At 44.6% G+C, this 1153433-nt stretch overlaps 4 protein-coding genes across 5 annotated transcripts; 3 read left to right on the top strand and 1 right to left on the bottom strand.

Moving 5' to 3' along the window:
- The first annotated feature begins 4107 nt into the window (after positions 1-4107).
- On the top strand, positions 4108-108974 carry amacr (alpha-methylacyl-CoA racemase). 2 transcript variants are annotated; one of them, XM_078551708.1, is made up of 7 exons: positions 4149-4275; positions 18651-18724; positions 44975-45228; positions 59491-59634; positions 60595-60755; positions 67631-67817; positions 108333-108974. In XM_078551708.1, the coding sequence occupies exons 3-7, from the start codon at positions 44985-44987 to the stop codon at positions 108740-108742; spliced, it is 1146 nt and encodes a 381-aa protein (XP_078407834.1). In that variant the 5' UTR covers positions 4149-4275; positions 18651-18724; positions 44975-44984; the 3' UTR covers positions 108743-108974. The 2 variants fall into 2 exon arrangements, with proteins under 2 accessions (XP_078407843.1, XP_078407834.1); XM_078551717.1 differs by lacking the exon at positions 18651-18724 and having other exon boundaries at positions 4108-4275.
- Positions 108975-135008: 26034 nt separating this feature from the next.
- On the top strand, positions 135009-195095 carry slc45a2 (solute carrier family 45 member 2). The gene is made up of 7 exons (XM_078551729.1): positions 135009-135467; positions 135873-136049; positions 146732-147078; positions 147977-148120; positions 161976-162099; positions 179926-180131; positions 194326-195095. Exons 1-7 carry the CDS (start codon positions 135056-135058, stop codon positions 194548-194550), a joined length of 1635 nt encoding a protein of 544 aa, XP_078407855.1. The 5' UTR covers positions 135009-135055; the 3' UTR covers positions 194551-195095.
- Positions 195096-272878: 77783 nt separating this feature from the next.
- On the bottom strand, positions 272879-274897 carry rxfp3 (relaxin family peptide receptor 3). Its single transcript, XM_078559118.1, has one exon. It carries the CDS (start codon positions 274884-274886, stop codon positions 273624-273626), a length of 1263 nt encoding a protein of 420 aa, XP_078415244.1. The 5' UTR covers positions 274887-274897; the 3' UTR covers positions 272879-273623.
- Positions 274898-300044: 25147 nt separating this feature from the next.
- Positions 300045-965506, top strand: LOC144686486 (A disintegrin and metalloproteinase with thrombospondin motifs 12-like). Its single transcript, XM_078551763.1, has 25 exons — positions 300045-301085; positions 301285-301643; positions 434459-434633; positions 567516-567712; positions 583063-583146; positions 591579-591703; positions 594622-594771; positions 596503-596646; positions 608526-608670; positions 638182-638274; positions 664535-664680; positions 670975-671144; positions 680210-680343; positions 737338-737458; positions 783252-783496; positions 808349-808490; positions 838015-838141; positions 847513-847723; positions 874868-876079; positions 884890-885042; positions 893184-893357; positions 893498-893644; positions 897800-897955; positions 940406-940413; positions 965332-965506. The coding sequence occupies exons 1-25, from the start codon at positions 300962-300964 to the stop codon at positions 965504-965506; spliced, it is 4917 nt and encodes a 1638-aa protein (XP_078407889.1). The 5' UTR covers positions 300045-300961.
- Positions 965507-1153433: the final 187927 nt, after the last annotated feature.

The following is a 1153433-nucleotide window of genomic DNA, read 5'->3' on the forward strand; positions in this document are numbered from 1 at the left end:
TAACCACTACTGACCAAGCTGGCCAAGTCCTAAAGGATATAGCTGCTAGACTGGGTCTTCAGCAGGTGGTGAAGGAACCATCAAGAAGGATAAACCTACTTGATCTCATTCTCACCAATCTACCTGTTGCAGATGCATCTGTCCATGACAATGTTGGAAGGAGTGGCCACCGCACAGTCCTTGTGGAGACAAAGTCCCGTCTTCACACTGAGGATACCCTCCATTGTGTTGCATGGCACAACCACCATGCTAAATGGGATAGATTTCGAACAGATATAGCAACTCAAAGCTGGGCATCCATGAGACATTGTGGGCTCTCAACAGCAGCAGAATTGTATGTAACCACAAATTATAACCTCACAGTAACCTCACAGCCTGGCAAATCACCCACTCTATCGTTACCATCAAGCCGGGGATGACCTCTGGAGGGCATGCCAGGAGCAGCAACAGGCATACTGAAAAATGAAGTGTCAACCAGGTGAAGCTATAACACAGGACTATTTGTATGCCAAACAGCAGAAGCCAGAAGAGATGAGCGATTCTACAACCAACGGATCAGATCAAAGGTCTGCAATCCTGCCACATCCAGTCATGATTGGTGCTGGACAATTAAACAACTCACTGGAGGAGGAGGCTCCACAAATATCCCCATCCTCAATAATGGGGTCCCCAACACATCCGAGCAAAAGAAAAGGCTGAAGTATTTGCAGCAATCTTCAGCCACAAGTGCCGAGTGGATCTTGGCCTTCTCCTGAGGTCCCCAGCATCACAGATGCCAGTCTTTTGCCAATTCGACTCACTCTACGTGATATCAAGAAATGGGTGAAGGCACTGGATAATGCAAAGGCTATGGGCCCTGACAACATAAGAACATAAGGAATAAGAGCAGTAGTCCATTCTGCCCCTCAAGCCTGCCCTGCCATTCAATAAAATCATGGCTGATCTACCCCAGGCCTCAACTCCGCTTTCGTGCCAGCTCCTCATAATCCTCAACTTCCCGATATTTCAAAAATCTACCTACCTCCTCTTTAAATGCTTTCAGTGATCTAGCCTCCACAACTCTCTGTGGGTAGAGAATTCTAGACACTCACTACCTGCTGAGAGAAGAAATTCCTTTGCATCTCAGTTTTAAATGAGTGTCCCCTTATTCTGTAATTATGTCCCCTAGTTCAAGATTCCCCCGCTAGTGGAAACATCTTCTCAACATCTACCCTGTCAAGCCCCCTCAGAATCTTGTACGTTTCAATAAGATCACCCCTCATTCTTCTAAACTCTAATGAATAAAGGCCTAACCTATTTGGTTGTTCTTGATAAGTCAACCTCTTCATCCCACGAATCAGCATAGTGAATCTCTTTTGAACTGCTTCCAATGCCAGTATATCCTTTCTTAAATATGGGGACCAAAACTGTACACAGTACTTCAAGTGCAGCCTCACCAATACCCTATATAGTTGTAACAAGACTTCCCTATTTTTAAACTCCAACTCCCTTGCAATACAGGCCAAAATTCCATTTGCCTTTTTAATTATTTGCTGCACCTGCATGCTAACTTTTTGTGTTTAGTGCACAAGAACACCCAGGTCCCTCTGTGCTGCACTTTTTTGGGGTCTCTCTCCCTTTAAATAATAGTCTGCCTTTTGATTCTTCCTACCAAAGTGCATGACCACATGCTTTCCTACATTAAACTCCATCTGCCAAGTTTTTGCCCAGTCACTCAACCTATCTACATCCCCTTTCAGATTCCTTATGTCCTCATCACAACGAGCCCTCTTATTTTTGTATCATCAGCAAATTTAGATACATTACTCTGCCCCCTCCTCCAAGTAATTAATATAGCTAGTAAATAATTGAGGTCCTAGGACTGATCCTTGTGGCACTCCACTAGATACGTCATTCCAACCTGAAAAAGACCCATTAATCTTGACTCTTTATCTTCTGTGTGTTAACCAATCCTCAATCCAAGCTAATACATTACTCCTAATACTGTGAGCTCCTATCTTGTGTAATAACCTTTTATGTGGCACCTTACCAAATGCCTTCTGGGAATCCAAATACACCACATCTACCAGTTCCCCCTTATCAACTCTGTTTGTTATATCCTCAAAAAACTCTAACAAATTTGTCAAATATGATTTCCCTTTCACAAAACCATGTTGACTCTGTTTGATTGCGTTAAGCTTTTCTAAATGTCCTACTATTTCTTCTTTAATAATGGACTCCAGCATTTTCCCAACAACAGATGTTAGGCTGACTGGCCTATAGTTTCCTGCTTTTTGTCTCCCTCCCTTCTTGAACAGGGGCATCACATTATCGGTTTTCCAATCCTCTAGGACCCTTCTGGAGTCCAGTGAGTTCTGGAATATTTCGACCAATGCCCAATGTCTCCACTATCTCTGCATCACTTCCTTTAAAGCCCTTAGATGAAGGCCAACAGGTCCTGGCAACTTGTCTGCCTTTAGTCCCATTAGTTTCTCAAGTACTTTGTCCCTCGTGATAGAGATTGTTACAAGATCTTTCCTCCCATTAGCTTGCTTGTCTGACATCTTTGGGATGTTTATAGTGTCCTCCACCGTGAAGACCGATGCAAAATATTGGTTTAAATTATGTGCCATTTCCCTGTTTCCCATTATGAATTCTCCAGTTGCATCCTCCAAGGGTCCCACGCTCACTTTAGCTACTCTCTTTGTTTTTATGTACCCGTAGAAGCTCTTACTGTTTGTTTTTTATATTTCTTGCCAATTTACTTTCATAATCAATTTTCTGCCTTTTAATTAGCTTTTTAGTCATCCGCTGCAGGTTCCTAAAAAATTCCCAATCCTCTGGCCTACCACTAGTTTTCACCGCTTTGTATGCCTTAGTTTTTGTTTGATAATCTCCTTGACTGCCTTTGTTAACCACGGGGTAACCACATTTAGACTCTTATTATCTATGTGCCCTCTATATTCCTCCTACCAAAATGCACCACCTTACACTTATCTATACCAAAATTTCTTCAAGTTTACTAATGACTGCTTGTCTAAATGGTACGTTTACAAGTGCCAGTTTTGGCTCAGTGATACCAGAAAGCCTTGGATTCAGAGACCTTGGGTTCAAACCCAACTCCAGAGATTTGAGCACATAATCTCAGCTGACACTTCAGTGCAGTGCACTGAAACTCTGGGGTACTGTCCTTCAGATGAGACGTTGGCCCAGATCTTCCAGTCTCAGAATCATTGGAGACCGAAGTACGATTGAAGATGCGTGTTGGGACCCTGTGGAACTCCTGACACACTGATCTCTGTGGGAAATGCCCAGGAAGTTTCAACTTCCAATGAGCAATTCCCTTGCTCATCAGGGTCCTCTGTGAATGTTTCTGAAACTGAGATAGACTCGAAGACTTCAGGCAGTTCCACGGTAGTTACCTGGAGTTTTACCCAGGAAATATTAGTCAGAAAAATCCTAGCCTGATGCCACATCCCCCACCCATTACTGACACTGACCCCCCCCCCCTCCTCTGACTACCCCTGAATCCCCAGACCACCCTTTGACACCTGACTGCCCCCTTGACCACTCCCTGACCAACTACCCCCCAACCCACTGACAACACCCCCGACCCCCAAGAAACCTGCACCAACTACACCCCCGCCCCATCTAGACCAGATTACCCCACCCACCTACCCCCATCTCCCTCTCTTTTCCCCTCCCCCACCACTCTGCTCCTTCCCCTTCTTCCTTCTACTCTATCCCGCTTCCCCCATGTCCCCACCTCCTCCTTCCACCCAGCGAACAAGAGGGGTCGTGGTCGCGCGCAAGAGGGGAAATGAAGCGGGGCCTGACGCGGGCGCGCGTCTGGAGCGCGCGCACGCAAGGGGGCGGGGGGGCCTGACGCGGGCGTGCGTCTGGAGCGCGCTCGCAAGGGGGCGGGGGCCTGACGCGGGCGTGCGTCTGGAGCGCGCGCACGCAAGGGGGCGGGGGGCCTGACGCGGGCGTGCGTCTGGAGCGCGCGCACGCAAGGGGGCGGGGGGGGGTGCAGACGCGGGTGTGCGTCTGGAGCGCGCGCACGCAAGGGGGCGGGGGGGGGGCAGACGCGGGTGTGCGTCTTGGGCACGCAAGAGGGCGGGGGGGGGCAGACGCGGGTGTGCGTCTTGGGCACGCAAGAGGGCGAAGGCGGGGTCACCGCCGCCTGTGGGCCCTCTGTGGTGATTGATGTGAGTACACACGGCCTGTCCTGGTCTCTCATGTTGGAAGCTTGAATAACCTGTCCCGGGAGCCTGCGCTGCGAGCTGTAAATTGAGGGTGAGTGAATATTCCCGGCAGGATGATGGTCGACATGGTGAATGTTCAATGCTGGAAATGTGATGGGCCGCAATGTTTGCTGTGAATATCTAACTATAGATTGTACAAGCAGTATCACCACGAATCCAGGTTCATAGCCTCCCAAAAGAGGAGGAAGTTTTCCAAAACGGTGCAAAATATTTAAATTATTAACTGTACTTCCTCCCCCCCCCCCCCCCCCCCGCATCCCTCATCTTTCTCTTCTCGAGATTTAACAATTCGTGTTTCCAGATTGAACAGGGAACTGTTCAGCTGCTCTTAGTGCTGTCATCACATACTTAAGACGTCACTTTTAAACTGTAAAACCGACTGTTCATCCACAGGCATCTCTATCTAGGGGACCCTGTCATAAAGCTGTATCTGCATAATTTATAAGTCACTTAGGAAATGTTAGCCAAAGGGTAAATACTTACCTTTTCCGTAAGAAAATTGTCGGGGAATTTATCATTCATGTCGGAGGGTGATTAATTTGGCTGACTGGACACAAACCAGTCAGTAGTACATTCACAATTATCCAAACCAAACTCTACACACAAACTGAAGAATATCTTAAAAAATACACAATTGAATGAGCGAGTTAACTTATGACTTCCATGGTACTCAAATTTGTAGTCTGAAAAATACAGGAAGGTTTTTTTTTCCTGATAGCCCCAGGGATAAATTGCTAACATTAAAGGTTTGCACTATCAAAAAGGAGAGAAATTTGGGCCTTTTGGCATGGAAAGGTAAATTCAGGTGGTTGCCTTATATTCAAATAAGATAGTAAAGGAAAAGGTAAACCCAGGATATTATTTTAAGTTAAATGAGTACAAAAGGTGGTGGTGCAGTGGTATTGTCACTGGGCTGGTATTCTAGCAACCCAAGGTAATGCTCTGGGGCCCCAGGTTCAAATCCTACCACAACAGCAGTGAAATTTGAATTCAATAAAAATCTAAAATTGAAAGTCTGATGATGGCCATGAAACCATTGCTGATTGTTGTTAAAAACCCATTTGGCTCACTAGTGTCCTTTAGGGAAGGAAATCTGCTGGCCTACATGTAACTCCAGACTCATAGCAATGTGGTTGGTTCTTAAAATGTCCTTTGAACAAGGGTAATTAGGGATGGGCAATAATGCTGGCTAGCCCATAAACCAATATAAAAAAGAGGGACGTAGATTTAAACCAGTAGCAGGTCAGAGATTGGAATATGAGGGCAGGTTCTGTGTAATCTCGTCTGGGAAGTTTCTTTGAATCTGAAATGTTACATCTTTGGAGATTTTGAGTGCTGTTGTAGTCACAGTGTGGTCATAATGGACCAAAATAGCCTCCTTCTGCGCTACAAAAAAAATCTCCAAAGATGTAACATTTCAGATTCAAAGAAACTTCCCAGACGAAATTACACAGAACCTGCCCAGGGACTTCCCTGCCCTTTCTCCTGCAAATATTTTTTCTTCAGATATGCCCTTTTGAAAGGCACAATTGAATCTGCGTTCACTAATGTTTTAGGCAGTGTTCCAGATTCTAACCACTCGCTGCGTGAAATAATTTTTTTTCCTCAGATTGCCTTGAGTTCTTTTGGCAGCCACCTTATATCAGTATCCTCTGGTTCTCGGCCCTTCCGCTGATGTGAACGGTTTCTCTCATCCATTTTGTCCGGATTTGAATATCGCTATCAAATCTCCTCGAATTCTTTAAAGAGAACAGCCCCAGCTTCTCCAGTCTAACTGAAGTCATAACTGAAGTCACTCATCTCTGAACCCACTCTCGTAAATCTATTCTGCACCCTCTCACATCCTTCACATCCTTCCTAAAATGTGGTGCCCGGAATTGCTCACAATACTCCAGAATGAGTGCTTTATAAATGCTCACCATAACCTGCTTCCTTTTGTACTCCATGCCTCTTTTTATAAACCCCAGAATCCTGTAAGCCTTATTAATCACTTTCTCAACCTGTCTTGCTACCTTCAGTGATTTGTGCACATGTACCTTCCCAGCCCATCTGCACCTCCTACAGAATTGTAGTCATTATTTTTTATTGCCCACCTTGTTCTTCCTACCAAAATGTTCACACTTCTCTGCATTAAATTCCATTGGCCATCTGTCTGTCCATTTCACCAACCTGTCTATATCCTCTTGAAGTCCATCACTATTCTCCTTACAGTTCACAATACTTTCAAGTTTTGTATGATCTGCACATTTTGAGATTGTGACTTTCTCGCCCACGTCTAGGTCATTCATACAGCTCAAGGAAAGCAGGGGTCTGAAAACTGACAATTAGGGAATTCCACCAAATACCTTCCACCAATCCAACAAAACAACGATTTACCACTACTTACTTTCTGCTTCCCAGATAATTTTATGTTGTTTAGCTTCTCGGACCACTGCCGATAAATGAGTCCTTGCTTTTCTATTACTCAGAGAGCTGTTACCTGCCAAAGGTCGAGATAAAATTTAGGAAACTCGGGGGTCAAATTGAAAACTCTCAAACTGTCCTTCAGTCATAACACATAATACTTAGGGTGGCAGTGATGAATAGTAAGTCTAGCCTGTTTGGCTGCAATTGTCAAAATGGCATTAACCATGCCTTCTCAAGTAGTGTAATGATACCATGATAGGATGCATGCACTTAGCATGCAACATCTGGCTGGCATGCTTAGTGACAGGAATAGTAAGGAAGAGCTTGCATTCATAGGACACATTTTATGCCTTCAGCATGTTCCAAGCCATTTAATTACTTTGAAAGTATAGTTAGTGTTTTTCTTTGGACAAACATAGCAACCAATGCGTACTTGGCAAGATAAATTACCATTCAGTGTGTTGTGTTGAAAGATAAATGTTGACAAGAACACTAAGTAAACAACCCTCCCCAAATGATGTAGCTTGAAATTTGGCTCCACCTGTTTCTCACTGTAAGGGACCTACATTTGTCTTCACCAATCTTTTTCTCTTCACATACCTATCGCAACTTTTACAGTCAGTTTTTATGTTCCCTGCAAGCTTACTCTTGTACTCTATTTCCCCTTCTTAATCAATCCCTTGGTCCTCCTTTGCTGAATTCTAAACTGCTGCCAATCCTCAGGTCTGTTATTTTTTTCTGGCCAATTTGTATGCCTCTTCCTTGGATCTAATACTATCTCTAATTTCCCTTGTAAGCCATGGTTTGGCCACCTTTCCTGTTTTACTTTTGTGCCAGCAGTTTTTTTCACACAAGCAGTTGTGGAAATCCAGAACGCTCTTTCCCAAAAAGTTGTTGAGGCTAGGTCAATTGAAAATTTCAAACTGATATTGATAGATTTTTGTTAGACAAGTTTATTAAGAGTTACAGAACAGGGATGGGTAGCTGGAGTTAAGATGGAAATCATCCATGACCTAACTAAATGAAACAGACTTCATATAAAGTGTTTACTCACCTATCACTCACCAATCATCTCCTTCTCTCCCTCTCTTTATGAAGTCTCGCTGCTCTCTCCATCTCGCGTTCTGTATGAAGTCTCGCTGTTCTCTCTCTCGCGCTCTGTATAAAGTCTCGCTCATGGAAACAAGGAATGCAAAAGCTTCTCACCCAATTACTGTGCCTTGAACTTGAAATTCAAGTGTCCCTCAACTGCAGCAAAGCTCTGATGAAGGTTCCAGCAGTAAACATTCATTTATCTTTATCTTTCAAATATTCATTTCTCACATCAGCTGTCCTGTGCTTTATACCAATTTGTTACAAACTGGGGACAATTTGCTAACCAGCAACTGATTTGGATAAAAGCAAAAAACTGCGGATGCTGGAAATCCAAAACAAAAACAAAAATAAAAATACCTGGAAAAACTCAGCAGGTCTGGCAGCATCTGCAGAGAGGAACACAGTTAACATTTCGAGTCCATGTGGCTCCTCAACAGAACTGATTTGGAACTGCTCGAAATGCCACCCAGTCATCCTACTTTTGTGACGTTTGTTTGGTCACTCTGCTGATCATGATGTACACTCAGTGACACTCTTTCACAAAACATTTAGCATTGATAAATTAGTAGGTCTTATTCAATAATTGATTACGTATTTAGTTTAAGAACATGTAAAGACTTTATTACCTCAACCGCTTTTCCTTTACAATTCAGGTTTTTAGACTACTGGATCACTGAAACATTGCAACAGCAGATCAATTAACCCCTCGAGTCTGTTCCATTTAGTTAGATCATGGCTGATTTCCATCTTAACTGTGGTCACACCACAGCTAGGATATACACAGGCAGAGTGGGAATGCATGACCACCAGAGTATCGAAGCGAAACAGGCAGGTAGTGCAGGAATCCCCTGAGGCTATTTCACTCTCTAACCTCTTTTCCATTTTGGATACTGGTGAACGAGATGGTTCCTCAGAGGACTGTAGCAAGAGCCAGGTTTGTGGCACCAAGGGTGGCTGCACAGGAGGGGAGGAAGAAGAGTGGAAGTGCTATAGTGGTAAGGGATTCCATAGTTAGAGGAGCAGACAAGCATTTCTGCGGCCATAGACATGACTCCAGTAGGCTATGTTGCCTCCCTGGTCAAGGATGTCACAGAGCGGCTGCAGGACATTCTTTTGGGGGAGAGCGAGCAGCCAGACCTTGTGGTCCAAATTGGGACTAATGACATAGGCAGGGAAAGAGACGAGGTCCTGAAAGCAGATTTTAGGGAGTTAGGAAGTAATTGAAAAGCAGGACCTTAAGAGCAGTAATCTCAGGATTACTCCCAGTGCCTTCGTGCTAATGAACATAAGAAAAAGAAGATTCAGCAGTTCAAAACATGGCTGGAGAAATGGAGTAAGAGGGAGAGCTTTAGATTTCTGAGGCATTGGTACAGGAGCAGGCAAGAAAGACTGTTTACACCTTAACAGGACTGGGACTAATGTCTTCGCTGGGAGGTTTGCTAGTACTATTGGGAAGGGTTTAGATTAGATTGGCAGGGGGGCGGGAACTTGAGGGGAAATTCAGAGGGGAGAGGGAAGAAAAACTGACAATGGGAAGTAGAAAAGTATTAACTGATAAGGAGGATATATCAGAGAGTAGTATTAAGGTAAATAGAATACCTGGAGAGCTTGATAGAACTGGAGCTGGCTATAGTAAGTCATTAGATGGGGCCAGAGCAAGGGGGAAAGTTAAAAAGCAAAAGACAGGGGAGTGGGATTAGGTAGATTGCTCTTTCAGCGAGCCAGTACAGACTCGATGGGCTGAATGGCCTCCTTCTGCGCTGTAAATGTTCTGTGATCTGTTGTGGGGTTTCTTGATGTTGATGCACAAAGTAGGGAAGAATATTTGTATCTGAATGAAGGCCCCTCAGATAATACAGCATTCTGCACTGAAATGTCATGGTAGATTTGGTATGGATGTCCTGGACTGGGGCTTGAACATACATCTTTATGGCTCAGACAAGTACTATCATTGAGTTAAGCTGCCACAGAAAACAAAAATCAACATCTTGTCCTCGGCCCGACCATTTTCATCTGCATCATCAATGACCTTCCCTCCATCATATGGGCAGAAGTGGGGATGTTCGCTGATGATTGCACAATGTTCAGCATCATTTGCGATTCCTCAGATACTCGAGCAGCCCATGTCCAAATGCGGCAAGACCTGGACAATATCCAGGCTTGGGCTGAGAAGTAGCAAGTAACATTTGCGCCACATAAGTGTAAGGCAATGACCATCTCCAACGAGAGAGAATCCAACCATCGCCCTTTGATGTTCAATGGCATTACCATCGCTGAATCCCCCAGTATCAACAACCTGGGGGTTACCATTGACCAGAAACTGAACTGGGCTAGCCATATAAATACTGTGGCTACAAGAGCAGGTCAGAGGCTAGGAATCATGCAACAAGTAACTCACCTCCTGACTCCCCAAAGCCTGTCCACTGTCTACAAGGCACAAGTAGGAGTGTGATGGAATACTCCCCACTTGCCTGGATGAGTGCAGCTCCCATAACACTCAAGACGCTTGACACCATCCTGGACAAAGTAGCCCGCTTGATTGGCACCACATCTGAAAACATTCACTCCCTCCACCACCGACGCACAATAGCAGCAGTGTGTACCATCTACAAGATGCACTGCAGGAATTCACCAAGGCTCCTTAGACAGCCCCTTCCAAATCCACAACCTCTACCATCTAGAAGAACAAGGGTAGCAGATAGATGTGAACACCACCACCCAGAAGTTCCCCTCCAAGCCACTTACCATCCTGACTTGGAAATATATCACCATTGCTTCACTGTCACTGGGTGAAAATCCTGGAACTCCCTTCCTAACAGCACTGTGGGTGTACCTACACCACATGGACTGCAGCGGTTCAAGAGACAGTTCACCACCACCTTCTCAAGGGCAACTAGGAATGGGCAATAAATGGTGGCCCAGCCAGCGAAGCCCACATTTTGTGAATGAATTAAAAAAAATCTATAATCTCTTCTTACAACTTAAGTGTCTGATATTAGTTATTAGTCAGGTAGCCCTTTGCCATACCTTTTCAATGCCATATTGCCATTGTAACGTGGTGACTGAACTACAGTAATCAATTTGGACACAAAACACTCCCAGGTTTGCTATTACATTGTATGATTTGTCTTCTACATTCAGTGATTTGTCTCCTATTCCATGTGTTATAGACAACTGTTCATCAGTGCCCTCAAGTCCTCTAATTTTAGTTTCAGTAGGGACCACAGTGATCCTTAAGTTTGTTTCTGCCACCACCGATGGCTGCAAAGCTGTTTACTTATTTGAACAAGTAGTTCGCACATTTGCTTTAATCCGTTATTCTCCTGCTATCTTGGTTTGGTTAGCCCTATTAAGGCACTAGCATTCCTGTTTTTGCCAGCTTTGATTAAGAGTCTGCAACTAAAGGATTAAGAACATAAGAAATAGGAGCAGGGGTAGGCCATTTGGCCCCTCAAGCCTGCCCCGCCATTCAGTAAGGCCATGGCTGATCTGCCCTAGCCTCAACTCCTCTTTCGTGCCAGCTCATCAAAGCCCTCAACTCCCTATTATTTCAAAAATCTGCCTACCTTCTCATTAAATACTTTCAGTGATCTAGTCTCCACAACTCTCTGGGGTGGAGAATTCCAGACATTCACTACCCTGTGAGAGAAGAAATTCTTTTGCATCTCAGTTTTAAATGAATGCCCCTTTATTCTGTAACTATTTCCCTCAAGATTCTTTCAAGATTCCCTCTTAGTGGAAACATCATCTCAACATCTACTCTGTCAAGCCCCCTCAGAATCTTGTACGTTTCAATAAGATCACCCCTCATTCTTCTAAACTCTAATGAATAAATGCTTAACCTGTTTGGCTGTTCTTGATAAGGCAGCCCCTTCACCCTCGAATCAGTCTAGTGAATCTCTTTTGAACTGGCTCTAATGCCAGTATATCCTTTCTTAAATAAGGGGACCAAAACTCTACATTCCAGGTGCAGCCTCACCAATACCCTGTACAGTTGTAACAAAACTTCCCTATTTTTAATCTCCAACTCCGAAGCAATACAGGCCAAATTTCCATTTTCCTTTTTAATTACTTGCTGTACCTGCATGCTAACCTTTTGTGTTTTGTGCACAAGAACACCCAGATCCCTCTGTGCCGCACATTTTTGGAGTCTCTCCCCATTTAAATAATAGTCTGCCTTTTGATTCTTCCTTCCAAAGTGCATGACCTCACACTTTCCTACATTACACTCCATCTACCAAGCTTTTGCCCACTCACTCAACCTCTCTATATCCCCTTTCAGATTCCTTACGTCCTCATCACACCAAGCCCTCCTACTTCTGTATCATCAGCAAATTTGGATACGTCACACTCTGCCCCCTCCTCCAAGTCATTAATATAGATAGTAAATAATTGAGACCCTAGGACTGATCCTTGTGTCACTCCACTAGTTATGTCTTTCCAACCTGAAAAAGACCCATTAATCTTGACTCTTTATCTTCTGTGTGTTAACCAATCCTCAATCCATGCTAATACCTTACCCCCAATTCCATGAGCTCCTATCTTGTGCAATAACCTTTTAAGTGGCACCTTACTAAATGCCTTCTGGAAATCCAAATACACCCCATCTACCAGTTCCCCTTTATCAACTCTGCTTGTTATATCCTCAAAGAACTCTAGCAAATTTGTCAAACATGATTTCCCTTTCGCAAAACCATGTTGACTCTGTTTGATTGCATTAAGCTTTTCTAAATGTCCTGTTATTTCTTCCTTAATAATGGACTCTAACATTTTCCCAACGACGGCTGATTGGCCTATAGTTTGCTGCTTTTTGTCTCCCTCCCTTCTTGAACAGGGGTGTCACGTTAGCAGTTTTCCAATCCTCTGGGACCCTCCTGGAATCTGATGAGCTCTGGAATATTTTGAACAATGCCTCCACTGTCTCTGCAGCCACTTCCTTTAAAACCTTTAGGTGCAGGCCATCGGGTTCTAGCAACTTGTCTGTCTTTAGTCCCATTAGTTTCTGAAATACTTTGTCCCTCGTGATAGAGATTGTTACAAGATCTTCCTTCGCATTAGCTCCTTGCTTACCTGACATCTTTGGGATGTTTATAGCGTCCTCCACTGTAAGGATTGATCCAAAATATTGGTTTGAATTAGTTGTCATTTCCCTGTTCTCCATTATCAGTTCTCCAGTTGCATCCTCCAAGGGTCCCGTGCTCACTTTAGCCACTCTGTTTCTTTTTAGATATCTGTAGAAGCTCTTGCTATTTGTTTTTAAATTTCTTGCCAATCAACTTTCTCCTTCTTTATTAACTTTTTGTCATCTGCTGCTGGCTCCTAAAAAATTCCCAATCCTCTGGCTTACCACTTGTTTTCGCCACTTTGTATGTCTTAATTTTTGATTGGATACTCTCCTTGACCACCTTTCTTAACCATGGGTGGTTCATCCTTCTCATCGAGTCCTTTTTTTTGACTGGGATAAATTTTTGCTGAGCGTTATGAAATATCTGCTTAAATGTCTGCCACTGCTCATCCACTGACCTTCCCCTTAGTCTATTTTCCCAGCCTGCTTAAGACAACTCTTTCCTCATACCACTGTAATTGCCCTTATTTAAGTTGAGTAATCTGGTTTGAGACCCAAGTTGCTTGCCCTCAAACTGAATTTGACATTCTACCATGTTGTGATCGCTACCCCCTAGAGGATACTTCCCTAGAGGATCCTTAACTATGAGATCTCTTATTAATACCACCTCATTACACATTACTAGATCTAAAATAGCGTGTTGCCGGGTAGGTTCTGCAACATATTGCTCTAAGAAACAATCCCTGATGCACTCCACAAATTTGTCTTCCATGTTACCCTTGCCAATCTGATTTGTCCAGTCAATATGCAGATTAAAATCACCCATTGACAATTGTAACTTCCTTCTTACACATCTCCATTATTTCCCGATTTATACTTTGTCCTACAGTGAGGCAATTCTTCGGGGCTCTATAGATGACCCCTACCTGTGACTTCTTCCCCTTGCTATTCCTTATTTCAACCCAAACTGATTCCACATAACGATCTATTGCACTTATATTACTACTCTCCACCGCATTGATACCTTCCTTTATTAACAAAGCTACCCCAGCTCCTTTTCCTTTTTCACTGTTTTTCCAGAACGTTGAATACCTTTGAACATTGAGTCCCCAGTCCTAGTCTCCCTGCAGCCACGTCCCTAATAGTTATCAAGTCATATTCATTTATTTCTATTTGTGCTGTCAACTCATCTATCTTGTTACAAGTGCTGTGTGCATTCAGATAAAGAGCCTTAAGCTTTGACTTTTTACCATTATTGCTCATTCTGGTTCTGATTTCTGCTACACTCTTCTGCTTATATTTTCTGCCCTTCCCTATCACACTTTGATTATCGTTTGCCTCTTCACTAGCCTGCACCCCTGCTCTCTTGTTTCTTTTTGATTTTTTAAACTTCCCTTCAATTGAACCCTCCCCTCAACTAATTAGTTTAAAGTCCTATCTACCACCCTAGTTATATGATTTGCCAGGACACTGGTACCAGGACTGTTCAAATGAAGCCTGTCCCAATGGAACAGCTCCCTCTTTCCCCAGTACTGGTGCCAGTGCCCATGAATCGGAACCCATTTCTCCCACACCAATCTTTGAGCCATGCATTTACCTCTCTAATCTTAGTGACCCTATGCCAATTTGCACATGGCTCAGGTAGTAATCTGGGATTATTACCTTTGTGGTTCTGCTTTGTAATTTAGCCCCAAGTTGCTCGTAGTCCCTCAGCAGAACCTCTTTCCTAGTCCTACCAATGTCGTTGGTACCTACGTGGACCAGGACAACTGGATCCTTCCCCTCCCACTCCAAGTTCCTCTCCAGGCCAGAAGAGATGTCCTTAACCTTGGCAACAGGTAGGCAACACAGCCTTCGGGACTCTCTGTCTTTGCTGCAGGGAACAGTATCTATTCCCCAACCAAGCTAACCCCTAATATTACTTCTTTTCTCTTTTCTCCCTGCACTTGAATGGCGCTCTGTACCATGGTGCTGTGGTCAGTTCGCTCATCCTCCCTGCAGTCTGTGCTCCCGTCCACACTGGGAGCAAGAACCTCTTACCCATTGGACAGGGGCACTGGCTGAGGCTCCTCCAAAGCTAAATTTTGGATTCTCATACCTGCCTCACTCACAGTCACACCCTCCTGTCCCTGATCACGGTCCAAATTTGATATAATTAATCTAAGGGGTGTGACTGTCTCCTGAAACACAGTGTCCAGGTAACTCTCCCACTCCCTGATGTGTCGCAGTGCCCACAGCTCGGACTCCAGCTCATCAACTCTGAGCCGAAGTTCTTCAAGCAGCCAGCACTTGCTGCCGATGTGGTTACCGTGGATCGCACCGGCATCCACCAGCTCCCACATACTACAGCTACAACACATCGCCTGCCCAGCCATCTCTATTCTATTTAATTAATTAATTTGGATGTTAAATATTTTAAAAGTCAATTTCTTAACTGTTCTCTTCAGCTGTAATAATGTCTCCTTATTTAAACCACTTGGTCAATCAAAAGAGACAGGGAAGAGATACCCACTAATCACCTACCTGTTTTCCTTTGACGTCACACTTTGGCTCTGACAGGTAGAAACAGGTCCTCCTCTCTCCCTCTCCTCCAGGTGCTGCTGACTGGCTGTCGTACGGTCCTCCTCTCACACTCTCCTCTAGGTGCTGCTGACTGCCTGTCCCAGGGTCCTCCTCTTGCACTCTCCTCCCATTCACCAGCCTTTCAGAAGGCTGGACTTTTATTTCACTCTTTTCTGCTCAGAGTAATCAGATTAAAGAATCAAAGAATTCAATCCCATTCAATTCAACAGGAATATTGACGTCTAAATTTCTGGTGTGGACCTGACTTCCAGACTCACCTTTTCTATCAGATGCTGATTTACATGCAGTGTATTTGCAGAATTTTCTTATTCCATTTAAGATTTCCTTATTTTTTTTTCTTCTATATATCTAGTTACTCAGTATTATTACTGAAACAGTGAAATTACAGGAGATGGCAAAAGGGGTGGTCAACTGTCCTATCTAATGAGAGATGTGCACCTCAACTTTCACCAGGCAGTTTTATCAAAGGGCATTATCACTGCAGCTATCAGATCTTGTTTAGGTTGTGCTGAGGGAACTTTACAGTCCTGAGTTAGAGTAATATTTCAGCTTTCTACTTTGGTTTGGGACGAACGCCAGACCTAGTTATTGTGCTTGTTTCTCTTCAATCCTCTCAGGCATAGGATCAGTAAAAATATCAGATGGCGGTGGATGAGTATTGATGATGTTGCATTATTGGTAAGATTATTATAAAATGGATTTAAACAAGTTGTAAAATATGTATAGCTGGAAGATGAAATGAGATTATCAACAAAGGTAAAATTGCAGTGAGGAGTGACAAAAATTGATCAGGCTGTTAGAGTTAAAGCTTAGTAACGGGGTTGTAAAATAAATAATTGAATTGTAAAAATACTGTAATTAGATGATAAATCATTGAAATTGGATATAGTAAAATTTTAAATTTGATAAGAGAAAATTGGTTTGGGACAAAGTAATTGATAATATATGTCAATCTCCAACATAGTGTGAACAAATGATTAGAGAATCTCTGGATCATTAAGGGACTGCAGGAGGCGTAGTATGAGCCTAGTGCGAGCATTTAATATCCCAAAAGTGAATGATGGCCTTTATGTTGAGAGGACTAGAATACAAGAGTGTACAAGGGAGGCATGGTGCAGGAGGGAGGGCTTCAGGTTCATGGACATTGTGACTCATTCTGGGGCAGGAGGCACCTATTAAAAGGGAAGGGTTAAATCTCAGCAGGATTGGGACTGTGGCAAATGGTACAGATACCTTGTTTGTCAACACTGGTTTTCATGTATTCATGGAGGTTTGGTCCTATGATATTTTATCACATGACATTAAATCACATGGCACCGTTATCCTCGTAACCAGCTGCAATAAAGCAATGGGTTCTGAATGACACTGGGGTGTAAAGATCAATTAAAATGTCAAGTCTTGTTCAGTAATGGGTAGGTAGACAGGCAATTAGTTGTAGTGCACAAGGGACCGTAGGCATGGTTATTTAGCTTGAGGGGCACTATGCATCAAGAATGGGGCAAGTAAGGAAGCAGGTCCCAAGTCTACCTCAGCCAGAATGGGAATTGAAAACACGCTGTTGACATTATTCTGAACCACATGCTACCCATCTAGCCAACTAAACAACCCTCCGAAATGAGTAACTGACATTTAAATGTTGGACAAAGTAATTACTGCTGAACAACCTTTCTGCCCTAGAAAATCTAATTTTACGAATATGGAGTTTCAGTCCCTCAGAATAACATTTAAATTTGCAATTAAGCTGCATGTTGCCTGGCCTGTTGCTGAATGCTACAAATCCCCCACAGATGGTGCCAAATTGAATGTGATGTCAGAAATGAGGGAAACTTCACTCTCGAGTGCACTGAATCTTTGTGGGCAACTTTTTCTAAGGTTACTGTGTGTGCTGTCCCTTCACTATTTACTGTAAAACCCACACCAATCTATTTACCCCTTTTTAAAAAGCTTATTTTTTTTTCCTTTCATAGCAGCTGCATTTTCCAAAGTTGAGTCCCTTTTTGGCTAGAACAGTATATTTATTCCCTATCGGGAAATAAACCAATAAGCATTATTTGCAACAGTAGTGGTGGTATTATTAAAGAAGTAGGGAGGAGGGGTGGCGGGAAGTCAAGTAACCCTGAAGTACCCCTATCAAATACAAACCCAACTTGTGTTCTTGATTAACATGTCCTATTTTATACACATGTACCGAGTGTAAGCAGTCATAGATACTATAGCTGACTGCTTAGATGGGCAATAACAGAAAAGTTTTTGGAAAGATGAAAAGTGGATCTGCACTCATCCATTACAATAGCCAGCCGAGAGTTGGGATTAAAGATACATTTTCAGATTATTGGGAAGTGACAGGTGATGTACCCTAGGTGATGTATCCTGAGGATCAGCAATGGGGCCCCAGCTTTTCGATTTATGTATGTGTGGTCTAGATTTAGAAATTAGGTGAGTATATTAAACATGTGATATGTGATTAAATATGTGGAGCTGTAGTCAGTTGTGAAGAAAGAAATAGAAAATTTCCAAAGGACATTAGCAGATTGCACTGGGGCTCAGTTAGCTCACTTGGCTGGATGGCTAACGAGTGGTTCAGAATAACGCCAACAATGCAGGTTCGATTCCTAACTGAGGTAGGACATTCCGGATGAGGTGGACATGGGATCCCTGCCTCTTTGCCCTGCCCTGAGAGTGGAAGGCAATGGCAAACAACCATTGACAAAAACTGCCAAGAAAATGACTCAGTATGAAGCATTAGCAGATAATGAGCCAAGGACCTGTCTTTGGCAGAGCACACATGGATGAATGGATGATTAACAGTTTAGGATGGAACAATGCCAAATGCAGTTCAAGCTAAAAAAGTGTTAGGTGATATAATAATGGTAAGTGGGAGTATAATAATGGAAAACATTAGAAATGAACTAAGTGATTTCCAGGTAAACAAACTATTTAAAGATGCCTCGTAGGACCAAAAACTGACCAATGGGCTGCTAAACTTCATCAGGAGGTATAAAATATAAGATCAGTAAAATTATATTTGAAGTTTAATTAAATGCAGCCAAATTTACAAAAGATTATACGATCAGCTGTCAGTATCTGAAAGAGAGTATAAACTATCAGTTGGAATCTATCTTCTAACTTTTCTCCTTGAATTCTATTGAATGATCTCAGAATCATAGAATAGTTACAAACAGTCGTTTGGTAGTATAGAACTTGAGTATCGCCTAAAAAAGACATTTTGTCAAAGCTTTTTGTCTTGCACTCATCAGGACAATTCACAAGCATACCAATATCATGGAAACAACAACTTTATACTGTGTAAGAAGAGAATGCTGATTGGTTGGTCAGTGGACTCTGGTAGAGGCATTGCCATGGAGAATGCATCATTTAATGGTGATTGAGGATTAATTGTCAAGCATTGTTTGAAATTTAAACCAGGCAGCTGACGCTGATTGGTCAAGATATTGCTCTGAGGAATGTGCCAATGATTGGCTATCACTTTTTTTTTAGCTGAAACAGGCGCAATGTATATACATGTTCTTTCTGTCGACAAAGAACAGGGCCCTGGGTATTAATATATGTAGCTTCCAGTACATGCAAATGTAACACACTCCGAGCCATGCTGACAATCTTAAATTGGTCATCAGCACACGGAGGATTACTTATTAAATGTTGTTCACAGAATCATATCTAATGTTGTACTCTGTTTTTTAAGTTGTGCAAACACAGGCTGGTTAGGTACGGTCTCTATCTTGCGCATTGCAAACAGCGGAAGGAACATGCTGTTGATACGATTTGCCAGTCTTTAGGATGTATGACCTATATACCTATCATCACACTGGTACTGAAATTCATATACTATATTACTCATTTGTGTTATAGGCAGAACATCTTTTTGGCTTGGCAGCAGCATCTGTTAGTGGTGAATATCACTCGTGATGCTACTAGATAATAGCAGTGTGAAACGGCTAGCTCCATCTGTTGCTCAAATTTTTCTAATACCTTTCCCTTCCAGGGTAATCTGAGGTAGACTGGGCATTTTTCAGGGCCGAAAGTGATGGCCTTAGGCCCGTTCATGAGCTTGCACGATAGCGCAAAATAATCTGATAATCTGACCATTATCCCACAGGATGTCTTTGCACCCTATTTCAGCATCCAGCTTGCATGGTGAGCAAATGGATTGGGCCCTATTTACAAGGTTGCTGATAAGACCAATCTTTTAGTGTTTGGAATTGTAAGAATCCCAACGTGTATACTGACCAGTGAAGGTAGGCTTGCGGTAGACCATGGTAGAGACCCCCGGCAAATTTTTCAACTGGTACATCAAGGAAAGGAAGTTCATTTGACTGCTGCATTTCAATTGTGAATTTGAATGCAGGATGGAGCCCATTAAGACAGGTAAGGAAATTCTTATGTGCTGCTGCAGATTTAAATATAGCAAACGTGTTATCCACATATTGGAAATATGAAAGAGGTAGGAGGTTAGGTGACATCCCATGGAACCCAACAAAGATGTTTGCGAGAGCTGGGCCTAGAGGCGATCCCATGGCAACAACATCTATTTAGGCGTACGTGCTCAACTTAACTGCGCGAGTTGCTGAATTCATAAGCTTAATAAATACTGATTCACACTGTCTGCAGACAAAAAAAACGTGCATACATTGTGCCTGTTTCAGCTAAACAAAATAAGTGACAGCCATTTGCTGACTCATCCCTCAAGGGCAATGCCTTGACCAATCAGGGTCAAGCTGCCAGGTTTAAATGTCAAACAATGCTTGGCAGTTAACTGTCAGTGGCCATCAGTGGTGATTTCTCCATGGCAACACCATTTGCCAACCAATCAGCACTCCCTTCACAAACAGTATAAATTGTTGTTTTCCAATTTATGTTGGTATTCTTGCGAGTCCTGATAAGTGCAAGCTGAAAAGCTTAGACATGTCTCTTTTTCAGTAATATCATACTTCATATACATATAGGGTTTATATTTCTAAGCTGAATTACAGGCATGCATCCCTGGAAAAATTAAGACTATTAACACTTTGGCACTTTTTCCAGCATTTTAATTGATATATAGATGTGTAATCAGGGGATTAAGTGGCTCGGGAGACTACAGCGCATTGCAAATTCTTCATCATTCATTAAAGAATAACATAGGAACATAGGGTTTCGGAGCAGGAGTAGGCTATTCAGCCCTTTGACAATTTAGATGTTATCATGTTTTCTCATGATCTGCATGCACTAAACAAACTTACCATCACACTTATTTTTATTAATTTATTTACTATTGACACAGTTCCAACATCTGATACGTTGGTCATTTCAAGGCCATAATTATCATTTATATTTAGAGGACCACTGATTATTGTAATAAGTGTCTTCACTAAACCTGATCAAGCCACAAACTTCCACTGAACAAAGATTTACTAATAGCTACAATCTGATTGCATCAGATGTACATAAAAGTGGATTTGAATCTATTTCAATTATAGCCTAAAAGCAGCAAGGTTGAACAGGGTGAGGTTCTCTTCTTTAAAAAGATGAGTGAGGGATAACCAAATTGAGGCCTTTAAGATTAAGAAAGGGTTTGGTGGGTTAGACTATTTTTATTCTTTCATGGGATGTGGATGTCACTGGCTCTACCAGCTTCTGTTGCCCATTCCAAAGCAGCCTCTGAGAAGGTGGTGGTGAGCCACTGCCTTGAACCACTGCAGTCCATCTGGTGCGGGTACTCCCAGGGTGCTATTAGGAAGGGTATTCCAGGATGTAGAGAGGCCATTGCAGGAGAGACTGAAACTAGGGCTATAAATGTAAGGTAGTCGCAAATAAACCCAGTAGAGAATTTAGGAGAAATACTTTTTTTATTACTCTAGAGTTATTAGAATATGGAACTGTTTACCACATGGTGTAGTTGAAGAGAATAACATAGATGCATTTAAGGGGAAACTAGATAAGTACATGCGGGAGAAAGGAAACAAAGGTTATGTTGATACAGTTGGATGAAGAGGGGTAGAAGGAGACTCTTGTGGAGCATCAAAAACTGCATGGACCAGTTGTGTTGAGTTATCTGTTTCTGTGCTACAAATTCTATGGCCCGAATCTTCCATTCAGGGTCGGAACCCCTACTTCCAACCCTGATCGGACAAAAAAAATACACATACCTTCCTCTGATTTTTCAGGGCAATCTTCCCTGGGAGCTAGGTCGGGTCGGGGGGTAGTTGGGGTGCCTGGAGGAGGCAGTCACAGGACAAGAGGCAGATAAAGGATGAGAGATTAAAGGAAAAATTTGAATTCCTATTGTTTAGTTCCCAACTTCATGATGTCCCAAAGCACTTTACAGTCATTGAAGCTGTTCTGAAGTGTAGTCACTGTTTTAATTTAGGAAAACACAACAGCCAATTAGTGCACAGCAAGCTCCCAAAAACAACAATGTGATAATGATCAGATAATCTACTTTGTATGATGTTGGCTGAGGGATTAATATTGACCAGGACATTAGGGATAACACTCCTGCTGGTCTTCAAATATTTCGAGGGTGACAGGGCCTTAGTTTAACATCTCTCTGGTGGGGGGAGTCTGGGGTGGTCAGTGAGAGTGATTTGGGGAGTGGGTAGGGTCAATTCAGTAGGTGTTAGATTAGGTTTTAATGTCTGTCTAACATTTTCTGGGTAATTATCCAGATGAGTAAGCCAGAACTGTCTGAAGTCTCTGACTGTAACTCAGAGTTGGAGATTATTTTGGAAGGTCCTGGGGAGCATGGGAATTGCCCTTCAGAAGCTCAAACTTCCTGGGCAATTCTCACTGAGTTATTGCATTAGGACTTCCAAGGTGTCCCGTAGACTATCTGGAGACCAGCAGATCTGGGCCTATATTTTCTAATCTGTGCACTGCTTCATATGGGAGAATATCCACGATCAAACTGGATTTGAAGCTATTATGGTGAATTGTGTTTGTTCTGGTGGTCTATTAGCCCAAAAAATTATTTTTGTAGTACTAGTATGATACTCCGCTATCTTAACAGGCGTTTTAAGATGAAAAGCCTCTCAATTAAGGTAGCTGGCAGGAATGTTATGCAAATAAGACAAGCATTTGTTTGCTTGTCATGAAAATATAATAATTCTCAAAATATTATTGTAATGGTAGGCTTATAGTGGAGTTTGGATAGCTTATCTGTGTGTACGCGTGTGTGTGTGTGTGGGATTTAACTGAATTGGAGACAGCTGGTCTGGAGGCTTTGAGTCATCAACAACAAGCTAGGTTTGAAATGCTAAATAAGTAAACATGGCTGAAGTTTTAGAACCTGAGATGTAATAAAATTTGCATTTTTAGATAAATTAGGTTAGTTTAAATTTCAAAGAGATGGTAAGATGTTACACCTAGCCAGAAGAAGCTAAGCCAAACAGTGTTTTATTTTTCCCACAGGTTACTGATAAAATTAGTACTATGTATTATGTGAAAGGTAAAGTTCCAAAGACATATTGGAACAATGCAATTTTCATTAAAAAGGGAGACACATGTATAAAGGAGATGAGGCTATGTGTCAGGAGAAGACATTCTAAGATCTAACAAGTGTGAAAAGCCTCCAGCCTCTGTGCATCAAGTTGCTGTCTACAGGAACCAAAGCTGAGAAAACTCACTTTGAATTCTCCTATCCAGAGTATTGTGTTGTTTTGCCTGGGTCTGTTTAAATCTATTTGGTTTACTGTTGCCTTAACGGAGGTGTAACTGGGAGTCAGATTAATTAGAGGTTTTAGGAGTTACTATAATAGTAATTTGTAGACCTATGTATGTGCTTGAAATCTTTCCTTTTGTTAATAAATGTTTAATTTAGTTTTCCAAAAACCTCTGAAGTCATGGTAGTCTTATTACTTCTGAATTCAGGGCACGCACTTCGAAATAAAATGCAAAATGCAAAACAGTTGCGACCGCGTGATCAAGTTTCCCTCGTGGATTTGATCCGCCTGGCACACATCATCTACCACGTCATAACAGCTAAAATCACCAATAATAATTTCTGGCTTTGGTCTCCACATTAATTCGATAATGTAGAATATTGTCACAGTAATTGTCACAAAGCTTTCCTGATTTGCATTCCCATGTAAGACTGATAGTCAGGAAAAGACCAGCTGGTCCATCCAAGTCTATTCCACACCATGATATCTGGATCATCGTGGCTAAACAGCTAAACACTACTTCCCTTCCCTGACCACACCCTTATACCAACCCCCACCTCTCCAACCCCACCCCGAGTGAGGGACCAATCCAGCTCCCTCTTGAAGGCTGCAGCATGAAGAACACCAACTGGCAATATATTTCCAGAGGCTCAATTCTCTGAGTTCAAAGTTATTGAGCCCATTTAATATTAGAACAGTGAGTACCTTTCAAAAAGTACTTCATTGTATGGAAAATACTTTGAAACGTCTAGAGATTGTGAACAGAGTTATGTAAATAAGTGCTTTCTTGCTAAAAAGCAAAATACTGTGGATGTTGGAAATCTGAAATAAAAACAAAAAGTGCTGGAAAAACTCAGCAAGTCTGGCAGCATCTGTGGAGAGAGAAACAGAGCTAACATTTCAAGTCCGTATGACTCTTCTTCAGAGCTCCTCTTCTAAGGTGAGAGAGGGGTGGAAACTTTTTTCCAGGTCCAGAGGAGAGCATGAAGCAGCACCGATGCAGTCATCAGTGTACCGAAAAAAAGAGTTGTGGCATGGGGCCTGAGTAGGACTGGAACAAGGAATGTTCCACATACCCCACAAAAAGATAGGCATAACTGGGCCCCATGTGGTTACACATAGCCACACCTTTCATTTGTTCAGTGAGATCAAAGTTCAACCAGATGGAGGAAAGTGATGGTGGGTGTGGATTGTTTGGGCTTCTGTTCAAGGGAGAAGTGGAGAGCGCTCAGACCATCCTGGTGGGGGTTGGAGGTGTAGAGGGATTGGATGTCTGTGGTGAAGAGGAGGCGGTTTGGGCCAGGAAACTGGAAATTGTTTATATGACATGGGGCATCGGAGGAATCGCGAATGTAGGTGGGAAGAGACTGGAAAGGGGAGAGAAAATGGAGTCAAGATGAAAAGAAATGAGTTCCTTGGAGCAAGAACAGGCTGCCACGATGGGTCTACCAGGAGAGTCCTGTTTGTGGATATTGGGAAGGAGGTAGACGGGCTGGGAGACAATGAAGTTGGAAGCTGTAGAGGGAACATCTCTGAAGAAGAGTCATATGGACTTGAAACGTTAACTCTATTTCTCTCTGCACAGATGCTGCCAGACCTGCTGAGTTTATCCAGCATTTTTTTGTTTTTGCTTTCTTGCTAATATTATCTTGGTGTGTGATGCCATCTTGTGCTTTTGGTCCTAAAACCTTTAATTTTATTATGAAAATTTGATATATTCAGTACACCCTTGATTATTTGCTTCCAAAAAGTGGATATGCTATTGCTTCAAAAAAATAAAAGTGTGAATACCCTCCACCCTATCTTTGCCTATAACGCTGACTTTATCAGAATTTAACAGATTGTTTCTATGCTTGCTTAAACGTCGGTGTAATGCACATTAATATAGGTAGGCCATGGGCATCGATTTAGTGCCTCAGTGCTTAACTGGTGGAGAAAGCATAGACCTGATGGCAAAATCCAAGATACATGAAAATCATGGACCACGACTGCTCTCAGCTGTTGAGGAATTTTGTATGTATAAGACCATAAGACATAGGAGCAGAAATTAGGCCATTCGGCCCATCGAGTCAGCTCCGCCATTCAATCATGGCTGATAAGTTTCTCAACCCCAGTCTCCCACCTTCTCCCTGTAACCTTTGACCCCCTTACCAATCAAGAACCTATCTATCTCGGTCTTAAATACACTCAATGACCTGGCCTCCACAGCCTTCTGTGGCAATGAATTCCATATGCAAGTGTCATGTACATGGCTAGGAGCACCTGCTGTCAATGAGTGAGAATATCAATTTGACAGCTCTCAACACTGAATTGCAACAGTTTTGTGTTCTAGGCCTCCTACAAGCACTGTTTTTAGATTGATCAAACTCAATCCATTTGTGGTCTCTGCATTTCAGCAGAGGGGTCTTGTATCTGATCCATAGTTGAGTTGACAGGAATGTTAATACCATATAATGTCGTGAATTACAATAGCCCAACATTTGCTGCCAAAATAATATTGAGGCTAATAACCATCTCCATTCCTTGTGTGTAAATGGTACAGACTGCAGCCTCAAGTGAGGGTAGATATGCAGTTAAATGCAGAAATCCAAAAGTTGCTGTGTTTTTTTATATTCCTTTTTCTCTCTTGCTTAATTCAATCCTTCTCTCCCTCTATTTTTGCTGATCAACCTTAAATTTATACACGCTAATTTACATGTCCTTTGCAGTCCTTGCTGTATTAATTTCACAATCCTTCATTCTGATTGGTTAAAAAGGTACACAGTTGTTTTCCATATTGATTCAGATCTCAGTTGCTCAGTTTCTATGCTCGCACTACAGCAACTTGCTGCACAAACAACTTTAAACTTTTCCTTGCAGGTTTAGATTCTAACTCACAGCACATGCACTATTCCTGCAAAATGCGGTCCAATTATAATTGATCTTATGATATTTACACACAAAGGCATGTATGCTGTTGTAACTGGCCATACTCTAGTGAAACTATACTGAGTCTAAATCCAGGATTTTGGTGAGTGAGTGGATCTTAAAGGTCAATCTCTCTCTAAAGCCTAGTTTTTGTTTACATTTGACACCTAACTAAAAATTACTGTTTTTTTTAAATTCATTCACGAGATGTGGGCTTCGCTGGCTGGGCCAGCATATATTGCCCCTAGTTGGCCATGAGAATGTGGTGGTAACCTGCTTTCTTGAACTGCTGCAGTCCATGTGGTGTAGGTACACCCACAGTGCTGTTTGGAAGGGAGTTCCAGGATTTTCACCCAGCGACAGTGAAGGAGTGGCAATATATTTCCAAGTCAGGATGGTGGGTAAGTTGGAGGGGAACTTCCAGGTGGTGGTGTTCCCATCTATCTGCTGCCCTTGCCCTTCCAGTGGTAATGGTCGTGAGTTTGGAAGGTGCTGTCGAAGGAGCCTAGGTGAATTCCTCAGTGCATCTTGTAGGTGGTGTACACTGCTGCTACTGTGCGTTGGTGATGGAGGGAGTGAATGTTTGTAGATGTGGTGCCAGTTAAGTGGCTGCTTTGTCCTGGACTACGTTAAGCTTCTTGAGGCTTGTGGGAGCTGCACTCATCCAGGCAAGTGGGAAGTATTCCATCACATTCCTGACTTGTGCCTTGTAGATGGTGGACAGGCTTTACGGAGTCAGGAGGTGGGTTACTCATCACACGATTCCTAGCCTCTGACCTGCTCTTGTAGCCACAGTATTCATATGGCTATTCCAGTTCAGTTTCTGGTCAATGGTAACCCCCAGGATGTTGATAATGGGGGATTCAGTGATGGTAATGCCATTGAACATCAAGGGGCAATGGTTGGATTCCCTCTTGTTGGAGATGATCATTGCCTGACACTTGTGTGGTGCGAATGTTATTTACCACTTGTCAGCCCAAGCCTGGATATTGTCCAGTTCTTGCTGCATTTAGATATGGACTGCTTCAGTATCTGACGAGTCACAAATGATGCCGACCATCGTGCAATCATCAGCAAACATCCCTACTTTTAAACTTATAATGGAAGGAAGGTCATTGGTGAAGCAGCTGAAGATCGTTGGGCCGAGGACACTACCCTGAGGAACTCCTGCGGTGATGTCCTGGAGCTGAGATGACTGACCTCCAACAACCACAACTATTTTCTTTTGTGCTAGGTATGACTCCAACCAGTGGAGAGTTTCCCCCCCCCCCCGAATTCCCATTGATTCCAGTTTTGCTGGGGCTCCATGATGCCACACTCTGTCAAATGCGACTTTGATGTCAAGGGCAGTCACCCTCACCTCATCTCGAGAGTTCTGCTCTTAGTGGCCCTGGCAGAACTCAAACTGGGCGTCAGTGAGCAGGTTACTACTAAGCAAGTGCCGTTTGATAGCACTGTTGATGACCCCTTCCATTACTTTACTGATGATTGAGAGCAGACTGATGGGGTGATAATTGGCCGGGTTGGATTTGTCCCGCTTTTTGTGTACAGGACATATCTGGGCAATTTTCCACATAGCCGGGTAGATGCCAGTGTTGTAGTTGTACTGGAACAGCTTTGCTAGGGGCACGACAAGATCTGGAGTACAAGTCTTCAGTACTATTGCCGGAATATTGTCAGGGCACATAGCCTTTGCAGTATCCAGTGCCTTCAGCCGTTTATTGATATCATGTGGAGTGAATCGAATTTACTGAAGACTGGCATCTGTGATGCTGGGGACCTCCGGATCTGGCCGAGATAGATCATCCACTCGGCACTTCTGGCTGAAGATTGTAGCAAATGCTTCAGCCTTATCTTTTGCACTGATGTGCTGGGCTCCTCCATCATTGAGGATGGGAATATTTTTGGAGCCTTCTCCTCCAGTGAGTTGTTTAATTGTCTACCACCATTCGCGACTGGATGTAGCAGGACTGCAGAGCTTAGATCTGATCTGTTGGTGGTGGGATCATTTAGCTCTGTCTATCACTTGCTGCTTATGCTGTCTGGCACACAAGTAGTCCTGTATTATAGTTTCACCAGGTTGACACCTCATTTTTAGGTATGCCTGGCATGCTCTCCTGCACTCTTCATTGAATCAGAGTTGATCCCCTGGCTTGATGGTAATGTTAGAGTGGGGGCCATGAGGTTGCAGATTGTGTTTGAGTACAATTCTGCTGCTGCTGATGGCCCACAGCACCTCATGGATGCCCAGTCTTGAGTTACTAGATCTGTTCGAAATCTATCCCATTTAGCACGGTGGTAGTGCCACACCACATGATGGAGGGTATCCTCAACGTGAAGGAGGGACTTCGTCTCCACAACAACTGTGCAGTGGTCACTCCTACTGATACTGTCATGGACAGATGCATCTACGGCAGGCAGGTTGGTAAGGATGAGGTCAAGTGTTGACCTCTTGTTGGTTCCCTCACCACCTGCCGCAGACCCAGCTGTGTCATTTAGGACTCGGCCAGCTCGGTCAGTGGTGGTGCTACCAAGCCATTCTTGGTAATGGGCACCCCACTCTGTGCCCTTGCCACCCTCAGTGCTTCCTCCAAGTGGTGTTCAACATGGAGGAACACTGATTCATCAACTGAGGAAGGGCGGTATGTGGTAATCAAGAAATTTCCTTGCCCATGTTTGACCTGATGCCATGAGACTTCATGGGATCTGGAGTCGATGTTGAGGAACTCCCTCCCAACTGTAGACCACTGTGCCGCCAACTCTGCTGAGCCGATGGGTCAGGACATACTCAGGGATGGTGTTGGTGGTGTCTGGGACATTATCTGTAAGGAATGATTCCATGAGGATGACTGTGTCAGGCTGTTGCTTGACTAGTCTGTGAGATAGCTTTCCCAATTTGGCACTAGCCCCCAGATGTTAGTAAAGAGGACTTTGCAAGGTCAACAGGGCTGAGATTGCCGTTTGTTACAACTTGAGTGGCTTGCTAGGCCACTTCAGAGGGCATTTAAGAGTTAACCATATTGCTGTGGGTCTGGAGTCCCATGTAGGCCAGACCAGGTAAGGATGACAGATTTCCTTCCCTAAAGGACATTTAAGCTAAGAGGTGAGTTAAGTTTCTTCCAGTCTGAAACAGGAATATACAAGCTTCCTGAGAGCGGCAATAACTAATTAATAAGGCAGCTAGCTTAAACTGGTTTCTGAGCTTTAGCAGAGTTGATTCATCATTGTTTTTCAGAGAGTATATAAATACAGGGGTCCGAGTGCTGCTCGTCTGCATTGAGTGCTGCTCAAGTGCACATAGTGTGAAGCCAGGAGTTTGGTGAAGAGGGGGAACTATAAATTAATAAAAATAAATTTAATTAACACCATAAAGATGGCAGGACAGGTGACGCCTGCAGCGTGGGGGAGCTCCTGGATGCCAATACAATTATTGTCAACCACATCTGTGCTAAGTATCTGCGGCTTGAGGAGCTTTGGCTCAGCGTTAATGAGTTGGAGGCTGAGCCAGAGCCATTGCGACACATCAGGGAGAGGGAAAATTACCTTTGTTCCAGAAGGCAGTCACATCACTTAGGTTTGCGTTGTCTGATTTGGTGAGTGGTCAGGAACAGGAGGGTGTGACTGTGAGTCAGGTAGGTAAGAGGATGTAGAAGATGGGACTGGAGGAGTCTCAGCACTTGTAATTGAGCAACAAGTTTGAGGTTCTTGCAGCTTGCAGTGAGGGCTGTATTGTGGATGAGCAGACTGACCATGCCATCATGGTGCAGGAAACCATTCAATGGGCTGGCAGTTGAAAGGAATGTAGTGGTAGTCAAGGATGGTATAGTCAGCGGAAGAGACACTCTGCAGCCGAGATTAAGAATCCAGAAGACTGTGTTGCCAGTCCAGTGCCAGGGTTCGGGTTATCTGTAAGGGCTGAAGAGGAACTTGTAGTAGGAGGGGGAAGATCCAGTTGTCATGGTCCATATAGGTACCAACAATAGGTAGAACTAGGAAAGACGTATTGCCTAGGGAGTATGAGAAAATAGGCACTAAATTAAAAAGCAGAACCTCAAAGGTAATAATCTCTGGATTATTTCCTGATCCATGTGCAAATTGGTATAGGGTATATAAGATTAGAGAGATGAATGCTTGGCTCAAAGTCTGGTGTGGGAAAAGTGCATTCGTGGGGCACTGGCACCAGTACTGGGGAAATGGGGGCTGTACCACTGGGAGAGACTTCACCTGAACCATGATCGGACCAATGTTCTAGCAATTCGTATAACTAGGGAAGTAGAGAGGGCTTTGAATTAAATAGAGGGGGAAACTCTTTCGAGTTATCAACAGTCACAGATTGCAACTCTTTCGAGTACAATCACAGTTCTTGGTTTCCGGGAGTGGGACATGAACCCACAACCCTCTGATTCAAAGGCGAGGGTGCTATGGACTGAGCCACAGCTGACACCTCAAATAGAGGGGGAAGGGGTCATGTAGGGGCTGATTGGGTAAATTAAAGGGAAACGACAAGGCAATAGATCAAGGTAGCAACAAAGGTAATGATAATCAGAGTATAGAAAATAGGAGCAGGTGTAGGTCATTCAGCCCTTTGAGTTTGCTTCGCCATTCAGTATGATCGTGGCTGATCCTCCATCTCAACGCTGTACTCCTGTGCTCTCCCCATATCTCTTGATGCCTTTAAAGTCCAGAAATCTATCTATTTCCTTCTTAAATATATTCAGTGACTTGTTCTCCACAGCCTTCTGTGGTAGAGAATTCCAAAGGTTCACCACCCTCTGAGTGAAGAAGTTTCTCCTCATATCAGTCCTGGTCTCCCCCATATTCTGAGACTGTGACCTCTTGTTCTAGACCCCCCCAGCCAGAAGAAATATCATCCCTGTACCCAGTCTGTCCATCCCTGTTAGAATTTTATATGTTTCAATGAGATGATCTCTCATTCTTCCAAACTCCAGTGAATACAGGCCTAGTCACCCCAGTCTCTCCTCATATGACAACCCTGCCATCCCAGAAATCAGTCTGGTGAACCTTTGCTGTACCTGCTCTATGGCAAGTATATCCTTTCTTAGGTAAGGAGACCAAAACTGTGTACCATACTCCAGGTGTGGCCTCACCAAGGCCCTGTACAACTGCAATAAGCCATCCTTGCTCCTCTACTCAAGTCTCTCACAATGAAGACCAACTTACAGTTTGCTTTCTTAACTGCACCTGCATGCTTGATTTCAGTGATTGGTGTACAAGGGCACCCCGGTTCCTTTGTACGTCAACATTTCCCAATCTATCACCATTTAAATAATACTCTGCCATTCTGTTTTTCCTACCGAAGTGGATAACTTCACTCTTATACTGCATCTGCCATGTGTTTGCCACTCCCTCAACCTGTCTAAATCGCCTTGAAGCCTCTTAACACCCTCCTCATTGCTCACATTCCCACCAAGTTTCATGTTGTCAGAAAACTTGGAAATGTTACATTTGGTTCCCTCGTCCGAATCATTGACATATATTGTGAATAGCTGGGGCCCAAGCACTGATCCCTGCGGTACTCCAGTAGTCACTGCCTGCCACTCCTAAAAAGACCCATTTATTCCTACTTTGTTTCCTGTCTGCTAACCAATTCTCAATCCATGCCAATATATTACCCCCAATCCCATGTGCTTTAATTTTACTCTTCTGTGGGACTTGAGCAAAAGCTTTCTGAAAATACAAATATACCACGTTCACTGGCTCTCCCTTATCTATTCTCATCCCCAAAGAACTCCAGTAGGCTTGTCAAATATGATTTCTCTTTCATAAATCAATGTTGACTTTGTCTAATCCCATTGATATTTTCTAAGTGTCCTATTGTCATATCCTTTGCAATAGACTCTAGCATTTTTCCTACTACTAATTGGTCTGTAATTTGCTGTGTTCTCCCTCCCTCCTTTTTTAAATAGTGGGGTTACATTTGCCACCCTCCAATCTGCCAGGACTATTCCAGAATCGACAGAATTTGGGAAGATGACAACCAATGCATCCACTATTTCCATGGCCGCCACTTTTAGCACCCTGGGATGTAGTGTGGCAGGAAGGGAAAGTAATTGCAAACTTAAGTGTGTATCAGCAGATAGGGCCAGAGTTTACAAAAACAATAAGAAAAACTGAAATAAATTAGAAACTGAATTAAAAATGGAACAGTAAAAAAACCTTATTCTGCACCTGAATGCCCACGGCATTCACATTAAAACAGATGAATTGTCAGCTCAAATAAAAATTCATATGTGTGACCTGATAGCCATTACAGAGACGTGGCTACAAGGGAACCAAAGCTGGGACCTGAATATCCAAGGGTATGTGACATTCAGGAAGGACAGGAAGCTAGGAAAAGGTGGTGGGGTATCTCTGCTAAATAAAGAGGGCATTAGTACAGTAGTGAGAGATGACCTTAGTTCTAAACATCAAGGCGTAGAATCAGTTTTAGTGGAACTAAAACAACAAGGGGCAGAAACTTTGGTGGGAGTTGTCGATAGGCCATCAAACAGCAGTAGTAATGCAAATCACAATATAAATCAGGAAATGATTTATTGTAACAAGGGTCTGACAGTAAACATGGTGGATTTCAATCTACATATACACTTTGTGAACCTAATGTTGAAGACAAATTCCTGGATGTAGGCAAGATGGTTTTCAAAAGCAGTACGTCGAAAAACCAAGTAGGGAATGGGCTATTTTAGATCTAATATCGTGCAATGACAAAGGACTAATGAAGAAACTTGTTGTAAAGGAGTCTTGAGGAAAGAGTGATCATAATATAATAGAATTTTACATTAAGTTTGGAAATGATGCAGTTCAATCAGAAACTAGGGCTGGGATTTTCTGCGCGTGTGTTCAGTGGCAAGATCAGAAAATCTCATAAGAAGGCCCTAGTCGTGTTTCCCGGCGACATAAATCCAGGAAAGCAATTGTTCCTCCCTCACGCCACCCTCCCCCCGTCAAAGGTGGGTTGCGTTTCCTGCCGTGGGCGTCGGGAACTTAATTTGAATACATTTGTATGTCATTATTGTGGCCACATGTGGAATCAACCCCCCATGTCAAATTTAAAACCAATGTCTGTGTGATTTTAGAATGGTATGATTTATAACTGCCTTTAAAAGGCATACGCCTTGCAACCTAAACTTGAAGGGGAACTCGAAGGTGATTGCATACAAATTAGCGCAGTGCTCACGAGGATTTCAGTGCAAGGGAGCGGCTCTGCAGATTCGGGGGGATCACAGGCAAGTCTCCAGAGTGGCTTCTTCATGGCTAGCTTGTGGTGCCAGGGCTAGGGCAACAGTGCCGGAGAGAAGGGACCCATGGGGCAAGGGCAACAGTGCCAGAGAGAAGGAACCCGCGGGGCAAGGGCAACAGTGCCAGAGAGAATGGAACCTCGGGGCAAGGGCAACAGTGCCAAACAGAAGGGAACTGTGGGGCAAGGGCTACAGTGCCGAACAGAAGGGAAGCTTGGGGCAAGGAGGGAGGGTCATAGAATCATAGAAAAGATAAGGTGCAGAAAGAGGCCATTCAGCTCATCGTCTCTGCACCAGCCAAAAAGGTAATAAAGAAACTAGCTGCTCATTTGAATCCCACTTTGCAGCACCTAGTCTGTAGCCTTGCAGGTCACAGCACTCCAGAGGCAGATCCAGGTACCTTTTAAATGAGTTAAGCATTTCAGCTTCAACTATCATGGCAGCCATGGGTTATGGCAGCACAGGCTGAAGGTTGCATACTAACACATGCTGGGGATGATGGGGTAGTAGGGGGGAGAAAACGGCTAGGCAAATGGAAATACATGTCAAAGATGAGCACTCTTCCACAGTTGAGACAGTCTAACTTGAGCTTAATTGTCATGTTTGAAGTCAGACTAGTCAAGCAATTGCACTCAGTCAAGCAATACTAATTCCTGAGAGCGCCAGTGATTGTTCCTCCACTTTTAATCCCTCACATGCAGACTTCAGGATTAAATGAGTGCAGTGGTGCTTCAGAACCATTGGGCAACTGGGCAAGCTTGAGGATCCCCTTGGGGAAGGTGGCCATAGAACAATGATGGAGGAGTGCGCTCCTAATCCCTTGCATTATGTTTGAGTAGACATTGAAAAGTCACCCTCATGGTAAAAGCAAACTGCAAAGCCTTGGAGTGCAGGTTAGGACAATGCCTGTGCCTGGGATGAGAGTTCAGGATACAGTCAAGTGGCGGAAGCTGTCGCCACTCAGTCATGTGGTATGGGGCTGTGGTAGGTGAGATTTTGGTCAACCATCATGCGCACAAAACACTGGACATTGATGTGGTAGTCTGGACTCTCCGGCATGCGTAAAGGAGCCTTGAGAGGCAGCCACAGGCGATGACTTGACCAAGAGTGGCCCTTAGAAGACAATTAGTGACCCTCGCATCTCTCTGTTTGATACTGCAGTGAGGAGACCATCAGGAAGATGGAGCCTGGTGATCTTGCTGTCTGCCTCATTGCTTATAGGCTGGAGAGAAGACAGAGAAGAATATGATGGAGGTGCCTGGCTCGCCAAAGGGAGGAGCAGAACCCTCAAGGGACAACAGGGTTTCCTTCACACGCAGAGGATGAACCCTAGAGAGCCGTCGTTCCTAGGTGCCTAACTAAACCCAGGCTCTATAGACTGCGTATGTGCTCCGTGCAGATGAGTGAGAGCCAGTGTCGGTGACGACTACGCATGTCAAGGGAACTGGTAACTCACATATGCCACCTTTTGCAGGATTTGGCACCACGGGACTTGGAGGGTATCCACTGCCAGTGGCGGTGGAAGTGGCTGCAGCGCTCAATTTCTACAGCAGTGGCTCCTTCCAGGGCTCCACTGGGGATCTGTGCGGGACCTCACAAGCCACCACCTACAACTGTATCAAGGAGATCATGGATGCCATTTTTTTCAAGGCACACAACTTTGTCAACTTCGACAGAGATTAGGCAAGAGCGCTGGGATTTGCTTAGATTCCCAGATTGCCACAGGTGCAGAGTTCTATCGACTGCACCCACGTGGCTCTTAAATCTCCTTGGCAACAAGCAGTCCAGTATGTGAACCATAAAGGCTTCCACTCTCTCAATGTTCAGCTGGTCTAATGAGGAGGAGGTCGAAGGGGATGAGGGTGATGTGGTTCTAGAAGGGGAGGATGCAATCGATGAGGCCATTGCAGGTGTGCTCATGAGGCCCTCATTCGCAAAATATTCTAGGAGGATGATGACAAGATGCAGTGAGGACACTCCTGAGATCTTCACATTGCATCTGGGAACATCTGACACCCGTCTGGCTGAGGGCAGTGCACATATGCCCTGTGAAGAGGGTCATATCATAGAGATGTTGCTGAGAAACAGTGGCCACATGGACTTAAAGACAACTTGATCCCCTGGCAGACTTCATCACCTGTTCCCTTCAACACCACACCTTCATCTGCCAGGAATGCTGATGAGATAGGTTGGGTTGGGGTGGGGTGGGGGAATGCGGAGGTGCCCTTTAAGGTGCTGAGAGCACACAGAGAACATCACAGAACCCAGTGATGCTTGGGTACGTGATTCTTGCAGCAAACACAAGCCACATGGAGGTGCACGCATCACTAATCTGGAGAGTGACTTTGAAGCTGGATAATCACTGTGCTCAGAAAGTTGCACTCTGCACAGGGAGAGGCCCTGGACTGCGACAGTAGCCTTCATTTTGTGCAGGAATCAAGGTTTCACATCTGATTGACACGAACACTACTTATCATAAAAAGGAGCCATAGAAAGGAGACATTCTTGGGAGTATATTTACAATGGTCCACATTACATACAAGTGATTAACACCTTGCCCAAGTTGTGCAACTGAATCTTCTAGACCTTTCTAAATCTGCAGCTACGTCTTGGTGCATACCCGAAATCCATAGTGGAGGTGGAGGCGGCCTGCTGACTGCTGCGCCTTGTCCGTGATGACCTCGGTGAGTGTCCTCTGGAGGGCCCCAGCCTGCTTTCAGGGTCCTGTTGTGTGGCAGTGCCACCCTCCTTGTTGCGGAGCTGGAGCTGCTGGGGTCACAAGAAGAGGGCATTTGGATGGGCCGGTCACTCCCACATGGCCCCGGGGTGTGCACCTGCTCTACCTCCTCCCTGTGGGTGCCCGAGGGCCCCTGGCTGATCCCTTGAGAAGGAGGGACAGCTGGAGTGAGCTCGAGATGTCCTGCCCCCCTCTCACATTGACACTGATGGATGCCAGCAAGTGCCTCAGCGATGCAGTGCAGGACCGATGTACTGGACCAAGGTCTCCACAGCAAGGGACCATCCTACCAATGTTGACCTCCGTGCTTGGGCATGTCGGCACTGTCACTTCAGGCTGAAGATGGACAGACTCCTCCATCGTACCTTACAATCTGAGGAGTGCAGCGGACATCCTTTCAAAATGTTCCTGAGCGTGTCTTTTGCAGTTCCAGCAACTGAGGTATGGCTGAGTCCAGAGGTTCCTCATCTGACTTGGACTCAGCAGATTCCCGGCCTCCAGCAATCCTCCGAGTGCCAGCACCTAGGGATGTCCTTGCCTCTGCCTGCTGTGGATCAGACAGTGCGATGTGCTACTCTAGAGCTACGTCCCACCGAGTTGTGTGTCTCTGCGCTGGTGGAGGGTGTGGTGAGCGCTGTGACGGATTTTCATTGTCGGTGTCTATGGATTCCTCTTCCGCGGTGTCCTCGGGATTGGAGTCAAGGACCTGGCTCATGGACCACTGCGGCTGCTTCCCAGATGTTTCATGAAAGCAAGCAGAGATAATTGGTATATGACAGTGGCTTGTGAAACAGGAGATATCACTCACAGCATGGTTGTCTGATGGATGTTTCAGCGCTGAACCCTCACATGGTTGAGCGCCGCCAACCTCACTGTCAGCACAGGGACGATCCACATCCTCGCCAGCTGAATTGCTCTTTTTCAAAGTCTGTCAGGACCTTGAGGTTGGATGTTCCTTCACTAGTCTGGGGCCTCTCCCTTTTGTTGTGTGCCAGCTTGTCCTGCATGAATACAGATAGAGAGAGTGTAAGCAAGATGCCAGCCAGGCCAGATGAAAAGGATGCCTGGGAGTCTGGGTGGTTAGTGGTGCCATGGACAGGATGAGGACACGATCCGCATAGTAGATGACGGTGTGTGTGAGAGTGAATGGTGATGTCCCTTGAGCTGGCATTGAGTGAAATCCCTGTGGAAGTGTGATGGGTTTGTGAGTGTGGGTTGAGAGTGATGAGAAGAGTGACTTACCCTGGTGGAACAGAGGAAATCATTCATCCTGTTTCAGCATTGGGTGGCTGTCCTCTTTTGGAGTGCATTGGCACTGCCACCGCCCCCCATGCTGGATTGGTGATGCTGCTTGCTGGTCTTCGTCCAGAGCCGGGGTAAAGGACATTGCGGCGGGCCTCTACTGCATCGAGTAGGCATTCGAAGGGAGTATCACTAAATGTGGAGGCAGCATGTTTCCTAGCTTTGATACCCATTAGTTTCCAGCAGCTACCTATGCCTTGGAGAGTGCTATCTCTGTGCAGGGACGGCCTTTAAATATGGCACCCTGATCATTGAAGCTCTGAGGTCACGGCGAGACAGGCGAATCCGAGGCTGCCCCGCCAACGATCCAATGTAAGACCCATACCAGTGATTTTATTTTAACAAAGTTCCACATGATACGGAGTGAAATTCCGCCATTGCCGTCAGCGGGTCAAACGCAATTTCCCCTCCTGATCGACTTTGTCGATTTCAGGGAAAATTCTGCCCGAGGATCTTAAATCCAAACAAAGGAAACTATAAAGGTACAAGAGGAAAAATGGCTATGGTGGGTTTGGAAACTACTTCCAAAGGTATAACAGTAGACAGGCATTGGTTGACATTTAAAGAGTTAATATATAGTTAACAACAAAAATACATTTCTTTAATGCACAAAAACCAAGCCAGATTCCAACCATGGCTAACAAAAGAAATCAAGGATTGTATTCGATCAAAGGAAGAACCGTATAAAGTTGCCCAAAAAATGGTAAGCCTGGGGATTGGAAGCATTTTAGAATTCTGCAAAGGAGGACAAAGAAAAAAGATTTAAGAAAGGGAAAATAGAATATAAGAGTAAACTAGAGTGAAATATGATAAGGGACTGCAAAAGCTTCTATGGGTATAAAAAAGGAAAAGATTAGCAAAGACCAATGTGGGTCCATTACAAGTGGAGTCAGGAGAATTTATTATGGGGAATAAGGAAATGGCAGAGAAATGAAACAAATGCTTTGCTTCTATTTTCATGGAGGAAAATACTAAAAACCTCCCAGAAATAACGGAGAATCAAGGCACTAATGTAAACAAGGAACTGCAAGATATTAATATTAGTTAAAAAAAAAAGTACTACAGAAATTAATGGGACTTAAAGTAGTAAATCCCCTGGACCTAATGACTTACATCCCAGAATGTTGAAAAGGGTGGCTGTAGAGATAGTGGATGCATTGGTGTTCATCTTTCAAAATTCTATAGACTCTGGAACGGTTCCTGCAGATTAGAAGGTAGCAAATGTAACCCCACTATTTCAGAAAGGAGAGAGAGACAGAAAACAAGGAATTGCAGAGCTGTTTGCCTAGCATCAGTCATAGGGAAAATGCTAGAATCCATATGATAAGAGGACACTTAGAAAACAATGGTAGGATTGGGCAGAGCCAATATGGATTTATGAAAGGGAAATGTTTTTTGAGAATGCAACTAGCAGAATAGATACAGAAGAACTGGTGGATGTGGTATATTTAGATTTTCAGAAAGCTTTTGATAAGGTCCTGCACAACAGATTAGTGAACAAAATTAGAGCATATGTGGTGGGGGAGGGAATATATCAGCATGGATTTAGAACTGGTTAACAGACAGAAAACAGACAGTAGGAATAAATGGGTCATTTTCAGGCTAGCAGGCTGTGACTAGTGGGATAACGCAAGGATCAGTGCTTGGGACCTAGCTATTCACAATCTATAATATAGATTCTATATCAATGATTTGGATGTGGAGATTAAATGTAATGTTTCCAAGTTTGGAGATGACACAAAACTAGGTGGCATTCTGAGTTGTGAGGAGGATGCAAAGATGCTTCAAGGGGATTTGGAGAGGCAAAATATTTGGAAGATAGAATAAGATGTGGAGAAATGTGAAGTTATCCAGTTTGGTAGGAAAAACAGAAATACAGAGTATTTCTTAAATGGTGAGAGGCTGGGAAGTATTGAATTTGAAAGAGGCTTGGGTGTCTTTGTTCATGAGTCACTGAAAGCTAACATGCAGGCACAGCAAGCATTTAAGGAGGCAAATTGTATGATGGCCTTTATTACACGTGTATTTGAATATAGGAGTAAAGATGTCTTACCACAATTATATAGAGCCTTGGTGAGCCCTCACCTGGACTATTTTGTACAGTTTTGGTCTCCTTGCCTAAGGAAAGGTCTACTTGCCATAGAGGGAGTGCTACAAATGTTCACCAAATTAATTCCTGGGATGGAGGGATTGTCCTATGAGGAAAGATTAAATAGACTGGGCCTTTATTCTCTGGTGACTAGAAGAATGAGAGGTAATCTCATTTAAACATCTAAAATTTTTACAGGGTCAACAGGGTAGATGTAAGACGGATGCTTCCTCTGGCTGAGGGGTCAAGAGCCAAGGGGCACAGTCTCAGAATAAGGGGCAGGTCATTTAGAACTTAGATGAGGAGGAATTTCTTCAACCCCAGAGGGTGGTGAATCTTTGGAATTCTCTGACCCAGAGGGCTGTGGAGGCTCAGTCGTTGAGTACGTTCAAGACTGAGATTGATAGATTTATACTTATTTAAAACATAAGTGAGGCAGAAATAGTACAGGAAAATGGTGTTGAAGTAGAAGATCAGCCATGATCTCATTGAATAGCGGAACAGGCTTGAAGGACTAAATGGCCAACTGCTCCTATTTCTTATGATCTTATGAAAATGCAGTGAAATTATGGGTATAACTGCATCTTAAAGGATAATGGATGATTGTAGCAAAATTTGAGGTGATCTTCCCTGATTTTTGGTGGAGAAATTGCAAGCTGTTTTCAATGCATTGGTGCTCATTTATTCAAGCATCAGTTTAGCGCATTTCTCTCCACACCCCACCCCAAAGTCCTTGTTGCCAATCTCAGCTCCCACATAATGATACTTATTCAGAGGATGGAACTTGAATTGGGATTTCTCATCTTGCAAAATTATTTTGTAAGTTCCTGCCAACAGTAGAATTTACGTCCTTAGAACAACAACAAAACCAGGCGAGAGACAGCAACTGCACTAAGGGCTAGAACCAAATACAGAGCAGTGGGCACTGACCCCAAAACATTGCTTAATACCTTTTATGGATGGCTCTGGGATACTTGGCTTCCCTTGCTAATTTACTCTAAATAAGTTACTAGAAGGGCATTGGACTTTAATTCCAGTACAAGCTGCTGCCTGTAGTGGGGCTGAATTCACAAGGGGCTGAAATTTACAACCAGCTTCTGATTTAGGGAACAAAGTTTTGTTTTGGCAGGACTTCCTGATCACTCAACATTATTGCAACTATAGACACAGCAAAGTTCAACCTCCAAAATCTGAGACAAAAGTACAAAATGATAGAAAAACTTAGTTGGTCAAACAATATCTCTGCAGGGAACAGGTGACTTAACATTTCAGATGTCATATTGTACTAAAGTAGAGCCTTAATCCTTCAGTGGATTGAGCTTCAGTCTTTTTGAAAATATTTGACCATAATCACTGTAGCAGAAATTTGAGTTAGTTGGTGAGTCATCAGAGGCCCTATATATAAGTAGATGTTTTAAACCCAGACGCCAAAAGGGGCACGCAGACCTGAGACTACGCTGAGTGAGGAATTGGGAACTTGGATCAGGTGGTAAGTTCTGGTAAACTTTTCTGAACTTTCAATTTAGATTAAGAGCTAGGTTCTTACTTTCAAACATTGTTAGTTTAATTGCCTAATCAAACAAGGAGCTGCCTAAAGCAGCAGTTATTGGTCAATCAGCTGAAAGTAGTTGCCCCAATAGGTGATAACCACTGTAGCAGAAAGCTGAGCGAGCTAGTAAGTCATCAGAGGCTCTATATATAAGTAGGGAGGTTTTAAACCCACATGCAGAAAGGGACACATGGACATGAGACTATGCTGAGTTAGATGTAGATTGAGTAAGGAGTTGGGAATTTGGTTCAGGTGGGAAGTCAGTGCACAGGGGGAAAGCAGTGCTCCATCTTTTACCTATTTTATCAATCTCCAGTAGTTGGTGAGTTTTTCTTTCCTTGTCTCTAAGCTAGGAAAGTGCAAGTTCCTATTATATGACTTTAGCTGTGTAAATTATTAACTAATTCACCAATTAAATAAATAAATTTAGTAGGGTGTGTTGGTACTAGTAAGATGTATTAGTAAGTTTTCTTTAGCAGTAGCAAGGTTAATTAATAAAGGAATGCCAGGGCTGCTTCAACCTCGAGAATGCACGCCCTGTGCAATGTGGGAACTCCAAGATGCTTCTTGCATCCTCGATATTCATTTATGCAGGAAGTGTTGACAGTTGCTGCAACTTGATCTCCGGTTTTCGGAACTTGGGCAGCCTCTGGCGTCACTGCAGTGCATCGTGAGGCTGAGAGCTACATGGATAGCACATTTATGGATGTGGTCACTCCGCAGATTAAGAATGTGCAGGAAGAGAGGGAATGGTTGAGCACCAGGCAGTCAAAAAGGACCAGGCATTCTGCTCTCCAACCAATATTAAGTTCTGAATACAGATGAGCGTGATGGTTCATCTGGGAGTGCAGCCAGAGCCAGGTCTATGGCACCAGGATGGCTCAGCTGCAACAGGAGGTTACAAGGAAGACTGGAAGAGCCATAATGATAGGTGATTTGATAGATAGGGAGGCAGATAGTTGTTTCTGCGGCCACAACGTGATTCCAGAATGGTGCGTTGCCTCCTTGGTGCCAGGGTTGAAGATGTCACTGTGCGGCTGCAGAGCATCCTGAGGGGGGAGGATGAACAGCGAGCAGTTGTGGTCCACATTGGAACCAACAACATAGGGAAAAAGAGGGATGTGGCCCTGCAGTCAGGATTTAGGGAGCTAGGTGGAAAGTTAGCAAGCAGGACCTCAAAAGTAGTAATCTCAGATTACTCCCAGTGCCTCGTGCAAATGAGTACAGGAATAGTAGGATAAGACAGATGAATGCGTGGCTGGAAAGCTGGTGCAGGAGGGGTGGGCATTAGATTCTTGGGACATTGGGACCTGTACAGGCTGGATGGATTGCACCTGAACAAACCTGGGACTGAGTTCCTTGCGAGACATCTTGCCAGCTCTGTTGAGGAGGGTTGTTAGTTTGGCAGGGGGCTGGGGACCCGCAGGTAGATTCAGTTGGGATAAAATCAGATATGAAAATGGAAGGCAGAAAATTAGTGGATGTGTCTGAACCAGAGATTAGAAAACTAAAAAACAAGCTTGGCAGTGCTCGTGCGTATCTACTTCAATGCAAAGAGTACAGCAAACAATGCAGATTAGCTGAGGGCACAGATAGAAACGTGGCAGTATGATATCATAGTTATTACAGAAACATGGATTAAAGAGGGACAGGAATGGCAGGTCAACATTCCTCATTACAGGGTTTTCAGACGAGACAGAGGGAGATAAAAAAGGAGGTATTTTCCGCAATAACCTTTGATGTGGCACTTTATCAAATGCCTTCTGGAAATCTAAGTACAGTATATCCACTGGTTCCCCTTTATCCACAGCATATGTGATTCCTTCAAAGAACTCCAATAATTTGGTTAAACATAATTTCCCTTTCACAAAACCATGTTGACTCTGCCTGATTGCCTTGAATTTTTCGCAATGACAGACGTTAGGCTAACTGGCCTGTAGTTTCCTGCTTTCTGTCTCCTTCCCCTTTTGGATAAAGGAGTTACACTTGCTATTTTCCAATCTAATGGAACTTTCCCCGAATCTAGGGAATTTTGGAAAATTAAAACCCATGCATCAACTACCTCACTAGCCACTTTTCTCAAGACCTTCGGGTGTAGTACATTGGTACCTGGGGATTTGTCAGCCTGCAGCCCCAACAATTTGCTCAATGCCACTTCCTGGTTATCATAATTTTCTCAAGTTGTTCCCTCCCTTCTATTTCCTGATTTACAGCTATTTTCGTGATGTTACTTGTGTCCTCTATAGTGAAGACCGAAGCAAAATACCTGTTTACTTCATTCACCATCTCCCTACTTTCCATTATCAATTCCCCAGACGTGCTTTCTATAGAAACAATGCTCACTCTGTTAACTCTTTTCTTATTTAAATATCTATTATTATCCATCGTTATATCACTAGCTAGCTTTCTCTCATACTCTTAATTTTTCCTTCCTTATTAATCCTTTTGCCATTCTTTGCTGTTCTTGACATTCTTTCCAATCTTCTTACCTGCCACCTGTCTTTGCATAATTTATGTACTTTTCCTTTAAGTTTGATACTGTCTTTAACATTTTTATAGTTAACCATGAATGGTGGGCCCTCCCCTTGGAATTTTTCTTTCTCATTGGAATGTATATATTGTGTATCCTGAAATATCCCCTTAAATGTCTGCCACTGAACCTCTGTTGACCTATCCCTTAACCTCATTTGCCAGTTCACTCTAGCTAGCTTTGCTTTCATGCTGTTATAATTGCCCTTATTTAAGTTTAAAATATTAGCCTTAGACGCACTCTTTTCCCCCTCAAAATGAATGTAAAATTCAATCCTATTATGATCATTGCTATCTAGGGATGCCTTCACTGAGGTTATCAATTAACCCTATCTCGTTGCTCAATACTAGGTCTAGTATAGCCTGCTCTCTGGTTGGCTCCAGAATGTGCTGTTCTAAGAAACTATCTCAAAAACATTCTATGAACTTCTCATCTATGCTGTCTTTACCTACCTGATTTTTCTAGTCTATATGTAGGTTAACATCCCCCATGATTACTTCTGTACCTTTCTGACAAGCTCCCTTATCTCTGCTTTTATATTCTGTCCTACGTGTAGTTACAATTAGGGAGCCTGTACACCACTCCCACAAGTAACTTTTTGCCTTTATCATTTCTCATCTGAACCCAAACCGTTTCTACATCCTGGTTTCCTGAATGTAGGTCATCTCTCACTAATGTGCTAATAATTAACAGAGCCACCCTTCCACCTTTTCCTAACTTCCTGTTCTTCCTCAATGTCACATACCCTTCAATATTCAGGTCCCAATCTATGTCATTCTGTAGCCATGTCTCTGTAATTGCTGATCTATAAGATCAGCCATGACCTTATTGAATGGCAGAGCAGGCTCGAGGGGCCGAATGGTCTACTCCTGTTCCTATTTCTTATGTCCTTATGTTCTTAATCAGATCGTATTTATTTATTTCTATTTGTGCTACCAGTTCATCTGTTTTGTTTCGAATGTTACCTGCATTTAGACACAGAGCCTTTAACTTTGTCAAGCATTTATTGCCCTTCCCTAATTGCCCTTGAGAAAGGTGGTGATGAGCTGCTTTCTTGAACCGCTGCAGTCCATGTGGTGTAAGTACTGGCTAGATGTCCCAGGGCTTGGGAAACCCAGCATTGAAATTGAAAAAAACTGCCAGCTTCAGGTTGGTGCATTTGTAACACTCCTTGTCTTATACCCAAGTCCCTCAAGGAAGCCTGCAACCTCTCTGTTGCCCCTGTTGGCAGCCAAAAAATGAAAGAAGAACACTTATCATGGGGCACTGTCATTAAATTCAACAAACGGGACCTCTGCCTTTCTGACCTCGCCAGGCCCTCCCCCGTCCTCCACCAGGTTAGCACACACCTCTGCATCCTCTCTTTACAGGCATCCTATAAATATCACGCTTTAAGGGTCTACATTAAAGATTGAATGAAGAGTAATGTGGAAGAACTGCTTTTTATGCTTGTTATGAACAGGTTGCTGTTTTTATATCTGAGAGCTAGATTTAATTATTTAATTTAATTAAGTATTGTTTAATGTAAACATAGAACTGTTTTTCTTTCACAGCTAAAGCAAAATGGCTTTAACAGGAATTCGTGTAATTGAGCTTGCTGGTCTGGCACCTGTTCCCTTATGTGGAATGATTCTGGCCGATTTTGGTGCCAAGGTAGTGCGCATTGATCGAACAAGGACAGCTACAACTGATGTGTTGGGTCGAGGCAAACGCTCAGTGGCCTTGAATCTGAAGAAACCAGGAGGAGTAGAAGTGTTGAAGCAGCTTTGTAATCAATCTGATGTTCTCATTGAACCTTTTCGTAGAGGTAAGATGCAAACAAGTCGTACTGGTGCATTCTTAGATCCCAAGGGATGTGTATTTTTTTTTATTCATTCACGGGATGTGGGCTTCGCTGGCTGTGCCAGCATTTATTGCCCATCCCTAGTTGCCCTTGAGAAGGTGTTGGTGAGCTGCCTTCTTGAAACGCTGCAGCCCCTGTGGTGTAGGTACACCCACAGTGCTGTTAGGAAGGGAGTTCCAGGATTTTATCCCAGCCACAGTGAAGGAACAGCAATATATTTTCAAGTCAGGATGGTGAGTGACTTGGAGGGGAACTTCCAGATGGTGGTGTTCCTTTTAAAAATGTATACTTAGCTGAAAAATTATGAAAATTCTCTATAAATGACATAAAAAGGTGTTTATAAACCAGCACTGGAGCCAGGTTCAAATTAAATAACTGCAGCATGTATATTCTCAGCTGCGTTTCCAGCATTCTCTACTGATATGGACTGTGAGTCCATATATTCACTATAAAATGGTTATTCTGCTGGGATATGAAGGGTTCCAATTCACTTTTTATTACAATTTTTATTTCACTTTTTCACAAATTAGTTTACAATGCAACAGAATTTGTTACATGTACAACACAGCAGAGCAGACTCAGAACCTTATGATCGTCATCACTGAATCTGAACTAAAAGTTATGTAACTGTCCTGATTTTCAATTGCCTTGCAATTTGTATTGTACATCTGATTTTTTTAGAAGATCCTGGGTCATAGCAGTATTACAATATTTTCTGACACATCAGTGAGATAGAGTTTGTATTCATTTTCACTCTACCCCACCAACTCTGATTTTCTTATGCTTGTTGCCTTTAGCGGAGGTTTCCTGCTCTTGGTAACTCTTGGTCTGCCTGTCATGAGCCATAATGGGACATAATAGCTGCTGTAACCTGACTGGTTAATTAGCTAGCTGCAGAGTTTGTGTCTCATAATTTTTCATAGACTGAGATTTTAAAAAAAATATATTTGACCAGTTTTTATATCCAAATACTTGTGGTATTAAAATATTTCCTATAATTGTCTTGCATCTGCATAAATAGAATTGTTCAAAAAGAACTCGGTGCTGTTGTTATGTTGCAGGTATTACTTAATGTGAAGAAAAATCCATCAAAGTTCACTTGAAAGTAATGGAGATTGCTGACTGGTGCAGCAGTCCATTTCGTGTAATTTTACAGTTGACAGCTTTCTGAAAATGTCAGGAAATTGAAATACCATTTCCTCAGGTTTTAAGCATAGTGAAAAATATCAGTTCCAGAGAACTTTGCATACAGCACGACCCAGAAGAACACATGAAAAGGAAGGTGACAAAAGACGCAAGTCTACCCCGTCAAATTGAAGTGCAACTTCATACACCGGTCTCCAGGCCAAATAAATATTGTGCCCAATTCAGGAAATAGAGAAAAAGAATTAAAATTCAACACACTAATTCAATAAAAAAACACCAGAATCTCAATATTAATTTCCCCATCTCCACAATAGGCAGGAGAGGGTAAATAGGGGGATGGCTTAAACCATCAAAATGTATGGCATGCGACCCTAACCCACTGTGTACGCATCCATTGCCATTTTTGCCGTGGAAGATATTGAGCGTTGAAGTGTCTCACTGAGGAGAGGCAGATATGTCATTGATATATTTAAATTGGATTTCTATAGTGCAGTTGCGAATCTGCCATTGAGATGGGCTTTGAGAGGGGGAGAATCCTTAGGAAACCATTGCGAGTTTGTGTTACAGGCTTTCCTAAAGATATGCCTAAATCTCCCAGGCAAGTTAGTCTGCCAAGATCCGGGACTGACAGAGAGCGCAGCTAGGCGCCAAAAGTCTCTATGGTTCACTACACAGGAATGCGGGTGGGAGCTCACGCTTGGATTGAAAAGAAAATTGTTGAGGGTTTGAAACAAGGCTGGAAGATTGACTTAGCTTGCACTAAAGGGAGAATCTCCAGGAAAAACCCTCACTGTTAAAGACAGTTCTGGGGTTTAAAGTTACCAGGCCGGAAAAGGAAAAGAATGGAAGTGCACCCATAGGAGCTAGAAATCACTTGGGACAGATTCCGGGAAAATCAAATAACTACTTAAGGGAGAGTGTAAAGTATACCGGTGAACATAGGAACAGGAGAAGGCCATTCAGCCTATCGAGCCTGCTCCACCATTTAACGCGATCATGGCTGATCAAACACTTCAATGCCTTTTACCCACGTGGTCCCCATAACCCTTTATGTTATTGTTAATCAGAAATCTATCAATCTCTACCTTAAGCATACTCAATGACTGAGCTTCCATGGCCCTCTGGGGTAGCGAATTCTAAAGATTCACAACCCTTTGAGTAAAGAAATTTCTCCTCATCTGGTCCTGAGTGGCTTCCCTCTTATTTTGAAATTATGCCCCCTGATTCTAGATTCCCCAACCAGGGGAAACACTTTATCTGCATCTACCCAGTCTATTCCTTTAAGTATTTTGTAGATTTCAATGAGATCACCTCTCATTCTTCGAAACACTAGAGAATACAGGCCCAGTTTCCCCAATCTCTCTTCATAAGACAGTCCTGCCATCCCCAGAATAGGTCTGGTGAACCTTCATTGCACTCCCTTTATGGCAATAATACCTGAGGTAAGGGGACCAAAACTGCACACACTGCTCCAGGTGCGGACTAACCAAGCTTCTATACAATTGAAGCAAGACTTCACTACTCCTGTACTCAAATCCTCTTGCGATAAAGGCTACCATTCCATTAGCCTTCCTAATTGCCTGCTGCACCTGCATGTTAGCTTTCAATGACTTATGGACAAGGACACCCAGGTCCCTTTGTACATCTATACTTCCTAATTTCTTACCATTTAGGAAATACTCTGCACATCTGTTCCTTCTACCAAAGTGGATAACCCCACATTTTTCCACACTATATTCGTTCTGCCATGTCCTTGCCCACTCACTAAGTCTGTCCAAATCCTCCTATAGCCGCTTTACATCATCCTCACAACACACATTCCCAGTGGGTTTTTTAGTTGTGTTGAAAGTAAAAGGGACAAGATCAGTTCTGTAGTTTAAAGTATAAGTTGCCTTCAGAAATAGGGTTCAGTTAATAGTGCTTTTAGCCTGATTGTTACGGTAAAAGTCTTAAAACTTGAAATCTTGTGTTATCCTTTCATGTATCAACTGATAGTTCAAATTTCTTTGTTTAAAGCTGTCTGTCTCCAGGAAGATTGTAACACACTCCCTTTCTCTCTTTCATCCTTTTTTTTCCAGTCTTAGTAAAATTACTATTTATCTCTCAGCCTCCAGCTCTGATGCAGAGTCCACACCCCTACAAAGATCATAATCTGCCATTTATCTTTACAGCATTTTTAAATTTTATTTACTGAATGTTCTATTAAATACATATGCCAGAGGTTCATATATGACCTCCCCCATTTCACTGAACACTGCAGTAAATAACACCAGGTCATAAAACGTCTTAGCCTTAAGTTGCAATCATACTGCAGTTTACTTCTTAAGCAATTTTAGTTGCACACTTGTCCTGAAATACTAGGACTATGGTGCTGTCTTCAGAAATATAAAACTAATGCAGACATCTGTTTACCCCTTGAACCATGGCTTTATCTTCATTTTTGATGGTTGGATTATTTTATTTATTTAGTACGTACGTAGTCACAGAGCCAAGTAATAGCCTTGTCAGTGGCTAGATGGAGTTCTTTAAGTCCACCTTCAAGTTTATTTAGTGGACACTCCTCAACAATGTGTGTCATTGTTTGCCTGCACCACAGCTGCAGCCAGGATGGTCTTGCTGACCCCACTGATATTAGGTGGCTGCACAGAGGCCTTGGCCGTTCCAAAAATGGTTTGAAAGGGCCCAGTGTCGCTGTGGAAGATCAAAGCTGGGTGGACAAGCAGTGGGGTCTACGATGAGAGAGTTCTGGTGGATGTTTTCTCCTGCTAATCCTCCTGCCATAGGTCGTCAACTGTTATTCCTCGGTGTGGTAGGTTTAACCAAATGGGGTGGTGTGAGGGAAGGCATACTGCTGGTGGTTTGAGGTAATTGAATGAGGACAGGCTTGGTTGCAGTAGCCTTTGTCCAGTAGCTTGACTGTTGCAATTACCCATCTGATGTGGAGGTTGCGGGGGGAGTAGGCATGGGGGGTTGTGGTTTGGTGGCAGTGCTGCTCAGAACTGGGAGATAGGGGAGATGAGTTGGTCGAAGAGTACCTATGATGATGCACATTGCTGAGTCAAGTTGCATGATAGATTTGATGTGAGCAGATTGGTACTATCTCGGTGGGGGGGACGCTATATTCTGCAGTTGAGTACATGATGGCAAGAGCAGAGGTCCTTAGGGTCTTGGCCTGTGATCCATATGTGGTACCCACCAGTTCCTGAGGAGTTTGTTGTGGGTTTTAATTTTTTCTGCAATCTTGCTGAGGTGCTGTCTGGACATGAGGGTTCTGTCAATGGTGATGCCTAGATAAAAAGTGCGGGGATCGTGCTTCAGTCTGTGGCCATCCAGGGTAATGTTCAGTTCCCTCTTAGCACTGGCATTGTGAAGGTAGAATGAGCCAAAGACTGTTTTACTGGTGCTCAGTTTTAAGCACCATGTCTTGCAGTAGTCAGCCAGCTTTGCAATATCGTTGTTTAATATATCTTTCAGCTCCCTGGAAGTCTGAGCCTGTGTGCCGCAGCAGACGTCACTTGGAGAGAGAAACAGAGTTAACGTTCCGAAGAATAGTCTTGCTGGACTTGAAACGTTAACTCTGTTTCTCTTTCCACAGATGCTACCAGTCCTGAGTTTTTCCAGCACTTTCTTTTTATTTCAGATCCCCAGCATCAGGAGTATTTTGTTTTTATTTATTACAAAGCAATTGAAGTATAAGAGTAAAGAAGTCTTGCTGCAATAATATTGGCCTTGGTGAGACCATACCTGAAGTACTGCGCACAGTTTTTAAAAAATTAAGCGGTTTGACAGGGTTCCCAAGTTCCCCTCCAAGTCACAAGCCATCCTGACTTGGAATAAATTGATTCTTTCATAGTAGCTTGACCAAAATCTTGGGACTCCCTACCAAACAGCAATGCAGGAGTACTTCTACCATACGAACTGCAACAGTTTAAAAAAGTGACTCATCGACATCATCTTGGGCAATTAGGACTGGCAATAAGTGCAAATCTTGGTAGTGACAACCATATCCCTTGAATGATTTTTTTTTAAAAAAGCACTGGGTTCAATTCTGAGCACTGCACTTATGAAGGCTATACTGGTCTTGGAAGGGGTATAGCGCAAATTTTCTCCCAATAATACTTGACTAATTTAGTTAAATTATGCGGGGGTGTGGGGGGTTGCATTGCATTGCTTTCCCTTCAGTGTAAAAGGCTAAGGGGTGATCTAATTGAGGAGTTCTAGTTAATTAAAGGAGTACATTTAATTATTCAGCTTTTTATCATCGGTGGTAAGGCATGCATATATTGTTCATAGCACCCTCGCCTTTGAATCAGAGGGTTGTGGGTTCATGTCCCACTCCCGGAAACCAAGAACTGTGATTGTACTCGACAGAGTTGCAATCTGTGACTGTTGATAACTCGAAAGAGGATCCTGTTATTAGAAACAACATCTCTAATTGCTCTTGAGAAAGTAGTGCTGACAATTGAGTGGCTTGCTCGGCCATTTTAGAGGGCAGTTAAAAGTCAACCACATTGTTTTGGTTCTGGAGTCACATATAGGGCGAGTAAGGACTCCAGGCTTGCGCCTTTGAAGGGGACCAGTTTTTTTTTGCAACAATCCAGTAGTTTCATGGTCAACATTATTGATACTAGCTTTTTATTCTACATTTATTTAATAAATTGAATTTAAGTTCCCCAATTACTGAGGTGGGTTGGAAATTCAATTCCCTGAATTATTTGTTCGACCTCTGGAGTACTAGTCCAGCAGCATAACCGCTTTGCTATCATACCCAACAGTTGATGGGGTAGAAAGAGAAAAACTGTTTCTTTTGGTGGAGAGTACAAAACAAGGGATCATAACCGTAAAATTTGGGACATACCATTCAGGAGTAATGTCACGAAGAACTTTTTCATACAAAAATTAGTGGAAATCTGGAACTCTGTTCTCCCAAAAATGTTTTGAGACGAGGTCAATTGAAAAGTTCAAAACTTAAATTGATTGACAGATTATTGTGAGATAAGGTTTTTAAAAGTTATGGAACCAAGGTGTGTTGATGGAGTTATGCATAGTGGTAATGTCATTGGACTAGTAATCCAAAAGCCCAGTCTAATTCTCTGGGGACATGGGTTCCCGGAGCATGGGTTCAAATCCCACCATGTCAGCTGGTGGAATTTAAATTCAATCAATAAATCTGAAATTAAAAGCTAGTTTTAATAATGGTAAATCTTAGTGATAGTTGTGATGAACCGACCTGGTTCATTAATCTGGAAAGAAAAAGGAAATCTGCCATGAAATCTTACTTGGTTTGGCTTACATGTGACTCCAAGCCTAAATCTTTCCCCAAGACTGAAAATTTGGCTCTCCTGAGATCAGATACTAATTACCAGCATTATTTCTTCATCCCAGCAAGTGAAATCTCATGATCTAAGACTCATTGCCTACCCAGATGTCTGCCCCACATTGAGATAAAAAGGTAAAATCTCTGGTAGCAACTTTACAGGGTCAGGTAATTAGAAATATAGATGCCTGCAGACCAATTAAATGCAGTCTGCAAGATCTCAGATACTTTAGGAGGTCTCTTTGGACTGTTTGGCCAGTAGTTCAAAGCTGACTTCATAATGGTATGATTTTTATTTAAGTATAAGTGAGACTTTATATGTGCAGTCTTTGAACAACAGTTTACAAAGAACAATTGAGAATGATATTAATCTTGGGTAGGTGGTACGACTTTGTTTCATGTGCCTAGTCATCGTTACCTCAGCTCAAACCTATGCATCGATAAGTGCACAAGCCCCTACTACTATATCTCAAAAACTAGCTTGCACAAAAATTCATCCAGTCATGTATCCTCAAAAGCCTGTGTTCTACCCAATCATAATCCCAGCATATACAAAGTTTGGCCCAGCCACTGACTTGTAACCCCTTATTTTTGTTTTTCAGCTTTTCTAAAAACTGTTATTTCTGCAGTTAAATGGAAAACTTGAAAATAATGACCATTGAAGCAAAGAAATACTAACTTAAATGGACTCTGCTAATTCTAATAAATGAGAAATAAAAACGCAGTTCAGCAAACTTAATATTAAGCTATGTTCTAGCGAAGCTTCATGCTGAAAATTAATTAAAGGATTTTATATTTGATTACATTTCAACAAATAAGAGTTAGTAAGCATGGCTACATCTATGAGTGATGAGAGAATAGTATAGATGACTTTATGTCTCAAACTTGTCTTCCTTTGCCTGGTATCTTGCACCAGTAACCAGTTGATTTGAAGACCTAAAGACAGTTAATTTGAAGAACAGTGACTCCAGCAAAAGCTTTAGTTATTTAATCCTTTCAGATCTATATTCTTATAGAGAAACAGATTTTAAAATATTGAAGAGGTTGGGGGTGGAGGGGTACTGATGGTGGCGGAGACTTGTATGGCAACAGAAAATAAAGGCCCAGATATTCCGGTCTCTGGATTGACAGAGACCGGATGTACCCTCGCCAAGATGCGCTTCGGGAGCCTGCGGAAGTCCCGACAAAATGGCTCCATGAGAATTGCCCGGGATGTTTGAATTGACACCTTTAGAGTCCAGAATGATGGGCAATTCCCTGGGACCCTCTGATAAAGCCTCTACCCCTGAATTAGCATTGGTGACTTTGGACAGTTCCAACTTACTTACCTGGGTAGTTATTTAGGAAATGTTAAACAAAAAAATCCTAGTCGAACTCCTGGTTAACTATACAACAGATCACCTGACCTGCACCCCCAACCCCCACCCTGACCCAACCTGACTAGCCCCACATCACCTACTCCCCTACTCTTCTACAAACCCCCCCCACAAGACCAGACTAGCCCCCGACCTAACAACCTCTCCCAACCTGGCTAAACCCCACCCATCTACCCACTCACTCATGCACCTGCCATCCTCACGTAACCGCCCACCCACTCATTCACACACACATACTGAAAAGCTTGGGGATCTTTAAACACCAGAATATGGCAGCTAGTGCAATAAAAAGAGAGTGACTTCTACACAGATTCTCTTCGCTACTCTCTGCGAGGATTCCTGTGCTGAGGGACTTCTGCAGGATCCTCCTGGGAGTCGGAGCATTTTCAACATATACAGGTAAATGGGTAGTTGTAGTATGAGGGGAGATTGGGCTGACTAGGCCTGTATTCACTGGAATTTGGAAGAATGAGAGGAGATGGTGTAATGGTATTGTCGCTGGAGGGAGGCGATAGTGTGGTATTGTTGCTGGACAAGTAATCCAGAGAGCTGGGAATCCCACCATGGCAGATGGCGAAATTTGAATTTTAAAAAAATCTGGAATTAAAAGTCTAATGATGACCGTGAAACCACTGTCGATTGTTGTAAAAACCCATCTGGTTCGCTAATGTCTTTTAGGGAAAGAAATCAGCTGTCCTTACCTGGTCTGGCCTACTTGTGACTCCAGACTCTCAGCAATGTGGTTGACTTTTAAAAATACCATCTGAAATGGCCTAGCAAGCCACTCAGTTGTCACCAGCACCTTCTTAAGGGCAACTAGAGATGGGCAATAAAAGTTGGCCCAGCCAGTGAAGCCCACATCCTGTGAATGAATTTTGAAAAAATCTCACTGAAACATAAAATTCTGACAGGGATGGACACACTGGATGTAGGGATGATATTTCCTCTGGCTGGGGGGGTCTAGAACAAGGGGTAGACCATTTAGGACTGTGATGAGGAGAAACTCCTTCACTCAGAGGGTGGTGAACCTATGGAATTCTCTACCACAGAAGGCTGTGGAGGCCAAGTCACTGAATATATTTAAGAAGGAAATAGATTTCTGGACTCTAAAGGCATCAAAGGGTATGGGGAGAGCACAGGAGTGCGGCGGTGAGGTAGAGGATCAGCCATGATCATATTGAATAGCGGAGCAGGCTCGAAGGGCAAAATGACCACCCCCTGCTCCTATTTTCTGTGTTTCTATGTTTCCTGTCTGATCAGTGAGGCACACGTTCTGACTTTGATCAGAGGTTTTGGGCCATTACCTGCCATTACATAAAAGGGGAAGTGACAGCACCGGAAAAAGCAAGAAATCTGGAAGACAGTGGCAGCCAAACCTAAGAGGAGAGCAGCCAAATTTATGAACTTAGACCTAGATGTCTCCCAAGTAGAGCTCAAAACTGGCTCCCAATCCGCAGACTTGTTACCTCGAGTTGACTCTTCCAACACACTCCTGGCTGGTCCCTCTCCATAAACTACAGACTAACTAAAGTCTGCTGCGCCTGTCTTAACTCTCAGGAAGTCCCGTTCCCCTATCACCCTTGTGTTTGCTGAGCTACATTGGTTCCCGGTCAAGTAATGTCTTCATTTTCAAATTCTCATCCTTGTTTTCAAATTCCTCCATGGCCTCACCCCTCCCTATCTCTAATCCCCGCCAGCCCCACAACCTTCTGAAATATGTGTGCTCATCTAATCCTGGACTCTTGAGCAGCCCGGATTTCAATCACATTTCCATGTGCCTTCAGTTGCCTAGACCTCAAGCTTTGGAATACCCAACCTACACCTTTCCATCTGTCTACCTTGTTTTTTTGCCTTTAAAGTACTCTTTAATACCTAGCCCTTTCACTAAACGTTTTGTCATTCGACCCATATTTTGTTTATAATGCCCTGTTAAGCACCTTGGGATGTTTTATTATGTTAAAAGCCTTATATAAATATAAGCTTTTGTTGTTGTATTTCTGTTAAAAAGAAAGATGTTAGATAAGCATTATGCTGACATGGAGGCACTGAAAAATATCTCTGAAGTGCTAAGACAGATGACTAATGCCCTGGGGACAATTGGTTCAAATCCCACCGTGGCAGCTGGTGGAATTTAAATTCAGTTAAGTCTGGAATATGAAGCTAGTCTCAGTAATGGTGACCATGACAACTATAAAATCTTGTTCACGAATGCCCTTTAGGGAAGGAAATCTGGCATCCTTACCTAGTCTGGCCTACATGTGACTCCAGACCTACAACAATGTGGTTAACTCTCAACTGCCCACTCAGTTGAAGGGCAATTAGGGATGGGCAATAAATGCTGGCCTTGCCAGTAATGCCCACATCTCATTAAAAAAAAAAGAAAAAAAATCATGTGGGCAACTTAAAACTGCTGTTTCACAAAGTTTTAGACATTTATTTATTATTTTTGTAGTAATTGGCCTGAGGAATATTAAGGAATGAAAACACACTTGTGCCAGTAAGCCCCACAGGAGCGGCCTCAGTAAAACTTTGTGGCTTATTTAACAATAAGGAGAAAATTGCTTTAGTCATTATGTAGTAGCTTCATCAAAGCATTCAAATAAGGATGCATTTATGATTTGCTACATCTTCAAAAGAGCACTGCTATTGCACAAGTGCCATTGTTCCACTTGTCACACCAGTTATCTGTACAGCTTCCATAAACGAAAGAAAAGGTTGCAGCATTTGCAACAATCCTCAATCAGAAGTGTCAAAAGACTGATCTATCTCGGCTTCCACCTGAGATCCCCAGTATCACAGATATCGGTCTTCAGCCAATTCAATTTACTCCGCATGATATCAAGAAATGACTGAAAGCACTGAACACTGCAAATGCTATGGGCCCTGACAACATTCCAGCAATAGTACTGAAGACTTGTGCTCCAGAACTAGCCGCGCCCTTAGTCAAGCTGTTCTAGTACAGCTACAACACTGGCATCCACCCGGCTATGTGGAAAACAGCCCAGGTATGTCCTGTCCACAAAATTCAGGACAAATCCAACCTGGCAATTACCGTCCCATCAGTCTACTCTTAATCATCAGCAAGTGATGGAAGGGGTCATTGACAGTGCTATCCAGCAGCAGTTAATCAACAATAACCTGTTCACTGATGCTTAGTTTGGGTTCTGCCAGAGCCACTCAGCTCCTGACCTCATTATAGCCTTAGTCCAGACATGGACAAAAGATCTGAACTCAAGAGATGACGTGAGAGTGTCTGCCCTTGACGTCACGGCAGCATTTGATCGAGTGTGGCATCAAGGAACTCTAGCAAAACTGAAGTCAGTGGGACTTGGGGGCAAACTCTGCACTGGTTGGAGTCATACCTAGCACAAAGGAAGATGGTTGTGGTTGTCGGAGGTCAGTCATCTCAGTCCAGGACCTCGCTGCAGGAGTTCCTCAGGGTAATGTCCTAGTCCTAACCATCTTTAGCTTCTTCATCAATGACCTTCCTTCCATTATAAGGTCAGAAGTGAAGATATTTGCTGTGTAATGTTCAACACCATTCGTGGCTCCTCAGATATTGAAGCAATCCGTGCCCACATTCCCACATGTAGCAAGACCTGGATAGTATTGAGGCTTGGGCTGATAAGTGGCAAGCAACATTCACACCACACAAGTGTCAGATAATGACCATCTCCAACAAGAGCAAATCCCACCATCTCCTCTTGACATTCAATGGCACTACAATTGATAAATCCCCACTAACAAAATCCTGGGGGTTACCATTGACCTGAAACTGAGCTGGACCAGCCATATAAACATATGTGGCTACAAGAGCAGATCAGAGGCTGTATATCCGAACTCCCCAAAGCCTGTCCAGCATCTACAAGACACAAGTCAGGAGTGTGATGGAATACTCTCCACTTGCCCGAAGCGTGACACCATCCAGGGCAAAGCAGCCCACATGACTGGCACCCTATCCACAAACATTCGCTCACTCCACCACCGATGCAGCAGTGCATACTATCTACAAGATGCACTGCAGAAACTCACCAAGGCTCCTTCTACAGCAACTTCCAAACCCACAAACTCTACCATCTAGAATGACAAGGGCAGCAAGATGCATGGGAGCACCACCAGATGTGAGTTCCCTCCAAGCCACCCACAATCCTGACTTGGAACTATACCGCTGTTCTTTCACTGTCGCTGGGTCAAAATCCTGGTACTCCCTCCCTCACAGCACTGTGGCGATACCTACACCAGATGGACTGCATCGGTTCAAGAAGGCGGCTCACCAACACCGCCTTAAAGGCAATTGGGGATGGGCAATAAATGCTGGCTTAGCCAGCGATGCCCATATCCTGTGAAAGAACTGAAAAAGGGGAAATTACTAACTCATTGCTGCATTGTGCTGAACTACAGGCAACGTTGTGATGTGGAACTGGGCCCACTATGGGTGGGATTTTCGAGCCCCACCTGCCACAGGGATCGTCCAGTCGCACTGAAAGTCAATGGACTTTTGGCTGTGCCACGGAGTCTGCTACAGTGAGTCCCCCTACAAAGGGGCCGGAAAATCACGCCTATAACTGAATGCAGACTGTCAAAAGTTTATCTACTTGGAATCCTTGTAATTCGTAAACAGAGGTGAGATTGTTCAATCCTAGAGATAAGTCACAATACTTTCACCCACTGAAAAAGCGAGTGCCTCTTGGGAGCTGAAACTGTTAAATGGAAATATCTACAGATGAATCTTTCAATTTAGTGTTGGAGAGGCAAAAGTTGCATATGGGACTACAAGAATAGGAATTTTTAGCAACAATGTGAAGCCATTGAGGGTGCAGACAAAAATCAGGAGAATGGTTCCAGGGATGCAGAATTTCAGTTTCATGGATAGATTGGAGAAGCTGGGGCTGTCCTCCCTGGAGAAAAGAAGATGAAGAGAAGATTTGATAGAGATATTCAAAAGCACGAGAGGCCTGGACAGAGTAGATAGGGATAAACCGATCATGTTGGCAGAAGGATTGAGAACCAGAGGAGGCAAATTTACGGTGATTGGCTAAAGAAGCAATGATGACAAACCTTCTTAAGCTGCAAGTGGTTACGATCTGGAGAGCACTGCCTGAGACTGTGGTGGAGGAAGGTTCAATCAAGGCCTTCAAAAGGGAATTGGATATTTATCTGAAGAGAAAAAAATTGTAGGGCTCTGGGGAAAAGGGCAAGAAGTGGGACTAGGTGAGCTGCTCTTGCAGAGAACTGACACAGTCATGATGGGCCAAATGGCCTCCATCGGCATTGTGACCATTCTATGATTCTAGATGTACATTGTAACAATCCTCAGAAAATTTAAGCCATAATTTCCAATGAAATACACTGGACTGAATGATCTCCTTCTGCACTGTATGATTGAAAGGTACCCAATAAGTCCTACTCGCCTGTTCTTTCCTCGCAGCCCTGCAAAGGTTTTCATTTCAACCATATACCTTGGAATGCAAATTAAATCTGCATCCTCTGTTCTGGGAACCAGTAGGCATCAGGTACCTGCTGTGGAGTACTTGCATTACTTTCCACTTTCTTGGCCTACTTTTATGCAACATTGTGATTGTGTTAATTTTTTTATTGTCCTTGAGAATGTGGTGGTGTGCTGCCTTCTTGAACTGTTGCAGCCCCTGTATTGTAGGTACACCCACAGCACTGTTAGGGTGGGAGTTCCAGGATTTTGACCCAGCACAGTGAAGGAACGGTGATATATTTCCAAGTCAGGATGGTACGTGGCTTGGAGGGGAACTTCCAGGTGGTGGTGTTCTCATGTATCTGCTGCCCTTGTCCTTCTGGATGGTGGTGGTTGTGGGTTTGGAAGGTGTTGTCTAAGGAGCCTTGCTGAGTTCCTGCAGTGCATCTTGTAGGTGGTACACACTGCTGCTACTGTGTGTCAGTGGTGGAGAGAGTGAATGTTTGTGGATGAGGTGCCAATCAAGCAGGCTGCTTTGTCCTGGTGGTGTCAAGCTTCTTGAGTCTTGTTGGAACTGAGCTCATCCAGGCAAGTGGGAAGTATTCCATCACACTCCTGACTTGTGCCTTGTAGATGGTGGGTAGGCTTTGGGGAGTCAGGAAGTGAGTAACACGTCACATGATTCCTAGCCTCTGACCTGCCCCTGTAGCCACAGTAATTATATTGCTAGTCGAGTTCAGTTTCTGGTCAGTGGTAACTCCCAGGATGTTGATAGTGGGAGATTCAGTGATGGTAATGCCGTTGAATGTCAAGGGGTGATGGTTGGATTCTCTCTTGTTAAAGATGGTCATTGCCTGGCACTTGTGTGGCACAAATGTTACTTGCCACTTGTCAACCCAATCCTCAAATAGTTTCTCTACTTGCTGTTCTAAGTGAATAAAACCTGTGTCCCTTTATAGGTGTCATGGAGAAGCTGGGTGTTGGCCCTGAAGATATACTTCGACAGAATCCAAAGCTTATCTATGCCAGGTTGACTGGGTTTGGACAGAGTGGACTATATTCCAGAAATGCCGGACATGATATCAACTTCATTGCTATGTCAGGTAATTGGAATGGATTTATCGTGATCAAGTTCAGTAGAGAAAAAAATCAGTGTTTGCATCCATTGGATTAGTTTAAATGAACCACTTTCAAAGGAGCTAAGCAGATTTTGAACAGGGTGCAGTTGGGGAAGAGAGGGTGATTCAATTAAAATGCTATGTGATAGATCAGTATAAGTTTTCATTTTACTGATCCCTTTCCTTTTTTCAATTTTTATAATTTCTTTCTTACATTAAATTTTTGCCATGGCTACAGTATTTATATGACTAATCAATCCAATTAAATAATGTGCAAATTGTAAAACTGAGGCATACTTGCAGCATTAGTTAATGCTTAGTTAGTTAATGTAATTTGTAAATTGTTTCTTGAATGTTATCTTGTGGGTTAAATAGTCTAACCCATGGTTTAGAATACTTCTTGTCCAAGAATGAAAAGGCAGATTATTCTCAAACTACCTCTTATTTGCCTCTTCAGTGGACCACTACCTTGCAACATCATTAATTTGTTTTTCCCTTGAGAGTTGGCTCCGCTGTTGCCACCCCACTAGCTGGAGAACATTTTACAGTACTGCTGTGGCACTTCCATGTTCCCCATGTGATGAAGAGAAACTGGAGCCTTATCATCACAATCCATAGCTCCAGGCTACAACATGCATGTAAAAGTGTATGTTGCCACAGCAGCTCTGATTCTTTGTGGGGGGTGCTTGTTGGTTCAGTTGGCTGATGGTTGGTGTGGATCAGATTGGTGCCAACAGCATGGGGTTTGATTCTCATTCTAGCTGGGTTGGATTTGGGACCTGCCTCCTAGCCCTGCCTGTGGTGGAGGTTGTGGCGCTGTGGGTTGATCCTGCCTTCGGGCAGAGAACTCGAGAAGAAATAGCATATTAAGATCTCTTTCTGTGTAAGAATATTTATGTAATTGTGTTGTTATGCGATTTACTAGCAGAATTTATTGGAACTTAGGTCTACTGTCAAAATTCGGCAGAAAAGGCGAGAATCCCTACGCGCCATTAAACGTTGTGGCTGACTTTGCTGGAGGTGGAGTTATGTGTGCTATGGGTATAATCCTAGCTCTGTATGAGAGAATACAATCTGGAAAAGGACAGGTCATCGATGCGAGCATGGTGAGCTGATACTTTAACTAAAATAACCTTAGAACTTCCTCTCTGATACTACTGGGGAGGTGGGAAGGGTATGGGAGAACCTGATAGTAGGCGATGAATCCTGCAATTTCTGGGATGCTGAAGCCCTATTGACCTTATGGCAGGGACTCATTTAAATAATTTTAGTCAAGTTCCTGTCCAACAGCCAAACAGATTGACGGCTTGGCCTGAAGGTTGGAGTGCTGCAAAAGGTTGCAATTAGAGACCCAAAGAATGGCACCCAGCAGTCAGTAGGGCACATGCAAACCCTGGGTTGTCATCATTGAATGTCATTTGAAGCTACGTTCTCAGTGGCTGTCATGCAGCAGATATTAATGTCTTTTTACGGATCTGGGGAAAACCAAGATGAAATGTATTTGGCGTAGTATTAAAGATACCAATCTAAAAAATAAATCAATGGGTGGAACTAACTAGAGTCAAAACAAGTAAAACAACAAAAAAAGTGGTACTAGAGAAACTAATGTTATTAAAGAAAGACAAATCTCCAGGACCTGTTGGTTTCCATCCCTGGGTGTTAAAAGAAGGTGATGAGGAAATTGCTGATGTGTGGTTCATGATCTTCCTAAACACTCAATTTAGAATTGTTTCCTGGATTGGAAAATTGTGAATATCCCCCCATAATTAAGAGAGGTAAGAGAGATAAACTCTGAAATTGTAGGCCTTGTAATCGAATGTCACTTGAGGAAATTCAGTTATTGGGGACAAAGTGATCAGGGCATTTGGACAAATGAGTTGATCAGAGGGAAAGCCAGTGTGGATTTTTAAAAGGTAAGTCATGTCTAATGAACCGAGTTGAATTTTTTGAGGAGAGAATTAACACAATAGATAAGGAAGTGCCTATGGATGTCATTTATATGGACTTTCAGAAAGTATTCAACAAAGTTCCCCATTGGAGACTTAATAGAAATGGAAGTGTATGGAATTGGAGGAAATCTATTGGGTTAGATAGAGAATTAGTTAGGAGGTAGGAGACAGAGTAGACCCAATGTGTATGCACTCAAATTGGCAGGGTGTAACCAGTAATGTCCTCCAAGGATCTGTACTGGGGCCACAGCTTTTCATTATCTTCATAAATCACTTGGATGAAGGAATAACGAGTCACATATATAAGTTTGCTGATGGCACTAGTGTAGATGGGAGCAGAAAATTGCAAAGGGATGTTAAATGAGTGACAAAAACTAGTGCATAGAGTCCAGTGTGGGAAAGTGTGAACTTATCCATTTTGAACCTAAGAAAGATAGATCAGAGTATTTTCCGAATAGCAGGAAACTAGGAACTGTGGATGAGCTGAGATTTATTGGTCCAAGTGCAGCAGTCTCTAAAAGCTAGTGGACTGATGCAAAAATAATTTGAATTGTTTAAGATGATTATAGTATTTGATAAGCTAGACAGAGAGAAACTATTTCCTCTGGTTGGAAAGTCCAGAAAAAAGGAGCATAATTTTAAAATGTGAATTAGGCTGCTTAAGGTTGATGTCAGGAAGCAGTTCTTCACACAAAGGGTAGTGGAAATCTGGAACTCTCCCCTCTAAAAAGCTATTGAGGCTAGGTCAACTGAAAATTTCAAAATTGACATTGATACTTTTTGTTAGATAAGGATATTAGGGGTACTGAACCAAGATGTGTAGCTGGAGGAAAGGTGTGTACCATCTACAGATGCACTGCAGCAATTCATCAGGCTCTTTCGACAGCACCTTCCAAACCCATGACCTCTACCGCCAAGAAGGACAAGGGCAATAGATGCATGGGAATGTCGGCACCAGCAAGCCACGCATCATGCTGACTTGCAACTATATCGCCGTTCCTTGACTGTCATTGGGTCAAAATCCTGGAACTCCCTCCCTAACAGCACTGTGGGTGTACCTACACCACATGGACTGCAGCGGTTCAAGAAGATGGCTTATCACCACCTTCTCAAGGGCAGTTAGGGATGGGAAATAAATGCTGGCCTTGCCAGCGACGCTCACATCACGCGATTAAATTAAAAAAAGCTCCAACCTTGATCGGGACTGGGGTAGGCTGGTGGGGTGGAAAGCAACAGGCTCTGGTTTTTATTGGGTTAGGGGAAGACAGCTTCCTTGTGAGGCCTCAGGGGAGCACCCGTTCTCCTCCTGGCCTGCAGTGAGTTTTGGAAGGTGCACATCCTGTACTCAGCTTGTTATATGGTTCCTACTGCCTGGAATCTGCTGCTGGGAATCCCACACCATAGGCCTCTCCCTCTTCAGTTTAAGTCACGGTGCCAATGATTGAATCATAATTAGGTGCCGGTCTTTTCCAAGAATCTGGTAGATGGCCTGATTTGATTTTTAAAACTTTTAAACTGATAGAAATGAGGTTAGGTTGCTTGATCCTAATATGTTAACAAACACAGCCACCCCTCCTGACCTTCTCCCAGCCTGTTGGGCAGGGTGGTGGTGGTGTTAAATTCTAGGCCTTCACTTCTCAAGCATTAAATAGAACTGATGTAACCTTTCCTTTTTTTTTTAAAGTTAAGAGTTGTCTCAGCATTAGTTCTCTGCCTGCCTTAATTAAGCTAATTAAAAGGTAGATACAAAATTCTTGAAGAATATAGTGTTCCTATGGGGGAATCACTTGTGCTGAATAAAATGTATTCTTTGTAACTTGCTGGACTTAACAATTGGTTATTTAGAAATTTTGAGTCAAATTCATAGAATCACAGAATCTTAATGGCACAGAAGGAGGCCATTCAGACCATTGTGTCCGCACTGGCACTCCAAATGAGCATTATGATCTAGTACCATTGCTCTGCCTTTTCCTCATACCCTTGTACATTGTTTCTATTCAAATAATCATCTAATGTCCTCTTGAATGCTTCATTGAACCCGTCTCCACCGCACTTCCAGGCAGTGCATTCCAGACCCCAACCACTCGTGTGAAAAAGTTTTTTCTCACATCACAATTACTTATTTTGCAAATCACTTCAAATCTGTGCCCTCTCGTTCTAGATCCTTTTATGAGTGAGAACAGCTTCTCCCTATCTATTCTGTCCGGCCCCCTCATGATTTTGAACATCTCTATCAAATTTCCTCTCAGCCTTCTTCTCTCCAAGGAGAACAGTCGCAACCTCTCCAATCTATCCTCACAGCTGAAGTTTCTCGTCCCTGGAACCATTCTTGTAAACCTCTTCTGCACTCTCTCCAATGTGTTCACATCCTTCCTATAATATGGTGCCCAGAACTGAACACAATACTCCAGCTGAGGTCTTATATAAATTCAGCATACCCTCCCTGCTCTTTTACTCTATGCCCCTATTAATAAAGCCCAGGATACTACATGTTTTATTAATTGCTCTCTCCACCTGTCCTGCCACCTTCAATGATCTATGCACATATACACCCAAGTCTTTCTGCTCCTGCACCCCCTTCAAAATTTCACCCCTTATTTTATATTGTCTGTCCATGTTCTTCCTACCAAAATGCATCACCTCACACTTCTCCACATTGACCTTCATCTGGCACCTATCTGCCCACTCTACCAACTTGTCTATGCCCTCTTGAAGTTCCACATCATCCTCTTCACAATTCACAACACTCCCAAGCTTCGTATCATCCATAAACTTTGAAATTGTCCCTTCACACCAACATCTAGATCATTAATTTATATCAGGAAAAGCAAGGGTCCCAATACCGAACCCTAGGGAACAAACCTTCCTCCAGCCCGAAAAATATCCATCAATCATTACTCTCTGCTTCCTATTTTTCAGCCAACTTTGTATCCATGTTGCTACTATCCCTTTTATTCCAAGAGCAATAACTTCTCTCACAAGTCAGTTGTGTGACACTCTGTCAAATGCCTTTTCAAAGTCCATGTACACTAACAGCATTATCCTCATCGACCTTTTCTGTTTACCTCTTCAAAAAACTCCAGCAAGTTAGTTAAACACGATTTCCCCTTTAGAAATCCACGCTGGCTCTTCCTAATCAACCCATATTTTTCCATGTGATTACTAATTCTAACCTGAACAATTGTTTCTAGAATCTTGCCCACCACTGAAGTTAAACTGACTGGTCTGTATTTGCTGGGCTTATTCTTACAACCTTTTTAGAACAAGGGCGTAATGTTTGCAATTCTCCAGTCCTCTGGCACCACTCCTGAATCGAGGGAAGACTGAAAGATTATGGCCAGTGCCCTGCAATTTCTACTGTCACTTCCTTCAACGTCCTTGGATGCATCTCATCAGGTCCCGGTGCCTTATCAACTTTAAGTACCGACAATCTATTCAACACTTCCCCCTTATTAATTTTGAACCCTTCTAGTGACAGACAGTGACTCTATAGTGCCTGCATCTGTCTGTAATTTCCCTGCAAATTTGTTCTTCTGTGTCCTTCTCACTATTTGGCAGTCTATAGACTACACCGAGCAATGTAATTGCCCCCTTTTTGTTCCTTAGCTCTATCCAAATTGATTCTGTCCTTAAACCCTCTGGGACATCCTCTTTTACCAGCACTGCAATGCTTTCCTTAACCAATAACGCCACCCCTCCTTTCCTATCTCTTCTCACCACCTTGCACCTGGGAACACTGAGTTCTGCCCTTCCTTGAGCCAGGTCTCTGTTATCGCCACAACATCATATTTCAACATCATGGCAATCTGCGCCTGTAACTCCCCAATCTTATTTACTATACTCTGTGCATTCACATACATGCATTGCAACCCTGATTTAGATTTTGTTACTTTCTCCCTTACCCCATCTTTACCTATTAACTTACTATTCTCTATACTAGTGCTATCTGTCCCTCCCTGTATTTTGTGCACCCTGGTATTCCTCTCTCATATTTTTCCTTGGTTCCCACACCCCTGCTGAGTTAGTTTGAAGCCCTCCCAACAGCACGAGGAAATTGCCCCAAAAGGAACTCAATCCCAGCATTGTTCAGGTTCAACCCATCCGGCTTGTACAGGTGCCATCTCCCGCATATCCAGTCCCAGTGTCCCAGGAATCTAAAGCCCTCCCTTCTGCACCATCCTTCCAGCCACACATTCATCTCCCTTATCCTCCTAATTCTTGTACTCACTGGCATGTGGCACTTGGAGCAATCCAGAGATTAGTACATTTGAGCAGGTCTGACAGCATCTGTGGAGAGGAAGACAGACTTAACGTTTCGAGTCCATATGACTCTTCATCAGAACGAACTCGAAACGTTAACTCTGTCTTCCTCTCCACAGATGCTGTCAGACCTGCTGAGTTTATCCTGCTATTTTTGTTTTTGTTTCAGATTTCCAGCATCCGCAGTATTTTGCTTTTAGTTTACTACATTTGAGGCCCTGCTTCTAATTTTCTACCTAGCTCCCTAAATTCTGATTGCAGGACCACATCCTCCTTCTTAGCTAAGTCATTGATACCAATGTGGGCCATGACCTCTGGCTGATCACCCTCCCCCAGAAGAACGTCCTGCAGCTACTCTGTGACATCCTTGACCCTGGCACCAGGGAGGCAACATACCATCCTGAGTCATGTCTACGGCCACAGAAACACCTGTTTGTTCCCCTAACTAATGAATCCCCTATCACTGTAGCTCTTCCTTTCTTTTTCCTCCCCTCCTGTACAGCTGAGCCGCTCACGGTGCCACATACTTGGCTCTGACTGCACTCCTCTGAGGAACCAGCATCCTCATGTGTTTCCAAAGCAGCAAACCAATTTGTGAGTGGGACCCCAGGGGATTCCTGCACTACCTGCCTACTTCTCTTAGACTGCCTGGTGGTCATGCTTTCCCTCTCTCTCTCCGGGCCCTTAAGCTGCGGTGTGACTACCTCTTTGAACGTGCTATCCACATAGCTCTCAGCCTCGCGGATGCACCACAGTGACTCCAGCTGCTGCTCGAGCTCTGAAACCTGGAGCCCAAGTTTCTGTAGCTGACAGCACTCCCTGTACATGTGGTCAGCTAGGAAACTGGTAGCATCCATGACTTCGCACATATTACAGGACATGCATTCCACTCGACTAAGTTGACCTGCCATGTCTTAACTCTGCTTCCCTTACGTTAACTTTATTCTACTTTGGATTATTTATACTACTTTATTATATTGGCCTTAAATTTCCCTTATTCCTGGCACTTCGCAGTTAAATCCAAGTATAGGAACTTTAAAAAAAAAATTTCTAATTTACTCACCAGTTCTTACCTACCAAGGCTTCTGCTCATCTTCCTGAGCAAAGGTGGATAAAGAAAGGAGCACCTCCTCCTTTCTCACCGAACTCCTTCAGTCACCAAATTCTAATTGAAGCTCTCTACTGTAGCCAAAGCTCGCTACTGCACTCCAGTGCAGACAAAATCAGTGCTATAAGATAGCCTACTTCTATACTCTCTGAACCTAGCCTCTGAAAACCCGATTGAGCCAGTTACCTAATCAACTAGTTGCAGCTGCAAGCTGAGCCTGTATGAGCCCCGTTTTAAGGTTGGACTAAAACTCACCTTCTTCCAACCATAACAGCAACTTTTAGTTAATTGCTAAATTAAAGAAAGACTAGACTTTAGATAAAATTTAACCCTTAAACTCCCTCAGTCACCAAACTCCAGCTGAAGCTCTCTACTGCAGCCAAAAACAGCACTCCAGTACAGACCAATTCTGTGATTTTTCAAAATCCATATTTGTCTGCATTTTTAAAAGTCTATTTGACATCACCTTAACAAAGTTATAGTACAGATCTGAGCAGTTGATTTGATACAACTTTTAAAAATATATAGATTTGAAAATTCCAATAGAACCTCTTGTATTCATGGCTCTGGAAGTAAGTAAATTTCATTCTACTGATCTCCAAATGTCCTACCTTGCCTTATTTCAGTTCTTCTATTTATGTAAAATCTGATTGGTGTTTGTCAGGTCGAAGGAGCAGCTTACTGTAGCTCCTGGCTTTGGAAATCACAACAATTAAGTATTTGGAATCAGCAAAGAGGTGAAAACCTACTGGACACTGGAGCACCGTTCTATGAAACCTATAAGACTTCTGATGGAAAGTATATGGCTGTCGGTGCATTGGAGCCTCAATTTTATGACCAGCTGATAGAAGGCAAGTGTGTTTCTTTGCCATAACTACTCTATCTGATTATCATTCGATTACTCTTGGTGTGAAGGAAAGAAATCCTGTTATCAGTCCAAACATTATCTTCTATTAACTTACACCTTTGCCCATTGTTCTACTTTCACAGTTTAATATAAAGTATTATTTTGGGATAACTTTTTTATAGCCTTAACAGTCTTATAAAACTCCAGTGCATTGCTCAGGCACCTCTTTTCCAAACCAAAAAGCCTGAGCCAAGGTAGTCTTTCCTCATTGCTCAGACCACTGACACTAGGGTTGAACCTTGTGGCTCTTCTCTGCAATGCCTCCTCTAACTTGTTTGTTCATTCATTCTGTCTTTCAGCTCTTTGGTTCCATGTGCCTTTTTCTATTTGTTTCGTGGGATGTGGGTGTTGCTGGCTAGGCCAGCATTTTTATTGCCCACACCTAATTGCCCTTGAGAAGATGGTGGTGGGCAGCCTTCTTGAACTGCTGCAGCTATTGTAGGTACTGTAGATTAGGGTGGGAGCTCCAGGATTTTGACCCAGCGACAATGAAGGAACAGTGATATAGTTCCAAGTCAGGATGGCATGTGGCGTGGAGGGGGAACTTGCAGGTGATGGTGTCCCCATGCACCTGCTGCCCTTGTCATCCTTGGTGGTAGAGTTCGTGTGTTTGGAAGGTGCTGTTAGAGGAGCCTTTGGGAGTTGCTGCAGTGCATCTTGTAGATGGTACACATTGTTGCCAGTGTGTGTCAGTGGTAGAGGGAGTGGATGTTGAAGGTGGTGGCTGGGAAGCCAGTCAAGCAGGCTGGTTTGTCGTGGATGGTTTTGAACTTCTTCAGTGTTGTTGAAGCTGCACTTACCCAGGCAAGTGGAGAGTTTTCCACCTTACTCCTGACTTGTGCCTTGTAAATGGTGAACAGACTTGGGAGTCAGGAGGTGAGTTAATCTCTGCAGAATTCCCAGTCTCTATTCTGCTCTTGTAGCCACAGTGTTTATTTGGCTAGTCCAGTTCAGTTTGAGCTCAATTGTAACTCCCCAGGGTGTTGATACTGCAGGATTCAGTGATGGTAATGTCATTGAATGTCAAAGGGAAATGGCTAGATTCTCTCTTTGTTAGAGATAGTCATTACCTGGCACTTATGTGGTGCAAATGTTACTTTCCACTTATCAGCCCAAGCCTGAATGTTGTCCTGGTCTTGCTGCATATGGGCACGGACTGCTTCAGTATCTGAGGAGTTGTAAATGATGCTGAATATTGTGCAATCATCAGCGAACAGCCGCACTTCTGACCTTATGATGAAAGGAAGGGCATTGATGAAGCAGCTGAAGATGTTTGGACCTAGGACAGTACACTGCAGCGAGGTCGTGGGACTGAGATGATTGATGTTATGACACAGTAGTTGGTAAAGGCTGAGTTGTTTAAATCCCAGAGGAAAACCTGAACATATATTTTCAATTGGTATGTTTGAGATGCAGTTCTGAATTCAGTAATAAAACCACCAAGCCTGAAGAGGTTTTCATATAAAACTAAATTAAACATTTATTAATTTAACAAGAAATTAAACACATTCATATGTCTACAAATTACTACCATAATAACTTTTAAACAAATCTCCAAATTAGTCACTCCCAGGCAAATCTTCACCAAGGCAACAAAAACCCATTGGACAGAAAGTTACGCACGGCGGGTGTGTGCACGCACGACCCAGCTGAGTGTAAAATGACACACGATGATGTCAGGTGAGCATCCTGACGTCGTCGCACAGGCCCACGATATTTTGTTTGACAGGCGCATGCCGTATTTGACAGCGTGCCTGCCGACAATTAAAAGGCCTACTAAGGCCATTAAAAAGTTAATTAAATTCAAATTTACACTGCCTGTCCGACCTAATGGTTGACGGGCAGACGAAAAGGCCAAGCGGCCTTCATGTTTTTTTAGGAAACCTCATCCACAGGCGGGATGAGGTTTCCTAAAGCAAATAAAAATCACACAAAAATTTTACACTTGAATTAAAAATATGTCCCTGCTCATTGACAGTCACATGAGGGGACATGTTTCATAACATTTATAAGCTCTTTAATTTTTTAACCGAAATCAGTTTGTCTTCCTCAGGGAGATTATGTAGCATGAAGGTCGCGTTCGCCCGGCTCACACTCCTGCGCCCCCCCCCCCCCCCCCCCAACCCAACCCCCCACCCCTGCCTGAATAGGCAGCGCTTCGCCGGGCCCACACGCCATGGGCTAAATTCTGCCCATAGGCTTTAAACAGACACCAGGCAAGGCACATTTTACCTTACAAATTCAAAATGAGGTTCCTTTCAATTTGGTTCCTTTTGAGTTGTAGTATAGTTGTTAAGTAAATTAAGAGTAAGAGGATAACTAGGGAAAGAGTAGGGCCCATTAAGGACCATAGTGGTAATTTGTGTGTGGAGCCGGAAGACGTAGGTAGGGCTCTAAATGAACACTTTGTGTTGGTATTCACAAGTGCGAGGGACGAAGTGGGTTTGGAAATCAGGCAGAAGGACCAATTAAAGAAATTAGCATAGAAAGGGAGGAGGTTCTAAGTGGTCTGGCAGGCTTAAAAGTAGATAAGTCTCCAGGCCCAGATGAAATGTATCCCAGGCCTAGGATACTACACTGCAGCGAGGTCGTGGGACTGAGATGATTGATGTTATGACACAGTAGTTGGTAAAGGCTGAGTTGTTTAAATCCTGAAGATATATTTTCAATTGCTATGTGAGTGAAGCAAGGGAGGAGATAGCAGGGGCGCTGGCAATAATTTTCAATACCTCTCTGGCCACAGGAGAGGTGCCAGAGGACTGGAGGATAGCCATTGTGGTACCATTATTCAAGAAGGGAGGAAGGGATAAACCAGGGAACTACAGGCCAGTCATTCTAACCTCAGTGGTGGGGAAAGTATTGGAAGCAATTCTGAGGGACAGAATTAATCTACACTTGGAGAGGCAGGGATTAATCAAGGGCAGTCAGCATTGTTTTGTTAAAGGGAGGTCATGTCTGACCAATTTGATTAAATTTTTCGAAGAGGTGACCAAATGATGAGGGCAATATATTTGACATAGTCTACTTGGACTTCAGTAAGGCTTTTGATAAGGTCCTGCATGGGAGACTGATAACGAAGGTAAGGACCCAAGGCAATTTGGCAAATTGGGTCCAGAATTGGCTGAGTGGCAGGAAGCAGAGGGTGATGGTCGAGGGGTGTTTTTGTAACTGGATGCCTGTGTCCAGTGGGGTTCCACAGGGATCAGTGTTGGCTCCCTTGCCGTTTGTAGTATATATAAACGATTTAGACTTGAATGTAGGAGGGTTGATCACTAAGTTCATGGATGACATGAAAATTGGTGGGGTGGTAAATAGTGAGGAGGATAGCCTTAGATCACAGGAGGAAATAGACGGGCTGGTCAGTGGCAAATGGAATTTAATCCGGATAAGTGTGAGGTGATGCATTTGGGCAGGACAAACAAGGCACGGGAATACACGGTAAATGGTAGGACCCTGGGAATTACTGAGGATCAGGGGGACCTTGGTGTGCATGTCCATCGGGCCCTTAAGGCTTAAGAAAGCGGGACCGGTAGATAAGGTGGTTAAGAAGGCATGTGGGATACTTGCCTTTATTAGCCGAGGCATAGAATATAAGAGCAGGGAGGTTATGTTGGAACTGTGTAAAACGCTGCTTAGGCCACAGCTAGAGTATTGCGTGCAGTTCTGGAATCCACATTATAGGAAGGATGTGATTACACTACAGAGAGTACAGAGGAGATTTACCAGGTTGTTGCCTGAGCTGGAGGGTTTTAGTTATGAGGAGAGGTTGGATAGACTGGGGTTATTTTCCCTGGAGCAGAGGAGATTGAGAGGGGTCATGATTGAGGTGTATATAATGAGGGGCATAGATAGGGTAGACAGGAAGGAACTTTTCCCCTTGGTGGAGGGATGACTAACCAGGGGGCATAGATTTAAGGTAAGGGACAGAAGGTTTAGAGGGAATGTGAGGGAGAATTTTTTCACCCAGAGGGTGGTGGCAATCTGGAACTAACTGCCTGAAAGGGTGGTAGAGGCAGAAACCCTCATAACATTTAAGAAGTAGTTGGATGTGCACTTGGCATACAAGGCTATGGGCCTAGTGCTGGAAAATGGGATTAGAATAGTTAGGTACTTGTTTGACTAGTGCAAACTTGACAGGCCGAAGGGCCTTTTTCTGTGCTGTAGACCTCTATGACTCTGTGTAGGCATACAGGCTGGTTAGATCTTATATGTCTCTGACCTGCACGCACAAAATCCCTCTCGGGTTATACCTAGCTTTCCCTTTGAATGTAAATTTTCCATTGTATTACTAGGTTTGTTAATTTTACCTCTCCTAACAATAATCCATTCATTCCACTAATTTTATTAGTAACATAAACACATTGCTTGGTGTCTCCCAGCTAGGTGCAAGATTTTACCCATTCTTTTGAATGGTTTATTCAACAAATGCAAATTGCACTTTACCTTTTAACTTAAGTTTATCTAATTAACATCTCAGACTACTATACATCAAAGCACCCGGACTGACTGGCTTTAATCCAATTAAGCCACACAAAGACACATACAAAGACACACACATGGACACACACACAGACACAGACCCTACTGCAAGATTAATTTAAAACTAATTTCCAATAACATTATAGACATTAATCTCTTCATGACAATTGACCTCAAACAACCACAGCTATCTTCCTTTATGCTAGGTATGACTCCAACCAGTGGAGAGTTTTCCCCCTGATTCCCACTGACTCCAGTTTTGCTAGGGCTCCTTGATGCCACACTCGATCAAATGCTGACTTGATGTCAAGGGCAGTCACTCTCAACTCACCTCTTGAGTTCAGCTCTTTGTCCATGTTTGGACCAAGGCTGTAATGAGGTCAGGAGCTGAGCTGAGCTGAGTGGACCTGGTGCAACCCAAACTGAGTGTCAGTGAGCAGGCTATTGTTGACTAAGTGCCGCCTGATAGCATTGTCGACGACCCCTTCCATCACAGCTTGACTAAGGGTGCAGCTAGTTCTGGAGCATAAGTCTTTAGTACTATTGCTAGAATATTGTCAGGGCCCATAGCATTTGCAGTGTTCAGTGCCTTTAGCCATTTCTTGATATCTTGGAGTGAATTGAATTGGCTGAAGACTGGCACCTGTGATGCTGGGGACCTCCGGAGGAGGCCAAGATGGATCATCCACTCAGCACCAGGCTGAAGGTGGCTGCAAATGCTTCCAGGGTGGGTTTGTTGTTGTCGTTTCTGCTCTGCTCTGAAGAAGAGTCATACGGACTCGAAACGTTAACTCTGTTTCTCTCTCCACAGATGCTGAGTTTTCCCAGCATTTCCTGTTTTATTGCAAATGCTTCAGCTTTGTCTTTTGCACTGATGCGCTGGGCTGTACCATCATTGAGGATGTGGATATTTGTGGAGCCTCCTCCTCCAGTTAATTGTTTAATTGTCCACCACCATTCACAACTGGATGTGGCAGGAATGTAGCACTTAGATATGATCCGTTGGTTGTTGGATGTCTTAGCTCTGTCTATTGCATGCGGCTTTCACTGTTTGATGTGCAAGTAGTCCTGTTTTGTAGCTTCACCAAGTTGACACCTCATTTTTAGGTATGTCTAGTTCTGCTCCTAGCATGCCCTCCTGCACTCTCCATTAAGGTGATGGACGTTAAAACCCCCACCCAAAGTATATTCCATGTCCATGCCACCCTCATGCTTCGTCCAAGTGGTGTTCAACCAGAGGAAGTACTGATTCAACTGAGTGGGGGGCTGGTAGGTGGTAATCAGCAGGAGGTTTCCTCACCCATGTTTGACCTGATGCCATAAGACTTCCTGGGGTCTGCAGTCGACGTTGAGAATCCTAGGGCAACTCCCTCCCGATGGTATACCATTGTTCTTCCACCTCTACTGACTCTGTCCTGTTGGTGGGACAGGACATACCTGTTGATGATGGTGTCTGGGACATTGTCTATCAGGTATGATTCCATAAGTATGACGATGTCAGGTTGTTGCTTGACTAGTCTGTGGGACAGCTCTCTCACTTTAGGCACAAGACCCAGATGTTAGCAAGGAGGACTTTACAGGGTTGATAGGGCTGGGTTTGCCGTTTCTGGTACCTAAGTCGCTACCGCCTGATCCGTCCAGTTTCATTCCTTTTTGTAGACTTTTTAGCAGTTTGATACAACTGAGTGGTTTGCAAGGCCGTTTCAGAGGACATTTAAGAGTCAACCCCACTGCTGTGGGTCTGGAGTCACATATAGGCCAGACTAGGTAAGGATGGCAGATTTCCTTCCCTGAAGGACATTTGTGAACCAGATGGGTTTTTACGACAATTGATAAGGATTCCGTAGTCACTATTACTGCGACCAGCTTTTCAATTCCAGATTTATTAACTGATTTAAATTCTTCCAGCTGCTGTGGTGAGATTCAAACCCATGTCCCCAGAGTATTAGCCTGGGCCTCTGGATTATTAGTCCAGTGACATTATCACTGCACCATTCTTTCTCTTAAATGTCTTGATACCCTTATTCAACTAAAATCTATCTATCAATCTTGAAAATTTCAATTAACCTAGCATGCACAGCCTTTTGGGGGAGTAATTTCCAGTTTTCCACTCCTCTTTGCTCGAAAAATTGCTTCCTGCTTTCACTCCTAACCGGCATGCTCTATTTAAGATTATGCCTTTTGTTCGAAACGCTCTCACCAGAGAATCACTTCTCTTTATCTACCTTATTAAATGCTTGAATCATCTTAAACATCAGGAAATGCAAGTCTGATATTTGCAACCTTTCTTCATAGTCTGACCCATTCAGACTCAGTATTATTCTGGTGAATCTCTTCTGCCTGTATCCCCTCCAAGTCCACTATATCCTTCTTGAGGTACTGTGCCCAGAACTGAATGCAGTACTCCAGGGGTCTAACCAGTGTTTTATACAACTCTAACATAACATCTATCACCCATATTCCCATCCTTCACTTTATATAGCTACCCCTTTCATCTATTCCAATCATTCCTCCAGATAATGGGCAGAGTACGCTGCCTGAAATGTCTAGGCCTACCAGTTCTAAGGAACTCCTTTAAGGTAACCATTGCTCTTTTATGTGGTGTAACCGTAAATCTGTCTCACTCAATAACATCTACCCTTCTACCTTTGGAGGACATAACTAGTAGAATAGAAAGGGAGGAACAAGTGCATGTGGTATATTTAAATTTTCAGAAAGCCTTTGATAAGAGAAGAGGTTCGTAAAATTAGATCACACGGAGTAATATACTGGCATGGGTTGAGAACTGGTTAACAGACAAAAGACAGAGAGAAGGAATAAATGGGTAATTTTCACGTTTGCAGCTTGTGACTAGAGGGGTAGGGATAGGGCCGAAGGATCAGCGCTTCAGCCCCGGCTATTCACAATCTATGTCAATGATTTGGATCCCAGGATTAAATGTAATATTTCCAAGTTTGCAGATGACACAAAACTAGGTGGATGCGTCAGTTGTGAGGAGGATTCATTCCTTTTTGTAGACTTTTCAGTGGTTTGATGTTACTGATTGGCTTGCTAGGCCGTTTCAGAGGGCATTTAAGAGTTTGAAGCTGGAGTACTGCATTCAGGAGGAGGATGCAAAGTTGCTTTAGGGGTCTTTGAAGAGGCTAAGCAAGTGGGCAAAATTTTGGCAGATGGAATACATTGTGGAGAAATGTGAGGTTATCCAGTTTGGTAGGAAAAACAGAAATACAGAATATTTCTTAAATGATGAGAGACTGGGAAGTGTTGGCCTTTAGAGGGACTTGTTCATGAGTCACTGAAAGCTAACATGCAGGTACAGCAAGCAATTGTGAAGGCAAATGATATGTTGGCCTTTACTACAAAGGGATTTGAGTTGATGTGGTGTCTTTGACAAACGGACCACAGGAGTCTCAGGTACAGGTCACGATCGTTTATTCGAGCAATTGTAAGGATAGCACCATCTCATTGCAGCTTGAGACAGTACTCTGCTAAATTACAAGTGTTCAAAATATTTATACATTATTGGTCACGTACAAGAACAGTTTCCAGATTCCGATCTCGTGAACAAAGAGGTTTACATTAAACAGACGTCTCTGGTAACAGGTACATTCATCGTATGTCCCTATTTTTCACCCAGGTAGAGACCTCCTACCTAAAGTAGGACCATCTGTTCTTCCCTTATCTGTTGAAGAGCACACTTAATCTTAGTTGTTATTGCCAATGCTCTGACTGCAGTCCGACTCCCAAGGCCTTTCCGTTGTTTGCAGGCCCTAAGGCTGCGCAAGGTTCATTTGGTAACCTTTAACTGCCAATGTGCTTGGTAGCCCTGGTTGCCTGGAGATTTTAAGTAATTCATTCCTTTTCAATAAATTCTCCTTTACCATAAATTCTTACTTACTTTCTTCCCCCTAACAGAGTATAGGAATAAAGTGTCTTACTGCATTTGGATAGAGCCTGGTAAGACAGCATCTGGAGTATGGTGTGCAGTTTTGGTCTGCTTACCTAAGGAAAGATATACTTCTCATCGAGGGTGTGCAACGAAGGTTCATTAAATTAATTCCTGGGATGGAGGGATTGTTCTATGAGGAAAGGTTAAATAGATTGGGCCTTTATTCTCTGGAATTTAGAAGAATGAGAGGTGATCTCATTCAAACATATCAAATTTGTACATGGCTTAACAGGGTAGATGTAGGAAGGATGCTTCCCCTGGCTGGGGAGTCTAGAACCAGAGGACACAATCTCAGAATGAGGGGCAGGCCATTTAGAACTGAGAGAAGGAATTTCTTCACCCCCAAAGCATGGTGAATATTCGGAATCCTCTACCCCAGAGGGCTGCGGAGGCTTCATCGTTGAGTATATTCATGACTGAGATTGATAGATTTCTACATATTAAAAACATCAAGGGATATGGGGATAGTGTAGGAAATGGTGTTGAAGTAGACGATCAGCAATGATCTCATTGAGTGGCAGAGCAGGTTCTAAGGGCTGAATGTTCTTATGTTCTTCTACTTTATAAAAGCTTTTAATTTTTATAATTATCATTCTGTTACATTTAACTTTGACCGGGATTTGCTGGCCCCGCTGTGACGAGACCAGAAGATCCCGGAGGCAGGCGGGGCTGGGAAATCCCGTCCTATATCTTAGTGAAAGTTTTGTGTCTCCTAAACATATAACTTTACTTCATGCATCATGATTTATCACAATTGTATTTTCATCAACATTTACTGAAGACATTTCTACTGGGAATTCCTGAGATGAGGGTGACTTGCCCTTAACATCAAGGCTGCATTTGACCGAGTGTGGCATCAAGGAGCCCTAGCACAACTGAAGGCAATGGGAATCGGGGGGGAAACTCTTCACTGGTTGCAGTCATACCTAACACGAAGGAAGATGGTTGTGGTTATTGGAGGTCAGTCATCTCAGCTCCAGGAATCACTGCAGGAGTTCCTCAAGGTAGTGTCCTGGGCCCAACCATCTCCAGCTGCTTCATCAATGACCTTCCTTCCCTCATAAGATCAGAAGTGGGGATGTTCGCTGATGATTGCACAGTGTTCCGCATCATGTCCAAATGGAGCAAGGCCTGGACAATATCCAGGCTTGGGCTGACAAGTGGCAAGTAAAATTCGCACCACACAAGTGCTAGGCAATGACCATCTCCAACAAGAGAGAATCTAACCATCACCCCTTAGCGTTCAATGGCATTACCATCACCGAATCCCCCGTTACTAACATCCTGGGGTTACCATTGACCAGAAATTGAACTGGACTAGCCGGATAAATGCTGTGGCTATAAGAGCAGGTCAGCGGCTAGGAATCCTGCGACGAGTAACTCACCACCCTAAAACCTGTCCACCACCTACAAGGCACAAGTCAGGAGTGTGATGGAATACTCCCCATTTGCCTGGATGAGTGCAGCTCCCACAACACTGAGAAGCTTGACACCGTCCAGAACAAAGCAGCCCATTTGATTGGCACCCCATCCATAAACATTCACTCCCTCCACCACTGATGCACAGTAGCAGCAGTGTGTACCATCTACAAGGTGTACTTCAGGAATTCACCAAGGGTCCTTAGACAGCACCTTCCAAACCCACGACTGCTACCATCTAGAAGGACAAGGGCAGCAGATAGGTGAGAACACCACCACCTGGAAGTTCCCCTCCAAGTCACACACCATCCTGACTTGGAACTATATCGCTGTTCCCTTACTGTCGCTGGATCAAAGTCTTGGAACAAAATCCCCTACCTACACCCGATGGACAGCAGCTCACCAGCTCCTTCTCAAGGGCAGTTAGGGATGGGCAATAAATACTGGCCTAACCAGCGATGCCCACACCCCAAGAATGAATTTTTAAAATGACCAGTTTCAATGCTGCAAATTCTATGTAGTTCTATAGTATCAGGTTTCCTGCCACTGGGTGGCACTGTAGATCTTCCCTATTCTAACGTGTGGCTACTAAGCTTCCACCTGAAAATATTGTTTTTCTGCCTGTTATGCCTGTTGAACCCTCTCTTTAAGTGAACAATTTTCTCCATCTTTTTAATTTTTGCTGCTCATTGCAAGTTTTAAATCTCTTTGATTCAAGTTCTGATTCCTGCTGTCCCACTCACATTTTCTGGTGTTTGATATCTTCTGTGCTCCAGCTTGATTCAGTTGAAATTTCTTTGCCTCAGCCTAGCCCCCAGCCACATTGACTTGAGCCCTCTGGCATCCAGTTCAGCTGTTTTAGACCAAGGCCTCAATCCCCATGGCCTGGCATATCCCTCACTCTTAGCATTACAATCAATTCTGCTTCAATGAGAAGTATAGGAGAGCATGCCACAGTAGTACCAGTTATACCTAAAAATGCGATGTCAACCTGGGCACATGGAGCAGGATGTACCACGAGGTAGTGGGATCGGAAGTGCAAGGTTTACTTCCTTTTCTTCTTCCTTTGCCACTGCTTTGCCTCATCGTTAAAACGTTGTGGCGCAAAGCGTGATGCAGCTTGAAGGACAAGTTGTCACCATTTTGAACGATTGGTAGCAAGCTCCTCCCAGTAATTAATGTCAATGCTGCCACGTTTCAAAGAGAGCTTCAGAGTGTCTTTGGAGCATTTTCTTTGCCCTCCCTGGGACGTTGGCCATTTGAGAGTTGAGGAAACAGGACCTGGCCGGGGAGTTGCTTTTCAGTGTCCAGTCCATTGAAGTTGATTTTGTAGGAGTTTTGCCTGAACGCTTGTGGAGCTGGCTTCAAGAATAACATTAGTGTTAGTTTGATGAGCCTCCCACTGAACTACTGATGGAATTTCTCTTGCGCTCTTATGTGTTGCTGATACACAGTCCAGATCTCACTGCAGTACAGGAGTGTGGTGACAACAACTCCGTTTGCTAGGACTTTTGTTGACTTGCCAAGGTCTTTATTGTCAAACAGAAGTCAGAAGTGAGATGTTTGCTGATGATTGCACAGTTCGCAATTCCTCAGGTACTGAAGCAATCTGTGTCCGCATGCAGCAAGACTTGGACAACATTCAGGTTTGGGCTGATAAATGGCAAGTAACATTTGTGCCACACAAGTGCCAGGAAATTACCATCTTCAACAAGGGAGAATCTAACCATTTCCACTTGACATTTAATGGCATTACCATTGCTGAATTGCCCCACCATCAACATCCTAGGAGTTATCATTGACCAGAAACTTAATTGGCCTAGCCATATAAATATTGTGGCTGCAAGAGCAGGACAGATGCTGGGAATTCTTCAGTAAGTAACTCACCTGACTCCCCAAAACCGGTTCACCATATGCGAGGCACAGATCAGGAGTGTGGTGGAATACTATCCACTTGTCTGGATGAGGGCAACTTGAACAACTTGAAAACTCGACATCATTTAGGACAAAGCAGCCTGCTTGATCCTCACCCCATCCACCACCTGAAATATTTACTTGTTCCACCACAGGGGCACAGTGGAGTATGTGTGTATCATCTACAAGATGCACTGCCAAGGCTTCCTTGACAATATCTTCCAAACCTCCAACCTCCATCGCCTAGAAGAACAAGGGAAACAGACGCATGGGAACACCACCACCTGCAAGTTTATCTCCAAGTCACACAACATCCTGACTTGGAACTACATCAAGTTCTTTCATTGTCACCGGATCAAAATTCTGGAACCCCCTTCCTTACAGCACTTTTGGTGTGTCTAGACCAAATGGACTGTAACAGTTTAAGTAGGTGACTCACCACCACCTTCACGAGGGCAATCAAGGATTAGCACTAAATGTTGGCCTTGCAAATGATACTCGCATCCCATGAAAACATATTTTTAAAAATCAGGTTTCTCCTGCACCTTACCCAACTTCATGGTTTCAAGCAGCTATTCTCCAGAACCCCACTCCTTTCTCCATCCATGCTACATTTGTTGATGAATTAAACAGGCATGATTCTGCTCATGGTGCCCTGCTTGCTCCCTATTATTCTTGTTCCTATTCCCTGATGTCCCCCTGGCCCCTTCTGACATTTCTCTAGGTCCACTTCACACTGTCCTGGGTCCTGTCAGAACTGTTGCTATCCTGCTTCCTGCCACTTCTCCTCTTGCCCTCCCAGTGTGTCTCAGGTGACCTTATCTAAATTTGCTACCTTCAGTGACACTAGTAGATATTGTAGAATTAAAGAGAACTTACTTCCAAGCAGCCAAGTTTAGTAGCTAACAATTTCTTCTTCATAGGATACAGCTAAAGCAGATCGAGGCTTGAGAGGAATGGGTGCATTACAGTTCAGAGTTAAGAGAAAAATGTTTCCATGAAGTATGATAATTTTTTGCGAGAAGGGAATTATTTTACTCATTTGCTGAGTATAAAATGTTAAGTTTTGTACACATTCATCTTTTTCTAATTGTCTATGAATGTGCAGAATGCAGCAGTACCTCCTCAGGCTTCCTATTGATTTTGTTACTTCATTATCCATATGGGATAGAAAAGCTCAATAGTCATGGTTCTTTTGCTATTGACAAGCAACAATTGTATCAAGGATAAATTAAATCTGCTTAAACTAGACATGATACAAACGAGAGAGGATGTGCTGAAGGTTGAGAGACGGGCAACAATTGAAAAAGCTGTAGCTTTGCAATGTTTCTGTTCGAATCTGAAGAGTATATCTTATCTTTAGACTTAGCAGGATAGGGAAAGTGCACTTTAGGGGCTGAATTTTATGTACTGCGGGCGCGCGCCTGACCCGATCGGGTATAAAATCGTGTGAGAAGACATCGGGCAAGCGTCCCAACATCATCGCGCACTTGCACGAGATTTCGCTCGGCGGACATGCGCAAAAGTCAATAACACACCCGCTGACAATTAAGCCCATTAATGGCACAATTGTCTCCGATTTTTCGTGGCCCATCCAACCGTACAGTTGGCAGACGGGCGAATCGGCTAGGCGAGACGTTGCATTTTTCAACAAACCTCATCCAAGGGCGGGATAAAATTTCTGTTTGGACAGCACATTTATCAGCTATATTTTCAGGTGACTGTTTGTGATGCATGGACATTTTCTTGCAGCTTTTTAAACCTTTATTTGACCATTTTCAGGTCTCTGAGGCAGCTGTCAGCCTTCAGGGAACTTTCTCACAGCGCTCACCCGTGCCCGCGGAAACGTCATCACCCTCCCATAGATTGAACTTTTCAGCGCACGTTTCACACTGGCTGGCCATTAATTGGACAGCCAGCATGAAATCGCGGTCGGGAGCCGATCACAGTCGGGGGCCAATTTCCTGGCTGCCCCCAGGCCCACCGATCACGCGCGTGCGCCCTCCAAAGGTAAACTTCAGGCCTAGGATATCATGTTTCACTTTGCACAGTAGTTATGCATGAAAAGTCTTAGGCACTTCCTATTGTACTACTCTACTTCCAATAACACTTTTTTGGGTCAAGTCGCACTCATAGCATGTTATTTAAAGAAAATTAAATTTAAATGTAAATGCTTTATTAATATCTCTTAATTTAAGTACGATGACCTCTGCTCCAGACACTTTCCTGCCATTGCACGGACCCCAAATGTTATTCCTGCCCCGCTTGGCTTGATCCATTACCTTTACCTCCCCGAACCATTCCTGACTGCTTCCCAGCTGGTTAATTGCCACCTTGGTATTCGGCCTCAGTCACTTTGTTTCCCGCTGTTTGAATCTCAGATCTGGCTCATCTTCGTGCCTCTGCTCCTGAACTTCTGTTTTCATTATCCTTGTCATCTCCATCATTATCAACATTTTTGGGTTTTTTTGAGTCCTTATAGCATTCGGGCATATGATAACCCAAGAGGAGGTTCTGACCACATCTGCGCCATCACTAATACCACCCATTTCCGCCCCCATATCATCACACGACAGCCCCAGCCTTGGTCTCATCCATGCCTCTGTCACCTCTAGGTTTGACTATTCCAATGCACACCTGACCAGCCCACCCCGTTCTCCCTCATTAAACTTGAGGTCATCCAAACCTCTGCTGCCCATATCGTAACTTGCACCAAGTTCTGTTCATCATCACTCCTGTTTTCACTGACCTGCATTGGCTCCTGATCCGACAACGCCTTGATTTTAAATTCTCCTCTGTTTTCAAACCTCTCCATGGCATTGCCCACCCCAACTTTCTCTAACTTCCTTCAGCTCTATAACCACTGAGCTATCTGCACTCCTCCAATTTGGGCTTCATGAATATCCCCAGTTTAATTGCTCTACTATTCACGGTGTAATAACCACAGCCGATGTTATTCGATGAGCAAGCCAAATCCCAGAGGGAAACTTGTCTTACGGATCATAACCTTTTTTTGTATTTTGAAAATGAGGGGAAAACTATTGACCCCAGAAGCGTAGAATCCCAGTAACACTTTTAGGATTTTAAAATTAAAATATTTATTAACAAAAAGAAAAAAAACTTATGCACACAAGGTTAAAATTGCACAGTTAAACTGTCTTACAAAACATTCCCCCAAAAAACTCACTTGGTCAAACACACAAGTAAACTAGAACAAAAACAAAAATACCTGGAAAAACTCAGCAGGTCTGACAGCATCTGCGGAGAGGGATACAGTTGACGTTTCGAGTCCGTATGACCCTTCATCACAAGTAAACTACTTGGCAACAGCTCCCTTACAGATTTTTAACCATAAAAATCCAGTAATATTACCCAAGGCAAAAAACTGCTGTCACTTTAGTAAATGTACACCACACAACTTTTAACTGTCTTCCACTCTGCAAAAGGTTCAGAAACAAAGACTTTTCTGGCTTGAAACTGGATGGCTACTTCAAATTCAAATCCTTCACAGATTTCCCAACATAGATCTGGTCTCAGGACATCTCCCCCACATTGACACCACTTTTCAAAATATAAAAATCTTTCATGTTTTCCTATTGCCTGCACTTGTGAGTCAAATATAATTTAACAACCCTTCCTTATTTGCTTATGAAACCTTTGTAAGTTGTCACTTCTAAACTTGCCTTTGAAATTTAACAACTGAAAAGTCAAGTCCTCATTGATCCCATAATGCAAATTTTACCCAACCTATTTACTTGTAAATCCAACCTCACCAACCTCTCATTACAATTGCATAAACCTAACACCTTTACCTTTCATCTCTCAGTTCCCACAGACAAGCTATCTGTACTAACCTTCCCCCCAGTTTCATTAGTCATGAACACACACAGCCTTCTTTACCATATTCCCAAAATATTAAAAACAATCACACCCATCTTCATACATGGTTGTGCTTTCAATTTCCAAGGCCCTAAGCTCACAAATTCCCTCCCTAAACCTCTTTTCCCCTTTAAAGAGTCATAGAGGTCTACAGCACAGAAAAAGGCCCTTCAGCCCATCGAGTCTGCACCGGTCATCCACGGTCGTTGACAGGGCCCTCAACCGTGTCCGGCCCATATCCCGCGCATCCTCCCTCATGCCTTCTCCTCCTTCCCAGAAACATGATAGGGTCCCCCTTGTCCTCACTTATCACCCCACCAGCCTCCGCATTCAAAGGATCATCCTCCGCCATTTCCGCCAACTCCAGCATGATGCCACCACCAAACACATCTTCCCTTCACCCCCCCTGACTGCATTCCGTAGGGATCGTTCCCTCCGGGACACCCTGGTCCACTCCTCCATCACCCCCTACTCCTCAACCCCCACTTATGGCACCTCCCCATGCCCACGCAGAAGATGCAACACCTGCCCCTTCACTTCCTCTCTCCTCACTGTCCAAGGGCCCAAACACTCCTTTCAAGTGAAGCAGCATTTCACTTGCATTTCCCCTAACTTAGTCTACTGCATTCGTTGCTCCCAATGCGGTCTCCTCTACATTGGAGAGACCAAACGCAAACTGGGCGACCGTTTTGCGGAACACCTGCGGTCTGTCCGCAAGAAAGACCCAAACCTCCCTGTCGCTTGCCATTTTAACACTCCACCCTGTTCTCTTGCCCACATGTCTGTCCTTGGCTTGCTGCATTGTTCCAGTGAAGCCCAACGCAAACTGGAGGAACAGCACCTCATCTTCCGACTAGGCACTTTACAGCCTTCCGGGCTGAATATTGAATTCAACAACTTTAGATCTTAAACTCCCCCTCCCCCCATCCCCACCCCGTTTCCACCCCCCCCCCCCGCTTTTTTTCAATAATTTACATAGATTCTTCTTTCCCCACCTATTTCCATTATTTTTAAATCTAAAACTAAAACCTTGTTAGCCTTTCCACCCCACCCCCACTAGAGCTGTACTTTGAATATCCTGTCCTCCATTCTTAATTAGCACTTTTCTCAGACAAAACACCTCTTTGACCCTTTTGTCTGTGACATCTTTTGATTATCTGCTCATCTCCACAATCACCACACCCTCAATGTCTCTCTCTCCCCCCCACCCCCACCTTAAACCAATTTATATTTCTCCCTTCTTCTAACTATGCTTCAGTTCTGCCGAAGGGCCATGAAGGCTCGAAACATTAACTGATTTCTTCTCCGCCGATGCTGCCAGACCTGCTGAGTTTTTCCAGGTAATTCTGTTTTTGTTTTGGATTTCCAGCATCCGCAGTAGCTTTTAGCTTTTTGTTTTTAAGTACCTAACTATTCTAACCCTATTTTCCAGCACTAGACCCATAGCCTTGTATGCCACTTCTTAAATGTTATGAGGGTTTCTGCCTCTTTCAGGCAGTGAGTTTCAAATTCCCACCACCCTCTGGGTGAAAAAATTCTCCCTCACATCCCCTCTAAACCTCCTGCCCCTTACCTTAGATCTATGCCCCCTGGTTATTGATCCTTCCACCAAGGGGAAAAGTTCCTTGCTGTCTACTCTATCTATGCCCCTCATAATTTTATATACCTCAATCATGTCCCCCCTCAATCTCCTCTGCTCCAGGGAAAATAACCCCAGTCTATCCAATCTCTCCTCATAACTAAAACTCTCCAGCCCAGGCAACATCCTGGTAAATCTCCTCTGCACTCTCTCTAGTGCAATCACATCCTTCCTATAATGCGGATTCCAGAACTGCACGCAACACTCTAGCTGTGGCCTAAGCAGCGTTTTATACAGTTGCAGTATAACCTCACTGCTCTTATATTCTATGCCTCGGCTAATAAAAGCAAGCATCCCACATGCCTTCTTAACCACCTTATCTACCTGTCCCGCTACCTTAAGGGGCCGGTGGACATGCACACCAAGGTCCCCCTGATCCTCGGTACTTCGCAGCTACCATTCATCGTGAATTCCTATGCCTTGTTTGTCCTGCCCAAGTGCATCATCTCACATTTATCCGGATTAAATTCCATTTGCCACTCATCAGCCAATCTGACCAGCCTGTCTATATCCTCCTGCAGTCTAAGGTTATCCTCCTCACTATTTACCACCCCATCAATTTCCGTGTCATCCGCGAACTTACTGATCAACCTTACTACATTCGAGTCTAAATTGTTTATATATACCACAAACAGAAAGGGACCCAACACCGATCCCTGTGGAACCCCACTGGACACAGGCATCCAGTCACAAAAACACCCCTCGACCATCACCCTCTGCTTCCTGCCACTCAGCCAATTCTGGATCCAATTTGCCAAATTGCCTTGGATCCCATGGGCTCTTACCTTCGTTATCAGTCTCCCATGCGGGACCTTAAAAGCCTTACTGAAGTCCAAGTAGACTATGTCAAATGCATTGCCCTCATCACATGGTCACCTCTTCGAAAAATTTATCCCTTCCTCCCTTCTTGAATAATGGTACCACATTGGCTATCCTCCAGTCCTCTGGCACCTCTCCTGTGGCCAGAGAGGTACTGAAAATTATTGCCAGTGCCCCTGCTATCTCCTCCCTTGCCTCACTCAACAGCCTGGGATACATTTCATCCGAGCCTGGAGATTTATCTACTTTTAAGCCTGCCAGACCACTTAGAACCTCCTCCCTTTCTATGCTAATTTCTTTAATTATATCACAGTCCTTCTGCCTTATTTCCATTCCCACGTCGTCCCTCTCACTTATGAACACCTGCACAAAGTGTTCATTTAGAACCCTACCTACATCTTTCGGCTCCACACACAAATTACCACTATGGTCCTTAATGGGCCCTCCTCTTTCCCTAGTTATCCTCTTACTCTTAATGTACTTGTAAAATAACTTTGGATTTTCCTTTATTTTACCTGCCAATGTTTTTTCATGCCCCCCTTTTGCTCTCCTAATTTCCTTTTTAATTTCCCACCATCACATTCTACACTCCTCTAGGGCATCTGCTGCTTTGAGCCCTCGGTATCTGCCCTAAGCCTCCCTTTTCCTCTTATCCAATCCTGTATATCCCTCGACATCCAGGGTTCCCTGGATTTGTTGTTCCTACCCTTATCTTTACTGGAATATGTTGGCCCTGTACCTTCCCTATTTCCTTCTTGAATGAGTCCCACTGCTCTGACGCAGATTTCCCTAAAAGTAGCTGCTCCCAGTCTGCTCTGGCCAAATCATATCTGATCTTATTAAAATCGGCCTTCCCCCAATTTAGAACTCTGATTTCTGGCCCATCCTTGCCCTTTTCCATAACAACCTTCAATCTAACGGAATTATGATCACTGCCTGCAAAATGCTCCCCCATTGATACCTCTACCACTTGCCCGGCTTCATTCCCTAAAATTAAGTCCAGAACCACCCCATCCCTTGTAGGACCTTCCAAGTACTGGTTTAAAAAGCTCTCCTGGATGCATTTTAACAATTCCGCTCCCTCTAAGCCTATTACACTATGACTAACCCAGTTAATGTTGGGGAAGTTGAAATTCCCCACTATTACTACCCTATTATTTTAACACTTCTCTGAAATTTGCCTACATATCTGCTCTTCTATTTCTCTCTGACTGTTTCGGGGCCAATAGTACACTCCCAGCAATGTGATTGCTCCTTTTTTGTTTTTCAGTTCTACCCATATGGCTTCATTTGAGGAGCCTTCTAAGATGCTATCCCTCCTTACTGCTGTAATTGATTCCTTGATCAATGTTGTGATACCCCCTCCTCTTTTACCACCTCCGTTGTCTCGCCTGAAGGCCCTGTATCCTGGAATATTGAGCTGCCAATCCTGCCCCTCTCTCAACCATGTCTCTATGACAGCAATGACATCGTACTTCTGTGTGTTAATTTGTGCCCTCAACTCATCTGCCTTATTTGTCAGACTCCTTGTATTAAAATAAACTCCCTTGTGCCTTAACTGGCCTATAATTCCTAAGCCTTCCAGACTCACTTGCCACTCTTCTAATTTTGGCTGTGCATCTCCCCCTTGCTGAACCTCCTCTCAGGATCCCATCCACCCTGCCAAGTTGGTTTAAACCACCCCCTCAACAGCACCAGCAAATTTCCCCACAAGGATGTTGGTCCCATTCCAGTTCAGGTGCAACCCGTCCACCTTATGCAGGTCCCACCACCCCCAGAAACAGTCCCAATGTTCCAGAAATCTAAAACCCTCCCTCCTGCACCATCTCTCCAGCCACGCATTCATCTGGGCTAACCTCCTATTTCTATACTCACTAGCGCGTGGCACCAGAAGTAATCCAGAGATTACTACCTTTGAGGTCCTTTTTTTTAATCTGCTTCCTAGCTCCCTAAATTCTGCTTGCAAGAACTCATCCCTCTTTCTACCTATGTCGTTAGTACCCAATATGTACCGCGGTCTCTGTCTGTTTGCCCTCCCACTTTAGAATGCCCTGCAACTGTTCAGTGACATCCGTGACCCTGGCACCAGGGAGGCAATATACCATCCTGGAGTCACGTCTACGGCCGCAGAAATGCCTGTCTGTCCCCTATACTATCGAGTCTCCTACTACTATTGCTCTTCCCCTTTTTTTCCTTCCCTCCCACCACCCCGTGCAGCTGAGCCACTCACAGTGCCATGAGCGTGGCTGCACTCCCCAGAGGAACCATCACTCTCGCCATTTTCCAACACAGAAAAATGGCTCTTGAGTGGGATGCACCCTGGCGATTTCCTGACTACCTGCCTGACACCTTTCTTCTGACTAATGGTCACCCATTCCCTCTCTGTCTGCACTTCCATAAGCAATGGGGTGACCACGTCTAAAAACGTGCTATCAACAAAACACAGCCTCGCAGATGCACCTCAGTGCCTCCAGCTACCGCTCAAGCTCCAAAACCCGGAGCTCAAGTAGCTGCAGCTGGTGGCACTTCCTGCCCACGTGGTCAGTCAGAGTGCAAGGACCGTCTAGGACTTACCACATGTTGCCGGCGGTACATAACACGGGACTGAGCTGCCCTGCCATGCCTCTAGTTGAAAAAAACAACCCTCACTTTAAGTCGGCCCTTTAATCCTACCTTTGGCTCAAGCTTTTGGTCATCTGCCCTAATATCTCCTTATGTAGCTCTGCGTCAAATTTTGTTTGATAATATTCCTGTGAAAAGCCTTGGGATGTTTTACTATGAGAAAGGTGATGTATAAATACAATTTGCTTCTGTTGTTAGCTATCTCTCACCCAAAAGGAAAGAGTTTGGCATTGGGGACAAAGAGAAGGGGGAAAAAAGAGTGAGAGAAAGCAAAACCAAAAAAGAGATATTGAAGGCAGACAGAGAGAAGAAACAGCACAAAGACAGAAAACAGTTCAGAGATTTACCTTGAGCAACATCTCAGGAAGTTCATTGGTACTTAAGAAGTATATTAAAACATACAGAAATGCTTGCATTTCACTTGAATTCGAAATGAAATGAACAGACTGCTGATTCTAAGTCATCAAGATATAATAAATTATTTTTTGACTTAAAATTTCTTAAAGCTCTTTCAACTTAATTGAAGTGACAGATTCAATTCAGTTGAGCAGTTTGCATTGTTAAGTTTTCTGATTTCTATCATGAAAGCTGTTTTCTTTCTCACTACATGTGTAATCCCTCTGTAGGAGATGTAGAATCTTTACAATTATCTCATCCTTACAGAGGATAGTTGTGCTAATCCTATGGACTACCTTCATTTCTTAAATTCAGTAATTAATTTAATTTAATTATTGTATATCAAATATTTTAAAAGTTCCACACACTGTTCTCTTTGAACACCTTCAGTAATTAATATTATTTATCCTATTGTCAAGCTACCTAGCTTCTGCCCTGATTTCTATTAATCATTTTCAAAAGACTAGTGTTGTCACTGAGTTTCTTTCTTTCTAGCATTGTCATGATTTGTCACATTATCCAATTTTGGACAATGTGACACCAAGAAGTACGTTATTGAATGATGCATTTGTTACAGCATCATAGCAATATACTTTATTTTAATTTACAAATTCAGCAACTTTCTACAGTTAAAAATCACTTATTTGCATAGTTGCTCCCCTTTATGATTCCTTTTAAGTCCTAATTTTGAATTTGGTTGTTAGAATACAAAGATTCTTTTTTGTAATTTTTATGCTGGATACCTCTTCGCAGAACATCAACAAAATCTGTAATTTATATACGTAAGGGATTGAGCTGTTTTTCAAGTTGAATTTGTCTTGTGCACTTAGAAACAATGATGCTTCAAAGGAAATTAGTGTGTCAATTCACTGTCAGCTGCCACTACATCTAGATTCAAGACCTTCTGACACTGATGCAATTAAAGTCTCCTCTATCTATATCGGTTATAAAGGTCCAAATGATTAGAACAGTTTCTTACAGGCTTGGGTCCATAGCAAAAATTCAGCTGTCAGCACTAAATTGACAATTTCATTCACAAGCTACTTGAATGGCTGGTGTGAGAAGTGGAAATCTTGAAATTCCCTTGGTAGAATGTGCTTATCAGATATTGGGGTTAAGTTGTATTGTTCAGTTCAAATCATGGGAGCTTAATCTGTGACTTGTAATGCAATACAGCAAGTATGCCCAATCCTTTGGAGAAGATCCAACTGGCACAGCCTTTGATTAGGACTCTCACCTCTGAGTCAGAATCTTGTGGGTTCAAGTCCCACTTGAGACACGAGCTCAAAAATTTAGGCTGATACTCCAGTGCAGTACTTAAGGAGTGCTGTGCTGTCAGAGGGGCCATGTTTTGGATGCAATATTAATCACATTGTTCTTTGTGAAAGCTTGCTGTATGCAAATTGGCTGCACCTCCGACCTCCAAAAACTTTGAAAGTGTTGTTTCTTCTCAAATCTGTGCCCTTTTTTCCAGTAACATTATGGTTGGATCTCTCCAATTAGATTTTTGCTTCTGCAAAATGGTCCTACTCATAGTGCTCATAAATGACATTCTCTTTGACTATGACCATCATCCTGCATTCTATGACATAACCAATAGTGTCATCTTCCTCCAATGTCTTTTCCTTTGTTGTGCAACTAAGTGATGTGTATCCATCTAAGCATAACCAGAATAGCTGCAGAAATGGGTTCTCTTCCTACCCTTTATTACCTGTGTGGAGTCCCATAACGATCTGTACCTGGGCGATTTCTCTTCTACATCTATATGCTTACCCTCAGCTACATCTCCCAAACATACAGCATTATGTTCCATGTGTGCACTGACAATACCTAGTCTTTCCTTTCCACAACCTCTCTCAATCTTTCCACCTTTTCTGTTAGTCTGCTTGTCCAAGGCCTGGTCCTGAATCGGGAACAATTTCTTCAGTTAAACATTGGGAAAACTGAACCCATTGTTTTTGGCCTTCATTGCAAACCCCATACTCTTGCCTCTGATTCAGTCTCCCTTTTGGCCACAGTTTCTGGTCATCTGACTGTTTTTAATGTAGTGGTATTCTGTTTGATTCTATATCCTTTCCATCGCAAAGATTGTTACTTCTATCACTGTAAGGTCACCCATCTGTTGCCTAAACCCTCATCCTTTTAACAAACCAAGACTAATATTCTTCTGGCCTACCTCCCATTTGTCACCATCCATAAATTGCGACTCATCCTGCTATCTGAATCCTATCCCACACCACGTCTCACTGATCTATCTCCCCTGTGCTCCTATAGGACTACATTGATCTGCTAATGCCTCCCAATTTAAACTTTTTAAATGCTTAAATTTTTTCATGCATTACACCTCCGTATTTCTGTTACCCCCCTCAATACTACAGCCCCTCCCGAGAACTCTGCATTTCTGTCACTTACCCATATCCCACAATCGTGCCATTAGCCATCTGGGCTCTTTGCTCTGGATTTCCTTACTTAAACATTTTCACCTCTCCTTCCACCTTTTAAGACCCTCCTTAAAATTTATCTCATTGACCAAGACTCCTATTTTTCCTTCTTTGGCTCAGTGTCAATTTTTGTTTCATTGGACAGAATTTTTAGATCGGCGGGCCGGGGAACGGACCACCTACCGCGATCAGCTCCCGACTGCGATTTCACATTGGCTGGCCAATTAACGGCCAGCTAGCGTGAAAGGCGCACTGAAAGGCTCAAAGCTGCTGGGGTGGGGGCAGGAAGAGGGCAACGCCGAAGTCAGTGTGGTCCCAGGGGAACGTGGAAGGAAAGCTCCCTAAAGGCAGAAAGCTACCTCAGGAGATGACAAATTTAAAATCAATAAAGAGAATTTAAAATCTGGAAAAAATGTCCACTCATCAGAATGAGTCACCTGTGCATGGACATTATAAAAATTCTGTGCATAGATTTTTAAAATTTAATTACGGAAACCTCATCCCGCCCTTGGATGAGGTTTCCTGAAAAATGCAAAGGTCGCCTGGCCGATTCACCTGCCTGCCAACTGTAAGGTTGGACGGGCAGCAAAAAATTCCTGTTAATTGATACTTTCATGGCCTTAGTAGGCCTCTTAATTGTCGGCGGGCAAGCTGCTGACTCTTGTGTGTGCCCACTGACCGAAATATTGCATGAGTGCAAGACAACGTTGGGATGCTCGCCTGACATCATCACGCGCTATTTCATGTTGGAGCACATCGGGCACATGCCCGATGCAGCAAATTCAGTCCATTATGTTTTTTTGTGATGCGTCTTGAGACACTTTGAGATGCTATTATAAATACAAGTCTTTGTTGTAAAAATTCAAGTGTTAAATACAAAACCTACCCACACTAGACAGTCATGCCCTGGTGCTAAAAATCCAACCCTTCATATGCAAAAAAAAAAATTGAGGCTTAGTTGCCTGGGGTGAAATATTTAAGTTATGAAGAGAGGTTGGATAGACTTGGGTTGTTTTTGTTGGAGTAGAGAAGACTGAGGGGCGACCTGATCGAGGTGTACAAGATTGAGGGGCATGAACAGGGTAGATAGGGAGCAGCTGTTCCCCTTAGTTGAAGGGTCAGTCACGAGGGGACATAAGTTCAAGGTGAGGGGCAGGAGATTTAAGGGGGATGTGAGGAAAAACTTTTTTACCCAGAGGGTGGTGACGGTCTTGAATGCGCTGCCTGGGAGGGTGGTGGAGACGGGTTGCCTCACATCCTTTAAAAAGTACTTGGACGAGCACTTGGCACATCATAACATTCAAGGCTATGGGCCAAGAGCTGGTAAATGGGATTAGGTAGGTAGGTCAGGTGTTTCTCACATGTCAGTGCAGACTTGATGGGCCGAAAGGCCTCTTCTGCACTGTGATTCTGTGAGTTATGTAGTAAGATTCTAAATTCTCTTTTTCTGTCCCTCGTTCTACCCCAGAAGAACTCTATCTACAAACATTTTTTCTTTTCCTGGTTCAATTAGCTTCGCCTTGTACAGCAGCGCCTTACCCATCACTATCTTTTCCCGGTTGTCCTTCCAGATGTGCCCCAAAGCTCTCAAGGTGGAAATACTTTGAGCTTTTTTAAACTTCCCAAGCTTGAAAGCTGTACCTTGATTGAAGTAAAATTGCTGTTCCATCATTGGTCTAAATGATGTCAGGAAGCACTTTTTTTTAATCCTAAACACTCTGGGATTTGAACCATTCAGCATGCACAGGAGGACATCTGCACATGTGGGCTGGACTGAGGGAACTTACAGACCTTATTTGTTCATTGGACCATATCTTGGCACCGCCACCATATATAACTTGGGAGTACTTCATGCTGGTACTATTGGAAAATTGCTATGGTAATTGTAGATCTCCCTAGTCGCTTACTAAAAGGTCAAAAGATTTGTGACTCAAATGAAGGAGACGTTAACAACAATGACAATGTTCTCAATTTTTCACATTAACTAATAAGTTCTTTTGTAATGAAGATTTGGAGACCGCAACAAATCTGGTAATTTTCAAATGGCAGAGTTCAGTATTTCAGACACTTAATCTGAATTATGTTATCATAATTCAATGGTTTCAACTGTTTCAGTTAACATGTTAATAAGCATGTAATTTAGGAACTTGTGATTTACAAAAAAATCGCACAAGTGCAATTAGTTGTGTAATTTGAGAGTACTTTAACATATTTGATGGCAGCAAGCAAAAAAAAGCATTGCAATATTAATATATTAATGTTTCATAAATAGCTTTGATGATTATTCATAGGAACTAATCATCAGTCTGTTCTTAATTATATTCATTTAAAATATTAAATGTTCAGTATGGAAAATATCAAGTTGTTCATATGCATTGAATAAATCAACTTCCTATACTTGTTCTTCATAGTATGTATGCAGCAAAACATTTATGTGGCATGCTTTTAGTTATCACTGGGGCGTAAGCTGACAGGAATGTTGAAGTGGTTAATATGGGTGTTACAGCAGAATGCTTTGCCTTTTTTAAAGTTTGTTTTTGGGATGTAGGTGTTACTAGCAAAGACAGAATTTATTGCCCATCGCTAATTGCCCTTGAGAAGCTGTTGGTGAGACATTACTTAGAACCGCTACAGTACATTTTTTTTTATTTGTTCCCTGGGATGTGGACATTGCTGGCTAGGCCAGCATTTATTGTCCTTCCCTTGTTGGATGGCATTTAAGAGTCAACCACATTGCTGTCGGTCTGGATTCACATGTAGGACAGACCAGGTAGGGACGGCAGATTTCCTTCCCTGAAGGACATTAGTTGGGTTCAATATACATCAGTCGTTTCATGGTTATCATCAGACTTTTAATTCCAGATTTTTATTGAGTTCAAATTTCACCATCTGCCGGGGCGGGATTTGAAGCCCGATCCCCAAAGCATTAGCCTGGGTGTCTGGATTACTAGCCTGGTGACAATACCACTACGCTTCCCCCTTTCCCTCCCACAGTACACCCACAGTGCTGTTAAGGAATGAGTTCCAGCATTTTGACGCAGCAACATAGAAGAAGTAGTTGTATTGTTCCAATTCAGGATGATGAGTGACTTGGAGAAGAACTTACAGGTGATGATGTTTTCGTGCACCTACTGTCCTTGTCCTTCTATGTGGTAGCAGTTGTGGGTTTGGAAGATGCTGTCAAAGAAGTCTTGGTGAGTTGCTACATCTTGTAATGATACATGGCTGCCACTGTGTTTTGGTGTTGCAGGTAGTGAATGTTTCAGGTGGTGAATGGGGTACCAAACTAACGCATGCCCCACGTTACCAAGCATTATTTTACGTGTTCGTGAGCGGGTCCCGCACGCTGACACGAAGATTCTAGCCCATATTATGTAATTTACTAATTCATCCATTTCTTCATGTCAACAATAAAAGAGGGCCTGAAATAACTATGAAAGATATTTATTCTTGGATGAGAACAAATGTGGGCCCATCCAAGTTTGGTCATTCGAAACTGAACCAAAGCCTGATTGCAGTCTTGTTGATTTATTAAAAACAATAAGACATAGGAGCAGAAATTGGGCCATTCGGCCCATCGAGTCTGCTCCGCCATTCAATCATGGCTGATAAGTTTCTCAACCCCATTCTCTCGCCTTCTCCCCGTAACCTTTGATCCCCTTACCAATCAAGAACCTATCTATCTCAGTCTTAAATACACTCAATGACCTGGCCTTCACCGCATTCTGTGGCAAAGAATTCCATAAATTCACCACTCTCTGGCTGAAGAAGTTTCTCCTCATCTCTGTTCTAAAATCTCTGTGCCCTCAGGTCCTGGTCTCTCCTACTAATGGAAACATCTTCACCATGTCCACTCTATCCAGGCCTTTCAGTATTCTGTAAGTTTCAATCGGATCCCCCATATCCTTCTAAACTCCATCGAGTATAGACCCAGAGTCCTCAAACATTCCTCATATGTTAAGCCTTTCAGTCCTGGGATCATTCTCATGAACCTCCTCTGGACCCTCTCCAGGGCCAGCACATCCTTCCTGAGATACGGGGCCCAAAATTGCTCACAATATTCTAAATGTGGTCTGACCAGAGCCTTATAAAGCCTCAGCAGCACATTCCTGCTTTTATATTCTAGTCCTCTCGAAATGAATGCCAACATTACATTTGCCTTCCTAACTACCGACTCAACCTGCAAGTTAACCTTAAGAGAATCCTGGACTAGGACTCCCAAGTCCCTTTGCACTCCAGATTTCTGAATTCTCTCCCCATTTAGAAAATAGTCTATGCCTCTATTCTTCCTATCAAAGTGCATGACCTCACACTTCCCCACGTTGTATTCCATCTGCCACTTCTTTGCCCATTCTCCTAACCTGTTCAAATCCTTCTGCAGCCTCCCCGCCTCCTCAATGCTACCTGTCCCTCCACCTATCTTTCTATCATCTGCCAACTTAGCCAGAATGCCCTCAGTTCCTTCATCTAGATCATTAATGTATAAAGTGAAAAGTTGTGGTCCCAACACTGACCCTTGCGGAACTCCACTAGTCACCTGCCGCCATCCTGAGAAGGACCTCCTTATCCCCACTCTTTGCCACCTGCCAGACAGCCAATCTTCTATCCATGCTAGTACCTTGCCTCTAACATCATGGGCTCTTATCTTACTGAGCAGCCTCCTGTGCGGCACCTTGTCAAAGGCCTTCTGGAAGTCCAAGTAGATAACATCCATTGGCTCTCCTTTGTCTAACCTGCTCGTTACCTCCTCAAAGAAGGGGTTTGTCCTTTGCATTCTAATAAATAGCACTGCATATACTCACCTATAAGACGGCCTATTTCCAAGTCAATCCCCAATCTTCACCACTCTCCCAACTTCTAGCCATAAACCCTTTAAATAACAGAAGAGCAAAGTGGGAGATCTATAGTCAAAAAGCATCAGATTCTACAGAAGCTCTCATTGCACACAAAGTTCTAAACTTCTGCACAACTTCCTGGCTTTCTTTTTCCAACCCATCAGTTCTCAGTCTCTTGTTCCCTCTCTGTTATTCCCACTCCCTTACTTCTCAGTTGTGTTGGTTCAAGCCGCATCAATACATGAAAGTTACTGCACCTTACAATCAAATTTCCTGCTCCTTTTGGAGTTGTGTGAATTATGAGGTGACAAAAGAGTTCAGGAAATGTAATTTTAATGTGAGGATTATTCTTGTCAGCTGCCTTGTAAGTGCTGTACAAGCCATCTTAGGGAGCAGCTATCATTTGAGTGGAATGAGTATTAATGTTTGCCAGAGGCCTGCTTTCTGCTTGCCAATCATAGTAAAAAAATATGCTTCAAACAGTTTACCTGCCCTGTGCTTGATGATGGCTTTTTGGTGAAGGTGTGTATTGTAATACCTTTTGACAAATAGAATTTTGCAGCTTTGAAAAATGAGTATAAGGCCCAAAGAGAGTTTTGTCATTTTACTGCATGTGATGCAATTGATCCACAATTGAAGCCTAAATTACTCTTCATGGAAACAGTAAAGCCATTATAATTCATTTTAGAAATGTTATCTCAATTAATTTCATGTTTTACATAGAGGATGGAAAAGCTTATTTAATCCTTATGCTATGGCAATGGAAGGTGTAAAGGTGTCCTGAAGTTACTTTATTTAGACATGAGATCAAAAGGGAATTGTAGGAACATGAGTGTAGAAATTATTTTGGGATATGAAGTTTCATGGAGCTAAGCTTCAGGTCCCTTTGTGAATAATGACTTCAGAATAAATTGAATTGAACAAACAAGGTATTTTAAACCCCAAAAGTTTTTGCCATTTTAAACTTTCCTGACATAACATGCTACTAATATGATTGAGTAAGTGCAAGGCCTTCCCTTTCAACAGTCGTAAAACCAACTTGAAGCATTGTTAGGAGAGAACAAAATATGGTTGTTAATATATCGCTGATATTATTGCCCTGGTAATATTTATGGAAAATTTAGTCAGAAGACATAGTTAACAAATCCACATCTGAGAAAAGTTGTACAGTTATGGAAATATCCTTTAATATTGTATAAAGCTCCTGCCACCACTGCTCCCTTTAAACTACATGGGTGCATGGCCACATAGCAATCCAAAACACTTTTGCAAGGTCCCACATGACAGACCAGCCAGAAATTTAAAAGGGAAATTGGAAAGTGGGATCCAATATTGACTCAGACAGGAAGCAAAAGATTATGGTCAGTGTATTTTTGTGACTGGAAGGCTATTTCCAGTGAGGTTCCGCAGGGTTCAGTTCTGGCTCCCTTCCTCTTGGTAGTATATATCTTGATTTAGAGCAACATTGGGGGGCATGATTAAGAAGTTTGCAGATGATACAATCTACCACACTGCCATTTTTTGTAACCAGGAAAGCTGTAGACAGCAGGAGAATGTCAATGGACTAGTCAGAGAAGTGGCAAATGGAATTCAATCTGGAGCAGTGTGAGGTAATGCACTTGGGGAGGACAATCAAGAAGCAAGGAATACACAATAAATGGTAAGATTCTGAGAAGTGTAGAGGAACAGAGAGATCTTGAAGTGTATGTCTACAGATCTCTGAAGTTGGCAGGACAAGTAGATAGGTGGTCAGAAAGACATACGGGACACTTTCCTATATTGACCGAGGCATTTTTTTTCTCTCTCTCATGGCATGTGCGCACCGCTGGCAAGGCCAGAGTTTGTTGCCTATCCTTAATTGCCCTTGAACTGAGTAGCTTGCTAGGCTATTTCAGAGGGCAGTTAATAGTCAACCACACTGCTCTGGGTCTGGAATCACATGTAGGCCAGACCAGGTAAGGGCGGCAGATTTCCTTCCCTAAAAGGACATTAGTGAACCAGATGGGTTTTAAAATAATCAATGATAGTTTCATCATCACCATTGCTGAGATTAGCTTTTTATTCCAGATTTATTAATTGAATTTAAATTCCACAGCTGTCATGGTGGGATAAGTGCCATAACCAAAAGCTACGGACCAGGAGTTGGAAAATTTGATAATGATGGACAGCCAGCACAGACGTGATGGCTCATATTGCTACCTCCTGTATTGAAAATTTCTTTAATTTTATGAGGCAGCAGATTTAACCATTGGTTCATACCACTCACATACTTTGACTGAAAGATCAAGAGTTGTAGATTTTATCAAACCATTTGCTATTTCAGAATTCTGCTATTTACTGTGGGAGCTTACCATACTGGTTTGCATTAATTTGGAAGAAACAGTTATCATTAACAATGCAGTTAGTATTGTTGTAATTTTGATAAATTTTTCCCTGCGGTAATATGTTTGTCTGAATACCATCTCAGCAGATAACCACATGATCTTGCAGCTGACTCCAGTTGTTGGATAACTGACCTTATTCTCAAACAGTCCTGCGTATTTACCAGAAATGGAATGTGTCTGAGTTCTTTAGCAGGAAAGGTCACTACTGAGTTCTGAAGAAGTCTTATTGGACTTGAAATGTTAACTCTGTTTTTCTTTCTCCACAACTGTTGCCAGACCTGTTGAGCTTTTCCAGCACTTTCAGTTTTTATCTGAGATCACAATACTTAGCTGTGTTAACTGACAGTTCATCCTTCCATTGTTAAACAGTAATTCCAGGTTCGAATTTGTCATGACCCATGTTGGGAGATTAGTTATAGTAACGCCAGTGTGAGGCCAAAACAGTGCAAGACTACAAGAGATGTTTTTCTAATTCATTCATGGGATGTGAGCATTGCTGGCAAGGCCAGCATTTATTGCCTATCCGTAATTATGCTTGAGAAGGTAGTAGTGAACAGCCTTCTTGAAATGCCTGCAGCCAATGTGCCGAAGGCACTCCCACGGTTCTGGAAGCTGGAGCTCAGGATTTCTGAGCTTGAGGGGCAGCTGGAATCACTGCGGACCATTAGAGTTTCCTAGAGCATACGTTCCAGGAGTTGGACACTCCACAGGCAATGGGGGTTCAGGATAATATACGGGTGGCTATCTGGAAGAGTAGGAAGAGGCGAGAAGTGCAGAATTCCTTGGAGTGTGTGCCTCTCACAAACTAGAACAGTATTGGAGACTGCTGGGAATGATGGCATCTTGAAGGAGTGCACCCCTAACCAAGCTGTTGCAGTACAGCTACAACACTGGCACCTACCCAGCTATGTGGGAAATTACCTGGGTAAGTCCTGTACACAAAAAGCAGGACAAATCCAAACCAGCCAATTACCGCCCCATCAGTCTACTCTCAATCATCAGTAAAGTAATGGAAGAGGTCATCAACAGTGCTATCAAGTGGCACTTGCTTAGCAATAACATGCTCACTGACGCCCAGTTTGGGTTCTGCCAGGGCCACTCAGCTCCTGACCTTATTACAGCTTTGGTTCAAACATTGACAAAAGAGCTGAACTCATGAGGTGAGGTGAGTGTGACTGCCCTTGACATCAAGGCCACATTTGACTGAGTGTGGCATCAAGGAGCCCTAGCAAAACTGGAAGCAATGGGAATCAGGGGAAAACCTCTTCACTGGTTGGAGTCATACCAAGCACAAAGGAAGATGACTGTGGTTGTTGGAGGTCAGTCATCTCAGCTCCAGGACATCACTGCAGGAGTTCCTCAGGAGTAATGTGCTCAGCCCAACCATCTTCCACTGCTTCATCGATGACCTTCCTTCCATAAGTTCAGAAGTTGGGATGTTCACTGATGATTGCACAATGTTCAGCACCATTTGAAACTCCTCAGATACTGAAGCAGTCCATGTCCAAATGCAGCAAGACCTGGACAATATCCAGGCTTGGGCTGAGAAGTGGCAAATAACATTCGCGCCAGACAATAACCATCTCCAACAAGAGAGCGCCTAACCATTGCCCCTTGATGTTATTAGCATCAATGGCAATATCATCTCTGAATCCCCCACTATCAACATTCTGGGGGTTACCATTGACCAGAAACTGAACTGGAATAGCCATATAAATACTGTGGCTACAAGAGCAGATCAGAGGCTAGGAATCCTGTGATGAGTAACTCACTCCCTGACTCCCCAAAGCCTGTCCACCATCTACAAGGCACAAGTCAGGAGTGTGATGGAATAGTCCCCACTTGCCTGGATGAGTGCAGCTCCCACAACACTCAAGAAGCTTGACACCGTCCAGGACAGAGAAGCCCACTTGATTGGCACCATATCCACAAACATTCACTCCCTCCACCACTGACGCACAGTAACAGCAGTGTGTACCATCTACAAGATGCACTGCAGGAATTCACCAAAGCTCCTTAGACAGCACCTTCCAAACCCACAACCACTACCATCTAGAAGGACAAGGGCGGCAGATAGATGGGAATGCCACCACCTGGGAATTCCCCTCCAAGTCACGCACCATCCTGACTTGGAAATACATTGCCGTTCCTTCACTGTCACTGAGTCAAAATCCTGGGTCGCTCTCGCACTCCCTAACAGTACTGTGGGTGTACCTACACCACATGGACTGCAGCGGTTTAAGAAGGCAGCTCACCACCACCTTCTCAAGAGCAACTAGGGATGGACAATAAATGCTGGCTCAGCCAGTGAAGCCCAAACCCCCTGAATTTAAAAAAGCCCGACTAAGGCAACAATGGGCAAGGGGCTGCACAGGGAGAACAGCAAAGAGTAGAAATGCAGTTGTTCTAGGAGATTCCATAGTTGGAGGGCAGAGAAGTTTTCTGTAATTGTAATCTTGAGTCCCGCTTTGTGTGTTGCCTGGGTGAAGGATGTACATTTTTTTTATTCATTCATCGGATGTGGGATTCACTGGCTGGGCCAGCATTTATTGCCCATTCCTAGTTGCCCTTCAGAAGCTGGTGGTGAGCTGCCTTCTTGAACCGCTGCAGTCCATGTGGTGTAGGTACATCTACAGTGCTGTTAGGAAGTGAGTTCTAGTTGACCCAGTGACAATGAAGGAATGGCGATACATTTCTAAGTCAGGATGGTGAGTGACTTGGAGGGGAACTTCCAGGTGGTGGTGTTCCCAACTATCTGCAGCCCTTGTCGTTCTATTACAGAGAGGGTGCAGAATGTTCTGCAGATGGAAGGGAGTGAGCGAAAAGTTGAGGTATGCATCAGTACCAGCAACAAAGAGAAAGCAGGTATTGAGGTGCTATGGTCAGATCCTCAGGTGCTAGGAAGGAAGTCAAAATGTAGGACCTCGAAGGTCCCTCTGGATTATTCCCAGTGCCACGTGCTAGTGAGAGTAGAAACCTACACCAGATGGACTGCGGTTCAAGACAGCAGCTCACCACCACCTTCTCCATGGCAGTTAGGTTGAGCAACAAATGCTGACCTTGCCAGAGACGCTCACTGCCCGTGAAAGAATTAAGAAAAAGGGAGGATCAGTGCATGGCTTAAGGTATGGTGCAGGAAGGAGGGCTTCAGATTCTTGGGGCATTGGTCTCAGTCCTGTTGAGGTGCAACCCAATGTGCTTGTGACAAGGTTTACTTGTGTGGCTGGGGAGGGTATAAATTAAATTGGCAAGGGAGATGGGTACCAGCATGTAGAAGTGAAAAACAGAAATAAAGTCCACAAAGGAGTAAAAGTTTTGGATAGTACTAGAGAAGGAAATAATACCATAATAGGAGCAGACTAAGAAGGCCTACGAGGAATACAAGAACAAGTTTACAATGAACGTATGTAAATGCACTGTGTGTTGAATAAGGTTGGTGAACTATAAGCACAAAGCACTGTGTGGGAATATGATGTAGTGGCAATAACGGAAATGTGGCTTGAAAATGCTGAGGACTGGACACTTAAAACTCAAGGATACAAAGTGTTCAGAAAAGATAGGGAAGGAAAAAGGGAGGTGGAATAGTAGTACTGATTAGCCAAGACATTGTAGTTTTGGATAGAGAGGATGTCTTTGAAGGGGCAAAAAACAAATTCATTTGGTTAGAATTGAAAAGGACTAAGGATATGATCATGGTACTGGGGGTATTCTATAGGCCTTCAAATAGTGTGAGTGACAGAGGAGAAAATCTGCAGGGAAGGAAATCACAGATGTGCAAGAACTATAGAGTGGCAATATTCAGGTCTTAGAGGGTGATATGTGCTTATTGACAAAGGGCAAGACTAGATGGGATGACAGTACTTTGCATCAATGTTTACTAAGGAAGAGTTTGGAAAGAAATTGGCGTAAAGACAGAAAACAGCGAGTCATGGTAAATGGTTATTGTTCAAACTAGAGTATGGCAGACAGTGGTGTTCCCCAAGGTTCAGTGCTGGGACCTCAACATTTTTTGATATATAAACTATGTATTTGGGGGTAATATATTAGTATGGATATAGGACAGGTTAACGGAAAGGAAGCAAAGAGTAGCCCTAAATGGGGCATTTTCAAGTTGGCATCCTGTGACTAGTAGAGTACCGTAAAGATATGTGTTGGGCCTCAGCTATTTACAATCTATATTAATGATTTTGAAGATTAGTTTGGGAATTTGTTTTGATATTTCTGAAAAAATATTTATTTAATTAATCACCTCACCCTTTTCAGGGTTAAATTCCATCTACCACTTATCTGCCCATTTGACCATCCCGTCTATATCTTCCTGTAGCCCAAGACACTCAACCTCACTGTTAACCACTCAGCCAATCTTTGTGTCATCCGCAAACTTACTAATCCTACCCCCCACATAGTCATCTATGTCATTTATATAAATGACAAATAATAGGGGACCAAGCACAGATCCCTGTGGTACGTCACTGGACACTGGCTTCCAGTCACTAAAGCATCCTTCTGTCCTCACTCTCTGTCTGCTACAACTAAGCCAATTTTGAATCCACCTTATCAAATTACCCTGTATCCCATGTGCATTTGCCTTCTTTATAAGTCTCCCATGTGGGACCTTGTCAAAGGCTTTGCTGAAATCCATATAAACTACATCAACTGCACTATCCTCATCTACACATCTGGTCACCTCCTCAAAAAATTCAGTCAAATTTGTTAGGCATGACCTCCCTCTGACAAAGCCATACTGACTATCCCTGATCAAATCTTGCCTCTCCAAGTGGAGATAGATACTCTTCCTCAGAACTTTCTCCAATAGTTTCCCTACCACTGATGTGACACTCACTGGCCTGTAGTTCCCTGGCTTATCTCTACAACCCTTCTTAAATAACAGAACCACATTAGCTGTTCTCCAGTCCTCTGGCACCTTCCCCGTGGCCAGAGAGGAATAAAATTTGGGTCAGAGCCCCTGCGAACATCTCCCCTGCCTCCCTCAGCAGTGTGGGACACAAATCATCCTGACCTGGAGATTTGTCCACTTTTAAGCCTGCCAAAACCTCCAATACCTTGTCACTCCCTATATCAATTTGCTTAAGAACCTCACAGTCTCTCTCCCCGAGTTCGATACCTTCATCCTCATTCTCTTGGGTGAAGGCGGACGTGAAGTACTCATTCAACACTCTAGCGATGTCCTCTGGCTCCACCCATAGATTGCCCCATTGGTCCCTTATGGGCCCTCCTCTTTCCCTGGTTATCCTCTTCCTATTGATATACTTAGAGAATATCTTGGGATTTTCCCTACTTTTACCAGCCAGAGCTTTCTCATATCCCCTCTTTGCTCTCCTAATTGCTTTCTTAAGCTCCACCCTGCACTTTCTGTACTCCACTAATGCCTCTGCTGATTTGCTTCCCTTGTACCTGCTTGTACCTGCTAAAAGCCTCTCTTTTCCTTCTCATCGTAACCTGAATATCTCTAGAGGGAACTTGTTGAGCCTGTACCCTCCCCATTTCCTTTTTGAACACCCCCCACTGTTCCTCTGTAGATTTCCCCACAAGTAACTGTTCCCTATCTACCTTGGCCAGATCCTGCCTTATTTTACTAAAATCCACTCTCCCCCAATCCAAAACATTTTTTTGCAACTTGTCGATTTCTTTGTCCATAACAAACTTAAACTATACCATGTTGTGGTCACTATCGTTAAAATGCTCCCCCACCACCGCCTCAGCCACCTGTCCGACTTCATCCCCCAGAATTAGGTCCAGCACTGCACCGTCCCTTGTTGGACCCTCTACCTGTTGACCTAAGAAGTTCTCCTGTACACATTTCAATAAATCCACTCCATCCAAGCCCTTAACACTATGTCTATCCCAATTAATGTTGGGAAAGTTGAAATCACCTAATATAATTACCCTATTGTTATTGTTTTTACACACCTCCACAAATTGTGCACATATTTGCTCCCCAATTTCCCACTATCTGGGGGTCTATAATAAACACCTAATAACGTGGTTGCCCCTTTTTTATTCCTAAGCTCTACCCACAAAGCTTCATTCGATGCCCCCTCCAAAATATCATCTCTCCTTACTGCAGTATCTGACTCCTTAACTAACAATGCAACGCCTCCTCCTCTTTTACCCCCTCCCCTGTCTCACCTGAAGATTCTATATCCCGGAATGTTGAGCTGCCAATCCTGCCCTTCCCTCAACCACGTCTCAGTGATGGCTACTATATCACAATTCCACGTGTCAATCCTCACTCTTAACTCATCCGTTTTACCTGTAATACTCCTGGCATTAAAGTAGAGGCCATTCAGCCTTGCCTTACTCCCTTGAAGCTTATTGCAGCTGCACTCCCTCTTACTTGATTGTTTTACTGTATTTTGATGTGTCCCTATTCTGCTAACATTCTGTGTCCCCTCCCCCTGCCGAATTAGTTTAAACTCCTCCCAGCAGCACTAGCAAACCTGCCCGCAAGGATGTTAGTCCCGCTCTGGTTCAGATGTAGACTGTCCCGCTTGTACAGGTCCCACCTTCCCCAGAAACGGTCCCAGTGATCCAGGAATCTAAAACCCTCCCTCCTGCACCAACTCTTAAGCCACGTATTCATCTGCGCTATTCTCCTATTTCTGAGCTCACTAGCATGTGGCACTGGGAGTAATCCAGAGATTACAACCCAAGAGGTCTTGCTTTTTAATCTACTGCCTAACTCCCTGAATTCTTGATGCAAGACCTCATCCCTCTTTCTACCTATGTCATTGGTACCAACATGTACCATGACCTCTGCCTTATCACCCTCCCCCTTCAGGATGCCCTGCAGCCGTTCAGTGACATCCCGGAGCCTGGCACCAGTGAGGCAACATACCATCCTGGAGTCATGTTGACAGCCACAGTAGTGCCTATCTGTTCCCCTGACTATAGAATCCCCTATTACTATTGCTCTTCCTCTCTTCCTTCCCTTCTGTACAGACAGGCTGCTTGTGGTGCCAGAAGCTTGGCTCTGTCCGCACTCCCTGAAGGAACCAGCGCCCTCATCAGCCTTCAAAATGGAATACCGATTTGCGAGCAGGACCCCAGGGGACTTTTGAACTACCTGCCTGTTTCTCTTGGATTGCCTGGTGGTCACCCATTCCCTTCCTTCCTCAAGTCCCTTCATCTGCGGTGTGACCACCTCTCTAAACATGCTATCCACGATGCTCTCAGACTCGCGGATGCTCCACAGTGTCCCAGCCACCATTCCAGCTCTGAAACCTGAGCTTCCTGGAGCTGCAGCTGGACACACTTCCTTCACACGTGCTGGTCCCAGGCACTGGAAATGTCCCCAGCTTCCCACATGGAGCACACCACGGCTTTGAGCGCTCCTGCTATGACTTATCCCTTTAAGTTAAACCTTTTAAGTCAATTACTCTAGGGCCCTTCTTTCCTGATCCTTGTTACTGTAGAATATACAAACTGTAAACCACAAAAAGACCTTAAACTATAAGCGATTAAAGAAGTAAACACCTTATCCACTACTTACCAGTGATTCCTTTTCCTTGTAGCCTCTCCTGCTGCAGCACACTCTGAAGATTTAAGAAGTTGGATAGCAAGAAAAAAATGCAAAGAGCCCTCAGGATGAGCTCTCTCCCCTGTTTGTGTGCAAGCACACTGTAGTGTGCTTCTCGATAGTCCCTTTCTTAAATAGAGCTGAGTTGACTCACCTAGTTAAGCTTCAAATAGTAATTAACACCTATTCAGGCCCTAATCAGGCTTCAGGTGATTGACAGTTAACTGTCACACAGTCTACCTTACCAACCTTTTAACTAGACTACTGAATTTACAAAAATTAAAGAGAAAGTACCAGTTCAATTCCCGCTTTGCACCAAATTCCAAATACCCACTCTGGCTGTGCCCCGTTCAGGATGTGCTCTCTCTCCTGTTATTGTGCTGTGAGGCTGAGTAAATTGGGACATTATTCTCTCAAGTTTAGAAAAATGAGAAGAGATCTTATTGAAACCTACAAGATGCTGAAGGGGCTTGACAGGGTAGACACTGAGACATTGTTCCTGCTGGTCGGGGAATCTAAAACGTGGGGCTCAGTCTCAGGGTAAGGGGACGATCATTTAGGACTGCGATGAGGAGAATATTTCTCACTTAAAGGCTGTGAATCTTTGGAGTTCCCTATCGTAAAGGGTTGTGGATGGTCCATCGTTGGGTATATTTAAGGTTTAAGTGGACGGATTTTTGGCCTCTGAGGAAATCGAGGTATATGGGACAGGAAATTGAAGTTGGATTCTAAGATCAGTCATGATCATATTGAATGGTAGAGCAGGCCTGATGGGCCATCTGATCCTATCTCATGCTCTTGTGTTCAAGAGCCAAGGAAATTTAACGTGGGGAATTTGAAGGGATGCATTTTGTTGTAAAATCATGGAAAAGCAATGTTAACTAAAGGGTACAATTTTAAACGGGCTGTAGGAGCAGAGAGACGGGGGGGTATATGTACACAAATTGTTGAAGGTGGTAGGACAGGTTGAGAAAGATGTCAAAAAGGCACCTGAATAAAACATTTGTTCGGCCTCACCTGAAATGGTGTCCCCAATTCTGGACAGCAAACTTTAGAAAGGAAATTAAGGCTATAGAGGGGGTGCAGATAAGATTTACCAGAATGCTTCCATGAATAAGGGACTTCAGCTATGAGGATAGATTGGAAAATCTAGGGTTGTTCTCCTTGGAAGAAAAGGTTGAGAGCAGATTTCAGACAGATGCTCAAAATCATATGGGGTCTATAGCATAGATAGAGAGAAACCATTCCCAGTGGCAGAGGGGTCAAAAACCAGAGGTCCCAGATTTAAAGTGAATGGTGCAAGAACCAAAGGCAATATGAGGAAAGGTTTTTTACACCATGAATGATTCGGATCTGGAATGCACTGCCCAAGAGTGTGGTGGAGAGAGATTTAATCATGGCCTTCAAAAGAGAAATAAACCTTGAGAGAAAAAAATGCATGGCTACAGTGAAAGGGTGTGGGACTAGGTAAATTGCTCTTGCAGAGAACCAACATGGGCTCAGCGAGCTGAATGGCCTCCTTTGCTGAAGCCTATGATTTCTGTCTCTGTGGGTTACCCCCTTGGTGTCATTTTCCTTGTACAGAGCAAGTAGAAATTCTTCCCCTGGTTTGGCTGAAAAATCTGGAAATATCCTAGAAATCTGGATCACCCACGTTTCTGTAATTTCTGAGATTCCATCTGACCAGTCTTAGTTGCAAGTATAGAGCCAAGGCTTAGGGACAACTGAACAGTACAAGCACTGGGCTTTCCAGCCAGGATCGCCCTTCTCACCTTGGCTTACTAGGTAGTACTCTCGCCTCTGAGTCAGATTGTTCTGGATTTAAGCCTCACTATGGACTTGAGCACATGATCTTGACGGACACTCAAGTGTACTACTGAAGGAGTCTCAACGCTGCAGCATTCCCTCAGTACTGCATTCACATTTCAGCCAAGATTTTTGAAATTTAACAGAGGCCCCTAAGTGCCTACTTAGAGCAGAGAGTTCCCCTGGTATTTATCACTTTTTAAAAAAAAGAACCCTTCAAAGTGAGTTCATTCTGAATTAAAGTTAGGATTATTTTTATTTTCTGATCTAGATTTGATGGTTTCTCCTTGTGTAATTGATCCTGTGACTAACTGCTGCTTTCTGTGTGTCTTTGTAGGTCTCGGCTTGGATTCCACCAAACTCCCCCCTCAGATGAGCCAGTCAGACTGGCCAGAGTTGAAAAGAATTTTTACGGAAGCATTTGCTGCAAAGAGCCAAGAACAGTGGACTAAGATCTTTGATGGAACTGATGCTTGTGTGACTCCTGTTTTGTCTTTCCAAGAAGCTTTCAGTCATCCACATAATCAAAAACGAGGATCTTTTATTACTGATGTGGACGGACAAGTCAGTCCTAGGCCAGCTCCTCTCCTGTCCCGGACTCCAGCCATTATCAGCTTGGAAAGAGACCCAGAAGTAGGGGAGCACACACAACTTGTGCTGACTGAATATGGTTTCACTAAAGAGCAGATAAATAAGCTGCAGTCTAACGGAATTATTGAATGTAACGGACCAAAATCTCATTTATAACAGAAATGTATGTATTATTTTATATTATTATGGTAATAAAATGTTGTGCCTTAGTACCAATGAAATGATTTGCCACTATATTTTTAACTTTTCTCATTACCAAGTCAAGAAATTGAGCCAAATGTTATCCAACATAAGCATCAACACAAAACAAATTAACTTCTCATATGCTTAAAAAAATGTTCTAGATTGGGAAAGATGAAATTAAAAGAGCAAGATATTCACTTCTGCACGTGTTGGTCGAGAATTTTGTTCATTTAGCCACTTTTTCAGGTGTCAAACTGGATTCCAGAGCCTCCATTATTGCAAGCGGGAAGCGCATGCTCATTACCAGCAATGGTGTGTCACTTGCTACACTTGCAAATAGGAGACCTATGAACTATTTAAAGCCCCCACTGCTGGCGCAGCTGCACTTGGGCAAAACAGGTCTGCATGCAACCTCAGACTGCCCATTAAGCTGCAAACAACATGGTATGATAAAAAATATTGACCTGAATGTAGAGCCAGGAGGATCAGTAGCTAATTTACCCCATGATCGTTGCCTCTCTTTCCAAACTTGGTTCCAGACCCCACTTCCTGACCTGATAGAAATAGGGACCAAGGCCCAATATTGGGGGGGATAGCGCGAGCATTGTGTCTGTGCTTCCTCTTGCAAAAACAAACCAAAATCCATCCCACTGCCCTACCTTCTCTCTCTCTCTCTCTATCTGTTTTGGCTGTCTTTTTTAAATTCATTCTGGTGATATGGGGTGCTGGCAAGGCCCAAACTTGGTGCCTATCCTTGGTTCCCCGATAATCTGGCGATGGACCTGCTTGAGCCACTGCAGCTTAGTTAAGATGCGGCCACAATGATAAGTAGAGAAATCCAGAATTTTTAGCTCAGTAGCAAAGAAAGAATGACTATGTACCCGGACATGACTCCTGCCATTGGAGAGTTTCTCCCCCAATCCTTATTGTCATCGGTTCAGAATCCTTGGTGCCACATTTGGTCAATGTTACCTTGGCGCCCAGCTCATCTCTGGAATTTAACCTCTATACCCACATTTGGAGCAAAACTGGTAATGAGTTCTGAAGTCAGGTGGTCCTGGAGACTGAGCATCAGTGAGTGCCACTTCGTAGTATCGTCAGTGCCCCACACTTTGTTGATGAATGAGAATAGGCTGATAAGGCAGTAATCATTTAGCCACCAATTGCACGTGAAGACAGTATTCTAAATCTTTGTTCTTGCTGTTTGTGATCATTATAAACTGATTGTTCCTTGTCATGTGAGCTTTGATTTTGAGTCATAGGAAAATTGGAACTGCACATACCCATGGTACATGTGCACGCAGAGGAAGCGCAAACAGCTTTGGCCAAAATGGATTTACCGACACACTTTTCTCTGTTCGAATTAAGTTCCCTGTACATGGATAACGTGTGCAAGGAGTTAAGCCTCAAACTGTTTAGCTGCTTGCAGAAAAAGTGGACAGCCAGCAGCTTTTGCAGGGCTGTACCTAGACCTCAGAGGAAATATTTCTTGGCTGCCGTTTAAAGCTGGGAAACTCTTCAGAATTCAGCTTCGATGTGTTTGAGGTGCTAATGAGGGATGCGTAGGATCCACTGCAGTCACACTCAAACTTCATGGTAAAAGATCATTTGGGAAGTAACTGCTATGTCCAGGTCAGGCAGACCTGAGAACAAAACAAAAGTGTGAAAGGTTCTATGGCATCAGACATACTAAAGTAAGAGTTTTTGTTTCAGCATGCTTGCGTGCTCCTGCATGAAAGCCACTCCCACAATGTAACTAATCTTTAGCATGCCTGAGAAAGGTTCCTTATTAACTTACTTTCTATCTGCGAACAGACATTTAACAGGTCTATTGTTTCCATTTTTTTTACTTTTGGGAAATTGGGATATCGAATTGGAGGGCTCGTTCATCAACCAGCACCCGTCCGCTACCTCAGAATATTTGACTTTGGAGCCTGGATTTTTATCTACAAGAGCACACGGATCTGGCTGTCAGTGAAAGATTAAAGCCGGTGAAATAAACAGCATGTCAAGAAGCCGACTGCAACCCGCTGACTTTTGCATTTCAGTCGAGCGCATCAGGTTGCGAGCAAGCAACCCCCATGGGAGAGGCAGGTTGTCAATTATATGTTAGTTGCTCATTTAGAGTGATACTGAAATAAAAACAAAAATGCTGGGAAAACTCAGCAGGTCTAGCAGCATCTGTGGGGAGAGAGACAGAATTAATGTTTCAAGTCCGTCTGACTCTTCTTCAGAGCTAAATGGAGGTAGTAAAGAGAGTTGAAGAGTCTCATTATCTGATTCTTTACCTCTAGAAACAAAAGTAATGATTCTCTCTTTTTCAAGACTTTACACACACTGCCACCTTTAATGACTTTAATAAGATTAAGAATGTTTAATTGTTTAGTCATCCCAGGCTGCCCACCAACTGCCACCCCCTCAACCATTCCCACAGCCCCTGCTGCACTTCTGCTGCTGCTGGCCCACAAGGAAGCCTAATATAAAATGTAAAAGCTTACTGTCTGGGCCTCTTCCACCCCATGATCCATCTCTTCGCAGGCCTGGTGGGGAAGTGGTCACTATTCCACTGCGCAGGCCTCCAGCTAAAACTGCAGATTGAGTCCTTATAACGACAAGTTGTCTTGTTCTGTTTGACAGAGCATATTAATGTTTCAATGAAATGGGAAGGCAGCTGGATAGGAGCATGTAAGTCTTTAAGTAATTTTAATTACCCCCTGTCAGGTTTCTGCCAGGCTGGGGGATCCAAATGCCAAGGTCTAAAGGAGGTCAGAGGCTTGCCTCTAGGGACAGTCACCTGGCTGTGATTTTGCCCGAACTGGCCAATTAGTGGCTAAAGGAAGGACTCACCATCCAGTTTAGGACAGTGGGGGCTCTTGAAGCTGGAGGGGCAATAAGCAGCCAAAGCAGTTTTAAGGTATTCCCTCGCTAACTTTATAATGCATTAAATAAAAAACAGAATCAATTGCTGAGCCACTATTGTGGAATGGAGCCCCTCCAGAGGATGGCATATAGCTGCAGTGGAAGCCAGGCAAGCGGGGAGGGCCTCAAAGCCTCCAGGTTCTGCCTCCAGGCAGCTACACTGTTCCCTGAGGCCTCTAGGTACTTGGAAGCTGACTGGAAATACCAGGCCTTTAAACAGGCGTAAGAGGCTACTTGTGGGTAATGTAGTGGCAGTGAACAGCAGCAGTTACTCTCCCCTGGAATCCGGCACACTCCCATCTCCCTAGCATTCACAATACTCCCCTGACCAACACATCTTGCTGTCACACAAATTCCCTTCTCTCCATCTTCCTTCGCTATCTCAACAGGCCAAAGTCAAACTCACCCTCATTGTCCCCTCATCTCCTTTCCTCATAGTCACATTCCTCAAATGTTCACCATCCATCCTCAGCAATCAGTTTAAAAAAAGAACAGTTCACAAAAGTAGGTGGGAATGAGAGTTGTGAGGTGGGTCCAAAGGAATTTAGACAAGCTAGGTGAGTGGGTACGAACATTTGGAATATAATGTGGAAAAATGAGAAGTTATCCACTTTGGTAGGAAAAACAGAAATGCAGAGTATTTTCTAAATGATAAGATTGTGTTGATGTCCAAAGGGACCTCAGTGTCCTTGTTCATGTTCACGAGTTATGAACACTGAAAGGTAACATGCAGGTACATTAAGCCATTAGGAAGGCAAATAGTATGTTTTTTTTATTCATTCATGGGATGTGGGCTTCGCTGACTAGGCCAGCATTTATTTCCCATCCCTAATTTCCCTTGTTCAGAGGGCATTTTATGAGTCAACCATATTGTTGTGTGGCCTGGAGTCAAATGTAGGCCAGGCCAGGTCAGGACAGCAGATTTCCTTCCCTAAAGAACATTAGCGAACCAGATGGGTTTTTATGACAATCGGCAATGGTTCCCAAGGTCGCCATCAGACTTTTAATTCCAGATTTTTACTGAATTCAAATTTTACCATCTGCCATGGTGGGATTCAAACTTGGGTCCCTAGTGCAATACCAGTCCAGCAACAATACCACTCTGCCACCACCTCCTCGTGTTGGCCTTTATTGCAAGAGGATTTGAGTACAGGAATAAAGAAATTTTGGCGCAATCTTTTCGAGCCTTATTGAGACCACACCTGGAGTATTGTGCACAGCTTTGGTCTCCTTACCTATAAGGTAGGATATACATGCTATAGAGGGAGTGCAACAAAGCAATTAGATGCTCTCTGCCTTTTTATGGCACCAGCTCCAGTCCTCCCTACAGTGGCATGTTGTGAAGGGCACAGCAGACTGTAACAATCCTGGAAACCTTAGCTGGGGCATATTGGAGGGCACCTTCAGATCTGTCAAGTCAGTAGAACCTCATTTTCAGCAAGCTAATGGTTTGCTCTACGGTGGCCCTGATGGTGGCATGGTTCTTGTTTAACCTCTCCTATGCCTCTGTGGTAGGGTTTCTCACTGGAGACATGTTTTGGTAAAGCTGAGTTATTTAAAAATCCCAGAGGAAAACTTTAAACAAGTGTCATAACCTATATTTTAAGTGGTATGTTTGAGATGCAACTCTAAATTCAGGAATCAGACCACCAGTTCTCGAGAGGTTTTATATTAAACTAAATGAAACATTTTATTAATTTACACAAGTTAAATACATACACATGGCTACAAATTACTATTATAACTTATAACAAATTCCCAAACTAATCTCCATTAAGGCAACAGCAACCCATAGACTTAACCAGACACCAGGCAAAGCATTTTCACCTTACAAATTCAAAATTAGGTTCTTTTCATTTTGGCTCCTGTGGAGACGGTAGTAGGCTTACAGCTACTTTGATCTTACATTGTTTCTGCTCTGCACACATGAAAACTGCTGAAGTTATACTAGCACAGCTCATTGAATGTAAATTCTCATTGTATCAGCAGCCTCTTTGAACTCCACCTCTTTAACAATAAAACCCCTTTCATAGTACCAATTTTATTATTCATATAAACATATTGCTTGGTCTCTCCTAGCTGGGTGTCAGATCTCACTCGCCTTCTTGAATGCTCTACTCAAAAAATGCAAATGCACTCTATCTCTCTTACATCTCAAAACTAGTACACAAAGCACCCAGACTAGCTGGCTTTAATCCAATTAAGACATACCCACAGACTAAACCTTGATTTTAAAAGAAAAATATTTTCCAATAATATTGTATACATTAATAGCTTCATGACAGGACATCAGCCAGATATTGTCTCCCAAAAGCCAACTGTTGAAGCTGGTCTGCTGGAGAAAACATCTGAAGAACTTGAGACTGCCGAAAGATGAAAGAGTCATCCCAGCTCCCTACCTTGTGCAGACTTGCATGATGTTCTTGCAGTGGTCACGTACCAACTGCACATTAAGGGAGCGGAAGCTCTTCCGATTGAACTGATGACAGCTTGAATGTCACACATGTGCAGTCTACAACCTAGGCATGTGGAAATCTTCCGAGTAAAGCTCTGAGTTTGATTGGTCTTATCTGTTTCAAAGTGAATATAGTTGGAAGCTTTCACAAATAAGACTTGGTGACTTGGATGAAGAAGGTGTGGGTTGCAGATAGCAAGATCTTACAGCTATCAGCAGCAGATCCCTGGAAGGGATATGGGGGAAGACAGTGGCATAATTGTAATGTCATTGGACCAGTAATCCAGAGGCCTAGGTTAATGCTCTGGGGACAGGGGTTCAAATCTTCCCACCACAGCAGTTGGTGGAACTTAAATTCAATTAATAAATATGGAATGTAAAGCTAGTTTCAGTAATGGTCACCATGAAACTATCATCAATTGTTGCCTTCTGAGGCACTATTGTTCCGAAAGGTCAAGGAAACTGATCCGTGGCCCTATGCTGAAGGCAACACTTTTGCAGTGTTGCCCTTTGTTCGACAGACCATTACAAAGGACCAAAACAGAAAATGCTGGACAAACTCATGTCTGGCAGCATCTGTGGAGAGAAAAACAGAGTTAACATTTCAAGTCTGTATGACTCGTCTTCATTTATCATTACAAAGGGTATTTTTTTAATTAGACAGCAAAATATACATGTCAGAAGTGTTCACGTTATAAAGGATGGAACATATTGGGCCAGATTTTGCTGAAATTATTCTGGTATCTGAATGATGCACACCGTTATTCATGTCTACGTCAGCCAACAACTTGCGGTAAGGAAACGATACCCCATGAATTCCAAATTGCCACAAACTGGTGGATGATTTGCACCACTTCACTGTTACCTTTTTGAAAATGGCACCTTAGTTTCCCTGTGATTTTCATGAAGATGCTGCACAGTCGTGTTAAATCTCTCAGGTAGTAAATCATCATTGGTGATTTTAATTTTAAAACTTTTCTAATTTTTCCTTATGGTCTTAATCGAATATTCTTTTCCCCTGGCTTTATTTCTCTTTCTGCACCTTTTTAAAAATTTGTTCATGGGACGTGGGCGTTACTGGCTAGGCCAACATTTATTGCCCATCCCTAATTTCCCTTGTTCAGAAGGTATTCAAGAGTCAACTACATTGCTGGAGTCACATGTAGGCCAGACCAGGTAAGATTTCCTTTCCTGAAAGACATTAGTGATCCAGATTGGTTTTTACAACAGTCATTAATGGTTTCGTGGTGGTCAGATTTTTATTGAATTCAAATTGCACCATCTGCCATGGTACGATTTGAACCCAGGCCCCCTGGATATTTGGAAAACTAGTCCAGTGATAATACCACTATGACATCACCTCCACTAACTCAGCCTATTTCTCCACCTTTCCACTGTTTATTTATCCATCCTTTAATTGCATTGGTTAAGGAAATACACTGTTTGTGTTATTCACCAATATCCCAGAAGCTCTTCTGCCCTCACTGCAGCATTATCATCATGTACTCCAAAAAAATTAAAGCTTAAATGTGCAGGAACAAATCTAACTAAGCACGCGGTAAAGTGGCTCACTTCTGCAAAATCTGAGCTCTTATATTATATTTGGTATACGAAAAGAAATGAATCATTGATCCCTATTTTAAATGTGGGACAGTGAGTCATGAGGTGGGTTGGAAAACCACCACCTGCTGCTGCAGAATTAAGCCCATACTATTTAAATATCAATGCTTTGGTAACATGTTACTCATCTGCTGGAAGCAGTATCTAGGAGGGCACCCACCAACACAAAGTAGGAATAAAAACAGGAAAAACTCAGCATGACTGGCAGCATCTGTGGAGAGAGAAACAGAGTTAATGTTTTGAGTCTGAATGACTCTTCTTCAGAACTGAAGGGTGGTAGAAAGGAAGTGATGGATTTTATGCTGTTGAAGAGAAGGGTGGAGCAGGTAGAGCAAGATAGAATCTTGTATGTTTCAATGAGATCACCCCTTATTCTTCTAAGCTGCAGACAATACAGGTCCAATATATTAAAAGGCAAAAACAAAAAATGTTGGAAAAACTCAGCAGGTCTGACAGCATCTGAGGAGAGAAGGATAGAGTTAACGTTTTGAGTCCATATGACTCTTCTTCAGAGCTCTGAAGAAGAGTTATATGGACTTGAAACGTTAACTCTGTTTTTCTCTCCACAGATGCTGTCAGACCTGCTGAGTTTTTCCAGCATTTTTTGTTTTTGTTTCAGGTCCAATATATTTTTGATTTAAACTTACAAGAAAGTATTTTTTGCGTCTTCTTAAAAAGCATTCAAGGGGTTAAAACATTTCTCTGAGGTACATCTTGTTGCGGTCAGTTGAGAGGTGTTTTGCAAGAGGTGGGAAAAGGGGGAAATTATCCCACATCTCTCCCCTGTCCATAACAATGGTCGAAGAAAACGCCGGAGGGATAGACCCATTCTACTCAACCTCTTATGTGACAATTTCTTCTCATCCATACATTGCATTCCCTCTAAAGTAGGTGCGTTTTCCTTAGGTTTGGAGATGAAAACTGTACTCGACAAGTGTGATCTCAACAAAGCTCTGTTAATTTTTAACAAGGCTTCCTTACTCTTGTATTCCAATCCCCTTGCAATGAAGGCAAATTTTTGCTTAGTCAACTTTCTGTGATGCAGATGCAAGGATGCCCAGATCCCTCCAAATACCACTATTTACTGATCTCTCACTTTTTAAAAATGATTCTGCTTTTCTTTTCTTTCTACCAAAGTAGATCATTTCACATTTCTCCATATTATACTCCACATACCACCTTCTTACCCACTCACTTAATCTATTTTCAGACACACTGGGGAGAATTTTAATTGAAAAGGAGGCAGTTTTATGTTGGGTGGCAGGGAGGTTAAAGCCAAAAAAATCTGATTCCAGGCAGAAACCTGCTTCCAGCCCGACCAACTCCAGTTCTAACAAAAGCCAGAAGGTAGACAGGTAAGCCAACCCAACCCAATGAGATGGCTTGCAGCTTTGAGTATGATAATGAGGTCTATAGCCTCATTGACATTCACCTTCGGACTTTTTCAGCTTCCTGTCGACTTTCTAAAGCCACAGGGGACTCAGTAGCTTCCTCAAGATGAGCACTTGGTGGGTCCAGGTACTAGCCTAAGAAAGCTCCAAGATCTGGAACACCCTCACCCACCTTCCCCATCAAGGCCTCCAACTTCTCCACCCTCCCCACAACCCCAGGAGGTCCCGATTCCTCCCTTCAACCAGGCCCAACCTCCCTCAACCTCGAAGCCTCCCCACTACCATAAGGCCTGCGCCTTACCCCTCAGACCACTAACATCTACCAATCACTCCACCCAAACCCCACTCACCCCCTGACCCAGACAGTAACCTGGTCCCAGTACAGGCCTACCTGTGGCTGCTGTAGACAGGGGCCAGCTCTCCACTCGATTGGATGCCCAGCTGTCAATCAAACTGGGTCTCCAGTGGGAAACCAATCACTGATGTCACTAACAAGCTGTAGAGTTTTAACTCCATAGTGTGAAACAAATTCCAAATGTCCAGTTCCGACCAAAAAAAGAGAACAAAAGAAACTAGCTGTTTCTAGTAGAAAAAAATAAACTATTTTTAATCCCACTTTCCAGTGCCTGGTCCGTAGCTTGCAGGTTATAGTACTTCAGATGCAGATCCAGGCACCTTTTAAGTGAGTTGAGTGTTTCAGCCCCAGCCACCAATTCAGGCAGTGAATTCCAGACGCCCAGCACCCTCTGGGTGAAAAAGTTTTCCATCATGTCTCCCTCTAATCCTTCTACCAATCACTTTAAATCTATGCTCCCTGGTAACTGACTCCTCAGCTAGGGGAAAAAAGTCTTTCCTGGTTACCCCATCTAGGCCCCTCATAATTTTGTACACCTCAATTAGGTCATCTCTCAGTCTCTTCTGTCCTAAGGAAAACAACTCTAGCCTATCCAATCCTTCCTCATAACTGCAATTTTCCAGCCCTGGCAACATTCTTGTAAATTTCCTCTGCACTCTCTCCAGAGCAATTATGTACTTTCTGTAATGTGGTGACCAGAACTGTACACAAAATTCCAGCTGCGGCCTAATACAGTTCCATCATTACATCCCTTTTTTGTATTCAATCCCTTGTACAGTAAAGGAAAGCACTCCATACGTTTTCTTTACTACCTTCAAGGACCTGCACTCCAAGGTCTCTCACTTCCTCAACCCCTCTCAATTCCTCCCATTTGTTGAGTATTCCATTGCCTTGTATGCCCTCCCCAAATGCATTATCTCACACTTTTCTGGATTGAATTCCATTTGCCACTTTTCCACCCATTCAACCAAACCATCTTTCTGGACAACAGCTATCCTCTTCACTATCAACTAAACAGCCAATGAGCGTCATCTGCAAATTTCCCAATCATGCCTCCCACGTTGAAGTCATTTAACCAATCTTCTATCCATGCCAAATGCTAACCCAAAACCCCTTTAGCCCTTATCTTGTACAACAAACTTTTGTGTGGCACCTTATCAAATGTCTTTTGAAAATCCAAATGGACTCATCACTGGTTCCCCTTTATTTAACCAGCTAGTTACATCCTCAAAAAAAACCTAATAGATTCTTCAAACGTGATTCCTCTTTCTTAAAACCAGGTTGGCTCTGCCTATGCATATTATGATTTTCAAAGTGCCCTGTTACCACTTTCTTAATAATGAATTCCTGTATTTTCCAGACAACTGACGTTTGGTTAACTCGCCTGAAGTTCCTTCTCTCTCCCTCCTTTAGTGAATAGTATTGTTACATTTGCTACCTTCCAATCCACTGCGATCAGTAAAGAATCTAGAAAAACTTTGATGGCCAGTGCATCCACTATCTCTGGAGCCACCTCATTCAGAACCCTAGGGTGTAGGCCATCAGATCCAAGGAATTTGTCAGCTTTCAGTCCCATTAATATCTCCAGTTCCTTTTCTTTACTCTTAATTATTTTCAGTCCCTTAATCTCATTAGGCCCGGGGTTCCCATTATTTCTGGTATGTTTTGTGTTTTAACTGTGATGATGTACACAAAATATTTGTTTAACGTCTCTGCCATTTCCTTACTCTCCATTATAATTTCTTCAGTTTCGGCCTCTAAGGAACTACTCTCTTCCATTTCACATACTTGTAGTGGTTCTTACAATTTGTTTTTATATTTTTTGCTAGTTTACTGTCACTTTAATTTCTCCCTCTTTATTAATTTATGGTCTTTCTGTGCAAGTATCTAAAACTATCCCAATTCTTAGACTTACCACTCTTCTTGGCAATATTATTATCTTCTTCTTTTAATCTAAAACTATCCTTAACTTCTTTAGTTAGTTACCAATGGATCTCTTTTCCCATATACTTGGTCATTCATTGTGAATTATGAAGCATTTCTTTAAATGTATGCCATTTCATATCTGCCATAATACCTATTGATCTAATTTCCAATTTAGCTTAGTGAACATGCACCTCATACCTATTTAATCAGCTATATTTGGTTTAATACTCCAGCTTTTGACTTAATGTGAAATTTTGTATTATGATCATGGTTTCCCAGAGGATCCTTAACTATGAGATTACTAATTACACAAGACAAGTTCTAAAATAGCCTCTTCCCTGCTTGGTTCCATGATGTATTGTTTTAGAAAATTGTCTTAAATGCACTTAATGAACTCATCCCCCAAGCTTTGTTTGCCAATATTGTTTTTCCAATTCATATAAAGATTAAAGTCCCCTGTGATTATTCCATTGACATATTACAAGTTCCTCTTATTTCTTTATTAACACTTTATTAATCAGAGCAGCTATTGGGGACTTGTAAACTAGTCCAACCTTTCTGGCTGTTGAAATTTCTTATCTCCACCAGTACTGATTCTACTTCCTTCTCTTCTCAGCCAAGACCCTTCCTCACTAACTGTTCTTATGTTATCCTTAGGTTTCAGGCATGGCTACGCTTCCTTCCTTTTCCCGGTTCATGGAAAATATTTTTTTTCCACCGACTGTCAGGTGTCATCTGTGATTCAGATGACAGCGCTAATGCTTCTGAGTACAAGACCCACTCCAGAGAATTGAGCACAAAATCTAAGCTCACAGCCCAGTGCAGTTCTCAGTGAGTGCTGCACTATCAAAAGTGCCCTCCTTTGAATGTAAGAAATAGGAGGAGTACATCACTTTGAACCTGCTCTGGCATCCAAAGAAGGCGAGAGTGACTGCCCTTGACATCAAGGCAGCGTTTGAGCGAGTGCGGCATCAAGGAGCCTGGCAAAACTGGAGTCAATGGGAATCAGAGGGAAAAGTCTCCACTAGTTGGAGTCATACCTAGCAAAAAGGGAGATGGTTGTGGTTGTTGGAGGTCAGTCATCTCAGACCCAGGGCATCACTGCAAGAATGCTCAGCGTAATGTTCTCAGCCCAACCATTTTCAGCAGCTTCATCAATGACCTTCCTTCCATCATAAGGTCAGGAGTGGGGATGTTCATTGATAATTGCACAATGTTCAGCACCATTGGTGACTCCTCAGATGCTGAAGCAGTCCATGTTCAACTGCAGCAAGACCTGGACAATATTCAGGCTTGGACTGACAAGTGGCAAGTAACATTCGTGCCACACAAGTGCCAGTAAATGACAATTTCCAACAAGAGAGAATCTAACCATTGGCGCTTGATGTTCATTTGCATTACCATCACTGAATTCCCCGTTACTAACATCCTGGGGTTACCATTCACCAGAAATTGAACTAGACTAGCCATTTAATACTGCGGCTACAAGAGCGGATCAGGGGCTAGGAATCCTGCGACGAGTAATTCACCTCCTGACTCCCCAAAGGCGGTCCACCATCTTCAAGGCACAAGCCAGGAGTGTGATGGAATACTCCCCATTTGCCTGGATGAGTGCAGCTCCAACAGCACTAAAGAAGCTCAACACCCTCCAGGACAAAGCAGCCGGCTTGATTGGCACCACATCCATAAACATTCACTCCCTCCACCACTGATGTACAGTAGCAGCAGTGTATATCATCCACAAGATGCACTGCAGGAATTCACCAAGGCTCCTTCGACAGCACCTTCCAAACCCACGACCACTACCATCTAGAAGGACAAGGGCAGAAAATAGATGGGAACACAACCACCTGGAAGCTCCCCTCCAAGTCACTCAACTTCCTGACTTGGAAATAAATACATCGTCATTCCTTCACTGTCGCTGGGTCAAAATCTTGGAACTCTCTCCCTAACAGCACTGTGGGTGCACCTACACCACATGGACTGCAACGGTTCAAGAAGGCAGCTCACCGCCACATTCTCAAGGGCAACTAGGGATGGGCAATAAATTCTGGCGCTGCCAACAAAGCCCATATCCCGTAAATGAATAAAAAAAGAGCCCACTCTCCTGCCTGATTGCATATCTCTTGATTCCATTGGATTTTAAAAATCTATCAATCTCAATCTTAAACATACTCAACATTTGAGCATCCACAATCCTCTGGGGGAGAGAATTCCAAAGATCCACAACCCTTTAGACCATAAGACCATAAGACATAGGAGCAGAAATTAAGCCATTTGGCCTATCAAGTCTGCTCCGCCATTCAATCAGAATACGTTTCTCAACCCCATTCTCCCACCTTCTCCCCGTAACCTTTGATCCCCTTACCAATCAAGAAACTATCTATCTCGATCTTAAATATACTCAATGACCTGGCCTCCACAGCCTTCTGTGGCAACGAATTCCATAGATTGACCACTCTCTGGCTAAAGAGATTTCTCCTCATCTCTGTTCTAAAAGGTCTTCCCTTTACTCTGAGGCTGTGCCCTCAGGTCCTAGTCTCTCCTCATAATGGAAACATCTTCCCCACGTCAACTCTATCCAGGCCTTTCAGTATTCTGTAAGTTTCAATCAGATCCCCCCTCATCCTTCTAAACTCCATCGAGTATAGACCCAGAGTCCTCAAACGTTCCTCATATTTTAAGCCTTTCATTCCTGGGAACGTTCTCGTGAACCTCCTCTGGACCCTCTCCAGGGCCAGCACATCATTCGTGAGATATGGGGCCCAAAATTGCTCACAATATTCTAAATGTGGTCTGACCAGAGCCTTATAAAGCCTCAGCAGCATATCCCTGCTTTTATATTCTAGTCCTCTCGAAATAAATGCCAACATTGCATTTGCCTTCCTAACTACCGACTCAACCTGCAAGTTAACCTTAAGAGAATCCTGGACTAGGACTCCCAAGTCCCTTTGCACTCCAGATTTCTGAATTCTCTCCCCATTTAGAAAATAGTCTATGCCTCTATTCTTCCTACCAAAGTGCATGACCTCACACTTCCCCACATTGTATTCCATCTGCCACTTCTTTGCCCATTTCCTAACCTGTCCAAATCCTTCTGCAGCCTCCCCGCCTCCTCAATACTACCTGTCCCTCCACCTATCTTTGTATCATTTGCAAACTTAGCCAGGATGCCCTCAGTTCCTTCATCTAGATCATTAACGTATAAAGTGAAAAGTTGTGGTCCCAACACTGACCCCTACGGAACTCCACTAGTCACCGGCCGCCATCCTGAGAAGGACCCCCTTATCCCCACTCTCTGCCTCCTGCCAGACAGCCAATCTTCTATCCATGCTAGTACCTTGCCTCTAACACCATGGGCTCTTATCTTACTGAGCAGCATCCTGTGCGGCACCTTGTCAAAGGCCTTCTGGAAGCCCAAGGAGATAACATCCATTGGCTCTCCTTTGTCTAACCTACTCGTTACCTCCTCAAAGAATTCTAACAGATTGGCAGGCATGACCTCCCCTTGATGAAACCATGCTGGCTTTGCCTGATTTTACCATGCACTTCCAAGTATTCTGAAATCTCATCCTTAATAATGGACTCTAAAATCTTACCAAAGACCGAGGTCAGGCTAATCGGCCTGTAATTTCCCGTCTTTTGCCTCACTCCCTTCTTAAACAGGGGGGTTACATTAGCGATTTTCCAGTCCTCTGGAACCCTCCCTGACTCGAGTAATTCCTGAAAGATCACCACTAACGCCTCCACTATCTCTTCAGCTATCTCCTTCAGAACTCTGGGGTGTAATCCATCTGGTCCAGGTGATTTATCCACCTTCAGATCTTTCAGTTTTCCTAGCACCTTCTCCTTGGTAATGGCCACCATACTCACCTCTGCCCCCCCGACTCTCTTGAACTTTGGGGATGTTACTCGTGTCTTCCACCGTGAAGACTGATGGAAAGTACCTATTCAGTTCCTCCGCCATTTCTTTGTTCCCCACTACTACTTCTCCAGCGTCATTTTCCAGCGGCCCAATGTCCACTTTTGCCTCTCTCTTACCCTTTATATATCTAAAAAAACTCTTGCAATCTTCTTTTATATTACTGGCTAGTTTACCCTCTATTTAATCTTCTCCCTCCTTATTTCTTTTTTAGTTGTCCTCTGTTGGTCTTTGTAGGCTTCCCAATCCCCTGGTTTCCCACTGCTCTTCGCCGCATTTTATTCTTTCTCTTTAGCTTATATGCTGTCCCTGACTTCCCTTGACAGCCATGGTTGCCCCGTCCTCCCTTTAGTATGCCTCTTCTTCCTAGGGATGAATTTTTGTTTTGTCTCTCAAATTACTCCCAGAAATTCCTGCCATTGCTGTTCAACTGTCTTTCCTGCTAGGCTCATCTCCCAATCAATTCTGGCCAGATCCTCCCTCATGCCTCTGTAGTTGCCTTTTTTCAACTGTAATACCGTTACATCTGATTCCAGCTTTTTCCTCTCAAATTGCAGGGTAAATTCTATCATATTATGGGCACTTCCTCCTCAGGGTTCCTTCACCTTAAGCTCCCTTATCAAATCTGCCTCATTACACATCACTAAATCTAGAATTGCCTGTTCCCTAGTGGGCTCCACCACAAGCTGCTCCAAAAAGCCATCTCGTAGACATTCCACAAATTCCTTTTCTTGGGATCCACTACCAACCTGATTTTCCCAGTCTACCTGCATATTGAAATCCCCCATGATCACTGTAACCTTGCCTTTCTTACACGCCTTTTCTATCTCCTGGTGTATCTTGTGCCCCACATCCTGACTACTGTTCAGAGGCCTGTACATAACTCCCATTATGGTTTTTTTACCTTTGCGGTTCCTCAACTCTACCCACACAGATTCTACATCATCTGACCCTACGTAATTTCTTGCTATCGATTTAATTTCATTTCTTACTAACAAAGCAACCCCACCCCCTCTGCCAACCTGCCTATCTTTTCGATAGAATGTATATCCTTGGATATTTAGCTCCCAGTCCTGATCCCCTTGCAGCCATGTCTCCGTGATGCCCACCACATCATACCTGCCAATTTCAATCTGCACCACAAACTCGTTTACCTTATGTCGTATACTGTGTGTATTCAGATACAACACCTTCAGTCCTGTATTTCCCGTCCCCTTTCTCATTGTCGTCCCTTTATCTGATGTGCTTGAAGTTAGATTCCTAGCCCTTTCCAAACGCTCTGTCCTATTTTGTGTTCTGGAGACTTTAATAGCCTCTCCTGGGCTCTCCTTTCTTTTCAGTTTTTTCATAATCTTCCATGAAGTTGAGTCCACCCCCCCACACGCTAACCTGCTGCTTTGTTTCCCATTAGTCATACTTCTTGGAGTTTTACCCTTCCCTCCCCCCCACTTTCTAGTTTAAAGACCTGTTGACCACCCTATTTACCCTTTTCGCTCGAACATTGGTCCCAGATCGGTTCAGGTGGAGACTGTCCCAACGCTACAGATCCCTCCTGTTCCAATACTGATGCCAGTGCCCCACAAAATGGAACCCCCCTTTCCCGCACCACTCCTTTAGCCACGTGTTTACTTCCCTTATTCTCGCGTCCCTATGCCAATTTGCACGTGGCTTGGGTAGTAATCCGGAGATTATAACCCTTGAGGACCTGTTCTTTAATTTAGTTCCTAGTTCCTGATAATCCCCAAACAGGTCCTCTTTCCTAATCTTACCTATGTTATTTATCCCGACATGGACCACAACAACTGGATCTTCCCCCTCCCTCTCCAATATCCTTTCAAGCCGGTTAGAGATGTCCCTCACCCTGGCACCGGGCAGGCAACATACCATGCAGGACTCTTGATCCTGCTTACAAAGGATGCTATCAATTCCCCTAATTATAGAATCCCCTACAACTACCACTTGTCTTTTTGCTCCCCCTTCTTGAACGGCCTCCTGTGCCATGGTGCCATGGTCAGCTGGCTCATCCTCCCTACAGCCCTGTTCCTCATCCACACAGGGAGCAAGTACCTCATACCTGTTGGACAAGGTCAAGAGCTGAGGCTCCTCTGTTCCTGAACACAGGATCCCTCTACCTGCCTCACTTGCAGTCACACCCTGCTGACCCTGACCACTGACCGTACTTGAGGTACTTAGTCTACCGGGTGTGACCACTTCCTGAAACAAAGCATCCAGGTAACTCTCCCCCTCCCGGATGCGCCGCCGCTTCCGGAGCTCGGACTCCAGCTCATCAATTCTGAGCCGGAGTTCATCCAGCAACCAACAATTGCTGCAGATGTGGTCACTGCGGCTCGCAATGGGATCTGCCAGCTCCCACATCATACAGCTACAGCACATCACCTGCCCAGCCATCTCGACTTAGATAATTAATTTATTAATTAGCTTTGCAGTGTTTTTTTTTCAAATTTGGTGCTGATTTCCTACCAACCAATCAGGTCACAGCTTTCCTGTGATGTCACTTTTTCAGTTTTGGCTTCAGTTACTCTGTGCCCCGATGTCACCGCTCCGGTGCTCCTCCCTCCAAGTCTGCTCCCTGGAGACAAGGCCGCGAATCCCCGAGGTAAGCTAGATTTATACTCACCGCTCCGGTGCTCCTCCCTCCGAGTCTGCTCCCAGGATTTACTCACCAATCAGCTGCTTTTTCTTTAAAATCCACTTTCAGAAGAGTGTCCCTCGCAGATCTGGTACACTCCTGAAGGCACTGCCTCCTCTCTTTTTTTTAGGTTTGAGGAGGAAGGAGGGATGGAAACACTACAGCAATGTAATGCTTGGGGCTATTCCATTCTTTGACAGTGGGTCCTCCTCAATTCCCTCCTGAGTCACGGTGTCTGCGGTGACTTCTCCCAGAATGCTTCAGTCACTTCTCACCAGCGCCCTCTGTTGGATGCTCTTCCTCCTGTCGAGTACAAGAGTCCTTCTCCTCGATTCCCTCCTGAGTCGCGGTGGCTGCGGTGATTTCTCCCAGAATGCTTCAGTCACTTCTCACCAGCACCCTCTGTTGAATCAGTGAAGGAATTTCTCCTCATCTCAGTCCTAAATGACCAATCTCTTATCCTGAAACTATGCCTTGTCCTCAACTCTCCAGCTGGGGACAACAGCCACTCAGCTTCTTTTGGCTATTCCTTGAAATGGGGGCATTGTCTAATTCTCAGATGAACATAAAAGATCCTTTGGCAATATTTTAAAGAAGTGCAGGGAGTTCTCACTAGTCCAGGCCAAGATTTATCTCTTAAGCAATAACACAGAAAAACGATTAACACAAAAGCAAAATGCAGGTGCAGGAAATCTGAAATAAAAAAAACAGAAAATGCTGGAAAAACGCAGCAGGGCAAGCAGCATCTGTGCAGAGGAAGAGAGTTAACATTTCAGGGCAATGACCTTTCATCAGAATTTGTCAGTTCTGGTCATCAACCTGAAACATTAATTAATTTTTCTCCTCAGATGCTGCCTGACCTGCTGAGTATTTCCAGCATTTTTTGGTTTTATTTCACTTAAGCAGATTATCTGCTAACTATCACATTTCCATTTGTGGGGGCAAATCGACTGCCATGTTCTGTGCAATTCGAATGCCTACATTGCAACAGTGACTACACTTCAAAAGCACTCCAATGGCTGAAAAACGCTTTGGGATGTCCTGAAGTCATGGAAGACGCTTTATAGATGCCAGTTTCTTTACTTTCAAAAAATGCATCTAAAAGGTTGGAAGAACAGTTCTTTACACCCCTGCTATTTTAATAATGAGGACAGAAAATTATAAGTCTAAATATGAGCATATATTTAGCCATCATATTCTGCTTTTAGGACAGTTACTGAACACCTCCTCCTGTGGTTCCCAGCATCACAGATGCCAGCCTTCAGTCAAATCGATTCACTTCATGGGATGTCGAGAAACGGCTGAAGGCACTGCATACTGCAAAGGTTATGGACCCTTACAATATTATAACAATGCTGCTGAAGACTTGTGCTGCAGAACTAACTAAACTCTTAGCCAAGCTGTTCCAGTATAGCTACAACATTGGCATCTACCCGGCAATGTGGGAAACTGCTCAGGTATGTCTTATGCAGAAAAAGCAGGAAAAAGCCAACCCGGCCAATTAGTGCCCCATCAGTCTGTTCTGTATCATCAGCAAAGTAATGGGAGGGGTCATCAACAATTGCTATCAAGTGGCACTTACTCAGCAATAACCTGCTCGCTGACGCAGTATGTATCCAATCCAACAAGACACACTGTTGGACCTGGTTCTTGGAAACGAGGTGGGCCAAGTAGATCAAGGCCTGGGTTTTTACCTTGTCGGGCAGGCGCAGTGGGCGGGCCTGGGAGCGGTCGCAAAGCTGACCGCTGCCTGCAATCAGGCCCTGACATCAACTTCACGCTAGCTGGCCAATTAACGGCCAGCCAGCATGAAACACGCGCTGCAGTGCTCAGCGCTGCTGGGGTGGGGGAGGGGGGGGGGGGGGGGGAGGAAGACAGGGGTGGAAGTTCGTGCATGCGCACGAGTGAGCACAATGAAAGCTCACTGAAGCACAGAGCTGCCTCAGGGAGCTAAACATTTATAATATTAAAAATAAAAAAGTTAGCAATGTTAAAACATGTCGCCTAATGTGACTCATGAGCAGGGACATGTTATGAATGAATTTTTAAAAAACTGTTAAATTTTTAATTGCTGTTGGAAACCTCGTCCTGTCCCTGGATGAAGTTTCCTGAAAAATCCAAAGGCTGCTTGTTCTTTTCGCCTGCCCACCAATTGTAAAGTTGGACTGGCAGCGAAATATTTCATTCAATTAGAACCCTAATGGCCTTAATAGGCCTGTCAATTGTTGGCGGGTGTGCTTCCGATTCCCACCCGCCGACCGAAATAGCGCACTATTGCATGATGATGTCAGAACGCTCGCCCGACATCATCGCACATCATTTTACGCTCGAGTGGGTCGGGTACATGCCCGTCTGCTCAGCGCAAATTTCTGCCCCAAGTGTCTGTGGGGGAACATTTAGGAGACAGTGATCATTGTATTGTACGTCTTAGGATGATGATAGAAAAGGACGATAGGCAATCCAGAATAAGAATAATTAACTGGACAAGAGCCGACTTCGATGGGGCAAGAACAGAGTTGGACCATATGGGCTGGGACAAAAGATTGGAAAACTGTAGCTGAACAATGGGCTACCTTCAGAAAAGAATTGATTCAGGCACAGTCAAGGTATATTCCATCGAAAGGGAAAGGTAGGGCAAACAAATCCCTGGATGAAAAAGGAGATAGAAATTAAGATAAAGAAGAAAAAGACTGCTTATGACAGGTGTCAGGTAGAAAATACAACTGAGAACCAAGAGGAATACAGAAGGTTCAGAGGGGAGATGACAAAGTATATTAGAGAAGCAAAGAGGGATTATAAGTAAAGACTGGTAGCCAACATAAAGGGGAATCCCAAAGTCTTCTATAGGTATATAAATAGTAAAAGGGTGGTAAAAGGAGGAATAGGGCCGATTATGAACCCAAAAGGGAATTTACACATAGACAAAACTTTGCATCCGTCCTTACCAAGGAGGTAGATGCTACCCAGACCATGGTGAAAGACGATGAAACTCTATCACTAGAAGGGTTCAAAATTGATAAGGAGGAAGTGTTGTACTTAAAGTTGGCAAGGCACCAGGACCGGACGAGATGCATCCAAGAATATTGAAAGAAGTAAGATTAGGAATTGCATCGGCACTAGCCATAATTCTTCAGTCTTCCCTAGACTCAGGGAAAGTGCCAGAAGACTGGGGAATTATGCTCTTGTTCGAAAAAGGTTGTAAGGGTAAGCCCAGCAATTACAGCAATTGAGAGTATTGGGACCCTTTCTTTTCCTGATATATATTAATGATCTAGATCTTGGTGTGCAGGGGATGATATGAAGCTTGGGAGCGTTGTGAACTGTGAGGAGGATGGTGTGGAACTTCAAGAGGATATAGACAAGTTGGTGGAGTGGGCAGATATGTGCCAGATGAAATTCAATGTGGAGAAGTGTGAGGTGATGCATTTTGGTAGGAAGAACATGGACAGACAATATAAAATAAGGGGTGAAATTTTGAAGGGGATGCAGGAGCAGAATGACTTGGGTGTATATGAGCATAGATCATTGAATGTGGCAGGACAGGTGGAGAGAGCAATTAATAAAACATGTAGAATCCTGGGCTTTATTAATAGGGAGATAGAGTAAAAGAGCAGGGAGGGTATGCTGAATTTATATAAGACATTTGTTAGACCTCAGCTGGAATATTGTGTTCAGTTCTGGGCACCATATTATAGGAAGGATGTGAACACATTGGAGAGAGTGCAGAAGAGGTTTACAAGAATGGTTCCAGGGACGAGAAACTTCAGCTATGAGGATAGATTGGAGAGGTTGCGACTGTTCTCCTTGGAGAGAAAGCGGCTAAGAGGAGATTTGATAGAGATGTTCAAAATCATGAGGGGACTGCACAGTGCATAGGGAGAAGCTGTTCCCACTCGTAAAAGGATCTAGAACGAGAGGGCACAGATTTAAAGTGATTTGCAAAAACTTGGTTCGGGTTTGGAATGTACTACCTGGAAGTGTGATGGAGGTAGGTCCAATTGAGGCATTCAAGAGGGCATTAGGTGATTATTTGAATAGAAACAATGTGCAGGGGTACAGGGAAAAAGCAGAGCAATGGCACTAGGTCATAATGCTCATTTGGAGAGCCGGTGCAGACACGATGGGCCGAATGGCCTCCTTCTGTGCCGTTAAAATTCTGTGGTTCTGTGATCTACAAGATGCACTGCAGCAACTCACCAAGGCTTCTTTGTCAGCACCTTCCAAACCTGTGACATCTACCACCTAGATGGACAATGGCAGATGCATTGGAACACCACCACCTGCAAGTTTCCCTCCAAGTCACATACAACCCTGACTTGGAAATATATCACTGCTCCTTCAATGTCGCTGGGTCAAAATCCTGGAACTCCTTCCCTAACAGCACTGTGGGTGTACCTACACCACATGGACTGCAGCGGTTCGAGAAGGCAGCTCACCACCACCTTCTCAAGGGCAATTAGAGATGGGCAACAAAAATGCTGGCTTAGTTTGCAACTCCCACGTCTCATTAAATATTAAAAAAACTTCTCTCCACCCTTGGATTATGGTTCAATCTTTCCAAAACTTGCTACCACCTAATTGAAAAGGATTATTTTGAGTATTAAGAAAAAGAGAAATAAAACCTAAAAATACTAGCTTGATTTTATATAACACCTTTGATATAGCAAAATTTACCAAGGTACTTCACAGGACTGTATTGACAAAGAAGGGTTTATTATTAAAGGTGGCTAAAAGATTGGTCTAATTGGTTTAAGGAGTGTCTTAAAAGGCAGACAAAGAGGTGGAGAGATTTGGGAAAGGAGTTGCATTCCGCAGAACAAGAACCATAAACTGAAAGGGTATAAGACTGTGAAACATTTTTAGCTTAGTTAGAAAGAAAGAATGAACGTTGCATCCAGACCCTTAGAGTATAAATAGACTTGGAGAAATCACCTTCAAGATTTGTTATTAAAACTACCATCTAAGTTTCTCAACATAGAACTTAGGAGCGCTACTCTGCTGATTAGGGTGTTTACAGTCAATGTTTTGTTAATAATAAATTAAGTGAATATTAAAAAAATACATATTTAATTGTACAAATTTATTTAAAGGATAAAACAACAAAAGACATTTCAGTTGTGTCGGTCTTGAAGCAGCTTGGGAAATGGGCAACAGACTTTTGGATCAATATAAGTTTATGAAGAATGGATGATGACGGGCTGATCAGGAGAGCACTGGAATAGTTGAGATAAAAACAAAAAACTGCGGATGCTGGAAATCCAAAACAAAAACAGAAATACCTGGAAAAACTCAGCAGGTCTGGCAGCATCGGCGGAGAAGAACAAAGTTGACATTTCAAGTCCTCATGACCCTTCAACAGAACTAAGTAAAAATAGGAGAGGGGTGAAATATAAGCTGGTTTAAGGTGGTGGGGAGTGGGGGGGTTGTTTGTAGGGACAAGCAAGCAGTGATAGGAGCAGATAACCAAAAGATGTCACAGACAAAAGAACAAAGGGGTGTTGAAGGTGGTGATATTATCTAAAAGAATGTGTTAATTAAGAATGGATAGCAGGACATGCAAGGTACAGATAGCTCTAGTGGGGGTGGGGTGAAATAAGACTAAAAGGGCATAAAAGGTATAGATTTAAAAATAATGGAAATAGGTGGGAAAAGAAAAATCTATATAAATTATTGGAAAAAACAAAAGGGAGGGGGAAGAAACGGAAAGAGGGTGGGGATGGAGGAGGGAATTCAATATTCAGTCCAGAAGGCTGTAAAGTGCCTAGTCGGAAGATGAGATGCTGTTCCTCCAGTTTGCATTGAGCTTCACTGGAACAATGCAGCAAGCCAAGGACAGACATGTGGGCAAGAGAGCAGGGTGGAGTGTTAAAATGGCAAGCGACAGGGAGGTCTGGGTCATTCTTGCGGACAGACTGAAGGTGTTCTGCAAAGCGGTCGCCCAGTCTGCATTTGGTCTCTCCAATGTAGAGGAAACCGCATTGGGAGCAACGAATGCAGTAGACTAAATTGGGGGAAATGCAAGAGAAATGCTGCTTCACTTGAAAGGAGTGTTTGGGCCCTTGGACGGTGAGGAGAGAGGAAGTGAAGGGGCAGGTGTTGCATATTTTGTGTATGCATGGGGAGGTACCGTAGGTGGGGGTTGAGGAGTAGGGGGTGATGGAGGAGTGGACCAGGGTGTCCCGGAGGGAACGATCCCTATGGAATGCCGCCAGGGAGGGTGAAGGGAAGATGTGTTTGGTGGTGGCATCATGCTGGAGTTGGCGGAAATGGCGGAGGATGATCCTTTGAATGCGGAGGCTGGTGGGGTGATAAGTGAGGACAAGGGGGACCTTATCATGTTTCTGGGAGGGAGGAGAAGGGGTCTGGAGATAACAAAAGCACAAGTGAGGCCTTTAGCAGCACATAAGCCAAGGTAGGGGAGGAGGCTGGCGATGATAAAGGAAGAGGAGCTAGATAGTCTTTTTGATGAAGAGGAGATAGGGTCATAAATTCAGCTTAAGAGTTAACTAGGACATTGAGATCGCATGCATTCTGGTTCAACCTGAGACAGCAACCAAGTTGAGAGGGATGCAATCTGTGGCTAGGGATTGAAGTTTGTGGTGGGTGCCAAAGAAAATGCCCTCTGTCTTCCCAATGTTTAATTAGAAGAAATTGCAGTTCATCTAGGACTGGATGCCAGGCAAGCAATTTGACAACAAAAAGGACAATGGAAGTGGTGTTGAAGCAGATCTTGGTTTGGTAACATAGGCACGGAATCTAATGTCATGTCTAAAGATGATGTTGTCAAGCAGCAATGTTTAGATGATAAATAATTGGGGCCCCCAGAGGTAAGGGTGCATGTTTGGGAAGAAAAGCCAATGCAAGAGCCCTTGCCGGAGGATCATGTAGTCAGTCATGTTAAAGGCTGCTGACAGCTTGAGAAGGACGAGGAGGGATAGTGCACGAGTCACAGAGGATATCATTTGTGACTTTGATTAGAGATGATTCAACGCTGTGTGAACTTGATTGGAGACGTTTATCACAAAGTTGTGGGAAAGATGGGCATAGATCAGTTCCAATATAAAGTAAACGTCTCCAATAATAAAAATACCTTCCAATCGATTTCTGGATTAAAGGAAGTGAAATCCAGTCTAATGTCCCTGTTGACCAGGAGATCTGCCAAGGAATAATTAGACAGAAGGAACTTGAATTTATATCCTTTTTCCAATCTGCAATCCTAAATATTTGCATCTTTTGGAATTTTACTGTTCAGGCTTTATTCTCATTAAATTTATCACCAAAGAATGTAGGAAGAGAGAGACTACGAGATTTAAAAAATCCTATGGAAGGTTAATAAGTCATGGAGTGGCCGACCAGAAACAGTGATGGAAGCAGAATCCATAATAGATTTTAAAACAAAATTGAGTAAATATTTGAAAGCATTTAAAAGAAAAACTGGCTGCAGACTTTGCCACAATCAGATCAGCCACTACTGAATGGTGGAGTAGGTTCAATGGACCAAATGGTCTACTCCTGCTCTCGTTTCTAATGACCTTATGATTTTAGAGCTAGGACAGGCATAACAGTCTAAATGGTCCCTTTCTGAGAAGCAGATTTCTATGGTTCTAGAAAGCAATACTGTGTACGGTATAAGCTAAACACTTTTAACTAATTAAATCATGGATACGTACCCATTGACAACAGAACCTCTCAAAAACTATTAAATTTATAAATGACAGCTTAAATTAATTGGCAGCATCTGCCAAAGCCATGGTTTCAAACCCCACTCCTCCCAAGACTAAAGCATATTTAATGAGGGACTATTGCATTATTGAATGTGCCATTTAGATGAGACTTCGAACCTCAGCCCTGTTGACATGTTAAGGTGGATAGCAAAGATCCTGTAACACTATTGAGAAGTGAATTCTATCAAATTCCCCTTCAAATCAGCACCACCAAAAGAGGACTGCATGCTAGTTGACTGCAATGCTTCCTTACACTTGAAAAAGCAATGTGGTTATGTAAAATACTTGGAAATATACTGAGCATGTGATGTAGAAAATGAATGCAGGTTTCTTTAGAATCAAAGAATCATTTGGAATGGAAGGATGTCATTCAGCCCATCAACCCCATGTTGCGCAGCTCGAACAACACTTAGGTAGCTCGACACCATCGAGGACAAAGCAGCTGCTTGATTGGCACCCCATCCACCACCTTATACATTCACTCCCTCCACAACCGTTGCACAGTGGCAGCAGTGTGTACCATCTACAAGGTGCCCTGCAAGAACTCACCAAGGATCCTTCCGCAGCACCATCCAAACCCATGACCCCTACCACCTAGAAGAACAAGGGGCAGCAGACACATGGGAACACCACCAGCTGCAAACTCCCCTCCAAGTCACAAGTCACTCACCATCCTGACTTGGAAACATATCGCCGTTCCTTCACTGTCGGAGTCAAAATCCTGGAACTCCCTTCCGAACAGCACTGTGGGTGTACCCATACCACATGCACTGCAGTGGTTCAACAAGGCAGCTCACCACCACCTGTTCAAGAGCAACTAGGGATGAACAACAATTGTTGGCCCAGCCAGCGATGCCCACATCCTGTGAAAGAATTAAAGAAAACATCCCTTCAGGCTGTGTTCCAGATCATAACTTATTGTGCAAAAATGATTTTATATTGAAAGGTAGGGAATAAATGCAGTGTCACACAGGTATAATAGCTAAAAGAACTGCAACATCAGCTTTGTTGTATTTGAAAGGTCGGAAATAGAGGGAAACAAAAAAAAGTTATAATTTTAGGAGAAAATAATGACCAATACCACACAAGACTTTAGAGTTTACATGAGGACAGTTATGTGGAACCTCTACAAGTTACTGTGTGCTGGATTGGCAAGCGCTCACACAAATTTAACAAACCGGGTGACTGTTCAGCTGGTTAAATATCTTTCTGTCTCATAGACCTGCGTCATAAGAGAGCGGGAGATCCATAAATATTTCTGCTGGTCTCCCCGACAAGTTAAACGCCTGCAAGACTCGGGGGGCAAAAAATAAAACCAGTAGCAATGACACGTTTAACAGCGGTGCCAAGGGACAGCGTCAGCCAACTACCTCAATCTCAGGTGTGGACCGGCAACCGCTCAGATGTGGGGATGTCAGACCTGGTGGAGCCTCCCAAAAGGTCCTCTCTGAGGCTGCTCATGCATAGCATGGTGATGTTTGGAAGGGAGTTCTGCTACGCTGCGGAAGGAGCTTTCGCAACCCCGGTGCTGCTCAGTGTCGGCCTCCCGAGCAGCCTCTACAGTCTGGTGTGGCTCATCAGCCCCGTCCTGGGCTTCATCCTCCAACCCGTCGTCGGCTCTGCCAGCGACTACTGCCGCTCGAAATGGGGCAGGAGGAGACCCTACATCTTGGTCATGGGGATCCTCATGGTGCTGGGAATGACCCTGTTTCTTAACGGAGATGCTTTGGTAACAGGCAAGTACCATTCACCGAAACTTTTGAATGTACAATCGGAGCCGTGCTAGGGTAAGAGTTATGCAACAGTAGCCTTGTCTCCAATCATTCTCACAGAACTTTCAACCGTTAATATTTCACATTATTCGTAGAGCTCAAAGTTTGCACTTATAACAGTGTAAAAATCTTAGCGATAGGTTCTTAACTCACGAAATCTGCTTTTGAACCCCCGTCTCGCCTGAATGAGTGGTTTAAAAATACCAAAGTGCTAAACTTTTGTAATTACAACTATTGATCTTCTTTCAAAGGAATCAGGAATATTGTACATGAATATGTATACTGCAAATTTACACCTTAAAGTAACTTCAAACTTAGATCTTTTGTGGAACCTTCGCGATTAATGATCTAATTGAAAATGTATTTCAGCTACCATAAACAGCAGAAAACAAAGGCATATTTGGGGCGTCCTTATTACAGTTTTCGGTGTGATCGTTTTTGACTTCTCAGCTGACTTCATCGACAGCCCTATCAAGGCTTATTTGTTTGATGTCTGCTCCCATCAGGATAAAGAAAGGGCCTTACACTTCCATGCACTGTTAACTGGTGAGTGCATTTCTTTCAATCCTATCACTTGGCCGTGTGCAATTATCACGAGTTTCTCCTCGGCTTCAGCAGAGCTCACCTCGTGATCTTGTCAACCAGAGAGTAAAATATAAGCAGTTAACTTTCAGGTATAAAATAATCCCGTTGATTTATTGTTTTTTTAAATCATTTGTAGACAATTAACTAAATGTAGTCTACAAAGGAGTGGAGTTTGTTTATTTTTCATTTGGTTTATGCAGCATGTGCCTTGTAACTGTTGGACTATGAAATGATGTAGCGCAAGATGGACATTGAAAGTATGAGATGTTAATCATAAGGTGAAAACTTTTTAAAAAGAGCTTAAATAAATAAGGCATTAGGAAGGAGTAAGGAGGAAGTCTTGTAGCACAGTGAGTAATGTCCCTACTTCTGAGCCAGAAGCTCTGGGTTCAAGTCCCACTTCAGGACGTAATGGCCATGGAAGGTGTATTCATAATGTGACCGAACAGGTTGATTATTAACCTGTAAATCCTTGCAATACACCTATGGCAGGCAATAAGATTGGGAGAGCCTCCTGGCCAGCCATGCTTGATATGGAGTGGTGTCCCTCAAGCTATAGCCTCTGGAGACAGGCTAGTGACCTGTTCCAGGGTAAAACAAGCTACAAAAAACAAACATAAAAATGTCTGCCTTACGTATCTCTAGACATGAGAAGAGTGAAGAGAGAGAGAGCAAAGGAGGAAAATTCAATCACCCTTTTTAGGTTGGCATGTTATTTATTTAAAGCTTATTTCAGTACACAATAAAGAACTACGAACAGAAAATGCTGGGAGTACTCAGCAGCTCAGGCAGAACCTGTGGAGGGAGAAACAGAGTTAATGCTTCAGGCTTGGAAAGTTCATCAACCTTTTTCTCTCTGCAGATGCTGCCAGACCTGCTGAGAATCTCCAACATTTCCTGTTTCTATTTCAGACTTCCAGCATCTGCAGTATTTTGCTTTTGCACAAAAAAGTTATAAGCATGGAAAAGAAGATTTTGGGTGTTCTTGTCAACAATTCAATAGAGGACTATGGTTAACGAGATGAACTATAAAGAGAAAAAAGAAAGGCTTGCATTTATATAGCACTTTTCACAACCAGAGGACATCCCAAAGCTCTTTACAGCCAACGAAATACCCTTGAAGGGTAATCACTGTTGTAATGTAAGAAACACAACAGCCAATTTGAGTACAAATGATGTGTGCATCCAACATGAAATAAGATCACTTAGCTTCAACCCACTTCCTGGTGGATGTTAGTTCACATTATAAAACTACCCTCAATCTCAATGGTACAAATTCCCACTGGTATAATTGGGATACAATTGTAATAGATTAATTATAATACATTCATAATAATCAGACTCATAGACGTCTACAGCACAGAAGGAGCCCATTTGGCCCATCGTGTCCGCGTCGGTCAACAAAGATCTGACTACACTAATCCCATTTTCCAGCGCTTGGCCCATAGCACTGGAGGCTATAGCAACACAAGTGAATATCTAAATTCTACTTAAATGTTACAAGAGTTTCTGACTCAACCACCCTTTCAGGCAGTGAGTTCCAGACTCCCACCACCCTCTAGGTAAAAAAAATTCTCCTCAACCCCCCTATCAGCCTCCTACCTCTTACCTTAAATCTATGCCCCCTGGTTATTGACCCCTCTACTAATGGAAAAAGTGCCTTCCTATCCACCCTATCTATGCCCCTCATAATCTTATACATCTCTATCAGGTCCCCTCTCAACCTTTGTTGCTCCAAGGAAAACAACCCTAGCCTATCCAATCTTTCCTCATAGCTCAGACGCTCCAGCCCAGGCAGCTTCCTGGTAAATCTCCTTTGCACCCTCTCCAGTGCAATCATATCCTTCCTATAATGTGATGACCAGAACAACATGCAGTACTCCAGTTGTAGCCTAATCAGCATTTTATACAGTTCCAGCATAACCTCCCCGCTCTTGTATTCTATGCCTCGGCTAATAAAGGCAAGTAGCCCATGTGCATTCTTAACCACCTTATCTACTTGCCCTGTTACCCTCAGGGATCTATGGATATGCACACCAAGGCCCCTCTGATCATCAGTACTTTCCAGGGCCCTACAATTGAGTAATGCCTTGCCTTCTTAGCCCTCCCCAAGTGCATTACCTCACATTTTCACAGAATCTCACAGTGTAGAAGAGGCCCTTCGGCCCATCGAGTCTGCACCGACACGATGAGAAACGATAAGGTGAGAAACACCTGGCCTACCTACCTAATCCCATTTACCAGCACTTGGCCCATAGCCTTGAATGTTATGACGTGCCAAGTGCTCATCCAGGTACTTTTTAAAGGATGTGAGGCAACCCACCTTCACCACCCTCCCAGGTAGCACATTCCAGACCGTCACCACCCTCTGGGTAAAAACGTTTCTCCTCACATCCCCCCTAGACCTCCTGCCCTCACCTTGAACTCGTGTCCCCTTGTGACTAACCCTTCAACTAAGGGGAACAGCTGCTCCCTATCCACCCTGTCCATGCCCCTCATAATCTTGTACACCTCGATCAGCTTGCCCCTCAGACTTCTCTGCTCCAACGAAAACAACCCAAGTCTATCCAACCTCTCTTCATAACTTACATGTTTCATCCCAGGCAACATCCTGGTGAATCTCCTCTGCACCCCCTCCAGTGCAATCACATCCTTCCTATAATGTGGCGACCAGAACTGCACACAGTACTCCAGCTGTGGCCTCACAAAGGTTCTATACAACTCCAACATGACTTCCCTACTTCTGTAATCTATGCCTCGATTGATAAAGGCAAGTGTCCCATGTGCCTTTTTCACCACTCCACTAACATGCCCCTCCACCTTCAGAGATCTATGGACACACACGCCAAGGTCCCTTTGTTCCTCAGAAATTCCTAGTGTCATGCCATTCATTTAATACTTCCTTGTCAAATTAATCTTCCAAAGTGTATCACCTCACACTTTTCAGGGTTAAATTCCATCTGTCACTTATCAGCTCATTTGACCATCCCGTCAATATCTTCCTATAGCCCAAGACACTCAACCTCACTGTTAACCACCCAGCCAATCTTTATATCATCCGCAAACTTACTAATCCTATCCCCCACATAGTCATCTGTGTCATTTATATAAATGACAAATAATAGGGGACCCAGCACAGATCCCTGTGGTACTCCACTGAACACTGAAGCATCCTTCTGTCATCATTCTCTGTCTCCTACAACTAATCCAATTTTGAATCCACCTTATCAAATTACCCTGTATCCTATGTGCATTTGCCTCTTTATAAGTTTCCCATGTGGGACCTTGTCAAAGGCATTGCTGAAATCAACTGCACTACCCTCATCTACACACCTGGTCACCTCCTCAAAAAATTCAATCAAATTTGTTAGGCATGACCTCCCTCTGACAAAGCCATGCTGACTATCCCTGATCAAACCTTGCCTCTCCAAGTGGAGATAGATTCTCTCCTTCAGAATTTTCTCCAATAGTTTCCCTACCACTGACGTGAGACACATTGGCCTGTAGTTCCCTGGCTTATCGCTACAACCCTTCTTAAATAGCGGAACCACATTAGCTGTTCTCCAGTCCTCTGGCACCTCCCCCTTGGCCAGAGAGGAATTAAAAATTCGGGTCAGAGCCCCTGCGATCTCCTCCCTTGCCTCCCTCAGCAGCGTGGGACACAAATCATCCGGACCTGGAGATTTGTCCACTTTTAAGCCTGCCAACACCTCCAATACCTTGTCACTCCCTATATCAATTTGTTTAAGAACCTCGCAGTCTCTCTCCCCGAGTTCGATACCTTCATCCTCATTCTCTTGGGTGAAGGCGGACGTGAAGTATTCATTCAACACTCTAGTGAGGTCCTCTGGCTCCACCCATAGATTGCCCCCTGGATCCCTAATGGGCCCTACTCTTTCCCTGGTTATCCTGTTCCCATTGATATAGTTATAGAATATCTTGGGATTTTCCCTACTTTTATCAGCCAGAGCTTTCTCATATCCCCTCTTTGCTCTCCTAATTGCTTTCTTAAGCTCCACCCTGCACTTTCTGTACTCCAATAATGCCTCTGCTGATTTGATCCCATTGTACCTGCTAAAAGCCTCTCTTTTCCTTCTCATCGTATCCTGAATATCTCATTTATATTTTTCCAGGTTGAATTCGATTTGCCACTGCTCTGCCCACCTGATCAGTCCATTGATATCCTCCTGCAGTTTACAGCTATCCTTCTTACTATTTACCGCCCTACCAATTTTTCTGTCTTCCGTGAACTTCTTGATCATAGATAATATTAGGTTTAGTCTTGTTAAAATCAATAAGGAATTGGAGGAAAGAAAAGTTATTTAAAATTTTTCACTTCAGTGCAGTACTGAAGGAAAACTGCACTGTTGGAGGTGCCATCTTTTCCATGCGATGTTAAACTGAGGCCTTGTCTGCACTCTCAGACATAAAAATCCAATAGGAAATTTAAGTGAAACCTCTTTACCCCAAGAGTAAAATAGGGAACTTTCTAATTCAAGGAATAGTTGAGGTGATCAGCGTAGATGCATTTAAGAGGAAGCTAGAAAAATGCATGATAAAGAAAGGGATGTGAGGGTATGTTGATGGGGTTGGATGAAGAAGGGCATGAGGAGGCATGGAGGATTAACACCAGCATTGACCTGTTGGGCTGAATGACCTATTTGTGCTGTAAATATTATGTACACTTAAATTCAATTGGAATATATGGTTATAAAATGAATTGAGGTGTAGATGATGAAGGACTATATTTAATACTACGGATGTTGTCAATTTGCGCTGAAGCCAGTCATTGGAGATTGGCAGGGATTTTCAATCTCAGTGCATCATTGATGTAGTTGCAGTGCCATCCACCTTCAGCTGGCATTGGGAGGCCTGAACCATTTTTAGATTAATGCTTCATTTGAATGCAAGTAATGATTTTCAGGCACTGAACTCCACTGCAGCTCACTGGTTGTGTGAGGTTGGGAGATTAGACGGGTCCTACACTGAGCCAGCTGACAGCTCGGGCTTGGAAAAGGCAATACAATCGCAAGAGTCGGGGGAAAGCTCAGATTGGGACTGGGCCTGGGCCAAAGCATTTGTGAGATCTGGAAGACCATTCCTGCTCTTGTTGGCCCCACAAAAAAGAAACAAAAAGGTCTGTGAAGTAGACACTAGTAGTCCCTTTAAGGACTGCTTGTCAGAGTGTTTATCACTTAGTAAATGAGTGGAGTGTGCTCAGTACATGCTCTGCCCTTTTGTACTCCAGAATTATAATTGGATCCAACAACTACAGAGAGCCTCAATTTGCATATACAATTTTAGAGGCATGCAAGACAGAGAGCTGGGGGTGTTTGTGCACAAAATTTGAAGTTAGCAGGACAGGGTAACAAAGCAGTTAATTAAGTAGAGTGGTTCCTGGGCTTTATAGAGGCATAGGCTGGGAGTTAATGTGGAGATGGTCCGGGGCTGACTCCAGGGACTGACCCCCAACCTCTCCCCATTGGTTGGAAAGTCAGGGCCAAACCTGCCTTCACGAGGTTTTACAGAGCTCAGGCAGTTAGTTGCCTGAGGCTGTGGTTTCCACCCCCATGAGGGAGAATGTCCCACCGTCTAGAGCTGTGGGCCAATCTGAGGTCCACAGCTCTTCAGTCCCAGCAGTGCCATCGCAAATGGTGACAACTGCTGGGAGTGCAGTCAGTCCCTGACCAGAAGCATCACTGGACGCCGGAGTACAGCAGTGGAAAAGAAAGTGTGCAAGCTTGATCTCCAACAAATCACCTGTTAATTTCTTCATATTTGTCTACAGTATCTAAAATTCTATCCAGAGAAGGCCTTGGAAGTAACTAAGTAACTTATACCTCTTTGATTTTGTTTTCAGCATCATCATCCAGCAAACCATTGAAAGGGACGGGAATAGTATCAAAGCAAGCACAGTTCGATAATTTGTTTATTGCCTCCTTCGAGTGTTTATAGGTGCTACTAGCCACTGTTTTATTGTCTTTTTGGAACCTTCTTCCTTTTTATCTTCTTTCTACCACAGAGTTTAGTGTCGACCTTCATTTTGACTTCACTGTCGACCAGACTTCTCTCAGGTTAAATCTCAACTTGTCTTAGTTCAGTAGCTTTTTAAAAATTATTTCACCGAATGTGGGCTTTGCCGACTGGGCCAGCATTTATTGCCTTCTTGAACTGCTGCAGTCCATGTGGTGTAGGTACACCCACAGTGCTGTTAGGAAGGGAGTTCCAGGATTTTGACCCAGTGACAGTGAAGGAACGGCGATATATTTCCAAGTCAGGATGGTGAGTGACTTGGTGGGGAACTTCCAGGTGGTGGTGTTCACATCTACCTGCTGCCCTTGTCCTTCTAGATGGTATTGGTCATGGGTTTGGAAGGTGCTGTCAAAGGGACCTTGGTGAATTCCTGCAGTGCATCGTGTAGGTGGTACACACTGCTGCTACTGTGCAATGGTGGTGGAGGGAGTGAATGTTTGTGGATGTGGTGCCAATGAAGGGGGCTGCTTTGTCCTGGACGGTGTCAAGCTTCTTGAGTCTTGTGGGAGCTGCACCCATCCAGGCAAGTAGGGAGTATTCCATCACACTCCTGACTTGTGCCTTGTAGATGGCGTTCAGGCTTTGGGGAGTCAGGAGGTGAGTTACCTGTCGCAGGATTCCTAGCCTCTGACCTGCTCTTGTTGCCACAGTATTTATATGGCCATCCAGTTCAGTTTCTGGTCAGGATGTTGATAGTGGGGGATTCAGTGATTGTAATGCCATTGAACATCAAGGGGCAATGGTTAGATTGGTCATTGCCTGACACTTGTGGGGCACGAATGTTACTTGCCATTTGTCAGCCCAAGCTTGGATATTGTCCAGATCTTGCCGCATTTGGACATGGACTGCTTCAATATCTGAGGAGTCGCGAATGGTGCTGAACATTAAGCAATCACCAGCGAACATCCCCACTTCTGACCTTATGATGGAAGGAAGGTCATGGATGTAGCAGCTGAAGATGGATGGGCCGAGGACACTACCCTGAGGAACCTTTTTGTTTATTCGCTCGTGGGATGTGGGCATTGCTGGCTAGGCCAGCATTTATTGCCCTTTCCTAATTGCCCTTGTGGGTCTGGAGTCACATGTAGGCCAGACCAGGTAAGGATAGCAGCTTTCCTTCCCTGAAGGGCATTATTGAACCAGATGGGTTTTTATAACAATCAATAATGGTTTCATGATCATTCCAATTATTTATTGAATTTAAATTACACCATCTGCCATGGTGGGATTTGAACCCAGGTCCCCAGAGCATTACCCTGGGTCTCTGCATTACCAGTCCAGTGACAATACCACTATGCCACCTCCTCCCGTTATGCCATCTCCTGCGGTGATGTCCCAGAGCTGAGATGACTGACCTCCAACAACCACAACCATCTTCCTTTCTGCTAGATATGATTCCAACCAGCAGAGAGCTTTCCCACTGATTCCCATTGACTCCAGTTTTGCTTGGACTCCTTGGTGCCACACTCTGTCAAATACGGCCTTGACGTTAAGGGCAGTCACTCTCACCTCACCTCAGGAGTTCAGCTCTTCTGTCCATGTTTGAACCAAGGCTGTAATGATGTCAGGAGCTGAGTGGCCCTGACGGAACCCAAACTGGGTGTCAGTGAGCAGGTTATTGCTAAGCAAGTGCCGCTTGATAGCCCTGTTGATGACCCCTTCCATTACTTTACTGATGATGGAGAGTATACTGATGGGGCGGTAATTGGCTGGGTTGGATTTGTCCTTTTTGTGTACAGGACATACCTGGGCAATTTTCCACATAGCTGGGTAGATGCCAGTGTTGTAGCTGTACTGGAACAGCTTGGCTAGGGGCGCGGCAAGTTCTGGAGCACAAGTCTTCAGCACTATTACCGGAATATTGTCAGGGCCCATAGCCTTTGCATAATCCAGTGCCTTCAGCCGTTTCTTGATATCATGTGGAGTGAATTGAATTGGCTGAAGACTGGCATCTGTGATGTTGGGAACCTCCGGAGGAGGCCGAGATGAATCATCCACTCGACACTTCTGGCTGAAGATTGTTGCGAATGCTTCAGCCTTATCTTTTGCATTGCTGTGCTGGGTTCCTCCATCATTGAGGGTGGGGAAATTTGTGGAGCCTCCTCCTCCATTGAGTTGTTTAATTGTCTACCACCATTCACGACTGGATGTGGCAGGACTGCAGAGCTTAGATCTGAACTGTTGGTTATGCGATCGCTTAGCTCTGTCTATCACTTGCTGCTTATGCTGTTTGGCACGCAAGTAGTCCTGTGTTATAGCTTCTTCAGGTTGACACCTCATTTTTAGGTATGCCTGGTGCAGCTCCTGGCAGGCCCTCCTGCACTCTTCATTGAACTAGGGTTGATCCCCTGGCTTGATGGTAATGGTAGAGCGGGGGATATTCCGGGCCATAAGGTTACAGATCTTTGAGTACAATTCTGCTGCTGATGGCCCACAGTGCCCCATGGATGCCCAGTCTTGAGTTGCTAGATCTGTTTGAAATGTATCCCATTTAGCACGGTGGTAGTTCCACACAACACGATGGAGGGTACCCTCAATGTGAAGGCGGGACTTCGTCTCCACAATGGCTGTGCGTTGGTCACTCCTACTGATACTGTCATGGACAGATGCAACTGCGGCAGGCAGGTTGGTGAGGATGAGATCAAATATGTTTTTCCCTCTTGTTGGCTCCCTCGCCACCTGCCGGAGCTGAGTCTCCCAAAACTTCCTTATCTGCTCGCCTCTTGGAAAGCTCTCTGATTTTTGTTTTCAAAACCTCTTTGACTTCATTTAGCTGATTCTTCAGCTCTTCTCTCTCTTTTTTTGTATTTGTTGGCTACTTTCTGGAAACTTGAACATTGTTGTGTCTTCTCTGCCAACTGGTTCTTCAGTTTGTTCAGAAAGTTGCTGAATTCTTTCTGTTTCTCTTCCTACTGTTCCAGAGGCACAAACTTTGACCTGAGGGAATCTTGTCGTGTGTGAAGGTCTTTCAACAGGTTTTCCTTTTCCTTGTGAAGGTTGCTCACTTTGTCTTGAACTCTTGTCACTCGGCAGGGTCTCCTCGAGTTACTTCTGCTGTTCTTCCATGTTTTTGTTTGGGATAGACTGCATTTCTTCAGGTTGTTGAGTCCTTACACACTCCTTTTTCATTCTGTTGTGGTCCTTGAACTCTCTAAGCTCTTTCTGCCATATTTGCCTTTGTTCCTTTTTCAAGACATGACCTCTTCCAGCTTCCATTTGAAATTTCACTAGCCAATCAAGGTTGATTTCCCATAACCAGTTTCGCCCTAGAAGGCTTGGTCCTCTGCTTCTTAATAATATCATGGGTAGCTGTGCTGTTAGCTGCTTCAAATTCACCACGTAGCTAGCAATTGTCTCACCCGGGGCTCTATTTCGCGAATTGAACCAAAACCTCTGCATCGTGACTGAGGGCTTGGGTTGGAAATTTCTTTTCGTGAGGTCCATCAATTCTCCGAATTCTTTGAATCTGGGGCACTGGGGGCCGTGAAACTTCGAATTAAACTAGTTTTTGATCCCACAAGTACTCAAGAGCATCGCTCGCCTCTTCCCAAGTAATTTTGTTTGCTTGAAAGAAGAACGCATGGCGTTCTGTATACTGAGACCAATCGTCTGTGGCTGGCTCAAAGGGATCAGTTCTACCAAATTGTGGCATTTTGGTTGAGTATATCTTCTGTTATTTTAAAGAACATTGATACTCACAATCACTGGGCGAGGTACAGTATTGATTCCAATTTATAACAGCAAAATCCTGATTTACCCTCTTTGCCAGTTTGTTGCAGTGTGGCCGAGTCACCTATTTGTAATAGAGTTGATCTGCAGACAACTTTCTATGTGGAAACATTAGGTTTATTTACAATACAGCCAGCAGCAACTACACATGTGCTTTCAACGCCATCTCTATCTCTACGCTGACTATGGAGGTAGCCTGAGCTGCTAATACATTGGTTTACACAGATCATGTGATATTACATCACAAGACTATTCTTAAAGGCACAGTCCAACATTTAACAAAACCATAATTACTACCCCACCCACCCCCTTCCCCCCAATCAGTGGCTACTGGAGAGGAGGCCCTTAAGTGGTCATTAATTCTAGGGGACAGGGAGAATTTTATGAATGTTATGAGTCTTTTTTCCTCTTGGAAACATTTTCTGTGGTAATTTATCTTTTTGAGATATCGTGTAAGTTTCCAGTTCAAATGCATAAATTTACAATAGTGAGCCGAACAAGGCTCTGCTGTTTTGAAAATCAAACTTATAACTAACTACTAATATTTTAATTGTTTTTATTGAAATAATGATGTCAGAGTTTTGAGGAGTTGCAGAATACAAACAACACTGGGTGGCAGCTGAGTTAGAACTTGTATCCTTGTTACCTGTTTATTCAGGTCCTTCAGCCTGTCAGATTTAGCCATTTCTCCAAGTCAGCTTCTAATGTTTCATCAGCATCTACTGTTTCAAAAAATGAGGGAAAGAAATTTATCATTTTTGTCTAACCTATTTGAAAGCAGATACTGGTGGCGGTAATGCTGTAGGGTTAAACAGTAGTTATTTTGATATAAACTGCTCAAATTCTATAAATGTTAATGGTTGTGCCTTCTCTTTGTGTAGGCCTTGGAGGTGCTGTAGGCTACCTAACTGGTGCCATAGATTGGAAGAACACTTTTCTGGGAAATATTTTAGGATCTGAATATCAGGTTATTTACACCTTTGCTGCAATTAATTTCATCGTATTTCTAATAATACACCTGTGCAGCATTCCGGAAATTCCATTTGGTCAAGATGTAGATCTTCAGAAGTTATATTTGTCGAAAAATCATACTCATGACTATGGAACCATTGAGAGTCCTGCAGATGGTCACTATGATCCAAATTTTTGTAAACCGAGAGCATTGTCAGTGGTGGGGAAATTGGAAGACAATTCGCAAATCACCTGCATTAAACCATCAGAGGAAAAGGTAATTATCCTTGAATGTGAGTTTTATTTTAAAGTTGGACTTTGCTAGTGCTGCAAGGAGAGAGGTTGTTTTTTTAAGTATAGTTGATCAAATGACTGTCCTCTAAATCAATTTAAAGGTTTCTTCATTTTGGCATGTTTTCTATGGTGGAACCAATTTACCAATAGAAAGACAAGACTCTTGTCATTTTCAACAATATAAATATACTGTGTCTAGGACGTCTTGTGGTACAGTGGTAGTGCCCCTACCTCTGAGCCAGAAGTTCTGGGTTCAAGTCTTGGAGGTGCATTCATAACATGGCCAAACAAGTTGATTATCAGCCTGTGAATCCTTCCAATATGCCAGAGCCATACTGCAGAAGTCAGTAATGCAAGGGCAAACCATTACAGTACTTTGCCAAGCATAATCACGGACCAATCCAATGGAGGTCCATGGTTGCTGGTGCCCTCTTGGGGCATGGTGCCTGCAGGAGGAGGAGATATACTGTATTTAAAAGAAAATCAATTTTTTAATGCAGTTAATGTAATGTAGTTAACAAGAATAAATATCATGAATAACTTTACTGGAAATTCTGAATATTTATTTTTATGGCAACAAAATTTTTGTTTGATCTATCACAATCATATTGAGACACAATCCCACTGAGACTATACACTGAAAAATGACTATGTACACCATGGAACAGGTAAGCTCTTATAAAGATAGGAAAATATTCATTTTCTGTTTATAACACAACTGACTTCCAGCCCCACAAAATAATTTTGTTTTTCAGTAGCATCAGTAGAGCTTCTCCACAACTTGCATTTTGTGAAGGATCTCTGAAAGTTAGCACAAACAGCATTGGTTATTGGTGAAAGTGAACTTAGCTGCACTAATATATTTTTATATTTGTTTTCAGGTACTGAGACACATAACTCTAAAGTCGCTGATTAGAGCTCTGTTCAGTATGCCTACTCATTACCGTTCTTTGTGTGTTAGTCACCTCATAGGATGGACAGCATTTCTCTCAACTATGCTATTCTTCACTGATTTCACAGGGCAGGTAAAAACAATTGCAGCATTGGCTATTCTTTTATTTTGAATTTACTTCTGATACTTTTGTTTTGACACTTGTTATGAATGTTTGTTAACAAAAAAGTAAGTCAAGACCAAATTGTGCTTTTCATTCCCATGGATGCCTCATGCTACATAGGTCTGCAGTATCATTTCTGGCCAATCATTATGCCTACATGCATTTATTTGGTGATTTATCACATCTTCAGAATGCCTGAAGTACTCTACAACCAATGAAGTAACAGCAGCTTATTTATACATAGCAAGGTCTCAGAAACCGTTTTTTTTTCTTTTTCTTTCTTGGCATAAGAGCATGGCTGGCAAAATCTGCATTTATTGTCCATCCCTAATTGCCCTTGAGAAGGTGGTGGTGAGCTGCCTTCTTGAGCCACTGCAGTCCATGTGCTGTGCTTTTAGGGAGGGAGTTCCAGGATTTTTAACCAGTGATGATGAAGGAACAGCGATTTATAGTTCCAAGTCAGGATGGGTGTGTGACCTGGTGAGGAACTTACAAGTGGTGGTGTTCCCACTCATCTGCTGCCCTTGTGCTTCTAGGCAATAGAGGTTTTGGGTTTGGAAGCAGGCCGAGGGAGAGAAATCATGGGCCCTGGTGCTTTGCCTGTTTCTGGGCCCCTTATCCACACTCCTCCCCACTTTAACCCTCCCCCCTTACATTCTTCAGGTGCCCAGAATAGGGAACCATTGTCACCGGCCCCGGGGGTGTGTGTGGCGGGGGGGTGTCAAAATGTTTTCTTTGGTGCTCGGATGCACTTTACAACCACACCTTTGTCAGCCAATTACACACAACTTGATCATTCGTATTATGCAACCAGCCCTGCTCCTTTGAACCTGGCCCCATGCAATATCTGTACAGCAACACCAAAAGTCTTGAACCTCAAGCACTGCAAACAACAATCCTATGTACAAATGAGAATATCTTGAACTAACAATGACATCTTCTATTGATGCATGACTCCTGGTTTCACTTCCAAGTTTAAAAAATGGCAAAACCTTCCAGTAAATTAGCACCAGCAAATTCACCTGCAATAATGTGCAATTCCTATTCACACAAGTGGGTTTTGTTAACACAAAAATTACACTGTGCATTGAGTGATAAATATTTTCTCATTTTAGATTGAAACTAACGACACTTAAAGATGCCCAGCATGGAGCATATAATAGGAGGACAAAGTACTGCAGATGCTGGAAACCTGAAATATAAACAGAAAATGCTGGAAATACTCAGCAGGTCAGGTGTCATCTGTGGAGAGAGAGATACAGAGTCAATGCTTCAGGTCCATGATCTGCAGTCATTCTGAAGGGTCACTGACCTCTGTTTCTCTCTGCACAGATGCCACCAGACATGCTGTGCATTTCCAATGCTTCCTATTGGAAGCAAAAACTGACTTGGAGCAAAAATAACCCCTTTTGCCAACCCTCCAGAAAGATCAGACTTCTTGTGAGCTCCTCAATCCTCTTCAGCAAGAAACCCTGCAGCAGCTGCCTAAGATCGGGTTTGGTACAACATTAAACATGAATTTTAAAAAAACAAGTTAAGATATGAACTCAACATAAACTCAATTTCAGAGGGCTAAGTTGATATTTTTTAAAAATGAGTAATTAATAAAAATGACCATTAACAAGTGCCAAGCAGCAGAGCTATTAACTTTTCTTGCCTTCTAGCTTAAAAAGCAGAGGTAAAGAGAGAGAGAGACCGGGCCCCAAGTCCTGATCATCAGGTAGAGGGGAGGGGACCGGAGCCAAGCTAAGGAGTTGGGTTTAACTACCAACCTTGTGTTTTCCACTGGTGGTGCACACTCTGAGCTGGCTTCGGCAGAATTCATCCGGAAGTGGAGATCGGAATTGGGTTGCCTTTCAGCCTGGGTTTTCCTCCCAACCTGGCTCAGCGTGTGGAAAGGTTTTTGGGGAGGAAGGAGGAAGCAGGAGGGTGTGTGTGTGTATGTGTCCCTCACACTCACTCAGTCACATTCACACTCTTTCACAGACACAGATACACTCTCCCTCTCGTGCACGCATGTGAGAGAGAGAGCACACACGCACGCAGGAGGGAGATCACCGCCCCTGGCCTTGGGATTAGCACTGTGTGCACCTCCTCTCCCTGTTTGGAAGGTGCTGTTGACTGGGCCTTGGCAAGCTACTGCAGTGCATCTTTTACACACTGCTACCACTGTGGTGGAGGAAGTGAACGTTTGAGGTGATGGATGGGGTGCTGGTCAAGCAGGCTGCTTATCACCTTGAATTAGTGATCAGATAATCTGTTTCTGATGGTGTGGGTTTTTTGACAAGGACTGAAGAACTCACTGCTCTTCTTCAGATGGTATCTTTTCATCAAGCTGAGTAGACAGAGATGGCTGTGGCTTAATTTTTCATTTGAAGTACTGCATTTCTAACAACACAGCACTTCCTGTGTACTACATGGAAATGGCTGTCTATGTTATGTGCTGAAGGCCTTAATGAGGCTTAAATGCATGAGCTGCAACTCAGCAGAGAGTGTTTCCAACTCATCTAAGTTGATGCGATTGGTGAAGAATGTAGCCATGTGGTAACCTGGAGAATAAAAAGCACATTTATGATTTTGCTGCAAGTAACAATTTAAGGAAGCTTTTCCTTACATTGATGAAGTTTTCATCATTTTAAAAGACAAAAAGTTAATTATTTCAACATTTAGCTGTTCCAAAATGCTGTATTGTTGTGCTGTGAGCTCTCCAGAGCATTACTCAAGAGCTGCAGTCAGAAGAACACAAGAAATAGGAGGAGGAGCAGACAACATGGCCCATTGAACCTGCTCTGCCATTCAATACCATCATAACTGATCTAGGACTTAAATTCCATTTTCCCTCCCACTCTCCCTTGATTCCCTGAGACACCAAAAATCTGACTATCTCAGCCTTCAATATATTCAACAAAGAATTCCAAAGACTCACAACCCCTTGAGTGAAGTAATTTGAGTGAAGCCTTTTGTTCAATGCCTCCACATTGAATTGACAGACTTGCGTGGATTTATCATCAAAGTAGAGAGAGGTTTATAGGTATTCCTGCAACTGCTGCTTTCGCCGGACTCCGCTGCAATGAATGCTGGCTCCACCTTCACATTTGGGGATCCAGAAATGTTCCGGTCATGAGGTTCATGTCAACATGACTGTGTCCTTCCCTTATTCCCTTGTATCCTTTTTGTTAAATTTATGAAGCTTTTGAATTGAAATTCCTTTGTCAAACTGTTATGAATGTACTTGAAGACCTTTTTAAATGTCAGATTAATGTAATTTCTAATTGAATGCTAATATCAAAAGTTTTAGAGTCAAATCCATTTTACAGAAAGGTGTAAAACTAACAGAACTATGATAATGGTGGACTTCAATTATCCTAGTATAGACCGGGGAGGAGGGGGGTGCAGAAAAGCTGTGTAAAGGGCATGGTGCATATAACTGTTGAAGTAAGTACAGAGGAACTTCCTTAATTCGTATATTCCCAGCCCCAATAGGGTAGGAAGGAATGCTGGATCTAGCTCTGGGAATTAAGTGGGGAAAACGGTATATATTTCAGTGGGAGTGCTTTGTGGTGGCAATGATCACAATATCATTAGATTTAGAGTTGTTGTGAAAAGGGGTATGGAAAAATCAAAGGTAAAGATACTCAATTGGAAATGGGCTAATTTCAGTGAGGTGAAAAGGGATCTAGTCCAGCTAGATTGGAAACAGGTTAGGAAACAAATTAGGATCAAGAGTGGACCATTTGGCCCCTTGAGCCTGCTCTGCCATTCATGGCTGATCATGGCTGATCTGATTGTGGCCACAACTTCACATTCCGCATATCCCTAATAACCTTTGACTCCCTTATTATTCAAAAATATATCTACCTCTGCCTTAAAAATGTTTATTGACCCTGCCTCCACTGGTCTCTGGGAAATAGAGTTCCAAAGATTCATGACCCTCAGAGAATTTCTCCTCATCGCCATCTTAAATGGGAGACCCCTTGTTTTTAAACTGTGTCCCCTAGTTCTAGTCTCTCCACTTAGGGGAAACATCCGTTCAGCATCCACCCTGTTAAGTCCCCTCAGGATCTTGTATGTTTCAATATTCTCTCAACCTTCTAGTGGATACAGGCCCAGCCTGTTCAACCATTCCTCGTAAGATATCCCCCCATCACAGGTATCAGTTAAGTGAACCTTCTCTGAACTGCTTCTAACACATTTATATACTTTCTTAAATAAGGGACCGAAACTGTACACAGAACTCTAGATGTGGTCTCAGCAAAGCCCTGTACAACATCCCTACTTTTATATTCCATTCCCCTTGCAATAAATGACAAATGAGTACTTCCCAACTTTCTTCACAAAGGAAGAGGATGCTGCCAATGTCACAACAAAAGAGGAAGTAGATGATAAATTGGATAAGATAAAGAGGCAGTAGCTTGCGGCATATAAGTCAATCTGGTGTATAAGACTTCCCCTGTTTTTGGATGCCAAAATGTATGGAAATTTTTTCATATTTCAAAATGTTGATTACCTACACCAACACCGGTGGTTCACATTTTATATTTGGCATATAAGTCGATCCCTGGTTTAAGAAGGATTTTTCAAAGGTCAACTTATACTTTGCAATCTATGGTACTTAAAAAGTTGCCAGTGTTCTGAATGGGATGCATCTTACATTGCTGATGGAAGTAAGGATAGAGATATCGGCGACCCTCTTTCTTTCCTCCATGGACGAGGGAGTATCGCTAGAGGAATGGGCAATTGCCAAAGTTACACTGTTCAAAAAATGCCAAATAAATAAATCTGGTAACTACTGGCCAGTCAGCCTAACATTTGTGGTGTGGAAACTTTGAGATAATAATCTGGGACAAAATTTATTGTCTCTTAGAGAGACATAGGTGACAGGCAGCATAGATTTGCTAAAGACAAATCATGTCTGGTAAACTTGATTGAGGTCTTGAAGTAATAGAGAGGGTTTATGAGGGCAATGCAATTGATGTGTAAATGAACTTTGAAAAGGCATTTGATAAAATACCACAAAATAGGCATTTGCAAAAATTGAAGCCCTTAGGATTGAATTGCAAGTGGCAACATGGATACAAATTTGGCTAAGAGATGGGAAGCAGACAGTGATGGTGAATGATTGTTTTCAGACCACACAGAGGTCTAATCTACAGAAATCAGTATTAGAACCACTAGTATTTTTAATATATTAATGACCTGGACTTGGGGAGAGACAGGGATGTAGTGGTATTGTCACTGGACTAGTAATCCAGAGGCCCGGGCTAATGTTCTCGGGACAAAGATTCAAATCCCACCAAGGCATCTGGCAGAATTTGAATTCAATTAATAACCTGGAATTGAAAAGTCATCCTCAGTAATGGTGACCATGAGAGCATTGTCCATTGTCGTAAAACCTATCTGGTTCACTAATGCCCTTTAGGGAAAGAAATCTGCTGTCCTTACCTGGTCTGGCCTACATGTGGCTCCAGATCCACAGCAATGTGTTTGACTCTTAAATACCCTCTGAAATGGCCTAGCAAGCCACTCCGTTCAAGGACAATTAGGGATGGACAACAAATGCTGGCCTTCCCAGTGACGCTCACCATCCTATGAAAGAATTTTAAAAAAAGCTTGGGTATATTATTTCAAAGATTTCAGAAGGCATGAAACTCAGAAATATGGTGAATAACGAGAATAGCAGTAGCTGACTTCAAGCCAGGTGCTGATTGTTTTCTTTGGCTGTTGCTATGATTGTTGAGTTGTTTGGTGCTTTCTAAAGTTCTTCAAAGTCGCTTAGCCTACAGGAATTGATGTGGCAGGTGCTGAGCATTTGGTTCTGACTCATTGGTTTGTGAACAAACCAGTTGCCCCCAGACATGGGTGCAGGAGTAGATATTCCTTTGGAATACAGCATTGCTGGAAGAATGAACAATAGTGACACAGGGAAGGGCGAGGGATGCGGGGAAGAAAGGCTCTTGAGGATGCCCAGAGTTCTCAAGGTGCCATTCTCCCATCTGAACCACACTGAGAGACATCTTCACTTCACCAAGAAGTGAAAGCTGCCACTTACTCCACCCACAACTGCAATCTCAAACCAGGGCGAGGACCATATTATGATTGGCTGTGACTAAACTTAAATGCATCGAGCTCCATCCAGGCTGGAGCTGGCAGTATTTGCAACACCTTGTAGTTTGCTGTCCACTGCTGCATAAAGGACGTTCCTGGTGCTCTCTATTCAAGGAGAGCTAACTACATTTCATTCCCTCTTCCCAGGGACCAGCAGGTGGAGAGTGCTAATGGCTTCACATGGATTGGAGACTCCCCATTGGCATTGCATGCATATTTTGGGCATTGTGTGTCAACTTTGAGATGTACCACAAGTGAAAAGGATTCTACTCCTTCAACATCCAACTGGTGTGTGACCATGTTCAGCAAATCATACAGGCCAATACCTGATATTCTGGCAGCAGTCATGAAGTCTTCATTCTGTAGCAGTCCACGGTGCCAGCTGCATTTACGCCACTACAAGAAAGCAGAGAGTGGCTACTGAATGTCAGGCCAACCTCTGACCACCTGGCTCGTAACTCTGGTGCACAGCCAATTCATAAATATGGCAATCATCTTGTTAAAACCAATTGCTAGTTAAACAGGTGATGGCATTAATTATCCCAACTGAATAGAATAAAAAGGTACAGCTGGAACACTGTGTGGAAGCTGCTAGGAAGTTAGTAGCACTGAGCAGTTGTCTTGGAAATAAACCAGCTTTAACCAAGAGACCAGCCTGGATTAATTCTTCCACCGCAACCTCTTATTGTGAGTAACATCGTAGCAGAGGATGAACTTTAAGCTTTGCTGATTGATTGCTGTATATGAAGCTTTCTGTCTCAGTCCTCTGAGGGAAAAGAAGTGCACTGTTGCTAACAATTTAAGTTACAGAATGGCGGAAGGATGGGGCAACATCGCAAGCTTTGACTATTTTTTCTGACTCTGAACCGTATCAGCAATGGAAGGCTGAAGTTGAAATGTGGACCTGAGTTACTGCTATATCCCGGAAGAAGCAAGGTGTGGCTTTGGCGTTATCGTTACGAGCCAAAAGTAAGATAGGGAGTAAAATATTTTCAGAGTGGAAAATGGATGATTTGGATCATGAAGAGGGATACAATTTTTGAATAAGTTCTACAAAAAGGATGAGTTATTGGAAGTGTATGAAACTTGGACAATATTTGATAGGTTTAGGAAATCAGATGATCAGTCCATGGAAGAATCTATCATGGATTTTGATAAATGGTACAGGAGACCACGGAGATTTGAACTTGAAATTCTAGATTCGGCATTGGCATTTAAATTACTGGACTGTGCTCGCATTTCCCATGTTGATAGTCTTTTAGTACTAACAGGGGTTCAGTTACAGGAGAAAGAATCTCCCTTAGACCAAATGGCTGCTGCCCTAAAAACATTTCTGGGGAAACAGTCGTTCCCTGCCACTTTTTTAGTATATGCGAACAACTATGCTGTAAAACAAAATATGGAGGATTCAATGGTGATCGAATTTCATGGTCGACCAAATATTAGACCAAGATTCCAATACAAAGATGGGGTCAATGACAAGAGGTCTGAAAATCGTCGTAGCCCTAGCCAATTTGAGAGTCAGGACAAAAAGCGTATCTAGGATGGTGACCGTAGACATTGAAACCCAAAAAATGCATGGGGAATGGTTAATCGGTGTGATTCCCAGTACCATTACACAATGAACTGCCCACAGCGAAGGAATCGTGTTTTTGAAGTGACCCATGAGATGGATTCATCTGAAACTGAAAATGATGATGGTGATTGCCATGATGGAATTGTATTGATCACTGAGTTTGAATCCAGTGATGAGTATCTTGATGGTAGATTCCTTCAACTGTGCAATTCTGGACAGTGGTTGCACTTCTACGGTGTACGGCATAGACTGCTATCTGGAGTCTCTCAGTGAGGCAGACTGGCTGAAGGTCAAGGAGTATGAAAGCTCTACCTGCTTCAGGTTCGAAGATGACAATACATTAACATCCTCCAAACGGGTAGTCCGCCCTTGTAAGATCAATCTTTTTATCAGTACTGATGTGGTTTCTAGCGAGATACCGCTATTGTTGAGTCGATCTGCGATGAAGAAGGCTCAGATGATGCTAGATATGAAGAATGATAGAGCAGTCATGTTTGGGAAAAATGTTGATCTACATTTTACTCCATCAGGCCATTACTGCTTGCCATTAAGGAAGCCAAAGATTTCTCATCAAAAAATTCATGGAGTTTTGCTAACTGCTGAGAATGAGAATTTGGTGGGCAATAAGATGATCATTTGGAAACTACATATAAAGTTTGCACATCCGGCACCACAGAAACTGAAGACTCTGCCTCGAGATGCGGGTGTAGTCGATAAAGGATATGATGATCTTATTGAACAAATCACTGCTCAGTGTGAAATTTGCCTTAAATATCACAAGACACCACCGCGACCTGTTGTGAGCTTGCCACTAGCCAGGGAGTTTAACGATGCAGTGGCAATGGACTTGAAAGTTTGGGACAAGGATAGACACGTCATAGATGTGGCAACCAGACTTAGTCTATCCACTGTTCTTCACGATACATAGTAAAGACAAAAGGACCATTGTCGATATGGTCATGGAGAAATAGGTAGGAACAGGATTAGGAACAACAATGAAGTTCCTGACAGATAATGGTGGGGAATTCGCCAATGAGGAATTTTGAGATGTGTGCGAAAATTTAAACATCAGTTATGCACATGGCAGCTGAGAGCCTGTTTAGTAATGGTCTTTGTGAAAGAAACCATGCGGTAATAGATGATATGTTACATAAAATATTAGCTGATCAACCAGGTTGTAAACTGCAAACGGCGCTGGCATGGGCAGTGCATGCAAAGAACACTCTGCAAATGGTTGGGGGGGTACAGTCCATATCAGTTGGCGTATGGAAGAAATCTGAAGTTACTCTTGGTGTTGTCAGATGCTCCCCTTGCTCTAGAAGAGACGAGCATTAGCCCCACTTTTTCTGCTCATTTGAATGCTTTGCATGCGGGCAGAAAAGCTTTTATTAAAGCTGAGGTTTCGGACAAAATTTGGCGGGCCCTACGGCACCGCATAAAACCATCAGGAATACAGTTTAGACAAGGAGACATGGTATATTATAAAAGGGAAGGCCAGAAAGAGTGGAAAGGACCTGGCAAAGTTTTATAGGGAGTGATGGGAAAGTAGTAATTGTGCAACATGGTAATCAAACTGTTAGGGTTCATTCTTCACGGTTAATTGGTACTGACTATACCTTTACAGGTTCTGAACAGGACATAGAATGTGAGGAGGCACCATGCACTTCACATACATATACACTGGGTAGTTATGAGGAGCAAGTGACGGCAGATATAGGGTTGACTGACTATGAACAAAGTAATACTGAGGTACAGGATAATGCTATTCATCCAAAAGGGAAATTACCCCAAAGTAGGAACAAAGGTAACGTACATACCAGAAGGGACCAGTGTGTGGAGGGATGCCACCATCATAAGGAGAGCAGGAAAGGCAACTGGTAAATACAAACATTGGCTAAATGTGCAGGAAGAAGGACAGGAGACAAGACCTATCGATTGGCAAATCGAGGTAACGATGTGGAAATCCAGAAAGCGCAACATGAGCTCTGACGGTGGACCAGAAAGTGGTCATGACCCTAGAAAAATATCACAGACTTGCAAACGGAGGATAATCGTATAGTAGCAGTCCAGAAAGGGAGAGGAATGTGAGTAGAAGCCGTAGCTTAACCAGGAGGACTAGAAAGCAAGCTAGGAATCTCAACAGAAGTAGAAGTCCTAATGACAGAGAGATTCTAGAAGCTGCTAATAAATTGGCAAGTAAGCTGATAAAGGAAGCCAAACGGAAAGAGTTGGAAATTTGGAAGAAATTTGGGGTATATTCTGAAATACCTGACTGAGGACACCCAGCTTTATCTCACAGATGGATCTGTACAGAAAAGGTACTCCCAGACTACATATATAAGGCCAAAGTGAGATTGGTAGCCCGAGGCTTTGAAGAGAGACTAGGAGATCAAGATGTCAGAGTGGACTCGCCTACTGCAGGGAAAATGAGTTTGAAATTTTTTTTAGTTATTTTGGCATCCTATTCCTGGGAGTGCAAATCCATTGAGATAAAGGCTGCGTTTTTACAGGAGGAGAAGTTTCAAAGGGAAGTTTTTTTTTGAAATCATCCAAAGAAGCCGGGAACGTAGAAAGAAAGCTATAGAAATTGAATAAGTGTGTTTATGGATTGAATGATGCAGCAAGAGTATGGTATTTTTCCGTGAGGTCTGTCTTGTTGAAAATAGGTTGCATTCAGTTAAAGGCAGACCCCGCGACGTTCTACTGTACCATAAGGAGAAACTAGCTGGGATCTTTATCATGCATGTTGATGATTTCCTGTGGGGAGGATCTGTAGAATTTGAACAATGGGTAATCAAGAAGATAAAGAAGGAATTCCAGGTTGGACGTCAGGCTTCTGGGGCCTTTAAATACATAGGTTTAGACATTAAGCAGAGCAAGCTAGGAATGACATTGAATCAACAATCTTATCTAGAAGATGTTAATTATGTCCCAATAACTCGTGATAGATCCTCACAAAAAGAGGATCGTGCTACCAAGGAAGAAATGTAACAGTTGAAAAGTTTGATTGGGCAGTTGAACTGGTTGTGCACTCAGACTAGGCCTGATGCTAGTTATGATGTGTTGGAGCTGAGTACCATGATGAAACATGCTACAGTTGAGTAAGCTCTGAGAGCAAATAAAACACTTAAAATTAAATTCTGAGAGATGTGTCCTCAAGTTTCCAGCCTTGGGTGATCCAGAAGATATGAGGTTGGTCATTTTTAGTGATGCTTCACATGCTAATCTTGCATATGCGTACACTAGCACAGCAGGGTGGGAAAGAATGATAAATGTTGCCCACTGGCTTGGGAGGCCAAGAAGATAAAAAGGGTAGTGAAAAGCACCTTAGCAGCTGAAACATTAGCCTTAGTAGAAGCATTAGATATGGGGATTTACTTATCCAATATATTGACAGAAATATATAAGGGGCAATGTGGGAAAAGTTTGCCCATGGAATGTAATGTTGATAACTGGTCTCTTTGGGACAACGTTAATTCCACGAAAAGTGTCACGGGAAAAAGACCACGAATAGACCTAGACAGCATAAAGGAGATGTTAGAGAGAAAAGAGATCTCTAAGATAAAATGGGTTGACACAAGTCACCAACTATCAGACTGTTTTACAAAAAGAAGTGCCTGCTCTAAGAAATTATTAAATGTGTTGGAAGAGGCATGTCTTATAATGATGCATTGAAAAATTGTTTTTTTTATGTGTGTGTGTGTGTGTGTATATGGTGGAAATAAGTGACATTGTTTCCTTCTGTTGGTTTAAAAAGTGTTCAAGTTTTTTTTAGTTTTAACTAAAAAAAGAGGGGAATCTGTTAATATGACAATCATTTTGTTAAAATCAATTGCTAGTTAAACAGGTGATGGGCATTAATTATCCCAACTGAATAGAATAAAAAGATACAGCTGGAACACTGTGTGGAAGCTGCTAGGAAGCTAGTAGCACTGAGCAGTTGTCTTGGAAATAAACCAGCTTTAACCAAGAGACCAGCCTGGATTAATTCTTGAGTTAATTATGAGTACAATGAAAGCCAAGCTCCCGCATAAAATGTGATTGTATAGACCATTGAGGGGCTTAAACAACACTGATGCTGCCTTTTCATCACTCTATTAGAGGCATAAAGTATCAGTTATGACATTGAGGATTATAATGTAAACAGATGAATCTGAGTGATAGTTTAATCTGCTTCTCCTTGTTCACCAGATGCAATCAGGACACTTCATGTGTCTTGTGGGGGGACCATATGTGTAGGAAATGTCGCCAACTGCTTGAGCTCGAGCTCAGGGTTTCTGAGCCTGAAGGGTAGTTGGAGTCATTGTGAAGCATCGAGGAAGAAGAGCGGTCCCTGGATCATACATTCCAGGAGTGGCCACTCACCAGCAGAGAGTTCAGTTTGGTAATAGGTAGCCATCAGAAGTTAGTACACATCTCATTGGGAGGCCATCAGAGACTTTCACTCCATTTATTTAAAGCTAACCTTTATAGGACCTCATTGTGCTGGTTTTAGTGCTTTACTATAATCTAGCTGCAGGGCCCTTAATATTACCATGGACTCTCCTGGACCTTTAGCAAGGCAGCAGCAGCCCCCAACATGGTTAGTGTCTACCTTTACCATTGGCACCAGGCAGGCAGCTCCCGCCTTCTGGAGGCCCTCAGCACCATTAATTTGGCACAGAGCTTGCCTCCTGGATGATCAGGCCAGTTTCATTTTTAAAATAGTGTCACGTGAGGGGCGAGGTTGGGACTAATAATGCATCAGAGTATCGGGTTCCTGACCCCATATTAAAAATCCAGCCCATAAGTCTTTGAAAGGGCTTGACAGGTTAAGTACTAAGAAAATAATTCCACTGGGAACCTAAAACATGGGGTCCCAAAATGAAGGGTCAGCTATTAGGATTGAGATGAAGTGAAATTTCTTGATTTAAAGGATTGTGAATCTTTAGAATTCTCTACCCTGAGAGCTGTGGATGTTCAGTCAATTGATTATATTCAAGACAGAGATTGGGTACTAAGGGAAGGTGGAGTTGAGGTAGAGGGTCAGCCATGATCTTGAATAGCAGAGCAGATCGAAGGGTCAAATGGCCTATTCCAGCTTGTCAAGGAGATATTTTCATAGTGTTATTGGAATTTATTGTAAAATAGAGTAATGTTGAGATGTGTCTGTCTGTGTGCGCACGTGAGATTTAATTGAATTAGAGGCAGCTAGTCTGGATGCTTTGATCTGAGAGAGGTTAGGTTTCAAATGTTGATAAGATAAACATGGGGAAGTTTAAAAACATAGGTGTTAAGGGAACATTTGCATTTTGAAATAAACCAGACTGGATTGTTTTCAAAGGAGGGGTGAAATGTGTCACCTAGCCAAGTGAAGTTTAGAAATAGTGTGTTTATTTTTCCCAAAGATTACTGGTAAAACTTGATGCTATGAGAGGGTTTTATTATCAGGGAGATAAAGTTCAAAGTCATGGTGAAAAGATAGGTATTTGCATTCAAAGAGAAAGATATGTATAAAGAAGGAGCAAGGGCTGTGCATAAGGGAAGGCATTTTAAGATCTTACAAGTGTGTGAAAAGCCTTCAGCATCTACGCCTCAAGCTACTGTCTTCAAAGGACTGAAGTTAAGAAAACTCACTTGGAAGTCAACTTGTTCATGGTATCATGTTTCTTTACCTGGGTCTTTTAAAATATGTGTCTTACTATTACCTTAACAAAAGTGTAACTGGGAGTTAGATTGATTAGAGGATTTAGAAATTATCATAGTAATTTGTAGATCTATATATGTATTTAAAGTCAATTATTCAATTAATAAATGTTTAATCTAGTTTTGTAAAAAAACTATAAGACTTGGTGGTCTTCTTACTACTGAATTCAGGGTACACATCTTAAAGTTTGTACAAATTGCAAAACAAGTTGTGGCAGTTGTTGCAAGTTTCCCTTTGGGATTTGAATAACTCAACATTTACCATCAGCTGTGCCATAACAAGTTCCTATTTCCTATGTTCTTAGGTTCATTAATCCTAGTTGGATCCAATAATCATGACTTGTAAGTGTTTAATAAAAAATCTGTCCTCCATACTTTTGATTTTTTCATTTTGCTCATGAAGGGAATCAACACCATATATTCATATTTTTACTTAATCTTTTTATTTAAATCTTCCAGGTGGTATATAATGGTGATCCATATGCAGAACACAACTCTACCTCATATATTACTTATGAGCGAGGTGTTGAAGCAGGATGCTGGGGCTTGTGCATTAATGCCATATTTTCAGCAATTTATTCATGTAAGTCCTTGAGATTGAATCCTTCACTCTGTTTTCTGCATGCTAAGTGTCTCTTTGCTTTACTGATATTGAGAGTCTTTTCTGCTTAAGCTCTTACTTAAATATGTTGATCCATAGGTTTGCAGCTTAGCATACATTCATAATTGGGACTGAAAAATGTCATCAACAATTTTATAAACATTAGTTTGTTCTACCCTTTTGGATCAGGATGTTTGCATTTTGCTTTTTCTCCATTAATTTTGATTAATAATTGGTGATTTGTATTCTCAGTCATTTGGCTGAATTCCAATCCAATATCCATCAGTACTTCCTAATTTTGTAATTTATTAAAATAAAGTCAAAGCAAATTTAATGGAAATTTATTTTCTGTTTAAGTCACAGAATCAGAGAATCTTTACAATGCAGAAGGAAGCCATTCAGCCCATGGAATCTGCACTGACTTGCTGAAAGAGCACTCCGAGTTCCACTCCCCTGCCTTATCCCCGTAACCTTGCACACTGTCTTTTCAGAACAATTCAATTCCCTTTTGAATACCTCGATCGAACCTGCCTCCACCACCCTCTTGGGAAGTTCGTTCCAGACTCCACCCATCCTCTGGGTGAAAAAAAAATCCTCCTATCACTTTTACTACCGTTGCCAATTGTTTTGAATCTGTGCCCTCTAGTTCTTGATGCTCTCTTGAGTGGGAACAATTTCTCACTATTTACCCTGTCATATCCCTCAGGATCTTGAATACCTCTCAGCCTCCCAGCCTTCTTCTTTCCAAGAAAAACAGACCCAATCTCTCCAATCTATCCTCGTAGCTACAGTTGCTTATCTCTGGAATCATTCTTGTGTATTTCCTCTGTACTCTCTCCAACGCCTACACATCCTTTCTCAAGTATGGTGCCCAGAACTGGATGCAGTTCTCCAGATGAGGCCTAATTAGTGTCTTATACAAGTTCAACATGACCTCCTTACTCTTGTACTTAATGCCCCTATTAATAAAGCCTAAGATACTATATGCTTTAATAACTGCTTTCCAACATGCCCTGCCATCCTCAATGACTTATGTATATATTCTGTTTCTGCACCTCCTTTAGAGTTTCTCCCTTTACTTTACACCGTCTTACCATATTCTTCCTGCCAAATTGAATTACCTCACACTTCTCTGCATTGAACTTCATCTGCCACTTGTCTGCCCAATCCACCAACATACCTATGTCCTTTTGAAGTTCAAGACTATCCTCATCACAGTTGGCAACCGAACTATAGTTACCAGAAGTTTCCCTACCAATGAAGTCAGACTGACTGGCCTGTAGTTGTAGGCTTTATCCTTGCATCACTTTTTGAACAAGGGTGTAACATTTGCAATTCTCCAGTCCTCTGGCACCACCCATGTCCAAGCGGGACAGGAAGATTATCACTAGTGCCTCTGAAATTTACACACACACTTCCCTCAGTACCCTTGGATGCATCTCTTCCGGTCCTGGTACCTTATCTATTTTAAGTAAAGATAGCCTTTCTAACACCTCCTCCTTCTCAATTTCAATTCTTCTAGTTACCAGTTATCTCCTCTCTCACCTTGCCCTTGGTTGCATCTTCTTCCTTTGTAAAGATGGGTGCAAAATATTCATTTAATACCTCCGCTATTTCTCCTGCCTCCACGTGCAAGTCCTCTTTTTTTAAAATCTCTAATCGGCCCTACTTTTTTTACCACGCATTTATAATTTATAGGTTTATAGAAGACGCAGAGATTCCCTTTAATGTTAGCTGCCAGTCTCTTTTCATGCTCTCTCCTTGCTTTTCTTATTAATTTTCTCACTTCCCCTCTGGTCCTTCTATACTCGGCCTGACTCTTCACTTCTACCTGACATTTGTCATGTGTGCACTTCTTCCTTTTCATCTTTACCTCTATCTCTCTTGTCACCCAGGACACTCTGGATTTCCTTGTCCTACCTTTCCCCTTCAAGGGAATATACCTTGACATTGCCTGCAATACCTTTTCCTTTGAATGTGGCCCATTGTTCAGCCACCATCTTTTTTTGGCAACATTTGATTCCAACTCACTCGACTCAGATGCATTCTCATCCCATCGAAGTTGTCTTTCCCCCAGTTAATTACCCCTGCTCTGGATTGCTCCTTGTCCTTCTCCATGGCCAACCTAAACCTTATGATACAATGGTCACTGTCCCTTGAATGGTCTCCCGCTGATGTTTGGTCCACTAGGGCCAACTCATTCCCCAGAACCAGATCAATGGAGTTTTGAACGGCTTGCTGCGTTTTACAGCCCCGCCCCACGCTGTGATTTGGCCATAAAATTTCACCCTCTATAATTTTTGCACCTCTCTAATTTCTTTGCAAATTTGTTTCTCCACATCCTTTCCAATAATTGGTGGTCTATATACGACACCAATCAATGTTATTGCACATTTCTCATTCCTTACCTTTAGCCAGAGAGGCCCCTGACCTCTGTGGAACAACCTCTCTCTCTCTCTCTCTTCAGTACTGTAATGCCATCTTTAATCAATATCGCCACTCCCCCACCTTTTTCTTCCTTTCAGTCTGTCCTAAACACCTTGTACCCAGGAATATTTAATTCCCAGTCCTGCCCTTCTTCAAACCAGGTCTCTGTTGTAGCAATAATATCATCATTCCATTTGTCAACCTGTGCCTGTAGTTCACCAATCTTATTAACCACATCCCATGCATTCACATACATTAACCCTGATTTAGGCCTTTAAACTTGTCCCCTTATTCTGACTCCGTCTAATAATTTACTAATACCTATTGTAATTCCACTAATGTCTCCAAGTATTCTATTCACCTTGATATTACTCTCTGATATATCCTCCTTGTCAGTTAAGACTTCTCTACTTCCCACTGCTTGTTTTTCTCCTCTGCACTCTGAGTTTCGCCTCAGGTTTCCATCCCCTGCCAATCTAGTTTAAACCCTGCCCACGAGGACATTAGTCCCAGTCCTGTAAAGGTGTCCCATTAATTATTTCATCTGGTGGCTATAGCATCTTATTAAATTGTAATATTGACATTGCATTATCTCTGCTTCCATAGTTTCATGCTTGGGACACTTTTTTTCACCAGCACTACCCATGCCACTACTAATATGACAGGAGGAGGCAGGACAAGTGCTCAGAGAGACGATGTACATTGTTGGGTTCTTATGCTCCATTTTCCATGACATTTTCCGTGAACAAACAGATTTGTATTTCTCTAGCACGCTTGCACTCAGAGATATCTCAGAGTGATCGATAGGAAAGGGGTAGGAAGAAAGAATCACCAGGAGCAAAAACACAGTCGACAGAGAGGAAAGTTTTGAAGGCAAGTAGGGTTGTATAATGCTAAAGGAAGGTTTCCCAGAAGAGGAGGGGAAGGCTGTTGAAAGTGAAGCAGAAGGAATGGTAAATGAGCAGTAGGCCTTTACTGACGGACTGGAGGGTCAATACGAAGATGTGTGGTTATGGTAAATCACAAAGAGAAGAACTAAAAAGGCCGTAGAGGGATTTAAAGCTCAGGAAGAGAATCTTCTGGGACATTTAATAGAAATGCACCAAAGGAATATTATGGATAAGGGCATAAAATCGACCAAAGCCTTCTCCTGAATTTTCTTTTTTATTTGGTCATGAGATGTGGGTGTCCAACATTATTGCCCATCTCTAATTACCCTTGAGAAGGTGGTGGTGAGCTGCCTTCTTAACCTGCTGCAGTCCATGTGGTGTAGGTACACCCACAGTGCTGTTAGGGAGGGAGTCCCAGGATTTTGGTCCGAAGACAATGAAAGGACAGCAACGTATTTCCAAGTCAAGTGGGCTGCTTTGTCCTGGAAGGAGTCGAGCTTCTTAAATTCTAGTCAGAGGTGCGATCTTCCAGGCAAGAGGGGAGTATTCCATTACATTCCTGACTTGTGCCTTGTGTGGACTGGTTTTGGGGAGACAGGAAGCGAGTTACATGTCACAGAATTCCCAGTCTCTGACCTGCTTTTATAGGTGCAGTATTTATATGGCTGGTCCAGTTCAGTTGCTGGCCAATATCCCAGGATGTGGGGGATTCAACAATGATAATGCTATTGAATTTCAAGGGGCGATGATTAGATTCTCTCTTGTTGGGGATGGTCATTATGTGACACTTGTATGGCACAAATGTTACTTGCCACCTATCAGCACAAGCCTGAACGTTGTTCAGGTCTTGCTGTATTTGGACATGGATTGCTTCAGTATCTGAGCAGTCGTGAATGGTGCTGAACATTGTGCAATCATCAATGATTGCTAAATTCTGACCTTATGATGGAGGCAAAGTTATTGATGAACCATCTGAAAATGTTTGGACCTGGGACACTATCCTGAAGAACTCGTGCTGCAATGTTCTGGGACTGTGATGATTGCCCTCCAGTAACCACAATCATTTTTCTTTGTGCTAAGTATGATTCCAATCAATGGAGAGTTTTCCTGATTCTGATTGGCTTCAGGTTTGCTATGGCTCCTTGATGCTTGATCAAACCCTGCCTTGATGTCAAGGGCAGTCACTGTCACCTCACCTCTTGAATTCAGTTCTTCTGTCCTCCGGAGACCCCCAGCATCACAGATGCCAGTCTTCAGGCAATTCGATTCGCTCCATGTCATATCAAGAAACGGCTGAAGGCACTGGATACCAGAAAGGCTATAGGCCCTGACAATATTCCGGCAATAGTACTGAAGACTTGTGCTCCAGAACTTGCTGTGCCCCTAGCTAAGATGTTCTAGTACAACACTGGCATCTACCCAGCTATGTGAAAAATTGCCCAGGTATGTCCTGTACACAAAAAGCAGGACAAATCCAACCCGGCTAATTACCACCCGATCAGTCTACTCTCGATCATCAAAGTAATGGAAGGGGTCATCAACAGTAGTATCAAGTGGCACTTGCTTAGCAATAACCTTCCCACTGATGCCCAGTTTGGGTTCCACCAGGGCCACTCAGCTCTTGACCTCGTTACAGCCTTGGTTCAAACATGGACTAAAGAGCTGAACTCGTCAGGTGAGGTGAGAGTGACTGTTCTTGACATCAAGGCTGTATTTGACTGAGTATGGCATTAAGGAGCCCTAGAAAAACTGGAGTCAATAGGAATTAGGGGAAAAACTCTCCGCTGGTTGGAGTCATACCTAGCACAAAGGAAGATGGTTGTGGTTGTTGGAGGTCAGTCATCTCAGTTCCAGGACATCACTGCAGGAGTTCCTCAGTGTACTGTCCTAGGCCTAAACATCTTCGGCTGCTTCATCAATGCCCTTCCTTCCATCATAAGGTCAGAAGTGGGGATGTTCACTGATGATCGCACAATGTTCAGCACCATTCACGACGACTCAGATACTGAAGCAGTCCATGTCCCAATGCAGCAAGAACCTGGACAATATCCAGGCCTGGGCTGACAAGTGGCAAGTAACATTTGTGCCACACGAGTGTCAGGCAATGACCATCTCCAACAAGAGAGAATCCAACCATTGCCACTTGATGTTCAATTACATTACCATCACTGAATCCCTCACTATCAATGTCCTGGGGATTACCATTGACCAGAAACTGAACTAGACTAGCTATATAAATACTCTCTCTCTACAAGAGCAGGTCAGAGACTGGGAGTCATGCGACAAGTAACTCACCTTATGACTCCTCAAAGCCTGTCCGCCATCTACAAGGCACAAGTCAGGAGTGATGGAATACTCCTTACTTGCATGCATGAGTGCATCTGCCACAACACTCAAAATTCTTGACACCATTCAGGACAAAGCAGCCCGCTTGATTGGCACCACATCCACAAACATTCACTCCCCCCGCCACTGACGCACAGTGGCTGCAGTGTGTACTATTTACAAAATGCACTGCAGGAATTCACCAAGGCTCCTTCGACAGCACCTTCCAAACCCACGACCACTACCATCTAGAAGGACAAGTGCAGCAGATAGATGGAAATACCACCACCTGGAAGTTCCCCTCCAAGCCCCACACCATCTTGACTCAGAAATATATCGCTGTTCCTTCACTGTCGTGGGGTCAAAATCTTGGAACTCCCTTCCTAACAGCACTGTGGATGTATCTACACCACATAGACTGCAGCGGTTCAAGAAGGCAGCTTAGCACCACCTTCTGAAGGACAACTAGGGATGGGCAATAAATGCTGGCCCAGCCAGCGAAGCCCACATCCCTTGAATGAATAAAAAAAATTTTTGGACCAGTGAGGTCAGGAGCTGAGTGGCCCTGGTGGATCTGCAACTTGTTGTCAGTGAGCAGGTTGTTGCTGTATAAGTGCCACTTGACAGCATTGTTGATTACCCTTTCTTGATACTCTTTCAAGTTATCAACAGTCACAGATTGCAACTCTTTTGAGTACAATCACAGTTCTTGGTTTCCGGGAGTGGGACATGAACCCACAACCCTCTGATTCAAAGGCGAGGGTGCTATGAACTGAGCCACAGCTGACACCTCACCCTTTCTTGATGATCAAGAGCAGACTGATGCGGCATAATTGGCTGGATTGGATTTGTCCTGCTTCTTGAATGAAGCTGTCATTATGTTATTATGCTTGATGAGGAGAGTGTGATGATGTTACAGGCTTTAGTGCTGGTATTCTTGCATGACCTATAGTTTTTGGCTGACAGAAGTTGGGAGAAATTTTGGAAAAAGCAGCCGCAAGGAGAAGTTTTTTTTCTGAAAGATAACCTTTCTGACTCTGTGAAATGTACAGACTACCAATTAACTAATTATGTAAGTTGCATTTTGGAATTTATGTATCATTCCCATTATGCCTTCAAATCTCTCCGGATGAGAAAATACCATACATAAATCAGACAGATATTCATCAGGCTAAAACAGTTACTTAACTTCAGTTACAAAATTGGGTAGAGCTATAAATTACAGTGAATTGGAGCAGTACTAGATTAACTTTGATATTTATAAACACACTGTTGATCAGTGCTCTCCAGCATTTAGAACTGTTTCTTAAAATTAAAACAAAGCCCTCAGTACTGCCACAATGGTTAAAAGCTCAGTTTTCTCATAGTCCTTAGTAATAAAAATATTATCTCAAACTGTATCATCCTGATTAAATATTGACATAAATATGTGAGCCACAAATTCACAAACCTCTTTTCACAGGATAATTTTGGATAAGGACAGCCATTCAGCCCATCTTAATTAATATACCCGGAGACATCTTAAATGCCGTCCATTTCACTGTCCAATTATTTCTTTAATTATTCCTCCCTTGTCACCTCTGCTATGCTTCCTGAAAGTCTGTTCCCTAAATTGGTCACCCTTCGAATGTAGAATTTCTTGACCTCAGTCCTAAATTTACCTTTTTCTAGTCTGAACCTATGTCACATTATCCTCCTCGTGTAAGGTAATTTACCTATTTTGAATCACTTAGACAACCTGACAGCGAGGTTGCTAAATCTATCAAAATTCTCTTCATAACTTATCACATTGATTCTAGGAGGCAACCTTATGATTATTCTCTGCACTACCTCTAGAGTTTGAAACTCAGTCTTGCATCCTGATGAACAGAAACGGGCACAGTAATGGTGTGGTCAGAGCACTCAGAATCACAGAATTTTAACGGCACAGAAGGAGACCATTCGGCCCATCTCATCTGCACTGGCTCTCCGAATGAGCATTATGACCTAGTGCCATTGTCCTGCCTTTTCCCCATACCCCTGCACATGGTTTCTAGAGACCATTCGGCCCATCATGTCTGCACCGGTTCTCCAAATGAGCATTATGACCTAGTGCCATTGTCCTGCTTTTTCCCCGTACCCCTACGCATGGTTTCTATTCAAATAATAATCTAACGCCCCCTTGAATGCCTTGGTTGAACCTGCCTCCATTACACTTCCAGGCAGTGCATTCCACACCTAAACCACTCGCTGGTTGAAAAAGTTTTTTCTCACATCGCATTTGGTTCTTTTGCAAATCACTAAATATGTGCCCTCTCGTTCTTGATCCTTTTACAAACGGGAACTGCTTCTCCCTATCTACTCTGTCCAGCCCCCTCATGATTTTGAACATCTCTATCAAATCTCCTCTCAACCGCCTTCTCTCCAAAGAGAACAGTCCCAACCTTTCCAATCTATCTTCATTGCTGAAGTTTCTCAACCTTGGAACCATTCTTGTAAACCTCTTTCACACTCTCTCCAATGTGTTCACATCCTTCCTATAGTGTGGCACTCTATGTCCCTATTAATAAAGCCCAGGATACTATATGCTTTGCTAGCTGCTCTCTCCACCTATCCTGCCACCTCCAGTGATCTATGCACATATACACCCAAGTCTTTCTGCTCCTGCACTCTCTTCAAAATTTCACCCCTTATTTTATATTGTTTGTCCATGTTCTTCCTACCAAAATGCATCACATCACACTTTTCAGGATTGAACTTCATTTGCCACCTATCTGCTCACTCCACCAACTTCTCTGTGTCCTTTTTGAAGTTCTACACTGTCCTCCTTGCAGTTTACAACACTCCCAGGCTTGGTATCATCTGCAAACTTTGAAATTGTCCCCTTCACACCAAGGTCTAGATCATTAATATATATCAGGTAAAGCAAGGTTCCCCCCTGGGGAACTCCACTACAAACCTTCCTCCAGCCTGAAAAATATTCATGACCATTACTCTGCTTCCTATTTTTCAGCCAAATTTGTTTCCAAGTTGCTACTGCCCCTTTTATTCCACGAGCAATAATTTTTCTCAAAGCCTGTTGTGTGGCACTGTATCAAATGCCTTTTGAATGTCCATGTACACCACTTCAGCAGCATTACCCTCATCTTTTTCTGTTATCTCTTCAAAAATCCTCCAACAAGTTAGTTAAATATGATTTCCCCTTTAGAAATCCTTGCTGGTTCTTCCTTATCAATCCATATTTTTCCACATGACTACTAATTCTATCCCGAATAATTGACTCTAGAATCTTGTCCACCACTGAAATTAATTGCTGGGCTTATCCTTACAAACCTTTTTGAACAAGGGCATGTTTGCAATTCTCCTGTCCTCTGGCACCTCCACCTGAGTCTAGGGAAGACTGAAGAATTATGGCCAGTGCCCCTGCAATTTCTCATTTCCTTCCAAAGCCTTGGATGCATATAGTCCAGTCCCAGTACCTTGCCAAATTTAAGTACCGACATTCTATTCAACACTTCCTCCTTAAAATTTTGAACCCTTCTAGTGACAGAGTTTCCTCGTCTTTCACCATGTCTGGGTAACATCTACCTCCTTAGTAAAGACAGGTGCAAAGTTTTCATTTAATACCTGAGTCATGGCCCCTTTTTCCATGTGTAAATTCCCTTTTGGGTCCATAATCAGCCCTTTCCCCTTTATGTTGGCTGCCAGAATTTTCTCATAATCCTTCTTTGCTTTGCTTCTCTAATATGCTTTTTCACCTCCCCTCTGAACCTTCTGTATTCTTCTTGGTTCTCAATTGTATTTTCTGCTTGACACCTGTCATAAGCACCCTTTTTTACTTCTTTATCTTAATTTCTATCTCCTTTTCCATCCAGGGAGCTCTTGATTTGTTTGCCCTACCTTTTCCTTTCGGTGGAATATACCTTGACTGTGCCCAAACCAATTATCTTTTGAAGGAAGCCCATTGTTCAGCTACAGGTTTTCCCGCCAATTTTTCGTTCCAGTCAACCTGGCCCAGCTCCGTTCTTGCCCCATCGAAGTCGGCTCTCGTCCAGTTAATTATTCTTACTCTGGATTGCCTATTGTCCTCTACTATCATCATCCTGAAACATAGAATACAATGATCACTGTCTCCTAAATTTTCCCCCACAGACACATAGGGCAGAATTTTACGACAGCGGGATTTTGGTAATGCGTGTTAAGTCTCTCCAGGATCACCCAGTTCCGAGCACGAATCACCTGGGTGACTTGCCCCTGCTTACCGGTGTCTTTCCCCTTGAGAACATTGTTGTCGTCAATGGCATTTATAATGGCCCGCCGCATTTTACAGCCCCGTCCCCGCCGAAATGGGGCCGTAAAATTCTGTCCATAATCCACTTTTCCCACCTCATTTCCAAGGACCAGGTCCAACAATGCATCTTTTCTTGTTGGATTTGACACAAACTGTAGAAAATTTTCCTGAACACAATCTAGGAGTGTTTACCCCTCTCTGCCCTTTACACTACCACTGTCCCAGTCTACATCCGGGTAATTAAAGTTTTCCATTATAACTACTCTATAAAGCTTGCATTTCTCTGCAATTTCCCTGCAGATTTGTTCTTCTTCATCTTTCTCACTATTTGGTGGTCTATAGACTACACCGAACAATGTACCATGATACCAATGTACATGGTTTGGTTACAAGTTGTTGTTCAACATTCTGTTGACTTTGTTGATTGCTGTGCTGTAATGGCTGGGCATGTTCAGAGTTGAGTTTAAGACTCCTAGAAATTTCTCCGCTTTATGCTTGGGTATTTCAACATTTGTGGAATAAATGTCACTTACTTTGTAATTTTTTTTCAAAGCAGTATTTTGCATTTGCCTGCAATAAATTTAATCTGCTATTGCTCTAAACACTTACATATTTTATCCAATTTATTCTGTAATTTTTGACCTGCCTTCTCCAATTCAACTGCCATTCTTAATTTGGTCTTGTCTGCAAATTTGATACATTTTGTCTTTCAAGTGAAACTTGTCAAAAATTCTTCTGGACATCCAGTTACACTATATTGTACAGCTAACAACAATCCATTTGGCTTGTTAGTTTGAATTATACCTGCATTTATAAAGTACTTTCATTTCACAAGAAGTCCTAAAGCATTTCTCAGGCAATGAAGCGCTCGCAAAGTGTTTTCTTTAATTTGTTCATGGGATGTGGACATTGCTGGCAAGGCCAGTATTTTTTGCCCATGCATAGTTGCCCTTGGGAAGGTGGTGGTGAGCCAACTACTTGAACTGTTGCAGTCCATGTAGCATAGATATTCCCACAGTAGTATTGGATTTAAGCTCCAGGATTTGACGATGATGGAACGGCGATATATTTCAAAGTCAGGATGGGTAATTAAAATGGAATGAGGGCAAAGTTGGCTGGAGTGGACTGGGAAAGGATTTTAGCAGAAAAGACAGTTGATGAATAATGGCAGATGTTTAAGAAAGTAGTTCATGATTCTCAACAAAGATATATCCCAGTGAGAAAGAAGGATTCAAGGAAGGGGATAAACCAACCGTAGTTAACCAAGGAAGTTAAGGATAGTATCAAATTGAAAGAAAAAACATACAATGTGGCAAAGATTAGTTGTAAGCCAGAGGATTGGGAAAGTTTTAAAAAACATCAAAAGATGACCAAAAAAAATAGAGGGTGAAAATAAACTTTGAGGGTAAATTAGCAAGTAATATAAAAAACAGACAGTAAGAGCTTCTTTAAACATATAAAAAGGAAGAGAGAGACCAAAGTGAACATAGGCCTCTCAGAGAATGAGACTGGAGAAATAATAATGGGGAACCAGGAAATTGAAGGAGTTGAATAAATACTTTACATCAGTCTTCATGGTAGAAGACACTAATAGCATCCCAAAAATATAATCAAGAGGCAAAAGGTTGGGGGGGCGGGGAGGTGGGTGGAGGAGGAAATAAATTTGAAAAAGGCGTTCGATAAGGTACCACACATAATGCTACTTAATAAGATAAGAGCCGATGGTGTTGGCGGTAGTATATTAGCATGACTAATAGAAGACAGAGTTGGGATAAGGGGAGTGTTTTCAGGATGGCGACCTGTAACGAGTGCCACAGGGATCAGTGCTGGGGCCTCAATTATAACATATATTAATGAATTAGATTTTAGAAATGAATGTACTATCGCCAAATTTGCAGATGACACAAAAATGGGTGGGAAGACAAGTGGTGAGGATGACACAAAGAGTCTACAGAGGGATATAGATAGGTTAAGTGAGCAGGCAAAAACTTGGCAGATGGAATATAATGTGGAAAAATGTGAGGTTATGCACTTTTGTCAGGAAGAATAGAGGAGCTGAATATTATTTAAATGGAGAAAGACTGCAGAAGGCTGCAACACGGAGGGATTTGGAAGTCTTTGTGCATGAATCCCAAAAAACTAACATACAAGTTCAACAGCTAATAGAGAAGGCAAATGAAATCTTGGCCTTTATTTCAAAGGGAATGGAGTGTAAAAATAGGGAAGTCTTACTAAAACTATACAAGGCACCAATTAGACCACACCTAGAATACTGTGAACAATTTTGCTCCACTTACCTAAGGAAAGATATACTGGCATTGGAGGCAGTCCAGAGAAGGTTCACTGGGGTGATCCCGGGTATGAGGAGAGGTTGAGTAGGTTGGGCCTGTACTCATTGGAATTTAGAAGAATGAGAGGCGACCTTATTGAAACATATAAGATTCTTCGGGGGCTTGACAGGGTAGATGCTGAGAGGTTGATTCCCCTTGTGGGAGAGTCTAGGACCAGAGGGCATAATCTCAGAGTAAGGGGGCGCCCATTTAAGACTGAGATAAGGAGGAATTTCTTCTCTGAGGGTAGTGAATATGTGGAATTCTTTACCGCAGATGGTTGTAGAGGCTGGGTTGTTAAGTATATTCAAAGCTGAGATAGACAGATTTTTCATCAGTGGCGGAATCACGGGTTATTGGGAAAAGGCAGGAAAGTGGAATTGAGGATTATCAGATCAGCCATGATCTCATTGAATGGTGGAGTAGACTCGATGGGCCAAATGGCCTACTTCTGCTCTTACATCTTATGGTCTTATGTTATGTAGCTTGGAGGGGAACCTGTAGGGGGTGGTTTTCCTAAGCACGTGCTGCCCTTGACCTTGTAAATAGTAAAGGTAGCAGGTTTGGACGGTGCTGTCGGAGAAACCTTGGCAAGTTGCTGCAGTTCATCTTGTAGATAGTGCACACTGCTACCATTCTGCAAAGGTGGTGGATGTAGTGAATGTTTGAGATAGTGGTTGGGTTGGCAATTAAGTGGAATGCTTTGTCCTGAATGAGGTAGATCTTCTTTTGTGTTTTTAGAGCTGCATTCTTCCAGGCAAGCCAGGAGTATTCCATTGTGGGCTGGTCTAGTTAAGTTTCTGATCAGTGATCACATTCAAGATTTTGGTAGTGGAGATTCAGTGATGGTAATCCATTCAATGTCAAGGGAAAGTGGTTATACATTCTCGTGTTGGAGATGGCAACTGTCTGCCACTTTATGGTGCGAATTTTACTTGCCACTTATCAGCCCGACTGTGAATGTTGTTCAGGTCTTGGTATATGTGGGAACAAACTGCTTCATTATTCGAGGAGTTGCAAATGGAACTGAATATTGTACAATCATCAGAGAACAACCCCACTTCTGACTTTGTAATGCAGCTAAGGATGGTTGGGCCTAGAACATTGTCCTAAGAAACTCCTGTAGAGATGTCCTGGGGCTGAGATGATTAGCCTCCAGCAACTACAATTATTTTCCTTACCACCTTACCCCTGATTCCCATTGACTTCAATTTTATTCGGACTCCTTGATGTTAAGGGCTGTCACTGTCACCTTATCTCTGGAATTCAGCTCTTTCAGGGGTCCTGGTTTGGACCAAGGCTGTAATGAGTTCTGAGGTGAAGTTTGTTTTTATTCATTCATGGGATGTGGGCTTCGTTGGCTGGGCCAGCATTTATTACCCATCCCTAGTTGCCCTTAAGAAGGTGGTGGTGAACTGCCCTTTTGAACCGCTGCAGCCCATGTGGTGCAGGTACACCCACAGTGCTGTTAGGAAGGGAGTTGAAGGATTTTGACCCAACGACAGTGAAGGAAAGTCAATATATTTCCAAGCCAGGATGGTGAGTGACTTGGATGGAACTTCCAGGTGGTGGTGTTCCCATCTATCTGCTGCCCTTGTCCTGCTAGATGGTAGTAGTCTTGGGTTTGGAAGGTGAATTCCTGCACTGCACCTTGTAGATGGTACACACTGCTGCTACTGTCCGTCTATGGCGGAGGGAGTGAATGTTTGCAGATGTGGTGCCAATCAAGCGGGCTGCTTTGTCCTGGATGATGTTAAACTTCCTGAGTGTTGTAGGAGCTGTACTCATCCAGGCAAGTTGGGAGTATTCCATCGCACTCCTGACTTGTGCCTTGTAGATGGTGGACAGACTTTGGGGAGTCAGGAGGTGAGTTACTTGTCACACGATTCCTAGCCTCTGACCTGCTCTTGTAGTCACAGTGTTTATATGGCTAGTCCAGTTCAGTTTCTGGTCAATGGTAACCCCCATGATATTGATAGTGAGGGATTCAGTCATGGTAATGCCATTGAACATCAAGGGGCGATTGTTGGATTCTCCCTTGTTGGAGATGGTCATTGCCTGACACTTGTGTGGCGCGAATGGCGATGGCGTAGAGGAATTGTTGCTGGACTAGTAATCCAGAGACCCAGGGTGATGTTCTGGTGACGTGGGTTCGAATCACGCCACAGCAGATGGCGGAATTTGAATTCAATAAAAATCTGGAATTAAAAGTCCAATGATGACCATGAAACCATTGTCAATTGTTGTAAAGCCCATCTGGTTCACTAATGCCCTTTAGGGAAGGAAATCTGCTGTCTTTACCTGGTCTGGCCTACATGTGACTCCAGACCCATAGCAATGTGGTTGACTCTTAACTGCCCTTGTTCAGAGGACAATGCCCAATGTGGGCAATAAATGCTGGCCGAGCCAGCGCTGCCCACATCCCATGAATGAATGAAAAAAAAACTTGCCACTTGTCAGCCCAAGCCTGGATATTGTCCAGATCTTGCTGCATTTGGACATGGACTGCTTCAGCATTTGAACATTTGAACCTGCTGAAGATGGTTGGGCTGAGGACACTACCCTGAGGAACTCCTGCAGTGATGTCCTGGAGCTGAGAGGACTGTGCTTCAATAACCACAACAATCACCCTTTGTGCTAGGTATGACTCAAACCAATGGAGAGTTTTCCCCCCCAGATTCCCATTGACTCCAATTTTGCTACGGCTCCTTGATGCCACACTCGGTCAAATGCAGCCTTGATGTCAAGGGCAGTCACTCTCACCTCAGGACTTCAGCTCTTTAGTCCATGTTTGAACCAAGGATGTAATGAGGTCAGGAGCTGAGTGGCCCTGGCAGAACCCAAATTGGGTGTCGGTGACCAGGTTATTGCCAAGCATTTGCTGCTAGATAGCACTGTTGATGACCCCTTCCATTGCTTTATTGATGATCAAGAGTAGACTGATTGGGCAATAATTAGCCGGGTTGGATTTGTCCTGCTTTTTGTGTACAAGGCATACCTGGGCAATTTTCCACATAGCCAGGTAGATGCCAGTGTTGTAGCTGTACTGGAACAGCTTGGCTAGGGCCGCGGAAAGTTCTGGAGCACAAGTCTTCAGTACTATTGACGGGATATTGTCAGGGCCCATAGCCTTTGCAGCATCCAGTGCCTTAGCCAGCAGTTCTCTGCCTCGGAGCTTTTATTGCTCGCACCCCGCGTACGCGTGCACTTCTGCGCTTGCACTCCTCCCGCCCCCCACCCCGACAGCGCTGCAGCACGCATTTCACACTGGCTGGCTGTTAATTGGCCAGCCAGCATGAAATCCATGTCGGGGCCCGATCGTGGGCAAAGGTGTGCTTCGTGACTGGTCCTGGGCCCGCCCGCCACGCCCAGGGCAAAATTCTGCCCATGGACAACCAATTAGGGCATTAAGGCCTCACTTAGGGGTCCCTTCCAGAAACTGCAAACACCTGACGCTCCCCAGCCGAGGCAGAAGCCAGGCGGCCTTTTCTTAATCGGCCAATCACAGAGCCGCTAGGATGAGAAGCCCACAACCACAGCCACAAACAACCCTGTGGCAGGGTACCCTCTCCACACTGGCCCTGATAGCTGTGAGCATTCTTTAGTTTTTAAATTTCATCACGCTTCAGAGACTGTCTACATTTTGCGGTGTCCTCACGTTGCCTTACCTACTTCAGTAGAGCCCACCTCTCCCAGTGGGGCTACTGGCCATCCAGTGGGGCATTATGTGTACACACCATGCAGTGAATCTCTCAGCTCAAATCAGCTACAAGATAAGGTAACAAGCAGATTTGAAAATTATTAAACAGAGTTGGGCAGAATTAGAAAAGTGCCAATGGCCAAAAACAATTAGAAAGCTGGCAACTACATTTAAAGGATTTTCAGAAAGATGCTCATTTGAAATAACATTTAAAAATTGACACAGTTGACAATTACCACAACACTGGCAGGGTTGCATTTTATTTTCCACCCAAATTGCCAGATCAGGTTACGGGTCTTCTTGTTGATTGTTTTACTCATGTTTGACTTTCTGGACCACATTAGAGATCATTAAGAGTCAAGCACATGTACTTGCGCCGTTTTTAGGCCAGACTGATTTGGGTGGGCCAACCATCAGAGAGCCATTCCCATTGATAATGAGCAAGGAGAGAAGAAGTTACAAGAAGGGTCGCGCCTGTTAGGTAGGTATTGAAGATAAAAAGTTAAAATGGTGAAATAAGTAACCAGAAATTTGAAAAGAGAGTGAGAACTGCAGACCTCTCCAAATAGAGGTAACCTGAGTTAAATCATTGACCAATATAAATGTGATTGAAGTCTTAGACAGACTAAAAGAACACAAAAATGAAGAAATCTGCAGGATAGTTGGTATTCATCCCAGAGCGCTGTGGATACTAGGGAGAAGATCATCTTGTAGCGATCACTGGACACTCTTAAAAGTTAAGTGAACTCAGGAAAGCGATTATGACAGAGTGGGCACTAACTTTGGGGTTCAGTGAAGGCACAGAGGGGTCTGCATGTTGAATTTGCATGCAAGGTGATACAAGCATGCAAGATGCTTAAGGTTGATGAGTGATCTAATCAACATATTTAAAAGGGAAATCCTTAGTGTCAAAAGGCTGACAAATGAGGAAAGATAGCAGAAGACTAAGCATCTTGGCCTGGAAAGAAAGGTGTCTTAAAGTTGATCTTGTAGAACTTTATATGATGTTTGAGAGTATGGAAAAGGGAAATCCTCAATATTGCTTCATGTTAAAGTGCAAGAGGAGGATATGGGGAAATAGGTTCAAATTAGCAAAAGATGAATTTAATACTGATGTCAAGAATTTCATCTTCCAGGAAGAGTAGTTGAGGTAAAGATCTGGAATATGTTTCAGAAACACTTGGCATGTTGAAATGCATAAATTAATTAGTCAAATGATCCTCCTAGTTTCTAACCATCTTGTGAAAGGAGGAAAGGAACTTCAAGGAAACAGTCATTGACATGCTGTGCCAGCTTTGAAATGCTTCCTATATGTCATTTCTAGTAAAAATTATGTCTTGCCACTGTGTTGTCATGTTTTTAAGAGAAAGCTTTGCCACCTAAATTTAGTGGCAATAGGCAAGTTTTAAACATAATTTACATCTTGTCAACATTAAATGCTTTTCGTTTAGTTTATATGGAAAGTGCCAGGTTTAAGATGGGCAGCTTGCAATACTGCAGGTTTGTTGGATCGAACACTATTTGGTGATATTTTCCATGTGGCACCACTGCCCAGCATGTATTATTGTTATAACAACTCTATGCAAGTTTACAAATAGATAGAATGTGTGTGAATGCAAAACATGTCCGTCATGGCATCTAAAATAGAAAACTGTATGACACATAAGCAAATCTCAAATTTCTGACGATGTCTCTTACCTAAAATATGAGCCCATATTTATTTTTTTCCAATGCTGAGTCTGAAAGTTGTGGTATTTCCAATGCTTTGTGTTTCAAATTTCTAGCATTTATAGTTTTAAAATATTGTTCATGTACTGTCCATGAAATAAGTTTACTAGTGTTTTGTTGCCACTGATTGTCTTTCAGATTTACAGAAGATCCTTTTGCCAATAATAGGATTGAAAGGAATGTACTTTGTTGGATATTTCCTGTTTGGCCTAGGAACTGGATTGATTGGCCTCTTTCCTAATGTTCTCTCCACATTGGTGCTCTGTACTGCTTTTGGAGTGATGTCTAGTACTCTCTACACTGTGCCCTTTAACTTGATAGCTGAGTACCACAGGAAAGAAGAGGTAAGAGATCTGAAATGTGCAAGAGTAAGTGAATACTACATTAGGAACCACCTCCCATTCTAGATTTTGTTACAAATATGAAGTTTATAAGATTTATGTTTTCGGACCATTTCTTTGGTTTAAGGTGGAATGAAGGAGGTCATGTGACCTGCTCTGAATTCTGCCTGACAACAGGCCTGGGTAGATCGGTTGTTGAAGGCTTAAGGGGGCACAGGTTTATCTACTGGGAAGAAGGTGTGAGATGTTCACACCTGTGGACTACATCAAGAGCATCTGTGCTGATTGTGTGGAGACTTAGTCTCCAAGTCTCACAGGGAGGTGTTGGGGATGTCAGGTTTTATAAACAGTTATACTTTAAATTGTCTATTCAGTTCCAAGCTAGAATAGAGTTGGGGGTTCAGAAGGTAGCTAATTAGCATTTCTACCTAGATAGAAGTGATTCACGTTGCCATGAAGGTGGGCTTTTGGGAAGAGAGAAGTTCATAAAAAGACATTTTGGATTAGGTTACAGGGTCTCATAAGCCAGTACTGAACCTGACAGACATAAGTCTGTTTGCAAGAATCTGAGGGAGAGGGAGCAGGAAATTAGAGACAGCGTAAACTTGCACCTGAAGCAGAGAAAATGCTGACCTTATTGCTCACCACACAGAATGCAAGTGGGAACTCGCACTCAGATTGAAGGGACAGAGTTCATGAGGAGTTAAAGGAGGCTAGAAGATTCACCAAGCTTGGGCTGGACAGAGAAGGAATCTCCAGTGTAACCCTCACAGGAAAGGCCAGTCTTGGGATTAGAAGTTACCCAGCTGGAAAAGGGAAAGGAAGCACACCATCAGGAGCGGAGAGAAGCTTAGGACTGGTTCCGGAAGAGTAAAGTGTCCACTTAAGGGACAGCATAAAGCATAACGTGGTGTGAGATCATCGGTCATGTCAAAAACCATATGCGGGATCCTTTCTGTAGTTTAAAGTAAAAGTTATCTACTACATAGTGTTTCATCAATGTTGCATTTTGTTTTTTTGTTGCAGTGAAAGTCTAAAACTTGAAATCTTGCTGTGTGATCCTTCCAGTCAATCACAGGAGAGGCAAATATATTTTCAAAAGTTATCTGGCTCTACAGGGATCGTGACAATTTAAATATAGATAAGAACTCATGGGGGTAGCACTCTCGCCTTTGAATCTCAAAGTTTTGGGTTCAAGTCCCACTCCAGGGTTTGAGCACAAAAATCAAGGCTGACAGTTCAATGCAATATTGAGGGAGCACTGCACTGTGGGACATTCTGTTTCTCAGGTGAGGTGTTAAACTGAGGTCCCGTCTGCCTATGAAAGATCCCATGGCACTATTTTGAAGAAGAGCAGGGCATGTTATCCCCAGTATCCTGGCTAATGTTACTCCCTTGATCAACATTACAAAAACAATTATCTGATCATTATCACACTGCTGTTTGTGTGAATTTGATGTGCACATATTGGCTGCTGCATTTCCAACATTACAACAATGACTACACTTCAAAAGGTGTTTCTTTAACCATAAAGCACTTTGAAGTCCGGTGGTCATGAAAAGTGCTACGTGTACACAATTTTTTTGTTTTGGCTGTGAATGATCCCAGTAATTTATTTCAGATGGTTTTACTGTAGGTCCAAATGTGCTTCTGTCTCATAATTTGCTGCTAATTAACCTTGCCTTGCCGTAACACTTGACCAAAGTGGAACACAAATATTGCTTTGGGGAATATTATTTTTCTGAACCAAGTCAGAGTAGAAGACCCCTTGTTCTACACAAGTTCCCAAAATGTATTTATTGCCTACCCCCTTCCAGATATACCACCTGTCTGTACATCCCTGCCAGCATACGTATTTGATATTTTAACCTCTTTAAAGCCCAAGCTTTAAAGTTCAAACTATAATATACATACGGAACTTAAACATGCTGGCCCTCTTGCTGTTTCTGCTCTCCGGCCCCCTTGCTGTCCCACTCATCGCACTTCTCCTGAGCATTCGCTGTGAGGGAGAAGGGCAGCAAGTGGGAGAGAGCAAGAATGGTGCTGAAGCTAACAGGAGGGCCGGTGAGGGGGGGCAAGAGAGAGGCGGGAGGGCCAGCGGGCAGGAGGGGTACAGGAGGGCCAGCAGGGGAGAAAGGGCTGGGAGGACGAAGGGGCGGGAGGCAGGAGGCAGGAGGGTGAGCTAGGGGATTGGGATCGCAGTGGCAAGCAAAGTACTCGGAAGTGTTTAAGAATATACTGAGCGTGCACAGTTACAACAAGGTCCTTGGTACATGCGCAGGAAGCGTGCTAAAGTGAAAATGAAGGCAGCATTATTCAGGCAAGTTTCCTAATTGACAAGTCACACAAAAATGAAAACATGCTATTAGAATACATATTAAACTGGACATACCTGTACTCTCTCATTTTCTGCTATTACTGTATGCTGTGCTGTGGGGACAGATTTAAATGAAAGTGGCAGCCATAAACTGTGCTTCCTTAGAATCACAGAATCTAGCAGCACAGAAGAGGCCATACCGAAGTCAAGGGTATAAATAAATGACAAGAAAAACAATTGTCTCAATACTGAGCCCTGGGGGACCCCAGAGCATTCTTCTTCCTAATCAAAAACATCTGTCAAGCAGTACTGTCTAGCTCCTGATACTTAGTGAATATCATAGCCAAATTATCATGGTACCTTTTAATTCCAAGTGGTTGTTTTCCAAATAGGTGTGTTATATGGCAATGGGGACAGTGGTGTAGTAGTAATGTTACTGGGCTAGTAATCCAGAGGCCCAAGCTAACATTCTGGAAAAATGGGTTCAAATCTCATCAATGTGTTTACATTTATTTAATAAATCTGGAATTTAGAGTTTGTCTCATTAAAAGTGACAATGAGACTTCTAGATTGTCATTAAAAACCCATCTGGTTCACTAATGTCCTTCAGGGAAGGAAATTTGCCATCCTTACCTGATCTGGTCTACATGTGACTCCTGACCCACAGAAATGTGGTTGACTGTTGACTGCCCTCTGAAATGGCCTAGCAAGCCATTCATTTGCACCAAACCACTACAGAAAAGTTGAAAAAGAATAAAACTGGACAGGCTGCCCGGCATCAACCTAAGCACTGGAAATTACAATGCCCAGTCAACCTTTCAAAAATCCTCCGTACTATTATCTAGGGTCTTGTGCCAAAATTGGGAGAGCTGTTCCACAGACTATTCAAGCTACAGCCTGACATAGTCATACTCACAGAATTGTACTTTACAGTCAATGACCCAAACATGACCATCACCATCCCTGGGTGTGTCCTGTCCCACCAGCAGAGGTGGCAGCTCAGTGACATACAGTAAGTCCTTGCTTTAAATTGCCCCATTTTTAAGTTGTGATTTTAATAGAACATAGGAAATAGGAGCGGGAGATAGGCCATTCAGCCCATCGAATCTGCTCTTCCACCCAATCCGATCATCGCTGATCTTCTACCTCACTATCTGCACTATCTCCATATCCTTTGATGGCTTTATGATCTAAAAATCTATTGATTTCTGTCTTGAATATACTCAATGATTAAGCATCCACAGCCCTATGGGGTAGAGAATTTCAAACATTTATCATCCTCTGAGCGAAGGAATTCCTCCTCATTTCAGTCCTAAATTACCTACCACTTATTCTGAGACTCTGTTCCCTGGTTCTAGACTGCAACCCCCACCTCCCCACACCCCCACATCACCCCCTTGCCAGGGGAAACATCCTTCCTGCATCTACCCTGTCGAGCCCTGTAAGAAATTAATATTTTTCGCTGAGATCACCTCTCATTCTTCTAAACTCGACAGAATACAGGCCAGTCTCCTCAATCTCTTTTCATAGGACTATCACGCCATCCCAGGAATCATTCTGGTGAACCTTTGTTGCACTCCCTCCAGAGAACATATATATTTCCTGAGGTGAGGAGGGCAAAACTGTACACAATACTCCAGGTGCAGCCTTACCAAGGCTCTATACAATTGCAGCAAGACATCTTCATTCCTGTAATCAAATCCTCTTGCAATAACGGCCAATAGAACCATTTGTCTTCCTAATTGCTTGTTATACCTGCATGCTAGCTTTTAGTGACTCATGAACAAGGACAACAGGTCCATTTAGACATAAACACTTCCCAATTTCTCACCATTTAAATACTCTGCATTTCTGCTTTTCCTACCAATATGGATAAGTTCACATGTTTTCACATTATATTCCTCCTGCCATGTTGTTTCCCACTCACAACCCAGTCCACTTATCAGATCCTTTATGCTGAAAGTATACTATAGACCTCCAAACAGTCAGCGGGAGATAGAGGAGCAGATATGTAGGCAAATCTCAGAAGTGTAAAAATAATAGAATAATAATAGTAAGGGATTTCAACTTCCCCAATATTAACTGGGATAGTCTTAGCGTGAAAGGCTTAGAGGGGGCGGAATTCTTAAAGTGTATCCAGGAGAGCTTTTTGAGCCAGCATGTAGAAAGTCCAACAAGAGAAGGGGTGGTACTGGACCTAATCTTAGGGAATGAAACCGGGCAAGCGGTAGAAGTGTCAGTGGGGGAGCATTTCGGGGATAGTGATCATAACTCTAAAATTTAAGGTAGATTTGGAAAAGGACAAAGATGGACTGGAAATAAAGGTCCTGAATTGGGGGAAGACTAATTTCAATATGATAAGACAGTATCTGGCCAAAGTGCTACTTGTAGGAAAGTCTACACCAGACCAGTGGGAGTCATTCAAAAGGAAATAGTGAGAGTTCAGGGCCAACATGTTCCCGTAAAGGTGAAGGGTAGGACCAACACGTCCAGGGGAACCCTGGATGTCAAGGGATATAGAGGATTGAATAAGGCAAAAAAAAAAGGAGGCTTATGGCAGATACAGAGGGCTGAAAACAGCGGAGGCCCTAGAGGAGTATAGAAAGTGTAGGGGGTACTTAAAAAAAAGTAATTAGGAGAGTGAAGAGGGGGCATGAAGCGAGATAAAGGAAAATCCCAAGGCATTTTATAAATATGTTAAGGGCAAGAGGATAACCAGGGAAAGAGTAGGGCCAATTAGGAACCCAAGTGGCAATCTGTGCATGGAGCCAGAGGACGTAGGTGAGGTTTGAAATTATTACTTTTCAACTGTGTTCACTTTGGAGAAGGACGATGTAGGTGTAGAAACCAGAGAGGAGGGACTGTGATATACTTGAACAAATTAGCATTAAAATGGAGAAGGTATTAGTGGTTTTAGTGGGCTTAAAAGTAGATAAATCCCCAGGCCCAGATGAGATGTATCCTAGGCTCCTGTGTGAGGCAAGGGAGGAGATTGCAGGGGCTCTGACACTAATTTTCAAATCCTCTCTAGCCACAGAAGAGGTGCCAGAGAACTGGAGGACACCGAATGTGGTACCATTATTCAAGAAGGGTAGTAGGGATAAATCAGGTAATTACAGGCCAGTGAGTCTAACATCAGTGGTAGGGAAACTATTGGAAAAAATTCTGAGGGATAGAATTAATCTCCACTTGGAGAGGCAGCGATTAATCAGGGATAATCAGCATGGCTTTGTCAGGGGCAGATCATGTCCAGCAAATTTGATTGAATTTTTCAAAGAGGTAACTAGTGGTGTAGATGAGGGTAGTATAGTTGATGTAGTCTACATGGACTTCAGTAAGGCTTTTGACAAGGTCCTACTTGGGAGAATGGTCAATAAGGTAAGATCCCATGGGATCAGGGCAATTTGGGAAATTGGATCCAAAATTGGTTCGGTGGCAGGAGGCAGAGGGTGATGGTCGAAGGTCGTTTTTGTGATTGGAAGCCTGTGACGAATGGTGTACCATAGGGATCGATGCTGGGACCCTTGCTTTTTGTAGTGTACATTAATGATTTAGATGTGAATGTAGGAAATATGATCAGTAAGTCTGCAGATGACACGAAAATTGGTAGTTGTCATAAATAGTGAGGAGGGAAGCCTTAGATTAAAGGACAATATAGATGGGCTGGTAAGATGGGCAGAGCAGTGGCAAATGGAATTTAATCCTGAGAAGTGTGAGGTGATGCATTTTGGGAGGACTAACACAGCAAGGGAATGGAAAATGAATAGTAGGACCCTAGGAAGTGCAGAAGATCAGAGGGACCTTGGTGTACATGTCCATAAAATGGAGCAGCACAGTTAGATAAGGTGGTTAAGAATGCATATGGGATACTTGCCTTTATCAGCTGAGGCATAGAATATAAGAGCAGGGAGGTCATGTTGGAGCTGTATAAAATACTAGTTGGGCCACAGCTGAAGTACTGTGTGCAGTTTTGGTAGCCATACTATAGGAAAGATGTGATTGTAGTGGAGAGGATGCAGAGGAGATTCACCAGGGTGTTGCCTGGGCTGGAGCGTTTCTGTCATGAAGAGAGACTGGATAGGCTAGGGTTGTTTTCCTTAGAGCAGAGAAAGCTGAAGGGGGGACCTGATAGATGTATACAAAATTATGAGGGGCATAGATAGGGTAGATAGGAAGAAACATTTCCCTTTAGTGGAGGTATCAGTAACCAGGGGGCATAGATTTAAGGTAAGGGGCAGGAGGTTTAGAGGGGATTTGAGGAAAAACTTTTTCACCCAGAGGGCGATTGGAATCTGGAACGTACTGCCTGAAAGAGTGGTAGAGGCAGGAACCCTCACAACATTTAAGAAGTATTTAGATGAGCACTTGAAACGCCATTTGTGCTGTTGCTGGGATTGAAATTGTTGCTCGGAGGAGGCCATTTTGTTTGCTGCAACTGATAATTGGTGTTAATTTGCTTGCATTCTGAACTGTTTATGACTTTGGAGGTTCCATGAGGACTTTTGTTATTACTTGTAGTTAGCTCTGCAAACAATTAGCCTGAGAATCTGGATTTTCCAACTTGAATTCCTTCTTGTGTTATAAAGAGGATGGGGAAATAGTTGCGGCCTGGGTAGCGTTTAGACTGAGGCACTGACAATTTCAGAATCCCTACTGTTATCCCTGCCTCCTTGTGAAGTATGCACAGAGCATTCTGCTCCTCCCAGTCCAAAAGAAATTCCAAAAGGAGCTTATTTTTCAGCACTTACCGTAACCAGTCGATCAATGCTGACCGCCTCGGATCTGCTGCCAGGAAAATTCTGGGTCATCCCCACCACCTTACTTAATATTAAACCTGTCGTGGCACCGATGCTGTCATCATGCCATGAATTTTGAATGTTAATTAGGCCCTGACCTGCCCTTTGCAGGAGCCTCATCTGATTAGTGTTTACAAAAAGTTTGAATGGGTGAGTGTGGGATTGGCTTACTCAATCCCAGTATTTTCATGTTCCATGACCCTCCCCTACCCATTTGTGCTGTTGCTGGGATTGAAATTGAGACCAGTGTTTCATAAAGTTCAACCTTTTCCATAAATGTAGCTAGGGAAATATATTAACTGCTGGCAGATGATCTGCCATTCACTTCCACCAGGAGAACAGCATTATCTGTTACAGGTCACATTACTATGAATCTCATTGGCCGGGACTTTTCAGCCGCGCCCGTGGGAAATGTGGTGACCCAGCCAAAAGACTATTGACAGACAATCCTGGCAGCAGCAGGGGCTAGAAAATCCCACCCATTGGATCCTCCAGGCAGTACCTATAGACTTTTGCCACATTAGTCAGGCATCAGCTCTCCACTATATTGAGGGTCACTGATGCTCTCTTTATGCACAGAGACAGAGGGCTGTCCAATTTTACACATTGACAGGGTTTCAAGGAACAACTAATAGATGGCCCCAAAATTCCCATGTGACAATCATCATACTCATGAACAGGAAAATCTAGAGCCCGGATTTTCATGAAACAGCAAGATTCCAGCAACTTTTTAGAAATGTTGGGTGGGACCCGGACGTAAAAGTCCTGGCCCCATTTCCAACAGATCCACTTAGGAAAGTAGGTGAAGGAGGTGGGGTATGATTCACACAGGAGGGAAACCCAAATCAGCAGGACATTTTGAACCTTGTGCTGAGTTCCGACAGACCCCTTTTTGTTTCAAAGACCTTAACTCACAGTGTGGGAGTCGAGAATTGATGAATAGACATAAACGCCCTTGAAGGGCAGTTAATATTTGTTTAAATATCATGATCTGAAGGTTTTTTTCTTCAAATCCTTGCTCTTTAAACTTGGAAAGAAAAGGCTTAAGCTGTCAGCCATAGTTTGCAAAAAGAAAATCTGGTCTTCTTTGATTGACAGGCCACCTGGTGTAGGTTAGAAAACACATTATCATCTGTTCATGCAGCATCAACAGAATTCTTTGTTGACATTTCCTTAGGGCTATTATATCATTATGAATGCTTAGCTGAACTTCAACATCTGAAATTACCTCAGCAGGGGTTTGAGTTCACATTTCGATAGTTGAAAGAGGCTGTTAAAGGATTATCTATCTTTGGTGTGGGGTCTGAATAGAAGCTTGTTTTTGGTCAGGGCCTTCTACTAATCATCCACCATATCTTCAATGGAAGATCAGTGGAAAGATTGGAGAAGTGGCGTAAATGGTCTTTTTCTGTAGAGATCCTGTCAAAGTTGCAGCAGCACATAGGGAAAAGCCTGCAAGGATTTTACCCCAGGATGTTTTGCAGTGGTGCTCCTCTCCTGCTGGAATTACTTTGGCTTTAGTTATGGGCTACATTTTCCTATTGTTGAAGTCATGTGACTGCTTTCACCAATATGAACTCCTACATCACATTAGTGAGAGTGTGTCATGTGCATTCTCTCTAAATGCAGTGCCCTTGAGAATTGCAGAAGTTATGCAGACAAAGTGAATTAACAGAGAGCTTTTGAGTAATGACAGTGGTTGAGTGCTGCAAAGGTTGACCTTTGAATAAATGATTTTCTCTAACAGCCAGTTCTGACAAACAGTGTGATTGGTAGAGCAGGGAGTGAAGGCTGCATCAGTGGTATAGAATGTGGATTGGCAACAGTTCCTTCATCTACCCTGTCTATCCTTGAGCTATCATTGAAGCTCATATTGAACTATAGGGTAGTACTAACTGCATCGCCAGTCAGACAGCCAACACTGCCTTCCATAGGGCTTTCTTCACTAGGTGTCCAACAGTTTTTCTCTTCTGACCCCTGAAATCTGTTGAAAGGATATCGCTGAACGATCCTTTTCTTTCTTGTTCATGGGATGTAACCATCACTGGCTAGGCCAGCATTTGTTGCCCATCCCTAATTGCCCTCGAGATGGTGGTGGTGAGCTGCCTTCTTGAACCACTGCACTCCGTGGTCTAGGTACACCCACAGTGCTGTTAGGAAAGGAGTTCCAGGATTTTGACCCAGCGACAGTGAAGAAACAGCAATATATTTCCAAGTCAGGATGGTGAGTGGCTTGGAGGGGAATTTCCAAGTGGTGGTGCTCCCATGTGTCTGCTGCCCTTGTCCTTCTGGATGGCAGTGGTCATGAGTTTGGAAGGTGTTCAGGAGGCTTGGTGAGTTCCAGCAGTGCATCTCGTAAATCGCACACATTGCTGCTACTGTGCGTCGGTGGTGGAGGGAGTGAATGTTTGTGCATAGGGTGCCAATCAAGCGGGCTGCTTTGTCCAGGATGGTGTCAAGCTTCTTGAGTGTTGTTGGAGCTGCACTCATCCAGACAAGTGGAGAGCATTTCATCACATTCCTGACTTGTGCCTTGTAGATTGGTGGACAGGCTTTGGGGAGGCAGGTGGTGAGTCACTCGCCGCACGATTCCTAGTCTCTGACCTGCTCTTGTAGCCACAGTATTTATATGGCAAGTCCAGTTCAGTTTCTGGTCAATGTTAGCCCCCCGGATGTTGATCGTGGGGGATTCAGCAACGGTAATGCCATCGAATGTCAAGGGGGTGATGGTTGGATTCTCTCTTGTTGGAGAAGGTCATTGCCTGGTATTTGTGTGGCGCAAACACTTGCCAATTGTCAGCTCAAGCTTGGATATTGTCCAGGTCATGCTGCAATATCTGAGGAGTTGCGAATGGTGCTGAACATTGTGCAATCAGTGAATTTCTGGCCTTAGGATGGAAAAAATGTCTTTATGAAGCAGATGGAGTTGGTTGGGCTGAGGAACTCCTGTCCTGGAACTGAGATGACTGACCTCCAACAACCACAACCATCTTCCTTTGTGCTAGGTATGACTCCAACCAGTGGCGAGTTGTCCCACAGATACCCATTGACTCCAGTTTTGCTAGGGTTCCTTGATGCCACACTGAGTCAAGTGCTGCCTTGATGTCAAGGGCAGGCACTCTCATCTCACCACTGGCGTTCAGCTCTTTTGTCCATGTTTGAACCAAGGCTGTAATGAAGTCAGAAGCCGAATGGCCCTGGCAGAACTCAAACTTGAGCATCAGTGAGCAGGTTAGTGCTAAGCAAGTGCCGCTTGATAACACTGGTGATGACCCCCCCCCCACCCCATAACTTTATTAATGATTGAGGGTAGACTGATGGGGAGGCAATTGGCTGGGTTGGATTTGTCCTGCTTTGTGTGTACAGGACATACCTGGCCATTTTCCCACATTTCTGAGTGGTATCCAGTGTTTTGGTATACTTGGACAGCTTGGCTAGGGGCTCAGTAATTTCTGGCGCACAAGTCTTCAGTGCCATTGCTGGAACATTGTCAGGGCTATAGAATTTGCAATATCCAGTGCCTTCAGCCATTTTTGATTATTACATGGAGTGAATTGAATTGGCTGCAGAATGGTATTTGTGATGCTGGAAGACCTCCGGAGGAGGTCAAGATGGATCGTCCACTTGGCACTTCCTGCTGAACATCGTCGCAAATGCTTCAGCCTTATCTTTTGCACTGATGTGCAGGGCTCCCCCATCACTGAGCATGGGGATATTTGTAAAGCCTCCTGCTCCTGCGAGTTGTTTAATGTCCACCTCTGTTCACGACTAGATGTGGCAGGACTGCAGAGCTTAGATCTATCTGTCGGTTGTGGAATTGCTTTGCGCTTTCTATCACTTGCTGCTTATTGCTGGTTGGCACTCAAATTGCCCTGTTTTTTTGGCCTCGCCAGGTTGACATCTCACTTTTAGGTATGCCTGGTGCTGCTCCTGGCATGTCCCCCCGCACTCTTCTTTGAACCAGGGTTGATCCCCTGGTTTGGGGGATATGCCTGGCCATGTGAAAACAGGACTGTGTGTCCACAAGAACTATGTGGTGGTCACTCCTACCGATATTGTCATGGACAGATGCATCTGTACCAGGCAGGTTGGTGAGGATGAGGTCAAGTATGTTTTTCTCTCTTGTTGGTTCCCTCACCACCTGCCGCAGACCCAGTCTAGCAGCTATGTCATTTAGGACTCGGCCAGCAGTGGTGCTACCGAGCCACTCTTTGGATGGGGGACTTCAATGTCCATCGCCGAGTACATTCAGCACCCTCACTACCCTCGTTGCTTCCCCCAAGCAGTGTTTAACAAGGAGGAGTACTGATTCAGCAAATGAGGGTTGGGGGGCAGGGGAGGGTGGAGTGGTACATGGTAAATCAGCAGGTGGTTTCTTTGCCCATGTTTGACCTGATACCATGAGACTTCATGGGGCCCGAAGTCGATGTTGACTCCCCCCAGGGCAACTCCCTCCCAACTGTATATCTCTGTGCCACCACCTCAGCTGGGTCTGTCCTGCCACTGGGACAGGACATACCCAGTGATGATAGTGTCTGGGACATTGTCTGTAAGCTATGATTCCATTAGTATGACTATGTCATGCTGTTGCATGTCTAGTTTGTATGACAGCTCTCCCAATTTTGGCACTAGCCTGCAGATGTTAGTAAGGAGCTTTTTGCAGGGTCAAGAGGGCTGAGTTTGCCATTGTCGGTGTCTAGGTCGATGCAGGGGATCCATCCAGTTCATTCCTTTCAGGCATTTTAGTGGTCTGATACCACTGAGAGGCATACTAGGCCATTTCAGAGGGCACTTAAGAGTCAACCACATCACTATCGAGTCACTTGTAGACCCAACCAGGCAGATTTCCTCCTCTAAAGTACATTAGTGAACCAGATACATTTTTATGACTGTCGGCAATGATTTTAAATCCAGATTTGTCCATATCCTTTTGAAGTTCTACATTATCTTCTTCACAGTTCACCATGCTTCCAATTTTTGTACCATCTGCAACTTTTGAAATTGTGCCAGGTACACCAAAATCTAAGTCATTAAGGGAAGTGTCCTTGGCCCAACCATCTTCAGCTGCTTCAACAATAATCTCCTTTCCATCATAAGGTCAGAAGTGGGGATGTTTGCTGATTGTCGCACAATGTTCAGCACCATTCGCGGCTCAGATACTGAAGCAGTCCATGTCCAAATGTGAGCAAGAGCTGGACAATACCTAGGCAAGTAATATTCATGCACACAAGTGACAGGCGATGATTATCTGCAACAAGAGAGAATCTAACCATCACCCCTCGACATTCAGTGGCATTACCATCGGTGAATCCCCGACTATCAACATCCTGGGGGTTATCATTGTCCAGAAATTGGACTAGCCATATAAATACTGTGGCTACAAGAGCAGGTCAGAGGCTCGGAATCGTGCGGCAAGTAACTCACCACCTGACTCCTCAAAGCCTGTCCACCATCTACAAGGCACAAGTCAGGAGTGTGATGAAATACTGTCTGCTTGCCTGGATGAGTGCAGCTCCAACAACACTCAAAAAGCTTAACACTATCCAGGACAAAGTAGCTCGCTTGATTGGCACCCCATCCATAAACACTCACTCCCTCCACCACCGACGCACAATGGCTGCAGTGTATACTGCAGGAACTCATCAAGGCTCCTGAGAGAGCACCTTCCAAACCCACGACCACTACCATCTAAGAGGGACAAGAGCAGCAGATACATTGGAACACCACCACTTAGAAGTTCCCCTCCAAGCCACACACCATCTTTTCTTGGAAATATACCACCATTCCTTCAATGTTGCTGGGTCAAAATCCTGGACTCCCTCCCTAACAGCACTGTGGGTGTACCTACACCACATATGGACTGCAGCTGTTCAAGAAGGCAGCTCATCACTGCCCTCTTGAGGGCAATTAGGGATGGGCAATAAATGCTGGCCTAGCCAGCAATGCCCACATTGCATGAATTAATTTTAAAAATTAATATATATCAGGAAAACCAATCTTCCCAACACCAATCCCTGTGGAGCTCTGCTGCAAACCTTCTTTCAGCCCCAAAAATATCTATTAACCACTACTCTCTTTCCTGTCATTCAGCCAATTTCATATCCATGTTGCCACTGTCCCTTTTATTCCATTAGCTATAACTTTGCTGAAAAGTCTGCTGTATGAAATGTCTTTTTCCAAGTCCATGTACAACACATCAACAGCATTGCCTTCAACCCCCTCTGTTACCTCTTCAAAAATCTCCAAGTTAATTGAACACGATTTGCCCATGCTGGCTTATCTTAATTAACCTGCATTTGTCGATGTGACTATTTTGTCCTGAGTTACTGATTTGAGAATTTTACCCACCACCAAAGTTAAACCGGCTGGCCTCTAGTTCCTGGGCTTATCTTTAAACCATTTTTTGAACAAGGGTGTGAGGCTTATAATTCTCCACCCCTGAGTCTAAGGAAGACTGAAAAATGATGGCCAGTACCTCCGCAATTACGGTTATGAAAGGGTTTGATCAGGTAGATGGAGAGATGTTCCACTTGTAGGGAAGACCAGAACTAGGAGCCATAAATGTAAGTAAATGGAGAATTCAGGTAAAACGTCTTTACCCAGAATGTGATCGGAATGTGGAAGTCACTACCACAAGGAGTAGTTAAGACAAAATCGCATTGGTGCACTTGAGAGATAGCTACATAAACACAGGAGGGAGAAAGGAATATGTTATGAAGAAGGTTGGGAGGAGTCTCATATGGAACATAAACATCAGCATGGACCTACTTGCTGGGCCAAATTGCCTGTTTGAGCTGTATATACAATGTAATACTGTGTAACTCTTTATTCATTTATTCACAAACATAAGGTGTAATGACGTAAATCACCAGAGTGCAGTTTTGCTTCACTTGTCATTTTCGTTGCTGCCATTCTCTTTTTGTTCTCCCTGAACAAATATTGTGTTGGCAATTCAGATACCTTCTCGAAGATCATATCCCTTTAAAGTGAAATAGCTGATGATAAATAGCATTATGACACTCAAAGTTCCTATGAAATTGAGTCCTCAAATTTATTCGTGGTTATGGTCTTTCTCTGTTTTCAGATTGAAAAAGCAAATGGTGGAACAACTTCGAGTGAAGGCAGGGGTAGAGGCATCGACTGTGCTGCACTCACTGCTATGGTGCAGCTGGCACAAATCCTGGTTGGAGCGGGTGTTGGAGCTTTGGTAAACTTGGCTGGCACTGTGAAGGTTGTTGTGGTCACTTCATCTGCCATCTCCTTGTTTGGCTGTTGCTTTGTTGGATTGTTTGTCCAATGTGATCCATGAGGTCATCATAAAAAAAGTGTAAAGATAATGATCAATTTTCCCTAACTTCCTTAAATGTTCTGAATTGTTAACTGCGCATTATGTTCAGCTTCCCCCCAGTGATGTCAGCAGGCCATATCTCTTGTATAATATGGTGATCAACCACAATAGGTCTTATCAAATGGTGGAGCAGGCTGGAAGGGCCGAATGGCTTACTTCTATTCCTAAGTCCTGTGTTCCTATGGGTTCTTTCCTGTTGTCTCTGCAGGACTTACGCCAACTCTTAGCTGACATGTCTTTGAGGCCTTTTTAAGGATATGTGACAGAGATCCAGGGTAGTAAGTATGAAACTGAGCTGTACAGGCCAGGAATGCAATAGTACAGGCAAAAGCCAGTGCTGACTTAACTGATCTCATCTGGGACAGCAGTGGAGATGCTTCAATTATCAGTGCTTTCCTATTTGAAGAGGGGAAAAGTTGCCAAAATCGTGATCCTGCTAGATCTCTGGGAACTTTTACAGACTGGTCAAGTAGCCTGAGGCACACACACAGATGAATTCCCTAATTGATTACAAAAACAGAAATACCTGGAAAAACTCAGCAGGTCTGGCAGCGTCAGCGGAGAAGAACAAAGTTGACGTTTCGAGTCCTCATGACCCTTCAACAGAACTAAGTAAAAATAGGAGAGAGGTGAATTATCCCTAATTGAGTACTTTGGACACTAGCGAGGAATACTGGTCAGTAAATTGGGCTTGGAGAGCTTTACATTCTATGCATTTAAATTAATGCAGGTAAAATGAGATTCTCTAAATCCATGATTTCCCTGCCTACACAGTTCCATAACAGGAGTACCCAATTGGGGCAGCAATTCTACTGTTTAGTTCACTCAGAGTAGGTACCAGACCATGCCTGTTATAGCCCAACACCTATCAGCACCTTAGGGGGATAGGAATGGATAATAGGAGAAGTAAAAGACAATGTACTATGGATATCTATAAATGCATTAATAGCAAATGTGTGGATATCATTGTGGCCAAATATAATTGTGAATTTGACTTTCTTCATAAAGCTTTGCTTTACACCTGTCAATTCTCCACCTCCCTGTAATCTACAAATGAGGCATACATTTATCATAAACAGATAATTAATCAAGGACCTGATTTCACACCACAACTCTCACAATGTTTATTTTTTTAATAAAGGATTTAATACCTTGGAGGGAGATTGGGCAGGATTCCCTTCCTAGAACAATGAAACCTTGGGTGGAATTTAATTGATCCAGCCAGAGCTGACGTGATGGCAGGGGATGGGGTGGGGGGAAGGGGGCAGGAGAATTAGGTGGGAATACCCACTTTGGATTCCCAGCATAAGAACCAATTTAGCTGGGGGTGGGAAAAACTAATTAAGCCCAATGCAGGAATTCTACCACTGATGTTGGTTTGTCAATTAGCTCTTTAACAAGACAATTGACACCAGTTATCCCTGAACAATTTAGCAATGACTCCAGGATTAAGTGATTGAGGCTTCAGGAAACTCTTTCGAGTTACCAACAGTCACAGATTGCAACTTCTTTCGAGTACAATCACAGTTCTTGGTTTTTCCAGGAGTGGGACATGAACCCACAACCCTCTGATTCAAAGGCGAGGGTGCTATGAACTGAGCCACAGCTGACACCTCTTGAGGCTTCAGGAAGGGGGAGGGGGTGTGAAGTGCCACTGAAAGCTACAGTCGTCTGAGATTGAGCAGTTTCCCATCCATGCAATATCCGACATGGAAGTATTGAACGGCATGACACTAGGAAGTTCTGAGTAACAAAGGGACCTTGGCGTGTGTGTCCATAGATCTCTGAAGGTGGAGGGGCATGTTAGTGGGGTGGTGAAAAAGGCATATGGGACACTTGCCTTTATCAATCGAGGCATAGATTACAAAAGTAGGGAGGTCATGTTGGAGTTGTATAGAACCTTGGTGAGGCCACAGCTGGAGTACTGTGTGCAGTTCTGGTCGCCACATTATAGGAAGGATGTGATTGCACTGGAGGGAGTGCAGAGGAGATTCACCAGGATGTTGCCTGGGATGAAACATTTAAGTTATGAAGAGAGGTTGGATAGACTTGGTTTGTTTTCGTTGGAGCAGAGAAGTTTGAGGGGCGACCTGATCGAGGTGTACAAGATTATGAGGGGCATGGACAGGGTGAATAGGGAGCAGCTGTTCCCCTTAGTTGAAGGGTCAGTCATGAGGGGACATAAGTTCAAGGTGAGGGGCAGGAGGTTTAGGGGGGGATGTGAGGAAAAACGTTTTTACCCAGAGGGTGGTGACGGTCTGGAATGTACTGCCTGGCAGGGTGGTGGAGGCGGGTTGCCTTACATCCTTTAAAAAGTACCTGGATGAGCACTTGGCACGTAATAACATTCAAGGCTATGGGTCAAGTGCTGGTAAATGGGATTAGGTAGGTAGGTCAGGTGTTTCTCATGTGTCGGTGCAGACTCAGAGGGCCGAAGGGCCTCTTCTGCACTGTGAGATTCTGTGAATACCAGGATCACCACCATGGAAGGCATCAGAGAGCACAGCAGACAAAAATATGCTGACAAGGGCTGATGCTAGCAGACGCCCCTCCATTAGTGACTGGGAATGGGTAAGACTCATCATCATCCAAGACATCTGCAAGTATGCTGTCATGGAACTGCCAAACCATTGTGGTGAATTTCTCCATTACTTTCCAAATACCCTCATGGCTGACTGTGTCGAAGACTTTGATCACGTCAACAAATGTGGTGGAGCAGTTCATGTTCTACTCTCCTGGAGCTGTCTTAAATGCACACACCATATCAGTGGTTCCTTAACCTTTACTGAAACTGCACTGACTCTTTGGCAACAGATCCTGGCCAAGATGTTGCATTAAGTGGTTTAGAAAGACGCTGGCAAAGGATTTTGCCGGCGATGGAGAGGAGTGGGATTCCTCTATGATTGTCACAAGTTTGGTGAATTCCTTTCTGCGTGTTCAGGTGAACGGTGGAGGCATTTTTGTTTCTTGCCAGATGGTTCCTTGTTCCCATGTAGACTGAAAGAGTTCAGTGAGCATCTTGATCAGGCACTGACCTTCAGCATCAGCTAAGGAGCTTTGCCGCTAGACGGGAGTTTGATTGCATTTGTCGTTTCTAACAGTGTGGGCAGATGGTCAAGAGAGCAGTTGATAGCAACCTGTGGCAGCCTTTTGATTGCTTCTTTATTGATGGATGAAGACAAACTGAGGATGTGGTTCAAGTGCTGTGCCTTTCTTCCTAGTATTTGGGCATTTTCTGTGAGCAGTGTTGACCTGTCAGCACCAAGGATTGGTCATGAACCAGTAGACTGAGGCCAGTAGACAGATTTCAGAGCATCATAGTAGCTCTTCCAGTCTTTGCGATCTGTATCTGACTGAAGTTGGATTGCTTTTGGATTTGGCCAAGTGTCTTGCATCTCTCTGCACTTGCACTGGACAGTCCTGTGGATGTTTCAGTAAGCATCATGCTTGGATAGTGATGATATGTCATTGAGGTAAACCCTGTAGAGGTGTTGTTTATCTGCCAGTAGTTTCTGGATTACCTCATTATTTTAATTGAACCAGTCAATACTTATGAGATGCAGGGCAAAGGGCCTCTAGAGCATTGGAGAACACCATATCACTGAAGGTCGCCCAGTCATTCTCAATGTGGTGAATGTCCATTTTCACTCTACACCGGCAACTCTTGATTTTTTTGAGAGAGATTCCGTGACTACCTGTTTGAGCCGTGAGACATTTAGATGCCATGGAATACTCTCGCTTGCCTGGATGAGTGCAGCTCCAACAACATACAAGAAGTTCGACACCATCCAGGACAAAGCAGCCTGCGTGATTGGCCGGTCATCCATTACCTTCAAAATCCACTCCCTCCACCAATGATGCACAGTAGCAGCAGTGTGTACCATCTACAAGATGCACTGTAGGAACTCACCATGGCTTGTTCAACAGCACCTTCCAAACCTGCAACCTCTAACACTTAGAAGACAAGGGCATCAAATGAATGGGAACATCGCCGCTCCTTCATTGTCCTGGGTCAAAATCCTGGAACTCCCTTCCTAACAGCACTGTGGGTGTACCTACACCACATGGACTGTAGCTGTTCAAGAAGGTAGCTCACCACCACCTTTGAGGGAAATTAGGAATGAGCAACGAAAATGCTGGCCTAGCCAGCAACACCCACATCCCGTGAAAGAATTTTTTAAAAAATTGCTGCTTCTGGACCTTCATGCCCTGGGGACATCTAGGGGGATAGATCATGTTGTTTAACTTTGAAATGATAAGATGGTGGTCAGTCCAGCAGTCAGTGCCACATGTGGCTTTCATTACATGCACATCCTGCCTATCTCTCTGCCTAGTGATGATATGGTAGATTAGACGTCAATGCAAAGAACATCCAAGATGTCTTATGATGAGGAAGGTGGAAAACTCTGTTAGTGATTAAGAGCTCCTGCTCAGCACATTTCTTCAGCAAGAGGAGACCATTGCTGTTACAATGGGCAACCCCGTTTTTTTCTGATGACCCCTTGCCATGCCTGGTGACCTGCATTAACTCTTGCATTTAAGCCACCAAGAATGATTCACCTGTCTGACTTTGGCACATCAGCAATCAAGGAGTGGAGGTCATCATAGAATTTATCCTTGACGTCATCAGGATTGGTCATGGGAGAAGCGTACGCACCGATGAGAGTTGTTTGCCTTGTGTCATGCAGAGGTGTTTAAGCACCATCAAGTGATCAGTCACACCTTTGGGAAGGCAAGTCAACTTACTGAAGTGGTTCATGATTGCAGCTTTGCACTCAGTAACGGACATCCTGACTTCCCAAAGCCTTTCCAACATCTCCATGGTATAAATCCGGAGCGTGATGGAATACTCCCCACTTGCCTGAATGAGTACAGCTCTAACAATATTCAAGAGGCTTGGGGCCCCACCTAGACTTTAAACTCACTGTGCACCTCAGCACACTGTGGCTATCGTGTGCCACCCATCTACAAGATGCACTGCTGCAACTCACCAAGGTTTCATCTGCATCACCTCCCACACCACGCCTCGACTGGCTAGAAGGTCAAGGATAGCAGGTACTGCCTGCCAATTTCCCTCCAACTCTCACACCTACACCACATGGCCTGCAGCAGTTCAAGGAGGCAGCTCACCACCACCTTCTCAAGGGCAGCTAGGAACGGGCAATAATTATTGGTCTTGCCAATGAAGCCCCTATCCCACAAATCAATAACAAAACCATTCCTTTGTACCAAACTTTAGGAGAGCTTCATTCAGGACCAGAGTTTGATACAAAGCCATTTGCAATAACTCTATTGTATTTTAGAAATGGATATTACTGCAGCAGAGTTCTGCTAAGGGAAGCATATAGTCAAAATATTTGACCAGCTTGTTTTCTAATATTTATAAGAATATAACAGGGTGCAAGAGCTTAAAAATGTGTGTACAAAAGTGACGCACAGCTCTTTCCTTTTACCCTCTCCCCCACACCACCACCCTTGCCACCTCCCTCCAAAAAGAAAACAAGTTTGCCAAATACTTTTTTTCACATGAACAATGTATCATTTTCATATTCAGGTTTTAGCTTAGCCACATGGCAAATTACCCCATCTCTATTAAAGAGCAAAGCTGATAATATGCATTATTGTATATAACCCTCAATATGTGCATCTACTGGTATATAACTCTTATTGGAAATTCAAGTCTATTGTACCATTACCTGAGAATGGGTTGAAATGATGAGCATCTTAATAAAAGAAAGGACTTTTAAATTGAGAGGCTCTTGTAAATTATATTGTCGGCAGGCATCTCATGAATCAGATTTTATTTCTCAATGATTTCTCTCGGGCAATTTTCTACCCCTCCTGAAAGTTGATTCCTTGCTGGTAATATGGTTCCATGACATTGTCAAGGTTCAAGAACATAGCAAAGTGGTCACTATTCAAATATGAGCCTAAACAGTAAGTGTCAGCTGGCTGTACTTCCATATGAGATGTCACAACTCAGTCCTATCCTTTTTGCACCCATCCTTCATACATGAATACTTTGAACTAGAAGTTGATAAATAAAAATCAAGAACCCCGGTCCCCAGGGCACTACCCTGGGTCTCTGGATTACTAGTTCAGTGACAATGCCACTACGTCATTGCCTCCCCATTTTATACTATTGTTCAAAATCAATATTTCTCCCAGCATACCACTTAGTATCTCTCAAGTATTGCATAATTCTCAGTTAAAATAACTCATGAATGCTGTTTCAACAATTAGGATCACAGAATTGCTGCAGCACAGAAGGAGACCATTCAGCCTGTAGTGTCTGTGGCAGCTGTCCAAGTGAGTAATTGACTTAGTGCCATTCCCCCGCCTTCTCCCTGTAACCCTAAACATTCTTCCATTTCAGATAATAATTGAAATCCCTCTTGAATGTCAATATTGAAACTGGCTGTAGCACACACTGGGGCAGACCTTAACCACTCACTGCGTGATAAAATTTCTCCTCATGCCTCCAGTGTTGCTTTTCCCAATTATCTTAAATCTTTGCCCACTCGTTCTCAATCTTTAAACAAATGGGAACAGTTTTTCCCTATCTACTCTGTCGAGACTCATGATTTTGAATATCTGTATCAAATCTCTTCTCAACCTTCTCCAAAGAGAACAGTCCCAACTTCCCCAATCTACCTATGTAACTGAAGTTCTCATCCCTGTAACCTTTCCTGCACTCTCTCTAATGCCTTCACATCTTTCCGAAAGTGTGACGCCCAGAACTCAATGCATACTCCAGTTGAGGCCAAGCCAATGTCTTATATAAGTTTAACTTACACTCATTGCTCTTGTACTCTATTCCCTTATTAATAAAGCCCAGGATATTGTATGCTTTAACAACCACTCTCTCAACCTGTCCTGCCATCTTCAGTGACTTATGCAAATCTACACCCAGGTCCCTCTGCTCCTGCACCCCGTCACAATTGTACCCTTTAGATTATATTGCCTCTCCATGTTCTTCCTATCAAAATGAATCAACTCACACTTCTCTGCACTCAACATCATCTGCTACTTACCTGCCCACTTCACCAGCTTGTCTATGTCCTTTTGAAGTTCTACACTACCGTCTTCACAGTTTACAATGATTCCAATTTTCATACCATCTGCAAATTTTGAAGTTGTGGCAGGTACACCAAGATCTAGGTCATTAATATATATATCAGGAAGAGCAAAGGTTCCAACATTGACCCTTGGGGAACCCCACTACAAACCTTCCTCCAGTTCAAAAAACATTCAATTAACCACTACTCTGTTTCCTGTCACTCAGCCAATTTCACATCCATGTTGCTGCTGGTCCCTTTCATTTCATGAGCTATTACTTTGCTCACAAGTCTGTTGTGCAGCATTTTATAAAATACCTTTTGGAAGTCCATGTACACCACATCAACAGCATTACCCTCCTCAACCCTCTCTGTTACCTCTTCATAAAAACTCCAGCATATTAGTTGAACACGATCTTCCCTTAACAAACCTATGCTGGCAGATTGTTTGTGGCACAGAATTTCACCTTCTAAACATCTCAGGGTGAAATTGAGATCTGTAGCACTCATTTTTGAGAACTTGTGGGCCCCTAAAACTATGAAAAGTGCATCTGCAATGCTTGTGCATGCTTCCAATGGGAAGTGCACCATATTTGTAAAGGGATTTGTGCACAATACAGCCGCCTAATGACTACAGGCAACTTGCAGAGAAGGTAGGTCTTGATGGCAGTTGTTATGAATGCAAGGTTTTATAAGTTGATTATGTTCTGGAACTGTCTCTTTAAAGGAAAATGGAGTAATGAGAGTCATGTGATCTCTTTTGAATTCTGTCCAGCAAAAGGCCAGGCGGATTACTTCAGGGGGCGGGAGACACAAGTCAAGAATTACCAAGAACAAGGTGCAAAACGTTCACAGCTGAGATGAATACAACAGCAACTGGGGCTGATTTTGGGCAGAATTTCTGTCTCAGATTTGGGACAGAAAGAGAGAGATAGGGAGGTCTCGGAGAGATAAATGATTACAGCTAGCGTGATCAGCAGAGAAGAGAGGGTCTCTTCTCTGTGGACTACCAAGCAGGATGCAGGAGGGAAGAAGAGATGCATCCCATGGCAACCTAAGGAATCTGAAATATTTGTCCTGGCTTGGCTGGGAGGGAAAGTATCACCAGAGTGGGCCTTACTGCAGGAATTCGGTTAGCGACTTGTCAAAAAATTGAGAGAAGTACCATCTGACAGTCACTCGATGTTATGAGTCAGCGACATGGGGAGAAGCGTGCCCTTTGCATGCTGGCAGTGATGTTAGATCGATTCCTGTAAAAGTTGCAATTCTGCAGTGAGCTGCAAAGTATGACTGTGGCATAGGGTTTTTGGTAGTGCTAAAACTTAAAGGGAGGGATATCTTTTCTATAGTTTAGTGTATTAGGTATTGTTTAGTCAATGCTGCTTTTAGTTTGTTTGTTATAGTAAAAGCCCTAAAACCTGAAAGCTTGTCATGCTTATCTTATTGAAACATATAAAATTCTGACAGGGGTGGACAGACTGGATGCCGAGATGATGTTTCCTCTGGCTGGGGAGTCTAGAACAAGGGGTCACAGTCTCAGGATATGGGATAGACCATTTAGGACTGAGATGAGGAGAAATTTCTTCACTCAGAGGGTGGTGAACCTGTGGAATTCTCTACCACAGAAGGCTTTGGTGGCCAAGCCACTGAATATATTTAAGAAGGAAATAGATTTCTGGACTCTAAAGGTGTCAAGGGGTATGGGGTGAGAGTGGGAGTATGGGGTTGAGATAGAGGATCAGCCATAATCATATTGAATGGCAGAGCAGGCTCAAAGGGCCAAATGACCTACTCCTGCTCCTATTTTCTATGTTTCTTTGCCACTTTAACTTGGTCACTGGAAATTCAAATATCTTTTTAAAAGTTATCAGTTTTTAATGGAGTTTACCAACAAATTGGGGGCTCATGCTGGATATGAATCCAGAGGCTGGAGAGGAGTACACTGGAATTTGCCAGACTTTAATGCAACAAGATTTCTCAGTTGCTTTTACTGCATTCATTGAAAAGTTAACATGGCCATGTCTATTGCTGAAGTATTCCTCAAAAGAGAGGAGATGTCTGTGAATGCCTAGCGACAGTTAACAAAGGTTAACTTGAAGGCTGAAGCAGAAAAGTTAAAAATAGATTTAAAAATAACTGCTAGAAAGACAAATATTTGAGATATTGGCTCAATACCCTGAACTTTGAGGAAGAGAAAAGCAATCCAGATCGCAGACAGGTTGACTTCGCTAGAATTCAATTGCAAATGAAACAACTAGAATTGGAGTCAAAAAGGCAGAAGCTTGAAGAAGAAAGAGAAATGAAAAAACTTGAATTCCAAAGGGAGAGGAAAAAGAGAAATACGAAAACTTGATTTTGAGTTTCAAAGGGAAAGAGAAAAAAAAATATTAGAAAGGAAAAACCTGGAATTCTCGAGAGAAAAGGATGCAAGGGACTTTGATTTTGACAAAGAAAACCTTCGATTAAGTGAACGGAGAATAGCGGGAAAACCTGTCCGAGTCAGATTTAACTCCTGGCTTTAATTTGGAAAGGAATATTCACCTAGTGCCAACATTTAATGAGGAAATAGTTAAAATGTATTTTTTGTCTTGTTTGAAAAAATTGCTAGAAAGTTATAATGGCTTAATGAAAGGCTATTCATGGGGAAAGCATTAGAACTGCACTCATCACTTTCAGGTGTACAGTCTAGTGATTATGATTCAGTGAAGAATACTGTTCTCAATGCATATGAGTTAGTCCCAGAAGCTTACAGACAAAAGTTTAGAAATCTGAGAAAGAAACAGTATAAGATTTTTGTGAAGTTTGCTGGAGAACAGGAAATGATATTTGTTAGGTGATATAGGGCTTTGGAAATTGAGCCAGATTTTGAAAACCTTAGAGAGGCAGTGTTAATGGAATAATTTTAAAATAGTGTCTTTTCAGGAATAAGGTCCCACCTAGGAGACCATAAATATTCTAAGCTGAGGACCACTACTGTTATGGTTGATGACCATGCCTTGTCTCACAAACATGTGAGTAGCTGCAGACCACCGTTTGTAATCCTACACAGAAACTGGAGAGGTAAGAAATCTGATTATGAACAGAATACTGGTTATAGTGAGGAAGATAACAGAAATGAAAAGATAGATATTCCTCAGAGTAGTAAAAAAAGTGTGGTGGATAATAACATGTTGCGTGATATTTTAGCCTTTTGTATTAAGGACATCTGAAGGCATATTATTGGAAATTAAAAGCAAAAATGGTAGCAATTGTGGGTGTGCATTGCATGACTGCACAAAATTTTGTATAAACTGGTAGCTTTGAATGTATCTTTTTTTTATTCATTCACGGGATGTGGGCTTCGCTGGCTGGGCCAGCATTTACTGCCCATCCCTAGTTGCCCTCGAGAAAGTGGTGGTGAGCTGCCTTCTTGAACCGCTGCATGGTGTAGGTACACCCACAGTGCTGTTAGGGAGGGGGTTCCAGGATTTTGACCCAGCGGCAGTGAAGGAACAGCGATTTATTTCCAAGTCAGGATGGTGAGTGACTTGGAGGGGAACTTCCAGGTCGTGATGTTCCCATCTATGCGCTGCTTTTGTCCTTCTAGATAGTAGTGGTTGTGGGTTTGGAAGGTGTTGTCTCAGGAGCCTTAGTGAATTTCTGCAGTGCATCTTGTAGATGGTACACACTGCTGTTACTGTGCATCGGTGGTGAAGGGAGTTAATGTTTGTGGATGTGGTGCCAATCAAGCGGATTGCTTTTTCCTGGACAGTGTCCGGCTTCGTGAGTCTTGTTGGAGCTGCACTCATCCACGCAAGTAGATAGTATCCCATCACACTCCTGACTTGTGCATTGTAGACGGTGGACAGGCTTTGGGGAGTCAGGAGGTGAGTTACTCGTCACACAATTCCTAGCCTCTGCCCTGCTCTTGTAGCCACAGTATTTATATGGCTAGTCCAGTTCAGTTTCTGGTCAATGGTAACCCCCAGGATGTTGATAGTGGGGGATTCAGGACAAATCAAATGTAGAAAATAAGAATTTTTCAAGGGCGAGGTGCCACATTTTTGTCAGGCAAATAGGCAAACATACTAATATTCTTACAGATACGGGGTCAGCTCCATTGCTGATGGTGGCCAGTAAAAGGACACTCCTTCTGAAAGGAGTGTATTGATTAAGGATATAAATGGAGGTTGTTCAACTGCTCCATTGCATAGATTTAATTTAAAACATGCTTTAATTTCTGGTAAAGATGTGTCCAAAGAATCAAAAGCTCTGACTTCTGAAATTAAAGAGGCAGTGGAACATCAGACTGACAGTAAAGAGATACTAGCAGCTGGAAACAAATTAAGGCAATCTGAGTTAAACCTTCAGGCAGACCCTAAGCCAGAGGCATCAAAACAGACAGCAGCAGCACTTAAAACTAATGGTGGAATAAAGGAAGGCAACGTTTTAAAACCAATGACTCTGCTGTAGTTAATACAGATACCAGGGAGCCACAAGGAAGGATTCATATTCTTGAACATGAGCTAAAACTTCAGAATGATGAAAGGTGAATTAGAAAGAGTTCAAGCTGAGTGGGGAAAAAAAAAATCAAAAAGAATTTTTTTAAATTTGTGAACTGACTTAAAAAAAAGTGTCAGGACTTTTTGACTTTTCATTGATGTGACCTTAATGAGGTTCTTAAAGCCGCTAAGGAGACAATGTTAAACCTGCTTCTTCTGGAGAAAAAACACTGAAAATTTAAATCGTGGGAATATATTTAAAGATAAATGTAAACCTGAATTTGAACAGGAAGAGGACAATTTAGATGGTTGGCTGGCTAATACTTTTACAGAATTGGACATTGAAAAACCTACAGCCCTGGAAGAGAATGAAGATCAAGAGTTAAGACCTCAACAGGGTGATCCAAATATTATGTTAAAAAGTTAACACTCCGATGACAATATAGTGTCTGGTTTTAAAGAAGAACAAAAGCAATCACTGAATCCAAAAGGTAAGAAGCATTATGACAGAGAATTTCTCCCAGGTTTACAACGCACACCTGACAGTACTAGAAAGCCCCAAGGGATTATCAGAAATCAGCAATGCTGTTCTTGAGTATTGCTGAGAAAAGAGACATGTCAAAGCTTTTTGTCTTGCACTCCATCGGGACACTTCGCAAGAATACCTATATAAAGGGGAAAACAACAATTTATACTGTATGAGAAGGGAGTGCTGATTTGGTTGGCAAGTGGACTCTGATTGGTAGAGGTGTTGCCATGGAGAACACGCTTGTGATGGTGGTTGACAGTTAACTGCCAAACATTGTTTGAAATTTAAACTAGGCAGCTTGACCCTGATTGGTCAAGGCATTGCCGAGGAATGAGTTAGTGAATGGCTATCAATTATTTTGTTTAGCTGAAACAGGTGCAATGTGTGTACATGTTCTTTGTCTGCAAAGAACAGGGCCCTGGGTATCAATATGTGTGGCATCCAGTACACACAAATGCATTACATCTGACCGAAAATCTTAAATTGGTTGTCAGCGTAATTCTTACCATACTGAGGATTATTTAGCAAATGTTGTCCAATCGTGGAATCACATCTAATGTTGGACATTGTATTTTGAGTTTTGAAAGCCCCAGCTGGTTGGGTACGGTCTGCCCGTTACGAACCACGGCTGAGACATACTGTTTGATACAATCCAACAATCTTTGGGACGTATGGCATCACTAAGATAAAAGCAAAATACTGCGAATGCTGGAAATCTGAAATAAAAACAGAAAATGCTGGCAAAACTCAGCAGGTCTGACAGCATCTGGAAAAGAGTCATAAGGACTTGAAACGTTATCTCTGTTTGTCTCTCCACAGATGCTGTCAGACCTGCTGAGGTTTTCCAGCATTTTCTGTTTTTATATCTGGCACCACAGTGGCTTGATGGCAGCATCCCATCAGTGGCGAGTACCACTTGTTGCTACTGTATAGTAGCAGCGTGAAACAGCTAGTTTCACCTGTTGCTTAGGTTTTTGAGATACCTTGCCTTTCCAGGGTAATCTGAGGTAGACTGGGCACTTTTCAAATACCTAAAGTGTTGGCCTTAGGCTAGTTTGAGTTTGCGTGATATTTAGCACAAAATGACCTGATCAGGGTAGCCATTATCTTGTGATGTGCCCTATTTCCACATCAAGCAAATGGCTCAGGCCCTATTTACAGATTGCCGATTAGACCAATCTTATAGCATGTAAAACTGTAAAAATCTCAACCAGTGAAGTTAGGCTTGCGGTAGACCATGGTAGAGAACCCTCTGGCAGATTTTTCTGGTACGTCAAGGAAGGGGAGTTCATTTGACTGTTCCATTTCAAAGGTGAATTTGAGCACAGGATGGAGCCCAGTAAAGACATGTAAGGAAATTATGCTGTTCTTGACAAAGTTAACCAGACCAAACCAGGTACCCTGCATACAATTTTCTAACCCATGGCATGGAAACACTATATAAGCTACTCAGAATGTGAAAGGAGATTTGCGAAGATAAAAGATGGAAAGCGAAGCCACCAGTAGTAAAATGAACTCTTGTTTTCAAGAAAATTGGAATTCCAAGAACTCCTATAAATTGAACTTTAAATCTTAGTTGTTACGAGATTGGGTGCGGCGGGGAAAGCTTTATAATGCTGCCAACGCAGACTGTTTAATGGTGAAATGTGAAAACAAGGGAGAGAAAATTACCTGTACTGTATGTAGCGATTTAGTTGATAAGGTATTTACAATATTATATTTTGGTAGTGTTGTAGAAAATTATTAAAACTGTAAAAATGTTCATCCTTTGGGGAAGGTGTTATGAATGTGAGATTTAAGACAGTTATGTTTTTGGACTCGATCTTTAATTTAAAGTAAAATGGGGTAATGAAAAGAGTCATGTGATCTGTTATGCAATCTGCCCCGGCTACAGACTGAGTGGCTTAATTACCACAGGGACAGGGGATACCAAATCCAGAGTTACTCAGAACAAGGAGCAAAAATGTTCACAGCTGAAACAAATGCAAGAGCAGTTGGTAGTATAAAGGGTTAACAGAATGGATATACTAATATATAGTAGATGATGATGATGATGATGACGAAGTATCACTGACATCAGTCAGTCATGTGCTAGAGATTGTACAGCAAACGGACAACTCTTCAAGATGGTGTGCTTTCTCAGCATCCCACCTTGTAGATATTGTTCATAGCATAAATAAACTGATTTTAAGTAAATACCCGAGTCTGGCTATAGTTCCTTTTAACCAGAGATCAGGCTTAGCCCGTTCCTCAAATGTGGTGGGCCCAGTGGTGGCACCAATCGAAGCGTCAGCTGGTGCCATACAGCGAACGCCCACATCTCACAATGACAACAATCCCCAGTTTGACTGACGTCTCACCAGTGCACTTCAGCAACAGCTTCACCAAAGCAGGGTAGTGATGGTGGCAAGCAGTCACTGCCCCTACCCAGCCTGTTTCCAAGAATCAAAGACCCGCTCAGAGCTCGCCGCTGGAAGAGGTGACGCAATAGCTTTCTGAAGTGCCGAGCAGCTTCAGGTCTCTTTACCAAAACACAACCAATTCCAGGTCAGTTCATTCCTCTACTTTGTGGGGCCAGCCACTAACCAGATCATTAGCACCAGAGGTTCGATGAAACCTCCGCAGATACTGCTTCAGGAGAAAATGTTACAATCAAAAGCCCCACGAATCAAAGGAAGTTGTCAAATCGCTTCTTGCTACTCTGTGCTCAGTAGCTAGTCCTTACCGACAGGAGTCCGTGACAGATGATCATGTTGGTCAACCTGTCCCAACCAAGCAAATTTGGCCCACCACCCATCGATACACCGAGGCATGGCAAAGTCCGCTCATCTTGCAGGTCCAAACACAATAGCTCCATCCACACTGAAGCCTGCCAACCTGGTAGAAAAGGTGGGAACCTATGCCCTTGCCATTTTGAAAAGGTTTACACTGTGGCGCAAAACAACACAGATGGCAGGATCGCCTAGCAGGAGGCTCAATGTTTCAGATGCAGCAAGACAGGACATTTCCAGTGCTTCTATTCATTTAAATGATCAATAAGCAGAGAAAACAACAGGATTACTGCTACTCTCAGTTCTCCCAGGAGATAAACCGCAAGCATACAAAGTCCATCTCACAATTCTTAGGAGAAATGTAGGAACATTCCCAAGACTTCTGGTTGGTCAGTTTAGAGATCAAAGGGTTTCCAACCCGCTTCAAACTCGATGCATGTGCACGGACATCCATACTGGCTGATCACTTAGAATGGCTGAACACAGTTCCTGTTCAGCCTTCAAATTTTAAACTCCAAGGTCCTCAAGGAACTAACCTACACAGCAGGGGTCAGTTTTCATCCACACTATGCCACAAGGGACGACAGATCACAAAGACCCTCTATATCCTGCATAACCAAAGTACTTATTCCAGGAATGCATGTATACAGTTGGGCATCCTACTGACAGTGGATGAGATCCTTCTACTGGACACCAGCACCATATTCCTCCAGGAATTTCCACAACTCTTTCAAGGGCTGGTAAGCTGAAAAACGATATCATGTTTCCCTGCTACCAGTCGTCATGCAAGTGTGTCTGTTCACACCCAGTAGGGTGCCACATCCTCCACTACCGAAGATTAAAGAAGAACTTGACTTCATGTTGCACAGGGGTGTTACTTCACTAGTCACACAACCAACCCAGTGGTATTGACCACCAGGCTTGTTCCCATGGTTCTGGAGCATTGAACAACACAATTCCTTTCAATCCATTAAGGACTGACTAGTCTCCTTGGATGTCCTAGCATACTCCGACTCCACATTGCCCATGGTCATCGCTGCTGATGCATCCTCCACCGGCCTCAGCGCTGTTCTTATCCAACAGCAGAAGAACTGTGACAGGAAACCAGTATACTTTGCATCCAGATCCCTGATGGAAACTGAACAAAGGCATGCCACCATTGAGAAAGACGCACTGGACTGTCAAGTGGTTCTTGCACTACCTGATGGGTTTGCCCTTCCATGTAGAACCAGACCACAAGCCCCTCATAACCCCTCTGAATTCCATGGGGATTATTAACATGCCCATACACATTCAAAAATTTCGCCTTCAATTGATGTTATCAATGCACAGCCATTTATATTCCAAGGAAGTCACAAACCATGTCTGATGCTCTCTCCAGAGCCACTGCAGGCCAGGCTTTGGATTCTTCATTTGTTTCAGAAGTGAAAGCATTCTCCTCAATAGTCATGAGTCTATTGCCCATATCTGCCACAAAGCTCCAGGATATCCAATGTGTCCAAAAAGAGGTCACCGAATGCTTTCAAGTATGTGAGTTCTGCCTCCAAGGGTGGTCTAAATACAACCCTGCCAACTGCCTCATCCACAAATACCATGAGCAACATGACCACTTCACTATAGCAGATGACCTCTTAGTTTATGACCACCGCTTGGTCATTCCTCAGTCCACGCGAGAAGACATCATCCAAGGAGGCTACCTAGGCATTGCTAAGTGCAGAGCGCAAGCTCTGAAATGTGTGTGGTGGCCAGGCATCATGCAGGCGGTTTAAGATCTTGACCTTTCCTGCCACATCTTCTGCATTAGCAGTCCGACACAAGTGGAACCCCTGGTGCCATCTACTTTTCCACACAGACCATGGCAGAAATTGGGTCTTGACCTCTTTGACTACCATGGCAAGATGTGGCCACAGCTCATTATTCTAGATGGTTAGAAATAGTCAGATTCCATGCATCCACAGCAGAGTATGTAATTGGGGTGCTACAGGCTATGCTTTACAACCATTATTCCCAGATTAAATCATTTTTCATAACGGTCCCCAATTTCCAAATGACCACTTCTGGAAGGTCACTGTTGATAAAGGGATTACCCATATTACCAGCTTGCCTCTTCATCCTCAAGCCAGCAGGGAGGCTAAGTGAGCAGTCAGGACCAGCAAGGGTCTGATGTCCAAGAATCCAGCTTGGCCATCAGCCCTGATGCATTATCGAACCACACGTCTGGCTAACAAATTATCTCCAGCTGAATAGCTTACGGTCCGCATCTAAAACCGCATTTTCCTCTCTTGCCTATGAACATTCAACCTAATATCACCCCTGCTGACCAGAAGAGGGTGAGAAAGAAGGTGTTGAACCTCCATAAGAAACAACAACAGTGGTATGATGCTCAACACAGGGCCAAAACCATCCATCCTTAACTCTAAGCCAGCGAGCTTGGATCCATGAGCACAAGGCAGAAGGCCTCATCCTCACAAAAATGGAACGCCTGCGCTCATACTTGGTCCAGACACCATCTGGTACAGTCCGAAGAAACAGATGAACCATCATTGCACTCATATCCACCAGACCGCAAGTCTTTGATTACCACAATATGTAGGATGAAGGCCCTAAAATTGAGAGGCACTGACCCATTCCAGAACCCACCCCTAGATCTCCGACCCAGTGGGGCAGTCACAACAGCGCATTCTGGAAGAGTAGTGAAGGCTCTGAGGAACTTAATCTCTCGACTCTGGTGGGGGTGGGGGTGGGGGAGGAGATGCCAGATCCAAAGTAATCTAAATAGTTTAAGAAACCAATGTCATGTAAATAGTTTAGAAACAAATGTGATGTAAATAGTTGGACATAGCTTATATTGCTGTTAAAAAGTTGATGGTATACTTGGGAGGGTGGTAGGGGTATACAGGGTTAACAAAATAGATGTGCTAATATAGGACAGATGAGGATGCATCACTGATAGTGAGTCATGTGCTAGAGACTCTGTAGAACAGATGGGCAACTCTTAGAGGAGATGTGCCTTTTCAATAACCCACCTTGTGTACATTGTGCATCATGTAAATAAACTGTATTTATAAGTAAATACCCGAATCTGCCTACAGTTCCTCTTCTAGGCCAGAGATCAGGCTCAGCACATTCCTCAAACACAGCTGGGGTTGACTGTCGACAGGCTTTCTGTTTCTGAGATTTTGCACAGAGAAAAAGAGGGAGATCTCAAAGAGAGACAAAGGTCTGCAGCTGATGTCATCACTGAGCGGAGACTATGGCATTTCTGTGGACTACCAATTGGTATGCGGGAGGGAGGACGGTCTCTGGTTGAAGATACACATCCCATGGCAATCTAGAGAGTCTGGAAGATTCGTCCTGGTATGGCCATTAGTAAAAGAATCGCCCAGAGCAGGCCTTAACTGCTGGTATTTGATTCAGGACTTCCCTGTAAACTGAGAGAAGCACCTTATGATGGCCACACAAGAGAAACAAGAAGAAGCAAAGTTGTTGGAAGCTGGGAGTGATGTTGGACTGGTTCCTATAAAAACGACAACTCTGTGGAGAACGGGCGGTGAAGTATAATTATGACGTGGAGTTTTCAGCCGTGTTCATAGTTAAAAGGGGAATATCTTTTCTGTAGTTTTTGCCTATTAATTGCCTACTAGACATTGGTTAGTCGATTTACTTTTAGTTTGTTACAGTAAAATGCTTAAAACTTGAAATCCTATCATGCAATCCAAAGGTGTTATGAACCCTGTAGCAGAACTGAAAACAAAATAACTAAATTTGCTAACTGACCCCCAAATGAAGAAATTTCAACAAGATTTCACTTTTTGTAACTTTTAACATGAAGCAGAACCACTGCAAATTAAACATGAATTAAAAAAGGTAAATTTCACTCAAATCATCAATATAACAAAGATATTTCTTGTGCAACCATAAGCATTCACATCACTCCCCACACAAATATGGCACTACATAGTTACACTGTTCCACAATATGCTATTCTTCGTTCACACAGGGTATGCTTATCAGCAGCAGGGCACAGATCTACAAACCTCTTACCCTTGAGTCATGACAGTCGTGATGCAGTAAATTTCCAGAGTTCCTTTCAACTAACCAATCAATAATACCCCTGTTCACGGTCTGACCAAATCTGGGAAAACACCCAGCTCTTTAGCGTCTCTGAGCTATTCACACAGCTTTCCAGATTTTAGATCATACTGTACCTCCAAGAGCTTCTGCCTCCTTTTTTGCCAAACAGAACAACTAACCTCTTACTGAGAGTGATTTGCTTCTTTTCCTCACAAGAATTCTTGGTGTTCCACTTTCTGTTTCTGTCTGCTTTCTCTTTGTGTTTGCATCTGTGCATTGATCATCTTCCCTCTCCACCTCCTCTGCTTTTGGGTCTGCAGCTCTCCTTTGAGTCTAGCAGCCACATGACTTTTTTTCCTAACTTCCTTTCAATTATTACTGCTTCCAGGTCAAGGGTCACCAGGTCACATGGACCAGTATTTCTTAATATTACAATTGATGCAAACTCTTAAGAGCCCCTTTCAGACATTCTTAAAAACAATTATAAATTCCACAGGCATTTTAAAGAAATTAAAATTTTTCATTGCTGTGCTGCTTCCAGCTCAAAGGTTTTGTGATTCCATTCTCAAGCTCATTCTCAGAACTCAAATGCAATAACTTCTCATTTCGAGTTAGCAGAGTTAAAATGGCATTCTTGTGCATTAACATCTCATTTCTTCTCTGGTCAAAATTTAGTTTAGCCACTTCAAAGATGCTGTTGAGGTACTTTTTATGTTCACACAAAAGGGTTTCATACTCCTGTTTGTTTTGATCTTTCACATTTTTATGATCTTGTTGATCCTGATAACCTATCACCCCCCTGCTTACCAAGAATCTATCCAGCTCTGTCTTAAAAATATTTGAAGACTCTGCCTCCATCACCTTTTGAGGAAGAGAGTTCCAAAACTCATGACCCTCTGAGTGAAATAATTTTGCCTCATCTCTGATTTAAATGGGTGACCCCTTATTTCTAAACAGTGACCTCTAGTTCTAGATTCTTCCACAAGAGGAAACGTCCTCTCCACATCCCCCCTGTCAAAACTTCTCAGGATCTTATATGTTTCAATCAAATCGCCTCTTACTCTTCTAAACTCCAGCAGATAACAAGTAAAGCCTGTCCAACCTTTCCTCATACGACAACCCACCCATTCCAGGTATTAGTCTGATAAACCTTCTCTCAACTGCTTCCAATGCATTTCCATCCTTCCTTAAATACGGTGACCAATACTGTACAAAGTACTCCAAATGTGGTCTCACAAATGCCCTGTACAATTGAAGCATAACCTCCCTACTTTTGTATTCAATTCCCCTAGTTACTTGCTGTGCTTGCATGCTAGCTTTTTGTGATTCACGCACTAAAACAGATCCTTCTGCACCTCAGAGCTCTGAAATCTCTCACCATTTAGATAATATGCTTCTCCTTTATTCTTCCTGCCAAAATGGAAGTTCACATTTTCCCACATTAAACTCCATCTGCCAGATTTTTGCCCAATCACTTAACCTATCTATAGCTGTTTGTAGCCTCCTTATGTCCTCTTCACAACTTAATTTCCTGCCTATCTCTGTGTCATCAGTAAACTTGGCAACCATCCCTCCAATCCCTTCATCCAAGTCAGTTATATAAATTGTAAAGAGTTGAGGTCCCAGCACTGATCCCTGTGGCATACCACTCGTTACATCTTGCGAACCTGAAAAAGACCCATTTATGCCTACTTTCTGCTTCCTGTCAGCCAGCCAATGTTCTATTAATGTCAATATGTTACCCTCTATACCATGAGCTTTTATTTTCCTCATTAACCTTTGATGTGACACTTTATCAAATGCCTTCGAATGCTTGAAGTTCATCAAATTTTAACTGAAGATTGACCTTTGTTAAATTTGCTTCTACAAGTTTTTGATTTAGATATTTCATGTCCTCAGTCAAGTGTTCTGATTCTTAATTGCTCTTACCAACTCTCTTTCTTCACTAGCAAGCTCGTCTTTCATATGTGATACTTGGTTTTCTACGTTAATCCGGTTTTCCTTCAATTGGTTAAGTTCAGCATGATCAACTGCCTATTGCATTAAAGTTGTCACCACACTACTGTCTCCGCTGCCAAATCATTACCCAAAATAAAATCTACCACTTCAATAGGTGATCTAGGAATAATTCCCACCGTAACAATTCCGTTTATGAAGTGACTTTGCAAGTTGACTTTACACAAAAAAACAGGTTCATAAATTCCATTACTACCCCTTATTAATACTTTTTCTTTCATAAAAGTGTCTGCAACACAAATTGTATCATCAGCTACCATCACTGACTGATCTGCCCCAGTATCTCTCAAAACTTTAATTCATTTACTTATTTTGTTGGAGGAGTAAGGGAACACTTCTCCCTTCAAGGCAAGATTTCCAGACCTCTAATAACTTAACTTCCTTCACCAGTAATCAAAGAAGAGTTCTCTGGCCTATCCTGAACCATATCCCCTTTTTTTGTAGGTTCTGGGGGAACACGTTTCACCTGTACCACTGTAACCATTTCCTTTTCTGGTGCAATCTTTCCTGTGGATTCCTTAGGTATTCCTACTACTGCAATAGGTCTCCCATTTAGTTTCCAGCAACCTGCCCGAAGATGTCCTACCTTGTTACAATGGAAACACATAGGCCTTCAAATGTCACTTCCACCCTCAGCACCTTCCTTTCTGGTCTGAGGGAGAATTTCTGGGGAATGCCCAGCTGTCCCTTCTCTCCCCTGGCTACTTGCCTTCCTTTCACTTTCCCACCTTCTACCTTTCTCGGATTTGTGGAGGTGACGGAGAAAGGGTTTAGATTTATGGACCAGCTCATAATCGTCGGCTATCTCTGCTGCCTGTCTAGTGGTTTTTTTACCCTCTGGTCTTCAACATATGCTCTAACTACAGGAGGAAGAGAATCTTTAAATTCTTCCCAGAAAATTATTCCCCTAAGAGCTTCATACATTGCCTCTACTTTTAATGCCCATATTCAACACTCAAAATTATTTTGCTTTACCCTCTCAAATTCATTGTAGGTCTACCCAGGCAGTTTCCTTACATTTCAAAATTTCTGCCTGTACGCCTCAGGGATCAACATATATGCACTAAGAATAGCCTTTTATACTGCATCATACTCCACAGACACCTCTTCTCACAGTGATGCATAAACCTTACAAGCCCTAGCCACCAACCTACTCTGCAAGAGCAATGTCCAAATTTCTTTTGGCCACATTATTTGCTTAGCCACCTTTTCAAATGAAATAAAGAATGCCTCTACATCCTTTTCCTCAAACTTTGGAAAGGCTTGTACAAATTTAAGCACCTCCCCACTGGGTTTGGATTGGAGGTAGTTTTTTCATCATCAGAACCTTCTTCTACCTCCAAGGCCTCTTTTTAAATTCCAGCTTTTTAAGCCGGTATTCCCTTTCTTGTTCCTTCTCTCTTGCCTGAAATTCCAGCTTCAGCTTCTTAAATGCTCTTTCTCTTTCTTTTTCTTTTGCCTCTAATTCAATTTTTTCCATTCCTTTTCGTGTTCAAGCTACTTAATTTGCAACAGAATCTTAGCTAACTCAAATGACTCACCCCCCAGAAAATGTGGTCTCTCCAATATCCCTTCTAATTTCAAATGCTGCACCATCACCTCAACTATTTCTGCTTTCCTTGTCCCTGTTGTTAATTCTAATTCCAGTTTATCTGCCAATTCTGTTAGTTTACTCTTGGTTACTTTTTGTAAACCAGTGTTACATATTCCATCTGTAAAAGAGCCTGAGCAACCTCCAAAGTCATTTCGAATTCCAACCTGTATAATATACTTCACAGCAATTCCAATTCCTATGTCCAGTACCTCAGTACCTCCCTGAACTCATTTTTTAAGGATTCACAGATCCCACCAAAAGTCAAGGATTTCTAATTCCACAAGAGATCCCAGTTTATTCTGGCAAATCCCAGATGAGCCCCCATTTTGTTCTGATCCCAGCTGATGTTACTGCTGGACAAGTCAGGTCCCAGGGTGGAACCCAGCTTGATAGATCCTAACTTTTATTTTTTTTTTGTTTTGAAATGTGGTGGGCAGCTACTGAACAGAGTCACGGAAAAGAATAAGACATTTATTAAACAGGAAAAAGATGGATTATATTATACTACTACTTCACCCGCAATCATGTCATTACAGATATATACAGATTCATCAGGATAACACAAGTTGCAAAAGCTATCTTATACTCTAATGTTCACAATAAGTACACAGTCCATGTAAACCAATAGGCAACCTGTGGTCAGACACACCACACTCTGAAACTAAGTGACAGATGAAACTTAAAACAGCAGATGCTATGGGTCTCTCATCAACTCCTCCACTGTCACCACCCACCCCCCCAACCCCCAAAGATACTTGTCACATCGTGAGCCAACCAGTCTCACTGAACTCCGTCTTTCACACAACGGTTTCCAATCTCCACTCTCAAAGAACTCGCATTGGAATCTTTTCTCAAATGATGCTTTCACTTGGTCCATTCCACAAGAGTCCTCCTCCAGGGTTTTGATCTCTCCTTCCGACGTTCCTCTCCCCTGAATCACTATGTGCATTCAAGCTTCACCTTCTACGCACACTCTTTCAAATAGTCAGCCATGCCAACATAACACCATTGCTTCACATGCCCATAGTAAGGAGTCACTAACCTTTGGCTGTCTCCTCAGATTTTTTAGCTTCCCACAAGTTCACTTTGCCTTGAGTCTGCTTCCTGCAGCTGCCTTCCTGCCTGCTCTGGTAGTTTCTGTGTAATGGTCCGATCAACTGAACTCAAACTGTTTCTCTGTTTCTCCCTGTCTGTGGGCCTCCTGTTGCTAGGCAAGAGCACAGTGTTTTCTACTTTGCCTTAACTTTTCTAAACCACTTCAAGGGTCCTAAATCCTCATTAAAAATGTAGGTATACGAACAGCTGAGACTTGCTGACGCCACTCTAAAATGAAACCCAACCCAGGATTCACCTTTCTCAACACACAAATTAAAAATATATAAATTAAACTTAAAGCCATATTTTGTTCCTAACACCCACAAATGCAAATATAAATTACTTAAAGCTATCTCTAGTTCCTAACAATCTTCACTGAACTTCTTACAGCTGAACATGCATTCGATGGCATGGACTACACTCCAGAACCGCTTTTCAAGGAACTATTAGCCATTTGCTGGTTAGTTATTGGATTATTTCTACTGGCTATTGCTGCAGCTTGACATGTTTGGGGTGGTTTTTCATACTTGTTTAACATTTCAGTAGTCAACATGGAGGGGCCTGGCTGGTGCTGAAATACTTTTTTTGGACTTAAAGGATTGTGCGAAGAGCTTATGGCACAGTATTGGAGTCCCTACCTCTGGGCCAGAAGCTCTGGGTTCAAGTCCCACATCGGGACTTGATGGCCATGGAAGGTGCATGCATAAAGTGGCCAAACAGGTTGATTATCAGCCTGTAAATCCATCCAATATGCCTGATGGCAGGCGGTAAGAACTGAAGAGTTTCCTAGTCTGCCATGCTGCAGCGGGCAATGGCAAACCATTCCAATACTTTGCTAAGCATAATCATGGACCAATCCAATGGAAGCTCTTGGGTGCCAATGCCCTCTTAGAGCATGGTACCTGAAGGAGGAGGAGGAAAGGCTTGTGCACAAATAAGTTTCTTCCAGACATTGGTGACTGAGTAAGCCTTCCACTTGGCATTGAGCACCACTGTGAGAATAATTAGAGGGCACACAGAGCAGCACAAGCTGCCAGCAGAGAGAAGAGGTGGGAAGGACTCAGAATGGTCATCACTGTCGCCTCCATGTAGGTGTGTCTCTCGCCATCCCCTTTGTTCCTGCTGCCTCATTTTGTGTGCTATCTTCTCCTGCAGGCAAAAGGGAAGTGTCAGTGGGAGAATTTTCCCATCCCGCCCAGGGCAGATTTCGTGGTGGGTGGGAGCAAAGAATCCAGCGGCAGGCAAAAAAGTCGAATATCTGCTGGTGTAAAAACAGCTTGCAATTCTCCCAATGGTGGGCTTATGGTGGATCAGTTATGCCGCCGACTAGTGATATGAATGCCATTTGCATTCGTTAACACCTCATGAATATTTATTAAAACAGCTGCTCGCCAGAATCTTGTCAAGCCTTCCAACCTTGCGTCACTCCAATGGGAAATTACATCGGCCTCAAGCCCGTTTGAAAAGGGGTGGCATGCACAGGTCAGATCTCAGCTCCCTCCTAACTTCGAGGTGAGTGGAAAATACATAGCCTACCTGCCATTGCGCTGCGCCGGTCTTGTTAAATGAACGCCACTCTGCTGGGGTGTGGGATTGGCTTGTTCATGTTCTTTGCCTACATTGTCCCGAAGGACACCATGTGCTGTGGTACTTATGCAGGCCTCCACTTTCAGACAGTGAACAGTACTGCGACTGGGATTGGAGAGTGCAGGGGTCTTCTACTCCCAGTGGCTGAGATAGCACTTCGACCTGGAGCAGGGTGTGAGGCAGGGGTGGGGATAAGAACACAAGGTGGGCAATGGGGAAGAAAGGCTGTGGAAGGGCTGTAAGGGGGAAGAATAAACATGAGGTGGTCAAAAGGGAGGGAAGGCTATGGAATGGCAGTGAGGGGGAAGGGTGCACACAAGTGGGCCCTTCTGGGGTCACCCTCTAACTTCTTGTTTCTGCAAGAGTGAACAGGAGTCTGTTTGGAGAGAAAGGAGGAAGACCTCCTTGGGATGAAAGTCACTGAAAGCCAATGGCTTCATTAGCACTGTTAAAGTGCTACTCAGAATTCAGTGGCTTCACAGCACAGCTGCTGCATCTCAAGAGTAACACACAAGAATCTAGAATTTGGCAATGTAGGCAATAGTGAATGAGGTACAGCTGTATCATACATGGCATTCCATCAATGAAGGCCTGTCACATGCTCACCAGAATTGACACTCCTAACGAGCCAAAGGGCATCCACTCATTAACCATGAGCAACTGATTAGTTATTAATATGCCACATCAGAGATTGGAGCACAGAGCTAGGTTCTCCCTGAAACTTTAGCATCCCACGCAGCACTCAAGGTGTTATATATCTGTGATGCCATCTTGGTTACCTTGTGTGTACTAGTGTCTCAGGGACAAGGTGGCATGAGCCACCATGCAAGTAGGGCAGGAAAAGCTATGGACCCTTACAGTTACCACACATTTCATCTTCTGAGCTTCACTTTCTTGCCTCTTGAATCATTAATGTCTTCAGTGCTCAGAGAGAAGGTAAAAGCACATATGGATCCAGGGCTCAATGCTGCCTTTGTCAGGGTCCTCATGCAATGGAGGAGGTGAAGGAGGGACAGGCGATGCTATGCTCAGCTCCAGCAGAGGGGACGTGATCAAGTGGAGCCAGAGCATGAACAAGAGGGTCAGGAGGAGAGATCCAGACAACGGAGATGAATCGCTAGACCTAGGGTTTATTGTAGAGAAGTGTCCTATTTACAAATTAGTGAGAGGCAATGCTGTGCACGCTTGCGCTTGTCCCGAGCTCTGGTACATCACATATGCCACATGCTTCGTGAAGACCTGATACCACGTGGAGTTGGAGGGTATCCTCCGCCAGTGGCTTTGTAGGTGACCACAGAGCTCAATTTCTTTGCCTCTTGGTCTATCCAGGGATCAACAGGGGACCTGTGCAGCATCTCTCAGTCCGTAACACATTGATGCATAAAGGAGGTCACAGATGCCCTTTACAGGAAGACCCATCATTATGTCAGGTTTGCTGTGGATGAAGATAGCCAGGCTACGAGATTCACCAGCTTTGCCACCATCTCAGGCTTCCCAAGACTGCAGGGTGCAATAGACTGTACCCATGTGGCTATACGGGCTCCATGGCAGCAGGCCCTAATGTTTATAAACCGCAAGGGCTATCATTCCATCAATGTACAACTGGTGTGTGACCACCGGAAGCACATACTGTGCACGGTACCCTGGGAGTTGCCATGACTCCTACATCCTGAGTCACTCCCAGGTGCCTGAGATTTTCGAGGGGCCATTATGTCTGCAGGGATGCTGCTTGGGGATAAGGGACACCCACTGAAATGCACTTCAGATGCTTGGACCACTCAGGTGGCTCATTCCAATGCACTCCTGATAGGGTTTTCCACATCATCACAGTGTGTTATGCTCTTCACAATCTGGCAATGCAAAGAGGTGAACCCTTGCCAAAGGATGAACTGGAGGAGGATGAGAGCTCATCAGAGGGTGAAGGTCCGGAGGCCCAGGTACCTCAGGAGGCTGCGGAGGGGCAGTATGAGCGCAATCACGCCACGGAGGAAGGAAGGTGTGGGAGACATGCCCATTTTACTGTAAAGTTAAGTGAAGGCATATGGCCACATCTCTCTGAGCCCTTAATGCCATTCCTGTTCATCTCAGGGGATGTCCAACCACTTGCAGCGAGAATGAGTTCTGCATTCACACTTGCGTGTTCTGGCCTCTTGAATCGCCAGGACATGATCTCTACTTTGGTCCGTGGGGCCCATGAGTGTGTTCACTCTGGGACCTGAGAGTCCACTAAGGAACAAGAGCGATGCAAGAGAAGACTTGAAGCCTTTGCTGCCATCTAACGATGCAAACACTGCTGCGACTGAGGTGTGGACATGCCTCAGGATCTCCTCCTCCTGTGCATGTCTTTTCTGCTGCCACTGCCACTGAGGAGACACAAAGGCTGGTAGAATGTCAACGCTGATGAGCTGCCCTCACTCAATGGTGTTCCTTCAGGAAGCAGGGTTAGAAATGCTTACATCACACATTTCCAATAAAGATTTGAACACATCTCCCTGACGTCACACAAGGGTGTGGAGACTAGTTCAACTGAGGTTAACATCACAGGAATATGAATCTCACAGTGGGACACTATTACTGAGTGGGAGCAAGGCTAAACCTCGAAATAAGAGGATTCCAATGTACAAAATCACGATACCTTCAGTTGACAGGAACATTCACATAGCCTTAAAACGTATTCACAAAAGTACAATTTCTTAACAGTTATAGCACACCTGTGACCCAAAATTGACATCAAAATTTCTTCTTTCCTAACCCTACCACTATGCCTGTAATTCCCAAATCTGCAGTAGAGTGGAGGCATCCTGCTGACTGTTACGTCCTGATGTCTGTAATGACCTTAATATTCCTCCAGTGGCCCGAGGCCTTGAGGGCCCCGGCCTGATAAGGGTCACCTGTTCAGGGGCAGAAGTGCCCTCGGCAGCCTGAGAAGCTGGAGTAGATGGGGTCACAGGCAGAGGGGACTGTGAGCGGCTGCACACTCTTGGAGTATCCTGAGAGGAGGCCCCCTGGCTACTCATCCTCCCTGTAGGTGCCCGAGGGTCCAGCCCTGACTCGTGCAGGAGATGATGCGCCTGGAGGAAGGTCAAGATGCTTCGTCCCCATGTCGCCTACATCTTGATGGTGCCCACCAGGGTGCGTGGCCATGGAGTACAGGGCCAAGCGCAAATTCAGCAAGACCTGCTGGACCAAGGTCTCCATGGTGGTCGCCAGCCTTCCATTGAGGACCTCAAGGCGCTCGCATGTCGAAGCCACAGCATCAGACCGAACGCGGACGGACTCCTCCATTATTCGCTCTAGTCTGCTGAGTGACAGTTGAATCTCTGCCTGATGTACCACCATCTGTGATTGCATCTCCAGCATTGATTTGGCAGTCGCTTCCAGAGGTTCATCATCTGACTTGGACAGAGCAGGTGGCTGGTCTCCAGCAGCCCTCCGAGTGCCAGAGACCTGGTCTGTCCCTGCCTCGGACTACTGCGGAAGCGTGTCAATGAGGAGATCTCCAGAAAGTGAGCCCGAGCCTAATATGTAGCTGTGCCCTACCGATGTGCGTGTCTCTCAGCTGGTGGAGGGCATGTGTGTGCGCTGTGACAGTTCTTCCTCTTTGGATGTAGTCTGGGGGCTGGGACTGGTGCTCGGTTGCCTTGTGGGCCTCGATCTGCTGGTGCCAAGAAAATAGAAAGCAGAGTTTCAGTTGACGAGCATGAGCTGGATAAAACTGCGTGTGATTCATTGTGATTGTCAGGATTTGATGAAGTGATGGAGCTGTGATCCATAGTAGGTTGGTGGGAGAGCTCGATCTCCTCTTCCCCACAGGAGCGATCCCTGTCCTCCCCAGCCAGCTCAGCTGCAGCCTCCTCAAACTCAGTGAGGGCAATGATGTCGGCTGTCCCTCCCCCGGGTCTGCAATCTTTCGTACCTGTTGTGCGCCAGCTTGGCCTGTATGAAGAAGAAAGAAAGAAAGGAAGAGAGGAGAGTGCGAGAGGTGAACCCCGAGCCAAGCAGCCAGCAGCATCGATCAGCAGCAGGAAGGAGAGCGGTCCTGGGTGAAAACAGCACGGGCAGAGAATGCATAAGGAGTGGGGAAGAGAGACAGAGGCCCCGCTATCAGCGACAGGAGCGAGAGCGGCGCTGGAATTCGAAAGGAGTGATGTCAGGACAAGCGAGAGAGCTGATTGGTAGGTAGTGGGTAAGTTGTTTTTTTCCACTTTAAAGCGAAATTACAGAAGGTAAGAGTCTCAGCATTTTTTTTTAAAGAAAAACTAAATAGTTTTCAACTTGGCTTAAATTTAAGGAAATAGCCTTTTAATTAAAAACAAACAGAAAGTATGGCAAGAGAGCTCAGTCCCGTGTGCTGTACAGCCTGCAGCAAGTGGGAATTCTTAGACACTCCTTGCAGTCTGGATGACCACATCTGCAGGAAGTGCCACCGGCTTGACCAGCTTAAGCAACAGGTTTTGGCGCTTCAGCATCAGCTGGAGACACAGGGGTGCATCCTTGAGGCTGAGGATTACATGTATAGCACGTTTTTAACATGTGGTCACTCCACAGCTTAAGGAAGTGCAGTCAGAGAGGGAATGGGTGACCACCAGTCAGAAGAAGGGAGGCAGGCAGGTAGTCAGGAAAGCCCCAGAGTGCATCTCACTCGAGAACCGTTTCTCTGTGTTGGAAAACGGTGAAGGTGAAGTTTCCTCTGGAGAGTGCAGCCAGAGCCAAGTTCACGGCACTGTGGGTGGCTCAGCTGCACAAGGGGGAGGAGTAAGAGTGCAAGTGCAATAGTGGTAGGAAACTCAATAGTGAGGGGTGCAGGCAGGTGCTTCTGCAGCTGTAGACGTGAGTCCAGAACGGTGTGTTGCCTCCTTGGTGCCAGGGTCAAGGATGTCACGGAATAGCTGCAGGGCATTCTGAAGGGGGAGGGCAAACAGTCAGAGGCCGTGGTTCACATTGGTACCAACCACAGTGGTAGAAAAAGGGATGAGGTCCTGCAACAAGAATTTAGGGAGCTAGGTAGCAGATTAAAAAACAGGACCTCAAACGTTGTAATCTCTGGATTACTCCCTGTGCCATGTGCTAGTGAGCACAGGAATAGGAGGACAGAAAGGCTGAATGCATGGCTGAAGAGATGGTGCAGGAGGGAGGGCTTTAGTTTCCTGGATCACTGGGTCTCTTTCTGGCAAAGATGGGGCCTGTACAAGTCGGTCAGGTTGTACCTGAACCGGAACGGGACCAACATCCTTGTGGGAAGGTTTGCTAGTGTCGTTTGGGGAGGGGGGTTTAAACTAATTTGGCAGGGAGATGCGGCACAGAGTGGAGGTAAAGTAGGGGGTGATGCACAGCCAAATATAGAAGAGAAACCAAGTCAGTCTGGAAGGCAGAGCGAATATAGACCTGTTAAGGCAGAAGGGAATAATGCAAGGCTGGACTGCATCTATTTTAATGCAAGGAGACTTATAAGTAAGGCAGGTGAATTGAAGACGTTGATTAACACACGGGAATATGATATTGTTGCTATCACAGAGACATGGTTGAGGGAAGGGCAGGACTGGAATCTCAATATTCCAGCATATAGAATCTTCAGGCATGACAGAGGGCGGGAGTGTAAAAGAGGAAGTGGCATTGCACTGTTGATCAAGGAGTCAATTACTGCAGTAAGGAGGGATGGTATCTTAGAAGGTTCCTCAAATTAGGCCATATGGGTAGAACTGAAAAACAAAATGGGGGAAATCACTTTGCTGGGAGTGTACTATAGGCCTCCAAACAGGCAGGGGGAGAAAGAGGAGCAGAAAAGTAGGCAAATCTCAGAGAAGTGTAAAAATAATAGGGTAATAATAGTAGGGGATTTCAACTTCCCCAATATTAACTGAGATAGTCTTAGTGTGAAAGGCTTAGAGGGGGCGGAATTCTTAAAGTGCATCCAGGAGAGCTTTTTGAGCCAGCATGTAGAAAGTCCTACAAGAGAAGGGGCGGTACTGGAACTAACCTTAGGGAATAAAGCCAGGTAAGTGGTAGAAGTGTCAGTGGGGGAGAATTTCGGGGATAGTGACCATAACACAGTAAGATTTAAGGTAGTTTGGAAGAGGGCAAAGATAGACCGGAAATAAAGGTCCTGAATTGGAGGAAGGCCGATTTCAATATGATAAGACAGGATCTGGCTAAAGTGGATTGGGAAATGTCAAGGGATATAGAGGATTGAATAAGGCAAAAAAAGGAGGCTTATGGCAGATACAGAGGGCTGAAAACAGCGGGAGCCCTAGAGGAGTTTAGAAAGTGTAGGAGGTACTTAAAAAAGTGTTTAGGAGAGCGAAGAAGGGACATGAAAAAACACTGGTAGGCAAGATAATGGAAAATGCCAAGGCATTTTACAAATATATTAAGGGCAAGAGGATAACCAGGAAAGAGTAGGGCCAATTAGGGACCAAAGTGGCAATTTGTGTGTGGACCCGGAGGATCTAGGTGAGGTTTTAAATGATTACTTTTCATCTGTGTTCTCTATGGAGAAAGTGTGGAAATCAGGGAGGGTGGCTGTGATATACTTGAACAAATTTGCATTGAAAGGGAAGCGGTATTAGCGACTTTAGCGGGCTTTAAAGTGGATAAATCCCCAGGCCCACATGAGATGTATCCCAGGCTGCTATGTGAGGCAAGGGGGGATATTGCAGGGGCTCTGACACTAATTTTCAAATCCTCTCTGGCCACAGGAGAACTGGAGAATAGCGAATGTGGTACCATTATTCAAGAAGGGTGGTAGGGATAAACCAGGTAATTACAGGCCAGTGAGTCTACCATCACTGGTAGGGAAACTATTAGAAAAGATTCTGAGGGACAGGATTAATCTCCACTTGGAGATGCAGGGATTAATCAGGGATAGTCAGCATAGCATAGAGGGCTATGGGCCAAGTGCTGAAAAATGGGATTAGAACAGATAGGTGCTTGAATGCCGGCAAGGACATGATGAGCCGAAGGGCCTGTTTCTGAGCTGTATAATTCTACGACTCTTTGACTCTATGTATGTGATGAGAAGGGATGGAGCAGGGTTTGGGTAAGATGCCTGTCCACTTTGGTGTGAGCCCTCCCCAGACGGGCCAGAGGATGGAATGTGAGCGACATGACAGATGGGATGGTGGTGAGGTGAAAGTCTTGGTGAGAGACTGAGTGTTGATATGTGTCCCCAACTAATGGTTGTGTAAGATCTCTGAAGACAGTAGCCCTTTAGGCGCTTGATGCCATGATGAGAGTTTGACATTGGAGGCAGTTGAGGGATATCTTATCCTGGAGGAGCGGATGAGATCATTCATGCTCTTCCTGCACTGAGTTATTTTGAGTAACTGAGTATTTTGGGCCCGGTTACCAGCTATGCTGACCTGCTCTGCGATAGCCTCCCAGGCTGCCGATGTGTGGCCGCTGTGCTTCCTGCAGCCATCCCTGGGATACGGGACATTCCTGTGTGCCTGCGGTCCTCTGATCAAGGCCTGGAGGGTGAAGCAGGGTGCTGCCTTCTTCTTGAGGCTTTCAGCCTTGTTCTTGTGCCTGGAAGACATATCTGCATGTGTCCTGAGGACAGGTGGGCTGGAGAGAGTGAGACGTATGTGTTGGACTGGCATTTAAATGTGGCGCACGGACCTTTGGCCCTGCCAGCTAATGGTGGGCAGATGAATCAGTTCCCGACCCGCCAGATGATTCAGCCTGATACTCGCCTATTGCGCAGAATCGGGCGCAAGTTTCCACTATTCTGGCCAGCGGGATGGGTACCACCAAACCACCCACCACCACACTTAGTCTCATAAATGGAAAATTCCGCCCTGAGTGTCATACAATCTGTCAGGGTAATGTGGATGTAAAAAGATGTAAAGGATCTAAATACATTGGGGGTGGTTCAAAGGAGGTTTACTAGATTGATACCTGGAATGAGTGGGTTGTTTTATGAGGAAAGGTTGGACAGATTGGGCTTGTTTCCATTGGAGTTTACAAGAGTGAGGGGTTATTTGATTGAAGAATACAAGATCCTGAAAGGCCTTGACAAGGTGGATGTAGAAAGGATGTTTCCTCATGTGGGTGAGTTCAAAACTAGGGGGCACTGTTTTAAAATTAGGGGTCGCCCTTTTAGGACAGAGATGAGGAGAATTTTTTTCTCTCAGAGGGTTGTGCAGAATTCTCTGCCTCAGAAGGTGGTGGAGGCGGGGTCATTGAATATTTTTAAGGCAAAGGTAGATAGATTCTTGTTAGGCAAGAGAATCCAAAGGTTACCGGGGTTAGATGGGAATGTGGAAATCAAAGCACAAGAAGATCAGCCATGATTTTATTGAATGGCGGAGCAGGCTCGAGGGGCCGAATGGTCTACTCCTGTTCCTATTACTTATGTCCTTATGTTCTCATGTGGCATTCATGACAGAATTCATGAAATTAGGGATAATATATTAGCTTGGATTGAGGATTAGTCAATGGACAGGAAACCAAGGGTAGGAATAAAGGGAATATTTTTTTGCGGTGGCAAGTTACAACTAGCAAAGTACCATGAGCAAGCTTGGGCCTTAGCTATTTATAACCTATATTAATGATTTAGGTGAGTGAACTGAGTACAATGTATCCATGCTTACTGACAATATAAAGTTCGGTAGGAAAGTAAGCAGTGGGGAGGACACAAAGCGTCTGCAGAGGGATATAGATAGATTGGGTGAATGGGCAAGAACATGGCAGATGAAATATATTGTGGAAAAGTATGAGGTTATCCACTTTGATATGAAAAATTTAAAAAACAGAATATTTTTTGAATGGTGAGCAACTCAGAAATGTTTGCATTCAGAGAGGCCTGGGTGTCCTTATACATGAATCACAGAAAGTTAACATGCAGGTAGACCAAGCAATTAGGAAGGCAAATGGCATGTTAGATTTTGTAACAAAAGGATTGAAGTTAAGAGTAAAGAAACCTTACTACAATTATACAGCGCAGTGGTGAGGCCACAGCTGGAGCACTGTATACATTTTTAATCTCCTCCCCATGATGACATACTTGCCCTAGATTGAATGCAACAAAGGTTCACTGAACTAGATCCTGGAATGAGAAGATTGAGTAAACCAGGCCTATGCTCCCTGGAATTTTGAAGAATGTGATGCGACCTAATTGAAACATTAACATTCTTATCGGGCTTGTCCAGGGTAGATGCTGAGAAAATATTTTCTTTGGCTAGGGAAATCTAGAACACGGAGCCAGCCTCAGAAGGATCAGCCGCTTAGGACTGAGATAAGGAGAAATTTCTTCAGTCAAGTAGCTGTAAATCTTTGGGATTCTCTGCCCTAGAGAGCTGTGAATGTTCAGTTGTTGAGTATATTCGAGACAGAGGTCAATAGATTTTTAGGTACTAAAGGAATTAAGGAATAAGAGGATAGTGTGGGAAGGTGGAGTTGAGATAGAAAATTAGCCACGATCTTGTTGAATGGCAGTGCAGGCTTGTGGGGACAAATGGTTGGCTCCAACTCTTATTTCTTATTATTATGAACAGCTGCTGTTGTATGAAAACTGAAATCTGGATGCAAGGCTTACAACAGTGCTAAGAATGTGAAGGTGAGGTATTGCATATGAATGTTAGGCATGAGACCTGGTTGAAAGAGAATGTTAGTAGGTGAGTGATGGGTTTGTAGCGAATTGATGAGGCTAGTGGTGCATTTGGTAGATATGACATTTGAAGATTCACTCCTGACCTTGTGCGACATTATTACATTTCTTCCGGCAATCCATCCAGGACCTTGAGAGCTACGCTCTCCTATCTCCAAGTCAGCATCTGAAAATCTTGGTGCACAGTTTCTCCCATGGTCAACCATTGTTGAATCTTCCACAGCACAATACCCAAAATGATTTCAGTTCCATCACCAGCCATAATGCACTTCCCCTTTAAGAGGTATAGTCTAGCTTTAAAAGGTGCAGATAGGTTTAATGATACTAGGCACTCAGAAGATTGAGTTCCATGCTGATGTGTGCAGCTAATCAATAGCATAGGGTACACTGACTGCACACAGTAATCACGGAAATGAGTAGGTGGCATGAAGGGGTTAATCGTGCATCGAGCTCCCTGTGCCCATTTTGGTGGTTGATTCAATTTAATCCCCCCATGTAAAGATTTTTTTTTGTAACCACCCCTCTAATTATTCCTGTGGTTATCTTACATTCATGTCCTTTTGTTACTATCTCACCAATTAATGCAAGAAACCTATCACTATTTGCCTTAACTCTTCACAAACTTGACTTCTATCAGGTTGTCACGTCACTTTCTCAGCTCTAGTGAGAAAAAGCCCTAACTCTTCAAGCCTCTGTTCATAACTGTAACCCTTCATCCCTGGTTTTATGACTCTCTGCCAAATCAGATCATGGCAAAGGCATAATAAATGACTTGGAAATTCCTGGAGCTACTGCTGCCCAGCTAGCAATGCTTTGCCTCGTTTGCAGTGTCAGTGCTGCCGGCAGTTAAGATTCCCAATGGAAGTGCAAACTCGCCACATTTCAACACTAGCTGGGATATATATTCTATTTTATATTACAATTGTGAAGTGTGCTTTTTCTAAGTGCAGCGTATGTTTGGATAATTTATAACACCCCCAGTTTCATGTATTGGCTTTCATTTTAGCTTCCTATAATTCATCATGTTTTTTATTTAATTTCTAATTTACAAGGTCACTGTTTGGTCTATGATATCATAGAATCACAGAATGGTTAGAGCACAGAAGGAAGTCATGCGACCCATCATGTCTATGCCACCTCTCTGCATTTACCTAGTGCTATTCCCTTGCCTTTTCTCCATAGCCCTACAATTTTTATCTCTTCAGATGATTATCCAATTCCCTTTTGAAGTCATGATCAAATTTGCCACCAGCACATTCTCAAGTAGTGCATCTCATATCCTAATCACTCATTGTATAAAAAAAACGTTTTTCTTCATGTCGCCATTGCTTCTTTTGTTGGCAACTTTAAATCGGTGTCCTCTGGTTCTTGATCCTTTCACCAATGCACTCAATTTCTCCCTATCTACTCTGTCCAGGACGCCTCTATCAAATCTCCTCACAACCTTCTCTTCTCCAAGGAAAACAGCTATGTAACTCTTTGGAACCATCCTCGTGAATCTTATCTGCACCCTCTCTAATGTCTTCACATCCTCCCTAAGTGTGGTGCCCAGAACTGGACACAATACTCCAGTTGAGGCCAAACCAGTGATGTACATAGGTTTATCATGACTTCCTTGCTTTTGTACTCTATGCCCCTATTTATAAAGCCCAGGATCCTGTATGCTTTAAGACAAAAGCAAAAAACTGCGAATGCTGGAAATCCAAAACAAAAATAAAAATACCTGGAAAAACTCAGCAGGTCTGGCAGCATCTGCGGAGAGGAACACAGTTAACGTTTCGAGTCCGTATGATTCTTCAACGGAACTAAGTAAAAATAGAAAAGAGGTGAAATATAAGCTGATTTAAGTGGGGGGTGGTGAGGGTGGGACAGGTACAACTGGATAGAGGGCCAGTGATAGGTGGAGATAGCCAAAAGATGTCATAGACAACAAAGAGGTGTTGAAGGTGGTGATATTATCTAAAGGATGTGCTAATTAAGGGTAGAAAGCAGGACAAGCAAGGTACAGATAGCCCTAGTGTGGGTGGGGTGGGGTGAAGGGAAGGGATTCAAATAGGCTAAAAGGTAGAGATAAAACAATGGATGGAAATACATTTAAAAATACCATCATTTTCACATGGTCCATCTCAGACACTTCCCTTCCCTTCCTTGACCTCTCTGTCTCAATTTCTGGTGATAGACTGTCCACCAATATTCATTACAAGCCTACCGACTCCCACATCTACCTCAACTACAGGTCCTCACACCCCACTTCCTGTAAGGGCTCCATCCCATTCTCTCAGTTCCTTCGCCTCCGTCGCATCTGTTCTGATGATGCCACTTTCAAAAACAGTTCCTCTGACATGTCTTCCTTCTTCCTTAACCGAAGTTTTCCACCCATGGTAGTTGACAGGGCCCTCAACCGTGTCCGGCCCATCTCCCGCGCATCCGCCCTCATACCTTCCTCTCCCTCCCAGAACCATGATAGGGTCCCCCTTGTCCTCACTTATCATCCCACCAGCCTCCGCATTCAAAGGATCATCCTCCACCATTTCCGCCAACTCCAGCACGATGCCACCACCAAACACATCTTCCCTTCACCCCCCCTGGCGGCATTCCGCAGGGATCGTTCCCTTCGGAACACCCTGGTCCACTCCTCCATCACCCCCTACACCTCAACCCCCTCCCACGGCACCTTCCCATGCAACCGCAGAAGGTGCAACACCTGCCCCTTTACTTCCCCTCTCCTCACTGTCCAAGGGCCCAAACATTCCTTTCTAGTGAAGCAGCATTTCACTTGCACTTCCCTCAATTTAGTCTACTGCATTCGTTGCTCCCAATGCGGTTTCCTCTACATTGGAGAGACCAAACGCAGACTGGGTGACCGCTTTGTGGAACACCTTCAGTCTGTCCACAAGCATGACCTAGACCTCCCTGTCGCTTGCCATTTCAACACTCCACCCTGCTCTCATGCCCACATGTCTGTCCTTGGCCTGCTGCATTGTTCCAGAGAAGCTCAATGCAAACTGGAGGAACAGCACCTCATCTTCCGACTAGGCACTTTACAGCCTTCCGGACTGAATATTGAGTTCAACAATTTTAGATCATGAACTCTCTCCTCCATCCCCACTCCCTTTCCGATCTCCCTTTTTTTTTCTCAATAATTTAGAACAAAGAAAGAACAAAGAAAAGTACAGCACAGGAACAGGCCCTTCGGCCCTCCAAGCCTGCGCCGATCATACTGCCCATCAACTAAAACATTTTGCACTTCCGGGGTCCGTATCCTTCTATTCCCATCCTATTCATGTATTTGCCTCTTAAATACCACTATCGTACCTGCTTCCACCACCTCCTCTGGCAGCGAATTCCAGACACTCACTACCCTCTGCGTAAAAAACTTGCCTCGCACATCTCCTCTATAGTTTTCTCCTCTCACCTTAAATCTATGTCCCCTAGTAATTGACTCTTCCACCCTGGGAAAAAGCTTTTGACTATCTACTCTGTCCATGCCACTCATAATTTTGTAAACTTCTATCAAGTCGCCCCTCAATCTCCGTCGCTCTAGTGAGAACAATCCGAGTTTCTCTAACCTCTCCTCATAGGTAATAACCTCCAGACCAGGCAGCATCCTGGTAAACCTCCTCTGCACCCTCTCCAACGCCTCCATATCCTTCTGGTAATGTGGCGACCAGAATAGCACGCAATTTTCCAAGTGTGGCCGAACCAAGGCTCTATACAGCTGCAACATGACTTCCCAGTTTTTATACTCAATACCCCTGCCAATGAAGGCAAGCATGCCATATGACTTCCTGACTACCTTATCCACCTGCGTTGCCACTTTCAGTGACCTGTGGACCTGTACACCCAGATCCCTCTGCCCGTCAGTGCACTTAAGGGTTCTGCCAAATAATTATATAGATTTTTCTTTTCCCACCTATTTCCATTATTTCTAAATGTATTTCCATCCATTGTTTGATCTCTACCTTTTAGCCTTTTTCGATCCCTTCCCTTCACCCCACCCCACCCCCACTGGGGCTATCTGTACCTTGTTTGTCCTGCTTTCTACCCTTAATTAGCACATTCCTTAGATAATATCACCACCTTCAACACCTCTTTGACCTTTTGTCTATGACATCTTTTGGCTATCTCCACCTGTCACTGGCCCTCTATCCAGCTCTACCTGTCCCCCACCCCCCCCAAACCAGTTTATATTTCACCTCTTTTCTATCTTTACTTAGTTCTGTTGAAGAGTCATACGGACTCAAAACGTTAACTGTGTTCCTCTCCGCAAATGCTGCCAGACCTGCTGAGTTTTTCCAAGTATTTTTATTTTTGTCCTGAATGCTTTGTTAACTGTGCTCTCAACCTGCCCTGCCATCTTTAATGATTTGTGTACAAATACCCCCCGTCCCTTTTGCTACTGTACCCTTTTAGAATTGTACCCTTTATTCTATATTACCTTATTGCATTCTTCTGACCAAAATGAATCACTTCACACTTTTCTGCATTAAATCTCACCTACCAGTTATTTGCTCATTCCACCAACTTGTCTATGTCCTTTTGAAGCTTAACACCATCCTCTGCACAGTTCTAAGTTTTGTGTCACTCAATTGACAAAGAAGCCTATGATGGATAAACCACATGGATCCTGCATAACACTTTGGAAACTTCTGTAAACTCAGACAACAGCGAACAACTGCCTCTACTGTAATGGAGACACAAGGATAGGAACTGATTTCGTTATGAGTTGATTTCAACAGCCGGGCCTCATTTACATTAATAAACCTAGAGTCTCACCTAAGCCTGACCAGGGGATGGGAGCAGGAATTCGGTGGCAGGGGTCCATAGCTGGCGGTCCGTGAGAATGGTCCTTGACAGACAGTGGCTGGAGGAGTCTAGGGCGGATAGAGGTTATGATGCAGTGTCAATCAGCCTAATTTTAACCTCTCATATACACCATTCTCACAAGATTTTGTAAGGTAAAATCAAGAACCTTTTCTCAACACATCAACAATGCTCAAATTTTCCTTTATATAAGTTTAAAGGGAGCATTCACAAAATCTAACAACAAGTAGAAAGTTCTCACTATGCCAGCCAATCTTTCACATACTGTGTGATATGGGGAAAATAAATTAGAGTCACAGAGGAGAACCTAATACACAGGGGACATGAATGTGTTAAAAAACCACTATCTTAACTGTATCCAATAACTGTGCACTTATACCAGGGCAGCTGGCCTGTAAAATATAGCTGTGACTTCAACAATAGCAGCTGCAAAAAGGACTATACTACTATAAGAGTTAAAATCATAATATGGCCTGGGGGGCATTTGAGATTTATCTCCCATTTGTCTTCAGCCTTCTTGCAAACTTGTTTGCTTCATGTGCCTTTGGGGTTCCATTCATGACCTGCCAGGCTATGGCATACTGACTGGGCTGGCATTTAATGCAATTTGCTTTCCTTTTATTCTTCAATGCTGTAAGGAATGAGGGTTATTTGAGTTTTCATGCAGCCAGTGAAAGAGCTTATTAAAATAAGGTTATTCTTTAGTTATTCTTCTCTCAATTGTCAAGGCTGAAATCAAAAACTCACTATGTGCTTCTCATCACCCATGCTCCAGTATATCACAGTGATCCTGACAGTGGTCCTGAAACAGACAATGATAATATAACTAGCTGTTACTGACTTAGACAGTCCATGTGCCTTATCTCACCATGCAGCAGGAATCATTGTAAGTCAATAATGCACTTTTAAAAAAATTATTCTCAAAGATGAAATGAGCTTCAGTTCAAGAGGAGCTTACCGATTATAAGATATCAAAAAGCTAGCCAAATTGCATCCATAAAAATAAATTATTTTGGTTCTTACTCATCTACATCACCCATAGACAGGGGCTACAGGAATCACTTTCATTCCTCATCTAAAAGAAAAACTTATTTACCTGAGCTTGTGCTATTAAAATAATTTGCTTTTGGAGAACATTCAAAATGAGCTCTTCACTAAGTAAAGTTCAATAGAACTCCAAAGAGGTCCTTTGAAGTGAGTGACATAGAAACTGGTGCAGTTATTCCCCGTGTTCAAGTAGTCTTTCTCTGCAAAATGCGCCTGTGGTCCTGAGGTCCACAGTAGATGGTATCAAGTAAGGCATGATGACTTTGAGAAACCAAAAGGATACAAGCCATTCAATTGGGGGAGATGGTGTTATAGGGGTAATATTTAGATATATAAAGGGTACGAGAGAGGCAAAAGTGGACATAGGGCCACTGGAAAATGACACTGGAGAAGTAGTAATGGGGAACAAAGAAATGGCGGAGGAACTGAATAGGTACTTTGCGTCAGTCTTCACGGTGGAAGACACCAGTAACATCCCCAAAGTTCAAGAGAGTTGGGGGGCAGAGGTGAGTATGGTGGCCATTATCAAGGAGAAGGTGCTAGGAAAACTAAAAGGTCTGAAGGTGAATAAATCACCTGGACCAGATGGATTACACCCCAGAGTTCTGAAGGAGATAGCTGAAGAGATAGTGGAGGCGTTAGTGGTGATCTTTCAGGAATCACTTGAGCCAGGGAGGGTCCCAGAGGACTGGAAAATCGCTAATGTAACCCCCCCGATAAAGAAGGGAGTGAGGCAAAAGATGGGAAATTACAGGCCGATTAGCCTGACCTCGGTCGTTGGTAAGATTTTAGAATCCATTATTAAGGATGAGATTTCAGAATACTTGGAAGTGCATGGTAAAATCGGGCAAAGTCAGCATGGTTTCATCAAGGGGAGGTCATGCCTGACAAATCTGTTAGAATTCTTTGAGGAGGTAACGAGTAGGTTAGACAAAGGAGAGCCAATGGATGTTATCTACTTGGACTTCCAGAAGGCCTTTGACAAGGTGCCACACAGGAGGCTCCTCAGTAAGATAAGAGTCTATGGTGTTAGAGACAAGGTACTAGCATGGATAGAAGATTGGCTGTCTGGCAGGAGGCAGAGAGTGGGGATAAGGGGGTCCTTCTCAGGCGGCCGGTGACTAGTGGAGTTCCGCAGGAGTCAGTGTTGGGACCACAACTTTTCACTTTATACATTAATGATCTAGATGAAGGAACTGAGGGCATCCTGGCTAAGTTTGCAAATGATACAAAGATAGGTGGAGGGACAGGTAGTATTGAGGAGGCGGGGAGGCTGCAGAAGGATTTGGACAGGTTAGGAGAATGGGCAAAGAAGTGGCAGATGGAATACAACATGGGGAAGTGTGAGGTCATGCACTTTGGTAGGAAGAATAGAGACATAGACTATTTTCTAAATGGGGAGAGAATTCAGAAATCTGGAGTGCAAAGGGACTTGGGAGTCCTAGTCCAGGATTCTCTTAAGGTTAACTTGCAGGTTGAGTCGGTAGTTAGGAAGGCAAATGCAATGTTGGCATTTATTTCGAGAGGACTAGAATATAAAAGCAGGGATGTGCTGCTGAGGCTTTATAAGGCTCTGGTCAGACCACATTTAGAATATTGTGAGCAATTCTGGGCCCCGTATCTCAGGAAGGATGTTCTGGCCCTGGAGAGGGTCCAGAGGAGGTTCACAAGAACGATCCCAGGAATGAAAAGCTTAACATATGAGTAATGTTTGAGGACTCTGGGTCTATACTCGATGGAGTTTAGAAGGATGAGGGGGAATCTGATTGAAACTTACAGAATACTGAAAGGCCTGGATAGAGTTGACATGGGGAAGATATTTCCATTAGTAGGAGAGACTAGGACCTGAGGGCACAGCCTCAGATTAAAGGGAAGACCTTTTAGAACAGAGATGAGGAGAAACTTCTTTAGCCAGAGAGTGGTGAATCTGTGGAATTCATTGCCACAGAAGGCTGTGGAGGCCAGGTCATTGAGTGTATTTAAGACTGAGATAGATAGGTTCTTGATTGGTAAGGGGATCAAAGGTTACGGGGAGAAGGCGGGAGAATGGGGTTGAGAAACTTATCAGCCATGATTGAATGGCGGAGCAGACTAGATGGGCTGAATGGCCTAATTTCTGCTCCTATGTCTTATGGTCTTATGGTCATTGAACTAATAATCCAGAGGCCCAGGTTAAAGCTCTGGAACAAAAACAGAAAATGTTGGAAAAACTCAGCAGGTCTAACAGCATCTGCGGAGAGAAAGACAGAGTTAACATTTTGAGTCCGTATGACTTTTCTTCAGAGCTAAAGAGAAGTAAAATTGTGATGAAATTTAGACTGTTTAAGAGGGATGGAGCAGGTGAAGCTGGATAGAAGACCAGCGATAGGTGGAGGCAAAGGAGAGATTGACAAAGATGTCATGAACAAAAGGACAAAGGTGTGTTAATGGTAATGGTACGGGCTAAAGGAGGTGCTGATGGTGGCATTCAGGTCAGAAAGCAGAATGTGGTAATGCAGGACAACGGTAAGCACTCTGGAAAGAACAACACGAACAAGTGACAGATGGCCCTAGTGGGGATGGGTGGGATAGGGGGAAGGGACAGTGGTGGGAAAAAAGATCAAAAATAGGATAAAAGGTGCCCTCTGCCCTCACAGGGCTCTCAACCGCGTCCGACACATCTCCCGCACCTCTGCCCTCACACCTTCCTCTCCCTCCCAGAACTACCACTGATGGGGTGAAAAATGAAGACCTATCATGGTTCTGGGAGGGGGAGGGAGGTGTGAGGGCAGAGGCACAGGACACGGGTCGGACACAACTGAGGGCCCTGTCAACCACAGTGGGTGGGAATCCTTGGTTAAGGAAGAAGGAAGATATGTCAGGAGCACCGTTTTGGAAAGCGGCATCATCGGATCAGATGCGACGGAGGCAAAGGAACTGAGAGAATAGGATGGAGTCCTTACAGGAAGCAGGGTGTGAGGAGCTGTAATTGAGGTAGCTGCAGGAGTTGGTGGGCTTGTTATGAATATTGGTGGACAATCTATCACCAGAAATTGAGACAGAAAGGCCAAGGAAGGGAAGGGAAGTGTTGGAGATGGACCATGTGAAGGTGATGGAGGGGTGGAAATCGGAAGCAAAATTGCTAAATTTTTCCAGGTCCAGATGAGGGCATGAAGTGGGCCTGAAACAGTCATCAATGTACCAAAAAAAAGAGTTGAGGGAGGGGCCCTGAGTAGGACTGGAACAAGGAATGTTCCACATACCCCATAAAGAGACAGGCATAATTGAGGCCCATGCGGGTACACATAGCCACACCTTTTATTTGGAGGAAGGATTTTGCTTTTCATAAAGCTCTGGGACATGGCTTCAAATCTCACAACAGCAGTTGATAGAATTTAAACTCAATTAATAAATCTGGAAGATAAAGCTAGTCTCACTAATGGTGACCACAAAACTAGCATCAATTGTCATAAAGGCCAATCTGGTTCACTAATGCCCTTTAGGGAAGAAAATCTGCTGTCCTTACCCTGGTCTGGCCTACATGCAACTCCAGGCACAGCAATGTGGTTGATTCTTAAATAACCTCTGAAATGATCAGTTGAAGGGCAATTAGGGATGGTGAACAAATGCTGGCTTTATCCAATGACATCCCCATGCCATGAAAGAATAATGAAAAAAAATGGTTGGTTTAAACTCAAGTATTGGGGTGGGTTTTACATATATTGTTATCGGCCAATTTAAATTATGGAACATACATAATTATACATGCTAATAATGTAAATTGGTTTATTTATGAGGTCATTTCAGTTCTTATGATTTTCTTCCTAAATTGCTGTTCCTGAACTAAGTAAGTTTGATATAACTTGGGAAGTTATATCAAATTGAATCTGTCAGCTTGTGCAAACAAAAAGCATGATTATGTGTACATTAAGAAAGGAACTTTAAACAATGGCCCAGATTTTGTGGTAGTGATGATGGCAAAACTGATAGTGTTTGCATTCATTACTTCTCTGAAAATGACAGCAACTCCTGGAGTTTGCACATACGGGTTAAATGAAAATGCAGAAGTTGCTGTCAGTGATCTGTGCTTTCCCGCAGGGTGTGCTGTTGAAATCCTGCATGTAATTTGGTAGGAACTACTGAACTGATGAAAACTTTCTCTTTTATGCTAGTACTCTCACTGTAAATACGCTTTTAAAAAATGCACCTTGTTAAATGAGGTGTAATTGGGTTTTTAGCATTGGGTTATGTTACGCTCCCTATAGAGACTTCCTTTAACTTTCTTTAAATTCCCAATGGCTGACTTAACTACAGAAAAGATGTTTACTTTAATTTTTTAAGATAACTGAAAAACCATACCATAGTTACACTTTACTGCCCACTCTCCGCAGAATTGCAGTTTTTACAGCAACCAGACCAACATCACTCCCAGCTTCCAATGGGTTAGCTTCTCCCAGTTTCGCTGAGTCATAGCACCGAGTGCCCATCAAAAGGCACTTCTCTCAGTTTTCCAAAGAAGTTCTGAACTATCAGTGAAAATATGTACTCCCAGCATTTTGCTCCCCCAGCCACACCAGGATGAATCTTCTGGAGTTCTTCTGGAGTCTTTAGGTTGCCACAGAGTGCATCTCTTCAATCAGAGACTGTGTTCCTTCTCACATTTTACTTGGCAGTCCACAGAAATGCAGCACACTCCTTTCTATGGACCACTCTAGACATAGTCTTTTGTCTGTCTCTGAGGCCTCATCCTTTGCTCACTCTACCTCCCTCTCTCTCTCTTTCTGTCCAAAATCTCGGAGACAGAAAGTCTGCCAACAGTCAGCTCCAGCTGCTTTTGCCTATGTTTCAGGTGTGAACATTTTGCACTTTGACCTTAGTAACTCTTTACTTGGGCCTCCCTGTCCCATTAGTAACCAAGCTACCAACCACCCAGGTTGTTGTTGGGCAGAATTCAGAACAGATGACATGACTATCTCCAATACCCCATTTTACCTTGAATTAAGGAGTCAGTCCCAAAAGATAACCACCTTATAAAATCTAGCATTGAGAACTCGAAGGCTGGATTTTCTGTGCTCACTAGTGTCGGGTGTGTTTGGTGGCGTGAGCGGACAATATGGCGTGATCGGTTCGCGAGGGCGTGAAACCTGTTCGCGATCGTCCGGTCAACCCGCTGATGGCAGGTAGCGTTCCCTGCCGTCAGATGTTGGGAACCTCACTGTAATACATCAGCATATCATTATTAGGCCTGCCCGCTGGAATCGTTCCCTCCCCACACTGGACCATCTGTCCATGTCGGCGGGAAAACATGGTGATGTGTTTCACAACAGCACATAAGCGACGTGCACCTGGAAGGCTGCACTTTACTCGGGGCTTCAAGGTTTGTTTGCCTACCTTGCTTCGGTTAGCACTCGCGGTCATCAGCGCCAGGCTTCACAGACAGCACCACACCACTTTTAGGGGGGCTTAAGGCAGGTGTCTACCTACCAGCAGATCAGCCATATGTGGGTGACTTTTCAATGGCTGCAGGGCTATGGCTTGTTTGGAGGAGGGGGACAAGTGGCCTCAAGCAAGGGAAGAGGCTGCAGGGCAAGGGCTTTACTTTGGAAGGAGGGGAACCCAGGGTGTGTGTGGGGCACATGTTGATCTGTGCAAGAGGCAGCCTCCAGAGGAGATGAGGCCAGATGGACATGTGAGGGTGGATGTGTGAGAATGGGTGGTGATGGCCCTTGAGCTGGCAGTGATTGAGAAGCCAGTGAATGTGTGATAGGCTTGAGTGTGTGACTTTAGAGTGATGAGATGGTTGCCATTCCGTAGCTGCACACATGAGATCATTCATCCTCTATCTGCATTGGATGGCCAACCTCTTCTGTGCAGCATTGGCACTGATCATCACTGCCAATGCCTCCCAAGCCTGGTTGGTCACACCGCTGCCCATCCTGCAGCCAGCTGGGAGTACAGGACATTGCAGCACAGCTTCAATGGGAGACTTATAAAGAAGGCAAATGCACATGGGATACAGGGTAATTTGATAAAGTGGATTCAAAATTAGCTTAGTTGTAGGAGGCAGAGGGTGATGACAGAAGGATGCTTTAGTGACTGGAAGCCAGTGTCCAGTGGCATATCACAGGGATCTGTGCTGGGTCCCCTATTATTTGTCATTTATATAAACGACCTAGATGACTATGTGAGGGGTAGGATTAGTAAGTTTGCAGATGACACAAAGATTGGCTGAGTGGTTAACAGTGAGGTTGAGTGTCTTGGGCTACAGGAAGATATAGACGGGATGGTCAAATGAGCAGATAAGTGACAGATGGAATTTAACCCTGAAAAGTGTGAGGTGATACACTTTGGAAGGAGTAATTTGACAAGGAAGTATTCAATGAACGGCATGGCACTAGGAAGTTCTGAGGAAGAAAGGGACCTTGGCGTGTGTGTCCATAGATCTCTGAAGGCAGAGGGGCATGTTAGTGGGATGGTGAAAAAGGCATATGGGACACTTGTCTTTATCAATCGAGGCATAGATTACAAAAGTAGGGAGGTCATGTTGGAGTTGTATAGAACCTTGGTGAGGTCACATCTGGAGTACTGTGTGCAGTTCTGGTCACCACATTATAGGAAGGATGTGATTGCACTGGAAGGGGTGCAGAGGAGATTCACCAGGGATGAAACATTTAAGTTATGAAGAGAGGTTGGATAGACTTGGTTTGTTTTCGTTGGAGCAGAGAAGACTGAGGGGCGACCTGATCGAGGTGTACGAGATTATGAGGGGCATGGACAGGGTGGCTAGGGAGCAGCTGTTCCCCTTAGTTGAAGGGTCAATCACAAGGGGGCATAAGTTCAAGGTGAGGGGCAGGAGGTTTAGGGGGGATGACGGTCTGGAATGCACTGCCTGGGAGGGTGATGGAGGTGGGTTGCCTCACATCCTTTAAAAAGTACCTGGATGAGCACTTGGCATGTCATAACATTCAAGACTAGGGGCCAAGAGCTGGTAAATGGGATTAAGTAGGTAGGTCAGGTGTTTCTCACTTGTCAGTGCAGACTCGATGGGCCGAAGGGCCACTTCTGCACTGTGTGGTTCTGTGATTCTGTGATAACTAATGCAGCGGGTTTGGGACGATATGGTGTGAAAACCGCTACTGCAATTAGTGCAAATCTAGGCCGATTCTGTCTCAAGTTCTTAATTAAAACTGAACAGCTTTATTGCACATGAAAAACTAATTTAATATTTGTAGAATGTCAAATTTCTCCATAATGATAGAAAATCATTTATAAATTAGTTTTTTTTAAAGTGTTCTCATGATATTTCAGCTTCTACCTTAATTCTATATATACATCCCAATCATTTCTTTTACTCTAGGTATTTTTTTCATCAGAAGTGAAAAATTCAGTGCATTTTACTTCCTCATTTGCAGTCTATGAAAAGTGATTGGCTGCTTACCCTGCGTGATGAACATTGTTATTGCTGATCACCTGGAGATTTCCTTGACTTGGCACCAAATCCAAACTCGTGAATAGGGGAATTCACTGCATAGAGATCGCCACTCACCTTGAAGAAAGCTGCCCCCAGTGATTGTTAGATCATTGCTTTGCTGCTGACTGCTAAACCTGGGCCATTATTTAACAGAGTATTGACCTTGGGTAAAATATAAACTATCTTTGGAGGGGGACCAATGATGTATGACTAGAGGATACACAATGGATAATTTTGAGGTGGCAGAGCAAGAGAACTAGGCAGGCATTGCAGGAATCTCCTGTGGCTATTCCTCTGCAAAACAGATATACCACTTTGGATACTGTTGAGGGGAATGGCCTCTCAGGAGAAAGCAGCAACAGCCAAATTTGTTGCACCACGGTTGGCTCTGCTGCACAGGGGAGGAGTAAAAAGTGTGGGAATGCAATAGTTTTAGGGGATTCAAATGTAAGGGGAATTGATAGGCGTTTCTGTGGCCACAAACGAGACTCCAGGATGGTATGTTGCCTCCCTGGTGCTAGGGTCAAGGATGTCTCAGAACTGCTACAGGACATTCTGAAGGGGGAGGGTGAACAGCCAGTAGTCATGGTACACATTGGTACAAACGACATAGGTAAAAAAAGGGTGAGGTCCTAAAAGCAGAATATAGGGAGTTAGGTATTAAGTTGAAAAGTAGGACCTCAAAGGTAGTGACCTCAGGATTACTACTAGTACCACGTGCTAGTCAGAGTAGAAATAGCAGGATATATTGGATGAATACGTGGCTGAAGAGATGGTGTGAGGGGGAGGGTATCAGATTCCTGGGACATTGGGACCGGTTCTGGGGGAGGTGGGTTACTGGATGGGTTACACCTGGGCAAGACTGTGACTGATGTCCTAGGGGAAATATTTGCTAGAGTGGTTGGGGAGGGTTTAAACTAAAATGGCAGGGGGATGGGAGCCTATGCAAGGAGTCAGAGGAGGGGGAATCAAGGACAAGAACAAAAGACAGAAAGGGGAATAAGAAAAATGATAGGCAGAGAAAATAAGGGCAAGAATCAAACAGGGCCTCAGTAAAAAAATAGTGGGAACCGGACAAATAATGTTAAAAAGACAAGCTTTAAGGCTTTGTGCCTTATCGTAAGGAGCATTTGCAATAAAGTGAATAAATTAAACGTGCAAATAGATGTAAACAGGTATGATATAGTCGGGATTACAGAGACATGGCTGCAGGGTGACCAGGGATGGGAACTGAACATCCAGGGGTATTCAGTATTTAGGAAGGACAGACAAAAAGGAAAAGGCGGTAGAGTTGCATTGCTGGTTAAAGAGGAAATTAACGCAATAGTGAGGAAAGATATTAGCTCCGATGATGTGGAATATGTATGGGTAGAGCTGAGAAACACTAAGGGCCAAAAAAGTGAGTGGGGATTGTATATAGACCCCCAAACTGTAGCGGTGATGTTGGGAATGGCATTAAAGAGGAAATTAGAGATGCATGCAATAAAGGAACATCTGTAATTATGGGTGACTTTAATCTGCATATAGATTGGGCAAATCAAATTAGTAACAATAGAGTACGAGAGTAGGTTTGTGGAGAACATAAAAACTGACTGTAAAAGTTTTGATAGGTATGTGAAGAGAAAAAGATTGGTGAAGACAAATGTAGGTCCCTTACAGTCAGAAAGAGGGGAATTTATACTGGGGAACAAAGAAATGGCTGACCAAATAAATACATACTTTGGTTCTGCCTTCACAAAGGAGGACACAAATAACATACCAGAAATGTTGGGGAACACAGGGTTTAGTGAGAGGGAGGAACTGAAAGAAATCAGTATTAGTAGGGAAATGGCATTGGGGAAATTAATGGGAATGAAGGCTAATAAATCCCCAGGGCCTGATAATCTACATCCCAGAGTACTTAAGGAAGTGGCCCTAGAAATAGTGAATGCATTGGTGGTTATCTTCTGAGATTCTATAGATTCTGGAACAGTTCCTACAGATTGGAGGGTAGCTAATGTAACCCCACTATTTATAAAGGGAGGTAGAGAGAAAACAGGGAATTATAAACCAGTCAGCCTGACGTCGGTAGGGGGGAAAATTCTAGAGTCTATTAAAAAAGTAGCTGAGCACTTGGAAAACAGTGGCAGAATTGGACAAAGTCAGCATGGATTTATGAAAGGGAAATCATACTTGACAAATTTACTGGAATTTTTCGATAATGTAACTTGCAGAGTTGATGAGGGAAAGCCAATGGATGTGGTTTATTTGGACTTTCAGAAGGCTTTCGACAAAGTCCCACGTAAGAGATTAGTGTGTAAAATTAAAGCGTATGGGATTGGGGGTAGCGTATTGAGATGGATGGAAAACTGGTTGGCAGACAGGAAACAAAGACTAGGAATAAACGTGTCTTTTTCCAAATGGCAAGCAGTGACTAATGGGGTACCCTAGAGACTGGTGCTGGGACCCCAGCTATTCACAATATATATTAATGATTTAGATGAGGGAACTAAATGTAATATCTCCAAATTTGCAGATAACACAAAGCTGGGTGGGAGGGTGATCTGTGAGGAGGATGCAGAGATGCTTCAGTGTGATTTAGACAAGCTGAGTGAGTGGGCAAATGCATGGCAGATGCAGTATAATGTGGATAAATGTGAGGTTATCCACTTTGGTAGCAAAAACAGGAAGGCAGATTATTATCTGAATGGCTACAAATTGAGAGAGGGGAATGTGCAAAGAGACCTGGGTGTCCTTGTACACCAGTCGCTGAAGGTAAGCATGCAGGTGCAACAGGCGGTAAAGAAGGCAAATGGTATGTTGGCCTTCGTAGCGAGAGTATTCGAGTACAGGAACAGGGATATCTTGCTGCAATTATACAAGGCCTTGGTGAGACCACACTTGGAATATTGTGTGCAGTTATGGTCTCCTTATCTGAGGAAGGATGTTCTTGCTATAGAGGAAGTGCAGGGAAGGTTTACCAGACTGATTCCTGGGATGGCGGGACTGACATATGAGGAGAGATTGATTCGGTTGGGATTATATTCGCTGGAGTTCAGAAGAATGAGGGAGGGTCTCATAGAAACCTATAAAATTCTAACAGGACTAAACAGGGTAAATGCAGGAAGGATGCTCCCGATGGTGGGGGAGTCCAGAACCAGGGGTCACAGTCTGAGGATATGGGGTAGACCATTTAGGACTGAGATGAGGAGAAATTTCTTCACCCAGAGAGTGGTGAGCCTATGGAATTCGCCATCACAGAAAGTAGTTGAAAACATTGTATGCTTTCAAGAAAGAGTTAGATATAGCTCTTGGGGCGAAAGGGATCAAAGGGTATGGGGAGAAAGCGGGAGCAGGCTATTGAGTTGGATGATCAGCCATGATCATGATGAATGGTGGCGTAGGCTCGAAGGGCCGAATGGCCTACTCCTGCCCTTATTTTCTATGTTTCTGTGTAAATTAGTTCTTTGTTGCATTGGTTTTCCAGATTGAAAACAGTGGCAAAAACGATCAGTTTTACAGGGCTGTGTTCTGTGCCCAAGGATTCCTGAAATAATTCCAATGTCATATTGGCCTTGGAAAATATTCAGGTGTCCCTGACAGCCAGTTCAATACAAAAAGCCCAATGATTATGTTAATGATGGGCCTTTTGCCTATTAAAGGATCCCTTGAAGAAATAGGTCATTGATGAGCAGATCAATTGCCGGGCCTGTTTGGCTTATGCTTTTGGGGAGCTTACTGTGGTCTAGTTAGCATCCTTCAACAAAAAGGTTAGTTTTCCTTTGTGAAACATATTTTAATTTGGAACTGAGAGGCATAATTCTTCTCCTCCAAGCTCCACAGCACTAATGCACTGCCCAGTATCTGCTGTACTGATGCAGATTGGTCATATGTAACACTTATTATGACGTGTTGAGGCCTGCTGTGAGTCTATTGCAGCCAGGGTGCTACGATATGATGCGAAAGCAACACTGGTACTGAAACCCCACACACCAGGCACATGCTACACTTAATAAAGCCTCAAAGCAAAAGTCAATAAGAAGTCATTTCCTTATAATGTGATTGGAGGACCCAGACAACAATATTAGAGGCCAGTGCTCCATGTTTATCATTATTTTTAAATCTAAAACTAAAACCTTTAGTCTTTCCACCCCACCCCCACTAGAGCTGTACTTTGAATATCCTGTTTTCCATTCTTAATTAGCACTTTTCTCAGACAAAGACCACCACCTTCAACACCTCTTTGACCCTTTTGTCTCTGACATCTTTTGATTATCTGCTCACACCACACCCTCAATGTGTCTCTTCCCCCCCACCCACCTTAAACCAATTTATATTTCTCCCTTGTTGAAACTATGCTTCAGTTCTGCCGAAGAGCCATGAGGGCTCGAAACGTTGACTGATTTCTTCTCCGCCGATGCTGCCAGACTTGCTGAGTTTTTCCAGGTAATTCTGTTTTTATTTTGTTTTGGATTTCCAGCATCCGCAGTAGCTTTTAGCTTTTTGTTTTTATCTCCATGTTGGATGATTGACTTGTTTAGCCATATTGGTTTCAGCTTCTTAAAAGGGAATTTGTTTGGTAGTTCCATCAAAAGAGCTGCTTATTACCCCATTGATTTCTTTGTTTATTTCCTGGTGTAGTTTGATTTCAGTACTGCAACACCCATGTTGGACCATGCTCAGGGGTGAATTTAGAAAAAGGCTTCTTCACACAAAGGGCAGTCGAAGTTTGGAACTCTCTTCCACAAATAGCCATTCATGATGGATCAATTGTTAGTTTTAAAACTAAGATTGATAGATTTTTGTCAGCCAAATATATTGGAGGATGTGGGGAAAAGTTAAGTCACAGACCAGCAGTGCTCCTTAAACTTACACTGTGACGGCCATTTAGGTATTAGTCAAGAACCCTGCAATTGAACATTACCTCAATAAGACAATTGAGAAACATGCTTCATCCTCTCTAACTACTGGTTTTGGAGGGTGAATGGCAAGATAAAAAGCATCATGCATATCCAAAACTTATATATCCAAAATAATTTCAGTCTAACACACCTTGTTCACTCTCGTCCTGCCAATAATTATTGTCACAGTTCAGGTGGAGAAGCAGGGAACCCATTTCAACTGGTGGCAAAAGAGTGCACCATTCATTGACCAACTTATTTAAGTCTGTGAGCACACAGGCACCTTGTGTTAACCATGTACTTGATTTTTTACCCTTGCCATATTTAATAGGCCACAGTGTAAATGAATTGACATAGTGCCAGCACAGTGTCCACTGCTAAAACATGTGTATCTGAGCAGTTGAAAAGTACACGAGCTGTTCCAGAGTGCAGTGCATTCTCCCTCTCGATGCTCCATCACACTTGCAGTGATGAGCTGTTGAATACGCTTTCATATCTTTCTCATCTCCTTTGAGGATCTTGTCAGAACTAAAATGGCACTCATGCTTTTTACTACCTCCAACCAGGCTGCTCTCCAATTACTGATCAGAGAAGGTACCCCTTCCACTTCAAAAATAATCACCATTTTCTCTTTTACCTTAGAGCTTGCAAAGTTGCTTTCTGAAAGAGTTTCATTGGTCCCTATTTGGCCCATTGTCTCCGTGCTGGCTGTCTACAAGAGCAACTCATCTAGTCCCACCCCGCTGGCTTTGCACTGCAATTTATTCTCTTCAGGTAACAATCCAATCCACTTTAGGAAGCCATGATTGAATCTAACTCCACCACAGTCTCAGACAGTGCATTCCAGATCCTAACCACTTGCTGCATAAAAAAGATTTTCCTCATGTCACCTTTGCTTCTGTTGCCACTCACCTTAAATTGGCATCCTTTGGTTCTCAACCCTTTCTCATATGGGAAGTTTTTCTTCCCATATGCTGCCCAGGACTCTCATGACTTTGAACACTTCTATATCAAATCTCCTCTCAATTCCTCTTCTGGGGAATTCCTGTTCTGGGGAGAACAGCCCCAGCTTCACCATCTCTATCCTCAGAACCAAAGTCCCTCATTCCTGGATCCATTCTCATGAATCTTGCCTGCACGATCTATCATGCTATTACACCCTTCCTAAAGTGTGGTGTCTAGAATTGGACACAAATCTCCAGTTCAGGCAAAATTAATGCATTATAAAGGTTTATCATAACATCCTTGCTTATGTACTCTATGCCACTATTTATAATGCCCAAGATTCCATTTGCGTATTAATCCTTTTCTCAACCTGCACCTTCAATGATTTGTGCACATATATCTCAGGTTCCTCTGCTCCTGCATCCATTCAGAATTACATCCTGAAATGATCATTGATAACAGTGTAACCCAATGCTCCAATTTTACTCAGAGTTTAAACATGCTTATCATTCATTTTTTTTAAAAATTGAAATACCTATATTGAATCCTTTTTCATCTCTCACTTTCTCATTTGATTTTGGTCCAATATTCTAGGATCTTTTATTGCACATATTCTCCATAAATATTAGAAGCCAGCTGGGCATGTATTTTACTCACACTGATTCATTTTATTGGCAGTGATTGATCTCAGTATGAGGATTAGACACCAGAGCCTATTGAAGCTTCAATCATTCACTTTTCTGCACAAACTAGCATGCGACAGCAGATAACAAATCCACGTCCAGTGTTTAAAAATACCATTTTCAAAAAGAACCTGACACAGATTTTTGAGTATCGCATTGCATTTTAACCAAAGATTTGATTAGTTTATGATGTATGAATTCCACTGTGTGTTCATAAATGATTTACAAATTCTCACCAGCCTTAAGGTTAATCTCTTCTTGTACCTTTAATTTACAGTGACACTGCCAATGGTCCCACTGACAACAGAGAAAGTGGTAACGGTAACATAAAATGGCAATGTCACTAAAATAGTAATCCAGACATTTGGGCTAATGGGCTAGAGACATGGGGCAGAATATTTCGCTGAGCGGGCGGGCATGCGCCCGATCTGTTCGAGCATAAAATAACGCATGATACAAAAACAAAAATTGCTGGAAAAACTCAGCAGGCCTGACAGCATCCATGGAGAGAAACAGAGAGCCAACGTTTAGAGCCCGAATGACGTGTGATGACGGCGGGTGAGCACCTTGACATCATTGCGCACTCACGCAATATTTCGCTCGGCGGGCACGCGCGGGAGTCAGAGCCAGAGCTGCGCCCACCATTAATTAACAGGCCAGTTAAGTCCCTTAACAACCCAATTGATGGTGATTTAATGTTGCCTATGCAAGTTTTCGCTCATCGCACGGGCAAAACTGACAGGCAGGCCACAATTTGCAAAACCTCATCCACGGGCGGGATAAGAAGGGTCAGCAGCATTGTCAATATGAGTAGTGAGGAATTTTGGAGATAGTTCGCTTCGGGTGGCTTATTGAGACTTGGCAGCTTATTCTCTGGTCGGGGCTTCATTCCTAGCATTTCCAGGCTTCATTTCTGGACACATTGGTGTCTTCCAGGCCCCTGAAGGATTCAGACCGTGTGGACGCTTCCAGGTATCAGACAGCCTTCCTTTACCCTGGTGATGGGGATTGTGGTCACTGCTGGCGGCATCTTCTCTGAGGAGGAAGAGAGGGGCAGGCCAGGTGTCCCAATGCAGCTTCCAGGGGAGCGACCTGCAGGAGGAGACGCACAGGCACGAGGCGCACAGGGCCAGCAGGATGTCCAAGGCAGAAGGGGCCACAGAAGACGCCACTATCCTGCTGCCAGGGTTTACAGGCAGCGATGCAGCTACCTCAGTATGTCTGAGATGCAATGCTCCGCCTTTCAAAGGAGATCATAACCTCCATTTGCTAGACGATTGGGCCTGAGATCAACTCCAACTGTGTGGGTGGACACCCTGTGCCAGTGACTCTGAAGGTCACAGTTGCCCACAACGTCTATGCTTCTAGCTCTTTCCAGGGCTCAGTGGGGGATTTGTGTGGAGTCTCTCAATCAGCTGTCCACAGTTGCGTCAAACTGGTGACAGAAGCTCTGTTCAGGCAGGTATTGACATTTATTCATTACCATATGGATGAGGCCAGCCAGGCTGAGTGAGCCAGAGGCTTTGCAGCGATTGCTGGCTTCCCCCGTGTCCAGGGTGCTATAGACTGCACACATGTGGCCATCAAGGCACCAGCAGGTCAGCCGGCTGCCTTTATCAACAGGAAGGGCATCCACTCCATGAACGTGCAGATAGTGTGTGACCACAGGATGCTGATTCTGCAAGTCTGTGCAAGGTACCCTGGCAGCTCCCATGACACGTATACCCTCAGACACTCCCAGGTGCTGAGGCTCCAGCTCGACTGGATGGATGGCTGCTGGATGACAAGGGCTATCCCTTGAAAAAGTGGCTCATGATACCTCTCTGCCATCCAGAACAGAGGCAGAGCAGCGTTACAATAGGAGTCATACCTCCAAAAGGGCGATGGTAGAGAGAACCATAGGTCTTCTCAAGATGCGTTTCCAATGCCTGGACCATTCAGGTGGAGCACTGCAATACCCCCCAGAGCGGGTGTCACTGATAGTGGTTGCATACTGCACTGTCCACAGTCTGGCACTGTTAAGGGAAGACCCACTGGAGGAAGAGGATCTTGACGCAGCTACACAGGCCACAGATGATGAATCAGTAGTGAGTCAGAAGAGGAGCACGGTGAGGAGAACGCTGAGGGTGTGAAGGCAGGCTTCAGTAACCTCCAGGGAGGCAGGGACACCAGGGATGCCTTAATCCAACATTCCTTCAGCTAAGGTGCCAAATAAGACCACCTCAAGCCAGAGCTGCTGCCTCCATCCTGGATCGCAGAAATGACCTTTTCCTTAGTCCCAAGATACACTCAGTGCCTGTGCAATAAAGGTTCAAGCCACTCATGTCCAGCATTACATACTAGCATATCCTGCACCGACAAAACAAATGAAGCATACCCAGACCAATAACATAAAAGCAAATTTAATTGTACGTTTGAACTCACATAGGCTTGAACAGAAAGAAACCGGTGTTGGTGTTCACACCATTAAAAAAGAAAAAAAAATTGGGGGAACAAAAGATCACCCATGACCAGTCCCTCTTGTTCTTTAGGTGCTTTAAACTTATGTTTACGGGTGCCACGTCTAGGTGCTCCCCCCTCGCTGGCACCGACATTGGAGACAGGCTGCTGACTCTGCTGTCCTGTTGGCCTTGAAGACCTTGGCAGTCATCCTCTGGCCAGTGGAGCCCATGCTGGTCCCACCTGGGAGGGAGTGGCCAGTGCCACAGCTGGCATCTCCCCAGTCGTCGCAGCCTCATAAGATGTTACAGTAACTGGCAGAGGGGCAGAGGAGCTGCTGGTCATCTGGAGCACCCTGAGAGGAGCACGCAGAGACAAGCAGCTCGTGCGCCAATGTGAGGGCGCTCTGGACCTCCCTGATCACCTTGATGGACGGGCCCCTAGCTGGGATACTGGGTGCCCTATCCATCTCACACATGGACGCCTGCACTCAGCCATGAGGGCCAACGCAGTGCTCACACTCCGCAGGGACTCCTCCACAATGGAGGCCATGGCTTGCATGCCCTCTTAGATCTCCACCAGATCCTCCCGCACACCCCGCTGGATATCCAGCATCTGCTGCCCAATGGACAACTTCAGAGGCCCATCATCAGCCTTCAACTGAGCATCATTCTTGTCCCCAGCAGTCTTCTGACTGCCAGCGCACTGGGGACTCTGCCCCCTCCTGCACCTCAAGCAAGTGTGAAGTACCCTCACCAATGTGCACTGAGATACTACCCACCGAGGTGCTGGTATCTGCGCTGGTACCTGCCTCAGAGAGCGGTGTGACACAGGTGCTTGGGGAGCATGGGGTCCTCCAGTGTCAGGGGTGGCCCTTCAGGGTCCGGAGAGCGAACACCTACTGGTGAACATTAAAGAGAGAAGAAGGACATGTCATTAGTTAAAGTCATCACACTGTCACTGTGCATGCCAGACAATGGAGTGAGACAATGCAGATCTTTCAATGATCAATGGGGATTCCAGGTTCGAGGCTCACATCAATGGCACCTCTCGAGCTCCAAGGCCTCCTGCTCATAGCAGGAGAGGATGAGGAGGTGTGGGTGTCCTCCGCCAGTTTGCAATCTCTCAATATTGTTATGGGATGTCTTCTCCTGAAAGGACAGAGGAGCATTGATTAGTCTCTGCCTGCCGCGCCATTGCAGCCTGGCTAAGCCCAGTTGAGGAGCACCTTGTAGACTCAAGCCGTAGCCCTTGAGGCAAAAGGCACTCAGTCAAAGCAGCCAAGGCTCAGCTTCTTGGCCAGCTCCTGTGTGATTGACAGTTGGCACTCACACCCCAACACCCCTGAGCTCCACGGGAAGATGGCCAGCCCAAAACAATTGGACACACTGACTCGTGCTACACTCCTCCCATCTCTGGGCCAGGGGTGTCCCTTCTGGCAGCCACCTCCTCCAGGAGGGTCGCGAGGCAATCGTCGGAAAACGGGGGCCACATGCCCCCCCGACCTGCCCTCCCGCCTGGCATTTGCTGACACTCTGGACTCCATCCTTGCAGCGATAGACAGACGTCCTTCCCTGGCAGCCTTTCTGGGGCTGCCTGGGCTGTTTTTAAACAGGCCGCTGGGGCGCCATTGTACCTGGCGGCTGATAGGCCCCCGCTCAGCCCTACCCGGCCAGTGACGAGCCGCTTTTCACGCTGACCGGCCTTAATTGGCCCACTGGCCTGAAATCGTGGTCCGGCCCCAATTGCTTCCCGACCACCCCCGCTGAGCCCACCCGACAAGAGCAAAATTCTGCCCATGCATTAAATTCCACTAAGGCAGCTAGGAATATAAATTTAATTAATTAAATAGAGCTGGTATAAAAAGTTAGTTTTAAGTAATGATCATCATGATTGATGTAAAAAACAATCTGGTTCACTAATCTGCAACCTCACCTGGTCTGGTCTACATGTGACTCCAGACTAACAGCAGTGTGGTTGACTCTTAACTGCCCTCTGAAATGGTCTTGCAAGCCACTTAATTGTATCAAACAACAATAGAAAAGTCGAATAAGAATAAAACAAGGCCACCCGCATCAACTCAAGTACTGATACAACAAAGGCACAATCTGCCCAGTCCACCCTCAAAAGTCCTCCTCACTAACAACTGGGGACCCATGCCAAACTTGGGAGAGCTGCCCCACAGACTAGTCAAGTAACAGCCTGACATAGTTATTGAACCCACTGAATCATACCTACAGCCAATATCCCATACTGCTCCATCACCATCCCCGGCTGAGTCCTATCCCACAGACAGGACAGACTGTCTGACCATAGGTGAAGACACATTGGTATACACTTCAGAGGGTGTGGCATGGGAATCCTGAACATTCACTCTGGATCACATGCTGTCCCATGGCATCAGGTCAAACATGGACAAGGCAACCTCTTGCTGATTACCGCCGACCAATCTCTGTGTTCCTCAATGTTAAACACTACTTGGAAGGAGCACTGAGGGTAGCAAGGCACAGATTTTTCCCACCAGTCAGCCTGCTGCATATCCATCTGTCCATGACAATATTAGTAGAAGTGGCCACTGCACAGTTCTTGTGGAAACAAAGTCCTGTCTTTACGCCAAGAACTCCCTCCATCATGTTGTGTGGCAATACCACTGTGCTAAATGTGATTGATTCAGATCAGATCTAGTTTCTAAGCAGAATATAATTTAAATGGAGAGAGTCTGCAATACAGAGAGATCTGGGTGTCTTTGTTCATGAATCACAAGATGTAAGCATGCAGGTACAACAAGTAATTAAGAAGGCAAATAGCATTTTAGCCTTTATCGCAAGAGGAATGGAACATAAAGTAGAGAATTGTTGCAACTGTACAGGGCATTGATAAGACCTCACATAGAGTACTGCATAAAGTTCTGGTCTTCTTAGTTAAGAAAAGATATACTTGCTTTGGTGGCAGTTCAGAGAAGGTTGATTCCTGGGACGATGGGGTTGTCTTATGAGAAAATGTCGAGCAGGCTTTGCCCATACTCATTAGAGTTCAAAAGAATAAGAGGTGATCTTATTGAAACATTTAACATTCTGAGGGGGCTTGACAAGGTGGATGCTGAGAGGATGTTTCGCCTCGTGGCAGAATGTAGAACTAGGAGCCATAGGTTCAAAATAAGGAATCTCCTATTTAAGACAGAGATGAGGGGGGATTTCTTCTCTCATGTGGCCATTGTAATCTTTGGAATTATTTACCCCAGAGAGCAGTGGAGGCTGGGTCATTGAATATATTGAAGGCTGAGTTAAATCTGTTGATTTGCAGTATTTGGGTTTTGAAGTGCAATTAGTCTATATGTCACATCTGACTTACCATAGTCATGTGACCTAACCATGAGGCAAGCTGGCTGTAGGCTGTCATTTCTGATCAGTCCAATAAAGCCTCTCGCTGAGAACACACTGAAGATGTACAACTGCCCTTATACGTGAAACATACAGGGAGTCAAGGGTTTTGTGGGGCAGGCAGGAAGGGGATCTGCAAACAGATCAACCATGATCTTATTGAATGGCGGAGCAGGCTCGAGGGGTCAAATAGCCTGCTCCTGCTCCTATTCCTTATGTTCAGCTTAAAACTGTGCATCCATGAGGCATGTAGGCCATCAGCAGCAGCAGAATTATATTCCAGAATTGAACAATGTCTTGACAACATTCCAGCAGGAATACTGAAGACCTGTGCTCCAAAATTAGCCATGTCCCTAGCAAAGCTGTTCCAGTACAGCTACAACACTGGCATCTACACAACAATGTGAAATTGCTCAAGTGTGCCCTGTCCACATAAAGCAGGACAAATCCAATCTAGCCAATTACCACCACATCAGTCTGCTCTTGATCATCAGCAAAGTGATAGAAGGGGTCATTGACATTGCTATCAAGTGGCACTTACATAGCAACAATCTGCTCACTGATGCTCAGTCTGGTTTCCGCCTTTTGGCTCTTGACATTATTACAGTCTTGGTCTTAACAAGGACAAAAAAGCTGAATTCCAGAGGTGAGGTGAGAGTGACTGCCCTTGACATCAAGGCAGCATTTGAACTAGTTTAGCAAAAAGGAACCTGAACAAAAGTGAAGTCAATGGCAATCAAGAGGAAAAGTCTCCACTGGTCAGAGAGATACCTAGTGCAAAGGAAGGTTGTGATTGTTGGAGGTCATTCACCTCAGCCCCAGGACATCTCTGCTGGAGTTTCTAAGGGTAGTGTCCTAGGCCTAAACATCTTCAGCTGCTTTATCAATGACCTTCCCTCCATCATAAGGTCAAAAGTGAGGATGCTCACTGATCATTGCATAGTGTCCAGTTCTATTTGCAACTATTCAGATACTGAAGCAGTCCATGTCCATATGCAACAAGATCTGGACAACTTTCAGGCTTGGGCTGATAAGTGTCATGTAATTTTTGCGCCACACAAGTGCCAGGAAATTACCGTCTCCAACAAGAGAGAACCTAATCATCTCTCCTTGACTTTGAACAGAATTACCATCACTGAATCCCCCACCATCAGCATCCTAGGGGTTACCTTTGACCAGAAACTGACCTGGACCAGCCATATAAGTAATGTGGCTATAAGAGTAGCTTAGAGGCTGGGAATTCTACAGCGAGTAACTCCCCGCCTGACTCCCCAAAGTTTATCCACCATCTACATGGCACAAGACAGGAGTGTTATGGAATACCCTCCACTTGCCTGGATGAGCACAGCTCTAACAATACTCAAGAAGCTTGACACAATGCAGGTAAAAGTAACCCTCTTGATCGGCAGCCTCTCCACCACCAACGCACAATGGCAGCAATGTGTACCATATAGAAGGTGCACTTTTGCAACTCGCCAAGCCTTCTTTAATAGTGCCTTCCAAAACTCGGAACCTTTACTACCTAGAAGGAGAAGGGCAGTAGATGCATGGGAACACCACCATAACCTGCAAGTTCTTCTCCAAAGCACACACCACCCTGCTTGGAATTATATCATCATTCCTACAGTGTAGTTGGGTCAAAAGCCTGGTTCCTTCCTGACAGCGCTGTGCATGTATCAAACATGGACTGCAGCAGTTCAAGAAGGCAACTCACCACCACTTTCTAAGGACAGTTAGGAATGGGTAACAAATGCTGGCCTTGCCAGCAATGCTCGCCTCCCATGATAAAATAAAAAATACATCACAATCTGTGACTTCCTGGCCCAGCATATCCCTCATACTACCGTTACCATCAAGCCAGGGGGCCCATCACGGTTCAGTGAGAAGTGTATGACAGCATGTCAAGAGCAGCACCAGGGATGCCAAAAAATCAGGTGTCAACCTGGGGAAGCTACAGGACTATATCACAGAATTTTAATGGCATAGAAGGGGGTCATTCAGTCCATCGTGTCTGCATCAGATCTGCAAATGAGCATTATGATCTAGTGCCATTGCCCTGCCTTTTCCCCATACTCCTACACATTGTTTTTATTCAAATAATCATCTAATGCCCTAATGATCACATCCTTCCTATAATGTGGCACCTAGAACTGTACACAATACTCTAGCTGAGGTCTAATGAGTGTCTTATATAAATTCTTGCTCCTTGTTCTTGTACTCTATGCCCCTATTAATAAAGCCCAGGATACTTTATTAACTGCTCTCTCCACCTGTCCTGCTACTTTCAATGATCTATGGACATATACACCCAGGCTTTTCTGTTCCTGCATCCCCTTCAAAATTTCACCCCTTATTTTATATTGTCTGTCCATGTTCTTCCTACCAAAATGCATCACCTTACACTTCTCCACATTGAACTTCAACTGCCACCTATCTGCCCACTCCACCATGTGTCCTTTTGAAGTTCTACACTGTCCTCCTTGCAGTTTACAACACTCCCAAGTTTCATATCATCTGCAAACTTTAAAATTGTCCCCTGCACACCAAGATCTAGATCATTACTATATATCAGGGAAAGCAAGGCTCCTAATACTGACCCCTCGGGAATGCCACTACAAACCTTCCTCCAGCCTGAAAAATATCCATTAACCATTACTCCCTGCTTCCTATTTTTAAGCCAATTTTGTTTCCACATTGTTACTGTCCCTTTTATTCCTTAAGCAATAACTTTTCTCACAAGTCTGTTATGTGGCATTGTATCAAATGCCTTTTCAAAGTCCATGTACACCACATCAACAGCATTACCTTCATTGACCTTTTCAGTTACCTCTTCAAGAAACTCCAGCAAGTTAGTTAAACATACATTCCCCTTTAGAAATCCATGCTGGCTCTTCCTTATCAACCCATTTTTTTCCCATGTGTCTTCTAATTCTATCCCAAATATTTGTTTCTAGAATCTTGCCCACCACTGAAGTTAAACTGACTAGTCTGTAATTGCTGGGCTTATCCTTACAACCTTTTTTAAACAAAGGCATAATGTTTGCAATTCTCCAATCCTCTGGCACCTCCCTTGAGTCTGGGAAAGACTGAAGAATTATGGCCAGTTCCCCTGCAATTTCTACACTCACTTCCTTCAATATCCTTGGATGCATCTCATCGGGTCCTGGTGCCTTGTCAACTTTAAGTACTGACAGTGTATTCAACATTTCCTCCTTATCAATTTTGAACCCTTCTAGCGACCATGGCCTGGGTAGCATCTACCTCCTTGGCAAAGACGGATGGAAAGTATTCATTTGATACCTCAGCCATGGCCCCTTTGTCCATGTGTAAATTCCCTTTTAGGTCCCTAATCGGTCCTACTCCTCCTTTTATCACCGTTTTACTATTTATATGCCTATAGAAGACTTTGGGATCCCTCTATGTTGGATGCTAGCCTTTTCTCATATTCCCTCTTCACTTCATTAATATATGTTTTCACCTCCCCTCTGAAGCTTCAGTATTCCTCTTGGTTCTCAATTGTATTTTCTGCCTGACACCTGTCTTAAGCACATTTCTTCTTCTTTATCTTAATTTCTATCTCCCTTTTCATCCAGGGAGCTCTGGATTTGTTTGCCCTACCTTTCCCTTTCGATGGAATATACCTTGACTGTGCCTGAATCAATTCTTTTCTGAAGGTAGCCCATTGTTCAGCTACAGTTTTCCAATCTTTTGTCCCAGTCTATCTGGCCCAACTCTGTTCTTGCCCCATCGAAGTCGGCTCTCGTCCAATTAATTATTCTTACTCTGGATTGCCTATCGTCCTTTTCTATCATAATCCTAAAACGTACAATACAATGATCACCGTCACCTAAATGTTCCCCCACTGACACTTGATCTACTTGGCCCACCTCATTTCCAAGAATCAGGCCCAACAGTGCGTCTTTCCTTGTTGGATTGGACACATACTGACGTAGAAAATTTTCCTGAACACAATCTAGGAACTTTTGCCCCTCTCCGCCCTTTATGTTACCACTGTCCCAGTAATTAAAGTCAACTGTTAGAACTATAATGCTTGCATCTCTGAAATTTCCCTGCAGATTTGCTTTTCTACATCCTTCTCACTATTTGGTGGTCTATAGACTACACTGAGCAATGTAATTGAACCGTTTTTGTTCCTTAGCTCTAGCCAAATTGATTCTGTCCTTGAAACCTCTGGGACATCCTCTTTTTCCAGCAATGCTCTCCTTAACTAGGGGGTGGCGATGGCATGGTGGTGTTGTTGCTGGACTAGTATTCCAGAGACCCAGTGTAATGCTCTGTGGACCCAGGTTTGAATACTGCCACGACAAATGGTGGAATTTGAATTCAATAAGAATCTGGAATTAAAAGTCTAATGATGACCATGAAACCATTGTTGATTGTTGTAAAAACCCATCTGGGTTGTAAAAGCCCATCCCTAATGTCCTTTAGGGAAGGAAATGTACCTGGTCTGGCCTACATGTGACTCCAGACCCACAGCAATGTGGTTAATTCTGGAATGTTGGCCTAGCCAGTGACGCCCACATCCCATGAATGAATAAAAAAAGAAAAAAATACTGCCACCCCTCCTCCTTTCCTATCTTTTCTGAACACCTTGTACCCAGGAAAATTTAACAACCAGTTCGGTCCTTCCATGAGCCAGATTTCTGTTATTGCCACAACATCATATTTCCACATGGCAATCTGCACCTGTAACTCCCCAATCTTATTTACCACACTCCCTGCATTCAGATACATGATTTAGATTTTGTTACTTTCTCCTTCACCCCGACTTCACCTATTAACTTACTATTCCCTACACTAGAGCTATCTATCCCTCCCAGTATTTTGTGCACCCTCATATTCCTCTCTAATATTTTTTCTTGGTTCTCACACTCCTGCCGATTTAGTTTAAAGCCCCCCCAACAGTACTAGCAAAATGCCCCGCAAGGTTCTCTGTCCCAACTCTGTTTTGGATGCAACCCATCCAGCTTGTACAGGTGCTATCTCCCCCAAAGCCAGTCCCAGTGCCCCAGGAATCTAACGCCCTCTCTCCTGCACCATCTTTCCAGCCACGCATTCAGATGCCTTATACTCCTATTTCTGTACTCACTGGCACGTTGCACTGGGATTAATCCAGAGACTACTACATTTGAGGCCCTGCTTGCAATTTTCTACGTAGGTCCCTAAATTCTGACTGCAGGACCATATCCCCCTTCCTATCTAAGTCATTGGTAACAATGTTGACCACGACCTCTGGCTGTTCACCCTCCCCCAGAAGAATATCCTCTGTGACATCCTTGACTCTGGCACCAGGGAGGCAACGTGCCATCCTGGAGTCATGTCTACAGCCACAGAAAGGCCTGTCTACACCCCTAACGAATGAATCTGCTATCACTATTGCTCTTCCTCCCCCCACTGTAAGGCTGAGCCACTCGTGATGCCACAAACCTGGCTCTGAATGCACTCCTCTGAAAGAACCAGCACCCTCGTCAGCTTCCAAACCGGAAAGCCGATTTGTGAGTGGGACCCCAGAGGACTCCTGCACTATCTGCCTACTTCTCTTGGACTATTCATGCTAAGTGATATAAGTATGAGGATTATAGGATTATTATATTTTGGGACCTTAGCTTTAAAATGAGGATAAATCTCTTTTTAAAAGTAGATTGGAAGATTATAACGTAAGTGACCCTGCAACCAACAGATCAGATCAAAGTTCTGATCAATCTTCTCATATCTAGTCATGAATAGTGGTGGACAATAAACAACCAACAGTAGGAGGTGGCTCATCAAAAATCTTATCCTCAATGATGGGGGAGCCCTGCACGTCAGTACAAAAGTCAAGGTTGAAAAATTTGCAACCTTCCTCAGCCAGAAGTGCCAAGTGGATAATCCATCTGGATGTGAGCTCCCCAATATCACAGATGTTAGTCTTTAGCCAATTCCATTCACTCCAAGTTATATCAAGAAATGGTTGAACACACTGGATATAGCCTGAAAACATCCCAGCTGTGTGCTCAAGACTTGTGCTCCAGAGTTAGCTGTACTCTGCTCCAGCATCAGCTTCAACACAGACATCTGCCCGACAATGTGGAAAATTGCTCAGTTAGGTCCTGTTCACAAAAATCAAGACAAATTAAATCTGGCCAATTACCACCCCATCAGTCTACGCTCAATCATCAGTAAAGTGATGGGAGGCGTTGTTGACAGTGCTTTCAAGAGGCACTAATTCACTGATGCTTAGTGAGTGTCTCACTTCCTGAGTCCCCAAAACCTGACCAGCATTTAAAAGGCACAAGTCAGGAAAGTGATGGACCTGAACCTTCCACTCGTCGGGCATGTGCAATCGGTGGGCCCGGAAGCGGATGCGAAATGCGCTTCCGGCCGTGATTGGCTCCCGAATGCAATTTCATGCTGGCTGGCCAATTAATGGCCAGCCAGCATGAAACATGCGCTGAAAAAGCCTCAGCACTGCCGGTGGGGGAGTGGGGGGGGGGGGGGAGGGGGTGCTGGGGGGGAGAGGAAGGCGAGCACCAAGAAAAGTGAGGAAGCCAGTGGGCGCTTCTAGTGAGCTCCCTGAAGGCAGACAACAGTTGCACTGCTGACTTGTACATGGATTAAATGACAAGAAAAATATGTAGCAAACTGTATCTATGCAACACATTCAAGCACCTGTCAGCAGAACTCAAAAAGCATCAGTCCCAGATATCTTTTTAAATTATATTTTACCCTGGACATTTCATCCATCCCTGGTTCGAGGCTTCAGCGAAAATGTGAAGGCTGCCTGGCCAATTGGCCTGTCCATCAACAGTAAAAGTGGACAGGTCACATTAAATTGATTACAATTGCCTCCTCAATGGGATTAATTGCCCGCTTAATTGTCGATAGGTGCGCTTCTAACTGCCGTACATGCTCGCCGAACGAAATATCACGCAAGTGCGTGATGATGTCAGGGCGCGCACCAGACGTCTTCTATAGCGATTTCACATGCTGTCAGGCTGGGTGTGCGCCCGCACAGCCAACGTAAAATTCTGACCATGAAACACTCCCCACTTGCCTAGATTGGTGAAGTTTCAACAATACTCAAGGAGATTGGCACCATCTTCATCGGCACTTCATCCACCAGCTTTAACATTCATTCCCTTCATCACCAACACACAGTGGCAGCAGTGTGTACCTTTAACGAGATGTACTGCAGCAACTCAAATACTCAGAAAAACAAGAGCAGCAGGTTCATGGAAATGGCACCACCTGCAAATACCCTTCCAAGCCACATACCACCCTGACCTGGGAGTATATCACCATTCCTTTACTATTGTGAATCAAAATCCTGGAATTCCCTCCCTAACAGCTGTGAGTGTCCCTACACCACATAGACTGCAGCTGTTCAAGGTGCTCACCATCACCTGCTCAAGGGTAATAAGGGACAGGCAATAAATGCTGGCCCAGCTAGTGGCACTCACACCTCACAAATGAATAAAAAAAAGCAAGACTGTTGCTTACAAAGGCTTCACAACCAGCTCAAGGGGGTGTATAGTCATCATACTTCTGTAATGGCCATCTCTTTTAACTGACAAAGTGGAGATGCAGGCACCAATGGTCTGTATATACCTTTGTATACAATTGAGAAAGGTCCTGAACCAATTATCATGATCTGTAACAACTCTAAAATACTTGCATCTTTTTTTCCCTCAAGCCACACAAAGTTTATTTGCAGTTCTTGCTTCTTGAACAATTCTGCAGTGCAAAAACACCATTCAGTGAACTGTTTGGATCACATTAAAAAGGGCATCAGCCACAATGGAAATGCTATTTTGCATAGCTTTCCATTGCTGATTATTAATGTGCAATTAAATGGTACATTGATATATATCATAAAACATTGCCACATTGTGGAAATAATGCAGATGCATAACATAAACCTGACAAAAGTTTCCTGCAAGTGCCTCATTTGCTTCTATTTGAATTTAATAGGACCTCCAATTGCACATATTCTCTGGATATATTAAAAGTGCATCATTAACTGAACACATATTATACAGGCATTGTTTCAATGAAGATGCACTTAATATATATGTATTCATAGAAGAGAATCCATTTATTTACATTTTTATTATGACTTGGTGTGACAGAGATATTTGTCAAAGGAATTATTGCAAGTTCCAGATAATCAAGTCAAGATAATCAAAAAACTTAAAGGGAAAAACATGCTTACACTTACTTAGTGTCTTATCACATTTCCCAGAAACATCTCAGTATGTTTCATATAAAATGAATTCCATTGAAATGTAATAATTGTTATGGAGGAAAATTAGGCTAATATCTTATGCATGGCCAGGTCACACAAAGAGTAATGCAAGGAAATTGGTCTTATTCGTCCTCCCATTTGTGGGTTTGTGATAGGGTAGTATAATATGGAGAGTGCCATTAATCAGTTGCTATTTCAGCTGCTATTTCTTCACAGGGCATTCATTCACCATGTATGGCAGCTTGGAGATTAGAAAATTGCCCTTCACTGAATTACTGCATCTCGGAAGGATGGCAAATTTAACTCTAATGTAACCCACAAAAGACTGAAGACACTTGAAAGGACACTTACATTTACAGCTTCAGACATTGCAAGGTGGCTGAGTGAACAGTAATTTTGACCATTGTATCAGCAACAAGAGCACTACGTTACAAATGTTCTGTGGAGGTGATGCACATAGATGTCAATGCAAGCAAGACCCTTCTCACAGGAACTGAGGGTAGGAAGTCCTTTATGAGGGAGTCAGCACAATCTCCATCATTTTTAGAACTACTACACAATGCCCAAAAATATTTCATGATTTAGAGTCATAGAGTTATACAGCACAAAAACAGGCCCTTCGGTCCATTGTGTCTGTGCTGGCCATCAAGCACCTATCTATTCTAATCCCATTTTCCAGCACTTGGCTCGTAGCCCTGTATGCTATGGCATTTCAAGTGCTCATCTAAATACTTCATAAATGTTGTGAGGGTTCCTACCTCTACCACCCCGTCAAGCAGTGTGTTCCAGATTCCAACCACCCTCTGGGTGAAAACATTTTTCCTCAATTCCCCTCTAAACCTCCAGCCCCTTACCTTAAATCTATGCCCCCTGGTTATTGACACCTCCAGTAAGGAGAAAGGTTTCTTCCTATCTACCCTATCTATGCCCCTCATAATTTTGTATACCTCTATCAGGTCCTCTCTCAGCCTTCTCTGCTCTAAGGAAAACAACCCTAGCCTATCCAGTCTCTCTCCATAGCTGAGATACTCCAGCCCAGGCAACAACCTGGTGAATCTCCTCTGCACCCTCTCCAGTGCAATCACATCCATCCTATATACTGCTGCCCATCCATACCTCACTGAAGTCTATGAACCAAGTAGTCAACAACAACCTGTTCTTCTGTAGCAATCTTAACATATAAAAACATCCCAAGGCACATCACACAAGGGTAATCAGACAAAAATGGACACAGCCAAAGAAGAAGGAGCTCCTTGAGGAGCAAAAAGAAGTAGCTTTTAAGGAGACCCTTAAAAGAGAGCAGAGAATTGGAGCGATGAAGACATTTAGGGCAGGACTTCACGAGCATACGGCTAGCAATGAGGGGATGAAAGGAGAAGAGGACACAACAAGAGTTGGAGGAATGCAGAGTTCTCAGAGGGTAGTAGGGCTGCAGAAAAATACAGAGCGAAGAAAGAATGAGATCATGAAGGATGAAGGTGATAACTTTATTTGAGTTGTTGAGGGACCAGAGACCAGTCTGGATCAGTAAACAGAGGGATGATGGATTTACAGGGCTTGGTGCAGGTAAGGATTTGAGCAACAAGAGTTTTGCTGGTTTTCTGGAAGATGGAGAATGGAAGGATGGCTGATTCTTTCATAAGGGTGGCCAGGATAAGTCACCACGCATTTTCTCCCACTAATATAGGCTTTGTTCAACTCCTTACCTTTCATGTTCTTTTTCTTCCCATTACTTGGGTGTCAGAGACCCTTAGTGAAGCAAAAAATGAAATTTTCCCAAGCTCTCAATTACCATCTACATTCATCAGCCAATCACTTCACTCTCCTTGTCATAAGGTTAACTGTTAGTCCTCAAGTACTAAATTTTTTAAAGGCTGTGTAGGAATGGAGAGAAATAGCTGTTTATGTGCACAATATTTTTGCAGGTGGCAGGGCAAATTGATAAATCTGTTTAAAAAAGTGTGTGGGATCCTTGGCTTTATCACTAGGCGCATAGAGTACAAAAGCAAAGATGTTCTCTTAAACCTTTTTACAACACTGGTGAGACTTCAGCTGGAGTATTGTGTCCAATTCTGGGCACCACACTTTAGAAAGAGCATCAAAGCCTTGGGGAGGGTGCAGTGAAGATTTACTAGATGGTGCCAGAGATGCAGGACTTCAGTTATGTGGAGAGGCTGGAAAAGCTGGCATTGTTCTCCTTAGAGCAGAGAAGGTGGCTTAGTGGTAATGTCGCTGGGATAATAATCCAGTGACCTAGTATAGTACTCTGGGACATGGGTTCAAATCCTACCATGGCAGTTGATGGAATTTAAATTCAATTCATAGACCTGGAATATAAAGCTAGTCTCAGTAATGGGAAACTATCAGCCAGTGCTGGCCTTGCCAGTGATGCCCACATCCCATGAAAGAATAAAGAAAAAAAAATCTCAGAAGTGAGTGAAATATGATGATCTTCAAGAGTTGCAACATTCTTACCTTGCCAACACTAATCCATATCTTTTCTCTCCACCAGGGCCTTCACTTTTACAGCTGCAGGCAGAGGTACCAGCAAACGGTGAACCCTCAGTGAAGTTGATTCATTCTGAAGATGCACTGTCACAAGCTAGACATCATCTAATGACTCTTTGGGTTAATGTCACAGGGCATTACAAGGATGCCTTGGTTAACTCCATGAAACTTCAATAACAGCAATAAAATGAGTCAACGTAGACATGCCTGGCGCCTTAAATAGGATGACAGACAACCTAGCCTTGGCATTACTGCATGTCACTGATCTGTACCAAGCTCTCCAGCAGAGTGGTTGGAGCAAAGTGTAGCTGGTCCACGTGAGGAATGGTAACTGCTTGGAGATAAAGATGTAGTGGATAAAGATGAGTTATGTGTTGGAATTTACATAGTAGTTCCTAACACACATACCCTGTATAGTATAATGAAAAAATATAACAAAATAAACTAAATTTGTAGAGACTAAAACAACTAATTCATTTTATTTACACTTAAGTAATATACAAAAGCAAATATTTTAGGCATTACTAGGATGCCAAACAGTATTTTAAAATACATACATCATAAAGGATTCAATAGAGAACACTGTTCTTCTCTTGGTTCTTTCTTGCAGTCTCAGGACTGAGTTAATTCAGAATACAAATGTAAGGACTTGAATACCCAAATTGACCACTTATGCAGCTCTTTGTCAACCTCCTTAAGAACCCAGGAAAGAAAGAAAATGTATTTCTCTAGTATGCTTCATGTCCTTAGAATGCACCAAATCTTTTCACAGCTGATGAAGCACTTTTGAATTTAATTATTGTTATTAGTTTGGCGTATGCCTCTCAAGATACAACAAGGTCCACAAACATTAGTGACAAAGATAACCAATTAGTCTTTTTTTCTGGTGGTATTGGTTGAGGAGTAAATATTAACCAGATCACTGGAGGTATTCTCCCACTCTCTTCAAATAATACCATGGAATCTTTTAAATCCATCTGCGAGGGTTATCAGGGTCTTGCTTTAATATCTCATCCAAAATACAATTACCCACAACATGTAGCACTCCCTCAGTGCAGCAATAAACTTTCAGTGTATATTATGTGGTCAAGCCTTGCAGTGGGTCCTAAACCCATACCTTCCTGATTCAGAGGCAGGATCACAGATCTATGAGCTCAGAAAAGGCAGAAATAACCTGATTTTTGTCTCTCTTCACTTTGTTATCTGGAATTCTTCTATGTAGAAAATGATCTTATTGATGCAAAAACACAGACGTTCTATAATAATGGAGAAACATTTATTGTTCAATAAGGATACATTACACTTGGCTTTTACATATAACCATAAACTTTCTGTACATGTGGCAGGAGTTGGTAGTCTTCTGAGAGTCTGACATCAAACTATAATAAATGTCTTAAACAAAACTCCAGCCACATAATTTATTAGCTATGGCAGATATTGGGGTTTCACACTGCTGAGTGCAATGCTTTAGCTTCAAAGAGGAACCCATATGTAAATTAGGATGAGACAGCTCAACCTCTTTCAAGTATAAGCCAGGGCCTGGATTTTGCTGAAAAAGCAATGGTGTGTGAACATTATTACAGTCTACATCAGCCAGTAAGTTGTAGTGGGGGGAGAGATTCCTGTGAATTGTGTCTCAATGGCGCCATACACTTGTTTTTATCTTGGGCCTCACAAACTACTAACGGATTAACTGTTTCTTGAGCATCAATAAATGCACAGGCTATTCAATATATCAGCATGCTAGTCACATCAGGTGATTAAATATAAATCAGGGAGAATCATGCATGGAAATCATTACAGTGCCATTCTCTTGAAAGTGAATATGAAAAGATCTGCAAGGTAATAAAGGGTTTTTATAAAATCCTCTTTTGCTGTCATGAGATTATACATGTTTTATTTACATAAATGACGACCGGTGACACATTAGCAACAAGACATCATTGACTAAATACTTAACTTCCTCTCTCTCGGGATGTTAATCTATTTATTATTACAAAAGGTAAAAAACAATGATGACCACAGCTCTTTGTAAAGTTTATGATATAGACCTAGAAACATACTGAGTACGATATAATAGTTTTCTTTCCTTTCTTGGTTTCTGATAGCACCAGGAAACTTGAGGGGGGTCGGTGGGGGGGTTAGTCTTACAAACTTGCTATTCAGGAAACTAATGGGATAAGGTGTACAGCCAGTTTTACACCCCACAATATGCTACATTACATTTACATTCATAGGTGAAAACCCAGCATTGCGTTTGATCCCATGGATTTCCCAAAGGACAAGTTAATATTGAGCCCCAAATGTGTCTCAACATTTTTTGTATAAATGTCTCCTCTACTCTCCTGAACAGACATTTGTTCAGTATAGATCCATGGCTACTTACCACCCTTTGGTATGTCAAGCAAGTGGTGATTTTTCATGTTAACAATGAATGTGGCAGACTACCTAACTTTTAAAAAATTTGTCATGGGATGTGGGTGTGATGAGCTAGGCCAGTATTTATTACTTATCCCTCATTGCCCTTGTGGTGGTGGTGGTGAGCTGCCTTCTTGAACTGCTCCAGTCCATGTGGTGTAGGTACACCCACAGTGTTGTTAGGGAGGGAGTTCCAAGATTTTGACCCAACGACAGTGGAAGAATGGTGATATAGTTCCTAGTCAGGATGGTGACTGACTTGGAGGGGAAATTGTACATGGCAGTGTTCCCATGCATCTGCTGTCCTTGTCCTTCCAGACGATAGAGATTGTGGGTTTAGAAGGTACTGTTGAAGGAGTCTTGGTGAGTTGCTGCAGTGCATCTTGTAGATAGTACACATTGCTGCCACTGTGTGTTAGTCGTGGAGGGAGCGAATGTTGGAGGCGATGGATGTGATGCCAATCAAGTGGGCTGCTTTGTCTTGGATGGTGTCAAGCTTCTTGTGTGTTGTTGAGCTGCATTCATCCAGGCAAGTGGAGAGTATTCCATCACATTCTTTACTGTTGCCTTGTAGATGAGGTTTGGGGAGTCACAGAATCACAGAATCACAGTGCAGAAGAGGCCCTTCAGCCCATCGAGTCTGCACCTACACGTGAGAAATACCTGACCTACCTACCTAACCCCATTTCCCAGCACTTGGCCCATAGCCTTGAATGTTATGACGTGCCAAGTGCTTATCCAGGTACTTTTCAAAGTATGTGAGGCAACCCGCCTCCACCACCCTGCCAGGCAGTGCATTCCAGACCGTCATCACCCACTGGGTAAAAAGGTTTATCCTCACATCCCCCCTAAACCTCCTGCCCCTCACCTTGAATTTATGCCCCCTCATGACTGACCCTTCAACTAAGGGGAAAAGCTGTTCCCTATCCACCCTGTCTATGCCCCTCATAATCTTGTACACCTCTATCAGGTCACCCCTCAGTCTTCTCTGCTCCAATGAAAACAACCCAAGTCTATCCAACCTCTCTTCATAACTTAAATGTTTCATCCCAGGCAACATCCTGGTGAATCTCCTCTGCACCCCATCCAGTGCAATCACATCAGGAGGTGAGTTACTCTATGCAGAATTCCCAGCCTCTGACCTCCTATGAAGATAAAGACACCTGTCCTCACTCAATATCCATGAGCACACTTTCAGTAAGAAACACTGGATAGTAATGAGAAGTCAGTAAATCTTGTTCTTTCTTTCATCCAAGGGCATTGAGATTAATCATAATACCGTAAAAACCATCTCTGCAGTTTGAATGTTCTCTTGCCTGTCCTTAATATTAAAAAAACAACGTTGCTGGTGCTATGTCCGCATTAAAATTAGAAACAGCTTTATTCTTTATATGCCTAAATGGCTTGTTTTTGATCTGTACAAAAGAACATTTATTTATGAGTAAAATAATTTCTTACTGTCAGCTGACAGTATTTTATGCCCCCCTGATCGGTTCCCATCTTTCACCTCCTGTAAGCTAGAACTCATCCAAAACTCTGCTGCCTGTATCCTAAATCCCACCTAGTCCCATTCACCTCACTTACCTACAGTGGCTTTCAGTCCAAAGAAACTTCAAATTTAAAATTCTCATTCTTGTCTCTTATTCCCCCACCCCACCTCTCTAATTTCCTACAACACTCCAAGAACAATGGCTGTGACTTTCTGGCCCTGCTGTGGTGAAACCCGCCATGGGGTTGCTACTGGCCAGCGAAAAGTCCATTGACTTTCTGCGGGACTGGAATATCCCAGTGGCGGGCGAGGCCAGAAAATCCCAACCACTTCTTCCTTCCAATTCTGCTCCATTGTGCATCTCAGATTGTTCTCGCTCCATCATCGGTAGCAGTACCTTCATCGGTCTAGGCTCTGTAGCAACCTTTGATCCGGAAGCAGCACAGTGAGGAAAAATTTTAATTTCTTTAAAATATCTGTGGAATCTGTAATTGTTTTTAAGAATGTTTGAAAAGGACTTTTAAGAATTTGCATCAATTATAAAAGGATGAATTGAAAATGTATTGGATAATAAGAAATATCGGTCCATGTGACCTGGTGACCCTTGACCTGGAAGCAGTTTCAACAGGGGGGAAATTAAGACCAGAAGCCAGGTGGCTGGCAGACACAAAGGGGAGCTGCAGAAAAGGAGAGCTACTAGCAGAGGAGCTGGAGAGTGAAGGCGATCAATGTACAGGTGCAAACATAAAGAGAAATCAGACAGAAATAGAAAGAGGAACACAAATAATTCTTTTGAGGAGAAGAAGAAAATTACTCTCAGGAAGAGGTCAGTTTTTCTGCAGGGGGGTACTGTGTTAGCTGGCTAAAAAGGTCTAAAACTTCAAAAGCTTAGCGAGTAACTCAGAGACTCTAAAGAACTGGACGTTTCCCAGAAGTGGCCAAACAATGAACCAGAGTGTTTTTAGTTGTTTGGTTGAAAGGTAACTCTGGTAAGCTGCATTGTCAGGACTGTCATGACCCAAAGGAGAAAGGGTTTGTAGAACTGTGCCTTGCTGATAATAATCAAACCCATGAAACTCAAAAGGTGAAAGTTATTGTCGGATAGGAATCCTGACCTAACCTGCATTAAAAAAGAACAGCGTATTGTGGAAATTTATAGCTACATTTTTGCAGGGAGTGATGTGAATATTTGTGGTTGTGTAAAACATATTTGTTGTATTGGCTACTTTAAGAGAAATTTACTTTTTTATTTGAATTATCATTTGCCTGTTAATTCATGTCTAATTTGCATTCGTTCTGATTCATGTTAATGTAAAAGCTATAAAAAGTGGAATCCAAAAGTGGAATTTGGGGGTTATTCAGTAAATGTTGTTATTTTAGTTAATGGTTTCTCCACAAGGATTGTAACAGCCTTAAGCTCTGGAATTCCCTCACTAAACCTCTACTTTTCTATCCCCCTCTCCTCCTTTATAACACTCCTTAAACTTACACCTTTGACCAAGCTGTTGGTCATCTGTGCTAACATCTCCTTTATAAGGTTCCATGTCAATTTTTTTCTCTTAACATTCTGTAATGTGCCTTGTGAAGTTTTAGTAAAAAGTGCTATATAAATGTAACTTATTGTTATTCTTTTAAGCACTGGTGTTAGACTGCAGTTATACTGCAGGATCACAAAGAGCAAGAATGGAAATAAACTGTGGGCTGGAAGTGATGATTTGCACACCAGGCACATTCTCATTAAGCATTTAAATACCTTTTGTTCATGAGCAACGTTTCTTTTTAAGTTAGAATGGTGCAAAGGAAATATCTATTCTTCTGCACCCATTAAAATTACTCCGTTTGAGTTTATTAGGAGGTTGAATGGAAAACATGAGCACAGTTTTAAGATTCACTTCAGCCTGCTTTGAATTTTTTAAGATTCACTTCAGCCTGAAGTGATTTTTCATCTCGTGCTAATCCTGAGTAGTGTGAGCCAGTTGCCTGAAGAGGGTTTCACACTGCTTGACATACTACATTCTGGTGTCAGACTGGGTCCAGACTTTGGGGTTATATTGGCACTGACATCATCAAATTGCACCCATAAACTGTTTATAGCAATACAAAAGTGGCAGACTAAATGCAGCTTGCAAAAGTCTCACTTTGGTAAATAACACATAAAAGAACCACTGACTTCAAATGAAGTGTTTGTACATTTGAAAAGGGGAAAAATAAACCAGACTATGGGTAAAGAACAGGGGAGTGGGACTAATTGGTTAGGTCTTACAAAGAGATAAGATGGGCCAAATGCTCTCTTTGTGTTGTATGATTCTGTGCTTCTTGGTATAATGGTATTTTTGATTACAGTTCTGCTTGAACCAGTGTGAAGTCTAAACTGTGCAAGAGTACAACCTGGAGTGGCTAGTGCCCTTCACAGTCAAATTGCCAACCTGACTCCTGAATTATATTACCAATTATGTGTCAATGCATATCTGAAACCGTTTTGTATCAATGTTAAAGAGGTAGTATAGAAATGCAAAATTAGTTAAGTCTTGAGCACTATAATCCTCCATCTGGTAAACAATAGTATATTACACTTCATGTTTTCAAAATTATTTTGTTTCATAAATTTAATTTCCATTAAAAGTGCCAAAAGTGGTGAATATGAAAGTAATTATAGTTGGGTACTAACGTCCTGAATCTTCCGGCACTAACAGTACATTCTGTGTAAGAAGTATGTAATTATTATAAACTGCAAACTTAGTTCATATGTGTTGTACCAGAATCCATGAAACAGCAAAAAGCTAAAGCTTAAACGTGCTGACTACAGTATTATCAAGGACGATAAATATGCAGATTCAGAGTAAAGAAATTAACTTCGAATGCTATCCACAAAAGAAGAGTATACAGAATCTAAAGTTCAGTGTGTTTTAAAATAACCACAATTATTGTGTCGGTTCTACTGAATATTAATGTCAAATAAAACTGAGTCTCCAGTCATAATCATATCTGTGTCAGAAGTTCCACAGTTTGGGGAGGTTTAGATAATGTACCTGTTATTTAGGATGCGAAAGGTGAATTATTTTAAAGGTGGGGCATATTGTAATACATATTCGGACTATAAAAGGCAGAAAGAACAGAAAGGACAGGCACGCCGAAGGTAAACTGTAATGTGGAACACATAAGTTGCAATTTGAATTGAAAATGATTCTGTACATATCAGGGCTTTACAGGCTGTGACAACCTATCACATTGTTGCTGCTGTTCACCAGATGCCATTTGTTATTCTATGCGTTATGCAGAATAAAATTGATTTATTTCCTGTTCCATTTGTTGCTCGGATTAAATGAAAACAAACATACAATTGGAGTTTGTTTAATTATACTTCCTAATATTGCCTTTCAAAGTGTCTTACCTCCACAAACATTTTTTAAAGGAAACGAAATCAATGTTTCCAACGTACAAACTGTTTTTTCTAACAAACGCATAAGTACCTAATTTCGTGGGTTTTAATGCTGTTTACTAACTGTAATTGGCCTCAACCCGATTTCTGGTACCAATAGTCTGACAAAATATAATTTGTGTTCAGTTGCAGTGACTGTTCACTGGGAGTTCTGCTATTAATTCCGTCCGAATGCGCGGATATCCGCTGCTCAGCTGATTTCGTGTAGATAAAGGAGATTTTACCCTTAAGGCAACTTTGACTTTGGGAATTGGCACTGTTGGTTTCAGTTGCATAACGATTGACCCATAGTCACTTGGCGTGCATAAACAATTGAACTAGAATGGCAAAATGAAAAGCATTTGAGAGTTCATCGATGTAGAGTTAAACCGAGGCAGACTTACACTAAATGATCCATTGAGAATGACTTTAGAAAGATAAAACATTGTCCGTCTGAAAGACAGAACTATTTAACCCGTCCCACTGGAGAGACTTCTTAATAGCAGGGTTCCGCAGAGTTGGCGGGCAAGACGTCATATCGTCCATTGTACATGACAACCCCAGGCGGGTAGTACAAAATCTCTGGCTGCACTGAGTTTATCGGAATTGTGACATGTCTTTGATCATCCTGCTCTGGCTTAGTGGTGGCTGTGAAAGGGCGTATGTGGAAAATGGTCGGGGAGGTCATCCTCCAAAACATGCCCTTCAACGCCTTCCTAAACTCTCTCCTCATCAGGCAATACAGAATAGGGTTCAAACAGCTGTTCGTGTGAGCCAGGCAGACGGTAATGGGGAAGATGTAGGAATGGGTGATGTAGTACTCATAGCTGAAGTGAACGACGTCGAGTTTGACCAGGACGCCCCAGAAGGTCAGGGCCTGGTTGGGAAGCCAGCAGAGGAAGAAGGAAAGAACAACAATGGTGACGGATTTGGTCACCTTGGACCTCCTGGAGCTGGAGCTGCTGACGTTCTTGTTGGTAACGTACCGCAGGAGGAGCAGGTAGCAGACTGTGATGAGGACCAGAGGGATGAGGAAACCCAACAGCAGCTTTTGGATCTGGTACAGGCCGAGCCACAACTGGACGGAACCGTGCTGATCCGGAAACCTCAGCAGGCAGAGCTCCTCGTTGGAGAAGGTGGAGGTTGTGGAAAAGATGGCGTGGGGAATGGAGGCCAAGATGGCAGAAATCCAGATCAGGATGCTCATCCACTTGGCGGAGCAGCCGGCGAATTTTCTCCTGGGCTTGAATGCCGACGCCACTGACCAGTACCTCGCAATGCTCATGGCGGTCAGGAAGAACACGCTGGCGTACATATTCATGACCGTCACCGAGGAGACAATCTTGCACATGACCTTACCAAAGGGCCAGCTGAAGTCCAGAGCAGTGTCCACTGCCCAGAACGGCAGGGTCAAGACGAACTGAAAATCCGTCACTGCCAGGCTGGTGACGAACAGGTTAATGGAGGATTTCTTCCAACCTTCACTGCTCTTCATGAGGTACAGCACCAGCACATTGCTAACCAGCCCCAGAGCACAGACCACTGTGTAAACTATGGAGATGGTGATCCTCACGGCGGCAGAGGCGTCCCCAATGATACCCTGCTCGTCTACCTCCAGATACTTCAACAACTCGTTCAGCGAGTGGTTGGTTTTGTTGAACATGGCAAGTTTGTCGAGAGGGATGTCCTTTCTGCCCCTGTCTACCAGGGCTCCATCCACAGCGGCTGAGTGGTTGCTCGGGTTGAAATTGACATCCATCCCTTGTTCGATTTCACCGGGATCAGGAGCCGCTCACTTCCCTCCCCATCCTCCCCATTGGAACTGGCTCCAAACGGAAAGTCTCCAACAAGGCAGCAGGAGGCAGTTTTATACCTCACCCTCAGCCCACCCTGTCACACGACTCCAGCAAGTCAGAAACTCGGCTCTGCGCATGCGTGCACGCCCCCTTTCTCACAAATGCCCAATTGGTTTCCTTATCCACTCGGAGGTTGCCTGTGTGTTATATGAATGGAAAAAAAAATCCATCCTTGCAACTTCAGTCTTCCTCCTGAAAGGCATCGTGCCGCTCATATTAAACTGCAGTCAGTGCCCATCTAAGTGAGTGCAGGACATCAGGACTGATCCAGTGATAGGGACAGTGATCCGCACTGTTTCTCCAACTGAAATATCACTTTGTTACGATTGGCATCACATTTCAGGCCAGGGTCGTGCGAATCGACAAGCGATTCTTCCATCGTTTGGAGTCTGTGCCAGGTCAACTCGTATTTTAGGCGCTCCAACTAATACTTCTTAAAAAATGACCAGAAGCAAATCCGTCCTTCTATTCCGTATCTGGAATGCCAATTACACGCCTACAAGAGACATGAACTGGGATCCTTCAGGATAGAGTGACTGGGCTCGGTGCCGCCCCATGGTTTGGAAGTTTGCCAATGGGAACTGGCCGGTTTGGGGGCAATAAATAGGGCTGGAAACAGATACACTTTAAATCGTTGTCCTGATACAATTCCACGTTGTTTCGTCCTGGTGTTCCATGGTTGCCCTAAAATCTTGTAGGCTGTCTACTTTATTCCAACGAGTAATTCGTGCTTGGCTTATAAATGCAGAAGCTGCTGTTTTGAGCTGTGTTATTATTGTACACTGATTGGGTGTATACATAGTTTACTGATTGTACACTATTGTACACTCCCCCCCTACTGAATTTAGACATCAAAATGTGGCCAGTATAACCCATCATGTGGACGTTGAAATCAGCCATTCAGGCTCATTTCACACTCATTTTCCTTATTCTTATTTTATTCGCGTCCATCAATTAAATGCCTCCACATTCCGCCCCCCACCTAAACCCCCTTCCCATCCCCATCCATTGATGAGAAACTTTGAGGATGGTGGGAAAGGCGCCAGGCACAGTGAGAATGCAGCGAGAGAAGCGGCTAACACGAAGAGTTCAGAAAGCTATCCAGTCAGCACCCGGGGAAAGAACAGACAGGTTGATGGCGAGAGCGTGTTAGTTGGGAACTGACACGACCGAATCTTGGTTGACCATTCGCCACTAGATTAACAAATGGCGATAGAATGAGCGAGATATACAGACATAATTTGAATCGCCCCGCCCCCAAGTTTTTACAGACCCTCCCCTCCCCGCCTCCTGCACAATCTTTGAGTCACTGGTTTGCTTCCTACAGGGTCTGTTATGGGATGTTTCTTTAGAACAAGATCAATTGAACAGAAAACAGAATCAAAATATTGTGGATGTTGGGAATCTGGAATAAAAACAGTAAAAAACCTGGACTCACTCAAGAAGGCGAGGCGATATCTGTCGAGAGACACATTAAGTTAACCTTTCGTCATGATCATTTCAAGCCTCTTTCAGCGCGGACTCTTAATTCAGCCTCAATTTTACTGGGTTTACATTGGGACTTGCATCATTATTGTCTTTCTGCAGGATTTTTCCTGTGTATGTTTTCATTTAGAGAAAATCTGCTTTATGTAGGCACCGTTAGTTATTCAAGATGCTCGCTTTCTAAGGTTTTTCTCTATCAGGTTTATGTCAGGGTGCTTCATTATTTCATGTGGGCTCCTTGGTTTTTAATTGAATCCTGTACTGATTTTCTTTTGGGAAACTATTCTTGTGAAGGGGTTGCTCGTTTTATGTAATCGCACAGGAAAGTAAATGGTTTCGCATCAATTTACTGATGATGATTAAATTTCCTGTCAATCTCCTGTCCAATTTGTGCTGTGATTTAAATTAAGCGCTGCGCTTGGTAACAGCGGTGTCACTTGGGGATACACTGTCACACGAAAAAACGAAAACAGGGAGAAACAAACCTAGCCTTGGACTTGAAATCAAACTTAAAGTGCCAGACAGGAAGGAAAGTGAGTAATTAAACATAAAAGGAAATCATTAATTTGCGGCTGTCCTCAGTCACTGGAAACGAGGATAAGATCTGCCAGGCATCATAACGTGTTTATAAAAGCAAAATACTGCGGATGCTGGAAACCTGAAACAAAAACAAAAAATGCTGGAAAAACTCAGCAGGTGCAACGGCATCTGTGGCGAGGAAAACAGAATGAACGTTTCGAGTCCCTATGGCTCTTCTTCAGAGCTCTGAAGAAGGGTCATACGGACTCGAAACGTTAACTCTGTTTCTCTCTCCACAGATGCTGTTGGACCTGCTGAGTTTTTCCAGAATTTCCTGTTTTTGTATCATGACCTGTTGCAGCTAATCCTGGAGCCACGGGCCAGGGACGACAAGAGTTGCCCCAAGGAAGGGGCGGGGGAGGAGGTTCTCAATAAAGTCAGGGTTCTGCTGCCTCTCCTTCCACTTCACTGTTAGCAGAGTTAATGCTGTCACTTCCTCCCTGCGCTGCAGTTTGTTGGATGAGGCACTGCCACATGGTACTGTTTGTGACAAGTTCCTCCCACTCTGATATCAATTCACCCCTTTTCCAATGAGACCTTCAGAGTGTCCTTTAAATGTTTTTTCTGTCCTCCTTGAGATGGAGTTCCTTCCTTAAGTTGTGAAAGGAGAATCTGCTTAGGAAGCCCAATATTTGGCAAAGGTGCAGACCAGGGGAGCTGATTTCACATGATTGTGGTTGCCGTGAATTGACTTTGGTTAGATTGCTGGAGTTTGTTCACCTGTCTTCCCACTTGAAAAATAATTAAGTAAAATAAAATCAGAAGTGTGAAGAGTGATGGGAAGATCTAGAAATAAACTCAGGTAGTGACACATGGTGTAATTCAATTGTATCTTCGTGCCAGGATTAATAGAGAATGGGAAGTGATGTCCTGCTACATTGCAATAGATTTCAGCCAGGATGACAGAAGTGCTGCAATTGACCTTTGTGTCCCTGTCTTTGGGAGAAGATCCTCCACATGATGGCTCACCAGGATACAGAAGGCTGGTGAAGACCAGATGGATGCAGCTGCAGTACTCTCTCATGGCACAATTAGAGCTCAGGCTAAAGACTGAGCACAGTTTTGAACAGATTTCAACTTGCTCTCAAAGAGGACTGAGGGCAGGGATGTCCATTTTTGGGGAGAGGGAGGATTCTCGACGTATCTCACACTAGCAATTTTGTACTGCAGTTTGCAGCCTGTGGGGCATTTGGGGACTCAGGATGTACCTGTAGAAGCTTAGGTGCCAGATTGGAGGCAGGGTTAACCTTTTCAGGAAGTCCTGGACTAACGCATTTCAGCACTGACAGCAGGATACTCCTTCCCTCTTCTCTTCCCCCACCCCCTACACCCCATGGATTTGCAGCCCTAAATGTTTATCTAATTCACTCCTTAAAATTGTGATTGACTTGCAATCAATAGTTGTGGTAAAGCATTTCATATCCTAATAAACTTATGCATAAAGACATTCTTTCTAATTAACTTAACCAATAATGCTTCTGGTACTATTCCTTTATTCATTCCCCCTTGTCACAAGATTACAGGATTCTTATGGATGAGGGAGGGCATTAAGTTTATCAACTCTGAATGCTCCTAAAGTGGTTCTTAATAGGTTCTTAAACATTTCCAACTTTTCTTTTTCACCACTTTATCTGGGAATGCATTTTGTGCGCTGATCATCCTTTGGGTTTAATTTTAATTTTTATTGCTGGATGAAAAACTGGTAGTAGCAAATTGACTATACATTTTACACCCTGCCTCCTTGAAGGAGATGAAAATCAATGAGTTATAAAACATTTGCTCTCGCCTGTTTTGCACCCAACAACAAAAATTTAATGACCCTGAGTGAAGAACATCTCTCACGTTTTAAGGTTTCTGAATTTGGCTTCCTTATATAATTTGCAATTTTGTATAACTCATAGGATGACCTCTCAAATCTTTCATTTCAAGGTAGAAGAATCCAAGTTTCTCCAGCATTTCCTCAGAACCAATACTTATACAACTGGAGATCTCTTTTCTGTGCATCTCAAGTACTTGAGTGCCTCCATTGTGTCTCAGTGACCAGAAGTGAACATGGTATTCAATGTGTAGTCTGAGCAAGAGCATTGTACAGTTTGAAAATGATTTATTTACAGTTGCATTCTAGAGTTCTGGCTGTATTGATTGCTGCTCTACATTGATAACAATATTAGGCAGGAACTGAGGAATTTAGACTGGAGATGGATGTTTGAGGGCAAATCAACAACTGACATGTGGGGGTCTTTCAAATGTCAGTTGATAAGAATTCAGGACTGACATGTTCCTGCTAGGATGAAGGATAAGTATGGCAAGTTTCGGGAACCTTGGCTAACAAAGGATATTGTGAGGTTAGTCAAAAAGAAAAGGGAAGCATTCATAAGGGCTAGAAGGCTGGGAACAGATGAAGCCCATGGAGAATATAAAGAAAGTAGGAAGAAACTTAAGCAAGGAGTCAGGAGGGCTAAAAGGGGTCATGAAAAGTCATTGGCAACCAGGATTAAGGAAAATTCTAAAGCCTTTTATACATATGTAAAAAGCAAGAGGGTAGCCAGGGAAAGGGTAGGCCCACTCAGGGACAGAGGTGGGAATCTGTGTGTGGAGCCAGAAGAAATGGGAGAGATACTAAATGAGTACTTCTCATCAGTATTCACCAAAGAGAAGGACTTAGCAGTCGATTTGTCTAGGGAAGAGTGTGTAGATAGCCTGGATCATGTTGAGATCAAAAAAGAGGAAGTGTTAGACATCTTGAAGAATATTAAGGTGGATAAGTCCCCAGGGCCAGATGGGATCTACCCCAGAGTACTGAGGGAGGCAAGGGAGGAGATTTCTGGGGCCTTGACAGAAATCTTTATATCCTCACTGGCTACGGGTGAGGTCCCAGAGGACTGGAGAATGGCCAATGTTGTTTCATTGTTTAAGAAGGGTAGCAGGGATAATCCAGGAAATTACAGGCCGGTGAACCTTACGTCAGTGGTAGGGAAATTATTGGAGAAGATTCTTCCTGACAGGATTTACTACCATTTGGAAGCAAATGGGTGTATTAGTGACAGGCAGCATGGTTTTGTGAAGGGGAGGCCGTGTCTCACTAACTTGATCGAGTTTTTCAAGGAAGTGACAAAGATGATCGACGATGGAAGGCCAGTGGATGTTATCTACATGAATTTCAGTAAGGCCTTTGACAAGGTCCCTCATGGCAGACTGGTACAGAAGGTAAAGTCACACAGGATCAGAGGTGAGCTGGCAAGATGGATACAGAATTGGCTTGGTCATAGAAGACAGAGGGTAGCAGTGGAAGGGTGCTTTTCTGAATGGAGAGCTGTGACTAGTGGTGTTCCGCAGGGATCAGTGCTGGGACCTTTGCTGTCTGTAGTATATGTAAATGTTTTGGAGGAAAATGTAACTGAGCTAATTAGTAAGTTTGCAGACGACACTAAGGTTGGAGGAGTTGCAGATAGTGAAGAGGATTGTCAAAGGATACAACAGAATATAGATCAGTTGGAGACTTGGGCGGAGAAATGGCAGATGGAGTTTAATCCGGACAAATGCGAGTTAATTCATCTTGGAAGGTCTAATACAGGTAGGAATTATACAGTAAATAGCAGAACCCTTAAGTGCATCGATGGGCAGAGGGATCTGGGTGTACAGGTCCTCAGGTCACTGAAAGTGGCAACGCAGGTGGATAAGGTAGTCAGGAAGGCATATGGCATGCTTGCCTTCATTGGCAGGGGTATTGAGTATAAAAACTGGGAAGTCATGCTGCAGCTGTATAGAACCTTGGTTAGGCCACACTTGGAATATTGCGTGCAATTCTGGTCGCCACATTACCAGAAGGATATGGAGGCATTGGAGAGGGTGCAGAGGAGGTTTACCAGGATGCTGCCTGGTCTGGAATTATTAGCTATGAGGAGAGGTTGGAGAAACTCGGATTGTTCTCACTAGAGCAACGGAGATTGAGGGGTGACTTGATAGAAGTTTACAAAATTATGAGTGGCATGGACAGAGCAGATAGTCAGAAGCTTTTTCCCAGGATGGAAGAGTCAATTACTAGGGGACATAGATTTAAGGTGAGAGGAGAAACTTTAGAGGAGATGTGCTGGGCAAGTTTTTTACGCAGAGGGTAATGAGTGTCTGGAATTCGCTGCCAGAGGAGGTGGTGGAAGCAGGTGGTGTTTAAGAGGCAGCTTGACAAATACATAAATAGGATGGGAATAGAGGGATACGGACCCAGGAAGTGCAAAATGTTTCAGTTTGACAGGCAATATGATTGGCGCAGGCTTGGAGGGCCGAAGGGCCTGTTCCTGTGCTGTACTTTTCTTTGTTCTTTGTTCTTTGTTGGCTGGGCATTTTGATAGCCAAGTCTATTCAAACTTGTTAGTGTCTTCCTGCTTCATCATTAACCACTTAAAATGGAGTATTCTGTCGAGCTCACCCAATAATTTTTGAGCTGCCTCTTCTGGTTCACTGACCAGTGAAACCAATCCTTTGCTATTTACCCTTTCAAACACTTAAAAAAATTTTGTACACATATTTTGTTCCCTTTAACATGCTGTGCTTTAAATAAAGACTGCTGTACTTTTTAATGAGAACAATATCTTCTCAAATTAAAAATGTTCTTCAAACATAGATGTCACAGGAGCCACATGATGTGGATCTAGAGGCCAACTAGATGTAAACCCAAAATAAAAACAAAAAATGCTGGTAAAGCTCGGCAGGCCAGGCGGCCTGTTTGGAGATAAGCAGAGTTTCACAAATGCTGCCTGATCCTGCTGAGTATTTCCAACATTTTTGTTTTTATTTCTGATTTCCAGCATCTGCAGTATTTTGCTTTTGTATATTTGTAAACCTAAGCAGCAAGGATATTAGTCAAATTCAGCAGCTTTAAAGGATATTTTCATTGCGAGGCAGATTTATTAAATTCAATTACCTAACTTGCCATGATGAGGTTGCTAGTCCAGTACCATAATGGCTAGGTTGCTGTACCTTCTTTGGTTCAGGATTCTCCTCCCAGTGGGCTCGCATTTCTGCCTGCTCCACAGCAGTGAGCCTGACCCAATTACTTGCACTGTTACTTCAGGTTTATTTCCCAGAGGAAGCCACAAAACCTTGGCAGTATTTCAGTAGGGGTCACTGTTGCAGCAGCAAAAGAGGTGCCTGGGAATTTAATGTATCTGAAAAATCCTGATAATCAAGGAATTAGCTTCCCTTGTGGGCTTCCACAGGGGCTGAGGTCTATTAAGGTAGGTTAATGGATGACGGACTGGAATGAGAGGATGCTCCCATAAGGCCCTCTCCTATTAGGTATGGCAGCGTAGTGGTTCTGTTATTGATACTGGCCTGAACTAATAACATTGTGGGTGTTCCTACACCACATGGACTGCAGAAGTTCAAGAAGGCGGCTCACCACCTCCTTCTCCAGGGCAATTAGGGATGGGCAATAAACGCTGGCCTAGCCAGCGACACCCACATTCCGTGAACGAATATAAAAAAAATGATCTGGCGATATGAGTTCAATCTGACCGCAACAGCTAAGAATTTAAATTAATGAAATAAATTTGGAATGAAAAGCTAGTATAAGTAATGGTGACCATAAAACTACAGATTTTCATTAAAACCCATCTGGTCCGCGTCCTTTGGGATCCGCTTTCCTGACCTAGCCTATACGTGATTCCAGACCCACAGCTGGGGGATTCAGCTTCATGCGGAGCTCCTTGTCAAGAATACTACCAACAAAGATTTAAATGTTGTTGACTCTTAACTGTCCTCTGAAATGGTTTAGCAATCTATTCAGTTGTATTCAAGAAGACAGCTCACCACCGCCTTCTCAAAAGCAATGGGGATGGACAATAAATTCTGACCTTACGAATGATGCCCAGATCCCATGAATTAATTTTTAAAAATCTCACGGTCATTGTATCCTGGCCCTTCTGCCATGTTCTACATAGTGATCCTGAGTAGTGTCATTGATGGATACCAGCAAAATCTGTTGGGGACCCGGGCCCCATCTCCCTTACCTCCACTTGCATCTGGTGGGTTTGAAAAGCAGTAACCAGTGGCAAGCTTGGAAAAAGTGGGTGACTGAATGTGAGAACGTGTTGATGAGGTCATCGTAGGCTTTAATCCAGGGCTTCCCAAATGGGGGGTTATGACACCCGCACCCCCCCCCCCCCCACCCCCCCACCGGGCCCCATGGGTCATGAGGCGAGATTCTGGATCGCGAGCTCTACAACACTAGTGGCTGCCCTGGAGCCCTGACTGAATGCCAGCAGCTGAGGCCCCTTTAAATCCTCGCTTTTTTTTTAACAGTGGGCACAGCCTAAATGACTGATGCTTGAGACCTGATTCCTGCACCAAGAAACCCACTGAAAAGGTAGGTTTTTTAAAAATCCACGAAGATTAAATACTCTGCCTCCCAGTTCTCACAGGTTCTCCACACCCAATCCCCGCTCTCACAAGTCCTTCCTCCACGCTCCCGCTGGTCATCCCACCCCCTCCCCCATTCTTACCCGGGTGGGTCATGGTAATTTTGAAGCCTTGAAATGGGTTCTCAGTTGAACAAAGTTTGGGAAGCACTGGTTTAATCCCTAATTATTTCCCCCCTTTACCATCATTTTCCTCGGATGGATAGCGGAGGAAAGTTTTTTTGTCACAAAAACAAAAATTGCTGGAAAAACTCGGCAGGTCTGACAACATCTGCGGAGAGAAAGACAGAGTTAACGTTTCGAGTCCAGATGACCCCCCTTCAGAACTATATCCATTGGTATCAATACTGTGGATCTATGTTGCATATTTTCCATAGCTCTGATAACTTTTCTATCATGAGATACCCAAAACTGTGTAATACCACTGTGTTGTCTCAGGATTTTGTTGGAACTGCAGCCTTATTTCAGAGTTAACGGAAAAATCAATATGCCATCAAATTTATTTGAGTGGGCCACTCTAATCTCCTTGGATTAGAATTACAGCCTTGTGCTAGAGGTAGTGGGTAGTGGGGCAGGTGGGGGGGTGCGGTGCGGGGTTGGTGGGGGGGGGGGGTGTTGCGGACAGTACATTTTCAGGATTAAGTCTGTTAAGTTTGATGGAGAAGCAGGTCAGTATTGACTTTGAATAAGGGCAGAAACTATATTGTACAGATCAACAAGAAAGACTGTATCAATGAAGGCATTGGTTTAGCTGGGAAGGAAGGGGTCAGAAGAAAGGATGACTTCAGAATACAAAGTGAGGATGGATGCCTCACTGCCAATTATTTTTAAAATCACCATTACGTCTGTCTGTCAGGCTGCTACTGGGAACAACTAGAGGAGCACCTTCTTCAGAAGTGGAGCACTTAGACTGGAAATCTCCTTTATGGGACTAACCAAAACAGAAAGAAAGAGGTCTTAAGTGTGAATTATTAGAACACAGAGAACGGTTAATAGTAAGTGAAACATTAAAAAAAAGCACAAAACAAGTCATAAATGCTAGCAAGTTTGTCATTTTCTGCAAAAAATGAACCCTAATTTTTCAGAAATATGTCCTTCTGCAATAAGAGGGCAGACCTTAGATGTCTTGGTACAGATTCTGTCCTGTTAAAATGGCCACTGCATGCAGTTGGCTGTCACATCTGAGATATGAGTAATCCGCCAAGGTGTTGGGTTACAAGAAGAACATTGATGACCATGAATTTTGTCCACCCACTGCCATAGCTGATAGATGGGTTTGATGGCAAAATGATATAACAAACTATTTCTTAAAAATTGAAGTTCAAGCTGGCTTGTTTGTCATCCACTGTCTTGGTTGGCATAGCTAGTAAAATAACTGTTAAGGGAAGGAGAGCTGTAAGGAAAAAAAAAAACACTAGGGAATTAAAGAGGCACTTGAAACCTTGTCAGTGCAATAAAATTGGTTTCAAAAGCGTATTATAATACAGTGAGTCATCAGGTCAACATGGCTATTAGTTAGATGAATGTCCAAAGCTCTGGAATTTCCTCCTTAAAGATCTCCACCTCCCTACCTCTCCTCTCCTCCTTTGAGATTCTCCTTTTACAACTTATCTCTTCAACCAAACTTTTGGTCATCTATTCTAACATGCCCTATGTGACTTGGTGTCAAATTTTGTTTGATAATATTCCTGTGAAGTGTCTTGAGATGTTTTATTGTGTTGAAGAAGCAATATAAGTGCACTTTATTGTTGAAGATAGATTAGTTCAATTAAAATCATAGAATTATAGAAAGTTTACAGCACAGGAAGAGGCCACTTGGTCCATCGTGTCTGCGCTGGCCAAAAAAAAGTAGCCACCCAGCCTAATCCCACTTTCCAGCATTTGGGCCATAGACCTGCAGGTTACAGCACTTCAGGTGCATACTCAGACACCTTATAAATGAGTTGAGGGTTTTTGCCTCGACTACTCTTTCAGGCAGTGAGTTCCAGATCCCTACAATCCTTTGGGTGGAAAAAAAAATCCTTATCTCCCCTCTAATCTTCCTACCAATCACTTTACATCTATGCCCCCTAGCCACTGACCACTCTGCTACTCAAAGTTACTCAAAAATGATCCTAGATTATTTTTCTGTTGGCTCCTTTGTATCATCAGTTATTGTCAACAGGGTTCATTTGGGTTAGTGCAAATATCTAACAAGTCCAGTGCTCTGCAAGTGAAGACTGTGATGGGTTCCTTGGGAGATGGAAAAAGCATCGAGTTTGCACTCTATATACCATGTATGGATGTATTGTATGGAGTTTGGAAAATGTGGAATCTGCTGCACAGAATATTTTAATGTACTCATTTAATGGGAGGAAGTATTATCTAACTAATGGCAAGGAGCAATGGGCTAGGAATGGCAATGATCTTGAAGAAAAGGGTCAGGAACTACCAACCTGCCTAGGAGTTCCCTTCTGAGGTGATAAGATCCTATTTGAGGTATATGTTTCATCAATGTTTAAAACTGCAGTTAAATTTCTATGCAAAGAAAGGAACAGGTTGCATTTCCTTCTCATTAGGAATGCATAGGGCAAGTCATAGCTTTGTGTGAGCTTGAAGCGCATTGTAAAACTGAGGGGAAACAACTTACATTTACTTTCATCAATTTTCATAGGTTATTCAACTTATCACCTCATGCAACCCCAGGAAATATCTGCAAGCTATGGCAGTGGGTGGCCAAATTTTGAATTTGGATTTATTCAGTAGGTGCCCTTAACTTTAAGATTGACCAAGATGATTTGAAAGAGGAATAGGGCAATATAATTTATCATTTTTGATGTCTTCATTTATGATGCATTAAACAGTGTTTTGGGTGTTTCTGAAGGCATTGTGGTGCTGCTATTTGAGGTTAACATTAGGAAGAATTTTATCCCTACCTGTTGTTGAAATTGATTGGGTAACTTACCATGTGATGTCCCACCTGGGTCCCACCATTGTCCATTGGAAATGCTCTTCTGACCAGGTAGCAAAGGTAGCCCCCTGTTGCCAGTGTATTCTGCATTCAAATCTGCAAATTGGGGGTCCAATGACATTACCGTGACTTCAATTTTACCTCTAGCCTGAGCAAGGAAACCCAACAGCTTTCCCACCAGTTGGAGGCAGCGAAAATGGGATGTGAGATCAGTAGAGACCAAGTTAAGGTCGCTTTTATGTTTTGGGCAGAATTTTCCGGCTGACGTGTGGGTGGCATAGCCCGCACGCAGTGCATAAAATGTCACGCGCTGATGTCAGCGCGTGGCATCGCGATATTTCAGTGGGCGGGCGCGCTCAGTTCGCTCTCCATTAATTGAAGGGCTCGTTAAGGCCCTTGACTTGCCAATTGTCCAGGATTTTGAGGGGCCCGTGCGAACTTCGGGTCGGTGCACGGGCCCAATGGGCGGGCGGGTAGGAGATTATTTAAGAAAACTTTTGCAATGTCAGGATATGCGGACTCAGAGGGGTTGTTCATGTTTTACATGAAGTTATAATTGATGAAAGTGTTTAAAACTTGCCTGTGTGATTGTTATTAGTTCTCATCGATGTCCAAGAGGTTTTTGTGTAATTTGAAACCAGTCGGCAGACAGCATTCTTTTTCGGCCTTGCAGCTTTCCAGAGGCCTCCATTTAGCCTGGGGCTATGGGTTCTGATCTCTCCAGTGGAGGCAGCTCCCCTGAGGAGGAAGGGAGGGATAGAATAAGGAGGAGGCCAGGACTGAACAATCAGCCTCCAGGGCAGCCACATTTGGGTGTCCAGGCGCAGGCACAAGGGGCACAGGGCCAAGAGGTTGTCCAAGGTGCAAGGGGCTGCAGACAACGCCACTATCTTGCTGCCAGGGTTTACAGGCGGCGAAGCAGCTACCTCAATATGACTGAGGTGCAGTGCCGAAGGAGGCTCTGAATCTCAAGGGAGACAGTCAACTATATCTGTCAGATGATTGGCCCTGAGATCTCCCCTAACTGTGTGGGAGGACACCCCATGCCAGCGGCTCTGAAACTCTCAGTTGCCCTCCACTTCTATGCCTCTGGCTCCTTCCAGGGCTCGGTGGGTGATCTTTGCAGTGTCTCCCAATCAGCTGTCCACACTTGTGTCAAGCAGGTTACAGATGCTCTGTTCCTAAGGGTATCCACCTTCATCCACTTCTGCTGTGACCAGGCAAGTCAGGCACAGCGAACCAGAGGTTTCGCAGCCATTGCTGGCTTCCCCCATGTCCAGGGTGCAATAGACTGTACACATGTGGCCATCAAGGCGCCAGCAGGTGAGCCCGGTGCCTTCGTCAACAGGAAGGGCTTCCACTCCATGAACGTGCAGATAGTGTGTGATCACAGGATGCTGATTCTACAAGTCTGTGCAAGGTACCCAGGCGGCTCCCATGACGCCTACATCCTCAGACACTCCCAGGTGCCGGGGCTCTTCAGTGCTCCTGCTCAGCTGGATGGTTGGCTGATGGGTAACAAGGGTTATCCCCTCAGAAGGTGGCTGATGATGACACCACGCCGTCCAAGAACAGAAGCTGAAGAGCGCTACAATAGGAGCCACGGCACCACAAGGGCTGTGGTGGAGAGAGCCATCGGTCTTCTCAAGATGCGCTTCCGTTGCCTTGACCGCTCAGGAGGCGCACTCCAGTATCGCCCAGATCACGTCTCTCTGATCGTGGTACTCTGCTGTGCCCTGCACAATCTTGCGCTGGAAAGGGGGGATGCAGTTGACGATGAAGACCTTGACGCAGTGGATGAGGCTGCACATGATGAATCCAGCAGTGCCTCAGGTGATGAGGAAGCACAGGGCGATGGTAAGGGGCACAACGGCGACCCGCGTTTACACCAAGGAGGCAGGGACACCCGGGACAATTTAATCCAAAGAACCTTCAGCTAGCTCCACACACATGGATCAGCAGGAACAGCATTGCCTGGAACTTCCACACGTGGCACTTAGGTGCTACATCATCCACCTTATCAGCTGCAAATAAGGCCTTAGTGCAGAAATATCAATGTCCACTCAAACACTCATGATAATTATGTGAAAAAGAAAAAAGCACACCAATGAAAAGACCCTCGGCCATGGTAACAAAGGTGGACTTTATTGTGTCCAAAATTAAAGCACACATGATTATTTCACAATGACAGAAAAATGGGTCCCTATTCTAAGGCCAACACAAAATCACCAGTGACATACCCGTGGAGTGCCTAACGTGCCTTATGCTTACGTTTCCGGGTGCTACGTCTAGGTGCCGCCCCATCGCTCGGGGTGGCTTGTGAGACAGCCTGCTGACTCTGCTGTCCTATTGGCCAAGATGTCCTTGGTGGGCGTCCTCTGGCCCCTGGAGACTGTGATGGCCCCGCCTGGGAGGGAGTGGCCAGTTCCTGAACTGGCACCTCCCCAGTTGTCGCAGCCTCAACGGAAGCAACGGCAGAGGGGCGGAGGAGCTGCTGCCCTCATCCGGAGCGCCCTGAGAGGAGCCCGCAGCGACGACAGGCAGCTGCTGCGCCAATGTGAGGTCCATTTCGACCTCCCTGTTCACCACAGATGCATGGGCACCGAGTGCCGGCGCTTGGTGTCCACAACATCTCCCACAATGGGAAAGATCACTTGTGGCCAGTACCATGGTGAGGGCTTGCAGGTCAGAGCGTATCCCAATCATATTTTGATCCATTCGGTTAAAGCCCCTCTCTATGAGAGTCACCAATCTCTCATTGAAGGAAGCCTGAAGCTCCGCCCTGAGGGCGGAATCTTTACATGCCCTCTGCCTAGACTCCTCCATCGCAGAGACCAACTGAAGCATACCCTCATGCAACCCTGCCAGATGCAAACGCACTTCCTGCTGCTTGTCCTGCAGCTGCTGCATTGGTGACAACTCCAGAGGCACGTCATCAGTGCTGGACTCAGCATGTGCCTCGTCCCCTGCAGCCCTCCGGCTGCTGGAGCCATTGGCACTCTCTGTCCCTACCATCTCCTCCAGCGATCGTGATGTGCCCTCTCCACTGTGACCCAGGACACTAGCCGAGGGTAAAGTCCCCACTGAGGTGTGTGTGTCTGCGCTGGTGCCTGGCTGGCTGAAATGATGTGCCGCAAGTTGCACATGTTGCCCCTCAGGTGTGGAGGGGGGGCTGCGGTGTGGACGTGTGGGTCGCTCTGGTGGTGATGCTGAAATTAACAACAAGGATAGTGCATCAGTTAGTGTACAGTCAGTTCAACCTTTCATTCCTTTCCCCCACCAGCCTCATAAGTCACTCACCCTTAAAGACCCTAAGGAGACGAACATTGGTGAGGTGGAAATGAGTCAAGACGGGCCCCACCCATTAAACACACATGTAGACAGGCTGGTCAGATGGCCTCATGAATGCCACGTGGCGTATTATGAACCATAGGAGTGGGGAGAGTGCAGAGGTATCTGATGTGGATGCATTGTTGCCTGGATAGTTGCGCGGCTGAGGAAACATCTCAAACAGTTGTGACATTTTCCACCGAACACAGGAGATTGAGAGGTCACATTATTGCCCTTCATTCCATAAGGAGGGGCATAGACCGGGTGGGCAGAAGGCAACATTTCCCCTTGGTGCAGGGATGAGTAACGTGGTGGCATTCATCTAAGTTGAGTGCCATGATGTTCACAGCTGAGGTGCTGAGGACCTTTTGGACAAAGTAATGTGGGCGCACTGGCTGAAAGGTGCTGGAGGTCCCAAACCCCCTAGAATGGAATAAGTCTTTGGCTGTGCAGCAGCGATCCAATGGCATGTTAGGCCATGGTGATAGTGGTCATAAATGGGATAAGGTGACTTTGGAAGGTGGTGGAGATACGATTCCTCAAGGGGACGAGGGTCCCTTCTGTATGACCCAAACATCAGAATGTCTCAGTCTGTGAATGAGCAGTGTTGCAGCATTAATGATTGCAGAAACTATCAGTGGTTTGGATGGTGGGCAGACAGAGTGGATGGGACTTTGGACCTCAAATACCTGCCCACTGGACCCCAGCCTCGCTGCCCCCAGCTCCCCTGGCCTCCTGCCCAGCTCCATGGCCTGCTCCTCCTGCTCCATGGCGCGCCCACCTCCAGCTCTCAGGCTTTCCTGGGCATTGTGGTTACTTTTTGCCTGCAAAACAGAGAAGAGGATTTATTGGGGCAGGTCGCTCATGTACTCTGCCCGCGCACACCACACCCCAACCACAGTGGCCCATCTGAGGCCTCCAGCGGCTCCTGTCCACACTACTAGTGATCAGTCCCCAGAAGATAGTATGGCTGGCCCCAACCCCCTCCCCCAACGGTCCCCTTGGGCACATTCGGTGTCCATCACTTTAAATAGCACACGGGTCCTCGTGCCCATGGAAAGGAGGATCAAATAGGTGTGGCGCCGATCCCAGCAGATGGGACTTGCCCAAAAGACCTTGAGGCACCCCTTGGACCATGTCATTACCATCAATATGACATGTGTTGGAGTTCCGCGTATGTGTCGTGTGGCCTCTCCTGCAGCTTGCCCCCAAACTACTCAAATGCCACAGAAACCAACATCTGCTGCGGGGAAAGCCCTTCTTCTCCTCAACCACTAAGGCTGATGTCAGCATGGTCAGTACCCATTTGCCCACCCAGGCTAAGGCTGCCTTCTGTGTGAAATGGCCAAGACAGACATGGTACTCACGCTTCCAGAGTGCAGCAAATCATTGAAGCGTTTTTGGCACTGTGTGCCAGTGCGCCAGTACATCATGGGCACTTACAGCCTCACCCACCTCCTCCCACGCCTGGCTGGAAACATGGGGGGCCCTCCTCCTCCCATCATCCGGATACAGAATCTGATGCCGGTTTCCCACCTCTTGCAGGAGGACAGCAAGTCATGCATCCGAAAATCTGGGGGCACAGTGGCCCCCCGCTGGCCTCTCCAGCAGCCTGCCCCCCTCCTACTCTTCTGCCCTCCATGCAACATTTCTTGATCTATGAGTGGCCATGGTGCACTGCTTCAAACAGGCTGCCTGGCCAATCTTTAAACAGGCTGCTGGCTCCCCATTGGAACCAGCAGTCTGAGGCCGCCCGCCCCCGTGACTATTTTCCCATTCTCCACGGGAGTCGCTTACCTGCGGGGCGGGCCTTAATTGGCCCGCCCGAGGAAAATGGCAGCGCGGCCCGTTTCGCCAGTGGCAATCGCCCGCCCACCCGCCGTCAAATCAATCGGGCCCACCGGACCGACGAACGTAAAATTCTGGCCTTTAACTTTCCTTTGGAGCCAGGTGAAGCAGGAGACTTCCTTTGGACTCGACAAAGAATGTATAGGCTGCTGCTGCCCTGGGCTGTTGCCTTGCCAATCCCTCCACCCCAGCCCATTCACTGGGAAGAATTTTGCCGTCGGCGAGCAGGGGGCGGAATCCCTGACGTCATCCAGTTCCATTTAAATTTTCAGGATGGTGGGGGCGCAGCAAAATTAGCTGCGGGCCCGCCGACCTGTCAATGGCCAACTGAGGCCATTGACAGATCAATTAAAGTACTTAGTGAACCTGCCCGTCCAACCTTAAGGTTGGTGGGCAGGCCAGGAGCCCCAGCGGCAAACAGATAAAACATGAAACCTCATCCATGGGCGGGATGAGGTTTCATGTAGGGTTTTAACATTTTTAAGAAAGTTATTATGTTAATTATGAACATGTCCCATCTCATGTGACATTGTCACATGAGGGAGACACGTTAGGGAATTTTTTTTTTCTATTTTTAATATTTTTCAAAGTGGAAGCGATTTCCCTGAGGCAGCACTTAGCCTCAGAGAGATGTGCGCTCTTTCGTGTGCATGCGTGAAAGAGCGCACTCTCGCTTTTGAGGAGTCCCCCTCCCACCCGTAGAGGCAGCACATAGCGCTTCCTGCCGGATGTCACGCTGGGCGGGCCTTAATTGGTCCACCCATGTAAAATGGCGGCAGGGCCCGCTTCTCCGGCGGGCATCGTCTTCCCGCCCGCGGGAGATTGGGTTGGGCCCGCCCACCCGACAGGCAGAAAATTCTGCTCACAGTAACAACGGAAAAGGGAGTTTTAAAATGGTGGGTTATATACAAAGCTCACCTGTTGAATGTGTAAACCCATTCAAAAAAACAAAGGGGTAAATTAATACCAATTATTGGGGTATTAAGAGAGAGATGATTTGGGAAAGCAGAGAGAAGGATATTAAATATTAATATTGTTAAGTTAATAGAAATACACAGAATTTAAAGAAATAAAAATAAAATAACATCTTAAAATAAAATCCACAAGAAATAGGCCATTCAGTCTAACTAGTCTATGTTGGTATTAAGCTCCACATCAGCCTTCTCCTATCCAACTTAATCTACTCTATCAGCATATCCTTCTTTTCAAAAATCAAAATGCAAAAGATTCTGGAAATCTGAAACAAAAACAAAATGCCGGAAATACTCAGCAGGTCAGGCAGCATCTGTGGGGAGAGAAACAGAGTTAACTTTTCAGGTTATGACCTTTCATCAGAACAATTCCTTGCTCCTTCATTCACTTATCTAGCTTTCCCTTAAATGCATATACGCTATTAACCTCAACCACTCCACATAAAAAGTTTCTCCCTCCTGAATACCTTAAGGGTTTATTAATGACTTTCCTATATTTATGATTTCCCTGGCTGCAACCCTGGTTTTAACCTCCCCATAAATGGAAACATTTTCTCCATGTCCACATTATTGAATCGTGTCCAGAAAGTTTCAGAATTCCATAGTGTAAGGTGATTTATTGCAGAAAATATTTCTGTTGATCATCTGTGTGGGTTATCTGCCAATGCCAATGCCAATCTGCCAAAAAGTTGGTTTGGATACGGGACAGCAAGCTGTAGTGGCAAACCACACGCAGCTTAGGCTCGCACTTACTGACACACAGGTAGAGCAGCTACTCAATTTGTATTTAGTTTCCCCAGCTTAAATGAGACAGGCTATGTTATAAAGAAGCAAATATGTATCAGATCGGAAAACAACGCATCTCCATTACTATCTCACATGGAAATGTTTGGAGTGCTTGATGATGACGTGAAAAGAAACAAATGGACAAATATATTTTGCAGCTGATTTTGCTTATCTTTTTCTCTTAATGTCATAGTCAGTATGGCACAGGAGGCCAATCAACCCATCAAGTATATGGCAGCTCTTTGTAGAGCAATCCAGTCAGCTCCATTCCCCTGATCTATACCCGCAGCCCTTCAAGTTTATCTCCTTCAAGTGTCCATCCAATTTCCTTTTGAAATTATTCATCGTGTCTGCTTCCACCACTCTTGTCATTATTACTTGCCACATAAAAAAGTTCTTTCTCATATCCCTCCTGCATCTCTTGCCCAACACCTTAAATCTTGGCCCCCCTAGTCCTTATTCATGGGGGGCGCTCCTCCTCCCATCCTCCGGATACAACAAGTGCCGACGGCTGGAAACCTCTTGGAGGAGGACAGCAAGGCGTGCATCCGAGAATCGAGGGGCACAGTGGCCCCCCGCTGGCCTCTCCTGCAGCCTGCCCCCCTCCTCCTGCTCATGCTCTTCTGCATACACAGCTCCCTCCCTCGCTCCCCAAGTGGCCATGGTGCACTGCCTCAAGCAGGCTGCCTGGCCACTCTTTATACAGACTGCTGGTTCCCCATTGGAACCGGCAGTCTGAGCACGCCCGCCTCCGCGACTATTTTCCTGTTCTCCATGGGAGTTGCTAACCCGCTGGGCGGGCCTTAATTGGCCCACCCGCGGAAAATAGCGGCGCGGCCCGTTTCGGCCGCGGCAATCAGCCACCTGCCCGCCGCCGAGTCGGTCAGGCCCGCCTGCCCGTCAAGGGCAAAATTCTGCCACACCTTTTCAAAGACCCTCACATCATTCCTAAAGTATGGTGACCAGAACTCAATACTCTATTGTGGCTTAACCAGAGCCATAGGTTCAGCATAACTTCCCTGCTTTTGTAATCAATGCCACTATTTATGAAGCCCATCATCCCCAATGCTTTGCTAACCACTCTCTCACTATACCCTGCCATCTTCAAAAATGGACCCCCCATGTCCCTCTGTCCCAGCACACTCTTTAGAATTGTGCCAATAAGTCTATATTGTCTAAATGCTTTAATGGTTCATCTTCAAGGACTAAGGACATTCTGAAAGAATTTGTGTTTTTAAGAGACACTGTCCCTTAAAGGGTTAATGCAAGGACTCTGATTGTTATTCCTGGAAAAGACAGAATTTTATAAGAAAGGATAACTAATCAGTTATAAAGAAGCTGGAAACTTCGTGACCTTGGTGGACTGTGTACAAAAAAGGTCACATGGTGGTTTATGGCTTTGAAAAAACCATGCCTGGAAAACTATGTTTAAAATCTGGTTTTGGTTTTGCTTTGGAGGAGAAAAAGATGGATCAACTTCTTGTGTAAAGAAGACCACAGTTCTTTACAGTCTAGAGGCAATCCACTGCTGGAAGTGAATAGAAGCTGCTTCGAAGCTGCTCTGCGTGCTGGAATTGAATACCTGCAAGTGTTTTCGCGTCCACCTGAAAAGCAGTGCATGAATCATCGATTGTTTCGCAGACCAGTGCTGAGAGACCAATCATATAACCAGGACTCCATTTCAAGGACTCCACCATCTATCCTTTTCCCCTGACTTTTAACCTTTTGGCAGAATTCTTCTATTTTATTTTTTTGGTGAGCATGTGTGCGTGAGTGAGTTAAGGTTTTTAGAAAGAGTAATTATTATACTCTCATATTTTCATACTGTATGTTAATAAGCTTTGCCTTTCTACTTGGCAAGACTGGTATTACAATAAACAAATTATTTTGTTGCTTATTGAAGAAACCTGGCCATTGAGGAGATATTCTGAGATTAATAGGTAAAGCACATATTTGGCCATACAGCTGGCTGGAAAGATCATTTAAATATATGTTGTGACCCATGGAGTAGTGGGACGAGAGGCAGAGAAGTCCCATCTTGGTCATAACACAATCCCTTCTGCCAAAATGCATCATCTCAAACTTCTCCATATTAAATTCCATCTGCCATTCATCTGTCCATTCTGCCACCCTATCTATGTCATGTTGCAGACAATTAGTATCATTCCCTCTGTTTGCCACTCCTCGAAATTTGGTATCATTAGCAAATTTTGAAATTTTACTCTGTATTCCATATCTAAGGTATTCATATGTATGACCATAGTGGAACATCACCAACTATCAGCCTCCAGTCTGAAACATAACCATTTACTACAATTTGCTGTTTTCTGTCTTTAAGTCAATTTTTAAATCCAAGTTGACATATGAGCCCCAATTTTGTAGCCAGCCTTTTAGTCACTAGTCATCGCCTGCCACTCTGCAAAAGACCCATAAGACCATTAGACGTAGGAGCAGAAGTAGGCCATTTGGCCCATCGAGTCTGCTCCGCCATTCAGTTAGATCATGGTTGATCTGATAATCCTCAACTCCCCACAGCCCTTGATTCCCTTACTGATTAAAAATCTGTCTATCTCAACATTGAATATATTTAACGACCCAGCCTCTACAGCCCTCTGCAGTAAAGAATTCCACAGATTCATCACCCTCTGAGAAAAGAAATTCCTCCTCATCTCTGTTTTAAATGGGCAACCCTTCACTCTGAGATCATGCCCTCTGGTCCTAGACACTCCCAGAAGGGGAAACAGCCTCTCAGCATCCACCTTGTCAAGCCCCCTTAGAAACTTATATGTTTCAATAAGGTCGCCTCTCATTCTTCTAAATTCCAATGAGTACAGGTCTAACCTACTCAACCACTCCTCATAAGAAAATCCCTCCATACCCGGGATCAACCTAGTGAACCTTCTCTGGATTGCTTCCAATGCCAGTATATCTTTCCTTAGGTAAGGGGTGCAAAATTGTTCACAGTATTCTAGGTGTGGTCTAACTGGTGCCTTGTATAGTTTTAGAAAGACTTCCCTATTTTTATATTCCACTCCCTTTGAAATAAAGGCCAACATTCTATTTGCCTTCCCTATTACCTGCTGAACTCGTATGTTAGCTTTTTGTTATTCATGCACAAGGGCTTCCAAACCCCTCTGTGCCACAGCTTTCTGCAGTCTTTCTCTATTTAAATAATATTCAGCTCCTCTATTCTTCCTGCCAAAGTGCATAACCTCACATTTTCCCACATTATATTCCATTTGCCAAGTTTTTTTCCCACTCACTTAACCTGTCTATATCCCTCTGTAGACTCTGTGTCATCCACACCACTTGCCTTCCCATCTATTTTTGTGTCATCCACAAGCTTGGCGATAGTACATTCACTTCCCTCATCCAAGTCAATAATATATATTGTAAATAATTGTGGTCCCAGCACTGATCCCTGTGTCACTCCACTTGTTACAGGTTGCCATCCTGAAAATTCCCCCCTTATCCTAACTCTATGCCTTCTATTAGTTAGCCAATCTTCTATCCATGCTAATATGCTACCCCCAACACCATGGGCTCTTATCTTTTTAAGTAGCCTTATGTGTGGTACCTTAATGAACGCCTTTTAGAAATCCAAATATATTACATCCACTGGTTCCCTTAATCTACCCTGCTTGTTACCTCCTCAAAAAATTCTAATACATTTGTCAGGCATGGTTTCCTCTTTATGAAGCCATGTTGACTCTGCTTGATTATATTATTCCTACTCTATGTATCCTGTCTGCTAACCAATTCTCAATCCATGCCAATATATTACTCCCAATCCCATGTGCTTTAATTTTACATGCTAACCTTTTATGAGGGACTTTATCAAAAGCTTTCTGAAAATCCAAATACACCACAACTACTTGTTCTCCCTTATCCATTCTGCTAGTTATGTCCTCAAAGAATCCCAGTTTGTCAAATATGATTTCCCTTTCATAAATCCATGCCATGTGGTCAGACACAAAGGACAGCTGCAGACAAAAAAGAGCTGAAGCAGCAGGGAGAACATAGAAGGCACATTTACAAGGAACTGGGCATCTGTAATACAGTTAAACAGGACAGAAAGCTGAAGACAGGGTTAGAGCAGGAATTATGAATTGAACATTGGTTATTGCTGCTTCAGTTTTGTCAGAGCTGACCAGACCATTTAACAGGGTTTATTAAAGAGACAGTGATAAAGGAGGCTCTGGGGAATCTGTGCAATGAAGACTGTCGAGAACCTAGCTAAAGAGTTTCTGCAGGAGTGTGCCATTCAGGTGATGACTGACGGGGACCCTGAAATGAATATGGCTACTGGTGAATGTAACTTGAACGTTGAATCAATTGATTGGGCAAGTGAGAGATCCTATGTATCAGAGGACAAGTTGGAGAACTGGTGGTTTTGGCCCTGAGTTAGGAGGGACATAAACAATGGCCTTTGTCTTTAACACCTTCTGTCACACTTCATTAAAGGGCAGCCACTTTGAGACAGATGAAATAGGAAGTAAAATGCAGAAGAGGAAAGATGGGATGGGGAAAAATACTAAACAAATCAAGATATGATTTTTGTTTTATGGATTTATCCAAATGTTCAGATGAATTATGTCAATTCTAGTCACTGTTGGTCTGTTCCACGAAGAACACATAGGGCAGTAGTTCCCAAATTGTAAGTCATGACCCCAGTTGGGATCACAGAAACAGAGAACGGGATCACAAGCTCCCCTCCTCCAAGATTGCACCTTGCCTCAGCCTATGTCTGGCCCTGCCCCTGCCCTGTCCATCATTTGCTCTCTCTCTTCTGGCCATAGGCTCCTGCCTGTAACCACTTTACTGAGTCTCCTGTCATCAGGAAATACATAGAGCTTGGCTGAAACCTCAGCAGCACATTATGTTCTATGCCTGTTAGAAGCACTCCACTTTCCTCAAAAAGCCCTGCTGAAACCTATGAACCCAGTGGCGATGCCTCTGCTGCTGAGCAGCAACCTGCCTGAGCCCAACCCCATGACCCTGGTGCTGCAAAACAACCTGGGCTCCAGCATCAGCCACCTCAAGACCCTCAACCTGCGTATCTGCTACTTCCTGGCCAAGGTCCATGAGTTGGAGTGGCTCAGTTGAAGTGGTGAGTACATAAAATAACATTTTTACAAAGTACTTTTAAAAACATATTTTCATACTTCTATATGTCGATCCAAAATATGCAAACGTTAATAATTCTATACTAAATGTTACTGTACTGCTTTATTGCTGTATTGTTTTTGTTGGCGTCTGGGATCGCATTAATTTTCAAGTGCTAAAATGGGATCTTATTGGAAAATAGTTTGGAAGAGGCACTATAATATAGCAAGATGTTTAGAGAACATTCAGCACAGCTGTCTCAAGTATATAGACTGGGAAGGAAGCAGACAAATCACACCACAACTAGCAAACTCCTCCATCTCCCCTGTTCTCATTTAGGAACTTTATATTACAGAGGGGTGGAAGATTCTCCGCAACGGTTGTTAACCTCCTGATCCCGGTTTTACGTTCGGCAGGTGCTGCCTTGCCAGGCGCCCTGACCGCAATTTCTATCACGAATTAAATGCCTTCCTCACATTTGCCGCTAGGTGACTCTAATGATCCATTTCTACTCGTGGTAACAACTCTTGCAGGGAGATATCTTCAGTCAGATTATACCATTCTCTCTCACCAATTCACTGGCCAAAAAATATATACCACTAAGATTTGGTTATTTTGTGTTAAATGGCTTTTAAACAGGGTTTCTTTTTATTGATGCAACTTCCCCTGATGCACCGTTGTTCAATTATCTTAAAGGCTACTATTACATTGTGATCTTGTTCTATCTAGGTGCAGATTGTTAGAATTAGTTGTTTGAATTAATATCGTGCGTAGAGCCGAACCGTAAAGTTTCGCCGTAAGATTTATCGTCGATCCAAAGCAGTCCGAAAGATGCTCCCTTATTTCGACAGTTATTGAAGATATAATAATAAATGCGGCGCCGCCTGATTTTTACGTTAAACGCTTTTTAAATGGGATTTAACACGTTGAGGCGCAAAGAACATCTTAATACCGCTTCAGATTTTATTGTGGGGCGTTGACATTTGTGGATAGTTTTTTTTTAAAAAAAGCAAAGCTGATTATTAACCCTTTCGAAGAGCTGCATCTGTTTTCTGTGCGAAAATAAAAACGCAACAAAGACATCAATATATGGAGAAGGACAAGTGTGTGTGTGTATTTAACTCGATGTTCCAGCAGTCTTAGGGATGATATAAGTTCTCCAGCTTAATACGCGCGCGTTACGGCGATCATAGGGTTAAAATGGTTATACCAATATCTGGTGTCCCGATATCTGGTAAAATGATGTTTTAGTGGAGCGAGTGATCGCGTTGAAACTTTATAGCATAGAAGATACAGCCATTCGACCCATCGTGCCGGCCTCTTCAAAAGCGTTACATAATCATAAGTTTAATGTTAAAAAAGTTTTGAACACCTTGTAAGTTACAGTTCAATTTATAATACGAAACAGGGGAGGATGTTGTGGAAAAGGAGCTGAGTTGAAACGGCAATGCATTCTTTATAACTGATATTGATTTAGTATATCAGTCGTGGTTTGGGTTATATCACGGTCATTTTCTCTCCAGCAGTACACAACAATTACACGCGTTGCCAGACCCTCAAGTATAAACACGCTTCCCCGGAGGGGGAAAAAAAAGCTGATGTGACCATTTGCCTAAAATCGATTTTGTAATATAAACAGTATTTCTCTCCTGTCTAAGGTGCGTTTGGAGGTCAGGCTCCCGCTTAATTGAATCCATAGGGAAGCGCTGGTCTACGTCTGCACACAAGGCAAACGGCCTGGAGCTGTGTGAACTGGAACTTGCGCTGCCAGCGATAAGCCAGCATCAAACACGTTTGATGGGAGGAGGTTGGAATCGACTTTTAGTTTGTGGAAAGAGAGGGAGGAACAAAAACAATTTCATTTAAAGAATCAATCGCTAATGTATTAGGGGCAGGCCGTATGATGATAGATGTCTAAAGATTTAGCAAAAGCTGTTAATTAAAGCTGTTGGGCAGTGCCAATTCCTTCAAATATTCCCACGTTTTTTCCTCTTGCTTCTCCAATTCCACCGCGAGGAAGCACTGTGTTGTGAAGTAATACCCCCATTCATTGCCCAGGCTGTTTACTTTTGACTGAATTGAATTAAGATGCACACATCAACAAGAAAACATTTAAAACCAGGATTCCAATTAAATCCTGTCAGCCGGGAGGGGAGGGTCTGGTGTATTCTGTACTACCACGTATTTAGGTCGTTACTGCGTGCGACAACATGCACACCTCTGTATAGAATTGCACACACTTCCATGCAAGCAGGATTTTTTTTTAAAGTTGGAAATCGCCATGGGCAGTTATCGAACCCTCCCTCTTTCCTTAAGAAATATTACGCTGAGGTTTTCGATCACTCCTCCTCTCGCCATCGCCTGCTTTCCCTTTCTGTCCGATCACTCTTCTATCTGTACTTATTGTTTTTGCTGTTGACCCATGGACGGGGCCCGTGCATCAATCCAGCACCCTCACAGTCTGCTTGCAGGACCTCCTTTCCATCGATGCAATTTTTAATTGAACCATGCTCCGTGTGGGATTGCGTTTTATCACGGCCGTCCCTTTTCTTCTCAAAGTCTTTAGCTTTCTGGCAACCAGCCACGGTGGTGGTCAGCTGGGCAGTTTGCATTTTGCAAATGAAAAGCAAGGTTTGTGAATTTTCCTAAACAGACTTGTTAATCTGCACCGCTCCAAGTCCCACTCCTGCTATTTTGCATTAAGTGATTGGATTTAATTCAATGTTGTTTGTGGCACACTCCGGCCAACTGAAACAAATCTTGAGTAACGTCAGCGGCGTCCTTGCGAAGACCTGTATGGTTATGTCTTGTGTTTTTTTTTTCCTTTCAGAGAAGTTTATTAGGAGTTTGCAAAGTTATGAAATAGTTCATCCCGTCAAAGTGGACGAAAGAGGAATTTTTCTCTCTCCGGACGTTATTCATTATGTCAACCACATTGGAAGGAGGGACCTTGGAAAGAGAGAGGACCACGTGTATTACCAAATTGTTCACCGGGGGCAAAAGCTGCTTTTCAACTTGACAGCCAATCGCCCATTCCTTTCTCCAGGCTACGTCCTGGAGAAAAGGTACGCAAATGTAACTGGTGCCATCATTCAGACCCCTGCAGAGAACACGTGTCACTTCATAGGCAGAGTAGAGCATCAAGACCTGGGGAGTGGCATTGCAGCCATCAGTACCTGCAAAGGACTGGTAAGTGGTCTCAGGGATAATGCAGCAACGCTGGGATCATGCAAGGACTGAGTTAATTTTAATCTTACTGGTGGCAGGCTAATTAGCAGTCCTCCCTCGCCAGAGCAATCCAAAACAAAACACGCATGATTTATAGGCTTCCCAGTACATGAAGGAGCATATCACACCACACACCAGAAATGATCAGACGTGTTAAGGTTTGCTGTTGGAGACTGCAATCATTCATACAGAACAATGCTGGAGATCTGAAACCAAACCAGAAAATGCTGGAAACACTCAGCAAGTCAGGCACAGTTCTTGTGGAAAGATGTGAGCAATTCATGTTTCAGGCATAACCCTTTGTTGGCCCAACTGGCTATTTCTCTCCACAGCTGCTGTTACTGACTTGCTGAGTGCTTCCAGCTTTTTCTGGTTTTGTGACAATCAAACATTGTGACATATGCCATGCCTCAACTGAGCCTCTTGTGTTCACATGGGTTTCACTGCACATCTTGTATCCTGGCTATGTTTTCCATACTACAGACATGCAAAATAAGGAAGTGTTGTCATTTTTTTTCTAAGGGCAGCATTTTGATATTTTAAAACTGAACCAGCCTATTGCTCTATTGTTTGAAAAGAGCTATGTGGTCTTCCCTGATGAGTAGTGGCCAGGGAGGTCTTGGGTTTAATGCTGGTTTGTGCTGAGCTAATCTCATCTTGGTTAGTTTTGGGGCATTGTAGTTGGCATCACCAATTGGCACCTATCAATTCCTGCTGGATATGTGCATGCATGGATGTTCTGTGAGATGTGAGAACAAAGTTTAAACCTGTGTGGCTGAATAGTCATGTGGCTGCTTAATGATGATTAATAGCCATGGGCAAGGTAGAGAGGTGCCCAAGGAACTGTGATCTGGTAATCATCAGTGCCTTGAAAAAAAGAGGGCAACAAGATAACTAGTTTAGCTTTAACATCATCAGGCCTATTTTCCATTAGAAATTTCAAGGATAGTTGGAGGTCGCTGGGCTGTGTCATGCATTTAAATGCTTTTGAAAGAGATCTGCTTTCCCTTAATAGCGTATGGATGACATAACTTGATGTTGCCCGTTGCACTGTTCTAAAAAAGGCATTTGTGTCAAATCAGTAGATGCAATATAACTGATCAAAAATCTGCATCCTAACAACTTTGGCACTCAGCTTTGACAATGTATGTTGCATGTGTGTTTCTGTTGCTCTTGGGAGGGTCACATTATTGACCAACTCTGATTGCTTTTACTTGGAAAGCAGGGAAATAAACATTCTTTAGTCTTGTTCTTCCATCATTTCAGCCAAATTTTGAGCCAAATTGCTTTCACTAAAATAACTAACTAATAACTAAATGCAGATCGGGTAACTTTTTAATAGGCCACTGGCTGAAGGATTTTTGGCTTGAAAGTCAGATATGAAAAGGCAACAGCTAATTCAAAACATGGAGGATAGTTGCGAAAATACAATTTCTTTCCAGTTGTTACAATACTTCTTGAACACTGTATACTGGTGTTCCAGATACAACAAGAAAACTACCATTTAAAGTTCTGCTGTACACAATGAAAATTCTTCCAACCACAAACCTTGGTCAGACTTCTACTGGATAATGCAAGCACTCCAATTGAAATAGTATTTATGTTTTTAAGCAAAATGGAACCATAAATGTAATGCTTCAATACCTTGTTAAGCTGTGTTTAGTTTTTGATAGTAAAACATTGTAGCTTTTAATCTTTTTCTGTGTACTGAAAGACCTGGTCAGAAGCTGGGAGCTGAGGATGTATGTGGTATGCTCTTTGTATAAAAGCTTTTCTATGCTATATAATAGAAATTACCTTGTGTAGAATAACATAATTGCAAAATAACATGCAGTGGGCTTACGAAACAGATGTTTCCACTTCTTCATTGTGTCACTTCCTGTTGGCTATTGTGTCAATAAAGCTGGCAAGAAGAACTGGAAACCCATCTATTGACCCACAGTGGGTTGTGATATGTCTGTCTAAAAGGAGGCACAGAAATCTCTGTCTGTGGTGATCTCGGGGTTAACGGTGAATTTGTTTATGAACGTCCTAGTTCATTGCTGGGATGTGATACACAATGAATCTTTCATCAATTAATTTCTTCCAATTTTCCAATGACTGTAGGATATCTGTCAGGGTTTTATGGTTTATTTAAATATATAAATCATTTACCTAAATTGGAAAGAAAATGCTTATTAGCAAATTTACAGGTGGAGAAGTTAACTGGTCATCTCAAAATAAAAGCTGCCAGCTGCAACAGCACTGGGCACTTGTATAGAATGGAATAGGGGAGTGTCTTTTGGTCAAAGTACTACCCCATCCCCCCACCACCCACAATCTGCCACTATGTATCTGTAACTCAAAAAATATATATAAATTAAACACCAGAGTTATAGTGCTATTTTGTCTATCTGTCCCACTGCAATTGCTCCAGTAATTTTAGGAATGTGGAGGAGGAGTTTACATATATTTGTGATTCCATTTGTTTCAGTGGGGGTCAATTCAGAGTGGAATGGGAAACACACTTGGATTTGAAAGCATTGAAGCACTTAGAAGTTTATGATATTTTAGCAATTGTTTATGGCATTTCTCTTCCAGGAAGTGATGGAGAAGTATTATTCATCAAGAGAGAGACTGTGTATGTGTGTGTGTGTGTGTGTGTGTGTGCGCGCTCACAGTTATAAGCACTGTCTTTTTTCATGATCACTGTCATTATTACTCCCAACATACTGCACCACGTTGTAGTTTTAATGCATACCTTTCACTTGCTTGGCAGATGCTGGGATAGCCCTGCTTCTGAAAGCATTCCCCTGCTGGCAAGCATGAGAAAAAGGTGAATAATATTGCATCTTAGCTCTGACAAGAACCCATAGCCAGGCAGATCATAAATGGAAGCAGATGGAGCAGCAAGCCTGCCAAGGGACAAATGGTGTGGGGGAAAATGAGACCACAAGTAGTACAGCTCATGAACTATGTGTACAATTTCCTAATGGCATACTTTGTTTCACTTGTTTGGATTAGTATTTGGTCTGCCTTGGGACTGAGTATGTGGAAATCTATCAGTGGCGCTGATCAAATCTGCTACAGCTGTTTAACTGTGAGCTTTGTGAATTGATGAATTATTGACTGTGATGCATCATCTATTGACTTCTTTCACAATATATGTCCAAATTCACTCTCAGAAGATGTCTCAACTTATTTGAAACACAGGTGATTTGGAACAGACATTCGAACAAATCTTGTGCAGTGGGGTACTTTGCGGTATGCATTGTTAGTTAGACTTATCCCTGTATCATTCAATTTGAAAATAATTTGTCATGATTTACTGGAAGTCTAAACTGATAACGGTCTGTCAAGGGCAACAGGACATCTCCTTAATAAGATTTAAGAATTGAGAAAGATACAGAGGAATGGCAGAGAGGGAGGGTGAATTGGAGTCAAATCAGGTACAGAAAGAGAAATAGAAAGAGGGGAAGAAAGATTGGTTGAAGAGAGAGAAAAAAGAGACAGGAAAAGTAAGAAAAATAATTTAAAATTTCAATCTTTTTAAATCCCTTAAGAATAATTGACAGCACGCAGGAATTGTTCCCTTTCAAGACCAGAAAGATCGATGAGTATTGCATTGCTAACATGGTACTCATGCAGTTAATTATGAGCCCTAATTTTCTGCAATGAATTTAATGGGCAACAAGTTCTTAAAAGTAACAGGAAGGCTAAAGGTGAGATGTCGTATGTGAGGCAAATGGCAGAGTTGTGTAAATTAGTCAGCAAATTCTGGAGATTTGCAGCTCATATCATATTCTGTTTTATTCTTGACCTCATGATTACCTTAGTATCCAATGAACCTGAGAAAAATACATAAAATAGAGTCACAAAGATAGTGTCTTAAAATATATGGCTCAAAATTTTCCCCTTTCTTTTGAAGACATGGGTGGGATATAATTCCATTGGTGCCATTAACCATCCTTGCTATGTGACCGTTATTCCTCAGTCAACATTTCCTTTATTTGGCCATCGATTTTTCCTGTTCTTTCATATCCTGGAATTTCTTCCTAACGCCATTGTTAGAGAAACATAAGAACATAATTAGTACAACAAGAAGGACCACCAGGACCTTCTCAAGGTAACTAGAGACAGACAATAAAATGCAGTTGTGCCTGCGTGGTTCACATACTGAGAACAAACATTTATGCCATTTATTACTTGCAAATTTTCAACATTATTGGGAATGCTTGATGCCTTACAGATCTATCTAGGCTGATTGGTATAGTGGGTGGAGACTTTGCAGGAGTAGTTTGATTTTCACTGCCTGGGAAGTAATCTGGTGGAACAGATCATCCATTGTAAAACCCAACTGGCATTCATAGAAAAGAGAAGTCAATATTTGGATTTATATTGGGTCTTTCACAAATTAAAAGCTTTGCAGTCAATGAAGTACTTTTGAGGTGTATCACTATTCTGATGTAGAAATATGGCAATCAATTTGCAAACAGCAAGTCCTACAGCAATGTGATAATGATCAGATAATGCCTTTGTTTATTTATTAAGGGATAGATATTGGCCAGGATACCAGGGACAAGGTCCTGCTTACCTTCAAAATAATGTGTTGGTATCTTTCATGTTCACCTGAGAGGGCAGATTGGGCCGTGGTTGGAAGTCTTATCTGGAAGATCAAACTTCAGGCAGTGTAGCACTCCCTCAGTACTGTACTGGAAAGTCAGCATAGATTTGTGCTCAAATCTCTACGGTGGGACCTTGAACCCATGGCTTTCTGATTCAGTTAATGTTTTGAGCCTGTATGACCCTGAAGACTCATACGGACTTGAAATGTTAACTCTGTTCCTCTCTCCACAGATGCTGCCAGACCTGCTGAATTTTTCCTGCGTTTCCTGTTATTATTCCATTCGACATACTTGTGCTTGTACTGTTGAGGTTTGAGAAGTTAAGTCCAGTTTGCCTAAGAGGAAAAAAAGTTAATTTGGAGTTAAGTTATGCTTTGCACAAATCAACATTCTGGAATGCTACATGTCTTGTAGTTTTAGCATTTATCTAGGCAGTTAAGGTCAGTGCATCTAATTCAACAGATTTGTGTACCACGAAACATTATGCAATGTAAGCTGACATATAACAACATAAGAAACAGGAGCAGGTATAGACCATATGGCCTATCGAGCCCGCTCCGCCATTCAATAAGGTCATAGCTCAACTGTCCTGTCCTATTCCTATATTCCTTGATTCCCTTAGTACTCAAAAGTTGATCAATCCCAGCCTTGATGATGCTCAATGATTGAGCATCCACAGCTCTCTGTGGTAGAGAATTCCAAAGACTCACAAAGCTGTCAGTGAAGAAATATCTCCTCATGTCAGTTCTAAATGGCTGACCCCTTACCCTGAGACTATGCCCTCCTATTCTAGAGTCTCCAACCAGGAGAAACAGCCAGTCAGCATCTACCCTGTCAAGCCCTTTATGAATTTTAGACGTTTCAATGAGATCACCTCTCGTTCTTTGAAACTCCAGAGAATATGAACCCATTCTACTCCTGTAGTTCACTGAAGGATATGCTCCTTATCTCCACTGTAACCAGAGCTGGCTTTTATGTATGTTTGGGGGAGGTGGGGGCAGGAGTTACATTTCCCAAGAGGCAGGGTAAAATCAGAGGGAGACTTATCCTGAATCACTATCACTCACCGCCTACTGGCCAGTGTCATAGTTTCACTGCCCTTTTTAACACAGAATCATTACATGGCCCAGAGATCCTATTGTAACTTGGAAGCTGATGCTGTGTGATCTGAGAGATTTTATAAGCTCTGGTATTAGCAAGCGAACAACATATTGTGCATTTGTTTGAAAAATTACTATTTCTGACTTCATTTGTGGTTTCTGGAGCTTGCCTGATGCCTCGGAAGTGCCCATGCGACTCAGCAAAGGGACTCAGCGTTGCGGAGTTCCACTGACTGACTAAGGAGCCACTCCACCCAGGAGCGTGCTATATGCTAGCCAGTGTAGCTGGAGGCAATATTATACATGGAGTACCTTGCAGCACTCTGTCAAAAGGCAGAGTTAATATTAGCAGCAACCAGTGCATCATAAGCGTGATGAAAAGGAAAGAGGTTGGGAAAAACAAGGGAAATGGAATTTAAGTAAATTACCAACTTTTATTATATAGAATTTACAATGTAGAGACAAGTCATTTGGCCCAGCTGACCTATGCTGGTGTTTATGCTCCACACATGCATCATCCCACCCTATTTTGTTATTAGAATTATTAGTGACTGTCTCCTGGTTTTTTTTTTCTTTACATTTATCCTATCAAACCCCTTCACAATTTTGAAGTCCACTATTCAGTCACCCCTGTTCAGTCATTTTTGATTATTATAACCATAGAACCATAGAAAAGTTACAGCACAGAAGGAGGCCATTCAGCCCATCTTGTCCATGCCAGCTCGAGGACACCCAGATGCCCTTTCTAATCCTACCTTCCTGCACCCGGCCCATAGCCCTGCAGTTTACAGCACTTAAGGTGCAGATTCAGGTACTTTTTAAAAGAGTTTAAAGTTTCTGCCTCTACCACCAACTTGGGCAGCGAATGCCAGACACCCACTACCCTCTGCATAAAAAAGTTCTTCCTCATGTCCCCCCTACACTTTCTGCCACTTATCTTGAATCTATGTCCCCTGGTTCTAGAATTCTCCACCAAGGGAAACAATTTTATCCTGTCCACTCTGTCTATTCCCCTCATAATTTTGTACACCTCAGTCAAGTCACCTCTCAGCCTTCTTTGTTCTAAGGAAAATAACCTCAACCTATCCAATCTCTCCTCGTAGCTACACTTTTCTAACCCTGGCAACATTCTTGTAAAACCTCCTCTGCACTCTCTCCAGAGCTATTCCGTCCTCTCAGCTTTGGTATCATTCTTGTAAATCTTTTTATTGCACCTTGCCCATACCTCTGTATCCGCTTTGCAATAGACCAGAACTATGCTCAGTACTGTGTGGTCTAACCGAGGTTCTATAAGTTTACCATAACTTCTCTGTTTTACAATTCTATTTTTCTAGAAATAAATCCAGTGCTTTCTATGCATCTTCCATGACCTTGTTACCTTGCATTGCTACTTGAAATGATTTGTTAATCTGTATTGCTAGATACCTTTGCTCCTCTACTCTATTTGGACTCTTCAATTAGACTACTTCCAATCGTGTGAATTAAAAAAAAAGAAAAGAAAGAAAATTGTTCTTGTGGTTTAAATTTATTCATTTTGAAGTTCAACCAAGAACTGAAGGATCCTGTTATAGTTTCTTAACATTGCTGAGGCTCTTGCAAGGAGTAAATGTGTTTGGACTTTATCATTTGCTTTTCATGCCTAATGTTCAGAAATGCTATCTATAGACTTTAACTTCTACTTCTGTTCCATTATAAATAATTTCTCTTAACTTTTGTCTATTGCACAAACATATGTCCAAAGTGACATCACAAACTGATGGGACTTTATCATGATATTCCCAGATACTTATTGCGGCTGGAACACAGATGTTTAGTTAAATTCTATGCCATGACGTTTTAGATGGGAAGGGGTTTGTGGGAACATAGGAACATAGGGCTTAGAAGCATGAGTAGGCCTTTTGGCCTTTTGAGCCTGTTCATCAATTCAATAAGATCATGGCTGATCTGGTTGTGGCCCCAGCTCCACTTTCCTGTCCATACCCTATAATCCTTGACTCCCTTGTCTAACAAAAATCAATCTTACTAAGCCTTGAATAAATTTAGAGACCCAACCTCCCTTATTTCTTGAGAAGAGAATTCCACACTCTAATGAGCTTCTGAGAGAAAAACTTTCTCCTCATCTCTGTTTTAAAAGGGCGACCTCATAGTTTAAGAATATGTTCCTGTAGTAACTGAAGGTATAGCCTCTCCTACTGTCTGTCAGGGATCATGTGATTGTTCTTGGAGGTTCCCACCAAAGAGCCCTAAACGTGGATAATCCAGGGCGGGGGGGGGGTAGCTTTCTTGTTGAGGATCAGGTTCAAGCATGTAGCATCAGAAAAGCTCCCTGTAATAAATTTTATCTGTTTCTTGTTGAAACCTGTCCAGTGTGTCAAGTCATTACATTTGGCGATGAGGGTAAAACAGCTCCAATGCTGCACCTCACCTTGTTAACGTGAGTACATCAAATCATAAGCAAAAAGAAAAGAATACTCACCAGTTGTGCCATTTCTCAGCAGAATTTAACCTTTAGATGCAACTATGGAAGACTGGTGCCAGTATGTAGAGTGACTTGGTTTTTATTTTGTAGCAAACAAAATTACCACGGAGGAAAAACAGAAAGCAATCCTTGTGAGTGTATGTGGTAGTAAGACATGCAATCTCATCCGCAGCCTGATGGCCCCAAACGTGCCCAATTCTAAGTCCTTTAATGAATTAGTGGACCTTGGGAAAACGCATTTCCAGCCGAAGCCATCCCCAATGATGGGGAGGTTTAAGTTTAATTCCAGATTTAGGGCCTTGGGAGAGTCCATCACAACCTATATAGTGAAGTTGAAGCAGTTGACAGTGACTTCGGGGACACACTAAATGATATGCTGCAGAACAATTAGTTTGTGGAGTACACAACGATGCTATTCAGTGGCGTTTACTCGCAGAAGTCAACATCGATTTGAAGCGCCCTGGAAATAGCACTAGAGAGAGACTCACAGGCTTTACAACGCATACAACATGGCACTGTTCTTCATGTGGGGTGGGAATCTACCGCTGGGCGTGGCGCAAAAACCAGCGACATAGCAGTGAAGCGAGAGACAGTGTCTGCCGTTAGAAAAATGAAAAGGCCGAGTAGAAACACTTCAGCAACGCCTCCAAGATTAATCTGTTATAGATGTGGGGCTGACCACGTACCAGACACTTGCATTTTCAAGGACGCAGAATACGATTACTGCCATAAGAAAGGTCATGTAATAAAGCATAAGGCAGTAAACCAATATGATTGAATTGAACAATACAATAGAACCTGAAGCTGTCGATACTGACATCTATTCCCCGTACAACGCCACAGTGGTGAAAACTGAACCTGTTATTGTCACAATCCAAGTTAATGGGAAGCCACTAATAATGGGGGTAGATAAGGGAGCCTCAACCACAGTGATGAGAGTGCGCACATTTAAATACCTAGATGAAGGTACCCAACCACTGAATCTGGAGCGGCCAACTGCTCAATTGAAGACAAACACTGGAGAATCTGTACAGGTAAAGGGCTTCACCACTGTACCTGTGTCTGATAGGCAACAGACAGCCCAGCTTCCAATCATCATAGTGACAGGTGAAGGACCTAGTCTTCTGGACTGAGACTGCTTACAAAAAAAAATCAAGCTTAACTGGTCTGAAATATTTCACTTGAGAACAGGAGGAGTTCCTGAACTGCTAAGGAATCATGATTGTGTATTTCGGAATGAGCTAGGAGAATTGAAGGACCTTCATAAGCTGCAAGGTTCCCTCAGGTCAGAGTTGGTTCCTCTAGAAAATCATAAAGAGACTCAAAATGAATTTAGTGTCACTCTGAAGAAACAGTTGGCAGAGAATACTCAATGTCCAATATTCCAGGAGGGAAAAAAGAGATACAAGAAAGAGGCTGAAGAATCAGCTGAATGAAACAAAAGAGGTATTAGAAGGAGAAGGCGTAAAACTTTCCGAGATGCGAATGGGTAACAAAGACATGGGTAGCTCAATCACCGAACTGAACCAAGTTAAGATTTCACCAGAGCGAAATTTGCCGACTGTGAAATCGAAATGAAGGACGAGACAAAACTCTGCGGCAAACAGAAAAAGAAAAGACAGAAATGGGACCAGAAAGTCTAATTGGCTATGTCTCAAGAACCCTCTCCCCAGTCGAGAAGGGTTATTTCCCAACTAGAAAAGGAAGGTTTATCGGTAATATTCAGTGAAGAAATTCCAACAGTACCCACATGGATGACATTTCACCATTGCGTCGGACCATAAACCATTAATAGGTGTTTTCAGTGAGGCTAAGGCCGTTCTGCTAATAGTATCAGCAAGATTTCAACGTTGGATTTTGATGTTATCTGCATATAAGTACACCTTTATGCACTGTCCTGGCTTGCATATTGCAAATGTGGATGCACTCAGTCATCTCCCATTACCAGATAGCATTGTGCATGCTCCTGTGCCACAAGAAGTTGTGCTTGTCCTGAATTTCTTGGACTCTTCACCTGTGTGTGTGTGAAGCATATTAGGAATTGGATGAACAGAGATCCAAAAGTCAGAGACCTTGTATTGCAAGGGTGGTAAAATTCACCAGTGTCTGAAAAGATGAGACCATTCCATGCTTGTAAAACAGATGGAATCTTGTTGTGGGGATCAAGAGTTGTCATCTCTTCGCAAGGAGGAGAATCACTCTTGGCAGAGCTTCACAGTGTGCATCCAGGCATATCGAAGATGAAAATGCTTGCGCAAAGCTATGTCTGGTGGCCAGGCATTGACAGTGACATTGAAAGCATGGTCAAGCATTGTCTACATTGTCAGCAACAACAGAAGTTACCTGTTTCAGCTCCACTGCGTCCGTGGGAGTGGCCTGATCGATCTTGGATTAGACTACATATTGATTATGTAGGACCATTCTTAGGTACCATGTTTTCATTGATCATAGATTCGCATTTTAAATGGATGGATGTGTATGAAGTCAGATCAGCAATATCGAGCGCAACTATTGAAAAGCTGCGACATAGTTTTAGTATACATGGCCTACCGGAAGTCATAGTTTCTGTTAATGGTACAGTCTTTACCAATACAGAGTTTCAGAGATCCCTGAGTTTAAATGGAATCAAACATATTAAAACAGCACCATATGATCCCCCTTCAAATGGTTTAGCTAAGAGAGCTGTGTAAACTTTCAAATCTGGAACGAAGAGGTTATCCAAAGCACTCGAGAAACTTGGCTTTCCCACTTTCTTCTCAGTTATTGTACGTCACCTCGTTCATTCAACTACGGGTTCAACAACATCTGGATTGTTGATGAAATGCTGCCTACCCACAAGGCTGTTGTTTCCAAACTTAGAGAAGAAGATAGAGAAGAATCAGAGTAATAAAAAATTGAATCACGATATTCATGGCGAAGCTCGTAGATTCACTGTAGCAGACACAGTTTTCGTGCAGAGTTTTGGAAGTGGACCTTGTTGGGTTCCTGGAACAATTGTCTCAGAAACTGTTCCCTTGTCCATCCAGGTGGAAGTGGAAGACCGAATTGTGCAAAAACATGTGGACCATCTTCGGAATAGAGAGACATTCCAACAACCAGCTATACCGCCTGTGATTAATGTCGAACCATTAATCTCTGAGGTGATAAATCAACCTAGAATAAACATGTTCGATGTCTGAGTTGCCAAACCCTGAACTGCCACTTTCTAATGATGTATCTGGTGCTGCAGTTCATGATCATATTAATCTTGTGTGCTCTAACCGAATGAGGAGAGCACCTCAGAGACTTAATCTTTGATCATCTGAGTTGTATGTATGTATATGTTGGGTATTCAAATGTTCTCTGTAAATAGAAATTGTAAAAAATCTAAAGTGGGAGGAAATGTAGTAACTGAAAGACAGTCAGAGAAGCTATACCATTAGGGGACATGTAATTGTTCTTGGAGGCTCCGACCAATGAGCCCTAAGTGTGAGTAATCCAGGGCGGTGGGGCTTCTTGTCGAGGACCTGGCCCAAGCATGTAGTATCTGAAAAACTCTGTAGTAAAGTTTATCCGTTTCTTGTTGAAACCCGTCCGATAAATCAAGTCATTACGGTTCCCGAGTTCTTGTTTCCCCAAAAGAGTAAACATCCTCCCAGTATCCACCCTATCCAGTCCTCTCAAGATTTTATGTTTCAATAAGATTACCTCTCATTCTTCTAAACTCCAATGGGTATAGGCCTAGTCTGTTCAACCTTTCTTCATAAGATAAGCCCTTCATCCCAGGAATGAGTCGAGGGGAGGCATCGGTTGTAGGTGACCAAGATCAATCTTAGAGTTTATAAATGGGTTAGTGGCATTAAAGGAAAAGTTACCATTATTATTTGTTAAAAGGCTTCTTCTTTACAGCAGCTCCCAATAAAAGAGCTTTCCTATGTACTCCAAAACAGTGCATTTTAAATACACAGAAATGTGGTCAACTGGTCATTAATCCTTGATCCACTAGAACAAATCTGTGAGCTGAATTATTTATAATTGAGACAAAATGAAAGCAATCTTGTTTTCTATTTTCCCTCTCCACTTCTCTTAAGATATTTGTGTTTTGATGGACATAGACTTATTGAAGAAGAGCAGGGGAATTATTCCTGTGCCCAGCCCAACATTCATTCTTTAACCAACACCACCAAAAAGCATTTGGTCAATTATCTATTGCTGTATCTGGCAACTTGCTGTGCTTTTTTACCACATCAAAGCCTGCGCTAATAGCCCTTTCATCACTGCAGTATTGCCCATCCCGGCCAAGTTGACCCAATCCCTCCTCATATGACAATCCTGCCATCCCAGAAATCAATCTAGTAAACCTTCGCTGTACTCCCTCTATGGCAAGTATATCCCTTCTTAAGTAAGGAGACCTAAACTGTATGCAATACTCCAGGTGTGGCCTCACCAAGACCATGTACAGCTGCAGTAAGACATTCCTTGCTCCTGTGCTCAAGTCCTCTCGCAATGAAGGCCAGCATATCATTTGCCTTCTTAACTGCTTGCTGCACCTGCATGCTTGCTTTCAGTGATTGGTGTACAAGGGCACCCAGGTTCCTTTGTACATCAACATTTCCCAATCTATCGCCATTTAAATAATACTGCCATTCTGTTTTTTCCTCCCGAAGTGGATAACTTCACACTTATTCATATTATATTGCATCTGCCATGTATTTGCCCACTCAACTTGCCTAAATCATCTTCAATCCTCTTAACACCCTCCTCATCGCTCACGTTCCCACCAAGTTTTGTGTTGTCAGCAAACTTGGAAATATTACATTTGGTTCCCTCAACCAAATCATTGATATATATTGTGGTACCCCCACTAGTCACCGCCTGCCACTCTGCAAAAGACCCATTTATTCCTACTCCATTTCCTGTCTGCTAACCAATTCTTAATCTAAACATCCCAAAGTGATTCTTAGCTCCTTTTTCAGCCAGATAATTTTTAATCCTCAAACTGACTTTCACTGTGTGGGTTTCCCTGGAGATTCCTCCCTCTAATCAAAACCAGATGAATCTTCCAGCATCGTCTGAACCCTCACGACCTTGGTCTCTTCAATCTGAGTGAGATTCTTGTATGGTAAACCATAAAGACTTGCTGTCTCTATCTCTCTGCTTTTTGCTTTCTCTTGTTTCCTTTGTAGACTGATCTTTTCTGTGAGGTTCAGTTACATTTTAAGAAAACACCCTGTAAGCTTATCCTACAGTGGCTTCCTATGGACTCTTCCCCTCTGACAGCCCATCTCCATGGCAACTGAATCACATAGGGATTGAATCTGCTGCCACCGCCTCCCTGGTGGCTCTGCTGAGCAATGAAGAGCTACCAGCCCCTGATTGGCCAGCAGTTCTCAGCAGCCAGGCCTTCCGCCCCCAGGGTCCTTGATCCCAGGAAGGCCTGCCAATGCCCAGTTAAGTGCTTGACTGGCTCTTAATGCGATGGACCTCGTTGAAAAGAGGCGTCACGGGGCTCTTGTTGGCTCTCCAGATGGTAAGCGAGACCGCCATTTCCTACATTATATTCCGCCTTATGACTTTTCATCAGAGTGTCATTATCACTTAAAGATTATCCTTGGGGCACAGCTCACAGGAAACTATGAACCAATAATCCAGAAATCAAGCGTTAGCCTGGTGACTGTCACAGATTCTTAATGAACACCCAAAATCTGCCAGAATTGAGACTAATTGCATGATCCCAGGAATGACTGGTCTGAAATTGCTGTACGTCCTGAAATAATAGTACAAGGGAGTGGGAAGCTGACTTCACTGAATTCAGCAAGATCAGCTAATAATAGAGACAAAGGAGAACCTTGCATTTATGCAACAAGAAAAGGAAAATACTGCTGATGCTGGAAATCTGAAATAAAAACAGAAAATGCTAGAAAATTCAGCAGGTCTAGCGGTCCCTGCGGAGGGAGAAACAGAGTTAATGTTTCGAGTCCCGTTCTGAAGAAGAGTCATATTGGACTCGAAACATTAACTCTGTTTCTCTCTCCACAGATGCTGTCAGACCTGCTGAGTTTTTCCAGCACTTCCTGTTTTTATTGCATTTATGCAAGTCAGCTGTACCTCATGCTGTCCCAAAGTGCTCCAAAGCCAGTGAATTTAAACAGCTACCATGTGCTCTGCATATTATGGTCACAAGTGGACAGAGAAAGAAGGTAGCAACAGGTCTTAAGGAATGTTCTTTGGAATTATTGTTGTTTAGCCATGTCTGACTGGTGCATCAATGTTACCAGAGGGTAGAATTGCCCTTCTGAATGAGGAGATTTTCTGTCGGAGGAGGCGAAACAGAAGTGCATAGCCGTATTTGGGGCAGAGGGAATAGCTTGAAAGCTGGTCATATTGGGAATCCTTGGGATTGCTACTCCATCTGCACATCCCACCCAACCCATTAAATCACAAATGTTTAATAAAATGCATGAAAAATTAGGCCCATTGTGTAAAGGAATAAGGGTCAAACGACATGATGATACAGCAATATTCGGTTTTAAAAAAATGACTTTTCTGTAAAACTCAGAAATATTTTTAACGAGTCAGAACTAGCTTGCAAACATAATATGGTTAGCTCCCTTCACAACAATGTGAATTTGCTGATAAGAAAATACACATACACCGACAAAATGGTATTCTATGGTTCTCACTATGACACTATCAGGTAAAACATACAATGCAAGCCCTGATAAGTAAAACCGCAATCAGACAGCAGAATATTAGGCTCCAAGTCGCCTTATCTCGCTTGATGTTGTACTTTGACTAAACAAAAATTGACCAACATAATTGTAACCTAAGGTCCAACTTTCAAAGAACTCATCAAAGCAACATTTAGTAGGATTGATCTTTTCACCAAATATGGGAAATCAAAAAAAAGTCGTCTCTTAGGAACTATGGAAACACCAATCTGTGTAAAATTGATTATACAACCCCACCACAACCCCCCCACAAAACTGCTTTAAGTATCAGTATCTAAATTGTGTAGATTTAGTTTGGTTTTGAACCAAACAGGCAACATTTTCCAGTCCTGCCAAAGGCGGGAATCATGCTCCTGCCTACCACAAAATTGGGTGTGAGGCCAAAAGTTGAATTCCTGCCGGCGGGAAAACAGTTTTGAATATTCCCCTCAGGATCTTCACGGCAGCCGAATGGTGGGTTGACTTTCCCGCAGATCCATGTTGGGAACCCTATTTGCATGCATTACCATGTCATGAATACTCATTATAACCATAATTTTCCAGAATCACGTTCTCCCTCCCAATTAACTGCTATGTCATCAGGTAATTAGGCTGATTTGGTCACACACAACCGGATATAAGTGGCATGCACCTGCCCACCTACGCTTCACTCGTGATTTTAAGGTGCTTTCAATATTGAAAAGCCTACCTGCATGGCACTGCTGTCATCTCGCCGCTGCTCTGACTTGTGAGCACTGGCCAAGCTGTTCTCTCAGTCAGATCCTTCCTACACGCCAGGAGTCTCACCCCCTCTGCATGTTGCCCTCGAGGTGGCTGTGGTGGGGACGAGACCGTTGTTCACCTCCTTGTAGATTGTGCCTTTCTAAAGAAGGTCTGGAGAGAGATGCAGTGGTTTCTGTTGAGGTTCATCCCGAGCAGTTCTGTGACACAGGACTCTGTGCTCTACGGGCTGTTCCCAGGGACACACACCGAGGCAAACATCAACTGCAGCTGGAGGATCATCAGCTTGATGAAAGACGCTCTTTGGTCTGCCCGAAACTTGTTGGTCTTCCAGCACAAAGGGTTGTCCCCGACCGAGTGTTGCGGACTGGCACATTCCAAAGTCCAGGACTATGTGCTGAGGGACGGACTAAAGCTTGGGGCAGCCGCCGCAAAGGCACAATGGGGAAGGGTCGCTCTCTAAGACCTTTCTGCCACAGTGCACCGAGGGACTGGGAACTGTGTAGAGACCCTCAGGCTGTACAGCTCAAATTGAATGTCTGCAAATGATTGTAATATTCATTTATTGTATTGATGCACCTCGTGATACATGTTGTAAAAGTTGAACTGATTGTACCTTTGTGATGGTGATTTTGAAATGGTTTGGTATGTTCTTCCAGATATTTTATGAATAAAGTATATTTTTCCAAAAAAAAAGTTCTCTCAGGTGAGGAGCTGCTGGGATTTGTAGGCAGGGCTGCGGTGTCTCAGGTGAGAAGCTGTTGGGGTTTACAGGCAGGGCTACGGAGTCTCAGGTGAGAAGCTGTTGGGGTTCACAGGCAGGGCTGCAGTGTCTCAGGTGAGAAGCTGTTGGGGTTCACAGGCAGGGCTACGGAGTCTCAGGTGAGAAGCTGTTGGGGTTTACAGGCAGGGCTGCGGGGTCTCAGTGAGAAGCTGTTGGGGTTCACAGGCAGGGCTGCGGGGTCTCAGTGAGAAGCTGTTGGGGTTCACATGCAAGGCTGCGGTGTCTCTGGTGAGAAGCTGTTGGGACTCACAGGCAGGGCTGCGGTGTCTCAGGTGAGAAGCTGTTGGAGTTTACAGGAAGGGCTGCGGTGTCTCAGGTGAGAAGCTGTTGGGACTCACAGGCAAGGCTGCGGTGTCTCAGGTGAGAAGCTGTTGGGGTTTACAGACAGGGCTGCGGTGTCTCAGTGAGAAGCTGTTGGGGTTCACATGCAGGGCTACGGAGTCTCAGGTGAGAAGCTGTTGGAGTTTACAGGCAGGGCTGCGGTGTCTCAGGTGAGAAGCTGTTGGGGTTCACAGGCAGGGCTACGGAGTCTCAGGTGAGAAGCTGTTGGAGTTTACAGGCAGGGCTACGGAGTCTCAGGTGAGAAGCTGTTGGGGTTCACAGGCAGGGCTGCGGTGTCTCAGGTGAGAAGCTGTTGGGGTTCACAGGCAGGGCTGCGGTGTCTCAGGTGAGAAGCTGTTGGGGTTCACAGGCAGGGCTGCGGTGTCTCAGTGAGAAGCTGTTGGGGTTCACAGGCAGGGCTGTGGAGTCTCAGGTGAGAAGCTGTTGGGGTTCACAGGCAGGGCTGCGGTGTCTCAGTGAGAAGCTGTTGGAGTTTACAGGAAGGGCTGCGGTGTCTCAGGTGAGAAGCTGTTGGAGTTTACAGGAAGGGCTGCGGTGTCTCAGGTGAGAAGCTGTTGGGGTTCACAGGCAGGGCCGCGGTGTCTCAGGTGAGAAGCTGTTGGGGTTCACAGACAGGGCTGCGGTGTCTCAGGTGAGAAGCTGTTGGGGCTCACAGGCAGGGCCGCGGTGTCTCAGGTGAGAAGCTGTTGGGGTTCACATGCAGGGCTGCGGTGTCTCAGGTGAGAAGCTGTTGGGGTTCACAGACAGGGCTGCGGTGTCTCAGTGAGAAGCTGTTGGGGTTCACAGGCAGGGCTGCGGTGTCTCAGTGAGAAGCTGTTGGGGTTCACAGGCAGGGCTGCGGAGTCTCAGGTGAGAAGCTGTTGGGGTTCACAGGCAGGGCTACGGTGTCTCAGGTGAGAAGCTGTTGGGGTTCACAGGCAGGGCTGCGGAGTCTCAGGTGAGAAGCTCTTGGGGTTCACAGGCAGAGCTGCGGAGTCTTAGGTGAGAAGCTGTTGGGGTTCACAGGCAGGGCTGCGGAGTCTCAGGTGAGAAGCTGTTGGGGTTCACAGGCAGGGCTGCGGAGTCTCAGGTGAGAAGCTGTTGGGGTTCACAGGCAGGGCTGCGGTGTCTCAGGTGAGAAGCTGTTGGGGTTTACACACTCGGGTCCTGGTGGGAGGTTCGGTACTGGGCTGCAGATGGCACAGTCACTGTCAAGGGAGGCGGGGAGGCATCTGCAGCCTGTAAATGGGGAACTGATAATACATGAAGCTTTCATTGTGGGGGTGAGGGGGTGTCGGTGCGATTATGGTAAGCCATGGGACATATGGCTCGAGATGGGGAGTGATGTCCACATGAGGCATGGGGACATCTCGGTTCAGGGGGAGGACAGGAACATCAGCAACGATATCTATGGGCTCCAGGATTAAAGGGCAGGCTGGAGAGTGACCAGAGAGAAGTGTACCTGCACATCATGGGGTTTGAGGAAGATCGGAGAGACTTTCACAGTAACAGGGGGAGGTTGGAAGCAGGCCTCAAAGTACATGTGCAGCTGCGCCATGTTGTCAGTCCGATGGAATGATGCAGTTGAAAAGCAACTTTGGAAAATAACTGCCAGGGGAGGGATCTGAGGGTGTGTGGGAGGAGTGTGGACGCCTGGGCCAATTCAAGGGACACCCTAATTCTTTGGGATTGAAGACATAGAGATCAAAGCTTAGCTGAGATGCTATAAAGAGTCAGCTGCAATGTGATTGATTTGGCCACCCTAATTCATGGTGTGCTTTCTTACAATAAGACATTAGGGTTTGGGGCAACATGCGAGTAGCAGAGGAATTTGAAAAGGGAACAAGGGTCAAACTACTAATGGAATACAGCTGGGGGACATATACAATACGCTCCAGGGAAGCCAGGCCAGAGCATTTGGGATCTACATGGCTAACAGGGCATGCAATCATTAAATTAGTGCAAGGCACGGATCTACTCTCATCCAGAGGAGTCAGCTTGACAGTGCCTTGAATGAGGCTGCTCTCACATGGCTGCATGCACCCCTCCCCAAGCCTTTTGGCGAATGTACTGTCATGTTGGTGGGGGGAGGTTGGGGGGGAGGGGATGCTCAGGTACTTGTGCTCCTTCAGGATGTGCCTCAGCTGCAAGGGTGCAACTGGGAATGGCACGTCAGGCATGAGTGCAGCCCAAGGGCTTACACTGGCTTCCTGATTGGTGATGAAAGGTGATCATTACAGGGTAAGCTGCATTCATGTATATGCTCTATTTAACCACAGGAGCAAGAATGAGTGCAGAATGGAGGTTGCACGCACCACTGTCTTCATGATAGTTTCCATGAGACTTAAGGGGAGAAGAAGGGCCCATCGCCAGGCCTCAGAGAGGAGCTTTCAGAGCTCTGTGGCAGCAGCCACTGATCTTCATCAACAGAAAAGGGGGGAGGTGATGGTGTAGTAGTATTGTTGCTGGACTAGTAATCCAGAAATGCTCTGGGGACCAGGGTTTAAATCCTGCCACGGCAAATGGTGGAATTTGAATTCAATAAAAATCTGGAATTAAAAGTCCAATGATGACCATGAAACCATTGTCGATTGTTGTAAAAACCCATCTGGTTAACTAATGTCCTTTAGGGAAGGAAATCTGTTGTCCTTACCTGGTCTGGCCTACATGTGACTCCAGACCCAGAGCAATGTGGCTGACTCTTAAATGCCCTCTGAAATGGCCTAGCAAGCCACTCAGTTGTAACAAACTGCTACAAAAAAGGAATGAAACCGGACAGACCACCTGGCATTGACCTAGGCACCAGAAACGACAATGGCAGTCGCAGCGCTGTTGACCCGGCAAAGCCCTCCTTACTAACATCTGGGGGCTAGCCCCAAAGTTGGGAGAGCTGTCTCACAGACTAGTCAAGAAACAGCCTGACACAGTCATCCTCATGGAATCGTACCTTACAGATCATGTCCCAGTCTCCATCATCACCATCCCTGCCTCACCGGCAGGACAGGCCCAAAAGAGGTGGCGGCACAGTGGTATACAGTCGGGAGGGAGTTGCCCTGGGAGTCCTCAACATTGACTCTGGACCCCATGAAGTTTCATGGCATCAGGTCAAACATGGGCAAGGAAACCTCCTGCTGATTACCACGTACCGCCCTCCCTCAGCTGATGAATCAGTGCTCCTCCATGTTGAACATGAATTGGAGGAAGCACTGAAGGTGGAAAGGGTGCAGAATGCCCTCTGGGTGGGGGGCTTCAATGTCCATCACCAAGAGTGGCTCAGTAGCACCACTACTGACGAAACTGGCTGAGCCCTTAATGACATAGCTTCTAGACTAGGTCTGTGGCAGGTGGTGAGGGAAAAACATACTTGACCTCATCCTCACCAACCTGCCTGCTGCAGATGCATCTGTCCATAACATATCGGTAAGAGTGACCACCACACAGTCATTGTGGAGATGAAGTCCCACCTTCACATTGAGGATACCCCACATCGTGTTGTGTGGCACTACCACCGTGCTAAATGGGATAGATTTCGAACAGATCTAGTAACTCAAGACTGGGCATCCATGAGACACTGTGGGCCATAAGCAGCAGCAGAATTGTACTTGAACACAATCTTTAACCTCATGGCCTGGCATATCTCCCACTCTACCATTACCATCAAGCCAGGGGATCAACCCTGGTTCAATGAAGAGTGCAGGAGGGCATGCCAGGAGCAGCACCAGGCATACCTAAAAATGAGGTGCCAACCTAGTGAAGCTATAAAACAGGACTACTTGCATGCCAAACAGCATAAGCAGCAAGTGATAGACAGAGCTAAGTGAACCCACAACCAACGGATCAGATCTAAGCTCTGCAGCCCTGCCACATCCAGTCATGAATGGTGGTGGACAATTAAACAATTCACTGGAGGAGGAGGCTCCACAAATATCCCGATCCTCAAAGATGGGGGAAGCCCAGCACATCAGTGCAAAAGATAAGGCTGAAGCATTCGCAACAATCTTCAGCCAGAAGTGCCGAGTGGATGATCCATCTTGGCCTCCTCCGGAGGTCCCCTGCATCATAGATGCCAGTCTTCAGCCAATTCGGTTCACTCCATGTGATATCAAGAAAAGGCCGAAGGCACTGAATATTGAAAAGGCTATGGGCCCTGACAACATTCTGGCAATAGTACTGAAGACTTGTGCTCCAGAACTTGCTGCATCCCTAGCCAAGCTGTTCCAGTACAGCTACAGCACTGGCATCTACCCGGCTATGTGGAAAATTGCCCAGTATCTCCTGTGCACAAAAAGCAGGGCAAATCCAACCCAGCCAATTACCGCCCCATCAGTCTACTCTCGATTATCAGTAAAGTAATGGAAGGGGTCATCAACAGTGCTGTCAAGTTGCACTTGCTTAGCAATAACCTGCTCACTGATTCCTAGCTAGGGTTCTGCCAGGGCCACTCAACTCCTGACTTCGTTGGTCCAACCCAGCCTTGGTTCAAACATGGATAAAAGAGCTGAACTCCCGAGGTGAGGTGAGAGTGACTGCCATTGACGTCAAGGCAGCATTTGACTGAGTGTGGCATCAAGGTACCCTAGCAAAACTGGAGCCAATGGGAATCAGGGAGAAAACTCTCTGCTGGTTTGAGTCATACCTAGCACAAAGGAAGATGGTTGTGGTCGTTGAGGTCAGTCATCTCAGCTCCAGCACATCACAGCAGGAGTTCCTCAGGGTATTGTGCTAGGCCCAACCGTCTTCAGCTGCTTCATCAATGACATTCCTCAATCATAAGGTCAGAAGTGGGGATGTTCGCTGATGATTGCACAATGTTCAGCACCATTTGCAACTCCTCAGATACTGAAGCAGTCCATCTCCAAATGCAGCAAGACCTGGACAATATCCAGGCTTGGGCTGACAATTGGCAAGTAAGATTTGCGCCACCCAAGTGTCAGGCAATGACCATCTCCAACAAGAGAGAATCCAACCATTGCCCCTTGATGTTCAATGGCATTACCATCACTGAATCCCCCACTATCAACATTCTGGGGGTTACCATTGACCAGAAACTGAACTGGACTAGCCATATAAATACTGTGGCTACAAGAGCACATCAGAGGCTAGGAATCGTGTGATGAGTAACTCATCTCCTGACTCGCCAAAGCCTGTTCCCCATCTACAAGGCACAAGCCAGGAGTGTGATGGAATACTCCCCACTTGCCTGGATGAGTGCAGCTCCTTCAACAGTCAAAAAGCTTGACACCGTTCAGGACAAAGCAGTCCGCTTGATTGGCACCACATCCACAAACATTCACTCCCTCAACCACTGACGCAGTGTGAACCATTTGCAAAATACACTGCAGGAACTCAGCAAGGCACAGCACCTTCCAAACCCACGACCACTACCAGCTAGAAGGACAAGGGCAGCAGATAGATGGGAACACCATCACCTGGAAGTGCCCCTCCAAGTCACTCACCATCCTGACTTGGAAATATACCGCCGTTCCTTCATTGTCGCTAGGTCAAAATCCTGGAACTGCCTCCCTAACAGCACTGTGGGTGTACCTACACCACATGGACTGCAGCATTTCAAGAAGGCAGCTCCCCACCAACTTCTCAAGGGCAACTAGGAATGGGCAATAAAAGCTGGCCCTTCCAGAGATGCCCACATCCCGTGAATGAATTAAAAAAAAACTCCCTCAACATCTACAATCATCAGAAGAAGATCATGCATATATGTGCCAGATTCCATGGGAGTTCACACGACTCACCCATCCTGAGTCACTCACAGGTGCGTCGGGTCTTTGAGTACCTGCAGCACTTACAGGTTTGGCTGCTGGGCTATGAGGGGTACCTCCAAAAAACTTGGCTTTTGATACCCATGTATCATCCTCAAAGTGCCTCAGAGGAGAGATACAATGTAGCGCACTCTGTGACAAGGTCCAACATAGAACAAACCTTGAAGATGCACTTCCGGAGTCTGGACCGTTACAGTGGGGCTCTGCAGTACCCTCCTCAGATGGTGTCCTGCATCATCGTGGCCTGCTGTGCACTGTACAACCTGGTGCTTCAAAGGGGAGCTTACTTGCCAGAGGGAGATATGAAGGAGGCAGAGATTTCCTTGGATGAGGAGGACTTGGAAAGGCCAGAACCTGTAGAGTGCTAGGATGGGGATGTTCCGCGTGAGGATGCCATTGCAGTGGGATGACATGGAAGGTGTGATTGTGACATCCTGATTTCCAGTAGGTTCCAGCAGGAGTGAGGTCCACACAAGGTGACAGGTGCACATTTCTCCTGTCCCTTTGATGCATGGAAGTGAGCAGCAAGTCACTCCCAATCATTGACATCTCCAGCAAACTCATCTTTCAGCCTGGGATCAGTAACCCTCGTGGATAACATGGGGATCAACATTGGTAAGATCACCAGCCATAAGCTTCGTGTGGTGCCTGTGCGATGTGAAAGGCAGCACAGCAGCGTGCAACCAGCGCCAACTGCATATTGTGCGTCTTTGCCACCAGCACGTGACACTTTCAGCAGCCATTGAGACCTGGACTTGGTTGCAATGGACATAATGCATCCAGGACATGTGCTTTCACACTCACAAGGAACACAGCTCTGTGTCAATGCCGCAACGTTAGATCTCACCCCTTAAGATACAGGAGCACACATAATTCAATCGTCTGTTGGTAGGCTTCCAAGAGCATTTGTCAACCTACATGCACTTTCAGGCTGTGGCATGACACAGCTCCCTTAAAGGTCACAAAGGGTGAGTGACTAACATGATTTTGCTAAACATAACATGAATCTGAGGGACAGGAATTCAGACCATTGTAGAGCATAGATCATCCTTATAATAAAACGGAACATAGAATCAGATGCAAGAAGTGTTCACAACCTGAGGCGTTGGGTCTTAAAGTAAAATTGTATTTACAAGGGTGCAGTCATTGAGCACCTGTGCCACCAATGTGTGTTCATAATTTCTTAACTTTACATACTCTACTGCTGTGCCTGAGTGCAACCTTGACATTTGCAGCAGTGTTGGAGGTAGCCTGCTGACTGCTATGCCCTGTTGTCTGAGATGACTTCAGCAGGTGTCCTCTGGGCCCTGGCCAGCTTTGAGTCTCCTGCTGTGGGTCAAGTGCACCCTCCTCCATTTGAGCAGCTGGAGCTGATGGGGTCACAAGCAGAGGGGGTTGTGAATAGCTTGACAACCTTGGAGTGTCCTGGGTGGATGTCGGCTAGGTGTCTGGCAGATGCTCATCCCCCCTGTGAGTGCCCGAGGGCCCCTCCCTGACTCCCTGAGGAGAAAGGGGCAGCTGGAGGGAGGTCAAGGTGCCCTGTCCCCTTCTTGCCTAGCCATTGATCGATCCCAGCAATACCTAGAGCCTTGGAGCACAGGTCTGAGCACAAATCCCGCAGAACCTGCTGGACCGTGGTCTCTAAGGTGGCTGCCACCTTTCCATGGGGATCTCAATGCCCTCATATGTAGGAGCCATGACATCAAAGAGGACGCAGACGGACTCCTCCATGTTTCGTTCAAGTCTGCTAACTGCCTCTGAAAACTCTGCCTGATGCTCCCCTGCCTGTCTTTGCATCTCCAGCATGTGAGCAATGGCCGATTGTAGAGGCTGTTTACCGGACTTGGACTCTGCAGGGGCCTGTTCTCCAGCAGTCCTCCAGGTGCCGCAGACTTGGGCTGTCACTGCCTCCGACTGCTGGGGAGACGTGTCAGTCAGATGCTCTCCAGATGCTGACCCTGAGCCTAATCTAGATCTATGACCCACCGAGATGTGTCTCTCTGCGCTGGTGGAGGGTACAGGTGAATGCAGTGACAGTCCTACCATTCGTGGATTCTCAGCATCATTATCTGAGATGGACAGGAGGCTGGGGCTAAGGTACAGTTGGAGGTTTGTCCTGGCCTGCTCCTGCTGGTGCCTGGACAAGAGAGAAGATAGAACTAGTTCCTGAGCAGGCAGAATCCAACATTACATTTAACTCACTGTGAAGGTCATGATGTCTTTGCTGAATGAAGGTTTCGTCCATATCGCTTTGCTGGGGGAGGCTGATCTCGCCTTCGGCACAGGAGCGATTCCAGTCCTCCCCTGCCAATTCGGCTGCCCCCTCCTCGAATGGAGTCACCTCCTGAATCTTGGGGGTCCCTCCACCGGTCTGGGATCCCTCCCTCTTGTTGTGCGCTAGCTTAGACTGCATGAAGACAGATGGAATGGAATGTCATGAGAACGAGTGGAAGAGAAGTTGGGAAGCGTGCATGGCTGCTGTGTGTACTGTACCCCCCCACCCAGTAAGGGCAGAAGATGTTGATTATTCAGGATGGTACATGAGATGGTGGGGATGTTAAAGTATGTGTGAGACATTCAGTGCCGATGTCCCTTCTGTCAATAGTGTGTGAGACCCCGGCGGACTATAATCCTTAGGGTGCCTGATGCCTTTATGAGAGTGTGAGACGAGAATGGGTAGAAGGTGGACTTATCATTTTAAAAAATTAATTCATGGGATGTGGTTAGGTCAACATTTATTGCCCATCCACTAATTGCCCTTTAGAAAGTGGTGGTGAGCTGCCTCCTTGAACCGCTGTAGTCCATGTGGTGTAAGTACACCCATAGTGCTTTTAGGGAGAGAGTTACAGGATTTTGACTCAGCGACAGTGAAGGAACGGCGATATATTTCCAAGTCAGGATGGTGAGTGGCTTGGTGAGGAACTTCCAGGTGGTGGTGGTGTTCCCACCTATCTGCTGCACTTGTCCTTCCAGTTGGTAGCAGTTGTGGGTTTGGAAGGTGCAGTCTCAGGAGACTTGGTGAGTTTCTGTAGTGCATCTCGTAGATTGTACACACTGGTGCCACTGTCCGTTGGTGGTGGAGGGAGTGAATGTTTGTGGATGGGGTGCCAAGTAAGCAGGCAGCTTTGTCCTGGATGGTGTCAAGCTGGAGCTGCACTCATCTAGGCAAGTGGAGGGTATTCCATCACACTCCTGAGTGTGCACTGTGTGGACAGGTTTTGGGGAGTCAGGAGGTGGGTTACTCATCGCACGATTCCTAGCCTCTGACCTGCTTTTGTAGCCACAGTATCTATATGACTCGTCCAGTTCAGTTTCTGGTCACTGATAACCCCCAGGATGTTGATTGGTGAGGGATTCAGCAATGGTAATGCCATTGAACGTCAAGGAGGGATTATTAGATTCTCATCCTCTTTCTGCACTGTAGGGCATTTCTTTCCAGTGCCACAGGCACTGACCTCACTGGCGACTTCTTCCCAGCTGCCGAAGTCAGGTTGGTTGCCCCCTGCTGCTGTACCTCGGGAACAGTACATGTTGGTGTTCTCAGATGATTCTCAGGAGAATCGTGGCTGAACCGTGGGACATAAGGCATGCTTCTCCAGAAGGACATTTCTTTACCACCACACAGCGGGCCTCCAGAGACTGAATGTATGTTTGGATGTTGCTAAAACATGGCACCAGTGACTTCAAACCAATGAGGTAACAGCAGCCGGATGAATCAGTGCCAGCCCCACCACGTGATTCAGTGAGCAGCTCGCTGATGCATAATTAATGCGGTATCGAGTGGACGATTGGGTGGGAGAAGCTGCCCCGCTGACCAGCGGGAAACACGCTGACTATCCTGCCCGTCACTGCACTTTGTCTGAAAAACGGAAAATTCAGCCCAACAGGTCTCACGCTCTGGGATTAAGGTAGCCTTACTTTAATATTTGATGGATATCCTTTCCTTTCTAAATATTATCTCTGCAACACTTAAACTTTAAACCTCAGGTTCTCTGTTAGAAAAAAAGAACTAGCTATCTTATAATTTTTGAGAGTTATCTGATTTCGCGTTTATGCTTTTCATATAAACGCCGAATTGCATGCTTGCTCATTTTAGTGAACTTTTAGCATTTTTTAAAATTTAAATTGTCTCACTTAGTCTTCTGTCTAAATTAACTCAAATAACTCAACTCCTACTCTCTTCGAGTGGGAGTAATTACTAAAGAGTTTCACCCAGATCCTTCTTATCTGGGAAAATTACAATCTTGCTAAAAGCTAATTAAAAATATAGAAAGAAGGTAATAATCTCGACTGGCTTTTTTACTTAAATTGGAGACTGGGCCTGCTGAGTCTGATTAATGACGTGTTCTTGACTTCTCTCAACCTCAGATTGAGGGGAGCTCATTGGGAGATACTCCTGATCCAGAATAGCCCTGAAAGGGGTTTAGGATTGTAATACACCATAACTGATTGTATACAAACTACACTAATAAAGCAAATGATATCACAGCAATGACCTTTTAAATGTAACTGTTTAATTTTGTCACCAACTTAAAAATTAACCCTTTTTTGAAAAATGGTTACCAAATATGCAACCCTCACAAATTTACAAGCATATAGGTTGTGTGCGCATGTGTCTGATAGCAATTGCCTGTATTTTTAAATGTGTAACCAAAGATTGAAAAAGTACAAATGCACACTTGATATGAAACAGTGTGTCTTAACAGCCAGTTTCTTCCAAGTTGTAAGGCACAAAAAATTTGGATTAGGCAATCATAAAGTCCATTGGTGTCTGTAGTACAACTGGCTCATGAGATAAAATAAAGTAGATAATTCACACTACTCAGAAGAACAAGAAAAATAACAAATATTGCCACATTATCAAGAATAATCACATGTCAAACTTATCTGAAAAAGGTATTAAACTGCAAGGCAATTAACTTTGGCATGGATTTAAATACGTGCAATAATCTCTGCTTTGCCACAGGTCATTTTGATTTTTTTATATATATGGTATGTAAATTAATTGGCATCTTTTTCAAATGTTTTGTGGGATAGTAGCACAACAATACAGAATATAACTGTCGGGGGAAGAAAAAAACATACGTGCAAGTATTCTTCCAGTCTTAGTAGAAAGATGTGGTTTAACATTTTTTTTAATGCTGAGAACTAGCTGCAGTTTTACAAGTATCAATGGGACACTGCTGTGCTTTTAACGTCCTAAATATTTGCTGATAGATTTTTTTTTGTCAAAGTTTTTTGTCTTGCACTCCCCAGAACAATTGGCAAGAAAATACCAATATTAGGGAAACAACATGTTCATACTGTATGAGAAGAGAGTGCTGACAATGTCTTGACTAATTACAGTCAAGCTGCCTGGTTTAAATTTCAAACTATGGCTGAAAGTTAACTGTCAGTCAACATCCACTGGTGCATTCTCCATGGCAACACCTCTGCCAATCAGGGTCCACTGGCCAACCAAACAGCATTCTCTTCTCATGCAGTATAAATATGTTGTTTCCCCGACATTGGAATTCTCTTGCGAATTGTCCTGATGTGTGCAAGACAAAAAGCTTTGACAAAAAGTCTCTTTTTTCAGCAATACTCGAGATCAGTACTTCCAAACGACTATTTGTATGCCAAATGCATTAATTTTCTCATAGGCTGAACTGCCTTTCTATAAAACGCAGGATTCTAGCTTGTTAAGCCTGTTCATTGGGAACACAAGCGTACAAATAGGGAGTACGAAATTGCGAGAGTGGGAACTGCATCAATTTCTTTCTAATTTGCTCTGCAGTTCTCCAGGCTTCTGTTACTAGTGGGCTGTATTGCTTGTGCCAATTTTCTGCATTAATTGGATTTAATGCAGCAATATTTAAATGAGAATTTTTTTTCTTTATTCACGAGCTGTGAGCATCACTGGCTGGGCCAGCATTTATTGCCCACCCCTAGTTATCCTTGAGAAGGTGATGGTGAGCTGCCTTCTTGAACCGCTGCAGTCCATGTGTTGTAGGTACACCCACAGTGCTGTTAGGAAGGGAGTTCCAGGATTTTGACCCAGCGACAGTGAAGGAATGGTGAAATATTTCCAAGTCAGGATGGTGAGTGACTTGGAGGGGAACTTCCAGATGGTGGTGTTCCTATCTGTCTGATGCCCTTGTCCTTTTAGCTGGTAGTGGTCGTGGGTTTGGAAGGTGCTGTTGAAGGAGCTTTGTTGAGTTCCTGCAGTGCATCTTGTAAATGGTTCACACTGCTGCTACTGTGCGTCGGTGGTTGAGGGAGTGAATGTTTGTGGATGTGGTGCCAATCAAGCGGGCTGCTTTGCCCTGGACGGTGTCAAGCTCCTTGAGTGTTGCGGGAGCTGCACTTATCTAGGCAAGTGGGGAGTATTCCATCACACTCCTGACTTGTGCTTTGTAGTTGGTGGGCAGGCTTTGGGGAGTCAAGAGGTGCATTACTTGTTGCAGGATTCCTAGCCTATGACCTGTTCTTGTAGCCCCAGTATTTATATGGCTAGTCCAGTTCAGTTTCTGGTCAGTAGTAACCCCCAGGATGTTGATAGTGGGGGATTCAGTGATGGTAATGCCATTGAACATCAAGGGGCAATGGTTGGATTCTCTCTTGTTGGAGATAGTCATTGCCTGACACTTGTGTGTCACGAATGTTACTTGCCACTTATCAGCCCAAGCCTGGATATTGTCCAGGTCTTGCTGCATTTGGAGATGGATTGCTTCAGTATCTGAGGAGCCGCAAATGATGCTAACATTGTTCAATTGTCAGTGAACATCCCCACTTCTGATCTTGGAAGGAAGATCAATGATAAAACAGCTGAAGATGGTTGGGCCGAGGGCACTACCCTGAGAAACTCCTGCAGTGATGTCCTGGAGCTGAAATGACTGACCTCTAACAACCACAACAATCTTCCTTTTGTGCTAGGTATGACTGCAGCCAGCGGAGAGTTTTCTCTCTGATTCCCATTGACTCCAGTTTTGCTGGGGCTCCTTGATGCCACACTCTGTCAAATGGGGCCTTGATGTCAGGGGCAATCACTCTCACACCTCGGGAGTTCAGCATTTTGTCCATGTTTGAAGCAAGACTGTAATGAGGTCAGAAGCTGAGTGGCCCTGGTGGAACCCAAACTGGGCATCAGTGAGCAGGTTATGGCTAAGCAAGTGCTACTTGATGGTACTGTTGATGACCCCTTCCATTACTTTACTGATAACCGAGAGTAGACTGATGGAGTGAATTGGCCGGGTTGGATTTGCTCTGCTTTTTGTGTACAGGAGATACCCGGGCAATTTTCCACATAGCCAGGTAGATGCCAGTGTTGCAGCTGTACTGGAACAGCTTGGCTGGGGGCGTGGCACATTCTGGAGTAGCAGTCTAACGGAACATTAGACCCAACTGTGCTGAATTTGTGTCAGCTTTGCTCTTTTTTGATTTGTGCATAGGGAATGGGTATAATGGAACTTTCCAACATTACAACAGTGACTCCACTTCAAAAATAGCTCAAGTGCTTTGAGACATCCGATGATTATGGGAAGCGCTATATTAATGCAAGGCTGTCTTTCTTCTATGAGTGCAAGAGATGTTAAATACATCTGGAAGGTACTTTGATGTTTACAGTCCATTTTTAACGCAGTATTATGACGCTTTTTAATGTCTCTGAAACTGTTATTTAATTTTGGGAGAAAAGTTGGCCACCATTTTTTTTCAATTAATATCAGTTTATTTCTACAGCATCTTAAATGTAGTTGCAGGGAGGTGTCAGCTGTGGCTCAGTTCATAGCACCCTCGCCTTTGAATCAGAAGGTTGTGGGTTCATGTCCCACTCCCGGAAAACCAAGAACTGTGAATGTACTCGAAAGAGTTGCAATCTGTGACTGTTGATAACTCGAAAGAGTTAAATGTAGTTGCCTTGAATCTTCTTGGGCTTTCTGTTGCCTTACTGCCATAAGTTAAGTGTGGCAGTGGGTGGGGTTTATGTGTACCTCCAGCAAAGTTACTGAGGCACAGTGGTATAAAGCCTGAGTAAATTTGGCTAGTATTTCATGACTGAGGTGCTACAAAATGAGAGGAGGCATACCAATGAGATCGATAATCTATTCTGCAACCTCGATTTAAGAAACAAATCAAATTGCTCTCTCAATAACAATATTTTTACAAAGACTGAACTGAGTCAAAAGCTCTGATGACAGTCTCGAAGGAGGCAGGCTCTTTGTTCACCCCCTCTCTGGTGAGCTATACTCCCAACAGCGTATAGCACAGCGCTAACTTGATCTTTGTTCTTTTTAGTTGCAAGGCCTGAGGCATTGTGGTGTCAGGCAAAATGTTTTTGCCAATTTTGCCATTGCTCAGCCTATCTGGGGCTCTCAATATTTTGAAAGGATTCTGATAGGGGAAAGTAGTAGCCCATTGCTCACTAGGATCAGAGGTTGTCTTTTCCCGTGCTGCTTGTCCTGCCAATCTCGGGGTTGTCATTGTTACTTGTTGGTCTCTAGTTTGGCTGCTGGGTTGGCCTTGAAGTCCTTCATCTGGTGAGCTGCACTTTTGCTGGGCTTGACTTGAGGCTTTTCTTGCCATTTTCTACAATTCTGCTAAGCTTTACCACTGTTAATGTGGTTGGATCTAGGGATTTGTTAGCTTCTTACTCTAGAGGAGATCTTGCTGGATGCTTTGTTCAAAAAACCTTTATTTATATTGCTAGCTATTTATTAAGGTTAGATAAGACTAACCTTTAGCTAGAGCTGCCCTCTGAGATGCTACTCAGTCATATTCTCTCTGTGATTGACATCACTGTGACATAGCTCCTTTTGCACATGCTCAGTATGCTCTTATTAGAGTTAAACCATTACTCTACACATACCATTTGCCTTCCTAATTGTTTGCTGCATCTACATGCCTTGAATGACTTAGGAACAAGGACATCCAGGTCCCTTGGAAATCAACACTTCCCAATCTCTCACCAGTTAAGAAATACTCTGCATTTCTGTTTTTCCTACAAAGGGGATAACTTCACATTACTCCCTCCATCTGCCATGTTTTTGCCCACTCACTTAGCCTGTCTAATTCCCCTTGAAGCTTCTTTGTATCCTCCTCACAACTCATTCCCATCTAGTTTTGTGTCATCAGCAAACGTGGAAATGTTACATTTGGTTCCCACATCCACATTATTGATATAGAATGTGAATAACCAGGGCCAAGCACTGATATTTGCCGTACCCCAGTAGTTACAGCCTGCCAACCTGAGAATAACCTGTTTATTCCTAATCTCTGTTTTCTGTCCGTTAACCAATTCTCAATCCATGCCACTATATTACCCTCCAACCCTATGTGCTTTAATTTTGTCTACTAACCTCCTGTGATAAGAATGTGGCAAACGTTTTCTTTGTATCTTGACTGTTTTCTGCAGAGAAATGAGAATGCATGAGAAGCACTGAAAGAGCTGTAAGGCTTTGTGAAGGCTTGAAATAGGGAGCAGTAAATGAAGAACAGGTTTACAACCTACACATTCCGACATGTGTAATCTGCCTGGTACATGATTCATGGTACATGTTACTTCTTGTATTTGTTTCCAGGTGCTCCAAGTACTGTAGATAGTGTTCCTCTTGGCCACAACCTCCTGCTATTGATGGTGCACTGGATCAGTTCCTAGACAGATAAGCAAGCATGCACCAAACTCGCATAGCAAAATGTGTCTATGTCATCTATTAAGCCAGGATAGAGGCAGCACCATTCTGCTATTTGCACACAGACTTTTTTTCTGTTCCTCCAGATAATGTTCTTTATCCTTTTGATTTCACTGACCAGTTTTCTCCTTCTCGCCATCCAGCCTTCATTGTACTCCTGTTGCAAGGAGCATTTGAACTAATTAAATCACTTGATTCTGCCATATCCGGCTACCTGTAATCACAAATCTATTTGTGTTTTTTTTCCTCTGCAAATGTGTGGGTTTTGCTCATCATCCTGCAATGCTTATTGACTCGGGGTGGAATTTAAGTAAGACCGCTAGAGTGGGCATGATGGTGGATGGGCAGGAAGAATTGGGCAGGAGTACCCACAACAGATTCCTGTTGTCGGGAAAACTGTGCCCAAATATGATGGTAAAGCTCATGGCACCTCCTCTTCCCGACAATTATTCAATTGTGGGGAACCATTCACGACCAGACGTGGCAGGAGTGCAGAGCTTTGATCTGATCTGTTGACTGTGGGATGGCTTAGCTCTGTCTTTAGCATTGTGCTTTTGCTAATTAGGATGCATATAGTCCCATGTTGTCTTTTCGTCAGGTTGACACGTTGTTTCACCTGATGTTGTTCTACACTCTTCATTGGACCAGGGTTGCTTGATGGTGGTGGCACTGTGAAGTATATACCAGGCCACGAGGTTATAGAATGTGCTGGAATACAACACATCTGCTCATGGCCCTCACAAATGGCTAGTTTTGAGCCACTAGGTATCTTCTGAATCTGAAACAAAGCAAACTATTGCAGACACTGGAAATCTGAAATAGAAACTGAAACTGTTGCTGTTGGGAGGAAGGTGGTGCAGTGGTAATGTTGCTAGACTTGTAATCTGGAGACCAGGCTAATATCTTGGGGATGTGGGTTTGAATGTCACCATGGCAGGTGGTGGATTTGAATTCAATTAATTAACAGATTCAACTGATTAATAAAAAATCATCAGGAATTAAAAGCTAGTGTTAGGAATGGTGCCAAGATATTGTCATTGGTTGTTGTTAAAAACCCATCTGGTTCACTAACGTCCTTTTAAGGGAAGGAAAATCTGACGTCCTTACCTGGTCTGGCCTACATGTCACCCCAGACCCCGAGCAGTGTGGTTGACTCTTAACTGCCCTCTGAAATGGTCTAGCAAGCTACCCAATTCAAGGGTAATTAGGGATGGGCAGCAAATGCAGCACTTGTGTAGGGCTCTGAGATTCAGAGAGAATCTGGGTGTCCTAGTGCAAGAATCACCAAAGGTTAGTATGCAGGTGCAGCAAGTAATTATGAAAGCTAATAGAATGTTATTATTTATTGTGAGGGAAATTAGATATAAAAGTAGGGAGCTTATGCTTCAGTTATACAGGGCACTGGTGAAACCACATCTGGAGTACTGTGTACAGTATTGGTCTCTTTATTTAAAGAAGTAAAGAAGGATGTAAATGCATTGGAAGCAGTTCAGTGAAGGTTTATTAGACTAATACCTGGAATGGGAGGGTTGTCTTATGAGGAAAGGTTAGACAGGTTAGGCTTGTATTTGCTGGAGTTTAGACGAGTAGGAAGTGACTTGATTGAAACATATAAGCTCCTGAAGTGTCATGATAAGGTGGATGTAAAGAGGATGTTTCCTCTTGTGGGAGAATCTAGAACTTGGGGTGGGGAGGGTCACTGTTTAAAAATAAGGGGTCGCCAAATTGAGACAGATGAGGAGAAATTTTTTCTGAGGGTAGTGAGTCTTTGGAACTCTCTTCCTCAAAAGGCGATGGAAGCAGAGTCTTTGAATATTCTTAAGGCAAAGCTAGATAGATTCTTGATAAGCAAGGAGGTGAAAGGTTATAGGGGGTAGGCGGAAATGTGGAGTTGAGTTACAGTCAGTTCAACCATGATCTTATTAAATGATGAAGCAGGTTCAATGGGCTGAGTGGCCTACTCCTGCCCCCAATTTGTATGTTTGTATATTGCCAGCGATGCCCACATCCCATGAAAAAAAACTCAACAGTTTTGGAGAAAAACAGAGTTAATGTTTCAGGATTATGACCTTTCATCAGAATGTGCTGAATATATCCCAGTTAGCACGGTGTAGAACACGTTGGAGGATGCTCACCTCCATTGAAGATCAGACTTAGTCTGTACAAGGAATGTTGAGGTGGTTATTCCCCCAATAATATCATGGATAGATGCATCTGATTGACAGGCAGATTGGTGAGGACAAGGTCAAGTTTTCTATCATGCTGGTTCTCCTGCTACTTGCCATAGGCACTATTCTTCAGGGTATGGCCAATTCGGTCAGTATTGGTATTACAAATTCCTATGTGGTGATGGACAGGAAGTCCCCCATCCAGAGTACATTCTCTGCCCTTGCTAACCTCAGTGCTTTCTTATACATGTGTAATCAGTGAGATTATCACCATGATTGTTCTCCCCAGGACGATATATATACAGACAAAATATATTGATGAAAGACAGGATGTGTGAAAGATATGATAATAAATATCACAATTTATGGTTAATAATTTGAATTTATTGCACCAGACAATGCAAAATATGCAGCTTAATTAGATGAAAGTGAGCTTAGAATCATTGAAAGGAAAGGAGTCTGCAAGTTGCAATGGTGAATCAATCTAAATTTGGGTGGTTATTTCATTTCTTAGGTGTATATCATTTCAGTGAGATAGACTTGGAGGATTGCAGAGACACTGGCTTCCGCTGATTACAAGCACTACCTAAGTCATATGGAATGGATGAAGAGGCATGCTCCCTGAAATTCTTCCCTTCCCATTCAAATTCTACATGATTACTGGATGTGTGTGACGCTGATGGTAGGCAGAGGATATGTGACTGCTCAGAATAATACCAGATGAATTTCCTGGTTTTCACATCCGTGGACCTGGACCTTTCTCAGCCATCAGAACTAGAAAAGAAACTTCCAAATATGTGAGGAAGCTGTTTACCTGTTGGCTTAGTGCCATAAAATTCATCCTACAAAGTAGGAGCAATGGCTCTGAAAAGATACCTAAGAATGATGATTGTTAAAGAAGTGCTTTTCAGAAAATCAAGGTAGAATGCTTATGACCCAACCAAAGCAATTACTCCTCCACAAAGCTTCTGACATAACATGAGAAGAGTTAAAATATTAGTACATAGTATACCATGCACTCTTTCATATGGAGGATGGAAAAATAAACCAAATCACTTTTGCAGGGCATGTTATTTTAAATAATTGTCTTATCCCTTTTGAAAGTGTTCCCATGTTATGTATAGCTTCCTGGCTGAAAGAATGTGCAGATGCCCTGCCCGTCTGCTTACACTAATGCTGTCATATCAGTGATAACAAGAAATGTGCAAAAGGAGCTTGGGATGACTTGCCTCTTTGTCGCTCTTTCTCAACTCTTTAGTTGAAGAAATTTCCCCTCGTCTCAGTCCTAAATGCTTGGCCTCTTATCCTGAGACTGTGCCTCAGTGTTTAAGATTCCCCAAACAATGGAAACAACTTCTCAGCATCCACCCTATCAAACCACTTCAGAATTTTGGAGGTTGCAATGAGATTACCTCTCATTCTTATAAATTCCAGAGAATATAAGCACAATTTACTCAGCCTATCATCATAGACAGCCCCCTCATCCCAGGGATGTGTTTAGTGAACCTTCGCTGTTCAGCCTCCAATGCAAGTATTTCCTTTCTTCAACATGGTGATCAAAACTGAATGCAGCAGTCCCGATGTGATCTCACTAAAACCCTGTACAAGTGCAGCAAGACTTCTTTATTCTTGTACTCCAATCACCTTGCAATAAAGGCCAACCAGCTATTTGTCTTCCTAATTGCAGCACCTGCATGCTAATTTTCTGCTTTCCTTGTACAAGCACACCCAATTTTCTTTGAACATCAACACTTACAAGTTTCTCACCTTTCAAAATATATTCTGCTTTTTTATTCTTCCGACCAAAGTGAAAAACTTCACACTTCGCTAATATTATCCTCCACCTGCCATCTTGTTGCCCACTTACTTGACCTGTCTATATTTCTTTGTAGCCTCTCTTGTTCTCCCTACAGCCTATGTTTCCAACTAGCTTGGTAGCATCAGCAAACTTAGATACTTTACTCTCTTCCTCTTCATCTAAGCCATTAGTATCGAATGTAAATAGCTGATGCCCCGGCACTGATCCCCACGGCACTCCAGTATTCACTGCCTGCCAACTTGAAAAGCCCTGTTTAATCCCGCTCTCTGTTTTGTATCCATTAACCAATTCTCTATCCATGCTAATGTATTACCACCAGTTCCACGAGCCTTTATTTTGCCTGTTAATCTTCTGTGTGGCATCTTATCGAATGCCTTTTGGAAATCCACGTATACTGCATCTACTGGTTTCCCTTTATCTACCCTACTAGTTACATCCTCAAAAGACTCTCAGTTTGTCAAACAGGATTTCCCTTTAGTAAACCCATGTTGACTTGTTCTAATCGCTCTCTGCTATTCTAAGTGCATTGTTAAGACTTTCTTAATAATAGATTCCAGCATTTGTCAACAACTGATGTTAGGCTAACTGGCCTATAGTTCACTGTTTTCTTGAAAACAAACTCCTTCTTTCTTGAAAAGTGGCGTAACATTTGCCAACTTCCAATCTAATGGGACAGTTCCTGAATCTAAGGAATTTTGGAAAATCATAGCCAGCACATCCACTGCCTCACCCTGCACCCTAGGTGTAGGTCATCAGGCCCCAGGATTTGCCAGATTTTAGTCCCTTAAGTTTCTCCAGTACCTTATCTCTACTGATAATTTCCCTAATTTCTTCCATCTTTCTGGCCTCTCGGTTATTGTCTATTTCTGATACAGAGCTTGTGTCTTCTTCTGTGAAGACAGCCACACTCTGCTATTTCCTCATTCCCCATGATAATTTCTCCAGTCTCTGATTCTAATGTTTACTTTACCTACTCTCTTCCTTTTTATGTACTTATAAACACTCTTACAATCTGATTTTATATTTCTGGCTAGTTTATTCTCATATTCATTTCTCTTTTTATCAAATTTTTGTGGCCCATGGCTGGTCTCTAAAACGCTCCCAATCCTCAGACTTGCTACTTTTTTTTGGCAAAAATGTAAGCCTCTTCTTTTAGTCTCATACTATCCTCAACTTCCTGAGTGAGCCACGGATGAGTCCTTCTTACTAATTTTTTGTTCTTCAGTGGAATGTATTTTTGTTGAACATTTTGAATTATTTCTTTAAATGTTTCCCACTGTTCATTTACCTCCATACCTTTTAGTCTATTTACCCAATTAACCTTAGCCAGTTCTCCCCTCATACCTATGTAATGGTTTTGTTTAAGCTTAAGACTTTTGTTTGCGATTGGAATATGTCACTTTGAAACTTAACATGGAATTGAATAGTGTTATGGTCACTATTTCCCAGTGGACCTTTTACTATAACATTATTAATTAATCCTGTTTCATTGCACAATACTAGATCTAAGATAGCTGTATCTCTAGTTGGTTCCACCATATACTGCTCCAAGAAACTGTCATGAAAACATTCCACCAATTCATCTTCTAGACCATTCTTGCCAATTTGTTTGTCCCAATCTATATGAAGATTAAAGATCCCACAATTATTACATTTTCTTTGTTACAGGCTCCAATAATTTCTTGTTGAATGCTCTGCCCAGTGGTATGATTACTGTTAGGGGGCCTATAAACTACTCCCACCGGTGTTTCCTGACTCTTGCTATTCCTAATTTCCACCCCTACTGATTCAACTTCATGATCTCCTGAGGCCAGATCCTTTCTCACTAATGTCCTTACATCATCCTTTACTATAAGGGCTACCCCACCTCCTTTGCCATTCTGTCTATCTTTCCGAGATATTGTATACCCTGGAATATTTATTTTCCAACCTTGATCACCTTGTAACTGTGTTTCTGTAATGGCGATTAGATCTAACCTCTATTTGTGCTACTAATTAATTCAATATATTGCAGATGCTTTGTGCTTTCAGATAAAGTTTTGTTTCTGCTTCTGCCCTGCTTAATGACTTGCCGAAGAGGGAGGAGCACAACAGAATTTCACTTTCTGGTTGACTTGCATTGCTAGGTGATAGAAAGCAGCTTATTTCCACTAAGTAATCCTGAATTAACATCAGACAGCAGAAGCTGTGGATTTATGTAGCAATGTCAGTGAAATATAATGCAAGGTACTGGCTGACCAGCTTGTCAATAAATGGAAGGTTGCCCTGAGATTTGCTGCTTCACCTTTCCACCTGAACATTTATGTAAAACTGCAGATGGAGTGGCTCATGATGTTTCAGCTTCATTTCATTCAAGAGTGAGTGGTGAGTGTACAGCCCTGTCTGAAGTGTTATTTTTTACAGTACTAATAGAAATTCAATGAAGGGCATCCATTTGTAATAGCAATATTATGAAAATAATCACCTTTTTACAGATGCAAGCCCCTATTCACTACCGCTTATTAAACACTTGTGACAACATTTACGAGGTAGAATGCAAAGGGCATAATTGCTGTTTCAAACCAAGCTGCTTGAACAGGAGTCCAGTGAAATGGGAGAACTGAAATGTTGGGTAAGGTTTTTCAATCCTTAAAACAGTGGTGTTCAGCACTTTGTTTTGCAGCATTCATTTCATAGATTATGTGGGTGTTGTAAAAGCGGGATTAGCTGGGGAAGAGCGTGGTAGAGTGGGGCATTTTGCAACGAGTCCTGATTTAATCACAATAAAGGTACAAGGAGAAAGGAGAGCATTTGTGGAACATAGTTGGCATGGTATATACATGGTATATGCATATACATGGTATATACATGCAAGCTGTTGTAAACTCGAAAGGCTCACAATGGAAAGTGTATGCGAGAAACTTGCCAGAAAATGGGAGAGATGGCAGCTATGACAACTGGTCAGAATAGAGGGCCTACATCATGTCAAGGAGGAAGGTGAGATATTAGAGGAAATTATGTGACGGTGGGAAATGGGGAAAGAAGAAGGGCAGTTAGTCTCAAAGGTATGCTCACTCAATACCTAGATTGTGCAGGCTGAAGATTTACAATTGGCTATACTGTTTGTCACTTGATGCTCTTAATAGCAGCATAGTAAAAATTTATTGCAGGCCTAAGTTTTGGTAGATGAGTTCTGGGCTTCCTGCCCCTCATTTTGTGGTGGCAAATGGTGGTGATGGCATGTGCAAATACATGGTCCACCATTATCTGCAACCAGACCAGCAAATGCTATAGAAAACTTCTTTCATGTATTGACTTTAATTTCCTTCTCCCCTAAAAGACTAAGACTAGCCCCTCCCCTAAAATACTAAGACTAGCCCCTCCCCTCTTGCAGAGCACTCTGTCCCATTCCATTTGGTTATCAAGAAAGCAAGAAATAGAGAAGCCTGAAGACTGAAGACCAAAGCTGCAAGAGGACACATGCACTCTCCCATCCAGACCTGATATGGATAGTATAACCTGTGTTAAACTGTAAATCGCTGGCTGAGTTTGTTGCTGTAGTTGGCATGAAACATGAGAAATTTGTCCTGACTTTGTTTCAATAAAGTAGGTTCACAACTGAACTTTATTGACAAGGGGATTTGAAACCTCCTGGAACTACAGGATAGAAAGCAGGGAGAATTGTGAATTCTTTTTAAGACTGGAGGTAAGTACAGAGTGGTGTTCTTCATTAGGCACCGCTTAAGCCTCCTCCCATCTTTCCTCATCAAAATCTATGATCATAACCCTCTATTCCTTTCTCAAATGCTTGTCTAGCTTTCCCCTAAACTATTTGTTTCAACCACTCCCTGCGATAATGAGTTCCACATTCTTACCACTCTTTGGATAAAGAAGTTTCTTTTGAATTCCCTATTGGATTTCTTGGTAACTATCTTGATGGCCTCTAGTTAAGCGCTTCTCCACAAGAGAAAGCATTCTCTCTGTAACCACTTTTATCAAAATCTATCCAAGTTTTAAAGACCTCAATTAGATCCCCCCTCAGCCCTCTTTTTCAAGAGACCCAGTCAGTCAACCCTTTCCTGATATGTATAGCCACACATTTTGGGTATCATCTTCGCAAATCTTCTCTGCACCCCCCCTCGTGCCTCCATATATTTATTATGGACGGTGTGTACATTGCTATCAGTAATTTTAACTCATTTTTAATAGGATTTCCTCTCATTTTATGTTCAACCATCTTTTAGACTTCTGTTCTCACTATTAATTCCCTTTCCATCTATGTCATCTCTTAATTTGTTCTTTCCTATGTTCTATTGCCCTGTTCTGTTTATGTTTACAAATATTGTACATCCCTTTGCCCCATCCTACCTGTTTACTGCTCCACTATTTATCCTTTCTGCCAGGTCACGGGTTCCATCCCGGTTCAGGTGGAGCCCATCAGTGGTGTGCTGCTTCCGGAGCGCACCAGAGCATCGCTCCAGCACCTTCTATTTAAAACAGACTTGTCCAACTCAATGCGGCCCACCAAACTTGTTGGACATTCAAGTGACTTATATTTGAAAAAATGCTGTAAAACTGCTCATCCAATTACAGGCTGATTCCTCCCTGCTTTTGCTGTTGATAGGCCCTCATCCTCAGAACTATAAATATTTTCTGCACCCTTTCTGAAACCTTCACACCTTCCCGTTGAGGCTGAACCAGTGTTTTATGAAGATCCATAATTTACTTGCTTTTGTACTCTGTCCCCCTATTAATAAAGCCCAGGATTCAGTATAATTTAATAACTGCCTTCTCAACCTGCCCTGCCACCTTCAATGATTTTTACACTTATACTCCCAGGTCCCTCTGCTCCTGCATTTTCTTTAGAATTGTACCCTTTATTTTATGTACCTCTCCTCGTCCTTCTGACCAAAATTCACACTTCCCTACATTAAATTTCATCTGCCACGTGTTTACCCATTCCACCAGCCTGTCTGTATCCTCTTGAAGTCTATCACTATACTCATAGTTCACAAATTTTGAAATTGTGCCCTGTACACCCAAGTCTAGTTTATAAATATAAATCAAGAAAAGCAGCGGCCTCTCTATATACCATCCCCCCAGTCAGAAGTAAGTATTTTTTTCTGTAATTCATGTTTTTAATAGATCTGAATTAAATAATTAAACTCTTGCATGATGAAATTCTAGCTATGCTGAAGACTAATGATTCAAAAATACCACATGGGTCAAAATAAAATGCCTACTGGCACTAATATTTTTCACTTAAAAAGCATAGACTGATGTCTGGGGACTTAAATGATTAATACATAGGAAAACAATTTAGAAATTATATGGCCAACACATTTTCTTAAGGGCCTTGCTCCTCAAAATTTGCCGCTTTATTCCTGGAACCTATCCCATCAATATAGCTCGCTCTTATTCCAGAACTGTTGCCAGTGTCCCATGAAAATGAACCCCTCTTTCCCATGCCAGCCCTTCAGCCATGTATTAATTATTCTGACCTGTCTGCCCTTCTGACAAGTTGCACATGCTTGGGCAATATTTCAGAGATTAAGAACCTGCTTTTTATTTCGAACCTAAATTCTGATACCCTTTCCACAGGACCTCCTATGTTTCTACCTACATGGACGATGATAACAGGATTTACCCCCTCCCTTTCCAAGTTCTCTACATGCGCTGTGAGATATCCCTTATCCTGGCATTGGGGGGCAACACATCCTTTGAGATTCCTGTTCTTGGCTGCAAAGAGTCTCCTATTATTACTACCACATTTCTGTCCTGTTCTTTCACTCCCAAGTAGCCTTCTGAGCCATGGTGCCTTGGTCTGCATTGTGGCTGTCTTCCTGCAGTATTTTCCCTTGTCTTCACAAGTAACAAGTACAACATACCTGTTGGACAGGACCAGTATCTGCGGGACCTCCTTCTCAACCTGTCCTAAATGCCTGCTACCCAGCTCCCTCTAAATCACACCCTCGCTTTCTTGGACCTGTGTTTTGCTCTGGGATATGGCTGTATTCTAGATAAACTGTTCAGAAACTCCTCCTCCCCCCTTATGTTTTGGAGTCTCTTGAACTTGCACTCCAGCTCAATAACTCTGAGCCAGAGAGGTTCAAGGTGGAGTTGTCTCAAGAAGGCATATTTGCTCAGGGCAGCCGCCATTTACAACCTCCCACATTCTGCAGTCCGGACACACAACCTGTTTTGCCATATTTCTTTAATTCTTTAAAGTCTTTATTCAATGATTATTTAGAGTTATAGTATGTTGTTTGACCAGTTAAGGTATAAATTTAAAACAGTCCTTATAGGTTCCTAGACCTGGTTTTAACTATTGCCCCCATTTAGAGAAAAAAGGATTTGGAGTTTTTTTAATATTCATTCACGGGATGTGGGCTTTGCTGGCTGGGCCAACGTTTATTGTCCATCCCTAGTTGCCCTTGGTGAGTGGTGGTGGTGGTGAGCTGCCTTCTTCAATTGCTGCAGTCCATGTGGTACAGGTACACCCACAGTAAGTGACAGTATACAGAACATAATGTCAAAATATTCTGATGGCACAAACTTGGAAATATAGTAAATAATGAGAAGGATAGTAACAAAATTTAAGAGGGCATAGACAGATTGGTGAAATGGCGGACATATGACAGATGAACTTTAACACTGAGAAATGTAAAGTGATACATTTTGGTACGAAGAATGAGGCGAACCAATGCAAACTAATTTTACAATTTTAAAGTAGGCACAGGAACAGAGAGACTTGGGGAGAGTATGCACAAACCTGTGAAGGTGGCAGGGCAAATTGAGAAGGTAGCTTAAAAAGTACAGGAAAATCTTTGTTATCTGGCATGCTCCGGGAATGGAAGGTGCCAGTTAATCAAATATGGTGGTTAACTGAGATGTAAGGTGAGTTCTGCGTTTTCATGCAATGAGAAAGCTTCAGGATGGTCATGCCGGTGTTGAGGTCTCACAAGAGGTGTGGGAGCGCACGTATCGAGTGAGCAGTGCTGAAGGGAGATGGTATTGCAGAACAGTGGGAGGCTGAGGCTGGAGCGAGTACAGGCCATTGATTACTATTACCAGTGAGTTTGAAATCTCCAACCAAAAAACAGTCCTGACAGGCCCCCATCAAGAATTCTGGTTAATAGAGTGCTCTGGTAGAGTGTTAAATAACAAAAATGTTACTGTATATTAGACCCTTGGAGTTATTAATGAAGACATAGGGTCGGATTTTGCTGTCACGACATGGGACAAACCTGCATCGGGTGGGGGGAGAGCACGGCGACCTGACCCTGGGATTCTCACCCCTAGTCCCGTTGTGTGGTATTTTTTAAGGGCATGGGATAAGGGTAGAGGACATGAGCCCACACGAAGAAATCCCAATGCCAGTGGCTCCATTGCAAGGAAGGTGATTTCAGACCCCCCACAATTTTGGTGGAGTCAGTTCGGCTTCTGAAGGTGGTGTGGTTCATGCCAGCTCAGAGGTGTTATGAGCCATGGGGAAGGCCTGCTCATGTAGTTACAGTATTGATATAGCTGGTCTGGTTCAGTTTCTGGTCAATGGTAACCCTCAGGATGTCGCTCGTGAGGGATTCAAAGGTGAAATTGCCATTGAACATCTGGGGAGATGGTCAGATTCTCTCTATTTGGAGATGGCCATTGTCTCGCACTTGTGTGGCACCAATGTTACTTGTCACAAATGGTACTGCACATAGTGCAATCATCAGTGAACACCTCACTTCTGACCTTTTGATGAAGCAGCTGAAGATGGTTGGGCCTAGGACACTACCCTAAGGAACTTTTGCTGTCCTTTGACTGTGATGATTGGCCTCCAACAACCACAAACATCTTCCTTTGTGCAAGGTATGATTCCAACTAGAGGAGAGTGCCCCCCCCCAACCGATTCCCATTGACTCCAGTTCTGCTAAGGCCCCTGATGCCTCATGCTGCCTTGATTTTAAGGGCAGGCACTCTCACCTCACCTCTTGAGCTCAGTTCTTTTGTCCAGGTTTGGACGAAGGCTATCAAGATCCCCCACTATCAACATCCTGGGGGTTACCATTGAATAGAAACTGAACCGGGTCAGCCATATAAATCCTGTACCTGCAAGAACAGGTCAGAAGCTGGGAATTCCGGAGGTGGAGAATAACACACCTTGTGACTCCCAAGCTTGTCCACCATCTACAAGGCACAAGTCAGGATTGTGATGGAATACTCTCAACTTGCCTAGATGAGTGCAGCTCAGAAAATACGCAAGAAGTTCAACACCAACCAGGACAAAGTAGCCCATTCAGGAGCTGAATAGTCCCGGCGGAACCCAAACTGAGCTTAAATGGGTAAGTTATTGCTGGGTAAGTGCCTCTTCATAGCACTGTCTGTGACATCTTCCATCACTTTACGAATAATCAAGCATAGACTAACAGGGTGGTAATTATCTAAGTTAGATTTCTTCTACTTTTTGTATACAGGACATACCTGGGCAATTTTTCACATTGCCTGGTAGATGTCAGTGTTATAGCTGTACAGCTTGGCTAGGGGCACAGCTAGTTCTGGAGCACAAATCTTCAGTACTACTGCCAGGATGTTGTCAGGGCCCATAGTCTTTACTGCATCCAGTGTCTTCAGCTGTTTCTTGGTAGCATATGGAGTGAATCAAATTGGCTGAAGACTGGCAATTGTGATGGGGATCTCAGAAGGAGGCTAAGATGGGTCGTCCACTTGGCACTTCTGGCTGAAGATTGTTGCAAATATTTCAGCCTTATATTTTGCACTGATGTGCTGGGCTCCCCCATCATTGAAGATGGGGAAATTTTGGAGCCTACTGCTCCGGTGTATTGTTTAATCGTCCACCACTGCTCATGACTGGATGTGGCAGGACTGCAGAGCTTAGATATGATCTGTTGGTTGTGGGATCCCTTAGCTCTGTCTATTGCATGCTGCTTCTACTATTTGGCATGCAAGTCATCCAATGTTGTAGCTTCACCAGATTGACACCAGATTTTTAGATATGCCTGGTCCTGCTCCTGGCGTGCCCTCTTGCACCCTTCTTTGAGCTTGGATTGACAGCCTGACTTGGTGCTAATGGTAGAGTGGGGGATATGCCAGGTCATAAGGTTATATATTGTGGTTAAATACAATTCTGCTGCTGCTGATAGCCCACAGCGCCTCATAAATACCCAGTCTTGAGTTGCTAGAAATGTTAATTCATGATTTCTAGCCTGTCTACGAGAATCTGCCAACAATCCTGGATAGGGACCTTGAATGGCAATATCTATAAGTAGATTAATGAGCCAGGGAAGTATTTTCACTTTCATTGTGCTTACTTTCCACAAGATGGAGTAAGGCTCAGTATATATGTTGAACATGGGGCAAGTGGGGGAAGTTTTTTATTTTTATAGACAGGTGTGTGATGGAGTCTTGCGCTGAAATATTTGAAGCTAATTGCTGACCATGCAAATTAATGTTGGGATATCCTGACTGAGAGGCATGTTGTTAGTTCTGAAATAGTTAAGCTTGTATCCTGAAAACTGGCCAAACTCCTTGGCCTGAATTTTAGCTTTGGCGGGTGTGCCCGATCGGCAGGCCCAGGAATGGTAGATTCGCCCGTCCACTGACCATAAGGTTGGACGGGCAACAAAAAATTGGAGTCATTAATGGGCTTAATTGCCCTTTTAATTGTTTATGGGGCACGCTTCCGACTTTAGCACACGCCCGCCGAGCAAAATATCATGCGAGTGCGCGATGACATCAGCACGCTGGCCCGATGTCTTCTCACGTGATTTTCGCCAGATTGGGTTGGGCGCCCGCCTGCCTTGGGATGTAAAATTCTGCCCCTTTTTATTTGGGGGGGTCTATGTTATCAGCTTTAATAATTCATGTTTAACTTCTCCAACCAATGCCATGGATGTCTACATATATAGACAATTGTGTCTAATTCACTGGCCAGGATTTTGGTCATTATGTTGTACCCAGTGTTGAGCTCAGTAGTAGGATGGCTAGGGAGAGATCTGTGCCACTTTTGTGAACTGATGTGTTTACAATGACTCTAAAGTATGTGGGAGGGTGCTTGTCTGTTCAACATGATGGAAGAGTTAAAGCAGTATTGCTGCCAACTCAAGGAACGTTGCCTGTAGAATTTGATATGATTTGGACCTGGCCATTCCTTTGCTTTGGCTGCTTCAGTGTCCTCTGCAGGTAATAAACAGTCCATTGGTTGTGCCTCTAAGTTCATTCTTGGGCTTCACAGTAATAAATGCTCCAAGCTCCAGTCACTCCCATGTAGCTTGCCTGTCAGATCCTAGCAATTTTACCATGCACCGTGAGCAGGCTGGCAACAGCCCCCGTTTGATTTGTGGAACCTGGAGGAGCAATCTTATGCCAGATTCCCAATAAAAACAACTTTTTGGAAGTTTTGGAGAATTTTTAAAAAGCTGCTCAAAGCCTGGCAATACCAGTTGGTGTGTGAACAGTGTATTTACCAATCCCATTTGGAAGTGAGCGGAGGACTCATTTTGATAAGCGGCTGTTTCAGGCAGCCACAAGGGCTGCCTTTAAAAGGCATTCACCCGAGTAGCCCCAGTGCCTGTGCAATTTAGGCATGGGTCTCTGCACTTCGCAGTTGGCTCCTGGACATGGTAACGTGGAGGTTATTTTAGAGGACTTGTAATCCAAAGGCCTGGTCTAATGACCGATATACCTGAGTTTGATCCCACCACAACAGCTGGGCAATTCATTCAATTAAATAGATCTGGAATAAAAAGCTAGTGTCATTAATGGTGACCACATAACTATTGGGTTGTTGTAAAAACTCATCTGGCTCATGAATGTCCTTTAGGGAAAAAAACCTGCCATCCTTACCTGAATTGGCCTCTGTGTGACTCCTTTGAAATGGCCGAGTAAGCCAGTCAAGGTGATGGCTCAGTGCCACTTTCTCAAGGGCAGTTAGTGATGGGCAATCAATGCTGGCATTGCTGTGAATGAATAAAAGAAAATATTGTTGCATACACTTCAGACCATGAAACGGATGCAGTGATTTCAGGTGGTGCTATCTTCAATGGGTGTCGTTTGAAATGTTTTCTTTTAGATAGCGAATGCCCTTGGCAAAAGAAAACCCTCGTGATTCTTAAATCCTGATAATTGCAATTTTCGTGGCATATGAGATAAAAGGCCTTTCATATTTTCTGGCGTAATTAACTTTTTCTAATTATCTAAAGCGTAAAAAGTTTATTTAATGCTGAACACGGTGGTATAATAATTTCAACGTGCATATGGGTATCAATTCAAATGATGATTGCTTTAATGAATTAAAATCATTATGCCTTCTAAAACATTTAAAAAATTTATGCCAAATTGCAAAACATTTAAAAGGTAAATAATATATATTTGCATAACTTATGATGCTGCGGATTCTGAAATATTTAAATGCATTAAGTCAGACGTCTGTCTAAATTTATTCTTTTCGTATTCGTAATGGTGAAGAAAATCAAAGAGGTGATGCTTACTCAATTGGTCTTGCTAACATGTGGAGTTGGTGCAGTAGAAAATGCAGGCCACCTCTATTCTTTTGGTTTTCTTCACTCTTGTCAATAAAAGCATTGAGGTTTAAGCAGTTTGGTGGATAGAGCTCACCCAGGTACTAGGATTGTATTTTTAGAGCATGAGATGTGACCAGGGCCCGGGAGAACACAAGCTGCAAAACAGCGGGGTCTGGGGCTAGCGAGGCCCTGGCTCATTGTTGTAAATGAAGTTCTTGTCCTTGTCCAGACTGAGCGACCCGAGCTTCAGACCTGAGACCAAGTTTAACAGTCGCAAATTGTTTTTAAAGCTGGCAATTCAGTTAAATAAATCTAGAATAAAAAGCTAGTATCATTAATGGTGACCATATTACTGTTGGGTTGTTGTAAAAACCCATCTGGTCCATGGATGTCCTTCAGGAAAATAAATCTGCTGTCCTTACCTGAATTGGTCTGCATGTGATTCCAGATCCACAGCAATGTGGTTGATTCTTAACTGCCCTCTGAAATGGTCTGGTAAGCCAGTCAGTTGTCAAGGTGATGGCTCAATGCAGTTTCTCAAGGGCAGTTAGTGATGAACAATAAATGTCGGCTTTGCTATGAATGAATAAAAGAAAATATTGACTTGAAGTTCTATTTTTTTTAAAGCAAGTCTTTCGGGTCTGTTTCCCTGACAGTTGCTACTTCCGACCTTCAGACAGCTTCGTAGTTTTGATCTTTTTTAAAAGTCTGCCAGAAAACTGTGAAGCTGCTCAAAGGTTAGAGGCAGCCGTTCCTACTCTGAGCAGCTCTCATGAGAGTGCTCTCATTTGAAAATCTGGTCGTAAAATGCCCTAAAGTAGGCACAATGCTGATGACATGCTGTGGGGTGAGGTTGCCAGGACAGGAGTGGGTAATGGGCTCATAGTGAATCAGTAACCGGCTTTACGCTGCTCATGATTCTCAAGAGTCTTTTCCATTGACTCAATCTTGTCCTTTTGTCTATTAATCTATTATCCCACTCCACCTTGGTGCTTTAATGAATTTTTTGAGGTATTGAAATGTCATGATAAAGTTGTGTTGCATAGTAGACATGGAAAATATATTGCAGTGAGAAGCAGCAATCAGCAGAGTCTTCAGACTTGCTGATCATGAAATAGATGCAATGTGAACCATTCAGTCTTTGTCCTCTTAAAAGTTGCATCGCACAGAGAAACCTGAGGGCTTCAATCTTTCTTACTGACAGTGAAGATCTATGTTGTTCAGCCATTCCACTTTGTTGCTCAGGAGATGTTTGATTTTCCTAACCTGTAAGATTGCTGATAAAGTAGAATCCAATTACACCCCTTCTCTGAATTAAGTGTATGGAATGATATTATTTGAACAAGGAGCAGGGGTGGGCCATTCAGCCCCTCGAGTCTGCTCTGCCATTTAATAAGGTCATGGCTGATCTGATAGTAACTTGAAGTCTGAATCCCACCTACCCCCGATAACCTATCACCCCCATGCTTACCAAGAATCTATCCACCTCTGCCTTAAAAATATTCAAAGACTCTGCTTCTACCCCCTTTTCAAGAAGGGAGTTCCAAAGACTCATGACCCTTTGAGTGAAAAAATTTCGCCTCATCTCTGTTTTAAATGGGCGACCCCTTATTTTTAAAGAGTGACCCCTAGTTCTAGATTCATCCACAAGAAGAAACGTCCCCTCCACATCCACCCTGTCAAGACCCCTCAGGGTCATGCACGCAGGCAGGAGAAAGTCTTCTACTACTTTTACAGAATGGAAAAGCACTTGTGCAGTTTATCTGCATTGCAAGGATTGAATCCTTCCCCAAAAATGAATTTACTGTCACTGTGTACGTATGGTCCAATGTGCAGAACATGTTAATGGGAGCTGAGGGAGTCACCCAAATCAGTGTTATCATCTGCTTGGAGTTATAAAGAACAAAGGGGATACTTTCCTGTCAAATTAGCAATATTGCATGATGCAGGTAAAGTAAAATTCGTACTCTCTAGTTTGCTTAATAGTCGCATAGGAATCATCTGTAGAGCACACACAAACTAACACTGCATTATATCGTTCCTGTTCTTAATGTTAGTAACCCATGCTGCATATATATCGGACAATACTTGTAACCAACTGTCAACAATAGGTATTATAATTTTACTAGGACGTTTCTGTGATTGTTTGGTAAATTGATTGGTGAATCTTGAAAGAGGTAAAAAAAAACATGAATGGTTGAGAGGGAGGGTTAAAGGAGGGAGGCCAGGAGGGTTATGAGGCCTGAAACAGGAGAAGCACCAGGGCCCATGATTTCTTTCCCTGGCCCTGGATGTGACCGATGTGTTTAAATTATCACTTATATACATCATAAGGACATTGGATGAGAACAGGTATTCATGCTCAGATCACTGTTAAGGATTCACAGAGACCATCTCTCCCTCCACAGTGTTGGACTGCCACTCACCTTTTCCTGGTTTTTCAGGAATCATTTTCCTTTTCGAGTGGAAAGTGGGGATGTTCACTGATGATTGCACAATGTTCAACACCATTAGCAACTGCTCAGGTACTGAAGCAGTCCATGCCATATGCAGCAAGACCTGGACAACATTCAGGCTAGGGTTGATAAGTGGCAAGTAATATTCATGCCACACTAGTGCCAGGCAATGACCATCTCCAACAAGAGAGAATCTAAACATCTCCCCTTGACATTCCATGGCATTATGATAGCTGAATCCCCCACTATCACCTTTTTGTAGGGGGAGGTGGGGTTACCATTGACCAGAAACTGAATGGACCAGCCATATAAATACTGTGGCTACAAAAGCAGGTCAGAATCTGGGAATTCTGCAGAGAGTAACTCGCCTCCTGATTCCCTAAAGGTTATCCACCACCTTCAAGGCACAAGTCAGGAGTGTGATGGAATACTTTGCACTGGCCTTGATGAATGCAGCTCCAACAGCATTCAAGAAGTTCGATACCGTCCAGAACAAAGCAGCAATGCGGTTGACTCTTAAATGCCCTCTGAAGTGGCCTAGCAAGCCACTCAGTTGTATCAAACCGCTACAAAGTCTCAAAAAAGGAATGAAATTGGACCGACCATCCGGCATTGACCTAGGCACCGGAAATGACAACAGCAAACTCAGCCCTGTCGACCATGCAAAGTCCCCCTTATTAACACCTGGGGGCTAGTGCCAAATTTGGGAGAGCTGTCTCACAGACTAGTCAAGCAGCAGCCTGACATAGTCATCCTCATGGAATCATACCTGACAGAAAATGTCCCAGACACACCATCACCATCCCTGGATATGTCCTGTCCCACTGGCAAGACAGACCCAGCAGAGGTGGTGGCATAGTGATATACAGGCGGGAAGGAGTTGCCCTGGGAGTCCTTAACATTGACTCTGGACCCCATGAAGTCTCATGGCATCAGGTCAAACATGGGCAAGGAAACCTCCTGCTGATTACCACACACCGCCCTCCCTCAGCTGATGAATCAGTGCTCCTCCATGTTGAACTTGGAGGAATCATGGAGGGTGGCAAGGGTGCAGAATGTACTCTGGGTGGCGGACTTTGATGTTCATCACCAGAGTGGCTTGGTAGCACCACTACTGACCGAGCTGGCCGAGTCCTAAATGACATAGCTGCTAGACTGGGTCTGCGGCAGGTGGTGAGGGAACCAACAAGAGGGAAAAACATACTTGACCTCATCCTCACCAACCTGCTTGCCGCAGATGCATCTGTTCATGACAGTATCAGTAGGAGTGACCACCGCACAGTCATTGCGAAGACAAAGTCCCGCCTTCACATTGAGGACACCCTCCATCGTGTTGTGTGGCACTACCACTGTGCTAAATGGGATAGATTTTGAACAGATCTAGCAACTAAAGACTAGGCATCCATGAGGCGCTGTGGACCAACAGCAGCAGCAGAATTGTGCTCGAACACAATCTGTAACCTCATGGCCCAGCTTATTCCCCACTGTATCATTACCATCAAGCCAGGGACCAACCCTGGTTTAATGAAGAGTGCAGGAGGGCATGCCAGGAGCAGCACCAGGCATACCTAAAAATGAAGTGTCAACTTGTTGAAGCTATAACACAGAAATACTTGGTGCCAAACTGCATAAGCAGCAAGTGATAGATGGAGCTAAGTGACCCCACAACCAAAGAATCAGATCTAAGCTCTGCAGTTGTGCCACATCTAGTTGTGAATGGTGGTGGACAATTAAACAACTGGCTGGAGGAGGAGGCTCCACAAATATCCCCATCTTTAATGATGGAGGAGCCCTTTATAACTGTATAAACAACCTCTGCTGAACAGAATTCATTTGTGTGTTGGAGGTCAGACAAGCATTCACAACGAGATTCCACTGAACAACTTTGTCAGCAAACCCTCCTGAGTAAAATCCATTAAAGCCTTTGATCACAGACAGAACCTCAGCCATCTGTCTGAGCTTTGAAACAGCCAAACAGATGGCTGAGCTGAACTTCCAGGAAAAATTAAAGGCACTGGGGCATTTCACACCATCAGATCTGGGACTCACTATTGTGCAAAAGGTAAAGCCAAAGCATTTGCTACAGTCTTCAGCCAGAAGTGCTGAGTGGATGATCCATCACAGCCTCTGGAGGTCTCCAGCCAGTTTTCAGTCAATTCGATTCACTCAGTTTGATCTAAAGAAATAGCTGAAGGCACTGGACACTGCAAAGGCAATGGGCCCTGACAACATTGATTCAAGCATGGATAAAAGAGCTGAATTCAATAGGTGTGACTTGCCTTTACTTCAAGGCATCATTTGACTGTTGCATCCAGGAACTCTGGCAAAACTGGAGTCAATGGGATTCAGGAGGAAGACTCTCCACTGGTTGGAGTATACCTAACACAAAGGAAGATGGTTGTAGTTATTGGAGGTCAATCATCTCAGTTCCAGGGCATCACTGCAGAAGTTATTCAGAGTAGTGTCCTAGGCTCAACCATCTTCAGCTGCTTCATCAATGACCTTCCTTCCATCGTAATGTCAGAAGTGGGGATGTTCGCTGATCATTGCACAATGTTCAGCACCATTTGCGACGACTCGGATTCTGAAACAGTCTGTCTCCAAATGCAGCAAGACCTAGATGATAATATCCAGGCTTGGGCTGACAAGTGGCAAGTAATATTCCCACCACACAAATGCCAGGCCATGACCACCTCCAATAAGAGAGAAGCTAACCATCGCCCCATGACATTCAGTGGCAGTACCATTGCTGAATCCCCCACTATCAACATCCTGGGGGCTACAGTTTTACCATTGACCAGAAACCGAACTGGACTAGCCATATAAATACTGTGGCTACAAGAACAGGTCAGAGGCTCCCTCACCTCCTGACTCCCTATAGCCTGTCCAGCATCCACAAGGCACAAGTCAGGAGTGTGATGGAATACTGTGCACTTGTCTGGATGAATGCAGCTCCAACAACACTCAAGGGGATTGACATCATCCAGGACAAAGCATCTCGATTGATTGACACCCTATCCACAAACTTTCACTCCCTCCACTGATGCACATAGGCAGTAGTGTGTACCATCTACAAGATGCATTGCTGGAACTCACTAAGGCTCCTTGGACAACCCTTTCCAAACCCACGACCACTACCATCTAGAAGGACCAGGGTAGCAGACATGGGAACACCACCACCTGGAAGTTCCCCTCCAAGCCATTCGCCATCCTGACTTAGAAATATATTGCCGTTCCTTCACTGTCACTGTCAAAATCCTGGAACTCCCTCCCTAAAAGCACTACATGGACTGCAGCGGTTCAAGAAGGCAACTGAACACCACCTTCTCAAGGGCAATGAGGGATGGGCAATAAATGCTGGCCTAGCCAGTGATGTTCACATCCATTGGACGAATTTAAAAAAATGCAGAATAGTACTTTATCTTGTGGATATTGTACTCTAATGAATCTGAAGGCTTTCCCACTTTCACAATGATGTTCTTTCTGTTGATACCTTAGCAAATATCAGAAGGGAAAACCTGACAGTGACATGGCCTGGAATTTTCCCAAAGTCGGCGCGGCCGGAAGTGGATGTAAGACTCGCTACCGGCCAAGTTCACGCTGTGAGCGTGATCTTATGCTGGGTGGCCACATAAAGCCTGCCGAGCGTGAAATGTGTCCACCGGATGTGTTTTCCGTGCAGGGGTGGGAACATGTTGGGCGCTGGGTCCAATGGGAACCTGGCAGGGTGTTCAAAAAATGGAGGAGGCAGCTCCCTGCCTGGAGTTGTGGGGGAGGCTGAGGGAGCTGCCTGGAAGCTGCTCAAGAAGTGTCCTGGTGTACAGACATGGTCTCAGCACCTGGTGGCCATAGAAGGTGGAAGGGCAAGTCGAGTGGGCACTCTGCCCCCAGTTCTTCAGATGAGTGTCTGGGAGTGCTGATTGCCAGGTGGCAAATCTTAATGCCCAGGGACAGCAGGAGAAGGCCGCCCCACCTGACCAAGAAGGCCTGGACAGAGGTTGCCGCCCAGGTCATAGTGCGAGTTTGGTGCTATGGCATGGTGTGCCACATGTGGATTCAGTGCCTCAAAGTTCAATGATCTGCTGTGGTTAGCTAGGGTAAGTGCAGAAATGGCATGGACCTATGTGGAGAACTTTAGTCGGTTGCTCTGAACGTTCAGGGGTCTAAATGTGTGTATGCCAACTGGCACTTAAGCCTGCCCTGCCAAGGCTGGGATGTCAGCATGACTGGCCTCAGTGCATGGCAGGGTGAGATGTGACACAGCCTGCCTGATGCCTGGGTGGGAGGGTGGGTGGGAGCCAGCAAAGGACCGTCAGGGAGACGGAGCAATAATGAGGCTATTTTCCCCTGTCAGGAGAGGAGCAGTCATAACGCCGCGGAGCGCTGCAGAACAGGTGGAGGAGTGCCAAATCTGTGCATCCTCACCAAGCACGAAAGTGATGCACTGGAGCTTGAATGCCACCGGCCACCTCACTCCTCCAGTCGCAGTGAGGCAGGGGTCTTGGATAAACGTAAGAGTGCAGGGGACAGATATATGTGTGGTGGGTATTGGAAACATAACGAGCTCCTCTCATCAGAAACTGAACTGTCGTAGCCAGAGAGCCCATTGAAACTCCAATGCAGATGGCACCATGCAGCAGGCCTCCACTGTCTCCTCAGCCTGCCTAGCATACATAGTGATGATTGAATGTACTGATCTTTTGCCTTCCTCCCATAGATGTGCCATCCGCAGGAGCCGCCAGTGACCCTGAGGACCCCCCATTGAGCTCCGAGGTAAACAGCACACCTGCAGCAGCGCCACACCATCTCTCTGAACCAGGCACCAGCGCAGATACGCGCACGTCGGTGGGCATTAGGTATTCGGCTCCGCGGGTAATGCACAGCGGTGAGGGCACATCACACTCGCATGAGGAGCTGACAGAGGCAGATAGGTATCCAATAGTGGGGGCACAGCTGGAGACCAGGACCATGCTGTGTCCGAGGCAGATGATGACCCTCTGGAATCGTCCATCAGGTGGCAGATGCTGGATATGCAGCGGGTTGCGCGGGGAAAACTGGCAGAGATCCACGAGGGCCTGTGTGCCATGGTCTCCGTCATGGAGGAGCCCATGAGTTCTGACTCTCAACACCGAGTGCACTGCCTCCTCCATTGAGAGAGGCAGCTTCAGGATCAGATTCAGCGGTTGCACTCGGACCTGCAAGCCCTTACACAGGCAGTGAGCTCAGGAGGTCACTGCCAGTTTGGGAGATGGATGAGGCACCTAGTCTCCCTGCTAGGTCCCTGTCCATCAATGGTGAGCAGAGAGGTGCAAACGCACCTCATGATGCCAGGCGAGCTGCCTGTTGTCTTTGTGGGCTTCTCTCAGGGCGCTCTGGACGAGGGCACCATCTCCTCCGCCCTTCTGGCAGTGGCCACTGCATCTAATGATGCAGCGGGTTGGGTTCTCATTTATTGATTGTTAGCAAAGGAGACAGTGCCATTAGCTTGATAAGGCTTTGATGCCTTGAATGCCTAGCAGAAGGTTCGCTACATCAAACCTCCCTGGTGTTCCTGCCTCCATGAGGGCTCCTGTCCTCTGCCTCTAGGTTCTCATCCTGCGTCTCCTTAGGCTCTTCCCCTGAGCCGTCACTTGAGTCGTTCCCCATGGCCTGTGGAGCTGCCTCACTTTCTTCAGTCTCCAGTTGGTCCCCCCTTGCCAGAGCCAGGTTGTGCAGGGTGCAGTATGTGATGACTATGAGGGAGACATGCTCTGGAGGATGCTGCAATGCTCCCCCTGACTGGTCCAGGCATCTGAAGCGCATCTTGAGCAGCCCGATTGTCCTCTCCACCACCGCCTTTCTGGAGGCAAAACTCCTGTTGTATCTGTCTTTGGCCTCAGTTCTTGGGGTCATTAGCCACCTCTTGAAAGGATAGCCCTTGTCACTCAGGAGCCATCCATCCACTCGTGCAGGAGCCATGAACAGCCTTGGTACTTGTGAGTGCCGCAAGATGTAAGCACCATGTGAGCTCCCAGGGCAAACGGGCACCAACTTGGAGAATCTGTGTCCTGTGGTCACAGACGATCTGAACATTCGTTGAGTGGAACCCCTTTCTGTTTACAAAAGCTCGTGGCTCACCTGCTGGTGCCTTGATGGCCATGTGAGTGCAATCTATTACACCCTGGATGCGGGGAAACCCAGCCATCGCAGCAAAACCTTGTGCTTTCTCCGCGTGGCTCACCTCATCTGTCCGAAAGTGGATGAACATGCGGACAAATCTAAAGACAGCATCAGTCACGCACTTGACACAACTGTGTGCAGCTGATTGAGAAATGCTACACCGATCCCCCACTGAGCCCTGAAAAGAACCGGAGGCAAAGAGGTTGAGGGCCGCTGTGACCTTCAAAGCCAACGGCATGGGGGTGTCCGCTCACACAATCGGAGGTGATTTCCGGACCTATCATGTGACATATTGCTGTCACTGTGTCCCTGGAGAGACAGAGCCTCCTGCGCTACTGGACCTTGGACATCTGGAGGTAGTTGGAGCGCTGCCTGAACACTCTAGACACTAGGTAGTGGCATCCTCAGCGCATTCTCCCACCTTGGCCACCCTGCTGGCCCTGCACCAGCTGAGCCCATGCCTCTCCTCTTAAAGGCCTGTCCCTGGGGTGCTGCCCGTGCCCACCTGGCCTCCTCTCCCTCCTGCCCCTCTCTTCCTCTTCAGAGGAGGTTCCACCAGCGGAATATACTATCCCCATTAGATGGGATGCAGAGGAGCAGTGTCTTGAAAATGAGGGAGCACTGGGCTGCAATACTCGGGCACCTTTCAGGTAAGGTTCCAGGGAAGGTGAGGACCTGAGATGCTGAACGGCAGGCTTGACAATCAAACGAGATGCCAAGAAACTCTGGGACAGCTCTGTACACACAGAGCAAAGGACTGGCAATGACAGCGAAAATCTTGCTGTTCCAGGGGCCTTTTACCCAGCCCTTGGATGAGGAAATGCTAAAGCACCCACCTGTTTTGCCCGTGCAATGAGCTAAAAATCACACGGGCAACGTAAAATCAGGGTCAATAGGCTCTTCAATGACCTTAATTGGCCCTTTAATTGTCGGCAGGTGCTGCTCCGACTCCCGTGCACATGCGCCGACCTCCATATTGCGTGCATGCGTGATGACGTCGGGACGCATGCCCGATGTCTGTTCGCGCAATTTTACATGCGGTCAGGTCGGGTGCGCGCCCGACCTTGGAATGCAAGATTCAGGCCCATTATTTAATGGGCACTCACCTTTTCCAGACATGATCGTGCACTTTATTAAAACAAATATAACTTATGGCACACCATTTCATTATGGCATGTGAAGCACCAACACCTTTTGTACTTGCCTGTCATACGGTTTCCGCCTCCAACCCATGGTTCACAACACCTCTGCGCTGGTGTGACTCACGTCGTCTTCTAAAACTGCCTGTCACAATTGTGTAAAGCCTAAAATGGCCACTCCTCCAGTTGTGCTGGCAGCGTCAGGTAATCAGTGAGTGGGATCCTGATCATCCTTTATCACAAGCTGGTGAAAATTGCCAGTGCCAGGAATGAGGGCAGGAATCCTGGATTCTGGTTCCGCCTGCTATTTTTAAAGTCTGCCCGATGCACTTTGCCTCCTTTAAGGAGTGGAAAATTCAGCCCTTGGTATCTGTATCAACTATTATCAGCTCAGGTAGAGCATAGTTTTGGCTGCAAAGTTTCATTTACTGCACTCCAGCAATGCGATTTTCTGCATTGTTGTAAGTTTTGCATTACGGCAATTTAAGCAACCTTAGCCCTTTCTGGATAGCATTGCCAAATTGGGATCCCTCTACCTGGTCACTTTTTGGGGCTGAAACAGGCTGTTCACAACCTTGGCACCTATTTGAACTGTGGATGAGCTTACAACCACATATCTGCTCCATCACCAAGACAAGCCCACTTCCACCTCCATCACCTCACCCATCTCCAGTCCAGCTGCTGAAAACCTTATCCATGCCTTTGTTATCTCTAGACTTGGCAATTCTAATGGTCCCTGACCGGCCTCCCACCTTCCAGTCTCCATAAACTTGAGGTCATCCAAAACTCTGTGGCCCATGTGTCACACCAAGTCTTGTATCCCTATCACCCCTGCATTCATTGACCAATATTGTCTGCTGGCCTGGCAATACCCCTCGATTTTAAAATCCTTATTCTTGTTTTGAATTCCCTCCATGGCCTTCCCCTCCCTAGCTCTGTAACCTCCTCCAGCCCTACAACATTCCAAGATCTCTACATTTCTCCAACCTCCTCCACATTCCCGATTTTAATAATTCCATATGGGTGGCTGTGTCTTCAGCTGCCTGAGCCCTTAGCCCTGGAATTTCCTCCCTGTTCCATTCTGCTTGTCTATCCCTTTCTCCTCCTTTTAAATGCTCCTTAAAATCTACTTCTTTAATCATTCTCCTATTATCTCATGTTTCTTGGTATCAAAATTTGTTTGATGATGCTTCTATGAAGCATTTTGAGATGTTATACTTCTGTATAAGTGTAAACTGCTGTAGTTGTTCACAAGGGTGTAACTTCTGGTAGAACCACCAATGCCAGAGAGGTCAATAGGTAGAAGCCTGATGGGTAGAAAAATGGCAGCTGGACTAAAGGCAATCCATCAACCTTCCCTGTAGGGGGATGTGAGTCAGGCTAACGATAGCTGCATCTATAAATGCCTTTTGTTATGGAAATAACCCAGAGATAAGACCAGTCTGTTGTAGACTTGCAAATGTAAACGTAAATGAAGGAGACCCAAGAGTAAAAACAGAAAATGCTGGAAATACTCTGCAGGTCTGGCAGCATCTGTGCAGAGAGAAACAGTTAACGTTTCGAGCTGAATATGACACTTCTTCAGAACAGAGGAGAGCCATGATCTGTTGGGTGTAAAGCTAGATAATGCCCCAGGGTCATATATCTTGCTCAGGACAGGCAGCAGAGGAAGATAAAGCTCACTTCATATGCAGTTAGGCACAGGAAACTCTAAACAACCTAGGCATTATCTTAAACAAAAACAGAATTACCTGGAAAAACTCAGCAGGTCTGGCAGCAACCCCTTTCTCCAGCTGATGAACTTTTAATTTGAACACTTTTTAATTTGAACTTGAATTCAAAGGTGAAAGACGCTTTTGAATCTCATAACTCAAGTGTTGAGGGAGCTTTACTCTGTATCGAACCCCGTGCTGTACCTGTCCTGGGAGTGTTTGATGGGGACAGTGTAGTCCAAGTGGCAGCATTTTATTTTCTTATGTTTTTTCCTGAAAGAAACAAAAAGCAGTCATTCTTCCCATTTTGAGACCATTTTCCTCTACAATCAACTGTGCCTAATCTGATATTCCATTCAAGAGGGAAAGCAAGCAATCAGCTGCCAAAGGTACAATGCACATCAACTATGAAGCTGAGTAAGTTTTACCTGTGTTGACTTACACTCCAGGCCTCCTCCTCCTCCTCACTGATTTAGAAATGTCCTAGATAACCCATGAACCCTTTATGAAAACCTCTCACTGTACCACACTCCAGCAGTTTACCAAACATGCCTTGGCCTTGGGATTCCTATTGCTCATAGGGCTAGAGTAGCAGGGTCATTTGAGACCTCAGGGGGTGGTCATTATCTTATGCTGATTATTCAAACAATCTCAGTGCTCCAGCACCTTGCCAAAGTATCCACTGCATCTACAGTCAGTCAGTATTGACAGATTGTTCCAACGTGGAGTGCATCAAATATAGTTCAAAGTGATTCTGCCTTCAATTAACCTAGCTGCCATGTGTAAGAGAGCTGAAGAAAAGCAGTTAAAATCTGTGCCCATGACAGCACATTGCACGAGCCTCTCCTGGCATGAGTTTCACTTATTCGGAGATTGGAATAAATTAATCCATGCTGGAGATGGGCGTGGATTAAAATGGTGATTCTTTTGAATGAAATATATTCACAATGTTTGTAGTGGTAAATGGGAGCTGGTTTCTTTTTTTCCTCAATTTACTTACGTAAATTGGATATTAGATGATCTTTGGAATGGGCAGCTTCATGTGAGGTTTATGTCTGGTCCCGTGTTGCCACCTGCTATTTTGAACACTTCAGCACCTGTTTTATGCTGTGGAAAGGCATCAGCATGCCTGATATTTTCAAGACCCTGTGTGGTTCTATAACCAATAATGAACCAGAACTGACAGAGTATGAGAAATACCTAGCATTGCGTTTGCAATTCATTGTAATGTAAAGTGACAGATCTAAACTGCAAAAGAGTACATACCATAGCTCAGCTAGCACATTTCCGATTAGTGTATGCTTGTTGAGACAGAAACATATATAGAGGGATGGTCTGTGCAGGATTAGCTGGCTCAGCAAAGCATTCCTATTTGTTAATTGGCCAAATTGCAAGATCTTCTTTCATTCCAAACAATTTACTAAATTAAATGCTAATTAAACTGGATGATACAATACAGTGTAGGAATCACATCTTTGAGATTCTTTCTGTAGATATATATTGTACAGAAAACAAATCTGCGGTTGTGAAAATAAGGGAGCAGTCAATTTCCCCCCTATCCCTCCCCCGTCAAGTTAAGTGCACTACCCAATTTGGAACTCAGCCATGCAGCTCATGAAGGCCCCAGCTTTGCTCCCCAGTTTGTACTGAACTATCTGATTTCAGGCAAGGTAATAGTAGAAATAATGAGATAGGATTCCATGTTCTTGGCCTCAGAGGAAAGATAAAATGGGCTCACTCCTGCTGCGATCCAGATTCACACCAGGTGAGAGTGGGGTGGGACTCACTGAGTTGCCTCCTATGGTGGAATAGGGGAACAAGAGAGAGGAAAAAAAGAGAGACACAATTTAAAATCCTGATTTTCATCTCGGCTTGCAAAACAAAATATACCAAGTTCATTATTTTAAATTCATTTGTAATTTCTGGCTCTGTGTTTTAGGTCCTTGAAGAAGGAAGGGATTCTCATTTTTCACATTTTGAATGTACAAAGTATAGATGCTACTTTTCCCTTCGGCAACTGTCGTTTGAAGCTGTAGCATGTTACAGGTCTTGCTGTTACAGATTAAGGTTAAAAATAATATAGTATGCAATATCTGAAGGTTATTATTGCGTTAGTGTGATGACATGGAGGATTATAATAAGGTGTCTGGCACATAATTGGCTCTTCTGTGTTCATGTTTTCGAACAGTGGTGGTAAGTCACCCTTTGAAAAGTTGCTTACAGGGCAAGATAATTATGTTATGTTATGTTGCAGCACTGCAGTCAGTGTATGTGTGAGCAAGGAGATGAAGAATGCAAAACCGAGACGTTGATAATAGCCATGAGCCTGGCACCTGCCTGTGGCTGAAACAGAAAGTTCCAACTGAAGATCTACCCATCCCTTCCCTCCATTCCTTATCGTTGTGATACCATAAATCCTCAAGAGCTCAGTGTAAGGAGTCGAGAATCTATTCTTAGATGGCCTTCGTTTTGTCTGTAGTCCTGAATGCATTCTCCTGAAATCAGATAGAAGAGACATATATGCGAAAGTGGAATCTGGGAGAAGATATGAGAGCAGCCAATTTACATCAGTATAATAAAAGCAAAATACTGCGGATGCTGGAAATCTATCAGCGACAGGTGCTGTCAACTCTGTTTCTCTCTCCACAGATGATGTCAGACCTGCTGGGTTTTTGCAGCATTTTCTGTTTTTATTTCAGATTTCCAGGATCCGGAGGATTGTGCTTTTATTTTACATCAGTGTGTGGATGAGCTGCTGAAAGATATAAAAACAGAAAATGCTGCAAATGCTCAGTAGGCCTGGCAGCAACAGTGGAGAGAGAAAAAGGATTAACATTTTGGGTTAAGCACCTTTCTTGAGAACTGAAGGGCAATGGAAACATAAAAGATTTTAAGGAAGTGAAAGGAGGAAGGGTGAGGAAGAATAAAAGGGAAGGTCTGTGATAGGGTGGAAGGCTGGAGAGATTAACTGATGAAAGATTTCATGGCACAAAAGGCAGAGGTGGTGGTAATGTTTGTAGTGAAATCCTGGCTGAACTTGTTCTCTCATTTCTCCTTTAACTCATCTCACTTCCTCCAGTTTTAAAAAATTCATTCATGGGATGTGCGCTTCGCTGGCTGGACTGGCATTTATTGCCCATCCCTAGTTGCCCTTGAGAAGGTGGTGGTGAGCTGCCTACTTGAACCGCTGCAGTCCATGTGGTGTGGTTACACCCACAGTGCTGTTTGGAAGGGAGTTCCAGGATTTTGACCCAGCAACAGTGAAGTCAGGATGGTGAGTGACTTGGAGGGGAACATCTAGGTGGTAGTTTTCCCCATGTATCTGCTGCCCCTTGTGCTTCTAGATGGTAGTGTCGTGGGTTTGGAAAGTGTAGCCAGAGGAGCCTTGGTGAAACCCTGTAGTGCATCTTGTAGATGGTACACACTGCTGCTACTGTGCATCGGTGGTGGAGGGAATGAATGTTTGTGGATGTGGTGCCAATCAAGCGGGTTGCTTTGTCCTGGATGGTGTCAAGCTTCTTGAGTGTTGTGGGAGCTGCACTCACCCAGGCAAGTGGGAAGTATTCCATCACACTCCTGACTTGGGCCTTGTAGATGGTGAACAGGCTTTGGGGAGTCAGGCGATCAGTTACTTATCGCACGATTCCTAGCCTCTGACCTGCACTTGTAACCACACTATTTATAAGGATAATTTCTGGTCAATGGTAACCCCCAGGAAGTTGATAGTGGGGGATTCAGTGATGGTAATGCCGTTGAACATCAAGGGGCGATGGTTGGATTCTCTCTTGTTGGAGATGGTCGTTGCCTGACACTTCTGTGGAGTGAATGTTACTTGCCACTCGTCAGCCTAAGCCTGGATATTGTCCAGGTCTTGCTGCATTTTGACATAGACTGCTTCAGTACCTGAGGATACTGAATCTGTTGCATTTCAGTTCAAAAGAAAGGTCCTCGACCTGAAATATTAACTCTGGTTCTCTTTCCACAGATGCAACTAGACCTGCTGAGTATTTCCAGAATTTTCTGCTTTTATTTCCAATTTCCAGCCTCTGCAGTATTTTGCTTTTGTTTTACTGCCGAAAGATAGCTTGTGTTGGCAGTATATTTGGTACTTGCTGCTGCCATAGCAACACATTTGCCCTGAGATCCATTACACATGCTAATAAGCAGTGCTCTGGTGAAAAATGAACATGCATGTACATTTGATAAGTTTGTGCATTATTGTCTGGAGTATTCTCCTCCTGTGATACTGTCTCAAGCCTAAACCCAACCACCTGTGTTGCTGTCAGGACATGGGGATGGTACCATAGTGGTAAAGTTACTGGACTAGTAATCCAGAGGCCCAGACTAATGTTTATGACAGCTGGGGGAATGTAAACTCAATTCATAAATCAGGAATTAAATGCTATTCTCATCAATAAGACTCCAACATTGCTTATTCAGCACCAAGTAGCCTGCTTGATTGGCACCCCATCCACCATTTCTGTGTCTGAAGCTGAAGATGGTTGATGAGAAGAAACCAGCTCCTAGGAAGGGAGCCAAGAAAGCCTTAAAGAAACCATCAGCAAAGGGCAGGAAGAAGCGGCCAAGGTCGAGGAAGGAGAGTTACTTCATCTACATCTACAAAGTGCTGAAGCAGGTTCACCCCGACACCGGCATCTCCTTCAAGGCCATGAGCATCGTGAATTCGTTCGTGAAAGATATTTTGAAGTGCATCGTGGGTGAGGCTTCCCGTCTGGCCCATTACAACAAGCACAGCACCATCAGCCCCCGGGAAATCCAGACCACCATGCGCCTGTAGCTGCTCAGGGAACTGGCCAAGCACGCTGTTTTGGAAGGGACAAAGGTGGTGACCAAATACACCAGCTCCAAGTAAAACTCCACAATGGACTGAAAAACAATCAAAACCTTAAGCGTTCATTCCCTCCCACACCAGTGCTTGAGCAGTTTTCACTAGAGCATTGTGTACCATCTACAAGATCCACTGCATCGACTTTCCAAGGCTTTTACAACAGCACCTCCCAAACCCACAAACACTACCACCTAGAAAGACAGGGCAGCAGGTACTTGGGAACCACCACTGTTGGGTTTCTTCCCAAGTCATACACCATCCTGATTTGGAAACTATATCACTTCATCCTTTTCAATTCATTCATGGGATGTGGGTGCTGCTGGCTAGGCCAGCACTTATTGCCCAATCCAAATTGCCCTTGAGAGGGTGGTGGTGAGCTTCTTTCTTGAACAACTGCAGTCCATGTGATGTAGGTACACCCATAGTGCTGTTAGGGAGGGAGTTCCAGGATTTTAACCCAGTGACAGTGAAGGAATGGCAATATATTTCCAAACCAGGATGGTGAGTGGCTTGGAGGGGAACTTCTAGGTGGTGATGTTCCCATGTTTCTGCTGCCCTTGTCCTTCTAGATGGTAGCGGTCATGGGTTTGGAGGGTGCTGTCTAAGGAGCCTTGGTGAGTTGCTGCAGTGCATCTTGTACATGGTACACACTGCTGCCACTGTGCGTCGATGGGAGAGGGAGTGAATGTTTGTGATGTGGTGCCAATCAAGTGGGCTGCTTTGTCCTGGATGGTGTCAAGCTTCTTGAGTGTTGTTGGAGCTGCATTCATCCAAGCAAGTGGAGAGTATTACATCACACTCCTGACTTGTGCCTTGTGGTGGGCATACTTTGGGGAGTCAGGAGGTGAGTTACTCGCCACATGATTCCTAGCCTCTGACCTGCTCTTGTAGCCACAGTGTTTATATGGCTAGTCCAGTTCAGTTTCTGGTCAATGATAACCTCCAGGGAGTTGATAGTGGGGGATTCAGCGATGGTAATGCCAATTGTCAATGTCAAAGAGCAATGTTTAGATTCTCTCTTGTTGGAGATGGCCATTGCCTCGCACTTGTGTGGGGTGATTGTTACTTGCCATTTCTCAGCCCAAGCCTTGATATTGTCCAGGGCCAGAATTTTATGTCCCGTGGGTGGGCGTGCGCCTGACTCGAAAGGGTATAAAATCGAGAGATGACGTTGGGCGAGTGTCCAGTTGTTATCGCGCACTCATGCGATATTTCGCTTGGCAGATGCGCGAAAAGTCGGAATAGCGGCAGCCGACAATTAAGCAGGTGATTAAGCTCGTTAACGGCCCAATTGTAAGCGATTTATTCTTTTCGTAGCCTGTTCAACCTTACGGTTGTCAGATGGGCCAATTGGCCAGGCGGACTTTACGTTTTGATGAAACCTCATCCAAGTGCGGGATGAAACCTCCATTAGGATTTAAAATGAGGTATGCTTTCAGGTGCTTGATTGTGCTGCATGGACATTTTCGTGCAGCATTTTTGGGTTTTCTTTTATTACCTGGAGATCTGCAGCTCCCTGAGGCACCTGTTTGCCTTCAGGGAGATCAGTGAAATGGCTCACCAGCACCTGTGGTGACATTGGCAACCCACCCCCACCGGCAATGCTGAGCCTTTCTCCGGGTGTGTTTCTTACTGGCCGCCTGTTAATTGCCCGGCCAGTGCGAAATCGCGGTCAGAGGACGGCTTCCCATCCGTTCCCAGCCTACCGATCGCATGCGCCTGACGAGCACAAAGTTCAGGCCCAGGTCTTGCTGCATTTGGACATGAACTGCTTCGGTATCTGATGAGTTATCAGGTGGTGGTAAACATTGTGCAATCATCAGTGAACATCCCCACTTCTGACCTTATGATGGAAGGAAGGTCATTGATAAAATAGCTGACGATGATTGGGCCTAGGCACTACCCTGAGGAGCTCCTGCGGTGATGTCCTGGGACTGAGATGATTGACCTCCAGCAACCACAACCATTTTCCTTTGTGCTGGGTATGACTCCAACCAGTGGAGAGTTTTCACCCTGATTCCCACTGACTCCAGTTTTGCTACGGCTCTCTGTAACCAGAGGGTCAAATGCTGCCTTGATGTCAAGGCCAGTCACTCTCACTTCACCTTGGTTAGTCAAAATCCTGGAACTTTCCACCTAATAGATCTGTAGGAGTACTTTCATCACACAGACTGCATTGGTTTAAGAAGGCCACTTTTCAAGGGCAATTAGGGAAGGCGAGAGATACTGGTCTTGCCAGAGTTGCCCACATCCCGTGAATGAGTAATAAAAGGACCTTTCTTAATGAATTTAAATGACAGTACCATCTAGCAATTTATGGTTCTTTGGTGGTACCATGAGGGCCGCATGAAGGAAAAGCAACAACCCTTTTAGAATGTTTAACAGAACTGCTTATCTAAACTTGGGAGTTTCTTTTCATGGAGGCTTTGTTGCCACAGCTTTTGATTATAAAACCGACTTAAAATTTGACTAAAGCTCAGTCAAAGGAGATGAAGTTATCGCAGCGTGTGAATTGAACCCATCTCATAAAGGGTCAAATCTTCAGTCTACATGCATAGAGCTGGGCATGGAATCACTGCCGAGATTCTTTTACTTCAGTCTATTGGGAGCCCTAATTTGGCAAACACAATTAAGATCTGCAACCACTGTTTCTTTTGGCTGAGTAGTATTTACACACTGGTGCTAGAATACGAGCAGTGATATGCTGGTTAAATGCACAGCTGTGTGAAGTGTACAGAAGCAGAGTATTGCAGCTGACAGTTAAATAAAAAGCTACAGAAAATACACATAGCTGCAAAGTGTGAAATTTTACAGTGGTGTCAAGATATAACTGACATGAAAGTAATGAATACGATTGATAGTGATAGAGTTTAGGAACAATGTTAGATGATGTGGCCTTAAGTGCCAGACATGACTCAGAGATTACAGAAGGTGATTCTGTGAAATTGAAAAATTACACAATGGTCTATTCTTGTTTGACATCTTTGTGAAAAAGGCAAACATAGGGCGGATCACCCCAGATTTGCACAAAGTGCGAAAGCAGGAGGGAAAAAGGATGTCTTACCCGCTAGCCGCAATGGCGGCTTTTCACGCCACATCATCCTGTTCCAGGTGAGTCCTGCCTCATTAATAATGCATTCGTGGGAAACAGGCTGGATTGCTGGCAGGTGGGCTCAGATTTGCCTTCTCCGGCACGACCTCAGTGCCTCCTCGCTCAGCGCGCCATATTTAAAACACACCACAGCACATACCTACTTCATGTCTACAGACCAGGACTGCTCCAGGTGACTGATGGCCCCAAAGAAGACAGCAACCCCCAAATTTAGTGACTCCTCTCTGGGGTGCCTGCTGGACACAGTGGAAGAGATGTCCTCTACCCCGCTCTGGCCGCAGGAAGTCCACCAGAGTCACCAATCCAGCCTGGGAGGAGGTGGCAGTGGTGGTCAGCCATCCAGTGCAGGAAGAGGATGCTCTCAACCATCTCTTCCCCCTCAACCCATGCACTCACAAACCCATCACACAGCCACAGGGACCTCACACCTCAAGGGACAACACCACTGACTCTCACACACACCCTCACATCTCCATCAGGCTCATGTCCTCTGGAGCTTGCGTCCTTATCCTGTCCATGGCTCCGCTCACCACACAAACATTCCATGCAGTGCCATGTGTCCTGTTCTTACACACTCCATCTGTTTTCATGCAGGAGAAACTGGCTCACAACAGCAGGGAGAGGTCCCAGACTGGGGGTGGAGTGGCCCACATTAGGCCCCTCAATCACTTTAAGGATCATGCCATTGTGCTGACTGGTGAGGATGTGGACCGTGCCTGCGGCGACAGTGAGGTCAGTGGCGAATGCCCACATGAGGATCCTGCACCACATCATCCCTCTTTCAGCGCAACTGTGGGTGCTCTCTCTCCTGCTTTTGACTCTGCTGCCATGCACTAATTGGCTCTACTTTGGTTCACAGGGAACTCTGTCAAGTGACTGACGCCCTCAGCCAGCCAGTCCCTCAGCTCCATCTAGGTCCTCACCTCCAGTGAAGAAGACAACTCCTCCATTGAAGAGCTGGAAATAAGCAGCCTGGAAGACCTGTCACAGCGTATACCCACACCCTCCACTAGCACAGAGATACACACCTTAGTGGGACCTAGATCTAGAGCAGGCTCGGGTTCACAAATTGGTGGTCACCACACAGTCCGCAGTAGGAGGAGGCAGGCTCAGCCGAGCTCTCTGGCACTCGGAGGACTGCTGGGGAAGAGGCATCTGGGAGGTCCAAGTCAGATGACATGTCTCTGGATTCGGCCTTCCAACTCATCGTGGAGAGTTAGCAGAAGGCGGGGGAACATCATGCAGAGCAGTTGGAAGCCCTCAACAGAGTGGAACTCGAGCCAGAAGAGTGTGTCCGCTTGCTGTCTGATGAAGTGGTGCCCACATGAATGTGGAGATATGTGCAGACCTGCACTCCATCACAATAGCCATGAGTTGAGTTCCTTTAGTGGCAAAGCAAGAGGGACACGGAGCACCTCGATGTCCTTTCAGATGCTCCTTCCCCTCAAGGAGTCAGGCCGGGGTGCTTGAAGAAAGGAGGAGCGGCAGCTGGACACGCCTGGGTCATCCATTCAGGGCCCTCAGAGGCTGTTCTCTCCCTCCAAGTGCCCTTTGCTTGTGACCCGCTCAACTTCATCCTCTGTCACCGCAGAGGGAGCAGCTGGCCCACAGGAGGACAGCCAAAGCAAGCCTGGGCCATCAAGGCCTTGGGTCTCCAGAGGATACATGCCGATTCAGAGGCAACAGGGCCAACCATTGGACAGGCTGTCTCCACCATTCCTGCGGATGTCAGGGCAGCACTTAGAAGTGGTAGGCCTAGAAAGATAAGAATTTCTGATCACAAATGATTGCAAAGGTGAACACATCTTGTTACTTTATAATCTGAGAATATATTCACTTTCACTGAATAATGTGTAATGTCTTTCAACTTCATTTGCCAGCTTCACGAGTCCTCCCACTGCATCACCACCACCCCTCTCACCCCTCCCACTAGCAGTTCAGCTGCAAGCATCTGGACCATGAGTGATTCTGGAGGGAGATGTGTTTGTAGGGGAGAACCTTTCGGAGCCTCATGCAAGCACTCTGCCACGCACGCGGAGCCTTCATCCATCACACTCACTTCAACGTCCTGAGCATTTTCACTGCTGCCTGCTGGGGTTCTCTTTCAGTTGTCCATCTGAGCTGACCTGCATCTCCACCCACCCACTGATCACATTCCCATGCAGCACCTGTACCCGCCCAACACGAGGCTCCGCTCACTTTCGATTTTGACAGTCATGGTAGGCATTACATTTCTGATCGGCTCTCCCCATGCTTTCCTCTCCCCCAATCACCCATGTCCTTTTCCCCATCACCTTCCACCTCCCCACCATAACCTACAAACCAGAACCTTTTTCTTTCCAGGATGTCCAGGTGAACATGCATGTTCCCTACCATACTGAGAATCCTACCCCCTTCAATGGTGACCTCTCCAAACTTCTCCTTCCCACCCCCAGGTTCCATGTCTACCTCCGAGTCCCCACCAACCATCCTCGCTGTCCCTTCTACCGCTACCGTCGAACCCTCACCCTCCCAACCTTTCAGCTCCCTCTGCCCCCTGTCATACTTGCCATTCCCTCCTACCATGCTTACCTTCAGTTCACTCCCCAGGAGGCAGTCATTCACTCCACAGACCCCTCCCTTGCACATTCACCTGGACACCCCTGGACCCCTTACTCCTTCCCCCACCCTTAATCCTTCCTCCCCCTGGATTCCTTCCTGCCTCCGAACTCCTTCCCTTACGCCTACCCCTGACACCTACCTCCCCAATTGCTGCATTCACCCTTGTTACACCCTCCTCTGCTCGTACTCCCCCCACCTCCCTCCCAACCTTACCCTGCCCTCACATCTTTGCACCCCCCCGGTTCACCTTCCTCTCCCATTCAAAGCTGGGCCTTCCACCGCCCCCCACCCCTCCCCCCGCCCCCCTTCGCCAGTCATCTGTAGCAGCCCGTGGCCAAGACTATGATGTTCTGAAGCAGACCTGAGGCATCAATGGATGCCGCCTTACTTCCGTGAGCTGCTTTGCTGTGAAGCCATGTCCATGAGAATCCATTCAGCATGTGATGCACCTGTTCCTCGAGGGCCCGGCAGCTATAGGGCTCCAGCATTTTCTGCTCCTCAGATGTCCGCGATCTGAGCAAGGCCCTAACGGTAAGTCGCGACTTTTGCACGTCACACTTGTGCAGATGTATTCCGGGCCGGAGAGTTTTCCGATCGGCGTAACGGAAAATCTGGCGGGCGGGGATGAATCCGGCTGGATCTTACTTTGCCTCCCATTAGCGGGATGCAAAGCGGTTTCACGCCGGTCTCCAGCGGGATTCGTATCCCTCTCTGCTTTCACGCTGGTGTGAAACCGATTTTTGGCCTTCTTGCCATATTGTCCCCTGCACCCCCCATGATGCCTGACGCCAATGGGGCCGGAAAATCTCGGCCATAATTCAAAGGGTAAATACAGACCAAACAGATGTTACAGATCAGAACAAGGATTCAGGCAGTTTGCTCTATGAAAAGATTAAATAAGGGTATGTGAAAGAATAAAATGTCCAATTGAAATAAAAATCAATCAATTGAAATACAAATTGGGAATATCCAAATGATCCTGCTTTGGTGAACTCCAGTGAACAGACGGGTCAGCGTAATTTTCAAGACCAGGTAAGTGTGCATCTTCTAATTCCTGTGGGCCAGCACTTTCCGATGCGAGTTGGAAGTTACAGCCCATAATGTCAGTAGAGAAAAAACAAAACCCCTTTAAAGGCAACTTTTTTTATTTATGGGATGTGGGCATCTCTAGCTAGGGCAGCATTTATTGCCCATCCCTCTTTGCCTTTGGGGTGGGATTTGAACCCAGATCCCAGAGGAATTTGGGATTATTAGTCCAGTGACAATAACTCTATGCCATCACCTCCCCTTAATTCTAGGGACCTGCATCATTCTAGCCATGCAGGATAAATAGGATAAGCAAGGATAGACTAAAAAAGTATCTTTAATGAAGTAATTAGACACAATATAGATAAAATGAACAAACTGGTTATGGTGGTGGGTATAATAATCTGAATCACAGAATTGTTATGGTGTACAAGGAAGCCATTTGGCCCATCGTGTCTGCACCAGCTCTCTAAGCATTTTAACTTAGTGCCAATCTCTTCCCGTGTCCCCATAACCCTGCATTGTTTCGTTTAGATAATCATCCAATGCCCTCTTGAATGCCTCATGAATAATTTAAGAAACTATTAAATATCATGATGAGGGCATGCAGCATTTTTCTCGATGTATGAACTTACTTCACTTGCTTTTATCGTATAGCATAAGGGGTTTTAATCTCCTTGATGGGGACAATTTATATTGTGTAGAAATACTAGCCGGTGGATGTGTCATCTATTTAAGCTCTTGAAATGCCTCAGTTACATTTGGGGACAGATTCTATAAGCATTGGCGGCAATCCAGAAACAATGCAATATAAATCCTGATCGGCTTGCCAGTATGGACAAACTGCCTGCTGGTGACCAGGGAATGGATGGTTTTAATAGGATCACAGAATTGTTATGGCAGAGAAGGAGGCCATTTGGCCCATCATATCTGCACGGCTCTCCAAACGAGCAACTCATCTAGTTCCATTTTCCTGCCTTCTACCTGTGACCCTCCACATTCTTTCTTTTCAGATAGCGGCGTAATTCACTTTTGAATGCTTCAATTAAACCTGCCTCCACCAGACTCTGAGGCAGAGCATTCCAAACCCTAACCTTTCTCTGTGTGAAAAAGTTTTGCCTCACATCACTATTGCTTCTTTTACTAATTACTTTAAATTTGTGCCTTCTCATTGTCAATTCTTCCATGAGTGGGAACAGTTTCTCTCTATCCACTCTGTCCAGACCCCTCACCATTTTGCATATCTCTATCAAATCTCCTCTCAGTCTACTTTCCTTGAAGGAAAACAGTCCTAACTTCTCCGTTCTATCTTCATAACTGAAGTTCCTCATCCCAAAAACACTACCCCCCTCACAGTTCACAATGCTTCCAAGTTTTGTATTATCCACAAACTTTCAAACTGTGTCCTGTACAACAAGATCTAGATCATTAATATATATCAGGAAAAGCAAGGGCCCCAACACTGACCTCTGGGGAGCTCCACTACAAACCTTCCCCCAGCTCGAAAAATATCCATTAACCGCTACTGTCTGTTTCCTGCCACTCAGCCAATTCTGTATCCATGTTGCCACTATCCTATTTATTCCATGAGCTATAACTTTACTCATAAGTCTGTTGTGCGGCACTGTATCAAATGCCTTTTGTAAGTCCATATACACCACATCAATAGCTTTACCCTCATCAACCCTCTTTGTTATCTCTTCAAAAAAATTCCAGCAAGTTAGATAAACATGATTTTCCCTTAAAAAATCCATGCTGGCTTTCCTTAATTAACCCACATTTGTCCATGTGACTATTAACTTTATCCCGAATTATTGTTTCCAGAAGTTTCTCCACTACTAAAGTTAAACTGACTGGCCTACAGTTGCTGGGCTTATCCTTACACTCTTAAACAAGGGTGTAATGTTTGCAATTCTCCAGTGCTCTGGCAACACCCTTGAGTCTAAGGAAGACTGAAAAATTATGGCCAGTGTCTCCATAATCGTCACTTTCACTTCTTGCAGTACCCCTGGGCTCATCTCATTCAGTCCTGGTGCCTTATCAACTTTAAGTACAGACAGCCTGTCCAATACCACCTCCTTTTGAATTTTAAACTCTTCTAGTGTTTGAATTGCCTCCTCTTCTACCTTGGCCTGAGTAATATCTTCTTCCTTGGTAATGGCAGATGCAAAGTATTCATTTAATAACTCAGCTATGCTCTCTGCCTCCATGTGTAAATTCCCTTTCTTGTCCCTCATCATCCCTACTCCTCCTTTTACCACCATTTTACTATTTATATGCATATAGAAGACTTTGAGATTCCTTTTTATGTTAGCTGTCAGGCTCTTTTCATACCCCGTCTTTGCATCTCTGCTTCTTCACCTCTCCTCTGACCCTTCTATAGTCAGCCTGGCTCTCCATTGTAGTTTAATCTGTCATAAGCACATTTTTTCTTTATCTTAATTTATATCTCCTTTGTCACCCAGAGAGCTCTGGGTTTGTTTGCCCTGCCTTGCCCTTTCGAGGGAATATGCTTTGACTGTGCCCGAATTACCTCTTCTTTGAAGGTAGCTCACTAGTCAGCAACAGTTACTCCTGCCAACCTTTGATGCCAATTTATTTGACTTAGATCTATTCTTATCCCATTGCAGTTGGCTTTTCTCCGGTTAATTTTTCTAACTCTGGATTGTTCTTTGTCTTTTTCTATTGTCAGCCTAAAGCTTAGGACACAATAATCACTGTCCCCTAAATGTTCTCCCAGCAATACTTGATCTACTTGGCCCACCTCATTTCCAAGAACCAGGTCTAGCAGTGCCTCCTTCCTAATTGGGCTAGAAACATACTGCAGAAGAAAATTTTCCTGAACACACTCGAGGAACCTTTGTCCCTCTTTGCCCTTTACCCTAATAATACCCCAGTCTATAGTGGTACCTGTCGCAGGGGTGGGGAGATGGAAAATTCGGAGAGGCGGCTAAAGTTCCATTGACTTTGGGCGGGAATTTCTGGTGCCGCTGGAAATCCTGGCATACTTGGGTAATTAAAGTCTCCCTGTATAAGTACTCTATAATTATTGCACCTGTATAATTTCTTGGCAAACTTGTCCTTCTACACCCTCCCCACTAGTTGGTGGCCTTTGGGTAACACCAAGCAATGTAATTTTTTGTTCCTTAGCTCTAGCCAAACAGATTCTGTCCTTGACGCTTTTAGGTCATCCTCTTTCTCCAGCACTGCAATGCTATTCTTGATCACTACCCCCACCCCTCCCCCTTTTCCTCCTTTCCTATCTTCCTGAACATCTTGTACCCAGGTATATTTAATACCCAGTCCTGCCCTTCTGCGCGCCAGGTTTCTGTTGTTGCCACAACACCATATTTCCACATGGCAATCTGCCCCTGTAACTCACCAATCTTATTTACCACATTCCGTACATTCACATACATGCACAGTAACCCTGATTTAGTCTCTAATACTTTCTCCTTTACTCTGACCCCACCTATTAACTCACTATTTCCTACTCTTGTGCCATTTATCTCTCCCAGTGTTCTGTGCACCTTGGTATTCCTCTCTGATATTATCTGCTGGTTCCCACACCCCTGCTAAGCTAGTTTAAAACCTCCCCAACAGCACTAGCAAAACGCCCCTCAAGGAACTCAGTCCCAGCTCTGTTCAGGTGCAAGCCGTCTGTGCTGTACAGGTGCCATCTCCCCCAGAGCCAGTCCCAATGTCCCAAGAATCTAAAGCCCTCCCTCCTGCACCATCCTTCCAGCCAAACATTCATCTGTCTTATTTTCCTATTTCTGTACTCACTGGCGGTTGGCATTGAGAGTAATCCGAAGATTGCTACTTTGCTTGCTAATTTTCCACCTAGCTCCCTAAATTCTGACTGTGGGACCACATCCTCTTCCTACCTATATAATTTGTACTAATGTGGATCACGACTGCTGACTGTTCACCCTCCTCCCTCAGGGTGTTCTACAGCTGTTCAGTGACATCCTTGACCCTGGCACCAGGGAGGCAACGCCCCATCCTGGATTCACATCGGCGGCCACGGAAACTCCTATCTGTCCCCCTAACTATCGAATCACCTATCACTATTCCAGCTGTTCTTTGTACATCCCTGTACAGCTGAGCCACCTATGGTGCTGTGGACTTGGCTTTGGCTGCACTGGCCAGATGAACCATCACTCTCATCAGTATTCAGAACTGAATATTGTTTGGAGAGTGGGACGTACTCAGGGGGCTCCTGCACTACTTGCCTGTCTACGCTTGACTGTCTAGTGATCTGTCTTCGTCCCTGTCTCCCTGCATGATCTTAAACTGTGGGGTGGCCACATCTCGAAACTTACTATCCATGTAGCTCTCATCCTCACGGACTCACCGCTGTGATGCCAGCTGCTGCTCAAGTTTCAAAGCCTGGAGCTCAAGCTGCTGCAACTGACAACACTTCCTGCACTCCCTATCCAGGATATGGGAAGCTTCCTGGAGTTCCTGCATAGCACAGGATGGGCACTCTTGAGATTGGACCAGCCCTGCCTTTTCTTTATTTAATAGTTACCCTTGCTACTGCTGAAATAAAAACCTTACCAATACTAATACTCCTCGCTACTATTAATAAACCTTACTAGTACTGATAAATCATACTAATACTTAACACACTTATCTAGTTGTAATAAACCTTAGTTAAAAATAAGAAAAGATAATACTCACCAGCTACTCAATTGTTTCTTATTATTAATACTTAATATTTTTTATTGCTTTTAATCTTCCAGTTGTTCAGACTCAGCCCCTAAGTAGCAATACTCACCAGCCAATCAACTTATGACTTTCCTGAGATGTCACACCTCCATTTTTGTTTCTGAACCCTAGCAACAACAGCAGCAGCAGTGGCACCACTTAGCCCTGAGGCTCCTCCCAAAGCCTGGCCCGAGCCGCCTCCCAAGTCGTCTACTCCTAATGGTTTATTTGAAGCAGCAGCAGGTGTACGAGGCTGCGAGGAGAAAGAATGGCACTAGGATTAATTTAGTTTTGCCTCTTGCATATTGTCAGTGCAGACACAGTGGATGCTGCAAAATTCTATAAGAACGTAAGAACTAGGAGCAGGAGTAGGCAATTCAACCCCTCGAGCCTACTCTGCCATTCAATATGATCATGGCTGATCTCATTTCAACCTCAGCTCCAATTTCCAGCCCTCTCCCCATAACCTTTCAACCCGTTGCTAATTAAAAATCTTATCTCCTCAAATTTATTCAGAGTCCTGGCATCCACTGCACTCTGAGGTAGTGAATTCCACAGAATCACGACCCTTTGAGAAAAGTAATTCCTCCTCATCTCTGATTTAAATCTACCACCCCTTAGCCTAAAACTATGGCCTCTCATCTTAGAATGCCCCACAAGGGGAAACATCCAATCCACGTCTAATTTGTCTATCCCCTTTAGCATCTTGTATACTTCAATTAGATCTCCTTTCATCCTTCTAAACGCTAGTGAGTTTAGGCTTAAACTGCTCAATCTTTCCTCATAAGACAAGCCCCGCATCACTGGAATCAATCTAGTAAATCTCCTCTGAACCGCCTCCAGTGCAACTACATCCTTCCTTTAGTTAATTGTTTTAACTCGAAAAGAGTTACATCCTTCCTCAAGTAAGGGGACCAAAACTGCACAGTACTCCAGGTGCGGTCTCACCAATGCCTTGTACAGCTGCAACAACACCTCCCTATTTTTATACTCTATTCCTTTAGCAATAAATGCCAAAATTCCATTTGCCTTCCTTATTACCTGCTGTACTAGCTTTCAGCGATTCATGCAGGAGGACACCCAGATCCCTCTGCACTGAAGCATTCTGAAGTTTCTCTCCATTTAAGTAATAAGCCGCCTTTTTATTCTTCTGACCAAAATGGATAACCTCACACTTATCCACGTTAAATTGCATCTGCCAAATTTTGGCCCATTCACCTAACCTGTCCATATCCATTTGTAAATTTCTTATTTCTTCATTGCAACTTACTTTCCCACCTATTTTGGCGTCATCTGCAAATTTAGCTATTGTACCTTCTATCCCTGAATCTAAGTAATTAATATAGATTTTAAATAGTTGGGGCCCAAGGACCGAACCCTGTGGCATCCCACTAGTTACAGCTTGCTATCCAGAAAAAGGCCCATTTATCCCGACTGTCTGCTTTCTGTTGGTTAGCCAATCCTCTATCCAAGCTAATATATTACCCCTAACTCCGTGTGATCTTATCTTATGTATTAATCTTTTGTGCGGCACCTTATCAAAGGCCTTCTGGAAGTCCAGATATACTACATCTACAGGGTCCCCATTATCTACTTTGCTTGTCACATCTTCAAAGAACTCTGGCAAATTAGTCAAACATGATTTACTCTTCATAAAACCATGCTGACTTTGATGGCTTGCATTTTGACTTTCCAAATGCCCCATTACTACTACCTTAATATTGGATTCCAACAATTTCCCAATGACAGATGTTAAACTTACTGGCCTATAGTTTCCTACTTTCTGCCTCCCCCCCACTTTTTGAATAAGAGCATTATATTAGCATTTTTCCAATCCACTGGAACCTTTCCAGATTCCAGGGAATTTTGGAGTATTATAGCCAATGCATCCACTATCTCCGCTGCCACTTCCTTTAAGACCCTGGGATGTAGGCCAACAGGTCCTGGGGACTTGTCACCTTTTAATCCTAATAGTTTGCTCAGTACTTTTTCTCTAATGATGGCGATTGTTCTAAGCTCCTCCTCCTCTAAACCCTCTGCACTACCTGTTACTATTGGGGCGGTACTAATGTCCTCCACCATGAAAACTGAGCAAAATATTGATAAAGCGTTTCTGCCATTTCTGCGTTCCCCACTATTAACTCCCCAGTCTCATCCTCCAAGGGACCAACATTCACTTTAGCTACTCTCTTTCCTTTTGTTTACTTGTAGAAGCTTTTGCTATCAGTTTTTACATTTTGCACTAGTTTTCTTTCATAATGTACCTTTGCTCCTTTTATTATTTTTTTTTTAGTAACCCTTTGTTGATCTTTAAAAGTTTCCCAATCTTCCAGCCTGCCACTGACCTTTGCAATTTGGTATGCCTTAGTTTTTGCCTTTATGTTATCTTTAACTTCATCATTGCTTAGCCATGGCTGCTTTTTCCCCCTCTTACCATCTTTCTTCCTCTTTGGAATATATTTTACTTGGGAGGAATTGAATATCTCCTTAAATGTCTGCCACTGTTCATCAACTGTCCTACCTTGTAGTCTCCCTGCCCAGTACACTAGTGCCAAATCTGCCCTCATGCCTCTGTAGTTACCTTTGTTTAACTCCAGAACACTAGTGTGGGACTCAAATTTCTCGCTCTCAAACTGAACTTGAAATTCTAGCATGCTATGATCACTCTTCCCTAGAGGATCGTTTACTATGAGGTCATTAATTAATCCCATCTCATTACACAAAACCAAATCCAGTATAGCCTGCTCCCTGATTGGTTCCACAACATATTGCTTCAAGAAACAATCTCGAACACACTCTTTGAACTCTCCCTTGAGGCTACCCTTGCCAATTTGATTAGTCCAGTCTATATGTATATTAAAATCACCCATGATTATTGCTGTGTCTTTCTTGCATGCTCCCAGTATTTCCTGGTCTATACTGTGCCCTACTGCTGAACTACTGTTTGGGGACCTATAGATTACTCCCAGCAGGGGCTTCTTTCCCTTGCTATTTCTTATTTCTACCCAGACTGACTCTATGTCTTGCTCTCCAGTGCCTATATAACTTCAAAAACAAAGTATTGCAGATGCTTGAAGTCTGAAATTACATCAAAAAATGCCAGAAGTACTCAATAAGTCAGGCAGTACCTGTGGAGAGAGAAACAGAGTTAACATTTCAGGTCAGTGACTTTTCATCACTTCTAACTAATGGGCAGGAGACCTGAATCATTTCTCCACAGGTGCTGCCAGACCTGCTGAGTACTTCCAGCATCTTCTGTTATTATTGCAAAATTCTGTGGTCTGTGTTGCTGCCATTTATGGTTTTTGCTAGTGCTGTTGTGAAAATCAGCTCAGATAGTTTCTCATGCTCTACATTTATATTGCAGTGCTGCTGCTGCAGTTGGGGGCAGTGGCAATTGTGTGGTATAAATGTTCACAGAGGCTCCCTGCATTTGTGCTTTTTTTTTGGCAGAGTGGTGAAATGAAAATGATCAGTAAAGTACAAGAGATGAATGATTGCTATCAGGCCCCAGGCATTTTGAATTTACTTGCCTGTTGACAAATGCAGATGCTTTGATGCAGTGGTGTCCTGAAATTCCTGGGTGTACCTTATTGAAATGATGAATATAGCTCAAACTCTGTGGGAATCTCTACATGTTGTGATACGATTAGATGGGACATTAATTATAATAGAATAAAAGATCTTCATAAAATGCTTCAGGAGGAAATTCAATTAGAGCAGCGATTGAATAGGTGTGATTTGCACAGTGTTACTTCTCCATTAAGGCCTGGTTGATTTGACACAGGCAGAATGAGTTAATGTATGAATTTTTGGAATAGAAATACAGTGCATTTTGTCTTATCTGGCACTCTACCAACTGGAATTTTCTACAACCGGAATTCCTGATGCTTCTCTTATACGTATCATCACTTTACCAACTGGAAGTAATTATGAAGTTATCCGGACCTCATGCCTGTGGACTGTATGATTTTGCATTCGAGTGCAAAAAAAAATTGTACTGCTGAGAATTATAAGTAACAAGAATACTGTTCTTTACTTCCTGAGTACTCACATATTACTTCATGCTACAAGTTTTTTTTTATTCATTCATGGGATGTGGGCATCACTGGCTAGGCCAACGTTTATTGCCCATCCCTAATTGGCCTTGTTAACCACTTACATTAGGTCAGACCAGGTAAGGACAGCAGATTTCCATCCCTAAAGGACATTAGTAAACCAGATGAGTTTTTACAACTGATTTTTATCGAATTCAAGTTTCACCATCTGCTATGGTGGGATTCAAACCCAGGTCACCAGAGCATTACCCTGGGCCTCTGGAATGCTAGCCTAGTGGCAATACTACTACCCATTACCTCCTCTATTCCATTGGTGAGTGGAACTCTGTTAACCGCCGTTTTTGATTAAGCAGCACTACCTATTCCCTGCATATGCTAGATAATTAAGGTTTTTACTGTAGAAGCAATGAGATTGAATTGCTCTGCAACTTTTCTACAGTTCCTGTCACAAAACAGACATGTTTCTGTTTGCAAAATACAAAGAGGTTATCAATGTCTGTTCCTGTTCGGGATTCCATCCATGTGCATGGACTGAAAAATATTCCACTTTGTAAATATTATAATCTTTTCATAAAATGATATCAGGTTATCACTCCATACACTGGATGGAGATCAAATCAAACCACTGCACTCTGCAGCCTTTTCAACCCTAGAAATAAAGCATCAACTATTTTCTTCATGGGCTGGACTTTTTTTTAATGTTGTTACGCTACGCTCTGTTTGTAATTTATTTTTATCGCCTTCCTGCTCCTCTATTTGACTAGCTGCAGCTGAAAGGCCGGCCGCAACATCACACATTGGTAGGAAGTCTCCCATCTCGGTGGCTTTCAACTTAAAGGACATGGAATATACTGAGAGCTTACAGTTTGTCCGTGGTCGCAAGAAATGGATCATGCAAGCTTGTGCCAGGTTCTCTAATAGCGGTCACAATTAATTCATGCTGTAGAAATAAAATATCTATTAACTGGAGAGCCAGTGGAAGCCCTGCGTCACCGCTTTTAGGGAAGGCCCACCGTACCTTGTTCCATTCAGGTACTTGACAGGCCAGCGGCGGGCCTTCCTCTGGGATTAAGGACCCGGGAAGCGGAAATCCTACCTGCTGCCCAGAAGCAAAAAACAGTTCGGACCAGTACTGTTATTTCCCGGTTTTTATTGTTTTTTCATTCTGGGCGAGAGTTACCGGTCAACCAGATCCCGGTAGATCTATTGAACAGCAGCGTCACCAGGGCAGTGGTGGCTGCTGTTAGTATGACACCCACCCAATGCCTAGGATCTTCACTGGATCCCAAGCCAAAGATGAGTGCAGGAGGGGGCGGGGGTCGTGGAAGACTGGGCTGAGGGGGTCAGTAGCAAGGGCTTTCAGCGGACCCCCTCCACTCCCTGATGCCAGGTCCCACAGTCCTGCACTGAGTGCCTTTGGATGAGGGGCATTTCCTAAGAGCCCAGAAGCAAACATGCCAGGGTTTACTTGTCTTTCTCCCCTTGGCTGGCCCCCTGCCCGCCACTGGATTAATACCAGCAGCGGCAGGATGACGCCTTTAAACGGGCATTCATTGCTCACTTAAGGGCCTCAACTGGTGGTGCCGCAGGAAGGCGGCAGGCTCCCCACCCACCTCCCTTCCACCTAATTAAATGTTTCCTCCCGGAACACCAAAGTCATCACATTAGAGGGCTTAGTGTGGTTTACTTTCAATTTATAGACAGTTGCTAAAAAAGAAATGCAAAAGAACTCTGTATAGCCGACAAGGGGAATTTAAAACATCTGTTAATGATTCCTGGAAATATTTTCTAAAGGGCCTTTCATGATGTTCATATATCTATATATCATCACAGAATTGTTACGGTGTAGAAGGAGGCCATTTGGCCCATCATTTCTGCATCAGCTCTCTGAGCATTTTAACTTAGTGCCAATCTCCTGCCTTTTCCCTGTAACCCTGCACATTGTTTCTATTTAGATAATCATCCAATGCCCTCTTGAATGCCTCAATTGAACCTGCCTCCCCAAACTTCCAGGCAGTGCATTGTAAACCCAAACTACTCACTGTGTGAAAAAGTTTTTTCTGCATTTGCTTCTTTTGCAAAACACTTTAAAACTGTGCCCTCTGATTCTTGATCCGTTTGTGAGCAGGAACATTTTCTCCCTATTTACTCTGTCCAAACCTCTCATGATTTTGAAAACTTCTATCAAGTCTCTTAGTCTTCTCCTCTCCAAGGAAAACATTCCCAACTTCTCCAATCTTTCCTTATAATTGAAGTGCCTCATCCCTGGAACCATTCTCGTAAACCTCTTCTGTACTCTCTCCAATGCGCTCACATCCTTCCTATAATATGGCGCCCAGAACTGTACACAATACTCCAGCTGAAGCCTAACTAGTGTCTTATATAAATCCATCGTGACCTCGCTGCTCTTGTACTCTATGCCCCTATTAATGAAGCCTAGAATACTGTATGCTTTGGAAACAGCTCTCTCTCTACCTGTCCTGCCACCTTTAATGACTTATGTACATATACACCCAGGTCTCTCTGCTCCTGCACACCCTTTAGAATAGTATCCTTTATTTTATACTGTCTCTCAATGTTCTTGTACCAAAGTGTATCACCACACAATTCTCCGCATTGAACTTCATCTGCCATCTATCTGCCCACTCCACCAATGTGTCAATGTCCTTTTGAAGTTCGACACTGTCCTCCTCACAGTTTACAATTCTCCCAAGTTTTGTGTTATCCGCAAATGTTGAAATTGTCCTTTGCACACCAAGATCTAGATCATTTAGATATATCAGGAAAAGTAAGGATCCCAATACCGACCCCTGGGGAACTCCACTACACGTCTACAGCCTGAAAAATACCCATTAACCATTACTCTCTGTTTCCTATCTCTCAGCCAATTTTGTATCCACGCTGCTACTGTCCCTTTCATTCTATGACTTATAACTTTCCTCACAATTCTGTTGTGTGGCACTGTATCAAATGCCTTTTGGAAGTCCATATACACCACATCAGCGACCTTGCCCTCCTCAATCATCTCTGTTACCTCTCAAAAAATTCCAGCAAGTTACTTAGACATGATTTTCCTTTAACAATCCATGCTGAATCTTCCAAATCAACCCACATTTTTCCATGTGACTATTAATTCTATACCGAGTAATTGTTTTTAGAAGTTTCCCCACCACTGAAGTTAAACAGACTGGTCTGTAATTGCAGGAGAGATCCTCACAACCTTTTTTGTACAAGGGCGTAATCTTTGCAATTCTTCAGTCCTCCAGCACCTTCCCCGAATCCAGGGAACATTGAAAGATTATTGCCAGTACCTCTGCAATTTCCACTCTCATTTCCTTCAATATTCTTGGATGCATCTCATCCGGTCCCGGTGCCTTATCAACTTTAAGTACCAACAACTTATCCAAAACCTCCTCTTTATCAATTTTTAAACTCTTTTAATGACTGAGTTTCCTCCTCTGTCACCATGGCCTGGGCAGCATCTACCTCGTAGGTAAAGACAGATGCAAAGTATTTATTTAACACCTCAACCATGCCTCTTGCCTCTATGTGTAAATCCCCTTTTTGGTTCTCAATTGTATTTGCTACCTGACACCTGACATAAGCATACTTTTTCTTCTATAATCTAATTCCTATCTCTTTTATCATCATGGAGCTCTGGATTTGTTTGTTCTACCCTTCTCTTTTGAGGGAACATACCTTGACTGTGCCTAAACCATCTCCTCTTTGAAGGTAGCCCATTGTTCAGCTACTGTTTTTGCCGTCAACCTTTAACCTTTGGTCCCAGTCTATCCGGCCCAGCTTTGTTCTTGTCCCATTGAAGTCTGCCCTCTGCTAGATGATTATTCTTGCTCTGGATTGACCAATGTCATTTTCTACCATCATCCTATGATAGCATGATCAGTGTCCCCTAAATGTTCCTCCACTGTCCCTTGAACTTCTTGGCCCACTTCATTACCAAGAATCAGGTCTAGCAGTGCCTTCTTTGTTGTTGGACTGGACACATACTGCTGTAGGAAATTCTCCTGAACACAATCTAGGAATGCTTGTCCCTCACTGCCCCTTATACTACCACTATCTCATAAGAGCATAAGAACAGAAGAAATAGAAACAGGAGTAGACCATTCGGCCCCTTGAGCCTGCTCCGCCCTTCAATAAGATCATGGCTGATCTTATTGTGTTTCGATTGCCACATTCCCATCTACCCCCGATAACCTTTGATTCCCTTGCCTAACAAGAATCTATCTATCTCTGCCTTAAAAATATTCAATGACCCCGCCTTACCACCTTGAGGCAGAGAATTCCGAAGTCGCACAACCCTTTCAGATAAAAAATTTCTCCTCACCTCTGTCCTAAAAGAGCGACCCCTAATTTTAGAACAGTGACCCCTAGTTCTGGACTCATCCATAAGAGGAAACACCCTTTCTACGTCCATCTTGTCAAGGCCAATCAGGATCTTGTATACTTCAATCAAATTATCCCTCACTCTTCTAAACTCCAGTGGAAACAAGCCAGGTCTTTCCTCATAAGACAACCTACTCATTCCAGTTATCAGTCTAGTAAACCTGATTTGAACTGTCTCCAGTGCATTTACATCCTTCCTTAAATAAGGAGACCAAAACTGCACACAGTATTTAAGGTGAGGTCTCACCAATGCCCTGTATAACTGAAGCGTAATATCCTTACTTTTATGTTCAATCCCTCTTGTAATAAAGGGTAGCATTCCATTAGCCTTTTTAATTACTTGCTGTATCTGCATGCTAACTTTTTATGACTCTTTTATGTACTAGAATACCTAGATTCTGCTGCACCTCAAAATTATTCAGCCGTTCTCCATTTAATACTACTCTGCTTTTGTTCTTCCTGCCAAAATGAACAATTTCACAATTTCCCACCTTAAATTCCATTTGCCAGATCTTTGCCCACTCACTCAACCTATCTATATCCACCTGCAACCACCTCATGTCCCATTCACAACATACTTTCCTACCTATCTTTGTGTCATCTGCAAATTTAGCTACCATGTCTTCACTATCCCTCATCTAAGTCATTGATGTAAATCGTAAACGCTGAGGCCCCAGCACAGACCCCTGTGGGATGCCACTCGTCACATCCTGCCAATCAGAAAAAGACCCATTTATGCATACTCTCTGCTTTCTGCCAGCCATCCAATCTTCTATCCATGCTAATATGTCACCCCCTATGCCTTTATTTTCCATAATCATCTTTGATGTGGCACCTTATCAAATGCCTTCTGGAAATCCAAGTACAGTACGTCTACAGGCTCCTCTTTATCCACTGCGCATGTTACTCCTTCAAAAAACTCCAATAAATTGGTTAAACATGATTTTTCTTTCACAAAACCATGCTGACTCTTCTCAATTGCCTTGAGCTCTTCTGTGCCTAGCTATAACTTCTTTAATAATTGATTCTAATAACATTCCCATGACAGACGTCAAGCTAACTGGCCTATAGTTTCCTGTTTTCTGCCTCCCTCCCTTCTTGAATAGAGGGGTTATATTTGCTATTTTCCAACCTGATGGAACCTTTCTAGAATCTAGCGAATTTTGGGAAAATTAACACCAGCGCATCAACTAACTCATTAGCCACCTCTTTTAAGACCCTAAGATGTTGTCCATTGGGACCCGGAGACTTGCCAGTCCGCAGCTCCGTCAATTTGCTCAGTACCATTTCCCTAGTGATTTCAATTTCACCAAGTTCCTTTCTCCCGTTCACTTCCTGATTTGCAGCTATTACTGGAATGTTTTTTGTATCCTCTACAGTGAACACAGAAGCAAAATATTTGTTCATTTCTTCTGCCATTTCCTTATTATCTACTTCTGTCACTCTTTAGAAGACCAACACTCATTTTACTTAATCTTTTCCTTTTTAAGTACCTGTAGAAACTCTTGGTACATCGCAGTCTATATACGGGTAATTAAAGTCCCCACATTATAACTACTCTGATGTTTACACCTCTCTGTAATTTCCTTGCAGATTTGTTCCTCTGTATCCTTCCCACTAGCTGATGGTCTGTAAATTACACCGAGCAATGTAATTGCACCCTTCTTATTCCTTAGCCTAGCCAAATCGATTCTGTCCTTGAATCCTCTGACACATCCTCTTTCTCCAGAACTTCGATACTCTCCTTAACCAAAAAGGCCACCCCTCCTTTTTTTCCCCCTCCTATTTTTATCACTGTTTATCAATTCTAGTTTTGGTGCAACTTGACAGCACTGTGGTATTTTGCTTAGTGGCAGTTTGTCACTATTTTTGCATTAGTGAAGTCAGAGGGCTGAATTTTGCCGTTGGCGAGCAGGGGGCGGGGCCCGCTCACCGACGCGTAAAAGGACACGGGATGATGTCAGGGGGGAACCCCCGATGTCATCCTGCCCCATTTAAATTTTCAGGAAGGGGTTGCTGCGGGCCCGCCGACCTGCCAATAGCCAATTGAGGCCATTGACAGGATCATTGAAACAATGAAAGGACCTGCTCGTCCAACCTTAAGGTTGGTGGGCAGGCCAGGAGCCCCGGTGGAGTTAGAAAAAGCATGAAACTTCATCCACCGGCAGGATGAGGTTTCATGTAGGGATTGAAAAAGTTGAATAAAGTTTTAGTGTAATTTATGAACATGTCCCATCTCATGTGACATTGTCAAATGAGGGGGACATGTTAAGGAAATTTTTTTTCTATTTTTAATGTTTGTAAAACTGTCAGCGATCTCCCTGAGGCAGCACTTAGCCTCAGGGAGATGTGCGCTCTTTCGTGCGCATGCGTGAAAGAGCGCACTCTCGCTTTTGGGGAACCCCCCCCCCACCCACACAGGAAGCACATAGAGTTTCCTGCTGGATGTGACACTGGGTGGGCCTTAATTGGCCCGCCCACGTAAAATGGCGGCGGGGCCCGCTTCTCCGGCAGGGATCAGCTTCACACCCGCCAGAGATTGGGTCGGGCCCACCCGCCCGAAAGGCAGAAAATTCTGCCCAGACTCTTAGTGGTCCCATAGTGGTAACATAACACTGTTAATTTTGTGCAGAGTAATATTAAAAAATATTTCTAGTTTATAACCATCTTGGTTTCTCCTCAGTGATTTAGTTTACATTTTCAAATTCTGAATGTATCAGAAGTTTCAGGTGAGTATTTTGTAAACTTGTTAAACTTTTTAATATTTTTCATCTAAAAATGTTTAATTTTTTTTGCCACTTAATTATAGATTTTTCCCAAATTAAGCACCTCAGACTATTCCCGGTGAGCCTGTTCATGCAATGAGAATGTGCCTTTACCTGTCTATTATTGAAGCAGTTTGTAGTAAGCCTAAGAATTTAATAGATGACCTTTGTTACTATATCTTGGTGACTGATTATTTTGAGCCATTATACAATCTCCCTCAACTTCACAAAGTAGTAGCATAGTTGTTTTTCTATACTGTGGTTTAGGTAATGAACAATCAGACATGTTTATCAAATTGTTAATAGATAGGTGAACAGTGATATTGGCCCCACTAGATTTTATCGCAGTTAGAGTCTTAACTACCCCTCATAAAAGGTTTTATTTGCACCTGCTAAGCAGGCCTGTATGGCTGACCCATACAAATGACTCGGGCTACAACATCTAGGCAAACTAAAGTGCTACACCTGTCATAAAAACTGGGAAACCTCAGCAGATCTGACAGCATCTGTGGAGAGGAATACAGTTGATATTTCAAGTCTATATGACTCTTCAACAGAACTAAGGAAATAGAGAAATGAGGTGAAATATAAGCTGGTAAAGGGGGGTGGGACAGGTAGAGCTGGATAGGGTGATAATAATAGTGATAGGTGGAAGCAAATAAGAGATTGCCAAAGGTGTCATAGACAAATGGACAAAGGGATGTTGATGGTGGTGATATTATCTTCCTAGCCTCCTCTTCACCATGGACGTCCAATCCCTCTACACCTCCATCCCCCACCGGGATGGTCTGAGGCCTCTCCGCTTCTTCCTCGAACAGAGGCCTGAACAATCCCCGTCCACCACTACTCTCCTCCGTCTGGTTGAACTGTTCTCTCACTGAACAATTTCTCCTTAAACTCCTCTCACTTCCTCCAAATAAAAGGTGTGGCTATGGGTACCCACATGGGCCCCAGTTATGCCTGTCTCTTTATGGGGTATGTGGAACATTCGTTGTTCCAGTCCTACTCCGGCCCCCTCCCACAACTCTTTCTCCGGTACATCGATGATTGCCTCGGTGCCGCTTCATGCTCTCGTCTGGATTTGGAAAAATGTATTAATTTTGCTTCCAATTTCCACCCCTCCTTCATTTTCACGTGGTCCATCACTGACACTTCCCTTCCCTTCCTTGACCTCTCAGTCTCAATTTCTGGTGATAGACTATCCACCAATATTCATTACAAGCCTACCAACTCCCACAGCAACCTCGACAACAGCTCCTCACACCCCGCTTCCTGTAAGGACTCCATCCCATTCTCTCAGTTCCTTCGCCTCCGTCGCATCTGTTCTGATGATGCCACTTTCAAAAACAGTTCCTCTGACATGTCTTCCTCCTTCCTTAACCGAGGTTTTCCACCCACGGTGGTTGACAGGGCCCTCAACCGTGTCAGGCCCATCTCCCGCGCATCCGCCCTCACATCTTCTTTTCCCTCCCAGAACCATGGTGGGGTCCCCCTTGTCCTCACTTATCACCCCACCAGCCTCCGCATTCAAAGGATCATCCTCCGTCATTTCCGCCAACTCCAGCATGATGCCACCACCAAGCACATCTTCCCTTCACCCTCCCCTCGGCGGCTTTCCGCAGGGATCATTCCCTCCGAGACACCCTGGTCCACTCCTCCATCACCCCCTACACCTCAACCCCCTCCCAAGGCACCTTCCCATGCAACCGCAGAAGGTGCAACACCTGCCCCCTTACTTCCCCCCTCCTCACTGTCCAAGGGTCCAAACACTTTTTTCAAGTGAAGCAGCACTTCACTTGCACTTCCCTCAATTTAGTCTACTGCATTCGCTGCTCCCAATGCGGTCTCCTCTACATTGGAGAGACCAAACGCAGACTGGGTGACCGCTTTGTGGAACACCTTCGGTCTGTCCGCAAGCATGACCCAGACCTCCCTGTCGCTTGCCATTTCAACACACCACCCTGCCCTCATGCCTAAATGTCTGTCCTTGTCCTGCTGCATTGTTCCAGTGAAGCTCAACGCAAACTGGAAGAACAGCACCTCATCTTCCGTCTAGGCACTTTACTGCCTTCCGGACTCAATATTGCGTTCAACAGTTTCAGATCATGAACTCTCTCCTCCATCCCCACTCCCTTTCCGATCCCCCTTATTCCAATAATTTATAATTTAAAAAAAAATTATTTTCCCACCTATTGTTAAATTTATTTCGCTCTATTGTTTAATCTCCTTTCAGCCTATTTCGATCCCTTTCCCCCACCCCACCCCCACACCATGGCCATCTGCCACTAGCTTGTCCTGTTTGCTACCCTTAATGTCCCCATTAGCACATTCCTTAGATAATATCGCCACCGTCAACACCCCTTTGTCCTTTTGTATATGACATCTTTGGCAATCTCTTCTTTGCTTCCACCTATCACTGGCCCCCTATCCAGCTCTACCCGTCCCACCCCCTTCTACCAGCTTATATTTCACCTCATTTCTCTATTTCCTTCGTTCTGATGAAGAGTCACACGGACTTGAAACGTCAACTGTGTTCCTCTCCGCAGATGCTGTCAGACCTGCTGAGTTTTTCCAGGTAGTTTTGTTTTTGTTTCAGATTTCCAGCATCTGCAGTATTTTGCTACACCCGTCAGTTGCATGGGCATCAGATGGAAGATTATCAGGGCTACAATATTTTTATGCTGGAACTATTGTATATTAAAATGCACAGGATCATCCTCTTGATATGTTTTGCACATTAAACGTGTTCTGCAAATGCAAGTTGTTGTTCTGCCTGGCATGTACCATGACTGAAAGAAAAATACATTGTAGACAAAATATATTGTATAACAGCAACATTCAAAATATTCCCAGGCCATCTAGAATCATAAATTTGTCCTGAACATTTTTTATGCTTGTTGGCGGTAAACTGTTCCCATGGTTATTTATTAACATTGAACCAGCATACGTAAGGGGTTCTTGACTCGTGTGCTTTTATACATGTGCCAGAGCTGTGTTTCAGGGATCTAGAAACAGGCGGAGGGCATTCATTCACCTGAGCCTGTTCTGTCATTCAATTAGATCTGTATCTCAACTCCATCTACCCGTTATTGTTCTTCAACCTTTAATACGCATGCCTAATAAAAATCTATCACTCTCAGTTTTAAAATTTTCAAGTGACATCAATAGCTTTCTCCAGGAGGGATTTACAGATTTCCACTGCCCTTTGTGTGGAGAAATGTTTCCTAGCATCCTGAGTATCTTAGCTCTAATTTTGTTAGAACCCCTTGTTCAGGACATATAAGCAGGAGGAGCAGGAGTAGACCGCAGCCCCCTCAAACCTGCTTCACCATTCAATACAATCAAGGCTGATTCCCTTCAACTCCACTTTCCTACCTGCTCCCCAGATCCTTTAATTTGCTGAGAGACCAAAAACCTACCTATCTCAGCCTTTATTACATTCAGCGATATAGTATCCACAACCCTCGGGTAGAAAATTCCAAAGATTCATAATCCTTTGAGTGAACAACTCTCTCCTCACCTCAGTATTAAATCTGCCCCCTATCCTGAGGCTGCGCCCTCCCTGTTCTAGATGCTGCAGCCAGAGGAAACAACCACATGGTGTCTACCCTGTCAAGCATCTTCCGAACCTTGTGTGTTTTGATGAGGTCACCTCCTTCTCCTAAACTCCAGAAAATATAGACCCACCAGAGGAAATAGCTTCTATTCACCACATTAACTTCTTTGAACATCTTGAACAGCATAATTAGATCAACCCTTAGCCTCCTTTTTAGGGAATACAAGCCTAGTATATGTCATGTCTCATAATTAACTCCTTTTAATTGTCAGTATCATTCTAGCGAGCCTCCGCTGCACCACTTCTAATGCCAGTATATTCTTCCCGAGGTGCAGTGCCTAGCATTGAATGCAGTACTCCAGATGTGGTCTAACTAGAGCTCTTGTACAGATATAACATAAATTCCACCCCTTTGTATTTCTTGACTAAGGAGTGACAAAGATTCTCAGCTGGCTTTACAATAACCAGATATCTAAAACTAGCGTCTATGTTGTCGCGACAGTACTGTGTTTACCTTTACTGAGAAGCTTTCAGGAGTACTTGGAGAAATATGTACCTGCTTTTGACCCAACTTTAAAGATGTAGATGTAGAGTGCTATGAGCATTGCTGGCTGCAATCTGCATGTTACACAGCAACAGGCAGTTTGACCCATTGAATTTTGGCATTTTGTTAGCTGAAGTAGCTCTAATGCTTTGATCCGTTTCCTGCCCACTCTGTAGATCCCTTAATATCTAATAAATAGTTGATTCTGCATCTGTGACCTTTTGAGGCAGTGCTACAGTCCTTTGCATGGAGAAGGTTTTCCTGGATTTACTTTTAAGCTGTTTAATTCGAGTTATAGGATTATGTCTCAAGATTCTGGATTCCTTACTAGGGAGAAGATAATTCTGATCTACCCTGTCAGTTACTTTAAAAAAATACTCAGCCAGATGTGTCTTTAACCATCTTGTTTGTATGGATTATCACTCAAGTTTATTGTCATAGCTAGGTGTTAAATTATAAACTGCACATAAGATATTGTCTACAAATCACTGCTTCTCAGAATAGACACAAATTTATGTAGGAATGTGAAATAGTGGGTGAAAAGATGGCATTATTATATGATGGAGATTAACAATGAGTGCAAGTCTGTGGTTTCCAGTATTAAAACACTTCAAAATGACTTAAAATAGATCAGTGATATTTTAGATATTATACAGTCTAGAGCAAGCTTGTCTAACATGTGGGCTGCAGGCCACATTGTGGCCTGAGAAGGCCCTCTATGTGGCCCCTGGAGCCACTGTTCAAAATGCTGGTAAGACTGGTAAGTGAAACTGAAAAATTGTGCAAGGGGCTGCTTCTCCAATCACAGGCTGTTCCTTAGGCTGAAACAGGCTGTGGCAGTACTGAACGCTGGCAGCTGCGAGTATGTGGAGGGAAAAGGAAAGGATTTCAGGATGGGGAGAGACAGAGAGAGAGAGAGTGAGGCCCGAGAAACTGCGGGTCCCCGGCTCTTCTGGCTCTGCCTGCTTTCCCGGCTTCCCCGACTTTCCCCTGGCTTCCTCAGCTCAGCCCGCTTTCCCAAAGCCCTGCCTGCTTTCCCCCGGTTCGTCCCCACTTTTCCCTGGCTCCCCTTGACTCTCCCCATTTATTCCCCGACTCCCTGCACTTACCCCCGCTCCCTGAGTTTTCCTCCAACTCCCTGCACTTTTCCCGGGCTCCCTGAATTTTCCCTGGGCTCAAGTTCAGCTCTCCGTTGCCTGTTGTCCACGGCAGAACTGGTGGCTCCACCTCCTCCTTTTCCTCTCCATCGATCTTATCCCGATTCTCCATATTGATCAGTTTTCAGTAACACCGACTGTGTAAAGTCAGGCAGCAGTGTAGATCGCTGGTCAGCTGCTTTAAAGCTGATGCCTTTTTTTAAGAAGTCTTAACTTTTTAAGTCAGTGCACAAATAAACAGCTGGAAGGGAAGGCTACAGCAAAGCCAGGAACTGGCTGTACAAGCATTTAACACCAAGTGGGCAGCAGTATTAGGGAACCGGGCGGATGTAGTCTCAGCCACATCCCTTGTGTCTTTGTGCACGGTTCAACAAGTGGAAATTCTCCACATGTTGTCAGTGACATCACCTGTGAAATTTCATTTGGCGCAAAAAAATTGGAATTGGAACAATGAACATGCACCATAATGGATTTTCATTTTGCAAATGGGTACTCTCAGCCCATGCAATACTTGAAATACTGTGCGTGTGAGAGAGTCTGTGCGCGTGAGGGAGAGTCTGTGGGCTGAATCGTCCCAGATTTGCACTAAGTGCAATGGTGATTTTTCATGCCATATCTTCCCAAACCCGCCGTATTAGTTATGCATTCCTGGGAAACACACAATTTGCATGGTGGATAGGCTCTCATTCGCCCGCCATGCCATCACCTCGCCGCTTCATCATGCCGGGCATCATATTTAAACTCCACCCACGCGCACACATCCAGTGAGCTGGAAGCACTGAGAAAGCCCACTGCTGCAGGGAAGATGTCCATGGAAAGTAAAAAGACTGCAGCCCCCGGGTTTTGTGGCATGTCACTGGAACACCTTTTGGATGCCGTGGAGGCCTGCTGCGATGTCCTCTACCCCCCTTCTGTCTGCAGGATGACCAACCAGGCTTGGGAGATGGTGGCAGTGGTGAATAGTGTCAATGCTTCACAGAAGAGTTCCATCCAATGCAGGTGGAGGATGAATGATCTCATCTGTGCAGTCAGGGTATGGCAACCATCTCATCGCTCCAAACTCAGACACTCAAGCTCATCACACATTCATTGACATCTCACTCACTGCCAGCTCAAGTGACATCACCACCCATTCTCACACAGGTACCCTCACATGTCCATCTGGCCTCATCTCCTCTGGAGATTGTCTCCTCAACCCTCACCATTTTGAGGCCACTTGCAAAGATCAACATGTGCCCCTGGCATACCCCCCTTCCCTAATACATCGCTCGTCCTGCAGCCTCTTCCCTTGCCTGAGGCCACTTCTCTACCTTCACCAAGCAAGCCCTAGCCCTGCAGCCATTGAAAAGCCACCCACATATGGCTCATTTTGTAGAAACAGACCCCCTAAAAGTGCTGTGGTAATGTCTGTGAAGTCTGGCGTTGATGACTGCGAGTGCTGACTGAAACAAGGTTGGCAAACAAGCCTCGAAGTGCCGAGCGAAGTGCAGCCCGCCAAGTGCACATTGCTTATATGCTATTGCAAAACGTGTCTGCTGATGTGGACGGACGATCCAGCTTGGGGGTGGGGGGTTGGTGGGGTGGAAATGATTCCGGTGGGCAGGCATAATAATAGTGTGCAGATGTATTACAGTGAGGTTCCCGCTGTCTGATGGTGGGAAACGCGGCCCGCCATTGGCGGGCTGAGCAATAGACCACAAACTGGTTTCACGCCATCGTGAAATCGATCGCGCCATACTATCTGCTCATGCCACTGCACACGCCCAACACCGGTGGGCATGGAAAATCCCAGCATGTGTGAGTGTGTGTGTGTGTCTGGCTTACTCACAGCCTCAGGGTTCTCATTCCCCTTCACTCCCACATACCAACACATACTCTCACCCACTCTCACAGTGGGTGGGGGGTTAGTGAGGGGGGTGAGTGAGTGAGCACTGGGAGTGAGCCAGACACACTCAGCATGTTGTTTCTTTTGTTCATAGCTTTTTAAAAAAAAATTTATGTTCCATGTTGTGCCAAACCTTATTTTTCCACAACTTTCTCCTCGGCCCCTTGAGTGAGAAAAAAATGGAAACGTGGTTCCCCCACATGACCAGATTGGTCTAGCCTAGAGTGGATGACAAAAGGAAAGTAACAGAAGTACATATTATTATTGTAAAAATGCACCATGGGGTGGTGGGGGGAGACTGGCTAGCTCAGTTGGTGAGATGGCTAGCACATAGATCAGATTAGTGCCAACAGTACAGGGTTCGATCCCGTGCTAGCTGAGGTAGATTCGGGGCCTGCTTCCTCACCCTACCTATAGTAAAAATCGCAGCACTTTGCTGTGGTTTGGCAAATAATCACCAAGGATGTGCCTTCGGGCAGAGAACTCAAGAAAACAAGAAGAGAAATGCACAATCTGATGTGGTACAATGTCCCAGGTTTATTCCTTGGTCTGATCTCAACCAGTATTATAATTGGTCACAATTCCCCAGAGCTAGGGAAAAGGGGCAAGTCAGCCAAAGTTTATTTCTTATAACTTTACATTGACCCTTGGAGAAAAGTGCATGGATATGATGTGCAAGAAGAGGATCAGGCATGGCTGTGATGCACTAGATGACTGAATAGTTTTTCCACATACAATGCTCGCACAGGAAGAATGGGCTTTCTGGAGACATGCCTAACAAGCTGCCTTTTGGAGTGGCAGTAAGATGCCTCAGGAAGATATAATGGTGAATGTCACTGAGAAATTCTGCAGCTCTTGGCTATAATAGAAATGATTTCTTGGCAGGCAGGAGGTGGATTTGGAGTCTGGAACCATAAATGGCAGTGGTCCATGTCTCAAAAGCAATACTTCTAACCCTGGCACATGTGATGTGTTTGGACTTCATCCCTGGAGTAGCCAGAGCTTCGGCCTTAGCCCAGATCCATCCACAAAAGGCCTCCTGTGGAATTTTGACACCTGCACACCCAGCTTTTTTGAAGGACACAAACTTGTGACAACAAGCTCTTTCTCCTCTGCAAAGACTTGTTGGAAAGTTGATGGAATGTTAATCTGTTCTGCTGCAGTTTTCAACTTGAACTTCCCTTAAATATTATGGCGAAGAGATCAGCATTGAATGATTATTTACCTTTGGGCTAGAGTGTCAAAGCCAAGCACCCGCTCATTAGGACTGGCCTCATTAGTTGAGAAGTGCGCTTAAGTCCTGGCCTTGTCAAAAATAGCATTGGTCAACTGAGAATCCAGTTATGATTCTACAAATGTCACCTGCAGATCCTGGAAGGAGCCAGAGACAAATAAATTAGGAGCTGTGATGACTTTGATCACCTGGCAATACGCACCCACTTGGTCCAGTTGGCAAGAGGTCTTCTTCCAGGAGGTTGCAAATGTCTGCGAACACCTAGTGCCCAAACTTCTGAGACAGTGGTGCTCAGTCATGTCCAAGAAGCTTATCCTCTGCAGGTGAATGCTGTGTTAGGGACATTGCTTCCTGGAAGCTGGAGCTCTGTGCACACCCCTTCTCTCCTATAGATTGACAAATGGGAAAGTAGACGGCTGCCCCTCTTCCTGATGTTGTTATTGCTGCTTCATGTTACTCATCTGAGTTTGAAGGTAAATCCGCATTGAGGCTCCCAGGATAAGTGGGAAATGTAGATCAATTGCAGTCGTCTCCAAAACGGTAGACCTGATCTCTAAAGTATTGGAAATGACATCAGAAGTAGTGAAAGCTCACTCAGAATAAACCCTGTGAGCAAAAGCCTTTCTCCTTGGCAAGATGATGCATTTCTTGCCTCCCACTTGTCTAGCCCTGCCAAATCCCACTGTCCTTTTGCCTTGACTTCCATGATGAGTTCCACGAAGCCCATGAAATCCCAGTTAAATTCAGAAATACTCATTAAAGCGCCTGATAATGAGCACTTACATTGCAGCCCAGAGCAGTTCCCTGATGTAGGGAGCTAGTCATCCCCTTCATTGACACAGACACCTACTACTCTACTAGTTACCTCGTGGTGGTGAGGCAAGAAATGCCCTGTCAACATATTCCATCAAGACTCTCCTTTAAAGTGAATGGATTGGATTTATCCGGATGCATGGAGGTTATAAAGAATGAGGGAGATATAGAGGGATGAGGCCATGAATGTCACTAAACAGAAGATGGGAATTTCAAATTAGAAGCATTAGAGGATCAGGTCGGCAATGACAAGAATGATGGGTGTGCAAGACTTGGTGCAATATTACTACCCGCTTATATTTAAGAAAGTGGTTTGATTTTAATTTCAGGATTTTATTTTAGTAATCAAAATTTAATGGCTTTAAAAATATTAATACCATTTTCAAGATCTTAAATGTCTGTATTTGTTGAAATGCTTTTTTAATTATTCATTTGGTTATAATCGCAACAGGAAGGATGGGACAAGGATTCCAGAGTAAGTGGGGACAGGATTAATTGATCCAGCATAGGCTCAAAAATCCTAGAAAATGTACTAAGTGTCAAAAATGTAAATTTACTGAGAGAGCAGTAGGTCTTTCCGCAAATAAATCTTGTGCCTTCTACACTTCTCCAGAATTCATATGCACACATCTCCTAATTTTCAAACCTTTTGGAAAGTCATGAACAACATACATGCAAATTCTTGAAATGTATGATGTGAATGTTACCCATTTTTTGAAACTTTCTGCTGACATTCAACTCTTGCATCTATGTCCGGATTAATGCGATGTTGATAATGACGGTGACGATATTGGTATGTACTTGTTGCTTGATAGAACTTTTAATGACTCCTTCCATCACTTTACTGCTGATTGCAAAGAAGCTGATAGTTCAGTAATTGGCCACGTTAGCGTTGGCCTGTTTTTTTATGGATCAAGCACATCGGGAAGATCTTCCACATTGTTGGGAAGCTACCAGTATCAAAGTTGTACTGGAACAATTTGGCTTGGGCTGTAGCTAGCTGCAGTTTATTCTCAATCACTTCTTAATGTGACATGGAGTGAACTGATTGCCTGGACATTGGCATCTATGATGGTAGGGTCCTTGGAAGCAGGCTGAGGAGAATTGCTCAACATTTCTGGCTGTAGGCACTTGCAAACATTTCAGTCTTGTTATGTGTACTCATTTGCTGGGCTCTAGGACAGGGATGATCATGGATGTTGTTGTCCTGCTGTTAGTTGCCAGGTTGTCAGCCACCACTGTTGGCTGGGTGTGATAGTGCCACAGAGCTTTGCCCTGAGTTATAGATTGTGGAGTGTTTAGCTCTGTCAGTAGCCTTCTGCATGTTGTTTTTAACATACATGTAGGTCTCTGCTGTAGTTTCATCAGTTTATAATTTTTTATAATTAGCCATAGTCCACAAAGGACTACAGGCATCTTTCCCCATTCGAGAGAGACAATTGGTTATGGAGCTTGAGTGACACCACTCTCCAAGCATGGGGCAAGACAAGAAGGCAGGCCTCCATGAACTACCATAGCCATCTAGCCAACTGAGCTAACTAACCCCCAATCATTTTATATCTCATTCTAAGGTTTCCCGATGTTGCTTCTGCCACCTGCTTCTATCATCACATTAAACCGTGATCAGAGTTCAGAGAATCTGGGATGTGGCTGATAGGTAAAATTCTGATAACAACTACGTTGTTTGCCAGTTTGTTGCAGCTTTCCCCTATATGGGCACCAGTTGCTGGGTGTTAGCGAGGAGGATTTTGCAGGACCGACTGGGCTGAGATTACTTAACTTAATCCTAATATTAATATGTGCTCCGGTTGTTATCTATGTATCCATCTTATTTTCTTCTTATTATTGAACTTGATAGTGATTGTTTACAACTGAGTGAATTGTTTGGCCACTTCAGAGAGCATTAAGATTCAATCCCATTGGTGTGGGACAGGAGTTACATATAGGCCAGACTGGATGGGGTGGCAGCTTCACTTCCCTGAAGGATATTGATTGGGAGTCTTACAAGCAGCCGCATGAATACTGTGGCTATCCACTGGGATTTAGAAGAGTAAGAGGCGACTTAATTGAAACATATAAGATCCTGAGGGGCCTTGACAGGGTGGATGTGGAGAGGATGTTTCTTCTTGTGGGGGAACCTAGAACTAGGGGTCACTGTTTAAAAATAAGGGATCGTCCATTTAAGACAGTGATGAGGAGACATTTTTTCTCTGAGGGTCGTGAGTCTTTGGAACTCTCTTCCTCAAAAGGCGGTGGAAGCAGAGTGTTTGAATATTTAAGGCAGAGCTAGATAGATTTTTGACTAACAAGGGGGTGAAAGGTTTTTGGGGGTAGGCAGGAATGTGGGGTTGAGGTTACAATCAAATCAGCCATGATTTTATTGAATGGTGGAGCAGGTTCAAGGGGCCGAGTGGCCTACTCCTGCTCCTAATTCATATGTTTGTATGTTAGGCAGGAGTGTGATGGAACGCTCTTCATTTGCTTGGACAGGTGCAGCTGCAACAACACTGAAGAAGCTCGACCATCTAGGACATAGTAGTTCATGTGATTGGCAGCCCATCTGCCAGCTTAACAATCCATTGCCTCTACCACTGGTGTACCACAGCTGCAGACTGCATTATCTACAGAATGCAACACAGAAACTTGCCAAATCTTCATTGCTGGTGCCTCTCAAACCCAAACTCTTACCACCTAGAAGTTCAAGGGAAGCAGGTGCATAAAAACACCATTGCCTTTTAGGTTCCCCTTCAAGTTACACCCCAACCCGCCTTGGACATATATTACTTTTTCTTTATTGTCATTGGATCAAAATTGTGGAACTCCTTACATGACAACATTTTGGGAGCATCTTCACACAGACTGCTATGGTTTAAAACTGCAGTCGAGCACCTCCACCTTAGGGCAATTAGGGATGAAAAGGTTAAGCAAGAAAGACTTAACATTTATTTAGTACCTTACACAATGTCAGGATTTCCTGAAGTGTATTACAGCTAATGAAGTATTTATGAGTGTAACCACAGTTGTGCAAAATCTGTGCACAGCAAAGTTCCAACAAAAGCAATTTGATAATAACCAGCTAATCTGTTTTCCTGATGTTGGTGGAGAGATAAATCTTCGCCAGAGCACAGGGGAGGATGCTCAGTGCTGTAGGATCTTATGCCTCACCTGAAAGATGGCACTTCCAACAGTGCAGCACCCTCTCAGTATTGCAATGGAGTGTCAGCCTAGATGATACACTCAAATTTTGGAATGGGATTTGAACCCACAACCGTGTAACTCTGAGGTGAGAGTGCTACTGCTAAGCTGGGCTGACATAAGTCTGAGTGCCGGTGAATTAATTTTATCGAATGAATAGAGGGCAAATTTTACAAAAAGACTTGAAGTTTTCATAATTATTGTTCTAGTGTTACCCCACATATCACCAGATTTGATTTCATAACTGGGATTTGAGCTCAGGAATTCTGGGCTGCTTATCCAGTATGGTAACCATTAGGCTTCTGTAAACTCAACATAGCATTAATGTAAGTTTGGGAGCATTCCTTTGCCTGTTGCTTCAAGTTGGGTGTTCAGTAAGCTCTGTGAAAACTTAGAGCAGAGGAGAAATTGTGTTGCCAAAAGAACTTTATCCCCCTTTGAGCCTGTAGAAATGTGTCCACAGTTTAAGCGGGTAATCTACTTCCAAGGTTTTTTTGCCCTTCCTTGCAGTTGGAAATACTATGGAAGCAGCTTTTAACTCACCAGGACAGCAGGAGAGGGGTGTTAAATTCTTATAAATCAGAAACCAGACTTCAGCCTGCCACTAATGTGCCCATGTCCGATTTAAGCGGTTCTGGTGGGAGGATGGGGGTTCCAGTCTGACTAGCATTCTTTTCTAAGGAAGGAAATCAGAAATTTAAATACGTTTGTGTGGCTGCATGCCTCAGATTTTAGCAGCTGTTTATGTTTTAACAGCTGCAGTCGGGGTTTCCTAACGTTTGGAAAATCCCTGAGCCAAAGGGAGGTGAGAACTGCTGGATCCAGCAGGGATTTTCTAGCCCTTCTTGTGGGTCAGGTAGAGCAGATGTGTCTCCGCAGTGCCCAGGCCCTCCCCAAGCCGACCTACCACAATTGGCCTCCCTCCCTTGCAGTCGTGTATCCCTCCCTGCCCTCTAGACCCCATCAACAGTCTCCCGGCACAGGCCCTCCTGTCCGACAGTCAGTCAGTCTTTCCATCTGCTTGGCTGTTGGGCCAAGAATCAGAGAAAAAATGTGAGGTCCTGATGTGAATTTAGACAACACCTTCATTTTATCTTGTTTCCTGACCCCCGACAAGACCCAACCCCCACTGATGTATCTTGGCTAAACCGTGAACTATATACCAGACGCATTGCAGCTGAATAGGACCACTTGCTTTTTGGGGTGCAGAGTGAGGAGACTGGGGTGAAATCCATATAACATTAATGAGGTTAAATTGCCACCATTTTTCAAAAAAGAGAAATGATTGATGGATTGATGGTAGTTATCTTGTGCCTGTTTTCATGTTAGGATTAGTTTTGAACCTATGTCACCCAAAGTAGTCAAACGAAAGAGGAAACAATACAGAGAGTCACACAGGAAGGGGGAATTGGATGTAAATAACTGAGGATGCAAAGTGCCATAGAAAGGAGTAAACCAGCCTTTGAACCGTTTTTTAGATATTTAAATATAAACTACAGCTACAGTGTCTCAAATCCAGCCACCTGAAAATTGGCCATTTTTCAAGTTGCCATTCATGAATTTTAATTATTATTAGATGATCACTAGGTGCTGCATTGGCATGGTGGCGCACTAACTAGTTATCAGCTTCCTGCACCTGTCGTTTCCCACACTGCCAATGGTTTGAGTGAACCTTGACCCCACCCCACCCAGCCCAAAATGCCCCGACCTGGCCTGAACCGCCCAACCCGAAAACTGGTAAGATCTGAAGTCTGGCACGGACTCAATCCTGAGGTTGCCAGTTTTGCGACACTGTACCTGTACTGTGTTTTTCAAAATAATGTTTTAAACTGATTTTTTTTTAGCGTTACTGCTCTACTTGCTTTATTTACCTTGGCGGTGAATTTGGAAGCTAATTAACCCATTGCTTGATGTAGATGATAGCTGACTCTGTGAATTATTGCTTGTTTTAAGGGTTAGCTGCCTATTGGAATGTCATAGTAAATCAATTTAAAGTCAAAGAACAACTGGAAGTTTCACCGTGGTACAAGTTATTGGTATTCCAGAAGTCAGTGTCACATTGTGTCCTGTTCCAGTTACATTATTAGCAGAAAGGTCACAAAACCAAAGTCAATTGGTTTCTTTTCAGGTTGACAGATAAGAAAATCATCAAGTGAGACATTCCAGGAGACTTTGTGTGCACCTTCTGATAGTAAATGATTGACAGAGGCCAAGGGGCAGAATGTCTTTCAGTCCCTGCCAACCCCCCTCCCCCTAACTCCCAGCTCTCTTCTTCCTCATGAAATGGTGCATAGTGGAAGGGGACGTTTAAAAAAACAATATTCCAGTGGGGCTAGACTTTAGTATCTTCACTTGGCGCTGTCTTTTGTCACATTATGTACCGCATTGCAAGAATCATAAGAGCTTACCCTGAGTGTTAGAATGGATTTGTGAAAGTAGTCGGGCCTTGGAGTTAGAAGGTTCTGTGTTCAAGCCTCACTGCAAGACTTGTGGATGACCAGATTGACACTTCAGCATTAGAGGTGTGCTGCACTGGGGAGATGAAGTCTTTCTGATAAGATGTTAAATGTAACTATTTGTTTAGGTCAAAGCAAAATACTGCGGTTGCTGGAAACCGGAAACAAAAACAGAAAATGCTGGAAAAACTCAGCAGGTCTAACAGCATCTGCGGAGAGAAAAAACAGAGTTAACGTTTCGAGTCCGTATGACTTTCCTCAGAGCTAAAGAGAAGTAAAATTGTGATGAAATTTATACTGTTTAAGAGGGGTGGAGCAGGTGAAGCTGGATAGAAGCCCAGCGATAGGTGAGGGCGAAGGAGAGATTGACAAAGATGTCATGAACAAAAGGGCAAAGGGGGTGTTAATGATAATGGTACGGGCTAAAGGAGGTGCTGATAGTTAAGATAAGAAAGCAGAATGTGATAATAGCAGGACAAGAGACAGAAGAAAGAAAGAAACAAGGACTCTGGAAAGAACAACATGAACAAGCGACAGATGACCCTTGTGGGGTGGGGTGGGGGGAGGGGACTGTGGTGGGAAAAAAGATCGAAAATAGGATAAAGAGTGGGGATAAAACAATGAATAAAAATGAAAATAAAAAGAAATAAAAATAAGTGGATAAAAAATCAAGAAAAATATTGAAAAAAGGGATGAAAAGGAGTGAGGATGGAGGAGAGTGTTCGTGGTCTAAAGCTGTTGAACTCAATGTTAAGTCTGGAAGAGTGCAAAGTGCCTAGTCGGAAGATGAGGTGCTGTTCCTCCAGTTTGCGCTGGGCTTCACTGGAACATTGCAGCAGACCAAGGACGGACATGTGGGCATGAGAGCAGGATGGTGTGTTGAAATGGCAAGTGACAGAAAGGTCTGGGTCATGCTTGCGGACAGACCAAAGGTGTACCACAAAGCACCCACCCTGTCTGCCTTTGGTCTCTCCAATGTAGAGGAGACCGCATTGGGAGCGGTGAATGCAGTAGACTAAATTGAAGGAGGTGCAAGTGAAGTGCTGCTTCACCTGAAAGGGGTGTTTGGGCCCTTGGATGATGAGGAGGGAGGAGGTAAAGGGGCAGGTGTTGCACCTTCTGTGATTGTATGGGAAAGTGCCATGGGAGGGGGCCATGAGGTGTTGAGGGTGATGGAGGAGTGGACCAGGGTGTCCCTGAGGAATGGTCCCTACGGAATGCTGACAGGGGTGGTGAAGGGCAGATGTGTTTGGTGCTGGCATCATGCTGGAGTTGGCGGAAATGGTGGAGGATGATCCTTTGACTGCGGAGGCTGGTGGGGTGAAAAGTGAGGACGAGGGGGGCCTTACCATGGTTCTGGGAGGGAGAGGAATGTGTGAGGGCAGAGGCACGAGAGATGGGTTGGACACAGTTGAAGGCCCTGTCAACCACAGTGGGTGGGAAACTTCGGTTAAGAAAAAAGGAAGACATGTCAGAAGCGCCGTTTTGGAAAGTAGCATCATCGGAATGATGCGACAGAGGCGAAGGAACTGAGAGAATAGGATGGAGTCCTTACAGGAAGCAGGGTGTGAGGAGCTTTGGTCGAGGTAGCTGTGGTAGTTGGTGGGCTTGTAATTGGTGAACAGTCTATCATCAGAAATTGAGACTGAGAGATCAAGGAAGGGAAGGGAAGTGTCAGAGATGGACCATGTGAAGGTGATGGAGGGTTGGAAATTGGAAGCAAAATTGATCAATTTTTTGCAGGTCCAGACAAGAGCATGATGCAACTGAAACAGTCATCAATGTACTGAAAAAAGAGTTGTGGGAGGGGGCCTGAGTAGGACTGGAACAAGGAATGTTCCACATATCCCATAAAGAGACAGGCATATCTGGATCTCATGTGGCGTACCCATAGCCACACCTTTTATTTGGAGGAAGTGAGACAAGTTTAAAGAAGAATTGTTCAGTGAGAGAACAAGTTCAGCCAGATGGAGGAGAGTGGTGGTGGATGGGATTGTTCGGGCCTTTGAGACTGAGGTTGGAAACTGTGGAAGGAAGATCTCCAGAGGAGATGAGGTCATTGACATTCCTGGAAACAGTGGCTTGATGTTCAGTGGTGGGATCATGGTCCAGGGGGAGGTAGGAGCAAGTGTCTGAGAGTTGACGCTCAGCCTCTGCGAGGTATAGGTCAGTACACCAGACAACAACAACAACCCTTGTCGGCAAGTTTGATAACAAAGTCAGGGTTGAACCTGAGAGAACGGAGTGTGGCAAGTTCAGGAGGAGACAGGTTAGAGTGGGTGAGAGGAGCAGAGAATTTGAGATGCCCGATGTCACGCCGACAGTTCGCAATGAAAAGATCAAGAGGAGCTAGAGGCCAGAGGGAGTGGTCCAGGTGGAGGGAGAATACTGGAGGCAGGTGAAAGGATCCATTGAATGGGGGGAGGACTCCTGCCCAAAGAAGTAAGCACGGAGACGAAGGCGGCAGGAGAAGAGTTCAGCATCCTGCTGAGCTCTTACCTGCTCTTGATCTTTTCATTGCGAACTGTCGGCGTGATATCGGCCGGCTCAATTTCTCTGCTCCTCTCACCCACTCTAACCTGTCTTCTGCTGGACCATGACCCCACCATCGAACATCAAGCCATTGTTTCTAGGACTGTCAGTGATCTCATCTCCTCTGGAGATCATCCCTCCACAGCTTCCATCCAACCTCATAGTCTCCCAACCTCGGTCAGCCCGCTTCTACCTCCTACCCAAAATCCACAAACAGGACTGCCCGGTACGCCGATTGTGTCAGCCTGTTCCTGCCCCATGGAACTCATTTCTTCATATCCTGACTCTAACCTCTCTCCCCTTGTCCAGTCTTTTCCCACCTACATCCGTGATTCCTCTGATGCCCTGTGTCATATCAATAATTCCCAGTTCCTTGGCCCTAACTGCTTCCTCTTCACCATGGACGTCCAATCCCTCTACACCTCCATCCCCTACCAGGATGGTCTGATCGCTCTCCGCTTCTTCTTTGAACAGAGGCCCAAACAATCCCCATCCACCACTACTCTCCTCCATCCGGCTGTATTTGTTGTCTCATTGAACAATTTCTCCTTAAACTTGCCTCACTTCCTCCAAATAAAAGACGTGGCCGTGGGTACTCGCATGGGCCCCAGTTATGCCTGTCTCTTTCTGGGATATGTGGAGCATTCCTTGTTCCAGTCCTACTCAGGCCTCCTCCCACAACTCTTTTCTCAGTACATCGATGACTGTTTCGGTGCCGCTTCATGCTTTTGTCTGGACCTGGAAAAATTGATCAATTTTGCTTCCAATTTCCACCCCTCCATCACCTTCACATGGTCCATCTTCGACACTTCCCTTCCCTTCCTTGATCTCTCAGTCTCAATTTCTGGTGATAGACTGTTCACCAATATTCATTACAAGCCCATTGACTCCCACAGCTACCTCGACTACAGCTCCTCACACCCTGCTTCCTGCAAGGACTTCATCCCATTCCCTCAGTTCCTTCGCCTCCGTTGCATCTGTTCCGATGATGCCACTTTCCAAAACAGCGCTTCTGACATGTCTTCTTTCTTCCTTAACTGAGGTTTCCCACCCACTGTGGTTGACAGGGCCCTCAACCGTGTCCAACCCATCTCCCGTGCCTCTGCCCTCACACATTCCTCTACCTCCCAGAACCATGATAGTGTCCCCCTTGTCCTCACTTTTTATCCCACCAGCCTCCACATTCAAAGGATCATCCTCTCCCATTTCCGCCAACTCCAGCATGATGCCAGCACTAAACACATCTTCCCTTCATCCCCCCTGGCAGCATTCCACAGGGACCATTCCCTCCAGGACACTCCTCCATCACTCTCAACACCTCACCCCCCTCCCATGGTACATTCCCATGCAATTGCAGAGGGTGCAACACCTGCCCCTTTACCTCCTCCCTTCTCCAACAATCCTTCCAGGTGAAGCAGCGCTTTACTTGCACCTCCTTCAATTTGGTCTACTGCATTCGCTGCTCCCAATGCAGTCTCCTCTACATTGGAGAGACCAAATGTAGGCTGGGTGACCGTTTTGCGGTCTGTCCACAAGCCTGACCCAGACCTCCCTGTCACTTGCCATTTCAACACTCCACCCTGCTCTCATGCTCACATGTCCATCCTTGGCCTGCTGCAATGTTCCAGTGAAGCTCAACGCAAACTGGAGGAACAGCACCTCATCTTCCGACTAGGCACTTTACAGCCTTCCGGACTTAACATTGAGTTCAACAACTTCAGACCATGAACTCTCTCCTCCATCCCCACCCCGTTTTTATCCCTTTTTTCAATATTCATTTTTATTTTTAAATTTTTATTTTTTATCCATTTATTTTTATTTATTTTCATTTTTATTCATTGTTTTATCCCCGCCTTTTATCCTATTTTTGACCTTTTTCCCACTGCCATCCCCTTCCCCGACCCTACCCCCATAAGCGCCATCTGTCACTTGTTTTTTTTTATTCATTCACGGGATGTGGGCTTCGCTGGCTGGGCCAGCATTTATTGCCCATCCATAGTTGCCCTTGAGAAGGTAGTGGTGAGCTGCCTTCTTAAACCGCTGCAATCCATGTGGTGTAGATAAACCCACAGCGCTGTTAGGGAGAGAGGTCCAGGATTTTGACCCAGCGACAGTGAAGGAGCAGTGATATATTTTCAAGTCAGGATGGCGAGTGACTTGGAGGGGAACTTCCAGGTGGTGGTGTCCCCATTTATCTGCTGCCTTTTTCCTTCTAGGTGGTAGTGGTCGTGGTTTTGGAAGGTGCTGTCGAAGGAACCTTGGTGAATTCCTGCAGTGCATCTTGTAGATGGTACACACTGCTGCTACTGTGCATCGGTGGTGGAGGGAGTGAATGTTTGTGGATGTGGTGCCAATCAAGCGGGCTGCTTTGCCCTGGACGATGTACAGCTTCTTCAGTGTTGTAGGAGCTACACTTTGGGGAGGTGGTGGCATAGTGGTATTTTCATTGGACTATTATTCCAGAGACCCAGGGTAATGTTCTGGGGACCTGGGTTCAGATCCCACCATGGCAGATGGTGAAATTTAAATTCAATAAAAATCTGGAATTAAATTAAAATCTGGAATTAAATTGCTGATCGTTGTAAAAACCCACCTGGTTCACTAATGTCCTTTATGGAAGGAAATCTGTTGTCCTTACCTGATCTGTCCTACATGTGACTCCAAATCCACAGCAATGTGGCTGACTCTGATGCCCTCTGAAAAAAAAAAGCAATTTAGGGATGGGCAATAAATACTGGCCGAGCCAGCGATGCCCACATCCCATGAATAAATTTAAAAAAGACTCATCCAGGCAAGTGGGGAGCATTCTATTATGTTCCTGACTCGTACCTTGTAGATGGTGGACACGCTTTGGGGAGTCAGGAGTTGAGTTACTTGTCACACGATTCCTAGCCCCTGACCTGCTCTTGTAGCCAGAGTATTTATATGGCTAGTCCAGTTCAGTTTCTGGTCAGTGGTAACCCTCAGGATGTTGATAGTGGGAGATTCAGTGATGGTAATGCCATTGAACATCAAGCAGCAATGGTTGGATTCTCTCTTGTTGGAGATGACCATTGCTTGACACTTGTGTGGTGTGAATGTTACTTGCCACTTGTCAGCCCAAGCCTGGGTATTGTCTAGGTCTTGCTGTGTTTGGATGTAGACTGCTTCAGTATCTGAGGAGTTGTGAATGGTGCATCCCAACTTCTGACCTTATGATGGAGGAAGGTCATTGATGAAGCAGCTGAAGATGGTTGGGCCTGGGACACTACCCTGAGGAACTCCTGCAGTGATGTCCTGGAGCTGAGATGACTGACCTGCAACAATCACAACCATCTTCCTTTATGTTAGGTATGACTCCAACCAGCAGAGAGTTTTCCCCCTGACTCCAGTTTTGCTAGAGCTCCTTGATGCCGCACTTTATCAAATGCTGCCTTGATATCAAGGGCAGTCGCTCTCACCTGACCTCAGGAGTTCAGCTCTTTTGTCCATGTTTGAACCAAGGCTGTAATGAGGTCAGGAGCTGAGTGGCCCTGGCAGAACCCAAACTGGGCGTAAGTGAGCAGGTTATTGCGAAGCAAGTGCCGCTTGATAGCACTGTTGATGACCCCTTCCATCACTTTACTGATGATCGAGAGTGGGGTGATGATAATGGGGTGGAATTGGCCGGGTCTGTCCTGCCGCTAGGACAGGACATATCCAGGGATGGTGATGGTGGAATTTGGGACATTATCTGTTAGGTATGATTCCATTAGGATGACTATGCCAGGCTGTTGCTTGACTAGTTTGTGAGACAGCTCTCCCGAATTTGGCACTAGACCCCAGATGTAAGTAAGGAGAACTTTGCAGGGTCAACAGAGCTGTGATTACCGATGTCATTTCTGGTGCCTAGGTTGATGTCAGGTGGTCTGTCCGGTTTCATTCCTTTTTTGTCTCTTTGGGTTTTCTCAACAAACGACAATGGTTTCATGGTCATTATTGGATGATGATGAATGAATCATTGGATTTCTAATTCCAGATTTTTTGAGTTCAAATTCCACTATCTGCCATGGCGGGATTCGAACCCAGGTTCCCAGAGCATTAACCTGGGTCTCTGGATTACTAGTCCAGTGACAATACCACTATGCCATCGCCTCCCATATTGTTCTTTTTAGAGCGCTTATCTTCATCCTGCTATTATCACATTCTGCTTTCTTACCTTAATACCACCATCAGCACATCCTTTAGCACCTACCACTACCATTAACACCCCTTTTGTTCATTGTCAGTCTCTCTTTTGCCACCACCTATCGCTGGCCTTCTAGCCAGCTTCACCTGCTCCACCCCCCTTAAACAGCATGGGCTGAATTTTCCCCCTGTCGGGGGGGAAGTTGATGGGTAGGTGTGTACGGCCGCGCTCCTGATTGGCGTCCCCGATCGGAGGCGCAGCGCCATTTTACATGGGCGGGCCAATTAAGGCCCACCCAATGTGACATCCGCAGGGAAGCACAATGCGCTCCCTGTGCGGGCGGCGGGGATTCCTAAAATCGAGAGCGCACTCTTTTGCGCATGTGCACGAAAGTGCGCACTCATCTCCGTGAGGCTAAGTGCAGCCTCGGGAAGATCAGCACTAAATGTGAAAAAGCTCAAAATAGAAAAATAAAATTTCCCTAACATGTCCCCTCATGTGAGTTGGGACATGTTCATAATTTCCAAAAAACCATTATTCAAACTTTTAAAACCCTACATGAAACCTCATCCCGGCGGTGGATGAGGTTTCATGCTTTTTCTAGTTCGCACCGGGGCTCCTGTACAGGCAGGTCCACTAATTACTTTAACTGCTCTGTCAATGGCCTCAATTGGCCATTAACAGGTCGGCGGGCGCGCAGCTGATTTTGCTGCCCCCTTGCCTTCCTGAAAATTTAAATGGGGCGCGGTGACGTCGGGAGTTCCGCCCAACATCACCGCGCGTCATTTTACACGTCGGTGAGCAGGCCCCGCCCCCGCTCGCTGACGGTGAAATCCAGCCCAATAAATTTCATCACATTTTTACTGCTCTTTAGCTCTGCGGATGAGTCATACAGACTCAAAACTTTAACTCTGTTTTTTTCACCACAGATGCTGTCAGACCTGCTGAGTTTGTTCAGCATTTTCTGTTTTTATTTGTTTAGGTCCTCTGGTACTATTCAAAAAAGAGCATGGATACTACCACCTTAGGGGTGAAAGTGCTGACGTTAAGGCATTTACAAGATGATGTGCAAGCTTGTGTAGGCGCATTCTCTTGATTGTTATGATTTGTAACCTCATTTCTGGCTACAGCATCTCTTGCAATGGCAGGGAAAGCTCTTTTCGAATTCAGTCAGGAAAAGAATACATCACTAACCTGCCTGTAAACGTGACCTGAGCAGTCAGCTTGTTGACAGGCCAAAAAATAGTTTTGCATTCTATTTACTTCACATGTGCTAGGACTTCTGTAGAGATGGGGGGGCGGGTGGGTGGAAATGTGTACCTGTTTGTGGTTCCAGAATAACAGCACTGCCTCATTTAATTTACAGCAGGCTGTCAAAGTCAGATCCATTAGAGGAAAGTAAATGGTCTACAGCACAATTCAATGCGAAGGACTCTGGTTACCTTTACATTTATGGAGAGAAGAATAGACAAAGACAAACTTTGACCTGTTAATTATTAATATGATGGGTATAAATCTCTGGTCAAGAAATACTTTACCAAAGCTGGAGTGGGGGTTGAGTTTCTTTCTTGCATTTGAGGGAACACTTCCTTAGCTTCAAACTGCTATTTCAAACCTAACAGTCTCTCTCGTGCCACATTCCATCATTGATTGCCTCTTGCTTTGATCTCATTGTGGTCCCTTAGACCAATAATTATTGATAATCTTTGGTGCAGCTTACCTTTCGTTTCAGCACACAAAATAGGAACCTGGTAGTCATTCTTCTACATAGGTCAGTATTTTAATTGAAAGGTGCATTTAGCTCACATTGATAAGGTGACACAGATAATCTGTCACTTTGGAGGCAAACAGCTGTCACCCACAACCCCCAAAAGGTAAACACTTTCAAAAAATAGAATGTGAAGCCAAGAGGAGCAGGGTTACTTCTTCTGGCTAAACTCTGCTACTGGCGGCCACTGCCAACCGCAACATCCCTCTTGCTGTTTTCTCTGACTCTCCACTCTCGGGATTTACCCGAGGCTCCTGCCAGTAAGGTATGTATGCCAAAATTCAATCCTCCTGAAAGGCAAGCTTGTTATTTATTCATTCATGGGATGTGAGCATTGCTGGCTAGGTCAGTATTTATTTCTCATCACTAATTGCCCTTGAAAAGGTAGTGGTGAGCTGCCTTCTTGAAGCTCTGTTGTTTGTGTGGTGAAGAGACTCTCACAGTGCTGTTCAGGACTTTGACCCAGCACTGATGAAGGACAGGTGATAAATTTCCAAGCCAGGATGGTGTGTGACTTGGAGGGGAAATCGCAGGTAGAGGTGTCTTTTGAGATGATAGAGATCGTTGGTTTAGGAGATGCTGTCAAAGAAATCTTGGCGATTTGCTATGGTGGATCTTGTATATAATATACATTGCAGCCATGGGTCACCTATGGTGTAAGGAGTGATGTTCACAGTGGTGGATGGTATGCCAGTCAAGTGGGCTGCTTTATCCTGGATGGTGTCAAGCTTCTTGAGTGTTGGAACTGAACTCACCCAGGCAAGTAGGGTGACTTGTGCCTTGGAAACGATGGACAGCTTCGGGGAGTCAGGAGATGAGTTATTCTCTGCAGAATTTCCAGCCTCTGAGATGTTCTTGTAGCCACAGCCTTTATACTGGTCCAGTAAGGTGATTGGTCCAATTGAGTTTCTGGTTAATAGTAACCTTCAAGATGTTGATGTTGGAGAATTCAATGATGGTAATGTCATTGAATGTCATGGTTAAATTATTCCTTTTTGGAGAAGATCATTGTCTGGTGTGGCGTGAATGTTATTTGCCAGTTATCAAACCAAGCCTGAATGTTGTTCAGGTGTTACAGTATGCAGGCACAGACTGCTTCAGTATCTGAGGAGTTGAGAATAGAACTGAACACTGCAATCATGGAGGGTACATCACATAACTTGTAAGTTGAACTAGTCGGTTAGTGGATTCCCTTTCAGACAACCTATGTTTGAATCTAAGTTTAGATTGATGTTGAAGTGCTGATTTTCCAGTTAATGGTCTAGATGTTACACTCCCCTGCCAGCGGGTTTGAAGATGGGGGTAGGGGGGGGGACGCTCGGAAATCCAGCATGGAGCAGAGGAGGTGTCGGGAGGGAGGCCCACCCACCCTTGAGCCTATTGAGTCCCTTACTGGCCTAGGGCCTCATCTCACTGCGACTGGTATGTTAACTGCGGTAGTGGAGGCCCACACCAAGCGGGAAGATGGGCAGCTTTAGCTACGTAGGCTGGTGCTAGGCCCCTTGGGGGTACCTTGGGCCAATCATGGGTACCCCATCCCCCCATCAGTTCATCAACCCCCTTTAACTCTCCTCCAGGCTTCTTGAACTCGGCCCTCCTTTGCTAAGAAGCCCGACCCTGGACTTACCTGGGCTCTTTGGCATGGTAGAATTGCCTGTATTCCCAGCAGTGGCCACCATGCCTGCCTGGTGCTGCTGGAACTAAAGAGCTGCCAGCTGGGTGAAGATAGCGCCGGATGCCAGAAGTCCTGCCACTGGACATGGCCCCACTATTTTCGCAGGGGGGAGAATAGGAGCAGGTTTCAAATTGACATCCTTGGTTCACGGAGGCAGCCACCCATATAAAAAGCAGTTGCCTCTAATCATCTTTGATTTTCACACCCCAGCTAGGGGTGGGAATCATGACATGTGCAGATTAGACCTGGTGGGAACAGGTCTAACCTTTCTGTGGTTGCTTATATAGATGAGGTACCCTTTTGGAGAAGTAAGGTTTTGGATATTGTCCCAAGACTCTTTTGGGCAAGGCCAGGTGTCTTTGGGAGAGGTATGGTGCCCTTTGAGATTGTTAAAACATGAATATGTTTAAAAGTGCATAAACATATTTGAACTGTCAAGGCTAATTGGAACTGTCAATTGGAACTGTCAAGCTGCCAAGGCATCCAAAGTTCCTGCTCTTTAAATGCTTTAAAAAAAAACCTGTCTGCAGTGTTTAAAAAGAATCAGTACTTGCTATTTCACTCTGTCTGTTGACATAAGCCTGAGGGATATCATTACTGGATTAATGCTGCATGACTGATTTCACAACCTTTCATTATCTCAGTAGGATGCTTCTCAGTTCACAGTTGATCGACAGCTCCAAGTGGTTTACTACTCTTTGAAGTGGGCTATAAATTCCAAAGCTTGTTTTTGTAAGGGATTAAAGGAAGTTAAATGTAGCGAATGGATTTTTGTCGACAAGAGTGTATTTTTTTTTAAATAGTGAATTTTTCAATAGACACTTAATAACTGCATTTTATCTCATCTCAGCATGGGCCCTGACGTCTGCCCATGGTGTGTATTGCGTGACTTGGCATGGTATGTGTAAGAGTAAAGGGTGGTGGTTGGAAGAATGTGTTAGTATGTGTTGGCAATAAGTTTGCTTAGAGGCTAAAAAGGGCCATGGGGGATAGATGGAGGGGCATAGGTTGGCATGGAGTGTGTGAGGGGCCATGGCGGATGGGTAGAAGGGTATTGGTTGGCATAGAGGGTATGATGGGTCATTTTGGGATGGGTAGAGGGGCATAGGTTGGCATAGAGGCTATGAGATGCTATGGGGGATGGTTAAGAGGCATGGGTTAGCATGGAGGGTATTAGGGGCCATGGGGATGATGAGGGGCATGAGGTGGCATGGATGGGGCATGGGGAGTATGTGGCAGGGATGTGAGGGATAAGGGCTAGAGGGCTATTTTATATATATTTTAAAACTTCCACACAGTGTTGGTGCACTTCTGCCCATTCACCTTCACACAAAAAGATTTTGCGATCTACATGTAGAATGTTTAGTTAAGTTAATAAAGCTGATCATTTGATAGACAACCATGGAGTGAGCAAAATAAATTCCAGCCACAATCTAGAGTTAGTTTTCACTTCTTCTAACATCCAATCATTGTAAAGTGCTATTTTGGCCATTGCGCTTCTACTTTCCTCCCTCTTATCTGCTAAAGAAAGATGAAAGAAAGGAATTCATAAAATCACAGAATCATACAACACAGAAGGACGTAATTCAGCCCATCAAATTTGTACCAACCCTTTTGAAGTACTGTCCAGTTAGTCCATTTCCATCTTTCTTCATATCTCTGCAATTATTTTCTCTTTCAAGTATTTACCCAACACCCTTATGAAGGCTACTATTAAACCTGTTTCCACAACCTGATTGGGCAGTGCATTACAAATCCTAATCCTGTGTTGCATACAGAAGTTTTTCCTCATGTTGCCTCTGTTTTTTTGCCAATCACCCTAAATCTGTTTCCTCTGTTTATTGACCCTTCACAAACCAAACCCCCACAAAACAACAGTCACTGCATTTCGCCTTGATAACAAGAAGGCTAAACACACCCTGAATGTGAACTTCTGCGGCAACCTTGTACAACATGACCCCAGTACCACTTACCTTTGAGCGAAGCTGGACCACAAGCTACCCCGCGACCACCTGAAGAAGGTAGCCTCCAAGACAAAGTCACGAGTCAACTTGATCCAGAAACTAGCAAACACCAGTTGGGGAGCCTCAGCACTGTATGGCGGACTTCAGCGATGGTAGTCGTTCACTCTGTAGCTGAGTACTGTGCACCAGTGTGGACCAGAAGTGGCCGTTTCAACTGGTCAATGCTTAACTGAACACTGCAATGAGATGCATCATTGGAACCCTCAAGTTGACTCAACACCCTGGCTACTTGTGTTGGCACATGATGCCACCCCCCCCCCCCACCCCACTGACCACCATGGTGCAGCAACCACCTGTGAAGATCAGTGAATCGAGTAAAATAAATGCTTTCTCATCCACCAATACCTCGCCAACGTCCTTCACCTCCTCATGAAGTCACGTAAGGCCTTTTAGACCCATGCACACAACCTCAGACAACGTGATTTGAACCCTGAGGGAACTTGGAAAGTCACGAACAAACACCTCATGAAAGACCTGGCACAGAAGGTCCCTGGTTTTACCCTCCCATGAGGTTCATGGACATCCCTAAGTCGCATCTGTACAAACCATGGCAGATGGGGATACCAGATGCACAAATGGGAAATTAAAATCTCTCCTGTATGTGACTGTGGTCACCCAGAACAGACCATGGAACACATAACAACTCAATGCCCAGCTCATAAACATGAAGGAAGTATTACAACGATACACACCGCCACTCCTGATGTAATATCCTGGCTTGACCACTTTGATGTAAAATTATACAAGTACTGGATCCCTTATCCAGCATCCAAATCCGGAAGGATCTGAAAACCAGCAGTTTGAAATTGGCACGCAAACCCTTTTGTTATTTATTTGATTTTCCTTATTCTGTGACATTTTGTTACCTTAGTTTCAGGAAAGGCTCTACTGTATCTCTTCCTCCAGCTGTCCGCTCCTTCTTAACTGACAGGTGACCTTGTCAAAGAAGTCTGGGAGTGTTATTTCTGTTACTATCGGCTATGCCGGTTGTATCGGGGATGCCAGGAAAATACTGGGAGAATGCGCCTGGATGGCCCCCTGGCTTCTGGGGAGCATGAAAAAGAGCCTTGCACATACTACAAGTACAGGACCTAAAATCCCCAAATCTGGCACATGTCAGGTCCCGAGCTTCCCAGATACAGGACGGGTACTTGTAGTTATTGGTTTATACCCAAGCCACATAAAAGAAGAAGATTGACCCTTCAGCCATTGGAAACAGTTTCTCTTAATTTACTCCTGTCTAAACACTTCATGACTTTAAACACCTCCATCATATCTCCCGTTATTCTTTTGTGCTCTAAGGAGAACTCCAGCTTCTCTGGCCTATCCACGTAGCCGTAATTCCTCATCCTTGGAACCAGCGCTCACCTCTACCCTCTCCAAAAACTTCACTTCCTGCCTAAAGTGTGGTACTCAAAGTTGAAGATAATATTGCAGCCATGGCCAAACAATGTTCTCCGTGGGTTTAACATGACCTCTTCACTTTTGTACTCTTTGGTGAGATTTTAATCCCTTCAAAACACATCCATTTAGACAGAGTTAACATCAGAGCCTATGCCTTTATTTATAAAAGCCAGGGCCCCATATGCTTTATTAGCTGTTTTATGAACCTGTCTTACTGCCTTCAAAGGCTTGTGCGCAACAGCCTCAGGTCTTTGTTTATGTACTCCCTCTAAAATTAAATTAAATTTAAATTAAATTTTTTTTAAAAATTAGCACGTAATCTTTCTCCAGCCAAAATGTAATCCCTCACAATTTTCTGCACTGATTTTTATCTGCTGTCTGTATGCACACTCCACCAGCCATTCTATCTTCTTTTGAAATCTTTTGCTATTGTTCTCACTGTTTACTGCATTTCCAAGTTTTGTTGCACCTGCAAATTTTGAAATTGTGCCTTGCACCCCAAATCCAAGTCATTAATGCATATCAAAACAGCAGTGGTCCTAGTACTGAACTCTGGGCAACATTGTACATCTCCAGTCGGAAAAATAGCTATTCACAACAACTTTGTTTTCTATCACTTATCTGATTTTCTACCCATGCTGTTATTACCTCCATTATCCCTTGTGTTTTGGCTTAACAAGCCTAATGTGTAGTACTTTATCAAATGCTTGTGAAAATTCATATACACATCTACTGTGCTGCCCTCATGTACCCTCTCATGTACCTTATCAGGAAAAGGCAATTAAATTATTGAAAAATATTTTGTCATCAACAAGTCCATGCTGGCCCTCCTTTATTAGTCAATGCTTGTCCAAGTGGATGTTAATTTTCTCCTGAATGATTGCTTCACAGAATCATAGAATCTTAATGGCACAGAAGGAGGCCATTCGGCCCATCATGTCTGCACTGGTTCTGTAGATGAGCATTATGACCTAGTGCCACTGCCCTGCCTTTTCCCCGTACCCTTGTACATTGTTTCTATTCAAATAATCATCTAATGTCTTCTTGAATGCCTCAATTGTGCCTGCCTCCACCACACTTCCAGGCAGTGCATCCCAGACCCGAATCACTTGTGTGAAAAAGTTTTTTCTCATGTCACACTTGCTTCTTTTGCAAATCACTTTAAATCTTTGTCCTCTCGTCCTTGATCCTTTTGAGTGGGAACAGCTTCTCCCTATCTACTCTATCCAGCTCTCTCATGATTTTGAACATCTCTATCTAATCTCCTCTCCACCTTCTTCTCCCCAAGGAGAACAGTCCCAACCTCTCCAATCTATCCTCGTAGCTGAAATTTCTCATCCCTGGAACCATTCTTGTAAACCTCTTCTGCACTCTCTCCAGTATGTTCAGATCTTTCCTGTAATATGGTGCCCAGAACTGTACACAATATTCTAGCTGAGGTCTAACGTGTGCCTTATATAAATTCAGCATAACCTCCTTGCTTTTGTACTCTATGCCCCATTAATAAAGCTCAGGATACTATATGCTTTATTAACTGCTCTCTCCACCTGTCCTGCTATCTTCAATGATCTATGCACATATACACCCAAGTCTTTCTGCTCCTGCACCCCCTTCAAAATTTCACCCCTTGTTTTATATTGTCTGTCCATGTTCTTCTTCCAAAATGCATCACCTCACACTTCTCCACATTGAACTTCATCTGCCACCTATCCACCCACTCCACCAGCTTGTCTATGTCCTCTTGAAGCCACACGCCATCCTCCTTGCAGTTCACAACTACTTCGTATCATCCGCAAACTTTGAAATTGTACCCTGCACACCAAGATCTAGATCATTAATTTATATCAGGAACTGCAAGGGTCCCAATGCCAATCCCTGGGGAACTCCACTACAAACCTTCCTCCAGCCTGAAAAATATCCATTGACCATTACTCTCTGCTTCCTATTCTTCAGCCAATTTTGTATCCATGTTGCTACTGCCCCTTTATCCCATGAACAATAACTTACATCACAAGTCAGTTCTGTGGCACTGTGTCAAGTGCATTTTCAAAGTCCATGTATACCAACAGCATTACCCTCATCGACCTTTTCTGTTACCTGTTCAAAAACTCCAGCAAGTTAGTTAAACATTATTTCCCCCTTAGAAATCCATGCTGGCTCTTCCTTATCAACCATATTTTTCCATGTGACTACTAATTCTATCCTGAATAATTGTTTCTAGAATCTTGCCCACCACTGAAGTTAAACTGACTGGTCTGTAATTGCTGGGCTTATCCTTGTGACCTTTTTTGAACAAGGGTGTAATTTTTGCAATTCTCCAGTCCTCTGGCATCTCTCCTGAGTCTAGGGAAGAATGAAAGATTATGGCCAGTGCTCCTGCAATTTCTACTCTCACTTCCTTCAATATCCTCGGATGCATCTCTTCCGGTCCCGGAGCCTTGTCAACTTTAAGTACCGACAGTCTATTCAACATTTCCTCCTTATCAATTTTGAACCCTTCTAGTGACAGAGTTTCCTCGTCTGTCACCATGGCCTGGGTATCATCTACCTCCTTGATAAAGACGGATGCAAAGTATTCACTTAATACCCCTGCCATGGCCCCTTTGTCCACATGTAAATTCCCTTTTAGGCCCCTAATCGGCCCTACTCCTCCTCTTACCAACCTTTTACTATTTATATGCCTGTAGAAGACTTTGGGATTCCCCTTTATGTTGGTTGCCAGTCTTTTCTCATCATCCCTCTTTGCTTCTCTAATATGCTTTTTTACCTCCCCTCTGGACCTTCTGTATCCCTTTTGGTTCTCAACTGTATTTTCTACCTGACACATGTCATAAGTGCACTTTTTCTTCTTTATCTTAATTTCTATCTCCCTTTTCATCCAGGGAGCTCTGGATGTGTTTGTCCTACCTTTCCCTTTCGATGGAATATATCTTGACTATGCCCAAACCAATTCATTTTTGAAAGTAGCCCATTGTTCTAAACACATCTCCAACACTAATGTTGAATTGATTGGCCTGCAGGTTTAGTCAAGTTTGATCCATCAAGGGAATAACGCTTGCAATTTTTCTGTCCTTTGGCACTACCCATCTAAGGAAGATTGAAGGATTCTGGCCAGCACTCTGCAATTTCTACTCTTACTTCCTTCAGTTAAATAGGATGCATCCCACCTGGACTGGTGACTTGCCCTTTTAATTATTACCAGTTCCTAATAGCTCCTCTTTACTTTTTTACCTCATCCAGTACTGTAGCAACCTTCTCACTGTTGACGTCAGTAGTGGCTCAGTTGGTAGCATTTGTACTCCTGAATCACAAGGTTCTGGGTTCAAGTCCCACTCCAGGATTTGATCAAAAAACCAAGGCTGGCACTCCATTGAGGGAGTGCTGCACTGTTGGAGATACTGTTGTTTGGATGAGATGTTAAATCACGGTGCCATCTACCTACTCAGGTGGATGTAAAAGATGCCATGCCACTACTTTTCAGAAGAGCTGGGGAGTTATCTCTGGTGTCCTGGCCAATATTTATCCCTCATTCAACAACAGAAGGAACAGATAATTTTTGTTTATTTTGTTTTGTCACTTTAGTTTTGCTTCTGTCAGATGAAAGTGATGTGGTATTTACACGTTGTGTTTTCTAAACTTTTATTTATGCTTGCAAATACCTCAAGATGGTGCCTCTTGAAAGTAATACATGTTGCCTGCAGTGACTTAATGCAAATGTCACATGTTGAAAAGTGTCTGTTTGGAATCGATGTGGATTGCGTGGTGAGGCTGGTCCTGATGGTGGCTACGTAAATGAGGTGTGCAGTCAGTTATCCACAAAAGTTACAAAACAAAAAAGGAATAGGGGTAGGCCATTCAGACACTTAGGCCTTCTTCCCCCCCTCAATTGGATCAATAAGATCTGCACCTCAGCTTCATTTTCCCACCTTCGCAATGTGCCTTAGATTTTAAGTATTAACCTATGGCAATCTTGAAGGCTCCAGTTATCCATACACATTCTTACAACATGTCTGTTCTAGATTTACCTAACTATGCATTCTGGCGATGCAATATGTAGTCTTCCATGCTGGAATGCACAGAATGTATGGTTTCAAATAACATTCATGGCTATGTGTAAGAATACAATTCTGTTGTCTAAACTGAGTACTGGACAAACAATCAAGCTCCTGATGGGCTAGAGAAAGGGGTTCAGCTCCTTGACGGTGAGGTCTTAAAATTTGTGCTTTGGGTGGGGGATGCGTGCTGGCATTTGAAAAATACAAATAGAACTGCTGGGAATGCAGACTAGGCCCATCAGCTATCACTGGCGAGGGAAGACAGAACTCCTTTTACAGAGCTCACTTTTGTATTGCATCTTACTAATAGGTTTATTTCCATGTAAATAACCACAACTAATTCCATTCCTGCTCTTGTGTAATAGGTCATCCACTACCTCATCTATATTGAAGAACCTTCGAGTGCAGAAGGAGCCCATTTGGCCCATTGTGCTTGTGGCTGCTCTTTGAAAGAGCTGTTCATTTAGCCCCATTCCCCTGCTGTTTCCCTATCGGCTTTTTGAAAGTTACTGTTGAATCTGTTTTTACCACACTCTCAAGTGATGTATTCCGGGTCATAACTCACACAAATAAACTCCCCGTATCTCCTCAGCTTTTTATCATCGATTATTTAAATCTGTGTCCTCCTGCCATTAGAATTCCAGATCCTCTCGTCTCTCCACATAACTGAAGATCCACATCCCTGATACTGTTTTGGTAAATCTCCTCTGCACCCTCTCCAAAGCCATGGCCATTCTTTATAAAGTTTGGTGGCCAGAATTGGATGCAATGGACCAGCTGGTGCCTAACCAGTGATTTATAAAGGTTTACCATAACGTATTTGCCTTGTGCACTGCACCTCTGCTGATAAAGCTAATGATCCTGTCTGCTTTTTTAACTTCATCAACTTGACCTGCCACCTTCAAAGATTTGTAAATGTGAAGCAAGTCTCTCTGCTCCTGCACCCGCTTTAAAATTAAACCGTTTAATTTGTATTTCGGCCCATTTGTACTTTACACATCATTGTGTTACATTTCATCTACCGTGCGTCTGCCCATTTCACTAGTCTGTTTATGTCCTCTGAAATCTGCTACTATTCACCTCGTATTTACGTCAATCTTTGTGTCCTCAAACTTTGAAATTATGCCCCTTATACCCAAGTCCAGGTCATTAATGTATATTAAAAACAGCAGTGACTCTAATACCAGCTCCTGGGGGATATCTTTGTATACTTCAATCTAATCTGAAAAACAACCATTCAGCACGACCCTCTGCTTTTTGTCTTATAGCCAATTTTGTATTTAAATTGCCACTATCCCTTTAGTCAATTTTGCTAACAAGCCTATTAGGTGGTGCTTCATCAAACATCTTTTGAAAGCCCAGCACCAACTGCACCTTGACCTCCAGAACACATGGGAGAGGAGCAGTGAGAGGGAGCAGGAGAGTTGGGGAGGGAAGCAGCAAGCGTGGGAGAAGGTGAGGTGGAGAGACAGGGAGGGAGGTGGCGAGCTGGTGAGTTGGAGGAAGGCAGCGAGAGAGTGGCTCGGGGTAGGTGGCGAACTGGAGGGTGGGGCAAGGAGGCGGTGAGCGAGAGTCTCGGGGGTAAGCAGCAAGCGGGAGGATTGGGGGGAGGCAGCGGGAGAGTGGCTCAGGGGGTAGGCGGCAAACAGGAAAATTGGGAAGGGAGGCAGCAAACACGAATGTCAGAAAAGGAGGCAGCGAGCAGGAGGGTCGGGAAGGGAGGCAGCGAGCGGGAGGGTCGAGGAGGGAGGCGGCGAGCGGGAGCGTCAGGGAGGGAGGCAGCCAGCAGGAGGGTCGGGAAGGAAGGCAGCCAGCGGGAGGATTGAGGAGGGTGGTGGTGAAAAAGAGGATCGGGGGAGGCAAGGAATGGGAGGGTTATGCAGGAAGGCAGTGGAAGAGAGGGTCAGCGGAGGCAGCGAACTGGGGAGTTGAAGGGAAATGGAGAGTTGGAGGGCCAGGGTGAGGTGGCGAGAGAGAGGGTCACAGGGAGGTGGTGAGAGAGAGAAGGTCAGAGGAAGGTGGTGAGAGAGAGGGTCAGAGGGAGTTGGTGAGAGAGAGGGTCAGAGGGGGTTGGTGAGAGAGAGAGGGTCAGAGGGAGGTGGCGAGAGAGAGAAAGTTGGAGGCGGAGACGGTGAGTAGAAGGGTTGGCAGGGAGATGAGAGGGAGGGTTGGAAGTGGAGGCAGGAGAGAGAGGGAGGGTTGGAGGGGGAGGTGGTGAGGGGGGGCTGACGGAGGTGGTGAGAGGGAGAGTTGAGGGAGGTGGCGAGAGAGAGGGTCAGGGGAGGAGGCGAGAGGGAGGGTTGCGGTGAGTGGTGAGACAGAGGGTTGAGGGAGGCACCATTTATTTACTTGATGGATGTAAATGCAGAAAAATGATACTGAGCTGGTTGTCGATTTGTTCCACAATTTGTTTGATTTATTTATGATGGTGAATCCATGTTATTAAAATTTATGGCATTGGTTGGCATGCATATAATACTCCGGGAGCATGGAGACTTTAGTGCAACTCTGCATCTATGGGAAATGAATGCAATTGGATCCATCAAGATCTGGGGATAGAATATGAAATCTTGATTTCCACAGGAGTTTACTGCAACTCCAGGGCGAACAAGAGCATTCTTTTTCGGTATAAACTGGCACCAGAAATCCTTGGGGGGAGCATCCTGGTTTAAGTGTTGACCCTGCTGAAGTGTTGCAAAATCAGGAGGTGGTTGCTTTTTGGAAATGTCGATGGTGGGCATCTGCACCACCTGGAGTGCATTTCCATGTCTGCCAGTTGAAGCAGGTTGATAATTTCGAGGAATCTGCCAACTTTGAGGTGGGTTGTTGTGTGGCTCTTTCTGGAAAGATGCCACCTGCATCATTAGTTTATAGCGGGATGTAAAACACCACATGTTTATTAATTCTTAAAGGCATTAAGCCTTTGCCTTCAGCTGGATCCCTTTTCCACTGACTGCCACTAGACCTACAGATCAGCTGATGAGTTCCCAGGTTTGCCCATCACCCCTATGGTCCCTTACAGACACTGGCACTCAGTCTAACGAAGCTTCCATTTTAAAATTGCCATACTTGTTTTTAAATCCCTCCCTGACCTCACCTCTCCCTATCTCTGTAACCCCTTTCAGTTCTAACATGATCACAGACTAGTTGGCATTTTCTTTTTGTTGCTGGTATTGTTTGACAGGTATGTTGGTCAAGACATGGGCAGAATTTCATGTGCTTTGAAACATCCACTGGAATAGCTGAAGAGGGGCTTGGTTTAACACTGATCTGAAAATGGCATCTCTTGTCAATGCAGCAGTCCTGCAGTACTGCACTGGAATGCCAGCCTAGATTTTGTCTCACATCCTGTGCTGGGATTATTTGGTTGCTCACTTCTGTATAGCTCAGTTGCACACACTTGGTAATGTATTTAAACACTGGGCTATTATCTTGTGTCTGTGAAAGGAATTTGAAGTAATGGGGCGTGCTGTACTAGTGTCATCATATTGCTGATTACAGTGGCTGTTTCAAATTATTTGTTTTGCATATAAATAAGTAAAACTAAAATATTACACTGATATTCTGAAGAATGCAATTATTATAATGCCTTTTGCAGTGCCAATAAATTAAGAATGTTTTTCTCTGTGCAGGCTTACTGCATGATATATGAACAAGATAGCATGATATATGAACAACAATTGCCCTGGGGTTAGGGAGGAGAAATTTTGGCTTGAGTTCTCACTCATGATCGCTATCAGAAGATTTCTTCTGGAAAGTACACATTGTGGGTGTTGTTTGAGATTAGGATTAGAATTTGACTGTGATTAACAATTAGTGCCCTGGCACTCATTGTTATGACAAATGGCCACTTTTGTGAAATGTTGGTAAGCAGCCAGTAACTGCAATCCAGCAAGAGTCAATACCTGGGGGGTATGTGGGCTGATGTGACGGGGAATAGTAAATGTATGACAAAATAGCTTTATCCGCAAGCTCTGACCTCGTTGTATTAACATTCTGACCTCTTAAGGGTTTCCGTTATTTTCTTCCAACGTCTAGCTATGGGAAAACCACAAAATGGTGATTGTCACCAGCTGTTGATGACACAACATTTAAAAGATGTAGGAGGCCCGGATCAACATTTTTCCACACCGCCACACAAAATGTCCTTTTAGTAGTATTTCCTAAACGTTACTCTGAATATCCATTCATAGCCTATAAAAGATATGCTGTTAACATAAGTTGGATATAATTAAACTAATAATATTTAAAAATACAGGATCCAGCACAGGCTCCATGCTCTTATCCTTGGCTATTTATCCAAAAGGGCTCTTTTTTTTTTTGAAAAGTATAGGCCAGAGATTTGAGGATTTCTGACCATCTGCCTGAAATGTAGCAGGGCAGAGCTTGGACCCAGCCATCAGCCCTGGCTTTGACCCTGTCTCAAAAAAAAGAGGATGAGCTAATTTGCATAATATGGGCCGTTATCCATGGTGTTTTTGGCACTACTGGGCATCTGCTCTGCCACTTGATTGGTGGGTGGCAGCACAGGTCCATCTGGCCTAAGTGTCCCAACAGAAAAGCGCCTGACAACAATGTGCTTGGATCTGGCATTGTGGGGTTCATCTACGGCTATTGTATGGCAAGAATGCACATTTCATGCCATATGGTGAACGCAAGTGGGGCGGACACATCATGTACATTTCATTCAGATATCCTAGAAGGAGATAGGATCACTTTTGTTTCAATTTAGACCATAAGACATAGGAGCAGAAATTAGGCCATTCGGCCCATCGAGTCTGCTCCACCATTCAATCATGGCTGATAAGTTTCTCAACCCCATTCTCCCGCCCTGTCCCCGTAACCTTTGATCATAAGACCATAAGACCATAAGACATAGGAGCAGAAATTAGGCCATTCGGCCCATCGAGTCTGCTCCGCCATTCAATCATGGCTAATAAGTTTCTCAATCCCATTCTCCCGCCTTCTCCCCGTAACCTTTGATCCCCTTACCAATCAAGAACCTATCTATCTCGGTCTTAAATACACTCAATGACCTGGCCTCCACAGCCTTCTGTGGCAATGACAATGTTTACGTCTAAATGTTGCATGTTTTCTAACAGGTCAAGACTATTTGGAGCAAATGATTGCCGAGCTGCAAATTTGGAATTAAAGTTTAGAAATTTCTCTTTTTAAGATCTTCAATGCCTTTAGCAGCAGTGATATCCCTCCCCTTGCTCTGCTGCAACAAAGATGATACGCCACTTGTTTTCAATGTGACAATCTTCCTGACCCTGGGATGTGAGATGGAGTCAGGAAAACTTCCATGTAGCAGGCAGAATTTCTAACCAACTCCAGTACATGAACCGGGAGATAGCGAACCATTGAGGGCTAATGAGGTTGGGATAATTGGCTAGCAGGACTTAATGCAGAACACGAAGTAAGCTGGAGTTTATGTAGGTTGGGAAGATAGGAAGGATTGCATTAGAGAGATTGAGCTTGGTTATGAATAAGAGTATCTGTGGCAGTTGGGGTGAGACAGAGGAGGAGGCATTCAGCAAGTTAGCAAGTTTTGTGATGGGAGAGAAAATTAGGGCCAGAATATTGCCGTCGGCGTGCAGGGGTGGGCCCGACACGCCGACGCGTAAAATGATGTGAAATGACGTCGGGCGTGCGTCCCAATATCATCACGCGTCATTTCGATCCTTCATTCAGTAGGCGCGCGCTGGAGGTGGCTGCGCATCCGCTGAACTGTCAAAAGCCTATTAAGGCCATTAAAAAAATAATCAAGCTTATTAACAATGCTGCCTGTCCAACCTTCCTATCTCTGATGTGGAAGCACTTGATTCTGATGTCAAAAATAAAATGACATGATTTGAAGCCTATTTTATTTCATGCATGGGCTAATTTAATACGTCAGCAAGAGACATTTCTTAAATGGAATTTGAGTTACATGCAAGATTATTCATCATGCATTTCATTTATACACAAAGTCACTTAAATCATGTACATTGGCGAACACAACAGGGTGTTATGATTCACAAAGAAGCCAGTGGGCCATCATTACACTACTGAATTCCTAAATGTGGGAATCTGAGTCCTGTTTGTTTAAGTAAAACTCTTTTCTACCCCATTCTTTATTTTTAAAACTAGATAATTCCTCCAGTGCAGTGACAAGAATTCGCTGTAAAGCCGACAAGTGCATTGATTCACAGAAAAACCCTTTATCTCAGAAAAGAAGCTGCAACTAGTGGAAAAGATACAGAAAATAAAAACACATGGGAATTACTGAGAGGTGCAACAACTATAGAGCAGTTTAATGGTGGACTTTATTTATCCTGATATAGACTGGGGTAGTAATAGTGTAAAGGACTGAGAGTAGGGAGGGTTTCTGAATTGTGTTCAGATGAATTTTCTGGATCAATATGTTTCCAGCCAGTGAGGAAGGAGGCATTACTGGATCTGGTTCCGGGGAATGAGGTGGGCCAGTTGGATCAGGTGTCAGTCAGGGAATATTTAGGGGACAGGTTTCATAACATCGTAAGGTTTAAGTTAACGATGGAAAAGGAAAAGGAGCAATCCAGAGTAAGAATAATTAATTGAGGCTGGGCCAGTTTCAGTAGGGTTCAGTAGCTCTGGCCCAGGTAAAGTGGAATTAAACATAAGCAAGCAAAGCTGTAACAGAACAATGGGTTGCCTTCAAAGAGGATATGGTTTGGGTATAGTTGATGTACATTCCCACAAGGAGAAAAGGTAGGACAAACAAAGCCAGAGCCTCGTGGATGACAAAAGAGAGAGAGAGTAAGATGAAGCAGAAAAAAGGTATAGAAGTCAAGCTGATTATACAAGTGAGAACTGTGCTGAATGTAGAAAGTTCAGAGAGGAAGTGAAAAAAGTAATGAGAGCAGAGGGTATGAGAATTAGCCTGGCAGCCACCATGAAAGAAAATCCAAAATGCTTCTATAGGCATATAAAACAGTAAAAGGTTAGCAAAAGGAGGGGTGGGGCCAGTCAGGGATTAAAAAGGAGATTTACACATGGAGACAGGGCATAGCTGAGGTATGTATTTTGTATCTCTCTTGACCAAGGAAACAAATGCTGCCAAAATCAGAGTGGAAAAGGCGATAGTTGAGACAGTGCATTGGTTAAAAATTGGTAGTCGTAGAAAGGCTGGTTGTATTTAAAGTTGACATGTCATCAGGGCCGGATGAGATGCATGTGAGGATACCGAGGGAAATAAAGGTAAAAATTGAGGGGGTGCTGGCCATGATTTTCCAGTCCTCCTTAGATACAGGTGAAAAAGGATTTCTATATCCCCCCTCTAATCCTTCTACCAATCACTTTAAATCTTTGCCCTTTCGCCACTGTCCTAAGGTAAAAAGGCCCTTTCCATCCACTCTAACCAGGCTCCTGACAATGTTGTACATTTCAATCAAATTTCCCTTCATCCTTCACTGCTCCAAGGAGAACAACCCCAGCCTATCCAATCTTCCTGCATACTGCAATTTTCCAGTTCTGGCAACCTCCTCATAAATCTCCTTTGTATCCTCTCAAGTGCACGAGGGACTCTTATAGAAAGAATCAAAAGGCAGACTATTATTTAAATGGAGAGAGACTCCAAAAAAGTGCAGATCTGGGTGTTCTTATGCATGAAAAGTTAGCATGCAGGTGCAGCAAGTAATTAAGAAGGCAAATGGAATTTTGGCCTGTATTGCTAAGGAGTTGGAGAACAGAAGATCATAAGAAGTTGGAGTCAGAGTAGGGCATTCAGTCCCTAGAGCCTGATCCTCTGTTCACTGAGATCATGACTGATCTGATTGTGATCTCAATTCTATTTCCTGCCAACCATAACCCTTGACTCTCTTGTAGATCAAAATTCTGTCTAACTTGGCCTTGAGTGTAATATATCCAGATTTGCTGATGATACAAAATTATGTGGGAAGACATGTTGTGATGAGAACATAAGGAATCTGCAAGGGGATATAGTTAGGTTGAGTGAGCAAAAACTTGGCAGATGGAGTTTAATGTAGGAAAGTGTGAGGTCATGTGCTTTGGTAGGAAGAATCAAAAGGCAAACTATTATTTAAACGGAGAGAGACTTCAAAAAAGTGCAGCAGAGAGGGATCTGGGTGTTCTTGTGCATGAAACACAAAAGGTTAGCATGCAGGTGCAGCAGGTAATTAAGAAGGCAAATGGAATTTTGGCATGTATTGCTAGGGGGTTGGAGTTTAAAAATAGGGAAGTCTTGTTACAACTGTATAGGGTGTTGATGAGGCCATGCCTGGCATACTGTGTACAGTTTTGGTCCCTGTATTTAAGAAAGGATATATGGTATTTAAGGCAGTTCAAAAGAGATTCACTAGTCTGATTCCTGGGATGAAGGGGTTGACTTATCAAGAACAGCTAAACAGGTTAGGCCTTTATTCATGAGAGTTTAGAAGAATGAGGGGTGATCTTATTGAAATGTACAAGATTCTGAAGGGGCTTGACAGAGTAGATGTTGAGAAGATGTTTCCACTAGTGGGGGAATCTCGAACTAAGGGACATAGTTACAGAATAAAGGGACATTCATTTAAAACTGAGATGTGAAGGAATTTCTTCTCTCAGAGGGTAGTGAATGCCTGGAATTCTCTACCCCAGAGAGTTGTGGAGGCTAGATCACTGTAAGTATTTAAAGAGCTGGTAGATAGATTTTTGAAATATCGGGGAGCTGAGGGTTATGAGGAGCTGGCACGAAAGAGGAGTTGAGGCCTGGGGCAGATCAGCCATGATCTTATTGAATGGCAGGGCAGGCTTGAGTGGCTGAAGGGCTCCTATTTCTTATGTTCTTATGTACAGAAGAGAAGGATAGAAGAATAAAAGGATATTTGATAGAGGTGTTCATAATCATGAAGGGCCTGGATAGAATAGATAGGGAGAAAGTGTTCCCATTAGTCGAAGGGTAGAGAACCAGAGCACACTGAATTGAAGTGAATGGCAAAAGAATCAAAGGTGACATGAGGAAAAGCATTTTTACACAGTGAGTGATTAGGATCTGATGTGCTGAAGGAAGATTCAATCATGGATTTTTAAAGGGAATTGGATAAACACCTGAAGGAAACAAAATGTGGGGAATGGCAGGGGAGTGGAACTAGCTGTGTTGCTCTTGCAGAGAGCCAGCACAGGCATAACGGGCCAAATGGCCTTCTTCTTTGCTGCAAATATTCTCTGATTCTATCTAGTCTTGATGAATTTAAACTTGCATACAGAGCAACAGTTGGCTATGTCCCAGAAAATCCAATAGAGGAAAAGTGTTTTGCAAGATTATTTGTTATATACAACAGCTTTGGAGACAGACAGACCTAAACGAAACACATGCCATTGTTTTCTTTTCATCCGTTTACTGGATGTGGGCTTTGCTGGCTGGGCCAGCATTTATAGCCCATCCCTAGTTGCCTTTGAGGAGGTGCTGGTGAGCTGCCTTCTTGAACCACTGTAGTCTACGTGGTGTAAGTACGCCCACAGTGTTGTTAGGAAGGGTGTTCCAGGATCTTGACTCAGCAACAGTGAAGGAACGCTGATATATTTCCAAGTCAGGATGCTGAGTGGCTTGGAGGGGAACTTCCAGGTGGTGGTGTTCCCATCTATCTGCTGCCCTTGTCCTTCTAAATTGTAACCGTCGTGGGTTTGGAAGGTGCTGCCTAAGGAGCTTTGGTGAATTTCTGCAGTGCATCTTGTAGATGGCACACACTGCTACTAGTGTGTGTCAGTGATGGAGGGAGTGAATGTTTGTGGAAGGGGTGCCAATCAAGCGGGCTGCTTTTTACTGGATGGTGTCAAGCTTCTTGACTGTTGTTGGAGCTGCACTCATCCAGACAAGTGGGGAGTATTCCATCACACTCCTGACTTGTGCCTTGTAGTTGGTGGACAGGATTTGGGGAGTCAGGAGGTGAGTTACTCATTGCAGGATTCCTAGCCTCTGACCTGTTCTTGTAGCCACAGTATTTATATGGCTAATCCAGTTCAGTTTCTGGTCAATGGTAACCGCCAGGGTGTTGATAGTGGGGGCTTCAGCGATGGTAATGCCATTGAACATCAAGGGGCGATGGTGAGATTTCCTCTTGTTGGAGATGGTCATTGCCTGGCACTTGTGTGGCGCAAATCTTACTTGCCACTTGTCAGCTCAAGCCTGGATATTGTCCAGGACTTGCTGTATTTGGACATGGACTGCTTCAGTATCTGAGGAGTTTGAAATAGTCCTGAACATTGCGCAATCATCAGCGAACATCCCCATGACCTTATGATGCAAGGAAGGTCATTGATGAAGCAGCTGAAGATGGCTGGTCCTAGGACACTGCCCTCAGGAACTCCTGCAGTGATGTCCTGGAACTGAGACGATTGACCTCCAACAGCCACAACCATCTTCCTTTTTGCTAGGTATGACTCCAACCTCTTTGTCAGGAACAATCAGTTCATCTCAAACCTCTTCTGTTAAAGTTTCTACACAACAAACATGAGCGAAAACATTGCTTCTACCAGCCTCAAATCCTACCTGCCGATGATCAGATTGGTTCATTTTTGACAACCTCCAACCCCCTTGAAAAGGTTGATTTTTTTTTTCTCTCTTGTGAAATACTGGCAAATAAAATATGGGTTGAAAGCTGACAGTTTACATCTAAGATGATGTTAGCAAACTATTTAACCACAGGGTATCAGGGCTGAGTTTACTCCTGCTCTCAACCAATGTCCACTCAGATGAACCTCATGTCAGGAATACCTGACCTTTTCCTGCTCAGATCAGCTGTCATGTTCCAATTGTTGATCAGCTAACTCTGTACACACTAAGGATAGAACCAGTGCCCTTCAGGTCTATACAGTTTAGTATGGCACCAGATAGCACCTTATCTACTTGACTACCCAGGAGCGCTGCTGTTTCTAGGCTGCACAACAACAGCCATCTTTTATCAGTTGTTGTGCCTTGTGATTTCCAAAAGTTGGACATAATCGCACTTTTTGATACAAATGCTGGCACTTTCTTCGAATATATTTCACAGATCTCAGCATGTGCCGCAGACTGTAATGCAGTAGTGAGTGTTGTGCCGCTCTGCATTATGTGTGCATATATATGAACATTTGGGCCGTTTTTAGCTGTTGAATCTCAGTTTTCCCCATATGCTGTTAGCATAGTGTTGCTTAGTTTCAGAGCATCTTTCCTTGAGTAATCATTTTCTTTCAGGAAAATTGTATTGCTTTTATATATCAATATAACTGTTCTAATCGTTAACATTTTTTGTATATATCGTCTAAACAAAAATGATTAACAATAGATTTTTATAATCAAATTGAACACCTTAAGAGTTTTTAACAGTTTGTTCTCTTTTCTCAACAATATTATTCATGGTGTTGCTTAGGTGGTGAAATGTTGTGCCTCTTCTGAGCTAAAGCAGCACACTGCAGGGGGTCTTTAGCTTGGCAGTACTTCTTCTCAAGCTCTGCTCCGTGATATAATATTAAGCTGCATCCGCAGTTCACTATTTTGCTGTTGCAACTCAACACTGTCATTCCTTTCTTTTTCAAGTTCTGCTATTTGAAGCATGTACTGTTGAAGTTTTAACCTGAGGTTCAGGACCCCCTTCATGGATGCCTCCACTGCGAGCTATATAACATGAAGTTTTCTTTTCCATATGCTTCTTTACAGCATTCCACGTTATGTCCTGCTCAACCTTCAGTCTTTTCAGGTCAGTGACTTTATTCTCTAGTTCTAACTTTTCACCTTGAAGTGCTGTAAGTTCTTGGAAATCTTTTTCTTTGACTGCCTGAACTTTCCTTTTTGGTCAGGAGCTCATTATGTCTTTCAATATTGGCCTTGAGAATTTCAATATCTGACTGCAACCCATTCAGTTGGTTTTCCATGTTCTCTCTAATGATGATGGAATTTACCCAAACTAGGCTCTGTGACTCTGGCAACCGTTTTCTTACTTCTGAACAGAGGGCACTTTTCAATGGATGCGCTACCTTCAACCCTCAGTGATGCCTCCTTCATCTCACTGTTTACTGAGATTAGCTGCAGCTCTTCGCAACTTCTCAACCCCAGGATAGCAAGACCACCTGTTTCTGTGAAGTAGAACAATGTCTTTTCCTTTGTGCGTCCCTCAGATTTGGGCCGTTTTTAGCTGTTGAATCTCAGTTTCCCCCATATGCTGTTAGCATAGAGTCGCTTGGTTTCAGAGCATCTTTCCTTGAGTAATCATTTTCTTTCAGATTTCCAGGAAAGATCTTCTGGTGCAGTCTGTGCATGATCAGGGGGGAGGCAGTGGCGTAGTGGTATTGCCACTGGACTAGTATTCCAGAGACCCAGGGTAATGCTCTGGGGACCTGGGTTTGAATCCCACCATGGCAGATGTAGACGTTTGAATTAAAAAAAAAATCTGGAACTGAAAGCCTGATGATAACCATGAAACCATTGCTGATTGTTGTAAAAACCCATCTGACTTAATAATGCCCTTTAGGAAATCTGCTGTCCTTACCTGGTCTGGCCTACATGTGACTCCAGACCCACAGCAACGTGGTTGACTCTTAACTGCCCTCTGAATTGGGGATGGGCAATAATTGCTGGCCTAGCCCACATTCCATCAATTAATTAAAAATACGTATTCAGCTTCAGATTTATGGTTATGGGCTCATTTCTCCCTTCCTTTCTGATCTGAATTGACAAAAGTGTTCTTTTCACTGGGAACTGTTGCATGCAGCCATTTCATGTAGTTGTCTGACACATTGTCATCTTTCAGTGTATGGATGTTTTGGTTTCTTTTCCTTCTCATTTGTCCTGTTGCTCTAACTCTGGTATCTAGTACCTATACCATTTTCTTTCTTCATTCTACATATATTTTCCCAGCGATTTGGCTTTCCACAAGCTCTGCAGTTTGATCCCTATCCAAGATATTGCCTTCTATCTTTGAATTTATGTGGTCATCCATAGCCCTTGTATATTTTTCTCACTGCCTGATGTACATTCTTTTGTTGCTGTTTCATTGCCTCAACTATGCTGCCTTTCCCTTGACTTAACTTAAAGCCACTTCTCTGGGTAGTCAGCACCTTCATCTGTCTACTCGAGGCTTCACGTGATCTGACAGTGTCAACAGCCTGCACTTTGTGAGCTTGTCTTTTCCAATCAGATTGTTTTGTGCATCAAGGTGTACAGAGTCCCAAGTGAGCTGCTACCAGCCTTTCGTCTGTTCCTTGATTTTACACTTGCTGGCTCCATTTCATTTTCACATTATTCACTCAGTTTTTCTCTCTCTGGTACTAATTCGGGTTGATTTTTCTCAATCGAATTCAGCATTAAATCCATTTAAAATGTTTGGGTTTTGGTGTTTCTCGCACGCTTGCTGCCACCATGTTATACCTTGTGGTTCCCAGAAACTCGAAATAATCTCTTCGACTTAAATTTCTTCGAATATATTTCACAGATCTCACCATGTGCTCAGGACTGATACATTGTGAATTTGATACACAAGACTGTGGTGCAGTAGTGAGTGATGTGGCACCCTGAATACTTATGCATGCATATGCATGAGCGTATAGTTTCTATATCACATTGGGATAATATAACATTAGCCCTCTAAAATTTTGTAAGTTGTGTAGCTATATAGGAAATTTTGTGTTGTGAAATCAAAGCAATGCAATAACCGTGGAATTAAGTTTAAATTCTGTTTTCTTTTGCAGCACGGTTTGTTCCGTTTACGCAGCGAAGACTATTTTATTGAACCTATTCATGGCCACCCAAGGAAAGAAGAAGAGCAACAACCACACATTATATATAAGAGGCACGCTGTCCAGCAGCCTCAGAGGAAGCGGAATGATTTCACTCCTATGGGCACAGGGACTTGTGGAATACAAGGTAAAGTTAATGACTAATGCACACAATTTCATCAAGATAATATTTCCAGGATGGAAAATAAAATACCATAGTTACAGTTGAAGGTGTAGAGATCTGCTGAGAACCCATATTTTTTCAATTGTCTGGAAAGAGGAGCTGAAACTAAACATTGTACTAAAGGTGCAAGTTTCTTCTCTTTTTTTGCCTTACCTGACCGATTCAAGTACTAAGAGAACAAGTGGATATCCCCTAGCCTGGCACTGGCCATCAAGAGATATGTGAAAGTAGCTCGGACATGCTCTTCCATCCAGATCTTTTCCTCCTTACTGTGGGAAGCACCTAGCCATGGCTTACTGCCTCTACAGTTTAGTGTGACTGAAATTTAGAACTCACTGGAGAGGCTATGAAACTTTAGACACTGCACAGGGAAAAGGACGTGCGGATAGGTTTCTTAGGAACATAGGAACAGGAGTAAACCTGTTCTGAATGAGATCACGGTTAATCTGTGAGCTAACTCTGTATATCTGTCTTTGCCCCATATCCCTTCATTTCCTTTGGTTAACAGAAATCTATCAATCGTAGTTTTAATATGGATGCTATGTCAACTGCCGTTTGGGAAGAATGTGACAAACTTCTACTGCCCTTTGCATGTCGAATTTATTTTCTGAAAGGCTTGGCTCTAAATTTTAGGCTAGTCCTAATTCCCCAATCAGCAGAAAGAGTTTCTCTCTACCAATCCTATATGCCTATCTGTTTCCCTTTTGTACCTTGAAAGCTTTGATCAAATCACCTGTTAACCATCTAAATTCCAGGGAGTACAGCCCTACATTGTGTAACTTCTCCACATAATCCAGGGGCAGGATTTTCAAAAATAATTTGGAATCCAGGGGCAGGATTTTCACGTCGGGGGGCGGGGCAGTGATGTCAGGCGGAACTCCCGACGTCACCGCACCCCATTTAAATTTTCAGGTAGGAGGGGTGCAGCAGAATCAGCTGTGCCCCCGCCGACCTGTCAGTGGCCAATTGAGGCCATTGACAGAGTCGTTTAACTAATTAGTGGACCTGCCCGTCCAACCTTAAGGTTGGCGGGCAGGCCGGGAGCCCTGGCGGGAATTAGAAAAAGCATGAAACCTCATCCACGGGTGGGATGAGGTTTCATGTAGGTTTTTAAAAATTTTATTAAAGTTTTTTTTAAAATTATGGACATGTCCCAACTCATGTGACAGTGTCACATGAGGGGACATGTCAGGAATTTTTTTTTTCTTCTATTTTCAATATTTTTGACAGTAGAGGCGATCTCCCTGAGCTTCACTTAGCTTCAGGGAGATGAGTGCACTCTTTCATGCGCATACGCGAAAGAGCGCGCTCTCAGGTTTAGGGATTCTCCCCCGCCCACACAGGGAGCGCATTGCGCTTCCTGGCAGATGTCATGCTGGGCGGGCCTTAATTGGCCCGCCCACGTAAAATGGCACCGTGCCCCCTATTGGGGGCGCTGATCGGAGGCGTGCTGCGCGTGCCCGCAATTCAACTTCACCCCCGACGGGGGTAAAACCCTGCCCCAGGTATCGGTCTAGCAAATTTGCACTGAACTTGCTCCAAGGCCAGTATATCCTTCCTAGGGTGTGATTCCCAGCACTGCTCACAATATTTCCAGGCGTCATCTAACCAGGGCTTTGTATAGCTGCAGCATGACTTCTCACGCCTTGTAAGCCAATCCTCTCAATATAAAAGCCAACATTCCATGAATCTTTTTGATCTGTCCATGACATTTTAATGATTACGTACATGGATCCCCAAGTCTCTTTGGAGATCCACTGCTTTAAGCTTCTCACTGTTTGGAGAATGCTCTGATTTATCTTTTTTGGATCCAAAGTGGATGATCTCATACCTGTTTATATTGAAATCCTTTTGCCCATGCACTTAATCTATTAATATCTCTTTGTAATCATAAAGGCAATTATTAGGGTATGAAGACAAAGCTGCTTAAAATTAACTGGGAAATTAGGTGAAGGGACAGGTCAGTAGCAATGCAGCGGCAGACATTTATGGAGATATTTCATAACACTCAGCAAAGACACATTCCAGTGAGAAAACAAGACACCAGGAAAAGGACACGCCATTTGTGGCTACCTAAGGAAGTTAAAGATTATATCAGGTTGAATGAAAAAGTATACAATTCCTTGAAGATGAATGGCAGGCCAGAAGATTGGACAGAATATAAAATAGCAGCAAAGAATGACTAAAAAAAAAGGAGAAATTACTGTCTGAGAGAAAGCTAGCTAGAAATATGAAACAGATCGTAAGAATTTATACAAGTATTTAAAAAGGAAGAAAGTAACTAAAGTGAGTGTTGGTCCTCTAGAGAGTGAGTCTGGGGAATTAATATTAAAAAATAAGGGAATGGATGCATTGGACAGATATGTTGGCTGGGATACTCCACTCAGGGCCTAAGTCTGGTGCCGGGAGTGAGAAGTCGGAGGGACTCCCACTGGAGATCGGAGCGTGTGAGCACGAGAAATTGTTGTTCACCTAATTAGTTATGCAGCCAGGAGGATTACGTCGCACCGCGTGACAGGACAGGTGTGAATTTGCGCTTTCCTGTTATGTCCGGGTACCATATTTAAAAGACACCTGGACAGCAAGTAATTCACCGTGCCAGAAGTCCAGGACATAGCTTCCGGAAAGCAGCAAGCACCAGCCCATTCCTCAATGATGCCTCCCTGGAATCTCTCCTCCAGGCCATGAAGGACACGAGGGATGCCCTCTTTCTGAGAGATTAGAGTAAGAGGCCCACCCGACTCACCATTATTGCATTAGAAGCAGTTCAGAGAAGGTTCCCTCGACTGATTCCTGGGACCAGGGTTATCTTATGAGGAAAGGTTGGACAGGTTGGGATTTTATCCATTGGAGCTTAGAAGAATGAGTGGTGACCTTATTTTTTTTATTCATTCATGGGATGTGGGCTTTGCTGGCTGGGCCAGCATTTATTGCCCATCCCTAGATGCTGTTGAGAAGGTGGTGGTGAGTTACCTCCTTGAACCACTGCAGTCCATGTTGTGTAGGTACACCCACAGTGATGTTAGGGAGGGAGTTCCAGGATTTTGACCCAGTGACAGTGAAGGAACAGTGATATATTTCCAAGTCAGGATGCTGAATGACTTGGAGGGGCACTTCCAGGTGATGGTGTTCCCATTTATCTGGTACCCTTGTCCTTCTAGGTGGTACTGGTTGTGGGTTTGGAAGGTGCTGTCGAAGGAGCCTTGATGAATTCCTGCAGTGCAACTTATAGATGGTACACACTGCTGCCACTGTGCGTCGGTGGTGGAGGGAGTGAATGTTTGTGGGGGTGGTGCCAATCAAGCAGGTTGCTTTGTCCTGGATAGTGTCAAGTTTCTTGAGTCTTGTGGGAGCTGCACTCATCCAGGCAAGTAGGGAGTATTCCATCACACTCCTGACTTGTGCCTTGTAGATGGTGGACAGGCTTTGGGAGTCAGGAGGTGGGCTACTTGTCATACGATTCCTAGCCTCTGACCTGTTCTTGTAGCCACAGTATTTATCTGTTCAGTTTCTGATCAATGGTAACCTCCAGGATGTTGATAGTGGGGGAATTCAATGATGGTAATGCCATTGAACATCAAGGCGCAATGGTTGGAATCTCTCTTATTGGAGATGGTCATTGCCTGACACTCGTGTGGCGTGAATGTTACTTGCCACTTGTCAGCCTAAGCTTGGACATTACCAGGTCTTGCTGCATATGGACATGGACTGTTTCAATATTTGAGGAGTCGCGAATGGTGGTGAACATTGTGCAGTCATCAACGAATATCCCCACTTCTGACCTGATGATGGAAGGAACGTCATTGATGAAGCAGCTGAAGATGGTTGGGCTGAGGACACCACCCTGAGGAACTCCTGCAGTGATGTCTTAGAGCTGAGATGACTCACCTCCAACAACCACAATCATCTTCCTTTGTGCTAGGTATGACTCCAACCAGCGGAGAGTTTTCCCCCGATTCCCATTGACTCCAGTTTTGCTAGGGCTCCTTGATGTCACACTCAAATGTGGCCATGATATCAAGGGCAGTCACTCCCACCTCATCTCTAGAGTTCTTCTCTTTCTGACATATAGCAGCAGGGGAGATAATGGTGTAGTGGAAATGTCACTGGACTAGTAATCCAGAATTTTAGGTTAATGTTCTGGGGACAAGGATTCAAATCCCACCACGGCAGCTGGTGGAATTTGAATTCAAGCAATAATCTGGAATTGAAAAGCTAGCCTCAGTAATGGTGACTATTGTTGATTATCGTAAAACCCATCTGGTTCACTAATGTCCTGGTCTGGCCTATATGTGATTCCAGATCTACAGCAATATGGCTGACTCTTAACTGCCCTCTGCAATGGTAATTAGGGATGGGTGCCTTGCTAGTGATGCCCACATCCCATGAATGAATAAAAAAAAAATCCTGAGGTGACTTGACAGGGTGGCTGCTGAAATGATGTTTCCCCTTGTGGGAGAGGCTAGAATTAGGGGACTTAGTTCAAAAATAAGGATCTCCCATTTAAGATGGAGATGTGAATTTTTTTCTCTCAGAAGGCCTGTGGAATTCTTTTCTCCAGAGAGTGGTGGAGGCAGGGTCATTGAATATTTCTTAAGGTTAAATTAGATAGATTCTTGGTTAACAGGGGTGTCAGAAGGTATAGGGAGTAGATAGAAAAGTAGAGTTGGGGCCACAATCGGGTTAGCCATGATCTTATCAAATGGTGCAGCAGGTTCGAGGGACCGCATGACCTCCTGCTGCTCCTGATTCATACGTTGGTTTGTTCTACTTCTTTGTACATTGTGTACAATGTTGCCTGCCTTTGTGTAATCAGCAAACTTAGATGTGGACTATTTCCCATCATTTGAATCCCTAATAAACACATTGAATAGCTGAGGCCCCTCTGAGATGTCACTGGTCACAGCCTGACAATTGGAGTATTATCCCTTCTCTTCATCTCCATCCGAAATTATATTTATTTCCGAGCATATTTATTCCTGTTATCGTTTTTATTTCTGCTATCATATTTCATAATTATACAAGGTCAGACTCAAGCATGTGTTAAAACTGGGTTATGAGACTGCATGATAATCCCTAGGGATTGTTCTGAAGTTGAACACTGCATTTTTGTTTGATAAAATTGATCCATTTTCACTCGTCAAAGCAAATTAGGCAGATAAAAGTAGCTTCTTTCTGCAGAGCTTTTAGAAGAAGCGGGGGCCAGGTTAAAGGATTCTTTGCTGCGATTACAGCCCCCTGCTTGCTGGCGGGGATCCACCCTGCATACAAAGTGACCTTTGGCACAGGAAAATGGTTCTTGATCAAAAGCCCTGCGCCAACTCTCCTGGGGTCAGAGAGAGAAAAGGCAGACCGATAACTCTAACCAGTTTTGTAACTAAATTTCTTACATTGTGTTAACTTTTTAAATGACAGAGCCATATCTCTCAGCAGTGCTACTCGTTGCACTCATGTTTGGAGCTTGTCCCTGCCACATAACTGTATACTTTTCCACATTGCTTGCTGCCTTATTGCAGATAGAATAACGTCATGAAAAAGTGTGTTTGAAAAAGTAATATAAGTATTGGGAGTGACCACCAATATAAACAGGTCATTCTACTCAAATCCTTCTGTGCTGTGCCCAGAATATGGCAACAAAGCTCAGTATATATGACACTTCAGATACAATTTGGTCTCAAACTGCCCCAGATTCAGAAAACAGCGGCAGGATTCTGGCCTAGATTTTCGCCGAGTCGGGTTGACACGGAGCCCTTTAAAAATGGCAGGCGGGTCCCGATTCCAGGATTCCCAACCCCATGCTCAGACTTTCCACGATTTAGGAGTGCCTTTTAAGGGTGTGGGCTGATTTGGGTCAAAAGTGTGTGCCCGGCACTCCTGACCTGGTGGGCTCTATTGCAGAGATAGGTATGTTCTACTCCTCTGCTATTCTCATGGAGTCAGGCCAGCTTTTTAAAGAGTCATGGTTCACGAATCCTCAGTGCTTTTGCAGTTGATGTAGTCCACCATGTGTTGCGATGTAGATCTGAGCGCCACATGAGTGCGTTGGATCACACCCTGAACCTCTGGGAAACCAGAGACCTGGGCATATCTAAACGCTCTTGCGCCCTGGCTGTCCATGCCCTGGGCAAAATGCAAAAATTTGCGTGCCCTCGCAAAGATGGCATCCATGACCTCATGGATGCATTTGTGGGTGGAGGCTTGTGAGATCCCACAGAGGTCACCTGTGGAGCCCTGAAAGGAGCCACTGGCGTAGAAATTGAGCACTATAGTCACTTCCATGTCCTCGTGGTGCCAAATCCTGTAGTAGCTGGCAGAGGTGACCAACCAGCTCGCTAGACATGCGCAGCCACCGGCCACACTGGTTCTCGGTCACCTGCAGGAATGACAGGCGACTTCTATAGACCCTGTGTGTCACCCAGCCACCAGTCGCCTCAACAGCAGGGCTGCCCTTAACCCCGATCCCCCAACACCCCTGAAGCTCGAAGTCTAACAGGCGACAGTGGCGAGCGCTACATAACGTTGCTGTGTCCTCAACTCTGAGTTCCCCTCAAAGTGCAGGCTGCCAAGTGTACGCCTTTTATGTGCTGTTGTGAAACACGTCGGCGTGCTTTCGCGCCGACGTTGATGGACAATCCAGCGGGGGTCGGGGGGGAGGGTGGGGGAGAGACGTGGTGGGGCGGGGGGGAGATTCTGGCTGGCTGGGATATGCTGATGTATGACAATGAGATTCCTGACGTCGAATGGCGGGAAATGTGGCCTGCTGTCGACGGGCCACATGGAGGATGGTGAACTAGTTTCCTGCTGTTTTAAAAGCGATGATGCCACATTGACCGCTCACACCATTGATCACACCTGACACCGGCGGGCACAGAAAATTCCGCCCATAGTCTGCATGAGGGAGCTTTTTGCAAAGCAAGTTCAAAAGGTCCTCCTCATGCCCCACATGCCAGGCTATGTCCCCCCACACACTTCCATGACCCCTCATGCCCCCTCTAAAAGGCTATGTCCCCCACCTACCCCTCATGGCCCCTCATACCCCCATACCAAGTTATGCCCCCACCCACCCCCATAGCCCCTCATGGCCCCAATGCCAGGCTATGACCTCCGCCCACCCCCATGGCTACATGCCCCCTTTGCCAAGCTATGGCATTTACATGTCCTTTAACCCATAGTTCTATACACTGTATAGAACCATTCAACTCTATAGTAACAATAGGATGTGTAAAAGGACTTCATAAAAACAGTCATTCATTTATTATATTACAGTATGTTAAAAAGCCCTTTTAACTACATCCACTAAAGGTGTCAATCATCCAGACCCATTAAAGTATCAATAGCAGAAACTGCAAGCACTGAAACCTCTTAACTTGTGTAAATAAATATTGTGCAACTGACAGCAGAGATCCAGTGCTGTCAATCAAGCAATATTTTCCCTGTTTTCTCAGGTGTCTCAGTACGTTAATGGATGTCTTGGCTCTCAGCCAAGAATACACCATGAGTTTTGACTAAGAACCCAGAAATCCATTAGAGTACTAACTAACCTGAGCCCCAGATAATACATTGCTTGACTGACAGCTCTGACTCTCAGGTCTCTGCTGTAAATTTCACAATGTTTATTTGCATACGATTAAGAGGTTTCAAGTGCTTGCACTTCCTGCTATTGATACTTCAAAGGCTCTGGATGATTGACACTTTTATTGCCCTGTGGTAAAAGGACTTTTTGAACATAGTGGGAAATAATGAATGATTGACTTTTTAAAAAGTTTTTTTTTGTTGCAGCTTATTTTCACTATCGGGTTCATTTGTTCTGTAGACTGTATGGTGGGTAAATGGGCATGTAAGCGCCATGGCCCATGAGGGGGCATGGGGGGCCATGGGGTGGATGGGGGAATAGCCTGGCATGGTGGGCATGAGAGGCCATGGGGGTGTACAGTGGCACATAGCTTGTCATGAGGGGCCATGGTGAGTAGGTGGGGGCCATAGCCTGGCATGACGGGCCAGGATGGGGCTTGGGGCTTGTGTGAGGGTGAGGGAGCAATGAGGGTGAGGGCTAGAAAACCATGCCTTTTCAATATAAATGGGATGAAACTCTTTCGAGTTATCAACAGTCACAGATTGCAACTCTTTCGAGTACAATCACAGTTCTTGGTTTCCGGGAGTGGGACACAAACCCACAACCCTCTGATTCAAAGGCGAGGGTATAAATGGGATGAAACTCTTTCGAGTTATCAACAGTCACAGATTGCAACTCTTTCGAGTACAATCACAGTTCTTGGTTTCCGGGAGTGGGACATGAACCCACAACCCTCTGATTCAAAGGCGAGGGTATAAATGGGATGAAGTCTGACAGTATCGAAGTGGGACTTAAGCAGCCAGCCTAGACACCTGGCAGCCCCTGTAGCTGCCATCGAACATTTTCCCAGTTTGGCTAGCCCGGCTGCAGCCCACAGGTGTCCTCACCCATCCCCCCACACAGCCATCCCACTGCAGCACCCCCTCCTCCCCCTGACAATGAAGATCCCGCCTTTGTGGGCACTCCCGAGGCAGGCGTGCGAAGCCAGGATTTTTCCTAACTCCTGCTACCTGCCTTGGTGATGAAAATCCAGGCCTGTGTCTCTATTTTAAAACTTAGGTCTTCTGAATTAAGCAACTATATATCCCATATTTGTGGGGCTAGCTTTATTGTGGTCCTATTAAACGAGTCATTTTCTTGATATGATCAGCTGAACAGAGTTGACTGGTGATTAGGTTTAAATAGTCCTCTTTTTGAAGTAATAATTGGAAGCATTCTTGACCTTTCATCTAAAATGAATTTTCCACAGATTGGATACTAAGGAGGCAATTTTCCCCAGATTGCTTTGGTGCTGTAGAATCTCTGATGTTATCAAGATGGGGCCCTAAGCTGCAACACTGATTTAGCCCACATGCTTAGCGCGCAATGTCGTCTTGTTAAAGGAGATGACACGTGTGCTGATTGATGGGTAAATTGTCCGCTAGTGCTCATTAAAGGGGCTGCACACTATTTAGGTGGCTTGTGCTTGACCAATTGCCTTCCCCTAACAGCAGCCATCTGATTGGTTGTAAACTAGTTGTTGCAGAAGATTATGGTGCTATTTAGAAGTATATCAGAGTTTACTGTTCACTTGCTGCTGGATGTTTGAAGAGGACTTTTGAAAAATATTGGAAAATTTCTGGGATGTTTTCTCAAGACTTAACCATTATCAACAATTATTCTGGAAATCTTCTGAGTCCTTCACCTAAAAGGAGCGATTGCTGTCCTACTCTACCTTAATGGACACCTTATAGGTGAAAGTCAGTGCTTGCTCCTAGCTATTGTACTAGGGCACCCATTGGGTCTTCAGGATGAATGGAGGTGGACATGAGGTGAGGCAGAGCACCACTACCTGCTGGAGGAGTAAAGGGCAGGAAGACAAATTATCTCCTTTCTGTGTGCTGGCACAGGCCACCTTTCCTCTTCTGGACTTCCTCCAGCCGGACCTCAGGTGCTGCATCCAAGAATCTGTGCACTCTCTCATTCATCCCCAAGTCATCCTGAAACTTGCTGGTGTATGTCTGTCAGCAGGCAAACCAGCTCACTCCACACCTACAGTGGATGTATGTGAGCACAGACTTTTTAAACAGCTTCAAGAAAGTTGTGGGGTGCTTTTTTGCCAAATTCTTTAGATGCTGAAGAGATGGCCAACATGGGGCCTTAACTGAGGTGGTATCTTAACATAAGATGCCACATTGGTAAAGGTATTGATGCTGATGTTAGGAATGGCCGCTTGGAGCATGTTAAACAGCTGATTGCTCATTAAAGATGCAGCATGGCATTTTGATGACTAGTGTTTCAACTTGCTTGGTCTGGATGAGGAATAGAAGGTGGACGCAAAGCTAATAAAGTAACATCAGCTGCTGCAGGAAAGAGAGCGACAGGAGGGTGAGGTGAGCTCCATCACTCATGTGGATACAGGTTATCTTTTCGTCCTCTGGAGCTACTCCACCAGGACCCCCAGTGCCATACCCAAGAGCCTGTGTACCTACTCCCTCAGTCTCTGAGCCATGCTGGAACCTGCATTGTGCCAGCCAGAGCATTCCAGCCATACCTTTAGTGGAAGTGGATGCAAGGAGCTAAGATATAGAGAATCACAGAATTGTTACAGTGCAGAAGGAGGCCATTCAGCCCATCGTGTTTGCACCAACTCTCTGAGCATTATGACTCAGTGCCATTCTCCTGCTTTTTCCCCATAACCCTGCGCATTGTTTTGGTTTAAATAACCATCCAATGCCCTCATGGATGCCTCGATTGATCCTGTCTCCACCACACTTCCAGGCAGTGCATTCCACTCACTGTATGAAAAAGTTTTTTCTCACATCGCATTTGCTTCTTTTGCAAATCACTTTAAATCCGTGCCCTCTTGTTCTTGATCCTTATACAGGTGGGAACAGTTTCTCCCTATCTACTCTGTTCAGCCCCTTCATGATCTTGAACACCACTATCAAATCTCCTCTTCAAGGAGAAGGATTTCAATCTCTAACTTCATAACTGCAGTTTCGCATTCCTGGAACCATTCCTGTAAACCACTTCTGCACTTTCCGCAATGCGTTCAGATCCTCCCTTAAGTGTGGCACCCAGAACTGTACATAATATTCCAGCTGAGGTCTAACCATTGTCCAATAGTTCAGCATAGCCTCCTTGCTCTTGTACTCTATGCCACTATTAATAAAGCCTAGGATACTGTATGCTTTATTAACTGCTCTCTCCACCTTCCTCCAGCCCTAAAAGTATCCATTAACCTTACTCATTGTTTCCTACTACTCAGTCCCTTTTATTCCATGAGCTATCACTTTATCACAAGTTTGTTGTGTGGCACTATATCGAATGCCTTTTGGAAGTCTATGTACACCACATAAACAGCATTACCCTCATCAACCCTTTCTGTTACCTCTTCAAAAAAGCTCCAGCAAGTTAGTTAAACATGATTTTCCCTTAAGAAATCCATGCTGGCTCTTCCTAATCAACCCACATTTTTCCATGTGACTATTAATTCTATCCCGAATAATTGTTTCAAGAAGCTTCTCCACCACCGAAGTTAAACTGACTGGTCTGTAATTGCTGGACTTATCCTTACAACCCTTTTATGAACAAGGGTGTAGTGTTTGCTATTTTTCAAGCCCTTGGCACCTTTCCTGAGTTGAGGGAAGAATGAAAGATTATGGCCAATGCCTCTGCAGTTTCCACTCTCACTTCCTTCAATATCTTTGATGTATCTTATCCGCTCCCAGTGCCTGGTCAACTTTATGTACTGGCAGTTTATCCAGTACCTCCTTATTGATTTTGAACCCTTCAAGTGACAGAATTTCCTCATCTGTCACCGTGGCCTCGGTAGCATCTACTTCCTTGGTAAAGACAGATGCAAAGTATTCATTTAACACCGCAGCCATGCCCCCTGCCTCCATGTGTAAATCCCCTTTTTGGTCCCTAATCGGCCCTACTCCCCATTTTACCGCCTTTTTACTATTTATGTGCCGATAGAAGATCTTGGGGTTCCCCTTTATGTTGGCTGCCAGTCTTTTCTCATAATCCCTCTTCGCTTCCCTTATTTGCTTCTTCACCTCCCCTCTGAACCTTCTGTTTTCCGCATGGTTCTCAATTGTATTTTCTACCTGACACCTGTCCAAAGCACACTTTTTCTTCTTTATCTTAATTTCTATCTCCTTTTTCATTCAGGGAGCTCTGGATTTGTTTGCCCTACCTTTCCATTTTGAGGGTATACACCTTGACAGCCCAAACCATTTCTTCTTTGAAATGGTGGCCCATTGTTCAGCTACAGTATTCCCTGCCAACTTTGGTTCTCGTCTATCCGGCCCAGCTCTGTTCTTGCCCCATTGAAGTCGGCTCTCCTCAAGTTAATTATTCTTACTCTGGATTGCCCATTGTCATTTTCTACCCTCATCCTAAACCTTCTGCTTTACTTAAATTGTTTCTAATCAGCATTTGAGTGCTAAATTTCCCTACCTGACACCTTCATGCAAATACAAATAATGGTAATCAACAATTAAGACCAAACTTGTATACTAAATCTAGACTTCCATACAGGCACAGTGCCCATTTACTGCCTTTGGCCAAGACAAAAACACTATATGGGCAGAATTTTGCATGCCCGCTGGCTTTGGTGGCTGGCGTGGACAATATGGCGAGAATGCCAGAAATCGGTTTCACGATATCATGAAATCAGTTTGCGATAGTCCGCTCAGCCCGTCAATGGCAGGCTGCGTTTCCCACCATTAGATGTTGGGAGCCTCATTGTAATACGTCTGCATATCATTACAAGGTCAGGCCGCCGGAATCGTCTCCCCTGCTGGATCGTCCGCCTACGTCGACGGGAAAACACGCCGGCGCAGAACATGTCTTGACGAGTGTGACGTGCGGAAGTCAGGACTTAGCACCAGGGCCTTGCTCACATCGCGGACATCTGAGGAGCAGAAGATGCTGGAGCCCAACAGCAATGGCACACTGGAGGAGCGTCCATGGCATGTTGGGTGGATTCTCATGGACATGGCTCTGCTGCGAACCAGCCCATGGAAGTTGGAAAGTCACCGTTGAGGGTGTGTTCACAATGGATGATGGTCGAGGGGGTGGAGAGGAAGGTCCAGCTGTGTTTGGGAGAGAAAGATGTACCGGGGGTGGGAGAGGAAAGTCTAGGATCGACTGGGAGAGGAAGCGGTGTGGGGGGTGTGTGGTGAGGTTGAGGGGGGAGAACGAAGGTGTCGGGGGTGGGGTGAACTTGGAATGAGGGGAATGAAGGTGTCGTGGAGGAAGGAGGGGGACATGCACGTTCACCTGGACATCCCCAAAGGAAAAGGGTTATGGCTGGTAGGTCGCGGAGGGGAAGTGGAAGGCGATGCCGGGTGGTCAACAGTGATCGGGGAAAGGAAATGGGTGACTGGGGGAGTGCAAAGGACAGGGGAGTGAATGAAATTCTGTATCACCACCATGCTGTCTAAATCGAAAGTGAAACGAGAGTCGTGGTGGGTGAGATCAGGTGCTGCATGAGAGTGTGATCAGTGGGTGGGTGGAGATGCAGGTCAGCTCAGATGGACAACTGAAAGTGAACCCCAATAGGCAGCATTCAAAATGCTCAGGACATTGGGCAAAATTTTACGGCCCCGTTTCAACGGGAACGTAAAATCCCGCTGTCGTAAAATTCTGCCCATTGAGGTGAGTGTGAAATGGGAAGGATCCACATGTGTGGGAGAGTGTTTGCACGAGGCTCTGAAAGGCCCTGCCACACACACACACACACTTCTCCCTCCAGAATCACTCGTTGGCCAACTGCTCCCTCTGCGGTGACAGAGGACGAAGTCGAGAGGCTCACAGGCAAAGGGAACTTGGAGGGAGAGGGCAGCCTCTGAGATTACTGAATGGATGACCCAGGGGTGTCCAGCTGCCGCTCCTCCTCCCTTTGGGTGCCCGGGGCACCAGTCTGACTCCTTGAGAGGAAGAAGCACCTGGAGGGACATTGAGGCGCCCCGCTTCCCTCTTGCGTTGCCACTGCAGGAGCTCACCGAGGGCTCCCGCGATGGAATGCAGGTCTGCACACATCTCTGCGTTCTGCTGGACCAGGGTATCCATGGCGTTCATCATCCTCCCCATGGAGACCTCCTTACGCAGACATGTGGGCACCACTTCATCAGAGAGCAGGCGGGCACTCTCCTCCGACTCGTGAGCTGCTCTGTTGAGGGCTTCCAGCAGCTCCGCCATGATGTTTCCCCACCTTCTGCTGACTCTCCAGGGCGAGTTAGAGGCCAAATCCAGAGGCTCAGCATCTGACTCTGACCTCGCAGATACCTCTTCCCCAGCAGTCCTCCAAGCGTTGGGGAGCTTGGCTGCATCTGCCTCTTCCTGCTGCGGACATGTGTCCGTGTAGTGACACATGGCACTGCATGGAATGTTTGTGTGGTGAGTGGACCCATGGACGCATGCTCGAGAGAATATGAGCCTGATGGAGATATGAGGGTGTGTGTGAGAGTTAGTGATGTTGGCCCTTGAGGAGTGAGATCCCTGTGGATGTGTGATGGGTTTGTGAGTGCGTGAACTGAGAGTGATGAAAAGAGTGACTTGCCTGGTGAAACGGATGAGACCATTCAGCCTGTTGCGGCACTGGGTGACTGCCCACTATTGCAGGGCATTGGCACTGAGCACCACTGCCACCTCCTCCCATGTTGGATTGGTGATGCCACTGCCCATCCTGTGGCCAGAGCAGGGGTAGGACATCATGGAGGGCCTCTATGGCATCCAAAAAGTGCTTGAGCATCACTAAAGCAGGAGCCTGCAGTCTTTTTGCCTGTCAGAGCCATCCTGCCTTCAGTGCAGCAGTCATGGGCTGGAAGCACTGAGAGGTGTGCACGCAGCTGCACTTTAAATGTGGTGCCGGGCGTGATGAAGCGGCGAGGTGATAACGTGGTGGCTGAATGTCAGCACACCTGCCATCAAAACAGCGTGTTTCCCAGGAATGTATAATTAATGCGGCGGGTTTGGTGTTATTTGGCGTGAGAAACCGCCATTGCAGCCGGTGGGTAACACATCGTTTTCCCTGTCTGCTACCTCACTCAGTACAAATCTGGAATGATTCCGCCCTAAATGCTTATATTTTCAAAATCAACAATATCTGGTTTTAATCAGCTTCTTGGCAGAACATGTAACATCTCCTGTTACTTTAACCAGCCTTCAAAGTGTTTACATTGCAGAACTTGGAAGTGATTTGGACAGCTTGTGTATAGTAGGTTTACCATGCATGGTGATTTCTGAAAACATGGCGTTAGCTGCGACCTGGAAGCCTCTGGATGTGATCTTTCCCTAGTTTCACGCTGTGGCCTGTGGTCATTTGGCTCAAAGCAGATTGATAGGCCACCACATCCAGGGCTCTCAGTGTGAACTTTGTAGGTTTTATAGCTGACTATGCTTTTTCTCCACCATAGTTCAGGCAGAAACAATTCTAGTGGGCTCACCACTACACCAATGGCACTGGTGTTGCCTCATGTTCATTGGAGCACTGCAGAACTATCTGAGTTGTTGAATAAGTTACCAGGAAAGCTTATTGAAGTAGACAGTATAAATCGATTGAAGAGACAAATAGAAGTTCTTCTGAAGGGAGATGAGGGGCCAGTAATGGTGAATGCAGGTAATTGAGGTTAAGTACAAAAGGTATGTTTTGTGGAGCTTAAGGGTTTTTTTCCGTTTCTAAAAATGCATACATTTGTTACTGTAATTTATCCAGCATACAAAGAATATAAAATTTAACACGTTATATTTAAAAATATCGGCGTCATGCAAAGTGACTTAATTGCCTTGTTATAATCATCATTCCATGTAGTGCAGTGGAATAGTATGTAGTTAAAATCAATTGCAAGGGTTAAGTATGTTAGTGTGATAAATTGTACTAACTTTAGTGTTTGATTGCATAGCAACTAAAATAGATTGCATTGAAAATATGAAACAGTAAATCCAAGTAATATTTTTTCAGTAGGACAGTTCTTTTCAAAACATGCCATCAGCATTAACTCAAGTGGCTTACTGAAGATAAAAACAAGTGACTAGCTCCTTTGGAAAAAATTATTTAAGGAATGAGTATGCAGTGTTCTGACATGTTAACTGTTCATACTCTTGCTTGCAAAATGAATCATTGCTTGGCTGATGCCTAATCCTCCTATGGTTTCACCCCCCTCTGATGAGTGATGACTAAAAGTGGTGTTTGGAAAGAAAGTTGGCAACCTTCAAATTCAATGGAAAAAGGCATGAGGCATGACTTCTAAAGTCTGCCCCTGGTAATGTACAGATAGCACCTGCTGCCCTCGATTTATGCTGCAGAATATATTGAAGTTGTCCTGCAATATGCTAAGATTTTCAGTGCTGTGGAATTTGTATTATTTACATTGTGGGGCAAAATCTCCAGCATTGCAAGTAGTGGCACAATTTTGACTTTTGTTTACTGGGTGCATAGCTTCCCAGTTAGCTGGGAAAAGTCATGCAGGCCAGTCAATTGATCAGTGCTGTAGTGGATGTTTGCATTCCTGCATGGTGATACAGCTGTATCTGCAGGAATGTTGGGCATCTGTGTTCTGAGGTGGCTTCTAGGAACATAGGAACAAGAATAGGCCATTCAGGCTCTCCACTACTTGTTATCTTTAAGTAACAAAAATTGTAAGCTGAAATTATCCCAGCATCCACACCTTTCTGAGGGAGACAATTTCAGATTTCTACTACTCTTCATGTGAAAAGGTGCATTCTGACTTTCCTCCTAAATGGCCTAGCCCTCTTTTTAAGATTATACCCTGTGTTCTTGATTCCCCATAAGAGGGGGAACAGTTTCTTACAATCTACCCAATTGAATTATTTTAACACCGCAATCAGAGCACCCTCAATCTTCTATAATTAATAGGTTTGCTGCTCCTGTTAAAGCAAAATGCTTAATGTATTTTGTTGCGGCACCAATTATAGAAATACTATATTGTAAAAGGGTCATTAGATGGATGATTTAATTAACTGTAACTTTATTAGCAGAGTGGGATCCTGTTATATAAGCAATATTGTAATACAATCAAAAAAACTAAGGGCAGGATTTTTAGGTCGGTAGGTGGGCGCAATCGGCAGGCCCAGGATCGGCCGGGGAACGGACCGCCAACTGCAATCAGCTCCTGCCCACTGCTGGGGTAGGGGTGGGAGGAGGGTGGGCGCTGATGTAGGCGCGGGCGAGTGCTGAATGAAAGCTCCCTGAAGGCAGAGAGCTGCCTCAGGGAGCTGAAGACTTGACAACAATTAAATAAAGTTTTTAAAATTAGGAAAAAAGATGTTCACATGTTACAATCAGTCACCTGGTGATAAAAAGGCTGTCCATAGCTTTTTATTTTTTTAATTTAATAATGGAAACCTCAACTCGCCCTTGGATGAGGTTTCATGAAAAGTGCAAAGTCCGCCTGGCCGATTCACCCATTGAAAAATCAGAGACAATTGCAACCTTAATTGCACTAATTGGCCTCTTAATTGCCGGCGGGCGCGCTTCCGACTTTTGCGTGTGCCTGCTGACCGAAATGTTGTGCGATTTTGCGTCTGATTGGGGTGGGCGCGTGCCCGCCTGCACGACGCCTTAAAAGTTCTGCCCTAAGCCTTTCCATTTTTGTGCTCCACAAATTTGGATTTTTATGCCCATTCACTTTGCTGTGTGGAAAATTGTGGGCCGGTAAGAGCTGAAGTGAAAAACCCAGGCCTAAGTAAATATCAGCAAACAAAAAAAAAGCAAAACATTGTGATGATTTGCTTCTTTCGCATTGCAGTTTTTCCTGCCAGGAGAGCAAGTTTGGATACACCACTGTGTGTCAAAAAATCTGAGCCCAGTATTATATGTGTTACGATCCCCAGAGAAACTGATAACTTAAAAAAAACAAATTCCTCAGTGACCGATGGAAATAAACTGAAGGGCAAAACTTCATGTGCAGAATTTTCACTTCGGCAAGCGTCCCGATGTCAATGTGCAGCCACGCAATAGTTTGGTTGGTGGGTGCACGTGGGAATCGGCAGCGCACCCACCGACAATTAAAAGGTCTATTAAGGCCATCAAAGGATCGATTAACTTAACTTTTTCGCTGCCCATCCAACCTTACGGCTGGCGGGTAGGCAAAAAGGCCAAAGCGGCCTTTGAACTTTTTTGGAAAGCTCATCCACAGGCAGGATGAAGTTTCCAACATCAAATAAAAATGAAATAAAATGTTTAAAATTTCATTTATAACATGTCCATACTTATGTGTCAGAGTCACATGAGGGGACATATTTTATAACATTTTTCAAATATTTATTTTTTTTTGAAAGCGCTTCATCTTCCTGAGGCAGCCCTGTGCCTCAGGGAGATTCTCAAGTGTGCACTCGTGCGCATGTGCAAAGTACGCGCTTGCCCCGCTCGCCCACCTCCCCCCACCTGCCCAGGCAGCACTGAACGCTGCCCCTCACATTTCACATTGGTTGGGTCTTAATCAGCTTCCCGACCAGCCCGCCACCAGCCCCCAACGAGCCTGCCTGACAAGGGCAATATTCTGCCTCATGTTTCAAGACTTTTGCTGCAACAAGCAAACTAAAATCAGCGCATATCAAACACTACTTGACAAGCAACTAATAAATTGAATGAAAGAACAGGCATTTTCACATTAACTAATGCAATTGAGATACATCTTACAACTCCTTTTGCTATGCACTGCATGTCTGACAGATAAATATCATTACAAATATGAGTCCCAAGTTATTTCCAGATTTCCAACAGGCACATTTCTCTCTGCCACGCCAGGTTGCAACTTCTTGATAGTCAGCCCACTCACCCTTCCAGATCAGCTGCCATCAGCAAGGCCCACCTTGGCGCCTCTATGTTCCTTAAGTCTCCAAAACTCCCATTTGTTCCATCGCCTTCTTTTCAAACAGTGGACCAGCTCTCACCAGCTTCCTGATTTGAACAGTCATGGCTCCATTGTTTCTCCACCTGTCTCTGTGTATCTGTATCTTTCTCCAAAAAGCAGCAGTCCCTTTTGTATGTCAAGGTGTGAAAATCATCACTTGTTTTTCAAAAGGTTTTGGTTTGGGTTTCTTTTTTCATGACAACCAGACTACATAGGCCTGTCTCAGGACAGAAGTTTACTATCACCACCATCCTTCCTATCCATAAAATTCTTTTTCAACTTAAGTTAAAGAAGACATTTTAAAACTTGTAAAATCCCACATTTGTAACACCTCCCCACAGTGCTAATTTACCCTCTCACCACCCGTCTGTAAACAGAAAGATGTTTTGATTTGTTTCCTTCTTTATAAGCTGTGGCACATTCAGCAACTCCTCAGTTTTGGTGCGATCCAATTTTCTATTAATAATCCCACAGCAAACTTGAGATAGGATGAACTCAAAAGGTTAGTTTATTTGCACACACTCAAAATGCGAAAAGAGGGTTTGCAATGTTCCCCTTGCATTCAGGTAGTGACGATAGGGATGGAGAAAAGAAAGATTTACAATACAGAGACCACAGGGAAAATAAATATTGTTTCACGTGCATTCCAGAGTCCAGAATCGAAGTGCAATGAGGTATTCCTTCATGGAGGTTTGTGGGTTGAAAGCTGATGCTTGATAATTCACTTTCCTGGTGGTGTTGACTTTACATGATGAGAAAGGTATCCAGAGATGAGTCAGTCTTGCCGGTGGTGGTACAGAATTTCCAGCAGAAGCAATGTAGATGGGGACCAGGTATTCCACCTGGGCAGAGCTCCTTGTCTGTGAGACTGCTAGTTAGGTGGTAAACAGCGGACTGAGCTGTGCAGGCAGTATTACTGGTTCCACAAGCCAGAGGCCCATGTCACATGGCTCCCATCTTTCTACCAGGTCGTTGACAAAGGATGTATATCCACCATTTGAATTCCAAAGACTGTTAAATATCTCAGCCACTAGGAATTGAAAGGAAGGTTGCAGTCACTTTCTCTTAGCAGATGATCCATCTGCATCTGGCCAGCCTAGGTTATTAAATGTAGCTGGCTTTTGCATAACACTCTTTGAAGTTGGTCTATACAGTCCACAGAGGGTTGGTTGTGGCTCCTCAGAGATAACGAGGTGAGCACTTTCACGAAACTGCCAAGTAGCTTCTTTTGTTTGGAGGTCACAGACAGACAGAGATTTAGCCATGTTAAAGGTCTTTGTTTGGTTTTAACATTTTAGCAATAGCTAAATATCTATATATATATTTTATAAAAGTATACAGTGTGAGGTCTTAGTCCCTCACAACAACAACTTGCAACATTGTGTAATAATGTAGTTGTAAGATATTTATGCAGTAAGATTTTCCTCTTCTGTCACAGTTCACTATTAATGCCTTGGTAACATTATAAGGCTTGATCCGTAACAACTAACTGAATGTGACAAGTAAGATTTGAAGTCCAGCTTGTGTAAGATTATAGAGTCCCAACCCTCCTGAAAACGAGTTTCCTTTACTACTGGCTGATTAACTTTCTTTCAACCTGCGCAAAAGATCTCCTTTTTCATTTAGCCTAGTCTATATGGCTTTTCCATGTCCTTGGTTAAGATATTTTACCATGGTCTGCAGGCGTCACCACTGTTGAGATTTATCACGAGAGTTGTGTTCAAGGATGCTATGCTTCAGTGAAGAAATATTAGAGAAGCTTTGTGTTCTTCTGTGGGCGTACTTGTAAGCCTCCTCTTGTACGAGGACAGCACTGTCAGTCTAAGTGACAGTTAACACAATCCTGCATTTTTGTGCAACTTTGTCATTTTGAGTTGCAACTGGGGTCTTCACTGACATGAACCAATTTCTATCCTATTCCTGCCTCATTCAGGTTACCGATATCCCCTTTACCATAGTAGCACAATTCAACTAATTCACAGTTCCTGCTCAGGAAAGACATCAGAGCGCTTTATGAATTTACCATGAGGCAAGATTTCTAAGGGTGCAAGGAAAATAAAGCCTCGGGCAGGATTTTTAGGTCACCGTGCAGGCGCGATAGGCGTGCCTGGGGGCGGCGGAGAAAGGAACAACGCCTGCGATCGGCCCCTGACCGTGATTTCACCCTGGCTGGCCAATTAATGGGCCAGCCAGCGTGAAAGCGCGGGCTGAAATGTTCAGTGCTGCCGGGGTGGGGGTGGGAGGAGGGCGGGCACTGATGTCAGCGCGGGTGCGGGCGAGCGCTGAATGAAAGCTCCCAGAAGGCAGAGAACCAATAAATAAAGTTTTTAAAATCTGGAAAAAATGTCCATGCGTCACAATCAGTCACCTGAACGTGTACATGATACGAATTCTGTCCATACATTTTGAAAGATTTAATAACGGAAACCTCATCCCGTCCTTGGATGAGGTTTCATGAAAAATGCGAAGTCCGCCTGGCCGATTCTCCCTTCCGCCAACTGTAAGGTTGGACGGACCACAAAAAATCAGAGACAATTACAACCTTAATTGCACTAATTGGCCTCTTAATTGTCAGCGGGCGCGCTTCTAACTTTCGCACACAGCCACCGACTGAAATATCGTGTGATTTTGCGTCCGATCGGGTCGGGCGCAAGCCCGCATGTTAACCTAAAAATTCTGCCCCTGCTGTCATTCTTTAAGAAAGCCCTTAAAGCAGAATAAAAAACAGAAGTAACTTGGTCCCAGATTTATGATATCCTCTGTTCCCAGTGGAGCTAAGAAATATTTCCTTGCTTATCTTCAGCCTGTATTGGACCCTGTGTTTCTGCTCCAGCTTCCACCTTCTCAGTAGTGGAGACACCTCTGATGCATCAACAGAGGCATGTCAGCTGCTCTGTACATTTAAAGAACTTTCTCCCTGTCTCCCTGGGATTTAGGACAGGGTCAATGACAGGCCAGTTTTGTTCCACCACCATTGCAGATGCCCAGACAGTCCAGGCTCATTGTTTAACTTCCAAATATTGATGCAGTAGTTTCTTGAGGCGTCGAGCAACTACTCTGAGGGCGAGGTCGTGGACAGGTTCTACTACAGGAAATTCAGATGCGGACCTCGATCTGGCAGCTTTCAGGAGAAAGGAGAACACTGATGAGTGTGCTCACTGGGTGCATTTTTGGCTGGCTTGCCAGTCTCCTGTCACCAGCAAGGAGCATGGAGAAGCATGTCTCCAAGGTGACATAGGGCATTGTCCAGTGCTTGCCATCTCTATGGCCTCTGCCCCATCGCCATGTTGTGTTGCGGACCCCTAGGCAACTTCAGCTGCTGCCCCCATACCTGATTCAGCCTGTCTCTGGGAACAAATCGTAGGAGATGTACAAATGTTCACTGCTGATGCTAAATAATCCCTAGATTTGTGAAGTATCCCTGTTAATAGTAATTCAAGCTCCTTCACATGGAAATTCAGCATTTCCTTGCAGCTGACATTCCTGATGTCAGTCGCAATCTCTTAGGGACACGTTAGTACAGCAGTTATGCTGCTGGCCTGGATTAATGATTTGGCGACATGTGTTCCTAATCACCAGTTGAGGAATATAATCCAGTTGATAATTCGGGAATTCAATAGTTATTATCAGTAATGGTGACCTTGAGCATGATATTCGGATCATTGGAGAAGGTGTTCTGGAAGTTGGAGTCCCTCCGAGTTGCTGTGCATTGCCTCCAGCCATCGTGGCTCCCACTGCTGGGAAGTGTGCTTGCAGGGTTGTTCCTGGTGTGTGACAGAAACCTCTGAACGGGTGCTGCTATCACATCAAACTTGCAGCAAGGTAATTTAGATTAACTTCTGTTACTGCAGAGTTTCTGGAATACTGTGGAGTGTTTTTAAAAGTGTTAGGGTGAGTTGCTGGATTTGGCGGGGTGTTGGCAGTGGTGGGGGGAGTTGGGTGATAGTGCTGGTGAGGTTTGCTGATTAGGTGACCTATACACCTCCTACAATTTGTGTCCAGACGCAGGCTGTATGGGGGGGCAGTAGTTCAGTTTCCTAGGGGGTCTGCAACATGACATGGAGATAGGGCAGAGGCCACAGAGAGGGCAAGCACTGGACAATGTCCTCTGTCACCCAGACTTCTCCATGCACCTTGATTGTAACGCGAGACTGGCAGGCCGGCCAATGCACCTAGTATCTCAGTGTGCACCCTCATTAGTGTTCTCCTGAATGCTGCCTGATTGAAGTCCTCATATGTGTCTCTGCAGCAGAACCTGTCTACAAACTTACCCTCTGAGATGCTGGAACACAAATTTTCCTTTCCTCCTGGCCCGGCTACAGCACATTTGTGCCTGGTGGCTCACCATGTGCCGATCCCAACTCTATATTTGCAATGCCAGTATCTGAGCTGGTGACTGTGAGTGTCAGATCAAGTGATGGGGCCACATCATCTGTGCTGTGCCTTTGCTCTTTCTATTCACTTAAATCCTTCAGGGAAGGGAATTTGCCCATCATTCCCTGGTTTGGTCTGACTAAAAACCCACAGCAAAGTAGTTGACTCATAATTGCTCTCTGAAGTGAACAATTAAGCCAGCAATTAGGGACATTTGGGGATTGCCTTACAAGCAACACCCACATGCAGTTAAAGAATAATAATAAAAAGCATTGGTTAGACATAATGAGTCTTGGAAAGTTGACAGAAATTTATGTAGCAAATCTAAAAGTAGTTTATGATAGCTGATGGCAAGAGCCCTCAAGCTGAGGAAAAAATAATGGAGGGGTATAACGTGTTTGCATTATTTAAATTGTGCTGTCATTGGCTTCACCTCATCTCTAACCAATTAAGCTCTCAGTGAATTTAATGGCTCTCGGCAGCTTCACAATTTGATGCACTTGATCAAAAATGAACATAGTGAGAAAATGATCTGACCTAACTTCCAATCATTTTAATTATATAAAGTTATGTTTGGCTTGACTCAAGAGTGTGAGAAAAGTAACTAGTCAGGATTCTCTCAGCTAATCTTTGAAATTTAGAAATACTACATTTATTTAACAGGATGATTTTGGTCAGCCATTACACGGATTATTGTGTGGTTTCTTTTGGCTGTAATGCCAGATTTCTGCCTCCACAATTCCCAAGTGACAGTAACAGTTCCTCAGCAAAAATTGTATGGGATAATTTTATTGTTTAATAAACCAGTGAAACTATTTCAAATGATTTACCCTGTAGAAGTTGGTTGGTCATTGTAAGTTTTCTTTATATTATCTAAACCACAGAAGCAGTTTTGCTTGTCCTGCACTTCCAAACCCTCACCTGTAAAGGTTATTCTATTTCATCGACTTGGGCACCGGAATTGACAATGGCAAACTTAGCCCCGTCGACCCTGCAAAGTCCTCTTTACTAACATCAGGGGGCTAGTGCCAAAATTGGGAGAGCTGTCTCACAGTCAAGCAACAGTCTGACAAAGTCATCCTCATGGAATCGTATCTTACAGATAATGTCCCAAACACCACCATCACCACCCCTAGGTATGTCCTGTCCCACCTGCAGGACAGACCCAGCAGAGGTGGTGGCACAGTGGTGTACAGGCAGGAGGGTGTTGCCCTGGCAGTCCTCAACATCAACTCTGGACTCCATGAAGTCTCATAGCATCAAGTCAAACATGGGCAAGGAAACCTCTTGCCGGCTACCATGTACCGTTCCTCCCTCAGCTGATGAAGCAGTGCTCCTCCATGTTGAACACCACTTAGAAGAAGCACTAAGGGTGGCAAGGCACAAAATGTACTCTGGGTGGGTGGTTTCAATGTCCATCACCAAAAGTGGCTTGGTAGCACCACTGCTGACCGAGCTGGCCAAGTCCTAATGGACATAGCTGCTGGGCTAGGTCTGCAGCAGGTGGTGAGGGAACCAACACTAGCAACTCAAGACTGGGCATGCATGAGGCGCTGTGGGCCATCAGCAGCAGCAGAATTGTACTCAAACACAATCTGTAAGCTCATAGCCCGGCATACCACCCACTCTACCATTACCATCAAGCCAGGGGATCAACCCTGGTTCAATGAAGAATGTCGGAGGGCATGCCAGGAGCAGCACCAGGCATACCTAAAACTGAGGTGTCAACCTGGTGAAGCTATTACACATGACTACTTACGTGCCAAACAGCATAAGAGCTAAGTGATCCCACAACCATCGGATCAGATCTAAGCTTTGCAGCCCTGTCACATCCAGTCCTGAATAGTGGTGGATATTTCAACAACTCACTGGAGGAGGAGGCTCCACAAATATCCCCATCCTCAATGATGGAGGAGCCCAGCACATCAGTGCATAAGATCAGGCTGAAGCATTTGCTACAATCCTCAGCCATAAGTGCCGAGTGGATAATCCATTTTGGCCTCCTCCTCCGGATATCCCAGCATCACAGATGCCAGTCTTCAGCCAATTCGACTTACTCCACATGAGACTGGATACTGCAAAGGCTGTGGGCCCTGACAATATTCTGGCAATTGTACTGAAGACTTGTGCTCCAGAACTTGCCGCACCCCGAGCCAAGCTGCTCCAGTACAGCTACAACACAGGCATCCACCCAGGCATGTGGAAAATTGCCGAGGTATGCCCTGTACACAAAAAGCAGGACAAATCCAACCCGACTAGCTATCGTGCCATCAATCTACCCCTGATCAACAGAAAGTGATAGAAGGATTATTGACAGTGCTATCAAGTGGCAGCTACTCAGCAATAACCTGTTCACTGATGCCCAGTTTGGGTACCGCCAGGGTCACTCAGCTCCTGACCTCATTACAGCCTTGGCTGAAACATGGACAAAAGAACTGAACTCCAGAGGTGAGGTGAGAGTGACTGCCCTTGACATCAAGGCAGCATTTGACCAAGTGTGACATCAATGAGCCCTAGCAAAACTGGAATCGAAGGGAATTGGGGAAAACTCTCCACTGGTTGGACTTTCCCTCCATCATAAGGTCAGAAACGTTCGCTGATGATTGCGCAATGTTCAGCACCATTCGTGACTCCGCAGATACTGAAGCAGTCCATGTCCAAATGCAGCAAGACGTGGATAATACATAGGCTTGGGCTGATAAGTGGTAAGTAACATTTGCTCGACACCATCCAGGACAAAGCAGCCCACTTGATTGGCACCCCATCCACCACCTTAAACATTCACTCCCTCTGCCACCAATGCACAGTGGCAGCAGTGTGTACCATCGACAAAATGCCCTGCATTAACTCACTAAGGCTTCTTCAACACTACCTCCCAAACCCACGACCCCTACCACCTAGAAGGACAAGGGAAGCAGATGCTGGGAACACCACCACCTGGAAGTGCCCCTCCAAACCTCACACCATCCTGACTTGGAAATGTACCACTATTCCTTCACTGTTGCTGGGTCAAAATCCTGGAACTCCCTTCCTATCAGCACTATGGGTGTCCCTACACCATATGGACTGTTGCAGTTCAAGAAGGTGGCTCACTACCACCACCTTATGGGCAATTAGGGATGGGCAATAAGGGATGGGCAATAAGAGCCAGCGATGCCCAAATCTGGTGAATTAATAAAAAAAAGTAAATTGTAGTTTTTTTTCCTGTCTTAGTTTTAAACAAGCTCACTGGTAGAGGCAGCTGCAGTTAGTTAATCAGGTAACTAGTTAGAACTAATTTCCTAGCCAGCCATGGCTGACTCAGCTCACTGGAATCTTACCTAGTATAAATAGAAGACATTTAGCAGATGCACGAATTAAGTCACACCAAGGTGGCAGCCAGAGACTGAGTGCAGTGAGACTGGCTGCTTAATTCCGAGAATTTGCTAAGTGAGGGAGAAGGTGCAGTGAGGAAGGAGGCCTTGTCTGGTCCATTAGAAAAATGAAGAGGTCTGAGAGAAGGAGTTGAAGACAGTGAGACCTGAGGGCCCAAGCCTGGATGGATTAATTAGGTATCCGGTTAGGTGATTGGTGAGTTTTAAGATGGTTCCCCCTCTAAACTAGGGAAGTAGTTTAAATCAGTACTGAGGAAATTTAAGTATTATATTAAATTTATAGCTTACACTCCATCGCAAAACTACAGATAATCATTGAGGGATATTCGAAACTGGAACCTAATTAATTAAATAAAAACAAAATAAAGATGGCAGGGCAGGTAATGTGTTGCAACTGTAGCACGTGGGAGCTGATGGACACCTATGTGATCAGATGTGCACATCTGCAGTAAGAGCTTGCAGCTCAAGTGACTTCAGCTTAGATTGAATGAGGTGGAGGCCAAGCTTCAGACACTGCAATGCATCAGGGAGGGGGAAAGTTACCTGGACACTTTGTCCCAGGAAGCAGTCACACCCCTTAAGCTAGGTACTTCAGATTTGGTCCATGGAGCCATTGGAGGAGCCTCAGCCCTTGCGATTGTCCAGTAGTTTCAATGTTCTTGCAACGTGTGGATGAGAGCAGGGACTGCAGGGAGGATGAGCAAACTGAGCACAGCATCGTGCTGCAGGGGGCCATTAAAGTTTGGTGGGGGGATCGGGGGCAAAAATAAATGTAGTTGTAGTAGGAAACAATACAGTTAGGGAATAGTATTTTCTGCAGTTGGCAGTCTGTCCAGAAGGCTATGCTGCCTGCTTGCTGCCAGGGTTAAGGATATCTCCTCAGGATTGGAGAGGAATTTGGAGTAGCAGGGGAAGGATCCAGTAGTTGTGGTCCATGTGGGTATCAACAATATAGGTAGGACTAAGAAAGGGGTTCTGCTGAGGGAGTATAAACAGCTGTAGACTAAATTAAAAAGCAAAACCAGAAAGGTAATCATCTCTGCTTTACTACCTGAACCATGAGCAAATTGGTATAGGATACATATGATCAGAGAGTGGACCATGTGGCTCAAAGATTGAAGTGGGAGAAATGGGTTTTGATTCTTGGGCACTGGCATCAGTACTGGGGGAAGAGGGAGCTGTACTGTAAGGACAACTTCACCTGAACTGCACTGGGGCCAGTGTACTGGCAAATCAGGGTTGTTGAGAGGGCATTAAACTAAATAATGGGGTGGAAGGTTCATGTGAGGGGAGATTTGGAAAGCTAAAGAGAAAGGACAAGGTTATAATGCAAGCTAGCACTGCGGGTAATGGTAACCAGAGTGTGACAGGAAGGGGCAGAGCTTACAAATATAAGAGTGCACCAGTAAATAAATTCAGAGTAGGGACATTAGTAAAAATGTAGAACTAAGGGCTCTTTATCTGAATGCATGCAACATTCCTAACAAGATGGATGAATAGGAATAAATGAGTATGATATGGTAGACAGCAGCTTGGAGTTTAGAAGAATGAGTGGTGACCTTATTGAAACATATAAGATTCTGAGGGAACTTGACTGGTTAAATGCTGGAAGAATGTTTCCTCTTGTGGGGAAATCTAGAACTAGGGGGCATACTTTAAAAATTAAGGGTCTTCCATTTAAGATGGAGATTGGGAGGAATTTCTTCTCTCAGAGGGTGGTTAGTGTTTTGGGAATCTCTTCCACAGCACGCAGCAGAGGCTGGGGCATTGAATATATTCAAAGCTGAGTTAAACAGAATTTTGTCAACAAGAATGATAAGGATTATGGGGTACAGACAGGAAAGTGGAGTTAAGACGACAATCATATCAGCCATGATCTTATCAAATGGTGGAGCGGTCTCAATGTGCCAAATGGCTTGCTCCTGTTCCTATTTATTATAACCTTATGAACCTTCTCTGGATTGCTCTTAATGCAAGAGTAGATGATGGCATAGTGAGAATGTCACTGCACTAGAAATCCAGAGGCCCAAGTTAATGCTCTGGAGACACTGGTTCAAATCCTACCATGGTTAGATTTAAATTCAATTAGTAAAATATAGAACTGATAGCTAGTCTATATAATGGTGACCATAAACTATCATCAATTGTTGTAAAAACCCATCTGGTTCACTAATGCCCTATAGGGAAGGGAATCTGCCATCCTTGTCTGGTATGGTCAACATATAAATCCAGACCAACAGTAATGTGGTTGACTTTTAACTCCCTTCTGAAATGGCCACTCAGATCAAGGGCAATCATGGATGGACAAAAAAATATTGGCTGCCAGTGACACCCACAATCTGAGTATGAATATATGTAAATGAAATATCTTATGAACTCAACTGATTAGCCTAAATTGGTTATTAATGTAGCTGTTAGCGTATTCAGGATTGTGCATCAAGTGCTGTCCATTCATAGCACAGACTGTGCTCAACCAGCCTGCACTTCTAAAACCCAAAACAAAATGCCTGCTGTTTGGTGTGATTTTGCAGTTGGACAGCACGTGTTGAACAATCATGAGTTCATTAATAACAACACTAACAACCACCTTAAGATAATCAGTTAAGCTCGTAACATGGCTCATTTATGCTTGCTCGAAGTGGCATGCATTCATACATAGGGATCTGTTCTCTGCAAACAAAAGTAATGTGTTCAAGTATTATGTTTTATTTTTGAATTACCCGAAAGCTTGGGGACCCTATAGTCCTCCATTGCTTTCTTCATGGCAAAGCCACAGTCAATCAGGTGAAAGCTTCAGCAGCATACCTCTCTTTTCAATTATACCCCTTTGTCAACTCTTGTAGCTTTCTTGCCACATGCTTTCCTACCTATCCTTGTATCGTCACCACATTTGGCTAAAATACTCTTGGTTCCTTCTTCTAAGGCATTAATATAGATTGCAAATAGTTGAGGTCCAACCACTGATCCAAGTGGCATCACACTAGTCATGGTTTGCCAATCTGAAAATGACCCATTTAACCCCAGTCCCTGTTTTCTGTCAATTAGCCAACCCTATACCCATTCTAATATATCACCCCCAATACCATGGGCTCTGGTATAAGGGAAGACACAAAGACACGGGCCTGAATAGTTGGCGGGTGGGCTCGGTAGGAGCGGGTGGGGGCAGTCGTGGAGCTGACCGCTGCCCGCGATTGGCTCCAACCCACCATTTTACGTGGGCGGGCCAATTAAGGCCTGCCCAGCATGAGATGTGAGCTGTAGTGCTCAGCACTACCTGTGTGAGCAGAGGGAAGAGGGAGAGTTGGAGCCAGTGCTCTTTCGTGCAATCTCCCTGAGGTACAGACTTCCCTTTGATATTCAGACAAACTCTCAACTTATCTAAAAATACAGATGTTAGATCCAACATATTCACTTGCACCTCAAACCTAACACCCCCTCCTTTTATGTTTTAAACCTCCCTGACAACATGTCTTTTAGTAACCTTTACACAGCTTAATTAAATCATTTACGTGCGCGCGCGCGCGCACACACACACACACACACACAGACACATACACACACACAGCCTTCTTTAAAGGATAACACAATATTCCCCAAAAATATTTTTAAAAAACCTCAATTTCTCACACAAGTAAGGATTCACATTGTTGAATTTTGGATGACCTCAAGTTTACAGAGAATGTGGGAGACCAGCCAGGAGTGGGTTGGAATAATCAAGTCTCGAGGAAACAGAGGCATGGAAGAGGGTTTGAACAGCAGATGAGCTGAGACAGGATCAGAGTCAGGTGATGTTATGAAGGTAAAAATAGACAGCCTGAGTGATGGTGAGGAAGTGTGATTGAAAGCTCATCTTTATGACACCAAGGTTGTGAACATTCTGGTATAGCCTCAGACATTTGCCAGGGAGATAGATGGACAGAGTCAGTAGCTAGGGAATGGAGCTTGTAGAGGGGACCAAGGCCAATAGCTTTGGTCTTGCCAATATTTAATTGGGGTGAATTTCTGTTCATCTAATATTGGATGTCGGCAATGTTACGACGAAGCAGGTGATGTGTGCCAGGTGAACCAAATCCACAAGGGAAACACAATCACAATGGTTTTGCAATTTGTATTTTTTATGAGAAGATTTGTGCGCTGAATTCAGAAGTAATGAGTCCATGACACCTTTAGAGATTTTAAAAACTAAATGAAAATATTTATTAACAAAAGAAAAGATTTCAAGTGCATACATAAGATTGCAGTTATTATATTATAACAAATCTCCAAATTCCTAACTAACCTGACTCCCAACTACACACACCCTTTAAGGCAGAAGCCCAAAATAGATTTAAAATTTAAATAACAAGCCAGCAACTTTACCAGAGCACCCATTCAACAGTGGAATTCCAAAAGCTTTCTTCCGCCTTTGGTTACTGAACACGGCAGACTTCTTCAAAAGTACCTGGAGACTTCCCCAAGGCTGTTTTACACAGTCCTCTTAGATCTTACATGGTCCCCCAACATCACCTTCCTTCTTTCTTTGTATATGTTTCTCTCTCTTTAATCTATAAATTCCATTGTTCTATATGTCTCTGGAAATGTACTTTTCCCCCAATATAAAAATCTTTCATGTTGCCAATATAATCAATACCTTTGCAAAAAATAAACACACAGCTTTGCCTTGCCTAGCTTGTTAATTGTAAACATCCTATCATCCCTTTTGAAACCTAAACAACCCCTTCACTTATCCAAAAATGCAAATTTTCTTCACACCCTCCATGCTGAGACCTTATCTTTGTTTACTCATTTGTGTTTCAAGTGCCTTTTACCCCTAACTTCTTTTGATAATTGCAAGCTTGCAGTTGATCTAGCTCCAATTCAATTAAATCACACAGACAGAACTCCACACACACTCACACTCATAAACCTACTTTCCAAAAAACCATAATAATATTATGAAAAATAGTATACCTTCGTGACAGAAAGCAGCCTGTTAGTTTAGCTATGGTGGAAGAGTCAAGAGAGGTTGTGATGGTGAGGTAGAGCTTGGTGTGAAAACTAACGTAGTCCTTTCAGATGATGTTGCAAAAGGACAGTATTTAGATGTAAAATAGGAGGAGGCCACAGATAGATAGGTCCAGACAATATTAGGTACAATGCACACTGCTCCAAACAAATCCATCTCCACAGTTAAACAGACAACCACCATATGCTGTGAAGAATCACATATAAATAAATGGCTACTTGGGCAAAGTGCCAGATACAGTAATTCATAGCCTTTAGGAGAGAAGTGAGAACATTAGAAAAATAAAAAAAAAAACACTGGAACTTGCCAACATGTTGAATGACAGTTGCTGTTGTAACACAAACAGGCTAAAAATAAAATTAAGCCACCATCTAAAATTCAAGACTATAAACAATAGCAGAGAGCAAGCAGAGATTACAAGACTCAAATTTAATCTCAAGATTCAGATGACCAATTCAACATATTTAAGCAATGTTTATTGATCCTTCCTAATAGAATATGTCTTGAATAATGGCTATTTGGGAATGATTGCAAGATGGTAATTTAATCACGGAGTTCAGCAAATATATCTTGAGTGGTTGGTAACTATTGTTTGGAATCTAATGTTAGATTCAGCCTTAAACCCACCGGCAAGTATTCATTTTCTTCAATATAATTTCATCTCAGACTTTAATACCTTGGTTAAGAGGTTAAGATGAAAACGTTTCATGAATGTTTTCCTGTGACTGGATATCAATAGTTCATGCATGTAAGGATATAGGGTGATATATGGATGATTTTAACCCTATTTACCCAGTAGAAACTAATAGGCAGTTAAAATGCCCTGAGTTATGTATTTAGACTGGAATTTCCAGGTTGCCACCATATGGGATTTTAACCTGCTTTCCTGAACAGGTAGAAGCGTACATGTCCTTCTTCATATCGTTGGCTGTCCCTCAATTCAAGGATGATGCCTACTCAGGGTCACAAGTTTCTGCCTTTGGACCTCATGCCACTTAACAGGCCAATTCTCGACCCACAGATCTTTGGGCTCATAGGGCGGGAAGTCCAATGAGGTAGTGGCATCCAGAGTGCAGGACCTGCTTCCTTTTCTTTCCTTCTCTGCTGCTGCTCTGCCTCATCATTAAGACATTGTGAGCCAAAGCATAATGCAGCTTGTTGGATAAGATGCCGCCATTTTAAATAATTGGTAGCAAGCTCCTCTCAGTCATTAATGGCAATGCTGCTGCACTTCAAGGAGAGCCTCAGATTATCTTTGAAGCATTTTCTTTGTCCTTCCTTGGAACATTGACCATTTGAGAGTTAATAAAACAGGACCTGGTGGGGGAGACATTCATCAGCCATCCAGACACAGTGTCCATTCCATCAGAGTTGATTTTAAGGGAGTTCTGCCTGAATGCTTATGGAGCTGCCTTCAAGAAGGACACTTGCATTAGTTTGCTGGTTCTTCCATTGAAGCTGGAGGATGCAGCAGAGACACTGCTGATGGGATTTCTCTAGTGATCTTATGTGTCGCTTTCTTTACTTATTGTGTTGTCTGATGCCATTGGGAGTCAATTGTGATTTTAACTCAAATCTGAGTGGGGAAGCTACTGCAGCTTTCCCACCAGGGCAAAGAAGAAGATGATTCCTGAAGGAGGTCAAGAAAGGTAAGTGCTAGGCGAGGAAGGGCAGTGTGCTTCGCTGCAAGAAGCATGTAGGACTTCGATAGTTCTGAAGACGAGTCATATTCGTTAACGGTTTCACTTTCCATAAATGCTGCCAGACCTGCTGAGTGTTACTAGAACATTTTGTTTTTATTTTAGATTTCCAGTATCTGCAGCATTTTGCTTTAATTTTAACTCGGGGTAGAATGATGAGGCAAGTTGGAATTTCATCCACTGTTCCAGAAATTGGTCTATTTTAACTCCTAGGCCTCATTCCAAACCTTGGACTCGGCAGAAAAATCATAATGTTCAGAGGCTGCTGGATGACACAAGGATTAGGTCAGTTTTTTCCATTCAAGAATAGTATAGGAAAACTCTGAAACTTAGGCTTCCCCTTCTTGAGAGTTAAAATAGACCAATTTCTGGAGGAGTGGATGAAATTCCACCTTACCTCATCATTCCACCCTGAATTGAAGTTACTGCCTTTGTCTTCAAAATTGGGCATGGCTAATGTTTTGCGTGTAGAATTTCCTGTAGGCCATCATCAGTTTGCCATTAATTAATGGATAGATATTCTGTTAAAGAATGTTTTGATACCAGCGGAAAAGAGCAGTGAAAGAGAATAATGGTCCTGAATTTACTGGAAACTTGTGCTATTGAAATGGCAAATGGCACGTCAAGGGCATTGGTCTTGTCTTTCAACATAGATGTATCAAGAAAGAAGCATAAGAGGCCTTTGGCATTACTCACTCCGTCCTGTAATTGCCTGGAACTTTTACACCACTCTACAAATACTCTCTCCAAAACTGTGCAAAATTTATTAGATTTAAGTTTTCTCGCCCTGAGATTTAGACTGGTAATTAATTGCACAGGTGAATGTATTTCAATTCATCAGTTCAAAATAATCTTTTAGAATAGAAATTGCTGCTCTTTTGTGAAACTTTTAGTTCTTAGCTGAGGTCATCAAAGTACTTCTTTCTCATTGTGTGTTAAGTTTAGTGCATATTGGGTTAGAATTTGGACCTTGTGCACATCTTAGCAGCATAAATGGGCATAATAAGGCACAAATTTGGGGTCCAGTGTCTTGTGGTCCAAGGACCCCTGAAAACATCCAACTCAACAAAGGGTTGGGCCATTTTTCAAGCTTCTGGCCAAAAAGCCTAAAACAGACGTTGCCCCTTTCATAATCAACTGTAGAACCAACAATCCTGTGGCAAATTTGAATCCCTGAGCAGAGCGGGTGTCAGGCCTATTATTTAATGATTTTGCCAAGATTTATCAACCTGTCTCCTATGAAGTGTTGATGTAAGCTCTCTGACATTCATTTTAGTTCATCTCACATTGCTGTCTCTTCATTAGGGGCAGCCAGGTTGGGGCACTCTAGAAATCACATTCTGAAATAAATGTCAACTTTTTTTGCATTCTAATTACTGATCCTAGTTCAGATCATTGCAATACCAAAGATGTCACAATTTTAAAAACTGATTCAACCATTTTATTTTATAATCCAAATTTTATCTCTTCTGGCGGAATCATTTGATCATAATCAAAACATACTCTTTGAGTTTTGTGCTTGTTAATGAACGGTGCCATCTGAAGTTTTACTGTATCCTTCTTGATTGGCCAAGCATTTCTAACAACATCTGTTCTTGTGACAGCTCGATTCCTATTGCAATTTTAACTGTCTTTTTATCTATTAAGTTAATAGTGCAACTGCTTGACAATGAAGCAACATTGGTGTCACAGGCATTAGATTGTAATATTTTCTACTCATGAAAATTAATTCCATAAATCTCTCAGACCCTAATCTACTTGTACTCAGTACCAGAAATCATTAGTGAAAAATATTACCTATTTGGCAATTGAAAACATTTCAGAATATGCAATTTTATTTCCATTGATGTTTTTACAATGCCTTTTGAAATCACATCTCGGATTTTTTACACACAACAGAAAAGAAAGCTATATGAGATTTGCAGCAAAGGGATTTGGGACTCTCTGGGGCAGAAATTTGTTCACATGGCACCCCATGTAGGGTGGAATCCATTCCAGTTACCTTACATGTCAGAGTTGACATGCGCCTCCTGTAAAGCCATGCGTATGGTCAATGGCATCTTGCATCCTGAGGAAGCGTGCAATCCTGGCGAAGTTGTGTGCTCACTCCACTTGCTCCAACTGGCAAAAAGGGAATGAGTTGTATTTAACGTATTGAATACATATTGATGTTGTATGTAATATAGAGCCTCAATGATCGCACTTAGATAATAGTTGACTTTGAAATGAGAGATATTGCAGGTATTACCAGAAATGTCATCTGCACCTCCCTCTGAAGCTATAGTTATGACTGCAGGTGGTAGATTTCAGTGAGGGCCCCCCTAATGAAGTGTAGATGTCTCACACAATATTTCTCACAGAAGTATAGGTATGAGAATTTCTCCCTGGCCTCCTGCTGAGAGCCCTTCTCCCCTTCCACCTCCTCCGCCTTCTACTAACTTGTCCTCCTCTGTGTTGCCCCTGTCTCTCTGTCATGCTGCAGTACAAGGGGGGTTGCAAACAGCTGCAACCATATCCGGAAGCAATTCTTTATGCAGAACCTTTAAAGTTAGAACCAAATCCTTCAGGGCCTGTCAGATCACACCCTATAGACTTCAACAACTTTAAACAAAAGTATAAAACACAAGCACTACTACAAGCTTAGCATCTGATAGCATGATAGAATTCTATTAGCAAATAACCTGCAAGTAGTTGATGGTCCTGTTAAATGGAAATTGTAGAGGCGATCCTTCTTGTTGCTGAATGCACATTCACCTGTGCGAAATTGAGAGAGGGCATTAAGCTGGAGGGTTGAGCTCCAAAATGGCAGTGTAGGCAACAAATCAGCATTAACACACTGGTGCCACAATCTGCTTACTCTCCAAACTTCCAATGCACACTCCTTGTACCTGTGCTAATGCCCTACCTGAGATGGCATTTGGCCCACACTGGAAGTGTGCGTGTGTGCTGCGGAGACCATTTTGGAAGCAAAATGGCACCCAGAGCACAGGAAAAAAAGTCAGTATGCAACTGAACTTTGTGACAATAGTCCTTACAGGACCTTATTCCTAAGCTCTTCCTTACCTCGTCTAAATTGAATAAAGTCCATCACAATTTATTTTTTAAAACTCTGCATTCCCTCTAAGCAGAGGAAATGGTATGCAATCATGGCCATTTGCCCTTTGAAACCTTCTCTGAACTTACAAGTTGACTATACATGGTGATCTAATGTCAAGCTTGGGATCCTACATCATTTGCTTCAAAAATTTGTAAGAAATCTTGAGATCTACTGGAATTTGGCCTGTAGGTCACATGGGATAGTCAGCCAATGACATGTCAAGTACACTCAGGGAGTGAGTGAATCCAATATGTTCATCAGCAGTGCAAGAATTTGTAGAAATAACAAGCTGTACAGAGAAATTGGCACAGATGGAGAACAGGGGCGATGGCCAAAGGGAAGTTTGAAAAAGTGGAACAAACCACTATTAAAATCTTTGAATTGATGTTACAAAGCAGCAGATTGGTAATATGGAATCGTAGTTTCACTCTGGCAGCTGAAAGAATAAATTATGGTCAGTTATATACCTTTTAAAGAGTCTCAGTGTTAGTAACAAGTCTGCAGTTAGCATACAAAGAATGCAAAAGAACTACAGTGATAAGCATATCTGGCTTGATAAGTGGCTGCTGTGCTTCACATGAAACACTTGAGAGGTGTGGAAAGAATTATACCAATTCTTGTTTCCAGTAAAACCGAAAGCCAAACGGTGAAGATGAGATTTTAATTCAAATTATGCCGGCTCCTCCTCAGTCAGTGCAATGGGACAGTAAATTTTTCACCAACAACACTGCCAGCTCTCTGGTCACCTACTACCAACCCTGTAATTCCTATCAGAAGTGATGGGCGGCACAGGGAAAATCTACTCAAAAATGGGCTGATGCATGCAAATTCCATGTGGATGAAGAAAAACAAAACATCAGTCAGTTTACAGACTTTTTTTATTCATATGGCTGGGGGAAGCAGTTATAGTTTAATGTCAAGGTTAACAGTGGCTTCAGCTGACACAGTGTGAATGCTTGTGATGCCATCAGGCTTGGATCTCTCAGGGCAGGAGCTCAGTGTGAGGGCAATGGTCGGACTTGGATGGTCAGAGCCACAATATGAGCTGTTGTGGAGCAAGCGCCACATCCTCCCTGGCTCATCCTCAAGCGGTTAAGGGTTCTTCAGCTGCTCCGTGGAAGGTGGAAATCTGGGACTTCACCGCCCAGGTCAGTTACCAGGTTGCGGTTGCTGCTGTTTGCAGTCAACCAGGAGGTGTGCCATTGAGAGGTGGGGCCGTCACCAGTTTGCAGGATGTGGAGTGTGTTCCAGTAGGGATTGTGGGATCCAATGAGCATGTGGGTTTTTCCTTTGAGGTCCCGTTCACTAGCAACATTGGACACAAATAGTTCGTTAGAGGTTGAAAAATTAGAATTCTTCTTCAGGCAACACAGCTCCGCTACCAGCAAGCCTCCAAAGACATTTTCCATGATGGCTAAATGGACTCCCTGGCAAAGTTGATGGACCTGCTTAATTATGGAAAAGGGGTCTGACTGCATCCCCCCCTCCCCCCACCCACCACAAAATTGGCTTTTGTTAGGGGAGCTTCATTTGCAGTAGGAAATTACAAGACTGAGATGCACCAGGATTCTGGGAAAATGGAAATGCCTATCCTATATACTTAATTGGGATCCTGGCACAACAGCTATTCATAACATTGAAAATGCTGCACTTGATTCCTGTCAGAATTGCATTCATGTGAGATTGGGCAATCGGACCACACCACCTTGTGCTAAATGTAGCCATAGTTTTTACAGCAGTGTTTTTGCAATCTGTGGTTTGCATTTCCACAGAAACCGCAGCATGATATCTTTGCCCTCGGTCTTCAATTTTTCCTGAAGGCATTCAATCTGGTAGAAATATAATTACGCAGAGGGCTGGCAGTCCTCCAGCATCCTGTCATTTTTCATATGCGCATCCAACTAAGAGTATTGGTGAGCTATTAAATAGGATGAAGCATCTCAGCCAAACTTGATGGTGTCTCAGAAGATCACTAGCAAAGACAAGGATGGGAGAAACCCATTCAACTCCTTTGGGCTGAATTTCCCCCCCTTTGTGGGGGGTTGTGGCAGGGGCAGGCGGCAGCGAATGCGAACCCGATCGGTGCCCCGATTGGGTCTGCGCCCCCATTTTACGTGGGTGGGCCAATTAAGGCCCGCCCAGCGTGACGCTCGTCCAGAAGCGCTGAGCACGCCCTGTGTGGGTGAGGGTGGATTCCCTGAGTCGGGACCTGTGCTCTTTCGCGCATGCGCACGTAAGAGCGCAGAAATCTCCCTGAGGCACGGAGGTGCCTCCGAGAGATTAGTTAAAGTTGTTAAAAGCTAAATTCAGGGAATAAAGTATTAGAAGACATGTCCCCTCGTGTGACAGTGTCACATGAGTTGGGGCATGTCAGTGAAATTTAAAATTTTTTTTAATTGAATTTTAAAACCCTTCATGAAACCTCATCCCACCTGTGGATGAGGTTCCATGAAAAATGCGAAGGCCGCCTGGGCTCTTCACCAGCCCACCAACCTTAAGGTTGGACAGGCAGTTCATTTAACTGTTTTAATTAGTTTTTAACAGGCCTTTGACAGTTCGGTGGGCGCTCAGCTGACTCAGCTGCATGCCCACCGAACTGAAAATCTAAATGACGCGCAGTACCGTCGGGATGCCCGCCCGAGGTCACCGCGTGCCATTTTACGCGTCGGCGAGCGGGCCCCGCTTCCGCTCGCCAACTGGAAAATTCTTCCCTTGAAGTTTCTCCTTTTTAAAAGCTGAACCGTCATATTAAAGTATTCAATTACATTTTGATTGTTTTTATTTCTGCTATTCCTCCAGAGAAATTAACCTTAACACTTCTCACCATTTAAAGTAAAAAAAAATCTTTCAATTTACTTTTCAACGGGCAGCTTTTTCCAGTCGGTGAGCGGGGGAGGGGCCCGCTTGCCGACACATAAAATGACGTGGGGTGATGTCATGCGTGCATCCCGATGTCACCTCGCGTCATTTAGATTTTCAGTTCAGTGGGCGCGCAGCCGATTTGGCTACACACCCGCCAAACTGTCAAAGGCCTATTAAGGCCTGTTAAAAACTAATTAAAACAGTTAAATGAGCTGCCCATCCAACCTTAAGGTTGGTGGGCAGGCGAAGAGCCCAGGTGGGCTTCCAAAAAAGCATAAAACCTGATCCACGGGCGCAATGAGGTTTCATGAGGGATTTAAAAATTTCAGAATATTTTAAAATGAAAGTTATGGACATGTCCCAACTCATGTGACAGTGTCACATGAGGGGACATGTCAGTAACATTTTATCTATTCTTTAAATTGGCCTTCACATTTCAGTCGATCTCCCTGAGCAGCATTTTGCCTCAGGGAGATCTGTGCACTCTAGCGGGCAGACCTTCCCAGGGACCCCCCCCCCCCCCCTGCCCACACAGGGAGCGCACCACGCTTTCGGGCAGATGTCACGCTGGGCAGGCCTTAATTGGCCCGCTCACGTAAAATGGCGGTGTGCCCCCAACTGGGGGCACTGATCGGGAACTCGCCCACTCGGGCCCCCCCCCCCCCACCAAACAAGGGGAAGATTCTGCCCACTGAATTAAATTTGTGCCCTTACTCCTATTTTAACTTTACCACATGTAGGCTGCTTAGCATTTTGTAAACTTTAACGAGGTCTCTTTTTGCCTTTTAACATCTTCTTTCCAGGCAGCAGATTTTCAGGTCCCATTAGCTTTTCTCACAGTTAATCCTTGTTATGACTCGGCAGTGTGCCAGGTCGATCAACTCAACGAGGGAAACTTGATCACATGGTCATAACAATTTTGCAATTTGTACTTAATTTTGAGATGCCTGCCCTGAATTCAGTATTAATAAGTCCACCAAGACTCTAGAGATTTTTTTACAAAACTAAATCAAACATTTATTAACAAAAGAAAAGATTTCAAGCACTAGGTCTACAAATTACTACTATAATAACTCCTAAAATGCCTAATTAATCTGGCTTCCAGTTCCACTCCCGTTAAGGCAACAGTAAACAAAGAAATAGATTTTAAATAGATCCCAGCCAGTTAACACAATACCCTATGCAGTAGAATTCAAAGTGGCTTTTCCCAGCTTTGGTTTCTGTAGACAGCAGCTTAATGCACAACTACTGGAGGCTTTTCACACTTCTGGTAGATCTTACAATGCTTTACTCTGTGACACATAACCTCTTCTCCTTTATACATGTTTCTCTCTTTTAATGCAAATTTCATTGTTCCCTTTGGAACTTTACCTTTCTCATAATATAAATAATTTCAGATGAGGTGCTAAGATTATCAGTAACCTTTGGGAAAAATAAACACACTGCTTGGCCTAGCTTCTCTGGCTAAGTGTAACATCCTACCATCTCTTTGAAATTCAAATTGCCTTGATTTATCTAAAAATGCAAATTCTCCTCACCTCGCATTCTAAAATTTCAGCCATGTTTATGTATTTAACATTTCAAATCTAGCTTTTTTTTATAAGTCAAAGCCTCCAGACCAGCTGTCTCCAATTCAATTAAATCCCACACACACACACACACACACACACAGAAACAATCCAAACCCCGCTTTTAACCTACTTTTACAATAAATCACAGTAATATTGTGAGAATTATTACACTTTCATGACAATCCCCTTTGCAATTGCTGAACAGTTTTGTTACGCTACTCTGTATCCTTTCCAATCTGTAAGGCGGAGACATTTCTGCATGACTACCTACTGGAAGCCAGATGCCCACAATCCGCCACCCTCCCCTCCCCAACACCCCCACCTCCACCTGCTGCACCTGCCCACCCAGCTCACCTTCCTCCCACCACCACCCCAAGTCATGAAACGGCTCAGGTACACTCCAGGGGTAGGTCCCTCTCCTTATACATGAACAGTGGAAGGATTTGGGATGTAATTTGGACCTACCTGCTATTGGAGAACACCTGGGGTTTGGTGGGGCAGGGGGGAAATGGGGAGCTGTGGGAGTGGGGGAGTGTTTTGGCAGTAGGAATAGGGAAATTATTTTTAAAAATGTTGTAATTTGCTTTGTTAGCCTTCAGCCTGCCCGGGGTCTGGAGCGGCCCAGGGTGGGGTTTTGCATCAGCTTCCTTTAGGTGTTCTCTGCTGTAAGGCACGATATGAACATCCTTACGTAGATGAGTTCAGACTCCAAAAATACTACCTCCTTAAAATATAAAGGCTGGACCTGCAATTATGTCAAGCCCAGGCTCACGTAGGAGCATTGAGGAAACCCCAAGTAATTTTGTAGCAACGAAGGGTACATGGAGATGTGATGTAATTGTCTCCACCACTTTTTTCTCTTCATTTCATCTGGGGACATTAAGTTAAAGCAACAAACAGTGGGTAACATGAGAGCTATGTCAGCCTGGGTGGTCAAACACCACACTTGGGGCCCCCACTGTTTGAAACCTATGGTAATAATCTTGATATCAAAATTAAATATAACATTGTCAAATTGAATTACTTAAAATGAGCAGAAGGGACAGGGAGGTTAGAATGAAAATCTATCCTTATGTTCTTTTACAGTAAGGTGATAAAGTTTGAAATTAGTTACCAATCAGTGCATTTTAAAGCCTTAACAAAATCTCGGTAGTTTCTATTTAATTATTCTCCTTATTCCAAGAGCATTTTAAAAATTGATTAGCATCATTATGTAGGCATTGGGGGTCATGTGCTACTATTATTATTAGGTTTCTTAAAGCTATTTTATTCAATTTTATTCATTGTGTACTGTTGATGAATATTTCCAGCCAAGATCCAATATTTTAAATGCCTCAGTGCTAATTTCATTTGCCCAATCTCAAAGTCAATCTAGACATTTCTGTGTATATTTTGCTGCATTCCCCTGGCATAGAAATTGGGCAATGTCATGTTCTTCTTTCAGCATTAAATAACCTCCTAAACCTCCAGTATGGCAGGAAGGAAGTGCATGCCTGTTACCAGCTGAAAGCCTCCAGTCACATTGGCCCAGGCCAAAACCTCAGGGTGCGGTGCCCATACCTGAAACAGATGGGAGGCCTTTTGCAGGTTTGGTTTGCTCTGAGGCAGTTGGCACTGAGTTCACTCAGAAAAACCAGGCCCACTGTGGCCTGACAGGCGTGAACATCAAGCTAAGTTTTTGAAGTATACTTACCTGAATGTGTAGCCAGGAGGTGCATGAGTGTTGGGCATGCCCTCTCTGATCACCACCCATGGACACTGATTCCCCCCACCAATTGCCACCATTCTCTGCCAGTGCGCACCAATATTGTTGAAACACAACAAACCCCACCTCCACTCAAACCAATTATTACTGCCTCCTGGTCCAAACAAACACCTCTTCACTTATCTGAGGACCACAGCAAGCCACCGCTATCTCTGCAGTTCACCAGCTTAATGTAAATGAAGCCCAAGACCCAACATTGGGGGCCCTTTGAGCATCACCCTAAAGGCGCAGAGACCATTCGCTGTTCATCACAGGTGCCTATTTTTTAGACCACTGCTTTTACTGCTCTCTTTAATTCACCTAGTTTGGCAAACTTACATTATGGCCAGAATATTGCCGTCAGCGTGCGGGGGTGGGCCCGACATACCGACGCGTAAAATGACACGAGATGACATTGGCGTGTGTCCCGACGTCATCACGCATCATTTCGATCTTTCGTTCGGCGGGTATGTGCCGGAGGCGTCTGCGTGTCCACCAAACTATCAGGGACCTATTAATCTCATTAAAAAGTAATCAAGCTTATTATCAACGCTGCCTGTCCAACCTTAAGGTTGGCAGGCAAACGAAGAGTGCAAGCAGCCTTTGCGTTTTCCAGGAAACCTGGATGACCGCAGGCAGGATGAGGTTTCCTGAAGATTTTATAAAACAATTTAATAAATTTTGCTACACTCACAAACATGTCCCAGCTCATGTGACACATGCAAAAATACTCCTCAGGCTGCTCCCTGTTTCCTACATCCAGTTTACTTCTTATTTGATTGCTTATTCTACCCTGAATTCCTGCAACTTTTATGATTAATCAGGAATCTTTCATGTGGAACTTTATCACAAACTTTCTGAAAATCCATTGCCCTACATTATAGGGAGTTCCACCATCTCCATGATCTGAATCTTTCCTTCGGAAATCTATCTGGCTGTTTCTTATTAAGTTAATTCTATACAGTTAATCTTTCAGGATACCCTTTAGGGTTGTTTCCATTATTTTACCTGTTACTGATGTTAACCTAATAGACCTGTTATTGCTGACAAAGGTTTGTTGTTCTCTTTAAATATAGGCACTAAGTTTGCTGGCTTCCAGTCCTGCAGAATCTCTTTAGTGCTCAACGATTTCTTTGTGAATGATGGCCAGTGTTCCAGACATTTCCTCCTTAGTTTCCTTCGGAACTGCAGGATATGTATCATCTGGCTCAAGTGATTTGTTGGTGTTACATCCCTTTAACTTGTAAAATACCAATGCCAGACTAAGTTCTAAGTCACCAGGTGTGTAGGGTCTGACACATCAAACTGTTTCATTTTTTAATGCTTCTAAAAAATATGCATTTAATATTTTAACTATTTGACCTTTTCATGATTTTTTAAATATTATAATGTACCATGAACTACAATAAGAAACATTTGATAATGCAAACTTATGCTGATATCCAGTCCAACATGTAAAACATCAAGGGCAGGATCTTGAGGTCGGCGAGCGCCGATGCGTAAAATGACGCGGGATGATGTCGGGCGGAACTCCTGACGTCACCCCGCGTCATTTCAATTTTCAGGTTGGCGGGGAGCAGCAAAGTCAGCTGTGTGCCCGCCGACCTGTCAACGGCCAATTGAGGCCATTTAAAAAGTAATTGCACTAGTTAAAGGACCTGCCTGTCCAACCTTAAGATTGGCGGGCAGGCCGGGAGCCCTGGCGGGCTTTAGAAAAAGCATGAAACCTCATCCGTGGGCGGGATGAGGTTTCATGTAGGTTTTTAAAAATGTAATAAAAGTTTAATTAAAAGTGATGACAGAGTCACATGAGGGGACATGTCAGGGAAATTTTATTTTTCTATATTTAACATTTTTGAATTTGGCGCCGATCTCCCTCTTGGCTTAGGGAACCCCCCCCCCCCCCACCCCCTGCCTGCACAGCGCGCATAGCGCTTCCTGGCGGACGTCATGCTGGGCGGGCCTTAATTGGCCTGCCCACGTAAAATGGCGGCGCACCTCCAATTGGCGCCGATCGGAGGCGCACCTGCGCGCGCCCACTCCTGAGCTTCCCCTCTGAAGTGGGGGAAATTCTGCCCCAAACCATAAATTGTGGTTGAGGTATTCCTATTAACCCCTATATCACTCCCCTATCTCCACATCTAATTAAACAAAAAAAAACAAGAGAAGAGAAGTTCAAAGAGTAGTTGGGCACTCTATAGAATCACAGATTAGTTGCAGCACAGAAGAAGGCCATTTGGCCCGTTGTGTCTTTGCCGACTCTCTGAAAGAGCAACTCACCCAGCGCCACTTCCCTGCCTTCTCCCTGTAGCCCTGCATGTTCTCCCTATTCAGATAATCCAATTTTCTCTTGAATGCCTCAATTGAACCTGCTTCCACCACACTCTCGGGCAGTGTATTCCATGTACTCTGCGTGAAAGTGTTTTTCCTCATGTCGCCATGGCTTCTTTGGCCAGTTACCTGAAATCTGTGACTCTTGTTCTCAATCCTCCCACCAATGGGAACATTTCTCCCTATATACTTTGTTCAGACCTCTCATGATTTTGAACATCTCTATCAAATCCCCTCTCAACCTTCTCTTCAAGGAAAACAATCCAAACTTCTCCAATCTATCTATGTAATTGTAGCTCCTCATACTTGGAATCATTCTTGTGGCCCACTTCTGTAATCCCTCCCAGCAACAAATTCCAAGTGAAACATACCTTCAGGATTGTAGCAGGTTTAGGAAGTAGTTCTGTTATCTAGGCAAGAAGACCTTATCTATTTTATCTTCCATTTAAGCCCATGTTTATCTTTTCACATGGCTTCCTGAATACTGTTTTAATGTTATAGTACTGGAATAGCTTTAGTTACTATTCTTAATATGCTTTGCTATCCTGTGGATCAAAATCATGTGGTGTGATATTAGTGACAAACACATCTGCATTGAGATCTTTGTTTGATATTTTACTAACATGTTGTACACTTATCGCTCCATTCTTCAAATCGCTTTACTTTTAGAGCGGTATTTGTGGATTCTGTTCTCTTTCCAAAGACCTGTGATATTACCAACTGCACTGCTTCAGTGGCCTCTTTTCCTCTCATAAACTTGGAGAGTGCAGGATGGGTTTCTTGTAAGAAACAGTAAACTTTATTAACAGACTTCGGAGGAGACTACATGCTATAAACCTTTGCTCCTAAGCTCCCCCGTGCTTAGGGCTGATTGGTCTATACAGTCACATGATCCCCATAACAGTAAGAAATGATTAATTTACAATCATTACATTCCTCCCCCTTTTGTTTTACCCTCTTATTTACAAAACATCTTAACACATGTTACATACAATTATATACAGTTCATGCCATCATAAATTTAGTCTTTGGGAAGGTTTTTGGATTCAGGTAGAGTGATGCAATTCGACAACAGGTGGCTGTTCCATTGGATCTACTTGCACAGGAATTGCAGCTTCAGGAGCATCCCTAGACGATGGCACTTCAGCATTATTTACTTCAGCAGAGACATCTGGTATGTCTATTCTTTGTCAATCTGGCACTTCATGTGTCAAAGTTTCGACTTCGATTTCAAGTGGATTAACTGGCAGTTGGAGGGTTTTGCGACTCCTGAGATGATCCACGTGTTTTCTAAAAATCCTGTTTTCTACTTCTATTTAATAGGATAATGGCCCTGTACTGAAAACTGCAACTCTGGTACTGTTTTTCAATGCTTGCAGGCAAAGTAGGTGATCTCACTTAAACATGTTCATCCATTTGGAATGTGCGTCGATAGTCACAAGAAACATGGTACCTAGAAGTGGACCTACTTAGTCTGTATGTAGTCTAACCCAGGGTCAACCAGGCCACTCTGGCGGATGAAGTGGAGCTGAAATGGGCAACTTCTGCTGTTGCTGACACTGGAGACAGTGTTTCACCATTTTCTCTATATCACTGTTTACACCTGGTCACCAGATATAACTTTGTGTGAGCATCTTCATTTTCGAAATACCAGGATGTGCACTATGAAGTTCTTCCAATAATGGTTCTCTTCCTTGCACAGGGATAACGACTCTTGCTCCCCATAACAGGATACCATCTTGACAACTCAGTTCTATGTACAAAGAATGGTTTTAATTCTTCAGGAACTTGTGCATTTGACCATCCTTGTAATACTTGTTCACGGATTCTTGCTAAAACTGGATCCCAATTTGTCCAATTCTTCATCTGTCTTGCGCAGATTGGTGAGGATTCCAGGAAATTTAATGGAGGTATTACCTCTTAAGGTACTGGAACACGTGCAATACTGTAGGGCAAAGGGAGATGGCTGAGGGGTCTGCATTTGCTATATTGCACATTGGGACAATGTGTAAAAGTGTACTCGTATGCCGATAAAATTAAAGTCCATCTTTGAATTCTAGTAGAGGTTATTGGTGGGGTTGCCTTATCTTCACTAAACAAACCCAACAGTGGCTTGTGATCTGACACTATGGTGAAGTGTTGACTGTGAAAATATTGATGGAACTTCTTTACTCCATATACGATAGATAAGCCCTCTTTTTCAATTTGCAAGTATCCTTTCTTGGCTGCAAACAGGGTTCTAGATACATATCCTATTGGTCTTTCAGATCAACCCTCCATTTTGTATGACAATACTGCACCTATTCCATAGGGAGATGCATTACAAGTGAGTATCAATTCCTTAGACGGGTCATAGTGCACTAGTAGACAGGACGAGTGTAAAAGCTTCTTGACTCTTGTGAAGGCTTCCTCTTGCTGTGCCGTCCAGGACCATCTGTGGCTCTTCTTCAATAATAAATGCAAAGGGGCTAACACTGTAGATAGATTAGGTAAAAATCGACCATAATAGTTCACCATGCCTAAAAAATACTTCGGGCTGGGCAGGAGTGGGCAGGGGCGGGCGCAGAGCCGATTGTCACCCGCGATCGGCTCTACGTTGCCATTTTATGCGGGTGGGCCAATTAAGGCTCAGCGCTACCTGTGCAGGCAGGGGAAGGAGAGAGATTCGGGGCCTGCATTCTTTCACGCAGGCGCACACAAGAGCGCAGCAATCTCCCTGAGGCACAGAGTTGCCTCGCGGAGATTGAATAGCTAATAAAACAGTGCAATAACTGATGTAAGAATTTTTTAAACATGTCACCTCATGTGACATTGTCACGTGAGTTGGGACATGTTTGTAAAGGTCAGAAATTTTATTTATTTATTTTACGAAAGCTTCAGGAAACCTCGTCCCGCCCGTGGATGAGGCTTCCTGAAAATCGCGAAGGCCGCTTGGGCTTTTCGCCTGCCCGCCTACCTTAAGGTTTAACCACTTTAATTAATTTTTTAATGGCCTTAATAGGCATGCCTGCTGAACGGAATATTGCGATGGTGCGCGATTACATTGGGACGCTCGCCCGATGTCATCACGCGCCATTTAACGCGTCGGCGTGTCGGGCCCGCCCACGCACGCCGACCGGAAGATTCTACCTTTGAGCTCTGTGACGTTGGTAGGAGAGGGCACTTCTTGATTGCCCTGACTTTCTCCTCTCTAATGGAGGCAACGCTTGAGCATCCACTCGATGACCCAGATATGCAACTTCCTTTGCTTGGAATGTGCACTTTTTTTTTAAACGAATGCCAGCCTCTAAAATTCTCTTCAGAACCTTTTCCAGATTTGCCACATGCTCTGCTTCTGTCGATCCTGTAATTAGGATGTTGTCCAGGTACACTATAACTCAGGGGAGTCCTTGTAGTAATCTTTCCATGGTTCTCTGGAAAATTGCACAGGCTGAGGACAAGCCGAAGGGTAGACGTGTATATTGGTACAGGCCCTGTGCAAGTTTATGTTGACTCAACTCCTTGATGTGTTGTCGAGCTCAAGCTCTGATACCCTGACTCATGTCCAGTTTTGTATCGGATCTTCCTCCTGCTAGTTTAGCATACAGATCTTCAATCTTTGGGATTGGGTACTTGTCCAATTTCGCAGCTTTTTTACCATCAATTTATAATCCCCACAGATGCGAATGGTTTGGTCCGGCTTTAGTGCAAGAACTATGGGTGCTGCCCACTCTGAAAACTGGACCTGCTGTATTATTCCCAGTTTCTCCAAAGGGCATAATTCTGTATCAACCTTTTCTCTTGTAAGGCACAGGTCTTGCCTTAAAAAAACGGGGTGTTGCTTCAGGCTCAACGTATATTTTAGCTTGCAGGCCTTTGATTTCCCCCAGCTCATCTCTAATACTGTGTCATACTTTTTCAGCAACTCTGGAATTCCTCTAGTCCTGTCCTGAAAAATTTCCGACCAGTTTAGTTTGACTTCCTTCAACCAATCACGGCCCAGAAGGCTAGGTCCTCCTCCTGTTACAACCATTATTGGTAGCTGAGCTGTTTGTTGCCTGTATGATACAGGTATGGAGGTGATGCCTTTCACCTGCATTGCTTCTCCTGTATTTGTTTTTAACTGAGCAGTGGTTTTCTCCAAACTCAATGACTGGGTAGCTTCTCTGAAGTATTTAAAGATATGTTCTCCCACTACTGTGGCTGATGCTCCTGTGCCCACCTCCATGAGCAGAGGCCTTCCATTTATTTGAAGCGAAACAATGATTGGTTAAGTTTTCTTGCCCTTCAGATTGTGTAGAGGATAAACGTCAGCCTCAGTAACTTCTGGCTCATCCATATTGTGCACTTCATTTAACTTGACTTGGTGTCTGAATGGCTGTCTTGATTGAGTTTTACACTGTTTAACAACATGCCCTTTTTTGTGACAGCAGTGGCATTCCACCTCTTTAAAATCTACAGACTCGGGTGCATGATTTCCCACACAACGGTAACACTTTAACTTCTGGGTTACTGGTGAGCCGCTTCCAGTATTTCTTTTTATTTTTCTAGCGTTAGGGACTGTGTCCTGCTTCGCTGTAGCCTCCCTGATCTTCGCACTATCTCAACTTCTGCAAACAAACAACGCTGAATGGCGTCGTTGTTTATGCCGTAAACTAAACGATCTTGCAACATGTTGTTTAAAGTATCACCGAAGCCACATGCTCTGTTAACTGTTTTAACTTTACGATGTATGTCATGATCGACTCACCGGGAGCCCTTATTTGAGAATTAAGCTTGAATTTTTGCATGATCACTGAGGGTTTAGGCTAAAAATGTCCTTTCACGAGGTCAGCTAGCTCGGTGAAGGATCGTGGGTTTGGTTCGTGCGTTCGAAGGAGCCTTGTTGAGTTGCTGCAGTGTATCCTGTAGATGGTACACACTGCTGCCATTGCGTGTCAGTGGTGGAGGGAATGAATGTTTGTGGATGGGGTGCCAATCAAGTGGGCTGCTTTGTCCTGGATGGTAGTGAGCTTCTTGAGAGTTGTTGGAACTGCACTCATCCAGGAAAGTGGGGAGTATTCCATCACACTCCTGATTTGAGCCTTATAGATGGTGGACAGGCTTTGGAAAGCCAGGAGGTGAGTTACTCTCCACAGAATTCCCAACCCCTGACCTGCTCTTGTCGCCACAGTATCTATATGGCTAAGATAAAAGCAAATTACTGTGGATGCTGGAAATTTGAAACAAAAACAGAAAATGCTGGAAAAACTCAGCAGGTCTAACAGCATCCGTGGAGAGAGAAACAGAGTTAACAGACTCTTCTTCAACTCTGAAGGACGCTTACAGACTCAAAACATTAACTCTGTTTCTCTCTCCACAGATGCTGTTAGACCTGCTGAGTTTTTCCAGCATTTTCTATTTTTGTATTTATATGGCTAGTCCAGTTCAGTTTCTGGTCAATGCTGTTGATTGCTAACCAGTGATTTCTGCTTGATGTTGCCTTCATGTGAACATCATACAAGGGTAGAATCAGAATTGTGATCCTCCCTTGGTAGAATAGTCTGTGAGTGGGTTTTGATGTATAAAGGGCCATTTAGGTCAGATAGCAAAGATCTGCTGCACCTCTAACCCTGTACCTGAGCAAGATTTTCAGTGGTGAAGGGGAGAAGGAAACTATGTACTATGGGGTTGAATTTCCATGCACAGTCTCCTGCCATTTCTTGGGGGTTTCTGCAGAACTTCCATCGGAGGAATGGTGGACAATTGGAAGAAACATAGCAAAAATTCAACCCTCATGAATTAATTATGTGATTGTGTTGTATTTCATGAACTTCTCTTTAGCGCAGATTATATTATCTCCCGAACCCATAAACCGTGCCGTCTTCATAATTTCTTTCCTTATGGTCCATTTACATCTCATTTAGGCAGCTTGACTCACTCAGGCAGTTATCACTTACCAAGATTAGTCATTCTCTTTCTTCAAGGTTTGCCTCACTGTGTCCCTTCTGAGGGCTTCAGTTACACTGGATGCAGGTTCCTTCAGTGCATCACTCACAAATATTTAAAAAATTTAATCTTCATTTAGCTACTGAACAGATGGCATTGGGCTGCACAAAGGAAACTCATTAAGTAATGTTAATGGAGTAATGTTTTTGAACCACTAATAAGTACTTGGACACATTGCAAGGAGAGGGAAATGTGGCACTCCTGACAGCTTGTGTATTGTCAACAAAGGTCTTTATCTTTGACTTTTTGAATAAAAAAATAATGTGTTTGTGGCTTCAGTACTTGAAGAACATTGTTAGTTCTGTATTCAATACTGTGCTACCTGCTTCCTTATGAGGTGCAGCTAGTTTAGAAGCAGATGGAGATAACAGCCACATATCCTCCAGACAGCTGCAATTGTTGAAACTATTCTTCTTGCCATCCCCTGAACCAGAAACGACTGTTTGCCTTCTACATGTTCCTTATGCTTCACTGTAGAACTGTTCCATGTCCCCTGGAGAAACCTCAGAACAACTTTCTCCTTTTCCCGCACTATCATTCTTCATGCTGAAACTTGTTCTTCCAACAACAATGATAACTTGTTTATTTATATAGTGCCTTTAATGCAATAAAATGTCCCAAGGTGCTTCACAGGAACATTACAAACCAAAAAATGGACACCGAGTCACATGAGGAGATATTATGGCAAAGAGGTGGGTTCTAAAGAGCATCTTAAAGGAGAAAAGTGGGGCGGAATTTTGCCCTTGGTGGGTGTGCGGCCCCCACCGGCTCGGTGGTGGACGGGCAGCTGACCCCCACCGCCGAACTTAAGGCCCGCCCAGTGGCCTGCCTGACAGGAAGTGCTATGAGCTTCCTGTGCGGGGAAGGGGGGGAGGGAATCCCCAACTGTCAAAGTGCTCTCTTTCGTGTGCTTCCTGAGGTAAAGTGCTGTCTCAGGGAGTTTACTGACAGGTAAGAAAAGTCAAAAAATAGAGAAATTTTAAAATTATTAACATGTCCCCCTCATGTGACAATGCCACACGAGATGGGACATAGAACCATAGAACCATAGAACACTACAGCACAGAAAACAGGCCATTCGGCCCTTCTAGTCTGCCGAAATATTATTCCGCTAATCCCATTGACCTGCACCCAGTCCATAACCCTCCAGACCACTCCCATCCATGTATCTATCCAATTTATTCTTAAAACTTAAGAGTGAGCCCGCATTTACCACGTCAGATGGCAGCTCGTTCCACACTCTCACCACTCTCTGAGTGAAGAAGTTCCCCCTAATGTTCCCCCTAAACCTTTCCCCTTTCACCCTAAAGCCATGTCCTCTAGTGTTTATCTCTCCTAATCTAAGTGGAACGAGCCTACTCGCATTTACTCTGTCTATAGCCCTCATAATTTTGTAAACTTCTATCAAATCTCCCCTCATCCTTCTACGTTCCAAGGAATAAAGTCCTAACCTGTTTAATCTTTTCCTGTAACTCAACTCCTTAAGACCCGGCACATCCTAGTAAATCTTCTCTGCACTTTTTCAATCTTACTGATATCCTTCCTGTAGTTAGGCGACCAGAACTGCACACAATACTCCAACGGTGGTCTCATCAATGTCTTACACAACCTCACCATAACATCCCAACTCCTATACTCAATACTTTGATTTATGAAGGCCAGTATGCCAAAAGCTTTCTTTACAACCCTGTCTACCTGTGACGCCACTTTCAGGGAATTATGTATCTGAACTCCCAGATCCCTTTGGTCCTCCGCACTCCTCAGTGCCCTACCATTTACTGTGAATGTCCTACCTTGGTTTGTCCTTCCAAAATGCAACACCTCACATTTTTCTGCATTAAATTCCATCTGCCATTTTCTGGCCCATTTTTCCAGTTGGTCCAGATCCCTCTGCAAGCTTTGAAAGCCTTCCTCGCTGTCCACAACGCCTCTAATCTTAGTGTCATCAGCAAACTTGCTGATCCAATTTACCACGTTATCATCCAAATCATTGATATAGACAACAAACAACAATGGTCCCAGCACAGATCCCTGAGGCACACCACTAGTCACAGACCTCCAGTCTGAGAAACAATCATCCACTACCACTCTCTGTCTTCTCCCACACAGCCAATTTCGAATCCAGTTTACAACCTCTCCATGGATACCAAGTGTCTGAACCTTCTGAACTAACCTCCCATGTGGGACCTTGTCAAGGCCTTACTAAAGTCCATGTAGACAACATCCACAGCCTTTCATTCATCTACTTACTTGGTAACCTCCTCGAAAAACTCTACAAGGTTCGTTAAACACGACCTACCATGCACAAAGCCATGCTGACTATCCTTAATCAACCCTTGGCTGTCCAAATAATTGTATATCATTAACCTGTGGAATTCTCTTCCCCAGAGATCAGTGGAGGCTGGGTCATTGAATATATTCAAGGCTGAGTTAGTAGATGTTTGATTGGCAAGGGAGTCCAGGGTTATGGACGATGGACAGGAAAGTGGAGTTGAGACCACAATTAAAGCAGCCAAGGTCTTATTGAATAGCGGAACAGGCTTGAGGTGCTGAGTGGCCTACCCCTGCTCCTAATTCTTGTGATCTTGTGAGGGGCTTGGTAAAAGTTTACAGAGGGTAACTGTTGGAGGCCAGCCAGGTATGCATTGGAATAGCCAAGTCTAGAGCTAACAAATGCATGGATGACAGTTTCAGCACCAGAAGAACTGAGGCAGGAGCGGAGTCGGGTTATGTTACAGATGTCTTAATGATGGCGCAGATAAGTGACCGGAAGCTTATCTCAACGTCAAGAATGATATAAAGGTTGTGAACAGTCTCAGAGAGTTTCCAGGGAGAGGGTTGAAGTCAGTAGTTAGGGAAAAGTTTGTAGTGGGGACTGAAGACAATGACTTTGATCTTTCCAACATTCATTTGGATGAAGTTTCTGCTGATCCAACACTGGATGTGGGATAAGTAGTCTCACAATTTTGAGACAATAGTAGAGTTGAGAGAGATGGTGGTCGTGGATATTGTCAGCGCACATGTGAAAACGAACTGTTTTTGGATGATGTCGCTGAAGGTGACACATTGATAAGGAATAAGAGAGGGAGCATCGTGGTAGAGGCAGCTGATCGGATGATCTCAATCTTAGTGGCAAAGTACCGACTTGGTCACCCTGAATTAAGCATGCAACCCGGATCCTTTAGCCCCAATAAACCAAAGAGCACCAGATCCAACAGCAATGTAACCCCTTCATCCTAGGAATTCGTTGAGTGAACCCTCTCTGAACTGCTTCTAATACAATTATATCCATTCTTAAGTAAGGAAACCAAAACTGTACACAGTACTCCGGATGTGGTCTCACCAACATCAATATAAGATCAAAAGGCAGCTGCAAGCCTCCAACTGGCTCCACAGTGAAAAGAACCTAATTTTGATTTTGTAAGGTGAAAATGCTTTGCCTGGTGCCTGGTTAAGTCTATGGGTTGTTGTTGCCTTAATGGAGATTAGTTTGGCATAGTGGTATTGTCACTGGGCTGGTAATCCAAAGACTCAGGGTAAAACTCTGGGGACCTGGGTTCGAATCCCACCAAGGCAGATGGTGGAATTTAAATTCAATAAAAATCTGTTGTCACCACCTTCCCATTCAGCCATTGTTTGCTGTCGTTCCGAATAGCAGCAGCCATTGGCCCAGTAGGGCGTGCCAGATTCCCCAATTCTGCCTTTTCTTGCCTACCTCCTCGTGGACTTCTGTTTGGATGTTTTTGGACACGTGCTGCTCTCTTCCCTGGTTGGACCCTGGAAGTTGCTCGAGCGCGAGGTAAATGCCTCCACATTTACTTTACCTTTCCTGTGAAGGAATTCCTTCCAGCCATCTTCTCTGATTCCTGAGGTTCTGCCCCAGTCCAGTTGCTCAATGCTGTCAATGAATGTGCCTGTGGCCCAGGTCAGGAGGGGAATGGGCCTCAGGCACAGACACTATCACTGAGGGACTAGACTGAGGGTGAAGTTCAGGACGTTAAGAGGTTGGGAGGGGAAGGGCCCTGGGCCACACAGACACCATTGTTGAGGAACTAGACTGGAAGAGGACTTCAGGACTTAGAGAAGAGGTTGGGAGGTGAGCCCTCCCCCCTCACCCCCTCCCTACTGATTTGGCCACCATCTCTACAGGGCGCAATTCCAGCTGACAGTTTGGGCTCATCACAAAGACATGGGAGGGAAATCACAGCTGCTATTCAGTGAGTGTTTGTGAGAATGAGCGAGTGTGTGTGAGAGTGAGCAAGTGTGTGTGAGAGTGAGCAGACACACACACACACACACACACACACACACATATACCCTCCTCCCTAAAAACCTAGGCATACACCAGGCTGAAAGGTAACCCATGTCTGACCCCCATTTTCATATGAACTCCGCCGAGGCCAGCTCAGAGTGTGCGCCATCACAGGCGAACTCAAAGTCGATGTTAGTTAAACTGAATTCTTTAGCTCGGCCCCGGTCCCCTCCCCTTCCCCGATGACCAGGACTTGAGGCTCTATTTCTACTCCTTAAGCAAAAAGGCAAACATTTTTTAATAGTTAGTTCAGCTGCTTGGCACTTGTTAATGGATATTAATTATATTTTTTTAACGATCAATTTATTGCTTTGCCATTGAATTTTTTGCTCTGCAAGTTGGTCATGTTTTCTTTATGCCTTAACTTCTTTTCTAAATTCATGTTTAATGCCATGCGAAGAAAGATCTCAGGCAGCTGCCGCTGGGTTTCTGGCTGAAGGGGAATGAGCAGCTCACAAAGACCTCAGATTGCTTTTTTTGAGGGCTGGCAACAGGAGTGTTTTTTTTTGCTCCAGTAGAAACAGGAAGTGTTAGGAATGCTCAGCATGTCTGATAGCATCTGTGCAGAGAGAAACAGAGATCAGTGACCCTTCATCAGAACAAGTGCAGATCGTGGACCCTGAAATATTGGGCGGAATTTTCCTACTGATGAGAGCGTCCATTCCTGCCGAAGTGAATGGAATTTTGAATGGCTCACCACATCCGCTGCGGCAGAACCCACCGCGCCGGGGCTGAAAAATCCCAGTGATTGATTCTGTTTCTCTCTCCACAGGTACTGCCTGCTGAGTACTTCCAGCATTTCCTGCTTGTATTTCAGATTTCCAGCACCTGCAGTACTTTGCTCTCCTATTATATGCTCCATGCTGGGCATTTGTAAGTGTGATTAGTTTCAATTTAAAATGAGAAAATATTTATCACTCAATGGAAAGTGTAATTTTTGTGTTAACAAAACCCACTTGTCTGAATAGGAATAGCACATTATTGCAGGTCGGGTGGTTGGTGCTAATTTACTGGAAGATTTTGCCACCTTTAAACTGGGAAGTGAAACCAGGAGTCATGTGCCAATAAAATGTACCTGGGACTGTTGTCTGAAGTATTTGTGAGGTTCAAGTCTTTTGGGTGTTGCTGTCAGGATATTGCATAGGACCAGGTTTAAAGAGGTGGTCCTGGTTGCATATTATGAATAACCAAGTGTATTGTCTGACAAAGCCGTGGTTGTAAAGTATATCGTACTGCAACCTTGGGCGGAATTATCCCAGATTTGCACTAAGTGTTGTTGTGGGCAGGAAAAAAGACGTTTTATCCACCAGCGACAATGGCCGGTTTTCGCGCCATATTACCCCTTTCCTGGTGCATCCTGCTTCATTAGTAATGCATTCACAGCAAATGCACCGGATCGCTGGTGGGTAGGCTTGGATTTGCCCGCCACGCCATGACCTGAGTGCTTCCTCACTCCGGGCGCCATATTTAAAGCGCATCAGAGCGCAGCCTACTCCATGTTTTCAGATCAGGATTGCTCCAGGCATCTCCGAACTCCTTCCCTCCTCCGAGCTCCTTCCCCCTCCGCACTCCCTCCCTTACACCTTCCTTCCCACTTTACTCCCTCCTCCCCCCTCCCAACCTCATCTTCCCTTGATACCTTCTCACCGCCCCCCAACCCCACCCTCTGACATCTTCACCCCACCCCCTCCCAACCTCAACCTCACTCCCGTTTTCCCCCACCACCGTCCCGTCCCATCGTCCTGTCCCGCCCCTCCCCCAATGCCCTGGTACACTTTCCTCTCCCAGTCACAGCTGGACATTCCTCTCCCCGCTTAGCAGCCCATGGCCCATGATTTCTCTCCCTGGCCCTGGTGCCAAGCTGCAGTCTTTCGGATGAGATGTTAAACTGAGGCTCTGTCTGCCCTATCAGTTGGATACATTCCATGGCACTTTTTTGAGGAAGAGCAGGGGAGTTATCCTGGATGCCCAGGTCAATATTTATCCCTCAACCAACATGACAAAAACAGATGATCTGGTCATGACCACTTTGTTGTTTGTTAAAGCTTATTGTGCACAAGTAAGCTGTTGCATTTCTTACAACATTGACTGCACTTCAAAAATACTTCATTGTGTCATGACTCACTGGGGATAATGCGCTGCAGTATCAAGCCCACTGCTCCCCAAGCCACGACAAATGTGCAAAAGTTTGATCAACCCACCTAATTGTTTAATTTAGGTTAACAGAATACGAGCACCAGGTTTGTAAACTTAATAAGTAAATAACTTTTTATTGAACAAATTGTCTTTAACCAGTGGCAAAAGCAAGAAATATGAACTGCTAATTTCTAACTCAATATCTTAAACTTTACCCCTTCTTAAACTCCTATACACAAACCCCACTGGCTTCTCTATCCCCAATTTATCCTCTTGTAATAGGACTGCACCTACCCCCAAGTCACTAGCATCAGTTGCCATTTTAAAAGGTTTGGTAAAGTCAGGGGTGGCCAACACTGGTTCATTTATTAAGATTGCCTTCAACTTTTCAAAGGCTGCTTGGCATTCTGCTTAACAGATTGGTGAGAGGTACAGCTATTGTGCTGAAGTTAGGCACAAACTTCCGATAAAACCCACACAATCCACAAAATCTCATGATTTCTCGTGCTACTTTACATGTGCCTGTGAGTCTTTCTAGAAATATGTACATGTAATCCAACATGGAGGATTTGTCTTTTTGCTTTAGGAACTTTTCCTTAATCACTTTTAATGGACCCTCTTATTTAAGACCATAGATCAATTCAAATGGATTAAATCCAGTAGATTCATTTATACAACCATAGAGGTCTACAGCACAGGAAAAGGCCCTTCGGCCCATCGCGTCTGCACCGGTCAAACAAGTACCTAACTATTCTAATCCCATTTTCCAGCACTAGGCCCATAGCCTTGTATGCCATGGCATCACAAGTGCACATCCAAATACTTCTTAAATGTTATGAGGGTTTCTGCCTCAGGCAGTGAGTTCCAGATTGCCACCACTCTCTGGGCGAAAAAATTCCCCTTACAGCCCCTCTAAACCTCCTGCCCCTTACTTTAAATCTATGCCCCCTGGTTATTGATCCCTCCATCAAGGGAGAAGGTTCCTTCCTGTCTAGGAATTTGGAGAATCTCTGTTAGCAAATAGTAAGAAATCTAATCCTTTGTCCCAATCCTTTGGGTATTCATAACAATAGGTCTTCATCATGGCTCTGAGTGTTTGGGCCCTTGGACGGTGAGGAGAGAGGAAGTGAAGGGGCAGGTATTGCATCTTCTGCGTGGGCATGGGGAGGTGCCATAGGTGGGGGTTGAGGAGTAGGGGGTGATGGAGGAATGGACCAGGGTGTCCCGGAGGGAACGATCCCTACGGAATGCCGCCAGGGGGGGGGTGAAGGGAAGATGTGTTTGGTGGTGGCATCATGCTGGAGTTGGCGGAAATGGCGGAGGATGATCCTTTGAATGCGGAGGCTGGTGGGGTGATAAGTGAGGACAAGGGGGACCCTATCATGTTTCTGGGAAGGAGGAGAAGGCGTGAGGGCGGGATGGTCTGAGGGCCCTTAGCTTCTTCCTTGAACAGAGGCCCGAACAATCCCCATCCACCACTACTCTCCTCCGTCTGGCTGAACTTGTTCTCACACTGAACAATTTCTCCTTTAACTCCTCTCACTTCCTCCAAATAAAAGGTGTGGCTATGGGTACCCGAATGGGCCCCAGCTATGCCTGTCTCTTTATGTGGTATGTGGAACATTCCTTGTTCCAGTCCTACTCCGGCCCCCTCCCACAACTCTTTCTCCGATACATCGATGATTACTTCGGTGCTGCTTCATGCTCTCGTCGGGACCTGGAAAAATTTATTAATTTTGCTTCCAATCTCCATCCCTCCATCATTTTCACATGGTCCATCTCTGACACTTCTCTTCCCTTCCTTGACCTCTCTGTCTCAATTTCTGATGATAGACTGTCCACCAATATCCATTACAAGCCTACGGACTCCCACAGCTACCTCGACTACAGCTCCTCACACCCCGCTTCCTGGAAGGACTCCATCCCATTCTCTCAGTTCCTTCGCCTCCGTCGCATCTGTTCTGATGACGCTACCTTCAAAAACAGCTCCTCTGACATGTCCTCCTTCTTCCTTAACCGAGTTTTCCACCCACGGTCGTTGACAGGGCCCTCAACCGTGTCCGTCCCATATCCCGTGCATCCGCCCTCACGCCTTCTCCTCCTTCCCAGAAACATGATAGGGTCCCCCTTGTCCTCACTTATCACCCCACCAGCCTCCGCATTCAAAGGATCATCCTCCGCCATTTCCGCCAACTCCAGCATGATGCCACCACCAAACACATCTTCCTTTCACCCCCCCTGGCGGCATTCCGTAGGGATCGTTCCCTCCGGGACACCCTGGTCCACTCCTCCATCACCCCCTACTCCTCAACCCCCACCTATGGCACCTCCCCATGCCCATGCAGAAGATGCAACACCTGTCCCTTCACTTCCTCTCTCCTCACCGTCCAAGGGCCCAAACACTCCTTTCAAGGGAAGCAACATTTCACTTGCATTTCCCCTAACTTAGTCTACTGCATTCGTTGCTCCCAATGCGGTCTCCTCTACATTGGAGAGACCAAACGCAAACTGGGCGACCGCTTTGCAGAACACCTGCGGTCTGTCCGCAAGAAAGACCCAAACCTCCCTGTCGCTTGCCATTTTAACACTCCACCCTGTTCTCTTGCCCACATGTCTGTCCTTGGCTTGCTGCATTGTTCCAGTGAAGCCCAACGCAAACTGGAGGAACAGCACCTCATCTTCCGACTATGCACTTTACAGCCTTCCGGGCTGAATATTGAATTCAACAACTTTAGATCTTAAACTCCCCCTCCCCCCATCCCCACCCCGTTTCTCCCCCCTCCCTTTTTTTTCAATAATTTATATAGATTCTTCTTTCCCCACCTATTTCCATTATTTTTAAATCTAAAACTAAAACTTTGTTAGTCTTTCCACCCCACCCCCACTAGAGCTGTACCTTGAGTATCCTGCCTTCCATTCTTAATTAGCACTTTTCTTAGATAATATCACCACCTTCAACACCTCTTTGATCCTTTTGTCTGTGACATCTTTTGATTATCTGCTCCTATCACTGCTTGCTTATCTCCACAATCATCCCACCCTCTACTTCTCTCTCCCCCCGTCCCCCCCACCTTAGACCAGCTTATATTTCACCTTTCTCCTAACTATACTCAGTTCTGCCGAAGGGTCATGAAGACTCGAAACGTTAACTGATTTCTTCTCCACCGATGCTGCCAGACCTGCTGAGTTTTTCCAGGTAATTCTGTTTAGGTTTGATTGCATGTTGAAGTTTACCTACTACCTGACATATATGACACATTTTAGAAAATTGCACTATGTCCTTATGAAGTCTTGGCCAGGTAAATTGCCTGTTTATCGATGCTTGGGTTTTCCATATTCCTACATGTCCCGCCATAGGAATTTCACGTGTTACTCACAATATCTCCTTACTATATTTGGGCAGTGCCACTACCTGATGAACAACCGTCCATTTCTTATCCACAGGTCTGTGAGGGTGTCTCCACTTCATCATCAGAACTCTGTTTTTAATGTAATAGCACTCCGGAACTCCTTCTGCCTCAGCTTCCATGTGAGCTGACTGTGCTAACTTGTTTAACTTTGGACCTGTTTTCTGAGCCTCAATTAATGTAGACATGCAAAACACTTCCTTTGAATTATCCTCATCCTTAAAAAAAGTTTTGGCTACTCTAACATCTGCTCATGGTATGACTTTGACCTCTGGTGATGGGCTTTGTTTAGCTACATACGATGGAAAAATACCAGGAACTTGTTCTTGTAACTGTCCTGTCTCTTCAGTTTCTCTCGGACTTTCCATAATTATGGGTGAAGCTATAACCTTCACTCCTACCGAATCATTCCCCAGCAGTAAATCAACTCCATCCATGGGTAATTTCTTAACCACTCCTACAACCGCCAATCCAAATAACAAATCACATTCCAACTGCACTTTGTGCAATGGAACTGGGATGTAGTTTCCACGTATTCCGTTTACCAATACTTTAGTTTTCATTGAACTCTCTGGAGGGAAAACTAGGTCCTTCTCCAGCAAAAGAGTTTGAGTAACTCCTGTGTCCCTTAATATAGTTAGGGGTTTAGCGGCATTATTTGATGAAAAAGGGGTTATCTTTCTTTTAGGCAAAACACCCTTTATATCTCTCATCTACCTTATTCACTTCACTTGCGTTCACAGCAGTGTTTACCTCTAGTCCCTTATTTGTAGTTAAAGCTACAATTTGATCTATGACATTTTCTTTTTGAGTTCCCTTTTTGGATTCACTCTTACGAACTCCAGTATGTCCAATGGGTTTCCCTTGCAACTTCCAGCATTTAGAATGAATGTGTCCTGCTTCATTATAATGGAAACACTTAGGCCTTCGAGTTTCACCTCCACCCTCAGTATCTTCCTTCCTGATATGGAGAGGAGATCTCAAGGTATTCCCAGCTATCCATTCTTTACCCTGGACACTTGCTTTCCTTTCACTCTCCCGCTTTCTATCCTTTTCAAATTTATGAGGATGATAGGAAAAAGGTTTAGTTTTATGGATCAGTTCATAATTGTCAGCCATTACTGCTGCCTGTCTAGCAGTTGCAACCTTTTGGTCTTCTACATAGGTTCTTATTACAGAAGGTAGAAGTTTTCAAATTCTTCCAAGAGAATGGTCTCTCTGAGAACTTCGTAGGTAATTTCAACTCCTAATGCTCATTTCCACCTGTCAAAACTACTTTGCTTAATCCTTTCAAATTCAATGTAAGTTTGCCCAGACTGTTTCCTTAAATTTTGAAACTTTTGTCTGTATGCTTCAGGGAACAACTCAAAATAGCCTTTTTCACTACATCATAATCCCTAGAAACCTCCTCTGACAGTGAAGCATAATTTTTCTGTGCTCTACCTGTCAATTTGCTCTGCATGGGCAATGTCCAGTTTTCCTTTGGCCAGTTCATCTGTTTGACTATCTTCTCAAATGAAATAAAGAATGCTTCAACATCCCTTTCCTCAAACCTTGGAAGAGCTTGTACAAATTTAAACATCTTCCCACTGTGTTCTGATCTGGAAATAAGCCCTGCCTCACCTACTGGTGTCTTTGTTTTAACTGCCAGCATTCTAAGCTGGAATTCTCTCTGTTTTTCTCTTTCCTGCCTGTTTAACCTCCCCATTTCTAACTCCCTTTGAAATGCTCTCGCTCTTTCCTTTTTCTTTCTCTGCCCTTTCTTTTTCTGCTGCCTCTAGTTCCAATTTTTTTTATTTGCAATTGAATTTGAGCCCATTCCAATGAACCACCCCTCGGAGAACTCGGTCTCTCAGGTATTCCTTCCAGTTTTAAATTCTGTGCTATATCTTCGATTACCCCTGCCTTCCCAGCTTTGGCAGGCAATCGTATTTTTAATTTATTTGCCAATTCGATTAATCTGGCTTTTGGGATCCCTTGTAAAATCATCAGGGACATCTCTTCCACTTGCAGGAAAACTTTAGCAGTTTCCAGTGCCATTTTATTTTTGATAGTACAAACCTGGTGTTTCCTTTTAGCTTTGTTTACTTACTAAATCTACACCCAAATCGCAATTGTCTTTTGTTCCAAAATATCCCGGACCCGAGCCCCCAAACTTTGTCACGACTCACTGTGGATAGTGCGCTGTAATATCAAGCCCTCTGCTCCCCGAGCCGTGACAGATGTGAAGAAGTTTGATCAACCCACCTAATTGTTTAATTTAGGTTAACAGAATACGAGCACCAGGTTTGTAACCTTAATAAATAAATACTTGTTTATTGAACAAATCGTCTTTAACCAGTGACAAAAGAAAATAATTTGAACTGCTAGTTTCTAACTCTATAGTTTGAGGACTAGTTTGAGGACTCTGGGTCTATACTCGGTGGAGTTTAGAAGGATGAGGGGGGGATCTGATTGAAACTTACAGAATACTGAAAGGCCTGGATAGAGTGGACGTGGGGAAGATGTTTCCATTAGTAGGAGAGACTAGGACCCGAGGGCACAGCCTCAGAGTAAAGGGAAGACCTTTTAGAACAGAGATGAGGAGAAACGTCTTTAGCCAGAGAGTGGTGAATATATGGAATTCATTGCCACAGAAGGCTGTGGAGGCCAGCTCATTGAGTGTATTTAAGACTGAGATAGATAGGTTCTTGATTGGTAAGGGGATCAAAGGTTACGGGGAGAAGGTGGGAGAATGGGGTTGAGAAACTTATCAGCCATGATTGACTGGCGGAGCAGACTCGATGGGCCGAATGGCCTAATTTCTGTTCCTATGTCTTATGGTCTTAGGTCTTATAACCTAAACTCTACCCCTTTTTAAACCCCGATATGCACATAGAAGACACATAAGACACACAAAAACATGGATTTTAAGGGTGGGATAAAATAGTACCAATTCCAGAGTACAGGATCTCAAGGGTTGATTTTGATTGATGTATTCCAAATTCCTTTCAGCTCTTTGTTGAAGACATGAGATGGTCTTCCAGCACTTTCAGTTTTTAGTTCACTGGTTGAGCACTTGCCTTTCAATGTCTCTAACAGTGATTTTCCCTTTTGCCTCTTGACAGGGGATTTTCAGTGAGAGAGCAGGTTATAGAGATGTGAGGAGAAAAAGCCAGCTAGCTAGTATTGTAGAATTACTGGAATCTTACACACACAGGAGGGAGAGGTTTTAGGTCTTTTTCCTTTCAGTCTAGGAGCTATTCTGCTGCACTGCTCTCACACAAAACCTGGCCACCCGGTCAGGAGCCACTTAAAACATTGTTGCCAAGCAGGTCTCCATTAGACCGGACTCCTCGGCACCACCCTATCTTTCATGGCCCACTCTGTTCCAGGACAGCAACATTGTATATATCCCTCACACTGTTCCAGTAGACATGTCTTTCAAACTGTAACCATTGTAATTTTAATCTACTGTCCAACGGAAACAAAAATACACGTTCTTTACAACTGCTCAACAGAAATAAAAAGATATGTCCCTTACAATTGGTTATGAAGCACTTTGAGATATTCAGTGATCGTGAAAGGCACTATATAAATGCATGTTTTTTTTGACGATTTAGATGCATTCAGCTATTTGACAGCGAGTCCCCACAGATTAGCAAGAACATTATTCCTTTTCCTGTTGCCTGCATTCCCCTGTAGGCTTATCCATTTACATTCTGGCCAAATGCTGTTATTGCTAGCAGATATAGAAGCATTTCTTTTTGGCTGCTGCATGGCCATTTATTGCCCCAAGTGGCGGGAAGCAGGCAAACAAATGTGGCTAGAGGTGTGCTGCCTGCCATATTCATTAGGAACAGAGGTTTTCTTTACCCATGCCTGAAGCAAGCTAAAGGTCATTTGCATCTGCAGATAAGTGGCTTGACCCTTGCCTGAGGTGCCTGCTGCAACGCTGGTTTACCCTAAAGCAGCCAGCGTCATTGCAGACTGTGCTCGGGGAAATCAGTCAAGTAGTTAAGTAATTTACCTATATGAAGCCGGGTTCGCTGCTCTTCTACACTTCACGTTAAAAGGATTAATTCTGTTGCTCCTGTTCCCCACCAGCCCCCTCAGCCCCACCCGCCTCCACAGACCCCAGATCCACCTCCCTATCAACTCCATTGAGGTGCGTAATCTCTTCCCTGGGGCCCAATTCCCCCAACTGAGGCCCACGAGCTGTCCTTCAAGGGCCATCTCCCCTCTCCACTCCACTTACAAGCAGCGGCTCGTTTATCCGAGGTTCTCTGCTGGCAGTGTCCTTCTGTCGCACTGGCTTCATGTCAAAGTCAAAGCCTCCAAGGCTCCTAGGCCCTCCCCATCCATCCAGGGATCGTATCTTGGAGACCTTAACATGTCCAAAAATAGGTGTCCCTGAACTTCTGGACCTTTGTGTGTGACAAGTTATGTTACATACTGAGCATGCAGTCACATTCACAAACTATATAATCTAAGTTTGAGAACAACCACAGTTATCTATTTATGCTCACTTATCAGTTATATCCATTAGTGCAGACAGGACAGCTCCATTAATAACCCAGACAAATTAAAGTGATGAGACCTGATAACAGCAGTGGGTCTTGGCATAAATAAGCATTTAGGTGTAATTGACCCATAATTGTAAATTGTGTCTTTGTCTATTTCCAGTATCTGCCCTCATACTTCACATGTCACTTCACCAGCTATTTTCCTTCCTTCTAATTTGCTGTCTGTCGTGACAATCAATTTTATGCTAAAAAAGTTTTACCATTTTCCCCACTACAGTTGCAAAAATGTATTTAAGTAGGATTCAAAATAAATGTTGTGATTTTTGTTGATCTGCAGTTGATAAGTGGCAGTGAATCTGCAATGTTCTGTCTTGGCAGGGTTCACCTCATGTTTGCTTTGCTTTGTTGAGCAACTGTGCCAGGTTACAGTTCCAGCAAAGAAAGAATCAGCAATGTGAACGAGTCACAGGGCTTCACGAGCAAGTACTTCATGCAGTGACCAAAACGTGGTTTGTGAGCATAGGTGGCTCTTCTACTGTGTATACGAATATGAATAAGAAGGAGCAGGAGTAGAACTTACAGCCCCTCGAGCTTGCTCTGTCGTTTAATATGATCATGGCTGATCTGATAGTAACCTGAAATCTGTATCCTGCCTACTCCTGATAACCTATTACCCCCTTGCTTACCAAGAATCTATCTACCTCTGCCTTAAAAATATTCAAAGACTCTGCTTCCACCACCTTTTCAGCAAGAGAGTTCCAAAGACTCATGACCCTCTGAGTGAAATAATTTTACCTCATCTCTGTTTTAAATGGGTGACCCCTTACTTTAAACAGTGACCCCTAGTTCTAGATTCTTCCACAAGAGGAAACATCCTTTCCACATCCACCCTGTCAAGACCCATCAGGATCTTATATGTTTCAATCAAATCGCCTCTTACTCTTCTAAATGCCAGTGGATACAAGCCTAGTCTGTCCACCCTTTCCTCGTAAGACAACCCACCCATTCCAGTTATTAGTTTGGTAAACTCCCCCCGAACAGCTTCCAACACATTTACATCCTTCCTTAAATAAGGTGACCAATACTGTATACAGTACTCCAAATGTGGTCTTACTCGTGCCCTGTACAACTGAAGCATTACCTCCCTACTTTTGTATTCAATCCCCCTCGCAATAAATGTTAACATTCTATTAACTTTCTTAATTACTTGCTGTACCTTCATACTAACTTTTTGTGATTCATGCACTAGGACACCCAGATCCCTCTGCACCTCCGAGCTCTGCAATCTCTCACCATTTAGATAATATGCTTCTATTTTATTTTTCCTGCCAAAATGGACAATTTCACATTTTCCCACATTATACTCCATTTGCCAGATCTTTGCCCACTTGCTTAACCTATCTATATCTTTTTGTAGCCTCCTTACGTCCTCTTCACAACTTACTTTCCTACCTATCTCTGTGTGATCAGCAAATTTGGCAACCATTCCTTCAATCCCTTTGTCCAAGTCATATATATAAATTGTAAATAATTGAGGCCCCAGTACTGATCCATGTTGCACACCACTCGTTACATCTTGCCAACGTGAAAAAAGACCCGTTTATGCCTACTCTATGCTTCCTGTTAGCCAGCCATCTTCTATCCATGCCGATATGCTACTTCCAATACCATGAGCTTTTATTTTCTGCAATAATCTTTGATGTGGCACTTCATCTTTATCAAATACCTTCTGGAAATCTAAGTGCAGGACATCCACCGGTTCCCCTTAATCCACAGCACATGTTACTTCCTCAAAGAACCCCAATAAGTTGGTGAAACACAATTTCCCTTTCACAAAACCATATTGACTCTGCCAGATGACCTTGAGCTTATCCGAGTGTCCTGCTATAACTTCTTTAATAATAGCTTCTAACAATTTCCATACGACAGATGTTAAGCTAATTGCCCTGTAGTTTCCCAGTTTCTGTCTCCCTCCCGTTTTGAGTAATGCAGTTACATTTGTTATCTTTCAATCTAATGGGACCTTCCGCGAATCTAGGGAGTTTTGGAAAATTAAAACCAATGCATAAACTTTCTCACTAGACTCTTCCTTTAAGACCTTAGGATGAAGTCCATCAGGATCCTGGCTCTTGTCAGCCCGCAGCTCCAACAATTTACTCGGTACCACTTCTCTGGTGACTGTAATTTTCATGACTTCCTTCCTCACTTCCATTTCCCAGTTTATAGCTGCTTCTGGTGTGTTACTTGTATCCTCCAAAGTGAAAACTGATGCAAAATACCTGTTCAATTCATCTGCCATATCCTTGTTTTCCACTCTCAATTCTCCAGACTCACTTTCTATAGTACCAATGCTCACTTTGTTAACTCTTTTCTTTTTAAAATATGTATAAGAACCATTAATATTTGTTTTTATATTTCTGGCTAGCTTGCTCTCATGCTGTAATTTTTCTGTCCTTTTAGTTTTTTAGTCATTCTTTGCTTTTCCTTATATTCTGTCCAATCTTCTGACCTGCCTCCAGTCTTTGCACAATTATATGCTTACTGTTATTTTTATGTGTACGGTTGCTCTTTGACCTTTGGATTGACAGCTGCATGGCTCCCTGATTTTAATTGCTCCGCCAATGGTAGCCATGTCTTCAGCTGCCAAGGTCTAAACTGCGGAATTCCCTTCCTAAACCTTTCTGCCTCTCTTTCCTCCTTTAAGACACTTGTTAAAAGTTATCACTTTGGCCAAGCTTTAGGTCAACTTCTTTAATGTTTACTTATTAGGTTTGGTGTCATATTTTGTTTGATAATGCTCCTGTGTAGCACCTTGGGATGTTTTATTATGTTGAAGGTACTATAAAAATACAAGTTGTTGCTGTTGTCTGTTATCTGATTGAGGACCATAGCAGTCCTTTTTGTAGAAGACACATTGAATTAGTACTACTGGAACTGATTCTATTACCTTACAAGCAGTACTAGTGTGAGACTAGGGGCAGAATTTTGCCGTCGGCGAGCAGGGGGCGGGGCCCGCTCGCCGACGCGTAAAATGACGCAGGATGATGGGTGGAACCCCTGATGTCATCCCGCCCCATTAAAATTTTCAGGAAGGTGGGGGCACAGCAAAATCAGCTGCGGGCCCGCCGACCTGTCAATGGCCAATTGAGACCATTGACAGGATCAATTAACCAATTAAAGAACCTGCCCGACCAACCTTAAGGTTGGCGGTCGGGCCAGGAGCCCCAGCGGTAAATAGAAAAAACATGAAACCTCATCCACCGGTGGGATGAGGTTTCATGCAAGGTTCTAAAAAGTTTAATAAAGTTTTACTGTAATTTATGAACATGTCCCATCTCATGTGACATTGTCACATGAGGGAGACATGTTAGGGAATTTTTTTTCTTCTATTTTTAATCTTTTTAAAATTGTAAGCGATCTCCCTGAGGCAGCACTTAGCCTCAGGGAGATGTGCCCTCTTTCGTGCACATGCGCGAAAGAGCGCACTCTCGCTTTTGGGGAATCCCCCCCCCCCTGTCTGCACAGGAAGTGCGCAGCGCTTCCCGCTGGATGCCATGCTCGGCGGGCCTTAATTGGCCTGCCCGTGTAAAATGGCGGTGCGGCCCGCTTCTCCGGCAGGGATCAGTTCCCCGCCCACTGGAGATTGGGTCAAGCCCGCCCACCCGACAGGCAGAAAATTCTGCCCTAGGACTTTAAAACCTGCCTAGGATTTTCTAAAGCGTAGGGAGCAGTGGGCAGTGTGATTACTGGGAAGGAGGACTGACAGAGGAGCGGCATGAAGAGAACTGAGGCAAGCAAAATGCTGTGCAAAACCTGGAGATCTTGGCATGTGTCAAAATCACAATGATTTTACCTTTAAAAAATATTATCTGTTGCTGGTGATGCAGGCACGGTATCACGGACTTTCTGAGATGTCACATGCTGTTTTATTGAATTCCTTTTGAAGAGATAAGGCTGAAGTGAAATCTTCTATGAAATATGCTTTTAAAATAAATTTTTAAAAAAGAACTGTTACTTGCTGTTTTGATATGATGCAAAAGTGAATTCCCCATGGAACAGAAAGTGAGCAAAAATGAAGACATATGAAATGGAATCCCATTGGATACTGTACAAGTGCTTAAATTGATGGTGAGCTGAAGCAGAAGAATCCAAACACTTAGCGGAGTTCAGTTTTCTTTTACTGACTGTTAAGCTTTGAAAAGTTGTCGAACCTTGCTTTAGAATTTTCACTTCATGGTGCATTGATGCATCCAAAAGTGCCTGCAGACTTTGGTGCCACTGCTTTAAAGTAAACACAGTGCCAGCAAATATCACCTCCACATTTCTGAGTGTGCCCCCGGAGACAAGGGAGGGAATTTTCACTCACAAGGACAGGAGTGTTGGAAACGGGTGAGAAGGTAAAACATTTTCAGAGAGAGATTTGCAATTATATTGCACCTTTCACAATCACTGGATGTCCTAACATACTTTGCAGCCTCTGAAGGACTTGTGAAGTGTAGCCACTGTTACAATGTGAGAAGTGTGATAGCTAAATTGTACGCAGCAAACACTCACAGTGATGTAAAAATAACCAGATAATCTGTTTTGTGATCTTAATTGAGGATTAAATGTTTGCTAGGACAAAAGAAATACCTTCCCTGCTCTTCTGTGAAATAGTGTAATAAGATCTTTTACATCCACCTGAGAGGGCAGATGGGGACATGTCAACTGAAAGATGGCACCTCTAACAGGGCGGTACACCCTCAGTACTTCACTGAGTGTCTACTTAGATTCTTTTGCTCAAGTCTCTGGATTGGGACTTGAATCACGACCATGTGACTCAGAGGCAAGAGATCTACCAATTGTGTCAGCCAGCATGGATTTCTAAAGGGAAAATTGTATTTAACTAACTTGTTGGAGTTTTCTGAAGAAGTATAAGGGTTGATGAAGGCAATGCTGTTGATGTGGTGTACATGGACTTCAGAAGGCATTCAGTACAGTGCCACACAACAGGCTTGTGAGATAAGTTATTGCTAATGGAATAAAAGGGACAGTAGCAACGTGGATACAAAATTGGCTGAGTAATAGGAAACAGAGGGTAATGGTCAATGGATATATTTTGTGCTGGAGGAAGGTTTGTAGTGGAGTTCCCCAGGGATCAGTATTGGGACCTTTGCTTTTCCTGATATATGTTAATGATCTACATCTTGGTTTGCAAGGGACAATTTCAAAGTTCGCGGATGATACGAAACTCGGAAGCATTGTAAACTGTGAGGAGGACAGTGCAGAACTTCAAAAGTTGATGGAGTGGTCAAATAGGTGGCAGATGAAGGGTGCCAGATGAAGTTCAATGGGGAGAAATGTGAGGTGGTGCATATTGGTAGGAAGAACATGGAAAGAGAATATAAAATAAGGTGTACAGTTCTTGAGGGGGTGCAGGAGCAGAGGGACCTCAGTGTATATGTGCATAGATTATTGAAGGTAGCAGGACAGATGGAGAGTGTAGTTAATAAAGCATGCAGTATCCTGGGATTTATTAATGGGGGAAAATTGTACAAGAGCAGGGAAGTTACATTGAATTTATGTAATTCACCATTTAGACCTTAGCTGAAGTATTGTGTACAGTTCTGGGTGCCACACTATGGGAAGGATGTGAATGCATCGGAGAGAGTGCAGAAAAGGTTTACAAGAATGGATCCAGGGATGGGAAACTTCAGTTATGAAGAGAGATTGGAGAGGTTGGGACTGATAGGCTAAGAGGAGATTTGATTGAGGTGTTCAAAATCATGAGGGGGCTGGATAGAGTAGATAGGGAGAAACTGTTCCGCTCGTAAAAGGATAGAGAATGAGAGGTGTTATGACCGATGCAATTGGTAAAGCGGAGTTATTTAAAAATCCCAGAGGGAAACTTTAAACAACTGTCATAATCCCACCTTCCTGCATCCGGCCCATAGCCCTGCAGCTTACAGCACTTTAGATGCAGATCCAGGTACTTTTTAAAAGAGTTTAAAGTTTCTGTCTCTACCACCAACCTGGGCAGCGAATTCCAGACACCCACTACCCTCTGCGTAAAAAAGTTCTTCCTCATGTCCCCCCTACACCTTCTGCTACTTATCTTGAATCTATGTCCCCTGGTTCTAGAATTCTCCACCAAGGGAAACAATTTTATCCTGTCCACTCTATCTATTCCCCTCATAATTTTGTACACCTCAATCAAGTCACCTCGCAGCCTTCTTTGTTCTAAGGAAAATAACCCCAACCTATCCCATCTCTCCTCGTAGCTACACTTTTCTAAGCCTGGCAACATTCTTGTAAACCTCCTCTGCGCTCTCTCCAGAGCTATTACGTCCTTCCTGTAATGTGGTGACCAGAACTGCACACAACGCTCCAGTTGTGGCCTCACCGGTGTTTTATATAATTCCAACATTATATCCTTACTTTTATATTCTATTCCTCTGCCAATGAAGGAGGGCATTCCATATGCCTTCTTTACAACCTTGTCAACTTGAACTGCTGCCTTCAGGGACCTGTGTACTTGTACGCCAAGATCTCTCACTTCATCTACCTCTCTTAGTATATTCCCATTTATTTTGTAATCCCTGTAACTGTTTGACCTCCCTAAATGTATAATCTCACACTTCTCTATGTTAAAATCCATCTGCCTCTTTACCGCCCACTCCATCAACCTATCTATTTTCTTAGTTATCAGTAAGAAACAGGCTGCTGACGGACTGGAATGCTTTTTAAAAGAATTTTTGTCACCCTATTGTGATCATCTTCAGCTTTCTGCCTGAAAGTAGGTCTGACCCACAGGGCCACAAACTCCACCACGGGTAAGGCAAGCAGGCAGGTCCTGAGTCCATTCCCAGCTGGAATTGGGATCGAACCGCATGCTGTTGGAAACAAACTGATCCACACCAATTGTTTAGTGAACTGAGCCAATCAGCACCCCCTCCCTCAAGGAATCTGAGTTGCTGTGGCAACATACATTTTTAATTTACCTCTGAAGAAGAGTCATACGGACTTGAAACTCTGTCTTTCTCTCCACAGATGCTGTCAGACCTGCTGAGTTTTTCCAGCATTTTTTGTTTTTGTTACATTTTTAAATGCATGATCTGGTTGGAACTATGGATATTGATGATAGGCTCCAATTTCTTTCCATCACATGACTGACCAGGAATCTCTCCTGCCTTACCACCTGCCATTGGCCTATGTTGAAAGATTTACAAGTTGATACTTAACCTATGTGTCGTATTATGAACACACCGTCCTTGGTCATCAAGTTCTGGAGTGGGACTTGAACCCAGAGTTTCTGGCTCAGAGGCAGGGAACGCTACCCACTGCCCCACAAAACCTCCTCCTGTTCTGCTACGTGCCTTTCAGTTTGCTTTCCCTCTGGTTTTTTTTACATCCACCACTATGCTTTGTGCTGCTGCTGAAATCTGAAACAGGATCTATAATTAGAAAGATGAGCTTTCCTCATACAATTGGAAATAAAGTGCACATTTAACTTGCAAAAAATATGTTAAAAAAAAGTCAAGCATCTTTCTCATCAATTGGATGTAAACTACACATGCCTCAATGGAGGTGTCTTATTCAGTCACAACAGAACCCTGCATAATGTTTACATTCCAAAGTCAGTGAGAATGTTTTATTGCCACCTCAGAAAGACCTCAAAGATCTCCACACACAATGAGTGGAACTTAATGCCCTTCCCGTGGCAGGTGGGTGGTGGGGACCCTGCTGTCTTTCCTCCTCTACCCCGATCCGTGGCGGGAAGGCCCAATTAATTCCCACTTATCGGCTTCACCCACCGTTAACCCAGTGACACGACAAGGAAATCCATGCAGGGTTGCTTTTGGACTTCCAAGAGGGGCTTCTCCATTCATGCCTGATCGAGGGTCTCGACATAAGCATGCAGGTGCAGCAGGCGGTAAAGAAGGCAAATGGTATGTTTGCCTTCATAGCCAGAGGATTTGAGTGCAGGAACAGGGATGTCTTGCTGCAATTGTACAGAGCCTTGGTGAGACCACACCTGGAATATTGTGTGCAGTTTTGGTCTCCTTATCTGAGGAAGGATGTTCTTGCTACAGAGGAGGTGCAGCGAAGGTTTACCCGACTGATTCCTGGGATGGCGGGACTGACATACGAGGAGAGATTGAGTCAGTTAGGATTATATTCGCTGGAGTTCAGAAGAATGAGGGGGGATCTCATAGAAACCTATAAAATTCTAACAGGACTAGACAGGATAGATGCAGGAAGGATGTTCCTGATGGTGGGGGAGTCCAGAACCAGGGGTCACAGCCTGAGGATACGGGGTAGACCATTTAGGACTGAGATGAGGAGAAATTTCTTCACCCAGAGAGTGGTGAGCCTGTGGAATTCGTTACCACAGAAAGCAGTTAAGACCAAAACATTGTATGTTTACAAGAAGGAGTTAGATATAGCTCTTGGGTCGAAAGAGATCAAAGGATATGGGGAGAAAGCGGGAGCAGGCTATTGAGTTGGATGATCAGCCATGATGATAATGAATGGCAGAGCAGGCTCGAAGGGCCGAATGGCCTACTCCTGCTCCTATGTTCCTATGTTTCTATGACATTGGGAATGGGGGGGCTCACTGAGAATCCTGCCCTTGCTGCCAATGGCCCCCTTCCCCACAATCCCCCATGCATCCTCTCTTCCGCCATCACTCACCTGTGGCCTGGGATCCAGTGACAGTCCTGGGCCTTGGGTAGGTGTTGTACTGGCAGCATTCACTAACTCCACAGTGGCGCTGCCATTCAGTAGAGCTGCAGGCCTCTAATTGGCCATTCGCTCTTGATGGCGGAACTTCTACTCCTGGGGTCCTTGATCCTGGGAAAGGCCTGCCTCTATCCAGTTAAGTGGTTGAATGGCACTTAATATGGCAAATCTTCCATTAAAACGGGGCTCTTGCTGGCTCTCCAGCTGTTGGGCGAGACCCTTGTCACCTCCATTAAATGCTGCCCAATAATTCTGATTGAGGTGCATTGATTCCCATTATATTGGTAGCCACTTTTCACAGAGCCACATCATTCACAAAATATTGAAATAACTGACTAATTAATGGGGCTGACTTTTCCTGACCATTGTGCCCAATGAGTGCTCAGTCCCACAAAGAAGTGGGGATGTTTGCCGATGTACGAACAGTGTTCAGCACCATTCACAATTTCACAAAAAATGAAGCAGTCCATGGCTGCAATTATTAAACCCGGAAATTGTCACAAGTAGGCTGATAAGTCCTTTAGCAGCATATTGCAAAAGGACACACTCTACCACTAGAAGGACAGGGGCAAGCAGATGCATGGGGACACCACCACCTGAAGGTTTCTCTCCAAGTCACACACCATCCTGACTTGGAACCATATCGCTGTTCCTTTACTTTCCCTCACTGGAACTTTACCTCCCTAATAGCACTGTGGTTGTACCCACACCAAATTTTCTGCTTCCACAGGCACGTTTCCTGTAATGAAAGTGAGGGGTGGAGGGGGGGGTGCGGGGTGGTGGCGGGGCGGGGGGGGGCCAGTGCCGGTCCTACTTTATGAGAATTCTATGGCGCATGAAGGGACATCCTGGTGACAAAGTCCACTCCCACGGCAACGTTGCATCACAACAACCCCCCACCCCCACACCCCCAGCTCACAGGTTTCTGGGGCCTGCCTGCTTGCCTGGCCCTACCGTCCCCAGATCCCACTTCAAGAACCAGCCATTCAGGTGCCCTCTCCTCACAGCTGCAGCCTCAATAATGGCCACCGCTAGGGGTGGCGCTGCTGAGGGTGCAGAGCTGTCAGCCCACTAATTGGTGCTCTCTACTCACATCCCATGAAAGGATTAAAAAAAGGATCAAAGTATATCCCAAGTTAATATCCGCCACCTGAATACAATTAAATACTCAATTCTGCATAGCTAAGACCCAGGACATCCCAAAAATTCTTTACAAACAATGCAGTACTTTTGAATTGTTGTCACTTTTGCAATATAGAAAATGCAGAAGGAGGATACAAGGCCAAAGTGTCATGATATTAAAAATGTCCATTGATGAAGAAGAACTATGAACTAAGACATGGAGCGTAAGATTATCGCTGTAGGTTGAACAGTTTTTGCAAATTGCAAAGCAGGTTAAATCAGGGGCTTCCAGACTCATTAAAAAAATTAAAACTATCAACCGGCCACCTGGGAGGGGTTAGCTGCTCCGTTGCTTTTCCTGTCTCCATAAACCTGGAAATGGCAAGTTAGAGCTGGCTTCCCAATGTGCTGGAATTTTTCCCGATTTAGCCTCCCACCCAAGCCTACTTCAAAGTGCTCATGCATGTTAAAATTCTATTTCTCTGATGCTGTCTGACCTGTTGAATAGTTCCAACACTTTGTTTTTTTATTTTTGTTTTCCAGCATCAGCCTTGCTCTTATTCACGTTGATATATATGTGCAAAATCTCTTCTCACAGACATTGCAATCTCGGTTTCAGTCAACTGCATAATAAAGAGGGAATTCTAAGAACCTCAGCAATTGTGCATTAGTAATTTACTAAATATAAATGGCCGAATGAAACTTAATGACTGCAGTTCTTTAGGAATGGGAGGTGCCCTATTACATTGTTGTGGAGTTGCTCTTGATCTTGCAGTTGCTATATTAAGCTTGAACATTAATTTAAATAAGTTCATGGAGTTGAACTTGAAAAAGTACTTGAACATCGGGAGCAGACACTGCCTTTATCCGAATGGAAACAAGCTCTAACTGTGAATGGGCTTTGGGCTTCTTCAGAGTGGTAGACTCCCCTAGAGTTCAAAAGGTTGTAGATTGCAATCATATTAATGACACAGTTGATATTGTTTCATATATTAACAGAAAGGGATTCTACACTCTCAGCAAGCAGATTTGTGAACATAGGAAATGGAACCTGCATGTTAATTCTAGCTAAGCCCAACATTGCCATGAAGCCTTCATTATGAGGCAGTCCTACGTGCTAGCACTTTTTTTATAGATCAGAAGCAAAGGAATGAATTGCTGCTTGGAGGTGAGGGGTATGTTTTATAGACTTGGCTGATAACTCTTGCTCCGATTCCTTGCCTTTATTGAATTGTGAATTTCTTGAAGGTGCAACTTGTGTGCCTGAGGACATGGGCAGGCGTTGGAACTGATTTAAGGCAGTTGATATCTCTGAAAGCTACTCTTCTGGGAGGAACGAGCTGTAGGTTGGATCTCTAAATGCCTGAACATGCTGGTTCATAGCAGCATGAAGACTCATTTTGCCCTCAAAGCTTCCTGTAATATATCCATCTGTGCTTCACTTAAATTAGAAGCTCTCTTTCATGCAGGTCTGGCTCTCCAATGTTGTGATTGCTACCATTTCCCCTTTAAGAACACAAGAAGATAGATGTAGGATCAGGAGTAGACCATATGTCCCCTCAAGCCTGCTCTGCTATTTAATATGATCATGCTTTAAGGTGCCATGGACCTTAAGCCTAGCTTACATCCAATTATTGGCAGCTGTCCAGCAGATGGCTGCCAATGTATATGCAAATTACCTGACCATGGGAAATTTGCCAGATCGCAGGCAATTAAAAATCATGCTTCTTAATACTCTTTAAAGAAAATAACCTGACTTTCTCTAAGCTTGCTTGCATTAGCAGTATACCAGATTTGCCCTATCAGAGGCAAGATCAGTGGGCAAATCTGCTGCACTTCTACCAATACAAGTGACTGTAGAGAAAGCCAGGTTCTTTCTTCAAAGAATGTGAAGAAGCATGATTTTCAATGCCTATCATTGAGGACTTGAAATAAACAAGCTGTGCAGAGAAGAAACAGGAAATGGCAGGAGAGTGTACAATTGCAGTTGAAGAATTAGCATTAATACAGCTGTGATAAGTCAAATAAGTTCCTTCTATGCTGTATTTTCTATGAACTGCACGATAAATGAGAATTACATGCATCTGTGCTATCTGTGGAAAGTTGATGCAAAAAGATTTAGAGAGTTTTTCAAAATGTATTCTTGGGATGTGAGTGTCAGTGGCAAGGCCAGCATTTATTGCACCCATCCCTGCTTACCCTTGAGATGGTGGTGGTGAGCTGCCTTCCTGAACCCCTGAATTCCATGTGCTATGGGTATAACCACAGTGCTGTTGGGGAGGAAGTTCCAGGATTTTGATTCTGCAACAATGAAGGAATTCATACATTGGTCTTTCAGGAAATCAAGGAATATGGGGAGTGTGTGCAAAAGTGGACCAGAGGCCAAAGATTTTTTTGTTTTTATTCATTCATGGGATGTTTGCATCACTGGCCAGGCCAGCAATTATTACCTATCCCTAATTACCTTTGAGAAGGTGGTGGTGAGCTGCAGTCCATGTGGTGTAGGTACACCCACTGTGCCATTAGGGAGGGAGTACCAGGATTTTGACTCAGCTACAGTGAAGGAACGCAATATATTTCCAAGTCAGAATGGTGAGTGGCTTGGAGGGGAACTTCCAGGTGGTGGTGTTCCCATGCATTTGCTGCCCTTGTCCTTCTAGATGCCACTGGTCGTGGGCTTGGAAGGTGCTGTCTAAGGAGCCTTGGTGAATTCCTGCAATATATCTTGTAGATGGCACACACTGCTGCTACTGTGTGTTGGTGGTAGAGGGTTTGAATATTTGTGAAAGGGGTGCCAATCTGTGAATTGTGAAAGGACTGCTTTGTACTGGATGGTGTCAAGATTTTTGAGTATTGTTGGAACTACACTCATCCAGGCAAGTGGGGAGTATTCCATCACACTCCTGACTTGTGCCTTGTAGATGATGGACAGGCTTTGGGGAGTTAGGAGGCGAGTTACTCGCCGCAGGATTCCTAGCCTTTGACCTGCTCTTGTAGCCATGATAATATTGAATGGTGGAACAGGTTTGAGAGCCTCTACGATCTACTCCTGCTCCTATTTCTTATGTTCTTACGAATGGATGAAGTATAAATCCAAGCTTCTCGCATAGATAGAGTGACTGACAGTAAGCTACATAACTATCAATAGAACTTAGATGGACGGTGATATGGACGGAGTGCAGCTGAGCTAACTGAGTGAAGACTTGGAGTTTGGTGAAAGGGGAGTTTTAAGTGCTGTGTAAGCAGGCTAAGTTCTTTCTTGCAGTTTAGACAGGGTAACCTCATGCCCAGCTGTCGGAGCTGAGTAGTTAATTAGCTAACTGGTTGAATCTGGTTACTGTAGCCCCAGTTCAGTTTACTATAAATTCAGGTTTCTTTAGTGCAGTCTTGGCAAATGGATTGCAGCTGACTGATTGAGTGAAGACCTGGAGTTTGGTGAGAGGGGGTGTTGAGTGAAGGGGGATGGAGATGTTTGTTTCCTTTTTCTATCTTTTACACCCCATAGAAATTGGTTCTTGCTCTACTACAGGGAAAGGAGCTAGCTGTTTGGTGAGTATCTGGTAAGTGGTTAAGTTCTATTCTATCCCTAAAGTTTAAAATAGTACACAAATTGGTGGTAAAGTTAATAAAATATATAAGAAAGCAACATAAATAAGTGATTAATATAATTAAGTAAATATTCAAAACTCATTAAGGATGGCAGGATAGGCGATGTATCAAGGCTGCAGCATGTGGAAGCTCCTGGATGACACTGTGATCCAGGGCATACACGTCTGCAGTAAGTGTTTGTGGCTTCAGGAACTTCAGCTCAGAGTCATTGAGTTGGAGGCTGAGTTGCAGACTCTATGACACATCAGGGAGGGGGACAGCTACCTGGATGCTTTATACCAGAAGGCAGTTACACCACTTAGGATAGGGTCTTCTAATTTGGTCAGTGGCCAGGGGAAGGAGGGTGTGACTGTGGCTGAGGCAAGTAAGAGGACCCAGAGGGCAGGAGTGCAGGAGTGTGAGCCTCTACAACTGTCCAATAGGTTTGAGGTTCTCTCACCTTGTTTGGATGAGAGCACGGGCTGCAGGTTGGATGAACAAATTGGCCATGGCACCGTGGTACAATCTTATTGAATGGCAGAACAGGCTTGAGGGGCCGAGTGGCCTACCCCTGCTCCTAATCTGTATGTTCATGCGTTTGTAATTTGTATGGTACAGGAAGCCATCCAAGTGGGGGGAGCAAAAAGCAATGTAGTGGTAGTGGGGGACAGTATAATGAGGGGGATTGACACTGTTCTCTGTAGTAAAGAACGAGAGCACAAACGGCTTTGATGCCAGGCCGGTTCCAGGGTTCAGGACATCTGCTTAAGGCTGGAGAGGAAACTTGCAGTGGGAGGGCAAGGATCCAATGGTTGTAGTCCACTTAGGTACCAATGACATAGGCAGGATGAGGAAGGAGGCTCTGCATAGTCAGTATGGAGCTAGGCACCAAATTAGGAAGCTGAACCTCAAAGGTAATAATTCCTGGATTATTACCAGAGCCACATTCAAATTGGCATAGGACAAATAAGATTAGAGAAATGAATGCGTAGCTCAAAGACTGATGTGGCAGAAGTGGGTTCCGGTTCGTGGGGCATTGGCACCAATATTGGGGAAAGGGGGATCTGTACCGTTGGGACAGTCTACACCTGAACCGTGCTGGGGCTGGTGTCCTCGCGAGCCGCATATTAGGGAATTAGAGAGATTTTTAAACTGAATAATTGGGGCAAGGGATCAAGTTTGGGAAGATGTGGTAAACTAAAGAGTAGAGACAAGGCAAGAGGGAAAGGTATTAATGTGGGAAATGATAAACAGACTGTGACAGGAAGGGACAGAATATAATTCTAAGAGTAAATCAGCAGATAAGACTAGACGCTACAAAAATAATAAAAGGACAAAGCTAAAGGCTCTGTATCTAAATGCACATATAATTCAAAGAAAACAAATGAGCTGATAGCGCAAATAGAAATAAATAAGTATAATCTGAAAGCTATTACAGAGACATGGCTACAGGATGACGTAGATTGGGACCTGAACATTGAAGAGTACGTGATATTTAGAAAAGACAGGAAGTTAGCAAAAGGTGGAGGGGCGGCTCTGTTAATTAATGACGGCATTAGCACATTAGAGAGGGATGACCTAGTTCAGGAAACCAGGATGTAGAAGCAGTTTGGGTTGAGAATAGGAATGATAATGGTAAGAAGTCACTTGTGGGAGTGGTGTATAGGCCCCCAAGTTGTAACTACACAGTAGGACAGAGTATAAAGAAGAGACAATGGGAGCTTGCCAGAAAGGTACAGAAATAAACATGGGGGATTTTAATCTGCAGATAGACTGGAAAAATCAGATGAGCAAAATGAGGAATTTGTAGAATGTTTTCGGGACAGTTTCTTAGAACAGCATGTTCTAGAGCAAACCAGACAGCAGGCTATACAGGTATTGAGCAACGAGATAGAATTAATTGATAACCTCATAGTGAAGGCACCCCTAAGTAGCAATGAGCATGATATGATTGAATTTTACATTCATTTTGAGTGAGAAACAAGTGCACCCAAAACTAATGTTTTAAACTTAAATAAGGACAGTTATGAGGGCATGAAAGCGGAGCTAGCTAAAGTGAAGTGGCAAATGAGGCTGAGGGATAGGTCAACAGAGGTTCAGTGGCAGATATTTAAAGGGATATTTCAGAATACACAGAAGATAAATTCCAAGGAGGCGGGGCGGGGGCACCATCCGTGGTTAACTAAAAAAGTTAAAGGCAGTATCAAATTTAAAGAAAAAGCATACAATTATGCAAAGATGGGTGGCAGGTCAGAAAACTGGTAGGAATATAAAGAACAGCAAGGAATAACAAAAAGATTAATAAGGAGGGAAAAATTAGGGTACGAGAAAAAGCTAGCGAATAATGTAAAGGCGTTTCTAAGCATTTCTACAGATATTTAAATAAGAGAAGAGTTAAAGCGAGCGTTGGTCCTGCAGAAAGTACGTCTGGGGAATTGATAATGGAAAATAGGGAGATGGCGAATGAATTAAACAGGTATTTTGTTTCAATGTTCACTATAGAGCACTCAGGTAATGTCCTGGAAATTGCTTTAAATCAGGAAATAGAAGGGATGGAGGAGCTTGAGAAAATTACAATCATCAAGGAAGTGATATTGAGCAAATTGTTGGGACTGCAGGCTGACAAATCCCTAAATCCGAATGGACTTCTTCCTGAAGTCTTGAAAGAAGTGGCTAGTGAGGTAGTGAATGCATTGGTTTTAATTTTTCAAAGTTCCCTAGATTCGGGAAGGTTCCATTCGATTGGAAAATAGCAAATGTAACTCCTTTATTCAAAAAGGGAGGGAGACAGAAAGCAGGAAGCTACAGAGCTACAGTTTAACATCTGTCATAGGGAAAATGTCAGAAACTACTATTAAAGATGTTATAGCAGGGCACTTAGAAAAATTCAAGGCAATCAGGCAGAGTCAACATGGTTTTGTAAAAGAAAAATCAAGTTTAACCAATTTATTGGAATTGTTTGAAAGAGTCACATGTGCTGTGGATAAAGGGGAAGAATGGTGGATGTACTGTACTTAGATTTCCAGAAGGCATTTGATTAAGTGCCACATCAAAGGCTATTGCAGAAAATAAAAACTCATGGTGTAGGGGGTAACGTATTGGCATGGATAGAAGATTGGCTAGCCAACAGGAAGCTGAGAGTTGGCATAAATAGGTATTTTCCTGGTTAGCAGGATGTGACGAGTGGTGTGCTGCAGGGATCAGTGCTGGGGCCTCAATTTTTATAATTTATATAAATGACTTGGATGAAGGGATTGAAGGAATGGTTGCTAAATTTGCTGATGACACAAAGATAGGTAGGAAAGTAAATTTTGAAGAGGACGTAAGAAGGATACAAAATGACATAGATGGGTTAAGTGTATAAGCAAAGATCTGGCAAATGGAGTAAAATGTGGGCAAATGTGAAATCATTCATTTGGCAGGAAGGATAAAAAAGAAACGTATTATCTAAATGGTGAGAGATTGCAGAGCTCTGTGATGCGTAGGGACCTGGGTGTCATAGTGCATGAATCACAAAAGGTTAGCATGCAGGTAATTAGGAGTGGAATTGATTACAAAAATAGGAAGGTTATGCTTTATTTGTGCAGGGAATTGGTGAAACCACACCTGGAGTATTGTGTACAGTACTGGTCTCCTTATTTAAAGAAAAATTTAAATGCATTAGAAGCAGTTCAGAGATGGTTTACTAGACTAATACCAGGAATGGGCAGGTTGTCTTATGAGGAAAGGCTGTACTCCTGTACAGGTTAGGCTTGTATGCACTGGAATTTAGAAGAGTAAGAGGCAACTAAATTGAAACTTTCGAGATCCTGAGTGGTCTTGACAGGGTGGATGTGGAGAGGATGTTTCCTCTTGTGGGAGAACCTAGAGCTAGGAGTCACTGTTTAAAAATAAGTGGTCACTCATTTAAGACAGAGACGAGGAGAACTTTTTTTCTCTCAGAGGGTTGTGAGTCTTTGGAAGTTTCTTCCTCAAAAGACAGTGGAAGCAGAGTCTTTGGGCTGAATTTTGCCGTCGGCGAGCAGGGGGCGGGGCCCACTCGCCGACGCACAAAATGACGCGGGATGACGTCAGGGGGAGCCCCTGATGTCATCACGCCACATTTAAATTTTCCCCACCGACCTGTCAATGGCCAATTGAGGCCAATTACAGGGTCATTAAAACAATTAAAGGACCTGCCCGTCCAACCTTAAGGTTGGCGGGCAGGCCAGGAGCCCTGGCGGGAAGGAGAAAAAACATGAAACCTCATCCCCCAGCGGGATGAAGTTTCATGTAGGGTTTAAAAAGGTGTAATAAAGTTGTTGTGAAATTTATTAACATGTCCCATCTCGTGTGACATTTCACATGAGGGGGACATGTTAAGGGTTTTTTTTTTCTATTTTTAATATTTGTGCAACTTTCAGCGATCTCCCTGAGGCAGCACTTAGCCTCAGGGAGATGTGCGGTCTTTTGTGCGCATGTGCGAAAGAGCGCACTCTCGCATTTGGGGAATCCCCCCCCACCCGCACAGGAAGCGCATAGCGCATAATTGGCCGCCCACTTAAAATGGCGGTGGGGCCCGTTTCTCCGGCGGTGATCGGCTCCCCACCGGCCGGAGATTGGGTCGGGCCCATCCGCCTGGTAGGCAGTAAAATCTGCCCTTTGAATATTTTTAAGGCAGAGCTTGATAGATTCTTGATTAACAAGGGAGTGAAATGTTATTGGGGGCAGGCAGGAATGTGAGGTTGAGGTTACATTCAGATCAGCCATGATCTAATGGCAGAGCAGGCTCGAGGGATCGAGTGGCCTACTCCTGCTCCTAATTCGTATGTTTGTATGTAATGGTCAGTTATTTGGTTGTGCACTGCGCCAGACAATATTAAAGCTTTAGGAGGTGTTCAGCATTGATAACTCAGTCATCAACCTGACCAAGTGTAGATTTCCAGGGGCAAGGAGATCACCTGTAGAATATTCTTCTCAAAAGCTATACAGTGACTATACAAAGCAGTTTACTTTGAAATGGTACATTTCACATATCAAAGTGCTTCATAACTAATTAACAAATGCATCAATGAGCTACACACTTGTCCCATAAACAGTAATGAGGTAAGATCAAATAGGATCTGGTCTGTCCATCTGCACAGTTAGATGAGGCTGGAGTTTAATGTTTCATCGGGAAGACGCACTTCATTTAATTTAATAACACCCTCAGTGCCACATTAAATCATCAGATTAGCTTATGGGTTCGAGCCCTGCCATATCCCGCAGCTTGAACCCATTACCTTCTGACTGAAAGATAGGAATGCTACTATCACTATCATTTGAGCCAAACTATCACTTGATGATGGGTCATAGAGTTTTTACAATATACCCTGAAACTTTTGATGTGCACACGTATTAATCAGAAGAATAACAAGAATCATGTTTGTTAAGAAATTGGTTGAATTCAAGCAAATTTCCAAAAAGAAACTAAGAGAATTGCAGAAGAGGTTGAAGAAATGGTAGAAAATAGGGGATAACATCAATTTTACTGAAATAATTTCACTGCATCATTGCAACAAGAGCCTGTTGTGCAGTAACTCTCAAAATGCATGCTCCGCTTTCTGTACTTGTTAACAGGTTAAATATTTACAGGGTATTTCAGAAAGTACGCCTCAGAATGCTAATGGATCATTCAACTATTAAATCACCAAACTGGAAGAGGTTCTTTGTTCACTTTATTGAAAGCATTACATTGGCTTTGTTAGCACTATTAGCCTGACTCAGTTGGCTGCACTCCTGTCTCTGATTCATATCCCATTTCAGAGTCTTGAGCACATAATCCAGGCTGATGGCTCAAAATCCTGGAACTCTGTTCCTAACAGCACTGGGGGTGTACCTATTCCACATGGACTGCAGCGGTTCAAGAAGGCAGCTCACCACCACCTTCTCAAGGGCAACTAGGGATGGGCAATAAATGCTGGTCCAGTCAGCGAAGCCCACATGCTGTGAATGAATGAAAAAAAAAGACAAGATGTTAATTTGAAGCTCTATTTGTTTTGTCAGGTGGGTGCAAAAAAACCTTTGGCACTATTTTGAAAAAGACAGGGGAGTTCACCCCAGTGCCTTGCCCACTATTTATCCCTCCAACCAAAACTGATTCATTTGCAAATAAACTCTATTTCAATTTGTAGAATCTTGCTATGTGCTTTTCCTACATTACAACAGTGACTTAAGTTCAAAAAGTACTTCCTTGCTTGTAAAGCACTTTGAGATGCCTTGGCATCATGTAAGGTGCTATACAAGTGAAAGGTTTCTCTTTTCTTGCAAAAAAAATGGTAGGTTTTATGTTGCATGCCGTTACACCGTAACGTTGGTATCATTGGTATTGCAGAAGTTATAAACAAAGCTCAGGCAACATTGAGGACATGATCGAGTTGGCTTATGGTGCTCCCTTCCCCTCACTTCTGTCAGAACATTGATGCTCTCAGCAGTCTTTGGATCGTGTGTGTTCAGCAGATGGAAAACAATTGGATCACAACTCTTTTTTTCAATTTATTTTTTCACAGATGTGGGCTTCACTGGCTAGGCCAGGATTAATTACCCATTCCCCCATTGCCCTTGAGAAGGTGGTGGTGAGCCGTTGCCTTAAACTACTGCAGTCCCTGTGGTGTAGGTAGGGAGTTCCAGGATTTTGACCCAGCGACGGTGAAGGAACGTAGATATATTTCCAAGTCAGGAAGGTATGCGCCTTGGAGGTGAACTTGAGATAGTGGTGGTGTTCCCATTCATCTGCTGCCCTTGTCCTTCTAGGTGGTAAATGTATTGGGTTTGGAAGGTGCTGTCGCAGGAGCCTTGGTGATTCCTGCAGTGCATCTTGTAGATGGTACACACTGCTGCTACTGTATGTTGGTGGCGGAGGGAATGAATTTTGAAGGTGGTGGATGGGGTGCCAGTCAAGCGGGCTGGTTTGTCCTGGATAGTGTCGAGCTTCTTGAGTGTTGTGGGACCTGCACTCATCCAGACAAGTAGGGAGTATTCCATCACACTCCTGACTTGTGCCTTGCAGATGATGGATAGGCTTTAGGGAGTCAGGAGGTGAGTTATTCACCATGGAATTCCCAGCCTCTGACCTGCTCTTATAGCCACAATATTTTTATGGCTGGTCCAGTTTAGTTTTTGGTCATTGGTAATCCCCCAGCATGTTGATAGTGGGGGAATTCAGCGATGGTAATGTCATTGAATGACAAGGGGTGATTAGACTTTCTTTTGTTGGAGACGGTCTGGCGCTTGTGTGGCACGAATGTCACTTGTCACTTTATCAGCCCAAGCCTGAATGTTGTCCAGGTCTTGCTGCATATGGACACTGTCTACTTCATCTGAGGAGTCACGAATGGTGCTGAACATTACGCAATCATCAGTGAACATCCTCACTTCTAACCAATGTTGAGGGAAGGTCATTGACGAAGCAGCTAAAGATGGTTGGGCCTAGGATACTACTGTGAGGAACTCCTGCAGTGATGTCTTGCCTGGGGCTGAGGTGATTGACCTCAGATACTGAAGCAGTCCGAGTCCATATGCAGTAAGACCTGGACAATGTTTAAGCTTAGACTGATAAATGACATGTAACTTTCACATCACACAACTTTCAGACAGTGACCGTCCCCTGAGAGAATTGAACTATCAGCCTTTGACATTCAATGGTATTACTGTCGCTAAATCCCCCACTATCAACATCCTGGTGGTTACTGTTGACCAGAAACTGAACTGGACCAGCCATATAAATACTGTGGCTATAAGAGCAGATCAGAGGCTAAGAATTCTGTGGCAAGTAACTCATTCTAGACTCCCCAAAGACTGTCCACCAGCTGCAAGGCACAAGTCAGAAGTGTGATGGAATAATTCCCACATGTCCGGATGAGTGCAGCTCCCACAACACTCAAGAAGCTTGACACCATCCCAGAAAAAGCAGCCCACTTGATTGACACCACATCCAATGCCTTAAACATTCACTCCCTCCACCATTGATGCTTAGTACCAGCAGTGTCTACCACTGATAAGGTGCCCTGCAGCAATTTGCCAAGGCTCCTTCGATAGCACATTTCATTCGATATAAGACCCAGAAGCATGCCATTTGGCCGAGGCAGTCCATACCACTTTTATGCTCCAGTCGAGACTCCTCTCATCTTTCCTAATTTAAATCTACCATTGTAGCCTTTTATTCCATTTTTCCTCAAATGCTTGTCTCGCTTCCCCTTAAATACATCTGTTCACTTCAACCACTCTCTGTGGTAGTGAGTTCCGATGCTCACAATGCTTGATATGAAGAATTTTCTTTCGAATTAACAATTGGCTATTTATTGGTGATCATCTTATATTGATACTCCAAACCCTCTACTGCCTGGAGGAATAAAGATAGCAGATGCCTAGGAACACCACCAGCTGCAACCTCCCCTCCAAGCCACACACCATCTTGACTTGAAACTGTATCACTGTTCCTTCATCGTCACTGGGTCAAAATCCTGGAACTCCCTCCCTAACAGCACTGTGGGTGCATCTACACAACATGGACTGCAGTAGTTCAAGAAAGTGGCTCACCACCGCCTTCTCAAAGGCAATTAGGGATTGACCATGAAGTCTGGCCTAGCCAGCAGCACCCCCATACTGTGAACGAATTTTTAAAATGTATAGATGATGGGGCTGAGAAATGGATTTAGGACTACCTAATGCCAGGTCTTTGCCCTAAAGATGAGACAACATGACTTCTTGCTAAGGCTAGGACAGCATGAAATTTCTATCTACTTTATCAAAGACCTGATGTTAAGAAGGATACAAGGAAATCCAGGTCAATGGAGCAATGTAAATAAACCCTGCAAAGTTATTCCAGCTCAAGGGCAGAATTTTATGAGTCGGTGAGAGGGGGTGGGGCCCGCTCGCCGACGCGTAAAATGACGCGTAGTGATGTGTGGGGGCAGCTCCCGACGTCACTGCGCCTGATTTAAATTTTCAGGAAGGTGGGAGCGCAGCAAAATCTGCTGCGCGCCCACTGACCTGTCAATGGCCAATTGAGGCCATTGACAGGGTCAGTTAAGTAATTAAAGGACCTGCCTGTCCAACCTTAAGGTTGGCAGGCAGGCCAGGAGCCCCGGCATGAACTAGAAAAAACATGAAACCTCATCCACGGGCGGGATGAGGTTTCATGTAGGTTTTTAAAAATTTTAATAAAGATTTTGTAAAAATTATGGACATGTCCCAACTCATGAGGGGACATGTAAGGGAAATTTTATTTTTCTATTTTTATCTTTTTTACTTGTACAGCCGATCTCCCTGAGGCTGCACTTAGCCTCAGGGATATGAGTGCACTCTTTCGTGCAGCTGCGCGAAAGAGCACACTCTCGGGTTTAGGGAATCCCCCCCCCCACCCGCACAGGGAGTGCACAGCGCTTTCGTGCGGACGTCACACTGGGCGGGCCTTAATTGGGGCGCCGATCGGAAGCGCGCCCGTACGCGCCTACCCATCAACTTCCCCCCCGACGGGGGGAAAATTCAGCCCCAAGACTCCAACCTGGAACACTGCAGAAGATTAGAGCTAGTCAGCATGAAGAGGACTCATTTTGAGAGGTCCCATACTTTTACTTATTTGTGTTTGCCAAATGTCATAATTTGTTCCCGCCTCCTCTTCAAGCAGGCATCTAAGGTCTGCCCATATACTGAAGCAAGAACCAGCCAATCTTAATTAAATGACCTGATCCCAAACTCCAATAAAGTCACGTTCTGTTCCCACTACAAAGCATGATTGCCGTATCAAAGTTTCAGTGGTAGACTGGGCTCGAGGTAAAACATGGTTATTTGTCTTTCTTTAGCGTAGCTGTGCTCATGCTTAAGATTCTTATCTCATTAGTGATGGAAAGATAATTTCACTTACAACTAAAATTTGGTAGCCTTTTCTAATATTTGGTATATCGAAACCAAATTTTATTACATCAATCACAAAAGTATATTAATTGCAGTTCAAGAAAAAGGACTGTTCCTTTGTGTAGTTTTCTACATCCAGATTTCATTTTTTGATGGACATGTAGAAGAAAATGGCATCAGCAAATTGATACCCGAGCAGCTTAATAGGGAGCAATGAAAAACCTGAAAACATTGTTCAGCTATGACACATAATTTTACACTTGGTGCTTATTAAGCACAGGCTAATTTACATCCAAATTAATTTTTCTTTGAGCATTATTTTACAGTTCTAATATATTTCTTAAATAAGTTAGTCCTAGTGTCAGGAAAATGAACCGGTAACAGTTATACCATCAATTACCCAAGAAGTAATAAAAGTAGGTCTAAGTGTTCAAACCATTATGGTAATGACTGATTCCTGTTGCATTTAAATAATCACAAAAAATATTCAAATAAATCCTTCACATAAATTTGCTTTGCTATTATTACATAGATTTTGTTCAGGCTGGTTTCACAGTGGAGCAATGCAGTTAGCAGAGAAGAGGTTTTCAGAATATCAGTCAAGACTTGATGCAGTTCCCCAGGGGCTGATCTTGTGAAGTAAATAAGATTGCTCAAGGGAAACAAAAAGTTAAGGCAGATAAATATTTTAAATTAAACTGTGGGAGCGGAATTAGGTGGCACAAGTTCACTTCACTTTTGGACTGGTATTGGGAAATTTCTCTTCGCGCAAAAAATGAGCAACATGTACACTAAACTTCCAGAGAGATTCGTGGAATCATTTAGGAACCAACTGCATGCTATAATAGGAGAAGGTTGGATTTTCTTTGGAAGCATTTTGAACTCCTATGCATATTGTAGCACCCTGATTGCAGGTTTTGGGCAAAAATGGATGGAGCATGTGTCATGCAGCCTCTGCCCATTTGTACAAGGTGTTGCACATCCTCCAAACCCATGACCGCAACCTTCTAAAAGGACAAAGGTAGCAGACACGTGGAAACATCACCACCTGAAAGTTCCCCTCCAAGCCACTCACCATCCTGACTTGGAAATATATCACTGTCCCTTCACTGTCGCTCAGAAATAAAATCCTGGAACTCGCTCCCTAACAGCACTGTAGGTGCACCTACACCAAATGGACTGCAGCGGTTTAAGAAAACAACTCACCACCACTTTCTCAAGAGCAATTAGGAATGGGTAATAAATGCTGGCCTAGCCAGTCACGCCCACATCCCATGAATGAATCAAAAACTAGCCCAACCAGCAGTTCTTTGAACAGGAATGTTACCCCTGGCCCACAAAATTCTTTAACTCACTGACAGCATACATGAGGCCCTTCCTCCCCACATACTCCTCCTAGACACAAACCCCTTGCCAGTTTAGCATGAGAACCAGCCAATTTTCCACTGCACCCTAACTGAGAGCTATAATGGAATATCATTTGGCGCTCACTTTAGAGAATACAAGGAACATCCCAGAAATAGCGGTAAGTCAGGAAATGGAAGGGAGGGATAAACTCAGGAAAATCACAATCACCAGAGTAGTAGTATTGAGAAAATTGTTGGAGCTGAGGGTTTACAAATCCTCGGGTCCTGATGGATTTCGTCCTAGGGTCTTGAAAGAAGTGACTAGTGAGGTAGTTGATGTGTTGATTTTAATTTTCCAAAATTCCCTAGATTCAGGGAAGATTCCATTAGATTGGAAAATAGTAAATGTAACTCCTTTATTCAAAAAGGTGGTGCTGGCGTGGGGGGGGGTGGGGTATCGGTGGGGGGTGGTTGGTTGGCAGCAGGGTGGTGGGGTAGACAGAATGCAAGAAACTACGGGCCAGTTGGCTTAACATCTGCCATAGGGAAAATGTTAGAAGCTATTATTAAAGATGTAATAGCAGGGCACTTAGGAAAATTCAAGGCAAGCAGACAGAGTCAACATGGTTTTGTGAGAGGGGAATCATGTTTAACCAATTGGAATTCTTTGAAGAAGTCACATGTGCTGTGGATAAAGGGGAACCTGTGGATATACTGTACTTCGATTTCCAGAAGGCATTTGATAAAGTGCCACATCAAAGGCTATTGCAAAAAATAAAAGTCCATGGCGTAGGGCGTAACATATTGGCATGGATTGATGATTGGCTAGCTAATAGGAAACAGGGTAGCCATAAATGGGTCATTTTTGGGTTGGCAAGGTGTAATGAGTGGTATGCCACAGGGATCAGTGCTGGGGCCTCAAGCTTTTACAATTTATATAAATGACTTGGATGACGGGACAGAAGGAGCGGTTGCTAAACTTGCTGATGGCTCAAAGATAGGTAGGAAGGTAAATTGTGAGGAGGACATAAGGAGGATACAAAGAGACATAGATCGGTTAAATGAATGGGCAAGGATCTTGCAAATGGAGTATAATGTGGGCAAATGTGAAATTGCCCAATTTTGACAGGAAGAATAAAAAAGAAGCTTATTATATAAATGGTGAGATATTGCAGAGCTCTGAGATGCAGAGGGTCCTGGGTGTCCTGGTGCTTGAATCACAAAAAGTTAGTACGCAGGTGCAGCAAATAATTAGGGAAGCTAATAGAATGTTATTATTTATTGTGAGAGGAGTTGATTGCAAAAGTAGGGAGGTTATGCTTCAGTTGTACAGAGCACTGGTGAGACCACATCTGGAGTATTCTGTACAGTACTGGTCTCCTTATTTAAAGAAAAATGTAAATGCGTTACAAGCAGTTCAGAAAAGGTTTACTAGACTAATACCAGGAACGGTCATGTTGGGAGAGGTTGGACAGGCTAGGTTTGTATCCACTGGAGTTTAGAGTAAGAGGTGGCTTAATTAAAACCTTTTGAGATTCTGAGGGGTCTTGACAGGGTGGATGCGGAAAGCTTGTTTCCTCTTGTGGGAGAATCTAAAACTAGGGGTCACTTTTTAAAAATAAGGGATCGCTCATTTAAGACAGAGATAAGGAGAATTTTTTTCTCTCTTAGGGTCATGAGTCTTTGGAACTCTCTTCCTCAAAATGCAGTGGAAGCAGCGTTTTTGAATATTTTTAAGGCAGAGCTAGATAGATTCTTACTAGCCAAGGGAGTGAAAGGTTATTGGGGGTAGGTTGGAATGTGGGGTTGAGGTTACAATCAGATCAGCCATGATCTTACTGAATGGTGGAGCAGGCTCAAAAGGGCCGAGTGGCCTTCTCCTGCTCGTAATTCATATGGTCATATGTCCGTATGCTCACAGCTTGCCAGCAGCATTTTATTGGCAACCTGGACTGAAATTAGTTTGCTTCTCCCACACTTCATCTTTAGGCATGTGGTGGGGTTGCTGCACCAACTTTGTAGTTGTTTCATGTGTAAGTTGACATGTTTTTAATGTGACCTCATTTTGTCAGTGTTTGAAATGGAGGGTGTGAAAATGTGAAGGATGGTGGGATGGGGTGATTGAATGGACTCTGTGGGCAAAATCTTACCACCTTAGTTTTTCATCAGCGGTCAGGACTATTCCTGGGTTCTGAACCCATTGGTTTTAGAGGTCCGCCCACCAGAGGCCACCTCTGGGAGTCTGGACCAATTAGGCAGGAGAGCCAATGGGATGACGAAGGCTCCTGTGGATGCCAATTCCACCGGAAAATGTGAGTGCTGCCACTGTAAATGGGAGACTGAGACGGCACCTTAAAATAGAGGTGCCCCTTGAAGACTGGAGAACAAAAGTTTAAAATTAATTGTGGCCACAGCTGCCAGGCCATCATTGTGGAGGAGGAACCCCTCCACAGGATGGCCTACAGCCATTGCTGTGACTGACACCCATGGCTCCAGTGTGGGGTGTTAAGGAATTAAAGGAAGCCTGACAGACCCCTAGGCCTGCCACCATGAGGCTGCAACCAATCACGTGCCAAGCCTGTCTGTGGTTGTAAGATCTCAGTGGCATCACCAATGTGCCCTAAGTGGGTGCCTAATTGTTGATAATTCGCTACTTACTGTTGTTGGGTGGTTAGTTTATGCTGGACCACGCCACCTCTGGCAAGATCGCTTAGAGCTGGGAATGCATCAGGGAACCACCCAGATGTGATGTTTTCTTAAACTGTCTCCTTGCCAACAAAGCCGCCTCTGCCCAGCTGATAAGATCTGCTTTGTGTGTTTGTGACAGAAAGACAGACTTGCATTTATATAGTACTTTTCACCACCTCAGAACATTCAAAAGCAGTTATAGCCAACGAAACACTGTTGAGGTGTAGTCACTGTTACAATATAGGAAATGCTGCAGCCAATTTGCTGGTAATAATGACCACAGCTTTTTTTGTGATTTGTTTGAAGGATAAATATTAGTTAGGACACTGGGGATAACTCCCCTGCTCTTCTTTGAAATAGTGTCACAGCACCTTTTACATCCACCTGAGAGAGCAGAAGGGGCCTCAGTTTAAGGTGTCATCTCAAAAGAAGGCACCTCTGACTGTGCACCATTCCCTTAGTACAGCACTGGAGTGTCAGGGGAGGTCAACCTACTTGTTTTATGCTGAAGTCTCTGGAGTGGAACTTGAACCCATTAACCTTCTGACCCTTCAGACCAGAGTTCTACCGGCTTACACAAAAGCTACAGGCGCTGGAAATCTGAAATAAAAACAGAAAATGTTGGGAATACTCAGCAGATCAGGCAGCATCTGTAAAGAGAAACAGAATTAATTGGCATATTTTATTAGTGGCGTGCCATTCCTGAAGGCGAAACTGGAAATGTGCACCACTTTCGCTCTCTTGATTTTTTTTCTTTTTTGCCATGCGATTAGAATTTAAATTTCAAGTGCTGGTGACATCTGCAGGAGACACGGGCGATTCTGCGGCGGAGGAAACATTTCAGTGGTGAAACACGCTGTGAGCTGACAATGCTTCAGCTACAGGTGGGCTCTACAAGAGCCTCCTGGTCAAATAGGGAAACTTCATCGTGGCCAAAACTTTCCAGCCCAACTCCATTCCATTAGCATAAAACTTGTTGAGAGAAAATAAGTAGCATGAGTGTTTTTTTTCCAAGTTCACGCCATAAACTCAATGCTGACTTAATCTCTGCACCTCAATCTGCTGCCGGGAAATCAAGACTTGGCATAATTCAGTCACCATACCCGCCACTTTCCCTGCCCTTGCCGGTTCCATAAAATCCAAACCCCCTCCCCACCTCCCACCACCCCAACGCTTCAAGTTGGTGATCCTTCATCAGAACTCAAACAGCAGGCAGCAGGAAGCAGGTTCAGGGCATAACCATGGAAAATTGGGTGGATCTGAAGCTCTGACGTGGAAAGCAGAGTTATGAGGGCAGGAGCAATGGAGATGGAGAATCTGATGGAAAGGGGAGTGAGTCTTTACGGGCACATTCGGTCGTCGTCCTATCTGACTGAATTGGACAAAGTGTTATTGGTTTCAATTTTTATCCTCTTTCCCAAACAGCTTGATGAGGATCAAATTGTTTCTTCTAGGCATTAATGTGCTTAACAAGGCAAGGTCAGTACTGTGCAATATTGTTGAGGCACACATTTATATAGCAGGAATTGAAGGGTTTATAAATAAGCACATTTTTGAAGAATCAGACATAATGCTTGTACAGGCTATACATAGGTATAGGCTGTGGAATTTTTCTTATCCAAGGTCTTTATGAAAGCTTTTCTTGATGCTGATGATTGGAATGGAACACAAACTGTCTCTGTGGTTCAATGAAATAAAAACAAAATTGCTGGAAATACTCAGCAGGCATGTCAGCGTCTGTGGAGCGAGAAATAGGGTTAACATTTCAGGTCTGTGCTCTTTCATCCAAAATTAGTATTCAGATGGAGAGTTATTGGCCTGAAACATGAACTCTGTTTTTTATCCATAGATGTTGCCGGACCTGTTAAATATCTCCAGCATTTTCTGTTTTTATTTCGGATTTCCAGCCTCCACAGTATTTTGCTTTAGTCTCTGTTGTAAAGTGGCAGAGGGTTCCAAGATAGCACAGCGTTATGATCATTTCAATTTATTTTTAATTTATTATTTTATGGGATGTGGGCGTCACTGGTTAAGGCAACATTTATTTCTCATTGCTAATTGCCCTTGAGAAGGTGGTGGTGAGCCGCCTTCTTGAATCGCTTCAGTCCCTGTGGTGTCGGTATACCCACAGTGCTGTTGGGAAGGGAATTCCAGGATTTTGACCCAGCAACAGTGAAATTCTAATTCGGGATGGTGTGTGGTTTGGCGGGGAATTTGCAGGTGGCAGTGTTCCCATGCATCTGCTGCCTTTGTCCTTCCAGATGATAGAGGTCGATGGTTTGGAAGGTGTTGTTGAAGGAGCCTTGGTGAGCTGCTGCAGTGCATCTTGTAGATGGTGCACACTGCTGCCACTGCGCTTTGGTGGTGGAGGGAGTGAATGTTTGTGGATGGGGTGCCAGTGAAGTGTCTGCTTTTTTCCTGGATGCTCTCAAGCTCCTTGAGTGTTGTTGGAGCTGCACTCAATCCAGACAAGTGGAGAGTTTTCCATAACACTCCTGACTTGTGTCTTGTCGATGACAGACAGGCTTTGGGGAGTCAGGAGATGAGTTACTCGTCACAGAATTCCCAACCTCTGACTTCCTCTTGTAGCCACAGTATTTATAAGGCTAGTCCAGTACAGTTTCTGGTCAATGATAAGCCCCAGGATGTTGATAGTGGGGGATTCAGTGATGGTAATGCTACTGAATGTCAAGGGAAGATGGTTAGATTCTCCCTTGCTATAGGTGGTCATTACCTGGCACTTGTGTAGCATGAATGTTACTTGTACTTATCAGCCCAAGCCTGGAGACTGTCCAGGTCTTGCTGCACATGGACACAGACTGCTTCAGTATCTGAGGAGATGCGAATGGTGCTGAACGTTGTGCAATCATCAATGAACACCCTCACTTAAAGAAAGACATACATTCATATAAGGGCCTGTAACTTCCAAGTGTCAGGGCAGTGTATCTGGGGGAGTTCCCTAGATGTACTGGGATCCCCGCCCTTGAAATTTCCAAGTAAGGGTTGCAGGATTGCACAGCAATTCCTCAGGAAGTTCAAACTTCTGATGGGCAATTGCCCTGCATTGGGAACCATCTGTAAATGCGAGGATGCAGATGACACAAAAATTGGCCGTGTAATTGACAGTGAAGGGGATCGTTGTTGCCTCCAGAATGATATCAGTGGTTTGGCTGAGTGGGTGGAGAACTGGCAAATGGAATTCAATCCAGAATATTGTGAGGTAATGCATTTGGGAGGGCAAACAAAGCTGGGGAATACACAATAAATGGGAAGATATTGGGAGGGTAGAGGAAGTGAGAGACCTTGGAGTACATGTCCAGAGGTCCCTGAAGGTGGCAGGGCAGATGGATAAGGTGGTAAAGAAAGCCCATGGAATGCTTTGCTTTATTAGTGAGATATATAATACAAAAGCAAGGGTGTAGTGTTGGAACTGTATAAAATGCTGATAATGCCACAGCTGGAACTTTGTGCACAGTTCTGGTCACCAGATTGCAGGGAGGACATAATTGCTCTGAAGAGAGTACAGAGATTTACAAGTATCTTGCCAGGGCTTGAAAATTGCAGTCATGAGGAAAGACTGGATAGGCTAGGGTTGTTTTCTTGGAACTGAGGAGGCTGAGGGGTGACCTGGCCGAGTTGTACAAGGTTATGAGGTTATCTGTAGGCTGTAACCTGCAAGGCTACGGACCAGGTGCTGGAAGGTGGGATCAGAATCGGCAGCGAGGTTTTTATTTTTTCTTTTCCGGTCAGCACAGGCACGATGGCCTATGGTTTTACGGTTCTGACTGTGTTACAGCAAAATTTACCCAGAAAAAGTTAGAATTAAAACCACTTGCAGCTTCTGGGTAACAATTGCACTGATCTCCCCCGAACCCCAAAGGGACCCATGACTATTCCTCACCTTCACCACTACACCCACCACCCCCCCACAGGACCCACCATACATGCCCCGACCCCCCCACGGGACTCCCACCACAACTCCCTATAGGACCGCCCCCGACTACCCCCCATACCCCAACTTCACCCCCCTCGACTGCTCTTTCTCTGCTCAACCAATCTACTGCCCCCTCCCCCGACTGCCCAACACTCTATCTACACACCCCCTGCCCCCACCCCCAGGACTGCCCGCCCCATGGACCACCCCCCCACCCCCTCCACTGCTGCCTGACCACAGCACCTCCCAGACCACCCAACCACCCCGAGCACCCTCCTTCGCTTTCCCCACCACAAACTGCAGACCCCTACCCAGACCGCCCAAACCAAAACTCCCACCCTGGGCCAGCTGAACCCTCCCAAATCCTGTCTACTTGCCTCGCAAATCTATTTTCTCCCTGGCTTGAAAGTGGCTGGATCTTTAAACTTACCTGACTTACAGCAAAAAAGGGGGCGTGGCCTCCTTGTGCCTGACTCTGCAGCCCTCAACTGAAGGCCCCAGGAGCGTTCTGCACAATACAGTTCTCGCCGGGCCTGAGTCAGGAGGTCTGCGAGAAAGGATCAAAAGGATTTTGAGTTAAGAAACTAGGAGGGGAGCGGCAATCCGACTCTGATTGCCACTCCAGGGAAGTTTAGTCCTAGTGTTTCCCATGATCCCAGGACATTGCAAAGCATTTTACAAGCAATCGCTGCATTATACAGCGTGCAAAGCAACCACCTGGTGCAACGTGATTGTGTCAGATCTTTGAAAGAACCAGCTGGTTAACCCCACTCCCCTATTCTTTCCCTATACTAATGCAAGGGTTTGTTTTCCAAGTATTTACCACTTCCCAATTGAAAGTTATTATGCTTCCACCTCATTTTCAGGCAGTGCATTCTAGATCATTAGGAAGTCACTCTGTAACTGGCACACAGCACTGAAATGAAACTACATGGTTTAATCCTTTTTAGTACTCAATGACTTTTTGAACTTGCACGTGTATTAACTGACTTTTTTTAATGTCCACACACTGCCTTTGGTTGTTTTGCCAGTTATCTTAAACCTTAACTTATACTTTATTACGTTCCCTCTTATTCTGACACCAGCTAATACCTTACTATTTCCTACTGTATTTTTATTTGTCTCTCCCAATTCTCTTGGTTTTCATCTGTAATGTTACCTTGTGGTTCCCAAGCCCTGCCAAGTTAGTTTAAAATCTCCCCAATAGCACCAGCAAATAGCCCTGCAAGGATGTTGCTTCTGGCTGTGTCCGGGTGCAACTGCCCAGCTTGTACAGGTCCTAATTCCCCAGAGTCGGTCCCAAAGCCCCAGGAATCTAAAGCCCTCCCTCCTGCACCATCTCTCCAGCCATGCATTCATCTGCTTTACTCTCTGATTTCTATACTCGTACATTGTACTGGGAATAATTCAGAGATTACTACCTTTGCTCATTTCTTTCCTAACTTCCTAAATTCTGCCTGCAGAACCTCGTCCCTCTTTCTCCCATGTTGTCGGTACCAATAGGAACCTTGACAGCTGACTGTTCCTCCTCAGCACGCTCTGTAGCTGCTCAGCGACATCTCTGGCACCGGGGACGCACCACACCATCTCAGATCCATGTTTATGGCTGCAGTAATGCTTGTCTGCTTCCTAATTGAATCCCTTATCTTGATTGCTTTTCCAATCTTCTTCCTGCCCCCAGTACAGCTGAGCCAGTAGCATCAGTCAGCTGTGAACTAAAATCTGGCCTCACACCCAAAGGAACCATCACTCTCACTGGTATTCAGAAAAGAATGCTGGTTAAAGAGTGAGATGCACTCAAGGGTCTCCTGCCTGGTCCTTCTTGATAGGCTCACAGTTATCCATTACCTTTCTGTCTGCATACCCAGAATGAAAAAAACAGTAAAAACTGGGAAATAAGGATACTGGTCCGAACAGGTCTTGTATACCTTAAAATGGAACACAAGTAAAAACTGGGAGATAAGAATGCTGGTCTGAATTGTTTTTTTTCCTGTTGTGTACCCTTTAGCCTTGGGGGTGACCACATCTATAAATGCACTATCCACAAAATCTCAGCCTTGTCGATGCACCACACCGAGGTCAACTGCTGTTCAACCTACAAAACTTGGAGTTCAAACTGCTGCAGCTGATGGCATTTTCTGTAAATGTGGTTATCCAGGACATGAGATGCATCATGGGGTTCTCACATGGAACAGGATGTGCACTCCATGGGCCTGAGTTGCCCTGCCAAGATGGTGGTGAACCGCCTTCTTGAACTGCTGCAGTGATGTAGTGTTCGCAGTCCTCCTGTCCTCTGATTTCGCTCCCATGCCTATGGATTTTTTCAGTGACTTTTTTTTTGAAACGCAGTTACTGTTGTAACTTAAGAACAGTGGCAGGCAATTTCAGCTCTGTAAGCTTCCTCAAACAGCAGTGAAATTCCCTGGATGACAAAAGAAATGAAAGTTAAAATAAGACAAAAAAAAGGAGGCTTAGGACAAATGAAATGCCAGCAACAAGATTCAGTTAACAACAGGAAGATTACGGGAAGTGCAGGAGAGTATTGAGAAAGTTAATATGAGAGGCAAATAAGGTTACAGGAAAAGACTAGCAGACAGCATTAAATTTATCCCAAAAACATTTTTTTTAACAAAGTGCTAGTGGCTAGCTAAGGAAGAAGTTGGACCTGTAAGGAGCTGAAGGGAATTCTTCATGCTGAAGCAACGGATCTCTGAAGGCGGAGGGGCGCGTTAGTGGGGTGGTGAAAAAGGCATATGGGACACTTGCCTTTATCAATTGAGGCATAGGTTACAAAAGTAGGGAGATCGTGTTGGAGTTGTATTGAACCTTGGTGAGGCCACAGCTGGAGTACTGTGTGCAGTTCTGGTCGCCACATTGTAGGAAGGATGGAAGCTATGAAGAGAGGTTGGATAGACTTGGGTTGTTTTCGTTGGAGCAGGGAAGACTGAGGGGCAACCTGACCGAGGTGTACAAGATTATGAGGGGCATGGAGAGGGTGGATAGGGAGCAGCTGTTCCCCTTGTTGAAGGGTCAGTCACGAGGGGACATAAGTTCAAGGTGAGGGGCAGGAGGTTTAGGGGGGTGTGAGGAAAAACTTTTTTACCCAGAGGGTGGTGACGGTCAGGAATGCACTGCCTGGGAGGATGGTGGAGGCGGGTTGCCTCACATCCTTTAAAAAGTGCCTGGGTGAGCACTTGGCACGTCATAACATTCAAGGCTATGGGCCAAGTGCTGGTAACTGGGATTAGGTAGGAAGGTCAGGTGTTACTCACGTGTCGGTGTAGACTCGATGGGCCGAAGGGCCTCTTCTGCACTGTGTGATTCTGTGAATCTGTGATTCTGTGACATGGCTAAAGTACTAAATGAATACTTTGCATCTGCCTTCACAAAGTACATGGATGATGTGAAGGTTATAATAAAAGAGGAGGGGGAGGTTATGGACAGAATACTAAAAGAGAAGATTTACTAAAATGATGACCATTATTGAAAGTTGGTAAGTCACTTAATGCCTTAATTAAGGCATTAAAAAGGGAATTGGATTTTTCCCTGAAAAGGAAAAATGTGCAGGGTTTCAGGGAGAAGGTGAGTGAATGGCACTAGGTGCATTGCTCATTCAGAGAGGAAGTGCAGACATGACTGGCTGAATGGCCTCCTTCTGAGTTGTAATGATTCTGTGAATGAATCTTAGGTTACTAAAAGAAGCAAAGATAGAAATATCACCACATTGCTCACAGTCCTTCAACCCACATTGGATACAGGAGTGGTGCCAAAGGACTGTGGGGGTTTCTAATGCTATACCACTATTCAAGTAAGAAAAGAGAGTTAAGCTAGGAAACTACAAGGGGAGGTGATGGCATAGTGATATTGTCACTGGACTTGTGATCCAGAGACCCAGGGTAATGCCATGGGGAGCGGGGTTTGAATCCAGCCACGGCAGGTGGTGGAATTTGAATTCAAATCTGGATTTAAAAGTCTAATGTTGACCATGAAACCATTGTCGATTGCTGTAAACAGGAAGGAAATCTGCTGTCCTTACCTGGTCTGGCCTACACGTGACTCCAGTCCCAAAGCACTGTGGCTGACTCTTAACTGTACTCTGAAATGGCTGAGCAAGCCACTCACTTGTAACAAACTGATACAAAGTCACAAAAAGAAAGGAATGAAACTGGATGGACCACCTGGCATTGAAATGACAATGGCTGTTAACAACCATGTTGACCCTACAACATCCTCCTTACTAACATCTGGGGGCTAGTGCCAAAATTGGGAGACCTGTCTCACAGACTAGTCAAGCGTCAGCCTGACATAGTCATCCTCATGGAATCATACCTTGCAGACAATGTCCCAAACACCACCATCACCATCCCTGGGTATGTCCTGTCCCATTGGCAGGACAGACCTAGCAGAGGTGGCGGCACAGTGATATACAGCTGGGAGGGAGTTGCCCTGGGAGTCCTCAACATCGACTCTGGACCCCATGCAGTCTCGTGGCATCAGGTCAAACATGGGCAAGGAAACCTCCTGCTGACTACTACGTAGCGCCCTCCCTCAGCTGATTAATCAGTGCTCCTCCATATGGAACACCAATTTGAGGAAGCATTGAGGGTGGCAAGGGCGCAGAATGTACCTTGGGTGGGGGACTTCAATGTCCATCACCAAGAGTGGCTTGGTAGCATCACTACTGACTGAGCTGGCTGAGTCCTAAATGACATAGCTGCAAGACTGGGTCTGTGGCAGGTAGTGAGGGAATCAACAAGAAGGAAAAACATACTTGACCTCATCCTCACCAACCTGCCTGTTGCAGATACATCTGTCCATGACAATATCGATAGGAGTGGCCACCGCACAGTAGTTGTGGAGACAAAGTCCTGGCTTCACATTGTGTTGTGTGACACTACCACTGTCTAAATGGGGTAGATTTTGAACAGATCTAGCAACTCAAGACTGGACATCCATAATGCACTGTGGGCCATCAGCAGCAGCAGAATTGTACTCAAACACAATCTGTAACCTCATGGCCCAGCATATCCCCCATTCTACCATTACCATCAAGCCAGGGGATCAACCCTGGTTCAATGAAGAGTGCAGGAGGGCATGCCAGGAGCAGCACCAGGCATACTAAAAATGAGGTGTCAACTTGGTGAATCACAGAATCGCAGAATCAGAGTGCAGAAAAGGCCCTTCGGCCCATTGAGTCTGCACCGACACGTGAGAAACACCTGACTTACCTACCTAATCCCACTTACTAGCACTTGGCCCATAGCCTTGAATGTTATAACGTGCCAAGTGCTCATCCAGGTACTTTTTAAAGGATGTGAGACAACCCGCCTCCAACACCCTCCCAGGCAGGAGATCCCCAGCATCAGAGATGCCGGGCTTCAGCCAATTCGATTCACTCCACATGCTATCAAGAAACAGCTGAAGGCACTGGATACTGCAAAGGCTATGGGCCCTGACAATATTCCGGCAATAGTACTGAAGACTTGTGCTGCAGAACTTGCCCCTCCCTTAGCCAAGCTCTTCCAGTATGATGAAGCGGCAAAGTGATGGCGTGACAGGTGAAAGTGAGGCTGCCTGCCATCAAAACGGTGTGATTACCAGGAATGCATGGTTAATGAGGCGGGATTGGAATAATACGGTGTGAAAAGCTGCCATTGCGGCTGGCGGGTAAAACGTTCTTTTCCCCGCCCACTACCGCATTAGTGCAAATCTGGGACAATTCCACCCTGATAGTTGTTGGGATGGGGAATGCTCTACCTGATAAAATGGTGGATGCTGGTGTTATAAATAATATTAAAAGTGATTTGGACATGTACTTGTGGATGAGGCACTTAAGATTCTGGACATAAAGCAGGGATGTGGGCTGAAGCATGACTGCTCTTTCCAACAACCAGCATAGATATGGCGGACTGAATTGCCGACTTTGGTGCAAGTTTCTATGATTTTGTGAAATATAAGAACAGATATCTGTTTTTGCGATGTTGATTAAGGGATAAATATTGGTTGGGGGTGGGGTGGATGTGTGGCGTCTGGCAGGGTGTGGGGTGGCAGTGTGGTATACGGGGTTAGCTCAGTTGGCTAGATGGCTAGTGTGTGGATCAGATTAATGCCAACAGCACAAGGTTCAATCCCCATTCTGGCTCAGGGAGACTGAGGGCTTTCCTTCTTGCCCTAGTCATTGTAAAATCATGGTACTTTGCCATGGCTAGAGGAATAATCACCAAGGACCAGCCTTCGGCAGAGAACTCAAGAAGATTGCTTAGGACACCAAGGAGAATTCCCCTGCACTTTTTTGAGTTTCAATTTTATTTTTGCATCTGCCTTAAGAGAGCAGATGGGGATTAAGTTTAATGTAGATTGGGATCAAATGAACATCAGTTTCAAGAAAAGAATTCAGCTGTTCAAATTGAAAAATGCCAATGGTTGTTCCTTATATTCATGGGAAAACTATTTCTGTGTTTGCCAGCATGGACCTTACGAACCTTTTGTCCAGCATTTAAACTTTATCAGATTATTTCCAATACATATAGTTCTTTTTTTTTTGAAACTGGAATGAAACCAGATGGACCACCCAGCATCGACCTAGGGACCGGACAACGGCAAACTCAGCCCTGTCGACTCTGCAAAGTCCTCTTTACTAACATTTGGGGGCAAGTGCTAAAATTGGGAGTGATATCTCACAGGCTAGCCAAGCAACTGCCTGACATAGTCATCCTCATGGAATCATATCTTACAGACATTACGATAATGTCCCAGACATCACCATCACCATCTCTGGGTATGTCCTGTCTTACCGGCAGGACAGACCCAGCAGAGGTGGTGGCACAGTGGTGTACAGTTGGGGGAGAGTTGCCCTGGGAGTCCTCAATATCGACTCTGGACCCCATGAAGTCTCATGGCATCAGGTCAAACACGGGCAAGGAAACCTCCTGCTGTTTACCATGTACCACCCTCCCTCATCTGATGAATCAGTGTTTCTCCATGTTGAACACCACTTGGAGGAAGCACTGGGGGTTGCAAGAGCGCAGAATGTACTCTGGGTGGGGGACTTCAATGTCCATCACCAAGAGTGGCTCAGTAGCACCACTACTGACAGGGCAGGCTGAGCCCTAAAGGACACAGCTACTAGACTGGGTTTGCGGCAGGTGGTGAGGGAACCAATAAGAGGGAAAAGCATACTTGACCTCATCCTCACCAACCTGCCTGCCGCAGATGCATTTGTCAATGACAGTATCGGTAGGAGTGACCACCGCACAGTCATTGTGGAGATGAAGACCCGCCTTTAAATTGAGGACACCCTCCATTGTGTTGTGTGCCACTACCACCGTGCTAAATGGGATAGATTTTGAATAGATTTAGCGACTCAAGACTGGGCATCCATGAGGCGCTGTGGGCCATCAGCAGCTGCAGAATTGTACTCAAACATAATCTGTAACCTCATGGCCCAGCATAACCCCCACATGAAGAGTGCAGGAGGGCATGCCAGGAGCAGCATCAGACATACCTAAAAATGAGGTGTCAATCTGGTGAAGCTATAACACAGGACTACTTGCGTGCCAAACAGCATAAGCAGCAAGTGATAGACAGAGCTAAGCAACCCCACAACCAACTGATTATTTCTAAGCTCTGCAGTCCTGTCACATCCAGTTGTCAATGGTGGTGGACAATTGAACAAGTCACTGGAGGAGGAAGCTCCACAAATATCCCCACCCTCAATGACGGAGGAGCCCAGCACAGCAGTGCAAAAGAAAAGGCTGAAGCGTTTGCTACAATCTTCAGCCAGAAGTGCTGAGTGGATGATCCATCTTGGCTTCCTCCGGAGGTCCCTAGCATCATAGATGCCAGCCTTCAGCCAATTCGATTCACTCCGTGATATCAAGAAACAGCTGAAGGCACTGGATGCTGCAAAGTCTATGGGGCCTCACAATATTCCAGCAATAGTACTGAAGACTTGTGTTCCAGAATTTGCCGCACCCCTAGCCAAGCTGTTCCAGTACAGCTACAACGTTGGCATCTATCCGGCTATGTGGAAAATTGCCCAGATATGTCCTGTACAGAAAAAGCAGGACAAATCCAACCCATCAGTCTACTCTCGATCATCAGTAAAGTAACGGAAAGGGTCATCAGCAGTGCTATCAAGTGACACTTGCTTAGCAATAACCTGCTCACTGATGCCCAGTTTGGACTCCGCCAGGGCCACTCATCTCCTGGCCTCATTACAGTCTTGGTTAGAACATGGACAAAAGAGCTGAACTCCCGAGGTGAGGTGAGAGTGACTGCCCCTGACATCAAGGCCACATTTGACAGAGTGTGGTGTCAAGGAGCCCTAGCAAAACTGGAGTCAATGGGAATCAGAGGGGAAAACTCTCCATTGGTTGGAGTTTTACCTAGCACAAAGGAAGATGGTTGTGGTTGTTGGAAGTCAGTCGAATCAAACTGCTGTTTCTAGTTTCTTCTGTGTGTGTCTGTGGGAGGGACCTGCCTCTCTGGACCCCTGTTGCTATGCAACAGCCCAGTTTCTCTACTCTTGTTCGTTTAACTTAGCTTAGAGTGGTAAAAGTCTCCTTAGAAATGCAGGCACCTTTTGTAGATGGCACAAACTGCTGCCACTATGCAGCAGTGGCAGAGGGAATGAATGCTTAAAGTTGTGGATGATTGCTGATCAAACAGGTGCTTTGCCCTGGAAAGTGTTGAGCTTCTTGAGTGCTGTTGGAGCTGCATTCATCCAGGCAAGTGGAGAGTTTTCCATCACGCTTCTGACTTGTGCTTTTCAGATGAGGGACAGGCTTTGGGAAATTAGGAGATTGGTCACTCACTGCACGATCCCCAACCTCTGATCTGCTCCTGTAGCCTCAGTATTTATATTGCTCAAAAGAGACACATGTTGCTGAAGCTTTTCACCTTGCGCTCTTCAGGAGAAATGCCAGAATTCCAAATTTCAAACAGCCACAAACATTTATTGAACAGGAGGAAAGGGTGCTGCTGTCACTCTTTTCAGCTGTATTTATAGTCCAGTTAAGTTTTTGGTTCAGAATGTTGATGATCAGCAGCACTGATACTGCCATTGAATGTCAAGGGGAGACGATTAGGTTCGTTCTTGTGGGAGGTGGTCAATGCCTGGCACTTTGTGGCGCAAATGTTTCTTACCACTTATCAGCCAAAGCCTGAATGTTGTCCAGGCCTTCCTTCCTTCCTTCAAGTGGGTTTTTGTGGCCACTCTATATTTTAAATATGAGATGGGTTGTAAACCCTCCAGAATTATCCTGGAGACTCTGGGAATTAAAGATTAATGAGGTGAACAGTCATCAAATTGACTAATGACGAGATTTTTTACTTTCTAATTGGCGGGGTAAAGCTGTGGTGGCACCAAGATGGACATGCTGGGTAACCACTTGGGGCAGAGCGTTGGCAGGCCCATCGGGAGAGGTGGGAACTGCTGAGGAAGGTCGGGGACCACAAAGGCCCCTCAGCAACAGGTCTTATTAACCAGGATCTAGACCAGCAAGTCAAACAGTTGTGGCCTTCTATAAATGCAGTCCCCTGTTAGGGGCTTGGAGCCTCCAGCACTGATTGCTGCTAATCATTTTCATTGAGCTTGTAGCCCCTGCATGCAGTAGGAGGAGCTGCTCTGTTGCCAGAAAAAATGGCAGAGAAGCCACAAAACCACCCGAATTGGGGCTTTAACTATATAAATTGCAGGTCAGAAGATCAGCAAAGAGAGAAAACTAGCTAGAATCTGAAAACAGCAAGAGTTCTGCAGGTATTTAAAAAGGAAAATGGTAAGTAAAGTGACTGTTGGTCCTCTAGAGAATGAGTCTGGGGAATTAATAATGGAAAATAAGGAAATAACGGATGAAATGAACAGATGTGTTGTGTCTCTCTTCACTGTAGAGGAAACAAATAACATCCCAGAAATAATTGTGAATCAGGAGGTGAAAGGGAGGGAGGAACTAAAAACAATTACAATCACCAGGGAAAGACAACTGAAAAAATTATTAGAACTAATGGCTGACAGGTTCCCAGGTCCTGATGGACTTCATCCTAGACTCTTAAAAAAAGTGGCTACTGAGATAGTAGATGCACTGGTTTTAATTTTCCAAAATTCCTGGATTCTGGAAAGGTCCCATCAGATCAGAAAAATAGCAAATGAGACTTTTTAAAATTCATTCTCGGGATGTGGGCTTTGCTGGCTGGGCTAGCATTTATTGCCCATCCCTAGTTGCCCTTCAGCAGGTGGTGATGAGCTGCCTCCTTGAACTGTAGTCTGTGTGGTGCAGGTACATCTACAGTGCTGTTAGGAAGGGAGTTCCATGATTTTGACCCAACGACAGTGAAGGAACGGCGATATATTTTCAAGTCAGGAAGGTGAGTGACTTGGAGGGGAACTTCCAGGTGGTGTTGTTCCCAGCTATCTGCTGCCCTTGTCCTTCTAGAAGGTAGTGGATGTGGGTTTGGAAGGCGCTGTCAAAGGAGCTTTGGTGAATTCCAACAGTGCATCTTTTGGATGGTACACACTGCTGCCACTGTGCATCGGTGGTGGAGGGAGTGGATGTTTGCGGATGGGGTGCCAATCAAATGGGCTGTTTAGTCCTGGACTGCATCAAGCTTCTTGAGTGTTGTGGGAGATGCACTGATCCAGGCTAGTGGAGAGTATTCCATCACACTCCTGATTGTTCCTTGTAGAGGGTAGACAGGCTTTGGGGAGTCAGGAGGTGAGTTACTTGTCGCATGATTCCTGGTCTCTGACTTGCTCTTGTAGCCACAGTATTTATATGGCTAGTCCAGTTCAGTTTCTGGTTGATGGTAGCCCCCAGGACGTTGATAATTTGAAATTCAGTGATGGTAATGCCATTGAATGTCAAGGAGTGATGGTTACCTTCTTCCTTGTTGGAGATGGTCATTGCCTGGCACTTGGGTGGCATGAATATGACTTGCCACTTGTCAGCCCAAGCCTGGATATTGACCCGGTCTTGCTGCATTTGGACATGGACTGCTTCAGTATCTGAGGAGGTGCGAATGGTGCTGAACATTGTGCAATCATCAGTGAACATCCCCAGTGAACATCTGACCTTATGATGGAAGGAACGTCATTGATGAAGCAGCTGAAGATGGTTGGGCTGAGGGCACTGAGGAACTCCTGCAGTGATGTCCTGGAACTGACCTCCAACAACCACAACCATCTTCCTTTGTGCTAGGTGTGACTCCAACCAGCGGAGAGTTCTCCTCCTGATTCCCATTGACTCCGATTTTGCTAGGGCTACTTGATGCCACACTTGGTCAAATGCCGCTTTGATGTCAAGGACAGTCACTGTCACCTTACCTCGGGAGTTCAGCTCCTTTGTCCATATTTGAGGCTGTAATGAGGTCAGGAGCTAAGCTAAGAACCCAAACTGGGTGTCAATAAGCAGGTTATTGTTAAGCAAGTGCTGCTTGATAGCACTGTTGCTGAATCCTTCCGTTACTTTACTGATGATCGAGAGTAGACTAATGGGGCAGTAGGTTGCAGGGCTGGATTTGTCCTGCTTTTTGTGTACAGGACATACCTGGGCAATTTTCCACACAGCTGGGTAGATGCCATTGTTGTAGCTGTACTGGAACAGCTTTTCTAGGGGTGCGGCAAGTTCTGGTGCACAAGTTTTCAGTAATATCGCCGGAATATTGTCAGGGCCCAAAGCCTTTACAGTATCCAGTGCTTTCAGCTGTTTCTTGATATCACGTGGAGTGATTCATTTCGGCTGAAGATGTGATGCTGGGGACCTCAGGAGGAGGCTAAGATGGACCATCCACTTGGCACTTCTGGCTGAAGATTGTAGCAAATGCTTCAGCCTTATCTTTTGCACTAATGTGCATCCATCATTGAGGATGGGGATATTTGTAGAGCCTCCTCCTCCAGTGAGCTGTTTAGTTGTCCACCATCATTCACGACTGGATGTGGCAGGACTGCAGAGCTTAGATTTGATCCATTGGTTGTGGGATCGCTTAGCTCTGTCTGTCACTTGCTGCTTATGCTGTTTGGCACGCAAGTAGTCCTGTGTTGTAGCTTCACCAGGTTGACACCTCACTTTTAGGTATCCCTAGTGCTGTTCCTGGCATGCCCTCCTGCACTCTTCATTGATCCCCTGGCTTGATGGTAGAGTGGGGGATATGCCGGGCCGTGAGGGTGCAGATTGTGTTTGAGTACAATTCTCCTGCTGCTGATGGCCCACAGTGCCTCATGGATGCCCAGTCTTGAGTTGCTAGCTCTGTTAGAGATCTATCTCAGGTAGCATGGTGGTAGTGCCACACAACACACTGGAGGGCATCCTCAATGTGAAGGCAGGAGTTCATCTCCACAATGACTGTGCGGCCGTCACTCCTACCGATACTATCATGGACAGATGCATCTGCAGCATGTTGGTGAGGATGAGGATGTTTTGGGATGTTTTTCCCTCTTGTTGGTTCCTTCACTATCTGCTGCAGACCCAGTCAGAGAGGAGCTCGCAGAGATGACAAGCAAATCATGTGCCAGTGTGAGGTCGCTCTGGACCTCCATGCTCGCCAGTGATGGATAGGCACCTAGCTGGGATACTGGGTGCCTCATCCATCTCCCACACTGGCACTGACCACCTGAGGTCATTGCCTGTGTGAGGGTTTGCAGATCCAAGCGCAACCCCAGAAACCCCTGACTCTGTCCCTGGAGTTGCCTCTCCATAAGAGTTGCCACTCTCTCAATGGAGGAGGCAGTGCACTTGGCCACGAGGGTCAATGCAGTGCTAATCTCCACATGGACTCCTCCACAACAGAGACTATGGCACATATACCCTTCATGGATCTCCGCCAGATCCTCCTGAAGATCCTGCTGGAAATCCAGCATCTGCTGCCTATTGGACGACTCCAGTACCTTCAACTACCTTCAACTCAGCATCGTCCTGGTCTCCAGCAGTCCTCCGACTGCCGGCACCCTGGACACTCTCTGCCTCCACCTGCACCTCAAGAGAGTGTGAAGTGCCCTCACTGCTGTGCACTGACATTCTAGCTGAAGATCTAATGCCCACTGAAGTGCTGGTATCTGCGCTGGTGCCTGGTTCAGAGAACGGGTGTGACGCAGGTGTAGCTGAAGTCGAGCAGTCCTCTGGTGATGGCATTTGGGGTCCTGTGAATGAGCGCCTGCTGGCGAATCTAAGGCAGAACAGGGACATATCATTAGTTAAAGTCATCACACTGTCACTGTGCATGCCAGGCACCTTGGTGAGACAATGGAGATCTGCATCATGGTGCCATCATCTTACAATGATCAACGGGGTCTCCAGGTTTGAGGCTCCCATCAATGAAGAGACTACATAGAATGTTTGCACAATCCGAAACTCTCACCTCTGTGCACTGCACTCTGACCTTCGTTAGACCCCCTGTCTCTCCACGACTGGCTGAACGAGGTGCTGTCCAACTCCAAGGCATGTTGCTCAAATCTGGTCAATGTTAGGGGGGGGGCCTCCGCCTGTCCTTTACCTCTCAATTTGGTTATGGTTTGTCTTCTGGAAGGACAGAGGAATATTGATTAGTCCACTCTCTACCACAGCCTGGCCAACCCCAGCTGAGGAACACCTTGCAGGGCCCATCCGAGTCCTGGCCCTTGACCCACAAGGCACTCAGTCCAAGCAGCCAGAGCTCACTCCCTTGGCCAGCTCCGGCATCATTGACAGTTGCCACTCAGAGTCTAACACCCCTGAGGGGGTGTGGGACAGCCAGCCTTTAACACTTCTCCACACTGATCCATGCCAACTCAGCACTCACCCTTGCCGAGCACAGCAGGTCGTTGAATCTTTTGCGGCACTGCACCCATGTGCGCCACACTACATCGTGGCCGCTGACCTCGGCTACCACCTCCTCCCAGGCTTTTTGCTCTGGTGGGGTCGCCTCCTCCTGCTATCCTGGCTTCAAGAGTGCCCCGCCTGACACCGACCTCCTCTATGAGATCTGCGAGGTACTCGTCCGAGAAACAGGGGGGCTGAGACCCCACTCGACTTGCCTTCCCGCCTGACGTTTCCCGCTGCTGGTGAGGCCATTGTTCCAGTCTCCTGACCAACTCTAAAGACTCTCCCCTGACAGCCTTCAGGGAGCTGCCTCTGCCGGTTTTAAAGCGCCCGCCAGGTCGCCATTCGATCTGCCGCCCGACAGGTTCCCACCCCCGCTCGACCCTTCCCGATCATTGAGAGGAAGCGTTTCACGCTGGGCAGACCTTAATTGGCCATCCAGCATGAAACTGTGCTTGCAACGCCATCGCGCCCGGGAGAGGATTCCACATCCACTGATCCATGCGAATACAGCACTCACCCTTCCTGAGCACAGCAGGTTGTTGAACCTGTGGTACACAGCACCCATATGCACTGCACAACATCATGGCTGCTGACCTCGGCTGCCACCTGCCCCCAAGGTGTTATTTGTCTGGTGCGGTCGCCTCCTCCTTCCATTTCCGGGAACGAGATGACACACAGAGAGCGAGACAGAGCGTGGACTTTATTTAAAACAGAGAGTGGGTGAGCTGTGGACTTTATTTAAAACAGGGCGGGGAGGCTTCATTTATAAAGAGTGCGGAGAGCAGATGATTGGTGAGTTGGATTGGTGAGAATTTCTAGTCTTTAGATTAAAATTAAGGCCTATAGTTGGTGTTTAGATCTCTAGTCTTTATTTTCTCTTTCTTAAAAATAGCTTGTTAAGTATAAGATCGATACTGGTGTAAATAATTAATTTCAATAAAGTGTAAAGAGCAGGGATACTACAGTAATTAATAAATAAATAAAATAAAATAAGATAGCGATGGCAGGACGGGTGATGTGTTGCTGCTGCGGCATGTGGAGCTGCTGGACACCAAGGCGATCCGGAGCAAACACATCTGTAGTAAATGTTTCCAGCTCGAGGAACTTCGGATCTGAGTTAAGGAGCAGGAGTTTGAGCTGCAGACATTGCACCACATCAGGGAGGGGGAAAGTTACCTGGACACTTTGCTCCAAGAGGTGGTCACACCCCATGGTTAGATAGTTGGAATTTGGTCTGTGATCAGGGCCAGGAGGGTGTGACTGTAGGTGAGGCAGATATGGAACCCAGGGGGTTGCGTTTAAGGAGCCTCAGCCCCTGCAATTGTCCAAAGGTTACGAGGTTCTTGCAAGCTGTGTGGACGACTGCAGGGACTGCAGGGAGGATGAACGAACTGACCACGGCAAGTGGGGGGAGGAAATAGGAACATAGTAGTGGTAGGGGAGCGTATAATTATGGGGATAGATACTGTTCTCTGCAGCCGTGAGAGTGAGTCCTGAAGGCCGTGTTGCCTGCCAGTGCCAGGGTTAAGTACATCTCCTCAGGGCTGGAGAGAAACTTGAAGTGGGAGGGGAGGGATCCGGTTGTTGTCGTCTACGTTGGTACCAATGACATTGATAGGACTAGAAAGGAGGTTCTGCTGAAAGAATTTGAACAGTTAGGAACTAAATTAGAAAGCAGAACCTCCAAGGTAATAATCTCGGGATTACTACCTGAGCCACGGGCAAACTGGCATAAGGTAAATACAGTCAAGGAGTTAAATAAGTGGCTCAGGGATTGGTGTAGGAGGAATGGGTTTCAGTTTATGGGGCACTGGCACCAGTACTGGGATAGAAGGGAGCTGTTTTGGTGGGTCGGCTTCACTTGAACCGTGCTGGGACCAGTGTCCTGGCAAATCGAATAACTAAGGCTGTAGAGAGGGCTTTAAACTAAATAGAGCGAGGAGAAAGCTCTGGAGAGAGGACAAATAGGCTGACAAAGCATAAGTATATGGCAGCATTGCAGGGCAGCTACTTAGGTAATGATACCCAGAGTGTGACATGAAGGAACAGAGTGTACAAACGTAAAAAAAAGCAGAAAATAGGGTAAAAGGAGGAAAAAATGATAAAAAGGCACAATTAATGGCTCTTTACTTAAATGCACAAAATAAATGAATTAACGGCGCAAACAGATGACCTTATAGCCATTACGGAGACATAGTTACAAGGAGATCAAAGCTGGGAACTAAATATTCAGGGATGTGTGACTTTTCGAAAGGACAGGCAGGAAGGAAAGGGTAGTGGGGTAGCTTTGTTAGTATGAGACAAAATAAGCACAATAGCAAAAATGATCTTTGATCGGAAGATGTGGAATCCGTATGGGTGGAGGTAAGAAATAACAAGGGGAAGAAGACACTGGTGGGAGTGATCTATACCCCCCACTAACAGTAGCTATGCTGTCGGACAGAGAATAAATCAAGAAATAATGAGGGCATGTAAAAAAGGCAGTATATTAATCATGGGTGACTTTAATCTCCATGTAGATTGGGAAAATCAAATTGGCAGAGGTAGCCACAAGTAAGAATTCACACAGTGTACTCTGGACAGTTTCCTATATGTTGTGGATCCAACCAGGGATCAGGCTATTTTGGATCTGGTAACGTGTAATGAGGCAGGTTTAATAAATGATCTCAGAGTAAAAGATCCCCTAGGAAACAGTGACCACAACAAGTTGGAATTTATCATTTAGCTTGAGAGAGGGAAATTTAGTTCAGAAACATCTATGCTAAACTTAAATAAGGGTCATTACAAAGAAATGGCAGAGTTGGCTGGAGTGGATTGGGAAAGGGGTTTAGCAGAAAAAACAGTTGATGAACAATGGCAAATGTTCAAGAAAATAGTTAATGACTCAAAACAAAGATATACCACAGTGAGGAAGAAAGATTGTAGGAAGGATAAATCAGCCATGGTTAACCGAGGAAGTTATGGATATTATCAAATTGATAGAAAAAACATTACAATGTGGCAAAGATTAGTGGTAAGACGGAGGACTGGGGAAGTTTTAAAAACCATCAGAAGATGACCAAAAAAAAAGAGGGAGAAAATAAACTTTGAGGGTAAACCAGCAAGTAATATAAAAACAGACAGTAAGAGCTTCTATAAATATATTAAAAGGAAGAGAGAGGCCAAATTCAATAGAGGCCCCTTAGAGAATGAGGCTGGGGAAATAACAATGGGGAACCAGGAAATGGCAGAGGAGTTGAATAAATACTTTGCATCAGCCTTCACGGTAGAAGACTCTAATAGCATTCCAAAAATGCTAAATAGTCATGGGGGAAAAGGGGAGGAGGAAATAAATACAATAATTATCACCAGAGAAAAAGTACTAGGGAAACCAATGGGGCTAAAGGCAAATAAGTCACCTGGATCTAGTGGGTTGCATCCTAGGATATTAAAGGAAATAGCTGCAGAGATCATGGATGCACTGGTAGCAACCTCCCAAGAGCCCTTGGATTCTGGAAAAGTCCCAGAGGATTGGAAAACTGCCAGTGTAACACCCTTTTTCAAAAAGGGAGGGAAACAAATAACAAGTAACTATAGGCCAGTTAGCTTAACATCTGTCAATGGGAAAATGTTGGAGTCTGTTATAAAGGATGTAATAGCAGAGCATTTAGAAATACATAATCAAATCAAGCAGAGTCAGCATGGCTTCATGAAGGGGAAATCATGTCTGACAAATTTATTAGAATTCTTAGAGGAGGTAACAAGCAGGATAGATAAAGGGGAACCAGTAGATGTAATATATTTGGATTTCCAAAATGAGTTTGATAAGGTACCACACATAAGGCTACTTAATAAGCTAAGAACCCATGGTGATATTATATTAGCCTGGATAGAGGCATGGCTAACTAATAGAAGACAGAGAGGTGGGATAAGGAGGGCATTTTCAGGATGGCAACCTGTGGAGTGCCACAAGGATCAGTGCTGAGGCCACAATTATTTACAATATATATTAATAATTCAGATGAGGGAAATGAACGTACAATTGCCAAGCTTGTGGATGACACAAAAATAGGTGGGAAGGCAAGTGGTGAGGATGACACAAAGAGTCTACAGAAGGATATAGACAGGTTAAGTGAGTGGGCAAAAATGTGGTAGATGGAATATAATATGGGAAAGTGTGAGGTTATGCACTTAAGCAGGAAGAATAGAGGAGCTGATTATTACTTAAATGGAGAAAGACAGAAGAAAGCTGCAGCACAGAGGATTTAGGGGTCCTCGTGCATGAATCCCAAAAAGCTAACATACAAGTTCAACAGGTAATAGGGAAGGCAAATAAAATGTTGGCTTTATTTCAAAGGGAATGGAGTATAAAAATAGGGATGCCTTGCCAAAACTAGACAAGGCACTAGTTAGACCACACCTAGAATACTGTGAACAGTTTTGGTCCCCTTACCTAAGGAAAGATATACTGGCATTGGAGGCAGTCCAGAGAAGGTTCAGTAGGTTGATCCCGGGGATGAAGGGATTTTCTTATGAGGAGGGGTTGAGTTGATTGGGCCTGTACTCACTGGAGTTTAGAAGAATGAGAGGCGACCCTATTGAAACATATAAGATTCTTCGGGGGCTTGACAGGGTAGATGCTGAGAGGTTTTTTTCCCCTTGTGGGAGAGTCTAGGACCAGAGGGCGTAATCTCAGAGTAAGGGACCACCCATTTAAGACAGAGATGAGGAGGAATTTCTTCTCTCAGAGTATTGTTAATCTGTGAAATTCTTTACCGCAGAGGGCTGTAGAGGCTGGATCGTTAAGTATATTCAAGGCTGAGATAGACAGATTTTTAATCAGTACAGGAATCAAGGGTTATGGGGAAAAGGCAGGAAAGTGGAGTTGAGGATTATCAGATCAGCCATGTTCTAATTGAATGGCGGAGCAGATATGATGGACTGAATGGCCTACTTCTGCTCCTGCGATTTATGGTCTTATGGTCTTCCCTGGCAGCTACCTCCTCCAAGAGCACTGTGAGGCACTCATCCAAAAAACAGGAGGGAGGGGGTGCTGAGTGCCCCCCCCCACCCAGAACTGCCCTCCTACCTGGTCTCCAACCACTGTGGAGGCCATAGCTTCAGTCTCCAGAATGCAGAATATATGATTCTCCCCTGGCAGCCTTGGTGGAGCTGCCCCTGCCATTTTTAAACTGCCCATTGGTTGTCATTGGACCCGGCATCTGACAGGCCTCTGCCCCTGCCCTGCCACTCCCGACCATTGGGAAGACGCAGTTCACGCTGGGCGGGCCTTAATTGGCCAGCCAGCGTGAAATCACGGTTGTGGGCCAATTGCGGCCGGAGGCCTGTTTCTTGACTGATCCCGGGCCCGTGCATGCCCGCCAAGGGTTAAATTCATGCCATGTTGTAGGGGGTAACATATTAGCATGGATGGGGGATTGTTTAGCTAACAGGAAACAGGAGGCATAAATGGGTCATTTTTGGATTGGCAAGGTATAATGAGTGGAGTGCTACACCGATCAGTGCTGGGGCCTCAAATATTTACAATTTATATCACTGATTTGGATGAAAGAACTGAATGTATCGTTGCTAAATTTGCGGATGACACAAAGATAGATAGGAAGCTAAGTCGTGAAGAGGACATAAGGTGTCTACAAAAGGACATAGCTACATTAAGTTGGTGGTCAAACTTTGGCAGATGGAGTATTATGTGGGAAAATGTAAAATTTTCCACTTCGGCAGGAAGTTAGAAAAAGTAGCATTTTTTTTAAATAGGGAGAGATTTCAGAACTCTGAGGTACAAGGGATCTAGGTGTCCTAGTGCATGAAGCACAAAAAGTTAATATGCAGGTACAGCGAGTGATTAGGAAGGCAAATGGAACATTGTTGTTTATTGCAAGGGGAATGGAATATAAAAATAGGGAAGTTTTGCTACAGTTGTACAGGGCCTTAGTGTCATGAAGAGATTAATGTCTGTAATGTTATTGGAAATTATTTTTTTGAAATAGAGTTTAGTGGCGTCTGTGTCTATGTGTGTACATGTGTGTGTGTCTTAATTGGAGGTTTTGATGCATGGAAAGAAGTAGGTTTGAAATGGTAATTAGATAAACATGGGGACATTTGGAAATATAGGGCAGAATTTTACGAGTCGGCGAGCGGGGACGGGGCCTGCTTGCCGACGCGTAAAATGACGCGCAGTGACGTCAGGGGGAACTCCTGTTGTCACTGCGCCCGATTTAACTTTTCAGGAAGGCGGGAGCGCAGTGAAATCAGCTGCACGCCCGCCGACCTGTCAATGGCCAATTGAGGCTATTGACAGGGTCACTTAAGTAATTAAAGGACCTGCCTGTACAACGTTAAGGTTGGCGGGCAGGCCAGGAGCCCCGGCACGAACTGGAAAATACAGGAAACCTCATCCACGGGCGGGAGGTTTCATGTAGGCTTTAAAAAATTTTAACAAAGATTTTGTAAAAATTATGGACATGTCCCAACTCATGTGACATTCCCTTACATGTAAGGGAAATTTTATTTTTCAATTTTTATCCTTTTTACAGGTACAGCCGATTTCCCTGAGGCAGCACTTAGCCTCAGGGAGATGAGTGTGTTCTTTCGTGCGCATGCGCGAAAGAGTGCAATCTCGATTTTGGGATCCTGCACAGGGAGCATATAGCGCTTTTGCGCAGATGTCACACTGGGCGAGCCTTAATTGGCCCACCCACGTAAAATGGCGGCGTGCCTCTGATTTGGGACGCCAATCGGAAGCGTGCCTGTACGCGCCTGCCCATCAACTTCCCCCACCGATGGGTGGAATATTCAGCCCATAGGCATCAAGGAGGCAATTTGCATTTTTCATTAATGCATTCAAAATAATGGGTGAAATCTTGCACCTAGCTAGAAGATGCCAAGTAATGTATTTATTTTTGTTAGAAGAGGTAAAATTAAAAGCCTAGTGATACAATGGAAAATTTACATTCGAAGAGAAAGATATGTGTAAAGGAGAAAGGAGATTGTGTGTAAGGTAGAGGCATTTTTAAGATCCAATAAGTGTGAGAAGCCTCAAGCTGCTGTCTGTAAGGACCTAGAGCCGAAAGAAACTCATTTTGAATGCGACTGTCCAAGTTGTGCTTTTCCAGGTGTCTTTTTAAATCTATGGGCAGGATCTTCTGGTCGGCGAGCAGGGACGGAGCCTGCTTGCCGATGCATAAAATGATGCGGGATGACGTTGGATGGAACCTCTGACGTCACCCTGCGTCATTTCCATTTTCAGGTCGGTGGAGGCGCAATCGAGTCAGCTACGCGCCCGCCGAACGGTCAACGGCCTATTGAGGCCATTGAAAAAGTAATTAAGGTCATCAATGGACCTGCCCGTCCAGCCTTAAGGTTGGCGGGCAGGCCGGGAGCCTTGGCGGGCTTCGGAAAAAGCATGAAACCTCATCCACGGGCGGGATGAGGTTTCATGAGGATATTTAAATCTTTAAGAAAGGTTTCATTAAAACTTATGGACATGTCCCAACTCACGTGACAGTGTCACATGAGGGGACATGACGGAAAATGTTTAAACCTGTTTAATGAAAGTTTTAAATTGGAGCTGATCTCCCTGAGGCAGCACTTAGCCTCAGGGAGATCTGTGCGCTCTTTCGCAATGCATGCATGAAAGAGCGCACTCCCGGCTGGGGGAATCCCCCCGCCCCCACAGCGAGCACATAGCGCTTCCTGGCGGATGTCAAGCTGGGCGGGCCTTAATTGGCCCACCCACGTAAAATGGAGGTGCACCCCCAATTGGGGGCATCGATCGGAAACCCGCCCACCCGTGTCCGCTTCCTCACTTCCCCTCTAATGGGGGGAAAATTTTTCCCCATGAGTTTTACTGTTCCCTTACCTGGGGTCTAATTGAGAGTCTGATTAATTAGGGGATTTTTGTAGTTATTATAGTCTAATTTTGTAGACAAATGTATGGGCTTACAATTTTTCTTGTATTAATAAATGTTTAATTTAGATTTATAAAACGCCTCTTGAGACTTGGTGGTCTTATTACTACTGAATTGAAAGCCTGCATCTTGAAACATACAGATTGCAAAAATGAGTTAAGACAGTTGTTTCAGGTTTCCCCCTAGGATTTGAACAACTCAGCCTTTACCATCGGCTGTGGTAAAGCCAATAATAATTGGTGAGACCACATCTAGAGTTCTGTGTAGTTTTGCTCTCCTCATTTAAGAAAAGATTTAAATGCATTAGAAGCAGTTCAGAGAAGATTCACTTGACTGATACCTGGGATGGGGAGGTTATCTTATGAAGAAAGGTTGAACAGGCTAGGTTGTATCCATTGGAGTTTAGAAGGTTGAGAGGTAATCTTATTGAAACATGTAAGATCCTGAGGGGACTTGACAAGGTTGGTGCTGAAAGGATGTTTCCCCTTGTGGGAGAGGCTAGAACTAGGGGACACAATTTAAAAATAAGGGGTCTCCCATTTAAGACAAGGATGAGAAGAAGTTTTTTTTGCTCTGTGGGTTATGAGTCTTTGCATCTCTCTTCCCCAGAAAGTGGTGGAGGCAGGGTCTTTGAATATTTTTAAGGCAAAGGTAGATGGATCCTTGACTAACAAGGGAGCCAAAGATTATCCGATGTAGGTGGAATGTGGTGTTGAGGCAAAATCAGATCAGCCATGATGTTATTGAATGGCGGAGCAGGCTTGATGGGCAGAATGACCTACTCCTGCTCCTAATTTGTCTGTTTGTATGTTCATAATGGCTGCTGATCCGCTTCCCAGCCTGCCACTTGGAAAGCTCCCCATGGCACAAATACATCTGGGAGTGGTTCCAGTGTGGTTCGCCACAATTTTCCTGGCCCACCCACCTGCAAACCTTCCACCACACTGCCAGGAGCATTTAGCCCTATGCCTCTGTTTATAATGCTCAGGATCCTGTATGCCTTATTAACTGCTTTCTCACCTTCAATGATCTGTGCACATATACCTCCAGCTTTCTCTGTTCCTGCACCTACTTTAGGATTGTATCCTTTAATTTATATTGCCCCTTCTTCTTCCTATCAGAATGTTGTTACGATCCCCACAGAGACCGATAACTTCAAACAAGAGATTTGAATACCCAATGACCAAATTAAAGGAATTACATGTCAAAATTTCAAATTTTAAGACTTTTAGCTTAACAAACAAACTAAATGCAATAGTGGCTAAACACTACTTAGCAGGCAACTGGTGCTCTGAACTACAGAAATGATATCCTCTCATTAACTTTTGAATATGACTGAAAACCCATGTCACAATTATACTTTATGTCCCACCCTCTGCAGGATAACAGTTTTCACAATAACCAATTGAACATCACTCCCGACTTCCAGCAGGTTCACTTTTTCCCGTTTCCCAGAGTCGTAAAGTCGAGTGACTGTCAAAAGGCGCTTTTCTCAGTTTTCTGAAAAATCCTGAGCCGAAAATCAGCAGAAAGGCCCACTTCCTGTTGGAAGCTGGGAGTGATGTTCATTTGGTTCTTCTCCGCCAACTGGATCCTCTTCTGGATTCCTTAGATTGCCATGGGATGAGTTTCTTTCACCAGAGACCTCCTTTTCTCCTACATTTCTGCTTGGTATCTCACAGAGACCTCACAGCTTTGTTCTTTCTGCTGACCACACCAGCTACTGCTTTTGTCTTTCTGTAAGACCTCTCTCCTTTTCTGTCCAAAAACTTGGAGACTGAAAGTCTGACTGCAGTCAACATGGCTGCTTTCTTTTCAGTTGTGAACATTTTACACTTTGCTCCCAAAAAATCTCAACCTGGGCCCCCCCTGTCTCCATTGTAGCAAAGCCACCCAGCTTGTTATTGGGCAAAATTTGAAGCAGATCACATTCACCACATCATTTTACTAGGAATTAAAGAGTCAGTTGCAGAAGATAATCATCTTATAAGACCATGCAATCATAACAATCCACACTTCTTCGCATTAAATATAATCTGCTACATGTCTGCCCATCCCACCAACTGTCCATGTTCTCTTGAAATCTATCAAAATTTGCAATGCATCTAAGTTTTGTATCGTACCTGCAAGTTTTACAATTGTGCCTCCCACATTCAAGTCAAGGTCATTGATAAACTTTCCTCCAGTCTGAAGAATAGCCATTTACCACTATTGTGTTTCCTGTCATTCAGCCAACCTCGTATCCATGCTGCCACTGTCCCTTTTATTCCATGGGCTTTAATTTTGCTGACAAACCTGTTACCTGGAATATTGTCAAACACCTTTAGAATGTGCATTTACAGTACATCAAGTGCATTACCGTCATCCACCCTTTCCGTTGGTTGTTAGTTATCTTTAATTTTAGTAAGGATCAGAGCAAAGACTAGTTTAGCGATCTATACTCTAACAGCAATTAACAGCCTCAGGCTGTTACAAAGAAGGAACTCGTCAGCAATTTTGAACTGACAGAACCTACTCCAAAACATTGCTTAAGTTTCACCATTTCATGTTTTAATTTGTCAGATTTTAAAATTGATGCTCATTAATTGGCTTAGATAAAGCTTTTAACACATTCATGAGCGGAGCTGTACCTTTTTCGCGGCAGTGAAAGCCAATCAACTGTGACATTTGCTGCAATAAATGAGATGAATGAAAAACACACAAGGCAAGATTTTCCTTCACTAATCTATCTCAAATCCAGCAGGGAATTGGTAGAAACAATGGGAACATCAAGCGGAGATGCCTTCTGTCACCTCTCTGCCCCAATCTAGATCTGCCTCCTCCTGCCCTAGGCCGTGCCTACAATTCACCACCCCTTCCCATTCTCCATTGATAAATGCTGGTCAGACAATGTGGCCTGTCTTTATGGCCCACTTACTTTGCTGGCTTTTCTTACTGCTGCTCCCCAGGCCCACCTGGTGAAGCGTGGTGCAAGCCCTAGTAGCATATGTGATTCCAAGATAGTTTTTTTTAATCCTTTCATGGAATGTGAGGGTTGCTGGCTAGGCCAGCATTTATTGCCCATCTCTAAATGCCCTGGAGAAGGTGGTGATGAGCTGCCTTCTTGAACCGCTGCAGTCCATGTGGTGTAGGCACACCCAGAGTGCTGTTAGGGAGGGAGTTCCAGGATTTTGACCCAGTGGCAGTGAAGGAACGGCGATATATTTCCAAGTCAGGGTGGGATGTGGCTTGGAGGGGACCTTGGAAGTGGTGGTGTTCCTATGCATCTGCTGCCCTGGCCCTGCTAGATAGTAGAGGTTGCAGGTTTTGAAGGTGTTGTTGACGGAACCTTGGCGAGTTGCTGCAGTGCATCTTATATATAGTATACACTGCTGCCACTGTGCATCGGTGTTGGAGGGAGTGAATGTTTAAGGTGGTGGATGGGGTACTGCTTCAGTGAGCTTCTTTGTCCTGGAAGGGCAAATTGTGTTTAACAACTTGATTGAGATTTTTGATGAGGTAACAGAGAGGGCTGATGATGATGGCAATGCAGTTGATGTGGTGTACCTGGACCTACAAAAGGAGTTTGATAAAATGCCACCTAATAGGCTTGGTAGCAAAGTTAAAGCCCATGAATAAAAGGGACAATAGCAACATGGATACAGAGTTGGCCGAGTGACAGGAAACAGGGAATAGTGGTGAATGGTTGTTTTTCAGACTGGACAATACAGTCGTGTTTCCTGACGGTCAGTACAAGAACCAATGCTTCTATTGAGATATATATACATTAATGACCTAGATGGGTGCACAGGGCACAATTTCAAAATTTGCAGATGATAGCCACAAGGTATATTCCTGATTAACAAGAGGTGAAATGTTATTGGGGGCAGTGGGGAATGTGGAGTTGAGGTTACAGTCAGACCAGCCATAATCTTATTGAATGGCGGAGCAGGCTCGAGGTCCTGAGTGGCCTACTCCTGCTCCTAATTCATATGTTTGTATAGTGATCTAATGGGAAGAAGCCAAGTCAGAAGCCACCGCCATATTCGCCATCCAATTAGGGATGGCAGATGGATTTCTGAGATTCCTGAAGCCATGAATAGCTGGCAGCCTCACCAGGAGAAGTGGGCCCTGCCGATTGCAATCGCTGGAGTCTAAGTACTAATCCTTGTGGTGCCCCGGTAGTTACAATCTATCAACCCAAAAATCACCCATTTATTCCAACTGTCTGTTTTGCCCATGAAAAACCCTCAATCCATGCTAATATGTTCCCTCAATGGATGCAATGCATTCGTTGGATTCTATATAGATTTTAAGCAAGCATTTGACAAAGCACCACATAAAAGGCTGCTTAACAAAACTGTGGCTCATGGATTAGGAGATTTGGTATCAACTTGGATAAAAATTTGGCTTAAGGACAGCAAACAGCAAGTCGTGGTAAATGGTTATTTTTCTGCCTGGAGGATGCTAAACAGTGGAGTTTCTCAAGGTGAAGCTGCTCCCATTACAAGGATAGGGGAACACAGGTGTAAGGTGAGAGGTGCAGGGGGAATGTGAGGAAGAAGCTTTTTGCGCAGTGAGTGGTAATGACCTGGAACTCACTGCCCACGAGGACGATGAAAGCAGAAACAATGAATGATTTCAAAAGGAAATTGATTGGGCAGTTGAAGGAAATAAACTTGCAGGGCTAGGGTACAGAGCGGGGAAATGGGACTGACTGGATTGCTCCAAGGAAGAATTTCTGTTCTTACATTTCTGTATTCTTCTGTTCTGATGAAAGGTCATCTACCTGAAACATTAACTCTGCTTCTCTCCATGGATGCTGTCTGAGTACCTCCAGCATTTTTAGTTTTTTATTTGATTTCCAGCATTCACAGTATTTTGCTTTTATATTATATGAGGGAACAAAGTTAATGGGACTGCTGGAAACAGAATACTTATTGCACAGTAGCACCAGAACATTGATTAACTGCTTCAGTTGAGTTGGTCCTGCTCCAGTCTGGATTCTCTCCCATAGTTATGTGCTGAACGCACCTGAAAGAAAGCAAACATTTCATGTGAATTTTGAAATTCAGATGAGCAACTAAACAGTCATCCCTGTAACCAGTGTGTAAATCCATTACAATATAATATGAGTAAGTTTCTAATGGCAATTGAGGACTGCCTTATATATGATGATGCAGGTTTATTGGATGCCCTAGTGTTTTATAACTATGAAAACAAAGCTGAAAGGTAGTCTTCATGCTTTACAGGGAATCCCATGTGCAGCAAAAAAACACTAATATAAGTAAGGTAACTATTACTTTGAAGTAATCAAGCTGCTGGGGCTACAGATCATAAATTTTAAAGGCTAAATAGAAAAATTTAGAAGATACCACTGCCCAAAGCATGATGAATGTTTGCAATAATCTGCAGTCATGATGAGATAAATACATTAAGGTCATTTAAAATTCATTTGATGCTAGCCTACGGGATGAGTTTTGACAGGCTGCATGTCTTTTTATAATCCTTGACTGTCCTAGTATTTTTAGTACCAAATTAGATGTTATTTAAACATTTTTTTCCCCCCTGTTCTTTACAATCGAAACTTCAGAAACTACCTTCTTCCTGTGAGAGGAAATGAGACTCATTAGCATAATTATACAATGTTTTCAACATTGCTTGAAGTAAAGAATAGTCTCACAATCTAAGAATACGGAAAGTGTTGTGCACTATGACTAGAAAAATGGATCAAGGAAATTGCATTCCTTTATATAACAATAGACATCCATAGACAAACGATTCAACCTCTAGTATCTCCAATCGGGATACGGATTCACTTATGATTCCAATATCTGCCTTCTTAGTGGACTGTTGAAGTGCATTTTGTATAATAAAATAGAAACATCATAGCTTATTTTGCCCTGATAGCATATCTTCAATGGAAGCTCAGCAAAAATTGGCCAACGTATTTAAACAAGAGCCAAGAAAATTTGACTGTGTCCATATTTCAGCCACAACACAAACGCCTAATCTTTCAATATGATGGAAGGGACGCGGGCACTCATTGCACACCAGAAGTGCCTGTCCGGCATGTTGGTGAAGACAGTAAAAGAGCTGGTGCCTGTGCCTGAAGTGGGTAATATGCCCTTCATTTATGAAATAGGAGCCTAAAGCTTGTCTGAGGGTGCCTGATGCAAAGTTGAGCTTCCCTGAACGTGGCCAACATCAGTTGTTTCTTGGGGCAAGTCATCTCCCTATTCAACTAAAAGGGTTAATTCAATGTGGGATAATACCCACAGAGTGTAACCTTGAATGTGGGAGTGTTGCTTGCTGAATCATGCCATAGGCACACTTGAAAGGACCCCAAAAAGGAACCTATTTAAATTGGGCTCATACCAAAATCAGCTATCATATTCACCAGTTTGTTTTTGTAACATTTTCTTGAGATATGAGCGTCACTGGCAAGGTTGACATTTATTCCACATTAACAGTTGTCCCATTGAGCAGGTTTAGTAGAACTGAGCATTTTGCTAGGCCACTTCAGGGAGCAGTTCAAAATCAACCACGTTGGTGTGGGACTGGAGCCGCATATAGTACTGGGTTAAGGATGGCAAGTCTTTTTTCCAAAAAAACATTAGTGAACCAGTTGGATTTTTATGACAATCTAACAGCTTCTTGGCCACTTTTACTGTGTCAGCTTTTTATTTCCATAATTTAGGTGGAATTTGAACTCGTGTTCTTTGGATTATTAGTTAAAACCCCTGGATTACTCTTGTGCTCCTGTTAACTTTTTCAGTGCTGCTCATTCAAGAAAAACACATCGGCTTGAATTTTGCGCTCGTTGGGCACGCGCGATCAGTGGGTCCGGGAGTGGACAGGAAGCCGCCCCCTGACCGTGATCGACTCCCGACCGTGAAATGCGCCCTGAGAAAGGCTCAGCACTGCCGGTGGGGGCAGGAAGAGGGCAGGCACCAACGTCACTGTGGGTGCTGGTGAGCGCTTCCACTGAGCCCCCTGAAGGCAGACAGCTGCCTCAGGGAGCTGCAGACCTCCACAGAATAAAAGAAAGCACAAAAATGCTGCAAAAAATGTCCATCCAGTACAATAAGCACCATGAAAAATCGCTTGCAATTGGGCCGCTAATGAGCTTAATTGCCCACTTAATTGTCGGCGGGTGATCTTCCGACTTTTGTGTGCGCCCGCCATGCGAAATATCGCGCAAATGTGCAATGACATTGGGACCCTTGCCCAACGTCATCTCACGCAATTTTGCGTCCATTCAGGTCGGGCACGTGCCCACCTGCGGAACGTAAAATTCTGGCCATATTGTTGGAAGTTTCTGCTCTAGTCTTTAGGAGTTTACTTCTTAAATATGAGATTGAAAGTTTAGTGGTGTATTTAAGGACCAGTTTCTGTTGCTTTTCATATACAGTAACTCTACCTGCAGTACTTACTGATGGTATTAGCAGCTATTTTTGCATGGTTAGAACCATTTTACCTTATCCTAGAGCCCTATGGGTGGCTCGGGTTAAACCTCCATCTTGAGCTTAGCGTGGAATGCTTCTCTCTCTATACAGGGGTGATATTAACAACAAAAAAGAAGTGGGAGGAGGTGTGACTGAAGTTGGGAACCAGGTTCAGAAATAGGACAGAGTGAGACCCGGAGAAGGCTTTGAAGGCAAAGAAGATGAGAGTTTTTCAAGCAATACATTGAGGGACAGAGAACCAACGATGGTCATTGAGGGCACAAGCAGTGGGTGAACAGGACTTGGTGTGGGACCGGATATGAGTCCTGGGCAAGTTGGAGTTACGGGGAAGGTGGGAGACCAGTTTGGTATTCATTGGAGAAATCAAGTTTAGAGCTAATAAAAGTTAAAGGCCGGGATTTCCCGGCCCCGTCACGGGCAGGACCCGCCGTTGGCGAGGCGGCGCCCCAGCCAGAAGTCCATTGACTTGTGGCAGGACCGGAAGATCCCGGTGGAGGGTGGGTGCGGAAAATCCCACCCAAAGCTTCTGGCAGAGGGGCTGAGAGAAAGATAGAGAGAGGCAAAGTTGCGGAGATGGAAATACGTGATGTTAGTGACAGATAGAATGTGAGATATGAAGCTTAGTTCTTGGTTAAACAGGTTTTGCACCATTGATTCAATCTGAGCAGGTCAGAGAAGGAAATAGGGTCAGTGGCAAGGAAACAGGGGATGCGACACTAGCTGAGAATAATGGCTACAGTCTTCCTGATGTGAAGATGAAGAAAATATTGATTCATCCATCACTATTGTATTAAACATATACAAATTCAAATCCTTCAAGTTATCACTAACAACATTTACTACTCCAGCCAGCCCTCAGTCTGCTGCACAACACAAGTAACAGGTTAAAAGCTTTCATCACTTTACCCTTGGAAAGGAGGCAACAATATGACAGAAATTATGGAATGAGTTGGACAAAATATAAAGGAGTATACAGGACAATGGCAGATGGCATTAAAAGCCAGTTACTATGGGTGGAATTGTCCCAGATTTGCACTAAGTGTGGTAGTGGGCATGACAATACCCACTGGCCGCAATAGTGGGTTTTTGTGCTGTATTGTCCCCTTCCTGGTCCCTCCCGCCTCATTATAATGTATTCACATGAAACACTCAGGATCGCTGGCAGGCAGGCTCAGATTTGCCCTCCACACCGTGACCTCAGCGCTTCCTCACGCCAGGTTCCATATTTAAAGTGCATCAGAGCGCAGCCTACTTCATGTTTTCAGACCAGGACTGCTCCAAGTGACAGATGGCCCCAAAAACAAAGAAGACGGCAGCCCCCAAATTTAGTGATGTCTCTCTGGGGCACCTACTGGACTCAGTGGAAAGTCGCCACGATATCCGCCAGCTCCAGGAGGTCCACCAGAGTCACCAATCCAGCCTCAGAGGCAGCGGTCAGCACCACTGGCGCACAGAGGAGGTGGGCCATCCAGCACAGGAAGAGGATGAATGATCTCATCTGTTCCGCCAGGATAAGCCAACCACCTCATCACTCTCAACTCACACATTCACAAACCCATCACACATCCACAGGGGTCTCACACCTCAACGTACAACACCACTAACTCTCACACGCACCCTCACATCCCCATCAGGCTCATACCCTCTCGAGGTCGCATCCTCATCCTGTCCATGGCTCTGCTCACCACACAAACATTCCACGCAGTGCCATGCACCCCACTCACACGCTCTCCGTTTGTTTTCATGCAGGAGAAGCTGGCTTACAGCAGCAGGGTGAGGTCCCAGACCAGGAGTGGCCCACATTAGGCCCCACATTGACTTTGAGGAGTGTGCCATCGTGCTGACTGGCGAGGACGTGGACCGTGGTGATGGTAAGGTCAGTGGTGAACACCCACATGAGGTTTCTGCACCGCATCATCCCTCTCTCAACGCAACTGTGAGTGCTCTCTCTCTCCTGCTTTTGACTCTGCTGCCATGTACTAATTATCCCTACTTTTGTTCACAGGGAGCTCTGCCAAGCAACTGACACCCTCAGCCAGCCAGTCCCTCAGCTCCATCCAGGTCCTCACCTCCAGCCAAGAAGACACCTCCTCCATTGCAGAGCTGGAAATAAGCAGCCTGGAAGACCTGTCACAGTGCTGACCACACCCCACACCAGTGCAGAGATACACACCTCGGTGGGACCTAGATCTAGGCAGGCTTGGGTTCACAATCTGGTGGTCACCTCATGGACACGTGTCCACAGTAGGAGGAGGCAGGTTCAGCCGAGCTCCCTTGCACTCAGTGCTGCTGGGGAAGAGGCATCTGTGAGGTCCGAGTCAGATGACGAGCCTCTGGATTCGACCTTCCAACTCACCTTGGAGAGTCAGCAGAAGGCGGGGGAACATCACGCAGAGCTGTTGAAAGCCTTGAACAGAGTGGCATGTGGGAGGATTGTGTCTGCCAGCTTTCTAATGAAGTGGTGCTCACATTTGCGCATATGGAGGTCTCCATGGGAAAGATGGCGGACGCTAAGGATATCCTGGTCCAGCAGAACACGGTGATGCGCGCAGACCTGCACTCCATCATAGTAGCCATGGGTGAGTTCCTGCAACACGAGAGGGAAACGGGACACTTCGACATCCCTCCAGGTGCACCTTCCCCTCAAGGTGTCAGACTGGAGCCCTTGGGCACCTGAAGGGAGGAGCAGTGGCAGCTGGACACCCCTGGGTCATCCACTCAGGAATCTCAGAGGCTGTCGGCTCTCTCCAACTCCCCTTTGCTTGTGACCCCCTCAACCTCATCCTCTGTCACCGCAGAGGGAGCAGCTAGTCCACAGGCGGACAGCCAAAGCAAGCTGGGGCCCTCGAGGCCCCAGCTCTCCAGAATACGCACACCAAAGTCATCAGAGGCAACAGGGCCAATCGTTGCACAGGCTGTCTCCACCCCTCCTGCAATGTCAGGGCAGCACCTAGAAGTGGTAGGCCTAGAAAAGTTAAGAAACTCTGATCACAAGTTGTTGCATGGATGAACATATTTTGTCACCTTATAACCTGAAAATGTATTTACTTGCACTGAATAATGTGTAATGTTGTCTTTCAGCTTTATTGACAGGCTTTGTGAGCCCTCCGCCTGCATCCCCCTCCCCATGAGCAGTTCAGCTGGTCCACGAGTGATTCTGGAGGGAGAAGTGTGTGTGTCGGGGCTTTTCGGAGCCTCGTGCAAGCACTTTCCCACGCACTCCATCACACTCATCTCAATGTCCTGAGCATTTTCAGTGCTGCCTGCTGGGGTTCTCTTGCATTAGTCCATCTGAGTTGACCTGCATCTCCGCCCACCCACTGATCACGCTCCCAAGCAGCACCTCTGACTGTCCAACATGAGGCTCCGCTCACTTTTGATTTCAACAGCCATGGTTGTGGTCAAGTATATCGTCAGCTTCCCTGTCCTTTCCCCTCCTCCAGTCACTCATCCTTTCCCCCCATCACTGTCGACCCCCCTGGTATCAATGACCACCTCCCTACCATCACCTTCCAACCCACACCCTTGTCGTTGCAGGATGTGCAGGTGAACGTACATGTTCCCTACCTTCCTGAGAATCCCACCCCCATCCACATTGGCCTCTACGACCTCCTCCGTCCCATCCTCAGGGCTTGTGAATACCTCCGAGTCTCCACCAAACATCCTTGCTATCTCTACCACTACCATTGCACCCTCACCCTCCCACCTTACCAGCTCCCTCTGTCCCCTCTCACACTCACACACTCACCATTCCCTCTACCACACCAACCCTCCATTCGCTTCCCAGGAGGCAGTCATTGACTCCACAGACCCCTCCTTGCCTGTTCATCTGAACATCCCCGCCCCTTACTCCCTCCTCCACCCTTACTCCCTCTTCCCCCCGGACACCTTCCCCTCTCCGAGCTCCCTCCTCTACCTGGACACCTTCCTTCACCTTTAACAGCTACCTCCCCACTTGCTGTATTCTCCCCTGTTACACCTTCCTCCCCTGTTCTCCCTCCTCCCCCATTCCAACCTCACTCCCCCAACACCTTTGTTCCCTCCTCCTAACCTCACCCCCCCCGACACCTTCATCTACCCCCTCCCAACCTCATCCCTCTGACACTTTTGTCCTCCGCAACACTCCAACCTCACCTCTTCCCCTCCCCACCCCAGTACACCTTCCTCTCCCAGTCACAGTTGGACCTTCCTCCTCCCCACCCCCGATCATCCGTAGCAGCCCATGGCCAAGACTGTGATGTTCCGAAGCAGACCCGAGACATCAACGGAGACCTCTCACCTCCCTAGAGCTGCCTCATGGCAGAGTCATGTCCATGAGAATCCACCCAGCATGTGATGCACGTGTTCCTCCAGGGCCTGGTAGCAATAGGGCTCCAGCATCTCCTTCTTGAATATCCGTGATCTGTGCAAAACCCTTACGGTAAAACCCGACTTCTGCATGTCACACTTTTCCAGACGTATCCTGGGCTAGTGTGTTTTCCCATTGGCGTGATGGTAAATCGGGTGTGGGGGGACGATTCCGGTCAGGCCATACTTTGCATCCCATTAGCGGGATACAATTTGGGTTCATGCCGTTCTCCAGTGGGATTCACAACATCATCGGATGATCCTGCTCTGATTTCATGCTGGCGAGAAACCGATTTCTGCCCCTCATGCTGAATTGTTGCCCCCCAACCCGCCACCAATGGGACCGGACGATTCCGCCCTATATTGTAACTCACATGAGAAAGAAAATTGGATGACAACAAGAGGGAATCTAACCATCGCCTCTTGACATTCTATGGCATTACCATCGTTGAATCTCCAACTATCAACATCCTGGGGGGGTTACCATTATTGTAGTTCGCCTTACAAACCACCAGGAAACCCAGGTACAGGCTCCGATCGCTTATTAATTCTTCAAGTGTATGCAGGTAGAGACAGCCTTGGGCAATCCAAGACCATACTCTACAGATTACAGCACCTTTTTTATACACAGTTAGTCACGTACACATATTCTAATCTTGTCAACTCACAATCACATGTTCTGGTCATTCATTTCCCGTGTGTACAGTGTTCTCATCCTTGCAAGACTACCATATCTTGCTGATTGTGCAGGAGTCTGTGCCTCCTGACTTCAACACCCACTCTTTGGCCTTGTTCTTTGTTTTCCTCATCCTGTCTAGGTTATCTGCTACTCTCCAGTTCTGCCTTTCTGCTTATATTCTATTTCTACTGAATCACACTTTTAACAAAATCAAATTCTAAAATTGTTAACCCTTTCACCATTGACCAGAAACTGACCTGGACAAGCCACATAATTACTGTGGCCATAAGAGCAGGTCAGAGGCTAGGAATCCTACAGCTACTAACTCACCTCCTGGCTCCGCAGAGTCTGTCTGCCATCTACAAGGCAGAAGTCAGGAACGTGATGAAATATTCCCCACTTGCTTGGATGAGCGCAGCTCCCACAACACTCAAGAATCTTGACACCATCCAGGACAATGCAGCCCACTTGCTTGTTACCCCATCCACAAACATTCAGGTTCTTGATTGGTAAGGGGATCAAAGGTTACGGGGAGAAGGCGGGAGAATGGGGTTGAGAAACTTAGCCATGATTGAATGGCGGAGCAGACTCGATGGGCCGAATGGCCTAATTTCTGCTCCTATGTCTTATGGTCTTATGGTCTTATTCACTCCCTGCACCACCAACGCACAGTAGTAGCAGTGTGTACCATCTATAAGATGCATTGCAGGAACTTGCCAAGGCTCCTAAGACAGCACCTTCCAAACCCACGACCACTATCATCTAGAAGGACAAGGGCAGCAGATAGATGGGAACACCACCACCTGGAAGTTCCCCTCCAAATCACTCAGCATGCTGACTTGGAAATATATCACCATTCCTCCACTGTTGCTGGGTCAAAATCCTGGAACTCCCTAACAGCACTGTGGGTGTATCTACACCACATGGACTGCAGTGATTCACCACAACCTTCTCAAGGGCAATTAGGGATGGGCAATAAACACTGGCCTCGCCAGTGATGCCCACATCCCATGAATGAAAAAGTAGTTACGGTTGAAGTTGCAACAGAGTTAGGAGTGTTTCTAAACTTGTTCACACCATTTCTTCCAAGATTTTCATGGCTCCTCTGCTAAAGTTGGTAGGTGAAGTTGGAGAACTCCCATAAAAACTGAACCCCATATAGATGAAATATTTTTCTGCCAAGTATGCAATGCGTTAAAGTCCTTGCTTAAAGATGAACTAATAATATACAGTGATGATGCACAAGACACCGATATGAATTCTAGAATTAGAGCAACCCAAATACTGGGCTAGATAAAAAAATTCTCCCAAAAGCTGGCTACAAAGCTTCGTAAACTAAAGAAGAACCAATAATGGCAAATGCAGGCTGGCTTGCCAACTTCTTGTCAGCTGCCATATCCCCCCCAGTACATGGAATAACTCTTCACCTTCTCAGTATCATCGGGCAGAAGTTTTCGCCCGTGGGCAGGCACACGCCTGACCCAAACGGGAGTGAAATAGTGCGTGATGATGTCAGCTGAGCGTCCCGACGTCATCGCGCACTGTTGTGATTTTTCGGTCAGTGGGTGCGTGCGAGAGGCAGCATCGCGCCTGCCGATAATTAAAAGGCCTATTAAGGCCCTTAAGTAATTAATTAAACTGTATTTTTCACTGCCGCTCAACCATTTGGTTGGCGGGCGGGTGAAAAGGCCAGGCGGCCTTTGCATTTTTAATGAAATCTCATCAACGGACAGATGAGATGAGGTTTCCAACGGTAACTAAAAAAAACAACAAAAATTTTTATTATCCTTTTTACATGCCCCACTTCATGTGACTGTAAAAAGTTTATTTTTCATTTTAAAATCCTTCAGCTCCCTGAGGTAGTCCTCTGTCTTCGGGGAGCTGTCAGTGCGTGCTCCCCCGTGCATGCACACACTTCCTTGCTCGCGCTCCTCCCGCCTCCCCACCCCGGCAGCACTGAGGCTCTTAGCGCGCCGTTCACGCTGGCCTGCCATTAATTGGCCAGCCAGCGTGAAATCGCGGTCAGTCTCGCGGCCGTTCACAGGCCCGCCCGCCGTGCCCACCCGACAAGGGGAAAATCCTGCCCATTGTCCCCTGAGAATGTCAATGAGGTTCCACAGGGATTGGAAAAAGAATGACGTTTCTGAGAAAGGAAAGCGCAGACCAGACTCTTCAACCCAATGAAATTGCAGAGTGAGTTTTATTCTTTTGACATGGGGATGTAGCCATTCCCATTTTCCCCATTTTCCAATCCGCAGCAGCCTTTTATAAAGTGAGCTGACATAGCTTCTTCTATCTAACGAGCAGACTATAAATATAAATGCTTATTAAGTAGTCTTTCACAGGGGTAGATGGAAATTTTTCCTTCTTTGCTTTCTGTTGAGAACTGGGTAGGAAGAAAGGGAAAAAGAAAGACTTTCATATATACAGTGCCTTGAGGAATCTCCATGTCCCAAAGTTCGTTTGATCCAATGAAGTACTTTTGAAGTGTTGTCACTGTTGCGTATAATTAACACAAATGTGTCAGCGAAGCAGCGTATTGCTAACGCATGTGTTGCTTTTTTTTTGGTACAGATTCTGTTAATAACATCCTGCAGCAAGAGAGACAAAGAGAGAGATGGGAAGAGAGTCAAAGAAGAGGCCGCAGAATCTCCCAGCGATCGATCAGCAAAGAGCGATGGGTTGAAACTTTAGTAGTTGCTGACACCAAAATGATAGAATATCATGGCAGTGAAAATGTGCAGTCATACATCTTTACCATAATAAATATGGTAAGATTAATTGCCTTTTATATTCTTTTCTGAAAAAAAAACAAGTTTGATGACAAACTGATCTCAATGCTCCATCAACTTGAAAATTCTCAGATCCATTCTAATGCTCACCCTTGCACCTGACCTTGCTGCACTATCAAATATTTGAATATTTCTGGTGGGTGCCCATATCAAGAGAAGCGCAACTAACTTGATGTTCATGAGTTGTGGAGGAACAAGATGAACACTGGCAAGCTATTCAAGAATGAATTGGCCAGGCCTCCTCATAACCTTTTCAAAGCATTGGCAGTTGGCCCGCATTGTAAAAAAGTCAATCCTCTTGAAAATTCCAGAGTCCTGAAAGCTGAGTAGCAGGATCTATGATAAGTTATTTCACTAGCCCCATCTTCATCTGATGTAACAGGCCCTGAGTGAGGTAGACAGCACTTCTGCCTGGCCCAACATTCAGTGGGAAACCTCTGGCTGTTCTGGATCAGCTTATGGATACTGATCTGCTTTCTACTTTCAGTATTTTCTGTTTGTTTAAATCATGTTTATACTCCCCAGTTCCACTCTAACTTACTCAATCTGTGCTGTGATGACCCACCTTACCACTTTTTATATTAATTCACAGAGCCCCTATCTTTTTCTTCCTGTCCTCTTTGCCACTCTTTCCCTTCTTTACAGCATCTTCCACATATCAAACAAACCAAGCACTCTTTTGCTGATGATTTAATTATTCTTCAGCTCTTGATCTATTTGATCTCACTGTCCCCTTTGACCATAAGTGGAATTACTGCATCTTGCACCATTGCTAAAGCTGCCTTTCAAAATAAATGAGTTTGAACGATGAAAGTCCTCCCAACCTATTTAGGCTGGATATTCTACCTACTCAAACTCAATGTTGCTTTCTTTAAAAAATGCTCTTATCATTTGGTTACATTTATTGTCCAAGCTTACTTTTATTGTTTATCTGTTCACCTCCTGTGTAAGTGATATTGTGCCACCTCCTTCAACCATTGCAGTCTTTGTAAAGATGCTCACACAATAACATTAGGTAGAGAATTCTGAGATATTGGGCAGAATTTTGCCCTTGTCGGGCGGGCGCTGTGGGTGGACCCGGGAATGGTCGCGAAGCCGACCCCCTGCCCGCGATCAGGCCCTGACAATTAACGGCCAACTTGGCCTTTTCGCACGCCTGCCAATCGAACAGTTAGACGGGCAGTGAAAAATTCGAGTCAATTCGGCTCTTTAAGACCTTAATAGGCCGCTTAATTAATGGTGGGTGCGGCTCCGACTCCTGCGCGTGCCCATCAACCGAAATATCGCGCGAGTGTGCGATGACGTCAGGACACTCGTCCCGCCCAACAAGCAAAAAATTCTGTTCATTGAGATTGAGTCAGTTTGGGGCAAGATGGGTGGTGGTTTGCATGCAGTAAATGCAACCTTTTCAACACTGCCCACATTCGAAGAATACATTTGAAAAAAGGCAGTGTGAATTGGTAAAAATTCTAGCCCTGAAGGGCTGTTGGGATTTTGATTAAATGAAAAAGGGAGAGGGTTTGGAAAGTGAAGAAGTGTTGTTTTTCCCTTCACTCTTTCATGAGATTTGGGCATCATTGGCACGGCCAGCATTGCCCATCCCTAATTTCCCTTGAACTGAGTGGTTTGCCAGGCCAATTCAGTGGGCAGTTAAGAGTTAACCACATTGCTGTGGGTCTGGAGTCACATGTAGGCCAGACCAGGCAGGGCCAGCAAATTTCCTTCCCTCAAGGACACTAGGGAGCCAGATTGTTCAATGTTACAGAAAGTTTGAATCACAGAACGCTAATATCCAGCTACAGCGAGTGATTAGTAAGACAAATGGAATGTTGTCATTTATTGTCAGGGGAATGGAATATAAAATTAAGGAGGTTTTACTACAGTTGTGCAGGACATTTGCGAGACCACATCTGGAGTACTTTGTACAGTTCTGGCCTCCTGACTTAGAGGAATTATTGCATTAAAAGCAGTTGGACAAGTTGGGACTGTATCCATTGGAGTTTAGAAGAATGAGAGGTGATTTCATTGAAACGTATAAGATCCTGAGGGGACCTGACTGGGTGGATGCTGAGAGGATGTTTTCCCTTGTGGAAGAGACTAGAACTAAGGGGCATAGTTTAAAAATAAGGGATCTCCCGTTTAAGACAGAGATTTTAAAAAAATTTTCTCTTCGTGGATTGTGAGCCTTTGGAACTTTCTTCCCCAGAGAGCAGTCGAGGCAGGGTTAGTTAATATTTTTAAGACTGAATTAGATAGATTTTTGACTGACAAGGGAGTAAATGGGTATAAGGGGTAGACAGGAAAGTGGTGTTGAGGCCATGATCCTATCAAATGGTGGAGCTCGAGGGGCCGAGTGGCCTACGGCTGCTCCTAATATGTATGTTTGTACGTATGTTCATGTGCACTTCCCCCTAAGTCTAAGGTATTGGTGTTTGACATCCATTGGGAATGTGAAACTGTTTGAGATAGTTCTTTGACTTGCCCGAACTGCCAGGTATCAATCCCCAATCCCCACATTCCCACTGCTGATTTTAGAATTTCCCTTCAATGTTGGTGTTCCCATTATGGCTTCTCAGTTTGCCACTGCAGCACCCACCAACCGGCCAGCACCACCCTCCCCACCCGGCCCTCCCCAACCTCGCACCTATACCACTATTAATTAGCCTCTGTTTTTCTGCTGCAGGCCTTAGCTTCATCAGTCCAGACTCCAACCTTCTAAATGTCTATTCAGTGTTTGTTTTAAATTGTTTCCTGGTATGTGCTGCTTACCAGACTCCCCGCACCATCACAGTCTTCCATGTACACCAGCAGATTCCCATCAGAAGGCTTTCTCTCTCTCTCTTTCTTTCTCCCTGTCTCTCTTTCTCTCTTCCCCCTCAATCACACACATTCGATAGACAGAGATAGACAGGTAGACATAGATAGCAATAGATAGAGCTAAGTGATCCCACAACCAACGGATCAGATCTAAGTTCTGCAGTTCTGCCACACCCAGTCATGATAATTAAATAACTCATGGGAGGAGGAGGCTCCACAAATATCCCCTTCGCCAATGATGGAGGAGCCCAGAACATCAGTGCAAAAGATAAGGCTGAAGCATTTGCTACAATCTTCAGCCAGAAGTGCCGAGTGGATGATCCATCTCAGCCTCCTCCAGTGGTCCCCAGCATCACAGATGCCAGTCTTGAAGGCTGAAGGCACTGGATACTGCAAAGGCTATGGGTCCTGACAATATTCTGGCAATAGTACTGAAGACTTGTGCTCTAGAACTTGCTGCACCCCTAGCCAAGCTGTTACAGTATAGCTACAAAACTGGCATCTGCCTAGCAATGTGAAAAATTACCCAGGTATGTCCTGTCCACAAAAAGCAGGATAAATCCAACTCAACCCATTACCAATCAGTCTACTCTTGATCATCAGTCAAGTGATGGAAGGTGTTGTCGGCAGTGCTATTAAGCATCGCTAACTCAGAAATAACCTGCTCACTGATACACTGTTTGGGTTTTGCCAGGGCCAATCAGCTCCTGATCTCATTACCTTGGCCCAAACATAGACAAGGGCTGAACTCAAGAGGTGAGGTGAAAGTCACTGCTCTTGACATCAAGGCAGCATTTGACTGAGTGTGGCATCAAGGAGCCCTAGCAAACTGGAGTCAATGGGAATCAGGGGGAAAACTCTCCACTGGTTGGGGTCATACCCAGCACAAAGGCTGTGGTTGTGGAGGTCAATATCTCAGTCCAAGGACTTCACATCAGGGTAGTGTCCTAGGCCCAACCATCTTCAGCTGCTTCACCAGTGCCCTTCCCTCCATCATGAGTACAGAAGTGGGGATGTTCACTGATGATTGCACAATGTTCAGCACCATTCACAACTCCTCAGATACTGAAGCAGTCAATGTCAATATGCAGCAAGACTAACCAACGTTTAGGCTTGGGCTGGTAAGTGGCAAGTAACATTTATGCCACACAAGTACCAGACAATGGCCAACTCCAACAAGAGAGAATCCCATCACCTTCCCCTAATCTTCAAATGCATTACCATTGCTGAATCCCCCACTATCAACATCCTGGAGGTTAACATTGATCAGTAACTGAACTTGACCAGTCTTATAAATACTGTGGCTATAAGAGTAGGTCAGGCTGGGAATTCAGCAGCACGTAGCTCATCTCCTGATCCCCAAAGCCTGTCCACTATCTCCACAGTACAAGCCAGGAGTGTCATGGAATGTTCTTCATTTGCCTGGATGAGATGTTCTTTATTCAGTCATGGGATGTGGGCATCGCTGGCTAGGACAGGGTTTATTGCCCATCCCTAGTTGCCCTTGAGAAGGTGGTGATGAGCTGCCTTGAAATGCTGCAGTCCATGTGGTATAGGTACACCCACAGTGCTGTTAGGAGGGAGTTCCAGGATTTTGACCCAGCAACAGTGAAGGAACAACGATATATTTCCAAGCCAGGACGGTGTGTGGCTTGGAGGAGAACTTCCAGGTGGTGCTGTTCTCATTTATCTGCTGCCCTTGTCCTTCTAGATGGTAGTGGTCATAGGTTTGAAAGGTGCTGTCTAAGGAGCCTTGGTGAATTCCTGCAGTGCATCTTGTGATGGTACACACTGCTGCCACTGTGCATCGGTGGTGAAGGGAGTGAATGTTTATGGAAGGGGTGCTAATCAAGTGGGCTGCTTTGTCCTGAATGGCGTCAAGCTTCTTGAGTGTTGGAGCTTCATTTATCCAGGCAAGTGCAGAGTATTCCATCACACTCCTGACTTGTGCCTTGTAGATGGTGGACAGGCTTTAGGGAGTCAGGTGGTGAGTTACTCACTACAGGATTCCTAGCCTCTGACCTGCTTTTGTAGCCACGGTATTTATATGGCTAGCTCAGTTCAGTTTCTGGTCAATGGTAATCCCTAGGATGTTGGTAGTTGGGGATTCAGTGATGGTAATCAGTGATCTCTTGTTGGAGATGGTCATTGCCTGGCATTTTTATCATGCGAATGTTACTTGCCACTTGTCAGCCCAAGCCTGGATATTGCTCAGGTCCTGCTGCATTTGGACATGGGCTGCTTCAGTATCTGAGGAAGCGCGAATGGTGCTGAACATTGTGCAATCATCAGTGAATATCCCCATTTCTGATCTTATGATGGAAGTAAGGTCATTGATGAAACAGTTGAAGAAGGTCGGGCCTGGGACACTACCCTGAGAAACCCCTGCAGTGATGTCCTGGAGCTGAGATGATTGACCTCCAACAACCACAACCATCTTCCTTTCTGCTAGGTACGACTCCAACCAGCAGAGAGTTTTCCCTCGATTCCCATTGACTGCAGCTTTGCTAGGGCTCCATGATGGCACACTCGGTCAAATGCTGCCTTGATGTCAAGGGCAGTCACTCTCACCTCACCTCTGGAGTTCAGCTCTTTGGTCCATGTTTGAACCAAGAGTGTAACATACTGTCTCCCCCCACCCCCCCGACATTATCTTGTCCTGGTTTCCCTCCACCTACAGTACCTCTCTGCTCCTGGTTTCAACTTGCTCTTACCCACAGGCCTGGCCACCTTGTTCCATGTGAGCAGCAGTTTATGACAGTCCAGCTACATTTGTTGTTCTTATTCTCCATGTTTCCTCCCATCCTATGCCCTGCTGCTGTCCAGTTTCCTTCCAGGCTTTGAGTTTCTTTCCCATCTTGGCTGTTGCAACTGCTGCTGGATGTGCCAGTACCAATCAGGGATATGGCTCTGCATTCAATGGCAGAATGAACTACAGAGGGGTAAAGCTGGATTCCGCCCAGGCCTATTTCTCAGTCTTAGTCAGTAGTCCATTCCTGCTCCCTCCCTGCCTAGGATAGCTCCTAGTTTGAAACGGAGAAGAATACTAACCTGAAGAAATGTTGCAAAAGAATGGAAAAATTGTTTCATAAAACTGAATGGTGATACATATAGCATCATACCTTAAAGGAATCATGGGCCTTCATTTTTCGGGCGCAAGCGATTGGTGGGCCCGGTAGCAGATGGGAGATGGGCCCCCGACCGTGATCGACCCCCAACCGTGATTTCATGCTGGCTAGCCAATTAATGGCCAGCCAGCATGAAACATGCCCGGAGAAAGGCTCAGCACTTCCGGTGGGGGCGGGAAGAGGGCGGGCACTGACGTCACTGCGGGTGCTGGTGAGAACTTCCACTGAGCTCCCAGAAGGCAGACAGCTGCCTCAGGGAACTGCAGACCTCCCCAGAAAAAGCGAAACAGCAAAAATCCTGCAAAATATGCCCATGCAGCACAATCAGGCACCTGAAAGCTTACCTCATTAAAAAAAAAACAGTCCCCAGATATCTCCTTTTATTTTATTTCCCCACGGAGATTTCATTCCGCCCTGGATCGAGGTTTAAGCAAAAATGTAAAGGCTGCCTGGCCGATTGGCCCGTCCGCCAACCATAAAAGTGGACAGGCCACGAAAAATCACTTTCAATTTCTTCATTAATGGGCTTACTTACCTGCTCAATTGTCAGCGGGTGCGCTTCTGACTGCTGCGCGCGCCTGTCAAGCGAGATATCGCGCAAATGCGGGATGACGTCAGGACGCTCGCCCGACGTCATCTCACCGCTGCTTTGCGGCCGGAAGGGTCAGGCTCCCGCCCACCTGCGGCAAGTAAAATTCTGGCCATGGATTCATCTCTTATTTCAAGATGACAAGTTGAATGATTGGCTTAGAGATTGCTGCCTGCTGAAATGTGACAAGATGCAGGTATATCATTGAACAGTTGTTTGGCATGCTCAAACCTGGTGAATAATGCTTAAGTAGCACACAAAAGAGTTCCAATCCTTTCGATTGCTTGTGTTTCACACTAATGTTTTGGTGAATTTACTTATCTCAGTCAATCGGTGGCAAAATCATTGAAATTTATCTTGGTATCATTGGAGAGAAGGAAAGATTGTCCTCGGTTTGATCGCAATTCACTGAACTCTGCTGGAGTGCAGATGTGCGGGTATTGGATGAGGATTAGCTTGAGACCAGCTGTGATATTTGAAGAAAAAAAATAGCCTTTTATTGACCCTTGATCTTCTGCTCTCTTGAAAGCTAATTTGTATAAAGCCAGCCATTGATATCATGTCCCACGTTCAATCAACAGCCATCATCTTAACTGCACTGACCAAAATTGGCTCCTTGTCCTCCAAATACTTTAACTTAACATTTTTATCCTTGTTTTCAAATCCCTCCATTGTTTCTTTTCTGCTTGTTCCAGTATTATCACCTCAAATTCACATCACCTTGCCCCCACCCACCCCACCTCATCTTCCATATCCAGTTAATCTTTTGACCTGGTCTCCTGTGCATCCTCCCATTCAGCCATTCACCACTGGTGGGAAAAAACCCTAGGCTGCCTTGATCCTCTTGGTCAGAAAATCCCAAATCTCACTGCCTCTCCCCTCTTCATCTTTCTGAAGACTCTCAAGACTCAACTTTTTACGCAGTTTTCAGTAACTTCTGTTACCTCTGTCGCTATGGGCCAGTATACATTCCTTTATCCCTTGTGCCAATGTTACTTCATTTTTCCCCTCCTCTGTAATGTGTGTTGGAATATTTTCCATGTTGTGGATGCTGCATAAAGGTAAGACTCCTTTACTCAGCCCTAGATTATCTATGCTCTCCCACCTTTTGGTGGTATTGTGTTGGCTAAATGCTGAGGATTATCTGGTAACTATAGTAAAATCGTACCTTATATGTCTTCTGAAGCCACATTGTAAAGGCACTGCTTAATCTGGAATATCCTCATCACTGGTAAACTAGTAAAAGTTGAATCACAATTCACTTTTACAACAATCCAGCTCGCGACAGAATTCAATAATGTATCTTAAGATAAGAACATAAGAAATAGAAGTACGGCCGTTTGGCTGCTTTGCCATACTCTATGATCATGGCTAATCTTCAAACTCAACTCCACCTTTACACTCTTATGACACAGCAGTTGATAAAGGCTGAGTTGTTTAAATCCCAGAGGGAAACTTGAACAACTGTCATAACATATATTTTCAATTGCTTTGTTTGAGATGCAGCTCTGAATTCAGGACTAAGACCACCAAGCCTCAATAGGGTTTTTATATAAGACTAAATTAAACATTTATTAATTTATTAATTAATAAACAAATTAAACACATACACATGTCTACAAATTACTGCCATAATAACTTTTAAACGAATCCCCAAATTAATCACTCCCAGGTAAATCTTCACCAAGGCAACAGCAACCCATAGATTTTAAACAGACAATGGGCAAAGCACATTTGACCTTACAAATTCAAAATGAAGTTCCTTGCAATTTGGTTCCTTCACAGACACAGTTGTAGGCTTACGGTTGGTTAGATCTTAAATACCTCTGACTTATACATATAAACGCCTTTCTGTTTATACCTAGCTTCCCCTATGAATGTAAATTTTCCATTGTATTACTTTATTCTTTTACAATTTTACCTCTCCTAACAATAATCCTTTCATTCCACCAATTTTATTAGTAATATAAACACGTTGCTTGGCATCTCCCAGCTAGGTGCAAGATTTTACTCCCATTCTTGAATGCTTTATTCAACAAATGCAAATGTACACTTTACCTTCTCCTCCTTACATTTATCTAATTAACATCTCAAAACTACTATATATCAAAGCACCCAGACTAGCTGGCTTTAATCCAATTAAGACACACACAGACACACACATAGGGCTGAATTTTGCTGTCGGTGAGCAGGGGGCGGGGCCCGCTCGTCAACGTGTAAAATGACACGGGATGGCGTCGGGGGGAACCCCTGACATCATCCCGCCCCATTTAAATTTTCAGGAAGGCGGGGGCACAGCAAAATCAGCTTCGGGCCCACCGACCTGTCAATGGCTAATTGAGGCCATTGACAGGATCATTGAAACAATTAAAGGACCTGCCCGTCCAAACTTAAGGTTGGCGGGCAGGCCAGGAGCCCCAGCGGGAATTAGAAAAAACATGAAACCTCATCCACCGGCGGGATGAGGTTTCATGTAGGGATTTTAAAAGTTTAATAAAGTTCTAGTGTAATTTATGAACATGTCCCATCTCATGTAACATTGTCACATGAGGGAGACATGTTAAGGAATTCTTTTCCTATTTGTAACGTTTTTAAAACTGTCAATGATCTCCCGGAGGCTGCACTTAGCCTCAGGGAGATGTGCACTCTTTCGTGCGCATGCGCAAAAGAACGCACTCTCGCATTTGGGGAATCCCCCCGCCCGCACAGGAAGCGCATAGCGCGTCTCGCCGGACGTCACGCTGGGCGGGCCCTAATTGGCCCGCCCACGTAAAATGGCGGCAGGGCCCACTTCTCCGGCGGGTATTGTCTCCCCGCCCGCCGGAGATTGGGTCAGGCCAGCCCGCCCGGTAGGCAGAAAATTCTACCCAAAGACACACACATAAACATAGAACCTACTACAAGTCCAATTTAAAAATAATTTTAAATTTAAGCTTGAGTTGCGTCAAGCTGGTGACAGACACTCTGTTCAGGCGTGCATTAACTTTCATTCACAACCGCACGGTCGAGGCCAGCCAGGCACAGCAAGCCAGAGGCTTTGCAACGATTGCTGGGTTCCCCCACGTCCAGGTTGCAATCGACTGCACATATGTGGCCATCAAGGTGCCAGTGGGTGAGCCCGGTGCCTTCGTCAACAGGAAGGGCTTCCACTCCATGAACGTGCAGATTGTGCGTGACCACAGGATGCAGATTCTGCAAGACTGTGCAAGGTATCCAGGCAGCTCCCATGACGCTTACACCCTGAGACACTCCCAGGTGCCGGGGCTCTTCAGTGCTCCAGCCCGGCTGGATGAATGGCTGCTGGGTGACAAGGGCTATCCCCTCAAAAGGTGGCTCATGACGCCCCCCCCCCACCATCCAAGAACAGAGGCCGAGAAGCGGTATATTAGGAGCCACGGCACCACAAGGGCCATGGTAGAGAGAACCACTGGTCTTCACAAGATGCGCTTCCAATGCCTGGACCGTTTGGGGGCGCACAACCCCCCAGATCATGTGTCACTGATAGTGGTTGCATGCTGTCCTCTCCACAATTTGGCGCTGGAAAGGGGGGTCACAGTGGAGGAAGAAGATGTAGACATAGATGCTCCGGCTGCACACGATGAGTCCAGTAGTGAGTCCGAGGACAAGCACACTCAGGAGAACACTGAGGGAGTAGACGCTGACCTGGGCAACTTCTAGGGAGGCAGGGACACCCGGGAGGCTTTGATCCAACGCTCCTTCAGCTAGCACACCACAGATGAACCTCCAATACATGCTAGGCTCCATACTCGATACCTGAGAGCAACATTTGCTTGGTTAGGAACATTAACTATGTGCCTTTTCAATAAAGCTCAATGTCAAACAAGTCACTCATAACATCATGGGTTCCCCTTCACTTGCAGAACTAATGAAGCACCCAGAGGCTTGTTGAGAACTAAAACATTTAATGATTGCAGACTTGCATACAGAAATGAAAGTCCATTAAAAGGTGTTGAGCAACACACCTACTGAAAAACCACTGAAACAGTGGGGGCAAAAGAAAATCACCAGTGATAAGCCCTTGGTGTACCAAAGATGTTTGTGGGTGCTACATCTAGGTGCTGCCCCCTTGCTGGCACCGGCATTTGCGATAGCCTGCTGACTCTGTTGTCCTGTTGTCCTCGATTACCTCGGTGGGCATCCTCTGGCCTGTAGAGCCTGTGCTGGCTCCGACTGGGAGGGAACGGCCAGTGGCACTGCTGGCATCCCCCCAGTCGCCGCAGCCTCATCAGATGCCACGGTCACTGGCAGAGGGGCGGAGGGGCTGCTGCCCTCATCCGAAGTGCCCTGAGAGGAGCCCGCAGAGACAATAGGCAGCTTGTGTGCCAACATGAGGTCACTTCGGACCTCCCTGCTCACCATTGATGGATGCGCACCTAACTGGGATTCTGGGTGCCCAATCCATCTCGCACACTGACACTGACCAGCTGAGGTCAATGCCACTGTGAGAGCTTGCAGGTCCGAGCACAACCGCAGGAAGCCCTGATTCTGTTCCTGGAGCTGCTTCTCCATGAGAGTTGCCACTCTCTCCATGGAGGAGGCATTGTGCTCGGCCATGAGGGTCATTGCATTGCTCTTGCACCGCATGGACTCATCCATCACGGAGACCATGGCACACATTCCCTCATGTATCTCCACCTGATCCTCCCGCACACCCTGCTGGACTTCCAGCATCTGCTGCCTCAGGGGCGACTCCAGAGGCACATCATCAGCCACCGACTGAGCATTTTCCTAGTCCCCAGCAGTCCCCCGACTGCTGACGCCCTGGGCAGTCTCTGCCCCCGCCTGCGAGTGTGAAGTGCCCTCACTGCTGTGCAGCGAGACAATAGCTAACAATCTTATCCCCACCGAAGTGCTGGTATCTGCGCTGGTGCCTGCCTTGCTGAGATACTGTGACGCTGGTGCGTTTATATCTTCTTGGCCCTCGGGGCTCAGTGGCGGTCCCTCTGCCTCCTGAGACTGGGCGTGTTCTGGAGAGGCTGAAAGGAAGAACAAGGACGTTTGATTAGCTGAAGTCACCATGCTGTTAATGTGCATGCCTGGCACCCGGATCAGGATGTGCTCCTCCTTCCATTATCAATGGGCAACCCATGTTGGATGCTGAAATCAATATACAGCCAACAGTGGAATGTTTGCACTGACAGTCATTGCGACCTCAGTGCACACGGCACTCTTACCTCCCAGTGGCACCCCAACCTCACCGCTGCCTGTAGGCCTGGGCCCATGGCGCCTCTCCAGCCTCCTGCTCGTATCTGATGATGATGAGAAGGTGGGCCTGCCCTCCGCCAGTCCACATCCGTTCGGCATTATTGTGTGCGGCCTTTTCCTGAAAGGAGAGAGGGGCATTGATTAGTCCACCCTGTACCTGCATTGCCATTGCAGCCCTGCCACCCCCACCTGAGGAAAACATGGCAGTGCTCATCCAATTTGCGACCTGGAGCCACCATACACTCACTCCAAGCAGCCAGAGCTCACCCCTTGCCCAGATACTGCCACCATCACATTTGCCACTCACACTCTAAGACCTTCCAAACCCATGTACACTACCAGCTGGAAGAACAATGGCAGCAGATGGATGGCTACACTGCCACCTGGAAGTTCCCCTCCAAGTCACCCAGCATCCTGACTTGGAAATGTTTCAGCGCTGGAGCTCGCTCAAAACAGCCCTGTGGGTGTACCTGCCCCACATGCAGCGGATACAGAAGGCAGTTCTCAGGGGCAACTAGGGATGGGCAATAAATGCTGGCCCACCCAACAAAGGCCACATCCTGTGAATGAATGAATGCAAAAACAAAATTCTGAGTTGGGAGGGCAGGATTGGGGTGGGGGGCAACCTAACTGCTGTGCTAAGTGACCCGTGCCAACACGGTACCCACCCTTCCCGATCGCAGGAGATTATTGAACCGCTTGTGGCACTGCATCCAGGTGCGTCTCACCACATCGTGAGAGCTGACCCTTTCTGCCACCTCCTCCCAGGCACGTTTCATCATGTGGGTGGGCCTCCTCCTCCTGTCCCTTGGCACAAGGATGTCATGGCGTGCTGTCACCTCCTCGAGGAGGGTAGCAAGGCACTCAGCCGAAAATCTCGGGACACACTGCCCCGCCGACCTGCCCTCCCGCCTGGCCTGCTCTCTGAGAGTGCTGTCAGACACCCTCCTGTGCGAAATCGGTGACAGCCTTTGGAAGGCTGCCTGCGTCGTTCCTGAATAGGCCCCCAGGGCGCCATTGGACCCGGCAGTCATTTGGCTCCTACTGCCGCCTGCCCCTTCCCGCTGTTCTCTGGAGCCACGATTCACACAGGGCGGGCCTTAATTGACCCGCTCACGTAAAATGGCGGCACAGAGCCGATTGTGGGCAGTGATCAGATCCACGCCCGGCCATGCCCGCTCTTGAACAGCCCGTCCACCATAAGTAAAATCCTAGCCATTAATATCTCTTCATGACAACAACCTATCCCCATTTGTTTTTTATTTGTTCATGGGACTTGGGCATCGCTGGCTAGCCCAGCATTTATTGCCCATCCCTAATTGCCCTTGTTCAGAGGGCATTTAAGAGTCAACCACATTGCTGTGGGTCTGGAGTCACATGTAGGCCAGACCAGGTAAGGACAGCAGATTTTGTTCCCTAAAGGACATTAGTGAACCAGATGGGTTTTTACGACAATCGACAATGGTTTCATGGTCACCATCAGACTTTTAATTCCAGATTTTTAAAAATTGAATTCAGATTCCACCATCTGCCGTGATGGGTCTTGAACATTACCCTGGGTCTCTGGATTACTAGTCCAGTGACAATGCCACTATGCCACCACCTCCCCATATCCCTTGATTCCCTTAGAATATAAAAAATTAACAATCTCAGTCTCAAATATACTCAACAGTCCTCTGGGATTGAGACTCCCAACGATTCAGTGAACAAATTTCTTCTTATCTCAGCCCTAAGTGACTGGCCCCCTATTCTGAGATTTGCCCCTAAGTTCTAAACTCTCCAGCCAGGGGAAACAGCCACATAGCATCTACCCATATCAAGCCCTCTCAGAATCTTACATGTTTCTATGAGATCAGCTCTCATTCTGCTAAACTCTAGGGAGAATAGTTCCATTCTCCTCAATCTGTCTTCATAAGACAATCTCTCATCCCATGAATCAATCTAGTATCAGTGTCAAGAATGTACACAACTCATTGATGTGCAAACTTAGTTATAATGTGTAGCTGCATTTCACATTTGAATTGGAATCCTACAGGATAGCCTCTTGTGTTTTGCTTTATCATGGTATTAATTTACATTGCAGCAGTGCAAACCAAAGATGCATCCTCTGACATAGGCCACGATTTTACAGTCGGCATGCAGGGGCAGGCCTGACACGCCAGCTTGTAAAATGACGCGCGATGATGTTGGACGTGTGTCTTGTGATGTCTCGTTCGGTTGGCAGGCAGGCGAAAAGGGCAAGCAGCCTTTATGTTCTTTAGGAAACCTCATCCATGAGCGGGATGAAGTTTCCTAAAGGTTTTACAAATTAAATAAAAGGTTTTTCTGAAAAATAAAATGTCCCATCTCATGTGACACAGTCAGATGAGGGGACATGTTTCATTAAACTTTTATTACGTTTGTTTATTTTTTTCAAAACCCGACTCTCCCTCCTCCCCCCCGCCCGCACAGGTAGCACTCAGTGCTACCGATCACGTATTATGTTGGGCAGGTCTTAATTGGCCCACCCGCGTAAAATGGCGCTGTGGGGCCGATGGTGGGCGGCGGTCAGCTCCGTAACTGCCCCCGCCGAGCCCACCCGACGCAGGAAATATTGAAGTGCCTCCATGGGAATAGGTAATACTCAGTATTAATGAAAGTCTATAACACGAATGGTAATAACCAATTTAATATTGTGACTTGTGTTTCAATCTAATTGATATTTGTGAAATAAATTTGAAAATGTTTTGTTTTGAGTCTGACTTAACTTGCCCGTAGTTATATCTCGCAAGAGTTAAGTGCTTTGCGCTGATAGCCCTGGCAACTATCTGAGGCTGAAATGAGATTTGTTTGCCTTTTTGTTCTATTTGATCCTGAGATGGCTTTCTGACCACATAATGATGCCGTCACTGTCTATTTTACTTCTGTAACATTCCCCTGCCACAACTAATCTGTTTGCTGAAACCATCACCCATGTCTTTGTTACCTCTAGGCTTGACAATTCCAGTGCACTCCCGTCTGGTCTCCCACTTCTCTGTAAAATTGACATTATCCAAAAATCTGCTGCCCATGTCCTAATTTGCAGCTACTAATCACCATGTACTTGCTGGTCAACAATGGATCTCAGTTAAGCAATGTCTCAATTTTAAAATGCTTCCTCAAAACCTCACTGCTTTCTGCTTCTTTTTCCTCCTTTAAGATACTTCTTAAAACCTACCTCTTTAAAAAAGCTTTTAATCATCGGCCCTAATATCTCCTTGTGTGGCTCGGTGGCAAAGTTTGTTTGATGATGCTCCTGTGAAGCACCTTGAGATGTTTCACTACATTAAAAGTGCTTTATAAATCAAGTTGGTGTTGTTCCAGTATACTCATCTTTCATAAGATTTTACAAATCTTACAATGTATGATTTTGTATAAACCAATGCCTTTGAATGTATTGCAGCAGATACGTCAGTCATTCATTCACTAGGGTTAATGTGAAGAAACAGTGATTGAATAACAATCTTCCAATGCTAAATTTGTTTCAGTCTTTGATTGAAATTTTCTGGATTCAAGGACCAATTAATTTCTCTCTTCTGACATTGGCACAGGTTACAAGCTTGTTCCATGACCCCAGTATTGGCAATGCAATCCACATCGTATTGGTGCGGCTCATTTTACTAGAGGAAGAAGAGGTATTATTAATGTTATTTCAAATTTCTCAATTGTAATTATTTATGTGGGGGGTCAAATTGTATATGGAAAGAAAGGTATGCAATGTCTCATTACAATATCGCTGCGTTGCCTGGGCGTTTCTTTATCAAAGTTATCAAATTTCTCTAAATAATGAGTATTTATATAGGCATAGGCAGGCAACTGTTAAACTCAAAAACCTGAATATGAATTACTCTTCTTTAATTTTAAATAATCTTTGTCAAGTTATTTGATTCAGGGTTACTGATGTTTTATTGAAGGTACAATCACAACCTGCTGTGATGCCGCTCTCAGTAATGCTGGAGCATGTAATACCACGGAGCCTCTATATAGAGAACTCCTGATCTTGATTATGAATCAGGTGAAACCTAATGCTTCTGCATAGGCAGAGGGAAAAATGGATAAATAATTCTGCTAAATAATTTAATTTTAGTATGATCACTGTGCTTACTTGTACTCTTTGCCATCTAACAGTTTTCTCTTGATTACTTCTGCTGGAGAGCAAGCAAAGGAGATGAAATAGCACAGAAATCTAGCCGAGGTAACATTGCATGGCCTGGCAGGATTTGAGTTAAGCCCCAGAAGTAATGTGAAATAGAAAGTCAGCTAATACATTCCTAAAAAAGGGACCCTGCACTATATTACGAATGTTGTCATAGTTGGTATATATGCCCACAATTAACTGGAATACTCATCAACAAAATGCAATTAACAAAAGTAGGATGCAAGGATAGCAAAGTAAAGAAACTCCATAACGCCTTCCATTATTGTTACAATTAGTACATGATGAAAACAAGGATTAATTAAAACAATTATTCATGAGTTCTTTAATTTTAAATAAGTAAATCTAAGCCTTAATGCATTGAAAATCTATATTTAACAGGTTTCCGCAATTTTTACAACAAAGGTAATGCTGCAGTCATTTTAACAACAGTCAAATTAATTCAAATTTTTAGTTCTGGTCAGCTATCTTTATTTATTCATTTCATGAGATATGGGCATTCCTGGCAAGGCCAGCTTTTGCTTCCCATCCCTAATTGCCCTTGAACTGAGTGGCTTGCTAGGACATTTCAGAGGACAATTAAGAGTCAGCCACTTTGGTGTGGATCTGTATTCACATGTAGGCCAGACCAGGTAAGGACGACAGATTTCCTTTCCTAAAGGATATTAGTGAACCAGCTGGGTTTTTACAACAATTGATGATAGCTTCACGGTCAGTTGACTGGCTTTCAGATCCAGATTTTTTGAAAAAATAATCAATTGAATTTAAATTTCACCCGAACTGAACCCATATCTTCAGAGCATCAGCATAGGCCTCTGAACTACTAGTCCAGTAAGATGCCACCATCTCCCTTTTCTGAGTTGCAGAAACACATCCACCATCTTGTAGAATCTCCAGACTAAGCTAGTATGCATAAAATGTTTGAAAACATTGTGCTAGATTGACAAAGCCTGAATTAAATTAACATGGACCACAAGTAAGCTTCCTGGTGCTTGTCCAGCTAAAATCACCCTATCTTTTAAGACATTGATATGTGATGTGATCTGAAGCAAGGAGAAAGAATCCAGCCATTAATGGTAAAATAGGGGTAATGATGATAAAATAGTGTCTGATTAGCTTTTTTAAAGTCTAGTTCACTGCTTACACTGATGTATTTTTTAACACATTCATATTTGCTGTGATTTTGGTTCAGTTAGCCATTGAGCACTTCCAAAGATAATTATATGCTCATATACAGTGCAAGTCTAGCTCAGGGAGTTATATTAAATATTTACTGTGATTGGTGCAAGATTAATTTATTAGAGGTTACTAATTCATTAGTAAATTTTACTATTTCCAAGAATACCAAATGAATGAACCCATTCTGCACTCCAAATTAGTGAACAGCCAGTGAAGCAATTATGTAACAGATATCAAGTTAGAGGCAGTTTTCTGTACTGGAAATGACTCAGGGTTAGGGCTTTTAAATATCTCAGCCTTGAAACAAATTTGTAGACTGTGGGAACCTCTGAAGTCCAAGTGTGTACACATTTACTGCATTTTAAAAACACTAACCATTATCCTCCACCCCTGTTGAAGATATGGTCCCATAGCCTCAAGCAGCCCTCTGATGCCTCACCCAATTGTAGAAATTGCTATCAAGATAGATGATAATGAGCTGGTGGCAAAAATAACTTTGAAACAAAATTGTCTATTCAAACTGAAATAATACAGACAAATACATCGAATCTGAATAAGGAAGATAGCTTCACTTTTTGGTTAGGCGAGCTTTGTCTGAATTCTGCCAGTCTTTTTGTCAAACCCAGTTCTGTCAAAAAACTTCCATCTGAATTGTTGAACAATCTTTTCTCTTTTTCAGATGTGGATGGACCTTCTGATTTTGTCTGGAATTATCTGGTATATTTCCAGATTGACAGTATTTGTAGACATTCCTTTTAACCCCTATTTAAAGGGCTAATACATCTCAATGCTCTTGCCCTTGTGTATTTGTGCAGAAAATATCTACCCATTAGCTTCTTACAATAAAGGCTTGACCATCAGGAATACAAGGCTAAGCATGAAACATTGACCCTGATTTTGTTTCTCAGCAGAATGAAAGCAGTAACTTCCCAATGTTGCCAACGGGATGACAGAGCATGTTAATTCAGTTAAATTCAGCTGGTGAGCTGCTTGAGTATTTTGAATGGCATCAAGACATTCACCATTTTAGGAACGTAGGAGCATAAGGGCATAGGAATTAGGAGCAGGAGTAGGGCATTGACCTATTTGAGCCTGCTCCACCATTCAATAAGATCTTGACTGATCTGATTGTGGTCTCAATTCCACTTTCCCTTCTGCCTCCCATATCCCTTGACTCCCTTGCCTATCAAAAACCTATCTAACTAGCCTTGAACAAATTCATTGACCCTGCCTCCACTTCTCTCTGGGGAAGAGAATTCCACATACTAATGATAGAGCATGCACTTGCAGCAAAGGGTTAAAGAGGACAACTGGGTGATCAAGGATTTTATATAGAGCTGGCTTGTCATACCATTTTGCGTGGGTGGTGGGGAGGGGGGCATGTTTCCATTTTTTTCCCAGTCAAGGGGCTGATGAGCAAATTCCGGAAAGATAGGGCAGAATTTTGCCTTTGGTGAGGGTGCTCAGCGGGGGCAGGCGCGGGCGGTCGGAAAGCTAACCGTCGCCTGCGATCTGCACCAGACCGCGATTTTACGCAGGCAGGCCAATTAAGGCCCGCGCAGTGTGGAATGCCAGCGGCAGCGCTCAGCACTGCCTGTGCGGGCGGGGGGAGGACGGCGACTGAGCCTAACACGAACTTTGCGCATGTGCATGAAAGAGCGCTTCAAACTCCCTGAGGCACGGAGCTGCCTCAGGAAGAAGAAGCGCTGTTTAGAAAAAAAACTAGTGAAGAAAATAAAAATGTCATTAAACATGAGCAGGGCCATGTTTTTAATTCAAGTGTAAAATTTTTATGTTATTTTTATTTGCTTTGGGAAACCTCATCCCGCCCGTGGACGAGGTTTCCTAAAAAGTGCAAAGGCCGCTTGGCATTTTCGCCTGCCCGCCAACCGTAAGGTTGGACGGGCAATGTAATTTGAATTTAATTACCTGTTTAATGGCCTTAATAGGCCTTTTAATTGTCAGCGGGTGTGCTGCCGACTCCAGCGCGTGCCCACCGATTGAAATATTGCGGGACTACGCAATGACGTTGGGACGCTCACCCGACATCATCGCATGTAATTTTACGCTCGGCCAGATCGGGCACACGCCTGCCCATCGAGCTCAGTATTCTTCCCATAGGGTTTGGCACAACATTAAATGTCAGTTTTTTAAAAATGCAGATATGAACAATAGAAACAATATACTGAGCAATGTCAAAGCAATAAATTGATAATTTTAAAAAAAGTAATTAATAAAGTTGACCATTCGAGTGGGAGAAGGTGAGTGCGTGTGTTTTTGGCTTACTCCCAATCTCAGGGTGCTCACTCACTCACCCCCACCCACTGTGAGAGTATGTCTTGGTGTGTGGGAGTGAGGGTGAGTGAGAATCCTGAGACTGGGAGTAAGCCAAAAACACACACTCTTTCTCTCACTCACAAACATACATACACACACACACACACTCTCTCTCTCTCACTCACAAACATACATACACACACACTCACTCACAAACATACATACATACACACACACACTCTTTCTCTCACTCACAAACATACATACATACACACACACACACTCTCACTCACAAACATACACAAACACACACACTCTCTCTCACTCACAAACATACACAAACACATACACACACACTCTCACTCACAAACATACACACACACACACACACACTCTCTCTCTCTCTCTCTCACTCACAAACATACATACATACACACACACACACACACTCACTCACAAACATACACACACACACTCACTCACAAACATACATACACACACACACACTCTCTCACTCACAAACATACAAACATGCACACACACACACTCTCTCTCACTCACAAACATACATACATACACACACACTCTTTCTCTCACTCACAAACATACATACACACACACACACTCACAAACATACACACACACACTCTCTCTCACTCACAAACATACATACACGTGCACATGCACACACATGCACACAATCTCTCTCCCTCATACACATACACACACACGGAGCTGAATTTTACGTCCTAAGATCAAGAGCGTTTCCCACCTTGCGGAGCGTATTATGGAGCGTGATGGCATCAGGCGCCATTTACAACATCATCACGCCAATTTCCGATAATACGGCAGGCAAAAAGTCAGGAACCTGCCTGCGTTATTTAAATATCAATTTAGAAGGCAACGCAGCTAATTAACCACCCATCTCACTGTAATAATATGGTTAGAAGGCAATAATACGCCTTCAGGGCGAGATTTACGACAGGTGGAGAGTCCGTTTGTTTAAGGGCAAGCTTGTTTGGGCCAGTTTTAAAACTGAAGCCAAGACCAGACTCTCAATTTTGTGGTCCAGACTTGATTGCCTGCAGGGAGTGCTCATTTCAATGGGCAGAGGAATCTTTTGGATACATTTCTTGAGGAGAGCTCTCCTCTGACTCAGAGGGCTCTTTTGGTGGAATATTTTTCTGTCCATTACCCAGGGGTGAGAGTTGAAGACACTCGAAGATAGATCGGGACTGTGGTCTCAGTTGGATGCACATCCTCCAGTAAGGAGTAAAGGATTAGGGGGCGGAGGAGTAGGAGGAGAAGGGTCTTACTGGTGTTTTGAACAATGGCTCGTGGGCCCACGTGGAATGGCTTTGCGGGTCACAACCTGGCCCACGGGCTGTGGGTTGGACAAGCCTGATGTAGAGCATTAATGAAGGGGCAGAAGTTTCACAGAATCACAGAAACACTCAGTGCAGAAGAGGCCCTTCAGCCCATCCAGTCTGCACCGACACGTGAGAAACACCTGACCTACCTACCTAATCCCATTTACCAACACTTGGCTCATAGCCTTGAATGTTATGACGTGCCATGTGCTCATCCAGGTACTTTTTAAAGGATGTGAGGCAACCCACCTCCAACACCCTGCCAGGCAGTGCATTCCAGACCGTCACCACCCTCTGGGTAAAAAGGTTTTTCCTCGCATCCCCCCTAAATCTCCTGCCCCTCACCTTGAACTTATGTCCCCTCGTGACTGACCCTTCAATGAAGGGGAACAGCTGCTCCCTATCCACCCTGTCCATGCCCCTCATAATCTTGTACACCTCGATCAGGTCGTCCCTCAGTCTTCTCTGCTCCAATGAAAACAACCCAAGTCTATCCAACCTCTCTTCATAACTGAAATGTTTCATCCTAGGCAACATCCTGGTGAATCTCCTCTGCATCCCCTCCAGTGCAATCACATCCTTCCTATAATGTGGCAAACAGAACTGCACACAGTACTCCAGCTGTGGACTCACCAAGGTTCTATACAACTCCAACATGACCTCCCTACTTTTGAAATCTGTGCCTCGATTGATAAAGGCAAGTGTCCCATATGCCTTTTTCACCATCCCACTAACATGCCCCTCTTCCTTCAGAGATCTATGGACACACACGCCAAGGTCCCTTTGTTCCTCAGAACTTCCTAGTGTCATGCTGTTCATTGAATACTTCCTTGTCAAATTACTCCTTCCAAAGTGTATCACCTCACACTTTTCAGGGTTAAATTTCATCTGCCACTTATCTGCTCATTTGACCATCCCGTCTATATCTTCCTGTAGCCCAAGACACTCACCCTCACTGTTAACCACCCAGCCAATCTCTGTGTCATTTGCAAATTTACTAATCCTATCCCCCACATAGTCATCTACAAAGTTTATATAAATGACAAATAATAGGGGACCGAGCATAGACCCCTGTGACACTGGCTTCCAGTCACTAAAGCATCCTTCTGTCATCACCCTCTGTCTCCTACAACTAAACCAATTTTGAATCCACCTTATCAAATTACCCTGTATCCCATGTGCCTTTGCCTTCTTTATAAGTCTCCCATGTGGGACCTCGTCAAAGGCTTTCCTGAAATCCATATAAACTACATCAACTGCTCTACCCTCATCTACACACCTGGTCACCTCCTCAAAAAATTCAATCAAATTTGTTAGGCATGACCTCCTTCTGACAAAGCCATGCTGACTACACTGGTGTGTAAAATTAAAGCGCATGGGATTGGGGGTAGTGTATTGAGCTGGATAGAAAACTGGTTGACAGACAGGAAACAAAGAGTATGAATAAACGGGCCTTTTTCCGAATGGCAGGCAGTGACTAGTGGGGTACCACAGGAATCGGTGCTGGGACCCCAGTTATTCACAATATATATTAATTATTTAGTTGAGGGAATTAAATGTAATATCTCCAAATTTGCAGATGACACAAAGCTGGATGGGAGGGTGAGCTGTGAAGAGGATGCAGAGATGCAGCAGGCGGTAAAGAAGGCAAATGGTATGTTGGCCTTCATAGCCAGAGGATTCGAGTACAGGAATAGGGATGTCTTGCTGCAGTTACACAGGGCCTTGGTGAGACTGCACCTGGAATATTGTGTGCAGTTTTGGTCTCCTTATCTGAGGAAGGATGTACTTGCTATAGAGGGAGTGCGAAGGTTTACTTGACTGATTCCTGGGATGGTGGGACTGACATATGAGGAGAGATTGAGTCAATTAGGATTATATTCACTGGAGTTCAGAAGAATGAGGGGTGATCTCACAGAAACCTATAAAATTCTAACTGGACTAGATAGGGTAGATGCAGGAAGGATGTTCCCAATGGTGGGGGAGTCCAGAACCAGGGGTCACAGTCTGAGGATATGGGGTAGACCATTTAGGACTGAGATGAGGAGAAATTTCTTCACCCAGAGAGTGGTGAGCCTGTGGAATTCGTCACCATAGAAAGCAGTTGAGACCAAAACATTGTATGTTTGTAAGAAGGAGTTAGATATAGCTCTTGGGGCGAAAGGGATCAAAGGGTATGGGGAGAAAGCGGGAGCAGGCTTTTGCGTTGGATGATCAGCCATGATGATAATGAATGGCGGAGCAGGCTCGAAGGGCCGAATGGCCTACTGCTGCTCCTAGTTTCTATGTTTCTATGTCTATCCCTGATCAAACCTTAGCTCTCCAATTGGAGATAGATTCTCTCTTTCAGAATTTTCTCCAATAGTTTCCCTACCACTGATGTGAGACTCACTGGCCTGTAGTTCCCTGGCTTTTCTCTACAACCCTTCTTAAATAGCGGATTATCAACTTTGAGCAGAGAAAGCAACGAAGGTCACCCTAAAGCTGCCAAGTAAATTACATTTTGTTCCTGGCAGACCTGCTTCCAGTGATCCCATGACGTGACGCTGTTTCTGCTTTTTCCAGCTTTACGTAGCGGATTTATTACGTGCTAAAGGCTACGAGGCTACTGGAGATACAAACTATGTCATAGCACCCTGATTGGCAGAGCTTAGTGAGACAACTGCCTGTTTCCCATGGGGGCGCTTGTCACCCAAATGGAGGTCAACTCAACAATTGAGGTGGGCAGAAGCTGACAGGAAGCTGATTTTTTCAATGGTAGTGTTACTGCCGCTCCATTCACATTCAGGCAGTAGAATCACCAAAATCAAGATGATGAGGTTTTGGCGCCCAGATTTGGATATCATACAAGGCGACAGCCCCAATTGGCAGAAAAGATGTCGTATATTTTTAGATATTTATACATAGAAAAAAAGCTTTTTTCCCCCCCTTTCGACTTTGCCAGTTAATTTTTGGAGGAGTACAGCAAGTTACGGGCATGGTCCACCCTGCAGTGTTCATTTAAGCACATTTTAATGTGCAGCTAATCAATGCTGCTTCTAACAGTTTGTTTTTGCCTGAACAACGCTGTTCCAACTCTTTACAGAAAGAACTAAAAATCGTCCATCATGCTGACCATACCCTTTCCAGTTTCTGCAAGTGGCAAAAGAATGTGAATCCTAAAAGCGACTCCACCCCAAATCATCATGATGTCGCCGTGTTGTTGACTAGGTAAGTTTTCTATAGAACTGAGAACTATAAGAATTGAATTCATGACTGGAAAATACTGGGAGGACAGTAGGCTGATTTTTCAGGGAGAAATTGCTTTTTTTGATGGCATCATAACTGGCGATGATCTACCAGGTGGCATGCATGTTGCCTTAGTAGATGCAAGGCCTTGGAAATTGATTCCATTATCTTAGCTACCTTCAGACTGAGATGGTTAATGGTCCTAAACACCCACAGATCAGGATCCTGGCATAACAGTGGGAATTCTGCCTGCTCAGTTCCCTCCCTCATTGATAATAGCTGAGTTGCAGGGTCAGTGGGAGGGTGCGTAAACAGCATGGAAGCCTGGAAACTCCAGCATCTGGCTGCTATTGAGTGGATGGATGCCGAGGGCCACACCCCATCCCTACTGTTGCCTAAAACCCACCCAAGTCCCTGTGGCCCTCTCAGTCCATTCTTTTGGGTTCAAAGCACTATCCTGGCCTGAACTCCTCAGGTGCGGCCCACTTTCAAAAGACCCATGCATCTCCTCTCCCTGGGTATCGTGCCCTCCCAGCACTATGCCAAGTACTGAATGAACTTGTGTTGGGGGTTCCCACTTCAGGCGCTGCTCCCCTCTCTGTGCCACATTTGCCCTCTCCAATGTAAGGCATGGGCAGAGTTTTGGTCCCTTACAAATAAGTCTGCAAGATCTGTCGCTTTCTGGTAAGTTTAATCATTCTCTGGAGCCAAGGCAGGGGCCTAGCGGAATCACCAACGAAATTCAGATCCTGTATGTTTAATACTGTACAAATAGATTTTAAAAAGCTGCAGAGTTGTACAAAATGGCGCATGGTGCACAAAGGTCATTTGTCAGGATGTGAACATGGTTTAGAATGTTATTAATATTCATAAATAATAAAAGAAAAAGAATGTGGAAGTAAAATCCAACAATGAAAATCAGGAAGAGCAAAGCTTGATGTTAAAACCAGTGCTTTTACCAGAGAGATCATGGATTTCTGCTGTTATTTGAAGCGCGCTTGACAGTACACATAAATACGTGAAGAGCTGTAAGTTTTACTTTTGTCAATTATAAATTTCACTCCCAGTGGTATTTTAACATGTGGGGTTGAAATGCGCCAACCATGGAAGCTGGCTCCAAACCGTCCACTTCTGCATTTTATTCAGATGGGACAAGGGGTGGGCAGCCAACATGAAGTGGGTTGGCATTTTAGATCAGTTAATAAAGCTGGAAGTTTTGCAGGCTTAGCTATACCTGGCCAGGATTCCTAGGCTTCAGGAAAGCTGGCAGCTGCAAAGAGGTGAGGGCAGCCTTGGGAGGAGATAAGTACCTACACTACACTCTTTGTGGGCCAGGAAGAGCAGAAGTCCTTCCTCCTGAGTTACCACCCCCCACCCACCGCAAACTTACCTGCCATCAACCAATCCCCACCCCCTCCGCCCCCCAGTACACATCTCCACTCTCTGTGATGCCCTATTCTTCCCGCCTTGGGACTGGACCACCTCCTTGCTCAGGGATCAGACTCAATTTGACCTGCTGCTTGCCCGACTGGAAACCAAGCCTTTTCAAGCAGGCTCCCTTCTGGGCAAGGAAGCCGCTAATAACGAAAGAAGTGGAGTTAAAATTCCGAAGCATGCAGGGAACTGCAGACTCCTGTGTTTCTTGCGTCCTAGCAGGCCCCCCAGTTCCCAGCATGTCTGAATGTTAACAAAGCTCCGCAGCCCCCAATCCATATGTCCCCATATTTTACTGAAATGTGAGTCACTCTTTTGGAAAGAAATGTATGAAATTGAGGTGCAGCAGGAACCCAAAATCAACCCTTATATAGTTTTACCGTAATTTTTTTTTGGCATGTGTGTTTTTCTTCACTGAGACCTGCATTATATTTTGTATATCTTTGAATGCTTTTTACAGCACCTGAAGGTTTTACATTAAGATTGAAATGCTTTTGTGATTTTATTGACTATGCTGTGCCTAAATAATGGTTTGAAGGCTTCAAGCTTTAATTTTCATTGTCATAGAGGGATTTAAAGAAGGAATATGGGGCAGAATTTAGCCCTCGTCGGGCGGGCTCGATGGGGGTGGGTGGGGGAGTTCGGGAAGCTGACTGCCGCCCGCGTTCGGGGCCGGACTGCGATTTCACACTGGCGGGCCAATTAATGCTCAGTGCTCCCTGTGCGGGTGGGGGGAGGAGGGTGAACTTCACGCTTGCGCATGAGCGCACGCTTCGTAATCTCCCTGAGGCACAGAGTCACAGAATCACAGAATTACACAGTGCAGAAGAGGCCCTTTGGCCCAGGGAGGTGAAGAATTTTCAAAAAAGGTATTAAAGAAATGAATAATGTAATAAAACATGTCCCGTCATGTGACTCTGTCACATGAGCAGGGACATGTTATTAATTAAACTTTAAATTTTTTATTTTATTTTTATTTGCTTTAGGAAACCTCATCCCATAAGTGGATGAGGTTTCCTAAAAAGTGCAAAGGCCGTTTGGCCTTTTCGCCTGCCCGCCAACCATAAGGTTGGATGGGCAGTGAAAAATTGAAGTTAATGAACTTGTTAATGGCCTTAACAGGCCTTTTAGTTGTCGGCAGGCACACTACCGACTCCAGCGCGCGCCCACAAACTGAAATATCATGTGACTGCGTGTTGACATCGGGGTGCTTGCCCGAAATCAACACGTGTCATTTTACACTCGAGGGGGTCGGGCCAACCACGCCCGTGGAATACGTTCTACACATTCCTTAGGCCCCTTTTGTTTAAGGTGATTTCTGTTAGTTTATACTTTTAAAAAAATGTTTTTGCTAATTGGTGTGAAATCTTTATGTATCATTGGGGTAGAAAGCGGCATGAATAACGGCAAACTCTGGGCCTTATATATTGTAATTTTTAAATGATCTAAATGGTTTTTATTTTCAGAATGGATCTCTGTGCTGGAATGAACCGCCCCTGTGAGACATTAGGTCTGTCACATGTCTCAGGAATGTGTCAACCACTTCGAAGTTGCAACGTTAATGAGGATTCTGGCTTGCCAGTAGCATTTACCATCGCACATGAGATTGGTCACAGGTATCTCACCCTGTATAAGCAGAGAGAGTAGTTCATTTCAAACACACAGATCAGGTTCCACAGATTAGGAAAACTGTGTCCCGGAAATGGCCGAAATTTCTAAGTCCCGCCCCGAACCCAGCATTTTCCATCTTGGTGGAGCGGGACTGGAGTCGGGTCGGGATTCGTGCGTACACGGTTTGTGGAGGCAGCTGACCATTTCAATCACCAGCTCCCTCCACTGAGGTGGGATTTTGGAAGGCCAGTAGTGTGGAATCCAGTGAGTGCAGATCAGACCAGATAAAAGCAGGTCTGAACTTGGTGGATTTGTTTGGCTAACCAGGATACTGCTTTGGAGAGGTAAGATGCCCCTCTTCTTTGGATAGGGATTCCTATTGCATCCTTTTGGGATTGTTAAAAGTGATTATGATTAATGCACCCTTTTGGGATTGTTAAAAGTGAATATGATTCATGCACCCTTTTGGGATTGTTAAAAGTGAATATGATTCATGCACCCTTTTGGGATTGTTAAAAGTGAATATGATTCATGCACCCTTTTTGGATTGTTAAAAGTGAATATGATTATGCACTTATTGTGCACAAACACGTTGGAACTGTCCAGCCGTCAAAGAACTGTTAATGAACTGTCCAGCTGTCAAAGCTGACAGGGCAGTGTCCAAAGATACTAGGTGAGTTGGCACGGTGGTGGTAAGGCCAAAAGATGAGCATGGTAGTGAGCATGGGTTGTGATGATTTCGCAGTAAGTTGGCATAGGCCCTATGAGGGGCCATGGAGATGGGCATGAGGGGCATGGGTTGGCATGGGGGCATGAGGGGCCATGGAGGTGGGTGGTTAACATCAATACATCAATGGTGCTAACTTCACCTGTTTTTCTGTGTGAAGATTACATTGTACGAACCTTTTAGCAGTTAATAGGGTGGGATTTTCTGGCCCCGCCCGGTGCCCGAACTGTCCAGTCCCGCTGAAAACCAATGGACTTTTGGCTGGGCCGCCGAATTCCTGTGGCGGGTCCTGCCACAACGGGGCTGGGAAATCTCGGCCATAGCTTTGAAATAATTGTTGAGTACTCACAGCCCATTACAATGTCAGATGCTGTTACCTTGGCCAGTTCTGCCATCTGTTTGCTTCTCCAGGAAAAAAAAAATCAATGCTGTTAGGAAGGATTTATTTCTTCTCTTTCCACATTTTCTAGTTCTTTCTTAGGTCCTTACACCCCTCCTTGTGATGGGTGGGCAAACAACCTGTTCTCAAGGCCGGGATTTTCTGGCCCTGCTGTGAGACCAGAAATCCCTGCCCGCAGTCAATGGACCTTCAGCTGGCCCATCAGATTTTCCGTCTGGACTGCAACGATAACCGGCACTGGCAGGACTGTAAACTCCTGGCCCTAGGTCTCCCCATGTCCCTCTCTTAATCTGAAATAATATAGGCAAAAGAATTCACCACTGGACAATGGAATCATAAATCCATCCTTTAGACACGTAGGACATCATCCCCAATAGCATTTTAATTGGGATTTCCTAACTGTGAAATTTTGCCTTCGGTCTGGCGATCAGAGCTTTGCTAACACTGCAGTCAGTGAATATATCCTCTGAAATACCTGCAGGAATTTAAATTTGTGGTATTTGTTCTAAAAATGATGGATAAATTTTGAAATATTACAGGAAGGATGGCGATATGGTTGATGAAATGCCATTATTATTATTATTATTATTATTATTATTATTACTACAGCTTTGGCATCCAGCATGATGGACAAGGTAATGACTGCGAACCCATGGAGAAGCATCACTTCATCATGTCTCGCCAGTTGCAGTATGATCAGTCTCCTCTCATATGGTCCCACTGCAGCAAGGATTACATCACACGTTTTCTGGAGTGAGTAATTTATTCAACATATGCCATTTTATAATTTGATCGGAATAATTTTCATTTTCAGTGCTGTTTGCAAATTGCTCATTTTTCATGAAGAAAATTGTTCTGTTGTGATGTGACATTAGAAGATTAAATGGAGCAAAAGTGAGAGAAAGAAATAATCGCTGATGAAACATTGCAAAGTTGCAGCGTTTCTTAGAATTGTATGGATAAATAAGAATAGAATTTTCAGTACAAAGACAAAAATACCTGGAAAAACTCAGCAGGTCTGGCAGCATCTGTGGAGAGGAGCACAGTTAACGTTTTGAGTCCGCATGACTCTTCAACAGAACTAAGGAAAAATAGAAAAGGGGTGAAATATAAGCTGGTTTAAGGGGGGGTGGGGTGGTGGGACAAGAAGAACTGGATAGAGGGCCAGTGATAGGTGGAGATAACCAAAAGATGTCACAGACAAAGGGACAAAGAGGTGTTGAAGGTGGTGATATTATCTAAAGGAATGTGCTAATTAAGGGTAGAAAGCAGGACGAGCAAAGTACAGATAGCCCTAGTGGGGGTGGGGTGGGGGGGAAGGAATCGAAAAAAGGCTAAAAGGTAGAGATAAAACAATAGATGGAAATACATTTAAAAATAATGGAAATAAATGGGAAAAGAAAAATCTATATAAATTATTGAAAAAAACAAAAAGGAGGGGGAAAATCGGAAAGGGGGTGGGAATGGAGGAGAGAGTTCATGATCTAAGATTGTTGAACTCAATATTCAGTCCAGAAGGCTGTAAAGTGCCTAGTCGGAAGATGAGATGCTGTTCCTTCAGTTTGCGTTGAGCTTCACTGGAACATTGCAGCAAGCCAAGGACGAACATGTGGGCATGACAGCAGGGTGGTGTGTTGAAATGGCAAGCAACAGGGAGGCCTGGGTAATGCTTGTGGACAGACCGAAGGTGTTCTGCAAAGCGGTCACCCAGTCTGCGTTTGGTCTCTCCAATGTAGAGGAAACCGCATTGGGAGCAACGAATGCAGTAGACTAAGTTGAGGGAAGTGCAAGTGAAATGCTGCTTCACTTGAAATGAGTGTTTGGGCCCTTGGACGGTGAGGAGAGGGGAAATAAAGGGGCAGGTGTTGCATCTTCTGCGGTTGCATGGGAAGGTGCCGTGGGAGGGGGTTGAGGTGTAGGGGGTGATGGAGGAGTGGACCAGGGTGTCACGGAGGGAACGATCCCTACGGAATGCCGCCGGGGGGGTAAAGGGAAGATGTGTTTGGTGGTGGCATCATGCTGGAGTTGGCGGAAATGGTGGAGGATGATCCTTTCAATGCGGAGGCTGGTGGGGTGATAAGTGAGGACAAGGGGGACCTTATCATGTTTCTGGGAGGGAGAAGAAGGTGTGAGGGCGGATGCGCGGGAGATGGGCCTGACACGGTTGAGGGCCCTGTCAACCACTGTGGGTGGAAAACCTCGGTTAAGGAAGAAGGAAGACATGTCAGAGGAACTGTTTTTGAAAGTGGCATCATCAGAACAGATGCGACGGAGGCGAAGGAACTAAGAGAATGGGATGAAGTCCTTACAGGAAGCGGGCTGTGAGGAGCTGTAGTCGAGGTAGCTGTGGGAGTCGGTAGGCTTGTAATGGTTATTGGTGGACAGTCTATCATCAGAAATTGAGACAGAGAGGTCAAGGAAGGTAAGGGAAGTGTCAGAGATGTGAAAATGATGGAGGGGTGGAAATTGGAAGCAAAATTAATAAATTTTTCCAGGTCCAGACGAGAGAATGAAGCAGCACCGAAGTAATCATCAATGTACCGGAGAAAGAGTTGTGGGAGGGGGCCAGAGTAGGACTGGAACAAGGAATGTTCCACACACCCCATAAAGAGATAGGCATAGTTGGGGCCCATGCGGGTACCCATAGCCACACCTTTTATTTGGAGGGAGTGAGAGGAGTTTAAGGAGAAATTGTTCAGTGTGAGAACAAGTTCAGCCAGACGGAGGAGTGTAGTGGTGGATGGGGATTGTTTGGGCCTCTGTTCGAGGAAGAAGCGGAGAGCCATCAGACCATCCCGGTGGGGGATGGAGGTGTGGAGGGATTGGACGTCCATGGTGAAGAGGAGGCGGTTGGGGCCAGGGAACTGGAAATTGTTGATATGATGTAGGGTGTCAGAGGAATCACGGATGTAGGTGGGAAGGGACTGGACAAGGGGAGAGAGAATGGAGTCAAGATAGCAAGAAATGAGTTCCATGGGGCAGGAACAGGCTGACACGATCGGTCTGCCGGGACAGTCCTGTTTGTGAATTTTGGGTAGGAGGTAGAAGCGTGCCGTCCAAGGTTGGGAGACCATCAGGTTGGAAGCTGTGGGAGGAAGATCTCCAGAGGAGATGAGGTCAGTAACAGTCCTGGAAACAATGGCTTGATGTTCAGTGGTGGGGTCATGGTCCAGGGAGAGGCAGGAGGAAGTGTCTGCGAGTTGACGCTCAGCCTCCCTGAGGTAGAGAATTTTCAGTTCTGGTTTTAAAATGGTAGGACCAGAGCATGGAGTAGTTAATGATTTTTGACTTCCCCTCAGGATGGTGCCAGTCAGGCCGATTGAATAGTTCATGGTGAACACTGTTCCAAGTAGATTATAGCTCTGGAATGTCATCAAAGGGAATACTGGGAATAGTATATGTTTACGGGTTTTAAACTTTAAGGCCAGAATCTTCTGGTTGGCGTGCGGGGGCGGGCCCCACACGCTGACGCATAAAATGATTGCACGGCGATGTCAGGCGTGTGCCCGATGTCACCGCACGTCTTTCCGATCTTTAGTTCGGCGCGCGCGCACTGGAGTCGGCTGTGCGCCCGCCACCAAACTGTCAAAGGCCTATTAAGGCCATTAAGTACTTAATTAAACTGATTGTCTGGGCTGCCCGTCTAACCTTAAGGTTGGCAGGCAAGCGAAGAGCCCAGGCAGCCTTCGCATTTTTTATGGATCCTCATCCATGGGTGGGATGAGGTTTCATGAAGGATTCATAACTTTAATAAAAATTTTAAATAGAATTCATAGACACGTCCCAGCTCATGTGACACTGTCACATGAGGGGACATGTCCAAATAATTTTTTAAAATCTTATTTTCAGTTTTTCACAATTAAATTAAACTCCCTGAGGCAGCTCCTTGGTGAGTTGCTACAGTGCATCATGCAGATGGCACATTCTGCTGCCACTGTGCATCAGTGGTGGAGGGAGTGAATGCTTGTGGAAAGGGTGCCAATCAAGCAGGCTGCTTTATGCTGGATGATGTTGAGCTTCTTGAGTGTTGTTGGAGCTGCACTCATCCAGGCAAGTGGAGAGTATTCCATCACACTCCTGACTTGTGCCTTGTAGATGTTGGACAGGGTTTGGGGAGTCAGGAGGTGACTCCACCTGAACCGATCTGGGACCAATGTTCTAGCGAAAAGGGTAAATAGGGTGGTCAACAGGACTTTAAACTAGAAAGTGGGGGGGTTGGAGGGAAGGGTAAAACTCCAAGAAGTATGACTAATGGGAAACAAAGCAGCAGGTTAGCGTGTGGGGGAGTGGATTCAACTTCATGGAAAATAATGAAAAAACTGAAAAGAAAGGAGAGCCCAGGAGAGGCTATTAAAGTCTCCAGAACACAAAATAGGACAGAGTGTTTGGAAAGGGCTAGGAATCTAACTTCAAGCACATCAGATAAAGGGACGACAATGAGAAAGGGGACGGGAAATACAGGACTGAAGGTGTTGTATCTGAATGCATGCAGTATACGAAATAAGGTAAATGAGCTTGTGGCGCAGATTGAAATTGGCAGGTATGATGAGGTGGGCATTATGGAGACATGGCTGCAAGGGGATCAGGACTGGGAGCTAAATATCCAAGGATATACATCCTATCGAAAAGATAGGCAGGTTGGCAGAGGGGGTGGGGTTGCTTTGTTAGTAAGAAATTAAATTAAATCGATAGCAAGAAATGATGTAGGGTCAGATGATGTAGAATCTGTGTGGGTAGAGTTGAGGAACCGCAAAGGTATAAAAACCATAATGGGAGTTATGTACAAGCCTCCGAACAGTAGTCAGGATATGGGGCACAAGATACACCAGGAGATAGAAAAGGTGTGTAAGAAAAGCAAGGTTACAGTGATCATGGGGGATTTCAATATGCAGGTAGACTGGGAAAATCAGGTTGGTAGTGGATCCCAAGAAAAGGAATTTGTGGAATGTCTACAAGATGGCTTTTTGGAGCAGCTTGTGGTGGAGCCCACTAGGGAACAGGCAATTCTAGATTTAGTGATGTGTAATGAGGCAGATTTGATAAGGGAGTTTAAGGTGAAGGAACCCTGAGGAGGAAGTGACCATAATATGATAGAATTTACCCTGCAATTTGAGAGGAAAAAGCTGAAATCAGATGTAACGGTATTACAGTTGAATAAAGGCAACTACAGAGGCGTGGGGGAGGAGCTGGCCAGAATTGACTGGGAGATGAGCCTAGCAGGAAAGACAGTGGAACAGCATTGGCAGGAGTTTCTGGGAGTAATTTGGGAGACACAGCAAAAATTCATCCCTCAGAAGAAGAAGCATACTAAAGGGAGGACGAGGCAACCATGGCTGACAAGGGAAGTCAGGGACTGCATAAAAGCTAAAGAGAAAGCATACAATGCGGCGAAGAGCAGTGGGAAACCAGGGGATTGGAAAGCCTACAAAAGCCAACAGAGGACAACTAAAAAAGAAATAAGGAGGGAGAAGATTAAATATGAGGGTAAACTAGCCAGTAATATAAAAGAAGATTGCAAGAGTTTTTTTTAGAGATATAAAGGGTAAGAGAGAGGCAAAAGTGGACACTGGGCCGCTGGAAAATGATGCTGGAGAAGTAGTAGTGGGGAACAAAGAAATGGCGGAGGAACTGAATAGGTACTTTGCGTCAGTCTTCACAGTGGAAGACACGAGTGACATCCCCAAAGTTCAAGAGAATCGGGGGGCAGAGGTGAGTATGGTGGCCATTACCGAGGAGAAGGTGCTAGGAAAACTGAAAGGTCTGAAGGTGGATAAATCACCTGGACCAGATGGATTAAACCCCAGAGCTCTGAAGGAGATAGCTGAAGAGATAGTGGAGGCGTTAGTGGTGATCTTTCAGGAATCACTGGGGTCAAGGAGGGTCCCAGAGGACTGGAAAATCGCTAATGTAACCCCCCTGTTTAAGAAGGGAGTGAGGCAAAAGACAGGAAATTACAGGCCGATTAGCCTGACGTCAGTCGTTGGTAAGATTTTAGAGTCCATTATTAATGATGAGATTTCAGAATACTTTGAAGTGCATGGTAAAATCGGGCAAAGTCAGCATGGTTTCATCAAGGGGAGGTCATGCCTGACAAATCTGTTAGAATTCTTTGAGGAGGTAACGAGTAGGTTAGACAAAGGAGAGCCAATGGCCTTCTCGCCATATTGCCCGCTCATGCCCGCCATGACGCCCGACGCTAACAGGAGCGGAAAATTCCAGCCTAAGATTCTAAAACACCACTGAAAAGTTTGCAGTGTTAATGTTCTGTTTATTTGATTTCATACTAAATAAACAATTTAAGCAGCGCACCTTGTTAATTATCCCTTGTTTTAATATATTTTCCTTTTCTTCCATACCAATGGTAACTTTCTAAAAATATATATAGGTTTTTATTTCTACTGGTGGGGCAGATCTGCACCTCACCTTGATATTGGGGCACATAACAAAATTCATTGTGCGTATGGATGAAATAAAATAGAGGGAACATTGATCATCACCATCTTTCCGAAAAATTAACCCTTGACCACTCCATCCCTGATTTCCTCTCCAATTTCCTTGACTATGCTACAAAAGCAAAACACTGCAGATGCTGGAAATCTGAAATGAAAACTGAAAATACTGGAAAAGCTCAGCAAGTCTGGCAGCATCTGTGGAGAGAGAAACAGAGTTAACGCTTACGATTGATGACCTTTCGTCAAAATTGGGATAAGTGAGAAATTTAATTAGTTTTAAGCAGGCGAAAGGGGCAGGGCTGGTGCAACCATTAGGCAAGCTCGGTGGCTGCCTAGGGTGAAAAAATTTGGGGTGGTTGGCAAAATACTAAACTGAAATATATAGAGCTTTAAAATGACATGAGCAACTTCCACAAGTGCCCAAAGTTTCCACAGATGAATCTGAAACTCTGGAAGTTTCTGAAGCAGCTCTTTCCTCTTTCTGCCCACCTCCCATGCTAATTAAATCTCCATTGACAGCCTCCCCTTCCCCTCTGTGCTCACTGATCCACCAGTCACACCCTCCCCTCCTCTCTGCTCGCTGATCCACCAATGACAGCTTTCCCTTTCTCCACTCTGCACCCAACCCAGGTGCTTGCAGATCCTCTGATCACAGCCTCGCATTTCCCACCACGAGCTCGCTGACCATTTAATCATAGCTTCCCCTTTCCTTGCCCCCTCCCGCTTGTGTTCACTGATCCTCCAATCACAATTCCCTCCCTTTCCCACTCTCTGCCGCTGCTTGTGCCAGTTTCCTAAGAGTTCCGTGTTTTCAATCAATCAGAAGGCTCCTGGGTGATTTTGTGGTGATGCGGGTGCTGACGCCTCACGAGAGGTGTGGGAGTGCGCGAATCTAGTGAGCAGCACTGAGGAAACATGGTTCTGCAGAACAGTGGGAGGCTGAGACCAGAGCGACATTAGGCCGCGGATAACAACTACCCTTGAGTGGTTTTTAGTGGTTGTGTGAGAGTGGACCTGACGGGGAACAAGTGTTAGCACCATTCTACTGTATTCGTTTTCAAAAGTGAATTGTTGGGGTGGGGTGGGGAAGCACAAGGCTAATGGTTTGATTAGGGCACCTAATACTCTGACACCGGCCCTGGAGAGGAGGGACGATTGGAAAAATGGCTTATGGTAGGTTGGGGGACAGGAGAGGTTAAATGGCAAAAAGGGTTTGTGGTGCAAGGCCAAATGGAGTGGTAACGGTACAAAGAAAGAAACAAAGGATGTGTCGACATGATGAGTGAACAGGAAAAGGATGAACAGCTGCTGTTTGAAAGCAAAGGGAGAGAAAAACAAGGCGTTAAAACCAAAACCTGCAAAGTGAAAGAAAACAAGCTGGAAGCAGAGGTTACTGTCTGAAAATGTCAACCTTGGTGTTGAGTCCGGAAGGCTGTTTAGTGCCCAGCTGAAAGCTGAGATGCTGTTACTTGAGCTTGCATTGAGTTTCATTGGAACACTGCAGCAGGCCAAGGATAGCAAGGCCAGCATGAGAGCAAGGTGTAAGATTAAAGTGGCAGGCGACCGGAAGCTCGGGGTCATGCATGCAGAATGAATGCAATGTAAAGCAATAACCCAATCTGCAATTGATCTCTACAATTTAGAGCCAACCTCATTATGTCAACTGAAAAGAGTACGCTAAATTGAAAGAAGTACACGTCAATCACTGATTCACCTGGAAAAACTATTTGGGGTCTTGGATGGTGAGGAGGGTGGAGGTGAAAGGGTTTGACCTGCTTAGCACAGTCTTTAACAACTGGTAAATCTCCCTTATATTTTAGTATTCATTACAGCTTAAACAAGGTTTTTTTTCATTCATCCTTATTTCCTATTTCATATTTTCTTAAGTCAGCCTTCAAGAAATGTGATTCCATAGAGGTCAGCAGCTGCCCAGACTCAAGCCCATATAGTCATTCCTGAGGTGTGACCTTAAATAGTGTATTTTGTTGAGGGCATTGCACTTGACGTCCACATATGCGTTTTCCAGCAGGACCTATCTCCAGCTGGGTCTCCTCCTCCCTTAGGCAGAGGTATTGAGGAAACATCACTCCAATGAGGGGTGTCACTGATAGCTCAGTGGTAGCACTCTCAACTCTGAATCAGATGTCCCATCTTTGGCACTTGGACACAATCCAGGTTGACATGCCATTGCAGCATTGAGGGCAGTCTACATGGTTGGAGATGCAATCTTTCATTTGAGACTTTAAACAGAGGCCCGATCTGCCCTCTCAGGAGATTGCAGAACATCACATGCTATTATTTCAAAGAAATACAGGAGAAGTCTCCCCCTTAAAACAGGTTATGCAGTTATTATCACGTTGCTGTTTGCAACTTGCTGCGTGCAAATTGGCTGTTCCATTTCCTACATTGCAACAACAACTATAATACTTCAAATCTAGTTCACGGGCTGTAAGTAAAGTGCTTTGAAACACCCTCAGGTTGTAAAACATAAAGAAATTTACAAATGGATATGGACAGGTTAGGTGAATGGGCCAAAATTTGGCAGATGGAGTTTAATGTGGATAAGTGTGAGGTTATCCATTTTGGTTGGAAGAATAAAAAGGCGACTTATTATTTAAATGGAGAGAAACTTCAGAATGCTTCAGTGCAGAGGGATCTGGGTGTCCTCGTGCATGAATCGTTGAAAGCTAGTATGCAGGTTCAGCAGGTAATAAGGAAGGCATATTGAATTTTTGCATTTATTGCTAAAGGAATAGTGTATAAAAATAGGGAAGTGTTGTTGCAACTGTACAAGGCATTGGTGAGACCGCACCTGGAGTACTGTGCACAGTTTTAGTCCCCTTACTTGAGGAAGGATGTAGTTGCATTGGAGGCGGTTCAGAGGAGGTTCACTAGATTGATTCCAGAGATGCGGGGCTTGTCTTATGAGGAGAGATTGAGCAGTTTAGGCCTATACTCGCGTGAATTTAGAATGATGAGAGGAGATCTAATTGAGGTATATAAGATGCTAAAGGGGATGGACAAAGTAGACGTGGAGCGGATGTTTCCCCTTGTGGGGCATTCTAGAATGAGAGGCCATAGTTTTAGGCTAAGGGGTGGTGGAATTAAATCAGAGATGAGGAGGAATTACTTTTCTCAAAGGGTCGTGAATCTGTGGAATTCACTACCTCAGAGTGCAGTGGATGCCGGGATGCTGAATAAATTTAAGGAGGAGATAGGCAGATTTTTAATTAGCAACGGGTTGAAAGGTTATGGGGAGAGGGCGGGAAATTGGAGTTGAGGCTGAAATGAGATTAGCCATGACCGTAATGAATGGCAGGGCAGGCTCGAGGGGCTGAATTGCCCGCTCCTGCTCCTAGTTCTTATGTTTATATAAATATGTTATTTTTCTTTGAATGTAGCTAAATGTTAAAATTAAAGAAATATGGTATGGTAGCGTACTAGTTATGTTGTTGGATTAAAAATCCAGAGGTCTAGCCTAATAATCCTAATAATTGTTAGTTAAAGTCCCACCATGGCAGTTGGAGAATCTAAATTCAATTAATTAAACAAATCTGAAATCAAAAGCTATTATTAGTAATGGTGACCTTGAAACTACCAGATTCTCTTAATAACCCAGCTGGTTCATTAATCCCCATTGGGGAAGAAACCTGCTGTTCTTACCCAGTCCGGTCTATATGTGGCTCCAAGCCCACATCAATGTGCTTGACTCTTAACTGCTGTCTGAAATAGCCTAGCAAACTGCTCAGATGTGACAAAAAAATTGTGTTGAAAATTGTAATCCACACAGTCTGCAGTGGCTCAAGAAGGCAACCATTACCTTCTCAAGGGTAATTAGGGATTGACAATAAATGTTCACTTAGCCACCAATACTCACATCCCATGACCAAATTTTTAAAAAAAGTTTGAAAGCCTATTGAACACCATGGTCCTCATTCCACTAAGTTTAAGCTTCCTTAAACCCACTCATGTGAGCAATGAAAATCTCAAATTGCAGTGAAAATGTTGAAATAAACTCAGATGACCCTATATTTTTATAAGATTGTAGACAAGATTGTGCTGAACAGAATCTTATACTGTTGAATTAAAAACAGCAAAGCCCAAGATCTACTAAAAATAAATCAGCTGTGAATTGGCAGTGAGAAATATTTGATAGCCTCAAGGGAGATTAACTTTTTAGGAAGCAGACAGTGTTAAAGATTGGCTTAAACTTTGATGGATAATTGATACAAACATCATGATAAATTGAGAAATCAGGAAATGAGAGATATGGCAAATTACATTTTTGCACCAGTCTTTGTGTGTGAAGATTGCACAAATTGTCAAACTTGTTTGGTAATCCACAGTGCATGTACAAGATTAGTACACATGCTACAAGAAATTCAAGATATTGAATTATCTTTCAGAAACCATGATTATATGGTTTACACTGTTGAATCCTTATAAAAGTAAATGAAAAAATAGGCAAAACTTTTAAAGGGATCAATGAATGCATTGATAACATACACAAACCTTAAGACTGGAGTCAGGAAATGATAGGTCAGTTGGTTTAACCTTGATTTATTCATTCTTTTGAAAATCACAGGCACCATAAGGTGAAGAGAGGAAATAGTTTAAGTGTCACATTTCTGAATTCTTTGAAGTGGTAACTAAAATAGTGGATGAGTGATATATTCTCAATGCGTTTTTAGAAGGCATTTGATTGAATCCCACATCTAAAGGTTTTAAAAAAGCATAAAAGTGCACAGACTGAATAGTAACTTAGCTGGCTTGAAAATTGCATGAACAATAAAAGGTAAAGGATGTAGAACCCAATATTGCAGTGGATTAGACACAAATCATCCCCTGATAAACACCGCTAAATTCAGCATTAATTTGGCAATCTCACACAGTTGGACCGTTGCTGTGCAATATAGAAGCAGTGTTACATTAGGCAAACTGACGGGTTCTGTGAGGTTTCTGCTAAGGCACATTGTTAAGACAGAGTAAAGAAGGTCACTTTTCATCGCTGTGTGGATTGCCATATGGCCAAGGTTCAAAGTACAAAACATCAGCAAAATTACAAAGTGTAGGATAAAAGATGGTGTGGTTAGCAGATAGCAGGTTGGATTTTTAAGTCTTGTGGCTTGCAGCAGATAGGGAAAACTGAGACAAGTAATGGGGTTAATTTTGACTTTAGTATAAAATAGGTGGACAGCGAATCATCTGCCTGTTTACGTCTTTCCTGATTTTTATTTCCATTGATGCTAATAGAGAAAAAATATTTGGACTTCACCCATCACCCATTTTACACTACCACAAAAAGTAATAATTTAAGATTTTTGATGTCTTTAGAAACATGCAATGTGAATAAAAAGTGTTTAGTCAAAAGCTACTAAAATAAACAATCTGTCATGGTTTCCTGAAGAAATGTCAACAAAATGATTTGAGAGTAGAGAGATGATAATCTATTACAGCATTCAGTAAAGCCATCTGACAAAGTAGTAGCTTGGAATAAACAATGAACACTATTCATCTAACTGGGATGTATAGGTGTCTGTCGATCACTCAGTTCCTTTTCTCATCTTCTTTTAAACTTCTTATATGGCCTGGAAAGAATAATAGTGCTATCTATTAGATTCACTAGGAATGAATTGTGATCAACTACTGGAGTATAAAATGGATGTGAGACAGTAAGAGTTGACAGTGGTAAATGTTATAGGGAGAATTCTATTAATCTGTACCCTCGGCTAAGAGCTTTTTCTGCTGGGAGTACATATTGGGAATTCAAGTATGTGTCAACATGATTTTCTATCTATTAAGATTACCCCTGGTATATTATACTCCTGTGGGAGAACCTAGAACTATGGGCCACTGTTTAAAAATAAGAGGTCGCCCATTTAAGACAGAGATGAGGAGAATTTTTTTCTCTCAGAGGGTCGCGAGTCTTTGAAACTCTCTTTTTCAAAGGGCAGTGGAAGCAGAGTCTTTGAATATTTTTAAGACAGGGGTAGATAGATTCTTGGTAAGCAAGGGGGTGAGAGGTCATCGGGGGTAGACGGGAATGTGGAGATGAGGTTACAATCTGATCAGCACTGATCTTATTGAATGGCAGAGCCATGCTTGAGGACCAAGTAGCTACTCCTGTTCCAAATTTATATGTTCGTATGTATAAGCCTCTTTTTGTTTTGCTACCTACAGTCGAGGCTGGGGTTTCTGTCTCAATGATCCACCAACTAAACAGGAATTAGAGGTTCCCAGCATCGCTCCAGGTGTACTGTATGACGTCCATCATCAATGTCAGCTCCAGTATGGACCCAACTCAACCTTCTGTGAGGAAATGGATGTAAGTTACTATCTAGTTTATTTGTAAATAAAATGAGAGTAGGACATTTTTGTGGAAACCATACTGAAACCCATCATCAATGTGCAACTGCTGAATCCAGTCACTAAGATAATTGACGGTTCATGACAGTTACTCAAAATTGTGCATTTTGGAGAAATAGGAGTCATGTCCCCTCCTGTCATGAACTGAGATAGATATTTAATAACATCATCGAGAAGTCTCACACCACAACACCTTCACATACATTGATATTTAGAAATTTCAATTGCCCTTGTTGCTTTGAGGGAAACCAAAGCCAATTGGCATGAAGGTGCACTGCAGGAATTCACCATGGCTCCTTCGACAGCACCTTCCAAAACCACGACCACTACCACCTAGAAGGACAAGGGAAGCAGATAGATGGGAGCACCACCACCTGGAAGTTCCCCTCCAAGTCACTCACCATCCTGACTTGGAAATATATTGCCGTTCCTTCACTGTCGCTGGGTCAAAATCCTGGAACTCCCTCCCTAAAAGCACTGTGGATGTACCTACACCACAGAGACTGCAGCGGTTCAAGAAGGCAGCTCACCACCAGCCACTGTCATGCCCTAGAACTGTGTCTGTGCTACTAGCATTTCACTGATACAGCCGTGCAGCTGAGGCGCAAACTTACAGATCTAGGTGACCAAGATGCCAACCCTGAGCCTTGACATCTCAATCCCACAGAGGTTGGAAGAGGGTTGGATGCATTCATGAAATGTGCCACCTTGGCAAAGGCACTCCTACAACCTCTGATCTGATATACTGATTAAGCTCAAATCGCATTTCGGCAATGACTGGTTGCCCTGGTCCACTATCCATGCCATTTGGAGAAAGCACATTAGAGATTTTCATTGATGATCTGGCAGACATGCAGCATCTGTACTTCCTTAACAGTTGCCTGCATTTTCCATTCCTACATACCTCTCAGTTAATGCTGAAGTGCAGCAACTGTATTGTGAAGCCAATGACTCCTGTAGGCTCTCATTAAAGTGCAGCAAAAGGCATGAGTTCCAATTTCACCTTCTCAACAAAGTCTTCCTCTTTTCTCTCAGCTCTGATTCTATTTCAATATTTTGACTCTAACAGTTTGATGGTGCCCCCTGAAAGGGCCCCTTAGTCCAGCCGTGGGCTCCTCCAACACTGCCTCAGATCCCTCCCATGCAGATTATTTTCCAGTTTTGATTTTGATGTACCACAACTTGGAAGTTTCAAGATGGTGGTGCTGCATTTGTACTTCGAGACCAGCTTCGACCCTCCCCGTGTCAGTGTGCTGGACCCTTAATCTTCTTAGAACTTCATGATGTGCAGGTAGAGCTCCCTCCAGTGATTCTCCAGCCTCCCCCAGTAACCCTGGATCTCATTGTCATTGTGGTGGACATTCCAGCCCTCCCCCCGAACCCATCACTGTTGGAGGTGGTCCTCCTATGGGAGGAGGTTGTAGCTGAGGTGCAACAAGGAGAGCTTCAAGCACCTTTATTACAATTTCCCCATTTACAGTTGCAGATGCCTCCCCAAACCATGACCATACCATCTGCAGCCGAGTACCAAGCCAGACAACCCCATCGCCACCGACTGTAAGACAATGACCACACTGTGCACTCCAAGCTGTGCCGTATCCTAATTGAGCATACAGGCCTCGCCCCTCCCTGGAGCGGGACTACAACATGCATGCCATGCATTGCCATGTAGTATGGCTCGCAAATCCCCAGGACCGCCTTTAATCTCTCGCCCTGACTATGAGTTCCACAAGGCCCCTGGGCTGCCTTTAATCGCTCACCCTGACCTCTATGCCCCAGACCAGGGACAATGACTGTCTTTCAATGAGCTCTCCTGTTCCTTCATGACTGCTCACAGCACAATTTCCCTTCCACCCCCCCGCCCCCAACCCTCTCCATGAGTCTCTGAGCAATGTGTCCCTCATGTGCAAGCCTTTCCCTTCTCCCCACCTCCATGAGTTTCCATGCATCCCATCCCTCCTGTGCCACACTAACAAAACCTCCCCCTGCCCCTCATATTCCGGAGTCTGCATGCGTCCCCTCCCATTTGTACAGTTTGATTCCCATGCATCCACTTCTGCATTTATCCATGTATCTGCATTCCAGTCTTCCATGTCGGGCTCCAGATTCCTCAGTCTCGGTGTCCCCTCTGCTTGCTGTCGCCCCACACCCCCGACTTCCAACCCCACCATACCCTATTATCCCCATGTGTCTTATCCTTCTTACCACTACAACCCCACCATACCCCATTGTCCCTGATATCTCTGTCATCCTTACACCACTGCACCACCCCCCCCCCAATCACAACGCTGGTTCCTGTTTCAGAGTGCAGCATTGCAGCACAAACTGAGTGCTGACCTCCCAGAGTACGAAGGCACCCACTGTGAGGAGAGCAACCCTGCAGCTGAGGCACCCGCCTTGAATGTTGCACTCACCTCAAAGTCACGAGGGCAGGCAGCTACACGCCAATTATTTCCGATCGTGATTTAGACCGATCTAAATTCCTGCTGGCATGGCACGTAATTGGGAGGGGGGTGGGGAGCGCGTGATTTCGGCGAGTAGCATTTTGAATGAGTATTGATGACATGCTGATGCATGCAAATGGCGTTCCTGACATGGATCAGCAGGAAACCCGACCCACCACCGGACTCTCCATGAAAGTGGTGAGGGGAAAATTCCAATTTGATATCCCGCCTGTGGGATTCCGATTTTTGGCCTCCAGAATCTGCAGTATTTTGCTTTTCTCCTCTTAAAACATGCAGTTTAGCTTTAGCCAGCATTAGACACTTGTTCATGCATCCACCCAGTCACTAGCACAGTTAGCACTGGCTGGAAACTAAAATCAATTAAAATAGCTGGCAGAACAGAATTGGCGTGTTACCTGTCTTGCATTCAGTGGACATTGACTTATTCGGGCATTGCAATCCCCTTGTCTATTTCTGGGGTCTATTGAATTTAACCCACCTGGAATGAGAGAAATGTCTAAGCATTGGAGGGGGGGGGGGGTAGCTGGAAACTCGAAATGTCTCTCAAAGAGCAATCTCATCCACAGTGAACATCTGTGAATTTTCAGTGTTGTTGATTAAATGAAAAGCAGTTTTTATCTGTGCTTAAATTGAGATGTGGTTAAGTAGAAATAAGGTAAATTTATTCTTCAGAGCAAATCACCATTAATTTGCTCAAAAGTTATTCAATACTGCAGTCACAGTGGATTGGAAAGCCGGAGAGAGGCTGGTTGATTGAAGAGATCAATCTAACATCATTAAATGAATTGCAATCTTTAATTTTTGCATACAGTCAGAGTACTTTGCAGGGAAATGGCTGTGTAATAGGTTAACTCTATCAGGTGATCTTCATTGTCCAGTCCTGGGAGATAGGTATAATAAAGCCCCAAGAACAACATATTGTAGTCAGCATCAAACTAAGGGAACAGCACAGGCCAGTCAAGCATTTAACCCGGGGAATGGCACATTGGAATCAGAGCATAATCAAAAGAATAGTACAGGGCACTCACAGCACTGTTTTGTACTACTGCTTAAAACTAATGTCACCCCCATAATTCATTAATTGAATGCCAATGATGGGCCTGATGCCAATTCATTTTCAAGATGAATGATCATCTGTAGATGTGCACATCTTAGAACTGTATCACAACTGCACTGTGCACATATGGAAATTTTACCCTATTACATGTATTTGCATGTCAGTTTATATAAGAATCAGAAGCTCCATTATTCAAGAGAAGTGATTGAATGCTGTCAAACACCCTTTCCCCCCGCCAAGTGTGAGGAACAGCACAGTACAATCTGAGCACCACATATGCTCGTGTCTAGGAACTTGGTTCTTATTGCCCATGCACCTCATTGTTTATGGATCAGCGCATGATTAATTAAAACAATGTTCAGTCCTGTTGAACAGAGATGCTTTGTGCAGTGGGCCTGTATAAAGGAAGATCATCTATGTCTTAAGGGGCTGGGACATGTTGGCTTGGTCACTGTTTATAATAATAAAGTCACTGAAGAGCTTAAGTGGACCATACAACCATGTCATTGAGGAGATTGAGAACCTAAGTGTATCTCCTTGCCTTCATAGAACATCTATTGTTTGCAAAGTGTGACTTTTGATGTATTGTGGCTTTGTGTTATTATGCATGGAATGTGGAAATCAAGCTGTAGAATTGGTATAAGCGTTTTGAGAAAACCACTGTTTGCTGTAGTCATGCTAGAAATGTGAAGCATGGTACCTGAGTTCTTATCGTAAATTGTGAACTCAGTAATAAAAAATAATCATGCTGGAATGATGTGGTATGATCTGCCTGAGTATTCATATTGGATTATGTAATATGAACTTGTTAAACACTAGGAGCTGATTCTGTGGTTGTTATAATGTATGTCTGTGTTTAAAATAATGAAACATAATAGAACAGGAAAGCAGTTGTCAACATCATGCTGGTCAAGTCAAGAGAGCGTGAGATCAAATCTCACCATCACAGTTTGAATATTTCCAGTCCTGCATGGTTACTGCACAGAAGGAGGCCATTTGGCCATTGAGACGGTGCCAGCTCTCTGACAGAGCAACTCAGCTAGTCCCACGCCCATGCCTTTTCCTTGGAGCCCAGCATTTTTTTTTCTCTTCAGGTGTCAATTCAATTTGCTATTGAATGCCATGATTGAATTTGCCTCCAACACACTCACAGGCAGGGCATTTCAGATCTTAGCCACTCGCTGTGTGAAAACATTCTCCCTCATGTAGCTATTGGGTTTTTTGTCAATCACTTTAACATTTTGTTATTGAAATTAACCTGACAAATCACTCCCCCAGCTAAGAATGGCCATACACCACCACCCTGGTGTCAAGAAAGAATCAAGAAAGAGCTATCAATCTGTCAATCCTTATCTAGCACAAAGGAAGATGGTTGTGAATGTTGGAAGTCAACCATCTCAGTTCCAGGTCATCATTGCAGGAGTTCCTCAGGGTAGTGTCCTCAGCACAACCATCTTCAGCTGCTTCATTAATGCCCTTCCTTCCATCATAAGGTCAGAATTGGTGATGTTCACTGGTGATTGCACAATGTTCAGCACCATTCACAACTCCTCGGATACTGAAGCAGTCCATGTTCAAATGCAGCAGGATCTGGACAATATCCAGGCTTGGGCTGACAAGTGGCAAGTAATATTCATGTCACACGAGTGCCAGGCAATGACCATCTCCAACAAGAGAGAATCCAACCATCGCCCCTTGTTGTTCAATGGCATTACCATCACTGAATCCCCCACTATCAACTTCCTGTTTTGACCAGAAACTGAACTGGACTAGCCATATAAATACTGTGGCTACAAGAGCAGGTCAGAGGCTAGGAATCCTGCGATGAGTAACTCACCTCCTGACTCCCCAAAGTATGCCCACCAGCTACAAGGCACAGGTCAGGAGTGTGATGGAACACTCTTCACTTGCCAGGATGAATGCAGCTCCAAAAACACTGAAGAAGCTTGACACCATCCAGTAAGACCATAAGATATAGGAGCAGAAGTAGGCCATTCGGCTCATCGAGCCTGCTCCACCATTCAATGAGATCATGGCTGATCTAGTAATCCTCAACTCCACTTACCTGCCTTTTCCCCATAACCCTTGATTCCCTTACTGATTAAAAACCTGTCTATCTCAGCCTTGATTATACTTAATGACCCAGCCTCTACAGCCCTCTGGTAAATAATTCCACAGATTGACTACCGTCTGAGAGAAGAAATTCCTCCTCATCTCTGTTTTAAATGGGCGATCCCTTACTTGAGATTGTGCCCTCTTATCCTAGACTCTCCCAAAAGGGGAAACAACCTCTCAGCCAATGTTATAATGTATGTCTGTGTTTAAAATAATGAAACATAATAGAACAGGAAAGCAGTTGTCAACATCATGCTGGTCAAGTCAAGAGACCGTGAGATCAAATCTCACCATCACAGTTTGAATATTTCCAGTCATGCATGGTTACTGCACAGAAGGAGGCCATTTGGCCATTGAGACGGTGCCAGCTCTCTGACAGAGCAACTCAGCTAGTCCCACGCCCATGCCTTTTCCTTGGAGCCCAGCATTTTTTTTTCTCTTCAGGTGTCAATTCAATTTGCTATTGAATGCCATGATTGAATTTGCCTCCAACACACTCACAGGCAGGGCATAATACATCTCAGTACAATACAGTACAATACATCTCAGTCAAGCCCCCTAAGAATTTTATATGTTTCAATAAGGTTGCCTCTCATTCTTCTAAACTCCAATGCGTATACGCCCAACCTACTCAACCTTTCCTCCTAAGAAAATCCCCCCATAACCGGGATCAACCTAATGAACCTTCTCGAGACTGCCTCCAATACCAGTATATCGGCGAAGAGCAGTGGGAAACCAGGGGATTGGGAAGCCTACAAAGACGAACAGAGGACAACTAAAAAAGAAATAAGGAGGGAGAAGATTAAATATGAGGGTAAACTAGCCAGTAATATAAAAGAAGATTGCAAGAGTTTTTTTTAGATATATAAAGGGTAAGAGAGAGGTAAAAGTGGACATTGGGCCGCTGGAAAATGACGCTGGAGAAGTAGTAGTGAGGAACAAAGAAATGGCAGAGGAACTGAATAGGTACTTTGCGTCAGTCTTCACAGTGGAAGACACGAGTGACATCCCCAAAGTTCAAGAGAGTCGGGGGGGCAGAGGTGAGTATGGTGGCCATTACCGAGGAGAAGGTGCTAGGAAAACTGAAAGGTCTGAAGGTGGATAAATCACCTGGACCAGATGGATTACACCCCAGAGTTCTGAAGGAAATAGCTGAAGAGATAGTGGAGGCATTAGTGGCGATCTTTCAGGAATCACTGGAGTCAGGGAGGGTCCCAGAGGACTGGAAAATCGCTAATGTAACCCCCCTGTTTAAGAAGGGAGTGAGGCAAAAGACTGGAAATTACAGGCCGATTAACTTGACCTCGGTCGTTGGTAAGATTTTAGAGTCCATTATTAAGGATGAGATTTCAGAATACTTTGAAGTGCATGGTAAAATCGGGCAAAGTCAGCATGCTTTCATCAAGGGGAGGTCATGCCTGACAAATCTGTTAGAATTCTTTGAGGAGGTAATGAGTAGGTTAGACAAAGGAGAGCCAATGGATGTTATCTACTTGGACTTCCAGAAGGCCATTGACAAGGTGCCACACAGGAGGCTGCTCAGTAAGATAAGAGCCCATGGTGTTAGAGGCAAGGTACTAGCATGGATAGAAGATTGGCTGTCTGGCAGGAGGCAGAGAGTGGGGATAAGGGGGTCCTTCCCAGGATGGCGGCCAGTGGAGCTCCGCAGGGGTCAGTGTTGGGACCACAACTTTTCACTTTATACATTAATGATCTAGATGAAGGAACTGATGGCATCCTGGCTAAGTTTGCAGATGATACAAAGATAGGTGGAGGGACAGGTAGTATTGAGGAGGCGGGGAGTCTTCAGAAGGATTTGGACAGGTTAGGAGAATGGGCAAAGAAGTGGCAGATGGAATACAACGTGGGGAAGTGTGAGGTCATGCACTTTGGTAGGAAGAATAGAGGCATAGCCTATTTTCTAAATGGGGAGAGAATTCAGAAATCTGGAATGCAAAGGGACTTGGGAGTCCTAGTCCAGGATTCTCTTAAGGTTAACTTGCAGGTTGAGTTGGTAGTTAGGAAGGCAAATGCAATGTTGGCATTTATTTCGAGAGGACTAGAATATAAAAGCAGGGATGTGCTGCTGAGGTTTTATAAAGCTCTGGTCAGACCACATTTAGAATATTGTGAGCAATTCTGGGTCCCGTTTCTCAGGAAGGATGTGCTGGCCCTGGAGAGGGTCCAGAGGAGGTTCACGAGAATGATTCCAGGAATGAAAGGCTTAACATATGAGGAACGTTGGAGGACTCTGGGTCTATACTCGATGGAGTTTTGAAGGATGAGGGGGGATCTGATTGAAACTTACAGAATACTGAAAGGCCTGGATAGAGTGGACGTGGAGAAGATGTTTCCATTAGTAGGAGAGACTAGGACCTGAGGGCACAGCCTCAGAGTAAAGGGAAGACCTTTTAGAACAGAGTTGAGGAGAAACTTCTTTAGCCAGAGAGAATCTATGGAATTCATTGCCACAGAAGGCTGTGGAGGCCAGGTCATTGAGTGTATTTAAGACCGAGATAGATAGGTTCTTGATTGGTAAGGGGATCAAAGGTTACGGGGAGAAGGCGGGAGAATGGGGTTGAGAAACTTATCAGCCATGATTGAATGGCGGAGCAGACTTGATGGGCCGAATGGCCTAATTTCTGCTAATATGTCTTATGGTCTTATGGTCTATCTTTCCTTAGATACTGTTCACAGTATTCTAGGCATGGTCTAACGAGTGTACAGTCTTAGCAAGACTTCCCTATTTTTTTACTCCATTTCCTTTGAAATAAAGGCCAGCATTCCATTTGCTTTACCTATACCTACTGAACTTGTATGCTAGCTTTTTGTGATCCATGCATGAGGACCCCCAAATCCCTCTGTGCAGCAGCTTTCTGCGGTCTTTCTCCATTTAAATAATATTCAGCTCGTCTATTCTTCCTGCCAAAGTGCATAACCTCACATTTTCCCACATTATATTCCATCTTCCAAGTTTTTGCCCACTCACTTAACTTGTCTATATCCGTCTGTAGACTCTTTGTGTCATCCTCACCGCTTGCCTTCCCACCTATTTTTGTGTCTTCTGCAAACTTGGCGGTAGTACATTCATTCCCCTCATCCAAGTCATTAACATATATTGTAAATAATTGTGGCTCCCGCACTGATCCCTGTGGAACACCACTAGTTACAGGTTGCTATTCTGAAAATGCCACATTTATCCCACCTTTCTGTCTTCTATTAGTTGCCAATCCTCTATCCATGCTAATGTACTGCCTCCAACACCAAAGACTTTTATCTTAATAGCCTTAAGTGTGGTACCTTATTAAACACCTTTTGGAAATCCAAATATATAACATCTACTGGTTCTCCTTTATCTATCCTGCTTGTTACCTCCTCAAAGAATTCTAATAAATTTGTCAGGCATGATTTCCTCTCCATGATCTATGCTGACTCTGCCTAATTATATTATCCATTTCTAAATGCTCTGCTATTACATCTTTTATAATAGATTCTAACATTTTCCCAATGACAGATGTTAAGCTAACTGGCCTATAGTTACTTGTTTTTTGTTAAATAAGGGAATTACATTGGCAGTTTTCCAATCCTCTGGGACTTTTCCAAAATCTAAGGATTCTTGGAAGATTACTACCAATGCATCCACTATCTCTGCAGCTATTTGCTTTAAAATCCTAGGATGCAACCCATCAGGTCCAGGGGACTTATCAGCCTTTCGCCCCAATAGTTTCCCTTGTCTTTTTCTCTAATGATAGTTAGTGTATTTATTTCCTCCCCCACCTTTTGCTCCTTGATTATTTAGTATTTTTGGAATGCTCTTCATGTCTTCTACTTCGAAGACTAATGCAAAGGATTTATTCAACTCCTTTGCCATTTCTTGGTTCCCCATTGTTATTTCCCAAGCCTCATTCTCTATGGGGCCTATGTTCACTTTGGCCTCTGTCTCTCACTTTTTATATATTTAAAGAAATCTTACTATCCATTTTTGATATTATTTGCTAATTTACTCTCAAAGTTTATTTTCTCCCTCATTATTTTTTGGTCATCTTTTGGTTTTTAAAACTTTCCCAATCATCTGGCTTACCATTAATCTTTGCCACATTGTATGTTTTTTCTTCCAATTTGATACCAGCCTTAACGTCCTTGGTTACCCATGGTTGATTTATCCCCTTCCTCGAATCGTTCTTTCTCACTGGGATATATCTTTGTTTTGAGTCATGAACTATTTTCTTAAATGTCTGCCATTGTTCATCAACTGTCTTTTCTGCTAAACTCAGCCCTCTTCAGCCAATTCTGCCCTCATTCCTTTATAATTACCCTTATTTAAGTTTAGCACAGTTGTTTCTGACCCAAGTTCCCCACTCTCAAACTGAATGATAAATTCTACCATGTTATGGTCACCGTTTCCTAGGGGATCTTTTACTCTGAGATCATTTATTAAACCTGCCTCATTACTCATTACCAGATCCAAAATAGCCTGATCCCTGGTTGGATCCACAGCAAATTGTTCTAGGAAACTTTCCCGAATACACTCTATGAATTCTTTCTCGTGGCTACCTCTGCCAATTTGATTTTCCCAATCTACATGAACATTAAAGTCACCCATGATTAATGTGCTGCCTTTTTTACAAGCCCTCATTATGTCCTGATTTATTTATTCCCTGTCCTGCAGTATAGCTACTGTTAGGGGACCTATAGACTACTCCCACCAGTATCTTCTTCCCCTTGTTATTTCTTACCTCCACCCATATTGATTCTACATCTTCTGATCCAAGATCATTTCTTGCTATCACACTTACTCATCTAACAAAGCTACCCCGCTACCCTTTCCTTCCTGTTTGTCCTTTAGAAAAGTCACAGACCCCTGAATATTTAGTTCCCAGCTTTGATCTCTTTGCAACAATGTCTCTGTAGTGGCTATTAGATTGAACCCATTAACTTCTATTTGTGCCATTAATCTATTTGTTCCGGATACTACCTGCATTTAAGTAAAGAGCCATTAATTTTGCCTTTTTACCATTTATTCCCCCTTTGACCCAATTTGCTGCTGTTTTATTTATGTTTGTACACTCTGTCCCTTCCTGTCACACTCTGGGTATCATTACCTAAGTAGCTGCCCTGCAATGCTGCCATATCCTTTTGCTTCGTAAGCCTTCATATCCCCTCCCCAGAACCCTCCGCTCCTCTTATTCAGTTTAAAGTCCTCCCTACAGCCCTAGTTATTTGATTCACCAGGACACTAGTCCGAGCATGGTTCAAGTGAAGCCCGTCCCACCAGAACAGCTCCCTTCTACCCCAGTACTGGTGTCAGTGCCCCATGAACTGAAACTCATGCCTCCCACACCAATCTTTGAGCCACGTCTTTAACTCCTCGACTTCATTACCCTGTGCCAGTTTGCTTGTGGCTCAGGTAGTAATCCCGAGATTATTACCTTGGAGGTTCTGCTTTTTAATTTAGCTCCTAACTGTCAAAATTATTTCAGTAGAACCTCCTTTCTAATCCTATGAATGTCGTTGGCACCAGCGTGGACAACGACAACTGGATCCCTCCCCTCCCACTCCAAGTTCCTCTCCAGCCCTGAGGAGATGTACTTAATCCCGGCACCAGGCAGTCAACACAGCATTCAGAACTCACCTCACGGTTGCAGAGAGCAATATCTATCCCATAATAAGTACAAAGCAGCCCACGTGATTGGCACCCCTTCCATAAACGTTCACTCCTTCCACCACCATTGCACAGTAGCAGCAGTGTCTACCATCTAAAAGATGCACTGCAGGAACTCACCAAGCCTCCTTAGACAACATCTTCCAAACCCACGATGACTACCATCCCGAAGGACAAGGGTAGAAGATACATGGGAATACCACCACCTGGAAGTTTCCCTCCAAGCCGCTCACTATCCTGACTTGGAAATAATTCGCCGTTCCTTCACTGTCACTGGGTCAAAATCCAAGAACTCCCTCCCTAACAGCACTGTAGGTGTATCTACACCACAGGGACTGCAGCAGTTCAGGAAGGCAGCTCACCACCACTTTCTCAAGGGCAATTAGGCTTGGGGAATAAATGCCAGAGATGCCAACATCCCATGAACGAATAAAAAAAAGCAATGTTCCTCATCCCTGGAATCGTTCTTGTATATAATTTCTGCACCCTCTCTTCACATCCTTTCTAAAATATGGTGTCCAGAATTGGGCAAAATGCTCCAGTTGAGGCTGACAGTTTAATCATAACTTGTTTGATTTTGTACTATACGTCCCTATCGAAAAGCCCAGGATCCTGTTTGCTTTTTTAACCACTCTCTCAATGTGCCCTGCCACCTTCAATAATTTATGCACATATACATACCACCAGGTCTCTTTGTTCCTCCACCTACTTTAGAATTGAACCCCTTTTTATATATTGTCACTCCTCATTTTTCCTAGCAAAATGTATCACTTAACACTTTTCTGCATTAAACTCCATCTGCCACTAGACCACCCATTCTATCAGCCTGTCAATGTTCTCTTGAAATCTATCACTATCCTCCTCATAGTTCACAATGCTTCCAAGTTTTATGTTGTGAAACTGTGCCCTGTACACCCTAGGTCATTAATATATATTTCAAGTAAATCAGTGGTTCTAGTAGAGACCCTTGGGGAGCCCCACAGTAAAGCTTCTTCCAGTCCTGTAAAACAACTGTTCACCACTATTCTCTGTTTCCCATCACTCAGCCAATGTGGTATCCATTTGCCTTTGTGCCCTTTATCCCTTGGACTTCAACTTAGCTGGCAAGCCTATTGTGTGACATTTTATGAAACACGTTTTAGAAGTCCCATGTATAGCACATCAAGCACATTAACCTCATCAGCCCTTTCTGTTACCTCATCAAAATAATCAAGTCAGTTAAGCATGCTTTGCTTTTAGAAAACATTCTGGCTTTCCATAATTAATGCACACTTTTCTAAGTTTTGTCCTTATTGTCATTTTGTCCTAAAATATTGATTCTAAAAGCTTTCCCATCACAGATTAAACTGACTGACCAATAGTTGCTGTGTTTATCATTCTATCCTTTTATTGGTCAAGGGTATAATATTTGCATTTCACCAACCCTCTACCACCATCCCTGTATCTAAGGAGGATCAGAAAATTATTGTCAGTACCTGCACAATTTCCACCCTTACTCCCCGCTGCATCATCGAGTACAATCCCATCTTGCCCTTATGACTTATAAACTTTAAGAGCAGCCAGCCTTTGCAATACCTCCTGTTTGTCAATTTTTAGCCCTTCCAGCATCTCACCTACTTCCTCTTTCACTATGATTTTGGCCACATCTTCTTCCTTAGTAAAGAAAGATGCAAAGTACTCTATTTGGTATATCAATCATGCACTCTGCCTCCATGTGTAAATCTCCTTTTCAGCCTAATCTGTCTCAACCCTCCTTTTACTCCAGTTTTACCATTTATATGGCTATAGAAGATCTTTGGTTTCCCTTTTATGTTAGCTGCCATTCTCTTCTTGTATTGTCTCTTTGCCTCTCTCTTAGTAACTTTTTTGCTTCCCCTCTGAACATTTTATGTTCACTGGTTCTCACTTGTATTCTCAATCTGAAATCTGTCATGTGCACCCTTTTTTTTGCTTCATCTCACTTTTTCTCTTTTGTCATTCAGGATCTCTAGCCTTGATTTCCCTACCTTTCCTCCACATGGGATTGTACCTGATCTGTACCGGAACCATCTCCTCTTTAAAGGCAGACCATTGCCTCTTAACAGTTTTGCCTGCTAATCATTGGTTGCAATGTACCTGGGACAGACAAACCTGTACAGTTTTGGTCTCATTACTTAAGAAATGATTTAATTGCATTATAAGCAGTTCCGAGAATGTTCACTTGATTGATTCCTGGAATAAGGTAATTATGAAGAAACATTGGACAGCTTTGGCCTGTGTCCATTGGAGTTTAGAAGAATGAGAGGCAATCTTATTGAAACATATAAGATCCTGAGGGGAATTGACAGGGTGGATGCCAAGATGATGCTTCCCCTTATGAGGGAGACTAGAACCAGGGGGGCACAATTTAAAAATAAGAGATCTTCCATTTAAGAGAGACAAGGAGATTTTTTTTTCTCTCAGAGGGTCGTTAGTCCGTGGAACTTTCTTTCCCAGAGAGTGGTGGAGGCAGGGTCAATGAATATTTTCAAGACTGGGTGAGATAGATTCTTGACAAGGGAGTCAAAGGTTATAGGAGGGAGACAGAAAAGTGGAGTTGAGGCCACCATCAGATCAGTCATGATCTTATCAAATGGCGGAGCAGGCTTGAGGGACTGAATGGCTCCTAATTTAATTTAATGGCTCCTAAATCCTGCTCCTAATTTGTATATTCATACATATGTATGTATGGAACAGACCTGTTCTCAACCCAGTGAAATTGCCCCTCCTCTAATCAAGTATTTTCACTGTAGATTGCTTCTTGTCCTTTTCCATAGCTAATCTGAACCTTATGATACTGTAGATACGGTTCCGTAAATGTTGCGCGACTGACATTTGATCCACTTGACCCATCTCGTCCAGAACCAGATCCAGATCCAGCAATTCCCCCTTCCTCACTGTGCTGGAAACATTCTGGACTTAAGATAATATACTTTTTTATGTTGAATCGTTCTGTTCATTTAAACTAATACCCTGTTTGCTTCAGCTACAACCTTCTGTCATTGGGCATGAACCTTTAGAAAGTTTCAAACAATAGGACCAAAATTCCTTTCTCACTTGACTGATTTTAATTCAGTCCTATGTAGCATGTAAGTACTTTAGGTATTGACCCTTCCCAAGTACATTGCACTGCATTTATATAAATCAAAGGAAATCAGTCTGATTTTGGTCCATTCCCCCCAGCACAGGTAGATCCACTTGTAGAAGTTCCTTCTCCTGTGCTATCCTGACACTCACATTAATTTTAGTGTCATCTGCAAACTTGCAGACCGATTCCTCAATGCCTACATCTAGGTCATTTATAAGATTACTAAAAAGTAACAGCCCTAAGACCCTGTGGGGTATTAACCACCCTCCAAGCAGACCCATACTCAACAACCACAAATTGCTGCCTAAAATACACTTGTCAGGTGACTGACACACTTTGCAGGAGAGCTGGGAATGAATTGCCTTTGTGATCACAGCAAGGCATCAGCAGGATAGCAAGTAGCATTTTTACGGGGTTGTGGATGTGAGAGGGTCACATTTGAACTATACTTGTTGAGTGTTTGAAAAATCCCACAGACTAAGACAGCACAACTCCAATAATTTTATCATGTCATAAAAATTGAAGGTGAGAGGTTAATGCTGTAGAGGTGTTTTTTTTTTTAGCACTGTACTAATCTCTATTTTACAGTTTATGTCTATTTTGTCCTCAATTTTCTCTTCAGAAAATGCTGGCTTGCTAGGGCACATTTTCTCTTATCTCTTCTGATCAAACTTTTAATTTGCTTCTGCATAATCCTATATTCGTCTTGGTGAGCACCTTCTCTTCAATCCCTGCAGGATCTCCGTAGGTCATTTTTTTTCTCATTCTCTTTTAATTTCTTTATTAACCCATTTAGAGCCACATTTGAATTTGCTGACCTTAGGTATGCAGTTACCCTTCATGTTCTTTTAAAGGTGCTCCATTTGTCATTTTGTGAAACATTGCCAATAAGTTATAAACCTGCCTCCTAGTTTTTGGCAATAATTGAATATTATTCAATGTTAAATTTGTTTATTCTGTGGTCACTGTCTTCCAGGAACACTGTTGCTTTCTAGACAGCTGCAGCTTTGAATAGCACATCAAGATGAGTACTGCCCCTTGTCCCATATCCTGTGAGTCATGAACCAGTCATGCATTACAGTTACCAATTCTGATGAAACCACTGGTGTTTTCTGGATAATTACTGAGTTGATTAAAATCTCCTATTAAAAGAAGTTTCCTGTTCTCAGATAATAGCAAGCTGCTCTCCAATTGTACTGACCTGATGGACTGTGGCAAACCCCAAGGTGGGAAATTCTTTGGAGCTGCTTTGCTCCTCTGCCAGAAGTGCCATGAAAAGAATTTTTATGCGTGTAAATAGAGTTTCCGCCCCAATTCTCGCAAAGTTTCAGCAATGAAGCAGCAGTAGTAAGTAACATTTGTGCCGGACGGTTGCCAGACAATGATTATCTCCAACAAGAGAGAATCTAACTATCTCCCCTTGATGTTCAACGGCATTACCATCACTGGATCTCCCATCATGAACATCATGGAGGGTTACCATTGACCTGAAACTTAACTATACTAGCCATATTAAAACAATGGCTGCAAAAGAAGATTAAAGACTGAGAATTCTACAGAGACAACTTACCTCCCGACTTCCATCTAGTATGTACAAGTTAGGAATGTGATGGAATACTCCCTACTTGATTGGATAAGTGCTGCTTTAACAATGCTCAAGGAGCTTGACACAGTCTTAAGACGAAACAGCCCGCTTGATTGGCATCCCATCCACCTCCTTAAACGTTCACTCCCTCCACCACCAGTGTACAATGGCAGAGTGTGTACCATTGAGGAGATGCACTGCAGCAACTTGGCTTGGCTTCTTCAACAACACCTTCCAAACTCTTGACCACTACCAATTAGAAGTGTCACATGGGAACACCGTTATCCGCAAGTTTCCCTCCAAGTCTTACACCGTCTGACATGGAAATATATCTCCGTAGCTTCATTGTGACTGGGTCCAAAACCTGGAATTCCCTTCCTAACAGCACTTGGGTGTGCCTACACCACAATGTTCAAGAAGGAAGCTCACCTCCACCTTCTCAAGGGCAGTTAGGGATGGGCAATAAATGTGAGCCTTGCCAGCACTGTCCAGATGCCTTTAACAAATAAAAAGAAGTTCTGAGATAATCTCCAGCCTACTGTTAGTTTAGATTTCTAAGTGGATTAGGTTTTTTTTCCCTCTGGCTTACCCCTCCCACTGGATCAGTCTAATTTAACTCCAAGATGATTGTAACATATACGGTTCTTCTACTACTCTTTCTGTCTATTTTGTCCTTTCTGAACCTACTGTGAATCTGTATATAAGCTTCACTTCAAACTCCTGGGCTATCCATCACATGATAGTTTCCAATAGTCACAAGTTCCTCCAGTTCTTTTATTTCTAGTGTCTATATATAAGTATTGAAAAGGAGCAGTCAACATAGCTCATAATATGCAGATCTATGATGTAGATGGGAAAAGATCATGGTGACCATCTACATGAAGCCTTGCAGAGAACCAGGAAATCTGGGATCAAGCTAAACGCAGACAAATGCATTATGAAGGCGACAGAATGCTTGTTCTTTGGAATAGTGTACACTCCTGATGGAGTCAAGCCAAATTCTGAAACAGTCACAGCTATCTCTTTCAGCAAACTCAAAGAATAACTTTGCAAAGAGGCAAGTCTGTTAAACAACAACAGAGAGAAACCCGTCACTCTGCAGCTAGATGTTTTACAGAAGGACTGAGAGAAGCCCTGACACAGGAGGGAAGACTGATAGCATTCACATCCAAAGCTCTAACATCAGCTGAGACCAGATGTGCCAATATAGAAAAGAGCTTTCAGCTCTTTTAACTCTTGTCAATCAAGATACTCCCTCCAAATGACCAGGAGGATGTAAGGCAGAAGCTCACTGATGCACAGGTAAAAGGAGGTCAACACTTCAAAAAGCATGTTAAACCCCTGCCTGAGTTGTTGAAAGGGCAAATTGTGTATGTATAGGATCCAATCATGGAAACCAGGAACCCAGCAAAAGTTGTTGGTGAACCTACACTCATGGAATAAAAGGAACAGTAGCAATGTGGAAACAGCAAGTAATGGTTAATGGATAATTTTCAGACTGGAGGAAGGCTTGAGGTGGAGTTCCCCAGCGGTCGGTATTGGGACCCTTGCTTTTCCGATATATATTAATGATCATGATCTTGGTGTGCAGGGGACAATTTCAAAATTTTAGCAGTCGTGTATGGACATGAGAAGTTCCATACATAGCTCTCTGTGAGACAGTTCATAGTGGAGAGTGGTCATTGCCCATTGGAGCAGATCTGCAAGAAAAATACATGCAGGACACCAGCAGGACTACAGAGGTTACTCCTGAGGCTGAGTTGTCACTGCAGGAGAAACATGAGGTAAAAGATGTAGGTATAAAGATCTATCACACAGTGAATGTAACAGCACAGAAATTGAGTCAAATTAGGGATGAGACCAGCAAAAATGAAAAATTATAGATGCTTTCTCAACAAGTGATCTAGGGATGGCCTGATAAGATACAGCAAACACAACCAGCAATATAGCAATATTGATCTATCAGAGATGATATCTCACTAGAAGATAAAAGCAAAATACTGAGGATACTGGAAATCGGAAATAAAACAGGAAATACTGGAAAAACTCAGCAGGCCTGTCAGTTTCTGTCGAGAGAGAACCAGAGTTAATGCTTCAAACCTGTATGACTCGTACATGCATACACACACACACACACACACACTGGGGGACAATTTACCATACCAATCCACTTAACCAGCACATCTTTGGACAGTGGGAGGAAACCAGAGCACCCAGAGGAAACCTATGCAGACACAGGGAGAATGTGAATCCCCAGGCAGAAAGACACCAGAGGACAGGATCAAACCTGGTTCCCTGGAGCTGTGAGGCAGCAGCACCAACCACTGTGCCGCCCACCATGGTGTACTGTGGGAGCCAATTTATTCAAACACAATCAAGAACATTATCTCACAGTTGTAGGCTACTGCTCAATGTTCCCTTTTATGCGAAAGGTGAAAAGTTTGAGAGCTACAACAATCAACTCAGCAGTACAAATTCTGTTCTTCAACTTCAAAAGGACATAGCCAAGTAGGTAGATAAGTGGCAGGTGAAGTTCAATGCAGAGAAGTGTGAAGTGATTCATTTTGGTAGGAAGCACATGGAGAGACAATATAAAATAAGGATTACAACTCTAAAGGGTGTGCAGGCGCGGAGAGACCTGGGCATATATGTGCTTAAGTCATTAAAGATGGCAGGTCAGGTGGAGAGAGGAGCTAATAAAGCATATAGTATCCTGGGCTTTATTAAGAGGGGCATACAGTACAAGAGCAGGGAGGTTATGCTGAACTTGTATAGGACATTAGCTAGACCTCAGCTGGAGTATTGTGTTCAGTTCTGGGCATCACACTTTAAGAAGGATGTGAATGCATTGGAGAGAGTGCAGCAGAGGTTTATAAAAACGGTTCCAGGGATGTGAATCATCAGCTATGAAGATAGATTGGAGAAGTTGGGATAAAAACAAAATCTCTCCACCTTCAACACCTCTTTGATCCTTTTGTCTGTGACATCTTTTGATTATCTGCTCCTATCACTGCTTGCTTATCTCCACAATCACCACACCCTCAACTTCTCTCTCTCCCCCCACCCCCCCACCTTAGACCAGCTTATATTTCACCTTTCTCCTAACTATACACAGTTCTGCCGAAGGGTCATGAAGACTCGAAACGTTAACTGATTTCTTCTCCACCGATGCTGCCAGACCTGCTGAGTTTTTCCAGGTAATTCTGTTTTTGTTTTGGAGAAGTTGGGACTGTTCTCCTTGGAGAGGAGAAGGCGAAAAGGAGGTTTGATAAAGGTATTCAAAATCATGAGGGGCTGGACAAAGTAGATAGGGAGAAACTGTTCCTGCTTGTAAAAGCATTGAGAACAAGGGGACACAGATTTAAAGTGAATGCAAAAATAGCAAATGCGATGTGAGAAAAAATTTTTCACACAGCGAGTGGTTCTCATCTGGAATGCACTGCCTGGAAGTGTGGTGGAGGCAGGTTGAATTAAGGCATTCAAGAGGGCATTAGATGATTAATTGAATAGAAACAATGTGCATGGTTATGGGGTAAAGGCAGGAGAATGGCACTGAGTCATAATGCTTATTTGGAGAGACAGTGCAGACACAATGGGCCGAATTGCCTCCTTTGCGATTCTGTGATTCCAAGGTCATACATCATTGAGACTGAAACTGTAAACAAGTGAGAAGGAACAGAGTCTATATTTGACATACATTTGAGCTGGAAAAGCAGAAAACTTCATCAACAACAGCAGCAACATTATTAACCAGCGTGACAACATCAACAGCATCACCAACAAATGGTGAACCATTAACAATGTCACCAGCAAGTGACACAACATTAGTAACATCGAGCACGACTCCTACAATGCCAGGAGTAAAACGTACAACTTTGTCCAAGCAGCGTGCCAACTCACCACTGAGAGCGGCCAATGTCAAATCTACAAGATAGAGGCACAATACCCTCCCACCTAAGTTATACCATGAATAATATTTTGTGAAAAGAAAACAAGCTAGAGCAGAGTTTTTAAGCATTCGGTTTAATTATAAAAGTTGATTGTTAATCTTCTTTAGTTAGATATAATATCGAAAGGTTAATTATTGGAACAGTTAGATTGACGTAGGGGCTTTTTTTAAAGAAAGAAGGAGGTAATATTGTTATTATTCGTAAAGAGCTAGGAATTAATTGTTATACATATATACATCGGAGGTGCCACATTTACAGTTGCACTGCATTCAGGTGCCCAGAGCTGTAAGAAATACAATCAATGAAGCTCCAGCATTTTGAGACTAAAAGTGTGATTATTTTGAACTTGTGAGAAACAGAAGACATAACACTTACTAACCCTATTTAGACAGGTTACTTCCAATTGCATCATGCTATTTCAGCAGGTGCCCTTGCTATGTTTTACAAAAACCATCATTCATTTGGTAATAGAAACCTATTTCCCAGTCTGAGAGAGCGTGCTGATTATTGTGTCTGTGCATTTGATTTAATGTAGAATCATGTCATTTTCATTCGTGACCTGAGTTAGACTGGAATGTGCAGCATAAAGTTCCATGGCCTTCATTCTCAATTTGATATACATTTTATGGCCACATTTAAGATCTGGCTGGTTTACTCATATATAACTGACTCCTCGTTGCAAATCTTTCTCTTTTTATAAAGTGGAATGTATTTAAATTGCTTTTAGCTTGATATTTATATGTTGCTTCCTGAAAACATAGGCCAGAATTTTCCGGCCCAGTTGATGTGGGGCGTCATGGTGGAGTGGGGGACACACAATACGACGAGAAGGCCAGAAACGGTTTTATGCCGTTGTGAAGCCAGTTTGCGACCACCCGCTCCGCCCGTCAATAGCGGGCTGTGTCTCCTGCCACTGCACATTGGGAATGTCATTTTAATACATTCGCATCTCATTGTAAGCCTGCTCGCCGGAATCTCATCCCCTGATCACAGAACGCAAGCGAGCTGTCCTCAGCCAGACAGGAGTCAGACATTCACAGAGGCTATGTGAAGATCTATGGTGTGTCCTCACTGCATGTTGTCATCATCTTCCTGGAATCCAGCAACTATTTGGACCTCCGCAGTGTCACCATGACATGTGCCTGAGCACTGAGGGTATGTGTGCAGCCATCAGCCACACAGGAGTCAAATGTTCACAGATGCAAGGTGATGATGCCAGGATTCCCCTCACTGCTTCTTGTCATCGTCCTTCACGAATCTTGTGGCTATGAGGGCCTCCTGAGCGCGCCTGCCTCATCTGGCTAGTGCGATGACCTCATCTCCAGCATTCTTGCTTTCAAGGACCTCATCATTGCCTTTCCCTTCGATGTTGGAGAATACGTGTAGCTCCTCTATCTCCTCTTCAACCAGGTCCTACCTCTGTTGCAGTGCCAAGTTGTGTGGCGCACAGCAAGCTACGATGATGTGCAACACCCTCTGGGGACTGTATTTCAGTGCTCCACCAGACCTGTCGAGGCACCAGAACCTCATTTTCAAGATGCCTATCGTTTGGTCCACCAAAGTCTGGGTCGTGACATAAGCCTGTTACATCTTCGCTCTACTGCAGCCTGAAGCCACCACATGGGCATCATCAGCCATGTCCTCTGTGGATAGCCCATGTCCCAGAGGAGCCAACCCTGAAGCCTCTGTGGACCCTGGGAGATGTCAGGGATCTGAGACCTGCTAAGGATGTAGGATTTGTGTAACGCTCCCAGGGAATCATGTGCAGACCTGTAGGATGTGCTTGTGGTGGTTGCACACCAGCTGAATATTCAGTGAGTGGAAGCCCTTGCAACTGACGTAGTTGACTGCTTGTTGCCATGGAAACATGGCAACTGCTTGTTGCCATGGACTGCCTTTGCGAAGATGGCATCAATGACCTCTGGATACACTTGTGCGTGGAAGCTTGCTAGATCCCACACTGGTCACCTGTGGCACTCTGAAAGGAGCCACTGGCGTAAAGATTAAGCGCTATGGTCACTTTCACGGCCGCTGGAAGTGGATGCCCTCCATATCCCTGCGACGCCAAATTCTGCAGCCGGTGGCATATGTGACCGACCAGTTCCCTAGACATACACGGTCTTCAGTGACAATGGTTCCCGGTCATCTACAGGAATGACTGGCGTCGCCTTTAGGCCCTGGGTCCAGCGGGATACCTACAAGTGATGGCTCGCTGTGGACCTTCAGCTATATGCGCAGCAGGCCCTGCCACACCTTCATTTTGAGGGTGCTGCTCCTCCCTTTGCTGCTCTTTTCTCCTTTTCCTTCTCTGCTCTTTATAAGCCATGAGGCATATTGCTAAATCGCCAGACTTCATCATCCTGATGTTCTTCTCCTGCGTGTGGGTTAGCATAGGTTATTTTATTCCTGCAGTGCATCTTGTAGATGGTACACACTGCTGCTACTGTGTGTCGGTGATGGAGGGAGTGAATGATTGTAGATGGGATGCCAATCAAGCTGGCTGCTTTGTCCTGGATGGCGTCAAGCTTCTTGAGTGTTGTGGGAGCTGCACTCATCCAGGCAAGTGGGGAGTATTCCATCACTCTCCTGACTTGTCCCTTGTAGATGGTGGACAGGCTTTGGGGAGTCAGGAGGTGAGTTACTCGTTGCACTATTCCTAGCCTCTGACCTGCTCTTGTAGCCACAGTATTTATATGGCTAGTCCAGTTCAGTTTCTGGTCAATGATAACCCCCCAGGATGTTGATAGTGGGGGATTCTGCGATGGTAATGCCATTGAATGTCAAAGGACGGTGGTTAGATTCAATCTTGTTGGAGATGATCGTTGTCTGGCACTTGTGTAGTGCAAATGTTACTTGCCACTTGCCAGCCCAAGCTTGCATATTGTCCAGGTTTTGCTGCATTTGGATATGGACTGCTTCAGTACTGAGCACATCCCATGGGAGTTTCTTCACTAATTTCTCTGGCTGACACGGGCAAGTCATTTGTGTATGTAAAGTAATTCACAATTAACTCAGTGGCTAGAAATGAATCAGTCTTCATGGGAAATCTCAACTCAACTTCCCATTTCCATGATCTGTTGATTTTCAATGTTTAATATTGTTCTGACTTGCCATCAAAATCAACACCCATCTCTGCAACAGTGTTGCCACAAGGGATGGTACTCCCTTCTTTGAACCAGATATGATCGTTAAGCATTTGGTGGTCAGTTAACAAAGTGAACTTCCTACCTTACAACTATTTGTGGAACTTCTCTCTCTCTTCAGGCACCATACCCTGAGAGGGCTCTGGCGACCATAGACCTCCATGTTAATCTAGCTGTAGAGGCATGTTGGTGGTACATTCATCTAGTTTGTGAGGTTCTTTAAAAAGCTCATTATTTGTCCACCTCGATCTCGTTTGCCATCGATCTTTCCCATAAGCATTTGACTTTCTAAATCATGATTTCTTATTGTGCGCCCAAGAAATTCCAACTGTCTATTCCTGATCTCGGTCAGCAGGGTTTTTCGGCCTCAGGTTTTACTAGCATCTCTAAATTGGTAGTGTGTTCGAGATATCTTCATTATTCACCTCAAACACCACAACTCTGCAGCCTCAATTCTTCTCTGCATTGCTTCACTGGTCAGCCAACACTCACTTCTATATGTCAAAATTGGAGTGATATAGCAATCCAGGATTTTCCGCTTTGTTTTCATGGCTAATTTTGAGTTGATCATAACCTTTTGTCATTTTTTCAAATGTCCCTTTGGCCATTCCAATTCTTCGTCTTTGCTGCTGCCTCTTTCTCAACTTGTGAGTAATTTTGCTTTGACTTCTTTAAAATACAGAAAACATATGCTACAGGCTTGCCCGCATCACCCTCCATTATGTGAGATAAGACCACGCCTAAGCCATGTGGCGAGGCATCGCACATTAAACCAGTTGTTCCTTGGAATAATAGTGGGTCAAAACAGCATTCTAGTCAGTGCTTTCATCACTGCTTCAAATGCTTTCTGACACTCCACAGCCCATTCCTAATTTATTCCATCTTAGCTACTAGGTTAATACACCTAGTAGCTAAGTCATGGTAACTTAGGATAATACACAACAATCCTTGCAGGGTTCAATTATTGAACTAACTTTATTCAAGCCTCCCCAACAGAGGGCAGCAGAGAGGGCAGTATAGCAAAATGCCCAGATCTTGCAAAAATACTGTGATGCTGGAAATCTGAAATAAAGACAGAAAACGCTGGAAATACGCAACAGACCTGCTGCATCTGTGGAATGAAAAACAGAGTTAGCGTATCAGGCCACTGACCTTTCACCAGGACTAGGAAAAGTTAGAAACATGATAGATTTTAAAGCGGGCGAAATGGGAGAAGATGTGAAAAGAGCGAAAGGGAAGGTCTGTAACAGGAGAGACCAAACGGCAAAAGAGTTAGTCGTGCAGAGCCAAAGAGGCAAGGAAAGAAATAAAGGGCGGAATTTTCTGGTCCCTCCCGCCACTGGAATCGTCATGGGCGGGACAGAAAATTTGACGGGCCAGCAAAAGATCCGTTGATTTTGGGTGGGCGGGACCGGAAAATCCCGCCCAAGGAAACAAGGGCTGTGCCCAGAGCAGGTGTGAATGGCAGAATGATGAACAACGGCTACCTGAAAGCACAAGCAAGAGAAAAACAAAAGTAAGGCTGAAACATTCAAAGTACCAGAAACAAAATGGGGGCAGAGGTTCTGTCCGAAATCTTTAAATTCAGTGTTGAGTCTGGAAATCTGCTTTGCCGCAATGGATATTATACGGGCATCGAGAATTTAAGGAAGGAGGAACATTCAAGAATCTTTGGCTTATTTTTGGAAAATTATACAATTTGAAATAATCTCATTGAAGTGTTCAAGATTCTGGAAGCTTTTGATAAAATTGTTAGAAGCAAATTGTTTCCCAAGTTGAAGGTTCAAATGCCAAAGGATGTTAAAGTTAAAAATGATCAAGTTGGGAATCTGAAAATCAGTCATACAGAATCTTTTCACGCATGCATAATGTAGAGTTGTGGAATAAGTGACTGGGGAAGTCCATTGAAGCAAACGGTATGAATGGTTTGAAGAAATAATTACTTTTGCTTCTGGAAAGCAAGAGGAAATTGAGGGTTGTGGTGAGAAAGCGAATCAGCCAAGGGATAACTTTTAAACATTGACTTTTTGATGTCCATACTAACGGCATGAAATATTTTAAACAAACTGATACACTATTGCAATTTTCCTGGTCCTCAAAATTTTTGGGGTGATCAGAGTTGTCCAGGATCCAGGTATCAGTGCCCGAACTTCCTTTTTAGACCTAATTAAAATGGAGGAGATAGGGCATGCTGGCATGCACATGATGCTTGCGGGCATACTGTTGACAGCAGCCATGAAGAGAGGGTGACATTTGGGTATATGCTGAGGCCTGGGTATTAAAGATATATTTTTGCCTTTAAAGGGCCCCACATGGTGGAAGCCCCATAAAACAAAGAGCAATTTGTCTGCATCTCCTGAAGAAAAGAGCATCAAATATTTACAGCGGCAGAAGTATTAGTGATTGTCAAATTACAGCCATTAAAAATTGTGAATGTCATCGCTGTGGTCTTCTTTAGTGAAATGAGATAATCCCTGTCGATATCTTCATGTTGCTATCCCATGACCGGAATGACGTCAGCATCACAAGCAGCAACTTGGGTACGCCCACTGTCTGCCCTGAAGAGAACTGGTAATAAGGTGGCAGTGTGGTTTAAGCAGGGGAAGAGACAAAACAAGCATGGATCTGAAAAATGATGTTACTGGTTTTCTTGTGAGGCTTTACTTTCTATTGCAGGTGGCTTGGAGCAACACTGGAAGGTGTTGTTGAAACGAGGCATGGTAGTGTGGGTTGGTGGTTGGGGAGAAGGCGATGGTGAAACAGATTTCTGCTTCATGGTCAGGAAGCCATTGCTAGTTGCTCAGGAGCAGGCCAAGTTTCAACATCTGTTAGAGGAGCCTTTGATTGGTTTTGCCTTGACTGCCTCTGCTGCAATTTTACCCATGGCAGGGGGAGACCCACATCAGGTGGGTGGCCTGGCAGCTTTCATTGCACAAACTGGTGTCGGAAAAGAGGAGTGGGGAGACCGCCATTGGAGCTTTCCTGTGCCCATCAGAGGCACCCCCTTCCACCTAGGTCATACCCCCCCCCCCCCCCCCCCCCCACCCCTTAACCTTCCACCGTGGTCTCTCAAGCATGTCCCTCCTCACCCCCCCCGCTCCAAACTGGGGTCTTGCAGCCAGGCCCGCTGACCACCTGAAATTACCTTGGAGTCCAGCTTCATAACATCATCTTGTTCAGGGACTTCTAGTCCCAGCAGTCGCCACCACTCAAACCTGGCGATGCTGGGATTAGAAGTGCCAGCCACCCTTAGGCAATCAATGCTGCTTCCGGCATAAAATGGCTGTGGGGCAGCCGGCTTTTTGGTGCGTGTTCTCCCCACTGACCTTTTAGTCAGGGAGAGGGATGGGGAATACAGGGGCCTGTAAAATCTAGCCCCATATCACAAAGAGTTGGGGTGGGGGATGCTGTGGCTGGGAGGGGGCAGTGACCCGGTACCGATCATGGCCTCCAGCACTAAGGGTAAAAGACTGACAGAAACAAGTTGTGAAGCAGCAAATCCACTTTATATTCAAAAAGACAAAAAAAACCATCTTGATAATACCAGCCTGTCCTTTAAGAAGGATGGTACCTGAACTGCAGCTCAGAATTCAACAGTACCAGCTTTTTGTGGGGGCAATGTGCTCCAAACTATTAGGGGAAACCTGTGTACAAAGGCCTGTGACAGTCCTTTGCATGGAATTGTATTTCTGCGCCCTCTTCAGGCGCAATCAATTGCAGCTAACGGACAAGCCAGATCACAAGCTCAGGTGCAGTGGTGTTCAAGGGCAGACTGGGTGAAAGGATTGTATATTGTGTGTGTTGCACCTGCTTTTGGGGCACTATTTGCAAACAGGGTAAGGAAACTTGACCCCTCTTATATTCTATTAATGGTTTTAAAATGAACATTTTCTGGGAGCATAAAGTGAAATCATCTGATCTTCACAAAGGACTCCTGTCCAACCATTTTAGTATAAAATTGCAATAATGACGCTGAAAATCATGTTGAAATGTCATCAGCATCTCAATTTTGCATAACATAATTTTGATGACAGTAACTCATTAATCTTCCTGCACATGTATAATTGCAAACTCAAATATGTTGATCAATGCTTCTTTCCTTAGACAACACTCCTTTAATATTTGTTTCTTTTTAATTCTTTGTGGCCCTGAAAGTTTTCTACTTGTTTATGCAATTAGGTTTTGCTGTAGTAATTCCCTTTTACATTAAAAAGAATAGAAGTGCAACTGCTTGTCGATATCTTGAATTGAGAGATGAAGAGTTATTCCATGTCCTCTATAGCTTTTATTGTTAACCTGCGAGGCTGTGGGCAACAGATAAGTTATAACTTATCTAACATTTTTTTTACATTGACACAAAACCTCTTTCTCCTCCTTTATCCCTAAAACTTACCTCTTTGACTAAGCTTTTAACTATCAATCCAAGCATCTCATTCATCGACTCGGTGTCATTTTTTTTGTCTGGTTATGCTTCTACAAATCACCTTGTGAAAATTTACTGCATTAAAGTTGATACTTAAATTGTTAAGTTAAAGCCGTGATAGGAGTTTGAATTTGTCCTCTGTATCTCAAGATCAAGGTGACTGATGTATGGTGACTCAATATGCTGTATTCCATTTCTTTTACACTTATAGCATTTTTATTGCTTTAGTCCAATGTATTCTTTTGACTACTATCACAGAGAAGAATGTGTATGTTTTCTTACTGTTCCTGATCAGCATGTTTTGTATGGAAAGAGGTGCGTGCTTTCTTATCCCTTTGACAGTGTGTTCCAATTAAATAATTCAACAGCAAGCTTTTGTGAGTTTAAAACTAAAAAAGGTTATTTATTCTCACACACCACAAATTAAATGCAATGTCAGACACTTCTGTTCTCACACACACAATCACACAAACAAAGATTATATAGAAGTGAAGGTAATGTACTTCTACAGCTTCTAATTGTCTCAATCTCTGACTTATGGTCTCCGGTCTATGATTCAGGCCTGTAGTTTCTTGGATGGTTTTAATGCTTTGAAATTGAAGTGAGGATCATGTAAAGGGAAGGTTTCTTGTAGCTGAATTTCTAGGAGGTTAGCTCTCAGGTGAACTTGAAGGTGGAACAGGTTGGGGAAGTCCTTCTCTCTGCTGGGATCTTCCACTTTAAAGGTATTGCTGTTAATTAGCTTGGCTACTTGGTGCCTTGCTGCTTTCTGACCACAGAACTGTTGCATTGATGGCTTTGGTGGAACTGTTTGCAAACAGCTCTTAGCTGATCTTTAAATGCAGACAAAAACATGGCTCCTCATCATGTGACTTTCCACAAGCTCAAGTCCTTTTCCAAATAAGGAGTGGCGTTTATGTTGATTCCACAGCTTGTGTGGTAAGTTAACACTTCTAAGGGTTTGAGACAGACAGTCCCTTTGTTCTTGAATGTCCCATTCAATCAAGACCCTTTTTGATTGGTTTCAATGGAGGCCATTGAATTACATCAGCCCGGGCTGTCCTTTGTGTTGGCCCAACTTTAAACAAAAGGATGTGTGGATTTCCCGAATAGCTGTGAATGTCAGTTAGGCATTCACTTGAGAAGTGATACTCAAAGGCCAAAGTTCACATAATTTGTAGCAGCCATTTAATAACCTGTTTGTGTGCAGTTTACATTGGCTGAGATTTCATAGTATACTGGGGCATGACATGACAAACAACTCACTTTCAGGTATATAGTATTATAGATTGGCATAGAACAGAAGAAAGCCATTTGTCCCATTGCATCTGTGCCAGCTCCTTGAAAGAGCTGTCCAACTAATCCTATACCGTGGCTCTGTCCCCATAGCCTTGTAATTTTTGCCTTTCAAATTCCCAATTCCTAATTCAAATTCCCAATTCCCCTTTGAAGTTTACTTTTAAATCTGCTTCAATGTCTATCCGGGAAGTGCATTCCAGATCACAAACAACTCACTGTGTTAAAAAAATCCTGCGTTGCCTTTAGTTTTTTTTTTGCCTCTCACCTTACACCTGTATCCTTTGAGTATGGACCCTTCTGTCACTGGAATCAATTTCTCCTTATTTACTTTATCAAAATCATTCATAATTTTCAACATCTCTGTCAAATCTTCTAACTTTCTCTGCTGTAAGGAAACAATTGCAGCTTTTCCAGTCTCTCCAAACAACTGAAGCCTCTTATCCTTGGTACCATTCTAACAAATCTCTTCTGCACCTCTCTGAGGTCTTAACATCCTTCCTAAAGTGTGGTGCTCAGAACTGGGCATCATGCTTGAACTGAGGCTGAACCAGTGTTTTATAAATGATTAGCCTAATATCCTTCACTTTACACTCTACACGGTCAGCATAAGGTGTAATATTTGCGAAATGCAATGATTGATTCCTTTGTCCATTTGTTATTGACAGAATGTTTGTCAGACTCTCTGGTGCTCAGTGCATGGCTCTTGCCGCTCTAAGCTGGACGCTGCAGCAGATGGGACTAAATGTGGAGAAAAGAAGGTGCGTAAAGAGCCTCAATTCCAACCGGCGATAGAGATGAACCTCAGTGTTGTTGTGTTCACCATAACAGATTCAGCATAAAATTGAAACATTTCTTTCAGCCAAGAAGTGACTTTTTTTTTACAACTTTCAACCAATCTTCAAATACTTGAAATGTATTTTTTTCAGTTTTCCTCCTCCCTCTCATCTGAAGGCACTAGCTTGGACTGGTTTTGAGTTCCAAGGGTCCCTCATCCAAATGGCTGCTCGCCATTTGCCTTGACAAAGGTTATCACCTTGAGAGAGAGATATTCCTGTGACTGATGACCACAAGGACACTTTATGGCCTGAATCATTGGTCAGCAAACAGACATACAAACTTTTGAATTGGGACCAGGAGTAGGCCAGACACAATAACCCAGGTGAGATCAGCTAATTCGCAGACCTGGTTTGGCAATGGAGTCATGGGCAAACATCGGAGGGTAATGTTAGCTTTGGATGATAGCCCAGTGACACCTTACTTCTTTTAATAACTTCAACTTGCAGTCTGCTTGGCTACAAAATGTAATTAAATCATGCTCAGGCAGAAAAACATAACCCCCCCTCCATAAATGTACTTTGCAATACATCACAATAATATTATTAAAATTATCGTACTTTCATCACATTCCCTCAAGCACCTACTGAAAGCAGTGGAGGCCCGCTGCAATGTTCTCTACCCTCGCTCTGGGCAAGGCCACCAATCCAGCATGGGAGGCAGTGGCAGCGGTGCTCAGTGCCAACACCCTGCAAAAGTGGACAGCCACCCAGTGCTGAAAGCGGACAAATGATCTCTTCCATTCCGCCAGGGTAAGTCACTCTTCTCATCACTCTCAACTCAAACACTCTCAAATCCACAGGGATCTCACTCACTGCCAGTTCAAGGAACATCACCATTCACTCTCTCACACACATCTTCATTTGACCTGCAGATTATGCCCTTATCCCAACCATGGCACCATTCACCACCCACACATGCCAGGCATCCTGCTTTCACTCTCTCCATTTGTATTCATGCAGGACCAGCTGGCACACAACAAAAGGGAGAGGTTGCAGACTGGTGGAGGATTGCCTGAAATCAAGGGCCTCATGGACTTTGAAAATAGAGTCATCCAGCTGGCTGATGATGATCTGGACCTTTCCTGTGCTGACGGCGAGGTCAGCGATGCTCACCCAAGTGAGGATCCAGCAGTGCAACATCCATTAGGCAGCCATGCTGTGAATGTGTTCCGCAGTCCCCTGCCATGCACTATTTATCTCTCCTTGCTTTCACAGGCATATCAGGGAAGCAGCCGAGGGGATCCATGACCCAGGTCCTCGAGTCAAGCCCTGAAGAAACCTCAGACGAAGAATTTGCCAACACCTTAATTGAAGACCCGTCACAGCGCTCACCCACACACTTCACCAGCGAAGAGACATACACCTTGGTGGGACCTAGTTCTAGAATAGCCTTGAGGTCACAATCTGGTGAGCACATTGCACTGTCTGATCTACATCAGATGGTGGCAGAGATTTCCCAGGTTTCCGGCACTTGGAGGACTGCTGGAGGCCAGAAATATACTGAGTCCGAGTCAGGTGAGGGGCCTCTGGATTCGATAATAACTCAGGTGGAGCTGCAAAGGCAAGCTCAGGAACATCAGGAAGGGATGTCCACTGCATTCCTCAGATTGCAAGGCTCTCGGGTGCCCACAGGGAGGAGGATCAGCAGGTGCACACCCTGCAGGGCCGCCCACTCAGGTGACTCCGGGAGTGTCCAGCCCATCTGAATCCCCTCTTCCTGTGACCCCAGCAGCTCCAGCTCCACAGACCGAGGAGGGTACCACTGCCACACGGCTGGACCCTGAAAGCTATGTGAGGACCTATGGAGTGTCCCCACTGCATGCCATCATCATCCTCCATAAATCTAGCAGCTATGAGGGCCTCCTGAGCGCGCCTGCCTTGCCTGGTCAACGCGATGGCCTCATCGCCGTCAGGCTCGCTTTCAAGGGACTCGTCACCCTAATCTTCGACGTCCTCATCAGAGGAGATGTGCAGCACCTCCATCTCATCCTCAGTCAGCTCCTCCCCTGTTGCAGTGCCAGGTTGTGAAGGGTGCAGCGACAACAATGCATGCCACCCTCTGTGGACTGTTTGTAGGGTTCCACCAGACCTGTCCAGGCACCGGAATCTCATTTTCAACATTCGGAAGGTCTGCTCCACCAAGGTATGAGTTGCAGCATCAGCCTCATTGTACCTTCTCTCTGCTGCACCCTGAGACTACCACACAGGCATCATCAGCCACATCTCTGTGGGTAGCCCTTGTCTCTTAGGATCCACCCCTTCAACCTCTGTGGACCCTGGAAGGCGGCAGGAATCTGTGACCTACTGAGAATGTAGGAGTTGTGGACACTCCCTGGGAATTTTGACCAGACCTGTAGGGTGCATTTGTGCTGGTCGCACACCGGCTAAACATGGAGTGAGTGGAGGCCCCTGCGGTTGACATAGTTGACCGCATGTTGCCATGAAGATCTGAGTGCCACATGAGCGCCGTCGATGGCATCTGGCACCTGTGGGAAACCAGGTATCTGCACAACTCCCAGCGCTCTTGCTTCCTGGCTTTCCTGAACCTGGGAGAAATGCACAAAGTTGTGTGCCTTTGCAAAGATTGCGCCCGTGACCTCCTGGATGCATTTGTGGATGGAGGCTTGCGAGATCCCACAGAGGTCACCTTAAAGCCTTAAAAGGTGTAAAGAATTGAGTGCCATGGTCACCTTCATGGCCACTGGCCGTGGATGCCCTCTATGGCCCCATGGAGTGAAATCTTGTAGCAAGTGGCAAATGTGACTGACCAGTTCCCTGGACATGTGCAGTCTTTGGCGACACTGGTTCTCTGTCATTTGCATAAATGACAAGTGGCATCTGCAGTCCCTTGGTCTAGCTAGGCGCCAGCCCACAATGGCTTGCTGTGGCTCTTTAGTGGCATGCGCAGGAGCCCCAGCCACTACTTCTTCTTGAGGGTGCTGCACCTGCCTCTGCACAGCCAGACGCCTTCGCCACTCACTTCTCCTTCGTCTTTGCTCCCTGTAAGCCATGAGGCTGTGTTCAGCTTCTGATCAATGGTAACCCCCAGCATGTTGATAGTGGGGGATTCAGTGATGGTAATGCCATTGAACATCATGGGGTGATGGTTGGATTTTCTCTTGTTGAAGACGGTCGCTTCCTGACACTTGTGTGTCGCAAATATAACTTGCCACTTGTCAGCCCAAGCCTGGATATTGTCCAGGTCTTGCTGCATTTGGACATGGACCGCTCCAGTATCTGAGGAGTTGCGAATGGTCCTGAACATTGTGCAATCATCAGCGAACATCCCCACTTCTGCACTTATTTTGGAAAGAAGGTAATTGATGAAGCAGCTGAAGATGGTTGGGGCTAGGACACTACCCTGAGGAACTCCTACAGTGATGTCCTGGAACTGAGACGATTGACCTCCAATGACCACAACCATCTTCCATTGTGCTAGATATGAATTCAACCAGTGGACAGCTTCCCCCCTGATTCGGCATTAACTCCAGTTCTGCTAGGGCTCCTTGATGCCACACTTGGTGAAATGCTGCCTTGATGTCAAGGGCAGTCACTCTCACCCCACCTCTTGAGTTCAGCCCTTTTGCCCATGTTTGAACCAAGGCTGTATTGAGGTCAGAGCTTGAGTGGCCATGGTGGTACCCAAACTGAGCATCAGTGAGCAGGTTATTGCTAAGCAAGTGCTGCATGATAGCCCTGTTAATGACCCCTTGCATTACTTTGCTGATACTGGCCCCACAGGGCATCATGAGATTACCACTTTTGGATTCCTGTCATAGTTAGGGTGAAGTGATTACTTCAGGCCATTGTAAAATTGACCACCGTAATGGATTCCCTCCTAGCACAATGATTCTATGGACATCTGTTGTTTTTAAGAAATTATAAGACTTTCAGAAAAGTAGCTTGGTTATTTTTGTGCACACCTTTGGTGACAGTAGTCTTGCTGTGTCAATGATTCTGATGATTTTATATTCCTGGATTTACTCTTGTTTTAATTGGCTTATGCTGGGTCCAGTTCAGTGATCTAGAGTGCCCATGCCTATGACTTTTTTTCCTTTCTCGAGCCCAAGAACACACCAGCTAAGTGTAGAAAGCCTGCCACTACCCTGCTGAGATCAGTGAAGCCACTGTAGATGGGACCCTCAATATCCATTTGGCTGGGTCCCACTAAACTATCAGGGAAACTTCATGTGACCGTTGGTTTAAATTCTTCTCTGTAGGGGGCGGCGGGTTATATCCTACTAACAGTCCTGTGCTAACCTCTAAAAGACAATGCCGACTACATCAAGATGAAAATTGTGATAGCTGAAGAAAATGCTTCTGTTAGTATCTAACATTAGAAAGTAAATAATGGTAACTCTATGAACATTGTGATTCAGCCTCAGATAGATTATGAAGCGATCAAATTTGAAAGTTCTTGAGGTCCCCTCACAAATTACCTATGATGTGCAATCAGTAGAGAATAAAAGCTAGACAAAAGTCAGGGAAACAAAGGAATCGCAATGAACAATAATGCATTTCAGAACGGTTATTTTCCAAGCATTGCAACAAAGCAGCAATGATGAAAAGAATGGTCACAACATAGTTGAACTAAAATTAATTTGCATTTAACTGTAATTGCCTGAAAAGCAGAACACATTTTATGTATGGAGAATTGGCATTGCTCTACTCTCTTAACTCATTCTGCTTGCAAAATATAACTGGGATTGAAAAATCCCATGAAAATCACATACTGCTTTTAGTTTAGATGAAATGGAATGGCCATTTGTTATTGTAACGTTGACCAAGTGATCCTTATATTAAACCTCTAATTATTAGCAATTATTATAGTGTCATGTCCAGAAGACATGAAAGAGATAAACTCATCACCACCCAGACGCTACCCCTTGTCAGGGCCTGCATGACTTGAACTGGCGAGGCTGCCCAACCTAAACTGAATCGCCCCAACAGTCTACTCTCAACCATCAGGAAAGTGAGGGAAGGTGTCACCAAAGGTGCAATCAAGTCGCACTTCCTCAGAAATAACCAGATCACCAAAGCTCAGTTTAGATTCTGTTAGGGTCCCTTGATTCCTGACCTCATTACAGCCTTGGGCCAAACATAGCCAAAAGAATTGAACTCAGGGGGTGAGGGGAAAGTGACTGCCCTTGACATCAAGGCAACATTTGACTGAGTGTGGCATCAGGAACCCTAACAAAACCGGAGTCAATGGGAATCAGGGGAAAACTCTCTGCTGGTTGGTGTTATACCTAGCACAAAGAATTATCGTTGTAATTGTTGGAGGCCAATTATCACAGTTCCAGGACATCACTGTGGAAGTTCCTCAGGGTAATGTCCTTGGCCCAGCCATCTTCAGCTGCTTCATCAATAACCTTCTCTCCATCATAAGGTCAGAAATGAGAATGTTTGCTGATGATCATCTCCATTAATAAATAATCTAACCATCTTTCTTGCCCCACTATCAACATCCTGGGTGGTTACCATTGATCAGAAACTTAACTGGTCTAACTATTCAACACTGTGGCTACAAAGGCGGGTCAGAGGCTGGGAAGTCTGCAGTGAATAATTTACCTCCTGATTCCCCAAAGCCTGTCCACCATCTAAAAGGCACAAGTCAGGAGTGTGATGGGATACACTCCACTTCCCTAGATGAGTGCAGCTCCAGCAACACTCAGGAAACTGGACACCATCCAGGATAAGTCAATTTGCCAGTACACCATCCACCACCTTAAACATTCACTCCGTCCGCCTTTGATGCACAGTGGCAGCAGTGTGTACAAAGTGCAAGATGCACTACTGCAACTCACCAATTCTCTTTCGACAGCACCAACCAAACCCACAATCTCAAGAAACACATTCATGGGAACATCATCACTTACAAATACCCTCCACAGCCATATCTCATACTCACTTGAAAATAGATGGCCGTTTCTTCACTGTGGCTGGGTCAAAGTTCTGGGACTCCCATCTGAACAGCTTTTGGTATACTTAAACCAGATGGACTTTTTTATTCATTCACGGGATGTGAGCTTCGCTGGCTGGCCCAGCATTTATTGCCCATCCGTAATTGCCCTTGACAAGGTGGTAGTGAGTTGCCTTCTTGAACTGCTGCAGTCCATGTGGTGTAGGTACATCCACAGTGCTGTTAGGGAGGGAGTTCCAGGACTTTGACCCAGCGACAGTGAAGGAACAGCGATATATTTCTGAGTCAGGATAGTGAGTGACTAGGAGGGGATCTATCTGCTGTCCTTGTCCTTAGATGGTGTTGGTCGTGGGTTTGGAAGGTGCTGTCGAAGGAGCCTTGGTGAATTCCTGCATTGCATCTTGTAGATGGTACACACTGCTGCTGCTATGTGTCGGTGGTGGAGGGAGTGAATGTTTGTGGATGTGGTGCCAATCAAGTGGGGCTGCATTGTCCTGGATAGTGTCAAGCTTCTTAAGTGTTGTGGGAGCTGCATTTATCCAGGCAAGTGTGGAGTATTCCATCCCACTCCTGACTTGTGCGTTGTAGATGGCGGACAGGCTTTAGGGAGTCAGGAGGTGGGTTACTCGTCGCAGGATTCCTAGCCTCTGACCTGCTCTTGTAGCCACAGTATTTATATCACAGATTCACAGAATCACAGTGCAGAAGAGGCCCTTCGAGTCTGCACCGACACGTGAGAAACACCTGACCTACCTACCTAATCCCATTTACCAGCAATTGGCCCATAGCCTTGAATGTTATAACGTGCCAAGTGCTCATCCAGGTACTTCTTAAAGGATGTGAGGCAACCCGCCTCCACCACCCTCCCAGGCAGTGCATTCCAGACCGTCACCACCCTCTGGGTAAAAACATTTTTCCTCACATCCCCCCTTAACTTCCTGCCCCTCACCTTGAACTTATGCCCCCTTGTGACTGACCCTTCAACTAAGGGGAACAGCTGCTCCCTATCCACCCTGTCCATGCCCCTCATAATCTTGTACACCTCGATCAGGTCGCCCCTCAATCTTCTCTGCTCCAATGAAAACAAACCAAGTCTATCCAACCTCTCTTCATAACTTAAAAGTTTCATCCCAGGCAACATCCTGGTGAATCTCCTCCGCACCCCCTCCAGTGCAATCATATCCTTCCTATAATGCGGTGACCAGAACTGCACACAGTACTCCAGCTGTGGCCTCACCAAGATTCTATACAACTCCAACATGGCCTCCTTATTTTTGTAATCTATGCCTCGATTGATAAAGGCAAATGTCCTATATGCCTTTTTCACCACCCCACTAACGTGCCCCTCTGCCTTCAGAGATCTATGGACACACATGCAAAGGTCCCTTTGTTCCTCAGAACTTCCTAGTGTCATGCCATTCATTGAATGCTTCCTTGTCAAATTACTCCTTCCAAAGTGTATCATCTCACACTTTTCAGGGTTAAATTCCATCTGCCACTTATCTGCCCATTTGACCATCCCATCTATATCTTCCTGCAGCCCAAGACACTCAACCTCACTGTTAACCACCCGGCCAATCTTTGTGTCATCTGCAAACTTACTAATCCTACCCCCCACATAGTCATCTATGTCGTTTATATAAATGACAAATAATAGGGGACCAAGCACAGATCCCTGTGGTACGCCACTGGACACTGGCTTCCAGTCACTAAAGCATCCTTCTGTCATCAAACCCTGCCTCCTACAACTAAGCCAATTTTGAATCCACCTTATCAAATTACTCTGTATCCCATGTGCCTTTGCCTTCTTTATAAGTCTCCCATGCGGGACCTTGTCAAAGGCTTTGCTGAAATCCATATAAACGACATCCATTACACTACCCTCATCTACACACCTGGTCACCTCCTCAAAAAATTCGATCAAATTTGTTAGGCATGACCTCCCTCTGACAAAGCCATGCCAACTATCCCTGATCAAACCTTAGCTCTCCAATTGGAGATAGATTCTCTCCTTCAGAAATTTCTCCAATAGTTTCCCTACCACTGACATGAGACTTACTGGCCTGTAGTTCCCTGGCTTATCTCTACAACCCTTCTTAAATAGCGGAACCACATTAGCTGTTCTCCAGTACTCTGGCCCCTCCCCCGTGGCCAGAGAGGAATTAAAAATTCGGGTCAGAGCCCCTGCAATCTCTTCCCTTGCCTCCCTCAACAGTGTGGGACACAAATCATCCGGACCTGGAGATTTGTCCACTTTTAAGCCTGCCAACATCTCCAATACCTTTTCACTCCCTATATCAATTTGCTTAAGAACCTCGCAGTCTCTCTCCCTGCGTTCGATACCTTCATCCTCATTCTCTTGGGTGAAGACGGACGTGAAGTATTCATTCAACACTCTAGCAATGTCCTCTGGCTCCACCCATAGATTGCCCCCTTGGTCCCTTATGGGCCCTATTCTTTCCCTGGTTATCCTCTTCCCATTGATATACTTATAGAATATCTTGGGATTTTCCCTACTTTTACCACCCAGAGCTTTCTCATATCGTCTCTTTGCTCTCCTAATTGCTTTCTTAAGCTCCACCCTGCACTTTCTGTACTCCACTAATGCCTCTGCTGATTTGCTTCCCTTGTACTTGCTAAAAGCCTCTCTTTTCCTTCTTATCGTAACCTGAATATCTCTGGTCATCCATGGTTCTCTGGACTTGTTACTCCTTCCTATCAACCTAGAGGGAACATGTTGATCCTGTACTCTCCCCATTTCCTTTTTGAACACCCCCCGCTGTTCCTCTGTAGATTTCCCCACAAGTAACTGTTCCCAGTCTATCTTGTCCAGATCCTGCCTTATCTTACTAAATTCCACTCTCCCCTAATCTAAAACATTTTTTTGCAACTTGTCGATTTCTTTGTCCATAACAAACTTAAAGTGTACTATGTTGTGGTCGCTATCACTAAAATGCTTGCCCACCACCACCTCAGCCGCCTGTTCGGCTTCATTCTCCTGAATTAGGTCCAGCAATGCACCGTCTCTTGTTGGGCTCTCTACATATTGACCTAAAAAGTTCTCCTGTACACATTTCAAGAAATCCACTCCATCCAAGCCCTTAACACTATGTCTATCCCAATTAATGTTGGGAAAGTTGAAATCACCTAATATAATTATCCTATTATTGTTTTTACACACTTCCGCAAATTGTGCACATATTTGCTCCTCAATTTCCTGCTGACTATCTGGGGGTCTATAATAAACACCTAATAATGTGGTTGCCCCTTTTTATTCCTAAGCTCTACCCACAAAGATTCATTCGATGCCCCCTCCAAGATATCATCTCTCCTTACGGCAGTAACTGACTCCTTAACTAATAATGCAATGCCTCCTCCACTTTTACCCCCTCCCCTGTCTCGCCTGAAGATTCTATATCCCGGAATGTTGAGCTGCCAATCCTGCCCTTCCCTCAACCACGTCTCAGTGATGGCTACTATATCACAATTCCACATGTCAATCCTCACCCTTAACTCATCCATTTTACCTGTAATACTCCTGGCATTAAAGTAGAGGCCATCCAGCCTTGCCTTACTCCCTTGAAGCTTATTGCAGCTGTACTCCCTCTTACTTGATTGTTTTACTGTATTATGATGTGTCCCTATTCTGCTAACATTCTATGTTCCCTACCCCTGCCGAATTAGTTTAAACTCTTCCCAACAGCACTAGCAAACCCGCCCGCAAGGATGTTAGTCCCGCTCTGGGTCAGATGTAGACCGTCCCGCTTGTATAGGTCCCACCTTCCCCAGAAACGGTCCCAGTGATCCAGGAACCTATAACCCTCCCTCCTGCAACAACTCTTAAGCTACCTATTCATCTGCGCTATACTCCTATTTCTGAGCTTGCTGGTCCATTTCAGTTTCTGGCAAATGGTAACCCCCAAGATGTTGATAGTGGCGGATTCAGTGATGGTAATGCCACTGATCATCAAGGGATGAAGGTTGGATTCTCTCTTGTTGGGGATGGTCATTGTCTGACACCTTTGTTGCGCGAATGTTATTTGCCACTTGTCAGCCCAAGCCTGGATATTGTCCAGGTCTTGTTGCATTTGGACATGGACTGCAGCCATTCAAGAAGACAGCTCACCAGCACCTTCTCAAGGGTAATTAGGGGATGGGCAACAAATGCTGGCCTGGCTATAATGCCCAGCTATAACCTCCTTAATGATCGATTCTCACCTTTCCCATGTCAGACGTCAAGCTAACTGGCCTATAGTTTCCTGTTTTCTGCCTCGCTGTCTTCTTGAAAAGGGGGGTTATATTTGCTACTTTCCAGTCTGATGGAACCTTTGCAGAATTTAGAGAATTTTGGAAAATTAACATCAACACATCTACTACCTCATTAGCCACCTCTTTTAAGACCATAGGATGAAGTCCATCTGAACCCGGAGACTTGTCAGCCTGCAGCTCCATCAGTTTGCTCAGTACAACTTCCCTAATGATTGTAATTTCACCAAGTCCCCTTTCTCTTCCATCTTCAGATTTACAACTATTATTGGAATGTTTTTTGAATCTTAGATAGTGAAGAAAAAAGCAAAGTAGTTGTTCATTTCATCTGCCTTTTAACTCCCCACTAGCACTCTCTAGAGGACCAACACTGACTTTACTTACTTTTCCTTTTTAAATTCCTGTAGAACCTCTTGCTATCCATTTTTACATTTCAACCTAACTTCCTCTCATACTCTAATTTCCTATTCCTGATAAACCTTTTAGTCATTCTCTGCTGTTCTTATATTCTGACCAATCATGTGACCTGCCACTCATCTTTGCGCAGTTATACGCTTTTTCCTTAAGATTGATGCTTTCCTTAACTTCTTTAGTTCACCACAGATGGTGGATCCTCCCTTCAGAATTTTTCTTTATAGTAGGAATATACTTATTCTGAAATACCCCCTTAATAGACTGCCACTTTCTTTATTGATCTATCCTTTAGCCTAGTGCTTCAGTTCACTTTTTAAAAATTCATTCACGGGATGTGGCCTTCACTGGTTGGGCCAGCATTTATTGCCCATCGCTAATTACCCTTGAGAAGATGGTAGTGAGCTGCCTTCTTGAACCGCTGCAGTCCATGTGGTGTAGGTACACCCACAGTGCTGCTAGGAAAGGAGTTCCAGGGTTTTGACCCAGTGACAGTGAAGGAACAGCGGTATACTTCCAAGTCAGGATGGTGTGTAGCTTGGAGGGGAACTTCCAGGTAGTGGTGTTCCCATCTATCTGTTGCCCTTGTCCTTCTAGATGGTAGTTGTCATGGGTCTGGAAGGTGCTGCCTGTGGAGCTTTGGTGAGTTTCAGCAGTGCATCTTGTAGATGGTACACATTGCTGCCAATGTTTGTTAGTGGTGGAGGGAGTGGATGTTTGTGAGTTGGGTGCCAATCAAGTGGGCTGCTTTGTCCTGGATGGTGTCAAGCTTCTTGAGTGCTGTTGGAGCTGCACTCATCCAGGCATGTGGGGAGCATTCAATCACACTCCTGACTTCTACCTTGTAGATGGGGGATAGGCTTTGGGGTGGGGTGGGTGGGGGGGGTGGTCAGGAAGTGAGTTATATGCCGCATGATTCCTAGCCTCTTTTGCTCTTGTAGCAACGGTATTTATATGGCTAGTCCAGTTCAGTTTCTGGTAAATGGCAACCCCCAGAATGTTGATAGTGGAAGGATTAAGTGATTGTAGTGCCATAGAATGTCAGCGGGCAATGATAAGACTTGTTGGAAATGGTCATTGCCTGGCATTTGTTTGGCACGAATGTTGCTTGCCACTTGTCAGCCCAAGCTTGGATATTGTCCAGGTCTTGCTGCATTTGGACATGGACTGCTTCAGTATCTGAGGAGCCGTGAATGGTGCTGAAAATTGTGCAATCATCAGCAAACATCCCCACTTCTGACCTTATGATGGAAGGAAGGTCATTGATGAAGTAGCTGAAGATGGTTGGGCCTAGGACACTATCCTGAGGAACTCCTGCAGTGATGTCCTGGGACTGGGATAATTGTCCTCCAACAACCACAACCATCTTCCTTTGTGCTAGGTATGACTCTAACTGGGCTTATCCCCCATTTTACCAGCTGCTACTGTTTTTTGTTGTGTATGCCTGACACACACTTATTAAAACTAGCCATAGAATATAATTTAAATCATGGCTTCAGTTACTTTTAGCCTTTGAATTTGCTTGAATTGAACCTTGAATGGTTCGGATGTTTCTTTTTGGATTGGTTACGCTCACTTTATGCAGATGTAACCAATCAGAAAAAGGATTTGGAAAATGTGCCCTGTTTTCCTTCCCTGTTAGCTGCAATAAAAAATTACATTTTATGCAGTCACAACCCAGTTTGTAGTAGGTGCATGTCCAGAGTACACAATGATCTCTTTAGCACTGACAATAAGAAAGGAATTGGCAATGCTACTTTGGTGAAACAGGAATTCAATTTTGTGTTTACATTCAATGCTGAGTCTGCCAGCAGCTTCAAAGATTTTTCTTGGCTGTCGAAACAAACACTAAATTACACAGACGATTGTAACTTCAAGATTAATAGAAATCAAAGCTAAATACAGAAAGATCTTTTTGATTCAAATAAATGAATATCATTGTTTAAGGTTACTTTTTGGCAAGCTGTACTAAAACCCACATTAAAATCTAAAACAATGCATATTCGTGTAATTATTTCTTTTTGTATTTGCATATAATTCAAATATTACAATAACCTTTACAATGTGAATAAAATAATGACAATCTATATTTATATAGAACCTTTACCTTAGCAGCAGGGAGGTGGTGGTGTTGTGGTATTGTCACTGGACTAGTAATCTAACAAACCAGGGTAATTCTCTGGGGACCTGGGTTCAAATCCTGCCACAGCAGATGGTGGAGTTTGAATCCAATAAAAATATGGAATTAAAAGCTTGATGATGACTGTTGTTGATTGTCAGCGGTGGGGAGGGCAGTTCTTAACTGGTCTGGCCTATGTGTGACTCCAGACTATGTGTTGTTAATTGCGAAATGGTCTAGCAAGCCACGACGTTGTAGCAAACTGCTATGAAGTCTATAAAAGATGTTGCAAAGCAGTTATCAAACAAAATTTGATTTTGCTGTTATATTAGGATAGTTTTTCAAATGCTTGGTAACTGAAGATACCCTGCCATTACTAGAGCAGCCTGAGTTGGAGGAACGCAGATAACTCAGTGAGTTGTCGAGCTGAAGGAGATTACAGAGGTAGGGAGGGGCAAGGCAATGGAGGGATTTGAAAATGAGTGTGAGAATTTTTAAATCAAGATGTTGCGTAACTGGAAGCCCATGTAGATCAGCCAGCACAGGAATGATAGGTGAACAGAACCTGGTGCGAGTTAAGACATGAACAGCAGAGTTTCAGGTGACAGATTTATAGAGGATGGAAAGTGGGAGGAGTGCATTGGAATATTCAAGTCTAGAGGTAAGCATTGTTGTCTTAGTATATCTTTGAATGCAGAGATCAATGACATTTCCTCTTTTAATGCCTTTTATTGACCTTCTCAATAGGTGTTCTAATGTTCTTTCTCCGATTTGCTTTATTTTTCCCCTTTCACCAAGTTTAGATCCATCTTTCCTGCTCCAAGTTGTAGACACATCCTTGTGATTTCTCCATCTATCATTGTTTATCCTCATCAATCAGAGAAGTGATTTGACAAAGCACAACATCCTAGGACAAATCTCACAATCTTATTGCGTATTATGGTTTGTTGCTTAAGTACATTTTTTCTTTAAAGGATCTCATCCACTCTCCAGATTCCAGGATAGTCATTAAATACTGATCAGGAGGGGGAACAAACCACCCCCCCTACCCACCCCTCCCCACACACACACCCTGCCCAATTGATTGTCAGAAAATGCCGAGGACAACTGTCCTTTCAATTTCAGGCTCTTGCAGTTGTTTTGATAGCTGTGCCTATTATGAATGTTTGCCTGAGCTCCAAAAACTGTTGGAGCATTCATTTCTGTTGACAGAGCTGTTCATGGGAATGAATGACAGATTTATGAGGCTGTAACAACATACTCAGCCTTTAACGTGGTTTCAGAGTACATGATTGTTTGTTTACACAACTTAATGGCCACTTAAAGGATTAACCTGTTTTTCAATGGGGAAGTTTTTTTTTATTAGTCTGACAATGACAGACTTTTGAATGAGAGTTTTATTACATTGTCAGAGGCTGATTTTTTTACATTTGCATTTAAAATAATTGCATTGCTATTCATGGCTCCTGAGGACTATACATATGGATACCGGGTGAGTGATTATGGAGGATACATTGTGGTGTGGGATGGGGAGTGGGAGGGCTGGCGGTGACATTGAGGTGCCGTGAGGGCACTGAGGTGACATGGTCGATCTGAGGGGCATGGAGGTGGCATGGGGGTGGAGGGGTGAGCTTTCAGTAATGTTGAGAGCTGAGCTGCTGTGTTGGAGAATGTAAACAGGCCTTCTAACCAGCCCGCCCCTGCACCTACGCCCCTCCTGCACTCCATCATGGCTCAGAAATGCACCGCAAACCTTGTGTGAAAAAGCAACAAATCCCAGGCAAAGTCATACAAGGGCCGAGTGTGCAATTCAGAAGCTGCAAAAGTGTATAAGTCGCGTTTTCCTGAACCTACATGGAAATCTGGGCCATAGAGTCATTACAGACAGAAGGTGGCCATTTGGCCCATCGAGCCCATGGGTGGGATTTTCCGCACCCGCCCCCCACGATCTTCCGGTCCCACCACAAGTCAATGGACTTCTGGCTGGGGCGCCGCTTTGCCCGCGGCGGGTCCCACCCACAACAGGGCGGGAAAATGCCGGCCCATGTAAACCACCTGTAGAGCAATACTTTAATTCCCATTCCCCTGCTTTATCCCCATACCCCTGTATTTTGCTCAAGTGCCCATCCAAAATCCTTCACCACCCTCTTAGGTTCTCCCACAGGTGCCAGTTCCCCTCCCCCCACCCCACCTCCAAACACGCACACACACCAGCTGCATTCTTACCATTATTGATTCCATAAAATTTACCTCTTACATTTTCTGACTTTTACCTGTCCCATAGCTTCACAGTGAAAATACACTTGTGCTTTACAATCTTCATAAGAAACCCTGTAGCCCCATTTAATAAACATGTACAAATCTCATTGAAGCCTGAAACTTACCATTATGGGACTCTGGTGAATAATGAAAAACACATCAAGAATCCTTATAAATTCTTCATCTCTTCATGCCAACCACAATTACACCAGCAATTCCTGCCCTGCTGAATGTTTGACCCCTCCAGCTGCAAGCTGATTGATCTTCAAGGGAGTCAAGGGTCATGGCAGGGGACAAGCAAGAAAGTGGAGTTAAGGCCACAAAGAGATCAGCCATGATTTTATTGAATGGCAGAGAAGGCTCGAGGGGCCGAATGCCCTATTCCTACTCTTATTTCTTATGATCTTATAATCCTAGCCTCTTGCTGCATTATGGTTTCATAGGGACACTAGCAGTTCTTCTTCCTCCATAGTTAAAAAAAAGTCCCCCTTCTTATTGTTACTCCTTCCTCCCTTGAAGGCACTGAGCCATGTTGGGCTATAGAACCAGAGATACCAACTATTCTCTGGTTTCTTACTCAAGTAGTCATTTTTCATATGTGAAATTCTGCTATTTGACTGGGTAGAGGGGAATCAGAGCTAACATCACCCATTATCCACAATAGGAGGAGATGGTTGCATAGTCATAAAATCATGGGACTAATAATCCAGAGGCCTAGACTAATGATTTGGGGGACATGGGTTCAAACCCCACCAATGCAACTGATGGAATTTAAATTCAATTAATACATCTGGGATTGAAAGCTAATCTCAATAATGGTGACCATGAAACTATCATTGATTGGTATAAAACCCGTCTAGTTCGCTAATGTCTTTTAGGGAAGGAAATCTGCCACCCTCACCCAGTCTGGCCCCCAGACCCACAGAAATGTGGCTGACTCTTAACTGCCCTTTTAAATGGCTTAGCAAGCCACTCAGTTTAAGTGTGATTAGGAATGGGCAACAAATGCTGGCCTTGCCAGCGATGCCCGCATCTCGTGAAAGAATAAATTTTAAAAATGCTCATTATATTGCTGGGAGCAGCAGAGCTGTCCTTACTCGTAGAATTCCAGGGTGTTGAGGTTCTCTGTTCTCACTGACCTTCTACCTCCCGTCTTTCCTTGTATTAGCAAAGTAGCCAGGGTCCAGAACATGTTGGAGTGTGGAATGAGGCGAATATTCCTCTACATTCTGCAGGTTGTTCTCAAAGCAATTATCACAGTCAATATGATGTAACTCATTTCTTGAGTCTGCACTGTCAGCCATGCATTATGGGAAATTTTGGTACACTTCCTGTGGTTTCTCATCCATTAAGATTTAGGAGCAAATGGGGTAGCAAAGCTCCCTGCTAGTAGCATGAGATTGGAAAATCAACCCTTATATGTCTACAATGTGGTTTGAATTGTCTTGGCTGTATTTCAAATTTTAAAGCTGCGGATATTTCAATTTCATTTTGGAAAGTTGCCATTTTATTTCAGAAAACATTTAGTACAACCCCTGCCATATCATTTATACAAACTTCTAAATTAAAGTCTGACAGCTCTCTACTTCAGTTTTAAATACTTAAAAATTTGGAATCCGCTGAAAAATAATGTCCAGGTTTGCCTTCTGACTGCTTTAAAACCTCACCAGCTGCTACATGGCCTGTCAATCCTTTCAGAGCTCCAGTTTCTGCAGCAAGAACAATAATAAAGTGCTACTTTTTAACTTTAATTACACAAAAATAATCTTTAGACATCTCTATCTAGTCATACTGTATAAATTATATCTTAAAATATTTCTAAGTAAACATAACTTTGGATGAGTTGTGCATGAACCTATGTGGAGGTTCAAGTCCCCAGATGTTTGGCAGTGCAGTAACAGAATGATAATAAGTGATAAGTTTTCAGTCAAAAACAACATACAAGAGCAAAATTCAATATACAAGAAAAAAAACTGACCCCCCTCAACCATACTTACTCCCTGCTCTCTAAGAGGCATTAAGCGATGCTCAGGTAAAATCTCACAGTAACCTGTCACTCTCTGGTTCTTTGCTCAATTGGCCATTTTTGATGGGAGGGAGGGGAGCTCTGAATTAAACTACCTTACTTATCACCAACAAGCATGTGCATTATAGCAGAGTTGCCTAGGCTGCTTGACTGGAGGGGTCGGGGGTGGGAAGGATTACAGCAGAGCTGTATTTACTCATTATATTCAGAAAAATATCCACAAAATGAAAACTATCAATTGTAGTAAGGCAGAACATCTGCAGCGTTGGCGGTGGTCAGCGCTAATGCCCTGCAAAAGACAACAGCCATCCAGTGTTGCAAGAGGATGAATGATCTCCTCGTTCTGCCAGGGTAAGTCACTCTTCTCATCACTATCAACTCACACATTGATAAACCCATCACACATCCACTCACTGCCGGTTCATGGGACATCGCCATTCACTCTCTCACACTCACCATCATTGTCCTCATCCCATCCATGGGACCACTCACCATCCACACATGCCAGGCATATTTATCACCTGGCCTGGCAGACATCCTGCTTAAACTCTCTCCATCTCTATTCAGTGTACAAGCTGGCACACAACAAGAAGGAGAGGTCATAGACTGGTGGAGGAACGCCTGAAATTAAGTTCATCACGGACTTTGAAAACAGGGCCATCCAGCTGGCTGGTGTGGATCTGGACCATTCCTGTACTGATGGTGAGGTTAGCGCTGGTCTACCAAGGGAGGATCCAGCAGTGCAACATCCATCAGACAACCAGGCTGTGAGTGATGTGTCCTGTTCCACAGGCCACTGCCATGAACTAATTATCTCCCCTTGCTTTCGCAGGAACATCTGCCAAACTGCCAACAGAGTCCACAACCCAGGGCCTCCAATCAAGCCCTGAAGAAACCTCTGAAGAGGAATCTGAAAGTACCCTCCTTGAAGACCCATCACAGCACTCACCCACACCCTCCACCAGTGCAGAGACACACACTTCTATGGGACCTAGCTTTAGATTAGCCTTGAGATCACAAGCCGGTGAGCACATCGCACTGTCTGGTCCACAAAGGAGGAGGCAGAGACTTCCCAGGCATTTGGCACTCAGAGGATTGCTGGAGGCCAGAAATTTGCTGAGTCCGAGTCAGATGTGAGCCTCTGGACTTGGTCATGTCACACTTGCTGGAACTGCAAAGGCAAACTCAGGAACATCGGGAAGGGATGTCAGCTGCACTCCTCAGATTGCAAGGCACGATGGAGAAGTCTGTCTGCATTCAGGCTGAGGTGATAGCGCTGACATCGAGGTCAATACTGGTTGAATGGCGGCCGCCATGGAGACCTTGGTTTAGGACATTGCTCCAGCACTGCAGCGCAGGCTGAACTCCATTGCTGATGCCATAGTTGGCCTCCAACAGTGTGTACACAAGAGGGGTGCAGGACAGCTCAATCCCACTCCTGCTTCCCCTTGGGCACCCATAGGAAGGAGGATCGGCAGGTGCACACCCCGGGGCCATCCACTCAGGTGACTCCAGGAGTGTCCGGCCCATCTGAATCCCATCTTCCTGCGACCCCAGCAGCTGTAGCTTCTCAGGCTGAGGGGGGTGCCACTGGCTCACAACAGGACCCTGAAAGCCAGGTGGGGCCCTCCAGGTCACAGCCCTCCAGAGGACGCCCGCCAAGGTCATCTCAGACAGGGTGTAGCAGTCAGCAGGCTCCCTCCACCTCCACTGTGGATGTCTGGGGAACAACAAGACGTAGCGGCAGGGTTAGGAAGGTTAAGAAGATGTAACTCTTTTGAGTCAAAACAATTAAACTAAATTAACAAAATCAGGGACAAAGTAAAAGCAGCCCCTTAAAGGGGGGTTAAGACGATGTAATTGCATACCTTAGGCATGGATGTTAATAATTTGTACATAATGTTCACTCCCCTGCCTATGGCTCCTTGTTCTGATGAGCAGTGTTCATGTCACTCAGATGTGAAGTCTTTCTGCACAAGATAAAGGCAAGTGTCTCAGTCCAGGGCCTCTTCTCTGTACTTTATGCAACCTTCAGACCAGAATGATGGTCCGGCCTCACACTCCCTGGAAACATTACTGATGCCTGCACATCAATGATGCTTGTCGTTGCAGCCAGAATGTCGTGAGCAGGCATCACAGAGTTCTGTCATTCTCTCCATGTGCTCTCAGCACCTTTAGGGTGGGGTGGGCCCCATCTCATCAGCATCTGTGACCAGTGACGCTGTGCCCCTGAAGGGGTCAGATGCTGAAGGCAGACAAAGGATCAGGTGCCTTTAAGGTTTCATGGCTGCATTTCCATTTTATGACCCTGATCACAGAGCGCAAGCGAGCTGCCCTCGGCCAGGCAGGAGTCAGGCATTCTCAGAGGCTATGTGAAGTGTCCTCACTGCATGTCGTCATCATCCCCCTGTGATCGAGCGACTATTAGGTCCTCCGCTGCACCTCCATGACAGGAGCATTATTACAGAGGGTATGCGCACTGCCATAAGCCGGACTGGAGTCAAACATTCATCGATGCAACGTGAGGATCAATGGTGTCTCCTCCAAAAATCTAGCAACTGTGAGGGTCTCCCAAGCCCACCTGCATCATCTAGCCAGTGCAAGGGGCTCATCGCCATCATTGTCAATGATGTCATCGTCCTGCTCAGTGGAGGAGACCTCTAGCACCTTCTCAACCAGCTCCTCTCCCAGTTGCAGTGCCAGGTCATAAAGGGTGCAGCAGGCGACAATGATGCGTGACACCCTCTGTGGACAATATTGCAGGGCTCCAGCAGACCAGTCCAGGCACTGGAACCTCATTTTCAGCATCCCAATGGCTTGCTCCACCAAGTTGTGAGCTGCAGCATGAGTCTTGTTATACCTTCACTCTGCTGCAGTCTGAGGCCACCGCACGGGTGTTATCAGCCATGACCTCTGCAGGTAGCCCTTGTCCTCGAGGAGCCATCCCTGCAGTCTCTGTGGACCCTGGAAGACGTCAGGGATCTGTGGCCAACTGAGAATGTAGGAATTGTGGACACTCCCTCGAAACCCTGCATAGTCCCACAGGATGCGCTTTTGGGGGTCGCACACCAGCTAAACATTCAGTGAATGGAAGCCCTTGCAGTTGACACCGTTGACTGCTTTTTGTGACGGAGATCTGAGCGCCACGATGAGTGCAGTCTATGGCACCCTGCACCTGTGGGAAACCGGAGATCTGGGCAAATCCAATCACTCTTGCATCCTACTTATCCTGGTCCTGGGCGAAATGCACAAAGTTGTGTGCCTTCACAAAGATTGCGTCCGTGACCTCCCAGATGCATTTTGTGGGTGGAGGCTTGAGATATCCCATAGAAGTCACCTGTGGAGCCCTGAAAGGAGCCACTGGCGTACAAATTATGTGCCACAGTCACTTTCACAGCCACTGGCAATGGATACCCTCCATGTCCCCACGGTGCCAAATCCTGCAGCAGCTGGCAGATGTGTCCGACCAGTTCCCTAGACATGCGCAGTCTTTGGAAACACTGGTTCTTATTCATCTGGAGGAATGAAAGGTGGCGTCTATAGACTCTGGGCCCAGCTAGACGCTGACAAGCGGCAGCTCGCTGTGGCACTTCGCCGACGTGTGCAGGAGCTGCCCCTTCTTACTGAGGGTGCTGCCCCTTTCTGCATAGATAGGCGCCTCCATCATCCTCTTCTCCAACATCCTCGTTCTTTGTACGCCACAAGGTGTACAGCTAGTTCACCAGGCTCCATGATCCTGATGTACCCTTCCTGCAGGATGATAGAGAGAGACGCGTGGGTTAGCTTGGGTGTTCTAAGAACCTCTCTTGCTTATGTCTGAATGTCCCTTTAAGCATCTCGGAGAGCGCTGGCCACCACTTGGATAGCCAGAGTTTAGTGCCCTGCATGGCTGCCCGAAACCCCACCCCCCCCTCCACCCCACTCCACACATTGGACTTCCTGCTGTGCTCTCAGCTCAGATGCAGGCATTCTCCTAACCTGCACTGCAAGGCTGTGAACCTTGGTTAGCTTGAACTATGGGAGAGACTGGTCCAAGCTGGAATGCTGACATTGCAAGGGGCTGTAAGCGCCTCCACCAGTGACTGCACCATGGCCAGCTTTAGCAAGGAGATTGCACAACGTACTCAGTTGTCCAACTGTTCTGCAGTCCACTAAAACACTCATTAGCTTGCAGTCCGTGTCCAAGGGATGAAAAGCGCTGGAGTGCTTGGTGGCATTTTGATGCCACTGCGTTGCTTGAGTGGGCAGATAAGCTAGAGGCCTGACTCCATGCATGCCAATGTGGCTGTGCCTGAACTGTTTCAGTTGCAAAGGAATGGTCGCTTTATACAAGGTTTCCCTAATGAGTGGCAGCTTCCCCCCCCCCTCCAAATCCACATGTGCTTGTGCGCTAAATTCACCCGCAGGGCAGCCTTTACTCCACCCTACCCCAAGTCTTCTCAGCTTCAGGGCAGCCCTGCCATCCCCCCCCAAGTTGCCTCAACCTTGAAGTCCAACAGGTGACCATCGTGAGTGATGTGCAACGTTACTGTGCACTTACTTCCGAATTCCCCTCAAAGTGCAGCCCACCAAGTGCACGCCTGATAGACGGTGTTGTGATACATGCCAATGTGAGCAGACGACCCAGTGGGGGCAGGGCGGCTGGTGAAACAATTCCGGCGGGCTGGGTTTATAATGATATGGAAATGTATTACAATGATGTTCCTGACGTCCAACGGTGGGAAACACGGCCCGCCATCGACAGGCTAAGCGGACGATTGCAAACTGGTTTCATGCTGTCGTGAAACCGATTTTTGGTACTCTTGCCATCTTATCCGCTTACTCCGCTGAGCACGCCTGATGCCAGAGGGCACTGAAAATCCCACCCTCTCTTTTTGAAGATGGTCATTGCCTGGCCCTTGTGTGTCCTGAATGTTACTTGCCACTTGTCAGCCCAAGCACGATTGTTGCCCAGGCCTTGCCACATTTGGGTACAGACTGCTTCATTATTTGAGGAGTTGCAAATGAAATTGAGCACTGTGCATTCATCTGTGAATACCCCACTTCTGATCTTACGATGGAGAGAAGGTCAATGATGAAGCAGCTGAAGATGGTTGGGCCTAGGACACAATCCTGAGGAACTCCTGCAGTGATGTCCTCAGATTGAGATGATTGGCCTCCAACAACCACAACCACCTTCCTTTGTGCTGGATATCAACAAGTGGAGAATTTTTCCCCTGATTCCCAATGGTTTCAATTTTACTGACGCTCTTTGATGCCACATGTGGTCAAATTCTGCCTTGACGTCACTCTCAACTCAACTTGGGATGAGGTTAGAATAAGCTTAAGGTTACTGTCAAAGTGACAGTCCCATAAAATTTAATTTGCCCTCAGCTCACTCTTAGAAAGAAATTTATTACATCTGGATCCACTGGAAGAATCTCTTTGTTCTTACCCCTTATATTGATTCTGAAATTCACTGTAATGTAATGAAATGTCACAGACCAAACATTCAGTTGCTGAAACAATCACTCAATTTGATTTAAAATAAAATAAATTTCTGTACACAGACCCTTAGACTGTGGATGGGTCCAGGGAATCTCCTGTCTCCCTCGGCCTACTACCTCCGTGTTTTCAGCTTACAGATCATGATAGTGAAATTACCAAATGCCTGAAACGGATATTACTGCTGTATTAACCCAAAATTACTGCAATAAGTACTGAAAACATAATTTAACTTAAAATTAAAATGCTTTTCCTCTGATCACCGTTCCATTTCTTTTTCCCTTGTAATTCTCTCTTACCCTATTCTCTCATTTTTAGTATATTTTACTTTATAATTTAATTTTTCACTATATGCCTACTTATCCAATCTTTCCTAACCCTATCTTAGAAATGCTTTAAAACATATATCCAACTGGTTTAGATACCTGCTTTTTTTCCAGCTTTTAGTTCCCACTTTCCATTTGCAGCTTACCTTGATCAGAATTGTGCTTTAGAGTTCCAGCCCTTGTAAACTCATCTTAACCCCTCACATTTTATCCTGCTTTAAGTACATACGAAAATACAAATTAGAAGCAGGAGTAGGCCACTCGGCCCCTTGAGCCTGCTCTGCCATAAGATCACGGCTGATTTGACTGTTGCCTCAACCCCGCAATGAGCAACCTCCTATTTTTAAACGGTGACCCCTAGTTCCAGATTCTTCCACAAGAGGAAACATCCTCTCCACATCCACCCTGTCAAGATCCCTCAAGTTTCAATTAAGTCACTTCTTACTCTTCTAAATTCCAGTAGATACGAGCATACCCTGTCCAGCCTTTCCTCATAAGACAACCCACCTATTCCTGGTGTTAGTCTAGGAAACCTTCTCTGAACTACTTCTAATGCATTTACATCTTTAAATAAGGAGACCAGTACTGTACACAATACTCCAGATGTGGTCTTACCAATGTCCTGTACCACTGAAGCATAACCTCCCTACTTTAGTACTCAATTCCCCTCACAATAAATTATAGCATCCTATTAGATTTCCTAATTACCTGCTGTACCTACATACTAACCTTGTGTGATTCACATACTAGGATACCTCTGAATCTCAGAGCTCTGCAGTCTCTCACCATTTAGATAATAAGCCTGTTTTTTTATTCTTCCTGCCAAAATGGACAATTTCACATTTTCCCACAATATACTCAATTTGGCAGATCTTTGCCCACTCAGTTAACCTATCTATGTCACTTTGTAGCCTCCTTACATCCTCTTCATAATTTACTTTCCTAACTTTGTGTCGTCAGCAAATTTAGCAACCATTCCTTTGGCCCCTTCATCCAAGTCATTGTTGAGGCCCCAGCAATGATTCCTGCGGCACACCACTCGTCACATCCTGTCAACCAGAAAAAGACCCATTTATGCCAACTTTCTGCTTCCTGTGGGCTAGCCAATATTCTATGAATGCCAAATGTTACCCCCTACACCATGAGCTTTTATTTTCTGCAAAAACCTTTGATATGGCACTTTATAAAATGCCTTCTGGAAATCTAAGTACAGTACATCCACTGGTTCCCCTTTTTCCACAGCACATGTGACTCCTTCAAAGAACTCCAATAAATTGGTTAAAGATGATTTTCCTTTTACAAAACCATGTTGACTCTGCCTGATTGCCTTGAATTTTTCTGCGTACCCTGCCATAACATTTTTAATAATAGCTTCTAACATTTTCCCTAGATGTTAGGCTAACGGGCCTATAGATTCCTGCTTTCTGTCTCCCTTTTTGAATAAAGGAGTTATATTTGCTATTTTCCAATCTAATGAAACCTTCCCCGAATCTAGGGAATTTTGGAAAATTAAAAACAGTGCATCAACTATCTCACTAGCCACTTCTTTCAGGACCTTAGGGTGAGGTCCATCTGGACCTGGGAATTTGTCATCCCACAGCCCCAACAATAACACTTCCCTGTTGATTGTAATTTTCCCGAGTTCCTCCCTCGCTTCCATTTCCTGATTTACAGCTATTTCCGGGATGCTAATTGTTTCCTCTATAGTGAAGGTCAAAGCAAAATACCTGTTTAATTCATCTGCCATCTCTGTACTTTCCATTATCAATTCCCCAGATGCACTCCCCATAGGACCAATGCACACTTTGTTAACTCTTTTCTTGTTTAAATATCTATAGAAACTCTTACTATGCATCTTTATGTTACTATCTAGCTTTCTCTCATACTCTAATTTTTCCCTCTTTATTAATCTTTTTGTCATTTTTTGCTGTTGTTTATATTCTTTCCAATCTTCTGACCTGCCATCCTTCTTTGCGTAATTATATGTTTTTTCTTTAAGCTTGATGCTGTTGTTAACTTTTTTAGCCATGGGTGGTGGGCCCAGCCCTTGGAATTTTTCTTTCTCTTTGGAATGTATTTATTCTGTGTATTCTGAAATATCTCTTTAAATATCTGCCATTGAACCTCTGTTGACATATCCCTTGGCCTCATTTGCCAGTTTACTTTAGCTAGCTCTGCTTTCATGCCCTTATAATTGCCCTTATTTAAGTTTAAAATACTAGTCTTGGACGCACTCATTTCTCCCTCAAAATGAATGCTAAATTCAATCATATTCTTCAAATTTGGTACTATTTTAGTTTTATTTTATTTAACCACGAATGGCAGGTCCTCCCCTTGGAATTTTTCTTTCTTTTGAAATGTATCTATACTGTATATTCTGAAATACTCCCTTAAATGTCTGCCATTGCATCATTATTGACCTATCCCTTAACCTAGTTTGCCAGTTCACTTTAGCTAACTGTGCTTTTATGCCCTCATAAATGTCCTTATTGAAGTTCAAAATACTATTCTTGGATCCACTCTTCTCTCCCTCAAACTGAATGTAAAATTCAATCATATGATCACTTTATGAGGTTATTCATTAATCCTATCCCATTGCACAATATCAAGTCTCGTATAACCTGCTGTCTGGTTGGTGCCAAGAAATATCCTGAAAACATTCTCTGAATTCCTCATCTGGGCTACCTTTGCCCATCTGATTTTCCCAGTCTAAATGCAGATTGATTGCCCATGACCTATTTAGAGTTATTGACTCAGTCAGAGGAGACAACTCTGAGCACACTTCCATACAAAAGCTTGGAGAGAACAGAGAAATATTAAAAACAACAGGACTTACATCATCTACTTTTCTGTCTTGTATCCCTTCACAAATACTGTCACACAGGCATACACACAACCACAAAAACATCACAGGCAATATATTTCGAGGAAAACTCTGTTTAAAGATGTCTCTAGCAGCTGACATTCCAACATCTGTTCCTTTTCTATCATTTGAATTTAACAACAACCTGTTCGCAGTTTATGTCAGATATAAAATCATTTCATCTTGGAAACTTTCACTCTCATAGTGAGATCTTGACTTTGTGCGATGGTGTAAAACAGGGATAAGATGGTAAGATAGATGATAGTGAATCATTAGTCTATTTTATATCTTTCCCAATTTTTATTTCCATTGGAGACTGCCAATTCATTGTCATCTATGTCAAAATCTACTCACTCATGTCTGGACTAGATTCATACCCATTTTTAGAATTTTCTAGAATACATGGTCAGTATCTAATTCAGTGCACTCTCCAGTTCTATGACTTAATGTAGTATAGTCATTTGCATGTCCTTCTTGTAACAAGGCAAATCATTTTATGTTTCAGTGGTGTTTTAACGGTGAGTGTGTGACAGTTGGGAATCGCCCAGAAGCTGTGAGTGGAGGATGGAACACCTGGAGTTCCTGGTCACATTGTACACGCACATGTGGAGCAGGAGTTCAAGCAGCAGAGAGGCATTGCAGCAATCCAGTGTGAGTATGTGGCATAATTAATTGGGTGACCAAAGTACTAACGTTGAATATTATCTCAAATGTTTCACTCGACCAATTTTGGAAAAAACAAATTTAATGTCATTAAAAAAATACAATAGGATGTAAATTCATTTTAGCCTATTTCTTGGCCTGAAATAGATGGCCAGCTGGGAATGGGCCCTAGAAGCCAGAGGCCCAAGGCTCACCAGAAATTGGGCTTCAGGCCTCATCTGCATGTTTCCATTGAGCGGCAGATGCCACTTGGGTGACCAGGAGCAGATTTGCCAGTTTAACAAGGATGAATTTGTGTTGGATGCCTCTTTGTTAGATAGGTGCTGGGATGGGGGGGTTCAGGAGAGTGGGTGGAATCGATCATGGACTTGCAGCAGCCACCAGGGGCTGAATCATGTAACAGCTGAAAATAAAATATCAAAACAAGCTTTAACTGTAAAACTTATTGGTCTCCCGCCCTGACCCCAATGAGCTATTGGGAAAAGACATTGCCCACAATATTTGGCTCCTTAATGTTCACTTTTTCGGTGCCAGGAGCACAATTTTGCCAGCAAAATGGATCAGTGGTTCCTGATGTGAACAAGGGCCAGGATTTTCCAGCCTCGTCACGGGTGGGACCCACCGCGGGCGAGGCGGTGTCCCAGCCAGAAGTCCATTGACTCGCGGCGGGACCGGAAGATCGCAGCGGCGGGCGGGTGTGGAAGATCCCACCCAATGTCTTTTTGATGAGGGCAGTAGCAACCGCACAGGGAGCACCCTCCAGAACTTTACAGGGTAGGCAGATCATGATGTCAGTCAGCATATAACAATGATTTGACACCAGTGGTGCCATTTTGGACCACAACACTCCAACCAACGCCCTTTCTCAGCCTTGTATCACTGAATATGCATACAGAAACAGGAAGGATCCTCCACCAGTGCTACTTAAAGGGATCATGAACGACTTTTAGGTTAGTTGCTGACTGTTTTATATGCATGGGATGTTGGTGATGCCTATCCCTAATTTCCCTTTGAGAAAGAGGTGATGAGCCGCCTTCTTGAAACTCTTCAGCCTGTGTAGTGTAGTTATACCCACAGCACTGTTGGAGAGGGAATTCCAGGATTTTGACTCAGCAATAATGAAGGAACAGCAATAAGGTTCCAAGTCAAAATGGTGTGCAGCTCGGAGGGGAACTTGCAGGTGATGGCGAGGGGGCATTTCATGTAGATGTCGGGGGTCTCTCGTGTTGGCCCCAGAGCCAACAAGAGACTCCCGGTGTTTACTCCGGGAAGGCCCACCGATATTAAGTGCCTCCCAGGGACTTAAGTGGCCACTGGCAGGCCTTCCATAGGATCAAGTACCAGAGGGGCGGAAATTCTGCCCTCTGAGAGCTGCCAACGAATTAGAGGTTGGCAGCTCTTTTATTCACCAGCGTCACCAGGGAGGCGGAGGCTGCTGTAGGAGCAACAGCCACCAGCAGTCCAGGATCGAGGAATGACCCAGGCCTAAGTCCAGGTGGGAGGGGTTTCACAGGGTGGAGGTCACATGGAAGGGGCTTGTACCGGGGTCAGCAGCAATGTCAGGGGGTGGGTCTGGGCTGCAACCCTCCCCTCATCCTCCGCCAACGCTACCCCAATGCCGTGTACCTCAATCAGGCACTGAGTGCCTTTGAATAAGAGTTAATGCCAGCGGCGGTGAGATGAGGCCCTTAAGCAGTCAGTAATTGGCACGAAAGGGCCTCAATTAATGGTAGGGCAGGAAGTCTGACCAGGGGTCTTCGCTCCTTAGACTTAATTTTGACAGAAGCAGGAAGGCAGCGGGGTGCATGCATGCCCCCCTGCCAGCAAACAAAAAAGAGACCATAAAATTCCCCCTGATGTTTCCGTGGGCCAACTGCCCTTGTTTCTTGAAAAATATAGGTCACAGTTTGTAAAGTGCTGTCTCAGACGCCTTAGTAAGTAGCTGCAATGGCATTTTTAGATTGTACACACTGCCACAAGATGCTGATTGATTCCTGTTGATTCTTGCTGTGATTGTAGAAGTGTTTTATAATTTCTAGAGTTGTTTGAAGCTGCTATAGTCTGCAGGGGGTGATGTGGCACAAGCTGAAAGGATTTGTCCTGACTTCAAGGATTCTGCACAGCCACTTGCTCTGCAGTAGTTTGCATCCCCCTTGGACTACAGGGAGAATGAGCAGAACGGGACAATCTGCAGGAAGAAGGGGGAAGAGGAGGGGGAGAAGGACTCACAGCAAGAGGCTATACCCACCCATGATGTTCAGTGAGCAATTCTCCTACCTGAACCTCAGCACAGAACAATGGGCAGAAGTTTATAACGTGTGTGTCTTGCGAGAGCCCCGGGTCATCTCTTTTCAGGAAGGCCCACTGCATTAAGTGCCGAGGAGGCACTTAACTGGGTGATGGACAGAATTCCCTGGGAGCAGATATTTCACCTGCCGACAGCTGCTAGCCAGTCAGAGGCTAGCAACCTTTCGTTGCCTAGCGGTGTCACCCAGGCGGGCGGAAGGTGGGGGGTGGTGACTGCTACCCATAATGCAATCACACGACTCGTCAGATACTGAAGCAGTCTGTGCCCATATGCAACAAGACCTCGACAACATTCACGTTTGTGCTGATAAGTGGCAAGTAACATTTGCGCCACACAAATGCCAGGCAATGGCTATCTCCAACAACAGAGGATCTAACCATCTCCCCTTGAAAGTCAATGGCATTACCATCACTGAATCCCCCACTATCAACATCCTGGGGGGTTACCATTGATCAGATAGGATTTTAGTTATGATGCTAAATTCCAGAAAGTCTGGTGGTGCAGAATAGAACTGGAGCCAATCTTTACACATTTTTACAGGCTTTTGTTTAGATAGATACACATTAAAAACATGCATCTCCCAACCAAACCACCACAATTTCAATCTGATCCTGTTTGTCAGAGCTCAAGTGAATTCCCAGTTCATGCCCACCACCTGTATATAATTGCAAACACAATTAATAGACAATTAACATAGGCTGGCTGACAGGCAACAGCAAGGGCACTGGCGAAACCATACGAGTTGGAAGATGAATGCTGCTAGCCTGAGAGACGGTAGCAGGTTTGTACTCCATCAGACCCATTGCCACTCCCACTGGTTAGTGCCATAGCAACCCTAGTAATCTATTGGAGGACAGATTGTTGGACCACTGTGCAACACTGTAAACCCCTTTGAAGGTTGGTATCTGCAGCTATGATCGCCAGACTCTGCGTTTGTATGGCAGCAAGCTGAAGTTGCATGAAAATAGTCTGACAGCTTGCATGAGAGCAGTATGAGAGCATGTCAGCAAGCTGATCCAGCATGACTTCATTTTAGCATCTCAGACAGCTTTTGCTTCTGCTGCATGGAAGCCGAGGCATCAGCCATCAGATGCTGCGTCATGGTTGGGTCCAAAAGGCTGGATGGATTTGGTCATCATTTCCACATTGTAAAGTATGGGCTCTAAACCCTGAGCAAAACCTTGTACCAAGTTATTGTTGGACTCCTCCATGCTCCTTGACATTGACAGCAAGCTTTCTGAAAGGCTTCTAATGCACCAAATATTTCATAGTGCATTCCCATCAGCATTCTTTTGTAGATTGTTCCCTCAAATTCCTTATCAGAGTCCTCAGCAGCAGATCTCGTATGCAACCTCACCCTGCAGCAAGCTAGCAACTGCGCTCTCCTTGTCCCTGGCCCTAGCTGAAGATGAAGATGAAGATTAAATGTTACACCGTGATTCAATGTAAATTTAATAGAATTCTAATCTGTGAAGATATTATGAACACATCCACAGTTATCTGTAATAAAACACAATTTGATTTATTAAATCATTGTAACTCACTCATGCAGTTAGTACTTTGGATGTTGCAAAAGCAAAAATAGCAGATAGTGTAACTCACCATGAGCAACACTGTAGGGGATCAGCAAGCATAGTTATAATTGTACATATTTATAATGATAATATTGCACTGCAGAATTTTTGATATGTTGAATTGCCCTCTCCAACATTGTGACCAACATCACAGGAGATTTGTTCATTTTCAATAAATATTCATGGATACATAGAGTCTTAAAAATCAATGATGACATTGTGTAGAGAAATGTTTTTAACATTTTAAAAGCTAATGTTGGTTAGTTAACAACTGTCTTTTGATAGATGTAGCTCTGAAGGAGATTATGATTTCATTGCAATTTTACAAACAGCATTTCATTAACCAGTGTAATAGTTTTAAGAATGAGTCTCCCTATGTTGCTAATGTTACATACCATTAATTCGGATCAGAGGTGTAAGCATAAATTCTTTGATCTGGTGATCCCAGCAGGAAGCTCATTTTTGAAGCAGTGCGAGTCTGAATTGCAAGTTAATTCCTTCTTTCCTTCCTCTGTTACAACACTGAAGGCACATCAAAAATACTTCACTGGATGTAAAGCATCTTAGAATGCCCTGAGGTTATGAAAGGTGCTATACAAATGCAAGTTCTTCCATCCTCCCTCTTTGTCTCCCTCATCTCAAGTGTGGCTCTTTGCTCAAACTGTGGGATCAGTATAGGGAGTTTTTAACTCCGAAGTACTCTAAAAAATGTGAGCTATATCTTACCTGTCTGGCACTGACGGACAATCATTTTGACAGTACCCTAAATGAAGATGAATTATTAGAGGGTCTACTTGGTTCAATGATTACAACTTATTACTTGGCATGATTACCAATGAGGTAGTGGCGATTGTGGGTTCAGGTACAAGTCAAGTATTTGAGCACTTAAATCTAGAAACACACTTAGCATTGAGGGAGTCTTTTGAATGAGGTATTCAACTATCAGGCACAGTAGCATAACTCTGAAGAAGGGTCATACGGACTCGAAACATCAACTCTGCTTTTGTCTCCACAGATGCTGCCAGACCTGCTGAGTTTTTCCAGCATTTTCTGTTTTTCTTTCAGTAGCATAGTTATTGTGTTACTGAACTAGTAATCCAGAGATTATGATTGAGAGAGATTAGTTCAAATCCCACCACAGCAGCTGGTGAATTTAAATTCAGTTCATTAAATAAATCTGGAATTGAGAAGTTAGTATCAGGAATAGTGATCATATAATACCAGAATGTTGTAAAGCCCATCTGGTTCACCACTGTCTTTCAGGGAAGGGAATCTGCTACCTTTACCTGCTCTGGTCTATATGTGACTCCAGGCCCATTGCAATGTGGTTGAAATAACGTTGTCAGCTGCTCAATTCAATCAAAAAACTACCAAAAATTCTAACAAGAATAAAACTGGATAGATAACCCAACATCAACCTTGGCACCAAACAAGACAAAGTCCAGTAGTCCAGCTATCCCTGTAAGCCCTTATTAGTTACATATGGGGACTTTTGTCAAAATTGGGAGAGCTGACTCACAGACTATTCAAGCAACAGCTTGACATAGTCATACTCACCGAATCCTACCTTACAACCAATGTCCTAGCCTCCTCCATCATCCCCCACTAACTGGACAGATCCACTATAGGTTGCAGCACAGTGATAGTACAGCCAGGACAGAGTGGCCTTGGAGCAGCAGCAGAATTGTATTCCATCACAATTTGTAACCTCATGGCCTAGCATATTCCTCACATGGACTTTAGCAATTCAAGAAGACGGCTCACCCACCACCTTCTGAAGGGAAATTAGGGATGGACAATTTGTCAGCAATGCCCACACACCATGAATGAATTAAAAAAAAACTGAGAACCTCTTTGTTGTTCAGCTGAATATAAACCCTGAAAAATAGATAGGAGTATCCCATTTGTCCCTCAACCAGGACCAGCAAAACAGATAATTTACTTATTCATGTCATTGCTGTTTAGTATGCAAACTGGCAGCTGTTAACTATTTACATTACAACAGAGTCTCTAGTTCAGACAGAGTATTTCTTTGGCTGTGAAACACTTCGGAACATCATGAGGATGTTAAAGGTGCCATATAAGTACAAATTCTTTCTTCATTAAAATCACTGGATAACACATTTCTGCAATGCAGACTTAATCTGTAATGAGGAGAGAGTTGTTATGAATGCTTCACCTATGGGTTAATATAAGTTAGAAAGTTGACAAGCGTGTCTTCAAATTCTTTGCTAGCCACTCTAAAGAATGATTTGTAGTCCAAATAATTTTCTGCAATGACAGCAAGATATGTTACCAGTCAAAGTGTAGAGCTGTGGAATGTGACTTCACATTTAAATGTCTAAAGAACTGCTATTGTAAATGCCAGTGTTCTACTATTGTCATTTTTCTTTTGTCTAGTCCTAAGTTTGGTGGGAAGTACTGTACTGGAAAACGCAAACGATATCGTGTTTGTAATACCAAGCCATGTCTTCAGGAGACACCTACATTCCGTCAGATGCAGTGCAGCGAGTTCGACACAGTTCTTTACAAAAATGAACTCTATTCTTGGGTTCCAGTACAACATATTGGTATGTGGTTCATTTGCATCAATTTTTTTTACCAAACAGTTCAAACCTGATTGAGACTAAGGGATGTGTTATCCAAATTCTCACTCTTGTCACAGAGCTTTGAATGCTGGAGCACATATCAAGAATTTAGGCAGGAAGATCAGAGTGTCAGCATGACTGTGTATTCGCTAAATTATAGATGGCGTTTGCTGCAGTGTGTACTGATTTCCATTACCACATCCCTATAAAAAAGAAAATTCTAGAAATAATCAGCAGGTCAGGCATCATCCGTGGAGAGAGAAGCAGAGTTGATACGTAATTTGCTGATTATTTCAAGGATTTTCTGTTTCTATCTCAGATTTCCAACATCTGCAGTATTTTACTTTTGTCATAATATTAACTCTTGGGGTAAAGGAAGCTTGATGAAGATCCCAGTTAAGCAGAGATGGAGGCGTTGTGGCAAGGACACTGGAGTAGCAATTCAGAGAACCAGGCTAATGGTCTGGGGAAATGTGGGATTTGAAATCAATGAAAAAAATCTGGCATTGAAAAGAAATACCTGGATTTTTGCCACCGAGGCAGGTAACTCGAGTTGGAAAATTTTCGAACTTGCCAAACCTGCCTTGATAGAAGGCCCCCAAAGGGCCAAATCTTTGCTCTTGGCAGTGGTGGTGGTGATGGGGTGGGGAGGTTGGGTGGTTGGAAGGGGTGGGGTTGGAGGAGGTGGGGGGTCAGGGGTAGAGGTAAGCTCTCTGCCCTGGAAGCTGGCCATGGAAGTGGCTGAGTGCTGAGGTGGGCTGGTTAAAAGGCTGGGACTTTGTCACAGTTATATTTTGACATTTTAGCTCTCTAGCCATTGCCAGAAGGTACCAAATGCATTTTGCCAGTGGCACCCATGTGGCAAGAAAATCTTTTACAAAAAAAATTAATAAAACTGATTATTCTGAATAATTGCCTACCATGGGCAGCAGTCCATCATAATTCCTCCAAACATCTTATTGCTTCATTTTCAAGCGAGCTTGTAAGACAGACATTCTCTACAGAGAGACACCCCTCACTGCCCACCACCCAACATGGCCTCTTATACCCATGCCAACTCTCCCAATATCCACCATGGGCAGATCTCAGGAGCCATGTTGAGATGGAATAAGATAATTCTAAAAATCCACTATAGCCTTCACTATATAAAGCAAACTTCTATTCTTGAAAGCCCATTCAAACCTTTTCATTTTCAAGTTGTTAATCTCTTATAAAAACAACCAAACTTCTATTCATGCCCCACATCAAAGACAGCTATTCCTTTAATAGCCTATTTAAACTGTCAACTGTGAACTCAGAATTCCCCGCTGCTGAAATAAATGTAGCTTTTGAAAATCAGCCAATCATTCACAAAGAGCTCTTAGGGAAATGTCAACAAACAGCTATTGTAACTGCAGGAACAGAGCTTTAAAAAAACTCTCACTGACACCTGAAGCCTTTTTTCAGAGCTGGGCACTTAAATACCTTTTCATCATGAAAGTTATACAGGCATTATCTACCCTTCAGTAGTCAAGCTCCAACGCTGTGGGTTAAGGCCCTTGCAACAGTCAAAATGGGGTCTATTTGAACTCAGCACTGAGTGCAAATGACATGCTGAGTTTGGCTTTCCCTCATGTGTGAATCATGCCTTGACCCCTTTCCATAATGGCAAAGATTGGATCTGTTGGAAATGGGGCCGGGCCTTCTGGATTTAGGTCCTGCCAGTTTGGAAGCTCTGATAAGTTTCCACTACTCCGCTAAAGTACTCTGCTCGTCTCAATAATGGTGACCATGAAACTATCTTCAGTTGTTGTAAAAAAATGATCTGGTTTACTAATGTCCTTTGGTAACGGTATCTGCTGTCCTTAGCTATTCTGGTCTACACGTGACTCCAGACCTACAGCAATGTGGTTGACACTTAACTGCCCTCTGAAATGACCTAGTAAGCCACCCAGTTCAAGGGCAATTGAGGATGTGCAACAAATGCTGGCCTGGGCACTGATGTTCACATCCGATCAAAGAATAAAAAAAACCTCTCCTGCACCCTGTTTTTTTAGCTTGAAAATGTTTTTTGCTGAGGTGCCATGGGACCTTTTTCTTTATTAAAGGTGCATTGTAATGAAAGTTGTTGCTTTAGAATTAAAATAATTGATACAGTTTTAACCCTGTAGCAACACTTCAGTCCCTAACATTAAATTGGCCCTCTTTAGTAAATGTTGTTTAAGATAAAATGACATTAAGAGGCGTTATGTAATACTTAAGGTTGGGAAAGATTGGTTACACTTGGTTGCTCAACTGGCTAAAAGTATTCTACTCTGAAAACGGTCAGCGTGCTATCAATTTGTAATGACTTTGTAAAATGGTGTTTTACATAAAAATATATACTTTGAATTTTAGCAGCAAATGGGATTAGTGCTGTGATTGTGCTCTTGCAACCATCCACACATCTTCATTTCTAAACATAAACAATGAAGCACTTTTAAATCTTGAGGTCAGGCTTTGTTTCAACAACAACTTGCATTTCTATAGTGCTCCTCTGGCAAGGAGCAAGCACTTATGGTGCTCCATTAGGACAAGAGGGTTTATGCAAGCTTCCTTGATCATATAACTGATTGTGTGGGGTCATGAATGCATTCAGCTGCACTTTGAAGTGAAAAGTTATGAACCAGTCACAGCCTAGTCCAACTTAAAATTAGCTTTGGAGGATAAAGATTTTGATACCAGAACTGAGCTTTGTCTGAAGTGTAAAACTTTCTTTTGGTCCCAACATTCTTCACATTGCTCCTCTCCTGGATAATGATCAGAAGTTAGGAAACATGGTTGATTTTCCTAATCCTTAACTCTGGCAGGTTGAGGCCAATTCTAGTGCTTCTGCCACCTTCCCTGGCTGGGATCATCTGGCTTGGCACAGCCTGGGATGGAATCTGACTCCTTTTGCTCTTTATGGCTCAGTGCCATAAGGGGTGAGATCAACAAATAAAATTATTTACTATGCCTTCTGTCTTAGTATTGTCTCCAAATCTGGATGGCACTCCCTTTAGTGGCTGATAACCTTAAATTGGTTGTAAATCTAATTCTTAGCACACCTAGCATGCCAATTTAAGATTATCAGATGGGGTCACAATGTGGCTCACTTACGCTTCTAAAAGGTACATATATTCATATGCGGGGATCTGTTCTCTGCAGGCAAAAGGAACATGTCCAGGCCTTGTACCTTTTTTGAATTAAACAAAAACATGGGGGGAAATAGTTCTCTGGGACATTTGCCATGGCAATGCCTCAACCAATCAGAGTTAATTTACCAACCAATCATCACCCTTTACTCATGCGGCATAAATTGCCGCTCCTTTTGAAATTTGGCATTCTTGTGTGTGTCTTGATGAATGCAAGACAACTAACTTTGTCCACATGTCTATTTTTCAGCAATACTCAAGTTCTGTACTATCAAGTGACTATTATAAACCATTGCTCAATCCACTCATATATTTTGTTTAACTCTGTTTCTGAGTGTCCTCTTCATTTCCTCCCACTGCCACTCCAATTTGCTGTTGGGCATAATGTCAACCAATTTGTATTGAATGCAAGTTATTATGAGGGAAATTAGAAACTAAGTCCTGGCCGACCCAACACAGTATGTCACCCTGCCCCTTATGCTACCCCTCTAAACTGTATCAATTGTTTTCTACCCTTCAGCCAATTTCTTATCCATACTTAAGTTTCTCCCTGCAGGGTTTCTAGTGGTCAATTTTCTCATTCCAATCTCATTGATTTTAGGTATGTTTTTGTCTTACATGTCCAGCTTCATTCTTTAAAAAACCTTCTTTTTGTAATGTACTGAACTTCCTCCTCCAATTCAGTTGTTTGAATATTTTCCTCTATGAATTTTTTCCATTTTAAAATTATAAAATCCGATCCTAGTTCAATTTTCAAAGAGGAGCAGGCAGTTTCTTGATGTCCAAGTTAACATTTAATCCTCAAACAACACCATCAGAACAGATTATCTGACCATTTATCTTTCTGCTATTTGTCTGGTCATGCTGTGTGCAAATTAGTTGCCATGTTTGCCTATATTACAACAGTGCCTATGCTTGAAAAGGCATAGCTGGCTGTAAATTGCAATGACACAAAAAGCAACATCTAAGTGTAAATTATTTTCTTCTGAATTAGCTGATTTGGGTAAGGTTCTTCCAGGAACTGGCAGTTTTTGGTATCTCACCTAGGTACCCAGTTTTATGTTTAACTGTTTACAGTAAGTGTTATTTAGTTTATTGTCTGCAACTTTGCTAAATACTGAACTACCTTTCTTCCCTTCCCACTTACTTTTTAACCTTGTTTGAGTTAGCTGAGTTAATAATGGGTAATCCAGTAGAACTGTGTGTTAAAGATCACTTTCATGGATTAGCAGGAGTCAAAGCAAGAGAAATGTGCTTGCATGGCACCGCTTCATGCAAACCTGCGTCGATTCCCTGGGATTAGGCAGTGCCAGCGCTTACTAACAGGGTAACACGATGTTCTTCAATGATATAAATGCCTAGTAATCCAGAGGCCTAGATTAATGATCCCAAAACATGAGTTCAAATTTCACGATAGTAGATGGGATATTTAAATTTGTTCAGTTAAATAAATCCAGAATAAAATGCTAGTATCAATAATGGGTGACCAAGCAACTACTGGATTGTCATAAAGACCCATCTGGTTCAGTATGTCCTTGAGGGAAGGATATCTGCCACATTTTTGAGGTGGTGGTAGCACAGTGATATTTTCACTGGCTGAGTGCTCCAGAGACCCAGGGTCTGTGGTTTGAATCTCATCATGGCAGATTGTGAAGTTTGAATTAAATAAAAATCTGGAATTAAAGTCTAATGGTGACCACAAAACCATTGTCGATTGTCGTAAAAACCCATTTGGTTCACTAATGCCCTTTAGGGAAGGAAATCTGCCGTCCTTACCTGGTCGACATGTGACTCCAGACCCGCAGCAATGTGGTTGAATCTTAACTGCCCTCTGAAATGGCCTAGCAGGCCATTCAGTTGTATCAAACCGTTAAAAAGCCTAAAATGAATGAAACTGGACAGACCACCCGGCATCGACCGAGGCACTGGAAACAAAAATGGCAAGCACAGCCCTGTCGACCCTGCAAAGTCCTCCTTACTAACATCTGGGGGCTAGTGCCAACATTGGGAAAGCTATCTCACAGACCAGTCAAGCAACAGCGTCATACTCACATAGTCATACTCACAGAACCATATCTTACAGATAAGGTCCCAGACACCACCATCACCATCCCTAGGTATGTCCTGTCCCACCAGCAGAACAGACCCAGCAGAGGTGGTGGCACAGTGATTCACAGCCAGGAGGGAATTGCCCTGGGCATCCTCAGCATCGACTCTGGACCCAATGAAGCCTCATGGCATCAGGTCAAACGTGGGCAAGGAAACCTCCTGCTGATTACTGTGTACCGCCCTCCCTCAGCTGACGAATCAGTGCTCCACCATGTTGAGCACCACTTGGAGGAAGCACGGAGGGTGGCGAGGGCGCAGAATGTACCCTGGGTGGGGTCTTCAATGTCCATCACCAAGAGTGGCTCAGTAGCACCACTACAGACTAAACTGGCCGAGTCCTAAAGGACATAGCTGCTAGACTGGATATACGGCAGGTGGTGAGGGAACCGAACAAGGAAGAAAACATACTTGACCTCATCCACACCAACCTGCCTGCCGCAGATGCATCTGTCCATGACAGTATCGGTAGGAGTGGCCACCGCCCAGTCCTTGTGCAGACAAGGTCACGTCTTCACAATGGGGATACCCTCCATTGTGTTGTATGGCATGGCCACCGTGCTAAATGAGATAGATTTCAGACAGATCTAGCAACTTAAGATTGGGCTTTCATGAGGTGCTGTGGGCCGTCAGCAGCAGCAGAATTATAATCAACCACAATCTGTAACCTCATGGCCCAGCTTATTCCCCACTCTACTAGTACCACCAAGCCAGGGGATCAACCCTGGTTCAATGAAGAGTGCAGAAGGGCATGCCAGGAGCAGCACCAGGCATACCTAAAAATGAGGCGTCAACCTGGTGAAGCTACAACACAACACTACGTGTGTGAAAAAAGGCATAAGCAGCAAGTGATAGACAGAACTAAGCGATTCCACAACCAACTGTTCAGATCTAAGCTCTGCAGTCCTGCCACATCCAATTGTGAATGGTGTGGACAATTCAACAACTCACCGGAAGAGGAGGCTCCACAAATATCCCCATCCTCAATGATGGAGGAGCCCAGCACATCAGTGCAAAAGATAAGGCTGAAGCATTTGAAACAATCTTCAGCCAGAAGTGCCAGGTGGATGATCCATTTTGGACTCCTCCAGAGGACCCCAGCATCACAGATGCCAGCCATAAGCCAATTTGATTCACTCCACGTGATATCAAGAAACGGCTGAATGCACTTAATAGTGCAAAGGCTATGGGCCCTGACAATATCCCGGCAATAGTACTGAACTCCAGAACTTGCCATGCCCCTAGCCAAGCTGTTCCAGTACAGCTGCAACATTGGCATCTACTGGGCAATGTGGGAAATTGCCCAGGTATGTCCTGTACACAAAAAGCAGGACAAAATCCAACCTGGCCAATTACTGCCCCATCAGTAAAGTGATGAAAGGTGTCATCGACATTGCTATCAAGCTCAGTTTGGGTTCCTCCAGGGCCACTCATCTCCTGACCACATTACATCCTTGGTTCAAACATGGACAAAAGAGCTGAACTCCTGTGGTGAGGTGAGAGTGACTGCCCTTGACATCAAGGCACCATTTTTATCGAGTGTGGCATCAAGGACCCCTAGCAAAACTGGAGTCAATGGCAATCAGGGGGAAAATTCTCCACTGGTTGGAGTCATACCTAGCAGAAATGAAGATGGTTGTGATTATTGGAGGTCAATCATGTCAGTTCCAGGACATTACTGCAGGAATTCCTCAGGGTAGTATCTGTTGCCCAACTATCTTCAGCTGCTTCATCAATGATCTTTCTTCCATCATAAGGTCAGAAGTGGGGATGTTCGCTGATGATTGCACAGTGCTCAGCACCATTTGCGACTCCTCAGATACTGAAACAGTCCATGTCCAAATGCAGGCTTGAGCTGACAAGTGACATTCGCGCCACACAAGCGCCAGGCAATGACCATCTCCAACAAGAGAGAATCTAACCATCACCCCTTGACATCAATGGCATTACCATTGCTGAATCCCCCAGTGTCAACATCCTGGAGGTTACCATTGACTAGAAACTGAACTGGACTAGCCATATAAATACTTTGGCTACACAGCAGCTTGACTAGTCTGTGAGAAAGTTCTCCCAGTTTTGGCACTATCCCCAGCTGTTAGTAAGGAGGATTTTGCAGGGTCGACAGGGCTGAGATTGTCATTGTCATTTCTAGTGCCTACGTCAATGACAGGTGATCCATCTGGTTTTATTCCTTTTTTGTAACTTGATACAACTGAGAGGCATGCTAAGACACTTCAGAGGGCATTTATGAGTCAGAACATATTGCTGTGGGTGTGGAGTCAGATGTGGGCCAGACCCAGTAAGGGCAGCAGAGGACATTAGTGAACCGGGTGGGCTTTTACAACAATTGACAATGGTTTCATGGTCATCATTAGATTTTTAATTCCACATTTTTATTGAATTCAAATTCTACTATCAGCCATGGTGGGATTTGAACCTAGGTCCCCAGAGCATTACCCTAGGTCTTTAGATTACTAATCCAGTGACAATACCACTATGCCATCACCACCCCCTTATTATTGCCCTTGGGCTCCCTGGGGAGGGGAGGGGAAGGAAGGCTCAGGCCCTGAGAATTTGCCCCTTCTGATTGCCGATTCAGTGCTATTCCCCTGTACCAAGGTTATGGCTGGGAGCCATCAGTGTGACATTTTCCAACAGCGCAGCCTTTCCATTTTCTTTCCTTGCCCTGGCCCCCAAGCAGCATTGAAACCACAGGCTCAACCAATACCACCATTTCCTCTCCCGGTGTGCGGAGAAGGGGGCCAGCTCCTTCATAAAAACATGCAGCGAGGGGGATAGAGAGAAAGAGAGAGAGAGAGAGAGAGACAATAAACGGCTGGTGTGGGTGCCGCATCTTCCACTACCTTGGGAATTCTTTAGAGATAGCTGTTAAGAGTGCCAGGTGGGTGTGTTTTAGTTGAAAGTAGGCCCCTCAAACACATTACCTGTGTAAAAGTTGACCCCTTAACTTTTTGCATAAAAAATTATCTCAAAATTTGACTTTTACATGAGTTGAAAGTATATGGTATTTTGTGTTTCTTAAATTGCCCTGTTTCAAATTTTACACTGCCCACATATTTCTGCGCAGAACGAGCTGAGCTGAAACAGGTATTTGAACCCAGACATTGAATCCATGTGGTTCCTTTAGAAAAGTAGTCTTTGTGTTTGTGTAGTTCTTGGTGGACACATATGCTTATCTATTATTAGATAAATACAGACAATTAGATTTTGTTGTTGCTGTGTGCTGTGGGGGCTTGCCTGACCTCCCACTGTAACTTTGTGGGAAACTGATGGAAACTCCAGAACAATGGCCTAATGGCCACTTTTGCCATTTCTCCAGGGCTGCTGCCATAATCTACAGTGGGAGATTGTGGACACACTGTTTAAATCCTATCTCTGTGAGTTCATGCTTACAGCATGAAGCCTCACCATTCCAAGTACACATAAGGAATTAAGGCACAGATGTCACTTGGTCCAAAAGAAATTTTCATCATTAATTTTAAGTGTTTTCATACACAGTGGTGCTGTCAGAGGATCGAAAGTGTATTAATTAACTGTCCTGTTGGCCAAGGAGTGGTGTTTAACCAGGTAGTCTAAAGAAGCAAAACCACAAAGAAAAAAAGTGAACATTAACAACAGCTGTGGTTGACAAGAGCAGGAAATCAATTATATGTATATTTTAGCTGCTGCTTGTCATTTGCTGTTTGCCAACGTTCTGGTCAGGAATTTAAATGCACGCTTTCAGCTGAGTTGTAAACAAAGTGTTCTAACTTGCTGTCACTCTTTAAGCTAATCCCTGTGAACTGCACTGCCGGCCCATTGATGGACAGTTCTCTGAGAAGATGCTCGACGCAGTGATTGATGGAACATCGTGCACTGAGGCTGCAAACAGCAGGGATATCTGCATCAATGGCATATGTAAGGTAGAGTTGGGTATGTTTCCTTTGTATAAAGTCAAGATTTTATCTACCTCCTCAGCAGTGTGAAGTAACAAGCCTATTATTAACTCTTCCCGTATCACCTGTAAATTTCAAAGAATGATCCATCATTGCACTTGTTTTCTGCCATAAATGAAATAAGTGTTATGGGAATATAAGGCATGTATGAAAATGGTTGCACTTGGGAGGTTGTTTTTTTTATGAAGCTATTTTATGAGATAGATTCAAGTACAGTGCATTGTTCCCTTGGCATTTATCTTATTCATTTATATGTTTTGACAATGAACAGATGGAGAAGCCTGATCTTGAGATTTAAAGTTGGAAATACAGATCCTAAAACCAGCAGTTGCTTCCTAAAGCAACTTGGCCATTGAATTATGTGTTATTGAAATCAATGGATGAACTGCTTTGGCAGAGAGTCCAGGTAGAGGAAAAATGGCATCATTTTCCAAATTCATTTATCACGTACACGAGCAAATGCAGTTTTGGTATACCTCATCTCCTGCATGAAATATATTGTAAGTAATGGGATCTTATTGTAAATACATAACATTGAATATAATTTCCTCTCATAGTACTTATGCCAACTTTCAAGCAGGAATTGAATCTATACTTAAAACAGAAAAATGTAGGACTCTGGGGCGAAAGCAAGGAGCAGAATTCATTGGTAACTCTTCAGAGAGCTGGGACAGACATGATGAGACAAATAGCCTCTTTCTCTATTGTACAATTATCTCATTCTATACTCTATAAAAAACAGCATTCTGCAACCTAGATTTGAGTTTATGCTCCGTGGTCTTACCTCAGAGTTAGGCTTTGATATTAAGTCAAGCTGGGATCAGTGCATGTGGAGGGCTGGATGAGAGACAAACTTGCTTATTGTAGCCTGGAGAAATTATGGTCTCAATATTAATCCTTCACAATAAGCTGAAGAGGGTCAGCTGGGTGGGGTGTTCAAACAGGAGAACACATACCCAACACCGCACAAGTGCCCACCACCTTTTTTAGAGCCGTGAATATGTGTGTCCACCTATGGAGATAACTCATTCATTACTGCATTGAAATCAAGTGCAATTGGGAGCCTGATTAAAATTCAATGCTGCCGCACAGGTTTCTCAAAGGTTGGGAAAGCGGTAGTGAAAGAGCAGTGGGAGCTGCTGCACCCCAATCCCCACTCCCCCTCCCCCCAACAAGGTGCCTTTTCCAGTATTTCTTTAGAAGCAAGAGTGCTTCATTAGCCCCTTAAGGAAATCTTCAGCCTCCTCTGCGGTTTCTCGCTACCTGACCTTCCCTGTTCAAGCTCCATTTACCTTTCCCTTCGGCCCTCATGTACGATCTCCCCCTTGTCACAATGTCCTCTCCCTCCCTTGAGCCCCAATGGCTGATTTTTCCCCAACCACCCTTCGTCACAATGTCTGACATTCTCCCATTCCAGTTTCTGGTGAGCATTCCCGCAGGTCTTTAAATATGGTTCCCTGTCGCTGATTTATCCTCTCAGCTGTAGATTTGACTGATTGCTGGGCAGGAAATGGATGATTTTGATGTCTTCTCTTGTTCTATCCCAGCTCAAAACCATGAAATGTCTTCCTCCCTTCAGTCCTTTTCCAGTCCTTCAGTCTTCAGGATTTAACGTTTGGTAGCAATGTCTGCTCCTTGGTGTATCTTATCTTGTTCCCTCTTTACACTTTTATACAACACCAGGATACAACGCAGCCTTAGATATTCACCTTGATTTCTTTGTTTTCTTTTTAAAAAAGGCAGAATTTGCATTTACCCCTAATAAATAAAGTTTTGGTATACTTCATCTCTTGTACACAATGTGTTCTCGGTAATGGGATCTTACTGTAAATGCATAACATTTTATATAATTCCCTCTCATAGCACTTATGCATACTTTCAAACAGCAATTGGATCTATACCTAAAAAGGGAAATATGCATGGGGTAAGAGGAGGGGAGTGGAACTTACTGATAGCTCTTCAGAAAGCTGAGAGTCACAATGGGACAAATGGCCTCTTCCTGCGTTGTATGATTATATGGTTTGACATTCTGTTAAAAAGAATGCAGCAATTTCTACTTCTTGGTGTGTTTTATCTTGTTTCCACTTTACTACATTAGAAAATGAAGCTGTTTTGGATTTCTCCATTTTCTTTTTTTAAAAAGGGCTGAAATTTCACATGACTTAAAAGGCATATGGGACACTTGCCTTTATCAATCGAGGCATAGATTACAAAAGTAGGGAGGTCATGTTGGAGTTGTGTAGAACCTTGGTGAGGCCACAACTGGAGTACTGTGTGCTGTTCTGGTCGCCACATTATAGGAAGGATGTGATTGCACTGGAGGGGTTGCAGAGGAGATTCACCAGGATGTTGCCTGGGATGAAACATTTAAGGTATGAAGAGAGGTTGGATAGACTTGGGTTGTTTTCATTAGAGCAGAGAAGACTGAGGGGCGACCTGATCGAGGTGTACTAGATTATATGGGGCATGGACAGGGTGGATAGGGAGCAGCTGTTCCCCTTAGTTGAAGGGTCAGTCATGAGGGGATATAAGTTCAAGGTGAGGGGCAGGAGATTTAGGGGGGATGTGAGAAAAAACGTTTTTACCCAGAGGGTAGTGACGGTCTGGAATGCGCTGCCTGGAAGGGTGGTGGAGGTGGGATGTGCCTCACATCCTTTAAAAAGTACCTGGATGAGCACTTGGCACGTCATAACATTCAAGGCTATGGGCCAAGTGCTGGTAAATGGGATTAGGTAGGTAGGTCAGGTGTTTCTCATGTGTCAGTGCAGACTTGATGGGCCGAAGGGCCTCTTCTGCGCTGTGTGGTTCTGTGATTCTGATTCTGTGATTCTGTGACTTATTATTGAAGACATGTAAGACCATGACTCTGATCCAGAGGACTCTTAAAGTGTCAAACCTCATTTATAGCATTTCAGAGAAACATACTTAGACTTACTTTTTCTTGATTGCAGGAAATATTAACATGCCTAGTGAAATACTATGAGCAAAATGGACAAATAAAGCTTAATAATCCCCAAGAAACCAATTATCGCATGTAACTGATGAATGGCTTGGAAAAACTTGTGGTTTCAACCTCTCTGCATGTGTTATCAACAGCAGCAGGCTGATAAGAGTCTTGATGCATGCTTGGTGCTTTTATTTCCAATAAAATCTACTATGTAAATGTTGGAACATCGATTTCCACAAGAATGAAATTAACCACGAAGGCAAGGTCCTTGAAGTCTGTACAACCTTTTATTCATTTGAGGTTTCTTGGATTGGCCTGACTGAATTGAAACAGAAAATTCAAATGGCATTATTTTGCTGTCCATCCAACATCTAAGTATTTTCCCTGAAAGTTTAGTTGGCAACTATACTAGCCATGTTGATACTGAGGCAGATGCGCCAAAAGTGTTCTATCTCCCATTTGTGCTGTAGCTAGCTTCAGTGGGATCAGCCTTAGATAAAGCTATTAGCTGCAATTATCTAGAGCACCCTTAGGTGAGGCAGGGAAAAGTCAGCATACCCTCTAACTTATTTTGAATGCGTGGGCTATTTTGTTTAATTTGCATGTACAGCCATGCACATGTGCTAACTTAAAGGGCAGACTTCTGCACTGCCGGCTAAGGAACTCTAAGCAGCCATACAGCTTAGAGGGAACATTGCTTCCCACTTCTGAGAAACATAATAAATATAAGAAATTGAAGTAGGTGGAGGCCATAGGGTCCTTCAAACTTACTTTGCCATTCAATTATATCATTTCTAAGTTTCTACATGAAATCCTCTTTCCCACCCTATCCCTGTCCCTTGATTCAATCTTCGTTTTCAATATACTCAATGATAGAGGTGGAGAATTCCAAAGATTCACAATCCTCTGATGAAGAAGTTTCTCTTCCTCCCAGTCTTAATGACCAATACCTTATACTGGAAATAATCTCTATTTCTTGAGTCTCAAGCCAAGATGAATATAGCCTCTCAGCATTTACCCCATAAAGCCCTCTAGGAATGTTATACGTTTCAATGAGATCACCTCTCGTTCTTCTAAAGTGTAGAGACTATAGGCCTATTCTATTCAATTTCTCTTCATAGGACAGCCTTTAATCCCAGGAATCAATTTATTGAAGCTTTATTGCACCCTCTAAGGCAAGTATATTCTTCCTTAGGTAAGGGTGCCAGAACTGTACCATACCGTACTCCAGGCATGACCTCACCAAAGCCTTATATAATTGTAGCAGCACTCCCTTACTTTTGAACTGAAGTATCTTTGCAATAAAGGCTAACATACCATTTGCTTCCCTAATTGGTTTCTGTACCTGTCCAGTGACCACTGCTTTTTGAAGATAAAATTGGACTCAGGTTCCTTTTGCATTTCACAATTTTTGTGTAATTAGCCAGTACTCACAGTGTAGGTGCATACATGAGGAATGGCCAGCTGGGTGTGGCACCAGGCAGCTGCCAACTCCTATGGAAGTGTATTGTAGCATAAATCTTCATCTTCGGAAGAGGAGTGATGATAAAAATAAATTGATCAAATTTGTCTTTTACTCATTCTGACTACATTGGCCCATACGTAGGGATTGTTTTCCAAATTCACCATAGAAATAGCAGAAACATTGCAATGCTGGCATTAGTCTTACACCTGTTATGCACCTCTGATCTGGAGGACTCTTACAGAGTCAAACCTCATTTATGGCATGCTCCCATTAATACAATCTGTCAGTAACTAGAAGCTTTCCATGTTGTTTGTGGATTATTTGGCACTGCTGGGCACTACGTCACAGAAGAAAAGTCATGAAAGCTTGAGTGGAGATGACACAAAGCGCAATAATGTGTTCATCAAGGTGTAAAAATGGAAAAAGTTTGTGAATCTGACAAGATTAGTCAAAAGAAGACTTCACACAATTATATCATGCATTTGCAAAGTATGCATATAATAATGTATTTCTCCCCATTCAGATTACTTTACAGCCCACCTTTAGAAAGCTTACCATGGATGCACAAGGGCATAATTTGCATCTGTAACATTATGTCAAACCTTTTGGCTTCACTTAAATGCTTCTAAGAAAATCTAACTTATACTTACATACATTATGGGCTAAGGAATCATAGTTCGGTATCCCTGTATGTAGTTCTGACACTTCTAACAACTTAAGATTGTTGAATAGAGCAACAAATATCTGATTGAAGCAGATACATTTGGCAGGAAAACCTAATTGCACTAAATGTATTTAAAAAATAATTGACACCAGAGTGCATAAAGGAAATGGGAGACCATTAATTCAGAGGCTTATCCCAAACTAACAGCTAAGACCATCCTTTTCACATTCATTCTTCTTTCCCTACTGATTGACTCTGTAAGAACCTTGAGGTTAATAACCCAACAAGAATATTTAAGGGCACTCGATAAATCCTTAACCTTTTTGCCTTAAGTTTCATCAGGGAGAGAGACTGAAGCATTGGGGTCAGTTAAGAGAAGAGTCACAAGTCTGTTTCCTAGGTCTAAGTTATGAGAAAACTTCAAATTTAAAAGGATGCTTCTGAGGTAATCTTGGAGCTTGCAACATTGTAAATAGTATAGAAAACATCTCCACAAGTAGTTGAAACTAAATTCAAAGTGCAGGAAATAAGGTAATAGGTTCAAACAAATTAAATATAAATTTAGGACTGATATCAGGAAGTTCTTCATACAAAGATTGATCAACAAATGGAATGGGCCTGCGTTTGAACTTCAGCAACTTGATTGTAATAAATTAGCATCTAATTAGTGTGACCACATGCCAGAATCATCCCCCCACGTCAAATTTAAATCCCATGTCAGCGTGATTTTATGATGGTGTGATCTCTAACTGCGTTTAAAAGGTATGAACCTGGTGGCCTCAACTTCGAGGGGAACTCAGAGGTGAGTGCACACAACTTTGTGCAGTGCACACAATGATCCCAGTGGCTCTGTGGATTCAGGGGGGCACAGGCAAGACTCCACAGCGGCTTCTTCATGGCTGGCTTGTGGTGCTGGGGCTAGGGTGACAGTGCTAAGGGGGGAAGGGGGAAGAAGGCAGCCTCGGGGCAGGAGCGACAGTGGAAAGGAGGGGGGATCATGGCAGCACCAACTGAAGTTTGATCACAAACACATGTGGGGGTGGAGTGGGGTAAGTAAATGTCTGGGTTAATGGCAAAATATGTCAAGTATGAGCACTCCACCGCAGCTGAGAGCGTTTAGCTTGAGCTCAGTTGACATGCATGGAGCCAGCTTAGTCAATCAATTGTGCCCACTCAAGCAGCACCAATTCCTCACAGTGCCAATGATTGCTTCTCTACTGTTAACTCCTCGTGCGCACACTGCAAACTCGAATGAGTGCTGCAGAACCATTGTGCAACTGGGCATGCCTGAGGATCCTGTTGGGAAAGGTGGCCATTAAACACTGACGGAGGGGTGCACTCCTAGTCCCTTGCATTATGTTTCAGATGACATTGAAAAGTCACCCTCATGGCACAAGCAAACCGCAAAGCCTTGGAGTGCAGGTTAGGACAATGCCTGCGCCTAAGATGAGAGTTCAGGATGCAGTCGAGTGGTTGAAGCTGCGGCTACTTGGTCATGTGGTGTGGGGCAGTGCTGGGTGTGGGCATTGTGAGCCATCATGCGCATTAAACACTGGGCAGCCATGTGGTGGCCTGGACTCTCCGGCATGTGTTAAGGGGCCTTGAGAGGCAGCTGCAGGCGATGACTTGACCAAGAGTGTTCCTTAGGAGACAATTGCTGACCCTTGCGTCCCTCTCTTTGATACTGCAGTGAGGAGACCATCAGGAACATGGAGCCTGGTGATCTTGCTGTCTGCCTGATTGCTTATAAGCAGGAGAGAAGATGGAGAAGAATGCGACGGAGGTGCCTGGCTTGCCAAAGGGAGGAGCAGAACCCTCAAGGGGCAACAGGGTTTCCTCCACATGCAGAGTATGAACCCCAAAGAACTGTCATTCATAGGCGCCTAACTAGACCCAGGGTCCACAGACGGCTCATGTGCTACCTGCAAACGAGCGAGGACTGGTGTCACCAATGCCAGCACATATCTAGGGAACTGGTCATGCACATATGCCAGATTTGGCACCATGGGGATGTGGAGGGCATCCACTGCCATTGGCAGTTAAAGCTATCACTGCGCTCAATTTCTACAGCAATGGTTCCTTCCAGGGCTCCACTGGGACCTTTGTGGGTTCTCACAAGCCTCCACCCACAAGTGTATCCAGGAGCTCATGGATTCCCTTTTTGCCAAGGCACACACCTTTGTCAATTTCGACAGGGATCATGCAAGCCAGGAAGCAAGAGCACTGGGATTTGATGAGGTTTCCGGATTCCCACAGGTGCAGGGTGTCATCGACTACACTCACGTGGCCCTTAAATCTTGTTGGCAACAAGCAGTCCAGTGTGTGAACCGCAAAGGCTTCCACTCTCTCAGTGTTCAGCTGATGACGCCTGTGTGGCAGTCTCAGACTCCTGGTGAGAGAACGTACAACAAGGCGCATGCTGCAATCCAGAATTAGGTTGAGGACACCATTGGCAACCTTAAAATGAGGTTCTTCTGCCCGGAGAGATCTGGTGGAGCACTGCATACACTCCCCAGAGGGTGTCGCACATCACCGTGGTTTGCTGTGATACACAACCTGGCAATGCAAAGTGGGGAGGGCCTGGATGATGAGGAGATGCAAGAGCTGCCTGTCTCCTCCAATGAGGAGGAGGTTAAAGGGGATGAGGGTGATGAGGTCCTGGAAGGCGAGGGTGCAGGCGATGAGGCCATTGCACTGGCCAGTCGAGGCAGATATAGTCATGAGGCCCTCATTGCCACAAGATTCTAGGAGGATGATGACAAGATGCAGTGAGGACACTCCTGAGATTGTCACATTGCATCTGGGAACTTCTGACAACTGTCTGGCTGAGGGCAGCGCACATATGCTCTGTGAAGAGGCTCATATCATCGAGGTGCAGCTGAGAAACAGCAGCCATATGGACTTTAAGACACTTGATCCTTTAGCAGGCTTCACCATCTGTTCCCTTGCGATGGGGGTGGCAGTCCCGTCTCTAAGCTGCTGAGAGCACACAGAGAACATCACGGAACCCAGTGACGCTAGGGTACGAGATTCTTGCAGCAAACACAAGCCACATTGAGGTGCGGGTATCATTGATCTGAACAATGACTTTGAAGCTGGACAATCACTGTGCTCAAAAGGTTACACCCAGAACAGGGGAGAGGTCCTGGACTGCGACTGTAGCCTTTGTTTTGAGCAGGAAATGAGATTTCACATCTGATTGACACAAACACTGCTCAACATAACATGGAGCCATAGAGAAGGAGATATACTTGGGAGTGTATTTACAATGATCAGCATTAAGTACAAGTGATTAACACCCATGCCCGCTTTGTACAACTAAATCTTCTTGATCTTTCTAACCCTGCCGCTATGTCTTGGTGCTCCTCTGACATCCAACGCAGAGGCAGAGGCAGCCTCCTGACTGCTATGTCCTGTCTGTGATTAGCTTGCCGGGCGTCCTCTGGAGGGTCAAGACCTGGAGGGCTCCGGGCCTGCTTTTGGGGTCCTGCTGTGTGGCAGTGGTACCCTCCTTGGCCTGTGGAGCTACAGCTGCTGGGGTCACAAGAAAAGCGGATTCGGATGGGCCGGACACTCCTCGGGGTCACTGGTGGTGGGTGGGGGGGGTGGGTGGTGTGTGGCCCTGGGGTGTGCACTTGCTGATCGTCCTCCTTTTGGGTGCCTGAGGGCCCAAGGCTGATCCCTTGAGAGGGAGGGGCAGCTGGGGTTAGCTCGAGATGCCCCACCCCCCTCTTGCATTAACATTGATGGATGCCTGCAAGTGCCTCAGTGATGGAATGCAGCTCCTGCAGCAGTGCAGGACCAGTGTCCTGGACCAAGGTCTCCATGACGGCTGCCATCCTGCCAGTGTTGACCTCAGTGCATTGGCATGCCAGCGCTATCACCTCAGAATGAAGGCAGATGGAATCCTCCATCGTGTCTTGCAATCTGAGGAGTACAGCGGACATCCACTTCCTGATGTGCCCGAGTTTGCCTTTGCAGCTCCAGAGACTGGAGTCCAGAGACTGGAGTTCAGAGACCCCTCATTTGGCTAGTTTCAGCAAATTTCTGGCCTACAGCAGTCCTCTGAGTGCCGGAAATCTGAGAAGCCCCTGCCACCACCTGTTGTGGATCAGGCAGTGCGATGTGCTAACCAGATTGTGACCCCAAATCTACCCTAGAACAAGGTCCCACCGAGGTGTGTGTCTCTGCGCTGGTGGAGGGTGTGGGTGAGCGCCTGGGTTACCGAAGGCCTGAGATGATGGCGGGGCGTGGCGGAGTGGGCCCCACCAGCGATCTGGCGTGAAACCCATGCCTCTGCGTTTTTAAAACAAAGTACCACATGATACTGCAGAAAAAAACACAATTGCTGTTGGTGAGTCAAATGCCACCTTCCCCGCTCGATGTCAGACTTTGCCGATTTCTGGGGCGATTCTGCCCCATGTCTTTTTCATAGTCTAGTTGTTCTGCCAACCTTCTGGAAACAAAAATTTCTTTATAGTCCATTCCTTTGTGATATTGGGAAAAAAATGGGTAGCCTTTAATTTTGTTTGTCTTTGAGAAGGTGGTGGTATAGTGGTATTATCACTGGAACTAGTAATCCAGAGAACCAGGGTAATGCACTAGCGCCTGGGTTCGAATCCCACCACGGCAGATGGTGGAATTTCAATTCAATAAAAATCTGGAATTAAAAGCCTAATGATGACCATGAAACCATTGACAATTGTTGTAAAAGCAGGTTTGCTAATATCCTTTAGGGAAGGACGTCTGTCGTCCTTACCTGGTCTGGCCTTCACGTTGCTCCAGACCCACAACAATGTGGTTGACTCTTAAAAATGCCCCCTGAAATGGCCTAGCAAGCCACTCAGTTGTAACAAACCACTACAAAGACAAAAAAGGAATGAAACCGGACAGAGCACCCGGCATCGACCTAGGCACCGGAAATGACAACGGTAATCGCAGCCCTGTTACTAACATCTGGGGACTAGTGCTATAATTGGGAGATTTTTACTGACTCACAGACGAGTCAAGCAACAGCCTGACATAGTCATCCTCACGGAATCATACCTTACAGATAATGTCCCAGACTCCACCAACACCATCCCTAGGTATGTCCTGTCCCACTGGCAGGACAGAACCAGCAGAGGTGGCGGCACAGTGGTATACAGTCGGGAGAGAGTTACCCTGGGAGTCCTCAGCATCGACTCCAGACCCCATGAAGTCTCGTGGCATCTAGTCAAACATGGGCAAGGAAACCTCCTGCTGATTACCACGTACCACCCTCCCTCAGCTGATGAATCAGTGCTCTTCCATGTTGAACATCACTTGGAGGAGGCACTGAGGGTGGCAAGGGCGCAGAATGTACTCTGGGTGGGGGACTTCAATGTCCATCACCAAGAGTGGCTCACTAGCATCATTACTGACTGAGCTGGCCAAGTCCTAAATGACATAGCTGCTAGACTGGGTCTGTGGCAGGTGGTGACGGAACCAACAAGAGGGAAAAACATACTTGACCTCATCCTCACCAACCTGCCTGCCGCGGATGCATCTGTCCATGACAATATCGGTAGGAGTGACCACCGCACAGTCATTGAGGAGATGAAGTCCCACCTTCACATTGAGGATGCGTGTTGTGTGGCACTACCACCGTGGTAAATGAGATAGATTTCGAACAGAACTAGCTACTCAAGACTGGGCATCAATGAGGTGCTGTGGGCCATCGGCAGCAAGAGAATTGTACTTGAATGCAATCTATAACCTCATGGCCCGGCATATCCCCCACTCTACCATTACCATCAAGCCAGGGGATCAACCCTGGTTCAATGAAGAGTGCAGGAGGACATGCCAGGAACAGCACCAGGCATACCTAAAAATGAGGTGTCAATCTGGTGAAGCTATAAAACAGGACTACTTGCATGTCAAACAGCATAAGCAGCAAGTGATGGACAGAGCTAAGTGATCCCACAACAAACAGATCAGACCTAAGCTCTGCAGTCCTGCCACATCCGGTCGTGAATGGTGGTGGACAATTAAACAACTCACTGGAGGAGGTGGCCCCACAAATATCCCCATACTCAATGATGGAGGAGCCCAGCACAACAGTGCAAAAGATAAGGCTGAAGCTTTCGCAACAATCTTCAGCCAGAAGTACCGAGTGGATGATCCATTTTGGACTCCTCCGGAGGACCCCAGCATCACAGATGCCAGCCATAAGCCAATTTGATTCACTCCACGTGATATCAAGAAACAGTTGAAGGTATGGGATACTGCAAAGGCTATGGGCCCTGACACAATTCCGGTAATAGTACTGAAGACTTGTGCTCCAGAACTTTCCACGCCTCTAGTCAACTATATCTATCAGATCATAGGGCCTGAGATCTCTCCTAACTGTGTGGGTGAACACCCCATGCTAGTGTCTCTGAAGGTCACACCTGCCCTCAACTTCTATGCCTCTGGCTCCTTCTAGCGGTCAGTGGGTGATCTTTGCAGTGTCTCTCAATCAGTTGTCCACAATTGTGTCAAGCAGGTTACAGACGCTCTGTTCAGGAGTGCATTGACCTTCATCCAGTACCGTTGGGACCAGGCAAGCCAGACAGAGCGAGCCAGAGGCTTCGCGGCTATTGCTGGCTTCCCCCGCGTCCAGGGTGCCATCGACTGTACACATGTGGCCATCAAGGTGCCAGCAGGTGAGCCCGGTGCCTTCGTCAACAGGAAGGGCTTCCACTCCATGAACGTGCAGATAGTGTGTGATCACAGGATGCTGATTCTGCGAGTCTGTGCAAGGTATCCAGGCAGCTCCCATGACGCTCACATACTCAGACACTCCCAGGTGCCGGGGGTCTTCAGTGCTCCAGCCTGACTGGATGGATGGCTGCTGGAGAACAAGGGCTATCCCTTGAAAAAGTGGCTCATGACGCCTCTACGCCATCCAGGAACAGAGGCCGAGCAGCAGTACAATACGAGTCATGCCTCCATAAGGGCGGTGGTAGAGAGAACCATAGGTCTTCTCAAAATGCGCTTCCAATGCCTGAACCATTCAGGTGGAGCACTGCAATACCCCCCAGAGCGGGTGTCACTGATAGTGGTTGCATACTGCACTCTCCACAATCTGGCACTGGCAACGGGGGGACCCACTGAGGGAAGAGGATCTTGACACAGCTGCTCAGGCCACAGATGATGAGTCCAGTGGTGAGTCAGAAGAGGAGCCTGGTGAGGGGAATGCCGAGGTCATGGAAGCAGACCTCAGTAACCTCCAAGGAGGCAGGAACACCAGGAACACCTTGATCCAACGGTCCTTCAGCTAGGTTGCCAAATAAGAACTACCTCCTCATGCCAGGACTGCCGCCTCCATCGTGGATCACACAAATGACCTTTCCCAAGATACACAGTGCCTGTGCAATAAAGGTGTGAGCCACGTACATCCAGCATTACACACTGGCATACCCTGCACCTACAAAATAAATGAAGCATACTCAGGCCAATTAAAAGCAAATTTAATTTCATGTTGGAACCCACATGGAACAGAAAAAACACGGTGTTGGTAGTCATACCGTTAAAAAAAGAAAAACAAAACTGGAGAACAAAAGATCACCCATGACCAGTCCCTCTTGTGCTTAAGGTGCTTTAAGCTTACGTTTACGGGTGCTACATCTACGTGCTTTCCCCCTTGCTGGCACCGACATTGGAGACAACCTGCTGACTCTGCTGTCCTGTTGGCCTTGATGACCTTGGCAGGTGTCCTCTGGCCAATGGAGCCCATGCTGGCCCCGCCTGGGAGGGAGCAGCCAGTGCCGCAGCTGGCATCTCCTCACAGCCACAGTCGCCACAGCCTCATCAGATGCCACAGTCACTGGCAGAGGTGCAGAGGAGCTGCTGCCGTCATCCAGAGCGCCCTGAGAGGAGCCCGCAGAGACAACAAGCAGCTTGTGTGCCTACATGAGGTGGCTCTGGACCTCCCTACTCGCCATTGATGGGTGGGCACCTAGCTGGGGTACTGGGTGCCCCATCCATGTCACACATGGACAATGACCAGCTGAGGCCAGTGCCTGTGTGAGGGTTTGTGGGTCCGAGTGCAACCCCAGGAACCCCTGGTTCTGTTCCTGGAGCAGCCTCTCCATAGGAGTCACCACTCTCTCAATGGAGGAGGGTCAACGCAGTGCTCACACTCTGCATGGACTCCTCCATAATGGAGAACATGGCATGCATACCTTCATGGATCTCTGCCAGATCCTCCCTTACACCCCGCTGGATGTCCAGCATCTGCTTACTAATGGATGTTTCCAAGGCCCATGATCAGCCTTCAAGTGAGCATTATCCTGGTCCCTAGCAGTCCTCCAACTGCTGGCACCCTGGGCACTCTCTGCCTCTGCCTGCACCTCAAGTGAGTGTGAAATACCCTCACCAATGTGCACCGAGATACTAGCTGCTGAGCTAATGCCCATCGAGGTGCTGGTATCTGCGCTGGTGCCTGCTTCAGAGAGCGGTGTGATGCAGGTGCTTGGGGAGCATGGTGGTCCACCGGTGTCAGGGGTGGCCCTTCAGGGTCCGGAGAGCGAACGCCTGCTGCTGAACATGAAAGGGAGAAAAAGGACACATCATTAGTTAAAGTCATCACACTGTCACTGTGCATGCCAGGTACCCTGGTGAGACAATGGAACTTCTGCATCATGGTGCCATCTTCTTTCAGTGATCAATGAGGACTCCAGGCTTGAGGCTCACATCAATCAAGAGACAGCACTAGTATGGTTGCACAAGCCGAAATTCTCACCTCATTGCACTGCACTCTTACCTTCATCTGACACCCCACCTATACCGCAGTCGGTTGACCAAGGTGTATGGCGCCTCCAAGGCTATGGGCCAAGCGCTGGAACATGGGATTAATGTAGTCAGATCTTTGTTGACCGCCGTGGACATGATGGGCCGAATGACTTCCTTCTGTGTTGTAGATGTCTATAAATCTACTCTCGAGCTCCAAGGCCTCCTAGCAGGAGAGGATGAGGAGGTGTGGGGGTCCTCCACCAGTCCGCGACCTCTCAATATAGTTATGGGATGTCTTCTCCTGAAAGGACAGAGGAGCGTTGATTAGTCCATTCTGTACCTGCAGCGCCATTGCAGCCTGGCCAACCTCAGCTGAAGAGCACCTTGCAGGGCATATCTAAGTCACCACCCTCGAGCCACAAGGCATTCAGTCCAAGCAGCCAGGGCTCACCCTTCCTGAGCGCAGCAGATCATTGAAGTGCCTCTGGCGCTGCAACCAGGTGCGCCGCACCACATCATGGCTGCTCACCTGGGCTGCCACCTCCTCCCATGCCCTCTTGGTGAGGTGCGGTGGTCTCCTCCTCCCATCTCTGGAGACAAGAGGAAACATCCTTTCGGTGTCAACCTTGCCAAGGCCGTTCAGGTTCTTGTGTACTTCAATCAAATCACCCCTCACTCTTCTAAACTCCAGAGGAAAAAAGCCCAGTCTGTCCAACCTTTCCTCATAAGACAACCCACTCATTCCAAGTGTCAATCTAGTAAACCTCCTTTGAACTGTCTCCAATGCATTTACATCCTTCCTTAAATAAGGAGACCAAAACTGCACACAGTATTCGAGGTGCTGCCTCACCAAAGCCCTGTATAACTGAATCATAACATCCTTTTATGTTCAATCCCTCTCGTAATAAAGGATAGCATTCCATTAGCTTCTTAATTACTTGCTGTACCTGCATACTAACTTTTTGTGACTCATGTACTAGAATACCTAGATCCCTCTGCACCTCAGAATTATGCAGCTGTTCTCCATTTAAGTAATACTCTGCTTTTTTGTTCTTCCTGGCAAGTGAACAACTTCACATTTTCCCACATTAAACTCCATTTGCCAGATCTTTTCCCACTCACTCAACCTATCTTGTTTTAATTCATTCATGGGATATGGGCTTCGTTGGCTGGGCCAGCATTTATTGCTCATCCCTAGTTGCCCTTAAGAAGGAGCTGGTGAGCTGCCTTCTTGAACCGCTGCAGTCCATGTGGTGTAGGTACACCCACAGTGCTGTTAGGAAGGGACTTCCAGGATTTTGACCCATCGACAGTGAAGGAACAGCAATATATTTCTAAGTCAGGATGGCAAGTGACTTGGAGGGCAACTTCCAGGTGGTGGTGTTCCTATCTGTCTGCTGCCCTTGTCCTTCGAGGTGGTAGTAGTCGTGGGTTTGGAAGGTGTTTTCTAAGGAGCATTGGCAAATTCCTGCAGTGCACCTGTAGATGGTACACACTGCTGTTACTGTGCGTCAGTGGTGGGGGGAGTGAATGATTGTGGATGTGATGCCGGTCAAGCGGGTTGCTTTGTTTTGGATGGTATCAAGCTTCTTGAGTGTTGTAGGAGCTGCACTCATCCAGGCAAGTGGGGATATTCCATCACTCTCCTGACTTGTGCCTTGTAAATGGTGGACGGGCTTTGGGGAGTCAGGAGGTGAGTTACTCATCACAGGATTCCTAGCCTCTGACCTGCTCTTGTAGCCACAGTATTTATATGGCTACTCCAGTTTAGTTTCTGGTCAATGGTAACCTCCAGGATATTGATAGTGGAGGATTCACCCTAAGAATCTTATATGTTTCAATAAGGTTGCCTCTCACTCTTTTAAACTCTAATGAGTACAGGCCCAACCTACTTAACCTCTCCTCATAAGAAAATCCCTCCATACCTGGGATCAACCTAGTGAACCTTCACTGAGCTGCCTCCAATGCCAATATATCTTTCCTTAGATGAGGAGACCAAAACTGTTCACAGTATTCTAGGTGTGATCTAACTAGCGCCTTGTATAGTTTTATACTCCATTCCCTTTGAAATAAAGGCCAACATTCAATTTGCCTTCCCTATTACCTGCTGAACTTGTACGTTAGCTTTTTGGGATTCATGCACGAGGACTCCCAAACCCCTCTGTGTTACACCTTTATGCAGTCTTTCTCCATTTTAATGATATTAAGCTCCTCTATTCTTCTTGCGAAAGTGCATAACCTCACATTTTCCCAAATTATACTCCCATCTGATAAGTTTTTTGCTCACTCACTTAACCTGTCTATATCCCTCTTGTATCACCCTCACCACTTGCCTTCCCACCTATTTTTGGCGATAGTACATTCACCTCCCTCCTCTAAGTCATTAATATATATTGTATATAATTGTGGCCCCAGCACTCATCCCTGTGGCACTCCACTAAGTTACAAGTTTCCATCATGAAAATGCCACCCCTTATCCCAACTTTCTGTCTTCTATTAGCTAGTCAATCCTCTATCTATGCTAATATACTACGCTCACCACCATGGGCTCTTATTTTATTAAGTAGCATACCTTATCGAACGCCTTTTGGAAATCCAAATATATTACATCTACTGGTTCCCCTTTATCTATCCTGCTTGTTACCTCCTCCAAGAATTATAATAAATTTGTCAGACATGATTTCCCCTCCATGCTAACTCTGTTTCATTTATTATGCATTTCTAAATGTTCTGCTATTACATCCTTTATAATAAATTCTAACATTTTCCCAATGACTGATGTTAAACTAAGTGGCCTGTAGTTACTTGTTTTTTTGTCTCCCTTTAAGGGTGTTACGTTGGCTGTTTCCCATTCTCCTGGGTCTTTTCCAGAATCTAAGGATCCTTGGAAGATTACGACCCGTGTATCCACTATCTGCGAAGCTACTTGCTTTGATATCCTAGGATGCAACCCATCAGGTCCAAGGGACTTATCGGCCTTTAGCCCCATTAGTTTCCCTAGTACATTTTTTCTAGTGATACTTATTGTATTTATTTCATCCACCCCTCCCCGCTTTTGCCCCTTGATAATTTAGTATTTTTGGAATGCTATTAGTGTCTTCTACCGTGAAGATTGATGCAAAGTATTTATTCAACTCCTCTGCCATTTCCCCATTATTATTTCCCCAGCCTCATTCTCTAAGGTGCCTATGTTCACTTTGGCCTCTATTTTTTTTTTATATTTAAAGAAGCTCTTACTGCCTCTTTTAATATTACTTGCAAGTTTACCCTCAAAGTTTATTTTCTCCCTCTTAATTTTTTTTGGGTCTTTTGTTGGTTTTTAAAACTTTCCTAATTATCCGGATTACCACTAATCTTTGCCACATTGTGTATTTTTTCTTTCAATTTGATACTATCCTTAACTTCCTTGGTTAACCATGGTTGGTTTATCCCCTTCCTAGAATCCTTCTTCCTCACTTGGATATATATTCGTTGTGAGTCATGAAATATTTTCTTTAACATCTGCCATTATTCATCAATCATCTTTTCTGTTAAGCTAATTTTCCAGTCCACTCCAGCCAACTCTGCCCTCATTTCTTTGTAATTGCCCTTATTTATGTTGAGCACAGTTGTTTCCAACCCAGGTTTTTTACTCTCAAACTGAATGATAAATTATGATCACTGGGGATATTTTATTAAACCTGCCTGATTACACATTACCAGACCCAAAATAGCCTAATCCCTGATTGGATCCACAACATATTGTTCTAGGAAACTGTCCCGAATACACTGTAGGAATTCTTGTGGCTACCTCTGCCAATTTGATTTTTCCAATCTACTTGAAGATTAATGTTACCCATGATTAATGTACTGCCTTTTTTACATGCCCTCATTATCTCCTGATTTATTCTCTGTCCTATAGTATCGCTACTGTTAGGGGGTCTATAGACTACTCCCACCAGTGTCTTCTCCCCCTTGTTATTTCTTACCCCCGCCCATATAGATTCTACATCTTCCCATCCAAGATCCTTTCTTGCTCTAGTACTTATTCCATCTTGTACTAACAAAGCTACCCTACCACCCTTTGGCTACCTACCACCTTCTTGCCTGTCCTTTCAAAAAGTCACATACCCCTGAAAATTTAGTTCACAGCTTTGATCTCCTTATAACCATGTCTCCGTAATGGCTACAAGATCATACCCATTGACCTCTATTTGTACCGTTAATTCTTTTATTTGAAGGTTGAAGGTGGTGATATTATCTAAGGAATGTGCTAATTAAGGATAGAAAACAGGACAAGCAAGGTACAGATAGCCCTAGTGGGGGTGGGGTGGGGTGAAGCAATCGAAAAAGGCTAAAAGGTAGAGATAAAACAATGGATGGAAATACATTTAAAAATAATGGAAATAGGTGGGAAAAGAAAAATCTACATAAATTATTGGAAAAAAACAAGGGGGGGGGATCGGAAAGGGGATGGGGATGGAGGAGAGAGTTCATGATCTAAAATTGTTGAACTCAACATTCAGTCCGGAAGGCTGTAAAGTGCCTAGTCGGAAGATGAGGTGCTGTTCTTCCAGTTTGTGTTGAGCTTCACTGGAACAATGCAGCAGGCCAAGGACGGACATATGGGCATGAGAGCAGGGTAGAGTGTTGAAGTGGCAAGCGACAGGGAGGTCTGGGTAATGCTTGCGCACAGACCAAAGGTGTTCTGCAAAGCGGTCACCCAGTCTACGTTTGGTTTCTCCAGTGTAGAGGAAACCGCATTGGGAGCAACGAATGCAGTAGAGTAAATTGAGGGAAGTGCAAGTGAAATGCTGCTTCACTTGAAAGGAGTGTTTGGGCCCTTGGACGGTGAGGAGAGGGGAAGTGAAGGGGCAGGTGTTGCACCTTCTGTGGTTGCATGGGAAGGTGCTGTGGGAAGGGGTTGAGGTGTAGGGGGTGATGGAGGAGTGGACCAGGGTGTCCTGGAGGGAACGATCCCTGTGGACTGCCACCGGGGAGGGGTGAAGGGAAGATGTGTTTGGTGGTAGCATCATGCTGGAGTTGGCGGAAATGGCGGAGGATGATCCTTTGAATGCGGAGGCTGGTGGGGTGATAAGTGAGGACAAGGGGGACCCTATCTTCAACACCTCTTTGTCCTTTTGTCTGTGACATCTTTTGGTTATCTCCACCTATCACTGGCTCTACTTGTCCCACTCCCCCTTAAACCAGCTTATATTTCACCTCTCTTCTATTTTTACTTAGTTCTGTTGAAGGGTCATTCGGACTTGAAATGTTAACTGTGTTTCTCTCCGCAGATGCTGCCAGACTTGCTGAGTTTTTCCAGGTATTTTTGTTTTTGTTTTGGATTTCCAGCATCCGCAGTTTTTTGCTTTTATCAGAAGGTAAGGCCATGATCAGATCAGCCATGGTCTTAATGAACGGTGGAGCAGAGTGAGGTGTGAATGGCCTACTCCTGTTCCTATTGCTTATGTTCCCATCCATTCACCCTCTCGCCTACCCACTGTTTATTTCCTGGAACTTGAAGTACTGGATGAAGCTCACACAGCAGCATAATAATCATTAACAATCATGGATCTTTTGTTTGGCTGAGTAGAATTTATTGAAGATCAAATGTCATCACTGAAGCTAATTTCAGCTTACTTTCAATTTCAACCTGGCTGCCATATATAAACTGAATCTTTTCTATATGAGGAGATAATGGAGTAGCAGAAAATTCGAGTATGCCTGACACTTATTACCAAACTGCTTGGGAGGCGTTTTCATCCAAACGTTCAGCTCTCCCATTTTCTTACGTTTCATCACATCTTCCTGACTTAGTAAGGGTCAAAAAAGGGTTGAATCAGTTTCGGCAATCTCCAGGAAACAAATAATGCTGCGCTATCACAAAACCTGAGAAATGAATTCACATTTTTTTTTGCTAATTTCTCTTTAATTCACAGTGTCATACTCAAGATAGCTGATTTCTCTTTTAATCAAACAACTATTTGTCTTTGAATGCTTTGGAAACTCCAGCTGGTCATGGCTAGAATCTTGTGCTGGATAATACATCAAAATCTTGGAAAAAGTACAAAGCTTACTTGCAGTTGTTATCTTCGAAGCCATACCACAAACATATCCCAGAATTCTGCATGATACATTTGGGGCAGAATTTTCTGCCTGTCAGGCGGAAGGGCCCGACCTAATCTCCGGTGGGTGGGGAGCCGATCCCCGCCGGAGAAGCGGGCCCTGCCACCATTTTACGTGGGCGGGCCTATTAAGGTCCACCCAGCGTGATGTCTGGCGGGAAGCGCTATGCGGGCAGGGGGGATTCCCCAAAAGCAAGGGTGCGCTCTTTCGCGCATACGCACGAAAGAGCGCACATCTCCCTGAGGCTAAGTGCTAAGTTAAAAAATATTTAAGATAGAAAAAAAAAATTCCCTAACATGTCCCACTCATGTGACAATGTCACATGAGATGGGACATGTTCATAATTAACATAATAACTTTAATAAAATGTTTAAAACCCTACATGAAACCTCATCCCGCCGCTGGATGAGGTTTCATGTTTTTTCTAGTTGCCGCCGGGGCTCCTGGCCTGAAGGTTGGATGGGCAGGTCCTTTAATTGTTTAAATGACCCTGTCATTGGCCTCAATTGGCCATTGACAGGTCGGCGGGCGCACAGCTGATTTTGCTGCGCCCCCGCCTTCCTGAAAATTTAAATGGACCGGGATGACGTCGGGGGCTACCCCCAACATCATCCCGTGTCATTTTAAGCGTCGGCGAGCGGGCCCCGCCCCTTGCTCACCGTCGGCAAAATTCTGCCCTTGGTGTTTGTTAAAGAGGTAAGTGAGCGTGCCTAGTGAAATAAAAACAAAGGTGTAACTGTTTATTTTTACACGTCAAACCCCTTAAGTAAATGAGGTCCTACGATGGCAATGGCTTGAACAGAGAGGAGCCAAGACCAACCAGTTAAATACAGAATACAGTCAATCTCTGTAAAATAATTTATACCAAAATCTATTTATGGTTTAAGTAAATTTTAAAAGCATGTACTTCACCCACATGATGACTAATAATTTAATATATAAAATATTTTAATAATTTAACATTACTGGGAGTCAAAAACATTCCTTTCCCATATAAGAATATTTTGTTAAACTGATTCATGTCGGAGTTTATTTTGAACTGCAATGAACTGTACACCAGCCATTTGTATTTGTGTTAGGTTCTGCAGCCTGATAGCACAGATTTTCTTAACCCAAAAGCTTTCAGTTGGCTTCAAATATTAGCCAACATATAGAGCTGGATTTTACATGCCACCATGGCATGTCCTCTGGGCTTAAAGGTCATTGGGGAGTACAGCTGTCCCGCTGTCATGAATAGCCAATTGGCCGTTAATACACTTCAAGTGGGATTTCCAGCCTCGGACGGGAAGTCCAGCCTCGGAAAGCTACCGGCCAATCGGATGGCCAGCAGCTCAGTAGTCCCAGGACCATCAGGAAGGAGCAGTGGCCACCGCTGGGGCTACAGGCAGTCCCCAGTGGAGATTGTTGCTGGAACCAGACACCAAGATAATGGGGGGGAGTGGGGGGTGTGCCGGGGGTTGGGGGGGGTGGTGAGTTGGGGAGGTGTGAGGGTAGGTAGGGGGTGGTTTCCCTGGGACCAGGCAGTCAGCCTCTGGCGATTAGGGCCAGGTGGATGGGGGAACAGGATTTGAGATGTCGTAGAGGGTAAAGGGGGAGGTGTGATCTTGCTCAGGGGGTGGGGGTGGGGTGCCTCCAGTGGGCCCAAGGGCCCCATAAAGGAGGTCCACCCCCCCTCCCCCTTGCCCGAAATCAACCTGTGCAGCTAAAGCTGCTGGGCTTCCTTCATGACATGAGCCTCTCCTCACCACAGATTAAATACCGACGCCGGCAGAATGAAGCCCTCAATAGGTTCAAGGGCAAGTGGGTTGCCCAGCACCTCCCTAGCACCCAGTAAAATTTCAGGCAGGTCATGGACAGGAAGGCCACCCACTGGATTTTCCATACCCCTACACCTTCAAAACCGCTGGTGGGGCTGAGTAAAATCCAGGCCTCTGAATCCTCTCCACAGATATTGCCTCATCTGCAGAGCATTTCCAGCATTTTCAGTTTTTAATCTCACTGAATATTAGTTAGTTTACTGGCGAAAGAAATTACAATTTAACAAGGTTAAGAGGAGATTTTGTTTTCAAAGTTATGAAAGGTTTTGGTAGATTGATTAAAAATAAACCATTTCCACTGGCAGAGAGGCCAGTAACCAGAGGACACTGATTTAAGATAATTGGCAAAAATTCCATGGTGGGGTGGCATGAGAAGAGCTTTTTTGCAACGAGTTGTTATGATTTGGAGTTCATTGCCTGAAAGTGTGGTGGAAGCAGATTCAATAGTAACTTTCAAAAGGAATTGGATATGTACTGAAAAAGGGAAAACAAGTTGTAGGGTTATGGAGAAAGAGCAGAGATATGGGACAAGTAGGACAGCCCTTTCAAAAAGCTGTCACAGGCACAATGGGCCGAGCGACCTGTGCTGCATGATTCTATAAAGTCAAGTTCATGCACTACCAATAGTTTGGAGGGGCGGGAAGATTGCAGGATTTTATGTTCCTTTGTGGTTCTTGCCCCCGCAACTCTTTGGTCCCAGCACCATATCAGGAGCAGATGGTGATCAAAGTTGGGAGTGAGGTGGCAGGAGTAGGCTAGGAAGTCCTGGCAAAGGGGACGAGGAGTGGAGCCTGAGGTGCACAAGACCTGGGGGAGGGGAAACCTGAGGGGGTCAGTCCTTGGAGGGGAGTCACTGATCAGCCCCAAGGGGGCCGCAAAGGAGGAACACCCTCCTCTCCTGTGAGTAGCCCAAGGAGCAAGACCTGGTGGGCTTCAAGCTTGTCTCCGGTATCGATGGGCCCACAGTGGGAAAAATTGCGATGGGGCAGGAAGAGACCTTTAAGAGGCCATTGATTGGCTCAAAGGTGGGCTGCCCAATACCTCCCCCACCAGGCAGAAAACTGCAGTGGTGACGGAGACAGGGGGGCAGACACTGGGAATAGCACTTATGACCCAATTTTATTTCCCCTTCCCTGTCTGCCTGTCAGCCCGCCCAATTCTGCTCAACTCCTGGAATTTTTCTAATTTTGTTAACATGATGATAAGCCCCTCTAACCGAGTCAAATGCCTTTATTCTTCATATTATACTTCTGGCAATGCCTGGCAGCCAGTAGTTGGAGTTGTCAAGGCAATGGCCTAAATTTTTGTAGTCCATTCACCTTGTTACTGCTTTAGCTGTTTTATCACCCCTACATTAATTCTGATGTAGCAGTTTGTAGCAAAATATTTCTTTCACTCTGTTGTCTATAGGAGTGTCGAAATATTCATTCTGTTTCATCCTTTGTTTTCTTATGTTTATTCCTTAAGTTTCCCTCTGTCAAAACTCTCTAACCAGTACTCTATAATTTCTAATGTCTTTTGCAAATGATTGCTAAGTGGCTTAAATTTGTACTAATAACTAAAATAATAATATCTTTCAAATGAGCTAATGGTTTTTGGCAACACTAATTTGTGATTCAGAATGCACCATATCCACTTTTCAATGAATGGCTAAATTGGGAAAAGGTTATGTCAAATTAAAATAAGAATCCCAGAGGATTTAGATTACCTCCCACATTACCAAAGAAGCATTCAATGTCAGACCTAAGGAAAGCAATTACACAAGTTAGGCTAACTGAAGATGAATTATAGAGCAGTAATCCAATAATAAGGTTCAGTTACTACCTCAAGGCTAAGAATAGATTAAATTGGATTAATTTCAATTTAATTAGAGCTAGTAGTAATTGTTTGTAAAATATTAACAGTAAATGTGTATTTTTCACATTGAATGTCTCTTTAATGCTGTCTTTCTCTTTGATAGAGACATTTTTTAATTTGACATGAAGTTAAAAAGGGTATTAACAAGAAAAGGCTGTGTAGTGAATCCTACTTGTACCTTTTGTGAGGTACAGTTTACATCTTGATTGACTTAACTGACTTAGGAAGTTGAGTAAGAGGCATCCTTCTGAAATAGCCTAGCAAACCACTCAGTTCAAGGGCAATTAGGGATGGGCAACAGAAAATAAAATCAAAACAGCATATTATCTAAATGGAGAAAGATTGCAAAATTCTGAGATACAGTGGGATCTGGGTGTCCTGGTACATGAATCACAAGAAGTTAAACAGCAAGTGATTAGGAAGGCAATGGAATGTTATTGTTTATTGCAGCAGGAATGAAATATAAAAATAGGAATGGTTTACCACAATTGTGAGACCATACTAGTAAAGCATACAATTTTGGTCTCCTTATTTAAGAAATTTATGCAATTGCATAATTGCATTAGAAGCAGTTCAGAGAAGGTTCATTTGACTGATTCCTGGGATGAGGAGGTTATCTTATAAGGAAAGGTTGGACAGATTAGGCCAGTATGAGAGATGATCTAATTGAAACATATAAGATCCTGAAGAGGTTTGACAGGGTGGATGCTGAAAGGATGTTTCCCCTTGTGGAGGACTAGAACTAGGGGGCACAGTTTAAAAATAAGGGATCTCCCAATTAAGATAGAGATGAAGAGAATTTTCTTCTCTCAGAGGGTTGTGAGTCTGTGGAAATCTCTTCAGAGCTGTAGAGGCATGGCCATGGAATACTTTTAAGGCAGAGCTAGGCAGATTCTTACTAACAAGGGAGTCAAAAGGTATCAGGGGCAGGGAGGAAAGTGGCATTGATGACACAGTCAGATCAACCATGATCTTACTGAATGTTGCAGTAGGCTTGAGGGGCCATTGGCCTACCCCTGCTCCTAATGCATGTTCCTATGTTTGTATGTATGTTCGCATGTTCAAATGCTGGCCTTGCTAGTGACAAGCACATCCCATGAAAGAAGAAAAATTCCTCCCACCATTCTCAAAATTACTGCCAGGCAGGAAGTGGCCATTAAGTTGCCAATAGTTGGCCACTTAAGAGCCTCCAAAGAGGTGAGGGTGGGTGGGCCACCCTGGGCCTCACCCAGCCCACCAAAAAATTGCAGACAGGGGCAGGTGGGAGAGCAGTGGGCAGACCACACGACGAAATTTACGGTCCCTCCGCCTGCAAACCTGCCAGCAGGGGACCATAAAATTCTACCCATGTACCCGTTAAGGCACATCAGCAAATTACATAGTGAGGCCAGTGGCAGAAAAGAATTATCCTCAGAACAGCATCTCATGCTATTTACTTGTGACCCTTCTGAGGGAAATTGTAACTAGTTCTAAGTTAGCAGCAGTTTGATGCCGTAGATCCACACTAACAGGGAGTATACTAACTTGAGGTTATCTACGCTCATTGTTGGGAAAATGACACATCCTCACTGGCATCTCTTGTTTCTAGCTCCCTTGTGTTCTATGAATCATCTGCTGCCATATCCTCACTAACTCTAGCAAATTCCCAAAATAAAAATAGAAAATGCAGGCAATACTCAGCAGGTCAGGCAGCATCAGTGGAAAAAGAAACAGAGTTAATGTTTTTGGTCTGTGACCTTCTAATCTCAAATTTCCAGCATCCACAGTATGCTGTTTCTGTCTGACCAATTTTTTCCTGGGTGCAATTATCTGAGCCCGGTATATTGGTGTGAGAAAGGAAATAATGCAATGGGTTACTTTGTGGCAGAAGAACTTTGGTCATGATCATGCCCAGTCAACTCCTGTGTGACCTGGCCCTTATCATCCTGCCTTCATCATTGTTATGGTGGACAAGGAAAAAATTATGCCCTGCTCCTTTTCCTTACCATCACCCTCTTCATCCTCTGCCAGCGCGCCCTCCCCCGCCCACCTCAACCCCCCGACGCCCCCTCCCCCTGCCTCCCACACCACTTCATTACTGTGGTGGATCTGAAGAAAAGGTAGATGGAAGCTAAGAATGGATGAAGAGGAGAGATAAGGGATCTGTTCTGATGAAGGATCACCATCCACTTGAAACTTTGGGCAGAATTTTGCGGGTGGCGTAGCCCGCACATCAGCGAGTAAAATGTTGCGAGAGCGTGCCGACGTCAGTGCGCGCCATTGCGATATTTCGGTGGACGAGCGCGCTCAGTTTGCCCGCCATTAATTGAAGGGCTCGTTAAGACCCTTGACTTGCCAATTGTCCAAGATTTTGAGGGGCCCGTGCGAACTTCGGGTCGGAGCACGAGCCCAACAGGCAGGCGGGTAGGAGATTATTTAAGAAAACTTTTGCAATGTCGGGATATGCGGACTCAGAGGGGTTGTTCATGTTTTTCACGAAGTTACAATTGATGAAAGTGTTTAAAACTTGCCTGTGTGATTGTTAGTAGTTCTCATCGATGTCCAAGAGGTTTTTGTGTAATTTGAAACCAGTCTGCAGACAGCATTCTTTTTCGGCCTGCAGCTTTCCAGAGGCCTCCATTTAGCCTGGGGCTATGGGTTCTGACCTCTCCACTGGAGGCAGCTCCCCTGAGGAGGAAGGGAGGGATAGAATCAGGAGGAGGCCAGGACTGGACAATCAGCCTCCAGGGGAGCCACCTTTGGGTGTCCAGACGCAGGCACAAGGGGCGCAGGGCCAAGGGGTTGTCTAAGGTGCAAGGGGCCGCAGACAATGCCACTATCTTGCTGCCAGGGTGTACAGACGGCGAAGCAGCTACCTCAATATGACTGAGGCTCAGTGCCGAAGGAGGCTCCATCTCTCAAGGGAGACAGTGAACTATATCTGTCAGATGATTGGCCCTGAGATCTCCCCTAACTGTGTGGGTGGACACCCCATGCCAGCAGCTTTGAAGCTCACAGTTGCCCTCCACTTCTGTGCCTCTGGCTCCTTCCAGGGCTCGATGGGTGATCTTTGTGGTGTCTCCTAATCAGCTGTCCACACTTGTGTCAAGCAGGTTACAGACGCTCTGTTTAGACGGGTATCCACCTTTATCCAGTTCCGCTGCGAACACGCAAGTCAGGCACAACGAGCCAGAGGCTTCGCGGCCATTGCTGGCTTCCCCATGTCCAGGGTGCAATAGACTGTAAACATGTGGCCATCAAGGTGCCAGCAGGTGAGCCCGGTGCCTTCATCAACAGGAAGGTCTTCCACTCCATGAACGTGCAGATAGTGTGTGACCACAGGATGCTGATTCTACAAGTCTGTGCAAGGTTCCCAGGCAGCTCCCACGACATCTACATCCTCAGACACTCTCAGGTGCCGGTGCTCTTCAGTGCTCCGACTCGGCTGGATGGTTGGCTGCTGGTGACAAGGGTTATCCCCTCAGAAGGTGGCTCATGATGCCTCTCCGCCATCCAAGAACAGAAGCTGAGCCAGGGCACCACAAGGGCTGTGGTGGAGAGAGCCATCGGTCTTCTCAAGATGCACTTCCGCTGCCTGGACTGCTCAGCACTCCAGTACCCCGCAGATCGCGTCTCTCTGATAGTGGTAGCATGCTGCGCTCTGCACAATCTTGTGCTGGAAAGGGGGTTGCAGTTGACGATGAAGACCTTGACACCCTAGATGAGGCTGCACATGATGAATCCAGCAGTGGTTCAGAGCATGAGGAAGCACAGGGCGATGATGAAGGGCCACAACGACGACCCGCGTTTACACCAAGGAGGCAGGGTCACCTGGGACAATTTAGTCCAAAGAACCTTCAGCCAGCTCCACACACATGGATCAGCAGGAGCAGCATTGCCTGGAACTTCCACACGTGGCACTTAGGTGCTACATCATCCACCTTATCTGCTACAAATAAGGCCTTAGTGCAGAAATATCAATCTCCACTCTAACATTCATGATAATTATGTGAAAATGGAAAAAGCACCACAATGAAAAGACCCTCAGCCATGGTAACAAAGGTTGACTTTATTCTGTCCACAATTAAAGCCCACATGATTATTCGACAATGTTACAAAAAGGGGTCCCTATTCTAAGGCCAACACAAAATTACCAGTGACATTCCCGGGGTGTGCCGAAGGTGCCTTATGTTTTCATTTCCAGGTGCTACGTCTAGGTGCCGCTCCATCGTTCGGAGTGGCTTGTGAGACAGCCTGCTGACTCTGCTTACAGTGTATAATTAAATATGACTACAGAGCGCTAGTCTCTGGAAGAAAAATTTTTTGAAAAAAAAACATGCTTTTGTCTGCAAGGTTAACTTCTATTTGAATTTTTAACCTTTATCCAATATTTTTCGAAAAAAGCCAATGATCTTGTTTCTGAGAAAGAATATGCATGCAATGTCCCATCTTAATTGGGTCACAATAGCTTTCATTCATCATTGATTACAATCTTTTTTAATGGCAATCACTACTGTTTAAGTTCATCTTTCCTGAATAACTTAATTTTCATTCATATCGTGTTGACTGGACATGGAATATATTGCCTGGGCTCTTTGAAGATATAATATCAAAGTCTGCGCATTTTCAATCTCCCTTCACAGAAGCAGCACTTTTTTTTAAATCTTTCCTTCACAGTTGAGTACCATGTGGAGTCCAAGTGACTCATACTAATCTGTAGGTCTCACATTTGATTTTTTTTTTGTGTTGCATGAACTGCTCTCAGCTGGAGTAGTTGAGGTGCTACAAATCTATATCAGCGTTTCTGTTCTAGGGACGAATCCATCATAATTTCTATCCCTGCTTATTCTCTGTTAAATCCTATTGTAAAGAGTAACTGTGAGGACATTGTATAAGGACTGGAATATCTTCCAAGGTTAGGTAACCTATTAGTGCTTACTGAACAGGATTACACATAAAAATGTTCATTTGAATGATTGTTTGCCAGGTCTGCATCTTCCACTTAGATTTCGCTGCCCGCTGTAGAATCATACTCCAGAAAGAAAAAATTGAAAGAATTGAAAAAGAAAATTGAAAAAGCTTTAGGGTTTTGTTCAAATGAGATCTCGGCCCAGAAACTCAGTTGACCAGTGCCCATTCATCAGCAGGAGCTGAGGGTTCCAATATGGCATGTGGCATGCACATACTGATTGAACACTGGAAGTGTGCCACATGCCACCTGAACTGTCTCAAGCCCATTGTCTATTCAGGTCAGGGATCTGTTAACAGGGCCCTTTCTGAAATTGGTTGGAGCTGGGATATAAAAGAGTGTGAGAAGGCGCGAGAGAGGAGCCAGGATTTAAAAGAGCGTGAGAAGGAGCAAGAGAGGAACCGGGTTATAAAAGAGTGTGAGAAGGAGCGAGAGAGGAGCCGGGTTATTAAAGAGCGTGAGAAGGAGCGAGAGAGGAACCGGGTTATTAAAGAGCCAGCTGCTGCCTCAGTGGACCGACCATATTTGGAGAAAATGAAGTGTGATGTCATAGGGGACTAGGTAAGGGTTGGTTGGTGAGTACTTTACTTGTTTTGTTTATCTTTTAAATAATGTTCAATTTATTGGTAACCATGAGATTTTCTTCATAATAAGGTCTTTTTAATAGCTGTGGTAAAGCTTATTGGGAATAGTAGGGTTTATTAATTAAAATAAATAAAAATATAAAAAAATACAAATAAATAAAAATAACTAAAACCCTAAAATAAAATAATTAAAATCAATACCTGAAAGACAGACCTGTAACGTATATCTTTTAGTTGTAGGTGGTACTAGCTTTTCATAAGCACAGTGAATTGTAGTGTATGTAGTAATTATAAGTTAATTAAGTAAGTAATCAAATGAAATTAACAAATGGATAAGTGGGTTCCAGTTCGTGGGGCACTGGCATCAGTACTAGGGAGAGTGGGGGCAGTACCGTTGGGACAGTCTACACCTAAACTGTGTTGGGACCAGTGTTCTATCTAGCGAGCCACATAACTAGGGAAGTAGAGAGAGCTTTAAACTGAGCAAGAGGCGTGAGGGATCAAGTTTGAGTAGAGGTAGCACATCAGGGAGTAGATTCAAGGCAGGAGATGATGATAATAATATAGGAAATGAGGGTCAGAGAATAGCAAGGAAGGGATGAGAGAAAAAAACCTAAGAATACATTAACAGTCAAGACTAGAATTTAAAAGATAACAAAAAGAATAAACTAAAGGCTCTGTGTCTGAATGCGCGTAGCATTCATAAAAAAGTAAATGAATTGATTGCGCACATTGAAGTAAATAAATATGACCTGATAGCCATTACAGAGACTTGACTGCAGGATGTCAAGGATTGGGTACTGAATATTGAGGGGTATATGACATTCCAGAAGAATAGGAAGCTAGGTAAAGGTCGAGCGGTAGCACTGTTAATCAAAGATGGCACTGGTGCGGCAGTTAGAGATGAATTGGTTCAGGAGATTGGGATGTAGAATTAGTTTCAGGAGTAGCAGGGAAAATAAGTCACAGTGGGAGTGGTCTACAGGCCCCCTACCAGTAGCCACAGTGTAAGACAAAGTACACAAGAAGAAATATTGGGTGCTTGTGATAAAAGGACAGCAATGATCATGGGTGATTTTAATCTACATATAAACTGAAAAAATCAGATTGGCAGTATTAGCCTGAACAAGGAGCTTATAGAATGCCTTCAAGATAATTTTGTAGAACAGCACGTTCTGGAACCAACCAGAGAGCAGGTTATACTAGAATTGGTATTGTGTAGTGTGACGGGATTAATTAATGACCCCAGAGTAAAGGCACCCCTAGAGGGAAGTGACCACAGTATTATTTTTTTTATTCATTCATGGGATATGGGCTTCGCTGGCTGGGCCAGCATTTATTGCCCATCCCTAATTGCCCTTGAGAAGGTGGTGGTGAGTTGCCTTCTTGAACCGCTGCAGTCCATGTCGTGTAGGTTCACCCACAGTGCTGTTAGGAAGGGAGTTCCAGGATTTTGTCCCAGCAACGGTGAAGGAACAGCAACGTATTTCCAAGTCAGGATGGTGAGCGACTTGGAGGGGAACTTCCAGGTGGTGGTGTTCCCATCTATCTGCCGCCCTTGTCTTTCTAGATGGTAGTGGTCATGGGTTTGGAAGGTGCTTTCTAAGGAGATTCCTGCAGTGCATCTTGTAGATGGTACACACTGCTGCTACTGTGCGTCGGTGGTGGATGGAGTGAATGTTTGTAGATGTGGTGCCAATCAAGCAGGCTGCTTTGTCCTGGATGGTGTTAAGTTTCTTGAGTGTTGTGGGAGCTGCACTCATCCAGGTAAGTAGGGAGTATTCCATCACACTCCTGACTTGTGCTTTGTAGATGGTGGACAGACTTTGGGGAGTCAGGAGGTGAGTTACTCGTCACAGAGCTCTGAAGAACGGTCATATGGACTCAAAACGTTAACTCTGTTTCTCTCTCCACAGATGTTGCTAGACCTGCTGAGTTTTTCCAGCATTCTCTGTTTTTGTTTCAGATTTCCAGCATCCGCAGTATTTTGCTTTTATATTTATGAATGACTGTTGTTTGAACTCATCAGTTTGTTGCTGCATCAAAATACTCATCAGCTCTTTTATTTATTCACAAAATGTACAACTACAGTTTATGGAATTCATTCTGTTCCATTGGAATATTTGGCGTCAGAGTTGTGCTTTTGGTGATGTAGAACAGCATTCTGCAACCAATTCACATCATTCAATCTGAAGTGCTGTTCTGAAGTGTATTTAGAGTCACAGTGGCATTGACTTTTATTCTGTTGCATTTGACAGAATTTGTAATATTTAAATGGGAGATAAATCAATGAAATATTGCTCAGTTGTGTCATTGCACTGGCAGATAGTAATCAATAAAGGATAGAAAGGTAGATAAACAGATAAGAGGAAATCAATTAATTTTAGCAGATTGGTAAACAATAAATATTAATAATAAAACAATGGAGTACTCAGTATGAGTCATGCATTTTTTGACAAACATTTGTCTTTAGGCTATAATGTAAGATTCTTTCCACAGTTTCCAAGTAGCCTCCCAGTCTTCCATGAAATAATGAAGGGGCTGCTTCCTATGACTGGTACAAGTGCCTGTGATCTCCCTTCACATGAACAGCCCTCTTTTTTTAAGCTGAAAAGTCACTAAGTTGTTTTTACCTTGAAATTATCTAATGAAGTGGCATTACGACTTCCCTTTCTTTGCTGTGCAGATAGGTAAAGCAAGGGAATGCTAGGAGGAGATGGGATAGTGTGTAAACGAAGAGTGAACTTTATAAAAAATATATTGTATTAAGGGGGCCATTAAATCTTTCCCCCCGCTCCTCACCAGACCCCACAGCAACCCACCATCCCCCAACCCTGACTGACTTAGCAACTGCCTAATAAACATTTAAACATGGAAGTTCTGGCAGTGTCATGGTTTCATTGGGAATCACTGCCACATAACCTTCAATAACTTGACCAGATCTGCATGCTGCAATGCTGCAGCCCCGTCACAAATCCAGGGAATGTTGCTGTTGCTAGCCCTCTTGGAGGCATATCCTGAATTAGCCAGGGAACACCTCCAAATAGCGTCAAGACATAGATGTGCGAGCAGAAGAAGAGACCCTTCCCTGCTCAGTTCCAATTTCCCACCAGGAAACTGAGCAGATCATGAAATCGCAGCATGGTTACAACATAGAAGGAGGCTATTCAGCCCATTGTGTCCATGCCAGCTCTCTGCAAGAGCAATACAGCTAGTCCTGCTCGCTCACCCTTCTGTGGAACCCTGCAATGTTTTCCTTTCAAGTTATCACCTAATTCCCTTTTGAAAATTACAATTGAATCTGCCTCTACCACAGCTCTCAGACAGTGCATTCCAGATTTTAACCATTCGCTATGTAAAAACACTCTTTGCCAAAGCTCATTGTCCTCTCTCTCTTGTCCCTTCTCCTAATGGGAACAGTTTCTCTCTATCTACTCCGTCCAGACTGTTCGTGGTTTTGAACAACGCTATCAAATCTTCTTTAAGGAAAATAATCCCAGCTTCTCCAATCTATCCTTGTAACTGAGGTCCCTCATTCCTGGAACGATTTTTATAAACATTCCCACACCCTCTCTAAGACCTTCACTTCCTTCCTAAAGTATGATGACCAGAATTGGATATAATCGTCGAGTTGTGGCCGTACTAATGTTTCATAAATGTTCATCATAATTTCCATGTTTTTGTACTGTATGCCTCTACTTATAAAGCCCACTTTCTCAAACTGCACTGTCACCTTCAACGAGTTGTAAACATATACAGCCAGGTTGCTCTGCATCCCCGTTAGAATTGTACCCTTTGGTTTATATTTATAATGCAGCTCCCCACTGTTCGGTAAGGGCCAAGTGGGGGTGGGGACCTGCCGGCCGCTGGGTCTAATGATGCCCCGGCGGCCGGTTTAAAAACGGCCCAGGCAGCCCCTGGAAGGCTGCCACGGAAGAATACCTGTTCTGTGTTAACAAAATGATGGAATCGAGTGCAGCTGGAGACGCCAAACGGGAGGGCAGGTCGGGTGGGCACTCAGCCCCCTGCTTTTCGGAAGAGTGCCTCGTGGTCCTCCTGGAGGAGGTGGCTGCCAGGAGGGACACTTTTGACCCCGGAGATGGGAGAAGGAGGCCACTGCACCTCACAAAGAGGGTGTGGGAGGAGGCGGCAGCCCTGTTTAGCATGGCGGGGTGCGGCGCACATGGGTGCAGTGCCAGAAGAGGTCAATGACCTGCTGCGCTCAGGAAGGGTGAGCACTGTGTTGGCATGGGTCAGTGTGCAGAAGTGTTAAGGTGTGACCGTTCCCCTCATGGACCTCAGGGGTGTTGGAGTCAGAGTGGCAACTGTCAATAACAACGGAGCTCGCCAAGGAGTGAGCCCTGGCTGCTTGGACTGAATGCCATGCGGCTCAAGGCCCACAACTCAGATGTGCCCTGGGAGGTCTTCCTCAGCTGGAATTGGCCAAGCTGCAGTGGTGCTGCAGGTAGAGAGTGAGCTAATCAATGCCCCTCTGTCCTTTCAGGAGAAGGCAAGTCATAACCATAATCAATCAGAGAGGTCACGTACAAGCGAAGACTAGCCCAACCTGCTGCTGCTGACCAGCCCTGGAGCTGGAGAGCTGGCACGATCCATGTGCAGCCAGGCATGCAGAGGCAGGGATGCCAGACAAATGTAAGAGCACAGTGCACGGAGGTGAGAGTCTCGGATTGTGCAACCATTCTAGTGTAATCTCTTCGTTGATGGAAGCCTCAAACCTGGAGTCCCCTTTGATCAATGATAAATGATGGCACCATGGTGCAGATCTCCATTGTCTTCCCAGGGTGCCTGGCATGCACAGTCATAGTGTCATGACTTTAACTAATTACATGCCCTTGTTCTCCCTTTTAGTTCACCAGCAGGCACTCACTCACTGGACCCCGAAGGGCCACCCCTGACGTTGGAGGACCACCAGGCTTCATTTGCACCTCTCTCTGAATCAGGCACCAGTGCAGATACCAGCACCTTGGTGGGCATTAGATCAGTGGCTAGAATGTCAGTGCACATTGGTGAGGGTGCTTCACACTTGCATGCGATGCAGGCGGAGGCAGAGAGTGCCCAGGGCGTCGGCAGTCAGAGGACTGCTGAGGATCAGGACGATGTTCAGTCGAAGGCACATGACGAGCCTCTGGAGTCGTCCATTAGGCAGCAGGTGCTGGATGTCCAGCAGGATGTAGTGGAGGACCTGGCGGAGATCCATGAGGGTGTGCGCGCCATGGTCTCTGTGATGCGGAGCATAAGCACTGCATTGACCCTCATGGCCGAGCACAATGACTCCTCAATTGAGAAAGTGGTGACTTTCATGCAGAGGCAGTTCCAGGGACAGAATGAGGGGTTCATGGGGTTGTGCTCGGACTTGCATGCCCTCACACAAGCGATGACCTGAGGTGGTCAGTGCCAATGTGAGAGATGGATGAGGCACCCAGTATCCCAGCTAGGGGCCCGTTCATTAATGGTGAGCAGGGAGGTCCAGAGCGACCTCACGTTGGCGCACGAGCTGCTTGTCATCTCTGCAGGCTCCTCTCAAGGAGATCTGGATAACAGCAGTAGCTCCTCTGCCCCTCTGCCAGTAACCGTGGCATCTGATGAGGCTGCAATGATTGGGAGATGCCAGCCATGGCACTGGCCACTCCCTCCCAGGCAGGGCCAGCACAGGCTCCACTGGCCAGAGGATGACTGCCAATGTCATCAAGGCCAACAAGACAGCAGAGTCAGCAGGCTGTCCCCAATGCCAGCAAGGGAGTGGAGAGTGCGCACCAAGACTTGGAAACTTAGGTTAAAGGCACCATGAGCACAGGAGGCACAGTTCATGGGTGATTTTCTGTTAATTTATGTTTGGTTTATATGCCTGCTGGTGTGGACATCAATACCAGTAATGATAATGTCATTATGCATACAATGTGACAATAACATTAAATTTGCTTTGGTTCTGATGGCCTGAGTGTGCCTCCTGGTGCAGAGTGCGCCAAGTATGTAATGCTGGACGTGAGTGACTGGATACTTTATTGCAGAGGCATTAAGTGGACTTTGGGTGCAGATGAAAGGGTCATTACAGACATCCGAGATGGAGGCAGCAGCCCTGGCATGTGGCGGAAGCAGATCTTTGGTAGCCTTGCTAAAGGAATATTGGAGCTGAAGGAGCTGAAAGAGGGCTTCAAACTAAATAGAGAGGCAGAGGGTTCTAGAAAGGGGATACGTAGGCTTACAAAGCAAAAGGATATGGCAGCCTTGAAGAACAGCTACTTAGGAAAAAGAATGTGACAGGAAGGGACAGAGTGTACAAATATTAAAAAACAGCAGCAAATAGGGTCAAAGGGGGAAAGAATGGTAATAAGGCAAAATTAATGGCTCTTACATAAATGCAAGCTGTATTCAGAACAAAATAAATGAATTAACGGCACGAATAGAGGTTAACGGGTATGATCTTGTAGAGGTGATTACAAGGAGATCAAAGCTGGGAAGTAAATATTCATGGGTATGTGACTTCTCGAAAGGACAGGTAGGAAGGAAAGGGTGGTGGAGCATCTTCATTAGTACAAGGTGGAATAAGTACGATAGCAACAAAGGATCTTGGATCGGAAGATGTAGAATCCTTATGGGTGGAAGTAAAAAATAACAAGGGGAAGATGAGGGGAGTAGTCAATAGGCCCCCAAACAGTGGCTATACTGTAGGATAGAGAATAAATCAGGAGATTAAAAGGGCATGTAAAAAAGGCAGTACATTTTTTTTTATTCATTCACGGGAAGTGGGCTTCGCTGGATGGGCCAGCATTATTGCCCATCCCTAGTTGCCCTTGAGAAGGTGGCGGTGAGCTGTCTTCTTGAACTGTTGCAGTCCATGTTGTGTAGGTACACCCACAGTGCTGTTAGGATGGGAGTTCCAGGATTTTGACCTAGCGACAGTGAAGGAACAGCGATATAGTTCCACATCAGGATGGTGAGTGACTTGGAGGGGAATTTCCAGGTGGTGGTGTTCCCATCTGTCTGCTGCCCTTGTCCTTCTAGATGGTAGTGGTCGTGGGTTTGGAAGGTGCTGTCTAAGGAGCCTTGGTGAATTCCTGCAGTGCATCTTGTGGTGGTACACACTGCTGCTACTGTGCGTCGGTGTTGGAGGGAGTGAGTGTTTGTGGATGTGGTTCCAATCAAGCGGGCTGCTTTGTCCTGGACGGTGTCCAGCTTCTTCAGTGTTGTAGGAGTTGCACTCATCCAGGCAAGTTGGGCCACCACATTCCATCACATTCCTGACTTGTGCCTTGTAGATGGTGGACAGGCTTCGCGGAGTCAGGACGCAAGTTACTCATCACAGGGTTCCTAGCCTCTGACCTGCCCTTGTAGCCACAGTATTTATATGGCTAGTCCAGTTCAGTTTCTGGTCAATGGTAACCCTCAGGATGTTGATATTGTGGGATTCAGTGAAGGTAATGCCATTGAACATCAAGGGGCTATGGCTGGATTCTCTCTTATTGGAGATGGTCATTGCCTGACACTTGTGTGGCGCGAATATTACATGCCACTTGTCAGCCCAAGCCTGGATATTGACCTGGTCTTGCTGCATTTGAACATGGGCTGCTTCAGTATTTGAGGTGTCGCTAATGGTGCTGAACATTGTGCAATCATCAGTGAACATCCCCACTTCTGACCTTATGATGAAGGAAGGTCATTGGTGAAGCAGCTGAAGATGGTTGGGCCTAGGACACTACCCTGAGGAACTCCTGCAGTGATGTCCTGGAGCTGAGACGACTGACCTCCAACAACCAGAACCATCTTCCTTTGTGCTAGCTATGACTCCAACCAGCGGAGAGTTTTCCCCCTGATTCCCATTGACTCCAGTTTTGTTCAGGCTCCTTGATGCCACACTCAGTCAAATGCTGCCTTGATGTCAAGGGCAGTCACTCTCACCTCACCTCCGGAGTTCAGCTCTTTTGCCCATGTTTGAACCAAGGCTGTAACAAGGTCAGGAGCTTAGTGGCCCTGGCGGAACTCAAACTGGGTGCCAGTGAGCAGGTTATTGCTAAATAAATGCCGCTTGATAGCACTGTTGATGACCCCTTCCATTACTTTACTGATGATGAAGAGTAGACTGATGGGGCAGGAATTGGCCAGGTTGGATTTGTCCTGCTTTTTGTGTATAGGACATACCTGGGCAATTTTCCACATAGCCGGGTAGACGCCAGTGTTGTAGCTGTACTGGAACAGCTTGGCTAGGGGCGTGGCAAGTTCTGGAGCACAAGTCTTCAGTACTATTGCTGGAATGTTGTTAGGGGCCATAGCCTTTGCAGTACCCAGTGCTTGCAGCCGTTTCTTGATATTACGTGGAGTGAATTGAATTGGCTGAAGACTGGCACCTGTGATGCTGTGTACCTCTGAAGGAGGTTGAGATGGATTATCCACTCGGCACTTCTGGCTGAAGATTGTTGTGAATGCTTCAGCCTTATCTTTTGCATTGCTATGCTGGGCTCCTCCATCATTGAGGATGTGGATATTTGTGGAGCCACCTCCTCCAGTGAGTTGTTTAATTGTCCACCACCATTCACATTTGGATGTGGCAGGATCCGTTGGTTGTGGGATCGCTTAGCTCTGTCTATCACTTGCTGCTTATGCTGTTTGGCACACAAGTAGTCTTGTTTTTTTATAGTTTCACCAGGTTGACACCTCATTTTTAGGTATGCCTGATGCTGCTCCTGGCATGCCCTCCTACACTTTTCATTGAACCAGGGTTGATCCCCTGGCTTGATGGTAATGGTAGAGTGGGGGATATGCCATGTTATGAGGTTACAGATTGTGTTTGAGTGCAATTCTGCTGCTGCTGTTGACCCACAGCACCTCATGCATGCCCAGTCTTGAGTTGCTAGATCTGTTCGAAATCTATCCCATTTAGCACGGTCGTAGTACCACACAACACCCTGGAGGGTATCCTCAATGTGAAGGTGGGACTTCGTCTCCACAATGACTGTGCAGTGGTCACTCCTACCGATACTGTCATGGGCAGATGCATCTGCGGAAGGCAGGTTGGTGAGGATGAGGTCAAGTATGTTTTTCCCTCTCGCTGGTTCCCTCACCACCTGCTGCAGACCCAATCTAGCAGCTATGTCATTTAGGACTCAGCCAGCTCAGTCAGTAGTGGTGCTACCGAACCACTCTTGGTGATGGACATTGAAGTCCCCCACCCAGAGAACATTCTGTGGCTACGTTAATCGTGGGTGCCTTTAATCTTCATGTAGATTGGGAAAATCAAATTGGCAGAGGTAGCCACGAGCAAGAATTCATAGGATGTATTTGGGGCAGTTTCCTAGAATAATATGTTGTGGGTCTAACCAGGGATCAGGCTGTGTTGGATCTAGTAATGTGTAATGAGGCTGTTTTAATAAATGATCTCAGAGTAAAAGATCCCCTAGGAAACAGTGACCATAATATGGTAGAATTTATCATTCAGTTTGAGGGTGAGAAACTTGGGTCAGAAACAACTGTGCTAAACTTAAATAAGGGTAATTACAAAGGAATGAGGGCAGAGTTGGCTGGAGTGGACTGGGGTAGTGTTTTAGCAGAAAAAACAGCTGATGAGCAATGGCAGACATTTAAGAAAATTGTTCATGACTCACAACAAAGATATATCCCAGTGAGCAAGAAGGATTCAAGGAAGGGGATAAACCAATCATGGTTAACCAAGGAAGTTAAGATAGTATCAAATTAAAAGAAAAACATACAATGTGGCAAGATTAGTGGTAAACCAGAGGGTTGGGGAAGTTTTAAAAACCAACCAAAGATAACTAAAAGAAAATAAAGAGGGAGAAAATCAACTTTGAGGGTAAACTAGCAAACAATATAAAAATAGACAGTAAGAGCTTCTTTCAACATATAAAACGGAAGAGAGAGACCAAAGTGAACATAGGCCGCTTACAGAATGAGGCTGGGCAAATAATAATGGGGAACCAGGAAATGGCAGAAGAGTTGAATAAATACTTTGTTTCAGTCCCCACAGTCGAAGACATGAATAGCATTCCAATACTAAATAATCAAGGGGCAAAAGAGGGGGAGGAAATAAATACAATAAGTATCACTGGAAAAAAATTACTAAAGAAACTAATGGGGCTAAAGGCTGATAAATTCGCTGGACCTGATGGGTTGCATCCTAGGATATTAATGGAAGTGCTACAGAGATAGTGGATGCACTGGTAGTAATCTTCCAAGAATCCTTAGATTCTGGAAAAGTCCCAGAAGATTGGAAAACTGCCAATGTAACACCCTTATTCAAAAAGGGAAGGAGACAAAAAACAGGTAACTATAGGCCAGTTAGCTTAACATCTGTCATTGGAAAAATGTTTATTATAAAGGGTGTAATAGCAGAGCATTTAGAATTACATAATCTAATCAAGCAGAATCAGCATGGCTTCATGAAGGGGAAATCATGCCTGACAAATTTTGAGGAGGTAACAAGCAGGATACATAAAGGGGAATCAGTAGATATAAGGCAGAATTTTGCCCTCGGATGGCGTGCGGGCCCCACCGGCTTGGCGGCGGGCGGACAGCCGACCCTCGCCACCAAAACGGGTCCCGCTGCCATTTTGAGTTGGCCTACCCAGTGGCCTGCCTGACAGGAAGCGCTGTGGAGGGAGGGAATCCCCAACTGTCAAAGTGCGCTCTTTCACGCATGCGCGCGAAAGAGTGCAATACTCCCTGAGGCAAAGTCCTATCTCAGGGAGATTCGTGACAGGTAAGTAAAGTCTAAAAATAGATAAATATTGAAATTATTAACATGTCCCCCTCATGTGACAATGTCACACAAGATTGGACATGTTAATAATAAACACATAAAATTTATTAAATATTTAAAAAACGGACATGAAACTTCATCCCTCCAGTGGATGAAGTTTCATGAATAATCTGGAGCCCGCTGGGGCTCCTGGCCTGCCCGCCAGCCTTATGCTTGCACGGGCAGGTCTTTATTTATCTTAATGAGCCTGTCAATGGCCTCAATTGGCCATTGACAGGTCGGCGGGCGGACAGCTGATTTCGCTGTCCATCCGCCTTCCTAAAAATTTAAAGGGCCAGGGATGACGTCGGGGATTCCTCCCGATGTCATCCCGCGTCCTTTTCCCCTCAGCGAACGGGCCCCTCCCCCAAATCGCCGAGGGGAAAATTCTGCCCATAATATATTTGGATTTCCAAAAGGTGTTCGATAAGGTACGTGTGGTAAGGCTACTTAATCGGATAAGAGCCCATTGCGTTGGGGGTAGCATATTAGCATGGATAGAGGATTGGCTAACTAATAGAAGACAGAGCGTTGGGATAAAGGGGCCATTTTCAGGATGGCAACCTGTAACTAGTGGAGTACCACAGGGATCAGTGCTGGGGCCACAATTATTTACAATATATATTAATGACTTGGATGAGGGAAGTGAATGTACTATTGCCAAGTTTGCGGATGACACAAAAATAGGTGGGAAGGCAAGTGGTGAGGATGACACAAAGAGTCTACAGAGGGACATAGACAGGTTAAGTGAGTGGGCAAAATCGTGGCAGATTGAATATAATGTGGGAAAATGTGAGGTTATGCACTTTAGCAGGAAGAATAGAGGAGCTGAATGTTATTTACATGGAGAAAGACAGCGAACATCCCCACTTCTGACCTTATGATGGAAGTAAGGTCATTGATAAAGCAGCTGAAGATGTTTGGGCTGAGGACACTCTCCCGACGAACTCCTTCAGTGATGTCCTGGAGCTGAGATGACTGACCTCCAACAACCAGAACCATCTTCCTTTGTGCTCGGTCTGAATCCAACCAGCAGAGAGTTTTTTCCCTGATTCTCATTGACTCCACTTTTGCTAGGGCTCCTTAATGCCACACTCTGTCAAATGCAACCTTGATGTCAAGGGCAGTAACTCTCACCTCACCTTTGGAGTTAAGATCTTTTGTCCATGTTTGAACCAAGGCTGTAATGAGGTCAGGAGCTGAGTGGCCCTGGTAGAACCCAAACTGAGTGCCAGTGAGCAGGTTATTGCTAAGCAAGTGCCGCATGATCGCACTGCTGATGGCCCCTTTCATTACATTACTGATGATCGAGAGTTGACTGATGGGGCAGTAATTGGTTGGGTTAGGTTTATCCTTTTTGTGTACAGGATATACCTGGGCAATTTTCCACATAGCCAGATAGGTGCCAGTGTTGTAGCTGTACTGGAACAGCTTGGCTAGGGGCGCAGCAAGTTCTGGAGCAGAAGTCTTCAGTACTATTGCCGGAATGTTGTCAGGGCCCATAGCCTTTGTAGTATCCAGTTACTTCAGCCATTTCCTGATATGACGTGGAGCGAATCGAATGGCTGAAGACTGGCATCTGTGATGCTGGGGACCTCTGGAAAAGATGGATCACCCACTCAACACTTCTGGCTGACACCAGCTTCATGCAACTGTGGATAGCTGATTGGGAGACTCCACACAGATCCCGCACTGACCCCTGGGAAAGAGCTGGAGGCTTAGAGGTTGAGGGCCGCTGTGCCCTTCTGAACCACTGGAATGGGGTGTCCACCCGCATAGTCGGAGCTGATCTCAGGCCCAATCATCTGACAAGTGGAGGCCACAGTCTCCCTTGAGAGGTGGAGGCTCCTTTGGCATTGCACCTCAGACATATTGAGGTAGTTACATCACCGCCTGGGAACCCTGGCAGCAGGATAGTGGCGTCTTCTGTGACCCCTTCCGCCTTGGTCTTCCTGCTGGCCCTGCGCCGCTTGTGTTTGCGCCTCTCCTTCCACAGGTCCATATCCCGGAAGCTGCATTGGACACCTGGCCTCGTCTCCCCTCTGCCCCTCTGTTCCTCCTCAGAGGAGGTGCCACCAGCGGAGAACACAACCCCCATTACCAGGGTAACAGAAGCCTGTCTGATACCTGGAAGGGCCCACATGGTCTGAGTCCTCTCGGGGTCTTGAAAGCACCAATAAGTCCTGAAATGAAGTCTGGAAATACTAAGAATGAAGTCCCGAACAGAGATGAAGCTGCCAAGTGCCAGCAGCAAATTATCTCCAAAACCCCTCACTGCTCACACTGGCAATGCTGCTAACCCTTTTTATCTCGCCCTTGGATGAGGTTTAGCAAATTGTCGGCTGCCCATCTTGTGGTATGATGAGTGTGAAAACACCCAGACAACGTTAAATCCAGCTTACTTGCCTTTTTGGTGGCCTTAACTGGCCTCATAATCGATGGCGGGAGTGGCTCTGCCTCCCGTGCACGGCTGCTGACTGAAATATCGCGCGAGTGGGCAATGGCGTCAGGACGCTCACCCGTCATCACACACTACTTCACGCTCAAGCGGGTCGCCGCTCAGCAAAACATTTTGCCCTTAAACTGTTTGTAAGTCCATATACACCACATCAACCCCTTCTGCTACCCCATAAAAAATTAAGCAGTTTAATTAGACATGATTTGTCCTTAACAAACGTCCACTGTCTTTCCTTAATTAATCAACACTCATCCAAGTGGCTATCAATGTTATCCCGGATTATCATTTCTAAAAGTTTCCCCACCACTGAGTTAAACTGACTGAGTTGCTGGGTTTATCCTTACACCCTTTTTTGAACAAGGGTATAAAACTTGCAGTTCTCCAGGTTCCCCCCCCCCATATCTGAGGAAGATTGAAAGACTATAGTCTGTATTCCCACAATTTCCACCCTTACTTCCCTCATCAACCTTAGATGCATTCCATCCAGCCCTGCTGACATACCTACTTTAAGTACTGATATCCTTCAAGTACCTCTTAATGATTTTTCAGCACAGCCTGTTTCTCAATCGCCTGCTGTTTTACTATGATGTTGGCAGTAAACTTGCTATGATCAGCCTGATTCTCACTTGTATTATCTGTGTTTCTGTGTTTTTGTGCCCACATTTCACCCTGAGAAGAAATCGAATTGCTCGGCTTTATATAATCCATCATTTGTCAATTAGAGCACTGCTTGCACAGATTCAAGTCCCAATGTTTTGCAAATCAGCAATCTCCTGAGTTGCTTCAAGTGATCATTGATCAAGACATTGATTGAATGTAAGCTAAAAGCAAAATACTGCAGATGCTGGAAATCTGAAATAAAAACAGAAAATGCGAGAAAAACTTAGTAGGTCAGACAGCATCTGCGGAGAGAGAAATAGAGCCGTAGAGGTCTACAGCACAGGAAAAGGCCCTTCGGCCCATGGGTCTGCGCTGGTCAAACAAGTACCTAATTATTCTAATCGTATTTTCCAGCACTAGGCCCATAGCCTTGTACGCCATGGCATCGCAAGTGCACATCCAAATACTTCTTAAATGTTATGAGGGTTTCTGCCTCTACCATCCTTTCAGGCAGTGAGTTCCAGATTCCCACCACCCTCTGGGTGAAAAAATTCTTCCTCACATCCCCTCTAAACCTCCTGCTCCTTACCTTAAATCTATGCCCCCTGGTTATTGATCCCTCCACGAAGGGGAAAAGTTCCTTCTTGTCTACCCTATTATTGCCCCCCATAGTTTTATACACCTCAATCATGTCCTTCCTCAATCTCCTCTGCTCCAAGGAAAATAACCCCAGTTTATCCAATCTGTCCTCATAACTAAAACTCTCCAGCCCAGACAACATCCTGGTAAATCTCTTCTGCACACCCTCCAGCACAACCACATCCTTCCTACAATGCGGATGCCAAAACTGCACACAATACTCTAGCTGTGGCCTAATCAGCATTTTATACAGTTCCAGCATAACCTCCCTGCTCTTATATTCTATACCTTGGCTAATAAAGGCAAGTATCCCAAATGCCTTCTTAACCACCCTATCTATCTGTCCTGCTACCTTAAGGGACCAGTGGACATGCATCTGATCCTCGGCACTTCCCAGGGTCCTACCATTCATCGTGTATTCCCGTGAATTGTTTGTCCTGCTCAAGCGCATCACCTCATACTATTAAATTCTATTTGCCACTGATCAGCCCATCTGACCAGCCTGTCTATATCTTCCTGTACTCTAAGGCTATCCTCCTCACTATTTACCACCCCACCAATTTTCGTGTCATCCGCAAACTCACTGATCAACTCTCCTACATTCAAGTCTAAATTGTTTATATATACCACAAACAACAAGGGACCCAACACCGATCCCCACTGGACACAGGCATCCAGTTACAAAAACACCCTTCGACCATCACCCTCTGCTTCCTGCCACTCAGTCAATTCTAGATCCAATTTGCCAAATTGCCTTGGATCCCATAGGCTCTTACCTACATTATCAGTCTCTCATGCAGGACCTTATCAAAAGCCTTGCTGAAGTCCAAGTAGACTATATCAAATGCATTGCCCTCATCTACACACCTGGTCACCTCTTCGAAAAATTCAGTCAAATTGGTCAGACATGACATTCCCTTAACAAAACCATACTGACTGTCCTTGATTAATCTCTGCCTCTCCAAGTGTAGATTAATTCTGTCCCTCAGAATTGGTCCAATAGTTTCCCCAACACTGAGGTGTTGATGACTGGCCTGTAGTTCCCTGGTTTATCCCTTTCTCCTTCTTGAATAACGGTACCTCCAGTCCTCTGGCACCTCTCCTGTGGCCAGAGTGAAATTGAAAATTATTGCCAGCACCCCTGCCATCTCCTCCCTTGCCTCACTCAACAGCCTGGGATACATTTCATCCGGGCCTGGAAATGTATCTACTTTTAAGCCTGCCAGGCCACTTAGAACCTCCTCCCTTTCTATGCTAATTTCTTTAATTATATCAGAGTCCTTCTGCCTGATTTCCATACCCACGTCATCCCTCTCACTTGTGAACACTGACACAAAGTATTCATTTAGAACCCTACCTATGTCTTCTGGTTCCACACATAAATTACCACTATGGTCCTTAATGGGCCCTACTCTTTCCCTCTTTATTCTCTTACTCTTAATGTACTTGTAAAATAACTTTGGATTTTCCTTAATTTTACCTGCCAATGTTTTTTCATGCCCCCTTTTTGCTCTCCTAGTTTCCTTTTTAAGTTCCCCCCTACACATTCTATACTCCTCTAGGGCTTCCGCTGATTTGAGCCCTTGGTAACTGCCATAAGCCTCCCTTTTTCTCCTATTCCAATCCTGTATATCCCTCGACATCCAGGATTCCCTGGATTTGTTGGTCCTACCCTTTATCTTTACTAGAATATGTTGGCCCTGTACCTTCCCTATTTCCTTCTTGAATGAGTCCTACTGCTCTGATGCAGATTTATCTAAAAGTAGCTGCTCCCAGTCCACTCTGGCCAAATCATATCTGATCTTATTAAAATCAGCCCTCCTCCAATTTGGAACTCTGATTTCTGGCTCATCCTTGTTCTTTTCCATAACAACCTTGAATCTAATGGAGTGATGATCACTATCTGCAAAATGCTCCCCCACTGATACCTCTACCACTTGCCCGGCTTCATTCCCTAAAGTTAAGTCCAGGACCGCCCCCTCTCTTGTCGGACCTTCTACGTACTGGCTTAAAAAGCTCTCCTGGATGCATTTTAAGAATTCTGCTCCCTCTAAACCTATCGCACTATGACTAACCCAGTTAATGTTGGGGAAGTTGAATTCCCCCACTATTACTACCCTATTATTTTTACACTTCTCTGAAATTTGCCTACATTTCTGCACTTCTATTTCTCTCTGACTGTTTGGGGGCCTATAGTACACTCCCAGCAATGTGATTACTCCTTTTTAGTTTTTCAGTTCTACTCATATGGCTTCATTTGAGCAGCCTTCTGAGATGTCATCCCTCCTTACTGCTGTAATTGATTCCTTGATCAATATTGCGACAACCCTCCTCTTTTACCTCCTTCCCTGTCTTGCCTGAAGACCCTTTGTCCTAGAATATTGAGCTGCCAATCCTGCTCCCCTCTCAACCATGACAGCAATGACATCATCCTTCCATGCGTTAATTTGTGCCCTCAACTCATCTGCCTTATTCATTAGACTCCTTGCATTAAAATAAATACCATCCAACCTTGCCAAACTCCCTTGTTCCTTAACTGGTCTATAATTTCTGTGCCTTCCAGACTCACTTACTCCCTCTTCAAATTTTGGCTATGCATCTCCCCTGCTGAACTTCCTCTCAGGATCCCATCCCCCTGCCAAGTTAGTTTAAACCCTCCCCAACAGCAATAGCAAACCTCCCTGCAAGGATATTGGCCCCATTCCGGTTCTGGTGCAACCCGTCTGCCTTGTACAGGTCCAACCACCCCCAGAAACAGTCCCAATGTCCCAGAAATCTAAAGCCCTCCCTCCTGCACCATCTCTCCAGCCACGCATTCATCTGGACTAACCTCCTATTTCTATACTCACTAGTGCGTGGCACCAGAAGTAATCCAGAGATTACTACCTTTGAGGTTTTTAATCTGCTTCCTAGCTCCCTAAATTCTGCTTGCAGGACTTCATCCCTCTTTCCACTATTTCGTTGGTACCAATATGTACCACGATCTCTGTCTGTTTGCCCTCCCCCTTTAGAATGCCCTGCAGTGACATTCTTGACCCTGGCACCAGGGAGGCAACATACCATCCTGGAATCACATCTACGGCCGCAGAAACGCCTGTCTGTTCCTCTTACTATCGAGTCTCCTACCACTATTGCTCTTACCCTCTTTTCCTCCCCCCCTGTGCAGCTGAGCCACTCACAGTGCCATGAGCGTGGCTGCACTCCCCAGAGGAAGCGTCACTCTGAATGTTTTCCAACACAGAAAAACGGTTCTTGAGTGAGATGCTCCCTGGGGATTTCCTGACTACCTGCCTGACACCTTTCTTCTGACTGATGGTCACCCATTCCCTCTTTGTCTGCACTTCCATAAGTTGCGGGGTGACCACATCGAAAAACGAGCTATCCACAAAACTCTCAGCCTCGCAGATGCACCTCAGTGCCTTCAGCTACCGCTCAAGTTCCAAAACACAGAGCTCAAGTAGCTGCAGCTGGTGGCACTTCCTGCACACGTGGTCGGTCAGAGCGCAAGGAGAGTCTAGGACTTCCCACATGTTGCAGGTGGTACATAACATGGGACTGCCTCTAGTTGAAAAAAGACCCTTACTTTAAGTTAAATACAATAAAAAAGTTAAATTATTTATGTACTTTAAATAAAAACTGGAACTCTTACTTTTCTTTAGCTTAATCTATTTTGAAACTGGAGAAAAAACTGGAGAAAAACACTTACCCACTACTCACCAATCATTGCCCACCTTTGTGCTGACATCACTTTTTGAAGCTTCCCCACACTCGTGCTGGTTCTGCTCTCTCCACCGCTCTCTCGCGCTGTCTTGTGATGTCACTCTTGCGAGTCCATATGGCTCTTCTTCAGAGCTGGATTGATTGAGCTTGATCGAGATGTGGCCTTTTAAAAACATGTATGAATCAAAATCTTCATAAAATTGCAACTTAATAAGCAAAGCGAGGTTGGATCAGAAGAAGTAATTGAAACTTGTTAGAACTGCCATGTTCCTTGTGACACCTTTCAATGAATGAATGTCGAGGAAGGCTCTGAGCAGTGAGTTGTAAAGTTGGGTAAGAATTCCCTAACAGCACAAGAAAGGGAGCTTAGCTTACTGTATATAATCCTCAGTATTCATATTCACCTGAAGTTCACATAGCAAAAGGCTGTTCTCTAATTTCAACTGAATTTAAGTGCTGAATTTTATCAGCTCTTAGGGGACAAGCTGGGAGGTGGGAAAGCTGGCAAATGGCCTGGAAGGGCAGCAGGTGGCATGCCTGTCATTTTCCTGCCACCATGCCATGCCCTTCTCCCAGAAGGGAGAAAGGTGGTACTTGGAGCCCAATTGAACCAATTAAGTGGCCAATTAATGGTCTCTTCTCACGTCAGTTGGCATTTTGCCAACTGCTGAGGGGCCTTTCACCATGTTGAGAGACAAGCCAGTGAAACGAAGCAGCATCCCAGCAGGCTGCAGAATGGGGTGGAGAGCCCCCTTTTTGTGCAGTCTGTGGACAATGGAAGGTGCCCCCATGGCAGCAAGTGGTCGCTGCTGAGGCTGCTGACCTGCCAACCTTCTGTTAGGGCCTGTAGCTCATGGGGGCCAGCCACTGTCCTTAATAGGGTGGCAGGCAGCTGTCACTGACAAATGGGTCCTTTGGACCCATTTCTTAAAGAAGCCCACCCCCCCGCCAAGAGATTGCTGGAAATAATCAGCAAGTCAGGCTGCATCTGAGGAGAGAAACAGAGTTCAATTCAGTTCGGTGATGATCCTTCATCAGAACTTGAAGAAAAATAGAAATGTGTGTAATGTGATGTGTTAGCTTATTGCAATTAGGGCGGCAGTAGATATGCTAAAATTTGGCTCAATAATCCTGACCTTAGAAGTAAAATCAACCAAAGTTCCTAAGCCTGATGGCTGTCTGGTAACCCATGCTTGTGTGCAACATAAGAACAGGAGTAGGGCATTTAGCCACTTGAGCCTGTTCCATCATTCAATGAGATCATGGATGATCTGTGCACAAAAAAACTGCTTTTGCCCCAGACCCCTTAAAAGCTTTGATTATCAGGAATCTATAAATCTCAATTTTAAAATTTACAACTGATTTGGCGCCAATTGCCATCTGTTAAAGGGAGATCCAAATCTTTGCTTGTAGAAGTGTTTCCTAATTTCACTCCTGAGGTGTCTGGCTCTAAATTTTTGACAATGCCCCTATTCTTAGAATCCCAAACCACTGGGACAGTTTCTTTCTCTCTACACTAGCTGTTTCCCTGAATATCTTTGTGCCAGCCATGGCCCTCACCTTCCCCATTCCCACCCAAGTTAAAACCTGGTTATAATGTATCACTATTACACTTAAACTATAAATCATTGTAGATACATTTATCATATGAATAAGAATGTAGTACAACCTTTTCATTTTGTGAACATGGTGACTGGAAAATTAATATTCATTGAAGTGCCCCTCCCTGCGCCAACCTCACTCCTTGTCTCTTTACTGTCAAAGACTGAATCAGACTGTTAGCAACCTCAGTGCCCTATTGACCCCATATCCTCTTCATATAACTTGACCCCATATCCTCTTCATATAAAAGATCACATTCAACTCTGTCTCAGCCCGTCTGCTGCTGAAATCCTCATCCATTCCTTTGTTAACTTCAGCTTTTATTATTCTAATGTTCTTGTTGCCAGCCTCTCATCCTCCACCCTGAATAAACTTCAGCTCAGCCAAAGCTGAGGGCAAGACAGTGTGGACAGACAACATTAGCCCATACTTGTGTGCTTCTTTTCCTTCTTCAAGAATTTGGATATGTTTATTAAGAAGTTTTTGTATTATGTGTTAAGGGATGAAAACTGATATAATTGCCAAAATTGGCAACACAAAAATCCACCAAAGAATACATTTGGAAAAAAACTCCATTGCTACACAATTCAAGCATTTAACCAGCTAAACATTAAATGCTTTTGCCAAGCCTATTCCATTGGTCTGTGGGGAGGGGTGAGTTTTCTACTCTTGCTTGAAGCTTGTTGTTTTTGTTCTTGATGGATTAGCCCATTGGAGACAGTAAACTATGGCCAGGATTTTCCCTATGGTGGGTGGGCCTGCGATCGGCTCTGCGCCGCCATTTTATGCGGGCGGGCCAATTAAGGCCTGCCCAGCGTATTACCTGGCTGGCAGCGCTCAGCGCTACCTGTGCGGGCAGGGGGAGGAGGGAGAGTCCGGGCCAGCGCTCTTTCGCGCATGTGTGCGACAAAGCGCAGCAATCTCCCTGAGGCACAGAGCTGCCTCAGGGAGATTGAATGAATATTAAAATAATGAAATAAATTATTTAAAAATGTATTTAAACATGTCCTTTCATGTGTCACATGAGTGGGGACATGTTTTTATATTTGTGGAAATTTATTTATTTATTTAATAAAAGCTTCAGGAAACCTCATCCCGCTCATGGATGAGGTTTCCTGAAAAACTCGAAGGTTGGATGGGCAGTTTTCACAGGTGGCTCAATTAATTTCTTAATGGCCTTAATAGGCTGTTTACATTTTGGCGGGTACGCAGCCCACTCCAGTGCGTGCCCGCTGAATGAAATATCGCGTGTCATTTTACACGTCGGGGTGTTGGGCCCGCCCCCCGCATGCCGACCAGAAAATTCTGCCTTGTTATCCAATCTCTACAGTCCATATCAATGCCTGTTTGATTATACCTCAACTAACATCTCAAAGTACGGATTATCGGGTCACTATCACTTTGCTGTTTGTGGGTGCTTGATATGCGCAAAGTGGCTGCTTTGTTTCCTACATTACAACAGTGACCACTTCAAAAGTGCTTCATTGGCTATAAAGCACTTGGAGACTTGAAGAAGTGTCATACGAACTCGAAACGTTAACTCTGTTTCTCTCTCCACAGATGCTGTCAGACCTGCTGAGTTCTTCCAGCATTTTCTGTTTTTGTTTTGGAGACATCTGATTGTCATGAAAAGTGCAATATAAATACAAACCTTTTTTTCAACAAAGGGTCATCAGTTTGAATTCCCCACCCATTGAGACAGGCCGAATTTGAACAAACCTGTGTAAGTCAGCTTTGAATCTAGCCTAGATTCAAGCCAGAAATTTCCACTCCCATTTGCGGCAGGCGTCATAGCGGGTGGGAGCGGAAAATATCGGGAGATGGCAAAAACCAGTTTGCAATCTTCCGCTCCACCCATCAATGGCGGCCACTTTTTTCACTGGGGGGGGCTTACTAGTAGGTCTCTACATACCAGACTAGTGGTAAGGCTTTTCAATGGCTGAAGAGGCAGTCTCCAGAGGAGATGAGGCCAGACGGAGATATGAGGGTGTGTGTGAGAAAAGGAGTGGTGATGTCCCTTGAGCTGGCAGTGAGTGAGATGTCAGTGAATGTGTGAGTTTTTTAAAATTCATACACAGGATGTGGACATCGTTGGCTAGGCCAGTGTCTATTGCCCATCCCTAGTTGCCTTTGAGAAGGTGGTGGTGAGCTGCCTTCTTGAACCACTGCAGTCCATGTGGTACAGATATACCCACAGTGCTGTTAGGGATGGAGTTCCAGGATTCGACCCAGCAACAGTGAAGGAACAGCAATATGTTTCCAAGTCAGGATGGAGAGTGGCTTGGAGGGGAACTTCCAGGTGGTGGTGGTTTGGAAGGTGCTGTCTAAGGAACCTTGGTGAGTTCCTGCAGTGCATTTTGTAGATGGTACACACTGCTGCTACTGTGCTTCAGTGGATGTTTGTAGATGGGATGCCAATCAAGCGACTGCATGGATGGTGTCAAGCTTCTTGAGTGTTTTTGGAGCTGTATTCATCGAGGCATCACACTCATCACTTGCGCCTTGTTGATGGTGGTCAGCTTTTGGGAAGTCAGGAGGTGAGGTACGCACTGCAGGATTCCTACCCTCTGATTGCTCTTGTAGCCACAGTATTTAGTTCAGTTCAGTTTCTGGTTAATGGTAACCCCCCAGGATGTTCAGCAATGGTAATGCCATTGAACTTTAAAAAAATTCATTCATGGAATGTGGGCATCGCTGGCTAGGACAGCATTCATTGCCCTTCTTCAGAGGGCATTTAAGAGCCAACCACATTATTGCGGAGTCACATGTAGGCCAAGTAAGGACAGTAGATTTCCTTCCATTAGTGAACCAGGTGGGTTTTTACAACAATCGACAATAATTTCATGGTCATCATGAGACTTAATTCCAGATTTTTACTGAATTCAAATTCCACCATCTGGTGTGTGGGATTCAAACCCCAGTCCCCAGAGCATTATCCCCTGTCTCTGGATTACCAGTCCAGTGACAATACCACCATGCCACCATCTCCCCTATGTCGATAGTTAGATTCTCTCTTGTTAGAGATGATCATTGCCTGGCACTTGTGTGGTGCAAATGTTACTTGCCACTTGTCAGCCCAAGCCTGGATATTGACCAGGTCTTGCTGCATTTGAACATGGACTGCTTCAGTACCTGAGGAGTCACAAATGGTGCTGAACATTGTGTAATCAAATGCGAACATCCCCACTTCCGACCTTATGATGGAAGGAAGGTCATTGACGAAGCAGCTGAAGACGGTTGGGCCTAGGACACTACCCTGAGGAACTCCTGCAGTGATGCCCTGGAGCTGAGATGACTGACCTCCAACAACCACATCCACCTTCCGTTGTGCTAGGTATGACTTCAACCAGCAGAGAGGTTTCCCCCTGATTCCCATTAACTCCAGTTTTGCTGGGGCTCCTTGATGCCACGCCCGGTCAGATGCTGCCTTGATGTCAAGGGCAGCCAGTCTCACCTCACCTCGCGAGTTCAGCTCTTTTGTCCATGTTTGAACCAAGGCTGTAATGAGTTCAGGAGCTGTGCGGCCCTGGCAGAACCCAAACTGGGTGCCAGTGAGCAGGTTATTGCTAAACAAGTGCAGCTTGATAGCACTGTTGATGACCCCTTCCATTACTTGTCTGATGATGGAGAGTAGACTGCTGAGCCGGTAAAAGGCCGGGTTGGATTTGTCCTGCTCTTTGTGTACAGGACATACCTGGGCAATTTTCCACATAGCCGGTTAGATGCCAGTGTTGTAGCTGTACTGGAACAGCTTAGCTAGAAGTTCTGGAGCAGAAGTCTTCAGTACTATTGCCGGAATATTGTTAGGGCATTTGCAGTATCCAGTAGCTTCAGTCGTTTTTTGATATCACGTGGAGTGAATCGAATTGGCTGAAGACTAGCACCTGTGATGCTGGGGACCTCCAGAGGAGGCCGAGATGGATCATCCACTCGGCACTTCTGGCTGAAGATTGTTGCGAATGCTTCAGCCTTATCTTTTGCACTGCTGTGCTGGGTTCCTCCATCATTGAGGGTGGGGATATTTGTGGAGCCGCCTCCTCCATTGAGTTGTTTAATTGTCCACCACCATTCACGTCTGGATGTGGCAAGACTGCAGAGCTTAGATCTGATCCGTTGGTCGTGGAATCGCTTAGCCCTGTCTATCACTTGCTGCTTATGCTGTTTGGCATGCAAGTAGTCTTGTTTTATAGCTTCACCAGGTTGACACCTTATTTTTACGCATGCCTGATGCTGCTCCTGGCATGCCCTCCTGCACTTGTTATTGAACCAGGGTTGATCCCCTGGCTTGATGGTAATGGTAGAGTGGGGGATATGCCGGGCCACGAGGTTACAGATTGTGTTCGAGTACAATTCTGCTGCTGCTGATGGCCCCCAGTGCCTCATGGATGCCCAGTCTTGAGTTGCTAGATCTGTTTGAAATCTATCCCATTTAATACGGTGGTAGTGCCACACAACACAATGGAGGTTATCCTCAATGTAAAGGCGGGGCTTCATCTCCACAATGACTGTGCGGTGGTCACTCCTACCGATACTGTCAAGGACAGATGCATCTGCGGCAGGCAGGTTGGTGAGGATGAAGTCAAGTATGTTTTTCCTTCTTGTTGGTTCCCTCACCTCCTGCCACAGACCTAGTCTAGCAGCTTTTTGAGCGGATCTAAATTGTAAACACTATAAAGTGCAACGGCCCTGACACCAGTTCATGCAGGATTTCACCAGTAGCTGGTCCCAATGCCGAAGCACTATCGTTATCAACAGCCTTGTGTCTAAGATAATGTAACCAATTACTTATCCAACCCAAATTCTGCTTATTAGCTCCACAGTCCATTAAATTTAATGCCCTGTTAGTGAAACATTGTCAAAGGCTATTGAAATTTCATGTTCACAATATTAATCATGCTTCCTATGTGCATCAGCCTAGTAACCGCCACCAATAATTCAAAGAAGTCATAAGATAGAACGCAGTCTTCTAGAAGTTATGTTCAGACTTTTGCTGACCAGATAGTCGTACAATGTATCTCCATAATGACCCTTGCGAACAACTTCTATACAGCTGAAGTAAAATTGGAATTTTTTTTGAGATCCTTTGTTCTATCCAGCACAATATTGTATCTACTTTAATACTTTCAACTTTAAGGATAACTGTAAATTCATCAATGGTAACTGTACATCATCTACTGATACAGATCGTACTTAAAACCACTCCCAAATGCTGAGCCTACTTTAAGCTTCCTTTGAGGATTTCTTCAACAATCTCTAATGATCTTGTGACGAACATTGCTGAAGAAGATTTTACTCTTGCTATAACAATGATCTGCCACATTTTTTCTCCAGCGACCTTTTGAATACTTTGATATGAGTTTTTGTTAACTTTGGCTAAATGCAATACCACTCCCTGTTCTCCTGAGAATTACTTTTCTTTTCGCCTATAGAAGTAGATTTGTTTCAGCTTGATTTACCCATGCATTGGACTAGTTAGCTACTTTGGGTTTTGTTTAAACTTTGCCTTTCTTTGCTCCTTAGAGCAGACATGGGTTTTGTCAGTGTCAGGAAGTTCCCACAAATAAGTTTGGCCAATTAACCTGGCTCAAGCTCACTGCCATTTTTGTGAATATAGCCTCTTAAAATCAGCATTAAGTTCTTGACAACATTCGTCTTGCTGATTAAGTTCAATCTAATAATATTGTGGTTACTGTTACCCAAATGTTTTCCTCACCTCGTAGTCTGTTAGTGCATCAGAGTCACTATTAAAACCAAAATCAAGGGCAGAATCTTCGGGCCGGAGAGCGTGGGCGGGGCCCGCTTGCCGACGCATAAAATGATGCGCGGTGACGTCAGGCGTGTGTCCCTGCGCCACTGCGCATCATTCTGATCCTCAGTTCGGCTGGTGGGCAGCGGAGTCGGCTGTGTGCCCGCCGATCTTTCAAAGGCCTATTAAGGCCATTTAAAAACTAACTAAAGTAATTAATTGGGCTGCCCGTCCAATCTTAAGGTTGGCGGGCAGGTGAAGAGCCCAGGCAGCCTTCGCATTTACCATGAAACCTCATCCACGGGCGGGATGAGGTTTCATGAAGGGTTTATAAATTAAATAAATTTTTTAATTAAAGTTCATTGACATGTCCCAGCTCATGTCTTCCGGGTGTGTGTCACTCTGGGCGGGCCTTAATTGGCCCACCCATGTAAAATGGCGGAGCCCAGCTGATCATGGGCAGCGATCGGCTGCGTGCCCATCTGCACCCGCTCCCGCCCAACCCCCCCCACCCCCCACCCCGACAGGGAGAAAATTCTTCCCCAATAATCCCAATACTTCACTAGTACATTATATTAGGAAATAAACCTTTAAGATATCTACAAATCTAACAGCGGCCTTATTCTCCATGCTAGATTACTCAGCACTGGACCAATGTGCTGGTAGTGTGTTACAGATCGCACAGGGGCCAGAATATTATGGCCCCTCCCGCCGGTGGGATTTTCCAGTCCCGCCGAAGTCAATGGACTTTTGAACAACTCACCACATTTTACGGCCCCACCCCCACCGCGACGGGGCTGTAAACTTCTGCTTAGGGAGCCCAGGTTGCTGTGACAACGTGCATTTTTACATGCATATTGTAGCCTGGAGCTATGGATAGCGATGAGAGAGGCTCCAACCTTCTTCCCTTCATATGGCTGACTGGGAATCTCTCCCACTCTTAGCATCTGACATTGACATGTGTTGGAAGGATTTGCAGGTTGACAATCAACCTGTTTGGCTGTGTTATAAATGTACCTTCCTTGGCCATCAAGTCCAGGGGTGAGACTTGAACTCAGAGCTTCTGGCCCCGAGGAAGGGACGGTACCCACTGCACCACAAAACCTCCTACCTGGACCAACATATCAGTGGGAAAATAAGATCTCCATTTTAAGTAAATCTCCTTTGAGGTTATATGGGCGGTAAGATTTGAGCCATACCTGCCCCATTTATGCAGGGCAGCTCAAGTTTAAATCTGTACCTTTACCTGATCTGAGAACCTTTGATGTTTCAAAAAAATGGAAGTGTTTCATTTCCCAGCACTAATGTTGCTTTCTATGATACAAGACAGCTTTCCTCTTTGAAGAGAAAGCACTTATTTTTACACGGGGCATAGGTTTAAGGTGATTGGTACAAGGATTAGAGGGGAAATGAGGAAAAGCTTCTTCACCCAGAGAATGTTTGAAATTCGCTGCCTGGTTTGGTGGTGGAGGCAGAAACCCTCAACTCATTTAAAAGGTACCTGGATCTGCACCTAAAGTGTTGTAACCTGCAAGGCTACGGACTGGGTGCTGAAAGGTGGGATTTGAATGGGCGGCTAGTTTTTTATTTTTTATTTTTTGACAGACACGATGAGCTAAGTGGCTTCTTTCTGTGCCATTACTTTTCTATGGTTCTGTGAGGGCTGGAGTGATGGTTCATGTTTTTTTAAAATATTTTTGGATATAATGGTGGAGCCCTGAGGCAGGCCTTCCAATCAGCCCACCTCCGCACCCCTGGAATCCTCCTCAGTTCTTCTAGGGTCGCCTGCCCCGATTTCTAATCCAGAACGCTGCCACAGCCTCCTCGGACGGAAGCTCCAACATCTGGGCAGCCATTTTTAGAGGCTTGGAATTCTCCCATCTCTATGCATTCGGCCAGGGAGTGAAAATCGGGCCTAAGTGATAATTGTTGATGGTAGTCTACTTGGACCCATTAGGAATTAAGCCCCTGAATGTAATTTAACATCATAACCTTACAGATGGCAAAAAGGAGAAAATAAATTCAGCCCATTTACGGATTTCAATCCCAATCCTAAAATTAATATTCATATTATATTCATATAATAATAACATTCATAGTTCTGAAATAATCCTAAAGCTTTATTGTGTAATATTTAGAAGAAAGAACTTGAATTTACAAAGTGTTTTTCATGACCTTCTGAGGCCCCAAATCTTCCTCAGGCAGTGAGGTTATAACAATATTGGGAAATATAAGGCAGTTTAATCAATGATTTGGTATGGAAACAGAAAATCATATGTTAAATGGTTTGTATTTCTTCCAGACTGTAGGGTGTGATTATGAGATAGAATCCAATGCAGTTGAAGATCAATGTGGGGTGTGCCATGGGAATGGCTCTTCCTGTCAGACGGTGAAGAAGACGTTTGAAGAGAGTGAAGGATTAGGTAAGAATTTTATCAACAGACTTATTCCTGCTTTTGTAGCAAATAATAACTATGAGAATTTTGACATGTTCCAGAGTACCCTGCGTCCTGACAACAACCCTCCTCCCACTGTGTACCAGACCTTTGCATGTTAGTTTGGAAATTGCTTTTCCTGCCAGTACTTGTTACTGATGTCAGAAGTGCTATTGTACATGGTGTTATTTCCTACGTTACAACAGTGACTACATTTAAAAAATGCTTCATTATTGTCATCCGCTGCAAATGTGCCGTGCTGCTTCTGCTGAATGAAAAATTATATCAAAAAATGTCCTTACATAGTTTTCAGCTTATCTTCATGATGGTATCGACATTAAGTCCCTGCCAATTTTTTGAAATCTGTATACTCAGGTATCAGATTTACCTTGGCACTAAACCTGATGTCACTGAAGGTTTTCCTCCTCTGTTCCCAGGTATAGTGAACCTGCGAGATTATGTTCACTCACTTAGCAACCATCATCCATACAACCTGCATTCTGGACTTTGCTGACGGCTGCCCTTCACTACAGAAAAGGCCATTTGCTTTCATTGAGCTCCCTGCAGCAACACCTCCAACCATTCGTTACTGAATTAAGGATGTTTTAGTGCCACCCTCATTACGCTCTTGATACTTCCAAATCAGTTGATGCTTTCTGCTGAAAATTTGCAGGCTTCTCATCATAACCAAAAAAAACCCAGAAAATGCTGCAAATACTCAGTAGGTGTGGTTGCCTCTGTGCGGACAGAAACAAGGTTAACTTTTCAGGTGTGTGACCTTTCATCTTCTGTCAGATGCTGCGAGAGCTGCTGAGCATTTCTAGCATTTTCAGTTTTCATTTCAGATTTCCAACATATGCAGCATTTTGCTTTTGCCCTCATAAGGAGAGGTATGTCTTGCTTGAGCAGGCCGCTCAATTTAGTTGCTACTGCTTGATGGTGCATCACAACTGTGCCCTGGCAGGATACACATGTCAAATGTCAGGTTTTGAAGCTGGTGGTCAAAATTTGAGCCCACCTGTTAGTTTAGCAAGGGAAATTAGTTTCTTTTTTCACTTGGAACGGAGATTGTCAATGTGAACAGATCAGACCAGTTGCAAGGCTGGACTGCAGGTTGCCAGAACTTGTGGGACAGGACTGAAGTCTGTCATAACTTTCTAGTAATGTTGGGTGCTCACAAATTTGAATCAAAAATGTTTTAAGATAAGGTGAGATGCACAAGCACAAGTATTTTTTATTCAGCACTTTTCCCCCAAAGAAGTTATATACATAGATTACTGAAATTAAGCTTTTCAACTTTTCTTTTCCTGAATGGAACTTTATGGGTCAAGCTGCTGTTGTTGTTCAATGCAATAGTTTACTTTCGTCAGGACAACATTTACCTGCTGTCTTGAAATAAGGATGCTGTTTCCTGGGGGCAGAATTTTCAGTTTGGCAGGCAGGAGTGGTCGGGGGCCTCGTGATTGCCCGGGAAATGGGCTGTTGCCCAGCCAATTAAAGCCCACTGAGCATGAAACGCGGCTCCCCACTAGTCGGGAAGGCAGGGGCAGGGGCCTCTTGGCCGCCAGGTCCAATTGTGGCCCAGTGACCAGTTTATAAATGACACAGGCAGCCCCTTGAAAGCTGTCACGGAAGAACATCTCTTCTGCGTCTTCCACATTCAAGTTATGGAGTGAAGTGCGGCTGGAGACGTCAGGAGGGAACGCAGGTCAGGTGGGCACTCGGTCCCCGGTTTGTCGGATGAGTGCCTTGCGTTCCTCCTGGAGAAAGTGGCTGCCATGAGGGGACACCCTTGTCTCCAGAGTTGGGAGGAGGAGGCCACCACACCTCACAAAGAGGGCATGGGAGGAGGTTGCAGCGCAGGTCAGCAGCCATGACATGGTGCAGTGCACATGGGTGCAGTGCCAAAAGAGGTTCAATGACCTGCTGTACTCAGAAAGGCTGAGTACTGTGTTGGTATGGGTCAGTATGCAGAAGTGTTAAGGTGTGGCCGCCCCCCATGGAGCTCAGGAGTGCTAGAGTCTGAGCACCAACTGTCAATGATGCTGGAGCTGGCTAAGGAGCTGAGTCCTGGCTGCTTGGACTGAGTGCAGTGCAGCTCAAGGGCTGTGACTCGCTTGTGCCCTGCAAGGAGTTCCTCAGCTGGAGTTGGCCAGGCTGCAATGGCGCTGCAGGTAGAGTGGACTATTCAATGCTAGTCTGTCCTTTCAGGAGAAGACAAGTCATAACCATAACCAATCAGAGAGGTCACTTACAGGTGGAGGCCCACCCAACCTTCTGCTGCTGACCAGATTCAAGCAAGACGCCCAAATATAGAGAGCTGGCATGCTCCATGTGCAGCCTGGCGTGGAGAGGCAGGGGTGCCAGATGAAGGTAAGAGTGCTGTGCACAGAGGTGAAAGTTTCGGATTGTGCAACCATTCTAGTGTAGTCTCCTCACTGATAGGAGCCTCAAACTTGGAGTCCCCATTGATCATTGAAAGATGATGACACCGTGAAGCAGGTCTCCAGTATCTCACCAGGGTACCTGGCATGCACAGTGACAGTGTGATGACTTTAACTAATAACATGTCCTTGTTCTCCCTTAGATTCACCAGCACGCAGTCGCTCTCTGGACCCCGAAGGTCCACCCCTGATGCTGGAGGACCACCAGGCTTCATTTGCACCTGTGTCATACCCTCTCTCTGAACCAGGCACCAACGCAGATACCAGCACCTCGGCGGGCATTAGATCAGCAGCTAGAATGTCGGTGCACATTGGTGAGGGCACTTTGCACTCGCTGGAGGTGCAGGCAGAGGCAGGGAGTGCCCAGGGCGCCGGCAGTCGAGGATTGCTGGAAACCAGGACGATGCCGAGTCGAAGGCTGATGATGAGCCTTTGGAGTCGTCCATTTGGCGGCAGATGCTTGATGTCCAGTGAGATGTGCGGGAGGATCCGGCGGAGATCCATGAGGGCCATGGTCTCCGTTGTGGAGGAGTCCATGCGTTGACCCCCATGGCCGTGCACACAGCCTCCTCCATTGAGAGAGTGGCGACTCTCATGGAGAGGCAGCTTCAGATCAGAATGAGGAGTTCCTGGGGTTGTGCTCGGACCTGCAAGCCCTCGCACAGGCAATGACCTGAGATGGTCAGTGCCAAAGTTGGAGATGGATGAGGCATCCAGTATCTCAGCTAGGTGCCCATCCACCAATGGCGAGCAGGGAGATCCAGAGCGATGAGCTGCTTGTCGTCTCTGCGTCTCCTCTCAGGGCGCTCTGAGTAACCGCAACAACTCCTCCGCCCCTCCGCCAGTGACCATGGCATCTGATGAGGCTGCAATGATTTGGGAGATGCCAGCCATGGCACTGGCTGCTCCCTCCCAGGTGGGGCCAGTGCAGACTCCACTGGCCAGAGGATGAGCGCCAAGGTCATCAAGGCCAACAAGACAGCAGAGTCAGCAGGCTGTCTCCAATGCCAGCGAGGGGGCAGAGAGTGGGCACCAAGACATAGCACTTGGAAATGTAAGTTAAAGGCACCATGAGCACAAGAAGTACAGTTCACGGGTGATTTTCTGGTTCTTTATGTTTGATTTATATGTCTGCTGGTGTGGACATCAACACCAGTAATGGTGATATCATTATGCTTTCAATGTGACAATAACATTAAATTTGCTTTGGTTCTAATGGCCTAAGCGTGCTTCACCATTTTTTCTGGTGCAGGGTACGCCAGTATGTAATGCTGGACGCCAGTGACTCGATACTTTATTGCACAGGCATTGAGTGGACTTTGGATTCATATGAAATGGCCTTTTCAGACATCCAGGATGGAGGCGGCAGCCCTGGCATGAGGTAAAGCAGATCTTTGACAGCCTCTATGAAGGAGCGTTGGATCAAGGCATCCCTGGTGTCCCCGCCTCCCTGAAGGTTACCGAGGTCTGCCTCCATGCCCTCAGCGTTCTCCTCACCGGGCTCCTCTTCTAACTCACTACTGGACTCATCATCTGTGGTCTGTGCAGCTGCATCAAGATCCTCTTCCTCCAGTGGGTCCCCCCTTGCCAGTGCCATATTGTGGAGAGCGCAGCATGCAACCACTATCAGTGACACCCGCTCTGGGGGTATTGTAGCGCTCCCCCTGAATGGTCCAGGCAACAGAAACGCATCTTGAGAAGAGCTATGGTTCTCCCTACCACCGCTCTTGTGGAGGCATGGCTCCTGTTGTAATGGTGCTCTGCCTCTGTTCTTGGGTGGCGGAGAGCCATCATAAGCCACCTTTTCAATGGATAGCCCTTGTCACCCAGCAGCCATCCATCCAGTCAGGCTGGAGCACTGAAGAGCATTGGCACTTGGGAGTGTCTCAGGATGTAAGTGTCATGGTAGCTGCTGGAGTACCTTGCACAGACTATGCATCCTGTGGTCACACACTATCTGCACGTTCGTGGAGTGGAATCCTTTCCTGTTGATGAAGGCATCCGGCTGACCCACTGGTGCCTTGATGGCCACATGTGTGCAGTCAATTGCACCCTGGATGCAGGGAAACCCAGCAATCGCTGTGAAGCTTCTGGCACACTCAGCCTGGCTAGCCTCATCAGTGTGGTAAAGAATAAATGTCAGTACCCGCCTGAACAGAGCTTCTGTCACCAGCTTGACGTAACTGTGGACAGCATATTGGGAGACTCCCCACACATCCCCCATTGACCCTGGGATGCATAGAAGTTGAAGGCCGCTGTGACCTTCAGAGCCACTGACATGGGGTGTCCACCCAAACAGTCGGGGCTGATCTCAAGCCCAATCACCTGACAAATGGAGGTCACTGTCTCCCTTGAGAGGGTGAGCCTCCTTTGGCATTGCACCTCAGACATAGTGAGGTAGCTGCATCGCTGCCTGTAAACCCTGGCAGCAGAATAGTGGTGGCTTCTGTGGCCCCTTCCACCTTGGACTACCTGCTGACCATGTGCCTGCGCCTTTCACAGGCCCCTTCCTTGGAAGCTGCAATGGGACAGCTCCTCTCCCTTCTGCTCCTCTCTTCCTCCTCAGAGGAGGTGCCAGCAGCGGAGGCCACAATCCCCATCACCAGGGTAATGGAAGGCTGTCTGATACCTGGAAGGGTCCACATGGCCTGAATCCTTTGGGGGTCTTGGAGACACCAGTATGCCCTGAAATGAAGCCTGGAAATGCTAAGAATGAAGCCCCGAACAGAGATGAAGCTGCCAAGTACCAATAAGCAACCAGCAGCAAACTATCTCCAAAACTCCTCACTACTCACGCTGGCAATGCTGCTGACCCCTTTTATCCCGACCTTGGATGAGGTTTAGCAAATTGTCGGCTCCCTGCCTGCCCATTTTGCCCAAGCAACTAGCGCGAAATCGCACAGGAAACGTAAAATTTAGTTTAATTGCCTTTTTAATGGCCTTAACTAGCCTCATAATTGATGGCAGGCATGGCTCCAACTCCCATGTGCACCCGTCGACCGAAATATTGCGTGAGTGCGCGTTGATGTCAGGACGCTTGCCCGACGCCATCATACGCTTCAGCACCTCTATCATTTCACTTGTGAATTGACAGAACCTAGATATAAAATAGAGAGTGGCGGCCTATTAAACATCTCTCCCAATTATTAATTCCATTGCCTACATTTGAAAGAGATGTTAAACGGCAGTTAACTCGCTATCACCCATTCTGTACTATTGCATAAAGTCAGGACCAATCCTGATGTATGCTGTGGAACATTGACTTGCTTATGGATGAGTTGCAACACCAGCCACGTTCTATGACTGATAAAGTTGCTTTCAGTTTATTTTTGCAAGCATGCTGGAAATCCTGTTGTTATTAGGTAAAAGGCTGCACCACTTGTGCTCGAGCCATCACATTCAAGTGGAAGTGTACCAAGAGGCCTTAATAATCAATGAAACATAGTGCATTGCAAACCTCTGAATACAGGATGTCCGTTGTGTGCACCCACGAGGTTAAAATTAATCTTTGCTCATGTGTTTGTAGAAATCACATTTTTATGCACTATCATTTTATTTTTTATTTTCAGTACAGAAGAGCAATAGAAGCTACATATTACCTTTGATGATAACATACAGCTGTTTGACACATTCATTTGACATTCCTCCGTCCACTATTTTATCATAGAATATTAATGTAACATTCTGTGGTTTACTCTAAAGTTCTATTGACTCTGCTATGAAAACATATCATTTTCATAATTTAAATTACCTGTATACTTCCAATATTTAGTCTAGAAATAGATTAGAGTAGTCCTAAATATGGATGGGGAATAATTCTAGATTGCTTCTACAAATAAGTCTTGCATCTTTAGCACTAACATCTCTTTTCAGCAATTTCTCATCCACTATTGCTAAAAACTCTGCTCCTGTATATTTTGATTTTTTTCCACCTAGGGAAGACTGGCATAGTGGTAATATCACTGGAGTAGTAATCTAGAGACCCACACTAATGCTCTGGGAGCATGGGGTCAAATCCCCCTATGGTGGAATTTACATTTAATTAATCAAATCTGGAATTGAAAGCTCGTGCTAACCTCAGTAATGGTGACCATTAATCAATTGTTGTAGAAACCCAGATGTGCTTGTTGGCAACACCAGGCATGCACAGTTCTAGCGTGTGACTCCATTACATCAGAAACTGAATTGGACTAGCCATATAAATACTGCGGCTAGAAGAGCAGGTCAGAGGCTAGGAATCCTGTGGCGAGTAACTCACCTCCTGACTTCCCAAAGCCTTTCCACCATCTACAAGGCACAAGTCAGGAGCGTGATGGAACACACCCCACTTGCCTGGATGAGTGCAGCTCCCACAACACTCAAGAAGCTTGACACCATCCAGGACAAAGCAGCCCGCTTGATTGGCACCACATCACTCCCTCCACCACCGACACACAGTAGCAGCAGTGTACATCATCTACAAAATGCACTGCATCTTCTAAACCCACCATCACTACTAACCAGAATGACAAGGGCAGCAGATAGATGGGAACACGATCACCTGGAAGGTCTCCTCCAAATCACTCACCATCTTGGCTTGGAAATACATCGTCATTCCATCACTGTCGCTGGGTCAAAATCCTAGAACTCCCTCCCTAACAGCACCGTGGCTGTACCTACACCACATGGACTGCAGTGGTTCAAGAAGGCAGCTCAACACCACCTTCTCAAGGGCAATTAGGGATGGGAAAAAGATGCTGGCCTAGCCAGCGAAGCCCACATCTCACAAATGAATAATTTTTAAAAAAAATATGGGCGACAGGGTAGGCAACGGGCAGGAGCAGAGATACTTATCAAATAGTTATTGGAGTTGCACGGCAGTATTTTACAACTTCTGTATCTTGTAAGAGATATAAAAAAAGCTTTTAAAAAAAAATCAAGGAAACAAAGCTGAAACTTGAGCCATGAAAAAAAATAATTTTTGATAGACCTGTGCAAAAAATCAGATGCCCCTCTTTGCTTGCATAACCACACGGACATCTCAGCTTCTAAAAAATTCAAAAATTCTAATAACTAGCATAGTAAGCACTTAACAAGTTAAGTGGGATAATCCATACTGAAAATTTCAGATGCTAAACTATGACATGAGTCTTTAATTATTTAGGCCTTAACAGAACAATGCATTTGTAATGTTCAGAAAGAGAAAAATGCTCAGTTTGCAGCTTCTATTGATACTTCAAAAAGTATTCAGCCGATTTCTACCATTGGAAATAATGTCCCAGGTTATTGAAAAGATATTGCCACAAAACAAAAAAGCTTTCTAGGGGAGTGACGTCATTGAATCTCAGTTCATTTGCGGACCATTGCGCGTGCGCAGCTGGGTATCGGCGGTATTTTGCGTCGCTATCTTGCGTTGGCAGGAGGCACAATGGCAAAAACCCATCTAGTTCACTAATGTTCTTTGCCTCCATGTGATACCAGACCCACAGCAGGTTGTCTCTTAATTGCCCTCTGAAATGGCAACAAATGCTGGCTTTGTCAGTGACGCCACATCCCATTAAAGAATACATTTTTAAAAACTGATAAAATGCTTTATATCCTTGCAACTTAAATAATGCAAGCCTGTTTTCCCCTGGACTCAAGATCTAATTCTAGCCTTCACATGTCTTCCCAAATCATATGCGATTTTTCACTTTATAGAGGTAACTAGAGAGACCCAACCTGCCTTACAGACAGCCACTTCTGTTTTTAACTGAGACAAGACAAGGGGCAGGGCAAACAACCCACTTTCAAGATGTGGGCCGGTCATTGCAACCTTTTAAGGGGAGTCTGTGTGCCCTTATTTTAACAATATTTCTATTTTTAACTCATGTAGGCCATGTTTTCCTGGTCTCTGTAAACCTGTCAGATAAAAGGAGGCAATAGTCTTCCAAATGCCTTTACAGAATTCTTATGAGCCAAGTGAAGCAGAAGTGTTTCCAACCCGTAGAACAAGCTAACCTGTAAACTCTGCCTGCGTTCCCCGACTCCCCCAACATCCCATGATGACAGACCACTCCAGTCTTTACTGACCCCCATCTCTCCTCCATGATTTCTGTCTCTTCACCCAACTTTCCCCTGATCCTCGACTCTCCAATCTCTTCCCCACCCCTACCCAATCTCTGGCTTCAATCTCTGGAACTCCCTCCAAACAGTTCAGCAACACCAACACTTCCCCAATCCCCTAACTTTGACAGCTGCCCCTCCCCAGCTGCCCCTCCCCAGCTGCCCCTCCATCTCCGCCTATGAGCATCCCTGACCCTCTAAACCCCTCCATCACAATCTATACCTTTAACAGCGTTAAACTTACCTTCTCCTGACTTTGGCCTCTTCAGCACAACCTCTACCTGACTGTAAACCAAACCGGTAAATCAGGCTGGCTTCCAGTCGGTGAACCTGTTTAAAAGAAACACACACACTGTGGCGTTAAAACTCCCATGGGGTTCAGGTAAACCTGGATTCCTGTGCTTCCTGACATTACTCCTTCCCATGTTTGGAAATCATGTCCCAGTAAAAGCAGACTCAGAGGGCAAAACTTCTACTGACTTGGCCTGTTGGAGCTTATGAATCAGAAAGTTGGGGATTGTAGTTTGGGATTCCCCCCTGTCCCATTCCCACACTGTGAGGCTTTAACTCCACCATGTGTTAGTGACATCAGTGATTGATTCTCCGCCTGGAGGCTAAACCTGATTGACAACTCACCACCACCTTCTCAAGGGCAACTAGGGATGGGCAATAGGTGCTGGCCCAGCCAGTGAAGCCCACATCCTGTGAATGAATACAATAAAGAGCTGGGCCTTCAGTCGGGTGGGGAGCCTGCCATCACCAGGGCCCAGCAGCAGTCAGTGCCAAGTACAAGAGGTGGACCAAAGGGATGGGGTTTGACCAGAGCCAGGAGGCAGGGATGATTGGAGGTGGGGGAGGAATTAGAGAGGGATATTTGGAGGGGTGTTGACTGGAGTTGCGGAGGGGGAGGGGGTGGGCTGCTAATCCCAGTTCCGGTAATCTTAAATTAAGCATCTTAATTCTGTGTCCATTGGTCATTGATCCTCTTGCCCGTGGATAAGGTTCTCCTTATTCACTTGACCCAAAAAGCCTCATAATTCAAGTGGTCAGTTTCTGAGGAGGTGGAAGGTTGAAATCCTTGTTGGAGGGGTGATTGGAAGCGTTGGTGGGGGAGGGTTGGTTGGGGATTGGGACCCGCTAGTGGAGCAGGGGAATTGAGACCTATTAGGAGGGTGGGGGGAGATCAGCATCTGGTGAGGTTGCATGGAGGTCAGAGGCTTCAGGAGGAAGGATAAGGGGATGTAATAGAATTGTACCAACGCTGAGCGACTTCAATTATCTGGGGAGGCTAGAGAAAATGTGATTATTTTCCTTAGAGGAGAGAAGATGAATAAAATAAATTAATGGAGGTGCTCAAAATTATGAGATGTTTTGCTAGAATAAATAAGGAGAAACCTTATTCACTGGAGGATTAGTCGGGAAACAGATTTAAGGTAATTGGCAAAAAAAACAGAAATGAGGTGGGAATATTTTCCATGCAGCAAGTTGTTATGATCGGTAATTGTACTGCCTAAAAGTGTGGTGGAAGCAGCTTCAATAGTAACTTTCAAAAGAGAATTGATTATAGATTTATAAAGGAAAAATTTAGCGAGCTATGTGGGAAGAGTGGGACTAATTGGATAGCTTGTTCAAAGAGAGCACAAGCACAATTAGCCAAATGAGCATCTTCTATGCTGTCTATAGGTGGAATCTTACCACCTTCAACCCTGCCACAATGGTGGCACCATTTTCAGGTTTGGAATCCGGCTTTCTTCACAGTGTGCCTGGTAATTGCTCTTTATCAGAGCGAGCAAATTTACATCTCACTTCTGGGCTCCCTGATTAGTTAGAGAGGGTTGGGGGATAACACAGCCATTCTGTCAAAGGATAGATTTCTAATTAAAGGGGTGACCGTGTGGATCCAAAAGGCTCACCCATGCTTGGATATTTGAGGCTGCAGCAGCCACAGGAATGGAGAGGATACCTGGGGAAGCTGTCCAGCCCCAGCTGCACCCCTGATCTCTCAACTCGCACTCTTACCTGGTGCTCCTGCTGCAGGGATCTAAGGGACTGCTGTGAAGTGATCTCTCTAAAGGATGGGATGAAGACAACAATCCCTCCAGCCCAGCAAAGGTGGATGGGAGTGGATGAGGAAGTCAACAACAGGTGCGTTGTCCCTCCAGCCTGGAGACAGTGCACTGCTTTGATCCAGCAATCCTCTACAGCATACTGCATTCCTCTCCCTGTAGGCACTCACATCCCCATTAAACAACTAACACACATACTCCCCCTCAACCTGTTGCCTTCTTTCACCCATACCTCACAGTCACCCAACAGAAATATTGTCCTTCCCTCCTCTCCACACAAGCTATTGTGAGCACTCATAACTCTCTGCTTGCTCTCCTCGCAGGTGAGGAGAGCACACAACTTGGCAGGAGGCAGAGACCCAGGTGACGGCTTGGGGTGGGTGGTGGGGTTGCCCTTCAGTGACAGGTATCTTATTGGTCATTGACAATGCATGCGCACTTCATCCATTGGGAAGGAGGTCTTGTTCCAGGAGGCTGCAGATGTCAGCAGTCATCTGCTGCAAGGGCCTGAGCTTCCTGATGCACTGGTGCTCAGGCATATTGAGAGAGCTGATCCTCTGCCTGTGTTGAGGGCTCACCTCCATCCCATATGCCACCTGGAGAAGCACGTGGCTGAGGAGAAGGCAACTGAAGAAGGTGTTGCTGCTGATGTTGCTGTTGCTGCTGCTGTTGCTGGTGCAGTTGTCGATGATGCGGCCTCTGCTCTTCATCCTCAGCAGAGTTGGAAGGTGGTGATGCTTAAGCTGCTCTCCTGCTGTTTTGAAAGCTGGCAGCAGGGAAATGCATCTAGAAGGTGAAATGACTTCCAAGCAGTTGACAATCACCTGTCAAGCAATAAAAACACTCTCAGAGGAAAAGTGCTTTGAGCAACCTCTCACCTGGCTATGGCTGAAGCTGTTCAGTGTAACTGATTAAAGCCTTCCCAACATATCAGTTTCATTGACGAAGTTCTTCCCACTGTGCGCCAGCCTCAGTGACCCTGGTGAGTTGCTAACAGGTTGCATGATTGGAAATCCCAGGATTTAGGGCTAAAGCAGCTCATAATTGGTTTCTTAACAACCTCAACCAGTTTTTAATTACTTATACAATAGATTCAAGGGAATTTCCCACTTGCCTTCAATGTCAGCCTGGGGAAAGCTGGAAGAGGGTGGGATCACTTCAAAATCCTGACACAATGCCACTTTCCAGGACTTTCCCACCCTGGTCTCCCCCTAATCTGCCTTTACCGGTCTGGGAAAATACTGCCTTTTGATTCTATAGGGTGAGGGGTCATGGGGGTGAGGTAGAAATTTACTATGGAGGAGTATATGAGTTTAGATGTGGGGTTAAAGTCAAGCTTGAACGTTGTCCATGTCTTACTGCACATGGGCAAGGGTGACTTCATTATTTGAGAGGTGAATGGGACTGAACACTGTGCAATCACCAGCGTTCATCCCCACTTCTGATCTTATGCTGGAGGAAAATCTGTTGAACTTTCATCACAATTATGGTGAACAATTGAGAGAATCCCTGCAGAAATGGAACCACTGGATTCCTACCAACTTCATTGGAATGAATATTGGAGGGTAAAAGTGAGCTGAAAATAACTTTTTAATTTGGAAAGCTCATTCATATGGAAATGTGGTGTCAAAATGGATTCACAGAAATTATAAGACAGTTTTAGCAAGAGGCTAGAAAAGCTAGCGACTGTACCAACAGTACTGATGTCCTTTAGGGAAGGAAATCTGTTGACCTTACCTGGTCCGGCCTATATGTGATTCCAGAACCACAGCAACGTGGTTGACTCTTATATTTGAACCAGGGCAATTAGGAACTGACCTAGCCAGCGACGCCCATATCCCATGAACGAATAATAAAAAAATACAGAGGAGGGTGTAAAAAAGATTCACATAAGTTACAAGAAGCAACTTTGATAGGAAGCCAAAAATAGCAGCTGCTTTAAGGGAAGAGTGGCTGCAGCTGGTGCTCCTTTTCAATGGGCAGGATTCTCCCACGCCCCCGTCGGCAGGTTTAACGGTGGGAGGCATCACAGAATCTTTACAGTTCAGATTCGGTGGAGAGGTCCAAAAATCGGTTTCATGTTGACATGAAATGACAACAGGATCATCTTCTGCTACTGCCCACCATGGCAGGCCGCAATTCCTGCCAGAGGCTGGCATGAAACCGATTTACATCCTGCTAATGGGACACAAATGAAGGCCCAACCGGAATCGCCACCTCTTGCTTGATCGTATGCGACGCCAGCAGGAACTCTGGACCAACCTGGCATGCAGAAGTTGGGACTTATCTTTAGATAGCCTTGGGCAGCTCATGGAGATCAAATAGAAGATGGAGGCCTCCAGCGACCGGACCGAGGAGCACCATGTGCAGCGCTGGGTGGGCGGAGCTACAACAATGTGGATCTTCTCCGCGAAGCAGCAACTTCACCAAAGGATCGGAGCTTCATCCAGTGACTTCGCCAAAGGATCGGATCGTCCAGCTGCGGATGGCAAGCAGGAGGTACTTTTGGGTGGTGAGGGTCTGTTGACTGGGGGCGTGGGTGTTGAAAGAAGGGTGGGAGGAATGAGGAGCCAGTATCGGGGTTCAGGCCTATTAGCCAGCAAGTTAACGGACTCCTCTGACTTGCATGCCACTCTGCTGAGGGTCTCCGACATCTCTGTCTAATGCTCCCACGCCTCTTGCTGACTCTCCAGCATCAGTTGGAAGACCGATTCCAGAAACCTGTCATCAGTCTCGGACCTCACAAATGTCTCTTCCCCGGCGCTCCACCAAGTGCCGGTGAGCTCAGCTGACCCTGTCTTCTCCTGCTGCGTGTCCATGTGGTGACCACCAGAGTATGAGACCCTTCCTGCTCTAGAGCTAATACCCACCCAGGTGCGTTGCTCTGGGCTGGTAGAGGTTGCAGGTGTCTGTTGTGATGGCTGTACAATTGCACATGGCTCTTGTGCTATGTCCTTGCTTCTCTCCGGGCTTGGATTTGTGCTGAAACTGAACAGGGCTTCTTGTGGCTTGGCCCTTGTCCTCTTCCTGGTGGCACCTGTAAGTGACAGAGGAGAGAGCAAGTGACAGCTTGAGCTGCCTCCAACATGGACGCACTCTAGCCCTGAGGCTTCTATTACTTGCATGGGTCCTTACTGGTTGGAGGCCCAAATCCAGTCTCCCCATCTCCTATTGCCCAGTCCCGCTCCACTCCTGCCAGCTGGACTGCCCTTCTCCCTCTCTCGTTGGTTATGGCTCAACTTATCCTGCTCAAAGAAAACAGAGAAGATGGGGTTGAGAGGAATTGTTTCTGGCATCCATTTGTACATAGCAATTCACGTTTCTTTCTAAACTTTCAGTCTTAGAGATAGCCCTTTGGATTGTGTGGCATTTCATTGATGTACTGCATGTTGCCCAGAAGGGTTCTCGGCCAGCACCCTCCAGAGCGCTGAGCCCATCCATGAGAGAGGGAGCGAGCTGGCGGGAGGAAGCACTCCTCTACCTCCTGCTTCACAAGCAGCGCTATGAGGTACTTATCTTCTTCCTAAAGCTGCCTTCACTTCACTTCAGCAGGCTGAGTTCTCCGGGCCTGCGAGTATGGATGCCCACTGTAAAACCCGCAAAGCAGACTAAATCAGAGGCTGTCAGCCTCATTAACGTATAGAAATTGCCACCCCAATTCCTGGTTGGCTGCCCACCTGTTGCCACGCCTCCATAAACCTGGGAAGGTCTCAGAGGGGCATGTCCTTTGTGGTGCTTGCTGGTGCCCTCTGCGCTTGAGCCCCTTCCACCCTCACTGCCCCCCATGCCTCGCCCTTCCAGGAAGCATTGTGAGCTCACTGTGTGGAGGGGTGAAGGGGGCATATTGGTCACTCCATCTGCAGAGTGGATGGACTGCAGTGAAACTATGAAGTGTTGCCTTATGACATTACCACTGAGGCCCATGTCCCTGACATTCATTCATTGTGGTTACTGTGAGCAGCTGAGGCTTCACTTACCCGGGTGGTGCGGATGAGGTCGTTCATTCTCTTTCAGCATTGGAGGGCTGACCTGCTCTGGAGGTCCTGAGCACTGACTGCGGTGGCTATCTGCTCCCATTCGGGGTTGGTCTCCCTGCTTGGAGTTCTTCTCTCATCAGCTGGGTACAGGATATCCTTCCTGACCTCCACCTGGTCGAGGAGGACGCCTAGGGATGAGTCCCTGAATTTAGATGCAGGAAGTCCCCGTCCCCTTCCTGCCATCTTTATGGGTCTTGTCAGTAAGTTGATGTCCTGGCGCCTTTTAAATATGGCACCTGGATATGATGGTGGGGTGCGTGCCATCTAGCCCACTCTGCCACACATAATGTCGGGAAACCCCCAACTTCATATTAATGAGCCCGAGGTCGCGTGATACCTAGGGAATTCCCGTTGGCCTCTGTGGCAGGAAACACTCCCCACCCCCGCCCCTGCCACGGGATTTAGACCCGGATGGGAGAATTCCGCCCAATGTGCTTTGTTTAGCAAGTTCAGTTTGGATTTTTAGGAGTTATGGGCAGAGATAAACTTGATTCAGGATGACCAAGAAGTCATATGTGACAGTCAGATTTTTTAAATGAGTCTCACCAGGTTGAATTTTAGCACACAAGAACAGGTAGGTTGGGTTTAGGCCGCATGTTAAAATTTTTCAAATCTGAACTCCGATCCCAGCTGGCTGCCAACCCACCATTTCCACGATTTACAGTGGCGCGGCAAGAGGTGGGTTACCAACCAGGTTAATGAGGCTGGCAGCCTCTGATTTAGTCTGCTTTGCGGGTTTTACTGTGGGCATCCATACTCATAGGCCTGGAGAACCCGGCGTGCTGAAGTGAAGTGAAGGCAGTTTTAGGAAGAAGATAAGTACCTCACAGTGCTGCTTGTGAAGCAGGAGGTAGAGGAGTACTTCCACCAACTCGCTCCCTCTCACCAGACATTCTCCTCCCTATACAAGAACCCCCGGGTTGGGGATCGTACAAGCCTTCCAAACCAAGGTTGGTGATTATACCCCACCTTGGATCAAAGCCGGTCCCCCCACCTTCGCACTGGGATTGGACACTCCCTGGGGCCAGGGAATGGAACTCCCTTGGAACGCAAATCCCCCTCCCCTGGAGTCAGGTATCAGGCCCAGGATCGAATCCCTGGGGCAGTGATTGGAGGGTGGGGTGGGTCATAAATCCAACCAATTTAGTCCTGCTGCCTGCTCCAGAGTCCTCCCTTCATGACTGGAAGCCAAGCCTGACAATCAGACTGACTTCCAGGCAAAGAGTCTGTCGATGATGGAAGATTTACACTGCGAGTCAACAGTATGTAGGGAATTCCAAACCTTCAGGTCTTCCTTCCCATAACCTTCCCTGTTAAAATTCAGGCCATCATGTTTGAATCATATAGCATCAATTCTGACAGCAGAGGAAAAACGAGGCAAGATATTTCCCTTTTCAATTTTAAAAATATAACTGAGGCAGATAGAAGGCTTAAGTGAATGAAAGTGGCAGTTGGGTAGTGGAAACAAGCAGCAAAGAATTTTTGACCGCTGTACCAGTTGCCTAGCTTTTATTGCCGATGAAATTTTATTGCCATCTGACTGGTTTCTCAAAAGTATTCAGCATGAAGCAGATATGAGATCATATACAAAAGGTTTTATTGAGAGGAGGCATAATGGGATTGATTTTCACGTTGGGAAAGAATGCTAATTGGCAATGTTCGTGGTCGGGCCTCATTAGCATGCTGTTGGCGACATTTGGAGTAGAGACAGGCAGCTTACTGATTGGGCAATGATGGTAAATCCAATGGATCCTTTTTTTGGTGCTATGCCAGTGAATGTCCATCGAGGCAGCGTGGGATGGGGGAGAATTTGGTGATGGAAGGGGAAGGGTGTGTGCTGGAACCAACATTAGACAGCTCATGCTTTTGCTAGCCTCACATAATATCATTTTCTTGCAACTGAATATTGAGAAGACTGAAGACATTGCTTTTGATAGTTCTACATTATCCGGCTGCTTATCCGACAGCCAGTACTGGATGAGCAGAAATTTCCTCCAATTAGATGTTGAGAAGACTGAAGCCATTATTTTCAGTACCTGCTCTGAACTCCCCTTCCTTGCCAACGACTCCACCCTCTCCCTGGCAACTTTCTGAAACTAATCCAGATTGTTCACAATCTTGGTGTCATATTTGGCTCTGAGGTAAGCTTCTAACCTCATATTTGCGCTATCATTAAGACTGCCTATTTCCACCTCCTTAAAATAGACTGTCTTCCTCCTATCCTCAGCTCATCTGCTGCTGAAACCCTTGTTCATGCCTTCGTTACCCCTAGACTCGACTACTCCAATGCACTCCTGGCTGGTCTCCCACATTCTTCCCTCCGTAAACCTGAGGTAATCCAAAACTCGGCTGCCCATGTCTTAACTCGCACCAATTGATGCTCCCTTATCATCCCTTTGCTTGCTGGCCTACGTTGACTTTCAGGCAAGCAACGTCTTGATTTTAAAATTCCCAATTTTGGTTTCAAAGCACCTCCATGGCCTCGCCCTTCCTCATCTCTTTCCACATCCCTCCATCTCCACAACCCTCTGAGATATCTGTGTTCCTCTAATTCCTGCCTCTTCTCCACCTCCAATTTTAATTGCACCACCATTAATGGCTGTGCCTTCAGTTGCTGAGGCCTCAGCTTCGGAATACCCTTTCTATGCCTCTCTGCATCTCGACCTCACTCTCCTGTTTTAAGACACTCTAAAACCTACCTCTTTGAGCGAGCTTTTGGTCTTCTGAGCCAATATCTCCTTATGTGGCTCGGTGTCATACTTTGTTTTATAATGCTTCTGTGAAGCGCCTTGGGACATTTCATTGCGCTAAAGGCGTTATATAAATATAACTGTTGATCTTGTTGTTGATTTCAAAGCAGCCTTCTAAAATCATTGTATGCTCCTCTGGGTAAGCTGTCTGTGCACAGTCCTTCAGTTTGAGGCCGCTGCAGAATGCCCTGCACCCAATGAAAGTCAAAAATTGCATTGGGGTCCTACGTATGTCTTAAGATTGCGATTTCATATATTATGATCTGTTTTTGCAGAGCATCTCAGTTGCCTCAATGAAGCACCCCAACAAACTAAGTGTATTCCAGATGTCAACAGGAAGGGGACAGCGGGTGCCTTTTCGATGGAAAATTGCTACATTTCTGCTTGACTGAGGAGAGGAACGTTAGCCCGATTTAATGTAGGAGTTAGGACTGAAGGCAAGGCAAAGGTTTTAATGATTAATAAATTACGAGAATGACCAGAGATATGGGCAGTCTGATTGACAAATATTACAATATCATTCATATAGCAAAGGCATTAGTACCAGGTTGATGAGTAAAGGAGAAGTGAACTCATTTTGAAAATTAACACAGAAGTTACCAAGAACAATGATTTCAGCAGAAGGAAGACTAGTCCTGCTTGATGAAAATTGATATTTTCTAGAGTTATTCATAATATATTTGCCTTTATACAGCACCATATGACCGTGAAGCATCCTAAAACATTTAATTAAGTAATTAATTACTTTTGAAGTGTTGTAGCTTTTGTTTAGGTTAACAGTTCAGCTGCTGCCAGCTAATGCCCCTCTAACTTGTCAAGGTTAGGAGAGCAATGGTAAAAGCAAATTAATGAGATGAGAGAGAGATACTTTCAGTCACAGGAGACTGAAGCTGAGTAAGCAGTAATTTGAATGGCAAGACTTTCAGAATGCAAGTGAAGGAATGAAAGTAAGGGACATACATTCAATTGGAAGGCGAAGCATAACAGGGAAAAGCAAGAAACAAAGGATAAGATGTGATGGATAGAATGAAAATTTGATGCCCTAAATATTGCATGGGTGCAGATTAAAGCAAGAGCGGGAAGCAATTATCTAGTTACATGGGTACAGCAGTAAAGTGATTATGTTACTGGGCTAGTAATCTAAAGGTTTGACCTATAAATCCAGAAAAACACGAGTGCAAATCTAAATATGAATTCAAGTTTAAAAATCTACAAGTAAAAATCTGGTATCATTAAAAATGAGCATGAAGCAGACGAACTGTATTTAAAGACCCAACTGGTTCACTAACATCCATTAGGGAAGGAATCGGGCACCCTCACCCAGTCAACCCTAAATATGACTCCATCCCACACCAATGCGATTAACCCTTAACTGCACTCTCAAACAGCCTAACAAATCACTCAGCTACCACTTATTGGGGAAACTAGAGGCCTTGACTTTGCAAGCGCATCCATATCCCTACCCATTTCTCAGGATCATCTGATATGCATGGCAGGTTTCTATCCTCCTCAGTTTCTTTAATGCTTAAAACACAAATGTGAAGGCTATAGACTGTTAGTTAGTTGTGTTCTTCACCAAGGTCCTACAAGTGCTGTTATCAGCTTGCGCTTCCAGTGCAAATAAATTTTCAAGTTGAAGGACTAGGGTAAAAGTCTAATAGGCCATGCCACGAGAGGCCCTGCTTCAGTAAATGCTGAACCATTGTGTCAACTACAAATGATTCATGAATATCCTTAAATTCTCTACTCATGTATGTGTTGGCAGTATACATTTAAATATCTGTACTGAGAAACTTTTATTCCCAGTATGATTACTTCATACAGTCAAGCAATTCTTTTTGATGAATATTTCTGATTGACTGTTCCTCTAGTGAGTACTCTGAACCTGAGTCAGTGCTGACCCTTTTTCCCAACAGACATAGAAACATAAAAAAAATGGGAACAGTGAAATAGGAATAATCTATTCAACCCCTCAAGCTCGTTCCCCTATTCATTTAGATCATGACTCATCTTTATCTTAACTCCATCTACTTGCTTTGATTCTGTAACCTTACTTGCCTTACAAAATTCTACCGATTGCAGTACTGAAGGTTTTAATCACTAACCTCAACAGCTTTTTTGAGGGGAAGGAAGATTCCGGTTGTCACTACCCTTTGTATGAAGTCCTTTCTGACAGCAGCCCCAAATGGCCTAACTGTAATGTTATGGTTATGTACCCTTGTTTTGGACTCTTTAACAAGAGGAAATAGTTTCCCCTTATTATACCTTATCAAATCCTTTACTCATTTTGATTGTTTCAATTAGGTCACCCCTTAATCATTGATACCCATGGGAACACAAGCCTGTCCTCATGATTTAACCCTTTTGGCTCCAGTATCATTCTGGCGAATCTGTGCTGCATGCCCCCCAAGGTCAACATATCCTTCCTGAAGTGTGGTACCCAGAACCAAATGCAATACACGAGAGCCCTGTACAACTGTAACATACTTCCACCCTGTTGTATTCCAAGCCATCCAAAATATAGGTCAACAGTACATTAATTCTTTTTAAAACTTATTTTGGGGCCTGTCCATTTGAACCCCATCTGCCACAGCTTTGCCCACTCACTTAATCTATCAATGTCCCTTTACAACTTTCTGCTCCCATCTCTATTATCACTATTTACTGTGCCACCTTATTGTCACCAGAAAACATAGAAATTAGGAGCAGGAGTAGGTCATTCGGACCTTCGAGCCCGCTCCGCCATTCAGCATGATCATGGCTGATCCTCTATCACAACGCCACACTCCCGCGCTCTCTCCATACCCCTTGACACTTTAGAGTCCAGAAATCTATCTATTTCCTTCTTAAATATATTCAGTAACTTGGCCTCCATAGCTTTCTGTGGCAGAGAATTCCACATGTTCACCACCCTCTGAGTAAAGAAGTTTCCCCTCATCTCAGGCCTAAATGGTCACCTCGTATCCTGAGATCCTGGCCTTTTGTTCAACACCCCATAGCCAGAGGAAACACCATCCCTGACAGAATTTTATATGTTTCAATGAGATCTCCTCTTATTCTTCTAAACTCCTAATCGACCCAATCTCTCCTCATACGACAATCCTGCCACCCCAAGAATTAGTCTGGTGAACCTTCGCTGCACTCCCTCTATGGCAAGAATATCTTTCTTAGGTAAGGAGATCAAAACTACACACAATATGCCAGGTGTGGTCTCACCAGGGCCCTGTACAGCTGCAGTATGACATCCTTGCACCTGTACTCAAGTCCTCTTGCAATGTAGGCCATTTGCCTTCTTAACTGCTGCACCTGCGCACTTGCTTTCAGTGATTGGTGTACAAGGGCACCCAGTTTCCTTTGTACATCAACATTTCCAGAATGCCTGACTGAAGGACCCAGCATTGGGAAGAGGCCGGGAGGGCCGGGGGGTAGTAAGCTACCGAAAGCTACCCCTGCCCCCCCTCCCATGCCTCCCACCCAGCGACCCCCATCCTTCCTTCACTCAACTCTGGTCTTGGCCCCTCACTGATCCTGGGCCTCTGGTGGGTGCATTGCCAGCAGCTGCCACCGCTTCCTCTGATTGGCTGGCAGCTCTCAGCAGACGGCACTGTTTCCACTGGGGTCCTGAATCCAGGGAAGGCCCAGCGGTGGCCACGAAGGCACTCAATACCGTCAGACCTCCACTACGGAACTAACGTGGGTTCCCTGCCGGTTCTCAAACCGGTGGGCGAGACTGGCGTTGGCCCGACTAAATCCAGCCCATTGTGTTAATTTTAGTACATACTCATTATCCATACTCTTTCCCCTACCTCCTCACCAATTCCTTAGTGAAGCTACTAGGTTGCCTCCAATTCCATGCACTATCATTATCGTTAACCATCTAATGTGAATGCCTTCTGTAATTCCTTACAAATAACACCCATAGACACTCCCTGTTTTAATTTCAGGTTTCCAACATCTGCAGTATTATGCTTTTGTATTAGGGAATCCAATGTGTTTAGAAGGAAAAAGGAGGGCACAACAAATGAATTGAAGGCAGGCCAGGCTGTATGAGGTGTACTGTGTGCCCAATTACTGGTACATAGACACCCACTTCGTAAGGCAGAAATAAACAAAGCACGTTTCGGCACAATGAGTGTGCAATTGGAGATTTTTAGGTTGGTCACAGGGTGTGGATGGGATTATAACTTCCCAGGGATGGCCAGAAATTACTACCTCATTCCTGTTTTTGGTATAGTGAATAATATTGTCTCCAGGACTTTCATCAGGTGATAGGCATCGTAATCTGCCTTTAAGGTTAGCAGCATGCACCTCTTTAAGGGAAGTGTGTCATGTGATCCAGCCTCAGTTTCACTTCAGCCTGCAGCAGAACCCAGACACACAGCTCTGCATCTCTGATGTCCTCAAGTTCTCTATCCACGTATATATGTACACATGTGCCTAGAATTAATAAATGAACCACAACATGTATGCAAAATCCCTTATGAGTGATTGGTGCCTTTATATCACTATAAGGGAGGCGGTGGCCGGGCGTGGTGGTATTGGCACTGGGCTAGTAATCCAGAGACCCAGGGTAATGGTCTGCGGACCTGGGTTCGAATCCCACCACCCACCACAGCAGATGGTGGAATTTAAATTCAATAAAAATCTGGAATTAAAAGTCTAATGATGACCATGAAACCATTGTTGATTCTTGTAAAAACCTGTCTGGTTCACTAATGTCCTTTAGGGAAGGAAATCTGCTGTCCTTACCTAGTCTGGCCTACATGTGACTCCAGATCCACAACAATAACTCTTAAATGACCTCTGAAATGGCCTGGCAAGCAACTCAGTTGTGTCAAACCGCTAGAAAGTCAATAAGGAATGAAACTGGATGGACTATCCGCCATTGACCTAGGCACCGGAAACGACAATGACAAACTCAGCCCAGTCAACCCTGCAAAATCCTCCTTACTAACATCTGGGGGCTAGTTCCAAAATTGGGAGAGCTGTCTCACAGATTAGTCAAGCAACAGCCTGACATAGTCATCCTCATGGAATCATACCTTACAGATAATGTCCCAGACACCGCCATCACCATCCCTGGGTATGTCCTGTCCCAATGGCAAGACAGACCAGCAGAAGTGGTATACAGTCAGGATGTAGCTGCCCAGGGAGTCCTGAACATTGACTCTGGACCCCATGAAGCCTCAAGGCATCAGCTCAAACGTGGGCAAGGAAACCTCCTACTGATTATCATGTACCACCCTTCCTCAGCTGATGAATCAGTGCTCCTCCATGTTGAACACCACTTGGAGGAAGCACTGAGGGTGGCAAGGGTGCAGAATGTACTCTGAGTAGGAGACTTCAGTGTCCAAAGCCAAGAGTAGCTCGGTAGCACCACTACTGACCAAGCTGGCTGAGTCCTAAATGACATAGCTGCTAGACTGAGTCTGCGGCAGGTGGTGAGAGAACCAACAAGAAGGAAATAGAAACTTGATCTCATCCTCACCAACCTGCCTACCGCAGATGCATCTGTCCATGACAGGATCGTTAGGAGTGACCACCCTGCAGTCCTTGTAGAGACAATGTCCCACCTTCACATTGTGGACACTCTCCATCGTGTTGTGTGGCACTACCACGGATAAATGGGATAGATTTTGAACAGATCTAGCAATCAAATCTGGACAACCATGAGGCACTGTGGACCATCAGCAGCAGCAGAACTGTACTTAGCCACAATCTGTAACCTCATGGCCTGGCATGTCCCCCACTCTACCATTACTACCAAGCCTTGGGATCAACCCTGGTTTAATGAAGAGTGCAAGAGGGAATGCCAGGAGCAGCACCAGGCATGCCTAAAAGTGAGGTGTCAACCTAGTGAAGCTATAACACAGGACTACTTGTGTGCCAAACAGCATAAGCAGCAAGTAATAGACAGAGCTAAGCGATCCCACAGCCAACGGATCAGATCTAAGCTCTGCAATCCTGCCACATCCAGTCGTGAATGGTGGTGGACAAATAAACAACTCACTGGAGGAGTTGGCTCCACACATATCCCCATCCTCAATGATGGGGGAGCCCAGCACACTAGTGCAAAAGATAAGGCTGAAGCATTTGCTACAACCTTCAGCCAGAAGTGCCGAGTGGATGATCCATCTTGGCCTTCTCCAGAGCTCGCCAGCAACACAGATGCCAGGCTTCAGCCAATTCAATTCACTCCAACTCCAAGAAATGACTGAAGGCACTAGATACTGCAAAGGCTATGGTTCTGACAATCTCTGGAAATAGTTTTGAAGACTTGGGCCAGAATTTTGCGTTTGGTGTGCGGGCACGCACTCGACATGCCCGAGCATAATTTGACGCGCAATGGCATCGGGTGTGCGTCTTGGCTTCATCGTGCACCCTTGCAATATTTCGCTAGGTGGGCGGGCGATGAAGACGGAGGCGCACGCACCATTAATTAACGGGCCAGTTAAAACCCTTGAGACACCAATTGCCTCGGAGTTTATGTAGCCCATGCAATTTTCAGGGCGTTGCACGGGCGCAATGGGCAGGCAGGCAGGCCACATTTTCAAAAACCTCATCCACGGGTGGGATAAGAGGGGTGAATGGGCTCCCTAATGCAAGTTGTTTGTACTTTAGCTTATAACTTGCTGCCGCTTGCTTGTGTGAACAGGACGTCTTCATTTTGTTTCAGAGCTGCTTTGATAGAAATAAGAGGCTTCAGTTCAGGACTCCGGAGGAGTCAGAACACTCGGGTCCTTCCACATATCAGACAGCCTTCCCTTACCCTGAGAATGGGGATTGTGGTCTCAGCTGGAGGTACCTCCTCTGAGGAGGAAGGGGCAGAATGAGTGGAGGCCAGGTGGCCATATTCAGCCTCCAGGGGAGTGATTTGTGGGAGGACAGGCGCAGGCATAAGGGGCACAGGGCCAACAGGAAGTCCAAGGCGGAAGGGGCCACAGAAGACACCACTATCCTGCTGCCAGGGTTTACAGGCGGTAATGCAGCTACCTCAATATGTCTGAGGTGCAATGCTGAAGGAGGCTCTGCCTCTCAAGGTAGGCAGTGACCTCCATCTGTCAAATGATCGGCCCTGAGATCAGTTTCGACTGTGTGGGTGGACACCCCATCCCAGTGGCTCTGAAGGTCACAGTGGCCCTCAACTTATATGCCCCTGGCTCTTTCCAAGGGTTGGTGGGTGATCTTTGTGGAGTCTCCCAATCAGCTGTCCATATTTGTGTCAAGCTGGTGACAGATGCTCTGTTCAGGTGGGCATTGACTTTCATTCATTACCACATGGACGAGGCCAGCCAGGCACAGCGAGCCAGAGGCTTTGCCTCGATTGCTGGCTTCCCCCGCGTCCAGGGTGCAATAGACTGCACACATCTGGCCATCAAGGCACCAGCAGGTGAGCCCGGTGCCTGCATCAACAGGAAGGGCTTCCACTCCATGAACGTGCAGATAGTGTGTGATCACAGGATGCAGATTCTGCAAGTCTGTGCAAGATACCCAGGCAGCTCCCATGACGCTTACATCCTGAGACACTCGTAGGTGCTGCGGCTCTTCAGTGCTCCAGCCCGACTGGATGGATGGCTGCTGGGTGACAAGGGCTATCCCCTCAAAAGGTGGCTCATGACGCCTCTCTGTCATCCAAGAACAGAGGCCGAGCAGCGGTACAATAGGAGCCACGCCTCTACAAGGGCAGTGGTAGAGAGGATCATAGGTCTTCTTAAAATGCACTTCTGATGCCTGGACTGATCAGGGGGCGCACTCCAATAACCCCCAGATCGTAGTTGTATGCTGCACTCTCCATAATCTGACACTGGAAAGGGGAGGCGCAGTGGAGGAAGAAGATGTTGACGCAGCTGCTTTGGCAGCAGACGATGAGTCCAGTAGTGAGTCTGAGGACGAGCACGCTCAGGAGAACGCTGAGGGGATGGATGCTGACCTGGGCAACCTCCAGGGAGGCAGGGACACCCGGGAAACTTTGATCCAATGCTCCTTCAGCTAGCCTAGCAAATAAGAACCACCACCATACGCCAGGGCTGCAGGCTCCATACTCGATACCTGACAGGAACATTTGCTTGGTGAACAACATGAACTATGTGCCATTGTAATAAAGTTCAGTGACAAGCAAGTCACTCCTAACATCATGGGTTACCCTGCACCTGCAGAACAAATGAAGCACCCAGAGGCTTGTAGAACTGAAACACATTTAAGGATGTGGTGCCTGGCATACATAATACAAATGAAATTGATAGATGTTATCGATCACACCAATGAATGTTTAAGTGAGAACGCAGAAGTGGGGGAATAAAATATCACCAGTGATAAGCCCATGTTGTGCATAAGGTGCTTTAAGTTTTCGCTTGCGGGCACTACGTCTAGGTGCTCCCTCCTCGCTGGCATTGGAGACAACCTGCTCAGTCTACTGTCCTTTTGGCCTCGATGACCTTGGCGGGCATCCTCTGGCCCATGGAGCCTTTGCTGGCCCCGCCTGGGACGGATCGGCCAGTGGCACTGACATCTTCCCAGTCGCCGCAGCCTCTTTGGATGCCACAGTCACTGGCAGAGAGGAGGAGGAGCTGCCGCCATCATCCAGAGCATCCTGAGAGAAGCCCGCAAAGATGACAGGCAGCTCGTGTGCCAACATGAGGTTGCTTTGGACCTCCCTGTTTACCAGTGATGGACGGGCACCTAGCTGGGATACCGGGTGCCCAAACCATCTCCCACACTGACAATGACCTCCTGAGGTCATTGGCAGTGTGAGGGTTTTCAGGTCCGAGCGCATCCCCAGGAACCCCTAATTCAACTCCCAGAAGAGCCTCTCCATGAGAGCCACCACTCTCTGCAAGGAGGAGGCAGTGCGTTCGGGCATGAGGGTCATTGCATTGCTCACGCTCCACAAGGACTCCTCCACAACAGAGACTATGACACGCATTCCCTCATGTATCTCCGCCAGATCCTTCCGCACACCCTGCTGGACTTCCAGCATCTGCTGCCTCAGGAACGATTCCAGAGGCACATCATTAGCCACCAATTGAGCATGTTCCTGGTCACCAGCAGCCGTCCAGCTCCCAGCGCCCTGGACACTCTCTGCCTTTGCCTGCACCTCAAGTGAGTATGAAGTGCCCTCATCAATGTGCACTAAGAAACTAGCTGCTGATGTAATGCCCACTGGGGTGCTGGTATCTGCGCTGGTGCCTGCTTGGCTGAGAGCGTGTGACACAGGTGCATTTATATGGTTGCTGTCCTCTGGGGTGAGCGGTGGGCCTTCAGGCTCCTCACCTTGATGGACTTCTGGTGAGCCTGAAAGGAAGAACAAGGACATGTCATTAGTTGAAGTCATTACACTGTTACTGTGCATGCCTGGCACCCGGATGAGGATGCCCTTGTCTTTCCATTATCAATGGGGATTCCATGTTCAAGGCTTACATCAATATAGAGACTACAGTAGAATGGTTCCAATTACAGACATTCTGACCTCAGTGCACTGCACTCTTATCTCCCTGTCGTGCCCCAAACTCACCACGGCCAGTTAACCTAGATGCATGGCGCCTCTCCAGCTCCAGTGCCTCCTGCTCATATTGAGTTAGGATGAGTAGGTGAGGTAGTCCACCGCCAGTTCGCAACCTCTCGGCATGGCTATGGGATGTCTTCTCCTGAAAGGACAGAGGAGCATTGATTAGTCTACCCTGTACCTGCAGCGCCATTGCAGCCTGGCCAACCTCACCTGAGGCACACCTCGCAGGGCTCAGCCGATTCGTGACCCTGGAGCCACAGGACACTCACTCCAAGCCGCCAGGGCTCACCCCCTTGCCCAAATGCTGCCTCATTGACATTTGCCACTCACTCTAAGACTTCTGAGGTCCAAGCAGGTGGTGGACAGCTCCTAAATGCTGTGCTAAGTGACCCATGCCAACACGGTACTCACCCTTCCCAATTGCAGGAGATCATTGAAGCGCTTACGGCACTGCACCCATATGCGCCTCATCACATCATGGGAGCTCACCTTGGATGCCACCTCCTCCCAGGCAGTTTTGGTGAGGTGATGGGGCCTCCTCCTCCCGTCCCTGGGGGCGAGGATCTCTGTCCTCCAGGAGGGCAGCGAGACACTCATCAGAGAAATGCAGGGCCAACTGTCCCGCTGACCAACCCTCCCACCTGCCGTGTTTACCCACTACGATCTGCATGACGAGGTACAAGTGCTTCACTGGCAGCCTTCGAATGGCTGCCGCAGCCACTTTGGAATTGGCCGCCGGGTTGCCATTGGACCCAGAGGACATTGAGCTCTTGCCCCTGCCCACCCCTTCTCGCTGTTACCGCTGTTGCCTGCCCATGTAAAATTGCATCACAGAGCCAATTGCAGATGGCAGTCGGCTACCCGACCACCCCTGCCCGCTCCTGCCGAGCCCGCCCCATGAGGGAAAGATTCTGGCCTTGTGCTCCAGAACTTGTCGCACCCCAAGCCAAGCTATTCCAGTACAGCTACAACAGTGGCATCTACTTAGCAATGTGGAAAATTGCCCAGCTATGTCCTGTACAGAAAAAGCAGCACAAATCCAACCCAGCAAATTACCACTCCATCAGTCAACTCTCCATCATCGGTAAAGTGATGGAAGGGGTCATCAACAGTGCTATCAAGCGGCACTTGCTTAGCAATAACCTGCTCACTGATGCTCAGTTTGGGTTTCACCAGGGCCACTCAACTCCTGACCTCATTACAGCCTTGATTCAAACATGGGCAAAAGAGCTGAACTCCCGAGGTGAGGTGAGAGTGACTGCCCTTGACATCAAGGCAGCATTTGGGGCATCAAGGAGCCCTAGCAAAACTGGAGTCAATGGGAATCAGGGGGAAACTCTCCACTGTTTGGAGTCATACCTAGCACAAAGAAAGATGGTTGTGGTTGTTGGAGGCCAATCTTCACAGTTTCAGGACATCACTGCAGGAGTTCCTCAGGGTAGTGTCCGAGACCCAAGAGCACAGCATATCCAGAAATCCAGATTTTGCCAGTTTCCAGAAGCTCTAACCACCCCCCCACCCACCCAACCACCACCTTGACACCCCACAAGTCTTTGAAACAGGAGTTGAAGAGCTATTTATCAGTTTTCCTTTGCCCAAGGATCTCCCGGAGCTGATGGAACCGCCTTCTCATTTCTACCTCTGTTAGATTTGGGAATGCATTTTGTTGCATAATTTTATTGGTTTAGTTATGATTTTATTACATACCTTTCAAAATCTATTCATTGATACCATTTCATGTTTGAATGATTTTATGTTAAAGATGTGGTAGAGTGCGCAATCAGAACGGAATGTGTGGAGAGAATTAAATTCACTTTTGTAAATACTGATCCTGGAAGGGTCGGGCTCCACAGATTAAGTATAAATTAATATCTGTTTCTCTTTTTCAGATTTTAGTTAATTTATGTCTATGTAATACCACTCAACAGAAACTTGCAGTTCAGCTACAGATTGTGCTGTGAAATGTCATGGAGAAGAAGATTATAGGATTTAGGTGCAAGATAGCCTGCGAGCAATTAGAATTCATTTGTTCGCAGTTTGAAGAAAAATTAATGTATCTCTCCTGCTCTTAGCTGGTTCACTCAAACAAATTAAATCTCTCCCCCTACCAGCAATCAGCAGTTTTCACTGTTCCATTGTTGATACGTTAATGCCTTTAACACAACATGGATTGGTTTGGGCACCTTATCTGTTAAAGAAACTGCTTAAATCTATTGAACATTCTTCTTACAGGAGCAGGGATAGTACATAATATAGGCTCACAATTCCTGAGTTCTGGGATGGTGCATTGGCTGTGGCCATTCTATGTAAGAAGGATGCAGAAACTAGGAACAGCACATGTGTACACTGCATTTCCACCATATGTGAACTATATCAAAAATTGGCTCAGATGTGAGGAAAGAAGGAAGAGCCATCTGACCAATAAGAAGTACAAGCATACAAAAGATGGATTTAGATAGGATCAACATTGTCCACCCTATTTTTTGTGATTTCAGCCCAGAACTTTGCACTCCAAAGAGGAACTGGCCAACTTCAGGCCAGGTGATGGAGAAGTTAGCGGAGTTTTGAAAAGAAAAACAACAATGAGGTAGCAATCTTGCCAGAGGCAGGTATATTAGCAGTGGCTACATTCCCAGTAGTGGCAGGTAGGCAGTGATGATCAATGATGTATCTAATGGTTGTCAGTGGGGTTGGGGGAGTAGGGGGTGCAGTGAGGACTCTACTAAGACCATGCCAGCGTCAAAGTGGATCCCCGCTGAGTGCAAAGCCCAGCAGCTGCAAGGAAGTGGTCTTCCCATGGCAGGCCAGAGGGTCAACAGAGCTGAAGGCTCCATGTCACAATGATGGGGCCATAGGGATCAAAGACCACATCCACATCTGAAACAAATCCTCCAGTGAGGTTTTCCCTCCACCCTGATGGCCTTACCAACTTTGGGCCTCTTCATTTTTGGAATTCTTTTCACGCTTTTGAGGACACCTCCATTTTGAAGAGCCCTTACACTCACCTTTCTGCCTGAGAAGTATCACCTCTCCTGATGGGTCTGCTGGCCTTCCACAGCTGATGCATTTCTGATTGACTGCAGAGGGTTGAGACCCAGAAATGGTCTCAATGCCTGAAAATATTGTATCGGCAGAATAGTCTGCCCTGTTTCCCTAGAAACTTGCTTTACCTCATATTTTGAGAATTTAAAAAATATTTTACCTGGAGTATTTAGCTTCAATTTCAATTTCCGAAGAGAATTGTAAGCTGATATGATTTGGCATATGATCTTGGAAGGTGGTAAAATGAGGCTTCCAACTAGAAGAAAAGAGTCGACGTTTCGAGTCCTCACGACCCTTCAACAGAACTGAGTATACTTAGGAGAGGGGTGAAATATAAGCTGGTTTAAGGTCGGGGGGGAGAGAGAAGTTGAGGGGGGGCGTGGTTGTAGGGACAAGGAAGCAGTGATAGCAGAAGATGCAACACCTGCCCCTTCACTTCCTCTCTCCTCACCGTCCAAGGGCCCAAACACTCCTTTCAAGTGAAGCAGCATTTCACTTGCATTTCCCCTAACTTAGTCTACTGCATTCGTTGCTCCCAATGCGGTCTCCTCTACATTGGAGAGACCAAACGCAAACTGGGCGACCGCTTTGCAGAACACCCGCGGTCTGTCCGCAAGAAAGATCCAAACCTCCCTGTCGCTTGCCATTTTAACACTCCACCCTGCTCTCTTGCCCACATGTCTGTCCTTGGCTTGCTGCATTGTTCCAGTGAAGCCCAACACAAACTGGAGGAACAGCACCTCATCTTCCGACTAGGCACTTTACAGCCTTCCGGGCTGAATATTGAATTCAACAACTTTAGATCTTAAACTCCCTCCCCCAATCCCCACCCCGTTTCTTCCCCCTCCCTTTTGTTTTTTTCAATAATTTACATAGATTTTTCTTTTCCCACCTATTTCCATTATTTTTAAATCTACAACTAATACCTTGTCAGTCTTTCCACCCCACCCCCACTAGAGCTGTACCTTGAGTGTCCTGCCATCCATTCTTAATTAGCACATTTTCTTAGATAATATCACCACCTTCAACACCTCTTTGATCCTTTTGTCTGTGACATCTTTTGATTATCTGCTCCTATCACTGCTTGCTTGTCCCTACAACCACCGCCCCCCCCCACTCCCCCCTCAACTTCTCTCTCTCCACCCCCCCCCCCAACCTTAACCCAGCTTATATTTCACCCCTCTCCTAACTATACTCAGTCCTGTTGAAGGGTCGTGAGGACTCGAAACGTCGACTCTTTTCTTCTCCACCGATGCTGCCAGACCTGCTGAGTTTTTCCAGGTAATTCTGTTTTTGTTTTGACTGCATAGATAGTCTGACAAATAAGGCAGCTTCAATGAAAATCCAGACTTTTCACAGAAACTCTGTCAACAGAGTTTACAGACCTGCAAGATCCTTTCTGAATCTGTCACAGGGTGATATACTTCACTCCGGTTGCATCCAGTACTGCAGGCCGTTGTATTTAGAGCTAGACTGTATGTAGTGGAGAAAGTGACCATTCTACTAAATTTTTTGCCATTGATTCATTCCAAAATGCAACGGATAACTTCTATTAACTCTTTCATGGGTTGTGGGTGTCGCAGTCCATGCCAGCATTTATATTGCCCTTCACTAATTGCCCTTGAGAAGGTGGTGGTGAGCTGCCTTCTCGAACCACTACAGTCCATGTGGTGTGGGTGCATCCACAGTGTTGTTAGGGAGGAAATCCCTGGATTTTGACCCAGCTATAGTGAAGGAACAGCGACATAGTTCCAAGTCAGGATGGTGTGTGGCTTGGAAGGGAATTTGCAGGTGGTGGTCTTCCCATCTTCTGCCCTTGTCCTTCTTGGTGGTAGAGATCATGGGTTTGGAAGGTGCTGTCAAAGGAGTCTGGGTGAGTTGTTGCAGTGCATCTTGTAGATGGTTTACACTGCCACCACTGTGTGTCAGCAATGAAGGGAGTAGATGTTTGTGGAAGGGGCGCCCATTAAATGGGCTGTTTGTCCTGGCTGGTGTTGAGAGCTTCTTGAGTGTTGTTGGAGCTGCACTCATCCAGCAAGTGGAGAGTATTCCATCACACTCCTGACTTTTGCCTTGTAGATCGTGGGCAGGCTTTGGGGAGTCAGGAAGTGAGTTACTCGCTAGAAGATTCCTAGCCTCAAATCTGCTTTTGTAGCCACAGTATTTATATGGCTAGTCCAGTTCAGTTCCTGGTCAATGGTAACCCCCAGGATGTTGATAGTGGAGGACTCAGTGATGGTAATGCCATTGAATGTCAAGGGGCAGTGGTTAGATTCTCTCATGTTGGAGATGGTCATTGCCTGACACTAGTGTGATGCATATTACTTGCCACTTATCAGCAAAGCCTGAATATTGTCCAGGTCTTGCTGCATTTGGACATGGACTTCAGTATCTGAGGCATCATGAATAGTGCTGGACATTGTGCAATCATCAGCGACCATCCCCACTTCTGACCTTAATGGAAGGAGGGTCATTGATGAAGCAGCTGAAGATGGTTGGGCCTAAGACACAACCCAGAGGAACTCCTGTGGTGATTTCCTCGAACTAGGATGATTGACCTCCAAAAACCACAACCATCTTCCTTTGTGCTAGGTATATTCCAGCCAGAGGAGAGTTTTCCTCCTGATTCCCATTGACTCCAGTTTTCCTTGGGTTTCTTGATGTCACTTTTTGATGTCAGTTTTCAGTTGATTTGGGCATGAGCCCAGCCAGTGCTCTGTCCAATGCTTGGTGTCAAACACCATGGAAACTTGGATGCCTTTGTGGTAGAGTGGAAGTGGGAGAATTTCAATGGCTGTGTTTTTGGTTCCCTCATTAATTTAATCATGTCAGATATCATAATTAAAAGTAACACTGAAACTTTAACGCATCCTCACGAAAATGTAATATTCACCTGGCTCCAGAGGGTTTACTTTAATGAAAACAATTACTTTTGTAATATAATGCTATTAATAAAATACTATTTTACTAAATACTAATACTAAAATACTATTAATAAAATTAATAAAACTATAGGGTGTTAAGCTCTAGAGAGCTAGAAGTCTCATCACTTACTTCAACCTCCCACATCCCCAATTCTTATCCTGATTTAAAATCAACCCTAATATGTCAGGGAAATGTTAACAGAATCTCCCAAGCATCAAACAGTTAAAACAAATGACCAAAATCTGCACAATATCAACTGTTATGAACAATGTATAAATTTGAGTAGAATTTATATATAATATATATATATATGTATATAGTGGTGTCAGTTTCACTTAGATTTTGTTTATGAACTTGGTGCCTGGGAGTCGGGATAGACTTGTGACTACAAGGTTATAGGTCTTTTGGGTTTGTTTGTATATATACATTTTAATGAGATCTTGCAACCCCTGAAGTTAAAGAGATGATTTTTAAAGGGGTTGAAAGTTTAGCGTTTCTAGAAAACAACAAAGTAGAAAAGCTTTACTGTTGCCTAGCGACAGTGATCCAGATACAGAAAATATAGGAGTTGAGAGAGCGGGTGTTCAGTGTATGTGTCAGAGAGAGAGAAGACAGGGATTTCAAGCTTCCTGAGAAGTAAAACTGCAAGACTAGTGAGACAGTAGTTAACTGAATAATCAGTTATAGGGCTCAGTAAAATGATCAGTTTAGCAGAGGTACTACTAGAAGACTGTGTTTAAGGAACTCATTTTTTTGCTCTGCAGTTGAAGAAACAGTGAGTTTAGAGTGCAGTTTTTAGGTGTCTCAGGGAGAGTTATGAATTGGGTGAGAAGCATCAAATGAATGCTCAGGAATTCGCCAGAAGAAAACCGTTTGTATTTGTGCCAGTCCCAAGCTAGAAGCCCTTGTGCCAAGCTAGTGGTAACTCTTCACTAATTTATGTCTCTGTAAAGATATTGCTGGGGTAAAGGAATAGTGTGAATTTGAATTGTCTTCTTCTGTTTGCATTGAAATCTTTCCAACCCTTTTGCCAGGTGTAATATAGTTTATTTTTCTTGTTTTAATAAATTTTTTACTCTTTGTATTCAAAGTTCATCAGCAGGCTCCTGTGAATCTGTTCAGTAACTTTCCTCTGCAGTCTCTAGAAAAAATGTTCGGATCAATAAAGCCAAGTTTCAGTCTGGAATCTGACTCGTTCAATGTTAACAGCAGCTGGGATCGTAACACAAAAGTGTGTCTGTGATGTCTGTCCAAGGCCTTGCTGCTCCATTTCACCATGTTTAGTACCTCGGATGGCTAAAAGGCTGGCTAGTGCACTAAGAAAGTCCAGCCTATGATGTGTGGACCAGGTTACACTTTAACCCCAGGAAGGAAATTTCAACACTGGTTTAATTCACTGGGCAGTGTAGCCGATGCCGATATTACCATGAATATTTTTCCTTTTCTTGGTTCATGCCTCCAATTATCTTCTCAATGCTTATGCCTCGAAACTCACTTCCCTCCCTTTCTCCATCTTATTTTTGATCTGCTGCTGGTACATCTTGTCCCTGATGCTGCTTCATGCTGCTGCATATGCATCTGAGTCCAATCTGAGTACACAGTGCGTTGTCCAGCTTCCTCTCTCATCTTCTAGCTCTCCAATGTGCTTCCAATTTCCACCTGTCTTGCTGCTCAGTGTGTTTCTAGGATCCTCTGTGGCCATCAGACATGCCTTCACATTCTCATCACATCTCCTGTTTATTTTCCTGCTCTTCCTTTTACAGGAAGAGCTCGTCCAGTTTTCAGTCCTTCAAAACTGATCTGTTTCCTTTAGCGAGAACCTACTTGTTTCTATACAAAATGACACTCAGATTAATGATCCTCATCTCCCCCCAGTAGCTGCAGTAACTATATGTGAGGGCAGGATGGAGTACCAATATTTAACATGGAGTCACAGTGATAGATTAGGACTGTCAGAACGCTAAACTGCTTTTCTAGTCCAAGGATGTTCCTCAGTACATGGGTTTTCCTTTGGCAAAATTTTAAAATGACAGGCGCCTAAATTCAGCAGTACTCCTCATGTGTGTGTGTAGCAATCTAAAGCTTAGTGCTGCAACTTCTAATGATTAAATATGTATTGCCACCCTCTTGTTTGGCCATTTGTCTCACTGCAGCACATAAATACATAAATGCAGACTTTCCACACAATTTTGTTACAAAGAACGGCTATTGTGACTGAATTGTAAATTATATCATCATAGCATGCATGTTGCATATCTTGAGGTAAGCAATGCAAAGTACAATATCTGAAGCAAATGGTTGTCAAACCGATTAAAATGCCATGTTTGGATGAGAAAACCTTGGAGATACTTTCAACAAATTACTGAGTGGAATTTTCTGTTCTTGAAACTAAATGGAGCGGTGGGCAGCTTCCATAGTGCGTTTCCTGCTGGTCACAATGGTGGGAAATCACACCTGATTCAACACTTGGAAGCTCATTAATTATGCACAGGCGAGTATCTCTCCAAATCAGCTGGTGGTCAGGAGCTTATTCGTCCACCTGCCATTACCTGACAGGATTGAAGACCTGGGCACCATACTTAAACACCAGCCAAGCATTCACATCTCACTCTTTCCAGCCCAGCTGTCTCAGAGATATCTGGCAACCAGACGAGGAAAGCTTCAAGCCAGAGGAAAAAGGCTGCACCCCGCTTCTGCCCCAATGCCCTCAAGGCCTTGATCTGAGGAGTGCAGCAGCATAGGAATGTGCTGTACCCAAGGGATGGCTTCAAAAAGAACACCAGGTTCACCTCTCCAGCCTGGGAAGCCGTAACGAGGAGGTCAGCGCAGCTGGTCACCGCACCCACAATGCCATCCCCGGTGCAGGAAGCAGACGAATGATCTCATCTGATCCGCCAGGGTAGGTCAACCTTCAACTCCCTCCAATATCAAACTCTCATCATGGCATCATGTACTCAAAGGGCTATTCTCTTCAGGGATCTCATTAGCGGGGGCACATATCACCACTGATTGTCTCACGGAAACTTTCACATCACCACCATCTCATCCATCAGGCTGCTAACACTCCATCCTCAGCCCCTTTTGGGGATGGCTCACCACACACAGGGGACATGCATCGCACCCAACCTCTGCTCCATCCCTTCTCAGCACACTCCTTTCTTTTGCCTTCATCAAGGGCAAGCTGGTCCCCAATGGCTGTGAAAGGCCCCAGAAATAAAAACAGAAAATGCTAGAAAAACTCAGCAGGTTTGGCAGCAACTGTGGAGAGAGAAACAGAGTTAACGTTTTGAGTCTATATGACTCTTCTTCAGTGTTTAGGAGAAGTAGAAATGTGAAGGATTTTATACTGTTTAAGAGGGAGTGGAACACATACATCTCAGAAAATGAAAGATCCCAGACCAGGGGATGGACGGCTGACATCGTAACCCTCACCCAGTTCGAGGAAGATGCTGCCCAGCTGGCTGGGGAGGAGAATGATTGCTCCTGTGGGGAAGGGGAGATCGACTTGTCCCAGTATCCTAGTACGGATGACACCTCCATGAGATCATCATATCCAGACATTCACAGTGAGTGACATGCAATCTTGTATGCTGCCTGCTCAAGAACTAAAACTCTCTTCTCTCTCTGATAGGTATATCTGGGGAGACGTGGATGGCCAACATAAGCCCCAGAGCCCAGGACACCTCAGATGAGGAAGCTACCGAGGAAGAACCATCACTGCACTCACCCTCACTCTCCACCAGTGCAGAGACACACATCTCAGTGGGGCATAGCTCTAGATTGGGCTCTGGGTCACCTACTGGAGAACATCCCACTGACACGCCCCTGCAGCACTCGGAGGCAGGGACAGCCCAGGTGTCCAGCACTCGGAGGGCTGCTGGAGACTAGCACTCCTGAGTCTGAGTCAGATGATGAGCCTCTGCGAGCAGCCACCAACACAATGCTGAAGATGTAAAGATTGGTGGCGGAACAGCAGGCAGAGATGCCGTAGTCAGTCAGCAGGCTGGAGAAAAGGATGGACGAGTCGGTCCACGTTCTGTCTGATGTCGTGGCTCTGATAGGCGAGCGCCTGGAGGTCACCATGGGAATGTTGGAAACTGGCATGGAGACCTTATTCCAGCAGATTTTATCAGATTTGCACTCGGTTCTGGACTCCATTGCCGCACACATAGGTGGGCATTATCAGTGTCTATGCAAGAAGGGACTCCTTCTTCTCAAGGAGTCAGGAAGAGGCCATTGGCACCCACAGGGAGGATGATTGTCAGCCAGACACCCCAGGGGCCTCTACTCAGGACATTCGCAAGGGTGTCCAGCAGCTCCAAAACTGCTGTGCCTGTGACCCCATCCACTCCAGTTGCTAAGACTGAGGAGGGTGCACTTGTCCCTAAGCAGGTGACCCTTATCAGGCCAGGGCACTCCAGGCTTCGGGCCACCAGAGGATGCCTGCCAAGGTCATCACAGACATCAGGTCATAGCAGTCAGCAGGCTGCCTCCACCCCTGCTGTGGATGACGGGGCTGCACCCAGGCAGTGATAGGGTTAGGAAAATTAAGAAATAATGAAATCAACTTTGGGTCACGGATGTGCTACCACTGTAAAAAATATTGCACTTTTGTTAATACATTTGATATTTATGTGAATGGCTTGGCCAGCTGAAGGCGTCGTGATTATATACGTTAGATTCCTCTTATTTTGAGCTTTAGCCATCCTCCCACTCGGTGATAGTCTCCCCTTGTGAGATTCTCATTCATGTGATGTCAATCTGACTGAAGATAGTTTCTGCTTGTGTGATGTCATGGGGATGTGTTAAAATCTTTATTGGAAGTCTGGACTTAATGCGTTTGTACCGCATTTTCTTCACAACAAAACACAACAAGGCTCAGCAGCCTTGGGGGATTAGCGGCAGTTGTGTCTCCTCAGTGGTTCTACCAAAGACAAGACCTGGATGGGTGGATGATATCCCCAGCCATATCCTCATTTCACTGGCCACTGTAGTTTCCATTAATGTGGTGACGACTGCATCAAGTAAGTTGCCGCAGCTGTTGGGTTGCCTTTCACTTCCCAGCCCTGTGTATACAGGGTGCACTGCTGACCTTCTTCGTCTTGGCCTGGTGAATTATGAGGCTGAAACTGGAAGGTGCAAGTCTGAATGCTGAACTTGCTTTTGATGTGACTGGTTGGACATCCCTTTCAATTAAAAGGAATGGCATTAAAGGACAGCAAAAATATGGCCATTTCCCTTGCCTTCACATTACTCCTCCTGGAATCTGGTAGCAATTAAAGTGGCACAGGCACTTCTTCCATGTCATGTTTCTTCGACGACATCATCCCATGGAAGCTGACCCACATCACCCTCTTCAGGTTCCTGGCCCTCCTGCTCTTCATCCTCCGAGGAGCTCTCATCCTCCTCCATTTCACTCTCTGGCAAGGGATCACCCCTTTGCAGTGCCAGGTTGTAAAGGGTGCAACACAGCATTGATGTGGAATACCCTATCTGGGGTGTATTCAGTGCCCCGCTGAAGGGTCCAAATATTAGAAGCGCATCTTCAGAATGCCAATGCTCGATTAGGAAACGTGTGGAGCTGTGAACTGCATTGTACCTCTCCTCTGAAGCACTCTGAGGCTGACGCACAGGTGTAATGAGCTAGTGTTTCACTGGGTACCCCTTATCCCCAAGCAGCCAGCCGTGTAGATGCTCATGCCCTTCGAATATCTGAGGCACCTGGGAGTGACTCAGAATGTATGAGTCATGGGAAGTCCCAGGGAAACTGGTACAAATGTACATTATGTGCTTCTGATGATCACACACCAATTGAACATTGATGGAATGAAAGCCTTTACGGTTGATAAACATTAGGGGCTGCTATGAAGGAGCCCTTAAAGCCACATGGGTACAGTTGATTGCAGTCTGCACACTTGGGAATCCTGAGATAGCTGAAAACCCATTGAATCTCACAGCCTGGCTACCTTCACCTCACATAGCGATGTAGAGGGCATCTGTGACCTCCTTAATGCATCTATGTGTGGCAGGCTGCGAGATGCTACACAAGTCCCCTGTGGATCCCGGGGATGATCCACAGGCAAAGAAATTGAGCGCAGCAGTGACCTTCAAGGCCACGGGCAGGGGATAGCCTCTGATTCACAGGACTTTGGTACCTCGCGAAGAATGTGGCACGTGTGATCCACCAGAGCTGCAGTGAGTAACTCACCTCCTGATTCCCCAAAGCCTGTCCACCATCTACAAGGCACAAATCAGGAGTATGATGGAATACTCTCTACTTGCCTAGATGAGTGCAGTATCAACAACACTCAAAAAGCTTTATACCATCCAGGGCAAAGCAGCCCGCTTGATTTCTGTTTTATTCATTTATAGGATGTGGGTGTCGCTGGCTAGGCCAGCATTATTGCCCATACCTAATTGTCCTTGAGAAGGCAGTGGGCTGCCTTCTTGAACCACTGCAGTACCTGTGCTGTAGGTACACCCACAGTGCAGTTAAGGAGGGAGTTCCAGGATTTTGACCCAGCTACAGTGAAGGAATGACAATATATTTCCAAGTCAGGATGGGGAGTGGTTTGGAGGGAAACTTCTAGGTGGTGTTGTTCCCATGTGTCACCTACCCTTGTCCTTCTAGATGGTAGTGGTTGTGGGTTTGGAAGAGGCTGTCTAAGGAGCCTGGGAGAGTTTCTGCAAAGCATCTTGTAGATAGTACACACTGCTGCCACTCTTTGTCATTGGTGGAGGGAATGAATATTTGTGGATGGGGTGCCAATCAAGTGGGCTGCTTTGTCCTGGATGGTGTCAAGCTTCTTGAGTGTTGTTGGAGCCACACTCACCCAGGCAAGTGGAGAGTCTTCCATCACAATCCTGACCTGTGCCTTGTAGATGGTGGACAGGCTTTGCGGAGTCAGGGGGTGAGTTACTCGCCACAGAATTCTTAGCCTCTGACCTGCTCTTGTAGCCACAGTATTTATATGGCTAGTCCAGTTCAGTTTCTGGTCAATGGTAACCCCCAGGATGTTGACAGTGGGGGATTCAGTGTTGGTAATGCCATTGAATGTCAAGGGGTAATGGTTGGATTCTTTCTTGTTGGATATGGTCATTGCCATGCACTTGTGTGGCATGAATGTTACTTGCCACTTTTCAGCCCAAGACTGGATATTGTCCAGGCCTTGTTGCATTTGGACATGGACTGCTTCAGTATTTGATGAGTCGCGAATTATGCTGAACATTGTGCAATCATCAGCGAACATCCCCACTTCTGACCTTGCGATAGAAGGAAGGTCATTGATGAAGCAGCTGAAAATAGTTGGGTCTAGGACACTACCCTGAGGGACTCCTGCAGTGATGTCCTGGAACTGAGATGATTGACCTCCAAAAACCATAACCATCTTCCTTTGTGCTAGGTGTGACTCCAGTCAGTGGAGAATTTTCCACCGGATTCCCATTGACTCCAGTTTTGCAAGGGTTCCTTGATGCCACACTCGGTCAAATGCTGTCTTAATGTTTAAATGCAGCGACTGTGATGTTAAGCCAGTGACTCCTACATTTCCCTGCTTTGGCGTGGCAAAGGGCATGGGTTCCAATGGCTAGCTTCTCATGGAGGCCTTCCTCTTTTCTCTCAGGCCTACTCCATTTTAATCATGTGGCACCAACAAGTTAGAGAGCACCCCCAGAAAGGGACCTTTAATCCAGCAGTGCGTTCCTCCCAGACTGCCTCGGACCACTCCCATGCAGATTTGCTTCTACTTTCAATTTATAACTCTGCCATTAGGTTCTGCACGATTACTTTGAGACCAGCTTCAACCCTCTTCCCACTCTCCATGTCCCAGAAATTTACTTGCAACCTCACGATGTGAAGATAGAGCTCTTTCCTGTTATTCTCCAGCCTCCCCCAGTAATACTGGATCCCATTGTTGTGGTCGACATTACTACTCTACCCACTGAACCCATCGCTGTTGACGTGCCCATGCCCCATGTGGACCTCATCCCTCGCTATCTAGAGGCTGTGTGCACAGTCACCTGCAGAGAAGACTCCCAAAGAAAGCTTCTCAGACCAACCCTACTTTTATTATGTTTTCCCCAAATACAAGCTGCAGATGCCTCTCATAATCATTACCATCCCACCTACAGCCCTGTAGAGAGTTAGACAAGCCAATGGACATGGACTGTGACAACGCCCTGCACACCAAGATGTGCATTATCCTAATTAAACACACAGCCCTTGCTCCACCAGGTGTACAATGATACTTGCCATGCATAGCCCTGTAACATGGCCCGCTGGACCCCAAGGCTGCCTCTACTCTCTCACTCCCGAATGTGAGCACAAGGAGTGTCTCTCCTCTCTGACTCTGACCTGCTGGCCCCAGACAAAGGACTTTGACTTTCAATGAGTTCCCCATTGCCCTCATGACTGTACACTATACTGCCTCCCTTCCCACCACAACCCCCTCCCCACCCCCTCCCCACTTCATGAATCTTCATGCGACCCATCGCTCTTGTGCCACACTAACCACCCCCTGCTTTTCCTATTCGGGCGTGTGCATGCATCCCCTCCCATTCATACATGTGGTAATGTTTGTCAGCATTTCAGTTTCCCTTGTTGGGCCCCAGCTTCCCAACCCTCAGTCTCCCCTCGGCCTAACATCATTCTCCCACCTCCTCTACCCCTTCCTGCCCCTTTGCCCCTGCCATGTGTTCCCCCTCCCCGCCACCTCCATTTAATGCCTCCCTACCCCTTTGTCCCCCATGTGCTCCCCCTCCCCCCCTCCCCCCGCCAACCCCTTGCAATGCATTTCTGCCCCTTTTGCCTCGGTGCGTCCATTATCCTTCCCCCCCCACCCCACCACCCCCCCACACCCAATCAAATTGCAGGTCTCTGTCTGAATGTTCAACCCTGCCTGAGTACTGCTGCACAATGGTGTCCTTCTGGATTATGGAGGCACTCACCAGTAGCAGACCCACACTACGTCCCCAGCTGTGTGGGGTCCTACTGGCTTTGCAACAAGACCGGCGCAGCACTGTGGCATTGCACTCACCTCGAAGTCACGAGCAAAGTCCGGTCCAATCGGTGCACGCCACTCGTTTTCAAACGTGATTCGGCCCAGCGTGATTTCCTGCCTTCTGTTTGGAAGGGGGCATGTGATTCCGACCCGCCGCATATTTGATGAGGACTCATGACCCGGTAATGAATGCAAATGGCGCTCAGGCCACTACGCAGCTGGATATTCAACCCACCATTTACCTGCCGTCGGGAAAGTTGCAAACTGTTTTAATGCTAGTGGGATTTGGAGTTTTTGACTCCTGCTAGATTCTCTGCTCCCACCCGCCATGAAACCCACTACGGGCAGGAAGGGAAAATTCTGCCCACTGTCAAAGCACCTGAATTGTGATTGCGGACCTTCTGATTTAACAAAAAGCTGCAGAACCTACCTGTCTGATACTAATCAGTTTGATTAAATCAGCTTTCATCAAAGTAATTTGCATTCTCTACTACCAGTTAAAAGGAATCATTCTTTCTCCTTTTGCCATCTGGTGGCTGAATCGGTCCAAAGCTTCAGACTGTTTGCTTCCCCAGTAGATGCAATAATGAAACAGAAATTGGGAATATTGAGAGTAGAGAAGCATTGCAAAATGAAGACTTTGAAGTTATAAATAAATTGCAGCCTTTTATCAATCCATAATATGTTAACATTCTTGAATTTTTCTGTCACACATATTTCCCATTGGCACAATTTCTGAATACTTCTTCTGATTTGCCATTTCAATCGGTAAAACTGCAATGCTTGCTATTCATTCCTCTGGTCAATGGTGGCACTTGGGCCCACCTCAAACCACCATTTTCTTTTTCCATCATTGATTTAACTTTGTTGAAAGGGAAATATCTTTTAAATTTACAAGTGTGTGCTGACTTACTTCAGATCACAACAACTATTTTGTTGCTGTGTCTAGAGGCCTCCAACGCCCATCCCTCTGTAATAAAAACAGAAAACACTGGAAAAGCTCAGGGGGTTTGGCAGCACCTGTGGCGAGGGAAACAGAGTTAATGTCTTGAGTCCTTATGACTTCTTCAGAACTCTTCTCCAGCTCTGAAGAAGCCATACAGACTCGAAACGTTAACTCTGTTTCTCTGTCCACCAATGCTGTCGGGCCTGCTGAGTTTTTTCAGCATTTTCTGTTTTTATTTCAGATTTCCAGCATCCACAGTATTTTGCTTTTACCCATTTCTCTGCCTTGTGGCTCATAATCTCTCAAGTGTCCTGGAAGCATCAGATTTGACAGATTCTCACTAATCCCTTCACTTTATCCCTATCTCTGTAATCTCCTCCAGCCCCACAACCCTCTGATATCTCTGCTCTACTTTAATTCTGGTCCCTTCTGCATCCCAAATTTTAATTGCTCCACCATTGGTGGCTGTGCCTTAGGTTGCCCAGACCTCAAGTTCCGGAATACCTCCCTACACTTAACCACCTCTCTAACTCACTTTCCTCTTTGCAAGCTCTCCTTAAAACCTATCCCTTTATCCAAGCTTTTAGTCAGCTGACTTAATATCTCCTCATGTGGCTCAATGTCATACTTTGTTTTGTAATATCCCTGTGAAATGTCTTGAGATGTTTCATTATGTTAAATGCACCATATAAATATAAGTAGTTGCAGTTGTTACTCTTAGCCCTGTACTGCTCCTGTTCCTCTCTATTCAACAGCCACCAATCTACTCGCCTCTCTGTCACTCATGGTCTCTTGCTGATCCTTCAGTGTAGTCCCATTTGTCTACCTACCTCACTACTATTCCTGGCCTCTCATTGGACAAATGGGACATAAAGCATGTGCCTTTAAAAACCCAAATGTCCTTACACCAAATTTCCACCTTTACACTTCTGAAACTTCAGTAATGTCCTTGCATTCTACAGGTTACTTTACCACTTTAACAATGATTTAAAATAATAAAACCAAAGGAAATGAAACCTAGCCATTCAATTATCAACAGAAAAAACCTAAAACTATTAATAGAACATAAAGAGGGTGGGGGGAAGGCACCATCTTCCTAAAGGGTAAAATGTAAGTAACATTTTTTGAAATTACATAAATCGTATATAAATGGAAAAATATTACAAAAAACAAAGAAACTTCTCCATTCAAACAGTATCCCAGTGAAAACAAGCAATAGTGGCCTGAACCCTCAAAAGTTTTTTTTTTAAGTGTGCACACTTGTCAGCGCACTTATAAGGATACAGCCCTAGTGTTCAGCCGCCTGCCCAGGTATTTTAATGGGGAACCTGTAAGATTAGTGCTGCAGATTTCTGGTATGCTCAACCTAGCACTTAAACTAAAGCTATTGCCATTCAAATATTCCTTGGAAAGAGGATAGGATACTCTTGTAACTCTGTGATCCCTACTCAAATAAAACATAAGATCATAATATGTAGGAACAAGAGTGGGCCTTACAGCCCCTCGAGCCTGCTCTGCCATTCAGATCATGACTCATCTGAGCTTGGCCTCAACTCCACTTTCCTGCCTAATCCCTATAACCCTTGGCTCCCCTATAGTTCAAAGATCTGTATATCTCAACCTTGAATATATTCAGTGACCTGGCTTCCACAGCCACAGACTCTCTAGGGCAGAGAATTTTAAAGATTCACAACTCTCTGAGAAGAAATTATTTCTCATCTCTGCCTTAAATGGCAATCCCTTATTCTGAAACTATACCCCCAGTTCAAGATTCTCCCCACATGCATTCCACCCCACCCTCACCCCAAGGAGAAAACACCATACTGGAAGACCATTAGCTCAGATTAAATGCTACTAATTCATTGTCCATTAGGAACAACTATGTCCTAATGGTGTTTTGCACAGGGGTGAAGTAATTGTATAACACCACATGGACTGCAGCGGTTCAAGAAAGCAGTTCACCACCATATTCTCAAGGGCAATTAAGGATGGGCAATAAATGCTGGCCCAGTGAACAAAAAAAACTGACAATCAATTTACAGCAGATTTTTTTGGGGTGTGAAGCTTCGTGGTGGTAAAATGTATGATGCACAGATGACAAACAACGGCAATTGTTGGAGATATTGTGAAGTTTGTAGATGAGAGAAGGGAACCTGAAATCAGTCTGTATTCACAGTGAACTCTCTCAAACAGCAATGTGACATTAACCAGATAATCTGTTTCCATGATGTTGATTGTGATCTGTTCGGTTGCCGCTACCCATGATGTGTACTGCATGGACACAATGAGGCAGTCTTGTTGGAGTTACAAAGAAGTCTTTGTTAACAGTGCTAAACTATGTAATTATTTACAGTAGAGGTTAAAGATATGGAGATGACCCCATATTAGGTCCTTACATGATCCTTCCTCTTACTATCTCTCGGCTGCCTTAGCTCTAGGCCATAAGCCTTCTTACATCACCATGTGGGTGATACTGTACTCAGTCCCATGTTAACCTTTTAGATACCAGATCCTTCCACTACAGTTTGAGGGATAAATATTGGCCAGGATACCAATACCTTCCTTGAAATAATGCATCAACTCTGAGAAGAAGGTTTAACACCTCATCTGACAGAGTAGCACTCCCTCAGTACTGCACTGGAGTGTCAGCCTAGATTTTTATGCTTAAGTCTTATAGGACAGATGATTAAAAGCTGGGCTATAGAGATAAGCTTTAAGGAGCTTGTTAAAGGAGGAGAGAGAGGCGGAGATACTTAGCGAATGTATTTCAGAGGGGGTGTAAATAGCTGAAGGCAAGTCTGCTATGTTGGAGCAAAGGAGTTGCACAAGAAACCATAGTTGGAGCTAACTGCTCTGAGAAATTAATTGGTCTGGATTGCTCATCATTGCAACAAATGACTGGAGGATTCAGTTTACAAATGTACAAAAATGCTAAGGAACTATTGATTTATATGTATAATCTTGTATTCTGTTCTGTTTACAGGCTATGTAGATGTGGGCCTGATTCCTGAAGGAGCACGAGATATCCGAGTGGAAGAAATAGCTGAAGCAGGGAATTTCTTGGCTTTACGAAGTGAAGACCCAGAGAAATATTTCCTCAATGGAGGGTTTATTATCCAGTGGAATGGAGACTACAAAGCAGCAGGAACAACATTTAAGTATGAAAGAAATGGAAACCTGGAAAACCTGACAGCGCCAGGACCTACAAAAGAACCTGTCTGGATTCAGGTAATTCATGCTTCAGAAACCTCGAAAATGTTCAATTTTTGTTATTATTTTTGATGGGAGAATATGAGCGCTTTTAAAGGTCTTGGGGAGATTCCTGGGACAATCCAAGGAAATGCAATGTATCCAAATATGGATGAACTCTAGATTTCAGGTAGACCAGATACAATGGTGAGTTGATCAATACCAGTTGTCTTCACTATTTTTCAAGCAAGAGCCACTGCAGCAAAAACCTGCAGTGTGAGAGCCACATCGACTGCTAAATTATCATTGCTTTACTACTCCAGTAACTCACTTGGGGCAAAAAAATACACAACACCAATGGCTGAATACTCTGTTAGTTTTATGGTGGTTGCTGTGGTAACATAACTGTTACTGTACAACGCACATACTTAGACATACTTATTGGTGCACATTGCACCATGTGGTCAATGTGACTTGTAAAGAAGGCTGACTTTTGATAGGCTGGGTACACATTTTTTAATGGTAAAAATAAAATAAATAGGAATATAATACTGGGTTGGGCTCCGACTCACTGTGACCCTCTGAGGATAAAGCGTCACTGAAAATGCATGGATGGAGTTGGGGAGCCACAATTAGTGCCAATGGGAGCTGTCACTGGCTTGAGGGCTTGCAATGAAGAACACTGGTCTACACTATTCCCACTGTACCTCATCAACAGGAGACCAACAATAACAAGTTATTTCCTTTTCATTTTGTATTTAGCTTGCAAAATATATATTTTTACGATGGTTAGCAAATGGGTTTTAATCCTTTAAAGGAAAGTGCAGTAAGGGACCATTTAGGTCGTACATTGAAGCACATGATCTACAATCAATGGTTTTACATCCGTGGATGCAAAATGCAGACTAACAATAGCTTTCAAAGTCACATCCACATCTGCAAAATATTTTTGTAGTGAATTATGTAGAAAAAAAAGTTGTATTTATGTAGTATCTTTCAAATCCATCTGCCATCTGCTATGGATCAGACAGTGCGATGTGCTCACCAGATTGTGATCCCAGGGCTGCTCTAAAGCTAGGCACCACTGAGGTGTGTTTCTCTGTGCCGGTGGAGGGTGTGGGTGAGCGCTGTGTTCGGACTTCAGGGAGGGTGCATTCAGATTCCTCTCCAGAGGTTTGTTTGGGGTTTGATTAGAGGCCCTGGGTCATGGGTTCTGTCGGCTGTTTGGCGGATGTGCCTGCGAAAGCAAGGAGAGATAATTAGTGCATGGCAATGGCCTATGAAATACCAGTCACGACATGGTTGCCTGATGGCTGTTGCACTGCTGGATCTTCTCTTGGTAGAGCAGTGCCGACCTCACCGTCATCACAGGAATGGTCCAGATCCTCACTGGCCAGCTGGATGGCTGTTTTTAAAGTCTGTGAGGACCTTGATTTTGGGCATTCTGCCACCAGTCAGTAACCTCTCTGTCTCGTTTTGTGCCAGCTTGTCCTGCATGGATAGAGATGGAGAAAGAGTAAGTAAGACACCTGCCAGGTCAGATGATAAGTATGCCTGGCCTGTGTAGGTGGTGAATGGTCCCATGGACAGGATGAGGACAATGACAGTGTGTGTGAGAGAGTGAATGACAGCGAGTGAGAGCCCTGTGGATGTGTAATGGCTCTGTGAATGTGTGAGTTGAGAGTGATGACAAGAGTTACTTACCCTGCTGGAACGGAGGAGATCATTCATCCTCTTGTGGCCCTGGGTGGTTGTCCTCTTCTGAAGGACGTTGGTGCTGACCACCACTGCCGCTGCCTCCCAAGCTGGATTGGTCATGTTGCTGCCCATCCTGTAGCCAGAATGAGGGTACAGGACATCCCGGTGGGCCTCCACAGCATCCAGCAGTTGCTCAAGGGACCCGTCATTGAAGTGGCGGGCTGTGGTCTTTTTTCCTTTGCTGGCCATGGCTTCCATGCAGCGGTGGTGAGCTGGAAGAAATGACCACAGTGCTTGCGGCTGGACTTTAAACATGGCACCTGGCATGATTAGGCAGCAGGTGATGGCCAGCGGGAAAATAAGAGCCCGCCCGCCATGGAAACAGCTTGTTTCCCAGGACTGCATAAATAATTAGGCGGGTTTGGGATGATACGGTGTGAAAACCCACTGTCGCGGCTGGCGGGTAAAACATCTTTTTACCCGCCCGCTACTGCACTTAGTGCAAATCTTGGAAAATTCCGTCCAATAGCAGTAAACAGAAAGTCCTAGCCACCACCCATAAAAATACGCTAGGACGAATATTGACCAGCCTTTCCTGCCCAATAAATTTCCTGTGTTCATGTGATATATATATAATTGAAAAAATAAGAATGCATTTACGTTCGCCATTATATTTTAAGGTTTACCCTAACTCAAGTATTATGAAACCCTCAGCTGAATCCTGCAAAAGTGAATTTGCCTCTGGAAATGTCGTCACATTTAAATAAGAAAATATTTTTGTCCCGTGTACTTCTTGTATTTTGTGAATTTTAATGTCGTTACATACCGATAAGGGTGCTAGAAAGATGTCAGAATGACTGGGAACATTTTAATCTAGAACTAGTCCTAAAGATTCAGAACAAATGCATTTTTCTTTTACATATTTTGAATCTTCTCTTCATTCACTGGAGTTTTTGTTCTTGAAAATTAACATGACTGGAAATGGTTAACTGCTGCTCTCTTGCTTCTGATAGGACTGGATTTTGGAGTCGGCAGTGAAACAAGTGCACTCACTGCTGACTGTGAAGTAAGTCTTGCTGAGGCATTTAGCGAGCTTCCTGGTGAGGATCTCACCTCTGTCAGTGTGCAGTGGTCCACAATTGATTGCAGCTTTCTGCACTGGGCATTCACAGTGTAGAGCAGCAGTGATGTCATGAGGCTGTCCAAGCACATTAAAAGATTTTCACAGATCACCAAACAGGAAACAAAATGCAGTGAAATAAAATCCCCATTAAAATAAACCACACAGAGAGAATTACAGATTGGGACATACAGATGGGGAGAAGGTAGAAGGTAAAATATTTTGAAATAAATATTTTTTTAAAACAATAATGATGTAAAAGAATGAGCTTTTAAAAATCTACTAATTAATCATTGAGCAGGACTCCACAAACATAAAATTATTTTTTCAGGGCAAGCTCTGTTGCACAGGAAATTTTATTGATTATTATCACTGTTAAAAACCCAGTTACACCTGATTGAACAAGGTGTAACTTTTAAAGGGATTTCAACTGATGATATGGGAGCAGGAAAGTTGAGATTCTGACTGACATGATGATTGCCTGCTTTAGGGATGTCCATAGTGCATCCGAGCAACATAGAAACATAGAAAATAGGAGCAGGAGTGGGCCATTTTGCCCTTCGAGCCTGCTCCGCCATTCATTATGATCATGGCTGATCATCCAACTCAATAGCCTGCTCCCGCTTTCTCCCCATACCCTTGATCAGTTTCGTCCCAAGAGCAATATCTAACTCCTTCTTGAAGACATACAATGTTTTGGCCTCAACTACTTTCTGTGGTAGCGAATTCCACAGGCTCACCACTCTCTAGGTGAAGAAATTTCTCCCCATCTCAGTCCTAAATGGTCTACCCCGTATCCTCAGACTGTGACCCCTGGTTCTGGACTGCCCCACCATCGGGAACATCCTTCCTGCATCTACCCTGTCTAGCTGTTAGAATTTTATAGGTTTCTATGAGATCCCCCCTCATTCTTCTGAACTCAAGCGAATATAATTCTAATCAACTCAATCTCTCCTCATATGTCAGTCCCACCATCCCAGGAATCAGTCGGGCAAACCTTCGCTGCTCTCCCTCTATAGCAAGTACGTCCTTCCTCAGGTAAGGAGACCAAAACTGCTGACAATATTCCAGGCATGATCTTACCAAGGCCCCGTACAATTTCAGCAAGATATCCCTGTTCCTGTACTCGAATCCTCTGGCTATGAAGGCCAACATACCATTTGCCTTCATTACCGCCTGCTGCACCTGCATGCTTACCTTCAGCGACTGGTGTACAAGGACACCCAGGTCTCATTGCACATACCCCTCTCTCAATTTATAGCCATTCAGATAATAATCTGCCTTCCTGTTTTTGCTACAAAATGAATAACCTCACATTTATCCACATTATACCGCATCTGCCATGCATTTGCCCACTCACTCAGCTTGTCCAAATCACACTGAAGCATCTCTGCATCCTCCTCACAGCTCACCCTCCCACCCAGCTTTGTGTCATCTGCAAATTTGGAGATATTACGTTTAGTTCCCTCGTCTAAATCATTAATATATATTGTGAATAGCTGAGGTCCCACCACCGATCCCTGCAGTATCCCACTGGTCACTGCCTGTCATTCGGAAAAAGACCCTTTTATTCCTATCTGCCAACCAGTTTTCTATCCATCTCAATACACTAACCCCAATCCCATGCGCTTTAATTTTACATGCTAATCTCTTATAATGGGACTCTGTCGAAAGCCTTCAGAAAGTCCAAATAAACCAAATCCACTGGCTCCCCCTCATTAACTCTACTAGTTACATCCTCAAAAAATTCCAGTAGATTTGACAAGCATGGTTTCCCTTTCATAAATCCATGCTGATTTTGTCCAATTCTGCCACTGTTTTCCAAGTGCTCAGCTATTAAATCTTTTATAATGGACTCTAGAATTTTCCACACTACCGACGTCAGGCTGACTGGTCTATAATTCCCTGTTTTCTCTCTACCTCCCTTTTTAAATACTGGGGTTACGTTAGCTACCCTCCAATCTGTAGGAACTGTTCCAGAGTCTATAGAATCTCAGAAGATGACCACCAATGCATCCACTATTTCTAGGGCCACTTCCTTAAGTACTCTGGGATGTAGATTATCAGGCCCTAGGGATTTATCAGCCTTCAATCCCATCAATTTCCCCAACACCATCTCCCGACTAATACCGATTTCTTTCAGTTCCTCCCTCTCACTAAACCCTGTGTTCCCAACATCTCTGGTATGTAATTTGTGTCCTCCTTTGTGAAGACAGAACCAAAGTATGTATTTAGTTGGTCAGCCATTTCTTTGTTCCCCATTATAAATTCCTCTGTTTCTGACTGTAAGGGACCTACACTTGTCTTCAGCAATCTTTTTCTCTTCAAATACATATAGAAACTTTTATAGTCAGATTTTATGTTCCCCGCAAGCTTACTCTCATTCTCTATTTTCCTCCTCTTAATCAATCCCTTGGTCCTCCTTTGCTGAATTCTAAACTGCTCCCAATCCTCAGGTCTGTTGTTTTTTCTGGCCAATTTACATGCCTCTTCCTTGGATATAATACTATCTCTAATTTCCCTTGTAAGCCATGGTTTGGCCACCTTTCCTGTTTTACTTTTGCGCCAGAAAGGAATAAACAATTGTTGCAGTTCACCCATGCGCTCTTTGAATGTTTGCCATTGCCTAACCACCATCACCCCTTTAAGTAACATTTCCCAATCCATCATAGCCCACTCACGCCTTATACCATCGTAGTTTCCTTTACTAAGATTCAGGACCCTAATCTCAGAATCAACTCCGTCACTCTCCATCTTGATGAAGATTCTATCATATTATTGTTGCTCATCCCCAAGGGGCCTCGCACAACTAGATTGCCAATTATTCCTTTCTCATTGCACAATACCCAGTCTAATGTGGCCTGTTCTCTAGTTGGTTCCTCAACGTATTGATCCAGAAAACCATCCCGTATACACTCCAGGAATTCCTCCTCTACGGTATTGTTACTAATTTGATTTACCCAATCTATATGCAGATTAAAGTCACCCATAATTACAGATGTTCCTTTACAGCATGTGTCTCTAATTTCCTGTTTAATGCCCTTCCCAACATTACCACTACAGTTTGGGGGTCTATATACAACCCCCACTAATGTTTTTTGCCCTTAGTGTTTCTCAGCTCTACCCATGCAGATTCCACATCGTCGGAGTTAATGTCTTTCCTCACTATTGCGTTAATTTCCTCTTTAACCAGCAATGCAACTCCAATGCCTTTTCCTTTTTGTCTGTCCTTCCTAAATAATGAATACCCCTGGATGTTCAGTTCCCATCTCTGGTCACCCTGCACCCATGTCTCCGTAATCACGACTATGTCATACCTGTTTACATTAATTTGCGCGGTTAATTCATCCACTTTATTGCGAATGCTCCTCGTGTTAAGGCACAAAGCCTTAAGGCTTGTCTTTTTAACATTACTTGTCCCGTTCCCACTATTTTTCACTGAGGCCCTGTTTGATTCTTGCCCTTCATTTCTCTGCCTACCACTTTTCTTATTCCCCTTTCTGTCTTTTGTTCTTGTTCTTGATTCCTCCTCCTCTGACTCCTTGCATAGGTTCCCATCTCCCTGCCATTTTAGTTTAAACCCTCCCCAACCACTCTAGCAGATATTCTGCCTAGGACATCAGTCCCGGTCCTGGCCAGGTGTTACCCGACCAGTTTGTACTGGTCCCACCTCCCCCAGAACCGATCCCAATGTCCCAGGAATCTGAAACCCTCTCCATCTCATCATCCACGTATTCATTGGATAAATCCTGTTATTTCTATTCTGACTAGCACGTGGCACTGGTAGTAATCCTGAGATCACTATCTTTGAGGTCCTACTTATCAACTTACTTCCTAACTCCCTATATTCTGCTTTTAGGACCTCATCCCTTTTTTTAGCCAATGTCGTTTGTACCAATGTGTACCACGACCACTGGCTGTTCACCCTCCCCCTTCAGAATGTCCTGTAGCTGCTCTGAGACATCCTTGACCCTAGCACCAGGGAGGCAACATACCATCCTGGAATCTCATTTGTGGCCACAGAAATGCCTATCTATTCTCCTTATAATTGAATCCCCTATCACTATTGCATCCCCAAACTTTTTACTCCTCCCCTGTGCAGCGGAGCCAATCGTGGTGCAATGAATTTGGCTGTTGCTGCTTTCCCCTGAGAGGCCATTCCCCCCAACAGTATCCAAAGTGGTATATCTGTTTTGCAGGGGAGTAGCCACAAGGGATTCCTGCACTGCCTGCCTAGTCCTCTTGCTCTGCCTGGTGGTCACCCATTCCCTTCCTGCCTGTGGACTCTTAGCCTGCTGTGTGACTACCTCTCTATACGTGCTATCCATGATACTCTCCACCTCACGGATGCTCCACAGTGTCCCCAGCCGCCGCTCCAGCTCTGAAAACCTGGGCTTCCAGGAGCTGCAGCTGGAGGCACTTCCTGCACACATGCTGGCCCTGGGCACTGAAAATGTTCCCGGCTTCCCACATAGAGCAGGAGGAGCACACCACAGCTTTGAGCTCTGCTGCCATGACTTCCCCCTTTAAATTAAATTAAACCTTTTAGAAGATATTTAATATAAAATAATATCAATTACTCTAGGGCCCTTCTTCCCTGCTCCTCGTAATTACAGAATATAACCCTTACAAACGATGAACCACAAAATAAGACCTTAAAAACTATAAGCGATAAAAGTAGTACTTACCCAACCGTGCTCACGGTACTCAAAGGGTTACCTTATTCCCTCTTCAATGAACTCCCTCAGTCACTAGACTTCAACTTAAGCACTCTACTGCAGCCCAAAGACAAAGTCAGCACTGTAAGATGGCCTGTTTTTATACTCTCTGAACCTCGCCTCTGAAAACCTGTTTAAGCCAGTTATCTAATTAACTAGTTGTAGCTGCAAGCAGAGCCTGTATAAACCCTGTTTTAAAGCTGACCTAAAACTCACCTTCTTTCAACCCAAACAGCAACTTTTAGTTAATTACTAAATTAAAGAAAGACTAGACTTTAGATAGAATTTAACCCTTAAATTCCCTCAGTCACCAAACTCCAACTTAAGCACTCTACAGCAGCCCAAAGCAGCACTGTCAATATCCTGTCATGGAAATCTCAGCGAGAAAGCACAACTTCAGGATTGGTATGCTTATACATACAAACATACGAATTAGGAGCAGGAGTAGGTCACTCGGCCCCTCAAACCTGCTCTGCCATTCAAAAAGATCACGGCTTATCTGATTTTAACCTTATATTCCTGCCTGCCCCAATAACATTTTACCCCCTTGCTTATCAAGAATCTACCTACCTCTGCCTTAAAGATATTCAAGGATTCTGCTTCAACCACCTTTTGAGGAAGAGAGTTCCAAAGTCCCATAACCTCTGAGAGAAAAAAAAAATCCTCAGCTCTGTCCTAAATGGGTGATTTATTTTGAAACAGTGACCCCTAGTTCTAGATTAGCCTACAAGAGGAAACATCCTCTCCACATTCACCCTGTCAACTCCCCTCAGGATCTTATATGTTTCAATCAAGTCGCCACTCACTCTTTTAAACTCCAGCAGATACAAGCCTAGCCTGTCCAGCCTTTCCTCATAAGATAACCCGCCCATTCCAGGTATTAATCTGGTAAATCTTCTCTGAACTGCTTCTAATGCATTTACATCTTTCCTTAAATAAGGAGACCAATGCTGTACATAGTACTCCAAATGTGGTCTCACCAATGTCTTGTATAACTGAAGCATAACCTCCCTAAACTTCTATTCAATTCCCCTTGCAATAGGTGATAACATTTTATCAGCCTTGCTAATTACTTGCTGCACCTGCATGCTAACCTTTTGCGATTCATGCACTAGGACACCCAGGTCCCTCCAAATCTGATTTAGTTTAAAACCCTTTCTACTTCCCTAGTTATGCTATTCACAAGAACACTCATCCCAGCATGGTTCAGGTGTTGACTGTCCCAACGGTACAGCCCCCACTTCCCCCAGCACTGGTTCCAGTGTCCCACAAACTGGAACCAAATTATTCCACACCAGTCTTTGAGCCATACATTAATCTCCCTAATCTTATTTGTCCTATGCCAATTTGCACATGGCTATGGTAATAATCCAGAGAATGTTATCTTTGAAGTTCTGCTTCTTAATTTGGTACCTAGCTCATCATACTGACTATGCAGAAACTCTTGCATTATCCTACCTGTGTTGTTAGTAATTACATGGACATTGATGACTGGATCCCCTCCCTCCCATTGCAAGTTCCTCTCCAACCCTGAGTAGACATCCCAAAGCCTGGCCCCGGGCAGGCAACAAAGCCATCTGGACTCTCACACTTGGCTGCACAGAACAGTGTCAATCCCCCTCCTATACTGTCCTTTACTACCATTACTTTCCTGTTTACTTCCCCTGCTTGAACGGCTTCCTGTACCATGGTGCCATGGCCAGCCTGCTTATCCACCTTGTAGACTTTGCTTTCATCCACACAGGTTGTGAGCACCTCAAACCTGTTTGACAATTGCAAATTAAGGCTCCTCCCTTGCTGTCTGCTTGGTCCCTATACCTGTCTCACTCATGGTCACATCTACCGATCCCTCACTGCTGACCAGAAGAGACGACACTATTCCTAAAGGTGTGACCGTCTTCTGGAACAAAGCGTCCAGGTATCTCTTGCCCTCCCCTATATTACGCAATGTCTGCATTTCGACTTCCAGATCAATAATCCTCATCCAGAATTCCTCAAGCTGTTTACAATTCCTGCAGACGTGTTTGTCCAGAATCGCCTTGGTGCCCAAAAGATCCCACATTCCACAGCTTCAACATAACACCTGTCCTGCCATTGTTACTTACGTTATTCAGTCAATTTAATTTAATTACCTTCTTAGAGTAATTCCTATGTATGCAACAATCTACTGTGCTTGTTAAATGCTAGTACCACTGACAACTAAAAGCTACTCTTTCTTAACAACACAGCTATGTGTTTTGGTGTTTCCTTTAATTAGTTTATTTTAATTTTAAAGATTTAATTCTATTTTATTGATAGATCTACCTTAACTCATGTATCCTAAGCTGACTAATAACACACTGTCACTAATACTAAACACTTACCATCAACTTACAAAATGACAGTGCTTATACTATTTTAAACCCTAGGAACAGAATAAACCTTAACCACTTACTAGATACTATCCAGATACTCACCAAACAGCTAACTTCCTTCTTTTTTTATTCATTGATGGGATGTGGGCACACCCACAGTGCTGTTAGGAAGGGAGTTCCAGGATTTTGACCCAGCGACAGTGAAGGAATGGCGGCATATTTCCAAGTCAGGATGGTGAGTGACTTGGAGGGGAACTTCCAGGTGGTGGTATTCCCATCTATGGCTGCCCTTGTCCTTCTAGATGGTAGTGGTCGTGGGTTTTAGAAGGTGCTGTCTAAGGACCCTTGATGAATTCCTGCAGTGCATCTTGTAGATGGTACATACTGCTGCTATTGTGCATCGGTGTTGGAGGGAGTGTGGATGAGGAACAGGGCTGTAGGGAGGATGAGCCAGCTAACCATGGCACCGTGGCACAGGAGGCTATTTAAGGGGGGGAGCAAAAAGACGAGTGGTAGTTGTAGGGGATTCTGTAATTAGGGGAATTGATGGCATCATTTGTAAGCAGGATGGAGAGTCCCGCATGGTATGTTACCTGCCTGGTGCCGGGGTGAGGGACATCTCTGACCGGCTTGAAAGGATATTGGAGAGGGAGGGGGAGTGGTCCATGTCGGGATAAATAACATAGATAAGACTAGGAAAGAGGACCTGTTTGGGGATTATCAGGAACTAGGAATTAAATTAAAGAACAGGTCCTCAAGGATTATAATCTCCGGATTACTACCCGAGCCACGTGCAAATTGGCATAGGGACGCGAGAATAAGGGAAGTAAACACGTGGCTAAAGGAGTGGTGCGGGAAAGAGGGGTTCCATTTTGTGGGGCATTGGCATCAGTATTGGAACAGGAGGGATCTGTACCGTTGGGACGGTCTCCACCTGAACCAATCGGGAACAATGTTCTAGCAAAAAGGGTAAATAGGGTGGTCAACAGGATTTTAAACTAGAAAGTGGGGGTGGAGGGAAGGGTAAAACTCCACGAAGTATGACTAATGGGAAACAAAGCAGCAGGTTAGCGTGTGGCGGGGGGGGGGGTGGATTCATCTTCATGGAAAATTATGAAAAAACTGAAAAGAAAGGAGAGCCCAGGAGAGGCTATTAAAGTCTCTAGAACACAAAATAGGACAGAGTGTTTGGAAAGGGCTAGGAGTATAATTTCAAGCACATCAGATAAAGGGACGACAATGAGAAAAGGGACGGGAAATACAGGACTGAAGGTGTTGTATCTGAATGCACGCAGTATACGAAATAAGGTAAATGAGCTTGTGGCACAGATTGAAATTGGCAGGTATGATGTGGTGGGCATCATGGAGACATGGCTGCAAGGGGATCAGGACTGGGAGCTAAATATCCAAGGATTTACATCCTATCGAAAAGATAGGCAGGTTGGCAGAGAGGGTGGGGTTGCTTTGTTCGTAAGAAATGAAATTAAATCAATAGCAAGAAATGACATAGGGTCAGATGATGTAGAATCTGTGTGGGTAGAGTTCAGGAACCGCAAAGGTAAAAAAACCATAATGGAAGTTATGTACAGGCCTCCGAACAGTAGTCAGGATGTGGGGCACAAAATAGGAGATAGAAAAGGCGTGTAAGAAAGGCAAGGTTACAGTGATCATCGGGGATTTCAATATGCAGGTAGACTGGGAAAATCAGGTTTGTAGTGGATCCCAAGAAAAGGAATTTGTGGAATGCCTTTGGAGAAGCTTGTGGTGGAGCCCACTAGGGACAGGCAATTTTAGATTTAGTGATGTGTAATGAGGCAGATTTGATAAGGGAGCTTATGGCGAAGGAACCCTGAGGAGGAAGTGACCATAATATGATAGAATTTACCCTGCAATTTGAGAGGAGAAAGCTGGAATCAGATGTAACGGTATTACAGTTGAATAAAGGCAACTACAGAGGCATGAGGGAGGAGCTGGAAAGAATTGACTGGGAGATGAGCCTAGCAGGAAAGACAGTGGAACAGCAATGGCAGGAGTTTCTGGGAGTAATTTGGGAGACACAGCAAAAATTCATCCCTAGGAAGAAGAAGCATACTAAAGGGAGGACGAGGCAACCATGGCTGACAAGGGAAGTCAGGGACAGCATAAAAGCTAAAGAGAAAGCATACAATGCGGTGAAGAGCAGTGGGAAACCAGGGGATTGGGAAGCCTACAAAGACCAACAGAGGACAACTAAAAAAGAAGTAAGGAGGGAGAAGATTAAATATGAGTGTAAACTAGCCAGTAATATAAAAGAAGATTGCAAGAGTTTTCTTAGATATATAAAGGGTAAGAGAGAGGCAAAAGTTGACATTAGGCCACTTGAAAATGACGCTGGAGAAGTAGTAGTGGGGAACAAAGAAATGGCGGAGGAACTGAATAGGTACTTTGCGTCAGTCTTCACTGTGGAAGACACGAGTAACATCCCCAAAGTTCAAGAGAGTCGGGGGGCAGAGGTGAGTATAGTGGCCATTACCAAGGAGAAGGTGCTAGGAAAACTGAAAGGTCTGAAGGTGGATAAATCACCTGGACCAGATGGATTACACACCAGAGTTCTGAAGGAGATAGCTGAAGAGATAGTGGAGGCGTTAGTGGTGATCTTTCAGGAATCACTGGAGTCAGGGAGGGTCCCAGAGGACTGGAAAATCGCTAATGTAACCCCCCCTATTTAAGAAGGGAGTGAGGCAAAAGACGGGAAACTACAGGCCGATTAGCCTGACGTCGGTCGTTGGTACGATTTTAGAGTCCATTATTAAGGATGAGATTTCAAAATACTTGGAAGTGCATGGTAAAATCGGGCAAAGTCAGCAAGGGGAGGTCATGCCTGACAAATCTGTTAGAATTCTTTGAGGATGTAACGAGCAGGTTAGACAAAGGAGAGCCCATGGATGTAATCTACTTGGACTTCCAGAAGGCCTTTGACAAGGTGCCGCACAGGAGGCTGCTTAGTAAGATAAGAGCCCATGGTGTTAGAGGCAAGGTACTAGCATGGATAGAAGATTGGCTGTCTGGCAGGAGGCAGAGAGTGAGGATAAGGGGGTCCTTAAGTTGGGACCACAACTTTTCACTTTATACATTAATGATCTAGATGAAGGAACTGAGGGCATCCTGGCTAAGTTTGCAGATGATACAAAGATAGGTGGAGGGATAGGTAGTATTGAGGAGGCGGGGAGGCTGCAGAAGTATTTGGACAGGTTAGGAGAATAGGCAAAGAAGTGGCAGATGGAATACAATGTGGGGAAGTGTGAGGTCATGCACTTTGGTAGGAAGAATAGAGGCATAGACTATTTTCTAAATGGGGAGAGAATTCAGAAATCTGGAGTGCAAAGGGACTTGGGAGTCCTAGTCCAGGATTCTCTTAAGGTTATAAATACAAAAAACTGCGGATGCTGGAAATCCAAAACAAAAACAGAAATACCTGGAAAAACTCAGCAGGTCTGGCAGCATCGGCGGAGAAGAACAAAGTTGACGTTTCGAGTCCTCATGACCCTTCAACAGAATGAGGACTCAAAATGTCAACTTTGTTCTTCTCCACCGATGCTGCCAGACCTGCTGAGTTTTTCCAGGTATTTCTCTTTTTGTTTTCTCTTAAGGTTAACTTGCAGTTAGTCAGTAGTTAGGAAGGCAAATGCATTGTTGGCATTTATTTCGAGAGGACTAGAATATAAAAGCAGGGATGTGCTGCAGAGGCTTTATAAGGCTCTTGTCAGACCACATTTAGAATATTGTGAGCAATTTTGGGCCCCGTATCTCAGGAAGGATGTTCTGGCCCTGGAGAGGGTCCAGAGGAGGTTCACGAGAACGATCCCAGGAATGAAAGGCTTAACGTATGAGGAACGTTTGAGGACTCTGGGTCTCTACGCGATGGAGTTTAGAAGGATGAGGAGGGATCTGACTGAAACTTACAGAATACTGAAAGGCCTGGATAGAGTGGATGTGGGGAAGATGTTTCCATTAGTAGGAGAGACTAGGACCTGAGGGCACAGCCTCAGAGTAAATGGAAGACCTTTTAGAACAGAGATGAGGAGAAACTTCTTTAGCCAGAGAGTGGTGAATCTATGGAATTCATTGCCACAGAAGGCTGTGGAGGCCAGGTCATTGAGTGTATTTAAGACTGAGATAGATAGGTTCTTGATTGGTAAGGGGATCAAAGGTTACAGGGAGGAGGCGGGAGATAGGGGTTGAGAAACTTATCAGCCATGATTGAATGGCGGAGCAGACTCGATGGGCCGAATGGCCTAATTTCTGCTCCTATGTCCTATGGTTTTATGGAGTGAATGTTTGTGGATGTAGTTCCAATCTAGTGGGATGCTTTATCCTGGATGGTTTCAAGCTTAACGAGTGTTGTTGGAGCTGCACTTATCCAGGCATGTGGAGAGTATTCCATCTCACTCCTCATTTGTTCCTTGTAGATAGTGGACAGGCTTTGGGGAGTCAGGAGGTGAGTTACCTGTCGCAAGATTCCTAGCCTCTGACCTGCTCTCATAGCCACAGTATTTATATGACTAGTCCAGTTCAGTTTCTGGTCCATGGTAATCCCCGGGATGTTGATAGCGGGAGATTCAGTGATGTTAACGCCATTGAACGTCAAGGGGCGATGGTTACATTCTCTCTTGTTGGAGATAGTCATTGCATGGCACTTGTGTGGCACGAATGTAACTCGCCACTTGTCAGCCCAAGCCCGGATATTGTCCAGATCTTGCTGCATTTGAACATGGACTGCTTCAATATCTGAGGAGTTGCAAATGGTGCTGAACATTGTGCAATCATCAGCGAACGTCCCCATTTCTGACCTTATGATGGAAGGAAGGTCATTGATGAAGCAGCTGAAGATGGTTGGGCCTAGGACGCTACCCTGAGGAACTCCTGCAGTGATGTCCTGGAGCTGAGTTGACTGACCGCCAACAACCACAACCAGCTTCCTTTGGACTTATGACTTCAACCAGTGGAGAGTTTTCCCCCGATTCCCATTGACTCCAGTTTTGCTAGGGCTCCCTGATGTGAAACTTGGTCAGCTGCTGCCTTGATGTCAAGGGCAGTCACTCTCACCTCACCTCTGGTGTTCAACTCTTTTGTCCACGTTTGAACCAAGGCTGTAATGAGGTCAGGAGCCGAGTGGCCCTGGCGGTACCCAAACTGGGCGTCAGTGAACAGGTTATTGCTAAGCAAGTGCCACTTGATAGCACTGTTGATAACCCCTTCCATTACTTTACTGATGATCGAGAGTAGGCTGATGGGGCGTTAAGTGGCCAGCTTGGATTTGCCCTGTTTTTCATGTAGAGGGCATACCTGGACAATTTTCCACATAGCTGGGTAGATGCCAGTGTTGTCGCTGTACTAGAACAGCTTGACTAGGGGCGCAGCAAGATCTGGAGCACAAGTCTTCAGTACAATTGACAGAATATTGCCAGGGCCCATAGCCTTTGCAGTATCCTGTGCCTTCAGCCATTTCTTTATGTCACATGGAATGAACTGAATGGGCTGAAGACTGGCATCTGTGATGCTGGGTACCTCCAGGGGAGGCCGAGATGGATCATGCACTCAGCACATTTGGCTGAAGATTGTAGCAAATGCTTCAGCTTTATCTTTTGCACTGATGTGCTGGGCTCCCCCATCATTGAGGGTGGGGATATTTGTGGAGCCCCCTCCTCCAGTGAGTTGTTTCATTGTCCACCATCATTCACAAATGGATGTGGCAGGGCTGCAGAGCTTGGATCTGATCTATTGGTTGTGGGATCAGTTAGCTCTGTCTATCACTTGCTGCTTATGCTGTTTGGCACACAAGTAGTCCTGTGCGATAGTTTCACCAGGTCGACACCTCATTTTTAGGTATGCCTGGTGCTGCTCCTGGCATGCCCTCCTGCACTCTTCATTGAACCAGGGTTGATCTCCTGGCTTGATGGTAATGGTAGAGTGGGGGATATGCTGGGCGATGAGGTTACAGATTGTGTTTGAGTACAATTCTGCTGCTGCCGATGGCCCACAGCGCCTCATGGATGCCCAGTCTTGAGTTGCTAGATCTGTTCAAAATCTATCACATTTAGCATGGTGGTAGTGCCAATCAACACAATGGAGGGTATCTTCAATGTGAAGGCGGGACTTGTCTTCACAACAACTGTGCAGTGGTCACTCCTACCGATACTGTCATGGACAGATGCATCTGTGGCATGCAGGTTGGTGAGGATGAAGTCAAGTGTGTTTTTCCCTCTTGTTGGTTCCCTCACCACCTGCTGCAACCCAGTCTAGCGGTTATGTCCTTTACGACTTGGCCAGTTCAGTCAGTAGTTCTGTTACCAAGCCGCTCTTGGTGATGGACATTGAAGTCCCCCACCCAGAGTACATTCTGCGCCCTTGCCACCCTCAGTATTTCCTCCAGGTGGTGTTGAACATGGAGAATTACTGATGCATCAGCTGAGGGAGGGCGGTACGTGGTAATTAGCAACAGGTTTCCTTGCCCATGTTTGACAACGTGCCATCAGACTTCATGGGGTCCTGAACTGATGTTGAGGACTCCTAGGACAACTCCTTACCAACTGTCCATCACTGTGTCACCACCTCTGCTGGATCTGTCTTGCTGGTGGGACAGGACATACTCAGGGATGGTGCTGGTGGTGACTGGCATATTATCTGTAACGTATGAATCGTGAGGCTATGTCAGGCTAGTCTGTGAGACAGCTCTCCCAATTTTGGCACTAGTCCCCAGATGTTAGTAAGGAGGACTTTGCAGGGTTGACAGGGCTGAGATTGCCGTTGTCATTTCCGGTGCCTAGTTCCATGCCGGGTGATCCGTCCAGTTTCATTCCTTTTTTGTAGCAGTTTGGTATAACTGAGTAGCTGGCTAGGCCATTTAAGAGTCAACCACATTGCTGTGGATTTGGAGTCACATGTAAGCCAAATCAGGTAAGAACAACAGATTTCCTTCCCTAAAGGGCATTAGTGAACCAGATAGGTTTTTACAACAATCGACAATCATCATTAAACTTTTAATTCCAGATTTTTATTGAATTCAAATTCCACCATCTGCCATGACGGGATTTAAACCTGGGTCCCCAGAGCAATACCCAGGGCCTATTGATTACTAGTCCAGCTACAATACCGCTACGCCATTGCCCACCCCTGCCGTTCCTCTCACGTTCTTTTCAATCTCCCGGCTGCTTCTCCACTCGCGCTGTTTTCAATCTCCCGACTGCCTCTCCACTCGCGCTGTTTTCAATCTCCCGGCTGCTTCTCCACTCGCGTTGTTTTCAATCTCCTGACTGCCTTTCCTCTCACATTGTTTTCAATCTCCTGAAAGCCTCTCCACTCGCGCTGTTTTCAATCTCCTGACTGCCTCTCCATTCGCGCTGTTTTCAATCTCCCGGCTGCCTCTCCACTCGCGCAGTTTTCAGTTTCCTGGCTGCCTCTACTCTCAGTCTGTTTTCAATCTCCTGAAAGCCTCTCCACTCACGCTGTTTTCAATTTCTTGACTGCCTCTCCTCTCACGTTGTTTCACTCCCCCGACTGCCTCTCCAATAGTGCCTTTTTCAATCTCCTGACTGCCTTCCGACTCACAGTGTTTTCAGACTCCCAACTGTCTGTCCACTGGTGCTGTTTTCTGTGCATGCACGACATCCTGAAGTTGCAGTCAGTTCCAGAGAGGTTATGCCAGCAGACACTGAGGCCCAGATTTCTGTCCCTGGTTTGCATTTGCCAATTTGGGAGATCTCCCGGCTTGGTGAACCCGACCTTTAAAAATAGTTACCCAGAGCTCAGATTTTCATTCATGGTTGCCGGGGGTGGATGGGAGGGCGAGGGTGTGGGCAGGTTGTGAAGTGGAATGGGCAGACGACACCAGGATGAATGCGTGGCTGTTGGGTGTCGATGCACGCTGGGCGCAAGACCTGCCTCTAGGCTCTTGCACTGTGTTTAAATAAATAAACAGTAATAATAAAACAAAAACATCTCTCTGGCCCTTACCCCTCACTTCCCCCCACACACTCCCCATGCCCCATCCATGCCAACATATGCCACCCCATACCACCAACCAACCCTCACACCCCAATGCAACTTAGTGCCACTCTACTCATCCCCATTGCCCCCATTCCCCCTATACCAACTTAGTGCCAAATGATGCCAACCTATGTCACCCAATCTTTTCCCTTTCCCCCTCTATGCCAACTCATGCCGTATCCTTGGACAGTTCCTTGAACATGAGGTAATTTACTGATCTTGAATCCCTTTTAAATACCTAACCTGAGCAATTTTTTGAACTTACTTAACACTTTGTTAACATAATCGGTATAACAGTGCTGTATTAATAGCTCCCATTCTGCAACTTCCCTGGGATAACATGGCTGAGGTTAGAAACTCACCCTCCAAAGAGTAATGAGTGTGAATGAATATCTTACCAAAACATCTGGGAACTTAATTATACTCCACCACCTTTGCTTTCGCTTGTTTATGAACAGATGGCAATATTTTTTTTGCTCTGAATTAATGAACTACCTATTTCTTGGCAAGAATTTATGTTTTTGGGGGGTCTGTGCACCTTGTAAAGTGAAGCTTCATTTCAAACTAAAATAATATACAGGGCTGGATTTATCACTCGTCTGGAGGTAGGAGGGCAAGTAAATTCTAGCGGGTGCCATGCTCGCTGCTACCTGACCATCCACCCCTGCCCCGCCACAACTTTACCAGCGTTGGCCAGCCTACCCACCTGCGGGCCAATTGATGCCTTAAGTGGCCAATTAATACCCATTTATCCTACTACCAATGAGATTTATTAGTGGCAGGAGATGCCCAAGCCAAGCAACCAGCCCAGCAGCTTTCCCCAAGCGAGCTGGTAGTGGGCTGTGAGGATGGAAGGGTTCCCTTCTTACCAGGCCCGCTAGGCTTCGGAGGCTCCCTCCAAGGTGTTCCCCATCACCCTTCCAGGTTACCCACCCCCCCCCACAAACTTTTCAACCCCTGTGAGACCCCCCAGACTTGCCTCCAGTCGTGCCTTCCTCTCAGCCTCGCTGCAGTACCAGCAGTGTTCAACGCTCCCGGTGGTACTGCAAGTACTGGAAAGCTGTCAACCTTCGATGGGTGGGCAGCCCTCTGAGGCATGACATCTTATTGCTGAGGGGCAGATTCCCACCTTAAACAAATTAACAGCCAATTCTGGCTATGGAGCAGCCATCTGCAACATGGGGCGGGGTCCCGGGGTCCCTCCCAGCCCGGGGAGGGGTGTGGGAGCCACAGGTAGAGTCGTCCACTGCCTGTCTATTCTTGTTAACATTAGATCCGAGCCATTTAGAACCCTGGGCCTCGTTCCCATTCAGCCACTGAGTTCCTGGGCTGGGAGAGAGTCACAGATTTTTTGTGGAATCAGGGAGAACAGGGCTGGCACTCTGAACTCCACAAAAACATAATTACAAAAAAAAGTTCCGGCCCTATTTGTAGTGGCCACCTTTAGGAAACACTGTTTAGGCCACTTAATGTCTAGTATATAGCTGGGTGGAGACTAGGCGTCACGTAATGGGAGATGGTGGCGTAGTTGTTATAGTTACTGGGTGAATAATCCAGAGGCCCAGGTTAATACACTGAGGTCATAAATTCAAATCCCACTAAGGCAGCTAGTGGAATTTAAATTCAAATTAATTAATAATTTTGAAATGGAAAGCAAGTCTCAGTAACGGTGATCATGAAACTGTCATCGATTGTCATAAAACCTACCTGGTTTGCTTGTCCTTCAGGAAAGGAAATATGCCATCCTTGCCTGGTCTGGCCTACATGTGACTTCACAGCAATGTGCTTGACTCTTAACTGCTCTCAAGGGCATTTAGGGATGGACAACAAATACTGGCCTTGCCAGCGACACCTGTATCCCATGAAAGAATAAAGCAAACCCACTTGAACCTTGAAGTCGTGGTGGGGTCCTATGTATGTCATAGGGTGGCAGCCTTGGCAAAGTGGTATTTCTCTTTATTCATGAGGTCTGGATTGTGGCTGTTCATTGACAATTCCACCATGTTCGATTCAATATAATTTACGTCAGAACATTCAATAACCACACCCTCCACCACATAGACTCACTGTGGCTACAATACTACCACCAGCATGGGCATTTCCACTTCCGGTCATTGCAAAAGCTGCAGTAATTCTGAGGGAAATGTGAGATGGGCAAAAACACAGCCCTGCCAACGTCACTGCATACCAAGAGCAGATAAAAGAAAGGAATATAAAACAGTCATTGGAATGGAAAAGGTACATGTGGAATCTTACTTTCAATTAAATTGTGGAAGTAGGTAAAAGAGAGATGGGTTCAAATGTAGTGCGAGCAACACCTGGAATGGTTTCCAGGAAGTGTAAAGGAGTCAAAAACTAAGATTTTCATTCAGTTAAAACTGTAAAATGAAAGAAGAAACTTCAAGTACAATTGCAATATAATAGCACAGTTAAAATGTTTATGCCAGCACAGTGTGCTGATGAGTGTTTAAATTAAAGATTGGGCCAAAGTAAAAGGTTGTCCAATTTTCAATTTGAGGATATGCCATAGAATAGTGATCAAAAGGATCCTCTGTGAGAGGAAAATAATCGTAACAGCTTTGTGATAGTGACAGCACAATCCCATGTTGAGGTGGACAGGAAGCATACTGGTCTGCATTGGGTAAGCTGTTCTAAATAACTTCTGTGCTGTAAAAGAAGGTGCAGAACAATTGGCCAAGCCTCCCACTGCTGCTCACTGGTAATCAATATCTGTGGATGAAAACAATTTCAGACTCAGCTACATTGACAAATTTGCTCACTTTGCAGGCTCCCACATAAAGTATAGCTACAAATGCAAGGTACTACAGAGCAGTTGTCAACTATGGCTCTACACAAACATACAAAATAGGAGCAGAAGTAGGCCATTCGGCCCCTCGAGCCTGATCCGCCATTCAATAAGATCATGGCTTCCACCTTCCACATTCCACATTCTCATCTACCTCCAATAAATAACCTTTGATTCCCTTGCCTAACAAGAATCTATCTACCTCTGCTTTAAAAATATTCAATGACCCCGTCTCCACCGCCTTCTGAGGCAGAGAATTCCAAAGTTGCACAACACTCTGAGAGAAAAAATGTCTCCTCACCTCTGTCCTAAAAGGGCGACCCCTAATTTTAAAACAATGCTCCCTAGATCTGGACTCACCAATAAGAGGAAACATCCTCTCCACATCCACCTTGTCAATACCGCTCAGAATCTTACATACTTTAATCACTCTTCTAAACTCCAGTGGAAACAAGTCCAGGCTGTCTAACCTTTCCTCATAAGACAACCTGCTCATTCAAGGTATCAGTCTAGTAAACCTCTGAACCACCTCCAAAACATTTACATCTTTCTGCACATAATATTCAAGATGTGGCCTCACCAATGCCCTGCATAACTGAAGCATAACATGCTTACCTTTATTTTTAATTCCTCTCATAATAAAGGATAGCATTCCATTAGTCTTAATTACTTGCTGTACCTGCATTCTAACTTCTTGTGACTCATGCAGTAGAAAACCTAGATCCCTCCGCACCTCAGATTTCTGTAGCCGTTCTCCATTTAAGTAATACTCTGCTTTTTTATTCTTCCTGCCAAAGTGAACAACTTCACATTTTCCTACATTATATTCCATCTGGAAGATTTTTTCCCAGTCACTCAACCCATCTATATCCGTCTGCAACCTCCTTTCATACATACTTTCCCACCTATCTTTGTGTCATCTGCAAATTTACCTACCATGCCTTTATTCCCCTCATCCAAGTCATTGATATAAATTGTAAAAATTTAAGGCCACAGCTCAGACCCCTGAGGGACTCCACTCATCACATCCTGCCAATCGGAATAATACCCATTTATGCATACTCTCTGTTTTCTGCCAGCCAGCCAATCTTCTGTCCGTGCTAATGTGATACCCCCTACACCATGAACATTTATTTTCCGCAAAAATCTTTGATGTGGCACCTTATCAAATTCTGGAAATCCAAGAATAGTACATCTAGAGGCTCCCCTTTATCCACAGCACATGTTACTCCTTCAAAGAACTCCAATAAATTAGTTAAATATGATTTTGCTTTCACAAAACCATGCTTACTCTTTCTGATTATCTTGAGTTTCTTTAAGTGCCCAACTATAACCTCCTTAATGAACGATTGTAACACCTTCCCCACAAAGGACATCAAGCTAGCTGGCCTACAGTTCCCTGTTCTCTTCTTCCCTCCCTTCTCGAATAGAGGGGCTATATTTGCTACCTTCCAGTCTGATGGAACCATTCCAGAATGTAGTGAATTTTGGAAAATTAACACCAACACTTCTACTACCTCATTAACCACCTCTGTTAAGACCCTAGGATGAAATCCCTCAGGACCCGGAGACTTGTTAGTCCTCAGCTCCATCAATTTGCTCTGTACCACTTCCCTACTGATTGTAATTTCACCAAGTTCCTCTCTCCCTTCCGCCTCCTGATTTACAGCTATTACTGAAATGTTTTTTTATATCCTACATAGTAAAGACAGAAGCAAAATAGCAAAATATTTGTTCATTTAATCCGCCATTTCCTTATTATCTACTATTGACTCCCCATTATCACTCTCTGGAGGACCAATGCTCACTTTGCTTAGTCTTTTCCTTTTTAAGTACCTGTAGAAACTCTTGCTATCCGTTTTTACATTTCCAGCTAGCTTCCTTTCATACTCTTAATTTCTTTCTTCTGATTAACCTTTTAGTCATTCTCTGCCGTTCTTTATATTCTTACCAATTATCTAACCTGCCACTTATCTTTGTGCAGTTATGTGCTTTTTCCTTAAGTTTGATGCTTTCCTTAATTCCTTTAGTTAACCACAGATGGTGGGTCCTCTCCTTAGAATTTTTCTTTATATTAGGAATACTTATTCTGAGTATTCTGAAATATCCCCTTAAATGTCTGCCAATGCTTCTCTATTGATCTACCCCCTAGCCTACTGTCCCAGTTCACTTCAGCTAGTTCAGCTTCCATGCTCACATAGTTGCCCTTATTTTGGGTCGTGAGCCTTTGGAACTCTACCTGAAAAGGTTGTGGAAGCAGAGTCTTTGAATATTTTTAAGGCAGAGGTGGATAGATTCTTAGTAAGCAAGAGGGTGATAGGTTATCTGAGGTAGTAGGATGCAGATTTGAGGTTACTATCAGATCAGCCATGATCTTATTAAATGGCAGAGCAGGCTCAAGGGGCCAATTGGCCTACTCCTGCTCCTTGTTCGTATGCTCGTATGTCTTAGACCCACTGTTCTCCCTTTCAAACTGTATGTAAAATTCAATCATATTGTGGTCGCTGCTACCTAGGAGTGCCTTCACTCTGAGGTCATTAATTAATCCTGTCACATTACACAATACCAAGTCTAATATAATCTGCTCTCTGGTTGGTTTCAGAATGTGTTGTTCTCAAAAACTCTCTTGAAAGCATTTTATGAACTCCTCATCCAGGCTACTACTGCCAATCTGATTTTTCCAGTTTACATGTAGATTAGTCACCCATGATTTTTGCTGTCCCTTTTTCACAAGCATCCAATATTTCTTCTTGTATAGTTTGTCTTACATTGTGGTTACTGTTAGGGGGCCTTTAGACCGCTCTCATTAGAGCTGGTGCAGGCACGATGGGCCAAATGGCCTCCTTCTACACCGTAACAATTCTGTGATTCCCTGACCCCTTTCCCCTACTATTCCTTATCTCCATCCAAACCAATCCTACATCCTGACCTCCTGGACCAAGGCCATTTCTAACCATTATCCCAATGCCATCCTTGATTAGCAGTGCTACCCCTTCACCTTTACCTGGTTTGCTATTCTTCTTGAATATCAAATGCCCCTCAATATTCAGGACCTAATCCTTGTCCTCCCGTAGCCACGTCTCCATAATGGTTATCAGATCATATTAACTTACTTCAATGTGTCCTATCAATTCATTTACTTTGTTATGAATCCTACACGCATTCGAATACACAGCCTTTAGTTTTGTCTTTTTGTTATCTTTGTAACATCTAGTCTTGACTTTTGGTGTATTCTTAGGTTTTATCTCCCAGTTCCGTCCTGCTATTCTATGACGCTCATTTCCCACATTACTATTATGGTCTCCTGATTTGAACCTACCCCTTGATTTGCCACATCTACCTAAGCTTGATCCCTCACTGCCCCCTGTTTAGTTTAAAGCCCTCTCGACTTCCCTGGTTATGCGATTCACAAGAACACATGTCCCAGCACAGTTCAGGTGTAGGCTGTTCCAACGGTCCAGCCCACACTTTCCTCAGTACTGGTGCCAGTGCCTCACGAACCAGAACCCACTTGTCCCACACCAGTCTCTGAGCCACACATTCATCTCTCTAATCTTATTTTCCCTATGCCAGTTTGCATGTGGCTCAGGTAATAATCCAGAGATTATTACCTTTAAGATTCTGCTTCCTAATTTGGTACCTAGCCCCTGATACTGACTATGCAGAACCTCCTTCCTTGTCCTGCCTATGTCATGCCTACATGGACCATGACGATTGGATCTACCCGCTCCCACTGTAAGTTCCTCTCCCAAACCCTGGCACCAGACAGGCAGCACAGCCTTCTGGACTCTCATTCTTTGCTGCAGAGAACATTGTCAATCCCCCTCATTATACTGTCCCCTACTTCCGCTGCACTCCTGTTTGCTCACTGCCTTCAGATGAGAAAAAGAACATGATGGAAACAGTGCAGAAATTGGAGGGGAGAAAAAACAGAATCAGAATTTAGCGTTGAATTTGCATTATGTTTGGTTGAAATGTGAATCCAAAGAAGCAATCAATCTTAATTTTCTAATTCAGATGAACCTGAATAGACCTGAGTCGAATCCAGTTCAGAAATGATGCTGGAGCATATTCATGTACCAGCATACTAGGTATTGCAAAGAGGGTGATTGCTTTCTTTCTGAAATGTTTAGTTTACAATCCTTTTAACAGTAAAACTGTAACTTACAGCTATTGTTCCAAGAAACAAACCCTGGAGTACGTTACGAGTACACTATCAAGAAAGATACAGAGAAAGAGAACACTATAGGACAGCCAGAGTTCTTCTGGAAATTCGGAGCTTGGACTGATTGTAGTGCTCCATGCGGAACAGGTAAAATAACTACAAATGGTTCCCTGATAGGAACAAAAAATGTTCTCCAATTCGTAGCATAACTGAGCACCCTTCAACACATTCTTTCTCTTAAAGGTATATTTTCCTATTGAAGCTTGTTGTAACAATTATACTTCTCCCACACCATCTTTTTAAAAATTTATTCATTTATGCATCATGGGCGTCACTGGCTACGGGACATTGCCCATTCCTAATTGCCCTTTGAGAAGATGGTGGTGAGCTGCCCTTTTAACTGCTGCAGTCCATGTGGTGTAGGTACACCCAGAGAGCTATTAGGATTTTGACCCAGCAACAGTGAAGGAACGGTGATATAGTTCCAACTCAGTATGGTGTGTGGCTTGGAGGGGAACTCACTCAGAGGGTGGTGAATCCTTGGAATTCTGTACCACAGGGGACTGTGGAGGCTCAGCCATTGAGTATATTCAAGACAGAGATTGATAGATTTCTAGATATCAAAGTATATGTGGATAGTGCAGGAAAATATTGAGGTAAAAGCCGTGATCCACTTGAATGGCAGAGCATGCTTATGTTCCTTAAATTTGACGCCGAAATGGCCCAGCTCCACTTTTAAAATGACACCCTCTTGTTCTCAGTTGCCTACCAGAGAAAGCAATTTATTTGTATCTACCTATGAAATCACTTGTTAAGTTCAAACAATTTAATGAGATCATCCTTTACCTTTTGAACTCAAAGGAGCACAAAACAAGATTCTGTAACCTGAATTCTCATAATTTAATCCATTAAGTCCTGTTATAATTCTGGTGAATTCACATTGTAACCCTTTCCATGCCAGTATATATTTTCTAAGTTTCAGTGCACAATATTTAACATTGTCTTCCAGCTAGACTCTGAGCATGGCTTTGAAAAATTGAAATGTCACTTTCCTCACTTTTGAATTCCACCACCCCCTCTCCCCCTAGAAATGAAGGCCATCGTTTCATTAGACTTTTAGGCCTAAATTGAATAGTCGGGAGAATTCTCGGCTTCGCAAACCTGACTGAAGAGAAAGTGCTCCGGATGTTTGGATTTTCTTTCGGGGATGGGGCGGGGGGATGGGGGGTAGGGGTGGTGCGGATTTATTGGTGCCATGCCTACTGCCCCCAGAAACATTTCAGAGGTGGCATAGGGGCTGCCAGCTGCAAAAAAAACACAATAAAACAAAAAATAGCCCTCTGCCCCACACCACCTCATTTTCCACACACTCCTCATGCCCCACCCATGCCACCTCATGCCCCCATCCATCCCCCATGCCCCCCATACCTCCAAGCTAACCTGTGCCCCCAGCCAAGTCCCCATGCCCCTCTTACCTTCCCTGCCAACCTGTGCCTCTCTGCCCCATGCCTCATGTCCCCTCTAATGCCAATCTATGCCCCTGTACCAATATCCATGGCCCTTATAACCCCTGTGCCAATCTACACCACTCTACCAACTCTCCATAGCCCTTTATAGCTCCTAAGCCAACTTATTTCCAACTTATGGCAATCCAACCCACCCCGCCCCCCACCCAGTACCCTTTACCCTTACATCCTCTATGCCAACTGACCCAGTATCTACCATGGGCAGATGTCAGGGCTCATACTGAGAGGAAATAAAGTAAAGCTCTAAGTGTCTATTGATGAATTCACTACTTCAAAAAACACTCTCCTTGCTTAAAAAAACTACATTTAAATTCCTTCAGCCACTTAACTCCTGATAACAAAAAGCATTTGTATTCACAGCCCACATCAAAACTTTATGAGCACTTGGAGCTGCCAGTCAAACTGTGAACTGACAGGTACCCCACCGTTATAATGGTAGGTTGTGAAATCAGTCATGTGGCACAAATCCTATAATCTTCAGGCTTATATATCCTTCAGTGTTATGTCAACAAATCACTTTTTTTAAGCTTCTGACTGTACTTTTTTTTATTTAATGGCCAGGAGATTTAAATCCCTTGACAGCTGATATATCTAATGGGCTTTACAGCTCCAAAGGGTTTATCCATGTTTTACGCGCATTATGTCTACTTTTAACAATCCCAAAGGGATTGATCTCTCCCAAATGGTGTTTTACTTCTTCCAAAGGGCATCTTGCCTTTCCCAAAAGGCACCTTACCTCTCCCAAAGGAGCCCTGGGACCATATCCAAAAGGATATCTTACATCTCAAAATAACCCTGGTAATTTTAGACCTTCTCCTGCCAGGTCTAATGTGCACAAGTTGCCTTTCCTGCTCCTTTATAGCGATAATCATATCAGACTGAAGGCAGCTGCACTTTTAACATGTGCAAAGTTTGGTCTGCCCTTGTTCCCCCTCCTGCGAAAATGAAGGTGGGGGGCGGTGCGGCAGGGCGATATTCGCATTCGGGGGTGGGACTTCAGGATTCAGGCCTCCGGTGGCATTTTCACAAAGACAGAGCTCCTCTCTGTCTGCGGGAAAATTCAGGCCTTAATTACTTTTTGTCCTTTTGTCACTTATAGTGATTTGTGCTCATGGTCTACTATAGCCCTTTCTACCTCAACACTACCTAGTCCTACACCATTAGAAAAGTATTCTGACCTGTCTTTCTCAGTTTCAAAGGTGATGACCTCACACTTCCCATTTTGAGCTCCTTCTACCATAGTTTTGCCCAGAGTGATAGGGGATATGTTAGTTAGGGTGGCCGTAGACATGACTCCAGGATGGCATGTTCCCTCCCTGGTGCCAGGGTCAAGGATGTCACAGAGCGGCTGCAGGACATTGTTCCGGTGGGGGTGATCAGCCAAATGTCGTGGTCCATGTTGGTACCAATGACTTAGGTAGGATGGAGGATGAGATTCTGACAGCAGATTTCAGGGAGTTAGGAAGGAGATTGAAAAGCAGGACCTCTAGGCAGTAATCTCAGGATCACTTCCAGTCCCACGTGCAAATGAGTATAGAAATAAGAAAATTAAGCAATTAAACACGTGGCTGGAAACTTGGTGTAGGAGAGTGGCCATCAGCTTTCTGAGGCATTAGGACCGGTTCTGGGGAAGGTGGGAGGTGTATAAGCCACACAGTCTACACCTGAATAGGACTGGGACGAACATCCTCACAAGGAGATTTGCCAGTGCTGTGGGGGTGTTAAACTAGATTGGCAGAGGGATGGGAACCTGAGGGCAAATTTAGAGCAGGGAACAGGAGATAGAGAATTAATGAGTGACTCTGAAAGACAGAGAAGCACAGGTTAAAAATTGTACAGCATAGGAATTTTGGCAGTGTTAAATGCAAGGAGTATAGCAAATAAAACCGATGAGCTGAGGGCACAGATAGATATGTGGCAGCATGATATCGTCGCTATAACAGAAACTTGGCTTAAAGAGGGGCAAAATGGCAGCTCAACATCCCTGGATATAGAGTTTTCAGGCAAGATAGAGAGGGGGGTAACAGAGGTTGGGGTGTAGTATTATTGGTTAAAGAATCAATTACAGCTATAAGGAGGGATGATATACTAAACGAAGCATCAAATGTGGCTATATGGCTTGAGCTCAGAAATAAAAAAGGGGCAGCCACATTGCTAAGAGTGTACTACAGGCCCCCAAATAGTGGAAGGGAGTTAGAAGAGGCAAATTTCTGCATTCAAAAACAATAGGGCAGTAATAGTTGGGGACTTCAACTAGCCTAATATCAACTGGGATACAAACAGGACAGAGGGCACAAAGTTCTTGAACTGCATTCAAGAGAACTTTTTCAGCACATAACAAGCCCAACAAGAGGGGGCATAACTCTAGATTTAGCCTTAGGAAATGAAGCTGGGCAAGTGGATGAAGTAGCAGTGGGGAACCATTTTGAAGATAGTTACCGTAATACAGTTACATTTCGCATCATTATGAAAAAGGACAAAGATAGAACAGGAGTAAAAGTTCTACATTGGGGGAAGGCAAATTTTACAAAGCTGAAAGGCGAACTGGCTAAAGTCAACAGGATACAGCTACTAAAAGGGAAAGCAGTGTCAAATCAGTGGGAGGCATTCAAAAGTGAGATTCTACGGGCATGGTGTAGACATGTCCCCACAAAGAAAAAGTGGTACTTCCAAATCCAGAGCCCCCTGGTTATCCAGAAGCATACAGGCCAAGGTAAAGCAGAAAAAGAAAGCCTATGACAGTTGCTAAAAGTTTAATACTGCAGAAAACCTAGAGGAATGATAAAAGTACAGGGATGAAGTAAAAAAACAAATTAGGAAAGCAAAGAGTGGATACAAAAAAAATTGGCAGGTAAAATCTAAGAAAATCCCAAAGATGTTTTACCAGCACATTAAGCACAAGAGAATAACTAAGAAAAGGATAAGGCCTATTAGAGATATACAAGGTAACTTGTGCTTGACGCTGAAGATGTAGGAAGAGTTCTCAATGAGTACTTTGTCTCTGTCTTCACTAAGGAGAGGGATGATACAGAAATTCTAGTTAAAGAGGAGGAGTGTGAAATATTAGATAAAATAAGCATAATGAGAGAGGATGTACTGGAGGGACTGACATCCTTGAAGGCGGTTAAATCACCAGGGTCGGATAGATTGCATCCCAGGTTGAAGGAAGCCAGGGAGGAAATAGCTGATGCTCTGAGGATCATTTTCCAATCCTCACGAGATACAGTTGAGGTACCAGAGGACTGGAGGTCTGCAAATGTTGGACTATTATTTAAAAAGTGTGCGAGGGTGAGCCAGAAAATTATAGGCCTGTCAGTCTGACTTTGGTGGTGGGCCAATTATTGGAATCAATTCTGAGGGACACAACAAACTGTCACTTAAAAAGGCACAGGTTGATCAGGAATATTCAGCATGGTTTTGTTACGGGAAATTGTGTCTTACTAACTTTATCTAATTTTTTGAGAAAATAACAAGGAGGATTGATGAGGGTAGTGTATTAGATGTTATCCAAATGGATTTTCGTAAGGCATTTTATGAGGTCTCACAGGACAGACTGGTCAGAAAAGTGAGATCCCATGGGATACAGAGGAAGGTGGTGAGTTGGATCCAAAATTGACTCAGTGGCAGGAAAGAAAGGATAATGGTCGATGGATGATTTTGCAAATGGAAAATGGTTTCCAGTGGTGTTCCACAGGGCTCATTACTTGGTCCCATGCTGTCTGTCGTATATATTAATGATTTGGACTTAAATGTGCGGGCATAATTGGGAAATTTGCAGATGTCACAAAAATTGGCCGTGTAGTTGATAGTGAAGAGGATAGCTGTTGTCTCCAGGGCGTTATCAATGATTGAGTGGATGGAAAAGTGGCAAATGGAATTCAATCCAGAAAAGTGTGAGGTAATGCATTTGGGAGGACAAACAAAGCAAGGGAATACTCAGTAAATGGGAGGATATTGAGAGGGGTTGAGGAAGCAAGGGACCTTGATGTGCATGTACACAGGTTCTTGAAGGTTGTAAGACAGGCGGATAAGGCAGTAAAGGAAGCATCACAGAATCACAGTGCAGAAGTGGCCCTTCGGCCCATCGAGTCTGCACCGACACGTGAGAAACACATGACCTACCTATACCTATCTAATCCCATTTACCAGCACTTGGCCCATAGCCTTGAATGTTATGACGTGCCAAGTGCTCATCCAGGTACTTTTTAAAGGATGTGAGGCAACCCGCCTCCACCACCCTCCCAGGCAGTGCATTCCAGACTGTCACCACCCTCTGGGTAAAAAAGTTTTCCCTCACATCCCCCCTAAGCCTCCTGCCCCTCACCTTGAACTTATGCCGTCTTGTGACTGACCCTTCAACTGAGGGGAACAGCTGCTTCCTATCCACCCTGTCCATGCCCCTCAAAATCTTGTAAACCTCGATCAGGTCACGCCTCAGTCCTCTCTGCTCCAACGAAAACAACCCAAGTCTATCCAACCTTTCTTCATAACTCAGATGTTTCATCCCAGGCAACATCCTGGTGAATCTCCTCCACACCCTCTCCAGTGCAATCACATCCTTCCTATAATGTGGCGACCAGAACTGCACACAGTACTCCAGCTGTGGCCTCACCAAGATTCTATACAACTCCAATATGACCTCCCTACTCTTGTAATCTATGCCTCGATTGATAAAGGCAAGTGTCCCATATGCCTTTTTCACCACCCCACTAACATGCCCCTCTGCCTTCAGAGATCTATGGACACACATGCCAAGGTCCCTTTGTTCCTCAGAACTTCCTAATGCCATGCCGTTCATTGAATACTTCCTTGTCAAATTACTCCTTCCAAAGTATATCACCTCACACTTTTCAGGGTTAAATTCCGTCTGCCACTATGTCGTTTATATAAATAACAAATAATATGGGACCGAGCACAGATCCCTGTGGTACGCCACTGGACACGGGCTTCCAGTCACTAAAGCATCCTTCTGTCATCACCCTCTACCTCCTACAACTAAGCCAATTTTGAATCCACCTTATCAAATTACCCTGTATCCCATGTGCATTTGCCTTCTTTATAAGTCTCCCATGTGGGACCTTGTCAAAGGCTTTGCTGAAATCCAGATAAACTACATCAACTACACTACCCTCATCTACACACCTGATCACCTCCTCAAAAAATTCAATCAAATTTATTAGGCATGACCTCCCTCTGACAAAGCCAAGCTGACTATCCCTGATCAAACCTTGCCTCTCCAAGTGGAGATAGATACTCTCCTTCAGAAATTTCTCCAATAGTTTCCTTAACACTGACATGAGACTCACTGGCCTGTACTTTCCTGGCTTATCTCTACAACCCTTCTCAAATAGCGGAACCACATTAGCTGTTCTCCAGTCTTCTGGCACCTCCCCCGTGGCCAGAGAGGAATTAAATATTTGGGTCAGAGCCCCTGCGATCTCGTCCCTTCCCTCCCTCAGCAGTCTGGGACACAAATCATCCGGACCTGGAGATTTGTCCACTTTTAAGCCTGCCAACACCTCCAATACCTTGTCACTCCCTATATCAATTTGCTTAAGAACCTCGCGGTCTCTCCCCCCGAGTTCGATACCTTCATCCTCATTCTCTTGGATGAAGATGGGTGTGAAGTATTCATTCAACACTCTAGCAATGTCCTCTGGCTCCAACCATAGATTGCCCCCTTGGTCAGTTATAGGCCCTCCTCTTTCCCTGGTTATCCTCTTCCCATTGATATACTTATAGAATATCTTGGGATTTTCCCTTATTTTACCAGCCAGAGCTTTCTCATATCCCCTCTTTGCTCTCCTAATTGCTTTCTTAAGCTCCACCATGCACTTTCTGTACTCCACTAATTCCTCTGCTGATTTGCTTCCCTTGTACCTGCTAAAAGCCTCTCTTTTCCTTCTCATCGTAACCTGTATATCTCTGGTCATCCATGGTTCTCTGCGCTAGTTACTGCTTCCTATCACCCTCGAGGGAACATGTTGAGCCTGTACCCTCCCTGTTTCCTTTTTGAACACCCCCCACTGTTCCTCTGTAGATTTCCCCACAAGTAACTGTTCCCAGTCTACCTTGGCCAGATCCTGCCTTATTTTACTAAAATCCACTCTCCCCCAATCCAAAATATTTTTTTGCAACTTGTCGATTTCTTTGTCCATAACAAACTTAAACCGTACCATGTTGTGATCGCTATCACTAAAATGCTCGCCCACCACCACCAGTCCGGCTTCATTCCCCAGAATTAGGTCCAGCAATGCATCGTCCCTTGTTGGACTCTCTACATATTGACCTAAAAAGTTCAAGAAATCCACTCCATCCAAACCCTTAACACTATGTCTATCCCAATTAATGTTGGGAAAGTTGAAATCACCTAATATAATTACCCTATTGTTATTGTTTTTACACACCTCCACAAATATGTGCACATATTTGCTCCTCAATTTCCTGCTGACTATCTGGGGGTCTATAATAAACGCCTAATAATGTGGTTGCACCTTTTTTATTCCTAAGGTCTCCCCACAAAGCTTAATTTGATGCCCCCTCCAAAATATCATCTCTCCTTACTGCAGTAACGACTCCTTAACTAATAATACGCCTCCTCCTCTTTTACCCCCTCCCCTGTCTAGCCTGAAGATTCTATATCCCGGAATGTTGATCTGCCAATCCTGCCCTTCCCTCAACCATGGCTTTCCTTTATTGGGTGAGGTGGTTGAATGCAAAAGCAGGGATGTAATGATGGAACTGTATAAAACATTGGTTCGACCACAGCTGGAATTTTGTGTACAGTTCTGGTCAACATGTTACAGGAAGAACATAATTGCTCTGGAGAGAGTTCAGAGGAGATTTCCAAAAATGTTGCCAGGGCTTGAAAACTGCAGCTATGAAGAAAGATTGGATAGGCTAGGGTTGTTTTCCTCAGTACAGAGGGGGCTGAGGGGTGACCTAATTAAGGTGTACAAAATTATGAGGGGCCTAGATAGAGTAGACAGGAAAGACCTGTTTCCCCTAGCTCAGGGGTCAATTACTAAGGGGCATAGATCTAAGGTGATTGGTGGAAGGATTAGAGGGGACATGAGGAAAAGCTTTTTCACCCAGAGAGTAATGGGCATCTGGAATTCACTGCCTAAGTTGGTGGTTGAGGCTGAAATGTTCAACTCATTTAAAAAGTACCTGGATCTGCACCTGAAGTGCTGTAACCTACAAAGCTACGGACCAGGTGCTGGAAAGTGGGATTAAAAATTCTCTTTTTTGGCCGGCGTAGACACGATTGGCTGAATGGTCTCTTTCTGTGCCACAACCTTTCTATGGTTCAATCTGCCTATCACTGCCTGGACCCTGGCATTGATTTCCCTTCCCATTCCCCAATAGAACTAATGCCAACTGACCTTTGCCCCTGCCTTTTAAATGCTAACAGAAGGCAAGGCCTATCCTCTCTCGCTATTTTCCTCTAATCCTATCCCTCCTACTGCTTTTCTCAAGGACTGCCTGCTGGAAGCTGGTTCTAGGACTAGCGTAACAGCAGTTAAAGCTTTCATGTCCGCAGTGGGGGCAGTGGACCCAGCAATAGACCTCATTTCCTTCTATCAATCCCCCTTGTATTTTTCTTTGTAGGCCTTGGTCTGTTAAAGTCCACAAAGCTATATTTTTAAAAAAACTTTCTAGTTGTTTTAAAACAGTGGTCCAATTTTGACTCAGCAGCAATCACTGCTGACATCGACTAAATCTCTGTATGAACGTACCATAATCCCCTTGGTAAAAATTGTGTCTGCTTTGTGGGAGGATTCTCAGTGCAGGCTGTGGCAAAACCCAGTAGTGCAGGCTATTATAAGTGAAAAAGGCAGGCATTTGTGGGCAAGGTTTACCATCGCTGCACCATGAAAACTGTATAAAGCAGGCTGCTACAATAAAAAAGCATTGAAAAATCTGACTTAGTAGACATAATAGTAGACACTTTTCAAAATAAAAAAAATTTAAGCATTTTTAAGGAGTACATAATTTTGATCAGATTAATTATTTTATAAAGTGAGATTTAAAATTTCTAAAATCATGCTAAATTGTCATAGATTTTACTTTTTAACAAGATTTATCAGACTTAGAAAAGGTTTCATGTTAAAAAAAATCAATTAATTTTAACTTTGAAAATGATGTGGTTCCTCAATAAATGTTTACGATTTGAGAGGAGACCCCTTATGTTGCAGGAAGCCAGGTGGCAAAGTAAGAACTGGAGCCAATCTTTACACACGTTTATAAGCATTTATTTTCATAGATAGTCATTGCAAATGTGCACCTCCTCACCCCACCACCACAGTTTCAGTCTGTTCTTTTTTATGGAGGCATAAGTGAAAATATACAAGTGACACCTTACGCTGGAAATACAGGTGTAAAGCTTTAAATTGTAACTAATTAGGATTAACAGACATTTAACCCAAATTTGCGCTGGTTCCATACTTGCCTTCTGAAGTAATGAACCCTCGGGGTAATGTTGTTGGTCTTCTGCAACTTTCAGATTAGTGTATTATGGTGCGGTTGTGCACTCTGGAGGTTGCAACATCCAGTAGTAGTGAAGAGTGAATGTGATATTGGTGATACCACAAAATTTGGTCCATTATTTTACACATTTGAAATTTCTGGTAGTTAAAAAAAAAGGTGATTGAAAACAAGTTTGACAAAGCAGTTTGAGAAATTTATGATAATATTCTCTTACTACGTATTAACAGATAATGTGTGTCAGAAAGTGTGACCCCTTTAACATTGAAAATATTTATCACAGCATTGCCTGAAGAAGGAACAATTATTATTGGTATGTCAAATGAGTTTTCAATGAAACACACATCCCTCTCCTGAACTTAATATATAAATAAACAATCTTCCACAGTGCTGGGTGCTGACCACCAAGCCTCCCCTTCTGCTCGCCATGTAAACCAGTATTGTTAATGGTTCTCTCTCTTCAAGTGTTCAAGTGTAGCCCTGCTCTCCTTTAAATCTTCTGCAATCACCCTTCCTGAAAACAAAACAACCGTTGACACTTGCAAACAATAGTTCCTCTCCAAAGCCCTTAAACATGTTATCACCTCCCAAATCTGTGCCCATCTTGCCTGAAATTCCATATTTGAATCCCTCCAATCAAGCTTCTGCCCCCGCCACAGTACTGATACTGTTCTTAACAAAGTCATTGGGCAGAATTTTGCTGTCGTCGTGCGGGAGGCGGGCCCGACACTCCGACGCGTAAAATGACGCGCGATTATGTCAGCCGTGCGTCCGCACCTATTAAGGCCGTTAAAAAAGCAATTAAAGTTGTCAGCAACGTTGCCCGTCCAACTTTAAGGTTGGCAGTTGGGCGAAGGGCCCAAGTGGCCTTTGCGTTTTTTCCACGGGCAGCATGAGGTTTGCTGAAGGTTTTATGAAATAATTAATTAAATTTTGCAAAATTCACAAACATGTCCCATTTCATGTGACACTGTCACATGATGGGATATGTTTAAATAATTTATTACTTAATTGGTCCACCTGCATAAAATGGCGGCGTGCAGCCCATCACGGACGGCGATCAGCTCCACACCCACCCCCTCCTGCTCCCGCCCAGCCCACCTGACCTAGTTAAGATTCTACCCATAAATAACATCCTATGTGACTGTGACAAAGGTAAATTATTCTTTCTTATCCTCCTCAGCTTGTCTGTAGACTTTGACATTGTTCATCTCACCAACCTTCTCCAACACCTCTCCTCTGTTGCCTAGCTGAATAGGACTGCTCTCACCTGGTTCCATTCTTATCTATCTAATCATAACCAGAGTATCACTTGCAATGGCTTCTCTTCCTGCTTCTGCACCATTATCTGTGGTATCCCCCAAAGATCAATCCCTGGCCATCTCCTATTTCTCATATACACGTTGCCCTGCAGCAACATCATCCGACAATACACATTAGTTTGCAAGTGTAAGCTGGCAATACCCAGCTGTACCTCTACCATCTCTCTGAATTCCTCTTCACTGTTGCTAATTTATCACTGTGCTTATTCAACACCCAGTACTGGATGATTGAGAATTTTTTTCCAATTAAATATTAGGAAGACTGAAATCCAGCTTACTGAAAAGAGAGACATGTTGCTGAAGCTTTTTGTCTTGCACTCATAAGGACAAACGTAAGAATGCCAAATTTCAAACAATTGCAGAGAAAAGGGTACTGATTGGTTGGCAAGTCGACTCTGATAGGCTGAGGTGTTGCAATGAAGAAAGCAACGAGGAACTGTAGGCTCCCCAAGCTCCCTCAAAACAGGTGCAGGGTTTGAACAAATTCCTTGAGTAGAATTTTGCTGTCGGTGAGAAGGGGTCCACTCCCCAATGCGTAAAATGATGCTGGTGATGTCGGGCGGAACACCCGATATCACCCCGCCCATTTAAATTTTCAGGAATTTTCAGGCGCAGCAAAATCGGCTGCGGGCCCGCCGACCTGTCAATGGCCACTTGAGGCCATTGACAGGATCAATTAACCAATTAAAGGACATGCCTGTCCAACCTTAAGGTTGGTGGGTCGGCCAGGAGCCCCGGCGGCAAATAGAGCGATGGGATGAGGTTTCATGTAGGGTTTTAAAAATTGTATTAAAGTTGTTATGTAAATTATGAACATGTCCCAACTCAACATGTAAGGGAATTTTCTTTTCTCTATTTTTAATATTTTTCAAAGTCCAGGCGATCTCCCTGAGGCTGCACTTAGCCTCAGGGAGATGTGCACTCTTTCATGCACATGCATGAAAGAGCGCACTCTCGATTTTAGGGATTCCCCCCACCCGCACAGGGAGCGCATAGTGCTTCCCATTGGACATCACCCTGGGTGTGCCTTTATTGGCCCGCCCGCAAAAAATGGCTGTGTGGCCCCGATCGCTGGCGGCGATCGGCTCCGCGCCCGCCCGCGATTGGGTCAGGCCCACCCGCCTGACAGGCAGAAAATTCTGCCCCTTATGTTTGCAGAGAATAGGTCTCTGTGTATGAATGTATGTTGCTTCTAGCAAGTGTATATGAGCCAATAGTTACCCATTACTTTCCCCATGGCAATGCCTCTGCCAATCAGAATCAACTTGCCAACCAATCAGCATCCTTTTTTCCTGTCATACAAATTGTAGTGATTGTTTGGAATTTGGCATTCTTGCATTTGTCCTGAGGAGAGCAAGAGGAAAAGCTCTGGCGACATGTTTCGTTTCAGCGATGTTAAAGGCCTATACTACCAAAAGACTGAAATCACTTTTCAGTTCCAACTTCAATCTCCCTTCTCTAGTCACTGACTCCATCCCTCTGCCTGGCAACTATCTGAAACTAAACCAATCTAAACTAAACTAAACAATCTTCGTGTCATATTTGACCGCAAGATGAGCTTCCAATCTGATGTTCACCCCATCACTAAAACCCCTATTTCCACCCCTTAACATTGCTGGACTTTGCCCCTCCCTCAATTCATGTGCTGCTGAAACCATCATTCATGGATTTGTTACTTCTAGAGCAGGGATTCCAAAACCGTGAGTCGTGATTCCCAGTGGGGGTGTCTAGACTTGACTATTCCAATATGCTTGTGGCTGGTCTCTGACATTCTACCACACATAACCTTGAATCTGCTACCTGTGTCCAAACTCGCACCAAATCCTGTTTACCTATCTTGGCCTAGACTGGCTTCTGGTGAAGCAACATCTTGATTTTAAAATTCCCATCTTTGTTTCCAAATCGCTCTATGGCATCTCCCCTCCCTATCTCTGCAACCTTCTGCAGCCCCATAACCCTCCAAGGTATCTGTGTTCAACTAGTTCTGGCCTTTCGAACATCCTCAATTTTAATCACACCAAATTTGTGGCTAGGCCTTCAGGTGCCCAGAATCTAACCTCTGGGATTCTCTCCCTACACCTTTCTGCCTCTTTTACCCATTTTCCTCTTTTAAGATACTCTTTAAAACTTACCTCTTTGTCCAAGCATTTTTTCATCAATTTGTGGCTCAGTGTTGTATTTTTTTTTCAAATGCTCCTGTGAAGCATCTTGGGACATTTTATTATGTTAAGCGTGCTTTTTAAATATAAGTTGTTGCAGTTGCTCCAAAGTAAGTTGAAGAATGTGGTCGCTATTTTACCTGCATCTGATGGTTTGTTTTGCTGTTTATTTTTACCTCACCCCTTCAGCTTTTGCTTGTTTACTACTTTCCTTCTGGATGGGTGGGACTGTGGTACATTGTGCTGGGTAGTGCTGTTACCGACAACTGCAGGCTGGAAGGTATGGAAGAAATGGCCCTGGTGGGAAGACTGGCCTTGATTTAACATTTCATCCAAAAGATGGCACCTCTGACAGCACGCCATCGCCTGAGTACTGCACTGATGTGCTTAAATGTTAACGTGGGGCTTAAACACATGATCCTCTCACTCAGAGATATGAATGCTACAACTGAGCCAAAGCTGGTGTGATACATTTCACATCACAAATTACAGGATTAACAGATACTGCGGGTACTTAAAAGCAGGAACAAACAAGCTGTACATCAGATTTAATACATAAAGGATAGATAAGTCTGTAGCACCACAGATGGTTCAGCTACACAGGAGGGGAGGAAGAAGAGTAGAAGAGCAATAGTGATAGGAGATTTGATAGTCAGGGGATCAGACAGCCATATCTGCGGTAGTAAACTTGACTCCTGGACGGTATATTGCCTCACTGGTGCTACGGGTCAAGGACGACACAGAGCTGTTGCAGGACAACTTTCTGGGGGAGGGTGAATGCCAGAGGTCGTAGTCCCCATTGATACCAACGACATAGGTAAGAAGAGGGATTTGTTCCTGAATGCAGATGTTATGGAGTTAGGAAGGAAATTAAAAAGCAGGACCTCAAGAGCAGTAATCTCAGGATTATTACCAGTGCCATGTGCCAGTGAGCAGAGGAATAGGAGGATTGACCGATTGAACACGTGGCTCGAGAATTGGTGTCGGAGGGAAGGCATCAGATTTCTGAGGCACTGGGACCGGTTCTGGGGTGGGTGGGATGTGTACAATTTGGACGGGTTACACCATAACAGGACCGGGACTGATATTCCCGCAGGGAGTTTTGCTAGTGTTGTTGGGGGGGGGTATAAACTAGCTTGTCACGGGGGTGGGAGCCTAAGGGCTAGCTCAAATTGGAAGGAAGTTACACAGGTAACAGGAAGTAGAAAAATAGCAAGCAAAATTAGAAGGCAGGTGAAACAAAGGTGAGCATCAACTAAGCTTATGATGCGGAATAATGTCAAAAAGACAAAGTTAAGGGCACTCTACCTGAATGCACGCAGCATTCACAACAAGGTCGATGATTTAAAGGCCCAAATTGAGGCAAATGATTATGATCTAATTGCCCTTACGGAAAAGTGGCTACAGGGTGACCAAGACTGGGAACTGAATATTCAAGGATATTTGACATTTAGGAAGGGCAGACAAAAAGGAAAAGGAGGTGGTGTTGCGCTGATAAGAGATGGGATCAGTACGTTAATAAGGGAGGATCTTAGGTTGGAAGAACAAAATGTGGAATCAGTTTGGGTGGAGCTAAGAAACAGCAAGGAGCAGCAAATATTGCCAGGAGTTGTTTATCGGCCTCTAAACAGTAGTGGCAATGTGGAGCATGGTATTAATCAGGAGATTAGTGAAGCATGTAACATGGATAATACAGTAATCATGGGTGACTTCAATCTGCATATAGACTGGCTAACCTAATGAGCACTAATGCTATGGAGGACGAGTTCCTGGAGTATATTAGGGATGGTTTTCTGGAGCAGTATATAGAGGAACTGCGAGAGAACAGGCTATTTTAGATCTCGAATTATGTAAAGAGAAAGGGCTAATTAACAATCTTGTTGTATAAGAACCTTTAGGGACGAGTGACCACAATATTGTAGAAATTTACATTTGAAAGTGAGGTAGTTCATTCCGAAGCCAGGGTGTGAGGGGCAAATTGGCTGAGGTGGATTAGGAAAATACATTAAAAGGTATGACGGTACATAGGCAATGAATAGTCTTTAAAGGATCAAAAGAAGTCAGTCAGCTGTGGCTAACAAATGAAGTTAATGATTATATAAGATTAAAAAAAAATGTCTATAGAGTTGCCAGAAATAGTAGTAAACCTAGGGTTGGGGGGATTTTAGAATACATCAAAGGAGGACCAAGAAACTGACCATAAGACATAGGAGCAGAAATTAGGCCATTCGGCCCATTGAGTCTGCTCTGCCATTCAATCATGGCTGGTAAATTTCTCAACCCCATTCTCCCGCCTTCTCCCCGTAACCTTTGATTCCCTTACCAATCAAGAACCTATCTATCTCGGTCAAGAACCTATCTATCTCGGATAACTGATAAGGAAATGAAGAGTAGAATATGAATGTAAACTAGCAAAAAACATAAAATTGGACTGTAAAAGCTTCTATATGTGTGTAAAAAGGAAACGTTTGTCTAAGACAAATGTGGGTCCATTACAGACAAAGTCAGGAGAATTTATAATGGGGAATAGGGAAATGGCAGAGAAGCTAAATATCTGTTTTCACTGATGAAGATACAAGAAATCTCCCAGAGTTAGCAATCCAAGGGACTAAGGAGAAAGAGGATTTGAAGGAAATTAGTTTTTAGTAAGAAGGTTGTACTGGAGAAATTAATGGGACTAAAAGTTGATAAATCCCCAGGACCTGATATTCTACATCCCAGAGTATTGAAAGAGTAAGCTATGGAGATAGTGGATGCATTGGTAATCATCTTCCAAAATTCTATAGATCTTGGAATGGTTTCAGCAGATTGAAAGGTAGAAAATGTCACTCCATTATTTAAGAAGGGAGGGAGAGAGAAAACATGGAACTACAGACCTGTCAGCCTTACATCAGGAGTAGGGAAAATGCTACAATCTATTATAAAGGACATGATAAGTGGACCCTTGGATAATAATGATCTGATTAGGTATAGTCAATATGGATGTATGAATGGGAAATTGGTCACACCGCAGATAAAGGGACTTGAGGAAGGAAGGGAATGGGTGACCACCAGGCAGTCCAAGAGAAACAGGCAGGTAGTTCAGGAGTCCCCTGGGGTCCTGCTCGCAAATCGGTATACCAATTTGGAGGCTGATGAGGGCACTCCAGCGAGTGCAGACGGAGCCAAGCTTCTGGCACTACAAGCAGCCTGTCTGTACAGGAGGGGAAGAAGGGAGGAAGAGCAATAATAAGAGGGGATTCTATAGTCAGGGGAACAGATAGGCGCTACTGTGGCTGTCAACATGACTCCAGGATGGTATGTTGCCTCCCTGGTACCAGGGTCTAGGATGTCACTGAACGGCTGCAGGGCATCCTGAAGGGGGAGGGTGATAAGGCAGAGGTCATGGTACATGTTGGTACCAATGACATAGGTAGAAACAGGGATGAGGACTTGCATCAAGAATTCAGGGAGTTAGGCAGTAGACTAAAAAGCAAGACCTCTCGGGTTGTAATCTCTGGATTACTCCCAGTGCCACGTGCTAGCAAGCACAGAAATAGGAGAATAGCGCAGATGAATATGTGGCTTAAGAGTTGGTGCAGGAGGGAGGGTTTGAGATTCCTGAATCACTGAGACCGTTTCTGGGGAAGGTGGGACATGTACAAGCAGGACGGTCTACATCTGAACCAGAGTAGGACTAACATCCTTGCGGACGGGTTTGCTAGTGCTGTTGGGAGGAGTTTAAACTAATTCGGCAGGGGGAGGGGACACAGAATGTTAGCAGAATAGGGACACATCATAATACAATAAAACAATCAAGTAAGAGGGAGTACAGCTGCATTAAGTTTCAAGGGAGTAAGGCAAGGTTGGATGGCCTCTACTTAAATGCCAGGAGTATTACAGGTAAAACAGATGAGTTAAGGGTGAGGATTGACATATGGAATTGTGATATAGTAGCCATCACTGAGACGTGGTTGAGGGAAGGGCAGGATTGGCAGGTCAACATTCCGGGATACAGAATCTTCAGGCGAGACAGGGGAGGGGGTAAAAGAGGAGGAGGCATTGCATTATTAGTTACTGAGTCAGTTACTGTCGTAAGGAGAGATGATATCTTGGAGGGGGCATCGAATGAAGCTTTGTGGGTAGAGCTTAGGAATAAAAAAGGAGCAGCCACATTATTAGGTGTTTATTATAGACCCCCAGATAGTCAGCGGGAATTTGAGGAGCAAATATGTGCACAATTTGTGGAGGTGTGTAAAAGCAATAACAATAGGGTAATTATATTAGGTGATTTCAACTTTCCCAACATTAATTGGGATAGACATAGTGTTAAGGGTTTGGATGGAGTGGATTTCTTGAAATGTGTACAGGAGAACTTTTTAGGTCAATATGTAGAGGGTCCAACAAGGGACGGCGCAGTGCTGGACCTAATTCTGGGGAATGAAGCCGGACAGGTGGCTGAGGTGGTGGTGGGGGAGCATTTTAGTGATAGCGACCACAACATGGTACAGTTTAAGCTTGTTATGGACAAAGAAATAGACAAGTTGCAAAATAATGTTTTGTATTGGGGGAGAGTGGATTTTAGTAAAATAAGGCAGGATCTGGCCAAGGTAGACTGGGAACAGTTACTTGTGGGGAAATCTACATAGGAGCAGTGGGGGGCATTCAAAAAGGAAATGGTGAGGGTACAGGCTCAACATGTTCCCTCGAGGGTAATAGGAAGAAGTAACAAGAGAACCATGGATGACCAGAGATATTCAGGTTACGATGAGAAGGAAAAGAGAGGCTTTTAGCAGGTACAAGGGAAGCAAATCAGTGGAGGCATTAGTGGAGTACAGAAAGTGCAGGGTGGAGCTTAAGAAAGCAATTAGGAGAGCAAAGAGGGTTTATGAGAAAGCTCTGACTGGTAAAAGTAGGGAAAGTCCCAAGATATTCTATAAGTATATCAATGGGAAGAGGATAATCAGGGAAAGAGTTGGGCCCATAAGGGACCAAGGGGACAATCTATGGGTGGAGCCAGAGGACATCGCTAGAATGTTGAATGAATACTTCACATCCGTCTTCACCCAAGAGAATGAGGATGAAGGTATCGAACTTGGGGAGAGAGGCTGCGAGGTTCTTGAGCAACTTGATATAGGGAGTATTGGAGGTGTTGGCAGGCTTAAAAGTGGACAGATCTCCAGGTCCAGATGATTTGTGTCCCAGACTGCTGAGAGAGGCAAGGGGGGAGATCGCAGGGGCTCTGACCCAAATTTTTAATTCCTTTCTGGCCATGGTGGGAGGTGCCAGATGACTGGAGAACAGCTAATGTAGTTCCGCTATTTAAGAAGAGTTGTAGAGATAAGTCAGGGAACTATAGGCCAGTGAGTCTCACGTCAGTGGTAGGGAACTGTTGGAGAAAATTCTGAAGGAGAGAATCTATCTCCACTTGGAGAGGCAAGGTTTGATCAGGGATAGTCAGCATGGCTTTGTCAGAGGGAGGTCATGCCAAAAAAATTTGATTGAATTTTTTGAGGAGGTGACCAGGTGTGTAGATGAGGGTAGTGCAGTTGATGTAGTTTATATGGATTTCAGCAAAGCCTTTGACCAGGTCCCACATAGGAGAATTATAAAGAAGGCAAATGCAAATGGGATACAGGGTAATTTGATAAGGTGGACTCAAAATTGGCTTATTTGTAGGAGACACAGGATGATGACAGAAGGATGCTTTAGTGACTGGAAGCCAGTGTCCGGTGGCGTACCACAGGGATCTGTGCTCAGCCCCCTGTTATTCATCATTTATATAAACGGCATAGATGACTATGTGGGGGGTAGGATTAGTAAGTTTGCGGATGACACAAAGATTGGCCGGGTGGTTAACAGTGAGGTTGAGTGTCTTGGGTTACAAGAAGATATAGACGGGATGGTCAAATGGGCAGATAAGTGGCAGATGGAATTTAACCCTGAAAATTGTGAGGTGATACACTTTGGAAGGAGTAATTTGACAAGGAAGTATTCAATGAATGGCATGACACTAGGAAGTTCTGAGGAACAAAGGGACCTTGGCGTGTGTGTCCATAGATCTCTGAAGGCGGAGGGGCATGTTGGTGGGGTGGTGAAAAAGGCATATGGGACACTTGCCTTTATCAATCGAGGCATAGATTACACAAGTAAGGAGGTCATGTTGGAGTTGTATAGAACCGTGGTGAGGCTACAGGTGGAGTACTGCGTGCAGTTCTGGTCGCCACATTATAGGAAGGATGTGATTGCACTGGAGGGGGTGCGGAGGAGATTCACCAAGATGTTGCCTGGAATGAAACATTTAAGTTAGGAAGAGAGGTTGGATAGACTTGAGTTGTTTTCATTGGAGCAGAGAAGACTGAGGAGCGACCTGATCATGGTGTATAAGATTATGAGGGGCATGGACAGGGTGGATAGGGAGCAGCCGTTCCCCTTAGTTGAAGGGTCAGTCACAAGGGGACACAAGTTCAAAGTAAGGGGCAGGAGGTTTAGGGGTGATGTGAGGAAAATCCTTTTTACCCAGAGGGTGGTGACGGTCTGGAATGCTCTGCCTGGGAGGGTGGTGGAGGCGGGTTGCCTCACATCCTTAAAAAGTACCTGGATGAACACTTGGCACGTTATAACATTCAAGGCTATGAGCCAAGTGCTGGTAAATGGGGTTAGGTAGGTCAGGTATTTCTCACGTGTCGGTGCAGACTCGATGGGCCGAATGGGCCTCTTCTGCACTGTGTGATTCTGTGAAGCTGTTGGAGTTTTTTGAGGATGTCACTAACAAAATTGATAAAGGAGAGTTGGTGGACATAGTATACTTGGATTTTCAGAAGGTTTTTGATACAGTCCCCCACAGGAGGTTGGTTAGCACAATTAAAGCACATGGGCTAGGAGATAATATATTGGCATTGATTAAGGATTGGTTAACAGGCAGAAAACAGAGAGTAGGAATAATGGGTCATTCTTGCGTTGGCAGGCTGTGACTAGTGGGATACCCCATGATCAGTACTTGGCTCCCAGCCATTCACAATATATATCAATGATTTGGATGTGGAGATCAAATGTAATATTTCCAAGCTCATGGATGACACAAATCTAGGTGAGAATGTGTGTTGTGAGGAAGATGCAAAGCGGGTTCAAGGGGATTTGGACAGACTAAGTGAGTGGGCAAGAACGTGGCGGAATGTGATGTGGAAAAATGTGAGGTTATCACAGGGCACTGAAAGGTGCAGCAAGCAGTTAGGAAGGCTAACGGAATGATCACAAGCCTTTATCACAAGAGGATTTGAGTACAGGAGTAGCAAAGTCTTGCCTCAATTGCCTAGAACCTTGATTGGACCGCACCTGGAGTACCATGTGCAGTTTTGGTCCCCTTACCTTAGGAAGGATATTATTGCCACAGAGGGAGTGCAACAAAGGTTCACCAGACATGTTTTCAGGATGGTGGGACTGTCCTGTGAAGAGAGGTTGAGGAAACTGAGCTTGTATTCTCTAGAGTTTTGAAGAATGAGAGGTGATCTCATTGAAGCCTACAAATTACTTAAAGGGATAGACAGGGTAGATGCAGATAAGCTGTTTCCCCGGGTTGGGGAGTCTGGGACCAGGGGACACAATTTCAAAATATAGGGGAGGCGACTTGGTACAGAGATGAGGAGAATTTTTTTTTTTACTCAGAGGATTGTGAATCTTTGGAATTCTTTGGAAGCTCAGTCGTTGAGTATGTTTAAAGCAGAGATTGACAGATTTCTAAATGCCAATGACATAAAGGGACAAGGGGATAGTGTGGGAAAAAGACATTGAAGTGGATGATCAGCCATGTTCGTCTTGAATGGTGGAGCAGGCTCGATGGTCTGAAGGGCATTGCTCCTGTTCCTACGTTCCTATGGGCAGGATATTGAGGCCCGCTCGCTGACGTGTAAAATGACGTGGGATGACGTCAGGCGGAACTCCCGATGTCACCCCGCGTCATTTCAATTTTCAGGTAGGTAGAGGCTCAGCTGAATCAGCTGTGCACCCACCGACCTGTCAAAGGCCAGTTGAGGCCATTTAAAAAGTAATTAGACTAGTTAATGGACCTGCCCATCCATTAAGGTTGGCGGGCAGGCCGGGAGCCCTGACGGGCTTCAGAAAAAGCATGAAACCTCATCCAATTTGGTGCTGATCTCCCTGAGGTAGCACTTAGCCTCAGGGAGATGAGGCATGCGCGAAAGAGTGCGCTCCCGGCTTAGGGAATCCCCCCCCGCCCCGCCCGGCCTGCACAGGGAGCGCGTAGTGCTTCCTGACGGATGTCACGCTGAGCGGGTCTTAATTTGCCTGCCTGCGTAAAATGGCAGCGCGTCCCCAATCGGGGGCGCTGATCAGAGACGCGCCTGCTCCTGAACTTCTCCCCCCCACAACGAGGGGAAAATTCTTCCCTATGTTCCTATAAGTAAATAGACAAATAGATGTAATACTTCTCAGGCTTCAGCTATCTTTCATATCCAAGAATTGAGTTGTACACTTGTGATTTATGGCATCATCAGGATCAAATTGATTATATCACATTAACCATTTGAACTATTTATTGTATTCATATGTATTCTACATGTGAGAGATATGGCCTTTCAAAAACTGACACATGATTTTTAAACTATTTATTTTTTGTGTTCAGCCACTCAGTGACTCAGTCAGTTTGGAAACCATTTAGGTCAGAAAAGGTAGTTTGCTTCATGGCATGTTATGGATGATTGTAACATTAATGGGAGCATTAATGTTCTGAGATTTCAGAACATGCATCTTGGCTTCACCTCCCTTCCCATGGCCCTGTTTAATCTATTCCCTTATTTAGCATGATTTAATTGGCAGTAGTCTGTAGTTTCCAGAGTAACTTTGAGCTTGGTGTTTAGTTACCTTATTAAACATAGTGGGACTTGATGTTCTCTATTTATTTTGAAATTATATAATTAGATTTACTGCATTTATAAATCAATTAAAGCTTGCATAACATGCAGTGTTAATGCAGCATGACAGCTAACATTTTGACGCACTTTTAAACCTGGAAATTTGAACCCTTACAAATAGAAAGATCTGCCTAAAGACTGTCCACAGAAGGTTTGTCATAGAGTCAGAGCCATTATGGCACAAAAAGTGGGCCATTCAGTCCATTGGGTCCATGCTGGCTCTCTGTAGAGAAATCCAGTCAGTAACATTTCTCTGCTCTGTTCCCGAGGCCCTGCAAGTTCACTTCCCTCGTGTCCATCCAATTCCCTTTTCAAATCAATGATCATCTCAGCTTCCACCACCCTCGTAGGCAGCGAGTTCCAGGTCACATGGAATGGTTTCCTTTTCTAGTACAATCCAACACCCTCATTCCTTTGTGCACTTAGTTCCTTTCTAATATTTCCATATGCTGGTACCCACTCCGCTGCCAATTTAGCTTAAACACTCCCTGTTTGGATAGTCACAAACAAGTCGATGACATATCATTTCACTGCAATAGTCCCTGATACACTGAGCCCAAATATTGCAGCTTCCGGTCTCAAAAGGCATATGAAAAAGAGTCGGAGAAGTCACCTCAATGTTTTTTGGCTCACAACTCAACAAATAATGCAAGCATTCATTGTAAGATCTGAAATGCAATACTTGGAAGCTGCCTTTCCGTAAGCTCTGAGTGGATAAAAAGATCACTGTTAGACTTGATTTTTCTGAACACAAGAGTTCCATCACAATGTAACTCATTCATTACTCTTTGATGTACATATGCCAATCCACTTTTCAGCCCACATGTCAGCCTCTAAGCATCTTATCAAAAAAGTGATAATATTGACCAATCCGATCATTTGTAAGTTGGAGTAAAAACAGAAAATGCTGGAAATGCTCAGCAGGTTTGGCAGCATCTGTGGAGAGAAACAGGGTTAAATGGGCACGGTTCTTGTTTTGGAGCCGGGACCCAGGTGTCAGGATCATTTCTGCATCTGGGTCTGGGTCCTGAACCCGTGCAGTGTGGACATGACACGCCCAATACAATTTTTGTAAGATTAGCCAATTAATAGTCAGAGAGCGCTCACATCTGACTTACAAATAGCCCAGGTCACCTGGGGGTTCCCCCTCCTCAAAGGTGTTCTGGCAGCTGTGGCCATGTGTATTCTTAAAAACTTTAAAAGTGCTGAGTGGGTGCATTCATCTTGAGGCACTCTCTTTCTCTCTCTCTAACCTGCATCAGCAGGGTAGAGGGCAGGCTCCTGACATTGGAGGGCCGGTAGGAGGCCCTCCAGCATTTAAAGAGTGCTGATACAATGATCTGGTACTCAGAAAGAAATTTTCAGTTTATTAGCCTGTGATGCAGGTGAATTTAGGAGTTTCAAGCACAAAGCAGTTTAATATGCCTCCCAGTCATCAATTACATTAAAAAAAAGAATGATTTGCATTTTCATACTCCCTTACCTCTGAGAAATATTTGACATGGAGTGAATAACAGTATATTAACATCAGTACATGAATGGGACAACCTCCTCACAAACAGTGCTGAGAAAAATGACCAGTGCAAATGTTTTTAGTATTGTTAGTTAAGGGAAGAACACTGAAAGAACATCTTAATAGTTCCATTAAGTATTTTGACAGCCACCTGAACCACCAGAACAAAAAAATGGGACTTCAGTTTAAAGTTTCATCTGAAGGAATTAACCTTCACAAATGAGGTATTTTTTTAAAAAGCATTTATGGGATGTGGATATCACTGACAAGGCCTGCATTTATTGACCATCCTAATTGTCCTTCAGGAGGTGATGGTGAGCTGCCCTTTTGGCTGCTGCATTCTGAGTGGTTAGGTGCACCCACAGTGCTATTAGGGAGGGCGATCCGGGATTTTGACCTGGTGACATTAAAGGAACGGTAGCATGTTTCCAATTCAGGATGGTGTGAGACTTGGAGAGGAACTTGCGGGTGATGGTGTTGCCTTGTGCCTGCTGCCCTTCTTCTACTAAGTGGTAGAGGTCATGGTTTTAGTAGTCACTGTCGAAGGAGCCTTGGTGAGTTGCTGCAGTGTATCTTGTAGATGGTACACACTGCTCCCATGGTGCACTGTTGGACTTGGGCATATATTCTTTTATTGGGTCAAATCCTGAAACTGGAACTCTCAACTTAACAGCATTCTGAGAACAAACTTCATCATATAGACTGCAGAAGTACAAGAATATTTTTTCTTTATTCTTTCTGGAATATGGGCATCACTGGTAAGGTGGGCATTTGTTGCCATCCCTCATGGCCCTTGAGCTGAGTGGCTTTCTAGGCCAATTAAGAGTCAACCACATTGTTGTGGGTCTGGATTCACATGTAGGCCAGACCAGGTAAGGACAGCTGATTTCCTTGCTGTAAGGACATTAGTGAACCAGATGAGTTTTTATGACAACCAATGATAGTTTCATGGTCACCATTACCAAGACTAGCTTTCAATTCCAGACTTATTACCTGAATTCAAATTTCACCAATTGCCATGGTGGGATTTGAACCCATGGCCTGAATTTTTCCCGCGTCAGGCGGGCTTGGCGGGAGGGGGCAGGGGCGGACGCGATCGGCTCCGTACCACCATTTCACGCGGGCGGGCCAATTAAGGCCAGCCCTGTGTAATACCTGTGCAGGCGGGGGGAGGAGAGAGAGTCAGGGCTAGTGCTTTTTCACGCAAGAGCGCAAAAGAGCACTTCAATCTCCCTGAGGCATGGAGCTGCTTCAGGGAGATTGAAGCGCTTTTGAAAACAATAAATAAAATCAATAAAAATTTAATGAAGCACGTCCCCTCATGTGACGTGTCAAATGTTTTTATTTTTCAGGAAAACTTTTTATTTAATTCATAAAAGCTTTAGGAAACCTCATGCCACTCATGGATGAGGTTTCCTAAAAAACATAAAGCTCATTTGGCCTTTTCGCCTGCCCACCAACCGTAAGGTTCGACAGGCAGCATAAACTTGACATTAATTACTTCGTTAACGGCCTTAATAGGCTTATCAATTAGCGGCGGGCGCGCAGCCAACTCCGGCGCGCGCCCGCCAAACGAAACATCGCGAGACAGCGCAATGACGTCGGGGCGCACGCCCGATGTCATCACGTGTCATTTTACGCACCGGCGTGTTGGGCCCGCCCCCACACACCGACTGTAAAATCCTGGCCCATGTCCCCAAAGCATTAGCGTGGATCTTTGGATTACCAGTCCAGCAACAATACCACTACGCCACCATCTCCCCAGTAATTGGCCCACCACTACCTTCCCAAGAGAAACTAGGGATGGGCAGTAAACGTCGGTGATGCCCACATCTCGAGAATGAATAAAATCATTTTCGTGCCTTTCATCCAAACACGTGCAGATTAATAGAGTGCAAGGTTTAATATTTATTGAACATTCTATTCCTCTGATCTTTGAAATAAATATTAAGAATTTATTTTTCATATTCTGTTGGCACGTGGCAGTTTTGACAGGCTGCACTGCAAGATACAATCATGATCAATTACTAGAAATGTACCTGAAGGCGTTGCCTCTCGAACCCTTTACTCAATTCAAAAGTGTTTTGATCTTCACAGCAACAGCGGCACACTGTTTGTTCAAAGGCATTGCTGTTGGAATACATCATTTGCATTTGGAAAATGTAATTGGGTGGAGGGGGGTGGGGGAAGAGCTGAAATTCTGCTCCTGTGCACCGATGCCACTAGGCATGGAGTAGTCACAAAGCTAGACTCAGAATCATTGGACCTGATTCATTGAGTTTTTCAATAGGCATCTGCTGGATGCTGACACTGCTTCAGGCAAGAAAGCTTCACTGCAGCATTTTACCTGGCATGTTGGCAGTGTATCATTGTTACCATAAGCCTTCTAATAGTTTGCAAAGTATTAAAAAGCATTTCCAGCATGGAAACAGGCCATTCATCCCAGCAGGTCCATGCCAGTATTTATACTCCACACAAAGCTCCTTCCACCCACTCTTCATTTAACCACATAAGCATATCCTGCTTTCTCCCTCATGAATTCATCTAGATTCTCCTTAATTTGTCTTGGATTTTTATTCATTTTTTGGGAATTTAACTTTAGCGCTGGCTGCTATCATTTAAACAACTTTGCCTGGGCATTAGCAGAATCCTATCTAGCTTATTAGAAAAAACACTGGAAAATGACCAATTTCAGAGTTTAACCGCACTGGTGAGTCCAGCAACATTTTGGAAGCTACAACAGCAATTTTCTGATGCTGTGTAGAAAATCCTGGACATGGCAGTCCCAGTAGATGAAGCAAATAGCATGATGTAAATAACGGAAGAGCAGTAAAGCCATGGGAAAGTGCTCTGTGCACCAAACAAATTTCCCTAGCTCAAACCAGTGTGCCTACAACAAAATTTTTAGGAAATAAGGATATAAATTAGTGTGCTGCAAAAGTTGCAAAGTATTAATTGCTAAATTTTTCCATAATTTTTAAAAATTTATTTGTTCACGGGATGTGGGTGTTGCTGGCATGGTCAGCATTAATTGTCCATCCCTGCTGGGGTATCTTCAAAGAAGAGATGATTCGGGCACAATCAAGGTATATTCCCACGTAAGGGAAAGGTAGGGCAAACAAACCCAGAGCTCCCTGGATGACAAAGGAGATCAAAATTAAGATAAAAGTAGCGAAAGTGTGTTTATGACAGGTATCAGGTAGAAACTACAATTGAAAACGAAGCTGAATACAGAAGGTTCAGAGAAGGAGTGAAGAAGCAAAGAAGGAGTATGAAAAGAGATCGGCTGCTAACGTTAAAAGGGAATCTCAAAGTCTTATATAGGCATATCAATAGTAAACAGATGGTTAAAGGAGGATTAGGGCTTATTAGGGACCAAAAAGTGAATTTACACATGGAGCCAGAGGGCATAGCTGAGGTACTAAATGAATATTTTAACATCTGTCTTTACAAAGGAAGAATATGCTAGCCAGGCCATGGAAAAATATGAGATAATTGAGACACTAAATAGATATAAAATTGAAAAGGAGGAGGTATTGCATAGGTTATGTATAATTAAATTGACAAGGCACTGGAACCAGATGAGATACGTCCAAGGATACTGAAGGAAGTGAAAGGGAAATTGCAGAGACACTGGCCATAATTTTTCAGTCTTCCTTAGACTCAGGGGTGGCCCATAGGACTGGAGAATTGCAAATCTCACATTTTGTTTAAAAAAGGATGTAAAGATAAGCCAAACAACTATACGCCAGTCAGATTAACTTCGGTGGTGGGGTAACTTTAGAAACAATAATTCTAGACAGAATCAATAGTCACAAGGACAAATGCAGGTTAATTAAGTAAGGCCAGCATGGATTTCATAAGGAAAAATCATGTTTAATTAACTTGCTGGAGTTTTTTAAAAGGCAGCAGAGAGGGTTGATGAGGACAATGTTATTGATGTGGTGTACATGGACTTCCAAAAGGTGTTTGATACAGTGCTGCACAACAGACTTGTAAGCAAAGATATAGCTCATGGAATAAAAGGGATAATAGCAACATGGATACAGAATTGGCTCAGTGACAGGAAACAGAGTGTAGTGGTTAATGGATGTTTTTCCTGCTCGAGGAAGGTTTGTAGTGGAGTTCCCAGTGATCAGTGTTGGGACCCTTGCTTTTTCTGATACATATTAATGACCTAGACCTTGGTGTACAATTTCAAAGTTTGCAGGTGGTCCTTGGAAGCATGGTGAACTGTGTAGTGTAGAACCTCAAAGGAACATAGGCAACTTGGTGGAATGGGCGGACAGGTGGCAGGTGAAGCTCAATGCAGAGAAGTGTGAGGTGATTCATTTTGGTAGGAAGAACATGGAACATAAAATATAGGGCACAACTCTAAAGTGGGTGCAGGAGCAGAGGTGTAAATAAAGAAAGAGCAGTAAAGCCATGGGAAAGTGCTCTGTACACCAAACAAAATTCCCTAGCTCAAACTAGTGTGCCTACGACAAAATTACTATGAAATGATAGCTTAAATTAGTATGCTGCAAAAGTAGCAAAATGTTAATTGCTAAATTTTTCCATAGTATTTCTTAATTTATTTATTCACGGGATGTGGGTGTTGCTGGCAAGGTCAGCATTAATTGTCCATACCTGCTGGGGTATCTTCAAAGAAGAGATAATTTGGGCGCGATGTAGGTATATACACATGGGTGTATATAAATCATTAAAGGTGGCAGAACAGGTTGAGAGAGCCGTTAATAAAGCCTACAGTATCCTGGGCTTTATTAATAGGAGCATAGAGTACAAGAGTAAGGAAGTTATGTTGTATTTGTATAAGTCACTTGTTCAGCCTCAGCTGGAATATTGTGTCCAGTTCTGTGTGCTGCATTTGAGGAAGGATGTGAAAGCATTACAGAGGGTGCAGAAAAGATTCACGAGAATGGATACAGGGATGAGCAACTTCAGTAATGAAGATAGATTGGAAAAGTTAAGACTGTTTTCCTTAGAGAAAAGAAGGTTGAGAGGAGGTTTGATAGCGCCATTCAAAGTCATGAGGTGCCTGAACAGAGTTGATAGGGAGAAATTTTTCCCACTCGTGAAAGGATCGAGAATGAGAAGGCACAGATTTAAAGTAATTAGTAAAAGAAGCGAAAGTAATACGAGGAGAAACTTTTTTTATGCAGCAAGTGGTTGTGATTTGGAATGCACTGCCTGTGAGTGTGGTAGAGGCAAGTTCAGTTGAAGCATTCAAAAGGAAATTAGACTTCTAATCTGAAAAGGAAAAATGTGCAGGGTTATGGGGAGAAGGAGGAAATGGCACTAGGTGAGTTGCTCATTCATGAGCTGGTGCAGACACGATGGGCCAAATGGCCTCCTTCTGTGCCATAAAAATCTTGTGATTCTGTGAATTGCCCTTGAGAAGTTGGTGGTGAGCTGCCTTCTTGACTCGCTGCAGTCCATATGGTGCACATACATCCACAGTGCTGTTAAGAAGTGAGTTCCAGAAATTTGACAGAATGACAGTAAAGAAACAGTGATATATTTCCAAGTCAGGATGGTGTGCAGCTTGGAGGGGAACTTGCAGCTGGTGGTGTTCCCATGCATCTGCTGCCCCTGTCCCTCTAGGTGACAGAGGTCGCAGGTTTGGAAGGGGCTGTCGAAGGATCCTTGCTGAGCTACTGCAGTGCATCTTGTAGATGGTACATACTGCTGCCACTGTGCGTCGGTGGTGGAGGGAGTGAATTTTTAATGCAGATTGTATTTATTGCTACTTTAGGAGTTCAGCGTCAGATCATCCGATGTGTGGAAAAAACACCCAGAGTCGTGGAAGACAGGTTTTGTGATGCAAGAAATCGCCCTGATGACAGGCAACAGAAATGCAATGAACAGGATTGCCCTGCCAGGTAATATCAGATTCATTACCAATTGTGCATGCAATACACATAATTGTATATCTTCCACACTCATATACAAGGGCCCATCTGTTCAGCCTTAAAATTGTACCATAAACTGAAACACTATTATTTTCCACTGTATATTCACTGGGTTAGTGGTGGATTTAGGGCAGAATAATCATCAGGAACCCTGTTGGGTAACAAATACTTTTCGTGCTTATTTCCATCTTTCAGTGTCACATCCAATGAATGCCAGAAGTGTCTCCCTGTATATTAATGAGGTTTTAACAACAGAATAATGTCATCCGTCACATTGATATTACCACCATGTTACCCTGCTGGATGCACAGACAAAAAAAAACCTGCAATCGGTTGCAGGTTGCACTAAGTGTCCCTTTAATAGGCCCTGCAGCAACGAACAATTTCTGGCCTTGCCAATCCATCATGGCAGGTTCTCCAGTGTAGGCAGCAGCAAAGTTGGAGCCCGTTAAACATACAAATTAACCTGCCCCTGGGGAGGCCCAAATTTCCACCCCTCCTGCACAGGGATAACCCATGGGGAATATCTCAACCAAAAAAGTTCTTGTTGACCAAAATTCTTCTTCATCTCAGCACGTATTAACAAATATATTTTATCTCAGCTTCTTTCTTCAATATAGCCAGCAAATTCCTATCAGCATTTGCTACTAAATATTCCACTCAGTTTCTCCAATACTGTATTATTTAATTGAAAACTTTCCCATCTGGCTCCTGTTTCTGATTTTAAATAGTTTTGCCTTGCACCTCTCCTGGTCGGTTATCTTCAACTTCAAGTCAGCAACAAGGCAGCTAAATCAAAGTCAGAAGAGAGAATTCCTGAAATAATAGCAGAAAATTCTGGAAATATTCAGCAAGTCTGCAAAACTGAGGAGCAAGAAACAGAGTTTCTGTTGGCGTGCGGGGGCAGGCCCCGCAAGCCGATGTGTAAAATTACGCGTGGTGACGTCGGGCAAGCGTCCCGATGTCACCGTGCGCCCTCGCGATATTTAGGTGGGCGTGCACGCAATGTTCTCGGATGCACACCCGCATTAATTAATCAGGTACTTAAGGCCCTTGAGGCAGCAATTGACTGCAATTTTTCGGGGCCCATGCGATCTTCAGGATGTTCCACGGGCGCAATGGGCAGGCAGGTAGGAGACATTTGTATAAATCTCATCCACGGGCGGAATAAGAGGGGTGAGTGGGGTCGCAATGTTATCTGACAAGTATTTAAGTGTAAAAGTCACTTATACTTGCCTGTGTGAGCAGGAATGCTTCAAAACTCATACCAGCTGCTTGGACAGGAGTGAAAGCCTTCAGGTCAGGACTGTACAGTAAAGAACATTTTTGGAGCCTGCAGCTTTCAGGAAGCCTTCCCATAGCCTGGGAATGGGAGTTGTGCTCTCCACTGGAGGCACCTCCTCTGAGGAGGAAGGGAGGGCCAGGAGGGGGAGGAGGCCAGGAGTCCACAATCAGCCTCCAGGGGAGCCATCTTTGGGAAGAGAGGCGCAGGCACAAAGGGCGCAGGGCCAACAGGAAGTGCAAGGCGGAAGGGACCGCAGAAGACGTCACTATCCTGCTGCCAGGGTTTACAGGCGGCGAAGCAGCTACCTCAATATGCCTGAGGTGCAGTGCCAAAGGAGGCTCCATCTCTCAAAGGAGACAATCACCTCCATTTGTCAGATGATAGGCCCTGAGATCTCCGCAAACTGTGTGGGGCACCCCATGCCATTGGCACTAAAGGTCACAGCTACCCTAAACTTCTATGCCTCCGGTTCTTTCTAGGGGTCGGTGGGTGATCTTTGCGGAGTCTCCCAATCAGCTGTCCACACTTGTGTCAAGCAGGTGACAGACATGCATTGACTTTCATCTACTACCGCTGGGACGAGGCCAGCTAGACAGAGTGAGCCAGAGGCTACGCAGCCATTGCTGGCTTCCCCCGTGTCCAGGGTGCTATAGACTGCACACAGGTGGCCGTCAAGGCGTCAGCAGGTGAGCCCGGTGCCTTCGTCAACAGGAAGGGCTTCCACTCCATGAACGTGCAGATAGTGTGTGATCACAAGCTGCAGTTCTGCGAGTCTGTGCAAGGTACCCAGGCAGCTCCCACAACACTTACATATTCAGATACTCCCAGGTGCCGAGGCTCTTCAGTGCTCCAGCCCGACTGGATAGACGGCTGCTGGGTGACAAGGGCTATCCCCTCAAAAGGTGGCTCATGACGCCTCTCAGCCATCCAAGAACAGAGGCTGAGCAGCGCTACAATAGGAGCCACGCCTCCACAAGGGTGTAGAGAGCCATCGGTCTTCTCAAGATGTACTTCTGATGCCTGGACCGCTCAGGGAGCGCACTCCAGTACCCCCCAGATCATGTGTCATGTGATAGTGGTTGCATGCTGCGCTCTCCACAATCTGGCGCTAGAAAGGGGCGATGCAGTGGACGAGGAAGACATAGACACAGTTGTTCCAGATGCGCACGATGAGTCCAGCAGTGAGTCCGAGGATGAGCACGCACAGGAGAACGCTGAGGGGGTAGACACTGACCCGGGCACACTCCAGGGACGCAGAGACACCTGGGAGGCTTTAATCCAAAGAACCTTCAGCTAGCCCACCACAGATGGACCTTCAACACACGCCAGGGCTGCAGGCTCCATACTTGATACCTGAGTGCTAAATCTGCCTGGATACTAACATTAACTAAGGCCCTTGTCAATAAAGCTCATTGTCAAATGACTCACTCATAACATCATGGATCCCTGTCCACTTACAGAAGTAAGGAATCACCCTGAGGCATGGCAACATGTCAAAACTTATTGAGAGAAAAAATGTAACTTCATAAATCAAAAAAAGTGTTGCACATCACACCAAGTCTTCAATAAACTACTATGGCCCAACATAAAAGCACCAGTGAGAAACCCCTGGTGTGCCTAAGGTGCCTTAAATTTAAGCTTATGGGTGCAATGTCTAGGTGCTGTCCCCTCCCTGGCACTGGCGTCTGAGGCAGCCTGCTCACTGTGCTGTCCTGTTGGCCTCGATGACCTTGGTGGATGTCCTCTGGCCCGTGGAGTCTTTGATGGCACTGCCTGGGAGGGAGCGGCCAGTTCCACAACTGGCATCTCCCCAGTCGCCACAGCCTCATCGGATGCCATGGTCAGTGGCAGAGGAGCGGAGGAGCTGCTGCCCTTATCTGGAGCCCACAGAGACGTCAGGCAGCTTTGGACCTCCCTGCTCACTGTAGAAGGATGGGCATCGAGCTAGGATACTTGGTGCCCAAACCATCTCCCACACGCACTGACCAGCTGAGGTCAATGCCTCTGTGAGGACTTGCAAGTCCGAGTGCAACCCCAGGAGGCCCTGATTGATCCCCTGGAGGAGCCTCTCCACGAGAGTCACCACTCTCTCCATGGAGGAAGCATGGCACTCAGCTATGAGGCTCAATGCATCGGTGATGCTCCGCATGGACTCCTCAAGCACGGAGACCATGCTACGCATAACCTCATGTATCTCTGCCAGATTGTCCCGCACACCCTGCTGCACTTCCAGCGTTTGCTGCCTCACAGGCGACTCCAGAGGCAAATCATCAGCTACCAACCGAGCATGTGCCTGGTCCCCAGCAGTCCTCTGACTGCCGCTGCCCTGGGCACTCTGTCTCTGCCCGCACCTCAAGCGAGTGTAAAGTGCCCTCACCGCCGTGCCCCGGGACACTAACCGAAGATCTAATTCCCACCGAGGTGCTAGTATCTGCGCTGGTGCCTGCCTGGCAGAGATGGTGTGACGCTGGTGAGTTGATTTCCTCTGGGCCCTCAAGGGTGAGAGGTGGCCCCTCTGCCTCCTCCTCCCGGCTCTGCTCTGGTGATGCTGAAAGAAAGAACAAGGACATTTGATTAGTTACAGTGCAGACAATGTCAATTTGCATCCCTGTCCCCCGGATCATTATGCATTCATCCTTCAATAATCAATGATCAACCCATGTTGCTAACATCAATCACTGAGCATTCAGCAGTGCCATGGCTTTTGGGACACATGAGGTGACCTGAGTGCTTGCCAAACATACCTCCCCGTGGCACCGCAGCCTCACAGCTACCAGTGGACCTGGGGGCATGGCGCCTCTCTAGATCCATGGCCTGTTGCTCGTAAGGTATCAGGATCGCCAACTGGGCCTGGCCTCCGCCAGTCCACATCTGCTCTGCGGGATTGTGCGCAGTCTTCTCCTGAAAAGGAGAGAAGGGTATTGATTAGTCTAGACTGTACCTGGATTCCCATCGCATCCCTGCCAACCTAACCAGAGTGGGACATTGCAGGACTCCAGTACTCCGTCACCCCGCAGCTGCTGCACACTCACGCAAAGAAGCCAGGACTGACCCCCCCACCGCCTTTCCCAAATGTTGCCTCCTTCACATGTGGCACCACAAGGTGTAACTTTGCTAAGCGAGGAGGCACAAGCACGTGGAACGCAAAGACCAGCAGATGGATTGGTGCCCCGCCAACTGGAAGCTCCCCTCCCAGCATGTTAGCACCCTGACTTTGACATGCTTCCCAGTACCAGCACTGCGCCTAGGTGCAGATCCTTGAGTTTCCCCCCATTCTATACTCTGGGTGTCAGTGTCACACATGCTGCGGGTGCAGAACACATCCTAGCTCAACCCTCTCAGGGTGAACTAGGCATGGGCAATGTCTGCTGGCACACCCGGTGAGGGATACATGTCGCGAAGGATTCAGTGCCGTTACTGTGCTCAGTGTTGACGGGGGGCGGGGGGTGGGGAGGGATTGCTGGGGGGAGGGGGTGGGGTGGGGAGTGGTGCAGAGGGGGTGGGGGGAAAGGGTGACGGCTGCATTAAGTGACCTCAGCCAACATGGTACTCACCCTTCCCGAGCACAGGAGGCCGTTGAATTTTTTACGGCACTGGACACATGTGTGCCGCACCACATCATGGGAGCTCACACTCTCCACTCTCGGCCACCTCCTCCCACGCATGTTTGGTCAGGTGGGGAAGCCTCCACCTCCCATCCCTCGGAATCAGGACCTCCCGCCACGCTGCCATCTCCTCCAGGAGAGCAGCTCGGCACTCATCTGAGAACCGAGGGGCACACTGCCCTGCTGGCCTACCTTCCAGCCTGGCCTGCCCCGCTGGCCTATCTTCCGGCCTGGCCTGCCCTGCTGGCCTACCCTCTGGACTTGGATGATGCACAGTAGCCGTCTGCTGTGCTCTTCTCCCGGCCATTGTGAGCAGCCTTGCAAAGGCTGCCAGGCCTTCATTTAAACAGGGTCGCCATTGGACCCGGCGGTCTTTGCACGCCCGCCGCCGCCCTGCCACTCCCGCTATCCTCAGGAGTCGAGAAATATGCTGGGCAGGCCTTAATTGGCCTGCCCATGTAAAATGGTGGTGCAGACCCAATCGCAGGCGGTGATCAGGTCCGCACCCGTCTGTGCCCACTCCCCTCAGCGCGCTCGACGTGGGGGAAATTCTCCCCATAGGAACGTAGAAGGAGGCTGTTTGGCTCTTCGAGCCTACTCCACCATTCAATAAGATCATGGCTGACCTGGTTGTGGTCTCTGCTCCACTTTCTTGCCTGGCCCCCTCATAACCCTTGACTCCCTTGCTTAACAAAAATCTGTCTAACTCTGCCTTGAATAAATTCTAAGACCCAGCCTCCACTACTTTCTGGGGAAGAGAATTCCACATACCAACAACCTTTTGGAAGAAAAAAAATTCTCTTCATCTGTCTTAAAATGGAAACCTCATAGTTTTAAGAGAGGAAGCATCCTCCGGGTATCTATCCCATCAAATCCCCACAGGATCATCTTTGTTTCAATAAGATCACCTCTCATTCTTCTAAACTCCAATAGGTATACACCCAACCTGTTCAACCTTTCTTCATAAGACAACCCCTTCATCCCAGGAATAAGTCCAGTCAACCTTCCCTGAACTACTTATTATATCTTTATATAAATAAGGCAATGTGGTTTCACCAAGGCCCTGTACAGATGCAGTAAAACTCCCCTACTTTTATAATCCATTCCTCTTGCAATAAACAACAACATTCCATTTACCTTCCTAATCACTTGCTGTACCTGCATACTCACTTTCTGTGATTCATGTACTAGGACACTCAGATCCCTCTGCACCACCAAGTTCTCTCCATTTAAATAGTAAACTGCATTTCTATTCTTGCAGCCTTTTCAGGTTGTGACCTTTTATTATCATAGTCTTGGATGTTATGAAGGAAAACACTATGCTCTGATATTTGAATAGTGACTTTCCCTTCTGAAGTCATTCCAAGCTTCATAGCAGATTTAAAATCAAAGACATTGCAACATGATAAAGAACACACATGTATATTAGATATTCTTCTACTTTTCTGTCCCTAACAGGGGTAAAAGTTTTTTGTTTTAAATGCAGTAATGAAATTCACAGATACCTGTTGGTATTTTACTTTTCCAAGTGTCTATCAGTACATAATGGGCTGAACTTTACATCCCGCAGGCACGACCAGGGGTGGGGTTTATAGTTGTGCAAGAAGATGCCAGGCGTGCGTCCCAACGTCATCGCACACTTGTGCAATATTTTGCACGTCAGGCACGCGCAAGAGTCAGAAGCGCGCCCACCGACAATTAAGAGGGCAATTAAGCTTATTAATGGCACAGTTGTCTCCTGCCTTCAGGGAGCTTTCTCGCAGCGCTCTCCCGCACTGCGGAAACACCATCACCCGCCCTCTTCCCGCCCCCACCCCGGCAGCGGTGAACTTTTCAGCACACATTTCACGCTGGCTGCCCCTTAATTGGCCAGCCAGCGTGGCATCATGGTCGGGGGCCGATCGCGGTCAGAGGTCCATTTTCCAACCACTCCCCGGCCTGCTGATCGCGCATGCCCACTAAGGGTAAAATTCAGGCCATTGTTTTGTGTGATCAGTAGTTAGCTGTTCAAACTTTGACTAGGGTACAGAGGGCAGGGAGACCTGGCAACGGCAGAAAAATGGGCAGGTTCCAAGAGCACCAAATTAAGAGAGATGATGATATGGGCATCAGCATAGATATGGATGCTCATCCTGTCAGCGGAATTTAATGCCCTTCCCCATGGCGAGTTTGGTGCAGGGAGGCATTCAGTTGGGCTGGAGGGTGGCAGGTGTCACCTTTCCGCTACACTGCAAATTGAGGCCCCTACTGGCAGGCAGGGAACTCGCCTTGTGGGAAGCCTGTAAAGCCAACCCATGCAAGGCTGCTTGTGGGCTCCCAGGAGAGGGGACCCTCGTTCAAAGGCATTCATTACCATTCTCAATCGTCAGCCTCGGGTAGGTGTAGTACTGGTAGCAACCACTGCTATCAGGTGGTGCTGCCAAGCAGTGAAGTGCTGCTGGCCCCCTATTGGGGTCAACAGTTCTCGCGTGTGGCACTTCTGTCTCCAGAGTCCATGGTCCTGGGAAAGGCCCACTTCTACCCAGTTATGTGCCTGATTGGCACTTAATTCAGCTGTCCTTCCGAAAATAGGCCACCCGGGGCTCTTGACGACCCTCCAACTGGCAGGTAAGGCCTTGTTGCCTCCATTAAATACTGACTTATTTCTTTGGAGATGTCACCGGTGGGCAGTCTGCATATAAGGAATAAGAGGGTGGAGGGGTTGCAGGGTTAGGGGGTGGGGGGCAGTGTGGGGAGGGGGCAGCTGGTGGTTGCTAAACATAGATTCTTAGTAGAATTCAGAGGTATTGTCCCAGGAACTTAGATGGTTAAGAGTGGAACTAAACAAGGCCAAACTCACTGAATAGAACAACAGAGGAGAGGTATCAGAGGCAGATGGTGTAATTGGCAGTGTGAAAGACAGCAGGGAGGTTCAGAAGGATGAAATGGATCAGGGTGTGATGGTCAGTGTTTTACAGGATGTGATTTGTGATTTCACAAGGTCAGAGAGAATGAGGATGGGCATTTTTGAGGAAGGATAATAACAGCAGCAGTTTTGAGATGGAAAGCTAACAACTTTTCTCTGGTGCTTCTGCCCTGGTAACAGTGGAGATTGAGAGCATCCCTGTAGAAATTCTAACTCACTGTTAGGCCATGGAGCTTAGTTTATAAACTACAAATTAGGTTTATTGGAAGAGTTAACAGTAGCATAATGTCAATACAGCAAATTGATTACACGTCTCTGAAATTTCACAATAGCCCTACTGGTCTCTGACTGTAACTCTACCAGAGACAAACAGAAGCTCCTGGAGAAATGTCTCAAGTTAATCATTTTACTAGACTGAAAATTCTCCATGTGCCTTGAGCCTACTGGAGACCAAATTCCCAATATGCACACCCAATCTGTACCAGTATCAATTCATAACAATTACCTTTATGTCTTGTCTGTACTGTTGAGCTCTCTGACTGTACATAACTTGCCATACACATTTATGCTATTCAGGCAGCTTAATCAAATGATAAGAATAGAAATCATGGAGGATGTAATGAGGAAATAGGGAAGGGATTAAATTAAAAAGGTCAGCTGCAGGCATTTGCAAAAGGGTCACAGATTGAATGAGAAGTAATGAAAGCATTAAATCAAATGTTGGGGCTAATCACATGCAAAAGTATCCAGGAGACATTTACATTTGGATCAGGTCTTCATTATTATACTGAATGCAAGATTCCCGACATCTACTGAGAACTTTAGCTGTGAAAATATACAGCATTAGAGAGATTACCTGTTATATGAAACCACATATAAATAAGAAATCTCTCCTCATGAACCATATCATGGGAACAAGATTAGATATAAAGTGATAGAATAATGAAGGAGCCCTCAAACCCCACACCCCCACCTCCAGCCCACCATCTGGCCACTTGGTGTGGGTTTCTCCTACTGCAGGTTAAAACTCTAGCGGCTAGATGAGGACCTTAAGTAATTGCCCACTTAAGGGCCTTAATTGGTCCACTGGCAGGCAGGCCACCTGACACCATCCCCACCACTGGTTTAGTTGCAGTGGGGGGAGGGCTGAGGGGGTAGGTGGTGGGCAACCTGCCCACTAGATTTAACAACCCCCTCCACCATCAAGCCCACTGGCGGGAGAGCGTAAAACCCAGTCTTATGTCTCTGCAAATTTCATTGATATTATTCTGCCCCAGTTGCTGCAGGCATTTAGATATTCTAAGCATGTAATCTTCTAAATAAACATATTTTAAACCCACCTTATCTGGTTGAAAGTCTCGGAAATGGTTTTACCGAGAAAGAACGGATGATGAACAAAAAGTGGTGTTTCAAGTTCTTGTCAGTTTTACAAGTTCAGAATTAATAAAGAACAAGCTTTCTCTTACCGCTGATTAAGTGGATGCATGAACATTTGAAAAAGGTTTCTTCCATCAAAACCTGGCTTTGATGCCTTTTTCTTTTACAGGTGGTGGACTGGTGAATGGCAGAAATGCTCAACGACATGTGGCGACTCAGGTATTAAGAAACGTACAGCTCTCTGTGTTCGAACGGTGGGAACAGATGAGCAAGCACTTCCCAGTTCAGAGTGCAATCAACTTCTCAAGCCAAGGACTCAAATGACATGCAAAAGAGATATCCCTTGCCCCTCAAACTGGACTGTGGGTAATTGGAGTGAAGTAAGGCACACCATTTCTGTAATATGTATACCTATGTACATTCGTTTTAATTTAGGAGTGAGGCAGATTGTAATGAAATTGTTTTTTTCTTGATATGCTGATGCTTAGATTTACCTAAAACAATATCACAAAATGCTTCATGCAATGAGTCACTTTTAAGATGCAGCCATTATGTTGGAGAATAAAGTACTCATTGTGCATCAGGAATAGTGGAACTGATAGAGAAAAAGATGTTCAACAACACACTGGGAGAACTGTCAGTTATTCTTCAATGTGGAATCTTTAGTGTCCACTTAAACCAGTCAAAGAAGCACATGAAAACTTGATTAAGCATCTCATCTTAATGACAAACTTTCTGTGAACATAAAACTCAGAAATGTTTTAATGTGATTAGGTGTTGCATAAATCTATTGCCCCAGGAATGTCAGTATAGAGCTTATGAGCTCAAACCACAAGATGGGTCTTGAATCCATAATTCTGACCCAGAAGGAAGAGCATTACCTCATATTAAGGTATATTGTATTGGTATATATAATTAAGAAATTATAAAGCATGAATATATATAGATATATATATATATCATATATATATGTTTACAATTATTAATGCAGCTATGAGTCAGGAGACAGGTTAACTTTGAGCACTGCAGGCTGCTTTGAGGAAGGATAACAACAGCAGTTTTGAAATGGAAAGCTAACATCTTTTCTCTGTTTTTTCTGCCATGGTAACAGTGGAGATTGAGATCAGTCCTCTAGAAATTCTGTTCCACAATTGGGCCATGGAACTTAGTTTGTAAACTACAAATTAGGCTTTTTTGAAGAGTCAACTTTTAATTTAAAATTTGAGTTGTTGCCTTATGAGGAAACATTTCTCTTACTTTTGCAACCAAAAAGCATCAAAAGCATGTGAATGATTTAAAGATTGCTCAAGTACGGTTGTAAATTTATGGGGGATAATTCTTGTGCTGGAATGACTATTGTAAAAAATGGACAGATTATGCAGCTTTGTCACATGGCTTTACAAAGTGGAAAGCTGCTCCCAAGCCAGGATGATGCCATCTTTCATTTAGATTGTACTTTATTCCTTGTGGTGAGGTGTGAGGCAGGGATGCCGAGGCGGAAGGTGTCTGTAGGTGGAGTGAGGCAGGTTGATTGATTTTTATGCCTCAAAGCCAGGAGTTCTGTTTAACTTTCCCAGCTCCTCAAGCTGCCTGTCCTCTTGCACTGAGTTTGTTCAAAATCAGTTGAAAATTTTGAATGCACCTTGAGGGGACTTTTGCTTCCTTTAGCTCTGACCTTGGATGTAACAGGACTGTTTTCTTCTCAGTAGTGGAACCTTCCACTGAAGCATGGAATTATGACTGGGATTCTGCTGTTATTCGTTAAAATAGGTTGAGGCTGTGGCAGCATCAAATTACCAAAGTCAGTGCCCTGGTTTTGGTAGTGGTCCCACAATAAAAAAGTCCCCTCTTGTCTTTCCTTCTTTCTAATCCAGGGATAATGCAAATAATTTCCACTGTTTCAAACGATTGGATTCGACCCGCCTCGGAAGGAAGTGCCAAGAAAGATGGGACTTTCATTCCGTGGGGTGGTGATGCGGGCTGCAGTAGGGCCAACCAACCTGGGAAGAAGTTTGGAGGCAGTCACGGGGCTGCTGAATGCTGCAGCAGGCTACTTAAAAGGTCGCCTCGGTGCTGTGGGACTTTAACCCAGTTATAATGAAATAAGTAAGGCCCTTTGGTCCTCACCCCTTTCACCTCCTCACCCTCCACACAGTCACATGTCCTATCCATGCCACTTCATGCCCTCTCACCCATCCCCTATGGCCCCTCATGCCCTCCATACCAAGTTATGGCACATCAATGCCCATTCACCCACTATACACTGTATAGAAACAATGAACCCTAAAGTGACAACAGAATGTGTAAAAAAAACAGCTTTAAAAAAAAGTAATTCATTGACAACTTTCCACTTTCTAAAAAAAAAGTCCTTTTACTGCAGGCCAATACAAGGGTCAATAATCCAGAGCCTTTAAAGTATCAATAGCAGAAACTGCAAGCGTTTAAAACCTCTTTATCTTGTGTAAATAAACATTGTGTAATTGACAGAAGAGATCAGAGAGCCAGAGCTGTCAATTAAACAATGTTTTCCTGAGACACATCCATTCCAGCGCTCTAATGGAATTCTGGGCCCTCAGCCAAGCCTTATTCTGCATTCTTGGCACTTGTAGCCATATTTATATGGCCAGTCTAGTTAAGTCCCTGCTCAATGGTAACCATCAGGATGTTGATGGTGGGGTATTCAGTGATGGTAATTCATTGAATGTCAAGGGATGATGGTTAGGTTGTCTCTTGTTGGAGATGATCATTGCCTGGCACTTGAGTGGCATGAATGCTCCTTGTCATTTATTGGCCCAAGCCTGAAAGTTGCCCGGGTCTTGCTGCACATGAACATAGACTGCTACAGTATTTGAGGAGTCACAAATGGTACAAAAGATTGTGCAATCATCAGCGAACATCCCCACTTCTGACCTTACGATGGAGGAAGGTCATTGATGAAGCAGCTGAAGATGGTTGGGCCTAGGATACCAGCCTGAGGAACTTCTGCATTGATGTCCTGGAACTGAGATGATTGTCTCTCAACAACTACAACCATCTTCCATCGTGCTGGGAATGACTTCAACTAGTGCAGAGTTTTCTCCCAATCCACATTGACTCCAGTTTTGCTAGGGCTCCTTGATGCCACACTTGGTCAAATACTGTCTTGATATCAAGGGCAGTCACTCTCATCTCACCTCTGGAGTTCAGCTCTTGTGTTCATGTTTGGACCAAGGCTATAATGGGGTCATGAACTGAGTGGCCCTAGTGGAACCCAAACTGGGCATCAGTGAGTAGGTTATTTCTGAATAACTGCCACTTGATAACACTGTCAACAACTCCTTCCATCACTTTGCTGATGATCGAGAGTAGACTGATGGGGCAGTAATTGGTGAGTTGGATCTGTCCTGCTTTTTGCAAACAAGGCATACCTGGACAATTTTCCACATTGTCAGATAGATGTAGCTGTGCTAGAACAGCTTGGCTAGGGCATGGCTAGTTCTGGAGCACAAGTCTTCAGTACTACTGCCGGAATGTCTGGTCATCTGGGTTTCCACCTGCCCTCATTACACATGCTTAACTGAGAGCCCAGACCAATCAAAACATTAGCTCAGCAGGGAATCTGTTTTGACAAGTGAGTGTATTGCTGACTGCGAGTGGATCAATAATGAAAGGGCATAGATTTAAAATCATTGTCAAAACAGCTAGAGGAGAGATGAGGAGAAATGTTTATCACGCAGAGCATAGTCAGAGTGTGGAATGCTCTACTTTGAAAATTATTTTTATAAGGAAGTTGGACAGGTACTTGAGGATGAGGAATTTACAGGCTTATAGACAAAAAAGTGGAAGTGTGACACTAAGCATAGAATTACAGGAGGCCAATTATAACTGTGCTTGCTCCCTGTCAGAGCTACTCAGCTAGTCCTGCTCCCCTGTCGTTCCTCTGTAGTCTTGCAAGTTTTTTTCTCTTCAGATAATGATCCAATTCTCTTTTGAAAGTCATAATTGAATTTTTCTCTACCATTCTCTGAGGCAGTTCATTCCAGATCGTGACCCTACACTGCATTAAAGAAGCTTTTTAGCATGTCAACTCTGCTTCTTTTATCAATCACCTTCAACTGATGTCCTCTGGTCCTTGAACCTTCTGCCAAATGGAACAGTTTTTCCCTGTCAAGACCCCTCATGATCTCTTCTTAACCTTCTCTTCCCTAAGGGAAACAGCCCCACTTTCATCAATCTAACCATGTAACTAAGGTAAACTTTTTCTGAACCCTCTCTCATGCCTCCACATCCTTCCTAAAGTGCAATGTCCAGAATTGGACACACTACTCCAGTTGAGGCCAAACCAGTGCTTTATAAAGGTTCACCATAACTTCCTTGCTTTTATGTACAAACACACAAATTGGGAGTAGGAGTAGGACACTCAGTTCCTCGAGCCTACTCCACCATTCAATAAGATCATGGCTGATCTGATTTTAACCTCAACTCCACATTCCCACTTCCCCCCGAGAACCTTTCGCCTCCTTGCTTATTAATAATCTATCTGCCTTAAAAATATTCGAAGAGTCTGGTCAGGATTTTCTGTGCCCGCTAGCGTCGGGTGTGTTCAATGGCGTGAGCCGACAATATAGTAAGAAGCCCAAAAAACAGCTTCACAATGTCAGGAAACCAGTTTGTGATCGTCCACAGCAGCCCACCGATGGTGGGCCATGTTTCCCGACATCAGACGTCAGGAGCCTTATTGTAATACATCTTGCACATCATTATATGCCTAGCCTGCCGGAATCCAACCCTGCCGGATTGTGCGCCTCACGCTGACATGTTTCACAATAGCATATAAAACACATGCACTTGGTGGGCTGCTCTTTGAAGGGAACCCGGAGGTGAGTACACAATAACGTTAAGGAGCGCTCGCCTGGGTTGCCTGTTGGACTTCAAGGTTGAGGCGCCGGGGGTGTGGGGGAGGGGAGGTGGAAGGGAGCATGGGCTGCCCTGCGGTTGAGGCGGTTTGGGTGGGGGAGGCATCAAAGCGCTCCAGAGCTTTTCACCCCTCAGGCACAGAATGCAAACTAATGAGCATTTTAGTGGACTGCAGAACAGAAGGATTTCTGGGCATGTTGTACATACTCCTTGCTAAAGCTGGCCATGGAACAGTCACTGGTGAAGGTGCTCACAGCCCCTTGCAATGTTATCATCCCGGTTTAGATCAGTCTTCCCCGTGGCTCAGACTAACAGTGCAGCCTTGCAGTGCGGGCTGGGAGAATGCCTGTGCCTGAGCTGAGAGCACAGCATGCAGTCCAGTGGGCAAAGCTGCTGCCAATTGGTCGAGTGGGGAGGAGTTGGTTGGGGTCTCCGGCAGCCATGCAGATGACCAAGAACCAGTGTTGACAAAGACTGCGCATGTGCAGGGAACTGGTCAGTCACATCTGCCAGCTGTGCAGGATTTGGCACCACGTGGACATTGAGGGCATCCATTGTCCATGGCCATGAAAGTGACCGTAACTCTCAACTTTTATGCCAGTGGCTCCTTTCAGGGCTCCACAAGTGACCTCTGTGGGATATCACAAATTTCCACCCACAAATGCATGCATGAGGTCACGGATGCCATCTTCGTGAAGGCACACAGCTTTGTGCATTTCGCCCAGGACCAGGACAGCCAGGATGCAAGAGTACCTGGGATTTGACCAGATCCCACCTGCTGAGAGCACGCAGAGAGAGTGAAGGAACTCTGTGTCGCCTGTCTACAACATTCTGGCAGCAATGACAAGCACCATCGAGGTGCTGGCATCACTAATGTGTCCAGTGAGTGTGAAGCCAGACCATCATTTTGGTCTAAAGGCTGCACAAAGCACAGGGAAGAGGCCCTGGATTGAGACACCTGCCTTTGTCTTTTGCAGGAACCAAGGTTTCACATCTGAGTGACAAGAACACTGCTCATCAGAGCAAGGAACTATAGGCAGGGAGACATTCTTGCGAGTTTATTTACAATAGTGAACATTACGTACAAGTGATTAACACCCATGCCCAGGCTGTGCAACTACATCTTCTTAACCTATTTCTCCCTTGTCTTTGTTAACTTAGTTTATTGTTTTGACTCAAAAGAGTTACATCTTCTTAACCTTCCTAACCCTGCCGCTACATCTTGGTGCTCCCCGGCCATCCACAGTTGAGGCGGGGGCAGCCTGCTGACTGCAACACCCTGCCTGTGATGACCTTGACGGGCGTCCTCTCGAGGTCTGTGACCTGGAGGGCCCCGGCCTGCTTTCAGGGCCCTGCTGTGTGGAAGTGACACCCTCCTCGGCCTGTGGAGCTACTGAGGTCACAGGAAGAGGGGATTCAGATGGACCAGTCACTCCCAGAGTCACCTAGGTGGATGGCCCTGGGGTGTGCACCAGCTGATCCTCCTCCCTATGGGTACCTAGGGGCCCCGGGCTGACTACGTGAGGAGAAGGGGAGGCTGGAGTGAGATTGTGCTGCCCCACTCTCACATTGACATTATTGGAGGCCAACTATGGCATCAGCGATGGAGTTCAGCACCTGCAGCAGTGCAAGACCAACGTCCTGGACCAAGGTCTCCATGGTGGCCATCATCCTACCAGTGTTGACCTCAGTTGGCATGCCAGCGCTATCACCTCAGAGTGAAGGCAGATGGACTCCTCCATCGTGCTTTACAATCTGAATAGTGCAGTAGACATACCTGCCTGATGTTCCCTAACTTGCCTTTGCAGCTCCAGCAACTGAGCTATGACCGAGTCCAGAGGCTCATCATCTGACTCAGACTCAGCAGATTTCTGGCCTCCAGAAGTCCTCCAGGTGCTGGAAACCTGGGAAGTCCTTGCTGCCACCTGTTGTGGATCAAGCAGTGCGATGTGCTCACCAGATTGTGATCCCGAAGCTACTCTAGAACGAGGTCCCACCGAGATGTGTGGCCCTGCGTTGGTGGAAGGCGTGGGTGAGCGCTGTGAGGGGACTTCAATGAGGTGCCTTCAGATTCTTTTTCCGAGGTGTCTACAGGGCTTGATTGGAGGCCCAACGTCATGAACTCCCTCGGCTGTTTCCCAGATGTGCCTGCAGAAGTAAGGAGAGATAATTAGTGCATGGCAGTGGCCTGTGAAACAGGACACATCACTCACAGCACAGTTGTCTGATGGATGCTGAATTGCTGGATCCTCACTTGGCAGAGCACCACCGACCTCGCCATCAGCACGGGAACAGTCCAGGTCTTTGCTGGCTAGCTGTATGACTCTATTTTTGATTTCAGGCATTCCTCCACCAGTCTGCAACCTCTCTCTCTTGTGTGCAAGCTTGTCCTGCATGAATGCAGATGGCGCGAGTGTAAGTAGGATTCCTGCCAGGCCAGATGATAAGTATGCCTATCATGTGTGGGTGACGAGTGGTCCCATGGACATAGTTAGGACAATAAGGTGTGTGTGAGAGAGTGAATGGTGATGTCCCTTGAACTGGCAGTAGTGAGTGAGGGCCCTGTGGATGTGTGATAGGTTTGTGTGAGTTGAGAACGATGAAAAGAGTGACCTACCCGGGCGGAACGGAGGAGATCATTCATCCTCTTTTGGCACAGGGTGGCTGTCTTCTTTTACAGCTGTTGGCACTGACCACTGCTGCCACCACCTCCCATGCTGGGTTGGTGATGTTGCAGCCCCTCCTGCGGCCAGAGTGGGGATAGAGGACATCATGGCGGGCCTCCATGGCGTCCAAAAGGTGCTCAAGGGACGTGTCACTAAAACTTGAGGTGGGGGGGGGCTGCAGCCTTCTTGCCTTTCAGGGCCATGTCTTCTTTGCAGCAGTTGTGGGCTGGAAGCACTGAGAGGTGTGCGCGCATCTGCACTTTAAATATGGCGCCCAGTGTGAGGGAGCAGCAAGGTGACAGCGTAGTGGGCAAATGAGAGCCCACCAGCCCACCATCGAAACGGTATTTCCCAAAATGCATGATTAATGAGGCACGATTCTCTGAAGGCGGAGGGACATGTTAGTGGGGTGGTGAAAAAGGCATAAGGGACACTTACCTTTATCAATCGAAGCATAGACTACAAAAGTAGGGAGGTCATGTTGGAGTTGTATAGAACCTTGGTGAGGCCACAGCTGGAGTACTATGTGCAGTTCTGGTTGCCACATTATAGGAAGGATGTGATTGCACTGGAGGGGGTGCAGAGGAGATTCACCAGGATGTTGCCTGGGATGAAACATTTAAATTATGAAGAGAGGTTGGATAGACTTGGGTTGTTTTCGTTGGAGCAGAGAAGACTGAGGGACGACCTGATGGAGATGTACAAGATTATGAGGGGCATGGACAGGGTGGATAGGGAGCAGCTGTTCCCCTTAGTTGAAGGGTCAGTCATGAGGTGACATGAGTTCAAGATGAGGGGCAGGAAGTTTAGGGGGGGATGTGAGAAAAAACTTTTTTACCCAGAGGGTGGTGACGGTCTGGAATGCGCTGCCTGGGAGGGTGGTGGAGGCGGGTTGCCTCACATCCTTTAAAAAGTACCTGGATGAGCACTTGGCACGTCATAATATTCAAGGCTATGGGCCAAGTGCTGGTAAAAGGGATTAGGTAGGTAGGTCAGGTGTTTCTCACGTGTCGGTGCAGACTGGATGGGCCGAAGGGCCTCTTCTGCACTGTGTGATTCTGTGATTGGGACAATACGTTATGAAAAGCCGCTATTGCAGACGGCGGGTAACACGTTCCTTTTCCTGCCCGCTACCGCATTTAGTGTAAATCTGGGTTGATTCCGCCCTAAGTGCAGTACATCCACAGCACGTTACCTCTCGAAAAAACTCCATTATTGGTTAAACATGATCTCCCTCTCACAAAACCATGTTGACTCTGTCTGATTGTCTTGAATTTTTCTAAGTGCCCTGTGATAACGCCTTTAATTATAGCTTCTAACATTTTCCCTCTGACAGATGTTAAGCTAATTGGTCTATCGTTTCTTGCTTTCTGTTTCCCTCCCTCTTTGAATAAAGGAGTTACACCTGCTATTTTCCAATCTAATGGAACCTTCCCCAAATCTAGCGAATTTTGGAAAATTAAAACCAACACAACAATTATCTCAGCAGGCCTAGCAGTACCTGCGGAGAGCGAAACAGAGTTAACGTTTCGAATCCGTATGACCCTTCTTCATTCTGTTTCTCTCTTCACAGATGCTGCTAGACCTGCTGAGTTTTTTCAGCATTTTCTGTTTTTGTTTCAGATTTCCAGCATCTGCAGTATTTTGCTTTTATTTACATCAATTATCTCACTAGCCACTTCATTTAAGACCCTCAGATGAAGTTCATCAGGACCCATACATTTGTAGCTCCAACAATTTGCTCAGTACTACTTCCCTGGTGATTGTAATTTTCCCAAATTCATCCCTCTCTTCCAATTCCTGATCTGTAGCTATTTCTGGGATGTTGTTTGTTCCTGATATCTGGTTGGCTCCTGAACATGTTGTTCTAAGAAACTTCCCAAAAGCATTCTATGAATTCCTCGTCCAGTCTACCTTTGCCCATCTGATTTTTCTAGCTTATATGTAGATTAAAATCCCCCATGATTATCGTTGTACCTTTCTGACAGCTGTACCTTTCTGACAAGCTCCCATTATTTCTTCCTTTATACTCCATCCTACCATGTGGTGACTGTTAGGGCACCTGTACACTACTCCCACAAGTAACTTCTTGCCTTTATCATTTCTCATCTCTACCCAAACCTCTTCTATATCCTGGTTTCCTGAACTTAGGTCATCCCTCTCTAATTATGCTAACATCATCATTAACAGAGCCACCCCTCCACCTTTTCCTAGTTTCCTGTACTTCCTATATATCAAGAACTCTTCAATATTCAGGTCCCAATCTATATCATTCTGCAGCCATATCTCTGTATTGGCTATCAGATTGTACTTATTTATTTCTGTTTGCACTCTCAGTTCATCTGATTTGTTTCAAATGCTGTGCACATTCAGATACAGAGCTTCAGTTTTGTCATTTTATTATTTTTGTAACCTCTAGCCTTACTTGTTGATTTTGTCTTAGATTTGTATTCTCTACCCCTTCCTGTCACCATCTGTTTATCATTTCCTATATTAATACCTTTCTCTCTTGCCTTGCCTCTACACTTTAATTTACCCTTGCTCCCATTATTTAGTGTAAAACCCTCTTTACTTCCCCAGTTATGTGGCTTGCTAGAACACTGGTCCCAACATGGTTTAGGTGTAGGCTGTTCCAACAGTGCACAGCCCCTACTTTTCCCAGTACTGGTGCCAGTGCCCATGAACTGGAACCCACTCCTAGAACACCAGTCTTTAATCCACGCATTCATTTCTCTAATCTTACTTGCCCTATGTCAATTTGCACATGGCTCAGGAAATAATCTGGAGATTCTTACTTTTGAGGTCCTGTTCTTAATTTGGTGCCTATCTCCTCATACTGACTGATGCACAATCTCTTTCCTTGTCCTGCCTATGTCCTTGGTACCTGCATGGACCACGATGACTGGATCCTTCCCCTCTTCTCTAGATGTGAGCAGATGTCCCGACCCCTGGCACCAGGCAGACAACGCAGCCATCTGGACTCTTGCTCTTTGCTGCAGGGAACAGTGTCATTCCCCTCTCTATACTGTCCCCTACTAATATTACATTCCTTTTTTCTCCCCACAACTTGATTGGTTTCCTGTACCATGGTGCCATGGTCAGTCAGTTCATTCACACTTCAGCCCTGTCTCTCATCCAAACAAGCTAAAGAAACCTGAACCAAGTTGGACAATTGCAAATGCTGAGACTCCTGCTCTTCTGCCCTCTGGGTCCCCTTACTTGCCTCACTCGCAGTTGCACCCTCCTGACCCTGACCTCTGACCAAATCAGTACCTCCTCCAGAACCACCTCCTGGTACAAAGTGTTCAGCTAACTTTCCCCCTCCCTGATGTTTCATTGTGTCTGCAGCTGAGCCTCAGCTCAATGACTCTGAGCTGAAGCACTTCGGGCCACAAACACTTACTGCAGATGTGTTTGCCCTGGATCAAAATGGCATCCAGGAGCGCCCACATGCTGCAGCTGTGACACACCACCTGTCCTACCATCATTGATGTGTTTTAATGAACTACTTAATTATATTATTCACTTAGTTATTTTCCTTTCTGATATATTTTATTAACTTTACCACCAGTTTTTATACTATAGTAAACCTTAGGGATAGAATAGACCTTAACCACTTATTAAATACTCACCAAACAGCTAGCTTCTTCCCCTGTAGTAGAGTAAGAACCAATTCCTACAGGGTGAAAAAGTCAGAAAAGCAAAAGAGCACCTCCTTCATCTAATTCCACACTCAAAGGAAAATCCAAAGTTATTTTACAAGTATGTTAAGAGTAAGAGGATAACTAGGGAAAGAGTAGGGCCCATTAAGGACCATAGTGGTAATTTGTGTGTGGAGCCGGAAGACGAAGGTAGGGTTCTAAATGAATACTTTGTGTCGGTGTTCACAAGTGAGAGGGACAACGTGGGTATGGAAATCAGGCAGAAAGACTGTGACATTATTAAACAAATTAGCATAGAAAGGGAGGAGGTTCTAAGTGGTCTGACAGGCTTAAAAGTAGATAAATCTCCAGACCCAGATGAAATGTATCCCATGCTGTTGAGTGAGGCAAGGGAGGGGATAGCAGGGGTGCTGGCAATAATTTTCAATACCTCTCTGGCCACAGGAGAGGTGCCAGAGGACTGGAGGACAGCCAATGTGGTACAGTTATTCAAGAAGGGAGGAAGGGATAAACCAGGGAACTACAGGACAGTCAGTCTAACCTTACTGGTGGGGAAACTATTGGAAGCAGTTCTGAGGGACAGAATTAATCAACAATTGGAGAGGCAGGGATTAATCGAAGGACAGTCAGTATGGTTTTGTTAAGGGGAGGTCATGTCTGACCAATTTGATTGAATTTTTCGAAGAGGTGACTAGGTGTGTAGATGAGGGCATTGCAGTCTACTTGGACTTCAGCAAGGCTTTTGATAAGGTCCCGCATGGGAGACTGATAACGAAGGTAAGAGCCCATGGGATCCAAGGCAATTTGGCAAATTGGATCGAGAATTGGCTGAGTGACAGAAAGCAGAGGGTGATGGTTGAGGGGTGTTTTTGTGACTGGATGCCTGTGTGCAGTGGGGTTCCACAGGGATCGGTGTTGGGTCCCTTGCTGTTTGTGGTATATATAAACAATTTCGACTTGAATGTAGGAGGGTTGATCAGTAAGTTTGCGGATGACACAAAAATTGGTGGGGTGGTAAATAGTGAGGAGGATAGCCTTAGATTACAGCAGGATATAGACGGGCTGGTCAGATGGGCTGATCAGTGGCAAATGGAATTTAATCCGGATAAGTGTGAGATGATGCACTTGGGCAGAACAAACAAGGCACGGGAATACACGATGAATGGTAGGACCTGGGAAGTATCAAGGATCCGAGGGACCTTGATGTGCATGTCCACCGGTCCCTTAAGGTAGCTGGACTGGTAGTTAAGGTAGTTACAAAGGCATATGGGATACTTACCTTTATTAGCCGAGGCATAGAATATAAGAGTAGGGAGGTTATGCTGGAACTGTATAAAACTCTGGTTAGGCCACAGCTAGAGTATTGTGTGCAGTTCTGGAATCCACATTATAGGAAGAATGTGATTGCACTAGAGAGAGTGCAGAGGGGATTTACCAGGATGTTGCCTGGGCTGGAGAGTTTTAATTATAAGGAGAGATTGGATAGACTGGGGTTATTTTCCCTGGAGCAGAGGAGATTGAGGAGGGGCATGATTGAGGTATATAAAATTATGAGGGGCATAGATAGGGTAGAAAGGAAGGAACATTTCCCCTTGGTGGAGGGATCAATAACCAGGGGGCATAGATTTAAAGTAAGGGGCAGGAGGTTTAGAGGGGATATGAGGAAGAATTTTTTCACCCAGAGGGTGGTGTGAATCTGGAACTCACTGCCTGAAAGGGTGGTAGAGGCAGAAACTGTCATAACATTTAAGAAGTATTTGGATGTGCACTTGCGATGCCATGGCATACAAGACTATGGGCCTAGTGCTGGAAAATGTGATTAGAATAGTTAGATACTTGTTTGACCGGCGCAGACTCGATGGGCTGAAGGGCCTTTTTCTGTGCTGCAGACCTGTATGACTCACCCAACTCCCAGTGTTCTTGTTCAAAGTCGCACTCCAGTCACTTTTGTACTCTATGGGCTAGATTTTATGGGGGTGTCATTGTTCCTGACCCTCCCCACCATCCCCTCTAAAAGATTGATGCAGGAATTGCGAGTTAATTGCTTTAAGGGAAGACTTCCACCCCCATCATGGAAGGATGTGTCACCTTAGAGAGCTGCCAGTCAATTTGATTGCAGGAGCACTGGCAACTGCTAGGGCTACAGGCAGTTCCATCATGGTGAGGAGCCCAGGTAAGTCCGGGGTTGGGGGTCTTGGCGAGGGGGTGAGGGTGGATGTGATGTGGAGGAGACTGGAGGGCTGGGTTCAATAGGCTGGGGAGAGGATTAAGTGGGGGAAGGGGGGAATGACCTTTGGTGGTTGTGCTTCAGACAGACCCAGGAGCCCGCAAAGGAGGTCCCCCTTCCCTCTTGTCCAACACCAGCCTGCCCTGCTAAAGCTGTCAGTCTTCCTGCATGGCATGGGCCTGCCCTCACTGCGGGTAAATACCGGTGCCGGCAGGATGAGGCCCTTAAATGGCCATTAATTGGGTCTCAAAAGGCTTAAGGGAGGGCAGGATGCCCGACGCCTCCTCCACCCACTATTAATTTTCAGACAGGTCGAGGGCAGGCAGGTAGATGTCAAAAAGGCTAGCCACTGGATTTAACATGCCCCCACTTGGATTTTACATGGCCCCTGCCTTCAGGCCCACTAGCAGGACTGTGTAAAATTCAGCCTCATGCCTCTATTGTGAAAACCTCGGATTCCCAATGCCTTTTTAACCACTTCCTTTCTGGCATTTAAATTCAACCCATGAATCTAAGTTGTATCTGTCGGGTTGGGATTGTTGATCTGAGAAATGAAGGAGGAAATGATGAGTGGAATTTTCCCATCCTGCTTGTGGCGGGTTTTGTGGTGGATGGGAGCGGGGAATCTCGTGGGAGCAGATTAATGATGGATCGAGTATCCCGTTGCCTACTGGTGTGAACACCATTTGCATTCTTTACCACCTCATTAATGCTCATTAAACCAACTGCTCGCTGGAATCACATGCTGCCTTCCAATCTCACGTCAGCAGGTCTGAATCACGTTTGATAAAGAGTTGCGGGCACCAGTCGGATCTCATTTCGCTTGCGACTCCGAGGTGAGTGCAACATTCACAGCCTACATGCCACAGTGCTGCGCTGGTCTCGTTCCAAAGCCAGTGGAAAGCCACACTGCTGGGGCTGCAGGGTTGGTCTGTCTCTGATGGCTGCCTCTGTAGTCACAGGGACACCGCTATGCAGCAGTACTCAGGCAGGGCTCAACTTTCAGACACAGACCTGCATTGCGACCGGTGGTCTGCTCCTGGTGGCTACTACCATTGCCCAGAAGGATACCACTGTGCAGCAGTACTCATACAGGGCTGCAGCAGTTCAAGAAGGCAGCTCACCACCACCTTCTCAAGGGCAATTAGGGATGGGCAAAATATGCTGGCTGAGTCAGTGATGCTCACATCCCATGATAAATAATAAAAATTCAGAGACTAGCATTTTGACCATGGCGGGTTGGACTGGGGGTGTGTGCAGGGAAACGGGGTAACACGCGGGTTGGTAAAGGGGAAGGAAGGCTTTGCAAGGGGTTGGAGGAGGGGAAGGGGGCATGATGGAAGGTAGAGGAGCAGGAAGGCCATGCAAGGAGAGAGAGGAGGAGGGGGAACAATGGAAGACAGAGGGGAGACCGAGGGGTGGGAAACTGGAGCACAACAAGGGAAACTAAATCACTGACAAACAAGGGGGTGAATGGAATACCACATGTATGAATGGGAGAGGAGCACGCAGACTCAGGCATAGGAAAAGTCGGGGGTTGTTAGTGTGGCACAAGAGGGATGGGCCACATGGAGACTCATGAAGTGGGGTGGGAGTTGGGAAGGGAGGCAGTGCGGTTTTCAGTCATGAGGATTATGGGGAAATCTGTGAAAGTCAAAGTCCTTGGTCTGGAGCTTGCAATCAGGAGTCAGGGAGTAGATACACTCCTGGGGCTCTGTAGATGTCACAGTTAAGAGTCAGAGAGTGGAGACAGTCATGGGGTGCAATAGGCAAACTGCAGGAATATACATTGGGAGCACAGTGCTCTCCAGCTCCAGGGAGCGGCAAGGGCTGTGTCTCAATAGAAATACTGCACAGCTTGATGACCCTGCCAACCCTGCAAAGTCCTCCTCACTAACATCTAGGGGTTTATGCCAAAATTCGTGAGCTGTCACAGAGGCTAATCAAGCAACAGCCTGACATTGTCATACACATGGATTCATACCTTGCAGACAGCATCTTAGACACCACCATCAACAGCCCTAGGTATGTCCTGTCTCACTGGCAGGACAGACCCAGCAGAGGTGGCAGCACAGTGGGGAGGGAGTTGCCTTGGGAGTATTCAACATCGACTCCTGACCCCATGAAGAATCATGGTGTCAAGTCAAACATGGGTAAGGAAACCTCCTGCTGAATACCACGCACCGCTCTCCCTCAGCTGATGAATCAGTGCTCCTCCATGTTCAACATCACTTGGAGGAAGCACCGAGGGTGGCTAGGGCATAGAATGTTCTCTAGGTGGGGGACTTCAATGCCCATTACCAAGAGTGGCTTGGTAGCACCACCACAGACCGAGCTGGCTGAGTCCTAAAGAATATTGCTGCTAGACTGGGCCTGCGGCAAGTGATGAGGGAACCAACAAGAGGGGAAAACATACTTGACCACATCCTCACCAACCTGCCTGTCGCAGATGCATCTGTCCATGAGAGTATCGGTAGGAGTGACCACCACACAGTCCTTGTGGAGACGAAATCCCGTCTTCACATTGAGGATACCCTCCATCATGTTAAATAAGATAGATTTCAAACAGATCTAGCAACTGAAAGCTGGACAACCATGAGGCACTGTGGGCTATCAGCAGCAGCAGAATTGTACTCGAACACAACCTTTAACCTCATAGCCTGGCATATCCCCCACTGCACCATTACCACCTTAAGCCAGGGGATCAACCCTGGTTCAATGAAGAGTGAAGGAGGGCATGCCACAAGCAGCACCAGGCATACCTAAAAATGAGGTGTCAACCTGATGATGCTACAACAGAGGACTACTTGTGTGCCAAACAGCATAAGCAGCAAGTGATAGACAGAGCTAAGTGATTCCACAACCAACAGATCAGATCTAAGCTCTGCAGTCCTGCCACATCCAGCCGTGAATGGTGGTGGACAATTAAACAACTCACTGGAGGAGGAGGCTCCACAAATATCCCCATCCTCAATGATGGGGGAGCCCAGCACAGCAGTGCAAAAGATAAGGCTGAAGCATTCGCAGCAATCTTCAGCCAGAAGTGCCGAGCGGATGATCAATCTCGGCCTCTTCCATAGGTCTCCAGCATCACAGATGCCAGTCTTCAGCCAATTTGATTCACTCCACGTGATATCAAGAAAATGCTGAAGGCACTGGATACTGCAAAGGCTGTGGGCTCTGACAATATTCTGACAATAGTACTGAAGACTTGTGCTCCAGAACTTGTTGCACCCCTAGCCAAGCTGTTCCAGTACAGCTACAACATTGGCATCTACCCGGCAAAGAGGAAAATTTCCCAAGTATGTCCTGTACACAAAAAGCAGAACAGATCCAACCCAGCCAATTACCGCCCCATCAGTATACTCTCCATCATCAGTAAAGTAATGGAAGGAGTAATCAACAGTGCTATCAAACAGCAGTTGCTTAGCAATAACCTGCTCACTGAGACTCAGTTTGGGTTCTGCCAAGGCCACTCAGCTCCTGACCTCATTACAGCCTTGGTCCAAACATGGACAAAAGAGCTGAACTCCAGAGGTGATGTGAGAGTGACTGCCCTTGAGATCAAGGCAGCATTTGACACAGTGTGGCATCAAAGAGTCCTAGCAAAACTGGAGTCAATGGGAATCGGGGGGACCTCTCCGCTGGTTGGAGTCATACCTAGCACAAAAGAAGATGGTTGTGATGGTTAGAGGTCAATCATCTCAGTTCCAGGACATCACTGCAGGAGTTCCTCAGGGTAGTGTCCTAGGCCCAACCATCTCAGCTGCTTCATCAATGACCTTCCTTCCATCATAAGGTCAGAAATGAGGATGTTCGCTGATGTACAATGTTTAGCAACATTTTCAACTCCTCAGATACTGAAGCAGTCCGTCTCCAAATGCAACAAGACCTGAACAATATCCAGGCTTGGTCTGGCAAGTGGCAAGTAACATTTGCACCACATGTGCCAGGCAATGACCATCCCCAACAAAAGATAATCTAACCATCGCCCCTTGATATTCAATGGCATGACCATCGCTGAATCCTCCACTATCAACACCCTTGGTGTTACCATTGACCAGAAAATGAACTGGACCAGCCATAGTCCATACTTTGGCTACAAGAGCATGTCAGAGGCTGCAGTGAGTAACTTACTTCCTGACTCCCCAAAGCCTTTCAACCATCTACATGACACAAGTCCAAAGTGTGATGTAATACTCTCCACTTGCCAGGATGAGTGCGGCTCCAACAATACTCAAGAAGCTTGACACCATCCAGGGCAAAGCAGCCGCCTGATTGGCACCCCATAAACAAACATCCACTCCCTCCACCACCGCCACACAGTAGCAGCAGCGTGTACCATCTACAAGATGCATTGCAGGAATTCACCAAGGCTCCTTTGACAGCACCTTCCAAACCCACAGCCGCTACCATCTGGAAGGACAAGGGCAGCAGATACATGGGAACACCAGCACCTGGAAGTTCCCCTTCAATCCACCCACCATCCTGACTTGGAACTATATCGCATTCCTTCACTGTCGCTGGGTCAAAGTCTTGGAACACCCTCCCTAACAGAAGTGTGGGTGTACCTACACCTCAGAGACTGCAGCAGTTAAAGAAGGCAGCTCACCACCACTTTCTCAAGGGCAACAATAGGCAATAAATAAATATTTGGGCTTTGCCTAGCCAGCGATGCCCACATCCCATGAATGAATAAACGAAAAAAGCAAAATACTGCGGATGCTGGAAATCTAGAACAAAAACAAAAATGCCTGGAAAAACTCAGCAGGTCTGACAGCATCTGCAGAGAGGGACACAGTTGATGTTTCGAGTCTGGATGACCCTTCATCAGAACTAAGACATATAGAAATGTCTTCTCATTCATCTCATTTCTATATGTCTTAGTTCTAATGAAGGGTTAGGGTTAGGGTTAGGGTTAGACTCGAAACGTCAACTGTATCCCTCTCTGCAGATGCTGTCAGACCTGCTGAGTTTTTCCAGGTATTTTTGTTTTTGTCCACTGGCAAAAAGAAGCCTTTCCTGGGGGGCATTCACTTCAGCAGGTGACCGTGCACACAGCCTCTAGATGGGTGGTGTAGAGGTCCACATGCAACATGCATCAGTAGTGATGGGCTCAGTGTGGATGATAGGAATATCGACCACAACAACTATGGAATCCAGTATGATTGGGAGAGGGAGTTCTACCTACACATCATGAGATTCGAGGTGGGTTTCTGCGCCACAGACAGTGAGAGAGGGAACATCGGAGGTGGACTCAAAATAATAGTGCAGAACCAGAGATCGGGACAAGTGCACTATAGAATTCAGAACATTGAATTTCCAAAATTTGCAAACGTGCTGAAATAAAGTAGGCATGCTGAAAATCAAACATCTAAAGTTATTCAGCTTCAAGCTTGTAATTGAAAACCTTTTCCCAACAGTATGGTATGACTTACATCAATATTATTTCTCTTGAGACATAAAGAAAGCATTTACAGCAGAACCATTGTACCGCACTGTTCAAGACTGGTAAACAACAAGTCTCAGAAGCCTTTTCAGCACAGAACATGTTCAAGTGGCCAATAAAACAGCACCTAATTTTAGCTTTATTTACCTCAAAGAAGCTAGACCAGACCTGGAAAGGAAGTCTGAATTGATTTCTGGATTGATATCCTCCGATTAGGAACTGCATGACTTCCTATTAAAAACAAAAGTTGGTGGCTTATGAATTACCAAAAGGATGTTATAATTCTGGTTCTGTCTGAGGAATGCTAAAATAATTTAACAACCCAGAATATAAGAACATACATTTTAATTGCTTCCGTGTGAATGCAACTGGTAGTGAAAACTTCAAAATGTGTTAATATATATTGATTGGCCAATTCTGTTCTTATGAAAAAAAAAATCCTTGATTTCCAGAAAATGTAAATCCCTTCTTCCAATGGGGAGCTATTCTGATGGTGTCACTGATGAATAAGAGTTACTGCATTCCAAAGAGCTCCATTTATTTTAACTAGCCCAGTGACTTTAACCAGTTGAGGAGCCAGCCCACATATTTCCGATATGTGGATGACACGTTCACTATATTTAAATCCACCGCTGCATGTAACAATTTCTTTTCATGTCTTAATGGGCACCATCTTGCATTCAAATTCACCTATGAAATGGAGCAGTCAAATGAACTCCCCTTCCTTGAATTACTAGTTGAGAAATCTGCCATGGGCTTCTCTACCACTTCTCTACTGCAAGCCTACCTTCACTGGTCAATATACACATTGGGATTCTTGTAGTTCCACGCGCTATAAAATTGGTCTTATCGGCAACCTCGTAAATAGGGCCCAATCCACTTTCTCACCATGCAAGCTTGATGCTGAAATAAGGTGCAAAGATATCCTGTGAGCAACAGGTGAAGCTAGCTGTTTCATGCTGCTGCTATGCAGTAGCAACACAGGTGGTATTTGCCACTAACAGGATGCTGCCGTCAAGCCAAAAAGATGCCCTGCCTATCACACAAATGAGTATTGTGGTATATGAATTTCAGTATCAGTGTGATGCTAGGTATGTAGGCCTTACATCCCAAAGACTGGGATCGTATCAAACAGCATGTCTCAGCTGTTTACAATGGGCAATGTACAAACTGTACCCAACCAGCGTGCGCTTGCAAAACTCAGTGTGCAACATTAGATGTGATTCTGCAATTGGACAACATTTGCTAAATAATCCTCAGTGTGCTATGAATTACGCTGACAACCAATTTAAAGTTGTTAGGCAGTGTGGCTCATTTGCATGTACTGGGAGCTATATATATTAATGCATAGGGCCCTGTTCTTTGCAGGCAGAAAGAACATGTACACACATTGCACCTGTGTCAGTTAAACAAAATAAGTGACAGCCATTCACTGACTCATTTCTGAGGGCAATGCCTTGACCAATCAAAGTCAAGCTGCCTGATTTAAATTTCAAACAATGCTTGGCAGTTAACGGTCAGTCACCATTATTGGTGCATTCTCCATGGCAATGCCTTTACCAATCAGAGTCCACTTGCCAACCAAATCAGCAGTCTCTTCACACACAGTATAAATTGTACGGACTCGAAATGTTAACTGTTCCTCCCCGCAGATGTTGTCAGAACTGTTGAGTTTTTCCAGCTATTTTTGTTTTTGTTCCAGATTTCCAGCACCCGCAGTATTTTGCTTTTATCCCAGTATAAATTGTTGTTTTCCCCCTTACCTTGGTACTCTTGTGAGTGTCCTGATGAGTGCAAGGCAAAAAACTTAGACATGTCCCTTTATTCAGTAACACACTTTTGTTTATTGTGACACAAATTTAATCTGCTGGCTGCTTTAAATATTTGCTGTATGCAGCCAATCCTACCTCCGCTGTTCATTAGCTGCACCCATCAGCAGGGGGCCTGATATGAAGAGTGGCTAGTTCTACTTAAATGTCGCCTGAACCTTTTAAAGAAGAGGTATATTGTGGCTGCAAGAAATGGTGGGAGCCTGGTGAAAAGTGAATCTGTGCAGTGATACTTTGAGGAATGATAGCACATGTAAAGGAGTGATCACCAATGTTTCCTGACAATGCACTGAAGGCTTTAATACAAGACATGGAAAGGAGAGACATTGAAAGTCTAAAGCGGGGCAAATTTATTTTGTGAGGTGCGCATGCCCATTCAGATCGAAATGAGCAGATACAGAAAAGTTGTGTACCCACCTCACCTGAATGATTGTGACACTAACTGATAAGCCTCTTTGCCCCAGAAAGTAGTCAGCCTTTCAGAACTATCCTCCAACTATTGCAAGATCTCTTTTAGTTATCGCAATCTCTTTAAATTTCACACATGCCATTTTATGCTTTCATCGCAAGTGTATTTCTTGCTCCCATCCTAGTCTTTATCTGAAACAAAGCTAAAAAGCTTAATTTGAAAAATTATGTTTTAAAAAGCGCATTTCATTGGGTACCTCCAAAGCTGATTTTTATGTTTCACACAGCAGGAACAGTGTGGGCATGTTGGGAAGGAGTACAGGCACGGTAAAATGGTTGGAGGGTGCTTGCATCCCGTTCTTGATGCATTCCTGCCTCCATCACTTATATTTGTCTGAACTAAGGCACGGGAAAGCCTCTCTCACCCCAGAGGATGGGGGTCTTAATTTAACTGTCAATATTGCATCCCAAATCCATCATTAGGAGGCGGATGTCATTTTAACTGCAGAACTGAATGACGCTTCAGAATGTCTTTACTTCCCTGGCTCCACAAGTATACCTTAGACACATAGGAACAGGAGTAGGCCCCTCAAGGCTGTTTCACCACTCAAGGAGACCTGTGACCTAACTGTAGTCTTAGGTCTTCCCTTTCTTAATTGCAACCCTACTGGCAACCCTCCCCCCAGCCCCCTGCCATCATTCCCACCTCCCAAACCCCCACAACCAATCCATACTTACCTCTCTAGGCACCTTTCTTGAGGTCCCCAGTGCCACTTGAACATCCTCTAATTCTGATTCCAGTCTGTTGACAGTAATTTCATATTTTCAACATATTTTCAAGTCTTGGGTAGGAATCAATGTCGGGGCATGCAAATGAGGCCTCAGAACTCTTGCATTTCACACCCAGAGTTAAATTCAGTCCTATTATTATTCAAGTCTCAACCACATCAGTCGCAGAAATTGTAAGCTAGTGGTGCCAATTAAGGAGTTTTTTTTAATTCATTAATGGGACGTGGGCTTCATTGGCTGGGCCTACATTTATTGATCATCCCTGGGTGCTCTTGAGAAAGTGGTGGTGAGCTGCCTTCTTGAACCGCTGCAGTCCATGTGGTGTAGGTACATCCACAGTGCTGTTAGGAAGGGAGTTCCAGGATTTTGATTCAGTGACAGTGAAGGAACGATGATATATTTCCAAGTCAGGATGGTGAGTGACTTGGAGGGGAACTTCCAGGTGGTGGTGTTCCCATCTATCTGCTGTCCTTGCCTTTCTAGATGGTAGTGGTGGTGGGTTTGCAAGGTGCAGTGTATCTTGTAAATGATGCACACTGCTGCTACTGTGCATAGGTGTGGAGGGAGTGAATGTTTGTGGATGTGGTGCCAATCAAGCAGGCTGCTTTGTCTTGGATGGTGTCAAGCTTCTTGAGTGTTGTGGAAGTTGCACTCATCCAGGTAAGTAGGGAGTATTCCATCACACCCCTGACTTGTGCCTTATAGAGAGTGGACAGGCTTTGTGGAGTCAGGAGATGAGTTACTCATTGCATGATTCCTAGCCTCTGACCTGCTCTTATAGCCACAGTATTTATATGGTTAGTCCAGCTTCTGGTCAATGGTAAGCCCCAGGATGTTAATAGTGGGGGATTCAGTGATGGTAATGCCATTGAACATCAAGGGGCGATGGTTGGATTCTCTCTCATTGGAGACAGTCATTAACTGACACTTGTGTGGCGTGAATGTTACTTGCCACTTGTCAGCCAAGCTTGGATATTGTCCAGGTCTTGCTGCATTTGGACATGGACTGCTTCAGTATCTGAGGAGTCGCGAATGGTGCTGAACATTGTGCAATCATCAGCGAATATCCCCACTTCTGACCTTATGATGGAAGGAAGGTCATTGATGAAGCAGCTGAAGATGGTTGGGCCTAGGACACTACCCTGAGGAACACCTGCATTCATGTCCTGGAGCTGAGATCTCCAACAACCAGAACCATCTTCCTTTGTGTTAGTATGACTCCAATCAGTGGAGAGTTTTCCCCCTGATTCCAGTTTTGATGGCACACTTGGTCAAATGTGGCCTTGATGTCAGGGGCAGTCACTCTCACCTCACCTCGGGAGTTCAGCTCTTTTGTCCATGTTTGAACCAAGGCTGTAATGAGGTCAGGAGCTGAGTGGCTCTGGCGGAACCAAAACTGGGCATCAGTGAGCAGGTTATTGCTAAGCAAGTGCCACTTGACAGCACTGTTGATGATCCCTTCCATTACTTTACTGATGATCGAGAGTAGGCTAATGGGCCAGTAATTGGTTGGGTTGGATTTGTCCTGCTTTTTGTGTACAGGGCATACCTGGCCAACTTTCCACATAACCGGGTAGATGCCAGTGTTGTAGCTGCACTGGAACAGCTTGGCTAGGGGCGCGGCAAGTTCTAGATCACAACTCTTCAGTACTATTGCTGGAATATTGTCAGGGCCTGTAGCCTTTGCAATATCTAGTACCTTCAGCCGTTTCTTGATATCATGTGGAATGATTCGAATTGGTTGAAGACTGGCATCTGTGATGCTAGGGACCTCCGAAGGACGCCGAGATGGATCATCCACTCGGCACCTCTGGCTAAATATTGTAACAAATATCTTTTGCACTGATGTGCTGGGCCCCTTCATTATTGAGGATGGGGATATTGTGGAGCCTCCTCCTCCAGTGAGTTGTTTAATTGTCCACCACCATGCACGACTGTATGTGGCAGGTCTGTGGAGCTTAGATCTGATCCATTGGTTGTGGGATTGCTTAGCCTTGTCTATCACTTGCTACTTATGCTGTTTGGCATGCAAGTAGTCCTGTGTTGTAGCTTCACCAGGTTGACACCTCATTTTTCAGTATGCCTGGTGCTGCTCCTGGCATGCCCTCCTGCACTCTTCATTGAGACAGGTAGAGTGGAGGATATGCCAGGCCATGAGATTGCAGGCTGTGTTCAAGTACAATTCTGCTGCTGCTGATGGCCCACAGTGCCTCATGGGTGCCCAGTCTTGGCTTGTGAGATCTGTTCGAAATCCATCCCATTTAGCACAGCGGTAGTGCCATACAGCAAGATGATTTGAAAAAATTAGTATACCACCGGTAATAATTCAATACTTTGAACTATTGCCCAAATCCTCCGGTCTCCAGACCATCGGAGACCGGATGTATGACAGAAGATGTCTGTCAGATCCTTGTGGACGTCCTACGTGGGAATTACCCGGGAAGCTTAAACTTCAGTTTGGAAATTACACTGCTTCCTGGGATCCTCTGTGAATGTCTTCAACTCTGAGTTAGAACCAGAGACTTGGGACAGATCTGCAGTACTTACCTGGGTAGTTACCCGGAAAATGTTGGACAGATTAAAACTAAGCCTAACACCTGAGTAACTCCACAACTGAACTCCCTCAAGCAACCTCCCTACCTCCTGACTACCACCCCCCAACCGCCTGACTAGCCTCCTGGCCACCCGACTACTCCACTGACCTGACCTGCCAGGGAGTAGTTGGCATAGTGGTATTGTCACTGGGCTAGTAATCTGAGGACCCAGAGTAATGCTCTGGGAACACAGATTCAAATCCTGCCATAGTTAAGTATAGACAGTGAGTAGATACACTGTGGAATTTGAATTCAATAAAAAAAATCTGGAATTAAAAGTCTAATGATGAGCATGAAACCATTGCCATGAGCTAATGTCCTTTAGGAAAGGAAATCTGCTGTCCTTACCTGGTCTGGCCTACATGTCACTGCAGACCCACAGTAATGTGGTTGACAATTAAATGCCCTCTGAACAAGGGCAATTAGGGGTGGGCAATAAATTCTGGCCTAACCAGTGACGCCCACATCCCATGAATGAATAAAAAATACCCATTGACCCACTAATTACCCTCCCCGACCTGACCCGACTACCCCGCAATTTAACTAAACCTCTCCCAACTTGACTATCTAATCCGACTAGCCTGCTGACCACCCAACTATCCCACCTGACCCAACCTAACTAAACACCCAACCCAGGGTGACTAACCCCCTCTGACCTGACCTGACTACTCACTGACCCATCTTATCCAGCTCATGCACCTCCCCACCTAGCCACTTACCTACTCATTCATCTACCTACCTCACCCACTTACCCTCATCACCAGCTCACCCACCTCCCCGCCTCTCATACCTATCCACCTACCAACTCACCCAGCCACCTACCTCACCCATTCATTAACCCACACTCAAAGACTGGATCTTTCAACTTACTGGACAGAATATCTTACAGCCATGTGAGGATGGGTAAAAATGACTCCCCTGTCCTACTACTCCATGTTTGACCATAACAGGGTTATTTGTGAATTTGTAAGGCTGAAGGTATCTACTCACTGTCTATACTTAACTATTGTCGTGCTTGTTGCAAAGAAACTAGCCTGGCAGGCTTTCTTAAATTTAAAACAAAAAGGGATTGTTTTTATTGAGTTAAACACCCACCCAAGTAAAGATATAAGAAATATTTAAAAAGGTAAACCCGTGTCTCGACCTTTGCAACCCACAAATACACACACACATAAGCATGTAAAATTTACAAGTTATACTGTAGGTAGTTACTTTCTTAGCTAAATTAAAGTTCCACACTTATAGGTAAAATAATTGAAAGTTCACTGTTAATGAGCCCTTTGCTGGCATCTGTGGCTGCAGCAGCCTTTTCTCCACAGTGGCCTTGAGATTCCAGGAGTTGAAGCCCATGTAAGGAGGCAATTTCCTTTTAAAATATAATCTGTCTTTCCCAGAAGCCTATGATTTTTGTACCTGAGGTTCCTTTCAATGAAAAATTATCTATCTCTGTGCTGGATTTTAAACTGAAATAGGGAGAGGGCTTTGACCTGAGGGAGAAGGGAAAGGGGAAAATATTACTCCCCAATGGCATGTTTTTCTAGACTACTATTTTAGCAGCTTGTGTGCTGTATTAAAAGAGATTTCAAGAAAGGTTACTGCAGTCACATGGCCTCTCTCACCATAATGATTTCAGAAGGTACCTGCTTAGCTGATGTCTGAACCAATTGTGGCTTTTGTTTCATGGCTAACGTGGTTAGATTCTATAATGTCCCAGTCATTAATTCCTGAATATCCCTTATCCATCTTGATGAGATAGGAAGAACACCTTTCCTTGAAGCTATTGTCCTAGTAAACTTTCTGTCTCCGCTTGAGAGGTAGCCTTATAGAAATGCAATGTGAGGTCCAATGCAGTTTCCAGTAAATCCTTTTGATGTAGTTCATGACGCCGGCAGGTGTGAAATTCCATAGAAAGATGTGTCTGAATTATAATTGACATTGAAACTTTACAGAAGCTAGTCAACTTGCAAAAGCAGAAGTCAGGTGTGTTGTGGCAGCCCTCTTAAGTCAGTCTCTTTACTTGCTTTTAAAAAGTCCTTTTTAAACCGTTCAATATATGTTTGATCAGCCGATGACATTACATATTGATATCACTTATGCACAAGTCATATTATGGTGACAGCAGCTAGTGCTGTAAAAAGTGAGGTGTCTTCTCTTCTCCCAGCTCTACTCCCCTCTGGACTTCCCTGGGGGACGCTGTGCTGCACATTTCTTTGACAGCCAGAATCAGCAGATCCCATAAGAAATGATCAGCAGCCTCAGGCCAGGAGAATCTTCACACGTGTTGCCACTGCTTCGAAGATTCCGGCTATTCAGTCGCACGTTACTATCATTGGTTCACTAGTTTGAAAGTATTAAGTATTTCATTGGTGATATTAATTCACTAGGTTGAAGCTACTGAGCAGAAATCATTGGTGTTCATTCTTTGATATGTATGTGCTTGGTAGTCCAAGACTAAGTAGAACATTCTTACAAAAGGTAATCGACCTGAATCGTTAACTCTGTTCCTTTCTACACAGATGCTAACAAACCTTTCCAGTATTTCCAGAATTTTCTCTTTTTCATCCATTATTAGTAATAATTCACTGGTGTAGGGGTATTCAGTGATATCTTACTGAGAAAGGGAAACCTGACCTTTAAGAACTGCTGTCTGTACTGCAGAAATAGAAGTTGTTTTAGCTTTAAAACCACAATATGCTTAAAGGCAATGCTTTCTTTATATTCTGTTATTTAGGAACAATAAAGTTTTAATACTTTAGGAATTCTGCACAATGTTGATGACCAAAGAAAACTCTCCAGAGTCAAGAACTGAGTGAACAAATGAAGCACAAGTAAATACAACAGTAACAAAGCAGAGAAGATAATTTTCTAAATAGTCTTTTAACTGTTAATAGAAATCTGAGTGATAAGAATGTTTATAAAGTGATTATTTATCCCCTATGGAAGCAAAATCATTGCATTCTGCTTTGCATGCTGAGACAAATTAAACTTGCTATTTATTTTTCAGTGCTCAGTTACATGTGGAGGCGGCTTCCGCACACGGACAGTGACGTGCGCTCGGAATAATAATGAGCTCTGCAAAATTTCCAAAAGGCCAAACGCGAAAAGTTTGTGCGGCTTACGGAACTGCCCTATCAATAAGAAAATTCTGTTCCCTCTGCGGAAGCCCAAAGGTGACAAGACTTTTAGCAAAGATCTGCCTAGTAAGCTGGGGCCCAAATATGGCCCTAATCACTCAGGTGCAAAAGTTCAACCTAAACCCAAACAAATACCTGTGACAACTGAGGAGCCTCTTTCTGTCAACATCACGATGCAATCAGCTGCTAGCACAAGCCCTGTAACTACAGTGGGTACCACTACAAAAATACAAATTCATTTGCAAGACAAGCCTGCCCCAAACCAGCAAAACAACAATGCATCAAGTGATGATTCCAACTTTATTGCTATTCAACAAGATTTGACCGACGAAGGTGATAACACTAATTGGAAGAGGGTCACTGAAGCTGGAAATGTTACACCTACAATTCAAGGTATGAACAAGACACACAGTACTACTGGTGAAAGTGACAGTGCCTCAGAATATGATCCTATTACCACAGAAGTGGTTGGTGATCATCCTTCGTTTACAAAAGAACCTCAGGTTAATCTCACAGCAGATGAATTCAATAATGAAGTTACAAAGTCTACCACAGCCCCTATCAGTGCCGAGGAATCAATTTTATATGGTAGTTCACAGACAACGCTTGCCACTACAGTAAAGCCTGGTAGGACGCAAATAGTCAAGCCAAATGTAAGAGCACCTTCTCCAGGTTTTGTTCGTAGAAAGCCTGGTTTTCCAAGGTTAAAAATAGATTCAAAGATCAAAGCAACTATGGAGCGGGTAAGAATGAAACTTCTCAGGATGCTGAATCCAGAGCGTTTTGCTAATATTAGTGACATCCTCACACCTGGTCTAGTTTTTAATGATGAAAACAGTCTGCAGTACAATCCTGAGCTCACTACTTCTAATGCAGTTGGTATCACACACTCGGAATGGGTAAAACTCTCAGAAGCAATTGGAAGTAAATTGCCATCCTCCGAAACACAATTTACCACAAAAGTACCTTTGAAGAGAACTCCAACTACAAATAGACCAAATAATTTCCTCAATGTTACAGACTATGATGATTTTGAACCTGAAGTTAACAATGCTTTCTGGAAGGTTGGAAACTGGAGTGAGGTATGTTTTCAATTAAGTAACAAAGAGAATTTCCAGATAGTGTATATATAATAGCTTATTACTGTTAGAAATAGAAGCTGTGATACATGTTCTACTTTTCCCTACCTAATTGTGATTAGACTATCTACAGCAATGGTTTCGCTTTATAATAGCACCCCGCTTTACCTCTCCAGCATCTCTCTCACACTCTTTTTCTAAAAATGTATTCTTTCATGGGAAGTGGACGGCACTGGCAAAGCCAGCATTTGTTGCCCATCCCTAACTGCCCTTGATTTAAGGGGCTTGCTAGGCCATGTCAGAGGGCAGTTAAGAGTCAACCAATTCTGTGGGTCTGGAGTCACATGTAAGCCATAGGGTGAGGATAACAGATTTCCTTCCCTAAAGGACATTAGTGAACGAAGTGGGTTTTGTTTTACAAAAATCGACAATGGTTTCATGGTCATTATTTCTGAGACTAGATTTTAATTCTAGAATTTGTTAAAATGTCCCATTTTGAAATGTCCTTGCCTGCCATATTTTCGTTCCTGGGAGGCGGGGGCCAGGCCCAAGGCAGCGGTGCTGGTGGGCAGATGATGAGGCTGGCAGGCTTGAATATTTACCTCCAATTGTATTGGTGAATGTCTGACCCTTAAACCCTACCCGTCAACCTCCCATCTACCACACATGCCCCCTTCTGCACCCTCCATGCCCCCTGCTATCCCCATGCACTTTCATTACCCCCAAGCACCCACATGCCCCCTCAAAACCCCCATGGTCCCTCCATAATCCCCATATATCCTCCATAGCCCCTTACCCAGTATGTACTATGGGTAGACCTCAGCAGCCTTGCCTTTCAAATGGGCACATTTCAAGCTGAAGACAACTCAAGAGCAATTCAAAAGAAGTTAAATCCCCTCAAGTGGTCAGTCTGTTATTAAAACAAACAGCTATTCAATAACCACATTAAGGACAGATAATTATTTCATGATCTCTTAAAACTGTCAATCAAACTGCCTACATGAAACATCCTGCTGAGATAAGTGGTTCTGTAGCTTTTGAAACACATCCAGGCACTCATAATGGACCCAGCTGTCAAAACAAACTTACAAATGCAGGCAAATCAAGGACACACTCAGTAGAGTTTGCGTTGTGCAATGCTGCGTTAACTTAATGTTATTACAATTACACAGCTGTTCCTGAGGCTTTTCCCTATCTAGTTGATGCTCTGTATGAAAAAGATTTTTTTAAATTAAGAGCATCTACCTCATGGATGGAAGCTTCAGGCCAATACACATCCAACAACCAGCTCTGAAAACTCTGCTCACATCTTGACAGCTGTGGCAAATTCCACCACAGCAGCTGAGACAATCTACAACATTCTAAAACAATCAATAATATTCTAAATAAATCAACTCACAGCATTCTAAAAAGAATAAGTCAATTCATCCTATCTCCCAATAATAATGAACCCTTTAAAGATTAGGGAAATTCCAGGATCCAGCTCCAATCCACATCTTCACCAAAAAACAAGTCAGTTATTCCTATTGAAACTGCAAATGCAAATAGCTATGTCTTTTTTCTATGTTACTCCAGATGACCTGTCAATCAAAGCAGTCCAGGAGCAGGTGTACTTTTTTCTCGATGTGAAAGCTGATGGCCAGTTTTTTTTGTCAAATTTACTTCAGATCATGACACTAGAGTTCCCAAGTTTTGTTTTCAGTTTTGAATGCATAATAACACTTTGTCAAATGGGAAACGTACTCAAATACATCTCAACACTTACACAATCCTAATCAATGTGATGGTCAATGTACCTTTACAGAACCAAGCCCTATATTCAATCACTACAGGAACAAATCTAACATACAATACAACATTAACTATTAAAACTGAAAGAACAGATTTTTTTTATTTCAAAGCTTGTCGATGAAAGAGTTCCAGGAGCATGCAACTGTGTTTTTTTTTGGTTCCCCACTTGAGACAGGGGTTCCCCCATAGTCCATGACTCCTGTGCAGTGTTATGAACATGTATACTTACAGAATGGGCCTGACTCCACAATAATTAAGGGCAAGTTAAAACTTCCCACCCCCACAATGGAGCCAAAAAATATAGCAGTGTGAGCGAGCTACCCACACCCTTGTTTTGCGCCAGCAAACATAGCTGGAAACAGGATTTGGGGCGGGATTCCCAGAATTGGGTCCTGCCCGCAATTTCTAATGGGCTCTTGGGTCAGCCTAACTCAACCAAAATCCAAGCCATGGTTTGTCTCCCACCACAGATTCCATCCCCCACCTAGGCAATTAACTCAGTCTGAAGTAGACCATATGCACCCTCGGTGTTCTATTGATCCTATATCCTTTACATCACAGAGGTGTTTACCTCTGTAACATTGCCTGCCTCCCTTCTTATTTTAATCCATTTGCTGTTGAAAACTTCTTCTATGTTGTCGTCATCTTTAGATTTGACTATTCCAATGCTTTCCTGGCCGACATTCCATCCTCCACCCTCCCGAAACTTCAGCTCACTTTCAGCCCTGTTGTATGTATTTTATCACTCAACAGGTCTCAATCATCTATGACTCCTCTACTTACTGACTCATATTGACGCCCAGTTGTCAAATGCCCCATAATTAAAATTTAACCCTCAAACATAGTTTTTGGCCAATTGGGCCTCAATAATGTATTTAATGAAGAAGATGATCAGACCAGGAGACCAGCCTGGATCAACAAGTGAGCCTCATTTACACTACGTAGCCAAGATAAATGCTGTGTTTATTCCCATGTCTCATTTACTTTGCTGGCATGAGATCAGAGCGGAGAAAATTCTTGTATCAGGAATTGCCTCACCTGACCCCGCCTCTTCAGGGTGCATATTTGGGTTGGAAAGAAGTTCCACCTGTCTCAAATCCTTACACCGTTTGGAATATGGTGGGATTTTGAGCAGAGACTCAACATCTTCAGATTTAGTCAGAAACTCTCAATCTCCATTAGGCCTCCTTTGTCTGATGTGTGCCATTGGAGCATGGTCCGTGCCGAGGAATGTCAGCCCTAAGATTCCCCTGTAATCTGATGTGAACCCAATATCATTGCAGTTTGAATTACATAAAATGTAATAAACTAAAATGCATCATCAAATTGACACCAAGATCAAAAGATCATGTGGCTGTCAAGACAAATAAAGCAATTGTCTTGGATATAAAAATACATACAAACATGGAACAGGAGTAGGCCACTTGGTCCCTCGAGCCATGGTTGATCTGATTGTAACCTCAATCCCACATTCCTGCCTACCCCCAATAACCTTTCACCCCCTTGTTAATCAAGAATCTATCTAGCTCTGCCTTAAAAATGTTTAAAGACTCTGCTTCTACCGCCTTTTGAAGAAGAGTTCCAAAGACTCACGACTATCTGAGAGAAAAAAATTCTCCTCATCTCTGTCTTAAATGAGCGACCCCTTTTTTTAAACAGTGACCCCTAGATTCTACATTCTCCCACAAGAAGAAACATCCTCTCCACATCCACCCTGTCAAGACCCCTCAGGATCTTCTTTGCTTCAGTCAAGCCACCTCTTACTTTTCTAAGCTCCAGTGGATGCAAGCCTGTCCAACCTTAACTGCCCTTTCCTGGTATTAGTCTAGTAAGCCTTGTCTGAACTGCTTTTAACGCACTTACATTGTTCCTTAAATAAGGAGACCAGTACTGTACACAATACACCAGATGTGGTCTCACCAATGCCCTGTACAACTGAAGCATAACCTCCCTACATTTGTAATCAATTCCCCTCACAATAAATAATAACATTCTATTAGCTTTGCTGTATAGAAGAACTAATCTTATATCTAGTATACAACAGCTCTAAGAGTATGCGTAACCCACTCAGACTAAATCCATTGTTTAACACAGGGATATTGATGTAATGATATTAATATCATGATTAAAAAAAACAGTTTCTCAGTTATAGGATGGATGATTTCATTGGCCTTGAAATTCTGTGAACAAAGAGGGACAATGTTGGCACTTCGTGCAGCAGTGGGCTGGAATTTGGGGTGTATTTGGTTCCACCAGGATTCAAATCTCTGTAAGAAGCCCGGGAGATTTCTATAGTGGAGAGTGAGAATACCTTACATTAGGGGGTGTGTCTGAGGGCATTCCAGGCTATGCTGGGAATTCCTCCATTTTAGCCCACATTGGACCCAGGGATATCTTGTCAGCTATGATGTGGTATGAGTTATGTTGAAGGCCTAATTGAAACCCCTGATAGTCAAACACACAGCTGGTTAATCCAACAACTGGAGAATTCATCATCGTTATGTTTCTAAGTCAAGGGACTTGGAGTTCCCTATTGGAGCAGCTGGATGGCATTTCTAAGTTAAGCTGGCAGAATCAGGGCAGGCACCAGGATTGTTTTTGCACATTCATGGAGAGAATAATACGGAAGTGGGCTATTTTGACCCCATTTACTCTCCCAGCTCATTAGTATAACTTCAGGTGTATATTTAGAACCAACTAATGATGCAAGAGAAAATTGTATGAAGATTAACATTTTAGAAGTTGTGGAAAATTAAAGCTGAATGTCACAATGGTGGGGCAAAATTTAGAAAGCCTGCAGAGTCTCAAAAGTAAACCTCAATCTAAAATGTAAATGAGATTGACTAGCAGAGTGTCTCAGGGCTCAGTTCAGATCCTTTGATATTAATAATGTGCTTAAATGATTTGGAAGATGGATTTAAAAAGGAACCAACCAAATTTTTCGACGCTAGCAGAATCAGAGTGTGAGGGAGTTGTAAGTAATAGGGAATGCAAATACAAAACATTAAAATAGAGTGGGAAATAGGGATGTTACATGTGCCAGCTGGATTTCACCCTAGAAATATCATTTAATGTAAAATGAAGATGGGATCGAGTGGTGGCAACACTGAGGAAAGTCCACTTATTTTGCTCCACCATTGGAAGTAGGGCAGGAATTATGGCCGAAATCTATGAACGTTGATATTTTTGGGGTGGTTTGTTGATGACTTTCAGCAGAGTCTCTCTGGCCTATTTCTCTTCTCTGGTGCCTTTGAGCTATCTGCCATGGTCACATTCTCACCTTTAAACCAGAAGATTGTGGGTTCAATCTGCTCCAAAGGTTTGATTATAAAACACTTTGGGATATCCTGTGAAAGGCATTATAAAAATGTAAGTCAGTCTTCTTTCAGAGGTTACTGCCCCATAAGTATGTGGATGTTGGGAAGGACAGGATCAGACTGAACCATGAAAACACCCCTGCGCCCCACAGATTAGTGAAGGGAGACATTCAGGGCATCCCAAAGCACATAATAGCCAAAGAGGTGCTTTATTTTGAAGCGTGGTCATTGTTGTAATTTGGGAAACACAGCAGCCAATTTATATATTTATACATTAATCAGATAATATGTTTTACTGAGGTTGGTTAAATTTATCCCAGTCAAAAGGAGGGACTCGATGAGAAGGATGAACCAACCGTGGTTAACAAAGGCGGTCAGGGAGAGTATCCCAATCAAAAACTAAGGCATATAAAGTGGTGACAACTAGTAGTAGACCAGAGGATTGGGAATTTTTTAGGAACCAGCAGAGGATGACTAAAAAGCTAATAAAGAGGGAGAAAATTGATTATGAAAGTAAATTGGCAAGAAATATAAAAACAAATAGCAAGAGCTTCTACGGGTATATAAAAAGAGAATGGCTAAAGCAAGCGTGTGACCCTTGGAGGATGCGACTGGAGAATTGATAACGAGGAACAGAGAAATGGCAGATAATTTAAACCAATATTTTGCATCGGTCTTCACAGTGGAGGACACTATAAACATTCCGAAGATATCAGATATGCAACGAGCTAATGGGAGGAAAGATCTTGTAACGGTCTCTATCACAAGGGACAAACTAATGGGACTAAAGGCAGACAAGTCACCAGGACCCGATGGCCCGCATTCAAGGGTTTAAAGGAAGTGGCTGCAGAGATAGTGGAGGCATTGGTTGAAATATTCCAGAACTCTCTGGATTCCAGGAGGGTCCCAGCGGATTGGAAAACCGCTAATGCGATACCCCTGCTCAAGGAGGGAGGGAGACAAAAAATGTGAAATTATAGGCCAGTCAGCCTAACATCTGTCATTGGGAAAATGCTAGAGTCCTTTATTAAGGAAGAAATAGCAGGACACTTAGAAAAGCTTAACGCAGTCAAATGGATCCAACATGGTTTTGTGAAAGGGAAATCATGTTTGACAACTTTGCTAGAGTTCATTGAGAATATAACAAGCCGAGTTGATGAAGGGGAACCGGTGGATGTAGTGTATTTGGATTTCCAGAAGGCATTCGATAAGGTGCCACATAAAAGGTTACTGCATAAGATAGGAGTTCACGGTATTGGGGTAATGTATTAGCTTGGATTGATGGGTCTTTATCAGGCTGGAAAGACATAACTAATGGAGTGCCACAAGGATCAGTCCTAGGGCCTCAATTATTTACTATCTATGTTAATGACTTCTAGGAGGTTGCAGAATGTAATGTATCCAAATTTGCTGACGATACAAAAATAGGTAGGAGGGCATGTTGTGATGAGGACGTAAGGAATCTGCAAGGGGATATAGACAGGTTGAGTGAGTGGGCAAAAAACTTGGCAGATGGAGTTTAATGTAGGAAAGTGTGAGGTCATGCACTTTGGTAGGAAAAATCAAAAGGCAGACTATTATTTAAATGAAGAGAGACTCCAAAAAAGTGCAGCACAGAGAGATCTGGGTGATCTTGTGCATGAAACACAAAAAGTTAGCATGCAGGTGCAGCAAGTAATTAAGAAGGCAAATGGAATTTTGGCCTGTATTGCTAGGGGGTTGGAGTTTAAAAATAGGGAAGTCATGTTACAACTGTACAGGATGTTGGTGAGGCCGCATCTGGAGTACTGTGTACAGTTTTGGTCCCCGTATTTCAGAAAGGATGTACTGGCATTGGAGGCAGTTCAAAAGAGATTCACTATGCTGATCCCTGGGATGAAGGGGTTGACTTATCAAGAACGGCCAAACAGGTTAAGCCTTTATTCATTAGACTTTAGAAGAATGAGGGGTGATCTTATTGAAACGTACAAGATTCTGAGGGGATTTGACAGGGTAGAAGTTGAGAAGATGTTTCTACTAGTGGGGGAATCTTGAACTAGGGGACATAGTTACAGAATAAAGGGACATTCATTTTAAATTGAGATGCGAAGGAATTTCATCTCTCAGAGGGTAGTGAATGCCTGGAATTCTCTACCCCAGGGAGTTGTGGAGGCTAGATCACTGAAAGTATTTAAAGAGGAGGTAGCTAGATTTTTGAAATACTGGGGAGTTGAGGGTTATGAGGAGCTGGCGCGAAAGAGGAGTTGAGGCCTGGGGCAGATCAGCCACGATCTTATTGAATGTCGGGGCAGGCTTGAGGGGCTGAATGGCCTACTCCTGCCCCTATTTCTTATGTTCTTATGGCTGAGGGATATATATTAGCCAGGTCACCAGCTATATCTCACCTGCTTTTCAAAATAGCCCTGTGATCCTTTACATTAACTTGAGAGGGAAGACAAGGCCTTGATTTAACATCATGTCCAAAGGACAGCACCTGCAACAATGCAGCACTCTCAGCACTATATTTGAGTGTCAGTGCAGATTTTGTGCTCAAGTTTCCAGAGTTTCCACAATCTTTGACTCAGGAGTGAGCATGCTACTAACTAAAGCATGGCTATCACTAGAGAGCAATCAGGAGTAGGGATCCCTACAAATCTTTTTGTTCCCTAAATGAGGAACAGTTTCAATTCCAATGTCTCTACTATCATCTTGGCGACTATCAACAAACTCATCGCAGACCACCAATTCAAATAGTTATCTTTCTAGTCTATTTTTTTCTTCTTCCTTGGCACATGAGATTTGTTAGCAAGGCAAGTATTTATTATGCATCCCTAATTGTCCTTGAGAAGATATTAGTGAGCCACCTCCTTGAACTGCTGCAGTCCATCTGGTGGCGATACACCCACAGTGCTAGATGGGAATTTCAGGATTTTGACCCAGTGACAGTGTAGGAATGATGATTTAGTTCCAAGTCAGGGTGGTTTGTGACTTGGAGGGAACCTTGCAGGTGATGGTGTTCCTATGTATCTGCTGCCCTTGTCCTTCTAGGTGGCAGGGATCGCAGGTCTGGAAGATGCTGTTGTGGGGAGCTTGGCAAGTTGCTGCGATTCATCTTATAGATGGTACACACTGCTGCTATTGTGCATTGGTGGCAGAGGGAGTGACTGTTGAAGGTGATGGATGGGGTGCCAATCGGGCTAGCTGCTTTGTCCTGGGTGGTGTCAAGCTACTTGAGTGTTGTTGGAGCTGCACCCATCCAGGCAAGTGGGGAGTATTCCATCACACTCCTGACTTGTGCCTTGTAGTTGGTGGACAGGCTTTGGGGAGTCAGGAGACAAGTTATGTGCTGCAGAATTCCCAGCCTCTGACCTGCTCTTGTATGGATTAACTAATCGTTTCCAGAACTACTGAGTCATCTAGAAAACATAAAATTATGGGGTATCCATCCTGTGACGCTGGTTAAAAGCGTAAGCGTGTAATGTGAAATTGTGCAGTGGCAACCCTTGATATTGCTTCCATTAACATTGCATCCTGGAAATGTGATATATAATCCTGGAATGTGCCTAGAGCAAAGGTGGGGAACATTTATTCCTTTAGTATTCATTTTAAGGGTCCAAACTTTTCTATAAGTTGCTGCTGTTAGTACATTTAGTAGACTGCTGTGTCTGTTGTCAGTTGTGATGTCTTTGTGTGCTTCAGTTTTTCCCTTAACTTTGTTCTATGCAGTGTTCTACCACGTGTGGAATTGGTGCTATATGGAGACAGATAGAGTGCAGCACCAAAGAAGACTCAGACTGTGAAAAGATTAAAAAACCAGCCCCTGCTCGGAGATGTTTTGTACGTCCATGTGCTAGCTGGAAAATAGGTAACTGGAGCAAGGTAAGCAACGACTGCCAATTGTAAAGGGGACAGTTGATTTTTCAATTTCCCGGCACCCCCCACCCCTCCCCCGCCTGGACTGTCTGCCATCAACGTATTCCCATTTCTCTAGAGGGTGATGATCATCAACCTGACAGATGCTCATCATCCTACAGTAATTCACCAAAGTGAATTGACTCTGTGCACAAGTTTACACAATGAAAGGCTATTTTATATGGCTTTTATAGCTTTTGTGTCCAGGGAACTGAGTGGTGCCAAGCACCAGGGTGAAAAATGGGTCAGGTCTGTGCCACTCTGCTGTAGATTCTTGGGGATTTCCTTCAGGGGAGAGCATGCCATTTGTTTGCTAAAATAGGTGGGCCTGTGTTAATGAAGCGATATGGGGCAATCTAGGTGTTCTACCTCATTTTCCAGGGGATGCCCTTTCTGAGCCCTCAAGTGCACAATCTATGGAAACCCTGCAAACAGGGTAAAATTCTACATCTATCTCTTCCAGAAGTTTAAACTACAGTTGGGACCTCATAGTTGGCAATCTCTACTGACAGCCACAATCACTGAAGGCAGAGAAGCAGCTCAAGCCTGAAACCACACCTCCTGGTACTTGGGCTGCTCCAGGGCCATCTAAACGGGCAGGGACTTGGAACAGAGGTTGGCAGCTCTCAAGTACCAGTAGCACCACTGTGGCCACTGCTGGTACTGCATCCAGGGCTTGAGGAGGTGTTCAGCAATGGATCAGAACTTTGTAAGTGTTTGGGGGTCAGGGAGAAGGGCTCAGCAAGGGGTTGGGGGCTGAGAATTGAGAGGCCATGAGGGTGGAGAACCTGAGAGGGGTAACAACTTGTGGGAGGGCCTCTGATGGGCTCCGGGAGGCCAATTAAGGAGGGATCCCTGATGCCCACAGGGGAATCTGCCAGGCTGGCTGCTTAGCATGGGCCTCACCTGCCATCAGTTCAATCCTGGCGACAGCAGTGGGATGAGGCTCTTAACTGCCCACTTAAGGGCCTCAATTGGCCCATTGGTGGGCAGGTCATCTGATACCACTGTTCCTACACCACACCAGGCTGGTAAAATTTCAGTGGGATCAGTAGGTGGCGGTGGGCAGCAGCCTGCTGAATGTAACACAGCCCTGCCTTTAAACCCGCTGGTGGCAGGGGCGGGGTGGTGGGGGGGGGGGGTGGAGTATAATATCCAGCACGTTTTGTGATGAATTAGACATTTCCAAGTTTAATTTCATACTCACTCTTTTTGCAGCTCTTCTTTTGGCATCCTTTGCTGTTCTTTGTACCTCTTCCATTTGCCAGGATCAATGCCATGTTTTTGCATTTCTGCAAGCGTTTTTCTTTTAACTTTATGTTTTCTCTTATCTCTTCATTAGTCCATTGCTTTTTTTTATAGACAAGTAGAGCTCCTGGTTATGTATCATTTTGTACACCTTCCACTGATCTTTGTCTTTTTGCCCATTGACAATTTAGCCCACTTTTCTGCTGATACTTGTCTCAAGACATTGAAGTCAGCCTTAGTAGCTGTTTTGTGTTTCTCCCTTTCAAGCACTATGTTGAACTCTAGTGTATTATGATTGCTATTAGATGAACGTCCATGCACCATTAGACTATTAAATAAATCTGATAATTACTTATTACTAAATCTAACACAGTATGCCCCCTTGTTGGTACCAGGACATATTGTTGCAGAAAACTACCCTGGACAAACTCAAGAAATGCACTACCCTTCTGACATGTGCTTACCTGCTTATCCGAATGAATATGAAAGTTAAAGCTCCCCATCCTGCTCTTGCTCCATTCTTGTCTATTTTCTAAGTTTATACAAAGGGAGGCAGTGGTGTAGTTATAATCCAGAGGCTGATGCTCTGGGGACATGGGTTCAAATTCCACCACAGCAGCTGGTGGAATTTAACTTCAATTAATAAAGTCTGGAATTGAAAGCTAGTCTCAGTAATGGTGACCATGAAATGATCGTCAATTGTTACAAAAACCCATCTGCTTCATTAAGACCCGTTAGGAAAGGAAATCTGCCATCCTTACCTGGTGTGGTCTACATTAAGAACCACATTCTTAACTACCCTCTGATGAGCAACAAATGCTACCCTTGCTAGTGGTGCCCACCTCCCATGAAAAAATACATTAAAAAAACTACCACTTCACAGGTGCTACCTGTGCCAAAACACCACTACAGCCTTAAATCCCTTTCTAAATTCTACCCACAAAGTCTCCACTGCCCCCTTTCTTCTCATTATATCTTTTCTTATCATTGAAATGATTTCATCCTTAACCGCCAAAACTCTATCATTTTCTACCTACCATACAAATGAGCGATGTGATATATGAATTTCAGTGCCAGTGTGATGCTAGGCCATATGTCCCAAAGACTGGCGGATTGTATCAAACAGCATGTTCCTTCTGCTGTTCGCTATGGGCAAGGCACAGACTGTACCCAACCAGCGCTTGTAAAACTCAAAAGACAGTGTCCACAATATTAGCTGCGATTCCACAATTGGACAACATTTTCTAAATAATCCCCAGTGTGCTAAAAACTATGCTGATAACCAATTTAATGTCAGTCTGGCTCACAGTGTGGCGCATTTACCTGTACTGCATGCTACATATATTAATACACAGGGCCCTGTTCTTTGCAGACAGAAAGAACATATATGCACATTGTGCCTGTTTCAGCTAAGCAAAATAAGTGACAGCCATTCGCTGGTTCATTCCTCAGGTCAATGTCTTGACCAGAGTCAAGCTGCCTGTTTTAAGTTTCAAACAATGTTTGGCAGTTAACTGTCAGTCACCAACAACTGTTGCATTTTCCATGGCAATGCCTCAACCAATCAGAGTCCACTGCCAACCAATCAGCACTCTCTTTTTACATGGTATAAATATTTTGTTTTCCCTGACATTGGTGTTTCCTTGCGAATTGTCCTGATGAGTGCAAGATGAAAAGCTTCAAAAAAAAAGTCTTTTTTAAGCAATACTCAAGTTCTACACTACCAAATGACTATTTCAATAATTTTCCTTATGACATTGCCACCTTATAACCTGCTATATTAGTTCCCAGTCCTGACTACCTTGCAACCATGCCTCAGTCATGGCTACAATGTCATTCCCTCCAAATTGATTTTGTGCGTGCAGTATTTTCTATTACTTTCCACACGAGTTCTCCCGCCTCCATTCACTAGTTTAGAATCGTTGTGGCCACCCTATTTTTTTCTTTTTGCTAGGATGCTGGACCCAGCTTGGTTCAGGTGGAGCCCTTCCCTATGGTACCGATCCCTCCTGTACCAATACAGGTACCAGTATCCCGTGAAATGGAATGCGCCTTTTCCCAAGTCTATTCCTTTAGCCGTGCATTCACTGCACTACATCAATTTTCAGACAGCTTAGGTAATAATCCAGAGAGTTTAAACCTTGAGTTTCTGCTCCTTAATTTATCCCCTGGTTCCTGGTGTGCTCCACTTAGGATCTTTTGCAAACTCTGACATTTTGTTGATCCCAACATGGATCGCAACAACTGGATCCACGTCTCCTCACCAATATCCTTTCAAGCAATTGAGGGTGTCCCTCATCCTGGCACCAGGTAGGCAACATACCATGTGAGACTCTCAACCATCACTTTAAAAGATGCCAGCTATCCCCCTAATTATTGAATCCCCTAAATCTGTCATGTTACACTTTCTCTCCTTCTCCTCCTCTTCCCCCGGCCCCCTTTAAACAGCCCCCTGTGCCAAATTGCCACTGTGCAATGAAGAGTACAGGCGGGCATAGCAGGAGCAGCACCAGGCATATCTAAAAATGAGGTGTCAACCTGGTGAAGCTACAATGCAGGACTACTTGCGTGCCAAACAGCAAGCAGTATGCGGTAGACAGAGCTAAGAAATCCCACAACCAACGGATCGGATCTAAGCTCTGCAGTCCTACCACATCCAGCAATGAATGATGGTGGAAATTAAACAACTCACTAGAGGAGGAGGCTCCATAAATATCCCCATCCTCAATGATGGAGGAGCTCAGCACACCAGTGTAAAAGATAAGGCTGAAGCATTTGCTGCAATCTTCAGCCAGAAGTGCCAAGTAGATGATCCATGTCGCCCTCCTCTGGAGGTCTGCAGCATCACATATGTCAGTCCTCAGCCAATTCGATTCACTGCACATGATATGAAGGAACGGCTGAAGGCACTGGATACAGCAAAGTCTATGGGCCCTGACAACATTCCGGCAACAGCACCGAAGACTTGTGCTCCAGAACCAGCTGCGCCCTTAGCCAAGCTGTTCCAGTACAGCTACAACACTGGCATCTACCCAGCTATGTGGAGAATTGCCCAGGTATGTCCTGTACACAAAAATCAAGACAAATCAAACACAGTCAATTACTGTCCCATCAATCTACTCTTGATCATCCATAAAGTTATGGAAGGTGTCGTCGACAGTGCTATCGGGCAGCGCTTACTCAGCAATATCCTGCTCACTGATGCTCAATTTGGGTTCCCGCAAGGTCACTCAGCTTCTGCCCTCATTACAACCTTAGTTCAAACATGGACAAAATAGCTGAACTCCAGAGGTGTGGTGAGAGTGTCTGACCTTGACATCAAGGCAGCATCTGACCAAATGTGGCATCAAGGAGCCCTAGCAAAACTGGAGTCAATGGGAATCGGGGGGAAACCTCTCCACTGGTTGGAGTCATACCTAGCACAAAGGAAGATGGTTGTGGTTGTTGGAGGTCAATCATTTCAGTCCCAGGACATCACTGCAGCAGCTCCTCAGGATAGTGTCCTAGGCCCAACCATCTTCAGCTACTTCATCAATGACCTTCCCTCCATCATAAGGTCAGACGTGGGGATGTTCACTAATTGTTGCACAATGTTCAGCACCATTCGTGACTCCTCAGATACTGAAGCAGTCCATGCCCAAATGCAGCAAGACCTGGACAATATCCAAGCTTGTGCTGACAAGTGGCAAGTAACATTCGCACCACACAAGTGTCAGGTAATGACCATCTGCAACAAGGAAGAATCCAACCATCGCCCCTTGACATTCATTGGTATTACCATTGCTGAATCCCCAACTATCAACATCCTGGGGGTGCTACCACTCACCAGAAGCTAAACTGGATCAATTATATAAGTACTGTGGCTATAAGAGCAAGTCAGAGGCTTGGAATTCTGCAGGGTGTAACTCACCTCCTGACACTGTCCACCATCTACAAGGCACAAGTCAGCGGTGTGATGGAATACTCTCCACTTGCCGGGGTGAGTACAGCTCCAACAACACTCTAGAGGTTCAACACCATCCATGACTGGTACCCCATCCACCATGTTCAACATTCACTCCCTCCACAACCGACGGACAATGACAACAGTGTAACCACCTACAAGATGCACAGCAACAACTCACAAGGCTCCTTTGACAGTACCTTCCGAACCTGTGACCACTACCACCTAGAAGGACAAGGGCAGCAGATTAATGGGAACATCACCACCTGCAAGTTCGCCTCCAAGCCACCCACCATCCTGACTTGCAAATATATCGCCGTTCCTTCACTGTTGCTGGGTCAAAATTCTGGAACTCCCTTCCTAACAGCACTGTGGGTGTACCTACACCACATAGACTGCAGCGGTTCAAGAAGGCAGTTCACCATCACATTCTCAAGGGCATCTAGGGATGGGAAATAAAATTGCTGGCCCAGTCAGCGATGCCCACATCCATGAAAAGAAGGAAAAAAAAGTATTCTGGCTCTCCTTCCAATAATCTTTATTTTTATCGCCACAGATAGCATGTACATTGTATACCTATTGATTAGGATCAGTTTCTGTGTATCCTCATTCCTTGTCTCCTCTGGGTTCCCTTTACTCTGCACTCTATGTCACACCAATCCTCTTCTGAACATACACCTCTCCACAAAGTGTGACTGAAACCTGGGGCAAACTATCCAGACATTTCTTTCCCTTTCTTATGTGTCAGTGTTTCTCCAACTCACACTCCAGGTCAATAACTCTGACTCTAAGAATCTCTTAGAGATTCAAGGTGGAAGCATCTACTGCTGATGTGTTCGTCCAAGACAGTCTCTCATTTCATGAGCTGCCACATCCTGATTCCAGACAGACAACCTATTCTTCCATATCTTAATGTAGATTTTTTAATATTATTTATGCCTACTTATGTGTGTCAGCTGTGGCTCGGTTGGTAGTGCTTTCACCTCTGAACTTCTTGGTTCAAGTCCCACTCCAGGGCTTCAGTGCAAAAATCAAGGCTGATAATCCAGTGCAGTACTGAAACAGTGCCACACAGTCAGCGGTGCTATCTTTCAGATGAGATGTTAAACTGAGGCCTGCTGAAGTAGATGCAAAAGATCCCATGGCACTATGAGAGCGGGGGAGTTATCCCCTATGTCTTGGCCAAGACTTATCCCCCTGTCAATGTCACAAAAAGACAAATTATCTGGTCAGTATCACATTGCTGTTTGTGGAAGTTTGCTGTGCGCATATTGGCTGCTGCGTTTGCTACATTACAACAGTGACCGCACTTTAAAAGTACATCATTGGCTGTAAAGCTTTTTGAGACATCTGGTGGTCATGGAAAGTGCTATATAAATGCAAGTCTTTCTTCTTTTTGCTTTGTTTTAAGTTATTTTCTTTTTCTACATAGAACACAGGACAAATTTTTTAATATTTACTTCCTCAAAATTACGTGAACCATTACAAGTATTGGAGGCAAAAAAAAAATCACATCCTTCCCTCTCTGTGCCTCTCTCACCAAATTCCCAGCTTTTGCACACTGCACTCCATTTGCAATCATTCCGTGAAACCACTCAGCGGGCAGGATTTTCGGATCAGCGGGCACGGTGGTTGGGCCCAGGAGCGGCGGGAAATGGTCCGTCGCCCGCAATCGGCCCCCAACCACGATTTCCAATGGAAGGTGCGCTGAGAAGCATAGCGCTGCCAGGGTCGGGGGTGGGAGGAGAGCGAGCGTAAAAGTCTGCGCATGCGCGCGGGGGAGTGTGCACTGAAAGCTCCCTGAAGGCAAGGAGCTGAAGAATTTAAAAATCATAATTAAAGATTTTGAATATCCTAAAGAAATGTCCCCACATAGGACTCGCTCACATGAACAGAAACATAGGCCAGAATATTGCCGGGCGTCCTGACATCATCGCGCGTCATTTAGACATTTCGTTCAGCGGGCGCACACCAGAGGCAGCTGCGCGCTCGCCGCACTGTCAACGGCCTGTTAAAAGGCCTTTAAAAAAACAATTAAACTTATTAGCAACGCTGCCCCACCCAACCTTAAGGTTGGCAGGCAGGGGAAGAGGCCAAGCGGCCTTCGCATTTTTCAGGAAACCTCAGCCACAGGCGGGATGAGGTTTTCTGAAGGTTTAATGAAATAATTAAATAAACTTTGTTAATGTACACACATGTCCCAGCTCATGTGACACTGTCACATGAGGGGACATGTTTAAATAGTTTTTCAGGTCACTTATTTGAAACTTTCATTATCAACTTAATCTCCCTGAGGCAGCTCCATGCCTCAGGGAGATTGCTGCGCTATTTCATGCGCATGCACGCAAGAGCACAGGCCCCAACTCTCCCCCCTCCCCCCGCCCCCACATGTAGTGCTGAGCGCTACCGGCTGTGTGTCACGCTGGGCAAGCCTTAATTGGCCCGCCCACGTAAAATGGAGGCCCGCAGTCAATTGCGGGCGGCGATCAGCTCCACAGCCCGCTTTCACCCAGCCTGCCCGACATATGTAAGTTTCTGGTCATAGTAAAAATTATGTCAAAATGATTTTAATTTTTTTTAATTAATCCCGCCCAAGGACGAGGCTTCCCCAAAAGTGCAAAGACCGCCTGGCCGATTCGCCCGCCCGCCAACCATAAAATAGAGTAATATTTTTTATCATTCATGGATGTGGGCACGGCCAGCATTTGTTGCCCATCCCTATTTCCCCTTGAGATTCACATTCAAGTCAAAAGGCAATAAAATACATTAGCACTCATATATTAATTGCTCCCACTTACTTTAAACTCAATATCATCTAGCTTCTTACATTTGACTGGTTTTGTGCTGCTCAAATAACACAGATATCTTCAAGACTGATGAACTATTTCTACTGATTAATCTTTCCCCTTATTTACAGTGCTCAGAAAGCTGCGGAGGGGGTGCTAAAATCCGCGACATTCATTGTATGGACAATCGTGATAAAAGACCACTGCGGCCTTTCCACTGCCAGTTCCTAGGAGCCAAACCAATCACAAGTTTTCGCTGCAATCTAAATGCCTGCGCCAACTGGCATACATCTACTTGGAGTGAGGTGATTAAAGAGTAGGAGGGAGATGCTCATCTTTGATCAAATTATTGCAATTCAAAAGAAACTTCGAATTTAATGAAATTACATAATTTGATTTTTTTTTTAAAAGTTCTTGACCTTCTCATGATTGCATTTGCCTCTAGTGTTCAAGAACATGTGGCGGTGGGGTACAAAAACGATTGGTTCACTGTACGGAGGACGGACAGTGCAACGTGAAGGCTCGGCCTCATGCCACCATGCCATGCAATGCTCAGCCATGTACCCAGTGGGTAGCTGGAAGCTGGAATGAGGCAAGTCAAATGTTCAACCTTTGGAACCTGAATTTTTGTTGCAGCCCAGGGCATCACCATTAATTCTACATCAGAATTGAAGAGGGAATCTCAGTAATTGAATAGTTAAGCATAATGATTATTTCAACCACATTTTATCACCTTTTGGCTTGCATTTTAAAAACATTTTGATATAATCAGATGTATGTTGATAATGGACCTTGCAATGCCAGAACGCTATTAAACTACATGTATACTATTTGGGCCCAATGTTTGCCTCGAGCAACATGAGATGTCTGAACTGTTATTCGGCCCATAATTTCTGTACATTCTGAACTCGAACAATTTTTTACACCAAAAAAGGCATCCAAATTCTAGTGTTAACTGTAAATTTATCCTCCCATATAACTAACTCTTGGATCAATGGAAATAATCTCACTATTTAGCTTTCTAAAATCTTTTCAAAACTAGGAACAATTTCAATTAAGCCCCCTTAACCTTCTCTGCTCAAGTAAATACCATTCTAGTTATCCAAGTCCCTTATCGTCTAACCTTATTTTTGATGGCCTTTCTTTATCCTTTCTGTAATGGCATGTCTCAAACTGCACACAATCGTCCAGTCTGACCAACATCTTATATTAACCCACCATCACCTTGCTTTTGTATCAGCTGCCTCTACATATAAAATCCAGAACATTTTCACCTTTGTATGGCTTCTACTACCTGCAGACATGCTTTCAAAAATCTGTGGTTTATGTACCCCTTCATCTCTGTGTTCCTCCACTCAAATGAGAGCTATTGTAGTTAAGTCTTTTTTTAAAAAACTAATTCCCAGGATGTGGGCACATTCAGCACTTTTTGTTCCTCCCTGATGTTACAATCCCTGTAGAGACTGATAACTTTTTAAAAGAAAGGAATCCCCGTGAGCCAATGGAAAGAAAACCCCACGAGCCAATGGAAAGAAAACCGATGGTCAAGATTTAACTTTTTAAAACTTTTACTGCAACAATCAAACCAAAATCAACATACTTCAAACATTAATTAACAGGCAAGTTAGACACACGCATCACTTCCTGCACTATTGTAGTACCATGTGCAATCTCAGTTGTTTCAACTCATTCTCCGGTACATAGGATCTCTAACTTCCATTCAATGGATTTGACCCTCAAATCACTTCCACAGGCAACTGTATTCCATCCAAAGTTCCAGGATATGCTTGACCCTATGCAGGCTCACATCTACAAATCCTCTCTCACTTGGGTCATGACAGTCCTGATGACATAGCTTTCCAGAGTTCCTTTTCAACCAACCAACCAACACATCCAGTTCACGGTCTGGTCTTCTGATACAAACACTCAGCTTACTCACACTTTGCTTCACCAAGAGGGTATGGAATTACATTTTCTTCCTACTGCAAAACAAAAAACTGGTCTATTTGTAGAGAGCTTTGCTTGTTTCCCCTCACATAAATTCTGTGTTCTGAACTGCAGGCTCTGAGGCCATTTGTAAATTGATTTTGAAATAGCTGTCTATTTGCCCTTTGTTTTTTCACTTTCATTCCCATTAGTAACTTCAGGTCACACGGGCATTTCTTGGACCCTCATAACTAGGAATCTATTTACCCCTCTTTCCTGAATTATCTTAGTTTCACTTTGGTCTTAAAGGAACTTTCGCACAAGAAAATACTGGCATTTTCCCCACAACACAAGGATCATCACACTGGCAAGAGCTGAGTGGCTTGTTAGGGCACTCCAGGGCCTGGTTAAGAATTCACCACATTAATGTGGGAATGGGGTCACCTATAGGCCAGATCAGATAAGAACAGCAGGTTTGCCTTCACTGAAAGATATATATTAAAGATATTACTAGGTTTGTTACGATCACTTTTATTGATGGATCTACTTTACCAAATTTTAAACTAAATTTAAATTCTCAACGACAGTGGCGGGTATTCACCTCACGGAGCAGAACCTTAACTGCTAGAGAGGTGTAGGTTCACGGTTGTATCAGAGGTTAAAATGTAAGGCACCTGGAACCGAGCCCAACCACTTCTAGTTTCAACAGAGGAGGGATAGGAAACCAAGCAGTTGATGCCAAGTGGTTTGGTCACTAAATATTATAATGAGGCTGTATGCCTTCATTTTTACAGTCAATCTGTTCTTAACCACAGGTGGCTGAGTTCCCCAGGCCTCTTAAAGGAGGTGAGATTGGTTAAATCCATGAGGTAAGTGCCTTTACAGAATTGCCAGTGGAAGAGGAGGAGCTGGAGTGTTTCCTCCAGGCCAAACAGGCTGCCCAGTGAACCCCTGCCCCAAACTTTGGTGGTTCCACGAGCTTCATCGGACCCACCTCCGAACACCATCTGGATTAGGGTTCACCACCCCCCCATTTGACCTCAAAAAAGCCACCCCTGACATGCCCCATCGTTGAATTCATTTAAGGAGGGATAGCCAGATTTTTGGTCTCTTAGGGATTTGAGGGATATGGGGAGTGGGCAGGAAAGTGGATTTGAAGCCCATGATCATATAGAATGACGAAGCAGACTTGATAGGCCATTTGGTCTACTCTACTCCTGCTCCTTTTGCTTGTGTTCTTGTGCCAGCATTCTGCAAGTGTGGATCACCTACTCCCATCACATGCACGTCACATCTTACATTGATGACTCAGTCATTAAATTTGTCTGAGTGTTTGCATCCATAATCAGGAGTGGCTAGGAGCTCTAGCTGCTCTGTCACACTTCCACCGATTGGAGTAGCACTCCCAGAACTTAAGGCCCAAAATGTGTGGAAAATTGGCCCATTTATTAACTTAATTAACAGTTTCTGCAATCCTGTTAATTTAACTGTGCATATTACTTGATCTTCTTCAAACTTCTAGGATAGGTAAAGTATATACTCATGTAAAAATCAACATCCTGCAAAAGTTGCCCCCATGACTTTTGGCAAAAAAATTGGTCTCAAAAATTCAACCTTTGCATGACTGTAAACATTAATTCCCCAGGAACAAACAAATGTTATTATTATTAGACAAAAAAATAGATATTACTATCCAAGTTACATTAAATCACATCCACCAGCCTAGTTTAAATCAAATCCAAACCAATCAGTAATTTCCTGGTAATTGAGTATTTTAAAAGTTTCAGCCGATATTCGCGCCACCATTTTTTGTTACAAGCTAAGCTTTAGTAAAAGGCTGTCTGTAGTTACCACTGAATGTTCCTTTTTCATAAATTGCTTTAAAAACATGCAATGCAGTTTCATCAGGAAGGTAGCTTCCCTGATAAAACATTGGTAGGCAATATATTTGCAATATCTATAAACAAATGTCACTACTAATTGGCGTTGAGACTTTCGATTTTCTAGAAATGCAGGTTCTGGGTTTTAAAATTCAGTCTGAGTCCACAGTCTCAATTCATTTAAATGTCTATTTCATTATTTTATCTGTCAAACCACAGGCTTATGCTCATTGCCCCTGATTTGCAGAAAAGGAATTGGGGAAAATAATCCCCTACACACTGGTAAAAACTTTGGGAAAATCCTGTAATCCTACGTAGTAAGAATGTATTTTAACAGTCCCAATAAACCAATGGGATTGGTTTTCAGTGGACAGATTTTGAAAACATTAGATAAAAATCTATAAGTCCCTAGCAATAAAACAAAATGCTATTTATTGGCTGTAATCCACTTGATGTGTGCTCCACCTGACATAGTTTGAAGCTGCCTGAATTTCTGGCTTTAGGCCATTAGCATTGGGCCTGAGTCCAGTATCATGAGTAGAAATCCAATGCTGTAATCATGGTCATTGGCTACTGGCACTGAGGGTCCATTGGAGATATGTAACAAAAACAGACACATGCTTCTTCCTATTAAATTGGCCTTACTGCCTGCATTTGGGGTACTTTCATGATGAATGTGGAGGAATTTGGGAGGATAAAATCCAAACCTTAAATCTAAATGCATTGAAATGTTTTTTTTTTAAAAAGGCTTTTATACTGTTATTAAATATGTAACTGACTTGAACCTGGAGCAAGTGATTATATTATTAATATGTTCCCATCAGTGAGGCAACAGGGATTTTTTACACAAGTCTAAAGTTTGCCTCTATTATATTAATGGAGATAGAAGTTCTGTTTATATTACACTGTTATATATATAAAAAAATATTGTATTAATGTAGTGCTCTGCATCCTGTGGAGGAGGCTTCCAGCAGCGAGTGGTGAAATGTGTGAACTTGGAAACTAATAAGACAGTGGAGAACAGCAGCATTTGTGAACTTGAACCATTCCCAGATGTGGAACAGAGGTGCAACATCCAGAAGTGTGGGAACAAGAACGTTAAGAAAATGCTTCAGTCAGTGAAACAAATGGTTTCTGGTAAGCCAGCTAGCCAGAATTATGTGTTGCCAGATTGGCATGTGGAAATATGATGTTGTAGAGATAACAGAGACCTGGCACAAAGAACAACAGGCCTGGGTATTAAATATTCCTGGATACAAGGAGGTCAGGAAAAATAGGAAGGGATGAAAAGGAGGAGGCAGTATTAATTAAGCATAACATTGCAATGCTGGAGAGAGAGAGGGTGTTCCATAGGGGTCAAGGATAGAATCTATTTGCACAAAGCTCAGAAACAAAAAAGATGCATTCACATTGCTTGGTGTAATCTAGGCCACCTACTAGTGGGAAAGATGTAAAGGAACAAATTTGCAAGGAAATTACAGAGATGTCTGAGAATAATCAAGTAGTTAAGACTTTAATTATCCCGAATATAGACTGGCTACAAAGCTTGAGTATTGCTGAAAAAAGAGACATGCTGTCGAACCTTTTCATCTTGCACTCATCAGGACAGGTTCGCAAGAATACCAAATCTCAACGGGAACAATTTATACTGTAAGAGAAGAAGGTGCTGATTAGTTGGCAAGTGGGCTTGATTGGTAGAAGTGTTGCCATGGACAATGTACCAGAGAACAGTTACTCCCAAGTTTTTGCTGAAATGTTCCTTGGTGCATTGTCCATGACAACGCCCCTACCAATCAGAGTCCACTTCTCTACCAGTCAGTATCCTCTTCTCATGCAACATAAGTTGTTGATCCCTTTGAGATTTGCCATTCTTGCGTTTGTCCTGATGAGTGCAAGATGAAAAGCTTTGAAAGCATGGGCAAAATTTCTGCCCGTTGGGTGGGCGATGTGGGAGCAGATGCGGGAGCAGGTGCGGGCGGGCGCGGACCTGATTGGTGCCCCCGATCGGGTCCCCGCCGCCATTTTACGTAGGCGGGCCAATTAAGTCCTGTCCAGCATGACACGCACCTGGAAGCTCTGTGCGCTCCCTGTGCGGGCGGGGTGGGTGTTGCCTGAGTCGGGAGTGCGCTCTTTCACATATGCGCGCGAAAGAGCACAGAAATCATCCTGAGTTACAGAGGTGCCTCAGGGAGATTAGTTTTATGCCCAGAAAGTGTAATAAAGTGGCAAGAAAATTTTATGTCATGTCCCCTCATGTGAAACTGTCACATGAGCTGGGACATGTGCATTAATTTTAATAAAAAATTTTCTGAAAATTTTAAATCAATCATGAAACCTCATCCCGCCTGTGGATGAGGTTCCATGAAAAATGCGAAGGCCGCCTGGGCTCTTCGCCTGCCCGCTAACCTTAAGGTTGGACAGGCAGCTCAGTTGATTGCCTTAATTGGTTTTTAACAGGCCTTGATAGGCCTTTGACAGTTCGGCAGGTGCACAGCCGACTCGGCTACACACCCGCCGAACTGAAAATCTAAATGACGCGCGGTGACATCGGGATGCACACCTGACACCACCCTGTGTCATTTTATGCCTTGCTGAGCTGGCCCCGTCCCCCCTTGCCGAGCCGAAAATTCTGCCCCATGTCGTTTTTTTCATCAATTATATCATTATAATGGGGAACTTTAATTATTTGAATACAGGCTAGGATAGTAGTACTGTAGTGTAAAGGAAAGTGAGGGGCAAGAGTTCCTAGAGTGTGTCCAGGAGAATTTTCTAAAGCAGTATATTTCCAGTCTAACAAGAAAGGAGGTATTAGTGGACCTAGTTCTTGAGAAGGAGGTAGGGCCAAGTGGATCAAGTATCAGCAGGGGAACATTTAGGGAACAGGATTGTATCATAAGGCTGAGGTTGGTTATGGAAAAGGACAAGGAGCAATCCAGTGTAAGAATAATTAACTGAGAGAAAGACAATTTCAGTGGGATGGAAACGGATCTGACCCAGATCAATTGGAACCAAAAGTTGGCAGATAAAACTGCAACTGAACCAAGGGCTGCCTTTAAAGAAGAGATATTTTGGACATGTCAAGGTATATTCCCATGAAGGGGAAGGTGAGGCAAATAAATCCAAAACTTCATGGCTGACAAAAGAGATAGAGATTAAGGTGAAGAAGAAAAAGTGTGTTTACGACAGATATTAGGTGGACAATACAACTGAGAACCAGGCTGAACATAGAACAAGGCCTCCCAAACTGTGGGTCATGATCCCCAGTGGGATAACGAGACAAAACTTTGGGGTTGCAAGGGCCGAGGTAGCAATGGCTGCCGTGCAGCTCTAACTGAGCGTTAACAGCTGTGAGGCCCCTTTAAACCCTTGCATTTCTTTTAACTGTGGGCATGACTTAACTGACTGATCTTTGAGACCTGATTCCTGTTCTAAAAATGCCAGGCGCTTTTCATTTAAAAGCCCCATTGCTCAAGCAGCCACCTGCACCCACAGCCTCTCCTGCTCTCACACCTCTGCAAAGAACCCAACTTTCATAGCTCCCCCCAACCCCCACTCTTACAGCTCTAACCCTCCAACCTGGCAAACCCTCTGGGGTCACAGCAATGTTCAAACCTCAAAATGGGATCACAGTGGGAAACAGTTGGGAAACACTCATATAGAAGGTTCAGATTTATGCATGGAGGCAGGAGACATGACTGAGGTATTAAACGAATACTTTGCATCTGCCTTTGGCAAGGAACAAGATGGTACTCAGGTCATGATGAGAGAGGGGCTAATTCAGACTCTATAAGGGTTTAAAATTGATAAGGAGGAGATATTGGAGAGGCCGTCTGCACTTAAAGTGGATAAGGTACCAGGACAGGATGCGATGCATCCAAGGAAACTGAGGGAAATGAGTGTGGAAATTGCGGAGGCACTGGCCATAATTTTCCAGTCTTCATTAGACTCCGGTGTTGTGCCAGAGGACTAGAGAATTGCAAATGTTACACCCTTGTCCAAAAAATGGTGTAAAGATAAGCCCAGAAGCTACAGGCCAGTCAGTTTAACCTTGCTGGTGGGGAAGCCTCCCGAAACAATATGAATAGTCACTTGGGAAAATGCGGTTTAATTAGGAATGTCGGCAAGGATTTAAGAGCAAACTTGCTGGAGTTTTTGAGGGCATTTGACAGGGTGGATGCTCCTCTAATGGGAGAGACTGACTGAAATAAGGGGTCTCCCATTTAACACAGAGATAAGGAGAATATTTTTTCTCTCAAGTCCGTTAGCCTGTGGAATTCTCTTCCCAGAGGAGAGGAGGCAGGGTCATTGAATATTTTTAAGCCCGAGTAAGATAAATTCTTGATTGACAAGGGCATCAAATGTTATGGGTTTCAGGCAGGAAAGTAGAGTTGAGGCCACAATCAGAACTGCCATGATTTTATTAAATGTTAGAGCAGGCTCGAAGGGCAGAATGGCCTACTCCTGCTCAGTTTATATGCTCACACATTCGTATGTTGAGCAAATGCATTAAGAACATTTCAAAAGAAGTGCAATGGCTTCAGTACAATTTGAATTTCTTCATGTTCAGAACCCTACATTAAATATTCCAAGTGAAGAGATTGTAAAAGACCTACAGCGAAAACTGTTTGTGTATCCTGATACTGATGCTGAATACCCAAAGTGGTGTTTTCCCTTTTGCTATCATCTTTTGTCATGATAAGTGCAGAAAAATAATGTAAACACTTAAAGAGACAGATGGGATTAACAATGGTTGGAACATACAACACCCACAATTTAAATAAATGCCCTCTTCAATCCTTTTAGAATGGTAGTCATGTCTTGGGTAGGTGCTTAATACATGGTTAGTTTAGGGAAGAGAAGAGGTGGCCCGATGGCAGATATGTTAATCTGCTGTTGATTTTAATAACGTGCGCAATGCTAGAAGCTAAGACTTCAGAAAATCTGACAAAAAAATCTCTCAAAGTTTTATGACCTAACCATAAGAAAGCTATACAGCAGTAAAGACTGTTCTGGATATCAAGAGGAGTTTTACTTTATGTTGAGCTACACAATTTATGTACCAATGCAAAAAGATATGCACTCACTCATGGAGCAAATTTTTTCACTCAGCGTGCGGGCATGTGCCCAACACGCTCGAGCGTAAAATAGCCACATGTTGAGGGACAACAGGTAAGTAAAGAACAGTCCTTGACTCACTCAGTTGACCATTAATTAAAATGACTGCAGGTCCCCATGAATCTTTTTCTTCTGCCTGTCAAATACATGGGAAGCTGGCTCAAGCAGCCCAAGAACTGAGCCCAGAGCAAGGCACCGAGGTAGAGAAGGTGCCTCATTTTCACAAAGTCTGATCTGCAAGCCTTCCTCAAGGAAATTGAGACTGGGACATGTTGTTGTGTGTCAGTGGCAGCATACCTGCCAGAAAAGTCACTCATGCCACCCCTTCAGCACACAGGAATGCAGACCAGTGCCAGGAGATGTTCAATGACTTTACCAAGGCTGTCAAGTTAATAGACCAGCACCCTTTCTTTTCTTTCTGTAACCACTCTGAGCAGTAATACACTCTCTACCTCCTCAAAGAAACAGCTCAATAACTAACCTCTCTCAATGCACCATAGTGAAGGGTGGGGGTCTAGGGTCAGAGTTCAATGGGTGGGTGGGGGGCTGCGGTGTGGTGGTTAAATTCTGCTTCCTATACCATGGCTACCCATCTCTCCTAACAGTAACACATTCACAGCTCTAAAATACCTACCTCCCACAGGGTGATACCACTACATTTCTTTCTTCAGCTCTCTCAAGTCATTTGACACACACTCCACTGTTAGCCATGTCCCCCACACACTCAACCTTGTTGCAGGAGAAATTGGATCACAATGCCAATGCGAGGCAGACCACTGATGCACCAATGCAAAAAGATATGCCACCACTGGTCACCTAGAGGAGTTTTTGCACAGGGGATTCCTAGTGGTGCTAGGACATTTCCAAATTTAACTCATTCCCTATGAAGAGAAGGCTTTGGAGTTCATAGAGTGGAATTCTATTTTTTCCGTTGAAGGTAATGAGGATAGAGGGTATTGCGAGCACCAGGTTAGTGTGACTGAACCCTGACACTGACGTTTTGTTGCCTTGACATCCTGTGGAGCATTTCTTGGGCACAAACTTCCACCTGCCTTCTGTATTGCCCAAATTCCAAGAGAGTAACACTGACTTATTGTTAGCTTCAAATCTTCTGCTCTGCAGATTAAAGAAGGAAGCTCACCACCAACTTCTCAGGACAATTAGTGATGAGCAATAAATACTGGCCGAGCTAGTGATGCCCACATCCCGTGAATGAATTAAAATATAGATCCACTCCAGCAACAAGCGAAGCAGGAGCAGAAAAATGGTCATAAGGAGTATGAGGAAGAATTTACACACAAATGCTTCCTTGTGTATTATGACAATCAGGAGGAAGATGAAGTCAGACTCAAATCCACCATTTTTTAATTTATTCATTGATGGGATGTGGGTATCACTGGCTAGGTCAGCAGTATTTGCCCATCCTTAATTGTCCTTGAGAAGGTGGTGAGCTGCCTTCTTGAAACACTGCAGTCCTTGTGGTGTAGGTACATCCACAGTGCTATTAGGGAGGGAGTTCAAGGATTTTGACCCAGCAACAGTGAAGGAACAGCAATATATTTTCAAGCCAGGATAATGAGTGGCTTGGAGAGGAACTTCCAGGTGTTGGTTTTCCCATGTGTCTGCTGCCCTTGTCCTTCTGGATGGTAGTGGTCATGGGTTTGGAAGGTGCTGCCTAAGGAGCCTTGGTGAGTTTCTGCAGTGCATCTTGTAGATGGTACACACTGCTACCACTGTGCGTCAGTGGTGGAGGGAGTGAATGTTTGTGGATGGGGAGTCAATCAAATGGGCTGCTTTGTCCTGGATGGCATCAAGCTTGTTGAGTGTTGTTGGAACTGCACTCATCCAGGTAAGTGGAGAGTACTCCCTCAAACCCCTGACCTGTGCCGTGTAGATTGTGGACAGGCTTTGGGGAGTCATGAGGTGAGTTACTCATCACAGGATCCCTAACTTCTGACCTGCTCTTGTATCCACAGCATTTATATGGCTAATCCAGTTCATTTTCTGGTTAATGGTAACCCCCAGGATGTTGATAGTGAGGTAATATATTTGAATGCCAAGGGTCAGTGGTTAGAGCTTCTCTTTTGGAGATGGCAATTGCCTGGCATTTGTGTGGCATGAATGTTACTTAACACTTGTCAGCCCAAGCCTGGATATTGTCTAGGTCTTGCTGCATTTGGACATAAGATCATAAGAAATAGGAACAGGAGTAGACCATTCGGCCTCTCGTGCCTGCTCCGCCATTCAATAAGATCGTGGCTGATCTTCTTCTTCTTGTGTTTCGATTTCCACATTCCCATCTAACCCCAATAACCTTTGATTCCCTTGCCTAACAAGAATCTATCTACCTCTGCCTTAAAAATATTCAATGACTCTGCCTCCACCACCTTCTGAGGCGGAGAGTTCCAAAGTTGCACAAACCTCTGAGAGAAAAAAATTTCGCCTCATCTCCGTTCTAAAAGGGCGACCCCTAATTTTAAAACAGTGCCCCCTAGTTCTGGACTCACCCACAAGAGGAAACATCCTTCCCACATCCACCTTGTCAAGGCCGTTCAGGATTTTGTATACTTCAATCAAGTAATCCCTCATTCTTCTAAACTCCAGTGGAAAAAAGCCCGGTCTGCCCAACCTTTCCTCATGAGACAACCCATTCATTCCAGGTATCAATCTACTAAACCTCATTTGAACCGCCTCCAATGCATTTACATCCTTCCTTAAATAAGGAAACCAAAACTGCACACAGTGATCGTGGTGCAATTTCACCATTGCACTGTATAACTGAAGCATAACACCCTTACTTTTATGTTCAATCCTTCTCATAATAAAGGATAGCATTCCATTAGCCTTCTTAATTACTTGCTTTACTTGCGTACTAACTTATTGTGACTCGTACTAGAACACCTAGATCCCTCTGCACCTCAGAATTATGCAGCTGTTCTCCATTTAAGTAATAATCTGCTTTATTGTTCTTCCTGCCAAAGTGGACAATTTCACATTTTTCCACCTTAAACTCCATTTGCCAGATCTTTGCCCAGTCACTCAACCTATCTATATCCATCTGCAACCTCCTCATGTCCTCTTCACAACATTCTTTCCTACCTATCTTCATGTCATCTGCAAATTTAGCTACCATTTCTTCACTCCCTTCATCTAAGTCATTGATGTAAATCATAAAAAGTTGACGCCCCAGTACAGACCCCTGTGGGACGCCACTCGTCACAACCTGCCAATCTGAAAAAGACCCATTTATACATACTCTCGCTTTTTACCAGCCAGCCAATCTTCTACCCTTGCTAATTTGATTAGTTACAGAGCAGACAATGTCAATATGCATCCCTGTCCCCCAGATGAGTATGCGCTCATCCTTCCATAATCAATGATCAACCCATGTTGCAAACTTCAATCACTGAGCATTCAGCACTGCCATGGCTGCTGGGACACACATGGTGATCTCAGTGCTCAGCAAATATACCTCCCCCTGGCATCACAGCCTCACCACCATTGGTGGACCTGGGCGCATGGCGCCTCACCAGATCCATCGCCTCCTGCTCGTATCTAGTCACAATGGCCTACTGGGCCTGGCCTCCGCAGTCCTCATCCGCTGGGCAGCGTTGTGTGCGCAGTCTTCTCCTAAAAAGGAGAGAGGAGCATTGATTAGTCCAGCCTGTACCTGGATTCCCATCGCATCCCTGCCAACCCAGCCAGAGTGGGACATTGCAGGACTCCAGTACTCCGTCACCCCGCAGCTGCTGCACACTCACGCAAAGAAACCAGGCCTGACCACCCCTCCTTACTCAAATGCTGCCTCCATCACATTTGGCACCACACGGTCTAACCTTGTAAAGCAAAGAGGCACAAGCATGTGGAACCCAAGGGCAGCAGATGGATTGGTGCCCCGCCACCTGGAAGCTCCCCTCCCAGCATGTTAGCACCCTGACTTTGACATGCTTCCCAGTACCAGCACTGCGCCTAGGTGCAAATCCTTGAGTTTCCCCCCATTCTATACTCTGGGTGTCAGTGTCACACATGCTGCGGGTGCAGAACCCATCTCAGCTCAACCCTCTCAGGGTCAGCTAGGCATGGGCAATATCTGCTGGTACACCCAGCGAGGGATACATGTCGTGAAGGATTCAATGCTGTAACTGCAATCAGAGTTGTGAGTGTGGGGGTGCGTGGGGGGTAGGGGTTGGTGGCCTTGGGGGGAAAGGCTACCGGCTGTATTAAGTGACCTCTGCCAACATGGTACTCACCCTTCCCGAGCGTAAGAGGTTGTTGAATCGCTTGCGGCACTGGACCCACATGCGTTGCACCACGTCATGGGAGCTGACCTCCGCCTCCCATCCCTCGGAACGAGGACCTCCCGCCTCACTGCCACCTCCTCCAGGAGGGCAGCTAGGCACTCATCAGAAAACCATGGAGCACACTGCCCCACTGCCCTACCCTCCGGCCTGGCCTACCCCACTGCCCTACCCTCCGGCCTGGCCTGCCCCACTGCCCTACCCTCCGGCCTGGCTTGCCCCGCTGCCCTACCCTCTAGCCTGGCCTGCTCTCCAGCAGCGCTTTGATGAGCCCTTCTACTGGCCATTGTGATCAGCCTTTTCAAGGCTGCCGGCAATTCATTTAAACAGGCCGCAGGGTCGCCATTGGACCTGGCGGTCATTGCACTCTCGTCGCTGTCCGCCCACTCCCGCTATCCTCGGGAGTTGTGCATTACGCTGGGCGGGTCTTAATTGGCCCGCCCGCATAAAATGGCAGCGCAGACCCGATCGCGGGCGGTGATCGGCTCCGTGCCCACTCCTGACCAGCCTGCCCGAGCATGGGGAAATTTCTGCCCCAAGTGTTTAGAAAGGCATATTGAATGTTGGTGTTTATTGCAAGGCAAATGGAATATAAATATCGCAAAGTTTTACTGCAACTGCACAGGGTGTTGGTGAGATCACACCTGGAATATTGTGTACAGTTTTGGTCTCCTTATTTGAAAAACGATATAATTGCCTTGGAAGCAGTTTAGAGAAGGTTCACTGAACTCATTCCTGGGATGAAGGGCTTATCTTTTGAAGAAAAGTTGGACAGGTCGGGCCTATGCCCATTGGAGTTTAGAAGAATGAGATGTGATCCTATTAAAACATGTAAGACCCTGAGGGGATTTGATAGGTACATACCTAGAGGGAGAGACTAGAACCAGGGCACACAATTTAAGAATAAGAGATCTAACATGAGGCAGGGAGAAATTTGTCCCCTCAAATTGTTGTTAGTCAGTGGTATCCTCTTCCCCAGAAGGCTGGGAGACTGGATCATTTATTCAAGGCAGAGGTAGACAGATTTTTGATAGCCTAAGGAGTCAAGGGTTATAGCAAAGCCATGATCTTATTGAATAGTGGAGCAGGCTCAAAGGGCTGAATGGCCTAGTCCTATATTCCTGAGTTTGTGCAGAATCCTCCTGATTTTGATGCTGCAACCCATACTATCTGACCCCCTCCATCATTTGCTATTTTAATCCATATAACAGCTCAAAGGCTTTCATCTCAGAGGAATTAAATAGCATTAATGATGATGTGGCACTGGGTGATTGACAGAGAGCAAGGGAGCTGGAGGAGTGTGTCGTGGGTGAGCTTGCTAGCTGATTCAACAATTTCAAACTTTAAGCACATAATTTTTAATTCTAATTTAACAGCACCGAATTGAGAGTTGAATTTAATGGGCAAACTTGCTGTCAATCAGAAAATTCTTTTAAGCAGGGTGAGCTTTGGAGTCTTTTTCTTAATCCCATCAAACTTTATAAGGAATGCAAGAGTTAGACACCATGTTGGGGGAAAAGTGTGCCTGTAATTAAGTCTGCTGTTGAAGTGAAATAACTCCTCAGTTGATTGTCACATTTTATGAACAAACCACAGTATAAACTCATCTGAATTCACATTCTGAGCTATTTGTAGCTCATTTAAACCACAGAGTATAAAAGAGCATAAGGTCACCAGACACTATTGAAATAGATGCCCTGATGTATAAATGCACCACTCATTATGCTGGCTTAGCATTTCAATTAATTTGCATTGGTTTTATTAGCCCAACTCACTGGAAATTGGCCAAATCAGCTTAAAACAAATCAAGACAATTTAAAGTTATCACGAGCACAAATTCCATTTCTGACCTTTAATATAAAAGCAAAATACTGCAGATGCTGGAAATCTGAAACAAAAACAAAAAAAAAGTGCTGGAAAAGCTCAGCAGGTCTGACAGCATCTGTGGAGAGAAAGACAGAGTTGACGTTTCCAGTACATATGACACCTATCGCTCGCCTTCTATCCAGCTTCACCTGTTCTGTCCCCCCTTAAACAGTATACATTTCACCACATTCTACTCCCCTTCAGCTCTGAAGAAGAGTCATACAAACACTGTCTTTCTGTCCACGGGTGCTGTCAGACCTGCTGAGTTTTTCCAGCATTTTTTGATTTTGTCTGTGATCTTTAATGTTGATTTACAAACCGTTATAGTCACCTGCCCCCCACAAAACTGGCCCCAGATCAAACTAAAGGCCATGGCAAGTTTTCACCATCTGTGACCATTCGAGGGGGCTCCTCAAATTAAACTTGTTTACATTTTGTCACAAAGACACTAGTGGACCCATTTAAAATTTTTTTTAGGTAATATTAAAAGATGTTAATTTACTGAGAAACCGGTGTGAAATGGTTCATTATAGGCCTGAATATTTTGGATGGCGAGGCTTCCATTCCCGAGTTCCCCGCAGCCATTTCATGCTCGATTGAGCATTCAGTGGCTGTAGGCGGGACTTCCACCCCTCACTCGGGAGGAAGTCCTGCCTTAGAGAGCTGACGGAAAATCTGATTGGCCGGCAGCTCTCTAGGCCCTGTAGGACAGGAGCTTTAGTGGACAGAAAAGGCAGTGCTTCAACATGCCAGAGCCAAAGTCCCAGGACCAGATGGGAAGCACAGGCAGGAGGGCTCTAGGACAGGCAGTCAGCAGCACCTAGAGGAGAGTGTGAGAGGAGGACCCTGGGACAGGCAGTCAGCCGCACCTAGAGGAGAGTACAAGGGGAGGACCCTAGGATAGACAGTCTGCAGCACCTAGAGTAGAGTGTGAGAGGAGGAGCCTGGGACAGGCAGTCAGCAGCATCTAGAGGAGAGTGTGAGAGGAGAACCCTGGGACAGGCGGTCAGCAGCACCTAGATGAGAGTGTGAGAGGAGGACCCTGGGATAGGCAGTCAGCAGCACCTAGATGAGAGTGTGAGAGGAAGACCCTGGGACAGGCAGTCAGCAGCACCTAGATGAGAGTGCGAGAGGAGGACCCTGGGGCAGGCAGTCAGCAGCACCTAGAGGAGAGTGTGAGAGGAGGACCCTGGGACAGGCAGTCAGCAGCATCTAGAGAAGAGTGCGAGAGCAGGAGAATGTGAGAGGAGGGCCCTGGGGAAGGCAGTCAGCAGCACCTAGAGGAGAGTGTGAGAGGAGGACCCTGGGACAGGCAGTCAGCAGCATCTAGAGGAGAGTGTGAGAGGAGGACCCTGGGACAGGCACTCAGCAGCACCTAGATGAGAGTGTGAGAGGAGAACCCTGGGACAGGCAGTCAGCAGCATCTAGAGGAGAGTGTGAGAGGAGGAACCCGAGCCAGGCAGACAACAGCACCTAGAGGAGAGCAGCGGAGCTATAAAAATGGGGTGAGAATCAGCTAGAGTTCGAGAGTAGAGGTAACTGAGGGAGTTTGCTGAAGAGGGAGGAGGTGCTCCATTCCTTTTCTATCTTTCCTCAAAAAGAAGAGTGGCGGCCTTGATAAGTAAGACCTGGTGAGTAAATTAGAAAAGTGTAATATTTTTAAACAAGTACCTATATTTGGATTTACCTGAGAAGCTCCAGGAATAAGGGAATTTTAGGGCTGATATAATAAAGTAATATAAATAATCCAAAGTAGAATTAAGTTAATGTAAGGGAAGCAGTGTTAAGACATGGCAAGGCAGCTCAGTCAAGTGGAATGTGTGTCCTGAATTATGTGCAAAGTCACGGACGCTAGCAGTGTCTTAGATGACCGCATGTGCAGGAAGTGTTGCCAGCTGCAGAAACCTGAGCTCTGGGCTTCAGAGCTCAAGCGGCGGCTGGAGTCACTGTGGTGCATCCGAGAAGCTGAGAGCTACGTGGATAGCGCATTCAAGCCGCAGCTTAAGGGCCTGGAGGCAGAGAGGGAATGAGTGACTACCAGGCAGTCCAAGAGGAATAGGCAGGTAATGCAGGAGTCCCCTGGGGTCCCGCTCACAAATCGGCTTTCCGTTTTGGAAGCTCTTAAGGGCACTGGTTCTTCAGAGGAGTGCAGTCAGAGCCAAGTTTGTGGCACCATGAGCGGCTTGGCTGTACAGGAGGGGAGGAAGAAGAAAGAAAGAGCAATAGTGATAGGGGATTTATTGGTTAGGGGAACAGGCAAGCATTTCTGTGGCCACAGACATGACTCCAGGATGGTATGTTGCCAGGATGAAGGATGTCGCAGAGCGGATGCAGAAAATTCTTGTGGGGGAGGGTGAACAGCCAGAGGTCATGGTCCACATTGGTCCACAACCTACTTAGGTAGGCTGGGGGATGTTGTCCTGCAATCAGAATTTAGGGAGCTAGATAGAAAATTAGCAAGTAGGACCTCAAATGTAGTAATCTCCAGATTACTCCCAGTGCCACATGCCAGTGAGTACAGAAATAGGAGGATAAGGCAGATGAATTCGTGGCTGGAACGATGGTGCAGGAAGGAGGGCTTTATATTCCTGGGACACTGGGACTAGCTCTGAGGAAGATGGCATCTGTACAAGCCAGATGGGTTGCACCTGAACAGAGCTGGGACTGAGTTCCTTTCGGGGCATTTTGCTAATGCTGTTGGGAGGGCTTTAAACTAACTTGGCAGGGGTGCGGGAACCAAGAAAAAAGATCATAGAGGAATACCAGGGTGCACAAAATACTGGGAGGGACAGATAGCACTAGTATAGAGAATAGTAAGTTAATAGGTGAAGCTGGGGTGAGGGAGAAAGTAACAAAATCTAAATCAGGGTTACTATGCATGTATGTGAATGTACGGAGTATAGTAAACAAGATTGGGGAGTTACAGGCGCAGATTGCCATGTGGAAATATGATGTTGTGGCGATGACAGAGACCTGGCTCAAGAAAGGGCAGAACTGGGTGCTAAATATTCCCAGGTACAAGATGTTCAGAAAAGATAGGAAAGGACGAGGGGTGGGGGTATTGGTTAAGGAGAGCATTGCAGTGCTGGAGAAGGAGGATGTCCCAGAGGGTTCAAGGATAGAATCAACTTAGCTAGAGCTAAGGAACAAAACGAGTGCAATTACATTGCTCGGTGTAGACTATAGACTGCCAAATAGTGAGAAGGATGTAGAAGAACAAATCTGTAGGGAAATTGCAGAGTGATGCAAGCATTATAGAGTAGTTATAGTGGGGAACTTTAATTCCCAAACATAGACTTGGACAATGGTTGTGTAAAGGGTGGAGACGGACAAAAGCTCCTAGATTGTGTTCAGGAAAATTTTCTACAGCAGTGTGTGGCCGATCCAACAGGAAAAGATGCGCTCTTGGAACTGTGGTGGACCAAGTAGATCAAGTGTCAGACCCAGAGTCCTCAAACGTTCCTCATATGTTAAGCCTTTCATTCCTGGGATCATTCTCGTGAACCTCCTCTGGACCCTGTCCAGGGCCAGCACATCCTTCCTGAGATACGGGGCCCAAAATTGCTCACAATATTCTAAATGTGGTCTGACCAGAGCCTTATAAAGCCTCAGCAGCACATCCCTGCTTTTACATTCTAGTCCTCTCGAAATAAATGGCAACATTGCATTTGCCTTCCTAAATACTGACTCAACCTGCAAGTTAACCTTAAGAGAATCCTGGACTAGGACTCCCAAGTCCCTTTGTACTCCAGATTTCTGAATTCTCTCCCCATTTAGAAAATAGTCCATGTCTCTATTCTTCCTACCAAAGTGCATGACCTCACACTTCCCCCCATTGTATTCCATCTGCCACTTCTTTGCCCATTCTACTAACCTGTCCAAATCCTTCTGCAGCCTCCCCTCCTCCTCAATACTACCTGTCCCTCCACCTATCTTTGTATCATCTGCAAACTTAGCCAGGATGCCCTCAGTTCTTTCATCTAGATCATTAATGTATAAAGTGAAAAGTTGTGGTCCCAACACTGACCCCTGCGGAACTCCACTGGTCACCGGCCGCCATCCTGAGAAGGACCCCCTTATCCCCACTCTCTGCCTCCTGCCAGACAGCCAATCTTCTATCCATTGCCTCTAACACCATGGGCTCTTATCTTACTGAGCAGCCTCCTGTGTGGCATCTTGTCCAAGGCCTTCTGGAAGTCCAAGTAGATAACATCCATTGGCTCTCCTTTGTCTAACCTACTCGTTACCTCCTCAAAGAATTCTAACAGATTTGTCAGGCATGACCTCCCCTTGATGAAACCATGCTGACTTTGCCCGATTTTACCATGCACTTCCAAGTATTCTGAAATCTCATCCTTAATAATGGACTCTAAAATCTTACCAACAACCGAGGTCAGGCTAATCGGCCTGTAATTTCCCGTCTTTTGCCTCACTCCCTTCTTAAACAGGGGGGTTACATTAGCGATTTTCCAGTCCTCTGGGACCCTCCCTGACTCCAGTGATTCCTGAAAGATCACCACTAACACCTCCACTATCTCTTCAGCTATCTCCTTCAGAACTCTGGGGTGTAATCCATCTGGTCCCGGTGATTTATCCACCTTCAGACCTTTCAGTTTTCCTAGCACCTTCTCCTTGGTAATGGCCACCATACTCACCTCTGCCCCCCGACTCTCTTGAACTTTGGGGATGTCACTCGTGTCTTCCACTGTGAAGACTGACACAAAGTACCTATTCAGTTCCTCCGCCATTTCTTTGTTCCCCACTACTACTTCTCCAGCGTCATTTTCCAGCGGCCCAATGTCCACTTTTGCCTCTCTCTTACCTTTTATATATCTAAAAAAACTCTTGCAATCTTCTTTTATATTACTGGCTAGTTTACCCTCATATTTAATCTTCCCCCTCCTTATTGCTTTTTTAGGTGTCCTCTGTTGGTCTTCGTAGGCTTCCCAATCCCATGGTTTCCCACTGCTCTTCGCCACATTGTATGCTTTCTCTTTAGCATTTATGCTGTCCCTGACTTCCCTTGTCAGCCATGGATGCCTCGTCCTCCCTTTAGTATGCTTCTTCTTCCTAGGGATGAATTTTTGCTGTGTCTCCCAAATTACTCCCAGAAATTCCTGCCATTGCTGTTCCACTGTCTTTCCTGCTAGGCTCATCTCCCTGTCAATTCTGGCCAGCGCCTCCCTCATGCCTCTGTAGTTGCCTTTATTCAACTGTAATACCGTTACATCTGATTCCAGCTTTTTCCTCTCAAATTGCAGGGTAAATTCTATCATATTATTGTCACTTACTCCTAAGGGTTCCTTCACCTTAAACTCCCTTATCAAATCTGCCTCATTACACATCACTAAATCTAGAATTGCCTGTTCCCTAGTGGGCTCCACCACAAGCTGCTCCAAAAAGCCATCTTGTAGACATTCCACAAATTCCTTTTCTTGGGATCCACTACCAACCTGATTTTCCCAGTCTACCTGCATATTGAAATCCCCCATGATCACTGTAACCTTGCCTTTTTTACATGCCTTTTCTATCTCCTGGTGTATCTTGTGCCCCACATCCTGACTACTGTTCGGAGGCCTGTACATAATTCCCATTATGGTTTTTTACCTTTGCGGTTCCTCAACTGTACCCACACAGATTCTACATCATCTGACCCTACATCATTTCTTGCTATCGATTTAATTTCATTTCTTACTAACAAAGCAACTCCACCCCCTCTGCCAACCTGCCTATCTTTTCGATAGGATGTATATCCTTGGATATTTAGTTCCCAGTCCTGATCCCCTTGCAGCCATGTCTCCGTAATGCCCACCACATCATACCTGCCAATTTCAATCTGCGCCACAAGCTCATTTACCTTATTTCGTACACTGCGTGCATTCAGATACAACACCTTCAGTCCTGTATTTCCTGTCCCCTTTCTCATTGTCATCCCTTTATCTGATGTGCTTGAAGTTAGATTCCTAGCCCTTTCCAAACACTCTGTCCTATTTTGTGTTCTGGAGACTTTAATAGCTTCTTCTGGGCTCTCCTTTCTTTTCAGTTTTTTCATAATTTTTCATGAAGTTGAATCCACCTCCCCAACACGCTAACCTGCTGCTTTGTTTCCCATTAGTCATACTTCTTGGAGTTTTACCCTTCCCTCCCCACCCACTTTCTAGTTTAAAGTCCTGTTGACCACCCTATTTACCCTTTTCGCTAGAACATTGGTCCCAGATCAGTTCAGGTGGAGACCATCCCAACGGTACAGATCCCTCCTGTTCCAATACTGATGCCAGTGCCCCATGAAATGGAACCCCTCTTTCCCGCACCACTCCTTTAGCCACATGTTTACTTCCCTTATTCTCGCGTCCTTATGCCAATTTGCACGTGGCTCGGGTAGTAATCCGGAGATTATAACCCTTGAGGACAGTCAAGATATATTCCATCAAAAGGGAAAGGTAGGGCAGACAAAAAGTTCCCTGGATGAAAAAAGAGATAGAAATTAAGATAAAGAAGAAAAAGTGTGCTTATGAAAGGTGTCAGGTAGAAAATACAATTGAGAACCAAGAGGAAAACAGAAGATTCAGAGGAGAGGTGAAAAAGCATATTAGAGAAGCAAAGAGGGAGTATGAGAAAAGACTGGCAGCCAACATAAAGGGGAATCCCAAAGTCTTCTATAGGCATATAAATAGTAGAAGGGTGATAAAAGGAAGAGTAGGGCCAATTCGGGACCTAAAAGGTAATATACACATGGACGAAGAGGCCATGGCTGAGGTGTTAAATGAATACTTTGCATCCATATTTACCAAGGAGGTAGATGCTACCCAGGCCATGGTGGCATACGAGGAAACCCTGTCACTAGAAGGGTTCAAAATTAATAATGAGGAAGTGTTGAATAGACTGTCGGTACTTAAAGTTGACAAGGCACCTGAACCGGATGACATGCATCCAAGGATATTCAAGGAAATGAGAGTAGAAATTGCAGAGGCCATAATTTTTCAGTCTTCCCTAGACTCGGGGAAAGTGCCAGAGGACTGGAGAATTGCAAACTTTATACCCTTGTTCACAAAAGGTTGTAAGGCTAAGCCCAGCAATTACAGAACTGTCAGTTTAACTTCAGTGGTGGGCAAGATTCTAGAAACAATTATTCAGGATAGAATTAGTCACATGGAAAAATATGGGTTGATAAGTAAGAGCCAGCATGGATTTCTAAAAGGGAAATCGTGTTTAACTAACTTTCTGGAGTTTTTTGAAGCAGTAACAGAAAAGGTTTATGAGGGTAATGTTGTTGATGTGGTGTACATGGACTTTCAAAAGGCATTTGATATAGTGCCAAACAATAGACTTCTGAGAAAAGCTATTGCTCATGGAATAAAAGGGACAGTAGCAAAGTGCATATAAAATTGGCTGAATAATAGGAAGCAGAGAGTAATGGTCAATGATATTTTTCAGGCTGAAGGAAGATTTGTAGTGGAGTTCCCCAGGGGTCAGTATTGGGACCTTTGCTTTTCCTGATGTTTATTTGTAATCTAAATCGTGGTGTGCAGGGAACAATTTCAAAGTTTGCGGATGATACAAAGCTTGGGAGTGTTGTAAACTGCGAGGAGGACAGTGTAGAACTTCAAAAGGGCAGTGTTATAGCTTCACCAGGTTGACACCTCATTTTTGGGTATGCCTGGTGCTGCTCCTGGCATACCCTCCAGCACTCTTCATTGAACCAGGGTTGATCCCATGGCTTGATGGTAGTGGTAGAGTGGGGGATATGCTGGCCCATGAAGTTACACACTGTGATTGTATACAATTTTGCTGCTGCTGATGACCCACAGCGCCTCATGGATGCCCAGCTTTGAGTTGCTAGATCTGTAAGTCAGGAATTGGAAGGGAGGGAGGACCTAAAGAAAATTGCAATCACCAGGGAAATGGTCCTTAGCCAATTATTGGAACTGCGGGTTGACAAGTCCCTGGGTCCTGATAGATTTCATCCTAGGGTCTTAAAAGAAATGGCTAATGAGATAGTTGATGTATTGGGTTTAATTTTCCAAAATTCACAGATTCGGGGAAGGTTCCATTAAATTGGGATTTAGTGAATGTAACTCCTTTATTCAAAAAGGGAGGGGGACAGAAAACAGGAACTATAGGCCAGTTAGCTTAACATCTGTCCTGGGGAATTTTTTTTCATTATTCATTTATGGGATGTGGGCATCACTGGCTAGGCCAGCATTTATTGTCCATCTCTAATTGCCCTTGAGAAAGTGGTGGTGAGCTGCCGCCTTGAAACACTGCAGTCCCTGTGGTGTAGGTACATCCACTGTGTGGTTAGGGAGGGAGTTCCAGGATTTTGACCCAATGTTAGAAGCTATTATTAAAGACGTCATGAAATAATGCAACATCACACACTCGGTCTCTCTCTCTCACACACACACACACAACACACACAAAATGAGTGGACGTAGATAAAGATAGTGTACTTTTATAGATAATAGCTACTGCATTCTCTGATTTACGATTTCTGGTCTCCCACATGGCAGGCTTTGGTTTCTTGAATGGATTCATTAAATTAAAGTTGAAGTAAGTATCTTGTTAAGCAAATGGTTCACAGCAGGTTGTGAGGTTTCTTGTAGTCAAATATCCAGGAGGTTTGTTCTCAGGCGAACATTGAAAACTGGAACAGGTTAAGTACTTTGGCTGCTCGGTGACTTGCAGTTAGTTTCAGAGCCTGGTTCTCAGACTGGCTGATGACTGATGGTTCTGATGGATCTGCTGGGCCCTGGAATAATAAGGGTGCAATCCGTGAAACCAGCTTTGATTGCTTGACCACTGGGTTAACACTTCTGAGGCCCATCCACCCTAATTTGGAAGGGGTTGGCCATCGTGATACAATGGGAAGTTGATAGTGACCATTGAGTTTCGATGTTCCCTTTTGTCCAGCATGAAACATGGAGACAGGCAGCCTGGAAACTCCATAGTCTTTAGATGTTGACCCATCCTTAAACACTGAGATGTGTAAATTCCACATATGGCTGTGAGGTATCCTCCCCATGGCCATATTTATCTAGGTATGTGCCAGAGACTTGATACTGTCTGTAGTCCAAATACCAAAACTCACATGATTTTCAGCAACCATCTTAATACTTTTGAGTCCAATGTTTAAAAATATTGACTAAAAGTTCATAATATGACGTGCCTCTCCTGGGCATGACAGTAGCAGACTTGCTTCTGCTGATTAGTGAAATGCTCACAAGAGGGTACAGGTTTATGATAATCACAAAAAAGTATTAAGTAAGTTAGAACCTGAAATCCCCTACCATGAACTATTTTGTCAAAGTCTGTCAATTTAAGAGGGAATGAGAAGCTTTCAAAAAAGAAAGGGATTATAGAGAGTGAGCAGATTTTCTTTTAAAAAATGGATCAATGCCTCTACTAAAATATTGGACTGAGGAACTGTCAGAATTTGGTACATCTCTCTACAGTATTCATGTGCTGCAAAAGGCAATTTCCTGAAAAGAATCATAATGTTAAGCATTTACATATGAACATACGAATTAGGAGCAGGAGTAGGCCACTCAGCCCCTCAAGCGTGCTTCGTCATTCAATAAGATCATGGCTGATCTGAAATGGGTGGCCTCTTATTTTTAAAGGATGAGCCCTAGTTCTAGATTCTCCCACAAGAGGAAACATCCTCTCCACTTGGACCCATTTGGGATCCCTCAGGATCTTAAAAGTTTCAATTAAGTTGCCTCATACTCTTCTAAATTCCAGTGGATACACGCCTAACTTGTCCAACCTTCCCTCATAAGACAACCCACCCATCCCAGGTATTAGTCTAGTAAACCTTCTCTAAACTGCTTCTAACGTATTTACATCTTTCCTTAAATAAGGAGACCAGTACTGTACACAATACTCCAGATGTGGTCTCACCAGTGCCCTGTACAACTGAAGCATAGCCTCCCTACTTTTGTAATCAATTCCCCTCACAATAAATTATAACATTCTATTAGCTTTCCTAATTAATGGCCGTGCCTGCATACTAGCCTTTGGTAGTACAGACCTTGAGTATTGCTGAAAGGAGAGACATCTTCTAAGCTTTTTGTCTTGTACTCATCGGGACACTCGCAATAATAGCAATATGAGGGGGAAAACAACAATTTATACTGCATGTGAAGAGACTGCTGATTGGTTGGTAAGTGGCATTCCGAATGACCTGTCCGACACTCACACGCAACACGAATGTCTTACAGCGTTGAGAGGCCTTAAGACCAACCCGGACATATACATCAGTAAACCTGACAAAGGGACAGGAATAGTCATCCTTAACAAGCGTGGATATATCAACAAAACATACGCCATTCTTAACGAGAGGTCCAAATTCATATCCATAGGACCTGCAGCTCAATTTGACTGGATAGCCTTGCTCGAAAGTAAGATTTAAAAAATGCTTGCTGGACTTGTGTTAGAGCAATGAGCTACTGCGTATTATATATGACAGGGTTCGGCCTCACGGTTTGTTACATCCGCATATGTATGGTGTTATGACATGGCAGATGTGTGCCAGGCCAACCAAATCCACTAGTGAAACTTGGTCGTGCAAACGCAACGGTTTTGCAATTTATATTTATTACGAGATGTGTGCACTGAATTCAGAAGCAATAAATCCACCAAGACCTTTAGAGATTTTAAAAATTAAATTAAAATATTTATCAACAAAACATATAAGATTTCAAGCACATAGATAAGACTACAATTGCTTACTACTATAATAACTCCTAAAATTCCTAATTAACCTGATCCCCAGTTACATTCCCTTTAAGGCAACAGTCCAGAATAGATTTTAGATTTAAAACAGAACCAGCAAGTTAACGCAAATACCCACTTGACAGTGGAATTCCAAACGGCTTTTCCCTAACATCTGTTTCATTATATAGCAGACTTATACACAAATGCTGGAGGCTTCATTAAGGCTATTTCACACACTCCTGTTAGACCTTACATGGCCTTCTGATACATAGGGGAAAATTTTCCCCCTGTCGGGGTTCCCTGCACTTCCTGTGCAGAAGCGGGTGCGGGCAGGCTCACCTCCAATCGGCGCCCCCAATCGGGGGCATGCCGCCATTTTACGTGGCCGGGCCAATTAAGGTCCGCCCAACGTGACGTCCGTCAGGAAGCGCTATGCGCTCCCTGTGCAGGTGGGGAGGATTCCCTCAGCCAACAGTGTGCTCTTTTGTGCATGCACACGAAAAAGCACACTGATCTCCCTGAGGCTAAGTGCTGCCTCAGGGAGATCGGCTCCAAATCTAAAAATGTTAAGCAAATTATAGCAACATTTCCCTGACTGTCCCCTCGTGTGACACTGTCACATGAGTTGGGACATGTCCATCACTTTTGCTGAAACCTTTATCAAATTTTTAAAACCCTCATGAAACCTCAACCCGCCCATGGATGAGGTTTCATGCTTTTTATTAAGTCCGCCACAGCTCCCGGCCTGCCCGCCGACCCTAAGGTTGGACGGGCAGGTCCATTAATGAGGTTAATGACTTTTTAAATGGCCTCAATAGGCCGTTGACAGGTCGGCGGTCGCGCAGCTGACTCGGCTGCGCCCCCGCCAACCTGAAAATGGAAATGACATGGGATGACGTCAGGAGTTCCACCCGACGTCATCCCGTGTCATTTTACGTGTTGGCGAGCAGACTCCGTCCCCGCTCGCCGACCGGAAGATCTTTCCCATAGCCTTTCATTCTCCTTTATATATGTTACTCTTCTTTTAATATGTAAATTCTATTGTTCCATATGTCTTTGAAACCATATCTTCCTCATAATATTAAAGCTTTCATGGTGCCAATATATTGTCAGTAACCTTTGGGAAAAATAAACACACTCCTTAGCCTTGCTTAAAAGCAAAATACTGCGGATGCTGGAAATCTGACACAAAAACAGAAAATGCTGGAAAAACTCAGCAAGTCTAACAGCAGCTATGGAGAGAAAAAAAACAAAGCTAATGTTTCGAGTGCGTATGACTCTTTTTACGGACTTGAAACGGACTGAATACGGACTTAGCCTCGCTTATCTGGCTAGTTGTAAACAGGCTAAGATCCCTTTAAAGTCCAAATCATTTTATTTATCTAAAAATGCAAATTCCCTTCACACCTTCCATGCTAAGCCAGCATCAATGTTTACTCATTAGCATGTCAAGCACCTAACTTCATTTGATGATTTCAAACTTGCAGTCTACTTGACTCCAAATGTAATTAATTCACAGACAGACCCAACTATACTTACCCCTATAAACCTACTTCACAATAAACCAGAAAAATATTTCAGAAAATTATTATACTTTCATCACAATGGGCTGCCAAAGACACACAAAAGTGACGTCCCTCTACACCCATCTTATCTATGACTAGTTCTGTACAGCATGAATTGGCCAAATGGTGGGGTGAATTCTTACAACCAGTTTTGACCAAGTTTTCCACATCATGGTGAAGGACACCTTCATATTTGTGAAGACCGTACACGGCTTGCATATCAATAACAATGCTGTGTCCATGTGCTTATTTGACATTGCTAGCCTATTCACCAATGCTCCACTTAAGGAAGACATAGATGTATGCGCTGCAGCACTATATCATGGTGATCCAGACCCACCACCATTACGTGAATCAGTATTCATTGAATTTATGAACTCGCGCAGTTGAGTTCAGTTTTAATGACACCATGTATGCCCAAATGGACGTTGTTGCCATAGGATCCCAGCTCTCGCAAACATCTTTGTTGGGTTCCATGAGAAACATGTCTTTAATGGAATAACACCTAACCTCCTACTCCTCCCATATTTCCAATATGTGGATGACACGTTTGCTATATTTAAACCCGCAGCTGCATGCAGCAGTTTCCTTAACATGTCTTAATGGGCTCCATCCTGTGCTCAAATCCGCCTATGGCCAGGATTTCCCAGTTGGGGGGCAGGGCCCACTCGCCGACGCGTAAAATGATGCGGGATGACATCGGGCGGAACTCCTGACGTCACCGCGCCCCATTTAAATTTTCAGGTAGGCGGGGGTGCAGCAAAATCAGCTGTGCGCCCACCGGCCTGTCAATGGCCAATTGAGGCCATTGACAAAGTCGTTAAACTAATTAATGGACCTGCCCATCCAACATTAAGGTTGGCGGGCAGGCCAGGATACCTGGAGGGCATTAGAAAAAGCATGAAACCTCATCCACCGGCGGGATGAGTTTCCATGTAGGTTTTTAAAAATTTAAATAAAGTCTATTTAAAAGTTATGGACATGTCCCAACTCATGTGACAGTGTCACATGAGGGGACATGTCAGGGAAATTTCTTTTTTCTATTTTTCAGATTTTTTATTGTACATCTGATCTCCCTGAGGCAGCACTTAGTCTCAGGGAGATGAGTGCGCTTTTCCGTGCACGTGCGCGAAAGAGTGCACTCTCGGCTCAAGGAATTCCACCCCCCCTCCGCCTGCACAGGGAGCGCACAGCGCTTCTTTGTGGACGTCACGCCCACGTAAAATGATGGTGTGCCCATGATCGGAGGTGCCGATCGGAGGCACGTCTCCGCGCGCCCGCTCTTAAACACCCCCCCCTGATGGGGGGAAAATTCTGCCCAATGAAATGGGGCAGTCAAATGAACTCCTTGAATTTCCTCGATGAAATTTGCCAGGGGATTCTCTACCATGGTCTACCGCAAGCCTAACTTCACTGGTCAATAACTGTGGGATTCCCACAGTTAAACACGCTATAAGATTGGTCTTATCAGCAACCTTGTAAATAGGGCCCAAGCCATTTGATCACCATGCAAACTTGATGCTGTATTCGGGCACATTGCTGATGATTGCAAAAGGCATCCTGCAGAATAGTGGTAACCCTGATTAGATCATTTCACCCTGTATATCACGCAAACTCATGAACAGGCTGAAGGCCATCACTTTTGGTCCTGAAAAGTGCCCAGTCTACCTCAGATTACCCTTGAAGGGCAAAGTATCTCAAAAATTTGTGCAACAGGTGAAGCTAGCTGTTTCATGCTGCTACTATGCAATAGCAACACGAGTGGTATTTGCTACTAACAGGATGCTGCCGTCAGGCCAAGGAGACATTCTGCCTATCACACAAATGAGTAATGTGGCATATGAATTTCAGTGCCAGTGTGATGCTAGGTATGTAGGCCATACGTCCCAAAGATTGGCGGATCCTATCAAACAGCATGTCCTAGCTGCTGTTTGCAATGAGCAAGGTACAGACCATACCCAACCAGCCTTGCTTGCAAAACTCAAAACATTGTGTGCAACATTAGATGTGATTCCGCGATTGGACAACATTTGCTAAATAATCCTCAGTGTGCTAAGAATTACGCTGACACCAATTTAAGATTGTCAGTTGGGCTCGCAATGCGACACAATTGCATGTACTGGAAGCTACATATAATACACAGGACCCTGTTCTTTGAAGACAGAAAGAACATGTACATATATTATGCCTGTTTCGGCTAAGCAAAATAAGTGACAGCCATTTGCTGATTCATTCCTGGAGGCAATGTCTTGACCAATCAGAGTCAAGCTGCCTGGTTTAAATTTCAAACAATGCTTGGCAGTTAACTATCAGTCACCATCAGTGATACATTCTCCATGGCAACACCACTTGCCAACTAATCAGCACTTTCACATACAGTATAAATTGTTGTTTTCCTCCTTATATTGGTATTCTGGCGAGTGTCCTGCTGAGTGCTAGATGAAAAGCTTAGACATGTCTCTTTTTTCAGCAATACTAGCCTTTTGTGATTCAAGCAGTGGGATGTCCAGAATCCTCTGATCTCAGAGCGCTGCAATCTCTTACCATTTAGATTTTAAGCCTCTTTTTTATTCTTTTTATTCTTCTTGCCAAAATGGACAATTTCACATTTTCCCACATTATACTTCATATGCCAGATCTTTGCCCACTCAATTAACTTATCTTTGTCCCTTTGTAGCCTCCTTATGTCCTCTTCACAATTTACTTTTCTACCTATCTTTCTATCATCAGCAAATTTAGCTACCATTCCTTTGGTCCGTTCATCCAAGTCATTTATATAAATTGTAAAAAGTTGAGGCCCCAGCACTGATTCCTGTGGCACACCACTCATCACATCCTGCCCACCAGAAAAAGACCCATTTATGCCAACTCTCTGCTTCCTGTTGGCTAGCCAATCTTCTATCCATGCCAGTACGTCCAACACCATAAGCTTTTATTTTCTGCAATAACCTTTGATGTGGTACTTTATCAAATGCCTTCTGGAAATCTAAGTACAGTACATCCACCAGTTCCCCTTTGTGCACAGGGCACGTGACTCTTTCAAAGAACTCCAATAAATTGGTTAAAGATGTTTTGCTTTCACAAAACCATGTTGACTTTGCCTGATTACCTTGAATTTTTCTAAGTGCCCTGCTATAACATATTTAATAATGGCTTCTAACATTTTCCCTATGACAGATGGTAGGCTAACTGGCCTGTAGTTTCCTGCTTTCTGTTTCCCTCCCTTTTTGAATAAAGGAGTTACATTTGCTATTTTCTAATCTAGGGAATTTTGGAAATTTAAAACCAATGCATCAACTATCTCACTGGCCACTTCTTTCAAGACCTTAGGGTGAAGCCCAATCTGGACCTGGGGATTTGTAAGGCTGCAGTCCCAACAATTTGCTCAATACCACTTCCCTGGTGATTGTAATTTTCCCCACGTTCCTCCCTCCCTTCCATTTCCTGATTTACAATTATTCCTGGGATGTTACTTGTGTTACTTGTGTCCTCTATAGTGAAGACCGAAGCAAAATACCTGTTTAACTTAACCACCATCTCCCTACTTTTCATTGGGCAGAATTTTGCACTTGGTGGGCGGGCGGGCCCGGCGGTGGGAGGACAGCTGACCCCCGCTGCCAAAACGGGGCCCGCCGCCATTTTGAGTCTCAGGGAGATTAGTGACAACTTAAAAATCATGAAAAATAGAAAAATAAAAAAATGATTAACATGTCCCCCTCATGTGACAATGTCACATGAGGTGGGACGTGTTAATAAATCTCTCATAACTTTATTAAAGTCTTTAAAAACGAACATGAAACCTCATCCCGCCAGTTGATGAGGTTTCATGTTTTATCAGAAGCCTGCTGGGGCTTCTGGCCTGCCCCCCAACCTTAAGGTTGGACGGGCAGGTCTTTAATTATCTTAATGACCCTGTCAATGGCCTCAATTGGCAATTGACAGGTCGGCAGGCAGACAGCTGATTTCGCTGTCCGCCCGCCTTCCCAAAAATTTAAAGGGACCGGGATGACGTTGGGGGTTCCTCCCGACATCATCCTGTGCCATTTTCCCATCGGCGAGCGGGCCCCTCCCCCAAATCGCCGACGGGAAAATTCTAGCCATTATCAATTCCCCCAACGCACTCTTTATAGGACCAATGCACATTTTTAAAAACTATTTTCTTATTTAAATACCTATAGAAACTCTTACTATCCTTCTTTATATTACTAGCTGGCTTTCTCTCATACTCTAATTTTTCCTTCCTTATTAATCTTTTTGTCATTCTTTGCAGTTCTTTATATTCTTTCCAATCTTCTGACCTGCCTCACGTCTTTGCACATTTTGCTGGTTTTTGCGGCTGTATTAAGCCAGACGTGCTATGAGAGGTTTACTTTTTGTATATCAAGCTCACAATATTGTGTGTACAATGAATATTGTCAAACACCCCTCCAGTGCGGAAAACTTCCTCTTACCCCTATGCTTGCTTCCTGCCCCGAAAACATCTCTCTAGCCATTTGGCCAAATTCTCCTTAATTCAGTGAGGCCATAGTCTTCACTGTAAATCTCTTCTGTGGTTTCCGAATCAAAAGTTCTTTAAAAATCTACATAAATCCCAGCCACTGTTATTCCTTTATCTATTCTGAGTCATTTCTTTAAAGAATCCTATGAGTTGGTGAAGGACGACCTGCCTTTCAGAAACTTGTGCTGACTGGGCCTAATTAATTTATGTTTCCCCGGGTGATTAGTAATTCATCTGTTGGTGGATCTTAGTAGTGTACCAGTAATTTTTAATTAGCCTGAATTTTCTTGAGTGACTTGATTGAATAGCTGGAGTGCTGGCTGTGTCCAGGAATCCATAGTCCCACTTGAGTCTTCTATAGAGGAAGGGAGAAAAAGAGTGAGGAAATTGTTTTATTTTAATTATTCACAAAAATATAATGAAATGAAAATCAAATTCAAGAAATAAACACTGATATTACCCCCCCGAAATTTACATTAAGACTCAAAGATGAAATGAATGCACAACAGTAAATAGTTATATCTAAATGAATGCAATCACCGATCTATTTTGTTAATGCACTGATTTCATTTTTGACTCATCATTCACAAGAAAAGGAATTAGAATTCTGAGCAAAATCACATCTGACAACAACAGTCATTTTCTATGTAAAATTAAGAGTAATTATGTGTACAATTGTGTTCAGAATTAATTACAGTTTTGTCATAAGGGTGCATTATATATTCCACATAATTATGTTGCTATTTAGTATTATAGTAGAACATCTCTAAAGCCAAGCACAATGGTGATTCCATTTGTCCCATTTATTTCATTTCTTCAGATGATTTAAACAGAATACTTTTCATATCATTTCTGTTAATAAATTATTAAGTTACGAACACAGCACATTAATTATAAGAGCTATGCAAGTAATAGAATGGTCCAAATATTCAGATGAAAAGTCGGCAACAACCTTGAGAGGCTTGCTTGTATAGAATGTTGGGACGCTGTAAAATACTCCGGGTTGATTAAGTAACTTCATTCCACACTTAAAAGTAAATTCTAGCCCACTTGAACTCCCTCCTTGCCTGTTGTGTTGTAGAAAGCAGAATTTTCCGGTTGGAGTGCGGGGGTTAGCCCAAAACACCGACGCATAAAATGATGCGCAAAGACGTCTGGCTTACATCCGGACGTCATTGCGTGCTATCGCGATATTTTGTTCGGTATTAAGACCATTAAGAAATCAATTGAGCCACTTGAGAACGTGTCCCGTCCAACCTCAAGGTTGGCGGGCAGGCGGAAGGCCCAAGCAGCCTCCATGTTTTTCATCCACGAGCAGGATGAGGTTTCCTGAAGCTTTCATTAAATAAATACATTTTCAGAAATATAAAAACATGTCCCCACTCATGTGACACAGAACAGTACTGGTCTCCTTATTTGAAGAAAGATATATGTGCGTTAGAAGCAGTTCGGAGAAGGTTTACTAGACTAATACCAGGAATGGGCGGGTAGTCCTATGAGGAAAGGCTGGACAGGTTGGGCTCGTATCCACTGGAATTTAGAAGAGTAAGGGGCAATTTAATTGGAATTTTTGAGACCCTGAGGGGTCTTGACAGGGTGGATGTGAAGAGGATGCTTCCTCTTGTGGGAGAATCTAGAACTAGGCGGGTCACTGTTCAAAAATATGGGGTCACTCATTTAAGACAGAGATGCAGAGAATTTTTTTCTCTCTGAGAGTTGTGAGTCTTTGGAACTCTCTTCCTCAAAAGGCAGTGGAAGCAGAGTCTTTGATTATTTTTAAGGCAGAGTTAGATAGATTCTTGATTAACAAGGGAATGAAGGTTATCGGGGGTAGGCAGGAATATTGGGTTCAGGTTACATTCAGATCAGCCATGATCTTATTGAATGGCACAACAGGCTTTAGGGGACGAGTGGCCTGTTCCTGCTCCTAATTCGTATGTTCATATGACATTGTGAAGCTGCAGCCTCATGTAAATACTTCAGATGAGCTGGAGGGCATCCTGATGCAGCTTGTCATGTTGAGCACTGCTGAAAGCAAAGCAAGTTGAAATGGATTTCCGATCATGAAGAATGAAGATCCCAAGGCGATACAGCCTAAATTATTTTTTGCAGGCCCCGGAAATGGTTTCTGACTCCCTGCAGACCCACAAGAATAATTAAATGTGTGCCATTAGTGGGTCTCTTCTCTTCCAATTCCCATAGAGTTGATTGTAGCCTCAGGCTAGCACAGGCTCTGAACAGATCCTACCCAAAGTAGCAATTGATATCCTACTTCCATCACAGGATCCTGATTTCTCTGTTAAAAGTGGGCAATTGCTTTAAAAATGTGCAGTTTTTACACAAGGTAGTTTTTCTTTTTTAAAATGGAACCTGCTGCATTTTGGGGAAAGTAAGTCTCCCAGCCCCATATTGAGATAAATAGCATCCAATTAGCGTCAGATGAGGGCATTCAAAATTTGCCCCATTGAGTGATCTAGGAGAGCGTATGAATCAAATTATGCATGTTTGTTTTTCAACCCCTTTCCTGTTCTAGTGGTGTATTTTTCAAACAAGCAATATCAATCAGTTGTACAAAATTAATGAGTTGAAATTCTTCAAGGAGCATGGCCAATGTTTTGTTTAAATAGCAAACCTTTATGACATCTTCTTGAAAAATGGATTGGAGAGCTTGCGAAAGCTAGCAATAGGGCTCTGATATTTACAGGAAGGTAGGGAGGGAGCAGGGAGTAAGTGTGGGAGTATGGTAGTGTCCTCGGCCCAGTCATCTTCAACTGTTTCATCAATGACCTCCCCTCCACTGTAAGGTCAGAAATGCTCACTGATCATTGCACCATTAGCAATTCTTCAGATACTGAATCAGCCCATGCCCATACGTAGCAAGACCTGGACATTCAGGCTTGTGCTGATAAGTGGTAAGTAACATTCACGCCACTCAAGTACCAGGCAAAGTCCATCTCCAACAAGAGAGAGCCTAACCATCTCCCCTTGATGTTCAATGGCATTACCATTGGCTGCATCCCAATGCAGGTACCATAAACATTCTGGGGGTTACCATTTATCAGAAATTTAACTGGACCAGCCATATAAATATTGTGGCTGCAAGATCAGGTCAGAGGCAGGGAATTCTGTGGCGGGGTTTGGAACCATCATGGAGGTTTTGTGACTGTGGGCATACGATCGTCGAGAGATTAACAAGGTTAGGATGCCAGAGGGAAGCACTACTGATCCTCCTAGCCCACAAGCAGTGCCTGAAAAGCAATTAGCTGCTGCATCCGGACATTTTCGTCTGCGTTCAACTGAAGGGTTTCCCAATCTCTGGGAAACACCGCCTGCTGGCATTAAATCTAAAACAGAGCTAAAATTTGAGCACGTAACCTCATTAAACTATTTAAATTAGGGCCCCACATCGAGAGAGCAGGTTAGTTGTTCACCCTCAACCCAAAACTGGAAGTGGGAGCATTGGGGTTAGGCGCTGCCATTAATGAATAAAAGGAACATTTTTTGGTTAGGTAAGAACATAAGAAAAAGGAGCAGGTTTAAGCCATAAAACTCTTTGACCATGTTCCATTATTCAGCAAGGTCATGACTGATCTTCGACATGAATTCCACTTTCTCACCCTAACTCCCTGTCTCTTGGTAGCTGTAAAAATTTACTTCTCATCCTCCTTGTCTGCAGTCTTTGACTCGCTTGACCACACTATCCTCCACTACAGCCTCTCTACCATCATCAGCTGGGTGGGACTACTCTCACCTGGTTCCATTCTTATCTAGTCATTGTCGGAGAATCGCCTGCAATAGCTTCTCTTCCCGCTCCTGACCCATTACCTCTGCTGCCACTCAGCGACATCAACCATATAGACACTGATTACACATATGCGCAGGTGACACCTCATCACCACTTCTTTCTTCTCCTCTTCTGTCTCTAAATTGTCAGACTGCTTGTCCCACACCCAGAATTGGATGAGCAGAAATTTCCTCCAATGGGAAGATCAAAGCCATTGTCTTCAGTCCCTGTCACAAATTCCATTCCCTAACTACCAACTCCATTCTCCTTTAGTAGCAGTCTAAAGCTGAACTAGGCTGTTGAAAACCTTGGTGTCATAGTTGACCCTAAGCTGAGTTTCTGACCATATATCCGCACCATCATTAGACCTCCTATTCCCACTCCTGTAACATTGCCCAACTCCACCCCTGCCTCAGCTTATCTGCTGCTGAATCCCTCATGCATTTGTTACTTCTAGACTTGACCATTCCAATGCACTTCTGGCCAGCCTCCCATCTTTCATCCTCCATAAATTTAAGGCTATCCAAAACTGTGCTGCTCGTGCCTTTACATGCAGCAAGTCCAGTTCACCCATCATCCCTATGCTCCCTGTTGAGCAATGCTCCTATTTTAAAATCCTCATGCTTGTTTGCAAATTCCTCCATGGCCTCATCCTCTCTATCTCTGTAATTTCCTCCAGCCTTACTCCTACTCCTCAACCCTCCCTGCTGAACCCCTGTGAGACACCTGTCCTCCTATAATTCTGGGCTCCTAAGTAGCCACGATTTTAATCGCCCTGCAATTGGTGGCCGTTTCTTCAACTGCCAAGGCCCGACACTCTGAAATTCCATCCCTAAACCTCCCACCTCGCTACTCACTCTCCTGTTTTACAACATTCTTTAAAACTGACGTCTTTGATCAAATCTTTTATCATCAGCCCTAATATCTCCTTTTTTTATTCATTCATGGGATGTGGGCTTCGCTGGCTGGGCCAGCATTTATTGCCCATCCCGGCTTGAGAAGTTGGTGGTGAGCTGCCTTCTTGAACGGCTGCAGTCCTTGTGTGGCTTTGTGCCAAACATCGTTTGCTAATGCTCCTGAGGAGTACCTTGGGAGGTTTTATTATGTTAAAGGTGCTATATAAATAAAGGTTGTTGCTGTTAATTCCCTTAGCCTCCAAAATCCTGTTGATCTCAGCTTTGAATACACTCAAGGACTGAACTTCCACAGCCCCTGGGGTAAAGAATTCCAAAGATTCACAATCCTCTGAGTGAAAAAAAATTGCCTCGTCTCATTTCTAAATGGCCAACACCTTCTCCTGAGACTGTGGCCCCTACTTCTAGATTCTCCAGTAAGGGGAAACAGCCTCTCCACATCTACCTCAGAATTTTATACGTTTCAATGAGATCACCTCTCATTCTTCTAAACTCAAGAGATTATAGGCCCAGTCTATTCAACATTAGATAAATGGAAATCTTTCTTTTTTCTCGCTTTCACCTTGAGGGGCATTCTATTGTTTCAGGACATTCCTTTTCATTTCTTTGCTGGGGGTAAAGACGAGGAAACTGATAGGTAGTGCACACTCCCTGTAAAGGGAGGGTGAAGAACACACAAAATCCTGAGTGAAAAAAGACCATTCAGTCCACCACATTCACTTCATTCAGAGTTCATTGCCAGCTCACATATGTTTATTCTATCATGGATTGTTTAAAAATAAGGCATCGCCCATTTAAAACAGAGATGAGGTGGATTTTTTTCACTCAGAGGGTTGTGAGTCTTTGGAGCTCTCTCCCTGGAAGGGTGGTGGAAGCAGGGTCTTTGAATATTTTTAAGGCAGAGGTGGATAGATTCTTGGTAAGCAAGGGGGTGATAGGTTATCAGGGGCAGGCGGGATACAGATTTCAAGTTACTACCAGATCAACTATGACCTTATTATATGGCGGAGCAGGCTCGAGGGGCTGAATGGCCTACTCTTGCTCCTTGATCGTAAGGATTTCCCTCCCACCTGGTTGCTGACCCCCCTACTAAATTGGAAAAAAAGTTCTCACCTGACTACTGAAGGAAAAAAAATCAAGTAGTATTAGTATCTCAATTGCCTTCAGTCCCACTTTTCCACATATAAGGACCCAATTCCTTTTTCAAGCTGCCAATTGACCCTGAGTTGTTCCATGTATCCACTATGATTAAAGATAAGCCCAAATAATGAAATGGAAATGATGGACAAGTTACTATGGGAAACTATTATTTGGAAGACGCTGTCTTTACTGTCGGAAAACAAGAGACAGTTCTCCGTTGCCTGCTAGTGTGTCATTGTAAAACTCACAGGTCGCTAATTCACTCCTGTCGCAGTATTTGCATTTGCCAAAACAATAATTATAATAAGGTGATATTCAAGCTTGCAAATGGACTGAACAACTGAACATGGAATTTTCTTTACTGACTCTCCCGATTACACCCCCCCGCAACTCGACCAGCCCCCAATCTGACTACCCTCCTGACCCCCGACTACCATCACAACCTGACCCAATTACACCCCCCGAGCACCTGACTAACCCCGCCACCACCCTTCTGACCTAATTTGATGTACCGCCGTGACCTGACTACCCCCGCCAAGTAACCCAACCCATCGGTCCAACCCAACCCGACTACCACCCCCGACTTGACTACCCCTCCTACACACCTCACCCACCTCACCTAACCTACCCTGTTACCCAGCTACCCATCTACACAACTCACCCACCCTACCTATCTGCCCACTCAGTCAACTAACCACTCATTCACCCACTCACTCACTCACTCACTCACCCGTTCACTTATCCATTTGCTAACATTCAGACTGGACATTTAAACTTACCGTCCAGCAGCTCGTGCCGTAAAAAGGGGCCATGTCCTATCTTCCCCCAACTGCACTCTGCTCCGACAGAGTTCCCCGAGGAACACTGCGCTGTGCGTTTTTGTGAAGGCCGAAATTGGAAGTCCCTGGAGAAAATGCGCAGCAGCGTCGAATCAGGAGAATTTGAGGGCAGCCGCAATCCAACTATCATTGCCGCTGCTTGGAAGACCCAGGCCAGCAAGTATTCCAGATTTGCCTACTTAACAGTGACTGCTTTGCAAAAGTAATCCATTGGTTGGAAAGTGCGTTGGCACGTCCTAAAGATGTAATATGAACAGTCAAGATTTGCATGCCCGATTTGTCAAAATAAAAAAAAATTCAACTGTCTAACTGTGTGGGCAGGATTTTCCCCTCATCGGGCGGGCACGGTGGGCAGGCCCGGGAACAGCCGCGAAACGGACCACCACCTGAGATCGAGCCCCAACCGCGATTTCACGCTGGCGGGCCAATTACCGGCGACTTCCTGCCTGGCTAGGAGGGGCGCCGCCGGGTCCAATGGTGACCCAGCAGCCGGTTTAAAAGCAGCTCAGGCAGCCTCTGGAAGCTGCCATGGAGGACGTTCCCTGAGCTGGCACTATGGACTCGAGTGCAGCTAGACACAGCAGGTGGGAGGTCAGGTCGGGTGGGCACTCAGCCCCCAGCTTCTGAGTGCCTCACCGTCTACCTGGAGGAGGCGGCTGCCAGGATGGACACCCTTGTCCCCATGGATAGGAGGAGGAGGCCACCGCACCTCACCAAGAGGGCATGGGAGGAGGTGGCAGCACTGGTCAGCAGCCGTGACATGGTGCGGCACACCTGGGTGCTTTGACTGAGTCCCTTGCAGCTCGAAGGCCACGATTCAGATGTGCCCTGCCAGGTGCTCCTCAGCTGGGGTAGGCCAGGCTACAATGGTGCTGCATGTACAGAGTGGACAAATCAATGCCCCTCTGTTGTTCCAGGAGAAAGTGGCCCACAACAATATAGAAAGGTCACGGAGGCCCTGCTAGCCTCTTAATCCTCTCAAGGTATGAGCAAGATGCCCTCAAGAGCCGGCACACTGCACGAGCAACCAGGCGTGGAGAGGTGGGTGCCAGACAAAGGTGAGAGTGCAGTGCACAGAGGGGAGAATTTCAGATTGTGCAATTATTCTAGTGCAGTCTCTTCAGTGATGTGCGCCTCAAACCTGGAGTCCCCATTGATCATTGGAAGACGGGGGCACCATGATGCAGATCTCCATTATCTCACCAGGGTACCTAGCATGCACAGTGACAGTGTGATGACTTTAACTAATGACATGTCCTTCTTCTCCCTTTTAGGTTCACCAGCAGGTGTTCTCTCTCCAGACCCTGAAGCACCACCCCTGACACCCAAGGACCACCGGGCATTATTTGCACCTGCATCACACCCGCTCTCTGAAGCAGGCACCAGCACAGATATGAGCACCTCAGTGGGCATTAGAGTGGCGGCTAGCATCTTGGTGCACATTGGTGAGGGCACTCCACAGTCGCTTGAGGTGCAGACGGAGGTAGAGAGTGCCCAGGGCGCCGGCAGTCAGACGGTTACTGGAGACAAGGATGATGCTCATTAGAAGGCTGATGATGAGCATCTGGACTTGTCCATTAGGTGGCAGATGCTGGATGTCCAGCGAGGTGTGCAGGAGGATTTGGCAGAGATCCATGAAGGTGTGCGTGCCATGGCCTCCATGATGGAGGAATCCACACGGAGCGTGAGCACTGTGTTAACTGTCACAGACAAGCACACAACCTTCCTTCCTACCTGCCTGCTCTCCAAAACCACCCCCACTGCCCCGTTACCTTAGCTGGCCAAACCCTCCCCACCCAATACCCCGGATGTACCTCACTCTGGGATCCATTGGGCCCTCTTGGGACTGCTTACAGTCCCGGCAGCGTGCACGACTGAGCTCATGGTGCTGCCGGAACTGCTGGGGCTGAATTTGCCCCCTGATGGTGGGGGGGGATGGTTGTGAAGGGGTGGGCGGGAGCGAGCACAAACCCGATCGGCACTCCTGATTGGGCCCGCGCCGCCTTTTTACATAGGCTGGCCAATTAAGGCCCAGCCTGACGTCAGCCTGACACTCGCCCGGAAGCAGGTAGGGGGGTTCCTTGAGTCCAGGCATGTGCGCGAAAGAGCTCAGAAATCTCCCTGAGGCGCAGAGAGGCTCAGGGAGATTTGTTTAACTTTTAAGCAACTGAATAAAGTAATTAAAGACTTTTAAAACATGTCCCCTCATGTGACAGTGTTACATGACCTGGGATATGTCAATGAGTTTTTAAAATAATTTTTATTGAATTTTTAAACATTTCATGAAGCCCGTGATTGAGATTCCAAGAAAAATACAAAGGCCGCCTGGGCTCTTCGCCTGCCCGCCGACCTTAAGGTTGGACGGGCAGCTCATTTAGCTTTATCAATTAGTTTTTAACAGGCCTCAATAGGCCTTTGACAGTTCGGCAGGTGCGCAGCCAACTCGCGTGAGCGCCCGCCGAACTGAAAATCTAAATGACGCGCGGTGACGTCGGGACACCCGCCTGATGTCACCACATGTCATTTTACACGTTGGCAAGCGGGCCCCGCCCCCGCTCGCCGACCGGAAAATTATTTCCCTGGAGTTGCTAGCCCACCGGGTTGGTCAACAGCTTCCGAAGGCAGTTCTTCCTCCTCAGTGAGAGATGGAAGTCCCACTGTGAGCCCATTTAACCTGCCTGCCGTGTATTATAGCTGTGGGGCAGGCTTGCACGAAAGAGTCGGCTTCCAGCCAACTTTCCTTCAGGGGATGGGGGACATGGTGGACAAGCCGTCCTTCCCCACCTCCAGTAAAATGCAGTCCATTGCTTCTCCCCACTTTATAATAGACAATAGAAAAATACAGACTAAAGAAGAAAATTAATTTTTGAAAATCTTAAATATAAAACTAACAAAATAGATTAGAACTTGTATGATAAAGATAGAATAGGTAGAAAAGATTATAAATGTAGCACAGAGATTGTGAGAAGAAGAGAAAATAAGGTGGCAGGATTTATGGATGAATTTTAAATTATCTAAAGTGATATTCATTTTGTTGCTTAAGGCTCTTACTATAGTAATAAAAGTACTTATATTTGAATAGCTTTATTAGTGTAATGCTAAACTTATATTCAGCATCATATTGTATGATGTTCAAAACACACAGAACTCATTGACCTAGAAGTTAGATGTTTCTGAACCCAGGTTAGGAATTAGGAACATAAATAGCAGTAGACTACATAGCTCCTCTAATCTGCTCTGATATTAAATACACTCATATCTTATCCTCAACCTCACCACCATTTTTCTGCCTGTTCCTTATATCCCTTGATTCCCTTAGAGTCCAAAAATATACCAATCTCAGTCTTGAATATACTCAATGACCAAGCATCCAAAGCTGCCTGGGGTAGAGAATCCAAAGATTCACATCCTTCTCAGTGAAGAAGTTTCTCCTCATCTCAGTTTGAAATGACGCTTCCCTTATCCTGAGACTAAGACCTTATGCCTCTCAGCATGTACCCTCTCAAGCCCTTTCAGAATCTTATGGGCAGAATTTTGCCCTTGATGGGCGGGTGGGCCCCACCGGCTCGGCGGCAGGCGGGCAGCCGATCGCCGCCACCGCCGAAACGGGCCCCGCCGCCATTTTGAGTGAGCGGGCCGCCCGATGGGAAGTGCTATGCGCTTCCTGTGCGGGGGGGGAGGGATTTCGCATGCACGTGAAAGAGCGCATATCTCCCTGAGATTAAGTGCTGCCTCGAGGAGATCACTGACAGTTTTTGAAAGTTGAAAAACAGAAAAATAAAAAAATTATTAACATGTCCCCCTCAGGTGACAATATCACACGAGATGGACATGTTAATAAATATCACATAAACTTTATTAAAGTTTTTTAAAACAGATATGAAACCTCAACCCGCCAGTGGATGAGGCTTCATGTTTTTTTCAGAAGCCCGCTGGGGCTCCTGGCCTGCCCGCCAGCCTCAAGGTTGGAGAAGCAGGGCCTTTAATTGGCTTAATTATCCTGTCAGTGGCCTCAATAGGCCATTGGCAGGTCGGCGGGTGGACAGCTGATTTTGCTGTCCCCCCGCCTTCCTGAATATTTAAATGGGGCGGGATGACACCGGGGGTTCCCCCCAACGTCATCCCGCGTCATTTTTGCGTCGGCAAGCGGGCCCCGCCCCCAATCACTGAAGGAAAAATTCTGCCCTATGTGTTTCAATGAGATCATCCTGCATCCTTCTAAATGCCAAAGGATATAGACCCATTATACTCAATCTCCCCTTATAGAACAACCTTCTTATCCCAGGAATCAATCTAGTGTACCTTAGTTGCACCCCTCTTAAGCAAGTATACCCTTTCTTAGGTAAGGAGACCAAAACTGACAGTATTCCACTAACAGATGTACAAAGATACCTAGGTGTCCTCATTACTAAGTCACCGAAGGCTAACATGTAGGTGCAGCAGGCAATTAGGAAGGCTAATGGTATGTTAGTTTTTAACGCAAGAGGGTTTGAGTACAGGATTAGTGAAGTATTGCTTCAATTGTATATAACCTTGGTTAGACTGCACCCTGGAGTACTGTGTGCAGTTTTGGTCATCTTACCATAGAAAGGATATTATTGCCATAGAGTGAGTGCAGTGAAGGTTCACCAGACTTGTTCCTGGGTGGCGGGACTGTTTTATAAGAGAGATTGGGGAAACTGGGCCTGTATTCTCTAGAGTTTCAAAGAATGAGAGATGATCTCATTGGAGCCTACAAAATACTTAAAGGGATAGACAGGGTAGATGAATGTAAGATGTTTCCCCTGGTCGGGGAGTCTAGAACCAGGGGACACAATTTCAAGTAAGGAGAAGGACACTAAGGACTGAGATGAGGAGTTTTTTTTTTACTGAGGGGGTTGTGAATCTTTAGAATTCTCTACCCCAGAGGGCTGTGGAAGTCAATCATTAAGTATGTTTAAAGCAGATTTGGTCAGATTTCTAAACGCCAATGGCATAAAGGGATATGGGGATAGTGTGGGGAAAAAGACATTGGGTAGGATTTTATTTTCATCGGACAGGTGCACGCCCTGATCGGGCATAAAATCACACGCAATGACGTTGGGCAAGCATCCCGATATCATTGTGCATTCTCACAATCTTTCAGTTGGCGGGCACGTGCGAGAGGCGACAGCGTGTCCGCCGATAAATAAGAGGCCTATTAAGGCCCTTAAGCAGGTAATTCATTTGTATTTTTCGCTGCCCGCTCAACTGTTCAGTCGGTGGATGGGCAAATAGTCCAGGCGGCCTTTGCATTTTTTACGAAACCTCATTCACGGGCGGGATGTGGTTTCCAACAGCAAATAAAAAAGTGGAAAAATGTTTTCAACTTCATTTCAAACATGTCCCGCTTCATGTGACTGAGTCACATGTGAGGACATGTTTATATCATCTTTTAAATCTTTATTTTTGTTTCTGCAATTCTTCAGCTCCCTGAGGCAGCTCTGTGCCCTCAGGGAGCTCTTAGTGCACACTCCCACGCACATGGGCAGACTTCCATGCCCGACCTCTTCCCTCCAATTTCATGAGCCCTTATCTTGTGCAACAACCTTATCAGATGCCTTTTGAAAATCCAAATGTGCTGCATTCTCTGGTCCTCCTTTCCCTACCCCCATTGTCAAAAAACTTGAATGGATTTGTCAAACATGATAGTCTTCTCATAAAATCATGCTGGATTTTGAGAAATTGAGAATTCCAGGTGAAGGCCAGGAGCCTGCAGCACAGGACACCAGAGGGTTGAAAGGTCGGGAAGAAGTTGGGCAAATCAAGAAGCTTTAGATTGTTGATATGAAGCCTTTTTTAAAAAAGAACCTGCACATTGCGGAAAAAAGGAAAGATTTAAGGAGGAGTCTTGTAAATGATTGTCTGGAACTTGAGTATCAGGATTGCAAGGTTGGCCTCAAAGGCGCAGCTTAAGTGATTAATAAAATCTAATGTCAGAAATTACAGTTAAAACGTTGGCTTTTTCCTGGTGCTCCACTCCACTGACATTGTTTAATTTTTTAATTAAAAATGTTGCAGCCTAGTTAATTTTAAAATTCGAATTGATAGATTATTATCTCTAAGGTAACTATGCCAATTTATATGAATTTGATCAGTACAGTGCTTAAAACCAGGCATCAAGCGTATTTTAGTCAATTGGCTAATAATAGGAACAGAAATAACACATGATAGTCAAAAAAAATGAATATAAAATCAAGCACTGTGTATTTATTGATGTATATGCATACATATGTGTGTGTATATATATATATATAAATCACACAGAAATAAATAAAATTACCATTGTAGGGGAGGAGGGTAAGGAATAAAATGATTTGACGAGGTTAAAATACTGAAAGGAATTGTTGTATTATGCAGGGAATAATTTCTAAACTCTGCTGCCCATAATCTAATTTGCACCAAATCCTGTTCACCCATCACCCCTGTGCTCACTGACCTAATTGGTTCCCAGTCCAGCAATACTCGATTTTAAAATTCTCATCGATTTTTTTCCAAACCCCTCACAGCCTCAGCCCTCCCTATCTCTGTAACCACCTTCAGTCCTACAACTCTGTGATGTCCCTGCACTTCTCTAATTCTAGCTTCCTGAACACCTCTGATTTCAGTCTCTCCATCACGGGCAGCCATTTTTCAGCTGCTGAGGCCCTAAGCTCTGAAATTGTCTTCAGAAAGCTTCCACGCCTCTCCTCCTTTAAGACACTCCTTTAAAACCTGCCTCTCACCTATCCCAAAATCTCCTTATGTGCTTCTGCGTTAAATTTGTTTGATAAAGCGCCTGTGGGGCTGTGCTGAACTTAATGTACCAGACAAGGTTCTTACTTGAAACAGATAACTTTATTACAGAGCCCTTAGAGAAGCTGCATGCTTTAACCAAGTCCATGACTAGAAAGCTCTGCCCCTAAGATTACCCGCACTTAGAGCTCATTCGTCAGTATAATCACGTGACTCCTAAAGGCAGTAGGAAAGGTTGTACCTTCAATCGCCACAGAGACCCCTTGGACATTTTACTATGTTAAAGCTGCTATATAGGTGCAACTTATTGCTGTTGTTAAATATGAATGCAGAAAAATCACCCATTGTCTACAATTGCCGAAATTTAAAAACTACCAGAGGAAGTAAAAAGAAAGTCAAAGAGAAAGATGTAGCCAGGTTTGCATATAAAGCAAGATATGTTGTGAATAGGGTGCTTCTGAAAAAACCTAAAACATAGGCCAGGATTTTGCCCTCGGTGATTTGGGGCGGGGCCGGTCGCCAAGGGAGAAATGACGCGGGATGATGTCGGGAGGAATCCCCAATGTCATCCCGGTCCATTTAAATTTTTAGGAAGGCGGGTGGACAGCGAAATCAGTTGTCTGCCCGCCGACCTGTCAATTGAGGCCATTGACAGGCTATTTAAAGTAATTAAAGACCTGCCCATCCAACCTTAAGGCCGGCGGGCAGGCCAGGAGCCCCAGCGGGCTCCAGATTATTCATGTCCATATTGTAAAAAATTAATAAAGTTTATGTGGTTTTATTAACATGCCCCATCTCGTGTGAAATTGTCACATGCGGGGGACTTGTTAATAACTTTTTAATGTTTCTATTTTTAATGTTTTTGACACTGTCAGTATTCTCCCTGAGACAGGACTTTGCCTCAGGGAGAAGTGCGCTCTTTTGCGCACACGTGCGAAAGAGCGCACTTTGACAGTTGGGGATTCCCTCCCCCCCTCACACAGGAAGCGCATAGTGCTTCCCGTCGGGGATGCCGCTGGGCGGGCCTTAATTGGCCCACCCACTTAAAATGGCAGCGGGCCCCATTTCAGTGACAGGGGTCAGCTGCCCTCCTGTCGCCAAGCCGGTGGGGCCCACCCGCCATCTAAGGGCAATTCTGCCCATAGGGTTTTGTCAGTAATTTATATGTGATACAACCAGTGATTGCTGGCACAGCCATCTTTGGGAAGAGAAGGTTTCAGCAACAATGTTTGATGAAGTGAGGTATGTTGCCGCTCACTCTGTTGGGGTGGAGGTGCAATTGAAAAGCCATGCAGCATCTTTAGGCAGCCCAACCTGCTAAATATCCCTCCACAACTCCTCCTCTACCTCCAAAACTTTAGGTGACAATAAAGGGACCGAGGGCATTTTCACCCCTTCTAGGATGCGAAGCTGCTGCTGCTTTCGGTGGGAGTTTTAGGTGCTTGCCAAGCAGAATATTTATTGAGGCCCAACATCAGTAAAAAGTCATGTGTAACTAATTTGTGTTGTACTTTATGATCGTTATCTTCCCATTAGTGCCTAAACTTGGAGTGTTAAAACATCAAACGTAGTCCTCATTGTATAAAATGACCTCCTCCTGCCCCTGGAGATCTGATAACTGGAATTTTTAAATTTAGCTTAAAGAATGTAGGAACTTTTAGTGACACCAAGGGACTATTTAGCCCAACAGGCTCTTTTTGATCATCTCCACTTCAACACACACCTTCTTATCCTGTGTATTAAAAAAAGGTCTAATGCTGAGAAACCAGTTTTTAGTGATGTGGTTGGATAACTCAGAAGAGTTAGATTAACGTCTTTGGGGTGAATTTTCTTCCCATCAGGCGAGCCGGTCAGGAGCAGGCGGCGATTGGCTGCGCGCCACCATTTTACGTGGGCGGGCCGATTAAGGCCCGCCCAAAGTGACGCGCAGCCGGTAGCACTCAGCGCTACCTGTGTGGGTGGAGGGAGGAGGGAGAGTCAGGGCCTGCACTCTCCCCTTACTGCTAACTTCGTAATTTTTACCTAGTTTTCCCTGATATTTGATGTGTTGATAACTCAGGAGAACATGTGATGGATAACAGTTCTGATGGGTCGGGTCTGTCCTGTAGATTCAATACTAAGATAGATCTGAGTCAGTGACTGAACGAACATAGAAACATAGGGCTGGATTTTACCGTAGGCACGTAAAATGACGCGGGATGATGTTGGGCGGAACTTCCGACGCCACCGTGCCCGATTTAAATTTTCAGGAAGGCGGGGGCGCAGCAAAATCAGCTGCGTGCCTGCCGACCTGTCAATGGCCAATTGGGGCCATTGACAGAGCAATTAAAGTAATTAAAGGACCTGCCCGTCCAACCTTAAGGTTGGCGGACAGGCCAGGAGCCCCAGCGGGGAATAGAAAAAACATGAAACCTCATCCACCGGCGGGATGAGGTTTCATGTTGGGTTCTAAAAATTTTAATAAAGTTTTTTTGGAAATTATGAACATGTCCCAACTCATGTGACAGTGTCACATGAGGGGACATGTTAGGGAAATTTTATTTTTCTATTTTGAGCTTTTTTACATTTAGAGACGATCTCCCTGAGGCAGCACTTAGCCTCATGGAGATGAGTGCGTTCTTTTGTGCGCACTTTCGATTTTAGGAATCCCCCCCCCACCAGCCCACACAGGGAGCGCATAGCACTTCCCACCGGATGTCAGGCTGGGTGGGCCTTAATTGGCCTGCCCACGTAACGTGGCGCCGTGCCTCCGATCGGGGGCACCGATCGGAAGCACGCCCGCCCATCAACGTCCCTCCAACACAGGGAAAATTCAGTCCATAGAAATATAGCAAATTTATGGCACAGAAAGGGGCCATTCAGCCCATCATGTCTATGCCGACTGAAAAAGAACACTCCAGCCTAATCCCACCTGTCAGCTCCTGTAGGTTATGGCACCTGAAGATTACATCCAAGTATTTTTTAAATGCAATGAGAGTTTCTCCCTCTACCACCCTTTCATGAAGCGAGTTCCATACCTCCCTACTCTCTGGGTGAAAATTTCTTCTCAACTTCCGCCTAATCCCTTCTACCAATTAGTTTAAATCCTAGCTATTGGCCCATCTGCTAAGGAAAACAGGTCCTTCCTATTTAATCTATCAGGACCCTCATTATTTTATACAGGTAGAGTGTTGCAAATCCAACTGTCTAAAAAACGGAGCTGTCCAAAAACTGGACATTTTTAGAATGTGGCATGCATCATTTTTATAGAGTAAACTAAAAAAAACCTAACTTACCTGGACAATTCAGCTAGGCACTGCATTGGCGCAGTGTGGTGCTGGACAAGTTATCCTCTTTGCCGCTTACTACCGATCTCTGAGCAACTCTTGACCCCACCCAACCTTCCTTGGCCTAAACTGCCCACGGCCCGAACTGCCTGATCCGATACCTAACAAAATCCAAAATCTGGCATGGCCTTGGTCCCCAGCTTGCTGGTTTTGAGACGCTGTACCCGTACAGCTCAATTAAATCTCCTCTCAGCTTCCTCTGTTCCAAAGAAAACAGCACCAGCCTATCCATTCTTTTCTCATAGCTAAAATTCTACACTAGAACATTAGAAATATGAACACAAGTAGACCATTCGGCCCCTCAAGCCTGCTCCGCCATTCAATAAGATCATGGCTGATCATCTTGTGTTTCGATTTCCACATTCCCATCTAACCCCGATAACCTTTGATTCCCTTGCCTAAAAAGAATCTATCTACCTCTGCCTTAAAAATATTCAATGACCCCGTCTCAACCATCTTCTGAGGCAGAGTTCCAAAGTCGCACAACCCTCTGAGAGAAAAAATTCTCCTCACCTCTGTCCTAAAATGGTGACCTCTAATTTTAAAACAGTGCCCCCCAGTTCTGGACTCACCCACGAAAGGAAACATCCTTTTGACATCCACCTTGTCAAGGCCGTTCAGGACCTTGTATACTTCAATCAAATCACCCCTCACTCTTCTAAACTCTATTCTTGGCAACATCCTCGTAATTCTGCTCTGTATTTTCTCTAATGCAATTACATCCTTCCTGTAATGCAGTGACCAGAACTGTACGCAGGACTCTAACTGTGGACTAACTAGCATTTTATACAGTTCCCATATTGAAGATTGAAGTGGATGGCGCCACACTAGAAAAAGTAGACAGATTGTCTATTTAGGACAAATGGTAACAGAAGATGGTAGATGCGATGCTGAAGTTAGGAGAAAGATTAAGATAGCCAGAAGTAATTTTGTGAAGATGAAGAATGTGTTAACAACAAGAACATTCAAGCTTGTAGCAAGGAAAAAACTGATAAGATGCTACATTCTACCCGCTTTCTTGCCTGCCTCAGAAACCTGAACAATAATTAAAGATCTATGGAAGAAAATAGAGACCTTCGAAATGCGGATGCTAAGACATATGCTAAAAATTCCATATACAGACCATAAGATCAATGAAGAGGTGCTTGAAATTGCAAGAACAACAATAATTCTAAGAAGTGACATCCCAAAAAGGAAATGTCAGTATTTCAGCCATTTGCAAAGCTACAGAGCTCTCTTCTAGAGGGGAAAGTGAAGGGCAGCAGAAAGAAGGGTCAACCTAGGCATAGTTAGATGATGGATATCACAGAGTGGTTGGATGTGTGCGGATGGCACGAGACAGAGGAGCATGACCATAAGGGCAGATCTCCTGGCGGGAGTAGCTACAAGCAGCAGCAGCAAGAGAGCTCCCTGCTCTTATGTTCTGTTGCTCAGCTAATAAAGGAAAGTATCCCATATGTTTTCTTAACCACCTTATCTACCTGTCCTACAACTTGCAGGAATCTGCACTCCACGATCCCTCTGTTCCTTTACACTTCTCAATATGCTACCATTTGTGATCTATTCCCTTGCCTTGTTTGCCCTCTCCAAATGAATTACCTCACACTTCTCCAGATTAAATTCTATTTGCCACTTGCTGTCCACTTGACCACTCCATTGATATCTTCCAGTAGCCTAAAGTGTTGTTCCTCACTAACAATCTCAGGACCAATGTTTATATCAACCGCAAACGTCTTAATCATTCCCCCCATATTTAAGTATAAATCATCAATATGTACCACAAAAATCAAGAGACCTAGTACTGAATCCTGTGGAACACCATTGGAAACAGCTGTCCAACCACAAAAACACCCATCCGCCAAAGCCCTTTGCACTTGACTCTAAGACAAATTTGGATGTAACTTGCCTTTTGCCCTTGGATTCTTTCCTTTCTGACCAATGTGCCATGTGGGATTCTATCAAAGCTTTGCTAAAATCCATGTAGCCTACATCAAACGTGCTACCCTCATTGATCTTTCAGAAACGACCTTCCCGTAACAAGCTAAAATGACTATCCTTTTTAAATGAAAATTTATACTATCGCAGAGGGTTGTGGGACTGGAGGAGATTACAGAGATAGGAAGGGAAGGGTGAGGCCATGGAGGGATTTGAAAACAAGGATGAGAATTTTAAAGTCAAACCATAACTGGGAACCAAAGTAGGTCAGCGAGCACAGTGATGATGGGTAAACAGGACAAAACCATATCAATAACAATCATGCACTAATGACCAAATGAGCACTCTCTTAAAACCTGCAGTAATATTATTACTCCTCGATCTTGAATAGTGCACCAGCAGCAGTTTAATGGCTTTACTTAATAAATTATGTGTAATTGATGTCTGGGTATTGCCCCTTGGTGCTTGTGCTTTGATTTTGATGTTACACCTAATGTCTTTTAAGTGATTCCTAAGAGTATTACTTGACTTAAGGGTTCACTGGTATTCTGCCAGTCTGAAGTCTTCTTGGGGTATATATTATAAGGCCTCTGTATGTGACTTAGTCATATTCAAGATTTAGTTCTGACGAAGGGTCATTGGCCACAAGTGCTGCCTGACCTGCTGAGTTACTTACAATATTTTCTGTTGTTATTTATTCACAATTCTTGTCGGTTAACTGATTTGCTCTCTTTAAACTGCCTCTCCCTAAACCTGGTACAATAGATACATCTGGGGAACAGAGTGGCCACCAGCCCATTTATTGTAGTGATTTCTCTTTGCATGAGGACATTTAATTCTCAACGGCAAATTGTGTTTCTTCGCTCTGTAATGTCCATTTCTACTTTGACTTTCTCTTTCTGGTTTTATGTCGGCTGTTTAGCTATCTCGCAGCTGATCTAAGGGATTAATGCTATATAGTTTTTCATTGGTTGGCCCACTGTGTAGAATGTAGAGCCACAGAATGAAAACAGCAATATGAGTAATGGGAGCAAATCCTACTATTGAACAACACACTGTCAGCCTTTATTTTCAACACATGCACATGAATGACAAGGACACAGAGTGTTGTGCTGTTTTTAAAATATAAGTACGTAAATGGGTAACACATTGCGAAAAATGTTCCCAGCTGCAATGGGCATTGAACCAACTGTTGTTGACACAAGATAAGCAGATATGCTTACTTCACACATCATGAAGACAGATAATCTCAGAATTATTTGATCTCTATTGTCAGATAAGCATGTGAGGGCAAGGTTTGAAGTGTAATCCAAAGCCCCACTATTAAAATAGTCAGGCATTGGAAAGGCAATTTTGCCTATTAAAGCATATTTCCCCAAGCATATTAATACCTCAAATTGATGTTTTTAAACTGTAACTTTGGCAAAAGGTCAACAAAGGAACTGGAATAACAGCACCATTAGCTAAAAACGGATAATCACAATGTTTCCTGAGCATTCAGCTGTTCTTCCTTCCAAGTTAAGGTGGAAGATCAGGGATACCCCAAGGAAATTTGCCCCTCAAATTTCCTGTCATAACATGTAGTTGTGTTGACCAACTCCATTTTTTTCCCTCAGTTACTTTGCTCGGCATGTTATTCTAGACCTTTATCACTGTCTGAGTGAGGGTCTTATCCCAAATTGCAATATTTTATATTTATTAACATGAAGATCAACTTATTTCTTAATTCATATGGTGTGCTACAACACTGTTGCCCCATTTTAATGCGTCAGCAAGTTTAACCAATTCACACAAACGACAACCAACAATAGCGTACATTTGAATCACAGAATTATAACAGCACAGAAGGAAGCCATTCGGCCCATTGTGTCTGCACTGGCTCTCCAAATGAGCCTTATGACCTAGTTAATATGTAGGTACAGCAAGTAATTAAGAAGGCTAATGGAATGCTATCCTTTATTACAAGAGGTTTTGAACATAAAAGTAAGGATGCCCCTTCTTCAGAGCTGAAGAGAAGTGGAAATGTGATGAAATTATACTGTTTATGGGAGCAGTCCACCTGGATAGAAGGCCAGCAATAGATGGAGACAAAGGAGGGATTGACAAAGATGTCATGAACTGAAGGACAAAGGGAGTGTTGATGATAGTGGTTAGTGCTAAAAAAGGTGCTAATAGTGGCATAAAGGTAAGAAAGCAGAATGTGATTATAGCAGAACAAGGGTAACATTGTGTGAAAGAACAACATGGAACAAGTAACAGATGGCCCTGTGGGCGATGGGGTGGGGGGAGGGGGCGGTGGTGGGGGAAATAAAGGATAGAAAATGAGATAAGGGGGATGGGGTGGGGAGGATCCAGGAACAGCTTCTCCCTATCTATTCTGTCCAGCCCCCTCATGATTTTGAACTTCTCTATCAAATCTCCCCTCAGCCTTTTCTCCCAAGTAGGACAGTCCCAACCTCTCCAATCTATTCTCATAGCTGAAGTTTCTCATCCCTGGAACCATTCTTGTAAACCTCTTCTGTACTCTCCAATGTGTTGTTCACCTCCTTCCTATAATGTGGCACCCAAAACTGTACACAATACTCTAGCTGAGGTCTAACGAGTGTCTTATATAAATTCAGCATAACCTCCTTGCTCTTGTACTCTATGCCCCTATGAATAAAGCCCAGGATACTATATGCTTTATTAATTGGTCTCTCACCTATCCTGCCACCTTCAATGATCTATGCACATATACATCCAGGCCTTTCTGCTCCTGCACCCCCTTCAAAATTTCACCCCTTATTTTATATTGTATCTCTATGTACTTCCTACCAAAATGCATCACCTCACACTTCTTATTGAACTTCATCTGCCACCTATCTGCCCACTCCACCAACTTGTCTACGTCCTCTTGGAATTCCACACCATCCTCCTTGCAGTTCACAACACTCCCAAGCTTTGTATCATTCACAAACTTTGAATTGTCCCCTACACCAAGATCTAGATAATTAATATATATCAGGAAAAGCAAGGGTCCCAATACCGACCCCTGGGGAACTCCACTATAGACCTCCCTCCAGCTTGAAAAATGTCCATTAACCATTACTCTCTACTTCCCATTTTTCAGCCAATTTTGTATCCACGTTGCTATTGTCCCTTTTATTCCACGAGCAATAACTTTTCTCACAAGTCTGTTGTGTGGCACTGTGTCAAATGCCTTTTGAAAGACCACATCAACAGCATTACCCTCATCGACCTTTTTTGTTACCTCCTCAAAAAATCCCAGAAAATTAGTTAAACACGATTTCCCCTTTAGAAATCCATGCTGGCTCTTCCTTATCAACCCATTGCTTTCCATGTAGTTACTAATTCTATCCCGAATAATTGTTTCTAGAATCTTGCCCACTACTGAAGTTAAACTGACTGGTCTGCAATTGCTGGACTTATCCTTACAACTTTTTTGAACAAGGGCGTAATGTTTGCAATTCTCCAGTCCTCTGGCACCACCCCTGAATCTAGTGAAGACTGAAAGATTATGGCCAGTGCCCCTGCATATTCTACTCTCACTTTCTTCAATATCTTTGAATGCATCTCATCCAGTCCTGGCGCCTTGTCAACTTTAAGTTCTGACAGTCCATTCAACACTTGCTCCTTATCAATTTTAAACCCTTCTAGTTCTCTGCCACCATGGCCTGGGTAACATTTATCTTCTTGGTAAAGATGGATGCAAAGTATTCATTTAATACCTCAACCATGGCCCCTTCGTCCACGTGTAAATTCCCTTTTAGGTCCCTAATCAGCCCTACTCCTCCTCTTACCACTCTTTTACTATTTACATGCCTATAGAAGACTGTGGGATTGCCCTTTATGTTGGCTGCCAGTCTTTTTTCATAATCCCACTTCGCTTCTCTGATATGCTTTTTCACCTCCCCTCTGAACCTTCTGTGTTCCTCATGGTTCTCAATTGCTTTTTCTACCTGACACCTGTCATATCACACTTTTTTTTCTTTATCTTAATTTCTATCTCTTTTTTCATCCAGTGAGCTCTGGATTTGTTTGCCCTACCATTCTCTTTCAATGGAATTTACCTTGACTGTGCCCGAACCAATTCTTTTTTGGAGGTAGCCCATTGTTCAGCTACAGTTTTTCCTGCCAGTCTTTCATTCCAGTCTACCTGGCCCAGCTCCGTTCTTGCTCCATCGAAGTCAGCTCTCGTCCAGTTAATTATTCTTACTCTGGATTGCCTATCGTCCTTTCCTATCATCATTACAAAATGCACAATACATATAGTGCCTTTAATGTATTAAAAAATCCCAAAGTGCTTCACAGGGGCATTGTAAAACTAAATAATACACTAAGCCACGTATGGGGATATTAGGGCAGATGACCAAGACCTTGCTCAAAGAGATAGCTATAAGGAGTGTCTTATATCACTATAACAAGCAAAATAACAAAGATTTTAAAAAATTGAGTAAGTCAAGGCACAACTAATTGCCATGGCAGAAAACTTGAGGGAAGGATTTGCCTTCTATTTCTGTTTCTCTTTCTACAGATGCTGCAAGTCCTGCTGAGTATCTCCGGTATTGTCTGTTTATAAACAACTCGCAGTTTGCTTTTGATATCCTCAGCCTCACGTACTCAATCTTGGAGATCTCACACAACATTCCACCCACAGTCTAATGTTATTCATCTCAAAAATACTCTGTACATTTTAAGTACTCTGTACTTTTTAGTCCAGTGATTTACATCCAGCCTGTTATTAAGTAATTGCTATTAAGTAATATTAAGCAGCCCACCTACCCGCCTCATCAAACACCACCTGCCCCACCTGTGGCAGAGTGTGCAGATCCAGCATTGGACATTTTCATCACCTCCTGACCCACAATCCTGGAGTGGAAGAAAGCCATCCTTGGTCCTGAGGGATGGCCTACGAAGAAGTATTAAGTAATTGTCATGTAAGTATTGTCTCGGCTTGCCCTTTAAATATGTGATGCCCACATCCCATGAAAGAATACATTTTTAAAAATGGCAAATAGTGGAACCACTTGAAACATTCTTGAGTTGAACGATAAAGAAATACCTAACATAATACTTCAGAGACTGATTTTTGAAACCTTACAGAAGTATGGCATGCTTGACATTGTGTGATGAGCATTAAATATAATTGATGACCTTCAATGATTCTGTTAAGTCACAAAGTAAATATTTTCTCTTACCAGATGCTAACCTGGATTTGTTACACAATTCAATCATTTTCTGTTGTTATAATGTACTAGAGACAGAATACATGAAGATCTAATGTCAAATTGCCCTATTGAGTCAATTGGTTCGATAGAGCACTTATTAGAGTTGTTATCCGACAGTTTAGAACTGGACAGCTCATTTTTCTGAGAGGCTGCCAATTAAATATAAAACCTAAATCAGAGTTGTCTGGGGTAAAGAGTTGTCTTATTATTATTCTTCCTATTATTATTATGGTTCTTAAGGAATTATTAACAACAAAGCAAATATCGGCACTTAATCCATGATTGCTGGATCCTACAATGTTCCTGCCTTTCCCACTGTTCAGTTTTACTCTTGGGAAAAGGTGATAAACCTTGTGCCTGTGGTGCATTGGGCCAGATACTCCTAAGGTGGGTAGCTCATGTCAGCCATCCACCTTAGGAAGAAGTGCCACAAATGGCACAATTTTCATTCCAGGGGGATGGGTACAGGATGGAGTCGGGCCTACTGCCCCCAGATACAGATCAGAGGCAACCATAGGACCTACTGAGTGCTGAGATGGGCTGTTCCCCATGTTTTGTGAAATATTAGGCCCTCTAGCCGTCAACTCTCACAGCTCTTCACACCCGCAGCCGCTCCCCATGGCCCTGCATACCCTCAATCCCCACTCATGCCCCCCACCATCCAACCCCATGGCCCCTTATAGCGTCCTTGACAACTCATTATGCCTCATTATGCAAGTTTGGCTAAGAGCCCACATTCTCGTAAAAGCTTTCCCTTTATTGAAACAGATGCACAGAAGGGAAAACATTCCTTGATTGATAGAATTACAATCTTTTTTTCTTAGATCTAATTTGTCAATGGCTCAATGTTTATTTACACAAGATAAAGAGGTGTCAAGTGCTTATAGTTTCTATTATTGATACTTTAAAGTCTGGTTGATTAACATTTGTATTTGGTTGTAGCAGCAGAAGGTTTTTTTAAAGAAAATTATGAAGGAGTGTTTTTCTTAAGCAATTCCACATATGCCATTGTTACCATAGGGTTCATTGGGTCTGGACAGAGTACATACTGGGTGAATGGGCATGGAAGTACCATAAGTTTGCAAGGGGGCTATAAGGAGCTATGGGGGGGCATTGTGAACATGGATGGCATGGGTAAGACCTTTTGTCTTTGAAAAGTTTCCCAAATCCACACTAAGGTTGACAACTCTTCTGAGGGCCATGAGCCATGAGTCTTTGAGAAGCTGGCCTGACTCCATGAAAATTGTGGGGTTAGGAGATGATTACCCCTGCACTTAGCCGGCCAGGCCATGAATGAAGGGTGTGGGCTCACTGTTCACATCCTTGTCCCATGCCAGAAAAAATTAGGGGCATTGGGAATGGGGGAAGGAATTTATTTTATTTTTAAAAATTCATTCATGTGATGTGGGCATCACTGGCTAGGCCAGCATTTATTGCTCATCCCTAATTGCCCTTGAGAAGGTGGTGATGAGCTGTCTTCTTGAACCACTGAAGCCCCTGTGGTGTAGGTATAGATACAACACTGTTAGGGAGGGAATTCCAAGATTTTGACCCAACAACAGTAAAGGAATGGCAATATATTTCCAAGTCCAGATGGTGAGTGGCTTGGAGGGGAACCTCCATATGGTGGTGTTCCCATGTGTCTGCTGTCCCTGATCTAGATGGTAAGCGTCGTGAATTTGGAAGGTGCTGTCAAATGAGCCTTGATGAATTCCTGCAGTGCATTTTGTAGATAGTGTACATTGCTGCTACTGTGCGTCAGTGGTGGATAGAGTGAATGTTTGTGAATGAGGAGCCAATCAAGTGGGCTGCATTGTCCTGGATGGTGTCAAGCTTCTTGAGTATTATTGGAACTGCACTCATCTAGGCAAGTGGAGAATATTCCATCACACTCCTGACTTTACCTTGTCAATGGTAAACAGGCTTTGAGGAGTCAGGTGGTGAGTTAATTATCACACAATTCCCAGCCTACCTGCTCTTGTAGCCACTGTATTTATCTAGCTAGCCCAGTTCAGCTTCTGGTCAATGGTAATCTCCAGGACATTTATAGTGGAATGTTAATCCCGGAATCGGATCCCTATTTTTAAAGGTCCTCAGACTCTCCATGACTCTGAAAGCAGTTCAGAAAAGGTTTACTAAGCTGATTCCTGAGATGAAGAGGTTGTCTTCTAAGGAAATGTTGAGTAGCTCGGGCATATACTCATTGGAGTTTAGAAGAATGAGAGGGGATCTGATTGAAATGTTTAAGATTCTGAGGGGGATTGACAAGGTAGAAGCTGAGAGGATATTTTCTCTCATGGAAATCTAGTACTAGGCAGAGCTATTTAAAAATAAGGGATCTTCTATTTAAGATGAGGAGGAATTTCTTCCCTCAGAGGGTCGTTAGTTTTGGGATTCTCTTCCCCAGAGTGCAGTGGATGCTGGTCATTGAATATATTCAAGGCTGTCAAGGGTTATGTTGAGCAGGTAGGAAAGTGGACAAAAGGCCACAATCATATCAGCAATGATCTTATTGAATGGCCAAGAAGGCTCAAGGGACCAAATGGCCTAACCTGGCTCCTATTTCTTATGGCTTACCACCACCCTTAGCACGGGTGGAAATAGGAGCATTCTAATTGGACACAGCACGTTAGAATCTCCACATGGGCTCTTCTGCTGAAACATTGCCAGAATTACCAGAGAAATTGCAAAATACCATTAGTGCGGTTCCACTGGAGTTTCCCCTGAAGTTATACTGGGAGATCAGGAGAATTCCATGCAGAAGTTCTACCACAGCATCATCTTTGGACAGGGAGAGGAGAAAGTGAGGCAGGACTTCAGGTTCTTATTGCTATCCAGTGAGCCCTGCTAGAAGTTCCATGGGCAGACTCTTACAAGCAGACTCTTACATGGGCAAGCAGGTGGGCACACGCCCGATGTCATCGCACACTCGTGCAATATTTTAGTCAGCAGGCGCGAGTGGGTGCCAGAGCTTCACCCGCCATTAATTAAGAGGCCACTTAAGGCCATTAAAAAACCAATTGACGCCGATTGTTCATTGCCCCTGCGATTTCACACTTGTCGGATGGGCAAAACGAGCAAGCGGCCAGCCGACAATTTCAAAAACCTCCGGCTCTTTCCAGGTGTCAGTGGGGGATCTGTGTGGGGTCTCCATATCAGCTGTCAGTTGCATCAAGCTGGTGACAGAAGCTCTGTTCAGGTGGTTACTGACCTTTATTCTTTACTGTACAGATGAGGCCAGTCAGGTTGAGTGAGCCAGAGGCTTCACAGCAATTACTGGGTTCACCTGCATCCAGGGTGTAATCGACTGCACACATATGGCCATCAAGGCGCCAGTGGGTGAGCCCGGTGCCTTTATCAACAGGAAGGGTTTCCACTGCATGAACGTGCAGATAGTGTGTGACCACAGGATGCTGATTCTGCAAGTCTGTGCAAGGTACCCTGGCAGCTCCCATGACTCTTACATCCTGAGACACTCCCAGGTGCCAAGGCTCTTCAGTGCCCCAGCCCGACTGGATGGATGGCTGCTGGGTGACAGGGGCTATCTGTTGAAAGGGTGGCTCTTAACGCCTCTCCACCATCCAAGAACACAGGCAGAGCAGTGTTATAATACGAGTCATGCCTCCACAAGTGTGGTGGTGGAGAGGACCATAGGTCTTCTCAAGATTCGCCTCCGGACCGTTTAGGGGTGCACATCAATACCCCCCCAGAGCGGGTATCACTGATAGTGGTTGCATGCTGCACTCTCCACAATCTGGCACTGGCAAGGGGGGACCCACTGGAGGATGGGGATCATGATGCAGCTGCACAGGCCACAGAGGATGAATTCAGTAGTGAGTCAGAAGAGGAGACAGTGAGGAGAATGCTGAGGGCATGGAGGCCGACCTTGGTAACCTCCAGAGTGGCAGGGACACCCAATCAGCTGTCAATAGTTGCATCAAGCTGGTAACAGAAGCTCTGTTCAATGGGTACTGATCCAATGTTCCTTCAGCTAGGCTACCAAAGATCAGCTTCAGCCTCATGCCAGGGCTGCCACCTCCATCCCTGATGTCCGAAATGACCCTTTCATTTGCACCCAAAGTCCATTCGGTGCCTGTGCAGTAAAGGTTAGAGCCACCCATGTCCAGCTTTACATACTGGCGTACACTGGACCACCTTAAATAGAAAAATTGAAGCATACTCGGGCCATTACAACAAAAGAAAATTTATCTCATGTTGACACCCATAACAAATTAACAGAACCTTCCCTGGTCTTCAACCCCAGTCTAGTTGAAATAAACAAACATTGCACAACAGAAGATCACCAGTCCCGCTTTTGCTCATGGTGCCTTTAACTTATGTTTGCGAGTGCTATGTCTTGGTGCTTCCCCCCTCACTGGCACCAGCATTGGAGACAGCTGCTGACTCTGCTGTCTTGTTGGCCTTGATGACCTTGGCGGTCGTCCTCTGGCCAGTGGAGCCTGTGCTGGCCCCGCCTGGGAGGGATTGGCCAGTGCCACAGCTGGCATCTTTCCAATCACCGCAGCCTCATCAGATGCCACGGTCATTGGCAGAGGGGTGGAGGAGCTGCTGCCGCCATCTAGAGCGCCCTGAGAGAAGCCCGCAGAGATGACAAGCAGCTCATGTGCCAACGTGAGGTCGCTGTGGACCTCCCTGCTCACCACTGATGGACGGGCACCTAGCTGGGATACTAAGTGCCTCATCCAGCTCCCACACGGACACTGACCACCTGAGGTCAGTGCCTGTGTGAAGGCTTGCAGGTCCGAGCGCAACCCCAGGAACCCCTGATTCTGTTCCTGGAGCAGCCTCTCCATGAGAGTCGCCAATCTCTCAATGGAGGAGGCAGTGCGCTCAGCCATGAGGATCACCACAGTAAACAAGCTCCGCATGGACTCCTCATGGATGTCGGCCAGATCCTCCTGGATATCTCACTGGGCATCCAGCATCTGCCGCCTAATGGATGACTTCAGAGGCTCATCATCTGCCTTCGACTGAGCATCATCCTGGTCTCCAGCAGCCCTCCGACTGCCATCGCCCTGGGCACGCTCTGCCTCTGCCTGCACCGCAAGCGAGTGCAAAGTGTCCTCACCGCTGTGCACCAACATTCTAGCCGAATATCTAACGCCCACCTAGGTGCTGGTATTTGTGCCTGTGCCTGGTTCAGAGAGCAAGTGTGACGCAGATGCATCTGGAACCTGGCAGCCCTCTGGTGTCAGGGGTGGGTCTTCGGGGTCCTGCGATTGGGTGTGTGGTGGCAAACCTAAGGGAGAACAACAACATGTCATTAGCTTAAGTCATCACTCTTTCACTGTGCATGCCCAGCACCCTGGTGAGACCATGGAGATCTGCATCATGGTGCCCTCGTCTTTCAATGATCAATGGTGAATCCAATTTTGAGGCTTCCATCAATGATGAGAGTACACAAGAATATTTGCACCATCTGAAAGTTTCACCTCTGTGCACTGCACTCTTACCTTGGTCTGACACCCCAGCCTCTCTGCGGCTGGTTGACTGAGGTGGGTGGCGTCCCTTCAGGTCCAAGGCGTCCTGCTCGTACCTGGTTAGGATTAGTAGGTTAGCTGGGCCTCCGCTGGTCCGTGACCTTTCAATGCTGTTATGGGTCATCTCCTCCTGAAAGGACAGAGGAGCATTGATCAGTCCACTCTCTACCTGCAGCTCCATTGCAGCCTGGACAACCTAACCTGAGGAACACCTGGCAGGGCATACCCGAGTCGTGGCCCTCGAGCCGCAAGGCATTCAGTCCAAGCAGCCAGGGCTCACCCCCTTGGCCAGCTCAGGCGTCATTGACAGTCGGCACTCAGACTCTAACACCCCTGAGCTCCACGGGGGGATGGCCAGACCTTAACACTTCACCACACTGACCCATTCCAAAACAGTATTCACCCTTCCCAAGTGCAGCAGGCCATTAAAGCTCTTGCTGCACTGGACCCGGGTGCGCCATTCCACATCATGGCTGCTGACCAGCGCTGCCACCTCCTCCCAAGCTCTTTTCATAAGGTGCGGTGGCTTCTTCTTTCCACCCCTGGGGACACGGGTATCCCTCCTGGCAGCCATCTCCTCCAGGAGATACTGATCAGAAAACCGGGAGGGGGGGCGGGGGAGGGGGGGAAGGGAGGGGCGAGTGCACACCTGATCTGCCCTCCCGCCTGGCATCTGCAGCCACATTACTCTCCACAATTTATACTCACCTGCTGACAACAACGGAGTTCTCCTCATCGCCAGCAGCCTTCCAGGGTCTGACTGTGCTGGCTTTAAACTGGCCGCTGGACAACCATTGGACCTGGTAGCTGACAGGGACCTGTCCCACCTGCCCCTTCCCAGCCAGTGGGGAGCCATGTTTCACGTTGGGCAGGCCTTAATTGGCCCACTAGCCGTGAAATTGCGGCTAAGGGCTGTTCGCGGGCAGTGGCCCATTTCCTGGCTGCTCCCAGGCCCGCCAACCGCGCCCGCCCACCGACCTCAAAATTCTGCCCGATGGGCAACATTTTCCCCCTATCGGGGAGTTTGGGGGGGTGGGGGAGGGGGAGTGCAGGAGTGGGTGCAGAGGGGCGGGCCTCCAATTGGCGCCCCCAATTGGGGGCATGCCGTCATTTTCGGTGGCGGGCCAATTGAGGCCCGCCCAGCGTGACATCCACCAGGAAGCATCCACCAGGACTCTGTGCGGTCGGGGGGCGGGGATTCCCTCAGCCGGGAGTCCACTCTTTCACACGTGTGCGAAAGAGTGCACAGATCTCCCTGAGGCAAAGTGCAGCCTCAGGGAGATCGGCTCCAATTCAAAAGTTGAAATAAAGGTAATAAAAAAATTTACCTGCCATGTCCCCTCAAGTGACACGGTCACATGAGTTGAGACATGTCCATAACTTTTATTTAAGCATTTGATAAAAATTTAAATGCCCTCACGAAACCTCATCCTGCCCGTGGATGAGGTTTCATGCTTTTTCTGAGGCCCGCCAGGGCTCCCGGTCTGCCCGCCAACCTTAAGGTTGGATGGGCAGCTCCATCAATCAGGTTAATTAGTTTTCTAATGGCCTTAATAGGCCGTTGACAGTTTGGCGGGTGCGCAGCTGATTTGGCTGTGCACCCGCCGAATTGAAAATTTACATAACGCGGGGTGACATCAGGACGCACGCCCGATGTATCCTCGCATCATTTTACGCATCGGTGAGCGGGCCCTACCCCCACTCGCTAACCGGAAGACGCTGGCCTATAGGGAACATTTTCCCCCCATCGGTGGGGAAGTGCGGGAGTGGGCACTGGTGGCCGGCCCTCCGATCGGTGGCCCCGGTTGGGGGAGGGGGGGCGTTGCCATTTTACGTGGGCAGGCCAATTAAGACCCACCCAGCGTGACATCTGCCAGGAAGTGCTATGCGCTTCCCTGCCCCCGCTCGCCAACTGGAAAAACCTGCCCTACGTGTGTGTTTGACTGTCAGGTAAGGACAGAATTACTTTGGCTGTGCTGGCCTTGACTGTCAAATGGACCTCTCATTTATTATATAGATATAGATATGAAGACTAGCCAATGAGTGGGCATGGAATGGCTCCTAGTACTCAGCAGTGCATCAGCATGGCTCAGTATCTACAGGAGAAACAAAGCAAATTAAATGATCAAAGAATTATTCAAAAATACGCCAATGCAATTATCTATGCTTCAGTCTTCATGGGGCCAGTGTTTGTATGCATATCCACTTGTAATCAGAGAATGTCATTTTTTGGTCCTTTTATCACTTTAGTGACACTAGCAATTTGAACTAACTCTTTTGATGCTGTGAAGTGATGATTAACATGTTGGACTGGAATATGGTCCTGTCAGCTAGCCTGAGGCAAGTTGCTTTGTAGGTTTACTGAGACAAAAGAAATAAATGATCTTGCAAATACTATTGGGTTTTATCACTTATTCCCTAATATTTTATCATGTGGATATTAGTACTTTTCCAAACTGTTGCAGCTCCCCACTATTGATCACATAATGATTTTTGAGCTCAGATTTCCAAAACAATCTTAAGAAATGGAACAGGTCAGGAAAATAACATTACAGGGTAGAAAGGTAGAGAACAGGATCAAGCTTTCGAAATGGATAGCTATTTATTTGAGTAAGAGGAAACAAGGTTGCTGAAGTGGGAGCATCAATTGTTACAAATGTGATGTTTTATAAATTGTTATGTCTTGGGACTGTGTCTTTAAATTAGGGTAAAATGGAGGAAGGAAGGGGGTCATGCAACCTGTTCTAAATTCTGCTGACATCAAGCCTGGGTGTTAAAGATCAAAGGTGGCAGGTAGGAGCAGGGGATGGTGGTGCTAGATTGTTTAACTGAGGAGAAAGTACAAGGTGTTCATGCCTGTAAACAATTACCGAAGCATTTGTGCTGATAGTGGATAGACAGTTAGCATCCCAAGTCCTGGGAAGGTATTAGGAACGTCAGATTTTGTAAGTGGATATATTTTAAACACTCTATTTAGTTTCAGGATAGAATGAAGTTGGGAGGCTAAGGGATAGCTAATTCATCTTTCTACCTGGATACAAGGCCCATGTGATTCATCTTGCTATGAGGATGGGCTTTGAGAAGGGAAGAATCCTTAGGAAGCCACTGTAGGATCAAGTTACAGGTTTTTCTAAAAATATCACTGAACTTCACAGGCAGGTTCAGTCTGCGAGAATCCAAGAGAAAGTGAGAGAGAGAGCTGGAGATGGAGGCAGCAAGTCTTTATGGTTCACTATGCAAGAATGTGGGTGGGGTCTCACACTTGGATTTAAGAGACTAAGGTTCTGAGGGTTTAAACAAAGCTGGAAGATTCACCCATCTTTGGCTAAAGGAAGGGACCTCCAGGGTAACCCTCAACGTGAAAGCCAGTTCAGGAATTAGAATCATCCAGCTGTGTAAAATAAAAGAAACCAAGCCCTCAGGAGCTAAGAATCGCTTGGGACTGGTTTCTGAGAATGAAGCATCTACTTAAGGGACAGAGTAAAGTGTAACCATGGAAGGAGATTTTCGGTTGTTTTAAATATCAAATTAGTGATCTTTTCCATAGCCTAGAGTATAAAATGCCTACTGAAATAGTGTTTAGTCAGTGTTGCTTTCAGTTTGTGCGTAGCAGTAAAAATGTTAAAACTTGAAATCTTCACATGTAATTCCTTTAACATGGCCTCTGGGCATTCAGATTTCTTCTTCTAAGTTATTGGTCTCTACGGGGGTTGTAACACGATGTAGAAAGTGTTGATTAACAAGTGCCCAGGGGCTGGAATTTTCAGTGTATTTTAAATACTTAGAGGAAGAATGATTACAAACCTCCCACGTTTACTAATGATACAACATTGTGGAGGGAGTTGTGGGGCGTGGAGGTTGTTGCAAGTAGTAGAGAATAAGGGGAATAGTTGTAGAAGCAGCTTGACTGCTTGATAGGAATTTCCTCAGAGCTCTTACCACTCGCCACCATCACTGGCAGTGCAGCGCTAACACTGGCTGACATGACAAAATGTGATTTCCTCGGCACCCTGGAAAACTTAGGGTGGTGGAGTCTGTACAGGTCTGAGGAAATTCCTGTCTCTTGTTTAATATTATTTAAATGCAAATGGAATAAAAACAAACAATTGAATGGGAATAGTCAATACAAAATATCACAGGAGAGGGATCTAAGGGTTTATATTGAAAGCAGCCTCAAACCAGTGTGTCATGGTGGGCTGAAAAAAAGACACACAGGAACTTAGGGTCCTGCCCTAGCATGAACTATACAAGATTCTGAAGGGGCTTGACAAGAGATTGTTTCCTCTGGCTGGGGAGTCTAAAACATGGGGGCTGGATAGGATCCTGCCCTAGTATGAACTATGCAAGATTCTGAAGGGGCCTGACAAGGTAGACACTGAGATTGGTTCCTCTGGCTGGGTAATCTAAAACACAGGGCCACAGTGTCAGGATAAGGGGACGATCATTTAGGACTGTTAGGAGGAGAAATTTCTTCACTCAAATGGTTGTGAATCTTTGGAATTCTCTACCCCACAGCCTTGTAGATGTTCCATTGTTGAATATCTTTAATGGTCGTTTGGTTGTACAGAATTTGAGTACTACTGAAAAAGAGACATGCTGTAGAAGCTTTTCATCTTACACTCATCAGGGCAGAGTCACAAGAATACCAGATTTCAAAGGGAACAATAGTTTATACAAATTCTATAAAAAATGGTGCTGATTGGTTGGCAAGTGGACTCCAATTGGTAGCGATGTTGCAACGCAGAATGCACCAGGGAACAGTTACCCCAAGTTTTTGTTTAAATTCAAACCAGGCAAGTTGAGTCTGATTGGTAGAGCCATTGTCCTGGGAAATGCATGAGGGAGCAGTTGTCGCCTAAGCATTTGTTTAGGTGAAAAAGGTGCAATGCCTGGACATTTTCTTTCTGTTTACAAAGGACAGAGCCCTGCATATGAATATGTGTAGCTTCAAGCAAGCGTAAGTGAGCCGCATTGCGAGCCTGACTGATAATCTTAAATTGGTTGATAGTGTAATTTTTGGCACAATCAGGATTATTTAGTAAGTGTTGTTCAATTACAGAGTCAAATCTAATGTAATGTTACAGATAAGAGGGGGATTAATTTGCACAGTCCTGATTTGTCCTCTCACTACCCATCCGTAAACAGAAAGGTGTTTTTAATTTCTGATTTCCCTCCTTTATAAGTGGTGGCGTGCTTTACCTCCATTTCTTCTCCTGGGTCTTGGTCAAAGGATGTATTTTCCCAGGACTGCAATCTTGAGGTGTTTAATGGAAGAGTCAGGGTCCCTTTTGTCCTTTGCAGACACACTGTGCCTGTTGGCCAGAGCTCCACCTTAGAAATGTAAAGGGGGCTGGTGCATTTCTTTGGAATTTGATTGTCGGTAGTCACAGAGGGCATTAGCACCTCTTTAAAAATAACGAGGTCCCTGCTGGTTTCTGAAGGCTAGAAATTCCTCTGGTATGAGTCATGGCTAGTCAGGGTAATGTCTTGTCCATTTTAAAAATAAAAATAATAATTTTTATAAAGTAGCCAGGATGACGTAGATGTATATATTCCTTCCTGTCTTCTGGCCGGGGCACTATATTCTGAATTTTGCAAGCACAGGTTCACGTCAGTACTCTACCTGTTGCGAAGAGTTGAAGGGATATGATGTTTGATATGCTTCACCAGGCTTTGAGACTTATGGTCTACATACCTGGCATCACTCTGGCTCTGAAATTCATATGCCTCATTACACATCTGCAGAACATCTTTTTGCCTTGATGGCATCTGTTATTGGAGAATACCACTCATATTGCGACTGCATAGTAGCAGCATGAAATGTCTAGCTTCACCTTTTGCTCAAATTTTTAGAAATATGCAAGGGGTAGGAGGTAGGGGTCATTCTATTGAAGACATGTTTCTCTTGGAAACCGATGAAAATCTTAGCAAGAGCTAGGTCTGGAGGGGATCCTATGGAAAACTCATTCAGAACTGGTTGTAACAACTTCCAGGATAACCTGAGGTAGACTGGGCACTTTGCGGGACTAAAATTGGTGGCCTTTGATGTTGACGTTGCAGGGCCTCAAGGCCAACCCAGATATACATATCTGTAAGCCTGACAAAGGGACTGGAATAGCTATCCTCAACAAGCATGGCTGTCCTGACATTATGGTCATTTAAAGGCAAGGAACAGAGCCTCAGAAACCCCAAAGAAATGCTTCAGCTATTCATTGAATAATTAGCTTAGCCATTTGGGAAACCTATTCAAAGGATCTCTATGGATAATTACCTTATCAGTGATAGTACAGTGGTGCACTGATGAATTAGCAACCTGTTGCTAATGGTATTTTTCCATTATTTTTTAAGAAAAATGATTTAAGTCACCTCCGCGAGAACATTGAAATTAAGCACTGCTTATCTGAGCTACCTTTAATGGGACTGTGATAATTGCACACGTTATTTATTGCTCCTGTGTTTTAAGTAGCAGCACACTCTAATGGGTTACCGGAGAGTGCATTGGTTTTATTATTCTTTGAACTTAATATGGGTGACATTTTGGAAATGTGTTCATTTTGATAACACAGTGAATAAGTCCCCCGGCCACACACCGCTGCTGTCATGGAGAGTTTACACAATTTTTCATCCTGCTAATCTGAAAGAGATAAGGACCGATTACTGTCTTGTAAATTCCTGGCTAGTTTATATAACATGAAAAAATGTTTTGAGAGAAAGTGGCCCAAGGGATGTTTAGTCAAATTTCAATTTTGATACATATTTCTTTCAGCAAAATTGATTTTTCTCCTTGTAAACTGTTGAATAATGAATGCAGCATCAGAAAAATAAAAGGGGTTACAGATTTTCATTCCATTTTAAATCAGAAATTCACTAGAAAAATTCAGGTGAAGAAACACATTTTTGGGGAGGTGGGGTGTAAGATTCTTCCACTTGTCAATCGTAACTCTGGTGGAGGAACCACAGAAATCCAGGAAACAATATAATTTGAAATTAGTTTATACCATTGCATACTGCCCCCAAAGTTTGAAAGTCACCCTGAAGGGATAGGAAAGCTGTTTGCCAACACAATGTTCTGTCTTTATTCATCTTTGGGTTGCCTCAGGGTCCCTGACAGACTCCCTGGTGTGCGTTACTCTGGTATCATTGACACATTTTTGGGGATGCTCCTCTGTTTGGACACCTCATGAGCTAGGTCAGAATGAAAGTGAAACGATAGGCTGAATCTGCTGTCGCCAGTCTTATTCACATCCTTTTTGATTCTCTTCCCACGCCTAGAGATGGATGAGGCAGGTGAAGCACATTCTTTTTCCATAGCTAGTTATTCTGGGAACAGGTCACTAGCCTTGTCAGCAGGAGGCTATTGCTTGAGGGATGCCGCTCCACATGGAGCATGACTTTCGCTCCTAACTCCTGTCATAGGCATATTGGATGGATTTTCAGGTTGATAATCAACCTGTTTGACTGCATTATGAATTCACCTTCTGTGACCATCAAGTCCTGGAGTGGGAATCAAACCCAAAGCTTCTGGCCCTGAGGCAGGGACACTACCCACTGCAGCATATTTACATTAGGCTGCATCTATTGACAGCACAAAATGAGGGGGAAGCACTTCCCACACATGTGCAGATGCAGCCAGTGACATCATAGTCTTTCATATTGATTAAGAAGCTTCTTCAGAATTAACTATTATTATTAAAGATGGGTTGTGATTAACTACTCTTTTTTACAAAAATGTAGGAAAGCCAATTCTCAAGATTTACTCCTGTCAAAACTCTGCAGTGCCACATGAATCTTAGTGTTTGTAAAGTTTCCTAAGTATCTAATTTATGGACGCAGGTTATTTGGCTCAAAGGCTCTTACTAGGACCAGGCTTCCCAAAATGGATTGAGTTCAGTCCATTACTGCCAATAAAATTAGCTCCACACAGGCCAGTAAAATCTCAGACACCCAAAACTTGGAGAAAGAAGTGGTTGTTGAACTTTTGAAAATTGTTGAAAGTGCTGATTGAGACTTTATTTAGTGCAAATGGTTGCACACGGATGCACTGGCGTTTGCAGCACGGGCTGAGTGTGCATGCGGAACTGTTCCTGGTGCCTGGCCAGTTGGTATCAGGAGCTACATTGTTTACATTATCATGCAGAGTCTACACCTGGGATAGGCCCAGTTACATTGAAGTGGGAATGCCCAGGAAATTCAGGGCAGCATGGTGAGGTTGGAAACTTGACACAAGATGTCTCTGCTTCCATTTCCCCTTGGGAAGAATTTAACGTCTCGTGGGCAGGCGGGCGCCTGACCTGATCAGGCATAAAATAGTGCGAGAGGACGTCGGGCGAGCGTACCGACATCATCCCACACTCGCGCGATATTTCGCTCGGCGGGTGCGCGCAGAAGTCAGAAGCGTGCCCGCCGACATTTAAGAGGGCAACTAAGCCCAGTAACGGCGCAATTGTCTCTGATTTTTCATGGCCTATCCAACCTATCGTGGGGTAGACGGGCGAATCGGCCAGGCGGACTTTGCATTTTTCATCAAACCTCATCTAAGGAGGTATCCGTTATTAAATAAAATTAAAATCTGTGGACAGCATTTTTATCATCTATATGTCCAGGTGCCTGATTGTGATGCTTGGACGGCTTTTTTCTGATTTTCAAAACTTTATTTCATGGTTTTCAGATCTGCAGCTCCCTGAGGCAGCTGTCTGCCTGTATGGAGCTTTCTCTCACTGCTTGCCTGCCCTCCTCCTACCCCCACCCTGGCAACACTGAGCTTTTCAGCGCATGCTTCACGCTGGCTGGCCGTAAATTGGCCAGCCAGGCTGAAATCGTGGTCAGGGGCCCTTTGCGGTGGGTGGTCCATTTCCCAGATGATCTTGGGCCCGTCGATCGTGCCCGCTCGCCAAGCTGAAAATCCAGGCCCTTGTCGCAACTGAACATTTAGCAGGCACAATGAAGAGATTATTTGCTCTCCAAACTGGTAATCCTCCTTGATTGTGTCTTACTAGAAAACTAGGCCATGCTAACCAGAAGTTTCAAAAAGGCTGGCAAAGCTCCTTAAAAGTTAAAACCTAAAGGAAGCTCTTTATTATGAGGCTATAAGTTGTTGAAAAGACATAGGCTGGAATTTTCTGGCCCAGTTGATGTCGAGCATCATGCCGGAGGGAGGGACAATATGTCAAGAGGGCCAAAAGTCGGTTGCACGCCATCATGAAAACAGATTGTGATCATCCACTTCACCCATCAATGGCAGGCCGTCTTTCCCACCGTGACATGTCAGGAACCTCATTTCAATGATTTAGCATCTCATTATTAGCCCCTGCTCGCCAGAATCATCCCCCCAAGTCAAATTTACCGCTCACGTCGGGCGTGACTTCAGAATGGCATGCTTCACAACTGCCTTAATAGGCATGTACCTGGCGATCTGAACTTCAAGGGGATCTCGGAGGTGAGTGCACACAACTTTGCGCAGCGCTCGTGAGCATCGCCTGTAGGACATCGAGGAAGAGGCATTCATGGGGAGGGGCACAGGCAAGTCGCTTTTTCCCAGCTGGCTTTCAGTGCAGTGCCGAGGCAAGGGCTCCAGTGTGGGTCAGGCCAGGGGTGGGGGGGGGCCAAGCAGCACAGACAGAAGGAAGTACTCGAGCACATGCTGAGGTGTGGGGGGAGGGGGAGGGGGATGGTGAGGGGAGCAGCCACACGCTTGGAGAAGCTTGTCAAAAATGAGCATTCTTCCACAGCTGAGACAATTCACCAGCAGCTCCATTGACATGTTTGGAGTTGGGCCTCTGAAGCTTATCTGCCCACTCAAGCAACTTTGTTTTACGCACACACATTTATCGTACAAATAAAATGACACATACCAGATGGTTTATTTTTATTCAGATTTATCCTGGCTTTAGTGCTTTATTATTGAAGCATGACTCGTTGCAGTTTTTTGTGGAACTTGTGGTTTAGTCAACGTGGAAAAACAACTTGCAATAATTACTCTCAGTGTGACAGTCACTGAAATAAATTCTATTGTAAAATGGGAATGGGAATAATACTGCAGACAACCTAAACCTAGCACATTCTTTTTTAAAAATTGGTTAAGGTTAGGAGAGAATTTGTAAATAGCTAGTTCTGTATACAATGGCATTTAAAGTTTTGCAAGGAATTGAATTGTGAATAATGTAAGTCTGTGAGAAAAGAGGAAAGCAGTAGGCACTGTGTTAATGCATCATGTGTATCGAAGATGATTCGAAGAGTCCAACAAGGACTAAGGCAACAAAGAACCCTCGCGTTTACGGGCTAAGGTTTCGTTTAAGGAAGAAAATATTGGACAGGGGATGTCAGAGATTATCCTAATTCGATTGAAACCTGTGTTTTCCTCAATCGAAGTTTTTGTCGATACTAATCAGAGTAATAGGAAGTAAACTGGAAAACATAAAGCATGAATCTAATTGTATTTCTGGGTGCATAGGGGCTCAATATCTTTACTTTTGCCCCTCAGGAATCGCCATTCAACAGAAGAAAAAAAAAATGCAGAGGGGATAAGATTGAAACAAATGCTTGTGCCTTCTCTATTCTACTGCTGATTATCTGTTCGCTGCAGTTATCCTAATGACAGAAAACCAGGGCCTACAGTAAAACACCAGATCACAGAATAGAACTTTTGGTTATACAGTTATTTTTTTCCCCAGTGCAAGTGCTGTGCTCCAAATGTTCACAGTGATATGAATTGTATAATTTAAATGATGAGCTCACCTTTTCAGGGATCACAGACACAGGTTTCACATTCCATCTGTGGTTCAGCATTTTACAGCAATTAACCTAAGAACAGAACTGAAGCAAGATATTGGTTACAATTGTGCTTGTAAACAAAGGGAGAGTGGGGCAGATTTTGGTCTGCCAGTGTAAAACCAGCCATACAGGAGGATGTTTGGATGGGGTGATGAGGGGTGGGAAGTAGTTGATATGATATTTTTACATAACATTGCTAACGGAGTTTTTCTTTTCAGATAACAGCTGTATTAAGGACAGAATGTCAAAAAAGTTTTGCCTCACCTTGAAGAAATTGGGTAGATGCTCAATGCCAACAATACGGATGCAGTGTTGTCACACTTGCCAGAAATTTAACATCATGACATCGAGAAGAGGAATCCAGCGAAGTTTGAGCCAAAGAGCTGCTTCAGATTCATGAAAGAGATTGGAGTTTATACCTACATGTCAAACAAGAACTCCACATTCCTTGAAGCAAGGTCGAGAATGATTCTGTTACCTTCAGTAAGGTGCTGTTTAAACCTGTATTGATCAATGCTGTAATTCATTGCTTGGTTGACAAAGGAAATAATACTCATGCAGGCAGAGCTGCCAGGTGCAATTTTGTCTCATTGGCTAAACAGTCTGAATGCACATTGCTTTTCCAATTTAGTCAGTTCTTCAGTCATTGCAAGCTCTATTAGTTTGCATCAAAGGAAACTACACTTTCACTTCAACACCTATAGGGGACTATTATCTTAATTACAGAAATGCCAACATAAAGGAAAATAATTTTTCAATTTGGCAGGCTTTACTCTTTAACCTGAAAAACTAGGGCACTGGAAATTAAGTATTGAAACCATTGCATTTGATTTGAAAACAATTTCCCAGGTCACTTCATTTTACCAAATAGAACCTTCCTGTGATTAATCATTGCCATATCTGCTGCACTTCAGTCTAGAATTAACCTTTCTCCCCATGGCAAACATCTAAATGCATCCCTCTTAAGTGGCCATATACACACCTAGACATCTGACAGTCACAACATTTCCTCTGTAAACTCTTTTCTTCAGCTGTTGCACTCAATTAAGATCAAATTAAAGTTTGCCTGTCTAACAGAGTCCAAATCTGCAGGGTCAGGGGTGGGGAGCAGGATCACTGCCTGGATGCTTTGGTTTGCTTTGCCAATTAAGGTAATCAGTTGCCAACCTTAATAACTGCAAAAGTGAACACCTCCACATCACAGGACACCGACTTAAGTAGAAAATACGGCATTTATATAAAATAAAGACTTTAGTCGCAAACTTCAGATGAGTAGCGACTGTTATAGTGACACTACAGGTGGAATTCTCCAATCCGGGACTAAGACCGGAATTTTCCGCCCATTGGCGTCAGGTACCATGGCAGGTGTGAGCAGATAATATGGTGAGAAGGCCAAAAGCCAGTTTTACGCCATAGTGAAACCAGTTTGTGATCGTTCACTCCACCCGTCAATGGTGGGCTGCCCTACCCACTGTCCAAAGTCACGAATGTCATTTTTATACATTTCCATCTAATTATTAGCCCTGCTTGCCGGAATCATCCCCCCTGCTGGATCATCCAGGCACCACGTTGACATGTTTCACAACAGTACATAAGTGACATGCACCTGGCAAGCTGCACTTCACTCAGGACTTCGAGGTTTGTTTGCCTACCTTTCTTTGGGTAGCACTCACCGTCATTAGTGCCAGGCTTCATAGGCAGCACCACATCGCTTTTATGGGGGCTCACGGGCAGGTCTCTACCTACCAGGCCAGCTGGAAGGCAGGGGTGGCTTTTCAATAGCTGCAGGGCTAGGGCTTGCTTGGGGAAGGGGGAAAAGTGGCCTCAGGCAAGGGAAGTGGCTGCAGGATGAGGGCTGTACTTGGTGAAGTGGAGTATCCCAGGGTGTGTGTGGGGAAACATGTTAACCTGTGCAAGTGACCTCAAGATGGTGAGGGCTGAGGAGGCAGTTTCCAGAGGAGATGAGGCCAGATGGAGATGTGAGGGTATCTGTGAGAGAGTGAGTGGTGATGCCCCTTGAGCTGGCAGTGAGTGAGATACCAGTGAATGTGTGATGGCCTTGTGAGTGTGTAAGTTTAGAGTGATAAGATGGTTGCCTTACCCTGGCAGCACGAATGGCTGACTCCTGTGTGTAGCACTGGCACTGACCACCTCTGCCACCGCCTGCCAAGCCAGAGTGATGAGACTGATGGGATTCCTGTGGCCAGAGTGAGGGCAGAGGACATTGCAGTGGACCTCTAACGGTGTCCAGAAGGTGTCCCAGGGATGTGTCAATGAATTGGGGGCTGCACTTTTCTTGGCTTTTAGAGCCATGTCTTCACCAGAGCAGTCCTGGGCTGTAAGCGTTGAGAAGTGTGCACGTGCCCAGCGTGAGGAAGCGGTGAAGTAACGGTATGGAGGGGAAATCGGAGACCAGCCACTAGCGAGATGGCGTGTTTCCTGTGGCTGCTTAATTAATGTGGTGGGAATGGGATGATAAGGCGCAAAAAGCTGCCATTGTGGGCAGCGGGTAAAACTTCCTTTTTCCCGTCCACTACTGCACTTTGTGCAAATCTGGGATGAGTCCCGGGGCAGGGACGGGGACAGGAGTGCTTACTGCTGCGGAAGCTGATGGGAAATACCACGGAATCTTGCATTCCCGGTGTCATTAGGCATGCGCTGATGTTCAGTGACACCTCCCTGTGCGTCCTCCAGAATCATGTCAAGGTGTGGAATGTACTGTACCCGGCTGATGGGAGGAGGAGGCTGAGCAGGGAAGCCAAACCTGCATAGGGGCAGGTGGCCGATGCCATCAGTGCCCAGGCTGCCCAGAGCAGGTCAGTAATACAACGTGCAAAATGATGAATGACCTCATTAGCTCCACCAGGGTAAGTAAAGCTCCAGCTGCCCGTACCAACCACAATGAGACCAATATGCCAGGGTACATGGGCCTAAGTGGCAATGGCATAGTCGTGCCTCATAGCCCCAGTGCAGTGCATCTACTCTGTGGTGGGGTGACCACTGTGCCCCCTTTACCTTTCCACATACAGAGATCACTATATGGAAGGGGTGGGGGGGTGGGGGGCAGTGGGCTTAGGTGCAGAGGGCATCAGCAACCTCTGCAAACCAGATACCTGTCAGAGCCTTCCCCTTGCATGTGGATGGTCTCAGTGCTCTGGAGGGAGCTGGCCCCCAACCCTGCTGGACAACTTGCAGTGCAGTAATGCCGAGCCACCTTAAGAATGTGAGTATGAGAATTGAATGTCAAATTGCAATGTACAAATGGATTCAACATACAACTGCTCTCAAACATCCTTCCTGTTGTTTTTGAGCAGGAGAAGATGAGGCATAACCATAGAGAACAGGAGAAGACGGGAGAGGGTGCCCACATCTGAGGCCTCTCATGTAGTTCGAAGAGAGGGCAGCTCAGCTGGCAGGCATGGGGCTGGACCGGGCTGTTGGCAATGGGAAGCTTTGACTTGGGCATCCACCCAGCAAGGATCCATCCACGATATAGAAACCTGAGGGCCAAATGTGCCTCCATGTTAAAGGCAGCTCATGCTGTCACTTGCACTCTCCGCTCTCACCTACAGGTGCCATTCTCTCCCTGCCAGGCCTCAGCAGAAGCTCTAGCTCAGAGAGGAGCCAGGAGAGAGGACACGACACCTGCAACCTTCACCAGCCCAGGGGCACATAACGCGGTGGGTATTAGTTCTGTCTTAGGAAGTGTCTCACAATTTGGTGGTCACCACACGGACACATGTCCACAGCAAAAGGAGGCAGGGTCAGCCGAGCTCACCGGCACTTGGAGAAGTGCTGGGGAAGAGCCATCTGTGAGGTCCGAGTTCGTTGACGGGCCTCTGGAATCGGCCTTCCAACTAATGGTGGAGAGTCAGCATGAGGTGGGGGCACACCATGCTGAGGTGTTGGAGGCCCTCAATAGGATGGCACGCAAGTCCGAGGAGTCCGTCCACCTGCTGTCTGATGAAGTGGTGCTGACCTGTGCACACATCGAGGTCTCCGTGGGAAGGTCTGCCTAGTCCAGCAGATCCCGCCAGAGATGCGTGCAGACCTGCACTCCACCACAGTAGCCATGGGGGTGCTGTTGAAATTGGCATACAAGGGGGTTGGAGCACCTTGAACTTCCTCCCGATGGCCCTTCCCCTCAAGGAGTCAAGCTAAGGCTTTGAGGCACCCTAAGTGAGGCGCAGTGACAGCTGGACACTCCTGGGTCATCCACTCAGGCATCTCAGAAGTTGCCCAGACTTTCTGAATCCCCTTTGCCCATGACACTTTCAACCTTGTCCTCTGACACTGTAGAGTGAGCAACTGGCCCACAGGAGGACAGCCAAAGGAAGCCAGGGCCCTCCAGGCCTCGGCTCTCCAGGGGATGGCTGCCAAAATCATCAAAGGCAACAGAGCAGACTAGTCAGCAGGCTGCCTCCATCTGTGCTGCGGATGTCAGGGGAGCACCTAGAAAAAGTAGTAGGCCACAGAAAATAAAGAAATTTTGATCACAACTGGTGCACGGGTGAACAAATGATTGTCACAATGCCAACATCTGTAAATATAATCACTTTCACTGCTGTAATGTCAACTGTCTTTTTCAATGTGGTACTTAAGGCTTAGCGAATGATGCCCGGCCTTTGCCCCCTACACCTCTCCTGAACGCAGTTACCCCCCGAATGAGTCTGCAGGGAGAAAGGTATGTGGCAGGGCCTTTTCGAGCCATGTGCAAGCATTCTCCTATGCCTTTGTCTGAGCCTTCATCTGTCAAACTCATATCCTAGGTCACTAGCATAGTCAATGCTGCCTGCTGGGGTTCCCTTTCAGTCGTCCAGCTGACATGATCTGCAACTCCGCCCACCCACTGACCCAATTCACTTGCAGCATCTCGGGCCATCCAACACGAGGCTCTGCTTAATTTTGACCAGACCTGCATGGTGGTTGTGACTTTTTTTCTGCGTTCTGGCAGAGTTTCCCTTCCCTCAGTCGCCCACGCCTTTCCCCCATCACCATTGACCTCTCCACCCCCCCTGACATTACCTTCGACCTCCCCACTGTTACCCCCCAACCCAAACTTTTTTCCTTTAATAATATCCAGGTAAACATACATATTCCCCTCCCCCCACCAAAAACCCCAACCCTGTACACATTGTCCTGCTCGAACTCCTCCTGCCCACCCCTCAAGTCCGTGTCCACCTCCGCGCCCTCACAAATGATCCTTGCCACCCCTTCATGCACCCCTGTCGGAATTTTATACGTTTCAACGAGATACCCGCTCATTTTTTAAACTCCAGTGAATACAGGCCTAGTCAGCTCAAACTCTCCTCATATGACAATCCTGCCATTGCAGGAATCAGTCTGGTGAACCTTCGCTGCACTCCCTCTATTGCAAGTATATTATTTCTTAGGTAAAGAGACCAAAACTGTGCACAATACCCTAGGTGTGGTCTCACCAAGGTCCTGTACAGCTACAGTAAGAAGGTCAAGATACCATTTGCCTCTTAACTGCTTGCTGCACCTGCATGTCATCAGTGATTGGTAAACAAGGACGCCCAGGTCCTTCTGTGCATCAACATTTCCCAATCTATCATCATTTAAATAATACTCTACCATTCTGTTTTCCTACCAAAGTGGATAACTTCACACTTATCCACGTTATACTGCATTTGCCCACTCACTCAACTTGTCTAAATTGCCCCTTGAAGCCTCTTAACATCCTCCTCACCACTCACATTCCCACCTAATTTTGTGCCATCAGCAAACTTGGAAATATTACATTTGGTTCCCTCATCCATATCATTGATATATACCATGAATATCTAGGGCCCAAGCACTGATCCCTGCAGTATCCCACTAGTCACCGCCTCCCATTCCGAAAAGACCCATTTATTCCTACTTTGTTTCCTGTCTGCTAACCAATTCTCAATCCATGCCTATGTAATCCCATGTGCTTTAATTTTGCATACTAACCTCTTATGTGGGACTTTATCAAAGGCTTTCTGAAAATTCAAATATACCACTTCCGCTGGTTCTCCCTTGTCTATTCTGCTAGTTTTGTCCTCAAAGAACTCCAGTAGGTTTGTCAAACATGATTTCCCTTTCATAAATCCATGTTGGCTTTGTCTGATCTTGATATTTTCGTAGTGTTATGTTATCACATCCTTTATAATTGACTCTAGCATTTTCCCTACTACTGATGTTAGGCTAACTGGTCTGTAATTCCCAGTTTTTTCCCTCCCTCCTTTTTTAAATAGCGGGGTTACATTTGCCACCCTCCAATTGCTGGGACTGTTCCAGAATCTACAGAACTTTGGAAGATGACAGCCAACATATCCACTATTTCCATGGCCACCTCCTTTAGTACCCTGGGATGTAGATTATCAGGCCCTGGGGATTTATCGGCTTTCAGTCCCATTAATTTCTCCAGCTCAGTTTTTTTAGTAATACTAATCTCCTTCAATTCCTCCTTCTCACTAGACCCTTGGTTACTCGGCATTTCTGAGAAGTTATTTGTTTCTTCCTCTGTGAAGACAGGACTAAAGTAGTTGTTTAATTGCTCTGTCATTTCCTTGTACTCTATTATAAATTCTCATGTTTTGGACTGTAAGGGACCTACATTTATCTTCACCAATCTTTTTCTTCTTACATACTTATAGAAGCTTTCAAAGTCTTCTTTTATGTTCCTTGTAAGTTTACTCTCCTACTCTATTTCTCCCCTCTTAATCAATCTCTTGGTCCTCCTTTGCTGAATTCTAAACTGCTCCCAATCCTCAGGCTTGATACTTTTTCTAGCAACTTTACATGACTCCTCTTTGGATCTAATACTATCCTTAATTTCTTTTGTTAGCTATGGTTGGGCCACTTTTCTTGTTATGTTTTTGCACCAGAAAGGAATGTATAACTGTTGCAAAGCATACATTCATTCCTTAAATATTGGCGATTGCCTATCCACTGTCATGCCTTTTAATGAAGTTCCTCAATCTATCTTAGCCAACTCATGCCTCAGAACTTCATAGTTCCCTTTGTTTAGGTTTAAGACTCTAGTTTCGGATTGGACTACTTCACTTTCCAACCTAATGAAGAATTCTATTACATCATGGTCACTGTTCCCTAAAGGACCCTGCACAACAAGATTATTAATTAAATATTCTCATTGCCCAAAACCAAAAAAAGGATAGCCTGTTCCCTAGTTGGTTCCTTGATGTACTGGTCTAAAAAAAATCTCATACACACTCCAGGAATTCATCCACCACAGTATTATTGCTAATTTGGTTTGTCCAGTCTATGGCCAGAATTTTATGTCCCAACCCAAATGGGTGTAAAATCGCGCTAGATGACGTGGGGTTGGCGTCCCAACATCATCACGCACTTGTGCGATATTTCGCTCAGCGGGTGCATGCAACAGTCTGAAAAGCACCTGCCAACAATTAAGCGGGCAATTAAGTTCATTAACGGCTCAATGGTAAGCGATTTTTCATGGCCCATCGAACCTTACAGTTGGCATACGGGCCAATCAGCCAGACAGCCTTTGCATTTTTCATGAAACCTCATCCAAGGGCGGGATGAAATCTCCATTAGGATTTAAAATGAGGTATGCTTTCAAGGGCTTGATTGTGTGGCATAGACATCTTTTGCAGCATTTTTGTGCTTTATTTTATTATTTGGAGGTCTGCAGCTCCCTGAGGCATCTGTCAGCCTTCAGGAAGCTCACTGAAAGTGCTCACCAGCACCTGCGGTGATGTCGGCACCTACCCTCCTTCCGCACCCACCACCGGCAGTGCTGAGCCTTTCTCCGGGTACGTTTCATGCTGGCTGGCCATTAATTGGCTAGCCAGTGTGAAATCATGGTTGGGAGCCAATCACAGTCAGGGGATAGTTTCCTGACTGCTCCCGGGTTGATCGCGTGCACCTGACGGGCACAAAATTCAGGCCTATATCTAGATGTAAGTCATCCATGATTACTGTAGCACCTTTGTTACACGCATCTCTAATTTCTTGTTTAATACTGCCCCCTACCTTACCACTACTGTTTGGAAGCCTATAGAAAACTCCCACTAATGTTTTCCGCCCCTTTTTGATTCTTAGCTCCAGCGAGACTGATTCTACATCTAGGTTTTCCTTTCTCACTATTGCACTGATTTCATCCTTAAATAACAACGCCACGCCTCCTGCTTTTCCTTTTTGCCTGTCCTTCTTAAATATCAAATACCCTTGGATATTCAGTTCTCAGCCTTGGTCACCCTGCAGCCCTGTCTCTGTAATCACAATCATATCATACCTGTTTACATCTATTTGCACTGTTAATTTGTCTACCTTATTGTGAATGCTCCGTGCATTCAGATACAATGCCTTTAGACTTGTCTTTTTACACATTTTTTTTGTACCATTGCCCTATTCGTTGCTAGTCCTTGTTTCCTCTGCCTTCCACTTTTGCTTTTTACGTTTCTGTCTTTCATTCCTATCTTGTTTCCCTCTCTTGTATCTCCCTGCTCAGGATCCCATCCCCCTGCCAGTCTAGTTTAAACCCCCCACAGTACTAGCGAATACCCCGGTGAGGATATTGGCCCCGGTCCTGCCGGGGTGCAATCCGTCCAGCTTGTACATATCTCATCTTCCCCAGAATCAGTCTCAATGCCTCAGGAATCTAAATCCCTCCCTCCTACACCATCTCTCCAGCCACCCATTCATCCAGTCTATCCTCCTATTCCTGATCTCGCTAGCTCGTGGCACTGGGAGTAATCCTGAGATTACTGCCTTTGAGGTCCTGCTTTTGAATTTATTTCCTAGCTCCCTATATTCTACTTGCAGCACCTCATCCCTCTTTTTACCTATGTCGTTAGTACAGATATGGATCATGACTTCTGGCTGTTCAACCTCCCCTGAGAAACCATCTCCCCCAGCAGTATCCAAAAGATGGAGAGGGAGATGGACTCAGAGGACTCCTGCACTACCTGCCTAGTGCCTTTACTCTGTGTGGTGGTCACCCATCCCCTTTCTGCCTGTGCACTCTTTACCTGTGGTGTGACCGCCTATTGTACCTGCTATCTGCAAAGATCTCAGCCCTGCAGATGCTCCACAGTGACTCCAGCCACTGCTCCAGATCTGAAACGCGGATTTCAAGTAGCTGCAGCTGGAGACATTTCTTGAACACGTGGTCACCATGGACATTGGAAGTGTCCCTGACTTCCCATATTGCACAGGAGGAGCATTCCATGTGACCGAGCTGCACTGCCATGATCTACCCTTAAATTACCCCCTTTACTTTTAGTTCCTCTAGTTTAGAGAATATTAAGGACAGTAGAAATACTCACCAAATCCTACTTACCAAGGCCGCTGCTCTTTCTGAGGAAAGGTAGAAAATGAAAGGATCACCTCCTTCCCTCATCACTGAACTAACTCATTCGCTCACCAAACTCCAACTGAAGCACTCAAATGCAGCCCAAGGCAGCACACAGTGCTGTTATGCTTTGCCCCCTTCATGATATTACTTAAGATGACAATGTTCTCATTGCAACCTGGGGTCGCCACTTGGAACCCTTTCTGCCAGGGGTTGATCTCTACTGCATCACTCAGTCTTTTAGTGATGATTTTGGTAAAGAGCCATAGCAGAATCAGGCCGATCGTTATTGGCCACCAGTTGTCAATACTTTTTAGTTTCTCAGCGTTGTCTGTTTTAGGAAGAAGCACAGTACGACTCTTTTTCAGAACTCTCGGGATGGGTCCTGATTTCAGCCAGAGGGAGGATAGATGGGGGTGGGGGGGTGGGGTGGGGTGGTGGGGGTGGGCTGTGCTAGATTGTGTGTATTTCTATAATGTCATCAACTTTCATGCCATCAGGCCCAGCTGCAGTGCCTTTATTCATACCTGTGATCCAGCCTCTATTTCTTCCTTCCTGATGGGTTCTGTGAATGAGTAACACCCTCTCCTTCCTTTGCATTGGACAAATATATTGAGGTTAGCTTTGTTTATAGGAGTTGAGAGTTTTCCAGTGAAACTTTGCTTGAGTTCCACTTTGTTGAGAGGGCACCCCGATGTGGAAGGGGCGCCCTTAATTTGTCTCACCAGTTTCCTTCTGTCGGATTTGTAAAGGTCTTGTATAGCCTTGAATCTGGCTTTCTTTGCTGCCCATTTCTTTTTAATGTTAGAGTCCTTATGATGGACTTTCTTTTGGATCTCTTGGCAATTTTCTCTTGCAGTCCTTTCAGTTTCAGTGATACTCTCTACGAGGTCGATACCAAGGGCTCTTGTTTCTGGATCATTCCGTATTGCCGTAAGCGCCTCAGCTGATTTAAGCTGATCATCCAGATCCCTATGTCTAGGGATACTGGTACGGAGTCGCACTGCTTTCCCAGGCCTGGGGCCTGTACCACTCTCTTCTGCGTCTTTCCCTTCTTATTGTATATCTTCTACTCGGGCAATATCTGGTGTATGGCCTTACAGTGCTGGTGTTGCCGCCATTTCATTGCCTGCTTTCTACACTGCTTACCTCTTTGTTGCGATTCGTGTACTGGTTTTCAAAGGGATATGTTTGTCGATATCATGGCGGCCCTGGTAACGCGCTACCATCTGTATGAGGAGGTCTGTTTCCTCTATCGTCCATTTATAGTCCTTCCTCCTGGGTTTCTTTTTTATTGTGAGTGCATCCACTCGGCTTGCGTTCTGTAATTCAGCCGGCCTGCGATGCTCATGTTGGTTGAGACCGCTTTTAGATGTAAACTGCATTTTGCTGGGATCGCAGAGAAACATGTCTCCAGTAATGGGTGGCAATTTGCTGTCACATTTGTCATAGTGAACCGAAATTGCATGGTACTCGCCTGTCATCAGATCTCCGCGAACTGACCAAGGCCCTTAAAGTAAGTCCTGACTTTTCAACACCAAATTGGTCCAGACGTGTTTTATACCGGCGTATTTTCTCACTGGTGTCGCAGAGAATCGGGCGTGAAGGGAAGATTCTGATCAGGCCTTCATTTGCATCCCATTTTTTTTTATTCATTGGACATGGGCATCTCTGGCTAGGCCAGCATTTATTGCCCATCCCTAATTGCCCTGGTTCAGAGGGCATTTAATAGTTAACAACACTGCTGTGGGTCTGGAGTCACATGTAGGCCAGACCAGGTAAGGACAGCAGTGAACCAGATGGGTTTTTACAACAATCAATAATAGTTATCATTAGACTTTTAATTCAAGATTTTTATTGAATTCAAATTCCACCATCTACCGTGGCAGGATTTGAACCCTGGATTACTGGTCCAGCGACAATCACCTCCTCTTTAATAGGGTGCAAATCAGTTTCACACCAGCCTCTAGCAGGAATTGTGATCCACCATGGTGGGCAGTTTTGGAAGATCCCACTGTCATTTCATGCCAGCGTGAAACCGATTTTTTGACCTCCCACCGAGTTCTCCCCGACCCCCATCCACCATTGATCCCGCCAACAGAGACATTCTGCTCTATGTTTGGCCTTAGAAATCCAAAATGGCATTCGTGGCACACACAGAGAATCACAGAATTTTAACGGCACAGAAGGAGGCCATCCGGCCCATTGTTTCTGCACCAGCTCTGCAAATGAGCATTATGACCTAGTGCCATTGCCCTGCCTTTTCCCCAAACCCCTGCACATTGTTTCTATTCAAATAATCATTTAAAGCCCTCTTGAATGCCTCGATTGAACCTGCCTCCACCACACTTCCAGGCAGACCCGAACCACTCATTGTGTGAAAAAGTCTTTTCTCACGTCAAATTTGCTTCTTTTGCAAATCACTTTAAATCTGTGCCCTCTCGTTCTTGATCCTTTTATGAGCAGGAACAGCTTGTCCCCATCTACTCTGTCCAGCCCCTGATGATTTTGAAATATCTGTCAAATCTCCTCTTAGCCTTCTTCTCTCCGAGGAGAACAGTCCCAACCTCTCCAATCTATCTTTGTAACTCTCATCCCTGGAAACATTCTTTTAAACTTCTTCTGCACCCTCTCCAATGTGTTCATATCCTTCCTATAATGTGGCACCCAGAACTGTACACAATACTCCAGCTCACGTCTAACGAGTGTCTTATATAAATTCACCATAACCCCCTTGCTCTTGTACCCTATGCCCCTATTAATAAAGTCCAGGAGACTGCTCTCTCCACCTGTCTTACCTTCAAGGATCTATGCACATATACACCCAGGTCTTTCTGCTCCTGTACCCCCTTCAGAATTTCACCCCTTATTTTATATTGTCTGTCCATGTTCTTCCTACCAAAATGCATCACCTCACACTTGTCCACATTGAACTTCACCTGCCACCTATATTAGTTTTGTAATTCAACTGGGTACCATTTAGGTGAGTTTAAGTGTGCGGGTAGCAAGTATCCACTGCAGGTAGACAGATTAGGTAGATCAATCAGCATATAACACTGATTTGAAGCCTGTACTGCCATTTTGGAGCTCAATGCTCCAGCTAACATCCTGTCTTAGTCACATATGGCTGTGCATGTCTCAGCAGCAGAAAAGGACTCCCCACCCGTGCTATTTGGAAGGATCATCAGCCACCCTCGAGTTAGTTGCTGATTGTTTTTTTCTGGGTGTTGCTGCAATTATAAAAATGTTTTGTGGTTCCTAGAGTTCTTTAAAGTTGCTGAAGTCTACCAGGAGTAGTGTGATACATGCTGGATGACTTTGTCCTGACTTTAGGAATTCTGTGCAAACCAGTTGTTCCCAAACATGGTGCAGTAGTATGCATTCCCATTGGACTGCAGCATGACAGGGAGAATAAGCAGGGGTCATGCAGAGCAGGAAAAGTTGCTAGAAGAGGGAGGAGGCAAATGGAGAGAAGGGTTCTCAGCAAGAGGCTATATCTGCCCAGGGTGTTCAGGGAGCGACTCTTTTACTTGGACCTCAACGAGAAACCGGGTGTTAAACATTTGAGTTTCCCTAAGGATGTCCTCACTGAAATGCTACATCCATCACTCTAGCCTCAGAACAGGGAAATGACTGTATTGTCAGTGACTGTGAAGGTAACTGTGTCCATGAACTTTTGTGCATCTGACTCCTTCCAAGCTGGACCAGGAGATATTTGCAACATCTCCCTGTTTGTTGTCCACTATTTTGTAAGGGAGGTCTGTATTCCAAGAGAGAGGTGACTGCATTTCATTCTCTTGCCAGATAGTAGTAGGCAGAGTGAGCACATGGCTTAGCAAAGATTGCAGGCTTTCCCATTGTGTAGGCTGTCGTTAGCTGCACGGTGTTACTTTGTAAATGCCGCATGGCAATTCTGAGTTCTACAGCAACCAAAAGGAACTCTACTCCCTCAACATCCAGCTGCTGTGTGACCATATGCAACATATCATGCATTTCAAAGCCTGGCATCCTGGCAACAATCGTTATATCTTAATTCTGTAGCAGTCCCTGTAGCTGCTTTTGAGCCACCAGGGCAAACTAAAGGCTACTGGGCAACAATGTCTGATGACTCTGATGTGCAACCCACATGCAAATGCACAGCAAGTATACAATGAAAGCCATGTTACACAATGCCATAGATCACAACTTGGGGCATGCTGCTGCCTGGATCAGGACCTGCAGACCACCAGTCAATAGATGTGGTGGAGCTGCAGCATGCTGCAATACCTTACCTCCAGCTGTATGTGATCAACTGAGGAGCAGGAGGAGGAAGAGGAGGAAAAGAAATTGAGAAGGCAATGAACACAGCCCCTTTTTAATCGGGCTATCCATAGACAATTCATGTGACTGCAATACCAATAACTGCAACCCCAATTCCCTCTGTCACTGACTACCATAGCATTCATTTGTCCACAATGCAAAAATAAAATCCAACACAAAGTTAACATTCCTGACTAAATTTATGAAGCAAAGCACACCATATTGTATACAACCATCAACTATTCCCCCTTATGCATTCCCTTAGTGCTTGTCTTCCATAAGCATTTGCCTGTCCTAGTGCTGGTATGCAATGCTGCCCTATGCAGCTGCAGCATGGTGGGTGAAAGGCCACTGACTTCCATTGGGGAGACTGCAGATGGCTTTGCAGGGTGACCATCTTGGCATGGGTGGCAGCAATTTGAGCTGGCTGACTGATGGGCACTAGCAGAGTGGAAGAGGTGGGTGGATGAATTTTGTCATCCTAAGAGTGACAGCAGGTTTGTGCTCCTAGAAGCCACTGCCAGTCTCCCAGACTGGCACATCAACAATGCTAACAACTTGTAGTAGCACAGATTGCTGGACTCCTCTGACTTGTACTCCGTAAGGCCATTTGCACACTGGTATCTGCAGGCATGGTGGCAGCAGCCTGAGCTTTCCTGACAGCAAGCTGAACTTCAACGACTTCCAACTGAACTTCTACTGCAGCACATGGATGGCTCCTGCTTGGTCTGCAATGGAAGCTGAGACATCGGCCATCACATGTTGCTTCACAGTTGGGCCTGCAAGTATGGAAATGGACTTGCCCGCCACTCCCATGGTGAAAAGGGCAGCCTTCAAGCTCTGTGGAAATTCCTGTGCAAATTTGGTGCCACATTTCTCCATGCTGTTTGACATTGCACACAGGCTTTCTGGCAGGCCTGTGCATGCACCAAGCATTTCATTACATATGTCCCTCAACCTTCAGCTAGCTTGCCACATTGAACTGCTCACCTGAGTCCTCTGCAATAAAATCTCATCCTCCAGAAAGCTGACACTGGCTATTTGTGCCCCTTACCCTAGCTTCAGGCCATTCATACCCAGTGTCTCACCACCTGCTGATCCCTTCCCATATACTATCCTTTAAAATGTGCTCACTGTCAGTATCTGAGCTGGTGCCTGTGATTGTGAAGGCCAGTGATAGTGTTTCCTTTTTGTTGCTACTTTTTGCTTTTCCACTTGTTGCTCTTCCACCACTGCCTGGCCAGGTTTCTAAGAGGAAAAAGGCAAAAGGGTGAGGTTGTGGTGGGAGGAGGAAGGGAAATCAAGAGGTGCTTGCTTACATCATCTGCAGCTCAGAAGAGAGTGTGGGAGGAGGGGGATGTAAGAAGAAGGATTAGCTAGCTGAGTACAGGCATGTTTGATGGTTTCAGTGCTGCCACTGGCCACAGCCTTAGCAAAGGACTCTACAATAATGGCGGGTATTGTCTCCTCTGTGGGAGTATAAGAAGAGACAGCCTGTTCCCACTGGTTAGGCATTGCTGCCTCTGGTTATGTGACACCTTGTCTTGCTAGACAGAGGGAAGTGTGTCAGTGAGTGTTGTGAACTATGTTTGTTTGTATAATGTGGCTGTCATGGTTGAATAGCTGGCAGTGTGTGCAATCTGTGAGATGTTGGTGTGAGGCTTGCAGCAGTGCTAAATGTAAGAGGGTGTGGTGAGGCTAGGATAATTAAGCATGATAGAGATTATTGGAAAGTGAGTGATAGTGATGTGGTGCCCTGAGCAGTGTGTGAAGCTAATGGGGCAGGTGGTGGGATATGGCATATCAAACTACTTTCGCTGACCTTAACTGTGCATGCGAGGTCATTGAATCTTTCTGGCGCTGAATCCAGGTCCTCAGGGTAGGCTCCTGGCAATGGTCACCAGCCACACCTCAACCATCTGGTGCCACTGGCTTCACAAAGTTTGCCGGGGGTGGGAGGGGGGCACCTAGATCCTGTGGATGGATGACAACTCTCTTTCTCTCTACCTCCAACACCAAGGTCTCATCACAGAATCCAGCTGCACCCTGCTCACTCCTGCCAACTCACTTTGCACTTGAAGCACTTACTGCTGTAAAATGGTGCATGCATTGTGGCAGTGAAGAAAAGTGGCTGGGCAATATGCTGCAATACGGAACTTATTAACATGCAGCAATGCCCACTGGGATAATATCAATACTGCAGCGGTTTTTGTAGTTATTATATAGGGAGACTGTCCCTCCACTGGTGTCCAGTTGAACTGCCGACTGGCTGAGTTCAGGCTATTGTGCATCATTAAATTTTAATGGAAATTTTGTAGTAATTCATTTTGTTAAAAAGAAAGGCCAATTATGTTTTCCATGCTTATTGCCTATGGGTCTCTGTGCAGTTTTACACAGCTGCTTCCACTTTCTTAATTTTGCCTGTTTTTTTTGTGTTTGGAAACAAGGGAATTAAAATGAGCACACAGCTCCAGCAGCGGTTGGAATGCTTCAATTAGTCCCCGCCTTAGGAGAAAGAAAAACAATCAGCCTTCCACCCTTCAATTACCACCTAAAAGCTCTAATGTTTATGCCGAAGGGCACTCACTATACTGAAGAATCCACTCAGGTGAGGGGTTACTGGAGAGCGGAAGGTGCCTCAGGAACAATAGTCCAGCATGAGTTTTCAAAAGAGGCGTGGAGAAAATTGGCAAAGGAAAGAGCATATTTAGGAAATGATTAGCATATAGAATACTTCATAAATGCCCCTTAAAGTGCACACAATTTTAACAAACATCACTGGGTAATTTTGCGAGGCTCTGCTCTTGCACAGCGCCTAACAGCAGAGCATGCTTAGAGCTTCATCACAATAAATTACCTCTTTACTTGCCATCACTACAAAATGATTATCACTGGTTGTCTGTACGTGTCTCTAGGAAAAGTATTTACCGTCACCTAGATGCAACATGGTGCTATTGAATAATGGTGCTCCGTTTGTAAACACATCAGCTTATCTTACTTATGAATGTGTTGCTGGTCAGCACATTAGATTTTAGTGTATTTTGCCTGCTGGTAAAAATAAATGCTAAACCTTATTAGTTTTATTGCCTTAAAAATAAATAGAAAATGTACTTTTAAAGGTTATTTACTCTTGCATTTAACAATCTGATATTACTGTGATACCAGTTTATCAAGGATTTACATTAGCCTGCCATACATTGTTCACACAGTACACAAAAGTCCATGCATTAAACATGTAATGGACACTGAGCAGTGATGTCACTAGGATTTTAATAAAGCATATCAGTTCATGTGTCAAATTTTAATTGAAACATTGATTTTACAAAGTTGCATTCCTAGTTGCCGAGAGCACTTCCAAGGAATTTGAGCATGCATTTTCCATCCACTATGGAATGTCATTCAATGGATTCAATTACATTTACTTGAATTGAAAAAAATCAGTACAATTATGATTATTTTTTTCCCTTCCAAACTGGAGCTCGGACTGGAAAACGTTTTAACCTACACAGCACTGGGGTGAAAATAGTGGTTACAGATGTCACTTCTATCACCAATGGTGCTCGAAGCAATTTGTAGAGGTGACATGATAGCAACACAGAAGTGCATGAACACAACATCAAAATGTGTTCATTTAAGTGCAATTTTTCTACTCAGTATCAATACAATGTATTATCACTAAAAAGGACTGCGACAACACTGCTATAATATGTAGTCAGTTCTTCCATCAGAAGAGCAGGGACATGAATTCAAGGTGCTTGCAAAAATAGAATTAAATGTTTCATGGAAAAATGAGTTTACATCATGTCTCAACAAAATATCCTTAATAATTTACTCATTTCAGACAATATCTGTTGTACTTTGGTTATTGATTTTGTATTATGTAAAGCATTTATATGCTGTGCAATAATCGCTAGTAAATTCATCGTTATGCTAACAGTGGGTTCGCTTAACTAATGTGCAAAACAGTTAAATAAATCTTAAGAGCAAAATACTGCAGGTTCTGGAAGTTTGAAATATTAACAGAAAATGCTGGTTAACTCAGGTCAAACCGATCTGTGGAGAGACAAATAGAGTTGACATTTCAGTTCTATGACCTTTCATCAGAACTCATAAACAAAATAAATAATGATTTTGCCTTGTAATTTTATTTATTTAACAATTCTATTCTTATATCTGTATTAACTGCTGCATCAGGTTTTCAAGAACTAGCAATGGAGTGCAAACTGTAATTATAAAGATAAGGATTACAGTCAATACAGAATTACAGCAATTATCGTGCTATGAAAACTGTCCCTCACCTGCTATGGATAACTACTATTGTATTTAGTACTTTTGTATTAGTATATATAGCTCATCTGTTTCATTACGATACATAAATTACAATCAGCACAATAAATCTTTAAAATAGGACATCTTCTTTAAAAGTGGCATTTCCATTATTAGCAGAGTTTCTACTAGTTCTACCTTCCAAACCCACGACCACTACCACCTAGAAGGACAAGGGCAGCAGATAGATGGAAACACCACCACCTGGAGGTTCCCTTCCAAGTCACTCACCATCCTGACTTGGAAATATATCACAGTTCCTTCACTGTCGCTGCGTCAAAATCCTGGAACTCCCTTTCTAACAGCACTGTAGGTGTACCTACACCACATGGACTGCAGTGGTTCAAGAAGGCAGCTCACCACCACCTTCTCAAGGACAACTAGGGGATGGGCAATAAATGCTGGCCCAGCCAGCAAAGCCCACATCCCGTGAATGAATTTAAAAGAATGCAATATCCCCTAAACCGTGTGTTGATAGCGGTTGCATGCTGCGCTCTTCACAATCTGGCGCTGGAAAGGGGGGACGCAGTGGAGGAAGAAGATGTCGACGCAGCTGCTCTGGCAGCAGACGATGAGTCCAGTAGTGAGTCCGAAGATGAGCACGCTTAGGAGAACGCTGAGGGGATCAACGCTGACTTGGGCAACCTCCAGGGAGGCAGGGACACCTGGCAGGCTTTGATCCAAAACTCCTTCAGTTAGCCTACCAAAGAAGAACCACCATCACATGCCAGGGCTGCAGGCTCCATACTCGATGCCTGACAGGAACATTTGCTTGGTGAACAACATGCATTACAAGCCCGCGATTGGCTCTGCACCGCCATTTTATGCGGATGGGCCAATTTGCCACTCACACTCTAAGACCTCTGAGGTCCAAGCAGTGGATGGGCAGCTCCTAGCTGCTGTGCTAAATGACCCATGCCAACATGGTACTCACCCTTCCCGATCGCAGGAGATCATTGAAGCGCTTACGGCACTGCGCCCATGTGCGTCTCACCGCATCATGGCTGCTGACCCTGGATGCCACCTCCTCCCAGGCATGTTTGGTGAGGTGGGTGGGCCTCCTTTTCCCGTTCCTGGGGAAAGGATATCTCTGCGTGCTGCTACCTCCTCCAGGAGGGCAGCGAGACACTCGTCGGAAAAACATGGCGCTGACTGCCCCGCCAACCTGCCCTCCCGCCTGCCGTGTTCAGCACTGAGGTGCTCCATACAAAGTTCCTCCGAGTCGCTGGCAGCCTTCACATGGCTGCCATTGAACCCGGCAGACTTTGAGCTCCTGCCCCCGCCCAGCCCTTCTTGCTGATGCCGCTGTCGCATAGTACGCTGCATGGGCCTTAATTGGCCCACCCGTGTAAAATGGCGGTGCAGAGTCGATCGCGGGAGGTGGTCGGATTCCCGACCGCCCCTGCTGTTCCCGCTGAGCCTGCCCAATGAATGTAAAATCCTGGCCTTGGTGTAGATACACACATAGTGTTGTTCAGAAGGGAGTTCCAGGATTTTGACCCAGCGATGGGGAAGGAATGGATATATTTCCAAATCACTAAGGTGTGTGGCTTGTAGGGGAACTTGCAGGTGGTGGTGTTCCCATATATTTGCTGCCTTTATCCATTTAGATGGTAGTGGTCACGGGTTTGGGAGATGCTGTTGAAGGAATACCTCTTATATCCACTTTATGAGAGGATCAGTGTATAAGACCAATAACAGAAGGTCTCCCCAGAAAAAAAGTACACAATCACTCTGGCCCAAATCTTCTGGTCTCCAGATTGTCAGACAGCAGACTTGTGATGGAAGGCATCAGGACCCTGTGGAAGTCCTGGGGCAGGAGCCTCCATGGGAATTGCATGAGAAGCTTAAACTTCCAATGGACAACTTCCCACTGCCCAGAACTCTGCATGAATGCCCTTGATTCTGAGCTAGAATCTGAGGCCGGGACAGTTCTATGGTAGTTACCTTGATAGTTACCGGGGAAATATTAAACAGTTTAAAATCTGGGTAACTCCGCAACCGACCCCAATCACACCCCCACCCTCGATCACCAAATATATACCCTGACCAATTGACTACCCCCCACCTGACCAACCACAGCCGACCACCTGACTACACCTCCAACCACCCGATTACCCCCTCAGCCCCCTAACTACTCCCCTGACCAGCCATGACTACATGCTGACTCAACTGCCCTACAACATCTTGACTACCCCCCACACAACCAGACCAGCCCCCAACCTCCTGACTATACTCCCCAACTGCAAATCTACCTCAGAAGCCCCTGACTACCCCTTCGACCAGATGTGACTAACCTCCAGCCTGAACCCCCCGACCCCCCAACTACCCCACTGATCACCCAACTACCCTCCTGATCAGACTCACCACCCCCAACCCACCGAATACCCCTCCAGACCAGACCCGACTATGCCCTGACCTCCCCAACCACCTCTCGAACACAGAGCCACACCCTGACCACCCGACTACCCTCCCAACCAGACCTAACTACCCCCATGGCCCGACTACCCCCCAACCACTCAACTACAACCCCAATAACCTGACTACCCCTGAAGCCACCGAACTTGGGACAGATCTGCGTGACTTTCCTCGATGTTAGATAGTTTAAAACCTGGGTAACTGCATAATTGACCCTCCCAATCATCAGCACCCCCAGCCACCCAACTACCACCCTACACAAAGACCTACCTCAGCCACCTACACACCTCAGCCACCTACACACCTCACCCACTCACCCACCTACCCACTCTCCCACCTATCCATCTCAACCACCTGCCCACCTACCTACCTCACCTACCTATTCATTTACCCATTACCTGCCTCACCCCCTCATCCATTCAATTACATTCATTAAAAGACTGGACCTTTAAGCTTAGCATACGACAGCTAGTGCCAAAGAAAGGGGGCATGTCCTGCCTTCACCCGACTCTACTCTGCCACGACGGAGTTCCCTGGGAGCACTGCGCTGCGCATTTCTTCTTCAGCCGGGATCAGAAGATCCAGGGAGAAATGTGCAGCTGCATCAGGTTGGGAAAACCTTTGTGGGCAGTGACTTTGCCACTCATTGGAAGAGTCAGGCCACTGAGTAGCCAGTGGCCTTTATACAGGAGGTCACAAAGATGGCTAATGGCAGGTTTGAACAGGTGAACTCCTCTGACACTAAGATCCTCAGACCAGCTTGGTTATTGATTCTTTGGGGCTGGGCTGCAATGTCTGGTTCGCTGCACTCTCCTGTCACGTTGCTTCTAGTCAGTCACCGCTGCCTTCCTCCTCCATAAGGAAAGAAACATTTCAAAATTGTCAACTCCTAGTAAAAAAAATCAGTAACACTGGCACCAGTAATACTGGAGTTCCATTTTAAGATATACAAGGCAAGATCGGAAAAATTGTCCTGGTACCCTTCATTTCCAAGTTTTACTGGTTTTGCTTTTTGTGAGTCATAATGAAGTGGCTGGTCTGACTTTGGGGGAGGGTCCGAAAATGTTTCAGTGAAAAAACAGCATCAGTCACAATGACGTGCAGGACTCAGCAAATTTAAAGCAAAAACAGCGTGGCAGCTCATGGGGCTGCCATATGCTTTGAACAAGACACTTTGATGGCACTGCCAAGATCTGGATGTGCTGACATGCACAAGTAGCATCTCTAAGCTTGTGTTCAGCACAAGTGTGCTGCAAAGAGTGAGCACAGATGTCATTGTTTCTCTGGAAAGTTGCATTGCGCCTCTTTCTTTAAGGCCGCCTCCAACATTTACACATGTGGAAGTTTCTGGCATGGCGCTGGCACTCCTTGCCACTGCAAGGAAAAGGTTGTTGCTGGTAAGTATGTGTGGGACAGTGCTGCTCTAGCAGGACCATTTCAGTCACCCATCTCTCACCATCATCTCACTGAGGGAACAGTTTATAGGAGTTATAGATTTGGAGCACAAATAGGTTAGCTGTCACAAAGGGTAGGCATAGGGCGGAATCGTCCCAGATATCGGCAAAGTCCAATATCAGGCAGAAAAAATGGCGTTTGACCCTCTGATGGCAATGGCGGCTTTTTCCACTGTATTGTGCGGCAATTCATTGAAAAAATGCAGAGGCACGAGTTTCACATTGGATTTCTGGCAAAGCAGCCTCTGATTCGTCCGCCCTGCCATGATCTCAGGCCTTTAGTAATCCGGGCCCCATATTTAAAGGGCACCCCTGTACAGAGCTAGCTCTCTCTAAGGCATTGGAAGCTGCTACAAAGTCATGGCTGCCAAAGGGAGGAAACATGCTGCCCCCAAATTTAGCAATGTTTCCCTCTAGCAACTACTGGATGCAGTGGAGGCCCACTGTAAAGTCCTCTACTCCGACTCTGGGTGAAGACCAGGAAGCAAGGTCACCAACCCAGCATGGGAGGTAGGTGGCAGCGGTGGTCAGCACCGACGTCCTGCAAAAGACGACAGCCACCCAGTGCCGAAAGAGGATGAATGACCTCCACTCCATCAGAGTAAGTCACTCTTCTCATCACTCTCAACTCACACACAAACCCATCACACGTCCAGAGGGATCTCACTCACTGCCTGTTCAAGGGACATCACCATTCACTCTCTCTCACACACACCTTAATCTGCCCTGCGGATTGTGTCCTCATCCCATCCATGGCACCACTCAGCGCCCACATGCCAGGCATCCTTATTATCTGGTCTGGCACGCATCCTGCCTACACTCTCTCCATTTGTATTCAGGCAGGGCAAGCTGGCATCAACAAATGGGATAGGTCGCGGAATGGTGGAGGAATGCCCGACATCAAGGTCCTCACAGACTTTGAAAACAGAGCCATCCAGTTGGCCGATGACGATCTGGACTGTTCCTGTGCTGACAATGAGGTCAGCAGTGCTCAACCAAGTGAAGATCCAACAGTGCAACATCCATCAGACAACCATGCTGTGAGTGATGTCTCCTGTTTCACAGGCCACTGCCATGCACTAACTATCTCCCCTTGCTCCCACAGGCACATCTGAGAAGCAGCCAAGGGACTCCACGACCCAAGTCCTTGACTCCAGTCCTGAGGACACCATGGAAGAGGAATCTGCAGATACCAACATTGAAGTCCTGTCACAGTGCTCACCCACACCCTCCACCAACATAGAGACACACATCTAGGTGGGATCTAGTTCTCGAGCAGCCTGGAGTCACAATCTGGTGAGCACATCACACTGTCTGTTCCACAGCAGGCAGAGGAAGGGACTTCCCAGGTGTTCGGCACTAGAAGGAATGCTGGAGGCCAGAAATCTGCTGAGTCCGAGTCAGATGAGGATCCTCGGGGCTTGGTCATGTCACAGTTGCTGGAGCTGCAAAGGCAAACATGGGAACAATATGTCTGCTGCACTCCTCAGATTGCATGGAATGATGAGGAGTCCATCCACCTTCAGGCTGAGGTGATAGTCCCACCATGCCAACACACCGAGGTCAATACTGAGCCATGCCTGCTGCCATGGAGACCTTGGTCCAGGACATTGGTCCTGCACTGTTGCAGGAACTGCACTCCATCTGTGAGGCACTTGCAGGATCCATCAGAGTCAAAGCGAGAGGGGGCTGGGGCATCTCGATCTCACTCCTGCTGCCCCTTCCTCTAAAGGGATCAGCCAGGGGCCCTTGGGCACCTATAGGAAGGAGGATCAGCAGGTGCACACTCCAGGGCCATTCATCCACGACTGCAGGAATATCTGGCCCAACGAAATCCCATCTTCCTGCGACCCCAGCAGCTCCAGTTCCACAGGCCGAGGAGGGTGCTACTGCCACACAGCAGGACCCCAAAAGCAGGCCGGAGCCCTCCAGGTCACGGCCCCCCAGAGAACGCCGGGTTATCTTGCATACACCTGCATGATCCATTTGTTATGGCCACAGGACAGCTGTACATTGAAAGTGGAAGCCTTAGCAGTTCACACACTGGACTGCCTGTTGCCAGGGAGATTTAAGAGACACGTGGGTGCAGTCAATTGCATCCTGCACCTGTGGGAATCCGGAAATCTGAGCAAATCCCAGCGCTCTTGCTTCCTGGCTCACCCGATTTCTGTCGAATTTGACAAAATTGTGTGCCTTGGTAAAAATGGAATCCGGGAGCTCCTGGATACAGTTGTGGGTGGAGGCTTGCAAGATCTCACAAAGGTCCCCATTGGAGCCCTGGAAGGAGCCACTGCCATAGAAATTGAGCACAGTGGTAATGTTAGCTGCCATTGGCAGTGGATGCCCTCCGAGTCCTCGTGGTGCCAAATCCTGCAGAAGGTGCATTTGTGCCACACAAGTGCTAGGTAATGACCACCTCCAACAAGAGAGAATCTAACCATCGCCTCTTGACATTCAATGGCATTACCATCGCTGAATCCCCCACTATCAACATCTTGGAGACTTACCATTGACCAGACGCTGAACTGGACTAGCCATATAAATACTGTGGTTACAAGAGCAGCTCAGAGGCTTGGAATCCTGTGGTGACTGACTCACCTCCTGACTCCCCAAAGCCTGTCCATCATCTACAAGGCACAAGTCAGGAGTGTGATGGAATACTGTCCACTTGCCTAGATGAGTGCAGTTCCAACAACACTCAAGAAGTTTGACACTATCCAGGACAAAGCAGCTGCCTCTCAAGGCCCCTTAACACATGCCGGAGAGTCCAGGCCACCACATGGATGCCCAGTGTCTAATGCGCATGATGGCTCACAATGCCCACACCCAGCACTGCCCCACACCACATGACCAAGTGGCCGCAGCTTCAACCACTCGACTGCATCCTGAACTCTCATCTCAGGCGCAGGCATTGTCCTAACCTGCACTCCAAGGCTTTGCGGTTTGCTTGGATCATGAGGGTGTCTTTTCAATGTCGACTGAAACATAATGCAAGGGACTAGGAGTGCACCCCTCTGTCATTATTTGATGGCCACCTTTCCCAAGGAGATCCTCAAGCTTATCCACTCATCCAATGGTTCTGCAGCACCACAGCACTCATTCGAGTTTGCAGTTTGCGTGTGAGGGGTTAACAGTAGAGGAACCATCATTGGTACTGTGAGGAATTGGTGCTGCTTGAGTGGGCACAATTGCTTGACTAAGCCGACTCTATGCATGTCAATTGAGCTTAAGCTAAATGCTCTCAGCTGTGGTGGAGTGCTCATCTTTGACATATTTTGCCATTAACCCGGTCGCTTTCTTCTCCCCACCCCAGCCCTGCATGTGATTGTGCTCAAACTTCAGCTGGGGCTGCCATGACCCCCACTGGCACTGTTGCCTTTGCCCCGAGGCTCCTTTCTCCCCATTTGCACTGTCACCCTTGCCCCAAGGATCCTATATCCCCCTTCTCCCTGGCACTGTCGCCCTTGCCCTGGCACCACAAGTTAGCCATGAAGAACTGCTGCAGAGACTTGCCTGTGACCCCCTGAATCTGTGGAGCCGCTGGGATCATCGCGAGTGCTGCGCAGAGTTACGTGCCCTCACCTCTGAGTTCCCCTCAAAGTTGAGGTTGCCAGGTTCATACCTTTTAAAGGCACTTGTGAATCACCCCATCAAGAAATCACAGTGACGTGCGATTTAAATTTGACATGGCGGGACGATTCCGACATGAGGCCACAATAACGAGATGTAAATTCATTAAAATTAAGTTCCCGATGTTTGACAGCTGGACACACGGCCTGCCATTGAGGGAGTGGACAATCACATCCTGGATTCACACCATCCGGAAACACGATTAGGGCCATCTCGTGAGATTCTTCGATCTCAGCACCGAACACGCCTGTCACAGTCGAGCATGGAAAATCTCAGCCATTCTTTCAGCTTTAGGGAGATGGGATGATAGCAGGAGAAATGTACAACAACAACAGCAGCTTGTGTTTATATAGCGCCTTTAATATATTAAAACAAGCCAAAGCACTTCATAGAGCATTATAAGGCAAAGATTTGACAACAGGCCACATACAGCAATACATTAGGACAAAATCTTGGTCAAAGAGGTAGAGAGATTTGAAGGAGCATCTTAAAGGAGGAAAGGGTGATAGAAAGGTGGAAAAGTTTAAGGAGGGAATTCCGTAGACTTTAGTCTTATGAAGGAACTTGGCGGAAGCCTTTAGGAGGATTTAGTCAGCCTGTGGGCAGAGAACAGGCTGCTGCCAAATGGCTTTATTTAGTGAGTGAGCCTTTACTGAAGGCACTGTACTATGAGCTTTACACATCTTTCTCTAGCTGTTGGCTCTCCTGTGCCATGTTCCCTCCTGACTGTGTGCACTCCATGTAATGTGAATATAGAGGTCCTTCTATCCCCTCTCCATCATCATTGCCTCCAGCTTTTAGAAGAAGATGGCTGTTCTTCTTTGCAATATTAAGGGGAAAACAACAGATTATAATGGAGGTGAAATTGGTCTTGGACGGTAATGCTAAATAGGTGATAATGAATTTGCAGCTGCTTTTATATCCTGCCCAATTGTCTTTTCGCTGAAAAACATTGGGCTACTTCATGCTGGTGTGGCATGAGCTGGCAAAAATTTTGATGGAATTATGGTGGCAAATCTGAAACAAGAAAAATCTAACTCAAAGGGCGGAATTTTCAGTGCCCATTGGCGTTGGGCGTGTTCAATGGCGCGAGCAGACGATATGGCAAGAAAGCCAAAAATTGGTTTCACTACATCATGAAACCAGTTTGCAATCGTCCGCTCAGCCCGTCAATGGCGGGCCGCACTTCCCTCCGTCAGACGTCGGGAGTCTCATGTAATACATCTGCATATTATTATAAGGTCTGCCTGCCAGAATCATTCCCTCTCACCTCATCATGATCATCTGGCACATCGGCGGGAAAACATGCTGGTGCAGAACACATCTTGACAAGTGTGACGTGCAGAAGTCGGGACTTACCGCCAAGGATTTGCCCACATCGCAGACACCTGAGGAGCAGAAGATGCTGGAGCCTGATAGCAACGGGACACTGGAGGAGCGTCCATGGCATGCAGGGTAGATCCTCATGAACATGGCTCCACCGCAAAGCAGCTCATGGGCGGAAAGTCTTGTTGAGGATCTGCTCACAGCAGGTGATCGTCGATGGGGGTGAAGAGGGAGGTCCAGATGTGTTTGGGAGAGGAAGATGTACTGGGGTGGGCAGCGGGGGGGAGGTGGGGCATTGCTGGGGGAGCAGGTGGGAGAGGAAGGTCTAGGGTAGACTGGGAGAGGAAGAGGTGTCGGGAGGGTAAGTTTGGGAGGGGGTAATGAAGCTGTTGGGGGAGGGGGGATAAGGTTGGGAGGGGGGAACAAAGGTGTCGGGGGGAAGTTGGGAGCAAGGTAGGGACTTCGGGAGAGGTGGGGTTAAAACGGGGAGAAGATGGCAACTGGGAAAGTAGGTGTAAGGGGATGGAAGGTGTAAGGGTAGGAGTTTGGAGGGGGGAAGAAGTACGGGGAGGAGAAGGGAAGAAGTACGGAGAGGGCAGGGAGCGCAGGGAGAGGAAGGAGTCCGGGGGAGGAAGGAGTGTGGTGAGGGGAAGGTAGTCAAGGGGGAGGAAGAAGTAAGAGTGGAGGAAGGAGTGCGGAAAGAGGAAGGAGTCCAGGGGGAGGAAGGAGTGTGGAGAGGTTAGGGAGAAAGGGTGAAGGAAGAATTAAGGGCGTCAGGAAGAGGGAAGGACTAAGTGGGGTGGGGGGGGGCGGAAGAGTCTTAGGGGGGAAGGAGTTCCAGGTGGGGAAGGGGTTCCAAGGGGGGAAGGAGTTCCAGAGGGCAGACCTCCATTCACCCACATCAGTGGACAGCAGGTGGACGCACTCCTCCAACTCATGTGCCACTCTGTTGAGGGCTTCCAACAGCTCTGCGTGATGTTCCCCCGCCTTCTATTGTTGGAAGGCCAAATCCAGAGGCTCATCATCTGACTCGGACCTCACAGATGCCTCTTCCCCAGCAGTGCTCCGAGTGCCAGGGAGCTTGGCTGAACCTGTCTCCTGCTGCGGACATATGTCTGTGCGGTGACCACCAGATTGTGAACCCAAGCCTGTTGTAGATCTAGATCCCACCAAGGTGTGTGTCTCTGTGCTGGTGGAGGGTGTGGGTAAGCACTGTGATGGGTCTTCCAAGCTGCTTATTTCCAGCTCTTCAATGGAGGAGGGCCCTCTTGGTTGGAGGTGAGACCTGGATAGAGTTGAGGGACTGGCTGGCTGAGGGTGTCGGTCACTTGGCAGAGCTCTCTGTGACCCAAGGTAGACATAATTAGTGCATGGCAGCAGAGTCAAAAGCAGGAAAGAGAGCGCTAACATTTGCACTGAGAGAGGGATGATGTGGTGCAGGATCCTCAGGAGGGTGTTCACTGTCACCGTCACCGCAGGCAAGTCCACATCATCACCAGTCAGCGCGATGGCATGCTCCTTAATGTGAGTGAGAGGCCTAATGTGGGCCATTCCACCCCCAGTCTGAGACTTCCCTCTGCTGTTGTGAGCCAGCTTCTCCTGCATGGAAACAGATGGAGACAGTGTGAGCAGGAGACATGGCACTGCATGGAATGTTTGTGTGGCTTTTTTTATTCATTCACGGGATGTGGGCTTCACTGGCTGGTGCTGGTGAGCTGCCTTCTTGAATCGCTGCAGTCTATGTGGTGTTGGTACACCCACAGTGCTGTTAGGGAGGGAGTTCCAGGATTTTGACCCAGCAACAGTGAACGGAGACATGGACGGGATGATGATGCGAGCTCGAGAGGATATGATCCTGATGGGGATGTGAGGGTATGTGTGAGAGTTAGTGGTGTTGTCCCTTGAGGAATGAGATCCCTGTGGATGTTGTGGTGGGTTTGTGAGCGTGTGAATTGAGAGTGATGAGGAGAGTGACTTACCCTGGCGGAACAGAGGAGACCATTCATTCTCTTTCAGCACTGGGTGGCTGTCCTGTTTTGCAGGGCATTGGCGCTGACCATCGCTGCCACTGCCTCCCAAGCTGGATTAGTGATGTTGCTGCCCATCCGACGGCCAGTGTGGGTGTTGAGGACATCATGGCAGGTCTCCGCTCCATCCAAAAGGCACTCGAGGGACGTGTCGTTAGATCTGGGTGAGGGCTGCGGTCTTTTTGACTTTCGGGACCATGTCTTCCATGCAGCAGTTGTGCTGGAAGCACAGAGAGGCGTGCACACGGCCGCACTTTAATTATGGCACCCGGCGTGATGAAGCGGTGAGGTGATGACCTGCCATTGAAACGGCATGTTTCCCGGGAATGCATAATTAATGCGGCGGGATTGGGACGATATGGTGCGAGAAGCATCATTGCGGCCGGCGGGTAAAACGTTGTTTTTCCTGCCCACTACAGCACTTAGCACAAACCTGGGACAATCCAGCTCATAGTGTTTTGCAGATTTTACTGTGAACAACTGCTCAGTACCAATTATTACTTCAGTGAGAATTGTTTTAATTTATTTTTAGTGAAACTGTGAGGAGTTGTCTTTCAAAGAAAATGAAAGGTTGGGACAGAATAAAAGAAATAAATGTAAAAAAATAAATAATTGATCCTGGATTGTTATTTATGTCTTTACATTGAAGTTCTAGTTTAATTATTTATTTTCTTCCTCTGATCAATCCCCAAGCTTTTATTTTCAGCCCCAAATGTACAGTTGAAGAGACACAGACATAGCTTTACATAAGTCTAAAGATGTGATGAAAAGGATTCTCGGCAGTCTCTAATGGTAACTAGCAGGTACAGAACAAAATTACAAAGTATAGAGAGAGAGAGAGCCTCAGGAGTTGATCTGCTTCATCTGTTCCTTTAGCAGCCTGCTGAGCAGTGTTGTTTGAATTTTGTTCACATTGTTTGTGTTATTAGGTCACACAAGCAGTAGAAAAGTAGCCCGTCAATGCAGTTCCTGACTTTTAATGTTAAATATTTTCACTGGACTCCCTTGGGTTTAATTACCATGGGAGTGTTACCATCCTTACCTATCTGAGAGGAGAGCAAAAAGTTAACTAGAATTATGTTTGGCTCAGAAGTAGAAAGAGCAACTAGTTAGGGGCACTTTCAGCACAATACCTTCCTGCACATGTTCGAAAGCAAACTGAGGAATCATACCTCCTAGGGCAAAAACTTTGATTAGGTAAATAGTTTCAATAAAGCCCTTGCCATGCTCTCAGATAACCGTACAACCTAACTGTAACACTTTTCATATCCTCTCTGACAAAGGCCAGTAACAAACATTCATTGCCATTTGGAAGTGGTAACAGAATGCCTCAGTGGAAAAAAATACAAACACACTGAACTACCAGAAATGAATGGGGCTCACTCCTGTTTACTCTTGCTGTACCTTTGGTCAAAGCCCTAGAGAAATGACGGAAACAGACCTTTGATTTAGAGAATTATTTTCCCTTTGCATGAAGATTCAGAGTCATTGGTCTCCATTTGCATCCAGATGCACGCCTGTTATAACATGTATTATGCTGAGACAGTTTGTGTATGTCTCAGAGCAGCTCCATGTACTTCTGCATAAGTCAGCAATTTGGTTGTGCTGTTATTTGCACCAGATGCATCAAGCGATTCAAATGAGCAATGGTAGTTACACCTTTCTACTCATCTGATGCCAGTTTATTTGAAGATACAGACACAGGGAACATAAGAGAAATGTTCTGACCCAGCACTAAAACAGCAGAACGAGAGCATGACAAGTGCAATAGGTGATGATTTCCCAGGGAGTCAGTCTCCCATAGTCTGTAACAAAAACAGAAAATGCTGGAAAAACTCAGCAGGTCTGACAGCATCTGTCGAGAGTGAAACACAGTTAACCGTTTCGAGTCCGTGTGACTCTTCTTCAGAGCTATAGAGAAGTAGAAATCTGATTAAATTTATACTGTTTAAGGGAGGGAGCAGGTGAAGCTAGATAGAAGGCCAGCAATAGGTGCGGGCAAAGGAGAGATTGACAAAGATGTCATGAACAAAAAGACAAAGGGGGTGTGAATGGTAGTGGTGAGGGCTAAAAAAGGTGCTGATTGTGGCATTAAGGTAAGAAAGCAGAATGTGATAATAGCAGGACAAGGGTAAGCACTCTGGAAAGAACAACATGAACAAGTGACAGATGGCCCTTGTGGAAGTGGAGTGAGGGAGAAGGGGTGGTGGTGGGGGGAAAATAAAGGGATCAAAAATGGGATAAAAAGAGAGGGGATAAAACAATGAATAAATGAATTAAAATAAAAATGAATAAAAATAAGTGGATAAAAAATAAAAATGAATATTGAAAAAAGGGATAAAAAAAGGAGTGTAGGAAAAGGAGAGAGTTCATGGTCTGAAGTTGTTGGATTCAATGTTAAGTCCGGTTGTAAAGTAATGTAAATGTAAAGTGCCTAATCTGAAGATGAGGTGCTGTTCCTCCAGTTTGCTTTGAGCTTCACTGGAACATTGCAGCAGGCCAAGGACGGACATGTGGGCATGAGAGCAGGATGGGGTGTTGAAATGGCAAACGACAGGAAGGTCTGGGTCATGCTTGCGGACAGACTGAAAGTGTTCCGCATAGCGGTCACCCAGTCTGCGTTTGGTCTCCCCAATACAGAGGAGCCTGCATTAGGAGCAGTGAATGTAGTAGATACATACACACTCGCACAGTCTGTGTTCAATGTATCAATCACACCTGGTCTGTGTTAATTGTATTAATCACTACCAAACAAATGTTAATTGCTTTAACAACAACAACAACTTATTGTGTCTTTGCCATAATAAAAGCTCCCAAGGTGCTTCACAGGGGCATTTCTACACTGAGCCACATAAGCAGATATAAGGTCAGATGACCAAAAGCTTGGTCAAACAGTTAGGCTTTAAGGAGTCTCTTCAAGGAGGAAAGTGATGTAGAGATGAGGCAGAGAGGTTTAGGGAGGAAATTTCAGAGCTTAGGGCCTAGGCAGCTGAAGGCACGGCTGCCATTCGTAGAGCAATTGAAATCGGGGCAGCTCAAGAGAGCAACTGATGACTGCTTTTAGTGCCTTAAAGATACAATCTTGTGACTGTGATTTTTAACAGAAAGACCAAATAAGAAAGAGACAAAATTCCTAAATGGCAACAACTAAAACTGACATTTGTATAACACCTTTAACATATTAAAATAGCCCAAAGCTAATAACAGGCAAAATTTATCAAACCGTTATCAAACACAATTTGACACTGAGCCATATATGGGGATACTAGGACAGTTTGGTCTTAGAGGTAGATTTTAAGGAGCATGTTAAAGGAGAAAAGAGAGATAGAGTGTTTTTGGGAAGGATTTTCAGAGCTTTGGACCCAGCCAACTGTATGCATGGCCACCAGAGGGGAGTGATTAAAGTCAAGGATGTGCAAGTGGGCAGAATTGGAGGAGTGCAGAAAGATTACAGAAAGATTATAAAGATAACGAGGGGTGAAGTCTTGGAGAAATTGCAAAACATGGATGAGAATTTTAAAATTAGGATGATGCCAGATTGTGATGTACAACAGTCCACAGCTTTCTCTGTCTCTGCTGGAGGGAGGGGGCAATGCACCAGGAAATCCGTGGCGTGAAGATTGTGACTCTGTACAAGAACAAGGGTGATTGCAACAACTATTGACGCATCTCCCTGCTGAGCATCATGAGAAAAGTATTTGCCTGCGTTATACCCACACCACATGGACTGCAGTGGTTCAAGAAGGCAGCTCACCACCTTCGCTGGGGCAATTAGGGTAATAAATGCTGGCCTAACCAGCGATGCCCACATCCACTCAATGAATAAAAAAAATCTTGCATATCAGCTGTATCTTAACGCTGACAAACAGAAAACATCATCCTTAGTAGTGCTTACTGATTTTAGCAAAGCGTTTGACCATGTAGATCATAACATTGCAATCAACAATTTCCGTCAATTAGGATTGAGACCATCATGTGTACGCTGGATGATGGACTGTCTCACAAGTAGATAACAATGTGTTTGATATGAATTGAGTACTTCCAGTTGGATAACGTGACATGCTGGAGTCCCACAAGGAACCAAATTAGGCCTTATTATATTTTTAGCTATCATAACCAATGCCTGTATTGATATCACCTTGCCTATTCATTACTATAAATATATGGATGACTTAATCCTCTTGGAGTGTTGTAATCAAGGCAAAGCATCTCACATGCAAGGGACAATCCCTTTTTTGAGAAAATGGGCAACGGCGAATCACGAGATTGAACCCCCAGAAGTGCAACACTATGGAATTGTGCTTCATGTGCAACCCTCCTGATCCCCCTCTCATCAACTTTGATGATGCTGACGTTGTGCATCAAGCATTCATTAAACTACGAGGAATTTACATTCAAAGTAATCTCAAATCGGATTACTGAGTGTACAAAATGCCTAAGAGAGCAAATGGAAGTCTCTACATGCTATATCTTCTCAGGCATTACAATATATCTCAAACTAATCTATTCACTGTGTTCCTGTGCTGAAAGGCAGAAAACTCTGAATCCCACCTCCCATTGCCAATACCTCTTGCCACAACCACATGAAAGTAAACGTGCAACGAAGGAGAAAACTCACCATTCTGCAGATAAGATATAGAATGAATAGACTATGAGACAGCTCAATCCCCTACTTTATAAAACTTCTAAGTTGTATGTAAATAATTGCAAATTTAATGAACTCAACCTGACAACGTTTGATCCATGGACTTTAATACAAAATGCAGTGTACAGAAGAACCTTCATTTAATTTTGCAAATTAAGGATTCCTGCATTTTGCAACATATTGCAATTATTTGTATACTTAAATGTTCAGAAGTGTCAATTCTTTCATTATTTTATATTTTATTTTTGTTTTACTGTTTGTCCATAACTATGTTATGAATTATGATTACTTGTTTTATTTGTATCATCACTTGTATCGACACCCACCATCATGGTGATTTTCCAACAAATCATACTAAAAAAATGCTTTCTAGAAATTAATTGCTTTCGCCATTTGAACTGTTCTGCTTCTCTCAATCTATGAGAAAATTAAAATATCACAATATAACTACGTTCTTCTGCTACATGTGTAGTATATATCAAGATCTGTGCATTTTGTTATGCTGCATTTCTGTTGAGGAGGTGTAGATAAAGTTAGTTTGATAATGGCTGCTGCAGCTGAGCATGTGCTAGTCTTAGCGCAACACACAACAGGCAGACGGCGATAAAGCTGGGATGGAATTTTCTTTTACATTTCATTTGAGAAATTTAAGTCTGAAGAACATTGTGAAATATTTTTGGAACCCCTGACATTGATTTTGAGGAAGTTTGAGCATCTTGAAAGATTGCTCCGTGTATACATCATATTCAAGTACAGCGAGTCAGCAAGGTATGTCATTGAAAACAACGGCACTGAAGACATATTTGGGGACTGGTGTAATTACAAGTGAAAGTTTGCATTTGGCTGAAAGTGAATAAAATAGGAGCTGAGGGCAAAGTAAATGTTTTCCTCACCATGATGGGGCTAGATGGTTTTTAGGTGGTTTCTAGCCAATGTTGGCCGCAAGACCCCAGTATAATTGATTATTCTGAAATTAATGAGATTATGCTTTCATAAGATGGCATGACTAAGAATGAGATTGCACTGAGAATTACATTCTGTGAAAAGAAGCAGTTGCCAAGTGAGACTGTTGCAGATTATATTCTCAAATTAAAGAATTGTCATTGTGGGTATGGCATGAACTTAGAAATTAACTTTGGAGACATGTTTGTAAGACGTTTGAAGAACAATAAAATCCAGGCCAAACTTTTGAGCAAAGGGAATAAGCTACATGGAAGGAGGCCTGCGGTGTGGCAGAAAGATATAGGGCAGAATGTTTCATATGGCAGGCGGGCTCAGCGGGAGCGGGCGGGGGCAGTCGCGGAGCCACTCGCGATCGGCTCCGCACCAACATTTTACGCGGGCATGCCGATTAAGGCCCGCCCAGCATAATATGTGAGCCATAGAGCTCAGTGCTACCTGTGCGGGCGGGGGGAGGAAGGAGAGTCGGGGCCAGCGCTCTTTGGCGTTTGCGCGCAAAAGAGCGCTTCAGGGAACAAGGCCTCAGGGAGATTGAATTGATATTAAAATTATTAAATAAAAGGTTTAAAAATTTATTTAAACATGTGCCCTCATGGCACATGAGATGCGACATGTTTTTATATTTATGAAATTTAAAAAATTTATTTAATTAAAGCTTTAGGAAATCTCGTCCCGCTCGTGGACGAGGTTCCCTAAAAAACACGAAGACCGCTTGGGCTTTTCACCTGCCCACCAACCTTAAGGTTGGACGGGCAGCATTAACAATGACAATAATTGCTTTGTTAATGGCCTTAATAGGCCGTTTACATATGGCGGGCGCGCAGCCGACTCTGCTACTCAGTGCGATGACGTCGGGATGCATGCCCCACGTCATCGCGCGTTATTTTACGTGTCGGCATGTCGGGCCCGCCTCCGCACGCTGACTGAAAAATTCTGCCCATAGTTACAGATTGCAAGGGAGTTCATTTCCTGAGCTGAATTTCAGTGAGATCCAGGCCACAGCTGCCTAGGTCACAGCCTCAGTGTCAGAAATTTAGCTGCTACCATTGCCATGGCAGCCAACAACCATTTAAATGCCACACCATCACCACACCACACCCTCAATGTGTCTCCCCACCCCCCCCCCACCCCCCACCACCCCCCCCCCCCACCCCCCCCCCACCCCCCCCACACCCACCTTAAACCAATTTATATTTCTCCCTTCTTCTAACTATGCTCCAGTTCTGCCGAAGGGCCATGAAGGCTCGAAACGTTAACTGATTTCTTCTCCGCCGATGCTGCCAGACCTGCTGAGTTTTTCCAGGTAATTCTGTTTTTGTTAACCATTTAAATGCCCCCGTTTCTAGTCAAAGTGCTAGGCCAGTGAGAAAATCAGTCATTTCCAGATGGCATGCTGGTGAAGAGGAAACAATAATGCTCTAGGACATGATAAAGCTACAGGTTGCAGCCATGCACCAGGCTGAGGTTGCGCTAGGTCTAAAGTTAATTCAGGAGTCTGGAAATCAAATAGAAGCTGATATTATCGAGCAGGAAGATCGCTCTTGATTAAGCGATGGAGAGGTAAGAGTTTGAGTTTTTATTTAAAGTACTTAAATAATTTAACATTTTTTTTTACTGTATTTAGCTTAAAGTAAGAGTTTTTTTCAACCAGAGGCATGGCAAGGCAGCTCAGTCCCGTGTTATGTACCGCCTGCAACATGCGAAACTGATTTTTGGCCTTCTCGCCATATTGTCCGTTCATGCTGCCAAAAAAGCCTGACACCAGCGGGCACGGAAAATTCCACCCAGTGTGTGAGAGAATAAATTGGCTCTACAGTGTCCATTTATTTTTTAGATGCCATGAGACCTTTTCACTCTCAAAAATGGCATCTGCGATGAAGCTGCACAATTCTGATGGGAAGTATGTCGCATGCCACTTTGGTCAGTGGATCTGCTTGTACGATCAAGAGGTGTACTCAGTTAGAGAAAAAGACAAACAGCACCTGGAAGGTAAGAGAAATAGGGCTGTAAATCAAATTTTAACACCCACAGTGGAAATGAAAGTCAGAGATTCACAACTTACTTGCATTATTGATACAGCTGCTTGAAACTTCTGTTTCCATATCTATCATATGGACATTATGTTAGTTATCTCGGTAGGAGAGTGCCTGATTCACATTTGCTTACATAGAAATGTGTGAAACTGACTAGTTATTCCAATAACAGCATTCCAGTGCTAGGTCAAGTTAGCGTTAGGGCGGAGTATGATGATATATTCTATTACTTGAAAATAAGACAGGTCCATTCAGATTTATGGAGATTATAAGCATCAGAGCATCATGGATCAGGTGCTACTTGGGAGGAAAGGAGTCTCCCGTTACTGAGAAAAAGCATCTTCTAAGGTTGAACAAAGTCCTAGATCTACTTCAAGAGCATGGCATCAAAGCTAAAAAACACAAGTGTTGCTTCATGGTATCAAGTGAAATGTATTTGAGCGACCAAATAGATGGTGAAGGTTGAGGGGATTTTGAAAGCAAAGAGACTAGGTAACAAAGAAGAACGTAAAACACTCACCAGGATTGCTATATATTATTCTAAGTTCATCATTCGCTCCACTATATCAACTGCCCAAAGATGGAATAAATTAGGAGTGGTCTGTGGATTGTCAGAAAGCATTTGAAGAAGTGATGAAAGTATTGAATAGTGATGCTGTTTTGACCTACTATGATCCCAAGAAAAAATTGGTTTTAGCATGCAATCCCTTACCACAGGAGTTAGGTGTGGCCTTGTATCACATAATGGAAGATGTTGTGAAGAAGCCTGTAGCATGTTTTCATGTACTTTAACAGTCAGAGCAAAATTACTCAAGTTGAGAAAGAGGTTTGCGAAATCATATATGCTGTTATTAAGTTCCATAAATACTTGTACAGTAGGAAGTTCAGCTTGTTAACTGACCACCAAGGAATTATGATCATATTTGGTTCAAAAAACAGAGTATCATCACTAGCGACATCACGGTTTCCGAGATGGGTGTTGATTTTGATGGTCCATCAGAACAATATTAAATATCGTAAGTTAGCAGCTCTTGCAAATGCAGACATTCTGTCGAGCTTTCCCGTGAAGACGGAATCATTTCTAGCCACTGAGTTACGTGTGAATTACTTTACATACGCAAAAGACATGCTGGTGTCTGCCAGACAAATCAGCGAAGAAACTCGCAAGGATTGTTGTTCAGTAAAGTGCTCAATTATGTCATGAATGACTGACCTAAAGAGTATGGCGATGAGGAATTACAGGAGTATTTCACATGTAGAAATGAACTGACTGTAGATTAAGGCTGTCTCCTATGGGGTTATAGGGTCATTGGGGTTCATTTTTATGGCCCCTTGTTGGCGTATTTGAAGGTGGGGCATGTAAAGTAAAGTGGGTAGACCACCTGCTGCTTTCCCACCCACCTCCAACCTGTCCTCATATTACAGAGGGCGGGTAAGGTGTGTGGCAGCCCACCTGCACTCAGGCCTATTAAGGCCCTTAAGTGGACAATTAACTGCCACTTATGGACCTCATTGCACCTCTACCACAATTTTTCGGTCTCCGAGATAAGGTGGGCAGCCCGGCAGCTTTGACAACACTGGCAGGAAGGGGGGTGTACCTCCTTTGTGGGTGGGGGAGTTCCTGTGCTCGTATGGGGTAAACCCCGTCTCCCCCCCCACAAAGATGGTTCCCCGCCTTTATCCCTTCCCGCTGGCCTCTCTAACCCAACCCCCCACATCCCCTCACTGTGGCCTCCCAGCCATGTCCACCCAAGACCCTGAGGAGTGGAAGTTCCACTCTGCACTAATTAAGGCAAAGTATCACTGTGGGGCAGATTTCAAGGTGGTGAGGTGCCAACTGACTCTTAATCCGGGGTGGGGGGGTGGTGGGGGTGGCGGGGGGGTGGGGATAGTCAGGTAATTTGCCCTCCCGCAAAAGTCATCCCATTATTTCAGCAGGGTTTAGAGAGAGATTGTTGGAGAAACTTCATCAAGAGTACACAGGGATATTCTGTATAAAAGCAGTAGCAAGGAGTTATCTTTGGTACCCAAAGGTAGATAGAGATATTGAAGAGCTGGTGAAAAGTTGTGAAGTGTGCCACAGAATGAGAAATGGTCCAACCAAGGTTCCTTTTATTCCATGGTTAAACACAAGAAAACTATGAGAATGAGTACATGACAATTTCTTTGAAGTGGAAGGGAAAGAGTACCTTGCTTTGGTTAATAGCTCTAGCGAGTGGATAAATGTTCGTGCCTATGCCCAATGACACAAGTTTTAAAACTGTTGAGGTTTTGAGAAGTTGATTTGCAATTTATGTGTTGCCAGAGTTATTGGTGTCACATAATGGTGTGCAGTTGATGTCGGAGGAGTTTGAAATATTTATGAGTAAAAATGGAGTCAAACACACTCTAATACCAACATGTCATCCAGCATTTTATGGTGCAGCAGAATGAAGTGCACAGATTGTGAAGCAGTCTTCGCAGAAGTATTTCCTAGGTGACAGTCTAGGCAACAATTTCAATGTTTCTTCTCAACACAGGATAGACAATTTTCTGTTCTTTTACAGAATAACCCCACAGTCTACAACAGGTTGCTCACCTTACAAGTTACTGTTTAAGCACACTCCTGGAACAAAATTTAGTTTGCTTAAGCCTGATGTTAATAGCAAAGCAAAAATGAAGATTGGAGAGAGATCCATTAGTGTCTTCTAGGTCATTTGCTTGAAAGAGGAAACCTGGCAAAGGAAGAGCTTGATAAACCTTGTATAGTCCAAATTCCTCCCATAGTCCAAAGTGAAAGTCAGGAAGAAAGTGAAAGTATAAAGAGACTGAAAGTTTGTTGGTATTACAGAGTACACAGGTAGGACAAAGTGAGTCAGGGTCTTTAAGTCAAATCAATCGATGTCACAATCACAACCATTAAGTGGAGTTAGTAGTTAACGTCAACGTTCATATTTGACACAATCAGAGATGTTGAGTGAGCAGAGTGAAGTTAATGGAAATGGAAGGAGATACCCAGACAGAAAGAAAGAAGCCAGATAGGTTAATTGGAAGCATGTAGGAAGGAAGAAGAAATAAATTGTTCTTCTTAATATTTGTTGCCAAATGATGATATTTTTCTTAAACTTATACTGGTGTTAAAGAAAAACAATCTTTTACACATCTAAATTACTCTGCTTATATTGGTAATAAATGTTTTGGCTATGATTAAATGGAAAATAAATATGCAACTCAACCTGTTGAATTTCAGGTACTGTTGATGTTGGTTTAGTCATATACAGCTGAATCTTCCAAGGAGTGGCAATTACTGTTGGGTTGCCACTCTGAGTGCCGTAGCTCTGCATTTCTCACCCAGACTTCTGAACAGGGCCTTTGCAGAAATGCATAGGTCGGGATTGTCGGGGGAAGCTGAGCAACGCCCCCTTTTTAATGCATGAGCTGCCATATTTTGGTAAGTCTTTATTCACTAATACACTGAAAAGCTTTGGACATTTAAATATCTTTTCACTGTGATAGTGAATTAGTGTGAATGAGATAAGTGGATAGGGTGGTAGAGTGGTAAGGTGCCAGCTGGGTAGTAGGAGGCAGGGTGGCAGGGTTTGTAGGGTGGCAGGGTGCCAGCTGGGTAGGGTTATAGGTGGCACGGTGGGTAGAGTGCTAGCTAGGTAGGTGGCGGGTAGGTAGGGTGGTAGGGGGCAGGATTGGGAGGGTGGTAGATGGGTCGGTTGGTAGGGTGATAGGGTGTAAGGTGGAGTCAGGTCAGTGGGGAGTCCGAGAGTCTGGGGTGGGAGTGGCATAGTTTGGGGTGGGTTTTGCAGTGTCTGGGGGTGTCACAGGGTCAGTGGAGAGTCAGAGGGCGGGGGGGAATCGGAGAGTCGGGGGAGTCGGAGGGTTGTGAGGATTCGTAGGATCAGGGGTAGTCGGGTGGGGGTCAGCTGTATAGTTACCCAGGAGTTGATATATTTATCTTCTGTCTAACATTTCCTGGGTAACAATTCTGTAAGTGACTTGGAACCCTCCCAAGTCTCGGGCTCTAACTCAGAGTTGGAGACTTTTTCAGAGGGCTCCTGACACAGGAGAATTGTCCACCAGAAGTTGAAACTGCCTGGGCAATTCCCTCGGAGTCCTTGCATTGGGACTTCTGAGGGGTTCCCCAATGCATCTTCCAGGGTACAACCAAAAGGAGACCCAAAGATCTGGGCCATTGTATTCTTGGAAATTATGTATATGTAACATTTTACATTTTAATGTAGTATACTGTATTGCAAAATCTGAGCATTTTGTTATGCTGCCCTGTCTGTTGGGGAGGTATAAAAAAAATTAGTTCAATAATGACTGCCTGCAGTTGAACATGCATCTGTCTTAGTCAGCGCAATACACAACATGCTTTCCTGATCTCCACATTTACACTACATTGCTACCATCAGAACAATAGTGAACAACTCTGTCCTTTACTGTGCTACTCATACTGTTCCCCTACTGCCTGTTTACTCTTACTGATGTCCATTTTTTCCACTGCTGGAAGTGAGTCTTTTATCAAAGTTGAGACAAAAGAACCTAATAGCCTAGAATATTTAACTCCCAGTCATGCCTAGCTTGTAGCCAGGAATTTGTAATGGCAACCACATCACATCTTTAAGCTCAATTTGTGTTTCCAACTCAACGGTTTTCTTTCTCTTGTCATTTGCATCTATGAACGCAACTCTTATCTGGGTCACCCTGCCTATATACCATATTTATAGTACAGCAGTTCTTTATTCATCTCTAGTCCCCATTTGCCTTAAGTGCTAAATAATGATTGTCAGATAGATTTAATTTGAATTCTATTTGTACCTTCTATTGTTCAGTCAGTATATTTATCCTATTACGCATATTTACTTAAAGCTGATGGATTGTTTTTCTCCCCTTGACACTTACGTATTAGTTTTTTTAAAGTTAACACCCTGGAGGTTACCATTGACCAAAAACTGAACTGGACTAGCCATATAAATACTACGGCTACAAGAGCAGGTCAGAGGCTAGGAATCCTGCGACAAATAACTCACCTCCTGACTCCCCAAAACCTGTCCACCATCTACAAGACACAAGTCAGGAGAGTGATGGAATACTCCCCACTTGCCTGGATGAGTGCAGCTCCCACAACACTTAAGAAGCTGGATACGATCCAGGACAAATCAGCCCACTTGATTGGCACCCCATCCACAAACATTCACTCCCTCCACCACCAACGCACAGTAGCAGCAGTGTGTACCATCTACAAGATGCACTGCAGGAATTCACCAAGGCTGCTTAGACAGCACCTTCCAAATGAATGACCACTACCATCTAGAAGGACAAAGCCGGCAGGTAGATGGGAATACCACCATCTGGAAGTTCCACTTCAAGTCACTGACTTGGAAATATATTGTGTTCCTTCACTGTCGCTGGGTCAAAATCCTGAAACTCCCTTCCTAACTGCACTTGGGTGTACTTACTCCACATGGACTACAGCGGTTCAAGAGGGCAGCTCACCACCACCTTCTCAAGGGCAACCAGGGATGGGCAATAAATGCTGGCCCAGCCAGCGAAACCCACATCCTGTGAATGAATAAAAAAATGTTAAATATTAAAGCATGAATAATTGAACACAACTTTTTTTCCTTGAGTTTTGCGGCTTCTCTCTCCATTAACAATCACATTTATTTTCTCAAATGTTCAATCCACTTATTTCTGCACTGCCAATGTTCTTGTTCCCCTATGCTCTGTTTAAATATTCTTTCTGGGCCTCTCGCAATCCTCTGCTCTGTCAGTGCTCAGATTTTAATTAGTCATTTAAATCCAATTATTAATGACATAAATGCAGGAAGCATCTGTTTTATGGTAAGGGCCAAGGCAGCAGAGTTTTAGATGACCTCAAGTTAATGGAGAATAGAATGTGGGAGACCAGCCAGAAGTGCCTTGGAATAGTCAAGTCTAGAGGTAACAAAGACATGAATGAGGTTTTTAGCAGCAGATGGGCTAAACAGAGGCGAAGTTATTACGTAGGTGTGGATGTATGGTTAGAAGTTCATCTCAAGGGCAAATATAACACTAAGATTGCAAAGAGTTTGATTTAGTCTCAGTTGTCAGGGAGAGAGATGAAGTTGGTAGCTAGGGAGCCGTGTTTGGACCAGGGACCAAAAACAATGGCAACTCAGTCTTCACAAAATTGGAGTAAATTTCTGTTCATTCTGCACTGGCTGTTGGATAGGTGGTTTGATAATTTAAAGAAAATGAAGGGGTTGAGAGAGGTGATGGCAAGGTAGAACTGGAGGTCATCAGCATACCATATGAAAATGGGCAAGGATTTAGGAGGTGAAAACATGTTCAAAGACTTTGGAGAGAACTGGGAGGTTGGAGATGTGATAGTTTGCATGGTGGAGTCAAGGATTGTTTATTTGAGGAGGGGGATGATGGCAGATTTTAAGAAACTGACAGGATGACACGACAAAATTTCCTGTTTTAAGATGCCTTCTGTAACAAACAGATTAAAAGCACTAATTACTAAACACTATTTTTGTAGGCAGCATACTTTAAGCTACACGACAGAACTTTTAACACATCTGAAAAAAAACACTATCAAGATAGGTTACACTGTCCTTTAAGTAGACTTTCAATTCTCCTGGAACCAGTCCAAATTGATTCTTCACTCTGTGTTTGCTTCCAATCTCTCTGATTTCTTTGTGGGTTTGCAAAGGTCTCCTGCCACTTGTGTCTGTGTGGGATAATTCAGAACTATCAGTCAAACCTGCCACTTGCTTTATTTGAGAAGTTTTTATGATCTTCTAGGTGGAACTTGATTCCTAAAGGGCTACTTTCTTTAAATTCCTTCATTAACAACACCTCTCTGAGGTTTTCAAAATATTGATCAAGCTTCATTGTCCTATACCATCAATCAAAAACCATTTGATTTTGTAACAGAGCTAAGACCTCACACTATATTTTTATGAAAGATATATATCATCATGGCTACTTCTTAAAGTTTTAAAACTGGACAATGGCCTTTTAAAATGACTGAAGCCATGTCTGGTTATGACCTTCAAACAATAGGAGCTCATCTAGCAGTATCGAGGAAATTTATGCCTCATTATCTCTGAAGAGATACTGATGACTCTTGTAGGCTACAGAGATCAAATTCAAAGGGAATTATACAAAGGCCATCTACATTTCATAAGCCAGTCCTGTGCACCGGACTCTACTGGACTGCTGGGACAAAGAGCCCTGCAACCTTCCTCCGTGATGCTTAATAGTTGGAACATTAACAACCTCAGGAACCCAGACAAACAAATATACATCCTTTGTTAAAGCCAAAGTGAAGACGTGGGAGTCATGTTACATGACCCCCCCCCCAGTTGGAGGAACCTGTAATATTGTCTTGTGGAGCTGCAGAGCTCAGTCTGCCATCTTCCATCTACCAAGCTGCAATACAGAACAAGGGCTTTGTCCAGGTTTGAATGCCTGGCCCCCATCTACACTGTTTCTACCAAAACTTGTGAACTTCTATGCTGTCGGCTACAGACTAATTCATCTCCATGTGCCTATCCCATTGTGGAAGTTGGAAAAAATTGGGGTCTTGAATAAGCAGATATTTTCTGCATTATATAGAGCATTTATAGGATTTTCTAAACAGCATGGACTCTCTCTCTGGAAAAAGGATTTCTAAACACTTTGACTTCAAAATAGTCTTAGTTCGGGCTGCCTAGTTGACATTTCTAAGCTGTTAGAATGGTGCCTTGCTCACCCCCTTATCTATGCAAGTGTTTAGAGAGGGCCAGGACATGACCCTCAGCAAGATGTAAACTAAAAAGATGACCTTGAACAGGGTGATGCACAAGTGGGGTGGTAACCACCCTGATGTTTTGAGTACCTGTCCTGTGTCCATTGGTCAGAATAGTTAGATAGATGATTGACACTGGGTAAGATACCAGCCCGCCAAAAAGGTATATATGGGGAGTTCTAGTGGGGTCTTATACTGCTGAAATGCTGGGGAGGTTGCAGTACTCACCGGAAGCTGCCTTCTTAAGATGGATGAGGAAGAGGAGGATGGTGAGATTAACACACTCTGTGCCAACTGTTTGTCTGCTGTCTGGAACCAGTAAGCCACAACTGTCATGGGTTGTATACTTCTTCTGTCTTATTAGTTAATGTATCATATCTAAACTATTGTTTCTTAATATATTTCATAAACTATCTTAAAATTACTTATGACTAGATGACTGCCTATTTAGGTATCTGTGGCCCCCGAACCTCAGGAAATCTTACAGAGTCATTTCTACTAAAAATGTGAATTCTCCAGCATCAGTCTTCAACCTGCCAACCGTTTTGAAGAAATATGCTGCTGGACTTTGATTCTGGACTTTGGACTCATGTGAAACAATAATTATTTGCTCTGTGGTCTTTGCCCTGTAAATCTTTCTTTCTTTGTACCTCTTTTAATGTATGAATGCATAGGGGACTACAAAGCGACATCTCCTTCCTACATTTTAGGTATGTGCGAATAAACTAACCCCCTGAGTTTACCCTATCTTGAGTTTGCTGTGGGGTTATAAATAAAAATTGGATCACACCAAAACTGAGAGGGCTGGGGCATATGCCACTGCTTATAAAAGGGGAAATCAAATTCAAAACACCTTTCTGTTTACAGACAAGTGGTGAGAGAACAAATCAGGACTGCCTAAATTAAACCCCCACCTATCTGTAAAAATCAACTCCAGCAAATTTCACAAAAGCCTGATTCTGTCTCTTCCTCTTTTGTCTATAAGCTTCTGGAACTAATTCATATGCATTAAGCATAGGAATATTAGCTGAATTGTAATTTGCGGGCTGTTCATCAGAAAGGGGTGATTAAATATCCAATGTTTTTCATACCAAAATAGTTTGTAAGGCCATCTACATTTGTAAGGCCATCTACATTTTGTAAGCTAGGCCTGTCCACTGGAGTCCACTAGACTGCTCGGACAAAGAGCCCTGCATCCTTCCTTTGAAATTCTTAATGGTTAGAACATTAACAATCTCCAGAACCCAGACAAAGGAATCTATACCCTTTGTCAAAGCCAAAGTGAAGGGTTGGGAGTCATATGACATGACCTCCTGTTGGTTGAACCTGTAATATTGTCTTGTGCACCTGCAAAGCTTAGTCTTCTAACTTCCATCTACCAAGAAGCAGAAGTGAACTAGGGCTGTCTCTCTCGCTTCCTCTTTTGTCATACACTTCTGGAACCAACTCATATGGACGTGTGGGAGTGGGGGTGTGAGGAAGGAGAGACTGGTGGAGTGTGGGAGAGGGGGGAGGGAGGAGTTGGAGGGTTGAGGGGAAGGAGGGGGGAGAGGTCGGTGGGTGGAAGGGTTGGACCTTGGGGTGGGATGTGGTGGGTCCGAGGTCGGGGGATGCTGGGCGGTCGGAGCTTGGGGGGGGATTGGGGGGCGTGTTGGAGAACGGGGTGGTCGGGTCGTGGGTGGGTCAGGTCAGGGATCAGGTTGGGGTGTGGGGGTTAATAGTTGGACCTGCGGCAGGGAGGTGTTCCTTGCAGTTGGAGGGAATCCCATGGTGGGGGTCAGGGGTTGGGGAATACTAGGGGTTACTCTGGGGCTGGGGGAATCCCTTGGCCAGGGTTGGGGGGGTGGCGGGGGTCAATGCAGAGGTGGGGTCCTGTTATGGGGTTGGTCTGGGTCTTTACAACAGTTACCCAGAAGTTAGAAGAGGTTTTAATTTTTGTAACATTTTTCTGGGTAACTATTTGTGTAACCTAGTTGGAATCATCTGAAGTTTATGATTTAAATCGCATTTTTGGATGGTTCCCAGTACAGCGCAATTGTTGGAAGGAAGTTAATGCTTCTGGGCAATTGCGATGCAAAACATTATTTTGGAAGTTCCGAGAGGGATTCCCCAGTGCAACTTTGGGATACACCTCCAATCCAACGCTGGGGAGCTCGGACGTTACAGCAATAAAGGGCACAAATCCAAAGGGGGTGCAGGGACGCAGGGACCTGGGTGTATATGTGCATAAGTCATTGGAGGTGGTGAAAGAGATTGAGAGCATGGTTAATAAAGCATACATAATTTAAGGCTTTATTAAGAGGGTCATAGAGTACAAAAGCAAGGGACTGAGGTTAAACTTGTATAGAACACTGGTTTGACCTTATCTGGAATATTGCTTCCAGTTTTGGGTGCCACACTTTAGGGAAGATGTGAAGGCATTGGAAAGGATGCAGAAAAGATTCATGAGAATGATTCCAGAGATGAGAAACTTCATACGTAGATAGATTGAAGAAGCTGGGACTGCTTTCCTTGGAGAAGACAAGGTTGAGAGCAGGTTTGATAGAGGTATTGGAAATCATGAGGGGTAATGGCAGAGTCGATAGGGAAAAAGAAGCAATGGAGACATGAGATGAAACTTTTTCATGAAGCGAGTGGTTAGGATCTGGAATGCATTGCCTGAGAGTGTGGTGGAAGCAAGTTCAATCGAGGCATTCAAGAGGGAATTGGATTATTATCTGAAAAGGAAGAATGTGCAGGGCTGCGGTGAGGCAACGGGGAATGGCACTTGGTGAATTTCTTATTTAGAGAGCCGGTGCAGACACAATAGGCCGAATAGCCTCTTGTGCTGTAAGAAATCTGTGACCTAGATGCCAAGTCTATGTAAAAACATGTTTTTTGGGACACATCACCATAATTACCAGCCAAAGGGAAATCGTCTCTTGGAGTTGAAAGGACGGAATTAGGAATCAAGCTCACTTGCTTTTCATTGATCTTCCCTCATTTAAACCATAGTTCACAGCTATGTAAATAAATGTATTTTATATCTGACGTATTCTTCAAAATTGTACTTACTGATGTTTTTAAAAGAATGTTAATATACTGAAACATGTTAAGATCAATCTGAATAGGCAATGGAAAGCAACAATTTGTAGATAACGATTAATATAACTTACAGACAGTCATGTTGTGAAAACTTCGGTGCTTCACTGGCCTGGGCATGTTGTTTGTTCATCTATATGACTCGTGCTTAAAGCTGCCCTTGACTAATGAGAGAAGAATGGTCTCTTTCTGTTGGCTATAAGGATTCTGCATGAAACAGACCTGCACAGTTTTCACCCTGTACAGCATGTAGTTGCGTCTAATTTGCTACTAAATTGACAATATCAAACTGCTTTTAATTGAAATAAAACCAGAAAATGCTGGAACTGCTTAGCAGTTCAGGTTGTGTTTGTATAGAGAAAAACAGAGTTACTGTTTCATATTGATGACCTTTCATCAGAACTGCAGAAAATGCTGGAAACACTCAGCAGGTCAGGCAGCATTTGTATAGTGAGCTAAACAGAGGCACTGTTCCACGTTGATAACCTTTCAATAGAGCTACAGAAAATGCCGGGAACACTCAGCAGGTCAGGAAGCAGGGAGGAAACAAAAGAAGCAGAGGTAACGAGCAGAATTTTAACTGCTAATGGGGAGCTCCTGGGGTGGGTTCAGGTAGAACCGGAGGATTAAACCATGAAAAGTGCCAGCAGGTCAGGAGCCTGCTTCCAAATTTAAACGGGGTGCATTTAGAGGCCAGGGGAAGTCCCCCATGAAGATGTCGGGGAAGTAAATATTTAAATAGTCTGTTAATTGTGGATTAGCCCAGAGCTCTGGTTTAAACAGGGAGCACACCGTTTTCCTGAACCGTGTGGAATGTATCAGGGTCAACAGGGCAACAGGGAACCATTGCTCAGTGAAACTGACAGAATTGTATATCATTGGGAAGAATTTCCCCACCATCGGTGGGAGGGGGGTGGGGGGGTGGGGAGGGGGGAGGAGTGCAGGAGCAGGCGCGGGCAGGCATGCCTCCAATTGGTGCCCCCAATCGGGGGCATGCTGCCATTTTAAGTGGTGGGCCAATTAAGGCCCACCCAGCGTGACGTCCGCCAGGAAGCTCTATGCGTTCCCTGTGCGAGTGGGGGTGGTGTGCGCGCGAAAGAGTGCAGTGATCTCCCTGAGGCTAAGTGCGACGGTACAAAGAGGCTCATGCTGAGACCCAGATTTTGGTGGAGCAAACCACAGGCATTTTGAAAATGAGGTTCTGGTGCCTCGACAGGTCTGGTGGAGCACTGAAATTCAGTCCCCAGAGGGTGTCGTGCGTCATCGTCGGGAGAGGCATGTCAAGACCCTGAGGAAATCCTGATGCATGAACATATCTGGGAATAGCCAGGGTAGTTTAAACTTACAATGGGCTGATGCCCTGCTGCCCTGGACCTTCTGCAAATGCCTCTGAGCTTGACCCTAGGACAGAGATTTGGGCCAGATACATGGGACCTAATCTGCATACTGACCCTAGAAAGTTTATGTCGCCTACCCACTCATCCACCTACCCACCTCACCCACATCATTGCCTGTCCACCTCACAACAATCCATTCACTCACCCACCATTCACTAACCCAGACACATTCATTAAGAGAATGGAACTTTAAAAACTTACCTGAATATGGCAGTTAGTGCCGTAAAAAGGAGGCCTGTTATCTCTTTCCCCCGACTCTACTATAATCTGCTGGATTTAGACAGGAAATGTTGTGCTGCCAGGGGTAGCCAGGGTCAGAAGATCCCAGAAGAAATGGGCAGTAGCATTGGGTCGGTAAAATCTTCATAGGCAGTGGCAATGCATCTAGCCATCTCAGAACCCATTGAACTGTCGTGGAAGCAAGTCACCCTCAATCCTGAAAGGCTGCTTAAAACTAAGAGAGCATAATAAATCTTCTTGTTAGGTTGAGGTTAAGGCATGTCGCTTTGGGAGGGTAGAAAGCTTTTTCCACACTTAATCCATGTTTAAATGTTGCTTGGGAGTAACTGATGCTGACATTGGGAGCCTAAAATGGGAATGATGCCTGGGAAAAAATCCTCTCCTTGATCAGCACAAAACTTTCAAAACAAATTCTAAAATATGGTGTGGCTGATCCCAGTTAAAAGAAAAGCAGGATTATCGGTCTTTTAGAAGTCTTTATCTCATTCTGAGTGGTCAGCTCATTAGCAGGATACGAACATACGAATTAGGAGGAGTAGGCCACTCCACCATTTAAGCTTGCTCCGCCATTCAATTTACGGTAGTCGCAGCCCTGTCGACCTTGCAAAGTCCTCCTTACGAACATCGGGGGCTAGTGCCAAAATTGGGAGAGCTGTCTCACAGACTAGTCAAGCAACAGCCTGACATGGTCATCCTCATGGAATCGTACCTTACAGATAGTATCCCAGACACCACCATCACCATCCCTGGGTATGTCCTGTCCCACTGGCAGGACAGATCCAGCAGAGGTGGTGGCACAGTGGTATACAGGCGGGAGGGAGTTGTCCTGGGAGTCCTCAATATTGACTCCGGACCCCATACAGTCTCCTGGCATCAGGTCAAACATGGGCAAGGAAACTTGCTGCTGATTACCATATACCACCCTCCCTCAGCTGATGAATCAGTGCTCTGCCATGTTGAACATCGCTTGGAGGAAGCACTGAGGGTGGCAAGGGCACAGAATGTTCTCTGGGTGGGGGGACTTCAATATCCATCACCAAGAGTGGCTTGGTAGCACCACTACTGACCGAGCTGGCCGAGTCCTAAAGGACATAGCTGCCTGACTGGGTCTGCGGCAGGTGGTGAGGGAACCAACAAGAGGGAAAAAGATACTTGACCTCATTCCTCACCAACATGCCTGCCACAGATGCATCTGTCGATGACAGTATCGGTAGGAGTGGCCACCGCACAGTCATTGTGGAGACGAAGTCCCATCCTCACATTGAGGATACCCTCCATTGTATTTTGTGGCACTACCACTGTGTTAAATGGGATAGATTTTGAACAGATCTGGCAACTCAAGACTGGGCATCCAAGAGGTGCTGTGGGCCATCAGTAGCAGCAGAATTATACTCGGACACAATCTGTAACCTCATGAGCCGGCATATCCCCCACTCTACCATTACCATCAAGCCAGGGGATCAACCCTGGTTCAATGAAGAGTGCAGGAGGGCATGCCAGGAGCAGCACCAGACATACCTAAAAATGATTTCTTGGCTTCAGAGTGTAATTTCAAAGAATATGTGAGAGAAGAGTCTCATTCAATCACAAGGATAGATAAATGGATGAATCTCAAAAACCAATGGCCAAACTGTCAGACACCATTGGTGAGGACAATGGAGAGCAGGTACTATGGTCACTTGACAGAAACCAGGCTGCTGTTAAAGAACATTTAATAAAACACATTTTGGGAGCAGCAGGCAGAAAGAAAGAAGAAGTGTCCCAGACAAAAACAGGAACAGGACTCGACCTAAAATCTATTGAGAGGCAGAGAATTTGGGCTGGCCTTTACCTACCTAATTGAGGAGCCAAATCAGGTTTTCACAGAGTCACAGAATCGGTACAGAGCATAAGGTGGCCATTCAGCCTTTTGTGTCTGCACTGCCTCTCCAAATGAACAAGTCATTTAGTAACATTCCCCTGCTTTCTCCTCATAATCCTCCACCGCACTCTCAGGCAGTGCATTCCAGGCCTTAGCCACTGGCTACATGAAAAAAGATTTTCTTCATATTGCTTTGCTTCTTTTGTCAATTATTCCAAATCTGTGCTCTCAGTTTATTTCTAACTATTCTGTCCTGACCCCTCATGATTTTGAATACCTTTATCAAATCTCCTCTCAGCCTTCTCTAGGGAGAACAGTCACAACTTCTCCAAACTATGTTCATAACTGAAGATCCTCAGCCCTGGAGCCCTTCTTGTGAATCTTTTCCACATTCTCTCCAATGCCATCACATCTTTCCTAAAGTTTGACGCTCAGAGCTAGATGCAATGCTTTAGCTGGGGACAAACTAGTGTCTTGTACAAGTTCAACATAACGTCCTTGCTCTTGTACTCTATGCCCCTATTATTAAAACATACTGTATGCTTTATTCACCACTCTCTCAACCTGTCCTGCCACCTTCAATGGCTTCTTTAATCCTTTCACGGGATGTGGGCATCGCTGGCTAGGCCAGTGTTTATTACCCATCCCTAATCGCCCGTGAAAAGGTGGTGGTGAGATGCCTTCTGAAACCGCTGCAGTCCATGTGGTGTAGGTACACCCACAGTGCTGTTAGGATGGAGTTCTAGGATTTTGACTCAGTGACAGTGAAGGAATTGTGATATAGTTCCAAGTCAGGATGGTGTGTGGCTTGGAGGGGAACTTGCAGATATATACCTGGTCCCTCTGCTCCAGAACTCCCTTCAGAATTATAACCTTTATTTTATATTGTCTATGTTCTTTCTACCAAAATGAATCACCTCACATTTCTCCGCATTGAACCTCGTCTACCACTTATCCACCCTTTCCACCAACTTGTGAAGTACTTTTGAAGCACTACACTATCTTCCTCACAGTTCACAATGCTTCCAAGTTTTGTATCATGCACAAATTTTGAACTTGTGCCCTGTACACCAAGGTTTTGGTCATTAATTTCTATCAGGAAGAGCAAGTGTCTCAATGCTGACCCCAGGGGAACTCCACTCCAAACCTTCCTCCAGCATGAAAAACATCCATTACCCACTACCCTCTGTCTCCTTTCGTTCAGCCAATTTTGTATCAATGTTGCCACTGTCCCATTTATTCCATGAGCTCACAAGTCAGTTGAGCTGCACTGTATCAAATTCCTTTTATAAGTCCATGTACACCACATTAACAGCATTGGCCTCATCAACCCTCTCTGTTTATCTTCAAACATTTCCAGCAATTTAGTTAAGCACAATTTTCCCTTAAGAAATCCATGCTGGCTTTCCATAACTAACCCACATTTGTCCATGTGACTATTAATATTGTCTCGAATTATTGTTTCTAAAAGTTTCCCCACCACCGAAGTTAAACTGACTGGCCTGTAGTTGCTGGCTTATCTTTACACCCTTTTTTTCAACAAGGGTGTAACATTTACAATTTTACAGCCCTCTGGCATGAACCCTATGTTTAAGGAAGACTGGAAAATTATGTCCAGTGCCTCCGCAATTTCCACTCTCACTTCCCTCAGTATCCTTGGATGCACCTCATCCGGTCCTGGTACTTCATCAATTTTAAGCCTACCTAATATCTCCTTATCTATTTTAAATCTATCTAGTGTATTAATTACCTGCTCTTTCACTGTGGCCTGCGTAGCATCTTCTTCCTTGGTAAAACCTGATGCAAAGTGTTCATTTAATACCTCAGCTATCCCCTGTCTCCATGTATAAATCCCCTTTTTTGCCCCCTATTCAGCCCACTCGTTTTTACCACCATTTTACTATTTATACACCTATAGAAGACTTTGGGATTCCCTTTTATGTTTGCTGCCAGTGTCTATTCATACTCCCTCTTTACTTCTTTTGTTCGTTTTTACACTTCCCTTCTGAACCTTCTGGTTATCAGTTGTATTATCCACCTTACATCTGTCATAAGTATTCTTTTTCTTCTTCATCTTAATCTCCATCTCTTTTGACATCTAGGGAGCTCTGGATTTGTTTACACTGCCTTTCCCTTTCGAGGGAATATACCTCGACTTTGCCTGAATTCTCACATCTTTAAAGGCAGCCCATTGTACAGTTACCATGTTTCCTTCCAACCTTTGATTCCAATGTATTCAGCCCATCCCTGTAACTCACCAATCTTATTTACCACACTGCATGCATTCACATACATGCACATTGACTCTGATTTAGACTTGATTACTTATTCCCTTTCTCTAACCCCACCTAATAACTTACTATTTTATTATCTAGTGCTGTCTATCTTTTCCGGTATTCTGTGCACCTTGGTTTTGCTCTCTGATAATTCCACCTGCCCAGTTAGTTTAACCCTGCTCAATAGCACCAGCAAGGAAGTTAGTCCTGGCTCTATTTAGGTGCAACCTATCCAGCATGTACACGTCCATCTCCCATCAGAGCCGGTCCCAATGCCCCAAGGATCTAATGCCCTCCCTTCACCTCACCAGCCACGCCTTCATCTTCTTCACTCTCCTATTTTAATATTAACTTATGCATGGTACTGGGAGTAACATGGAGATCACTAGTTTTAAGGTCCTGCTTGCTAATTCCCTACCTAGCTCCCTAAATTCTGACTGCAGAACCACAGTCCTCTTTCTGCCTATGACCTTTGTACCAATGTGCACTATAACTGCTGGTTGTTCACCCTCCCCCCTCAGGGTGCTCTGCAACTGTTCAGTGACATCCTTGACCATGGCACCTGGGAGGCAACACACCATCCTCGATTCACATCTGCAGCCGCAGAAATGCTTATCTATTTCCCTAACTACTGAATCACCTATCACTATTGCTCTTCCAGCCTTCCATGTACCACCTCCCCTGCCACCCCCTCCAACCTCATACAGTTGAGCCACCTGTGGTGCCATGGACTTGGTTCTGGCTGCACTCCCAGATGAGCCATCACTTTCATCAATATTCAGAACTGAATAGTGGTTGCAGAGTGGGACTGTCAGGTGACTCCTGCACTACCCGCCTGTTTCAGTTTGAATGTCTGGTGGTCACCCTTTCCCCCTCTCCCTGCAAACCCAAGCTGTGGGGCGACCACATCTATAAACATGCTCCCCACAAAGCTCTCACCCTGGCGGATTCACTGCTGTGATGCCAGCTGCTGCCCAAGTTCCAAAACCTGGAGCTCAAGCTGCTACAACTGAAGGCACCTCTTGCACAAATGTTTATCCGGGATACAGGAAGTGTCCTGGAGTTCCCACATAGAACAGGATATGCACTCTAGAGGTTAAAGCAGCCCTGCCTTTCCTCTATCTGTTAGTTAATAAACTTACTACTGCTAATAAAGCTTGCCAATACCAATAATCTTTACTAATCCTAATAATGTAATATATCTTACTAGTAGTAGTAAACCCAACTTAAAAATAATAGATAAGACTCACCAGTTTATTCCCTTGTTTGGATAAGATAAATAGAAAATACTCACCTGCATCTCACTTACCTGCTTCCCTGTGATATCACACTGTGATTTTTCTTTCTGAACGAGGGCCCTGATCTCACTAACTGGCCCGCTCTGGCCCCGCTCTGCTCTCGCTGTTTCCCCTGCTCGCCAAGTGAAATCTTGCCCCCTGAGCTGTTTTGGGCCCTATGCCACTCCCGCTGTTTCCCATTGCTCACCAAGTGAATTCTCATTTTCCCTGTACCGTTTTAAGCCCTGCTCTGCTCTCTCTCTTTCCAGCCACTCACCAAATCTAACTATGGAGAACGGGAAAGCAGCAGCTATACTCACCAGCCAATTGGCTTTCAAATGGTGTTACAGTTTCATTTTTTTCTCTCTCTCACTTCAATGATGCTGACTTGCTTCACACTCTTCACAGTGATGCTGACCTGCTTCACACTGCTCTCTGTTTCTTCACAATGATGCTGACCTGCTTCACACTCTTCACAGTGATCCTGATCTGTTTCACACTCCTCCCGGTCTCATCACAATGATGCTGACCTGCTTCACACTCCTCCCATTCTCTTCACAATGATGCTGACATGCTTCACACTCTTCACAGTGATCCTGACCTGCTTCACACTGCTCTCTGTTTCTTCACAGTGATCCTGACCTGCTTCACACTGCTCTCTGTTTCTTCACAGTGATGCTGACCCGCTTTACACTGCTCCCAGACACATGACAGTGATACTGACCTGTTTTACACTGTTCCCAGTCTGATCAGATTGATGCTGACCCACTTCACACTCCTCCCTGTCTCATCACAGTGATTCTGACCCCTTCACACTCCTCCCTGTCTCATCACAGTGATGCTGACCCCTTCACACTCCTCCCTGTCTCATCACAGTGATGCTGACCCCTTCACACTCCTCCCTGTCTCATCACAGTGATGCTGACCCCTTCACACTCCTCCCTGTCTCATCACAGTGATGCTGACCCCTTCACACTCCTCCCGATCTCATCACAGTGATGCTGATCCCTTCACACTTCTCCCAGTCACATCACAGTGATGCTGACCCCTTCACACTCCTCCCAGTCAAAGGCTGAAAGTGTTCGACTGCTTCTTGACTGGAGTGAAGCCAGAAAAGTCAACTACTGTAGGCAGTAAGCCACTATGAATCCATTTTCATATACATCCAACCTTTACTTCTTCAGTGTACCTAAAAGGGAATCGCAGTTCTGCAATATTTCAAGACTTCATATCAAAAGGAACAAGTATAACAGTGAATTTTTTGGACTTTTTGGATCTAAGTGTATGCTCCTTTTTATTATATTACCTTTTCGTGTGTGTGTGTGTGTGTGTATATGTCTGTATGTGCGTGTGCGTGTGCATGCATGGGTGGGTGTGTGTGCGTTGTGTGTGTTGGTGTCGGTGTGTATGCATGTACCTGTGTGTCTGTGTGCACGTGTGCGTGTGCGCTTGCGCGTCTGTTGTGTGCACGCGCATGTGTGTGTCTGTTGTGTGTCGTGTTTGTGCGTGCGTGTCTGTGTGTGTGTATGCGTGTGTGTATGTGTGTGTGTGCGAGACTGTGAGAGTGGATGCTTTTGCATATACATTTAGATGTGTTGAGCAATAAACATTTATCCTGCCATTTGTCTGTTCTTCAGAGATACTGCAGTGCACTTTGGGGAATTAAAAATGTTTTTTATTCTGCCTGTGAACATTCAAAATGTGGGAAAAAGGGGAACCAGCCCACCATCTCTCCCCTGTCAGTAAAACTGTAAAGTGCTTTGAGACATCAGGTGGTTGTGAAAAGTGCTACCTAAATGCAAGTCTTTCTTGAGGCTTCCATTGACAGACAGAAATCATGCCTTCCAGCCTTCAAACGAGGATTTATGGAAACAGATACCACTGGGCCATTTTTCAGGCTGAAGACAGAGGCTGTAGATCAAGACTGCAATTGAATGGTGGCAGCACCAGCCCTGCCCCTGGCTTTCCAACAACAGGTATGGTGTCAATTGGACACAACAGGCTGCAGGGCCATTCAGGAGCAGAGAACAGCCCTGGTCAGAAGCACATGGTTGTTAGCATGGATTAAGCTCAGTCAAGCAACTCATCAGCTTGGCATCCTTCCACCATGCCACAGTGCTGAGCTTATTGGAACGTGGTCCAGGGGAGCAGATAGTTGAAGGATTCATTTAGACATTGAAGTCAAGCATGGAGCCTGGAGAGAGCAAAGAGAAATTCAGTTTTCATAGTCTCTTTGATACTACTTTTGCTAAAGGGATAAACTGCCTGTTTGGAATATCAGGACCATCACAGTCATGTCCCATTTGTTTAGTGGCTACCTCTGTAAAACATAACCTTCTGCTACTGACAGGTCACTCCACTGTTCGGACATGAGAATTACAAGAAATAACGAGATAACACTCAAAGCTCAAATTAAATCTTTACTATGTCTGAACAATACAATAACCCCGTTACAACACACCCATTACAATACACCCATTAATCACATATGTTACTAGAAATCATATATACAATTGATCACTCAGTGAGCGGTCAATCTCCCTGCAAGTCGTATCCTCCTGTAGCTGACCAAACTACCCAAATTAAGCATTGAATCATGTTTATAAAATGATCTTTTGACCCTTCTTTCCGATGTTGGCAGAATGTGTCATTGACAAGATCATACTGTCCTACAAAATTCACCTTTAGCTAGAATTGTCTGATGAAGCATCTAATTCTTTGTTCAATCTACTATATTAGAGACTCCTTGACAATATCTATCTGCAGAACCCTCCTTCAGTAGTTTTCCACCCCTCGTGGATGTTACATATGCCTTCAAGATCTTTTTCAGCAAACATAACAGCAGCCTTCTTTCCTGGTCCTACGCACATTTTATGACCACAACATAATTAAACAATCCAAGTCTCGTAAATTACTAACTTCTTCAAAACTATTGCTTAGAGAATTTAACACAAAGTTTATCTGCTAAAGCATATAAACTAAACATGCTTCCTAGTTTCGCTGCATTTCAAAAGGTGACAAACTTACGTCTTCCATCAATGTCAGTTTTATGTCACTTTCTTGCAGTTTTCAAAATATTTTAGACCATTTAGACCAGCTGAATTAGCACTTTTAAAACCATTTTCATGCATATCAATCCCTAATCTTTGTGTTTCCAGACATGAAGGCTCCATGTTTTTCTATCCATAAAGCTTTTCCAAAATTCTAACTGGCATCAAAGTGACACAAGGCTTTTAAATATGTCTGTTTATTGGTTACATCCAAATTTTATAACTTTTGTCTCTTTTGCTAAACGTTCCATAGTCTGAAACTGTTTTACCAGTGACTCAGTTTATCCATTGCAAAAAACCCTAGCCTGCGATGTTCCCTCAACCTAGGTTGAATAGATTCCATAAATCTCAACTACAAATTCCCATTAAAAGTACAATTAAGTCAGTCAAAAATATTACAGCTTATTACATTAGATTTTGAACTGTTTTTACTACTAAAGAATAGCCTTCTGACTGAGGTAAAATTTTCAGTTAAATTCATTAAAATGTGCCAAAGTTATAACAATAACTAAAGTTTACTTAAGTTGAACTCAGATTTTCAATAGTTTGTGGTGTTGAATATTGTTTACTAAAGATTTTATTATTGAAAAAGATAGTTCAATTCTCTAATAGGTTTAAATTTCCAGAAAATTCTATTTGTAATTCAACTATGTTTATCAGGGTCTATTTAAGGTTTATTTGAGTTTCAGTAATAAATTGTTGAAATGTTTAAATGTAGTTTAACTTTTTCCAGGTATATTTGTAGTTGGGCACTAAAATGCCTCACTAATGTTTACTAAACAAATTAAACAGTCTTTTAAGTTGAAGAGATTTGTGTCTGACTATGCTTCTGGTTGTGACCTCTGGAAATGCTCACTTGTTAAAAGCCTGCACTAAACACAGTGCTCTGACTGTCCTACCCTCTTGAAGCATCATGGGCACATGCACTATGTCCCTCAGCTCTGGTTCCCAATTGCAGGATCTTCTGCTTCAATCGGTCAGAGTCTAGACCTTCTGTAACGGACTAGTTGTGCAATATGAGAGTTGATAGCAGTGCATTGCCCGCCATATTGGTATAGGCATCAGTAGAAGCAGCAAAGGTGCCTACCTGAAACTGATAATAGATCCTTTTCATATGTAAATAAGGAGCATAAAGTCTGTTTGATGTCCCTCCTACCAAATTAGGTTCCTTTGAATATAGCAGCTGTCTATGAGTGACACCTGGAAATTTATAATGGAACAATTTGACACAATGGCAGAGAGATGGTTTGGCATTAATTCATTTATCACATCATTAATAGAATAATTAATGAATTAGACAAGACGTGAGTTTGGTTTGTATCTACAGCACAAATAGAGCAACTTCAAACCACTGAATGCAATGTGGTGCTGATGTAGACAGCAAGGTGCTGCTTTTGTAAAGCTAATGGCAGAGTGGCAAAGTTCGCACAGAAATGTATGGATTTCTGAATTTAGCCAAGCATCTGGCCTTGCTTGACGTTGATACACCATTAGCATATAAATAACTGCTAGCATCATTTTGACAGTAAAATGTGGTTAAATTTTATTTGATAATGCTCATGCAGCCCCTTGGGATGTTTTAATGTGTTAAGGGTGAAGGATTAATGAAATTTGTTGTTGTATTAGTAGGACCATTGAGTCAAATGATGGATAGTATATTTAGGCTGCCTAAGACTTTGGCACATCCACCCTTGAAGTACTATGAGCAGTTTTGGATCCCACACTGATGAAAGATAATGAGGCATTGTCAATGATGCAGAGGGGGAAACAGGATGATAAATTTTGTAGGTGCTGTGATGAGAGGCTGTGAGAGTTGGGGTTATTTACTTTGGTGAAGTGCAGGTTGAGAGGGAACATGACTTGTTTTAAAAATGATGAAAGGATTGCTTGCAACATGGTTATTTGAAAAAGGAAGGGATAATAAGACTGAAGGCCCTGTTTATACATACCAGATAGTAAAATCTTCACCTTGTGGAACAGACTTCCACAACATGTTTTGCAGGGTTACAGAGAAAGGGTGGGGGAGCCTGCATATGCACAAAGGGCTGAGTGGTCTCCTTCCATGCTACATCCATTCCGTGATTCTATGTGCCACATGGTGAGTGTTGGGTCACAATAATCCTTTAAAAGGGAACTGGAAAGCTTGTTGAGGAAATATCACCAGTTTTCGGGAGTTGGTGATTAATTTAGACTGTGATATGCCCCTCCTGCAGCCAATTAGCTAAAAGTGGTGGAATACACTATTGAGGAAATCTTAACAATGCACTTAGAAAATCAAGGTATGATTGTACAAAATCAATATGGTTTTACGAAAGGGAAATTGTACTTAACAAATCTATTAACAATTTTTGAGGATGTAAATAGTTGGGTAGATAAAGGAGAAACATGAGGTGTAGTTGACCTAGATTTCCAAAAGGTATTCAATAAGTTGCCACAACCACAAGAAAGGTTAATAGGCATGATGAGGGCACATGGAGTTGGGGGTAATATATTAGCATGAATAGAGGATTTGTTAATGGACAGGAGGCAAAGAGTAGGCATAAATGGGGCATTTAAAGTTGGCAGGTTGTAAATAGTTGAGTGCCTCGAGGATTAGTATTTGGGCTTCAGCTATTTATAATCTATGTTAATGGCTTAGATGAAGAGATAGGGGCCAGGATTTTCCAGTCCTGTCAGTGGCAGGCATTGTCATGGGCAGGATGGGACAATTTGGAGAACGGCCAAAAGTTGACTATGGCCACTCTCCATATTTTCCCACCCTGCCCATGATGATGCCCATTTGCTAGTGGGACCAGAAAATCCTGCCAAGAGAATTTGCAGATGATTAGAGACAATTATTCAGCATGGAATTAGTAGTCACATGGAAAAATATGGGTTGATAAGGAAGAGCCAGCTTGGATTTCTAAAGGAGAAATCGTGTTTAACTAACTTGCTGGAATTTTTTGAAGAGGTAACAGAAAATGTCAATGAGGGTAATGCTGTTGATGTGGTGCGCATGGGTTTTCAAAAGGCAATTAACACACTGCCACACAACCGACTTGTGAGAAAAGTTATTGCTCATGGAATAAAAGGGACAGTAGCAACGTGGATACAAAATTGGCTGAAAAATAGAAAGCAGAGTGTAATGGTTAATGGATATTTTTCGGGCTGGAGGAAGGTTTGTAGTGGAGTTCCCCCGGGGTTTATATTGGGACCCTTGTTTTTCCTGATATATATTAATGATCTAGATCTCGATGTGCAGGGTACAATTTCAAAGTTTGCGGATGATATGAAGCTTGGGAGCATTGTGAGCTGTGAGGAGGATGGTGTGGAACTTCAAGAGGACATAGACAAGTTGGTGGAGTGGGTAGATAGGTGTCAGATGAAGTTCAAAGTGGAGAGTGTGAGGTGATGCATTTTGGTAGGAAGAACATGGACAGACAATACAAAATAAGGGGTGGAATCTTGAAGGGGGTGCAGGAGCAGAAAGACTTGGGTCTATATATGCATAGATCATTGAAGGTGACAGTGCAGGTGGAGAGAGCAGTTAATAAAGCATGTAGTATCTTTGGCTTTATTAATAGGGGCATAGAGTACAAGAGCAGGGAGGTTATGCTGAATTTATATAAGACACTCGTTAGACCTCAGCTGGAATATTGTGTACAGTCCTAGGCACCATAGTATAGGAAGGATGTGAACACATTGGAAAGAGTGCAGAAGAGGCCTACAAGAATGTTTCCAGAGATGAGAAACTTCAGTTGTGAGGATAGATTGGAGAAGTTGGGACTGTTTTCCTCGGAGAGGAGAAGGCTGAGAGGAGACTTGAGAGAAGCTTTGGTGAGTCCACAGCTTAAATTCCATATGCAGTTTTGGTCTCTATATTTAAGGAAGAAAATACATGCATTGGAGGAAGCACAGCAAAATTTCACTAGATTGGTCCTTGGAAAGGGAGTACTGTCTAATGATGAGAGGCTGAGTAAACTGGGTGTATATTCTTTGGAGTTTAGAAGAATGAGAGATGATCACATTGAAACATACAAGGTTCTGAAGGGGCTTCACACAATTTTTAAATTTATTCTTTCATTGGATGCGGACATCACTGACTAGGCTATCATTTATTGCCCGTCCCTAATTGACCTTGAGAAGATGGTGGTGAACTGCCTTATTAAATCACTGCAGTCCCTGTGGTGTAGGTACGCACACAGTGCTGTTTGGGAGGGTGTTCCAGGATTTTGACCCAGCTACAGTGAAGGAATGGCAATATATTTCCAAGTCAGGATGGTGAGTGGCTTGGTGTGGGGTGGGGGGGCAGGGGGGCTTGAAGGTGATGGTGTTCTCCTGCATCTGCTGGGTTTGTCCTTTTGTCCTTCTGGGTGGTATAGGTTGAGGGTTTGGAAGGTCCTGTCAACAGAGCCTTGGTGAGTTCTGCAATGTTTCTTGTAGATACACATGGCTGCCACTGTGTGCCAGAGGTGGAGGGAGTGAAAGTTGAAGTTAGTGGTTGGGAAGTTAATCAAGTGGGCTGCTTTGCCCTGGATGGTGTCGAGCTTTTTGAGTGTTGTTAGAGCCGCGCTCATCCAGGCAAGTGGGGTCTATTCCACCATGCTCCAGACTTGTTGCTTGTAGAAGGTGGACAGGTTTGGGGAGTTAGGAGGTGAGTTACTGAATGCAGAATTCTCAGCCTCTGACCTGTTCTTGTAGCCACAGTATTTATATGCTGGTCAGTTCAATTTCTGCTCAAAGGTAATCCCCACAATGTTGATAATGGGGGATCAGCAATGGTATGGTCATTGATGACCAAGGGGAGATGGTTAGATTCTTTCTTGATGGAGATGGTCATTGCCCGACACTCATGTGGCACAAATATTACTTGCCACCAGAGGGTTGTGGTGCTCCATTTTTGAATATATTTAAGGCTGGGACAGACAGATTTTTGAATTCCATCAAAGACTCCTAAACTACTACCCCTCCATATTTCCGATATGTGGATGATACGTTTGCTATATTTGAATCCACAGCTGCATGTAACAATTTCCTTACATGTCTTAATGGGCTCCATCCTCGCTCAAATTCAACTTTGAAATGGAGCAGTCAAATGAACTCCCCTTCCTTGATGTATGAGTTCAGAAATCTGCCAGGGGATTCTCTACCATGGTGTACCGCAAGCCTACCTTCATTGGTCAATACACGCATTGGGATTCTTACAGTTCCACACACTATAAGATTGGTCTTATGGGCAACTTTGTATATAGGGCATGAGCCATTTGCTCACCATGCAAGTTTGATGCATCAAAGGCATCCTGCAGGATAATGGTTACCCTGATCAGATCATTTCACACTGTATATCACGTAAACTCATAAACGGGCCTAAGGCTGTCACTTTCGGCCCTGAAAAGCGCCTAGTCTACCTCAGATTACCCTGGAAGGGCAAGGTATCTCAAAAGCCTGAGCAACGGGTGAAGCTAGCTGTTTCAAGCTGCTACTATGCAATAGCAACATGAGTAGTATTTGGCACTAACAGGGTGCTGCCATCAAGCCAAAAAGACATTCTGCCTGTCACACAAATGTGGTATATGAATGTCAGTGCTAGTGTGATACTTGGTTTGTAGGCCGTATGTCCCAGAGACTGGTGGATCATATTAAACAGCTTGTCCCAGCTGCTGTTCGCAAAGGGCAGGATACAGACTGTACCCAACCAGCCCGTGTCTGCAAAACTCATAACACAGTGTCCAACATTAGATGTGATTCGGCGATTGGACAACATTTGCTAAGTAATCCTCAATGTGCTAAGAATTACGCTGACAACCAATTTGAGATTGTCAGCCGGGCTCGCAGCATGGCACATTTGTGTGTACTGGAAGCTACATATGTTAATATACAGGGCCCTGGTCTTTGCAGACAAAGAGAACATGTACACACATTGCACCTGTTTCAGCTAAACAAAATAAGTGACAGCCATTCGCTGACTCATTCCTCAGGGCATTGCCTTGACTAATCAGGGTCAAACTGCTTGGTTTAAATTGCAAACAATGCTTGGCAGTTAACTGTCAGTCACCATCAGTGGTGCATTCTCCATGGCTATGCCGCTTGCCAACCAATCAGCACTCTCTTCACATACAGTATAAACTGTCATTTTTCCCTTATATTGGTATTTTTGCGAAGTGTATACTTATACACTTATAACGGGGGAAGTTTGTGGACGAGGTATATGTAAGTTGTTGTAGGCTGCACTCCCTTTTTAGTTACCCTAAAAATTTACTTCTTAATTTTTGGTTGCACTTCAATCCCATGCTCCTACTCATTGGGCACCTGATGCAGAGAGGGGCGGGGAGGGAGGAGGACCTCCTCGTGAACCTGCTTCTGGGCCTGGCCAAGTTGGCAATCACCAGGTCCAGGTAGCGGGCAATCAAGGGGGTCATCCGGCCTGATTGTCTGCCCCTCTTCCAAGGCTACTTTCGAGACTGTGTGTCCCTGGGTGTGCGCCGGCATGTTTGAAGCCTTCTGTCACTGGTTGGCACCGTGAGGACTGGAGTGCATTATTGACTTCCAAAACCACATTTTTGTTTAACCTTTGTAACTTTCCTTTGTGGATTTGTATTTTATTGCCGTTTCGCTTTAAGGAGCTGCCCCTTTAATTTGTTCATTTGATCTTTTGCTAATTTGTCCCCTTTATTTGTTAATTTGATGCTCATTAGAGTATAAAGGGGGAAGCAAGACAAAATACCTTTGTATTTACAACCACTGGTGAGAGGAGAAATTAGTGCTGTTTAAATTAACCCCGCTCCTGTTCGTATCAGAAATTGGGAGCTCACATTCGGGAACACCCATTTGAATTTTACCAGAGTCCAAGTTAAGATGAGCCAAATCTGATATTGTTCTGATCCCAGCTGATGTTACTGCTGGGCAAGTCAGATCACTGGGTGGAACCTAGCTTGATAGATCCTAACTTTTATTTTTTGTTTAGAAACTTGGAGAGCAGTTACTGAACACATTCACAGGAGCCTGCTGATAAACCTTTAACCAAAAAAAACATTTATTAAACAAGAAAAAAGAACTATATTACACTACTTCTTCATCCACAACTATGCCTTTACAGATATATGTAGGCTCAGAAGGATAACACAAGTTACAAAAATCTATCTTATTGTCTAATGTTCACAGTAAGTGTACAGTCCATGTACTAATAGGCGAACTGTGGTCGGACACACGACACTCAGGAACCAAATGACAGATGCAGTCAAAGCAACGTCAGTGGATCTCTAAGATAAAAGCAAAATACTGCGGATGCTGGAAATCTGAAACAAAAACAAAAATACCTGGAAAAACTCAGCAGGTCTCACAGCATCTGCGGAGAGGAATACAGTTGACGTTTCGAGTCTGTATGACTCTTCATCAGAACTAAGGAAATAGAGAAATGAGGTGAAATATAAGCTGGTAGAGGGAGGGTGGGACAGGTAGAGCTGGATAGGGGGCCAGTGATAGGTGGAGGCAAAGAAGAGATTGCCAAAGATGTCATTGACAAAAGGACAAAGGGGTGTTGATGGTGGTGATATTATCTAAGGACTGTGCTAATGGGGACATTAAGGGTAGCAAGCAGGACAAGCTAGTGGCAGATGGCCCTAGTGGGGGTTGGGTGGGGGGAAGGGATCTAAATGGGCTGAAAGGTGGAGATAAAACAATAGATCAAAATAAATTTGGAAATAGGTGGGGAAATAAAAAATATATTTTTTTAAATTATAAATTATTGGAAAAAGGGGGATCGGAAAGGGGGTGGGGATGGAGGAGAGAGTTCATGATCTGAAATTGTCGAACTCAATATTAAGTCTGGAAGGCTGTAAAGTGCCTAGTCGGAAGATGCAGTTTGCGTTGAGCTTCACTGGAACATTGCAGCAGGCCAAGGACGGACATGTGGGCATGAGAGCAGGGTGGTGTGTTGAAATGGCAAGCGACAGGAAAGTCTGGGTCATGCTTGCGGACAGACCGAAGGTGTTCCGCAAAGCGGTCACCCAGTCTGCGTTTGATCTCTCCAATGTAGAGGACACTGCATTTGGAGCAGCGAATGCAGTAGACTAAATTGAGGGAAGTGCAAGTGAAGCGCTGCTTCACTTGAAAGGAGTGTTTGGGCCCTTGGACGGTGAGGAAGGGGGAAGTAAAGGGGCAGGTGTTGCACCCTCTGCGGTTGCATGGGAAGGTACCGTGGAAGGGGGTTGAGGTGTAGGGGGTGATGGAGGAGTGGACCATCCATCCCATTCTCTCAGTTCCTTCGCCTCCGTCACATCTGTTCTGATGATGCCACTTTCCAAAACAGTTCCTCTGACATGTCTTCCTTCTTCCTTAACCGAGGTTTTCCACCCACGGTGGTTGACAGGGCCCTCAACCGTGTCTGGCCCATCTCCCGCGTATCTGCCCTCACACCTTCCTCTCCCTCCCAGAACCAAGAACAAGTGAGGACCCTTGTCCTCACTTATCACCCCACCAGCCCCCGCATTCAAAGGACCATCCTCCGCCATTACCGCCAACTCCAGCATGATGCCACCACCAAACACATCTTCCCTTCACCCCACCCACCGCCCCCCGGTGGCTTTCCACAGGGATCGTTCCTTCCGGGACACCCTGGTCGATGATCAAAGGGCCTGGCACTCACAGAGTGAGATGTCCAGCATTCCCCTGTGATAACCGTGAGTTGCTGGACCATTTTAAAGCACGCTAACCACCCAGAACCTTCAGCGGACACTTAATCAGGAGTTGGACAGGCAGAATTCTGAAACCAATGACTTTGCTTATGTCTGATCCCCAACAGAGGAAATTCAGAACTCTAGCCCAAATAGAATTCCTTATAAGGGCAGATTTGAATCTTCCCAGGTCACCTAAACATTCCACATCCCAGGACAGGACAATATTCTTGCTGATGCCGTAACCCAGATTAAAGCCTCAAAAGAAAATGCAGCAGGGAACTGCCCTTGCCCCTGCTAGCTGTGTGTCTGATGTGCTAGTGTGATTGAAAGAACACATGAATACTCGTTTACTTCCTATATTCCTCCATAAAATGTCTATAAAAAATGAAACAGAGTTCATTTTTTTCTCCGAGGCTGCAAGTGCTGTGAAGTGCCTAAGACTTCACTCTGTATATTTTCATAAAATGGATAAAATATCCTCATGGCTATTTCAAAATTTTTAAAAACTGGACAAAGATCTTTTAAAATGTCAGAAGCTATGTCTCTGTGACACTCAAACAAAAGGAGCTTTCTGGCAGTATCAGGGAAACTCCCACCTTGCTATCACTGAAGATACACTAATGACACCTCTGTGGGCTGCATGACCAACTTTGCATTTCATAACTCAGGTTAGCCAACCAGAGTCTATTTGTCTGCTAGGATAAAGGAACCCGCAGCCTTCCTTTCAATTCTTAATGTTTCGAACGTTTAACCATCTTGGGGACCCAGATGAGGGATATGCATCCCTTGTCAAAGACAATGTGGAGAGGTGGAGTCATCTGACTTGAACCTCCAGCTGGTGGAACCAATTATATTGCTTTGCTGCACTGCAAACTCAGTCTGCCAGTTTTCTATCTAACTAGCAGCAACACAGAAAACGGGCTCTGCCCAGATTGGATACATGGCCCCATCCACACTGTTCCTACTGGAACCATCGCCTACAAGGCTGACTCATCTCTGCTTGCCCTTCACATCATATGACGTTAACTCTATTGGAAGAGTGAATTATACTGAATCGATTTTCAGCCTGCTGACCTTCATGGGATTTTGATTCTGACTCTGGAACTCATGTGATACACAATTTCTTTCCTCTATGATCTCTGGGTGCATTTGGGTGTGTGCAAATAGGATGAACTCAAAGGGTTACTTTATCTCTAGTTTGCTGTTGGGTTATCACCAGAAATTGGATGGCATCCAAGGGGTTGGGAAATACAGCCCCACTTGTAAAGGGGGAAGCAAATCAAAACACCTTTCTGTTCACGAACGGGTGGTAAGAGGCGAAATCAGTGCTGTTTAAATTAAGTCACCTCCTGTCTGTAACAGTGCACAAATCTCTAGTACAGTTACAAACGCACCTCCCTTTTCCCCTTGGAAAAGCTTTGATTTTAAGGAGCTCCTTTCCTTTCCAATAATGAAAATTTTGCTTCATCTTGTTCATGCCAATCAGACCCCTAAGATGCCCTGGAACTTAAGATGCCTTGACCATTCATGCCTCCAAGAGAGTAGCCTATTGAACTCCTGGCAAAACCATTTCACAACCCTCCTTTTCAGAATCCTACTAGTTTCACTGAGTCTAACATATATGTAAGTATAAGCTTTATAGGCATAATAAATGTGTAACGAGGGGACACATATTCAACATCGTTCTTTTTTTAGTATGTCTATGTTTTAGGTCTTTTGTGACAAGCAATTTGGTTCAGCCTTCACAAAAGCTACCAAAAATCCTGGAAAATGTAATCACCAATCAGAGGAAAGTCACCACCCTAAGTGGCCTGATTACTGGAGTGGCAGCAGTGCGTAAAGTGTGAGGGTGACCAACCATTCCGGATTTTCCATGAATGTGTTCTAAGTGAGCTTCTCAGAAATTCAACGGGCAGCAACTTGGTGGACTGCTTAGGGTCTGCCCCCTTGCTGCTGTGCAGCATCTTTGGTGTCTGGGCATGCCCAGACCGCTGTCAGCCGTCACGAGGTGCCACCAGGAGTCCAGTGCAAAGCAGGTAAGAGTGCGAGGTTGTGTTTGGGTTTGGGGTTGGTGGCGGGGGCCTGAGTGGTCTACGCTGCAGGCACGGGTTGGCAGCAGGCAGGGAGAAATCCAGCCAGGGTCCCCTGTCCCTAGGCAGGCAGCCAGCAAGCAGCAGGCAGCCTAACCTAGGCCTGAGGCACCACGGAGGAGGGGGTTTGTGAGGGGTGGGAGCACTTCCAAACATCAGGAATAATCAGTGCTAGTTTGAACGTGCTTTTGTGCGTACTATGGAATGGATTTGAAAAGAAATCACTCGCTTTACTAAATTGTATCAACTTGGGTAAAGAAATCCCTCTGAAGAGGAAGGTGGTTTTGAATGGGAAATAATTGGAGGGAGTTGTGCTGGGGGTAATTGTAGTGGTCACAGGGGTTAATTTTTTGATGCATCCTGGGGTAATTTATAGGAGTGTGGCACTGTGTGTGTGTGAGAGAGAGAGAATGTGGCCCAGAGTTTTGCTCCCGAGTGGGGTGCGCAGAGACAGGAGAATTCCCAGCTCTGCGAATCTGACTTTTAAAAATGGGCGGCCCGCAGTTTTGATTCTTGAATTGGAAGTTGGGCCCACCAACTCCAGAACATGTGCGGAGGCTGCCGGGTGCGGAGGCAATCTGATCGGAAGGCCTGCCTCCGTGTTCTGTCATTGTGTTGAAATAAATAAAAAGAATAAAACAAAAAAATCCCTCCACCCCTCATCCCCTCAATCCCCCACACAGTCCCCATGCACCAGCCATGCCATCCTATGCCACCTCATGGCTCGCATGCACCCCCCATAGCCTCTCATACCCCCATGCTAACTCATACCCCTTCATCCACCCTCATGGTGCCTCATGCCCCCTATGTCTGTCACATCTCTATGGTTCATTACAGCCCTTCTGCAAATCTAATGCAACTCATGCCAACCCATGCCCACCAGCCACCACCCTTTGCCTTTACCTTCTCCATGCCAACTCACTTAGTATTCTTTGACAGTTCATTGACAGCTTTGATATTTCTTTGACAGCCAGGCAGCTCCAATGAGCTTGTGTGTAATAAGTACATAATCATGTTTAGCTGGCATTAGGCAAGAGTCAGCAGTGGGGTGGACTGGGGAGGTTGCAGAGGAGGGGTGGGCAGGAGCTGGGGGAGGGATGGGAGCTCCCCCACATCTGGGCAAGCTGGCAAAATCCAGGCAGGGGGCAGAGTGGAGGAGGAGGGGATGAGTGAGCGGGAGCTGATTGGGGACTGGAGGAAAAGCTTGGGTGAGTGTGTGGGGATGGGAGGGAAGGCTTGTGTAAGGGTGATGCCTAATGATCACTTTTGATCACATTTGATGTCAAAAGAGGACAATGAGCGCTGATGACTCAAACTTATTCTCAATTACACCTTTTGTTGTCAAATGATGTTGAGATGATTACTGATCACTTTGAGCACATTTAAGTACAATGCAAAATGATGTCAAAATTTTCTGGTAGACAAGGTCAGCCATGAAGGTCTTTAATGGTGGTGTAGACTGGACAGACCTTATAGACTACTCCTGCTCCTATCTCTTTTGTTCTTGTGCTTAGGGACTAGTAGAGGAATTACCCAAAAAGAAAGACTTGCATTTATATACCACCAGACATCTCAAAGCACATTACAACCAATAAAGTACTTCTAAAGTATAGTCATTGTTGTGATGTAAAATCATTGCACATAGCAAACTCCCACAAACAGTAATGTGATAATGACCAGAAAATCTATTATTTGTGATGTAGATTGAGTGATAACTATTGGCCAAGACGCGAAGGCTAACTCCCCCGCTTTTCTTCGAAACAATGCCATGCTCTTTTACAACCACCTGGGAGAGGCAAAATACCAGAATACAAACCTAGGCAACATTCGGAGAAGAATATTGAAAAATTCGTCTTAGGTAATCAAAGCTAGCCCAAGAGATCACTCTGGCCCTGAAAAGTCCATGATTGTGTTTCACTCTTACTCCACACTTTTGAATGATAACCTGTCAAGTACAAAAGATACTGCTGCGGAGTTAAAACTTCAACTCCACAGCCTGCAGGGAACTCCACTTTCAGGTTTCCCATCTGAAAGTTTGCCCTGTTCACCCCCTCTGCCTTCATAATCCAGTCCTGTTAATATTCAGACTCATTGATTCTGATGTAATCCCAGCTGTAGTGCTGAATATTTGGCTTCAGAACTTGCCGCCAAGCTGTTCCAGTACAGCTACAACACTGGCATCTACCTGAAAATGTAGGAAATTGCCCACAAAAAGCAGGACAAATCCACCCTGGCCAATTACCACCTCAACAGCCTTCTCTCAATTAACAGCTTAATGATAGAAGGTGTCATCGGCAGTGTTATCAAAGGGCACTTACATAGCAATATGCTGCTCACTGATGCTCAGTTTGGGTTCTGCCAAGACCAGTCAGTTTCAGACCTCATTACAGCCTAGGTTCAAACATTAACATAAGAACTGCCTATCAGAGATGAGGTGAGTGTGACTGCTCTAAATATCAAGGCAGAATTTGAGCAGTGTGGTTCAAAGGAGTCCGCGTAAAACTGAAGTCAATGGAGGTCAAGGGGAAAGCTCTCTACTAGTTGGAGTTGTACCTAGCACAAAGGAAGATGTTTGTGGTTGTTAGAGGCCAATAATCTCAGTCCCAAAACATCACTGCAGGAGTTCCTCAAGCTATGTCATAACACAACCATCTTCAGCTGGTTCATCAAAGGCCTTCCCTCCATCTTTAGGTCAGAGGTTGGGATGTTCAGGACCATTCACAACTCCTCAGGTAGTGAGGAAATCCATGCCCACATGCAGCAAGACCTGGACAACATTCAAGCCTGGGCTAAAAGGTGGCAAGTAACATTCATGCCACACAGTGCTAGGCAAGACCTTATCCAACAGGAGAGAATCTAACCACCGCAGTTTAATATTCAATGGCATTATTATGGCTGATTTCCCCCATCATCAACATCTTGGTGATGTTGTCGTAAAATTAACTGGACCAATCATGTAAACAGTTTGGCCATGGGAGTAGGTCAGAGACTTTGCAGTGACTAACTCACTTCCTGACTTCTCAAAGAGCTAATTAGAAGCTATAGAATTGGCACTGAAAACTACATGGAATACAGAACAATAGAGTGAGGACGTGCTTGCTCTTGTTTTAATTCTATTTGGTTTTATGGGGCTGAATTTTACGGGGTGCCATGACTTGCACCCTTCCCCAGCTAAGAAGTTGGGGGAGAGCATGCCCACAGTACCAACAGCTGCACTGCAATAATTTAACACCGGGAGTAGCCTTAATTGCTTTAAAGAGAGACTTTGGCTCCTTTCCCGGGAGGAATCACCACCTTTGAAAGCTGCCAGTCAATCAGATGACCAACAGCTATGTCATCTTACCAAGGCCAGTCAGAGTGGTGTTCACTGCTGATACTACAGGCGGTCCCTCCACACCGAGGAGCCCAGGTAAGTGCAGGGTTGAGCTTCTCAGTGAATGGATGAGGCGGGTGGGGGGTGGTTTCAAGAAGCCGGGGTGGGTTTCAAGGGGAGGCGAACTTTGGCGGGGATATGAAGATGCGCCCGGTGGGCCAGCAAAGGAGGTTTTCCCTCCTTGTCCGACAAGGTGCCAGGCTTTTTGCATGGTGCAGCCCTACTCCTTGCAGGTAAAATACTGGTGGGTGCAGGATGTGCCATTAATTGGCCACTTAAAGGCCTCAATAGGCCTAAGGGTGGGCAGCCACCACCCCGACACCACCCCCAACCCCCCCATAAAGTTTCAGACAGGTCAGGGGTGGGTGGGTAGGCGACAGAAAGGCCACCGATTGGATTTTACATGTTCCCTCGTAAACCATTTAACCTGTAAATATTTAATGCAGATTCTAGATGCAAAACTTATCAACTTGATTCTTCTCTTGTTATGTTTTTGGCAACAAAATCTGGTGCCATCTGAGTGGCAAAGGCAGAAAGTTCTGCCCGTTCTGGTGTTGGACAATTGACACCTTCTTCAGAACCAGAGAGAAGGTCTCAAATGGCTGCAGTGCCATCAGGTGAACCAGGAATACTGGCACAAGTGAAGCTTTCTGACGCCTTCAGTGTTCATCCACCCCCCCCACCCAGCCCCATTCCACCCCCACATCAGAATACAGCACTTTCTGTGTTTCAGTTACTGCCTGCAGCTTGACGGAATAGAAGGATTCAGTACAGGACCTATTTGCTGCAGCAGCTGCTGCCTCTATGAGAGCCCCTCCATCTTATGAAGATTTTCCCAACTCCCTCCTTGAGCTCTCTTCATATTCTTTGCACCTGTCTCTCTTTCATATTTCTCTTTATCTACCCCCTCATCTCCACCTCTTACTCTGTCAATGTCTTCTCGCCTTCTCCAACACATCTATTCTTTCCTACTCTGCTGGCTGTATGTGTCCGAATTTGAAGGTAAAATGTTCAATTACAATTTAATTCATTTTGTGTCTTGTAGTTCAGTAAAATCATTTGATGCTGATGTGTGAGCAGGCTGAGATGTTGTGACTGTGAAATTGTGATTTGTGTTCCTCCTGTTGTTTTCCTGAACAGGTTAAAAAGTTGCTGGAATTTGCTTTGTGTCCCATCAAAGTTAATCTGTGTTATTACTGGAAGTTAGTTGGAACAGCAGAGTTTCCATACATCCAGCCAGGCATCACTGAGATGCTCAAGGCTTCTGCTGTCATTTTATATTGCCAGACATCAGGTTAAACTGATTAACAAACAAACTATTAAGATGGCCATTATGTCGGCATCTGGGGGTTTGACGAGAAGGGACCTCACTTCAATGTAAATTCTGAATATCATGTGAGAGGACTCACATTAAGAGGAAGACTTAAGAACAAGTAACAGGATTTTTGAGTTAAACTGCCAGGACAGTCAGAAGTCTAACCTACAGAAGCCAAGCCTGATCACCTTGAGTTTGAAGGAACTAGGTTGTGTCAGTAATATGTATAACTGTCAAGTTACTATACTATTGATGTCTGAGTAATAAACTTGTGCTTGTCAATACTTTAGCCTGAACCACGAGAAATCGCTTAATCGAGCTTAAGACGTTTCCTTACAGAAGCACAGTCCTGGCCCCACAGCTGCTGAGACCCTGATCAATGTGACTGCCATCTCAATCCTTCATTTCTCCAATACCCTCACCACCTCACACTTAAATTAGCTGAGTGAGAAAATCCCACTCAGAAGCGTAGAGTTGTACAGAACAGAAGACCATTTGGCCCATCAAGCCTGTGCTGGAACAAGCTAGGACTACAGATGCTACGGCTGCTATGGCAACAAAATTCCAAATATTAGCTAGCTGGTGAGATCCATTCTTCATATCCCCTTCACAAAGCAGTATTGTTTAGATCTTCTTCCTGACTCTTAGATCAATCAGTTAGTCAGAGTCAGTGAATCTCCATTTCCTTCAATTAACTGGTTGAGCAGTTTCCTGCTTCAAATATAATCAATTAACCAACCAATGGTGATGTCCGATCCCACTGCGATTCACAATGTGAGGGTAAGGCTTGCCCTGTGTTGTCACAATGACAATGAGATCTGTACGGTTAAAAATAGCAGTTAAAGACAGTGTTTGGCAAATCCTTGGTCTATATTTAGGTTATAATGATTAGAATGCAATCAAAGAAGAGGGTTTTTTATTTGTTCATGGGATGTGGGCATCACTGGCTAGGCCAGCATTAATTGGCCATCCCTAATTGCCCTTGAGAAGGTGGTGGTAAGCTGCCTTCTTGAACTGCTGCAATCCATGTGGTGTAGGTACAACCACAGTGCTGTTAGGGAGGGAGTTCCAGGATTTTGACCCAGCGACAGTGAAGGAACAGCGATATAGTTCCAAGTCAGGATGGTGAGTGGCTTGGAGGGGAACTTTCAGGTGGTGGTGTTCCCATGTATCTGCTGCCCTTGTCCTTCTAGATGGTAGCAGTTGTGGGTTTGGAAGGTGCCGTCTAAGGAGCCTTGCTGAGTTCCTACAGTGCATTTTGTAGACGGTGCACACTGCTGCCACTGTGACATGCTGTGTGAGTGCAAGTCTTGCCCTGTAATGGCAGAGTTTGACCCATGTAGTTAAAGGGGCTTCATCTTGATAAAACAGCACTTGGAATCCCTTGAGCTTTATTTAAGTTACAATGTCTATATGCAATAGATTATGATAACTGATTTATTTGCCCTTCACTATCTCTTTAGCCTCTTTCAGTCCTCCAATCCTCTGAGATCTTATACGCCTCTACTTCTGGCCTTCTGCACATCACTGATTTTCATTGTTCCAAATTTTGATGTAGTGGTGAATATGGAAGTGTTTGTCTTTAGTTAGACTGATCCTTGCACGCTTACATTTTCAAATCTTTTGTGTAGCAAGTTGCTGATAATATGAGCTAGTAACATTACAGTGAGGGAAATGTGACATCTGGGTCCCGGGAGAACAGTGCAAGCAACAACGTACCTTCCTAACCAATCTAATTGGAGGATTGTGAAGTTAACATCACAAGATCTGAGAAGGAAGTTTATATTAGAAGGGATGAATTTAATGTCAAATCAGGTACAGAAGGAGAAATAAAGAAAGGGGAAGAAAAATTGGCTCAACAGAGAGAGATAAAATAAGACAACTATGATTTCTTATTTTAGAACGGTAATTTTAAATTGGATACTTTTAAGATCTCCAATAATTAAAGCCTGAAGGAATGGGACTCCAGGCTTGTAACAGTTTCTATGCAATGCCAGAGAATTTGATTGGAATTAATTAAAGTTATCACATTGTTAAATGGATATTTACACTGGAATGGCCAAGATTTAACTTACTGTGCAAACACAGCAATTTTAAGCCATTCAATGCATTTCAATGGTGAGGAGATAGTGAGATGCTGTTTTTGTGAAGCTAATGTCAGATCAACGCAACCGGAACAGCAATATTTGCATTTTTGAGCTGAACAATACATCTGTCCTTTGCCTGATTGTTGCTGTGCCATTTGCACAGAGATAATGGTGAGTACCATGAATACCACCATTATTTTGACAGGAAAATCTGGCTTTGATATAAAAAAAATGATAAAATATGCTTTCCCCTGGTACAGTTGGCACTCCAGAGATGCTGTAGAGTTTTACTGTGGAGAATAAAGTCACAAAGTGAGATGCGAGTTTACCTGTGTGACCATGCAATGCATATAAATCCAACTGCTTTTGAGGTGGTTGCATAGTGATATTGTCACTAGACCAGTAATCCAGGACCCAAGGTAATGGCTCTGGGGACCTGGGTTTGAATCCCATAAATATCTGGAATTAAAAGTCTAATGATGACCAAGAAACCATTGTTGATTGTCATAAAAATCTATCTGGTTCTATTAGGAAATAAGGGTAGTTTAAGTAAGTTGTATTTGTGGGTGTTAGGAATGAGTTTTAGTTTTAACGTTTAAGTTTGATTTGTATTTCTGTATCTACGTGTTAAGAAAAGGTCAAGATGAGTTTTAGTTTCACTTTAAAAGGTGCCTGCATTTCTCATGTGTTTTACAACAGTTAGAGAAGTTGAGCAAAGAAAAGAGTAAAAAAATTGGGCTGTTGCCTAGCAACAGGGGTCCAGAGAGGCAGGTCCCTCCCACAGATACACACAGAAGAAACTAGAAACAGCAATTTTGAGTTCTGTTTGAAGGCAGGACTCCAGAGAGACTGAACACTGGGAGAGGGAACTGCAGAGTGAGAGAGATCTCCCAAGCAAACTAACAGGTCCCAAGGTCAAAGGAATGTAATAGAAACAAGGGAAAATCCCAAGCAGACCTTCGAGTCAAAAGAAGGAGAGGAACCTGGAAAGGGTTCTGTTAAGTGAAGTTAAGAGTAAGGGGAAGAGAGAAAGGCTCCAAGCTTCAGATTTAAAGAGACAAAAGCTGCAGAAAGCAAAGTTAAAGCAAGGACAACTTGTAAGAGGCAAGAAGGTCCAAAGAGACAACTGAAGGTCAGTAACTCTTTGCTATGGGCATATGAAGCAGCTGTGTACTGTTGCCGGCTCAGTCAGAGAGAGAGAGAGGGCATGGAAGGCAGCTTGAATGCATGTGGTGACCCAGGGAAGAGGAACATTGGAAGGAGAGTTCAAAACCCTGGAGGTGACCCCTTTCAGTGTCTGAGAGAAAAGGTCGGTTTGGGAGAAGATTCCAAGGTGAGGTCTTGGAGAGTGGAGATTGGAAACCCTCATGTGAAAGACGGAGTGCAGTGAGACCGGTTGGCTCATGGTGTAACAAGCATCTGGGGGAGTTGAGGAGAGATCCATAGCACCTGTCTGGGGAGGCATCTGTCGCTTGGTTTCAGAGTGTGGTATGTCTGACCACAGGTTGCCGATTGGTTTACATGAACTGTGTACTTACTTTGGACATGAGTAACAAGATAGCTTTTGTAACTTGTGTCATCCTTACAAATCTGTGTATATCTGTAAAGGTATAGTTGTGAGTGAAGGAGTATTGTATTATAGGATTATATTATATTATAGGAGTTCATCTTGTTGAATAAATGTTTTATTCTTTTTTTAAAAGTTCATCAGCTGACTCCAGTGACTCTGTTCAGTGGCCCCTCTCCACGTATATAAACAAACAAATAAAAGTTAGGATCTATCAAGCTGGCTTCCACCCTTGGATTAGGCTTGTCCAGTGGCAACCTCAGCTGGGGACCATAACAGTTCACTAATGTCCTTTAGGGAAGAAAGCTGCCATCCATACCCGGTCTGGCCTACATGTGACTCCAGACATGTGACTAAAGGACATAGCTGCTCGACTGGGTCTGCAGCAGGTGGTGAGGGAACCAACAAGAGGGAAAACATTAAGATAAAAGCAAAATACTGCGGATAGTGGAAATCTGAAACAGAAACAGAAAATGCTGGAAAAACTCAGCAGGTCTAACAGCATCTGTGGAGAGAAAAACAGGGTTAACATTTCGAGCCTGTTTCAAGAGGGAAAAACATACTTGACTTCATCCTCACCAACCTGCCTGCCACACATGTATCGGTAGGAGTGACCACCGTACAGTCATTGTGGAGATGAAGTCCCATGTTCTCATTGAGGATACTCTCCATCATGTTGTGTGGAACTACCACCGTGCTAAATAGGATAGATTTCGAACAGATCTAGCAACTCAAGATTGGGTATCCATGAGGCACTGTGGGCCATCAGTGGCAGCAGAATTGTACTTGAACACAATCTGTAACCTCACGGCCCGGCATATCCTCCACTCAACCATTATTATCAAGCCAGGCGATCAGCCCTGATTCACTGAAGAGTGCAGGAGGGCATGCCAGGAGCAACACTCAGGCATACCTAAAAATGAGGTGTCAACCTGGTGAAGCTATAACATAGGACTACTTGCGTGCCAAACAGCATAAGCAGCAAGTGATAGGCAGAGCTAAGCGATCCCACAACCAATAGATCAGATCCGAGATCTGCAGTTGTGCCACATTCTGTCATGAATGGTGATGGACAATTAAACAACTCACTAGAGGAGGAGGCTCCACAAATATCCCTATCCTCAATGATGGAGGAGCCCAGCACATCAGTGCAAAAGATAAGGCTGAAGCATTTGCTACAATATTCAGCCAGATGTGCCAAGTGGATGATCCATCTCGGCCTCCTCTGAATGTCCCCAGCATCACAGATGCCACTCTTCAGCCAATTCACTTCACTCCTCTTGATATCAAGAAAGGGCTGATGGCCCTGGATGGTGCAAAGGCTATGGGCCCTGACAATATTCCGGAAATAGTACTGAGCACTTGTGCTCCAGAACTTGCTGTGCCCCTAGCCAAGCTGTTCCAGTACACCACAATACACTGGTCCAAGACACTGGATACAACCGCTAAGGGTGTACTTACACCACATGGACTGCAGCGGTTCAAGAAGGCAGCTTACCACCATCTTCTCAAGGGCAATTAGGGATGGGCAATAAATGCTAGCCTACCAGCAACTCCCATTCCCCACACATGAATAAAATAAATTCATAATTCAAAGACCAGTGAAAGTGGCATATTATCATCTGCCTACAAGTTATAAAATGTTAAATTTAAAAACATTTTTGGGAATTCCCATCAGGTTTCCCAAGCGTTGATTGCTGCCCATGAGTGACAAATGATTGAAGACAATGTGGCACTTGTGAACTAGCCCGTCACCAAATTAACAATTATGAGGTATTTGTGGACTTCTATCATTTTTTTCTCAAAGTGTCCAGTGGGCCCAGAGTCTAATTTTTCTAGATGAGTAGTAATTTTCTCCAATTAAATTTTGGAAAGAGTGAAGCCATTGGGCAGAACTTTACCAGGCCCTGCATGGTGGGCTGAGGCAGGAAAACCAGTAAAATAGCAGGGGACTGCATTGGGATGGCTCCCTAATGCAGTCCTGCCACTGGGGCATCTTCCCAGCAGCAGATTGAGATGTGGATTGGCTGCCAGCTTCCCATAATTACAGGCCCAATAAAGGGCCACTTCATGGAGCCACCTGCATTTTCCAGACAGCAGCACGATCACGCCCTCCAACTTGCAATTGGAGTGGACACCAGCTTAAAGGCCAGAGGCTCGATGGTGCAAAGCTGGGGCCACTGGCAGGGAAGGCAGCCCTCACACCCTCAATGATCTCCCCAGAGGAGGACACCTGAATGTTTCATCATTTCAACTTACCTGTCCCGAGATCCCGCGGTCTCCTGCATGCCTCAGCAGTGGGCATCTTCCCCGTGAGGCAGTCACTTAGGAGTTTGTCTATGCTAAAATTGTTGAGCCAGCAAGTGCAGGCTTGGAACCTGCTTTTTGCTGTGACATCAGGATCCTGATACCCACAGTAAAATTCAGACCGTTGTCTTCAGTACCTTTCACAACTCTGCTTCCTAGCCATTGACTCCATCCCTCGCCCTGACAACTGTCTAAGGCTGTTTGCAATCTTGCTGTTATGTTTGACCCTCAAGTGAGTTTTGATCATATGTCCGTTTCATCACTAAGACTGCCTATTTTCAACTCTGTAACATCGCTCAATACCACCTCTGCCTCAGCTCATCTGTTGCTTAAACCATCATCCACGTTTTTGTTACCCGTAGACTTGACAACTCCAATGCATTCCTGGTTGGTGTTCCATCTTCCATAAACTGGAAGTGATCCAAACTCTGCTGCCTATATCCTAACTCATGTCAATTTGTTTATTCATCACCCCTGTACTCACTGACCTACATTGGCTCCTGGTTAAGCAACAATGCAATTTTAAAATTCTCATCCTTGTTTTCAAATCCCTCCAGCTCCTTGCCCCTCCCGAACTCTGTAATCCCCAGTCCCACAACCTCGCGAGATATTTGTACTGCACTAATTTTGACCTCCTGCGCATCAGATTTTAATTATTCCACTGTTGGCAGCCGTGTCTTCAGCTGCTTCATACATAAACTCTCAAATTCCCCCTCAAAATCTTTCTGCTTCTCTTTCCTCCTTTAAGACACTCCTTAAAGGCTACCACTTTGTCCAAGATTTTGGTCATCGGTTCTAATATCCCTTTATGTGGTTAGGTGTCAAAGTTTTGTTTAATAATTCTTTTGTGAATGATTTCTTCAAGGATATTTTACTGCATCAAAGATGCTCTTTACATACATGTTGTTATTGTTCTTGTTAGACACCTGTATTATATTTTAGCCTAGTTAGATATTGGTCAGTAAGTGCAGAGTCCTGACTGTAAGTTCCTCAGGGTGTTTACGGCAGGGATTTACAGCTGTAATCAAGAAAATATATGAGGCAAGATCCTATACCTGCAAGATTTAGTATCTAGTCAGTTGGTGTCTGCTGCCACCAATGCCTTTTCATTCCCTAGGACTCTATTAAGCAGCTATTAGTATTCTATGCCAGATCAGGGTAACCCCCTGCTGAGCATATGTAATTCAACAGTAAATTATTTAGAAAAATGTAATACTTAAACGGGCCCTGTTTAATGAAGTTTGCAGCATCTTCTACTTTGCTTTTATCTGTTCACTTACCTACAATAGTTGGTGATTTTATTTAAATATTTTAAGTAACTCATAAGTTCAGCAACCACTTTAAAGAATCTTGATTAAGAAGCAAAGCCTTGAGCAAAGCTTTGTTGCAATGTTATGTACCAAGTACAATTAATCCTAGAGTGAATTCTAGTTTTGCTTCTTAGTGGCTTTGGTTGACTGAGTTTTGTATTCTGAAATCTAAACCATTCTGCTTCCCCCACAGTTGCAGATTGATCTGCTGTGTTGTTTCAGCATTTTCTGTGATGGTTTTAGAATTCCACCACCTGGAGATTCTTGTTTTTATCTTAGCTGACTTTGAGCTGCTTATTTATATTGCTGAATGGATAGATTTGATATTCTGTATCAGTATTTTGTTTCCTCATTTGGTCAGTGACACCAATGAAAATTCCACCAAACTGATGAGTCTTCGCACTAAGCTACTGGGAGCCATGCAGGTGAGAATGGGGTAGAATGGCTCCCCTCTTTTCCTATTCCTGTTTTGACCACAACAGGCTTTTTAAAATTCTATTTATTTATTTTATTTTATTATTTGCCAATTCAGTGAATGTTTAACTGGTTCAGTGCTGTGACTGTATACACACACACACACAGGTTTTCTTGTTAGTTAAGAAAAATGAGAATAGTGTTGATTGTACTTAACATCCAATCTAAATAAAAATAATGAAGATGCTCTGACTCTCATACACGTACTCAAGAGTTCACACACATACACACACACAAAACACACATGTAAGTTACAAAGTTGGAGGAAAGATTAAGCAGTTTTTAAAAATCCAAAAAAGTTAGTTCTATACAGATTCGATAGATTGATGTCTTGAATGGTTTGAGACTGGGCCAGATGTCTTTCTGAATTCTGTGACAGGAAATTCTGTGTCAATTTAAAGATATTGACAGTTGGTCTCCTGGTGTCAGCAGCTGCAGTGTTGCTTTTTTGGGTGCTACCCGGGATAGACCCGGGGTTGGTCAAACAACATGCAGGGCTCAAGCTTGCAGGATGGAAGGAGAAAGAGAGAATGTCCACTCAGGGTCCGGCTTCTCCTGCATCTTTCTTCTTCTGTTCTGTGGCCTTGAGGAAAACAGTTTTGTAAGACACAAAAGAGAATTAGTTGGGTTCACCACATGATCCCTCTCACCAACTGGCCAGTCACCCAAACATGGTTATAGCAAGTTGATTCCAGGTCCATGGTTTAGATATGATTAGATGATGGCTGGAAGGGTTCCCTTCTTAGCCAGGCTTTATTGCTTAAAATGATTGCACCTAATGGCTTGTTCCACACACAGTTGAATACATAGGCTGTCTGGGTGTTTGTGAATGGGTCATTGAGATGAGGATAAAGTGAATGCTTTTCTCACCCATGATGGGGCCAGATGCTTTTGAGGCGATACCCACTGATTAGATCCCGGTACTATGGATAGTTCTTAAATTAAAGAGATTCTGGACTCATTATGACACAACATTATGAGACTGCACTGAGAATTACATCCTGTGAAAGGAAACATATGTCAAATGAGACTGTTACAGATTACATTCTCAAATTAAAGAAACTCGCTCATCACTGTGGGCTTGGAAATCAGCTTTAGAGGCACATTTACAGGAGGCCTAAAGAACGATAAAATCTAGGCCAAGCTTTTGAGCAAAGGCAAAAAACTTACGCGGAAGGAGGCTTGCCATGAGGCAATGGCCATGGAAATGACAGGAAGGGATAGTTGTAAAGTGCAAGGGAGTTCTCCTCCTGAGCTAACAGGGGCGGTCCACCCGATTTCTGTAGGATCCAGACCACAGCAGTCAAGTTCACAGTCTCAGAGTCAGAAATGTAGATACTGCAGTTGCCATGGTAGCTACCAACCATTTTCGATCAAAGTGCTACGCCTGTGGGAAAGTCAGTCATACCCAGAAGGCATGCAGGAACAGAGGAAAGAAAACTGTTCCAGGCTGTGGTAAAGCTCCAGGTCACAGCCTTTGATGTTGATAGATCTAAAGCTAATTCAGGAGTCTGGAAATCCTTGACTTGTTCTAACAGGATTTGATGTTATCGAGCAAGAGATCAAGAGTTATACTCAAAAAACAAGAAGAAACAGCACCTGGAAGATGAGAGAAAAAGCCCACAATAGAAATGAAAGTTCGAGAATCACAACTTACCATCATCATTGATACGGCTAGGGCCGTATTATCTTGTTATCTTGGAAAAAGAAGATACGGAATCTAAATCACATTCCCTAATGCAAAACTGGTACGAAACTGACTAGTTATTCCAATAACAGCATTCCCATCTTGGGTGACGCTAGTGCTAGAGTGGAATATGATGATACATCCTATTACATAGAAACATGGAAAATAGGAGCAGGAATAGGTCATTTGGCCCTTTGAGCCTGCTCTGCCATTCAATATGATCATGGCCGATCCTCTATCTCAACACCATATGCCTGTTCTCTTCCCTTGATGCCTTTGGAGTTTAGAAATCTATCCTTCTTAAATTATTCAGTGACTTGGCCTCCACAGCCTTCTGTGGTAGAGAATTCCACAGGTTCACCATCCTCTGAGTAAAGAAGTTTCTCATCATCTCAGTCCTAAATGGTCTACCCCATATCCTGAGACTATGACCCCTTGTTCTAGGCCCGCCAGCCAGAGGAGATATCATCCCTGCATCCAATCTGTCCAGCCCTGTCAGAATTTTATGGGTTTCAATGAGATCTCCTCTCATTCTTCTAAACTCCAGTGAATAAAGGCCTAGTCAACTGAGTGTCTCCTCATACAGCTATCCTGCCATCCCAGGAATCAGTCAGGTGAACATTCGCTGCACTCCCCCTATGATAATTATATCCTTTCTTAGTTAAGGAGACCAAAACTTCAAACAATACTTCAGGTGTGGTCTCACCGAGGCCCTGTACAGCTACAGTAAGACATTCTTGCTCCTGTACTCAAGTCCTCTTGCAATGAAGGCCAACATACCATTTACCTTCTTAACTGCTTGCTGCACCTGTATGGTTGGTGTACAAGGACACCCAGGTCCCTTTGTACATCAACATTTCCAAATCTAGCACCATTTAAATAATACTCTGCCAACCTGTTTTTCCTACCAAAGTAGATAACTTCACATCTGCCATGTATTTGACCAGTCACTCAATCTGTCTAAATTTCCTTACTTACCATTGGAAGTAGTAAGAACATAAGAAGTAGGAACAGGAGTAGGCCATTTGGCCCCTAAAGGCTGCCCCACCATTCAATAAGATCATAGCTGATCTGCCCCAGGCCTCAACTCCTCTTTCGTGCCAGCTCCTCATAACCCTCAACTCCCCGATATTTCAAAAATCTCTTTAAATACTTGCAGTGATCTAGCCTCCACAACTCTCTGGGGTAGAGAATTCCAGACATTCACTACCCTCTGAGAGAAGAAATTCCTTTGCATCTCAGTTTTAAATGAGTGTTCCCTTATTCTGTAACTATATCCCCTAGTTCGAGATTCACCCACTAGTGGAAACATCTTCTCAACATCTACTCTGTCAAGCCTCCTCAGAATCTTGTACATTTCAATATCCCTCATTCTTCTAAACTCTAATGAATAAAGGCCTAACCCGTTTAGTCGCTCTTGATAAGTCAACCCCTTCATCCCAGGAATCAGCCTAGTGAATCTCTTTTGAATTGCCTCCAATGCCAATATATCCTTTCTTAAATACAGGGACCAAAACTGTACACAGTACTCCGGGAGCGGCCTCACCAATACCCTGTACAGGTGGGAACAAAGTCTTCCTGGTGGGAAGGAATTGGCTTAAGAAAAGGCGGTTAAACTGGGTCAATTTATTTACAGTAAGGGTAAGTAAGAATAAAAACAAAAAGCTAAAAGCTACTGCGGATGCTGGAAATCCAAAACAAAAACAGAATTACCTGGAAAAACTCAGCAGGTCTGGCAGCATCGGCGGAGAAGAAATCAGTCAACGTTTCGAGCCTTCATGGCCCTTCGGCAGAACTGAAGCATAGTTAGAAGAAGGGAGAAATATAAATTGGTTTAAGGTGGGTGGGGCGGGGTGGGGGGAGAGACACATTGAGGGTGTGGTGATTGTGGAGATGAGCAGATAATCAAAAGATGTCACAGACAAAAGGGTCAAAGAGGTGTCGAAGGTGGTGACATTTGTCTGAGAAAAGTGCTAATTAAGAATGGAAGACAGGATATTCAAAGTACAGCTCTAGTGGGGGTGGGGTGGAAAGACTAACAAGGTTTTAGTTTAGATTTAAAAATAATGGAAATAGGTGGGGAAAGAAGAATCTATATAAATTATTGAAAAAATAGGGAGGGTGGGGGGGGGAAGAAACGGGGTGGGGATGGGGGGAGGGGGAGTTTAAGATCTAAAGTTGTTGAATTCAATATTCAGCCCAGAAGACTGTAAAGTGCCTAGTCGGAAGATGAGGTGCTGTTCCTCCAGTTTGCGTTGGGCTTCACTGGAACAATGCAGCAAGCCAAGGACAGACATGTGGGCAAGAGAACAGGGTGGAGTGTTAAAATGGCAAGCGACAGGGAGGTTTGGGTCTTTCTTGCGGACAGACCGCAGGTGTTCCGCAAAACGGTCGCCCAGTTTGCGTTTGGTCTCTCCAATGTAGAGGAGACCGCATTGGGAGCAACGAATGCAGTAGACTAAGTTAGGGGAAATGCAAGTGAAATGCTGCTTCACTTGAAAGGAGTGTTTGGGCCCTTGGACGGTGAGGAGAGAGGAAGTGAAGGGGCAGGTGTTGCATCTTCTGCATGGGCATGGGGAGGTGCCATAAGTGGGGGTTGAGGAGTAGGGGGTGATGGAGGAGTGGACCAGGGTGTCCCGGAGGGAACGATCCCTACGGAATGCCGTCGGGGGGGTGAAGGGAAGATGTGTTTGGTGGTGGCATCATGCTGGAGTTGGCGGAAATGGCGGAGGATGATCCTTTGAATGCGGAGGCTGGTGGAGTGATAAGTGAGGACAAGGGAGACCCTATCACGTTTCTGGGAAGGAGGAGAAGGCGTGAGGGAGGATGCGCGGGATATGGGCCGGACACGGTGGAGGGCCCTGTCAACGACCGTGGATGGAAAACCTCGGTTAAGGAAGAAGGAGGACATGTCAGAGGAGCTGTTTTTGAAGGTAGCGTCATCAGAACAGATGCGACGGAGGCGAAGGAACTGAGAGAATGGGATGGAGTCTTTACAAGAAGCTGGGTGTGAGGAGCTGTAGTCGAGGTAGCTGTGGGAGTCGGTAGGCTTGTAATGGATATTGGTGGACAGTCTATCATCAGAAATTGAGACAGAGAGGTCAAGGAAGGGAAGAGAAGTGTCAGAGATGGACCATGTGAAGATGATGGAGGGGTGGAGATTGGAAGCAAAATTAATAAATTTTTCCAGGTCCCGACGAGAGCATGAAGCAGCACCGAAGTAATCATCGATGTACCGGAGAAAGAGTTGTGGGAGGGGGCCAGAGTAGGACTGGAACAAGGAATGTTCCACATACCCCATAAAGAGACAGGCATAGCTGGGGCCCATGCGGGTACCCATAGCCACACCTTTTATTTGGAGGAAGTGAGAGGAGTTAAAGGAGAAATTGTTCAGTGTGAGAACAAGTTCAGCCAGACGGAGGAGAGTAGTGGTGGATGGGGATTGTTGGGGCCTCTGTTCAAGGAAGAAGCTAAGGGCCCTCAGACCATCCTGGTGGGGGATGGAGGTGTAGAGGGATTGGACATCCATGGTGAAGAGGAAGCGGTTGGGGCCAGGGAACTGGAAATTGTTGATGTGACGTAAGGTGTCAGAGGAATCACGGATGTAGGTGGGAAGGGACTGGACAAGGGGAGAGAGAAGGGAGTCAAGATAACGAGAAATGAGTTCCGTGGGGCAGGAACAGGCTGACACGATCGGTCTGCCAGGACAGTTCTGTTTGTGGATTTTGGGTAGGAGGTAGAAGCGGGCCGTCCGAGGTTGGGCGACTATCAAGTTGGAAGCTGTGGGAGGAAGATCTCCAGAGGAGATGAGGTCAGTGACAGTCCTGGAAACAATGGCTTGATGTTCTGTGGTGGGGTCATGGTCCAGGGAGAGGTAGGAGGAAATGTCTGCGAGTTGACGCTCAGCCTCCGCGAGGTAGAGGTCAATGCGCCAGACAACAACAGTACCACCCTTGTCAGCGGGTTTGATGACAATGTTGGGGTTGGACCTGAGAGAACGGAGTGCAGTGAGTTCAGAGAGAGACAGATTAGAATGGGTGAGAGGAGCAGAGAAATTGAGACGGCTAATGTCACGCCGACAGTTCTCAATGAAAAGATCAAGAGAAGGTAAGAATCCAGAGGGAGGGGTCCAAGTGGAGGGAGAATATTGGAGGTGGGTGAAAGGATCCTGTGAGCGGGGAGAGGACTCCTGCCCAAAGAAGTGAGCACGGAGACGAAGACGGCGGAAGAAGAGTTCAGCATCATGCCGAGCCCGAAATTCATTGAGATGAGGGCGTAAGGGTATGAAACTAAGTCCTTTGCTGAGCACTGAACGTTCAGCATCGGAGAGGGAAAGGTCAGGGGGTATAGTGAATACGCGGCTGGGGCTGGGATTGGAAGATGGGGTGAGGACGGAGGGACAAGCAGGGGTGGAGGGTCCCAGATGCATGATGCCACCACCAAACACATCTTCCCTTCACCCCCCCTGACGGCATTCCGTAGGGATCGTTCCCTCCGGGACACCCTGGTCCACTCCTCCATCCCCCCCTACTCCTCAACCCCCACTTATGGCACCTCCCCATGCCCACGCAGAAGACGCAACACCTGCCCCTTCACTTCCTCTCTCCTCACCGTCCAAGGGCCCAAACACTCCTTTCAAGTGAAGCAGCATTTCACTTGCATTTCCCCTAACTTAGTCTACTGCATTCGTTGCTCCCAATGCGGTCTCCTCTACATTGGAGAGACCAAACGCAAACTGGGCGACCGTTTTGCGGAACACCTGCGGTCTGTCCGCAAGAAAGACCCAAACCTCCCTGTCGCTTGCCATTTTAACACTCCACCCTATTCTCTTGCCCACATGTCTGTCCTTGGCTTGCTGCATTGTTCCAGTGAAGCCCAACACAAACTGGAGGAACAGCACCTCATCTTCCGACTAGGCACTTTACAGTCTTCTGGGCTGAATATTGAATTCAACAACTTTAGATCTTAAACTCCCCCTCCCCCCATCCCCACCCCGTTTCTTCCCCCCCCCACCCCCCCTATTTTTTCAATAATTTATATAGATTCTTCTTTCCCCACCTATTTCCATTATTTTTAAATCTAAACTAAAACCTTGTTAGTCTTTCCACCCCACCCCCACTAGAGCTGTACTTTGAATATCCTGTCTTCCATTCTTAATTAGCACTTTTCTCAGACAAATGTCACCACCTTCGACACCTCTTTGACCCTTTTGTCTGTGACATCTTTTGATTATCTGCTCATCTCCACAATCACCACACCCTCAATGTGTCTCTCGCTCCCCCCCCCCACCCCCCCACCCCCACCCACCTTAAACCAATTTATATTTCTCCCTTCTTCTAACTATGCTTCAGTTCTGCCGAAGGGCCATGAAGGCTCGAAACGTTGACTGATTTCTTCTCCGCCGATGCTGCCAGACCTGCTGAGTTTTTCCAGGTAATTCTGTTTTTGTTAAGTAAGAATAAGTTTGACATTGAGGAAATGCTGAAAGAGCACAAAGTAACCTCCGAGCAAGGAAGACCAAATGACAAAATTAGGCCTCACAAGGCTGAAGTCAAGATAAAGGACAATGTACAGTTGACATTTTTCAAGGCTAGGCCAATGCCTTATATACAGTTAGAAGCAATAAGGGCTGAATAACTTAGAAAGAATAGGGGAATTTAAGAAGATGAAGAGCAATGAATGGGCCACACATATTGAGGCAGTTCAAAAAGCAGATGGATCTGCCCAGGTAAATGTTGAGTCTATGCCCAATGTCACAAGTGCCATAACTGTTAAGGTTTTGAGGTTAGTGCACAATTTATAGTTTGCCAGAAGTGTGGGCATCAGATAATGGTCTACAGTTTATGTCAGAGGGTTTGAAATATTTCTGAATAAGAATGGAGTCAAACACACCCTAATACCACCATGTCACCCAGCATTAAATAAAGCTGCAGGACAAAGCATACAGACTGTAAAGAGGTATTTTCAGAAGTATTCCCCAGGTGACAAGCTGGCAGTAATTTCCATGTTTCTCTTCAACATAGCCTAGACAATTCTCTGTTCTATTACAGAATAACCCACAATCTACAATGTTGCTCACCTTGAGTTAGTGTTTAAACACATTCCTAGGACAACGTTTAGTTTGCTTAAGGCTAAGTCAACAGTGAATTAAGAGATAAGCAAGACAAAATGAAGATGTATCATGATAGACGAGGTATGAAGTTTAGAGTGTTTAGTGCTATTTCGAAGGTCATGGTGAAAAACCGCTGAGGTGATAAGGAGAAGTATGTAATTGGAGTTGTTGAATAGAGACTCGGTGCATTCACATATCTAGTGAAGATTAGAGGGAGACTCTGCCAATGTTATCTGGATTATTTGCTTGTAAGATGAAATCTGACAAAGCTAGAGCATAATAAACTTCGTACATTCTAAATTCAGCCAAAAATCCAAAGTAAAAGTCAGGATCAAACTGAAAGTCAAAAAGTAACTGAAAGTTCGTAGGTATTACAGAATCCACCAGTAGATCCAAATGTCAGTGACTTTGATTTCAACAAATCAATTGGTGCCTCAGTTCCAACCATTAAGTGGAGTTCGTAGTCAAAGTTGGAGGTGCTATCTGTAAGAACAGAGTCAAGTAAATGAAAATGGAACGAGATACACAGACAGAAAGAGAAAGAAGCAATTGTGGTTGAACATACCATACTGCAAAATAAATAGCAGATGCAACCAAGACAGATCCCATGGGTTTCTCAACAAACTACCCAGGCGTCAGGGACCACTGTGAGTCACAAAATCTCATTAAAACTCTCTCACGGGTGACTTCATGTCCTCCTTTTTAAAGATCTAGCATCTGAAATCCCTCAAAAGCCACTCTGACTTGGACTGCTTGAATTGCAGCTCAACTCCCAATGGTTCAATCACTTCTTCTGAGACTGCGTACCACAGGATTCATAAAGCTGCATTCCCTCCTTTAATTACAGGCATAATTCCAACTCTTCAGACTATAAGAAATAGGAGCAGGAGTGGACCACACAGCCCATTGAACCTGCTCCACCATTCATTCCAATCATTGCTGATTTTGGGCCTCAACTCCATTTTCCCTGCCAGTTCCCCTATCTTTTAATTCCCTGAGAGACCAAAGATCTGTCCATCCCAGCTTCAAATGGATTCAAACAATAGAAATCCTCAACCTTCTGGGGTAGAGAATTCCTAAGATTCACAACCATTTGATTGATGAATTCTCTCCTCATCTCAGTCCTAAATGATTGGCCCTTATTCTGAAACTGTGCCCCCATGTTTTAGATTCCTAGACCAATCTCTCAGTGTCCACCCTATCAACCCCCTCCAGAATTTTGGAGGTTTCAATGAGATTGCCTTTCATTCTTATAGACTCATAGATAGATATCTACAGCACAGAAGGAAGCCATTCGGCCCATCATGTCCATATCGGTCAACAAAGATCTGACTACACTAATCCCATTTTCCAGTGTTTGGCTCATAGCCCTGGAAGCAATGGCAACGCAAGTGCATATCTAAATACTTCTTAAATGTTACAAGAGTTTCCGACTCAACCATCCTTTCAGACAGTGAGTACCAGACTCCCACCACCCTCTGGGTGAAAAAATTTCTCCTCAACTCCCCTGGTAGCCTTCTACCTCTTACCTTAAATCTATGCCTTCTGGTTATTGACCCCTCTACTAATAGAAAAAGTGCCTTCCTATCTACCTTATCTATGTCCCTCATAATCTTATACACGTCTATCAGGTCCTCTCTCAACCTTCGTTGCTCCAAGGAAAACAACACCAGCCTATCCAATCTTTCTTCATAGCACAGACCCTCCAGCCCAGGCAGCATCCTGGTAAATCTCCTCTGCATCCTCTCAAGTGCAATCACATCCTTCCTATAATGTGACCAGAACTGCACGCAGTGCTCCAGCTGTGGCTGAATCAGCATTTTATACAGTTCCAGCATAACCTCCCTGCTCTTGTATTCTACACCTCGGCTAATAAAGGCAAGTATCCCATATAACTTCTTAACCACTTTATGTACCTATGATGCACACCATATCTATGGATATGCAAACCAAGGTCCCTCTGATCTTCAGTACCTTCCAGGGTCCTATCATTCAGAGTGTAATCCCTTGCCTTGTTAGCCCTCCCCATGTGCATTACCTCACAGTTTTCTGGGTTGAACTCCATTTGCCACTGCTCTGCCCACCTGACCAGTCCATTGATACCCTCCTGCAGATTACAGCTATTCTCCTAACTATTTACCACCGTACCAATTTTTGTGTCATTGGCAAACTTCTTGATCATACCCCCTACATTTAAGTCCAAATCATTTATGTGTGCCACAAACAGCAAGGGCCCTAACACCGAGCCTTGCGGAACCTCACTGGAAACAGACTTCCAGTCACAGAAACATCCCTCTACCATCACCCTCTGCTTCCTGCCTCTCAGCCAATTTTGGATCCAATGTGCCAATTTGCCTTGGATCCCATGGGCTCCTACTTTCTTGACCAGTCAGCCATGAGGGACCTTATCAAAAGCCTTGTAGACTACATCAAGTACATTACCCTCATCAACACTCCTGGTTACCTCCTCAATTCGATCAAATTTGTCAAACACAACCTTCCCTTAACAAATCCATGCTGACTATCCCTGATTAATCTGTGTCTCTCCAAGTGCAGATATATTCGGTTCCTCTGAATTCTTTCTGGTAACTTCCCCACCACTGAGGTTAGGCTGACTGGCCTGTAATTTCCTGGTCTATCCCTTCCTCCCTTTTTAAATAATGGGGCAACGTTAGCAGTCCTCCAGTCCTCTGGCCAGAGAGGATTTGAAAATTACTGCCAGTACCCCTGATATCTCTTCTCTTGCCTCCCTCAACAGCCTGGGATACATCTCATCCAGGTCAACGGGTTTATCCACTTTTAAGGCCGCTAAACCCACTAGTACCTCCTCTCTATGTTATTTTCCTCTAATATTTCACAGTCCTCCATCCTGATGCCTATATCTGCATTATCCTTTTCCATTGTGAAGACTGATGCAAAGTATTCATTGAGAACTGCACCCACATCTTCCGGGTCCACACACAGATTACCTCTATGGTCCCTATTGGCTCTACTCTTTCTCTAGTTATTCTCTTGCTCCTTATATATTTAAAAAACCCCTTTGGATTTTCCTTTATTCTATCCACCAATGCTTTCTCATGCACTCTCTTAGCTTTCCTAATTTCCTTTTTGGGCAGAATCTTATGGCAGTGGGATTTTATGTTCCTGCTGAAGTCAATGGGATTTATAATGGTTCGCCACATTTTACGGCCCCGTCCCCACCGAAACGGGACTGTAAAATTCAGCCCTTTAAGTTCCCCTCTGCACTTTTTATACTTCCCTAAGGGCTCTACCGTATTGAGCCCTGGGTATCTGCCATAAGCTTCTCTTTTTTACTTAATCCTAACCTATATGTCCCTTGACATCCAGGGTTCTCTGGACTTGGTCCCTGCCTTTGTCTTTACAGGAGCACATTTGCCCTGTACTCTCACTATTTCCTCCTTGAATGCCTCACACTACTCTGACACAGTTTTATCTGCAAGTAGCTGCTCCCAGTCCACTTGGGCCAAATCACATCTCATCTTAGTAAAATTAGTCTTTCCACAGTTTAGAACTTTTATTCCCAGCCCAACCATATCCTTTTCCATAACTATCCTATTTCTAACTGAGTTATGGTCACTATCTCCAAAATGCTCCCCTACTGATACGCCTTCCACCTGCCAAGGCTAAAAAGTTCTCCCGGAGGCAACTTATGAATTTTATTCCCTCCCTGCCTTGCACACTAAAACTATCCCAGTTAATATTTGGGAAGTTAAAATCCCCTACTATTACTGCCCTATTATTACTACACTTCTCTGAAATTTGATTACATATTTGAACCTCTATCTCGCCTTGACTGGGGGCCTATAGGACACACCAAACAACGTGTTTGCCCCTTTTGTGTTTTTTACTTCTACCCATATCTCTTGTCTGAATACCATATAACCAGGAATGTTGAGCTGCCAATCCTGCCCTTCTTTTAACCAAGTCTTTGTCATAGCTATGATACTCCCACGTGCCTACCTGTGCCCTCAGCTCATCTATCTTATTCCTCAGGCTCCTTGCATTAAAATATATTCCATTTAGCCTTGTTAAACTAACTTATTTATAAATAAGAGCAGGAGTAGGCCATTTGGCCCTTCGAGCCTGCTCCGCTATTCATTATGATCATGGCTGATCATCCAATTCAATAGCCTGCTCCCGCTTTCTCCCCATATCCTTTGATCCCTTTTGCCCCAAGAGCTATATCTAACTCCTTCTTGAAAGCATACAATGTTTTGACCACAACTACTTTCTGTGGTAGTGAATTCCACAGGCTCACCATTCTCTGGGTGAAGAAATTTCTCCTCATCTCAGTCCTAAATTATCCACCCCATATTCTCAGACTGTGACCCCTGGCTGTGGACTCCCCCACCATCAGGCACATCCTTCCAGCGCCCACCCTGTCTGGTCCTGTTAGAATTTTATAGATTTCTATGAGATCTCCCTCATTCTTCTGAACTCCAACGAACATAATCCTAACTGACGCAATCTCTCCTTATATATCAGTCCCGCCATCCCAGGAATCAGTCTGGTAAAGCTTCACTGCACTCCCTCTATAGCAAGAACATCTTTCCCCAGATAATGAGACCAAAGCTGCACACAATATTCCAGGTGTGGTCTCAGCAAGACGCTGTATAATTGCAACAAGAATCTCTGCTCCTATACTCGAATCCTCTTGCTATGAAGGCCAACATACCGTTTGCCTTCTTTACCACCTGCTGCACCTGCATGCTTACCTTCAGTGACTGGTGTACAAGGATACCCAGGTCTCATTGCACATTCCTCTCTCTCAATTTATAGCCATTCAGATAATAATCTGCCTTCCTGTTTTTGCTACCAAAATGGATAACCTCGCATTTATCCACATTATACTGCATCTGCCATGCATTTGCCCACTCACTCAGCTTGTCCAAATCACACTGAAGCATCTCTGCATCCTCCTCATAGCTCACCCTCCCACCTGGTTTTGAGTCATCTGCAAATTTGGAGATATTACATTTAGTTCCCTCATCTAAACCATTAATATATATTGTGAATAGCTGGGGTCCCAGCACCAATCCCTGTGGTACCCCACTAGTCACTGCCTGCCATTCGGAAAAAGACCCGTTTATTCCTACTCTTTGTTTCCTGTCTGTCAGTTTTCTATCCATCTCAATACACTACCCCAATCCCATGCACTTTAATTTTTCACATTAATCTCTTAAGTGGGACTTTGTCGAAAGCCTTCTGAAAGTCCAAATAAACCACATCCACTGGCTCCCCCCCCATCAAATCTACTAGTTACATTCTCGAAAAATTCCAGTAGCTTTGTTAAGCATGATTTCCCTTTTGTAAATCCATGCTGACTCTGTCCAATTCTGCCACTGTTTTCCAAGTGCTCAGCTATTAAATCTTTTATAATGGACTCTAGAATTTTCCCCACTACCGACATCAGGCTGACTGGTCTATAATTCCCTGTTTTCTCTCTACCTCCCTTTTTAAATAGTGGGGTTACATTAGCTACCCTCCAATCTGTAGGAACTGTTCCAGAGTCAATGGAATCTCGGAAGATGACCACCAATGCATCCACTATTTCTAGGGCCACTTCCTTAAGTACTCTGGGATGTAGATTATCAGGCCCTGGGGATTTATTGGCCTTCAATCCCATCAATTTCCTCAATGCCATTTTCCTACTAATATTGATTTCTTTCAGTTCCTCCCTCTCACTAAACCTTGTGTTCCCCAACATTTCTGGTACGTTATTTGTGTCCTTCTTTGTGAAGACAGAACCAAAGTATGTATTTAGTTGATCAGCCATTTCTTTGTTCCTCATTATAAATTCCCCTGTTTCTGACTGTAAGGGACCTACATTTGTCTTCACCAATCTTTTTCTCTTCACATTCTTATAGAAACTTTTACAGTCAGTTTTTATGTTCCCCGCAAGCTTACTCTCATGCTCCTTCTTAATCAATCCCTTGGTCCTCCTTTGCTGAATTCTAAACTGCTTCCAATCCTCAGGTCTGTTGTTTTTTCTGGCCAATCTGTATGCCTCTTCTTTGCATCTAATACTATCTCTAATTTCCCTTGTAAGCCATGGTTTGGCCACCTTTTCTGTTTTACTTTTGTGCCAGACAGGAATAAACAATTATCAAGCCTATGTTTCCTCTGCCTTCCAGATTCACTTACCAGCATTTTAACTTCCAATTCCATCTCAGCTTCTCACCCCTCTGAACTACTTTTCAGGATCCCATCCCCCTGGCAGTTTAAATCTACTCCAAAATCATTAGCAAACCTTCCCGCGAGGATGTTGGTCCTGTTCCAGTTCAGATGTAACCCGTTCAACATGTACAGGTCCCACCTCCCCCAGAAACGGTCCCATTGCCCCAGGAATCTAAAGCCCTCTCTCCTGCACCATCTCGCCAGCCATGCATTCATCTGCTCTATCCTTCTGTTCCTATACTCACTACTGCATGGTACAGGGAGTAATCTGGAGATTACTACTTTTAAAGTCCTTCTTTTCAATTTCCTACCTAACTTCCTAAAGTCTGCTTGCAGGACCTCATTTCTCTTTCTTCCTATGTCATTGGTCCCAACGTGGACCACGACCGCCGGCTGTTCACTTTCCCCTTTTAGAATGCCCTGCATTTGTTCCGTAACATCCTTGACCCTGGCACCCAGGAGGCAACATACCATCCGGGAGTCATGTCTACAGCCGCAGAAGTGCCTGTCTACTCCCCTCACTAATGAATCCCTTACCACTTTTGTCCTTCCACAATTCTTCCTTCTGCCCTGAGCAGCTGGACCACCCACAGTGCCATGGCCTTTGCTCTTGTCGGCCTCCACAGAGGAACTGTCACTCTCATCGTTTTCCAAGGCCTAAAAACATTTGGCGAGCGAGATGCACTCAGGGGATTCCCTCACTATCTGCCCCTTCTTCTACCTGGCGGACACCCATTCCCTCTCTGCTTGCACTTCCTTAAGCTGCGAATTAACCACATCATGAAACGTGCTATCCATGAATCCCTCAGCCTCGTGAATGCACTGTAGTGCCCCCAGCTGCCGCTCAAGCTGCAAAACCCGGAGCTCGAGTTGCTCCAGTCGGAGGGACCTGCTGCACACATGATCATCCAGACCGGCAGGAGCGTCTAGAATTTCCCACATAATACAGGATGTGCAAATTATGGGACTGAGCTCTCCAGATACATCTTAACTAAATAGAAAATGGCCCCTTGCTTTTATTTTACCCTTACTTCTACTTGAGTATAGACAAGATGCTCGGCCCTCTAGATAGACTAGATCCTCTACGTGCTGCTGACTGCCTTTCCCAGGGTCCTCCTCTTGCGCTCTCCTCTAGGTGCTGCTGAATGTCTGTCCCAGGGTCCTCCACTTGCACTCTCGCACTCTTCTAAACTCTACAGAATACAAGCCTAATTTACTTGGCCTCTCATCATAGGGGAGGCAGTGTCGTAGTGGTATTGTCACTGGACTAGTAATCGAGAGACCCAGGACCAATTTCAACTCTTTTCTTCCTGGTTCAAGCATGGACTAATGGGTTGAGCTCCAGAGATGAGATGAGAGTGTCTGCCCTTGACATCAAGGCAGCATTTGACGGAGTGTGGCATCAAGGAGCCCTATCAAAACTGGAGTCAATGGGAATCGGGGGAAAACGCTCTGCTGGTTGGAGTCATATGTAGCACAAAGGAAGATGATTGTGGTTGTCAGAGGTCAATCATCTCAGTCCCAGGAAGAGAGTGCGAGAGGAGGACCTTGGGACAGTTTGAAAAGGACATGGAAAGCAGGAGAGACTTCAGCTTGAAAAGGACGAGGAGGGCGTGAAATGGGTGCTGAGAGCAGCGGGGACTTCAGTTTGGGTACCTTGTGTACCTTGCTGGGAGTCAGAGCGGAGTGCAGGAGGCAGTCGTGAGCAGCGTGCTGTTTCACTGTTTCAGCTGCTGTGAAGCTGCAGTCCAGGAAAAAGACAAAAGTAATGGTGATATCACAGGAAGCTAGTCAGTTGATTGGCTGGTAAGTGCTCAGCCTAAGGCTCAGTGTGTGAAAAACCAGCTTAGGACAGGCAAGTTAAGGTAGATTTATAAATAAAAAGAACTAAAACTTTAAAATAATAAATCAAAATTTAAAAACTTTAAAATTAAAATCAAACAATAAAGATAAAAAAGCAATATAAATAAAGTAATTTAAACAAACATCTAAAACACATACATTATAGTTAAGAAGCACATAACCTTTGGTTGTCAGTGATACTAGCATTCAATAAATACAGTAAATTGTAGCATACAGAGGAAGAAAGTAATTAAAGTAAATTAACTAAATAACATAAGTTAGAATGGCAGGAAAAGTGTTATGTTGCAGCTGTGGGATGTGGGATCTTTTGGACACCAAGGTGATCCATGACAAACACATCTGCAGGAAGTGTAAGCAGCTTGAGGAATTCCGGATCAGGATTATTGACCTGGAAGTTGAAATGCAGACCCTGCACAACATAAGAGAGGGGGGAAATACCTGGATACTTTGTTCCAGAGGACCATCCCATCTCTTAGAAGAGGGTCATCTGTTTTGGTCAGCAGTGAGTGACAGGAGGCTGTGACTGTCAGTGAGGCAGGTAAAGGGACTGAGCAGACAGTAGGGGAGGAGCCTCAGGCTTTGCAATTGTCAAACAGGTTTGAGGTGCTCACAACCTGTGTGGATGAAAGCGAAGTCTGCAAGGTGGATGAGCAGGCTGGCCATGGCACTGCGGTACAGGAAGCAGTTCAAGTTGGGTGGTGCAAAAAGGAATGTAGTGGTAGTAGGGGATAGTATAGTGAGGGGGATTGACACTGTTCTCTGCAGCAAAGAACGAGAGTCCAGATGCTATGTTACCTGCCCAGGGCCAGGGTTCGGGATATCTGCTCAGGGCTGGAGAGGAACTTGCTGTAGGATTGGGGGGGATCCAGTTGTCATGGTCCATGTAGGTACCAATGACATAGGTAACACTAGGAAAGAGGTCCTGCTGAGAGAGTATGAGGAGCTGGGTACCAAATTAAGAAGCAGAACCTCAAAGATAATAATTTCTGGATTGTTACCTGAGACACGTGCAAATTGGCATAGGGCAAATAAGATTACAGAGACGAATGTGTGGCTCAAAAACTGGTGTGGGAGAAGTGGGTTCTGGTTTGTGGGGCACTGGCATCAAGACTGGGGAAAGTGGGGGCTATTCCGTTAGGACGGTTTATACCTGAACCGTGCTTGGATGAGTGTCCTTGAAATGACATAATTAGGGAAGTAAAGAGGGCTTTGAACTAAACAAGAGGGGTGGGGGATCAAGCTTGGGTAGAGGTAGCAATTCAAGGTGTAGGTTCAAGACAGGAGATCAAAATAGTGATATGAGAAATGAGGGTCAGACAATGGCAGGAAGGGACAGAGAAAAAAAATCCTGAGAATACATCAACAGTTAAGACTAGATGTTACAAAGGTAACAAAAATACAAAACTGAAGCCTCTCTATCTGAATGCACGTAGCATTCATAACAAAGTAAATGAATTGTTGGCCTACATTGAAGTAAATAAATATGATCTGATAGCAATTACGGAGACATGGCTGCAGGATGACAAAGATTGGGTCCTTAATATCGAAGGATACATGAAATTCAAGAAGAATAGGAAGCTAGGTAAAAGTGAAGGTTAATCAAAGAGGGCATTGGTGCAACAGTTAGAGGTGACCTTGGTTCAGGAGATCAGGATGTCGAATCGGTTTGGGTGGAGATGAGGAATAGTAGGGGAAAAAGTCATTAGTGGGAGTGGTCTACAGGCCCCCTAACAGTAGCCACAGTGTAGGACAAAGTAGTCAAGAGAAAAAATTATGTGCTTGTGATAAAGGGGACAACAATAATCACGGGTGATTTTAATCTACACATAAACTGGAAAAATCAGATTGGCAGTGGTAGCTTGGATGAAAAGTTCATAGAAGGCTTTCGAGATAGTTTCTTTGAGAAGCATGTTTTGGAACCAACCACACAGCAGGTTATTGTGTAACGTGACAGGATTAATTAATGACCTCAGAGTAAAGGCACCCCTAGGTAGCAGCGAACACAATATGATTGAATTTTACATCCAGTTTGAAAGGGAGAAGAGTGGGTCTATTTTTTTATGTTCATTCAGGGGATGTGGACATCACTAGCCAGGCCAGCATTTATTGCCCATCCCAAATCGCCCTTGTTCAGAGAGCATTTTAAAACTTAACCTCATTGCTGTGGGTCTGGGATCATGTGTAGGCATACCAGGTGAGGACAGCAGATTTCCTTCCTTAAAGGGAATTAGTGAACCAGATGGTTTTTTACAATAATCAACAATGGTTCCAAGGTCATCATTAGACTTTTAAGTCCAGATTTTTATTGAACTCAAATTCCATCATCATGGCAGGATTCAAACCCAGATTCCTGGAGCATTACTGGTCTCTGGGTTACTAGTCCAGTGACAATACTACTACACCATTGTCTTGAGCTTAAATAGTGCCAACTATGTGGGGATGAAAGCTGAGCTAGCTGAAGTGAACTGGGAAACTAGGCTTGAGGACAGATCAACAGAGAAGCAATGGCAGACATTTAAGGGGATAGTGCAGAGTATTCAGAATAAATACATTCCTGCTATAAAGAAAAATTCTAAGAGGAGGGCCCACCATCCGTGGTTAACTAGAGATGTAAAGGAAAGCATCAAACTTAAGGAAAAAGCATACAATTCTGCAAAGATGATTGGACAGAATATAAAGGACAGCAGAGAATGACTAAAAGGTTAATCAGGAGAAAGAAATTAGAGTATGAGAGGAAGCAAGAATTTCTACAGGTACTTAAAAAGGGAAAGGGTAAGTAAAGTGAGTGTTGGTCCTCTAGAGAGTAACAGTGCAGATTTAATAATAGTTAATAAGGAAATGGCGGAAGAAATGAACAAATATTTTGCTTCTGTGTTCACTATAGAGGATACAAAAAATATTCCAGTAATACCTGCAAAATAAGAGGTGAACGGGAGAAAGGAACTTGGTGAAACTAAAATCACTAGGGATACGGTACTGAGCAAATTGATGGAGCTGCAGGCTGGCAAGTCTCCGAGTCCCGATGAACTACATCCAAGGGTCTTAAAGAGGTGGCTAATGAGGTAGTTGATGCGCTGATGTTAATTTTCCAAAATTCACTAGATTCTGGAAAGGTTGGAAAGTAGCAAATATAACCCCTATATTCAAGAAGGGAGGGAGGCAGAAAACAGGAACCACTGCTACTACAAAACATTACTATTGATAAAACCTTACAGTTACCAATAAATGTTTCCAGTTCTTAAAAGATAAAAGAGCAAAGTGGGCAAGGTACTCGCCAACCAATCACCTACCTGGTTCCCTGTGACATTATCCTTTGGTTTTCTCCAGATGCGGTTGGTCACAGACTGGGCTCCACCACCAGCAGCATTGGGTCCACTCTCAGTTTTGTCACCTCTCGCGTTCTTTTGAAGCCTAATATGCATAGTACATTCACTTTACTGAGAAGTTTGTGTTTTAGATAGCACTGGAGACTCACTTCTGGGAATGTTGTTAATACGCATTGTTCTTCTTGCTCACTGTGCCAGTTCTTTCTACGTATTGAGAAACAATTTCCTTTAATGTGTCCTCAATTTCCTTTATATAGGATTGTGTAGCATTATTGAACATGGGTTTAATATTTCCCTGCCTTATAGTGATCCACAGGATATTTTAAAGATGGTCACAATAATGAAATCACATTTATATCCTTAAAATAATTGAAAGATCCTTCAAATCAGTTGGTAACTAGATTGTGCTACTGAGCAACACAAACAAGGAAGAACGCAAATTCAACACTTGTTCCGTGTCAAGTTAATTAATCTCAGTCAAGACTGCATTTGGTGTACCTGAGCTAAAGAGTAGAATAGTCAGGGCAGCTAATCTTAACCACATGGAAAATGTACATTCATGGATTCAATTGCGGACAGGAAAAATGTTTGGGAAAGTTGGCAGAGAACGAACATGTGAAATCTTATCACAGCCAGAGGGTTAACTGTCAGGAGAAACAAGTGTAAAAATCTTCTACCTGAGGGACATACAAATGATTGTTTAATTATTTGTAGGCAATTTTCACCAAAACTCCAGTATAATCATAGTTCATTATCATTTACCATATGGCTAATATCTATAATTTCTCTGATGCCTGCTGTATTATATTTCAATATGGAAAATTGCTTCCTAGCATTAGCATAGTCATATCATTAGTAAATAATTAACCCCGTCAAAAGATGACATATGCGTATTGAATTAAAAAAACACATTAGTAATATGAAAATAACAAATTAAAGGAAGATTTCATGCTGGAAAAAAGGTCAAATCATAATATTTCATGTGAATTCTGTAAAAAGGGTGTCAAGTGTCATTAGGTAGTGTCATTGCAAATATGATGCAAGGCTGATAGTTGATCTATCACTCCAGCTTGACATTGTTATAAATTCTGAATCAAATTTATAATGATTATCTTTAGTATAATTGTTTGTTGTATTTATTGGCAATAATAATTTCAGATATGGAATTCTTCCATATTTTGAGGGAAATAGTCCTGAAATATTCTTTACTGATTTGCATCCAGTCTTTTATTCCTTTTATCCATTTAAAATTTTGCTCCAATCACCATCCCACCCTCCCCAACATTACCTGACGCTTCACCACCCCCACAACTTCTTTGGATGGTTTCTTTGTGCAATGTGCTATATAAACGTAAGTAGTTGTTACTGCTGGTTTCAAAACATATATCAGCTATAACCTGTAGATTTATTCCCTGATCACCACTGTGTACCTAAATTTAGTTTATGCTAACAATTATTTTACATTAATCCACATTGACTTGATCCTCCTGCCTATTTTCAAATCAAAAAGATTTACGATTAGATTTTGTTGTGTTGTACTTTGTAAGAGCTGGTGTGCAATAGGCATGGGGTTGGGGAGGGGGTGAAGAGCGTAACAAATTTGGGAGAGTAGGCCTTTTCCTACTTGATTACTATTCTCCATGCTGCGGCATTCTGTGAACTGAAGTGCACGCTCCAGTACCTTGTCACTCCCTATATCAATTTGCTTAAGGACCTCGCAGTCTCTCTCCCCGAGTTCGATACCTTCATCCTCATTCTCTTGGGTGAAGACAGATGTGAAGTATTCGTTCAACACTCTACCGATGTCCTCTGGCTCCACCCATAGATTGCCCCCTTGGTCCCTAATGGGCCCTACTCTTTCCCCGGTTATCCTCTTCCCATTGATATATTTATAGAATATCTTGGGATTTTCCCTACTTTAGCACTCCCCTTTCAGCACTCCAAAGAGACTTTTATCACTGTCATGTCACGGTCCACACTTCAGTCATCACCAATACACCTCCCCTTCGCATAACCACTATTTCCATTTTCCATGTTGGTGATGATGCTGTAATGGCTATTTCCACCTCCTCTAGACACATATTTTGTTTCTTTATTTGTCCCATTACCATTCCCTCCTGCCTACCATCCTATCATAGACCTTCCCATTCGGTCCTCCCTCCATGCTTACTTTCCCTGGCTCTGTACTTAGTTAAATCTGTTGCATCTCTAACTTTTTCCCATTCTGATGATCCTGAAATGTTAACTCTTTTTCTATCTCCATGGATGCTGCTTGACTGGCGGAGTAATTTCAAGCATTTTCTATCTTTATTTCAGATTGCCAGCATCCACAACATTTTGCTTTTTTTGGGTAACATTAAATTTCACGAAAAAAAAACAAATCAGTATGCCTCTGTGACATTAATTGGGCATTTATGAAGTGTAGCCATATATCATAACACAAGTTGAAATTCTGTGCAGTTTTGATCTCCTTATTTAAGGAAGGATATACTTGCCATAGAGGGAATGCAATGAAGGTTCCCTAGACTGATTCCTGGGATGGTGGGATTCTCCCATGAGGAGAGAGTGAGGAGGCTGGGCCTGCATTCTCCAGAATTCAGTTGAATAAGAGGTGATCTCATTGAAGCATACAAAATTCTTACAGAGATCTGCAGAGTAGATGCAGGAAGGGTGTTTCTAGATGATCTAGAACCAGGTACATGGTCTTAGAATAAGGGGTAGGCCATTAAGACTGAGATGAGGAGGATTTTTTCACTCAGAGGGTGGTGAACCTTTGGAATTCCCGGCCCCAGATGGCTGTGAAGGGTCAGTCATTCAGTATGTTCAAGACAGAGATCGATAGATTTCTACACATTAAAGATATCAAGGGACATGGGAATAGGGTGGGAAAATGGCATTAAGATAGTAGGAGGTCAGCCATGAACGAGTTGAATGGTGGAGCAGGCTCGAGGGGCCGAATGATCTACTCCTGCTCCGATTTCCTTATGTCCTTATGTTCCTTATGAGGCATTGAATGATGTTGGATGAAGCTTAGGCCTCTTACTCCAATTGTGCATATAATCTAATATAGCATTAGCTACAGTAAGGATGGAATGTAAAACAGGCCCAAAATCAGTAACTTTAAGCACATGGAGGCTATTAATAAAATGTCCTAAGTAAAATAATGTACATTCAGCACACAATGGGCACCAAGTTTTTTTCTATTCTTTGATGAGACGTGGACCTTGCTGAATAGGCCAGCATTTTTATTGCCCATCCCTAATTGCCCTTGAGAAGGTGTGGTGGTGAGCTGCCTTCTTGACCTGCTGCAGTCCATGCTTTTTTAAATTATTATTCATTTATGGGATGTGTGCATCGCTGGCTAGGTCAGCATTTATTGCCCATCCCTTATTGCCTTAGTAAGGTGGTGGTGAGCTGCCTTCTTGAACCGCTGCAGCCTATGTGGTTTAGGTACACCCACAGTGCTGTTAGGAAGGGAGTTCCAGGATTTTGACCCAGTGACAGTGAAGGAACGGCAATATGCTTCCAAATCTGGATGGTGAGCGATTTAGAGGGGAACTTTCAACTGGTGATGTTCCCATGTGTCTGCTGCTCTTGACAATCTAGATGGTAGTTGGCGTGGGTTTGAAAGGTGCTTTCTAAGGAAGCTTGGTGAGTTCCTGCAGTGCATCTTGTAGATGGTACACACTGTGGTATAGGTACACCAGCAGTATTGTTAGGGAAGGAGTTCCAGGATTTTGACCCAGCGATGGTGAAGCAACGTGACTAGGAAGTCATTTATAGTGGGTGGCTGTCAAAGTATTATGGTTAATCTCAATCTTGTTCACAAATAATTGTGCAGAGATTGGTTACTGCCTAATTACAGGCAAGAAATAGGTCATGCAACTGCAATGCACGGATGATCAGGTTAGCCTAAGGATCTTCAGAAATTGGTCCTTGGGCCTCATTGCCATGAAGGTGTAGCGAAATGGGATTAGCTAACCCGGCACTGGCCATTGGCTTGCAATATTGTTGCGGAAGCACTGCTGCTCCTCCTGGCTCTATATTAGGGATATGGTGTTAATGGGCAGAATTTAGCCCTTGGCTGGCAGGCGGGCCCCACTGGCTCGGCGGCGGGTGGGCAGCCGAACCCCGCCGCAGAAACGGGACCCACCGCCATTTTGAGTGGGTGGGCCAATTAAGGCTATGCGCTTCCTGTTCCGGGGGGAGGGAATCCCCAACTGTCAGAGTGTGCTCTTTCGTGCATGCGCGCGAAAGAGCGCACTGCTCCCTGAAGCAAAGTCCTGTCTCAGGGAGCTTAGTGAAAGGTAAGTAAAGTTAAAAAATAGAGACATTTTAAAATTATTAACATGTCACAATGTCACATGAGATAGGACATGTTGATAACAAACTCATAAAATTTATTAAATTTTTACAAAACGGACATAAAACTTCATCCTGCCAGTGGATGAAGTTTCATTAATAATCTACAGGCCGCTGAGGCTCCTGGCCTGCCCGCCAGCCTTAAGGTTGGCCATGAAGGGCATTTAACTATCTTAATGAGCCTGTCAATGGCCTTAATTGGCCATTGGTAGGTCGGCGGGCGGACAGCTGATTTCGCTGTCTGCCCGCCTTCCTTAAGATTTAAATGGACCAGGATGACGTCGGGAATTCCTTCCGACGTCATCCCGCGTCATTTTCCCCTCGGCGAGCAGGCCCTGCCCCCAAATTGCCGAGGGGAAAATCTTGGCCCATGTTACTAGACATAATCCAGAGACCTGAATTGGTACTCTGGAGACATGAGATCAAAACCTACTATGACATCTGGGGGAGTGTAAATTCAATTTATTAATAAACCTGGAATAAAATGCTATAATACCTCTGTATCATGACATCTGAAGCAGTTAATGTTGCTATTTCCCAAACATTTTTCTTTTTAAAAAAATTTCAGATTAAATCGGCTTTGATTATCAAAAAGCCAGATCTTTGTTCTTCTGATATTCAGGCTTGTGCAGCAACTAAGGGGAAATGTGACAGTTGATTTGTCCCTTGGGGTCACTGTTTTTTTTTGAGAAAACAAAATTGTTTTGGAAGTTCGCCCTTTGTAATATGATGTAGGTACCAGTGCTCGTGGGAACCATGAGCAACATATGTGGTGGTGACTCAATCTGGTGCCATTCATTAAAGGTGGATTCGGCTGGGATCTAGAGGGTTTGTGGGGCAGACCAAATCAGCTTTACACAGTCAAGCAGACCTACCTCATTCTCTCTCCCTCTATTTATTAAGGGAGGGGTAATGAGAAGACCACAGAGTGTAGTTAAACATGACAGACTGATAGAGATTTCTTTTTGAAAAACGTATTTATTAAAATGAATGGCTCCATTTTTAGTCACTTATGCTCTGATGCTGCTAACTCTGGCATTTTTAAACTGTTTTACCAAAAGATGTGGGACTGTACGAGTGTGGCTAGGGGAGAGCAAAACACAAAAAATTAAAGGCAAAAGGTCAGGGGATCTTCATTTCCGGATTGAGATGGGAGCAGCTTCAGTGGTCTTGGAACCCTTTAAGCAATGGTGAAAACTACAAATTCTCTCTTGAATACATTGCTGCATATGGGAACTTGACATTGCTCCAGAAATTTGACAGAAAGATGCACAGACACCAAACACAACAGGGAAGGGGTTTTGACCCAGCGACAGTGAAGGAACGTGACTAGGAAGTCATTTATAGTGAGTGGCTGTAAGAATATTATGATTAATCTCAATCTTGTTCACAATCAATTGTGCAGGAATTGGTTACTGCCTAATTACGGGTGTAAAATCGGTCATGCAACTGCAATGCATGGCCAAAAGTTTTCTTTATGTCGTTTGTGGCTCATTTGCCTTAAATCTGTGTACACTTGTTCCTAACCCTTCCACCAATTGGAACAATTTCTCTCTACCTACTCTGTCCTGATACCCCATGATTTTTAATGTCTCTATTAAATCTTCTTTCAACCTTCCCTTCTCTGAGGAGAAAATCCATAGCTTCTATCAGCTTAACTGAAGTCCCTCAGCCCTAGAACCATTTTCGTGAGTCTTTTCTGCACCGTTTATAAAGCCTTCACATCCTTCCTAAAGTGCAGTGCCCAGAACTGGACGCAGTACTACAGTTGAGGCCGAACTAATGTTTTATAAAGTTTCACCGTAACTTCCTTGCTTTTATACTTGTTGCCTCAATTTGTAAAGCTCAGGATCCCATGTGCCTTTTTAATCACCTTCTCAAACTGCCCTGCTACCTTCACAACTTTTGCAGTTATACCACTAGGTCCCTTAGAACCGTATCCTTTATTTTATATTGTCTCTCTTTGTTCATCCTCCCAATGTGTTCACAGCAAATCTGCCCCATGACTGCTATGTCGTCTTGAAGTCTATCACTATCCTCCTCCTATTCACAATACATCCAAGTTTTAGGCCATCTCCAAATTTTGAAATCGTGCCCTGTGCATTAATACTCTGGGTCATTAATATATATAAACCTCAGCACCCGAGGATACATTTGATACTGTCCTGGTGACATTAACTTTAATACTAAGATAAAAGCAAAAAACTGTGGATGCTGGAAATCCAAAACAAAAACAAAAATACCTGGAAAAACTCAGCAGGTCTAGCAGCATCTGTGGAGAGGAGCACAGTTAACGTTTTGAGTCCAAATGACCCTTCAACAGAACTAAGTAAAAATAGAAAAGAGGTGAAATATAAATTGGTTTAAGGGGTGATGGTGGGACAAGAAGAGCTGGATAGAGGGCCAGTGATAGGTGGAGATAATCAAAAGATGTCACAGACAAAAGGACTCTACCTTTTAGCCTATTTCGATCCCTTCCCCCCCACCCCACCCCCACTAGGGCTATCTGTACCTTGCTCGTCCTGCTGTCTTTTGACTGGGGATCCCCATTTTTGTGGTCAAAGGAGAAAACATTAAATTTTGCAACTTGTAATGTTAAAACACTAATGGATAAACTCGAGTGACTATCCAGAAAGAAGAAATGTGATCATACCACGTGAACTATCAAGACTCTACATTGACATCGCCACCCTCAGTGAGACCCGCCTTCCTGGGGAGGCGAAGCTGAAGGAACAAGTAAGGGGATACACATTCTACTGGAAGGAAAGGCTGACAGTGACTCTCGTGTCCACAAAGTTGGTTCTGCCATCCGGAATAGTATCTTGGATGAACTGCGAGAGCTTCCGATTGTATAAATGAAAGACTCATGACACTTCATTAATCAACATGCCACCATCATCAGTGTTTATACCCTTGACTCCAATGAAGATGTTAAGGAAAAGTTCTGTTCTGAAGTTTATAAAGTTCTGCCATCCCAAAAGAAGAAAATATCCCCCTTCTGAGGGACTTTAATGCCAGGGTCAGCCATGAATCTGATGTTCGGAGTGGAATCACTGGGAAAAACGAGATGGGAAAAGTCAATGCAAATGGCATCCTCCTGCTGACAAAGTGTGTTTAGCATGGCCTCATTATAACAAACATCCGCTTCCGCCAGAAGGATGGAGGCATCTGCATTGGCACCTCCTGGATGATGTTCAGGGTCAAAGGCCTAAGTAATGTCTGTATCACTTGATCCATGCAGGGAACAGATGCTTGCTGGACAGATCACAGATTGTTCAGTTGGTGATGAATATACACGTAGCACTAAGACATTGCAAGGCTGAAAGTCCAAGAGGAAGAAGATCAAATTCTCAGCCTTAAAGAAGCCCAACCAAAGGGAGGAATTCCAACTGTGGTTCATTAGCAATCTGGAAAATCTTCAAGCATCCAACTCAATTATAGAACAATGGGATTAAATAAAGTCGCTGTACTAGACTCTTGTGCCCAGACCATTGGCTTCGAGCACCAATGTCATCAGGGCTGGTTCAACAAAAACAAACCATAAAAACAACCAGCATTCATTGCCTAACAGAACAACCCAAGATCACAAGTCAAGAAGGCAGCATTCAAATACCTCAAGCTTGAGGCCAAAGACAAATCTGGAAGATAAACAACAAGTAGTGGGAAGAGAAAGCCCAAGAGATACAACAATATGCTGACCATCATGACATGCAAAGTTTTTTTGAATTCAACAGGGCTATCTATAGGCCAAGGTCAAATGGACAAAATCCTCTTCACTTGCAGGATGGTTTTTCTCTTCTTAAGGATCACAATGCTATCTGCCAACATTGGAAAGAGCATCCACAGTGACAGCTGATACTCTCCAGGCTATCCCTCTGTGGTAGAAACAATGGGTGAACCACCATCGATGGGAAAGCTGCAGTAAGCAATCAGCAGATTAAAAACAACAGAACCTGAGGCCTTGATGGTAATCCAGCTGATATACTCAAAGCCAGTGGGCTTTGGCTCACATCAAGGCTCCATATACTCATCCTATGGATTAGGCGGGGAAAAAGAACTCCTGCCCCCCCTCCCCAACTCCAGGAATGAGACAGTTGTAACTATCTTCAATAAGGGAGATAAATCATGCTTTAGAAACTATTGAGTACTCTCCCCTCGTCCATAACAGGGAAATGCTGACGCACATTCTCCTGAATCTTCTACTTCTTGTAGCTGAGGAAATCCTCCAAAAATGACACAATGTAGCTTTAGATCTTCTAGAGGAACTTTTGACGGCCAGGCAAATCCAAGAAAAATGTCGAGAACAGCATCAGGAACTCTTCATTGCATTTATCAACCTGACCAAAGCTTTTGACTCAGTAAATCATGAGGCTCTGTGCATTGTGCTCCAAAGATTTGGATGTCTAAGAAACTTCCTCACAATCCTGCCTTACTTCATGATGATATGATATGACTGTAACTGTCTTGAGTGGGAGAACTGAAACATTCCCCTTCAAAATCTGGACTGGTGTCAAGCAAGGCTATGTGATAGCCCCCATACTACTTACAAGCTACCTGACAGTGGCTGGTCACCTCCTCAAAGTTCTACTGCCCTCTGGTGTCAATATTAAATACCGCTTAGATGGGAAACTCTTTCACCTCAGTCGCCTCCGTGTCAAAACTAAACTGACCACCATAGACATATATCATCTTCAGTTTGCGAATGACTGCAATGTTGTTGCCCACTCTGCACCAGACTTGCAAGCTACACGCCATCTCTTCAATTCTGCATATAAGTAACTGGGACTATCCTTGAATATAGCCAAAACAAATCTCATATATGAACCCAGACCTGGTAAGCCAAATATTCCACTTCCAATACATGTTGAATGAGAGATTCTGGAATTCTCATACCTTGGCAGCTACCTCTCTCAAAACACCACCAATGACAAGGGGATCAACACCAGATAAGCCGTTCTAGCTCAACCTTCTACTAACAGCATTTAATATTTGTCAACAAAGACTCCACAAGTCAACAAAAGCCCCAGTGTACAGAGCAAATGCCGTCACCACACTCCTGTACTGCAGTGAGGCCTGAAGTATTTATAGGAACATGTGAACATAGGACTTAGGAGCAGGAGCAGGCCATTTGGCCTTTCGAGCCTGCCCTGCTATTTAATAAGGTCATGTTGGTCCAATATCTGCGCTAACATGTGAGTGGGTTCTTGGAAGCTGTGAGGCACCAATATTAAGTGACAACTTCAGGCCACCTTGGGTCGTAATACACTGATGTTAAAATCTTTCAGCTATGTAAAAGTATATATAAATCATTAAAATTCCTCATAAATAAATAATTCATTTAGTTTTTATTATGAGCTCACCGAGAGGGTAGATGACAGTAGTGCAGTTGATGTCATGTAAATGGACCATTAGAAGATATTAGGCTAGTTAGATTGGTTTGTAAAATTGAAGCCCGTGGCATAATAGGTGGAGTAGAAGAAAGGACATACATTGAAAGAATGGACAGAAGGTAGAGAATTGTTGTGAATTGCTGTTTTTTGAACTGAAGGAATGTGTACAGTGGTCTTCTCCAGAGTTCAATACTATGACCACTGCTGTTTTTGACATACATTGGTGACTTGAACTTCAGGGTACAGGGCACAGTTTCAAAATTTACTGATGTCACAACTTACAGATGTAGTAAACACTGAAGGAGATAGTAGTAAACTTGAAGAAGGCATAAACAGTTGGTAGATTGAGAAGTCAATGGATATAATTCAACAGCAAAAAGTGTGAAATGATACATGTTGGTATGAAGTATAGGGAGAGACCATGCTCATTACAATTTGAAAGGAGGTGTAAGAAGTGAGAGACCTCAGGGTGTTTGTGCACAAGTCTTTGATGTGGCAGAACAAGTTAACAAAGATGTTAACAAAGCATTTGGGGCTTTATCAATAGAAGCATCAAACGTGAAACACCTTGTCACACCTTTTTTTTTTGACACTTCAATTCTTCTGAGGGGTCCATGCATGCACTTCTGATGTGAAGCATGCCAGATGCTAAATCGGTAAAGGGTGTAGGTCAGAGCCCTTAATGTCTGCTGTAAGTATACAGAATAGGCAAAATCATTACCTTAGTCACTGGGCAACGCTGAGATGATGTGAGTACTGCCGTTTTGAAGCTCCAAGCTTAACATTAGTGTACAGCTGAACATGACATTAAGCAGGATGACGGATCATACCCCCACCCCCACCCCCACTACCATCAGGACTATTTAATGGGACCATCAACCACTCACAGGTTAGTTGCTATCGTTTATTTATTCTACTGTTGCTAAAATTCTACATGTTTTCATGCTTTCCATTGCTGTTTCTATGTCTGCATAGGGAGTGTGCTCCAGGCACTGAAGTACTTTTACATGACTTCAAGGCTTCCTGCACAAACTAGGTGCTTCCATGCCTGGGTGCACTAATTGGTTTTCCTTTGGAATTGAGCATGTCTTCGATAATGGGTAGAATTCACACACAGCAGAACAAGCATATAGAAGAGGTCAGAGGTGCAGGAAGAGAAGGTCCTTCAGTGGGAGACCATATCCATACAGGGCGTTCAGGGAATAATTCCTCATTAAACTCAGTGACAACCAATGATTAAGATGTCTGTGCTTCACTAAGGAGGTTGCCACTGAAATCTGCCGCGTTCTGCAACCACAGCTCCAACCTCAGGACAGAGCAAGGATTGTATTGTCAGTGGCTGTGAAGATGACCATGGCCATGAACTTTTATGGGCTTGGCTCTTTTGAAGCTAGTTCTGGAGATATTAGTAACATCTCACAGTTTGCAGTGCACTGTTGCACAAGGTCACTGAGGCTCTCTAAAAGAGAAACACATTTGCTAGTGATCTTCAAAAGGGAATTGTGTAAATATATTTGTCAGCCATTTGACTGACTGCAGCTCTTCATTGCTCCTCTGTTTAGCTCCTTTGCTGATTAAGTGAGACCTCATTTAACATTTCTGTTGAATTCCACTGTGAATTGAACAGCAACACATCTCTCACGGATACAAATGCAAAATATGAAAAATGATGCTTCTCCACAATAATGAATTTTTATAAGGGGTAATTTCACAATCCTGTCTTCCTGTTGGGTTGGGCTGTTGTAGTGCCAGCTCTTGTGGGATTGCAGGATTGATCTTCTACTTTTGGTTTCAAAATTCTTCCCTCTTTTTTCTCCTGAAAGCTTGACTCAGGCTGGGTTATTGTTCCAGGAACACTGGCCAGATTCAGGTCTTTCATGAAAGAGGCCATTCTAAGCAGGTAAAGTGAAGGTCTGGTGGGCAGTTCAGTTGTAGGTCTGAGGTCAACTTGCATATGGGGGAGAATTTTCCCCCCGTCGGGGGTGTTGTGCAGGGGCGGGCAGGGGCGGACGCAAACCCGATCAGTGCCCCTGATTGGGTCCGCGCCGCAATCTTACATGGGCAGGCCAATTAAGGACCGCCCAGCGTGACATGCGCCCGGAAGCGCTGAGCACTCCCCGTGCGGGCGGGGGGGATTTCCCTGAGTTGGAGCCCACGCTCTTTCACGCATGCGTGTGAAAGAGAGCAGAAATCTCCCTGAGGCACAAAGGTGCCTCAGGGAGATTAGTTTAAGTTTCAAAAATTTAAATAAAGGAGCGAAAATAACGAAAGTAAAGGAGTGTTGTAACCAAAACTCTCCCCTCACGAAGTATCATGAATAATCAACAACTCGTGCCATCCTCCGACATTATAGGGAGTGATAAGGTATTGGAGGTGTTGGCAGGCTTAAAAGTGGTCAAATCTCCAGGTCCAGATGATTTGTGTCTCAGACTGCTGAGGGAGGCAAGAGAGGAGTTCGCAGGGGCTCTGACCCAAATTTTTAATTCTTCTCTGGCCATGGGGGAGGTGACAGAAGACTGGAGAAAAGCTAATGTGGTTCTGCTATTTAAGATATAAGATAGAGATAAGCCAGGGAACTACAGGCCAGTGAGTCTCACGTCAGCAATAGGGAAACTATTGGACAAATTTCTGAAGGAGGGTATCTATCTCCACTTGAAGAGGCAAGGTTTGATCAGGGATAGTCAGCACGGCTTTGTCAGAGGGAGGTCATGCCTAACAAATTTGATTGAATTTTTTGAGGAGGTGACCAGGTGTGTACATGAGGGTAGTGTAGTTGATGTAGTTTAAATGGATTTCAGCAAAGCCTTTGACAAGGTCTCATATGGGAGACTTATAAGGAAGGCAAATGCACATGGGATACAGGGTAATTTGATAAGGTGGATTCAAAATTAGTTGTAGGAGGCAGAGGGTGATGACAAAAGGATGCTTTAGTGGAAGTCAGTGTCCAGTGGTATACCACAGGGATCTGTGCTCGGTCCCCTATTATTTGTCATTTATATAAACGACATAGGTGACTATGTGGGGGGTAGGATTAGTAAGTTTGCGGATGACACAAAGATTGGCCGGGTGGTTAACAATGAGGTTGAGTGTCTTGGGATACAGGAAGATATAGACAGGATGGTCAAATGGGCAGCTAAGTGGCAGATGGAATTTAACCCTGAAAAGTGTGAGGTGATACACTTAGGAAGGAGTAATTTGACAAGGAAGTATTCAATGAATGGCATGACACTAGGAAGTTCTGAGGAACAAAGGGACCTTGGCGTGTGTGTCCATAGATCTCTGAAGGTGGAGGGGCATGTTAGTGGGGTGGTGAAAAAGGCATATGGGACACTTGCCTTTATCAATCGAGGCATAAATTACAAAAGTAGGGAGGTCATGTTGGAGTTGTATAGAACCTTGGTGAGGCCACAGCTGGAGTACTGTGTGCAGTTCTGGTTGCCACATTATAGGAAGGATGTGATTGCACTGGAGGTGGTGCAGAGGAGATTCACCAGGATGTTGCCTGGGATGAAACATTTAAGTTATGAAGAGAGGTTGGATAGACTTGGATTGTTTTCGTTGGAGCAGAGAAGACTGAGGGGTGACCTGATCGAGGTGTACAAGATTATGAGGGGCATGGACAGGGTGGATAGGGAGCAGCTGTTCCCCTTAGTTGAAGGGTCAGTCACAAGGGGGCATAAATTCAAGGTGAGGGGCAGGAGGTTTAGGGGGGATGTGAGGAAAAACTTTTTTACCCAGAGGGTGGTGACGGTCTGGAATGCACTGCCTGGGAGGGTGTTGGAGGCGGGTTACCTCACATCCTTTAAAAAGTACCTGGATGAGCACTTGGCACGTCATAGCATTCAAGGCTATGGGCCAAGTGCTGGTAAATGGGATTAGGTAGGTAGGTCAGGTGTTTCTCACGTGTCAGTGCAGACACGATGGGCCGAAGGGCCTCTTCTGCACTGTGATTCTGTGATTCTGTGTGATTTCACCAACTCCAACATGGTGTCACAACCAAACACATAGAAACATAGAGCAGAATTTTCTGGCTGATGCGCAGGTGGCAGAGCCCGCAAGTCATCGTTTAAAATGTCGTGCGAGTGTCCCGACGTTAGTGCGTGGCATCGCGATAGTTTGGTTGGCGGGCGCACACCGCAGTGGGATGCGCGCTTGCCATTAATTAAAGGCCTCATTAAGGCCCTTAACTTGCCAATCGTCGAGGATTTTGAGGGGCCCGCGTGAACTTCGGGTTGGCACACGGGCCCAATGGGCAGGCGGGTAGGTGATTTTTAATAAAAGTCATGCACTGGCGGGATTTGTAGATTCAGAGGGATTGTTCATGTTTTCCACAAAGTTTTATTTGCAGAAAGTGTTTTAAAGTTGCCTGTGTGATTGTTAGCAGTTCACATCGATTTCCAAGAACTTTTTGTGTAATTTGAAACCAGTCTGCAGACAGTAATCTTTCTCGGGCCTGCAGGTTTCCGGAGGCCTCTGTTTAGCCTGGGTATGGGTTCTGACATCTCCACTGGAGACGGCTCCCCTGAGGAGGAAGGGAGGGGTAGAATAAGGAGGAGGCCAGGACTGGACAATCAGCCTCCAGGGAAGCCACCTTTGGGAGGCCAGGATAAAAGCAAAAACCTGCGGATGCTGGAAATCCAAAACAAAAATAAAAATACCTGGAAAAACTCAGCAGGTCTGACAGTATCTGCGGAGAGGAGCACAGTTAACGTTTCGAGTCCGTATGACTCTTTGAACTGTTGAAGAGTCATACGGACTCGAAACGTTAACTGTGTTCCTCTCCGCAGATGCTGTCAGACCTGATGAGTTTTTCCAGGTATTTTTATTTTTGTTTTGGGAGGCCAGGCACAGGCACAAGGGGCACAGGGCCAAGAGGTTGTCCAAGGTGGAAGAGGCCGCAGAATACGCCACTATCCTGCTGCCAGGGTATACAGGTGGCGAAGCAGCTACCTCAATCTGACTGAGGTGCAGTGCCGAAGGAGGCTCTGACTCTCAAGGGGGACAGTCAACTATATCTGTCAGATGATTGGCCCTGAGATCTCCCCTAACTGTCTGGGTGGACACCCCATGCCAGCGGCTCTGAAGCTTACAGTTGCCCTCCACTTCTATGCCTCTGGCTCCTTCCAGGGCTCGGTGGGTGATCTTTGCGGTGTCTCCCAATCAGCTATGCACACTTGTGTCAAGCAGGTTACAGATGCTCTGTTCAGACGGGTATTGACCTTCATCCACTTCCGCTGCGACCAGGCAAGTCAGGCACAGCGAGCCAGAAGCTTTGCAGCCATTGCTGGCTTCCCCCGTGTCCAGGGTGCAATAGACTGTACACTTGTGGCCATCAAGGCGCCAGCAGGTGAGCCCGGTGCCTTCGGCAAGAGGAAGGGCTTCCACTCCATGAACGTGCAGATAGTGTGTGATCACAGGATGCTGATTCTACAAGTTTGTACAAGATACCCAGGCAGCTCCCACGACGCCTACATCCTCAGACACTCCCAGGTGCCGGGGCTCTTCAGTGCTCCAGCTCGGCTGGATGGTTGGCCGCTGGGTGACAAGGGCTATCCCCTCAGAAGGTGGCTCATGACGCCTCTCCGCCATCCAAGAACAGAAGCTGAGCAGCGCTACAATAGGAGTCACAGCACCACGAGGGCTGTGGTGGAGAGAGCCATCGGTCTTCTCAAGATGCGCTTCCGTTGCCTGGACCGCTCAGGGGGCGCACTCCAGTAGCGCCCAGATCGCGTCTCTCTGATAGTGGTAGCATGCTGCACTCTGCACAATCTTGCGCTGGAAATGGGAGATACAGTAGACGATGAAGACCTTGATGCCCTGGATGAGGCTGCACATGATGAATCCAGCAGTGGCTCAGAGGATGAGGAAGTAGAGGACGATAATGGGGGCAGTACGCTGACCCGCTATTACACCAAGGAGGCAGGGACACCCGGGACAATTTAATCCAACAAACCTTCAGCTAGCTCCACACACATGGATCAGGAGGAACAGCATTGCCTAGAACTTCCACACGTGGCACTTAGGTGCTTCATCTTCCACCTCATCAGCTGCAACTAAGGGCTCAGTACAGAAACATCAATGTCAACTCAAACACTCATGATATGTCTGTGAAAAAGACAAATGCAGCACAAAGGATACACCCTCAGGCATGGTCAGAAAAGTGGACTTTATTATGTCCAACATATAACAGAAACGTCTCTATTGCAAACATAAGTATATTTTTCTCTATTCTAAGGCCAAAACAAAATCACCAGTGATATGCCTGTTGAGTGCCTAAGGTGCCTTATGCTTTCGTTTGCGGGTGCTACGTCTTGGTGCCGCCCCATCGCTCAGAGTGGCTTGTGAGACAGCCTGCTGACTCTGCTGTCCTGTTGGCTTCGATGACCTTGGCGGACGTCCTCTGGCCCGTGGAGCCTGTGATGGCCCCGCCTGGGAGGGAGTGGCCAGTTCCAGAACTGGCACCTCCCCAGTTGTCGCAGCCTCAACGGAAGAAACGTTAACTGGCAGAGGGGCGGAGGAGCTGCTGCCCTCATCCGTAGCGCCCTGAGAGGAGCTCGCAGCGATGACAGGCAGCTGCTGCGCCATGAGGTCCCATTGGACCTCCCTGCTCACCACAGATGCATGGGCACAGAGCGCTGATGCTTGGTGCCCACAGCATCTCCCATTTTGGGAATGGCCACCATGGCCAGTACCACTGTGAGGGCTTGCAGATCAGAGCGTAACCCAATCAGAAGATTCTCCATCCGATCGAACCCCCTCTCCATGACAGTCGCCAATCTCTCAGTGGAGGAAGTGTGAAGCTCTGCCCTGAGGTTCATGCCTTCACGTGCACTCTGCCTGCACTCCTCCATCGCAGAGACCAACTGAAGCATACCCTCATGCAACCCTGCCAGATGCAAACGCAATTCCTGCCGCTCGTCCTGCAGCTGCTGCAATGGGGACATCTCCAGAGACACATCATCACTGCCGGACTAAGCATGTGCCTCGTTCCCTGCAGCCCCCCGGCCGCTGGAGCCATCGGCACCCTCTGTACCTACCATCTCCTCCAGCGATTGTGAAGTGCCCTCTCCGCTGTAACCCGGGACACTGACCAACGGTAAATTCCCCATCGAGGTGTGTGTCTCCGCGCTGGTGCCTGGCTGGCTGAAATGATGTGCCGCAAGTTGCACATGTTGCCCCTCAGGTGTGGAGGGGGTGCTGCGGTGCGGACGTGTGGGTCGCTCTGGTGGTGATGCTGAAATTAACAACAAGGATAGTGCATCAGTTAGTGTACAGTCAGTTAAACCTTTCATCCCTTTACCCCCCAGCCTCATAAGTCGCTCACCCTTCAAGACCCTAAGGAGACGAACATTGGTGAGGTGGAATAGAGTCAAGAGGAGGCCCAAACATTAGATGCACATACAGACAGGCTGGTCAGATGGCCTCAGGAATGCCACATGGCATGCTATGTACCATAGGAGTGGTGAGTGTACAGAGGTACCTAACCTGGATGCATGCTGGCCTGGATAGTTGCGGTGCTGAGGAAACATCGCAAACACTTGTGACATTTGCTGTAGAGCACAGGAGATTGACAGGTCACATTATTGACCTTCATACCGTTAGGAGGGCTTAGACTGGGTGGGCAGAAGACAACATTTCCCCTTGGGGCAAGGATGAGTAAGATGGTGGCATTTATTTAAGTTGAGTGCCATGAGGTTCACAGCTGAGGTGCTGAGGACCTTTTGGACAGAGTAATGTGGGGAGCACTGGCTGAAAGGGTGGTGGAGGTTCCAACCCCCCTAAGATGCAATAAGTCTTTGGCTGTGCAGCAGCAATACAATGGCATGTTAGGCCATGGGGATAGTGGTCACAAATGGGATAAGGCGACTTTGGAGGGTGGTGGAGACACGATTCCTCAAGGGGACGAGGGACCTTTATGTATGACCCACAAGTCAAAGTGTCTCAGTGTGTGAATGAGCAGTGTTGCAGCATTAACGATTGCAGCAGCCATCAGTGGTTTGGATGGTGGGGAGACAGAGTGGATGGGACTGTGGACCTCAAATATCTGCCCGCCGGACCCCAGCCTCGCTGCCACCTGCCGCCCTGGCCTCCTGCCTCCACCCCAGCTCCATGGCCTGCTCCTCAAAGGTTGTGAGGCGCTAGAGTAGGGTGTGCCCACCTCCAGTCCTCTGGCGCTCCCGCTGATTGTGTTCAGTTTTTGCCAGCCGAACAGAGAAGAGGATTAATTGGGGCTGATCGCTCGTGTACTCTGCACGCACACGCCGCACCCCAACCACAGTGGCCCATCTGAGGCCTCCAGCGGCTCCTGTCCACACTACTGGTGATCAATCCCCAGAAGATAGTACGGCTGTTCCCTACCCCTCCCCCAGTGGCCACCTTGGACACATTCAGCATCCGTAACTTTGAATAACACATGGGTCTTAGCGCCCATGGCAAGGAGGCGCAACTAGGTACGGTGCCGAGGCCAGCAGATGGCTCTTGGCCATGACACCTTGAGGCTCCCCTTCCACTCTCTCATCACCATCAATATGACATGTGTTGGAGTTCTGAGTATGTGTCTAGCTGCCTTCCCTGCAGATTGCCCCCAGACTACTCAAATGCGACAAACACCAACATATGCTGCGGGGAGAACCCATCTTCTCCTCAACCACTAAGGCTGATGTAAGCATGGTCACTATCTGTTTGCCCACCCAGCGTGCGCCAAATGCCCAATGCAGTAACAACAGCAAGACTTGGGGTTGGGGGCTCAAAGGCTAAGGCTACCTTCTGGGTCAAATGACCAAGGCCGACATGGTACTCACCCTTCCAGAGTGCAGCAAATCATTGAATCTCTTGCGGCACTGGGTGCCTGTGCACCGCATGTCATCATGGGCGCTTACAGCGTCACCAACCTCCTCCCATGCCTGCCTGGTGACATGGGGGGCCCTCCTCCCCCCAACATCTGGATACAAAATATCCCGACAGCTGGAAACCTCTTGGAGGAGGACAGCAAGGCATGCATCGGAGAAGCGAGGGGCACACTGGCCCCCTGCTGGCCTCTCCTGCAGCCTGCCCCCCTCCTCCTGCTCATGCTCCTGTCCTGTGGCAGTTGCCTCTCTCTCTCCCCGAGTGGCCATGGTGCACTGTCTCAAGCAGGCTGCCTGGCCACTCTTTATACAGACTGCTGGTTCCCCATTGGAACCGGCAGTCTGAGCACGCCCGCCTCCGTGACTATTTTCCTGTGCTCCACGGGAGTCGCTAACCCGCTGGGCGGGCCTTAATTGGCCCGCCCACGGAAAATAGCGGCGCGTCCCGTTTCGGCGGCAGCAATTGGCTGCCCACTCGCCGCCGAGTCGGTTGGGCCCACCCGCCTGTCAAGGGCAAAATTCTGGCCATAGAAATACAGAAAATAGAAGCAGAAGTAGGTCATTCAGCCTTTTGAGCCTGCTCCACCATTCATTATGATCATGGCTGATCATCCAACTCAATAGCCTGCTCCTGCTTTCTCCCCATATCCTTTGATCCCTTTTGCTCCAAGAGCTATATCTAACTCCTTCTTGAAAACATACAATGTTTTGGCCTCAACTACTTTCTGTGGTAGCGATTTCCACATCTTCTCCTCACCTCCCCTGTCAATATTCTGAAGGGACTGTTCCCTCTGTGACTCCCTGGTCCACTCCTCCATCACCCCAATACCTCATTTCATTCTTACGGCAACTTCCCATGCAATTGCAGGAGGTGTAACACCTGCCCCTTTACCCCAACCCCCCTCACATTCCAAGGCCCCAAACACGTCTTCCAGGTGAAGAAGAAATTCACTTGCACTTCTTTCAATTTAGTCTATTGTATTCGCTAATCACAATGCAGACCGTCTCTGCATTGGGAAGACAAAACGCAGACTGGGTGACCACTTTACAGAACACCTGTTCAGTTCGCAAGCAAGACCCTGTCCTTCCTGTCGCTTGTCATTTCAATTCCCCATCTTGCTCTCATGCTCACATTCCTGTCCTTGGCCGGCTACAATGTTCCAGTGAAGCCCAGCACAAGCTGGAGGAACAGCATCTCATCTTCTGATTAGGTGCTTTATAGCCTTCTGGACTCAACATTGAGTTCAACAACTTCAGGCCATGAACTCTGTCCTCCATTTTGATTTTCTTCCCCCTAATTGCCAGTCTGCATCTTCTGCTCATAATTTTACTTTTAGACAGCGCTGACCCTTTCTACGCTTCAACACATTCTGCTACTTTGCTTTCAGACAGGGCTAACCTTTATTCTGCTATTAGCGCCTATTGTGGACCAAAGCTTTAGATTTTAATACCATCATTACCATCCTCTTTGCCTTGTGTTGCATGACATTTTTGGCATTTCATCTTCCCCGCTTCATAACCTATCCCTGACCTTCTCTTTCGTTCCACCTGCCCTTCCCCCCTTTTTCAACAGCATCAAACCCATCACATTTCTACCTCTCTTCAGTTGCAAAAAAGCGTCCTATTGGACTTGTAGCATTAACTCTGTTTTTCTTTCCACAGATGCTGCCAGACCTGCTGAGCTTTTCCAATATTTTCTGTTTTTACTTCAGATTTCCAGCATCCACAGTATTTTGCTTTTATAACAATTAGTTTCAGATTTGGCTCAGTGGTAGCACTTGCATCTGAATCAGAAGGCTGTGGATTCAAGTCCTACTCTAAGACATGAACATAAAATCAAGGTAGTCACTTCAGTGAGTTGTTGAGAGACGGCTGCATTAGCACAGGTGCCATTTTCTGGATGAGATTTTAAACCAAGGACCCATCTACCCTCTCATGCAGATTCAAAAATTCCCATGCACAATTTGAAGAAGATTAGGGGAGTCCTTCCAGTGCACCACGGACCACATTTATACGTGAATTAACACTACCCAAACAGATTATCTGGTCATTAATCTCATTGCTGTTTTTAGACATTGCTCTGTGCAAATTGGTTAGCATGTTTCCTACATTAGAGCAGTGACTATGCTTCAAATGCACTTCTTTGGCTGTGAAGCATTTTGGGATATCTTGAGGTTGTGAAAGGTGCAAAGTACATATGTGTGTTTTATTTCTTTCAACAGCAAATTAGTTGCTCATTCATCTCATTGCTCTTTTTGGATTATTTTTGCAGAAGATGTCTGCTACATTTTCAAACAAAGGCACACTAAAAGGTTTTTTTAATTCATTTACAGGATGTGAGTGTCAGTGGTTAGGCCAGCATTTATTGCCCATCCCTAATTGCCCTTAAGAAGGTGGTAATGAGTTGCCTTTTTGAACCGCTACAGTCCCTGTGGTGTAGGTACACCCACAGTGCTGTTAGGGAGAAAGTTCCAGGACATTGACCCAGCAACAGTGGAGGAATGGTGATATATTTCCAAGTCAGGATGGTGAGAGACTTGGAAGGAAACCTCCAGGTGGTGATGTTCTCATTTCTCTGCTGCCCTTGTCCTTCTGGATGGTAGTGGTTGTGGTTTTGGAAGGTGCTGCTTAAGGAGCCTTGGTGAGTTTCTGCAGTGCATCTTGTAAATGGTACACACAGCTGCTACTGTGCATCAGCAGTGGAGGGAGTGAATGTTTGCGGAAAGGGTGCCAATCAAGCAGATTACTTTGTCCAGAATGGTGTCAAGCTTCTTGAGTGTTATTGGAGCTGCAGTCATCCAGGCAAGTGGAGAATATTCCATCACACTCTTGATTTGTGCATTGTAGATGGTGGACAGGCTTTGGAAAGTCAGGAGGTAAGTTACTCGCCACAAGAATCCTAGCCTCTGACCTGCTCTTCTAGCCACAGTATTTATATGGCTAGTCCAGGATGAAGGAATGACATTAGTGAACCAGATGGGTTTTTACAACAATTGATGATAGTTTCATGGTCACTATAACTGAGTCTATCTTATAATTCCAGATTTATTAATTGAACTTACATTCCACCAGCTGTCATGATGGGATTTGAACCCTTAGCCCTGGAGCATTAGCCTGGGCCTACTGGGTTACAAGTCCAGTGACATCACCACTATGCCACCATCATCCCAAGATACATAAGATTGAACCAGTCCAAAGACAATTCACGATTCTGCACAAATTAGTATGGGAAATACATCAGTGTCACATCCTTGATCGAAGATTTGGAATGGGATTCACGATAGCAAAGGAGGGAGGAAAATAGACTGACCGTGCTCTTTAAATATGGAATGGACTGGTGGGAATTGACAGAAACAAGAACCTGGTTCCCTTGGCAATGACAAAACATGAGGTAGCCATCCACACAAACTACAAAGACCATTTGTTTCCAAGACAGTGTATCAACAATCTTCCCTCCCTAAGGACAATCCCACAATGGACCAAGCTGACAAAGGAAATAGGCTCAGCCCCATCACTTGAAATCTTTAGATTATTTCCATTTAAAAATTTTCGTTATCAGAACTACCATCTCAGCAGATCGTGCCTGGCTACCTGCTATCCATATAAATGTCGGCGGAGTACAGGTATTCCTGTGATGCTGACACATCTAAAGCAGAAGGAGAAGAAGCAGAAGCAGAGAAACTTCAATTATTTTATTGCATGTGAAATGCTTTAAGATGCTTCCAAGAAAAATAGCACAGTATTATATGAATATAAATTTTTACTCCATCGCAAGAGCTGTTCCATAATAACTTTCGGACAGGTTGAATATGTATAGGCAAGTAGAAAATACTTGTCTTATCTGACTTATTAAGGCCTTTGAAAATTTTTTGCTGCACCAATATTATGTTTAATGACAGCGCCAAAGTGAACTGGAAGTGTGAAATTGCTGATGCTTACCCTTTTATTTATATCCAGCAGTTGAAGCTAGATATGAGGCAGAAGTATTATTTCTTCCTGAAAGAATGTGAATTTTGAGGATTGATAAGACAGCCAATATGAGGTTCGAAATTCTTCCTTTAATGGCTCTGTACCAGATGTTCTATTGCGTTATTTTGCTTTTAGCTGTTAGCAAATAATCGTTTCCATGAAAGAAAGCACTTTTCAAATTTAATACCGTTTGCTGGCCCTGTTCCACTCACATGATTAGACTTTGCTTCCCTGGAGTTTGATTTCCTGGATTTCTTTTTCTATTGCTGACAAAGGCAGTGAACATATTTCAAAGGTTATTTTCCCAAGTCTTCACCCCTTACCCCTTCTATGCAGAGCTATTAGGGCTGCTTGCCACAGTGGTGAAAGCAAATTGAAATTAAGAATGTAAGAACATAAGAAATATGAGCAACAGTAGACCATAGAGCCGCTTGAGCCTGTTCCGCCATTCAGTGCAATTATTGCTAATCGTCAGCCTTAACTGCACTTTCCTGCCCAATCCCCATGTCCAATGACTTCCTGAGGAGCCAAAAATTTGTCTATCAGCCTTAAATATATTCAACAATGGAACATTTATAACCCTCTTGGATCAAGAATTCCAAAGATTCACAATCATATAAGTGAAGAATTTTCTCCTCATCTCAGTCCTAAATGATAAGCCCCTTATCCTGACACTGTGTCTTATGTTTTAAATTCTCCAGCCAGGGGAACCGACCTCTCAGTGTCTGCCCTGTCAAGTCCCTTCAGAATCTTGTATGTTTCAATGAAGTCACCTCCGAATCTTCTAAGCTCCAGAGAATATAGGCCCAATTTACTCAATTTTTCCTCACAGGACAACCTAATCACAGGAACCAATCTAATGATTCTTGGCTGCACTGCCTCCAATGAAAATTTAGCCTTTGTTAATTATGAAGGTCAAAATTGCATACAGTATTGCAGGCATGGTCTCACACCCTTAAAAAACACATAATTTTTTCAAACATGCTTTTCCTTTCGTAAAACCCTTTTGACTTTGTCTGATTATACTATTATTTTCCAAGTTCATTTCTAAGACTTCCTTCAAAACAGATTCCAGCATTTTCCCCAACGAATGATGTCAGTTTAATTGGCCTGCAGCTGCCTCTTGTCTCTCTCCCTCCTTTCTTGAATAGCAAAGTAGCGTTTGCTAATTTCCCTTTCAATCCACTGGACCATTCTAGAATTTAGGGAATTTCATAAAATCATAGACACGCATCTCTGCAGCTACCACTTGAAGATCCTTAAGATTACGCCATCAAGTCCTGGGAATTTTTTTTCAGATTTTAGTCCCTTAAGTTTCTCCAATACATTTTCTCTGCTGGCATTTATTATTTTAATTTCCTCACTCTTTTTAGCCCCTTTAACACCCTCTATTTCTGTGTCCCTCACTGTGAAGATAGATACAATATATTTGTTCAATGTCTCTGCCACTTCCTCGTTCCCCATGATAATTTCTTCTGTCTCTGCCTCGAAGGAACCAATGTTTACTTTAGCTACTCTCTTCCTTCTTATATCTATGAAAACGCTCTTACAAACGGTCAGTGGGAATGGGCAGGATGTTCTGAAAGGCCAGCATGAACCAAGGTGGGAAGGAATGAGGATAGATGAGGAGAATTTTTTTCTCTCAGAGGTTAGTGAGTCTTTGGAAATCTCTTCCTCAAAAGGTGTTGAAGGCAGAGTCTTTGGACAGAATTTTCCATTTGCTGACTCGATGGCGGGCAGGCGGCCGATTGCCACTGAAGAAACAGGCCACGCCGCCATTTCCCGGGGGTGGGCCAATTAAGGCCCGCCCCGCGGGTAAGCGACTCCCGTGGAGAACGGGAAAATAGTCGCGGGGGCGGGCGGCCTCAGACTGCCTGTTCCAATGGGGAGCCGGCAGTCTGTATAAAGAGTGGCCAGGCAGCCTGCTTGAGGCAGTGCACCATGGCCACTCGGGGAGAGAGGGAGGGAGGTGCGAGTGCAGAGCAGCATGAGCACGAGCATGAGCAGGAGGAGGGGCGCAGGCTGCAGGAGAGGCCGGTGGGGGGCCACTGTGCCCCTCGACTTTCCGATGCATGCCTTGCTGTCCTCCTGCAAGAGGTGGGCATCCGTTGGCAACTTCTGTATCCGGAGGATGTGAGCCAGGCGTGGGAGGAGGTGGGTGATGCTGTGAGCACCCATGATGATGTGCTGTGCATTGCACACAGTGCAGGAAACCATTCAATGATTTGCTGCGCTCTGGAAGGGTGAGTACCATGTCTGTCTTGGCCATTTGACACAGAAGGCAGCCTTAGCCTTTGACCCCCCCCACCATGTCTTGCTGTTGTTACTGCAGAGGGCATCTGTCCCACACTGGGTGGGCAAATGGGTACTGACCATGCTTACACCAGCCTTAGTGGTTGAGGAGCAGAAGGGTTCTCCCCGCAGCAAATGTTGGTCTTTGTGGCATTTGAGTAGTCTGGGGGCAACCTGCAGGGGAGGCCGGTAGACACATACTCAGAACTCCAACACATGTCAGATTGATGGTAATGAGATGGTGCAAGGGATGCCTCAAGGTGTTTTGGGCAAGTGCCATCTGCTGGCATTGGCGCCGCACTGAGTTGCGCCTCCTTGCCATGGACGCTAAGAGCCGTGTGCTATTCAAAGTGATGGACGCCGAATGTGTCCAAGGTGGCCGTTGGGGGAGGGGGTTGGGAAGAGCCGTGCTATCTTCTGGGGACTGATCACCAGTTGTGTGGACAGGAGCCGCTGGAGGCCTCAGATGGGCCACTGTGGTTGGGGTGCGGCTTGCGTATGCAGAGTACATGAACAATCAGCCCCAATAAATCCTCTTCTCTGTTTTGCAGGCAAAAACTCACTACAATGCCCAGGAGCACCAGAGGACTGGAGGTGGGCGCACACTCCTGCAGCACCTCTCGCCTTTTGAAGAGCAGGCCATGGAGCATGGGCAGGAATCAGGAGGATAGGGCGGCCGGGGGCGGTGAGGCTGGGGTCCAGCGGGCAGGTATTTGAAGTCCACAGTCCCATCCTCTCTGTCTGCACAACATCCAAACCATTGATGGTTACTGCAATCGTTAAAGATGAAACAATGCTCATTCACAGACATTAAATGCTGACCTAGACTTCAAGGCCCAGATCCTATGCATGAATTAAAAAAATCTTAAACTTTGCTATGTTCTTTTATCAATGAACGTAAATATTTACCCTATAGTTTTCGTGTTCTATCTCATCAAAACCCCTTATCATTTTGAGCACTTGCATCAGATTTCCTTATAACCTTATTATTCCTATGAAAAAAAATCAATTTTCCCATTCAGTCCTCATAATTAAAGTAGCTTTATCTCTGGTAACAATTTTTGGACTCTTCACAAATTCTCCCACCAGCCCACACCACCCCCCAAGCCCCACTCCCCCACCTTCTTAACTTTAGCTGTCTTTACCCATTGTTTCTAAACAAAGACCAGAATTCAACATTAAGACTGAAAAATAAAATTATTTTGTTCTGCAACATTGTTGTTTTCTGTCAGAACGAAGTCAAATAAAAGAAATGTATTGCCAGCAACAGTGATGTAGTAATAAATATACAAGGAAGCAGCACTTTCAAAAGCACCTACAAAGCGGATGACGTCAACCACCTAGAATAAGAGGAAGAGATGTATTGGAATAACACCACCACCTGCAAGTTCCTTCCAAGACGCACACCACCTGCACTTGAAGAACGCGCTGAGAAAGAGTCTTATGGGCTTGAAATGTTAACTCTGTTTCTCTCTCCACAGATGCTGCCAGACCTGCTGAGTTATTCCATCATTTTCTGTTTTTATCCTGTCTTGTAACCATATCACCGTTCCTTCACTATCATTGGGTCAAAATCCTGGAATGCCCTTCCTAAAAGCATTGTCGTTGTACTTACACCACATGAACAGCAGTAGTTCAAGAGAAGGGCTCACTAACACCTTCTCAAGGGCAATTAGAGTTGCTAACTGCTGGCCTAGCCAGTGAAGCTCACAACCCAGAAGTGAATAAAACAAGGTTACGGTCCTATTTCCAAAATCATATATGGAAAAACATACTATATCAAGGTGACATATTGTCAGGCGAAGCTAATGTGGGGATCACAGCAGTAAGTATTATATTTCACCTATGTTGTGACATTATATCCAATATTTATTATCTTCAAGATGAAAGCCTAAAAACTACTTTTAGAGATAATAGCAAATGACGCTTCACACATTCAGGACATTACATTGCTAGTTTAGCAGAAGTGCTCATCTGTTCAAAAGAGGTAAATTCATATCTGCTTTAAATTGGCAGAGACAAGTTACAAGTTGAGCACATTAAACATTTATCTGCTGCTATCACTAATAGTATACCTCCAAACTATAAACCTCAGATTATCCTATGCTCCGATTTTCAATAATATAAAGATATAATTCAGAATGGATTGATTATCTTTCACAACAACTCCTTCAAGAAACAAAGGTTTTATTTTAGAACAGCAAATGTTCCATCTTCTTGCAAACACACTGTAAGACACAAACTTAAAGTGAAAGCTAATTCCCTCATTCTGATCAAACACCAGAGTTTGGAATTGATGCATTAAGTACTGATTTCAAATCTTATTTTTATTCTGTTATGTATCAAACTAATACTTCTGATGTTGCCTTCAAGTAGAAGATCTCACACAAACTTCATACATATGGGGGGCACGATTGGAAAATTTGCAGATGACACAAAGATTGGCCGAGTCGTGGCTAGTGTAGAGGACAGCCATAATCTCCAAAATGATATAGTTGGGTTGGTGGAGTGGGCGGTAAAGTGGCAGATGGATTTTAACATAGAGAAGTGTGAGGCCATACACTTAGGGAGGTCAAACAGTTACAGGGATTACACAATAAATGCTAAGAGGGGTAGATGAAGTAAGAGATCTTGGCGTACAAGTACACAGGTCCCTGAGGGCAGCAGTTCAAGTAGACAAGGTTGTAAAGAAGGCATATGGAATGCTCTCCTTCATTGACAGAGGTATAGAATATAAAAGTAAGGATATAATGTTGGAATTGTATAAAACACTGGTGAGGCCACAACTGGAGCATTGTGTGCAGTTCTGGTCACCACATTACAGGAAGGACGTAATAGTTGTGGAGAGAGTGCAGAGGAGGTTCACAAGAATGTTGCCAGGGTTAGAAAAGTGTGGCTACGAGGAGAGATTGGATAGGTTTGGATTATTTTCCTTAGAACAAAGAAGGCTGAGAGGTGACTTGATTGAGGTGTACAAAATTATGAGGGGAATAGATAGAGTGGACAGGATAAAATTGTTTCCCGTGGTGGAGAATTCTAGAACCAGGGCACATGGATTCAAGATAAGTGGCAGAAGGTGTAGGGGGGACATGAGGAAGAACTTTTTTATGCAGAGGGTAGTGGGTGTCTGGAATTCGCTGCCCAAGTTGGTGGTAGAGGCAGAAACTCTAAACTCTTTTAAAAAGTACCTGGATCTGCACCTTAAGTGCTGTGAGCTGCAGGGCTATGGGCGGGTGCAGGAAGGTGGGATTAGAAAGGGCACCTGGGTGTCCTCGGGCTGGCATGGACAAGATGAGCCAAATGGCCTCCTTCTGTGCTGTAACATTTCTATGGTTCTATTATAATTCACAAAAGTGATCAGGTATCAATGCAATGCTGAATATCATGGCTGATATGAATATTTCATAAGTTTGTGTAATCCTATTAAATATACATGGCAATTTACCTCTTCAAAGAAGAAATTAGCTAATTAAATCAAGTAAATTAACCAATTTGACCTTTTGATCAATTATGTGTTTGAACTTCAGGTACATTGAAACAAACAATTCAAACTTGCTACAAATGTTTTCTTGAACATCCGTAAAAATAATATTATTTTGTTGAGACCAGTCAACCTAGTTTGGTCCTTGAGACATTAACCCTGAAATCCCTAGGCCTTGATGATTATCTCTGCTGGCAGATTAGGAATTTGGCACAGAACCCGTTTATGCCAAGTGTCTTTTTTTGTCCATCCCCGAATTCCACTTGAAATGGAACTGAGGCATGACCGGTGGCGTGATGTCCTCAGCTAGGATTTCTGGCAGCTCCAGCTCCAACGATGCCAAGGCAGGTAACTACCCGACTTGGCAGGCCCAGCTCAACTAAAAGTGCTCTGGTACTTGAAATTTTCGCTCTGGAGGAGCAGGTTGGCCTCGCTGACCTGGAAGTGGATTGGAGGCGACCTTTGAGCAGGTGAGTGTGAGGCAGCTAGTTAGAAGGGCTGCCTCAGTTCTCTGGGATTTCATCCAATTGTTTTAGATGCTGTTAGACCCTTTAGCCCTCACTCCTCACACCTCTTTGCCACCCACTCCCCACGGCCCCCCAAGCAACTTCCAATGCCCCCTTCATGGTCTCCATGTCCCCTTGCCACCTTCATGCCCCCAACCACCTCCACAGCCACTCACCCAGTATCCACTATGCACAGACCTCAAGAGCCATGTGGAAATTTTTAAAAAAATTAAACTCCTAACTCAGACCCTTGACAGTAGCAATCAACTTTACAGTTCTTTCCTGCACTGTCTCATGTGTCTGTATATCTCCCAAGTTTTTCAGCAACCTAGAACTGGACAGAATACTCAATGTGGGATCCAAACAGTTCAGTGTGAATGCTATGCCCCCTACTAGTTTTGGATATGTAAGCACATAAGAAATAGGAACAGGAGTAGGCTTTATAGCCCTTCTCCACCATTCAGTACGACCACGGCTGATTTTATCCCAAAACTCCACTTTCCTGCCCAATCCACATATCCTTTGATTCCCTGACAGATCAAAAATTTATCCCAGCCTTGAATATATTCAATGGTGGAACGTTGTACTGGTTCAGCATTGCATTGGTTGTGTTGATTCTTTCTTTGCTTTGGATGGACATGTTGAACTTTAAGTCCATAAGACTTCTAGATCTCTACAACTTCAACTTTGGCTATTTCTGTACCACTGTTGCCCTTTTTTTAACCTCAATATGCGCAAGAACTTATACTTGTCCAAGTTAAATTTCATTTGCCATTCATTGGTCCACCCACACATGCTGTACTATCTTAATTTTTTTCCCTCTATATTTTAAAAGTAGGATGGGTCTCTCCACTGTAATCCTATCACCCTGTTGCAGCAGCTTTCGCCAGTTCATTCACAGGCCTCCTGCTGCTCCTGTCTGCTGCAGGTCCATTCTTGGCTTCCACTGTCGGTCACTCAGTTGTTCTCTACACCATTGGCTTCTATCCTGCCTGTTGCCTGTGGGTGACTTGCACAACTTTTGCAGCCATTTGCTGGGATTTTCCAGTCCCACCCGTGGCGGGAAGCATGGTGGGTGGGACGAAAAACTTGACGGACCGGTCAAAGGTCTGTTGGTTTTGGGCCCAACCCATGACTCGCTCGGGGGCTATTTGCTGTGGCTGGCATTCTCTACCCTCAAAGATTTTTCTTGGCATTCCTTGTTGCCATGCAGAAGACTGGTTGGCTAGAAAATGGCCCATTGAGTGACCATTGTTACCACTGGTGCTAGGCACCAAGAGAATAATTGCTTTACCTGTCTTTTCTCTGGTCTGTGGCCTGTTCTGCACTTATTATTGCTGATGATGCCTCTGTCTTTGGAAAAAGATGCTGCTACGCTGCTCAGATCCTGACTGTGCCATGCTTTGTGAGTCTATGACTCTGTTAGGTTTCCTTTTTAAGAATGAAAAGACAAGTCAGGATCATTTGGATGAAAAATTGTAAACCAAAGGGTTCAAATCTGCACAACCTGCAGACCTTTGCAGCAAAGACTTGGGAGCAGTTTTTTGAATGACCTAGAAGTGAGTTTGTAAAGTTTATGCCCCATGAGGAATTCCTCTTGCCCTTTGTGAAATATAATGATCAAGAGATCAGTGAAGCTACAGAGCTTAGTTAGTTGCCTCTTGGTAATCTGAGGGCACTACACTATTAATGAATCTGCACAGGCTCAGCGGTAGCTCCATGCAGATTAGGAAATGATCTGCTTATGAAACTGAAATAGAACATGGGGAATCATATTTTAAGCAGCTTTCCATGTTAATAACCTGAACCTGAAAGATCCTTTAAATTTGTTTTAAAATTTCTCTCATACAATGGCATCAAGTTCTCATATTGTACCACTTCCACTGTCCCCATTCCACTGCCGACAAACAGAAATGCAGGAGTGCAAGTTGCAACCTTGATGATTCAAAGCAACTACAACCTGTATCTATGTAGCACCTTTCACGAAGTAAAACATTCCAAAGCACTTTTCAGAAATGTTATCAGATAAAATTTGGCACCAAGCCACATAAGGAGATGTTAGGACTTTTGACTAAGAGCTTGGACAAAGAGATAGGTTTTCAGGAATGTATTAAAGGAGGAAAGAACAATAGAGATGTTTAGGCAGGGAATTTCAAAGCTTTAGGGCCTTGGCAGTTGAAGGTATAGCCACTAATCGTGAAATGGTTAAAATCAGGGATGCTCAAAAGGAAGAGTGCGGATATCTTGGAGATTTGTAGGGCTGGAGGAAGTAACAGAGAAAGATAGGGTCAAGTCCATGGAGGGAATTGTAAACAAGGATGACAATTTTAAAATTGAGGTATTCTTAATTGGGAGTCAATATAGGTCGGTAAGCATATGTTTAATGGGTGACAAGGGCTTGGTGCGAGTTAGGGTTGAGGTACAGAATTTTTCCTGATATGTATACTCACATACATCTGGTGTCATCCTCTCTGCAGCCTCATAAGTGCCTCTGCACTGTTTTTAGAATAAAGTGACCAGAAATTTTTAGTGATAGGCATATTTATGCTCCAGCAGAAAGCAGCCCACTTGACTGGCACCCGACCCACAAACATTCACTCCACCCATTACCGACGCACAGTAGCAGCAGTGTGTACCATCTACAAGATGCACTGCAGGAATTCACCAAGGTTCCTTAAACAGCACCATCCAAACCCACAACCACTACCACCTAGAAGGACAAGGGTTGCAGAAACATGAGAACACCACAAACTGGAAGTTCCCCTCCAAGTCACCCGCCATCCTGACTTAGAAATATACCGCTGTTCCTTCAGTGTTGCTGGATCAAAATCCTGGAACCCCCTTCCTAACAGCATTGTGGGTGTACCTATACCACACGGACTGCAGCGGTACAAGAAGGCAGGTCACCACAATTACCTCAAGAGCAATTAGGGATGGGCAATAAATGCTGGCCCAGCCAGCGAAGCCCAAATTCCGTGAATGGATAAAAAAAATTACTTTGCATGATGTTAATAAGATACAGTATATTTCAATACTTAAAACTGAATTGTAAATTATTTTTTGTGCTCTCAGTAAGATATACTTCATTGACTTGCTTTCTGTCCTCATGTATGTAAATAAATATACATTTACCTTATGATCCTCTATGAAATGATAATTCAAAACTAAGCCCATTCTGAAAGTGACCTCCATACCAGAGAAAGTCTGTGCTAAGAGCTCTCTAAACACCCTAGAAGGTAAAGGGTCGACTTGGTGCAGTACTAAGGCGTGCAAGCCAGGAGGGCTGCAGGTTAAATTTCAAAAAATCATACAACACAAAAGGAGACCACTTAGCCCATCATCTGCTTTGTCGTCTCTCTGAAAGAGATATTGGATTAGTCTCACTTCCCTGATTTTTTCCTGTAGCCCTGCAGCTTTTTGCAGGTATGCCACCACTTTCCTATTGAAAGATACTATTGAATTTGCTTCCAACATCTTTTCAGGCAGTCCATTCCAAATCAGAACAACTGTGATGTAGTGATGTGCACATGTGCACTATGTGAACATAGTGATGTGCAAAGATATTTCTCTTTCAACTCTTCCCTGTATTATTTTTTGCCAGTTAACCTAAAGCTATGTCCTCTGGTTGCTGATCCTCCTACAAGTGGAAATAGTGTCTAACATGCCATACTTAAAAATAAAGGCACTAATAATGGAAACCCAAAATAAGAGAAAATATGAGATATGTGCAACAAATGCCACTAAAGCAGATGACCTAGCTTTTAGCTGTTGACTTAACTGCTATACATCTACAGTTTTTAAGTCCAGTAGATTATTTTATGACATGATTTTTTTTAAATATACAAACTGAGGATGTTAGATTAGAATTTCTTGCCCATCACATAAAATTCATCAGATATCCCCTGATTTATTTTGCCTTATAGGGTTCAAGGAGAAGGGGAAAAAAAATGCTCAAACTGATGTGGACCTTCAGCTCAGCTGAATACATGTCCTGAATTTAATATCAGCCATTCTTAGAACTTCAAAGTCCTGCACACGCCATATCAGCTGCACCAGAGAAAAGTGGACAGAAAGAGGAGAGTTACTATTCTCGCCAAGTTAATCCAGACAAGCCAACTTCATCACTCAGGGTATTTAGTTCAACGAGGTCTGAGAAATTTCCTGCAAACCCCAGCCCAAAATTGTGCTGCATCATCTTTTATTGCAGCAGAAGTTACTGATGGAAAGTTGCTATAAAACACATTCTAAATTGGTAATATTTGTACCACTTGTTATGAAATTTGCTGGGAAATCCAATTGTGCTGGAGAAGGGACAGCAGTGCCAAGTAAATGCCTCGCCCTGCAAGTATAGTGGCAATTTCTTAAAAAGGAAGGTGGTGGTGTAAAGCGGAGAGGCGATGGTGTAGTGCTAATGCCAATGGACGAATAATCCAGGGGCCCAGGCTGATACTCTGGGGAAACAGGGTCAAATCCCACCATGGCAGCTGGTGGAATATGAATTCAATTAATAAACCTGGAATTTAAAAAAAAAGCTAATCTCAGCAATGTTGATCATGAAATCACTGTCGATTTTCGTAAAAACACATCTGGTTCACAAACAAAAATCGCTGGAAGAACTCAGAGAAAGACAGAATTAACGTTTCAAGTCCATATGATTCTTCTTCAGCACAAAAAAGGAGTAAAAATGTCGTGAAATATATACTGTTTAAATGGGAGTGGGAGAGGTGAAGCTGGATAGAAGACCAGTGATAGTTGGAGGCAAAGGAGAGATTGCAAAAGATGTCATAAACAAAAGGTCGAAAGGGTGTTGATGGTGGTGATACTGGCTGAAGGAGGTGCTAATGGTGACATTAAGTGTAGAAAGCAGAATGAGCTAGTGACAGATGGCCCTAGTGGGGGTGGGGTGGGGGGAGGGGAGGGCGTGGGAGAAAAAATCAAAATAGGCTAAAGGGTAGGGATAAAGCAATGAATGGAAATAAATTTAAAAACTAATACTAGCAATAGGTGGGAAAAAGTATATGTATATATATATAAAAATTAAAAAATAAATATTTGAAAAAAGGGTATCAAAAAGGGGTGAGGATGGAGGAGGTAGTTCATGATCTGAAGTTGTTGAACTCACTAATGTCCTTTAGGGAAGGAAATCTGGCCTTCATGTGTCTTATAGTCTGACCTACATGTGACTCCAGATCCACAGCAGTGTGGTTGAGTCATAAATGCCCTCTGAAAGGGCATAGCAAGCCAATTAGTTGTATCAAACCACTGCAGAAAAGTCAATAAGGAATGAAACCTGAGGATGACCCAGTATTGACCTAGGCACCAGGAATGACAACAGCAAACCCTGTAAAGTCCTTATGGCTAACATCTGGGGTCTTCTGTCAAAATTGAGAGAGCTGTCCCATGGACTAGTCAAGCAACAATATGACATAGCCATACTCACGGAATCATACTTTACAGACAATTTACAACCTGGCTCTGCAACAGGGAGAGGAGCTGGCTGAGGAGGAGATGGAGGAGCTGCACATCTCCTCCGATGAGGAGATCGTCGACAGGGATGAGGGTGAGGAGGCCTCAAAGGCGAGAATGACGGCGTTGAGACCATCAGTGAGTGGAAGCCCTTGTGGTTGATCTACTTGACCACTTGTTGCTATGGAGATTTGAGTGCCACGTGAATGAAATAGATGGCACCCTGCATCCGTGGAAAACCTGAGATCTGGGTAAATCCCAGTGCCCTTGCTTCCTGGTTTTCCTGATCCCGGGAGAAAGGCACAAAGTTGTGTGCCTTCACGAAGATGACATCTGTGACCTCATGGATACATTTGTGTGTGGAGGCTTGCAACATCCCACAGAGGTCACCTGTGGAGCCCTGAAAGGAGCCATTGGTGTAAAAATTGAGCACTGCAGTCACTTTCACTGGCAGTGGATGCCCTCCATGTCCATGTGGCGCCAAACCCTGCAGCAGGTGGCAGATGTGACCAACCAGTTCACTAGGCATGCACTGGTTCTTGGTCATCGCAGGAATGACAAACTCCATTTATAAATTCTGGGACTAGCTAGGCGCCAACCCACGATGGCTTGTTGTGGCTCTTCAGTGACATGAGCAGGAGCCCCAGCACCCCCTTACTCATGAGGGTGCTGCTCCTCCCTCTGCCCAGCCAGATACCTCCGGCGCTCTCTTCTCCTTTGTCTCCACGTTCCCCTCATGAGCCATGAGACATACAGCTAGGTCACCAAGCTCCATGCTCCTGATGTATTCCACCTGCAGGATTGGTTAGCTTGGGTGCACTAAGAGCCTCTCTTGGTTAAGTCTGAAGGTCGTTTAATGCATCCAATAGAGTACTGGCCACCACTTGGATGGCCAGAGATTAGTGCACTGTATGGCTGCCCGAAAGCCCACCCACCTCCACCCCAGTCCACCTGACCGATTGGAGGCAGCTTTGTCCATTGGATTGCATGCTGTGCTCTCAGCTCAGGTGCAGGCATTCTCCTAACCCTGCAAGGCTGCACTGTTATCTTGAACCATGGGGGAGACCGTTCCAAATCGGGATGATGACATTGCAAGGGGCTGTGAGCGCCTCCAAAAAAAAGTGACTGCTCCATGGCCAGCTTTAGCAAGGAGATTGTACAACATGCCCAGTCATCCAACTGTTCAGCAGTCCACTAAAATGCTCATTAGTTTGCAGTCTGTGCCGAAGGAGTGAAAAGCTCTGGAGCACTTGGTGGCACTTTCATGCCTCTGTGTTGCTTGAGTGGGCAGATAAGCTAGAGGCCCGGCTGCATGCATGTCAATGTTGCTGCATTTGAACTGTCTCAGCTGTAGAGGAATGGTCACTTTGTATGAGATTTCCCTAGTGTGTGGCCACTTCCCTCCCCTACACGTGCTTGTGTACTACCTTCAACCACAGGGCAACCCTTGTCCCAACTCTCCAACGTGCCTCAACCTTGAATTCAACAGGCAACCCGGGCGAGTGCTCCGCAATGTTACTGTATACTCATCTCCGAGTTCCCCTCAAAGTGCAGCCAGCCAGGTGCATACCTTATATATTCGGTCGTGAAACACATCAGTGTTCAATCATGCTCCGTGGGCAGATGATCCAGCAAACGTTAGGGGGGATGATTCCGGCGGGCTGGCCTTATAATGATATGCAAATGTATTACAATGAGTGGACGATCACAAACTGGTTTCACAACGTTGTGAAACCAATTTCTGGCCTTCTCGCCATGTTGTCTGCTCACACCACCCAGCACGCACAACAGCAAGGAAGATTCCACCCATGATCTCTAAGGTATGATTCAGTGAGTATGACTATGTCAGGCTGTTTCTTGACTAGTCTGTGAGACAGCTGTCCCAATTTTGGCACAAACCCCAGATGTTAATGAGGAGGACGTTACAGGGTTGTTAGGGCTGGGCTTGCCATTGGCGTTTCCGGTGCATACGTCAATGCCAGGTGGCTTGTCCGGTTTCTTTCTTTTTTTAGCAACTTAATACAACTGAGTAGCTTCCTCTGGGGTAGAGAATTCCAAAGATTCACAATCCTCTGAGTAAAAAAAATTCTCCTCATCTTGGTCCTTCCCCTTTACTTTGAAATTGTGTCCCCTGGTTCTAGACTCTCCAGTCAGGGGAAATATCTTACCTTCATCTACCCTGTCTATCCCTTTAGGTATTTTGTAGGTTTCAATGAGATCACCTCTCATCCTTCGGTACTCTAGAGAATACAGGCCCAGTGTTATGACTGATGCAGTTGGTAAAACGGAGTTATTTAAAAATCCCAGAGGGAAACTTTAAAGAAGTGTCATAATCAATAATTTTAAGTGTTATGTTTGAGATGCGACTCTAAACTCAGGAATCAGACCACTAGTTTGAGGTTTTACATTAAACTAAATGGAACATTTTATTAATTTACACTGGTTAAAATACATGTACACATGGCTACAAATTACTACTATCATAACTTTTAACAAATTCCCAAACTAATCTCCATTAAAGCAACAGCAACCCATAGACTTAACCAGACACCAGGCAAAGCATTTTCACCTTACAAATTCAAAATGAATTCACTGTGGAGCCAGTTGGACCAGTTGGAGGCTTGCTTGCCCTTTGATCTTACATTGCCTCTGCCTGCACACCTGAAAACTACTGAAGTTATATCTACCACCACTGATTGTCTCGCCAGCCTCTTTGAACTTTATCTTTTAACAATGAAACCCCTTTCATAGTACCACTTTTATTAGTAATATAAACATATGGCTTGGCAGCTGTTAGAAAGGTGTCAAGTTTTCACCCCACTTCTTGAATGTTCTATTCAAAAAATGCAAATGCACGCTATCTCTCTTACGTATCAAAACTAGTACATATCAAAGCACCCAGACTAACTAGCTTTAGTCCAATTAAGACATACCCATAGACCAAACCTCTATTTTAAAGGAAAAATATTTTCCAAAATATTATATACATTAATAGCTCATGACACGCAGCTTCCCCAATCTCTCTTCACAGGACAGTCCCACCATCCTGGGAGCAAGCCTGATGAATCTTCTGTTGTGATGCCTTTTAAGAATCGACCACAGGAGACTCAGATGCAGGTTAGCGATTGTTTTATTCAAGTGAATGCAAGGAGAGTCTGCCTTAGACTGGCTAATACAGAACTCTATTGATTAGGAAAACCATCTTTTTCATACACAACTAGCCACGTACTGTGTTATTCAAATTCCAATCTTGTCAGTGCATAATCACATAATAAGCAGATGTCTCCAGTCCCAGGTACGTATCTTTTACTAACCCAAACAGGGCCTCTTTATCTCATTCTAGCCTGGCTCTGTCCCTGGCACTTCTGCCTCCTATTCAGTTAATCCCTTATGATCCCCAAGGTCTTTCTGGAGAGTTCTGCTAATATCGGCCCTATGGTGTACAAGTTCACCTGAAGAATTCTGCTGACCTTCGGTTTTACTAAAAAACATAGAAATTCCTGTTTAACTCTTATGTCTTCATTGCATCCTTAGTTAACAATTATACCATTACATGCACAATGGGGCCATTAATACAGCCTCAGGTCCATTACTTCTCGGGGTTGTGTGCCCAATAATATGTATTGTTGAGCTGACCTCACCAAAGCTAATGATCTAAATTATCAGTGTGATGTTCCTGGAGCATGGAATATGATGTGCATGAACTGTGCAGGAGGTATGGTTTCCCAAACACTTTCTGTGAAGAGACTGTTGCTTCTAAGAAAGGTGTCTTTTTTAGAACAGGTGGCTACCTCCCCAGATCTATGTGGGTAGAAATGCAAAAAGGGTCATTGCTTTGTATTTAGTCTTTCATGGGATGTTAGTGTCGCTGACAAGCCCAGAAACTGTTGCCCATTCCTAATTGCCCTTGAGGAGATGGTGGCCTTGAGTCACTGCACTGCAATTGAATGCTAAGAAGAGGTGGTTGGTCACTCTCTTGTTGGACATGGTGATTGCCTGACATTTGTGTGGCATGAATATTACTTGCCATTTATCAGCCCAAACATGAATGGTGTCCAGGTGTTTCTGCCTGTGCATATGGACTACTTCAATATCTGAGGTGTCGCACATTGTGCTGGACATTGTGCAATTAGCAGCGAGCATCACCATTTCTAACCTATGAAAGGAAAGTCATTGATGAAGTAGCTGAAGATAGTTGGGCCTAGGATGCCAACCTGAGGAACTCCTGCAGTGATGTCCTGGGGCTGAGATGCTTGTCTGATTTCTGCTATATAAAGAAGCTGAAGTTGGGGAAAAGCTATTTGGAATTCTGCTGTCCATGGTATTGTGTTAACTTGCCAAGTCTGTTTTAAATCTAAAATCTATTTCAGACATTGTTTTAAAGGGAGAGTAACTGGGAATCAGGTTAATTAGGAATTTTAGGAGTTATTATAGTAGCAATTGTAGTCTTATCTATGTGCTTGACATCTTTTATTTTGTTAATAAATATTTTAATTTTTTAAAATCTCTAAAGGTCTTGGTGGACTTAATACTTCTGAATTCAGCGCACACATCTAGAAATAAATACAAATTGCAAAACCTTTGTGATAGCACAACCAAGTTTCCCTCATGGCTTTGGTCTGCCTGGCACACATCATCTACCATGTCATAACATGGAAGGAAGGTCATTGATGAAGCAGCTGAGGATGGTTGGGCCTAGGCCACGACCCTGGGGAACTCCTGCAATGATGTCCTGGAACTGAGATGATTTACCTCCAACAACCACACCAATCTTCTTTTATGCTAGGTATGACTCCAACCATGTTGTATGGTGGCCGAGTTGTACTATTAGTAATAGAGTTGAACAGTAGACACTTCTTAAGTGGAAACATTGAGCAGGATTTTACGTCCTGCCCATGGGTGCCCAACCCTATCGGGCGTAAAATAGCGCATGATGACTTTGGGCGAGTTTCCTGACACTTTTGCACACTTTGTGAGTCATTGCACACTTGCACGATATTTCAGTCGGCGGGTGCGTGCGAGAGTTGGCAGCGTGCCCGCCGGCAATTAAGAGGCCTATTAAGGCCATTAAAGTATTAATAGGGAGAGATTTTTCGCTGCCCATCCAGCCTTACGGTTGGCAGGTGGGCGAATTGATCAGGCGACCTTCGTATTTTTGAGGAAACCTCATCCCGGCCCAACTGCTGCGCCCGCCCGATGACTCGAAAATCCTGCCTATTAAGTTTATTTACAATATGCTCAGCAGCAACTACATGTGTGCTTTCAACTCCAACTCTATCTCTACACTGACTGATGAGGTAGCCCGCGCTACTCTCCTATTGGTCACCACAGATCATGTGGCCTTTCCAGACAACCCAAAATTCCTACCCCATCTGTCTGCTTCTTGGAAAATTCTGCAACTTTTTGCTTCCAAACCCTCTTTGGCTTCATTTAGCTGATTCTTCAGCTCTTCCATCTCTTATTCGTATTTGTTTGCTGCCTACTGGAAAATTGAACATTGTTGTGTCTTCTCTGCCAACTCATTCTTCAGTTTGTTCAGAGAAGTGATGAATTCTTTCTGTTTCTCTTCATTTTTTTTTCAGAGGTACAAGCTTTGACTTGAGGGAATCTTGTCGTGTGTGAAGATCTTTCAACAGGTTTTCTTTTCCCTGCGATGGTTGCTCACCTCTTCTCAAACTCTATCATCAAGCAGGGTCTCTTTGAGTTTCTTCTACAGTTCTTCCAGATTTTGGCTTAAGGCAGCCTGCATTTCTTCAGGTTATTGGGTCCTTACACACTCCTTTTTCAAAACAGGAACGCTTCCAGCCTCCTTTTGGTAACTGTGGCATTTTAATAAAGGATAACTTCTTCAATTCTAATGGAGCTTGCTACTTACAATCACTGGGCGAGGTACACTGCCGACTTCTTCCCAGCTTAATTTCTTCTGTTCAATCCTGTTTTATCCTCATCACCAGTTTGCTGTACACTGGCCAACTTGTACTATTAGTGATAGAGTTGAACTGCAGACACTTCTTAAGTGGAAACATTAAGTTTATTTACAATATACTCAGCAGCAACTAGGCATGTGCTTTCAACTCCAACTCTATCTCTACACTGACTGCTGAGGTAGCCCATGCTACTCTCTTTTTTGTCACTACAGATCATGTGATCTTTCCTAAAAAGTATTATTCTAAAAGCACATTACACACTAAATAAACCCATAATTACTACAAACCAGCAGAGAGTTTTCCCCCTAATTCCCATTGACTGCAATTTTGCCAAGCTTCCTTTACACCACACTCAGTCAAATGCTCCCTTGCTGTCAAGGTCAGTCACCACACCTTTTGAATCAGTTCTTTTGCCAATGTTTGGACCAAGGCTGTAATCAGGTCAGCTACCAACTGGCCCTGGCATAACGCAAACTGAGCGCCAATGAGCAAGTTATTGCTGTGTAAGTGCTGTTTGATAGCACTGTCGACGACACCTTCTATCACTTTTCTGATGATTGACAGTAGAGTGAGGGAAGGATTGGGCTTGTCTTGCTTTTTGTAGACAGGATACAGGAGGGCCATTTGCCACATTGTTGAGTAGATGCTTGTGTTGTAGCTGTAACAGAACAGTTGCTTCAGCTATCCTCAGGAGCAGGAAACAGATTAGATAGAAGTCTATGGTCAAGGGAGATTTACAAGGTAAGTGCTGCACTAATTTTGCTTCACTTCATTGCACCTTTCCAGTATTTCTCTGTAAACTTGCTGAAGCAACACAATGGGATAACCTTAACACTCCATCAAGATGAGATCTGTGCAGGCCAGACAGGCTTCATCTAAACAATTTCCTAGTGTTCTTAAACTGGGCAGGGGTGTGGGAACCAGGAGGCAACATCAAAGAAGAATACCAAGGTGCACAGAATACTGGGAGAGACAGATAGCACGAGAGTAGGAAATAGTGGGAAAAATTTTCCACCCTGTTGGGAGGGGTTGTGCAGGGTCGGGCGGGAGCGAGCGCGAACCCGATCAACGCCCACGATCAGGGACGCACCACCATTTTACGTGGGCGGGCCAATTAAGGCCCACCCATTGTGACGCTCGCCCAGAAGTGCTGAGCGTTCCCTGTGCGAGCGGGGGTGGGGGGGGATTCCCTGAGTCGTTTCCTGAGCTTTTTCGCGCGTGAGTGCGGAACAGCACATAAATCTCCCTGAGGCACCTCTGTGCCTCAGGGAGATTAATTTAACATATGTAAATTTAAATAAAGGAGAAAAAATACTTTTAAAACATGTCCCCTCATGTGACACTTTCACAAGAGCCGAGACATGTCAAAGAATTAATGTAGCAATTTTTATTAGATTTTAAAACATTTAATGAAACCTCATCCCGCCTGTGGATGAAGTTTCATGAAAAATGCAAAGGCTGTCTGAGCTCTTCACCTGCTCATCAACCTTAAGGTTGGACAGGCAGCTCATTTAATTGAGTTAATTAAGTTTGAACAGGCCTTAGTGGGCCTTTGACAGTTTGGCGGGCGTGCAGCCTAAGCGGCTGCGTGCCCACCGAACTGAAAATCTAAATGATATGCGGTGACGTCGGGACACCTGCCTGACATCACCGCGCATCATTTTACACATCGGCAAGTGGGCTCTGCCCCTGCTCTCCGACTGGAGAATTCAGCCCAGTAAGTTATTGGGGGTTTCAGAGTAAGGGAAAAGTAATAAAGTCAATTTAGGGTTATTGTGCATGCATGTGAATGCGCAGACTGTGGTAAATAAAATGGGTGAGTTGCAGGTGCAACTACGTGGAAATATGCTGTGGTTATAACGGAGGCTTGGCTCAAAGAAGGGCAGGGCTGGGTATTAAATATTCCTGGATACAAGGGAAAGGAGTTGACTACCAAGGTGGGTGGCTCGAGTCAGAAAATTTCCCCACTCCCCAGACCTGCCTCAGTAAAAAGGACTGCTAAATGTGTGAATTTTGCTCCAGTGTCGGGGGGGGGCAGAGGTGGTTGGGCGGAGAGGAGAGGTGGCAGGCAGGTGGGGAGGGGGGGCAGGGAGGGTTGGTGGGGGGAGGGGTGGTGGAGGATAGAGTCTGCTGACCCTAGAAGAAGAGTGCAGGCAGCCATGGAGGTGGTGGGCGAGTAGGAACATAGGAGCAGGAGTGGACCATTCAGCCCATCGAGCCTGCTTCATCATTCAACACTATCATGGCTGATCATCCACTTCATTGCCTTTTCTGCACATTATCCAAGTGCAAGGTGTGCATGTTAAAAGGCCCACCTTGATTCTCTGGAACTTTGTCTTAGTTGATTTCAAAGTTGTTAGGCCCTCACCCCACCTCATCTTTCTTAGCCACTTATGCCTTCCATCCCAACTCAATGTCAACTCATACCTCCCTCAACCGCCCCCCGGCTCCTCAAACCCCCCATGGCGGCTCAATTCCAACTCATGCCTCTGCCCAATACCCCCACCCCCCATGACCCCTCATACCCCTCATGCTGTAAGTTTTAACTTTCAGGAGTCAAGGTTACCCAGAATAGAAATCTGGGAATTTATAAATGATTTTAACGTAGGTTGTAAAATTTATTAAGAAGCAACAGTTTAGATATGATGCATAAGGTAAATAGATAGGATGTTTGACAAGTGAGAGTGGTTTACTGATCCTAGAGGACAAATAGATGAATGACACAGAGTATGTTGATCACTGTAGCTTGTGGCTGAACCTTTCTGCTCAGTAGCCAAAGTGTTAGGAAACTCTTCAGGTCTTCCTCCATCTTCCTGGTCCTCCTTTATCTAAAGAAGGCAGTTGTTTGACGAGGACTGCCCCTACCTCCAAGCATCCATTAATATACTTTACTGACAGAGTACTGATCTCCTTACCTAAGAAAGGGTATAATTGCTCAACTGATTCCTTGGATGAAGGGGTTAATCCTATGAAAAAATGTTTAGCAGGTTGGGCCTATACGCATTGGAGATTAGAAGATCTAATTGAAACATATCAGATCCTGAGGGATTTGACAGGATGGATGCTGAGAGGGCGTTTCTCCTGGTGGGGGAGTCAAACCAGAGAACACAGTTTAAAAATGAGGGGTCTCCATTTAAGACTGAGGTAAGAATAATTTTTTTTATCTCAAAGGCTTGTTAGTCTGTGGAATTCTCTTCCCCAGAGAGCCGTAGAGGCTGGGTCATTGAATATATTCAAGGCTGATGTTATAGAGTTGATTTTCCAGGCAACTTTTCTTGGTGGAAACATTGAACAGAATTATTCTTAAAGCGACAGCCCTATGTTTATCAAAACTATAATCACTACAGCTGAATTAGGAAGATTTTTGATCAACAAGGGCATCAAGTGTTTTGGATGACAGACAGGAAAATGGCTGAGACCACAATCAGATCAGCCATGATCTTACTGAATGTTGGAGTGGCCTTGAGGGGCTGAATAGCCTACTCCTGCTCCTAATTCTTGTGTCCTTGTGTGTGTTTATTTATAGGGCTGGTTGTTTACTCTATGTCAATCACTTGCTTGAATAGCTCTGACCAATGACACAGGACAGATACCCAAGCTGTCACCTTGCTTCTGACCATCAGTATAGCTCGAAGCCCTCTTTTAGTTTACCTCATGCTGGGAACAATTTAGTAGCCTTTATTCAACAATTGTATATTTAAAGAGGGCTCAAGATGCCATCCAATCAACTTAGGGTTGTCAGCCTGGAAGCCTGAACCAGGGCTGTTGTGTTTTTCCAGAGAGGGAAGAGAAATAACTTTTCTGTCAGGTGCCCTCACACTCTGCCCACTAACTCCATAGGTTTCTATAACATTCTGAAAAGTACTAGTCTTGCAGTTCACCCTTTGAGAAGGAAATCTCCTTAATGACTTCTCACAATGGATTTCTAGCTAACTAAGCTCTTTCTAAATTACTATATTGTTTCCCTAATTTGTTGGTTACATACTGTATAATATATTATAGCTACTAGAATTAAGTGGCTTAGATTGGCACTTCCCAACTGCAGATCACCTCACTCAATTATATTCCTTATCCTTTTGCAGAAGTGCTGTTAATTTTGAGCCTATTAGCATATAAGTACATACAATTCAAGTAATAGATTGTGCATGGGCTTAAAGGATTGTTCAGTTCTCCCTTCATCTGTATTCACCTTGCGGATAATACTTTCTTAAGTGTTATTTCTCCCTAGCCTTCAATTGCCCCAATCCAAATCCCCCTTACTTTAATTTTACTCCCCCTGACCATTACCATCTTGATTGTCTTAAAGTCAGTTTCTCTTTTTTTTTTATTAATTCACGGGACATGGGTATTGCTGGCTGGGCCAGCATTTATTGCCCATCCCTAGTTGCCCTTGAGAAGGTGGTGGTGAGCTGCCTTCTTGAACCGCTGCAGTTCATGTGGTGTAAGTACATTCATGCTGTTAGGGAGGGAGTTCTAGGATCTTGACCCAGTGACAGTGAAGGAACGGTGATATATTTCCATGTCAGGGTGGTGAGTGGCTTGGAGGGGAACTTCCAGGTGGTGGTGCTCCCATTTATCTGCTGCCCTTGTCCTTCTTGATGGTAGTGGTCGTGGGTTTGGAAACTGCTGCCTAAGAAGCCTTGGTGAATTCCTGCAGTGCATCTTGTAGATGGTACACACTGCTGCTACTGTGCATTGGTGGTGGAGGAAGTGAATGTTTGTGGATGTGGTGCCAATCAAGTGGGCTGCTTTGTCCTGGATGGTGTCGAGTTTCTTGAGTACTGTATGCAGTTCTGATCACCACATTATAGGAAGGATGTGATTGCACTGGAGGGGGTGCAGAGGAGATACACCAGGATGTTACCTGGGATGAAACATTTAAGTTATGAAGAGAGGTTGAATAGACTTTGGTTGTTTTCGTTGGAGCGGAGAAGGCTGAGGGGCGACCTGATCGAGGTGTACAAGGTTATGAGGGGCATGGACAGGGTGGATAGGGAGCAGCTGTTCCCCTTAGTTGAAGGGTCAGTCACGAGGGGACACAAGTTCAAGGTGAGGGGCAGGAGGTTTAGGGGGGATGTGAGGAAAAACTTTTTTACCCAGAGGGTAGGGTGGTGACAGTCTGGAATGCACTGCCTGGGAGGGTGGTGGAGGCGGGTTGCCTCACATCCTTTAAAATGTACCTGGAGCTCTTGGCACATCATAACATTCAAGGCTATGGGCCACGTGCTGGTAAATGGGATTAGGTAGGTAGGTCAGGTGTTTCTTATGCGTTGGTGCAGACTTGATGAGCTGAAGGGCCTCTTCTGCACTGTGTGATTCTGTGATTCTGAGTGTTGTGGGAGCTGCACTCATCCAGGCAAGTGGAAAGTATTCCATCCCATTCCTTGCAGATGGTGGACAGGCTTTGGGGAGTCAGGAGGTGAGTTACCTGTCACACGATTACTAGCCTCTGGCCTGCTTTTGTAGCCACAGTATTTATATGGCTAGTCCAGTTCAGTTGCTGGTCAATGGTAACCCCCAGGATGTTGACAATGGGGGATTCAGTGATGGTAATGCCATTGAACATCAAGGGGCAGTGGTTGAATTCTCTTTTGTTTGAGATGGTCATTGCCTGACACTTGTATGGCATGAATGTTACTTGCCACTTGTCAGCCCAAGCCTGGATATTGTTCAGGTTTTGCTGCATTTGGACATGGACTGCTTCAGTATCTGAGGAGTCACGAATGGTGTTGAACATTGTGCAATCATCAGCGAACATCCCCACTTCTGACTTTATGATGGAAGGAAGGTCATTGATGAAGCAGCTGAAGATGGTTGGGCCGAGGGCACTACCCTGAGGAACTCCTGCAGTGATGTCCCGGAGCTGAGATGACCGACCTCCAACAACCACAACCAACTTCATTTGTGCTAGGTATGACTCCAGTCAGCGGAGGGTTTTCCCTCTGATTCCCATTGAGTCCAGTTTTGCTAGGGCTCCTTGATGCCACACTCAGTCAAATGTGGCCTTGATGTCAAGGGCAGTCACTCTCACCTCAGGAGTCAACTCTTTTGTCGATGTTTGAACCAAGGTTGTCATGAGGTCAGGAGCTGAGTGGCCCTGGCGGAACCCAAAATGAGAGTCAGTGAGCAGGTTATTGCTAAGCAAGTGCCACTTGATAGCACTGTTGATGACCCCTTCCATTACTTTACTGGTGATCGAGAGTAGACTGATGGGGCGGTAATTGGCCGGGTTGGATTTGTCCTGCTTTTTGTGTACAGGACAAACCTGGGCAATTTTCCACATAAAAGCAAAATATTGCGGATGCTGGAAATCTGAAACAAAAACAAAAATAGCTGGAAAAACTCAGCAGGTCTGACAGCATCTGCGGAGAGGAGTACAGTTAACGTTTCGAGTCCGTATGACTCTTCATCAGAACTAAGGAAATATAGAAATGAGCTGAAATATAAGCTGGTTGAGGGTGGTGGGACAGGTAGTAAAATCCAGCCCCTGAAGTTTGCATCCCACCTCCCACCGATAACCTTGCTTACTGAGAATCTATCCATGTCTGCCTTAAAAATATTCAAAGACTCTGCACCTTTGAGGAAGAGAGTTCCAAAGACTCATGACCCGCAGGAAAAATGGTGACTCATCTGTTTGAAATGGGCAACCCCCTATTTTTAAAACAGTGACCCCTAGTTCTAGATTCTCCCACAAGATGAAATATCCTCTCCACATCAAACCTGTCAAGAACTGTCAGGGTCTTATGTTTTAATCAAGTTACTCTAAACTTGAGCGGATGCAAGCCTAGTCTGTCCAACCTTTCCTCATAAGACAACCCACCCATTCCAGGTATTGGGAAACCTTCTCCGAAATGCATCCAATGCATTTACATCCTTCCTTAAATAAGAAGACCAATACTGTACACAGTACGCCAAATGTGGTCTCACTGGTGCCCTGCAAAACTGAAGCATAACCTCCCTACTTTTGTATCCAATTCACCTTGCAATAAATGATAACATTCTATTGGCTTTCCTAATTACTTGTTGTACCTGCATACTCGCCTTGTGATTCATGCACTAGGACACCCAGGTGCTTCTGTACCTCAAGAGCTCTGCAATCTCTCGCCATTTAGATAATATGGTTCCCTTTTATTCTTCCTACCAAAATGGATAATTTCACATTTCCCCGCATTAAATTCCATCTGTCAGATTTTATAGCCTCCATATGTCCTTTTCACTTACTTTCCTACCTACCTATCTTTGTGTTCTCAACAAATTTGTCAACCATCCCTTCATCCAAGTCATTTAAGTAAATTGTAAAAAAGTTGATGTCCCAGCATTGGTCCCTGTGGTACACCACTCGTTACATCTTGCCAACTTGAAAAAGACCCATTTATGCCTACTCTGCTTCCAGTTAGCCAGCCAATGAGTCTTTATTTTCCATAATAACCATTGATGTGGCACTTTATCAAATGTCTTCTGGAAATCTAAGTACAGTCTATCCACTGGTTCCTCTATCCACAGCACATGTTACTTCAATAAGCCCAATAAGTAAGTTAAACAATTTCCCTTTGACAAAACCTTGTTGACTGCCTAATGACCTTATCCAAGTGCCCAGCTATAACTTTTTGATAATAGCATCTAACATTTTCCCTTTGACAGATGTTAAGCTAACTGGCCTGTAGTTTCCCCACTTTATCTCCCTCCCTTTTTGAATAAAAGAGCTACATGTGCTATCTTTCAATCTAATGGGACCTTCCCTGAATCTAGGGAGTTTTGGAAAATTAAAACCAATGCCCAAACTATTTCACTATATACTTATTTTAAGACCCTAGGATGAAGTCCATCAGGACCTGGGCTCTTTGTCAGCCCACAGCTCCAACAGTTTATTTAGTACCACTTCTCTGGTGACTGTAATTTTCCTGACTTCCTAATCCACTTCCATTTCCTGGTTTATAGCTGCTTCTGGGATGTTGCTCGTGTCCTCTATAGTGAAAATTGGTGCAAAATACCTGTTCAATTCATCTGCCATCTCCTTGTTTCCCATTATCAATTCTCCAGACTCACTTTGTATAGGACCAACACTCAGTTTTTTTTAAAAAGGAAAAGAGCTAACAATCTGCTTTTATATTTCTGGCTAGCTTTCTCATACTCTTTTTAATTTTTCCCTCCTTATTTATCTTTTAGTCATTCTTTGCTGTTCCTTGTATTCTGTCCAATCTTCCACCTATCTTTGCACAATTACATACTTTTCCTTTAAGTTTGCTACTATCTTTAACCTTTCTAGTTAACCACAGATGATGTCCATCCCTTGGACTTTACTTGTTGGATGTATCTATTCTGTACATTCTGAAATATCCCCTTAAATATTAGCCACTGTATCTCTATTGACCTATCCCTTAACCTAATTTGCCACTTCAATTCATACTGTCAATTGTCCTTAGGCTAAGTTCTTAAACTTGAATAAGACCCACTCCTCTCTCCCCCTAAAATTGAATGAAAAATTCAATCATATTATGGTGGCTGTTACCTAGGGGCACCTTCACTATGAGATCATTAATTACTCCAATGTCATTGCCACAATACCAGGTCTAGTATAGCTGGCTCTCTGGTTGGCTCCAGAATATGCTGTTCCAAGAAATTATCCCAAAAACATTCAATGTACTCCTCACCTAGGATATCTATGCCTACCTGAATTTTCCAGTCTGTATGTAAATTAAAATCTCCCATGATTATTGCTGTGCCTGTCTGACAAGCTCCAATTATTTCTTCCTTTATGCTCAACACTACCGTGTGGTTATGATTGTTGATAGTGGGTGGTTCAGTGATGGGAATACCATTGAATGTCATGGGGAGATGGTTAGATTCTATCTTGTTGAAAATGGTCATTGTCTGGCAGTTGTGTGGTGTGAATGTTACTTGCTACTTATCAGCCCAAGACTGTAAGACCATAAGATGCAGCAGCAGAAGTAGGCCATTTGGCCCATCGAGTCTGCTCTGCCTTTCAGTGCGATCATGGCTGATCTGATAATCTTCAATTCCACTTTCCTGCCTTTTCCCCATAGCCTTTGATTCCCTTTTGATTAAAAATCTGTCTATCTTAGCCTTGAATATACTTGACAACCCAGCATCTACAGCCCTCTATGGTAAAGAATTCCACAGATTAACTACCCTGAATGTTGTCTAGATTTTGCTACACTTGGACACAGACTGTTTTAGTATCTGAGGAGTCACAAATATTGCTGAACATTATGCAAACATCAGCGAACATCCCCACTTCTGACCTTATGAAGGTCATTGATGAAGCAGCTGAAGATGGCTGGGCTTAGGACACTACACTGAGAGCTCCTGCAGCAACGATTGACCTCCAACAACCACACCATTTTCTTTTCTGCTAGGTATGACTCCAACCAGCACAGAGTTTTCTGCCTGATTCCCACTGACTCCATTTTTGCTAGGACTCCTTCATGCCACACTCGATCAAATGCTGCCTTGATGTCAAGGGCAGTCACTCTCACCTCACCTCTTGAGATCAGCACTTCTATCCACGTTTGGATGAAGGCTGTAATAAAACGCTGGTTAGGCCACAGCTGGAGTATTGTGTGCAGTTCTGGAATCTGCATTATAGGAAGGGTGTAATTACGCTAGAGAGAGTGCAGAGGGGATTTACCAGGATGTTGCCTGGGCTGAAGAGTTTTAGTTATGAGGAGAGATTGGATAGACTGGGGTTATTTTCCCTGGAGCAGAGGAGATTGAGGGGGGACACGATTGAGGTGTATAAAATTATGAGGGGCATAGATAGGGTAGACAGGAAGGAATTTTTCCCCTTAGTGGAGGGATCAATAACCAGGGGGCATAGATTTAAGGTAAGGGGCAGGAGGTTTAGAGGGGATGTGAGGAAGAATCTTTTCACCCAGAGGGTGGTGGCAATCTGGAACTCTGCCTGAAAGGATGGTGGAGGCAGAAACCCTCATAACATTTAAGAAGCATTTGAATGTGCACTTGTGATGCCATGGCATACAAGGCTATGGGCCTAGTGTTGGAAAATGTGATTAGAATAGTTAAGTACTTGTTTGACCCATGCAGACTTGATGGGCCAAAGCACCTTTTTCTGTGCTGTAGACCTCTATGACTCTATGACTGTATGACTATGTAATGAAGTCTGTAGCTGAATGGCCCTGGCAGAACCCAAACTGAGTGTCAGTGAGGAAATTATTGCTGAGTATGTGTGCTTGATAGCACTGTTGATAACACCTTCCATCACTTCACTGATGATCGAGAGTAGACTGATGGGGCAGCAATTGCCCAGATTGGATTTGTGCTGCTTTTTGTGTACAGGACAATTTTCCACATTGTCAGTAGATGCCAGTGGTGTAGATGTATTGGAACAGCTTGGCTAGAGCAATGGAAAGTTCTGGACCACATGAGAGTAAGTAAAGTGAATATTGGTTCTCTAGAGAGTGAGAGTGCGAAGTTAATTGTAGGTAATAAGCAAATGGCGCAAGAAATGAACAAATACTTTGCTTCTGTGTTCATTATAGAGGATACAAAAAACATTCCAGTAATCTAAAAGGGAATCCCGATGGACTACATCCTAGGGTCTTAAAAGAGGTGGCTAATGAGGTAGTCGATGCGCTGGTGTTAAATTTACAAAATTTAGTGAATTTTGGAAAGGTTCCATCAGATTGGAAAGTAGCAAATATAATATTTAAGAAGGGAGGGAGGCAGAAAACGGGAAACTATAGGCCAGATAGCTGGAGTCTGTAGTGGGAAAGTTATTAGAATCGATCATTAAGGAGGTTATAGCTGGGCACTTAGAAGAGCTCAAGGCAATTGGGAAGAGTCAGCATGATTTTGTGAAAGGAAAATCATGTTTAACCAATTTATTGGAGTTTTTTGAAGGAGTAACATGCACAGTGGATAAAGGGGAGCCTATATACATACTGTACTTGGATTTCCAGATGACACTTGCCACATCAAAGATCATTACAGAAAATAAAAGTTCATGGTGTTGGGGGAAACATTAGCATGGATAGAAGATTGGCTGGCTGGCAGAAAGCAGAGAATATCCATAAATGGGTCTTTTTCTGATTGGCAGGATATGATGAGTGGAGTCCCACAGGGGTCTGAACTGGGGCCTCAACTTTTTATAATTTACATCAATGACTTAGATGAGGGGAGTGAAGACATGGTAGCTAAATTTGCAGATGACACAAAGGTAGGTAGGAAATAATGTTGTGAAGAGGATGTGAGGAGGTTGCAGATGGATATAGATAGGTTGAGTGAGTGGGCAAAGATCTGGCAAATGGAGTTTAATATGGGAAAATGTGAAGTTGTTCATTTTGGCAGGAAGAACAAAAAAGCAGAGTACTACTTAAATGGAGAATGGTTGCATAATTCTGAGGTGCAGAGGGATCTAGGTGTTCTAGTACATGAGTCACAAACAGTTAGTATGCAGGTACAGCAAGTAATTAGGAAGGCCAATGGAATGCCATCCTTTATTATGAGAGGGATTGAACATAAAAGTAAGGATGTTATGCTTCAGTTATACAGGGCATTGGTGAGACCGCATCTTGAATACTGTGTGCAGTTTTGGTCTCCTTATTTAAGGAAAGATGTCAATGCATTAGAGGCGGTTCAAAAGAGGTTTACTAGATTGACATCTGGAATCAGTGGGCTGCCTTATGAGGAAAGGTTGGACAGACTGGGTTTGTTTCCACTGGAGTTTAGAAGAGTGAGAGGTGATTTGATTGAAGTATATAAGATCCTGAACAGCCTTGACAAGGTGGACATCGAAAGGATGTTTCCTCTTGTAGGTGAGTCCAGACCTAGGGGGCACTGTTTTAAAATTAGGGGTCGCCCTTTTAGGACAGAGATGAGGAGGAATTTTTTCTCTCAGAGGGTTGTGCGACTTTGGAACTCTGCCTCAGAAGGTGGTGGAGGTGGGGTCATTGAATATTTTTAAGGCAGAGGTAGATAGAAAACAAAAACAGAAACAGAAATAACTGGAAAAACTCAGCAGGTCTGGCAGCATTGGCGGAGAAGAGTACAGTTGACGTTTCGAGTCCTCATGATCCGCCAATGCTGCCAGACCTGCTGAGTTTTTCCAGGTATTTCTGTTTCTGTTTTTGTTTTGGATTTCCAGCATCCACAGTTTTTTGTTTTTATCTCTAGAGGTAGATAGATTCTTGTTAGGCAAGGGAATCAGAGGTTATTGGGGTTAGATGGGAATGTGGAAATCGAAATACAAGAAGACCAGCCATGATCTTATTGAATGGCAGAGCAGACTCAAGGGGCTGAATGGTCTACTCCTGTTCCTAGTTCTTATGTTCTTATGTTCTAATGTCTTCAGTACTTTTGCTGGAATTTTGTCGGGGCTGTTGCCTTTGCAGTATCCAATGCCTTCAGCTGTCCCTTGATATCACATGGAGTGAATTGAATTGGCTGAAGACTGGCATCTGAGGTGCTTGGGACCTCAGGAGGAGGCTGAGATGGATCATCCACTCAGTACTTCTGGCTTAAGATTGTTGCCAATGCTTCAGCCTTATCTTTTGCACTGGTGTGCTGGATACCCACATCGTTGAGGAAGGAGATATTAGTGGAGCCTCCTCCTCCAGTTAATTGTTTGATTGTCCACCACCATTCATGACTTGATATGGCCGGACCGCAGAGCTTAGATCTGATCTGTTTGTTGTGGGATCACTTAGGTCTTGTCTGTCGCATTCTGCTTCCTGTGTTGTAGCTTCACCAGTTTGACACCTCATGTTTATGTATATGTGGTGCTGCTCCTGGCATGTCCTCTTGCACTCTTCGCTGAATCAGGTGATCCCCCGGCTGATGGTGATGGTAGAGTGGGGGACATGTCAGACCATGAGGTTACAGATTGTGGTTGAATACAATTCTGCTGTTGCTGATGACCCACAGTGCCTCATGGAAAAAACTTGCATGCAATCGTGCCAATTTTTTTATATGTAATTTTTAAAAAACTTACTTGATGAAAAAAAGATTCAAACCTCATTTTAAACAATTTTTTTTCGAAATTACTTTGGTATCTTCTGCTTCAAATTTGATTGAAGGATAAGTCAGCTTTCACAGTTAAACAAAACCTTCAACCTTTCAGACTGTTGAAAAGTGGGTGGGATCTTTTCCATATCTCTTTTACTTATCCCTTTGATTCTTTAACCAATTTTTAAATTCTAATATTTGTTACTTAACCTAATTTGAAAGAAAGTGTCAGTAAAACATGCCTTTAATTTGATTTTGGTGCAGTTTTTTTTTAAAACTCTGGGACAAGTGGTAGGGAAACTATTGGAGAAAATTCTGAAGGAGAGAATCTATCTCCACTTGGAGAGGCAAGGTTTGATCAGGGATAGTCAGCATGGCTTTGTCAGAGGGAGGTCATGCCTAACAAATTTGATTGAATTTTTTGAGGAGGTGACCAGGTGTGTAGATGAGGCTAGTGCAGTTGATGTAGTTTATATGAATTTCAGCAGAGCCTTTGACAAGGTCCCGCATGGGAGATTTATAAAGAAGGCAAATGCACATGGGATACAGGGTAATTTGATGAGGGGGATTCAAAATTGGCTTAGTTGCAGGAGACAGAGGGTGATGACAGAGGGATGCTTTAGTGACTGGAAGCCAGTGTCCAGTGGCGTACCACATGGATCTGTGCTGGGCCCCATATTATTCGTCATTTATATAAACGACATAGGTGACGATGTGGGGGCGGGGATTAGTAAGTTTGCGGATGACACAAAGATTGGCCGGGTAGTTAACAGTGAGGTTGAGTGTCTTGGGCTACAGGAAGATATAGATGGGATGAAAGTTGATAAGTCACCAGGGCCAGCTGGATTGTTTACGAGGCTGCTGAAGGAAGTCAGGGAGGAGATAGCAGATGCTCCAAGGATCATTTTCCAATCTTCACTAGATACAGGGGAGGTACCGGAGGACTGGAGAAGTCCAAACTTAGTTCCATTGTTTAAAAAGGGATCAAAGGAAATGCCAAACAATTATAGGCCAGTTAGTCTTACATCGGTGGTGAGCAAATCAGTAGAATCAATCCTGAGAGGTAGGATTAACTGTCATGTGGAAAGGCATGGACTAGTCAGGGATGGTCAGCATGAATTTGTAAAAGGAAGGTCTTGCCTCACAAATTTGATTGAATTCTTTGAGGATGTGACAAGAAGGGTTGATGAAGGTAGTGCAGTGGATGTTGTGTACATGGATTATGTTTGTGTTATACATTAACGATTTGAACGTGAACGTGGGGGGAACAATTGGGAAATTTGCAGATGACACAAAGATTGGCCGAGTAGCGGATAGTGTAGAGGGTAGCCATAATCTCCAAAATGATATAGATGGGTTGGTGGAGTGGGCGGTAAAGTGGCAGATGGATTTTAACATAGAGAAGTGTTAGGTCATACATTTAGGGAGGTCAAACAGTTACAGGGATTACGCAATAAATGGGAATACACTAAGAGGGGTAGATGAAGTGGGAGATCTTGGCGTACAAGTACACAGGTCCCTGAAGGCAGCAGTTCAAGTAGACAAGGTTGTAAAGAATGCATATGGAATGCTCTCCTTCATTAGCAGAGGTATAAAATATAAAAGTAAGGATATAATGTTGGAATTGTATAAAACACTGGTGAGGCCACAACTGGAGTATTGTGTGCAGTTCTGGTCACCACATTACAGGAAGGACGTAATAGCTTTGGAGAGAGTGCAGAGGAGGTTTACAAGAATGTTGCCAGGGTTAGAAAATTGTAACTACGAGGAGAGATTGGATAGGTTGGGGTTATTTTCCTTAGAACAAAGAAGGCCGAAAGGTGACTTGATTGAGATGTACAAAATTATGAGGGGAATAGATAGAGTGGACAGGATAAAATTGTTTCCCTTGGTGGAGAATTCTAGAACTTGGGGACATAGATTCAAGATAAGTAGCAGAAGGTGTAGGGGGGACATGAGGAAGAACTTTTTTAAGCAGAGGGTAGTGGGTATCCAGAATTCGCTGCCCAAGTTGGTGGTAGAGGCAGAAACTCTAAATTCTTTTAAAAAGTACCTGGATCTGCACCTTAAGTGCTGTAAGCTGCAGGACTATGGGCCAGGTGAAGGGAGGTGGGATTAGAAAGGGCACCTGGGTATCCTCGGGTTGGCATGGACAAGATGGGCTGAATGGCCTTCTTCTGTGCTGTAACTTTTCTGTGGTTCTATGGTTCTATAGTCAAATGGGCAGGGAAGTGGCAGATGGAATTTAACCCTGAAAAGTGTGAGGTGATACACTTTGGAAGGAGTAATTTGACAAGGAAGTATTCAATGAATGGCATGACACTAGGAAGTTCTGAGGAACAAAGGGACCTTGGCGTGTGTGTCCATAGATCTCTGAAGGTGGAGGGGCATGTTAGTGGGGTGGTGAAAAAGGCATATGGGGCACTTGCCTTTATCATTCGAGGCATAGATTACAAAAGTAGGGAGGTCATGTTGGAGTTGTTTAGAACCTTGGTGAGGCCACGGCTGGAGTACTGTGTGCAGTTCTGGTCACCACATTATAGGAAGGATGTGATTGCACTGGAGGGGGTGCAGAGGAGATTCACCAGGATGTTGCCTGAGATGAAACATTTAAGTTATGAAGAGAGGTTGGATAGACTTGGGTTGTTTTCATTGGAGCAGAGAAAACTGAGGGACGACCTGATCGAGGTGTACAAGATTATGAGGGGCATGGACAGGGTGGATAGGGAGTAGCTGTTCCCCTTAGTTGAAGGGTCAGTCACGAGGAGACATAAGTTCAATGTGAGGGGCAGGAGGCTTAGGGGGGATGTGAGGAAAAACTTTTTTACCCAGAGGGTGGTGACGGTCTGGAATGCATTGCCTGGGAGGGTGGTGGAGGCAGGTTGTCTCACATCCTTTAAAAAGTACTTGGATGATCACTTGGCACATCATAACATTCAAGGCTATGGGCCAAGTGCTGGTAAATGGGATTAGGTAGGTAGGTCAGGTGTTTCTCACATGTCGGTGCAGACTCAATGGGCCGAAGGGCCTCTTCTGCACTGTGTGATTCTATGATTCTGTGACAAGTGTTTCAAAAAGTTAAAATTGGATTTCTGCAGATTTCTTCAAAGCTTCAAGCTTATCTTTTGTTGAACAAACTGTAGTGCCCTTCTATAGCTGTACAAAGTACATTTTAATTCATACTTAAAGGCATAATTTCACTTGTAACTTTAATTGTTATTTTTTTCTCAACACAGAAGCTTGCAGCATTTTAGATTAATTGCCAATAGCTTCCAAAATTTTTAGCTTCTTCCTCAAACCGATTTATTTGAATTTCTGATGTTTACAAATAACATCCTACTTCAACAATGGCTTGATGGTGTTTCAATTATATGGTGTGCTTTCAGCTGGGAAAGAGTACTGCTTCTTGGGTGCATGTACCAGTCTGCTCATATCTTTTTGTTTGGTCATGTATCCACTATCATGTAGATAGGTTGCAAATACACCTGATACAAACGCGAGAATCGCCTGTACCTCAGAATCATCAGAGCTAGCTGCTCCAAGCTCCTCTGCAAAGCCTGACAAACTTGGGGTAAACCTTCTATGGGGTCAGGTTAAGGATCGTGGATGATAGTGGTGGAGGAGTCAGTGTCGAATAACATTAGTTTCTGATGGCCTCCATTACCAAACAGTACAGGCTACCTCTATCAAATCTACTCTCAACCTTCTCTTCTCCAAGGAAAACAGTCCCAACTTTTCCAATCTAAATTCCTCACGTTCCTCATCCTTGAAACTATTCTCTCAATTTTTTTCTGCTGCCTCTCTAATGCCTTCTCATCCTTCCTAAATTACGGCACCCAGAACTGGATGTAATATTTCAATTGAGTCTGAATGAATGTCTTATACAAGTTACCTCCTTGCTCTTGTACTCTATGCCCCAATAAGAAAGCCTAGGATACCGAGAGCTTTATTAGCCGCTCTCTCAACCTTTCTTGCCACCTTCAATGATTTATGCATATATACTCCAGGTCCCTCTGCTCCTGAATCCCCATTAGAATTGTACCTTTTATTTTATATTGTCCCTCCACGTTCTTCCTACCAAAATGAATCACTTCACATTTGTCTGCATTGAACTTCATCTGTCACCTCTCCACCCATTCAACCAACCTGTCTATGTCCTTTTGAAGTTTTACACAATCGTCCTCACAATACTTCCAAGTTTTGCACCCTCCACAAACTTTGAAATCGTGCCTGGTACCTCTGATGTTCTCTTTATTTGGGTGGAAAATTGTTGGGAGCAGACCTGAGATACCCCAATATACATTCCAGATGGGTGAAACTTACCCCACAGGGTGTGATTTCAGCGCAAACATTAAGTAGGGGCTCAGTAGGCAGGTTAGATGCAGGGCAAAGTTCACTTTATTCTATCCCAACAATGTATCTCAGTCACAACCCTCGAGGATTAGTCCTTATTGCAGCTGTACAGTAATTTTTCATTTCCCATATCAGCTATCCTGTCATCTCACCGGGTGAGACTGGCAAGTTTTGCTGAATTGTGCGTTTTGCCCATTCTCACCAGGAGGTGGATTGAGACAAACCAAATAATTTCAGATAGGACCATTATAAAGAGAGGACAAAAGAGGCTTTGATCCCATTAGGTCTGATGAAAACTCTTTGGCCTGAAATGTAAACTCTGTTTTTCTCTCTCCATAGATGCTGCCAGACCTCATGGATATTTCCAGCAGTTTCTGGTTGTATTTCATTAGTCAAGGTTAGATTTGATTAATAATTAATTTGATTCCCCTGAGGGAAAAGGCTAAACTATTTCACTATCCAGGGCCTGTGAATAATGTGATTCTGAAGGTCCAATTAGGTAACTTTATAAATTACTTATCCTCCTGTTATAAGCTGCTGCACAATTAATACAGCAAGTTTTCCACTAAATCATGATCTAATGCATTGGCTTTAACCCATTCACTGAGGCTGTTTTTCAGATATTTTATTGTCACCTGAATGAATTGTCACAATCCATTGACTTTAGATGATATAATTTGACCCATGGCCAGTTACATTCAGTATTTGTTTTAATTCATGATTAGCTTCAGATAGCGGCTTGTAACAGAGATGAATTTATAGGCTTGTACCTCTTGAATTAAGACTGACAATTCCATTTAATATTTTGTGAATCTTTCAAATCCCACTGTTCATTCACAGCAGCAATGATTCCATTCAGAATATAAATACTGCAGCTATCTGTTCACCAAAATATATCATTTTACACTCACTAAAATAGAATTCCATCTATTCCAAAGAAGAATCAGATTGGACTCAAAACATTAACCCTGTTCTTCTCTCCACAGATGCTGCTAAGCTGGCTGAGTTTTTCCAGCATTTTCTGTTTTCATTTCAGATCTCCAGCATCTTCTATATTTTACTTTTATATTATTGCATGAATTCCATCTGCCACTTTTCAGCCCATCATCCAGACTTTGTTTCATATTTATGTTTAGTTTGCTTTTATTTCATTGCCTTCTACAAGGTATGTTGATTTTGTATCTACCATGTGTAGATGTGCATACATGTATAAATATATTCCATAACTGCAATCATATAATTATAGAATATATGCAGTCTATACACCTAACTTATTCAATGTGGCCAAGCCAGCGCAGACGGTAGTTGGCTTTGTAATGAGTGTATGATGCTGGAATTAGCATGCTCCAGGAACTCTGAGTTGGTGACCTTGTCCTGCCAAGAGAGCAAAGGGTACGTCTAAGACAAACAAAGAAGGAAACTGTTCAGCCTTTTCTCCTGTCTAGTATGTGTTGTCTACATCTCACCACTGAGGAATGCACAGAGGACACAGGCTTGGTACACTCACAGTTTGGTGTTCTCAGTCAGATTGCTGACTTCGGCTTGGAGATAACAGCTGCAGCTTCTGTGATGGGGGTGCTGATTTCAGCATCAAGGTTCAGAGATATCTTTCCTCCATAAATTCTATTTAATACCTTCATAATTTTAAGAGAATTTTATGGGGTCAGCCCTCAGCCTTCTCTTTTCTGCAGAAAACAGCCCCCTCTTTTCTGCAGAAAACAGCCCCCTCAATCTTTCCTAAAATTTATAACCTTTCAGTCCTTTTAGAATCCTTGTTAATCTTTCTTGCATCTTCACCGATGCCTCTATAATTTTGTGGAATGTTGAAACCAGGACTGCGCACAGTACACTAGCTATATGAGACATCTGAAATGCTGCTTCATAATGTCAATGGCATGCTTCATAACTATTCTGGATGTACCAGGATTACCCATAGAGTTGCTTAGAATATACAGCATTAACACAAGCCATTCAGCATAATTTATGCTCCATTTGCACCGCTTCTCATTCTCCTCGTCTTAACTCTATCAGCAAACCTTCTATTCCCTTCTCCTCCAACACCCTCCCTGCAAACTGCAGTGCAGTGAAAGTTCACTTGATTGGTCCCTGGGATGAGAGGGTTGTCCTTTGATGAGAGACTGAGTAAATTGGTCCTATATTCTCTTGAGTTTAGAAGAATGAGAAGTGGTTTCATTAAAACATACAAGATTATGAAGGGGGCTTAATATTGTAGACACTGCTCCCCTTGGCTGAAGAATCTAGAGTGTGGGAGCACAGTCTCAAGATAAGGGGTTGATCAATTAGGACTGAGCTGAGGAAAAACTTCTTCCATCAAATGGTTGTGAATCATTGGAATTCTCTATCCCACAGGGGTTGTAGATGCTTCCTCAGTGACTATATTGAAAGCAGGAATAGACAAAATTTTAGCCTCTCAGGGGGTCAAAAGATATGGGGAGCGGGCAGGAAAGTGGAATTGAAGTCCAAGGTCAGCCATGATCGTATTGAGTGATGGAGCAGGCTCCACCGGCCCTATGGTCTTCTCCTGCTCCTATTTCTTGAGTTTTTGTGTTCTTTTGTAATCACATATCCCCTGTAGTAGTGTGGTTCCACATTTTCATCCCTCTCTGGGTAAAGAAGTTTCTTTTGAATTCCCTATTTGATTTTGTAGTGATTATTTGTGGAATTTTCCCTGAATTGCACTAAGTGCAGTGCCGGACGTGATAAAAGACGTTTTTCCTGCCAGCTGCAAGGATGGGTTTTTGCACCATATTGTCCGCTTCCCGCCTCATTAATTATGCAGCCACAGGAAACTGACGGGTGGCCTCTGAATCCCCCGCCACACCGTTACCTCACCACTTCCTCACTCCGGGTGCCATATCTAAATTGCAGCCGTGCACACAGTTCTCAATGCTTGCAGCCCAGGACTGCAAACCAGCAAGTGTTCAGTGACCTGTCCCTGGAATGCATTTTGGAGGCCCACCATGATGTCTGCTACCCCCACTCTGGCCGCAGGAGGTCCAGCAATCTCATAACTCCAGTTTGGGAGGTGGTGGCAGTGGTGGTCATTGCCAATGCTGCACAGAAGAGGTTGGCCATCCAGTGCAGAAAGAGGATGAATGATCTCATCTGTTGCGCCAGGGTAAGGCAGCCACACTCACAAGCCAATCACACATTCACTGGCATCTCACTCACTGCCAGCTCAAGGGATATCACTCTCTCACACACATGTGTCCCCACACACACCCTAGGATAGCCCCCTACCCTGGTACAGCCCTCGCCCTGCAGCCTCTTCCCTTGCCTGAGGCCACTTCTCCCTCTTCCTCAAGCAATCCCTAGCCCTGCAGCCATAGTAAAGCCACCCTCACCTTACAACTGGTCTGGTAGGTGGCAACCTGCCCATGAGCCTCCCTAAAATGATGTGGTGCTGCCTGCAAAGCCTGGTGCTGATGACCGTGAGTACTGCCCGAAGCAAGGTAGGCAAACAAACCTCGAAGTCCCGCACAAAGTGCAGCTCGCCAGGTGCACATCGCTTATCTACCATTGAGAAACATGTTGGCACGCAATCACATCGACGTGCCTGGATGATCCAATGTGGGAGGATGATTCTGGTGAGCAGGAATGAGACTCTAATGTATTGAAATTAGCTTCCTGACATGTGGCAGTGGGAAGCGCGGCCCGCCATTGACAATCACAAACTGGTTTTACGATGACGTTAAAACTGATTTTTGCAATATCCCGATATTTTCCACTTCCGCCCGCTATGGCGCCCACCACAAACGGGAGTGGAAAATCCTGGCTTATGGATGGGGTTTTCTGGCCCCGCCACTGGTTGGCATCGTCACAGGTGGGACAGGAAAATTCGGAGAACCATTAAAAGTCAATGCCTTTCCAAGTTTTCCCATCCACCCACAATGACGCCCGCTGGTGTTGGGGCTGGAAAATCCCGCCCCGCCTTATATTGACTTCTTTCAGTTTTGTTCTTCCCCACATATGGAAAAACTGGCTCTGATTCTACTCTATAAAAACCTTTCAAAAGTTTCAAGTTTTTCCCTTAGCCTTCCCTTTTCAAAAGAAAAGAAACCCAGCCTGTTCATCCTTTACTTAGGTATAACCTCACATTTCTGGTACCATCATACTGCTCATTGACGTCCAGTTTTGGTTCTGCCAGGGCCACTCAGCTCCTGACCTCATCACAGCCTTGGCTCAAACATGGACAAAAGAGCTGAACCCCCGCAGTGAAGTGAGAGTGACTGCCCTTGACATCAAGGCCTCATTTGACCGAGTGTGGCATCAAAAAGCCCTAGAAAAACTGGAGTCAATGGGAATCAGGGGAAAATTCTCCACTGGTTGGAGTCATACCTAGCACAAAGGAATGTGGCTGTGTGTTTTTTTAGTTGTTCATGGGATGTGGGGATGTGGGGATGTGCATAGGCCAGCATTTAATGCCCATCCCTAAATTACCTTTGTTCAGAGAGCATTTTAAGAGCCAACCACATTGCTGTGGGTCTGGAGTCACATGTAGGCCAGATCAGGTACGGATGGTGGATTTCCTTCCCTAAAGGACATTAGTGAACCAAATGGGCTTTTATGACAATGGTTTCAGGGTCATCATTAGACTTTCAATTCTAGATTTTTATTGAATTCAAATTTAACCAACTGCCCTGCTGGGATTCAAACCCGGAGTGTTACCCTGGGTCTCTAGAATACCAGCCCAGTGACAATACCGCTACGCCACCACCTCTCCTGAGGGTTGGAAGTCAGTCATCTCAGGCCCAACCATCTTCAGCTGCTTCATCAGTTACCTTCCTTCCATCATAAGATCAGAAGTGGGGATGTTCACTGATGATTGCACAATGTTCAGCACCATTCGTGACTCCTCAGATACTGAAGCAGCTCATGTCCAAATGCAGTAAGACCTGGCCAATGTCCAGGCTTAGGCTGACAAGTGGCAAGTAACATTCGTGCCACACCAGTGTCAGGCAATGACCATCTCAAACAAGAGAGAATCCAACCATCGCCCCTTGATGTGCAATGGCATTACCATCACTGGATCCCCCAATATCAACATCCTAGGGGTTACCATTGACCAGAAACTGAACTGTACTAGCCATATAAATACTGTGGCTACAAGAGCAGGTTAGAGGCTAGGAATCGTGCGACAAGTAACTCACCTCCTGACTCCCCAAAGCCTGTCCACTGTCTACAAGGCACAAGCCAGGAGTCTGATGGCATACTCCCCACTTGCCTAGATGAGTGCAACTCTCATAACACTCAAGAAACTTGAACCTGCTACAGAGGATCAGACTTAATACATAGAATGCCTCACGTTATTTTTTCAAATAAACAAAATTACAGGGGAAAAGAAGAGGTGAGTGATCCTCTTGAGCACTTCTTAGAGCAAAACCTACGGCCTGATCCAAAGTTTGATAGCACCCAGTGCCCCAGATTTGAAGAATTTTGATGAATTGGTGGACTTCGTGAATGGTCACTTTCGGCCCAAGCCCTCAGTCACGATGCAGAGGCTCAGACTTAATTCGCGAAGTAGAGCGCCGGGTGAGATAGTTGCATGCTACGTGGCACATTTGAAGCAGCTAATGGAACATTATGGTTCAGTATGGCTTTGAACAGAATGGAAGTGGATGCAGGAGTTTCCACTACAGCAATCGGGGAACATTCCTTCAGGTATTTGTAAATGGTGAACATGAATTAAGTTTAGAAAAAACAGATGCCAAGCTAAAGACATATACGGGTGAAGGCATTCAACTAAAAGGCATAAGCAGAGTAACTGTCCATTATGGAAGCCAATCGGTGGTAGCAGGTGAAGGGCCAAGCCTCCTTGGGTGAATTTGGTTAAAGGAGATTAAGTTAGAATGGGCTGAAATTTTCCAGTTGAGAGCAAGTGGGCTACCAGAGCTACTTAGAAAATACACCACCGTCTTTAAGGATAAACTGGGGAAAATCCAGGGCCTGCAGGCCAAGATTCATGTGGATCTGGAAGCAGCCCCTCGCTTCATGAAGGCAAAATCAGTACCATATGCCCTGTGAGAATAATTTAATGTTGAACCGAACAAACCAGAGAAACTGAGCATTATACAACCTGTTCAGTTATCAGAATGAGCAGCACCCAGAGTCCCTCCCAGACCTGACTTCCAACTACCCTCAACATCCACCAGACCCGACTACATAACCACCTACCCCACCAACCCCCCCAACCCCCCCCCAACCCCAGACCCGACTCCTGACTTGCCCCGCAACTCACCACCCCTCGGACTTACCTGACCTAACCTGACCCACCCGACCCTTGCCCCCTCCCCATTGCAGGCCTGCCTGAACCCAACATCCCCAAATCCTACCCACTTATCTTATACACTAATCTTCTCCTGGGCTTGTCAAGAACCTTAAGCTTGGCTGGACCTTTAAGCTTACCTGATTTACAGCAGCTAGTGCCATAAAAAAAGGCGCATGGCTTACTTACCTGTGATTGAGCTGCCCTTGATTGTAGGCCCTGGGAGCACGCTGCACCACACAGATCTCTCCTGGCCTGAGTCAGAAGGCCAGGCAAAATAGGATGGTCCAGGTATCCAGGTAAGTAACTTCGAGCAGAGTGGCAGTCCAACTCAATTGCCACTCCATTGGAAGTTACGATCCCATATGTTTTTATAACTTTTCTTTTCAGTACAGAATATCCTCGATCACTGCAGCGCATACATAAATAGCTGGAATATTTGCAACCAGCTTCATTTCAACGGTGTTGGTTGACAGTGCATATGACTGATTCCTCTGGTGAGCAAATTAAAGTTATGTACTAGACCAGATGATTACCCCCAGTGCAAACAGATTGTGTTGGGCAGAAAATCAATGTGAATTCTGCATCAGAATTATTACATGGAATTTTACATTACAACTTGTGCCTCCATGGGTCAGGAATGTTTGCAATTACCGATGTAGTTCACAGGCATGAGACTGCAATCCTGAATTGGGAGGAGATCGCTATTTCACACATGAGCATGCCACTGAATTCAAGAATGTTCTTCAACCTGTGCTTTGAGGGATGGCCTATGTCAAGGTGTTGGGGAGACTACAGGAAGGGAAAAATTAGATAACAGTTCAACTGGAAATATTCACAAACACTCCTTAGAGGCAATTAACTTGACTGACCTTTTACTATCACAGGCCTTTGAAATCTTCAATTTGATGTATCTTATTCTCATTTTAAATCATGGTGTATCAGTCGTGATGAATTCCTGCATTGTAAGCTTTCAGCATTGTTCTTATTTCCAGCTTGATCCCATTATTCTGAACTGGATATTAAAAATTCACCATCCTTTGTCACAATATATATGAAAGTACACAATACCATGGAATCTGTGGTTTGAAATACAATTTTGCTATAAAACTTGAGAAGCAAGACCCTGGGGAAGTTCCACAAAGCTGTCTCTTGCTTTCAGATGAAAGTGCAAGCTCGTTTCTATACCTTCAAATAAAAAAAAAACAGGTAAAAAAAATGACAGGAAGTTCAGTTGAAGTATTTTTCTTTTATGCAGCCAACTTTAATTTTCTACTTGCTGACAGCATCCTAATTCAATCATCACCTTGTCACTTTCCAGTCATATACAGTTTCATACTAATAGATTATTAAGATGTTTCACTGAGTGAAATATAGGCAGCTGGTCTCTCAGAAGCACATGTCTTTCTTCAACCTTTCCCCAAACTCTTCCTTTTAGACAGAACCATTAATCTATTAAAATTCCTTCTTTGCATCCAGCACTGCTGGCAATTCTCAAGGATTCACTTCTGCTTAATGCAAAATCTCAGACAGCATACAGTTTGGACCCTAAGATAAAGGCAAAATACTGCGGATGCTGGAAATCTGAAACAAAAACAAAAGATGCTGGAAAAACTCAGCAGGCCTGACAGCATCTGTGGAGAGGAAAACAGAGTTAACATTTCGAGTCCGGATGCCTCTCCTTCAGATCTAAAGGGAATTCTTTCCTCCATCCTCACCCCTTTTTGATCCCCTTTCTTCAATATTAATTTTTAACATTTATTTATTTATTTATTTGATTTTTTTTTTCCCATTTAGTTTTATTATTATTTTAAAAATTTATTCATTGTTTTATCCCCAGCGTTTAGCCTATTTTCGATCTTTTTTCCCACCACCGTCCCCTCCCCCCATTAGGGCCATCTGTCACTTGCTCATGTTGTTCTTTCCAGAGTGCTTACCCTGGTCTGGCCATTATCACATTCTACTTTCTACTCTTAATGTCACCATTTGCACGTGCTTTAGCCAGTACCACCACCATTAACACCCCTTTGACCTTTTGTTTATGACATCTTTTGCAATCTCTCCTTTGCCCCTGCCTATCACTGGCCTTCTATCCAACCTCACCTGTTCCACTCCTCTTAAACAGTATATATTGCACCACATTTCTACTTCCCTTTAGCTCTGAAGTAGAGTCATAAGGACTCGAAACGTTAACTCTGTCTTTCTCTCCACAGATGCTGTCAGACCTGCTGAGTTTTTCCAGCATTTTTTGTTTTTGTTGCAGTTTGGACCATGTTTATTTTCCTCCATTCTCAGATAAGCTCAGCTGTCCCATTTTGCTTCAGTATAAAGTAATTTTGACATTGCACTTCGACAAAGTGTGGTGGTATAGCTCAGATGTGGAGTTGTAGAGTTGCCCAAATTAAATGCAGATCAATTATGTACCTAAAGAGGTCAAGGCCACAAAGTTTGATGCAGTAGCACTGGTTTTTCAGTGCTTTAGATGCCATTTTGTGTGTAAAGTGACTTCAGCGTGCATGCACACTTCTGGTGCTGGCCACACTGAGTGCCATTATCTTGGGTATTAGGAGCGTGCGCTGAAAGTATGCAATGTAGGCAGCTCATGTAACAGTAGCTGTGACACTTTCAACCTCAGCACTCCAGCTAACAACATCTCTTAACCTTGAATTGCTGAGCATGTATATGTGACAGCAGGAATGGCCCACCAGCAGTACTTAAAGGAATCATCAATCCTCAGGTCAGTTGTTGCTTGATTTCTAATGGTTACTGTTAAGTTTGTAGTGGAACTTGAAAATTCTACTGCTGTAAAAGTGATCATGGCCAAGACCTTCTTCGCATTGGGACCTTCCAAGCTGGAACAGACGACATCTTTAATCTATCAGAATTTGCTGACCACAGAGCTAAGTGATCTCACAACCAATGGATCGGATCAAAGCCCTGCTGTCCTGCCACATCCAGTCGTGAATGTGGTAGACAATTAAACAACTAACAGGAAGAGGAGGCGCCACAAATAGCGCCATCTTCACTGATCAGAGAGCCCAACATATCAGTGCAGAAGACAAGACTGAAACATTTGCAATCATCTTCAGCCAGAAGTGAAGAGTGGATGATCAATGATTACCATCGTTGAATCCCCCACTAAAAAACATCTTGGAGGTTTTCATTGACCAACAACTGAACTGGAACAGTCATATAAATACTGTGGCTACAAGAGAAGGTCAAAGACTGGGAATTCTGAGATGAGAAACTTGTCTCCTGACTCCCCAAAGCCTGCCCACCAGGCACAAGTCAGGGTTTTGATCCAGCATAAGTGAAGGAACGACGATATACTTCCAAGTCAGGTTGGTGTGAGGCGTGGGGGAATTTGAAGGTGATGGTGTTCCCATGCATCTGCTAGCCTTGAAAATGGCAGAGGTCGTAGGTTTGGAAAGTACTGTAGATGGTACACACTGCTGTCACTGTGCATCAGGGAGTGAATGTTTAGGTTGGTGGATGGGGTGCCAATCATGCAGGCTGCTTTGAACTGGATGCTGTCGAGCCTCTTGTTGTTGGAGCTGTGGTCACCCAGGTAAGCGGAGAGCTTTCTAGCACACTCTTGACTTATGCCTTTTAGATGGTGGACAGGCTTTGGGGAGTCTGGAGGTCAGTTTCTCACCACAGAGTTCCCAGCCTCTGACCTGGTGACACAACAATAGTTAGGAAAGTTGGAAGAGGACATAAAGAGGCTACAAAAAGATATAGATAGGTTAAGTGAGTGGGCAAAGATCTGGCAAATAAAGTATGATGTGGGACAATGTGAAATTGTACATTTTGGCAGGAAGAATAAAAAAGAAGCATATTATCTAAATGATGAAAGATTGCAGCATAGAGGGATTTGTGCATGAATCCTAAATGGCTAACATACAAGTTAAACAGGTAATATGGAAGACAAATTGAATGTTAACCTTTATTACAAAGGGGATGGAGTATAAAAATAGGGAAGTCTTGCTAAAGCTATACAAGGTATTAGTTAGATCCTGGGTATGGAGGGATTTTCTTATGAGGAGAGGCTGAATAGGTTGGGCATGTACTCATTGGAGTTTAGAAGAATGAGAGGTGACCTTATTGAAACATATAAGATTCTTAGGGGACTTGATAGGGTAGCTGCTGAGAGCTTTGTGGGAGAGTCTAGGACGAGAGGGCATAATCTCAGAGTAAGGGGTCACCCATTTAAAACAGAGATGAGGAGGAACTTCTTCTCTCAGAGAGTAGTCAATCTGTGGAATTCTTTACAGCAGAGGGCTGTAGAGGTTGTGTCGTTAAGTATATTCAAGGCTGAGATAGACAATTTTTAATCAGTAAGGGAATCAAGGGTTATGGGGAAAAGGCAGGAAAGTGGTTGAGGATTATCAGATCAGCCATGATCTCACCGAATGGCGGAGCAGACTCAATGGGCCAAATGGTCTACTTCTGCTCTAATGTCTTATTGTCTTATGGTCTAGCCACAACCATCTTCCATTGTGTTAGGTATGACTCCAACTGGCGGAGAGTTTCCCCCATGATTCCCATTGACTCCTGTTTTGCTAGGACTCCTTGATGCCACACTCGGTCAAATGCAACCTTGATGTCAAGGGCAGTCACTCTTACCTCACCTCAGGAGTTCAGCTCTTTTGTCCATGTTTGAACCAAGTTTGTAATGAGGTCAGGAGCTGAGTGGCCCTGGCAGAGCCCAAACTGGGCATCAGTGAGCAGGTTATTGCTGAGCAAGTGCCGCTTGATAGCACTGTTGATGACCCCTTCCATTATTTAACTGAAGATCAAGAGTAGATTGATGGGGCAGTAATTGGCTGGTTTGGATTTGTCCTGCTTTTTGTGTACAGGACATACCTGGGCAATTTTCCACATAGCTTGGTAGATGCCAGTGTTGTAGCTGTACTGGAATAGCTTGGCTAGGGGTGCAACAAGTTCTGAAGCACAAGTCTTCAATACTATTGCCGGAATATTGTCAGGGCCCATAGCTTGTGCAGTATCCAGTGCCTTAAGCTGTTTCTTGGCATCACGTGCAGTGAATCGAATTGGCTGAAGACTGGCATTTGTGTTGCTGGGGACCTCAGGAGGAGGCTGAGATGGATCATCCACTCAGCACTTCTGGCTGAAGATTGTAGCAAATGCTTCAACCTTATCTTTTGCACTGATTTGCTGGGCCCTTCCATCATTGAGGATGGGGATATTTGTGGAGCCTCCTCCTCCAGTGAATTGTTTAATTGTCCACCACCATTCGCGACTGGATGTGGCAGGACTGCGGAGTTTAGGTCTGATCTGTTGGTTGTGGGATCGCTTAGCCCTGTCTATCACTTGCTGCTTATGCTGTTTGACATGCAAGTAGTCCTGCATTAAAGCTTCACCAGGTTGACACCTCATTTTTAGGTATGCCTGGTGCTGCTCCTGGCATGCCCTCCTGCACTCTTCATTGAATCAGAGTTGATCACCTGGTTTGATGGTAATGGTAGAGTGGGGGATATGCCAGGCCATGAGGTTGCAGATTGTGTTCGAGCACACTTCTGCTGCTGCTGATGGCCCACAGTGCCTCGTGGATGTCCTGTCTTGAGTTGCTAGATCTGTTCGAAATTTATCCCATTTAGCACAGTGGTAGTTCCACATAACACGATGGAGGGTAGCCTCAATGTGAAGTTGGGACTTCATCTCCACAACAACTGCGCAGTGGTCACTCCTACCGACACTGTCATGGACAGATGCATCTGTGGCAGGCAGTTGATGAGGATAAGGTCAAGTATGTTTTTCCCTCTTGTTGGTTCCCTCACCACCTGCTGCAGACCCAGTCAGGCAGCTATGTCCTTTCGGACTCGGCCAGCTTGTAGTAGTGGCACTACCACCAGTAGTGGTGCCACCGAGCCACTCTTGGTGATGGACATTGAAATCCCCCGCCCAGAGTACATTCTGCGCCCTTGCCACCCTCAGTGCTTCCTCCAAGTGGTGTTCAACATGGAGGAGCACTGATTCATCAGCTGAGGGAGGGCAGTACGTGGTAATCAGCAGGAGGTTTCCTTGCCCATGTTTGACCTGATGCCATGAGACTTCATGGGGTCCGGAGTGGATGTTGAGGACGCCCAGGGCAACTTCCTCCCGACTGTATACCACTGTGCCGCCACCTCCGCTGGGTCTGTCCTGCTGGTGGAACAGGACATACCCAGGGCTGGTGGTGGTGGTATCTGAGACATTATCCGCAAGATATGATTCCATGAGGATGACTATGTCAGGCTGTTTCTTGACTAGTCTGTGAAACAGCTCTCCCAATTTTGGCACTAGCCCCCAGATGTTAGTAAAGAGGACTTTGCAGGGTTGACAGGGCTGAGATTGCCACAGTTGTTTCCGGTGCCTAGGTCAATGCTGGGTGGTCCATCCAGCTTCATTCCATTTTGTGGCTTTGTAGCAGTTGATACAACTGAGTGGCTTGCTAGGCCATTTCAGAGTCAACAATTCTTGTGGGTCTGGAGTCACATGTAGACCAGGTAAGGGTGACAGATTTCATTTCCTAAAGGACGTTAGAACCAGATGGGTTCTTACAACAATCGACAATGGTCATGGTTGTGGTTGTTTTTAGTCATTATTAGACATTTAATTCCAGATTTTTAGTGAATTGCCGTGGCGGGATTCGAGCCCGGGTCCCTAGAGCACGACCCTGGGTCTCTGGATTACTAGTCCAGTGACAACACTCCTATGCCATAAGCTTCTCTGAAGAGGAACCTGAAGGCACCCACCTTGAAGTCCCATCACAGCACTCATCCACAACCCTCCGCCAGCACAGAGACACACACTTCAGTGTGACCTAGCTTTAGAGTAGCCTCGGGATCACAATCTCATGAGCACATCGCACTGTCTGATCCACAGAAGCGGCAGGGACTTCCGAGATGTCCAATGCTTGGGGTACTGCTGGAGGCCAGAGATTTGCTGAGTCCGAGTCAGGTGGCCAATCTCTGGACTCAGTCATGTTGCAATTGCTGGAGCTGCAAAGACAAGCTCGGGAACATCAGGAATGGGTGTCCATGGCACTCCTCAGGTTGCAAGGCAAGATGAAGGAGTCCGTCACCCTTCAGGCTGAGGTGATAGCACAGGCATGCCAACGGACCAAGGTCAACACTGGTAGGATGGTGGCTGTCATGAAAACCTTGGTCCAGGACATTGCTCCTGCACTGCTGCGCAGGCTGAGCTCCATCGCTGACACCACACTTGGCCCCCAACAGTGTGTACATGAGAGGGGTGCAGGGCAGCTCGATCTCACTCCAGCTACACATTCTCCTCAAGCTGTCAACCAGGGGCTCTTGGACAACTATACGGAGGAGGATAAGTAGGTGTACCCCTCTGGGTCCATCCATCCAGGTGACTCTGGGTGTGTCCAGCCCATCTGACTCCCCTCTTCCTGTGACCTTAGCAGTTCCAGCTCCACAGGCCGAGGAGGGTGCCACTGCCACATACCAGCACCCGAAAAGCAGGCTGGGGCCCTCCAGGTCTTGGCCCTCCAGACGTCATCACAGGCAGGGCATAGCAGACAGCAGGCTGCCTCCACCTCCACTGTGGATGGACAGGGAGCACCAAGATGTAGTGGCAGGGTCAAGAAAGTTAAGAAGCTGTAGTTACCTAGCCTGGGCATGGGTGTTAATCATTGTACATAATGTTCACTATTGTCAATAAACTTCCAAGAATGTCTCCCTGCCTATGGCTCCTTGTTCTGAAGAGCAGTGTTTGTGTCACTCAGATGGGAAAACTTTCTGCACATGATAAAAGCAGGTGTTTCAGTCCAGGGCCTCTCTCCTATGCTCTGTGCAGCCATCAGAACAAAGTGATGGTCTGGTCTCACACTCCTTGGACACATTACTGATGCCTGCACCTCACCTGTTTCATTGCTACCAGAATGATGTGGGCAGGTGTCACCAAGTTCCATCACGCTCTCTGTGTGCTCTCAGTACCTTTAAAGTGGGGTTGGCCCTCATCTCTTCAACATCTTTGACCAGTGATGCTGTGCTCCTGAAGGGCTCAGGTGCTGATGGTGGACAATTGATCAGATGCTTTTAAACTTTCGTGGCTGCATCTCTATGATATGACCCTGATCACAGAACGCAAGCGAGCTGCCCTCGGCCAGACAGGAGTCAGACATTCTCAGAGGCTTTATGAAGATCTATGGAGTGTCCCCTGTCGTCATCATCCGCCTGCAATCGCGCAACTATTAGGGCCTCCAATGTGTCTCCATGACAGAGACATAATCACAGAGGGTATGTGCATTGCCATAAGCCAGACTGGTGTCAAACGTTCATAGATGCGATGTGAGGATCCCACGGCATTTCTTCACTGCATGTTGTCATCATCCTCCACAAATCTAGCAGCTATGAGGGCCTCCCGAATGAGCCTGCCGTGTCTGGCCAGAGCGAGGGCCTCATCAATATCATCACCACCTTTGCGGACCTCCTCACTGTCACCCCCATCGACATCCTCCTCATCGGAGGAGACCTCCAGCTCCACCATCTCCTCCTCAGCCAGCTCCTCCCCCCCGTTGCAGTGCCAGGTTGTAAAGTGTGCAGCAGGTGATGATGATGTGTGACATCCCCTGAGCACTGTATTGCAGGGCTCCACCAGACCAGACCAGGCACCAGAACCTTATTTTCAGCATCCCAATTGTTTGATCCACCAAGTTGCAAGTTGCAGCATGAGCCCTGGTTATACCTTCGCTCTGCTGTAGTCTGAGGTTTCCATACGGGTGTCATCAGCCACATCCTCTGCGAGTAGCCCTTGTCCCCGAGGAGCCAACCCTGCAGTTTTTGTGGACCCTGGAAGATTTCAGGGCTCTCTGATCGACTGAGAATGTAGGAGTCCAGGCACACTCCCTGGAAATCGTGCGTAGACCTGCAGGATGCATTTGTGGTGGTTGCACACCAGCTGCACATTCAGCGAATGGAACCCCTTGTGGTTGACATAGTTGACCGCGTGTTACAATGGAGACCTGAGTGCCACGTGAGTGCAGTTGATGGCATCTTGCACCCATGGGAAACCCAAGATCTGGGCAAGTCTAATCGCTGTTGCATCCTGGCTGTCCTAGTCCCCAGCGAAATGCACAAATTTGTGTGCCCTTGTGAAGTTCTGTTCGCCTAACTACAGGAAGGATATCAGTAAGATTGAGAGAGTGCAGAGAAGATTTACTAGGATGTTGCTGGGTCTTAAGGAGTTGAGTTACAGGGAAAGATTGAACAGGTTAGGACTTTATTCCTTGGAGCGTAGAAGGATGAGGGGAGATTAGATAGAAGTTTACAAAATTATGAGGGGTATAGGCAGAGTAAATGTGAGTAGGCTCTTTCCACTTAGATTAGGAGAGATAAACACGAGAGGACATGGCTTTAGGGTGAAAGGGGAAAGGTTTAGGGGGAACATTAGGGGGAACTTCTTCACTCAGAGAGTGGTGGGAGTGTGGAATGAGCTGCCATCTGACGTGGTAAATCCGGGCTCACTCTTAAGTTTTAAGAATAAATTGGATAGATACATGGATGGGAGAGGTCTGGAGGGCTATGGACTAGGTGCAGGTCAATGGGACTAGCAGAATAATATTTCAGCACAGACTAGAAGGGCCGAATGGCCTGTTTTTCTGTGCTGTAGTGTTCTATGGTTTCTATGGCTCTATAAGCGAGAGGCCTCATTCCAATCATATCTATGTGGCTGCATCTGAACTGTCTCAGCTGCAGAGGAATGGTCACTTTATACAAGGTGTCCCTAATGCGTGGCTGCTTCCCTCGCACGCCCCCCCACCCCACACGTGCTTGTGCGCTACCTTCAACCCCAGGTCAGCAATTACCCCTACCCCCAAGTTGCCTCAACTGCAGGGATGCCTGTGCACCCCCCCACCCCCACCCATCGCCAGCCCCCCACCTCTCCGCTCTCCCGCCCAATGGAATTCAACCATGAAGTCCAACAGGTGGCCCGAGTGAGCGCTCCACAACGTTACTGTGTAGTCACCTCCAAGTTACCCTCAAAGTGCAGCCTGCCAAGCGTAGGCCTTTTATATGCTGCGTGCAATCACGCTAATGATGTGTTTCACAACGGCAGGTAAAAGGCATACACTTGACGATCCAGTGGGGGGGGTGAGCCCGGCAGGCTAGCCTTATAATGATATGCTGATGTATTACAACGAGGCTCCCGACGTCCGATGGTGGGAAACATGGCCTGGCATTGGCAGGCGGAGTGGATGATTGCAAACTAGTTTCACGATGTCATGAAGCCGATTTTTGGCCTTCTCGCCATATTGTCCGCTCACGCCACCGATCACATCCGACACCAGCTGGCACGGAAAATCCTGGCCCACATCTGGAGTACTGTATACAGCACTGTGTACTGTAGCAAATTTAGCAACCACACCTTCGGTCCCTTCATCCATGTCATTTATATAATGTAAAATGTTGAGGCCTCAACATTGATCCCTGTGATACATCACTTATTACATCTTGCCAAGCAGAAAAAGACCCATTTATGCCTACTCTCCATTTCCTGTTAGCTAGACAATTTCTATCCATGCCAATATGTTACCCCTATACCATGAGCTTTTATTTTCCACAATAACCTTTGATGTGGCACTTTATCAAATGCCCTCTGGAAATCTAAGTGCAGTATATCCACCGGTTCCCCTTTATGCACAGCACATGTTACTTCTCCAAAGAACTTACTAAATAGGTTAAACATGATTTCCCTTAACATTATTGATGATCTGGGGATGGTAGGAGGAGGTATCAGAGTTGGTTTTCAGTCTTCGCGAGGTAGAAGTGGTTTCACCAAAAACAATCACATCGCCCTTGTCAGTATATTTAATGACAATGTTGGGTTTGGACCTGAGAGAAGAGTACTGCAAATTCAGAGGGAGCTAAGCTAGAGTAAATAAAGTTTGCCATTATTTGGACCTATCAGCCTTCTTTTTACCAGGTACTTCCAATCCCACTACATCACCACGCCCCAACAGGACAGCCTGACGGGCTCTTTGCTTCTTCTGTGAACGGAGGTCCAACCAGTGTCCACTACCACCCTCCTCCACATGACTGCACTTGTTCTTACATTGAACAACTTTTCCTTTGACTCCACTCAATTCCTCCACATAAAAGTTGTGGCTATGGGAAACTATATGGATTCTAGCAATGCCTTTCTTTTCATGGATTATGTGAAACATTCATTGTTTCATTCTTAGCCCAGTCACCTCCCTTAACTCTTCTTCTGGTACATTGATGGCAGTATGGAAGAAATTTCTTGCAGTCACCCTGAACTGGAAAATTTCATCAATTTTACTTCCAATTTCTACCCGTCTGTCACCTTCAAGTGGTCCATCTCTGACTCTTCCCTTCCTTTCCTCAGCTTCTCTGTCTCCATTTCCGGAGATAGATCATATCCACTATATTGTCCCCTAACCCTACAGCTACCTTCACTGCGCTTCCTACCCTCTACTTCCTGTAAGGACTCTATTCCAATCACTCAGTTTTTACGACGCCACTCTATCTGTCCTGACAATGCTGGCTTCCAAACCAGCACTTCCAACATGTCTTCCTTTTTCCTGAAGCAAGGTTTCCCTCTACTATAGTTGACAGGGTCCTTGAGTATGTCTGTTCCATTTTCCGCAGCTCTGCTCTGACACTTTCTCCTCCCTCCCAGGACCATGATAGGATTCCACTCTATGAGCTTCCGAATTCAATGGATCATCTTTTCCATTTCTGTTACCTCCAGTGTGATGTCACCATCAACTACATACATCTTCCCTTCTCCTCCCATTTTGGCATCACCCCCATTCCCCCAGTACCCTGGTTCACTCCTCAGTCACCGCCAGCACCTTCTCTCTTTCTCACTGCACCTTTTCCACAGGAATGCTATATTTGCCTTTTTACCTCCTCCCTTCTCATTGTTCAAGGTTCCAAACACTCATTTCAGGTGGAACAATGATATATGTGTACTTCTTTCAATTTTGTAGACGGTACGCTGTTCACAATGCAGTCTTTCCTACACTGGGAGACTGAACACAGATTGCGTGATTGCTTTGCAGAACATTCCCATCTAGCCCACAAGCAAGGCCTCTTGTTTCCAGTGGCTTGTCATTTTAATTCTCCACCTTGCTCCAACTCTGATCTCTCTGTCCTGTAGTGTTCCAGTGAAGCTCAATGGAAGCTCGAGGAACAGCACACCATTGTATTTCAATACACTTTACAGTCTCTCATCTCAACATTGGCCAGAAATTTGCCCCCGTCGGGAGAGTTGTGCAGGGACAGGCAGGGGTGGGCGCGAGCCCAATTGGCGCACCCGATCGGGTCCGCACTGCCATTTTACCAATTAAGGCCCCCCCATCGTGATGTGCACGCGGAAGCGCTGAGCACTCCCTGTGCAGGCAGGGGGGATTCCCTGAGTGGTTCCCTGCGCTCTTTCAGTGTTTCAGTGTTAAACTTTTAAATAAAGGATTTTTAAACTTTTGAAACATGCCCCCTCATGTGACAGTGTCACATGGGCTGGGACATGTTAATGAAATTTTGGAAAAAAATGTTCAAACACTTCATGAAACCTCATCCCGCCCGTGGATGAGGTTGTGTGGAATATGCAAAGGCCGCCTGGGCTCTTCGCCTGCCCGCCAACCTTAAGGTTGGACGGGCAGCTCGTTTAAATGCTTTAATTACTTTTTAATAAGCCTTAATAGGCCTTTCACAGTTCAGCAGGCACGCAGCCTACTCGGCTGTGTGCCCACCTAACTGAAAATCTAAATGACACGCAGTGATGTCGGGATGGCCGCCCAATGTCACCACGCATCATTTTACATGTTGGCGAGTGGGCCCCCCCCCCCACCCCCCGCCGACAGGAAAATGTTGCCAATTGAGTTCAACAATTTCAGATCATAACCTCTGCCCCCATTGTTTTATTTATTTTTTTGGACAGCAGCTGTTGATGATGATTCGGCTGTACCCATTTACATCTATTCTAGATCCAACCTTTGTTTCTTTACCATCCCCATTTGCCTTGCACCATCGTCCAATCTCTCCTGCTGTTTACCTCACCACAGACCTTCCCTTTAGTTCTTTCCCCACCTTTCCTCTTTCCCTGCTTCTGTGCTTGTTTAAAATCTGATAGGCCTTGAAGTTTTCCAGTTCTAACAAAAGTTCTAACATTTCAGGTTAGAACTGTTAACTGCTTCCTCCTTCACAGATGCTGCCTGACTTGATGAGTATTTCCAGCGTTTTCTGTTTTTACTTCAGATTTCTACAGTATTTCGCTTTTGTACAGCACAAAGAATACTGTCTCTCAAACATTTGCTTTCACTATTGTCTACCAAATCTTCCCACACCATTCATGCCCTTCCTACCATCCCAGCTCTGTCCCGTCCCCAGCACCATTAAATCAGTATGAAAAATAATCAGCATGAGACTTGGGGGAACAATAGTAAGTGGAAATCTTGCCACTGACAATATAATGGATTTACCGAATGGAAATCAGTTCAGCTGCATATGAAATATTCTCAGTGATGATCCATAATTCATGTCAAACCACAAATTTAAATAGTTGTATCCAGTTATACCTGGAAAATGATCATTTCCAAATTATTTCTCAACTTCAGCCAATTTGAGCCCAAAGTGATTAAAGCGGATCTTAGATTGAGGAGAATGGGCTTATGTGCTCTGGAGTTTAGAAGAATGAGAAGTGATCTAGTTAAAATGCAAAAAAATGTTTACAGGGCTTGACAGGGTAGATGTTGAGAGGTTGTTTTCCCTGGGTGAAGAATCTTTAACTAGATGGTATCGTCTCTGGATAGACGTTGCCATTTAAGACTGAGATGAGAATTTTTTTTTCACTTGGAGGGTTGTGAACCTTTGGAATTCTCCATTCCAGAAAGTAACCCCAAAGGGAAAAAAACATTCAAAATTTTCAAATCCCAGGAAAAACCAGTAACACTGGAACCAGAATTATTGGGGTTCTATTTTAACGCATACAAGACCAGTTCAGACAAGTTTCAGTCGTACTCTTCATTTCCAAGTTTTACTGGTTTTCCTTTTGGGCTGTGGATGCTCGGTTTCTGCATATATTCAGGACTGAGATCAATAGATTCTTGGATATCTTGGGAATCAAAGGATATGAGGATAGGGTAGGAAAGTGCAGTTGATGTAGGAGTACAGCTGTGATTTTATTCAGTGGTGGCGCAGATTCAAGGGGCTCTATGGCCTACTCCTTCTCCCGTATTGTATGTACTAATATTCAAAACTGAACAGAGTTATACTAGTACTGTACAAACCAGGAAGTTAAAGTGCATCAGAACATTCATCAGTATTCAGCTTCAGTAACACTTACAATAAAATCAATTATGCTCAAGAGGTTACTGGTTTACAAATGTACAGAGTTGAACAGAGTCAGAGAATGAATTCTCAAAGCACAATGCATTCGTTCTATCACATAGAAATAAAAGCTAAAGCTGATATAATCACAAATGAACAGAATCACTTGAAAAAAATTGCAACGGCAATGAAAATGGAATTGTACTTTACAGTCAGTGAAAATTAGAGTACAGAGTGAATTTTAAAACTTCATTTTAAAAAGCGGGCGGAGAGTGAGGGGAGTTCATTTTAAAAAGCACGTGGAGAATATCTGATTGGCGAATAAGAATGGTGAGTATTTGTAGTGTTTAAAGTAAAATTAAGGTGTCTGGTTTTGTGTTTAGGGTCAGAATCTTCGAGTCAGCAAGTGAGGGGCGGGTCCTGTTCACCGACATGTAAAATGACGCGTGGTGATGTCGGGCGTGCATCCCAATGTCACCCCACATCATTCACGTCCTCAGTTCGGCGGGCACGCACCAGAGTCAGCTGCACCACCACCGAACTGTCAAAAGCCTATTAAGGCCACTTAAAGTTCAATTAAGATGATTAACGGAGCTGCCCATCCAACCTTAAGGTTGGCGGGCAGGTGAAGAGCCCAGGTGGCCTTTGCAATTATCATGAAACCTCATCCACGGGCGGGAGGAGGTTTCAGGAAGGTTTTTTAAAGTTTGATAAAAAAATTTAATAAAATTCATTGCCATGTCCCAGCTCATGTGACACTGTCACTTAAGGGGACATGTCTCAATTTTTTTTTTCTTTATTAACATTTTTAAAAGCTAAACTAATCTCCCTGAGGCAGAGAGCTGCCTCAGGGAGATTTCTGTGCTCTTTTGTGCGCATGCGCGAAAGAGCGCAGGCACCAACTCTCCCCCCTCACCCACCTGCACAGGGAGTGCTCAGTGCTTCTGGGTGCACGTCACGCTAGGTGGGCCTTAATTGGCCCGCCCATGTAAAATGGCGGCGCACAGCCGATCACAGGCGGTGATTGGCTGCGCACCTGCCCGCTCGCATCCGCCCCCGACCAACTCCTCCAATGGGGATAAAATTCTCCCCTAGGTCTCTGGTCATTATTTTTTTCTTTCCTAATAATAGCTTGTTAAGTATAAGATTGATGCTGGTGCAAAAATTAATTACAATAAATTGTAAAGAGTGGGGGATTCTTCAAGTGTAAAGAGCAGGGATATTAGAGTAATTAATTAACAAATTAAATTTAATACAATAGTGATTGCAGGATGGGTGATGTGTTGCTACTGCAGCATGTGAGAGCTGCTGGACACCAAGGTGACCCAGGGCAAACACGTCTGTAGTAGATGTTTGCAGCTTGAGGAACTTCGGATCCGAGTTGAGGAGCTGGAGTCCGAGCTGCAGGCGTTATGCCACATCAGGGAGGGGGAAAGTTTGGACACTTTGCTCCAGGAGGCGGTCATACCCCACAGGTTAGGTCATTCAAACTTGGACTATGATCAGTGACAAGTGGGTGTGACTGCAGGTGAGGCAGGTATGGGGACCAGGGGATAGCGTTCGAGGAGCCTCAGCCCTTGCAAATGTCCACCTGTTGAGGTTCTTGCAAGCTGTGTGGACGAGATCGGGGACTGCAGACAGGATGAGAGAACTGACCATGGCACTGTGGTACAGGGAGCCATTCAAATGGGGGGAGGAAATAGGAACGTAGTAGTGGCAGGGGACAGTCTAATTAGGGGGATAGATAGTGTTCTCTGCAACCATGAGTGTAAGTCCTGAAGGCTGTGTTGCCTGCCTGGTGCCAGGGTTAAGGACATCTCCTCAGGGCTGGAGAGAAACTTGGAGTGGGAGGGGAGGGATCCCATTTGTCATCATCCACATTGGTACTAATGCCATTGATAGGACTAGAAAGGAGATTCTGCTAAAAGAATTTGAACAGTTAGGAGCTAAGTTTAGAAGCAGAACCTCCAAGGTTATAATCTCGAAATTACTACATGAGCCATGGGAAAACTGGCACAGGATAAATAAAGTCAAGGAGTTAAATGCGTGGCTCAAAGATTGGTCTAGGAGGAATGGGTTTTGGTTCATGGGGCACGGGCACCAGTACTGGTGTAGAAGGGAGCTGTTTGGGTGGGATGGGCTTCACTTGAACTTTGCTGGCACCAGTGTCCTGGCAAATCAAATAACTAGGGCTGTAGAGAAAGCTTTAAACCAAATAGAGAGGGGGAGGGTTAGAACCATAGAACCATAGAAAAGTTACAGCACAGAAGGAGGCCATTCAGCCCATCTTGTCCAGGCCAGCCCGAGGATACCCAGGTGCCCTTTCTAATCCCACCTTCCTGCACCCGGCCCATAGCCCTGCAGCTTACAGCACTTTAGGTGCAGATCCAGGTACTTTTTAAAAGAGTTTAAAGTTTCTGCCTCTACCACCAACTTGGGCAGCGAATTCCAGACACCCACCACCCTCTGCGTAAAAAAGTTCTTCCTCATGTTCCCCCTACACCTTCTGCCTCTTATCTTGAATTTTTGTCCCCTGGTTCTAGAATTCTCCACCAAGGGAAACAATTTTATCCTGTCCACTCTATCTATTCCCCTCATAATTTTGTACACCTCTATCAAGTCACCTCTCAGCCTTTTTTGTTCTAAGGAAAATAATCCCAACCTATCCAATCTCTCCTTGTAGCTACACTTTTCTAACCCTGGCAACATTCTTGTAAACCTCCTCTGCACTCTCTCCAGAGCTATTACATCCTTCCTGTAATGTGGTGACCAGAACTGCACACAATACTCCATTTGTGGCCTCACCAGTGTTTTATACAATTCTAACATTGTATCCTTACTTTTATATTCTATACCTCTGCCAATGAAGGAGAGCATTCAATATGCCTTCTTTACAATCTTGTCTACTTGAACTGCTGCCTTCAGGGACCTGTGTACTTGTACGCCAAGATCTCTCACTTCATCTACTCCTCTTAGTATATTCCCATTTATTGTGTAACCCCTGTAACTGTTTGATCTCCCTAAATGTATGACCTCACACTTCTCTATGTTAAAATCCATCTGCCACCTTACCGCCCACTCCACCAACCCATCTATATCATTTTGGAGATTATGGCATCCTCTACACTATCCACTACTCAGCCAATCTTTGTGTCATCTGCAAATTTTCCAATCGTGCCCCCCACATTCACGTCCAAATCATTAATATATAACACAAACAGCAAGGGTCCCAACACCGAGCCCTGTGGAACACCACTTGAGACAACTTTCCATTCGCAAGGGCATCCATCGACCATTACGCTTTGTTTCCTGTTAGCAAATAGGGTCAAAAGGGAAAAAAAGATGGTAAAAATGCAAAATTAATGGTTCTTTACTTAAACACATGCAGTATTCAGAACAAAATAAATGAATTAATGGCACAAGTAGAGGTTAATGAGTATGATCATATAGCCATTACGGAGATATGGTTACAAGGACATCAAAGCTGAGAAGTAAAAGTTCAGGGGTATGTGACCTTTCGAAAGGACAGGCAGGAAGGAAAAGGTGGCCGGGTAGCTTTGTTAGTAAGAGAAGGAATAAGTATGACAGCAAGAAATGATCTTGGATCGGAAGATGTAGAATCCATTTGGGTAGAGGTAAGAAATAACAAGGGGAAGAAGACACTGGTGGGAGAAGTCTATAGGCCCCCTAACAGTAGCTATACTGTAGGACAGAGAATAAATCAGAAGATCATGGGGGCATGTAAAGAAGGCAGCACATTAATCATGGGTGACTTTAATCTTCATGTAGATTGGGAAAATCAAATTGGCAGAGGTATCGACAAGCAAGAATCCATAGAGTGTATTTGAGACAGTTTCCTAGAACAATATGTGGTGGATCCAACCAGGGATCAGGCTATTTTGGATCTATAATGTGTAATGAGGCAGGCTTAGTAAATGATCTCAGAGCAAAAGATCCCCTCGGAAACAGTGACCATAACGTAGAGTTTAGCATTCAGTTTGAGAGTAAGAAACTTGGGTTAGAAGGAACTGTGCTAAACTTAAATAAGGGTAATTACAAAGAAATGGGGGTAGAGTTGGCTGGAGTGGACTGGGAAAGGAGTTTAGCAGAAAAGGCGGTTGATGAACAATGGCAGACTTTTAAGAAAATAGTTCATGACTCACAACAAAGATATATCCCAATGAGGAAAAAGGATACTAGGAAGGGGGTAAACCAACCATGGTTAGCCAAGGAGGTTAAGGATAGCATCAAATTGAAAGAAAAAACAAAAATGTGGCAAAGATTAGTGGTAAGCCAGAGGATTGGGAAAGTTTTATAAACCAACAAAAGATGACCAAAAAAATAAAGAGGATGAAAATAAACTTTGAGGGTAAACCAGCAAGTAATACAAAAATGGACAGTAAGAGCTTCTTTAAATATATAAAAAGGAAGAGAGAGGCCAAAGTGAACATAGGCCCTGAGAGAATAAGGCTGGGGAAATAATAATGGGGAACCAGGAAATGACAGAGGAGTTGAATAAATACTTTGCATCAATCTTCACAGTGGGAGACACTGATAGCATTCCAAAAATACTAAATTATCAAGGTGCAAAAGGTGGGGAGGAAATAAATACAATAACTATCACTAGAGAAAAGGTATTAAGGAAACTAATGGGGCTAAAGGCCGATAAGTCCCCTGGACCTGATATGTTGCATCCTAGAATATTAAAGGAAGTAGCTACAGAGACAGTGGGCAGAATTTTGTCATCGGTGAGCAGGGGGCGGGCCCACTCGACGACGCGTAAAATGATGCGGGATGACGTCTGGCGGAACCCCCGACATCATCCCGCCCCATTTAAATTTTCAGGAAGGCGGGGGCGCAGCAAAATCAGCTGTGCGTCCGCCGACCTGTCAATGGCCAATTGAGGCCATTGACAGGATCAATTAAGCAATTAAAGGACCTGCCTGTCCAACCTTAAGGATGGCGGGCAGGCCAGGAACCCCGGCGGCAAATAGAAAAAACGTGAAACCTCATCCAGTGGTGGGATGAGGTTTCATGTAGGGTTTCAAAAATTGCAATAAAGTTGTTATGTAAATTATGAACATGCCCCAACTCATGTGACATGAGGGGACATGTAAGGGAATTCTTTTTTTCTATTTTTAATATGTTTAAAAGTCCAGGCGATCTCCCTGAGGCAGCACTTAGCTTCAGGGTGATGAGTGCGCTCTTTTGTGCGCACGCGTGAAAGACCGCACTCTCAATTTCAGGGACTCCCCCCCGCACAGGGAGTGCGTAGCACTTCCCGGCGGACGTCGTGCTGGGCAGGCCTTAATTGGCCCGCCCACTTAAAATGACAATGTAGCCCCGATCGCTGGCGGCGATCGGCTCCACGCCCGCCGGCGATTTGGTCAGGCCCGCCCGACCGACTCACGGAAAATTCTTCTCAGTGGATACACAGGTGGTAATCTTTCAAGAATCTTTAGATTCTGGAAAAGCCCCAGAGGATTGGAAAACTGCCAATGTACCACCCTTATTCAAAAATGGAGGGAGGCAAATAAAGATAACGATAGACCAGTTGGCTTAACATCCATCATTTGGGAAAATGTTAGAGTCTATTATAAACGATGTAATAGCAGAGCATTCAGCAATGCATAATACAATCAAGCAGTGTCAGCATGCATCATGAAGGGGAAATCATGCCTGACAAATATATTAGAATTATTTGAGGAGGTAACAAGCAGGATAGATAAAGGGGAACCAGTAGATGTAATATATTTGGATTTCCAAAAGGCATCTCATAAGGTACTGCACATAAGGCTACTTAAAAACATGAGTCCATGGTGTTGGGCGTAGTATATTAACATGGATAGAGGATTGGCTAATTAATAGAAGACAGAGAGTTGGGATAAGTGGGGGAATTTTCAGGCAACCTGTAACAAGTGGAGTGCCATAGGGATCAGTGCTGCGGCCGCAATTATTTACAATATATATTCATGACTTGGATGATGGAAGTGAATGTACTATTGCCAAGTTTGTAGATGGCACAAAAATAGATGAGAAGGCAAGCGGTGAGGATAACACAAAGAGTCTACAGAGGGATATAGACAGGTTAAGTGAGTTGTCGAAAACTTGGCAAACGGAATATAATGTGGGAAAATGTACTTTGGCAGGAAGAATAGAGGAGCTAAATATTATTTAAATGGAGAAAGACTGCAGAAAGCTGTGACACAGAGGGGTTTGGGGGTCCTTGTGCATGAATCACAAAAAGCTAGCATACAAGTTCAGCAAGTTTTAGAGAAGGCAAATAGAATGTTGGCCTTTATTTCAAAGGGAATGGAGTATAAAAATAGGGAAGTCTTGTTAAAACTATACAAGGCACTAGTTAGACCACACCTAGAATACAGTGAACAGTTTTGGTCCCTTATCTAAGGAAAGATATATTGGCATTGGAGGCAGTCCAGAGAAGATTCACTAGGTTGATCCCAGATCTGGAGGGTTTTTCTTATGAGGAGGGGTTGAGTAGGTTGGACCTGTACTCATTGGAGTTTAGAAGAATGAGAAGCGACCTCATTGAAACATATAAAATTCTTAGGGGGCTTGACAGGGTGGATGCTGAGAGACTGTTTTCTCTTGTGGGAGAGTCTAGGACCAGAGGGCATAATCTCAGAGTAAGGGGTTGCCACTTAAAACATAGATGAGGAAGAACTTCTTCTCTCAGAGGGTGGTGAATCTGTGGAATTCTTTACCACAGAGGGCTGTAGAGGCTGGGTTGTTAAGCATATTCAAGGTTAAGATAGACAGATTTTTAATCAGTAAGGGAATCAAGGATTATGGGGAAAAGGCATGAAAGTGTTTGAGGATTATCAGATCAGCCATGATCTCATTGAATGGCAGAGCAGACTCAATTGGCCGAATGGCCTACTTCTGCTCCTAATCTTATGGTCTTATGGCATGCATATTATACATTATTTTAAGATGAAATGATTGTAACTTATTATCAGAATAAAAGTTATAGTGCTAAGTCCAGTCAGTATACGAAAGACTCTAACAAAGTGCAATACATTTCCCAGCAGCTAGGCATCCCAGTAAATTGTGGAATAAATTATACCCACTTAGCCTGTGACCACTGCATTCACTGATGCATTTCTCTGTACAATTGAACTGTTATGTTTTAAATATCTGATATATTGTGCTCCCCTGATGGCAGAGTGGAAAAAGACAGATTAGTTTAGTACAGAGTTTGGAAAGATGAGGAGTGTGCTTGCTGAGGTAAGAGAAATAAACACAAGCCTGTGGAGTGACAGTGGAAAGCTTTCAAACCTCAGATATGCAAATTCTTTAAAAAGAAGGAAACTATTAGTATCTTGAGGATGCCATGGATACGTTAGAAGGTCAGAAACCAATTAAGATTGAAGAAATGGGCCTGTGAGGACTATAATATTAATGAGAAAGCGAAGTGAAATTATGAGAACATAACAGGTTAGGGACAGGATAAGGAAAGCTCAGAGAGGGTATGAGAGAAAAAGAATCAAAAATATCAACAGGAACTGGAGGGTATTTTGTAAGTTAGCCCAGAGGACACAGAATTAAGGGAATTGTCAAAAGAGCCAGAGGCAACATGAGGAAACTATTTTCACACGGCAAATTGCCGTGATCTGGAATGTACTTCCAGAAACAATAGTAGAAGCTGATTCAATCGTAATTTTCAAAAGGCAATTGGATAAATACTTGAAGGGAAAAAAATTAAAGGGCTATGGGGACTGAGAAGCTGAGTGGGACTAATTGAACAGCACTTTCAAAGAGCTGACATAGGCATGAATAATTCTGCAAAGTCTGTATGAAAAGAGAATGTTAAAAGCGAGGTAGGACCCTTGAGGGGAGAAGATCACTAATTTATAATGGATAATCATAAAATGTAGATATATTTAATCAAAGCTTTGGATTAGTCTTCACTAAAGAAAAGGATATTAGAGAGGGTCTAAACCTTGAAGTGGCTGATACTGAGTGATACCTAAATAGGAGATAAGGTTACTTCTTTCGAAGAACAAAGGATGCTGCAAAGGGATTTTGATAAAATGAGGAAAGGGGCTAAAAGATGGCAAATGGAATTCAATGCTGGTAAGTGTAGAGAAATACATTTTAGTTAAAAAAATTGGCTTGATTCTATGGGTGGGCAGAGTGATTTGGGGATATAACTTCACTGGGCATTAATGGCCAAAAAACCTTAGTCAGTGTTGTAACACCAATGTATACCTGATCAAAAAATGCTAGATTTGATTCACAATGTATGCATTTCCATACACTAATTTGTGGTATTTGCCTCAACATATATTACCATTGGCAGAAAAACTGGAAATGCCACATCAAAAGTAAAATATATTTAACAAACTGTAAACAAAGGTTAAATAAATTAATTATCTCTGGGGGTGTATGAGGTTCACAATGGAACAAATTTCTATGAGGTGAGTTTGTGGGTGGGGTTTCTATCACTCATTCATCATAACATTCGAGGAAGAACCCTGGAAACCATGAAGAATTGGTGTAAACAGCTTGAGCATTCTACTGGGCTTTCTGCATATGGGGCAGGATCTTCCCCCCGTCGGGAGGTTGTGCGGGAGCGAGTGTGAGTGAGTGGGTTCCCGATCGGTGGCCCCAGTTGGGGGCACGCCGCCATTTTACATGGGCGGGCCAATTAAGGCCCGCTCAGCGTGACGTGCACCAGGAAGCGCTATGTGCTCCCTGTACGGGCAGGTGGGGCGGGGGGGGGATTCCTTGAGCCAGGAGTGCGCTCATTTGCGCATGCGCACAAAAGAGCGCACAGATCTCCCTGAGGCTAAGCGCTGCCTCAGGCAGATCGACTCAGGTTTCAAATATTGAATAAAGATGATAAAAAAATTATTGACATGTCCCCTCATGTGACACTGTCACAAGAGCTGGGACATATCAATTTCTTTTACTTAGACATTTCATACAAATTTTAATACCCTCATGAAACCTCATCCCACCAATGGATGAGGTTTCATGTTTTTTCTGAAGGCCAGCTGGGCTCTTCGCCTGCCCACCAACCTTAACGTTTGACGGGCAGGTCCATTAATCAGTTTAATTACTTTTTTAATGGCCTTAATAGGCCTTTGACAGTTTGGCAGGCGCGCAGCCGAATCAGCTGATTGCCCGCCGAACTGACAATCTAAATGATGCAGGGTGATGTCGGGATGCACGCCCGATGTCACCCCGTGTCATTTTACGCGTCGGTGAGCGGGCCCCACCCCCCGCTCATTGACCAGAAGATGCAGCCCATGGAGAAGTTATAACAGATGAGCTGGAGAACTCGAAAATTCACCTCCAATTTCTAGACACCAAATATTATTTCCAGCAGCACAAAAGCTAAAATCTCTGCTCCAAAGGTAATGTTGCTTCAAAAAAATCTGGTCATTCTTTAATTTCTTCAGCCAAGGGATAAAACAGGGATGGGAGTCAACATCATGTCTTGCAGAACTGCCCTTCTTCATCAGTATGAGAGTCAGATCAGACCGCTGGAGAGATCCACTGCTCAATATCAATTTCTACTTTCTATTCCCGAGTCCAGTGTGTCAGTCAGCCAAAACAGAAACAGAAATACCTGGAAAAACTCAGCAGGTCTGGCAGCATCAGCGGAGAAGAGCAAAGTTGACGTTTCGGGTCCTCATGACCCTTCAACAGAACTAAGTAGAAATAGGAAAGGGGTGAAATATAAGCTGGTTTAAGGGCGGGGGGGTGGGGGGGGGGGAGAGAAGGGGGGGTGTTGTTGGGACAAGCAAGCAGTGATAGGAGGAGATAACCAAAAGATTGTCCCGCTCTCCACTCTTAATTAGCACATTCTTTTAGATAATATCACCACCTTCAACACCTCTTTGTTCTTTTGTCTGTTGGTTACTTTTTTGCTTTTCTCTTCGCTCTTCTCCACCAATGCTGCCAGACCTGCTGAGTTTTTCCAGGTATTTCTGTTTTTGTTTTGGATTTCCAGCGCAGTTTTTTTTGTTTTTATGTCAGTCAGCCAACTTATGCACTACAAATTAACTGATTTTTTTTAAAGGGTCCGATGTGAAGCTTTTATGAAATCATTATGGTTACTCTTTTGTTAAAAGTAAGTAGTTCTTATCAGCCTCCTGCCACATGTTATTCAAACCAGAGGAAACACTCAGTTGATGCAATCATATTTTAATGGGCTGAAATAAGGTAAAAACATAACTAGCACAGCTCAGGACTGACCTCTAATGTTCAAGTAAAGTGATCACAGGTGTTACTTTTAACATTTTGTTAAGGGAATGGCTAAGGGTTACTATTTATCTTTCATAGCATTATTGTTCTGTTAATGTCTTAATTTTTTAAATGCTTTTTCCTCTTTCCCTTCTAGTTTCTCAATGCCT

This window comes from Cetorhinus maximus, chromosome 1 (assembly GCF_964194155.1).
Source record: "Cetorhinus maximus chromosome 1, sCetMax3.hap1.1, whole genome shotgun sequence".
NCBI lineage: Eukaryota > Metazoa > Chordata > Chondrichthyes > Lamniformes > Cetorhinidae > Cetorhinus > Cetorhinus maximus.

Excerpts from the sequence above, each read along its gene's own strand:
- amacr (XM_078551717.1), top strand. The coding sequence starts at position 44,985 with ATGGCTTTAACAGGAATTCGTGTAATTGAGCTTGCTGGTCTGGCACCT. Across the intron at positions 45,229-59,490 it reads CATTGAACCTTTTCGTAGAG|GTGTCATGGAGAAGCTGGGT; the intron begins GTAAGATGCAAA and ends GTCCCTTTATAG. Across the intron at positions 60,756-67,630 it reads AGGTCATCGATGCGAGCATG|GTCGAAGGAGCAGCTTACTG; the intron begins GTGAGCTGATAC and ends GGTGTTTGTCAG.
- slc45a2 (XM_078551729.1), top strand. The coding sequence starts at position 135,056 with ATGACACGTTTAACAGCGGTGCCAAGGGACAGCGTCAGCCAACTACCT. Across the intron at positions 148,121-161,975 it reads TCACTGATTTCACAGGGCAG|GTGGTATATAATGGTGATCC; the intron begins GTAAAAACAATT and ends TAAATCTTCCAG. Across the intron at positions 162,100-179,925 it reads ATTTTCAGCAATTTATTCAT|ATTTACAGAAGATCCTTTTG; the intron begins GTAAGTCCTTGA and ends ATTGTCTTTCAG.
- rxfp3 (XM_078559118.1), bottom strand. The coding sequence starts at position 274,886 with ATGGATGTCAATTTCAACCCGAGCAACCACTCAGCCGCTGTGGATGGA.
- LOC144686486 (XM_078551763.1), top strand. The coding sequence starts at position 300,962 with ATGCTCCGTGTGGGATTGCGTTTTATCACGGCCGTCCCTTTTCTTCTC. Across the intron at positions 583,147-591,578 it reads TTTTACTAGAGGAAGAAGAG|AAAGAACTAAAAATCGTCCA; the intron begins GTATTATTAATG and ends AACTCTTTACAG. Across the intron at positions 594,772-596,502 it reads GCACATGAGATTGGTCACAG|CTTTGGCATCCAGCATGATG; the intron begins GTATCTCACCCT and ends TTATTACTACAG.